Consider the following 1153433-nt stretch of genomic DNA (forward strand, 5'->3'; position numbering starts at 1 on the left):
GAATAAATGAGTTCCGTAGACATGATATAAATGTTCACTCTCGTACCAACAGCCATTTATCAAGCACCTACACAGTGCCAGGCCCATGCTGAGGGATAAAACAACAAATGAGGTTGACATGGACTCTACCCTCATGGAGTTTATACTTTAGGTAAAATCTGAATTGAGTATCAAAGTACAAATTGCCTCTTATCTAAGGAAAGTTTGGAAGAGCAGAGAGCAGAGGAAGGAACTCAGAGGCTGCTGACATTTCACAGGCAAGCAGAACAGGAAAACTACAGAGGGGACAGAGGGGGAACTTTCAGAGAGGTGGGAGGAAAACTAGAGAAGTGTGGCATCCTGGAAGGCAGAGGGGAGTGTGTGGGAATGTTTATTATACTCTATCATCTGTGGGCTAGAAGTTACAGCTCCTGAAGCAGCTCAGGGAGGGAGCCTCACTGATGAGGGGAGACAGAGCCGGCATGAGGCTTGGGCTCAGATCCAGACTGGAAGGTCAGCTTCTCTCCCTACCACTGCATGTCTCTGGGACGGTGACATAATTGCTCTGAGCCTCAGTTTTGCTAACTGTAAAATGAGGACATTAACAGTAGTGACCTCACAGTGATTCTGAGGCAGCTGTGGGAGGACAGGGCATAAACCCCCAGCACAGTGCAGGGCTTACCTGGGTGCTCAACACCAATCCCCTTACTCTTTGTCTCTCCTCACCAGCCCCAGCTCCAAGCAATTAACCGCTTCAGTAACTACTGGGTGCACGACTGCTACGTGCCAGGCCCTGGGCTGGCTAGGGGAATAAACAGACGACTACGACCTGGCTCTGCCCTCACAATGTTCCCGGATAAGCCGGATGTTAGAGATGGAAGTGACCACCTTATTGGTACATGACCATCATTGTTTCTTTGTTTGAATTCAGTTAATAAGCACAAATTTACTCTGTGCTTACTATGTACTAGTCATTTCACTAGGCCTTAAGGATATGAAGTGACTCAGACTCTTTGGGGAGCTCACAGCCTGGGGGTCGGGGAGGGAGGACATGAGAGCTGAGAGTTATAGATCAGAGCGATCCAGTGCTTCAAGAAAGTCAATACAGGGCTGAAGACTCACAGCACAGGCACCTAACCTGGAGAGTGTGCAGAGGGTGTGGCAATGGTCGGGGAAGCCATCTTGGAGGAAGTGAAGTCTGAACTGAAAGTGAAGGCTGGATGGATGGTGGTAGGAGTCTAATGGTGATGGAAGAGCACTCAGGGCAGAGGGAATAACATGCAAGGACAGAGGTGATAGAAAGCTGATGCCTTCAGGAAACTGTAAGGTAGTTCAGTATGTGTGTTGAGGGCATGGCTGGAAATACAGATGGGGAGGGAGGTAGGGAACAGATGACAGGAGTTTTAAATCCAAGCTGAGTTTGGATTTTATTTGGAGGGCAATGGGAAGCCTTTGCGGGGATCGAAGCAGGGGTGTAGCATGGTGAGGCAGGTGTTTTAGAAAGCTGTTTCTGACAGCTAAGTGGAGAATGGTCTAGAAGAGAAGGGACTGGAGAAAGGGAGATCAATTAGGGTGTGGTTTTATAACCCAGGTGAGAAATGATAAAGGTCTGGAGGGAAGAAATGTCAGTGGGACAAAGGATGAAGGAGTAGGGAGTGGGGTTTGGAGATGTCAGAGGCAGAAGCTATGGGAACCTTCTTAAATCACTGCATGTACTTAAAAATAAAAGGCATTTCTTAAATTCTGGCTCTTGACACACTGGGGAATGAGTCATTTTTGGAAAGCTGAGTTTTCTATAAAACTGACTTTTTATCCCTTTTAGCATCCTCCAACATTTAAAAGATGTTGTTATTGTAATTACTATTTGAAATGCCTTAGTTATGTCATAATTTCCTTGAAGGTAGCACTGCATCGTCATAAACACAGCAGGAGCTTTGGAGTCAAAGGTCTGGGTCCCAGACTCTGCTCTGTTCGTTACTAGCTGTGAACTTGGGCAAGTCACTTCACCTCTTTGGGCCTGTTGCCTCTTCAAAATGGGGTCAAGATCACCCACCCAGCAGGCTGTTGCGGGGTTACAGGAGGTAACATATGTAATGCTCCAAGCACGGTACAGGGCTTATCCTGGGTGCTCAGTAAGTTAGTCTTCCGCCCCCTTCCTCCTTCCCATGATGCCCCGGGATGATCCTTATGGACACCAGTAATGCAGTGACACTTTGTGCAGGGTTCTTTGACCTTCCCTGAAGGGCCCTAGAGCAGTGCTCCTGGACTTCTTGTAACTGCTTTTCATGTTTTCTGTGTCCTCCCCCATAAACTTCCACTTCTCACTGCTGTCATCACCCATTCTCTTTTCCTTTTGTAATCCCATGAGTTTGCAGACCAGATAGTAGTTGTTCTAACTGCTTTACATGTTAGCTAACAGTTAAGTGTTAATTCATTGAATCTTTACAACTTTATCAACCAGGTACTGTTATTATCCATTTTATAGCTAAAAAGCTGAGGCGCAGGAAGGTGAGGTGACTTCCCAAGGGCACACGAGTAAGTGGTGGAGTGGCTTGAACCCTGGCAATAAGGCCCCAGAGGCTATTCTCTTAACCATGCATTATGTCACCTCTCAAAGCCGAGAACCACAACTAATAGACAGTGTGCAAGCTAAGAGTTAATGGACTGAAGACTGGAGAGCAAGTCTCTTTTTTGGTGTTTCCTTTCAGAGCACACTTTCAAAATGCAAGAGCTATATGGCCAGTTGGGCTTGTTAAGGGTTATCTTCCAAAGCAGATTATGTGAGACAAGGGAGAAGCACTAAATGTAGAGAGAGGTTCAAGGCAAGAAAGCCTAGTTGTTGCATCTCACCCTCTTTGTGGCTTTTAGATAAAAAAAAAAAAATGGCTTGATGAGAAGAAGAATGGACAAATTCAACTTCCCAAATGGTCTGATGTTGTTTGCATAATGTAAGTGGTGGCTGTTAAGTTTGGCGGGTCAGTTGAACCCACTGAGAATCTGAGAAATACAGACTCCCCTCCTAGAAAAGTACACATCTAACTTTTTGTATACAATTGTAGGGGATTCTAAGATCCATTCTTGGACATGAAACTTAGAGGTTCTTTATAGTTGTGGCCCTGAAAGTCAGAGCCTGGGGCTTGAGTTCTGATTCTTCTACTGACATTGTGTGACTTCAGGCAAGTACCTACCCTCTGAGCCTCATGTACAAATATGGAATGATCATGCCTGCCCTGCTTCTCTCACTGCAGTGGACTGTGATGTGGGTGTGGAAGGTGTGGTAAACTGCAAAGTGCTGTGTGAATGTTATCAGGGCACTGAGGTTCAGAGAAGTTACTCACCTTAACGTCACACAGCTATTAAGTGGCAGAACCAAGTTTCAAACTGAAAGACACTGAGGTCTCTGGAGTGTGTGTGTGTGTGTGTGTGTGTGTGTGTGTGTTTGTGTGTAGATCTGCCTCCAAGAATTTTAAAAAGGATCAAATGGGCTAAGCATGTGGAAGGGTCACTTGGACTATAAAGTGCAGTGCCCATGTGAGTTACTCCTGGACTGAATTCAGGATTCCATGTTCCATCTGCCTGTGGGATCCAGGACTGGTTGGATGAGGGGCTGAGAGGAATGATGGAAGTGTGCCAATCAGAGATGCTTGCTTATGACAATTAAGACCCCTTCTCACAACCAAATGAACAACTTTCATGCTTTTGGGGAAATCTGCCAGAGCTCTGCAACCTCTTTAAAACCCATGTCATTGACCAGCACACTCAACTCAGCATGTCTACTTTGGGAGTAGCAATTTTAATGCAACCACAAACTTATTTTATGTTTTTAATGCCACCAATAAAATCCATAAAAGCCTGATTCCTATTCTCCTACACTGAAAAGGAAAGATTCCATAAAAGAACTCAGACTTCATTCAGATGCTTGCAATTCAAAGACGAACACCTGTATGTCCCATAAAACTAGTGGTGCCAGAGCATGACAACATAGCAGACCAGAAAACTCCCCCAAACGGCACCTTCTGAGAGGCAGTGGGAAATTGGCAATACTTCCTCAAACCTTCAAACTGATGCTCCAAACATACAAGTGATAATCCAAGAAACACAGAGGAGTGAACTGGAATGGGGCAGGGATGACAGCAGCCCTGGAACTTCATTCCAGACAGCTGGGCATAAGAACACAGAGCACACATTCTGATTGACACATTTCTGTGTCTGGAGGCTGGGATATAAAGCCCAAGGAAGTGTAAGGGTAGGAGGAAGAATTACAAAGGACTTTGCTATTTTTGTGGTGATAGAAAGGCACTTAATGCTTTTCTTGGATCCTAACTTTATATAAGTCATTTTAATGTTGTATTTGTAAGAAAGGGCATAAAATTGCTCTGGCCTTCTGTTCTGGAGCTCAGTAGAACAGAATGGTATGAGTGAACAGTGATAATTAGCTGAGGCCTTTCCTAGCAAAGGGGCCCATAGGATAGGATTTCATGGGACTGAGAAAGAACCTTCCAAGGCAGGGTTGAAAAAGGGTGTGTAAACTTCATGCACATTCAAGTAGCGTTTAATAACTTTTATGAAATTGGTTTCAGAGTAAAGTCTGTATTATTGGAATGCAGAAGCGAAGATGATGGGGGAAACAATATGATGACGTCAAACCCAAATTAGATGGAACAGGTTAAACATGAAAGTGAATTCAGAGTCGTGTCTCTCCAATCCCCACCCACACATTGCTGCTGTTCCTGAGTATGGCCTGAGTTCGGGGTTGTGGCTTCTCTACGGCAGCTACAGAACACGGTCTCCCTGGAAAAAGAAAAGCTGGTGCCCTAGTGTATCTGTAGCATTGGAAATGACTGTCTCGTGGGGCCATTAGTTTAGGAAGGTGGGAGTGGAGCTGGACTGGAAGTGTTCAGGTTGAACTCCCCCACTTCGGGTCTCTTTTCCTTTCAGCCTCCCTGGAGAGACCCCTGGGGCCAGAGAAGGTCTGCACCCAGGCAGATGTAGCACTAGTCGGTTAGAAACACATTCTTTGAAGAGAGTGTTCAGGGGAGGTCCCTGGTTGTAGTGTCAGAGAAAAGACACAAGGTGGAATTTTCCTGGCCAATGCCTACTTCTGGGCAGATGGAAAATGACCAGGCATATCTCAGGCCATGGTTAGAGTCTTCTGAGAACCCCTTGGCTTGGGCCAGGGGGAAAAAGCCCAGCACTCAGACTCTTTTGGACAAGTACAAAATGTTAAATCAGGATCCCAAACCCTAGGATAGAGACCACAGGGGACACAAAAACAGATACGGAGAAACATTTCAAGACTGAAAAGAACTCATTGGCGGTGAAGGTATAAACAGTGCTTCCATGAACTAAACTCTGAAGCCCAAATCCATAGATTAACAAGAATCCACATTTACTAAATCATCCCAAATTATTATATGCAAGTTCAGGCAACACGTGTCTTCTGAGCTAAGCCCCTAAGTTTGCTCTCTTAAATATATGAAGTCAGAATTTTCAGCCATAGAATGAGATCCCTTTCATTTGAGATGGGAGTCTACCATCTAATACTGAAACATTACAAGGATGAAATAGTGGAACCAGTTCCTTATGACAGCTGGGCTGAGTCCATGGGGTGGCTGATCAGATTTTGGTGACAGTCAAGGTGCTTAAAGCACCAAGTGACAAGGTCCAAATGCGTGATGGGAGCAGAAAGCAGGAGAGAGCTGTGTTCAGTGTACACTGATGGACGAGCAACCTGGGAGCTGGTATCCATGAGGTTCTAACTGCCCAAATGCAAACCTAACAGCAGCTTTCTGCAGCTGGGCCAGATACTGAAGTCCTGGTACTGGTCCTCTTCACACTATCTCAACATTCACATTGCAAGCTTAAATAGTTTCTTACACTGTAATGGAACAGCATATACCTCCTGGATGGAACCTGGGGACCCAAGGCAGGAGCAGTAAATGAATATCTTGCATACATGTCAAATGCAGTCCTCAAACACAACCTTACGTCTTAGTAAAGAAGTCAGGAAGTATCAACAAAAATGATATCTTTTTTTCCTACACCAATGTTTAATCTCCATGCCAAGAAGTCCCATTTGACCTTTTCCCCCTGCCTCTTAAAATTAGGTGACAAAGTAGAAATTCAGTCATGAAAAGAAAAAGGCAGAGGTGTAGGAGCCCTGGCTCAATGAGACACATCAAATACAGAGCAGCTTGGTGTCACACGTCAGACAGAACTGTCCCAGACACTGTGGGGAAGATGGGCACTGGAGAGGTAAAAATCCTACTTCATGATCACTCACACTTCAGCAGCGCATTAGTCACTGAACGAGGGCGAGGTGAAGGGGGTAAGAGAGGCAGAGCTATAGTTCTCTACAATGAGGGTTGGGAACATATACTCGTGGATGGGAAATGTTAAGTAGCTATGTTTATTATTACTTTTTTCCAGCAATCTTGCAAGAGGCAGAAGTGTGACACTGAATTGAGTGAGACGAGCGTGTAGGTGGCTTGGCGAGGTGCCCTTCTCCTGATGCAGGCCTCTGGCTTGTCAAGGAACGGCTGGTTCCACTGCTGGGCCATGTTTACTCTTTTGCTTCAAGGAAAAGGGTTTCTTGAGGGAACAACTTTACCTCCAATAATGATTTATTTGGGTCCAGCTGGGTTACCTAAAAAGAAAGAAAACACATACTCAAAAAGACTGGAAGAAGCACTATTTTCTCTCGTGGCATTCAGATCTTATCCTGCACATTGATTTTGAGCCTACTTTGCACAGGCACGAGCATTTTCACATCTCTTATCTCATTTGATCCTCAAAATAACCTGTGAGGTAGGTGTTGTTACTCCCAGTTCTTTAGAAAAATCTTAATTTATATCTTTTTACTGTTTTTTAATAAGCTTTTAAAATTATTTATTTATTTATTTATTTATGGCCGCGTTGGGTCTTCGTTGCTGCACGCCGGCTTTCTCTAGTTGTGGCGAGCGGGGGCTACTCTTTGTTGTGGGGCGCAGGCTTCTCATTGTGGTGGCTTCTCTTGTTGTGGAGCACAGGCTCTAGGTGTGCGGGCTTCAGTAGTTGTGGCACTCGGGCTCAGTAGTTGTGGCTCACAGGCTCTAGAGCGCAGGCTCAGTAGTTGTGGTACACGGGCTTAGTTGCTCCGCGGCATGTGGGGTCTTCCCAGACCAGGGCTCGAACCCGTGTCCCTTGCATTGGCAGGCGGATTCTTAACCACTGCGCCACCAAGTCCTGTTACTCTCATTTTATAACCGAGGAAACCAGGGCTCAGAGAGGTCAAGTCTCATAGTTTAGTGGAAGAACTAGCATTTGACCTCAGGGCAGGTGGAGGCCCACTGCTTCCTGTACAGCTCAGCTTGGCCAGCAGAACAGGAGGGTCTTAGGAAAGGGTACTGGTTACCAAACAACTCACTGGCATTGCTGGGGACCTGTGTTTGGTTAACTCCTGACAGCGGGGAGGGCCTTTTCTGCTTGGTGGGAAAGAGCTAAGCTTTGGGGGCTGATATTCCACTAAACATACCTGTAGTAAACTAGAGAGTGCCCATCCCGCCGTGCCCAAAGATGAGTATCTCCCCTGCTGAGGAGAGGCTCCCTAGGGAGGCATATCACAGTCTCCTTGTTGATGGTGGTGAAGATATTTAGTTCCAAAAAATGAGTCAAGTTCATAATATGACTTTATATTTTAGAAATAGAAAAATGATTATTTTATAATATGAACTATAGAGAGAATAAAGCTAGACAAAATCTTCTTGGCTCATTTGGGATATGTTAATCATATAGGAACCCTACATTAGGTTTATGGCCTCCTAGGTCAGGGGCAAGGATGTGATGTGGAGGTTTTCTAAATCTGAGAGTGAGAGAAAAAAACCCAAAAATTTCCTAAAGGGAACACAAATTTTAAAAAGCTGAGAAATACTAGGACAACGGGCTTTGGAACCAGAAAGATTCTGGTTTAAATCACAGCTGTGTTGGCTATTAGCTTTGTGGCTTTGGAGTTGGTATCAACCTTGTAGGACTGATGTGAGGATTAAGTGAGAAAAAATAAATAATTAGTACAGGGTCTGGCACAGAGTAGGTGTTCAATGAGGGCGCCCGTGTATGTGAGCAACTGTAAGGATGGACAACAGACACACAGATAAATGGACAGCTCCAAGTGTGCATGATGGGAGGCCAGGCAGTCTGCTCTGTCAGACATGTACAGGAGCTCAGGGCCCCTGGGCAGAGACTATAGCACCTGAGATGGACAATCTTGTCCTCTGCTCAACTCAAGCCACACCTAATGAGATGGCTCCACTGTCTTCTCCAGGCGGATGGGGAGGGGATGCCCTAGGGGCCTGAGTGTCACAGGCAGGCTGGTGAGCTGAAGGAGGAACACTATCTTTGACTGTATCCAGATGGAAACCTGGTATGCCCAGGAGGGTCATTAAGGAGATACATCTGCCTCCAGAAACCTCTGTGCTTATAAGGAACCCATAGCAAGGCTGCTCTCCTGGTATCTCTTGGGCTCTGGGCAGATGGGCAGGCAAGGTGGTGGGGAGGGCCTAGCCTGCTGTCTGTTTTCCAATGGACCCGGGGGCAAGCTGTTGGCAAATGTTTACCCACTTCGCCAATTAACATACAACACTCTGCTGGCTTCTGTCAACAAACAGAGCTACGCTGCCTCTGCTTCTGACTCATTGGCATTTTCTGCCCAGCTGCTTCTGCTATTGTTCTTAATTAACATGCCAGAGCTCTTCCAGCATCTTCTACTTTGTTATTTGTGGTTCGTAAATATGATGTTTCCTGGGAGAAACCAAAATCATACTGCCAGAGCTGTGCATACTGGCAAAAAGATATGATAGGAAGCAAAAGATGTTGGCAGGTTGGAGCCTTGTTGCCATGTTGTCAATATGCAAGGTTAGATGTTCAGAAAACACATCCAGTTTTCACTGTGTCTGAGAAAAGTTAAGTGATTTTCCCCAGTCACTTTAAGTGGGAGAGCTGGGACTTGAGAAGGAGAAAACTAGAATTTCTTGGACACCTATTACATGCCAGGTACTTTAAATATGTTATTTCATTTAATCCCTAAGCAACCATGCAACGTTGACAAAATTGAGGCTCAGCATGGTTGCCACTTGTTTAAGGCCACATAGTTAGTGAGGGTCTGTCTATACGGTATAATACTGATAGTAAAAAAGAGTGAAGCAACTAAGATTTAAACTCTAGCTCTGTTACTTACTACCTATATGACCTTGATGAGGTAATACAACCTGAGAGCCTCAGTTTTCCCACCTGTAAGATGGGAATAATCAGTTTCTCTTTTATAGGTTCTGCTAGTTAAATGGAATAATGTTGATGAAGGCTCTGGTACAGAGACTGAACCAGTAAGTGCTCAGCTGGTAGCAGCCATTACTGGCTGGAGTGTTGCCTTGGGCAGGGCCCTAGTCTGTCTAACTTCAGCTGGAGCTCTTTCCTTCCCCAAAGTCTCCGGGAGCCCAGGCCTGCACTAGGCTGTCTCTCCTATTTCCATCTTGCTGCTTAGCAGAAGGGCTCCCTTTTCCCCAATAGGGTAATGTCTCAGTATCTGGAGACCCTCTTCTATAGCTTCAGTGGGGCTGTGCCATCAATGGGCTGCTTCACATTAAAGATGGCTTTGTTGGGGCTGCTCCCTCTGGTGCCTCGTATCACAAGCAATTTTTTTCTTTGAAGGTCATTTCAGACAGAAATTTAAAGTGAACAAGGACAATTTTTGTTTCCATTCTCATCTGCCTGGAGTGAACAGAGAGACTGTAGGGAACCTAGGGAGATGCAGGACACTATATTGTGAGTGGCCATATTGTGAAACGATCCTGCAGTGTTCTGGGCCCCATTCAGGAAGGATGGGGAGTGTGCCAGGAGGGACCTCCTGTTAGGAGGTTAAAAACATGGTTAAAAACCATGTTTTCTAAGACACATCTGAAAAATGGGATATGTCTTCCTGAGAGAGGACACTGCTGCTATAGGGGCAGGGAGAGGGCTGTGTCAGTCCTCTTTGAATGTTTGAAGGGCTGGCAAGTAGGACAGGTAGGCCGAGTCCTGCAGTCCTCTACCTACTGCAGTTCCAGTGGGTAGAGCTGAGACTGGTGAGGTAAAATTGTAGGGGAGCAGAACTCAGCTGGTCAGAAAAAACGTTTTCACAAAGCAGCAGCTGCTGGTGTGGCTACTACTTGTCTTTCTTTTACCTTTCTTCCTTCCCCTCCTGTCTTGTATTTTCTTTTTGTTCTTCTTCGTCATCATCATCATGGTAGCAACCATCAATTACAGTTGACCCATGAACAACCTGGGGGTTAGGGGCACCACCCCTCCAAGCAATTGAAAATCACATATAACTTATAGTCAGCCCTCCATATATGCAGTTCCTCCAAATTGGTGGTTCCTCTGTACGTGGGGTTCCACATCCAAGATTCAACCAACTACGAATGGTGTAGTACTGTAGTATTTATTACTGAAAAAAATCCACATGTAAGCGGACCTGCATAGTTCAAATCCATGTTGTTCAAGGGCCAGTTGTATTTAGTGCCTCCGTGTAGCTGGAACCATGCTAAGTACTTTATATAAAATACCTTAACTAGTCCTCAAAACAGCCGAACGAAGTATGTATTATTGCCATTTTAAAGCTGAAGATACCATGGGTTATCTTGCTCAAGGTTGCAGATAGAATAAGGTTTAAAACTCAAGTCCATCTGATTCCAAAGCTCATGATAACCAGAATGCTTCTGGCCTACATGTTGACAGGCTACCTTGGGCAAATAAAGGGGTAGGGAGGGGAGAGGTGAGGGCACTCTCTGCTGTCCTTAGAAGCATTCAAATAGGGGCTTATTTGTGGAAGATCATGATGATAAAGCTAACATTTATTGAGAATTTAATTTGTACCAGGCATATTCCAAGCACTTAACATTTATAAAAGAATTTAATTTTCATAATAATCCTCTGATGTAGGTATAATTATTATTCCCATTTTATAGATGAGGAAACTGAACCACGGAACAAATTAAAAACTTGCTCAAGGTCTCAAAGTTGTTAAGTGTAGAGCCAGAATGTGAATCATAGCAATCTAGCTTTGGAATCCATGTTTAACTACTGGACTATTTTGCCAGAGGTGCTGCTAAGAGTAGAGTCCACACAGAGAAAGAAGTTGGATGAGATGACCCTGAGGCTGTTTTCTAAGCAAGCTTCTGCGACATAAGATCTTCACTTTAAGCATGGCAAAAGGTCAAGGGTCAAGGAAAAAATCCTGAAATGTTTATAAAATACGAATACAGAAACGCAATCTGAGCTTATGTTCTGCCATTTACTTGGGATTTTACTGAATTATTGACTTTCTAAATCAACAGAGAAACCCACCCTTTGGGACTCCCTGGTGGGGAGGAGGGGCATTCTCAGATAAGAGGTATGGCCTAACTTTGTCTATGTTAGAAAAGGAAAGTCAACCTTCTTGACATTTTATTCGTTATATGATACTTAGGAAACCTAAGTATTTTAGTAAATTGGCTTTGTGAAACTTGTCTGTGTTAACAAAAACGGGACATGTTCTTTGCCAAAGAGAGTTGTTCTTTTCTAGGTCCCTTTTCTCAGCAGTTCGAACTTTTCATGTACATCGTACTTCTATTATTTCCCTGGGCTTCAGTTTTGTTTTTTTCCCTGAAAAAGTATAACATTGCTGCTGAGAAAAATGTTAATCAATGTGACAGATTCTCATTCTTAGGCCACTCACTCTGAGTGAGTCCCAGAATGTTAGGGTGGGAAAGCTCCTTGAATCCCATATAGTCCAACCCCTTCATTTCACAAGTGGGCAACCTGAGGCTCAGAGAGGTCAAGTGACTTGGCCCTGATCACACAGTTGATAAGTTCAGTATTCTACCCGTTTCTGACTTCTGTTTTGGAGTTCCTTCTAGTCACACTATTCTGCTTCTCACTTAAAAAAAAATACCTGAGCATAAATATAACACTACTACTAGGCTGGGAGCTACTTGAGGGCAGGAGCTGAGTAATACTAAAAATAACAGTAGCAGCAATATATGAATAGTACTTTATAGTTCATAAGATATTTACACAAACATTAAATCAAAATCTTGTAGGGTCGGTATTATTATCAATCCTTTTTATTTTATTTAATTTTGCTAAGGTAAGCTTTTATTTTGAAATTGAATAAAGGAAAGTCTAGATCTAATATTTTCACATTTAGAAAAAATGCTAGGTTCAACAATTGATTTTGGAATTGAACATCTGCATGCAAAAAAATGAATCTAGATGCGCAGACCTTACAGCCTTCACAAAAATTAACTCGAAATGGATTGTAGACTTAAATGTAAAACACAAATCTATAAAATTCCCAGAAGATAACACAGGAGAAAATATAGATGACCTTGGGTAAGGTGATGGCTTTTTGGATACAACACCAAAGGCACAATTCATGAAAGAAATAATTGATAAGCTAAACTTCATTAAAATTAAAAACTTTGCCAAAGAAACTGTCAGGAGAATGAGAAGACAAGACACAGACCGGGGGAAAATATTTGCAAAAGACACACCTGATAAAGAGCTATTATCCAAAATATACAAAGGGACTTCCCTGGTGGCTCAGTGGTTAAGAATTCACCTGCCAATGCAGGAGACACGGGTTTGATCCCTGGTTTGGGAAGATCCCACATGCTGAGGAGCAACTAAGCCCGTGCGACACAACTACTGAGCCTGCGCTTTAGAGCCCGTGAGCCACAGCTACTGAGCCTATGCTCTAGAGCCCGTGAGCCACAACTACTGAAGTCCTTGTGCCACAACTACTGAAGCCTGCATACCTAGAGCCCATGCTCCGCAACAAGAGAAGCTACCAGAATGAGAAGCCTGCGCACCGCAATGAAGAGTAGCCCCTGCTCGCCACAACTGGAGAAAGCCTGCACGCAGCAACGAAGACCCAACACACCCAAAAATAAATAAATATTTAAAAAAGGAAAAAAATATATATATACACAAAGAACTCTAAAACTCAACAATAAGAAAATGAACAACCCAATTAAAAAATGGGCTGAAGACCTTAAAGACACCTCATTAAAGAGGATCTACAGATGGCAAATGAACATATGAAAAGATGCTCCTCCACATCATATGCCATCAGGGAAATGCAAATTGAAACAACAATGAGATACCACCACACACCTATTAGAATGGCCAAAATCCAGAACACTGACAACACCAAATGCTGACACTCATATATAGCTAGTGGGAATGCAAAATGGCATAGCCACTTTGGAAGACACTTTGGTGGTTTCTTACCAAATTAACCATAATTTTACTACATAATTTGGTAATCGCACTCCTTGGTATTCACCCAAAGAAGCTGAAAATCTAAGGTCCACAACAAAACCTGCACACAGATGTTTAATAAGCACCTTTATTCACAACTGCCAAAACTTGGAAGCGACCAAGATGTCCTGCAGTAAGTGAATGGATAAGTAAACTGGAACATCCAGACAATGAAATATTATTCAGTGCTAACAAGCTTTCAAAGTACTCTCACATATATTATCTAAACCTTAGAGCTATCCTAAGAGATTGGACTAATTGATCCTCATTTCTGCAGATGAGAACACCAAAACTCAAATAGGGACATTAATCACACGTGGTCATACAGCTAGAAATTGGTGGAGCTCAGGTCTCCTCACTCAAATCCTGAGCTCCTTCTACTCTATGAGGCAGCACAAAGCCTGCATATGTAAATTCCCGTATTATAGTAAAGCTGAATATATCTGCCCTTGGTTTTGTTCAAAATTAGCATTTACTTTAAACTTGGGAGAACAACTAATCTTTTTGGTAAGCTATGAGTAACATATTTTGTTATAAAACATGCATATTAAATATTACAAGTTTAAAAAATAATTGTTAATGTCATCATTACCAAAAAAGTTACCATTTGCTTGGAATTTTATAAGTGCCAGGAACTATACTAGTTGTTCTATATATTACCTAATTAAATGGTCACAAGAATGCTATGAGATAAGTACTCCTATTATTCTCTCTTTTTTTTTTTTTTTTTTGGCGGTACGCGGGCCTCTTAGTGCTGTGGCCTCTCCCGTTGCGGAGCACAGGCTCCGGACACGCAGGCTCAGCGGCCATGGCTCACGGGTCCAGCCGCTCCGCGGCATGTGGGATCTTCCCAGACCGGGGCACGAACCCGTGTCCCCTGCATCGGCAGGCGGACTCTCAACCACTGCGCCACCAGGGAAGCCCCTATTCTCATTTTATAGATGAATTTTCTGAGGTCAAAAATGGTTAAGGGACTTGCCCGAGTAGGTAGGTAGGAAAGATAATTCTGGAATTTGCACCCAGGTTTGTAGCGTTTAGCCTGTATCTGATGCACTGCCCTTCACTGCCTCTTAACCTCTGATCCTACTTCTAAACGGGGGACAGTTAATGTGACTAAAAGGCTTTCCCTTGGCCATAAAGAAAGCAGGCATTCTGTGGCTGTCCTGGCTCATGTCCCTGTTGTGGCACAGGATTTGCTGTTCCCCACAGGAACATAGGCTAATTTTCGTTACTGTCAACTTGGTTCTAATAGCTAATTGTCCATTTTCTTTAAACACCTTTTGATGAGCTGGGAATCCTTAAAGAGGGCAGTTACACCCACAAAGTATCAGAGGGAGAACTTAAGAGCCAACCTGCTGGTCGTGTGCTGATCAGGGTGTGAAAAGGCTATGGTAACTGTAAAGTCTTTTGCGAACATAAGGGATTGATCATCATCATTATCCACAACACCAGTTGTAGCTCCTACCAACTTCTCCTCTACATTTGCTTCAGGTGTAATGCAACCCCAAAAAGAACTTCCAATCTGGAAGGGTCCCATTATGGGACTACACTCTGGCTTATTTACATCCCAGCTTCTGGTGCAGTTTCTGGACCAATCTGCCTCATTGGATCACAGACAAGCAGTGGCACTGGGGTGAGGGTTTCCAGGAAACAGTGTCACATGCTATTCTTTCCATTATTAAAGTGTGGTAGAACAGCTAGGGTGCTAGAAAGTGAGGTTGGGTGGGTCTTCTGTGGCTGCAAAGCACAGGATGCCTCTACGACATTTTCTTTCCTTGACTTTTTAATTTTTTTTAATTTTAAAATTGAGTTTATTAATTTAATTAATTTATTTATTGACTGTGTTTGGTCTTCATTGCTGCACATAGGCTCTCTCTAGTTCTGGCGAGCGGGGGCTACTCTTCTTTGCGGTGCGCGGGGTGCTTCTCATGGAGGTGGCTTCTTGTTGCGGAGCTCAGGCTCTAGGCGTGCGGGCTTCAGTAGTTGTGGCTCGCAGGCTCAGTAGCTGTGGTGCATGGGCTTAGTTGCTCTGCAGCATGTGGGATCTTCCCGGACCAGGGATCGAACCCATGTCCCCTGCATTGGCAGGAGGATTCTTAACCACTGCGCCACCAGGAAAATCCCTTTCCTTGACTTTTTTAGTTGGGAAGAAGGGAGAATGAAAGAAAAGTTAAAGGAAGAACAAAGGGAGAGAAAACTAAGGCGTAGGCTGCCCTATCTGTTCTTTGTTTTATCATATTATAATAATGATAACAACAGTTAACATTTACTGGGGGGACTTCCTTGGTGGTCCAGTGGTAAAGAATCCGCCTTCCAATGCAGGGAATGTGGGTTTGATCCCTGGTCAGGGAAGTACGATCCCACACGTCGCGGGGCAACTAAGCCCGTGCGCCACAACTACTGAGCTCGCATGCCTCAATGAAGATCCCGTGTGCCGCAACTAAGACCCTATGCAGCCAAAAAAGTAAAGAAAAAAAAATTGTTACTTTAAAAAAGAACAAACCGACTTCCCTGGTGGTGCAGTGCTTAAGAATCTGCCTGCCAATGCAGGGGACACGGGTTCAAGCCCTGGTCCGGGAAGATCCCACATGCCACGGAGCAACTAAGCCTGTGTGCCACAACTACTGAGCCTGTGCTCTAGAGCCCGTGAGCCACAACTACTGAGCCCACACACCACAACTACTGAAGTGCGTATACCTAGAGCCTGTGCTCCACAACAAGAGAAGCCACAGCAATGAGAAGCCTGAGCACCACAAAGAAGAGTAGCCCCCGCTCCCACAACTAGAGAAAGACTGCACGCAGCAACAAAGACCCAACACAGCCAAAAATAAATAATTTTTTTTAAAAAACCAAAACATTTATTAGGAGCTTACTAGGTGCTAACTGTTCCAAGTATTTTATAAGTACTACACAACCCTATGAGGGAGGTACTATTACCTCCACTTTAAAAATGAGGAATAGAAGCTCAGAGAGATTATATAACCTGCCTAAGATTGCACAGGCAGGAAGTGACAGAGCAAGGATTTAAAACTAGGTCTGGCTCCAAAGTCTGTTTTCTTAACCACCACACTAGATACTTTTAGTACTGTAGTCATACACTAGACTATTTATTCTAAGTCTCTTGCTTGGAAAGACTATCCCTTCATGTAACTGAAGCATATACCTCCCCACAACAAAGTATATTACTACCTCAGGCATTTGGGGAAATTTCACTCATCTAGCTCTTCAATTATCACAGACCTAGTGATTGTTAGAGCTAGAGGGGTCTTTAGAGGTCATCTCTGTAACAGATGGGGAAAGAAAAGCCCAGTGAGTGGAAAGAACTTACCCAATGTTTCTCAGCACTCATGGCAGATCTGGGACCAAATCTGGAGTCTTCATTCCCAGCCTGTGCCTTTAGATGGGCTGTTAAATGAGGATACCAATTCTAAAGTGTTGCTAATGTCACAATGGCCTCAAACTTGGCACATTGTCAGGGAGATCCTAGGCACCAAACAAAAAATGTGACGCTTTCCTTGCTCTGGTATCCCTGATGGTGGTTTTGGTCACTATACGAGTTTTTTTTTAAAGTGAAAGCAGGTTTATTGAGAGAGACACATATTCCAACGGTAGAATACAGTCCATCTCATAAGGCGAGAGCAGCCTGGTCACTATACTATTAAACTATGTTAGTGGGGAAGGCCCAGAGGGAACAGAGGGACTTCTACCAAGAAGGGTAGGGTCGGGCGGAAAGCCTCTTTAGTCTAGAAACACAAGAAGGTCGAAGTCCTGTCCCTCTTGGGCTCTGGAAGACACAATTTCAAGTAACTAAGAGGAAGTCCTGCTTTGCAGAGTGGTTTGCAAGCTCACTGTTTCTGAAAGCTTAATAAACAGGGTATAGGCAAATCATGAGTGAGGATTCTGGAGTGTGGCAACAGAAATCTAGTGCAGATCAGCCCTAGTGGTGTGCCACTTACAGGTGTACCACGATACTGGTCTCATCCCTCAAAGCAGCCAGAATCCTCAGGGCTGAGCTGCCTCTGACCCTGAGCAACCTGGTATGATTACTCCAATGACGCACACAAACATTTTCAGTGTGTGTGATGATCTGACACAGGCTGGGAAGCAACGATCGAGGGGACATGCCTCACTTTCAGAGGCTGGTATCATGGAAGGTAGCTGGGCTCTTGTATAAAAGGCTCTGAGGACACCTCTGTTAAAAGATTGGTCCACAACACTAACCATTGTGTTTGGAACAGGACACTAAGAGACAAATGAAAGGAGAGAAACCTGTTAACCGGTCAGCTTAGAACTGCTACTTCAGCTTAAAAAGCCTCTGAGAAACCCTGATTATTGTTTGCCCCAGATCACCAGTAGACATGGATTAAATGCTAATTAGGGAGGCAGTAAGAAAAAGTTCTGGTGGATTTTGAATCTTGGCTCTGCATGAATACTCCTGAGCAAGTGATTCACCCTCCAGAAGACCCAAATTTCTCATCTGTAATGACAACATCATTCAACACCCAATAAGCTCTAACATCATTTCTCTCTGGGTCTCTCCTGCTACTCGAGAGAGAGTTGAACAAAGTATCTCAGCCTGCCTCTCTCCTACTTAAAACTCTGACATGATTCCTTACTACAACGGGATAATTCCTTTTTGCTTTGACCTCACTTCCCCCAATTTGTAAATGGGTGGTGTTTCTGGCGAGGCTCATAACACATCTGTAGTGGAAGACATGGCCAGAAAGACAGTTTGGAGAGAGATTGTGAAGGGCTAAAATGCCTTATTATGTTTAGTTTAAACTTCTGGAAACAACCTTTCTCCCTGGCTTCAGAGAGATCTGGAATGGCATACTAGATGTACTCTTCAGGCAGAGTAGCTGGGGAGAAAGTAAGTATTTTGAATGCATTTTAATACTCAAGCAGGGCCATGTGAGCTGGTGCGTGCGTAACTCTGAACGTAAACACCGCTCAAGAGCTGGAGCTTTGAACAGGAGTTAAAAGAGCTGAGTCCCTAACGACATACAAAAGACTTGCTGGTGTGATTTATTCTGATGTATTTACTTATCCAATTACCAAAACAGCAGGAGATCATTAAATTTTCTAGTTACCAGATGCAGCACGTTCAATATCTTAAATGTTACCAAGGCTCTCTCTGAGCTATTTTGATATTACATTTCACCCACCCAAAGCTTATGAAACTGGAAGGCAGGAATCATGAACAGAGCAGGTGTTTTCTTTGAAGGTTGGTCCAGTGGACGTCTGTACTATGACAAACTTATACCAGCTCCCAAACTCGTGGATTTAAGGAAAAGTACCGTGATAAGAAACAAAAGTATTTAGGAGAGAAGATGTTAAGAAAGTGGTACTTGAGGGTGGCTGGAGATATGCATTTTACCTGGCCAGAAATTTCTTCATGCTTGTTTCCTATCAGTTCAGTCCTGATGTCCACAGAAGGTCAAGCCTCAGAGTAGAGGAGGAGAGAAGGGAATAAGCACCCTCTGAGCGACCACACATCTGGCTCCTAACCCTAGCATACTATTTCTGACCAACTGTGTGATCATGAAAAAGTCACCTTTCCTCCTCTGAATTTCCTTGTCTGTTAAACAAGGATGTTGACATCTGATGCACCACCTTATGGGCCTGCAATGAGCATCATCACAGCCTGTCATCATGCAAACATCTCCTGGATAAGACTGAATAGCTTAAAGGCAGGACTGTTTCCTGTATCCCCAACATCCAGCAAAGAATCTGGTGCATTGTATGCTCTCATAAGTGCTTGTTGAAAAAATGATCAAACCAGAGAATGTACATCATGGAACATCAAAAAATACAGAGCAAGCCTTTATTAACATTTTAGGAGTAAGTCACAAAATAGACATTTATTCTATTTTCTTTTGAAAAAAAAATCAAATAAGTAAAATCTGGGCCTAAACTTGAAAGGGTGGTGGTGGCTTGGCCCCAACATTCTTTACTATTGTGATCTCTAAATACTATCCCCTCAAAGACCTTATGCTCCAGTTGACCAGAGCAGTTTGCTATTCCCCATTTATGTCTTGTGCTTCTCTTCTCTGAACCTTTGCTTATGTTGTTTCCACCACTGGACTGTCCTTTCTGCCCAGTTCTACCTGTTGAAAACTTACACATCCTTCAAAGCTCAGCTCAACTGCTACTTCTCCCGTCAAACCAGGCCTAAGTGACAGAGCATCTTCTCTGATTCACTGGGCCATGGCTCCAGTGACAAAGGGGCCGTACATGTTCACTGTGGTCTCTCCATCATATTCCTATTCCACTGCCCTGCATGTGGCCAATTCATATTTGCTTAACTAATACCTTTGCTTCCCCTTATGCTTCTCAGACAAGGTGGCTTAAAGGTCTGCTGGCAGACTCAAGGTCAGTGTTTAAACTGGAAAACAGGCACAGGCAATGCCAACTTTGTCCTTTGTTAAAATAATACTCCTATACTTTGACCAGGCAAGGCAACCCATTTCTGGGGACCTACCCCAAAGGATCAGCTACAGTCTCATACTGAGTTATCTGTCTGTTCTGTCTCTCATGTTATTTTGCAATTGTCTGAGTCTGTCTCTCCAGTTACACTGAATTCCGAGGGCATAAATGAGGTCTTATTGGCTATCTATCCCCAGGGCCTACTATACTGCTGGAAACAGTATGAATTCAACAAATGTTTGCTGAAAGACTGACCTACTGAATGACTGAGTGGAGGCTCCCCACTCCTCCCTAAAGCCTCCACCGACCCAAAGTCAAAAGAAGCCATATCCCCAGACCTCTTCCCGTAGCCTCACTCCTATGGCAGGCAGAGCCTGCCAGTGATACCATCAACACGTCACCCAGGCAAGTCTTCTAGCTCTGGACTCTCTCTGGCCCTTACCTCGGTCAGCCCTGCTGCACAGACATAGGGACTGAAAATAAGTTTGCATCAGTTGCCCTTTCAGAAGGGACAGATTTTTCCCTGTCTATTTAAACTGCTGTCGGAACTGGATAATTAGAAGGATTTAAAAAATCTTTAATTCTCTAAACAGAGAAAACTGGTTCTGAATTATTAAGCAACATTTTCAATGCATTTGAATAACCTTAAGTGACTTAACTGCCACCTGATCCTAAGCTCTGGCTCAGATAAATAAATGTGAAATATTATCGAAGCCCCAGCTTATAGGAGCTGCCAGCTACAGTAAATAAAAGCTTAAGTCCCCATAAACTGCCTGGGACAGAGACATTCTCATATAAAAGGAGTGAGAGAAGGTGATCTTAAATAAAGCCAGTAGGACAGGGAAGCCAATGGTTTTGTTTTAGTTTTCAGAAGAGAGTTGTCAATGGAGCAGGTATTATCTATATCCAGGTCATTTAATTATAGAATCACATAGTATCAGAGCTGACAGAAGATTAAGAAAGCACTTATCTTCATCTCTTCATATTTCAGATGAGGAAAACAGGACCCAGAGAAGTATGTACCTTCCTTGAGATCACACAACAAATGGCTGGAAGAGTAAAAATTCTGTCCTAGGCTGCCTGGCTCCCAGCTTAGTCCCCTCTCCACTACATTCTTCTGAGAATGTCCTGCTGGAGATGTGAAAATAAGAGGCTGACAACTGGCTGTTAAGAAACACATGAAATATCTTTTTCCATCCCCTCACTTTCAACCTATGTGCGTCCTTTGTCCTAAAGTGGGTCTCTTGTAGGCAGCATATTGTAGGCTCTTGTTGGAGGTTCCTTAAAAAGCTAAAAATAAAGTTACCATATGACCCAGCAATCCCACTCCTGAGCATATATCTGGAAAAGACAAAGACTCTAATTCGAAAAGATACATGCACCCCAATGTTCATATAGCAGCACTATTTACAATAGCAAGACATGGAAGCAACTTAAGTGTCCACTGACAGATGAATGGATAAAGAAGCTGTGGTATACATATACAACAGACTATTACTCAGCCATAAAAAAGAATGAAATATTGCCATTTGCAGCAACATAGATGGACCTAGAGATTATCACACTAGGTGAAGTAAGATAGAGAGACAGTCACATATCATATGATATCACTTATTTGTGGAATCTAAAAAAATGATACAAATGAACTTATTTACAAAACAGAAATAGACTCACAGACGTAGAAAACAATCTTATTGTTACCAAAGGGGAAAGGGGGGCAGGAAGGATAAATCAGGAGTTTGGGACTAACAGATATACACTACTATATATAAAGTAGATAAACAAGAAGGACCTACTGTATAGCACAGGGAATTACATTCAATATCTTGTAATAATCTATAGTGGAAAAGAATCTGAAAAAGAATATATATACATATAGATATATGGTTGCCTTCCTCAACAATCAGGATACCATAAATTATATATGAGTTTCTGCCTGGTGAGATGAGAAATACAAAAACAGTAGATGCATGAATGGGTAGGAATATTTTATTTCTTCTCATTTATTTACTAGACAAATATTTCCTGAGTGTTTACTACAATGTCAGAAACTGTGCTGGGCACTGGGATATAACAGTGAACATGTCACTATCTCTGCCCTCAAGGAGTGTAGAGTCTAGAGCAGGACGCACAAGAAATTGGCCCACTGCAATTCAGAACAGTAAAGGGCTACAATATGGAAGAGGGCAGCAGGGGAGCACAAGGAAGGTAAACACCTAACTTGCCCTAGTGTGTCAGTCAACTACATATTGCTCTTTCCTCCTTGTCTCATTCTAATATGCACAGCTGTTTCCTACAATCTAATTAACCATTTTACTGACATACTTTCATATACAATAAACCAGTATTAGTTGCTTAGTTATGTGCCAGGCACTGTACTGGGAACATTCAGATGAATTAGACATAATCCCAAATAACTTCAGACTTCATGTGTACAATTCTTTTTTTTGTTTAAAAAAATGTATATCTTACCCTCATTCTGTGACTATGTAAACTTGGGTCAACCATTTCTGCTTTTGGTGTCTTTGCTTTTTCTATGCCTTGATCAAGTTACTTTCTTTCTCCGCATCTTGGTTTTCTCATCTATAAAATAAGGGTCTTTTCTAGTTCTCACAGTCTAAAATGCGTGCATGGGGAAGGCCTGTTCACGCAAGGCTGTTTTAACCAGAGGACAGAAAGTGAAATAAGTTTGGAAATATCAAAAGAATCTTCAGGTTTGGGATTCAGCCAAAGACACTAAACCTGAGTCCTTGAGGTCCTGGTTCTGGGTGAAGAGCAGGGTGTGGTCTGGGTGAAGTAGGCAGGGGCTGGAGCTGGAGCTGGAACTGGCATTGCAGTGAGGCCCGGGGGATCTGGCATCATGACGCACACGCTACTGCACTGGAACTCCAGCACTGGCTTTGAAAATTACAAGGAGTGTCTAGAAAAGGTTAATCTGTGCATATACACATTTGCAGTTGTTTGTATTTAGAATGGGGTTATTATACAGACTTTAAGCGAGCAACACGTGTCTGCAGAAGCACCTGGAATACTGAGCACAGAACTAATGATTTTTTATTTATGGCCAGATGGAGCCAGATTGGATTGTATGTAGAGCCTTAAAAAGTTTATTTGATTTCGGATAGAGCAATTTCAAATGATACAGTGCTTTATAAGCCCCTTATAAAATTAAATTCTGGGGCAAAGTAAATGACTTTGGAAGGTTTAAATACATCAACATACCTATACACAATCCTAATAGTCACTCCATTTTATTTTCAGCATGGTGTAGGGAAAGAACCTGGGTTTTAGGAATCAAATACTGGTACTGATATTTGTTGTGCAACCTTGAAAATTTAAGCTCTCTAAGTTTCTGTGTCCTCATCTGTAAAATGGGGGTGATATCCATCTTTCAGAAAACTAATATACTTGATTGTGCATATAATAGGCATAAAATAAATGGCTTTAGTCATTGTTATAACCCCCCACTGTTCCAAGTACTTTGTAAATGAGTTAAAAAGGGGCAAAGGTAGATTTTATTAAGGCTCTGAATTCCACTCAGCTTCCATGAAATGCCTGCAATCACCTCAAACATATTTTAAAAACTCCTTTGTGCATTCCTTTGATCTAGTCAGGGGCATACAATGATGAGTTTTCTTATATAATATCACTGGTTCTCTCAATACCTTTGTGGGTTAGCAAGATCCTTTCCTCTCCTTACCATCAACTTCATCACGACGGCTTAGATATACCGAGCTTTTACTGTATACTAGTGCTTTACAAGTATCACTTCATTTTTACAGCAGCCCTGTGAAGTAGGTACTATCATTATCCTTTTCTTATAGATGAGGAAATTGAGCTACATAGAGGCTAAGTAATTTGCCCAAGATTAAAAAGCTAGGAAATGCAGAGTTGAGATTCAGCCTGGGACTCCACAACTCTGTCTTTTAACTACTGCCCTGTACTGTCTCTCTGTCCCTCATCTCCTTCAAATCTACTCCAGTTACTTCCAGGGGCCTTTTTTTTTTGGTATTAAACTAGTCTCACAGTTTAAATCTCTTTATACTCTTTAGAAAGCACCACCTAGACTTTCTCCTGGCACCTCAGACTTAAGAAATCCAAAAATGAACCTGCGTCTTCATCTGTCTTCTTTGATTTCTGCACATGGTAACTAGCATGTTCCTAGTAATTCAGGCTGGGAACCTCTAAGCACCTTTGAAAACTCCTTCTTCCTACCCTACCCAGCACCCTGACATAGCTAGACAATCACCAGATCTCACTGATTCTTTCTTCTGCATGATTCTGTGCCTCCTCTTCATTCCCAATGCTGTCATCTCAGTTCTGACTCCCATAAGCCTGTTGTCTTGTCTACTTCAAGTCCTATCTGGTTTCCCTTTCCCAGGCTCTCACTACTCTAATCCTTTCTCATAAAAATAATCAACAGGTTTGAGAAAAAAACAGAAACGTGGCATCAAAAGACCTAGCTGGAGCTATTGCTCTGCAACTTATTAGCTACCCAATTTGTTAGACATTTGACAGCTCTAAGTCTAAATTCCTCATCTGTAATACAAGGCTCAACATCTACTTTAACTTAACTAGTTCAAATTTCCACTAGAATTGGTTTCATGAGGGCAAAAACTTTGTTTAGCCTATTCACTACTGTATCCCCAATGTCTTATGCATAAGTGGTACTCAAATATTTGTTGGATTAATGCAAAGAAAACTCTCCAGTATTTTTCATCTCCAATCTCATTTTCCTCCATGCCCAACTTCATATCCTAAATTCAGTCATAGCAAACTGTGTGCAATCCCCAGTCAGTGGCCCCTACGCATAGTGCTGAAGTGCTACCTAGTGTTCCTAAGTGTAAGAAGGCTGTGATGTGCCTTATGGAGACTGTGTGTGTGTTAGATAAGCTTCATTTAGGCATGAGTTGTAGTACTGTTGGCCATGAGTTCAATATTAATTAATCAACATTATATATTAAATAAAGCATCTTTAAATAGAAACACACATAAAATAAGGTTATGCATTGATTGATGAAAATGGAGGCTCATAGTAATTTAACGCTATGTTTCCCCTGAGGCAATGATTGAGTATTTACTAATTTAGTGTTTGTGACACTTTATACAACATAACTGCAGCAAATCACAAAAACTGACTGTAACACTCAGTTCTAAAACCAATAGCTCCCACAGCCTTCAGAATAAAATTATAATTTCTTAGCTTCAGGTACATTGCCCACTACAATCTGCACCCCTGACACAGACCTTTTTGTTCAGCCAAATCTGTGTATGCTTCATGTCGTGCCTTGTTTGGTGATATGTGCCACTTGCCTGCTAGGGTGATCTCCTGCCTTATTTCCCCTACCAGACTTGGCCTTGTAGACCAAGGCCATGTTATAATTATCATCACATCCTCCACAGTGTGTGCCATCCACCCATCCTCCATCCACCCACAATTCAGGGAACCCCTACTCTGTGACAGGCCTGTGTGCTCCCTGTGTCAGAAACAGGGGGTGCAAAGGCAAATAAGACAGTATAGCTACTGCCCTAACTGAGTTTACAAAGAGCAAGTCCTAGAGGACCCTGACATAAATGAAGTAAGTCTCCATGAGGAAATAAGCCTGTCTTTGACCCTAGGAAAAATATCATAAACTAATTCAGTTGGAATTCTTCCAACTATGGAAGAAATCTGCTGTCTTGGTAAAACAGAATGCAGATATTAAACTCTACATATTTCTACCTGAACACCCCCTCAACCTTTTGTTATTGGGCATGTAAGGTAGACTGATATCCTTCCTGCAAAAGCTGGTAGTTTCCAAACAGTTAACAGTGGATAAAGATTCCTTGTCTTCTTGAAACCAAAACACAAGAGAAAAAATAAGGATAGGAAAGATGGAGTGGGAGTGAAGAGAGAAATAATCACCATTACCATCATACCAATTACCATTATTAGATTCTTACTCTGTGTTAAATGCTATATATATTAAACATTTTACATTTATTCTTTCAGTTAATGCTCACAACAACCCTTTAAAGTAGATACTGTTAACTCTCATTTTACCAAGAGATTAAGTATTCCCTCTAAGATCACTCAGTGAAAAGTTGATCTAGAATTCGAGGCCAGGTCCATTTGACTCCAGGCCCATGTACACTCTTGTTGCAGGCTACAATGCCTCTGAAATGTGATTGAAAAGAGGTACTGTTAAATAAATCATACTTACAGTGTTGATTTATATTTGCTTATAAGACAAGCAAGGAAAAATAAATACCAACAACTCCCCCTTTATTTTAAGTAGCCAGTTTGGATAAAGTATTATATCTCTGTGGTGAGGGAAAGTAGCTGCAGCTTCAAGAACAACTGCAGGAGCCCTGAGCAGACCACTACAGATTTGGGGGCAAGTTTACATTGAATATGTTGGTACCCTAGAAAGTAGGAGATGGCTGTCGCCAGGGACTGAGTTTCCCTTGGGTCCTCTTGAAAGTTTCCTTTGAAAATACAGGATTAACTGATGCCTGTTAGTATTCTGAAGCTACTTTTACCCTTCACTACAGTACTAAGTTCTGCTACAAGTGAAGATGAGAGGCAAAGTCAAATGCTTAGAAGCTTCCCAGTTTACAGAGTTCCACCTCCATATCCAGTAGTAAACCCCAGAAGTGAATTTGAAATGTGACTATCTTAAAAAATAAAACTATATGTGCATAGAAGAGGCCTGATGACTATTCTTTTGAAAGGTTTGCTTACAAGGTTGGCATCTGGGAACTTGGTTTTCAGGAGGATTCACACTATTCTGATAATAGTGGTTCACTGTGCCTAAACTGCTTGTGCAAACAACATAGTTTATGCTGAACACCTGCTTTTTTTCTGGGACTCTGAGATTTTGGTATATACCAGGCAGAGGGTACCTACATGATCAGCCCCCAGTGAAACCCCTGGGCACTGAAGTCCCTAATAAGCTTCCTTGCTTGGCAATATTTCACATGTTGTCTCAAATCATTGCTGGGGAATTAAGTTCATCCTGTGTAATTCCACTGGGAGAGGACCCTTCGAAGCTTTGCCTGGTTTCTCCTAGACAACCCATGTGCCTTTTCTCTTTGCTGATTTTGCTTTGTATCCTTTTGCTGTAATAAATCACAGCTGTGAGTATGACTACATGCTGAGTTTTGCTACGGAATCATGGAACTCTGGAGTGGTCTTGGGACCCCTGCCCAACAGATGGTGTCAGAAGTGGGATTCAAAAGCCTAACCCGGCTCATCAAAATATGGTGGAAACACTGTTTTCTGGGGGAAAAAAAAGGATGAAGAAGCAGGGAATGATGAACCTTTGGTGCCTGGGTGGATATAGAGTCATCTGTCCATGGTATGAAACAGCAGCTTAGCTGATGGTCTGTTTTAAGAGGTAAAATTTACCTCACGGAATTTTAAAATGATAGATCCAATTCCAGGAGAGTTGGTTTATTGGCTCCCCTGACTGCTTTTTGGCTGTACTATCTAACATGAGGGGAAAAAGGTACAGCCTTGTAATGCCTTTGGTTTTTGTTCTCTTTTCCAGGTGGCAAGAGATTGGATGGGTCAAAAATGCTAAAAGTTCGTACTGTTCTCTCCTTTAAGTGGGAGGGAAAAAAAAAGTTAAATCAGTTCCCTGGACTGAAGCACAATTTTAGATAAACCAGCGGGAAAATTAAGGGAGAAAAATACTTCAGCCATTTCTTCAGTTGGCTGTTGTTACCCTTGCTGCAGCAGCCTAGTATGGCTCCCTTCCTGACTTCCCTTGCATTCCAGGAGGGATCTTCCCCCAGCAACTTTAATATCATCCTTCTAAATGCTAAATTTACTGCTGGAGGGTTAAGTAAATTTGCAATGAGGAAAAAAAGCGAGGATTAAAAAAATAATTGTTTTGTGGCTACTGCATTTGGGTATATGGTAAAAATTGATATAAAACATTATACAGTACTAATTAATTTCATAAATGCTAAAGGAATCATCTCAATCAGGGAAAGCCACAAAGAAAAAGTGTTAGTAGAACATGACTGCCTTGCTTTTTGCTGCTGGTGAATGGGTTAGAATTTAAACTCTTTGAATAACAGAATGAGTCTCCAGAACTAATGATTTTTGCTTATTGGAAGCTCTGGAAAAAGGGAGACAACACAGACAAGAGAGGCAATCTCCAGATAGAGATACATGTAGGGAGTTTTAAAAAGCAGTTTTTAGTTTGATAATGGTACTTATAAAATCAGATGTCTGATCTTTAGAGGCTAATGATCTTCCAGCATACTGTGCATATTTTTGAGTAGGTAAATTTGGACAAGACCAAAAGGGCTTAGGAAAGCCTGCTTGTCACTTGAACTTGTAACACAGCTGTCTGTCCCTATAGCATCTTGGTTTTGCTGCTGCTGAAGAAAAGTTGTTGACTTCTACTGGAATCCTAACTCCACAAATGCTAACTGTCCAGACCTGACTCTAAACTAAAACCTGATATTGACTGCTGTGAGTGGCTTCAGCATCAGAATGTACTGTGCTGAACTGCAAGCAAGCATAGGCTCAACGAACAAGACTTTGATTCTGGAACCACTGTAGATTTAGGATGCCTCTGGGTGGGGCCTGAAATTGTGAACACATCATGGATGTTGTCTGTATCTTCTGGGTCACATATAAATGCCAACAGGAAAGAGCTTGTTTTTTGATGGGACCATCTAAAATCAAGCTGCTGGGCTTCCCTGTTGGGGCAGTGGTTAAGAATCTGCCTGCTGGGGCTTCCCTGGTGGCGCAGTGGTTGAGAGTCCACCTGCTGATGCAGAGAACACGGGTTCGTGCCCCGGTCCGGGAGGATCCCACATGCCGCGTAGCGGCTGGGCCCATGAGCCATGGCCGCTGAGCCTGCGCGTCCGGAGCCTGTGCTTCGCAACGAGAGAGGCCACAATAGTGAGAGGCCCGCGTACCGCAAAAAAAAAAAAAAAAAGAATCTGCCTGCCAATGCAAGGGACATGGGTTCAAGCCCTGGTCCAGGAAGATCCCACTTGCCGTGGAGCAACAAAGCCCGTGAGCCACAACTACTGAGCCTGAGCTCTAGAGCCCGCAAGCCACAACTACTGAGCCCCTGTGCCACAACTATTGAAGTCTGCGCGCCTAGAGCCCGTGCTCTGCAACGAGAAGCCATGACAATGAGAAGCCCGCGCACCGCAACGAAGAGTAGCCCCCGCTCGCCGCAACTAGAGAAAGCCCCCGCACAGCAACGAAGACCCAACACAGCCAAAAATAAAGAAATTTATTTTTAAAAATAAATAAATAAAATCAAGACGCTGACGGGTTTATATTTGATGCAGAGACTGAACGCATTCCTGCAAGTTGGGGGAGAGCATATCACAAGGAGTGTGACCTCCTTGCCCACTCTTGACAGAACGGACTTTCAACTTCCTTTGGGAGATGTCTCACTGCTCATGACTTGTGTTCAACTTCCCAGAATAGTTGCAGTTTCCAACAGTGGACTAATAAATAGCTTGACTCTACTCCTTTCACCTTTCTCTGGGAGCACACACCTTAGAAAGACAGTCTGATTATTAAATGCAACTGTTCTCAAAAAGAGATTGATCTTTTCTAGGCTGCTCACTGGATAAATGAACAGGACAAAAAGGATGGGAGGTTATATAAAGTTGTTTTGAAAATTTTTCATAATTAAGGATTTTGTACTAACCAATTCCTAAACATGATGTGCCTTTCTGGTTAAGCCGTATAAAAATGATTTTCTATAAAACTCTTTGGCCCTGTTACATATACAGTCCTTCCTGAGGAAAGGTCTGGATGAAAGTAGGGGATAATCATAAAAAAAAAAAAAAGGTGAAATTATGACTGTGGAGACACAACGATTTTGTAAAGAAGAAAAAACAAAACAAATCAAAACCCTGGCCCCTGGCGGGGGAGCGGGGGTGCAAGGGAGGAAGAAAGTGTTAAAATCTTTGCTATTCCAAACTGTTCCTGGAAACGTTCCCCTCTTCCTGAAGGAAAACTCCCCATGCTGCCTTTCCAAGCTGCTGCAAGTGCTTTGAATTCAAACTGACTGCTGAGTCTACAATCACACATGACAGTGGTGACTATGAGACAGCAGGAGGTGGCCTCAGCTCCTTAACTTCCAAACAGAACACCTCCAGATGCCGTCTATATTCATGAGGTGAGTGAAGTGGTGTCACGGATAAGCAAAACTGAGACTGCCTTAGGCAGTCCCTCTGAAACCAAGGGCTGAACTAAATTGCTGACTGAGAACCCAATGGTGGGAGGTATCACAGTGGCCCTGACTAATGTATGTCCTGCTTGGGGTGCTCTAACACTTGTAAACTTTGTTTCCAGGGGTACCACGAATGCCCTCTGTGATTGTACTTCTGGTGTGTACCCTGATATCATGACACTGCCTCAGTATTGGAAGACGTTCAGGTCAGCTTCATCTTGGCTAGAATTGTGCTGTACCTGAACCGATGCCTTGGGCAAGGTGAGAAAAAGGGTTAATACAGAAACTCAAAGAGGAAGCCATCTGGCTTTCTAAGACAGACTTTAATGGTTAATGGAATTTGTTTTAACTGGCTGAGTCCAGGATCCCTAAAAAGCATAAATAACTGAGATCAATACTGTAGGTTTTTCTCACTCTGTGTGTAGCTTCCTACTGATCATAATTTTTCTGTAAAGATGCCTCGGTCAAGAGCAAAAGGCATGATGTCTGCAGAAAAGAGTTAACATATAGCAGGCCTGACTGCTATTCTTTGAAAGGCTTGCTTACAAGGTCAGCCTTTGGCTGGTGTCTGGGAACTTGGCTTTTAGGAGGCTTCCCACTATTCTCAGAACCGGTAAGAGTAGCTCACTAACCTTAAATCGTTTGTGCAAACAATATAGTTATGCTGAACACCTGCTTTCCTTCTCGGATTCTGGAATTTGGTATGTACCAGGCAGAGGGTACTTATATAATCAGCCCCCAACTAAGCCCCTGGGCATTAAGTCCCTAAAAAGCTTCCTTGCTTGACAACATTTCGCATGTGTTGTCCCAAACCACTGCTGGGGGAATTAAGCTCATCCTGTGTGACTCCACTAGGAGAGGACCCTTGGAAGCTTTGCCTGGTTTTCCCTAGACTTGGCCCCGTGTGCCTTTTCTCTTTGCTGATTTTGCTTTGTATTCTTTTGCTGTAATAAATCACAGCTGTGAATATGACTGCTCAGTCCTGTGAGTCCTCCTAGAATATCACGGAACCTGGAGGTGGGTCTTGGGGACCCCCCAACACATTATATGAAAAAGTATCCCGTTTAGGATAAACAGCATAGGCTCTGGAGGTTTAAATCACAATTATGTCAGTTACTATGTACGTGACCCTGGAAATGGTACTTAATGTCTCTTAGCCTCAGTTATCTTATTTATAAAATGGGGCTACTATCTATGCTTTAGGGTTTGTATAAAGATTGAGAGAATACTTTCTAAAGCGTCTGGCACAGAGTGGCACATTAATAATTATTATTATCCTTGTCTGACTAAAAGCTGGAAAAGGCTGTGAGAAGCAAAGAGATCACCAAATCAGGCATAAAAATTTCAAAGAAAACTTTCACATCAGCAATCCACTCACTTTTGGAAGGCTTAGACCCAACTCGTCTTGAAACTAAGCAAAAAATTGTACCAACATATTTTACTGAAAACCTCTTTGGTGTTTAGTCACATTTCCATCCAATCCCAACTAAGAGGATTCTGCTTTATGGAAACAGTGATGTGGAAGGAGGAGGAGAGAATATACTTCCTCACAGGAAAGTCTGACTGAAAGTGAGATGGTGTGGTTTCATCCTACACACAGTGCCCTGCCCCGGGGCATGAGCATGGTGAGCTGTGTTATTCCTTCCCAGCACAAGGTCTACATGTCTTAAAGCCTCACATATCCTGGGTACCTACTACATGTCATATCCTCACTCTCAAATCACCTCACTTAATTCTTACAACCACCCCATATGTGGCTATTATTATCTGCCTTTTTACAGGTGAAGGAACCATTTTATAGAGATTATGTGACACATCCAAGGTCCACCTGATAACTCGTTCTTTATACTATAGCATCATGCTCTCTCCCCCATCGTGACTGCCAATGCTCAGAACACATTTTTCCTGCACTAAATAGTGGACTTTCTTCCAAGGAAGGGTGTTTTATAATCCAAGTGACAAAGAACAGGTCACCTCACATTAAGAATGAGGAATGTGTCTAAAAACTTATTTTTTAAAGGCAAGAGACAGGTCAAAAGCAGTGACTTCCTGGAGATGGATCAAAGAAACTCAGCATTACCAAATCAAATGGCATGGCCCTCTGCCATTTACCAAGTGTTTTCATTATCACTTTTGATCTTATCATCACAATATATCTGTGAGGATGCTTGATACTATCCTCACTTGAAAGATGAAGTAACTGAAATATAGAAAATAGAAATCATTTACTCAGTGTAACTCAGAAAGTGAACAGAAGTGCCAGCATTAGAATGAAGAGTGTCTGACTCCAAGTATACGGAGGGCAGGAAAAGCTATGGAACCATTTATCACAATACTTAGTCCAGGCGTTAGAGTTTACATACAACCATCTCTCTAATCTTCCCCTGCTTGGCTGCATTTTTGTCAGTCTTATTTTAAGTACTGCAACATCCCCCGACTATTCTGGCTTCAGTCTTTTTCCATGTCAATTCATCTTTCCAAACTACCAGTGAGATAGAACAGAAAAAGAATCAGCACCTTCATATTTAATTTCCAGCTCTGCTACTTCCTGGCTAGGCGACCTTGCTCAAAACCCTTAGAGTTTCACTTTCTGTATCTGTAAAATGGAGATAATATTTGCTTGGTATAATAGATTCTTGACCTGGGTTTTAAATCTGTTTTTTTGTGCCTTTAATTTTTTCAATTATGGAGTAAGGATAATACCAATCTCATAGGATTGTCGTAAGGATTCAATTAAATGATACCTGTCTAGTGCATAGCATAGCTGCCCAACACACAGTGGGAACTCACACAGTAGTAGGTAGCATTATTATTACTTCACAGGTTGTCTGCTTCATTCATTCGTTCAACAGATATTTACTGATCATCGGTTAAGTTCCAGGTACAGTTCTAGGTGCCAGCTATATAGCAGTGAATAAGTAAAGTTCTCACCTTCAAAAAGCTTTTATTCTAGTAGGGTGTAGATAATAAACAAGTAAATATCTATTATTCCCTATGTCAGATGGTGATCAGTTCAGCATAGGGATTGCCAGTCTGGCAGGGTAGGGAAGGTGGCAACAGAGAAGAGGGAAGGAGGACTGCTTTTTTATATAGGTTGGTCAGAAAAGGCCTCAATGGAAAGGCAATATTTGAGCAGAGACCTAAAGGAAGTAAGGGCATGAGCAATATGGATATCTAGAGGAAGACAGTACAAGTACAAGGAGCCAAAGTGGGAAAACGTTTCATGGTTTTTAATAAACAACAAGGATGCCAGGGTGACTGAAAAAGATTGAGCGGGGTCAGAGAAATGCCAGGGAGTTCACATCAGGGAGGGTCTTTCAAAAACTCAGAACTAGGTGGGGAGCCATGACAGGGTTTTGAGAAGAGAAATGACACGATCTGCTTTATATTAAAAAACCACAAAACTATTTTTTTTGTTTGTTTTGTTTTTTTAGAAAAAAAGACTGAAAGGGGGAGGGTATGCAGGTGGAGGGAGGACACCATTACAATAATCTAGACAAGAAACCATAGTGGCTTGGACTAGGGTTTAGTTGTGCAGGCAGTGAGAAGTAGATTCTGGATATACATTTTGAAGGTAAAACCAACAGAATTTGCTTATGAGTTGGATAGAAAAAGAGAGAAAGAGGAGTCAAGGATAAATCAAAGGTTTCTGGCCTGAACAAGAATGAAGCTGTCATTTAATGAGGTGAGGATGACTACAAAAGGAGCAGATTTGGGGGAGGGTAGAAATCAGGAGTTCAGTTTTGACTATGTTTAACTTGAGATGCCAATCAGACGTAAAATGGAGATGTTGAGTAGGCAGTTGTATGTATAAATGTCTGGAGTTCAGGAGAAAGCTTGGGCTGGAGATATACACTTCAGAGCTGCAACTGTATATATGGTAATTGAAGCCACAAGATGAATGAGATCCCCTAGATATTAAGGGTAGAAAGAGATCAGAGAATTAACATTTACTGAGCACCTACTATGTGCCAGGCAATGTGAATTTGTACATTATGGAGTAGTGTAGGGCTAACTGTTCTTATGTTGAAGATAACCATGATGACCATGTCATTCCCTTCCTCAACAAACTACATGGAATAAAGCCAAGCTCCCTTTCCTGATATTCTAGGTTTTATACAATCCCCATTCAGCCTTTTCTCAGAACTTTATGATACAAACTCCATATTTCAATCAATCTGGTCTATGCTCCATTGTCTAGCCATGCCTTGAACTTTCCAACATTAGATTCTTTCTTTAAGCTGGCCCAAGGGCTGGAGAATGTTCTCCCCTATCAGCCCACCAGAAATCCTATCATCTCAAAATTTTGTTCATCTGCTACCTCCTTTACAAAGCTTTTCTTGGTCACACAGGCCAGCTCTGACTTGTTCTGCCCTTTTGGTCTGACTATTCTTAGGACCCACTGCGTGAACTGCACTATGAGGATTATTTATATGAGAGGCCAGAGCATTCTCAAAGGAAGGACTGTGCCTCATTCCTTAGTACTTAGCACAGTGCCTGGATAAACAGAGTATGAAATACAACTTTACCTACATCTGGCTGTGACTTAGGAATAAAAATTACAAGGACAATATAAAGAAGTCAGAGATAACGCAATCTTTCCAAAAGTATAGAACTGAGCTTCATTTACACATTTAAAGTATTTTTCTAGATGATAAACTACCTCACTAATTTATTCCTTACCTGGCTCAGGAGCATAATGGCATAGGGATTAAGAGCACAGACTCCAGAATCACACACACACAGGTTTGTATCTGGTTCTGATATATACTATGACATTGGGCAAGTTTTGTGCCTGAGTTTCCCCCTCTCAGTGCATACAGTATGAATACTGACCTTTAGAATAGTTTTTAGGATTAAATGAGATAATGCATACAGGACATAGTAAGCCCTCAATAAATACTATTAAAAATTTCTTTTATCCTGCACACTTGGCTATTGGAGAATCATCATGATCATCTTTACTTTTCATATTTGGACAGTATCTCACAGTTTACAAAGCACTCATATACACTGCCTTATTTGAGCCATGCTATGGTCCTGGGAGAAGCAGAATTTATTGCTTCTGTTTTATAGAAAAGAAAACTGGGATACAGAGAGAGGGTGTACCTTGTTGAAGGTTGCACAGCTAATAATCATGTGATTCTCAGTCCAAAGTTCCTTCCTCTATACCATTGTTTTCTCTCTATTCCCCTCTCCTCAATCACTCCAACGATAAAGTAGAGGCCCCCCAAAGCTATGAATTTTCAGATTGATTCTGCATGTAAGGCATTACTAAGGCACAGGATGCTTCATCTCATTATTTAAAAAAATTGAAACTTACAATTTAGAAAATAATAGATTTCTTAAAAAAATGAATAACCTGAAGAAATATAAACCACCCTTGCTAGAAACAATATTTTTCCCTTTAATTAGACTGCTGTTATGCCAGATTAGAGTTTCATGTATAGACTTATTTAAGAAGCAGCTATATTATTCTTTTAAATCCCTTGCTATTTTGTTTCTTTTGTAAATATTATGTAAACAGTTTACCAAATGACTTTAACCTATAAACTCAAACGTCCCGTGGTCAAAATACTCCAGGACCATTTTTCCAACTTTACAAAGTTGCTTTTGGAAATAAAGCAATTGAGAAGCCTGGGCTGCAGTCCTGAGTGGTCATTAACTGAATGTGCAGCTCTCAAGCAAGTCGTTTCACCTCAGGCCTGCATATCTGTTGAATGGCACAGACTACCACCTATCTTGCTACTTCCCAAAGCTGATAAGAAGAGGAGTGCGATAACTGAATGTATCTGCATCTTAGTAAGATCTCCTGGTTTCTTTCAGTCAAAAAGTTTATTGTGGCTAAATGGTGGGATGCATGTGGTAGAAAAGTAATGGAGGGAGTGAGAAGAACTGAGGGGTTGGGGATGGGGGGAGGAGATGGTATGAGATTATGAAGGCTTTTGTATGCTTTGGAAGGAGTTTACAGTTTTTTCCTGTAGGGCATTAGAACCACTAGAGGCTTTTAAGCAGGAGAGAGATGAGATATCACCAAACCTATGTTTCAGAAAAATAACTTGAGAGACAGTAGGAAGGATTGATAGGAGGTGGGGTAGGCAAGATTGGAATCAGCGAGATGAATTAGGATGCTGCAAGGTTTAATCTGGGCCATGAAGATTTGGGCAGTGGTGTGGGGGCAAGGAAAAGAAAAAAACAGATTTGAGAGAAGTTTAGAGTTAGAATTAATATTGTGACCAACTAGATACTAATTGCATTCCATCCCACAATCATAGTTCTTATTCTCTGAATCTCGATTATTTAGGGATACTGGAAAATCTCAAATAATTAGATATGGTGATATACAATATCTGTGGGGAATGGAACAAGCTCAGCAGCAGTAACTTTAACATGTATTTCATTGATTACATGCTTCATCTTGCTTTATCTTGAAATCAAAGCTTTTAAGGTATAGGTAGTTCAATGGCATTAAAGTTTTTCCTTCTGGTTCTTCTTTTTTTTTTTTTTAAATCAAACTCAGTCTAACATAAATTGGAAATCAGTTCCACTGCAATATTAGAGACATTAACATATGAAAGTCACTGAAGTACTGAATATTTTAAAATATTGGTGCTTGGAGCTGCAATTTATTGCATTTACTAGGTGGTCTCTAATGTTGATTTTTAAAGTTCTATTGTTCTTTGGCTCTAATTTTAAGGTGAAACTCTAATCTATTAACAGAGTTTTAAAAGGAGCCAATGATCTTAAACAGTAATGGCCATGAGAAAACTTGGGTTTTAGGGTCAGCTCTGCTGTTGTAATTGACCATGTGACTTAAGGAAAGTGTATAATTTTACCATGCTTTGATTCTACCATCTGTAAAGTGACAGTTGGCTTTGATATCTCTGAGATTCTTTTCAAACATGAGATATTATGATTCCAAAGATACATTCTTTTGTCTGGTTTAGAGCATTTGGATATTTTAAATGGAAATATCCATCATTGCTCTAGTGGAAGAATTCACTGCTATCATGCTTTCTTTAGCTGTAAGCCTTTCCCACCTCTTCTGCCTCTCTCCACTTAGGACAATTATAGCAGATACTGTTTATTACATGGCAGGGACATAGTAGTTTACATTCACTTATTTAACTTTTATCACAACTCTCTGAGCTAGATATTATTCTCTTTTAAAGGTGAAGAACTAAAAGTTCAGCAGGGCCAAGTAAGTTGCCCAATGTCATAAAACAAGTATGTGATGAGGTGAGATTCAGATACAGGTCTAAGTACCACTGAAACTTTTACTTTTAACAAAGCTATTTTGTTTCCATTCACCCAACAGCTCTCTGTGAAAGGCTCAGGTCAAATTCATTTCCTTTATAATGTCTTATCACTGCAGGCTGAAATTACCTATCCTTCCAACTGTCGGTATGATATGTAATGCAATTTGCTTTACATGTGTGTTTTTACTAGAATGTGAACCCTTCAAGGCCAGTAACAATTCCTTTTATTTCTATATCATCAGTGTCTGGTATGGAGGTGGGCCATGTGGTTGCTCAGCAAATGTTTTACTCTATGAAAGAATGAATACCAGCATACATGCAGATTAACCTATTTCTAATTCCTTATGGTGGCAAATAGGATATCCTTGTATTATCAATGAAGTCAAATGTCTTCCAGCAGTAGCTTCTGGAAACAGACTGTAAGTTTGACAAGGGTAATAACTATGTCATTGTTTTTCAACACTGTGTTCCCAGTGCTGAGCACAGTGCTTAGCTTGGTGCTTAGCGTAGCAAAAGTGGATGGGTGACTGAGGAAGGAATCTGTGTACCCTAACTTTGTAAGGCTTTCCTCCCAGTTCTTTCAAAGAAACCTTTACTGAAGGTGTACTTTGTAAAAATCCCTGCTAGGAGTTTGTTTATACTCACTCTCCTGTTCCTCTTTGTTCTAGAATATAAAATTTCTGATAATGTATTTCTGCATGCATGTTTGCCTGTTTTGGGGGTTCACAGCTATAGATCTGGAGGAAGAGATGTTCTTGGGGCAAGAATGGGGGCTGTGTGATTATGTAAGTGACAAGGCACACAGGCCACCAGTCCTGAAGCTCACTGCCATCACCATCCATGTTTCCCAGTAGGCTGCACTCCTTTGATAAATAGAAAGACCTCATGTTCCAGTTGCAGGTGGAGCTTCTCTGAATGAGGTGGATATGAGTACAGAAAAGAAGGAAAAGAGAGGAGGCAGGAAGGAGAAGAGTTGTGGGATTAAAAAAACAAAGAAAAAAAAGGAGGGAAGAGTGGAAAGAAGGGGGAGAGGGTTAAAAGGGTGAAATAGAATTGGAAAGAAGATGGAGCGGTGGGAAAGCAAGGAGGAAAGAAAAGGGAAGAGGAAGGCTGGGAGATATTGACAACTTCACACTGAGTGGTGCCAGACAGTTGCAGGTCCAGAGGGAAATTTGGGGCTGGAGGGGCCCCTTACTCTGACTCCAAGAAAGGGTAAGTAGTAGCGGGGGGGTCAGCTTTTAGACTCAATTACCTCACTGCCAGGGCAATGCCGGAGTAAGGCAAATGGGCCAATGATGTTCACATGGCTCTAACATACCCACCAGGTAGGGCTTAATGACGGTAGCTCTGAAATGAATATTACTTCCCCTCTTAGTAACTGTTATTAGCAAAATGGAAAACAACATAACAAAACTAACAAATAACACAGTGCTCTCAGTATCTTGACAATCAGCTTCTCCCAGGAAGGCCTGTGTCTGCTGCTATTTTGGTTGTCCCACAGCGCTCAGTTCAGTGGTATACCCAGCAGACATTTAGTAAATAGTTGGACAGTCGGGAAATCTTAACATGAAGTACTGTTTTGATTTGGGGGTGGGGACACAGAAGAATGTTTAACAGGTCCTTTGGTGAGAAGCTAGTCTCTGCTTTGTGGAAAAAAGGCTAAAGACACAGTAAGACTCCTAGAGCTAAGTCTTATGTTATTTGTTATTAAAAAGGCAAGGTCTTAAGATGTGCTTTTTAACAGTCTTTAGTTTGGCTGTAATTTAAGATGACTTTTACAAATTAGATCCTAATCCCTGCAGACACAGATGGCTGTCACAGAATAGCCTTGCAAAAACACTAGTCATTAGACTTGGAAGAGCATTCAGAGAAGGATGAAGGGCCATTAACTCTCATCCCACCCCTAGGTCTAGGAGGTCTAATGAGTCCTGGGTGGGCTCTCTGGGTTTAGGCCTGGGTCTGGAATCTGGGTGGGCCTAGGGCACCAGTTCTCATTTGGAACAGCCTCTCTAGTTCACTCTGGAATCAGGGATTTAGGATCAGACCTGAGGTCATTAACACTTGACAACAGTAACTTGAATACTTATGTGTGAGGCACCATGCTGGGAACTTCAGGGGAGATAGACATGAACATGATATGGACAGTCTCTGTAAATGATTACAGAAAAATAGGACAAGTCCTATAAGAGAGGAATGTATAAACTGCAATGGGTACATAGGTGAGGAGCTTGGGAGATGGGGAGGGCTTCCCAAAGGAGATGACATTTGACTGGGCATTAAAAGACAAGCTCAGGAGATTGGTTCAAGATGGTGGTGTAGAAGGACATGTACTCACTCCTTCTTGCAAGAGCAGCGGAATCACAACTAACTGCTGAACAATCATCAACAGGAAGACCCTGGAACTCACCAAAAAAGATACCCCACATCCAAAGACAAAGGAGAAGCCGCAATGAGATGGTAGGAGGGATGCAATCACAATAAAATCAAATCCCATAACCGCCGTGTGTCTGACTCACAAACTGGAGAACAATTATACCACAGAAGTCCACCCACTGGTGTGAAGGTTCTGAGCCCCACGTCAGGCTTCCCAACCTGGGGGTCTGGCAACGGGAGGAGGAATTCCCAGAGAATCAGACTTTGAAGGCTAGCGGGATTTGATTGCAGAACTTTGACAGGACTGGGGGAAACAGAGACTCCACTCTTGGAGGGCACACACAAAGTAGCGTGCGCATCAGGACCCAGAGGAAGGAGTAGTGACCCCACAGGAGACTGAACCAGACCTACCTGTTAGTGATGGAGGGTCTCCTGTAGAGGTGGGGGTTGGCTGTGGTTCACCGCGGGGACAAGGACACTGGCAGCAGAAGTTCTGGGAAGTGCTCCTTGGCCTGAGCCCTCCTGGAGTCCGCCATTAGCCCCACCAAAGAGCTGGTAGGCTCCAGTGTTGGGTCGCCTCAGGCCAAACAACCAACAGGGAGGGAACTCAGCCTCACCCATCAGCAGACAAGTGGATTAAAGTTTTACTGAGCTCTGCCCAACAGAGCACCACCCAACTCTACCCACCACCAGTCCCTCCCATCAGGAAGTTTGCACAAGCCTCTTAGATCGCTTCATCCACCAGAGGGCAGACAGCAGAAGCAAGAAGAACTACAATCCTCCAGCTTGTGGAATGAAAACCAAATTCACAGAAAGACAGAAAAAATGAAAAGGCAGAGGACTATGTACCAAATGAAGAAACAAGACAAAACCCGAGAAAAACAGCTAAATGAAGTGGAGATAGGCAACCTTCCAGAAAAAGAATTCAGAATAATGATATTGAGGATGAACCAGGACCTCAGAAAAAGAATGGAGCAAAGATCAAGAAGATGCAAGAAATGGGTAACAAAGACCTAGAAGAATTAAAGAAAAAACACTTAGAAGAATTAAAGAACAAACAAACAGAGATGAACATTACAATAACTGAAATGAAAAATACACTAGAAGGAATCAATGGCGGAATAACTGAGGCAGAAGAACGGATAAGTGACCTGGAAGACAGAATGGTGGAATTCACTGCTGTGGAACAGAATAAGAAAAAAGAATGAAAAGAAATGAAGACAGCCTACGAGACTTCTGGGACAACATTAAACACACCAACATTCACATTATAGGGGTCCCAGAAGGAGAAGAGAGAGAGAAAGGACCTGAGAAAATATGTGAAGAGATTATAGTCGAAAAGTTCCCTAACATGGTAAAGGAAATAGCCACCCAAGACCAGGAAGCACAGAGAGTGCCAGGCAGGATAAACTCAAGGAGAAACATGCTGAGACACATAGTAATCAAACTGACAAAAATTAAAGACAAAGAAAAATCATTAAAAGCAACAAGGGAAAAATGACAAATAACATACAAGGGAACTCCCATAAGGTTAACAGCTGATTTCTCAGCAGAAACTCTACAAGCCAGAAGGGAGAGGCACGATATATTTAAAGTGATGAAAGGGAAGAAACTACAACCAAGATTACTCTACCTGGCAAGGATCTCATTCAGATTCGATGGAGAAATCAAAAACTTTACAGACAAGCAAAAGCTAAGAGAATTTAGCACCACCAAACCAGCTCTACAACAAATGCTAAAGGAAATTCTCTAAGTGGGAAGCACAAGGGAAGAAAAGGACCTACCAAAAAAAACCCAAAACAATTAAGAAAATGGTAATAGGAACATAGATATCTATAATTACCTTAAATGTGAATGGATTAAATGCTCTAACCAAAAGACACAGGCTCGCTGAATGGATACAAAAACAAGACCCACATATATGCTGTCTACAAGAGACCCACTTCAGACCTAGGGACACATACAGACTGAAAGTGAGGGGATGGAAAAAGATATTCCATGTAAATGGAAATCAAAAGGTGGAGTAGCAGTACTCATATCAGATAAAATAGACTTTAAAATAAAGAATGTTACAAGAGACAAGGAAGGACACTACATAATGATCAAGGGATCAATCCAAGAAGAAGATAAAACAATTATAAATATACATGCACCCAACACAGAAGCACCTCAAAACATAAGGCAAATGCTAACGGCTCTAAAAGAGGAAATCGACAGTAACACAACAATAGTTGGAGACTTAAACACCTCACTTACACCAATGGACAGATCATCCAGACAGAAAATTGACAAGGAAACACAAGCTTTAAATGACACAACAGACCAGATAGATTTAATTGATATTTATAGGACATTCCATCTGAAAACAGCAGATTACACTTTCTTCTCAAGTGCACACGGAACATTCTCCAGGATAGATCACATCTTGGGTCTAAAATCGAGCCTCGGTAAATTTAAGAAAATCGAAGTCATATCAAGCATCTTTTTCGACCACAACACTATGAGATTAGAAATAAATTACAAGGAAAAAAATGTAAAAAACACAAACACATGGAGGCTAAACATAACACTACTAAATAACCAAGAGATTACTGAAGAAATCAAACAGGAAATCAAAAAATAACTAGAGACAAATCACAATGAAAACACGACGATCCAAAACAAAACCTATGGGATGCAGCAAAAGCAGTTTTAAGAGGGAAGTTTATAGAGATACAATCCTACCTCAGGAAAAAAGAAAAACCTCAAATAAACAATTTAACCTTACACCTAAAGGAACTAGAGAAAGAAGAACAAACAAAACCCAAAGTTGGTAGAAGGAAAGAAATCATAAAGATCAGAGAAGAAATAAATGAAATAGAAACAAAGAAAACAATAGCAAAGATCAATCACCTAAAAGCTGGTTCCTTGAGAAGATAAACAAAACTGAAAAACCTTTAGCCAGACTCATCAGGAAAAAGAGGGAGAGGACTCAAATCAATAAAATTAGAAATGAAAAAGAAGAAGTTACAACAGACACCACAGAAATACAAAGCATCATAAGAGACTACTACAAGCAACTCTATGCCAATAAAATGGACAACCTGGAAGAAATGGACAAATTCTTAGAGAGGTATAACCTTCCAAGACTGAACCAGGAAGAAACAGAACATGTAAACTGACCAATCACAAGTAATGAAATTGAAACTGTGATTAAAAATCTTCCCACAAACAAAAGTCCAGGACCAGATGGCTTCACAGGTGAATTCTATCAAACATTCAGAGAAGAGCTAACACCCATCCTTCTCAAACTCTTCCAAAAAAATTGCAGAGGAAGGAACACTCCCAAAGTCATTCTATGAGGCCACTATTACCCTGATACCAAAACCAGACAAAGTTACTACAAAAAAAAGAAAATTACAGGCCAATATCACTCATGAATATAGGTGCAAAAATCCTCAACAAAATACTAGCAAACAGAATCCAACAACACATTAAAAGGATCATACACCATGATCAAGTGGGATTCATCCCAGGGATGCAAGGATTCTTTAATATATGCAAATCAATCAATGTGATACACCATATTAACAAACTGAAGAATAAAAACCATATGGTCATCTGAATAGATGCATAAAACGCTTCTGACAAAATTCAAAACTATTTATGATAAAAACTCTACAGAAAGTGGGCACAGAAGGAACCTACCTCAACATAATAAAGGCCATATACAACAAACCCACAGTAAACATCATTCTCAATGGTGAAAAACTGAAAGCATTTCCTCGAAGATCAGGAGCAAGGCAAGGATGTCCACTCTTGCCAGTATTATTCAACATAGTCTTGGAAGTCCTAGCCACAGCAATCAGAAGAAAAATAAATAAAAGGAATACAAACTTGAAAAGAAGAAGTAAAACTGTTTGCAGATGACACGATACTATACATAGATAATCCTAAAGATGCCACCAGAAGACTACTAGAGCTAATCAATAAATTTGGTAAAGTTGCATGATAAAAAATTAATGCACAGAAATCTCTTGCATTCCTATACACTAACAATGAAAAATCAGAAAGAGAAATTAAGGAAACACTCCCATTTACCACTGCAACAAAAAAGAATTAAATACCTAGGAATAAACCTACATAAGGAGGTAAAAGAACTCTACTCAGAAAAATATAAGACACTGATGAAAGAAATCAAAGATGACACAGACGGATGGAGAGATATACCATGTTCTTGGATTGGAAGAGTCAATACTATGAAAATGACTATACTACTCAAACCAATCTACAGATTCAGTGCAATCCGTATCAAATTACCAATGGTATTTTTTACAGAAATGATTTTTTATGAACCAAAAAATCTTAAAATTTGTATGGAGACACAAAAGACCCTGAATAGCTGAAGCAAACTTGAGGGAAAACAACGGAGCTGGAGAAATCAGACTCCCTGACTTCAGTCTGTATTACAAAGCTACAGTCATCAAGACAATATGGTACTGGCACAAAAACAGAAATATAGATCAATGGAACAGGATAGAAAGACCAGAGATAAACTCACGCACCTATGGTCAACTAATCTATGACCAAGGAGGCAAGGATATACAATGGAGAAAAGACAGTCTCTTCAATAAGTAGTGCTGGGAAAACTGGACAGCTACATGTAAAGGAATGAAATTAGAACACTCCCTAACACCATACCCAAAAATAAACTAAAAGTGGATTAAAGACCTAAATGTAAGACTGGACACTATAGAACTCTTAGAGGGGGGCTTCCATGGTGGCACAGTGGCTAAGAATCCACCCGCCAGTGCAGGAGTCATGGGTCGAGCCCTGATACGGGAAGATCCCACATGCCGTGGAGCAACTAAGCCTGTGCACCACAACTACTGAAGCCTGCGTGCCTACAGCCAGTGCTCCCAACAAGAGAAGCCACCACAATGAGAAGCCTGCACACCACAACGAAGAGTAGCCCCTCTCACTGCCAGAGAAAAGTCCGCGTGCACCAATGAAGACCCAATGCAGCCAAAATAAAATAAGTTAAAAAAACAAAACAAAACAAAACTCTTAGAGGAAAACATAAGAACCCTTTGACATAATTCACAGCAAGATAATTTTTGACCCACCTCTTAGAGTAATGAAAATAAAAACAAAAATAAACAAATGGGACCTAGTGAAACTTAAAAGCTTCTGCACAGTAAAGAAAACCATAAACAAGATGAAAAGACAAGCCTCAGAATGGGCAAAAATATGTGCAAATGAAGCAATTGACAAGGGATTAATCTCCAAAATATACAAACAGCTCATGAAGCTCAATATCAAAAAAACAAACAGCAGAATTAAAAAAATGGGCAGAAGACCTAAATAGACATTTCTCCAAAGGAGACATACAGATGGCCAAGAGGCACATGAAAAGATGCTCAACATCACTAATTATTAGAGAAATGCAGATCAAAACTACAATGAAGTATCACCTCACACTGGTCAGAATGGCCATCATCAAAAAATCTACAAACAATAAATGCTAGAGAGGGTGGGGAGAAAGGGAACCCTCTTGCACTGTTGGTGGGGATGTAAATTGATACAGCCATTATGGAGAACAGTATGGAGGGTTCTTAAAAAACTAAAAATAGAACTACAATACGACCCAGCAATCCCACTACTGGGCATATACCCTGAGAAAACCATAATTCAAAAAGACACATGCACCTCAATGTTCACTGCAGCACTATTTACAATAGCCAGGACATGGAATCAACCTAAGTGTCCATCGACAGAGGAATGGATAAAGAAGATGTGGCACATATATACAACGGAATATTACTCAGCCATAAAAAGGAATGAAATTGAGTTATTTATAGTGAGGTGGATGGACCTAGAGTCTGTCATACAGAGTGAAGTAAGTCAGAAAGAGAAAAACAAGTATCGTATATTAACGCATGTATGTGGAATCTAGACAAACGATATTGATGAACCTATTTGCACAGCAGGAATAAAGACAAAGACGTAGGGAGTGGATGTGTGGACACAGGGCGGGCGGGGGGGATGAACTGGGAGATTGGGATTGACATATGTGCACTGCCCTGTGTAAAACAGGTAGCTAGTGGGAACCTGCTATACAACACAGGGAGCCTGCTCGGTGCTCTGTGGTGACCTAGATGGATGGGTTGGGGATGGGGGTGGGAGGGAGGGGGATATGTGTACACATGTAGCCGATTCACTTCATTGTACAACAGAAACTAACAGAACATTGTAAAGCAACTATATACCACCCCCCCAAAAAAAAATGTATCTTAGAGATAAGCTAGTCTAAGCCCCTTTTCATATAAAGTAGGAACATATAAAGTAGGAACTCCAGGAGTGACTCCTTCTCCCTATTTATCCATTACTATAAAAAAAGTGATAGTTCAGTAGTGCTTCATTATCTCCAAAAACAGAAAAATCACTACCTCACAACACAAAATATTCTTTTCTTAGAAAGTGGCTTTCTTACATTGGGCCAAATTTGCCTCCCAATAACTTTCAACTTATTGGTCCCACTTTATCATTGAAGCTGCACAAAATCAGATCCTTCTTTTTCACTGCAGGCTTTCAAGTAGCTGAAGACAAAAATCACATCTCCCATGGCCGTGCCTTCTCTAGAGGAAAATATTTCCCCAAATGATATGATTTCCACTTCCCTTCCCTTCCTTCCAACCCTGTTCTAGATAAGCTCCTGTTGCTTTTTTTTTTTTTTGGCCATGCCATGCGGCATGTGGGATCTTAGCTCCCCGGCCAGGGATCGACCCTGTGCATCCTGAACTGGGAGCGTGGAGTCTTAACCACTGGATTGCCAGGGAACTCCCAATCTCCTGTTTCTTCAGGCGACAGCACAGAGTTTCAGCATGGAGTCTAAGGACTACTCAGGGGTCGTTTATCTTTGTAAACAGTTGACTACGACTTGTTATTCTCTTGTTGGGATTATACCTCTAAAAATGCAGCTGGCTTTTTGTTGGGAGTCACAACAGATTATTAATGTATATTCAGCTTAATTCAACCACAATAACCTCTACTAAAGCAGGATTCTTTCATCCCAAACTTGAGCAATTGGTTTTCTAAGCCTATGCAGGCATCTCTTTCTATGTCTATATATTTCTGTAAAATTTTTCTAGGTTCATTTTTGCCTATTATTTCACGATTTTAAGGCTTTCTTGAATCTTATTTTTCATAATCCATAAACCTGATAACATCTTCATTTAAGTTGCCAATAAGTGTGATGAGTAATAAAGAATTAAATATAGAGCCTCTTGTTTCCCTCCAGGGAGAGGGCAGTCTCTTAGTCAACAGTTTCTGGACACATCCATTTAATCAGCAATGAATCTACCTGTCGATTTACATCTCTCTATTTTTCCCCAGAATACTATGAGAGACTATCAAAAGCCTTGCTGAAATACAGATACACAGTGAATATAGTTCACCCTCCCTGACTTCCCAGGCTAGTAAGAACTGTCAAATCACAAAATACTCTTGGTTTAGCATGACTTGTTCACGAACCTATAATCATTGACCCTGATCTGACTGTTAAGCTGTTAAGCACATAATTCTCAGATCTACCCTAAGGTATACAGAGATGAAATCTTGGGAAAGCCTGTATGAGTGCTGGAATAGGGGAAACAACTAGGAAGGAAGACCTAGTACCTAATTTCTTACCTAGGCTACTAGGCACATGTCTGCTGGCCTGGGAAACCATACCTTCTCCAAAGGCTGAGGAGAGAAAGGTGTGCAGAACAAAGAAGGACTCCTGAGTGTGTGGTCTTGTGGTAAGTTGTGCCATGGCACTTTTCTTGGACTACTTTGTCCAGCCCTAATGATGGGCTATCTCCCATCTGGACACACTTCCCGAGATAGGCATGGGAACTTACATCTCTCCTAGGAAAGGTACTCAGTAACTTGAATTCATCCCATGGAAATCCTTTGGAAGCTACAAAATCAAAGACGATCTGGAGCTTATTGCTGGCCAGGAAACGCCGCTCGAGGAACTCGCCACTGGGTGTCCGGATCCGCAGTTTGCTCACAGGCTCAGCATTTTCTTCCTTTGGCTCTGGAGGCAGGGCCTGCTCTAAGGAGAGTCTGATGGCCTAAAGAGGGCAAAAATCAGGTGTTAAACTGTTGATGGATGGAATTGTGGGGGATGGGGGAGGGAGAGATGAGGAAAAACCTGCTGCTTCCTAGAAACTCATCAAAAGCTATTGCCCATTTATTAACTAAGCCTAATGCTTGGACAACAGAATTATGTGTTTTTCATTTTCTTAATATTAGCCCAATAAGCAATTAATTAAAATAAATCCCACCTTGATGACACATTAAATTGATAGGTAACTACACAGAGAAGAAAGGTAATTTATTTTTTACTGAAGGGCTCAGGTATTTGTGATTCCTTTCTAGGGCATGAATTAAGGCTATTAGAAGCATTTGCAAAAGACGCGTGTGCACGCGAACACTCACACACACAGACGGGGGTGGAGAAAGAGAGAGGGAGAGAGAGTGGGAGAGAGAGCGCGAGTGCACAAAAGAGAGAGAGAACATACATTTCCCAAGTAGAAATAACTGAAGATTTTGTAGAATTCTGGATAATATATTAACGACAAAATGGAGGAAAGACTCTGTTTGGGTTGATGAAAATGTTTGGAAATAATGGTCGTGGTTGCAAGACTGTGAATGTAATTCATGCCACTTAACTGTACTTAAGAAGGGTTAAAAAGGCAAACTTTTGTTATATATATTTTGCTACAATAAAAAAATGGAATGGGAAGAAATTAAAATATCAGGCTTATTGGGGGCAGGAGACTATGGTCCTAGTTCCAGCTTTGCCACTAAACTGCTGTGAGATTTGGCCAAGTCCACATTTCTGGACCTAGATGTGGCACAGACTCAAACAGGTGGGGTAAACTGTTGGGAGATCTCATGGCTAGAGTTGGGCTCTAGTTCTCAATCTAGCATTACGTTGTTTCACATTCAAGATATTCCAGTGGAAGGAGTTTAAAGATCTCTGATGGCCCTGCCTGTGGCAGAAATTCACTAAAACCTTTTTGTTCCTAGAACTGTGGCAGGTTCCTTAGACATGTAAGCCTGGTATTAGCATGCACAGCTTCACAGTTATATTGTGTTCCTGGTTACTTTCACATTTCCATGTTCCCAATTTTCATCAATAGGGAAAACAAAAATTTCCCCCAATTAACATGAGTGAGAGAAATTGGGATATATGTTCTCTAAAATCTCAACACAATTTTCAAAGTTGGTGACACTCCCTTTGGAGAAAAAACAACAAAAACCCTATTAAACAACTCTCAGGTAAAAGGGGAAATATAATAAAAACTACAGAATATCTAGAAAACAATTGTTGAAATTTCATATTCATATTGGAATCTCTGGGATTCATTTAAAGCAGTGCTCAGAGGAAATTCATAGCCTTAAAATTCTTATATCATTCAAAAGGAAAATAAAAATAAGTTAACTGGGTCTTCCCTGGTGGCGCAGTGGTTAAGAATCCACCTGCCAATGCAGGGGACACGGGTTTGAGCCCTGGTCCGGGAAGATCCCCCATACTGCGGAGCAACTAAGCCCCTGCGCCACAACTAGTGAGCCTGCGCTTTAAAGCCCGAGCCACAACTACTGAAGCCCGTGCACCTAGAGCTTGTGCTCCACAAGAGAAGCCACAGCAATGAGAAGCCTGCACACTGCAACGAAGAGTAGCCCCTGCCTGCTGCAACTAGAGAAAGCCCGTGCACAGCAACGAAGACCCAACACAGCCAAAAATAAATAAATAAAAATAATTAAAAAAAAAAAAGAGAAATCTCTTCCCTTGTAGCTTGTTTTAATGGTCAATGAGTAAGCATAGGTAAAGCAGGTAGCAGAGTAGTTGATACACAGAAGATGTTCAACAAAATATTTTCTACCTTCCATTACTGAGAGTCCTCAGCATGGACAGATACTAGAGTTTGTCAGGCATAGTATTTCGTACTTGTGTGATAGGCACTTGATAAGTGTTTGAACATGAATAAACTCTGATTTCCAAACAGTGAAATCTTACACATCTCTCAAGACCTGGCTCAAATATCAGTTCTTCTGTAGTGTTGACTGAATTCCAAAAGCTGTGAAAGATTTTTACTTTGCCCCTGAACTCTTAAGTATTTTGCTTCTATTTCGGTTATGTTATTTAGCACGTTTTTCCTTGATTTGCTGTTACTTGTAGACACGTTGTATCTTCCCTACAAGATGTAATCTCTCTTTGCAGGCAGAAAATGTCTTACTATCCTTTGTTTCTCTTTCAGTGCCTAGCATAGTTCTTGCTCAAAAATCATTTACTGATACTGGAGAGGGTGTAGAGAAAAGGGAACTCTCCTACACTGGGAGAGTGGGAATGTAAATTGGTGCAGCCATTATGGAGAACAGTATGGAGGTTTCTTAAAAAACTAAAACTAGAACTACCATATGATCTAGCAATCCTACTCCTGGGTATATATCTGGAAAAGACGAAAACTCTAATTTGAAAAGATACATGCACCCCAATGCTCATAGCAGCACTATTTACAACAGCCAAGTCATGGAAGCAACTTAAGTGTCCATCAACAGATGAATGGATAAAAAATATGTGCTACATATATACAATGGAATATTACTCAGCCATAAAAAAGAATGAAATATTGCCATTTGCAGCAACATGGATATACCTAAAGATGATCATACTAAGTGAAGTTAAGTCAGACCAAGAAAGACAAATATTATGGTTACCATAGGGGGTTAGAGGTGGGGAGGGATAAATTAGGAGTATGGGATTAACAGACATACCCTACTATGTATAAAATAAACAACAAGGATTTACTGTATAGCATATATATATATAATATATATATATATCTGAATAACCTTGCTGTACACCTGAAACTAGCACAACATTGTAAACCAACTATACTTTAATTAAAAAAATTTGTTGAATAAGTTACGAGGTGGCATCCTCTGACCAGAAGTGATGACTAATGAAGTATTCATCAGCCCAAGTTAGGGCCCTCCAGGTCTTTCTATCACTTGTTAGATGGCTTCCTCTATTTATAAGTGAATTTTGCCATTAATCCTATGTCTAGAAAAAAGTTCTAAAAGCCGTTTTTTGTGAGTCATCCTAGGAAATCAGTTGACACCCTTTCTCTTTTTTCCCATTGCACTTTAGGTAAATCTCTATAATGACTTTTATATATAGTATGTAATTCTATTTTTACAAGACTATGAACTCCTGGAGCAGAGGGCCCACATCTGTATCCCTACTTCCTAACAGATTTTGGACACACACTAAGTAGTCAAAAAAATATTTGCCAAATGAGTGAATGAAAAAATTCTCTATATTGTCACAGACATGACCTGAACTCAGGGTGGAAAAAAATCAGCCAAGCTAAATGGATTTCTCACATATAGGGGCCCAGTGAAAGATGCTGCAGAAGTAACTCCCAGTGTCTTTTGGTGGGTAAAGTAAAGCCTGGGAAAAGGGGAGAAAATACAGTCTTTGTGTTTTTTGGGTGAGACAATATTTAGGAAGGATGGGAATATTTGTCAGGCAAGAAAGGGGAGAGGAATTGGAAAGAATAGAAAACCATGAATCTAGTACAAGTTTAAGTTTTCTAAGAGTTCAACACAATAGATTGGGAATGATTCTTCTAAAGAAAATTAGTCTTCCATATCAAAATGAATCTGGGAAAAGTGGAAAGAAGTAAGTTGTAGGAAATATTAACATCCTTAGTATCAAATGCAATGGAAATAGACCTAGCATTTGAATAACTTTTCTAAAAATTATGCTCTACCTCACGTTCCTCTTCTTGTTCTTTGCGAATCTGTTCCAAACGAAACTGTTCTGCCATCTCTCTCTCATGAGCTTCCCTCTGTTGATAAAAGAGAAAGGAATCCAATACTTAATAAACACTGGCCTACTTTTTTTTAAAAAAGAAAAGAAATAAAAGAGAAAGAAAAAGAAAAGAAAAAAAGTTCATTTTCAGCATGGCCCAGAGGTACACTGTGGTAATGAAAGTGTTTCTCTCTGGAACAAGGATGGAAATAAAAGCAACAACAAAGCATACCTCTATGATCATGGTGGGTTCCTATTCAAACATTTAGGTAGCTCTGGGTAGTGTAGCATTCAAGATCCTTCAGACCTTTCTCTGGTCTTCCTTTCTGGTCTTTTCTGCCACCTCCCCTGTACCCAAATATCAAAACTCTATTCACATCAGCCTCTATCTTGAACCCATGCTTTCTGGCTCCTTGTTGCTAGCACACATTACTTCCTCTCCTACCCCCCTTTCTCTATCCAGTTCAAATATACAATCTCTTCTATGAAACCCTGCCTAGTACATTCCCATTTCTTGGCTCTCGAAAAAAGCTGGAAAAAACTTTCCACTGAAAATCCTGTTCATTGAACTCTCACAGAACTCAGTGCTTCCCTTACAACATTTAGGATCCTTGCCTAAGTGTTCCAGCTATCTATGCTCTTGACTGAATCTACTCTGCAGCACAATGTGAGCCTTATTTTGAAGGCAGAAAGAGTGGCTTATTCATTTTCCTCTCCTTCAATGCCCAGTACAGAAGCATTTAATGCTCAAGAAGCATTAAATAAGTCAGTGGTTCTCAACCCTGACTGCACATTAAAATCACCTGAAGAGCTTTTTAAACATTGCTAGATTTTACCACAGACTGATTAAAAACAAATGAAGTAAACACTAGGCCCATTTTTGTTTTCACTTCTCATGATTCCTGAAAAAATTTATCTTGTCAAAATGAACCATGCTTTAAGAACCTGAGGTAGAATTATATTCTTTCTGTTAATTGAAACTAGCTTTCTCCACTGCAAACCGAACTCTCTTAGGTTTCAAAATGATTAAAGGGCTGGCATTTAAATAATGAAAGACTATTTAGGATTGAGTTCTTTATCCCAGAAGTCCCCTGACCAAACCTACCTTTGCTCTGTCAGCCTCAAGTGAAAGGCGATAGGCCTCGTCTTGTTCTCTCTTCACATTTTCTCTGGCTTCTCGTTCGTCCTTAAAAGAAAGGAAAATATTCAAAGGCATTTTACATTCCTGTTTTTAAAGAAAACAACAATAATAATCCCCTTGTCTTACTCCTGTGTAAATTTATTATAATTAAACAAGACACTTTTAAAGTGTACAATATAAATAAGCTAACAAATAATAAGGTGAGTAGCACAGTAGATAGTGAAAATAAGAATGTTTGAAGCCTAGTCTACCACTTACAAATTGTGTGACCTTGGGCAAGTTATTTAATCTCTTTAGGTCTCAGTTTCCTCAACTGTAAAAAAGAAATAACATTTGTCTCATAGGGTTGTGAGAATTGAATGCAATGATATATAAACTGTCTAGCAAAGTACCTGACATTTAGTTCATTTTCACTGATTAGTTCCCTTCTCCTTTACTCCTGATTTTTCTAAGATAAACTTGGAGATTATCAGCATTGGGACTAAGGACTGGGAGAGAGGAAAGGACTAGGAAGTAATCTGGTCAGCACAGAAAGAGGCTGAAAGCACAATACCCTGCTTAACTTTAGTCCATATCACACCACTAAAGCTTGGTTATCAAATAAGTATATCCCCACAACATTCACACTCATGAAGTGTGGATAATGTAAGTTATCTAAGTTGAAGATCTTTTAGAATATTTTTAGTGTCTGAAGTGATTATGCCATCTGTGTACATTTAAATTGTGATTTCATATAAAATTAAAAGTTAATTCAACTACCAGAATTTCTTATTTGTTAAATTCTGGAGTATAGCCAATATACATGTCCTTAAATTTAATAAATACCCACACCTGTTGACATTAGAGTATAGGTTCCCTTTCTGGTCATTTTTTTTTTTTTTTTTTTTTTTTTTTTTTGCGGTACGCGGGCCTCTCCCTGTTGTGGCCTCTCCCGTTGCGGAGCACAGGCTCCGGACGCACAGGCTCAGCGGCCATGGCTCACGGGCCCAGCCGCTCCGTGGCATGTGGGATCCTCCCGGACCGGGGCATGAACCCGTGTCCCCTGCATCGGCAGGCGGTCTCTCAACCACTGCGCCACCAGGGAAGCCCCCTTTCTGGTCATTTTGCACAGTAGGCTGAATCATACATAAGTTACCGATATCTGACTGGTTTTGACCTATAAAAATGGAAATTTCATATAGTTTAACTTAATTCTTTCTTTTTGTCTCCTCAGTTCAATATATGCTTGCTCAGGCTGAGTGTATGCTCAGCACTGTCTTAGGTACTCCCTCTGAAATCTATTCAAGACTGGCCTTCTCCTTGAAGCCTCATACTCCTTTTGGTTTCAGTGATTCCATTAAGTCCACAATTTCTGGTATAAATGGTAGCATTTCATTGATTCCTAATCTTTCAAATAAAAAATTAGGAAAAATTAGATGTTGTTGGCCTGAAGCTAATTGCTATACCATCTGTGATAAAAGAGTATGCCAGAGAAATTATATGTTGGGGCAAAATATCAGGAACAATGTTTAACCTGAGAGACCACTTAGGCTGCAAAGTAGTCAGGATAATTTACGTGTCATGTAATATGACACATGAATAAAAACAGGTTTTAAAAACTCCTACTTGGAGACGTACTTAGCTACTAGTATTTTTATTTTAAAGCAACAGAAGCATCTTCCTTTAAAGATATTTTCACTGATTCCAACTGGGTATTTCCTACTTTGGTCTATATACTACAGTTTTACTATGACCAGATACAATCAGCCTGATAGGACATATTCTGTATGTTTTTCTTTATATTTGCATTTGCATTTACTCTGTAAGCACCTTTGCCCACTCAATATACAAGCTTGTACAGACTGGACACTTAATAGTTCATTTGGCCATGGCTGATCTATAGTTGATGTATAATGTCTTCATTTTTTTATGTCACCAAGGAGAGGTAATGAGGAGATTAGAAGACCTGTGTTCAACTCCTAGCCCTGCTAGTAGCAAGCTGTGTGTTCTTGGGTAAACACTGTCTCCCTTTTCAGTCATTTATTAAATTAAAGAATTGAATTTTTAAGGAAACTGTGCCTCTCTGAACAACTCTATCTTTCCAAATTTAGATATTCCTAATATTATCAACAACCTATGGGAGTAATCTTATCTTTTTACATTTCAAGTAGGGAAATATTTAAGATGCTTAGGATTTTAATTGTAACATACTTTCATGACTCCACCTTTTCAAATTAGTTTAGATTTCTCTTGTAGCATTCTGTCCTTTCCCTTTAAAACGTTTATCACAATTGTATCAATTATCATATGATTATTTATTTAATGTGAGAGTCCCCCATGACACTGTAAGCACCATAAAGGCAGGGATCTTGTCTATATTACATACCTCTGTATTCCAAGTGTTTCACACAATGCCTAGCTTTTGGGAGGTATTTAATAAGCATCTGTTGAATAAATGAACCGTCTTTCCAGGCATAAAACATTCATTGTCTAGAGTAAAAATTAAGGAGGAAAATGATATAGCTCATTCATAAAGTGGCCCTATCTGAGTCAATGAAATTGACTGGCTGGGCAGAAATGACCCGTTATGACACTATGTACACACACAAAGGGACCTTCTAAAAGCTACCACAGCTGGAAGCCCTCTCTGAGCACAAATACAGTTTGTAATAAAAGCATTCTAAGTAAACAGCTCTGTTTTAAAACAGACTGTTGCAGATACGAAAGGCCATTAAATACAGGGATCCCTGCCACAAAATGTGGCACCTGTTGTGAGAGGACTTCTTGAACCAGCTAACTTCCTTCCTTCCCTCCCCACTTCTCTCTCTTCTATTTCTCTTCCCTCCTTTCCTTCTCACAAATATTCAATAAGCACCAATTTTACTTTAGGCATCACACTAGTAGTGGGGTTATAGAGGCAGGCCACCGTTTAATAGACAGAGAGAGAGATGAGCTAATCTGAAAGAACAATATTGTGTAATCTGAGCTATTTGCTGTATTTTCTTTAACTTGTTTTTAAAAAGGCACTCATGCAAAAAATTGTAATGCAAATGTTAAATTATTCTTAAATGTAGCATTGTTAATATTGCTAGATGCTGGCTGCACAACATTGTGAATACACAGAATGTCACTGAATAATGCACATTATAATAATTAACTGTATGCTATGTGAATTCTGCTTCTATTAAAAAAATATTACTAGAATCAAAAAAAATTTGTAAAATTGCTGTATGTCCACACAACAGAGTACTACTCAGCAATTAAAAGGAATGAATTACTGATACATGCCACAGCACAGATTAACCTCAAAATAATTATGCTGAGTGAAAGAAGTCAGACTAGAGAGTATATACTGTATGATTCAATTTTTCATAAAACTTGAGAAAATGCAAATAAATCTATAGTGACAGAAAGATCAGTGGGTGCATGGGACTTGAATGGTTGGGAGGTAGAGGCAGAAGAAAGGGATTACAAGGTTCATGAGGAAACTTTTGAGAGTGATGGATATGTTCACTATTTTGATCGTGGTAAAGATTTTATTAGTGTATACGTATGTCAAAACTTTTTAAAATTGGACAGTTTATATAGGTACAGTTTATATAATTATACTTCAATATAGCTTTAGAAAATAAGTGATTAATAATACTGAAAAAATTAATGTATGGATTAAACAGCAGCTTGGACACAGGTGAAGAGAGAATTAATAAAGTGGAAGTAATCTGAAGAAACTACCTAAATTGCAACATGGAGAGACACAGAGAAATAAGGTATAATAGAGAAGTTAAGTGGACATGGAGGATATAATCAGAGTGCCTAACATGCATCTGCTAGGAACCCTAGAAGGGAATATAAAGAATGGAGCAATACTCAAAGAGATAATGTTTTCGAATTTTCCAGTATGGATGAAAGATAAGAATAAGCGGCCAAGGACCATTTCAAATGGTAACCTCTAGTTCTATAGAAACTACCAAACTGAATAAACAAACAAATTGACTGAAGTCATCATAGTCAAACACAGCTTTGAATGCCACCTCACCTGAAGAAGACCAGCTCTTGATTCTGTGGATCCAGTGGTAAGACCTTGGATGACTGGGTTGTAATAACAGAAATAGTACTTAGAACCTTGCTAACAAAAGTGTGGTCCAAGAACAAGCAGCACTGAAATCAACTGGAAGCTTGTCAGAAATGTAGAATCTTAGGCTCCACCCAAGACTGACTGAATCAGAATATGAATTTTAATAAATTCTCCAAGTGATTCCTATGCACATTTAATTTAGCAAAGCACTGCTTAAGAAGCTTTGCTTAAAAGTAATGTATACTGCTTAAGTGACAAGTGGTTGGGATGTTATTTTTGCCTGCAGGAAAGCCATAAATGGGGAAAGTTCATCCACTCTGGTGCAGAAAAATAGTTAAATACTAGGACCAGGACCTACCTTTTTACATGGAAAGTCAAGCTAAATGCTCTGGAGATTTTTTGGGGATGTGTGTGTGTGTGTGTGTGTGTGTGTGTGTGTGTGTACACGCATGCAACAGAGATGATGTAATGGTGTTTGATAGAATCCAAATACTACATTCTGTGGCCACTTCTCCAGTCAGGATTCCTTCCTGAAGATAGACAGATAAGACAGGTGGAGGAAGCTTACTTTCAATCACAGGTCAGCAAACTGTGGTCTTTGGGCCAAAGCTGGCCTGTAGACTATTTTTGTAAATAAAGTTTTACTGGAATATAGCCATGCCTATTTGTTCATGAATTATCTATGGCTACTTCTGTGCTACAATGACATAGTTGAATAGTTGTGACAGAGAGTATATGGCTTCCAAAGTAGAAAGTATTTACTATCTGACACTTCACAGAAAATGTCTGCTGACCCTTTAAAATCATTATAAATGTTGGTTTCAGTCTTTTTAATTTTTAACTTCTGGTAAGTAGAGAATAAAATCCTAATGAGATTTTAAAGTTCATAAGCCTAGGGGGAGCTTCAGTAAAAGCTCAGATGGAAAGAGTAACTGATTTGTTTATTACATACAAAAAAATCAGAAGCCACAAACTAGCTCCGACATCAGTATGAAAGGTTTACAGTCAAAGGTCTCGTGGCAGCATATTTCAAATTTTACATGGGCTAACAATAAGAGGTCTTGAAAGGGAGTTCATATCATAGATAAAAATAATTTGATTAAATGTAAGAATGCAAGAGAATTACATACTTGGACAGGTTTCCAGGTATCTAGGAAATGTGGAGGAATGATGTCTAACTCTAGACACATGTGAACTAATCATCTGTCTTAGAGGCTTAGGTATAGAACTTTTTGTTCTGCACCACTTGGTACCTTGGCTTAGTTTTAGGCAATGACTCTGTTGAACATCTACTATGAGTAATCACTGGGCCAGATATTGTAGGAAAGACATATGTTAAACTAGTCCTACTTTAAAGTGTTTTAAATTTCATCTAAAAGAAAGGGACAAATGATTTGGGTGGGGTATTTTTATGGAGATTTTGTAGTTATATCCTGCTGTTATCAAATTTCTATTGTTAAAAGCATAGTGTCAGGGCTCCCTGGTGGCGCAGTAGTTGAGAGTCCACCTGCCGATGCAGGGGACACGGGTTTGTGCCCGGGTCTGGGAAGATCCCACATGCCGTGGAGCAGCTGGGCCCGTGAGCCATGGCCGCTGAGCCTGCGCGTCTGGAGCCTGTGCTCCGCAACGGGAGAGGCCACAACAGTGAGAGGCCCGTGTACCGCAAAAAAAAAAAAAGCATAGTGTCAGACTTATTACCTTTCTAAAATGAAAATCACATCATAACACTCCTCTTTCCTAACCTTCAATGATTTCCCCACACCTTCAGGATAAAGTCTAAATTTCCTAGCACAGGTGCCCTCAATTACTTTATCAGCTTCATTACCCACTTCCCCCTTCCATATACTCTATGCTCTAGCCATACAAGCCCTCTCACAGCTCCCTGAACAGACCAGCCTTTGCATGTTTCTCTGCCTTTGCATATCCTTTATCCTTTGCCTGGAAAATTCTTCACCACTCCTCCTTCGGCAAAATCACACTCATCTTTCAGGCTCAACTTAAGTGTCTAGGCATTCACAGGTACCTCACCCTGGGTTGAATGGTTTCACTTCTGTGTTCAATTCACACTGTATTATTTAATCATATATTTACATATTTCTCTCTCAGAGTAGACTGAGCACTGAGGGCAGGAATACTGTTTTATTAATTTTTGAATTTCCAGCATAAGTGAACACTACCAAGTTGGTACTTGATAGATAATAATAGCAGTTAACATTCAGTGAATGTTTCCTATATGCCAGGCATTCTTCTAACTACATTATTATCATATATAATCCTCAGATATATTGAGGGAAGGAGGAAAGAAAAGAGGTGACTATACATAAAAGAAGAAAGAAAGGGAAAGGGAGCTAAGGTATCTGCTCCAGGAACTGTCATGGACCTCAAAAAAGGCCAAAAGCCTTTGCAAGCTAAATGCTCTTGTTTTACTTCCCTCTTGCTACCATTACCCTAATTTGGGTTCTGAGATTTATAACATACCTAGAAGCCTTGAGAGAAATAATAATAGGCAGGACGGGAATAAGAAAATAGCTCTACTGAGGAAAATTATCCTCTTGTGTAGGGTGCTAGATTATTCCATGACTATCTTCTTTCTGTAACATAATCTGCAAGGGTGACAAATTTCTTTTCAGGGGACTCTTCATGTGATGACTGGGCACAGTGCCTGGCACATAGTAGGTATTCTACAAATGTGGACTGAATTGAACTGGGAGGACAGTTAACTGACTCTTCCTGAGTCACTAAAATAGATAAACCAATCCCTAGCAATTTTATAGATTCAGTGATGTCAAAAAGAAAAAAGTAAAATAATTCAAATATTTGATCATTTAAAGCCAAGTTTTCAAAGCCTGCCTCTAAAGCTAAATTGATCATTTTATTTTCTAAGTAAATACCTGGTCAGTGTGAGAACAGAGGAAGCAGAGATTTTAGTTATTAAATTATTCTTAAGGGGCTAATTCATTAGGCACCAAAAAGATGTAAGACTGCCTCAATTTCTTCTTTAGTATTTGGGAGGTAAAAAGCACCCCCTCCTTTTTTTTTCAGATCTCCACCTTATGGTCTAATTGGGACAGAATTGGAGTTCAGATATTTAAGATCTTATTTTTGAAAATTCTCAGGCCACAGGATGTTCTGATAATCTTGTTTACAAAACATTTAAATAGTATCTCATATTTTAACGTATCAGAATTAGACATTTCTCCAAAGAAGATATACAAATGGCCAACAAGCACATGAAAAGATGCTCAACAACATTAGTCATTATTAGGGAAATGTAAATCAAAACCACAAGGAAATACCACCTTATCCACTACGATGGCTATCATTTTTAAAAAGAGAAAAAATGAGTGTTGGCGAGGATGTGGAGAATCCTTGTAACCTGCAGATTGGAATGTAAATGGTACAGACGCTGTGAAAACTGTTCGGTGCTTCCTCAGAAAGTTAAACAGATTTGCCACATGACCCAGTGATCCACTTCTAGTTATATACCCAAAAGAACTGAAAACAGGGACTCAAATAGATACCTGTACACAAATGTTCATCCTATCATTATTCACAACAGCCAAAAAGTGGAAACAGTCCAAATGCCCATTAACAAATGCATAAACAAAATGTGATATATCCATACAATAGAATATATTTCAGTCATAAAAAGAATGAAGTAATGATATATGCTACAATGTGAAGGAACCTAAGTGAAAAAACCAGACACAAAAGTCACATATTGCATGACTGCATTTGTATGAAATATCGAGAACAGGCAAATCCACAGAGACAGAAAGCACAGTGGTTGCTAGAGGCTGGTGGGGGGCAGAGGGGGTTGGGGGAGTGACTGCTTAATGGGTTTGGGGGTGATAAAAATATTTTGGAACTAGATAGAGGTAGTAGTTGCACAACACTGTGAATGTACAAAACACCACGTAATTGTAAAATGGTTCATTTTATGTTACCTGGATTTCGCCTAAAAATAAACCAAGTATCAAATTACAGAGCTAAGAACTAAATAAAAACAAAGCACTCTACAGTGTAAAAAGGGAGAAGAATATTTATACTTGAAGTATAAATGATGAGGGCACTGCTTGAAAAAATGTGTTAAATTGGCCTTCAAAAGAAGTACTGCCTGGTAGCATCGCCTCCATGGTGTACTGTGTCCAGGACATTCATCTTCCAGCCAAACAGCTTGGATTCTAGTCCTTGTTCCATCCTGATGGCAAAACAGTACAGGGAAAAAGTACAGCTTCAAACACAAACAACTCAACTTGGTCTGAATTCTAGGTCTGCCGCTTAATTTCTGTGCCCTTGGGCAACTTCTTTGAACTCTTTCAACACTGAACAATTTTATCTCCAAAACAGGAAAACTACCTCCTCGTTGGATTACTGGAAGGATGAAATGAAATGATGAATACATATCACCTAGCACAATGGGCATTTGATAAACGTTACCCTAATAATCATCACCATCATCATCATCCTAGTAATGTTAATCCTCTTCCTTGTAATAACTAGATGTGTAACCTCAGGCCGAACAGTTTAACTTCTCTGAATTTCTTCCAAGGACTGCCTGGGGAGGCCCTGGGGCAAATCATTCCTCATTAACAGCATCATTTTTTGATAGGTAAATTGGCAGTGGTAGAGGAGGGTAAACAGGGGAAGGTTCACGAATAATTATATGGACACGAGTCTCAGGTCTCTGAAGCATCTTCCCATTGTTCCGTAGCTGACTGCTGTACCCTATCAAGTCTATGTACCAGGGTTCTGACAGATGTCCCAGGGCCCAAAAAGAACATCAGAGGTCCTAAGCAGAGATTATGCATCATATGTAATTTAGAAGAAAAGCAATATTAAAGTGTATTCAGAAGTCTGACCAAATTCTAATTTTTCTTAAGACTACTTTGATTTTTCTGAAATATTAAATTTCATAAAGGTATCTCTCTGTCTACATATATTTTTCCTGTCTATTTATTTGGTGAACCTACTTTGCTTATTCTATAAATGTTTGGTCTGCCTTTACGTAATCACATTCTAAGTTGCAGAGGAGAGAGGCTTTTTAGTATGAGGGCCCAGGACAAACCCTTAAGTTTGCTCTATTTTCGAGTGACCTGGGCTGTGAGAATTAAATAGAAGAACACATGGTGGGATAGTGCTCTGAAATGGACTAAGGTTCCAGACTGAAAGGAATGATCATTTTGTTAATAGAATCAGGAATGACTTAGAAGGCCTCATCTTCTCTGTGGTAAGAACGAATTCCTTGGCCCTAGGCCTAATTTATCACTGTGGTTTCCATGGTGTTAAAAGTGTTCTCACTTCCTTGTTAATCAAAGCTACCACTGGGCTTCCCTGGTGGTGCAGTGGTTAAGAATCTGCCTGCCAATGCAGGGGACATGGGTTCAAGCCCTGGTCTGGGAAGATCCCACATGCCGTGGAGCAACTAAGCCTGTGTGCCACAACTACTGAGCCTGCGCTCTAGAGCCCACAAACCACAACTACTGAGCCTGCACACCTACAGCCTGTGCTCCACAACAAGAGAAGCCACCGCAATGAGAAGCCCGCGCACCGCAATGAAGAGTAGCCCCCGCTCGCCGCAACTAGAGAAAGCTCATGTTCACAACGAAGACCCAACGCAGCCAAAAATAAAGAAAAATAAAATTTTTAAAAAGCTACCATTAACCAAGTATTTGCAAGAAAAATGTAGTAAGTATTAATGAATATCCTCCTGCCTATATCTTTATCTAAGACTTTTAATCCTTTAAAGTCTTATATTTCAAAGTTTACAAAGCACTTTCACATGTGATACTCACAATAATGAGGTTGGCCAGGAAGAGACTTTGATCCCCATTTAGAGATGAGGAAATTGCGACTGAGAAACTTCAAGTGATTTTTCCAGGGTCACTCAGCTTGTTAAAATGTAGGCCACCAGTTACCTCATTTAGAGCTCTTTCTGCCATTTCACCTTTCTTCAACCTATACACTTATTGTGTTTCTCCCTCTCTAAATTTTCTTCCTTCCAAACACTGCAAATATAGTCCTTAAATCAGTGTAGGGAATGGTTATGGAATGATTTTCTTGGGACTAAACTGTTTTCACTTGCTGAATGAACTGAATAGAAAAAACAGATACAGGGTTAGTTTATTTCATTACCAACGGACTCTCCACCTAGAAGAGCAAGATGGTATAGAATGGATAGGTACCTCCAGCTTTGTATTATCCTGTAGAGTTGTCATCATCTATTTACATGTCTATTTCTCTCTTTAGACCCTAAGCAAATCGAAGAGACTTTTCCTTGTTTATCTCTGTATCCCTAGTTCCAATCCCAAGCAGTGCCTGGTACTTCCTAGATCCTTAAAAACAGAACAATGAATGAGCATTTTGGCTCCACCAGACATCTGCATTATAAGTTTATATTTGTTAAACTGATCTGCCTGTAAAATCATTAATGACCTGCTAGTGTTCAAAAACGGTGAAATAAGGATTATGGCAAACCTGACACTTGATATTCTTTCAGGTTAGATACCTGAAAGAATAGGTTTGATACCTGTTATATCAAGGACAGAGCCTAAATGCTGGACAAACTGGTTATTTTTAAAAATCTAGTTATCAAAAGTTTTAAACAGAGAAATTTCAAGATATTTGTATCTTGTTATCTATCACAGTCCTACTGCAGGACTATGAAAACAGAGAGATGAATTCACATGTAGCAAGTAACTTCCAAGTCCTAACTAAGACTGTCTTGCTTTGCTAGAATGTTAAGTCTCTGGAATTTCCGGTGCAGATGTTTAGAAAAGATTATTTTTCATCTGGATAGAAGTGGTATGCGGGAGTGAGTTGAAAAGCTGGATTTAAGACTGGTTTGCTAATTTCTTTAGTGGCAGGGTTTCAAATGATGAACTGTCATCTCAGTGTCTGCTTTAGAGGGAGTGGGCCAACTTGTGAGAGAGAGTTTATGTTAAGCTAAACCTATCCAGAGAGAATCTACCTATCTGCCTGGTAACGTAGGATGAAATCTGAACGTTTTTCAAGCATGATGTCTCAGTTCAGACCCTGGTCATCTCTCGCTTAGACTATGGCATTGGCCTCTTAGTAGGTCTCCTAACTTCCAGTCCCTTCCTATAAAATCCATTCATCCATTCATTCACTTACACATTTATAAGACATTTATGCTCGCCTACTATATACGTTAAGCTTTATGTTAGGGAATGGAAACAATGATTAAGAGGTTTGGATGATGGCCATTCTGACTGGTGTGAGGTGACACCTCACTGTGGTTTTGATTTGCATCTCTCTAATGATTAGTGATGTTGAGCATCCTTTCATGTGTTTGTTGGCAATCTGTATATCTTCTTCGGAGAAATGTCAATTTAGGTCTTCTGCCCATTTTTGGATTGGTTTGTTTGTTTTTTTGATATAGAGCTGCGTGAGCTGTTTATATATTTTGGAGATTAATCCTTTGTCAGTTGCTTCATCTGCAAATATTTTCTTCCATTCTGAGGGTTGTCTTTTTGTCTTATTTATGGTTTCCTTTGCTGTGCAAAAGCTTTTAAGTTTCATTAGGTCTCATTTGTTTATTTTTGTTTTTATTTCCATTTCTCTAGGAGGTGGGTCAAAAAGGATCTTGCTGTGATTTATGTCATAGAGTATTCTGCCTATGTTTTCCACAACAAATGCTGGAGAGGGTGTGGAGAAAAGGGAACCCTCTTGCACTGTTGGTGGGAATGTAAATTAATATAGCCACTATGGAGAACAGTATGGAGGTTCCTTAAAAAACTAAAATTAGAACTATCATATGACCCAGCAATCCCACTACTGGGCATATACCCTGAGAAAACCGTAATTCAAAAAAAAAAAGGACTACAATGTCCACTGCAGCACTATTTACAATAGCTAGGACACGGAAGCAACCTAAGTGTCCATCAACAGATGAATAAAGAAGATGTGGTACATATATACAATGCAATATTACTCAGCCATAAAAAGAAAAGAAATTGAGTTATTTGTAGTGAAGTGGACGGACCTAGAGTCTGTCATACAGAGTGAAGTAGGTCAGAAAGAGAAAAACAAATACTGTATGCTAACACATATATATGGAATCTAAAAAAAAGGTTCTGATGAACCTAGGGGCAGGACAGGAATAAAGACACAGATGTAGAGAATGGACTTGAGGACACGGGGAGGGGGCAGGGTAAGCTGGGATGAAGTGAGAGAGTAGCAATGACGCATATACACTACCAAATGTAAAATAGATAGCTAGTGGGAAGCAGCTGCATAGCACAGGGAGATCAGCTCAGTGCTTTGTGACCACCTGGGGGGGGGGGATAGGGGAGGGTGGGAGGGAGGTGAAAGAGGGAAGGGATATGGGGATATATGTATACATATAGCTGATTCACTTTGTTATACAACAGAAAGTAACACAACATTGTAAAACAATTATACTCCAATAAAGATGTTAAAAAAAAAAGATAAGTAAGATGTGGTTTCCTTCTCTCACTAGTTGTAGGAGATAGATGTATAAAATTGGAAAGGAAGGCAATATGTATGAGGGCCTATTATGGGTTAGTTATTTTACAGGATGCTGTTTCTTTTTTCTTTTTTTCGGTACGCGGGCCTCCCACTGTTGTGGCCTCTCCCGTTGCGGAGCACAGGCTCCGGACGCGCAGGCTCAGCGGCCATGGCTCACGGGCCCAGCCGCTCCGCGGCATGTGGGATCTTCCCGGACCGGGGCACAAACCCGTGTCCCCTGCATCGGCAGGCGGACTCTCAACCACTGCGCCACCAGGGAAGCCCAAGATGCTGTTTCTTTTCATCCTCACAAACTGCAATTATTACTTCCACGTCACTAAGGGGAAACTGAGACTCGGACTGGCTACATAATTTGTCCATAGTGTGTAGCTTGTATGGGACTGAATCAGCTTTTATACTTAGGTCTATCTGTTTCTAAAGCCTGTGTTCTTTCCACTAAACCAGCGGTTCTCAGATTTTAAAATACAAACGAGTCACTTGTTAGATAGGAGACTTGTGAAGACACAGATTCTCTGGCCCAACTGCAGAGATTCTGATTCAGTAGGTCTAGCAATGGAAGCTCAAAAGTCTGTACTTTTAACAAATATGTGCTCAATGGACCACACTTTGAAAAGCACTGTACCTCAAAAAGAAAAAAATAACAGATGATTATACCACCAAAATAAGTACTATCATAAAGATATGAACAAAGTGATGAGCAAATAGCATAACCATCATAATTAGTTTCCTAAATTACAAATCTAATTATGTCAACTTCTTACTTAAAAGATGTGATGAATACTCACTGCCCACAGTCTAAAGTTCAAATTCTATAGCATAGCATAAAAGTACAGTGTGACCCTAATGCACATTTTTAGCCTTTTCTCTCCTCCCTTTCTTCTACCAATACCTCTTTCTTGCCTTGCTGAATTACTTCTCATTTCCCACATGTCCCAAGCCATTTCACATCTCCAAGCTTATCACACTTCCACATTTTTTCAATGAACTTCTTCCTTAATCCAAATGATTATTTCCTACTCATTCTTCCAAACTCAGTTTATATGTTATTATTATAGAAAATATTTCGAAAGTACTTAATAGATGCCAAGTACCAATCTAAGCACTTTACATGTATCAACTGATTTAATCCTATCAAGTAACTACTAATTGAGGAAACTGAGGCACAAAGATATTAAGATAGTTTTCTCAAGGTTATAGAGCTGCTAAGTGGCAGAGGTAGGGTTTGAATTCAGGCTATATGGGACCTTGAGCTCTTAACCACTAACTTATAGTTGCCTCTTATGAGACAGTGAGCTATTCTCAAGCAAGGACTCTCTTCCAGATAACCAGGGCCTAACTCAAACTATATTTCTCTTCATGTTCCTCTAGCCCACTCTCATCTCTTAATCTTCTGAACTAACTTCCTTCCATTCCACTTGTGTGAACTATCTCTCCCTTGTTTGAACCTAATTATTCTCTAATTGCTTCACGTACTGAGGTTTCATTTTTAGAGATTAAGTGGCAAGCTCTCTGAGGGCAGAAACTGTCACCCAGTGTAGCTTGGCACATGTCAGGCACTGAAAGAATTATTGTTGGACTGAAAAGCAGAGCAAGCATTTTACCAGCTAAACTATGGTCACTGGTTAAAGAGAAAGCACGTGAATGGGGAATGGGTAATTCCTCCAAAGTGGAATGAGGGAGTGAGTGGGCAGGTATTTCTTAGTTCCTTTCTTGACAGAAGGCTGTTATTTTGAGAAGCAAGTAAAAAAGGGCTCTTAAGCATATAAGGGATTGTTATCCATGGCTGGCTGGTCCTGACTTTCAAAGTGGAATTCTGGAGTTCGGACTCCTAGTAAATAGTAGTTAGATAGCTAAGCTATGCATTTAAATTGTTATTTGGATTTAAAAGCCTTATAGAAGCTATCACTTCCTTCCCAGAGAAGAGATGTTCACAAATACTTTGGGTTGGTTGCAAAGCTGAATCTTTCTACTGCTTTGCATGAATAAACTAGTTCAGGGCTATAAAGTATATGTTCTTTGTCTTAGTCACACTTGCAATATATGCTGTGAACAGATTCCATAGGTTGTATTCTTTCCCTATACACACACACACACACCAGAATATTATTTAGCCGTTAAAAATAAGAAAATCCCATCATTTGCAACAATATGAATGGAACTTGAGGGCATTATGCTAATGAAATAAGTCAGAAAGAGAAAAATAAATACTGTATGATCTCACTTATATGCAGAATCTAAAACAACAAACAAACAAACTCCAAGCTCATAGATACAGAGAACAGACTGTTGGTTGCTAGAGGCAGCGGGTGGGGAGTAGGCAAACTGAGTGAGGAGAGTCAAAAGACATAAACTTCCAGTTGTAAAATAAATAGGTTATGGAGATACAATGTACAGCGTGGCAACTAATACTGTAGTACATCTGTGAAACTTGCTAAGAGAGTAAATCTTAAATGTTCTCATCAGAAGAAAAAAAATTCTTCAACTATATATAATGATGGACGTTAACCAGACTTATTGTGGGGATCATTTTGTAATATATACAAATACTGAATCATTATATTGTATACCTGAAACGAATATAATGTTGTATGTCAATTACACCTCAATGAAAAAAACAAAAAGGAAAATGTTATTTAAAAACAAAAAGCGAGAATTCACAATCATTTGAAAATACTTCCTCCCAACCCCCCCACACATACTGGAGGTGCCATTACAAGGGAAATACTTAGTTTCAATTAAGAGAAAATAACACTAAAAGGAGAAACAACAACAAAAGGTCTGACTCAATAAGTAATCTTGGGCAAATAACATATAGCTCTCAGTTTCCTCAACTGCAGAATGAAGTTAAGATTAAATGATCTCTAAAATTCCTTCCAGTTCAGCCTAGGGTAAAAGTAACAATAGATTGTATCTATCTATATACTGCTTACTGAATCCTGGGCACTAGTGCATGCTTTATATGTATTATCTTATTTAACCTTCAAGACATGCATATCAAGGGAATTCCCTGGCGGTCCAGTGGTTAAGACTCCAAGCTTCCACTGCAGGGGACACAGGTTTGAAGCTCGGACAGGGAACTAAGATCCTGCAGGCCACGTGGCATGGCCAAAAACAAACAAAACCACCACCAACAAAAACATGCATATCAAGTAGGTACTATTATTACCCCCATTTTATACAAGAGGAAACTGGAAACTGTCTCAATACATCAGAAGTCCTGGAACATGCATTTTAAACAAGTTACCCAGGTGATTGTGATGCAAATAGCCACTGCATCACATTTTTGAGTACTGATACTCCAAAGGTTGCATTCCATATTGGTAAAGTTAGTGCAATCCCAACTGCTATGTATAAAATAAGATTTTTTTTCCCCCAATTAGTATCTGACTTGGGAAAGTCATTTAATGCTCTGCCCTCGCCCGTAAAATGGGTATAATTACACCTGTCTTGAAGAATTTATACTAGAAATGTAAATGGCCCAGTCCTATGCCTAAGAGTAGGGATTCAATACATGGTAGCTACTATCACAGGCATCCAAAAAAAGTTAATACAACTAAAAGAGCAATAAAATTTCATTAAAGCCCATTTTATATTTTTTTAATTAAAAAAATTTTTTTAATTGAAATATAGTTGAGTTACAATGTTGTGTTAATAAAGCCCATTTTAAAGTCAATTCTATGGACTGTTGATTTTCCTAGCTTTTAATCTTATTTTTTAATGTGAATATAAAGTAAAATGGATTATTTTTGATGTACATTTCTATATCTTTAACACATGTATAGATTCATGTAACCACCACCAAAATAGGATACAGAACAGTTTCATCATCTCCAAAATATCCCTGGTGCTATCGCTTTGTTGTCATCCTCTCCTGAATCCTAACTCTCAGCAACAACTGATTGTTTCCCTGTCCCTAGTTTTATCTTTGCAAAAATATGAAATAGAACTGTATAGTACATAACCTTTAGAAACTGACTTTTTTTTAAACCAAGCATAATGCCTTTGTAATTTATCCAAGTTGCTGTACATATCAATAATGTCTTACTTTTTGATTTCTGAGGATATAATATAGTATATTTATTTATTCACTCACTGAAGGTGAATTGAAGAACAATGAAGGATATTTTTGTTCCAGCTTTGGCAATTATGAATAGAGCTTTTAGGAACGTTCATGTACACTTCTGGTGTTAACATAAATTTTCATTTTTCTAGATTTAATAAATACCTAGGAAAAAAATTCTGGGTCATGTGTTAAGTGTATGTTTAACTTCCTGAGGAACTGTCAAACTATTTTTCTGAATGGCTGAACCATTTTGTATTCCCAGGAGCAATGAATGAGAGTTATTCTTCGTCAGACACCTTAGCGTTCTCCCTTCTAACTTATGGGTAATGAGCATCCCTAGTCCAAGTCCCCAAAGCTATGCAAAGCTGTGATGAGTATTTTAGCACACAAGCAGTAAATTGCTTCAATAAAACAATGTGCACAGGTGAGAATTCCAGAAGCAAATCCTCTATTAAAATAGTTTTTGTGCGACTTCCTTGGTGGCGCAGTAGTTAAAATTGCACCTGCCAACGCAGGGGACATGGGTTCGAGCCCTGGTCCAGGAAGATCCCACATGCTGCGGAGCAACTAAACCTGCGAACCACAACTACTGAGCCAGACTGCCACAACTACTGAAGCCCCCGCGCCTAGAGCCAATGCTTCGCAACAGAGAAGCCACCACAACGAGGAGCCCATGCACCACAATGAAGAGTAGCCCCCGCACAGCAACAAAGACCCAATGCAGCCAAAAATAAATAAATAAATATATTAAAAAAATAATAAAAATAGTTTCTGCTAATCTGCTGAAAATTTTTTTTAAGGATATTTTCCTGTATCTGGCCAGACATTAAAACACACACACACACAGATAGCCTCATCCACCAGAGGGCAGACAGCAGAAGCAAGAAGAACTACAATCTGGCAGCCTGTGAAACAAAAACCACATTCAAGAAAGATAGACAAGATGAAAAGGAAGAGGGCTATGTACCAGATGAAGGAACAAGATAAAACCCCAGAAAAACAACCAAATGAAGTGGAGATAGGCAACCTTCCAGAAAAAGAATTCATAGTAATGATAGTAAAGATGATCCAGTACACTGGAAAAGGAATGCAGGCAAAGATTGAGAAGATGCAAGAAATGTTTAACAAAGACCTAGAAGAATTAAAGAAAAACAGAGATGAACAATACAATAACTGAAATGAAAATGACACTAGAAGGAATCAATAGCAGAATAACTGAGGCAGAAGGACAGATAACTGACCTGGAAGACAGAATGGTGGAATTCACTGCTGCGGAACACAGTAAAGAAAAAAATGAAAAGAAATGAAGACAGCCTAAGAGACCTCTGGGACAACATTAAATGTAACAACATTTGCATTATAGGGGTCCCAGAAGGAGAAGAGAGAGAGAAAGGACCTGAGAAAATATTTGAAGAGATTATAGTCGAAAACTTCCCAAACATGGGAAAGGAAAGAGCCACCCAAGTCGAGGAAGCGCAGAGAGTCCCATACAGGATAAACCCAAGGAGAAACACACAGAGACACATAGTAATCAAATTGGCAAAAATTAAAGACAAAGAAAAATTATTGAAAGCAGCAAGGGAAAAACAACAAATAACATACAAGGGAACTCCCATAAGGTTAACAGCTGATTTCTCAGCAGAAACTCTATAAGCCAGAAGGGAGTGGCATGACATATTTAAAGTGATGAAACGGAAGAACCTACAACCAAGATTACTCTACCCAGCAAGGATCTCATTCAGATTCAATGGAGAAATCAAAAGCTTTACAGACAAGCAAAAGCTAAGAGAATTCAGCACCAACAAACCAGCTCTACAACAAATGCTAAAGGAACTTCTCTAAGTGGGAAACACAAGAGAAGAAAATGACCTACAAAAACAAACCCAAAACAATTAAGAAAATGGTAATAAGAGCATACATATCTATAATTACCTTAAATGTGAATGGATTAAATGCTACAACCAAAAGACACAGGCTTGCTAAATGGATACAAAAACAAGACCCATATATATGCTGTCTACAAGAGACCCACTTCAGACCTAGGGACACATACAGACTGAAAGTGAGGGGATGGAAAAAGATATTCCATGTAAATGGAAATCAAAAGAGAGCTGGAGTAGCAATACTCATATCAGATAAAATAGACTTTAAAATAAAGAATGTTACAAGAGACAAGGAAGGACACTACATAACGATCAAGGGATCAATTCACGAAGAAGATATAAAAATTTTAAATATATATGCTCGCAACATAGGAGCACCTCAATACATAAGACAACTGCTAACAACTATAAAAGAGGAAATCAACAGTAACACAATAATAGTGGGGGACTTTAACACCTCACTTAGACCAACGGACAGATCATCCAAACAGAAAATTACTAAGGAAACACAAGCTTTAAATGACACAATAGACCAGACAGATTTAATTGATATTTATAGGACATTCCATCCCAAAACAGCAGATTACACTTTCTTCTCAAGGGTGCATGGAATATTCTCCAGGATACATCGCACCTTGGGTCACAAATCAAGCCTCAGTAAATTTAAGAAAACTGAAAGCATATCAAGCATCTTTTCTGACCACAACACTATGAAATTAGAAATCAATTATAGGGAAAAAAATCACAAAAAAGGAGAACACACGGAGGCTAAACAATGTTACTAAATAACCAAGAGATCACTGAAGAAATCAAAGAGGAAATCAAAAAATACCTAGACAAATGACAATGAAAACACAACGATCCAAAACCTATGGGATGCAGCAAAAGCAGTTCTAAGAGGGAAGTTTATAGCAATACAAGCCTACCTCAAGAAACAAGAAAAATCTCAAATAAACAATCTAACCTTACACCTAAAGGAACTAGAGAAAGAAGAAGAAACAAAACCCAAAGTTAGTAGAAGCAAAGAAATCATAAAGATCAGAGCAGAAATAAACGAAATAGAAACAAAGAAAACAAGAGTAAAGATCAATAAAACTAAAAGCTGGCTCTTTGAGAAGATAAACAAAATTGACAAAACATTAGCCAGACTCATCAAGAAAAAGAGGAAGAGGACTCAAATCAATAAAATTAGAAATGAAAAAGGAGAAGTTACAACAGACAGCGCAGAAATACATAGCATCCTAAGAGACTACTACAAGCAACTCTATGCCAATAAAATGGACAACCTGGAAGAAATGGACAAATTCTTAGAAAGGCATAACCTTCCAAGACTGAACCAGGAAGAAATAGAAAATATGAACAGACCAATCACAAGTAATGAAATTGAAACTGTGATTAAAAATCTTCCCACAAACAAAAGTCCAGGACCAGATGGCTTCACAGGTGAATTCTATCAAACATTTAGAGAAGAGCTAACACCCATCCTTCTCAAACTCTTCCAAAAAATTAGAGGAAGGAACACTCCCAAACCCATTCTATGAGGCCACCATCACCCTGATACCAAAACCAGACAAAGATACTACAAAAAAGGAAAATTACAGACCAATATCACTGATGAATATAGATGCAAACATCCTCAACAAAATACTAGAAAACAGAATCCAACAACACATTACAAGGATCATACACTATGATCAAGTGGGATTTATCCCAGGGATGCAAGGATTCTTCAATATACACAAATCAATCAAGGTGATAAACCATATTAACAAATTGAAGAAAAAATACCGTATCATCATCTCAATAGATGTAGAAAAAGGTTTTGACAAAATTTAACACCTATTTTTGATAAAAACTCTCCAGAAAGTGGGCATAGAACATACCTCAACATAATAAAGGCCATATACGACAAACCCACAGCAAACATCATTCTCAATGGTGAAAAACTGAAAGCATTTCCTCTAAGATCAGGAACAAGACAAGGATGTGCACTCTCACCACTATTATTCAACATAGGTTTGGAAGTCCTAGCCCCGGCAATCAGAGAAGAAACAGAAATACAAGGAATACAAATTGGAAAAGAAGAAGTAAAACTGTCACTGTTTGCAGATGACATGATACTATACATAGATAATCCTAAAGACGCCACCAGAAGACTACTAGAGCTAATCAATGAATTTGGTAAAGTTGCAGGATACAAAATTAATGAACAGAAATGCCTTACATTCCTATACACTAATGATGAAAAATCTGAAAGAGAAAGTAAGGAAACACTCCCATTTACCACTGCAACAAAAAGAATAAAATACTTAGGAATATACCTACCTAGGGAGACAAAAGACCTGTATGCAGAAAACTATAAGACAGATGGAGAGATATACCATGTTCTTGGACTGGAAGAATAAACACTGTGAAAATGACTATACTACCCCAAGCAATCTACAGATTCAATGCAATCCCTGTCAAATTACCAATGGCATTTTTTACAGAACTAGAACAAAAAATCTTGAAATTTGTATGGAGACACAAAAGACCCAGACTAGCCAAAGCAGTCTTGAGGGAAAAAAAATGGAGCTGGAGGACAGACTCCCTAATTTCAGACTATACTACAAAGCTACAGTAATCAAGACAATATGGTACTGGCACAAAAACAGGGATATAGATCAATTGAACAGGATAGAAAGCCCAGAGATAAACCCACACACCTATAGTCAACTAATCTATGACAAAGGAGACAAGGATATACAATGGAGAAAAGACAGTCTCTTCAATAAGTGGTGCTGGGAAAACTGGACAGCTACATGTAAAAGAATGAAATTAGAACATTCCCTAACACCATATACAAAAATAAACTCAAAATGGATTAGAGACCTAAATGTAAGACTGGACACTATAAAACTCTTAGAGGAAAATATAGGAAGAAGCTTCTTTGACATAAATCACAGCAAGATCTTTTTTGATCCACCTCCTAGAGTAACGGAAATAAAAACAAAAATAAACAAATGGGACCGAATGAAGCTTAAAATCTTTGGCAAAGCAAAGGAAATGACAAACAAGACGAAAAGACAACCCTCAGGATGGGAGAAAATATTTGCAAACGAATCAATGGACAAAGGATTAATCTCCAAAATATATAAACAGCTCATGAAGCTCAATATCAAAAAAACAAAAAACCCAATCCAAAAATGGGCAGAAGACCTAAGTAGACATTTCTCTAAAGAAGACATACACATGGCCAAGAAGCACATGAGAAGCTGCTCAACATCACTAATTATTAGAGAAATGCAAGTCAAAACTACAATGAGGTATCACCTCACACCAGTTAGAATGGGCATCATCAGAAAAATCTATAAACAACAAATGCTGGAGAGGGTGTGAAGAAAAGGGAACCCTCTTGCACTGTTGGTGGGAATGTAAATTGATACAGCCACTATGGAGAACAGTATGGAGCATCCTTAAAAATCAAAAAATAGAATTACCATATGACCCAGAAACCCCGCTACTGGGCATATACCCAGAGAAAACCATAGTTCAAAAAGACATATGCACCCCAATGTTCACTGCAGCACTATTTACAATAGCCAGGTCATGGAAGCAACCTAAATGCCCATCGACAAACGAATGGATAAAAAGATGTGGTACGTATATACAATGGAATATTACTCAGCCATAAAAAGGAATGAAATTGGGTCATTTGTAGAGATGTGGAGGAATCTAGAGTCTGTCATACAGAGTGAAGTCAGTCAGAAAGAGAAAAACAAATATTGTATATTAACACATACACGTGGAACCTAGAAAAATGGTACAGATGAACCGGTTTGCCGGGCAGAAATTGAGACACAGATGTAGAGAACCAACGTATGGACACCAAGGGGGGAAAGCGGCCGGGGTGGTGGTGGTGGTGCTGTGGTGAATTGGGAGATTAGGATTGACATGTATACACTGATGTGTATAAAATGGATAACTAATAGGAACCTGTTGTATAAAAAAATAAAATTCAAAACTCATACACACACACACAACCTCTAACAAGAACAAAAATTTAGAAGTGTGGAGTGTGGAGAATCATCTCCTCTTCGCCTTGACTACCTTTAGTGTGCTTTATGGTAAAGATGGTCTGCAAAGAGATAGATGAGTATAATAGGATACGGGAGGTATATATGGCTATCATTGAAGTGAAATATCTAGTCTGAAATTAGAATATTTCTGTCCATTTAACCAAGTAGTCCTCATTTAATTATAATGTGTGTCTCTTCTGGCTGATGATGTAGTCTTCCAAACTAGCCATCTATTAGAAAGTACCTTTTTTTCTTCTGGAAGACACTTGCCTACAAGTCTACCTGCTACAATGTTGCTTTTTAGAAAAGTTTCAACTTAAAAGAAATTTCCCTGATAGGCAGATTTAACATCCTACATCTATCTCCATCTTGGAATTACATTATTATACTGAGATCCTTTTGTCTGCATGTCACTGAACATCTAAAGGACTGTGTCATCCTTCTACCTACTAGTGCTTAGCAGAAATGAGGGCATATACCAGGTCCTTAATAAAAATGTGTTGATTTAGGGGCCAAAGAAACGAATTAATGGTGGTTTACTTGGTGAACATCTACATATCATGCTTTAATATTCAAATGTTTCCACCTCTAACAATTCTTTGTGTCACCTCTGTACTTTGTACTTATTGCCATTGCTGTGTTTTCATACTATATTGCAATTACTGTTTGCTGGCACGATAAGTAACTGAATAGGGTAACTGGAATTAAGGTAAATTTGTAGCTGTAAGAATGGTGCCAAGGGATTCTCACGATCCCCCATGAGAGGCACAAAAATAAGAGAAAAGTAACTTCGTAAGGCAAAGGTGACTTGTTAAAAATACTAATGATAGGCAATTTAATTTCACTTCCTTCTATTCTTTCTATACAAACTCTCTGTTTTATCTAAACTGGACCAACGTGACTTCAACTTTTTTACACTATTCCTTTGGTCATACTTTCTCCACATTGTAATGCTCTCTCCTCTTACCTCTGCACATGCAAACTCTTCTGTCCTTTCCAGTACCAGATCCAATCTTACCTCTTCAGAAAAGTCTCTCCTGACTATTCAAAATGCACTCCTGAATTCTTCTAAGTCATATAACAAACGTCTATTTTTGTAAGGATGTGCTTTAGCTTTCAAACTATAGATTAAGTTCCTTAAAGAAAAATACTGTCCCTCACACTTTTTTTTTTTTAAAACCTCTCCGAAAACAACCAGAGGTAGGCCCTCAAACTGGTAGCATGAAAGTTCAAGGTAAAGGTAGAATGCACATGTACTTCCAGCTCCCAAATTCCTTCTCACTAAGATAGCCATATATTTCCCAGTGGAAAAGAAAAGTTCATCAAGGACATGACTGTCTCCAAAGGACAGGAATTTAGGTAGCATTTAAGACATGAACAGTTTGCTCTGAATCTTTTTAAAGGATTTGCCTTAAGAGAGTTTCAGTTAACATTTTCTTTAGGTGCCTTTCAGGTTTATGACATTGGGAAAGTCTCAATAGCCACTTAAGAAGATTTTAGAAGTAGTAGAAGGCTTTAATTTTTTATTTGGAGAACACTAAGATAGCTACTTTTAAAACAATGGTACATAAAAGAAAATACAACTAGATATACTTCCCCCAAAGCTAGCTAAGATTGTATAACTAGAAAAATAAACATACTTTGTTAGACTCTACTGCTACTAAAAACAAAAAGTAGACAGGTTGGGCCAGCTGTTTAAAAATGAGTGCTTTTACAGTAATAAATGTTGACAGCTCAAATAAAAAAAGAATGCATTACTGAGATATCATCAACTGTGGGCTGTCAGTACAAGGCAGCTCCACCCAGTCTAAGCTTGTCAAAAAGTGTTACTGTAATCCATGAAGAAGTCTCCACCTCAGGCAAAGGAAGGAAAAATGGGAGGGCTGGCTCTGAACAGGTGTGTTGAATTGTAATGCCAATGTTGAGTCATAAATCTCTTTACATTAGCTTCACAAATGACAAATTATTAACTTCTACTCTGAGGTGTCAAGCATGAATGAACAGATCCATCAGCAGGCACTTTAAGAGCAACAAATGTAAATAAACAGGGTGTGGATATAATTTTTTAACAGTGAGCATTATTCCATGCTCAAGAGTAGACAGTTATGACAAACTTTTTTACTCTACTCAAGTGAATATGATATTTGGGAATCTGTGAGTGTCTGACCTACTCTTCAGGTCAGTCCACTGACTCTACCTAATCTTGATAAGAGTACTACTTCAGTTTATCCCATGAATCTTTAATGTAAATGTAACTCAGCTTTACAAGGGATGATGATGTATGAAAAGCACGTAAGTATGTATTCTGGTTTTGACACAGCTGTGTGACTGGGCAAATTATTTAACTTCTATAAGCCTCACTTTCCTCCTCAATAAAACGGGGATAATAAGTATCCCATAAGATTACCATGAAAGCTAAAAGACAGTATTTAGAGAAAGTAACTAGCATAATGCTTGGCACTAGCAGACACTCAAACACATGCTTGTTCCATTCTTTAAGGTACTTCAACTGACATCCTTGCTTCCCTAAGAGGTAGAAGTTTGGAATTTAATACAGAGTAATAAACTGCTCAGGATTAAAGCTCACGAAGGCAGAGCTGGAATCTTTTCCACTCTACGTCAGTCCCCAGTAGTGTCCAGCAAGTTCTGAGCTCAAGAATAAACAAGATTGCCAGCCCTCAGCAATCTCTCCATTCCCTGCACTCAAAAGTACCAAACACCCATGTGTATTGTGTTGTCCTTTAAAAAAAAATTATTATAGTAAGATATGTGTAGAATACAATTTACTATTTTAACTATACAATTTAGTGGCATTAATTACATTCACAATGTTGTGCAAACCATCACCACTATCTATTTCCATAACTTTCTCATCACCCTAAACAGAAACTCTATACCCATTAAGCAATAACTCCCCAACCCACCCCATATCTCCAGTTCCTGGGCTCTAATCTATTTTCTGTTCTTATGAATTTGCCTATTCAAGACATATTAGTGGAATCATAAAATTTGGTCTTTTGTGTCTGGCAGTTTTCATTTCAAGGTTTACAAGGTTCATCCATGTTGCAGCATATATTAAATCTTTATTATGACTGAATAATAATCCATTGCATGCATATACCACCTTTTGTTTATCCATTCATCTGTTATTAGACATCTGGATTGTTTATACCTTTAGGCTATTGTGAATAATGCTGCAATGAACATTTGTGTACAAGTTCTGAGTCCCTGTTTTTGATTCCTAGAAATGGATTTCTGGGTAATGTGATAATTCTGTTTAACTTTCTGAAGAACTGCCAAACTGTTTTCCATATACCATTTTACATTCTAACCAGCAATGTACAAGGGTTCTACTTCTCCACATCCTTGTCAACACATGCTATTTTCCATTCTTTTAGATTAAAGCCATCCTAGTGGATGTGAGATGGTATCTTATTGTGGTTTTGATTTGCATTTCTCTAATGACTAATGATGTTGAGCATCTTTTCCTGTGCTTATTGGCCATTTGTGTATCGTCTTTGGAGAAATGTCTATTCAAGTCCTTTGTCCATTTTGAATTGTGCTGTTTGGCTTTTTTGTTGTTAAGTTGTGCGAATTCTTTATATATTCTGGATATTAAATCCTATTATATATGATTTATAAGTATTTTCTTCTATTCCGTACGTTGTCTTTTCACTCTCTTGATAGTGTTCTTTGATGCACAAAAGTTTTAAATTTTTATGGACTCCAAACTTATCTATTTTTTCTTTTGTTTTCTGTGCTTTTTCATGTCATATTCAAGAAACCATTACCAAATCCAAAGTCATGGTGATTTCCCCCTATGTTTTATTCTAAGAGTTTTATAGTTTTAGGTCTTAAATTTAGGTCTTTGATCCATTTTGAGCTAATTTTTGTATATGCTGTTAGGTAAGGGTTCAACTTCATTCTTTTGCATTTAGGTATCCAGCTTTCCCAGAACGATTTGTTGAAGACTGTTCCTTCCCTATTCAATGGTCTTGGCGCCCGTGGTAAAAAACATTTGACCATACATATGAGGGAATATTTCTGGGTTCTCTTTTCTATTCTGTAGGTCCACATATCTATCCTGATGCTAGTGCCACACTGTTCTGATACTGTAGGTTTGTAGTGAGTTTTGAAATCAAGATTGTCTCAGTGATTTTGGGTTTCCTGAAATTCTGTATGAATTTTAGAATGGGTTTTTCTGTTTCTGCAAAAATCACCTTTGGGATTTTGATAAGGATTGCACTGTATCTGTAGATCACTTTGGAAAGTGTTGTTATCTAAACAACATTAAGTCTTCCAATTCCATGATCAGGGGAGGTATTTCCATTTATCTAGGTCTTCTTAATTTCTTCCAGCAATATTTTTAGTTTTCAGAATACAGGGCATGGGCCTCCTTGGTTAAGTTTATTTCTAAGTATTTCATTATTGTTAATGTTATTGTAAATGGAATTCTTTTCTAAATTTCCTTTTCAGATTCTTCATTGTTAGTATAAATACAACTGATTTTTAATTTTATACCCTGCAACTTTGTCAGATTTGTTTATTAGCTCTAACAGTGTGTGTGTGTAATCTTTAGGGTTTTCTATATATTAGATCATGTCATCTGTGAACAGAGATAATTTTACTTCTTTCCAATTTGAATGCCTCCTATTTATTTTTCTTGCCTAACTGCTCTATATAGAACTTCCACTACTGAATAGCAGCGGTGAAAGTAAACATAGTTGTTTTGTTCCTGATCTTAGGGGAAAAGCTTTCCAGTGTTTAACAATTGGGTATGAATGTCAGCTGTGGTTTCTCAAATATGGCCTTTATTATGTTGAGGAAGTTCCCTTCTGTAACTATTGTTTTGTTTGTTTTTATCATGAAATGGTGTTTGATTTTGTCAAATACTTTTTCCTCATCAAATGAGTCTCATTAATACCAAATTTACAGATTATGTTGTATAATAGTATGAACACACAATATTTGTGAGCAGATTCCCAGTTCAGTTTTCATGTTAATTTGTGTACCTCATAATTCATTGGCAAAGAAACAGACTTTAATTCGTTTAAAATAGTGAACTTAATGATACTGGCCCATGTGTAAACCATCAATTTTAGGAAAATTTCTAAGATCTTAATTTTTAGATAACAAAAATAAGCCATAATATATATATATTTTTTTGCGGTACGCGGACCCCTCACCGCTGTGGCCCCTCCTGCTGTGGAGCACAGGCTCCGGATGTGCAGGCCCAGCGCCCATGGCCCACGGGCCCAGCCGCTCCGCGGCATGCGGGATCCTCCCGGACCGGGGCACGAACCCGCATCACCCGCATCAGCAGGCAGACTCCCAACCACTGCACCACCAGGGAAGCCTAGCCATAATATTTAATTAATACTAGTAATAGTTTATTATCTTTACCTTTTAACTAAAAGGTAATTGATATTGTTTACAATATTTCACCAAAGTTATTTATATCCAGTTTGATGACTCCTAGTTTCAGCTGTAGAGTAGCTTTCACATCCCATTTTTTTCTTTATTTCTAATAACTTAGAAAATTCCAATTAGAGATTATTAAGAATATAATCTAATGCTTGTTGGCTTTTTCAGTTGTATCTGAATATTTGGATCAAATAAGGACTCAAATTATAAAGACACTTCTCATACAGGGCTACTTTTTTTTTTTTGGCCACACGGAGAGACATGTGGGGTCTTAGTTCCTCAACCAGAGATCGAACGCATGCTCCCCTGCAGTGGAAGTGCGGAGTCTTAACCACTGGACCACCAGGAAAGTCCTCATACAGGGCTACTTTAAGCTATATCAGACTTAAGTCAATGAGTTTATCACACTCAAGAGGCAAAGACTTGGCCGTTTAACCTTGGGAGATAGTGGTAAGTAGATTCCTAATTCATTTTTTGGGTGCTCTTCCTCTAAAAAGTATTTCTTCTTGAAGCCTTAAGGGATTGGAAACATCCTCTATTATATATAATCTATTTCTTTTACTGAGGAATGAAGAAGATTATCAAGTTTTTGGAAAGAATCAAACTCTTGATAATTAAAGCCATGTGCACCACAGTTCATTTTTTCCTAAGAAATCTTGAAATTTTATTCTCAAAATTAAAAACTATGGTATTTTTAGCCCCGAAAAACAGGGTTAGGATGCTCAAGAATATATTACTGAGATATAAAATTTGAACAAGGCCCTTGCATTTTTACCTTTACTATTAGAGTCATAAAAAGTTTTTATCACATGCCTCATTACAAAAACTTATGCTCATACCTTTCCCTTAGGGAAGAGGACTGCAAACTTTATTGTGCAGCAGAATCAACTGGGGGGCTTGTTAAAACAGATTACTGGTTCCCACCCTCATAATTCTGATTCAGCAGGTCTGGGGCTGGGGCCTGAAAAATTGCATTTCTAACAAGTTTCCAGGTGACACTCTGAGATCTGACTTAGATAACCAGTATACTTGTTTGAGAAGGAACGTCTTAGACTCCTTTTGCATTATTTAAACGGTTTACCAGAAAGATGTCTACTTGAAGCTGCCGAAGATATTAGCAATTTTCATTATTTTCTTCAATACCATATCAAGATTTGAGGGGAGTATTATTAATTACTAGCTATTCATTTCAGTAAAGCAGTGTTTAGATTGACATTCAGGTGCAATCCTTTTCATCTGAATAGTCATAATCTTTCTTGCTGAACATATAGTTTGTCTTCTTTTTTAAACCAGCTTGATTGAGATATAATGCATTCATAACACACAATTCACATGGTTAAGGTGTACAAGTCAATCAATGGTTTAAAGTGTACATGTCATAGATATATGCAACCATCACCATAGTCAAATTTAGAACATATTCATCACCTCTAAAAGGAACCACACAAACCTCTGGCTATCACCCTCCTATATTCCAAAACCACTTACTCCCCACATCCAACTGTAAGCAAGCACAATTCTACTTTCTGTTTCTATAGAGTTTCCTACTCTGGACTTATTATATGAGTCCAGAACCATATAATATGTGGTCTTCTGTGATGAGCTCATTCACTTAGCATAATGTTTTCAAAATTTATCTGATATTGTAGCATGTATCAGAATTTCATTCCTTTTTATGGCTGAATAATATTCCATTGTATGTATATACCACATTTTGCTAACTCATTCATACCTTGATGAATATTTGGGTTGTTTCTATCTTTTGGCTACAGTAATGTTGCTATACACATTCATGTACAAATTTTTGTATGGACATATCTTTTCACTCCTCTTAGGTATATAACTAGAAGTGAAACTGCTGGATCATATGGTAACTATGTTTAATCAATTGAGGAAGTACCAGACTATTTTCCAAAGCAGTTTCACCATCTTATATTCCCACCAGCAGTCTACAAGGGTTCAACTTTCTCCATATCCTCACCAACACTTGTTATCTAACTTTTTGATTCTAGCCACTGTAGTTGCTGTGAAGTGGTATCTCACTGTGGTTTTGATGTCATTTGCCTGATTACCAATGATATGGAACATCTTTTCATGTGCTTATTGGTCATTTGCTTATTTTCCTTGGAGAAATGTCTATTCGGATCCTTTGCACAATTTTTAATGGGAGTAATTTACCTTTTTATTATTGAGTTGTAAGTGGTCTTTATATATTCTAGATACAAGTCCCTTATCAAATATATGATTTGCAAAGATTTTCTCCCAATCTGTGGGTTGTTTTTGCATTTTCTGGATGGTGTTCTTTGAAGTAATTTTGTCATCAGTACTGATTCTACCTTATCTTTTAAAATCTAACTCAGAACTTGCAAAATAATCGTTGTTAAAACTTCTCTGGTAATATACATTTCTCATTGATGACCAGAATGAAGAGATGATTCTACCTCATATATATATACGTATAACAATATGCCAAGAACCGATTCTCACTTCACACACAGTAGTGGTTTTATCTAACCGAAAAGCAAGATAGTGAGCACAGTGTGGTCACTGCTCTTCCACAGACCATCCTATTGCCATTGCATGCCATCCAACAGTGCCATTTGATGAAGTACTTCCCTAGGAACTTATTCTCCTCTCTTGTTTGAGCATTTTTTTTTTCTACTGTTAACTTTGTAGTAGCTGGATTTACAAGTTTCTTGTCAGGAGTAATATTTGAATCCATTTTTACCTCAGAGTCCAATTTGTAAGCAATTTCTCCTGGTTTGGTTACTTCTCTGACTTAAGCAATAAAATTTAAAAAATTGTTTTAGTGGTAAGTATTCTTTTTTCTCTTGCTCTGAAAAAAATCTATTGATTTAACAGAGAGGTAGGTCATTGGGCTTTACTTACAAATGAAACAAAAACTTTGAAGACCTCATGGTTTTATGATGAATTTTATAACAGAAACAGTGGCACTAAGGGTAAATAGATTGCTTTTCCTATATAATCAATTTTCATACATTTACTTCTCAGTCAAAATTTTCTTTTATAGAAGCTAGTGTGAAATCATTAAAATCAGAGTCAGCTGCCTTGGCATTTCCTATACTAGCACTATAGTTCTCTGAATTATGTTTACACTGATGTTGAAGTAGTTCCAACTATCTGTACTGATTTACAGTATTTATTATAGTATTTTCATCACTGTCTTTATGCTTCAATGAACCACATGTAAGCCACGATCAATTCTGGTGAACTAAGAATATAATATAACTAATTTACCAAGGAAAAATGAATGTAAACTTAAGAATAACACATGAATGACATGAAAGTTCAGAAGCCAAATCAACTGCCCCAGTTAAATGAGTATTTGTCAAGACTAAGCAACCAATGCAATTCTTGTTGTACATGAGGAGTCTAATAAATTGTAAAAGATACAGTGAATGAAATAGGATTTGGAGGGATACCATAATTTATTTTACATTTCAAAATGTGAAATAAAAGTGAACAAAACTGATTATGTTGCTTGTTCACACCTAACTGCTTGGAATCCTTGATAGATAGCTGAGTACACCAAAAGTCTAGGAAACACACCGAAAAACACTGCCTTAGAGATTAGAACTATACCTGATATATAGGAGGAACTTGAAGAATGACTACAATTATTATCTTATTTCTTACCTATACTACCTGCCTCATAGCTTGCACTGGCAGAATGCAAGAGCCCTTCTGTGTTCCATGTCAAATTGCTTATATAGCATGTCTAGCTCACCCTAGCTGGGTGCTCCTGGGGCTTCATCAACTTGGAACTGCTGGGTTGTAAGTCCAAAGGCCCTGTCTGTCTTGCTCACAACTGTGTTACTGGTGCCCTACATCTGGTGCATAGAAAAAGACCAATAAATATTTATGAAATGAATATATACAAGCAAGATGAGTGAAAACATCATCTTCTGTGATCTGGGCCTAACTATGGAGAAAAATCATTGGATGAAGAACCCTTTTAAAACATTTAGGGACTTCCCTGATGGTCCAGTGGGTAAGACTCCACGCTCTCAATGCAGGGGGCCCAGGTTTGATCCCTCTTTGGGGAGCTAGATCTCACATGCATGCTGCAACTAAGAGTCTGCATGCCACAACTAAACGTGCCACAATGAAGAGCCCACATGCTGCAAGTAAGACCCAGAGCAGCCAAAATGAATGAATGAATAAATATTTTTTTGAAATTAAAAAAAATTTATGCACCCAACATAGGAGCATCTAAATATATAAAATGAATATTAACAGACCTAAAGGAAGAAATAGATAGCAACACAATAATAGTGAGGACTTTAATACACCCCGTTCATAATGGATGGATCATCCAGACAAGAAACCAATGAGGAAACACTGGAGTTAAACAACATGTTAGACAAGATGGAGTTAACAGACATATATAGAACACTCCATCCACAAGCAACAGAATACACATTCTTCCTAAGTGTACATGAAATGTTCTCCAGGATGGATTATATATTAGGTCACAAAACAAGTCTTAACAAATTTAAGAAGAGTTAAATTGTATCAAGCATCTTTTCCAACCAAAGTAATGTAACTAGAAATCAATTACAAGGAGAAAACTGGAAAATTCACAAATATGTAAAGATTAAACAACATGCTAATGAACAACAAATGGGTCAAAGAAGAAATCGAAAGAGGAATCAAAAAAATACCTTGAGACAAATGAAAAGAAATACAACATAACAAAACTTATGGGATGCAGCAAAAGCAGTTCTAAGAGGGAATTTCATATCGACAAATGCCTACATCAAGAAACAAGAAAGGTTGTTGGAGAACAACCTAACTATATCTCAGGAAACTAGAAAAAGAAGAACAAAGTTGTTCTACTAACAAAGTTAGTAAAGGGAAGAAAAATAACAAAAATCAGAGTGGAAAGAAATGAAAGAGAATAAAAAGACCACAGAAAAGATCAATGAAATAAGAACTGGTTTTTTGGAAAGATAAACAAAATTGACAAACCTTCAGCTAGACTCACCAAGAAAAAACGACAGGAGTCAAAATCAGAAAGAGTATACATTACAACTGATACCACTGAAATACAAAGGATCATAAGAGACTACTATGAACAATTATACACCAACATGTTAGATCACCTAGAAGAAATGGATAAATGTATAGACACATACATAATGTATAGACTGAATCATGAAGAAACAGGAAATCTGAAAAGATCGATTTAAGGAGATTAAATCAGTAATCAAAAAATCTCTCAACAAACAAATGTCCAGGACCAGATGGCTTCACAGGTGAATTCTACCAACATTTAAAGAATTATTAATTCCAATCCTTCTCAAACTCCTCCAAAATATAGAAGAGTAGGAAACACTGCCAAATGCATTTTATAAGGCCAGCATCACTCTGATACCAAAACTGGACAAGGGCACCACAGGATTGGAAAATTACAGGCCAATATTCCTGATGAACACAGATGCAAAAATCCTCAACAAAATATTTCCAAACTGAATTCAATGACACATTAAAAGGGTATTACATCATGATCAAGTGGGATTTATTCCAGGGATGCAAGAGTGGATTAATACACGCAAATAACTCAATGTGATATATACCACATTAACAAAACAAAGGATAAAAAACATATGATCATCTCAATAGATGCAGAAGAAGCATTTGACAAAACTCAACATCCATTTGTGATAAAAACTCTCAACAAAGTGGGTATTGAGGGAATGTACCTCAACAAATTAAAGGCCATTTATGACAAGCCCATAGCTAACATCATACTCAACTGTGAAAAGCTAAAAGCTTTTCTTCTAAGATAAGGAACAAGACAAGGATGTTCTTTTCGTTTCATTTTTATTCAATGTAGTATCAGAAGTCCTAGCTAGAGCAATCAGGCAAGAAAAAAAAATAAAAGCCATCAAAATTAGAAAAGAAGAAGTAAAACTGTCACTATTTGCAGATGTCATGATATTATATATAGAAAACCCTAAAGGTGCCACCAAAAAACCGTTTTAGAACTAATAAATTCAGTAAAGTTGCAGGATACAAAATCAACATACAAAAATCTGTTATGTTTCTACATGCTAACAACAAACTATCAGAAAGAGAAATTAAGAAAACAATCCAATGTACGACTGCATCAAAAAGAATAAAATACCTAGGAATAAAAATGTTCATACTACCCAAAGTAATCTACAGATCCAATGCAATCTCTATCAAAATTCTGAGGACATTTTTCACAAAAATAGAACAAAGAATCCTAAAATTTGTATAAAACCACAAAAGATTCTGAATACCCAAGCAATCTTAAGAAGAAGAAGAAGAAAAAAAAGCCAACAACAAAGATGGAGGCATCAGGCTTCCTTGATTTCAAACTATATTACAAGGCTATAGTAGTCAAAACAGTATGGTATTGGCATAAAAACAGACACATAGATCAATGGAACAGAACAGAAAGGCCAGAAATAAACCCATGTATAAATTGTCAATTATTTTATGACAAAGGAGCCAAGAATATACAAGGGGGAAAGAACAGTCTCTTCCAAAAATGGTGTTGGGAAAACTATACAGCTACATGCAAAAGAAAGAAACTTGGCCACTCTCTTACACCATACACAAAAATTAACTAAAATTGGTTTCAAGACTTGAATTAAGATCTGAAAGCATAAAACTCCTAGTAGAAAACATAGGTAGTAAGCTCCTTATCATCAGTCTTGGCAATGATTTTTTTGGATCTGACACCAAAAGCAAAGACAGCAAAAGCAAAAATATACACACAGAAGAGTACATAAAATTAAAAGGCTGTTGCACAGTAAAGGGAACCATCAACAAAATGAAAAGGCAAGCTACCGAATGGGAGAAAATATTTGCAAATCATGTATCTGATAAGGGATTAATATTCAATATATAAATAACTCATACAACTCAATAGCAAAAGAAACAAACAATCTGATTAAAAAATGGGCAGGGATTCTGAATAGACATTTTCCCAAAGAACATATACAGGTGGCCAACAGGTACACCATGTTGTACTCAACATTACTAATTATCAGGAAAGGTACTCAACATTACTAATTATCAGGAAAGGTACTCAACATTACTAATTATCAGGAAAATGCAAATTAAAACCATGAAATATCACCTCACACCTGTTAGAATGGCTATTATCAAGAAGACAAAAAATAACAAGTGTTGACGAGGATGTGGAGAAAAGGGAACCTTTCTGCACTGTTGGTAGAAATGTAAATTGGTGCAGCCACTATGGAAAACAGTATAGAGCTTCCTCAGAAAAATTAAAAATGGAACTACCATATGATCCAGAGATTCCACTTCTGGGTACTTACCTGAAGGAAACAAAAACACTAACTTGAAAAGATATATGCACCTCCATGTTCACTGCAGTATGATTTATAACATCTCAGACATATAAGCAACCTAAATGTCCATCAGTGAATAAACGGATAAAGAAAATGTGGTGTGTGTGTGTGTGTGTGTGTGTGTGTGTGTGTGTGTAATGGAATCTTATTCATTCATAGAAAAGAAGAAAGTCTTGCCATTTCTGACAACATGATGGACCGTTGAGAACATTATGCTAAGTGAAATAAGTCAGAGAAAAATACCACATAATCTTACTTATATGTGGAATCTAAAAAAAAAAAGAAAATCAAGCTCATAGATAAAGAGAAAAGATTGATGGTTGGCAGAGATCAGCGTGAGCGGGCTGGAGTGGCTGATTGAGAGGTGGGTAAAATGGATGAAGTTAGTTGAAAGGTACAGACTTCCTGTTATAAAATAATTAAGTCATGGGGGTGTAATGGACAGCATGGTGACTGCAGTTAATAATACTGTTTTGTATATTTGAAAGTTGCTAAGAGTAGATCTTAAAAATTCTCTTCACAAGAAAAAATTATAACTATGTGTGGTGATGGATGTTAACCAGACTTATTGTGGTGATCATTTTATAATATATACAAATATCAGATCATTAACATTGTACACCTGGAACTAATACAATGTTATATGTCAATGATATCGCAAAAAAAAAAAACAAAAAAAAAAACAACCACCCTTTTGGGAGCAGAAAGCAACCAACTACAGAAAGCCATCTATGGTATTCTCAGCTATCCATTTAGTGCTCGAATCATTAACAGTTAACTCAATTAGCTCTTCTTCCTTAAAGTTACTTCTGGGTATTAGATCTTCTCTGACTTTTACACTTTCAGTGAAATTCTGATGTTTAAAAATACTGACTTTTGTTTTTGTTTTTAATCTCACATATAGATTTATACATAGCTATATCAGGGAAAACTCTCCTAACAAAACTATTGATACTATTCTTGCTAGCTTCAGGAAGTAGTCCAGATATATTTTTAAAGAAGCCTAATAGTGAAAGATACTTTTAAAGGTTGGTCTGTTGTATATGTTTTGCTTTAGTTTTTGCACAAAGATACTGTTTTTATTCTCTATCTTGTGATGACTTACTCCTGTTTTAAAGAAAACATCAACAGAAGCCAGAATCTGTATCCTGTTTATCATTGTTAGTTCTGGAAAGAGAATGGGTATGACAATGGTGAGATTTTAAACAGATGAAAGGAAAAGGAGTTCAGTGCTTCAAACAGTAAGATAAAGACAAAACTTAGGACAAAAAAGTTACACATTCCATGGGGCAAACACAAAGCCAACAATTTCCTTTGGCAACACAAAAAGCTGCCTTGAGCCAATAAACCTACCCTCTCTGTGCTGTGGCAGTACTGTTTTTAAGTCTCAAATCAGAATCCTTAAAGGGTAAGCCTAAAAAGGCCCCTCTGGCATATGTTGCCCATGTTCCACTAGTATATTCTTACCATTACCAAAGAAATGAGAATGCTGTTCCTGACCTTGAAATCTGCCCTGATCTCCAACATCTGGGTTTTGACAATTACAGAGATATTGTTTAGATACAAATTAATCAGAGTGGTTAGGCTGGAAAGGGGTAATTCTTGCACCTACGATAGAGGATTCTAAGTAAATTAGTGTTGAATGGATGAACGAACAAATGAATGAAACCACAAATAGATCAAGAGCTAAGTATAATAAACTCTTGATAATCAGAGGTTTTGAGATTATTCACGGCTAAAAAAACTAGTGCATATGAAAAAACTGACTCCATTTACATGTTAGAAAGCATCTATTGTTTGGAACCAAGCTGTAATCAAAAACAGATGCTAAAATGTGGCCACTGTCATATAGTGCTATTTGCTTTTCTCCTCATCCCTTCTTTGCAAATAGCCCCTCACTAGAGCAAAGCACCTCTCTGTCCCCAGGACGTAGCCCAGTGCTATATTCTTCATAGATGCTCAGTAAACACTTATAAAACCAAACTAATACCATTAATAAAAATGTCTATGAATAAATCTATATGGAGATAGTTCTGTCAAAACAGAGGCTCATACATAATTTATACTTCCTGGTTAGAGACAGAACAATTAGCAATAAAAAGGTTAGCCCATTCTGAGCCATTGAAGAATGACTCAGAGTATGAATATGCTTTGGGCTTGGTTTTATTTAATAAAAGCTTTATGTAATATAGGCATCTCTGGTTGCACTAATACAATGGTATCATTGAAATGACGGATGTAACTGAACCAAAGATAAGTTTAAATAAATTCAGGCCTAGGAAGCCATCCTTCAAACATGTTCACAATTTAATTTTAACTGTATGCTTAAGTCTTATTTGAAATTTTTTATAAAGTAAAGCCAAATTCACAATTACAAGGGACAGTGTTTCTTATCACTTACTCAGCAGATACCAAATCATGATCTGTGCATAGTCTAAAAGAAGTTTTTAAACTTAGAAAAGCTTTTCTTAGGAACTCTACTTATGACCTGAAAGATAACTTTCATAAGACACTCTAAAAACAAAAACAAAGAGAAATCTTTTATCTCTTGCAGTTAAATTTCAATAAAAAATTTCGATTATACGGAGTCTTAGATTTTTCCTGTAACCCTGATATTAAGTTTTGTGCTCAGTATTAAACGAATTAAAGTCAATTTCCTTACCAATAAATTATGAGGAACACAAATTAAAATGAAAGAATGAACTGGGAATATGCATGCAAATATTGTGCATTCATATTATTATACAGCATAATCTGTAAATCGAGTACTAATGAGACTCAAGATTTAAATGGCTGAAGAATGTGTTTAGTGAATTATTGTCAATCAATGCCTCTATTCCAGGATAAATGTAATCTTGAATGGCAACACACCTATTATTACAAATTCCTAACTAAGTACAGTACTTCATTATTTCAAAATGTCAGTGTCAATTTATAAAGTAACAGATAAACACCATTCTACCATATACCCGATTACCTTTCCCTCAGAGTAAATGAAACACTACTAAGAAAAATTACAAACAACATTGTTACAGCAATAAAAGGAATCTACTGAGTATTAAAACTCTAGGTATAGTGCTCAGAATTTTCATATTTGTTAATGTGGATACATCAGGTTTTATATCATTGTAATCAAGTATTATTTTTTCAAGTCATATTATTTCATGTAAATTCTTTCAACTATTCATTTATTCAATCACTTACAAACATTTTTTGAGTGCCTACGTTGTCCTAGGTACACTGTTAGAAGACAGAGTTACAAACATGAATACGATACAACCCTTGCTCTTTAACTCACAGTCTAGTAGAAGACAGAGACAAGTAAATAAAGTTAAATACAACAGTACAAGGTTAAATGGAAATTGTTTATGTTTTCCCATTTGTAATAGCTAAAGAGTATTGTATTGAAAACACTCATTATACGCGGAAACTTTTCATCATTGCTCAGAAATCAAACTCTCCTTTATTTGTTCTATGTAAATCTTTCTTTAAAAATTAAAAACAAAGAGAAAATTAAAAAGAATAATTTGATGGATATACAAACTTAGCATCTCAAATTAATAAATGATAAGATTTGTTTCATATTTTATCTTGAGACTGTTTTCCAAATCCAGAAATTTCTTGACTGATAAAGCACTAATAATTACTTGAGATTATTATAGATCCTACTAGCTGTGTGACCCTTGGGTAAATTAACTTAAACTTTTTGATCCTCAGTTTTCTCATCTGAAAAGTAGAGATGACAATACCAATCTGTGTTGGATTATGTTCCATTTGCCCCTCAGTATCCATGCTCTACCTAGCTTTTTGCCCAGGGAGGTTCACTTGCCTGCCTTTCAGTTTCTAGTTGGGTTAGGTCAATAGGAGGTACTAGCAGGAGATCAGAGTATAAAAGGAAAGGGAAGCTATTCCTTAGTTTCTTCCTTACCAGTTCACCAAGGGTTGGCTATATCTCTCTAATAGAAGTGATCCTCTTCATATACCACCTTCTCCTAGGCCTTTAGGCCTAAGGGTAGTAATGGCTTCCTTTAGCCCTAGAGTGTACTATCCATTGTTGACTCCCATAAACTCTGCCCATATCTTCATAAATAGTTCCCTTATTAAACTCTTTTCAAACAACCCAGTTTGAAAGTGTCATCTGTTTCTAGCCAGAACTCTGACTCATACGCAGCCTCAAGGGATTGTTTTGAGGATCACATGAGATGATAAATGTAAAGTGCTTTGCGTAGTGCCTAGTACATTACAGATATTCAGTAAGTGTTGACTACTATTGTCATTATGAATATTGCTGTTATTATTATTCTATTTGAGGTTCCATGCTCATCTCATCTATACCATCTAAATACGTTCGGGAGACTGCTAAATTCAGAATTCTGGTGATCTTTTTACTAATTCTCACAGTGCTTCAAAAATATGTTCAAGTGTAAAATGTGTTTATTGCTAATCAATCTCAATACTTAAAAAGAGTAAGAGGACCTTAAAAGTGAGTGAAAAACCCATATAATAGATTGGATTTCCTGAACTGTAGTTTCTTCTGTAAACATGCTTCAGAATTCGTTTCCTGTAAATTGACCTCCTGCCATCAAATCTAGCAAAGTATAAATGTCCATAAAGTTAAACAAATTGTTGGGTCTTGGGTCATGAAAAGAATGGACTGAAAGGTAAATTCAGTGGCATAAAAACCCTTCGTTCATGTGGAAACACATCTTCATCAATGCCTTATTTATCCATCATGACATAGGCAAGCATCACCATTTGACAAATCATCTCAACAAAATCCTATTAAAGGTCTACTTAACCTTTCACCTTACCTCATCCTTTATATCTTCCTGTTGCTGGGCCGTGAAGATCTCCATTGCAGCCATGAGTCTCATCATTAACTCATCCACTGTTGTGTTACCTAGCAACACATGCAGATAGCCAAACTTCACATTAAAATCATTATAAAATGGAAAGTCATTCTAGAATTAATCAGTAAGGAATAACTACAGTCTAAAAAAACTACAGACTGGCATGCTAATAAAAACTTTCATGTTTTCACTGAAAAGTTTCATATTTTCAGAAAGAGAACAAAGCAGTATATTGGCAATTAAAATTTCAGAATACTTAGATTTGAGGGAACAGTCTCTTACTTAATAAGAAGGACTTTCAGCACTACAAGAAGAATATCCAAGTCATGAGGATCAAAGTATCTTTCAAGTTAGGAAAACATATCTACTTAATAATGCTAGCAACAACTACCATTTGTTTATATGCCAAACAAATTACATTAAGTGATTAGGTTTATAGATATAAAATCTCATTTAATCTGTACAACAATTCTATGAAGGTGTTATTATGATTTTGATTGTAACGAGAAGGAAAATGAGGCTTAGAGAGCTCAAGTAACCTGACTAACCAACGTCAAGTTGGTTAAGTTATAGGGCCAGGATTTGAAACCACATGAGTCTGACTCAGAAGCCTGTCTCCTTTGCCATCTTAGCATACTGTTTACTTAGAATTATCTCCTATCACTAAAAATTCTTTGGTGAAACAAGCAGTAATTCAATTTCTGAAAAAAAAAAAATTTTTTTTTCCCAACTGATATTTTTCCCTTTCAGCTGCTTTCAAATGACTATGCTGTAATCTTTATGGAGAAGGTATTGTAATGTTTGATTTTCTTGAATGCTATTTTATCCCTGTCCAAGTTTGTAACAAACATACAGCAAATATATGCCATTTCTTGCAGGCATTAAGTTCTGTTATTTGCTTTGGATGCATCTACAAGAGAGAAGGAAACTCATGAAGATACATAAAGATATAGCAATTTTTCTCTTCTTTCAAACCTACAGGCAAAAGAGCCTGTCTTCTCCAGGGCCTGAGAAGGTGTCTTCTTGTCCCATTAATGGAATGGCCACCAACGAGACAACAAATAGTAAGCATCCTTGCTTGTATTCTTCCAGAGTAGGGTTTGACTAACATAATCTTTCAATGGTCCTTTCCCAGTTTCCTTTATGACCACTGGCAACATGCAGTTAGGGAGCAGCTGCGGTCCTTAGCCAAAGAAATAATCTAATTTGGTCACATCAGCACTACTCTCTCAATAAATGAGCTAGAGAACAAGTATTATCTTGGTGTGATATCATGTTACCAAGAAAGCAGAACTGGTTTTGTAGTCAGAGTTCTAACCCTAGTTCTGCTACTTATAACTACATGATCTGGTACCTAGAAATTGCCTAGCACATGACAAGGGCTTAATAAATATTCACTTAGTAAACAAATGAATAAGAGAAGAGGGAGTGACTTTAGCTCTCTAACGATCAATTTCCTTATCTGCAAAATGAAGATAACACTTCCTCTGTAGGGTTCTTAGAAGGATCAGAGATAATGTAAAGTGCCTGGTACATAGCACACACACAATCACTGACAGTTATTATTAACAGATATAACAAATGGCAAAAAGTTTAATAAGAGAACCTTCAACGTAGATTTTGTTACCAGGCAAATCTTTGGGTTTCCATTTCTTATTTGTAAACTGTAGTGACTAACAACGAGTATGGGGCATGAATACTTTGTGGAGGGTACTAGAATCATCAATGGGGAAATAGTATAATTTTACAGGTACTACACACTGGTCATTAATTTTCAGGCTTAAAGCCACTGCTTATCAACTATGCTTCAGCCCTAACTATACAGGCTCATTGCCAAACTGTACTTGAAGGTATTTTATACCTAAGCCCTTAATGATCCAAGGTGGAGAAAGGTTCCAGTTAATGCAGTTCAGGGAAAATTTATTTTTTATAGCCTATTGCAACAGAACCTCTTTATACTCTTAAAAACTATTGAGATCCCTGAAGAATTTTTATGTGGGTTATGGTTACCAACATTTACTGTGTTAGAAATTAAAACTGAAATTTCTAAAACATATTTATCAATTCATTTAAAAGTAACAATAATAAACCCATAATTTGGGGCTTCCCTGGTGGTGCAGTGGTTGAGAATCTGCCTGCTAATGCAGGGGACACGGGTTTGAGCCCTGGTCTGGGAGGATCCCATATGCCACGGAGTGGCTAGGCCTGTGAGCCACAACTACTGAGCCTGTGCATCTGGAGCCTGTGCTCTGCAACAAGAGAGGCGGCGATAGTGAGAGGACTGCGCACCGCGATGAAGAGTGGCCCGCGCTTGCCACAACTAGAGAAAGCCCTCGCACAGAAACGAAGACCCAATACAGCAAAAATAAATAAATAAATTACTAAACTCCTACCCCAACATCAAAAAAAAAAACACCCATAATTTGTTAATATAAATATCACATTTATGAAAAATAACTATATGTTCCAAACGAAAAAGTTCAGTGAGAAGAATGTAATTTTTTTTAACATTTTTGCAAATTTCTTTCTTTCTTTCTTTCTTTTTTTTTTGCGGCACGCGGGCCTCTCACTGCTGTGGCCTCTCCCGTTGCAGAGCACAGGCTCCGGACGTGCAGGCTCAGCGGCCATGGCTCACGGGCCCAGCCGCTCCGCGGCATGTGGGATCTTCCCGGACCGGGGCACGAACCTGTGTCCGCTGCATCGGCAGGCGGACTCTCAACCACTGCGCCACCAGGGAAGCCCTGCAAATTTCTTTAATGTCTGGTTTAATAAAATGCAACTGGATTCTCATATCTATATCTACATTAAACCAGCTATAATGTGTTGTCTTGGTTGAAATTTATGAAGCAATTATGGCCTCACACAGATACATAGTTGGAAAAAGGAGGGGTATTTTAATAGATAATTGTAGATATTTTTCCTTAATACACCCAAACTGACAAGTGGAATTTTTTTCAAGGTTAGGTATGTGAGGAATTTGAAACCGTTATCAATGAACTTATTGTACTTTGTTATATTAAAATCCACTGGTCTATTTTGCCCTTTGAATGGATCTTTTACTCATGCATGAGTTTATAACATTATGCATTGGTCATTTGGAAAATATTGGTTCACGGAGTCATGCATTTCTTCTGAATGTTGACACATCTAATTTTATGATATCAAAAAAATCACATTTATTATCATCACCATTGACATCACCAGAAAAGTATTTAAGCTGTCAATCTTAAATGGAGGATATAACTTTTTGCTTAAAAACTCAAATTTTATCATTGGCAACAAATGTTGTCAGTTCTTTTTCTTGAAGTAACAGACTCACTTTGTTCATCCTGGAGAAATGTCTGCCCATTGTGTCACACAAACTATAAAGATGGTTAAAAATTAATAAAATAATAATTTAAAAAAATGCACATACATGGAGGTGAAAAATATGACTACCAGTACAGTTCTGTGTCATGGCCTTGATTTGTGCTAAGATGCCAGCAGTTTTACACAGCACTGATTTTGTGCCACTTAGTACAAATGTCAGTACAGTAAAAAAAAAGCAAAAAAAAGAGTCTATCAAAAATAGACCTTGTAGATTCCCTAAAAGGATCTAGGGGACCTCTAGGGCCCATGGACCATGCTTTGAGAACCACTACTGACTGTAATATTGCTGGAAATATTACAGCAAACAGGAATGAAATATTATCTTAATTAATATGAAATTAATTAATATGATTAATTAATATGAAAACAGGAATGAAATATTATCTTCATTATCTATTTACTTTATGCATTTTGTTCCCGCAGCAGGTCTTCTTTAACATTGTTTGTGAAAGTGAATGCTCTAGCTATAGAGAAAACATAAAATAGCAGAGGTTTTGTTTTATTTGAGTTTTAAAGGCACTTGAATTTATACCCCTTCCTCCATTACATTATCTGCTACAGAACTTGTGACTTAAATAGGGGCAGAAATTAAGTATCTCAGACACAAGCTTTAGCTTCGAGCATCTGAAACATCCTTTTCCCTGTGGCATAGAAAAGATACTGTTTTCAATGTAAGCTTTGCCATGTATAAAGGAATTTTTTATACTAATCCTTAGGATACATTAGTAACATAAAAAATATCACTCATTTTTTTGGTAAAGAATGTGTGCACTGTGATTAAATTGACAGGCATCCTATAGCTTCACACCTCAGGGTTGCATTCTAGACGTGGATTCACACAAATGAGGAGAAACGACTGCCACTGTGAACTGTTCAAATCACAATATCCAGTCACTGGTTTTTCCAGATAACTAAAGATAAGGATTTCCTTCAACCAATCAACATTACAGCAAGAAATATGTGTGTGTGTGTGTGTGTGTGTGTGTGTGTGTGTGTGTGTGTGTGTATGAATGAAATATCATATTTGATGACTGATTATGGCTTAATTTCTAGTTTAGAAAATTTAGCAATTCTGAATATTTAACATGATTATCCTATGTCCCAAGGGCTGTGCGGTTTTATTAAGATGTTTCTGTTGGATTTTCATGAAGCATATTTCATAGCACCTATACTTTTTTTTTTTTTTTTTTTTTTGCGGTACGCGGGCCTCTCACTGTCGCGGCCTCTCCCATTGCGGAGCACAGGCTCCGGACGCGCAGGCCCAGCGGCCACGGCCCACGGGCCCAGCCGCTCCGCGGCACGCGGGATCCTCCCAGACCGGGGCACGAACGCGCGCCCCCTGCATCGGCGGGCGGACTCCCAACCACTGCGCCACCAGGGAAGCCCGCACCTATACTTTTTGAAGATATTCTTTTTCCGGGTGTTCTATATTTTAAAATGCAAAGATATTCACTAATACAGAGAATTACTTTCAGCCTTGATGGTAAATATTACAAGGTTATCACATACATAAGGAGACACTCTACTTCCCTTGTGATATGTACTTTACCTTGTATCACATTTAACACTTCATTAGATGATCGCTTTCCCATAATAATCAGAAAAAGTGGAAACTGATCTGTTTTTTGAGTCCGAATGGTTTGTGCAACAACGCTGCCAAAGTGTCTATTGCACATTGTCAGAAATCTAAAATGATACAAAATCCAAAGTTAGTTTCATTTCAGAGTTTAATAAATTTATCACTACGCTAAGAAAAATTCATTGTGTTTTATTAGCTATATTAAAATTAGACAGTCTGATATCAATATGTAAACTATTACTGTATTAAGTTTTCAACTACATCATAAATGGTATAGAAATGATTATCCTACAGAAAAGCAGGCCACACACCCTATATTACCCTAAACTATGAGAAAAACAAACAAAATGAATTTTAAGAGGAAAAATTTCTTAAAGAGGACAAATATCGGGTGGTAAAAGTTAAATTAACCGGCATCAACCTAGTCTAAACAGGATCTAGCAACATTTTCACAAGTCCTTAGAATCAAGAATTGTACTTTAGAATTGTGTTTTCTCCAGTAGTAGGAGGTCTTCTAGTTTCATACTTGGTATGGGATAAAAATAATAATTCTAAGCTTTTGACCAAAAAAAGCTCAGAGATATTAGCATACTGAAGTCTAGCATTAGTATTCTTAACACGATCTGGAATAAATGAAAAAACTGATAAAGCTTTTCTCTTCTATTAGAGGACTGTTTGAAATTAGCATTTCTTTCAAGAGAAAAGGGTAGCTTATGATATGTTTTCAGATCTGATGGTAAAAAGTAAATGTCATAATAATAATGAATTATGAAAGACCAAATGCAAATATAGAATGCTTTAATAAGATCCAATTTAATAAAGTCTGTAAAAATAATGGACTTTTAATAACACAGGTCACAAAAGGCAAAACAGTGGAAATTCTGGGGACTAGCCACTGGTACTGGCTTATTAATTCTTAATTATGTTCATGAAAGGCAACTTAAATCGTGTGTTTTCTTATGCCTTATGATAATATTTTAGGTAACAACTCCTCTGAAATGTATGTTCTAGCTGATGAGCAAAGTCTTGTCATCACATGCATTAGAAGGTAAATCTATTTGAAAAGACAAACGGCATTAAAATGTCATGTGCTCAGATTCATTTGATATCCATATTCAAAACAGAATCAAACCTCTTAATTTTTAAAGCCAGTATATTTCTTGTCCATAGAAATTCATCCCAGAAGTTTAGGCTGAATCCTCCACAAAACCTGTGCGGTGACTACACACAGGGCCACTAGAACTGTTGGCAAGAGTGTCAAGACAAGTTAGCACCACTGCAATAAGTTCATTGGGAGGCAGGTTCATATACACATTTAGAGCAGCAATAACCGGACCCCATGGCAATCTGAAATGACAAGGCCTTTAAAAAACCAATTGTTGGCCATGAAATATCAGTGTCCCCATGAAAATTCAGATCTTCACATTCCACAACTATTATGGGATAAAAGGTGCTCAAGCAGCCTACGTCTCCATACCAAATTTCACACCCATATAGCTTTAATTCATCAATGGAGATGTGTAGATCGGGAGACTAGAAAGTTAGGATCTCATTTTTCCTTCTGCTTCTTACTAAAATATTTGAAGTCAGTCTTGACCCTGATCTGATCATTGGCAACCTCTAAAATTAAAGATGTCAAAAAACAGTTGGAATGCCATTTCCTACAAAAGGGAGAAAATAAGTCCTTGTTGCTTTCACATCAATGGATTAAGTGGATACCACACAGTAGACGGCCATCACAGCACTAGCCTCACAAGTGATATTAAATACTAGCCAAAGAGAAGACCCCCAAAAAAGGAAGGAAGGAAAGAAGTCAGGAAGGAAGGAAGAAAAGAAGGGAGGCAAGCAGGCAGGTTGGCTTAGTGCTTTTAAGAATTTGATTTCAAGACAATTTTGTCTGGCAACTGTGTACATCCCAAATCCCCTTTCTGTGAAAATGAGCTAGAAGAGAAAATAATTATGAAAATGTGGGTATCTTATTTGGTTTAAATTAATATATAACATAAATTTCAAAACTACACGAAACATATTCAAGGGAGGTACAGCTTTCAACATCACATTAACCATTAAGCCATTCAATTACTATAAAAAGCACAGTGATCAGTTTTCTACCAGGTATTAGCAAATCATTCTAATATTTAAGAAGCAGTTGAGAAATATAAAGGGATCACACAGCCGGCTGATGTTTTCTAGTGGCCTTAACTAACAATCTGTTCTAATCGAAGAGAGACTTTGTTAAAAGTTTAATTAATTTGATTAATCTCCTATGATCATGTTTACTTTGAGATTTTCAAATTGCAATCATCGACAGCCTGTAGGGCCAATGGACAGCCCCAAATTAAAAAATTCCTACTTGTCAGTTCCTTCCATTATAATTTACAAGAACTTCACAACACAAATATCAAATCTTTCTCATGGCTGGGAGGTTCTGCTTCTTCCTCTCAAGATCATTCACAACACAAAGTTACCATTCGCAGCACACTACCAGCAGCAAAAATCCAGTTCAAAACATTAGAGCAAAATCAAACATGGGAAAAACAAGTTGTTTTAAGAGAACAAATGTGGTTCTCATATTTGTGGTATTTCTTCCTTGTGAAGATATAAAAGTGTGCCAGTGCATCTAGTGGCAGCACCAAACTTGTCAATCGAACTGCATATGGTGTTCATCAGAGTCAGGTGTCATGAAGGGAGAAATGATTTCCACAGCAATTGCATTCCTGCAACTCACTGGTCCCTGGAGGGGTGGGTGGGTAGGTCGTGGTGGAGGTGGTGGGGAGAAGGAGCGGGAAGCCTCACACTCTAGCCTTGGTAAAGAAACAAGATATAGGGAATTCCCTGGAGGTACAATGGTTAGGACGCTGTGTTGCCACTGAAGGGGGTGTGGGTTCAATCCCTGGTAGGGGAGCTAAGACTCTGCATGCCGTCCGGCGTGCCCAAAAGGAAAGAAAAGAAAAAACATAATTAGTAGCTTATATTCACCAATTCTTGCTATTAGAAGGCTAAAATTGGAAAGATAAGATAAAGTGGTTTTAATCTAAAGTTTGGGGAGAAAAATAAACAGAACACCTGATGGCTAGCGTATATTAATCATTAGTAAAATTTTCAGTCTCTGAAGCAGAGATCATTTCTATCTTGCTAATGGAAACGAGGATTACTAATAAATCAGATATACGAAAAAGTAATCTCATTTTAATTCAAAACAGGATATAGTTTAGTTCTTTCAATCAAACTCATAATTACGTAAGTCAGTGACTTTTACTAAACTGTACTTCAACATAAAATACATACTAAAAGAAACACAGCAAGGGGCTTCCCTGGTGGCGCAGTGGTTGAGAGTCCGCCTGCCGATGCAGGGGACACGGGTTCGAGCCCTGGCCTGGGAGGATCCCCCATGCCATGGAGCAACTAGGCCCGTGAGCCACAACTACTGAGCCTGCCTGTCTGGAGCCTGTGCTCCGCAACAAGAGAGGCCACGATGGTGAGAGGCCCGCGCACCGCGATGAAGAGTGGCCCCCCCGCTTGCCACAACTAGAGAAAGCTCTCACACAGAAACGAAGACGCAACACAGCAAAAATAAATAAATTAAATAATAAACTCCTACCCCCAACATCTTCTTTTAAAAAAAAAAAAGAAACACAGCAATTTAGGGGGAGGGTGATGAAATTCCACAAACACTTACTGCCTACCTACTGTATACCAGGTAATGTAAAGAGGCACGTTTGATAAAAAATGGAGGCTACAAAACTGCTAAGCCTCTGTGTGAGGCTTCCTGATTATGCATTTCAATGTGACTTCCATAAGTTTAAAGGAACCTCATATATAAACTGGAAATAACACATCTTTAAAATACCTATATTCTTGTAAGTCACAGAAAGTACTCAGAATTGTGCTTAGAATATGGTAGGCCCTTAAAATTGGTAGCTATTTAATCATTATTAAATGCATCACGATATTTCACATTTTTATCATAATTATTTTCAGGATTAAAATGGTAACTTATACCTATGGGCCAACACTGAAAGAGTTTTTGCATAGTAAGACACAGCATGAAAGAATTGTTGACTAGACAAATACAGTCATTGATTTTATTTTCATTCAGAGAATGAAAGGGTAGGTATTGATATTTGAGAAATAAGTAAGTACAATTATAAATGCTGCAATTTATGTTTAGTAATGTTAACTAATTTAAAACCAAGAATCAGTATCACAATTCCTGGCTGCTTGCCCTTGAATCATTAAACACATTAAATGTCTTTCTGATAATGTGTGAACCATTTGTCCAAAATGAAAGGTCATTGAGCAGAAGAAATTCACATTCAACAGTACTATAGGACTTTTCCAATATGGGTTGCCAAGTGTTTTTTGGTTGTTGTTGTTTGTTTTTTATACTACTTCTTTTGAAGTCACTTTGATTTAAGGAGGCTCTTCTCTTTAAAGCAAACCAAGCTTGCAGTTTTTGCTATAGTAATAAGCCTCATTACTTATACATATTCATTCATGTGTTTAGAGTTGGTTAAAAAACATTTATGTACAACAGTAGAATAACCAGAACACAAAATAGAGAAAGGACCTTAGAGATCATACCTATCTAGCCAACACACAATTCTCCTTTCTTCTTCTTTTCCTTTTAATAGGGAAGTTAAAGCCAAGGTCCTTTAACGTGTGAAGTAAGACTTATCAAGGTGCTAGCATTGTCAAGCATACCAAAACCAGCCAAAGGCTTTTGTCTCCTTCCACAACATCATTTCCACAAGTCTGCATGCCTATCCATTGTTCAGCTCATTCCCTGAGATGATCTTCAGCACCACTGGCATATGTGCCTTTGTCCTTTAAGGGTGGCTTTGATTTTTTGAAATAGTCCTAAGTCTTTGGTTCAAAATGAGTTAGGTAAACAAGCTGGAAGACACTGACTATAATGGCAGTGATTTGCAAGCTTTAATGGCCTAGGAATCACCTACGAAGTTTATTCAAAAGGCAAGTTCCTCAGCCCCATCCCCCAGAGATTCTGATTCAACAGATGTGGGGTAAGGCCCAGGAAACTCCCTTTTTAATAAGCTCCCAACCCCATCCAAGGTGATTCTGATATAAGTGGTTAATGGAACACACTTTGAGAAATACCGCTTTTAGGACGCAGGACTGCTTTCCTTGAAAGGCTTTAAGCTCTCTCTGAAGGTAGATTTTAAAGAAGTTGTTCCCTAAATGTTTTGGGCAATGGCATATTCACTGGACCAAGTGTCTAGTCTCCTGAGGTGATGACCACATTGAAGATGATAATTCTCACTTGCTTCATTTGTATAGGTGAGCTGCAATTCGATGTGACACAAAATTACAGTCTGTGAGCTCCGGGTGATGGAGGAAAAACAAGGCCGGGTGGGGGGTGGTTTGCAATATTAAACAGAGAAGTCAGGTCTCACTGAGAAGTTGATATTTGATCAAGGATTCAAAAGAGGTGAAGGAGGAAGCGGAACACATGTCTCTAGGAAGAGAATTCCAGGCAGAGAGAACAGCAAAAACAAAGACCTTAAAGTTGGAGAGTATCTAGCATATTTGAAAGGTGACAAGAAGGTTAGTATAGCTGAAGCAGAGTAAAGCATAAAAGACACAATTGATAATTTCGACTATTTTCACACGGTAACAAACACCATAACTCGGCCAAAAGATAAATGATGAACAGGGGAAAAAATTCTGAATTTCGAACTACAGAAAAAGGGCTAATTTCCTTAATATATAAAGAACTCTTAACAAACAATTAGGAAAAGATCCACAAATAATATATAAAGACAGCTTCAAGAAATGGAAATAGTAATGGCTCATGAACATGTGAAAAAATACTCAAAATAGCTCATAATGAGTAAGTCCTAATTAAAGGTACACTAAGAAACCATTTTTCATCTGTCAGATGAGTAAAGACAAAAAAATTTTGGTAACACCTTGCATTGGCAAGGTTACAGGGAAACAGGCACTACTGTACACTGTTAGTAGGAGTGAAATTGGTACCAACTCCTTTGTGGGCAATTTGCCAGTGTCTATTAAAATTAAATATGCACAAACTCTTAATCTAGCACTCCTACAACTGGGAATTTAATCTACAGATGTAGTTTCAGATGGAAACATATGTGCATAGTTATTTACTGTAAGCTTGTAATAGCAGAATATTGGGCATAACCCAAATGTCAACCACTAGGATCTAGTTAAATAAATTATAGTACCTTATAGAATTCAAAGGAATACTATGTAGCCATAAAATAGAAAGGGTTCTTTATGAACTGATATGAACTATCTTTTAAGATATAATGTTAGTGGGAAAAGCAGGGTGTTAAATAGTGCTTACCATTTGTGTAAAACTGGGGAAAAATAATTATATATTTGTTTGCTTACATATAAAATAATCTCTGGATGGACAAATAAGAAACTTAAAACATTACCTCTAGAAAAGGTAACTTAGAAACAAGGATAAGTAGGAGACTTTTCATTACATACCTTTCTACAACTTTTGAGTTTTGATTAAAGTGAATGTATTGCCCAATCAATAAATAATTTGAAAGTAAGATAGTAACTCTCTTATAAAAATAAAGAAAAACTGCATGAAATCCCAAACTTTTAACACAATGTTAATCACATTTGTCTATTTCTTATCAGTCTTTTTGCTCAAATATATCTTTTCCTTTTTGTGGTAATCAGTGTTTAGTTGGATACAGTTTTTTAGCCTTCTATACGATAGTAATGAACCAGCATGTTAAATGGTTGAATAATATTCCATTGTATAGATGTATAAGCTGTTATATTCATAGCTATTCACCTACAGCTACATTTTTCTTTCTAGTTTTTTTTTATCATTATAAAAAATACTTACATAAATTCTTAAAGTATTTCCTTAGGGAAAAAACCTGTCTGTGAAGTGGAATTATAGGGTAAAAAGGTATAGAATCATTTAATGATTAGTGGTTCATATTGCCAAATTGTTTTCTAAAAGGATAGTATAATGCCTCTCCGTGCAAATGCAAATATTGTATCCATGTTAGAGAACACAGCCAAACTAAAGGCAAATTTAAGAAAACACAGGATGACATTTTGGGAAGATTTAATCTGAAAAGCATCTCTCACCTGTCTGTGGTTTAAGACTACCCAGTAACAGTAAACTGCTAAATTGTCTTAATAGACTAGTAGTCAGAGTTAAAAAGAAAACACAAATATCTCCTTGTTGTCATCTATAAATCACTCTAGTGGAAAGGCTTTGAGGCACTGACAGTTTAATGACAGGGCTGTAACTACTCTATAGGGACTGATTTATACTAATTTTTTTGGAGGGACAATAATCATAAATAAATAGATAATTGGCTGCCTTCTCACCAAGAGTAAGAACATAAACATGTAAGTACCCCATTTTATTTTAAGTTGGGAGAGATAACAGAGAACATTGAACCCAATGTCTTATCAAATGCAGAAATTCTTTCTCTAGCAATGTAAAGAGAAGATTCATTTTCCAGGGGCTATACAAGAGGGCAAATTTATGTTAAATGCCAGATAATATTTCTTCTGTGTTCTGCCTTTTACCAATTGATCGTTATTTATGAGGGTCTATGAAATATACAACAAGGTAAGACATGGTTTGTGTCCTTAAGACACTAAGAATATTTAGGGTTATAGCCTCAAACAGGAAACATAACCTGATATATAACTGGGGGCTAGATTTATTGGTTCAGATTAAGTGCTGGAAAAAATCAGAGAACGGAATGGGAGTTTAGAAATCAGGGAGAACTTTCTGTTCCCAGAAAGTGCTCCTGGACTGCTATTAGGAGAATTATCTCTTATTCATCTCTGCATTCCTAGCACCTACTGCCAAACAGTATGTATTTGTTACATGAAAGGGCCAGTTCTTGCTTTAGTAACCTTTATCTCCACCATGACAATGTTGACCATACAACCTTCCTTTTCCTCTTCCAACTACTTTGCTGAAATCAGTTTAACTAGGACAGTTAGTTGGTATGAATTATCATGGTCTCCCAGGCCTCTTTCACTATGCTTCTACCTTGATAGGTCACTTGGTCCCATTTCAAAATAGCAGGTATTGTCCACAAGTTCATACTCTAAGCTCCCCTCCTGACTTTTAGCATACTGCAGTTTTTACATAATTTCATCTTGTCACCACCCACTGACTGAAAATGTGACTTAGAAGAGGTGTAAAGTATCCAAATATTAACATATTAGAGAAAGTAGGAATTACTGCAAGCAGCATAATATTGTGGGAAGAACAAAGACTTTGGAGTCAAATAAACCTGATTTTGTCACTTACTAGTTGTTTCTTTTTTTTTTCTTTTTTTTGCAGTACGCGGGCCTCTCACTGTTGTGGCCTCCCCCGTTGCGGAGCACAGGCTCCAGACGCGCAGGCTCAGTGGCCATGGCTCACGGGCCCAGCCGCTCCGTGGCATGTGGGATCTTCCCGGACCGGGGCACAACCCGTGTCCCCTGCATCGGCAGGCGGACTCTCAACCACTGCGCCACCAGGGAAGCCCACTAGTTGTTTCTTTGGATAACTTAATCTTTCTGAGCCTTAGTTTTCTCACATATAAAGTGAAGGTAATGATACCTACTTTTGGAATTGGTCTGTGGATTAATCAATACCTCTTCTTCCTTCCTTTTATATGCTTCAGAGTCAAAATTGGCTTTTCTTTTATCTCCCCTTCCCCCAAATTATGGATACGGCAAACTGTTTCCTAAAATAAGTTTTAACAGCAAATCTCAGACTCTTATCACTGAACAAATGTATTATATTGCTGTATAACTTCTACAGAATCATCATAAGATTATTCCCTACTCTAAGGTAGAGACTGAAGATATACACATATATTTTCAGGCTATGTTTTCTGATTGTTTTCCTCCTGCAAAATTTGGAGACATTGTGATTTTATTATTATATACAAATTGTTCAGCATTATTATACAAAAATTTTTCAGAGTTGGTTGGCTTCTCTTGAAACCCTGACATTTATACACAATTTCCTTATGTATTTGAAAAGAACTATTATTCTAATGGATAAAAGAAATGTGGGAGAGCATTAGTAGAAATCTTATACATAGGAGAAAAGTCTTTAAAACATAAATGACCAACAGCACAGAGTATTAGCACTTCAGTCACTTATCAAAGCTTTCAAGAAAGAATCAATTGCAACCCAGCTCTTGACAAAGGCTCATTTGAGACAGCTGATGTCTGACAGAAAGAGCTGAATGAACAAGTTTACTACGTAGGCTTTTTCTCTAAGCTCTATACCTGTTATGAGTTAGATCACGAAAAAAAGGAATATCTAAGGGCCATATCACCTAAAGAACTACCTTTACTGAAAAATGATTTAACATGGAGCTCTCTGTTTTTACAGGGGAGTGATATAAGAAACATCTATTTAAAGTGATCTATTTTACACAAAACAACAGTAGAAAAATAACTGTTTATTATATTTCCTAATGATTGTCAAATAAAAAATCATGCAATAAAATTCTTCCTTGAATTCAGTGCCAGGAAATTTTGAGATGAACTATTAGGCTTCCTTTTATCAGACAATGAGAATTTTAAATGGTAATCTGTAAACTCTAAGGCATAGTACCTGGTGCATAATAGAAACTCAATAAATATACATTGTATGGATAGATGAATGAATGAGGATATGCCTATCACATTTCCTTTTTCTCCTTTAGCTGCCAGAATTACAGAGTTGAATTCAGTGTTTATATATAAAACTTAGCTTATGTTTATTTTTTTTAAAAATCAGGTGGAGTGATCATCTCCAGCAATGTTCAACTGCCAGGCACAGGCAAAAGGAAGGTGAATAGTTGGGTTTAACAAATTGAATGCAATGGAGGAAGACAGAGATGAGGGAGTTTAAAGTATTACAAGGAAGTGATCATGATGGACCTTAAAATTTAATTAGGACAAGGAAGGAAATGAAGGTTGGACACAGGAAAGGGTGGATGGAGTGAAGTGGTATGGGTCAATAGGTTGAAGGGCATGATAAGACAAAAAAAATTTTAGCACTGGTGACACTGAGCAAGTGAGTAGAAAAGGAAGTGCTGGTCAGAGCCAGATGTTTGAAATCCAAATATATAAGGTGATACAGTTTCTATTTATGACCACATCTAAGTGTGGTGAATAAAGAGAAGAAAAAAGTTTCTCTGGAGTTGGACAGGTCTGGGAACTGAGAGAAGTATCAAGAATGATAACAGGAGTAGAGATGATAAGAAGTTCAGTTATTGTTTATGAGTGATAAAATTTGGGAGAGTTAATAGAATCCAAACTTCAAAAAATCTTGTCAATGGCAGAGATCTGGTTTAATAACAACTCAGACCCAGCCCATTCTGGACCATCCCATACCTGAAATACTGCTAGGGGATTTTAGTTGACTCCTTCAGTTCAATAGGAGCCAATAATAAAATTACAGACTAGAATTGAGCATAGCATCAGACAAATTTCCTCTGAAGCATTATGCTCAATTCTGCGCCCCTTTAGAATGGACTAGGTCTAGACACCCTACCATACGAGGAACAATGGAAGAAATAAATATATCTTGGTTGGAAAGGTAAGAAAATTAAGACAGACGAGATAGCTGTGGTTAAACTGATAAAGGACTATAATGAAGAAGAGAAGTTAGGCTTATTCCAGGTAATTCCAAGGCCAAAACTAGAACCAAAAGGGAGAAAGTTGCAGAAACTCTCTATGGGAAGAAGCACTATAGCAAAAACCTTTCCCGGCTTTTAGAGCAGCTCAAAAATACACTATCTTTTGAAGCTTTCATTTCTCTGTCCCTAGCAGTATTCAGGTAGAGACTGTAGTAATATCAGTTAGACATAATATAGGGAAAAATGCCTGCACAGTTGCAAATTGGATGTTAACTAAGAATGCTTCTAGCCCACAACTCTAAGATTTGGTGAATTCCATGTTTATTTGTTACCTGAGCAAAAGATCCATGTCTTATACTTCTCTTATATCTCCCACAGGGCTATGCACAATTATTTAGTACAACTTTGCTGGTAATAATCCAGCTTGACAAGGTCATGGGACAAGAAGCATTATGTAGCAGAAAAGCACAGGTAGATCTGGGATTTATATCTGGTACAATCACTTGCATGACCTTGGGTAAGTTACAGAATTTCTCTGAGCCAAAAATAGTTTCCTCACATGTGAAATTGGACTTTGCCATTTACCTTGCAGAATTGTGGTTAAATGGGGTAATGTATATAGAGTGAGGATTAAATGAGCTCATATATATATAGTGTCTGACACATAGCGGGGGCTTAATGATTGCAGTTATGTGTGTGTTTTTTTAAAGCAGTGGTGTTAATCTTGATCTTAGCTATTGACACTCTAGAAGCTCCCATCACAAATAGCAAGAGCTTGAAGGACAATTCTAAGGGTAAGGAAGATGCCTTTATTGGTGAAAGAGGTGGAAAATGACTGTGGCTTCCTTAGCTATAGCTCACTAAGGTCACTCTGACTAGATCACAAGCTGGTAAGGGCAGTATGCTACAATCTACTTACAAACTTTACTAACATTCATTTTTAATCTTGCTTATATTGAAAACTATGTGTTCAAGTCATCAGAAAGTCACAGAATTTTAGAGATAAAAAGTTCAAATAGGGTCACCCCTCCCCCATTTTCATAGAAGAAAAAAAATCTAGATGTTATACCACTTGCCTAATAACCCCTTGTTTTTCATAATCCTAGACTGACTCTTACCTCTTAACTGCCCTACATTTTATGACTGACATATGACTGTCCACATATAAACAGTGAAGAAACAGTTGTACTGAAAATCTGTCTTTTAAGAATAGCAACTGACATGTTTAAATGTGAATAGGTTTTGCTTTAGGAACTAATAAATAATACTTACATAGCTTTTGTAATGTCCAAATAATAAATTTTTGTTGCTGTGGCTGTTAATTAAGTAACTTATTTGGGAGCAGCTCAGAACCTCCAATACCTTATTTGAAAGTGGGACTGGGAAATATAATTTCTCATATTGAGATATAATAGTCATAGCATCTTTATTGTTCATATAAACTTGCCTCATCCCTTCCTTAGTTGAGATCTGTAGAGAAGTATGTTAAAGAGGACTTTCTTGGTGCTGATCACATATTGAGGAAAGGAAAGATACGCAGAGGCAACAATTTAGGAGGATTTAAAAAATTGTTGCTGTGGCTACAGACTGGGTCAGCCAACAGCAGATAAATTAATGGATGGCTGTTTAAAAATCCCTACAGTTAACTCTTGATTTGTAAATAATATAAAACTGTCACTTTATTACTAGAATGCAATCAAATACAAAGATACAAACATATGCTGAAGGAAAGGATACCAAACCTATTCCCTAACAAATTACCCAAACATGTAAGAAATAGGATTTCACCTCACTCTCCAATTCCAGACTAACAGTTATTTCCCCTTTCAATTTTTGGTGGTATATTTGGCAGATCTGATCATTAAGATTATTGGGCACTAAAACCTTTTTGCGCATCTATGTAGACTGACAGGCAAATACTGGAAAAATGTCAGAGGAACCAGTTTCCATAGGTGGTTTTACATGACTGAACTAACATGTTTCTTTTACAGCTTTCTCACTGTTTTACTACCAGTATTTATGAAAGAGAGAAATGTGCTACCAATTTAAATGGCATAGGTGACATGATGAGTAAAAATTCTTCAGAAACAATCATGAATATAAAAATTATCAACATTGACAAAGCAATTAAGAAAACAAATCTCTTTAGATCTTATCAATTTCAGATAAGAAGAAAAGCAAAAGACATGATGGGGTATATTACTTTAAAAATATTTTATTTTGGAAATGTCTTATTTTTAGGATTTGTTTCATTAGATAACTCATGTTTTGTAATCTATAGATATAAACTGGATCGAGTACCTCTGGCAGTCATATTCATTTGAATCTGTATACCCTAAAATACAAGAATAACTAGCTACTGGAAGTGAATATTTGCACATAACTATACATGAGTACACTGCAGGGAGTCACAGAACAGGTAAGGGTTTGGCAACACAGCACAAAGGGGAGAAGTCTTGGTGTGAAGCTCAAACTTTATATATCTTGAAAAGGCAACGATTCTTTCAATTCTATCACTCTCAAAATCAAGATCCCTAGAATACTCAAAGCACAGAGTGTTTAGGAGAAAGACCAAGAAGAACGCCAAGAGAGTAACAAGAAAAGTCTAGTGCATGAGGAAAATTGGATTTCATAAAAACTTAAATGTTCTTTTGGACTATCTTGTCAACAGTATCACCTTGTATTGTTCTTTCCTAACAACAGTTTTCATGTAGACTGTGAAAACAGACAACTCTATCTGAGTTAAATATATATTTCCCGAATAGCATTAATTCGATTAATGTCAAGGAAATAAATTTTTTTTTACACAAATGCTTGATTCAGATACAATGCATGCACCACCAGGCAGTTATGATTGTAGTATTAGGTAATAGTGTGGGAAGTATCCAAATCAGAGTTTAAAAAGCTTGTAAACTGGTAATTTAAAGTTATCTCAAAGAACACTTTTAAAAGGATAATTGTCTATTTTAAAAAGAGTAAAGAATGTATTATAAACAGTTTAGCCATCATCTATATACAGACTGGGTTCTTCTCAATTGTAAGAGGCCATCACCTTTTATCCTTTCCCTCTTTTCCTTCCTTTCAGTACTATTAGGAAACTATTCACAAGTGCACCCTTGGACAATGCTGAGCAGTAATTATGACTTGCTGACAAAGAGATATGAACAATTACCGAGCCCATTTTGAAACCCTACACTAATAAAGTCATTAGATGCTGCCCTTGCCATGATCCTTCTAAAAGCTTCTGAAGTTACAAGAACACACGGCATTGTTTGCAGGGACAATTGCTGCTGGCAGAACGCAAACCTTGAGTTAAACCATGCTGCAAATTGATCTTGACATTCTGTTAAGACCGCCACTAAAAATCAAAAGCAGAGGAGAAAAGGAGAAAATGAGTGGGTAGGATGTAATCATGGAACAGGAGGGGTTCCTCCTCACCTTCTCTCCTCCCTCTTCACAAAACAAACCAGGGAGAAAATGACAAACTCTCCTAGTGTTTTAGAACCTTTATTTTAAAGCATTAATTAAGCCTTGACCTGGGATGTTTAGGATGGCAATACATTTCCTTTACAAGTATGGGAAGGAAAACGTGTCACAAAGGAAATAAAGAAGTTTGGGCAAAACTATATGGAAACCTGGCATGAAGGCTCTCTGGAAGTCTTAGTACTCTGACCACAACATGTCCATCTGTTTCATCAGCTACTTTTGCAGAATCCATATCTCTCCTAGGGTAGCAGCTGGATATTAACATTCCTTGTGTCTCCCATGCAGACCCCACACCTGGGCTATATTTGCTGGATCAAATGGAAGTGTAGGGCTAGAGTAATATGGTCAGCTAGCTTCAGCCAGGCATGAACCAGTGAGTAGTTTGGAATTAAGGGTAAGCCACTGTGATGGCAAGTGCAGGCAAAGACAACCTACTGATAAGAGATTTAAGCCAATTAACTCTTGCCAAAGATTAAGTAATGTGGAAAACTATCACTTGAATATTAAGGCTAACAAGTACCTGTCAGCATAGCAGCAGAAGTCTACAGTGACCTGATATACGGCACCCAAGTGCATTAAATTCAAAAGCTAATATTGATAGGCAAGAGAATTCTGTCTTTGAACATTGGTACTAACTGTGTATGCAAAACTTAATACAAAGCTATGTCTGTTACATGCAACCTGTGTAACTCAGGCACTGTCAGCAATTCCTAGGGAACACTGCTTAGAAATAGTGTGCAATGCCTGATTTAACACTGTGTAGCATGTACACTGATGTGCCACACACTTTCAACTCAGGAACTTACATATAAGCAACTTATTTTTCAGCACTCATAACCAGCTAATTACCCAGTTGGCACTATCCTAGTCAAATTCAATGTTTAAATTTTCTAGAATTAGATAATCTAAAACAATACCTATATTGGATGTACTAAGTAAGACATTTGCCATGTGGGCCTGTTCAGAACAAGTGATACCCATTAACTCACTTATTACTGGTTAATATTGGTGGTTTATTGTGCCACATATGTTATATGGCTTTCCTTCATGAAGCAGCTTCGGTCAAGAACCTGCAGTTCAGCACCAAGGGCACTCATGTGCCAATGTTCTCATTACCCAGTCCCAAACAGCTCTAATAGAGGTAAGCAAATCAATACTTATTGTGCTAGTTCTCTCTATATTTAATTCTGAAGGTGCCCAAATGGGCCTTTGCCTACCTTCTTGGCACAGCTCATCATGAAGCCAGTCCAGTATTCCTATATATCCTACGGGCATATTTACTTTAATCAATGTCACCACCAGTGCAGAAGGCTCAGAGTACCATCTCAAATGGCCCCATTTGAGAGGCCAATTACTTTAGAGATATCATAGAGACTTGGTGAGTCTGGGGAAGAAACTTTGGAACCAATGGATAAACTTGTCTTGGTTGGAAGTCAATCCTCTTTCCAGATGGTGGGTGCCTGGGGCACATGAGCATAGGCCACGATAGGCTGGGGTGCTATAGTGCCAGCAGAAGACGAGGTACCCAGTCTGGACATTTTTAGTTCTGCAAGGAGAAGGCTTTTGAAGGCTTTGCTTTATTATTCCTATTAATGGCTGTGGGGGGAAAATCGCACAATTAGAGGGATATGGTAGCATTTCCAATGCTCTTTCTACTACCCAAACTGGTCTCTCTTATCCATTATGTTTCAATAAGCCTATGAGAGATTATTGTTTTTTTTTTTACCAATATAACACTTATTTTTTAAAAGGCACTTTAATGCATTGAGATTATAGACATAGCTCCCTTGGGGAGCTGACAACCTAGCAGGGAGATAGACAATAAACATTCAGTATAATGAGTGCCATCAATACAAGTTAGTACAGTGATATCATGGGAGCATATAGAATGTGCATTTTTACCCAGACTGAGGCAAGGGAAGAATGGGAAGATGCAAGGCTTCCTAGAAGTGATATGTGTTCTGAATTTTAAGAAATTATTCTTTCATAGACCAAGCATTCATTCACTACATTGTGCTAAAAATACTTTTCTGCTCCACTGTCCGCCTATAAGCATATGCCAGTACCAGGATGAATCATTAACAAAACAACTTTTGGAATCTGTCCATCCCGGTTCGTTGGCCTTAATCCTCAGTTTGGTTCAGACCACACAGGATTACATTTTTTCTCTATTTTTTCCTCTCTTCCACAATTCAGATAGCTAATTATGAGGTTTAAAATACCAATATCCTTTTATAAGAATAGCAAATACCTGCAACCCAACAAACAAGGAATGCTGCTAATATTAAAAATCTCTGAATAGAAAGAGTGAAATTCTATTATCACCTTCTTGTGTCATCTCTTTCAAGTCCTTCCCTGGCTCACTCAGGTAGAGTCACTCAGTATGAAGTTCACCTATACTCCCAAAGCACCTTGTACATATTTCATGTTACATATTAGCTCTTATGTCTGTCTTGCTTACTAGACCATGAGTGTTTTAAGCATTAGCACTGTGTCTTTTTCAACTTTTCATCCTCAGTGCATAGCACCAATCCTGGTTCATATTAAACATTCAGTAAATGTTTATTCAATGAATAAACATGGAGGAATATATACTTTTCTTAAGATATTTTAGCCACTTCCAGAAGTGATATGCAAGATCTCTTTGTTTACCATTATCTATCTGTTTTTAGCTTTTTCTTTACCGGCATATCCTACTGTTTCTATCAGGATTGTTGTTCAACTGGATATTTGGGAAATTATACCCTCTAGCACCTCTCAAGACTAACAAGGGCTTTCTGCCTACTGCTTTAAGAAAGAACGGCTCTGAAATGCAACTACACATGGCAGCCAGTAAGACTATAGAGAGTTTTCCAAGAAAGACATCTTATTTAGATATACAATACTGAAATTATAAGCAACATTCTTAAGTGGAATTAGAAGAATACATTCATTTGCCAAATTTTTATTGTTTCTTTCTCACAGAATTTTGTAAAGTCCCTTGTTTAATGAGACAAATAAAATAAGTCCTTCCAGAAGATCACGATTTAGTGAGGAAGAAAACAGGCAAGTAATCACTACTGCTAAAGTCTGATGTCTCAGTTCACACTTGGAATGTTCCAATATCAATCTAGAAGTTATTATAATCCATTATATAGATATAGGTTGGTTAACTTAAGTATTCAACTTAGAAAGTTACTAGAATCATTTTGAAAGTGGGAAGTCCAAATCATCAACACTACAGGGGTGGATACCAGTGACATTCTATAGTTCTTTTTTATTCTAGTTTGTTAGCGAAATCAGGTATTCTGGTTTGTTAGCAAAATCAGGAAATTTGACTTATAACAGCAATTTACATTCATATTCTGGTAACTTTACCAAAGCATTCACTTAGTTCAATATCCTTCACTTGTCTTCTAGAAACAGGAGAGATTCACAGTAAATTATGGAGGACTATTGTTTCTGGAGGCTTAATCCAAGTATTTCTTAAGCAAAAATAAATTTGCTTGGCAAGTCCCTTCCTGTCTTGGGCATCAATGTCTCCAGCTATCATACCAGAGGACAGTCTCAGAAAACCACTGAGGAAGCATCCAGGCTAAATAGCTTATAGGCTTAGGACTCTTGAAACTTATATGATTAGCCTGAACTAGGATAACTAGATATGGGACCAGACAAGAAATACACCAGGAATTTATTTCTAAACTTTAACATTTGTCATAAAGAAATCACAGTTGAAAGGAAACCCACAGCAACAATCTTATTTGTGATGTCTAGACATCTCTTCTGTATTTCCACATATTAATTTGTCCCATTTTAACTACCTGGTAATAGCAAATGATGGCACAAAAACTTTTGTTATATAGACCACTGACCAATAAACATTAGTACAGCAGACTTCTATTGAATTGAGAGGGAAAGTTTTAGGTTTTGTTACTGTTAATCGCATCAAATGGATGATGCAATCAATTTTCATGACAAACACTTTTGAATAAATGTGATAAAGATCCAAGAAACATCACAGAGATGGAAACTCAAATAATTGTATTAAGATTAATCTACGGTAGATGGTAAGAAAATTGTGGCTAAAGCTAAACTCTTTTGGGGGGGCAAGAAATCAGCCTAACTTATAATTTTGTATATCAAAAGGTAATTGACTTTTACTCTCTCTTAGGAATATGCCATTCCAGTGAATTTTCATCTTGTGTTTGTAAAATGTGAATTTTACCATAGGCCTTAACTGTAATAATGAGGAGGTGTACATGAACAGTAGCTACATAATTTTACTTATTACTTTATAGAGAGAAATGTAATACCTTAACTTTAAATATCAATAGTTTTTAATTTCTAATATGAATAGAACTTGACTTTGAATAAGGACGTCAAGTATCTTAAATCCCAGGAACTATGTTCTCTTTCTCCCCACTGCCCTGTTTCTTGTTGCTATGTTTATTAAATTCCTAGATGTTTCTATTTAGTTTTTAATATCATTTCTTTTTGTTTTCATAACAGTAACCTAATAATGGGATGCCACATTTTTAAAAATGTAGATTGAAATATCCTATCATACTTCACAGTTGGTCTTGCAATTCACTGGGAAATAGCTCTAAAGCCTTAAACAAGGCCTTTATTTTGTGTTTTAAAAAAGTGTCATAAGGAGTTAATAGGACACAGCTGTACTGGTTCTTTCTAATAAGCAGCTTCTGTCGCTTTGGTCACCACAGGTGTCTCTGTAACCTGCAAACTCTTATTACTAGTGTATCAAAGTTGTGCTACTTAACAGACTTCTTTAGTAAAACATAACAAAGCAATTACATGGCTGTTGATTGCCAGTCAAAAAAAAAAAACCCTCAAACACTACTTTTCAAAAGAAACTACACTGCAATTTTTTGTCATTGTAAAATAAAAGGAACTAAGGAATTAAATGGAGGATAGAACAAAATAACAGCAGGTAGCCCGCTGAACTTAGCCACTACAGATGGTTTAGAAATAGTGTTTCCTTCTCCATCAAGTTGTGGATAAAAGGAAAGGAGGAGATTCCTTACTGCCAGTGAATGGCAAAAGATTTAGCCAAGTCTCCAGTCTATGTATTTTGCCTCATGAAAGCCCTTCGATGCTGCATTTTTATCTGTTTTTGGCACTGCTTTTCATCACCTTTAACTGAGTGTGAATAATAACCTGATTTAATTTAAACAAATACAGGTGCTAAAGGTTCTTTATTTATGTATAACAGGGAACATTTCCAAGGCAGAACGAAGTCATCCTATGAAATTTCCTAACCATTTACTTAAAGAAATGAAGTATTAGATGAAGAAATTGCTTCAACATTCTTTTGCTTCACATTTAAGAGAAGAATCATCTTTCTTTTCAGATTCAGATTACATAAAACAAAGTCTGAATGATGAGCAAAAATTCAGTGAGCCATAAAATAATAAAAAGACAAATCAGATGATTTCTAATTGTTCTACAGTCATTTAAATTAGGTAACTACAATAGGATTGCCTTGAAACGAATGAATTTAATCTCCCTGTTCATAAACCAGCAGTCTGTGATGATGATTGTGTTAACACACCCAAAGTAGCATCACAGGATGTTACGGCCACATGTGTAATTAAACACGATGAAATATATTTCAGATGGCAAACTCAAATAGGTAAAATATGAATAATTATTCATCACTTACAGATATTATGATTAACAAACTAAGTAAATTTATCCTGACAGCTAGGAAGGGGATTTTTTTTTTTTTCCCATTGAGAATATGGATGTAATGCTGGCTGTGTGCAAAAGAATGTGTGCAATAAAGCGATTACATCAATTAGCATATGCTAGAATTAAGCTATTACCAACTCCAATGGACTGGTCCAGAATGTCCTGCCTTCATCACTGGAATTATTAAAAACTAAACTTACTAGTAGGATTATATATTAGATTTTCCTTGTCTTTTCTGAATATTATTAGAAACAGATTTTAATATTCAACAACATATTAGAACATAAGAACATACAGTACATAGGAAGGTACTATATTATTATTATTGCAAAAAGACAAGAACAATGTATTTTGGTTTTTGGTTTTCAGGTTATTCTTGAATTTAAGAAATCTTTTATTAGTTAAGGTATTTTTTCACAATTGAAAATAACTGCATGTTAACTACAACACATAGCTTTTATCTAATTAAATGTAATAATAGAAAATTTAATGCTGAGGATGAAAATGTTTATGATGATAAGAAACCAAATACAATGATGACTTTTAACAATAAAAAAGCCCAACTTATAACTTGTGAACAACAGTGTTACCTTGCTCTGTTGGCGTCCTTTGTCAGGTCCCAAGCCCAGGTTATAAAATTTTGACTCAGATAAGAGACGATAGATTCAGCACAAAGCATTTGTGAGCAGAACACGTTGGTTAATACACTTTCATCGTGGTGGAGGTAGACAGCAAGAAGCTTTCTCTGAAAAGAGGGGAAAAGACTGATGAATTAAAATATGCACTAATTAAGATTTCTTGAATTCTGGAAAGGCACAGTCAGTCAATATAAACAACAGTAAAAATTAAATGCTATTCCCTAAAAGAGTAACTGACACCTGGACATCTACTAATGTGAATACATTTTGTTTCCTTACACTCTAAAAAGGCTAGGATGATTGTATTGTTTTACAGACTGCTGTCGCAGATTCCTGTTAACATGTGCAAGCCTATCTCAAGCACAAATTGCAACAGAATGGCATTTTCTTTAAATAAAATGGAATTACCATTCTTTGTATTTAACACATACTTTATATGTAAAGAGAAAATTAATTCTGAACTATTCAACTATACAGAGAAAAAAATACTGATGAAGATTGGATGCCAAAATCTCTTACATATTTTTTGTTTTTAATCTGAGCACTAAATAGTCTCTTCTACTTGAAAGAAAAAGGTCTGAAATAAACTTGTTTTAGTTCCACAGGTAATTTCAAAGCCCTTAATGTGTTCCCATGTCAAAGTCCTTACTTAAGAGCATGTGACATCTAATTGCCATTTGAAAGGATGATAGAAAAATGTTCACTCCACATGAATTCTTTCTGGTTTATATTTCAGAAAATGTCCAGTGAAGTTTTTCATATGGAAAATTATTCTTTCCCTTTTGCCTGATAAAACTTGCTTTCAAGAAATGACATCTGCTCTCTTAAAAGTATCCGCTGTAATAGTTGGATAATCAATAAAATAACTGAAACTAAAAAATGAAATTGAGCAACATAATTTGCAAATGTCAGCTTTAACCACAACAATGATGATTAAAGAAACTAAATTGTCCTTAACTTTTTGGTGCTACCTTGGAGAAGAGCTGAGTTAAAGAACAGTCAGTTACCAGGGCATGGAAAGATAAAATTTTATGGTTAAGGACAATATACACATTTAATCTGTGAAATTCTGGTGAAGGAAAATTTCAAGGAAGCTGTAAGAATGTGATGATGAAGAAATTTGCTGTGTGGGATTCTAAACAAAAGAAGGACATTTACAGAAAAAGGGCTCATGTAGATGAAAGTCTGATGCTTGGAATTATCCTGATAAATAATCCAAATAATAATCCTAATAATCCTAATAATAATAATATTTTCTTCAAAGAGAAATTTTGCACTAGATGAGGGTAGCCAGAGGTACTTTAATCTCCAGAATAAACCTGTAAAATAGTATTCTTAACTTCATTAGCCTATGCGGAAATTGAGCTTTAGAAACCTGACTTACCCTAATTCTAAAGCTAGTAAGTAAGTGGTACATCTGGGATTGGAACCCAGACTGACTGACTCCAAGCCTAGTGTTCTTTATTTGGATACTGAAGCAGGGAACCTAACTGCACTATAGTCAAGACTTGGAGAGCTTGTAGAATATTAAGGCACCAGATGCTCATATATATCAGTGCTTCCGGGGCCTCAGAGACAGCATGTAATGGGAATAAGGACAAAATGCTTCCATGTGTCCATTCATTCATTCATTCATTCAAGAAGTATTGGTTAAAATATTCTTCATGTCAGGCCCAGCAGGAAGCAGTGGTGATTAAATGCTGAACAAGAAAGATTTAGGGTTTTTTCATCTATGTTGATATATGCAGATACCAGTAGCTGGTATCTAGGAAGTTTGTAATCAGATACATTGTTGGAGAGATACTTATCTAGAAAATTCCTACTCATCCATTAAGGCTCAAAGCAAATGCCTCTGGGAAGCCTTCCCTGATTCCTTCAGGCAGCATTAAGAGCTTCCATTTCTGGGCCTCTATCTCTTCTATTTTAGTATTCCAATTGTTTACCAGTTTCCCCTCTAGACAAAGTTTCTCAAGGGTGAGGACCGGGTCTCTTTCAGTCTTCTTTGTATCCCTAAGTTAGCACAGGACTCAGCATGTTTGAGGAAAGAAACATGAATGCTGATAGCAACCATAGCCCTCTGGCAAAAAAGACACCAAATGGTAGCTGCAATGCCAAATCACTCTTAGTAAACAAATCTAGAAATCTGCTGCTTTAGGGAAAGGAACATGAACCTGGCAGCACTAACAAATTCAGAGCTCCTCTTCTTAGAAGCTCTCTGGCCCAACAGACAGGGGGATGTCAACCTCTAATTCTGCTTGATCGTATCTCAGCAACTACCTTTAATGAGACACTGGGAACAAGAGAGCTGTCCACTTTTGAATCAGCATATTTCTAACCAAACAATAGCAATGGCTAAATCTTTAAAATGCGTATTTCTCTCAAGAACACTGCAATGGAATATTTAGACTTTGGGAAAGAGATTAGCGACTTACATTGCTATCTTACTGATTTAATTTAAATGCTCTTCCAGACCAAACACACATGTGCTGAAGAGGCTACTAGGAAACCCAACATGGAGAGTTCCCTATACGTGCAGCTGACAGTGTTGACTGAAACTAAACTTGGAAATCCAGGGCACTAATGCACAATATCAAGCAATAAAACAGCATCTCTTTGGCAATATTTAATTTAAAAAAGAAGAAAGAGGTGGGCGAAGATCAGGCACTGTTTTGGAGAATCAACCATTCTGCATTTCAAAGCATTGGTCCCTGCAATATCCAGGTTACTGTGCTAGAATCTCGACTATTATATCGCAGTTGTGAGAGGGAGGGCAAAGATGTGTTTACTCAGTGATTAGGCCCTTAGAATAAGCCTCTAGCTCCTAGAGAGACAGCTCACCACTTATTCATTTGGGCCAATTCACAAAGCCTAGGAAGATTAAACATCCATGCTGAGAAGACAAGCGAATGCAGACGGTGAAAAAGAAATAAAAATTCTTTAAAAACTCTGAGATGACTTCATTATTTTTCCACAAGGAAACTTTAGGAAAGTGTTTAGTTAGAGAAAAACCCACATTGACCTCTCTCTAAACCCTTAATCTTTCCTTTGTGGTGGCATTGCTTTGTGGTAAGCGACTGGCTCGCCTCACCCCTCTTTTCACTAGAAGCTGAGAGAAAAAAGGCTCTGGAGAAACAGTTTTCGTTCTAGGGACACAAACCCCTGACACTGTTAAACATGAGATGCCAGGAAAACACACTTAAAAAAAAATTCTCACTTTAAGCTCTAAACTGTGAGAAAGGAGATGATACAAAGATATCAGAAAAGGATCTTCAGGTTGGGGGTACTCCCACAGTAGCTTTCAAAAGAGAAACTGAATAATCTTCAAATAATCTTTTCTCTCAAACACAGTAAGCTTTCAACAAAAATTTTTCTTCTGCTATTATGACAGTAAAAATAAGCAAAATATAAAGGCTCAATAATATGTAAATGCTACTAAATTTGGGCTACATAAATCTCTGATTAAATTATAGGCACACCTAAATGAACCCCAGACTCAGATTTCTGATTACTTTATTGAGCTCAACTAAACACAGTCCAAAACAGTGAGAACTGCATTCAGCATATCAGAAAATTGTTTTTGTGAAGAAACGGCATCTAGTACATAGAAAAAGCATAGGAAAATGTTTTGTTTTCCATTACTATAACCATTTTTCCCTTTGGCCCATTAATAATTTAGTTCAATAACATTTACAGACTGCCTATGTGTTAGGCATTGAGAATACAAAGATGAATAAAACAAAGTTCCCTTGCTCTCTAAGAGTTGGGGGTGGGGAGAGGGTGGCGTATGGAGAAAGCAAAGAGTTAATTGCAGTATCATATGAGAAGCAGTAAGATTGGGGCATTAAAAAACCCTACATTTTATTTGTCCTTCCTAATTTGGCAGAGAGGTGTAAGTCTGGCTGACGACAAAGGCAAGCAGCCCAGCTATACTCTCCTCAGACTCCCTCTTTGTGATCTAGGTTTTGGTTAACAGTTAAAGGAAAGTCTCCAAGCATTAAAGTAACAGAAAGCTCTGTGCTAAACCCAGTTTTGCCACTCACCAGCTGTGTGACTGTGGGGGTTAGATGGGTGTTGTAACAATTGTGGATAAAGTAGGTAAAGTGCCTATTTACAATGCCTGGCCCATAGTAGGTGCCAAGTAAAATGCAGCTGTTAGGATCAAGATTCCGGAACTATCCATGCAAAATAAAGGATTTGAAAGCCATTTCAAGAGAAATGATAGCCATGAAAATGTATGAAAGATTATACAGCTCCTTCATTTCTCCTACTGGCCACAGTGTTTGGGATGCTTCATTGTGTCTGTGCCTTCAGGGCCTCACTAATCTTCACATTCAAACCCAGGAGCTAAGGTACTAAGTTGATGCTTAGGAAGTGCCAAGCTGACAGCAACCAGTGTGACTTGGCCTTGAGCTACAGTAGCTATTGTATTTAGACACTTAGCATCACAGAACCACAGAACATTAGAGCTGGAAGAAATGAGCTGGCTATGTCTCAAAATAAGCCAGGCACAGAGCAGACACTTAGAAAATATTTGCTGATGGACTGAAAAGGAAGTTGTCTAGTTTCATTTTAAGTACGAGAACATCCATAATCTGTGTGTTCAATGATTTTGAAGTTGATATGACAAACGATTTCTAGAAATGGTATTTCATAGTTTTTTCAGTATAAGAATTAAAATAAATTAAAAATAATTTCCTTTGTATAAATTGGGAGCTGATTTTATTTCTCCTCTTTCAGTTTCCCTTCTCCTTTTCTATCATCATTATCATCACCATAATAATCAGAATTATCGCTGTTCTTTTCTTTTAAGTTTGGGGGTGGTTTACTGACACAACCAACTGATATACTGATACAACAATAAACACTCTTTTATATTTTACCTAGATTTATCAATTATTAACATTTTGCCATATTTGCTCTATCATTCTTTTTATGCTTCTTTCCCTGAAACATTTAAAGTTGCACATATCATGACACCTCCACCCTACTTTAGTGTCTGTCTCCTAAGAAATAAGGACATTCCCTTACATAACCATAATTTCTTTAATCACACCTAAGACATTTAATATTGTTTACAATATTTACAAGTTAATATTGCTACAATCATCTAATACAGAGTCCATATTCAAAATTCCCCAGTACCTCAAAATGTCCTTTGTAGCTGTCTTATTTATTGTTTTAAATCCAGGCTCTAAATAGGATCATCCTAGTACACTGCCCATTTCCACAATCCTGTTCCTGTATATGGATATTCATAGGTCCAGCCCAGCACCCAACCATGACTCAAGATAAGCACACTGTAAGAATAGAGGCAGGGCAGCATGAAGCTACATTGTCTGGATTCAAATTCCTGCTTTGCCACCACTCAGCTGTGCAACCTTGGGAAAGCTACTTCTCTTTTCTGTGCCTTGGGTGACACAGTTCTGGAAGTCCAACACTCTGTCTAGATGGGAGTGATGACATGACTGCTATAATAGAGGTGGTCCTAGGGTCTAGGCATGAACAACAGATTGGCTGCTTCTTTATGAAGGTGATACTTGAGCTGAATTCTAAATTTAGGTGATAGTGAGGAAAAGAAGAGTGAAAAAGAGGAAAAGCAAAGAGAAAAGGTTGGGAAAGGCCCTGTGCTGTCAATGGCCTGATGTGTTCAAAGAACTCCAAGCTAGTAATTTTTGAAGAGTGAAGAACCAGAGTGCAGACGGATTTTGGAAAGAATTGTGACACTTTGCATTTTTTGTCTCCCAAAGCTGAGTTTAGGGACCAACAGGTAGCAACCAACTAGAGAGGTTCCAAAAGGAAACAGCCAGCTACTGAAGATGAGGAGATGCCAGGATGGTATCTTCTTCCTCTCACTTCCTGAAGCAGATGTTGGAATGGCACTCTTGAGGACACGGATGTACTTGAGTCTCACAAAGGGAGAACTCTCATATGAAAGTCACAGGTTAAACAAGCAAACAAACTGAAAAGCCTAAAGCAAAATCAAACTCTCTTCATAAAATAAGCTGACAAATGTTCATTGGGTATAGAGCTTTATCAGTTTTCATTGTTCAAATGGTAATACTCAGGTTATAAAATACCTTTGAGAAAGATAAACACGTCTAAAGTTTCTATGAATAAGGAAATTGGAAGCTCAAGTGACTGGCTGTTATAGCAAACTGTTTTTACTTTCCTTTTCTGTGAAATATTTACTTATATTGCTTGCCCGTATGGGGTTATTGTCTTCTTTTTATTGATTTTTAGAGTTCTTCATAAATGTATATACTAGAGAAATTAAGTTTCCAATATCTCTAATAAAGATACTAGGCACTACTTAACATCAGAAATACTTTGATTTTCTTAATACAGTTATTTATAAATGATTGTAAATTACAAAGCAAATATAAAACCAACAGATTCTACTGAAATGCTTCACAGAGGAAAGAAAGGTCAGAACACATTACTGTAGGTCTATGACAAAAACAGTATTATTCTCTGTTTTGTTAGGTACTCCAAGAAGGGTGTGGGAGAAACAGGATACTAGAAGATACACATGTATAAAAAGGTATACAAAAGCTAACAGGCTGTGAAATGTAGGAGGCAAAAAGTTTGTAAACTACACTGTGCTATTATCATACTATGATTTTCTAATCATCGCCTGACACCTCACAATTACACATATACAAACGCACACAGTTGCTCAGTCTCTGCCACCAATTTCTCCCCTCCCAACCATCCTACAAACTGCCACCGCATTACTTATTCCTCTGACAGTGTCACCCTCTTCTTCAGAACTTTCAAAAGCTAATCACTACCTAACAATAACAAAAGTCTTTAGCTGGCATTCAGGGATTTCCATGATGAAATCCCAATCTATTTCTCTATTTTAGCCCTATTTCCTGCTGCTCCTTTACATGTACCAATTATGCAGGCCCACTCATCTTCTCTAACATGTACATCTGAATAACTTGGTTACTGTTAAGGTAAGGAGTCATTATTCCAAGGTGGGTTAATTGCCAAGATATTTTAATCTCCATTTCAGAGAAAATAAAATGGAGGCTTATATAGCTAGTCAGTATCAGGGTCCAGTTTCAAATCCAAATCTGCCTGATTTATTCAATGTCCATCTATTATAAGCAAACAATCTTAAAGCTGTTTCACATACATTTTGAAGACATTTTACTTATATTAATTGCTTGTTAATCCTGTGAGGTATGTACTACAATACAAATTTTTAAATTGATGCTCAGAGAGATTGAGTAACCTAGTTTTAAGAGTACACAGCAAGTAAATGGGGACTCAGAATTCAAATATAAGAATTCCGATTATTTCTCTTTCTACCATACCTTTTATCTTTAAGTGAAAATGTTTAAGATTAGATATGGAACAAACTTCTTGAATTTACAGATGGAATACTTAAGAGATCCAATTTAGCTTTTTATCCCTTAAAAATAGGTAATATGAATAATAAATACTTTCTAGGGACAGGGAGGGCTCTTTGAGAGAAATGATACAAATATGAATAAAGTCTACTAAAAAAAATCAGCCTTGCTTTTGATATTTTAATAAATTTTACCTATATTGCTTTTCAAATATGGTTATATGGTTCTCAAAAACATGGTGAATAGTAGTAAATTGAGAAGAATGTTTTACACAGCAGCATATCTTAAAACTAACTTAATTATTAACTAATTAAAAATAATTTTATTATAAACACTAAAGATTTTTACAATTTTAATTGGGTAGATCTGATTACTCAGCTGGAGAATTAGAGGCAAATTCTAAATATGATGCTAACAATATACTGTATAGTGGAAATATCTAACTACAGAACTATCTAACTACAGAACTATCTAACTACAGAAATATCTAACTACAGTATATTTGGTATGGTTGCACTTATATAAAACTTAGCAATTTTTTTACTGATATATATGTTTGGAGACTTTTTCAAAAAATCACATTTAAAAGTAAAAACATTTAATAGTGGTTATTTTCAGGTTTGGGATTATGAGGCAACGCATTTTTCTACTTTAAATGCATCTGTATTCTTTTCTTTTCAACAAACATTTTATTTGTATAATGAAAACACATTTCAAAACATTATATTAGCATCATAGTTCTTATCTCACACATGTGCAGGATGCTGTCCTAGCTGTCATAAAAAATTACTCTAAAGACACTGTCTGCCTTTAAGGAATTTAAATTGAAAAGACAACAAAGACAAGATGAACAGACTGGGCATATTTTCCAAAGCACAAATAGGTTTGTTTGCCTGATTTTTCTGGATGATGGAGTGCTAGAAACTCACCAACTGCAGTTGTGGCTTCCGATTTGTATAGAGCTTATTTTGCCTAACAAATATTGACCAGTGATAGTTATTTAGGTTTCTTTTAACCTGAGGAAGTAGAAATAGCACTACTTTAAAACGGGCTGATTTTTAAAAATGAATGTAATAAAACTTGATAATGAACAAGCACTGTTAAAAGCAAAGCATTCATCTTAGTGCTATAAATGCTTAAATGGGTTCTCAAAATTTCTCTGTGGAACTGTTCTTGGAGCTAGTTCATGAACAATCAGTTTTGTTACTTTATAACATTTCTCAAATTTGTCCAAAACTGTTTAAAAAGCACCTTAGCCATGATGCTGGGTGCATTTATTAATAGATCTCATTTAATCCTCAGAACAACCACATAAAGTAGATATGTATTATCATCTTTTTTTTCCCCTAGATTAGAAACAGGCTCATTACTTGTTTGGGAACAGAGTTACTAAGTGGGAAATCAAGACGTAAAGCACTGGTTTCCTTAATTTATGTATAATATTTGGAAACAGCACTGGGTGTGAAGTGAAGATCTAAGGAGGTGTAACAGGATTACCGATATCAAAGCCCATTCTTCCAAAGGGCTGCTGGGAAAGGAACAATCCTTCCCATGGGACATAAACCCTGGCACTGGGATTTTTATTGCTGTTGATTTTCAGTTACTACAAATGTCTAATCATTCTCTAGGGTACTTTTTGTTGTGAAGAGAACTCAGGGACAGCAGAACTGAGAGGTGGGGAGGCTCTAAGGAGAAAAAGAAACTTCTTTAAGAAAGTCCCAGGGAATCATGGTGTGGCCAGTGGTAACTCTTCTGCACATAATTAAGGAAGCTAACCACTGGCTCTTACTTATCTAAAGATAAAATATAAGCTTCATTCAACAAATATTTTTAAATGCCAGGTAATGCCAGGGCATCACAGTCCCCTCCATGCTCCTGTTGCTGTTCCCAGCCTCATCATACCACGCAATCCAACTCTCTGTCTTGCACTTTTTTGCTGTCTTAATTTTTTTGGTTTTAATTCCCTCAATTGTAATCTTCTGGACTTTGCTTTTGATCTTCCTTCTGTTTAGAATTCTGTTATTTGCCTAAGTTTCATTTATCTTCTAAGATTCAGGTCAGAGATACCTCCACAAGAAATCTCCCTGAATTCTAAGGCAGATGAAGTACCTCTCCTCTTTGCTCCCATAGCATGTTACACTATATGGATCTATTTATATTGTCTTATCTTCCCTACTAGACTGTGAACATGTCAAGGGAAGGAAACCTCTACATCCTAGGTCCTTAATAGGCATATGATACATATTCATGGCCTTCAACTCAATGAACATCCCTAATAGTTAAGGGCAAGGGAGAAGATCATAAAACTGATCAACCCACTGTCAGAAGTCAAAACTCTGTCACAATATACTTAAACACAAGAACTTAGAATACCTGCTTCACTGAAGTTGGAGCTCTGCTTTGAACAGTATTGTAAATTCCTCATGAAAAAGGCAGAAAAAACTATGAGTACTCTCACCAAGTGCTCTCAAATGAAATCAGTCTGAAGCAGTTTTCATTAAGATGGATTGAATGTGGCATCGTGAGAAACACTTTATCAAATGTAGTGTTTTACTTAGTGATTAACTATATACCAGTTGATGAAGCTCCCCAAATCCTTTGTAATCCCACCACTCCAATAAACATTTAATGAGTATATAAGTTCAAAAAGCCTAGCAGAGGATTTAAACCTTCAATCTTGTTTTTATTTACTCATGGAACTCAATTTCTCACTTCAAGTGAAGAATGCTGGTGCTCAAGGCTCATCTGTTGCCCTGGTAAAATTAATGTGCCTCCCACAGTTTAAATTAAACATGCGATGTTTAAGATGAAAGAAATTTAGTAACAATGGCAGAGTATCGGTCATTCTTGCCTTAAAATATTTGAACATCAGCAAACTGTTTTCTTAAAAATGATTCATTCAGAAGTTTAAAAAATATATTGAAAACGATTTGTTTTCACTCTCAAATGTACAGTCTGAAAAGGAGAGATGAAGTTTGAGGATTGAATCCTGTAGTATAGCAGTTAGCACTGAAAAGCTTCTGGAAGTAAGGTGATAGTAAAACACACTTACATGTGTTGGAACACCTGTACTCTCATTTGGCCTCTACTACTTACCCTTGATTTGTCTTTGGTTAAGTCATGTAGCTTTTCTGAACTTCCTCATCTCTACAATGAGAATATTGATATTATATATCCCCATCTCACCAGTTTGCTGTGGGGTTCAAATGAGATATGCATAGGAAGAAGCTTCATAAACCACAGAGCACAATATAAATCTAAAGTAGCAGTGCTATTTCTATTCTTTCTATACAATCCTCTCTAATTTTGAAAGGAGATGTATATAATTTGGTTGATGACTATAATAAATGTCCCTGCTTAGATCTAATTTTGAATAATTTACCCATTCTGTGGATGAATTTTACTTAAGTTTAGGGCAATGTAATAAATGATACATAAACTGCTGTTGATCTTTAACTTGGGAAAGAGAAAAAAGGAAAGAAAAAAGCCCTGGACAAGGGGAAAAAGATAAAGACAGTTTAGGAGTCCAAAGGGGTCAATGGATTTGGGTATCAATCTAATATGAAACAAAACACATGAACCAATGATTTCCAGTTGTTAAAATACCAACAAGGTCATCAAAAGCAAACAATCAATTGTTTCATTAGAAATACCCAGAAGTTAATAAGAGTTTACGTTCCTCTGGGAATCATCAGTCTGAATATATCCAAATGCCAATCTACTATACAAAGACACTCAATAAAAAGTTCTTTCATCTATTATATACTGTATATTTAAACAATGTATCGTCACAAAGTTATAATGTTTACAGTAGCTTTTTAAATGGAATTTAAAAGATGTCTATGCTCATTTGGGAGCTATATTTAGGTTATAAAAGGCCCTCACATCTTCCAGTTACTTCAACTGCTTAGCAATCTTATTGGAAAAGCAGAGACAAATTAATCCCAAATACATTCTTATCCAGGAATGAACTGAAAAATAGATTATTTTAAAGCTATAATTACTCTTTCAAACATATTTATGTTCAACAATAAGTGATTGTTTAAATATAATAACATTGCTGTACAATGAGAGACTTAATAACCATTAGAAATCCTGTTATAATAAAGTATTCAGCATTACTTACAAAGCATTCTTGCAACAAAAAAAAAAAAAAAAAAAAAAAAATTGACCTGAATCTAACAAAGCTTTTAGACTTAACAGCCATTTCTCAGGAAATAAAGAGATAAAGGAACAAGTTAAATCATATCACAAGGAAACAATCACACAAATCCAGAATCTGGAACAATCTGTAAGTCATCCAGCATGATTTCTTCACAAAGCAAATGTCATAAAAAGGGGTGGGTGGGGGAAAAAAGCAGGTGTCTGCTTAAAAGGGTTTAAGAAATCTAACAACCAAATGTAATTTGTGATCCTTGAGTGGATCACCGTTTCCAAAAAAGAGTCAACTGGTGAACTTTGAATATCCACTGGATACTAGATGACATTAGGAAATTATTGTTAGTATGTTACATGTGACAATGGTATTGTGATTCTGTAGGGGAATGTCATTATTTTTGGAAAGTGCATGCAGATGTTTTCAGGGGTAAAATATGATGTCTGTGATTCACTTTGAAATGGCTTAGCAAAACATAATTAATATATAAGAGTATCCTAAATGTTTTATGCAGTTTAAGTTTTAATAATTTCAAAAGTTTAATTGCTAAAGCTCCATTAAAACTTCGGGATGCCCTGTATACAGAAGAAGCAAATATGGCAAAATTTTAGTAATTGTTAAATCTAGGTATAGGGGATTTAAGTGTTTATTGTACTACTCCTTTACTTTTTCTGTATTAAAAATTGTTTTAATAAAAGTTAAAATATTATAAAATATAATTAAGTAAATGATCATATAATATTAAAAGGTGAAGATAAGCTGTTTTAACAGGATTATAACATGACCAATTTTATATTAAATATGCATGTGTGCTGAATGAAATAAATATATGGAAAGAACATATAAAGTTAATCTGTGTTAGAATATATTCTTTTAGCTTTTCAGTATCTTCCATAAACCTGTACTTATGGAAACTATAAACCTGTATTACCATAAATATATATTTCTTCAAAAATAAAATCCATTTAATATAGATTTAATAGTAAAAAATAGATGTTTAAAATTGCCTTTACAACGGGCTATTCCACTATTCTTAGGGTAGAGAACAGTTTATGTTTCTTAATCTACTTCACTGAACTGTCAATGATAGATCTAAGCTTGATCACTAATTATTGTCTTGGAATTCAATTTTTAAAAACTGTTTAAAATGAATGTTTCTTTAGGTCAGAGTTTAACATAAGTAGAAACTAGAAATTTCAGAGGCATCCTTGCACTCTATTCTCAAAATTCTTTGTCCTCTTTAATTCCAATAACTTTCCCTCTAACTCCATCTACACCTTATTCCTTCCTTCTTCTCTCTTTTTTCCTTCATTCATTAAGCATACAGAGTATTTACTATGTGTAGGGATGTAAGGTACATTGTCACTGCCAAAAAGAAAATCAAATCTCTTGAGAAGACATATATAAAAGAGAGAGAATGGATAATTAAAAGCAATGTGTTATCATTGCAAAGTACTAAAGGGTGGGTGTGGAAGAGTAGGAGTCAACCAGGTAAAGAGCAGGATGAAAGGTATTCCTGACAGTGGGGCAGCATGAAAAAAGAGTTAGATTATAGGGAAGTACAAATTGTACACTACTGCTAGATTTATTCAGTGTAAGGCAGGAAATGGGAAGAGCTGAAGTTGTACAGATAGGCAGGAGCCAGATAACTGGGGTCTCGACTACAGTGTCAACATATAAACAAAGCAACCACACAGAATCTTTGTGCTCAAAATGTAACTTCTGGTTTCTTGTTACATACTTGGATCTACTTGATTTCAAGATCACAAGATCTTGTGATCTACTTGATTTCAAGATCACAAGATCCATTTCTATATTTAAGGAAAAATCTTTTTGTTGTCTAAAATGACTTTTAGGAAAAAATACTACAGTTATAAGATATATACTATTAGATGGAATAATCATTTGGGGAAAAGACTGAAGGACAAATCATTTAGCAAGAAACTGTCGATCACATAACTGAAAAGAATACGAACACGTAGCCTGGTCCCTTCTAAGCATGTCCACCCCTTGCTCCCCCTAAAAAAAAAACAAACCCCATTTCAGAGCTTGACAAAGACTTCTGCAGAAGCCAGCAGTACCCTATCATACTACTGCCCCTCTGAAATGGGCATCTTGGTGATGATTAGGTTGGTAGATGAACCAGAAACAAAATCAAGTCTTCAATCTGAAAAAAACAGAAAACATCAAGCATTGCCTCAGGCCTGGTGGTAAACCTATGGGATACACTTTTTAATCAGAAAAGGTAAGATTCCACTTACATCTCGGGCTTTCACATAGAAGGCCTCTTGAAAAGTTGCTTCTAATGAGCCAATAAAAAATACAGGATGGCAGTCACCATATCTATAGGAAAAATTGTGTCTATTAATTAAAATACATTTCAAATTTCACAAGTCTAACCAATGAGTTTTAAGTAAATGTTGGGGCTAATGTCTCTTAAGTATAGACAAAACATTAAAACATTTCTTTAAAGGGTTAGGAATGGGCTTCATTAGTTTTTTGAACTCTTCTTGGCCTATACCGATATATCAGAATACTGGAATTTTAAGTCTAGCAAATGGACTTAATGAGTGCTATGAAACCATGCCATTTACAAGTAGCAATTCCTGGTTACCCACTTCCCTAAGATTTTCCTAGTTACAATAGCCTTAACTTTCCATTTTAGTTCATTTATTCTCTAACACAGAGGGAAAAAATGGTTCCTTGCTAAGTTTCCAAATTACATTACATCAGAAAATAGAACTAAAGAGAAATATTGTTTACATGAAAATTTAGGTTTAAATAGTTAAATCTTTTTAAACACCTCTAGGCGAATCTCAAATGCATAGAAAATTTTATATTACACTATTAAAAGAAGAAATGCTAAATGATTCCAAAACAAAAATTAAAAGAAAAAATTCACTTATATCTAAAATTTTTAAATTATTTTTTTATTCAATATTACTTTTAAAGATTTTGTTTGTCCTAGGATATACTAAAACTTAGTATCCTATGACCTAGTCCTTTTGGAAATATAGTCAAGATATTAAATTAGTAATCCATTTATTATGCTTCTATAAAGATATAGAGATAAGATAAATACATCTCTGAAGTGGCACAGTCTACTAGTTATCTGACTTGAATACTCTGTATTCACCATTAGGACTATATATATTGATAAATGTATCCTTTGAATACTTTAAGAAGAAAGTGAAAACAATCTATGATTAAAGTTGCTCCAGAAAAATCACAGTAGCATTAAAAGAACATCAATTTTATATAGTTAATGTCCTAACCCTACCTTGAAGAAAACTCTGCTGTAAATTGTAATAAGGCATCTCCTTCATTTTCTGCGTTTTCTGGCACTAAAAAACAAACAAAAGAAAAAACAAAAACAAAAAACCAAAACAAATAGACACAAAAAACAAACCACATAACATCTAATCCCACATATAAGAAATATATTTAATCAATAAAGAGGAATTAAATTTTAGTTTCTGTGATACATCTGAGGAGACATTTTAACTCGACATACATTAGAAGATTTCATCAAACCTTAAAAAAGAACCTCAAAAAAATTTCAAGCTCATAAATTTTTGAAAACCAACTGATACAATCCTGCTAGGTGTTGAAAATATGTGCCAGTCATCAATTATGCTTGAAATGACATCTTGTGATTAAATTATATAAAAAGTTCTCAAATTATTCTAAAGATCTTATTAATCAGGAAAATAGTCATTTTATGTAAATATCACATCTATTTCTGCCCATGAATGTCGCCTAATTTCACAGAGTAAATGAGCCATTTATGGACTTATTTTAATAGTCATTTTGTATATAGCACCACTTATGATCTTGTCAGGTGCAAGTGAGGGAGATGGCACATTTAGTTTACTTCTTTCCTTCCAAAGATGGGTACCAGTGAATGGAAAAGTAATATAACTACTGATAAAACTGATATCTCCAATAAGATGTGTGGTGACAAGTACAGTCACAAAAAGTACAGCTATTTTGTTTATCAATTTCTGGGTTTAAAGTAAAGAGACAAACTCATAACTAATTATACATGTGGAACAAAAGTTACATTCCCTTGAGTTTTTAATGAATTTTACTAAAGTATTGGGAATGGTTGGGCTTAAGATCAAAATTCAAGAGGCTCTAGTTCCTATGAATAATGTCTACTTCTTATATTTTCTCTCTCCAAACCTGAAAGTCAGTAAGAGATTTTTAAGTTCATTGTTCCTCATAAGTTTCTGCACTAGGAGGGAGAATTACAATGCTGGACCCAAAGAGCTATTAATACTCACTCATTGGAGATTTCCTCAAGGCAGATGAAGCCATGCCGAATACTTCTCCATCATCCACCCCAAATTCGGAAGCATCTTCAAAGTCATCTCCATCACTATCACTAACCATATGAACATCGGTGCTTTGCTATTTAAGGAAAGTCCTATGATTAGTTTCATACTGACTTTAGGAAATCAAATTCCAAAATATAAATTATGTAATTACAATAGGACATTAGCATTATAAAAGTTTTATTAAATAAGAAGCTATTTGCTAGAGTGAAGCTTAATATTTCTCATTTTAAGGCTTACATATATTTCTAATCTTGCTGTGATATCCCTAGACTAAAGGCTAGAGCCTGAGTGAAAAAGAAGAATGCTTACAAACTCAATGAAGACTGGGATTTTTATCTGTTTTACCCCCAGCCTATGGTATACAATTAGGTGCTCAAGAAATATTCGCTCAATAAATGAAGAAATGGGTACAATCTAAGAGGTCAAAGATAAATAAGCTATACGAGTCTTTCAAAAAGCTCATGGTAGTCTAAACTTTTGGGCAGAAGTAATGGTAGCATTTAAAAATTTGCCTCTTCCCTACTGCAATGGTTCTCAAATTTCTCATTAGTGAAATATGGTACACTATCCCCATGTGTTATTGGAAGATAACATGAAATACACTATATACGAAAGCTCTTTGTAAACTGAAGGCCATTACATATGAGATGTAATAATGATGCTTCAATTCAATAAACATTTACTGAGAATTTACTACATGCTGGGCACTAATAAATATGCTCCGTTTATTTTGTTTTCAGCAACATCCGTTGAGATATAAGGTAGTACAATGAAAAACATCAGTTTCAAAATATGAACTTGGCTCCTGATCTCTAAGTTAGAATGGGATTTCAAAAATACTGAGATTTCAAACATTTGAACTGAGTTGTGAATACTGACCAATATTAATGTCTTGGATATGAAGGGGGTCCCAGCAAGGTAACTGGCTAAGTGCCTATCTGTACCACGTTTAATAAATAAAGTCTACAAAGACCATTGAATAAATGAAATTTCTATCTTTCAAAATATGTTGCTATGTACCTAAATTATGAAAATGCATTAAAAGAAACTCAGAATCAAAGACTCATGAAACTTGGCTAGAGGGGATGTTAGAGTTCAGTCAGTCATAGAATCATAGATTTTAAAGCTGGAAGGGATTTTAAAGATCTCTCACTAACGGTTTTCAAATTTCTTTTCACAGTTACCTCCCTCCCCTAGCACCAAGCAAAATATTATGTAAAATTATAGTGCCTACAATAGGTAAAAGTAAGGCCACTCTGGCTGATGTAGAGAGAGAGCAACAAGTAGCCTAATGCTCCTGGCCTTGGCCTTTTCTTCCTCACATCCCTTTGATAGCTGGGGTACCTCTGAAGGCTCTCAGGGCACTACGGAACAATTTTTAAAACTACTAATCTAGTGAGTCTAACAGCTCCAAATAAGGAAGGCAAGATATTTACTCCATATGACTCAGCAGGCTTAGCATTTCCTCCTTGGGCATAACCAAGCATTAATGTTCATAATTGTTAACATTTTCCCTCTTACCTTAAAGACAGTTTTCCCAATGGTTTGAATAGAGAAGGAAATGTACATATACTTACTGGATGAACAAAAATGAATGGTCCTTGCCCTAAGCATCTATCTGCTATTCTGACTATACCACTATTTCTCACAGAAGCCTTGGTTCTACTTGTACTCCTAATGCTACTTTAGTGTTTTGCTTTATAGAGCCAAGACCTCCTCTTGATTTCAGCAATTCAACAGCATAAAAATTCAAAACCCTTTCTCATTTCAAAACAGTGAAGGAGCCTCCCCTTCAAAATAACACATTTACTAGGACTATAACTGTACTTGAATTCCATCTGTTTCAGGTAGGCAAATATCTGGAGCATGAACTTCCCTTGAATTCTTAAATGGGTAAAGGCTCAGGATCTAAAAGGTACACTACACATTCCTTTAGGGTACTTAGCCAGGTTTGCAGGCAAGTGGAAAGAAACAAAAGTCCAGTATGACAAACTTTCTCACATCTTCTGTCAGCTAGGCTATCATCTCAGCCTTCACTTAGTCTTGCCTAGTACTCACCCTCCCTTAAAGAGGCATTAGATTAAGAAGGAGGTTTGGAGGACACAGGGATGAAAAAGAAAGGAACTGTTCTATATATCATCTTTTTTTTCTCATTGCTTTTACCTTACTCCTCCACATCTATCCTCTTTCTTCTAATCCAGCTTTCAGTCAAATAATAGCCCCTTTCCATAATAAGAGGACTAGGACAGTGATTTTAATTTTGTGCCTATGTAATGCATTATTTTGTCTTCACAAAGTACAGAATTCTCAACTCTCTTAAGATCCCAGAAAACAAAATCCTACAACAATAACATCTTCAAAGGGAGGTATCTAAAAAGCCGATTTTGTTGAAAAAAGTATATTTTGAATATGAATTATTGAAGTATCTGCAAGAATGAGCTACTTAATTATGTATAAGGAACTCCCAATCTCTTTCTTATCAGCCATCTAACAGGTTAGGAAAATCTTTTTCTAAAAAATGAGATAAACAATCTTTTTTCATTAATGTTTGCTGATGAGAATAGATAATCTCTTGGTTCAGTCATGGTTGCTCTAAAATTCTTTGAAACCAGGGAAGCTATTTATTCAAAATTTTTTAAAAAGGTAAAAAAATTAGTAATTCTATTTTGGCTCTCTATTGCATTCATTTATTCCCTTTATCATTTACCATACATTCATAAACCCTACTAAATGCTACATTGCCTGGACTTGAGTGAAAGATATACAGTGTATGTTCTCTCAAGGAATACAATATATATATAGATAATTATAATACCAACAATAAGTGTTATGACAGGTAAGTTCAGAGGAGAGCACCTAAATTATTGGGAGTGGGAGGAATCAGGGCAAACTTCTTAGAAAAGGTGATAACCAAACTGCTTGAGACAAAAATTTAGAACTCATACATGCATAAGACAAGCTTATAATTGAAGCTGATATTTCTTTCACCAACTACTTACCATGTCAAAGACCCAGGTTAAAAGCTTGGGATACAGAGAGAAAACATGGTTCCAAATTTCAAGAAATTCCCATTTTAAAGGAAGCTATATTTAGTTGCAAATATGTCTTTTCCAGTGTGTTAAGAGATACAATAAAAGTATAAGCAAAGATTATTGGAGAATAAAGGAAAGAGTGATTAATTACTTTAGAAGACTGTGCAAGGCCTGACGCAAGTGCTAATATTTAACCCATATCTTTAAAAAAGATATCAGTGTTGTGGAGTGTATGTAATAGAAGATTGGTGGGGAGGGAGTTGTACTCCAGGCAGAGAAAAAACACAAGCAAGAAACTGGATATTTAAAAAATCAATAAAGAATTCCAAAAAACAAACTGAATCATCAGCTCTATGTATGGAAGAGGAATGTGGACTGGCTATAAGGCTAGAAAGTTTTCATGAAACTAGATTGTAGTAGTCCTTAAATTGGTACACTAAGGTATTTGGACTTTACTCTGATGGCAATAGGGAAATCACTAAAGGTTTTTAGGTGGAGGACTGTTCAAGGGAACAATTCTGATGTGTGTGTGTGTGTGTGTGTGTGTGTGTGTGTGTGTGTGTATCTGCGTGTGCATGTGCACGCATGCGCGTGTGTTTGCAGTGGTTTGGCAGCATATGGCAGATTAGACTTGAAGACATGAGAAGGGATACTTATTTCAATGTTCCAAGTGAAAGAATTTGAGAGCCTATACTTTAGTAGTAGTGGGAATTCAATGAAGGGGACAGACTTAAAATATACTTCAGTAGAACTGATAGGGATTGTTGACCAATTAGATTTGAGGATGAAAAAAATGAAAGAGGCATATGAAACAAAAATTTCTAGTTTGGGTGACTGAGTGGTAGCGAAGGTCAGGTTTGGTGAGGAAGAATACTGAGGCCAGTTCTCAGATAGAATACATTTGAGGAAGCTGTAGGGCATCCAGGTAAAAACATCTAGTAGGCAACTGGAAAAAAAAAATCTTTTTAGGAGCTCAAGAAAGAGACCCAGAAAAGATTTAGATTTCGAAATAATCAACAGATAAATAATAGTAGAGGCTATAGAAATGAATAAGATCATTCAGTTAAAAATTAAAGGAAGAACAGTGATAAGGATAAAAGTTTACAGAATATATATTTCAACTGGTGGAGAAACAGTAAAAGAGATGGAAAGATAACTGTCAAAGATTAGAAAGGCAATTAAGAGGAAGAATCTGAGAAGTAAGGTGTGAGAAAAATCTCAGTGGAGACAAGCAATGTAAACAGATTCAGTAGGATGTGAATTAAGAAAGAGACAGTTATGGCACTATGACAAAAAAAAAACACAGCACAACAAAGAAACCTTGATTTATAATCAAAAGACCTAGTGTTAAAAAAAAAAAAAGACCTAGTGTTGAATACTTTGCCATTCTCTGTATGACTCTGGGCAAGCATCATTGCATCACCACTGTAGAAGGTGACCTATTGACCCACAGAGTTGGCTGTGAAAGTGAAAAAAGGTGGCATAGCATGGTATTTTATAAAAACTATTTTCTCCTGTTCCATACTTCTTTTTACTGAAGTATAGTTGATGTACAATATTATACGTTACAGGTGTACAACATAGTGGTTCACAACTTTTAAAGGTTATATTCTATTTATAGTTATTATAAAATATTGCCTATATTCCCTGTGTTGTATAATATATCCTTGTAGCTTTATACATAGTAGTTTGTACCTCTTAATCCCCTACCTCTGTCTTGGCCCTCCCTTCCCTCTTCCCACTGGTAACCCCTAGCTTGTTCTCTATATCTGTGAGTCTGCTTCTTTTTTGTTATATTCAGTAGTTTGTTGTATTTTTTAGATTCCACACATAAGTGATATCATATAGTATTTGTCTTTCTCTGTGTTATTCCATTTAGCATAATACCTTCCAAGGCCATCCATGCTACTGCAAATGGTAAAATTCCATTCCTTTTTATGGCTGAGCAGTATTCCATTGGGCTGGAGGGCTCATCGTGGGGCTCAGAACTTACTCCTGTGGGAGAACCTCTGCAATGTAATTATTCTCCAGTTTGTGAGTCGCCCACCTGGGACTATGGGACTTGGCTATATCATGAGTCTGCCCCTCCTACCCATCTCATTGTAGTTTCTTCTTTATGTCTTTAGTTGGAGGAGATTTTTTCTGGTAGGTTCCAGTCTTCTTCATCGATGGTTATTCTGCAAATAGTTGTGATTCTGGTGTGCTTGTGAGAGAAGGTGAGCTCAGGGTCTTTCTACTCCGTCATCTTAGCCGATCTCCCCAAAACTATTATCTTTCTCTAAAAGTTAAATTCAACTTTAGTCACTCCGTAGAAAGAAGCCACGTTGTAGTGAGTTAAGTAAATAGACAATGAAGAAATAGAGTCAGCCGGTACAGATTACTCTAAGAAGCTTGGCTGTGAAAAAAAGAACAGATGAGCTAACGCTTGAAGGGGAGCTAAGTTTGAAGGAATATATATATATATATATATATATATATATATATATTTAGGATGAGAAGATCTGAACATATTCTTAAGATGAAGAGAAGGAAACAATAGAGAGGGAGAGGATAAAAATGCAAGAGAGAGCCCTTAGCCCTCCCATGTTGTGGGAGAGGCTAGTGGGGGTAGGATCAAGATAATGGGCAGAACATAAAGTCTAATAGCAAACACCTCAACTAATAAATTAGGGTAAAAAATTTGATGCTGACATAAAAATATTCTAATTTGAACAGTCAAAAAGGAAAGGACCATAAAAATCTTGATATATCAGATCAGTTGGGACAGTTTCAAAGAACAGTAGGTCCCTCTATGACTGGAATGAACAGTTTTTGTCTTGGGTTGACAATGAGCATTAATAAGGGTGAGGAGATGGGTTTTGGGGGAGACATGGTAAGTTCAGTTTTATACAGAGTGAATCTGTAGTGGACATTCAGATGGAGATGCTCAGGAGGAACTGGGTTATTATTTAGCTTGTCTGCCTGTGGTGAGTATGTGGCATTGTACCCATTGGCAAACAAGTTAAATACTTGTCTCAACAAGTTTTAAAAACTGAAACACAGATTTTTGGCAACTATCTGCATTCAATTTCATTTTGATAGGTACAAGCTCCTTTACAGAAAGACTGTAAAGACTTTACAGAAAGGCTTTTTCCACAGCCATATTCCCAGCACTTATGCCAGTGTCAGGTGTACAGTAGGTATGTAATCAGAATTTATTGAATGACTACTGATTGAATCTTTTCTGTCATTTAAGCCAAAACCTACGTATCCTTATCTCCTCCCTCTTACTTCTCCCACAGATCCTATCAGTCACCAATCCTACTGATTTTCCCTCCAAAATATATCCTGATCCACTTCCTTCTCTCTTTTTTTAACTAGTGATGTTCTAGTTGAGGGTCTCATTATCTTCTGCCTGTACTAGCACAATAGATTCATATCTGATTTCTCTGTCTCCAGTCTTGCTTCCTTTACATCTAGCCTCTGCATAGCAAAGTGCTTTTCTCTAAAATGTCCATCTGGGAAAATAAAAAAATCATTCCCCACTTAAAAGCCTTCTGTGCCTGCCCAGAGTTCAAGTTCCCAACTTGACATACAAGACCTATTCACCATTGTCTCATCTTTTATCTTGCTTTGTCTTGCACTTTATTTTTATTTTTTTTTACAAAGTTCTTTTTTTTTTTAAGTCTTTATTGAATTTGTTGCAATATTGCTTCTGTTTTTTTTTTTAATGTTTTGGTTTTTTGGCCCAGGGCATGTGGAATCTTAACTCCCTGACCAGGGACTGAACCTGCACCCCCTGCATTGGAAGGCGAAGTCTTAACCACTGGACCGCCAGGAAAGTCCCCTCCCACTTTATTTTGCATGAACAAACTGCACTCATGTCGCCCCATATACTACATTATATCATGCTATTTCCTCTGAATGGAATACTATTTCCATGTTTCTTCATTTGTCTGACTGTGACTCATTCTTTTAATTCGATTTGGATGTCAACTGCTGTAGTTCCCTCCTCCCCCCGCTCCTTCTTGTTTTTAAAAAATATTCATTCACAGTTATTTATTCTGTGGCTGGTGTATACCAGGCACTTTATTTCATTTTATTTTGCTTTTTATAAATTTATTTACTTCATTTATTTTATTTTTGGCTACATTGGGTCTTCGTTGCTGCACGAGGACTTTCTCTAGTCGTGGTGAGCGGGGGCTACTCTTCTTTGCGGTGCATGGGCTTCTCATTGTGGTGGCTTCTTTTGTTGTAGAGCATGAGCTCTAGGCACGTGGGCTTCAGTAGTTGTGGCACGCGGGCCCAGTAGTTGTGGCTCGCAGACTCTAGAGCGCAGGCTCAGTAGTTGTGGCACACGGGCTTAGCTGCTCTGCGGCATGTGGGATCTTCCCAGGCCAGGGCTTGAACCCGTGTCCCCTGCATTGGCAGGCATATTATTAAACACTGTGCTGCCAGGGAAGCCCCTCAGGCACTTTACTAGGTGTTAGGGCTACAGAGGTAGATGAGGCAGACAAGTCTTTTGCCTAAAAACATTCTTGAAGGTTATAGAACCCTTCCCCCATACATGTGCTCCCCTAGTATCTTATGCTTATCTCACTTTTCTCATTAGTTATATAATACGAAATTTTCAGTTTATATTCATTTGACTAGCACATAGTTAAGTATTCAATAGACATCTCTGTAACTGAAAATATAAATCAATAGTTTTAACATCAACTGTATTTTAAATTTCTTTTTTTGTTATTCTTGGAATACCCCTCCTGCTCCTCCACTATCAACTGAGGATTGGACGACTCCTAAGGAACCTGGGTCCAGGGGGCCCCTATACTGTCCCACCCAAGCATCCGTGATGTGGAGAGATAGGTACCTAGCTAGGTACCCAGAAATATGGGAAGGTCATTGAAAGGGGACTTAGGAGCAAGGGGAGGATGGGAAGAAAAGAGAAAATATTAAATTGTCATAAGGAAAATGTATTTGCAGGGCTAGAAGGATGTAAGAAACAAAATTCCCCCAGTTAAAGAACACATAACTACAATGCATAAAATTCAAAACCTGAATTTAACTGCTGGTCTCAAGTATCTTCTTCTTAACTCAAGGCTGAAGATAGTCAATGGCAAAATGGTAATTATCTTGAAATACACGAACTCATATAAGAGAAGGGTTAAAACCAGAAGAAAGAAGCAGAACCACTGGGTGGAAGCTATAAGGTCACAGCTTCCAATTTAATATAAGGTTGATATCAACAGACAGAGATGCTCAACAATGGAACTGGTTGCCTCATGAGGACAGAACCCTGCCATTGGAGATAAAACACAGATACATTTTGAGTGAGCTTCTTTAGCACACAGACTGTGATCCTAATGTTTGGCATGTAGAAGACATTAGAAAAATGTTCAAATGAATGAGGGAGGAATGGATGGGAGAGTGTAAATCAAATAAAAAAATCCCTTCCAGTTTTATAATTCTATGACAACATAAAAACCAAGTCACAGCTTCTTTCCCATTTCTCACCAGTCCCCTGGAGGAAGTGGTATTTACAGTTAGCCAGGGAAGGAAAAATAATGGACTCATCCCAGATAATCAGATTTAAAGATATCCCAAGGGTGGCTGTTTTAGTTTTGCAAAGCTCCCTAACCCTATTCTACTTTCTTCCATAATTAATCTAAAGTGTATGCCAGCCTCAAAAACGCTAGTCCTCAATACATGGCATTAACTTCTTTCCACTGAAGGGATTGCCCATATAACACATATAATGGTGAGGGTGAAAAAAGGAAATAAAATGAAGTGAAACAGTTAACTGTCATCTCTCAGAGCATAGAATAATTAAGAATTTTGGGTGGAGCTAGTTGGCTCCCTTTTAATGTTAGCAGATTTATCCATTAAAGAGTTGACGCATAACGTACTTTAGTCATTAAAAATATACTCAAGCACTAGAAGGAAATATTTCAATAAATTATTTCTGGCAACTTCTGCCAAGCAATGAACCCCTATCATTTTTCCTTTCATGAGCAATTAGTGAGATAAAGTGCTGGAAAATACAGTGTGGGCTCTTTAAAGGAAATTATCATTTTTAGAGTCTCGAAGGAAACAGTACAGTAGTATTTGTAGTAGGGAGAAAACCTCCCTTCTTTGTGGATTTCCAAAAACCGAGTAGCAAATTATCATTTTCACAGGATGATCATAGACTAGAACTTCACTTATGCAGTCCCTTTTCTCTTTCACATATTTAAGCGATATAAGTACATATTCAGAGGATGGCTGCAGAAGTCCTGTGGCAGCTTCCATAATGAATGTCTAAAATATATAAGTTTAAATAAATATTTTGCAACCATATTTTGCATAGAATGTAAGTGGGAAAAAGGTTTTACTGGACGAGCTCAAGCTTTTGAATACTTGGATCAGGTACTAGCCTAAAAAACACTGGTATAAATAAAGTTTTTTGTACTATTTATTTATGACCTCTGTTGCATGCACTTTTTAAGTCATGATGATGATTTTTCCTAGTACAGAGTAGCAGCTTAATAAATACTTTTAAAACATTTAAACTGTAATGTCCAGGCTCTCTTTCCCATTCCCTTATAACCAAAGTCATGGCTGGACACAGTGCTATTGTAGCCAAGGAAAAGATACTGTCTTTTAATATAGTTCAGACCCACAAAGACACATGCAGGCATATCACATACAGAAACATGTTCAATCTCCTTGCCCCTCTTTGTTTCTACAGCACCTTGTATGCACTGCCATCACTGCATTTATTACATTATGTCATTATTATTAGTTTACTAATTTATCACCTTTGAGCACCTTGATATAGGTACATTGTTATTCATCTTTGTCACCTAGTATTGAGGACAATGCCTGGCTCATAGAAGGTGCTCCAACTCAATGAGTTAAAGGACCTTCAGGATGAATCCTAATAAATGTACTCAACTATATGGTCAGCAGCAAAGAAAATTCCTTTGTTAACCTGACAGTTTTAAGTAAAAATTATTTCAACCAATCCACCCAAATTCTGTCTGTTTGAAACATGAAACTTACAGAACAAGAAGGAGCACATTAGCAATAATCTCGCATGGAAAGTTTCTGCCTTTAAGAATTTACTGAGACTTTATTCACGCTACATTAACTTTATCTATTCACTGCTGTGGCAGATAAAAAAGAATAGGAAGTGGGCATGTGAATGGAGGATAGGCCTTCTGTTCAATGAAAAGCAAGCAAACAGGCTTACCTCTTCGGATTGCTCCCGGGTCTGTGCAGGTGAAGATCTTCTTCCCACTGTAAGTCGATGGCACGGATATGAAAGCCCTGATTCAGCAAGACACATCTGCAAAAAGTAGAATCCATCATTTGTAAACAAAATGAAGTCATATTTCACAAAAAAATTTTACTTTTCAGGTATTTTCTATTATTTCTGAAGCAAGATTAGAAAGTTCACTCTAGTAGCCTAGGCATTACATTCAAAGGAAGGCTCTGAAAATTTGAAAATTTTTCCATACACGGATGTTACAACAGCAAGGCTATTTTTCATTAGACAATAGACTGGAGCTCCAGGAAACTGTAACAAGCTTAAAGTAAAGCTAATCATATACACCTCCCCACCCCAGCATGTCTGTTACTTTTCTGATTAGTAGAATAACACCTCTATTTCCCAATTCCCAGGGCAATACTTTATAAATCTATTTTGAAGGGTACTTGGAAGAGTGTTTGTCGAAGACATTTAAAAAAAACAAACACATTTCTATACATGGTAACAATGTCATTTATGCTCTACTCAGTATTAATCCACAATTTCAGATCATTATAGCTGATGAGTCTATAATATATGTAAAGCTCCTAGTACAGTACCTGGCACACAGACATTCAGTTTTATTACCATTATGATCTAAAACGCTAACCAAATTTAGCCAAAACAATGAAAGTAATATATATTTATTTCTATTGAATTTTATTTTGGGTCTGATATTAAATATTTTGAGATTTAAATTAAATTTAGGAAAATATGAATGCATGTCACTTTTGTCTGCATAAAAGAATTAAAACAATATTAAATAGCCAAAGGACGGTATTTTTCTTTGGTGTCAGTAAAATGACACACATTTAATGTAATGATGATATACAGTGAAGTTCCTTTTATTCTTATTAGAAATAAAATAGGGTATCCACTAGCACACTGAAAACATTCGTTGTAACTTTGGGGGAGGTGTGAATTAAATTGATATATGAGGAAACCCAAATATCTGTAAATTCATAGGGACCAGACACAATTATGGGTCAGTCCTAACTACAATTCAAACGTGTTATAATTAGGCTAATTATCTGAAGACAAATACTGGAATGGAAAATGCAAATGTCACCTAAATATCCAGGTATTTTCAATCGTGTATGGTATGTGCTGTCGTATAGATTCTACAGATAAAAATCATGTGTTTTTTTTATTGTTATCTTTCCTTTAGTCTCATTAGAGGTTTTTGTTTGTTTGCTTTTGCACCTAGATATTTTGGCATTGTACTTTACAAATGCTAGAAGGCCTGATTAATAAAATAAATAAATAAAAGCAAAACTGCCATGACTGTCATTTCTACTCAATTATATCCATCAAAATAATTGTCGTAATTAGCTCAATTTATTTCATTTCAGTACAAATAAAAGCAAAGCTAAGCTGGATAAGAAGCACAGGCAAAATTTCAAGACACGCGGCCTTCATTTTTTCATTTGAAAAAAGTTCTCCTCCCTCACTCTGAAATCCTCTGGTAATGAAATAGTAATGATGGTAAATGTCACTGACAATCAGAAGCAGTGTAGTGTAATGGAAAGAGAACTGGAAGAGCCAGAAAAATCTCAATTTAAGTACCACCTAGCTTCCTGATCTTGGAAAAGTCATTTCTCTGTTCTAAGCTAGAGTTCCCTCTTCTATTAATTGAGGTGAGTAATCCCTGCCCTAACTACCTGAATGGACTTTTGAAAGGGTTAAAAAGAATAAAATAAGAAAAGATGGCTTTGAAACTATACTGAAATAGGCAGAAGAGCTGTTATCACTCCAATGGTCATTATTTTTAGGACCTGGCGAAGAGGAACGGTGATTAACTTCCACTGTCACTACCTTTGCATACAGAGCAATCGTAAATTAAAAGAGGACATATTTTAGGAGGAGCTGGAGGAAGGCGCTCACTAAAAGTACATGGTACTACAAATGGGCTGGCTCTTTAATGGGCTTGTCTCCACAGTTATCAATATTAACCTTCCCCATAGCTACTAAAATTCCTGAAGATAAGAGGACAGTGGCCAGCACTTTCTCCTTAGTCCATAGCTGAACAAGTAGGCCTCACTCTACACTGAGGAAATTAAAGGGTCAAGAATTTCTATGTGCCCGGCATTGATTAAATATAAGGCATAGTGTCTGTTTTAAGGGAACAGATATACCAGTCAGGGAGACAAGAGATACACATAGGAACAGAGACAGAAAAAGGAATACAAATGAGGCAAGCTGGGATTATATCACAGTCTCAGTAGAGCTGGGGACCCCTTGGAAGGGACAATAGTTACTTAGAGAGTGATTTCAAGAAGTTAGGGCTACAGTAAAGGTTTGCTGGGACTCATGACCAAAGCTGTAACAGATGTGAAGTCAGAAGGTGGAGGTTCCAGGCTGGCTAAAGCACTCAACGACAATGGGCAAAATCACTTAGAATTTCTGTACTTCAGTTTTCTTACTTAGAAAATGGTGTATTACAATTGTTCTATTTGTCTCACAGAGTTGGTATGAAGATCCAATAAGATAATGTATGTGAAATCAAATGGTTATGTAATTGTAAATAACCAATATTATTATCATTGGAGTATTTATTTTGCAAGAAATTAGAAAAAGAAATTTCTAGGTTTGTTTGACTAGAAATTTGCAGGTTTGTTTGACTTTATAGTTGAAAATTTACATTTAGATTTACATACATCATATTAGTTAATTAACCTCTATATAATGGTAATCTTTCAATCACAAGATTGCTTTAACCTACTTTTTCACTAACCTCTCCCAATCCTTAAGTATCCAGAAGATTATACCCCTAGGTGTGCGGCAAGTATGTAGAATTAAACAGTAAAATAAAGGAATCTTGACTTTATCCTATATTGAATTTTTGAACCCATTTTGAATCTCTGCATCTGCCATGATGGGAAGTCAAAGAATTAAGTCTAATATAGCCAGAAAAAACTGAATAAAGAGTTGAAAATAGATTCTGAAATGAGTCACAGTCCTTCACTGTACTAGGTTAAAGCAGTTTTTCCCCAGAAAGTAACACTGTGAGTTATATTCTTTCGTTAACTACTTGAACTTGCATACTTAAACACATTGGTGGGGTGGAAAAATTTGTAAACTGGTAATCTCTAGGAACAGAAATACTCAATAAAGGCTTTCTATATAAAGAACAATGATCCCTATTTGAGCAAATGTCATAAATTTAAGCTTGAAATTATACTGGAAATAAACACAGATCTTGGCTATGTAATAAATAAGAATACAGATAATATTTGTAACTGAAAAGTGGAGAGGACAAAAAAACCTGTAAGTCTAGCTTAACACTGTAGAAGGTTCTATGAGGGCAAGAACGGGGCCTGTCTAGTTCTCTCCTAAGCTAATCATTAAGAAAATTGTTAACAATCCCTACAGTTGAGTGAAAAAAGAAAAATATCTCTGAGATTAAAATAAATGGCTCTAATGTACATGGAAATCAGATATGAGTATTATAAAACCTAAAAAATATAAATTGTAGGAGAGACACAGAATCAAAGAAATTCCATAAGACACTTATATACCTAAAATACCAAAATATAAGATTAAGTCTTATCTAAAATTCTTTCTCCAAAAACGTTGCCTTATATTTGTGTTTACAAAGGTTCTCATATTACAGAGTGCTCCCTCAAATACTTTAATTTTAACTACAATAGACTGTTTGGGAAAAACAAATTAGCCTGAAATAACCCTTCCCCTCTCCTGTCAATGATGCTTCAGGTGCTTACAGAGCTCATCTGTCAGAATTGGTTAATAAAGGAGACAAGGATATTTAACACCAATTTCATGATTATTCTTAGAGGTATAATCTCACAACTGCAAGTGTTGGAAGTCCTTATAAATAAGCCTTTAAAAGATATTTTGGAAAATGTCTTGGGAAGATGATGAATATACACCTATAAGACAGATGAAACTAAACAAATAAAAAACAAAACAACCATCGCTGCCCTAATGATACATAATAGAGATAGTATTAGACCAGTACTTTCTCACAGGGTTGGGATAAGCCTGAGCTAATATGTGTAAAGCATTAAGAACAATGCCTAGCCCACAGCAGATGCTCAACAAACGCTCTTTTTGTTATTCTGTGAATGAGTACTTGTGGCTTGGAATAAAATGACCAGTGAGAACATAACACTGATTCAAAATAATGCTAAATTAATGAATTAATATGACAAGTATATATTCTACTACATTAACACAAAAAGCTTATATATTTTAAACTGTTCAACAAACTCCTCTTTACAAAAATAAGCGATTTTACGGTATTTACATTTTAAAAATAAGACCACATTTTTAAACATGATAGCCACTGTAGGCAAGAATTCAAGCTGATTCTTCTTGTCAGCTGATGACTGAAAGTGTAACAGGGAAGAACAAATGTGACTCCATACTGGATCTGTTTCTTTTACTTTAACCTCTGTATTCTAACTGCTTTTTCTACAAGTTAGGAATGTTGCCTATAGCCTGAAAATATACATGATAGCCCATTCTCAAGGCTCTGACCTTCAAAGGTATAAAACTTTTCCATTCATATACAGATAAAAAGCTGCAGAACAGAAAATAACATTTGTCTTGTTGGAGGTTTACAGGAACACTGTGACTGGACCTATCTATGTGGACAGTTGCAAGAACAAAGGATTCCGGCACTAAGAAGTTTGCAACAACCAACAACACCCCTCCCCTTTTAGTATAAAAGAAGTCTGAATTCTAACTCAGGTAAGATGGTTCTTTGGGACACTAGTACACCATCTTCTCGGTCTGCTGGCTTTCCAAATAAAGTCACTATTCCTTGCCTCAACAACTCGATTTATTGGCCTGTCATGTGGTGAGCAGTATGAGCTTGGACTCAGTACCATAAGGATGTCAAATTTGTTTTTAAATTAGACTTGAAGAAGGCTTCCCTGGTGGTGCAGTGGTTAAGAATCCGCCTGCCAATTCAGGGGACATGGGTTCGAGCCCTGGCCCGGGAAGATCCCACATGCCGCGGAGCAACTAAGTAGTTGTGCGCCACAACTACTGAGCCTGAGCTCTAGAGCCCGCAGCCACAACTACTGAGCCCACGTGCCACAACTACTGAAGCCTGCATGCCTAGAGCCTGTGCTCCGCAACAAGAGAAGCCACCGCAGTGAGAAGCCCACGCACTGCAACAGAGTAGCCTCCACTCGCTGCAACTAGAGAAAGCCCACGTGCAGCAACAAAGACCCAACACAGCCAAAAATAAATAAATAAACAGATAAATTTATTTAAAAAAATTAGACTTGAAGAAAAATGACCAAAATCAAGTAAATCTGCAGTGCTAATAAATAATCTGAGGAAAATGCAGGCACTTAAAAAATTCTTGTGGATTGTTAAAAGCAACTCTTTCTATTTAATAACAGGAGACAGGTGAATGTAGCATGGACCTTTTGAATTAATAATACGTATTTAAAGTTCATCTATGTCTTTTCATGAATTGAGAGCTCATTTCTTTTTAGTGAGGAATAATATCCCATTGTCTGGATGTACCAATTTATTTCTACATTCACCTACTGAAGGACATCTAGGTTGCTTCCAGGTTATGGCAATTATGAATAAAGCTTCTATAAACATCTGTGTATAGGTTTTTGTGTGGACATATGTTTTCGACTCCCTTGGGTGAATACCAAGGAGCACAATTGCTAGATCATATGGTAAGAGTATATTTATTTTTGTAAGAAACTGCCAAACTGTCTTCTAAGTGGCTGTACCATTTTGCATTCCCACCAGCAACAAATGAGAATTCCTGTTGCTCTACATCCTCACCAGCATTTGCTGTTGTCAGTGTGCTGGATTTTGGCCATTCTAATAAGTGTGTAGTGGTATATCACTGTTATTTTAATTTGCATTTCCTGATGACATGTGGTTTAGCATCTTTTCCTATGGTTTTTTGTCATTTGTGGATATTCTCTGGTGAGGTGTCTCCTAAGGTCTTTGGCCCATATTTTTAACTGAGTTGTTTGTTTTCTTGTTGAGTTTTAAGATTCCTTTGTATATTTTGGATAACAGTCCCTTATCAAATGTATCTTTTGTAGATGTTTTCCCCCAGTTTGTGGCTTGTCTTCTAATTCTATTGAAAGCAAGGACTTTTAAAGTCAGAGTGTCCTGAGTTCAAATTCACTTCTGCTAGTCACTGTTCTACTATTTACTCCAATCAATATTTTATATCTCAAAGCTCAGTTTCTTCATCTATAAAAATGGATAATATTACCTCTCCTAACAGGCTTTCTGTGAGAATGGCTTAAAAAAGAATACATTTGCCACACAGTAGATATTCCAACAGTTAGTGAATACTCTTAAAATCTACTTGAAATTCTTTTCTTTTCTTCTTATAGAAAGTATTTAGTATTTTCTTAGGAAGACATTATGCCAATGATTCTCGAAGTGTGGTCTACAAACACAAGGTTCTTAAGAACCTTTTAGGGGTCCCACAAAGTCAAAATAATTTTCTAAATAAATACTTACATAGTGTTTGACTTTTTCACTATGTTTTTTTTACACTGATGGTAAAAAAGCAATGGTGGGCAAAACTGCTGGTGCCTTAGCACAAACCAAAGTAGTGACACTATATTGTGTTAAAGTCTCCAGTGCCATGTACTCACTGTAAAAATGCCAATTTCACTTAAGAATGTCGCTGTTGAATGGGCAAAAATTATTACTTTTAATTAAGCTTGACTCTTGAGCACATGCCTTTTAATATTCTATGTGACAACTGGGAAGTATGCATAAAGCACTCACACTGCACAGCAGAGAATTAAGGTTGTGCTGAGGGAAAAGCACTTGTATAACTGAGTTGTGTTCTGAACCAGCTACTTTTTCCATGGAACACTATTATTACTTAAATGACTGGCAGACGAACTATGGTTATTCAGATTTAGGTATTTGACAGGATTCTCCGCCAAAATGAATGAAGCAAGCTTGTTATTTCAAGGAACAAGTCTGGAAGTATTAATTGCCAATGACAAAATTCGAGTTTTCAAAATTAAAAATTAAAATTTTGGAAAATCATCAGCCACCATGGACTCAATAGCTCCCTAATGCTTAAAGACTTTTCTAATGAGATCGGTGGTGATATTAGCAGAAGTGATTTTTGATATTATATAATGAAATCTTTCAACATAAGAAAATCTGTATAACTCAGAGGACCAATACTCTCCAAATAACAATGAATTCATGACGTTGTAAAATCAGGTATGGATAAAGGATCTACTCAAAGTGCAAGACAGACCAAGGGATATTGCTGTAACAAAGTACAAAAAGTACATTGATATGGCTCCAGATTCCACATTGAAACCAGCCTTTAGAAAACTATCACTTGCCAGTTTAGTATCAAAGAAGAATATTCACAATTATCTGAAAAGACTATTAAAATACTCCTCCCTTTTCCAACTACAGATCAGTGTGAGGATAGAGTTTCTTCATATACGTCAACAAAAACAACATATCAGAACAGGCTGAATTCAGAAGATATGAGAATACAAACTGTCTTCAATTAAGCCGGACGTTAAGGAGATATGTAAAAGTGTAAAACATCACTCTACTCACTAATTTTATTTTTTGGAAAATACAATTACTTTCCATAAAAGAAATGCTATTTATATTAACATATAATCAATTTATTATTGTTATCTTAAACATTTAATTTTTCTCAATATTAATTTTGAATATGACAAATGTCAGTAGATATAATCTACAAAAACCAAAGCTCTTTGGCATCTTGATGACTTTTTAAGAGTACAAAAGGATCCTGAGACCAAAAAGTTGTGAACTGCTGGAGTATGCAATGTGCACAGATGAAACCAATTTTCATAAATAATAATGGCAATTATTTGAAACAATTGAGAAACCTCCAAAGCACATTCTTCTATGAAGTTTGAGAATCTTCTCAATGTTTCCTCTTACATAATTTCCTTATAAACAAATTAAAATGAAATACCAAAACAATGTACAAAAGACAACTCCTGTAAACCATCATAATTGATCACTGGCTATCTCTGACAAGTATTATTATTATTTTAGGCTTGGTCCTCAGGGTGTTTATTAGGCCCTTCTCAGTAATGCTTTCTTTAAACATATGGATTAGCTCTTAAAAGTATTTTTATTTTGTAGCCAAATTTTAGCCTTTTCCCAAATACACACTTGTAGCCTGTCTTTATTCCTCACTGTTAATGACACGTTAAGACTTTTAAAAAGTATTGAACAAGAATTTAGGAGACCAGGTTATGGTACCTTGAACCAGTCATCAGGAGAATTAACATTCTCTTTTGTAATATATGGGAGCAACCCACATGAATGACCTCTGAGATCCCTTCCAACTCTAATGGACTGTGATCTTAATAAGTCACTAAGAAAACTCAGTTCAGTCACCTGCAGGATCCTCACCCTGCATGTGACACACTTAGTAACACAAACTAACAGTTCTGAAAGTATAGCTTTACTATATGTATCTTTAAAAAATCAGTTTGTAAAATACAATTCCTTTGTGTTTCAAAAAGAACATTAATAAAAGAAAGTTTTTTTACAACCATGTTTCCAAGCTTGTCATCACCTTGACACCAGCGTCATTAATTCCATCCAGGTTTGGGAATGCTACTGGGCACCAGCATTAAATACAATCAACACAATATGAAGAATATATAGGGGCTTCCCTGGTGGCGCAGTGGTTAAGAATCTGCCTGCCAGTGCAGGGGACACGGGCTCGATCCTTGATCTGGGAAGATCCCACATGCTGCGGAGCAACTAAGCCTGCGTGCCACAACTACTGAAGCCCGTGCGCTTAGAGCCCGTGCTCCACAACAAGAGAAGACACTGCAATGAAAAGCTCCTGCACTGCAACGAAGAGCAGCCCCTGCTCGCCACAACGAGAGAAAGCCTGCGCACAGCAACAAAGACCCAACGCAGCCAATAAATAAATAAATAAATAATAAAAAAGAAATAGTGTTTTTAAAAAAAGAATATATATATACATACCACATATACACACAAACACTAAGTATTGCTTTATTGAGGTACAATTGATCTACAATAACTACACATATTTTGAAGAGTATCATTTGACAAGTTTTGAAATACGTATTTACCCATGAAACCACTCAGTAGTTTTAAAAATATTTTTTAACTAATTGCTATTATTGAGAGTTTAATGTGTATTGGTATTGTGCAAATTGCTTTATATGCATTACTCCACTTAGTTCTCACAATAACCCTGCCAGATAGGTATTATTATAATCCCCTTTTTAAAGATGAGGATACTAAGCCTTACATAGATTAAGAAGCTTGGCCAAGGTCATACAGGTACTGAGTAGCAAACCAAAATTAAACTCAGGCAGTCTTATCTCAGAGCCATTTAAAAAGAATTCAATCAAACAACTATTAAGGCCCAACTATATGTTGTCTCATGGTCTGATAAACAATAATTACTTTCTTTGGCTTAATTAAAACAGCTACTCCTAGATACCGTCAATTTGCCAGGTACTATATATTAAGTGCTTAACATATGTCTACCCTACATGATGATCCTACAAATTAAAGACAATCATGATTGTATAAATCATAAAACAGCCTTAGAGAGGTAGCATAATTTATGTAAGATCAATCAACCACTAAGTGGCAAAGCAGATTTTACTCCAAAGGCCATGGAGTTTTCAACTACATCATGTTTCTGAGCAACACGAAGCCTTTTTACGGAGCCCCGAAGATGATTGCTGGATCAACCCTTTAAAATTTTCAGAAGCTCACTGCTTAGCTAGACAGATTATTAAGGTAGTTTTAAGCAAAACTGAATCATGAGGCTGAAGTTTCATTTACTGCCAACCAGAGTGCAAATCAAAAAAGCTTATTTATTCACAATCCAAGCCTTTTTTTTTTTTTAAATCACTTATGTGCTAGAAAAGTCACAGAGCTTTTAATTTGTGGCAGGTTGAAGCAAGCATATTAAGAATGTTAGTTACCAAGTGCACCTCCACTTGTCTGGACTAGCCCACTGACACATTCTTGTAGCAGGGTTAAATAGCAGTTTAGTCACCTCGTAAAAAAACACACTGTTAAAAAGGAAGTGACTAATAATAATCTGGAACCAATAGAATATCATGAGATGTATAAATCAAGATCAATTATCTACAAAACTCCTGTGTAAATAGCTAAAAAACTGTGTCCTCTGTCTGGCCTTGCTGTGTTATAGTGCCCAATTGATTTGGCAAGTTGGTAAGGTTTAATGAAATAAACCAACAGTAACAAATTCTGAGGTTTTTTTGTTATGTACATAAACATGAATGTTATCATATAAGAAAGTAGAGCTGGAAGAAACAAGGATGGCTTCCTACAGATGGCTTCATTTTAGACTCATAAGATACTAGAATCAGAAGGGTCCTCAGAATTCATCAATTGTGGCATCCCAGGCAGGAGACCACAGATCTTGAAGCCTTAACTGAGTTAAGCATTGCTGCCATACCCTCCCTGTCAAGCATCCCCAGCTCCATTCCAAGCTAGCATTGAGAATCTCCAGAGGGAAAGGTATCAGCAGCCTGTTCTTAAACTTATTCTATCAGGAGTCCCATCATCCTCAACAGATTCCAAATGAAAGGCAGTTTCTTCTCACAAGATCTAGTCTAATCCTCACATTTAACAGGGAGAGAAACTGAGATGTAGAGAGGTAAAATTGTTTTCCCCAAGTCACATATCTGCTTAATGATAGCAAAAACATATTCTCTTGACTCGTATCCCACGTCTTTCTACTAACTAATGTTAACTGTGTTCTTCAGATGTTATAGTTAGTTGTAAAATAATAAATATCGATTTAATTACCTCAAATTTCTAAAAAATTTTAGAAAATATATATGAAAATAATCAGAAATGCTTCTGACTTGTTCTTTGTTTCTTTTAATCTGTCTGGGAGCTTCAGAACAAGGAGAATCACCTGATGCTACTTTTCCACATTATGATTGCCCACCTTCATGCTTCTCTGCACTTGGTCCAACATTACCTTGAGTTCTTTCTATCAAAAAAGGATGCTCAACACAGAAGTTTTTTTAAAAAAATCTTCTATTGCATCCTAGCCCCTAAAACCAGATTACACCATAGGGAGATAAAAAGTTGCCCACTGCAACAGAATTAGATGTATTTTTATAAACTAAATATATAGATAATAACAGCATCCTTGAATCCTACTATTTATTGATTCTAATGAGTACACTTAGAAGAGCATCTGAAATACTTCAGAATACTAGAATACTACTGAAGAGCATTAAATTATGCAAGAAATACTGCCCTATTAGACCATCCTGATGCTGCCTAGTGGCATAGTCTTTCCCACACCTATTTAGCAAAAATGATCAGGTTTACTTGCATAAAGATAGTAGTACAGGCAAGCAGACAAGTTGTTATTTGCAAGGCAACTTTAAACTGAAGAAGCTATTTCAACTGAATCAAGAGTTCTGTTTTAAAGTCAACCATTTTGCACAGAGGCCAATTATCCATGTTGCGAATTAAAATGGTACTGGTTTCTCAATTTCTCTCTACTGCTTTATGTTATTTAATTGCTTATGAGCACCCTCTGGTGGAGGGTAGAAGAGAGAAAATAAGATATTAAATATATTGCTTCTAACCCACAAGACTGCTGAGGGGGAGAAAGTAATCTGAAACATGTGCAGATTTCTCTTGACTTTGCCCTTCTTCTTCCCTATAATTACTTCATAATTTAGAGCTATTTGCTGAATAAGCTATACTAACCATATCGTTACTCAGAGTCTATAACTTAGTCATTCAATAAACATTTATTAAGTTCCTATTATATGCCAGGTACTTGGATGCAGATAACCTGGCTTAGGATTCTAGTTTTGATATTTAATGTCATTTCCCAGGTAAGTCGCTTAACCTCGTAAGATTTCAGTTTCGTCATATGAGAAATAAGAATAATATCTTGGTTGACAACATTAAAAGATGATAAATAAAAAGGTGCCTAGAATAGTGGACTTAGTTAATTTTGCAATTTGAAACACACACCCACACACAACTTAATCTTTGGCTCTTTGACAGAAGGAAGGAATATCATATAGGTGTTTCCAGATGCAATGCACAATTATTTGTCTTTTAAGAAATTTAAGCCTACTCACAGATATAGGAAACAAACTAGTGGTTACCAATGGGGAGGGGGAGGGGTGATTTAGGGGTGGGGGAGTGAGAGATACAAACTATTGGGTGTAAGATAGGCTCAAGGATGTACTGGACAATGCATGGAATATAGCCACTATTTTGTTTTGTAATAATTGTGAATGGAAAGTAACCTTTAAAATTGTAAACAAATTTAAAAAATATATTTTTTTAAAGAATTTAAGACTAGATGCCAATACTGGTATTGGTTAAGTGTTTATTGGTATAAGTTAAGTATTTTATACCTTATTGGTATAATTTAAGTGTTTTACACCTTACGTCAACTACATTTAACTTAGTTAATATGTATTCTGAAACATACACAGAGCAACCAAATACATAATCTTTTCTACACCAAAGACATCCAGATGTTGACCAATACCTAGTAAAATATTATTTTCCTAGGTCAACAAAGTTTACTGAGATGTTTCTCATCTCTTCTCAAGAGTTTATATGACATTCTTATAAGTGCCACCCAGTGGAGAGTATGTTTATTTAGATATATTTTGGCTCTCAGTTTGTCTAAGAGCTCATCTGACATTCACTCTCTGCTTACGACTGGGATTTTTAAAAGTATATCTTATAAGTGATGTCCAAAAGTGGAACTTTCTACAAGTTTGCCATTTAACTCCTATGAGGTGAACTTAACCGAGACGGAGAGATAGGAAAACAGATTGTTGGGGATACAGAAAAGTCACTGCTGCAGTGATTTTAGGAGACCAGTTAAGCCTACTGAGAACTTCCAGCTTAAATACACTTAACGAGCCTATAAGCTACTTCTCTTCTATCACCACCATTAAAGCAAAGCAAGTATTGTTCTTTTATGTCTTAAGGCTGCATGGTGCCTTTTTATGACTTTCTCCCATCAATGCTGCCTGTGATATTATTCCACGTGTTTAAAAATATTTGTGGCTAATATATGGAAAGAGCACTGTACATAGATAAAAGGACCTGGGTAAAAATCCTAAATCTGCCTCTTACTAAAGTGATTTCTGGACTTCCCTGGTGACACAGTGGTTAAAAATCCGCCTGCCAATGCAGGGGACATGGGTTCGATCCCTGGTCTGGGAAGATCCCACATGCGGCGGAGCAACTAAGCCCGTGCACCACAACTACTGAGACTGCACTCTAGAGCCCACAAGCCACGATTACTGAGCCCGCACGCCAAAACTACTGAAGCCTGCGCGCCTAGATCCTGTGATCCGCGACAAGAGAAGCCACTGCAGTGAGAAGCCTGCACACCACAACGAAAAGTAGCCTCTGCTCACCACAACTAGAGAAAACCCGCGCACAGCAACGAAGACCCAATGTAGCCAAAAATAAGTAAATTAAAAATAATAAAGGGATCTCCAAATTCTTTTCTCTCACTCTGAACCAAATTTGCAAGGCTGTAACATGGCCTACCTTTCCAGCTGTTATCCTTCACTAGTTTTTATACTGTATACAGGTTTGTTTGTTCATTGATCCAAAAATATGCCTTGCACTTGTCTACTCCTAGGCTTTTGCTCATGCCACTACTCTCTCCTGGGTTCCTCTCCCCATTCTTCTCCACCCGTCCACACCATAGGTTTGTTAGGATTATTTGAGAAAAGTAAGTAAAAGCACTTCTTTAAAACTCAGCTCAATCTCCTCATGAAAACCTTCTATAACCTCCCCAACCTCAAAATAGTTTCTGTTCTCTAAAACACCTGGTGTCTTTTGGCAATCAGTCATACCTAGTGACACTTTGACAAATCTTCCACAAACAAACATCTTTCGGTCAGCTTGTGACTTGAGGGGCGTACCAGAATCACAGTGAGAGCTGGGTAAAAGGAGACAGTGGAGATTTTAGAGACAGAGGTCTAACATGGGTAGGTCAGGGCCTGGGTTGAAGGCACTGAAGCCTGGTTCAGGAATTGGACTCAACAGAGTGGAAAAGCCCAATATCTAGGGATCAAAACTCTGCCACTCTACATTGGTAGAAGTCTGCCCAGAGCATAGCCCTGTGTGATATTTCTGTCACGGGGGAAGAGGTGGTCCCAAGAAAGGCAGTGACACTACTTCAGTGGGTATAATAGATCAGGGAACCTGCTGTTCTAGAAGGTGAGGGAGTAAGGGAATATCCTACTGAATAAGGAAGGAATCTCATCCCCAAAACGTACCCTATGTCTCCTGAATCATTTGTACAGGTGACAAGGAAATTTCTAGAAAAACGTGTGTCACTGTAAGGCGAATTCTTTGGTAATCAGGTGTCACTATACTTGCTTGGAGAGGTATATAAGCAGAGTGATTATGAACTTGACTCCAAAGCTACACTGCCAGTGTCTGAAATCCTAGCTCTGTATGACTCTGGATAACTCTCCTATCTTCTCAGTGCCTCAATTCCCTCCTCTGTAAAGTTTCTAAGTCAAAATACTGTTGTGAGACAAACTAGTGAATATAACAAAAAAAGAAGTAGACTCACAGATACAGAGAACCAGTGGTCACTTGTTGTGGGGGGCAGGGGGAGGAACAAACTATCAGGTGTAAGATGGGCTCAAGAATGTACTGTACAACATGGGGAATATAACCAATATTTTGTAATAACTGTAAATGGAAAGCAACCATAACAAATTATAAAAATTTAAAAATAAAAACATTTAAAAAAAGTTGTGAGGATTATCATTTATATGTATATATTATATATATGTAGATAGGTATAGGTAAAGATATATATAGATATATGGTCGATGGTAAGGATTTTGCTATATAATTCTGAGGAAAAGACAAACAGATGGCACTAAATTTGTTTTAAGTAAAGTGCAAAACATACTATTCATTCACTTAAATAATCGTTTCTGAGCATCTACTATGTGTCAAGAACTCAGCTGAGCGCCAAGGACACTGCCAATAGTGAACAGAGTTTCTACTTTAATGAAGTTAATAGCTTTCTAGGCTACAGGTTTGTGAATGAATTGAAGACCATGTTAGCTCTATTCTATTCTGCTATACCTAATCCTTGTTATCCCCTAAATGAGAATGCACTTGGCCTAGTTTGCTACAGTCCCATTCTACAGGGAAGAAAAATGAAGCTCATATTTTCACACAAGATCTCAGAGCTAATAAACACAGCAGTCAGGACTAACATATGTTGACTCCTAGCTTTTTAAAAAAATGACATCACCTCCACCTTAAACGTGAGCCAACCTGGTGATCTTGTTAAGCCTCTGATACATTGGGTGGAGGATAATGGTAAAGGTGAATTATGAAAAAATTTTAAAAGTCTCTAGGTGGGGCTTCCCTGGTGGCGCAGTGGTTGGGAGTACGCCTGCCGATGCAGGGGACACAGGTTCGTGCCCCGGTCCGGGAAGATCCCACATGCCGCGGAGCGGCTGGGCCCGTGAGCCATGGCCGCTGAACCTGCGCGTCTGGAGCCTGTGCTCCGCAACGGGAGAGGCCACAACGGTTAGAGGCCCGCGTACAGCAAAAAACAAAAAAAAATTCTCTAGATGTCATTAGATCACCTGAAATCATAACTCTCGAAAGGCAATGAAAGAAAGATAGCAACTTATGCTGCAAAATCTCATCTGTTTCTTTGCACAGTTAGCTTCTATAGACTGGAAACTTATAAAGAAAAATCATACTATAACTTTTCTATACTTCTTAGGTTAGGTAAACACAGTCATTATGTCATTTGAATTATTTTTTAAGTAAACTAAAGTCTACTTTAAAAATACCACTGTCAAAAGAAACGACAATGGATGGTGCTTGAAGAACAGATTGAAAAAGATTTATCAAATCTTCCCTGGGTCCTACTCCACTCAAGAAGTATAGTGCTGTTATACCTCTCCAAGGAAGCATATGCAGCAGTGTGGATATGATGACTTGCATTTCATTCAGCTCATTCATATATATTAATCTGTTTTATATGGGCAAGTCCAATATACTGAACACCTCTCAAAGTATCTGAAAACCAAGCTTTCAAGCTTTTTTTGTGCTAATTGTGAAAGTATCCTTTCCCAGAAGATAATTTTCTATAGACAATTTGAGATTTCACACCATAATGGCTTACCAAGAAGCATGAAAATAAAAGGTTGTTACCAAAACTACCACTAAAAAAAAAAACCGCAGAAAGAAACCATGTGTTAACCTAAAAAACAAATGCATGTCTTCCAGAAATTTATATTTCATGATAATAATTATTGTTATTGTTTAATTAGGCTCCATGAAAATACCTCTTGAAAGGTATTCAGCAGTTTATGTTAAATGGGTGAAAAATCTATCTTGGGTCCAGTGTGTTCAGGTTATAAAAGCACCAGTGCTTATTTTATCTCCCTACAAAGTGTTGCTGAGATAATTACTGCTGACAGCTTTATTCAAGGTTCATTTCACTTTTTCTGCTATTTTTCTCTGGTTAGAAGTTCAACAGAGCCCATGGGAAGCCACACCCCTCACACCTGTTAGGCTTCTTCATGTTACGGAGGGCCAGTATGGACATGTCACTTCAAATTAGCATTGTACCAGGGCGCTAACTGTGACAATTACTTATCACAGGTTTAACTAAAAAAAAAAAAAAAGTTTCTAATTCAACCACAAAAACAGTGTCACAGAATGTAATTTAAACCTGTAAAAGCAGGTTGCATAAAAAACGCTCAGAGAGCAGCAGCAAAGGTTCCCAGGGTCGAGCTTTGGGCTATATCTGAATTATGCAGGAATGCTCTGCAACTGAACACTTCCTTTAAAACAAAACCAAACCAAAAAGGTAAACAAGGAAAAGCCAGCAATTATACTTTAACAGCAAGCAATGGTGATGAGTGGGCCTCTCTAAGTTTTCTTCATGTTTCTCTCCCAAGCTTGAATATTTTATTCATTTTCCTAATTCTTTTGTGTCATGTTAACTAAATCAATAATGAAATTTCCAGCTAAAGCAAAGCAGCTACTTCTAGATTTACCAAAGGAAAGACAAAGCTCTAGAACTTGGCAGGAGAGAACACTCTCTCCAAATATTTGTGTTTTTTTTCCACTTGCAAACCAGAAAATTATCATTAGAGAGGGCAGACGTTAACTCAAAAGGAAAAAGGAAAAACCTCACACTTCTTAAATGTGTTTCAAGCTGGTTATTATAAGTCTCTCTGTTCCGAGTGCAAAATAATCTCAGAATTAGGCCACCTCTGAAAGACCTGGGATGGCTGGAGGTGGTTAACACAGACTGCTGTGAGGCTAATTGTGGATCCTGAGTTAATTACTCTCTCCTGACAGGGGATTTTAAAAATAAATAAAATGGTCATTTACTCAGTTTTTACTTCAATTTGGACTTAAGGAAACACCACATGATGATGGCTAAGCTCTGGACACTTCATTATTTGTTGCTGTTATTTAGATGAAGCAAGTCTGGGAAATAAGTATGTCCACATCATAATCAATGCTAACGTGTGCTAACAAAACAACAGCGAATGGCTCTGTACTTGCCACAGCACGTGCATGATTTGATTCACAAATGCCCAGTGTCTGTTACCTGGGCAGAGTTAAAAGGGATTCAGTGTTGCTTCGCACACACATACACGCACCCACACACGCATGCACACACACATATAAACATCAACAACCTGGCTGGAGAATGCAAGTCAAAGCTTGTGGAGACTTCTTTGAAAAAGAATCTGAAAACATTCATGAAAAGCAAAGGACAAAATAATGATGCTGAGCAGGAATTCAACAGAAGAAATCAGTTGCTAATTTTTAGCAAATCACATCTATTGGTGAATCCATAGTACTTCTGGTATGGCAACATAATTTCAATATCTTAACAGTTCCAGAAATTTAAAAACCATCATATACATGAATGATGCAGTAGAAATACAGAATTTTTCTCAATCCGAAATACAGAAGGGGTATCTTATGCAGAAAAAAAAAAAAAAAACTCCTCATATTTTTCTTCATTTTTCTAACATTTGGAAAGTCATTTATTAACAAAAGCATATGAAGTCAACACAGGAAATATTGATCATAAGAACCCAAGATCTTATCAAAACAAGCCCTTTGCCTTATTCTATAATCACAACATATTCACAGAGAATCAAGACAAAATCTTTGGTTAGAAAGGAGTTTTTTACCTCAAGCTGGGTCCTCATTTTAAGTTTGATGAAGAGGTACTGTTAGTGGAAAAACCTCATTATTTCAGAGAGCTACTGTATTAATCAATGGTGGCTTCAGCTCATCATAATCACAGAACCTTCAAATCTACAAGGATACATCTCAAGCCTGTTTTGTATGTGTAAAGAGTACCAACCAGCCATTTGGCACATATCTAGTCAAAACTGGGATGCCATTTACCCCACAACACCGTGGAACTCTTTGGACAGCAAACATAGGAGCTCTGAATATTTTTCCAGCAGCATCTAATTCCTTGGCAAACTCAGGCAGTAATGCTAACAGCTTTGGTCTCAGCACATGGACATAATGCTGCTGGGCATCTTGGCATGGGTTTTCCTCCTGGGAAAAATAGAGTTTGAATTAACTACACAAAGTTAGGCACAGCAGCATAAGTGGGTGCTATCTAGAAACTAGAAAGAACTTCACCTTTCTAGTTAATCCATGCCTGGCCCATCCAAGCCAAGTGATTCTTCTCCTTCTGTTCAACTCCTATACCCTTACTGTGAACCTCTAGAATTCCTTTTAACTTTGCTTGTGTCTGTGTTTAGGTCCTAAACACAGGTCCTCCTTGAGGACACAGCGTGGATCTTAAATTCTCATTTTCTGCCCCCATAGGGCTTAGTAGGTTGCTTTGATGGGCCAGCCACATAATAAATGTTACTGCTTTAATTTAAATGGGTACTTTCCCAGACAAAATAAAATACAAAAGATACTTGTAATTTTCTAGAGGAATACATAATCTACCTAGGGAGGGGGTTGTGCCTGGAAATTATTCCAAAGTGAGGTAAGAAATACTAAAAACTATCATCAGAGTACTATTTTATTGACTTCTGGGTTTGAGTGAAAAGTATAAGGCTCAAAAGGATTCTGACATAAGATAGGTTAAATTTAATTCAGTAGTCACTGCTGACTTGAAACTAGTCAAAATAAGTAAAATACAGACCACTCAAATTCAACATCAATATAATTTGAACTTACACATTTTCATTTTTTGAAAGGCACATTACTTTCATTTCATATTTAATGTTTCTCTATAATTATCTTTCCATTCTAATATATTTCATCTCTGTGTGCTACACAAGAATTAGGGTAATTCAAATGTCATTTAAAATCTACTTTGTAAGACATGATGGCTCTCAAATTTATGAGGATGCATAATATAGCTAATAAAAATGTTTTCAGATTGGTAGAGAAACTATCCAGCAATGTATACTATACATCAAAATACTCTAACACATTTTAAATAATGTCTCATATAAAAATAATAGTATACCAGCATTATTTTACTATTATATTTTTTAGGACGCACACTCAGATAAATACAAGAACCAATAAGTAATCCCTCTATTATACATGTGTATATTCACTGGTTAAAGATGATACAAATAGATGGAGAGATATACCATGTTCTTGGATTGAAAGAATCAACATTGTGAAAATGACTCTACTACCCAAAGCAATCTACAGATTCAATGCAATCCCTATTAAACTACCACTGGCATTTTTCACAGAACTAGAACAAAAAATTTCACAATTTGTATGGAAACACAAAAGACCCCAAATAGCCAATGCAATCTTGAGAATGAAAAACGGAGGTAGAGGAATGAGGCTCCCTAACTTCAGACTATACTACAAAGCTACAGTAATCAAGACAGTACGGTACTGGCACAAAAACAGAAAGATAGATCAATGGAACACGATAGAAAGTCCAGAGATAAACCCATGCACATATGGTCACCTTATCTTTGATAAAGGAGGCAAGAATATACAATGGAGAAAAGACAGCCTCTTCAATAAGTGGTGCTGGGAAAACTGGACAGTTACATGTAAAAGTATGAGATCAGAACACTCCCTAACACCATACACAAAAATAAGCTCAAAATGGATTAAAGACCTAAATGTAAGGCCAGAAACTATAAAACTCTTAGAGGAAAACATAGGCAGAACACTCTATGACATAAATCACAGCAAGATCCTTTTTGACCCATCTTTTAGAGGAATGGAAATAAAAACAAAAATAAACAAATGGGACCTAATGAAACTTCAAAGCTTTTGCACAGCAAAGGAAACCATAAACAAGACCAAAAGACAACCCTCAGAATGGGAGAAAATATTTGCAAATGAAGCAACTGACAAAGGATTAATCTCCAAAATTTACAAGCAGCTCATGCAGCTCAATAACAAAAAAACAAACAACCCAATCCAAAAATGGGCAGAAGACCTAAATAGACATTTCTCCAAAGAAGATATACAGACTGCCAACAAGCACATGAAAGAATGCTCAACATCATTAATCATTAGAGAAATGCAAATCAAAACTACAATGAGATATCATCTCACACCAGTCAGAATGGCCATCATCAAAAAATCTACAAATAATAAATGTTGAAGAGGGTGTGGAGAAAAGGGAACACTCTTGCACTGCTGATGGGAATGTGAATTGGTACAGCCACTATGGAGAACAGTATGGAGGTTCCTTAAAAAACTACAAATAGAACTACCATTTGACCCAGCAATCCCTCTGCTGGGCATATACCCTGAGAAAACCATAATTCAAAAAGAGTCATGTACCAAAATGTTCATTGCAGCTCTATTTACAATAGCCAGGAGATGGAAATAGCCTAAGTGTCCATCACTGGATGAATGGATAAAGAAGATGTGGCACATATATACAATGGAATATTACTCAGCCATAAAAAGAAACAAAATTGAGCTATTTGTAAGGAGGTGGCTGGACCTAGAGTCTCTCATACAGAGTGAAGTAAGTCAGAAAGAAAAAGACAAATACCGTATGCTAACACATATATATGGAATTTAACAAAAAAAAAATGTCATGAAGAACCTAGGGGTAAGACAGGAATAAAGACACAGACCTACTAGAGAATGGACTTGAGGATATGGGGAGGGGGAAGCATAAGCTATGACAAAGCGAGAGAGTGGCATGGACATATATAAACTACCAAACGTAAAATAGATAGCTAGTGGGAAGCAGCCATATAGCACAGGGAGATCAGCTCGGTGCTTTGTTTTGTTTTTTTTTTTTGTTTTTGTTTTTGTTTTTTGCGGTACGCGGGCCTCTCACTGTTGTGGCCTCTCCCGTTGCGGAGCACAGGCTCTGGACGCGCAGGCTCGGCGGCCATGGCTCACGGGCCCAGCCGCTCCGCAGCATGTGGGATCTTCCCAGACCGGGGCACGAACCCATGTCCCCTGCATCGGCAGGCGGACTCCCAACCACTGCGCCACCATGGAAGCCCCAGCTCGGTGCTTTGTTACCACCTAGAGGGGTGGGATTGGGAGGGTGGGAGGGAGGGAGACGCAGGAGGGAAGAGATATGGGAACATATGTATATGTATAACTGATTCACTTTGTTATAAAACAGAAACTAACACACCATTGTAAAGCAATTATACTCCAATAAAGATGTAGAAAAAAAAAAAAAGGACCAATAAGTAATCCCTCTATTATACATGTGTATATCTTTACTTACTGGTTCACTGGTTATTGTACACAAACAAGCTGACACACACGCACACACACCAAGAATAATATTTTATATTAAAAAAATAGGAAAATCCTGAAATTCAATAATCTTTTTTTTTTTTTTTTTTGTGGTATGCGGGCCTCTCACTGCTGTGGCCTCTCCTGTTGCGGAGCACAGGTTCTGTGGCCATGGCTCACGGGCCCAGCCGCTCTGCGGCATGTGGGATCTTCCCAGACCGGGGCACGAACCCGTGTCCCCTGCATCGGCAGGCGGACTCTCAACCACTGCGCCACCAGGCAAGCCCTCAATAATCTTTAAAAAAATATTTGACACATGATAAAATAATGCTCCTTTCCTGAGTCAAGCATGTCTTCTGTGTACAGATTCATACCTGTAGCACTTATTTATATGAATGCCAAAAATATTGTAAAATGAAACTGTGCTAAAGTGTTAATTCTCCAAAACAGGCAGTAATCATTTTTGTGTGCTAATCATAAGTCCTAATTTTCAAAAAAACGAATCAACATGTAACTTTGAGCTAAATAAATTTACTGAAAAGCACTATAGTTTAAAAAAAAAAAAAAGAACCTTTAATGTGAGTATAACAAAACTAAAAAGTAAAAATTTTCTCCAGAGGCTAGGAATAAATCTTTTTTTTTTTTTTCTTTTGCGGTACGCGGGCCTCTCACCGCTGTGGCCTTTCCCGCTGCGGCCTCTCCCGCTGCGGAGCACAGGCTCCGGACACGCAGGCCCAGCGGCCATGACTCACGGGCCCAGCCGCTCCGCGGCATGTGGGATCCTCCTGGACCGGGGCACGAACCCATGTCCACCGGCAGGCGGACTCTCAACCACTGTGCCACCAGGGAAGCCCAGGAATAAATCATTTTATACAAAATTATTTTGAGCAACATATAGTGAAAATGTTACAAATACTCCCTGAAAAACCAAACAAAACAAAATCTCTAGAGATTGCTCAGCAAAATGAAAGCAAGAAATGATGTGAGAATTAAGAAAAGTTTTATTTTTCAAAGAACACTAGTAAGGTTGTCATTCAGGAGTTTTTTATTATTTGAAATTTACCTACTTTTAGTCGATCCATTTCATTTGATGAAGATTTATGTATTAGAATTGTATATAGTATTGGAAAAGTTTAGAGTTAAGGGAAACCTTTGAGTCGAGGGTAGGGAAGATGATGGAAAGAGAAAGGATTCCAATATTTATTGAGCAACTACTACGCACTAGACACTTTAAATTCATCTCCCCACTCCCCATTAACATAAGGGCTCTATGAGGTAGGTATTATTAGCCCCGGTTCAGGAAACAGAAGTCCTCAGAGGCTATATGCTCCTGATAGGGTTGAGATTTAATTTTAATTAAAGATGTTCTGATTCTAGAATCTATATCTGTTCACTCATATGAAAGAAACTAACTTTTATTCAGCAAAGCAATCCATATTCATGCACTCATTTAATCCTAAAACTGTTAATATTGCCACATGACAGATGAGGAAAACACAGGCTTAGCAAAATTAGTAAATATGTCTAAAGCTACTTTAAGATCTATTATACATGGTCATATGCATATTTTCTAATATAACTCCTTTGTCTGCTAAGAAAACCAACATTCAGAGGAACTTATATGACTTTTCCAAAGTCAAAAAGGTGGCAAGTTACAGAGGGAAGACTATGAGGGAGGTCTACCGGTTTCTATACACCACACTTTTACCATACACATTTCACCAAAAGATACACATTTCACCAAAACTTAATCCAAGAGCCTCCTAAATGATGTCATATAAACTCTTCTCCAGCAAAAAAGACATTCAAAGCTATGTGACAAGACCAAAATAATGTTACCCAAACTTGATCTTCTCCAATTTCCTAACACTAAAACCTTTACCCAGTTATGGCCTGGGAGAAAATAATACCATGCTGTAGCCAGTCTTTGGTGAAGTCTGCTAGGAAAGAAGGATAATGAAAGTATCTCCTTGCTTTGCTAACTCAGGAGGCATTCACCAAGGTTGGTTTCTTGGAGCTTAATAACGAGTAGGCTGCCACTCTGGACACATACAGGAAGCTAAGGAACAAGTGGCAGTGATCAACTCTCTACTAGAGTTGGATATCTTTGGGGATACCAATGAGGAGAGGGGAATTTGGCTCCCCTGGGGAGCCTTTGATAGTATCGCTGTGTATGTCTGGGAGCAGCGGTAGTCACAATTGGGCAAAACTGGGAGGTAGCCTAGAGCTTCTTCTACACTCTATCCCTGTTCCCCAAATCCTTTTCTAGGATCTGGTTCTCTCCTTCATCATCCTCGACTTGGTAACTCTATACTGTACCTTAGGCTCATTAATATTATCTTCTCCTATACCATGACCCTGCTGCTCTTACCATCTCCCAACTGTACTGAATCTTATCTGTGTTGAGTTTCATCTCCTCAGTGCCTCAAGTATCAACGAACTCAATAGAGGCACCAAGCCTGAACCAGCCCATATCAAGTAAAGAGCACTCGAAGACTTGGCTAGATTTATATTCATTCATTTTAACTGTGTCATTTGAGGGACAATGTTCCACTTTGAATGTAATTTGGAAACTTTCAGAATTTTTGGCTCAGGTTAAAAAATTTCTTACAGATCAAAGCACAAATGGCATTGCACTGGTATAGCCAACCAGAAAGGCCAGGTGGCTCCATGGCAGGCATTCTGGTAGACAAGTCAGTCTAGTCCAGACTCCGTGACTTTCTAACTTTCTAGTGTTCTTGCCAAAGTCCTTTACCTCTCTGACCCTCAGTTTCTTTACTTGTAAGAGAAAACAATAACCCTTCTGCCTGATTAAAAAGGTTATGAAAGAACAATGAGTTAGTTCATGTGAAATGACTTTAGAAACTGAAAAACAGATGATTGATTTTATTCCTTCAAAATTTGCTAGGCTCATCCCATGTACTATATAACATGAGCATTAGCATATCTTTAACTTTTTGTATATGTTCACCTTGGTTACCTTATAAGACCTCAAAGTAAAACTCAAATGCCATATAGTAAGCAGATGTACAATAAAAACATCGAACTGTTAAGTTGAACCTGATGACACAATAAGAATCCTAACGAGCTAAAGTCAAATGCATTGTAACTCCCCCCTCTATATAGCACCAGGATCCCGCAGCTGACCTCAGTCTTAATAACAATAATAGACGGAATCCACTATACAACATGAATTTGACCCTACGCATCTTCCCATACTTTAAAATCTGACCATTCCTCATTTCTCTTGGTCACTCTTCTCCTCTAATCACCCTGTCAGTAAATCTCAAGTATCTGCTATATGTCTATGGATAGAGAGATTAAAAAGAATAGTATCCCTGCCTTTGAAGGGTTCACAATAAGTAGTGAAATGTACCTGTACATAAGAAGTGTAAATAACTAATTTTACCAATGTGGTTAAGTCCCTTAATATGTGCTTTGGGAAGAAATGTCTAACTTTGCCTGAGGACTTCAAGAGAAAATGTCACAAAGGAGTACTGAATCTAAAAAGGATGATATGATTAAGGAGTAGACCAAGAGGAGTACAAGCACCTTAGAAGAGAAGGAATATGATATCAGCAATGGCAAAATGGCAAGAAAGAATGTAACACATCTAATAAACAAGTGGTTTAGTGTTGCTGGAGGGCAGTAAGGTGGAAAAGAGTGAGGGAGACAGGTAGAAGGGAAAGCATAGGTCAGATCATGCGGAGTCATATATGCCCCATTATCGAGCTTAGATATCATCCTATAAGCAATGGGAAACCACAGAGTGATTTGAACTAAGGGAGTAATATGATGCAAATGCATTTAATAAAGATAACTACACTGAAGAAGGGAGGATGGACTAAGGGAAGCAAGAGAGGAAGATCTGGAACAGGGAAACCAAGAGAAAAGATGAGAGTCTGAACTAGGGCAGAAATGATGGAATGACTGGAACCAGATCAACAAACCAAAAGAATGAGAACTGAAACCACAATAATTTTTGCCATTTGTTTGCATAAGCTTAGTATCACAGCAAAATTTAATAATTTTAATCTTCAGTAGCAAGAATCTATCTGCTTGCGTATAATAATACCAGTTCCTTACATTTCTTTAGTGCGCTGTATTTTAGGTTGTATTTCCACATATATTATCTTATTTGAACCTTACAACAATGTTAAATAGCTGTAAGAATTGGAAAACAACGCTCAGAAAAGTTTATTCATTCAATGAATATTTACTGAGCACCTTCTATCAGAAAGCATTAGTTATGCAAAGGTGAACAAAAATAGACATCTGCCCTTATGGAACTTAAGTTTATGTGGTAAATAATTACTTAAATAAAATACAAAATCACAACTGTGTTAAACACAATGAAAAAACGGCTTCAATGGAGAAGTGACTGAGTTGGAAGAATGAGTAAGAAATATACAGAAGAGACTGGAGGGAAGATGACTGTTCCAGGTAGCGACAACAGCATTTGCAAAGGCCCAATGATGGTAATTAGAGAGAACTGACAGAAGACCAGTGTAGCTAAAGAAAAACAGGCAGTGTAACATAAACAAACTCTAAAGAAGAAAGCAGGGATCAGACTATACAGTGCCTGGTAGGTTATGTTAAGAATCTTGGTCCTTATTTGGGAAGATTTAAACAGGGACATTACTTGAGTAAATATATATCTTTTTAAAAAAGGATTATCCTGATGTAGTATGAAGAGTGGATTGAAGGGGAGTGAGAGTGGATATGGGAGCCCAGTTTGGAGTCTCTTGCAACAGTCCAGATTCAAAAAGTTGGTAGCTTATATTAGGGTGATGGCAGTGGGGATGGATAGCAGAGAATGAATGTGAGATATATAAGAGCTAATATTGACAAGAATTGATGATTTGGATACAGTCAGCAAGGGAGACAGAGGTATCAAGAGTAGCTCCTATCTTGGCTTGTGGACTGGATAGGTGATGATGCCACTCATGGAATTAGGGAACTTCAGAAGCAAAGGTATGGCCAGGGAAGAACATGAATTCAACTTTGGATATGTTGAATTTAAGGTCCTTTGGGACCTCTAAGTGGAGAAGATAAGGCTCTTCTGAAGCTGACATGTCATGACTGGGCTAGAAATACAAATTTGTTAGTCACCATCACATGGGTGATAATTTAAACTACAGGTGTGATGAGAATGCCAAGGAAGAATATATGAAGTAAGACAAAATGAGTAAATGGGGTTGAGCCCTAAGGAACTCCAATATTTAGTGACGGGGTAGAGAAGGATGAGCTTCCAAAGGAGACAGAAAAGGAAGGAGCACCACAAGGGAAGGGGAAAAACCAGGACAGTGTGGTATCCTGGGAGCCAAGGGAAGAGCATTTCAGGGAGGAGTTTTCAACAGGGTCAAATGCTGCTGAAACATATTTAAAATAGCCCAGCAGTAGAAACTACCCAAAGCCCCCATCAACAGTAGAAGAGATGAATAATGTGGAATACCCACATAAAGAAATGAGAATGAATGAACTATAACTACATATAAGAATATGGATCAATCACATAAACATAAGGTTGAAAAAAAAGGAAGGAAGGAGGGAAGAAAGGAAATAAGGAAAGAACTAGACAAAGAATATATACTATATGGTTCCATTTATGTTTGGAACATGCTATATGTTCCATTTATGGTTCCATATGTTTAAAACAAGGCAAAACTAATCTTTGGTCTTATCTCCTAGATAAAGGGGACATGAGAGGGTTTCTGGATGCTGGAAATGTTCTCTTTCTTAGTCTGGATGCTGGTTACCTAAGGGTATTTACTTTATGAGAATTCATCAAGTTGTACGTCTATGATTTGTCCACTTTTATGAATAAATGTATTTCGATAGAAAGGTTTTTTTTTTTAATGCTGCTAAGACGCCAAGTACAATGAGGTTTAGCAGTCATTGGTAACTGAAGAAAAGCTGTTCTGGTGGAGAAATGGATTGAAGGCCAGAGTGGTGTGAGCTGAGGAACTAGTGGAAGAGAAAAAATAAAGATAGTAACTATAGATAACTCTTTTTAAATTTTGGCTGCAAAGAGGAAGAGAAAGTAGCAGCTAAAGTCAGAGAAGATTTTTGTCTTTGTTTTTATTGCATGTATGTGTGTGTTTCTTTTAAGGTAAGAGGCTTTTCATGTTCAAATGTGGATAGAATATCTAGTTACTTTGAGATTAGTAAAAATACTAAAGAAGAGATTATTGATAATGATAACTGATAATTATTAATAGTTCTGAGAATACAGAAGGGGATGGGGTACAGAGTACAGGTAGAGGAATGATCTTACTCAGCTTAGACTAGAAACAAGGTTTTCTGACCCTCAAATCCAGTGCTCTTTTTCTACACACAGTTATCTGATTTGAAAGTGTGGGCTTGGGATAGTGGCAATATCCTAATGTTCAGTGTAAAGGAGTTTCTAATTTTTAATCCTGTCTCTGTGGCCTTGGACAAGGTTTTAAATAATTAGCCACAGTATTTTCCACGTTTAAAATGAGGATAACATTTAATATCACTTCTGGAGTTTTACGATCAATTAGTAAACTGTCAGCTAATATTGCTTTAGAGATGAAAAAGACTGGAATGATGATACCTTCTTCCTCATGGATGTTAAAAGCTTATGAGTAATTAAACAACTGTCTCCAGACCAATGAAACTAAAAGAAAAATAAAGAGAACTGGCAGACATGGTGCCTACTGTGGTTATGCTTCACAGCAAATTGTAGAAAGATCCAGTTTCCATTTCATGTTTCATGAAAGTAGAATTATGGCCACAATGAATGTGGCATGTTCATCCTTGAGTTGCTCCACAGTGAACATTACAGCATGGTGAGGAACAAAGATGATGGATAGGCTTTCACAGACGTCCTGTCACTGATCTTCCTCTGCTATTATGAGAGGCACAGGGTAAGGCCATGAACTCTATTCTACTTGGGTTCAAATACTATTGCCACTGATTATGAGGTCATATAAATATGCCTCAGGTTGCTCATGTGTAAAATAAGCAAACAAAAACCTTTACCTCATGGGGTTGTTAGGCAGATTGAGTTATACTATTAAACATATATTGCTAAGACTAGTGCCTTGTATATGATAAGTATATTTTAAGCACTATCTAATTTTATCATTATTTGCAGAGACACAGGTCTAAGTTGAGCTTAAGGCAAAGGGACCAGTCTTATGGGGATAAAACAGATTAAGGAAAATATCTGAATGTTCATAATAGGTAAAACTGGGGAACTATGCTAGGGAAGAAAAAATAAGAACCTGGAGTTTAAGGTCCATAAGGAAATCCCTATGGTACAGTGCAAAGAGGTAGCCTTTAAAGTAAAACCTGGGATAGGATCCCCTTCCCACACTTCTTATCTGCGTGTTGTTGGGCAAGTTACTAAACCACCCTAAGCTTGAGTTCCTTCACGTGCAAATATGGGGATAATAACATCTACCTTTCAGGATTGATTAATGGGAAGACTAGAGATAAAACATATAAAGGTCCAGCAGAGTGCCTAAAAGAAAGTAGATAAACAGATATTATTCCTGTTGTTATTAAAACAACCAAAATAATAATTATAGAAGTAAAGAGAAATGGTTAAATTTCATCTAGACTTTTTTTTTTACTTCATAGGGTCAAGTCACAGAAGTATTTCATATTGTGACGTCACATTGCAAAAGGCTAATTTTCATTAAATTATTTTAACTTTACAGTTATCTGAAAATAGATAAACATCAAAGGCAAAAGCTATGATGAACTTTTTGAGTTTCTGAATTCAGGGGATAGGTTGTCGTGTTAGTAAAAAGGAACAATCCCCTTAATATAATAACCATTTTATAGCGTGGCATCGCCACAGTTTTTGAGAGACTACATGCCCTTTTCCTCTATCCTATAGGTTTCATTACTTTGGTTTGTTTGCTTGCTTGTTTTGTGTTTTGTTTTAGTAAAATTTATAAACTGATATTTATGAGTTCTAAAATACTGTGGGAATGATATGGTCTTAAAGACCTTTTCAGTGGATGACTAAATTTTGAGACAAGACTCCTAAGCGTATAACCACAGCACAGAAAAGCACACGATATAATAATACAACTCTTACAAATTTCTCTATATCAAAACAAATGATTGATGATTAAGTTAAACCATAAGAAGGAATGCAATGAACATCACAGGGTAACACAGTGTTAATAAAGGTCTACTAAATATCATTTGAAAATGTCATATTTGTTTGTCACTAGTCTGAAGGTTTGTCTGACTACAAATATTTGAATTTTATGAGAGTGAGTTTACATCTGCTTGCAATGAGCCTAAAAGGTTAGAAAGTAACAAAAAGTAGAACTCCCGCTTTTCAATTGCACAGCTAATCCAAGATAACCAATTAGATTTTTTAGGCCAAATTTCTCTTCTGAGTCCTCATTCATGGCTATCTGTATGCTTGTTCATCTAGCATGGGTTCACCAGCAATTTTGAAACAAGGGAACACATCTATTCTTTTTCATCTCTTCAGATTCTCAAGTTACTTCTCTATTCAGCTAGTTCTACTTGCTTCCTGTTTAACTGCAAATTACATTTAAATTTTAGGGGTAAGATATTTAAGTGCTTCATAACTCCCTTCAGATTTGCATGGTTTAATTTGGGTTAGTGTTCCTTTTCTTCATGGTATTCTTTTTTTGGTGTCTTTTCAATAACATCAACTACGCAGACAGTGGTTTCTTGCTCTCAAAGTTTCCTATAATTACCCATTGTCACTGGAGTTCTCCTTCTTGCAGAAACGACTATTAACTCTCCTAGCTTTAAGAATCTATGGGAAAAACATGGCTTCTTAAGACCTCTATATTTTTTCCAGGTAAGATTGCATTTTCTCCAGTTGTTTCTTGAAATGTACCCCCCCAATCCACCATGCTCCATCATAGTGTTTTCTTCAGAATTGGAGGTACTTTATACAAGCTATTTATAAAATACTCATTTTTAATTATTCCACTGCTGAGAATATGAAAAAGAAATTGTAATAACCCTGACTAAGAATGCTTTCTAATAAAGCTACCTGCCTCTAAAAAACAAAATGTTAAAGCAATAGTTTCAAATGAGAAAATGATATATAGAAATGAAAGATAACTTCTCAACTTTGAGATGGAACAGCTAGCATGGTTCACCAAGCAATTTAGAAGTCAGGTGCATTTACTTATTGAGCAAGTGACTAACTACATCATCACAATAGCTTAAAATGTCCAAATTAATTTGTTACGTATGGTTATGAAACATGCATTGTCTCTTTAAAGTTTTATTTGTAGTATCAGTCCTGTATTTTCTAACCCGTCATAATTAATTCACTCCCCTTGCACTTTGGAATCTCCACAATAATAAGAACTTTATCAGGCTGGTGTTGGTATGAAGTGGCACAGCAAACCGAAATCCCACCGGGAGCAGTCCACAGACTTCTCTTCTAAGCAGCAAAAAGCTGTTATCATTTTCTGAATTACAGGAACTATAAAAGGACACTCTACTCAAGCTGCCGCTGAATGTCACCTGAAAAGCAATCACAAAAGGGCTCTGTCTTGGCTTATCTCTGAGCTCTGTCACTACGGCAACCAGCAGGGAATAAGTATCTGTGGGTCTATGAATTTCAGAATCCCATAAAAGCCAGGGCTAAAAAGGCATGTGCAGCCTCTCAGAGATTGACTGCATTAATACATTAGCAAATACTGTGAAACACTGGATAAATGTCAGCAATTATGGAAAAAGCATCTAATAACGATATTCGTTGCCTGTCAAACCCCCATGAGGTTTGATATGTAACTGCCACTCAAAGTTGTCTGTAATTTTATCTCTTTTATACATCTGAATCCACAGCATTCAAATTTGTACTTTGAAAGTAATAAACTGTAAAGCAGTTCATTCCATGTTGATCACAACTGTCAACAAACATACAATGAAAGAACAAAAAAGACTTTCTTTGGCTGTGGGAACAATCAGTACCAACAATCTCTTGTGGATGTTTATCAAAAAACACCCTTATATATTCTACATGTAGAATATTAAACAAAGTCATGATGTGGGGGCAGCAATTGATTTGACTATTGATTAAGTCACCTGCAGCTCAAAAGGCTACTTACCATGCATACGTTTTCATTTTAAGCCTTTTCTTTGGGTTAGAAAATTCATAAGAATTTAGCCAATTAGACACAGCTGCAAACAACCCTTTTATTTGCACATCAAAAAAATGCCATGGAATTTTTGTTAGCCAAAACAGGCTATCATGCTATCTTTACTACCTTTCTCAAATACAGAATTATGGGCAATTGATTATATCAAAACCCAAGGATCTAAAACACAACTTAACAAGCTGGGAATACTACTCTTCATATTCATATTTCAGTTGCTCAAGAAAATGACTTATTAAGAAAGCTTATCACATATGTTACAGCTGTTCAAATGCAAAAGACAGCATGTTAACTTGAAAACACAAATGCCAGAGGTTAAGCACTATACATATGTATTATAAACAACCTTCCATTTCTCAGTTATAGAATAGGGTTGGGTACAAGAGTTCCAATAAGACCTTTCTCAGCTAACAGAGGAAAAGAGCTTGGTTTCTTGAAAAAGAGCAGGGGTGTCTCTGAAGAAAGCAATGATAGGTATTGGAATACTAGGCCAGCAGTTATTTATAGCAATTTAGTGCCAATCACTTGACGTTTCAGTGTTAAGTTTAATATAAATGCAAGAAACATATACTGAGTGTTTATTGTGTGCCGGGGCTATGCTAGGCACTTGAGACACAAAAATGAGTAAGACATGCTTACTGCCCTCAAGGAGCTCATAGTCTCATAGAGGAAAGTGTATGTAAACAAGTTACCACAAGTACTCTTTCTAAGAGGCAGCTATTAGAAAAATGTGGTTTGAAGAAACTCTGAGGAAAATTTACCATAACAGATAGTAACTGTATTCCACTGTATATTATTTCTATCAAAAATTATTTATTTATAATCTACTACTTGGCTCAAATGAGATCATGTATATGAAATATGCTTTGTAAACTACAAATCACTATATAAATGTCTCTTAATAGATTCACCTACCACTATGTTAAGTAACTATGGGTACCAAAATAGAGTATTGCTGCTCATTCCCTGCCACCTTCATAATATGGCTACTATTCAAAACACACACGCATATAAGCAAAAGTGCTCCAGTGAAAATTTTAAATTCATTTATATTCAAAGACTCCTAAGTGACAACTTAATAAAGGAAAATAAAGGCAAGGTTTGTTTCTCTGTTTCTGCCTCTTACTGAACAACTGTAAAACTTCAAACCAGTCTGAGTACCATTCTGGAAAAAATTAGACTGGATTTTTAAAATTGGAACTATTTAAGCAACATGGAATACATAAGGACTAGCATGTCACGAGAGAAAGACACTGGCATCAGGGATGGGGGCAGATTGAGAGTTGAATACTGGTTCTGCATTTCACCTTCTCATTTACCAGTTATGGTTTCAGATCAACATATTCATCCTAAACCGCTAGTTAAAATTAATTGAGGTCCAGTTACCTATAATAAAATGCACCCATTTTACATGTGTGCAGTTCAAGGAGTTTTGGCACACACACACACACATACACACACTCTTTTAACTACCACCACCACAATCAAAATTTCAAAAAGTTCTATCACTCCCCCAACTTCCCTTGTGTTATTATTTAGTTGTAAGACTTCTTTATATAACCTGGATAGAGGCCCTTTGTCAAATATGTTTCGCAGATATTTTCTCCTAGTCTATGGCTTGCTCCCTCCCTTTTTTTCTAAATGGAGTCTTCTGAAGAGCAGAAGTTGCAAATTGTGATGAAGTCCAATTTATCAGGTTTTTTTTTTTTCCTTTTATGGCGAGGGCTTTTAGTATCCTCTCTAAGAAATTTTTCGTACTCTAAGGTTGTAGAAGATTTTCTCCTGTATTTTCTTCTACCAGTTTTACAGCTGTAGCTTTTGCATTTAGGTCTATGATCCATTTTGAGATAATTTTTGTGTGTGGCATAAGGTAAAGGTTGAAGTTGTCCTTATTGGTATCCAGTTGATTCATCACCATTTGTTAAAAAAAAAAAAAAAGACCATTCTCTCTCTGTTGCATTACTTTGGTATCTTTGCAAAAAATCAATTTGACAACATGCATATAAATCTATATTTGAACACTCTGTTTTATCCATTGATCTATATGTCTATCTTTGCACAAATACCACACTACCATGAATAATGCATTATATTTTGAAATCAGGCAGCGTAAGTCTTCCAACTTCGTTCTTTTTCAAAATTGTTTTGGGAATTCTAGGTCCCTTACACATCCATATAAATTTTAGGATTAACCTGTCAATTTCTACCCCAAAAGGGCTTACTAATTTTTTATTGGGATTGCAGTGTGAGAAGAACTACCACCTAAAAAATATTGTGTTCCAATCCATGACCATGATCTATTTCTCCATGTTTAAGGACTTTATTTTTTCATCAGTTATTAGTAGTTTTCCAAAACGAAAAGCCAACCCACAGAATGGGAGAAAATACTTGCAAACGAAGCAACCAACAAGAGATTAATTTCCAAAATATACAAACAGCTCATGCAGCTCAATATCAAAAAAACAAACAACCCAATCAAGCAATCCAATGGGTGGAGGATCTAAATGGACATTTCTGCAAAGAAGACATATGGATGTCCAAAAAGCACATGCAAAGATGTTCAACATCACTAATTATTAGAGAAATGCAAATCAAAACTACAACGAGGTTATCACCTCACATTGGTCAGAATGGCCATCATCAAAAAATCTACAACAATAAATGCTGGAGAGGGTATGGAGAAAAGGGAACCCTCCTACACTGTTGGTAGGAATGTAAATCGGTATGGTCACTATGGAGAATTGTACAGAGGATCCTTAAAAAGCTAAAAATAGAGCTCCCATATGATCCTGCAATCCCACTCCTAGGCATATATCCAGAGAAAACCATAATTCAAAATTGAAACATGCACCCCAATGTTCATTGCAGCACTATTTACAATAGCCAGGATGCGGAAGCAACCTAACTGTCCATCGACAGAGGAATGGATAAAGATGTGGTACATATATACAACTCAGCCATAAAAAAGAACGAAATAATGCCATTTGCAGCAACATGGATGGACCTAGAGATTGTCATATTGAGTGAAGTAAGCCAGACAGAGAAAGACAAATATCATATGCTATCACTTATATGTGGAATCTAAAAAAAAATGATACAAATGAACTTATTTACAGAACAGAAATAGAGGCAGATGTAGAAAACAAACTTACAGTTACCAAGGGGGAAAAGAAGGGGGCAGAGATAAACTGGGAAATGGGGATTGACATATACACACTACTACATATAAAATAGATAACTAATAAGGACCTACTGTATAGCACAGGTAACTCTTCTCAATACTCTGTAATGACCTATATGGGAAAATAATCTAAAAAAAGAGTAGATATATGTATATGTATACCTGTTGCACTTTGCTGTACAGCAGAAACTAACACAACATTGGAAATCAACTATATTCCAATAAAAATTTTAAAAATAAAATAAAATCACTTTCCGTAAAAAAAAAAAAAAGTAGTTTTCAGTGTACAGATCTTACACATATTTTGTTAGATTTATCCTTAAATATATCATGTTTTTGGATGGAATCATGAATGGTACAATTTTTAAACATTCCATTTTCAAATGTTCTTTGGTGCTATATAGTAACCGCCCCCCCTTTTTTTCTGTATGACAATCTTGTAACCTGTGACCTTGGTAACTTCACTTGTCACTTCTAGGAGCTTTTTGTTGATTACATTGGATATCCAAAGAAACAAACTACTAAACATTTTTTATAAAAATAAAAGTAACTTATGTAAATTACAAAAATTATAAAATATGTAATTTAATTTTGTTTTGGTCAGAGAGAATACTCTTCATTTCAATCCTCCAAAATTTACTGAGACTTTATGGTCCAGGCTATGGTCTATCTTGGGGAATGTACCATATGCACTTGAAAAGAATGTGTATTCTGCCATTGTTGAATGAAGTGTCTATAAACTTCAAATAGGTCAAGTTGGTTAAGAGTGTTGCTCACATCTATATACTTATCTGTCATTTTCCTGTAAATTGCTGAGACAGGAATGTGAAACCTCTATAATTGTGGATCTGTTTATTCTTTTGGTCCTGTCAGGTTTACTTCACACATTTTGAAACTGTTATTAGGTATATACACATTTAAGATCGTTATGTCTTCTTGACAAGCTATCCTAAAATTCTTTTCTTTATAATTTTATTTATTTATTTATTTATTTATTATTTTTGGCTGCGTTGGGTCTTCATTGCTGCGCACGGGCTTTCTCTAGTCGTAGCGAGCCGGGGCTACTCTTCCTTGTGGTGCATGGGCTTCTCATCGAGGTGGCTTCTCTTGTTGTGGTGCATGGGCTCTAGGTGCGCGGGCTTCAGGAGTTGCAGCATGTGGACTCAGTAGTTGTGGCTTGCGGGCTCTAGAGCACAGGCTCAGTAGTTGTGGCACAAGGGCTTAATTGCTTCGCGGCATGTGGGATCTTCCTGGACCAGGGCTTAAACCCATGTCCGCTGCATTGGCAGGTGGATTCTTAACCACTGAGCCACCAGGGAAGCCCCTGTCCTAAATTTAATTGTCATGGAATGTTTCTCTTTAGTCCTGGTAATATTCCTCGTTCTGTATTTTGTCTGATGTTAATATAGTTGTTAACAGCTTTCTTACATTTAGTGTTTGCCTGGTAAATTTTTCCCACTCATTATTCTAACTTACCATTGTCATTATATTTAAAGTATATTTCTTATAGGCAGCATATAGTTGAGTCCTGCTGTTTAAAATTCATTTCGATAGTCTCTGCCCTTTAATGTGTAGACCATTTATATTTACTGTAATTATCAAAATGGTTGGATTTAAACCTACCACCTTGCTATTTGTTTTGTACATATTTCACCTTTTCATTGCTCCTTTTTTCTTTTTTCCATGCCTGATTTTTGAATATTTTTTTAGTATTCTATTACATCTCTTTTAATGGCTTATTATCTATACATTTTTGCGTTTTTTTTTTTTTTTGCGGTACGCAGGCCTCTCACAGCTGTGGCCTCTCCCGCCACGGAGCACAGGCTCCAGACGCGCAGGCCCAGCGGCCACTGCCCACGGGCCCAGCTGCTCCGCGGCACGTGGGACCCCCCCCCCCGGACCGGGGCACGAACCCGCGTCCCCCGCATCAGCAGGTGGACTCCCAACCACTGCGCCACCAGGGAAGCCCGCATGTCTTTTTTTTTTTAGTAATTTCTCTAAGGTTTACAGTTTGCATTTTTAATATAATAGACTACCTTAAATTAATGTTATACCATTTCATGTATAGGATAAGAACCCTACAACAGTAAAACTCCATTTTGTCTTTTGTGCTATTGTCATGTATTTTACTTCTATATATGTTCAAAACTCCAGATTACTTGTTATTTTATGTTTAAACAGCTATCTTGTAAAGAAAGTAAAAACATAAGGAAAAATGCCTTTTATATTTAACCACATTTTTACCATAACTAGCACTCTTCATTCTTCTGTATAGAGCCAAGTTTATTCTGATATCATTTTCCCTTTGCCTAAAGAACTTCAATACTTCTTGTAGTGCATATTTGCTGGGCCCAAATTCTCTGTTTTTGTTTGTCTGAAAAAGTCTTTATTTTTCCTTCAATCTTGAAAGATTATTTTCACCTGATATAGAAGTCTAAGTTGTCATTTTTAAAAATCTTTCAGTAGTTTTAAAATGTCATTCCACTGTTTTTTGGCTTGCATTATTTCTGATGAGAAATATGAAGAGTTTATATTACTTCCCTTGTGTAATGTATATTTTTTTACTCTCTCTGCTTTGAAATTTTTCTTCTTATCACTTGTTTTCAGCAATTATGATACTCCTTAGTGTGGAATTTTTCTTTGTGCTTCCCCTTCATGGCATTCATTGAGCTTCCTGGATCTATAAGTTTTATAGTTTTCATTATATATGGACAAATTGCAGAAATTATTTTTTCAGTTTTTTTGGTCTTTGACCTCCTTCCCCCCATCCTTTCTCTCCTTCTAAGACTCCAACTGCATGTTAGACTGCTTGATTTTGTACCAGAGGTCACTGATATTTTGTTAATTTGTTCCTTTTTTTCCCTCTGTGCTTCAGTTTTGATAGTTTCTATTGCTATATCTTCAAGCTCACCTTTCTTTTTTTTTTTGAAGTTTCTAATCTGCTGTCAAGCTCATCAGTAAAATTATCATTTCAGATATTATATTGTTTATCTATCTTCTTTTATACATTCTATTCTCTCCTCATTAAGTTCATGTTTTCCTTTAAATTCTTGAGTCTATTCATAACATAATAGATGAAGTCCTTATCTGTCAATTTCATTATTTATGTAACTCCTACGTCTATTTCTTTTGACTGATTTCTCTCCTGGTTAGGGGTTAGATTTCCCTGCTTGTTTGTATATATAAAGTAACTTTTACCTGGATGCTGGACTCTGTTCTTAGAGGCGGTTACCTATTAATCAGCTTATTCCTTTTGAAAGTTGTTTTTAAGCTTGTGGAAGGGCAGTCCTAGAGTAGTCTTCACTCTAAGTCTTGTTTATCCACTCCACTAAGGTGTGACTCTCCTGTGGGTATCTCCTGAATGCTCCATGTATTCACTGAGGTGTCTCTACTATGGCTTGTGGGAACTCAAACTATTCCCAGTTCTGTGTGAGCTCTGAGAATTGCTTGCCTTACAGCTCCCAGTTAATTGTTCTTTTTCCTGGCAGTAGTTCTTTGCCCAATCTCCTGGAATTTCACTCTATGAATGCACAGATTGGTATTCAGCTAAAGACCAGGAGAACCCTATATAGACTTCTGGAGCTTTTTCTCTGCTAGTACTCTGCCTTGCAAAGTCTAGCTGCCTTGACCTCCCTAAACTCTACTCTCTGTCTCTTCAAACACAATAAAATCACCAGATTCTGTTTTGGTTTCCTCTCCCTGTCCTGGGACCCAGAAACTGCCTCCAGGCAGGGCTCATTTGCTTCCTTCTTCACAGTCCTGAACTATCTGTTGTCTAATATCTGAAAACAGTTGTTTCACATATTTTATCCAGTCTTCTAGTTGTTTACAGAGGGAAGAAAATTCCCATAGCAGTTACCCCTTCATGGGCAGAAGCAGTAGTCTTCATGTTTCGGATTTTAATAAACTGAAATCAAGATTAACATCATCAGATCTTAATGCCTGCAAATTTCCTGTTGAGGGCTCACTTTCACGTGTTCTCCCTTATATTTACCGAGTAAATATGTCCCTTGACTGCTTCATCCACCCTCTCGAACTTCTCATTCTCACTGTTCAGGGTATAGCCCATTTCAAAACTTTCCATTCCTTTTAAACTTAAACTTTCTTCTACTGCATTCAAAGCTGTTCTTTCTGTCTGTTTAGTCTTTGCCTGTGTTATTTGTAAAAGACTCTGTATGTTGACAAGGGCAGTGAACCCTCTGAAGCTACTGAGTCTCACCACCGTTAGAAGCAACATTATCCATGACCTTGCCAAATAAAGAAAAAGCCAATGAAAATGTCCAAAGATTGCCTGAATCTGTCTGACCTAGGACAGGCTAAGAAAGTAATTTAAATAGCATAAGATGACCCTGAAGCTACTCAAAGAATGCTTCTGATTCTGCACGCATAGGTGATATAAAGAAGGTGCTTACACAAGGGAAAAGGAGCCAATGTTTGTTGAATGCCTACTAAATGCCAGATATTACACCAGGGGTTAGCGAATTGTTTCTGTTAAGGGCCAAAGAGTAGATATTTTAGGCTTTGGGGGCCATGTGGTTTTGTTGCAACTAAACATCCCTGCCATTATAGTTATAGTGTAAAAGCAGCTGTATACAATACATAAGCAAATGGTGTGACTGTGCTCCAATAAAACATTATTTACAACCGTCTTGGTGCTGAATTTTTGGATCTGACTCTAAAAGTAAAAATAAACATGTGGGACTATATCAAACTAAAAAGCTTCTGCATAACAAAGGAAACCATCAACAAAATGAAAAGGCAACCTACTGAATGAGAGAAAATATCTGCAAATCATATATCCTATAAGGACTTAACATCAAAAATATAGTAAGAACTCAAACAACTCAACAGCAAAAAAACAATCTGACTAAAAAATGGGCAGAGGATCCAAATAGACATTTTTCTAAAGAAGACCTACAGATGGCCAACAGGCACATGAAAAGCTGTTCAACATCATTAATCATCAGGGAAATGCAATTCAAAACCACAATGAGATATCACCTTAGATCCTGTTACAATGGAAATTATCAAAAAGGCAAGAAATAACAAGTGTTGGTAAGGATGTGGAGAAAAGGGAACCCTTGTGCACTGTTGATGGGGATGTACATTGGTACAGCCACTACAGAAAACAGTATGGAGGTTCTGCAAAAAATTAAAAGCAGAACTACCATATGATCCAGCTATTCCACTTCTGGGTATTTATCCAAAGAAAACAAAAACAGTATTCAAAAAAGACATAAGCACCCCTACATTCATTGCGGCATTATTTACAATAGCCAAAATATGGAAACAACCTAACTGCCCAAAGATGGATGCCTGGATAAAGAAGATGTGTGTGTGTGTGTGTGTGTGTGTGTGTGTGTGTGTGTGTGTGTGTGTCTAATACTACTAAGCCATAAAAAAGAAGGAAATCTTGCCATTTGTGACAATAGGAATGGACCTTAAGGGTAACACGCTAAGTGAAATAAATCAGATAGAGAAAGACAAATACTGTATGATTTCAGTTATATGCGGAATCTAAAAAAACAAGTGAACAAGCAAAACAAAATGCATAGTTACAGAGAACAGAGTGGTGGTTACCTGAGGGAAAGGAGTTTGGAGGGTGGGTGAAATGGATGAAGGGGGTCAATTGTATGATAATGGATGGTAACTAGACTTATTGTGGTGATCACTTTGCAATGTATACAAATATCAAATCATTATGTTGTACACCTGAACTAATATAATGTTATATACCATTTTTACCTGTATTAAAAAAATCTTTACAGGACTTCCCTGATGGTCCAAAGGTTAAGAATCTGCCTTCCAATGCAGGGGATGTGAGTTCAAGCTCTGCTCGGGGAACTGAGATCCCACATGCCATGGGGCAACTAAGCCTGCACACTCTAGAGCCCGCGCACCACAACTAGAGAGCCTGCACACCACAACTACTGAGCCCGCGCACTCTGGAGTCCAACCGCCACAACTAGAGAGTCTGGGTGCTGCATCTACTGAGCCTGTGCACCACAACTAGAGAGAAGCCCACACGCTGCAATGAAGAGCCTGCGTACTGCAACTAAAGACCCGATGTGGCCAAATAAATAAAAAAATATATTTTAAAAAATATTTACAAAAACAGATGGAGAGTAGGGTTTGGGATGAATTGCCAAACCCTGCACTATGTTATGTGCTTTACATATTAGGTAAAACCATGTGGAAATGCTAATATTCAACCATTTTATCCTTTAAAAATAGAAATTTCATATGGTTCAAACTATTATGTTAATTCATTTAATCTTCAAAATAGACTTTCAAGGGTGTTAACATCATCTTCATTTTGCAGATGAGGAAAATGAAATTCATATGATAAGTAACTTATCCAAATGACAGCAATACTGGGATTTGATGAACTTGGATTGTCTGCTTGCTTGTTTCTCTCTCACACACACACAATTAAACATATGCTGATAAAATTCGCTCAGTGTAGTGGCTCCCCCACTCCTAAATTTGTATTCTACTTACCAATAAAGAAATATCAAGTTTTGATAATTTTTATTAGAAAGAAAATAAACCTGATTCTCAAACAAGTCACTCTCTTCTTTATCAAGTCACTATAATCATACCAATTCATCATTTAGTTGTTTATTGTCATAGATGTCAACTTAATGGAGCTCTGAACAGCTCAGATGAGTGAATGTATAAAACACTATGTTTAAAAAAAAAACAAACTACAGTTGATCCTGCAGAGCATACAAAAATGAGGAAGAGACTTCTTACTCCCAATTTTTAGAATTTACAAAAGGAAGGAACACAAGTATACAAATTAAAATATAATTAGGTTTGTGTAATTTGTTTAACTTAAGGGACATTTGGTTCCTTTCTCTGGGAAGCCATTTTTTCTCCACCCCATCTGTTAGAGAAATTGGTTGTTTCCTCTTCTATGATCCCACTGCATTTACATGAACTTCAATTGCCACTGTTTATATATCTGTCTCACACTATACTTTGCAAAGGAATAGGACCCCATGCTTGCAACTTTAAGGGCCAGTGTGGTTACTGGCCTATAAGAGTTGTTACACAAATGTCAAGTGAATGAATAGATGGATGAAAGAAACAGTAATAGCCAAAGGTCGGCCATATATTAGACATTAGTCTAGTACAGACTACCTCAATCTTCAAAATAAATGTAGGAGTAACTATATTTGTAACTACTGACTCTTAGTTTTCACAAAACTCTGTGAGTATTATTTGTGTTTTATGGTTACAGAGACTGAGACCCAAAGGGTTTAATCAAGTTATTTGTGGTTAGTCAGGTAAGTAATGGAGCCAGGTGAGAGGAATAAGGAAGGAAAGAACAAAAATAAGGAAAAATAAAAATAATTTAAATAGAAAAACAAATAGAAACTAATTTCTAAGGTGGTTGAAGAAGGTGGCATGGGAAGAGGGATATAGGCAAAGTTTCTTAAGGAAAGGTCTTGAAGAAAGGAGATAATTGCTATAGGTATTCTAGGTAGAAGGAACAGTATGATTAAATAACAGAGTGGAGCATGAAGTATGTCTGAAAAACAGCAAAAGGAATATTTAGCTAAAGTGGAGATACATGTGGTATCATACTCAATCATTTATTCAAGAAATATTTATTGAGCAATTACTCCAGGTCTGTATGGGAAAATAAACCTAGAAGGGAAGTTTCAGACTAAAGAATGAAGGTTTTAAATGACAGCATAAAAATCTGTACAGACATAAGCATGTATTGGGTTGCCATTGAAGATAAGTAAGGCTGAATGTGACTTGTTCTGCACTTCAGAAATATTAACCTTTCAGCAATGGATGGAATGACTATAGTAGAGGTTATGAGTTTACTTAGTAGGTAGGTAACTATAGCTTGGTAGGTATGTGGTAACAGGGAGAGTCCGTACTGGGACAGCAGCTCCTATAAAGTGGAGGGTGGGGATTTAGTATCAGGGGAATGTTTATAATTTGACACCTGCCAAACACAAATCATCAGGGAGAAGTTACAGGAGAAAATAGTCTCCATCAGAAGGATCAAAGTAGATGACATTTCCTCATTCATGAATTCTTTTTAATTAAAAAACAAAGGAATAAGTCATGTGTATGATTTTTTATTTTTATTTCATAGAAAAGCCACTGTATAATGATTCTGTTTATAAATGATCTCATTTTCAATGTGAAAATATTTAATATTTAGTAAGTAGCTTTGTGACTCCTAACACATGTCTAAAGACCTTTGGTCCTAAAATTCCTAATTTCTCAAATTCTGAATGAAGATTCCTTAGCCAATGATGGAACCACAGAAGACCATTAGTAATCTCAAAAGAAAAAAGTGGGTGGGGCACAACAAAAAAGTATTAAAAACTGAAGGATTTTTCTTCCATTGTATAAGTATTATTAAAACCTGGAGTTTTAAAAGCTACATATATTCAAATTGTCTGCATTATAATAAGGTGCCTTGACATAACTCACAGTGTTAAAATTATTTCCACTCTCTGGAAACCAAGAGTGTCCTTGTTAAAGTGTAAAAAGATTTCGTCTGCTCGCAACTACTCGTTCTCACAGCTGAACTGTCACAGCATGAAAACATTCCCCCACTGGTGAAGCTTTAGATATCTATTTCTCTGGTGAAAGAGTGCAAAAGGAACTGAAAGAGTTATTGACAATTCATACAGTATCCCATATCCCATTAGAGTACAACTACAAGCAAAGAAAATATTTTAACTCTGAAGACAGATGGGGCAACAATGTTTTAAATGATTGTTAACTTCACTGAGTAGTACTGAAAATGTCAAGATTGTAGTCTATCAGGTCTGAAGGAGACTCAAGATTATACCAGAATCTACTTATAAGAAGTCTATTTCTTTGTCCTGTTTGCTAAGTCAAAGGTTAATGAGAAGTACATTGAAGAAAACACCTTCTGTGTTACTGCAAAGTTATTTCTCATGCAACATAAAAACGTAAATGAAAAAGTATTTTAATCTAGTTCTTCACTAACTTCCTTTAAAAAACAGCTTTATTTATGTATAATTTACATGCCATAAAATTTACTCTTTTTTGTGTGTATTCAATTCAATGATTTTTAGCAAATTTACAGAGTTGTGCAACCATCACCACAATCTAATTTTAGAACATTTCCACCATCCCAAACTATTAACTTTTTTTTTTGCTTGCTCTTCTTATTTTTTTAACATCTTTATTGGAATATAATTGCTTTACAATGTTGTGTTAGTTTCTGCTGTATAACAAAGTGTATCAGCTGTATGTATACCTATATCCCCATATCCCCTCCCTCTTGTGTCTCCCTCTCACCCTCCCTATCCCACCCCTCTAGGTGGTCACAGAGCACTGAGCTGACCTCCCTGTGCTATGTGGTTGCTTCCCACTAGCTATCTGTTTTACATTTGGTAGTGTATATATGTCCATGCCACTCTCTCACTTCTTCCCAGCTTACCCTTCACCCTCCCCATGTCCTCAGGTACATTCTCTACATCTGCATCTTTATTCCTATCCTGCCCCTAGGTTCTTCAGAACCTTTTTTTAAAAATTAGATTGCATATATATGTGTTAGCATACGGTATTTGTTTTTCTCTTTCTGACTTACTTCACTCTGTATGACAGACTCTAGGTCCAGCCACCTCATTACAAATAGCTCAATTCGTTTCTTTTCATGGCTGAATAATATTCCATTGTATATATGTGCCACATCTTCTTTATCCATTCATCCGATGATGGACACTTAGGTTGTTTCCATCTCCTGGCTATTGTAAATAGAGCTGCAATGAACATTTTGGTACATGACTCTTTTTGAATTATGGTTTTCTCAGGGTATATGCCCAGTAGTGGGATTGCTGGGTCAAATGGTAGTTCTATTTTTAGTCTTTCAAGGAACCTCCATACTGTTCTCCACAGTGGCTGTATCAAGTTACATTCCACCAACAGTGCAAGAGTGTTCCCTTTTCTCCACACCCTCTCCAGCATTCACTGCTTGCAGATTTTTTGATGATGGCAATTCTGACCTGTGTGAGGTGACACCTCATTGTAGTTTTGATTTGCATTTCTCTAATGATTAGTGATGTTGAGCATCCTTTCATGTGTCTGTTGGCAATCTGTACATCCTCTTTGGAGAAATGTCTATTTAGGTCTTCTGCCCATTTTTGGATTAGGTTGTTTGTTTTTTTGATATTGAGCTGCATGAGCTGCTTGTATATTTTGGAGATTAATCCTTCATCAGTTGCTTCGTTTGCAAATATTTTCTTCCATTCTGAGGGCTGTCTTTTCGTCTTGTTTATGGTTTCCTTTGCTGTGCAAAAGCTTTTAAGTTTCATTAGGTCCCATCTGTTTATTTTTGTTTTTATTTCCATTTCTCTAGGAGGTGGGTCAAAAAGGATTTTGCTATGATTTATGTCAGAGTGTTCTGTCTATGTTTTCCTCTAAGAGTTTTATAGTGTCTGGCCTTACATTTAGGCCTTTAATCCAACTTGAGTTTATTTTTGTGTATGGTGTTAGGGAATGTTCTAATTTCATTCTTTTACATGTATTTGTCCAGTTTTCCCAGCACCACTTATAGTAACTTCTTGATCTAAGATATTTCTATCAATTCATGGAAGCCACTGGTATCTAAAGCTACTATATATTCAAAGCCACACAAATTTCTGCAACTGAGCAGGAAAAGCACAAACTAACCTCACTTTTAATGACCTTTATAACCAATCCTCTATGCTGGCACTGGGAAGAAAATGTTCAGGTGCTTTCTCTGAAAGTTAAACCATCCTAAATATTCAGTTATGGCACATAGTCTTGGAAAGAAATTAATTATATTTTTGTTGGTAACACATTTCAGGCTGTTTACACAGCTGACATTTCTCAGCTGTACCCAATTCATACCCTAAGCTGTGAGGACGATCTTATTTTGTAGCAGATGCCTCCACTTGAGTGATTTAAATAAGTATAAAAACACCATCATTGCCTGCAACAATATAGATTACAAGCACCAGCTTTATGAGTTTTTATAGTCCTAATGAAAGAAAGGTTTCATGACATTTCTTTGGCTAGAAACTCCTTAAAAGACTACAGTTATAAGCAATTTTTGCCAAAACTCAAGCACTGGAGTTAGTGGATCTGCTATGGCACCGATTAAAAGCAGCTTGGCCCTAAACATCTTTGTTGTATCAATCATGAAGCTCAAGGCAACATCCTGCCAATGTGGCAACATATGCTCTGGGGAGGTATAGGCAGGCATCACTTGACAGGTTCTGGGACAAGGTGGAAATATGAAAAATGAGGCAATAAGAATCAAGCTTCTTAATGGAGATTCCCTCTTGTGTCTGCTATGACTTATAGTACCAGGTAGCATCACAGACTTCCATATGGTAAGTTTTAGATGCTTTCCATATTTTCCCATAGTAATGAAATTGCATAGAACTCTTTGGTAAAAAATTAAATAAAGATCATTAAAATGTGAGATCATTAAAATGTGAGACAGTGCCAACTCAAGTCAATGCTTTAACAACTAAAATGTATAAGGTACTATGTTACAGAAGAATTTACTGTATTTCACTGATTTTGCCTATCACTCTTGGAACTTGCTTCTGATAAGCCTATTTCAGCCTGGTTTCTACAGGTGTGGAGCCCAAGAGCAGCTGGCATTTCCAACCCTATTAAGACCCACATCTCTGGACCTTATTACCTTAAACCAGACAATTATTTTTGCTTCAAACTTTTTATTATAGAAATTTTCAAACATACATAAAACTTGAGAGAACAGTACAAAAAAATCAAATATACTCATTACCCACCTTCAACAATGATCAACAGACAGCTAATTTGGATTTATCTATATCCCCACTCACTTCCCCAACCCCAGAGGTTATTTTGAAGCAAATCTCAGGTACCATTTCATTTACATAAACCAGTCAATTCCTGCCTGTGATCTCTTTCTGAGTTATGTTAATATTAATTATAATACTGACTCTCATTTACTGAGTGTCTACTATGAGGCAAATACTGTATATATATATATATATATATATATATAATCGCTAATCCTCATTACAGTTCTTCAGATCAGTGAGGTAACTGAAACTCAGAGAATTTAAGTGACATGCTCAATCTTAATTATTTTCTTCTATTAAAGTTATTATTTATTGTAGCAGGTTATTAGACAATGCTAAGAACATTTCTGGTTTCCTCACGTCTTCTCAGGTAAACAGAAAGCTATCATTTATGTATGTTACTCTCTTAATTTTATAAAAATAATGTATCACATTTTCTATCAGTCTAATGGGGAAAAAACAAACTAAAAACAACAACCACATCATTACTACTTAGCCATGGACAACCAACCAATAACTCTAATGATATACTATAATGTCAATATTAAAATCAGTTGTTTATAAATAAATGTAACTGCCTATACACAAATAATTTTTTTCTGAAGGGTTCACTTAAAAAACAAATTTTGCTATCTTCTGATTATTTTTAAAGTTTCATAATCCATAAAACATTTTTCAAAGGCACAGTGTTTAGATTGTGGAATAATTAGACTCAAGTGACATCTACATAAACAGATTGTTCAAAAATGTTTCTGTCTTCCACAAAGAATTCCTTTAGATTAAAGTATATGATGGTAGTGCTGAGAGAGGAGTAGTAATTATTATCCAGATAGAAATGTAATATTTACTAGAAAATAAGAAAAAGGTAATTAAACTCTTGGCCATAATCATTACTTGGGTATTTATTGTTAGAAGATGTTTACAAAGTCTTAACATCTTTTTAGCCCTATTTACTTTAAAAATAAGACTTACTTCAAAATTATTGAAACATTCTAATTTTTTACTTTAAAAGAAAAATGGGTATCTGGTTAGAACAACCAAGATTATGATAAAAGTAGCCAAAATGGCCTCCTCAGATGATAAAATTTACTCTCTTGGAAAATAATAATCGCTGGAAACAGGACAGAGATAGGAAACATTTCAACATTTACAACAGGAAAATTATTATGAGTAGATGTAATAATAGTTAAAACTTACAGACTAGGTCTTTTCTTCCAGTTTTTTATGGTAGTGAAAATTATGAGTGTGTTTAAGAATAGAGTGCTATTAATATTAACTATAAAAAGTAACTTTTTAAAGTACAGGTCTAATTACGGGAGATGCAGTTTTAAAATTAAATAAAATGATTAGGTTGATTTTGAAGTACCTGTAATTTAGGGAAAAAAATTTTGTGTTTGGGACATTTCATTAGTAATATCTGAATATCTGTATTTTTTTAATCAAGGAAAAATTTAAGTCAAATTAAGCAGCATCAAGTTCCTGATATTGATGTTGTAACATTACCAAGAGAATGCTGATATACTTGGCTTATGACACCAGTTCTGCAAGTGAACTCAAATTATTACAATTCGTCTTATCCTCAACATTATTTGATTTATAAAATTCTTCCAATGGATTCAAAGCATTTGATTCTGCTTAATATCACTGCCAATTAGACTGAAAGTGGCAAAAGAGAAAGGAGGATATAAAACTGCCAACTCAACTGTCACTTACGGAGTCATCTGTGGCAGAAGTTGGCCAGCCCTCCCATAACTGATGGCGAACAGGGATACTCGTAAGGTCATACACATTTCTCTTTACCTATAAAAAGAAAAAGAACAATTAAAATAGGGTTTCCACATGACTTATGTTAGTTGCCAGTCAATTTATGTGATACACTGTGTTTCCTCTGTTTTCGAGATTCAAAACAAGAATCTGAAACTAGAAAAACACAAATCATAAAAATTTTATTAAAAAATCTAAACCAAATTTAAACCAAGGTTAGATGAAATAATAGTTCAAGAAACAACCCCCCACCCCACCCCGCTGATTATTTTTATGTTCCTGGATGGCTTCAAGTTTCTTTTCAGTCAAGAAACTTCAGGTACACAGTTCATGTAGGACAGACTACATGACCTAATTTATAATTATACATTTTTATAATCTATTTAATTTTAACAATGACTCAAGATATGCAATGGTTCAAATAAAAGATACGTTTCTAGTTTCTAAGTGGGACAGAAAAGGATGTTAGTTTTTTTTCCAAGGGGGTGGAAGGAAAAACCTGAAGCTTCCTTCATTGTTTTATGTACGTTTCAAAGATATAACTTATTAATAAAGCAGCAAAGGGTTATTTCTTTGAAATCATTCCAAATTAGAAACTATTTCAATAGAATATTTATTAGCTGAGAGCCATCCATTAATATGCTATTTAGGCCCTTCCCCAAAAGAAAATATAGTAATGATAGTTTTTATTTTAAATACTGGTAAAGTTAAAAAACTGTTTCTCTCAAAAGTAACATTATACCTTTTAACTTTATTTGTTTGTTTGTTTATTTTTGGCCACACCCACGCGGCTGGTGGGATCTTAGTTCCCCAACCAGGGATCGAGCCTGCGCCCACAGCAATAAAAGTGCAGAGTCTTAACCACTGGACTGCCAGGGAATTCCCAATACCTTTTAACTTGAAAAGGAGAAGAGGTAAGTAATTTTTCAGAATAAAGTGTTGGAAGGTTAAACTCTTTTACCCAGTAATTATCATATCTTTCTTTAGACTTTTTTTCTAAATAGATTACAAAAATTCTCTTTCATTCCATATTTACAAATAAAATAAATTATCAAATCGTAAGAATGAAGAGATCATCCACCTTAGCTAACTCTTCAGGCTAGTTTTGGGGCTACCCTGCTGTAACAATGAAGCTAATTTTGAAATGCTGCACATAATAAGTTCTATAATGACTTCAATGTGGAAAACAAGCAGCATTCATTCATGTTTTTAAAATGCAGAAGTCTGAAATATCATGTTGTCCAATTACAGCATTTTGTATCACATTACTGTTTACTATACATAAACACATCTAAGTTACCCTTCCAGTGAAAGAGAGAAATATATTCACTGGGGAAAGAAAGAAACAAAACAAAACCCAGAACTTAATCTATTTTTATCTCTAATGTACACCTGTGAAAAAAGACTTGGTAAATGAGAACTGAGGCGCTTGGGGGCATGGCTTGATCCCTACTCAATTCAAACACACAGCTTTTTTTTCACAGATTCTTAGCAATGGCCAGTCTACCATGCAGTATTTTGTTTATGGTCAGTCACATCAAGTTTGGAAATTTTCATTAGTCATTATCAACCCAACAATTTAACCAAATGCAATCTAACCTCTTACCACTTCCACTAGCTAGGACTATTCTGTCACGCTTAAACATTGGTGCTCTAGGGGGAAAGGTGTTCCATACACACAAAATATTATTATTATTGTTTATTAATAAAAAAGTGAGAGGACAGAAGGAGTATGAGGAAATTTGAGGCCTCAAGGCAAAAAATTCCTTTCTTAAAGTTAGTTTTAATTATGTTGTCTAGATAAGCCAAGGGTCAGCAGCTATTTTGAAGGTAGAGGGGAAGGCAGGACAAATATTTACATCTGTTGGAAAGGTGGCAAGGCTACCCTTGCATTGGAGAATATACACAAATACTATGAGTTGAGTATATAAACAAATAACTCTGGAGTGAGATTCTTTAAATTCCACCTTAATTCCAAAACACAACAACACGGTATTATGAAATAAACAGTATTTTTCTTCTTTCATTAACTCATCTGTAACTGCGCTGAATGAATAACATTCCTTTGCTATTCTAAGCCTGAAAAGCATGTTCTGGCTATAGTGTTATGTTGGTATAAAGCACAACGCCAGACTGATGTGCTGAACAAAAGTGATCAAAGTTAGAGTAATGTTAGCCATTGCACAAGTATTTGGCTTCATTGTTCTCCCCAGAATGACATCTGTTAAGCAACTTGTCATAGAATAAACTGGTTAATGCAGAAAGAACTTGGCTGAGAGGGTACAACGTAAACCATATTTGGCTAATGTTTGATTGTTCCGATGGAAAAGCTAAATTCACAGCGTTTCTGAAAGTAAGCCAAAAGAACCTCGTGTTAAACCATAATCACTAAACAACAACATAAGTGAAAACAAATTAGTTTTTCAAAAATAATTCCATGTTTATCAGTGCTGAAACCACAGGCAGATTTTATCATTATATGGAAGAAAGACAAGTGATAAGACAGCAAAAGTACATAATGAATAATGGTCTTATTAACAGAGATTAAAAAATTCTACTGTCTTTATTGATGGTCTTATTTAATTAAAATTTTAAGTGACAATTCTGTAGGGAAGAAAAAAAATCAGAAATGTACACAAAGCAAAAGTAAAAATGATTCTTTTAAAAAATTAGTATTCTAGGAAAGCTGAATGACAAAATATAGCTAAGTATAAAATGATGCAGATGAATTTATGGTCATCATGAATCAAATGAAGGACACAGTTTTCTCAGAGAGAGAAGGATGGAGGAACAGAGGAGGGAGAGAAGATGGACTAAAGGGAAGGGGAGAAAAGGGGGGCCAGGCGAGGGGGAAGGTTGAGAGACTGAGTGATTTGAGAGATTTAAGAGCACTTGAGAGGGGCAGAAAGAACACACATACAGGCTAGGATGCTGTAGCTGGCATGCCCAGCTGCAATTATTGTGCTACTTCTGATGGAGTTTCATCTTTAGAGATTTGTGTTAAATTCCAGTTAAGGACAAGTGGCACTTCACAGGGTAACATTTCCTAAGGGCCTTTTTGTCTTACATACTTTCTTTGATCAGCATTGGCTCAAGATTATGCTGAATCTTCATAATCTTTTCAATTCTTGTTATGCATTAAGCTCTAAATCTATGAGATTTTAGGCTGCTAAACTATGCAAATGTTTCAATTAGTTCTGAAAAAATTTAATAAATGCTTTGATTACCAGCTGAACATTAAAATTATGTTACAAACTATACTGTATTTGGATTAAGTGTTCTGGATTGACAATAGATTTTCCAGAGCTTATTTTCCAGATTTTCTAAAAGGACAGTTTCACTTCTCCCCCATTGCTTCATATAAGACAGTTGTTTGTGACTAAGAAAAAAATATTTGAATCAGATTACCTTGAAATAGTACAGAATTAATGCAGTATTGATTTATTTCCTTATATTTGTTTTCATTGTTAATAAAACAATGTAAGCAATGATCTCCACTTCAAACTTCATATTTCCTCATTGTGGAAATTTCAATGATAAACACAGCACTGGGAAAAAGATCATTTTTTTATGACCTGCTCGAAATAAAATTATATAAGACATTCATCTCCCACAAAATTTTGAGTTCCATAAATTTTCAAACAGTTTTATATTTCAGTTAAATTTTATCAGAATTTCTTAGAAAAAAAATTCTTAGGAAGTTATTCTGCTAAAGGCCGAATTTTGAGGCTCAGATTAGCCTTAAATGAGCTGTCTGTAGCTATTCAAACTGAAAAATATAAAACTTGGTAGATAACTTTGTCAGCTATATTTTATAGCTAAATGTTGTGAGCTAAACGTTGGTCACACTACTGAAAAACATTTTAGGGAATTTTAAATTTCATTCAGGTATTATCCAAGTGAAAGCAGATTCTGATTATAGAAAAGCCACAAAGTTTGAGGTATTGTGGCATAATGAGAGGCAGAGAACTAGATTTCTAGTCCTAATTCTGCTGTTACTGTGGTGCAAGTTGGTGGAACCTGAGACCTAGTTTATTCAATATTCGAAAAGAATAAAACAAGATCACTACTGATTTTCAAAGCTCTAAAATTCTATGATTTTTTGAAAATATTGGAGTTAATCCCAGATACAGGAAAATAAGAGCTAAATATATTTAAGATAAACAAGTAAAGAGGGAAAGTTTAAAACCGTAAGACTAGAAAATGAAAGAAAAATAGTAAAGAGTGACTAATACAACATATCAAAAAGGAAAATTGCCAATAATTTCAGTTAAGAAATACAGATATAATAAACATTTTAAGTGAATTTTTTTTCTTGGATAAAGAAAAGTCTTAGTTTTTGCTTTTAATTACACTGAAAAGTCTAGATTTTTTTTTTTTTAACGAAAAGACTAAATAATACTCTTCTCCCAGGAGATCTCATTTAAAAATAAAACCTGTCATACTGGTTTTCCAAATAACTATTTCATCAACCAAACAGGCTATGGTTTTGCCAGAATACTACAGGCTAAGTGATACAGTTGTAAAGTTCTATTAATTTATTTCAACATCTTTAAAATTTTGAAATCTGGCCTATGACTTTTCACATATCAAATATTTTAATATGGCAAAAAATAGAAACCAAATATTTAATTGCTTAGAACAGTTATCAATTTGTTAGCACTCTAGTTTCTAGATTTTCTGAATTAAGAATACTATGACAGATTACAACCCTTACGAAAAAGCACCCTGAAACTACATATATGTATCTCATTCTCTTATCAGTCTTAGAAGAAAGAGGCCTTTGGTCATATTAGAACCCGAGCTTATCCAAATTTTAGAGTATCAAAATTTGAACTCCAAGTAATTCACACCATCAAATGATGCTCCAGTTAAGAGTTTGCTAAATAATAACTGCACTGAATAAATAAGTATTTGTGAGTGTGTGTGTGTTTTAAACAAGACATACAGACTAGGCTTAGTTCCAGTTTCTTAGCAATCACTGGTGCTCTGAAAGGCTTATAATAGTTAAGAAACCAATCACTTCTGATACAGACTGGGTTTTGAACACATACTTCATATCTAAGGACTTTTCTTTTTCTTCTTTTTTAACATATTGTATACTCGTTGCAATTGCACATGGATTTGTTTTACTATGATGCAAGTTAAAACCCTCCTAAAAATCCTTCTTGAACAAAAACACTTGAAACCGGATGGTGCAAGGGGAATGAGAAGGTGGCATCAGTAATCAAATGTTAATTAGCAAGCTTTTTTTTCCCCCTTCCCTCAGGGCTGGCCTGTGTTGGAGAATTCAAATCAGAAATCAATGCTTCAAGTGTTTAACTATTACTTCTTCTCATTAACCATTTAAGAGACTCAGCAATTCTCTCCTCATAAAAACAGTAACTCGAGACATTTCTTTTTCTCAAATACCATCTTTCCAGAAAACAATGAGGATGTTGTTTGAAGAAAACTGTAAAATTGAAGTTGCTTTCAACCAGGCTTTAGGCTGAGTTCTGCTCTATTAAAACATTTTTTGGCTCTAACTGAATTCTTCATTCCAACAACTGTAACTAAGTTTTGCTTTGTACCATACTTTAAAAACTTATTTCACCTCTTACTTGTCTGCAAAGAAATCTGACAACCGGCATCTTAAGAGATTACTGGGAATGATGACAATAAAGCTAAGCAAATACGGAAACTAGTTTGAATGCATATAGTTAGAAATGGATTTTAGCCATCCTGAAAAACTACCAAGGAAAAGATTTAACACTTTCATTAGAAACATGGTTATATTCAGAATTTCCTATCCTAAAAGTTTGGTGTGGGTGAAAATGATATAAAAATTGCAATGTTAGATCATAAAGTAACTGAACTAATGGCCATAAATTTATTAAAATTAATTCATATCTTTAGTTAAAGGTTAAGCCTGGATTTTAAAAGAGAACTCTTAAAGAGTGAAGAAAACGTTTATAAATGAGCAAGGTTGAGTATGTTTCACAAATGGGAACAATTATTTTTCTGCATCTGTGGTTCGCAAAGTGTGGTACCTGGACAAGCAGTATTAGTATCACCTGGAAACTATTAGAAATGAAAATTCAGGGGACCTGTCCCAGGCCTAGTGCACTGGAAACGCTGGGACCCCACAATATGTGTTCTAACAAGCTCTCTAGGTAATTCTTACCAAGCCAAAGTTTAAGAAGCATTGTGTGAGTTATAGGCTCTCCTAGATAGCCATGTCTTTCTAACTTACTGATTCAAAAGTTCTTTGAACTCTTGCCTAAGGTAGCTAGTCCTTTTGAGAATGAACATGATTAATAATTATTTGTTAGGGAAATTCTAGAAGTGCTGTAATTTTTTCAATGATAAAGTGATTATTTTTAGTCTAAGAAAGTAATGAAAGATAGCACTACTTCACTACAGACTCCATAGCACTGAAATAATTGATAAATAATAATCTTCATCATTGAAAATCTGTGTTAATCTTCAGTTTTTCTGCCTTAAGTTTAAGTGTGATTGCTTTCTGGCTATAATATATATTTGGTATTACAGTAAAACTGCAAATCCACAATAAATGATCTATTGTCACACTAAATAAACTTGGAAGACACCTGTACCTATCAGCTGAATTGAGGAAATGTCCCTAAAGACCAGAGAACTGTTTGAAGCAAAGGAAAGACTGAACAGTTTTTGGTTTGTTTTTTTGGTCTCTCTCATAGGCTACCTGAAACAAGACCCAAAGGAAAAACAGTGGGAGGTTAACCTCATATCAATCAGTCAAGACCTTATCCTAGAAGGCAATATTTCCTCTCTATACTTTATGGAAACAGTGTAAGAGCAAAGTTTTTCCAACAATGGCCTAATAGATACCATAGAAGCGAATGTTTTTTATTGTCCACAATGAATCAAACATCAGTCACTCAGTCACTCATTAAATGCTCTTAAAACTTCCCCTTTTAGAATCAGGTAAATTAATTTATAAGTCCTTCCACAAAGTAAAACACTAATTAAGTCAAAAGTCGATCCTAGGGACTTCCCTGGTTGGTACAGTGGTTAGGACTCTGTGCTCCCAATGCAGGGGGCCTGGGTTCAATCCCTGGTCAGGGAACCAGATCCTACAGGCATGTCACAACTAAGAGTTTGCATGCCACAACTAAGGAGCCCATGAGCCACAACTAAGAAGCCCATGTGCCGCAACTAAGGAGCCCGCCTGCCGCAACTAGACCCGGAGCAACCAAATAAATAAATAAATATTTTTTTAAAAAGTAAAAAAAGTAAATCCTAGAAATAACTGGAACAATTATAAGAACATTTTTAAGGAGTTTTACTTTAACCTTAAACCATTTTATAAAGTTCAATTTTATGTACAACTTTAAAAATTGGTCACATAAACCAAGAAATACTTGTATACCAGAAGTACTTTGATTTTTAAGTCTGAATTTTAGTAGACAAACCATTTGTTATAATGTCAGAAGCGGTATACAAGTTAATCTTAAGGACATAATAGTACATGTAAGCCAAATATTTAGCTACAAAGATATTCACTGCAGTCTTATCTCTCTCTCTCTCTCTCACACACACACACACACACACACACACACACACACACAATTGGCACAAATTTAATATCCAGTAATAGGCTAAATCCAGTCTGCTGTCTGTTTCTGTAAATGAAGTTGTATTGGAACACCACTACCTCCATTTGTTTACATACTGTCTGTGGATGCTTTTGTACTACCATGAGGGCACACCTGAGTAGATGCAACAGAGATCACATGCCCTGCAATACCTAAAATACTTATTATCTAGCCCTTTGCAGAAAAAGTTTGCTGACTCCAATGGAGAAGAATATTTAATAATGTAAAAAGTTGTTAAATATTAAAGAAAAACCAAGTTACAAAATTATGCCCATTTCTGTTTATTAAGTTATACATATATGTATATGTACATATGTATGTACACTAAATATATGCACAGAAAAAAAGATATAGAACAAATGTTAAAATTTGTTCCCTCTGCATCATGGGATTATGACTATTATTTTCTGTGTATCTATCTTTTCTAAGTGTCTATTACTTCTGCGGTAAGAAAATTTTCTTAAAAATTTTATTTTCATTCAAAGTAAAGATATGTACATGGAGTCAGAACAACCTGGTGTTCACTTCAGCTGTGCCACTAACTATCTGAGTGACCCTGAGGAGAGGAAAGGGAAAGGAAAGAGAAAGGCAACTGAACATTTATTGAGCATCTTCTATAGACCAGGAACTAGGTTTTATGTTAACATATCCTCACAATAAACTTTTACATGTACTATTATCTTCGTTTTACAAATAAGGAAACTGAGGCTCAGAGACAATAAATAATTTGCCTAAGGTTACTCCAGTTAGTAAATGGTGAGATTTGGATTTAATTGAGTTCTACAAGACTCTAAAGTCTAGATTCTTTTATGACTATGACATATCTTCTCTGAGCCTGAATTTCCTCTTCTATAAAATAAACGGTTATTATCTTTAAAATTTTTTTTCACCTGACACTTTTATAATTGTAACGGGTAAGAATTTTCCATAAGACTCATTACCCTTACTCTGAACGGTGAGCATTAACTGGTAACAAGTAAGAGTACGAGTGACCAATTATGGGTGAACACTCTGTCAAGAGAGTAACTGAGCCTCTTCATACCTGTTGTGCTGTAACAGGCAATGAAGAGCAGTTACAGGCTGTCAGTTTTGTACTTTAAGTGCTGTTAGAGGAAGGACAACTGCAAGAATAAATAGCAACTTGTTATTGTTTCAATGACTGAATGCTGCCTTCACAGTAAGAGGGTTCCTGGTGTCACACACAGCTGGGAAAGAAATAGCAAGATAAAAAATTTTCAAGTAAAATAAATCAAGGTAAAAGGAGAAGAACAGTTAAAACAGTAAATAAACTTTATCGTGTGCGGGTTAGCAAAGGCTCTTCCTTGTATATACTTTTGCCCAATGCCGTCTGAGTCTCTACCCAACACTAATGATAAGAGTTTCGTCTGGAATAAAAATATAGGAAGACATTCACACTATGGGCCTGCTGCTTCTACTTTGCCAATATACAGTAAATCAATTTGCCCCATCTTGTTATTCCAGTTTTCCCTCTCTCAACGGTTGGGCACTGTTGCGAACCCCTCTTCTGTGCTTTTGATTTGCACAAGTGAAACCCTGATCATATATCTGTCTTATTTGCAACCTCTTTAAGTTCTAAAATAAAATTGCATCTATAAGGAAGACGATGTAGGGCAATGCCATTAATCTACTCTGCTAATTTGTTTTTCACAGAACTGTATTTTCTTTTAAATTTTACACACACACAGACAAATTAAACTACTTGCCTTGCAAACGTCATTCACTTAGTTAATGCCTAAGTCAGGATGATAATGCAGATTTTAAAAAATTCTTAATCCATTTCTTCTTTCCTCGTAAGAATTTTTTTCTTTCCCTTAAAGGACCATTGCTTCTATAGAAACTTCAAAAATTTTCAGATGCTGGCAGTCTTACTGTTTTTGGTGAAGACCCATCTTTATATTTTGACGAAGACTGTGTGTATCCTTCCCCACTCTGGTAGCAACACAATGATGCTCAGACATAATGTTTATGTTTGCTTTGCTGCTGTCTGTTGCCCATCCAGGCTTTTGCCTTTCTCTGAGATGTTGAAAAAAGTGGTGGGAACCATCAGCAATGGAACGTCAGTCTATAATCAGGTCTCTAATAATTTTATCTTTTCTTGTTAACAAAAAAATGCAAAAAACAAAGACAACAAAGGGACTTAGTGTGGGGGTCTGCCATGAATACTAAAGTGCCTGGGGGTGTGGCTCATCAAGTGAAAATAAACCATTCAAGTCACCCACATCAAGGAGAAAGTTTGGGAACAACTAGGCCAGTGTTTGCATTTGGGGCCCTGGAGTCAGGAGAGTTACATTTCCCTTCCCTCTGCTTAAACAAGGCACCAAAGACAACCTACTTAACCTCTCCTTTTGGAAATATTAAGTAGTCTCCAAAGAAGAGCCCTGAGAGATATTTAAAAGTGTGTCTGGTCAGGTTTTCTGCTTTTAACTTGCTACTTTCCAAGATCAGCTTAATTTTAGCATTACTCTCTCTGAGATAAATGTGGGTGGAAGGGCAGGAAGGATATCTTAAGAAAAGTAGCTGCCTTGGCCAAGAGCAAAGTTATAATAAGAGGATAACCACCAAAATTACGTACCTAGTTAATTTTAGGTGAATGAGGTAGAGTTGGAGACTGGTTCCAAATGACAATTTAATTAAACCTTTCAAAGTGAATTGACACCATGAACGAAAGTCTAATACTGTACACTAAACCCTAACTAAGGACTGATGATGCCAATGCTCAGAAGCTCCACACAACTGGCTTTTAATTGAGGCAGTTAAATCACACCCCAAAGGTTTTACTGTTAGGACTGGCTCTGAAATGAAAATACAGCTGATTTATAAAGAAAATAACAGGAATACCTTAGTATCACCTCTTAATGTATTATTAAGATCAGAAAAAATTTTAATCGCATGATTTATCAAATAAGCAGGCATTCTAAATAAACAGCCTGAAGTCTCCTGTTAAAAAAAATTACTCCTATTTATTCATTAACAAAGCTATTCCTTAGCTCATCCCTGCCATAACCTACTCTATTCAAAACCATATGGGAAAGGACATTAAAAAACCGCCACAAACCATGGACTTCTGGTATTAGTGCTACACACTGCATACCCCTATTCATTATTCTACCTCCCTTGTTTAATCTATCATTAAGATTCAGTGACCCTACACTAAATTTAAAGCAGATCCTTCCTTCCTCCCATGCCTAAATTCACATACTTTTCTAGTTGGGGATGCCCTCAAGTATTAACAACTCTACGGGGTTTCTCTAATCTCAGCTCTGAACTATGTCATGCTATAGAACCAAGAAATTGCTGTTTTACATCTCTAACTATGAAGGCTTCCATAAAAAAGGTCCATATAATTTACTTAATAAGATAAAGGGGGGAAAAATCACCATTTAATAAGTATTTTTTTCATTGTATATGGTAAAAAAGGCACATGGAGACATTATCATATGTTGTGTTGTCTTAAAAGTGAATAATACCTAAAGGCATTACTTCAACTGTATTCATCACAGAAATTAGAGTCTTAAATAATGATGAAAATGGCAGGTGTTGACTATCTTAATATATGGAAAATAGAAACATTGTTTTAAATATATAGTTGATAACCATTTTGGGGAAAAGAGATTTCAAGAAGTTAAGCAAAGTAGTATTTCTAAGACACATTAAACTTCATTTTCAAATTACAAACAAAAAAATCTAATGTAAATGTGGCAAAATAAGGGATAAGGAATTGTGTATATGATGGCCTACCAGCTGCTAAAAGAACTTTCTGTGATGACAGAAATGTTCTATATCTGTGCTGTCCAATAGGGTGGCCACTAGTCCCATGTGGCTACTGAGTAATTAAAACACAGCTAGTGTGACTAAGAAAAATGATTTCAAACTTTATTTCACTTTAATTAATTTAAATTGCCACATGTGGCTAGTAGCTACCCTACTGGATAGTGGATTAAAATGAAGAAAGTAGAGAATATACAGCAACACAAAAATATACCACTGCTGTTTACTATACTATATATACACGCTATATATACTATGTATACTATATATACATACTATATACTTAAACATGCTTCAACTCATTATTTCTTTATAGTCCTTGAGACACAAAGAAGAAATATTGTGCTAAATTAATTTTTCATACTTATTCTTTCATTGTTTTTAATAGGAACTATATGCACTAATTCCACATAATTAAAGGAATAATGATAGAATACACGTAATGATACCTTACTTGAAAAAAAAGAAAAAGAGCAATAATGAACTATAACATATTATAATAATTAAATATCCAAGACAGTAGAATATTCTTTAGTTAAAAATGTAAGCTTATAACTTACATAGCTGCCACATTATATGGGTCTAATTATTCATCAATTCATGCATTCATATATAAAATGGTTACCTGGGAATGACTACAATGATTTAGATGTTACTATAATAACATGTTTCCTGTACACCTGGCAGTTTTTTTTTTATTTAAGTGTGTGATGATTCAAAATTAATTCCTTCTTTTGGGCCAAGGTCCCTAAAACAGTCATAGAAGCAGAGCTGGAAAGACAGGTATAAGGGATGCTACAGCCACAACCAGTCTCATACGCAGTCCTTTATTGATTCAATAAGTTCTTACTGAGCATCTATTACTTAAGTGACTAAAATACAGCAAAGAAAGTGGGGAGTAGACGAGATACAGATTTCTACACTCCCTTAAGGAACCAAATCTAGTTGGGAAGAAAATGAATGAATTGTTATTTACAACACACATACACTTGTTATAGGACTTTTATTTTAAAGGTAATGTAAAATTTTTATTTTAAAGGTAAAATGACTGAATAAATGAATGAAAAAATTACAGATAGGACTGAGTTAAGAATTAAATATAGGGCTTCCCTGGTGGTGCAGTGGTTGAGAGTCCACCTGCCGATGCAGGGGACACGGGTTTGTGCCCCGGTCTGGGAAGAACCCACATGCCGCGGAGCGGCTGGGCACGTGAGCCATGGCCACTGGGCCTTCGCGTCTGGAGCCTGTGCTCCGCAATGGGAGAGGCCGCAACAGTGAGAGGCCCGCGTGCCGCAACAAAAAAAAAAAAAAAAAAAAAAGAATTAAATATAAAACTTTTGCCTCCTTACAAAAGTCATTTCATCTCTTTATTAGTGCTAAAAATTAGGGTGACAGTAAAATATATTTTAAAAGAAATACATAATGTATTGTTAACAAAGTGCTAGAAGAATTTCTCACTGGACTTATCAGTATAAGCAACTAATAAACCTGGTCTAAGTTTAACAAGTACATTCACTGAATGCTAATAATTCATGAGCATTCATTCAGCTGTCCAGCCAGTCAACATTTATTGAGTGTGTCTACTAGAGGAAGGCACTATTTTGTAGTAGTGACTAAAAAGACATGACTAAAAAGACAAAGTCTCTGTCTTCATGGAGCTTACCTTCATTCTACATAGTAGGTGTATGGTGGGGGGAGGGGTGCGAAAAGAGACAAAAAAGAAATATGAATATATAAACAAGATAATTTCAGAATTAGGTTAAGTTCTACTCCTCCCAGCCATTCTCTACTTTGGATGGGTTGAATCCTGAATGAGAAGGTACAAATCCCAGAAAGAGTGTTCCAGGCAAAGAAAACATGAAATGCAAAGGTTCTGTCAGATGCTTTACATACATAGATATATTTTCTAATTCTTATTATCAACTTCAATGCAGTTTTTATTCTTTATAGAAAATGCAAATGAGGGTCCAAATTCTCCAAGTACATAGCAGAAGCAGGATTCAAAAAGAAACCTATGGGACCCTGAGGCACTTTCTCTTTTTTACTGTTTATGATACTTCCCCCCAAAACTAAAACTAGTTTTCCAGTAGACCATTACCCCCCCCAGTCCTTACCAAAGAACTGTTACCCATACTTTTCACTTACTTGGCTAACCCCTCCTTCACAGACATGCATCAGTTCAACTAGACTAAATAATCATAAATACCAAATTACTGTCAGGTACAAATTAATAAAGTTTATTATACTAAGAGCTAACTCAAAGGAATATTTCAGAGTTCTGATCAAAGATACCCTGTCTTCAAACACAGTTGGGTGTTGTTTGTATGTTTTGCTTAAGTGAAAAGATATTGTCATGCATTCCAAAATAAATGGCAAGTGCATTTGATCATATTTTATTTTTTTAAAATAAATTCATTTATCTTTTTATTTTTGGCTGTGTTGGGTCTTCATTGCTGCACACGGGCTTTCTCTAGGTGCGGTGAGCGGGGGCTGCTCTTTGTTGCGGTGCGCGGGCTTCTCACTGCAGGTGGCTTCTCTTGTTGCGGAGCACGGGCTCTAGGCGCGTGGGCTTCAGTAGCTGTGGCACGTGGGCTCAGTAGTGTGGCTCACGGGCTCTAGAGCGCAGGCTCAGTAGTTGTGGCGCACGGGCTTAGTTGCACTGCAGCATGTGGGATCTTCCTGGACCTGGGCTCGAATCCGTGTCTCCTGCATTGGCAGGCGGATTCTTACCCACTGTGACAACAGGGAAGTCCCCATATTTTATTTTTTGTCATGTTTCATTGCATTACACTAGTAGTGAATAAATTTGAGGGTGTCTATTCTTGAAAATGTGGTAGCCTAGTAATCACATCCAATGAAAGCCAGTTATTTCAGAGCATCATTCTCTGACTGCCCCCCAACATAACCATTCCTTCCTCATGCTGTATATTGAAAAAGATGATGGGAATAGCTGTTGCTAAAGTACAGCTAGACCCATATCTCCTTCGACACTTTAAAGTAAATCTGGTAAACCTTCTATACGTGCATGTTTATGGTTCTTTCATTCATTCATTCATTCAACAAACATTCGTTGAGCACTTCCTAAGTTCCAAACCCTGTCACTAGAGCAAGCTTTCTCATATGCAAGTGTCTAGAGTAGCCAGAGAGGAAACATAAACGAGTGAAATGTGATGGGCAAACGGCATTCAGCCTTAGTTGTTTTTTTTCTTGTTGTTGTTTTTTGCGGTAAGCGGGCCTCTCACTGTCGTGGCCTCTCCCGTGTGGTGCATAGGCTCCGGACGCGCAGGCTCAGCGGCCATGGCTCACGGGCCCAGCCGCTCCGCGGCATGTGGGATCCTCCCGGACCGGGGCACGAACCCGTGTCCCCTGCATCGGCAGGCGGACTCTCAACCACTGCGCCACCAGGGAAGCCCCTCAGCCTTAGTTTTAAGGAGGTAATATTGGAGTGTTGGGGACTCTGGCAAACCAGACAGCATGCCTCTCGAAGGAGGTAGCTGCTACTCCAGAACAGCTGATTGCTGCTATGGAAAATCTGGGGTTCAGTATTGCTAGAATTTTGATTCTTTGAGAAAAGCCAGAAGCCAGGAATCCTGCATTGCTTTGTTTTGTCTTGAAATGTGAAGCTTTTAAACTTTTAAATGTTGGCAACCAGTTCAAATTTAAAACACTCTGGGACAAAAACTCGTAGCCAGACAAAACGGTCTTGTAGTTGTCAGTGTGCAACCTCTGCAGGAGAGATACAAAGATAGATAGAGATAATATTCTTGCCTTCAAGCAAGTCACAGCCCCGTGAGGGTCACACCCAGAAACAAATATTCATGGTACAATGTGATAATTATAAGGATAAAGATATCAATAAAGTATTAGGAGGGTAGAGAAGAGACAATTATAACAGCTGCAACTACCATTTATTGAATGCCGGGGCACTGATCTACCCACTTTACATGTGTTACTACATTTCATGCTCACATCAACCCTGTGTATACAGAAATGACTTTATTAAAGTGGCAGACCTGGATTGAACTCTATCCTTTCCAACTTTAACAATCTGTGTTTTTTCTACCGTATCACACCAGTACCCATTGCACTAAACAAAAGTCTTAGTTTCTAAAGATCAACCATATGAACATTTGAAAATGAAACAAATTACTTTTTTTTAACCCATTCCATCTCATTCCAGAAAAAAAGAAAATTTTTTTCTTTTCAATTTAATAATCAGACTGGAAGATACTTATAAAACACATATTTAAGATGTGATTTTTAGACATTGACTTGAGTTGTAATATATCTTTGCATCATGAAGTTTTATTGAAAATATTGGGATCCTAGTGGTTAAAGAATTATATGTACTCAATGTGCAGTAAAATATATGAATTTAATTAATTTATTTAGCAGACATTCAAATAGCACTTACAGGTACTAATCTAAGCACTTTGTAGATATTAACTATTTTCACAATTTTTCTTTTTTTAAAGATTTATTGATTTATTTTATTCATTTTTGGCTGCATCAGGTCTTAGTTGCAGCATGTGGGATCTTCATTGAGGTATGCAGGATCTTTCGTTGTGGCACACAGGCTCCTCTCTAGTTGTGGCATGTGGGTTTTCTCTTCTCTAGTTGTGGCACGCAGGCTGGGCAGGTGGGCTCTGTAGTGTGGTGCGCGGGCACGTGGGCTCTGTAGTTCACGGCACCCAGGCTCTCTGGCTGAGGTGCATGGGCTCGGTAGTTGTGACACGTAGGCTTTAGTTCCCCCGCGGCATGTGGAATCTCAGTTCCCTGACCAGGGATCGAACCCGCGTCCCCTGTATTGCAAGGTGGACTCTTTACCACTGGACCACCAGGGAAATCCCCACAATTTTTCTTTTTTAAACTACTTTATTGAGGTATGATTAAAATACAAAAAGCTATACATATTTAATGTGTACAATTTGATGAGTTGAACCTACGAAATTATCATCCCAATTTATGCCATAAATCCATCCCTCACCTCCAAAAGATTCCTCCTATCCTCTTCATTTATTATCATTACTATTACTTTTATTTTGTGATAAGGACACTTAACATAAGATCCACCCTCTTAGCAAATTTTTAAGTATAAAATACAGTACTGTTAACTATAGACACTGTGTTTTACTGTAGATCTCTAGGAATTATTCATCTTGTATAACTAAAACTTTGTGCCCTTTCACAATTCACTTCCCATTTCCTTCTTCTCCCAACATCTGGCAACCACCATCCTACTTTCTGCTTCTATAAATTTCATTATCTTAGATTCCTCATATAAGTGGTATCATGGAGTATTGTCCTTCTGGTCTGTCTATTTCACTTAGCACAATGTCTTCCAGGTTCATCCATGTTGCTGCAAATGGCAGGATTTCCTTCTTTTTTAAGGATGAATAATATTCCATTATATTTATAAATCATATTTTCTTTATCCATTCATCCAGAGATAAGGCATCTGAGGCATACAGAGGATATGTAACTTAACCATTGTCAAATAACAATAAGTTCTGGAAGCAGTATTCTGATCCAGGCATTCTGGCTCAGTAGTCCATACTTTTAACCACTATGCTATTCTGCCTCTCTATATTTTATTCCAATTATGATATACTAAAAAGAGCAATAAATTACACACTACAACATATAGTTGGTCTACAGTAAAATTAACAATGTGAATCAAGTGTGTCAGTGTCATTATAATTTAACTGTTACTATATGCATGTTAACTAATCACTTTTTAATTCAATAAATGCTAAAATAATCTGGTTTGGAAACTACTATAATATCACTAAGTTAATGATACAGAAAGAAAAGTGTTTAATTTCGAGTAATTAAGGAAATGCATAATAAAACAAAATACCATTTATACCTTTCAACTAGGGAACAACTAAAAATATTGACATAATCCATTGTTTGGTAAGAATACAATGTAACATGCATGCTTCATACTGCTGGTGGGTGAAGAAGTAGGTAAAGATTTTTGAGGGGGGAATTTGGCAATATCTATCAAAATAAAATGAATGTAACCTTTAACCCAGACATTTCATTTCTAAGTAGCTATCTCAGAGAAACCACCCAATTCACAAAGTAGGACGGTCATGTTTTATTTTTTAGACTCCTGAGTTCCTGAGTCATTTACCATGAAAGTATTATTCATGTACTTTTTTGAGTAATTAAAAAAAAACTATGATGGAAAAATTGTTGTTATACTTTTCAATGTCAACCTGAGCGTATGGGATACTTTCTTCACTTTCTTTTACATTAATAAATTTTTAAAAGTATGAATTGTGAAGCAAATCTAGGCCACATATGTAAACTACAAAAGAAAAATAATTAATTTGTATATTTTGGATAACTTAAGACTATTTGAGATAGCCACTATCCATTCAAAAATTAACACTTGGCATCAGGCCCTCCCCCTGTTATATGCAGCTTTAACCAACCCCTAACCCCCCACCTCACCCTTTAAGATATCTCAAAATACAGAATCTAAAAACTGCACAAAAATGGAATTTCTCCAATCTCTCATAAATCCAAATAGCATTAGCCTCATAGACAAGTGTATAGGGACTGAGTAACCAGGCCACTGTATACTATTAAAACCGCAATGTCATTTTTATTTAACTCATGGGTCAGGCAACGTCAAGCATATATCTAAGGGCAAGTTCATTAGTGTTTGACCAGGGTACTAAAGGGAAACCTTTTTTTTTTTTTTTTTTTTTTTTTTTGGCGGTACGCGGGCCTCTCACTGTTGTGGCCTCTCCCGTTGCAGAGCACAGGCTCCGGACTCGCAGGCTCAGCGCCCATGACTCACGGGCCCAGCCGCTCCGCGGCATGTGGGATCTTCCCGGACTGGGGCAGGAACCCGTGTCCCCTGCATCGGCAGGTGGACTCTCAACCACTGCGCCACCAGGGAAGTCCTAAAGGGAAACCTTTTTAACTCTAGCCTACACATTTCACAAAACTCACCGATTTTTATGAGTAAAACAGAAGGAAGAGGGCAAGAACTAGACAACCTGATAAAGTAAAATTAGTTGCTCTTTAAAAAACGTCTTCCTATGACAGAATCTTTATCTATCAAATATGATAAATGAACACAGGGTATATTGTTTTGTAGTTGCTAAATGTGGCAACAAAATTACATAGGGAAAGTAAACCAGTTCCAATTTTTTAAAGGGTGTAGTTATTAGGTTTTTAAATATCAACTTCATTCATTTATTCCTTTATTCATTCAACTAACTATTAAATGCCACATGCTTTATACATTACCACATCCCTCAGTATCCCTATTAAATATATGGCATTATTTCCACTTAAAGATGAGAAAAGGACTTGCCCAACTGATACACCTGCTTCTCCACACAGACATTTAATAGACAATGAAAATGTTAACAGCCAAAACTAAATTATCATCACATTCAGTCCTCCCTATTTCAATAAATGACACTACCATTCACTCACTCAAGTCAAGATTTCAGGAATCATTTTTCATTTTCCCCTTAATCTCACCATCCATTCCCTTTTAATCCATAACCAAAACAAGACTATCATAATCTCTCAGCTGGACTATAATAAGAACCACCTTACTAGTCTAGGTGCTTTCACTTTGGCCTTCTGCAATCCACTCTACACACAGAGCAAAAAGAGCATTTTTAAAAATCAAAAACTAGGTCATATAATTTCTCTATTTAAAACCTCTGAAAGCATCCCACTGTTCTTAGAATGATTTGGCTCCCACCTACTTCTCCAAATTAATAACTTATTATTATCCTATTACCCACCAAGTTATTTGTTTAAAGATGAGTATGTGACCCAAGCTGAGTCACTTAAATCAGCAGCAACAATTCTGCTGTAACCATGAGAAAGGCAAATTTCACTAAGGTTACTAAACTGGCAGAATAAACTCAGAGATTTATGTAGTAGCCACTATATCACTACTTGGGAAGTTACTGACGAAGAATAAAGATACTTCAGAAGAAAGTAGATGCAAGAGATGGACATAGAGAACAGTTTATGCTGACTTTTACTAGACTCGTATCACTTCGTTTATTATTCAAACATTAACAACTTTCTATATGTCAAGCACTATGCTGGGTAGACCCTGACAGGATGTGAAGATAAAAGAAACCTTTTTTTCTACGTATACCAAAAAAATAACGCTTCCTTAAAACGCAGTTACTTTCATGCCTCCATGCTTTTTCCTCTTGTCCCTTGGAAAATTCTTACTCATTTTTTCTTTTAACATCTTTATTGGAGTATAATTGCTTTACAATGGTGTGTTAGTTTCTGCTTTATAACAAAATGAATCAGTTATACATATACATATGTCCCCATAACGCTTCGCTCTTGTGTCTCCCTCCCTCTCACCCTGCCTATCCTAACCCTCTAGGTGGTAACACTGCACCGAGCTGATCTCCCTGTGCTATGTGGCTGCTTCCCACTAGCTATCTGTTTTACATTTGGTAGTGTATATATGTCCATGCCACTCTCTCACTTCTTCCCAGCTTACCCATCACCTTCCCCATGTCCTCAGGTCCATTCTCTACATCTGCATCTTTATTCGTGTCCTGCCCCTAGGTTCATCAGAACCATTTTTTCTTTTTAGATTCCATATATATGTTTTAGCATACGGTATTTGTCTTTCTCTGACTTACTTCACTCTGTATGACAGTCTCTAGGTCCATCCACCTCACTACAAATAACTCAATTTCATTTCTTTTTAAGGCTGAGTAATATTCCATTGTATATATGTGCCACATCTTCTCTATCCATTCATCTGTCGATGGACACTTAGATTGCTTCCATGTCCTGGCTATTGTAAATAGAGCTGCAATGAACATTGTGGTACATGACTCGTTTTGAATTATGGTTCTCTCAGGATATATGCCCAATAGTGGGATTGCTGGGTCGTATGCTAGTTCTATTTTTAGTTTTTTAAGGAACCTCCCTTATGTTCTCCATAGTGGCTGTATCAATTTACATTCCCACCAACAGTGCAAAAGGGTTTCCTTTTCTCCACACCCTCTCCAGCATTTATTGTTTGTAGATTTTTCGATGATGGCCATTCTGACTGGTGTGAGATGATATCTCATTGTAGTTTTGATTTGCATTTCTCTAATGATTAGTGACGCTGAGCATCCTTTCATGTGTTTGTTGGGAATCTGTATATGTTCTTTGGAGAAATGTCTATTTAGGTCTTCTGCCCATTTTTGGATTGGATTTTTTTTTTTTTTTTTTTTTTTTTTTTTGCAGTATGTGGGCCTCTCACTGTTGTGGCCTCTTCTGCCACGGAGCACAGGCTCCGGACGCGCAGGCCCAGCGGCCACGGCCCACGGGCCCAGCCGCTCCGCAGCACGTGGGATCCTCCCGGACCGAGGCACAAACCCGCGTCCCCTGCATCAGCAGGCGGACTCCCAACCACTGCACCACCAGGGAAGCCCCTGTTTGTTTTTTTGATATTGAGCTGCATGAGCTGCCTGTAAATTTTGGAGATTAATCCTTTGTCAGTTGCTTCATTTGCAAATATTTTCTCCCATTCTAAGGGTTGTCTTTTTGTCTTGTTTATGTTTCCTTTGCTGCGCAAAAGCTTTGAAGTTTCATTAGGTCTCACTTGTTTATTTTTGTTTTTATTTCCATTTCTCTAGGAGATGGGTCAAAAAGGATCTTGCTGTGATTTATGTCATAGGGTGTTCTACCTATGTTTTCCTCTAAGAGTTTTAGTCTCTGGCCTTCCATTTAGGTCTTTAATCCATTTTTAAGTTTATTTTTGTGTATGGTGTTAGGGAGTGTTCTAATTTCATTCTTTTACATGTAGCTGTCCAGTTTTCCCAGCACCACTTATTGAAGAGGCTGTCTTTTCTCCACGTTATATTCTTGCCTCCTTTATCAAAGATAAGGTGATCATATGTGCGTGCATTTATCTCTGGGCTTTCTATCCTGCTCCATTGATCTACATTTCCGTTTTTGTGCCAGTACCATACTGTCTTGATTACTGTAGCTCTGCAGTATAGTTTGAAGTCAGGGAGCCTGATTCCTCAAGCTCCATTTTTTTTCTCAAGATTGCTTTGGGTATTCGGGGTCTTTTGTGTTTCTATACAAATTGTGAAATTTTTTGTTCTAGTTCTGTGGATAATGGCAGTGGTAGTTTGATAGAGATTGTATTGAATCTGTAGATAGCTTTCGGTAGTATAGTCATTTTCACAAAGTTGATTCTTCCAATCCAAGAACATGGTATATCTCTCCATCTGCTTGTATCATCTTTAATTTCTTTCACCAGTGTCTTATAATTTTCTGTATACAGGTCTTTTGTCTCCTTAGGTAGGTTTATTCCTAGATGTTTTATTCTTTTTGTTGCAATGGTAAATGAGAGTGTTTTCTTAATTTCACTTTCAGATTTTTCAACATTAGTGTATAGGAATGCAAGAGATTTCTGTGCATTAATTTTGTATCCTGCTACTCTACCAAATTCATTGATTAGCTCTAGTAGTTTTCTGGTAGCATCTTTAGGATTCTCTTTGTATAGTATAATGTCATCTGCACATGGTGACAGCTTTACTTCTTCTTTTCCGATTTGGATTCCTTTTTCTTCTCTGATTGTTGTGGCTAAAACTTCCAAAACTATGTTGAATAAGAGTGGTGAGAGTGGGCAACCTTGTCTTCTTCCTGATCTTAGTGGAAATGCTTTCAGTTTTTCACCATTGAGGATGATGTTGGCTGTGTGTTTGTCATATATGGTCTTTATTATGTTGAGGTAATTTCCATCTATGCCTACTTTCTGCAGGGTGTTTATCATAAATCGGTGTTGAATCTTGTCGAAAGCTTTCTCTGCATCTATTGAGATGATCATATGGTTTTTCTCCTTCAATTTGTTAATATGGTTTATCACATTGATTGATTTGCATATATTGAAGAATCCTTGCATTCCTGGGATAAACCCCACTTGGTCATGGTGTATGATCCTTTTAATGTGCTGTTGGATTCTGCTTGCTAGTATTTTGTTGAGGATTTTTGCATCTATGTTCATCAGTGATACTGGCCTGTAGTTTTCTTTCTTTGTGACATCTTTGTCTGGTTTTGGTATCAGGGTGATGGTGGTCTCGTAGAATGAGCTTGGGAGTGTTCCTCCCTCTGCTATATTTTGGAAGAGTTTGAGAAGAATAGGTGTTAGCTCTTCTCTAAATGTTTGATAGAATTCACCTGTGAAGCCATCTGGTCCTGGGCTTTTGTTTGTTGGAAGATTTTTAATCACAATTTCAACTTCAGTGCTTGTGATTGGTCTGTTCATATTTTCTATTTCTTCCTGGCTCAGTCTTGGCAGATTGTGCATTTCTAAGAATTTGTCCATTTCTTCCAGGTTGTCCATTTTATTGCCATAGAGCTGCTTGTAGTAATCTCTCATGATCCTTTGTATTTCTGCAGCATCAGTTGTTACTTCTCTTTTTTCATTTCTAATTCTATTGATTTGAGTCTTCTCCCTTTTTTTCTTGATGAGTCTGGCTAATGGTTTATCAATTTTGTTTATCTTCTCAAAGAACCAGCTTTTAGTTTTATTGATTTTTGCTATTGTTTCCTTCATTCCTTTTTCATTTATTTCTGATCTGATCTTTATGATTTCTTTCCTTCTGCTAGCTTTGGGGTTTTTTTCTTCTTCTCTCTCTAATTGCTTTAGGTGTAAGGTTAGGTTGTTTATTTGAGATGTTTCTTGTTTCTTAAGGTAGGATTGTATTGCTATAAACCTACCTCTTAGAACTGCTTTTGTTGCATCCCATAGGTTTTGGGTCGTCGTGTTTTCATTGTCATTTTTCTCTAGGTATTTTTTGATTTCCTTTTTGATTTCTTCAGTGATGTCTTTGTTATTAAGTAGTGTATTGTTTAGCCTCCATGTGTTTGTTTTTTTTACAGATTTCTTCTGTAATTGATATCTAGTCTCATAGTGTTGTGGTCAGAAAAGATACTTGATAGGATTTCAATTTTCTTAAATTTACCAAGGCTTGATTTGTGACCCAAGATATGATCTATCCTGAAGAATATTCCATGAGCACTTGAGAAGAAAGTGTATTCTGTTGTTTTAGGATGGAATGTCCTGTAAATATCAATTAAGTCCATCTTGTTTAATGCATCATTTAAAGCTTGTGTTTCCTTATTTATTTTCATTTTGGATTATCTGTCCATTGGTGAAAGTGGGGTGTTAAAGTCCCCTACTATGATTGTGTTACTGTCGATTTCCCCTTTAATGGCTGTTAGTATTTGCCTTATGTATTGAGGTGCTCCTATATTGGGTGCATAAATTTTATAATTGTTATATCTTACTCCTTTTTATAAGTCCACCTCAGATACTGCTACCTGAGAAGGCTTTCTTCAACCCTGTAGGTAAAGCTAATCCCAGTCTCTACAATCCTTCAACAGACTTCTGTTACAGCACTTATTAAATCATCTTTAATATGTATGGGTTTACCTTAGATAGAAAGTCCACATGGAAATTATCCTTGTGTTATAGGCTGTTAGAATTGTGTTTAGCAAGTGGTTGGAGCACCAGGAATATTTGTTGAATATAAGAGTATATATAGGGACTTCCCTGGTGGTCCAGTGGGTAAGACTCCATGCTCCCAATGCAGGGTGCCTGGGTTCGATCCCTGGTCAGGGAACTAGATCCCACATGCATGCCACAACTAAGAATCTGCATGCCACAAGTAAGAGTCCACATGCCACAACTAAGAAGCTTGCGTGCCGCAAGTAAAAAGATCTCGTGTGCCGCAATTAAGATCTGGCGTAACCTAAATAAATACATTAATTAATTAATTTTAAAAAATGTTTAAAAAATAAAAGCAATGGCTATTAAAAGTACATATATATATACACATACATATGTGTATATATGTGTGTGTGTGTGTATATATACACATATTTCTTTTACACAGGCAGATCTTTATACAAATCCCAAACTCAAGATACTACATTATTAAGTATCAAAAGAAAGTCATTCTATCCCTGTGAAAGGTTAGCAAAAGTTTTATGGAGGTGGCACTTTTGAGCATGGACCTTAAAAACTTTCTGGATATGGGCATGGAATGTAAAAGCAGTCACAGCCGAAATAGTATGAATAAACAAAGGTACAAGAAGTTGCAGGAGTGTGTGTCTAAAGAATGCAGAGCAGCCCTGAGTGGTTAGAGCTTCTGGTGAACAAGGGAGAATAAAGGTGAAATTGTTTTTAGCTCACATGAACACTCAGACATGAAGAGAGCAATTATTATTACACTGTAGACATTTAGGAGATAGAATCAAGCATCAAATTGGTGTTGAATTAGACTTCAACTTGCTACGGAACATTGTACTAAATAACAGTAGTATAGACTTATAAATAAGTAAGATACACTCACTATCCTCCTGAAGCTTACAATGAAAAGAGAGTAATGGACACAACATTAAATAATTTCAAACAATCCAGGCAATAATACACCTTAAAATAACGTAAAAGCATATATTGAGGCTTACTATGTTTTAGTATTGTTAAGAGATTTAGATACACTAATATCTTTGTAACAACCCCCCGAGATATATCATCATCTCAGAGATGAGGAAACTGAGGCAGGAAGAGGTTAAATAACTCTCAAGGTCAGAGAGTTTGTAAGTGGAGGATCTAGTACAATGTTCTATATCAGTGTAGGAGAGGAAGAGAGTGACTCTGACTGGGAATGTTTCTTAAAGGCAGTAAAATTGTGTTGTAGATATTGAACTAGGTGCTTGGGTTATGCCAGGGAATGGAACGACATGGTTTTACTCCCATGAAGCCTACAGTCTAAGAGAAAAGACAAGTAAGCAAATATATAAGTACAACTTATGATCAGTCCTATGAGAGAAGTAAACTAGGTTTAATAATGGAAACTAACAAAGGAGTGGAGGCCTACTTAAATTGGGGGGATGGTGGCAGAGAAGGCCAGACGATATTTAAACCAAGACCTGAAGAATGAAGAGCCAATCATGCAAAGAGACAGAAAGGTAAGAGGCAGGCAAGAGCCTTATGTGTTTAAGTAAAGGAGACAATGTGATAATTCTCAGTAAATAATATTTTATTTCTATCAGTTGTATTTCAATTTAGTATTGCTGAAAACATTTTTACTGATTAATAAAATCATAACTCTATGCAATTAAAGTGTAAAGCACACAGTAGGTAAACAGAAAATAAAAATATCTTTCCACGTGCATTTGCATGTCACAGATATTCTAAATGCAAACAGTAAAAAATAGTTTTTGTCTATGCATTTACGTAGAGTCTGAACCACACATCTTGGCAGTTAATACATCTAATAACAATATCACACAGACCAACAAATATATTCAATTTTTGATAAATGACCTAAACAGAAATAAGTTCTAGAGCCTGGAACTTATACCTTTGCTTCAAAATAAGTAATATTTTCCCTTGAGATAATATCTAGCTAAAAAAAGGAAAATCATTTTCACTGTGATATATCTTAGCACTTAGTAGGTGCTCAAGAAACAGTTTTGTTTCATACTGAATTAATTATGTTACAGAATTAGGGGGTCTAAAAAGATTAAAATAATGTTTTCCAAGTTGAAGAAATGTTAAGCTCTGATAGTGTATGACAGACGGGTAATAGGAATATCTAATTAATGCTTTGTAGAACTAGTGTTCAAGTTTTACTGACAGTTAGCTTTACCATTTTAATTATAATTTTTTAGTTTGTTCCCTGCTATACATTATTTAGATAAGATGCATTTTATCAAAAGGATACCTTTGAAACAGAAGTTATAATGCTCTATCATATTATTAAGAAAACACTTTGAAAATCCAACACAGATCCTAAGAACTTTAAAGCTAAAAGTGACCTATGGGATCATCTAGTGAAGACAACTACTCAGTGTGGTGGTCTCCATAACAAAATTCTCTCACAAGTGATCAGAATTTTGAGAGAATTTCTATCCCTCTCCAAGATACTCAGATCAACTTAAAATACTTCTAATTTTCCCTATTTGCAAATGAAGCAACCGACAAAGGATTAATATCCAAAATATACAGGCAGCTCATGCAGCTCAATATCAAGAAAACAAACAATCCAATCCAAAAATGGGCAGAAGACCTAAATAGACATTTCTCCAAAGAATATATACAGATTCCCAACAAACACATGAAAGGATGCTCAACATCACTAATCATTAGAGAAATGCAAATCAAAACTACAATGATATATCATCTCACACCAGTCAGAATGGCCATCATCGAAAAATCCACAAGCAATAAATGCTGGAGACGGTGTGGAGAAAAGGAAACCCTTTTGCACTGTTGGTGGGAATGTAAATTGATACAGCCACTATGGAGAACATTAGGGAGGTCCCTTAAAAAAACTAAAAATAGAACTACCATACGACCCAGCAATCCCACTATTGGGCATATATCCTGAGAGAACCATAATTCAAAACGAGTCATGTACCACAATGTTCATTGCAGCTCTATTTACAATAGCCAGGACATGGAAGCAATCTAAGTGTCCATCGACAGATGAATGGATAGAGAAGATGTGGCACATATATACAATGGAATATTACTCAGCCATAAAAAGAAATGAAATTGAGTTATTTGTAGTGAGGTGGATGGACCGAGAGACTGTCATACAGAGTAAAGTAAGTCAGAAAGAGAAAAACAAATACCGTATGCTAACACATATATATGGAATCTAAAAAGAAAAAATGGTTCTGATGAACCTAGGGGCAGGACATGAATAAAGACGCAGACACAGAGAATGGACCTGAGGACATGGGGAGGGGGAAGGGTAAGCTGGGAAGAAGTGAGAGAGTGGCATGGACATATATACACTACCAAATGTAAAACAGATAGCTAGTGGGAAGCAGCCACATAGCACAGGGAGATCAGCTCAGTGCTTTGTGTCCACCTAGAGGGGTGGGATAGGGAGGGTGGGAGGGAGATGCAAGAGGGAGGAGATATGGGGATATATGTTTATGTATAGCTGATTCACTTTGTTATACAGCAGAAACTAACACACCACTGTAAAGCAATTATATCCCAATAAAGATGTTGAAAAAATAAAATACTTCTAATTTTCCCATTCTTATAGTTAGAACACTTAAGCACAGAATTTAAGCAAACTAATTATATGCAGAGTCTACAGAAAGCTATTCTGTAATCTGAACAGTTGCTTCTACAGATATAAATTGACCATATATTACAGATCACAGACACACTAAGAATTCTAATTATTTTAACAAAATTCCTTTAAAAAGAAAACTCTTAGTCATATGGTTAATTTGTGATGATCTTGACTTTGTCAGAAAGAAAGTAGTTAATTTTTTATGTTTTGATTTATTATAAATTTTAAATGTTTATTAGTCTCTGGATGTTTCAATAATATTCTCATTTTCTCTCACTTGAAAAGAAATTCTAACACACTATAAATTTTTAACCCAAACAAGAATCTCCTGTTTTTCTGAAGAGCTTAACTATTCCATAAAACTAGGTAAGGTTTTATTAAAATGTCATCACTCCATTATTATTATCCTTGAATCAAACATCTTTAATATCTGTGGTACATTAATTCCATACAGCACAAAATTTCAATGTGCAACTGAGTAGCTGATGCTGAAAGATGTACCTCCAGAGATTGAGTGCACGTGCACCTAATTAGAACTGTTTGAAATTTTTCGCACTTTCAATAAAACCAACAAATATGCATGTTGTCTAATGTCATTTTCTGTCTGACTCGATTTTAACCAACAAAATATTTAACCTATTGTGTAACGTGAGAGCAGAACTTGAAAAATAAAAAAATTATGTTGGTAAGTGATTAGCCTATTTACCTCCTTGATTACAAGTGAATCTGCTACATATTTACTACATACTGCTACTCTCATCAGCCCTTTTAAAAGCAAATTAAAGTACTATAAGTCACATAAAATATGGTGTATGGAACATCAAACTTACTGAGATCTTCAGAGAGTAAGCTGGTATATTTCTGTTCTTTTAATAATTAGTGGTGAGATCTGAACACAGTGTTTTCTTCAAATTTTAAAATAAATTAAAAATGGTTTCAAGTTTAGATCGTAATAGCACATGGAATGGTCAGAAAGCTAGCATTATTTAAAAAAAACTTATATGCATCATCACTATGGAGGATGTTTTAGAAAAAATTAAAAACTCAAATGACTGTTAACATCTTTAAATTTCATTTTATATGTTACGTTGATAAAATCAACAGGAAAATTAATAGAAAGAACAGTACAAGTTGTTTTAAAATAGTAATTTTTAAAGTCATATTTTAAAGTCCTAAGACATTATATTTTCATTTGTTGGTATTTTTAACATCCATGACAAGAGAGAATTAATTGGTTAGTTACCTCTTATAATGTGAAAGAAAATCTTTCAGCTAATTTGAGATGGTTCACACTATTGGCTTCCAACTTGACAATTAAAAGGTAAGTCAGTCAGTTAAGCAATAGATGCCAAAAACTTAGTAGGCAGCAAAGTCATAGCAGGAGTAGCTTAACAAGGTGATAATGGACAGAAATGCCATCCTTACTGTGCTATTGAAACATGTGTGTATAATAGCCTTATTTTCCAACAGACACTTTTTTTGGTTCAAACTATGAAGCAGAAAGAAAACTGCAGTCCATGACAATGGGTCATTTCAGAACTTGGTCTCAAAAAATACATTAGATTCTAAAATTTAGTTTCTGCCAGCGGAAGTCAGACAGTAGAGGAATAAGACAGTTGATATATTCAATCATTTATTTATTCATTAATTCAGCAAAGAGCTTTCCTATCACATCCAGGCACTGAGGCAAAGATGAATCTGAAGAGTTCACCATCTACTGGGGGTAGAGACACACAACCACTAGTGTGCTAATAAATTGGCTCTCTGCACAAAAAGCTGTGATTTGAAAAGTTTGCTGATTTCCATGGTGTAAATACTCTCACTGTGGCCGATTTCAAGCTAGCAACAGTTTATCAGGTTCACAAAATTCCTGAATATCTCAGTTAATTTCAACAAATGCCTTTTCTTCTTCTATTCTAAAAGCATTCTGTTCGGTTCTACATAGAGAGAATATAAAGATCAGAAGATGTAGTATAATCCCTCTCTTCTCAAAGAGCATATAGGCTGGACAATGGGCTAAGACAACTACACGTAGAGTGTATGAGGCACATATAACATTTTCTGGCATATGAGGACAAAATCAAGAGATAAGGATAGGTTACATTTATAATAGGACAGAGGATTTTAGGTTTTCTGGAGGATGTATCAGCTAAGTATGGTCTTCCTGAAACATATAGGGGGTCTTTGAACGGTGTGAAGAGAAAGGGTCAAGCAGAAGGAAGAGAGTTAAACGGACCTTTTTAAAAATGGTGGGGTGTGTTCAGAGACAAGTAAGTAATATCATTTAGTAAAATCGAAGGTATGTGGAAAGAAGTGAGAATAATTCCTATAAAAATATTTTAGAGCTAATAAAGTTATACTCACCTATTTGTCTCACTTTCATTCTCACAATCAAATACCTGTCAGGCAAGTAATATTACCACTATGCTAACTTTAAAGATGAGGAAAGAGTCTATGTAGAGACAAAAGGAGGGTGAAGTAGGTTACTCCTCAATATAGACCTCATTAATGGATTAAAGATTTAGGAAATGGAATTGCTGAAGGCACTACAAATCATATAATGGGAAAAAGCAGTGATTTTAGTGGAGACTCTTGGAGACCACTTACCTACAATCTGCATCAGTATCTCTATTTATATAGCAGGAAGAGTTACCATCAAGTCCCACATTCACATGCTCATCAAGACCAAAGCTTTCAGGAGGTGCCATTTTCAACCTGCATAACCATATGCAGCAGGCCTGACTCTAGTAGAGCCTATAAGAATCAAATGAACTAAGGCAGGGGGAGGGGAATTGAAAAGTATAAAACACTAACCCAATGTGAAGCTTCCTCCTCTTTCTCCTCAATGAAGCTATCAACAACTTTAAGGTTAACAGCCAGAATATCACTGACTAGAAAAGTCTCCATAGAAATTCATCCAAGAATTTGAAAAAGAACAGATACATGAATATGTATAACTGAATCACTTTGCTGTACAACTGAAACTAACAGAACATTGTTAATCAATTCTACTAAGAGTTAATCAACTCTCCAATATAAAATAAAAATTAGAACTAATTACACTACTGAAAAAAAGAAACGAAACACACAAATAAGTCCAAATAAAACTGGGAAAATCTGAATTGGAAAAAAAAAAAAGAAATCCATCCAAATTACTGTGAAATAAAAACCATTCCAGTTTTTTTGGGTTTTTTTTGGTACGCGGGCCTCTCACTGTTGTGGCCTCTCCCGTTGCGGAGCACGGGCTCTGGACGCGCAGGCTCAGCGGCCATGACTCACAGGCCCAGCCGCTCCGCAGCATGTGGGATCTTCCCGGACCGGGGCACGAACCCGTGTCCCCTGCAACGGCAGGCGGACTCTCAACCACTGAGCCACCAGGGAAGCCCCCATTCCAGTTTTTAATGAGCCTCTACTAGATTATAGATGATAGATAATAACTTCCCACAGAGAATATGTTTTTTAACAGACTAATAATATCTTTATTCTTCATACAAAGTATTCATTCCATGCTCAAATATGCTTCAACAACAATACTGATGAAGAAGCACTATTTTTCTATTTGTAGGTGTAGCACTCTCATTAGCTCTCAGTTCTCCACATCCATTTGTTTGTTTGTTTGTTTGTTTAGCTGACATTTTTACTACTTTTAAGTGTACAATTCAGTGATTTTCAATATGTTCACAAACTTGTACAACCATCGTCACTAATGAATTCCAGAATATTTTCATCATTGCAAAGGAAACTCCCCCCAAATGGATAAAGGATTTACATGGATATTTCTCCAAAAAAGATACACAATGGCTAATAAGCACATGAAATGATGCCTGCTCAACATCACCAGCCATTAGGAAAATGAAAACCAAGACCAAAATAAAACACCATTTCACATTTACTAGGATGGCTATTATTAAAAAGACAGGAAATAACAAGTGTTGGTGAGGATCCTGGAATAACCTTGTGCATTGCTGGTAGGAATGTAAAATAGTGCAGCCACAGTGGAAAACAGTATGATAGTTCCTCAAAAAGTTAACACAAAATTACCATATGATTCAAAAATTTCACTTGTGGGTAAATATCCAAGAGAACTGAAAGCCGGGGCTTGAATATTTGTTCACCCATGTTCACAGCAGCATTATTCATTATAGCTAAAAGGTGGAAACAACCCAAATGTCTCAGCAGTGGATGAATGGATAAAACAAAATGTGGTACAAAAAATATAATGGAATATTATTCAACCTTAAAATACTCTGACACATGCTATAACATAAACGAACCTTGAAGACATTATGCTAAGTGAAACAAGCCAGTCACAAAAGGGCAAAGAGTATATAATTCCATTTATACGAGGTACCTAGAGTAGACAAATTCATAGAAACAGAAAGTAAATGGCGGCTGCCAGGGGCTACAGGGGAGAGAGGTACGGGGGTTATTTTTAATGGGTATGGGATTTCAATTTGGGAAGATGAAAAAATTTCTGGAGATGGATAGTGGTGATGGTTGCACAACAATGTGAATGTACTTGATTCCACTGAATTATTTGCTCAAAAATGGTTAAAATGATAAATTTTATGTTTTGTAAATTTTACTAAAACCATGGAAAAATCATATATATGGCAAATTCAGATATTTTTTAGAAAGCCAAAAATATTTTAGAACTTTGAAAATTTGCTTAGGTAGTGAGAGATATGCACACAAAAACAAATGTGTACACAAATAAACATGAAGATTTAAACTGACTTTCCTAATTTATTAAACATTCTATGGGTACCCATATGAAAACCACTGTGCTGCATTTAAATTACATTATATTTCTCATTACGAAAACTGCTGCACGTAAATAAATACACAATTATTTAAATATATCTAGTATTTTTAATGCATTGTGTTGCATACCTAGTGGTTTATTATTAATGAAATGTAAAAAACAAAAACAAACAATAAGACAAAGGAAAACAACAACCAAAAAAACTATATTCATTAGCAGCCATGACCCATTCCCCTTTACTACTCAGCCAGGTGCCCCTGGCAACCATGAATCTACTTAAAAAAATTTTTTTTAATAGGCTTTATTTTTTAGAGAAGCTTTAGGTTCACAACAAAGTTGAGCAGAAGGTACAGAGTTCCTTCCCATATACCCCTTGCCTCCACATAGCCTTCCCCATTATCAACATACCCTACCAGAGTAGTATATTTATTACAACTGATGAGCCTACACTGACATGTCATTATCACCCAAAGACCATATTTTACATTAGCGTTCTCTCTTGGTGCTGTATCTATGGGGTCTGGACAAATTTATAATGACATGTATCCACCATTATAGTATTATACAGAGTAGTTTCAGCCCTACTAATCTACTTTTTGCCTCTATACCTTTTCCTATTCGGGCATTTCATGTAAATGTAATCACACAATACAAGGCCTTCCTTGTGTCTGTCTCTTTCACTTAGTGAAATTTTCTCAAGATTCTTCTATTTTTTTAGCATGTATTGGTACTTCATTCGTTTTTATGACTGAATGAATAATATTCCATTTACGATGTACCACATTTTGTGTATCCATTCAACAGTTGATGGATATTTGGATTGTTACCATGTTTTGACTATTCAGAATAATACTGCTATAGACAGAGAGATCAGCTCAGTGCTTTGTGACAACCTAGAGGGGTGGGATAGGGAGGGTGGGAGGGAGACGTAAGAGGGAGGGGATATGGGGATATATGTATACATATAGCTGATTCACTTTATTATACAGCAGAAACTAACTCAACATTGTAAAGCAATTATACTCCAATAAAGATATTAAAAAAAGAATAATACTGCTATTAATATTCATGTGTACATTTTTGTGTGGACATATGTTCTCAATTCTCTTGCTGTGTGTGTGTATGGTGTGTGTATGTGTATCTATCTATCTATCTAGGAGTGGAATTGCTAGGTCATATAGTATACTCAATGTTTAACTTTTTGAGGAACTGCCAAACTGTTTTCCAAAGCTACTGTATCATTTTACATACCCGCTTGTCTGAGGCTTTCAATTTCTCAACATCCGTGCCAACACTGTTATTGTCATCTGTTTTACTCTAGTCATCCTAGTGGTATGAAGTGGTATCTCATTTTGGTTTGGGTTTACAATTCCCTAATGACTAAAGATGTTGAGCAACTTTTCATGTGTTTACTGACTGCATATCTTCTCTTGAGAACTGTCTATTCAAATCTTTTCCTCATTTTAATATTAGTTTATTTTTCTTTTTGAGTTGTAAGAATTCTTTATATATTCCAAATACAAGTCTCTTACCAATATATGGCTTGGAAATATTTTCTTCCATTCTGTGAGTTGTCTTTTCACTTTATTGATGTTGCTCCTTGAGGCACAGAAGTTTTTAATTTTGATGAAGTCCAATTTACCTACTTTTCCTTTTGTTACTTATGTTTTGGTGTCATATCTAAGCAACCACTGCCTAACCCAAGGTCACAAATTTATTCCTATGTTTTCTTCTGAAAGTTTTATAGTTCTAGCTTTTACATTGAGGTCTTTGATCCAATTGAGTTAATTTTTATATATGATTTAAAGGAATAAGCCAATTTCCTTCTTCTGCATGTAGATATCCAGTTGTCCCAGAACCATATTTTTATTTTTTATTTGTATTTTTTTTTTTTGTGGTACACGGGCCTCTCACTGTTGTGGCCTCTCCCGTTGTGGAGCACAGGCTCCGGACGCACAGGCTCAGAGGCCATGGTTCACGGGACCAGCCGCTCCACGGCATGTGGGATCTTCCCGGACCGGGGCACGAACCCGTGTCCCCTGCATCGGCAGGCAGACTCTCAACCACTGCGCCACCAGAGAAGCCCCCAGAACCATATTTTTAAAAGACTATTCTTTCCATGTTGAGTTGTCTTGGCAATCCTGCTGAAAGTCAATTGACCTTGAGGGTAAGGAGTTTATTTCTGGACTTCTAATTCTATTCTACTGATCTATATGTCTATCCTTATGGCAGTACCATAGCCTTGATATTCACATAGAATTTTAATTCACTTACCACAAGTGAAGTTAATGACATCAAATTAATAACACTTTTATTGTATCTCAGTATTTTAAAACTCTTCTTATATATTAGAAAGACTTGCTATGTTTGCACAATTCACTTTTAAAGTCTTGTTGCATCATATGTATTTAAAAAGGTAAAAGTCTACTTTAAGATAAAAATAAAACTATTCAGAAAAAAATCTTAATAAGTTCAAACATCATGGCAACAGAGGCCTCTATTTTAACCTTAAATCTCTTAAATAACACCTTTATGAATAAAGGGATATTTACATTCCACAGTGACAAATATGCATATTTACATACACAGTTATTGCCTACTGACCAGTTTTCTCCTTTGCTCCCTCCCCCTCCCACACACAAGGTTGACTTGAAGCACATATGAAATTTTTAAATTCACATGTAATCACCAAATTTTAGAACCAGAAACATTTTCGGAAATCATTTCCTAATTTTCATAAATGACCCAGACCCAGAGTAGTTAAATGAACTGCCCAAACTCATATAGGTAGAGAGCACAGTATCAGATATTAGAATCTAGGTTTCTAAACTTCCTTTCAACCACTGGATGCTGACTCATGTAAATATTTGCTCATTCAACAATCATTTAAAAGGTGCTAGCCACTAGGCTTAGTGCTATAAATATGAAGATTAAATGACTGAGATCCTGCCCTCAAGGAGCCTACCATGATAAGGTAAAGAAACACAAATAAAAAAAAGCAAATAAAAGGACAGAAGTGGTGCAACAGAAGTGCTGCAACAGATGCGCCTAATAGGTTCAATGGGACACAGGGACTTTATGCATATTTTAAGGTTCTAAGACACTTTATATTTTCTCTAGCAAAAACTGAGCTTCTGCAGTTCTACACTATGAAAAAGCCAAACAAATGCAAAAGAAATATCAGGCCACTCAAGGCTAGACAATCATATAGCTTGTTAGTGGCAGGGGGTTAGAACTCAGATTCCCTATACCATAGTGCAATAATCTTTCCACTACCATAAGCTAACTAATTGCCAATTGAGAAGTACTGTTAGTTTGATTAAAATCTGTAACACTGCATCCCTAGATTCAGAAAACATTTTTTAAAAATCAGTTTTTATTGACTTAAAAAAATTTTTTAATCAATTTTTACAATCTCATTTAGAAGGGAAACTACAAAGAAGTTACCTGGCAGACACTACAAATTAAGGATAACATAAATCTACCTTAAAGTAGGAGTTTTATTTTTTACTGTTGTGCAAACTACCTATTCTCAGCCTCATTTTTAACAAATGAGAATTTATGAAGCCAAATCAGAGAGATCCTCTCATAATAATCCCCTTGAGAAAGTACATATTCATGTCAACATTAATACTTGAAATGCTTGAAATATTCAGACATACTTGGATAACTTCACATTTACAAACGCCTCTAAGTTACAAATAATCTCACTGATTTATAGATTCTTCTTTTTTAGTTCAGTCATTCATTAAGCACACACCTACTCTGTGACAAATTCAGTGAAAGGCCAAGAAACAAAGAGATAAATTCAATACTTTTCCTATTCTTAAGGTGCTCTTAGTCTAACAGGAGAAATAAATCAGTTAACAGATAATTGCAGATGAGTGTGGTAAATGCTTTGACAGATACATGTTCACAGGCAGAGGAGCTCAGCAAAGAGACACCTAACCTGAATAACCACAAATTTGACCACTGAGATTAAATAACCACCTGGCTCACAACTTTTGGCTTCAAATTACTTATGGCAGTTTCAACAAATCAGTTTCCCCTCTTCACAGGACAAAGATAGGCCATAAGTGAGGTTATTCCACAAAACAAAACAGAACAAAAAAACCCCACATCATAGTCTCTAGAGCCAGTTCCTGGAAATTCAGAGTAACTGTTGAGCAGAGGGTATGTATTATCGACAACAGAAATGACTGATTTGAAGGAGCAACATTCATTTAAATTTATGACATGTATGCATGTCAATATATCAATCACATTTACTTTAGAGTGATACTTCATACATTGCTCCATTCATTACATACAAAAATGGGTTACGATATTTGAAATTACAATTACCAGTAGAAACTAGGACTCCTAAGACATTTTACTGTATTTCTGAAATTTCTAATTCCAAGCAAATTGATCCATGTGCATACCTGTTATCATCACAAAAATTTTTACCTGTAAGAAAACAGCAGCCTTTAAAAACACCTTATTAAGATTCTCTTGTTTACAAGGTAAAGTATAAGGGAAACATCTCCTAATTCAACAGAAATGAACTGATGTTTCACTGATATTCTATAATTATTAGATATTACAAGTATACCTCTTAGGTGAAAATATTTCACATTTTCATCAGGCAAAGGCAGGGGTGTAAATGTAAAGTGCTTTCGATAACAGAACACCAAAAGGACTAGAAACAAATGGCAACCTGCATATTTTGAATTTTACATACATAATCTATAACTCTAATATTTGTTTTTGAAATGGAATTTTTATATAATTATTAACAAGAGAATTAGGAATCTTACTAATTATCTCACAATTTATTTAAATATAATGATGAATTTTTTTCCCTTCATAATGATTACTGGATCTCTTCTATATTTACTTCAGTAACTATCATAATGTGATAACAATACAACCTACAACAAAATAATGACAAGTATTAAATAAAATAGAAAAAAAAAGTCAGCAAGACAAAGGGAAAGAGGCTAAGAAAGTCGTGTAAAACAAGGTTTCAACCCATCTGAAATAAGCTTGACAATATAGAACTTTAACTTTCCTAAATACTTTAAGAGTTTCCATCACTGTACTAACACTTAGAACAGACTTATCTCTATCAGAGAACAAAAAGAGATTTACACAAATGGATACAGACTGGAAATGTGACATATTCAGGAGGTACAGCATGTATGTAAAAATTCAAGAGCTGCTTATCTTTAAAATCTACAAAATGGAAGGTTCAGTCCCCTTTATAATATGGTTTCTCTATTAAGCTACCTGCTTTTCTTTTTTTTAAACTCCCTACTCATAAAGCAAGAAAAATTTTATCAGTATCATTAAATATTCTCCTCATAGACAACTTGAAAGCAATTCAGATTATTTCAGTCAAATAGGAAGTCATGGTTCCTTGATCTCTAACAATGAAAGAGAAATTACACGTACAAGAGTCTTATTTAGAACATTTTCTTGTCCTCTCACTCCATAGTTTAATCTTGGACTTCATGTGGAGTATAACTTATGCTGCCCTCCCAAGATACATAAATAAAGTTTGTACTTTCTCAAATAGAGGTTATTTAATCCTAAATATCCCGTCACAAATATAAGTAGGCTTCATCTCCCTTTGTATGGTCTTTGTCTTGGAGAGAGACAATATTCTCTTGGATGCCTACAGTCATTTCTATTCATTCCTAGGAGTTAACTAGGAGGTTCCTCTCTCACCTTCTTCTGAAATTGTTCCAATCACATTTATTTCTTCACTGTTTTTTTTCCCCCAAAGTCTCTAAATCAACCCCAACAAACATCTGGCTTTTATTCTTATGCCTTCAGTTACTTCTAATTTGTGGGCATCTGACTTTTCTAGCATAAATTTCTAGCAAATTACTCCATAATCAATGTGTGTAATAGCTGTAGCTAAAAAGGAAAAGATTTCTTCCTTGTGTTCATCCTCATGGATACCATACCTCTAGACACTGAACACTACAACTCTGCTGGCATTTAAAAATTCTATTTTGCACTGTATGTGCAAATCTAATTTGTTTTCCACTGTCACTCATAGGACTTTTCCGGCATTATTCTTTTCCAAAGTATCTTCTTCCCTCTTGTTTCCTTCATCCTTTTCCATCTAGTGTCCATGTTCAGTATTATTTCTCCCCCTGCTCTCCCTCCACCCCCATGCATTAGCTGTAAAATAGATGTAAAGCTTGGTGTAAGTCCAAAAATTTTATGATCAAAATACATACTTAGCAAATTGTTTGGCTAAATCTTTCATGTATGATGAAAGATTATTACCACAATTCATTAGCAAATTATAGACTTTGAAATGTAGGCAGACAAATATTTGGCCCTGTATCAATCAATTTGGACCAGCTGGGTAGAAATTCACACAATCCTAGGAAACCCAAGAAGTGAGGTGCTCTTTCATTTTTCATTCACTTGAAACATTAAAGAAAAATTACCATTCTACAAAAATGTCCACTTTTCGAGATTTTAGCAGCAGCATTTTAGATTGAGTTTTATTTTCAGTCAATTACTACTTTAGTGACCAATAAACTGATCCTTTTTCTTGCAATTGACTGCAGAAGAACAGTGCCTAATGCACACGTAGGCACCTTGCTATCTGACCATTATATTCCAGTTTAAAAGCTAAATATTTAATAATGGTTCTATTGCCCTAAAAAGCAGGCAGGGGGCCACTTCTACATACACTAAATCAGCCTGGAAACTAATTTTGCAGTTATTCATGATAAATAATATTAACATTCTTCCTCTGAGCCTCTCTTGCCTAGTGAGGTGACCCTGTACAAAGATTCTGATTGATCCTATGTCTGTCTGTTTTGGTTAAGCTATCAGGCTGTATATGGGAACAGCTGCACTTTGGGAGCAACTTAAAACAAATTTCATCTTAGTGGCATCTAATCCAGTCCTTGGTACAAGACACATGGAAAAGTCAGTGTCAAAATTAAACAATGCCGTCTTTGCAATGAGCAGATGCTTTTGCCTTGCAGCTGTAAAAACCTTAAAACAATCCAGTACTCTACTGTCTGGTCACGCAATGACCACAAAGCAAGGAATACATTTTGTCATTTAGAGAAAATGTTTACTGTGAGCTTTTAAAGTCTTTTTTCTTTAAAAAAAAAGTTTAAGAAAATAATAAAAGGAATACATTGAGTGTAATAATAAGGTAATACAGTCCTAAATTGAGCAATAAAAAAATTTTAAGCATATTCGCCAAAATAAATATGTTTGAAAAAGAATAACTACTTGACTAAATAGTATTAGGCCATACACAAAACACATCAGACAAAAGAAAAATTACCATACACGTGTTTTAACAGGTTATAGACAAATAATCTTTGGTATATAAGGATAAACATGCAAATATTTTCTATATGCAGGCCTTATCTTAATATACCTAGTCTTAGTCTAGCTTATGTTTATGAGCATTTTATATTCATTTACCTACCCATCCTTTGATTTACTTCCTTCTTTGTTTTTGCTTATGTTTTTGCTGGGGGAGGGTGGGGTGGGGAGAAAAATGGGGAGGTTATATAATTCTTATTTTATGGCTAGAGGATAGTTAAATGCTAAAACATTTCTCAGCTTAAGTAATGTGGTACTTATCAAAGTCTATAAAGAAACGGCAGCCTTTTCCAAACTTTACCCTATAGAAGAGAACCTTGCCTCTGACATTCAGGAATCTAGGGGTTAATATTTTAATACTGAAATAAACTCTTCTTCATGAGGAGAAACACTCCAACTACTGTGTGTGGGAAACCAAAGAACTAGCCCCACCTAAATAAATGACTGCATGGTCATGATCAATCCACTTCTGCTAATTGAGGTTCTGGCTTTAAAGGTAGTTTTTTATGGTACCTACAAGAAAGAGAATCTAGTAGTCTTACCTTTATTTTAAATAGTCTACTGCAAAAAATTTTTTTCAGTAAGTTTTTCCTAATCAGATTTTTTTCTTGAAATCCCTTTTTCCCAGAGGATATCAATTCATTAACACCTCATTGCTTATAAATTTCATTGGATATTTTGTTAGTTGAAGGTCTGGGGATTCCCCTTATGTTCCTCCCCACCCCACAACGAATATTTCAATGAACAAGTCCCAAAGTAATGACCACATTAATAGGAAGTTAATTAAATTTAATTTAAATATCAAAGAAGGCATGTTATCCTATCCTCTTCATTAAAATCTTTGAGAAGTAAAACTAAATATTTTTGTGGTTGTCTTTGTATTTCTATATTTTATTTTCTAAAAATGTAATTAAAACATGTTGACGTATAAAGCATATTGATGCATTATGCCAAAAATACAAATTCTAGACATTCATTTTTTGTAAAATGTTTACAATTATCCTTAAGTCATATAATACTATTGGTATGATTTTGTTGTATTCTTTGTTAATGGTTATAATTGAAATAAAGTTGAATTACAGTGTCAATAATACATGTCATCAAACAAAAGTAAACCATGGAACAAAAATATATCACAAGAGAATTATACTTGAAAGTATAAAAACATACAAATACAAAATAACTGACATGTATTCCTAGATATGATCCCTTGTATTTTAACCCACATAAGCTTAGAATAAGAATTAATCATTTTACATAAGCTAATAATAAGAATTAATCATTTTACAGTGTCAGTGTTCCAAATTATATACAAACGGCTTTTAAGGATAAGAAATAATTATAAATTTACACAAACTGGATTTGCTTATACTTTCTTGTTATTTTTATAATAACTTTGGTTAATAATCACAATTATGCTAACAAGAACTGTGCAAAAATATTTTGTTTGGAAGTGCATTTGAACTTGTTATTAATTATGCAATTCCAATTTACATTTAATGGACTTTAATACATTACATATTTTTATGGGAACATGTGGAGGTCTGGAAAAACGGTTGGCTCGAATAAGTGGTTCTCTTTTAAGTTCATTTTATCCCTTTGGGTTCACTCAATAACAGCAATATATTTTTAAAGTATATATTTTACTGAAAAAATACATAAGTAAGTCACAAACCAAAAGCTAACAGATGTGTGACTTCTAATTAGTTATAATAATCTCTGCTTCGATGCCATTAGAATGAGCCTTTCTTTTCTTTTGAAAACTAAAAAAGCTTTCCTTTGAATTTTAAACTGTCAGGGTGCTTCAAAGTCAGTGTACAAAATCTGCTTTGATTAAAATTTTAGACATCTACAGTGATAACTTTATGAAAGGAAAATATTAAATTATAATTATCCTAAACAGACACAGTCTTGTGAAACTAACCCTACATTCATGTTAAAACACAAAGAGTTGAATATAATGAATTTGATTCATCCTCGAACACAAAGCTTCACCACAGTAAACTCAGTCAACTGTTGCTCTTGCGCCTATATTCATGGTGCTTAAATAGCTCACTTTAAAACAAAAAAAACTCCAATTGGCTTTTCATATATCCACCCTCCCCAAAAATAACGCACTTGAAAAACTCAAATGATATGAAAGGCTTCAAGGCCTCTTTTCTCCCTTTCATACCCCTTTTTTTTATTTCTGTTTGCAGTAATCTGCCTTTCTCTTTCTCTTTCTCATTGCTACAGAGCAAGCGAGGAGGCTCAGAGCTTTGAAAAGGGGGCTCAATGTGTAATGGGTCCACTAGAATTAATTTACTTGCACCAAATCCATTGAGCACAGAGGGGTTTTTTTTCCCCCTCTCTCTCTCTCCCTCTCACTCCTCAAATCATTTGGAGTCGAACGCAGCCCCCAGCCTTTGTAATTCTAGTAAAGCACTTAAAGTGCACAGTAGGTGTTCATGAGGACCATCTGGTCAAAAGCAAAACAAGCTGCTGATTTTGCCTTTGAATAGAATGAAGCAAGTGTGAATTAGTCTCTTCAATTAGCACTATTACAACCTGTCAAGTGCATATTGTAAAACAGGATTATTACAGTATTGGTCACCAGTGCAATTATTTACTCTCTGCCTTTTCTTGCATATAAAAATGTCTTATGTTTATTAGTTTCTGATAACTGAACATAATATCTCTTAACCCAGGCATTTTAAAACTACCAACACACAAATCACAGATTATGAAATACAGTCGGCCAAGAAGCTGTTAGGATACACATATCTTAAGTAACAAAGGTCTAAAGCACCATCGACTCTTAACAAAATTTCATTGTCTCTAACCTTCTTGAATGTAGGTGAAGAAATACTTACATGGCTAAAAAAAGATGTCCAATAGAGATTATTCTAAAATACTTTCGGAGGGAAAGAAAGACTTGTCAGTTCCAAATAGCTGCATTGTAAATATTAAATTTATTTCCTAAGGGGATAATTTATTAAGCATCACAGAAAACCCCAAAGTTTATAAAATGATCATTACTGACTTATTCATTTGAAGTGGTATAACTTCAACAGATCTCAGTAACAAAGTGCAACTTGAAACTTACATACATGCAAAAGAAACTCAGTCTCCTTTTCTGAAAGCTGAAAAAAGGCTCAAATTCATTGCCCAGTTGCTTAAGAAATTATCTCTCTTTCATTCTTCCTAAGACGTCATTTTGATTTCAAATTTTTAAAAATCAAACTATGATACACGCTAGTTAAAATGGGTTCATTCTAATTGAGCTTATATATGCCGTTCATCTTACAGTAAAAATAAACCACGTAAACTTTTAATTAAATAAGCACACAATTTAATTTACCCTATTGCATATGCACATTCTTATCTCTCTACTCTTCAGTTCTGTGCCAGCAGCCCCCACCCTCTCCATACTGGAAAACAAACAAACCAAAAAATAAACAAACAAACTATACGTAAAACACATACAGAAAGGGCATGTTAGTTAAGAAGTTTTAGTCAACCCACTACTAGAAAATTGCTCTTTAGTATAATCTGTAAAAGACTACAAATGTACCGTTAACAACGTCCAGCATTAAAGGAGAATAGTTTGAAATATGTATTAGTCAAGCAAGTTGAGTAAGTAGCAAGTGAAAAATAGACACAAAAAACCCAACAGGAGTTTCAAATTTGCAGAATCAGAATTAGTCTCATGATTTCACAATTATTTAGCCAACATTATTTTTAAGGACCGGTATGATTTATTTAGTTCACTTCTTGTTGCTAATTCAAAAGTAGTGGCTTCCCACTTAACAATTGCTAGTATTAGTAGTGAAATGTTTTACTATTCCATGCAGGATATATCTTTATAAGTTGTCGATTTTTCCCTTTAATTCCCATTGAGAACTAAATAAACACTAATAAGAACAGTGAGAATTCTAGGGTAAAGTGAAACTCAGAAAAGGATTTAAATAATTCCAATAGCTCTTCATAGTGCTTCTCGATGTAAGAGATAAGGAATACTACATGATTCCGTACCAAAAATACTTTGGTTTTTTATCAGTGTTATTCTGGGTCATGTGTGTATTCCTTAAGTTTGTATGACATCTAAAAGAAAAGTGATATTTTGTCTAATAGGAGCTTTTGCAATAGTAAGATGGACAACAAAGAATTAGTTTCCAAGAAAAGTTGGCTTGATTTCAGGGACTTTATTTCCTTTTCCACACCTGGGTTTAGGATCTGAAGTAGGCAAATCAATCTTTTTTCCCCCTAATTTAACCAATCCCAAGTGCATTTGTAGCCACAGATCTTTAAAAATCAGAATTACTGAAATCTGTACAATTAACTGTTTAAAAATCTAAATTCTCAGTGTAGAAAATTCATTAAAATAAGGTAAGCTTGTTTAAATTTTCAGGGAAATTCACTAATTTAAAGTGTGTCAACTAGGTAATTAAGGATCCAAGAAGGTAGAAAGACAGATTGTCACAAAGTTATTGTTACATTATTTGATAATTTTTATAAACTATTTTGTCATAATGGAAAAAGGGAAAGGATTTTTATTCTTATGACTACTTGCAACCCTCCATTCTGACCTTTTTATACTGTCATTGCCTTTTCCACAAGTAGGAGGATAATGTAAGTGGAAGGATTTGTAAAGAGCTTAAAAAAAATAACCTCAATATCTAACTAGCTTAAATTAAAGTCTAGAGCACCCAAAGGATATAAGTCATGCATTGTGAGGCAAGAGATCACAGAGACAGAATGAACAAACACTTGTACAACTATCGGTTTATCACCACTAACCTGCATGAACATATGGTCACTGAAGAGTTATTTAAAATTCAAACTGCAGCTAAGTTCTATTTTCTAAGTCAGTATTTTAAAAAATGTATTTTGTTAATTAAAAATTGAAATTATAGTACCTTTGTCAATCCTATTTCATTTAATAGAACTTTCCCTCTGGAGGGAAAATATTACAAGAGATTTCTTTTAGAAATGCAAGGCTTTCAAAAATTAAAAATACCAGAAAATGGTATTTTTTCCCCCACCTACAATAAAAATAATATACAACTACACTGGAAAATAAAATCAGTTGTTTTTTTTTTTATTTCTTCCTTTTATATGTTGGTCGGAATTCACTGTTGAACCTATCAAACAACACTGAAAAAAGATTTCTGAAACTGGTGACAAAAATTAATTTACAAGTTAGGATATATGGTATCATTAAGCTTCCAAATTAATAGCAAAAATTCTAGCATTTATAAAGTAACACTACAAAATCATTTCAAGACTATATTTTTATTGTGTTGCAACCTGACTTTCAATCATGCAACAACAAAAATACATGTACTTAAGTGTCACTGTGGGTGGCATGGCTGTAGCATAAGAGCATCTTGTCCTCCTTGAACCCCATTCCAGATATTCCACAAGTTGAAGGAGAGAAGTCTTAGGATTAGGCCTACAGAGTGTGATCCTAGGCCTAGAGAGTATAATCCACCTTCCATTTCTAAACTGTACAGAATAAAAGAGTTTTTGTGTACCTGTCTGCCCACAGAAAAGCAACAGATATTAGAAACAACTGCATATATTTTTTTTCCTGGCAACTAGCATTTCAAATATTATTTTAAATCAACTTTTAAAAGATTAAAAAAAGGAAAAAAGAAAGAAAAAGAAGAAACCAAACTCTTGTTGAGAAATACATAAGGATATTTGTCTGCAAAAATATTTTCAGGACACTTTTCATTTAGAAAATGGTATACTGTTTTCAAGTCCTTGAAGCTTAAAATATATTTGGTAATCTAAATAGCAGGACGCAGAGAACGGTTTCAGCCAACTGTGGCACACAATGGCACATTTACAGAATTTTAAGTATTTCTTTTAATAATTGATGTAGTCATTTTGAATCATTCTGCATAGGATATCAGGTGTGAGCAGATTGCATTAACGCTGCTTAAACATTTCAACTTGTCAGTATGGCCAACTCGATTTCGGAAATATTTGCAGTATTTTCCCATCGAAACAGTAATAAAGGCAAAATAAATATATGCCACTACTTTATAATCACCGAACATTAATGAATATTTTATGTCTTTTTAAATCTCCCTGTTTAATTTAAAAGGGTGAAATTAAGTCTCCTCCCTGCAATATGCCAATTATCTGTAAATCAAACAATAACTTGGCTATTATGCTCCTTTTTGTTAATATAAGAGAAGCTAATTTGAAAACACTGAACGGCATTTTTAGACTATCAGTTTAATAGTCCTCTCTGCCCCCTTGTGGGAGAAAGTTGAAACACACTCAAACTATAGAAACTGGAAATGTTAAAACAAAAATGCAAAAAAACAAAAAAATGTAAAATTCTGGCTGTAAATATTGCAATCAGAAAAAAAAAAAATAAGGCAGTCTATATGTACCCTTCATGCGATATACTACTCTTCAACTTAAAAAAGGAAATCAACAACAGAATGAAATTTACCTATTATCTTTGCTGTTCTTGATTAAACTGGGGTTATTTATTTTGAAACTGAATTCCTTATTTAATTTTATTCAATATATAATTTAAATTTCATAATCATGAGGCTCCCAGAATAACTCTTTGATAGGGCCAGAGTTAAACATTATTTTTAATATAAAAATGACAATGATTCTTCAATGAATTAAAATTTTAAATTTAGAGAACATCCATTATAGAGATTAAAAATGAAATGGCAATTAATATATTTAAAATCCTGAAAAAAATCAAATAATTTAAACCTATGATTCAAATTAGGGACCAAGAAAAATCTTAAAGATCTTAGTTACTAGTCAACAAACTATTCAAGTGATAAACAGAGAAAATAAACTTCAAGTAATGAGTTATTTACGCCAAATTCAGAAGTTGAAATTTATTGATAAAACATGAAAAAAGAAAAACCATTAACAGTCATTACTGAAATAATTCATATACTTCCGAAAAATGATTAGGATGAAAACAACTTGTTCTTTCAATATGACATTAGTAATTAGTTGAAGCAATGTAGTCCAAGAAAAAATTTATGAAATAATCTAAGATTAAACAAGATTAATTTTCTTTATAAAAACATGAGTGGACAATGACTGTTGTCTTCATAATTTACAAGGGGTATTGTGACATAATCATCATTTCACTGTCTCTAAACACAAGTCTTGTCACATAGCCTTATACATTTTCCCCCCCAAAGCAGATAAATTACTAGCTTTTAGGTGGGTGGGGCCACAGACAAGAAGTTACCTCTTCTCTCTTGGGGGAGGTTCTTTTTGAAACAGTGGCCCTGGTTGGTCACATTGATGAAAATATTTACACTATACATAGATTCTTCTTAGATACTCTGAGCTAAATGACTGGGTTCCCTACAGCATCTCACGAATACTGCCCAAGGCTGGAATTCAACTGCTTAAGAAAAGCCTCCTCAATTCCTTTTGGAAATAGGCAGGATACACACTATAAATAATATGTTTGAGAGCAACCTTTCAAATAAAGTATACGCATGTTCGAAAATGCACGCTGCCGATAATCTCCAAATTAATATTCTGAATAACTACTATAAAACTATGAAATATGTAACAATGTGTTTTTTTTTAAGCAGGGTTTTAAAAGTTGACTATTTTAAGAATTATCAAGAGCTTTCATTTACAACATCTATCTTTCTAGGTCAAGTCATTTAATGTATCTATAGTAATCACTGATGCTCAAGTTAATTAAAATTAAAAACCCAATAATGAAACATAAAGAGAGTTTCCAACCAGAACACATAAGCCCTCTTTAACAGGGTCAACATTAGCTATAATGAGCTACCTTTATTCCTTAGCTGTGAGACATAACTCACCTCTTGAATGGTACTGCTTCCTGAGAAGTTCAGGTTGTACTCCCGCTGGACTTCTCGGTGGGTGATGATCAGCATGAAGTTTTGATTTAATGACTCCTGCAGGGCACTGAAAGGGCTGAAAGAGAAACAAGGAACTCTGAGATGAACAAGTTCTAGCTTGCTTTATGGTTAGCTGAAAAAACCCCAGGAGTACCATAACCTCCACACAGGCATGTCCGGGCCCAATGTTATCATCTTTTCAGCTCCTAAAGGCAAGAGAGCAAGCTGAGAACAACCAAGGGGAGTTAACCTGTTAACTCCTTCTCTACCAAGGTGTTTTTAAACTTCAGTTATAAATACTTTGCATACATAAGAATTTCGACAAGTCATGTGCTGCTGTCTGCATATGTATTTTCTCCAAGAGAAGCAAATTTGTCAATTATATTAAATTCCAAATATGCTACTAAAATGTATACCCAAAAACTCTGGTTCAATTCCAAATGAAACAGCAGTTCTGGAAGAACAGAAATTTGAAACTATTGTTTATACTCATGAGTGTCATATAGGTATACAAATGCAGTTTCAGTAAAAATTGAGAAAGTATGGAAATCTACAGAACTTTAATTGCTATACCGAAATTCCTTCAAAATAATTGTGCTTTCACTTACAAGTCAGAAATACCGAGAATTCAGAAACTGGAGAATTCAGAGCAATATTAAACTCTGTGCCAAAGTTCCAAAATGTAAGAAATGTGTCAGAAACATGAAGAATAAATGAATTTAGCCACATCAATTAAGAAAAATAGGCCATGGTTCTATTTGTTTATAATATTAAAAAGCACCATCGGCAATGAAAATAAAAATCTGTCACCATTATGTATGAACAATCTGTACTGCTAGTCTCAAGTGTAGTGCTAGTCTCTCTTCCATGCTATGCTTTAGAAGCAAAAAAAATATACGGTTCTGGCCTTCATCACTCCTCCTTTGCCAATATGTAACTATGTGATAAATATAAATGCAACATAAGATTAGAATTAGGCAGTTAATCTGTGTGTCCCAGTGTCACCCATCGAGTTCACAGGTAAATTACAGATTCAAAATACCTAGGAAACACCTATATACAGCATGAAATATTATTGATCAAAGTCAAGGGAAATAATACCCCACTAAAATAGAGTTTCTTCAGGCAGGGACCTTTGTGTTTGATCCTTACCACTTAAAGCATAATGCCTGGCACACTGCAGATAAATATTTATTTAATAATGAATAAACTGTAAATTTTCAGAAGGCAAGAGTCTTACTCATATCTGTATTTTACACAGTAATGCTGCCTTCTGGAAAACTACCATGGGAATTAAGATTTTGGTTTTGATTCACTTATTTATCTACATTAACTGAATGCCTCGCATTATTCCAGATGCTAAGGAAACCAACCCAAATAATACACAGTTCCTGTCCATGAAAACCTTCACAATCTAATGAGGGTAGACAGACACGTAGACAGTCATAGTATAAAGTGATAGATACAACTGAGAAATTCAAAAAAAATACAATGAAAACCGAGAAGGAAGTGCTTAACTTTGCCTCAGTGAGAGGGGGAAAGCGTTAAGGGAAAGCTTCAGAGGAGAATAAAAATATAAATTGAAATATAAAGGATAAGTAGGACCTTAGAGTTTATTAATTGGAAGGGACTAAATTTTTGTTTTATTTGGGGAAAGGAGATGGGTGGCACTTTTTAGACTAGGAAATAATAAATGGAAGAACGCAGCATGTTCATTCACTCAGTTAACATATATTTATTGAGCACATACCTATGTTTATGACACTGTTCCAGTTGCTAGGGACACAGTTATGACAAAAAAAAAATGGTCCCTGCTTTCATGAAACTTATATTCTAGTAAAAGAAACAATACTCAAGTAAACGAATAAGTAACTTTAGAGAATGCTAAGTGCTATGAAGAAAATAAACAATATTATAAAAGGTATCAGAGGGGTGGGGGGAAGGAAATTATTTTCAACATAATAGTTGGGGAAGACATCTCTGAGGAAATGACATTTAAGTTGAGGCTAGTATAAGAAAGAGAGAGCAGGAATCTGATCATGTAGGTCCTTGTAGACCACGGTAAAGGACTTGGTATTTATAGTAATTGCAAAGGAAAGCCATTGGAAGGTTTTACACTGGGAAATGGTTAAGATCTGATTTACATGTACATTTATACAACATTATTCTGGTTGCTCTGGCTACAGTGCGAAAAGAGTCAAGGCAGGGCTAGTCCCAGCAAGAAGTGATGGTGGCTTACGCTAACTATAGAGGCAGAGAGTGAAGAGTTGTCAGGTTCAGATATATTTTAGAGGTAGAAGCCAGACAACTTACTGATGGAATGTGAGAGAAAAACAAAACTCTAAGGTGGTCGGAGCAAGTGGAGAGATGGAATTGCATTTAACAAGGAAAACTGGGTTAAGAACAGGTTAGGTAGAAAGTTTGAGAGTGAAGTTATGTATATATCAGAGTTTAAGGTGCCTATTAGAGATCCAAAAAGAGATATCATGTATAGCTGTGTATAAGAGTTGAGGGTCAAGTAAGAGAGCTCGGAGCAGGAGAATCGACAGCACATACAGGAACCTGGCCCCCCACCCCGCCCCCCTTATCTTCAGTTTCCGTTTCTGCAATTTCAGTTACCTGCAGTTAACCAAAGTCTGAAAACATTAAATGGAAAATTACAAAAATAAACAATTCATAAATTTTAAATTGCAGGCTGTTCTGAGTAGAGTGATGAAATCTCACGCCCTCCTGATCCATCCTACCTGGGCCATGAATCATCCCTATGTCCAGAATACCCTGCCCCTTAGTCACTTAGCAGTTATCTTGGTTATCAGATAGACTATCATAGTGCTTGTATTCAAGCAACCCTTATTTTACTTAATAATAGCCCCAAAGCACAAGAGTAGTGATTCTGGCAATTTGGATATGCCAAAGAGGAGCCATAAAGTGCTTCCTTTAAGTGAAAAGGTGAAAGTTAAAAAAAAATTGTATGCTGAGGTTAAGATCAACAGTAAGAATGAATCTTCTACCAATGAAATCGTGAAGGAAAAAGAATTCTGTGCTAGTTTTGCTGTCTCACCGCTACATGGAAAAGTTATGGCTACAGTGCATGATAAGTGCTTAATTAAGATGGAAAAGGCATCATATTTGTACAGTAAGATATTTTGAGAGAGAGAAAGTCTGCATTCACATAATTTTTACTATAGTACGTTGTTATAAATTTTCTATTATTAGTTATTGTTGTTCATCTTTTACTGTGCCTAAGTTATAAATTAAACTTTATCATAGGTATGTATGTATAGGCATACCTCATTATATTGCACTCTGCTTTATTTCGTTTCACAGACTGTGGTTTTTACAAGTTGAAGGTTTGTGGCAACCCTGCACTGAGCAAGACTATTGGCATCATTTTTCCAACAGCATTATTTTTTAATTAAGGTATGTACATTGTTTTTTTTAGACATAACGCTGTTGAACACTTAATGGGCTACAGTATAGTGCAAACATAAGTTTACATGCACTGGGAAACCAAAAATTCATGTGACTAACTTTATTACAATATTTGCTTTATCGCAGTGGTCTGAAATTGAATCCACAATATCTCTGGGGTGTATGCCTGTATAGGGAAAAATATACTATACGTAGAATATGGTACTCTCTGTGGTTTCAGGCTTCCACTGGGGGTCTTGAAATGTATTCCCCATGAAGAGGGGGACTACTACAGATAGTATATAGATTTTGTAGCCAAATGAAATCGCCTAGGCAAACAGGGCTCTCCTCCCAAATACTGCACAGCTTTCAGACTACCTCATGTCCTACCATTAGTATTATTATAGACTGCCTCTTCTCTGAATTCATGTATCATATCCCTTATTTAATATTTATTTATAGTGTGTTTTGTATGGTTTGCTTTGTTGCACGTGTGCAAGTCCTGAATTCAAGACTACAAGCCTTTTGAGAGTAAGTATCTTTATTATTCACCTGTATTTCCCTTGACACTTAGCATACTAAAAGGTGATTCAAGGCAATCCTATAAACACTTAAGGAATAGTTCTGCATATTTGGAACTCCATATAAAGAATGACTAATTCTCATTTTTTAAGCCTACCTTTGAAGTGCCATTTTACTCACAAAATTGTAGTTCAGAAAGGTTAAGTAATTTCCCAAGGTTATGCAGCTATAAAAAGATGGAAGCCAGTTTTTAAACTATATTTGATTCTATGTTCTTCAGCACCCTATCTCCCAACTGGCTAGGCTGCCTTAGGGATACAAAGATGAGTAAGACCCTGCCTACTAGGAGTTCACAATTCATCCATTCTTTCTATAATTATTTGATTCTTATTTGTAATAATACAGGAATCAAAGATATAATCACTGACCTCAAGACAGACTATTCTGAGAGTTAAAACAGATGTGAGGATTGTAGAGAAGAAAAAGAGTACTTTGAAGTACTATGAAGAAGAATGGATAGTAAGGGAGGGTGGGAGGGAGGGAGACACAAGAGGGAAGAGATATAGGAACATATGTGTATGTATAACTGATTCACTTTGTTAAAAAGCAGAAACTAACACACCATTGTTAAAGCAATTATACTCCAATAAAGATGTTAAAAAAAAAAGAATGGATTGTAATTTGACAAGTATATAATAGAGGTGATTTCAGACATAGACTAGTTTGAGCAGAGATGAGATTGGAGAATACAGGGAAGGGTGGAGAAAGCAATGAGAAAGAAGTATAAGGGGATGTAAAGAAGGGTTTCTGAAAGAGGAAACTTGAAAAATGTTAAAGACCAACATTATGGGGGCTTCAAATGCTGGGCTAAGGAGCTCAGAATTCCAGAAGTCTTGATTATTACATAGATAGATCCTCCTTTATCTTTACATATGAATCTATACAAATGCTTAATACCTTTAGTGCTTTCCTTTATGCAGTTCCTTAGATATGTTTCTTGATGTTGACTGGTAGACTTGTGCAATAACTTTGTAGAAAGGTTTGCCAGGACCAGCACTGACTGCCAAACTACGTTAGAAGAACACCAATTTAGTCTAGTTCTGTAATTTCCCAGGAGCCCTGGGGAAGGGTAAGTTTGGCAAGAAAAAATATTTATGGCTTTAAACTCCTTGGGAGTCACAGAGTCAGATTTGAATTCCTGCTCCACTCCCTACTAGTTGTTTGACCTTTGTCTCCCACCCCCACGATAATAATTCTTTCAATACTATTTATTTTGTGTCTACCATATACAGGCCCTTATTTTAGGCACTTAACTACTCTGTAAATTGTTTCCTCTTCAGAAAAAAGAAAATAACCTTTACCTGATAAAACTCTGAATATTAAATTTTACAAAGCCAAGTAGGAATTTTTATTACATTTAAGTTTTAAGGTGGTCTATTATTAAAAATAGAATACTTTTGAGGGGTACCCATACTATAAAATCTTACAATGACAGTAAAACATTAACTAAAGTGTCTGTGGTGGTTTTGTGGCAGTTATTTTTCATATTTTAGTTTCATTTCTCTGTAGCAGCTGATAAAGGGTAAAATCTTTTTTTTAATTTATTTTTTATTTTATATTGGAGTATATTGATTAGCAATGTTCTGTTAGTTTCAGGTGTACAGAAAAGTGATTCAGTTATACATAGACATGTATCTATTCTTTTTCAAATTTTCCCATTTAGGTTGTTACAGTAGGTCCTCCTTGTTGGTTATCTATTTTAAATATAGCGGTGTGTACATGTCAATCCCAAACTCCCAATCTATCCCCCCTCACCCTCCTGGTAACCAAAAGTTTGTTCTTTAAGTCTGTGAGTCTGTTTCTGTTTTGTAAATAAGTTCACTTGTATCATTCTTTTTTAGCTTCCACATATAAGCGATATCATATGATATTTGTCTTTCTCTGACTTATTTCACTTAGTATGATAATCTCCAGGTAAAACCATTTCTGATGCATGGAACATAACTGTACATTATGCCTAATGTTATCCAAGCTCACAGCGTTCTTTTTAACACAGATCTTTTTGGGGGTTGATATACCACATTCATGTTCCTTGTGAGAATGTTTTTTATTATCTGCAACCTCAGACTCCAGCCTGATTCATTCACTTAGCCATTAATAATAATGGCTAGCCTTTAATGAGTGCATTAAGTAAGGGCTTTGGGTCAACTTTATGAAGTTTATTATTATCATTTTCTTGTTACAGATGAGGAAACTGATGTTAAGTTACTTGCTTAATGTCACACACAAAATTAGTAGTAGTAACTCTTCTAAGGTCTAACTCTTATGATTTGTCGTCCAGATACTGGGGAAGAGGACCCAGTAAGATCTTATTTCTGCCTTCACTGAGTTTATTGAGGAATGCACAGACAAGCAAACCTACAACCCACATATGGTACCTTTGCTAAGAGCTCTAATACCACTTTTGCTAAGATGGTATGGAAATACAGAGGAAGAATACCTAAATTAGACCAAGGAGGAGGCAAAGGCTATAAAGGAATTTACTATAGTGATTTGCATAATTTTCAAAGACTTCATTGCTAAAATATTATCTATAGAAATTGATTCTAGCTGCTGCTTAGCAGAATATGTTGAGCCCTTAGTTGCTGCATCTAGGAGCAATTTTCTCCACAATAGTGTCTTCTAATAGTTGGTTAGGATAGTTAGCCACAGTTAATCCACCTTCAAGCTGTCTCTCTTTTACCTTCAAAATGCAAAGTCATTCATGCTCCTTCAACTTTGACCTTCAGAATAGCTGAGGGTAATTACCAAAGTAGGTGGATGAGAAATAATACAAAACAGTTTTTTGTTTCCCTTAATGGCATGTTTTCTCTTCAATAAGAGGGAGAAGGAAAGGTGTAAGCAAATGTAGAAATTTTTTAAAAGCAGTTGAATTTTAACTCAATGCAAGAAATGGTTTTAATAGAACATCTATTCTCTCCTTACCGGTTTTTAATTTTTCATTCTCTATTATGATTTTACTTTCAGTTTGAATATTGGTATTTACCAACAACGAGATGGTTGTTTCCACAAATAGACAACAGTCATTAAAACTTACCGTTGCTGTACCCTCAAATACAAATTGAAATTAATGTTTGAAATGTAATGAAAATCATATACATTGTCCCCAAGCTTTGAACTGGTGGTTATTTGCAAAAAACACAACACAGTGAATGTTAACATTTAAAAGCAGTTAGTGGCAAAGTGCTAGACATTTTCACATATACTCATCTCATAATTCTCCTAGCCAGTTTCTTAATTTTCAAGTTGGGGGAGGGACAGTGGGAGGCATGTGAGAGGGAACTACAAAAAGATAGATAGATAGATAGATAGATAGATAATCTACCTCCTTAAAATTTTCAGTAGTATAACTAAGCATTAATATCTAAGCCACCAACAAAATTCTAGAAATAGTTTTGGCAGAACATCCCTTCTCTACTTTCTTTTCTGTCCACAAGTCTTGGACATTCATTCTGCCAATGAATGTCCACCTATGCCTGAGGGGATCCCATTCCAATTTAACTATGAGCATTTATCAGGAACAGAGAAGTCATCTGTAAAGTATCTGTCTTCTAGTGAGTAACAACTTCATTTTAATTCACTGACTTAGTTTAACACATTTTATATTGCCATCCAGTTTTTTTTGGCGGGGGGAAGGACAGTATGGGGAAAATTAGTGTACAGCAAATTTTAACACAGGCTCCAATAAATAAACTTGAAGTTACAGACATTTTTTTATACCTGAGAACATAAAAAGCCATAAATTATTGGCCTCCATATGTCAAGTACTGATGAAAGCAACAACATTAAGAAAATATATATAACAACCTTTACTGTCTTGACTGCTTATTTCACATTGAGAGAGCACTTTAGTGATCCACTTACGCAGAAAGCACATGCATATTTTAATATGTATGACACAGTGATTTTTCAAGGTTAACTTAAGATTGCATTATGGTAGTGAAATGATCATTTGATCATCATGTACCTATATACCTGTCATTAATTCCTGATTAAGAGGAATGGCTTCCTCCTGACAAATAGCAGCAGGCCCATAGGGTAGAACAGTAAAAGGCAGGGTGTCTTGTATCAAGGATAATAACAGCAATTTTAAGGATTTCTTCTTCAGCAATTCCTTGAATCAAGAATTCCCTCTTAAATCTTCAGTGGGCAGAAGATTTGGCCAGGCTAAATCAGAGCCTTCCTATGAAAACAGTAACAGTTCTAGGGGAAGCATTCATTGTTATAAAGTATAAATCCATCAAGATTAAGCAACTAGACTAGGAAAAACAACACATTCAGACTTGGGTTTCAGGGCTGTTATGGACTGAATGTTTGTGAATCCCCTCAAATTCACATGCTGAAAGCCTAACACTCAATGTGATGGTATTTGGAGGTAGGGCCTTTGGAAGATGATTATGTTTATATGAAGTCATGAGGATGGGACTCCCATGATGGGATTACTCTTCTTATAAGAAGAGAGAACAGAGCTTGGGCTTTCCCTCTGTCAAGTGAGGACACTGTGAGAAGGCAGCCATCTATCTGCAAGCCAGGAAAAGGGCTCTCACCAGGAACCAAATCTGTCAGCATCTTGATCTTGGACTTTATAGCCTCAAGAACTGTGAGAAATAAATGTCTGTTGTTTAAGCTACCCAGTCTAGGGTATTTTGTTATAGCAGCCTGAGCTGATTAACATAAGGGCTTTTAAGAGTTCTGAATTCACAGCACTCAAGTAAACAGATACCATCAATTCTGCACAGGCTTCTACTAAATGACTATCTGTTTGTTAAATGGTATATACACATCCAAATTAAAATTCCACTCATTAAAATCCACTGTAGAAAACAATAAGTGTTTGTCAAAACTCATATAACTGGGGAATACTTAAGAACCCATTTATTATATGTAAATTATATCTCCACAAAAAAATTATAAGCCATAAAAAGTACCTGAACAATTGGATAACCACTATTTTGGCAATTAAATGGGTCCCATATTTTTAACTTCAAAAATACAACACACTTTTTATCAACGTAAATGGAAACCATAGATTTTTTGCCATTGCTACTTAATACTACTATATGACCACTGACATATACGGCTGTTGTCCGTGAAATTAAATTTCTCAAATCAATGTTGTATATGTAGTTAAGATGAGTAAAATATTAACATCAATACAGAGATCAAAAAATCTCCTGTTTCATTCCTGCTGTGTATGTATGCTATTTCTTTTCTTGCACTGGATATTTTAAACAAATATCAATGTAAAATAACATGTTTAGAAGGTTCATTTCCAATAATTTTATTTTTTAAATATGACCTGATATTGAAGCCAAAGAAGTAATTTTTTCAAATTATTGTGACTGTTTCTTATAAAAATATAAATAATAATCTTAGAATGTGCTATTGAATTTTTCATTAATAATTTACAATTTATATATTTCTAAAAGGCCCTACAAAATTTTCTCTCCTTTGTCTCTTTGGGAATATTTTATTATCTACAATGATCTTTTTATCCTTTCAGATATATCAAGCTTTTAAATTAAAAAGCATGACACATGGCAATTTAAATTTCCATTCTAAACTTACAGAGTCATATGAGCTCTTGTCAACAAAAGACCAAATTTACTATAATTATGGATTATTTACACTAAAACAAAATAAGAAATCAATATGTAAATGTAATGTTTGTAGTAGCTAATGCAGCCAGCAATGACAGATTAGGTTCAAACAGCAATCAGTTTGAAAATCTGGCACATATGTAAATGAGCTAAGGACTTGATGTTTACATTTGACTGTATTTCATTCAGGATTTTTAAATTGTCTCAGGAACAGCACAAAAATGAAATGTTAATCTTTCCACTACAAATATAACTTGAGCCCTCATCATAACTGAAATTAGGTTTTGCTCCTGTCCAGCTAAACTAACATATGATACTAATAATTCTGAGCTGCAGATTACATCATTCTTAATTAACACTCTGCTACAGTTGTTAACATCCTCCAAGACACCATGCTATCATCACCACAAGTTCTGTAACAATCTTAAAACCACGTTTAACAAAGGTTGGCCTCTTACTCTGCAGCTACTTTTAATTGCTTTCTTTGCTAGCAATTAAATATGTCTAGATAAACAAACATTCGGTTTCACATAATTCTTAACAACATTTTCATGAAGATTTCAAAGTTCAGGTGTCCTTATGTCTATAATTACTGTTTATCAATATAGAGATATACTGGATTCAGCTAAATGTACTAACCAAAGTATATAAAATTAATCAAAATTTGGTAATTAGCGGTGATAGTGATATATTGTGATCCATCAAGTAGTTCATAGCAAAACTGTCAAAACATAATTCTATTCATCTAGACAAACCACGAAGAAAGAAAAAAAATTTACAGATACAATGGTTTTTGTTTCATTCATGAATTAGTGACCAAGTTTCCGACTGTCCATGAAATCAACCATAGAGAATACCTGCAGTTCTTTTTCGAAGTGTGATGTTAACAAGCTAATCTCAGTACTCACTGACCTATCAATAGGCAGTAAACTATATAAATGGGTTTGCTACATCAATCCAATTAGATGTCTTGTGATCTCCACCAATGCTTTAATTGGGGACAAGTTTCTTTCATCCAGAATGCATAACTATAGGGAAATGTCCTCTTCTTAATATAAGCCACTTTTCAAGTAGCCCCTTATTAAGAAACACTTACCAATCCAATACTTCCTAATTTCACTTTTACAAAATCTAATAATAATGCTCACAAGAATTAAAGTTGAACAGTAATCACCATAATGTACTTGAAACACTGATTATATTAATTTATTCTTAAGAAATTAAGAGTTACTTTAAGAATGATACAGCGAATTGTTATCAACTACTTACAACACTGGTTAAACATTTTCACAGATGAATATCCTTTGTGAAAACAAACAAAAAAGAAGTTGTTTTGTAAAGCATTTTGGAAGAAAAAATTAACCAATCCTTTCAGAACATTTACTTGCATACGTAAAGTTTCCCCTTTCTGTACCTCAGTTCCCCTAGTCATAAAATGGGACTAGATTAGATGATTGCTTTAAATCCTTCCAAAGATGATACTCTAGAGCTTTCTTCTAAGTCAGAGCTCTGATGGATATGACTCTTGCATTAAGGGAGAACACCAAAAATTGAAATAGCAGGATATAGGCTAATAAAAAGTAAAAAATATTATAAGGATTAACATCTGTGCAGAGATTGTGAGGTGCTGCGGAAACAGAAGTAGGATGAGAGCTATCTGAAAGCATCCTTAGAATGTCCTTGTAGTAAGTGAACCCCACAATAGTTCCATGATACTGTTCAGTTATCTTTTTAGTTGGGATAATGGGGGGTGAACAAGTATCCTGAATGGCCTCAGTACAGGGTGGGAGAGATGGGAAAAAGAAAACAAAAAAGAAAAAAATAAACTGTTTGTATGAGTATCAGTACACATACCACCCAGAGGGTGTCACCTCTTAGCTAAGACCGAGGCTAGAAGCACAGCTGGATACCTATTACCACAGCTAGTTATAAGAAGCAGAGATAGAAGAGGAATAGTTCAGTTTTTCCCTTAATTATACCAGGCTTAATGGATTTAGTGAAGTGCATATCCGACGTAGAAGGTTAGAAGAGACCTCAAGGATCATGAGAACAATGTTTCATTTGCTTTTCTTCAAGCTTTTGCCTCTGCTTACAGGGTGAACACTATTTCTGCCCATGCTGCTTCTCCTCACAAAGGAAGTGTTTTAACACTTGTAGCATTTTCTCCCCATTCTAAACCTGCCTCCTCCAGAGAAAAGAAGAGACTATTATAATTATTCACAAGGTCACCTTGTAGTAGGTTAGGTTTCACAGAAGGCAGGGGATGAGACCAGCAGCTTCCTCTTCCATTTCCTATGCCCTAGTGCACTAAATTCCTTTCCACTTTTTATCCTCTGTGGTAAACACCCCTGGATAAGGTTTGCCATGAGCTCTCTAAGCTATGTTTCCTGCTGTGACCAGGTTGGTGAGGCAGGTCTATTGCATCAGTCCTTAAGGCTCTGAAGACCCAGTCATAACTCTTTTTATAGGTCACTTGAGCATGTGGGTCCTAAGATTTAGATCTGGAGTGAAAGGTAAAAGACCTCACTTAGGACTCAAGTCTAAGCCACATGATCCATTTGGTGCTTGTCTGGCTACTAAAGCAGTTTCTTTTTCCAGTCATGGAGCCTCTTTATTTTCTGGTAACATCTGAGGCCTGGAGCAGAGAGGAGTGACCTGCCCTAAGTTAAACAGTGATTCTGTAGGAGAGCTGGGGCTAGAACGCAGATGGGGCTAGGACTCAGATATCTTGACTCACTACTCCTCAATTTCCTTCCACAGTATACATCAGAAAATATAATACCCTACTCTCACCTAACTCAAGGCTACTCTCACCTGCTTTCCCACCAACGGTTTTCCAAGGACAAAAAAAGGCCATATATTGTAACACCAGTGGTTTACTTAACTATCACAGGAGTCCCAGTTAGAATTTACTAATTGAATTTACTAATTGAATTTACTGAATTTACTAATGCTTGCACAAATAGCAACTAATTCAAGGTCAGAATTAAAAGCAACTTCACAACTCAGAAGCCATACAAGAGGACCATATGCTAGACTGCATGACCAGAGCTCAACATTACCCTCATAGAACTCAACAAAATATTAATGGGAACCATCCTCCCAGTATAAAAAGGTCAAAGTTCAAAAGCAAGACTCAATTACTACTTGTAAAAGGGACAGTTACACATAAGGGATACCTTATTTTCTGTCACCCTGCCATAAAAATGAAGACAATCTATATAATTAAAATGGAGCTGGACATTTTTAGCACTTACTAGAATAAGACCAAAGCAAGTTGAAAAGACTGTCTTATTACCAAGACACCCATTCAGTCCTTTTCTAGCAAGGTGATCATTAGTAATACCAAATCCAGAAATACTAAACCTTCTCCATTTATATTTATACATGGCCTGAGGGCTTTGGCACTAGTTATTTCCCTTGCCTAGAATACTATTCATTCTGCTCTTCACTTTAATGGTTCCTCAATCATTCATGTCTCAGTTGAAACAGTACCACTTTCCTGACCTTACAACTTACAGTAGTCACCCAATTACTTCTTATCATATCATTCTATTTCAGTTTTCTGCAAAGCACTTGTTATCATCTGATAATTTTTCTGGTTTATTTGTAGTTTGTTGCCTGTCCCTCCACCCTACCATGTCTACACATATTATATTGTAAACTCCATGAAAGCAGGTACCTTGTTGTCTCGTTTCTCATTGTATCCCTAACACCTAGAACAAGGACCTAACACATTTTAAGACGGTACTCAATCTATATCTAGTAAATGAGTGAATAACTGACATCCTGCATGAATAAATGAGATGGACTCTCCATTTATCTGAAAAACACTTTATGATGAGTTTGACAAATAGCAAAACAGCCAATGGAGAGACTACACATGCATGGATAAAAAATTAAATCCCTCAATTTGTCATGAAACTTTTCATATTCATTACAACAAATGTTTATTAAGGGCCTCTATATAGATGGCACTCTCGTGAACTGAGGGAGATGCTCAGCAAGAATGCTCTTGCTCTTTACAGCTTGGGATCTGGTTGGAGAGAGGACAGCCAAATAAGAAATAATACTAGGGAAACTAAGACTCAGAGAAGAAAGATGTTGCCTGAGGCCACAAAACCAGTGTAGGACAGTTATAGGATAAACAGTGTCTCACTATAAAGCCAGAGCTCCTTCCATTACTCCATACTTTGATGAGAAAAATGAAAAGGAACACTGGACAAAAAGGCTAAACTCAGGTCAAGAAGTGGAGATTGCCTAGTTCATTACATTTATGGGACACTTGTAAGATCTTCGGCTCCCCAAGTATCTTATATCTGTTCTGCATGATGCTTGATAGCCCTCCATTAGAACTTTACTTCTTACCTTTGGTCTCTCTTAGGAGGCAAACATCCTTAGGCATGTAGCACTTCACAGTATTCATTCCACAAATAGTTCTAAGTACCTACTATATTTCAGGCCCTCTTTGAGCTGTTGAGGATACAACAGTGAACAAAAAAGAAAGCTGCTGATTTCTTACAGCTTTACATTGTGATGAGGGACACAGACAACAAATATGAATATATTACTAATATTACTAATATAATGCATTGTTGTCATAATGTAAGATAAAGGGAGAATGTATAACAGAGGGGCTTTTTTAGCCAGGGGAATCAAGGAAAGCCTATCTGAGGATGTAACATTTGAGTAGAGGCCTGAATAAAGTAAAGGAGTAAGCCAAGTTGATAAGTGGTAGATCATTTCAGGCAGGGGAATAGCAAAGTGCAAATGTCCTGAAGTTGAAGCACACTTAGAAGAAGAGCAGGGAGGCCAGTGTGGCTGGCAAGATACAAGCCAGAGATGAGAACGATAAAAGATGAAGTTAGAGAGAGAGTCAGGAACAAGATTATATAAGTCCTTTATATACCTTAGTAAGGAACCTGGATTTTATTCTAAGTGCAAAAACGCAAATGGAGGGGTTTGAGCAGGGGAGAGACATAATCAAGTTATGGTTTTTGGTTCATTTACATCTTAGACCATTTGAATGCTGGGAGAGGTGCCATTTGAAGTAGTGGAATAAGGACAGGGGAAAGAAGAGGTCATTAAATGGTAAGGCTGAGAGAAGGCAAAGAAAAGTTTACCTACTCATTTTTATTATCTATGGTTATAAGTGAGATTTACACACAATTTTTTCTTACATTATCTTTTTCTAATTTTGGTAACAAGATTACATGAACATTAACTTTTTTTTTAAATTTATTAATTTATTTATTTTTGGCTGCGTTGGGTCTTCGTTTCTGTGCGAGGGCTTTCTCTAGTTGTGGCAAGCGGGGGCCACTCTTCATTGTGGCGTGCGGGCCTCTCACTATCACGGCCTCTCTTGTTGCGGAGCATAGGCTCCAGACGTGCAGGCTCAGTAGTTGTGGCTCACGGGCCTAGATGCTCCGCGGCATGTGGGATCTTCCCAGACCAGGGCTCAAACCCGTGTCCCCAACATTAGCAGGCAGATTCTCAACCACTGTGCCACCAGGGAAGCCCTACATGAACATTATAAAATAAGATAGGTAGCAGTCTCACTGGGAAGAGTTTGTGTAAAATTTCTTTATGGAAATCCTCTGGGGTGGGGGAGGGTGAAGAAGTGGCATGTGAAATTTTTGACTATAAATTCAATTTCTTTGATGGCTATCATTTTTTCAGGTTACCTATTTCTTGTATTCATTTTAGTACTTGATAGTTTATGCAAAATTTTCCATTTCAACTAAATTTCAGATTTTAATAAGCCATGAAGATATGCTTATTTTATTACTATTCACACACATTTTTGTTTTAAAACAATTTAATTTATTAATTTCTTATTTGTTTTGTATTAACTTATTTAATAATTATTTTATTAATCAAATAATCTCTTCTGAATCTGTAGTTAAGTCCCCTTTTTCACACCTAATATTTTTGTGCTTACCCTCGTTTTTTCTTGGCTTGGTTTTTCAAGCAGTTATGACTTGTTGATTACTTCTATCATTAATTACTGCTTTTAAATCTTTCTTTCCTTCTATTTTCTTCAGACTTACTCTATTGTTATTTCTCTATTTTCTTAAGTTGAACATACAATTGTTTTCTATCTTTCTTATCTTCTAATTAGTGGACTTAATATTACAAATTTCCCTCTAAGTACCACTTTTGCTACATTCAAAGTTTTAATATATAGCACTCTTATTTATGTTCACTTCTGAACAGCTAGTGGTTGCTATCATGATCTCATTTTTACCCGTAAATTATTGTGAAGTAAATTATTTGTAGTATCCAAATGTATGGAGAATCTCAGAGATACCTTTTTATTATTACTTCACTTCTAATTTTATTGCATAATGGCCAGAGAATGGGTCAGCATGATAGTGATTCTTTGATACTGGCTTTGTGTTCTAATACGTGGTCAATTTTCATAAGTATTCTATATGTGCTTAATTTGGTTATTCAAATAATAAATAGCCTACAAAGACTTATTGCTTAATTCATTAGTTTCCATAAGACATTTGTATATAATTGTGGTTGAACTATTTCCCCTTGTAATTTTGTCAATTTTTGCTGATTTGTGCACACAAGTTTACAATTGTCATATCTTCTTAGTAAACTGTCCCTCAATATTATTTGCCTTAAATTCAATTTTACGTGATATTAATATTGCCACACTACATTATAAAAATTAATATTTGGCTTAAATATCATTTCTTATACCCTTTATTTTCTCTTTTCTGTGTCATTTCTTTAAGAGATATTTCTCTGATAAACAACATATAGCTGACTATTCTTTTTTCTTCTAGAAGCATGCAGGTTATTTTTCTTTAGTGTTTATCCCCTTAAGTTATAACATTTATACCTAGGTTTATACTTTTCTAATACAGACTAATTTAATCAGTAGCTGTAGCTTTCTTCAAACAAGAACCTAAACAAGCTCTCAATAACTACCCTCTCTCTGCCATCACCTAACCACTACCTCTAATTCAGTTTACCCATCTGCAAAATGTGACAAAGAACACCTATCTATGATTTATTGTGAGGATTTAATCAGATAATATATATATAAAGGGCTTGGCAAAAAGCCTGTCTTCATAAATGATAACTGTTGTGTCACTATCACTTACCAAATACTTTAACTTCATATCCTTATTCTTGTAACTATTACCTATCTTCTACTGCAGTATTATCTATAATTTAAACTTTTCAACAACTATTACTTAACAGCATTGAAATCCAGAATCCAGAAATGTTCTTCACTTGCTCCAATCTTCTATTCTTCTGCCTTTTCTACTATCTCTAAACCTGCCAGGTAACTTCAACACTTAACCCCTGGACTCTACCCTGCCTCCCTGCTATAGACTGAACTGCATGCCCCAAGCCTAGAAATCTTATATTGAAGCCCTAACCCCCAATATGGCTGTATCTGTAAACAGTCTTTAGGAAGTAATTAAGATTAAATGAAGTCATAAGGGTGGGGCCCTAATCCAATAGGATTGGTGTCTTTATAAGAAGAGGAAGAGAGACAAGAGGACTCCAGTACTTGCTCCCTGCCTCCTCTACTTCCCTTCCCCTACTTCCTTTCCCTCCCCCATCCCCCCATATGAGGACACAGTAAGAAGGCAGCTGTCTGCAAGCCAGGAAGAGAGCTCTCACTAGAAACTAAATCTCACAGGAACCCTGATTGGGCCTTTCAGCCTCAAGAACTGTGAGAAATAAATGTCTATTGTTTGTCACCCAGTCTATGGTATTTTATCATTGCAGCTTAAGTTTAGACACTCCCATACCCTTTTTGGTTTCACTTTTTCAAATTTTTCCTATTTGCTGTCTCTTCCTCCTCATAATTCTAATAATTCTTCAGTCTCTTGACCCTACTCCTCCCTCAACTTCTCTCTCCCTTCAGAGTTGAATTTTCTGAAAATAACAGTAACTCTAATCCCTCATTTCTCACTTATCCATTAAAATCTACTACAACCTGGTTCTTATTCTCATCTTCCTACCAAAAATAATCTTAATAAATTCATTAATTACTTATAAACCAAACTGATGACCTTTTAAATAATTATCATCCTACTTGGAATACACTGCAACATTTTGTAGCATTGTACATTTGAGACAAAAAATATAGGCAGTAAGTAGTACGTATTTTTCTGGATTGTCTCAGTTCTAGACATGTGACTGAATTACATATGGGACACACACCAGTGAAAAGCTCCACTGGCAAGTAGGAAACAGGTGTTTATAAATAGAGACTTGTCATCTATATATGTTTTTGGAAATTGAAGTATTGAGAGGAGACATCAGGGAGAATGTACAGTAAGAGGGACTGCTGAAAACAGAATTCTGGGGAACACCAACTTTTAGAGCAGATGAAGAAAAGAGGTGATTACTGGATGAATCAACCTGAGTGGCACACAGGACACCAAAACAGTGTTGGAAATTTTCTTTAAAGAGATGAATTAAGGGGACTTCCCTGGTGGCACAGTGGTTAAGAATCCGCCTGCCAATGCAGGGGACATGGGTTCAAACCCTGGCCCAGGAAGATCCCACATGCCATGGAGCAACTAAGCCCATGAGCCACAACTACTGAGCCTGCGTGCTTAGAGCCTGTGCTCCACAACAAGAGAAGCCATCGCAATGAGAAGCCTGCACACCGCAACGAAGAGTAGCCCCTGCTCACTGCAACTAGAGAAAGGAACGAAGACCCAACACAGCCAAAAATAAATAAATTAATTAATTAAATAAATAAATATATATATATATAAGCTTATATATACCTTAATGAATAGGTTATAAGCTCCCACAGGACAGAGCTTGTTTTCACCTAGTAGGTAATCAATAAATCTTTGACAGACTGAATTTTTCCTATAATAATATGAAACAGGTATAATTAACAGTCCCCATCCCTTCTGATTTTACCATGATTTACAGTATAACCTGAAGTTGTGCCATAGGGGTACTGCATCACCTTTGAATTAATTAGTGAAATCTGATTTAAAAAGTTTTTAAATGCATTTCAACTGTTATAAAGATTACAATTAAAGAGTTTGCTCTTAAATTCTCAAAAAGCCTGAAATTCTGTTTTCTGAAAAACATTACTTACTTTAAAATAATTCTAAATATAATTCAGTTACAGACACTTATATGGTAATTTTACTGCTCTTAGCTTTAAAAAAAAAAAATGTAAATACAAAATAAGACTCAATTAACAGGCACCCCCTAGTGGCAGTAAAATCAAGTTAAGAAAAAAAAATTTTATAAGACGTGGTTTAAGATATAGCTCTCACCAAACCTTGAGAATAATATTGTCAGTAAACAATTTAAAAGCATGTTATTTTATATCTACATTTTACTAAATGATTAATAGTGTACGGTAACTAAAAGTTCATTCACACACCAAAATTTCATTAATATTCTTGAGAACTACAGTAAGTGAAATAATGTATATAAATACCCTTCAACAAGTATATAATGACAATTACAAGATATTTTTTAAAAAATCTCATTATAGAGAACAGCTTCCAAAAAAGAAGGCACCTTTGGAATAAAGCTTTATATATTTGTGTCAAGAAACTGGAAGCTATAGTAGATGGAGGGTCAGATGGAGATTTCAGTATCAGAAGTATTCACTGATGACCTTGAACAATCCACAAAACACTTCTAAACACCTCAATTTCCTAATTTATAAATTAGAGATATCAAAATCAGCCTGTAATCTTGTAGAGTTGTTATAAAAATCAAGTGAGAGTTGAATGAAATAGATTACTATTGGTATTTACTAGCATAAATAATTGTAATAATCATGCTTTGTAATTTGTGATTTCACATATAATGTACCTCTCCTGCTTAATGAATTTTTACAACCACCCTGGCAACTAAAATCAATGCTTCCTATTTTATACATGAAAACTCTAAGACCCTAACCAAGCTGGGAGTGTAATCCAGGATTTTTCTCTCCAGGTCTTGTTATCTATAATTTTATATGACGAGATAGATTATAATCATATTACTTTTCTGATTTGGTCATAATAAATTTTGTTTAGGAGTGATACTATAATACCAGTGTTGTCTAGTCCATTGAGAGAAGACTGATACTCTATAAAGAAAGAACCTATTATTTGCCATTGCATTGGAATTGGGATGATGGAATCCAGCAACAGGACCTCGCCATAGTTCTGCACTGCAATTAACAGGCAGTTTATTATGCAGTTCCCCTCAGTCTTCCAACATCCACTGACTTGTGTCAGAGAAATAAAAGAATAAAACCAATTAAATATCAAACCAACCACCTAAATAAAATACACCTTTAAAAAAAATCCCAAATCTCAGGTGAAGAGAAGACAATTCAGGGAACAGGTCTAGGGTAGAAATATAAATTAGAGATATAAAATTGACAGTGCACACAGACGACACTTAAAAGCCATGACACTGAATTTAGTAGTGTGGTCATGAGTGACATTAGCAAGTCCACTAGCAGATCCCTACTTAGACTGGGCTCAAGAGAAACGGGAGGAAAGGAATTAGAGACAACAAATGTAGACAACTCTTTGGGGGAAGTTTTGTTATCAAAGGGACTAGAGAAATGGAGTGATTGCTGGAAGGGGAGGTGGGATCAAGAGAAAAATGGAAGAAATAACATCACGTTTGAATGTTAATGGTAGCACTCTACTAGAGGGAAAAACTGATGATGCAGGGAAGAATTAAAGTGAAGGAAGTCCTTGATTTAGGCCAGAGGGAATATAGAATGTAATCTGAAGCAAACATGGAGGTTTGGTGTTAGATAGGAGATTGGGCATGCCATCTAGAGTAACAGGAGAAAAAGAAGAGTATGTGTATAAGATGCAGGTAAGTAAACAGAGACCAAGTTGGAAGCTTGTGGAAATTCTCTTGTGATTGCCTTCATTTAATCAGTGAAACAAAATAGGAAATGAAGTCATCAGCTGAGGGTGAGAATACGGGAGAGGTGTTTTAAAGGTCTGAGGAAAAGATAAGCGTAAAATGGCCATTTAGGAGAGTGTGGATAAACCAGGTAAATATGCTATCACTGCCTAGCAACATTAGGGGGCTCTCTAAAGATTATGGTCGTGAATTTAAAGATACACCAATCAGCATGATTTTGTTTGTCTCTAGTCACATTTAGCTCTGAGGCACAGAATAGACAGAGTTGTATTTATCCAAGGTACGGATTTTTGTCAAGCAAGATCCATGAAGCAAGAGTTGAGGCTACATGCAAGAAAGTGATTACAATGAATGACCATGGGATATTGCCCACTCTAAGGAAGAAAGAGAGGACATGAAAGAGGTAATGATCATGAAAAGATGGTAGAAACAATGGATTGGAGGCCTGAATAAGGCTGAAGGATTGTTAGGGTTAGGATACTAAAGAAGTGGGCTAGAAAGACGAGAGACGATTAGCAGAAAATGGAAGCTTGAAATTAGTATTTAAGAATTGTTTTAATTAAATGACAAGACCACAGGAAGGTATGGCTGACGTAGGACGGGAAAAAAGATCACTGTAGAAAATAAGTTCAAGAAACTAAGAGGCCAAGGTGTTAGAAGAATCTTTCCTATTTTTCTCTACCAATTTCAGATCTCTTCTATTCATTTGCCAATTCTCAAATATAACACGAATAATCAGAATTACCTTTTATTTTCTCTTTTTTAGATTATAAATTAGGTTGCAAATTACAATAAGATTTGTATGAATCCACCAATTATAACAAAATTTTGCAAAAACAAATCAATTTGATTCATTATGGAGTTTAGTGCAGAGAAATTTTATGTCTCCCATATTTGATAATATGATGTACTTTATAACTTAATACTAAATTACTTTTGGACTCTATTACATAGTTGTCAAAAATTATTTTTATTTGATAAATACAAAATGAAAATCAGAAATTAAAAATAATTATTACCATTAGCTTATAAAATTCTGTATGGATTTTGTTTTTTTAAATTGTCTCTCATGAAATCAGAATTTAAGATATACATCACACACAAAAAAAGAAAAATAATCTCTAGTTTTATAGAAAGATATATTAACAGGTACCTAAAAGAAACACACCTTGACGTTTTAGTTAGATTTTAATAAAATGTGCCCTAATATAACTTTTTCATCAAATGTGCCCTTTATAACTTTTTCCAGCTTTCAAGCAGGAAAGCTCTAATACCCCTCCTCTCACTAGCCAGATAGACTGTGCTTTGTGTCTTTTATTTGGCTTTGAATTTTTATGTCTTTCTTGTTGTTCCAACACAGGAAAAAGCATTACTGTAACTTGCTAAAAATTCATAAAGCCAACTAGGGAAGATTACTTTAGTGCTATATAAAGTACTCATTCTCCAATAAACACTGTATTTCAGAAGCACTGTAGGCCCCTGCCTGCCTAGGGACTGAGGAAGTGGCAATCAAACTAAGGTCAGCCACAGGGCAATGAAGAACATTTCCATTAGCCCAGGAAGACATTTTGATAAATCCATTTAATCATGTTACTGGAAAGCAATAGATTATAACAAATGATGTCTCTTACCTACTTGTAATTATGTGGATTATATATTGGATGACAGTGATTACACTCTGTTAACTAACTTAAAAAATAATATCCTCCATGACTAGATACAGAACCCATACCTATAATCTCATCTGGTATTTATATCAACATTACTATAAACACGAGGACTACAAGTACTGTTGGCTGTTTGGAGTAGCATGCAAATACAACTTCCCATTAATATATGATATGAACACAGAAGATAAAGAGCAACCCAAGAAATCTTTAAATTCTTAGCCTAAAACAAACCTTTAACAGACTATCAGATACAATTATATTAGATTTAACTTTTTTCAGTTCAGTGATTTCTACTTTGGTAAAGTGAAATTTAATTTTCTTTTTGCTACTATCCACCTGTGATGGTATGATATATAAGAAATATACATTTGGTTTTCTTCCCCACTTAGAGCTCCTAAAATCTTTGGAATTTTTTAAGTGATAAGAGTGATAAAGGTGAAAAAAGAGAGGTCTCTTTTGTTATTCATAATGAGCCACTTTCAACCACACCTGGGTTTGCTAAACAGATGATGTTTGGAAAACCCCTCTAGAGAGAAGCTGGTTACCAGGGGAGCCAAGCTCATGATTAAAGGACTGGACTTTTAGCCTGCACCTCCGCCTCCAGGAAGGAGAGAGGAGCTGGAGGTTGGGTTAATTACTAATAGCCAATGACTCAATTAATCATACCTCTGTGGTGAGCCTCCATAAAAAATCCTAGCTGAAGAGCTTTGGAGAGCTTCCAAGTTGGTAAACAAGAATGCATTCGTGTCCTGGGAGGGTGGCACACCCCAAACATTACAGGCACTCCTGTGCTCAAGACTCTTCCAGATCTTATCCTATGTATCTCTTCAGCTGGCTGTTCATTTATATCCTTTAAAATATGCTTTATAATAAATTGGTAATAGCAAGTAGAGCATTTTTCTGAGTTCTGTGAGCCATTCTCTCACAAATTACCGAACTCAGAAGGGAGTGGTGGGAACCTCCAATCTATAGCCACTTGGTCAGAAGCACAGGTGACAACACAGACTTGCAACTGGGTCTGATATAGGGGCAGTCTTGTGGGACTGAGCCCTGAACCTGTGAGATCTAATGCTATCTCCAGGTAGATGGTATCAGAATTTAGTTAATTGTAGAACATCCAGCTGGAAATGAAGAACTGCCTCATGGTGGTGGTGGGGGGGGGGACCCACACATCTGGTGGCCAGAGGTGTTCTATGGGTAGGGTACCAAAGAAAAACAGGACTTTTTTCCTTCTACTACATTAATAATAAAGGCATTTGGTAGGCGGTGGGGAAAAATTGGACAATATTCAAAGTTTAGGAACACCAAGTTGCATTAAATAAAAAGAGAAAATGTGCAAAAAATGGTGAAAATCTAAGAACAACTTAAACATAGTTCTAGAAGGATACTGTACTCATAAAAATTATTACTCTATCACTACCTTAATCATTCACTTTAGATCAGGTTGCTTCATCAGGCAATAATGTAACATACAATTAAACATCAAAATCATCTGATCATTCTATAAATGTACTGAGTTTCACTGTGAATACTGAAAAAAGAATGAGACCCTCTATTCCAAATAGAAAATCTTAATAAAAATTTTATATCAGTGTTTCTCAAGCTGTATTCTGCAAAGCCCAAGAACCTTCCTCAAAGCTTTGCTTCTTTAGCCATGGGAGACACTGGAGTTCCAGTTACTCAATCTCTTCCCTCCAACTCCAGTTCTTCCCATTCAGAGAAGTGCCATTTTTGACTCTTTTTTACATAATAGAGTTTTGCTAAAGCTTTTCTTTGTAAAAAGATTCCATCACTAAAATCAAACAAATAAACTACCCAAACCAAATAGTTTGAAACTTTATATAGTTAATAGCTGTTGTTAAGTTAAAGCTTCAACAAGATTTTGATTTGATTTGATAGTTATATACAGTAAAACAACTTAACAATCAAACTTTTTGTTTCAGATTCCCAGGAAAAGTAAACACCTTACCCAGCATGACTAGATGATGAAGGTGGTGGCAAATCTGGTGTAAGAACATAAAGACTGTTGTTTTTTGGCAAGTGTAGTGATTTTAAGACCGTCTGAAAAACAAAAAATAAAAACAAATATAAAATAACTATTGATTGTGCATTTTTAATCTTTTCCTATAATTCTTAGAAAATTATCACTATTGTAGTTTGACTTTGCATCTTTTGACAATTTCCTAAATAGGATAATACAGAAGAACTACTGAATCGCAAAAAATCTCTCTCTCATAAATATCGTAAGTTAGCATAAATATGAATATTAAAATAAAATACAAATTCTTTAGCTCATGAAACGATACAAATATATAAGAACACAGTTGAGAATCATTAATTTCTTCATTGAAGAAGCATATCCTTGCAACTAATATCCACTTCATTCAGGATCATTATAGCAAAAATTAGCGATGTAGGTGTTCAGAGATCATTAGACCTAGAAAAGATTATAGAGAGTACCTCAACCTAAAGACTTTATAGATGAGGAGCTGCAGCCTAATAGGTGAAATGACTTGGATGAGGTCTCTTGTAAGTGTTACCTAGGTCACTTAACTGTTAGGCCAGATAATTTTTTTTGTTAAAGCACTTTGTCTGGGGTGAATAAACTACTCTTGGGCTACCTCTGACCTACTATCTTGATAACCACACAAAATTTCACCAAATTTATTTGCCAGAGAACTCCTACATACCTTTCAAACTCCCAACTTGATGGTAAATACCCGCTAATTCAAAATTTTTTGGACAGCAAGAAACATTAAGAAACACATTTTACATCTTTACATCATAACCCAGGACAAAAATACTTACTCAACAGATATTTATTGAGCCACCAATTCTGTGCCAGGAGTATTCTAAACACTGAAGATATAGCAGTGAACATGATAGTCTAAAACCCCTGATCTTCAGGAGCTTACATTTTAGTAGGAATAAACAAAGTAACCTATATAGTTGACTACTAGAAGTGATAGTTTTCGTGACTAAACATAAAGCAGAAAAGGGAGGGTGAAGAATATGAGGCTGGGGAATTACATAATTTAAACTTGGTTATCAGGGTGGTTCTCACTTGGCCAATGTGACATTTGAGCAAAAACTTGAAAGTGGTGAGGAAAGAAACCATGAACATATATAGAAAAAGAATATGGCTGGCAAAGGCAATAGCCAGTGCAAAATGCTTACTGAACAACAAGGAGTCCAATGCAGCTGAAGCCAAACGAGTTCTGATAGGAAACAGGTCAGAGAGGTTAACAGTGATGCCAGGAGATAGGTGAGAGGAAATGTGTTGAGACATTTAAGCTAATGTAAGGGCTTTGACTTTTTCTCTGAATGAGATCAGAAGCTATTGGAGTGACATTATCGGATTCATATTATAAAGGATCTCTTTCTCAGCTGTGTTGAAAATGGATGGGAAAAGGTTGACAAAGGAGGGCAGAAGCACAGAGGAGAGTAATAAAATATACTAAGACAAGGATGATAATGGCTTATGTCAGTGTGATGGTAATAGAAGTGATGCAAAATAGGTGAATTCTGGATATATTCTGAAGATCACACCAAAAGGATTTCATGACAGACTGGATATGAGTCAATAATGATCCTAAAGCTTTTAGACAACAAATGGAAGGATAAAGTTGCCGTCAACTGAAATGGAAAGACTGCAAATGAAGACCTCTAGGCATGTAAGTTTGAAATGTGTATTAAACATTCAAGTGGAGAAGACAAGAAAGCAGTCAGATATATCCATCTGGAATTCAGGGAACAGGTCTAGGGTAGAAATATAAATTAGAGATATAAAATTGACAGTGCACACAGACGACACTTTAAAAGCCATGACACTGAATTTAGTAATGTGGTCATGAGTGACATTAGCAAGTCCACTAGCAGATCCCTACTTAGACTGGGCTCAAGAGAAACGGGAGGAAAGGAATTAGAGACAACAAGTGTAGACAACTCTTTGGGGGAAGTTTTGTTATCAAAGGGACTAGAGAAATGGAGTGATTGCTGGAAGGGGAGGTGGGATCAAGAGAAAAATGGAAGAAATAACATCACGTTTGAATGTTAATGGTAACACTCTACTAGAGGGAAAAACTGATGATGCAGGGAAGAATTAAAGTGAAGGAAGTTCTTGATTTAGGCCAGAGGGAATATAGAATGTAATCTGAAGCAAACATGGAGGTTTGGTGTTAGATAGGAGATTGGGCATGCCATCTAGAGTAACAGGAGAAAAAGAAGAGTATGTGTATAAGATGCAGGTAAATAAACAGAGACCAAGTTGGAAGCTTGTGGAAATTCTCTTGTGATTGCCTTCATTTAATCAGTGAAACAAAATAGGAAATGAAGTCATCAGCTGAGGGTGAGAATACGGGAGAGGTGTTTTAAAGGTCTGAGGAAAAGATAAGCGTAAAATGGCCATTTAGGAGAGTGTGGATAAACCAGGTAAATATGCTATCACTGCCTAGCAACATTAGGGGGCTCTCTAAAGATTATGGTCGTGAATTTAAAGATACACCAATCAGCATGATTTTGTTTGTCTCTAGTCATATTTAGCTCTGAGGCACAGAATAGACAGAGTTGTATTTATCCAAGGTACGGATTTTTGTCAAGCAAGATCCATGAAGCAAGAGTTGAGGCTACATGCAAGAAAGTGATTACAATGAATGACCATGGGATATTGCCCACTCTAAGGAAGAAAGAGAGGACATGAAAGAGGTAATGATCATGAAAAGATGGTAGAAACAACGGATTGGAGGCCTGAATAAGGCTGAAGGATTGTTAGGGTTAGGATACTAAAGAAGTGGGCTAGAAAGACGAGAGACGATTAGCAGAAAATGGAAGCTTGAAATTAGTATTTAAGAATTGTTTTAATTAAATGACAAGACCACAGGAAGGTATGGCTGACATAGGACGGGAAAAAAAGATCACTGTAGAAAATAAGTTCAAGAAACTAAGAGGCCAAGATGTTAGAAGAATCATTTACAAGGCTATATTACTAAGAATTAACACAGAGAGCAATTATAAACCAGGAACTAAAAATCATCAGAAAATGAGGAAAGATGACCTCAGTAAGTAGGTGATACAATTTTTTTTTACATGAAAGTCAAAGCTGAAGGTTTTTTAGAGAGGAAGGACTGGAAATGGAAATGAGGAACAATGAGAACACACGTTTTACCAGTTAGTCCAGTGGTATGACGGCTACTGGAGCAAAGAAATTAACACTGAGAAGCCTACAGAAAAACAGTGTGATTAGAAAGGCAGATTTCAGTCAGAGGGTAGATGGTGAAGAGAATGTGCAGGGAAGAGGCTGACAATAAGAGGAATTTGGTTAATGATGAATAGTTCCACAGGGCATAGCAAAAAGGTTTCAAGCACTGTAAAGGAAAAAGAATAGAGACAGATATGGGCTGTGCAGAGGCTATGGAGGTTTGAGTGAGGGGTGAAGTGGGAATCTGAGACTCCTTGCAGTGACTTGCATAAACAGGAGGAAAAGGCTTAATGAAATTGGTTCTGGTTGAATCAAAGCAAATAATAATGTCAGGGCTGAAAGTGTTGGAAAGAAAGGTGGAGTAGATATCTAGGATCCCCTTTTAACCCTGCAGATAGAAGTAGGGACACCTGAGAAGGGCTGATCTTACCCAAGCATAGAACATAATGAACTTATTCTTGACCCCTCCATGAGAGGGCCCATCTTACTAAGGGCACAGTCTTCCTTCACAGGCTTTGGGACTTACTCTTGACTCATTAGTTATTTCTTAAATAAAAAGAAATACTTACTCATTATCTGCAATACACTCTGACATCTTTTATCCTATTTCTTTTTCTTTTAATACTGGCTATAACCCACTCAGTTAACTTCAAAACTCACTAATGGCTTGTGACCCATGGTTTGAAAATAAGACACTGTAGTAGGTAATTAATCATAACTTCACAATCATCCAGGAAGCCCTGAAGTTCTGAATCTTTTTGTCAAATATATGAAAGTCCTTTTGAAACTGATTTATGTTACCTTTCAAGAGTTCACGTGCAAACAAAAAAAAAAACCACATGCATATACACACAGGAAAGTTATTTTTCATCTTCCATTATTTTACTTTGAGGATTATTGATAACTGCTTGGTCTTACCACTTGATCATTATTGTCAGTTTGCCATGCCATCATCCAAAGATTTTCCACTAAACCTTCCTTCTCAAACCACATATGATATGATGAAATAAATGGATGCTTTCTTTAAGTCATTCAGTCATTCCACAAACATTTATTTGATGCCTGTTATACCAGGCATTGGATATCTAATGGTGAAAGAAACAGACGTGGTCCCTCTACTTATGGTGTTGTGATGGGAAACGCTGGGATGGGAGCCTTTTATACAGAGGTCTGTTACAGAAAAGTAACATTTTAAGCTGAGACTTGAAAGATGAAAAAGAGCCACCCATGTGAAGAATTGGGTGTAAAGCATTCCAGGCAGTTAAATAGCACCTGTCAGGTAAAGTTATAGAGAGCTTGAGCCTATTAGAAGAATTAAAAAGAGGTTTCTATGGCTGCAGTTTGGAAAGAGAGGGTATGAAAGGCTGAAGATGAGGCTGTAGATGTGAATAGAGGGTAAATAATACAATACCTTTTAAACCATGGTGAGTAGCTTGAATTTTATTCAAAGTGCAATAAAAATTTATGCTTTACCAGGAGAGTGATATAATTTGATTTATATTTTTAAAAGCTCATTCTGGCTCCTGTGTTGGGAATGCATTGGGAGAACCCAAGAAAAAAAGCTGGAAAAACAATAATGAAGCTATTACACTGTTCCAGGCAAGATATGCTAACAGCCTGGATTAGGCAGTGCAATAAAAATACTGAAAAGTGGCCATGGTTGAGATATATTTTGGAGATAGATGCTATAGGACTTACCAAAGGATTAGGTGCTTCTGAAATTTTTAAAAAATTTATTTTATTGGGGAATTCCCTGGCAGTCCAGTGGTTAGGACTCAGCTCTTTCACTGCCATGGCCCGGGTTCAATCCCTGGTCAGGGAACTAAGATCCCGCAAGCTGCACAGCATGGCCAATAAATTAATAAATTAATTAATATTTATTTTTATTGAATTATAATTGATTTACAATGTTGTGTTAGTTTCTGAGGATTAGGTGTTTTTCAAATGGGAAAAGATTAATGTCCACATTTTTGGATTTAGCACTGGTGATATAGTTCTGCCATTTATAGGGGAAGACTGGTGGAGAAATGGCATGGGAAGGAAAATCAAGAGTTCCATTTTAAACATGTTAAGTTAAAGATGCCAATAAGGTATGCAAGCATAAAAGTGAACTACCAATTTGGATATGTGAATTCACAGAAGTATAACCTGGAAATATAAATTTGGAAGCAATCAGAAAATTAATGGCATGGAAATAGCAGAAATCACCTACGGAAAAGAGTACATAGAAATAAGTAACTGAAAATATTATTGATAACAAAGACTAAGTTCAAATACAGTCAGCCCTCCATATCCATGGGTTCCACACACAAGGATGGAAAATACTCAGAAAAATTCCAAAAGTTCCAAAAAGCAAAACTTGAATTTGATGCACATCAGCAACTATTTACATAGCACTTACATTGTGTTAGGTATTATAAGTAATTTAGAGATGACTTAAAGTATACAGAGGATGTGTAGGTTATATGCAAATAAAATGCCATTTTATATAAGAGACTTGAGCATCCACGGATTTTGGTATGGGGTGCGGTCCTGGAACCAATCTCCTATGGTTACTGAGAGACAGCTGTATTAGAACACATAGCTTTAAGAACATTTTCAACATGATTGCCTTTCTCTTCACAAACTAACGAAAATGCCATGTAAGGCTGATTCACATTCACAGGTCTCTCAATAAATGAAGGAATAAATGATATAGCTATGTAAACTAATACATTTTGGTGTTTTACTTCTGCCAAAGTTGCTGATTTACTCAGTCAAGACTTATTTTTATTTTTTAATCCACATTTCAATTAGAGCAACCATAAAGCAGCAGGGATCAGTCAGCTATAGCCTGTGTGACAAATTCAGCCTAGTGCCTGCTTTTGGATGGCCTGTGAGTTGAGCATGGTTTTTACATTTTTTTTTTTTTTTTTGCGGTACGCAGGCCTCTCCCTGCGTTGCGGAGCACAGGCTCTGGACGCGCAGGCTCAGCGGCCATGGCTCACGGGCCCAGCCGCTCCACGGCATGTGGGATCTTCCCAGACCGGGGCACGAACCCGTGTCCCCTGCATCGGCAGGCGGACTCTCAACCACTGCGCCACCAGGAAAGCCCTACATTTTAAATGTTTGAAAACAAATCAAAAGAAGAGTATTTCATGATATGTGAAATTATATAAAATGCAAATTTCTGTGTCCACAAATATTGATTTATTGGAACAGTCATGCTCACTCTTACACAAATGGTCTGTAATTATTTTCAAGCTATAACAGCAGAATTGAGTAGTTGCAACAGAGACTATATGGCCCAAAAAGCTTAAAACATTAACTACCTGGCTCTGTACAGAAAAAGTTTGCTGATCCCTAATATAGCACATCACTAATTTGTACCTAATTTATAAATATCTTGCCAACCTGTAATTTCTATAAATAACTTACTGAAGTACTCAGAACATCTCTACATATCAAATGAACTCACATATAATTATTTATAAGCATTATGTCTACCAGAAGCAATTGACAAAGAATTGAACCAAAAGATGAAGATTCTAAGTTTCTGCCTGGTACTGAAGTACCAACTCAGTAACTACTGTGAAAAGATTTGATAATTATTTCTACCTCAAACACCTAAAACTCTGGAGTTAACTCATTTCCTTCCATCACTCCCTACTCTCTCTGTCAGAAAAAGAGTAAGTGTGTGAAATATTTTATGCCAAAGGCTGCTACTGGGTCCTTGAGAATAGCAACTACTACCTTAAAATTGCAACACTTTGTACAAATTCTTAAAATATAACTCATTCTATGCACCTGACCCTATCCAAGTAAACAAAGAAATATTCTTACCATTTAAATTTTCCGAGTTAAAAAGATTTCCTATTATCTTCCTTGTTCCATAAACACTACTGGACATAAATGTATATACTGTGTATGACTTCTTTCAGGCCAATAAGTAATTGTTCAATAAATTATTATTCTAGGCTCTCCCGCTTAAGGCGGGAAATGAGCTGCTGACTGGAGTGGTGAGCAGCCTTGCTGACCGTCAGAAGAGTGACCTAGTAGAGCCAATCTGCAAGGAAAGGAAGGGCCAAATACAGCAACTTTTTCATGGCTATAAAAGGGAGAGCTTGACATGCCCACACCACGGGACCTCTAGAAACTTTCCTGAGCCGTGTGGCTGACAAGGTCTTGGTGCTCCGGCCAGGTGTCAGGCCTGAGCCTCTGAGGTGGGAGAGCCAGGTTCAGGACACTGTATCACCAGAGACCTCCTTGACCCACGTAATATAAACCAGTGAGAGCTCTCCCAGAGATCCCATTCTCAATGATAAGACCTGGCTCCATTCAATGGCCAGAAAGCTCCAGCACTGGACACCCCATGCCATACAAGTAGCAAGACAGAAACATAACCCCACCCATTAGCAGAGAGCCTGCCTAAAAATAGTAATAAGTTCACAGACACCCAAAAACATACCGCTGGACGTGGTCCTGCCCACCATAAAGACAAGACCCACCTCATCCATCAAACACAGGCACCAGTCCCCTCACCCAGGAAGCCTACACAAGTCACTGAACAAACTTACCCACTGGCGACAGGCACCAAAAACAATGGGAACTACGAACTGCAGCCTGCGAAAAGGAGACCCCAAACACAGTCAGTTAAGCAAAATGAGAAGACAGAGAAATACGCAGTAGATGAAGGAGCAAGGTAAAAACCCACCAGTCCAAACAAATGAAGAGGAAATAGGCAGTCTACCTGAAATAGAAGTCAGAGTAATGATAGTAAAGATGATCCTAAATCTTGGAAATAGAATAGAGAAAACACAAGAAACGTTTAACATGGACCTAGAAGAACTAAAGAGCAAACAAACAATGATGAATAACAAAATAAATGAAATTAAAAATTCTCTAGAAGGAATCAATAGCAGAATAACTGAGGCAGAAGAACAGATAAGTGACCTGGAAGATAAAATAGTGAAAATAACTACAACAGAGCAGAATAAAGAAAAAAGAATGAAAAGAATTGAAGACGATCTCAGAGACGTCTGGGAAAACATTAAATGCACCAACATTCAAATTATAGGGGTCCCATAAAAAGAAGACAAAAAGAAAGGAGCTGAGAAAATATCTGAAGAGATTATAGTTGAAAACTTCGCTAATATGGGAAAGGAAATAGTCAATCAACTGCAGGAAGCACAGAAACTCCCACACAGGATAAATCCAAGGAGAAACACTCCAAGACATATATTAATAAAACTATCAAAAATTAAATACAAAGGAAAAATATTAAAAGCAGCAGGGGAAAAGCAACAAATAACATACAAGGGAATCCCCATAAGGTCAACAGCTGATCTTTCAACAAAAACTCTGCAAGCCAGAAAGGAGTGGCAGGACATATTTAAAGTGATGAAAGGGAAAAACCTGCAACCAAGATTGCTCCACCCAGCAAGGATCTCATTCAGATTTGATGGAGAAATTAAAACATTTACAGACAAGCAAAAGCTAAGAGAATTCTACACCACCAAACCAGCTTTACAACAAATGCTAAAGGAACTTCTCTAGGCAGGAAACACAAGAGAAGGGAAAGACCTACAATAAGAAACCCAAAACAATTAAGAAAGTGGTGACAGGAACATGCATACTGATAATTACCTTAAATGTAAATGGACTAAATGCTCCAACCAAAAGACACAGACTGGTTGAATGGATCCAAAAACAAGACTGTATATATGCTGTCTACAAGAGACCCACTTCAGACCTAGGGACACATACAGACTGAAAATGAGGGGATAGAAAAAGATATTCCATGCAAATGGAAATCGAAAGAAAGCTGGAGTAGCAATCCTAATATCAGATAAAATAGACTTTAAAATAAAGAGTCTCACAAGAGACAAATAAGAACACTACATAATGATCAAGGGCTCAAACCAAGAAAAAGATATAACAATTGTAAATACTTATGCACCCAACATAGGAGCACTTCAATACATAAGGCAAATGCTGACAGCCATAAAAGAGGAAATCAACAGTAACACAATCATAGAAGGGGACTTTAACAGCCCACTTTCATCAATGAACAGATCATCCAAAATGAAAATAAATAAGGAAACACAAGCTTTAAACAAAAGGGACTTAATTGATATTTATAGGACATTCCATCCAAAAACAACAGAATACACTTTCTTCTCAAGTGCTTATGGAATATTTTCCAGGATAGATCATATCTTGGGTCACAAACCAAGCCTTGGTAAATTTAAGAAAACTGAAATCATGTCAAGTATCTTTTCCAACCACAATGCTATGAGACTAGATATGAATTACAGGAAAAAAACTGTAAAATATAAACACATGGAGGCTAAACAATATGCTACTAAATAACCAAGAGATCACCGAAAAAATCAAAGAGGAAATCAAAAAATACCTAGAAACAAATGACAATGAAAACATGATGACCCAAAACCTATGGGATGCAGCAAAAGCAGTTCTAAGAGGGAAGTCTATAGCAATACAATCCTACCTCAAAAACAAGAAAAATCTCAAAATTAACAACCTAACCTTATACCTAAAGCAATTACACAAAGAAGAACAAAAAAAACCCCAAAGTTCGCAAAATGAAAGAAATCATAAAGATCAGATCAGAAATAAATGAAAAAGAAATGAAGGAAACTACAGCAATGATCAATAAAACTAAGAGCTGGTTCTTTGAGAAGATATACAAAATTGATGAACCATTAGGCAGACTCATCAAGAAAAAAAGGGAAAATGACTCAAATCAATAGAATTAGAAATGAAAAAGGAGAAGAAACAACTGACACTGCAGAAATACAAAGGATCATGAGAGATTACTACAAGCAGCTGTATGCCCATAAAATGGAAAACCAGGAAGAAATGGACAAATTCTTAGAAAAGCACAACCTTCCAAGACTGAACCAGGAAGAAATAGAAAATATAAACAGACCAATCAATAGCACTGAAATTGAAATTGTGATTAAAAACTTTGCAACAAACAAAAGCCCAGGACCAGATGGCTTCACAGGCGAATTCTATCAAACATTTACAAAAGAGCTAACACCTATCTTTCTCAAACTCTTCCAAAATATAGCAGAGGGAGGAACACTCCCAAACTCATTCTACAAGGCCCCTACCACCCTGATAAAAAAACCAGACAAAGATGTCACAAGAAAAGAAAACTACAGACCAATATCACTGATGAACATAGATGCAAAAATCCTCAACAAAATACTAGTAAACAGAATCGAACAGCATATTAAAAGGATCATATACCGTGATGAAATGGGGTTTGTCCCAGGGATGTAAAGTATTCTTCAATATATGTAAAGCAATCAGTGTGACACTCCATATTAACAAGTTGAAGGAGAAAAACCATATGATCATCTCAATAGATGCAGAGAAAGCTTTTGACAAAATTCAACACCCAGTTATGGTAAAAAACCTCCAGAAAGCAGGCATAGAGGGAACTTAGGTCAACATAATAAAGGCCATATATGACAAACCCACAGCCAACGTCATCCTCAATGGTGAAAAACTGAAACCATTTCCACAAATATCAGGAAAAAGACAAGGTTGCCCACTCTCACCACTATTGTTCAACATAGTTTTGGAAGTTTAAGCCACAGCAATCAGAGAAGATAAAAAGATAAAAGGAATCCAAATCAGAAAAGAAGAAGTAAAACTGTCACTGTTTGCAGAGGACATGATACTATACATAGAGAATCCTAACGATGCTACCAGAAACTACTAAAGCTAATCAATGAATTTGGTAAAGCAGCAGGATACAAAATTAATGCACAGAAATCCCTTGTATTCTTATACACTAATGATGAAAATTCTGAAAGAGAAATTAAGGAAACACTCCCATTTACCATTGCAACAAAAAGAATAAAATACCTAGGAATAAACCTACCTAAGGAGACAAAAGACCTGTATTCAGAAAACTATAAGACACTGATGAAAGAAATTAAAGATGATACAAGCAGATGGAGAGATATACCATGTTCTTGGATTGGAAGAATCAACAGTGTGAAAATGACTCTACTACCCAAAGCAATCTACAAATTCAATGCAATCCCTATCAAGCTACCAATGGCATTTTTCACAGAACCAGAACAAAAAATTTCACAATTTATATGGAGACACAGAAGATCCCGAATAGCCAAAGCAATCTTGAGAAAGAAAAATGGAGCTGGAGGAATCAGGCTCCTTTCCTTCAGACCAACTACAAAGCTACAGTCATCAACGTAGTATGGTACTGGCACAAAAACAGAAATATATATCAATGGAATAGGATAGAAAGCCCAGAGATAGATAGACCCACGCACATATGGTCACCTTATCTTTGATAAAGGAGGCAAGAATATACAATGGAGAAAAGACAGCCTCTTCAATAAGTGGTGTTGGGAAAACTGGACAGCTACATGTAAAAGAATGAAACTAGAGCACTCCCTAACACCATACGCAAAAATAAACTCAAAATGGATTAAAGACCTAAATGGAAGGCCAGACACTTAGAGGAAAACATAGGCAGAACACTCTATGACATAAATAACAGCAAGATCCTTTTTGACCCACCTCATAGAGAAATGGAAATAAGAAGCAAAAATAAATAAATGGGACCTAATCAAACTTAAAAGCTTTTGCACAGCAAAGGAAACCATAAACAAGGCAAAAACATAACCCTAAGAATGGGAGAAAATATTTGCAAATGAAGCAACTGACAAAGGATTAATCTCCAAAATTTACAAGCAGCTCAAGCAGCTCCATATCAAAAAAACAAACAACCCAATCCAAAAATGGGCATAAGACTTAAATAGGCATTTCTCCAAAGAAGATATACAGATTGCCAACAAACCCATGAAAGGATGCTCAACATCACTAATCGTTAGAGAAATGCAAATCAAAACTACAATGAGGTATCACCTCACACCACTCAGAATGGTCATCATTTAAAAATCTACAAACAATAAATGCTGGAGAGGGTGTGGAGAATAAGGAAACCCTCTTGCACTGTTGGTGGGAATGTAAATTGATACAGCCACTATGGAGAACAGTATGGAGGTTCCTTAAAAAACTAAAAATAGAACTACCATTTGACCCAGCAATCCCACTACTGGGCATATACCCTGAGAAAACCGTAATTCAAAAAGAGTCATGTAGGGTTTCCCTGGTGGCGCAGTAGTTGAGAGTCCGCCTGCCGATGCAGGGGACACGGGTTCATGCCCCAGTCCGGGAAGATCCCACATGCCGCAGAGCGGCTGGGCCTGTGAGCCACGGCCGCTGAGCCTGCGTGTCCAGAGCCTGTGCTCCGCAACGGGAGAGGCCACAGCAGTAAGAGGCCCGTGTACCGCAAGAAAAAAAAAACAAAAAACCGAGTCATGTACCACAATGTTCATTGCAGGTCTATTTACAACAGCCTGGACATGGAAGCAACCTAAGTGTCCATCAACAGATGAATGGATAAAGAATATGTGGCACATATATACAATGGAATATTACTCAGCCATAAAAAGAAATGAAATTGAGTTAGCTGGATGGACCTAGAGTCTGTCATACAGAGTGAAGTAAGTAAGTCAAAAAGAGAAAAACAAATACTGTATGCTAACACATATAAACGGAATCTTAAAAAAAAGGTTCTAAAGAACCTAGGGGCAGGATGGGAATAAAGACACAGACATAGAGAATGGACTTGAGAATACAGGGAGGGGGAAGGTAAGCTGGGACAAAGTGAGAGAGTGGCATAGACATATATACATTACCAAATGTAAAACAGATAGCTAGTGGGAAGCAGCTGCATAGCACTGGGAGATCAGCCTGGTGCTTTGTGAACACGTGAAGGGGTGGGATAGGGAGGGTGGGAGGGAGACTCAAGAGAGAGTAGACATGGGGATCTATGTATATGTATAGCTGACTCACTTTGTTATACAGCAGATACTAACACACCATTGTAAAGCAATTATACTCTAATAAAGATGTTAAGAAAAAAATTATTATTCCAAGGCACTTACTGATACTGACATCATATGAGGTTTGAGAAAAATGTAAAAGCTCTCAAAAAAGAATGTCAAATTAACTCCTATAAAATAGTTAGAAGTAGGAAAAACATGCCACTTACATATCTAACTCACTTAAAACTGTTGTTGGTTTACTATGAAAATGTTTTAGCTTGAAAAACATTGTTTGCTGATTCCTTAAACTCAGCTACTATTACCAAACCTACAACTGACATATGTAACAACATTAATAAAAAACAATTTTATACATCATTTAGTCAATAGCATAACTTAATTTTCTTTTATTTTTATGCAGTTACTAAACTCACACTGTCTTCCACATCTCCAGTCTTCCAGCCTTTTAACAGCATTTTAGACACAGGTATCTGAAGTTCATTTTCTAGAATCTGTTTAATTTCTCCTGTACGAAAAAGAGGAGACCAGATATTACTAACAAAATAATGCAATAAATATTTGTTCATATCCAGAGCTAGCATTAATATTAGGCATATGGTCCACAGTCAATGACATCTGTCTGATGAATGCATATGAAAAATTTCAGTAGTCCAAACTTCAAATCTTGATCATACAACATGTTGTGCCTTTGAAGAACTAAGGCTCCACCATTATGATAAAAGACTCCACAATTACTTAAGTACCTTTTTAAAAAGAAACAGATACCAGTGATTGGGGGTTTGAAAGGAAATAATCTATTTTAAACCAACTGATAATATTTATATGTGCTCAGCATATGGTAGGAGTAGTCGGTAAAGTACAAAACTTGAGGCATTATAGTATAGGGAAAGCAAATTGTGGAATGAAGACTTGGGCTGAAGTCTTATCTTGAAGAAATCAAATAACTTACCTGTTTTTTTTTTGGATCTATAAAATGGGGAATAATATTGTTTATCTCATCTACCTCTAAGATAAGATTTTTTGCATCTATAAAATGGGGAATAATATTGCCTATCTTATCTACCTCTAGGGTTCAAGGGTGAAAGGAGATAACATCCATGAATGTAGCTGGAAAAAAATAATAAAGTCAATGTATATAATCTAGAAGACAATTTAAACTGTGCTGAAGAGAAAAGCAGCAGAATTTCAGAAAAGAAAAAAAATTATGGTGGATCAAATAGTCAGAGAAAGTTTTGTGAGACAGATGAGACTTAAACCCAGCTTGAAATACAGCTGCATTTAAACCAAACTTGAAGTATAGCTGGGTTGTGAAGGAGAGCCAAATCAAAGGCCAGGATATTATATTCAGTGAAGACAAAGACCAAAAGGTAAAAAGGAAAAAATGAAAATGATGCTAATGAGAAACAGGGAGGAATCACAATTTTCCCAGTACTCCACAAATTACTTTTCAGGAATCGAGTCTACTTATAAATTAACCAGCTAATTTCTGGTACTACAGTATAATAAACAGATCATTAAATCAGAATGTACAAATATTTCATATATATGCTTTTATTAGGTTGGTTAGTCTATAATTATAGATTAACACATAATTCAATTTCATTTATATTAAGTGATTGAACACTGCAGAAAATGATTATACTATACATTAAAAGAAAAGTAATTCCATGCCGATAAAGGAAAAGATGGCGGGTGAAGCTTACACTACACAAGTTCTATGGAAGCACAGCTGCCTAAGCAAGCAAAGCTACAATCAAACCCTTCATGGCCTTAGTGACATATTTTTACTTTCCTAAAGAAAATTCCTATCTAGGCACTTTGGATAGCGATTAAACATCATAAAAAGAATTCTGATTCAACATTATATTTTAGAAGCACAAAATTTGTCAACTTTGACCTTCAAAAATATCACTGCTGACAAAGGATTGTTCTGTTCATGGAAATGAGAGAAAGGTGAGCCATACTTCTTTTACCAAATACATATAAACACTGCCTTTTCATTTGTGACTAAGGTTGCTATTTCTAAAGCTGTACCTATCTGGAACTGGGCTTATGCGCTTACAAGCCTGCCCAGTGCTTTCCTCTTAGAAACTTATCTTCACCTGACACTTCCTGCTTAAACTCTTGGAGACACCCTTAGCATTCATAACCTAAAGGAAAGGAAAAACAAAAAGAGACTTTAAGTTAAAGTCCCAGTTAGTCTTTGCAGTAAGCTTGGGTAACATATAATACAAAAAAGTCTTTTGTTCCACAGGTAGAAAAGAATAGAAAACAAACCCAGAGCCATGACAGCAACCTGAGTTCCTCATATTCAAAAAATTCTTCTCTGTTGGTCTCAATTTCTTCTTCTCTAAAGTAGGAATAATAACTATAGTACCAATACTTCATTGGGTTGCTGTATTAAATGACATACGGAATGGAAAATACTTTGTGTTACTATGTGTCCAATACATAAAATGGACTCAAAAAAAGGTTGTTAGCTTTAAGTCATATTAATTAAGGTAATACACACATAAGTGTCTAGCATAGTATCTGGCCAGTATAGGTTCTCAATAAATAGTTGTTTCAAGAATATCCAAAATATTTTAGGGCAGTGAAGCGCTAGAATGCAGCAAGTTTCAGAGCCAGTTTTTATATCCAGGTCTGCCTGACTCCAAAGATCTTAACACGAGATGGCACTCCTGTATGTTACTTCGAAAACTGAGAAGATATGCAGATGTCATCAAGGAACAGTCCACTGACTGCAAACCATATATCTGATAAGGGTTTAATACCCCAAATATATAAAGAACTCATATAATTCAATAGCCAAAAAACCCCCAAATACTCCAATTAAAAATGGGCAAAGGACTTGATTAGACATCTTTCCAAAGAAGATATAAAAATGGCCAATAGGGGGCTTCCCTGGTGGCGCATCAGTTGAGAGTCCGCCTGCCGATGCAGGGGACACAGGTTCGTGCCCCGGTCCGGGAGGATCCCACATGCCGCAGAGCGGTTGGGCCCGTGAGTCATGGTTGCTGAGCCTGCTCGTCCGGAGCCTATGCTCCGCAACGGGAGAGGCCACAACAGTGAGAGGCCCGCGTACCGCAAAAAAAAAAAAAAAAAAATGTCCAATAGGTACATGAAAAGATGCTCAACATCACTAGTCACTAGGGAAATGCAAACCAAAAACCATAATGAGGTATCATCTCATACCTGTTAGAATGGCTACCGTCAAAAAGTAAGAGATAAATGGCGGCAAAGATACGGAGAAAAGAGAACTCTCATGGGATTGTTTCCTTCCATTCTTACTTTGCTGCGAGTTTAATTATTTAAAAACAAAAAACACGAAATTTTAAATATTGTTGTTAAGTACTGTGAAATGCTTTTTCCTCCATCTATTGAAATGATCAAATGAATTTTTTCATTCATTGTACTAATATATGGTGAACTACAATAATGGACTATGTACAAATTGTTAAACAAGCCTTATAGTCCTGGGTAAAGCCCACTTGACCGTGAGTTATATTATATACATATGTATATACTTTTATTATATTTAATGAATTCAATTTACAAATATTTGTAAATGATTTCTGCCTCTATGGTTGTAAGAAATAGTCTGTAATAGTTTCCTTTTCCTGTAATGTCTTTGTCTGGTTTTAGTATCAGGGTTAATGCTGGTTTCATAAAATGAATTAGGCAACATTTCATCTTTCTCTATTTGTGAATGACGGCTAACATTTTTTCCTTAAATATTAGACAAACTTTACCAGTGAAGCCATCTGGGCTTGGGTTTTTTCGGGGAAAGGTTTTGATTGTTAACTATCAATAACTTTATATATTAAATGTAGAGTTACTCAGACTTTAAATTTTTGCTTCTGTCAGCTGTAGTAACTTACACCTTTAAAAAGAGTTTTTCTACCTTTTTAATGTTTCATGTAACCTTTAAATTTACCAGCCTAAATTTGCTCTTAATGTTGTCTTATAATCCATTCAATGTCTGTAGGTACCTTTCATTTTCAATATGATTAACTTGTGTTTTCTCTCTTGTTCTTATTCACATTAGCAAGAGAACTATCAATTTAACTGATCTCAAAAAACAGCTTTAGGTTTTGTTCATTTTCTCTACTGTTTATCCATTTTCTGCTTTATTGATTTCTGTGTGCATGTGTATGATTTGTTTTCTTTCCATACTTACTTAAGGTTTGATTTGCTCTTTTCAAAAAAATTTAACAGCTTTATTATGATTGATATAAAATACTGCACATATTTAAAATCCACAATTTGTAAGTTTTGACAAATATACCAGTGAAACCACCATCATAATCAAGATTATGAATTTATTCACCTCCCCCTAACACTTTTCTTATGCCCCTTGTTAATTCCTCCACACTTCCCCTACCATATCTCCAGGGAACCAGTGATTTGATTTGTGAATTAGCTTGAATTATACAGAATTTTAGATAGAAGGAATTTCAGAATGTTCTTTTAAAATCTGGCTTCTTGCACTCAAAATATATTGTCTGAGATTCTTCCACATTGTTACACGTAATGATAATCCCTTTCTTATTACTAAGTAGTATTCCATTGTATGGATATACAACAATTTGTTTATCTACCCACTGGTTATGGACATGTTGTGTTTTCCACAGTTTGAGGCTATTACAAATAAGTTGCAATGAACAGTAACATACACGTCTTTGATGGACATATGATTTCATTTCTCTTGGGTAAATACCTAAGAGAGGGATGGCCAGTGTATTTTTAACTTTGTAGGAAACAGTCAAACTCTTTTCCAAACTGGTTTCTACTGTGATGTCTTCAAGTTCACTAATCTTTTCTTCTTGAATATCTAATCTTCTATTAATCCCATCTCAAGACATCATGGTCTTAACCTCTAGACATTTGATTTGGGTTATTTTTACTTTTTCAATTACTTATGATTTTAAATCCTTCCTCTCTCTTTTTGAACATAAGTAATATAGTTATAATAACTGTTTTAATGTCCTTAATCTGAGAATTCCAACATCTATGTCAATTCTGGGTTGTTTTTGGTTAATTGATTTCTCTTCTCAGTATGGGCCGGCTTTTCTCCTTCTTTGTATGCTTGGCGATTTTTTACTGGATACGAGACACTGTGAATTTTACCTTGATGGGTGCTGAATGTTTTTTATTCCTATAAATATACTGAGCTTTGCTCTGGGAGGCAGTTAAGTTACCTGGAAACAGTTCAGTGCTTTTGGGTCTTTGCTTTTAAGATGTTGGTACCACCTGTGCAGCATTTAATCTATGGCTTATCTTGACACTACTGAGGCAAGAGCCTTCTGAGTACAGCTGACCCTTGAACAACACAGGTTTGAACTGTGGGGGTCCACTTATACATGGATTTTTTTCAATAGTAAATACTACAGTACTATACAATTCACAGTTGGTTGAATCAGTGAGTGAGGAAATGCAGGTACAGAGGAATGGAGTACATGGAGGCCTGACTATAAGTTATATGTGGATTTTAAGCTGTGCAAAAGGTTGGTGTCCCTAACCCCAGTGTTGTTCAATGGTCAACTGTATTCTATCCAAAGAATGAGGTCATTGGTCAACTGTACTCTATCCTCTATGAATTATGAGGTTTTCCAATCTAGCTGGTGAAGGTAAATCTGGTTCCTGCAAGCAGAAGGGTGGGCTGGGGTGGGGTAGGGACACTTTTCCTATTTCTTAGCTGGAAGCTTTGATCATTGCCTTTGGAACTACCTTCTTTTGTAATTAAGCATGTGAACCATAAACTTCCATCTCAATACCACTTTGTTAGCATCAAACAAACATTGATATGCCACGTTTCCATCACAATTCAGTTCAAAATATTTTCTAATTTCCTTTGTGATTTCTTCTTTGACCTATGGTTTACTTAGAAGTATGCTGTTTAATTTCCAAATATATCAGGACTTTCCAGATTCCTTTGATTTCTATTTTAATTCCACTGTTGTTAGAGAATATACCTCACATGATTTTTAAGTCACTTTAAGTCACTGTGACTTGTTTAATGGTTGAGCATATTTTCTACCTTAATGAATGTTGCAAATGCATGAGAAAAGAATATGTATTTTCCTATGGTTATGAGAAGCATTTTATACATTTCAAGTAGGTCGAACTGGTTGATATTCTGTTTATATTTTCTGTCTGTTGTTCTGCACATTACTATAAGAAAGGAATGTTATCTCCAATTATAATTGTGGATTTGTTCTTTTCTCACTGCAGTTCTATTGATTAGTTTTGTTTCACATACTTTCAAGCTTTTGTTATTATATACACACATATTTAGGATACTTACGTCTTTGTGATTAATTGACATTTTCATCATTATGAAATATCCCCATTTATCCCTCATAATATTCTTTGTCCAGAAGTCTACATCACTTAATATTAGCATGATAGCATAATGTTGTTAATATAACATACATATTGATTACTATTTTCTTATATGTATGTTTCAATCTTATGCTTTATACTTAAAGTGGGTTTCTTGTACATATATAATTGGTTTTCCTTTGTTATCCAGTCTCACAATCTCTACCTTTCTCATAAGGATGTGAGATCATTTATATTTACTGTAATTATCTATAGTCTTATTTGTTTTCTATTTGTCCTGATTTTTTTTCTTTTATCATCTTTTTCTACCTTCGTTTGCATTTATCGAACAGTTTTAGATATTCCATTTCATTTCAAACCTTGACTTAATAACCATTATGTGTGTTTTATTTTTAGTGATTACTCTAGGGTTTAGAATATGCCTATTCAACTTCACAGAGTCCACCTTCAAGTAACACAGGACTTGTCTTACAACAGCATACTTCCTTTCCCCTTTCCTATTCTTTGCATTGTTTTCATACATTTATCTCTACATAATTTACAAAACACACAATACATTGCTCTTACTTTTACTTTATAATGTCATTTATCTCTTAAAGAAATTAAAAAGAAAGAAAATATTTTGTATATACCCAAATTGTTACCATTTCTGGTGCTTCTCATTTCTTTGTGTTAATCTAATTTCCCATCTGGTATCATTTTCTTTCGGCCTGAGGAACTTCCTTTAATATTTCTTGTAGTTTTTGTTTGTGTGAAAAAAACATCTTTATTTAGTCTTCATTTCTGAAAGATATTTTTGTTGGATATAGCATTCCAGGTTGACATTTTATTCCTTTGGCACTTAGAAATATCACCAAATTGTTTCCTGGCTTGCACTGCTTCTGATAAGAAGTCTGTAGTCATTATTTTTAAATCTTCTTTTTTTCCCTATATGGAATGTGTCTTTGTCTCTTCACCTCTGGCTACTTTAAATTTTCTTCTACTACTGATTTTCAGCAGTTTTAATATGATGTGGTTTCCTTTGAGTTACTCCTACTTGGAGTTACTAAGCTTCTTAGATCTGTAAGTTTACGGTTTTCATCAAATTGGGGGTGTTTTCTGTTATTATTTCTCTAAAATTTCCCCCTTTCTATTAGCCCCTCTGTTTGGGGGAATCTAATCACGTATATATTAGGCCACTTTTTATTTCATGACAGGTCACTTAAGCTCCGTCCTTTGCCCTCTCCCCTGTATTTTTGCTGTGTGTACTTCACTGTACACTGTTTTTATTGCCATGTCTTCAAATTCATTGATCTTTGCTTTAATAGCATCTATCTGTTAAATCCTTCAGGGTAAATATTTTATTGCAGATCTTAAATTTTAGCTCTAGAATTTTCCTTTGGTTTTTTTCAATTTTTTTTTTTTTGCGGGTTTTTTTCAATTCTTTATTCAAGTTCTTGATTTCTTTTAAATCCTTAAACATATTTATAACAGCTGTTTTAAAATTCTCCTAATTCCATTATTTTTGCCATTTATTAATATGGTTTTATTTTCTAATTTTTATTCAGGCTATGGGTCACATTTTGCTACTTCTCATGTCTCCTAGTTTTTGACTGAACGCAAGACATTATGAAAATTACATTAATGAGGGTCTGCATTTAATGGTTTGACCCTAAGGAGTGTAGAAGTTTATTTTGACAGGTCCTTACATTTCATACATATAGGCTGAGCCTTTTGAGACATCTTTATGACATTATTTTGGTGCATCTAAAGCAGTGATTCTCAAAAGTATAGTTCAGAAATTTGGGGGATTCCTTGAGACTGACTGTACAAAAGTAATGATCACTAGGTTCAAAAGCATTATCCCAATTCTATCACTAAGTAACTATTAATTACTGAGCCAATTTATAGGCCCTCTCTGGGCCTCAAATTCCACATTAATTTTTTTTAAAAAGCTAAGAATACATTTCATATTAATGACGCCTTGTTCCATTTTTTTTAATTAAAAAATATCAACACAACATGGCACCAAAAAGTAAGAACCAACCCCAAAGAAAAATGAGACTTAGTCTACCAGTAGACACAAGAAAATCAAACCTGTCACCTAGAAAAAACAAAATGAGAAATAATGTATCATGTGGATTTTTCTCAAGCACAATTCTCAAAAGCGAATTTCTTCCTCCTTTGTTCAAATCACATTTTTTGTAATGTCAGAAATCTTCTACTGCCTCCATTCATTTCCTTATTTTAAACATTATAAGCCACCAACCCCTACAAACACTTGTTTCAACTGTGAAACTATTCTTTTGAGAAAAATCAGATTAAGATTCTATAGCAGAAGCAACAACATTAGACTTTCAGGGCTAGAAAGGACCCAGCTCAGAGGCTGTTTAAAATCATTCTGGGATATGACTTACCCAAGAACAAGTAGTAAGTTAATGGCAAAGACTACAAGGCAATGTTCCATTGCTTTTCCCTCTATACCTTCCCATCTCAGATGGTCAAAGATGCAGCCCTTGTATATCTTGCTGCTCAAACATATAAATTTAAACAAAAAGATCATTTCTGTAACACCTATAATTATCAACAAGAATCATAAATATGTGCATATGTAGGCAGTCTGAAACAAAAGGATTCCAGAAAACGCTACTCATTTTTAGGTTATTTACAGTGTGTCAATGGGTCCTACAGGATTTGAGATTATACCCAACAATGCACACAAAACACTCCATCAGATTGCTATAAAGGCTGATGTTTAATTGTGTCTGTAAGATTAAAAGACAGAAGTCTTTTTTTTCCTAAATATTAATGTTCCCCTTAATACAGAAAGAAACCTAATGATTATAACTAACATGTAAGGGAGGTATTTAAAATAATTTTACAGGGAGAAAAAGTTCCAGTCATTTATGAGGCATAATGATCAGTAAAGATTATCAAACACTTTTCATTAGAAACTTTGTTTTCTGTTTACCTCTTTGCTTCTTGTATTGTAGAACCTTTACCCAAATAAAGACACTCTGTGCTCACTATCCATACAGCAGAATTGTTTTAGTTCAGTGGATAACAGACTGGGCTAAAAGTCAAAAGACAGTGACTGGCTGTTCTGGAGTCTGCTACTAACTACCATGGCAGGGCAGCCTCCCTGAGTTTTAAGTTTACATACCTGTAAAATAAAGCATTTAGACTAAATGTCCTCTAAGGGCTCTTCCAGTTCTAAAACCTCACGTTCACATTCTACCCAATATGTGTACGGCACTAAGTTAAGCACTTTGGAAAATACAGAAAGTGAGTAATATGTCTGAATGGGAAGGGTTTCCTAAGCACAAACAGGAAGAAAAACTGTGAAGGAAAAGTCCAATACTGTAAAAATAAAAAAACTTCTGTATCTTGAAAAGCACAATAAAATGAAAATATAAATGGGGAAAATATTTGCTAAACAAGTAATGGATGAAAGGATAATCTCATTAATATATAAAAAATTCTTATAAATTTTAAAAAAATTTAAAAGAAAGTCACAATAGAAACATATAAACTTACATACAAAAGAGCCAATAAACCTAGTGTATTAACTGAGTAGTAAAAGAAAACTAAACTGAAAACATAAGATACCATTTATTTCTAAACTGACAAAGCTTTTTTTTTCTTTTCGTTTTTATTGTAATAAAAGATACATACCATAAAAATGTGCCACTTTAAAGTGTACAGTTCAGTGACATTAAGTACATTCCACATTGTGCAACCACCATCACTATCCATCTACAAAACTTTTCATCAGCCCACAGTGCAACTCTGTATCCATTAAGTAACTCCCCATTCCCACCTCCCCCCAGCCCCTGGTAACCACTATCTACTTGCTGGAATCTGACTATTATAGGTATCTCTTGTAAGTGGTATAACACATATTTGTCCTTGTTGCATCTGGCTTATGAAACATTTAGCATAGTGTCTTCAACATTCATCCATGTTGTAGTATATAGCAGAATTCCATTCCTTTTTAAAGCTGAACAATATTCTACTGTATGTACATACCACATTTTGCTTATCCATTCAGCAGTCGATGGTCACTTGGGTTGCTTCTACTTTTTGTTCTGTTTTTCTGTAAAAGTTCCTACTTTCATTTATTTGGGGTATATACTCAAAAGTGAAATTGATGGATCATATGGTAATTCTATGTTTAATTTTTTTAAAGAACTGCCATACTCTTTCTCCAGCAGCTGCACCATTTTACATTCCTACCAGCAATGCACAAGGGTTCGAATTTCTTCATATCCTTGCCAACACTTGTTACTTTTTGTTTGTTTGGTTGTTTTTTAGAACAGTCATTCTAAGGGGTATGAAGTGGTATCTCATTGTGGTTTTGATTTGCATTTTGCTGGTGATTCACGTTGTTCAGCATCTTTCCATGTGTTTACTGGTCACCTGTATATCTTCTCTGGAGAAACAACTATTCAAGTCCTTTGCCCATTTAAAAAAATTTTTTTATTAAGATATCATGGACATATAACCATTGTGTAAGTTTAATGTATACATGGGTTGATTTGATACATTTATACATTGAAATATGATTACCACTGTAGCATTAGCTAACACCTCTATCATATCACATTATTATCATTTCTTTTTTGTAGTGGGAACAATTTTATTTGGGTTGTTTTTTGTTGCTGTTGAATTGTATGAGTTCTTTATATATTCTGGATATTAGTCCCTTATCAGATATATGGTTCAAAAATATCTTCTACCATTCTGTAGGTTGCTTTTTCATTCTATGGATAGCATCCTGTGATGCACAACTTCTGAATTCTGATGAGATCTGATTCACTTACTTTTTCTTTTGTTCCTGTATTTTGGTATCATATACAATAAATTGCTGCCAAACCCAATGCCATGAAGCTTTCCCTTATATTTTCTTCTAAGAGTTTTATACTCCGATCTCTTGAGGTCTTTGTTGGTTTTGTTTTTTTAATATCACAAACTACTGGCAAGACTATAAATTAGTATACTGTTGATGGCAATTTAAAATCAGACTTCTCTAAAGAGTAATTTGGTAGAATATATCTAAAACTTTTAAAATGTGCATCCCCTCTCATGCAGAATTGCACCTCTAGGCATCTCTATGTAGAAAAATAATCACTGAGGTTCAACAAACTTCACTGCAATATGTTATAGTGAGAGATCAGGAATGGAGGGGAGCTCAAAATAACCAGCAAAAGGAAAATGCTACGATAAATCACAGTACAGGCTTTAAAAACTGTGTGCTTCAAGAGTATTTTAAAATATGGAAAATGATGATATAATACTACAAGTAAAAAAAAGCAATTTCTAAAGCATCAAATATAGTCTATCTCAATTTTGTAAAACATAGATTTATACAACAGACATAGAATGAAACTGGAAGTAAATGCAGCAAAATGCTAACTGTAGTTAAAAGTAGAATTACTGGTAATTTTTACTTTTTCCACACTTTTGTCCATTTCATAAATTTTCTACAACAAACAATGGAGCAGGAATGCGGTTGGAAATGAATTATTCAAAAACAGAGGAAGGCAATTTCTATCCTAGGACTCAAGAAAGAAAGAGTGAACACAGCAACTAATAACTGTTGAAAGTCTTTCTTCTAAGTGCCAGATTGCAACCATGTATATTGAGGAACTTGTTATTCATTCATTTTAAGCAAGAAAATCTAGCAGTAGAGCGAAGAATTGAATGGGAAACAGAAAAGAGGAAACCTATTAGCAGAGGGTATTAAAACAGCAAGATAAGAAAAAGTGAAGGAAAGTATAAACTGCTTATGTTGAAAATGGAAAAGGTGATGCACAAGACAGTAATCTGTGAAAAAGACTCTTTAGCAATGTTTCTTAAGACATAGTTCTTCAATTTCATCAGAATCACCTGTACTATTTGTTTTCAAAAATGCAGATTTGTGGGCTCTATCCCATTATAAAATTAGAATCTAAATCTATAGTATTTGGCCTAGGACTTATACATTTAATCAATCCCCCATTCCCTTCCCAAGGTGATTTTTATGCATATAAAATTAGAAACACTCCTATGGAGTTTAATAAATGATAGAATCTGAAGATGAGAGGGATGGAGGAATAGAAGAAATGGCTTAGCTACCAAGCATGTTGGTACCAGCTAGATGTTGCTGTGGACTCTCCATAATCCACAGCTTTGCCACAGAACTACTGCTTCATACTAGTTTACCTTAATAATCACTTCTGTCTAAAGGTGGTGGCTTTCTGTCATACTACCCAACTGCTTAATTTGTCCTTTGGGGACTGTATTTTTTTAACCCCTGAAGCTGCTTACCGTAAGAGCTTAACAAACATTTTAATGTCAAGCCTATCCTTAAATGACTAGAAGAGCACCTGGCACATAGTAGGCATACAATGAAATCAGAACTAGGTACTTACAAGGGAAGGAAAGGAGTAGGGCTAGAAAGGTAGGATAAGACCAGATAAGAAACGGTATATGTGCTACGGTAATGCACTTGAACTTATCCAAGAGGCAGTTTGATGAGATGGTACCTGACAAATGTATACTCCTGTAAAACCACCACCACAACGAAAATAAAGAACACTGCCAACATGGGCTCTTCAGTGGGGCTAATGAAAGACTCTGGGAGGGCTCACGTCAAGGAGTACGTCCCAGAACTTCTGCTGCCAGTGTCCTTGTCCCCACGGTGAAACAGAGCCACTCCCGGCCTCTGCAGGAGACCCTCCAACACTAGCAGCCATTTCAAGGGAAATGTAAGCAACCTGTCCTGTTCCTCTGATCTTAGCCTGGAGTTCTGGTGTCTGGAAGCACTTCTCATCTCTCAGAAAATACATCAGATATACATCTACACGTGGAATAACTCCTACAGAACACCCACTGAACGCTGGCAGAAGACCTCAGACCTCCCAAAGGGCAAGAAACTCCCCACGTACCTGGGTAGGGCAAAAGAAAAAATAAACAGAGACAAAAGAATAGGGACGGGACATGCACCACTGGGAGGCAGCTGTGAAGGAGGAAAGGTTTCCACACACTAGGAAGCCCCTTCGCGGGTGGAGACTACGGGTGGCGGAGGGGGTGAGCTTCGGAGCCGCGGAGGAGAGCACAGCAACAGGGGTGCTGACGGCAACGCGGAGAGATTCCCGCACAGTGGATCGGTGCCGAACGGCACTCACCAGCCCGAGAGGCTTGTCTGCTCACCTGCGGGGCTGGCGGGAGCTGAGGCTCGGGCTTTGGTCGGAGCGCGGGGAGAGGACTGGGGTTGGCGGCATGAATACAGCCTGCAGGGGGTTAGTGCACCACGGCTAGCCGGGAGGGAGTCCAGGGAAAACTCTGGACCTGCCAAAGAGGCAAGAGAATTTTTCTTCCCTTTGTTTCCTGGTGCGTGAGGAGAGGGGATTAAAAACGCTGCTCAAAGGAGCTCCAGAGACGGGCGCGAGCCGCGGCTACCAGCGCGGACCACAGAGACGGGCGTGAGACGCTAAGGCTGCTGCTGCCGCCACCAAGAAGCCTGTGTGCGAGCACAGGTCACTATCCACACCCCGCTTCCAGGAAGCCTGTGCAGCGCGCCACTGCCAGGGTCCCGGGATCCAGGGACAACTTCTGTAGGAGAACGCACAGCGTGCCTCAGGCTGGTGCAACGTCCTGCCAGCCTGTGCCGCCGCAGGCTCACCCCGCACCATGCCCCTACCTCCCCCTGGCCTGAGTGAGCCAGAGCTACCGAATCAGCTGCTCCTTTAACCCCGACCTGTCTGAGCAAAACACAGATGCCCTCCAGCGACGTATACGCAGAGGCGGGGCCAAAATCAAGTGAGCCCCGGGAGCTGTGCGAACAAAGAAGAGAAAGGGAAACCTCTCCCTGCAGCCTCAGAAGCAGCAGATTAAAGCTCCACCATCAACTTGATGTACCCTGCATCCCTGGAATACCTGAATAGACAACGAATCATCCCAAATTGAGGAGGTGGACTTTGAGAGCAAGATTTATTATTTTTTCCCCTTTTCCTCTTTTTGTGAGTATGTATGTGTATGCTTCTGTGTGAGATTTTGTCTGTATAGCTTTGCTTTCACCATTTCTCCTAGGGTTCTATCCGCCGGTTTTTTTGTTTTGTTTGTTTGCTTTTACTTTTCTAAAAAAATTTTTTCTTAAAAATTATTTTTTATTATAAAAACTTTATTTTACTTTATCTTACTTTATTTTATTTTCTTTTATTTTCTTTCTTCCTTCCTTCCTTCCTTTCTTCCTTTCTTCCATTCTTTCTACTTTTTCTCCCTTTTATTCTGAGCTCTGTGGATGAAAGGCTCTTCGTGCTGCGGCCAGGAGTCCGTGCTGTGCCTCTGACGTGGGACAGCCAACTTCAGGACACTGGTCCACAAGAGACCTCCCAGCTCCACGTAATATCAAACAGCGAAAATCTCCCAGAGATCTCCATCTCAACACCAACACCCAGCTTTACTCAACGACCAGCAAGCTACAGTGCTGGACACCCTATGCCAACAACTAGCAAGACAGGAACACAACCCCACCCATTAGCAGAGAGGCTGCCAAAAATCATAATAAGTACACAGACACCCCAAAACACACCACCAGATGTGGGCCTGCCCACCAGAAAGACAAGATACAACCTCAACCACCAGAACACAAGCACTAGTCCCCTCCATCAGGAAGCCTACACAACCCACTGAACCAACTTTAGCCACTGGGGACAGGCACCAAAACCAACGGGAACTACGAACCTGCAGCCTGCAAAAAGGAGACCCCAAACACAGTGAGATAAGCAAAATGAGAAGACAGAAAAACACACAGCAGGTGACGGAGCAAGATAAAAACCCACCAGAACTAACAAATGAGGAGGAAATAGGCAGTCTACCTGAAAAAGAATTCAGAATAATGATAGTAAAGATGATCCAAAATCCTGGAAACAGAATAGAGAAAATGCAAGAAACATTTAACAAGGACCTAGAAGAACTAAAGATGAAACAAGCAACGATGAACAACACAATAAATGAAATTAAAAAATACTCTAGATGGGATCAATAGCAGAATAATTGAGGCAGAAGAACAGATAAGTGACCTGGAAGATAAAACAGTGGAAATAACTACTGCAGAGCAGAATAAAGAAAAAAGAATGAAAAGAACTGAGGACAGTCTCAGAGACCTCTGGAACAACATTAAACGCACCAATATTCGAATTATAAGGGTCCCAGAAGAAGAAGAGAAAAAGAAAGCGACTGAGAAAATATTTGAAGAGATTATAGTTGAAAACGTCCCTAATATGGGAAAGGACATAGTTAATCAAGTCCAGAAAGCACAGAGAGTCACATACAGAATAAATCCAAGGAGAAACAGGCCAAGACATATATTAATCAAACTGTCAAAAGTTAAATACAGGGCTTCCCTGGTGGCACAGTGGTTGAGAGTCCGCCTGCCGATGCAGGGGACACAGGTACGTGCCCGGGTCCAGGAAGATATCACATGCCGCGGAGCGGCTGGACCCGTGAGCCATGGCCGCTGAACCTGCGCGTCCGGAGCTTGTGCTCCGCAGTGGGAGAGGCCACGACAGTGAGAGGCCCGCGTACCGTAAAAAAAATAAAAATAAATACAAAGAAAACATATTAAAAGCAGCAAGGGAAAAACAACAAATAACACACAAGGGAATCCCCATAAGGTTAACAGCTGATCTTTCAGCAGAAACTCTGCAAGCCAGAAGGGCCTGGCAGGACATATTTAAAGTGATGAAGGAGAAAAACCTACAACCAAGATTCTCTACCCAGCAAGGACATCATTCAGATTTGATGGAGAAATTAAAGCCTTTACAGACAAGCAAAAGCTGAGAGAGTTCAGCACCACCAAACCAGCTTTACAACAACTGCTAAAGAAACTTCTCTAGGCAAGAAACACATGAGAAGGAAAAGACCTACAAATAACAAACCCAAAACAATTAAGAAAATGGAAATAGAAACATAAATATCGATAATTACCTTAAATGTAAATGGATTAAATGCTCCCACTGAAAGACACAGACTGGCTGAATGGATACAAAAACAAGACCCATATATATGCTGTCTACAAGAGGCCCACTTCAGACCTAGAGACACAGACAAACTGAAAGTGAGGGGATGGAAAAAGATATTCCATGCAAATGGAAACCAAAAGAAAGCTGGAGTAGCAATTCTCATATCAGACAAAATAGACTTTAAAATAAAGACTATTAGAAGAGACAAAGAAGGACACTACATAATGATCAAGGGACTGATCCCAGAAGAAGATATAACAATTGTAAATATTTATGCACCCAATATAGGAGCACCTCAATACATAAGGCAAATACTAACAGCCATAAAGGGGAAACCGACAGTAACACATTCATAGCAGGGGACTTTAACAACCCACTTTCACCAATGGACAGATCATCCAAAAGGAAAATAAATAAGGAAACACAAGCTTTATGTGATACATTAAACAAGATTGACTTAATTGATATTTATAGGACATTCCATCCCAAAACAACAGAATACACATTTTTCTCAAGTGCTCATGGAACATTCTCCAGGATAGATCATACCTAGGGTCACGAATGAAGCCTTGGTAAATTTAAGAAAGTTGAAATTGTATCAAATATCTTTTCCGACCACAACGGTAAGAGACTAGATATCAATTACAGGAAAAGATCTGTAAAAAATACAAACACATGGAGGCTATACAATACACTACTTAATAACGAAGTGATCACCTACGAAATCAGAGAGGAAATCAAAAAATACCTAGAAACAAATGACAATGGAGACACGACTACCCAAAACCTATGGGATGCAGCAAAAGCAGTTCTAAGAGAGAAGTTTATAGCAATACAATCCTACCTTAAGAAAGAGGAAACATCTCGAATAAACAACCTAACCTTGCACCTAAAGCAATTAGAGAAAGAAGAACAAAAAAACCGCAAAGTTAGCAGAAGGAAAGAAATCATAAAGATCAGATCAGAAATAAATGAAAAAGAAATGAAGGAAATGATAGTAAGGATCAATAAAACTAAAAGCTGGTTCTTTGAGAAGATAAACAAAATTGATAAACCATTAGCCAGACTCATCAAGGAAAAAAGGGAGAAGACTCAAATCAACAGAATTAGAAATGAAAAAGGAGAAGTAACAACTGACACTGCAGAAATACAAAAGATCATGAGAGATTACTACAAGCAACTCTATGGCAATAAAATGGACAACCTGGAAGAAATGGACAAATTCTTAGAAATGCACAATCTGCCAAGACTGAGCCAGGAAGAAATAGAAAATATGAACAGACCAATCAATAGCACTTAAGTTGAAATTGTGATTAAAAATCTTACAACAAACAAAAGCCCAGGACCAGATGGCTTCACAGGCCAATTCTATCAAACATTTACAAAAGAGCTAACACCTATCCTTCTCAAACTCTTCCAAAATATAGCAGAGGGATGAAACTCCCAAATTCATTCTACGAGGCCACCATCACCTTGATACCAAAACCAGACAAGGATGTCACAAAGAAAGAAAACTACAGGCCAATATCACTGATGAACAAAGATGCAAAAATCCTCAACAAAATACTAGCGAACAGAATCCAACAGCACATTAAAAGGATCACACACCATGAACAAGTGGGGTTTATTCCAGGAATGCAAGGATTCTTCAATATATGCAAATCAATAAATGTGATAAACCATATTAACAAATTGAAGGAGAAAAACCATATGATCATCTCAATAAATGCAGAGAAAGCTTTCGACAAAATTCAACACCCATTTATGATAAAAACCCTCCAGAAAGTAGGCACAGAGGGAAATTTCCTCAACATAATAAAGGCCATATATGACAAACCCACAGCCAACATCGTCCTCAATGGTGAAAAACTGAAACCATTTCCACAAATATCAGGAAAAAGACAAGGTTGCCCACTCTCACCACTCTTATTCAACATAGTTTTGGAAGTTTTAGCCACGGCAGTCAGAGAAGAGAAGGAAATAAAAGGAATCCAAATTGGAAAAGAAGAAGTAAAGCTGTCACTGTTTGCAGATGACATGATACTATACATAAAGAATCTTAAAGATGCTACCAGAAAACTACTAGAGCTAATCAATGAATTTGGTAAAGTAGGATACAAAATTAATGCACAGAAATCTCTTGCATTCCTATACACTAATGATGAAAAATCTGAAAGAGAAATCAAGAAAACACTCCCATTTACCATTGCAACAAAAAGAATAAAATATCTAGGAATAAACCTACCTAAGGAGACAAAATACCTGTATGCAGAAAATTATAAGACACTGATGAAAGAAATTAAAGATGATACAAATAGATGGAGAGATATACCATGTTCTTGGATTGGAAGAATCAACATTGTGAAAATGACTCTACTACCCAAAGCAATCTACAGATTCAATGCAATCCCTATCAAACTACCACTGACATTTTTCACAGAACTAGAACAAAAATTTTCACAATTTGTATGGAAACACAAAAGACCCCGAATAGCCAAAGCAATCTTAAGAACGAAAAACGGAGCTGGAGGAATCAGGCTCCCTGAATTCAGACGATACTACAAAGCTACAGTAATCAAGACAGTATGGTACTGGCACAAAAACAGAAAGATAGATCAATGGAACAGGATAGAAAGCCCAGAGATAAACCCACGCACATATGGTCACCTTTTCTTTGATAAAGGAGGCAGGAATGTACAGTGGAGGAAGGACAGCCTCTTCAATAAGTGGTGCTGGGAAAACTGGACAGGTACATATAAAAGTATGAGATTAGATCACTCCCCAATACCATACAGAAAAATAAGCTCAAAATCGATTAAAGACCTAAATGTAGGGCCAGAAACTATCAAACTCTTAGAGGAAAACATAGGCAGAACACTCTATGACATTAATCACAGCAAGATACTTTTTGACCCACCTCCTAGAGAAATGGAAATAAAAACAAAAATAAACAAATGGGACCTAATGAAACTTCAAAGCTTTTGCACAGCAAAGGAAAACTTAAACAAGACCAAAAGACAACCCTCAGTATGGGAGAAAATATTTGCAAACGAAGCAACTGACAAAGGATTAATCTCCAAAATTTATAAGCAGCTCATGCAGCTCAATAACACAAAAACAAACAACCCAATCCAAAAATGGGCAGAAGACCTAAATAGACATTTCTCCAAAGAAGATATACACACTGCCAACAAACACATGAAAGAATGCTCAATATCATTAATCATTAGAGAAATGCAAATCAAAACTACAATGAGATATCACCTCACAACGATCAGAATGGCCATCATCAAAAAACCTACAAATAATAAATGCTGGAGAGGGTGTGGAGAAAAGGGAACACTCTTGCACTGCTGGTGGGAATATGAATTGGTACAGCCATTATGGAGAACAGTATGGAGGTTCCTTAAAAAACTACAAAAGTACTACCATATGACCCCGCAATCCCAGTACTGGGCATATATCCTGAGAAAACCATAATTCAAAAAGAGTCATGTACCAAAATGTTCATTGCAGCTCTATTTACAATAGCCAGGAGATGGAAACAACCTAAATGTCCATCATCGGATGAATGGATAAAGAAGATGTGGCACATATATACAATGGAATATTATTCAGCCATAAAAAGAAATGAAATTGAGCTATTTGTAATGAGGTGGATAGACCTAGATTCTGTCATACAGAGTGAAGTAAGTCAGAAAGAGAAAGACAAATACCGTATGCTAACCCATATATATGGAATTTAAGAAAAAAAAATGTCATGAAGAACCTAGGGGTAAGACAGGAATAAAGACACAGACCTACTAGAGAATGGACTTGAGGATATGGGGAAGGGGAAGCTGTGACAAAGCGAGAGAGACGCATGGACATATATACACTACCAAACGTAAGGCAGATAGCTAGTGGGAAGCAGCCGCGTAGCACAGGGAGATCGGCTCGGTGCTTTGTGACCGCCTGGAGGGGTGGGACAGGGAGGGTGGGAGGGAGGGAGACGCAAGAGGGAAGAGATATGGGAACATATGTATATGTATAACTGATTCACTTTGTTATAAAGCAGAAACTAACACACCATTGTAAAGCAATTATACTCCAATAAAGATTAAAAATAAATAAAAATTTTAAAAAATTAATACATTTAACGATACCTGTTTAGCATGTGGTTGAGGTACAGCGTTTTTATTTATAAAATTTTTGTCAGAGTCGCTGAACAATGGAATTATTGCCTTAAAATTAATGAGCATCCCACTGCTAAAAGAATTTAAGCACACACTAGATAACCCTAAGACAAAAATGTGGAAAAGACTGCTTACTTCGTGGTCAGCTCGACTAGTTTTTACAGCTCCCTCCATATCGATTAATCTCCATGAACCAATGAACTCACTTACTTATTCTCTTATGTCAGTTCTCATGTCTATAATATGGGGATACAGGTTCTGGCTATGTCAAGGTAATGTGAAAATAAGTAAGTCAATGAGTATAAAAGAGCAGAGGCAGGGACTGCGGTAGGCTCAGGAGAGGGAACTGTAGCATGAAACTGTCACTGATAGAAAAGGAGAAGTTCTATTTAAGTGGACTTTTCGGCTAACTGAAGACCACAACCCCAACTTTATGCTCATGCCTGCATATTCCTCCAGACACACCATTATGATTCCTGCCTCTGTGTTTTTCCTTGCCTAGAATAAACTTCCCCACACTTTGCCCACATGACATACTTTAACTCATATTTCATAGCCTGGTTCCTCTCTGAAATCTTTCCTCACCAATCTTACAACTGAATTTATTCCCTTCCCGTACTCCCACGTCACCAACTAAAATTGAATTGCTTCCTTTTCAATATTCTCATAGCATTCTGCATGTATTTTCATAATAGACATTATTTTATTGGAAAGATCATGAATTCTAGATTCATTTAAGACTGAATTTGTGGTTCAGGAATTCTCTGAGCCTCTGTTTATTCATCGTCGAAAGGCGGATAATAACATCTGCCTCACAGTGTTGTGATAAGCGTCGTACGGAACTAAGGAGAGTGAGCATAGTGGCTGGTGTATGGGAGGTAATGTGTATTATATGTATGTGTGTGTGTGAATGAATGAATGAATGAATGAGTGTCCGTTATTTCCATGTCTTCTTCCTCCCTCTATCTAGATAGACCATGGAGTCTTCTGGGATAACGAATGTCTTATTTACACAGAGCCTAAGAACTTAGCATAATATTAAGCCCAAAGTAATCAAAAAACATCTATAATAAAATGACCTATTCTGATTGCACAGAAGTCTTTTGGAATTTACTTCCTAATTTTCAGCAGTAATTGCTAAATATGTGACCTTGGGAAAGTACAGTGTTATTTACTATTACAGGCCTACCTCATTTTATTGCACTTTGCAGATACTGCATTTCTTAGAAATTGAAGATCTGTGGCAACCAGAAAGTCTATTGGAGCCATTTTTCCAATAACATTTCCTAATTTCATTCCTCTGTGCCACATTTTGGTAAGTCTCACAAAACTTCAATCTCCATTATTATTATAGCTGTTATGGTGATCCGTGATCAAGTGATCTTTGATGTTACTATTGCAACTGTTTGGGGGCACCATGAACATTGCCCATATAAGACAAGAAACTTGATGTTGTGTTTCTTGTTGTGTGTTTCTTGTTGTGCTCCACCATCTGGCCATTCCACTGTCTCTCCATTTCCTTGGGCCTCCCTAATCCCTGAGACACAACAGTATGGAAATTAGGACAATTAATAACCTTACAATGGCCTCTAAGTGTTCAAGTGAAAGGAAGAGTCATGTCTCTCACTTTAAAATCAAAAGCTGAAAATGACTAAGCATAGTGAGGAAAGCATGTCAAAAGCCAAGAGAGGCCAAAAGCTAGGCCTCTTGCACCAAACATTATCCAAGTTGTGAATGCAAAGGAAAAGTTCTCGAAGAAAATTAAAAGTGCTACTCCAGTGAGTACCCAAATGATAAGACAGTGGCCATGTTGGTGACATGTAGTAAGTTCTAGAGCTCTGCAGAGATCAAACTAACCACAACATTCCCTTATGCCAAAGCCTAATTCAGAGCAAGGTCCTACCTCAATTCTATGAAGGCTGAGAGAAGTGAGGAAGCTACAGAAGTATGCAGCTAAGGAAAGAAGCCGTCTCCATGACAAGAAAATGCAAGGTGAAGCAGCAAGTGTTGAGGTAGAAGCTATGGGAAGTCAGCCAGAAGATCTAGTTAAGATAATTAATGAAGGTAAATACAGTATACAACAGATTCTCATATAGATAAAATAACCTTATATCAGAAGAAGATGCCATTTAGGATTTTCATAGCTAGAGAGAAGTCAATGCCTGACTACAAAGCTTCAAAGGACAGGCTGACTCTCTTGTTAGAGGCTAATGCAGCTAGTGAGTTTAAGCTGAAGCCAATATTCATTTACCATTCTGAAAATCCTAGGGCCCTTAAGAATTACAGTAAATCTACTCTGCCTGTGCTCTATAAATGGAAAAACAAAGCCTGGACGACAGCACATCTGACAACAACATGATTTGCTGAATATTTTAAGCCCACTGTTGAAACCCACTGCTCAGAAAATAAAGACTCCTTCCAAACTACTACTGCTCACTGACACTGCACCTGATCATCCAAGAGCTCTGACGGAGATGTACAAAGAGATTCATGTTGTTTTAATGCCTGCTAACAGCCCATGATCAAGGAGTCATTTCAACTTTCAAGTCTTATTACTTAAGAAATACATTTCATTTGGCTATAGCTGCCATAGACAGTGATTCCTCTGATGGATCTGAGCAAAGTAAATTGAAAGCTTCTGGAAAGGATTCACTATTCTATATGCCATTAAGAAAAGTCATGATTCATGGGAAGAGGTCAAAATACCAACACTAACAGAAGTTTGAAGTGGATTCCAACCCTCATGGATGACTTTGAGGAGTTCAAGACTTCAGTGGAGGTAGTAACTGCCGATGTGGTGCAAATAGCAAGAGAACTAGAATCAGAAGTAGAGCCTGAAGATGTGACTGAATTGCTGTGATCTCACAATTAAACTTGAACAGATGAGGAGTTGCTTCTAATGGATGAGCAAAGAGAGTGGTTTCTTGGGATAAAATCTGCTACTAGTAAAGATGCTGTGAAGATTGCTGAAATGACAACAAAGGATTTAGAATATTACATAAACTTAGTTGATAAAGCAGTGGCAGGGTTTGAGAGGATTGACTCCAATTTTGAAAGAAGCTCACTGTGGGTAAAATGCTATCAAACAGCATCACCCACTACAGAGAGCTCATTTGTGAAAGGAAGAGTCAACTGATGTGACAAACCATTGTCTTATTTTAAGAAACTGCCGCAGGCACCCCAGCCCTCAGCAACCACCACCCTCCTTATCAGTCAAGCAGTCATCAACACTGAGGCAAGATCCTCAACCAGCAAAAAGATTCTGACTCGTTGAAGGCTCAGATGATGGTTAGCATTTTTTAGCAATAAAATATTTTTTAATTAAGGCATTTGCATTATTTTCTTAGACACAATGCCACTGCACATTTAATATAGTTGCATATTTAATAAGTTGTATAGTGTAAACAACTTTTTTACACACCAGGAAACCGAAAAATTCATGTAACTTGCTTTACTGTAATAGTCACTTTATCGCAGTGGACTTGGAACTGAACCCACAGTATCTCCAAGGTATGCTTGTGTATGTATGTCCGAGCCATTACTATGTATGTTTATTCCTTTAAAAAGGAAAAAAGCTATTTTATAATCTTTCAAAGGAAGATGATAGGGAATTATCAGAGGAAGAGGAGACTGAAAGATGAATGGAAGAAACTAAAGGTGTTAGAAAACATAAGTCTATGCTTCTGATAGTCACTGCCTTGCTTTGCAGACAACAAAAGTGACATAAGGAATAAAAGTAATCGAGTGAACATTACTTTTAAATAAAGTAAAGACATTTTATAAAATGGCAACCTTAAATCACAAACCAAACTGACAATAGCAGGGAGTTAATAAGAATCAGAGAAAGGGAAGGTACTCATTTTGTTCCTTATATACGTCTCCATTTGAAAAATGTTTACTGAAAGTGAAGTACTTAAAAATGTGAAACTAAATCAAACAAAATATTGCTAATGCATATAAAAAATAAACTATGCACAGTAAAACCACACAGTCTGAGATGCTGCTTATTTATATTTTAAAATGACTTTATATGATGTATGTAAGTCAAATCATTATACTGCACACTTAAACTTATACAGTGTTCTATGTCAATTATATCTCAACAAAACTTGAAAAAATGATTTTATAAATAATTTGGGGAGTACATAATTGTTGGCATGGTGACAATAGACATTAGTTTGCAGACGGACCAAAGAATAATGCTACTAATGCACAACATTTGCTACCTTTTCTCCCCAAAGAACAAGCTATGATCAGTTCTCTTGTTATTTCATGCTAACACCATCTATGTGAGACAAATAAGATTGCTACTCTTTTTTTCTTTAACATGCACTAACAGCCAAAAACAGAAAACACTTACATAATGCTTATTATTCATAAAGGGTGGCTAAGGCATAGAGGAGTTAAGGCCTGTGCTAAAAATTACATACTTTATCTGAGTTGCAGAGTCAAGTCCAGAATCCAAGTTTATATAGTCAAGACAAAAACTGGTTGTAAATACCCCAAATTATTTTTTCAGCGTCAAAACGCACCTGCTAAATGTTTTCACTCTTTTGATACTCAATCTGATTCTTTTAAACTAAAATGGTATCCAACATAATAAAAGTAGTTTTAAGAAAGTAGATTAAAAACAACAACATATATACAATGGAATATTACTCAGCCATAAAAAGGAATGAAATTGGGCCATTTGTAGAGATGTGCATGGTCTAGAGACTGTCATACAGAGTGAAGTAAGTCAGAAAGAGAAAAACAAATATCGTATATTAATGCATATATGTGGAACCTAGAAAAGTGGCACAGATGAACCAGTTTGCAGGGCTGAAATAGAGACATAGATGTAGAGAACAAACGTATGGACACCAAGGGGGGAAAGTGGTGGGGGTGATGGTGGAGGTAGTGTGATGAACTGGGAGATTGGGATTGACATGTATACACTGATGTGTATAAAACGGATGACTAATAAGAACCTACTGTATAAAAAAATAAAAATAAAAACAACAGAAAAAGGCAAATGGGGCTTCCCTGGTGGCGCAGTGGTTGGGAGTCCGCCTGCCGATACAGGGGACACGGGTTCGTGCCCCGGTCTGGGAAGGTCCCACATGCCACGGAGCAGCTGGGCCCATGAGCCATGGCCGCTGAGCCTGCGCGTCCGGAGCCTGTGCTCCACAACGGGAGAGGCCGCAGCAGTGGGAGGCCCGCGTACTGCAGGAAAGAAAAAAAAAAGGCAAATGGTTTAACTAACAACGGACCTATTTTTCTGCTACATGCTAGAAACGGAACTAAGGCTATGCTGAACAGGCTCAGCAAAAGTAGGTTTGCTGACAGCATTGATTCAACAAACTTTATTGAACAAATACCTGTATGTTAGGTTAAATCCATTGCTAGATCTTAAACATAATACTACACAATAATTCCTACCCTAACGATGACACTACTTCACACTAGATAGTATTTTATTTTATTTATTTATTTATTTATTTATTTATTTTTTGCGGTACGCGGGCCTCTCACTGTTGTGGCCTCTTCCATTGTGGAGCACAGGCTCTGGACGCGCAGGCTCAGCGGCCATGGCTCACGGGCCCAGCTCCTCCGCGGCATGTGGGATCTTCCCGGACCAGGGCACAAACCCACGTCCCCTGCATCGGCAGGCAGACTCTCAACCACTGCGCCACCAGGGAAGCCCATACACTAGATAGTATTTTATAGAAGAACGTATGCTTGAAAATAATTCTCTAGGGGCTTGCCTGGTGGTGCAGTGGTTAAGAATCCACCTGCTAATGCAGGGAACACGGGTTCAAGCCCTGGTCCGGGAAGGTCCCACATGCCGCAGAACAACTAAGCCCGTGTGCCACAGCTACTGAGCCTGTGCTCTAGAGACCATGAGCCACAACTACTGAGCCCATGCGCCACATCTACTGAAGCCCGCGCGCCCTAGAGCCCATGCTCCACAATAAGAGAAGCCACCGCAAAGAGAAGCCCGTGCATGGCAACAAAGAGTAGCCCCCGCTCACCACAACTAGAGAAAGCCAGTGCGCAGCAATGAAGACCCAATGCAACCAAAAATAAATAAATAAAAGAAATAAATTTATTTTAAAAATAAATAAATGAATAATAAAATAATTCTCTAAATTTATTTAAGATAGGAAAATCCAGAAAGATTTTGTAATAAAATGAAACTGCAGTAATAAACAGGACACTAAAAACATTAACAGACCAATGCAATTACTACTACGTGTCACTCTGATATAAACTTCTTGACTGCCCCTAGGCTTACTTTTATACTATGTTGAGTCTCCCTGGTAATAGCATGGGAAGTGGCATTATCTTATTTAGCATCTCTCTGCCTTTTAATATTTATATACATACATACAATTCCTTAATAAGTAACAGAATATAAAAAATAAGGAACCAATGAAGGATATGAGGAAATTTATATTCTAGAAAGATCACTATAGGGAAACTATGTAAAATACAGACTAGAGGAAGAAAGAAACTGAAAGAATGGAAATAGAGGGAGGAATTATTTTAATAACTTATGAAAGAAATTCATTCTTGAACTGTAATGGAGGGGATCCAAATAAAGGAGGAATTCAAATGATACTGTGATAAAACTAACAGAACTTAATCAAAAGCAGTGAAAGAAATGAAAGAAGAAAAAACTTCTAACAATCCCAAATATCCCTGAGTATACCTTCCACAGTGATGCATATCAACAAACCAACAATGAACAAAGAAAAGGTGCATGACGTGATGTGTGACTGGCACGTAATTTATAATAAGAGAACAACTATAATCCAGAGTAAAAAATTGGAAGAGTTTAGAGAAGCAGGAGAAAGATACATATCATACAATAATAATATTTGGTTTACAATTCATTTGGAATCAAATTTTATTTACAAAACATATGTAACTATTTAAATTGTATTTGTTTTCAAACAGAATAACACAAATGCTTCTAGTCTACCATACTTAGGCACAAGTCTGCTTTTACAGTGAATTAAAAGGCCAAGAGTTTACAAAATGTGATCCCTAGAAATTCTATCATATATTTCTATAAAAAAGCTTTAAAATAGTTCATATTCTCCAAACTACAATAGACTTAAAGTGTAATATTAAGATGTATAATCCAGAAGCCAGCATTTTGATCACCATCTTTGAAATGAGCAGTGGATGTCACTCCAACTGAGTGAACCAATGAAAAAGTGGTTCAAGTGATTAAAATATCCATGAACTTTCACTATATGCCAAATATTCCAGCAACAAAAAGAATCAGGTCAATTTGAAAGAGACACTGTTATCTACTCAGTCACATGCCATACAATAGCAGTTAAAATTTATTTAATATAGGACTGCCTTCTAGTTTTCTTAAAACAGATAAAAATCTGAAATAATACTATATAGCACAGGGAATTATACCTAATATCTTGTAATAACCTATAATGGAATATAATCTGCAAAAATACTGAATCACTATGCTGTACACCTGAAATTAACATAATACTATAAATCAACTATAATTCAATTTTTTTAAAAACTCAGAAAAAAGAGCTACAAGAGAGAAAGATATTATATAATGACAAAAGAGTCAACTCACCAGGAAGATGTACCAATTATAAGCATATATGTACCCCAAAACAAAGAACCCAATATATAAAGCAAACAATGGAAGAACAGAGGGGAGAAATATACAACACAATAATAGTAGGGGATTTCGATACTGGATAAAACTTCCACAGAGAATATCAATAAGGACTTGAACAACACTGTAGACGAAATGGAACTAACAGACATGTACAAAACATAACACCCAACAGCACCAGAATACACATTCTTCTCAAGCACACATGGAACATGCTCCAGGATAGATAATAAATTTAAGAAGAAAAGGGTAAAGGAAAAGTGCTATTGATTTTTAGTTTCAGTATATTGTGGCTGGAAAACATACTTGGTATGATTTCAATCTTCTTAAATCTGTTGTTTGTAACCTAACATGTCATCTATCCTGGAAAATTCACAAATATATAGAAATTAAACAACTTTTGCTTGAACAACCAATGGGCCAAAGAAGAAATCGTAAGAGAATTAGAAAATATCATGAGACAAATGAAAATAAAACACAAAATACCAAAACTTATGGGATGCAGGGAAAGCAGTACTAAGAGGAAAGTTTATAGTACTAGAGGCCTACATCAAAAAAGTAGAAAGATCTCAAATAAACAACCTAACTTTACACTTCAAGTAACAAGAAAAAGAGGAACAAACTAAGCCCAAACTTAGTAGAAGTGAGGAAGTTAGTCTTCAATAAAGACTAGAAATAAATGAAAAGAGAATAGGAAAACAACAGACAAAATCAATCTAACTAAGAGCTGATGTTTGAAACAATCAACAAAACTGATGAATTTTCAGCCTAAGCCAAGAAAAAATAAGACTCAAATAATATCAGAAATGAAAAAGGAGATATTACAACTGATGCCACAAAGATAAAAAGAATCACAGAGACTACTATAAACAATTATATACCAACAAATGGGATAACTTAGAAGAAATGGGTAAATTCCTAGAAACATATAATCTACCAAGACTGAATCATAAAGAAAAAGAAAATCTGAACACACTTATAACTAAGTAAGGAGACTGAATCAATAATCAAAACCCTCCCAATAAAAAAAGACCAGCACCAGATGGCTTCATTGGAGAATTCTACCAAACATTTAAAGAAAAGTTAACATCAATCTTTCTCGAAATCTTCCCAAATTTGAAGAGGTAGAACACTTCCATACTCATTTTATGAGGCCAACATTACCCTGTTGCCAAAACCAGGAAAAAAACAGTATAAGAAGAAGAACAACAACAACAAAAACCAACAGGCTAATATTCCTGATGAATATAGATGCAAAAATCCTCAGCAAAACACTTAAAAACTGAATTTGACAGCACATTAAAAGGATCATATACCAAGTAGAATTTATCCATGGGATGCAAGCATGGTTCAACATATGAAAATCAATCAATGTGATATACCATATTAACAGAATGAAGGGGAAAATATCACATGGTCATCTCAATAGATACAGAAAAATCATCTGACAAAATACCATTTCATGACAAAAACACTCAACGAACTAGGAACAAAAGGAAATTACCTTAATACAATAAAGGCCATATATGAAAAGATGACAGCTAACATCTTACTCAATAGTGAAAACGAAAAACTTTTCCTCTAAAGATCATGAACAATACAAGGATGCCCACTCTTGCCACTTCTTTTCAGCATAGTATTGGAAATCCTAGCCAGAGCAATTAGGCAACAAAAAGAAATGAAAGGCATCCAAATCAGGAAAAAAGAAATAACATTATCTCTCTTTGTAGATAATATGTCTTATATGTAAAGAACCCTGAAGATTACACACACACACACACACACACACACACACACACACACACACACACACACAAACCATATTAGCACTAATAAATGAATTCAGCAAAGTTGCAGGATACAAAATAGCTATGTTTCTATATAGTAACAACAAATAATCCAAAAGGGAAACTAAGAAAACAATCCCATTTATAATAGCATCAGAAGAATAAAATACATAGGAATAAACTTAACCAAGAAGGCAAAAGACCTGTCAATGAAAACTATAAAACACTGCTGAAAGACATTAAAAGATGAAACAGATAAATGGAAAGACATCACATGTTCATGGATTGAGAGACTTAATATTGTTAAAATGTCCATACTACCCAAAGGGACATACAGATTCAATGTGATCCCTATCAAAATCCCGATGGCATTTTTTGTAGAAATAGAAAAACCAATACCAAAATTCATATGGAACCACAAAGGACCCTGAATAGCTAAAACAATCTTGAGAAAGAATGAAGCTCGAGGCCTCACACTTACTTAAAAACATTTTACAAAGTAATCAAAACAGTATGGTACTGGTGTAAAGATGGAAATATAGACCAATAGAACAGAACAGAGAGCCCGGAAATAAACCCACACATATAGGTCAAATGATCTTTGACAAGGGTGCCAAGTCTACATGATGGAGAAAGGACAGTCCCTTTAACAAATGGTACGGGCATAACTGGATATCCACATGCAAAAGAATGAAATTAGACCTTTATCTTACATCATACCCAAAAATTAACTCAAAATGGATTACAGGTCTCAAAGTATAAAACTACTAGAAGAAAACATACAGAAAAACCTCCATAACATTTATCTTGGCAGTGATTTCTTGGATATGACACCAGAAGCATAGACAACAAATGTAAAAATAGACTAGTGGGACTACATTAAACTAAAAAGCTTTTGTGCAGCAAAAGAAACAATCAACAGAGTAAAAAGGCAACCTACAGAATGGGAGGAAATATTTGCAAACCACATATCTGTTAAGGGGTCATATTCAAAACAAATAAATTAAAAAAAAAAACAAATAAATTCACAATTCAATAGCAAAAAGTTAAATAACCCAATTTTAAAATGGGCAAAGGACTTGATTAGACATTTCTCCAAAAAAGACATATAAATGACCAAAAGGTATATGAAAAGATGCTCAGTATCACCAATCATCATGAAATGCAAACCAAAACCACGAGATATCAACTCATACATGTTAAGATGGCCATTATAAAAACAAAAACAACAGAAAATAACAAGTGTTGGTAAGGATGTGAAAAAATTGGAACCCTTGTGCATTATTGCTGAAAATGTAAAACGTGCAGCTACTATGGTAAAGAGTATGGAAGCTCCTCAAAAATTAAAAATAGAGCTAACATATGATCCAGCAATCTCACTTCTGGGTATTAATCCAAAAGAACTGACCTAAATGTCCATCGACGGAGGAATGGGTAAAGCTGTGGTGGTACCTATATACAAGGGAATATTACTCAGCCATAAAAAAGAATGAAATAATGCCATTTGCAGCAACATGGTTGGACCTAGGGATTATTACACTAAGTGAAGTAAGTCAGAGAAAGAAAGACAAATATCATATGATATCATTCATATGTGGAATCTAATTTTAAAAAAAGAAAGAAAAGAAACAAATGAACTTATTTACAAAACAGAAATGGACTTACAGATAGCAAAAACAAACTTATGGTTACCAAAAGGGAAACATAGGGGGTTGGGAGGGATAAATCAGAAGCCTGGGATGAACACACACATACACTACTACATATAAGATAGATAACCAACAAGGACCTACTGTATAGCACAGGGAATTCTATTCAATATTCTGTGATAACCTATATGAGAAAAGGATCTAAAAAAGCATGAATATATGTACATGTATAACTGAATCAATATTCTGCGATAACCTATATGAGAAAAGAATCTAAAAAAGCATGAATATATGTACATGTATAACTGAATCACTTTGCTGTACACCTGAAACTTACACAACATTGTAAATCAACTATATTGCAATAAAATAAAATAAAACAACACACACACACACCAAAAATAAGAATTGAAAGCAGTGTCTCAAGAGATACTTGCAATCCCATGTTCACTGTAGCATTATTCACAATAGTCAAGAGGTGGAAACAACCTAAATGCCCATCAACAGATGAACGGATAAAGAAAACGTGGTGTATACATACAATGGAATATTATTCAGCTTTTTAAAAGGAAGGAAATTCTGTAATATGCTACAACATGGATGAGCCTTTCACTTATCATATGAAGCGAAATAAGCCAGAAAGACAAATGTTGCATGATTCCACTTATATAAGGTATTTAAAGTAGTCAAACTCATAGACGCAGAAAGCAGAATGATGACTGCCAGGGGGCTTGCAGGAGGGGAAAATGGGAAGTTGCTGTTCAGTGGATATAGAGTTTCACTTACTCAAGATGAAACAGTTCTAGAGATCCACTGTACAACAATGTACCCATAGTTAATAAAACTATACTGTATATATCTCATTTTTAAAATAAAAAGGAATGTATAGGAGAATATTTGGGGGCATGGGGATGGGCACAGGGAGAAGGGACTAGACTAGGGGAGGAATCCAGGCAAAAAAAGAAACAAGTACAAAGGCCCTGAGCTAATAACCTATTCAAGGAACTGAAAGAGGTCCGTTACAACTCAGGCATGGTGAGTAAGAAGGAGAGTGATAATGGATGAAAACTAGAAATGCAGCAGGGTCTGGTCGAGCAGTACTTACAGGTCATGTTAAAAGATTTGAATTTTATCCCCAAAACAATGGAAAGTTTCTAAATGGTTTTAAGTAAGGGAATAACAATCTGATTCATGTTTGGGAATGATTACTCTTTTAACAGACTTGCTTTTCTCTGTAATGCAGCGGTCCCCAACCTTTTTGGCACTAGGGACTGGTTTCGTGGAAGACAGTTTTTCCACAGACGGGGTGGGGGGATGGTTTCAGGATGATTCAAGCACATTACATTTATTGTGCACTTTATTTCTATTATTATTACATTGTAATATATAATGAAATAATTATACAACTCACCATAATGCAGAATCAGTGGGAGCCCTGAGCTTGTTTTCCTGCAACTAGATGGTCCCATCTGGGGGTGACGGGAGACAGTGACACCCAAAGTGTGTTGCTTATGTCCAGTCTACTCCATAATCTCGTTTTGGCTGCTGTCACTGCAGAAAACCCTGCTTCACAAAGATAGGGTGTTGGAAATGGAAGCAGCCTTTTCAGTGCTTTTTGTGGCAATCTCAGGATATTCCGCCTTAGCTTTCATCCAGAACATATGGAGATTTGAAGTTGTCTCAAACATACTTTTAAGGCTACCGTCATTTGTGATCTCAACCAGTTGATCCTCTTCTAGGAAGGACAAAGTCGATTCACCTGGCTTATTCACAAATGGGTCACAGATCCATTCCTTCCCAGTTCAGTCTTCTGTGGTTGGGAAGTAATGCTCAAACTCTTTTGAAAGCTGAGATAGGTGATCACGCACCAGCTGGGAGAAAGAAGGCCCTGGCTCAGTCTCTTTCAAAATCTCTGCCAATGTTTGAAACATGTCAAAAATCCCAGTGTTCACTTGTCACCCCCATAATTCAAGTTTGGCTTTGAATGCAGCCTCTTTTTCTGCCGACTTGAACACAGTTGTCATTCTCCCCTGAAGTGACAGATTGAGTTCGTTGAGCAGGTTGAATATGCCACACAAGTAAGCAAGTTTTGTGACCCATTCTGTGACACTGAACTGTGCTGCCAGTGGTGACCATTTTTCTAAAAGAAATCTCTGGAGTGGTTCTCATAACTCAAAAACTCTGGCCAGTGATCTACCTTTAGAAAGCCATCTCACTTCTGTGTGTAAGAGAAGACGTGTGTGCTCTGCATCCTCCTCCTCACAGAGCTGCGTGAACAGATGTGAGTTAAGGGCATGCACTTTAAATATGGCTGATAATTTTAATCACATCCTGCAAAACGCTCTTAAGTTCAGGTGACATTTTTCAGCTAGCCTGCATTTCTCTACGGATGATACAGTGCGTAGACTTACATTTGAGAAACGACCTCTTTGACTCGAGTTGAGAAACCAGAGAGCCATCCAGTCATGGCAGCTGCTCCGTCCATGCATATACCAACACAAAATGACCCATTCAGTTTTCTTGATATGTAATAATTCAAAGACTTGAATAGTTCTGCAGCTGTAGTGTTGGCTGGCAACAAAAGTGCACATAACATACCCTCATGCACATCCTCCTGAAAAATATATCGCACAAAAACAAGCACTGTTGCCTTGTCAACATCGGTCGATTCGTCAACCAGGGTTGCGTACCACGGTGACTCATTAATCCTCTAACAATTATGCCTCAATATCCTCTGCTATTTCATCAATTCATCTAGTTATGGTGCTAACTGAAAGAGGAACACGTGCCATCTTCTGAACTGCAGCCTCTCTTAAAAGTTCACACCAGGGGCTTCCCTGGTGGCGCAGTGGTTGAGAGTCCGCCTGCCAATGCAGGGGACACGGGTTCGTGCCCTGGTCCAGGAAGATCCTACATGCCGCGGAGCGGCTGGGCCCGTGAGCCATGGCCGCTGAGCCTGCGCGTCCGGAGCCTGTGCTCCGCAATGGGAGAGGCCACGGCAGCGAGAGGCCCGCGTACCGCAAAAAAAAAAAAAAAAAAAAAAAAAAGTTCACACCAAATGTCCTTAGCAGCAGGCAGGATCAACTCTTCACCAATAGTAAAAGGCTTCTTAGCTTTAGCAATGCGGTTAGCCACTAAGAATGATGCTCTCAGTGCAGACACATTCGATGAAGTGGTGGCCTTCAATAATTACTTCTATTCTTGTGTTCACATTTTTTTCTTTTGAAAAACTCCAAAGGCTTGTCTTTAATGTAGGGTGCTTTGTCTCCATGTGGCAAAGCAGTTTTGAAGGCTTCACAGCTGCACTGGATAACCGGTTGCCACATATTATACAAAGCGGGGTTGGAGAATGTCAATCACCTGTTGCAATGAACCTGTAATTTAAGTAGGACTCTTGGTATTTTCTTTTAAATGCAGCTTTCTTTTTGTTGGCAGCCTTAGACTCTTCTGCTGTCTCATCATTGGGTCTTTCCCCCTTTTCAAAGAAGCTCTCCAGCGACATTTGTTTTTTACTCATTTTGGCTAGGGTTAGCTTGTGGGCTTACCAAAACTTTGAGACAAGTGCGCAGAGTGGGAAAGAGGCGCGGATAGAAGTGGTAAATAAAATAATGGGCAGGCCACTCATGGACTAAAATAAGTGCCGGATTCTGACTTAAAGCCTGCCACCAGATGCAGCTAACAATTGAAGTACATCAACTCACTTGCCACTATAAAGCCTTGCTTAATTGTCACTTGCCACTCACTGACAGGGTTTTGATATGAGTCTGCAAGCAACTGATTTATTACGGTCTCTGGGCAGTCAAACCTCTCTTCTAATGACAATCTGTATTTGCAGCTGCTCCCCAGTGCTAGTATCACTGCCTCAGCTCCACCTCAGATCATCAGGCATTAGATTCTCATAAGGAGTGTGCAACCTAGATCCCTCGCATGCGCCGTTCACAGTATGGTCTGTGCTCCTATGAGAATCTAATGCCACTGGTGATCTCACAGGAGGTGGAGCTCAGGAGGTAATGCAAGCGATGGGGAGTGGCTATAAATACAGATGAAGCTTTGCTCACTTGCCCGCCACTCACCTCCTGCTGTGCATCTCAGTTCCTAACAGGCCACAGACTGGTACCTCAATTAATAAAATTAAATAAAATTAGGAAAGGATCTCCCCAAAAAGGAACAAAGGCAAAATTTCAGAAACATCTAAAATTTAGATATAAGGCAAAACCGTATTAAAATAGAAATTAATACAATTTCTAGTTCTGCAACAAACATGGATCAAATAATCTGAATCAAACATGAATTCAACAGTTTCTCTACAGAATTTTGGTAAAGTTTGTCTGAAAATGGCAGGCATAAACTATGAGTCTCCTTTGAGAGAACAGTACTACACCATTTATTTAGCTGGCAGGGAGAAGAAGTGATGGAAATGTCTTATTTCTGATTTCTCATTAATCATAGTATTAAAAATGAAGGAGCTTCAGCTATAAAGTCTGATATCAATATACTTAATAATTCTGGTATTTTTTTTAAGCTCTGAGATGTTTGATTTGTATCTGCCCTAAAACAGCTTCATATATCATTCTGCATATGTGGAACAAAAATAAAATTACTCTCAAACTTACCTCAATCTGAAGACAGTATTTAAAATTAGAACACAATAATCTGTATGAAACAATATCAATTTGTTTTTATTTCCTTCTTGTCAGCAGTCAACTCAAAACAAAAGAATGTAAACTGAATGTTTACCTAATGAATTATTTGTGGAGGCTATATGGTAGGAAAAACCTTACCAACGGTACAGCTGTCTTCAAGTACCACATCAACATTTCTGTCTCTGTACTCAACCCTGAAGTCCAGCATCCGAGGTTGCCTTTCTACAATTTGCCTAGATGGCATTACAGGTCGAAATGCTGAAGAAGAAGAGGGAGCAGGAGCAGGAGCTGGAGCTGGGTGATTTGCTGGATCAAATGCAGGTCCTGATATAGGCTCACCCCCATAGTCACTGAAATATTGACATAAAAGAAGAATTATCATCAACCAAATAACTACAGATTACCACTAAGGACCCACTCCATACTGTAAGTCCCATACATACAAACCTTCAAGTTGCGAACTTTCAAAGATGCGAAAGTATTATAAACCTATTACAGCACAATACTATATGGCTGATTGTGTTAGCTGGGTACCTAGGCTAACTTTGTTGAACTTACGAACAAACTGGACTTACGAAAGCACTCTCAAAACAGAACTCATTTGTATAGAGGGGACTTAACTGTACTTGGCTTGTGTTGTTCTTCATATCAAATTTACCTACCTGTGCATCATGGACTAAGTAAATTCTAATTCTTCCATAAAATCTCTCCCAATGACTGAAAGCCACATTACTCTCCCTCCCATGCTTGCCTTTCTATGTCTGTTAGCAGTATCACACATATCCCTTTTAATTAGACTTTTGCCTTATGCTGTTATGATGCTGATAAAACATCATTTTAAACTCTGTGAATTACTAACAGTATCTTCTTAACCCACTCGCATTTACTTACCGAATCATTAATTGATTCATTAACTCTACTTTCCACAAAAACTATTCTGAAACTTAACCATCCCTAAACCTCCATTCTCCCTCTCACTCCTCAGTCTTAAAATATATTTTTCCTACCTTTGCAGAGAAAACAGATGCCATCAAGAAGAAATTCCCTTACCCTTCTAACATCAAATCCACAAACTAACCTGCATATGCACTCTCTTTCTCTAAATAGAGAAGACATCGTTCTATCTACGCATCTACTCATTAGCCTTACATTATGGATTATCCCTTTCCCTTCCATTATCTTCAACATCTCCTTCTCTTCTGGATTCTTCTCAGAAACATTTAAACATGGTTGAATCTCTCCCTTCTTAAAGAATAAAAATGAAATTGTGGCTCTGTCCACTTAATAGCTGTCTCATTTGTAAAATAGGAAAATTAATTATATTTGTAAGGATTAGATCAAATAATGTGTATGAAAAGCTTAGCACAATGCCTAGTACTTAGTAAGATCCCAAACCTCAAACCCAGTACAGCCAAAGTTTAAACCATTAATGTTTCCCCAAGCCTGATTTTCCCATTTATTCCACATATTAGCTACCCAAGCTAGAAACCTCTGGCATTATCCTTGCCCTCTTTTTCTCTCTCAACTCCCACATCTAACTAGTCCTTTCAGTTTTACCTCCTAAATATCTTTTAGATAAGTCATCTACCTTTCCCCTCCGGAGCTGCCACCCTAGTCCAAGCCACAGTCACCTCTTACACAGATTAATGCAATAGCCTAACTCCATACATACCCTTACCCCCCTGCATTTCATCCCATACCACCGCTAGAGTGAAATTAAAGACAAATGTCTTCATATCATTTTCTTCTATACTCCCCTTTGCTCTTCATATAAATGGTCAAAGTGGCGTACAAGGCCCTATATGATCTGAATCCTGTCTACCTTCCCATCTGCATCTTGTGCTATGCTATCTCCATCTCTCTATGCTAATAGCCAGAACAGCTTTTTGTTTTTTGTCTTACCTTGATCCTTCCTAGTTCATGAGGTAACAAAAAAATTATTCCTTCTAAGAATATTCTTTCCTTCCCATCCCCAAATTCCATCTTTCTTCTAGCTAATTATATTTATCTTTCATATCTCAGATTATTTTTCAACTCAGAGCATGTTTTACTACCTCAGACTAGTTATAACATCTCACTACTATCAATAATTATGAAGCTCACATTTGTGTTTTTAATGGCTGTATCATCTGCTGAGTTCAAGATTTTATACATAGAAGATATACAAATATTTGACAAACTAATGAGTAGAGAAATAATTATGAAGAATTTGGATTTTTTTTCTTTGATTTAAGTTATCATATATATATTGTCACTGTTTTTCCCCCCTCAGTAGGAAAAGTAGGGAGGGAGGAAACATAAGAAATGCTCCTATTAAATATCATTACTGTATAATTTTTCTCCACCACCAGAACTACAAGCTCAGTTCTAAAATATCTTTCTTCTCACCCTGAATTTAAAGAAAAATAATGTGTTGGGGGCCCGAATAGGAACAACAACAAAAATGACCAAAAACTTGCCAAGTTAAGCATTGCTTATACAATTAAGAAGGAGAGAATATTTGCATTTACTTCACACTGTTGCTTTGATCAGTGTTTATCAAATTATAGATTACATAATTGATTGAGTTGTGGTAAGTCTTTTAAAGAACACAATCAGAATAAGATTAAGAATAGAAAAGAATAGGATAGGATAGAATAGGATAGAAATTATCAGTATATTTCACTAAATAGTTAGGACCAAGTATTATTTCATAAAACTTTTGATTCTGGGACATATTTGTAATATGTGTATTTTGGAATGCAAATATTTCTCATTGTAGGTCTTGTCAAAAAAGTTTGAAAGTGACTAGCTTAGATCTCACCAGAGTTCAGACACTCTAATCACTGATCCAAAGACAAAAACCTATCCATTCTCCCAGTTGTCAGAGTCAAGGAAAGTAATGTGGGAAGAAAAATATGAGAACAGAGAAAATGTCCAAAGCATGAAGAATGTCACTGTTTGGAAGCCAAAGTGAGCTTCTAGGCATCTATGAACAGAATGTGTGCAATAATACTTCACATATCTAAATGTTGTCACAACTTCTCAGAACCTAAGAAAAACAGCTAATTAGCAGTTTGGTCACTGACATTGTTTTCTTAACTCCAAATTCATCCTTCTATAGTCTATTCTGTAATGCAGGGGCTAGGATTCTGCAAAATTATATTTTTCCTTTGGCATATGGTTTCCTGATAGACCTTTGTCAAATAGAGGATACTAGGTAGAGATTAGTAGTTAGGAGGAGGGGAGGAAAGACTTCCTTCTTCCTGTTTGCATGCATTTCAATCAGCATCACCCTACAGCTTTCAGTCTCCTGCTTTTTTCAGCACTCTTATAACCAGCTTCTTGTCATTCCCTCTGAGATATCACTAATGGCTGGACAGTATACATTCCACAGAGGTCTGATCTTCAGCTTCAAAGAGCTCCTCTGAGTTTCAAAGTTCTGTTAATCCCTTTGTTCCCTAGACCTTCAAGCAGTAACTTCCTGAAGCAGTTATTGTATCTAGGTTACTTCAGTTTTACTTTTTTGCTCTTTTAGTCTTCCACACCTGTGTAACCAATCCTACATTAAATTCCCTCTGTTAAAAATACCCTAGTGTGGTTTCATTTTCTTGATAATGGAGGTGCCCCAGGAAACAAAGGATTCAGGAACTGGCTTGATTATGGCCTTGACCTTCAATGCACTGCTGAACTCCTTGCCAATGGAAAATGGGATGCTAGTGATCCAAGCCATGCACTGGCATAATGATTAATTATCATTATTGAAACAAGTGCCAAAGGGAACCAAATGACTATCTGACCTGACTATTATGGTGGTAATAATGACAAGGACTATGAGCAGGCTGCTTCTGACTCTAAAGGAGAGCTTACAGAATAAAATGACACACTTGGGGTTTTTAAATTTCAGTTCAATTCATGATAAGAAAGTTACAGAGTTTCTGAAGTGGCACTTTAAAAAGAGCTTCTTATTTCTTATAACCACAGGTATGATCTTCCTAAGAATTGGACTCAAAATTTAATTTTGCAGCTTGCATATTTACAGTGAAAGTTGAACATACATACTAAGTCACTTTTGTGAAAGTTAAGGCACTGTTGTGGAAGGAGTGAGAACCTAAGATGTGAAATGGGGATACCTGAGCGGATTCAGGTGAATGTCGGAATCCTGAACCCCTGGAGTGTCTCTGAGCCTCTTCTGTAAGCAGAAACAGCTCCTCCTCCCATGACCGAGATTAGCTTCTTGCTTAAAAACTATGAATACTCTTACCTGAGACAGTTGCCTTGAAGGGGGATGTCTATTCTCAAAACCTACCTCCACCATTCCTTATTACCTATAAAATCAGATGTAGGCATGTTCCAAGAAAATAAGTACAATGTCTTAACTGAGAAAAGACAGCTTATATCCAAAAGTAATTATAATATTTTGATAAATTATATCAGCAAAAACCTAGGGAACAGTTGTAGAAATGAATTTTAAGTGAGTTTGACCAAAAGAGTTTGAATAGGGCCAAATATAATATATTTGCTTAAGCAGTTGTAAGTACTTCTAATAGTTTCCTTGTCAACTGAATGAAACTTGAATCCCAAAGGAGTCTACATTTAATGAGGAGGAAATGCCCAAACTTTCCTGTCAAAATGTAGAAGAAATCCAGATGCTTAGAAAAATATGAATGCTAAAGTGGATTAACCATGTACAACCTGAATATATTACACACATCCTCCTACTACATAATCCATGAGGTCCCAGAGAACACTGCACTAAAGCACTGAAAAATACATTAGTGAGGGAATCTACATCCTTGAAAAACTCTGTAGTGGCTGTCTTCTGTGGGTTGGGAATAACATGGGGAGATGACATCACTGAAAAGGACTCCCTAATAGGCATGATGAGATCCCAGAGTGCATAGGTCAAATGGCAGAGTTTAACAAGAAAAAGGAGGGAGCAATGATGTTACGGACAGCATGGACAAAATGTGGCAATCAGAAGATTTCAACCTGCAGAGACCTTTAGTAGTGCTTTATTGAACATGGTACTTCTAAGAAACAAAATGAAAAGTCAGTTGACTAAAATATTACTTGATCTATAAACAACAGAAACCTAGATCTGGCAGCCTAGATCCTAACTTCCGTAACTATAATGGAGGGTCACAGTCACTCGCAGTTGCCAAACACAAAGTCCTTGGTCCCCCAAAGACAATGCAACAGAGCCACATGTGTATTGTAAATTTTCCTCTAAGAATTCCCCTAAGAGACCTGTAGCCATTTACTAGGGGTTTGTGTACTGAAAAAAGGAAAATATCTAGATCTTTAGAGGATTACTAGATGCTAACTCTAATACTAATTCCTGGGGATACAAAAATGGAAGTTATGGTGGTAAATGAGGTTTTGGCCTAAATCCAATCATACAGTGTTCATTCAATCTATTCAACCTACCCTGTAGTTTTTTCCCAGATCCCGATAGATAGCTCATATTGACTTCCTAATTCATGGAATTAGGGTTATTATGTAGGAGGAGACAACAGGAAGCAACTAAACTTGCACAGACTTTTTTTTCCCTCTATTTTAATTTGCAAGCACCATGACAAGCGTTTTGCTTCCTCTCAGCAGGGTAAACAATATACCTTCACTATATTTTCCTGAAGATTATAACAACTCTCTTGCTCTTTGGCATAATAATCTAGCCTGGATAGATCTTGATAACCCAGGTATTCCACAAAACACTATAGTGATGACAATGTAGATTGGTCCTGAAGAGCAAAAGCAGCAAGTACTTGGATGCTTTGCTAAGATACATGCATGCTAGAGATTAGGAGATACACACCACGAAAATGCAGAGGCCTTCACCTTGGTGAAGTTTTGGGGTCCAGGGGTCAGAAGCATATTATGGTACATGGCTGCCTGCTGCACCTTGTACTTTTCATCAGTGCGTAAGAGATATCTAAGCTAACTGAGAAAGAAAAAAATTTGGACTGGGAAAGGAAAAAATGGTTATGTATAATATGCTGGTACCAACCAAAAACAGACTGCTGAAACATTACAATCCCAATCAAAGATATCCCTGAAAGACAGTAGTGGAAGAAAAGCCTCCCAGTGGGGAGAACTTAAGGTTGTACCACAGGGTGACCACTTCATTTAGAAGGAGAAATAACCTGAGATACAAATCTACACTGAATCACGGGCAACAGTTAATGGGTTGCCCAGCTGATCAGAACTTGGAAAGAATAAAAAGAAAACTGGCTGACACAGAAGTCTGGGGAAGAGGACTGGAAATGGATCGTTTAGAATGAACACAAAATGTGAATATATGTCATGGGGTAACTGCTATCTACAAGCTATCCACTTAAAAAAAAAAAAGGTTCTCAATATGGATAAGATGACCTTGTTCTGTTGATGTCAGTTAGCTTATTCCCTTACTACCCCAGGACTACTCAATGCATTAATGTACAATGTGGCCATGTCAATAGGGATAGAGGTTAGGCATAGGCACAACAGCATCAACTTACCCTCACCAAGTCTGAATCTGGCTAAGGAAACTACTGAGTGCCTAAACTGCAAACAACAGAGACCAATATGGAGCCCTCAATACGGCCCCATTCCTCAGGGGTCTGGTAATGGATCATTTCTATAATGGAGGGGGCAGTGATCTGTTCTTACCTAAAAAGACAATTTTCTGAATATGAAATTGACTCACTTGACAGCAATGCTTCTGCCAGCACCACCATTCATGTATTTAGGGAATGCCTTATTGGTCTATGGCTTCCCACACAACACTGGTTCTAACCAAGGAACTCATTTCACAGTAAGAGAAGTGCAGCACTGGTATCACTGGTGTATACCATTACCCAGAAGCAGCTAGCTTGACTGAATAGTGTAATGGTGAAGATAGTTATGCCACAGGTTGGGAGAGAATATCCTCAAAGCTTGGGACTCCACCTTAAAGGATGTGGTATATTCTTTACATCAATGACCAAAACACAGTGATATATCTCATATTGCCAGGAAAAAAAATGAGTATGGGAATTAAGTCGTGGTAAGGGTTCCCCTTATTATGCCTAATAACTTACCAAATTTTTGCTTCCTGCAACTTTGGGCTCTGATGGTTCAGAAATCACAGGATGTAATGTTTCCACAGTACTTCCACTGTATTAGAATTTGAGAATGCCACTTGGCCATTTTATACTCCTCATGCTACTGAATCAACTAGCAAAGGAGGAGGTACTAGCTGGTCTTGATTACCAAGGAAAAAAAACCAGGTTGTTGCTATGCAATGGACTATTTTCTAGGGTATGTCCAAAATTAAGAGTTAATGGGGGGCTTCCCTGGTGGCGCAGTGGTTGAGAGTCCGCCTGCCGATGCAGGGGACACGGGTTCGTGCCCCGGTCCAGGAAGATCCCACATGCCGCGGAGCGGCTGGGCCCGTGAACCATGGTCGCTGAGCCTGAGCGTCCGGAGCCCGTGCTCCGCAACGGGAGAGGCCACAGCGGTGAGAGGCCCGCGTACCGCAAAAAAAAAAAAAAGAGTTAATGGGAAACTACAACCAATTTTTTAAAAAGGATAAGTCCACTGAGGATTCTAACTCTTCAAGAATGAATGTTTGAGATGTCCCATGAAGTAGAGAACCTTGACTATCTGAGGCACTGGCAGAGGGAATATAGAATAAATAGTGGAAGAAACTGGTAAATATCAACCATGGCTTTATGATCAGTAACAGAAACAAGGACAGTAACAGCACACGTGTGTGCACACAGACACAGACAAAATTCTATTCTTACAGTTTACACACTGATCCTATCAACGTTACCCTAGCAGTAACAACACCGTAACAATGACACCCACTTTGTTTCAGCATCAACCACTGAAGTTAGCTTCTATTTTCTTTCAATACTTCGAAACAAGCCTCTGCATCCTGTCAGAAATACCAGTATCAGCTGAGCAGGACTTCTTTCTCATGTGTCTGGGGCCAAGTTCCTAAGGCCCTTCCTCTGAGCTCCAAAGTTCTGCTAACTTCAACCTCTCCCAAGCTCTTTCCTTTTTTCCTCCAGTACCAGGAGTAACCTTGTGCCCTTTGATGGTCAATAGAGGCCTCTTCTGGGCAGGTCTGCCCTAGAGCAGGCTTCCTGGAGTGGGTACCATGGATCTGCCCCATACAGTCCCGGCTCTGCCCACCCTTCTCAGCTTTAAGTCTCCTCCTGCCCTAGGCTCCCTTCCTCATCGACCAGCAGAACCCACCCCCATGTGGGCCTGATGGTCCAGTTGTTTCCTGCAGTCATTATTGCTCTTTCAACCTACTATATATCTGTGTAACTCATTCCCTATATGAAATCCCCTCTTTCGTGAAAGAGGTGCTAGTGTGGTGCTTTTTTTCCCTTTACCAAACCCTAACTCTAGAAGATAGTTTAATATTTCTAATCAGAGCACACTCTTTGGTATGTTTCTCAGCCAGAAAGAGGATTTTTTTAAAGCTATCTCTTGAAATTTTTCTTATTAGCTATAATTACTCTATTTCGAGATCAACAAAAATAATGAATTTACATTAGTTTTTTTTACTAGCAATCAAAAAAAAAAGAGAGACAGAGAGAAAAGAGATTACCAGTTAATGAATGATCTTGTCAGTTGTGACTAACGTTCAGTGATATCCAAAGAGTGCAAAGGCATCCAAAACTGTTAACTCAAAAAAAACTTTTTAAGATTTTTCATCTATGAAGACTACCATCCTATAATTTGACCTTCTCACTATTCTTTTTAAGTTAATAATTTAAAAGAAAGAAAAAAAAAGACACTGGGTGGTAAGGCAAACTCTATGGAGAAATCTATTTTAGATCTAAACTTCAATTAAAGGAGTGTTTTTATCCTTGCTCAACTTTCCTCTACAAACCACACAGATCCTTGGAAGACAGTGAACAAAAGCAAAGTAAACAGAAACCCTGCACTTGTTTATTTCAGTTTTTAAAAGTCCATCCCATGGTAAAACCTCTAGGTGCAAAAAACATGTGTCTTAAAGATAAATTTGTCTCTAGAAAAAGATCAGATTTTTAAAACGGGTATCTGAAAAGACAATAAATAAAGACTAACTGGCCAAAATGGACATTTTCTAAATCAGATAACCTCAGCACTTATATATTCTGAAAGCTATTATAATAATGCTCAAGATTTGAAAACAAACCTGTCTTCGCTAGGTTTCCTCAATGAATTAAACAATAGACAAATATAGAGTATATCTGTCTGGATCACAAAATAAATGAGTTGACAAATACCACCCACTTAGTCAATGAGTAAAATTACACTATTAATTCATAAAATTTTTATAAAAGATAGCATCTACTCTCTACTAATACAAGTAATTCATTAGTGCTCCTTTCTAACAACAGCTTTCTCCAAAAATAATTTTTTAAAAGGCTCTGGACAATATTCTGAATAAATAAAATATTACAACAAGATGTAGTAAATATACATGTACATACTTGATGTTTGTTTATGACTAAATGAATGGTTTAGATTATGACTGCATATTTTTACACTTTATAAATATGCTATATTAGCAATGTATTGTCTAGTGAAATAAGCCTTGGAAGATGAGACGGAAGATTTGCTTACTGACTCATCAACATCATGCTGTATCATCTGAGCCAAGTCACTTCATGCCTTGTTCTCTCTACCTGTAAAATGCCTTTACTTGCTTATTACAAATAATAACTGTTAAAACAAAGCTGTGGAAGAAAGATGTTATATACGTGTATTAAATTTCAACTTCTTTACCCAAAGGAAAAAATCTTAAAAGTTGTGACATGCCTGGGTTACTGACCTTTAAGAGGACAGAGTGACATAAAAGAAAGAGCATGGCTTTTAAAATGAGAAAATCCAGACTTCACCAACTACTATATTTGTGGCCTTCAGTGAATCTATAAATTCTCTAATCTTGAATTTCCTCACCTATGAAATATGAGCATTTATTTCTTAAGGGTTTTAATGGGCATTAATAAAGAAAACTATATCAAATACCTAGCACAGTGCCTTAAGTATTTAAAAAAGTTAGTTTCTTTGCCTTGAACTTATGGGCATGTTAAAAAAACAAATTCCCACTTTTGAATTCACATAAACATCTGATTTCAAGAAAAGCTATAAAGTGCAGAGATTAGGTTCTTCTCCCTCCAAAAATAATTCATATTAAAAAAAAACAACTCTTTTTGGTAGCTCTTCTCTCTGCTAAGGTATAAACTGACAAATTAAGAGTTAGTTGTTTTCACATACTATAATCAACTTACTACAAATATCAAACACACAAAACAAAGATCCTTTTAAACTGCCTACATATACCATTCCTAGCATTGTGTCTTCCACTTTCAGTGTTAAATCTATGAGAAAGTACAAAGAGCCCTCTTTCCTTTCCTCTGGTCAGTAGACATACAAGAGTAATTTTCAGTTCTGTCAAATCCACAGTGATTTCAAAACTAAAGAACAAAGTTAGTAAGGAAATAGTTGAAAACTATTACTTTCTTTTGTGGACATATGATTCATTCCTTTAACAAGAAAACAAAACAAACAAAAACTCACTCTGATGAAAGTTAAACCCCAAATATCATAGTAACCTTATTAGAAATCAATTCCGTACTGAATCTCTAGCTATAAAAAGTATTAACCAGAAAGTTATCTTCTGTGACAGGAGAGATGGGATGTTTCCAGGGATGAGGGAATTTCTACAGTTCACCCATAGCAAATACTATTAATTGTAAGATATATCCAATTATGTACTCAGAACCTAGCAGCTGAATCCACAAGGGTTTAGCAAGCAAAAATTTTGGCACAAAAAGTGGAATAACATTTACTCAAGAATAAAACTGGAGCCATATTTAGCAGTCTAAAACCTTCTTAACCAAGGAAAAAAATAATCTTGAAGGAAGTTTCTGTAATCATCTGGTTTGCTTTCTAGACAAGGGCTTCAATAGAATTGAATGCTTCTGAACCAAAAAAAAAAAAAAGAAACCCGAACAAACCAACGCAGAAAAATTATTTGGTACAGACTCTGGAAATCAGCCACATTTACTCTGGATGAAATTCTGGCAGTTTTCAAAAAAGAAAAAGTGGAGAATAGGCCTGTTTATCATTGCTTTCACCTAAAAACCATTAATCACTAAGGGTGGTATAGGTACCAAACAGAATTTTTCTTCCTTTCTAAATATACACAGTTTCCTACACAGTACAGCACATTTTGCAGTTCATGGTAAATTTTTTGATGTTTTTGCAACAGCACTTTTCGTCCTTTCCAAAACAACCTCATTCGTAGTCTGCTGTTTCTGTTTGCCTCATCTGCACTTAGCAGATCATGCTTCAGTGACTTAGAAATCCCAGCCACCAAAATTCAAGCCAAAGTTTGAACTGCGGGGGGGAGGGGGGGACGGCAGGGGGGCGCATATCAAGTAATTAAACCACACTTGTAAGGGAGAATGGTTTTTACCTCCTATGACTTTATAATGTGCTCTTTTAATCCAGAACCAGTCTCCAATTTTAAGAAAAGTTATGAATTTATTTTTAATTTAAGGAATTATTTTGTAACTACTATAGTTCTCTTGGCATCATCTTCCAATTTTACCTTCTGGCAATGACACAAAACCAGGAAGACTATTCCACATGTTAACACTGTATACTTCAGGTAAAACAGCTCAGTGCTCTGGGAAGTTTCATTATTAAGGACTTACTCAAATTGTTGCAAATTAACATAAATTTAATTTAGAAACAAAAGGGAGAAAAAAAAAAGAATTTTTTAGTAAGGTTGGAGATAAAGCCTGTATAGTTAGATGATAACCATGCTCTGGAGTTACTGAGGCATGTCTCATTTTCTCACTACTAACAGTTTAAAGGATTCATTCAGTTCCTTCCATCTTATGGATTAGAAGATGACCTTGAAAAGTTTCCTTAAAAATAAAATAAAATCACATTTAAAAGTGGTATCACCCAATCTGAAATAACATTATACAGTTAGACACTGGAGACTTTAGGAAATTAATATGAGTAATAAAAATGTCTGAAAGAAGAATAACTGTATTAATGAACTTATACATCAAATATCATCACAAAGTGCTCTATCAAAAAGTGAAACCAAAAAAATTAACAACTGTCTTTTTTGCTTTGCTAAATTCTCATTTTACTACTAAGTACCTTACAACATACCTTCTCAGAATGCCATTTTCCTGGGGTATTACACCATTGATAGCTGCCTGCAAACAAAAAACAGAGAAGACATTTAAAGAAACAGAAAAATGCTCAGGGGTGGAGTGGAGTGGGGTGGAAAACACTGTAAAGGAAAATAAGTATACTCTGAAAATTTAAACAAAATAATAAGTGTCTCCTTAGTGATAAAAAATATTCTCCATTAAATGTTTTTCTCCCTCTCTATAATAAAACTGTGTTTTAGATAATTTAAAAAACATACATTTGGCATCTAATATCCCCAAACCTTGAGTCATAAAAAGCTTAATTCCACAGTCCTCATTCAAGCAAAACACCCACAAAACCAATGTTTAAGGGTGTTAAAACAAGTAAAATCAGTACCTTAAAGTAATCTTTTAACATTATTTCCTCCCTCAGATTGAGAGGAGCAAGATATAAAATCACAAATGAAAAATGCCAATAAGAATTTTTAAATTAGCTCAGGAATTAAATTCATTGTGTTGTGTTAAAATCATTATTCTTAAAGAAAAGAATACTTAGAAGGAAAAAATGTATCAAAAGGTCTTTGATAAACACAGGACAATTACATCAGGTTACAAAAGGAGCAGGAGCATCCCTGGGGGAGTCTCCTTACATAAAACATTCCTGAAATTGGTCTCTAAGCTAACAAGTCACCAATTACCTAGAACATAGGTAAACACATTTGCCATGATTTGGACATTTTTGAAGGCTACTAAGCAAACAGGCTGTTACATCCTGGATTGTGGGTACGTCATTACAGGGTAATAGAGAAGATTCTCTGGAGGAAAAAAATGACTCTTCCAACTTTGCCTTTGCATCATAACAACTTCTTCCCTCCCCCTTCCCATCCACATCCACATCAAAATGGGAGGAGGGGGGAAGCTAACACTTGGATGTTTTATCAGCTGCGTGGAGATCAACTGCAAAAAGGAGTTTGTGTATTTTGTGAAACATTAGCTTAAATATATGCCAGAGGTAGGTCAAGTTTACAAAGTTATACTGTTGAATGGAAACAACGTAGAGTGTAAGACACTTGCTATGAATTTTGAAAGTTTTAACGCTCCACTGACAAAAATCAAAGAAATCCACAGATTATTAAAGACAGTGGATACCATAGAACCCTGACAACTCTGGAGGCTCATAAATCCTTAGAGTCAAGGAAATGCTAAAATCAGTTTTCAAAGCCACAAATTCAATAGAAGCATCCCTGCCTGGTGCCAGGTCAATTATCCCTTTTCTGTTGACAGCAATGGTTCCACATACAAATATCTTCTTTGTTAAAAAATAGAAAATGGTCAGAGAATATTCTATGATGTTGGAAAAGAAACAAAACACCAGAGTTTGGAAAGATTTTGTTCAAATTTTCACTAGGGAATGCCAAGGTATAATGGAAAGAACACTAAGAATTTATAAAGTCCAAAATTTGAATCTAGATTCTCCCATTTATTACTTTGATGACCTTAGTATATATTCTATACTCATTGAACCTCCCTGAGCCTCAGTTTTCTCATCTGTATGAGTAAATACTACATTTTCAGCCAAAATGGCCCTGCCTTTTTGTTCCTTAAAGGCATCAAGTTTTTTGTTTATTTCTTAGGGCCTTTTAAGATACTATACCTGCATGGAATGCCCTTTTCCCTATCCTTTGTCTGGCTGAATCTCAATCATCATAATTGATGTTTTTGTTAGATATACTTTTTCCAAAAATTCTTCTCTGATCAACACCCCCCCCCCCCAATAGGTTTACTCTCACAAAGAACCCTGTACTTTTTCTTCATAGCAATTGATAATTACTTACTTGGTGATTATTTGTTTTATGTCTGTCTTTCTCACTAGACTGTAGGCTCCATGATGGAAGAGATGATAACAATTTTGTTCACCCCTTTATTCCCGCTGCCTGGCACAATGCCAGCACATAAAAGGTACTCAATAATCATTTGCTAAATGAATGATGCTAGAGGAGTACAAAGAAAAGCAGCACAGTGAAGACTTGCTTAAGGCTCACAGAAAGCTTCCTGGATGAAATAATGTCTCAACTAAGACTGAAGGGTAAATGAAAAGTAGCAAGATGGGGAAGGGGGCAATACTATTCAGAAGGTACCATGACACACCTCCACTTTCTTTTTTAAATATTTATTTATTTATTTATTTATTTATTTTGGCTGTGCCATGTCTTAGTTGCGGCATGCAGACGCTTAGTTGTGGACTCCTTAGTTGCAGCACGTGCGCTCTTAGTTGCGGCATGCATGCGGGATCTAGTTCCCCGACCAGGGCTCGAACCCGGGCCCCCTGCATTAGGAGCACATAGTCTTACCCACTGGACCACCAGGGAAGTCCCCACGCCTTCACTTTCAACCCTTTTCCTCTTCTAAGATCTTATATTATTTTAAATAATGTATTTGCTTTTGGATAGAATGTTAATCCCTGACCTCAACCTTATGTACATAATAAACTCTGTACATAAATAAGTAAAATGTAATTCAGAATGAAGATACAATAAAAGTATGATTTGCTAAAGAAATATAGGATAGGGAGAGTGCTTTTTGACTGTGAGGATTAAGGAAAGTTTCAGAAAAGGGACAGCATTTGATATGGACACTGAATAATAGGTAGATGTAGAAGCAAAGGAAAATTTCAGATGAATTCGACTTTGAACAATGTTAACTTTGAGGTAATAGTAGGATATCATTTGTTGACTTCACAAATATGTACTGCAGTTGACCCTTTTGACCCTTGAACTACACAGTTTTGAACCGCACACAGGTCCACTAATACTCGGTTTGTTGTTGTTGTTTTCAATAAATACATTCGACAGTACTACACAATCCACAGTTAGCTAAATCCGAGGATGCAGAACCACTCGGAGACTTGAGCTTGAGCATCTGTGGATTTTGGTATCCCCAGGGACACCTGGAAGAGATCCCTCATGGATACCGAGGAATGACTGTAAGTGCCAACTATGTACCAAATATACTAATGGACATAACATAGCATGTCTTCTAGCACGGAAAAAAATCCATTCAACAATTAATTTTACTATGAGAAGTTCAGGTAATATCCAAAAGGAGACAAAAAAGTAATTTTAAAAATCAGAGCTAGATTAAGTAAAACACCTGCTTATTTGAAGCCCTAGGAATACTTTAATTCTCTCCCTCCTTTACTCTCTGGTGAAGAAAAGTGAGACAAAGAATCTTGGGGAATTCATATATGTAAAAAAAAGAGAAGAGAAAGCTAAAAACAAAACAAAACAACAAAAATGGAAGGGTTAGATAGGAGGGGAAGGACCAGGAATATGTCACAGAGAGGCAGTGAAAGTACTATAAGGAGGGATTAGACAAAATAAAAAATGTGAAAATAGTCTAATATAATGAGGCCTAAGAAGAGACTGTTAGACATATTTGAAAACGGTTTTAGCAAAAACTATATCATAAAAGGCTAAGAAATACAAGGGAAATAAGAAAGTAAGTAAAACTGATTCTTGAAACAATATGAAAAGTATAAAGATAGGACCTGCAAGAAGAATGGCTACGATAAGTTTTTGTTTGCCTTTTTTTTAAAGAATAGTGATTTCTTGAGTTCAAAGAGAATTCATGGAAAGGGAAACAATAAAGACTCAAGAAATAAAGGGTAAAATTAAAAGTTTGGTTCAACAAACTTACCAAAGGCCTATTCATTGCCAGGCACCATGCTAGACTTTGGGTATGCCTGGTACCTGATCTAGGGCTCAGGAGAGCACAGATAGAGGGGATACCTTTAGAAAAGAGATTAGATTTAGAAAAACCTAGATTATAGACTAGAAATGATACTGATCACATAAGAACCACATATCATTTGCTAAATGTAAATAATCCCATTGCTAATTTGTTTTTGTTTTCTTGTTTTTCTTTTTTGGCTAGGAAGATATTATATCTCTCATTCTATAAACAGGAATATAATAATAGGGAATGATTAAATATCTGGCCAAAGAACCAGAGAATAAACACAATATTTCTATTTCTGGGACCGACTCAAACACACTACTGTGGATCTTCAGCAGACTGCAACATATTTAAAAAACAGTATCTTCCCTTGACCTAGTTTATGGTAGTATGAAAATCCATTTTGGTATAACTATTATTGCTTTTATGCTAATTATGTCCATGACATTTTTAATCAGTTAATTTACCACAATTAGAATCCCAGCCTCTAAGTTCTCTTTAGCAAAACTTGACGACACCCTCTGAATCGTCATTTCTCAGAGTCCACTGGAAGACATGTGAGGTATGTTTAAAGTATAGTGGAAGTCAAGGTCAGAGGTGGCTGTAAGAAATATTCTTATCTTCAGCCTTAACAGAAGCAGAAAACCATGACACTCATGGCGGGCTTCAGACCTTTTGGGGGAAGGGAAATGGCAAACTGGTAGATTATAAAACTACAGCATCCTAAATAAATAAATAAATTTTGAAAACTACAGCATCTAATATAAATCATCCCCTACGCATATAGAAAATCTTGGCTTTGGTCTTTTTATATTTTTAAACAAATGACCCCTGAAGAAAATGCCAATGAGATTTCTTGAGAGGGGAGGGAGATGAGACAGGGATGTACAGACAGCATCCAAAAATTTCAATGATAACTTCTGAGTAAAGGAGTTGTAGTAACAATAAAGGTAGCTAACATTATATAGTTTTTACTAGGTGCTATGATTCTCTAGGTGATTTATTCATATTAGATCATTTAACTCTCATATTACCCCCTCATTTTACAAATGAGGACACCAAGAAAACACAGTGAGAAATCCTGACAACACTGGGTAGGCAAAAGATGAAAGAAAAAAATGATGAATTTCAAAATTTGCTCTTTGAAAGACACCTCTAAGAAAATGAAAAGGTAAGTCACGGACTGGGAAAAGTATGTGCTATGTATAAATATCCAAGAAGGGATTTATATTCAGAATATAAAAAGAATTCTTATAACTCAATAAGATGACAAACAAGTCAGTAAGAAAATGGGCAAAAGATTTGAACAGAAACTTCTCAAAAAAAGATATATGAATAGCCAATAAGCATATTAAAAGCTGTTCACATTAAATAGTCATCATAGAAATGCAAATTAAAACCATGATAAGAGACCACCACATACCTATTAAAATGGCTAAAATTAAATAGGATGATACAAGTTTTGGCAATAACATTGAACAACAGGAAGTTTCATATATTGTACAATCACTTTCAAAACTGTTTTATATATAAAGGTAAACATATAACCTAGCAATATTACTTTTAAGTATTTATCTAAAAGAAATAAAAACATATTTCCCAAAGACTCGTATACTAATATTCATGGCAGCTTTAATCACAATACCCAATAGCTAGAAGCAGCCCAAATGCCCAACAACAGGTAAATGTTGTTTTGGGTGTACCACAGTGTCTGCGTGCACTGGAACTCTACTCAGCAATAAAAAGGAACATACTACAGATACATTCAACTACATGGGTACATCTCAAAAACATTATGCTAAATGAATGAAGTCAGACACGAGAAAATTCTATATGATTTCGGGTATGTGAAACTCTAGGAAAGACCATTTTAATCTCTAGTTAAAGAAGGCAGATAGAGGATTCCTTAGGATTAGTGGGGAATGATATGGAAGGGACAATAGGGAAATTTAGGGATAATGACTGTGGTGGTGGTAGTAATATAGGTACTTACATCTGTCGAAACTCATCAAATTGTACACTTAAAATGGGTTCATTTTATTATCAATACAGTTAATTTTTAAAAAGAGAACCACAAAGAAATCTGCTTCACACACACTAAAATGGCTGAAATTAAAAAGACTAGCACCACCAAATGATGGTGAGGATTTGGAGGACTAGAACTCTCACACATTGCTGATGGGAATGTAAAATGGCACAACTACTTTGGAAACAGTTTGACAGTTTTATATAAAGTTAAACAAACACTTAACATATAGTACCACAATTCCACTCTGAGGAATTTACCCAAGAGAAATAAAAACGTATGTCCACCAAAGACTAGTATACAAATATTCATAGCCACTTTATTCATAATACCAAAACACTAGATACAACCAAAATATCCATCAACCAATGAATAAACAAGACGGTGGCATATTCACACAAAGGACTGTTATTCAATAATAAAAGTGAACTTCTGATACAGGCAACAATATGGATGAACCTCAAATATTATGTTGAGTAAACAATGCCAGACACAAAAGATTGCATAGTATATGATTCCATTTATATGAAGTTTTAGAACAGACAAAACTACCAAAATGTGGCAATATAAATCAGATCAATGATTGCCTGCAGCAGCGTTGAGGGTTACTGACAGGAAAAGAGAACAAATTTTCTAATATGATGGAAATCTTGAAGGGAGGGGGACTGGATACACAATGTATACATACACAATGTGTACACTTACCAAACTCATAGAGTTGTATACAATTAAAATCTGTATACGTATATAAATTAGTCATTGACAAAGTTGATTTAACAAAATTACATTAAAACTCCGGTTTAATTCAGTTTCATGAAACACTAGAAAAATGCAATCTCAGATGCATATATTGTCCCATTAGCTATTATTGTGCCCCATCTGTGGTTTGTACCAGCCCATCATCACTTCCCTCTTTCCTTTTGATACAGATCATGTGTTTCTTTTGGAGAACTACTACTCCTGCCTCATCCCATGTGATACTGAAAATATATTAATCATGGTGACTCAATCTAGACCAATCAGGCTCCCCTGGGAATGTGGCTCTTGAACAAGTGACTAGCTAGTTGAAGATGTGTCCTCACAACGGTGCTCAGTGACAAGTTTCTGACAGAGCAACTCGGTTTACTGGTTTTCCTAAGACTTGGTTTGGTTGTTCAAGCTTTCTTTCAAATGTGTGAGCTTCTCAGCAACATTCCAATGAACCCTGCTTCCTATCCTCCCTCCCAAATTCTACTTTGTATTCAAAGACTGATAAACCGAGATTAGATGAGGTTACATGACAAACTCAATACAATACATGTTAAGTTACTAACAGACCACCATTTTTCCAGTCTTCAACAATTATGTCATAGCATTATCATTAGCTTAATTCTTATAGCAGTCTCCTCAGCTGGTCAATCTCTAAATTAATTACTGATTGCAAATCAGTGAAACTAAACACTTAATACATTTCAAATATAAGAATTTATATACAAGTAGAAAAAGAAAACCTGTTAAATTTTAAAATTTATGAAAATAGAAATGACAAATACATTTTCATTATATATAATCATATATATTTTTATATATATATATATATTATTACCAGATAGAATAGTATAGGCAACTCCGCATGTTCCACATGTTTAGAAAGCCTGTGAACCAGAATAATTATGATTATAATATTAGCATTGTTTCTATCTCTTGAAAATATTATAGTATAGAAAAATGCTTTCTAAATTAGTGCACTTTTGTTTAATTTGAAATCATTACTCTATGGTATGTCAGATTTCAAGTATTTTCAAAATATCTAAATAATAGGTGTCAAACCCACAAAGTACTAGTATTTTAGCATTTACAACTCTGATCTTGCCATCAAGTGAATTCTTCCAACAAAACCCAGGCTTTCTCTTCTCCATAATCAAGGCAGTGTTTTAGACACTGGAGGAATACAAGGATGACAAGACACATTCCTCCCAGGTTGAGCAGTTACAGAAACAATTTCAATCCAGCATGAGAAACAGTATGGGATCACAAAGGAAGGAATGCCTATTGTGGACTAGTGGAGCTCAAGACCCAGACTTGAATCATTTTCTCCAAGAAAATTTAACTGACTCACACCACCCTTTTCTCAATGACTTTTCATTGTGTTGTACTGACACAGCAATCATTCATCTTATTCATGCATTCGAATACTGCATTCATTCATTCATTCTACCATTATAACCCATTCAACAAATATTTAATTACTAACCTGGAACTATTCTAAGTACTGAGGAAAAAACAGTTGTGAATAAGACAGAATCATCCTCCTCTCATGTTTTTGCCATAAATTGGGTCAATGAGAAATTCTGAAAGAGACCATCATCTTACAGCTGTGAATTGTGGAATTTTCACCTTTGACCTTGTATGGGGAAAGAACGCTCCACAGTCTACTACAACTCTACTTCATTTCTGACACCATATGTGTGGGTTTTCCACACATCAAGCAATTCTGTAACAGCAGGTAGGTGTCCTTGTAACTTAACTCAATTCTGACACTATCTTCCTAGAGACAGAATCAGATCCCACATGTTAAGGGCTCAGTCCCACAAGACAGTTCCTACTTCAGATGCTAATTGCAAGTTCAGGCTGTCACCTGTGCTTCTGACCAATCAGCTATAAATCGGAGATTTCCACAACCCGCTCCTCAATTCGATTAATTTGCTAGACTGGCTCACAGAACTCAGGAAAACATTTTACTTACTAGATTACCAGCTTATTATAAAAGGATATAACTCAAGAGCAGCCAGATGGAAGAGATGAATAGGGCGAGGTATGTGGGAAGGGGCACGGAGCTTCATGCTCTCTCCAGGCATGCCACCCTCCTATGTGTTCACCAGCCCAGAAGCTCCCCCAACCTGTAGTACTGGTATTTTTACAAATGCTTCAGCATGTAGGCATGATCGATCATTAACTCAATCTCCAGCCCCCTCCCCTTCCTAGAGGATAGGAGGTGGAACTGAAATTTCCAAGCTTCTAATCATGGCTTGGTCTTTCTGGTGGCCCTTTTCTGACTGGCCCCTTTCCTGAAGTTATTCACAAGCCCAAGAGTCTCCTCATTAAAACAAAAGACACACCTATCACCCAGGAAGTTCCAAGGGATCTGGGAGCTCTTTGTCAGGAACCAGGGTCAAAGACCAAATATTAAAACAAAAAAATGCTACTCTTATCACTTAGGAAATTACAAGGGTTTTAGAAGCTCTGTGCCAGGAACCAGGACAGACCAATATAAATCTCTATTATTTCACAAACCTCATTAACATGATGTTAATGAAGTGAGCTATGAGAAAGAGATCTATTTTGGGATGAAAATTTCCCCAGCTACAGATATGACGGGGCAAAGAAACAATAGATTTAAGTGTCCACACTAAAGAAAGACCATGAGATTATGGCTGGAAGCCAATGAGGCCCCCAAAAGATGCTTAATACCATTTCCCCCTCTTTCTTTCTGGGCAGAAAGGAAAATCATGTTTCATAAATAATTATTTAATTTTTCATATCTGTAACAGACCATTTCTAACAATCTACTATATTTAAATTCTTCTAAATGTACCTTCAAATTCCTATTTTCCAAATACATTAATCACTATGATACTCTTCTCTAAATTTTTCTCAAGTACTCCACTGTGTGACTCCAAAGCTGATGACTCTTTCCTCCATTTATTATGGACTTCAATAGAGAAATATATAAGATACTCTAAAGGCAAAAAAGTGGAAGTAATGTGAATGTTCGGAGAAAAGCTGGGAAGAATGGATTTGAATCAAGTATTAAAACAAGGTTCGGGGGCTTCCCTGGTGGCGCAGTGGTTGAGGGTCCGCCTGCCGATGCAGGGGACACGGGTTCGTGCCCCGGTCTGGGAAGATCCCACATGCCGCAGAGCGACTAGGCCCGTGAGCCATGGCTGCAGAGCCTGCGCGTCCAGAGCCTGTGCTCCGCAATGGGAGAGGCCACAGCAGTGAGAGGCCCACGTACCGCAAAAAAAAAAAAAAAAAAAAAAAAAACAAGGCTCTTCTACGGAAAAGAAATTTGACTGAGAGCATTCAGAAGAGATTTTGTTTTTAACTGCACTGTATGAATCTACTTAGTCTACCCAGGAAGCTAAAAGTAGTCCTGTGTGGCTTCAGCAATGGTTTGCATCAGGAAGCAGTGAGAGGCCAGCTGGAAAATTAAGTAAGAGTTAGATTATGAGAGGCAGGATAAAGGCATTAAAAGTTTTACTTAATCTGAAGATAAAGGGGAGGCAACTGCTGCAACTCAAATTTGCCTTTTAGGAAAATCATTTGGGTAGCACTGCGAGGTGTGAATTGAAAAGGGAAATACTGCTGGAAATGATGTGCAGGCTTCTGACTTGGGTGACTGCTCCTGCCCCAGTCCTCTCAATCATTAAAAATGGTATGCAATTCTAATGATTCCATTGCTCAAGTCAAAAATCATGTAGTCATCCTCAATTCTTTTCTTTCTCACATACTCCACATCCAATCTATGAGGAATTCTTTATTCTATGTCCAAAATGTAGAATCTCACCAACCTTCTCTGCTTCCACCCTGGTCTAAATCATCATCTTTCCTCTGGAGTAGTATTCCAATAGTCTCCAAACATCCTTGCCCCACACACTTGCTGCCTATTCACATAGCAGCCACATGATGCTTATAAATGTCAAGCCAAATAAAACCCTTTTCCTACTCAAAATACTCTTATGCCTTCCCATATCATCAGAATCCAAGTCAAAGTCCTTATTCTGACCTTATAAGACTACATATTCTGGCTCCAGCTCTCTCTCTCTCTCTCTCTCTGTCTCCCTCTCTCTCTCTCTCTCTCTCTCTCTCTCTCTCTCACTCTGACATCATCTTCTACTAACCCCGCTGAGTTGTTCTGGTTTCCTTACAATTTCCTGCGCAAGCCAAGCATGCTCCCACATTAAACTCCTTAACTTATTCTTCCCTTTGTCTGGAATGCTATTCCTTTAGATATCCACATACCTCATTCTCTCACTTCAGTCAGGTTTCTACTCAACGGTCATCTCAGAAAGGCTTTCCTTAACCCTACTGTCTCCTTGTTTGTTATCTGTCTTCCCTGACCAGAATATAAGTTCCAAATAACTTTATTTTGTTCACTGATGTGCCCTCATCATAAACAAAAGGGCCTAGTACCTAGGTGGTGTGAGTTAATATACACTGAATACACAAGTGAATAAATGAAAATGCCATAGAACATGAGCAAAGGAACAGGCTGAGAAGGATAGGGAGGTTTGAGCCTTACAGTTTTAGGCATGTTGATTTTAAAGTACACATGGGACATTCACACAGAGATGTCCAATAGATTGTTAAGAATCTTAAAATGTGTGAGTTCGAGATACAGAGTTTGGAGTCATGAGTCATTCACTTTAAACATATTTGGGGAAAAACAGAACTACCAAATGATCCAGCAATCTCACTTCTAGTTATACATCTAAAATAATTGAAATCAGGGTCTCAAAAAAGATATTTGTATACTCATGTTCACAGCAACATTATTCACAATAACTAAGAGGCAGAAGCAACCCAAATGTCCAGCAGTGGTAATGGATTAAAAAAAAAGTGGTACATACAAACAATGGAATATTATGCAGCCTTAAAAAGGAAGGAAATACTGTCACGGGCTACTGTATGGATAAATTGTGAGAACACTGTGCTAAGTGAAATAAGCCAGCCAAAAAATAACAAATACTGTATGATTCCACTTATATAAGGTACCTAGAGTAATCAAATTCATGGAAACTGAAAGTACATAGAATGGTGGCTACCAAGAGCTGGGGGGCAGAGGGGGGCTTAGAGTTTAATGGGTACAGAGTTTCAGTTTTGCACAATGAAAAAGTTCTAGAGATCTGTTTCTCAACAATGTGTATATATTTAACGCTATTGAACTGCATACTTAAAAGTGGTTAAGATGGTATATATTATGTGTCTTATATCTCAATAGTGTTTAAAAAGTATTTGCAAAAGTCTTAGGTGTGGATTGAGTTTACCCAAAATGAGAGGTAGCGTGAACAAAGAAAAGCCTTCACTCATGGAACCTTTGGAATGCCAACATTTACGTAGCATGTAGGAAAAATCAGAGAAAATATTAAACAGAAGTATCAGAGAAGTAGAAGGAGATATATATGGGCACCTGAGCTTCAATACAAACCTCAGTTACAGTTACATATATGCATCAACCAAGTTGTTAATACTGAAATGTTGGCCTTAGAGAATCCACCAGGTATGATAATTTATTGCCATTAATAGAAAATGGATAAAAGGCAGATGGCATGCAAATGCTAATTTTTATATATTCATTTTATTTTATTTTATTTAGTTATTTATTTTTTGGCCGTGTGGCATGTGGGATCTTAGTTCCCAGACCAGGGATCGAAACTGGGCCCCCTGCATTGGAAGCATGAAGTCCTAACCACTAGACCACCAGGGAAGTCCCTATATATTAATTTTATATCTTTGTTTTTAAGCAAAGAAAAAAACTACAGCAACAGTTCATATTCAGTATTTAGTTCTCTATGACCTATGATCTACTATAATTTAACTAGGTCAATTAAGGGAATTTCTATGTTCTGTAGTTTAAGTCTGTTTTCAAATCCTGGTTCTATTATATATTTATTACCTGTGTGACTTTCATCATGTTAACTTGACTACTCTAAGATTTAGTTTCCCATCTATAAAGTGGAGGTAATAATACCAACTTATTTCATATGGCTGTTATAAGGATTAAATGAGATAATACAAGAAAAATACTCTGCAAATGTTAGCCACCATAATTATCCATCCCCATTACATGGTGTTTTTGTTTTAATCAGTTTTGTTATGTGCTGTACATTAGTGGTGCATAAATATCTGCCTCACGCTGGGCTAGAAATCCAGATATATAAAGTCCTGCTCCCAATGATCCAAATTCAGATGGTCTGAAATGAGGCCCAGAAATCTTCCCCCACAACACACAAACTCCTCAAGTGATTCTGATGTACAACGAAGTTTGAGAACAACTATAGAGAGTTTATAGCACACATTTTAGAGACCCATATAAAGTCTGTTAGTCTGCCATTACATATAGAATCTATTATTTCCCCCTGAATCCTTTATTATGTTGGAAGTTACTTAATGTCTAAAGGCATAGGTTCTTCATAAACTCACTCACATGTTGTTAAATATGCTAAGTGAGGGCTCTTGAGCCAGAAAGCCGTATATTCCAGCCCCATCATTTACTAGTTGCATAATCTTTAGAAAGTCACTTAACATCTCTCTGTCTCAGTTCTCTCATCAGTAAAATGCAGGGTGATAACAGTACTTGCACATTGGGTTTTTATGAAACTTGTTAACATATATAAAATGCTTAAATGGTGTTCGATACATAGTAACATACCCAATAAAGGTGAGCTGCTTTTATTGTAACTGTTGTCATACTGAGATCTACCCTTGTTTGAAATCACAAATAGTTTTTAATCACAAAATTTTGAAGGCAAGGAAAGGACACTACTTAAAAATAGAAAATTTTCCACTCATAACACTTACCAATTGTAGACAACTTATTTCTGGAGATGTTTCCTCTCTCTCTTCACTATTTAAATAATGGTCTACCATCATCAACATACTCTAACAGTTAGAGGTAAGATGATCAGACTAAAGTAGAAGCGAGTACTTTAATATCCCCTACAACTAACCCTAAACTCAAATTTCTTTTTATTAATCTTGCTGTTTACTTTTACAATAGAAAAGAATTCCAATTGGTAATCCTGTAACAGGTCCTAATAGCAAATATTTGGTTTTAATAAGTGCTAATTTGATTTTTTTTTCAGGGGAAGAAAACAGAAAGCAAAACAATTTAAGAAATATAACCATTCCACAATTTGTTTTTAGTCTAGTGCAAAAAAAGTTCACTGAATCTTTCCAAGCAGATATCACTATCAAAATAGCCCAACATGCAGAATCAAGACTGGTGCAAACCAAATTAAAGACAAAGGAATACGAGACAGATCCTAAGACAACTAATGGTAACTGAGAGCCTCACCCTTGTCAAATAAATATCTACAGATGAAAAAACAAATAGCAAACTGGGAGAACCACATAGCTAAGATCAAAACGAACTGACAACCAAGAGATCTCATTTACTAAAACCAAAATGCAAGAAAGGTAGTTTCTGGTACAGTCACTTACTTTCTTTCCCTGGATTCTTTACTCTTCCTTAGGCAAGTACTTCCTTAGGATGGTACTTAAGACTCTGGTCAGCATCACATAAAGGCCTACACAACCTCTCTCTCTTCCACCTATTATAACTGTCTTCTGCTCTATCCAATAGCTGTGGGAAGAGGAAGGGAGAAATCCACTAATCTGCCTTTTCTAGATTCAACTGGCAAGCTAAAACACAAAAGAAACAGAAATGTCTGAAGGTTAGCCGTTTGAAGGCTTTATGGAGGTAGACATCCTGCAGCATTCAAGGGAAGACTTTTAGTTGGTTGAGCAAAGCCAACAAACCAGATATGCTTTATATTATAAGCAGCAACATAAGGAAAACACTCTTCCTGGTTACCAGCAGTCCTGAATACAGTTACCTCTATTTTGAGACTGATGTTCATCTAAAAATCAATTTAATTCATTTAAGTATATTGCAGTTACTCTGTGCAAAGAATTGTGCTAGATATCGCAGATAACAAACGGGCAAGACAGCCCAAACCTTGGGAAACCAGGAGGAGAAATAAGAATACAGCACTAAGAAGAGTATAAAAAGTGTCACTCGCTTAATAAATGGCAACTCCATTCTTCCAGTTGGTCCAACCAAAAACCTCAGAGTTATCCTTGACTGTCTCTTTCTCTCACTATTCCCTCTTTCCCCACTCACTAACAAATTCTGATTGCTGAAATGTTAAAACACATCCAGATTCTGATCACATTTCACTGCTATCACTCTGGTCCAAGTCTCCATCTTCTCTCTCCTCCATTATTGTAACAGCCTCCTAGTTGATTTCCTGGCTTTGCCCTTGCTCACCTTCAGTGTATTCTTATTTAATAGTGAAGTTATTAGATCATGTCAATGCTCTACTCAAAATCTTCCACTGATATTTTCTCTAGTATAAAAAGACAACATCCTTAAGATTCCTTATTCCCTCCCTCACTCCCCTAATCTTTCTAATTTCTCCTCCTCCTCCTTTCCTGAGCCATACTTGTCTCCCTGATGTTCCTGGAAAAATGTCAGGCCTGATTTCTCACGTAAGGATTTTTCTGGTCACTATTTCCCCTGCCTGAAACGTTCTTGCCCCCAGATACATGGCTCACTTGCTAATTCCCTTCCTCCAAGTCTTTATCTGTCACCTGTCCACCTTTTCTAAAAAACTGCAGACCACCACCCAACATATTTCATATCCTTCTTCCCTGTTTTATTTTTTTTCCTTAGCATTATCATTTTCTGATACATTATATAATGTTACTTACTTATATTATTTACTGTCTGTCACCCATTATGAAAATATAAGCTCCGTCATGGCAGGGAGTCTTATCTGTTTTGGTTAACTGTTATTTTCCTAGCACTGAGAAGAGAACTTTGTATATAGTAAATGCTCAATAAATATTTTCTGGTGAATTTCTGAGTGAAAGTGTTAAGTGAATAAATCTGCATTATTAGATGTCTTTTGGGACATTAAGAGGAATGAAGAGGAAAGGGAGCATCTGACATGTGCAAGGCATTATGTAAGGTAATTACACATCATTACCTATCTCATTTAATCCTCACTCTATGAAGCAAGCATGTTAACAGATGAGGAAAATGACATTCTGTAAAATTAAGAGATTGATCCAAAATCACACACAGTAGCATTCAAACTCAGGCCTCTCTGAGTCCAAAAAGTCCTGCTCTTTTCATCATAAAGCAAGTTGGGGTCTATTTCTTGACAACAACATAGAGGAAAGGGTGTACTTTGAGTATCAGATCAACACAATACAAATCTCTATAATACACTAGCAATACTAATATTTACTATAGTTCCTTGGGTCACTAAGTCTATTTTAGGAACTGAGAAATCAACCCACATCTGATCTGTGTCTATGTGGAGGAAGGGAAGGTGACAGCTGAGTTGGAGGGTGAGGTGGGGGGGGCGGGAGGGGGCTGACTACTACCACCAATATGATTATTCCTAGAAATCTCTGAATTCCTGAGGCTATAAAACATCTTCTAGACTAGTGCTACCCAACAGAACTTTCTGCAGTGATGGAAATATTCTGTATCATCAGCACTGTATGATATTGTAGCCATGATCTAGCCCTACAGAGCTACTGATCACTTGAAGCATGGCCAGTGTGACCAAGGATTGAATTATAATTTAATAATTAACATAATTATTAAATTATTCTTTTAAACTTAAATACCTACATGGGGTTAGTAGCATCTGTATTGAACAGCATTGTACTAGACTCTCCATTCCACTTCAACCACTTCCTTCACCTTACTCACTAGCTCACTTGTAATACTTTGATAAATTTTAGATGATGACACTGAATATAGGGCAAAATTCTTTTCCCAAAACTATCCCAAAGAAAAGAGGAAACTGCCCTATAGTTGAGTCTTTACAGTATTTTATTTTTGAAGAACAAAAAACTGTTTAGAAACGACACAGAACCTAAAACAACTTCAGACAATACTAGTTTTGGACACTGAAAACAGGTTACCAAATAGAGTCAGTTAAAAAGAATGGCAGAAATTCAACAGATTTCATATTTATTTAGCAGGGGGGGCAGGTATTAGCTCACAATTAAAACTTTAGATGTCATTATAAATAAGCCCATTAAAGATTACTTGAAAGGGTTTCATTGTAAAGATCATGAATAGCAAATGAGTTCTTGTGGCTTGAGATTAAAATTCCCAGAAAAAGTACCATATCCAGATTTTCTAAGCACTCTATCTCAAATCACTTAAGCAAAAATTAAGATCACATGCTCTGGAAAACTGAGAGACTATTTCCAGTAATGAGGAAGACACGAACATTTAAAATGCATGTGAAAGGTTTGAATAACGTTTCACTGAGTATTTTTAAAAAGCAATATTTCTAAAGTAATAGTTTATATTATCTAACTTAAAATATGTATGTGTAACTTAACAAGCTAAACTTAATGACTATTTCATATACAAGCTTTAAAAAGTTTATATATTCAGGCTAACCAAAATATTTTTATTGGGACTTCCCTGGTGGCACAGTGGTTAAGAATCTGCCTGCCAATGCAGGGGACACAGGTTCAAGCCCTGGTCCCGAAAATCCCACATACCGCAGAACAACTAAGCCCATGAGCCACAACTACTGAGCCTGCCTGCTGCAACTACTGAAGCCCATGCACCTGGAGCCTATGCTCCGCGACAAGAGAAGCCACCGCAATGAGAAGCCCACACAACACGATGAAAAGTAGCCCCTGCTTGCTGCAACTGGAGAAAGCCCATGTGCAGCAACGAAGACCCAAAGCAGCCATAAATAAATAAATAAAATTTAAAATATTTTTATTATCTTATCATTGGGAAAATGAGAATCATCTCATACTCAGACATACACAATAAACCCTCATGATTTATTTTAAAAGAAGCTAAGCTCATCCACTTCAGTCAATAGACATGAGGCCCAATGCAAGTCTCTATCCCATACCCTGGGCATTCTCAATCATTCTCACACTCTCTCAATTTTTATTGCCAAAATCTATTTGAAGACAGTTATTTTATGGGCGTTCACTTAGCACATATTATATTTTGCCTTATAATGTTAATCCTTTTTCTCCCAGCTATGTGTTTTGTATCCTCAATTAGAGTCTAAGCTCCCATAGGCAAGAACAATGTATTACTTCTTTGCATTCATCATAGCACTTAGAGATGATTGATTTTCTAGAAGATAGGAAAGCTGTGTATCCAGTGCTCCAAATATACTAAAGAATGGCCAAACAAAATTGTCTTCAATCTATTATACAACAGATCTGCAGGACAATTACCTCAAGCTCAGTAAATCTGACCAATTTGTACAAGGAAAGCACTACTAAAATCCAGGGTCTTTCCAATCCCAATTCCTAATTGTTGATCCTCTACTGACTGATTACCATCTTATTTGCACACTTTAAATATTAGTACTCAGAAATCAAAGTGCTAAAGGAGTACAAATCATTAAGTTGGTTATATTTTTTCCTTTTTTAGTCCTATAAACTAACAAGTAAGCTCCCTTCATAACTTTATGTAACTGAAAGTAATATGCAACTTAATGCTCCGCTTACTTCCACCTAGATGAAAAACTCTTCTCCACACCACTACCGTCTCCCCCTAGCCCCCTTCCACTGGTACTACACGAAGGGACAGAAGGCAAGAGAAACAGGAAGGTGAAGGAGGGATAATAATAGTTAGTGGCAGCAGAGAATGTACATGTGACCACGGCACATAATTTCATGGTAATGTGTCCACCCTGGGAATGTCTTAGGTAGCAATGGTCAGACAACAGCCCAGACATTTTCATTCAGGAAATAATCAGTATTAACAAAAGATAAGGGCTTATAAATAACCAATGAAGGTAAAAGGCTCCAGGCTGATGAGAATCAAAAGTTCACTAAATCTAAATCTCTTCTTCATTGCTTAATATCAATAAGGGACAGGAATAAAAGAAATTTATACAGAGAATGCAGCATAGTAATTAATCCCAATTCCAGATTTAGAGACCTAAATTCAGATAACAGGTCTATTGTTGACTGTATGTGTCATCTTAGGCAAGTCATTTGCCCTCCAAATATGCAAAATGAAAGACATTCTAATAATAATACTTATTTCCTAGGGCTGTTGTGAAAATTAATGAGAAAGAAGGATACAAACTACTTAGGACAGGACCTGAAATATAGAAAGTACTCAATACACTTATTTTTTATTTGAAGTAGGAGAGGGTGAGCTTTTCCATTTGGTTTTATAGCTCTGTGCAAGGTATTATGTCAGGTTAATAAGAGTGTTGAATTGGAAATCAAGAGATGGGTTCATGTCATGGCTTTCTCAATAACTTGATCTTTGACCTTGGCCAATTTCTTTCTCTCTACGAGCCTTTATGTTACCAAATCTGTAAAAACAAAGGGGTTGGGCTAAATGATCTTGTGTTACTCAGAGTTCTCCAGAGAAAGAGAATTAATAGGATGGAGAGAGAGAGAGAGAGAGAGAGAGATAGGAAGAAAGAAATTAATTTTAAGGAACTGGCTCATGCAATTATGGAGGCTGGCAAGTCTAAAATCTGCAGGGTGGACCAGCAGGCTGGAGACCTAGGGAAAAGCCAGTGTTGCAGTTCAAGTATGAAGGCCATCTACTACAGACTTCCCCTTGCTCAGGAGAGGCCTTCAACTGATTGGATGAGGCCTATCAACATTATAGAGAGCAATCTGCTTTACTATGTTCACCAATTTAAATATAAATCTCAACCAAAAACATTCTCACAGAAACATCCAGAGTAATGCTTGATCAAATATCTAGGCACTGTGGCCCAGCCAAGCTGACACATAATATTAACAATCACAGATCTCTACGGTGCTTTCCAGACCTAAGATTCCATAACCTTTGACCTTTGCACCTGTGAAGGCGCTTACTTCATAAAGTCTACTGATATATCCCTATGGGATTCTTCAGGGAAATTAACCACAACAACAATAAACAAATATATATATATATGTGTGTGTGTGTGTGTGTGTGTGTGTGTGTGTATATCAATAAAGTTAAATCCACTTAAATTAGCAGGATAACAGGACAGGAATTGAAGCTGGACTAGATGTAAAATCTCCAATGACTCTTTGTAGGTTTTTAAAACTAGCCACAAATTCTTGGATAATACTCCCATCAAAAAGTGGGCTCTTAAATCTACATAGGCTTGTGACTGCTTTGACCAACAAAGTACAGCAGTAGTACACTATGTGACTTCTCAGACTAGGTAATAAAAGGCTATAGAGCTTCTACGGTTTCCTTAAAAGTTCACTCTTGGGAAACTCCCTTTCAGAACATAGCCCCAGGCTGTGAGAAAAGTGCAAACCACATGGAGAGGTCATGTAGAGACGATTCAGTTTACTGTCCTAGCTGAGCTCAGCCTTGTAGTCATCCCAGCACAGGTTCCAGACACATGAGTGATGAAACCATCTTGGAAGCAGTCTAGCCTCAGATATTCCAGCTCCCAACCATATGAGTCACACTAAACCATTTGACTCATCCCAGCTGAAGCTCTGGACATCATGGAGCAGACATGCCATTCCTAACATAATCTTTTTAAATTTCTGATCCATGGAATCTGTGAACATAATAAGGTGCTTATTTTATGCCACTAAGTTTTGGAGCAGTTTATTATACAGCAACAGTAACTGGAATGCTTTTTCATATCCAGGACTCAATATCAAATTGGATTCAATTTGACAAGCACATTGCTAGGAACTTTCCATATGTAATTTTGTTTAATCTTAATAACCTTGTGAAATAATTATGATTACCTGAGGATTAAAGCAGTTAATTTAACCAATTAGCCATGCTCTTACAGTAAATATTAGAATGGAGCTGTAAATCAGGTCTTTAGGCACCATGTCTAATATTATAGCGCCACCATGTTCTCACAGTCATCTCTGAAAGCCACTATTTTATCAAGTCAGGGATCTGTAATAAGTATCAAGAGGGGATCTTTTGATAAGTATGACACTGAGAGAGGAAGTAGGGGTAAGGTACTGAGATGGATATGTGAATAAGAGAAACAGAACCTCAAAAAGTAGGGATTTGGACTTACGGCAACTGCAGACTGAATGACACAATGAACCAACACCCTTCATCTCCGGGGTATTCTCTTTAGTGTTCTAACCAGATGTTGAGAGAAGCTCATAAAAACTGCAAACTTGGCTGGAGGTGAGGCAGGTCTCTGTATCAAGCTCCCCAGGTGATTTTTAGTTCACTGAAGTTTAAGAATCACTGATTCCCAAACTAATTTGACGAATGCCAAGAATCAGTGATATCCTCTTGGTTTCAAATTTTAACAGGGAAATCTACACTCTCCCTGATGTGATTTAATGGCTTACCTAAGAAGTCCTCAAAACAAAATAATACCAAGTATTGGAGCTTAAGGGGTAAAAGTGATGTTTATTTGACTTTCACAAATTAATCATATGGTATATTTCTGCAAGGTTGGAACTATTACACTTGGTTGGGATGGGGTTGCAGTGGTTTAAAAATATTTTTAAAATAAATCCTAATAATTAGAACTCTGAAAATCAATATATCTAGCCCAATAGACTGAGCTAAGGCAAATGCTGTCTCTTCCCAACTAAATACATAAAATATAGCAAAATTATTCAACATCTGAAAATATACTGGCCATACAGAATAAATAGCTACAATTAATAATCCTGAATTGATTTAACTGTAATAACCCAAGATTTTTCTTAATCAATAAGAGTGTAGAGTACAATTCTCTACAGGAATGTGGAATTGCTATAAATGATTCCATGAAACATTCAAATACACTTGTACAGGCCTTAAGAATTTCTGTGATGTTTGTTGAACTACAATCCATACAAAACACCAAAACAAATAATTTTGTTTCATGCACAATCTATCCTTTTAACAATACAAAAAGATGACAAAATATATAAACACACCTTATCTGCCAACTGGTACACAGATGTTAGTCACAACAGCATACCTGAACATTTAACCACAGTCTGAAAATACAAGTAACATAAACTGCAAAATGACCGATTATGCTCCTTGAGCATGCTGAAAAAAGTAGCCACCATCTCCCCTATCTTTGCCACATATTAAAAGATAAAAAATTCAGTCACCTTTTCCTCTAGTTCTTTTTTTAAATTACACTAACAATTTTATGACTTCTCAAGTCTCACATTAAAGCACTGAGATAGCAAAAATCACTTGATTAACATTTGATCTCAAACCCTCTCTAAAGGACCTCCTGCCACATTTTCTGTCTACTTTCCCACATGGTGCCATCTTAACACTGGGCATGACGAGACATAGAAAGCAAATTAATAGATAACCAAAAAGGACCTACTGTAGCACAGAGGACTCTGCTCAATATTCTGTAATAACCTAAATGGGAAAAGACTTTGAAAAAGAATAGACACATGAATATGTATAACTGAATCACTTTGCTGTACACCTGAAACTAACACAACACTGTAAATCAATTATACTCCAACATAAAATTTAAACAATTTTTAAATGTTAATAGTAGAATCTAGGTGGCAGGTATATAGGTGTTCACTGTAAAATTCTTTTAAATTTTCTGTATGTTCAAACATTTTCATAATAAAATGTTGAAAAATTAAAAAAACAGAAAGCAAATTAAGGTTTAGCAAAAGACACTCTCTTGATTATCTACTGCTGTACACAAGAAGAATAAAAGAGAAGGGATAATTGGAGCACCTCCAGTATACTCTCTTACTATCTGAAAATTGGTTTTCTACCCACAGCACTATTTTCTCTTACATTTGCAGCCATCTTCATTTCTTTTTATGTACTTCTATCATTCTCCTACCTCCCAGATCCTTAATAACGCCCTTAATGGCACCACATACATCTTATAACTGCCCCTTTTCCTGTTTCAGGACAACTCTCTTCCTGCAATAAACATACAGTTACTTATATAAAAGACTTATTTCTAAGAATTAGCACATTACTCTACTGCCCCAATCATTTCCGGGATTGTAAATTTGTAAAGTTTCTAGCAATAGTGAAAGAAAAAAGCATATTAGCAACTACGAAAACTAGAAGATTGTCAAACTTATCTAATGAAACATGTTTCCTTCAGCCATTGGCAACAAAAATAGATTCCAGAAAGGTGGAGTGGTTTGCTCCAAGCCTATTATTAGTGACTAAACTCATATCACATCTACCACAGTAAACTTATTTATCAGATATCCAAATATAAAGACAGAAAAAAGACGCAGACAACAAAGTGTATTGCTGTAGACCGTTTTTGTATAGATATTTAAGAATTGTGTAACTCTTTCATATGAAAAGTTTTTTTTTAATTTTTTTTGGTTAAAAAGAACTTCAGATAATAAAGCACTTTACCAATAATGCCTGAAGACAGAGTTTTAATGAACACTCGTCTTAATCACAGCATGTAAAAGAAAAGATATGACAGGAAATGAGAGACAAAGAATTGAAAGCAGAGTCTTAAAAAAGATATTTGTACACCCATGTTTATAGCAGCATTCTTCACAATAGCCAAGAGGTGGAAGCAACCCAAATGACTATTGATGAATAAATAAAGAAAATTTGTTATAAACCTACAATGAATGGAATATTATTCAGCCTTAACAAGAAAGGAAATCCTGTCACAGGCTGCAACGGGGAGGCCATTATGCTAACTGAAATAAGCCAGTCACAAAAAGACAAATACTGTATGATGCCACTATGTGAGGTATCTAAAGTAGTCAAATTCACAGAAACCAGAAAGTGGAGTGGTAGTTACCAAGGGTTGGGTGCAGGGGTGAATAGAGAACTTATTGTTTAAACAACAAAGTTTCAGTTTTGCAAGGCAAAAAAGTTCTGGAGATCTGTTTCACAACAATGTGAATATGTTTAACACTATTGAACTGTACACTTTTAAATGGTTAGGATGGTAAATTTCATATTGTGTCTTTTTTTTAACCACAATTTAAAAATACACACACACACAAAAAGATTCCTGTAAAGGAAAGAAACGATAAAGAAATAGAAGGGAGGAAAGATTAAAATAAACATTCTCCGAGAGTAGTTTACTTTTTGAAATGCCAGTAATATATAAACTTAAAAATTACTTATATTGGCAGATTCTTATGTTGGTTAATTGATAGTCTACTGTTTTTAGTAGAGGCTTCTTATCAAAAGCAGGTTAAAACAATTAGTAATTACTCATTATAGACCAATTTACTATAAAGGTTAATAGCTCCTCATTTTGATAACATTGTTAATAATCCTGTAATTTGTGATGTTCCTCAGCACTGTATTAAAATTTCTCTCATACCAAAAAAACAGTACAACAGTAATGGTCTCTGTCCTCATGAAGCTTGGAATTCCTAAAAACTTATAAATAATAAACAAGAAAATAAACATATAAATAAATATTTCATCAGTCAGTGTCCAGTACAGAAAAGGAGCCAATACCAGATAGATCAATAGAGGGACTTCAATAAGGAAAACTTCTTTCAAGAGTGTTGGAAAAATTAAAAAGGTTGAAAACACTACATTAAGTGAAAGAAGCCAGACACAAAAGGCTACATGTTATATAATTCTTTTTGTATGATATATCTACAACAGGCAAATTCACAAAGACAGAAAGCAGGTTAAAGGCTACTAGAGGATAAGGGAAGGTGGACTAAGAAATGGGGAGGAATTGCTTAATGGATACAGGGTGTTTTATGGGGTGATGAAAAAGTTTTGAAACTAAAGAGAGCTGACAGTTGCACAACACTGGCAATACACTAAAGGCCACTGAACTGCACTTTTAAATAGTTAATCATATGTTATGTGATTTTCACTCCAATTTTTTTTAAAGCTTATGTGAGGCAACCTAGCAATTAGCAAGAACACGAAGTCCCTATTACCCCAACTAGGGTGGCGATACCAAGGAAAGGAATATGTTAACAAAGTCCATTAAGCCAAGGCTACCTAACAGGAATGGGGATCATGAAGGAGAGACTGTCCAGCATGAGATGGCACTCCGAAAACAGCTGGAGGCACAAAAGAAATGGAATCACTGGAGACTCTACAGAAATAGGGAGAAAAGGGGAGAATAGCTTAGCTTCTCACTCTCCAATCTCTTGACACTGCCTGTCGTTGGATGATAGCTGAGAGCCAGACAGCAAGAGAGCTTGGGGAATGGAGCTTATGTGAGTCAGCCCTGTAACTTAGAATGGAGAAGGACACGGTTAGAAAACTGGCAAATGATGAGCACAACCATACACTGAACTAAGCACTACAGAGGAGAAGCACTGTCAGGCAGCAAAAGAAGGTTGAATGAGACATCCTTCTCCAAGCAATATTTCTCTACCTCCGGGATAAAGTGGTGGAAAAGCCAGTCCTGGAAAATGGCCTATGTAACCCAGGCTTTGGAGTTACTCTTCCACACAACAGCAAGAGAGCCCTTGGCTATGTTTTTAAAGGCTCTTGGGTTCTCTGAATGATAAACTAAGAAAGGCTTCAGCTTCGTATCACCGGAAGCACTGCAACCAAACAACAGAGTTAGACTATCCTTTGCTGCTTTATATCCTGGCATCAACTCTTCCTCCTTACTGATGTAACTTCGATCTGGCATCCTCTTCCAGTACAGTCCTGTCTCATCCACATTAAAAACCTGCTCAGGTAAATACACGCTTTCATCAATAATTTCTGGAAGTGTTTCAGGAAATTCCCGGGCAGCTACCGTATCTGTATTTTTACATTGTGAAAGTTAGCTCTAGCCTTGAACCGCTGAAACCAGCCATGGCTTGCATTAAAAGATGCGCCCTCTGATTCTTTGCCATGTTTCTTCTCCAAGTCTTCATAAAGGCTTTTGGCTTTCTCTTGAGTCAGCATTAAGCTGAGTGGGACCCGATGCTGATTCTGATCCTGCATCCACACACTGAGAAGTTTCTCCATCTCCCCCATCACTTTTCCACGCTTCTTCGATATTATTGTTGACATCATAGGCACAGCAGACTTCACATGTTCTATGATCCTGTCCTCGTTCTTTAGAATCGTGCCGATGGTTGAATGAGTCATGTTATAAGAACAAGCGACATGTACCATCTTTTCGTCTTGCTCCACTGCCTCAATTATTTTCACTTTTGTTTCCATCGTTATCGGTTGGCACTTCTTAGTAGTACCAGCTACATCACCACTGCTTTTACGCTTGCTTCCAGACGTCCTGGGCTTGAAATAAAGATACTGTACTACTGTACTCTAGATAGTACTGTACAGTAAAGTACACAAAAGCACAACCACTTGCAGAGGATGCAAGCATGTGACAATGTACGCCAGACACATGAACTAATAACTTAAGTGACTGGACATGCGAACAGACGTTCACATCTTTGAAAGTTCACAACTTGAAGGTTCCTATCTAGGGGACTTACTGTAACTGAAATTAAGAACTTTGTAGATGGGTTTAACATCAGAATAGACACAACTAAAGAGATAATTAGTGAATAAAAGGTAAATCAGAAGAAAATACCCAAATGAAGCATGGAGAGACAAAAGAATGAATAGAGTAATGAGTAAAAGAGACATATGGGACACAACGAAAGGTATAACACATATGTAATTGGATTTCAGACCTAGAAGAGAAAGAGAATGGGACAGAAACTTTATTTAAAGGGACAGTACTAATATTTCCTAAAATTGATGGACATCAAGACACATATTAAAGAAACCCTATGAACTCTAGGCAAGATAAATAAAAAGAAAGCCACACCTAGGCATATTAGTTAAATTGCTAAAAACCAAAGACAAAAAACTCTTAGAAGATACTAAAAAGAAAAGAGTATTTACCTTCCAGGAACAAAACTAAATCTAACAGTTGCTTTTTTTCCAGAAACAATGGAAGTCAAAAGAATACAAAATGTTTTCAAAGTAATGAAAAATAAACTTTCCAATCCAGAATTCTATATCCAGCAAAAAATACTCTTCAAAAATGAAGTTAGAAAAAAATAAGACAATAAATACATTTCTGAAAACATTTAATTTTTTGTTAATAGACCCATAATAAAGCAAAAACTAAAAGATGTTCTTCAAGTAGAAGAAAATGGTACCAGATAGAAGGAAGGAAATGCAGAAAGAAATAAAAAGCAACAGAAAGAGTAATTAGAATGTAAATCTAAATGCATATTACAGGATAAAACAATAATAATAATGTCTTATAAGACTTTAAATGTACACAGAATTAAAGTATATAATGAAATACATAAAACATAAGAAGCAATAAATGGATGCTGTGTTGTTCTAATGCCCTTGCTTTTTCTGGAAAGAGGTAAAACTCTTCATTTATATTAGGTTTTAAAATATCAGGGGTACAATGCTTAACCTCTATCATAATCAGGTTAAAAAGAATAGAATATATAATAAATAAGAATTTAATATCTTTATAGGATACAAGGTAAATATATAAAAATTAATCTCTTTCCTATATACCAGCAATGAACAATTCAAATTTGAAATTAAAAACATAGTATCAGTTTTATTAGCACCCTCAAAATGAAATATTTAGGTCTAAATCTAACAAAATTCCAAGCATAGATAGCTTCACTGATAAATTCTACCAAACATTTAAGGAAAAAAACACCAATCTTACACAAATTCTTCCAGAAAAAGAGAGGCAACATTTCTGAACTTACTTGTGAGTAGTGTTGCCTGATAAAATATAGTACATGAAATTAAATTTGAATTTCAGATAAAAAAATAAATATTTTTAGTAATAAGTATTCATGGGATTTTTATTTGCTATATCTGGCAGGCCTTTACGAAGCCAGATAATGTTAATGTGTTTTGATATCAAAACACATTAACATTACAAGAAAAAAAGTCATACACGTTTCCCTCTTGAGCACAGACATAAAATTCCTAAAACATTAGCAAAGTACATCCAGAAGTAAACGAAAAGGAATAATATATAGCATTCAAATATTAATCAACGTAATGCACAACATTAACAGAATAAAGAAGACAATTTCTATGGCTATTTCAACCTATGAAGAAGTAGTTAATAAACCTCAATATCAATTATAATCACTAAAAGATAATGTCTTTAAAAGAACAGGAAAAAATTTCCTTAGCCTCATAAAGCGTAGCTACAGAAAATCTATAATAACATCACTTTTAGTTTAAACACTGAAACCTCTACGTGTAAGAATGGGAATGATTCACGGATGCCCACTAGCATCACACCTTTCAACAGTGTGCAAGAGATCTGAACCAGAACAATACACAAGAAAACGAAATTCAGAATATTGAAAAACAATGAATAAAAATTTTAAAACATAGCATTTACACCACAATCACGGAGGTTTAAGTACCTAGAGACTATATAATGAAAAATGTAAAAGACAACAACAAAAAGAACCAGAAAAAAGTACTGAGACATTAAAGACAAGTTCAATAAATAGAGTGATATTCTATGTTCATAGATTTGAAGACTTTATGCTGTAGAAACGTTCATTCTCTCCAGTTTAATCTTTAAATTCAACATAATCTCAATTATAATCGTGGCACAATTCTTTGTGGAAACTGATAACCTGATTGTAAATATATATCCAAGAATAGCCACGATAACCTTGAAAACAACAAAGTTCGAGAACCTACACTACCAGATTATCAAGATTTTTTTTTAATTTACAGTAAATAAAGGAGTAGTAATGAAGCAAGGAGAGACAAATAGACCAGTGGAACAGAACAGAGAGTTCAGAAACAGATCTACACATACATATAGGAGTACTTGATTTATGACAAAAATGGACCGCTGGGGCTTCCCTGGCGGCGCAGTGGTTGAGAATCTGTCTGCTAATGCAGGGGACACGGGTTCGAGCCCTGGTCTGGGAGGACTCCACATGCCGCGGAGCAACTAGGCCCGTGAGCCACAACTACTGAGCCTGCGCGTCTGGAGCCTGTGCTCTGCAACAAGAGAGGTCACGATAGTGAGAGGCACGTGCACCGCGATGAAGAGTGGCCCCCGCTTGCTACAACTAGAGAAAGCCCTCGCACAGAAACGAAGACCCAACACAGCAAAAACAAATTAATTAATAAACTCCTACCCCCAACATCTTAAAAAAAAAAAGTAAGATTGATTTAAAAGTAAGATTTTTTTAAAAAATGGCACTGCTGAGAAGTAGGGAAAGAATGGTATTTTTAATAAATGATTGCAAGTCAAATGGATAACCATGAGAAAAATAAAACAAACAAACAAAAAAACTTGACCCTATCTCATACCACACATAAAAATCAACTCCAGATGAATTACAAGTCTAAATGTAAAAGGCAAAAATAAGCTTCTAAAAGAAAACATCTATAAGAACATTTTCATTAATTTAGGATAGGCAGAGATTTCTTTTAAAAAACAGGACCCAAAAAGCAAATTCAGTAAAGGAAAAGATTAATAAACAGAACTGTATTAAAATTAGTCATTCCTGCTCATTAAGGACCCCATTAAAAGAGCAAAAAGGCAAGCCACAGAATGGAAGAAGACCTCTACAACACATATAACAAAGAACTTCTAACCAAAAAATATGCACAACTCTTGCAAACCAAGAGGAAAAAGACACAATCCAATAAAAAAATAAATAGGTTTGAATGGGTACTCAGAAGAGAACATACCCAAATGGCCATCAGTAATCAGGGAAGTATAAATTAAAACCACAACCAAATGCCCTTATATGCCTAAGAGAATGGATAAAAATAAAAGCACTGGTAAGACCACGTACTGGCAAGTATGTAGAACAACTGGAACTTTCATACTCTGCCAACTGTAACAAAATTGGTACAAACACTTAAGAGGTAATGTGATACAATCATAATGTGGAGGGGAGTGGGATATGGAGGGGCATTCCTTCAAGGAGCTATATTCTAACATGAAGGTGAAAAATGGAACCAGGCCAGTCACAAGGGTGGGGCAGAATATACAAAAGAAGGTCTTATCCTTAACCACTTGTTCAATAAAGTCTCACAACTTGACTTCCACAGTGTTACCTACTATGAAATGCTAACATCGTGTGCTGTACACCAAGGGTCCCCAACCCCCGGGCCGTGGACCGATACCGGGCTGCAGACCGATACCGGGCTGTGGCCTGTTAGGAACCGGGCCGCACAACAGGAGGTGAGTGGAGGGTTAGCAAGGGAAGCTTCATCTGCCACTCCCCATCGCTTGCATTACTGACTGAACCATCCCCCGCCACCCCCAGCAGGGTCCGTGGAAAAACTGTCTTCCACAAAACCGGTCCCTGGTGCCAAAAAGGTTAGGGACCGCTGCTATACACCATAAACTGATTCACCCTCAGCTAAGCAGCCTCTCATTAGAGCCTAACCTCAACAGTGTTGACACCCATCTGTTGCCTTCCTCAACACATTCCAAAAGTGGAAAATAGGCATGTGTGCCAGGGTAGGTAGGAAACTGAGACTGCTGCTCAGGATTAAAGGCAGTCAAAGGAAACGACCCTTCCCAAAAGTCCATGCCACTTTCAGAGCATTTTATACTACTTAGTGGAAACATCAGGAAACCAAGAAACTACCCACACACCCTTCTCTTTTTTCCTATTCCACTTGTTTCTTCTAAACCTGGGCAGCTATATTGCATTCTGTAACTGAGCTGCCAATAATTGACAAACCAAGGGCCAGCATTTCAGTTGTTTAAGCCTCATGAACCAAACTGCTTTTGCAAGTGACTAAAATAAGAAAAAAAAAATCATTCTAAATAAAAAAGCATTATTAGTAGCTTGAAAGGAATTGTGAGGTTACAAAAGTAATGATAGTTTGGTCATTAGAATCTGGCATGCACGCACCACCCAAATCTTGGTGCTTCACTATGTCCCTTTTGGGGTCAAGTAGGCTGACAGATGATACCTGCATCCACATCACAGAGATCTAGATTAAACACAACCTGTTTACCCTCCCCTCATGATCCCAAGGGTGTCATTTAAAACCCAGAGACACTTTTTTGAAAAAAGGGTGTTCTTATAAATTTGATTAGATCAATTCAGAACTGCCACTTCAGCAACCATTTTTTATAAAAACATTTCCAAGTTTTACCATCCTACATTTTATAATCTGAATAGAATTTGTTACTAGTTTATCACAAGCTATTCTATATTGTGACTTCCTCCAGGGCTCAATGCCTTGTTTAACCAACTCCAATGGCAACTCCAAGGGCTTCTCATCTCACTTTAAAATAAAAAATAAATACAACTAAAACGTTACTGAAGAAAATAAAAAGAAAATTTGAAGAAGTGGGAAGCTACCCCTGAATGGAAAGACTACTTGCAGTGATGCCAATTCCTCCCAAGTTACCTTACAGGAATAAAGAAATTCCAACAATAATACCAATATTTTCTTTTTGTAAACTAAACAAAATAATTCTAAAACCAATCTAGAAGAAAAAATCTGTTGAAAACAAGCAAAACATTTTTATAAGAGAACTGTAATGAAAATACATTTGTCCATCATATGTAGGTATATATTATAAAGCTACCATAAGGAAAACCACTTGAAGCTAGTTCAAGAATAGATTTTAAAAATTAAAGGGACCACCATATGATCCAGCAATCCCACTCCTGGGCATATATCTGGAGAAAACCATAATTTGAAGATGCATGCACCCCAGGGTTCACTGCAGCACTATTTACAATAGCCAAGACATGGAAGCAACCTAAATGTCCATCGACAGGTGAGTGGATAAAGATGTGGTACATATACACAATGGAATATTATTCAGCCATGAAAAATAATGCCATTTGCAGCAACATGAATGGACCTTGAGATTATCATACTAAGTGAGTTAGTCAGAGAAAGATAAATATCATATGACATAACTTATATGTGGAATCTAAAAAAAAATGATACAAATGAACTTCTTTATAAAACAGAAAGAGACTCACAGATGTAAAAATCAAATTTATGATTACCAAAGGGGAAACATGGTGGGGAGGGATAAATTATGAGTTTGGGATTAACATATACACACTACTATATATAAAATAGATAATCAACAAGGACCTACTGTATAGCACAGGGAACTCTACTCAATATTCTGTAATAAACTATACGGGAAAAGAATCTGAAAAAGAATGGATATATGTATATGTATAACTGAATCACTTAGCTGTACACCTGAAACTAACAAAACACTAAATCAACTATACTCCAATATAAAATTAAATTAAAAAAATAAATAAAGGAACTTCCCTTCATTAGAGGAAGCATGCCATTGCCAAGAAGAGTTCACACAGGGAGAGCACAGAGCAAGCTCAGATCTGGCCCTGCCTCTGAACAGAGGGAGTACGGCCACTGCTGGTACACATGGAGGCAGTGGTTTAGCAGCAACCTGGGGCTCTGATAAGCATGCCAGGACCAACCCAGCACCTGCTCCAGTCAATGCGGGGTACTCACTCTGGCCCCTCTTGCTCCGGCACTGCTCCCCACTATGGCAAAGGTGTTGTTGCTAAAGGAGGTATGTGCACTTAGAAGAAACAGAGGCTGGTGGTAGCTGCCAGCAAACCCTAAGGGAAGACATGACCATGCTCACTTCAGATCCAGTTCTCCTACCAAAGCCACTGAGCACACACAGATGCATAAGGACACCCCCACACAAGGACATACTTTCAAGACTGGGATAGGTAACTGTGTCATTTAATTTCATAGAGACAGAGAAAGTTAAATAAAATGAGAAGACACGAGTTTGTTTCAAATCAAAGAACAAGAAAAAACCCTGACAAAACCTGTAAAGAAACAAAATAAATAAAGTACCAGACAAACAGTTCAGTGCGTAGGTGAAAAGAATGCTAACCGAACTTGGGAAAAGAATAGACGAACACAGTTAGAATTTTAACAAGGAACTAGAAAATATAAAAAAGAACCAATCAGAGCTGAAGAATACAATAACTGAAATGAAAAACACACTAGAAGGAAATAACAGCAGGCTAGGTGATACAGAACACATAAGCAATCTGGAAGACAGAATAATGGAAATCACCCAATCAGAACAGCAAAAAGAAAAACAATTTTTAAAAAATGAGGATAGTTTAAGGAGCCACTGGGACAACATCAAGTGTTCTAACATTTGCATTACAGAGGTCCCAGAAGGATAAGGGAGAGAAAAAGGAGTAGAAAATATATTTGATGAAATTGTGGCTGAAAATTTCCTGAAGTTGAAGAGGGAAACAGATTTCCAAATACATGAATCACAGAGAGTTCCAAACAAAATGAATGCAAAGAGATCCACACCAAGACATTTCATAATTAAAATGGCAGAAGTTAGAGACAGAGAATTTTAAAGGCAGCAAGAGAAAAACAAAGAATCACATACAAGGGAACCCCATAAGGCTGATTTTTCTGCACAAAATGTATAGACCTGAAGGGAGTGGCATGATATATTTAAAGGGCTGATGGGGGAAAACCTAGAACCTAGGATATTCTACCCAGCAAGATTATTACTCAGAATTGTAGAGATAAAGAACTTCTCAGACAAGCAAAAACTAAAAGAATTAATCAACAGTAAACTGAACCTACATGAAGTATTAAAGGGTTTTCTCTAAGTGGAAAAGAAGGCTACAACAAGAAGTAAGACATTATAGGAATGTAAAAATCCCACTAGTAAAGGCAAATATATAGTAAAGGCTGTGTCTCAACCACTTAAATAACCTAGCATGAAGATGAAAACACAAAAATTGTTTAAAAAAAACAAAAACCACTGTAACTACAAAAAACAGTTAAAGGAAAAACATGAAGATGTAAAAATCACAAAACATGGAAGGGGAGTAAAAAATGTAGATCTTTCAGAACGTGTTTAAACTCAAATGACTATCAGTTTCACTTTAAACGTTAATAGACAATGCTCCAATCAAGAGACACAGGGTGGAAAACTGGATTAAAAAAAACAATATACTGTTTACAAGAGACTCACTTCAGAACTAAGGACACATACACACTGAAAGTAAGGGGATGGAAAAAGATATTTCATACAAATGGAAACAATAAGAAAGCTGGGGTAGCGATACTCATATCAGACAAAGTAGACCATAAAACACTATAACAAAACACAAAGAAAGGTATTATATAATGATAAAAAGGTCAATACAAGAATAGAATAGAATATTCATTAACATATAGGCACCTATTATACAAGTACCTAACTATATAAAACAAATACTAAGAAAAAAGGGGAGAAACTGACATTAACGCAACAATGGTACGGGACTTTAAAACCCCACTTACATCAATGGACAGATCACCCACACAGAAAATCAGTAACAGTGGTCTTAAATGACAGATTAAACCAGTTGAACTTAATATCCAAAATCAGCAGAATACACATTCTTTTGAAATGCACATGGAATGCTCTCCAGGATAGATGACATGCACAAACCAAGTCTCAACAAATTTAAGAGGACAGAAATTATATAAAGCATTGTTTTCCAACCACAACAGTATGAAACTAGAAGTCAATTACAGGAGGAAAAAATGGGAAAAACACTAACACGTGGAAACTAAACATGCTACTAAGAAACCAATGAGTCAATGAAGAAATCAAAAAGGAAATTAGAAAATACCTCGCAACAAATGAAAATAAAAACAAAACTTTATAAACTTATGGGATGCAGCAAAAGCAGTTCTCAGATGTAAGTTTATAGCAATAAAGGCCTACCTCAAGAAAACAGAAAAGTCTCAAATAAACAACCCTACCTACCATTTAAAGGAATTTTAAAAAGAACAAAGCCAAAAGTCAATAGAAGGAAGGAAATAATAAAGATCAGAGAAGAGTTAAATAAAATAGAGACCAAAAAATGGAAAAGATCCATGAAACCAAGAGCAATTTTTTTTTTTTTGAAAAGATAAAACTTCTGAGGTTTTAGTCAGGTTCATTGAGAAAAAGACAGACAGGACCCAAATAAAATAAGAAATGAAAGAGGACAAATTAAAACCGCTATCCCAGAGATACAAAATATCATAAGAGAATACAGAAACAGTTATATGCCAACAAATTAGACAACTAGAAGAAATGGATAAATTTCTAGAAACATATAATCTTCCAACACTGAATCAGGAAGAAAAAGACATTCTGAACAGACTGATCACTAGTAGTGCAATTGAATTAGTAATCAAAAAACTCAGAGCAAAGAAGTCCAAGACTGATGGCTTCACAAGGGAAATCTAACAAACATATAAAGAAGAACTGTCTATCCTTCTCAAACTATTCAAAAAAACGGAAGAGAAAGGAACACTCCTAAATTCATTCTATGAGGCCACCAGCACCCTGATACCAAAACCAGACAAAGACACTACAAAAAAAGAAAAATTACAGGCCAATAATCTCTGATTAATATAGGTGCAAAAATCCTCAACAAAATATTAGCAACCAAATTCAACAATATATAAAGAGAATCATACACCATGATCAAGTAGGATTTACTCTAGGGATGCAAGGATGGTTCTATATCCATAAATGAATCAACATGATACACCACATTAGCAAGAGGGAGGATGAAAATCACATGATAATCTCAATTGATGCAGAAAAGGCATTTGACAAAATTCAACATCTATTAATGGTAAAAACTCTCATCAAAGTTGGTATAGAGGGAGCATATCTCAACATAATAAAGGCCATACATGACAAACACACAGCTAACATTACATTTTCACAACAGTGAAAAGTTGAAAGCATTTCCTCTAAGATCAAGAATAAGATAAGCATGTCCACTCTCGCTACTTCTATTTAGCATAGTATTGGGAGCCCTAGCTACAGCGATCAGATAAGATAAAGAAATAAAACATATCAAAATCAAAAGAGAAGTGAAAGTGCCACTATTTGCAAATGTCATGATACTACACATACAAAATCTAAAGACTCCACCAAAAAAAGTTTTAGAACTAATAAATGAATTAAGTAAAGCTGCAGGATACAAGAATAATGTACAGAAATCTGTTGCTTTTCTAAACACTACTAACAAACTATCACAAAGAGAAATCAAGAAAACAATTCCATTTAAAACCCCTTCAAAAATAATAAGATACCTAGGAATAAACTTTAACCAAGGAGGTAAAAAACCCATACTCTGAAAACAATAAAACACTGATGAAGGAAACTGAAGATGATACAAAGAAGTGGAAAGATATCCCATGTTCATGGATTAGATAAATTAATATTTTTTAAAAGTCCATACTACCCAAAGCAATCTACAAATTTAATGCAATCCCTATCAAAATACTCATGACATTTTTCACAACCAGAAAAAATAATCCTAAAATTTATATGGAACCACAAAAGACCCCAAATAACCTAAGCAATCTTAAGAAAAAAGAACAAAGCTGGAGGTATTATGCTCCCTGACTTCAGGCTATACTACAAAGCTATAGTCATCAAAACAGTATGGTACTGGTATGAAAACAGACACATAGATCAATGGAACAGAACAGAGAGCCCAGAAATATACCCATAAACATACAGTCAATTAATCAATGACAAAAAAGGCAAGAATATTCCATGGGGAAAAGACAGTCTCTTCAATAAGTGGTGCTGGGAAAACTGGACAGCTACAAGTAAAATAATCAAATTAGAACATTTTCCCACATCAAATATATAAAAATAAATTCAAAATGGATTAAAGACCTAAATGTAAACTAAAAAAGCGTAAAACCTCCTAGAAGAAAACAGAGGCAGATACTCTCTGACATAAGCCATATCAATATTTTTTTGGGTTAGTCCTCAGGCAAAGAAAAAAAAAGCAAAAATAAACAAATGGTACCTAATTAAACTTAAAAGCTTTTGCACAGCAAAGGAAACCATCAACAAAACAAAGAGACAACCCACTGAATGGGAGAAAATATTTGCAAATGATATGACCCATAAGGGGTTAATATCCAAAATATATAAACAGCTCATACAAATCTACATCATGAAAAACAAATAATCTGATTAGAAAATGTGCAGAAGACCTGAATAGACAATTTTTCCAAAGAAGATATACATGGCCAAAATGCACACGAAAAGATACTCAATGTCACTAATCATCAGGGAAATGCAAATCAAAATTCCAATGAGATATCACCTCACTCTTGTCAGAATGACTATCATCAAAAATACCACAAATAACAAGTGTTGGCAAGGGTGTGGAGTAAAAGGAACCCTAGTATACTGCTGGTGGGAATGTAAACTGGTACGGCCATTACAGAAAACAATATGGAGACTCCTCAAAAAACTAAAATAGAACTACCATATACCTAGCAATTCTACTCCTGAATACATATCTGACGAAATGAAAACACTAATTCAAAAAGATACAGGCACCCCAATGTTTACAGCAGTATTATTTACAATAGCCAAGATATGGATGCAAACTAAGTGTCCATCAACAAATGAATGGATAAAGAAGACGTGGATATATAATATATACAATGGAACATTACTCAGACATAAAAACTAATGAAATTTTGCCATTTGCAATAATGTGGATGAAACTGCAGGGTATTATGCTTAGTGAAATAAGTCAAACAGAGAAAGACAAATACTGTATGTTATTACTTACATGTGGAATCTAAAAAAATAAAACAAACGAATATATATGACAAAACAGAAACAGACTGGCGGATATAGAGAACAAACTAGTGGTTACCAGTGGGAAGAGGAATGGGGGAAGGGGAGGGACAAGTTAGGATTAAGGAATAAAGAGGTACAAACTGCCATGTATAAAATGTATAAGATACAAGGATATACTGTACAGCACAGGAAATATAGCCTATATTTTATAATAATTTTAAATGGAATATAATCTATAAAAATATTAACTCACTATGTTGTACACTTGAAACCAACACAATATTGTAAATGAACTATACTTTAATAAAAAAGAGATAACACACATGCTCATCAGACTGGCAAATATATATCAATATATTTACATACATATATATTTTAAATATGTATCTACTTACACACACACAAACACACACGAAAATATGGTGTTCTTAAAGACATAATGAAAAGAATTTCTTTTATATTATTGGTGGAATTGTAAATAATGCAGCTTCTCTGGAGATAAATTTGATATAGTATCAAAACCATTAAAAGGGGTTGGGGGAGCAGAGTCGAGATGGCAGAGTGGGAGGAGGCAGAGTTTGCGTCTCCCCAAAACTAGGGCACCTAGCAGACACTGGTGGGGGACCTCGATACCCAAGGAGACGGGAGGAACCCCCAAGCGACCGGGTAGGACATGGGGGGAAAGAGCAGGGAGGAGAAGTAGAGGCTGGATGGAACCGGCACCGCTGAGGGGTGGCTGTGTGAAGGGAGGGATACCCATGCCTGGAGGGACCCTCGGGGGCTTGGAGGTTTGGGGGGAGCGCGGCTAGTGTTTCCCCTGCCCATTCAGGCCCCAGGAATTCTGACAGGGTCCCAGGCCGGGTCCTCTGCTTTCTGGGGTCCCCTCTGGTTGCGCTGGTCCTAAGGGCACGTTGGGGGAGAAGAAGGAGGCGGATAGGGAGGGCCCCTCCATGATCAGAGGATGGGGGGTTACGAGCCTAGTGTTTCCCCTGCCCAACTGGGCCCCAGGGAGCCTGCTGGGCTCCTGGACCTGGTCCTCCACCCTCCAAGGCCCCCTCCGGCCATGTGGGTCTTAGGGGCATAGGAGGGAGGAAGGGGGGGGAAGAGGAGGAGAGGTGGATGGGAGGGGGACACACTGGGACTAGACGATCAGGGAAAGCATGGCAGGTATTTCCCCTGCCCACTTGAGCCCCAGGGAGCCTACTGGGCTCCTGGGCCTGGTCTTCTGCCCTCAGGAGCCCCTTTAAGCCACATGGGTCCTAGGAGCATGGGGTGGGGGGGAGGAAGAGAGGCAAATGGGAAGGGCCCTACAGGAAAGGAGGATTGGGGGGAACACACCTAGCGTTTCCCCCACCCACTTGGGCCCAGGGAGCCTGCTGGGTCTGGTCCCAGCCTGGTCATCTGCCCTCTGAGGCCAGAGGCACTCCTGGGTCCCTCCGGCTACACTGAGCCTAAGCCTTGCCCCCGATGCCCCAGGGACTTCTCGGGTTGCATGGGTCCTAAACCTAAACCCCACCCCTGCCTAAGCCTCTCCCCACCACCAACAAGGCCTTTCCTAGCTTGTTTTATTTCTACTTTTTGCTATTGTGGTTCTGTATTACCTTCCGGTTGTTGTTCATCTATATTTCCTTTTTTCTAACAAATCTGTTAGTTTTCTAACCTCATTTTATTTTTTACTCTTTGTTATGGTTCTCTTCTTTTTTTTTTTTTTTTTTTTTTGGTGCCCCGTTCCGCTTGCGGGATCTTGGTTCACAATCCATGGTTTGGGCCTGAGCTCCTGTGATGGGAGATCCAAGTCCAAACCACTGGACTAACAGAGAGCCTCAGACCCCAGAGAATATTAATCGGAGTGAGGTCTCCCGGAGGTCCTCATCTCAGCACCAAGACCTGGCTCTACCGAACAGCTTACAACTCCAGTGCTAGAAGCCTCAGGCCAAACAAACAGTAAGAAAGGAACACAATCCCACCAATCAAAAAACAAAAAAACAAAAAATGAGACGACAAAAAAATATATTACAGGTGAAGGAGCAAGGTAAAAACCTACAAGACCAAATAAATGAAAAGGAAATAGGCAAACTACCTGAAAAAGAATTCATGGTAATGATACTAAACATGATACAGAATACTGGAAATAAAATGGAGGCACAGACCAAGAAAATACAAGAAATGTATTACAAAGATCTAGAAGAACTGCAACAAACAAAGATGAACAACACAATAACTGAAATGAAAAATATACTAGATAGAATCAATAATAGAATAACTGAGGCAGAAGAACAAGTAAGTGACCTGGAAGACAGAATGGTGGAAATAACTGTTCAGGAGCAGAATAAAGAAAAAAGAATGAAAAGAACTGAAGAAAATCTCACAGACACTGGGACAACTCTAAATGCACCAACATTCAAATTATAGGGGTCCCAGAAGAAGAAGAGAAAAAGAAAGGGTCTGAGAAAATATTCAAAAAGATTATAGTCAAAAACGTCCTAGGGAGGGAGGGAAACGCAACATGGAAGAGCTATGGGGATATATGTATATATATAGCTGATTCACTTTGTTATGAAGCAGAAACTAACAAACCATTGCAAAGCAATTAGACTACAATAAAGATGTTAAAACAAACAAACAAACAAAAAACTTCCCTAACATGGGAAAGGAAATAGCCACCGAAGTCCAAGAAGCAAAGAGAGTCCCATACAGGATAAACCCTAGGAGAAAAACACCAAGACACATATTAATCAAAGTAACAAAAATTAAATTCAAAGAAAAAATATTAAAAGTAGCAAGGGAAAACCAAAAAATAACATACAAGGGAATCCTCATAAGGTTATCAGCTGATTTTCAGCAGAAACTCTGCAGACCAGAAGGGATTGCAGGATATACTTAAAGTGATGAAAGAGAAAAACCTACAACCAAGGTTACTCTACCTGGCAAGGATTTCATTCAATTCGAAGGAGAAATCAAAAGCTTTACAAACAAGCAAAAGCTAAGAGAACTCAGCATCACCAAACAAGCTTTACAACAAATGCTGAAGGAACTTCTCTAGGCAGGAAACACAAGAGAAGAGAAATACCCACAAAAACAAATCCAAATCAATTAATAAAATGGTAATAGCAACATACATATAAACAATTACCTTAAATGTAAATGGATTAAATGCTCCAACCAAAAGACACAGGCTCGCTGAATGGATACAAAAACAAGACCCACATATATTCTGTGTACAAGAGACCCATTTCAGACCTAGGGACACATACAGAATGAACGTGAAGGCATGAAAAAAGATATTCCAAGTAAATAGAAATCAAAAGAAAGCTGCAGTAGCAATACTCGTACCAGATAAAATAGACTTTAAAATAAAGAATGTTACAAGAGATAAGGAAGGACACTACATAATGATCAAGGGATCAATCCAAGAAGATGATATAATGATTATAAATATTTATGCACCCAACACAGGAGCACCTCAATATATAAGGCAACTGCTAACAGCTCTAAAAGAGGAAATCGACAGTAACACAATAATAGTACGGGACTTTAACACCTCACTTACACCAATGGACAGATCATCCAGACAGAAAATTAATAAGGAAACACAAGCTTTAAATGACATAATAGACCAGATAGATTTGATTGATATTTATAGGACATTCCATCCGAAAACAGCAGATTACACTTTCTTCTCAAGTGCACACGGAACACTCTCCAGGACAGATCACATCTTGGGCCACAAATCAAGGCTTGGAAAATTTTACAAAACTGAAATCATATCAAGCATCTTTTCCGACCACAATACTGTGAGATTAGAAATAAATTACAGGAAAAAAACTGTAAAAAACACAAACATATGGAGGCTAAACAGTGCGATATTAAATAACTGAGAGATCACTGAAGAAATCAAAGATGAAATAAAAAAATACAGAGGAACAAATGACAAAAAATACATGATGACCCAAAACCTATGGGACACAGCAAAAGTAGTTCTAAGAGGGCAGTTTATAACAACTCAATCTCACTTCAAGAAACAAGAAAACTCTCAAATAAACAATCTAACCTTACACCTAAAGCAACTACAGAAAGAACTAAGAAAACCCAAAGTCACTAGAAAGAAAGAAAGCATAAAGATCAGAGCAGAAATGAATGAAATAGAAACGAAGAAAACAATAGCAAAGATCAATAAAACTAAAAGCTGGTTCCTTGAGAAGATAAACAAAACTGATAAACCTTTAGCCAGACTCATCAAGAAAAAAGGGAGAGGATGAAAATCAATAAAATCAGAAATGAAAAGGACAAATCACAACTGACACCACAGAAACACAAAGGATTAGAAGAGACTACTACAAACAACTATATGCCAATAAAATGAACAACCTGAAAGAAATGGACAAATTCTTAGAAATGCACAGCCTTCTGAGACTGAAACAGGAAGAAATAGAAAATATGAACAGACCAATCACAAGCACTGAAATTGAAACTGTGATTAAAAATCTTCCAACAGACAAAAGCCCAGGACCAGATGGCTTCACAGGCGAATTCTATCAAACATTTAGAAAGGAGCTAACACCTATCTTTCTCAAACTCTTCCAAAATATAGCAAAGGGAGAAACACTCCCAAACTCATTCAATGAGGCCACCATCACTCTGATACCAAAACCAGACAAAGATGTCACAAAGAAAGAAAACTACAGGCCAATATCAATGATGAACATAGATGCAAAAATCCTCAACAAAATACTAGTAAACAGAATCCAACAGCACATTAAAAGGATCATACACTATGATCAAGTGGTGTTTATCCTAGGAATGCAAGGATTCTTCAAAATATGCAAATCAATCAATGTGATACACCACATTAACAAAGCGAAGGAGAAAAACCATATGATCATCTCAATAGATGCAGAGAAAGCTTTCAACAAAATTCAACACCCATTTATGATAAAAACCCTCCAGAAAGTAAGTATAGAGGGAACTTTCCTCAACATCATAAAGGTCATATATGACAAACCCACAGCCAACATCGTCCTCAATAGTGAAAAACAAACCATTTCCACTAAGATCAGGAACAAGACAAGGTTGCCCACTCTCACCACTCTTGTTCAACATAGTTTTGGAAGTTTTAGCCACAACAATCAGAGAAGAAAAAGAAATAAAAGGAATCCAAATCGGAAAAGAAAAAGTAAAGCTGTCACTGTTTGCAGATGATATGATACTATACATAGAGAATCCTAAAGATGCTACCAGAAAACTACTAGAGCTAATCAATGAATTTGGTAAAGTTGCAGGATACAAAATTAATGCACAGAAATTTCTTGCATTCCTATACACTAATGATGAAAAATCAGAAAGAGAAATTAAGGAAACACTCCCATTTACCATTGCAACAAAAAGAATAAAATACCTAGGAATAAACCTACCTAGGGAGACAAAAGACCTGTATGCAGAAAACTATAACAAACTGTTGTAAGAAATTAAAGATGATACCAACAAATGGAGAGATATACCATGTCCTTGGATTGGAAGAATCAACATTGTGAAAATGACTCTACTACCCAAAGCAATCTACAGATTCAATGCAATCCCTATCAAATTACCAATGGTATTTTTTACGGAGCTGGAACAAAAAATCTTAAAATTTGTATGGAGACACAGAAGACCCGGACTAGCCAAAGCAGTCTTGAGGGGAAAAAATGGAGCTGGAGGAATCAGACTCCCTAACTTCAGACTATACTACAAAGCTACAGTAATCAAGACAATATGGTACTGGCACAAAAACAGAAACATATATCACTGGAACAAGATAGAAAGCCCAGAGATAAACCCACCTTATCTTTGGTCACCTTACCTTTGATAAAGGGAGGCGAGAATGTACAATGGAGAAAACACAGCCTCTTCAATAAGTGGTGCTGGGAAAACTGGACAGCTACATGTAAAAGAATGAAATTAGAACACTCTTTTACACCATACACAAAAATAAACTCAAAATGGATTGAAGACTTAAATGTAAAGCCAGACACCATCAAACTCTTAGAGGAAAATATAAGCAGAACACTCTGTGACATAAATCACAGCAAGATCCTTTTTGACCCACCTCCAAGAGAAATGGAAATAAAAACAAAAATAAACAAATGGGACCTAATGAAACTTAAAAGCTTTTGCACAGCAAAGGAAACCATAAACTAGACGAAAAGACAACCCTCAGAATGGGAGAAAATATTTGCAAATGAAGCAACTGACAAAGGATTAATCTCCAAAATTTACAAGCAGCTCATGCAGCTCAATATTTAAAAAAAAAACCCAATCCAAAAATTGGCAGAAGACCTAAACAGACATTTCTCTGAAGAAGATATACAGATTGCCAATAGACACATGAAAGAATGCTCAACATCATTAATCATTAGAGAAATGCAAATCAAAACTACAATGAGATATCATCTCACACTGGTCATAACGGCCATCAGCAAAAAATCTACAAACAATAAGTGCTGGAGAGGGTGTGGAGAAAAGGGAACCTCTTGCACTGTTGGTGGGAATGTAAATTGATACAGCCATGATGGAGAACAGTATGGAGGTTCCTTAAAAAACTAAAAATAGAACTACCATATGACACAGCAATTCCACTACTGGGCATATACCCTGAGAAAATCATAATTCAAAAAGAGTCATATACCAAAATGTTCATTGCAGCTCTATTTACAATAGCCAGGAAATGGAAGCAACCTAAGTATCCATCAACAGATGAATGGACAAAGAAGATGTGGCACATATATACAATGGAATATTACTCAGCCATAAAAAGGAACAAAACTGAGTTATTTGTAGTAAGGTGGATGGACCTAGAGACTGTCATACAGAGTGAAGTAAGTCAGAAAGAGAAAAACAAATACCGTATGTTAACATATATATATATATGGAACCTAAAAAAAAAAAAAGGTCATGAAGAACCTAGGGGAAAGATGGGAATAAAGATGCACTCCTACTAGAAAATGGACTTGAAGATACAGGGAGGGGGAAGGGTAAGCTGGGACAAAATGAGAGCGTGGCATGGACATACATACACTACTACCAAACGTAAAACAAATAGCTAGTGGGAACCAGTTGCATAGCATAGGGAGCTCAGCTCAGTGCTTTGTGAACCCTAGAAGGGTGGGATAGGGAGGGTGGGAAGGAGGGAGATGCAAGAGGGAAGAGATATGGGGACATATGTATATGTATAACTGATTCACACTGTTATAAAGCAGAAACTAACACACCATTGTAAAGCAATTACACTCCAATAAAGATGTTAAAAAAAAAGAAAAGAATTGGCAAAAAAACAGAAATGTAGATCAAGGGAACAGGATAGAAAGCCCAGAGATAGACCCATGCACATATGGTCACCATAATTTATGACAAAGGAGATAAGAATATACAATGGAGAAAAGACAGCCTCTTTAATAACTGGTGCTGGGAAAACTGGACAGCTACATGTAAAAGAATGAAATTAGAACACTCCCTAACACCATACACAAACTCAAAATGGATTAAAGACCTAAATGTAAGACTGGACACTATAAAACTCTTAGAGGAAAACATAGGAAAAACACTCTTTAGCATAAACCAGAGCAAGATCTTTTTTGACCCACCTCCTAGAGTAATGAAAATAAAAACAAAAATAAACAAATGGGACCTAATGAAACTTAAAAGCTTTTGCACAGCAAACGAAACCACAAATAAGATGAAAAGACAACCCTCAGAATGGGAGAAAATATTTGGAAACGAAGCAACGGACAAAGGATTAACCTCCAAAATATACAAACAGCTCATGGCACGCAATATTAAAAAAAACAATCCAATCAAAAAACGCGCAGAAGATCTAAATAGATACGTCAGCAAAGAAGACATATAGATGGTCAAGAGGCACATGAAAAGATGCTCAACATCAGTAATTATTAGAGAAATGCAAATCAAAACTACAGTGAGGTATCACCTCACACTGGTCAGAATGGCCATCATCAAAAAATCTACAAACAGTAAATGCTGGAGAGGGTGTGGAGAAAAGGGAATCCTCTTGCACTTTGGTGGGAATGTACATTGATACAGCCACTGTGGAGAACAGTAGGACAGTTCCTTAAAAAACTAAAAATAGAACTACCATATGATCCAGCAATCCCACTACTGGGCATATAACCTGAGAAAACCATAATTCAAAAGGACACATGTACCCCAATGTTCATTGGAGCACTATTTTCAGTAGCCAGGACATGGAAGCAACCTAAATGCCCATCGACAGACAAATAGATAAAGAAGATGTTGTACATATATACAATGGAATATTACTCAGCCATAAAACGGAATGAAATTGAGTCATTTGTAGAGACGTGGATGGATCTAGAGACTGTCATACTTAGTGAAGTACATCAGAAATAGAAAAACAAATATCATATATTAACGCATATATGTGGAACCTAGAAAAATGGTACAGATGAACTGGTTTGCAGGGCAGAAATTGAGACACAGATGTACAGAACAAACGTATGGACAGCAAGGGTGGAAAGTGGCAGGGAGGTGGTGGTGGTGTGACAATTGGGAGATCGTGATTGACATATATACAGTAATATGTTTAAAATGGATAACTACTAAGAACCTGCTGTATAGAAAAATAAATAAAATTCAAAAAAAGAAAAGGGAATCCTCTTGCACTTTTGGTGGGAATGTAGATTGATACAGCCACTGTGGAGAACAGTAAACGGTTCCTTAAAAAACTAAAAATAGAACTACCATATGGCCCAGCAATCCCACTACTGGGCATACACCCTGAGAAAACCATACTTCAAAAGGACACATGTACCCCAATGTTCATCAGAGCACTATTTACAGTAACCAGGACATGGAAACAACCTAAATGTCCAACGACAGATGAATGCATAAAGAAGATGTGGTACATATATACAATGGACTATTACTCAGCCATAAAAAGGAATGAAATTGGGTCATTTGTAGAGATGTGGATGGACCAAGAGTCTGTCATACAGAGTGAAGTAAGCCAGAAAGACAAAAGCAAATATTGTATATTAACACATATACGTGTGATCTAGAAAAATGGTACAGATGAACCTATTTGCTGGGCAGGAATGGAGACACAGATGCAGGGAACGGACATGTGGACACAGTGGGGGAAGTGGGGCGGGACGAATTGGGAGATAAGGATTGACATATATACACTACCATGCTTAAAACAGATAGCTAGTGGGAACATGCTATAAAGCACAGGAAGCTCAGCTTAGTTCTCTGTGATGACTTAGATGGGTAGGATGGGGGGTTGGGTGAGAGGGAGGTCCAAGAGGTAGGGGATATAGGTATACATACAGCTGATTCACTTCATTGTACAGCAGAAACTAACACAGCATTGTAAAGCAATTATACTCCAATAAAATAAATAAATAAATATAAAAATAAATAAAAAGCATTAGGGAGGGAGATCCCTTTAAACCAACAAATCTATCATTAGGTATTCAGTATAAGGAAACAATTAGGAATTTTTTACATGATTTTTCTACATAGATATTCTCTTTGGTGTTTATATTGTAAAAAAATTAGAACAAACCAAGTGAACAATAACTGGATGCTGGTTAAAATCTATGTTTCATGATAGGATGTGGTGGGGCCATTGAAAATCACGCTTTATGAAAAATATTTCATGACATCTAAAAAGAAATATTAAAAATAATTTATAAAAGAATCATTTGGGGGAGAGACTTATTTGAGCCAAATTATTTGCAGTATTTATTTATAACTGGGTAGAGAGAAAGCTACTCTATATTTTCTAAATTTCATAAAAATGAATCCATATGACTTTTATAATTATAAAAGGGGTTAAGTTTGAAATACATAATTACATTTGAAATATATTTTCAGCCTAAAATGTAAAAGTAGCAACCAGTTTCCTCTGCCATTTTTAATTTGGGGAGATATCTAAAGGAAATTTTTAAACATTATGCCAGGATAGTATCTGCTGCAATAATAAACAATACCCCATTTCGGTGGTTTAACAAATAAAAGTTTATTTCTCACCCATGCAAAATCTGCTGAAAGTATGGGCAACTCTCCAGTATATCTGTCTTCCATACAGTAACTCAGTCATTCAGGCTGCTCCAGAATTGCTGCACCACCATGTTATAAGAGTTTCCATCGGCCTTCCCTGGTGGTGCAGTGGTTGAGAGTCCGCCTGCCGATGCGGGGGACACAGGTTCGTGCCCCCGTCCAGGAAGATCCCACATGCCGCGGAGCGGCTAGGCCTGTAAGCCATGGCCGCTGAGCCTGCGCGTCCGGAGCCTGTGCTCCGCAACGGGAGAGGCCACAACAGTGAGAGTACCGAAAAAAAAAAGAGTTTCCATCAATGGCCACAGCTTAGAAGGAAGCAAAAAAGAAGGGAAGGAGAGTAGAAGAAAGCAGCTGTGGGGGGTGGGGGAATGTCCCCATGTAACTTCAAAAGGGCTAGAAAAATCTTTTCTGTTTTCCCAGGAAGGAGTCAAATGAAAAGAGATTTGGAGAAATTTATTATAATATCTTTGCCACAATGTTCATAGGATTACTGCAATCCAGGATCAGGAAGTCAGTGCTGTTAGAAAACAGAAGTTTTATTATTTGTTTTTATTCCTCCATATGCATTCTATGATTCGATGACACCTTAGAACCTATGGTTTCCTAAGCCGCTCTCTTTCAACCTACAGTGGCCTTGTTTACACCTGATATTACCTCTATCTCAGCAACCCCCTTGTCTTCCTTCAAGATTCAAATGTCACCTCTTTTGTTAAATCTTTCCTGACTCTCCTCTTACCTCCTCCCTCCTAGGTCCCTCCACAGCAAATACAGAATGAATACAAAGATGTATTCGGCATCTGGTATAAGCCTCTATTACCCAGCTTCTCATATTGCACTGCAGATACTGGGGTCTGTAAATGCCTTCCAACTACATAGGAGCTCTTTAAGAGCAAAGAATCTAACTAGTTCCTCTTTCTCTGAACCTATTCCTGGTACAGTGTTAGGGTTCATTAAATGTTTGGTAAGCAAATAAATCAATACGGTCAAAAGGAAACACTGTCTCTACCAAAAAGTCCTCAAATTGCCAGCACTTTACCGTAGTGGGTTGAATAGTGTGCTAAAAAAAATTCATTTCTACGTATAACCTAAAAATGTGACCTTATTTGGAAATAGGGTATTGGCAAATGCAATTCGGTTAAGGATTAAAATAATCCTGGAATAGGGTGAGCCCCAATCCAATGAGAGTATTTTTATCAGAGACAAAAAAGAACACAGATAAGAAGGTCATGTGAAAATGGAGGCAGAGATTGGAGTTATGCTGCCACAAGCCAACGAACACCAGGAGCCATTAGAAGCTAGAATAGGCAAGAACGGATTCCCCCCTAGATCCTTCAGAGGGAGTGTGGCCCTGACAACACCTTGACTTTGAGTTTCAGCCCTCCAGAACTGTAAGTGAGTAAATTCCTCTTGCGTTAAGACACGAAGTTTGTGGTAATTTGTTAAGGCAGCCCTAGGAAACTAATTATACTTGCTATCAGAAACATGAATGTGCAGTGTGAAAGGAAAAATATGAAGGATGAAACTGGGAAAAACAACACATTTCCTCTCAAGATATTTGCAAATCCAGTGGAACCATTTTACAGCTTTTAGAGTAGTAGAGACATTAGCAACAGCTACCTCAACAGTTGTTACCATGATCCTATACTGCCACAGAACCCAGCAGTAGTGATAGGTACAGAGTGATCAATCACTCATGGCACTTCTCAGAGTTAGTATCAATTTTGACACCAGAGAGTTTTCTGGATTTCTTGACTGGAGTAATAAGAGCCAGCAGCATCCTTACAGTATAGTAGAGATGTTTTCTAAAGCTTTCTGCTGAACAAGTATGAGAGCTCAACAAATATTAAATTTAAGTGTGCAACTGCAATAATACTAACAAGGAGACCTTCTCCACAGCGTATGTTCCATGAGGAATATCTCAAAACCAAAACTTCATAGCCTTTGAACTCAATGAGCATGTTCAGAGAGTTGTTTCTTTCTGTTTTTTTTTTAAATTAGTTTTCCCTTTTTTTCCCGTCTTTATGCTGCCTCTGACTAATAACCCTCTCTCTGTGTTCTTAAGGAACTAATTCTTCAGGTGGGAAAAAAATATATTTTCTGTATAAATCTGGAAATGACTATGTCTCTGGTTATGAAATTCCATTTCTTATTCTCTTTTGAAGCTAAGGCTGAAATTAGAAAGAAATTTAAGCTATTTACTCCCCTAGTTATATTTCCCTCAAAATAGAAAATCTAGTTTCCTATAGAAGTCAACATAGGCTTTGAATCTTGGAATCCATTTGGGGCTGGGGTGGGGGGTGGGGGGGTGGAAGACAACTCACCTTAAAAAACTACAAATAGAACTACCATATGACCCAGCAATCCCACTCCTGGGCATATACCCAGAGAAAACCATAACTCAAAAAGACACATGCACACCAATGTTCGTTGCAGCAGTATTTACAATAGCTAGGTCATGGAAGCAACCTAAATGTCCATCAACAGAGGAATGGATAAAGAAGATGTGGTACATATATACAATGGAATATTACTCAGCCATAAAAAGGAACAAAACTGGGTCATTTGTAGAGACATGGATGGACCAAGAGCCTGTCAGAGAGTGAAGTAAGTCAGAAAGAGAAAAACAAATATATATTAACGCTTATATGTGGAATCTGAAAAAACTGGTATAGACGATCTTATTTACAAAGCAGAAATAGAGACACAGACGTAGAGAACAAATGTATGGATACCAAGGGGGAAAGGGAGAGGTGTGGTGAATGGGGAGATTGGGATTGACATATATACACTATTGATACTATGCATAAAATAGATAACTAATGAGAACCTACTGTATAGCAAAGGGAACTCTACTCAATGTTCTGTGGCAACCTAAATGAGAAGGAAATCCAAAAAGATGGGATTATGTATACGTATAGCTGATTCACTTTGCTGTACAGTATAAACTAACACAATATTGTAAAACAACTATACTCCAATACAAACTATTAAAAAAAAAAAGTGGAGGAAAAAAAAGGTCAACACAGGCTTCTAATCTTGGAACCTATTTGGGAGTAGGGGGGACAGAAGACAACACTTCACTCTGCCCTTACCATTTCAAATTGTAACGCTTCCCTCATAATTATTTCTCTTTTGCCCAGTACTGATCCTATCCCAAATGCTCATCAAACCTCATTAACTGGTCTCTCAGAATCTATGCAGTCTATCTCCTTCTAATTCACCCTACACATTCTGTCAAAGTGGGACTCTTACAACACTACTGTCAATGTGTCACATCTCTGCTCAAAAACCTCCCAGGTGAAATTATAAAATAAATCAGAGTCACTGGGAAAGATGGATGGGGGTGGGGGGGAGGGAAGGGCAGAGAGCATTTAATTCAACCTGTCATTAACTAGATGAGGTAACTGAGGCCTAGAAAATTAACAGGGACTTGCCTAAGAGAGTGCATCAAATACCAGAAGTCAGGTCCCCAATATACCATTCCAATATCAGGGATGAATAAAATAAATATAAAAGTCACAACAACTCTGTGAAAATCCAATTTATGCCAGCTTCCCTAAGGAAAGGTATTTTTACAGTGTTACTATTAGATGGCAATCCATTAACATTTACTGACCCTAAAGAGTTCAGAGCTGTATAGCAAAAGGCATGAAAACAAATAGTTAAAACGAAGTTCTATAACAGAAATATGCATAGGGCAAAGAAAAAGCACCTAATTTAGCTAGTGAAGCTTTTCTGAAGACTTCCAGTAGGAACATACACTTTAGAATCTTGAGTAGTAACTGTAACAGATAATGTGGCAGAGAGTGAAAGAACTAGGGTAATAACAAATATGAGGGCATGCAGACATAATAGACTATAGCAGTTGCAATTCAGTTTTTCATTGTGGCTGGAGAGTAGGGTAGATGTGAGGAAGCACAGATGAGGAAAGAGAAGCAGGTAGGGACTAGGTCATATGAAGTGCTTTGTTTGCTGTTTTCATGCTATCAATGAAAAGAAGCAATATGACTAGATTTGCTTTTGAAAAAGATCACTCTTCAACAGCTTGGAGGCTTAACTAAAGGAAATGTGGTTGATAGCAGAAATACTGATTAAGTAGGCTCTTTCAGCAATCCAAACTGAGACAAACAATGGTAGTATCATTGAGAGTAAGAGAAAAGTTAAGAAAAATTTGCTTAGGAACACTGGAGAGAATGAAGACTTTAGAAACTGGAAGACCTAAGTTCAAATCTCAGTCACTCCTTACAATTTAAGTCCAATCACTTAACTTCTTTGAGACTATTTCCTAATTTCTACTATAGAACTGCAAAACTGGAGACACTGTCTAACCACAGAGGTTGCTGAGAGGATTTAATAAGATTTATGAAAATCAGCAAACAGGGTATTGAATAGGTATGTGAAAAATACTAGTTCTCTTTCCCCGTTTCTTCTCCCCCTGAAGGCAATTAGATAAAAGGACAGGAATTGTAGGATGATACCCAGGTGCCTGGCAGATTCATCTGGGTAGATCAAAGTACCACTAATTACAGAATACAAAGAGAAAGGAATAAGTTGGTGGCACTTTGCATTAAGATATCTGTGGGACATCCAGGTGGCTAATGAGTGATTAGAAAGAGAAAGGACCCCAAAGGCTTAGGAGAGAAGTCTGGGCATGAAGGTAGTTGCCTATGACCTTAGGCATGGTTCTCTAAACCTCACAGTATTCATATGTAAAATGAAGAAAACATCATCTGTCTTACCTATTCCACAAAATGGGAATAGAGTGTATATAATCCTTTACCCATGTTCTTTATAGAGTTACCATGTGATCCAGCAATCCCACTCCTGGGCATATATCCAGAGAAAACTCTAATTCGAAAAGATACATGCATCCCAATGTTCATGGCAGCATTACTTACAATAGCCAAGACATGGAAGCAACCTAAATGTCCATCAACAAAGGAATGGGTAAAGAAGATGTGCTATATATACAACAGAATATTACTCAGCCATAAAAAAGAATGAAATAATGCCATTTGCAACAACATGGATGAACCTAGAGATTATCATACTAAGTGAAGTAAGTCAGACAGAAAAAGACAAATATATATCACTTATATGTGGAATCTAAAAAAGTGATACAAATGAATTTATTTACAAAACAGAAATAGACTCACAGACATAGAAACAAACATGGTTACCAAAGGGAATAATGGGGTGAGGGGGATAAATTAAGATTTGGGGATTAACATACACACATCACTATATATAAAACAGGTAAACAACAAGGACCTATATATACAAAGAATATATAAAGAATTCCTATAATTAATAAGAAAAATGATGCAAATATAATGCACAAAAGATCTGAATGGACACTTCACCAAAAATATAAATGACCTATAAACAATGGAGTTTTTCCTGTGTAATCTTTCTGTGACAATGGAAATGTTTTATATATTGACTCGAGGTATTAGTTACACAGGTGTACAGAATTGTCAAAATTCATCTTACTACATACTTAAGATCTATGCATTTCACTTATAAAAATTGTCACTACTAAAAATACTCCATAATGCCTAGTTTTAGCAAAGATAAACTTTGTTATCTGTAAATTGATAACATTTCTCAAGTGCAATCAGGGAATTCATATCAAATTTGAGCAATTTCACTTCTAGGAATATAACACAAGGAAATTGTCAGACAGGTAAATAGGAAGGTATTTAGTGCACAAATGTTTTGTTTATAATAAATAGAGAAAACTTAGGAAAAGCCTAAATGTATGTCAATAGAGGATTAATTATATAAATTATGGTACATCCTACAATGAAATACTACTCAGTTGATGGAAAATTATAACATGGGTTATTAAGGTAAGACTGGTCCTGGCACTACATATAACTGAAACTTAAAGTCTCTCAGGACCCAGTCACTGGGTACATGGGTGTCATACTTTGTCAAAAATATTTAGCTAACAGTGGACATGAACTATGAGAATGGTACATCCTAACTATAGCATTACCATGGCCAAAAGGTATGGAGCAGCAATGGCTCTACTGCAGAAGAACAAGATCTAAAGGAATAAGGTTCAGCAACAACACATGCCGGTAAGCGAAAAAGACCAGTGCTGATATATTAAATCCTGAATTCTCCTGAAGATATATATAAAATTTTGTCTTTTACTTTTAAGTACTTTTCTGTCATCCATAAGTTACAAAATATTTTAAGATATTTGTGACTCAAAACAGTTTAAGAACTGATACATAGATATGCATGCTTACACATAAACATAGGAGGGAAAAAAAGACTAGAAAAAATACACCAAAATCTCAAACAAAATTGTAGTGTAAGATCATTAGTGACTTTCTCCTTTGTTACTCTTACATAGTTTTCAATTTTTTCAATAATATCTATGTACTGTTCATGTATTTAAACACAAATATTTATATTGTAAAAATATAATTAGCAGTAAACTCAAAAGAAACAGACTAAACCTAGCTATGTTTTTCATTTGTTTCTTTGCCTTTAAGGTTTTATTAAAAAGGAAGATAAGGGTAAGAACTCTAGGCTTTGGCTAGCAAAGGGGGAAAAAAGAGAAAAGGATATGAAGTTACTTGAAAAGCAACATTTTGAATTAGCCAATCAATTAATATGAGACGGAAATACACGGAGGGAATGAAAGGGCAGATAGTAAAAGATTTTTAAAAAGAAGTAATTAAGGCAAAAAGAAAAACCCAGATATGAGGCATAAAGTTTTAAAGAGATCAATCAAAAGCATGGCTTAAATAAATTAATGATTCCAAAACTTCACTTTGACCATTTATTTCTGTTTCCTTTCCATCAAACCTTCATACCAGTTGCTAAGCAATATCTGGCTAAGTGCTGGACTAGTATACTTTCTGACTAACTAGGAATGCTGGATCATTACATTTCCAGACTAAGTAAGAGATTTGGACTCTATTACATTTCCTGACTGACTAGGAATGCAAGGGCCTCATTATACTTTCTAACTTCCTTGGAATTCTGGACTACATTTCACTTATTGACCAAAAATATAAAATCCTGCTATATTTTGTCTAAGTATATTGAGTTTTGTTACCCTAAAACAAAGTATTGTTATGTTGTTACACTAACATACTATAAGCCTCATTACACTAAGAGTACTTACTTAACCATTTCACACTGACTGACCAGAACCAATACTTTCTTTCTGTTGTGGATTTTTTTTTTTCTGTTGTGGATTTTGAACCCTTAGATCAATGCAGTCCAAAAGGTGAAAGACAGGTAGGTACAAAAAGAGCTGAGGGTCTGAGTAGTGATTTCTTCAGAACAGTAATGAGTTCTTTCATTGTTTCTTCATTGACAGGTATTATAAAACTTGTCATTTGAAGTCTACTGTAAGAGAACACTACTTTGTAATCCAAACCAATATTATTTTCTATCATTCTTAAAGCACGTGTTTAAATGTTTAATGTATTAATGAGAAAATCATTTTTGGATTATGAATTATCAAACTGACATATTCTTGATACACATAAAATTCTCATCTATAGACTCCTACAAAATCGGGTCCCTATCTCGTTCTGAGTTCTCTTAGCATTCTCTCCCTTTTGCTCACTATAGTCACATTAGGTTTCCATCTCTTCCTCAAACACTTGTTGGCTCTCACCTCAAGGTGTTTACATTTGCTCTTCCCTCTGTCACTGCAATGCTTTTCCTCAGATCTTTACATGGCTAGCTCCTCGTTCCCAGGTGTCAACTAACATGCTACCCCATAAAATAACCTTACCTGAATCCACAATATAAAATAACCCTCTCTATGCCTTCAGTCCTGTTTGGTTTCCTTCATATAATTTCTAAAATTATATTGTGTGTTTATAAATTTATTTGCAGATAATATGGTTCCCACCCAAGACTGTAAGTTCCAATAAGAGTATGGACCTTGCTGGTCTTGTTTACTGCTATATTCCCATTGCCTAGGAAAGTGCTGGCACATAGTAAGGACTCAATATATTTAAATTAATCAATTAATAAGTGAAGGAGATAAACTCATTTTGGAATTATATATTAGCTTCCTAGAACACATCATGGCAGGTGGTGGGAGTAGAGATGCAAGGTCAGTTATCTTTGTCTCAAACCAAAACCTAAAATTGCTTTTTGAACTTCAATGCTAGTGAACACACTTGATTTTTAAGACACTTTGAAACAAACATGGTTGCAAGGAAAAATATATGTCCATGGTAGGTATTCAGAAGCAATTATGTCACTTTTTCCTACTAAATCTGGACATGACCTCATAAACCTTAATGCACTTCTTCAGACAGACACTATCAACTGCCTTTGCACACAGTGAAAAAAAAGAAAAATCAACAGAACTGGCTTACATGTTAAAACCATTTGCCAACTCTAGTATAGTGGAATCTGAATCTACAGTCAGAAGACCTGGACAAAGTTCTGGCCCTCCAGCACTGTCAATATAATGATAGAAGCTAAAATTTTGGTCAAAAAAGGCAGATACACAAGATCGGAAAAATAGTGTAAAGGTGGCAGAATCAATGAATTGATGATTGATCATCAATCAATGATCCTAGTGTGCTTGAAGGATTTTCTAAGTCTGGTTATTAAAGGGTATGAGATGGGGGTGGGAAAGAGGGATGTTTGAAATTAAGATTACAAAGGATGGGGCAGTGATTGGTAATGAAAAGGTTAAGAAAAAGATTATAACGAGAAGGTGCCTAAGGCAGGATAAATGTTTGACAGGCTGGGAGGAAGGAAAGGTTTGAAGTACCAAGGAATGGCACTGCAAACAAAGAATTTAATAAGAAAAAAGGTACAGATATATAAAATTTGGTGGGACTTGCAGGTAACAAGTCAACAATGGCTGCCTATCTATCATGCAATATTTCTTTCTGTGTCATTTATCAATTTATTGACTCAGGTCTGAATGCACATTTCAATTATGTTCTGGGACAGGGAAGGGAAGGGAAGGGAACAATTCCTTTAAACATTTCTTTTAAAATGAGCACAATCATGGGACTTTCCTGGTGGCTCAGTGGTGAAGAATCCACCTGCCAGTGCAGGGGACACGGGTTCGAACCTTGGTCTGGGAAGATCCCACATATCGCGGAGCAACTAAGCCCGTGCACCACAACTACTGAAGCCCATGCACCTAGAGCCTGTGCTCCTCAACCAGAGAAGCCACCGCAATGAGAAGCCCGCGCACCACAACGAAGAGTAGCCCCTGCTCGCCACAACTAGAGAAAGCCCGCGTGCAGCAACGAAGACCCAACGCAGCCAAAAATAAATAAATAAATAAATTAAATTAAATGAGCACAATCTTAAATTTTCTCAGTAGAGGGCACTAGAAGGATACTGCAGAGGGACGAGGCTCTCCTGCAGTTTCTGGCTGCAGCATAGGAGCTAGCAGTGTGTGAGTGAGGACACCCAATGGAGCTCTGTCCCTGTCATGGGCCCAGAACATGGTCTTGCTGCAACCTTGCAGTCTTGGCCTAGTGATAATCTTTTCACGGCCCTTTCAACACAGAAACCAGTGGTCAAAGGTTTCCTGCCCACCCACCAGTACCTTGACTCCCTCTACAAGCCCCTGTGCACAGCCTGCCTGTGGTTAGAGGGTTCACACCATGCTGCCACTCCTTCTGCAAGTCTCCCACCCCCCATATGCAGCCTGCCTGTGCCCAGAGGATCCCCAACTCCATACAAGCCCACTGCACACCCACACTACTGATTGCTGATTTGCTCCTCCATCTGCACACCAGAAGGTGCCAATTACTTGCCCAGTGATTCAAACCATTTCTGGCTTGGCCATACAGTGAACTTTTCTTCTACTGAGTGAGCTGAACCACTTCTCCAACAAGGTCTGAATCTCTTCAAAGTATATCCTTCCTTGGGTACTCTCCCTTAGCCCTACAAGTACAATATACAGTTTCCTCATATCTTATCCTTACTCGTTTATCATAGCTAATAATTCATTATATTAAACTTCACCTGTTTAACCAACTTTGTGATTTTATATATCCTGATTGGACTCAGACTGTTACACTATCCATAACAATACTATTCAACAACAAGGGAAAAATAAAGCTAAACAAAGAGAATATTGAAACTTGAAAATAACTGTGAATAAAAAGAGAAAAATTACCAAATCCTAGTGCATGATCTCTCATATTCCTGGTCCCACCCCTACCCCACAAAGACAGACACAGAAGAAATGAGTGGAAGACAGAAGAGGGAAGCTAGAGAAGGAGATTAAAATTGCTCTAAAACTACTGCCTACAAGCCTAAGTCCAATCTGTCTGAAAACACTAAAAAGTGTATAAACAGATCAGAGCAAAGATTACAAGGAAAGGACTTCAAATAAAGCACAACTTAAAGGGGTAGACATAACCTAAAGGGCAGGTTAAGAAACACATAGCTTCTGCAAGGAGAAAAAAAAGCAAAAAGAAAGTGAAAAGCTCCCTATGGCAATGGAGTGGTAAAAGGGAAAAGAGGCAAAAGAGAATCATAAAACCAAAGCACTTGTTACTCCTCACCACCCCTCCCCGCCAGCCCCCCACACACCAAAACAAACCAACCAAAAAACTGACTAAAGTGTCTGAATTTTGCTAAACTGACAGAAGAGGGCGCCATTAAATAAAAACCTTGTAAATCACACTATTATCTTAAAAATGTGTGCACACACACACACAAACCAACAGATATATGAGGTATTGCAAAAAAAAATCAGGAAATGAAATTTCACACATATCTACTAAGGAAAATTCCCTCTCACAAAACGACTATGAAGCAGGAAAAACCTGTCAATCAATGCTTCAAACAGTATATTTAAATATACTTAAATAAGCATCTGAGAATATGAAAAATCACCTTGAATCAGAAAATTCAAAAATTATGAATAACAAAAAAAAGGCAGGGAAAAATGAAAGAAAGTTGATGTTACCTAGGAAAGAAAGAAAGAAAATTCTCAGAAATGAAGAGTAAATCACAAGATGCCCAAGGGAAAACAGATGCCGACAAAATTTAATGCGAGGCACTGAAGAAAGGCAAGAAACCAACCAAGAGAATGAAAATAACATAATGATAAAAGTAAAAAGAATCAGAGAGAAAGTAGTGGAAGTGGAAGAGATATAAAGTAATAATATTCACACTGTCAAGTCCCTGAAAAAGAAAAACAAAGCAATGGAACAGACCTAGAATTTAAAACTATAATCTAAGAAAACTTTCCAGAAATACAAAAAGACAAGAATCTATATATCGAACAGCTCACTGGATGCCTCAGAAAAATTAACCCAGAATGACTCTGAGACATATTCTACTAAAACTAAGTTTCAAAAATAAACTCCTCAAGGCCTCCAGGCAAAGATCAATAACTTACAAAGGCAAAAGAATAAGAGTAGCATCAGAGTTTCCAAACCAATACATATAACAAAGCAATAATGAAGCAGTATTTCTTTAAAAACACAATTAAAGAAAGTATGAACCAAAGATTTTTATATGCAGTAGAGCTGTCCTTCAAATACCAGGGTGACAGAAAAACAGTTGTCACTATACAAGAACTTAAGGAATTGTGCATCAATCAGCCCTTCTTGATAAATCTACTAGAGAAAGAGCTTTATCCAACTGATGACTAAGAAAACTTAAGTAAAAGGATCGATAATGAGTATTTTTTAAATATATAAATATACATCACTAAAACAAAGGTGGGATGCAGGGTGAAAGATAAATTTTAATGTTCTGAAAAAGTATAAGTAATGCAATTTTTAAGTAAAAGAAGGAGGAGGGAAAGGAAAATAGAATAAGCACATTGATTGCTATATACCCAAAAGGTACGCTTAGAGAGTACAGTACTTGAAAACTGATAAGTCATGTAGTATTTCATAGCATAGCAAGTACAACAAAGCATGCATAACTCCAAAATATTATGACAGCATTGACCGAACACATCAATCATATTAGTGAATATGAATGGACTTAACTATTAAAAGAAAAACATTTTCAATTTGGCTCATGAAACAAGACTCAACTTATGCTACATACAAGATATATACCTAAAACAAAGTGATGACTAAAAATAAAATTAAAATATCAGGCTATTGGAAACAAAGGGAGTAGGAGTAGCCTACTGATATTAGACAAAACAGAATTGAAGCCCGAAGAACTAAATGTGATAAAGGTCATTTTTACTGCTTAGATCCACACTTTACAATAAAGGTATAACTCTTATGAATATGTATGCATGAAATAACACAGCAATCAACTTCGTGAAGGAAAAACTATAGGAGATTTAAAAAGAAAAAGAAATATACTAAATAATGAGACTAAATACACTATTCTCAATAAAAGACATATCAAACAGACAAAAGATAAGAAAGAAGGTAAAAGATCTTAGGGACATACGTATTGAACTCTACATTTGATAACAGAGAACACACCTTTTCTCAAAAGCCAAAGACACATACACAAAAATCAATCATATGTGAGGTCATAAAGAAACATAACTGCCACAAAATTGAAACATTATAAACAATACTCTCTAAATGCAACACAAAGGAACTAGAAGTTACTAACAAAACAAAAAAATAGAAGGGACCCTGCATCTGAAAATTTTAAAACCATCTTTTAAACCTTTGTTGGGAAAGAAGTACAAGGTGAAATTACAGTAGGTTTTTCAAGATAATGACAATGAATTGTTAGAGAACTGGAAAGCATATTGCTTCCAACCTTATAATGAAAGAGCAAGAGCGCAAGTACATGACTTTTCTGAAACCCATTAAAATGCTAAGATCACAGGGCAAACAACTGTCCCAAAATCTCAGACAGGTGTACGCAGAGAGAGGCAAAATGTGAGCACTGGCTTACTAAAGTGAAAGTTACATTAGGGTGGCTGACAAATTGGTAGAGGCTAACAATGCACTGGTGAGAAAGCTAAGGCAAGTACAGGGAAGGGATCTGCAAGTTCTTGCAGGCTTTTACTCCATGAACACCACAAAGTGCTCACAGAAAAAACAAAATTGGCAAAGTCCCAAGAAAGTCCCTACTAGGGTATAGAAGAGAATCAGCAGATACTGTGGGAGGGGCACAAAACTGCCAGGACCCTTGCATCTCCCTCACAAAACAAAAGCATTAATCTGAAGGGAGAAGGGCAACAAACATTATCACCTTGGGGCACATGTGATATCCACTGCAACCAGAAGGAGGAAAGGGGGGAAAATCCTCTGCCCCAGGAAGAGGAGCAGGAAAACACGCTGGGCTGAGAATTATAGCTGGAGAGAGACATGAGCTTTGTGAAGGCCACAAACCCAAGGCCCAGGGATTCAATGCCTGCAGAAGACTGAAGTATTATCAGAAACAGAGAATGCCCCCACCTCAGTCCCCATGGCCAGAATAGCAAGCAGAGTAACAAGCAACTTGCAAGAGATACACCCTCTCTGAAGCACAGCTCGGAGAGAAAACCAAAAGCTAAGGAGTGAGCATTAAAAAAAAAAAAAAAAAAATCTCGGAATTCCCTGGTGGTCCAGTGGTTAGGACTCTGCACTCTCACTGCCAAGAACCTGGGTTCAATCCCTGGTTGGGAAACTAAGATTCCACAAGCCATGCGCCCAAAAAAAATCTACCAAACCACTCGACACCCTAAACACCATGTATTAGGAGAGGAATTTGAAGGCTTTGGTAAATTGAACAAGGCCATAGGACAAATAAGTCTCAAGCATGACCCAACTCAAAATTAGATCAACTCAAACACCTGCACTAAAGTCTTAGCATTCACAAAGGCATGCATGTCAATTTCCACACATAGAAATATTTACCTTAGTCTCTACTATTCTACATGAAATGTCCAGCTTTCAACAAAAATTGCAAAGCATACCAAAAGGCCAGGTAAAGTACATTTGCAAGTGACAAGCAATCATCAGAAACAGACTTAGGTAGGATACTAAAAACTGACAGGTAATTTTAAATGACTGTGATTAAAATATTAAATGCTCTAATGGGAAAAATGGCCAACAGATAAGGCCAGATGGGTAATTTCAGCAAAGAGAGAGAGAGAGAATACGTTAGAAAAAAAAAAAAAAAAACTACAGCAACAGAGATGAAGAATGTCTTCAATAAGCTTATCAGTAAAACTGACATGGGAAAAGAATCAGTGAACTTGAAGACAGGTCTATAGAAACTACTCAAACTGAAACACATTTTAAAAAAAAAAGTGGGGAAAAAACAGAACAGAGCATTCAAGAGCTGTAGACAAAATCAAACTTTTTAATATATGAAACACAGAAGAAGAGAGAAGGAGCAGGAAAAAATAATAACCAACAATTTTCAAAACCAACTAAAGACAGCTGGTGGTTGCACAACATTGTGAATACACAATGGTATTTATATGCAATGGAATACAATTCCATGGAATACACAGTGGTATTTATACCACTGAACTATATACTTTAAAATGGTTAGCTATATGTACATGAATTTAGTCCTAATTAAAAAGAAAAAAGAATCTTCAAAGTCACAGATCTAAGAACATCTAAGCTACACATACACATACACATACACACACCTGGGTAGATCACAGCCAAACCGCTGAAAAACAAACACAAAGAGAAAATCTTGAAGACAGCCAGAGGGGAGGAAAAAGACATTACATACAGAAGAATAACTATGAAAATAGCAGCAGACTTCTCTCCAGAGACCATGCAAGCTAGAAAATAACACCATGACATCTTTAAAGTGCTGGAGGAAAAAAAAAAAACAAAAACAATGTCAATCTGGAATTCCATATCCATTGAAAGCATCTTTCAAAAATGAAGACACAATAAAAACTTTCTCAGACAAACAAAAACTTGTGAGAATATATTGCCAGAAAACCTACTCTACAAGAAATATTAAAGGAAGTAGTTAAGGCAGAAGGAATATGATACCAGAAAAAAACTTAAACCTACACAAAGAAATAAAACAAATGAAAGTAAAATAAAATGAATATAATGATTTCATCTTATATTTTATTGCTTTAAAAGATAACTACCTGAAGAAAAACAGTAGCAACATACTGTGTTTTACAGCATATGGGAAACTAAAATACATGACAATAGTACAAAACATGGGTGAGAAGAATTGGAAATACAATGCTGTAGGGCCATCACACTACATATGAAGCAGTATATTATTATTTAAATGTAGATTTGGATGGTTGAAAAAGTATATTTTAAAACCTAGGACAATTATTAAAAAAAAATTTCAAAAGAGGTATAATGATAAATCAATAGAGGACAAAAAATTAGTGAGCAAAAGTTTAATGAAAAACAGGATATTTGGGGACTTCCCTGGTGGCACAGTGGCTAAGAATCTGCCTGTCAATGCAGGGGACACAGGTTCGAGCCCTGGTCCGGGAAGGTCCCACATGCCACAGAGCAGCTAAGCCCATGCACCACAACTACTAAGCCTGCACTCCAGAGCCTGCAAGCCACAACTACTGAGCCCGTGTGCCACAATTACTGAAGCCCACATGCCTAGAGCCCGTGCTCTGCAACAAGAAAAGCCACCACAATGAGCAGCCCGTGCACCGCAACAAAGAGCAGCCCCTGCTCGCCACAACTAGAGAAAGCCTGCACGCAGCAACAAAGACCCAACGTTGCCAAAAATTAATTAATTAAAAAAAAAACGGATATTTGTGTTGTCTCAATGTATCTCCTCACAAGATATTTACTAATTACAAAGAGGGAGAAACCAGGGAGACATCATCTTAACCAAGTGTCAAAATTAACATCACGAATAATAAGACATTCATTCATTCATTTATTTATGGCTGCGTTGGGTCTTCATTGCTGCACGCAGGCTTTCTCTAGTTGCGGTGAGCAGGGGCTACTCTTCCAGGTGGTGCACGGGCTTCTCACTGCAGTGGCTTCTCTTGTTGCAGAGCACAGGCGCTAAGCGTGTGGGCTTCAGCAGTTGTGGCTCACAGGCTCTACAGCAAGGCTCAGTAGTTGTGGTGCACGGGCTTAGCTGCTCCGTGGCATGTGGGATCTTCCCGGACCAGTACTCAAACCTGTGTCCCCTGCATTGGCAGGCGGATTCTTAACCACTGCACCACCAGGGAAGCCCAAGACGTATTAACATCATGTACCTCTTGTTATACTGAGAAAGGCATAAAATTACATCTGTGGTAGTCTTGCCAAGAATGTATAAGCTCAGTCTATCATGAGAAAACATCATACAAATCTAAACTCAGGAATGTGCTACACAATACCTGAAGTGTTGTGGTCTCCAAAAGTGTCATGGTCATGAAACAAAGAACAGCTGAGGAATAAAATCACAGACTGGGGACTCTCCCAGTGGCGCAGTAGTTAAGAATCCGCCTGACAATGCAGGGGACACGGGTTTGATCCCTGGTCCGGGAAGATCCCACATGCCACGGAGCAACTAAGCCTATGTACCACAACTACTGAGCCTGTGTTCCAGAACTACTGAAACCCGCGCGCCTAGAGCCCGTGCTCCGCAACAAGAGAAGCCACCACAATGAGAAGCAAGTGCACTGCAGCAAAGAGTAGCCCCCACTCACAGCAACTAGAGAAAGCCCGTACACAACAATGAAGACCCAATGCAGCCAAAAATAAATAAAATATAAATTTTAAAAAAAAATTTTTAAAAATCACAGATTGGAGGAGGCTAGGGAGACATGAAAACTAAATGCATTGTGGATCTGAGGTCAGATTTTGAACCCAAAAAAGTACATTAATAGAATATCTAGTGATATCCAAATAAGGTCTGTTGTTTAGTTAATCGTATTGTACCAATAGTACAACAGTATTGTTGTAATAGTATTATACCAAAATTACCAATAGTACTATACCAATTATACTGTAATTATGCAAGATGTTAACATTGTAAGTTTGATGAAGTGTATCAAGAACTCTGCATTATTTTGCAACTTTTCTGTAAATGCCTAGCATTTTTAGACATTCTCATATTCTACACACACTGTTATCAGTCATTATACATTTTTAAAAATTCATCCGCTATACATTAAATCAATTACTAAGAAAAAAAATCCCAGAATTCAAGCCTAGAATTTATGAGAGTGCTATTAGATTTGCGGTGTACCTAAAATACAGGCTATATCTCAATTTTGACATTAAGAAAAAAATAATAAACTTCCTGGTTTAAAAATAACAAAGTCAAAATGCTAACACATAGGTAATAATGTGGCAATAAATAAGGACTAAGATATTCTCAAAGACCTCTTCTACATAGCTACTAGCCAAGGATTTATTAAAGGTATCATGTAATATTTTCCCAGCTACATCTATAAAAGTGTATGCTTATCCATATAACTTCCTTACACACCCTAACTGGATGTGTAAATTTTAATTCTTTAAACAATTATTTCACATTCTCTTTCAGTGTGTGTGTGTGCACGTGCCACACGTGAAACATGTGTTGGGGTGAAGCGAAGGGGAATAATACAGTAAAAGCTAAGTGTTGTAAGAGTAGTACCACAACAAGGGATACGAAGCTTCAGAGACAGGTGCCCCTACTGAGAGAAGAGGATGTTAGGGAATAGAGGGGATTAGGCTTCAGGTGAGCCTTAAAGGAAGGATAACATCTAGATGGTCGGCAAGGAAGAGGGGAAAAAATTCATGGGAGATCTAGAAGCAAAAGCTTGGCAGTAGGAATACATATGGCACGTTATAGGCTAGTTTGGCTGTATTAAGTCATACAGGCTCCAGAGTTATGGAAACTCACTCATAATGAAGAGGCAGTGTTAAATGGTAGAGGGCTTTCAACATTAAGCTAAGAAAGATGGCCCAAATTCTGTAACAGCGGCATTCAAAGAACAACTCCACTGTTCAGTTTCCTGTAACTACAATGGATATAGACAGAGCATAGTTAATCTTAGAGTGCCTTGGTATGTGAAGAACTATGAAACTATGTTTATCACTATTTACCATGGAGAGAGATTTTAAACTTGGCTATGATTTTTTTAAAGACATAGAGCAAGTCTGTGTTTGAGAGAAATCCATCCACAAGAAAGAAAGAAGTATTAGATGAGGACCCCAAAATATATAATTAAAATATTACTAAAACATCAAGTTAAAAAAACCTAAACCAAACAACAAAACACAAAAATAGATTATTAAAAGAGAATGAAGTTGTTAAGAGTAGATCTTAAGCATACCCACCTAGAAAAAAAAATTTTTAATAAGAAAAATAAATAAGAGGGAATGAAGAAAATGAGAACCTCGGGATATACAGGAAGGAAATATAAATGTTCTTATGTGAACATTTTAAGTACCATTTTACTTAAAGATAGAAATACAACTAAATTTTTGAAAAAATTATATTATCATTAAATAGCAAATTATTAAAAATTATCAGTATAAAGTTGTAAAAGTAGGAATTTTAAATGCCATATTATTTTTTCTTTTCCAAGCACACATTGGTTTATGTCAGCTGATCCTTGAAACCAGCAGGAAGAACTGCAAGTCATCACATTTACAGGTGTAACCACTAAACCACCGACTTTGCTGCAATGGTATTTTGTTTAAACCACTTCCAGGAATAGAAATAAATTAGTTAAATATCATATCAAGGCAACTTGTTGAAAAAAAACCCCATTTTTAAAATCAAGTTAACTAGTAGGTTAGCAAGCTTTATAAAATATCAAGATCAAACTATATCTGCTTAAACTGAACAATTTTAAAAACAAAACCACTGAAATTTTTATTTTCTTTTAAATGTTCAAATCATAAGCAGCATATACTACTTCTTTCAGAATTAGCATAAAGCCTTAAGTTCAGTTTCATAGCAGTAAGGGGACTCCTTACTACATATTTCATTTAAAAAGTTTAACTGTGCTCTGAAGCACAGGTTAGATAAGTAGTACTAGAAATCAATAAACATTAGCCACATTTCCAAATTTCATTTAACAATGGGCATATCACTTCCTGCTAGGGGATTAACACACCACCTTCCTACTAGGTCTTAAAGCCTCTGAACTATTATCTACCATAGGTTTAATAAAAGGTTTTATAGGTTTTATAAAAGAGGAGATGTTTGGTTCATGCAATAAAGTAATTCTAGAACTAGATTATATTCAAAGGAAAAGTAACAACATATAAAGCAAAAACCAATGAAAAAATAAGCAGAAAGTCAAGTTGCAGTCTGGGAAAAAATGTGGACCTCAAAGAGTTTTGATTTGATAATGTGAACCACCAACTGTAAGTTTAGTAGACTGAGAACTTCATCTTTGTAAAAACTTAAGTTTTCCTTTGAAAGGGAGAAAACAATTCTTTCATACCCACTTAATTATACATTAAGCAATAGCATTCTTTTATCACACTTAGTTTTCTCCTGAGAGGCAGAACTGATGAAAAATTTCAAATAGGTTGGATATGATGAGCTTTCTTTAGAGTAGAATGGTACAACCAGAAATAAACAGGGGAGGAAAAATTTTTTTTTGAGATGCCAAGAAATAAATTGCAAAGAAAAGGATTTATTTGTGAATAATATTTCTCAAAAAGCTACAACAGGAAGAAACCATCTAAATTTTATCCATGAGATAATGAAATCAGCCCAATCCTATTCCTTGCATATCTGGGCCTCCCTCTTTCCTCAAATCTTATGTTTGCCAGATAAGGAAGACTGACAGCAGTAAGAGTCATGAGTCTTAATAGCAAAGACTTTTCAAATATCCAAATAATGGAAATGGAAAATAGATTTAAAAGTAAGTATGCTAATAATAAAATCAGTCAGATATTTTATTAAGCAACTACCATGTGCCAAGACTAAATTAATAAGAAACATAATCCCTTTCCTCTAGAATCTTAGAATCTATTTGAAAGCAAAGCATAAATATATTTAAAGTACCATTATGCAACTATAGCAAAAGCTCTTTCACTTGACAATGTGAAATTAGTTGTGAGTGGTAGAAAGAAAAGTATAGGAATTCAGAAAAGAATAACACACTGGGTATGGAAAATTTAATAACCTTAAACTACAATTTTTTTTGTTTTGTTTTGTTTTGTTTTGTTTTATAAATTTATTTATTTATGGCTGCGTTGGGTCTTCATTGCTGCACGCGGGCTTTCTCTAGTTGCGGTGAGTGGGATTTACTCTTCATTGCAGTGCGCGGACTTCTTATTGCGGTGGCTTCTCTTGTTGTGGAGCACGGGCTCTGGGCGCGCAACCTTCAGTAGTTGTGGCGCACGGGCTTAGTTGCTCCGCGGCATGTGGGATCTTCCCAGACCAGGGCTTGAACCCGTGTCCCCTGCATTGGCAGGTGGATTCCCAACCACTGCGCCACCAAGGAAGCCCTAAACTACAATTTTAAAGCTATTAAAATTTTTATGGAGAGACCTGGGTTCAAAATCACCGTTTTACCCCTTATCAGCTGAGTGAGCATGAACAATTTACTTAAATCACCAGGCCTCAGTTTCTCATCTGGAAAATAAGGATAATATCTACCTAACCACCTTTGGGGACTGCTGTGAAGGTTCAATGAAATAATGTAGGTAAATCATTTGACATGATACCTAGCACAAAGTAGACCCTCAATAAAAAGAGAGATGGTAGAGGAGGATGGATGATGGCCAAACTACAAACTGAGAAACTGAAAACTTCTGTAGAATTTTAAGGGGCTTACAGTTCTTTGAAAACAAGGGAAACAAAGAAGACTATAGCAAAATACGAGAAACTGATACGATGAGATACTCCTTCACAGTAACATCTCTTTTGTCACAGCAAAGATCTGTGCAAATATAAGCCAGTGTCTAATGGCCATTGATGAAGGGCAGCACTCAATGTCTGACTGCTTTCTGACGACAGAAACTCATTATGTCACTGGTTAGACTAGTTCATTCATAAAACTGCAGGTGTTCATAACACTATATAAAGTATTGATAGCAAAGCAATGCACATTCGAGGAACTCTATAGCCACATCCTGAGTAGAGTAGTAAAAGAAATTGTTCTAAGGCATTTTAAGGTAAGTATTAAAACACATTTCTTCAAAAGTGAAAACTGGTGGAACGGAAATGTCTCAGACCACCTCAATGAATCTCAAAATGAGACAGATTATGTGCATAATTTTCCTTGGGTTTGACTTTTCAGAGTTACTGACTTTATTATAAGCTTCTATTAATACAAAACTATCTTTGAAGACTAGAAATTCAGTAACAATACAAAATTGGATAGGCTTATTTGTTTCATTTTTGCCCTAAGTTGGGACATGTGGTTAAAGATAAATACAAGCACTCTGAATAGAGTCTTTCTTCAGCAAAGCAGCTATGTCACCTCAGGCAGCAAATCAGAGCAGAAATTGAGTGTAAAGTTCAAAAATCATTTCCCAAGAGCATAGAGTACTTAAAATGTAGTATGCCTAGGTTAATGTTTACTTGTACTTTATTTCACTTAGCACTGGGTTATCAAGTGTACATCAAATAGCCTTCCCTGGATCTCCTAGAGCTTACTGGAAATTTTAATTTATTGAAGGAGTTTCATATATACAGCCCTTCCATGAAACAATTAGCACAGCATCTTGTCTGGCCATTATCTACGTCATAAAGTTGTTCAAAGAATTAATCAAAATGGTATACATACAAGTGTTTCAAAGTTGTAAAATTCCATTAAAATGTTTACTTGTATTACTATTCATAATTGACTGCTTTTGTAGAATATTAAAAGAAATTAGGTCATAAATAGATTCTTCATAAATATTTCATGTATCAGGGATCTTGAGTATAAACTAGCCCAAACCCCTTATTTTATATGACGTTCAGAGAGAAGTAACTTAGCCTAGGCCATACTCAATAAAATAATGACAAGAGCTTTGATAAGCCAGGGCTCCTGATTCAAGATGAATGCAATGGGTTCACCACTAGAGTTAGCTGCCTCACACTTTGATTCTTCAAAATTAACACGAGCTGTACAGATTTCTATTCTCCACTGGCCCAAATTCTTCTATACTGAAAACAGAAAATGAGCAGTGAGTCAATTCTGGAGCCCAGATTTATAATTTATAATATATAGTGATGATGTAGCATGCTTCCATGTAAGAAAGCAATCCTTTGGTAAAAGATTCTGACTGTTAATAATTCTCCCTCAGGTATTCATCTTTCTGGATGTATACTGAAAATACTTGCCTGCAATGACATTAGTCTCCTAACTAAAAGTGCAGGACAATGTGAAAAATGAAAGTTTGAAAAAGATGGGGGTATGGGGAGGATTCATGTCAGGTAAATCAGTATCCCAAGATGCTTACCAATAGTATTAAAGTTCATGTTATTTTGTTTTCAGAATTTAGCATTTATAACCCGAACTGCAGTTGCCCCAAAATAAGTAGTCAATTGTAGGGTACTTAAAACATAGTGTTTGGAAGCACTGCTCTGTGGATAGTTATATAATGAAAATAATGTACAGTATCACGGAAAGACTAACGACTAAAGTTGCTGGGACTGGGCTATATTTTCATATAGAACACTTTTTTATCTGTGTGTCTAAATCTATAAAACAGCAAAAATATTTGCAATCATTACTTTTTCAGGAAATTATTCCCATTTCTGAGTATAATATACATGTATAAGAGACTACCTGTCTTATCAATTTTTCAGTACACTTCTCAAAGTCAGACACCATATAGTGTTAACATGTTTTTAAGCTTTCACTGTATCTACCATAAATCTGGGTATACTGTAAGCATTCAGTACTGACAGAATGAGTTTTCTGTTATTGGACTTTTTTTAATTCATCACAATCTGGAATTGTGATGCCTAACTCACATTCCTCTACACATCTGTAGCAAAATATGCACAAAAACACTGCAGAAGTCTAACTGATATGTACAGAAAATTTAAAATACAGACATGTCCTAAGTTAAAAACTCAAAACTATGTAAACTGTTCCACAAGGCCCATAAAATACAAAGCAGTGATAATTATAATTTACAAACACAAAATATAATGCACAGGCAAAATATAAAAAACACCATATAAAAAGTTCCATGATCCTAAGGAAAGTTTGAATTAGTAATGGGTTATTCAAAATACTTGCTTTATTTTTTAAAACCCACAATGTAAAGTGAGTGCTGTATAAGAACAAGGGAAGTGAGAAATTTTATAAAGCAAGATACTTACACGACACAGCAAATGTTTACTGTGGATAAAAGTGCATTCTTTACAAGAAAAGCCAGCTAGGACATATATTTCAAAAGAAAGTTGAAGTTTAAGACTGTGAAAAATAGCCTGATGATTTTACTTGGGCCCAACACAGGATAAGATTGCATTTCTGCAGAGATATAGCACCAGTGTTTTTAGCTCAAGTGCTATTTTAATATTTTTCCAAAATCAAATAACTCAGAAACAGTTGGAGAATACCTGTACCATTCAATTATTTAACACTATCTGGGAAAAATTCTCTTCTTGCAATACTGTAGATAGATTATTGTACTGAAAAAATATCCAGAACCAATAAATGTTTAACCTTCAAAACTAATGAACATGGACCAATAGAAAGCAGATAAGGAAAGAACTTCTATGCATCCCCCCAAAATGGTAATTCTCACTTCAGACACTTGTAGTCCATTACTCCTAGTCTACAACCTCCCTTTACTCCAGCCCATATATCTCTCATCAGCACCATGCAAGAGTGGCTTGGTGGGATTTTTAACCTCAGCCAATAATCTGCATCAGCCTCTCCAAGAGATAGCCTAAGAATATACATACTAAATAAAGTAATGTTCTTGCTATTGCAAAAGAAGTTTCAAGACAAGAAACCTTGTGATATCATTCCAAATAAGTTGCTGCCCCTTCCCCCACACAGAAATCAGGAATATGTCACTATACTGTGCTTTGTTAAGAGAATAACATAGTGATAAAAGGATGGATTTGAAGTCAGGCCATACAAATATTTGTAAATTTTGACAAGTGCCACACCACAAAAAAATAAGATAGCACTGGTTTAATGAAACAGGCAATCTTAAAAATTTATATAGTTGGTAGAAATTTAAATTAGTGCAACCATCCTGGAAGGCGATATAAGTATCCAAAAACCTAAAAATATGTATACAGTTTGACCCAGAAACTCAATTATTAATTGAATTTATTCAATGTCTTCTAGGAAAACAATAGGTTAAGTAAGCAAGGATGAATGTACAAGAATGTCCTCTAATGTATGTAACTCCAAACTACCACAAAAACTCTAAATGTCTAACAGCATAGGACTGAATGGTAAAATGATTATGCCACAACCATACCATGAAGTACCATCCAAACATTAAACATTACAAAGAATGATGGGGGGCTTCCCTGGTGGCGCAGTGGTTGAGAGTCCGTCCGCCGATGCAGGGGACACGTGTTCGTGCCCCGGTCCGGGAAGATCCCACATGCCGCGGAGCGGCTGGGCCCGTGAGCCATGGCCGCTGAGCCTGCGCATCCGGAGCCTGTGCTCCGCAACAGGAGAGGCCACAACAGTGAGAGGCCCGCGTACCAAACAAAAAAAAAAAGAATGATGGGGCTTCCCTGGTGGCGCAGTGGTTGAGAGTCCGCCTGCCGATGCAGGGGACACGGGTTCGTGCCCTGGTCTGGGAAGATCCCACATGCCACGGAGCGGCTGGGCCCGTGAGCCATGGCCACTGAGCCTGCGCATCCGGAGCCTGTGCTCCGCAACGGGAGAGGCCACAACAGTGAGACACCCGTGTACCTCAAAAAAAAAAAAAAAAAAGAATCATATATGTCACATTTACTTGGATAGAAAGACATTCATGATAGGTTGTTAAGTGAAAAGGGCAGATTACAAAGGGCAGGAATAGAACAATCTAATTTGTATTTTTTAAATTTTAATCATATAATTAAGAGAAAACATTCTGAAATAATATACCCAAAAATGTTAAACAATAACTATCTCTAAGTGATGGAATTAAAGGTGAATACTAATTTATTCTTTGTAAATTTATACATTTTCTCATTTTTCTATAATGAGTTATTACTTTCACAAGCTGTAAATAGTTTTTTTATATTTTGAATTTAAAAATTAATAGTGGTAAATCTACACGAAACAAATAGCTTATTAACAGTTGATTATGTAAATCCATGTATGGACTTGAATATACCTACACAACTAATCTCAGCTCTATAATTATACACCTTGAGTTGTGACTTTCAAAAATTAGCACTTCTTCAAAATTCTAATTTAGACGTTTTTCGGATTTCAAAGGTATGGAGAGACCTCTGTGTCATCCTAACACAACCAATACTGTTCCTGTACTGTTGTACAATTTATTTTTAGTTTGTTTTGCAATTGTAAATAAATTACAGTTTTATCAATGTGCAGTGCTGTGCTGTGCTGTGCTGGGCCTTGCCTTTTGAGTTACTGCCCAGCCCCCCTTAAAAAAACTAAACCACTTCTATAATAAACTGCCTGAAGTTCATAAAGAAAGCCACAGCAGAATGCCACTTCCGGTACGCGGGCCTCTCACTGTTGTGGCCTCTCCTGTTGCGGAGCACAGGCTCCGGACCCACAGGCTCAGCGGCCATGGCTCACGGGCCCAGCCGCTCCGTGGCATGTGGGATCTTCCCGGACCGGGGCACGAACCCATGCCGCCTGCATCGGCAGGCGGACTCTCAACCACTGCGCCACTAGGGAAGCCCAGAATGCCACTTCTTTTTTTTTTTTTTTTTGCGGTACACGGGCCTCTCATCGCTGCGGCCTCTCCCGCCGCGGAGCACAGGCTGCGGACGCGCAGGCTCAGCAGCCATGGCTCACGGGCCCAGCCGCTCCACGGCACGCGGGATCCTCCCGGACCGGGGCACGAACCCGCGTCCCCCGCATCGGCAGGCGGACTCTCAACCACTGTGCCACCAGGGAAGCCCGAGAATGCCACTTCTTTAACAGCTTTAGAAAGGAGTAATCATCAGTGAGACTCCCTACCCCCACCCCAAGAAATGAAGGAGAAACATCAGGTAGAGTTACGCAGACATTCAAACAAGTCTGATTTTTCTCTCCTTCCAATCTCCACCACAATACTACAGGGGAAGACAAACCTTAATATACATTCAGAGAAGAGAAGTTTAAAAATAACTTAAATTACCTAAGATTTCATAATAATTTATTAATCTAATACTAAACTAAATAGGAACTTCATATTAAAAATACGACATTTAGATTTTAGTCTTTCAGATTAGAATTATAGACGGCCTATGTATGGTATACTGAACTACCTATAAGGAATGTTAAAGACATTCAAGAATACATAGAATTTCATTACTTGTCATATAAAGAAAAAAGTACTTGAAATAAGTCAGACAGCGAAAGACAAATACTGCATGATCTGACTTATATGTGTAATCTAAAAGGAAAACCAAATCATAAGAATCATAAGTTTACCAGAGTAAACTGGTAGCTGGCAGGTGTGGGTGGAGAATGAGTAAAGGTGGTCAAAAGGTACAAACTTCCAGTTATAAGATGAATAAGTTCTGGGGATCCAATGTACAGCATAGTAACTATAGTTAAACAATACCTCATTGTATACTTGAAAGTTGCTAAAAGAGTAATCTTAAAAGTTCCCACCAAAAAAAAAAAAAGAACTACGTGAGGTGATGAATGTGCTAACTAACCTTTCTGTGGCTATCAGTTTGCAATACATATGTATATCAAATCATCACGATGTACACCTTAAACTTACACAATCTTATATGTCAAGCACATCTCAATAAAGCTGAAAAAAGAAAGTACTTACCACTAAGTCCCAATTATTTTGTTCTAGCAACGTAATAGCTTCATCAATGTTTTCAATGCCAGTACAAGCCTAAAAACAAAGTAAGAATTTTAGATAGGATTTTGGGAGTGGAGAGGTTAATTAGTGTTAAAAAAAATAAACAACATAATGTGTAATTTAAGTTTGAATAGGTATATGAATAAAGCCAATACACTAAATGCCTAAAACTTCAAAGCATTTTACACAGACGGTTTGAAAATTGTTAATTACAATGTAAATTTACATTACACTGAAATAAAAGACAATAAAGTAATATAATATGTTTAAATGCTGAGCTCTGGAGCCCAGGATGATCTCTATATCTCTAACTGCCCAGAACAACTTTATTAAGAGCTTCTGATGGACAGCCATGTGTTAAAAATGAACTTCAATCCGTACTTTGTACTTTATACAAAAATTAACTCAAAATAATAACAGACGAAAACCCCGCTGCAGCCATCGCCACAACCACAATGCTGAAGTGCAAGAAGCAGAGTCAGCAGCAGCCCCCACTGCCAGAACAGGAAGACACTGGAGAGGGATGAAAGTCCCATCAGACCACCCAGCCTCCTGGGCCCTCCCATCATGACCAATGGAAACCCTGGTGACCCCAAATCAGCTCTTCACAGAGGTCCTCCAGGGTCAAGGGGACCAATGATTCCACCACTGCTGAGTCTCCCACCTCCTCCCTGGAGCAGAGGCCGAATTTGGGGAGGGCTGAGCTCCAAATCTGGCTCATATGGTCATAGTTGGTGGAGGGGCTAATGCTAAACTTCCTTTTCCTGGACCAGGCCATGGAGATCCCTCCAGGGAGGCTTACACAAAGAGCGGAGAAATCCTCAAAGCCTCAAGAGCTGGTCTCTTATCAAGAATACCTGCCCAGCGCTTCCCTGGTGCCACAGTGGTTGGGAGTCCGCCTGCCGATGCAGGGGACATGGTTTCGTGCCCCGGTTCGGGAGGATCCCAAATGCCGCAGAGCGGCTGGGCCCGTGGGCCATGGTCGCTGGGCCTGCGCGTCCGGAGCCTGTGCTCCAAAGTGGGAAAGGACGCGACGGTGAGAGGCCCGCATACCGCAAAAAAAAAAAAATTATACCTGCCCATCCAAGGATGGACCCCAGGTTATGCAAGTCAGATTCAACCACCCTGTCTGCCGGCATTTTGCCAAAAAGGTCCACTGTCCATATGAGGACTGAGCTCTGTGCCTTCTACCACGCAGAGTCCATGGACCTCCTCTGTGAGACTGTGCCTTCCCATCCAGGCTTGAAGGAGCCTTCTGTGACCTAGTGGCAATATACTTCCCTGTGGCCCTGTGATGTCTACTGTGGGGCTGTTCCAACTACCACCCTCAGTCAGTGACACCTATCCCCATGGCCACCTCCCCCATGTGGGGTCCAAAGTTGTGTTCATCACTGGTGCACGGTGTGCACTCTTTCTTCTGATCCAGCCTCCAGAGCCTCATCTTCAGGACCCCATCTTTGCTCCATTCAACTGCCTCCTGGATCCTCTTCCCCCTCGCCAATGGACGGCTGAACAGGAAACCTCTTTAGTGCTGTTTCTTGTTCATCTGTCCACCGAGCCCCCAGTGTTGCCCTTGATTCCTGAGAGCCGTAGAGCAGTTTCCTACCATTCCCTTCTTCTAGCTGCTTGCTTCCAGTCCATTATATGTCACAACCCCTACCCCCAATGTTGTCACCTGCTCTGTGAAACTCATCAGGTTGTCTGACCTGGGGTCAATTTTAAATGACTGGTACAGAGTTACTCCCTAAAAGGCTACACTTCCTGTTTTGGGGTTTTGTAATTTGTGTGTCAATAGCATGATCACCACTGCTATGGTCTGTGGTCAGTGCACTTTGTGAAACTGTACGTCCCCTCGTAGCCTTTTTCAGTGTCCACAGCATTTTTGTGACTTCCAACAGTTGAGTACATTCTTCTGCCAAATTGAGTGAGGCCACTGGTACCCTCTAGACTTTCCCCACCTCCCAACATGGGAGAATTATGAAACTTTCCACAAGACTGCCTCCCGGGCCCTCCCCATTCTTCTTCTAGTGTCAGTTTCTCTGGGTTTGACACAGGCCCAAGAGATGTCCTCTAAAGCCTCTGATGGGCCTACCCTATCTCGTCTCCAGCCCGTTTTACTTAGACTACATCACCGTGAGGCCACCAGCCCTTTTGTTTGAACTCTGTGAATCTCCACTTGGCCTACCTTTGGATAGAACCTGGGCAGTACTCTTGCCCACTTCCAACCTTCTTCTCCTACATCCCTGGCACTGGTTGTTTTCTATGAAAATGGCAGTGAACAGGTTCATATTTGAACTGGCCCTGAGGAAATAGGTCAGGAGCTGTGCGGGCAAGAGGGAGGGATGAGAGCCATTGGAGAAATGAGAATGAATTATTTTCTTAAATTTTTTTATATTAGTTACAAACGCAGTGGAAAATAAATACATACATACCTAAATAAATAAATAAATAACCTAAAGTAAAACCCCAAACTACAAAGCCTCTAGATCTGTGCTGTCAGATATGGTAGCTACTAGACAGATATGGCTAATGAGCCCTTGAAATGTGGCTCAACTGAGTTAACATGTGTTGCATTAAATACATACCAGTGTAGGCCTTAGTACAAAAATAAAAATGTAAAGTATCTCAATAATTTTTCTAGTGAATAAATGTTGAAACGATCATTTAAAATATATTAGCTTAAATACAACATAAATGTTTAAATTAATTTCACCTGTTTCTTTTACACGTCTTAATGTGGATACTAAAAAATTTTTAATTACATATATGACATTCAATTTCTAATTCCATTCTAGAAAAAAACATAGAAGGAAATCTTTGTGACATTTAGATTCAACAGCAAAAGTACAATCCAAAAAATTGATAAAGTGGACTTTATTAAGAACTACTACTCAGGGTTTCCCTGGTGCACAGTGGTTGAGATTCTGCCTGCCGATGAAGAGGACACGGGTTCATGCCCCAGTCCGGGAAGATCCCACATGCCGCGGAGCGGCTAGGCCCGTGAGCCATGGCCACTGGGCCTGCGCGTCCGGAGCCTGTGCTCCGCAACGGGAGAGGCCACAACAGTGAGAGGCCCGCGTACTGGGGAAAAAAAAAAAAAAAGATACCGAAAAAAAAAGAACTACTACTCAGAAATTTCCTGGCAGTCCAATGGTTAGGACTCCGCACTTTCACTGCCAAGGGCCCAGGTTCGATCCCTGGTCAGGAAACTAGGATCCCACAAGCTGCGTGGTGAGGCCAAAAAAGAATTAATAAAGAGAAGCTTTTAAAAAAAAGAACTACTGCTCTTCGAAAGACACTGTTAAGAGAATGAAAAGGCAAGCCACACGCTTGGGAGAAAATATCTGCAAAACATATGTAACAGAGGACTAATAACCAGAATATAAGAATTTTAAATTCTCAAAACTCAGTTTAGATAAATTGTAAGTAGCAAAAGATTTTAACAGAAACTTGACCAAAGACGATATACATATGAGAATAAGGACATGAAAAAACACTCAACATCATTAGTCATTAGGGAAATGCAAAACAAACAGAGAGATACCATTTCCATATGTTAGAGTGACAAAAGCCCAAAACACAAACAATATCAAGTGATGGTAAGGATGCAGAAAAACTGGAACTCTCATATACTGTTGGGGAGGAAGCAAAATGATATAGCCACTCTGAAAACAGTGCTAACAGATTAGCAGTTTCTTAGAAAGTTATGACACAGTAATCCCACTCCTAGGTACTTATCTAAAAGAAATAAAAACTTATGTTCACATGAAAATTATACATGAATGTTTTTAACAGCTTTATTTATAATGGCTGAAAACAGACCACACCCCAAATGGCCTTCAACTGTACATTCATACAATAGAAAACTACTCAGCGACAAAAATGAACAAATTACTAACAACACAAAACAATGTGGATAAACCTCAAATGCTAAGTAAAAGCGAGACTCAAAAGGCTACACACTGTATGATTCCATTTACATGACATTCTAGAAAGACAAAGTTAAAAGAACAGGAGACATATTAATGATTACTAGGGTTATCAGGTGGGAATAGGGGTTGACTACAAACACCAAGAGGGAATTTTGCAGGGTAAAGGAACAGTTTGAACCCTGAATAACATAAAAAAGCAACAAAAGGCAACCAAGTAAGACATTTAAAAATGCAATCTTCATCTTAAGCTACATGAAAAGACAAGGATAAACCAAAGGCTTGAAAGTACTAATAAAAGCTACTGAGAACAGTTAAGGTAGGGGCAGAAGTTACACAGAAGGAAGCAGAAAGAAAAACTACAGGGACTGCAGAGCAAGCCTAACAGCAGCAATTATCAGAAAGCACAAGCAAAAGTACACCTCCTTCAATGACATCACCATTTGTCTTCAAAAAAAACCAAAACACAGTGGAGGACATAGTTCCAAGAGCCCATCCCTCCATAGAAACATGAAAAAATTGAGAAAACTGTCAAAACTGTCAAAAACTGTCAGAATCAAATTTGCCAAAACTCTGGAAAACAGCCAAAGCTATAGGTCAACCAAGCAAATGCTGAAACAAGAAAAAGGTGACTTATTGTAAAAACAGTATGAAAACCCTGAGGCATTTTTATTTCCCCTTCCTCACTCTTGCCTCAAGAGCAGTCTTGAATGCAGTAGCCTACATTCCAATGGTTGGACCCTGGACCCTGGTTCTAGAGGGAGCCAAGAAGACTTTGTTCTCAAAGAATGTTTGTCTCTTGTGACCTATCAGGCTACCTGAAGGACTGACTGAAGGCACTCTCCTTTGTTTCATCGACTTGGATCTCACTTAAGACAGCAAAGTAGCTAGCAGGGGGCAATTCTTCAAAAATACTTTAAGGCTGGGGCTTCCCTGTTGGCACAATGGTTAAGAATCTGCCTGCCAATGCAGGGGACATAGGTTCCATCCCTGGTCTGAGAAGATGCCACATGCCACAGAGCAACTAAGCCCATGCACCACAACTACTGAGCATGGGCTACAGAGCCCGGAAACCACAACCACTGAGCCCACACGCCACATCTACTGGAGCCTGAGCGCCCTACAGCCCGCGTGCCTCAACTACTGAGCCCACGTGCTGCAACTACTGAAGCTTGTGCACTCTAGGGCCTGCGTGCCACAACTACTGAACACACATGCCACAACTACTGAGCCCGTGTGCTGCAACTACTGAAGTCCGTGTGCCTAGAGCCCGTGCTCCGCAACAAAAGAAACCACTGCAATGAGAAGCCCATGCACCACGATGAAGAGTAGCCCCCACTCACCACAACTAGAGAAAGCCCACACACAGCAACAAAGACCCAAAGCAGCCAAAAATAAATAAACTTAAAAGAAAAACACTTTAAGGCAAATGAAAACTCCACTGCCACCTGGGACAAAATATTACAGTTGAGTCAAACAACAGAAATGTCCAAAACCTGGAGGAAAAGCTGCAAAGTGAGTTTCTTTGGGAAATTAGGGCACTGGAAAACATTTGGGCAATTCAGAAGGGCATGCATATGTCCAAGGCAGGACACTTACTCAGAGAAAACTACTGGCTCATCTCTACGCTCAGCAAAAGCAGGAAGTGAAGGCTAACATAGAGTTTTAAACAGCCTAGCTGAGTGTTAGAGTGCCCCAACACAGAGCCAGTCTACAAGGGCTAGGAAAGGATTTTCTTCCTTCCTTTCTTTTTCTTTCTTCTTATTTTCTTTTTTACTCTACGCGTTCAGGAAATCTCTCTCGCAACACTAGCAGACCACAACTAAAGAAAAAGAGATTTCAGACACTGTTACATACTAAATGTTTATGTTCCCCCACCCCCCTCAAATTTATATGTTGAAGCCCTAAGGCCCAGCGTGATGATACATTGAGATGAGCCTTTGGGAGGTAATTAGGTTTAGATGAGGTCATAAAGGCGTGTAACAGCAAAGAGCCAATTTTGACTCCATGTTGTATCTGTTTCTTTGACCTTAACCTTTGCTTTTCATTGATTTTGTTATTATGATCATACATGATGGCCTGCCTCAGGGAACCCTGTGCCTCTGCCTGAATGTTAAACTAAAGTGCCTTTGTTCAGCTCAAAGGGAGACAATCTGACCCTGCCCACCTGTGAACAGCTGCAGAAAAGAAGAAATTAACACATCCCCTCCTATTCTGCAAGATAAATGGCCTTTTTACTTTACTTCCTCGCGTCCTCTCCCTCTCTCCTTCTTCTATAAAAGAAACTGGCATCTAGACCCCAATAAGATGGTTATTTTGAGACATTATTCTGCCACCTCCTCAGTCTGCCGGGTTTCCGAATAAAGTCGCTATTCCTTGTCTCAACACCTCGTCTCCCAATTTACTGGCCTGTCATGTGGCGAGCAGAGTGAACTTGGACTCAGAGGAGCCCTCAGGATGGGATTAGTGGCCCTTATAAAAAGAGACAAAGAGAGGCTGCTCTTGCTCTCTCATCTCTTTCTCAATGCCATGTGAAAACAAAGAGATAAGTGGCTATCTGCAAGTCAGGAAGAGAGTTCTCACCAGAATCCAACCATGCTTGCACCCTGATCTCAGACTTCCAGCCTTCAGAACTGTGAACAAATAGATTTATGTTCTTTGGTATTTTGTTATGGTAGCCAGAGCAGATTAAGACAGAAACCACTCATGATGAAAAAAATTTACAAATATAGTTTAGAAAAGTCACTAAACAAACAGAAAATAAAAACCCGTAGAGAGAACCAAAAACAAACCATGAGTAATGGAGAAGAATCTGATTTCCAGAGTTATCACACTGCAATATTTTAAATGTCCATTTTTCAAAACCAAATTGTGAGGCATTCAGGGAAACAAAAAGTATGGTCCATTCAAAGGAGAAATTAGTAGAAATTGTCTGTGATGGAAGAACAGACAACAGACTTACTAGACAAAGACTTTCAATCACTATCTTAAATATGCTCAAAGAGCTCAAAGAAACCATGGAAAAAGAACTAATGAAAACCAGAAGGATGACATGTCAACAAATAGAGAATATCAATAAAGAGATAAAGATTTTACAAACAGAAAAAATCTAGAACTGAATAGTACAATAGCTGAAATGAAAAATTAGCTACAGGATTTAAGAGCAACTTTAGGCAGGCAGAAGAAAGATAAGAGCACTTGAGGAGAGGTCAACTAAAATTATCCAGTCTCAGAAGCATGAAGGAAAATGAACAGAGCCTAAGAGATATATGAGACCCCACCAAGTGTACCAACATATGCATAACAGGGAGTCTCAGAAGGAAAAGAAGGAGCAGAAAAAATATTTGAAGAAATAATAGCTGAAAACTTTCCAAATTTGATAAAAGACAAGAAACTACATATTCAAGAAGTTCAATAGTTCCAAGAAGGATAAATACAAAGACACCCATACCAAAACACATTATGATAAGCTATCAAAAGCCAAAGAGAATCTTGAAAATAGCAAAAGAAAAGTAGTTCATGTACAAGGAATCCTCAATAAGATTAAAAGCTAATTTCTCATAAGAAACTATAAAGGTCATAAGGCAGTGGGATAACATACTTTAAATGAAAAACAAAAACTGTGAACAACAAAAAAAAAACTGAAGGAGAAATAAAGACACTCCTAGATAAACAAAAGCTGAAGTAGTCTGTCACTACTAGACCTATGCTACAAGAAGTGCTAAATGAGAAATGAAAAGATACTAGACAGTCACTGGAAGCTATACAAAGAAATAAATAACACTGGTAAATGTAAGTACACAGGTAAATATACGGGGTGGGCCGAAAAGTGCCTTTGGTTTTTTAAGTAAAAATAAAAGACACATTTTCACCAAGAACTTTATTGAACAACATATTCATCCTTTTGTTCCACTACCTTCTGCCATTTTTCAGGTAACTCCATAATTTGATCTTCCCAAAACTTTTTATCTTTCTGAGCAAAGAACCATTCCAGGTACTTTTACAGTCTTCCAGGGGATTGAAATTTTTTGCATTAAGAGAATTTTGGAAAGACCGAAATAAATGGAAATCCGAAGGTGCAATGTCTTGTGAATATGGCGGATGAATCAGAACTTCCCAGCCAAGCTGTTACAGTTTTTGCCTGGTCATCAAAGAAACATGCAGTCTTGCATTATCTCATTGGAAGATTAGGTGTTTTTTGTTGACTAATACTGGATGCTTTTAATAGAGTGCCACTTTCAGTTGGTCTAATTGGGAGTAGTACTTGTTGGAATTAATCGTTTGGTTTTCCAGAAGCAGCTCATAATAGAGGACTCCATTCCAATCCCACCATATTCACAGCATCACATTCTTTGGATGAAGACCAGCTTTTGATGTGGTTGGCAGTGGTTCATTTTGCTTGCCCCATGATCTGTTCCATTCCACATTATTGTACAGTACCCACTTTTCATCGCCTGTCACAATTTGTTATAAAAACGGAACACTTTCATTACGTTTCAGTAGAGGATCCCATGCACAAATATGGTCAAGAAGGATTTTTTCACTTAACTTATGTGGAACCCAAACATCAAAGTGATTCACACAACCAAGCTGGTGCAAATGATTTTCAGCATTTGACTTGGATATTTTGAGTATGTTGTCTATGTCCTGCATGGTATATATAACGTTGATTGTTCTCAATTACTGTTTTCATTTGATTGTTATCAACTTCAACTAGTCTACCCAACCATGGAGCATTATCCAGCAAGAAATCTCCATCATGTAACTTCACAAACCACTTTTTACATATTCAATCAGTTGCAGCACCTTCTCCATATACTGCATAAATCTTTTTGTGCATTTCAGTTGCGCTTTTACCTTTCCTGAAATAATAAGGCATAATATGCCGAAAATGTTGCTTTTTTCCCTCCATCTTCAATATTAAAATAGCTACACAAAAATTCACCAATTTTGAAGTCTTTTTTTAAATGCACGCTGATATGACAGCTGTCACATACAATCTAACAAAATTGTTTCAAATGAAATTAAGCCAACTAAGTGCTACTAGAGCCATCTTACAGAACAAAAACGAACGAAACTTTTGGCCCATCCAATAAAAGCCAGTATTATTGTGCTTTCGGTTTGTAACTCCTCCTTTTTTCTGTATGATTTAACAGAAAAATGCATAAAATAGTAATTACAAAATGATGTTAATGGGCATATAATGTATAAAGATGCAAGATGTGATTACAACATAAAGGAAAAAAGAGAGGAGCATAGTTGTATACTCTTGAAGTTGGTATTAATTCAAATTAGATTGTTATAAATAGAAGGGGTTACTTGTAATTCGTAGAGCAACCACTAAAAAAACCCAAAAAATATACATAAAAAGAAATGAGAAAGGAATCAAATCAATTTGTACAACACAAAAAAGTCAAACACAAATGGCAGAAATGAAGGAACTGAGCAGGGAAGAAAGATACAACACATAAAAAACAACCTTTTTGGGTTTCCCTGGTGGCGCAGTGGTTAAGATTCTGCCTGCAGATGCAGGGGACATGGCTTCATGCCCCGGTCCGGGAAGATCCCATATGCCACAGAGCGGCTAGGCCCGTGAGCCATGGCAGCTGAGCCTGCGCGTCCGGAGCCTGTGCTCCGCAACGGGAGAGGCCACAACAGTGAGAGGCCCACTTACCGCAAAAAAAAAAAAAAAAACCTTTTATGATGAAAACACTTAACTATGAATAAAAGGGAACTTCTTTAACATGATAAAACACATTTATGAAAAACCCAGAACATCATACTCAATCATGAAAGAATAAAAGCCTTCATTTACCGTATGATCAGGAACAAGATAAGAATGCCCACTTTTGCCACTTTTATGCAACATTATATTGGAAATTCTAGCCAGATCAATTAGGCAAGAAAAAGGAAATTAAAAACATAGAAACTGGAATAGAAGTAAAATATCCCTATTCCCAGATGACACGATCTTATACAAAATCCTAAGGAATTCACACACACACACACACACACACACACAAAAAACAAACAAAAACTATGAGAAATAATAATAAATTCAGCAAAGTTGCAGGATAAAAGATCAAAACTCAGTAATATTTCTATATACTAGCAAAGAACAATCTGAAAAGGATGTTAAGAAAATAATTCTGGGGGTTCCCTGGTGGTGCAGTGGTTCAGAATCCGCCTACCAATGCAGGGAAGACAGTTTTGAGCCCTGGTCCGGGAAGATTCCACATGCCATGAAGCAACTAAGCCCGTGCTCCACAACTACTGAGCCTGCACTCTAGCCTGCAAGCCACAAGTACTGAAGCCCACATGCCTAGAGCCCATGCTCTGCAACAAGAGAAGCCACCACAATGAGATGCCCACACACTGCAACGAAGAGTAGCTCCTGCTCCACACAACTAGAGAAAGCCCGCATGCAGCAACAAAGACCCAACACAGCCAAAAATAAAGAAAGAAAGAAAGAAAATAATTCTGTTTATGATATGGTACAAAAGAATAAAATATCAAGGAATAAGTTTAACCAAGGAAGTGAAAGATTTGTACAGTGAAAACTTCAAAACGTGGCTGACAGAAATTTTAAAAGAACTAAATAAGTGAAAAGACATCAAATGTTCACAGATTCTAAGACTTACTATCATTAAGAGAACACGGACTTCCCTGGTGATGCAGTGATTAAGAATCCACCTGCCAATGCAGGGGACACAGGTTTGATCTGTGGTCTGGGAAGATACCACATGCCGCGGAGCAACTAAGCCCGTGCGCCACAACTACTGAGCCTGTGCTCTAGAGCCTGCAAGCCACAACAACTGAGCCCGCGTGCCACAACTACTGAAGCCCGTGTGCCTAGACTCTATGCTACGCAACAAGAGAAGCCACTGCAATGAGTAGCCCATGCACCACAACAAAGAGTCGCCCCCGCTTGCTGCAACTAAAGAAAGCTCACATGCAGCAACAAAGATCAAACACAGCCATAAATAAATAAATAAATAAATTTTTAAAAAAGAGAGAGAGAACAATACTACCCAAAGTAATCTACAGATTCAATGCAATCCCTATCAAAATTCCAACAGCGTTTTTTGTAGAAATGGAAAAAGCTGACCCTCAAATTCATATAGAACTGCAAGGGATCCATAATAGTGAAAACAATCTTTGAAAAAAATATCAAAGTTGAAATACGGAGGGCTTCCCTGGTGGCACACTGGTTAAGAATCTGCCTTCCAATGCAGGGGACAAGGGTTCAAGCCCTGTTCCAGGAAGATCTCACATGCCGCGGAGCAACAAAGCCCATGCGCCACAACTACTGAAGTCCACGTGCCTAGAGCCTGTGCTTCGCAACAACAGAAGCCCCTGCAATGAGAAGCCCACACACTGCAATGAAGAGTAGCCCCCACTCACTGCAACTAGAGAAAACCCATGTTCAGCACAGAAGACCCAATGCAGCCCAAAATAAAATTATTAAAAGAAAAAAAAGTTGAAAGACTCACCCTTCCTGATTTCAAAACATACTACAATGCTACAGTAATCCAAACAGTGTAAAAACAATGTACAACAGATATTAAGACATATAATAGAATTGAAAGTCCATAAGTAAACCCATACATCTATGGACAACTGACTGTTCAAAACTGTGCCAAAACAATTCAATAAGGAAAGAATAGTCTATTCAACAAATGCTGCTGAGACAACTGGATATCCACATGCAAAATAATGAAGTTGGACGCCTACCTCACACCATATACAACAATTAACTCAAAATGGATTAACAGATAGGAGGGGAAGATGGCGGAAGAGTTAAGACGCGGAGATCACCTTCCTCCCCACAGATACATCAGAAATACATCTACACGTGGAACAACTCCTACAGAACACCTACTGAATGCTGGCAGAAGACCTCAGACCTCCCAAAAGGTAAGAAAGTCCCCACGTGCCTGGGTAGAGCAAAAGAAAAAAGAATAAACAGAGACAAAAGGATAGGGACGTGACCTGAACCAATGGGAGCGAGCTGTGAAGGACGAAACGTTTCCACACACTAGGAAGCCTCTTCGCGGGAGGAGACTGCGGGTGTTGAAAGGGGAAAGCTTCGGAGCCGCGGAGGAGAGCACAGCAACAGGGATGGGGGGGCAAAGCGGAGAGATTCCCGCACAGAGAATCGGTGCCGAGCGGCACTCACCAGACCCAGAGGCTTGTCTGCTCACCCACCGGGGTTGGCGGGGCTGGGAGCTGAGGCTCGGGCTTCGATCAGAGCGCAGGGAGAGGACAGGGGGTGTTGGGGTGAACACAGCCTGCCGGGGGTTAGTGCACCACGGCTAGCCGGGAGGGAGTCCGGGGGGAAAAGTCTGGACCTGCCAAAGAGACAAGAGAATTTTTCTTCCCTCTTTGTCTCCTGGTGCCCGAGGAGAGGGGATTAAGAGGACCTCTTAAAGGAGCTCCAGAGACGGGCAGGAGCCGCGGCTAACAGCGTGAACCCCAGAGACGGGCATGAGACGCTAAGGCTGCTGCTGCCACCACCAAGAAGTCTGTGTGCGAGCACAGGTCACTATCCACACCCCACTTCCAGGAAGGCTGTGCAGCCCTCCACTGCCAGGGTCCTGGGATCCAGGGACAACTTCCCCGGGAGAAGGCACGGCGCGCCTCAGGTTGCTGCAACATCACGCCGGCGTCTACCTCCGCAGGCTCGCCCCGCACTCCGTACCCCTCCCTCCCCCGAGGCCTGAGTGAGCCAGAGTCCCCGAAGCAGCTGCTCCTTTAACCCCATCCTGTCTGAGCGAAGAACAGACGCCCTCCGGAGACCTACACGGAGAGGTGGGGCCAAATCCAAAGCTGAACCCCAGGAGCTGTGAGAACAAAGAAGAGAAAGGGATATCTCTCCCAGCAGCATCAGAAGCAGCGGATTAAAGCTCCACAGTCAATTTGATGTACCCTGCATCTGTGGAATACATGAATAGACAACACATCATCCCAAACTGAGGAGGTGGACTTTGAGAGCAAGATTTATTATTTTTTCCCCTTTTCCTCTTTTTGTGAGTGTGTATGTGTATGCTTCTGTGTGAGATTTTCTCTGTATAGCTTTGCTTCCACCATTTGTCCTAGGGTTCTATCCATCCGTTTTCTTGTTGGCTTTTTTTCCCTTTTAAAAAAAATTATTTATCCTTAATAATTACTTTTTATTTTAATAACTTTATTTTATTTTATCTTACTTTATTTTATTTTATCTTCTTTCTTTCTTTCCTTCCTTCCCTCCTTCCTTCCTCCCTCCCTCCCTCCCTTCTGCCTTCCTTTCCTTCCTTCCTTCCTTCCTTCCTCCCTCCCTCCCTCCCTCCCTCCGTACCTCCCTTCCTTCCTTCTACTTTTTCTCCCTTTTATTCTGAGCGGTGTGGATGAAAGGCTCTTGGTGCTGCAGCCAGGAGTCAGTGCTGTGCCTCTGACGTGGGAGAGCCAACTTCAGGACACTGGTCCACAAGAGACCGCCCAGCTCCATGTAATATCAAACAGCGAAAATCTCCCAGAGATCTCCATCTCAACACCAACACCCAGCTTTACTCAACGACCAGCAAGCTACAGTGCTGGACACCCTATGCCAAACAACTAGCAAGACAGGAACACAACCCCACCCATTAGCAGAGAGGCTGCCAAAAATCATAGTAAGTACACAGACACCCCAAAACACACCACCAGATGTGGGCCTGCCCACCAGAAAGACAAAATCCAGCCTCATCCACCAGAACACAGGCACTACTCCCGTGCACCAGGAAGCCTACACAACCCACTGAACCAACTTTAGCCACTGGGGACAGACACCAAAACCAACGGGAACTAAGAACCTGCAGCCTGCAAAAAGAAGACCCCATACACAGTAAGATAAGCAAAATGAGAAGACAGAAAAACACACAGCAGATGAAGGGGCAAGATAAAAACCCACCTGACCTAACAAATGAAGAGTAAATAGGCAGTCTACCTGAAAGAGAATTCAGAATAATGATAGTAGAGATGATCCAAAATCTTGGAAATAGAATAGACAAAATGCAAGAAACATTTAACAAGGACCTAGAAGAACTAAAGATAAAAAAAGCAACAATGAACAACACAATAAATGAAATTAAAAAATACTCTAGATGGGATCAATAGCAGAATAACTAAGGCAGAAGAACTGATAAGTGACCTGGAAGATAAAATAGTGGAAATAACTACTGCAGAGCAGAATAAATAAAAAAGAATGAAAAGAACTGAAGGCAGTCTCAGAGACCTCTAGGACAACATTAAGCACACCAACATTCGAATTACAGGGGTTCCAGAAGAAGAAGAGAAAAAGAAAGGGACTGAGAAAATATTTGAAGAGATTATAGTGGAAAACTTCCCTAATATGGGAAAGGAAGTAGTTAATCAAGCCCAAGAAGCACAGAGAGTCCCATACAGGATAAATCCAAGGAGAAATACACCAAGACACATATTAATCAAACTGTCAAAAATTAAATACAAAGAAAACATATTAAAAGCAGAAAGGGAAAAATAACAAACAAGGGAATCCCCATAAGGTTAACGGCTGATCTTTCAGGAGAAACTGTGCAAGCCAGGAGGGACTGGCAGGACATATTTAAAGTGATGAAGGAGAAAAACCTACAACCAAGATTACTCTACCCAGCAAGGATCTCATTCAGATTTGATGGAGAAACTAAAACCTTTACAGACAAGTAAAAGCTGAGGGAGTTCAGCACCACCAAACCAGCTCTACAACAAATGCTAAAGGAACTTCTCTAGGCAAGAAACACAAGAGGATGAAAAGACCTACAATAACGAACCCAAAACAATTAAGAAAATGGGAAAAGGATCATACATATCGATAATTACCTTAAATGTAAATGGACTAAATGCTCCCACCAACGGACACACATTGGCTGAATGGATACAAAAACAAGACCCATATATATGCTGTCTACAAGAGACCCACTTCAGACCTAGAGACACATACAGACTGAAAGTAAGGGGATGGAAAAAGATATTCCATGCAAATGGAAACCAGAAGAAAGCTGGAGTAGCAAATCTCATATCAGACAAAGAGACTTTAAAGTAAAGACTATTAGAAGAGACAATGAAGGACACTACATAATGATCAAGGGATCGATCCAAGAAGAAGATATAACAATTGTAAATATTTATGCACCCAACATAGGAGCACCTCAATACATAAGGCAAATACTAACAGTCATAAAAGGGGAAATCGACAGTAACACATTCATAGTAGGGGACTTTAACACCCTATTTTCGCCAATGGACAGATCATCCAAAATGAAAATAAATAAGGAAACACAAGCTTAACATGATACATTAAACAAGATAGACTTAACTGATATTTATAGGACGTTCCATCCAAAAATAACAGAATACACATTTTTCTCAAGTGCTCATGGAACATTCTCCAGGATAGATCATATCTTGGGTCACAACTCAAGCCTTGGTAAATTTAAGAAAATTGAAATTGTATCAAGTATCTTTTCCGACCACGACGCTATGAGGTTACATATTACAGGAAAAGATCTGTAAAAAATACAAACGCATGGAGGCCATACAATACACTACTTAATAACGAAGTGATCACTGAAGAAATCAAAGAGGAAATTTAAAAACACCTAGAAACAAATGACAATGGAGACACGACGACCCAAATCCTATGGGATGCAGCAAAAGCAGTTCTAAGAGGGAAGTTTATAGCAATACAATCCTACCTTAAGAAACAGGAAACATCTCGAATAAACAACCTAACCTTGTACCTAAAGCAATTAGAGAAAGAAGAACAAAACAAGCCCATGGGCTTCCCTGGTGGTGCAGTGGTTGAGAGTCCACCTGCCAATGCAGGGGACACGGGTTCGTGTCCCGGTCCAGGAAGATAAGGCATGCCGCGGAGTGGCTGAGCCCATGACCCATGGCCACTGGGTCTGCGCATCCAGAGCCTGTGCTCCGCAGAGGGAGAGGCCACAACAGTGAGACGCCCGCGTACCGCAAAAAAAAAAAAAAAAAAAAAGCCCAAAGTTACCAGAAAGAAAGAAATCATAAATATCAGATTAGAAATAAATGTAAAAGAAATGAAGGAAACGATAGCAAGGATCAATAAAACTAAAAGCTGTTTCTTAGAGAAGATAAACAAAATTAATAAACCATTAGCCAGACTCATCAAGAAAAAAAGGGAGAAGACTCAAATCAATAGAATTAGAAATGAAAAAGGAGAGGTAACAACTGACACTGGAGAAATACAAAAGATCATGAGAGATTACTACAAGCAACTCTATGCCAATAAAATGGACAACCTGGAAGAAATGGACAAATTCTTACAAATGTACAACCTGCCAAAACTGAATCAGGAAGAAATAGAAAATATAAACAGACCAATCACAAGCACTGGAATTGAAACTGTGATTAAAAATCTTCCAAAACACAAAAGCCCGGGACCAGATGGCTTCACAGGCCAATTCTATCAAACATTTACAAAAGAGCTAACACCTATCCTTCTCAAACTCTTCAAAATACAGCTGAGGGAGGAACACTCCCAAACTCATTCTACAAGGCCACCATCACCCTGATACCAAAACCAGACAAGGATGTCACAAAGAAAACTACAGGCCAATATCACTCATGAACATAGATGCAACAATCCTCAACAAAATACTAACAAACAGAATCCAACAGCACATTAAAAGGATCATACACCATGATCAAGTGGGGTTTATTCCAGGAATACAAGGATTCTTCAATATACGCAAATCAATCAATGTGATAAACCATATTAACAAATTGAAGGAGAAAAACCATATGGTCATTTCAATAGATGCAGAGAAAGGTTTTGACAAAATTCAACACCCATTTATGATAAAAACCCTGCAGAAAGTAGGCATAGAGGGAACTTGCCTCAACATAAGAAAGGCCATATATGACAAACCCACAGCCAACATCGTTCTCAGTGGTGAAAAACTGAAAGCATTTCCACTAACATCAGGAACAAGACAAGGTTGCCCACTCTCACCACTCTTATTCAACATAGTTTTGGAAGTTTTAGCCACAGCAATCAGAGAAGGAAAGGAAATACAAGGAATCCAAATTGGAAAGGAAGAAGTAAAGCTGTCACCGTGTGCAGATGACATGATACTATACATAGAGAATCCTAAAGATGCTACCAGAAAACTACTAGAGCTAATCAATGAATTTGGTAAAGTTGCAGGATACAAAATTAATGCACAGAAATCTCTTGCATTCCTATACACTCATGATGAAAAATATGAAAGTGAAATCAAGAAAACACTCCCATTTATCATTGCAACAAAAAGAATAAAATATCTAGGAATAAACCTACCTAAGGAGACAAAAGACCTGTATGCAGAAAATTATAAGACAGTGATGAAAGAAACTGAAGATGATACAAATAGATGGAGAGATATACCATGTTCCTGGATTGGAAGAATCAACATTGTGAAAATGACTCTACTACCAAAAGCAATCTACAGATTCAATGCAATCCCCATCAAACTACCACTGGTATTTTTCACAGAACTAGAACAAAAAATTTCACAATTTGTATGGTAACACAAAAGACCCCGAAGAGCCAAAGCAATCTTGAGAACGAAAAACGGAGCTGGAGGAATCAGGCTCCCTGAATTCAGACTATACTACAAAGCTACAGTAATCAAGACAGTATAGTACTGGCACAAAAACAGAAGGATAGATCAATGGAACAGGATAGAAAGCCCAAAGATAAACGCACACACATATGGTCATCTTATCTTTGATAAAGGAGGCAGGAATGTACAGTGGAGAAAGGACAGCCTCTTCAATAAGTGGTGCTGGGAAAACTGGACAGGTACATGTAAAGGTATGAGATTAGATCACTCCCTAACACCATACACAAAAATAAGCTCAAAATCGATTAAAGACCTAAATGTAAGGCCAGAAACTATCAAACTCTTAGAGGAAAACATAGGCAGAACACTCTATGACATAAATCACAGCAAGATCCTTTTTGACCCATGTCCTAGAGTAATGGAAATAAAAACAAAAAGAAACAAATTGGACCTAATGAAACTTCAAAGCTTTTGCACAGCAAAGGAAACCATAAACAAGACCAAAAGACAACGCTCAGAATGGGAGAAAATATTTGCAAATGAAGCAACTGACAAAGGATTAATCTCCCAAATTTATAAGCAGTTCATGCAGCTCAATAACAAAAAAACAAACAACCCAATCCAAAAATGGGCAGAGGCCCTAAATAGACATTTCTCCAAAGAAGATATACAGACTACCAACAGACACATGAAAGAATGCTCAACATCATTAATCATTAGAGGAATGCAAATCAAAACTACAATGAGGGGCTTCCCTGGTGGCGCAGTGGTTGAGAGTCCTCCTGCCGATGCAGGGGACACGGGTTCATGCCCCGGTCCTGGAAGATCCCACATGCCGCAGAGCGGCTGGGCCTGTGAGCCATGGCCGCTGAGCCTGCACGTCCAGATCCTGTGCTCCACAACAGGAGAGGCCACAACAGTGAGAGGCCCACGTACCGCAAAAAACAAAAAACAAAAAACTACAATGAGATATCATCTCACACCAGTCAGAATGGCCACCATCAAAAGATCTACAAACAATAAATGCTGGAGAGGGTGTGGAGAAAAGGGAACACTCTTGCACTGCTGGTGGGAATGTGAATTGGTACAGCCACTATGGAGAACAGTACGGAGGTTCCTTAAACAACTACAAAGAGAACTACCATATGACCCAGCAATCCCACTACTGGGCATATACCCTGAGAAAACCATAATTCAAAAAGAGTCATGTACCAAAATATTCATTGCAGCTCTATTTACAATAGCCGGGAGATGGAAACAACCTAAGTGTCCATCATCGGATGAATGGATAAAGAAGATGTGGCACATATATACAATTGAGAATTACTCATCCATAAAAAGAACCGAAATTGAGCTATTTGTAATGAGGTGGATGGACCCAAAGTCTGTCATACAGAGTGAAGTAAGTCAGAAAGAGAAAGACAAATACCGTATGCTAACACATATATATGGAATTTAAGGGAAAAAATGTCACGAAGAACCTAGGGGTAAGACAGGAATAAAGACACAGACCTACTAGAGAATGGACTTGAGGATATGGGGAGGGGGAAGGGTAAGCTGTGACAAAGCGAGAGAGTGGCATGGACATATATACACTACCAAATGTAAAATAGACAGCTAGTGGGAAGCAGCCGCATGGCATGGGGAGATGGCTCGGTTCTTTGTGACCGCCTGGAGGGGTGGGATGAGGAGGGTGGGAGGGAGGAGATGCAGGAGGGAGGAGATGTGGGGACGTATGTATATGTATAGCTGATTCACTTTGTTGTGAAGCGGAAACTGGCACACCATTGTGGAGCAATTATACTCCAATAAAGGTGTTAAAGAAAAAAAAATGGATTAACAACCTAAATATAAGACCCCAAATCATAAAACTCTTAGAAAAAAATATAAGAATACAGCTTTATGACCCTGGATTTGGTAATGGGTTCTTAGATATGACATAAAAAGCATGAGCAACAAAATTAAAAATGCCTATAACTAGGGCTTCCCTGGTGGCGCAGTGGTTGAGAGTCCACCTGCCGATGCAGGGGACATGGGTTCGTGCCCTGGTCTGGGAAGATCCCACATGCCGCGGAGCGGCTGGGTCCGTGAGCCATGGCCACTGAGCCTGCACGTCCGGAGCCTGTGCTCCGCAATGGGAGAGGCCACAACAGTGAGAGGCCCGTGTACTGCAAAAAAAAAAAAAAAAAAAAAAAAGCATATAACTAGATTTCGTGAAAAATAATATTTGTGTGGAAAAGAACACTATCAAGAAAATGAAAAGGCAATGTACATAATGGGAGAAAATATTTGCAAATCACATGTCTAATAAGGGTCTAGTACCCAGATTATACAAGGAACTCTTACAACACAACAACAAAAAGAAAGACAACCCAGTTAAAAATAGACAAAGGGTTTGAATAGGTATTTCTCCAAAGATACAAAAATGGCCAACAAGCACATGAAAAGATGCTCGATATCACCAATCATTAAGGAAATGCAAGTCAAAACCGCAATGAAATACCACTTTATCACACTCACCACAGTGGTTGTATTTTTTTAATGGAAAAGAATACACGTTGGCAAGGAGTTGGAGAAATTGGAACTCTTGTACACTGCACGTGGAAAGGTAAAATGATTCAACTGCTGTGTAAAACAGTTTGGTAGTTCCTCAAAGAGTTAAACATAGTTACCATATGACCCAATTCTACTCCTACAGAGACAAGGGAATTGAAAACATCTATCAAAACAAAAACGTGTACATGAATGCTCATAGCAATATTATTCATAATAGCCAAAATATGGAGACAACCCATCTGTCCCTCAACGGATGAATCGATAAATAATGTGCTATATACACACACACAAAAGTAATGAAGTACTGGTATATGCTACAACAACATGGATGACCCCAAAAACATACTAAGTGGAAAAAAACAGACACAAAAGGTCACATATTGTATGATTTCCATTTATATGAAATGTCTGGAAGGGGTAAATCCACAGAAACAGAAAGCACATTGGTGACTGCCAGGAGCTGGGAGGAAGGAAAACATGGAGAGTGACTGTGTAATAGATAGGCACAAGGTTTTCTTTCAGGGTAATGAAAATGTTTTGGAACTTGATAAAGGTGATGGTTGTATAACACTGTGAATTTACTAAATACCACTAAAGTGTATGCTTTATTTATTTACTTATTTTATTTTTTGTTAGCTGTGACATGCAGCTTGCAGGATCTCCGTTCCCCGACCAGGGAACTCAACTCAGGCCATGGCAGTGAAAGCCCAGAATCCTAACCACTAGGCCACCAGGGAACCCCCAAATTGTACACTTTAAAACAGTAAATTTTATGTTAGGTGAATTTCACTTCAATTTTTAAAAAACATATTTCTTCAAAGTAAGGGGCTTATCTGGAGCGCAAAATAATATCCCTTGTTTTCAAAAACCAGTAGTCAATCTGGGAAAGCAAGGGCAGGATCAGACAGAAGGTGTGCAGGAAGAGGTGTAAGCAGGAAACTAGGGAAATGAGGAGTCCAGTGGAGGCAGATATCAGAAAATACCAGTCAAAAAAGTAAGTGTACTTTCTAATGGTTAATGGCTGATTATGAACGAGGGAGCTATATACACTCATATGCAGTAGCCTAGAATTATAAAAAGAATCATACAGGGCTTCTCTGGTGGCACAGTGGTTGAGAATCCGCCTGCCAATGCAGGGGACATGGGTTCGAGCCCTGGTCCCGGAAGATCTCACATGCCACGGAGCAACTAAGCCCGTGTGCCACAACTACTGAGCCCGCACACCATAACTACTGAGTTTGCATGCCACAACTACCGAAGCCCACGCGCCTAGAGCCCATACTCCACAACAAGAGAAGCCACCGCAATGAGAAGCCCGCGCACCACAATGAAGAGTAGCCCCCACTCGTCGCAGCTAGAGAAAGCCCGCAGCGCTGCAGCAAAGACCCAATGCAGCCAAAAATAAATAAAATAAATTTATTTTTTTTAAAAAAGAATCATACAAAGGAAATATATTTAAGGAACTGATTGTCTTTGTGTCAGAGAAAGAAACTTTAGTTTGTAGTGCCTAGAGGGATATTCTAGGTCTTTCTCACCACAGAAATCTCAGGGGCAGGGAGGATGGGGGGAGGGCAGGGAGGGCAGACTGATCCAGAAAAACCCAACACATGCAACGATAAGTAATTTTTTTAAAAAGGGACGCTGCATCAATACAAAGATACTAACAGAACAAAAAGGATAACGGGGGCAGAAAAGGGCAGCAAAATATAGCAAGAGAAAAATAATGCTACGAAGCAGATAAAAAATTGTAACCAAACATCCTGCCATAAATGTAGCATATTTAATAAAGCAATGAACTCTATGAAGACCATAAGGACAGACACCAAAATTCAAGGAAGAGAGGAGTTAAAAACAGAAAGAGATAAAGCACAAGGTAGCAAAATTGAGGAAAGAAATTGAGGGGAAATAAAAAAGACTAAAGGGGAGAAACAAACGGGAGAATAAACCTTGCAAAACACTGGAGGCACTCTGGAAGAATGAACAAAATGAAATTTAAATTAAAAGATAAAGTAAAAATGCTTGAAACAAAATGATACATTGGCAAAATTCTGCAGGTGTAATGGACACTCTACTGGTGAGGATTTGTAGCAATAGCCAAAATTCTCCATTTATAAGAGAAGTGTAAATTGATATAGCCCTGAAAAAGAAAAACTATCTGAAAATATCTATCAAAATTACAAATGTAAATAATCCTTTCACCCAGCAGTCCCACTTCTGGGAACTTATGCATTTGTACACTTGCAAAATGATAAATGTACAGAATTATTCATTGTAGCATTATTTATAATAAGAAAAATTGAAAATGATCTACCAGTGAGGCTTGCAGTTCCTCCAGCTCCCACCAGCTCTCATCCTTTAGCCTCGCTGAATCTCCAGCCATGGAAATGGCAAATAGTACCAGCTTCTTCTATTTATCACCCACATCATCAGGGTTAGAGGTGGTGTCAGACATAGACCTGGCTCCAATTTGTCCTCCTGAATTTAAGCTTTTCTTCCTAGCTTCCTGTTCTACCGACCTATAATGACTTCACCACCATACACAGAGGCGGCAGCCTTCATTAAACTTCTTCACCAGCTTCCCTTTGTGATACCTGGTGACTTTTCCCTCTTCTTCTGACTTTCCCTATTTGGACCTTTACTTCTCCCCAGCTTTTCCACAACTCTTTAAAGGCTAATCCCTGTAATAAATCCTTTATTCCACACTAATAGTGATCCACCTTCCCTAATCTAACTCTTAACTGATGCAATGAACCAAAAGTGAAAAGACAGAAGAGTTTTATAGGTCTGTTTGCAGATCCTGTTTATGCCTCATTCAAAGTGTCTTTCCCTGGCTGTTGAACCCATTTCACTTGCTACAGGTATCAGCTGTCAAAGGCTCAAACTTGAACTCTTCCCTGGAGGAATATCCTTTGCTGATAGGAGCCATTGAGCAGAGATGCCTGAGAGGTTACATGCTCCTCCCCGGGAGTGGTCCCTGGCCAATTAATTACTGATGCAGAGGTAAAACAGTGCTGGCTCCTTGACCCTGGGTGATTCCATTCTGTAGTACAATTTTAGGTTCCAGAGCTCCCTATGTAAACAGACTGAAGACATACTTCTGAAACCGTATGTCTCCACCTAGTTTCTTCCTCTGCTCTTACTCCAACAGGTTTTTCTGAAGTCATTTCCTCAATAAATTACTTGCGCAAGAAGCCCTGTCTCAGACTTTGATTCTAAGAAATCTAACCTGAGACAGTTCTCCACACTTGAACATATAAGAAAGACTGAATCAATCCATTGTGAATGCTATCAACTGTCTGTAACTATTCCTATTTCCCCAAACTTTGACAATATTAGAATTTTATTACAATTACCAATTTTTGTTAGTTACAGTGGTTTCTGATACATTAAAATTGTTTTAACTAGCAATTAATCGAGTATCAGAATTCCTACTGATTATTATTTCACAATAGAAATATTTACTCCCAGTGAAATATTCCAAATTGTGGTATATACATACAATGGAATATGATTCAGCCCTAAAAAGGAATGAAATTCTAATACATGTTACAACACAGATGAGTGTGGAAAACGTTATGCAAAGTAAAATAAGCCAAACACAAAAGGACAAATACTGTCTGACTCCACTTATATGAGGTACCCAGAATAGGCAAATTCACAGAGCCAAAAAATAGACTAGAGATTACCAGGAGCTAGGCATAAAGGTACAGGAAAAGTATTTTTTGTTTGTTTTTTTGCGGTACGCAGGCCTCTCACCGTTGTGGCCTCTCCCGTTGCCGAGCACAGGCTCCGGACGCGCAGGCTCAGCGGCCATGGCTCATGGGCCCAGCCGCTCCGCGGCATGTGGGATCTCCCCGGACCGGGGCACGAACCCGTGTCGCCTGCATCGGCAGGTGGACTCTCAACCACTGCGCCACCAGGGAAGCCCGAGGAAGTTATTTTTTAATGGGTACAGCACTTCTGTTTGGGATAATGAAAAGTTCTGGAATGAAAGAGTGGTGACGGTTGACACTGTGAATGTACCAAATGCCCCGTAATTGTACACTCAAAATTGGTTTAAATGGTAAATTTTACGTTATGTATATTATACCACAATTTTTTAAAAAAGAAAAAGAAAAAAGAAGTCCTTTCCCCACTGAATCACCTTGGCACCTTTGTAACAAGTCAATTAATTACATATGTGTGAATCTATTTTTGGCCTCTACTCTGTTCCATTAATGTATATGTCTAACCTTCTGCCAATATTCTATATAAGAATACTATATTAAATCTTGAAAAGAAACAGTGTAAGTAATTGAACTTTGTTGTTTTCCAAAACTGTTTTGACTAATTTAAGTCTTTTCTTCTCCATAAAAATTTAGGATCATTATGTCAATTTACACTTAAAAAAGCCAGCTAGGATTTGAATTGGGATTGCAGTAACCCTATAAACAATTTGGGAAGAACTGATATCTTAACAATATTGAGACTTCTGATGAATAAAAACCTGTCCCATTTAATTTACGTTTTATTTTTTCAGAAATGTTTATCTTGCACGTTTTATTGAATTTATCCATAAATGCTGCTTCTCTTTTTTTAATTCTTCTGTAAATGGTATTTCTAAATTTCTATTCTAAATGGCTGGTATACAGAAATACAACTCATTCTTGTATAGTGCCTTTGTATATTGATTTGTTACTTCAAGCAGGTTTTATGTAGATTCCTTATGATTTTAGTACCCTGTCATATAAGAATCAAGATACTTTTTTCTTCCTCATTTTCAATTTTCAAATTGAAGTCTTTCATTTCTTTGTGTTACCGCATTGGTGGTTTCTGATACACTGAAACTGTTTTAACTAGCAATTATTTAATCATGTGTCAGAATTCCTACTGATTATTATTTCACAGTAGAAATATTCACTCCCAGGGAAATATCCCAAAAAGTGTATATACATACAATGGAATATGATTCAGCCCTAAAAAAGAATAATATTCTAATACATGCTACAACATGTATATGAATTCAGATATAATTAGCAATATTGTTCTGTGTTTTTAAAGCCCTATATAAACCTTCTCAATCTGAATCCATTCTTTCATTACAACGGTACTTTTTCAGATATGGATACATTTTGAATATGTAGATCTAGTTCATTTAAACTACAGTAGAGTATTATATTGTATGAGTATCCCACAGTTTATTTTAGTTTTCATAGTAAAGATTGCTTGCAGTAGCAAAAACGGAGACCAGCTGCAGTAAACATCCTTGTTTATGTCCTCTTGTGCACATGTATAAGAGTTTTTCTTGAGCAGACATCTAAAAGTGAATTTAATGGGTTGTAAAATATATACACCTTCAATTTTTCCTGGTTTACCAGATTTTTCTTCCAAATCCTCATATTAATATATATGTGTACCAGATTTCAATGAGAAAGTATCTTTATTTGCTCAGCATGGTGCCTAGCACATAGATGTTTACTAACTTCTTACTAAATAAATGAATAAATTAATGAAGAGAAAAAATTTTGACTACTTTATGGCTACATGTGATTTCACCTTGTTGGTTCCATGTATCTTTTCATTACATGTACTGTATTGTCATTATATCTATACCATTACATTAGGTCTGATTTGACACAATGAGGTCTATTTCAGAAGATATATGTATAGCCTCCTAGAATGGAAATAAAAATAGACAAATGGAACCTAGTTAAACTTAAAAGCTTTTGCACAGCAAAGGGAACCATACACAATATGAAAAGGCAACCTACAGACTGAGAGAAAACATTTGCAAATGATGCTACTGAGAAGGGATTAATTTCCAAAATACACAGCTCATACACTTGATATCAAAAAAACAAACCACCCAATCAACAAATGGGTAGAAGACCTAAATAGACATTTCTCCAAAGAAGGCATATAGGTGGCCAACAGGCACAGGAAAAGATGCTCAATATCACTACTTATTAGAGAAATGTGAATCAAAACTACAATGAGGTATTAACTCACACTGGTCAGAATGGCCATCATTAAAAAGTCTACAAATAATAAATGCTGGAAAGGGTATGGAGAACAAGGAACCCTCCTACACTGTTGGTGGGAATGTAAATTGGTGAAGCCACTATGGAAAACATCATGGAGATCCTTAAAAAACTAAAAATAGAGTTACCATATAATCCTGCAATCCCACTCCTGGACATATATCCAGAAAAAACAAAACCTCTAATTCAAAAAAATACACGCACCCCTGGTGGCACAGTGGTTAAGAATCCGCCTGCCAATGCAGGGGACATGGGTTTGAGCCCTGGTCTGGGACGATCCCACGTGCCACGGAGCAACTAAGCCCATGCTCCACAACTACTGAGCCTGCACCCTAGAGACTGTGAGCCACAACTACTGAGCCCACGTGCCGCAACTACTGAAGCCCATGTGCCTAGAGCCCATGCTCCGCAACAAGAGAAACCACCGCAATGAGAAGCCCGCGCACCACAATGAAGAGTAGCCCCGCTCGCCGCAACCAGAGAAAGCCCGCACGCAGCAACAAAGACAGAACACAGCCAAAAATAAATAAATTTTTTTTAAAAACACTTAAAAAAAAATACATGCACCCCAATGTTCATAGTGGCCAAAAAGTTCCTTCAGTTTTTAAGTAAAAATAAAATACACACTTTTCATTTTCACCAAGAACTTTACTGAACAACGTATTCACCCTTTTGTTCCACTACCTTCTGCCATTTTTCAGACAACTTCATAATTCCATCTTCCCAAAACTTTTTATCTTTCTGAGCAAAGAACTGTTCCAGGTGCCTTTTACAGTCTTCCAGGGAACTGAAATTTTTTCCATTAAGAGAATTTTGTAAACACCAAAATCATTGGAAATCCGAAGGTGCAATGTCTTGTGAATACGGCGTATAAGTCACAATTTCCCAGCCAAGTTGTAATAGTATTTTCCTGGTCATCAAAGAAACATGAGGTCTTGCATTATCCTGATGGAAGAATGTTTCTGTTGACTAATTCTGGATGCTTTTCGCCCAGCGCTGCCTTCAGTTGGTCTAATTGTGAGCAGTACTTGTTGGAATGAATCGTTTGGTTTTCCAGAGGGAGCTCGTAATAGAGGACTCCCTTCCAATCCCACCATATACACAGCATCACCTTCTCTGGATGAAGATCGGCTTTTATTGTGGTTCCTGGTGCTTCATTTCGCTTGCCCCACGGTCTCTTCCATTCCACATAATTGTACAATATCCACTTTTCATTGCCCGTCACAATTTGTTTTAAAAACGGAATGTTTTCATTACGTTTAAATAGAGAATCGCATGCGGAAATATGGTCAAGAAGGTTTTTTCGCTTAACTTATGTGGAACCCAAACAACAAAGCGATTAATATAACCAAGCTGGTGCAAATGATTTTCGGCGCTTGATTTGGATATTCTGAGTATGTCAGCTATCTCCCACATGGTATAACACTGATTGTTCTCAATTACTGTTTTCATTTGATCGCTATCAACTTCAGCTGGTCTACCTGACCGTGGAGTGTCATCCAGCGATAAATCTCCAGCACGAAACTTTGCAAACCACTTTTGACACATTCGATTAGTCACAGCATCTTCTCCATACACTGCATAAATCTTTTTTTACGTTTCAGTTGCGTTTTTACTTTTCTTGAAATAATAAAGCGTCATATGCCGAAAATGTTGTTTTCTTCCATCTTCAGTATTAAAATGGCTACACAAAAATTCACCAATTTTGATGTTTTTTTTTTTTAAGGCACACTGATACGACAGCTGTCACAGTACAATCTAACAAAATTGTTTCGAATGAAGTTAAACAACTAAGCGCTACTAGAGCCATCTTACAGAAAATATGAACGAACTTTTTGGCCAACCCTTCCTTGCAGCAAAAGATAAAACCTTGAACAGACTGAAGACATAAAATCTGTCATGGCCTCCAAGTGAGCTCTTACAAATCACTGGCTTCAGAACTGCAAATAGCTGAGATCACAGGCAGTAGTTTCCAGCTAGCCCTATAATCACTTATTTCCTGAAAGCAAAGACCTTTCTTCTCTAACCCAGCCAAAGGTTTCATTAGCATCTAATTCCCTTCCTGATTAAAATGCCTAGAGGTCTACTATTTTTGTTTTTTACCGAACTCTGACTGATACAAAATGGTCTTCCTTTTCATATGGCCTCCATTGACCTATAATTGTATTAAAAACAAAACAGGTTAGGCATAGTAGTAATATGCAGTCTTTCAGACTCCAGTTTTGATAAAACCATGTCCCCACTTTAAGTATCACTACCACTATCTCTTTTCCTCTCAAAGATGAGTGTTTTCATTTTGTTTGATTTTATTTTTTAACAAAAAAGAATGCCCCAATCACTGCCCTGAAAAAGCTCCATGTCTAGAAGGGTAAATAAACATGTAAACAAACAATACTATATGAGGATATGTGCTATAACAGCATGTAAAATGTACAAAAGGATTAAAAGGAAAAACGAAATGACTCAGAGAAAATTAAGGAATGCATTCCAGCAAAAGAAGTGCTTGAGCAGGCTTCTGAAAGATGAAATGGGAGTTTAACAGGCAGATAAAAGGTGGAGAACATTCCATACAGAGAAAACATCATGGTCAAAGACATGCATGCATGAAATTATGGTTATGTTTTAGAAGAAAACGTAGGTCAAAATCAAGAACACCTAGCAACCAGATCTTGATTTCTAATACCATTCTCCAATGGGGGTTCCTTGGAGAAATGGCTGATTCTAGAACTGGGCAGACAATATACAAGATGAACCTGGAACACCTTGTAGTGCCAGAAAGGAAGTAAGTGCTCGAATACAAAACACACACACACACACAAACACACACACACACAACAGGAATATATCAAAGGGATACAACAGCTAACTGAAAGAGCCCCCCAGAGTCAAAGCTGGAACAGCTGAGCAACAAAATACATAAAGCAGTACTGGATTATAACCGAAAGTATACATGTATATATGTATAAAATACAATATGTGTGTATATATACACACACACAGAAATAAACAAACAAGAGACAAATCTCCCATGTAGAATTGCAAATAATTCATGTAAATAGATAGCCTTCACAAAAGTGGAATATAATTCCCCACTCACTAAGTGTGAGATGCACACAGTGACTTCCTTTCAAACAGTACAATATATGGAGTGGGGGAATAACTTTACAGTGGAGAAACTTAATAAACATTATCTCAACCAGGGGATGAAGGTCAGTATCAACAATGCTAAGCCATATAATGATATGATGTGATGTGATGAAAATGGTAATTTACCTCCAGGGTCCACCTCCCAAAAAATCATAATGCCAGTCTAATCATGAGAAAAACATCAGACATACCCCAACTGAAGAACATTCTACAAAATATCTGACAATGACTCTTGCAAAGTGTCAAAGGAATGTCTGAGAAACTACCACAGCAAGCAGAGGCTAAGGAGACACGACAACAGCTAAATGTGGTATGCTGGATAGAGTCCTGGAACAGAAAAGAATATCAGGTAAAAGCATTATATATTACATATAATGCAAAATATCCAGGTACTAAATGTTCCACTAGTTACACTGTTCCCTCTTTATACTGACATGTAACAATTTGGCTTTAAAAGTACCCTCCTGGCCTGGAAAAAATGCATCCTCATTCCAATTAGCTGTTTTCTCCCTTCAGTTTACTGCTGACTAACAAAAATGGCTGTGTTCTTTAAGACAAAATGAATTTTATCAAGTATGAAAGCTATTTTGATGAGTTACAGGTGTTGTTTATTAATAGGCAACGCTATCTGCTTCCCTAAGAAGTACTCAGGGAACTAAATTAAGCTGTTACCCAAAAGCCCATTAAACCAATAAAACCCTAGGATTCTAGCAAGAGAACTCATAGCGTTTTGAAGCAAACATAGAGGTGTCTGCTCTAGTTGGTTTCTTCTCATTTCATCCTAAGATCTAGAGATAAGATATAAAAGTTAACTATCAGAACTCAGCAATCAACACTCAAGTAACAATAATTCTCAAATGAGGGAAATGAGGAGAATGGAGAACACTCAAAATTGATTTGTTACTCACAGCATAAGATTCTTACTCATTAGGAGCTAACTAACAATAAGTTATTTATTATAAGCCAAGTAATTTACATTATTGTTTAATCCCCTCAATAACCCTAACATGCTAAATATTCTGTCCACTAATATCCTTAATGATAAAAACCTAAGTTATTTACTATGAGCCACACAATTTACATTATCTCATTTAATACTCTCAACAACCCTATGAGGTAGATACTACTGCTCGGCCCATTTAAGCAATGAGAAACAAAAGTTTCAAGGACGTTAAGTAACTTGCCCAGGATCACACTGCTAATAAATGAAATTAGAATTCAAAAGCCACTACCTCAGTACTCTTTCCACACTACAACACAGCGTCTCTCAAGTAGTTTTTGCTAAATGAAAACATAAAGTGATTAATGTAATTCACCTGTGACTAAGGTTGACCCTTAAACAATACAGGTTTGAACTGCACAGGTCTACTTACACATGGATTTTTTTCAATAGTAAATACTACACTTTCCAAGAAGGCGGAGAAGTAGGAGGATGTGGAGTTCATCTCTCCCCACAAACACATCAAGAATACATCTACAGGATTGGTTCAAGATGGCAGAGTACAAGGACGTGCTCTCACTCCCTCTTGCGAGAGCACCGGAATCACAACTAAATGCTGAACAATCATCGACATGAAGACACTGGAACTCACCAAAAAACATACCCCACATCCAAAGACAAAGGAGAAGCCACAGTGAGATGGTAGGAGGGGCGTAACCACAATAAAATCAAATCCCATAACTGCAGGGTGGGTGACTCACAAACTGAAGAAGACTTATACCACAGAAGCCCACCCACTGGAATGAAGGTTCTGAGCCCCACGTCAGGCTTCCCAACCTAGGGGTCCAGCAACAAGAGGAGGTATTCCTAGAGAATCAGACTTTGAAGACTAGCAGCATTTGATTACAGGACTTGGACAGGACCGGGGGAAATAGAGACTCCACTCGTGGAGGGCACACAGAAAGTACTGTGCACATAGGGACCCAGGTGAAGGAACAGTGACCCCAGGGGAGACTGAACTAGACCTACCTGCTAGTATTGGAGGGTCTCCTGCAGAGGCGGGGGGGTGGCTGTGTCTCACCGTGAGGACAAAGACACTGGCAGCACAAGTTCTGGAAAGTACTCCTTGGCATGAGCCCTCCAAGAGTTCACCATTAGTCCCAACAAAGAGCCCAGGTAAGCTCCAGTGCTGGGTCACCTCAGGCCAAACAACCAACAAGGAGGAAACCCAGCCCCATGCATCAGCAAACAAGTGGATTGAAGTTCTACTGAGCTCTGCCCATCAGACCAACAGCCACCTCTACCCACCCACCACTACCCACCCACCAGTCCCTCCCATCAGAAAAGTTGCACAACCCCCTTAGATAGCCTAATCCACCAGAGGGCAGACAGCATTAGCAAGAAGAACTACAATCCTGCAGCCTGTGGAACAAAAAACACATTCACAGAAAGACAGACAAGATGAAAACGCAGAGAGCTATGTACCAGATGAAGGAACAAGATAAAACACTAGAAAAACAACTAAATGGAGATAGGCAAACTTCCAGAAAAAGATTTCAGTATGATGATAGTGAAGATGATTCAGGACCTCAGAAACAGAATGGAGGCAAAGACTGAGAAGTCGCAAAAATTTTTAACAAAGACCTAGAAGAATTAAAGAAAAAACACCTAGAAGAATTAAAGAACAAACAAACAGAGATGAACATTACAATAACTGAAATGAAAAATACACTAGAAGGAATCAACGGCAGAATAACTGAGGCAGAAGAACGGATAACTGACCTGGAAGACAGAATGGTGGAATTCACTGCCGTGGAACAGAATAAAGAAAAAAGAAATGAAGACAGCCTACGAGACTTCTGGGAGAACATTAAACGCACCAACATTCACATTATAGGGGTCCCAGAAGGAGAAGAGAGAAAGGACCCAAGAAAATAAGTGAAGAGATTATAGTCGAAAAGTTCCCTAACATGGTAAAGGAAATAGCCACCCAAGACCAGGAAGCACAGAGAGTCCCATACAGGATAAACTCAAGGAGAAACATGCTGAAACACATAGTAATCAAACTGACAAAAATTAAAGAAAAAACATTAAAGGGAACAAGGGAAAAATGACAAATAACATACAAGGGAACTCCCATAAGGTTAACAGCTGATTTCTCAGCAGAAACTCTACAAGCCAGAAGGGAGAGGCACGATATATTTAAAGTGATGAAAGGGAAGAACCTACAACCAAGATTACTCTACCCGGGAAGGATCTCATTCAGATTCGATGGAGAAATCAAAAACTTTACAGACAAACAAAAGCTAAGAGAATTCAGCACCACCAAACCAGCTCTACAACGAATGCTAAAGGAACTTCCCTAAGTGGGAAACACAAGAGAAGAAAAGGACCTACAAAAACAAACCCAGGGCTTCCCTGGTGGCGCAGTGGCTGAGAGTCCGCCTGCCGATGCAGGGGACACGGGTTCATGCCCCGGTCCGGGAGGATCCCACATGCCGCAGAGCGGCTGGGCCCATGAACCGTGGCCGCTGGGCCTGTGCGTCCGGGGCCTGTGCTCCGCAACAGGAGAGGCCGCAACAGTGAGAGGCCCGCATACCGCAAAAAAAAAAAAAAAAAACAATTAAGAAAATGGTAAAAGGAACATACATATCTATAATTACCTTAAATGTGAATGGATTAAATGCTCCAACCAAAAGATACAGGCTCACTGAATGGATACAAAAACAAGACCCACATATATGCTGTCTACAAGAGACCCACTTCAGACCTAGGGGCACATACAGACTGAAAGTGAGGGGATGGAAAAAGATATTCCATGTAAATGGAAATCAAAAGAAAGGTGGAGTAGCAATACTCATATCAGATAAAATAGACTTTAAAATAAAGAATGTTACAAGAGACAAGGAAGGACACTACATAATGATCAAGGGATCAATCCAAGAAGAAGATAAAACAATTATAAATATATATGCACCCAACATAGAAGTACCTCAATACATGAGGCAAATGCTAAGGGCTCTAAAAGAGGAAATCGACAGTGAAACAACAATAGTTGGGGACTTAAACACCTCACTTACACCAATGGACAGATCACCCAGACAGAAAATTAACAAGGAAACACAAGCTTTAAATGACACAACAGACCAGATAGATTTAATTGATATTTATAGGATATTCCATCCAAAAACAGCAGATTACACTTTCTTCTCGAGTGCACACGGAACATTCTCCGGGATAGATCACATCTTGGGTCACAAATCAAGCCTCGGTAAATTTAAGAAAACTGAAGTCATATCAAGCATCTTTTTCAACCACAACACTAAGAGATTAGAAATAAATTACAAGGAAAAGTAAAAAACACAAACACATGGAGGCTAAACATAACATTACTAAATAACCCAGAGATTGCTGAACAAATCAAACAGGAAATCAAAAGATACCTAGAGACAAATCACAATGACAACACAACGACCCAAAACCTATGGGATGCAGCAAAAGCAGTTCTAAGAGGGAAGTTTATAGAGATACAATCCTACCTCAGGAAACAAGATAAACCTCAAATAAACAATTTAACCTTACACCTAAAGGAACTAGAGAAAGAACAAACAAAACCCAAAGTTGGTAGAAGGAAAGGAATCATAAAGATCAGAGCAGAAATAAATGAAATAGAAACAAAGAAAACAATAGCAAAGATCAATCACCTAAAAGCTGGTTCCTTGAGAAGATAAACAAAACTGGAAAACCTTTAGCCAGACTCATCAGGAAAAATAGGGAGAGGACTCAAATCGATAAAATTAGAAATGAAAAAGAAGTTACAACGGACACCACAGAAATACAAAGCATCATAAGAGACTACTACAAGCAACTCTATGCCAATAAAATGGACAACCTGGAAGAAATGGACAAATTCTTAGAAAGGCATAACCTTCCAAGACTGAACCAGGAAGAAATAGAATATGTAGACTGACCAATGACAAGTAATGAAATTGACAGTGATTAAAAATCTTCCCACAAACAAAAGTCCAGGACCAGATGGCTTCACAGGTGAATTCTATCAAACATTTAGAGAAGAGCTAACACCCATCCTTCTCAAACTCTTGCAAAAAAATTGCAGAGGAAGGAACACTCCCAAGCTCATTCTATGAGGCCACTATCACCCTGACACCAAAACCAGACAAAGATACTACAGAAAAAGAAAATTACAGACCAATATCACTCATAAATATAGATGCAAAAATCCTCAACAAAATACTAGCAGAATCCAACAACACATTAAAACGATCATACACCATGATCAAGTGCGATTCATCCCAGGGATGCAATGATTATTTAATATATGCAAATCAATCAATGTGATACACCATATTAACAAACTGAAGAATAAAAACCATATGGTCATCTGAATAGATGCATACAAAGCTTCTGACAAAATTCAAAACCATTTATGATAAAAACTCTCCAGAAAGTGGGCACAGAAGGAACCTACCTCAACATAATAAAGGCCATATACAACAAACCCACAGCAAACATCATTCTCAATGGTGAAAAACTGAAAGCATTTCCGCTAAGATCAGGAACAAGACAAGGATGTCCACTCTCATCACTATTATTCAACATAGTTTTGGAAGTCCTAGCCACGGCAATCAGAGAAGAAAAAGAAATAAGAGGAATACAAATTGGAAAAGAAGTAAAACTGTCACTGTTTGCAGATGACATCATACTATCCATAGAGAATTCTAAAGATGCCACCAGAAAACTGCTAGACTTAATCAATGAATTTGGTAAAGTTGCAGGATACAACATTAATGCACAGAAATCTCTTGCATTCCTATACACTAATGATGAAAACTCTGAAAGAGAAATTAAGGAAACACTCCCATTTACCACTGCAACAAAAGGATAAAATACCTAGGAATAAACCTACCTAAAGAGACAAAAGACCTGCACTCAGAAAACTATAAAACACCGATGAAAGAAATCAAAGATGACATAAACAGACAGAGAAATATACCATTTTCTTGGATTGGAAGAATCAATATTTTGAAAATGACTATACTACCCAAAGCCATCTACAGATTCAATGCAATCCCTATCAAATTACCAATGGCATTTTTTACAGAACCAGAACAAAAAACCTTAAAAATTGTATGGAGACACAAAAGACCCCAAATAGCCAAAGTTGTCTTGAGGGAAAAAAAAGGAGCTGGAGGAATCAGGTTCCTGGACTTCAGACTACACTACAAAGCTACAGTAATCAAGACAATATGGTACTGGCACAATAACAGAAATACAGATCAATGGGAAAGGATAGAAAGCCCAGAGTTAAACCCACACACCTATGGTCAACTAATCTATGACAAAGGAGGCAAGGATATACAATGGAGAAAAGACACTCTCTTTAATAAGTGGTGCTGGGAAAACTGGACAGCTGCGTGTAAAAGAATGAAATTAGAACACTCCCTAACACCATATACAAAAATAAACTAAAAATGGATTAGAGACATAAATGTAAGACTGGGCACTATAAAAGTCTTAGAGGAAGAACACTCTTTGACATAAATCACAGCAAGATCTTTTTTGATCCATCTCCTAGAGTAACGGAAATAAAAACAAAAATAAACAAATGGGACCTAATGAAACTTAAAAGCTTTTGCACAGCACAAGAAACCATAAACAAGACAAAAAGACAACCCTCAGAGTAGGAGAAAATATTTGCAAACGAATCATCAGACAAAGGATTAATCTCCAAAATACATAAACAGGTCATGCAGCTCAATGTTAAAAAAACAAACAACCCAATCCAAAAATGGGCAGAAAACCTAAATAGACATTTCTCCAAAGAAGACATGCAGATGGCCAAGAAGCACATGAAAAGCTGCTCAACATCACTAATTATTAGAGAAATGCAAATCAAAAGTACAATGAGGTATCACCTCACACCAGTTAGAATGGACATCATCAGAAAATCTACAAACAACAAATGCTGGAGAGGGTGTGGAGAAAAGGGCACCCTATAGTACTGTTGGTGGGAATATAAATTGATACAGCCACCATGGAGAACAGTATGGAGGTTCCTTAAAAAACTAAAAATAGAATTACCATATGATCCAGCAATCCCACTACTGGGCATATACCCAGAGAAAACCATAATTCAAAAAGACACATGCACCCCAATGTTCATTGCAGCACTATTTACAATAGCCAGGTCATGGAAGCAACCTAAATGCCCATTACTAGATGAACGGATAAATAAGATATGGTACATATATACAGTGGAATATTAGTCAGCCGTAAAAAGGAACGAAACTGGGTCATTTGTAGAGACGTGGATAGATCTAGAGACTCTCATACAGAGTAAAGTAAGTCAGAAAGAGAAAAACAAATATTGTATATTAACGCATATATGTGGAACCTAGAAAAATGGTACAGATGAACCAGTCTGCAGGGCAGATATTGAGACCCAGATGCAGAGAACAAACGTATGGACCCCAAGGGGGAAAGTGGCAGGGGGGTGGTGTGATGTTATGAACTGGCAGATAGGGATTGATATTTATACACTAATTATGTATAAAATGGATAATTAATAAGAACCTACTGTATAAAAAATAAATAAAATTTAAAAAAAAAAAGAATACATCTACAAATGGGAAACTTCTCACTGCGCACCTGCTGAACATTAGCAGAGGACCCCAGACACCTAAAACAACAAGCAAGATCCCCATGTAACCAGGTAGGATGAAAGAAAGAATTAGGGTAAAAGAAGAGGAGACAAAGCAGGATGGAACCTGCGCCCCTGGAGGAAAGCTAAAGGTGAGGAGAGGTTCCCGCATCTGGGAAAGCCCACTCACCAGCGGGGACATCAGCTGGGACAGAAGGGTAGCTTCGGGGGTTGGCAGGAGAGCCCAGCAACCAGTCTGTGGCAGGCAGGCAGGACAGAGTGAGACGAACAAAGATGGTGCATGCCACAGCCCTGTGTTCCCCAGCCTGAGACAGGTGTCCGCTGGTGTGCACAGGGCTGGGTGCTGGAACACGGGGTTTGGAGAGTAGAGTGGGGGAGGGGACTGCTGTTGGCTGCGAGGAGACAGCCTGAGAGGACAAAAGTCAGGAGCTCCGCAACCAGGAATGCTTGTGGAGGAAGCCTGGACTGCCACAGAGGCGAAGTGCCACACTGAGTGATGCGCAAAGGGCAGGGCCGCCGATGCAGCCTCTCCCGTCACAGACCGGCCGCTACCTCCATGGGTACTAGGGAGGGCTCCCGCCAGAGCCGGCTCTCACACCCCTGCCACTGCCTCCTCCGCCCCCTCCCTCCACCTAGGCAATCCACTCGCCCCAATAGCTGCCTGACAGGCTCACGTGTTCCAAATATTTGAAGAGATTATAGTTGAAACCTTCCTTAATATGGGAAAGGAAACAGTCACCCCAGTCTAGGAAGCGGAGAGAGTCCCATACAGGATAAATCCAAGGAAGAACACACAAGACACATATTAATCAAACAAACATTAAATACAAAGAAAAAACATTAAAAGCAGCAAGGGAAAAGCAACAAATAACATACAAGGGAATCCCCATAAAGTTATCAGCTGATTTTTCAGCAGATACTCTACAGGCCAGAAGGGAGTGGCATGAAATATTTAAAGTGATGAAAGGGAAAAAACTACAACCAAGAATACTCTACCCAGCAAGGCTCTCATTCAGATTCGATGGTGAAATCAAAAGGTTTACAGACAAGCAAAAGCTAAGAGAATTCAGCACCACCCAAACAGCTTTACAACAAATGCTAAACGAACTTCTTTAGATGGAGCGGCAGTTGGGGGGTGGGGGAGGCACAACTATAAACAAGAAAAATCACAAATGGGAAAGCTCACTGGTAAAGCCAAACATACACTAAAACCAGGAAATCATACATACACAAATATGACATCAAATCCAGCAACTGTGAGGAGAGTATAAATGCAGGAAATGGGAATTGCATTTGAAATTAAGAGACCAGCAACTTAAAACAACCCTGTATATATACAGATTGCTTTATCAAAGCCTCATGGGAAATGCAAACCAAAAAACTACAATGGATACATACACAAAAAAGAAAAAGCAACCCCAAAACAACACTAAAGATGGTCATCAAACCACAAGAGAACAGAACAAAAGAGGAAGGGAAGAAAAAAGACCTACAAAAACAACCCAAAACAATTAAGAAAATGGCAATAAGAACATACACATCAATAATTACCTTAAATGTAAATGGATTAACTGCTCCAACCAAAAGACAAAGGCTGGTTGAATGGATACAAAAACAAGGCCCATATATATGCTGTCTATAAGAGACCCATTTCAGACCTAGGGACACATACAGAATGAAAGTGAGGGAACAGAAAAATATATTCCATTTAAACAGAAGTCAAAAGAAAGCTGGAGTAGCAATACTCTATATATGTAGCCAACATAGGAGCACTTCAAAATATAAGGCAAATCCTAAGAGCCATAGAAGGGGAAATCGAAGGTAACACAGTAATAGTGGGGGACTTTAACACCCCACATACACCAATGGACAGATCATCCAGACAGAAAATAAATAAGGAAACACAAGCCTTAAATGGCACAATAGACCAGATATATTTAATGGATATTTATAGGACATTCCACCCAAAAGCAGAATACGCTTTCTTCTGAAGAGCACACGGAACATTTTCCAGGATAGATCACATCTTGGGTCACAAATCAAGCCTCAGAAAATTAAGAAAATTGAAATCATATCAAGCTTCTTTTCTGACCATGCTATGAGATTAGAAATCAATCACAGGAAGGAAACTGTAAAGAACACAAACATATGGAGGCTAAATAATATGTTACTAAATAATCAATGGATCACTGAAGAAATCAAAAAATGCCTAGAGACAAATGACAATGAAAACACGATGATCCAAACCCTATGGGATGCAGCAAAAGCAGTTCTAAGACGGAACTTTATAGCAATACAGTCTTACCTCAAAACACAAGAAAATTCTCAAATAAACAACTTAACCTTACACCTAAAGCAACTAGAGAAAGAACAAACAAAACCCAAAGTTAGTAGGAAAAAGGAAATCATAAAGATCAGAGCAGAAATAAATGAAATAGAGATGAAGAAAACAATAGCAAAGATCGATGAAACTAAAAGCTGGTTCTTTGAGAAAATAAACAAAATTGATAAACCTTTAGCCAGACTCATCAAGAAAAAGAAGGAGAGGACTCAAATCAATAAAATTAGAAATGAAAAAGGAGAAGTTACAATGGACACCGTAGAAATACAAAGCATCATAGGAGACTACTACAAGGAACTATATGCCAATAAAATGGACAAGCTGGAAGCAATGGACAAATTCTTAGAAAGGTACAACCTTCCACGATTGAACCAGGAAGAAATAGAAAATATGAATAGACCAATCACAAGTAATGAAACTGAAACTGTAATTTAAAATTTTCCAACAAACAGAAGTCCAGGGCCAAATGGCTTCAAAGGTGAATTCTATGAAACATTTAGAGAAGAGTTAACACTTACACTTCTCAAAGTCTTCCAAAAAATTGCAGAGGAAGGAACATTCCAAAGCTTATTTTATGAGGCCACCATCACCCTGATACCAAAACCAGACAAAGATACCACAAAAGTAAAAAAAAGAAAATTACAGGCCAATATCACTGATGAACACAGAGACAAGAATCCTCAACAACATACTAGCAAACAGAATCAAACAACACATTCAAAGAATCATACACCATGATCAAGTGGGATTTATCCAAGAGAAGCAAAGATTTTTCAACATCCATCAATCAATCAGTGTGATACACCACATCTTGAAGAATAAAAACCATATGATCATCTCAATAGATGCAGAAAAACCTTTGGACAGAATTCAACACTCATTTATGATAAAAACTCTCCAGAAAGTGGGCATAGAGGGAATCTACCTCAACATAATAAAGGCCATATACAACAAACCTACAGCAAACATCATTCTCAATGGTGAAAAACTGAAAGCATTTTCTCGAAGTTCAGGAACAAGACCAGGATGTCCACTCTTGCCACTATTATTTAACACAGGTTTGGAAGTCCCAGCCATGGCAATTACAGAAGAAGAAATAAAAGGAATCCAAATGGAAAAGAAGTAACACTGTCACTGTTTACAGATGACATGATACTATGTGTAGAAAATCCTAAAGATGCTACCAGAAAACTACTACAGCTCATCAATGAATCTGGTAAATTTGCAGGATACAAAATGAGTACACAAAAATCTCTTGCATTCCTATATACTATCAACGAAAGATCAGAAAGAGAAATCAAGAAAACAATCCCATTTACCATTGCAATAAAAAGAATAAAATGCCTAGGAATAAACCTACCTAAGGAGACAAAAGACCTATACTCAGAAAACTATAAAACACTGATGAAAGAAATCAAAATGACATAAACGGATGGAGAAATATACCATGTTCTTGGACTGGAAGAATCAGTATTTTGAAAATGACTATACTACCCAAAGCAATCTACAGATCAATGCAATCCCTATCAAATTACCAATGGCATTCTTCACAGAATTAGAACAAAAATTTTTATTATTTGTATGGCAACACAAAAGACCCCAAATAGCCAAAGCCATCTTGAGAAAGAAAAAGGGAGTTGGAGGAATTAGGCTTGCCAATTTCAGACTACACTACAAATGTACAGTCATCAAAACAGTATGGTACTGGCACAAAAAGAGAAATATAAATCAATGGAACAGGAGAGAAAGCCCAGAGATAAACCCATGCACCTATAGTTACCTAACCTATGACAAAGGAGGCAAGAATATACGATGGAGAAAAGACAGTCTCTTCAATAAGTGGTGCTGGGGAAAATGGACAGCTACATGTAAAAGAATGAAATTAGAACACTCCCTAACATCATACACAAAAATAAACCCAAAATGTATTAAAGACCTAAATGTAAGGCCTGATACTATAAAAGTCTTGGAGGAAAACATAGGCAGAACACTGACATAAATCGCAGCAATTTCTTTTTTGATCCACCTACTATAGTAATGAAAATAAAAACAAAAATCGACCAATGGGACCTAATTAAATTTAAAAGCTTTTGCTCAGTAAAGGAAACCATAAACAAAACGAAAAGACATAATGAGAGAAAATATTTGCAAACAAAGCAACAACCAACAAGGGATTAATCTCCAAAATTTACAAACAGCTCATGCAGCTCAATATCAAAATATAAACAAGCCAATCAAAAAATGGGCAGAAGATCTAAATAGACATTTCTCCAAAGAAGGCATATGGATGGCTAAAAAGCACATGCAAAGATGCTCAACATCACTAATCATTAGAGAAATGCAGTTGAAAACTACAATGATGTATCACTTCACACTGGTCAGAATGGCCATCATCAAAAAATCTATAAACAATAAACGCTGGAAAGAGTGTGGAGAAAAGGGAACCCTCCTACAATGTTGGCGGGAAAGTCAACTGGTACAGCCACTATTGAGAACAGTATGGAGGCTCTGTAAAAAAACTGAAAATAGAGCTAACATATGATCCAGCAATCCCACTCCTGGAAATATATCCAGAGAAAACCATAATTCAAAAAGATACATGCTCCCCAATGTTCACTGCAGCACTATTTACAATAGCCAAGACATGGAAGCAACCTAAATGTCCATGGATGGAGGAACGGATAAAGGGATAAATTGGTAGATTGGGATTGACATAAACACACAATTATATATAAAACAGATAACTAATAAGAACCTACTGTATAGCACAGTAAACTCTACTCAATACTCTGTAATGACCTATATGGGAAAAGAATCTAAAAAAGAGTGGATATATTATATGTATAACTGATTCACTTTGCTGTACACCTAAAACTAACACAACATTGTAAATCAACTATACTCCAATAAAAATTTTTTAAAAATAAAAAAACTAAAATTTTTTTTAAAAAGTAAATACTACAGTACAACATGATCCTGCGGTTGACTGAATGTATGGATGGGGAACCGCGGATGTGGAGGAAACTCGGATAAGGAGAAACGATGTTAATGGAGGGTCAACTATAAATCATACGTGGATTTTCGACTGCTTAGAGGATGTGCGCTTCTAACCCCTTCTTGTTCAAGGGTGAACTATAGTGACCTCAATTCAGGAGAAGCCTACTGGACTTGGTGAGTGCTCTGTAATGAAGAGGGAAGGGATACAAAGATGACTATGATATAGTCCCTGTACTGAGGAATTCACAATTGATTACACATGTGAACCATTAGCTCTACAAACCAGAATGAAATGATTGCTATAATACAGGTTAAAAACTATACCTGACGGAAGAGGAAAGAAAATTTCACTCTAATTGGATGATGGGGAGGCTCCAAAGGGCAGAAAACATTTAAGCTTGATTATGAAGGATGACCAACGTTTCAACAATGGAAAAGGGGGAAACAGGTGGTTCAAAATGCTACAAGTGTATTTACATTGGGATGACAATCTTAAATGTCCTTAAGGCTAGATTAAATTTGTGGTTCTCAAAGGGCTATTCATAGACTAGAAGCATCACCTGAGAACTTGTTTGAAATCTAATTTCTCAGGCCCAACCCCATACTCCAGAATCATAAACTCTGGGGCTAGGGCCCAGCAATCTGTTTTAACAAACCCACAAATGATTCTGATTCATGCTCAAGTTTGAGAACTGCCTCAAATGCCTGAGGCAGCCAGGTGTAGTTAGTTAATAAGAAGTGGAAGAGATTATATGGAGAAACCTGCTTAGGAAATTCAAATTTCTAAAAACACTATGCCAATAACAACAACAAAAACATGGTCCTGACACAGTTGAGAAAAACACACATCATTTTGTCTTCTCTATTATTCACGATAAAGTGAACATAAAATATAGTCTGGGTTAAACTTCAATTTTGGCCAAGACACAACTGCTGAAAACACACTCCTTTGTAGGTTGCTAACAGTAAGGAATGTTGCTGATTTCCACACAGTGGCCTCTAAGCAGAATGCTTTTCCGAAGAATAAAATGGACCTCAAGCAACAAATAGACCAACCAAGGAGGTGATATTCATGTCATGGATAATGAAGCAATTTTCTTTTCTGTCCAAAAAAAAGGAAAGGACTGTGTAAAAATGCCATGTTTCAACATACGAAGTGTTATAGACTGAATGTTTGCATACACCCAAAATTTGTATGTTAAAGCCCAAACTCTCACTATGGCTTTATTTCGAGTATGGTATTCCGAGTATGGAAGTAATCAGGGTTAAATGAGGTCTTAAGGGAGGAGGCCCTGATTCCATCAGATTAGTGTCCTTATAAAAGGAGACACTAAAGAGTTCACTGGCTCATTCTCTGCACACATGCATGAAAGAAAGGCCATGTGAGCAAACAGCAAGATGGCAGCTGTCTGCAATCCAGGAAGAGAATCCTCATCAGAAACCCAACCAGCCAAACCTCAATCTTGGATTTCCAGCCTCCAGAATTGCAAGAAAATTAATTTCTGTTGTTTAAGCCACCCAAACGATGGTATTTTGTTATGGAAGCCCAGGCTGACTAATACATACTTAGGTACCAAGAAATAAATACCTAAAAATGTGGATGTGGCTTTGGAATTGGGTGATGGATGGAAGCTGAAAGAGTTTTGAGGTGCATGCTACAAAAAAGCTAGATTGCTGAGAAGGGGCTGTTGGTAGAAATATGGATGTTAATGGTGATTCTGGTGAGAATTCAGTAAGCAAAAAGGAGAGATGGAAAGAAAACCTCCATCTTCTTAGAGAATACGTAAATAATTATGAACAGAATGTTGGTAATGGATGTTAAAGGCCATTCTGGTGAAGTCTCAGACAGAACTTAGGAATAGGTTATTAAAACTGGTGGAAAGGTAATCCTTATTACAAGTGGCAGAGAACTTGGCAGAACTGTGTTCTAGTGCTTTTTGGAAGACAGAACTTAGGAACAATGAAAATGGGTATTTAGCCAAGAAGATTTCTAGCCAGAGTACTAAAGGTGCAGCTTGGGTCCTCCTCAATACTTATAATAAAATGTGAGAAGAGAGAAATAAATTGAAGAAGGAATTATTAAGCAAAACGGGACCAAAACTTGAAGATTTGGAAAATTCTCCACCTATATATGTTGCAAAAAATGACAAAGCTTGCTCTAAAGAGAACAGTGAGGGTGTGGATGAACCAGCATTTGATAAGGAGATTAGTATGGGTGTGAACCACTAATTTAATCAAGAATTTAATCTGCCATTTCAGCAGAAGCCTGAATAGAAATGGGATTATACTGCTAGCTGGAACTAAAGAGAAACTAAAGACAGACACAGAGCTATCTGTCTGCAAAAACTTGATGTCCTTTAAGAAAAAGGAAGCATGACCCCCAGAAAACAATTCAGAAATCTTCAGGGATGCAACTCCCATCACAGGTTCTGGAAGCAAGGCAGCGTCCACTTTCATCTACAAGCCAAAAAAAGAGAGCTCTTACCAGAAACCCTGTTGGCCAAACCTTGAGCTTGGACATCTAGCCTCCAAAACTGTGAGAAAATTAATTTCTGTTGTTTAAGACACCCAGCCTAGGGTATTTTGTTATGGCAGCCCAAATTGACTAACATATGAGGCAAGCTAAAATATGGCATAACTTAAGAACAACTAATGTAGCAGGGAACAAAAAGAGAATAAATTTGATTTGTAAAAATATGATAACTTTCATATGAGTGGTCCAGTTATGAAATTACCATCTTAGAGAAGAACAAAAAGGAAATTCTAGCACACTAATTGGCTCTGCAATCTCAATAAGGGAAATTATATTTATTAGTTTTCAGCTTCAGAATCACCTGGCCCAGTGGTTCTCAATCTGGCTACCTAAGAGAATTATCTAAATACCTTTTAAAAAATATCAGTGTCACTATCCCACATACTCAGAGATTGTTTTGACTTAATTAATCTGAGAGTTAACCTTGTTTAAAAAGGTTCCCAGGTGACTCTAAAGTGAAGCCAGAGTGAGAACCACTGCTCTAGACAACATGCAGGTATAATTTTCCTAAAAATTAAAAATGAAAGAAAAATGAAAATTCCTAGACCCCACTCCTAGAGACTCTTTCAGGTAATTTATAGAGGGGCCCAAGAATCTGCATTTTGAAAAGTCCCCTAGGTGACTCTAATGCAGGTGATCCCATCATATCAGAAGTGTTTTGTTCTTGTGCACATGCTGTTTCATGTTCGGAAATTGCTTCCAAACTTCTCCAGCTGATGAAATCATCTTGGAAGCCTGAGAACTTAAATACTGTCCCAACTTAAGTTTGACAGTAATGCCTGAATTAATTACTCCAAAAATCTGCCGGTCTTCTCTTCCTTCCACTCCCCCACATTTGCCAAACAAAACACTGGAGTTTTGAGTGGATACTACTAGGGCAAATCAAGAAGTTGAAAGCAATACTCTGGAAAATTCTTGGCCACACCTGCAGGTACTTGTCCAGACCTGAAGTTGCTCTCCATAAAATAAGTAACAAGCTCATCACTGTTATCGTCTTTTCCAGCTATACAAGTAGTTTCTAGAAAACTGAATAATTTCATCTACCACAGAGGAAAATATTCAATATCTTAAGAGATTTCAACTTTGAACTGAGGAATTCTTTCATGACTATAGAAAAAGTACATTTATGAAAAGGCAATATTAATATACATGTTGAAAACATATACCAATGAAGCATAACTTTTAAAGCTATAAACATTGATATTGGTAAAGTTTTTGCTATTCCATTGATCTATTTGGAGACTATGATTTTGTTCTGTTTTGTTTTTTTGCAGTATGCGGGCCTCTCACTGTTGTGGCGTCTCCTGTTGCAGAGCACAGGCTCCGGACGTGCAGGCTCAGCGGCCATGGCTCACAGGCCTAGCCGCTCTGCGGCATGTGGGATCTTCCCAGACTGGGGCACAAACCCGTGTCCCCTGCATCAGCAGGCAGACTCTCAACCACTGCGCCACCAGGGAAGCCTGAGACTATGATTTTAAGTGTATTTTAATGGTGACTTCCCACAAAAGACACTGTTTCAAGAACCATTAGAGATGATAATGCATAAGAAATGGCCTATAAAATTTGCAAGTCATTATACTGAGCAATGATTAATGGACAGAAATAACACACATATTTTTTAAAAGAAATCAAGTCCTATATAATTACACCTGAGTCCTAAATTAAGCCCAAAAAGAATAATATACTGGAAAAAATGTATTTGGCCAACAAAAGAAGAGTGGCTAATTTATATTGTAAAAAGATCTAAAATATAAGATTGAATTCTTGCAACAGAAAAGGAAAGACTAAAATGCTAGACTGACTTTGAAATGCAGTTAGGGGATCTAGAATCAGAATTCATGTAGACCTTAAGTATAAACCTTAGTCTGGTTCCTGGACCAGAGACAGCTTACAACAATTTTAAAAAGTAAACAAAAAGAATTAACAAACAAAACAGCAAACCCTAAAGATGAGGGGGAATTTGATTTCAAGAGTTAGTTACCACATTATTGGATTCAAACGTCCAGTTTTCAACAAAAAAATCACAAGGCATACAGAGAAATAGGAAAGCAGAGACCCATTCAAAAGGAAAAAATAATCCAGCAGAAACCATACCTGAGCAAGACAAGATGTCAAACCTACTGGACAAAGACTTTAAAACAGCTATCTTAAAGATGCTCAAAGAACTCAAGGAAAATATGGAGAAAGTCAAGAAGATAATGTATTAACAAAATGGAAATTTTTTTATCTCAACAAAGAGATAAAGAAAAATTCTAGAGAAAAAATGATGCTATTAAAAATGAAAAATTCACTAGACAGATTCAAAGGCATATTTGAGTAAGCAGAAGAAAGAATCAGAGAACTTGAAGATAGGACAATGGACATTATCAAGTATGAGAAACAGGAAGAAAAAAGACTGAAGAAAAGTGAACAGAGCCTATGTGACACTACAGACAGACTAATATATGCATGGTATTCAAGTCCCAGAATGATGAGAGAAAGAGAAGGAGGGAAGAGAAATTCTTTGAAGAACTAATGGCCAAAAAGTTTCAAATTTGATGAAACACATATATATAAACATCCAGGAAGCTCAATGAACTCCATGTCAGATGAACTTGAGTAGACCCAAGAAAGACACATTATCATCAAACTGCCTAAACACAAAGATAGAATCTTGAAAGCAAGAAGAAAGAAGCACCTCATCACCTACAAGTGTTCCTCAATAAGATTTTCAGCAGATTTCTCATCAGAAACTTTGGAGGCCAGAAGCAGGGGGCTGGTATGCTCAAGGTGCTGAAAGAAGAAAACAGTCAACCAAGAATCCTATATCCATCAAAACTGTCCTTCAAAACGGAGGGGAAAATCAAGACATTCTCAGGAAAACAAAACTGACAGAGTCAATTACCACTAGACCTGCCCTGCAAGAAATGCTAAACGGTGTCCTGCAGATTAAAATGAAAGAACACTAGGCAGTAACATGAAGACACAGGATGAAATAAAGATGACAGTAAAGGTTAATACATGGAGAATTACAAAGACTACTATAATTGTAAGAAAGGTGTGCAACTCCACTTTTTATTTTCTACATGATTTCAAAAACTCATTTTTAAATCATTATTAGTGTAAAACCTAGAATTATTGTAAATTTGGTTTGTAACTCTAGTTTTCTACATAATTTAAGAGATTAATACATTAAAAACATTATTAGTTTACGGCTTTGGACATACAATGAATTAAGATGTAATTTTGTAATATCAACACCTGAAATGAGCAGGGTTAGAGTTACTAAAGGAGCAGAATTTTGTATGATACTGAAGTTAACCTGGTATAAATCCAAATTAAGAATATTATAACTTTAGGATGTTAAATTTAATCCTCTTGATAACCACAAAGAAAACAGCTAAAGAATATACATAAAAGGAAACGAAAAAGAGATTTTAACATTTCAATACAAAAATTAACTGAACACAAAAAAAGGTAACATGAATAAACACTGAGAACATTATACTGAGTAAAATAAGCCAGACACAAATAAGACAAACACTGTATGGTTCCACTTATATGACAAAATAGTCAAAAATCAAAGAGACAGAAAGTAGAATGGTGATTACCAGGGCCTAGGGTAATGGGGATTTGTTGCTTAATGTGTACAGAGTTTCAGTCATATATGATGAAAAGAGGTATGAAGTTGGTGGTGAAGTTTGCACAGAAATATGAGTGCACATAATGCCACCAAACTGTGCACTTGAAAATGGTTAAGACAATTTTATGTGTTCTTTACCATGGTTAAAAAAAATTAGGAAAAAAGGATGGTGCCAATGGTGCACAGGTCAGATTTGAGAGAAACTTTTTAGCTATAACTGATACATACTGAATCCAACACTTTCGAGGCATTTGTAGGATTTTCAGAATGAATTGGAAATCCAGATCTGGAACTTTATTTTGGTCAGTGTACGGCTCATAGTTGAAGCCACTGGTATGGATGATATTACCCAGAGAACAGAACTGTATTAGTTTCTATTACTGCTGAAACAAATTACCACAAAACTTAGTGGCTTATAGCAACCCAGATTTATTATCTTACAGTACTGGAGGTCAGATGTCCTAAAATGGGTGTCAACAAGGCTGCTTTACTTCTGGAGACTCTAGGAGAAAATATTTACTTGCTTCTAAAAGCTTCAGCTTCGGGAGGTTTTCTTCAATATTTGGCTCCTGCCTCACATTACATAACCTTTTGTCTCTCGGGTTCTGATGTCAAATCACCTTCTCTCTAAATTCGACCCTATTGCCAGACTCTCATGAGGACCCTTGTGATTACACTGAGCCCATCTGGATAATCCAGCATAATCTCTCCATCTAAATATGCTTAACTTAAATTAATCATTTTCAAAGTATTTCTTGTCATGTTGGAAACATACTCATAGGTTCTTGAGATTAGGACGTGAACATCTTTAGGGCCCCATTATTCTTCATATCACAAGAACCTCGAGGAAAACTTACGGTGAAAGACCCTTCAAAGCCTTCTTTGTTTATATTAATGAAACTATCATTTTCCCAATCATTCAGATATAAACTTTATTATCTTTGAATCACTCCTTACCTAACTTCTACTCCTATTCCCATTTGGCCACCTAATTTTGCTCACCCTTTCTTAGTGATGTATTAGAAATCCACTCCTATTCCACTCCACGTATCACTACATTTGCTTAATTCTCAGTACCAAAAACCTGAAATCTTATGGTAGTGTCACTTCTCTCTGTGTGTTTTCTATTTTTCCTCTTTTGGTCCATTCTGTCTACCAATTTCAGATTAATTTCAGATTAATCTTTGTCAATTACTGCTTTGGCCATTTCACATCTTCTATTTTAAAATATTCTGTGGTATTCAAAGCCCTCTATAGTCTGTCCTCTACAAATTGGTCTCCCAACACATGATACTCACTTGCACACTATGATTCCCATCTTGAATTTCCTATCTGTTCTCTCGTCTACCTCTTCCTTATTAACCTTTCCTTTAAGACTGAGTTATCACTTGTCCATCATTATGCAGCTCTCTTCTTAACTTCTACAGCATTTAGAATATATGTGTCACTACTTGACAATTAGCATACAGAACATTATACACTTTGTTTCTATGTAAATATAGTGTGGTAATTTCAGGTGCTGTTTACCTGAATTGTTTTCGCACCCAGTTCTCTTTCCCCTTTAAATTGCCAGCTGAGATTATCTTGTTTGAATATTACTAAGCCACCCAAGACATTATACTTGATTAACCCCCAGGTGTGGTGCAGCTAAAGAATGGAGAAAGGAGAAAAAAAAAAAAAAAACATAGTGGAGTTGAAAAAGAACATGGGGATAGCCTGAATCCACATTCTTTAGCATGGCAACAAAATGCAATTTCATGTATATTGAAAGACCATCTCTGTAGATAGCTGAGGTTTTAGCCACCATACTGGAACCCCCTAACTAGAGGACAGCCCACTGAACAGGAATACACTAGGTGAACTGCTGATAATGGGACCTGGGCTATAAAAAAACATGGATAATATATAAGGTAACTATAATAATATATATATATTATATATAAGGAAACATATATATATATATTATATATGTTATATATATATAATATATATATTATATATAATATATAAGGTAATATATAAGGAAACTGTCCTAGTTCCAAAGAAAATCCCAAAAGATGAAATTATAGTCACAGTAGCTATTCAGAGAGGAAAGTTGGCCACACCTTAGGTCCTGTGACACAAAAGAAAGGGAGCACCTAGGAAGTTAATTTGGGTTTTTTAATTAATTATTTATTTATTTATGGCTACGTTGGGTCTCCATTGCTGTGTGCGGGCTTCCTCTAGTTGCAACGAGCAGGGGCTACTCTTCATTGCGGTGCATGGGCTTCTCATTGCAGTGGCTTCTCTCGTTGCGGAGCACTGGCTCTAGGTGCACGGGCTTCAGCAGTTGTGGCTCACAGGCTCTAGAGCACAGGTTCAGTAGTTGTGGTGCATGGGCCCAGCTGCCCTGCGGCATGTGGGATCTTCTCAGACCAGGGCTTTAACCCACATCCCCCACACCGGCAGGCAGATTCTTAACCATTGCGCCACCAGGGAAGCCCAATTAATTTGATTTTGACAAGAAGACTGGATTAAAAGGACTATTCAAGTGTAATCACATCTTGGCTATCCTTTTTCTTTTTCATATATTGTTTCTCTGTTGTTATTGTTGTAGAGGTGTTGATAATTATACTAAATCAATGATTATCAAAAGAATCTTAGTTCTTTTCAGTCACAGAGAAATGAAGTTATCATATTTGCCACATGATATGGGTCTTGTGGGAAGAATCTGACAGGGTGAGGAAACTATAAAGTTAGTCTCCATGTACCTAGTGATTTAGGATTAAGAGATAATGGTGCCACTTGTCAATGAGCTCCTTTTGGTTTTCCCATACTACTCTGATGTGTGTCAGAAGGGAAAAAATAATCACTACACATATGTAACCAAGTAATCGATCCTGAAGAATGTTCCATGTCTACTTGAGAAGAATTATATTCTGTTGCTTTTGGATAAAATGTTCTGTATATGTCTGTTAAATTCATCTGTTCTAAGGTGTTGTTTAAGGCCAACACATTTCCTAATTGGTTTTCTGTCTGGATAATCTATCCATTGATGAAGTGGGGTATTAAAGTGCCCTACTATTATTGTATCACTATTTCTCCTTTTAGGTCTGTTAATATTTGCTTTACATATTTAGGTGCGCCTATGTTGGATACATAAATACTTACAAATGTATCTTCTTGGATTAGTGCCTTTATCATTACATAATGTCATTCTTTGTGTCTGATTGAAGTCTTTGTCTCAGACTCTTTGTTTTGTCTTATATAAGCATAGCTACCCTAGCTTTCTTTTGGTTTCCATTTGCACAGAATACCTTTTTCCATCCCTCCACTTTCAGTCTGTGTGTTTCTACTTAAAGGTGAAGTGAGTCCCTCATAGGCAGCACATAGTTGGGTCTTGTTTTTATATCAATTCAGCCACTTTAAGTCTTTTGATTGGAGAATTTAGTCCATTTACATTAAACGTAATTATTCATTGGAATGGACTTATTACCACTTTGTTAATTATTTTCTGGGTTTTTTGTTGTTCCTTTTTTCTTTTCTTGCTCTCTTCCTTTGTGATTTGATGATTTTCTGTAGTGGTATGCTTTGATTCCTTTCTCTTTATCTTTTGTTATCTACTATAGATTTTTGTTTCCAATTACCCTGAGGCTTATCATAAAAACAGACTGCTGCAAATAAAAGATGTTTTAAGTCGGTAACAACTTATGTTTGAAGGCATCCTAAAGCTCTACATTTTTACTGTTCCCACACACACACATTCCGGTTTTGATGTCACAATTTACATCTTTTTATCTTGTGTACCCATTAGCAAACTACTGCAGTTACATAGTTATTTTTACTGCTTTTGTCTTTTACTCCTCATACTAGATTTATAAAAAATTAACCCACCACCATAACATTAGATTATCCTGAATTTAACTATAAATTTCTTTTAACAGTGAGATTTATACTTTCATATGTTTTCCTGTTACTAATTAGCACTATATCATTTCAGCTTAAGGAAGTTCCTTTAATATTTATTAAAGGCAGATCTATTGGTAACAAACTCCTTAAGTTTTTGTTGTCTGGGAAACTCTTCTGCTCCTTCAATTGTGAAGGACAACTTTGCCAAGTAGAGTATTCCTGGTTGGCAATTTTTTTCTTCCAGCATCTTGAATATATCGTGCCACTCCCTTCTGGCCAGCAAAGTGTGTGCTCAAAGATCTTCTTACAGTTCTATGGGGGTTCTCTTATACATAACAATTTGTTTTTCTCTTGCTGCTTTTAAGATTTTCTTTTCTTTGACAATTTAATTATAATATGGCTTGGTTGCATCTCTGGATTATCTTATTTGGAACTCTCTGGGATTGCTGGATCTGGATGTCTCTTTCCTTTCCCACATTAGGGAAGCCTTCAGCCATTATTTATTCAAATAAGTTTTCTGCCCCATTCTCTCTCTATTCTTCTTCTGGGAAGCCTATAATATGAATATTAATTCGTTTGATGTTATCCCCTAAATTACTCAAGCTATCTTCACTCATTTTCATTCTTTGATGGATGAATCCACTGCCCTGTCTACAAGTTCACTGCTCCTTTCTTCTGCTTCATCTGGTCTGCTTCTGAACCCCTCTATTGAATTTTTCAGTTTGATTATTGTACTCTTTGGCTCTTTGATTTCTCTTTGGTACTTTCTTATATTTTCTATCTCTTTGTTGAAATCTCCACTTTGTTCAATTATTGTTCTCCTGACCTCAGTAAGCATATTCATGACCATGATTTTGAATGCTTTATCAGGTAGATCATTTATCTCTGTTTCATTAAGATCTTTTCCTGAGGTTATACTGTGTTCTTTCATTTGGAATATAATATCAGTATAGTTGATTTACAATATCATGTTAGTTTCAGGTGTACAGCACAGTGATTCAGATAGATAGATAGACAGATAGATTCCTTTTCAGATTCTTATAGGTTATTACAAAATATTGAGTATAGCTCCCTATGCTATATACTAGGTCCTTGTTGGTTACCTACTTTATATATTAGTGTGTATACGTTAATGCCAACCTCCTAATTTATTCCTCCCCCAACCCCATTTCCCCTTTAGTAACCATAAGTTTGTTTTCTATGTCTATGAAGACTGCTTAAATATTTAAAACATTTTCCCAACCTTGGAGCATTTCCAGAGAGCTTATTCTTTCTCCCTACCACAATGCCTCTTACTAAGAACACTTATAAGCTAACTTTCAAAACAAAAGAGCCCTTAACTGGTAAGTTTCATACATTGCTGGTGGAATTCTAAAACAGTAAACCACTTTGAATAACTGCTGGACACTTTCTTAAACAGTTAATATATTACCTTGTGACCCAGCAATTCCACTCCTACATATTTATTCAAGAGAAATAAAAATCTTCCTAGAATGAAATGTGCACAAAGAGATTTTTATAAGAATGCTTAAATCGGCTTTATCCATGACAGTCAAAAAGTAACCAACAACCCAAATATCCATTAACAAATGAATAGATAAATGAATTGTGAGGTATTTGTACACTATAATACTACTCAGGAATGAATTTCTGATACATGTATCAACACAGATAAATCTCAAAAATATTGAGTGCAAGTAGTAAATACAAAAAAGTATATGCTACATGATTCCATACACATGATATTCAAAACAGGAAACACTAATCTATGGTGACAGAAATAAGGACAATAATTGCTTCTGGAGGTGAAGAACTAATGGGAGAGAGACATGAAGAAACTTTTTAGAGTGATAGGTGTGTTCTACATCTTAACTAGAGTTACGGCTTCATGAGTATACTTTTGTTGAAGTTTATCAAACTGTACTCTTAAGATCTATGTATTTTGTTTGCTAAAGGTATAACTCAACAACAACAAAAAAAGATATTGGGGAAAAAACTTAATGAGTGATAGGTCTCCCCAACCCCATCTCACTCCATGCCTTCATTTATTCACTCAACAAATATTTATTGAGCATCAACTACGTTCTAGGCGCTGTTTTAGGGCTGGGGATACAGTGAATAAATACAGAAAATCCTGCTTTCATTACACATACATTGTTATGGGGGGATACAGACAATAAACAAGATAAACAGATTAAATACATATATTTAAGATTGTATTAAATTGAGCATTAAAGCAAAGGCGATAGGCAACATTGGGAAAGGAATGAAATTTCTGATAGGTTGGCCAGTGAAAACCGACACTAGGAAGATAACTTTGGGGCTTATATCTATGACTTGATTCTGTAAATGTAGTATAACTGGATATGGCATTATAGTTTTGAGCCTAAGCCTTTAGAGGTATCTTAAGCTTCTGCTTGTCCTCTTACATCTGTGTCATCACCACAGATGTTAACCCAGAAAATCACTGGGTTATCTGCAGTCCCTTAAGAGGATATTAGAATGAATGTGTATGGAACAAATCTGAGCCCAACTAGCTCAGGAGCCAAGTTCAACTAGATCTGTAACTTGAAGCAGAGCCACCCTGACAAAAAGCCTAGATCAGTCAACTCATAGCAAGTGCCTGAATGAAAATAAATAATTGTTGTTTTAAATTACTGGGCTATAGTGTGGTTTGCTGCTCAGCAGTAGCATTAGTGTGGAGTAAAATACTATGTCTGAGATTTACATTTAAAAAAATACTCTAGCAGTACTATACAATTACAAAAATTGTTCTATATATTACAAAGAAGAGACCTCCAGAATATATCCTTGATTGGAAAAAAAAAAGTTATAGAAAAGTTTGTGTAATATGCTATCATTTAAGATTAATAAGAATATGAAAATGTAACACATTCAATTCTACTTTTTTACAATGAGAAAATAAAGACAATGTTTTTAATGTTAAAAAGTGGGGGAATGGGCAAAAGGAAAAATAAAGCTAGACTGCTTTGAATATACGTTGATTTATAGATTTCACTATTATCATGTAAATATTTTACATTATTATTCAACAACAAAAAAGGATTCTCAAAGATAGAATAACTAGATTTACTCTCCTGTCTGAAACAAATTTAAAAATCAAAATATGGACAAAAGAATTCAAGTCAACTCACAGTGATCCAAATAAATTAAACTTTGGCAGTTATTTCTGATAATCTAGGTCCTTCTCCTTACTATTTTCCAATGAAACTTGGGCATTTATCAGACTGTATTATAATTATTTGTTTAAAAATCTCTTTTATCTTCCCTACTAGATTCTAATATCCTGAAATGTGGGAACCATGTCTTAGTAATCTTTTTATCCTAAGTGCACAGTCAAATAATATTTGTTCATATCTAATGCATTTTCAAACTAGCCCCACCATTTGCTCAAGCTATTTCCTATGTTTAAAGCGTCATTAATGTCTTTTCTACCACTCAAGACACCTCATTCTGTAAAGTCTTCCTTTCCTTAAGCACCTCTAGCCTCTATAACCTGAAAGAATTACTTACCTGTGTCTTCTTAGGACTTTGTGTATCTCAAAGTCCCTGAGATATATACACACCCATATATAATAAATAGCACACTACATCCTAATCATTTACTTATTGTCCCCTCAAAGATTTGAACAGTGTCTTACTCATTTTTGTAGCTTCGTCATCTATAACTATGTCTAGTATAATTGGTGATAATAAATGCCTTTCAAAGGAATTAAATAATGCATTTTTAGTATATGCATGAATTAAATCACTGTGCATGCACTAACAAAAATTTTAGTTTCTAAACAAAAAAGTTGGAATATTTGGATGTCTAATACAAATTGCAATAAATAGAGAAGTCTAGGTATAACAGGGGATTTAAAGGGAGGAGGGGAACAGAATAGGAAGGACTCCATTTGCTAACCAACCATGTTATTTATATGGTAATATACCCCTGGAGACAAACCCAGTAGCAGCAATAGATGCTACGAGAGTTTAATTCTCCCTGGCTTCCTAGAACAGGGACTGACTACGGAATAGTCTCTACTACATTCTTTGTAGTCTCTTACTGCCTTTGTTTCCAGTTTGCTCTCTCAAAAGAGTGTAGATATAGGTTACTCCCTCTAAGTTCCTCTTCTGGCATCTCACAGAACTAGCTGTATAAATAAAACCTACATAAAAACTCTGTGCACTCTGGTGCGCCATGTCAGTATACTAGAATCATTCTGTAGACCCTGGTAGACACTGTATTCTACACTATCACACGCTTGCAGAGAAAAAAGATGATGCGGTAAAAGTGATCTCTGAAGTAAGACACAAACTCCCTGGTTTTCCACCTTGCCAGCCAATGGTCCTTTGTGGGACCAAGTCCTGAAACCAATTTCAATAGGATCCTTGAAGAAATCAAATATTCTCTGTCAACCAACTCCATTTCCACATTTGGTCTTTTCTATTCTTCCTTAGTTACCTTTCCTCCTGAGATAAGTCTTTTAAATTGTCATTGCCTTAGTATAGGAAACTATAAAACTGTGAGAATAATTTTTCAGATTCTTAATTTTAGCACTTTCAATCTACTTAATTTCTTTTTCAATATATATAATTCTATTGCAGGCTCAGCTTTTGTTGCCATTGTATGAAACTGAGTTCTATATTATTGCATGCAATTATTTATGTAGTTAGTTTTTAAACATCTAGTTTGCATTAATTTAAATCAGGCACTGGTATCATGTTTCTGTACATATTTTCGTTACTTGAGCACTTCCCACCCCCCATTTTGAGAAAATTAATATCACTGCACATTTTCTTTTTTAAAAAAATGCTGTTTAAGTATGGCAGTCCTACGGGGGGTGAAGGGGAAGCTGGGACAAAGTAAGAGAGAGTAGCACTGACATATATACACTACCTAATGTAAAATGGATGGCTAGTGGGAAGTTGCTGCGTAACACAGGGAGATCAGCTCGATGCTGTGACGACCTAGAGGGGTGGGATAGGGAGGGTGGGAGGGAAGCTCAAGAGGGAGGGGATATGAGGATATATGTATACATATAGCTGATTCACTTTGTTGTACAGCAGAAACTAACACAACATTGTAAAGCAATTATACTCCAATAAAGATATTTTTAAAAAGCATGGCAGTTCTCAAAAAATTAAACACACAAGTACCATTTGATCCAGCAATTCTAATTCTGGGCATATACCAAAGAATTGAAAGCAGGGACCTGATTAGATCTTCATACACTCATGTCCAAATCAGCATTATTCACAACAGCCAAAAGCAACCTAAGTGTCCACTGATGAATGAAGGGATAAACAAAATGGGGTACATACCTATGACAGAATATTATTCAGCCTTAAATAGGAAGGAAATTCTAACACATGCTACAACATGGATGAACTCTGAAGACATTATACTAAGTAAAATAAGTCAGACACAAAAGGACAAATATTCTATGATTCCACTTATAAGAGATAACTAGAGTAGTCAAATTCATAAATACAGAAAGTAAAATGGTTGTGGCCACATGCTGGGGAGATGAGGGAATGGGGAGTTATTGTTTAACGGGTACAGAGTTTCAGTTTGGGAAGATGAAAAAGTTCTGGGGATGGATGGTAGTGATGGTTACACAGCAATATGAATGTACTTTTTGCACAGAACTGTAAACTTAAAAATGATTAAAATGATAAATTTTATGTTATGTATATTTTATTACAATTTTTAAAATCCTGTTTAATTAAGACAAGCCCTTAGCAATGCTTAGTTGTGCTTAGACTTTCCTACCAACCTCATCGAAGCCAAGTGTTCAAACATCTCCTAGTGGTTTTCATTTTGGGGTTTACCATACCAAGTACAGAAACCTTCCCACTTACATTACAAATGGTCCTAATAATAGTCGGTTTATATTTCAGTTTTCTCTATTTTGAGCAAGGATGAACAACCAGTTTCCAAATACCTACTGATACTAATATACTCGCCACCCAACTTAAAAATTACATCATTTTCAGCATCTCTGAAGCCTTCCCAGTGCTACTTCCTAATCGCCTTCCTTTCTCCACTGGTTTAACTACTATCCTGAGTTTTACCTTTATTTTGTCTTGTTTTTCTTAAAGAAGAATCTCCTTCCATGAATGGGTAAAACAACTATGAAACTTATACTTGACTTATAATATTGAGAAAATTCAAAGCATATTATTCACTTATTCATTTTATGTATTAAGCACCTACTCTATTCCAGGCTTAAGAAGCTCATAGTTTGCTCAGAGAAACATAAACAGTAGTGATGAGAGGAAGGAAGAGGTAGAGAAGACAGGAAGTCAAATGAGGAGATAAAGGAAGGGAAAGAGAATTCATGTTAGGAAACTGAAAATAATTTACTTTTATTAAAGCATAAATTTACATCAGAGAAAAATTTTTAAGTTAAGAATTTTGGGGAAAAATGAAAGAAAAGAGTGATAGCTAACATTCCCCATATTTTGAGAAAATTCAGATATATCCAAGGATAATACTCAAAAGCAGAGCACTTAGACAACCAAAGCATAACAGAGCAGACAATTACTGTCAGTGCTGCAATGGTAAGAACAATATGATTTCAAGAAGGCCACCAACTTCAGAAAGATAGACAGAAGGGCTTGAGCAGCACCAAGACAAGTCACTGTCACAGACAACAGAAGAGGCAGCACTGTGGACTAGAGTATAGTCCTCGTCCTTCCTGTATCAGGTTTACCTGGTATGCTTATTAAAAATACAGAGTTTTAGACTATGCCTCAGACTACTGAATCAGACTTCTTGGAAGTAGGGCTCTAGAACATATGTTTTACTAAGCAACCCAGGTGATTCTTTCATAGACTAAAGTTTGAGAACCACCAGTACAGTGGGAAGAGAGCCTTGCCTACCTCTTAACCCCCAGCTAGATATTTTCAAGTAAACCATTTTGTTTAACTCAGTACAGAAGCTTTGTTGGTTGTTTAAAAGAACTACTGAATTACACTATTTTAATTTTTACCAAGCATGGTTGTGCTGTTACTGTTCTTTCTTAACATCATTAGTATGGTTTTAACAACCTACATAGTTGCTTCCATTGGCAATGTGACTAGGAAAAGTAAATTATGTCTCTACAATTTCCCAAAATAAGCTGCCATATGATTCTACACTGCTGCAATCTACTCATAAGTTTGTGAATGCTTATAAATGCCAAATAGTGCCACAATGCAGGTGCACACACATTCTGTCAAACAGTAGTTTGATATCAGAAAATACAATGAGTTACTGACGCAAGTTTCAGTTTCTTAAACAACTTGTCTTTAAAAGTTTTTCACAAAACTTTTTCTTTAAAAAAAGAAAGAAAAAAAAAACTTGAAATGTAGAAGCCACACCAGAATTTAATTCTGATTAACTATGCTTCATACAAACATTTCCTTCATGTAAGTCATGCATGTATTCAATTCACAGAAATGAAACAGGCACTGTTACTAAGTTGGGGGACTTAAGCCTTGAAAAGTGTTAAAGATTTTGACACTGCATTTGTTAAGGCACATCTAAAAACACTTATGAATATGCTTTTATCACCTACTATAGCACTTAGCACACAGTATTATAATTGCCTGTTTATGTGCCTCTATCATCCACTAAACTGTAAATGCTATAAGTGAAGAGATCACTATCATGGTCAAGTGTAACCCCATTCATAGCAAATTGCCTGGCACATAAGTAGATCACTCAATTAATACTTATTGAAAGGATAAAGAGATGGGTGATTTTTATACAAATACATTTCTTACACACTTTTCAAGTATTTTAGTCACATTAATTCATAACTGTCTCATTATCCTTACAAGATAAAGTATCACGGATGAGTAAACTTAAGCTTAAAGAGATCAAGCCGCATACCCGAGTTGGCTCATCTACTTGGTGGCCAAACTAGAATCTGAATCTAGAGCCAGAAAACCAAAGCACCCAATCTTTCCACTACAACCCTGCAAATTTCATCAAGGTGTTTACATCAAAAAAGGAAGAGTATCTGTAGCACAGTCTTGGGTTGTTCCCCAGTTTCATCAAGAGCAAACTGTCGCTTCTTTCTCCTCTTCCGGGGACAGTATCTAGAGGCATTCAGGATGGTCCAGTGTTTGACATACCATTGTAGGCTGTCCTATAATGCAGGCTCTAACAAAACCAAGCTGTCCCAAACCCCTGGTAATAGAATTGTTTACTTTATACCAAGGTTGGAAAAGCACCAAAATCTGCATGTGGCGTGTGCCCAGGCTGACTTCAAGGAGTTCTTACTATGAGACCTAAAGTTCTTAAAGGCTGTCTAAAACGAAAAAACATGTCAGCCGGGACTAACACAACATTGTAAAACAACTATACCCCAATAAAATAAAATTAAATTAAATTAAATTTTAAAAAGTGAAACTTTTTGAGTAATAAAAAAAATCAAAGGGGGGAAAACCGCAGTGGGGTGGAGATGGTGGTGTGCTGAATTGGGCAATTGGGATTGACACGTATACACTGACGTGTATAAAATTGATGACTAATAAGAACATGCAGTATAAAAAACAAACAAAAAAATCAACTAATACTAAACTTTCTTTGGGTTATTTATATGGAAATATGTTAATATAAATGTTTCAGACATTACATGAAATTTCTAAAAATCTTATATGTTCTGGTATAATGTTATAAGTCATAATTCTAGTTATTACTTTAAAATGTATATCTCAGAAGTAACTAAATTTCCTTGTCAATTGCATTATTATGAACTTGCATCAAATCTTTAACCGTGGTCATTTTTAAGTCTTTTGTCATTTACAGACAGTTCTGGGTGTACTCTGATGCTTTTGCAAAAATGTTCCTATAAAAGGGTTTTATCTTCAAGGAATTCATGGAAAAGACTCTGACAAGTACAGGTTTCTGGTAACTGACTATACTGCTGAACTGGATGAATAAGCATTTTCAGAACTCTAATGGAAAACTAATGAATTCATAAAAGTGTTAACAAAAGATCAAGATGAAAAAATAATTACATGAGACTGAGTGAACTGATGAGGATGATTATAATTTTTGTGACTTTCTGTTTGAATAATAATTTTTAAAAAATCCCACAAGGACTCAGAGGCAAAAAATATACAAATCAATTTTCACTGCAAAGTAAAGGAGCTGTTACAGTGGAGGATGACTGGACTGAATGTCAATATTACAACATAGTAAGTAAGAGTGCGTTTCGTGTTTGGTAATTGCAATCATTGTTGCTTTTGTTGTGGTCATCCATTTACAATGCTTGGTGTCAGTTTATTTATCTCTTGTGAAAATAAAATACAGTGTATGTGTGTGTGTGTGAAAAAAAAAGAGCCATCAAAAAAAAAAGCAAAAAGCAAAAAATAAGAAGAGCAAACTGTCAGTGACAGGAGATAAGTATCAATCAAACTAATCATATTAATATATGCCTTAAGTAAATTTCTAACAGAAGGGTACCAATAATATAGGAAAAGAAGAACCAGGAAGTAAGAATTTGTCCATTACTGACCAAAAAAGCTACTATAAAGATATCTTAAAGATAGTAATCATGGAACTGATGGTCTGAATATCCAAACACTAGAAATGGAACAGGAATAATTCCCTAGACTTAACCATGGCCTGGGTAAACCATCCCCCAAAACAATCCAATTATTCTGTTCTGCTTCATGCTCACCAATCTATGCTCTGATGACCACACTGGTTTCTCAGGCATCCTAATACCAGGAAGAGGATGTTCTGAATAATAACTAAAGGTACTGTGGTCAATGTATTGCACTGGCCAAATAGTTTGTTTTTTTTCCGTAAGATGGCTCCAGCAGCACTTAGTTGCCTTTAACTTCATTTGAAACAATTTTGTTAAACTGCATTGTGACAGCTGTCATATCAGCATGCAATTAAAAAAAAAACTTACCAAGAGACTTCCCTGGTGGTCCAGTGGTTGAGACTCTGCACTTCCAGTGGAGCAGGCGGGTGCAGGTTAGATCCCTGGATGGGGAACTAAGATCCCACATGCCGCGTGGTGTGGCCAAAAACAACAAACAACAACAAAAAAACCTCTCAGAGTCTTGCTTTAAAAAAAATAATTGCGACTTCCCTGGTGGCACAGTGGTTAAGTATCCGCCTGCCAATACAGGGGACACAGATTCGAGCACTGGTCCGGGAAGACCCCACATGCCACAGAGCAACTAAGCCCATGCACCACAACTGCTGAGCCCGTGCACCACAACTGCTGAGCCCGTGGGCCACAACTACTGAAGTCCGTGCGCCTAGAGCCCATGCTCCAGAACAAGAGAAGCCATCACAATGAGAAGCCCACGCACAGCGACAAAGACCCAAAGCAACCAAAAATTAATTTTTCAATATCTAGTTTTAAAAAAATGATCAAAATTGGTGAATTTTTGTGTCGCCATTTTAATATTGAAGATGAAGGGGAAAAAGCAACATTTTCGGCATATTATGCTTTATTATTTCAAGAAAGCTACAAATGCAACTGAAATGCAAAAAAAAGATTTGTGCAGTGTATGGAGAAGGTGCTATGACTGGTCGAACGTGTCAAAAGTGGTTTGTGAAGTTTCATGCTGGAGTTTACTCGCTGGACAATGCTCCACGGTCGGGTAGACCAGCTGAAGTTGATAGTGATCAAATCGAAACAATAATCAAAAACAATCAATGTTGTACCACGCGGGAGATAGCCAACATACTCTAAATATCCAAATCAAGAACTGAAAATCGGTTGCACCACCTTGGTTACATTAATCACTTTGATGTTTGGGTTCCACGTAAGTTAAGTGAAAAAAACCTTCTTGACCATACTTCCGCATGCGATTCTCCACTGAAACGTAATGAAAACGTTCCATTTTTAAAACAAATTGTGATGGGCGATGGAAAGTAGATACTGTACAATAATGTGGAATGGAAGAGATCGTGGGGCAAGCAAAATGAACCACCAACAACCACATTGATGTTGATGCGTATATGGTAGGATTGGAAGGGGTCCTCTATTGTGAGCTCCTTCCGGAAAACCAAACAATTAATTCCAATAAGTACTGCTCCCAATTAGACCAACTGAAAGCTGCACTCAACCAAAAGCGTCTGGAATTAGTTAACAGAAAACGCATAATCTTCCATCAGGATAATGCAAGACTGCATGTTTCTTTGATGACCAAGTAAAAACTGTGATAGCTTGGCTGGGAAGTTCTGATTCATCCGCCGTATTCATCAGACATCGCACCTTCGGATTTCCATTGATTTCGGTCTTTAATGGAAAAAATTTCAATTCCCTGGAAGACTGTAAAAGGCTCCTGGAACAGTTCTTTGTTCAAAAAGACAAAACGTTTTGGTAAGATGGAATTATGAAGCTGCCTGAAAAAATGGCAGAAGGTAGTGGAACAAAACGGTGAATAGTTGTTCAATAAAGTTCTTGGCGAAAATGAAAAATGTGCCTTTTATTTTTACTTTAAAAACCGAAGGAACATTTTGGCCAACCCAACGAAAGTGTCTATCCTGTTGTAAATTAATATTCTAGTTAACAAATCAGTCTCCTGTGAATCTGTTATTCTGAATCAATTTTCTAGAGCATTATCACTGATGGATAATAAATAAAAATTAAATATATAAATCTGCAAAACATAGAACCAGACCATGGATTCCTTATAAGTCAGCCAACTTCTCTCATTATTTGAGCTACATTTCACAGAAATTCAGAACCTAGCATAAACAACTATGATTCGATCTTAGCTGTCTTTTTCTCCATTCACTTTCAACTACACCAAACAGGGAATTTTGCTTATGATGCCACAGGCATATAAATAAGTGTACAAAATTATACAGGCCAGGGGCTTCCCTGGTGGTGCAGTGGTTGAGAGTCCGCCTGCCGATGCAGGGGACATGGGTTTGTACCCTGGAAATAGATCCCACATGCCGCGGAGCGGCTGGGCCCGTGAGCCATGGCCGCTGAGCCTGCGCGTCCAGAGCCTGTGCTCCGCAACGGGAGAGGCCACAACAGTGAGAGGCCCGCGTACAGCAAAAAAAGAAAAAAAAAAAACTTATACAGGCCAATAAAAACCATTTTTTAATGTAAGCTAAATTTTCCCCTAAATAAGTATATGATAACAAACAGGGTGAATCAATGCTACTCTCTAGTGTCCAGCATCAATCTTCTTCAGACTTAGCCCACTGGGAAACTGCTTTTCCAAAACTACTGTAATTAGAGCATCAAAACAAAAAAATCTGAGTGATTTACTTAGCATTTAATCACATTCCATTTTGAAATGTGAAAGAGAAAAAACCAAAAGATGACTTGGATTCTAAGCCCTAATCCCTCATATACAAGAAGCCCTTGAAAAACACAGTTCTTTCTTTTCTATTTTCTTATGATTCTCTGTAAGAATCAGTCTGCATTTAATTCTACTCTGCCTTATACTATTATTTGCCTCATAATGTTATTAATGAAATTTGGGAGTCCTCAAACATAATGCCAGTTTTCTGGTAAGTAACATTTACTAAATTCTAGGCATCTACAGGTGAGAAAGCGAAAAACCTAAGTTAAAAAAAAAAACTCTAAAGAAAAGAGCATAATTTTTGGCGGTCTTACCAGAAAAAAATTATACTTCAGAAACAGCAGGGGAGCAAGATCTCAGACAACACACCAGGCTCTAAGGTAAAATAAAAAGGCAAGACACAGACTGGGATAAAATATTCATAATATATGTATCTGATGACCCTCAAAAGCATTAGGTTGAAAACAAAAGTCAGACTTAAAAGACTGCATGCTATGTGATTTTGTTTATATGAAGTTCAATAACAGGCAAAACTAATCTATGGTGATAGAAACCTGTGGTTTCCTATGAGGCATAGGGATTGACTGGAAGAGGCCTTGGGGGAACCTTTCTAGAGCAAGGAAAATATTCTATATCTTTATTAGGAGAATGGAATACTACTCAGCAATAAAAACTACATATACTCATACATGGATGAAACACAAAAGCATTATGTGGAGGGAAAGAAGCAAGATGCAAAAGACTGTGTGACTTCATTTATATGAAGAACAAAAAAGGGCAAAACTAATTTACCATGATAGAAAGAGAACAGTGGTTTCCTATGAGGCATGGGGACTAACTAGAATAGAACATGAGGAAAACTTTCTGGAACAATGGAATATTATGTATCTTTATTAGGGTGATGGTTAGAGGGGTATATACAGTTATTAAAACTCATCAAATTGTTGATGTAAAATGAGTGCATTTCACTGAATATGCATTTCACATAAATTAAAATTTTTTTAGTTATAAACAGCAAAATAAATTTTACTTACCAAAAGAAAAAAGCAGAGTAATAAAATTATGAAGTAGCAGAGACTTAATTTCCCTAGCGATTTTCTTTAATACTCTTTGCCAAAATGTTTTACACACCCAACACAGTTAAGTTTACCACTGCATCTAACTCCTTAATAAAAATTAATATATAAATAATTAAAAGGCAAACTAAAGAAATTTTCAGATAAACAAAGGCTGAGAGAATTTCTCACCAACAAATCTTTCTTAGTACAAGAAATAGTTAAATTTTTTATGCTGAAGGGAAATGATACCAGATGGAACTTTACGCAAAGAGTGCCAAAAATGGTAAATATAAAACATTTTTCTCATTTCTGTATTCTTTAAAAGACAACTCTTTAAAACAAAAATAATAGCAATGAATTGTGATGTTCATAACATATATAGAAGTAAAAATGTAAGAATAAAACAAAGGCTGGGAAGGGATAAATTGAAGCGTATTCCTATTATAAAGTTCTTTCATTATACATGAAGTGGTATAACATAATTCAAGTCTGACTGTGCTAAGAAAGATATGTATGCTGTAACAACAAGGGGAAACACAAAGACATGTAGGAGGTATAGCCAAGATGATATCAGCTGACCTCAGACTTACCTAAGTTGAAACTACATTTCTGAAAATTTCTTCCCTCAGTTGTTTCAGGTCAGGAATAGCCATAAGAAAAATGTGTGCAAGATTTAGAAGGCAGAAGAGAAGCAGCAAACAAACTACCCTCAAAAAGTCTAGGTATGGCCCAAGGTGCTATTGTAACTCACACACATTGTCACTGATCCACTGGCTCACCTCACTAACATGGAGCAGACAGAAGGTCTACAATTTCTCCAGATCTGGACTAATTTTCTTCATGGATATAGATGCAAAAATCCTTAACAAAACCAAATCCAGGAACATATAAAAAGGATAACACATCATGAGAAAGTGGGGTTTCTTCCATCAATGCAAAGGTGGTTTAACATGAAAGAAACAAAGATATATTTTATCACAAACAAATAACTATACATAGAAAATCCTCTGCATTCTTTAAAAAGAAAAAGCAGGTCTTCCCTGGTGGCGCAGTGGTTGAGAGTCTGCCTGCCAATGCAGGGGACATGGGTTCGAGCCCTGGTCTGGGAAGATCCCACGTGCCACGGAGCAACTGGGCCCGTGAGCCACAAATACTGAGCTCTGTGCGTCTGGAGCCTGTGCTCCGCAGCAAGAGAGGCCGCGACAGTGAGAGGCCCGCGCACCGCGATGAAGAGTGGCCCCCGCTTGCCACAACTAGAGAAAGCCCTCGCACAGAAACGAAGACCCAACACAACCAAAAGTAAATAAATGAATAAATAAATTTATAAAAAAAAAAAAAAAAAGAAAAAGCTTCCAGGGTGACAGGTAATTTTTAAGGTCACAGGATACAAAATATATGACAAAAACCCACCATATCCTCAAAAAATTAAACACAGAACTACCATTTCACCCAGCAATTCCACTTCTGGGTATGTACCAAAAAGAATTTAAAGCAGGGACTTAAACAGATATTTGTAGATTCATGTTCATAGCAGCATTGTTCACAATAGTCAAAAGGTGGAATCAACTCAAATGCCCATTGACCAATGAATGGATAAACAAAATGTGGTATATACATACAACAGAATATTATTCAGTCTTAAAAAGGAAGGAAATTCTGACACATGCTATAACAGGGATGAACCATGAGGTCATTATGTCAGAATAAGCCAGACACAAAAGGACAAATGTTGTATGATTCTACTTATATGAGGTACCTAGAAAAGTCAAATCCACAGAGACAGAAAGTAGAATGGTGGTTGCTGGGGGCTGGAGGAAGAGGGGAATGTAGAGTTAATATTTAATTGGTATGGCATTTAGTTTGGGAAGATGAAAAAATTCTGGATAGATGGTAGTGATGGTGCACAACAATGAGAGTGTACTTGATGCCACTGAATTGTACAGTTAAAAATGGTTAAAAAGGTAAATTTTATATTATGCATATTTTACCACACAAAAAGAAAGCCCTATATATGGTTTCACCCAATATAGTGTTTTTTTCAGGCAAAACTAATATATATAATGTTAGATTCAAAGTATTGGGTTTTCTTAGAGTGTGGGTGGTGCGGGGTACTGACTAGAAGGAGGCTTCTGTAGTTCTACTTATATAGTTTTCTTAACCTGAATGCTTTTTCATGGATGCATTCATTTTGTACAAGTTCATGAAACTATATTCTTATGATCTGTGCTCTTTACTGTATGAATATTATACCACAACAAAGTTTTAGTTTTCTGTTTGCTTTAGTTAATGACAGATAAATCGTGATTTTGCTGAGTTGAAGACTGGATCATGCTTCACAGCTAGACAGGTTTCAGGAGCACACACCTCTCTAGTAAGTGAGCCCGATTAAGAGTCCAACATCTACACTAAAGTGAACATTTATTGCATGCTACTTGTCTTTGGCACATAGAGTACAATTCTTCCCAAGTGGTGAAAATATTGTTTCCATTCCAAAAATAGTCTAAAATGAAAGTCAACTTCTATTAATGACAGAGGTAAATAGAAAATGAAGAGGTCTAACAAAGTAATATGAAAGTCTCTAATTATATAGAGAAAAGAATGTCAAGGATACATACATGTGTTAAAAAGATTTCTCTACATGTCAAAGCATTCCCAAGGCTCAGTTGCTTATAGTTTCAGTTGGATTAAGTCTTTAGAATAAAAATATTACGCACTGGGCTTCCCTGGTGGTGCAGTGATTAAGAATCCGCCTGCCAAGGCAGGGGACACGGGTTTGAGCCCTGGTCCGGGAAGATCCCACATGCCGCGGAGCAACTAAGCCGGTGTGCCACAGCTACTGAGTCTGTGCTCTACAGCCTGTGAGCCACAGCTACTGAGCCCGCATGCCACAACTACTGAAGCCCGCGTGCCTAGAGCCCGTGCTCCGCAACAAGAGAAGCCACGCAATGAGAAGCCCACGCACCACAACAAAGAGTAGTCCCCACTCGCTGCAACTAAAGAAAGCCCATGCGCAGCAAACACACAACACAGCCAAAAATAAAATTAATTAATTAATTTTTAAATATATATATATATTATGCATCAGAAAAAACCCGTTTGGACAGGTGTTCTAATATTAAAAGCTGTGGAAGGCAAGCAAATTGATTAAGCTTTTATTTTTACTTTGATCAAGTAATGCTTAACACAATTAGGAAATTATACTCTCAATAATACTCTCACATACATACAAAAATATCTAATGTGGTTCTGGAATTAAAACAAATTAAGTTATTTCACAATTCATGTAATTTATATGCAGAATATTAGAAAGGGTGTGCTCAAAAAGTGCTACTAAGTTCTGGCTTGAATAATAATATACAAATTTTATCTTGGACATTACACAATGATACTTGAGCATGAATTCTGTGTGTTTTAGGAGTGTATGTGGACTAAACATTTTACTGAGTTGATAAAGCTGTACGGATTAATATCCTTCCAAAAAGGGAAAAAATATGGTTCACCTTTTAGAAAAAGAAACAAGAGAACAGACTTATTATAAGAGCTTACATTCTCCTTTATATCCACAAGAGGGAGCAAACACTTAATATATCTTTATGGGAACTGCATTACACCACTAATTTTTACATAATACTTTTAGGAACAATAATCAGAAAAAAATAATAATAAAACTACCAAAAAGTATTTAATTGAGTGTCTACCACGTGCCAGCAGTGTCTGGAAATACAGTGGGTAAAAGATATAGTCCTACTCTCAGGCTTCATAGCATTTCAGGCAACAAAGTACATCTGGAAGTTTGTAAAATTCTTTAATAAACACAAACAAATCATACTTAGCTTTTTATAGCATTACTGTAAACTAAAGTTTATAAGTATTCAGTCTGACCAGAAACTACAAACGTGATGAAAAAGATTAAACAAGTATCAGTAATGCACAGTCTACAACTTTAAGAGGCAAATAATATACATTATGCAATTTATCATATGAAGAATTCACAGTAGGCGACAAAATGCCAATATCTTTTCCACGTGGACTTCAATGATCTAAAGTACTTTGTCTTTTCATTTAGCTTAATCAAAATGAAAGCAAATCGACACTGACCTAGGGGAATTTGGGGCTGCATTTAAAGTATTTCAGGAGACGGCATCTTTGAAATGTACTGATTAGTAGTAAAATCATAATGCCAACACTGAAAAGTCTCAATCACAACCTATTAATAACATTTGAATACAACTATTTTTTTTTTGACTTAAAGAAGAATGGGTTCCAAAAGGGCATGATTAAATAGGTAGGTAATCCGGGAGAGATCTTCCAATTAGGTGTGTCTATACAGAAGCAAAATATATGGATACAGTCCTTTTCAGGAGGGTATATTGGCAAGAAACAATGTATAGTGAAAAAAAATCAAGTCTGAATCAAAGCAGAACTGGCTTTAAATCCACATTTTGCCACTTACTAGCCCTGTGACTTTAGGAAAGTTACTTACCTCTCTGAACCTCAGTTCTCTCACCCATTCAATGGGAATAACAATCATCTTGCAAGGCTACTACAAGGACTGATGATAATGCAGGTAAAGTGCCTAACATAAAAACTCAAATATTAATTGCAATTTATAGATGAGAAATCAAAAGAAGGCCATATGATTTACCCAGGATTAAAAAGCAGAAAAACAGTAGGCCAGAACTTCCTTATTTCTAGTAATATTCCTTACCTTAAAGTCTACTTGGACTGACAGTAACACATTATTAACCAAGGGGTTTTTGCAGAAACTAATGCCTGTGGCCGTAATATGTCTCTGGTCAAAAATGTGTTAATTAATCACACCAACTTTGGTATGATTAGTGTCTACATAACACAGCTTTTTTCATCCTTTTATTTCCAACCTAACTGGGTCTTTATATTTCAAATGCCCCTCTTGTAAACAATACAGATCAGTTTTTCTTTTTTTATCCAATCTGACAGTCTCTACCTTCTGATCACTGTTTAGTCTATTTATATTTAATGTAATTATTAATATGGCTGAGTTTAAGTCTAACATCTTTTTTGTTTGTAATCTGTCCCAATTCTCTTGTTTAGTTATTCTTCTTTATCAGCATTCTTTAAGGTTGAGCCTATTTTTAGTATTCCATTTTATCTCCTCTATTGACTTTTTAACTATATAGTTCTTCTATTTATTATTCTATTTGGTTGTTCTAAAAATTATGATATATATCCATAACTTATCAGTCTACCTTCAGTTAATATTATTACTACATCCCATATAATGTAAGAATCTTACAGGAGAGTTCAGTTACTTCTTTTCTTTCAGCTTCTTGTCATAGAGTTTACCCTTGAACAACATGAGGGTCAGGGTGCCAACCCTCCATGCAGTTGAAAATCTGTGTATAACTTCACAGTGGATTCAACCAACTATGGATCACACAGTACTGTAGTACACATTTATTGAAAAAAAATCCATGTATAAGTGGACTAAGTGGACCCATGCAGTTCAAACAGACGTTGTTCAAGGGTCAACTGTATTTTTTTTTAATTTATTTATTTTGGCTGCATCGGGTCTTAGTTGCAGGCACACGGAAGTTCGCTGAGGCATGCGGGATCTTTTCATTGTGGCATGTGGGCTCTTCACTGCAGCACTTGGGCTTCTCTCCAGCTGAGGCGTGGGAGCTCAGTAGTTGTGGCGCACAGGCTTAGTTGCCCCATGGCATGTGGGATCTTAGTTCCCCAACCAGGGATCAAACCCATATCCCCTGCATTGGAAGGCAGATTCTTTACCACTGGACCACCAGGGAAGTCCTGAGCCAACTGTATTTTAACTTCTACATAAAATATAAAACTCCACAATGTAATGTTTTTGTTTTCTGTATTACTTGTTTTTTAAAGAAAATATGCAAAGAGAAATACAATTTTTTTATATTTAGCCACATACAGGAATACTTCATTTTACTGTGCTTCACAGATATTGTACTTTTTTTTTTTTTTTAAATTAAGCAAGTCTATTGGTGCCATTTTTCCAACAGCATTTGCTCACTTTGTATCTCTGTGTCACATTTTGGTAATCCTTGCAATATTTCAAACCCTCCAACAGCAAAAAGATTACAACTCACTGAAGGCTCAGATGATGGTTAGCATTTTTTAGCAATAAGGTATTTTTTAATTAAGGTATGTACATTGCTTTTGTAGGCATAATGCTACTTCACACTTAACGGACTACAGTATAGTATTACGTAACTTTATATGCACTGGGAAACCAAGAAATTCATGTGACTCACTTTACTGTGATATTCACTTCACTGTGGTGGTCTGGAACAAACTCATAATATCTCCAAAATATGCCTGTATATGCCATTTTCAGTTCTCTTCACTCTTCCATAGATCCACATCCATCTGGTATTGTTTCTCTTCAGCCTAAAGAACTTCCATGAGCACTTCTTATAAAGTGCAGGTCTGTTGGCAACAAATTCTCTCAGGTTTTATTTTCTGAAAATGTATTCACTTTCACTTTTGAAAGATAATTTTGCTAGATATAAAATTCTATTTTGATAATTTTTTTCAGTACTTAAAGATATCATTCCACTGTCCCCTATATTTCATTGTTTCTGATGAGAAGTTAACTAACATTCTTGTCACTGTTCTCTTCATGGAATGTCTTTTTTTTCCTCTCAAAATTTTTAAGACTTTTCTCTTTATCTTTGGTTTTCAGGAGTTTGACTTTTACGTACCTATGTGTCTTTGTATTAATCCTCCTTGGCGTTCTGTTCCTCAAGCTTCTTGAATCTAAATTTATGTCTTGCACCAAGAACCATCAAAGATACTAAGGGATTTTTTTTTCAATACAAGGAATGCTAGAAGCACTTCAAAAGAGGAGAAAAATAGAAAAATTAAGACAACTATCACTTTGCTATCAATTCATAACAAATTTCAGAACAAATTCTTGAAGAGATGCTGGCCAATAGATCTTTAGAAGGAGAACTGATACCATTATGAATAAATGATGCCCATTTTTTAACAGATGATTTGACTTGCATGTCAGGAATATAACATATATTTCCTACATCTGGATTTCAATAAGGCAAGTGACGAAATTTCTCTGACTTATTCTTAAAGATTAAATACAGAAATAAAGATGAATGTTACCAGTCATACAGAATCATCGCAGCATGAATGCCTTCATCTAATTTCAACTTGACTTGTTTCAGTTCAAAAAACACTGGTAGCCTGACATTTGGCAGGCACTGTGTTAGGTACTAGCAATACAGAAGTGAATATGATACAATTCCAAATCTCAGGACACTCAGAGTGTTAACTGACAGACTGATGTTCATTTACATATACGAACGACACAAAGATAAAGTAGCTAATATTCTGATGATAAAACCAGGATCCAAAAACTCAATCATATCCTTCTCATCATACTTCATCTTATTTCAATAAGCTCAAAACTAGTTAAGTTCAATTTAATACTCAGTGAGAATACACTATGTGCCAGAAAGTGTACTAAGCATTAGGAATACTAAAATGAATAAGATCTAGTTCCTGGCTGTAAAGAACTCACAAATTAGTAAGAAAGACAAACAGATATGTATAAAGTAATGTGACAGCTGCAATAGCAGATATATGTATAAGAATGAGAAATACAGAGGAGGGAGGAGCAAGTAACTGTCAGGGAAGACTTCACAGGAGATAACGCCTATGCAGAAGTCTAAGGGACAAACAGAAGACTAAGAGGCAAGCAACTGAGAGAACTGGCAAAGGCAAAGAGACATGAAATGATGAAGTTCACAAAAATTACAAGCATCAAAGTATCATTATAGTACAAGGTATTGGGAAAGGTATAGGCTACCTTGGGCCAAATCACAGTGAGCTCTGTTAACCAAGCCAATTAACCTGACTTTCATCCTTTATAAGCAATCAAATATAGATTCAACAGAAGTTAGGAATGAGGCTGCTGCTTTGAAAGTCAATAGCACATATAAAATGGACAGTTAAAACCAAAGAAATGGTGATTATCCAAAGAGACCATATGTAACAGGGTAGGGTGGAATGGAAAAGAGAACAAGGATAGACCCTTAAGGTACATTAATACTTAAGAGAAATATGGGGGGAATAGAGAGAGAAATATGGAAGCATTCAGAATAGGACATAGAATCAATAAAGGGTATTTTTAAACTGAGAGAAACTTGGCAAGTCTTTAAATTGGAAATAGGTTGAGAAACGGGAACCAGTAGAAAGGGAGATTCAGAAGCCAAAGGAAATATAAGGAAAAATTGATGTGGAGCAGATTCCTAGACAGATGATTAAGAGCATGTAGAGGGATGGAAGTTAACAAACTAAAAGTTCTCCACTTAGTTTGAAAAATTCAAATGTTTAAATTTAAAATGAAGGAGATACACCTTATCTACTCATACAGAATTTTAAGTTACTACCCATTGAACATGTGTCAAAAATTTAAGGTAACTGCATTAACAGTAATATAATGTGCAAAATTAGGAGAGAGGCATTCTACTCTACTCCAAGTCTCTCTTGGAATATTGTGTTAACTCCAAAGCTCCTCCTCTGAAGTGTGCCATTAATAAGTAAACACATCCAGAGGAAAGCAACCAAGTGATAAGTAGTAGAAAGAACTGGAAAATTAGGGATCAGATAATAAGCGTTAACAGTAACATAGCTGCCTTCATGTGGTGGGAAAATAAATTCTGTACAGCTCTAGAGGAAATTACGTAACAATGAAACTTTTATTAGCTATCTTAGCTGCCTTATGAACGTAGTGATCTCCCAATTACCTAGTATAATGCCTGGCACAGAGCAGGTATTCGATTTTGTCAAGTGAGTGAAAATATTCATGAAGACAGTCTCAGATAATATATATTTCTCGGTGTTCTTCATACCCTCACATCATATCCTCACATAACAATATGTGACATATAATATTAAACACTCTATTTATTAATCAAGCACTATCACTAATACTACCAAAACTCCATAATATTCCCATCTCTTTCATCTCACTTATCTGACCACAATAACAACCAGAAGAGAGGTATTTCTGAGGAAATGCCTTGTTGGGCAAGTTCAGAGCATCCTATCTGGGATAAGTGAGAAGAGCAACCTAAATACATGACTCTACAGTTTCATACTTTCCTCATGGGTAACAAACAGCAGCTGCAACTGCAAGATGTGCCCTGGCCAGCAGGGAATTCCTTGCAGCTATCTTCACGAAGTCTCCTAAAAATTCAGGAGGACTGCATATGGAGCTGAGTCCTAGGACCAGCTATGTATGTTACCACTGCCCTTTAATCAAAGGATGACTCTATATCCATGTTAAGTCAGCATACCTTCAGGATCTATCCCCTGGAAATGCCAAGGCTCTGCTATAATCAATCTCTCTCTCTCTCTCTCTCTCTCACACACACACACACATGCACCCATACACAATGCATACACTGAAAAAAGAGTAAAGAAATAAAAATCCTCTAGTAGACATGCCAGGGAAGTACGTGGTTGTTTCTTGGCATATTAATATTTTTATCTTGGCAAATTAAATTACTCCTGGATTAAGGGTAGGGTTTATGATCCAACAAAATCTTTAATCTTAACAATAAAACATACTTCATTTTGTCATAATCTATATTTTAACTTTACATACTCTTCATGCCTGTTTAAGTGGGAAGACAAATAGCTTATGCATTATTTCTCTTTTCTTAAAACAAAGCCATATTAAACATGTTTTATGAGGCCAGCCAAATGTCCATACTACCCTGATAGCAAAACTGGGCAAGGACACCACATACACACACAAAAAAAATTACAGGCCAATATCACTGATGAACATAGATGCAGAAATCCTTAACAAAATATTAGCAAACCAAATTCAACAATATATAAAAAGGATTATACACCATGACGAAGTGGGATTTATTCCAGAGATGCAAGGATGGTTCGATATCTGCCAATTAATCAATGTACACACCACATTAATATAACAAAGGGGAAAAAAATCATATGATCACCTCAACAGATGCAAAAAAAGAATGTGATAAAATTCAACTTCCATTTATGATAAAAACTCTCAACAAAGTGGGTATAAAGGGAATGTACCTCAAGTGAAAAGTTGTCAGGAACAAGACAAAGATGCCCACTATTGCCATTTTTATTTAACACAGTATTGGAAGTCCTAGCCACACAGCAATTTGGCAAGAAAAAGAAATAAAAGGAATCCAAACTGGAAAGGAAGAAGTAAGACTGTCATTATTTGCAGGTGACATGATATTATATAGAGGAAACCCTAAGGGTGCCACCAAAAAACTGCTAGAACTAATAAATGAATTCAGTAGCCACAGATACAAAATTAATATACAGAAATCTGTTGCATTTCTATATACTAACAATGAACTATCGTAAAGAGAAATTAAGAAAACAATTCCATTTACAACTTCCTCCAGAATAACAAAATGCCTAAGAAAAAATGTAACCAAGGGAGGTGAAAGACCTGTATACGGAAAACTGTAAGATAATGATGAAAGAAATTAAAGAGAACACAAATAAATGAAATGATATTCCATGCTCATGGATTGGAAGAATATTGTTAAAATGTCCATACTACCCAAAACAATCTACAGATTCAACGTAATACTTGTCAAAATTACAATGGCATGTTTTACAGAACTAGAACAAATAATTCTAAAATGTGTACAGAACACAAAAGATCCTGAAGAGCCAAAACTTGAGAAAGAAGAACGAAGCTGGAGGTATCATGCTCCTTGATTTCAAACTATATTACAAGCTATATAGTATGGTACTGGCACAAAACAGCTACAGAGATCAATGGAACAGAACTGAGAACCCAGAAATAAACCCACACATATATGGTCAATTAATTTATAACAAAGAAGCCAAGAACAAACAATGGAGAATGGATAGTCCCTTCAATAAATGGTGCTGGGAAAACTGGACAGCCACATGCAAAAGAATGAAACTAGACCACTATCTACACTATACATAAAAATTAACTCAAAATGAGTAAACTCTTGGATGTAAGACCTGAAACCATAAAATTCCTAGGAGAAAACATAGGTGATAATGTCATTGACCTTAGCCTTAGCGATGTCTTTGTGGATCTGAGTCCAAAGGCAAAGGAAACAAAAGCAGAAATAAACAAATGGGACTACAGCAAGCTAAAAAGCTTCTGCACAGCAAAGGAAACCATCAAAAAGAAATGGCAACCTGAATGGGAGAAGATATTTGCGAATTATATCTGATAAAAGGTTAATGTCCAAAACATATAAAGAACTCATACAACTCAACAACAAAAAAACCCAAACAACCCAATTAAGAACTGGAGGCACATCCCTGGTGGTCCAGTGGTTAAAAGCCCACCTCCCAGTGCAGGGGACGTGGGTTCGATCCCTGGTCAGGGAACTAAGATTCCACATGCCTCAGGGCAACTAAGCCCACGCGCTCTAGAGCCCGTGTGCCTCAACTACTGAGCACACACACCCTGGAGCCCGTGTGCCACAAGCAGAGAGAAGCCCACGCACTGCAACGAAGAGCTCGTGGGTCGCAACAAAGATCCCACGTGCCACAACTAAGACCCAATGCAGCCAAATAACTAAATATTTAAGAACTGGGCAGAGGATCTAAAAAGATATTTTTCTAAAGAAGACATAGAGATGGCCAAACCACACATGAAAAGGTGCTCAACATCTCTAATTATCAGGGAAATACAAAGCAAAACTACAATGAGATATCACCCCACAACTGTTAAAATGGCTTTTATCAAAAAGATAAGAAATAAGAAGTGTTGGACAGGCTGTGTAGAAAAGGGAACCCTCATACACTGTTGGTGGTATTGTAAACTGGTGCAGCCACAGTGTAAAACAGTATGGAGATTCCTCAGAAAATTAAGACTACATCTACCATACGATCCAGCTATCCCACTTCTGGGTATTTATCCAAAGAACACAAAAACACTAATTTGAAAAGATACATGCACCTCTGTGTTCGCTGCAGCATTATCTACAACAGGGAAGATATGGAAACAACCTAAGTTTCCATCAATGAATGAATGGACCAAGAAGATGTGGGGTGTGTGCGTGCATGCGTGCGTGTGTGTGTGTGCGTATAAAACACACAATGGAATACTACTCAGCCATAAAATGAATCTTGCCATTTGTGACAGCATGGATGGACCTTGAGGATATTATGTTAAGTAAACCAGAAGGAAAAACACAAAAACCATACAATTTCACTCATATGTGGAATATAAAACAAAACAAATGAACAAACAAAACAAAAACAATCTCATAGATATAAAGAACAGATCAGTGGTTAGTTACCAGAGGGGAAGGGAGCTGGAGGTGAGTGAAAGGGGTGAAGGAGGTCAAGTATATGGTGATGAATGGTAACTAGACTTTAGGGGGTGATCACTTTGTAGTGCATAAAGATGCCAAATTATAATGTTGTACACCTGAAGCTTATATAATAATAATAAAGCCATATTTAAACATTATCATCACGTGCTGGTCTATTGGGACAATAAAGGCAGAATGAAGAGTAAAAAGTCATTGCAAAAAACAGATTGTATCAATACACACAGAAAATGATACATCATCTAACTGGTCTTTTCTTTTTGCTTAATACATTTTTGGTACATTTTTGGGTTTCTGATTTTGTTTAAATATTGCTTAAAAAAAAGAAAGAAGCTGTTAGCACCTCTTTGCCAAAATGACACTTGTCTTCAGTTATTCAAACTTAGCACACGAAGTTAATTTCTTACAAGTTTATTTTATCTTAGTTAGAAAATTGATTATTTTTAGGAAACCATTATTCCAAGACTTCAGCAAAGGCTTTTAACGAAGAAAACTTAACTAGTAAGCTACTTTAAGTTTTAAAATGTAGACAAAAATATAGACAAAAATTTAGCAATTACATTGTAATCCAATTATATTGCATTACATAACATTACGGTGATTGCTGTTACAACTTCCTTGTAATAGTCTCATTCCCACTCCTCTAATCCTATAGTCCATTAGAACATGAAGATATTATCCTAAAGCTTACAATCCCTCCAAGTCACTTTTCTTTTGGCAGAACATTTTTTTACTTTATGAAAAAGTTCAAGCACATACAAGAGTAGAGATAACAGTAAAATGAACAGCCATAAACACAATACCCTCTTCAACAATTACCAAGTGGTAGCCATTTTTGTTTCACCCCCCATTAACCCACCCCCAAAGCACTCCCAAACTGTTCTGAAGTAAACTCCAGATATCAAATCATTTCATCCATAAATATTTCAGGATATATCTCTAAAGGATAAGGACATTTTTTTTAACATCTTTATTGGAGTATAACTGCTTTACGATGGTGTGTTAGTTTCTGCTTTATAACAAAGTGAATCAGTTATACATATACATATGTTTCCATATCTCTTCCCTCTTGCATCTCCCTCCATCCCACCCTCCCTATCCCACCCCTCTAGGTGGTCACAAAGCACCTAGCTGATCTCCCTGTGCTATGCGGCTGCTTCCCACTAGCTATCTATTTTACGTTTGGTAGTGTATATATGTCCATGCCACTCTCTCACTTTGTCACAGCTTACGCAACCCCTACCCATATCCTCAAGTCCATTCTCTAGTAGGTCTGTGTCTTTATTCCCATCTTACCCCTAGGTACTAACTTCATAACCTTTTTTTTTTTTTCTTCCTTAGATTCCATATATATGTGCTGGCATACGGTATTTTTTTTTCTCTTTCTGACTTATTTCACTGTGTATGACAGACTCTAGGTGTATCCACCTCACTACAAATAACTCAATTTCGTTTCTTTTTATGGCTGAGTAATATCCCATTGTATATATGTGCCACATCTTCTTTATCCATTCATCTGTTGATGGACACTTAGGTTGCTTCCATGTCCTGGCTATTGTAAATAGACCTGCAATAAACATTTTGGTACATGACTCTATTTAAATTATGGTTTTCTCAGGGTATATGCCCAGTAGTGGGATTGCTGGGTCATATGGTAGTTCTATTTGTAGCTTTTCAAGGAACCTCCATACTGTTCTCCATAGTGGCTGTATCCATTTACATTCCCAACAACAGTGCAAGAGTGTTCCCTTTTCTCCACACCCTCTAGAGCATTTATTGTTTCTAGATTTTTTGATGATGTCCATTCTTACCGGTGTGAGATGATATCTCACTGTAGTTTTGATTTGCATTTCTCTAATGATTACTGATGTTCAGCATACTTTCATGTGTTTGTTGGCAATCTGTATATCTTCTTTGGAGAAATGTCTATTCAGGTCTTCTGCCCATTTTTGGATTGGGTTGTTTTTTTGCTACTGAGCTGCATGAGCTGCTTGTAAATTTTGGAGATTAATCCTTTGTCAGTTGCTTCGTTTCCAAATATTTTCTCCCATCCTGACGGTTGTCTTTTGGTCTTGTTTATGGTTTCTTTTGCTGTGCAAAAGCTTTTAAGTTTCATTAGGTCCCACTTGCTTACTTTTGTTTTTATTTCCATTTCTCTAGGAGGTGGGTCAAAAAGGATCTTGCTGTGATTTATGTCATAGAGCGTTCTGCCTATGTCTTCCTCTAAGAGTTTCATAGTGTGTGGCCTTAACGTTTACGTCTTTCATCCATTTTGAGTTTATTTTTTGTGTATGGTATTAGGGAGTGTTCTAATTTCATACTTTTACATGTACCTGTCCAGTTTCCCAGAACCACTTAATGAAGAGGCTGTCTTTTCTCCACTATATAGTCTTGCCTCCTTTATCAAAGATAAGGTGAACATATGTGCGTGGGTTTATACTTGGGCTTTCTATCCTGTTCTACTGATCTATATGTCTGTTTTTGTACCAGTACCATACTGGCTTGATTACCATAGCTTTGTAGCATAGTCTGAACTCAGGGAGCCTGATTCCTCCAGCTGCATTTTTCGTTCTCAAGATTGCTTTGGCTATTCAGGGTCTTTTGTGTCTCCATACAAATTGTGAAATATTTTGTTCTAGTTCTGTGAAAAATACCAGTGGTAGTTTGATAGGGATTGCATTGAATCTGTAGATTGCATTGGGTAGTAGAGTCATTTTCACAATGTTGATTCTTCCAATCCAAGAACATGGTGTATCTCTCCATCTATTTGTATCATCTTTAATTTCTTTCATCAGTGTCTTATAATTTTCTGCATACAGGTCCTTTGTCTCCTTAGGTAGGTTTATTCCTAGATATTTTATTCTTTTCGTTGCAATGATAAATGGGAGTGATTTCTTGATTTCACTTTCAAATTTTTCATCATTAGTGTATAAGAATGCTGGAGATTTCTGTGCATTAATTTTGTATCCTGCTACTTTACCAAATTCATTGATTAGCTCTAGTAGTTTTCTGGTGGCATCTTTAGGATTCTCTATGTATAGTATCATGTCATCTGCAAACAGTGACAGCTTTACTTCTTCTTTTCTGATTTGGATTCCTTTTATTTCTTTTTCTTCTCTGATTGCTGTGGCTAAAACTTCCAAAACTATGTTGAATAAGAGTGGTGAGAGTGGGCAACCTTGTCTTGTTCCTGATCTTAGTGGAAATGCTTTCAGTTTTTCACCATTGAGGATGATGTTGGCTGTGGGTTTGTCATATATGGCCTTTCTTATGTTGAGGCAAGTTCCCTCTATGCCTACTTTCTGCAGCGTTTTTATCATAAATGGGTGTTGAATTTTGTCGAAAGCTTTCTCTGCATCTATTGAGATGATCATATGGTTTTTCTCCTTCAATTTGTTAATATGCTGTATCACACTGATTGATTTGCGTATATTGAAGAATCCTTTTACATAGATTTTTACATCTAAGTTCATCAGTGATATTGGCCTGTAGTTTTCTTTCATTGTGACATCTTTGTCTGGTTTTGGTATCAGGGTGATGGTGGCTTTGTAGAATGAGTTTGGGAGTGTTCCTCCCTCTGCTATATTTTGGAAGAGTTTGAGAAGGATAGGTGTTAGCTCTTCTCTAAGTATTTGATAGGATTCGCCTGTGAAGCCATCTTGTCCTGGGCTTTTGTTTGTTGGAAGATTTTTAATCACAGTTTCAATTTCAGTGCTTGTGATTGGTCTGTTTATATTTTCTATTTCTTCCGGGTTCAGTCTCAGCAGGTTGTGCATTTCTAAGAATTTGTCCATTTCTTCCAGGTTGTTCATTTTATTGACAGAGTTGCTTGTAGTAATCTCTCATGATCCTTTGTATTTCTGCAGTGTCAGTTGTTACTTCTTTTTCATTTCTAATGCTATTGACTTGAGTCTTCTCCCTCCTTTTCTTGATGAGTCTGGCTAATGGTTTATCAATTTTATCTTCTCAAAGAACCAGCTTTCAGTTTTACTGATCCTTGCTATCATTTCCTTCATTTCTTTTTCACTTATTTCTTATCTGATCTTTATGATTTCTTTCCTTCTGCTAACTTTGGGGTTTTTTTGTTCTTCTTTCTCGAATTGCTTTAGGTGCACAGTTCGGTTGTTTATTTGAGATGTTTCCTGTTTCTTAAGGTAGCATTGTATTGCTATAAACTTCCCTCTTAGAACTGCTTTTGCTGCATCCCATAGGTTTGGGGTCATCATGTCTCCCTTGCCATTTGTTTCTAGGTATTTTTTGAGTTCCTCTTTCATTTCTTCAGTGATCACTTCGTTATTAAGTAGTGTATAGTTTAGCCTCCATGTGTTTGTATTTTTTACAGATCTTTTCCTGTAACTGATATCTAGTCTCATACTGTTGTGGTCAGAAAAGATACTTGATACGATTTCAATTTTCTTAAATTTACCAAGGCTTGAGTTGTGACCCAAGATATGATCTATCCTGGAGAATGTTCCATGAGCACTTGAGAAAAATGTGCATTCTGTTGTTTTTGGATGGAATGTCCTATAAATATCAATTAAGTCCACCTTGTTTAATGTATCATTTAAAGCTTGTGCTTATTTATTTTCATTTTGGATGATCTGCCCATTGGTGAAAGTGGGGTGTTAAAGTCCCGTACTATGAATGTGTTACTGTCGATTTCCCCTTATATGGCTGTTAGTATTTGCCTTATGTATAGACGTGCTCCTATCATGGGTGCATAAATATTTACAATTGTTATATCTTCTTCTTGGATCGATCCCTTGATCATCATGTAGTATCCTTGTCTCTTATAATAGTCTTTATTTTAAAGTCTATTTTGTCTGATATAAGAATTGCTACTCCTGCTTTCTTTTTCTTTCCATTTGCATGGAATATCTTTTTCCATCCCCTCACTTTCAGTCTGTATGTGTCCCTAGGTCTGAAGTGGGTCACTTGTAGACAGCATATATATGGGTCTTGTTTTTGTATGCATTCAGTCAGTCTATGTCTTGGTGGGAACATTTAATCCATTTACATTTAAGGTAATTATCGATATGTATTTTCCTGTTCCCATTTTCTTAACTGTTCTGGGTTTGTTATTGTAGGTCTTTTTCTTCCCCTGTGTTTCCTGCCTAGAGAAGTTCCTTTAGCATTTGTTTTAAAGTCCGATTGGTGATGCTGAACTCTCTCAGATTTTGCTTGTCTGTAAAGGTTTTAATTTCTCCATCAAATCTGAATGAGATCCTTGCTGGGTAGAGTAATCTTGGTTGTAGGTTTTTCTCCTTCATCACTTTAATATGTCCTGCCAGTCCCTTCTGGCTTGCAGAGTTTCTGCTGAAAGATCAGCTGTTCACCTTATGGGGATTCCCTTGTGTGTTATTTGTTGTTTTTCCCTTGCTGCTTTTAATGTTTTCTTTGTATTTAACTTTTGACAGTTTGATTAGTATGTGCCTTGGCGTGTTTCTCCTTGGATTTATCCTGTATGGAACTCTCTGTGCTTCCTGGACTTGATTAACTATTTCCTTTCCCATATTAGGGACGTTTTCAGCTATAATCTCTTCAAATATTTTCTCAGTCCCTTTCTTTTTCTCTCTTCTGGGACCCCTATAATTCTAATGTTGGTGCGTTTAATGTTGTCCCAGAGGTCTCTGAGACTGTCCTCCGTTTCTTTCATTCTTTTTCCTTTATTCTGCTCTGCAGTAGTTATTTCCATTATTTTATCTTCCAGCTCACTTATCCGTTCTTCTGCTTCAGTTATTCTGCTACTGATCCCATCTAGAGTATTTTTAATTTCATTTATTGTGTTGTTCATCATGGCTTGCTTCCTCTTTAGTTCTTCTAGGTCCTTGTTAAATGTTTCTTGCAGTTTGTCTATTCTATTTCCAAGATTTTGGATCATCTTTACTATCATTATTCTGAATTCGGTAGACTGCCTATTTCCTCTTCATTTGTTAGGTCTGGTGGGTTTTAACCTTGCTCCTTCAACTGCTGTGTGTTTTTCTGTCTTCTCATTTTGCTTATCTTACTGTGTTTGGGGTCTCCTTTTTGCAGGCTGCAAGTTCGTAGTTCCCACTGTTTTTGGTGTCTGTCCCCAGTGGCTAAAGTTGGTTCAGTGGGTTGTGTAGGCTTCCTGGTGGAGGGGACTAGTGCCTGTGTTCTGGTGGATGAGGCTGGTTCTTGTCTTTCTGGTAGGAAGGTCCACGTCTGGTGGTGTGCTTTGGGGTGTCTGTGGCCTTATTATGATTTTAGGCAGCCTCTCTGCTAATGGGTGGGGTTGTGTTCCTGTCTTGTTAGTTGTTTGGCATAGGGTGTCCAGCACTGTAGCTTGCTGGTCGCTGAGTGAAGCTGGGTCTTGGTGTTGAGATGGAGATCTCTGGGAGATTTTCGCCATTTGATATTATGTGGAGCTGGGAGGTCTCTTGTGGACCAGTGTCCTGAAGTTGGCTCTCCCACCCCAGAGGCAGAGCACTGACTCCTGGCTGCAGCACCAAGAGCCTTTCATCCACACGGCTCAGAATAAAAGGGAGAAAAAGTAGAAAGAAAAGAAAAGAAAAGAAAGGAAAAGAAAGAATGAGGATAAAATAAAAATAAAGTAAAATAAAATAAAATAAAGTTATTAAAATAAAAAATAATTATTAAAAAAATTTTTAAGTAAAAAAAAAAAAAAAAAACCAACGGACAGAACCCTAGGACAAATGGTGAAAGCAAAGCTTTACAGGCAAAATCTCACACAGAAGCATACACACTCACAAAAGGAGGAAAAGGGGAAAATATAATATATCTTGCTCTCCAAGTCCACCTCCTCAATTTGGGATGATTCGTTGTCTATTCAGGTATTCCACAGACACAGGATACATCAAGTTGATTGTGGAGATTTAATCCGCTGCTCCCGAGGATGCTGGGAGAAATTTCCCTTTCTCTTCTTTGTTCACACAGCTCCCAGGGTTCAGCTTTGGATTTGGTCCCGCCTCTGCATGTAGGTCGCCTAAGGGTGTCTGTTTTTCGCTCAGACAGGACGGTGTTAAAGGAGCAGCTGATTCAGGGGCTCTGGCTCACTCAGGCCAGGTGGGAAGGAGGGGCACGGAGTGTGGGGGGAGCCTGCGGAGGCAGACGCCGGCGTGACGTTGCACCAGTCTAAGGCGCACCGTGCGTTCTCCCGGGTAAATTGTCCCTGGATCACGGGACCCTGGCAGCGGCGGGCTGCACAGGCTCCCGGTAGGGGAGGTGTGGATAGTGACCTGTGCTCGCACACAGGCTTCTTGGTGGCGGCAGCAGCAGCCTTAGCGTCTCATGCCCGCATCTGGGGTCCGTGCTGTTAGCCGCGGCTCGCACCCGTCTCTGGAGCTCCTTTAAGTAGCGTTTTTAATCCCCTCTCCTCGCGCACCAGGAAACAAAGAGGGAAGAAAGTTTCTTGCCTCTTTGGCTGGTTCAGGCTTTTTCCCAGACTCCTTCCCGGCTAGCCGTGTTGCACTAACCCCTTCAGGCTGTGTTCACGCCGCCAACCCCAGTCCTCTCCCTGCGATCCGACCGAAGCCCGAGCCTCAGCTCCCAGCCCCCGCCCGCCCCGGCAGGTGAGCAGACAAGCCTCTCAGGCTGGTGAGTGCTGGTTGGCACCGATCCTCTGTGCAGGAATCTCTCCGCTTTACCCTCCGCACCTCTGTTGCTGAGCTGTCCTTCGCGGCTTCGAAGCTTCCCCCCTCTGCCACCCACAGTCTCCGCCCGCGAAGGGGCTTCCTAGTGTGTGGAAACCTTTCCTCCTTCACAGCTCCCTCCCACTGGTGCAGGTCCCGTCCCTATTCTTTAGTCTCTGTTTTTTTCTTTTTTCTTTTGCCCTACCCAGGTATGTGGGGAGTTTCTTGCCTTTTGGGAGGTCTGAGGTCTTCTGCCAACGTTCTGTGGGTGTTCTATAGGAGCAGTTCCACATGCAGATGTATTTCTGATGTATCTGTGGGGAGGAAGGTGACCTCTACGTCTTACTCTTCCGCCACCTTCCTCAACTCCTGCAGGACATTTTTTTAACATAACCCAATGCATTATCACACTTAAAAACCCTAAGTATTTAATTTCATCAAATATACAGTGAGCCCTGGCAAAATATCTCTTACTACATTATCCCATAATAGTCATTAAGTAATGTTTTCCTTTTCTTAAATACAATGCAGTGTAAAACGAAGTTCGTGTGTATCAACTTGGGATCAGCTTGCCTTAACTGGAATCAATTCTATTACTTTTGCCACTATGTCATTACAGTATCCAAGGATGTGAAACCTGCAGATAATGAGAGCCCCCTGTATTCATTGTACTACGCCATCTTACATAAGGGACTTGAGCATCCTCAGATTTCGGTATCTTCAGAGACTTCTGGAACCAACCCCCCATGGATACTGAGGGACAACTATACTTTAGTTTCAAGTCCCACTACTAGGACCTCAGGAAAATATCGAAACTGACAGCACTCCCCAAAATAATGCAAATTTACTTAGCATAGATATAGATACACAATACTTTATAGATACTGATAAATGTAAAAGTGAAGTAAAAAAATACCAGTGACAGGATAATCTCTTGCTGAAGTACTAAGTAATCCCAATAGAAACCACTGCCACATAGAACTTCAAGATAAGAAGTCAATGAATTCCAGTTTTTTCTTCTTTGATCCCTCTATTAGCCTCAGTAAATCCAGGAACACCAGAAAAACTTTGTTCTACTTTTTTGTGTTTCACAAAGCTACAACAGTATGAAGGAATCAAAAAATAACCGGATGCGTCTTTGATTTGTTTCTTTAAAAGGCAACCTTGTAAAGTGCACTACTTATTAATTTTTTACACTACTGTAGTCAGAATGATACAGGAAGGAAAGCATGTTCCCTCATGGGAGGAGGGGAGGAGATGACCCAAAAACCAGGCTACATACATGTTTACAATTTCTTTGAAATTTCATTTTCTATTTAAAATTCATGCAAATTTTATATTTACTTCATGATAATTGTTTTTAATTTTTAAAAAGCATATTTCTTTTTAAGTTATTCTAGTAAATTGGTGCTACAAGAAGATGTGCATATTTATTCTGTAGCTTTGATTACTCCTTAGCACACCCATTTGAGAAATGTGGATATATAAGATCATGGACTTGACTTTGGAGTAAAGCAGACCTGAGTTCCAAACCCAGCCTTGTTATGACTACTTGTCATTAGGTAATTACTTAACCTCTTTACACCTCTACTTTTTCATCTTTAAAATGGGAATACAACAAGAGCTATCACAGATTAGGTCCAAATTCAATCTGTAAAATGGGGGATCATCAACCTTTCACAGTGGTAAGAACTGTGAAAGATCAAATATTCCACCATACTTACTTGCAAGCTAACAATGCAGCTTGTTACAATTTCATGGATGCTGGACGAAGACTCAAGACATCTAGGTCAAGGACAAAGTACTTTATTAATCAGGGCAAGAGCAGCAGCCAGAGTGTCAGCATTTTCTAGCACTGGTTCCCAAGTCCCATTTCCCACAGGGTGACAGAGTGCTCCAGGTGACACCTGCACATGCAGTAGATCTGCATTACGAGAGGAACCTTGAGCTTAAGGAACATGAATCTTTTATAATGGACAGTAAGCACGAGGACGCTTTGCTTTGGAGGATCAAAGTATCTTTATCTTCCAGGCTGTAAGCAAACTTGCCCTTTGGTCTGGAAGGAGAAATTATCTAGGCTGGTTAACAGTCCAACACCCTTGAAAAGATAATCTGGAACAATCAATGTCTCTGTTCATAAGATGTGCAGAAATAGAAGAGACACACAGGGAACTATCTCCCAAAAATATCTACCCATTACTCCTAACCGTCTTCACCACTGAACACTCTGGCTTCTCATAAGTATGCCACTCCAACAGCCACTCTGATTAATCTGACAGAGACTATGACTAAATCCATTTAATTTGTCTCGTATAGCATTTAATTAGGCGACTATCAACAGCCAACAGGATGAGGCCAACCTTCAGAATTTATTTCATCCATGTTTCTCAGGGTTCCACACCCAAATAAGATGAAGAAATCTGATAAGTCATGAGGGTTTACCTCAGAAAAGAGAGTCTGACAGCATTCTCCCTAAGTTTCTGTATTAACCTTTCCACTTGGCCAAAAGCATTAATCCAGGAACAACAGAATGAATTAACAATTATACAAACTCTGCCCTGGCCCAGAAGGAAGAAGTGTAGGGCAATTTTATCAACCATAACAACTCTGGTCAGTGACTTGAGGCTGACCTGAATGCTTTCCAGGGCCACTTCAGCTAAAAAGTTAGGAACAAATTTTGAAATACCTATTCTAATTGAATGACTTCCCTCAGAGAGATAACTGTCCACAGGGTGCACATAAATAACAAATCAGAAATCACTCTGGGAAGCTTCCCCAAGGAACCAAGGATAGGCTCTCATTTTTGAGATATCTCCGCAGTCATGTGAAGGCTACAAGATCTACTGGTGGTGTTTACTTAACCATTCAAAGGGTGCAAGAGTCCATATTTTTAGGAGGGAGGCAAATTAATGCCTGGTTTCCACGTACGAAATACAGTCCTCAGGGCAGACACAGTGCACCTAGATAGAGTGGGTTGTTTACAATTGTTGGGTCCTTCCAAGTGGGACCTATATCAGTCTGGGAGGCACTGTCAACTTGTGTCCTAACATGGCCTCCCATCCAAGTGGTGGTCCTTAGGGTTCCCAGTTCAATTCCAGCAACTGAGCCTAGTCCTTGTTTTTGAAAGGAATTAATGAAGTTAATCTAAACTGTCCCATTTGTGCAGGCCACCAGTAATCTGCCCTACAGAATCTCTGAGTGAAGGCTATAGTATGGGGGTGGGGTAGGCATCAGGAAGTGTTGACAGGTGTTTTGCAAGAAGGTAAAAAAGCTGAGGGCCAACCCCTGGTATTTCCAATAGACCTTTCAGTAAGGTTAAGAGGAATGACAATCAAATAGCTATCAGAGCCCTCTAATGGGGTTTGGCAGACCCAGCAGTCGACTGAGTTGAATGTGCCTGCAACAGTTTGGAAGAGCTGTACCAGGCATTTTCCTTCCTAAGGAAGGCTTCAAGTTCGGTTCAGAAAAACAAAGAACGTTAATGTCTTTCCTTTCCCCGAAATTTCTGGGGTCTAAGGCGATCCTTCCCCAGGCGTCAAGATTGTTGCTTTACCTCCACTGCCACAAAATCATATGTCCCCTTCCAGTAGCTATAATTTCATCTTCTTTCAATCATCTCCTAATTACACGCAGGCCTTTTACCTGGAAATGTCAGGTGCAAGATGGTCAAGGGAATTTTCATAAAATGTACAGAAACCCATTTATGGTCCCTACTGATCCACATAAGCCACCATAGGGAGGCTCAGCAAGCAGTGTACTCAACCAAGTGGTCATTATCCTTATGATCTAGGACCATGTCAACCCAACAAGAAAACCCAGGTAGCTGAACCAGAATTCAGTTTAAATCCCCTACACCACCTTTTGGCAAGCTGCCACACAGAAGGTATATCAACAGGCTGGCAGTGAGTTGCTGCTAGGAGAAATAAAGAAGCATCATGCCCAGAAATGGTCAGGGTGGAATCCTGAATTTTCAAAATAGAGCTACATAACCTCCCACCCCTTCCATTCTGATCGTTACCCAGGAAGTAGCCAAGATGAAATGATCCCTTTCTGGAGATAGCTGCATTCAGTGACCAAACTGGCTTACTGAGGAGGAAGTTATTCCAGCAGTCAACATTTGTCCACATACCAAATGCCTGTGAATGGCAGAGGGCATGAAAGGCCCCTCAAATATCTTGACTATCAGCTCACTAATACAATAAAAATGGTGCAATAAAAAGTGCACCACTGCCAGACTGCAAATGGTCCAGAAAGCTGGAAAGCATAACACAATTAGTTTCAAGGGTCAAAATGGTGTAGCCAGTCAGCTAACTGGACTAAAAACAACAACAACACTACCAGAAAAAGTGTCAACAGCAGTGAGGCACCACTGATACCTCAGAGAGGGAGGTCAAAGGCCCAATTTATTTAATCTGCCAAAACAGGCAGGGGCCACATCCCATGTAATGTAGCTTCTCTCATTATATGGCAAACAGGTCAACTTTTGGCAGGAGTCACAAGTCTGGCATGCAATGGTACCCCCTGCATCAGAAATATAGTCTTTTACTTTACACACTTTATGACAGTTGATATGCTGTCACATCTGATACAATGACGGATCCTGGCAACAATGATGGCTCTGGGCAGTGCAAGCTCAATCAGAAGCTTGATTCCAGGGGGCTTCATCAGAGAAAAGGCCCTTACTGTGGGCATCTACATGAGTGATCCAGACAGTCTGATCAGCAGCTATAATTTGTTTCCATAGTTCACAGCTTCAAAGAAAGCAGTCTTTAATCTGCCAGTCTATAGTTTCCAAGTGGCAGACCAAATAGCTAGGCCGTTGGCAACATGCCAAGGGTCAGCAAAAATACAAGTTCATGAAGGAGAGTACAGGCCAGACCTATAAGAACAGCCTTGCGTTCTGTCCACTGAACACAGCAATTACAGTCATTACCAGTCTGCATAGCTGGTGCAAAGGCTGAACAGCCACAAAAGATGAGCAGACACAATCAGTTTCAGCTTGGCTGAACCACTGGTGAACCAGGACAAGGTTTAGGGAAACCTCAATAAATTGAGGACCTCATTGAGTCAGTGCCTTTGCTTCAGACAGTGAAGTTGGGAAGGAGGGGCCCAAAGGAGGGGCTGATCCACAAGACATTCTGTACCCCCATCCTCTTATCTCTCAGACAAACTAGTGAAAGTTCTAACAACTTTGCTTTCTGCCCACAGCAACTGCAAATTACACACATCTGTAAATGTCTGAAAGGAGGCAGAGCCTTCTGCCCAGCCAGGACAAATCTTAGTGCTAGTTGTTACATTGTGAGGAGTCTGAACTTGAGTCTGACTGACAGACTGGTGAAAAAAATTCCCTCTATCAGAGAGGATATTTGAGGGTTGTTGAGAGTTAGCCTCAACCAGAGGAATGTTCAGGCAGCTGTCTTTGAACCTACTTCCTGGTACTCAGTCTGCAACCACCTCCTTAATTCCTCCTCATTAACAGGCAAGGAAGTAGAGAACCACTTAACAATTTTGTCAACATGTTCACTACTAATTCCCATGGACTTCCCTCAAATTATTAACCAGCCTATAAGGCCCTCACCCTTCCTCTTCCAGAAACCTATGTTTCTGTCAACATCCCATCCTTGTTGCCAGAACTATTAAGAGCAGAGAAGGATCTGAGATTTTTACCCTACTTGCAAACTAAGTTAGAGCCTGTCAGTTTCATAGATGCTGGCAGAAGAGCTAGACTCCTGGGTTGGAGACAATGAACTTTATGACTCATGGCAATATTTGTAGTCAGAATATCAGAATTTTCTTGCACAGTTTCCCAGTCCCATTTCCCACAGGGTGACACAAAGTAGGCCAAGTGATACCTGCACACACAGTGGACTGTGTTACAGAAGAGGAACCTAGAGCCTAGAGAACCCAAATCTTTTAAAATAGATACTATGCATGCCTGCTCTTTGCTCCAGAGAGAGACATTACCTCTGTCTTCCAAGGCTGCTCACTATACAAATATCCTTGAAAACATAGTCAGGAGCAAAAAGTCAGTGCCTGTGCTCACAAGACATTACAGAAGCCACGGAGAACTGTATCTCTGGATCCTAAGACAGGGTCACTGCAGAATTTAGATGTTAAGAACCTAGCACAGGGACTTCCCTGGCGGTCCAGTGGTTAAGTCTCCCGCGCTTCCACTGTAGGGGGCACAGGTTCGATCCCTAGTCGGGGAACTAAGATCCTGAATGCCTTGTGGCCAAAAAAAAAAGAAAATTTTTTGAACTGAATAAAATTGAGAATATAACATATCAACTTAAAAAAAAAAAAAAGAACCTAGCACAATATCTGGCACATACAAATCAATCAAAAGCTATATGCTAATATTATTATTCCTTCCTCATTAAACCTAAAATAAAAATGCTCAATTGTGTTTCCATCTCACTTTAACTAGATGCCAAAGAATATCACTAAAATTGGCTTAAAAAAAAAAAAGTTCAACCACTACTTTTCCCTTGGGAGAAAGAGAATGGGGAGCCAGGAGGACACAAGAGACAAAACTTTCCTCTCACTAACACTTTTCAACTTCAGTCATTAAACCAGGTGAACTGCAGAGGGAAAAAAAACAGGTGACTGGAACCTAACTCTAATGCCATTAAGGTACACATAACCTGCAAACTTTTCCACTTTTCCTTACCACAACTTGACATCTCATTCTTTCTATCTCAATTATTCCTCTATAACCACAAATAAGTATAAAGACAGGTACAATTATTCTGTTAATTTTGCTTCTTGCAATTATCTCAAACTTACCTAGAAGTCAATGACTAATGATTTAACATGGTAAGCAATTTTTATTTGAAATTAGAATTTCTGCCTTAAAAAACAGTTTGAGAGTGAAAACATAATCAGGAAGAATGGCTAACATGTAGCAATTCAGTAACAGCATTCAAACTTTACAAATATGGCCTCAGGCCATATATTTTATCACATTAACTTACTGAGCACTCTATAAAAGCTAAAACAGAGTGTGGGTGTTTCGTACTTCTCTATAAATGGGTCACCTTGAAGTTATAACCCTCAATTTAATAAACTAGTCTAATTTTTATTCTCACAGTGACAGAGTTTCTTATTCAAAACCATATGTCAGAAAATGGTAGATGCTTAAAAATACATAATTTACAATTCTACTCCATTTACTTGTACCATAACAGCCAATATTCATAATATTTCTTCAAAAAATATTCACGGAGCACCTCTTAATAGATACTATAGGAACAGTGGTTAAGACCCAAGCAGCTGTTCACTCAGAGCTGACAGTAGGGAAAAGAAACATGTTAAGTGATTACTGACAATCTGATATAAGACTCAAAAGAGAAATTTTTGAGAATTTCAGAAACTTTTCAGAATTTTTTGAGAAATTCTCTTATTTCTGATATAAAAGAAATATGTACAAGATATATAAGAAGAAATGATTAACACTAACTGGGCACAGAGTACTGATGTTTTATAAACAAAAGGTAGGCAATAATTTTGAACAATAAATAGAAGTTTTCCAAAGAGACACGGAAAACTACGGGTTCAAACATGTGGAGTCATGAAACAGCATGTTTTATTATGAGCATCAAGTATATACTGAAAAACTCAAATTTTCCTAAGTCAAAAAATGGAAGAGTACTTAAGATCACAAAATCAAACAATCACAGGAATGGATGTAACCTCAAAAATCATCTAGATCAGTTTTTCTCAAGTGTAGTCCTTGGATCCAGCAACATCAGCATAACCTGGGAACCTGGCAGAAATGCAAATTTGCAGGCCCCACCCAAGATCCACTGAATCAACAATTCTGGGCTCCAGTAATCTGTGATTTAACAAGCCCTCCCACTTATTCTTATGCAAGCTAAAGTTTGAGAACCACTGATTTAGATCAAGGGTTTTCAGAATTACTGAAATTCTTGGGCAGATAATTCTTCATTGTCACAAGATGTCTACTGCATTATACAATGTTTAACAGAACCCCTGGCCTCTACCCACTAAATGCTATTAGCACCCCACAGTTGTGATAGCCAAAAATTTCTCTAGAAATTGTCTAATGTTCTCTGGGGAACAGAAATCATTCAAAGTTGAAAACCACTTATCTAGACCAGGGATCAGTAAACTTTCCTATATGGGGCAGGGTAAATATACTGGGCTTTGCAGGTCATGCAATCAACTATTCAACTCTGCTAATGAGGGCAAAAGTGGCCAGAGACAGTATGTAAATGAACATGAAAGACTGCCTTCCAATAAGACTTGCTGACAAAAAATCTGGTGATTTGGCCCTCAGGATGTAGTTTGCTGACCCCTAAGCTAGATAAATTACTTAAATTATAACTGAATGTCCTCAACCCCACTGCTGCCAACTGATTATCCAGACTCTATTTGAACACCTAATCTAGTCTAATCTTCTGTGTTCAAGTAGATATGGGTCTAAGCAGATCTACATTTTATAGACTGAATAACTGACACCCAGAAAGGATAAATGACTTGCTCAGAAAACCACAGCCAAAACAAAACACAAAAACAAGTGCTCTAGTCTGCCTAAGTGCAATGTTCTAACTGCCTCCTATAGAGAAGTAACCATGTGTACCTGTGAGGCATTCAAATGTTCTAACACTTTGCAGTTACTAAAACCTAGAAAGAAAAGTATTGATTTCAAAAGAAAGTATTGATTTCAGGTGGGTGGGGGACGTAGATAACTTTATCTTAAAAGCTCAAATAGTAAATATCTTAAGCTTGTGGGCCATGAAGTCTCTGTCTCAACTACTCACCTCTGTCACTGCAGCAAGAGAGCAGTCATAGACAATAGGTAAATGAGTGTGTCAATAAATCTTTATGTATAAAAAAAGGCAACCAGCTAACAGGCTACAATTTCCTGACCCCTGAACTACAGAGTCCATAAAACCTGTCTGGCAAACAACAGGCATCAACCGAACCATGCTCAACAAATCTGAAGTCTCTCCATTCCATGGCTTCTGATCACCTGTGAGCTTAGAAGCATGGCACTGAACTGGAATGGCAGTTTAGGAACGATCAGTCCCTCCCTTCCTCCCTTCCTCCTTCCCACCTTCCCTCCCTCCTTCCCTTCCTGCTGGCATGTCTGCTATATGCCAGGCACTGTTAATTTATTTTCTATGTAAGTTTTAACAATTTGGACAAATTTCTAAGTGGTGGGTCTCATTTTCCTCTAAACGTCCAAGCTATTTGACAAATTAAGCTAGAAAATGAACACTCTTATGTACACCTGGATAAAATCTTTGTTTCAAACCAGTTCATGACCGTGGACAAGTCACTTCCTTTTTCAGGGTCTCAACGTCCACGAAAGGAAAAATGAGAAACTAGAAATAGATGATCTCTGAAGTCCCCTGCAGAGAACAAGTGCATACTTTAAAACTGTCAACAATGGGGCTTCCCCGGTGGCTCAGTGGTTCAGAGTCCGCCTGCCGATGCAGGGGACGCGGGTTCGTGCCCCGGTCCGGGAGGATCCCGCGTGCCGCGGAGCAGCTGGGCCCGTGGGCCATGGCCGCTGGGCCTGCACGTCCGGAGCCTGTGCTCCGCAACGGGAGAGGCCACAGCAGTGAGAGGCCCGCGTACCGCAAAAAAAAAAAAACTGTCAACAATGAAAATAACAGCTAAAATTTATTAAAACACTTTCTATGTCAGATACCTGTTCTAATCACTTTACATTAACCCTTTTTTCATATGGGAAAACTGAAGCAAAGTGGTGTGAAGTAACTGGTCAAAAATCACAAGATGAGTGAATGGCAGAGCTGTGATTTAAATCTAAGTAATCTGACATCAAAGGCCATGTTCTTAACCACTAACTACTAAACTTTAATCTACATGCCAAAACCTTATTTTCCCAATGACCAACAATCCAGACACAAAACAATATGCTTTGTCCCTCTAAAAATGAAGGGGACAGTGAAGAAAGGAAAGAAAGAATACTAACAAGACTACTTTCTGCCATAGTTCTATCTCCTACCCAAGGTAACATCCCAGGAAATAAAGATGATGTTCCATGAATACTTAGTTTGGTCCCTCATCCACAACATCACCGAGGATACCTATCTGTCTGGATCGATACCATTTCTACTCGCAGTCTGGTATCCTCTTTTGTAGAAAATATCTCTTTGCGTCAAACTAAAAAAGAAAGAAGAGTGATTCACAGCTTCATTTAGAAGGAAAAAATGTAATGTAATGAAAGGGCAGAAATTACCTACAAGTAACTTACCAGTAGTGTCATGGAAGAGTCCATGCTTCAAAGAGGAGTTGATAGGCAAATGAAAACTCACTACATCCCATAGTGATAGTCCAATACATGTAAATGTACAAAGCAATTTAGGCAGCAAAGGTATTACTAGCTGGAAAGACCAGGAGTAGAAAACAAAGCCACAATTGTGTCATCCAGGATATACAACTGAAAGTAACATCAAAATCAGTGCCAAACTAGAGAAGAAATAAAGGTACTCTTAATATGTGACCAATGGAACTAGATTCAGAACGAATACTTTTTTAGAAAGGCAGATAAGTTTTGTTTATGATAAAGTCTGATAGAAAATATTACTACTAGTGAAAGTTATTTTTTCTTCACTTGAGTAGAGCTATGATCTATGTATCTATATTACCAGTAACAAAGAAACATAAATAGAAAAACATGAGACCCACATGTGACACTAATCTAAATGGGTACACCACTCATTTTGTTCCCAAAGGAAAATTATAAGTAAAAAAAAGTATCTTAGAGGAAAAAGAATTTACCATGGCATTAACTGAAAGGTTAAAGGGGTGGGGGAAGGAGAAGACTCATTTTTTTGTTCATCTAGACCCAAAGTAAGAGGTAACTAATTACTGAAATTATTAAATAGCAACCGCAATTTTGTTTGAATAAATGTTTTCACATCTGTAAGCAAATCGAATACAGTCTCAAAAGTTTGTTTGATCAAATGATTTTTGCTCTATACCTCAACCTTAATGAATTATACAATTACAAAAAGAAAAAGATTTGGAACTTGCACCTGAATGCATCTGTTATAAAAAAAAACTTTAAGGAAGAAGAAAAAAAAAAACCTCTCTTGATTCATCAGTGTCTGCCTGTTTTTTAAACCCAGGAAATTCCTTTACACCCCCTCCTGGTTCTGGTCAGCCAAAACTGTAGGTGTACTAGTCTAGTCATTCCTTTACCAGTAATATACTATGCTAACACTATTTACATTTATAGCTGATTTCTGTTGGACTATTCCAAGTTCTAAACTCATTTGCTCAGAGTGGAATTTACAAATTAATTAAACACTACACTGTCATTCTCTCCATTCAAACTTTTGGTGGTGCAGCCACTATGTAAAACAGTATGGCGGTTCCTAAAAAAATTAAAAATAGAAATACCATATGATTCAACAATTCTACTTCTGGGTATATACCCCAAAGAATAAAAACAGGGACTTAAAGAGATATTTGTACATCCATGTACAGCATTAATGATTCATGATAGCCAAAACATAGGGGAAAAGTGTCCATTGTCAGATGAACAGATCAACAAAATATGGTAAATACATAAAATGAAATATTATTCAGCCTTAAAAAGGAAGGAAATTCTGACACATGCTACAAAATTGGGGCCATTATTCTAACTGAAATAAGCCAGTCACAAAAGAACACATACTGTATGATTCCACTTATTAGAGGTACCTAGAGCATTCACATTCACAGAGAAAGAATGGTGGTTGCCAGGGGCTGGGGAGAAGGAAGAATGGGAAGTTACTGTTTAATGGGTAGAGAGTTACAGTTTTGCAAGATAAAAAGAGTTCTGAAGATGGCTGGTGGTGATGACTGCACAACAATGTGAATGTACTTAATGTCACTGAACTGGACACGTACTGATAAAAATGGTTAAGATGGCACATTTTATGTTATTGTGTATTTCACCACAATTTAAATTTTTTTCCTACTGGCAGCTGTTCTTACTTGGGGGAAAAAAATCTTTTAGAGGACAATTTGGAATATATTTGCTTTGTAATTAGTTCACTCACCTACAAAGTCTCAAATCTATCCCATTAAGTCTGAGCTGAACTCTTCCATCCACTACTTATCTCATTACAAGAAACCAGGCAATTTATTTTTTAAATTATAGCTCAAGACTTGGAATGTAGATGCTTGGATGATACTGGCTTCTTCTATAACTGGTCAAATCAATTTCCCTACCCAAAAGTGAAAATAGTAAAATTATGTTCTATTTACCTCATATGATTGTTAGCCACTCCGCCACTGATTTCAACAGAAGTCCTTTGTTTATTGAGTGGAAATAGAGAATACAAAATCCTTCTCAAAAACTTTCCCATATTTAGACATTGTATTTTCCAGCAATAATCAAAATCTTAAACTTATTTATTTTTAAAATCTAGTCACATTTAAAAATCATGTCCCTTTCTACAAGAGCAGCACTGAGCTCTCAAAACTATTATTAATTTTCACAATCATATGAAGTAAACAACATAATTTTACTATGCTCACTTTTGGCTGGGGAAATTGATTTGCCCAGTTATAGAAGAAGCCAGTATCATCCAAGCATCTACATTCCAAGTCTTGAGCTATAATTTTCAAAATAAATTGCCTGGTTTCTGATAACTGGATAAATGCTAATTTTTTAAAGTCAATTCTACAAAACTTTTACATAATATTTTTTAAAAGTAAGAAAAATCCTTTTTTTAAATTTTTATTTCATATTGGAGTATAGTTGAGTTACAATGTTGTGCTAGTTTCAGGTGTACAGCAAAGTGAAGAATAATCCATTTTAAAACCAAGTCCACAAGAATAAACTCATCTGGAATCATCATTTGTAAGAGGAATACAAGGTTCCTAAAGTACACAAAAGGCTAACGTGCTTGTGCATAGTTTTCTAAATAACTTTTATTCTACCAGTAATGTTCTCCTGCCTATTTGACAATATGCAATTAACTCTCACCATTTGGAAAACAATTGTTCGCTGCAGATGTCATAAGCTTTTTCCAATTTGTAAACAATTGTTCACAGCATTGCTATTGGTTTGAAGAAAAAAACTTATTAGAATGTTTTCATGCAATCAAAATAAAATCCCAAATGCTTGTCAGAAAATCTTACTTTGCCTCTGAATGCAGGAATCCTAAATTTCCAGACTGGCCGATAAAGCTAAGCATAATAATGGTCACAAATAGGAACTTCCCCAGCAGTCCAGTGGTTAAGACTCCGAGCTTCCACTGCAGGGGGCACGGGTTGGATCCCAGGTCGGGGATCTAAGATCCCATATGACACGCAGCATGGCCAAAAAATAATAATAATAATAATTGTCACAAATAATAAGAGAGCAAACAGCTACAAGTTACTAGAGGAAGTCAAAAGTTTGGTAAATCAAAACAAAGTTACAGTTACCTTAAAGCTTCTAATGAGGTAAACTATACTTTTTGTTGCTTAAAGCCATTCCTACTAGAGCAGAACAATTTTACAAAAGGATAAAATCATTCCTAGACATATAGAGTCCTTTATCACACAACTACATTCCACATTAGATAAAAGACTAACTTGAAGAATGAAAAAAAAGGTGAAAGAATTAGGCAGAAAATCTCAGGCCAATCCTAATCCTACAAAGCACCAAAATCTTGTGGTCAACTTTTATTTTCAGAACTTCCTTCTGTTTGAGTTTGAAAGTTACAGTATAATCAAATGCAGATATATGCATATTCCTAATGTAGCAGATATGACTTGAATAATTAAATGAGCAAACTCTGGAAATGGCCATCAGAATATTTAGTTGTAAAAATAAGTAACTTTAAAAATTAGAGAAAGAAAAAAGCCCAACAAAATATCAGTAAGGAAAAATATTGCCTACTATGCTAGCGTTAGACCATGTGCAATGACGGCAGTGTTAAAGGAGGGAAACGTCTGCCTATACAGAACTATAGCTTCTAAGTTAATGCCAAAATAAATGGTTAAAAATATCTCACTACAATATTTTCTTCCAACATCAAAAGGCAAAAGTGGTGTTTACAGGGTATTAGTTCTAACTCCAACTCTTTCATGAAGCATACAGCTCTACTTTCAAAGGTCCTCCCTAAAATACTTATATGCCAGTGTCACTACAGTTGAGTCAGTAAGAAATAATCTTTGCTCATCCTTAAAATTTCTCCTGGAGAAAGGACACCAACCAAGTAGTTCAAATCTGTAGAGGAAGGGAATCCACAAATATGAATTGGTAATTTATTAAGCTTGTGAACTCACTGCAAAGATACACTGATATATACAGTCTATTTGCCTCCTCCTCTTCCTACATCCCAAAGACTCCAATAAGGCATCAGTCTCAAATGTTTATTTCTCCCTCAAAACCAGCACAATGTCCCGCTACCCTCACCACCTCCTCACCATCATTCTTTTTTACTCTCCCCTTAATACACCACACCCACACTCCATACAGCACACCCTCCTCACAAACCCAAAACTCCTCACCTAAAGCACCTCATACTTAAAAGCCCCACACTTATCCTCGAATTCTACACACTACCTATAATACAGGAAACAATACAATCCACGCACAAAACAACCCGACAGAACACCCACTCACTCGACAAATACCATTCAAGCCGTACATAAGCCATTCTACACACCCCCAACATAACATAGTCCCCCACAGTTCACAACACACACACACACACACAGACACACACACACCACACTCACACACACCTCATGTCAGGTACCGTATAAAAACTCAAACCACACAGCACTGCAGTGCTCAAACAAACGCTGGGAAGAGGCCACCCTTTGGGCACCAGGAACCCACGAGGTTGGAGGTGAAAGGGTAACTGGGCCCGATACTTCACCTGAAAATCTGCCAGGATCATCTCTCGGTCCATGTTGGACGCCATGGCGGCTGCCGAGTTCCGCGGCTCCGGGAGCGAAGCGCGCACCCGGGCGGGAGACTGCGCCTCCTGCGGCCGTCTCCGCCGCCGCCGCCGTCGCCGCCGGGCGCCGAGGGGCTGGCGGGCGAGCCGGCGGGCGGGCCGGCGGGCCGGCGGGCGGGGCAGCGCGGGAGGCTAAGCGCTCATGCACTCGGTAACCTTCAGGCGCCTGGGCCGCTTGCCTGCGCCCCGCGGAGCCCGAGCCGCCTCAACAGGGAGGTTGGTAGGGATGTGGGTTCGGTCTTACTGTCGCCGGCCAGGATGAGGGCTGGTTGCGACAGCGCGCAGCCGGCTCCCTTCAACGGCGACAAGACCGGCGGGGGCGGGGAAAGCGAGCGAAAAAGCAGGCGGGCGAACGCCACGGCCGCCTCCGCCTCCTCCGCTTCCTCCCTGGCCGCCGCCTCCGCCCCTGGTTGGCCAGCGCCGAAGCTGTCGCACATTTTGCCTGTCATCGAGGTCGCAAAGCACCGCTTTGCGGCTACCACGTGACTGCCCTCCTGTCAGGCGCTGGGCGCGCGACTACCGGGCGGAGATCTGCGCGCCGCCGGCGGGGACGCCAACCTGCAACTGCGGCAGCTTGGAGTCCCGCAACAGGTTATTCCGGTTTGAATTAAGCAAAGGCCTCGGGGTACCGCCTCCCCGTGGCTAGGGCGGGGATTAGATTCTGCTCCTTATGTGGTTATATAGTAACACACATACACGTCAAGCCTCACAAACCAACTCAGCACACCGTCACATCCCGTCTAATAAACATTTCATAAATGTACATTTTCTCTGTTTCACCAAAATACAACTTCACATAGCCTTTTATGCTCAACTTGTCAAAGCCCACTTGCACACTGTCACACTCGATCCCAAGCCCTGACGCTTGCATCCTCAGACATTCAGTAACAAGGAATGGCAAGCAACCAGATTCCCACGGTAGTCATGGGGCAGACATGGAAGCTGAGAAAGGTGAGAATATCGATCTCGAGAAAAAGATGATCAGGCTTTGAGCCAAGAATAGTCGAAGACTATGTACAGTGAAGTGTGATAGTTTGTCATTCCCGCTGGAGGAAGAGTGACAGTAGAATATGTTCAACTTTGACTTGGGAAAATATCATCTTCTGGACTGAAATAGAGCATGAACTTGCGGTGGAAAGTATGTAAAATCCTGAAAGTGTGAAGTAAGTTTGCTGATTTTGTGCTGTACAGTTAAAACAGAAACTAGTGAAATCACCATATAGAATCTTTGTATTCCCTGAACAAAAAGAGCACTATGGTGTTCTAAAGATCTAGGTTTATTCTGCTTTTTTTTCTCTAGACGAAAATATTCTGGCCTACAACTCTCATGTAATAGTCTGTATTTAGACCAGAATGAGGTAGATAAGGAACAGAACCATACATAGTCACATGAATTGAAGGGTTTCTTGGTTAATTGCCACCCCCAAGGAAGTAATTCCAAAATATAGCACGAATATGAATTAAGAGGTAAAACAGAGTACCAGCAATTTAAGTGTGGCAATTCACTTGCCCCATTCATATATGTCATTCTCAGCACAAGGCAGGTGAATGATTGTCTCTAGTTACATGGCCAGGATTAATGCAGCCCTGCAAAGTTGAGATTTTTGTCTGTGATGACATGTGTGTATATCTCGGAGCCCATTCAAATCCAGTACTGCTTCCCTTCTCCCTCCCTCTTCTCCATCTGGAAATTAAAAGAATGTGGTAATACAGAAAGAGGGGGAGAATACACTAGACATTCAGGCATATGGTTTCTAGTACTGCTTTCCCAACTAATTAGCTGGGGGAACTTGGATGGGTCACTTAGACTCTTGACTTCAGCTTCTGACATGACTATTTCAGGTGATGAGAAAACAATTATGAAAATGCATGGAAGCATAAAATATTTTTACAAAACAAGCATAGATTTCATAGTCAGCATTACTAGGCTTGAGTTCTAGTTCTGCCACTTGACAAAAACAGACAAGAAACTTCTCTGACTCTAGATTTCTTTACTTCTAAAATGGGGCTTATAAAACTTATTTCACAGAGTGATTGTGATTATTGAGTGATACAATGCTTGTGAAAACTTTTCAAAACCTTAAACCATATTAGTTGCTATTACTTTGTATACCAGTTCCTAAATGCTTTTCTCAGGATCACCTCTTTCATAATATTTAAGCCAACAAGGATTCTTCTCCTTTCTAATCACTGCTGTACTATCTTTACAACACAGTTTAATACTCTGATAAATTCTGCAATTTTTTTCTCTAATTGTTTCATCTCTGCATGTTTTAATCTCTCCTCAAAGGTTGTAAGTTCTTTGAGATTATCAGCCATTTCATTTTATGTGTTTTTATATTCACAATAGTTCATAAATAGCAAATTCTTGGGTACATAACAACCAATGCCTTTGAATTTATTTTTATTGGATGTCTAGTAGGTACAGGTACTTCACACACCTTATCTCATTTAATTTTTACAACAACCATTTTACAGAATAAAAAACTGCTCTGATAGGCTAAGAATTTGCCCAAAGTCATGCTATACAGGGACAGACCTAGTATTCAAGGCTAGGTCAAAACTAGTGCTCTTTCCACTCACCCTGTTGCCTCCCTGCATTTTACCCTCCATAGTGTATAATTCCTGAAGAGACTGATTCTTCCCTATGATGTAACTATTCATGGTTGGATACCCAGAATCCAGAGTAACTTTCCACTACAGAGAAAGAAATGAAAGAAAAATAAATACTGAATTAAGAGAAAATTCGGGACTTCCCTGGCTGTCCAGTGATTAAGAATCTGCCTTCCAATGCAGGGGACGCAGGTTTGATCCCTGGTTGGGGAGCTAAGATCCCACATGCCTTGTGGCCAAAACACCAAAACATAAAACAGAAGCAGTATTTTAAGAAATTCAATAACGACTTTAAAAGTGGTCCACATCAAAAACATCTTTTAAAAAAAAGAGAAAATTCATTTCCCCAGAATTCCTTCCTTAAAGGAAACAATTTCATTCCAGTGTCAAAAACTGAGAGAATAAAAATGTAGAGATTCTCTGTCCATAAGCATGAGCAAAGAAAAATAATTTTAACCTATCCATTCTCATAGTTGTTTTACTGCATTAACTCATGGAGCTCAGTCTAATTCAAATATAGATCTTTTTCTCCAATCTCCATGTTCTTTGATCTTACCATTCTTCTTTTAAAAGGAATTTTATTTCATATTTTTTCAAATATATATAATAAAGTTTACTTTTAGTTATTTTGCTAAATTTTTATTTGAAATAATTTTAGATTTATATAATAGTTGCAAACATAGTACAGAATGCTCCTATTTACCTTTTTCCAGCTTCCTCTGTTACCATCTTGCATGACCATGGTACTGATATCAAAACTAAGAAATTAACACTGGCATTAATACTATTAATTATGTTCTAGAGACTATTTGGATTTTTATATTAATGTACTTTTTCTGTTCCAGGGTCCAAAGCAGCATACCACATTACATTTAGTGGTCATGTTTCCTTAGCCTCTTCCAATCTGTTACCATTGCTCGGTCTTGACTTTTGAAGACTAATGGTCAGGAACTTTATAGAATGTCTCTCAGTTTGGGTTTGTCTAATGTTTTCTCAGAATTATGCTGAGTTTATGGATTCAGGGGAAGGATTCCACAAAGGTGATGTGTCCTCATCACATCATATCAGGGACACATGATATCAACATGACTCATTATTGGGGGTGTTAACCTTGATCCCTTAAGTTAATCAAGCTTTTTAACAATGCTACTCAATTACAATCTAATTCCTGAGAAGATTAATGCTACTACAGTTAGATCCACACTTAAGTAACCCAAAATATATTTCATATAATGATTTAATGTTTGTTAGGACACTAGTGCCTGATCCTGGACTCTTTTTTTTTTTTTTTTTTTAGCTTATGGTTACAATTTATTACAGGAAAAGGGGAAAGGATACAGGCCAAAACCAGCCAATGGAAGAAGCACATAGGGAAAAGTCTGGGAGAGTTCCAAACCCAAAGCTTCCAGTGAACTGGACTCTTATGTAATGGAAAAGGCCTAACACCTGGGGATGGATTCTGAGTTCAAATTCCTATATCCACTACTTATTGGCCTTAGTCACATTCTCTATAAGCCTCAATTCCTTCACCTGAAAAATGGGGATAGTTATCATATTTACGTCCCAGAGTTGTAAAGATTAAATAATGTGTGCATGATGTTATAACCAGGAAAAACTATATAAGTATTAATTGTTGCTATTATGTTTAAACTTTTGAGTTGCTTACTGGGCATTTTTTTTCTTACTTTACAAAAAGACTTTTCATAAGTGGTGTGAGAACCCATATGAAAAAGCCTGCTGAATTTCAGAAATAAAATGCCAAAGCCACAATAATGAAATGATAAAAAGGCCCCTTGAGGGTACCAGTCTGTTTTCTACCTCTCTTGGATCTATAAATATAACAAAAGGAAGACTTTGGGACTATGTAAAGAAATTGTAAATACCATATACACATATCCGTAAGTTAATCATTCTGAAACTATGCATACTTAAGTCAATGAGGGAAAAAGCACAAAATAATTTGACTGTAGTATTTCTATAAAGCCTTTAAAATGAGTATAAACTGCTGAAAAAATTTCCATGACTGTTAGTATTTTATATCCAACTAAAAGGCTCTATTTCAGTGTTGAGAGAGATATCATTACTGTGTTAAAAGACAAACTACTACTTTCAAAATAACAGATGCTTAACTGTCAATCTTTTTTGTACACCATGTTAGAATGTAAGCTTATTGAGGGCAAAGATACTCACCTTTGACTTCAGTGAACTAGCCCTCAATATGAGATTTTCATTGCAGGTCTTTTGTAGTGCTTACTTACGCTTTCTGAACTAAGATTGTAATCTCTATGCAGTCAGTTCTGGGTTATACAATAAGCAAACGAAGTATATGCTTCAGGACACCAGCTAAGCCAGAGTAAAAAACAAACAAACTTTCTTAAAGAATTTAATATTTCAGCAAAAGCATTGAAGTAGTCAACATGGGAAAAATCAGAACTTTGTTGGACTCCTTTACACTTATTTTTTGGTTTTGTATTATTTTTATTTACATATGAGGTGAGTTGCTGGGACATCAAAATCTTTTCAATGCTTAAGAGCTCCAAAACTATTAATCCAGCTCTGTATGCATCTTAAATTACCATAAGTTTTATTTATCGTTATTCAGCAAAAAGAATTTTATTTCATGAAAATGATAACACATGTATACCTATACTTTACATGAGTACAATATTCTTCCTTATTACAATGTCTTCTCTTAGCAAGAAACCATAATAAATGCTAGAAAGCAACTCTCATAAGTTGGACTAATGCCAGTTCTCTCTTAACAGCCAACAGTGCTACTATATCATCACACCCTCCAGCTGTACTGAAAGATTACATACTAATTTCCCAGAATAATCAAAAGTAAATTATATTATTTATGGTATTTACTGGTATATATAGAATCCTAAATGTTCTATTTGAAATGTCTAAATATATGTAAGAAACGAGAGGAGTTAATTTCTTCTGTTGTAGTTCATGTTTGATTCACATTTCAAGTTTAGTTACCTAAGAAAAGAGCTCTGGTTATTTTCCTCTCAACAATTCAGTTAAAGGAAACACTGCAGGATTCTTTGCAGTTTCAACTCTCTCTCTACCTACCAGGCAATCTGATGCTAGATGATTATCCCAATGTTGTTGGTGTGTTTCGTTGCTAATACTCCCAGTGTACTTCAAGGAGCTGGGTATAGATGTTGCTTGAGGACATGCTTGCTAGAAGTCGGTAATAATTAGACCACCTGTCATTTTTTGCTTGGTTTCATTTTGACCACTGGGTGCATCCTGCAACCGTGTTGGATATTTTTAAGTGCAAAAAATATAGAAAACAGTAATTAATTAATCTTACATAGCTAAAAGAGGAAGTTAAAAGTACAGAGAACTGGTGTCTCAGATGATTGAAATAAACGATTAGGAAGATACTATTCCTTTACATTTAGACACCCCCTCCCCCCCAAAACAAGTCCCATCTAAGTAGTCAGAGAGAACTTTGACAAGAAAGAAATGGCCTTGTTAGAAAATCCTTCCCAAGACTTTTTTTTTTTTGCTTTAAAGTTAATTGCTTTTCTCCCTTTCCCCAAAGAAATGGAATATTTCAGTTTCAAGTCCCTGTAACATTAAGGCTTCAGAGTCCGTCGTGATTTCTTACCTATACCATGCCTTTAGTTTTCGTAAAAATCAGTCTATAAAAGACTTTTGCTTTTCCTGAGCACTGGTTTTGCTGTCAGTCAGGTCTCTCCCTCCACCCCCGCGGCCACCTCTGCCCACCGCGGCCCTGGGCGTTGAGCTAGCAGGTGCGAGGCCGAAGCTCTGCACTGAGAAAAGGAGGCCGAGTTTACACAGCGCGCGCCCCAGAGGAAGAGGCGGCAGCCGTAGGCCTGGCCGCCCGAACTTCGAGAGCCTAGCGGGGGAGCGCGGAGGCGGGCCGGGCTGCCCGGCCAGGGCCGGGGAAAGACTCGCTTCGCGCCAGCCTCCTCTCCGCCTTCCAGCAGTCTGCGCCGCCGAGCCTCCAAGGCCCTGCGGCTCTCCGCAGCCTTAATTAACAAGCCTCTTTCCTCCACCTCCGCCCCCGCCGGCCTCGGGGCAGCCCGGGGTTTCACATCGCAGACTCCATTCCGCCCGCCAGCCGGAGGGGGCCGAACCCGGCTCCGCGGGTCCGAAAAAGCCGCTCCAGCTGGGGCCTGGCCGCTGGGCTGGCGGGTGGGAGCCAGCGCAGGAGACTGAGGGAGGAAAGCGGAGAGCGAGGAGGCGGGAGAAAGGGCGCGGGGCGGGGGGCGGGGCGAGCCCGGCAGAGTGCTTGAGCGCCACCAGGGCGGAGGGCGGGGCGTGGGCGGTGCCCAACCTTCCCGCTCCCGCGGCGCTGCAACTCAGCCGAGCCTCCTTAAAACTCTGCCGTTAAAATGGGGGCGGGTTTTTCAACTCAAAAAGCGCTCAATTTTTTTCTTTTCAAAAAAAGCTGATGAGGTCGGAAAAAAGGGAGAAGAAACCGGCACCGTCTCTGCAGCGGCAACAGAAGCAGCAATTGTTTGAGCGAAAAAAGAAGCGAGGGAGGGAGGGAAGGAAAAGACCAGAAAGGGGCACGACGCACAAGTGTCTGTAGGGGTGAAGGGAGCAGGGACCGGCGATTTGGGGGGGACCAGCTACAAAAGAAACTGTCACTGGGAGCGCTGCGGCTCGGGAGGAAGAGGTGCTACCCAGCTCGGCTCCAGGGCACAGCTGGCTGGCGGCCGCTGCCCTATCGGCTGCACAGGCTGGGGGCACAGGCCAGGGGACCGCGAGAGGTTGGCGAAGTGGCACCCGGCGCCGAAGCCGCTGGGTTCTCGCCAAGAGCGGCGGGACTGGCTGCGCCCTGGAATTGTGGCGACTCCCGATACTCAGAGCTTGGCCTGTGACTTCCCAGGACCCTCCCGATCTCCGGAGGCCCTCAGAAAACCGGGAAAGGAAGGAAAAGAGGCGGCGGCAGCTCAATGAGCTTCTACATTAGGAAGTCTGAACTGGCTCGGTCGTAGGCGGGAAGTTACCGGTGGGCTGCCCTGTGCAGCCGCGATGCTGCAACACGCTGCTTCAGCAGCCCGGGCCCCATAGACACTTCCCGCATCGCTCTCCCCCTTCCTCACGCTGCTGGGAGTCCCAGGACCCGGTGGGGCCGGCATGACCGGCTTGCCGGGGGCCCGCCGCGCGCCCGGCAGTCTCCGGAGACGCGCGCCGAGCCTGGCTCCCACGGCCTCTGAGGCTCGGTGGGGCTGCGGTAGCCCGGCTGGCGGGCTCCGGAGCCCTCCCGCGCGGCGTTAGCCCGCAGCTCGGCCTGAACGCGAATTAAGGCTCCTCCGGAGAATCCAAGGCCACCGAGGAGTCGTTACGACCTGTAACTTGAGGGCCACGGAACTGCTACTCTCATTTGCTTTTGGCGATCATCTTTAACCCCCGGAGCACCTCAGCATCCAGCCACCGCGGCGCTCTCCCTGCCGCGGAGGACTCAGGACTACCCCTTCGGCGAGACGGATGGAGACCGAGCCCCTTCGAGGACCTGCCCCTGCGGTACTGGCTCGCGCGGCTCAAGTCACCACCGTGAACAAGGGTGGGTTGATGCCTTTTCTTCCCCCCCAAATGTCTCTTTTTTCGCGGTATTTTCTGCCCTGATCTAGTGCCTTAAATCTCCGCACACATTCCTCACGGAGATCTGTAGTGTAGGTACGTGCCAGCTCTGCCTATATTTTACGTCCAGAGTAATTTACCAGAAATATATGTGTGCCTGTATATCTCTCAGTTTAATCACCAGAATTCTTCATAGGGGTTAAGCTAAAAAGCGAGGAGCGGAGCCCCTCTCCAATGGCTCAGTTTTGCTGAATAATCACGTGTGAATCGAGGGGCGGGCTTTTGGCAGGCAGATCTTACTAGTATTTACTACCAAGCTCTACTCCAGATTAACCATCCCAGTCCTTCTGTCAGTCTCCGATGCCATCATGCAGCCTGGTTAGGAGCGAAGGAAAAGGGAAAAAGAAAAACAACTAATTCATCTTTTCCCGATCGTCAGGACCCTAAAGAATGGCCGAGCCTTGGGGGAACGAGTTGGCGTCCGCAGCTGCCAGGGGGGACCTAGAGCAACTTACTAGTTTGTTGCAAAATAATGTAAACGTCAATGCACAAAATGGATTTGGAAGAACTGCGCTGCAGGTTGGTATCCAGAGAGGTGGGGAAAACAGGTCAACAATGTTGCCTACGTGACCCGGGTTTCTAGAATAATAGCTTTTAAGCTTTCAGGGGTACAAAATTTAACTGTTTTAAAAACTAGTTGGTTGCCATATTTTATATCTTTAAGTGGATCCAACTCCCCAAAATGACGTACTTTGAACAAACTCGTCAAATCCAATAACATCCTCGATATCAAGTGGGTTCCAGGTTTGGTATTAATTTTTGGAATGTTTTTGTGACGGTGGGGATTCTGTAGCAGTCGTAGCAGCGCTGAGTTTTTTGGTTTTTCTTTTTTTTAGACAGCTCTGTAAACACGTTATTATGATTATTATTTGAAGTAAATACACTGCTATTAGTGGTTTCCGTACTTTGCTCCAATAATTGACTTTAACGTTAATTTTCTTGACTACTGGCAAGGGTGTTTTTTCTTCAAATGCTTCAGGTTTTGACCAACAGCCTTTCCTCGTTTGGAATGGGTGGCCTGGGCACGGGCACAGGATGTACATTTCACAGTTAATGTAATACCATCCACCCATTCAGGATCGAGGAGGAATAAAAAGTTGAATTTTCTAATCAGAGCTCAGTTTATAGTGTTTTTGTCTCTGCGGTCATACCCTGGTATGTTCTAATTTTTAGTAATTAGATTTACAAGCAACAAATGAAACACGTCCAGCTGCAAAGTATTGTGCCTGATAATTTTTTTTCCTCCTCTGAACGTTATCATGTAACTTAGTTGAAAGGCTCAGAAACAGAAAAATGGCAAAGTAGTCTCAAACAGTTGCTTTATCTGAGTTCTGATGATATTCTTATAAGCTATGCGTATTCGAAATGCAACACTTAAAGCTGTTTTTGAAAATCCACTGGGGAGAGGGTTTTTAGAGTGCTTTGTTTTAATTGCAAGAATTAGAAATTTAAGTGGCAGGAGATGTACTATTGACAGATGAAGTCCATACAGCCTGTATATTTTAAATCAGAATACACTGACCTTGCAAAAATTTCAGTATTAAGGAAGCTTATAGATACTAAATTATCTTGTTATTTCAGGTAGATTAAGTGGGGAAAGGATTTTTTTTCTTTTTCCACCTAGTAGTTTTTAACAGGTTTTGTGATGATAGCAATGCCACAAATTTAATATATTGAAAAGTTTCCTATTGAACATTCAAAATGTTATATAAATATCACAAAGAATGAGCCACTTAACCCTGTAAGAATAGGATCTTTCAGGACTTTTGACGAGCAGGAAGACTGGGAGATTAATACCGCAAAAAAAAAAAAGTTTTGACAAACATTTTTAAAACAACTCTGCAGTCTCGTTTATATTAAACATACTTGTCAAGATATTAACACCCATTTATTGTGGCTTAGTCCTAGTACATATAATGAAACACACACAAACAGGAGTCTCAAGGCTTATTTTCAGTATGTATAATCCTGACTCTGAAGTTGTGTCATAACTCAAGAAAGAACTTTCTTTCAAAACAATTTCCAGCATTACTATTATTTTTGGTGAAATATGGCAAATTTTCTCCTACAATTATGTTTATTAATCCAATTACAAAAGATTTTTCCCCCTTCCTAGTGTAAGCCTCTCAATCAGGATGATATCAAAGGCCTTAATCGTACATTTGCTTTACAAAGATCCAAGGTGTCTGTCTCTTATTTTTCCCAGTTCAGGTCCTTAGATGTGACTAAATATTTAGAGGCAGTTGTGGTAAAAATTAGATTGTGTTAATTTTTCATAACCAAAAAGTATTTCATTGAAGTTCTTGAAAAATAAATTATGTATCATTTTTAACCACTGCCTCAAAGGAAGGGCTAAAAGTCATCAAGGTTTTATCAACAGGGAAGCTTAACATCTTGGCCATCTATAGAGTTTGCATTTATAAAATATTATTCATTCTAAATATATTTCATCATGCTACTTAATTTGTGATTTTTTAAAACAAACATTCTAAAGAGATAGATCAGCTTTGTATGTATTTTACAGTGTATATTTAATTTCACAAACATTTGAGTGCCTACTGTGTAATGTATTATAAATTTAGGTTATTATGAATATACCTAAATATAAATTAAAACAATTAAAATGCTGAAATATTCTTGCATGTTAATGAGACTATATTTTTCACGGTTAAATTATATGTATTGTACAACTGATTGCTGCTCCACAAAATATTTTATAACTATGAGAGCCTAATAGTGATTTCTTATTAGCGTGAAATATATTTAAACACCAGTAGATAAGTCTTTGTCATGTGAATTATTTGTATGTTGATAGCAAATTTTAATAGCAAATTCTGGCTTTTAAAATACTGGCAGTTTACAAATAGCTATTCCTAAATGCCTGATAATAACTGCGAAAGGAAATAAGATGGATCACCAGTTGATTAATAAATGGGCTGAAACCACAAGACAAAGCTGTCTGTGTCCCAAAATACACATTTAATATCTTATTTTCTCTTCTTTTGCTCACTTGAAAATTAGGAGACTAGTTAGAACTTTAGGAAACAGTAAGTAATATAGTAGGATGACTGTTTCATTCTTTTCAAGAACAGTTTCCATACAGTCATTTCCTATCTAATACAAGACATATCATGAACTTAGTTTTAGATAAATACATTGACAATGTAGAACACTGTTGCTTTTTTTTCACTTTAATAATCAGTAACGTTTTTAAATTTCAAGTGAAGGATTCTAAGCACTAAACACACCTAATATCCCATATGAAATAATTGCAAAGAAAAAAAACTATTTAAAAAATACTTGGAAACTTGAGGCTGTATCTATTTGGAGAGAACTTGTGAAAATTAATAATTTAAGAAAATACCAAGTTTGGATTTTTAGGAGATCATTTTCACACTTATAAAATCAGACTAGATGGAGTCTGATGTGTGGAAACACTTCTTTGAGGATTTAAAGAAACTCACTCTCCTTATTTCTTTTCAGCTGTTTAGAAAATAAAATTTACCCACATTTTATTTTACAGAATTAACACCCCAGGCACATCTTATGAGAATGAACAAGCAAACAGAAGGAGACTTACTTAAATCTCAAGTTCCACTTCTTTTATTTTAATAAATTCATGAAATTACACAACTCTTTATGGGAGATAGAGAACCAAGTTGTCAGTGAATTTTATATAAGTCGGACTCATTCTATTTTATTAATCAATTTATCCTACTTTTGGGCCCGTTTAAGATATTCCATCATAGAAGCTCAATTTTTAGAAGTTTTCTTCTACTTTTACCTAATAGTACTCATTTCCTGCAACTGAGTCCTTCAAACCCGATCATACGGGTCTTCCCCAAGCACTCCTTCATCAAAAATAGTTACATACATAAAAAGAGATGGGTATTTTAAAATATTCTTGTAGTAGGAGCACTTGAAGGATTCTACCGTTTTTTCTTCTTTTCTAGGTTATGAAACTTGGAAATCCCGAGATTGCCAGGAGACTACTACTTAGAGGTGCTAATCCCGATTTGAAAGACCGAACTGGTTTCGCTGTCATTCACGATGCAGCCAGAGCAGGTTTCCTGGACACTTTACAGACTTTGCTGGAGTTTCAAGCTGATGTTAACATCGAGGATAATGAAGGGAACCTGCCCTTGCACTTGGCTGCCAAAGAAGGCCACCTCCCCGTGGTGGAGTTCCTTGTGAAGCACACGGCCTGCAAAGTGGGGCATCGGAACCATCAGGGGGACACCGCCTGCGACTTGGCCAGGCTCTACCGGAGAAACGAGGTCGTTAGCCTGATGGAGGGAAACCGGGCGGAGGGAGCTGCGAATCTGCAATGAATGTGGGGAGGGCTCTCCCACACTGCCTTCTATTTTGTCAGTTAATTGATTGGCTGTCCTATTTTAACATCATTTGTTAAAATTCAGTTTTGTCATATTTTAAGCAGCTAGTTAAATCTTCTGAAACTGCTAAGTGGAAATCTTACTACAGGTTTATGAATATATTTAAGCAACATCTTTTTCACCTGCAAAACCCTGAGTTCTAACATGTAATTGCAAATAGCTTTGGCTTTCATCTGAATATTTTATCTTTCCCTGACTTTTCTCCTTGCTTCTCCCTTTGCCAGTCTCAATACCCAACTTGAAGACTTTGTTTTAAAAATGGTTTGTCCTGATGCTTCTTTTGCCTGATTAAAACACTTTTTCAAAACAGGACAGTGTTTTCTGTGGTTTCCACTCCTCTTATAATCCCCACATAATTTGCCTCTTGCTAAGGAGAACTACACTAAAAGATCATGGTGTTTTAAGTCTTGACGTTAGAAAAAGGAGACTAATTGAAAAACTAGACATATTCTATTGATGATTCAGTTATTCTTTTCTTTCTCTCCTCATGCTTCCCCTCAAAGATTTTACTTGGTGCCTAGTATGTCTGCTTTAAAACAGAATAAGGACAACATGTTTGGGAAATAAACCTGAAATTATTTCAGTGTGAATTTATCCTTATATATTCGATCTTCCCTTTCTCTCAAAGTTAAATAGTTGAAAAACAGGTTTCAGAAGTAGCGATCTGAAAGCAAATATATGTTAGCTCTAAAAGGCACTTTAAAAAGAAAATGCCATCTAAAAGTGCTTCCCATTAGTTGATTTTTTAAAAATCACAAAATGAAACAATTGGTTAAATAATACGTTTCCCAAAGTTATACCATAAGTATGCTAAGTGTAACACTGACTTTTTCTCCCTGAAATATCAGAAGTGTAAAATTACAAAATGTTTAAATATTAAAATATGCTGCAAATACCAATATTTAGGGGATAAAAAGCTTAGCAAGGACATACACATATTACATATAAGGGTCATAACTTATTTAGGGGCTACAGGATAATAAATATAGAAACTTTTACAATAAATAAATAGGCCACTCCTACATATAGCACTTGATTCCCACGAAGCTTTTTGGTAAAGGCATATAAAATCTTAAGAATATGTTTAGCTAAAAATAAAAAAAAATTGAACAAAATGGAAATATCAAATTTCCAAGAGAATTTTCCAGCATCTACTACTTACTCTGTTATTTTAAAGATTTCACCAAAGGATTTCAATGCAGTTTCCATTTATAAATTTATAAATACTTTATTCATCATCTCCCACAAGAACAAAGATGTTTTATGTAAAAGTTCCCTCCTTCTGCTTTATAAGCTCCCTGCCCTCACTCCAAAAAGAACAAAATACCTCAAGGTTTATTGAAGGACATGGTTGTGATGCCTGCCCTAACAAGGATTGGAAGGTGGCAGGCAAGTGGTTTTCAATAATTTATTTTCCATGATAGTATAAAAGAATATAGAAGAAAAAAATCCGAGGAAAAAAATCCTTTTCATTTGGCATTTTAAGTTCACCTTCCCTATGTCAAGTGCAACAAGACTTCAACTTCTGCCACCTCAAACCACAAGTTACTGAATAAATTTATTTTTGATAGCAACATGAAATTAAATGTAAAACGTTTATTTTAAAGTTTAGAAAAAAGTAGAAATTGAGATGATTTTGAAGGAAAAAGGTGTAATTTGCATTTAAAAACTAGAATCAACACACAAAATACACTGCTTGAGTAAGCTGAATATTTTCTAAACACAAGACTATTACTAAGAAAAATAAACACTTCTTCAATTTGCAACTGTAAAGATGGACGTTTCTTAATTTAAAGTAGAGTTTAATGGACTTTTCAGTATCCATCAAGTATAAGCATTAAAATTGCTCTTTAGATATTTCAAATATAGGATGTTTATTAAAGTTAAAGAGAGGTACTTCTGCAGTTGCTTTATTCTCAGGTGGTCGGAGCACGAAAAGAGGAGAGGCAGCTCTGTCCCTCTTCACCAGCCTAAAACTTGTCTAGGCATTAGAACATCGCCACATTTCTTGGGCTCTTCGCAGGAAATAGCTTAGCTAATCTAAGTATTTTAGAAATGAGTTGTGTGGTCTCCTCTAGGAAATATGAAAAGCCATTATTCAATCTCTCAAAAACCTCGACAATATTCAGTAAGACAAATATACCGAAATGTATAGAATGGAAGAAACAGTACTGCAGAGTCTAACGGGGTCCAGTGTACAGCGAGCTGAGACGGGGAAGGATCTGAACTTTTTCAGATGCAGAGTAGAAAGGCAAGTGCTAATTAATGGAATGGCCAGAGCCCCAGGGGACGACGCCATAGAAAGAATGGAGGATAGTAAGCAGAGATGCGCTCTCAAATTCAGTTATTCACTGCGCCCGCATCCACGTCGGGAAACTCAAGGCTTAGCCTTTGCCCAGTAAGCTGAACCCCCGGCTTACACCTGGGGAAAAGTAGGGCCGGGAGTGGGTGCGGGAGGGAAACACCAACAGGACCTCAGTCCACGTTCTGGTCTCCAAGCCACTAAGCAACTGCATTTTACCATATTTCGGTAGTGAATCAATAGTTTTCTGATAAACAGTGTGCATCTCCTAATGGTGTGATGAGCTCCTACACACACACCACGCTGGGTGACTAATAAATGGATAAAATAATTCTGTCCCAGGAAAGGCATTTCTATTGGTAATATTATAAATGTCCTTGATCGCGTTGATCAAACAAACGTTGTGGAATCCGTGGCCCCGGATTGGTTTCGAAATCTCAGTTCCCAAAAAGGTGCTTTCGGCTTTTGCCGGGGGTTAGAAGTAATAGTCCAGAAGCGCTGGAAGAGTACAGTGCTGGAGCGAAAAAGGGTCGTGCTCGCAGCCTTCCTGACTACCCTAAGCTACCTTCATCAAAAGGCCGGGGGGGGGGGGGAGGGTTGGAGGGGGAAAGTCCGTCTCTTCGTCCCTCGAGACTGCTTTGATTTTACACCACAATTCCAATTCCAAAAAAACAGATCCACGTAGGGACCTAATAAGAGGCTGGAGACAATCTTCCAGCCTGAGACCCGGGGTAAAGCTTTGCGCACAGTCAACCCAAGCCCTCTATGGAGGGTCTGCGAAGTCATCCTTTCTGTCCCTTCGAAATTCTCCAGACTCCAACCGCAGCTCCCGGCTCCCTAGTGAGGAAGCTGGAGCCCAAAGCTCCCTCAGGGCGCGCAGAAAAGCCCGGGGTGGGGGTGGGGGAGTTTCAAAACCGTTAGCTCGCGTTGTGTGTTTTTTTTTTTTCCCCTCCCTCGCTAAGGTTTCTTTTCTTTTCTCTTCCTGTCCAAATATTTCAAATTTCCGCGCCTTAAATAACAGTCTCCTTTTATTTAGTTAGTTTCCTCGGCAGGTTTGGCCGCCCGCTTGTCTCTGCCCCCCAGCGGGCCCGGGGCGCCTCGGACGCCTCGGTGCTGCCTGCAGCCCCTGCGCGCTGCCCCCGGCCCAGCCAGCGCGGCCCAGAGCGCGCCCGCCGGAGCCACAGCCCCCTCTTGCCGCGACCTCGCTTGACCCGACTCTCCCGGCACCCAGAGCCAACTAAGGCCGCCCCCCGCCCGGACGCTTGTCTGCTCCCAGCTCGACTTCCCTCCCCGGACTTTGGAGTCTCTTCTACTTTGGGGTTTGGAACCCGGTCGCCCTGGAGCGGCGGAAGGGCCGCGGCGATAGGAAAGCAGCAGAGGAGGCCAGTGGCCGGAGCCTGCCCCAGCCCCCACCCCGCGGGTAACCTTGGAGGCGCCCTCGGAGTGAGTGTGTGCGCTGCTGCGCCAGCCGGCTGGGGCAAGCGGGCGCACGGCGCAGCAGGCAGGAGGCGGGAGCGGGGGCGGGGAGGGGGAGCGGGCCCTGGTGCCTCACTGCAGCCGCCGCGGCACCCTGGGTGCTACGGGCTGCCGGGGCGGCCAGGGTTCCCCGGCCCTGGCCCTCAGGCAGCGGTCCCCGAGGAGGAGGCGGCGGCCATCCCACTGGATGGTTCCGGCGACCTGTGCCTGAGGACTGGGGCCCGAGGGCGACGTGGGAGCAGGGGCAAGCGGGCCGGTGAGTGCCTAGCTCTCTGCAGAGGTGAGCTGGCGGCGGGACCGGGCGCGGCGGCTGGAGCAACTCCATGCCCAAAGCCAATGCCAGCACTCCCCCTCCCCCCGTGACAGCTGAGGACAGCCGGGCTCCGAGCCTCGCGTCCAACAGCGAGGAGGCAAATGCCTCTCAGGCTTCTCACCCGCTTCGACTGCTCGGAAAGTCCTATGGTGTTGCCTTTCCCCCACAAATTACTAGACGTCCAGAACTGAAAATGCACGTTCATTCGGAAAGACCCTTAGCTTGAAACACTCAGAATTGCAGGCCCGTCGGGACTTTGGGTGGGGCTGGGACGCGCAAAACACCTAGAAGTGGTCGTGTTTTTTGAACCCGGAATACATCCGACAATCGAGTATGGCTCTTCAGCAGTGCCTGAAAAGAATAAAAACTCCCCAGATCTGAATATTCACTTGGTAAATCAAGGTTCCAGTGAAATGTTTTGCCATCTGCTATAGAAACATTGTGCGAGCTTCAGGTGTTAGGATGTGGGTTTGGAATTTTCTGTGCTGTCTTTAATCCTGAAAGACATTAAATAACAGCATGGTAACACACCCGGCAAGTGAGCAGAGGTTATCCTTGCCACCACAGCACCTGCAAAAGCACAAGTGGAACTCCTTCCTGAGTTCTAAAATGGCTTCTGGACCGTCCAGAGGTACCAGCACATACGAGGAGGGGGACGGGGGAATGAAGGAGTTTGTACATTTTTAAAAACTACACAGATATTATTAGACTTAGAGTGTTCCACCTCACCTCTCCTTTCTCCCAGTCCCCATTGGTCAAGGAAGAATTTTAGTGTAGGCCTATTCAATAATTCTACATTCAGCCTTTTTCTCTTCCCTCCTCCCTCCCCTCCCCCCCAAAAAACCAGTCAGCCAAAAACATCAGCTCTTTTGGGGAGGAAGTAAAAAAACCACCAATCCTTATCCAAACCACCCGTCATTTCTTTTGAGCATAAAGAAGAAATCCTACAGATAACCTATACTATGAAAGAAGAAATAATTTACCAGGACCTCAAATGCATTCAGTTGGTATAATTAAAGTGCTATCAATTAGCTTTTAACATTAAAATAATGGGACAGTTTCTAGAACTGATAGGTGAAAAGCTAAAAAAAAACTCCATTGAAATGTTTGGAGACGGAAGCTTCTGCTCTTCTTTATATTTCATCAGTACAGTAGTTACTTGGAAAAAAACCTCATACTTTATCTTGACCATATAAAGCAGTATCATGCTGACTAATTTTATTTTAGTTATATGCCTTAGTTTTTCAGATTAGTTACAAGAATAGTGAAGGTTCACATATAAAGCAAAACTGACATCTTTTAATGTTAACATTTTAATTTAGAAATGCAACTAAATTATCACAATTATATTAAAGTACAGTCCACTCCCTTGTTTCTTCTAAGTGTACAGTTTGCACAACTTGCTGGTAAAGAAATCTGTCCTGAGTTTAAAATGTATGCCTTGGAAACATGACTTCCTAAAGTAAAAACTAACTCACTGTTCTTTAGGAATAATTATTCTATAATTTGGCTATTCTGTGTATAGCTAATGTAACAGTATCTCCTTTTACATTTTGGATCTATTGTAAAAGCCATTTGGGCCCAAATTGTTCTTGCTCCAAAATTTTCTCCTTCAGATATTTTTACTAAGAAGTGACTGTCCTCAGTGATGCAGCAGCATTCTGCTGCTCATTCTGCTAATTCAAGAACTTGAGACCAGACTTATACACGCCATTTAAAAGGAAACATTCATTTCTTCTTTTGTCCAAGTTCAGAACAGATGTGAATGAACGTTAACATTTGAAAGGCCTAGAATAATTAATTTGCAAATCAGTTATTATAGTTGATGATTCAAGATGAAATTTTTAAAGCCTTATGTATCAGAAGAAAAAGTGAGATCAAATTATTAAGTTAAGCAGCATTTGATGATGATTAATAGTACAATATTCCCTACCTCAGTATTCAAATAAGCAATAGTGTGTATTGTGGTATGATTTTTAACTGTGAAACATAACACTCATCATATATAAAAGGAATTGAAGTCCAGAATATCTTTTTTCAGTATTAAGTAAAATATAATTAAAACACATTAGCTAAAAAAAAAAAAAAAAAAAAAAAAAAAAAACCACTACACTATCACCTATATTTTTGGCTGTTCCCATCTTTCTTTCTTTTTTTTCTACTTCTTTTACTTTTTTGCCTCTACATTATAGGTGATGAACAAAAATAGCATGTAGAAAAAGGTTTCCAATCCTCCTTTATTCCTGCTGCCTCAGCCATCTACTTCTCCATTCACAAACATTACTTCAACTTTAAAAACCATGTTTTGTGATGCTAAAAAGTAATTATTCCCATTAATTAAAATGTATCATAGGCCTATAAGTGAAAAAGCATTGTCTGTATTTTATTTAAAATAAAGTGAAAGAAGTGTGGACATTAGGTTGTAGCAAGTGTGTATTTATGTTTTGAATATTAATTGTCAGAATCTTAAAACACATTTAATATTTTGATATAACATATGCTAAGATTAACAGTTTAGAATCAAGATCTAGAAAATATTAAATTTAATTTCTGGTCTTTCTTTGCAAAATAATTTAATATATTTTAATTTGCCATAGTAAGATAAGGCTAATTGTTTTAAGTAATAAAAAGTTAAAATGTTGATACTTTTAGGAAAATATGAAGAGAGGACTATGATATCAAATCCAAAGCAATGTTTTTTTTAAAATAAATTACTCCTACTGGTAAATTATATACTCTAATTGTAGTGGTTATTATTTTATAATTAAATTTTGCACTTGGCACATAGACCAAAGTTCTCTATGTTTATCTGTAAGCATATAGTTGGTTATGCAGGTAATCCAAATAATACTTTGTGGTCCTGCTCTATATGAGTATTTTATGTATATATATGTATATTTAGATATTTCTTACTAACGTTCAGTACTGAATAAATAGATATTTTGAAGAAATACTACCAGTTCACTTCATATTGCTATTTTTAAGATGTTAAATTATGATCTGCTACAGAAATATAGGCTGATAATTTTTTAGATATAGGTAAGATCCAGGGAGGGATAGAAATTAAAATCTTAGAACTGAAAACATTGATGCAGGTCCTAGTTCCACCTAGGTATTGTTTCAAATTTTTATCATGAGGCAAATATATATGAAACCACTTAACATCCACAATTAATGTAATCAAATTTGAAATATTAGAAACAGAACTGTGATAGTGCTAAGAGGAAGAACGGACATTTCAAGTTTTAGATAGCCATGCCTGTGGGTTAATTTAATATCAGTTACATGATGGGTAGTTTGCTAAATAATCCAAAAGCAAGGACAAAACAAGACCAGTAAAAGATATTTGCCCAATAATTCAAAAGCAGGGCAAACAAGACCAAAAAAAATTTTTTTTTCCCATTATACCACCATAGGAAATATAAACAAATTAATGTGCTTGGTATGGATAATTTTACAGTTTCCAGTGAAGTGTGCTACTTTTTCACTTGGATAATGCTTTAAAAACACAGCTAGAAAATAACCACTTATTATTTATGGTCATATTTTTAAATTACATATATGTTTTACTTAAATACAAAAATATATATTCTGTCCAAAAGTAGCAAGTTCAACACCATTCTGAAAGGGTGAGTGGATACAGCTGGACATCTGGACTAGACTGAGGGGCTGTTTAATGTGCAGCCCGAGTAGGGCCACTAGGGAGAGAGTACCGAACTGTCTGAATGCTGGCTAATTTGCTTAAGAGTAGTCAAAATGGCTCTGAGGTAGTATAAATTGCCTACAGTTGTTTAAATACACCATGTACCTAATGGAAAAGCGAATAACTTTATATAAAGACAGTTAAAAGAAGGAATATATATATTTTTGCATCCAGAGGGACATCACAAACGTCATGGGGAAATATTAATGTAGCAATATAAAAGAGAACTGTACATAATAACATCAGCTGAAGATAAATGATTGCTTTCATTTCTTTAAAAAGGCTTTTTTATTATGTTTTAAATATTTAAAATGCACAGTTCTTCAAACATATGACTAATATCTGTAAAATATACAACACATACTAATTTATTAATATTCTAATTTTTAAATTTTTCTCAAAAAAGTAATCCAAAGTACCTATTGAAAGATCATGCACCATACCCTAAAATCAGCAAATAAAGTTTGAGGCTTAGCAATATAAAAGAATTGTAAAGATCAGTGCTTTCTAAGGAAAATGTTCTGTCTTGAATTATCAAGATAAAGATCTGGGAATTTTCAGCAGCACATTTTGTCTTCTATGAACTAAATATGATTATATTTAGAATCAACATAAGATTTATTTAACATTTCTACAGTAAAGTAATATTTTATATCATCATTTTGAGTTTAAATATATAGGATTTAAACAACAGAACTCTGTATAGACATTGTGAGGTTTCTCCTTACTTAGCAGTAGGACAGACTAAAGAGAAATCAGATCAAAACACAAAATTCAGATGTAAGATTCAAGTTAAAGAACAACAATGATATTAAATCAACCAACAGAAGAATTGTCTCACACGAAAATCTTCCATTACTTTGGGGAAAAGGAGTGATAGGAAAAAATATTTAAATCCTTTTCCGTTAGATTAAAAGATTACTGGTTTCTTATTCAATATTGTTGGAAATAAAATCCTAAATATTTAGGAAAGGGATATGAACATGCTGAAAAGCAAGTGAGTCTCTTGCTTTAGGAAGAGTTTAGGAAGTGTGATAGTAATTGATCTGAGAGGATTCTCCGAAGATATTTTAATATAGGTGTGAACATGTCAGCATATAAAAAGTACTAAATATATTGAATTTTGTCATCATCTAGTAGGCTGTTAAATCATGTGTACACAAAGAAAATAGGAGATACTTTAGTAATTGTCTCTTCTTTTGTACTAAGAAGTAATTGTACTTCTTAATTTATACATATATTAATTCAACTTACATTTCAGTAAGAGGAGAGAGAAAAGAAACACAAAATCAAGCAAGTTAATAAATCAATATCTATTAGTTAGTCTCTATATTACCTAACTTAATATTCATAACCCCCTCAGGCTTTGGGCTTTATTCTCCCATTTTTACAAATACGAAACTCAGATTTAATGATGTTGAGTAAATTGTCCATGTCACAGGCTGGTAATTTATAGCATAAGGATACAAACTCATTTCTTTTATTACTTCATTATAGCCAGATGGAAAGATCTTTCAGAGAAATTACCACAGATCAGTCAACTCAATAATCACATATTAAGGACCCATCATTATAGTTGCTTAATAGGTTTACAATTTGGGGGCTAATTATATCCAAAGCTTTCCACATCTGCAAAATGGGGGTAATAATACCTAATTTGTCATGTTGTTGTAAAAAATAAATGAAGTATGTGTAAATTTCCTTGCACTCAGCAAGCCTTTAATAAATGGGAACTATTATTATGGGGACTCTAAAGTAACAGAAAATCCATTCTTGACCCCAAGGAACTTAAAAACTATTTGGGTAGATAAAGTTCACATGTGGCATACATATAACAAGTGGAAAGCAAGCAAGGTATAAGCAAGTACATGGTAGTATGTGATATAGATTGCACCAAAAGAGCAAACTTATTACCAAACATCTTATTAGACTTATGATATTGATTTGAATATCCTATAGTGGAAAATTTCCTTTATTGAGAAGTAAAAGGAAAAGCCACCTCAAAATAATTGACTTCTTCTAGCATGTACTCTCTGAAGGTGTTTATCCAACAAATATAGCAGGTGAACAATGGAAAGTGACTGCATGGACAGAAAATATAAAAAACATACATACATAGGTATTTTGAAAGGTATCTTTCATTATTTTTGAATAAGTGACTATGATATTCTGACTCAAATGGGAATAGAAAAATACCTAGGAGTTTCATAATCATTACATAATGGAATCCATAATAAGTAGTAGAGGATAGTGAGTGAATGGCTTCAGGGCCAAATAAACTCTATTTCTAACTCTGGTACTTACTATGTACCTCACCTTGGAACAGGCACTTAACCTTTCTAATCCTCATTTCCTCATTTGTAAAATGGGTATAATAATAATTACTTCACATGGTTGTAATAATTAGGAATAATATTTATTAATAAGTCATTTAATACTTTAACATAGAAAACTTGGAAGGCTATAAAACAACAGGTTTCCTAGATTTAGTTATATTAATAAGAAAGAAAAGAAAATCCCTCTTAGGTGAACATAACCTTGAGTAACACAGACATTTGTGGATTAAGAATAAAAACTTTGAATTTAGACTTAAAGTCATCACTCCAAGCACCTATGCATGTGACCAATAGACAAGTACATTCAGTTTAATAACCACACTTATTAAAAACCCATTATATGTGAGGTATTTTTCCATATGCCGAGTATATGAAGGTAAGACATCATCTCAGCCCTCAAGGAACTAGTGAGAGAAACAATATACCTTATATGGAGTATAATAGGATATTAGGCATAATGAAGGTACAAAATAAATAATAAATTAGATTTGGAAAGTAATAAGTACCTTTGAGAAACCAAACTCCATTTTCAGAAAGCTAACTCTAGAAGAGTCAAGTAGACTTTCATTTCCAACAAAATGAAGACTAGATTTCCTTTAAAATCTTACCAAAACAAAACAGATAAACTGATGGATAAAAATTTTTTTAAACATATTTTGGAATTCAGAGTTGCACTGGTAAGAAGGTATGGGAAATTTACAGAGACCAAAAATGAGGGAAAGTGAGTCCTGATGCCAGGTGCTCTGGGGGGCATCCACTGATCTCTAGGGTGTTACTTTGCTGGGGCTGCTATAACAGAGTATCAAAAACTGAGAAGCTTAAACAACAGAAATTTATTGTCTCACACTTTAAAGCCTAGAAGTCTGAAATCAGGTTAGTTTATTCTGAGGGCTGAGGGAAAATCTATTCCATTCCTTTCTCCTAACTTCTTGTAGTCTGAGGCATAACTTGGATAGTAGATGCTGTTCTCCCTGTGTTTTTGCATTGTCTTCCCTCTTTGTGTGTCTGCCTCTGTGTCCAAATTTCCCCTTTTTATAAGAATACCAGCCATAATGAATTAGGGCCCACCCTAATAATCTCATCTTAACCTGATCATCTGGTAAGACTCTATTTCCAAACCAGAACACATTCACAGGTACTGGAGGTTAGGACTTCGACATCTTTTAGGGGGGCAAAATTCAACCAGTAACACCTGGTAACCTCAAGTTTTAGTTTTAAGGAGACTCAAGGAGAAGATAAAAGACAATGCTTAGGGCAATTGTGAGGTGGAAAGACTGACAGAAGCCCCCATTATAAAGCTAGAAGCCCCAAAGGGTAATACACTGAAGGAAAACTCAAAGTAAATGTCAAAATATTTTGCCCGTTTTTATTGTTTGTTTTTTTGTTTTTACTTTCTTATTATTGAGTTTTGAGAGTCCTTTGTATATTCTGGATACAAGTCTTTTATCAGATATGTGCTTTGTAAATATTGTCTGCTAATCTGTGGCCTGTCTTTTCATTTAACCATGTCTTTTGAAGAGAAGTTCATTTAACCATGTCTTTTGAAGAGAAGTTTTTAATTTAATGTAGCACAATTTATCAATTTTTTTCTTTTCTGGTTCATGCTTTGTGCGATCCAAGAAATCTTTGCCTAAACCAGGGAAATAAAGTTTTTCTCTTAGAAGTTTCATAGTTTCAGAATTTACATTTAGATCTGTGATCTATTTTAAGTAAGTTGTTGTATATGGTATGAGGAAAGGGTTAAAGTTTTTTCTTAAAAAAACTTTTTAAGACTGGATATACATATACAAACTGCATATGTATATCCAGTTATTCCAGGATCATTTGTTGAAAATACTATCCATAACCACTGAATTATCTTGACGTCTTTGTGGAAAAATCAATTGACCATCTATATGTAGGTCTAATTCTGACTTTCTATTCTGTACCATTGATCTATATGTCTATCATTATACAAATATTATAGTCTTGATTATTATAGCTTTATAATAAGTCTCAAAATCAAGTAGTGTGAGTTCTGCAAGTGTTCTTTTTCAAAGTTAATTTTGATATTCCAGGTCCTTTGATTTCTATATACATTTTCAAATTTTAGATTTAACATGTCAAATTCTCAAAAAATGATTAGGATTATATTGAATCTATAAATCAATTTGGGGAAAATTGATATCTCAACAATTTTGAGTCTTTTGACCATGAATATCTCACTACTTATTTAAGTTTAAACATTTCTTTCAGTAATATTTTGCCACTTTTAGTATACAGTTTTTATACATTTTACCAGACTTGCTCCTAAGTATTTCACATTTTTTATGCTATTTACATTTCAATTTGCAGTTTTTCATTGCTAGCATATAGAAATATGACTTTTGTATACTAACATTATATCCTGTAATCTTGCTAAACTCACTAATTATTCTAGTTTCTTTTTTTTTTGTAGATACTTTTTAATTTTCAACATAGATAATCATGTGTCTGTAAATAAAGACAGGTTAATTTTTTTTTCCTGTCCAATCTGTATGCCTTTTATTTCTTTTTCTTGCCTTGCTGCAAGGCTATGACCTCCAAAGCAATGTTAAATAGGAGTGGAAAGAGTGCACATTCTGGCTTTATTCCTGATCTTAGAGGGAAAGCACTCAGTCTTTCACTATGATGCTAGTTCTAGATTTTTCACAGATGCTTTTTTATCAGTTTAAGGAAGTTTCCTTCTATTCTTAGTTTGCTTTCAGTTTAAAAAAATCATAAATGAATGTGGAATTTGTCAAATTTTTCCTGCTTTTATTGAGATGATTGTGGTTTTTTTAGCCTGTTTAAAATGTGAATTACACTGATTTTCAAATATTGAATCAACCTTGCATTCCTAGGAGAAATCTCATTTGGTCTTGACGTATTTTACTTCTTACATATTGCTGGTTTTGATTTACAAATATTTTGTTAAATATTTTTATGTTTCTGTTCATGAATGTTATTGGCTTATAGCTTTGTTTCCTCTTGACATCTTGAAATAGATAGAATATTTGTGTCCCCCACTTCCATAAATTCATATGTTGAAACCTGATGCTCAATGTGATGGTAGTAGGAGATGGAGCCTATGGGAAGTGTTTAGATCATGAGAGTAGACCCCTCATGAACAGGATTAGTGTTCTTTTAAAAGAGACATCCCCAGAGCTCCCTAGTCTCTTTCACCTATGAACTAGAAAGCAGGCCTTCACCAGACATTGAATCTGCTAGAACCATGGTCTTGGACTTCCCAGCCTCCAGAACTCTGAGAAGTTTCTGTTGTTGGGAATTCCCCAGCGGTCCAGTGGTTAGGGGACTTTCACTCCTGAGCCAGGTTCAATCCCTGGTCAGGGAACTAAGATCCCACAAGCAGCGCCACACAGCCAAAAGACAAACAAAAACCAACAACAACAACAACAAATTTCTGCTGTTAATAAACCACCCAGTTTATGGTATTTTGTTATAGCAGCCTGAAGAGATAAGACATATCTTTCTCTGGTTTTGGTACTACGGTAATGCTGACCTCATAAAATGAGTTGGGAAGCACTCCCTCTTATTCTATATTATGAAAGAATTTATATAGAATTAGTATTATAACTTCCTTAAATATCTGGTAGAATTCACTGAGGAAGCCCTCTGGGCCTGGAGTCCTCTTCATGACAAAGTTTTTATCTACAAATTCAAAATTTAAAATAGATACAGGGCTATTCAGGTAATCTGTTATTTAGTAAGCTTTGTTACTTTGTGTTTTTCAAGGAATTTGTCCATTTTATTTTTGTTGTTAAATTTGTTGAAAATACGTTGGTCATAATATTGCCTTATTTTTTATGTCTGTAGTATAGGCAGTTACATCCTCTTACATCCCTAATGTTGGCAATTAATATCTTCTCTCTCTTTCATTCATTTATTTTGATCAATTGAAGATATCATCGTACTGAACTTTTCAAAGAACCAGCTTTTGACTTCATTGATTTTCTTTATTGTTTTTCTGCTTTCGGTTTCAGATTTCTGCTCTTACCTTTATTATTTTCTTCTTTTTGCTTGCTTTCAGTTTAATTTGCTCTTATTTTCTTTTTTTATTTGAAGTTTAGTTGACTTACAGTATTGTGTTAGTTTCAGGTGACAGCACAGTGATTTAGTATTTTTACAGATTATACTACATGATAGGTTATATTAAGATAATGGGTATAATTCCCTGCGCTATACAGTATAGCCTTGTTGCTTACCTATTTTATGTATAGTAGTTTGTATCTGTTAGTCCCATACTCCTAATCTGTCCCTTCCCTGTTCTCGCTCCCATTTTGGTAACCAGAAGTTTGTTTTCTATATCTGTGAGTCTCTTTCTGTTTTGCATATACATTCATTTGTATTATTTTTTTAGATTCCACATATAAGTGATATCATACAGTATTTGTCTTTGTCTAATTTACTTCACTAAACATAATATTCTCTAGGTCCACCCACATTGCTGCAAATGGCAGTATTTAATTCTTTTTTATGGCTGAGTAATATTCCATTTTATATATATACTGAATCTTCTTAATCCAATCATCTGTTGATGAGCACTTGGGTTGCTTCCATGTCTTGGGTATTGTAAATAGTGCTGCTATGAACATAGGGGTGTATGTATCTTTTCAAATTTGCATTTTTATTTTTTCCTGATATATACCCAGGAGTGGAATTGCTGGGTCATATGGTAGTTCTATTTTTAGTTTTTTAAGGAACCTCCATACTGTTTTCCATCGTGGTTGCACCAACTGACATTTCTACCAACAGTATACAAGCATTCCCTTTTCTCCACATCCTCTCCAACATTTGTTATTTGTAGACTTATTGATGATAGACATTCTGACCAGTGTGATGTGACACCTCACTATAGTTTTGATTTGCATTTCTCTAATAATTAGCAATGTTAAGCATCTTTTCATGTGCCTGCTAGCCATCTGTATGTCTTCTTTCCAAAAATGTCTATTCAGGTCTTCTGCCCATTTTTTGATTGGGTTGTTTGTTTTCTTGATATGAGTTATATGAGCTATTTGTATATTTTGGATATTAACCCCTTGTTTGTCACATCATTTGCATTATTTGCTCTTGTTTTCTTAAAGTGGAAGCTTAGATTATTGATTTGAGATATTTCTTATTTTCTAAAAGAAACAGTTGTTTCTCAAATTACCCTGCATCCAAGAAATTCTGATATGCTCTGTTTTCATTTTCAGTCAATTAAAAATGTTCCTAATTTCCCCTGTGACTTTCTCTTTGATCCATGGGCTATTCCCACTATGGCCAGAAGATATACTTTGTATTATTTAAGTTGAGATCAAATACGTAGGTCATATGAACAAATGTAAATGGGCTTGATTCACCTATTAAAAGAAAAAAATTTTCTGATTTCAGGACAAAAGTCAATCTATGCTTTATTTAAGATACATACCTAAAATTAAGTGAACCAGAAAGCCTAAACATAAAGGGATGGGCAAATATACACCAGGAAAATACAAATAATAAGAAAGTTTATGATCCTAACATCTGACAAATTAGAATTCATGCCAAAAATTATTAAATGAGACAAAGAAGAAAACTTTAATAATGACTAAAGACTACAATGCACAATGAAGTTATAAAAGTTATGAATTATATGAACCAAATAAGACAGCAACTTCATAAATAACTTACCGCCAGCTGCAAGGGGGGGGGGGGTGGGTGTCTGCAGTTCTGGCAGTGGTTTCACTAGCCCCGTGCTCTACCAGCCCCACCTACTGTGTGTGTGTGAGAGCGTTTTAAATGTAAAACCCTTTCCAGCGTTGTAGAGGCCATGTCTGTGCTGGTCTTACTGACATACAATTATCACAAATAAATATTTTCATAGTAAAAAAAAAGAAAAAAAAAAGAACTTACCATCACAAATAAGTACCTATACAAGGTGCAAGGAGAAATAGACAAAAATGCACTAACATATGATTCTTAATCAAACACATGTCAATTTTAATAAAGATGTAAAAATTAAAAAGTCCTAAACAACCTAAAAAATATGGTAGCCCTAATGCATATATCAAACTTTACACTCTGATAATAGAAAATATACCTGCTTCTCAAATGAACATGAAACATTTATGAAAATTAGTCACATAGTGAGCAAAAAAAAAAAAAAAACCCTCAACAAATACTATAAAGTAGATATATTACAAATAAGATTCTCTTATTCCAATTTAAGAAAACTAAAAATCAATAGTAACATATTTTCTCAGAAAACTTCTTCCAACTACATATATTATAACTCTCTATCAAACAACTCTTGGCTGAAAAGGAAAATACAAATGAAAATCTCAGAATTTCTCAAAAAATAACAATAATGTCTAGATGTCAGAATCTCAGTCACATAATTAAAGTAGTGGTCAGAGGAAAACATCCTTAAACACTTACATCAATAAAAATGAATATATTTACATGAATTAATTTTTCAACTCAAGTACCTAGAAAAAGAAAATAAATCAAATGAAATCAGAGGGAGGACATAATAAATGTGAAAGCAAATATTACTGAGGTAGAATACAGAGAAACTATATAATAAATAAATTAAAATTTCTGTTTCTTTGGAGAAAGTCAATAAAATAGAAAAACCACTAGCTTAACCTAATCATGTGGGAGAAAGCACAAACACACAAAGTAAGAAATGACAAATGGGAAATAAACATTGATATAGAGAGTATCAAAACAAAAAATGAAAAACTATTTTGCACAATTCTATGCAAACATATTTGAGTGTAGTTAAAAACACATAATTGCTAGTAAAATAAAATTTACTCACATTGACCTCAATGTAGACAAAAAGCTTAAACAAGCCAATTTCCATAGAAAAAAACAGAGAAAATTACCAAAGAAGTATCTCTCAAAAAAGTATCAAGTCATATGTCTGACAGGCAAATTCTTCCAACCTCTCAAACACAAATAATGACAAGCTTACTTAAATTATTCCAGAACATAATAAAAGAAGGAAATTTTTTAAATGTTAAACTTGGTAAAGATAGGAGCAAAGAAAAATACTGTGGTAGGTTGAGTTATAAGACCAATTATTCACTGCTCCCTGTATCTATATCCTTTGCCAGGTAAATTTGTTATTCTTCTCACAAGAGGCAGACTGTACTTTCCAGCCCCTTGTATTTAGGCTCTCATAAGATTTGTGACTAATAGGCTAATAGGATTATATGAGTTAGCTTTTGCTAGTTAACCAACCACCCAAAAACTTAGTGGCTTAAAACAATTAGATTTATTATTGAACATGGTTCTGTGGATTGACTACAGGGTTCTTCTCATCTGGGCCAGTCACATAAGGCTGGAGAGACTAGGATGGTCTTTAAACATCTGAAAAAATATTCAACTTCATTCAAAATTAGATAAATGCAAAGTAAAAGTATAATTCTCACTGATAACTTTGGTAGAAAAAATTTTAATTTGGTAAAAAATGTACAGTGCATTCTGTTGGTGAGGCTATGGGGAAACAGGCACTCTATTCATTGCTGGTGGGAAAAAAATAATGGTACAAATTCTATGAAGTGAATTTGGCAACACGTAACAAAAGTACATATGCGTTTGGGTTTTAACCCTAGAATCTTAATTGTAGGAATTTAACCTGAAACTACACCTTCAAAATAGGAAGAATATATGTAAAGTATTTCATTATGTGTAAGTGTTTGTAACAGCATTACAAACAAACATTATTTGTAATAGCAAAATATTGTTACTATCCTAAATGTTCATCCACAAGAGACTAGTTAGAATAAACTGTAGCACATTTACACAATAGAGAATTATGCAGCCATTTAAAAGTTAGAAAGAGTGGTATAAACTTATTTGGAGTGATGAATGGATAAACAAAATATGATATATTCATAAAATGGAATATTTTCAGACATAAAAAGGAATGAAGTGCTGATACATGGTACAACATTGATGAACCTTGAAAACATTATGCTAAGTGAAAGGACCCAGACATAAAAGACTACGTATTGTATGATTCCATTCATATAAAATGTCCAGAATTGGCTATATACACAGAAAGTAGACTAATTCTTGTCAGGGGCTATTGGAGGGGGAAATAGGGAATGACTATCACAGGGTACAAAGTTCCTTTTAGGAGTGATAAAAATGTTCTTGAACTAAATAGTGGTGATTGCTACACAACTTGCAAATATGCCAAAATCACTGAATTGTTCACTTTATTAAAAGGGTGAATTTTATGATATATGAATTATATATAAAATCTTTTTAAAAAAGAGAAAGAGGGAGGCAAAACAAAAATCAAACAACAAAATACACCAAAACCCAGACATGTGTCTACTGCCCTTTACTTGATATAAAGATGATGATGAGTCCAAGTAGGACATGTTCTTTAGTTAGCTCCTTCTTGGAGTGCTAAGAAGAGGCCATTTCCTTATTTATTTCTCTCCATGAGAATGGGGAAATGTGTTTCTTTTTGTCACCTCACTATCCCCAGTTCCTACCATGGTGCCTAGCACATGGTAGACACCCAGTAAATATGTGTTGAATGAAAAAGGAAAGTAGAATGAAGGAGAGAATTAAGAAATGCTATTTTGTAACCACCAGTGTAATAGTACTTAGTTAGAAACCATTGTATGAAAGTTGGCAGGGTAACAAGATATTTATGAAACCGAGCAGGACCCTGTGAGGCTCCTGGGCACGGAAGACCTTCCATGTCCCTTGTTTCTTATAGGGAATAGACTCCAGCCTTCATGACCTTCCTTGAGTTCCAAAGGGCATATTCGAACGGTTGCTAATCAGGGAAGGGAGGGGATGCAGAGACAAGGGAGGAGTAGTCAAGAAATAATGGTACAGACTTGGGGCAGGGTCCTGGTTCCACCTCAAGGGATACCTATAACAATATCTTTGAGCTCTTTACAGAACTAAAACCCCCAACAAATGGAAGATGCTAGCATTCTTCATTCCAGAGAAGACCATGTGAGGTCAGATTAAAGGAACCAGAGAAGCTCATCAGGAGACTACCTGAGACCAGATTAAAGGAGTGCAGGCCCTGCACACACCCTAATCCTTATCAGCAACCCTACCCTTGAACCATTGCTATAAAACTCCTCATCAAATCCTCCTGGGTGTGGGACACACAGTTTTTCAGGGCAGGAGTCTGCTGTGTCACCCTTTGCCTAGCAAAGCAATAAAGCTATTCTTCTCTACTTCACCAAAAACTCTGTCTCCAGGGTTCGATTCGGCACCGGTGCACAGAGGCCGACTTTTCAGCATCATTTACATGAACTCAGAGTATCACCCTTAAGATTACTTATTAATCCTAAAGGGGAAAACGTATTATTACAATGGAGAGACATTTTGGACATCACTTTAATCAAGTGATCAAACTTAGCATGAGTGTAATGGAATGAATTGACATTAAGTACCTCCTGATATGATACAGTGGGAAGAACACAATTTTACTCATGAAATTTCTTGCCAAGAATGTTTAGCCTGAGTCTAATTTTGAAAGCAATCAGACAAAAACAGATTGTGAGATATTCTGTGAGACAATTGGCTAGACCCTTTAAAAATATCAATGTTATCAAAGAAAAAAGCAGACAGGACTGTTACAGATTAAAAGTGATTAAAGAGATGACACATGCAGCAATAATGCATGGCCTTATCTTGGATCCTTGATTGAATAACAGACAACTTTAAAGGACATTTTTGGACAACTAGGGAAATTTTAATGTGGACTGTATAATGGACAAGATTAACATATCAATGTTAAATTTCCTGGGTGAGATAATGGCATTGTGATTAGGAGAATATCTTTGTTAGAGGATACCAAAAGCTGGTTCTTTGAAAAGGTTAAAAATATTTATAAATCTTTTAGCTATGTTGATCAAGAAATAGCAAATACAAAAATTAATCATTACAGATTTTTAAAGGGTAACAGAAAAATTATGAACAAATTTATCTCAATAAATTCAACAACCTGAAAGAAAAGGACACATTTCTTCTTGAAGAAAACAGATAAATAAATTAACAAAATTGAATCAAGAAGAAATAAAAATTTGATGAGTTGAATAGCCTTTTAGCTATTAAAGAAATTGAAATCTTAGTTTAAAACACTTATTCAGGGACTTCCCTGGTGGTCCAGTAGTTAAGAATCCATCTTGCAATGCAGGGGATGCTGGTTCGATCCCCAGTCAGGGATCTAAGATCCCACATGCTGTGGGGCAACTAAGCCCATGCGCCACACAACTAGAGAGCCTGTGTGCCGCAACTACAGAGCCCACACGCTCTGGAGCCTGCAGGCCACAACTAGAGAGAGAAGCCCGTGCACCACAACTAGAGAGAAGCCTATGCACCGCAACGAAAGATCCCGTGCGCTGCAACTAAGACTCAACAAAGCCAAAAGAAATTTTAAAAAAATTTGTGCAAAGGAAACTCCTGGCACAAATGACCTCACTGCTTTGACTTCATCAAGCTATTAAGGAAGAACCAAAGCTAACCTTACACAAACTCTTTCAGAAAATAGAGGAAGTAGAAATACTTTACAATTCATTTTATGACATCAGCATTACCCTGATACCAAAACTGGGTATCAGAAGAAAATAAAACTATAGAATATCTCTCATAAACATGGATAAAACACTTCTTAACAAAATATTAGCAGGTAGAATTCAGCAATATATAATATAGCTTGAGGAAGTAAAGTTTAGCCCAGAAATACAAGGTTGGTTTAACATTCAAAGGTCAATCAATTTAATTCACTATGTTAGCAGAATTCAGGAGAAAACATATAATCATCTCAATAGATGTAGAAAAAACATTTGAGGAACTCAATATCCATACATGATAAAAAGTAAAAAATAGTAATAAAATGGGGCTTCTTTAACCTCAACAGGTCATCTATGCAAAAATTACAACTAACCTCATATTTAATTATTAGTCTGAATACTTTCCCCCATCAGATCAACAACACAGCAAGGATGCGCTCTCTCACTGCTTGTATTCAATGTTGTATTTGTTATCCTAACAAGTGAAATAGTTAAGAAAAAGAAATAAAAGGCACAGACATTAGAAAAGAAGTTACTTACTAATAACACAAATTACTTACTGATAAACTTAACAAAATGTGTGCACAACCTATACATTTAAAACCACAAATATTGCCAATAAAATTTAGAAATAAATGGAGAGATATAATAGGCTCATGGATTGGAAAACTCAATACCACTAAGATGTTAATCTTCTCAAATTGATTAATGGATTCAACAGAATCACATTCAAATGCCTAGAGGATACTTTTTGTTAGAAATTGACAACCTGATTCTACAATTTGTATGAAAATGCAAAGTTCCTAGAAGAGTCAAAATAATTTTGAAGAGAAAAATAAAGTTGGAGGACTAACTACCTGATTTCAAGATGTACTATAAAACTTCACAAATATTTTACACAGCACAGGAAACCATATACAAAACAAAAAGATAACATACAGACTAGGAGAAAATATTTGCAAATGATGCAACCAACAAGGGCTTAATTTCCAAAATATTCAAACACCTCATACAACTCAATAACAAAAAAACATACAATCCAATCAAAAAATGAGCAGAAGACTTAAATAGACATTTCTTCAAAGAAGGCATACAGATGGGCAATAGGCACATGAAAAGATGCTCAACATCACTAATTATTAGAGAAATACAAATCAAAACTACAATGAGGTACCACCTCACACTGGTCAGAATGACCATCATCAAAAAGTCTACAAATAACAAAGGCTGGAGAGGGTGTGGAGAAAAGGAAATCCTCATTTACTGTTGGTGAGAATGTAAATTGGTGCAGCCACTATGGAGAACAGTTGGAGGTTACCCAAAAAACTAAAAATAGGTACTTGGTTAAGTCTCCATGCTTCCATGGCAGGGATACGGGTTCGATCCCTGGTTGGGGAACTAAGATCCCACATGCCACGTGGCATGGCCAAAACAAACAAACAAAAAAAACAGAAACAACTAAAAATAAAGTTGCCATATGATCCAGCAATCCCACTCTTGGGCATATATCTGGACAAAACTATAATCTGAAAACATACATGCACCCCTATGTCCATAGCAGCACTATTTACAATAGCCAAGACATGGAAACAACCTAAATGTCCATCGACAGATGAATGGATAAAGAGGATGTGATATATATATAATGGAATATTATTCAACCATAAAAAAGAATGAAATAATGCCATTTGCAGCTACATAGATGGACCTAGAGATTATAATACTAAGGGAAGTAAGTCAGAAAGAGAAAAACAAATATCATATGATATCACTTATATGTGGAATCTAAAATATGACACAAATGAACATATCTATGAAACAGAAACAGACTCACAGACATAGAGAACAGATTTATGGTTGCCAAGGGGAAGGAGGGGGTTGGATTGAGAGCTTGGAAATAGCAGATGCAAACTATTATATATAGAATAGATAAAAAACAAAGTCCTATTGTATAGCAAAGGGAACTATATTCAACATCCTGTAATAAGCCATAATGGAAAAGAATATGAAAAGGAATATATGTATATATGTATAACTGAATCACTTTTCTGTACACCAAAAACTAACACAATGTTGTAAATCAACTATACTTCACTTAAAAAACAACCATAATGGGAAATAATTTTTTTAAAAACTTCAGAAATAAAAGATATACAAATGGAAAAGGAAGAAGTAAAATTTATCTCTGTCTGCAGATGATATATTATATGTAGATAACACTAAAAATTCTACACACACACACACTTTAGAGCTAATAAATCAGTTCAGCAGAGTAGCAAAGTTGCAGGATACAAAATTAACACACAAAAACCAGTTGCATTTTTATACACTATCAATGAACAATTCAAAAAGGAAATCAAAATAATAATTCCACTTACAATAGCATCAAAAAAGAATAAAATACTTAGAAATAAATTTAACTGGTCTTATACACTGAAAAGCAGAAAACACCACTGAAAGGAATTTAAAAAGAAAGGATTAAAGAAGGCATAAATAGATGGAAAGACACCCTATATTCATGGGTTGGAAGACTTAATATTGTTAAAATGACAATACTACCCAGAGTAATCTACCAATTCGATGCAATCTCTATCAAAATCCCAACTACATTTTTTTTTCAGAAATAGAAAAACTCATTCTAAAATCCATATGGAATCTCAGGAGACTCCAAATAGCCCAAACAACCTTGAAAAATAAGAGTGAAGCTGGAAGACTCACACTTCCTTATTTTAAAACTTACTACAAAGCTACTGTAATCAAAACAGTGTGGTACTGGCATGAGGATGGACATAAAAACCAATGGAATAGAATAAAGAGTGCCCCCACCAGCAAAAACACACACACACAAAAAAAAGAGCCCAGAACTCTATTCTCACATATATGGTCAAATGATTTCAATAATGCTGCCAAGATCGTTAAATGAAAGAATAGTTTTTTCAACAAATTTTACTAGGAAAACTGTATATCCACATGCAAAAGAATTAATTTGGAGCATTACCCTACACCACATACAAAAATTAACTCAAAATGAATCAAAGACCCAAATGTAAGAGCTAAAACCATAAAACTCCTAAAATAAAACATAGAGTGAAAGCTTCATGACATTGGTTTTGGCAGTGATTTATTTGATACAACATCAAAAGCACAGGCAATAAAAGGAAAAATAAATTGAACTTCATCAAAATTAAAAACTTTTGTGAACCAAAGGACTCTATCGAGAGAATGAAAACACAACCCACAGATGAGAAAATATTTCCAAATCATATATCCAGAATTAATTGATAAGGGATTAATATCCAGAATATATAAAGAACTCCTACAACTCAACAAAAACAAAAAATCCAGTTTAAAAATGAGCATAAGGGACCTACCTGGTGGTCTAATGGTTAAGAATCTACCTTCCAGTGCAGGGGACGTGGGTTCAATCCCTGGTTGGGGAACTAAGATCCTACATGCTGCGGGACAACTTAGCCCACGCACTTTAGAGCCCACATGCCACAACTACTGAGCATGCATACTCTGGAGCCTGCGCACCACAACAAGAGAGCCCACACACCATAACAAAAGAGCCTACATGCTGCAACAAAGATCCCATGTGCTGCAACTAAGACCCGATGTAGCCAAATAAATAAATAAATAATTTAAAAAATAAAAACGGGCATAGGACTCAAATAGACATTTCTCCAAAGAAGAAATACAAATGGCCAATAAGCACATGAAATGATGCTCAACATCACTGATCATTAGGGAAATGCAAATCAAAACCATGATGAAATGTCACTTTGCACCCATTAGGATGGCTATTATTTTTTTTAAAAAAAGGAAAATGACAAGTGTTGGTGAGGACATGGACAAATTGGAACTTTCATGCATTGTTGGTGGGAATGTAAAATAGTGCAGGTGCTATGGAAAACAGTTTTCATGGTTCCTCAAAAAGTTAAACAGAGAATTACCAGATGACCCAGCAATTCTACTACCAGGTATACACCCAAAAGAATTAAAAGCAGAGACTCAAACAGATACTTGTACCATGTTCACAGTAGCATTGTTTACAATAGCCAGAAGCCACAACCCTTGTCCATCAACAGTTAAATGGATAAGCAGAATGTGGTATATACATACAACAGAATATTATTCAGCCTTAAAAAGGAAAGAAATTCTAATACATGCTACAACAAGAATGAACCTCAGAAACAATATAAGTGAAGTCACCCAGGCACAAAATGATAAATATTGTGCGATTCCACTTATATGAGGTACTTAGCATAGGCAAATTCATAGAGACATAAAGTGGAATAGTGGTTACCAGGGGCTGGAGGGAGAAGGGGATGGGGAATTATTGTTCAATATGTACAGAGTTACTGGAAATAGTGGTGATAGCTGCACAACATTGTGAATGTAACTTAATTCCACTAAATTGTACTTATAAAAATATTTAAATGGTAATTTTTGTTGTATATATTTTACAATAAAAGAACAATCAAAAAATTCACTAATCAAAAAATTGTGATCTTGGTGTAAGGACAGATACATAAATCAATGAATCAGAATCGAATCTGCAGAAATACTCCTACGCAATTATGGCCAAATGATTTTCAACATACCAAGATAATTCAAAAGAGTAAGTTTAATATTTTTAACAAATGATATTTAAATGGGAAAAGTTAATCTTGACCCTTATAGCATACACAAAAGCTCAAAATGGATTTTAGGGAAATATATGCAAATCATATATTTGATAATGGACTTGTATCCAGAATATATAAAGAATTTTTACAACTCAATAATAAAAAGACAAATGACCAAATTTAAAAATGGGCATAAGTATTTTAATAGATATTTCTCTAAAGAAGATATGCTAATGGTTAGTAAGCACATGAAAAGATGCTCAATATCATTAGCAAATCAAAGTCACAGGGAGATACCACTTCACATACAGTAGGATGCTACAATCTAAAAGACTATGGTAAGTGTTGACAAGGATGTGGAGAAATTGAAATCCTCGTTCACTGTTGGTAAGAATGTTAAATAGTAGAGCCACTTTAGAAAACAGTTTGGCAGTTCGTCAAATTGTTAAACACAGAGTTACCATATGATCCAGAAACTCTGCTTGCAGTGTGTGTGTGTGTGTGTGTGTGTGTGTATATATATAAGAAAAGTGAAAACATATGTTCACAAAAATTATGTACACAAACATTCATAGTAGCATTATTCATAATAGCCGAAATAGTGGATACAACTCACATGTTCATTAACCAACGAGTGAATAAACAAAATATGGTATATCCTTACAATAAGCAGAAGTTTTAAATTTTGATGAAGCCCTTTTATTATTTTTTTCTGTCATGGTTTTCAGGGTCCTCTCTGCAAAAACTTTGCTTAATTCATGATCATGAAAACATTCTCTTTTTTCTTCTTCTAATAGATTTAGCTCTTATATTTAAATCTGTTATCCAATATATCAGTGGTTGACAGATGGGTATTGAAGTCTCCAGCTATAATTGTGGATTTGTCCTTTCAGTTCTATCAATTTTTTCTTCACATGTTTTTCAGATCTGTTGTTTGGTGCATATGTATTTAGGATTACTGTGTCTTCTTGGCGGATTGATCATTATATAATGCATTTATCTGTCTCTGGTAATTGTCTTTGCTCTAAACTGTACTTTATCGATATTAATATAGCCATTGCTACTCTCTTTTAATTAATGTTTGTATGATGTCTCTTTCTCTATTCTTTTACTGTCAACCTGCCTAGATCATTATATTTGAAGTTTCTTTTAGACAGAAATATAGTTGGGTTATGTTTTTAAATTCACTCTGCCAAGCTCTGTCTACTAATTAGGTTTTTAAAAAAATATAAACCTAGTTATTTATTTTTGGCTGCATTGGGTCTTTGTTGCTGCATGCAGGCTTTCTCTAGTTGCAGTGAGCAGGGGCTACTCTTTGCTGCAGTGTGCGGGCTTCTCATTGCGGTAGCTTCTCTTATTGCAGAGCATGGGCTCTAGGCATGTGAGCTTCAGTAGTTGTGGCTCATGGGCTTAGTTGCTCCAAGGCATGTGGGATCTTCCTGGACCAGGGCTCGAACCCATGTCCCCTGCATTGGCAGGCAGACCCTTAACCACTGCACAACCAGGGAAGTCCCTACTAACTGGTATTTAGGCCATTCACATTTAAGGTAATTGTTGATCTGTTAAGTTGCCATTTTATTTTTTACCTTCTGTTTGTTCTCTCTGTTTTTCATTTTTCTGTTTTTCTTTCCTGACTTCCTTTGTGTTATTTGAAATTTTTAGAATTCCATTTTGATTTATCTATAGTAGTTTTTTTTTGACAGATGTGAAAAGTTTTTATTTTCAGCATAGAACATTATTTGTGGATTCTATCAAGCAATCTCTATACTATACCCTACTAGGAGAGCAAGTCTCTTTTAGAGGATACATACCCTCATGCAGCACGCATGGGAAAAAGCCAATCTTTGGTTCTCACTTCCCTTTCCTTTTCTCTCTTCCTCTTCCCCCTCATGCACTCAGAAGAGCCCCTTCCTTAAACCCTAACTCCTTTTGTAAGTAGTCTTTGAAACCAACGACTTCAAGCGTGTTTTGTCCTCTTTATAAAATTGTTAGCATTTGCTGGGACTTCTCTGTTTCTTCATAGAGAGTTCTCCAGTTTTTTCCCAGATGGCTCTTTTTATTAATTGTTTTGTGTTAGGGGCAAGTCAGTTCGCTGGGGATAGGAAAATGCTGAAAAACACAGCAAATAAGACGCAAGCTAAATAAGCTGCAATTGCTATCCAAAACCTTGGATCTTTCAGCAGTGCCTTATCAAAGCAGCTGAACACGGTATAACCAATGGACATTCCAGCAAATCCACCTGCAATGTGAGCTGCAAAAGACACCAGGGACCCATTTGCAGGGACAAAGAACCTTCTGTAGAGAGCAAATCCCATGTCCGACACAATTATAAGGACGATGATGAGTAGTCTGATAATTCCAAAGGCAGGAATCATTTCTTGAAAATTCACTAGAACATTCATAAAATAGCCTCCCATCAGAGCATAGACTCCTCCTGAGCACCCACAAGAGATCTGAGTGGGTCAAAGATGAAGCTGGCAAGAGATCCTCAGCGATGCTGATGGAGATGATGAACACAGGAGTGGGAGGCAGTTAGCTCTTTCCAGGTATGTTCTTTGCAACGGTTCAGGAAGCATCCATTTTGAGACAATCCTGTGGACCATTTTAGGCTTGAAGGGATCTTTACCTGCCCTGTCCTCTCTCATTTTCTGCTCTTCCAGCTTTTCTTTCATCTCTCTATCCCTATTCAGATTCACATCCTCCTCCATCTCCAAATTATGAGCAGCAGCCATTGTCCTGGGTCCACCCTCCACACTGCCTTAGAAGGAGCCCATGCAAGTAGAAGTCTGAAGCTTAAGCTTTATTAGTTTCACAAGTAATCCAGCCAAAACAATCCTGCTAGTGTTGGAGGGTCTCCTGCAGAAGCGGGGGTGCAGCTGTGTCTCACCGCGAGGACAAGGACACCGGCAGCAGAAGTTCTGGGAAGCACTCCCCAGTGTGAGCCCTCCCAGAATCCGCCACCAGCCCCACCAAAGAGCCCGGGCAGGCTCCAGTGCCGGTTCGCCTCAGCTATCTGTAATGGTTTTGAGTGCGTCTCTTTGTACAGTATTTTTAGGGATTGCTCTAGGTATACCTCATACATATGAAACTTATCATGGTCTACTTGATGTCTTCTTATCAGTTGAGGGGAGTACCTTCCTTTGTGTTTCTTTACACTCCCCCTTTTTATAATATAATTGTTTAAAATATTTCCTCTACAGATATTTATAACCACATCGGTGTAACAATTTTTGTTTCAGCTGTCAAACATGTTTTAGAAACCTCAAAAAAGAAGGAAAATCTATTCTATTAAACCATATATTGCTTACTATATTGTTTCATCCTTTCTGATGCTCTGAGGTTGTTTCTTTTAGTTTCTTCCATTCTGTTTAGAGAATTTCCTTTAACCATTCTTTTAGTGTAGATCTGCTGATAGTAATTTTTTAGCTTTCCTTCATCTGAGAATGTCTTGATTTTCCCTTCATTTCTTAAGGCCATTTTTGCTGGATGTAGGATTCTGGATTCAGAGTTCTTATCTTTGGCATTTGAAAAGTGTTGTACTACTTCTTTCTGGCCTCCGTGGCTTTTCATGAGAAATCCATTGTCATTTGAATTGTTTTTCTCTGATAGGCAAGGTGTTGTTTCTCTCTTTCCTTGCTTTGAAGATTTTTAATGTCTTTAGTTTTCAAAATTTTAACTATGATGTGTTTTGGTTTGGATTTCTTTAGGTTTACTTTGATACTTGAATATGTAGGTTTATGTTATTTGCCACATTTGGTAAGTTTTAAGCAATTATTTCTTCAAGTATTTTTTCAGCCATGTCTTCTTTCTCTTTTCTTTCTGGGACTCTAATGACATAAATATTAGATCTTTTGTTATAGTCCCACATATTCCTGAGGCTCTGTTCATTTTTTTAAGTCTATATTCTCTTTGTTGTTCAGACTGAGTAATTTCTATTGTTCTATCTTGCAGTTTACTGATTCTTTCCTCTGATCCCTCTCTTCTGCTGTTGAACACATCCATTGAGTTTTTTTTTAACATCTTTATTGGAGTATAATTGCTTTACAGTGGTGTGTTACTTTCTGCTTTATAACAAAGTGAATCAGCTATACATATACATATATCCCCATATCCCCTCCATTTTGTGTCTCCCTCTCATCCTCCCTATCCCACCTCTCTAGGTGGTCACAAAGCACAGAGCTGATCTCCCTGTGCTATATGTCTGCTTCCCACTAGCTATCTGTTTTACATTGGGTAGTGTATGTATGTCAATACCACTCTCTTACTTCGTCCCAGCTTACTCTTCCCCCCTCCCCATGTCCTCAAGTCCATTCTCTATGTCTGCATCTTTATTCCTGCCCTTCCCCTAGGTTCTTCAGAGCCATTTTTTTTGATTCCATATATATGTGTTAGCATATGGTATTTGTTTTTCTCTTTCTGACTTACTTCACTCTGTATGACAGGCTCTAGATCCATCTACCTCACTACAAATAACTCAATTTTGTTTCTTTTTATGGCTGAGTAATATTCCATTGTATATATGTGCCACATGTTCTTTATCCATTCATCTGCTGATGGACGCTTAAGATGCTTTCATGTCCTGGCTATTGTAAATGGAACTGCAATGAACATTGTGGTACATGACTCTTTTTGAATTATGGTTTTCTCAGTAGTGGGATTGCTGGGTCATATGGTAGTTCTATTTTTAGTTTTCTAAGGAACCTCTATACTGTTCTCCATGGTGGCAGTTTAAGTCCTTTTGAGCATGCCATCCATTTAGTGCAAGGACTTTGATTAATGTCAATGATTTCAACATGGATTCTGAATGAAGGTTGATGTTAGAAATATTCAGATTCCGGTTAACTGTTGACTTGTTTGCGTAAATGCTTTGAAGGGCTAGCTGCTTATCTTCTAGTGTACCATTCCTGTCTCCTCCTTTATTCTCCATCTCAACATTGTTATTATTTCCATAATAACTTTTATCTAAAATTTAATTCTTTTTACTTGCTTATTTACAATCTTCTCTGGTAAACTGTAAGTTACATAGGGCAGAAACCATGTTTATTTTTCCACCATTGTATTGCTTGTGACTGGCATATAGCAGATGCTTAATAAACATTTGCTCATCCACTTATTTAACAAACATTAATTGAGGACCTATTATGTGCCAGGCCCTATTTTGAATTCTGAAAACAGAAAAAATAAACAAGGTTCTTTCTCTTATGAAATGAATAAATAATTGTGTTCCAAATATCGATCTATGGGATATTAATAGCCCTTACATGAAAAAAGCAGTTTATGGACAAATAAATTTAGGAAGCAGTTACTCAAAAGTTGAAGTAATTTTTTTATTGCAGGCTTTATCACTTACTTTAGTAAGCAAACATGAATTTGCAAAAGGGGATTGATATATATTCAGTGTTTCTTAAGCTCTTCTATCACAGAGCTCCCTTTTCAATAAGCAGTCAAAGATAAAGATTTTAAAGTAAGCCATAATTTGTGGGGGGGCATGGTTGTTGTTTTAAGTTTTTAAGTGGGGCAGGAAAATTTGACTAGAGGTGCAATTACCCTATCTAATCCACTCCTATTTATTATCCTTTAATCAACTGATTTAAAATGTATAACACAAAATGATCTTTATAATTTAAGAGCAAATCATGCCTCTTTTAGAAGATATAAAATTTAAATAGTCTTTCAGGTGATTCATGGAGTGGCATATAATTAATAACAAATTTTCAGTATAATAGTTTGCTCCTGAAAGAGGTACACACAACATTGAAACAATCCATGTTTAATTCAGGGCCATGCCAACAAAGCCTTAATCCACTTTACCAATTCACAGGATCACGTACTAAAAAACCAAGTACCTTCTCATTTACATCTCTTAAATGTTCTTTTTCTTCCAGGAGAAGTCCTAGTTCTACCTCTTAATCCCTGTGTCTTTGAAAAAAAATGTATCATCTCTGAACCTCAATTTCCTCAACTATAAAATGACATAATAATTGCTATTCTTACAGGAATAAATAAGATCAAATATATATACATTTCCTCTTATTACTGGGAGGTTACAGAGAAGAAGAGCCAGGGAAATAGACTAGAATTATGAATGTGGTAATGGATTCAAGTTGAAGACATCAGTAAGAATGCATGTTTGATTAATATAGATACGGATGGGTAAATATAGCCTGGATCATCTTGTGGCACCAGAAAGTAAGGAATTATTCAAAACACACACACACACACACACACATATTAGTGGGACATGTCAATAGGCCACAGGAGCCAACTGAAAGAACTCCCAATGGCCAGAGCTGGAACAATTTGAGCATTGTTCAAATTAAAGCAGCATCTGATTATAACCAAAAGTATAATATAAATATTCATGAGTCCATATTGATACAAATAAATGACTGAATAAATTCATAAATGGGGGCGAACAGATAAATCTCCCATGCAGAAGAATTCCAAACAAATTATGTAGCTACTCCAACTTAAAGGAAGGGGAGATAAGTTCCCACTTCCTGAGTGTGGGCTGTACACAGAAAATTTCTTCCAAAGAGTACAATATGGAAAGCGGGGAAGAAAGAAGAGCCTTACAGTAGAGAAGCCTGACAAACACTCCCTCAGTCAGGGGAGCAAAGTCAACATCAACAGTCTTAAGTCATGTTGGTGGTATGTAACCTTGATATGATATAATAAAAATGGCACTTTACATTTGTAATCTTCCTCCAAAAACCCTGTAACTTATACCATTACACACCTATGAGAGTGGCCAAAATCCAGAACTCAGACAACATCAAATTCCGGCAAGGATATGGATCAACAGGGACTCTCATTCATTGCTGGTGTGAATGCAAAATGGTACAACCACCTTGGAAGTTTGGCAGTCTCTTACAAAACTAATACACTCGTACTATGTGGGTTTTTTTTTCTTTCTTTTTGCTACTTTTGTTTTCTTTCTTTTTAGCTGCACCGCGGCGCATGTGGAATCTTAGTTTCCTGACCAGCGATCGAACCCACACCCCCTGCAGTGGAAGAGCAGAGTCTTAACCACTGGACCGCCAGGGAAGTCCTACTCTTACTATTTGATCCAGCAACTGTATTGCTTGGTATTTACCCCAAAAGCTGAAAACTTATGTTCACACAAAAAGCTGAACACGGATGTTTACAGCACCTTTATTCATAAATGCCAAAACTTGAAAGCAACCAAGATATCCTTTACTAGGTGAATGGATAAATAAAGTGTGGTACACCCAGACAAGGGAATATTATTCACTGCTAAAAAGAAATGTGCTATCAAGCCACGAAAAGACATGGAGGAATCTTAAATACATGTTACTAAGTGAAAGAAGCTGATCTGAAAATGCTACATATTGTATGATTCCAACTGTGTGGCATGCTGGAAAAGCCAAAACTATGGAAACAGTAAAAAGATCAGTGGTTTCCGGGGGTTGGGTGTTTGGAGAGATGAATAGACAGAGCAGAGGATTGTTAGGGAAGTGAAAATACTCTGTATGACACTAAAATGATGGATGTATATTATTATATATTTGTCCAAACTCATAGAATGTGCAACATCAAGGGTTAACCATAAGGTAAACTATGGGTTTTGGGTGGTTGTGATGTGTTGGTGTAGGTTTATCAATTGCAACAAATGTACCACTCAAGTAAGGGATGTTGACAACGGGGGAGACTATGCATGTGTAAGGGGCAAGGAGTATGTGAGAAATCTCTGTCCCTCCCTCTCAGCTTTTCTGTGAATCTAAAACTGCTCTAAAGAAATAAAGATTTTTCTAAAAATTAACAGAATAAACCATAACTAATCTAATCATGTGAAAACCATTAGACAAATTCCAATAAGGGAACAACCTTACAATATACCTGACCAGTACTCCTCAACATTGTCAAGGCTTTCAAAGAAAGCAAAGAAAGTCTGAGAAAATGTCACAGCCAAGAGGAGCCTAAAGAGATAAGACAAGTAACTTGGGATCCTGGGTGGGATCCTGGAACAGAATAAGGATATTAGGTAAAAAGTAAGAAAATATGAATAAACTGTGGACTTTAGTTAAAAATAATACAACTATTGGTTCATTAATTATAACAATGTACCATACTAATAACAAAAGATGTTTATAATAGGGGAAACTGTGTGGATAAGGGGGTAAATGGGAACTCTCTATACTATCTGTTCAATTTTTCTGTAAATCTAAAACTGTTCTAAATGATAAAGTCTATTACTAAAACAGAAAAGGCCTCTCATGATGCTTGGTATGTGAAAGGTGTCCAGTAAGGGCTCTGTGTAATCACTGTTATCATCATTGTAATAATAATGTAGCTGATGCTTCCAGTTTGCACTAGTTTATGGTCACAAATACAATCTTATTTATGATAATCATCCTTGTTTTGATAGAAGCCGTTTAGAGCATAGAGGGGAAGCATTTGAGCTTTAGAGAAAAGCAGACTGAGATTAAAAACCTGGCTCTGAAATTTTATATTCTTTACATTCTTTATTATTTACTTTGCTTCTCTAATATATTTGCTCCTTACTTTGCCTTCCTCATTTTTAAGATGGGGCTGAAAATAGCACCTACAATAATTGTCAGAATGAAATGAGGCAATGTAAATATTCATTCATTAATTCATTCATTCATTCATTCTACTAATTTATACTGAGTGCCTACTATGAGGAAAACCAAGAAAGAACAGGGTTTTGGGGGAAGGAGAGTCAGGGAATAGCAGAAGTTCAGTTTTAGATCTGTTCAACTTGAGATGATTATTTGAGATATACAATGGAAAAATCAAATAAATGGTTATATATGAGTGTCTTAAACACAGAAAAGAGGTCAAAGCTGGGTATGAAATTTAGCCTTACAGTTTTGGGACTGAATAAATTGACTTGAGGAACACTCCAACACTTCGTGCTCAAGTACAAGAAGAATCTGAAACAAACAAACAAACAAAAAAAAGCCTGAGCAGGAGGAACCAGAGAGGTAGGGGGAAAAATCAGGATACAGTGATGTCAAAAGATTAAAAAAAAAAAGTTCAAGAAGAAAAGTGTTGAATACTGCATAGAGGTCAAGTAAAATGAGGAAAGAGAACTATTCATTGCAGTTGGTAATACTAAGGTTGTTGATAACTTTGACAAGAGTAGTTTCAGTGAAGTGATAAGGGCAGAAGCTGGAATGAATTGGGAAGAAGAATAAATGGGAGATGAGGAAGAATGGACAGTAGGTTTGACAACTTAAGAGAATTTTGCTGTGAAAGGGAGGAAAGAAATGAGGTGGTGACTGAAGGTGAATTTAGTGTCAAGGGAGGGTTTTTAAAGATGGAACACTAGAGCATGTTTGTAGCATTGGAATGATCCCATGAGAAGAAAGAAATTTTGCATATACCTAGGTACTCGAAATGGCTTTTTGTTGTTTTATTTATTATTATTATTATTATAGGATATCTAATCTCTCACCTCCAAAATCTCACCCAGTTATGTCTGGAAGTCTGAGAGTATCTCATGTAACATCATGAATAGTCCTTCTGCTACCACCTGTCATGTCATACTCTCCTGCCAAACTCCCTTCAGTGAAATCTCCTGACCTCCAACTGCCCATGAAATTATTTAGTGATGCCTCTTCACTGACACTAGTCCTGAGGCTCATCTTGAATATTTTGATGTCTATTTCAAAGGCACTGCTTCCTGATGCTCCCAAGGCTGCTAGTACCAATATGCTAAAATCCTTTAGCTGCTAAAATCCTTTAGCTGCCAAAATACTGTTGGATTTCTTAGAGTTTCAATAGGCAATATTTAGGGCAGAAGAGAAGAGAATGCTCCTCTTCCACACTTTATAAACCTGGGAATGAAGCAGTGCTGATTGTGACCCAAATTCTCCCAGAGTATTTTCTAAACATAGCCTGTTCCATATCTTGTTAGAGTACCCAAGGGCTTCAAACCTAAGTCCATTAGTTGGACCCATTCTCTAAGACAAACTACATGTTGTATTCCCAATTTTTCTTTTCACCCTACTGATTTTATGACTTCTTTCCCCAACTTTTATGCAAAACAATTCATGCAAATTCCTAGTTGGCATAATACACTGGTCTTCTAAGTCTAAATCTCAGAAATAAGGATATAGTTTAGGATAAAGTTTAAAACCTATCTAGAGTTAGTGGTATACCAAGGATGGGACAGTGGGAGTAGTTTGCTCTGAATGAAGGCAATAAGGAGGTGAACTAAGTGTAGAGAATTAAAAACAATAATTAAAAACTGACTAAAGGTAGATCTGCCTTTTATTATCATCATATATCAGCACTTCTAAACCATATCAATGATAAAATATCCTGTCCCCCAAATCTTTTGTTAGTCTAAGTTCTAAATAATTGTGTTTGAATAATATATACATAAGCTTCCAATTAGCACATTTTTTGTATTCTTCTTTTTTTTTTCGTTGTTTCTATTTATTTATTTATTTTTACAGTAGGTCCTTGTTGGTTATCTATTTTAAATACAGCAGTGTGTACATGTCAATCCCAAGCTCCCAAACTACCCCTCCCCTCAATTAGCACATTTTAAAATCATTTAAACATTGTATTCTACATGGAAGTTAACTTGGAATCAGCTTCAAACACACTCAGACTCAGCTACACATTTATTTTTAGAGTAGGTTCATAATGGCTCAGAATTACTTGAGTTCACTACATATGTTGTTCTTGTCTCCAACCCCTGTGCTACTACATATTTCTGCATTTAGACAGTAAATTTGATATAAATAATAAGACAGAGATTGTAAAGATGAAGAAAGGAAATTGATTTCTTCAATTCTGTCATTTTACATCGTTATATGGAGTTTTTATTTGTGTTTACTATTTCAAATTTAAATGCAGAAACATTTGAAAGCTGCTAAAATCAATCCTGAAGAAGCAAAGATGTATAATTTCAAAAAATTATTGTACAATGGGATTTCTTAAAATCTCTGTTAAGCTTATCCTTTTTGTTTAACCTTTTTCCTAACTTTTTGTAGATATGTTGCTTCACTTGAAAGAAACTTTTCTAAATTAAAGTCAATAAAAAGATTTCTTCAATCAGTGAGTAAAAATAGATTGACAAATCTTTATACATTCTCTACTAAATATGAGTATGTGAAGAAGATCAATTTTGATGAAGTCATGGGCAAATATGCAAACATGAAGGCTTAAAAACAAAATGTTATTCATTATTGCAAAATGTATTACAAAACATGATGTAAGTATAAGTTTCTTTCCCCTTTAAAACTAAATTAATTAGGGACTTCCCTGGTGGCTCAGTGGTTAAGAATCAGGCTGTCAATGCAGGGGACATGGGTTTGAGCCCTGGTCCAGGAAGATCCCACATGCCACGGAGCAACTAAGCCTGTGCGCCACAAGTAATGAGACTGTGTGCCACAACTACTGAAGCCTGTGCACCTAGAGCCCGTGCTCTGCAACAAGAGAAGACACTGCAATGAGAAACCCACGCACCACAACAAAGAGTAGCCCCCGTTCACTGCAACTAGAGAAAGCCCGCATGCAGCAATAAAGACCCAACGCAGCCAAAAATAAATAAGTAAATTAATAAATTAAAAAAATAAATTAAAAAGTATTAATATTTTATTTTTCTTTTTTGTGCTATAATATTTACCTTTTTATTTTCAATAAAAGAAGATTTTTCAATCCATGCATATATGGTCAATTAATTTACAAATAAAGGATCCAAGGATATACAATGGGAAAAGGACAGTCTCTTCAACAAATGGTGCTGAGAAAACTGGACAGCCACATGCAAAAGAATGAAACTAGACCACTGCTTTATATCATACCAAAAATCAACTAAAATGGATTAAAGACTTGAACATAATACCTGAAACCATAAAACTCCTAGAAGAAAACATAGGCAGTGAACTCCTTGACATCTGTCTTGGCAATGATTTTTTTGGATCTGATACCAAAAGCAAAGGCAACAAAAGCAAAAATAAACAAGTGAGACTATATCAAACAAAAAAGCTTCTACACAGCAAATGAAACCATCGGCAAAAAGAAAAGGTAACCTATGGAATGGGAGAAAATATTTGCAAATCTTATATCTGATAAGGAGTTAACATCCAAAACATATAAAGAACCCATACAACTCAACAGCAAAAAATCAACAATCCAAATAAAATATGGACAGAGGATTTGAATAGACATTTTTCTAAAGAAGACATACAGATGGCCAACAGGTACATGAAAATGTGCTCAACATCTCTAATCATCAGGGAAATGCAAATCAAAACCACAATGAGATATCACCTCACTCCTGTTAGAATGGCTACTATCAAAAAGACAAGAAATGACAAGTACTGGTGAGGATGTGGAGAAAAGGGAATCCTGTGCACTTTTGTTGGGAATGTAAACTGGTTCAGCCACTATGGAAAACAGTATGGAGCGTCCTCAAAATATTAAAAATAGAACTACCATATGATTCAGCAATTCCACTTCTGGGTATTTATCTGCAGGAAACAAAAAATACTAACTCAAAAAGACTATATGCACCTTATGTTTTTTGCAGCATTATTTACAATAGCCATAATATTGAAACAACCCTAGTGTCCACTGATGGATGACTGGATAAAGAAAATGCGATATATATACACAATGGAATATTATTCAGCCATAAAAAGGAAATCTTGCCAATTGCAACAACATATATAGACCTTGAGGGCATTATGCTGACTGAAATAAGTCAGACAGAGAAAGACAAATACCATATGGTCTCACTTATATGTGGAATCTAAACAAACAAACAAATCCACAAAAAAATGAACTCATAGATACAGAGAACAGATTGGCGATTGCCATAAGTAGGGGATGGGGGGTATGAAAAATAGGTGAAAGTGGTCAAAATGTAACCTTAAACTTCCAGTTATAAAATAAATAAGTCATGGGGACGTAATGTACAGCATGATGACTACAGTTAATACTGCATTGTATATTAGAAAGTTGCTAAGAGAGTAGATCTTAAAAGTTCTCATCACAAGAAAAATCTCTCACTGTTGCGGCCTCTCCCATTGCGGAGCACAGGCTCCGGACGCACAGGCTCAGCGGCCATGGCTCACGGGCCTAGCCGCTCCGTGGCATGTGGGATCTTCCCGGACCGGAGCACGAACCCGTGTGCCCTGCATCAGCAGGCGGGCTCTCAACCACTGCGCCACCAGGGAGTCCCGAAAAATTTTTTTTAACTATATGTGATGATGGATGTTAATGAGACTTATTGCAGTAATCATTTCACAATATATACAAATATTGAATCATTATGTTATATACCTGATACTAATATAATGTTAGATGTCAATTATATCTCAACAAAAAAGATTTTCACTGTCTGTCTTTTTTTTTCTGGCCATTATGATTATTCATTTTATTTTCTGATTTTCACTAAAAATAATTTTGTCATCTAGAGGAGGAATATGTTAGCAAAATGATCCATTTCTGGTGTCAAATACACAAAGTACCCCACTTCCTATAGTAATAACAATTTAATATTTTAAGAATGAGGTTAGGAATATTTTACCTTCTTGAACACTCCATGTCTCTAAATTTGAGGCACTTTATTTTTTATATTTTATTCTGAGTCATTCACCAATTTGTACATCTTACAAAATTGTCTTATCTCCCCAAATAAACTATAAATTCCATGAGAGCAGTTCATGTAATAGGAAGTCAACAAATATAAATGTAATAAATATTCTCACTGCATCCTAACTAGACCAAAAACTGAATTTGATTTTGAGAAGGAAAGAAGTTAAGCACTGAAATACAATGATTCCAAATTTAGCTGTTCTTGTTCTGAGGCAACTCCATTCTTAATTTAAAATAGTAATTATTATAGCAATGGCACTCTCCCCTTTTGTAGCAGATATCTCTGGTACCACCCATATCACATATTCAGAACGTAGCTCTGATTTTAGCTATATCTGTGTTACATCATTCCAGTTCACTTCATATTGCCAGTGTCCTACTCAAATAAGTCTGCATTCTATCCTCAGGCCTTCTCCAGACACCATGGAAGCTTGCTCAGCACATTTGGCAAGCACAGTACAGATGAGTGGGGGATTTAACCTCTATCTGGGGCAACTCTCAATTGATAAGGTGTGGGGTTGTGGATAAATGCTCAAGTCTCTTTAAAGTGGATTACAAAAAAACTCAACAACACATCCTTATATTTGATTTCCTCTTTCGCTATTTCACTCTACTCACTCCTTCCTTTCTGGTTCCTGGGATTACCTCCTAAATAAACTACCTGCCTCCCAAATAAACTACCTGCATCCAAGACTGTGTCTCTGACTCTGCTTTCAGAGAAACACAAATTGAAAATACTCTCAACCACTATATTCCAGTAACATTAGGGATTTTGTAGTTCTGTGAAGAGGGCAAGCTGTTTCTTCCTTCGGGGCTTTTGTATATGCTATTCCTTCTATTTGTTATGCTTTGTTATCTCATCAGTCAGGTATCAACTTAAATATCATTTCATAAGGGAAAACCTTCCTGACTCCTTAGAGCAGGTTGGATGGCCCCTTGTTTAATGACCTTGTATCAACCAGTACTTTTGTTTAATGGTACTTACGTAGTTGAATATTTATTTGGATAATTTTGTGTTTAAAGTTGGTTTCCTGAATTAGGCCATAAGTTCCTCGAGGATAGGAATGATGGTCTGTTCACAGTAATATGCTCAACAACTAGTAAAAGTCTGGCATCCCGTGGGTAGTCAACAAATATGTACTTGGTGCCTATCCTTTTTTCAGCACTTTTCTAGACTCTAGGGATACAGTAAAGAACAAATCAGACAAAACTTCTACCCTAATAGATCTTACATTCTAGTAGAGAGAATGAAGACAAAACACAAAATATACAAATAAAATATGTGGTATGCTATAAGATGGCAAGTGCTATGAGGAAAATAAAATAGCAAAGGGAAAAAGAGTGTTGAAGGAGTTGCAAATTTAAATAGGGTGATTATGGAAGGTCTTAATGAGGTGAAATTTAAGAAAACACCTAAAAATATGAACCAATATTAATATATGGGTTAAGGCAAAGGGAAAAATAAGTGCAAAGACCCTCAGGCAGGAGGATGCCTGTCATAGGCATATTCAAAGAAAAGCAATGGGACTTCCCTGGTGGCACAGTGGTTAAGAATCTGCCTGCCAATGCAGGGGACACGGGTTCAAGCCCTGGTCTGAGAAGATCCCACATGCCGCGGAGCCACTAAGCCCATGTGCCACAACTACTGAGCCTGCACTCTAGAGCCCGTGAGCCACAACTACTGAGCCCATGTGCCACAACTACTGAAGCCCACGCGCCGAGAGCCTGTGCTCTGCAACAAGAGAAACCACCACAATGAGAAGCCCGCGCACCACAACGAGGAGTAGCCGCCACTTGCCACAACTAGAGGAAGCCTGCATGCAGCAACGAAGACCCAATGCAGCCCAAAATAAATAAATTAATTAATTTTTAAAAAAGAAAAGAAAAGCAACGAAGCTAATATGGTAGGATTAGTAGAGTGAGTGAGGAGAAAATAGGAGGAGATGACATCAGAAGGGAGATAGTAAAACAGATAATGGATAGCCTTGGAGAGTATTGTTAGGACTCTTACTTTTACCCTAACTGAGACAAGAAGAAGCCATTGGAGTTTTGAGGAGAAAAGTAATATGATCTGACTTCTATTTTAACATTATGACTGTGGCTGCTATGCTGACAAGGATGACAAAGACAAGGACAGAAACAGAGAGACCAGTTAGGATGCCATTGCAATAATCTGGGCAGGAGATTAAGGTAACTTGGACCAGGATGGTAGCGGTGGAAGTAGTGATAAATAATCAGATTCTAGATATGTTTTATAGAGAGAGCCGGTAGGATTTGCCTCCAAGGTTTTAGGTTTGAACAAATAGAACTGAGATTGGAAAGACTGTAGTAGAAGCAGGTTTGGGGGTAAGATATAAAATATGAGATGCCTATCATATATCCAGATGGAGATGATGGGTAGGCAGTTGGATATACATTAGTCTGGAGTTCAGGGGAGAAAGCCTGGCTGGAGATATAAATTTGGAGGTTGTCATCATATACATGATATTTAAAAGATATTAGATTGGGGCTTCCCTGGTGGCGCAGTGGTTGAGAGTCCGCCTGCCAATTCAGGGGACACGGGTTCGTGCCCTGGTCCGGGAAGATCCCACATGCCGCGGAGCGGCTGGGCCCGTGAGCCATGGCCGCTGAGCCTGCGCATCTGGAGCCTATGCTCCGCAACGGGAGAGCCCACAACAGTGAGAGGCCCGCGTACCGAAAAATAAATAAATAAAAATAATAAATAAATAAATAAAAGATATTAGATTGGATGAGATGCCTGAAAGTATAAGGTTAGAGAGTAAAATAGAGGAAGTAAAATGTTTCTGCACTGAGACCTTCCAATATTTGAGGTCAGGGAAATGAAGAGGAATCAGCAAAAGAGAAGGAGAAGGAATAGTCAGAGAGAAACAAGGAGAGTGTGCTGGGAGTTGTGGAAGGTCTGTTCTGATTGCTTCAAATTTTTCAGTAAAATAAGAAGTAGAATTATTACATGAAAAGTGCAAAAGGGGGAGGAGTAGTTGGAGGTCTGAGGAAACAGAAGGTGTGAATAGTTTTCTAGGAGAGTAGAAGAGCAAAAACTTTTCTACTACCCATACTAGAATAATATAGTATGATTTCTGAATAGCATTGAGGGTCCCTTGAGATTAGTGATTATGTATTTAAAGTGAGAGCAGTCAGTATAAGTTATGTGTTTTTCTCGAGTCATATTTAGTGATGTGAGTGTAGTCAAAGGGTAAAAAGAGAGTTGAATTTAACCAGTTTTACCAAGGAAATATGAGTGAGAGAGAAGCAATTGGGTTGAAGAAAATAATTATAATCATTGGCTATGGAGTTTAAATTAGGTAAGAATGGTTTGTCCATAATGAAGGACAATTAAAAGGTCATAGGAACAATAGGTTATAATTCTCAGGGGGCTTTGAGAATTACCAGAGTTAGGATCCCAGAAGGAGTGAGTAGAAAGACAGATGATGGTTGGAGAGTAGAATGCTTGAAACCAGCATTATAGGAAGTTTATAGTTATAGGTAAGACAAAGTCTAGGGTGTCATTATGGTAGTCAGTGACAGAGCTAGGTTGGAAAGAAGTCAGGTAATGACATGTACATAGTCCAATGGAGATTATACTCAGAGGTAAGAGGGATGACATAAGAGACCTGGGCTCTTTGTAGTGATTGATATAAACAGGGACAAATGGCATCACAAGATTACTTCTGATGGTCCCAAAGAAGATGTTTGTGGTAAAATAGTATTGCAAGAGAGAGGAACTCTTCCCAAAAGCTGAGAGTTTTGTGTCACACCTTGAATTCTGCTGGAGGCACTGAGGAATTCACAAGGTCCCTGAATAACAAAATTTAACATTTATTGAATGTCAAGGCACTAAACTCAGAATCACTGTAAGAAATCTTGTGGCCAACTTACTGAAGTCTTGCTTCAGTCCTTACCACTGTACTAGAAGGGTGCCAGTGAGCCTGATTAGGTCTTCTTTAGAGGGACTCCATACAAAAGGACTGCTTTGAGGGTGAGGTGACCTCAACAGATGGGTGGACTGCCAGAAACTAAGGTTCAGGGAAGTTGTAATCAATAAAATGAAAGAGACATTGAGTATTATAGAGAGATTCCCCAGGAATTGGAAAGAAGTGTCCATGAAAAAGCCCACAAAAGCACTCTGTGAAAGAGAGCCAATGATTGTGTAACCGCCATAAAGAAGACCCTGAAGGAAGATTATAACTATATTAGTTTAGTGAGAATTTTCTGCCTCTTACCTGTCCTCTCTCTCCCTTGTTCCAGTCTAGATATAGTCTAGTGAATGGGGGAGAAGGAGTGAAAGTGCAAAATGGTAAAGTAGAAGTCAATTATGTTACTCTTTCCATCACAGGATTTTACATCTGACAGAGGTCAAGCTGGGTAAAGGAGTTTAAATTGTATGAGAGTTTGAAGTAGGAGAGTTTGGACATTTTTAGTTTCAAAAAAGAGACTTCACTTATTTGACTGGGGGATTTTTTTAAAAAATTACTGCAAAGTGACCTGCAAAGCCACAGGACCTCCTGAGGTATCATCCAGGGATGGGGAAGAAAAAGTTGAGAGAGCAGTCTTGAAGGAATCAGTGGGAAAGAAAAAAGTTACTTTCTGTTAGCACTGTACCAGGTTCAGCTTGTTTAGTAAAAAGGTTACCATTATATTACAAGGTAGAAGATGGTAAGTATCATAGTAAAGGAAGGTGAAAAGTTCTTTGAGAGTTGAGTGAAAAAATAAATAAATAAAAAGAATCCAGGAAGTAAAATAGAAGAGGCAGCATTTTAACAGGACCTGAAAATAACATTGGATACTTCAGAGTAGATAGAATTTACAGGTGAGAAGGAAAGGCTGCTAACTAACAGGCTGTATTAACCTGGGTTCCCTAGAAAACAAATTGTGAGGCAAAGCTGAAGCGCTCGTGTAAGAGTGAGGAAAAGGGCAGTGAGGTAGGGGAAAGTTGGTAGCAAATATAATGTGGTATATTACTAAACTGGCCATTACTTCTCAAAGTTACACAAACAGAAACTTACCAAACAGGACATCTCCAGGCAGGTATTACAGAAACACTATGCCCTAGAAAAATCTATTGAAAAAGAATGAAGAGAGAATTTACTGGCTGGCCACTCCTGTGTCCACTCCCCCATTGTCAAAGTTTCCCCTCACAGAGTTAATTACCCTATACTTTCCAGTCCCTTGGCCTCTCCTGTACTTTTTGTATAAGCAAGATATCATACCCTGTGCCATAATCCTTCATCTGAGTCTGGAATTTGTGGCAGGAGTCAGAGACTTCAAGATTCAGTTGTGAGACCACTTGGATCATTGGAGTCTGTAGAACTGGTCATGGAGGCAGTAGCTGGGGCTGAGCAAGCAGCTGAGGGCCAGGAAGACTAGTGGAAAATCTGATGCAATGCATAAAAAACATCAAATATACTCCCCAATCCATAACCATGGCCTAGACAGTCCCACTTTTATGGTCCACAGGAATCTTAATTTCAACATTTCCAATATGTTTTCAAACCTTTTTTATTATGATATATTACATATCCACAGAAAAGGGAAAAAAAGCCACAGACGAAGGGAATATATTTGCAACACATAAAACTCACAAAGGACTCATTATAGAAAAAAATATATATAAAAATCTCCTTCAAACCATCAAAAAGTAGACAACCTAGTAGAAAAAACAGGTAAAAGACTTATATACCTCACAAAAAAGGAAAATCCCATGCCCATAAATACATGAAAGCAGCTCAATTTAATTAGTAATCAGGAAAATTCACTTTAAATGAAAAAGATAATTCCACTTGTAGATAGGATATAGTGGGAAGGATAGACCAATGTTCTGCTGCAACAACTAGAAAAAAATGGATAAATTACAAAAAATCATATTTTAAAATACATCGATATTTATTTAGATGAATTAAAATTTCAGAAGGCAGAGCCCTCTCCAGGTAAGCTGACAATAGGCAACTGTTTTCTTTCCTCATTGTACTTGCTAATTCCAGGCACAGACTGAGGAATTGGGCTTGGCCTAGTCAGAGGGACTCCCTTGGGAGAAAAAGAAACAGAAAGCCATTTGACAGCTGGCATAATGGATTGGAATTTAGAGGTACCCCAAATGTGCAACCAGTTTATCACATGGGATTTTTTGAAAGAGTGAAGCAGGAAGCTCGTGGGCCTGGGTCAGGGAGGCAGAGTAAAATTTCATGGTGTTTAGGAGACAAAGAGCCTTGCTAAAGTGAATGGGCCTGAAACAAACACAACGGATATCCCTCTCAAGAAATTTGCTAGATTTAAAACATGCATGTGAAGAGAAACAAAAGAATTAAGTTCAAAACTACAAAGTTTTCAAAGAAATTTCCAAAGAAAATTCAGGACTGAGGAGACAGAAACTCACTTGGCTTTCAATCAACAACCTGGGAAGGTCACACTTGAGGATGGGGTTAAATTGAAAAGGTAGAGTAAAATCTTTTGTGGTTTCATGATATCCAAACTTCTGGATGAATCTCCAATGGTGTTTCAGGCTTTTCCCACAGTAGGTGAGTACTGAAGACCTACCTAGCTTTCAATTGAAAGCTCAAAAGGGCCACCTCAGAGGTGGATTGAGTTTCATTAAAACTGAAACTCAGCTCCAACCTAGCTCAATCCAGATTTTACTGAGGTAATCTTCACCTTACTCCTTTATTTAGCAGAGAAAAGAGTGAACTATCTCTGGAAAATAACATCACCAGTATTCTCTATGGTCTATTAAGACAATGTCTGCATATAATTAAAAATTACAATACATATAAAGAGAAAAAAAGAGACACCAATAATCAAGATAACAAATAGAGTCAGAACCAGAAATGATCCACATGTTGAAAGCAGACAAGGAGTTTAAAATCACTATTACAAATATGTTTTTAAAACTTAAAGATGAGGTTTTTAAAAAGTGGGTGAAATTGTGGAGAACTTCGAGTGAGTTAAAATTCATAAAAAAGATCATCAAATGGATAATCCAGAAATGAAAAATACAATAACTGAAATAATGAACTCATTAAATGCATTTAAAAGCAGACTAGAAAGACTAGTGAATTCAAAAACAGGTCCAATGAAAATATCTATACTGAAGCACAGAAAGAAAAAAGACTGAGAAAAACAGAAGAGTAATAAAAGATGTGTATACACAGTCAAGTAGTCTAACACACATATAATTGGAGTCATGAATGGAGAAGAGAAAAAAATGGGGCTGAAGCAATATTTGAAGAGATAATGATCAGGACTTTCCAAAATTGCTTAAAAGATAGCAATACACAGATTCAAGAGCTTCAGGGTAGATGCAAAGATAATCATTCCCAGATACAATTTAGTAAAATTGCTGAAATCAGAGGAAGGAAACTTAAAATCTTAAAAGCATCCAGAGAAAAGGAGGCATTCCCTTTAAAAGAGCAACAATAAGATTTCTAATTGACTTTCAGCAGAAGGTGAAAATATCACGGAATGGCAATAATTAAATTGCTAAAAGAAAATAACTCCCAACCTAGAATTCTGTACCCAACAAAAATATTCTTCAAAATGAAGTAAAATAAAGACAGAAAGCAAGCTAAATGAATTTGTTGCCAGGAGACTCACACAACAATAAATCCTAAAAGATCTTCAGGCTGAAGGAAAATTATCCCAGAAGAAATACAGAGCTGCAGAATGGAGTGAAGTGTAAATATATGGGTTAGTGCAAAAGCATACAGATTTTTTTCAAAAGACAACACTAACAATATATTGTCTTGTGGGGTTTATTACATATATAGAAATAAAATACATGATAACAATGCCACATGGGGAAGATGGGAGATAGATGGAGTTAAACTATTGTAAGGTTCTTCTATTGTGCTAGAAGTTTTGATTTACTTTTGACTGTATTTATTGACTTACCTACTAATGATTATAAGTCAAGGATAAATACGGAGGTCTCTAGAGTATTGTCCATTTGGTAGCTACTAGCCATATGTTGCTATTAAGTACTTGATGTGGCCAGTTCAAGTTGAGATGTACTGTAAGAGTAAAACACAGATTTGGAAGACATAGTTTGAAAAAAGAATGTAGCATATCTCTAACAATTTTTTTATTGATTATATTATGAAATGATAATACCTTGGGTATATTTTGTTAAATAAAAATATTCTTTAAAGTAATTTCACTTCTCTCTGTTTGCTTTGTTAATGTGGCTACTAGAAAATTTTAAATTACATCTGTGGCTTGTATTATATTTCTATTGGACAGCACTAATCTAGAACAGTGGTTCTCAACCAGGGTTGATTTGGCTACCCCAGGGAATATTTGGTAATGTCTTGAACTTTTTTGGATGTCACAACTTGTGGGGAGAAAGGTGCTGCCACTGGGTACAGGTTAGAGATGTTGCTGAATGTCATTTAATGCACAAGACAGCCTCCATAAGAAAGAATTATCTGGTCCAAAATGTCAATAGTGCTGAGATTGGGGAAACCCTGTTCCAAAGTGATCCTTAATACAATAGTATCATAAAATGTGTAAGTAAAAATTCACTGGTCCAAAAGAAGAAGAAGATGATGATGAATACCATAGGAAAGGAGAAGTAAGAAAACAAAGACTGGATGAGACAAATAGGAAACAAAAAATACGATAGCTTTAAATCTAAATATATCAGTACTTAAATGTACAGGGAGATTCTGATTAAAAGATAAATATTGTCAGAATGACTGAAAAAACAGCACCCCAATATTTACTGTTTATAGGAGACATGCTGTAAAGATAAGAACAGATAAAGGTTGAAAATAAACCCTAGCCAAAAGAAAACTATCACAGCCATATTAATGTGAGAAAAAGTAAACTTTAAGGCAAGATGTATTGCTAGATATAAAGGGAGACATTTGATAATGTTTAAAGTATTGATTCAAAGGAACACACAACAATCCTAAATATAAGCACCTAAAAACATAACTTCAAAATATATAAAGGAAAGAAAAAAGAAGGAAGGAAGAAAGGGAACAAAATCTGAATGGTCTTATATCTGTTAAAGAAATTGTGCTCAAAATTAAAACTCTTTCCACAAAGAAAGTTCTAGGCATATATGGCTTCATTGGTAAATTATTCCTAACATTTAATGAAAGAAATAATACCAATATTAACAAACTCTTTCAGACTATAGTGGAAGAGTAAATACTCACCAACTTGTTTTATGTTGCCAGCTTGAAGGTAACCCTGCCTTGTCAGATGATTGTTAGTATTTTTTAAACAATAAAGTATTTTTAAATTAAGGTATCCATATAGGTTTTTTTTAGACATAATGCTCTTTCACACATAATAGATTACACTATAGTGTAAACATAACTTTTATATGTACTGGGAAACCAAAATATTTATGTGACTTGCTTTATTGAGATATTTGCTTTATTGTGGTAGTTTGAAACCAAACCTGCAATATTTCCAATGTATGTCTGTATTATACTAGAGGTTCTAGCCAGTACTAAAAAAAAATTTAATGTATGAAATTGGAAAGGAAATAAAAGTTGCATTATTTGCAGATAATATGATTATATATATAGAAAACCCATGAAAATCTACAAAAATAACTGAATTTAGCAAGGTAGTTAGATACAAGGTTAATATATAAAAATTAATTGTATTTCTATATGCTAGCTACAAATAATGGAAAGTGAAATTTATGAAGTTATACCATTGACAATAACGTGAAAAAACTCAATTCCTAGGAATAAATCTAACAAAAGTTGTGAAAGACCTCTACACTGAAAAGTCCAAGACACTGCCTACAGAAATTAAAAAAAGACCTTCATAAAAAGAGAGATAATCCATGTTCATGAAGAAAAAAACCTTACTATTATTAAGATGTCAATTCCCCACAGTTTTATCTATATATTAAATTCAGCCCCGATCAAAATCCCAGAAGGCCTCAATTTTGTAGTAATTGACAAACTGATTCTAAAATTTATATGGAAAAGCAAAGGACTTGGGATAGCCAAGATAATCCTGAATAAGAACAACAAGATTTGAAGACTTACTATGAAGGTAAAGTAATTACTACACTTTGGTATTGGCAAAAGAATAGATATTTGTGTCCCCCCAAAATTTATATGTTGAAATCTGAACTCCCAATGTGATATTATTAGGAGGTAGGGCCCTTGGGGTAGTTAGATCTTGAGGATGGAGCCTTCAGGGATGGGATTAGTGCCCTTACTAAAAGAGACAGAAGAGCTTGCTCTCTCTCTCTCTGCTCTCCACCATGTGAAGATACAATGAGAAGACAGCCAACTGCAAACTAGGAAGTGGGCTCTCACCAGACACTGGATCTGTAGGCATGTTGATCTTGAACTTCCCAGCCTCCAGAACTGTGAGAAATAAATATTTGTCTTTTAAGCCATGCATCAATGGTAATTTGTTATGGCAGTCTGAACTAAGACAATAGACATACAGACCAATATTGGTACAGAGTAGAGAGTTCAGAAATAGAGTCACATATATACAGTCACCTGATTTACAATGAAGGTGTAACTGCAGTTAAGTGGGGGGAGATTTTTTAAACAATGATGGTAGATAAAGTGGATATCTGAGAAACAATGAAACTTTAACCCCTAATTCCTACCATCCATAAGAATTAGTTGAGATGAATTGTGAATCTAAATGTGAAGGCTAAAACAATTAAGTTTATAGAGGAAAACATAGGATAATATCTTTATGACTTTGTGATAGGCAAAGATTTAAACAGGACACAAAGAAACACTAACTCTAAAATCTCTAAAATAAAAATTAATAAATTGAACTTTGTTAAAAACTTCAGTTCATCAAAAACACTGAAAAAGAAGGTTACAGTCCAGAGAAGATATTCACAAGAAATACATCTAACAAAGTACTTGTATCCTGAGTTTACAAAAAGCTCCTACAAATAAGATAGAGGGAAAAAATAATTTTAACTTAAAAATTGACCAAAGAATTGAACAAGTATTTCTAAAAGAAGATATCCAAATAGCCAATAAGGATCAATATCATTATTGTCAGGGAAATGCAATTTAAAACTACAATGAAATATCACTTTGCATCCACCAGAATAGCTAGTAATGAAAAAAGACTAGGGAATTCCCTTGTGGTCCTGTGATTAGGGCCCCGCGCTTCCTTTGCAAGGGACATGGGTTTGATCCCTGGTTCGGATTCCCACAAGCTGTGCGGGTGGAGCCAAAAAAAAAAAAAAGAAAGAGAGAAAACAACTAAAAATAATCAGGTACTGGGGCTTCCCTGGTGGCACAGTGGTTAAGAATCCTCCTGCCAATGCAGGGCACATGGGTTTGATCCCTGGTCTGGGAAAATCCCACATGCCACGGAGCAATTAAGGCCGTGTGCCCCAACTACTGAAGCCCACACGCCTAGAGCCCGTGCTCCACAACAAGAGAAGCCACCACGATGAGAAGCTCGTGCACCGCAACAAAGGCCCAACGCAGCCAAAAAAATAATAATAATCAGGTACTGACGAAGATGTGGATCAACTTACTCATACATGGCTAGTGAGCATGTACATTTACACCACTGTAGAAAAGCTTCTTGGCATTATCTACTAAACCTAGACATTCAATTTCACTCCAAGAGAATCCTCCCAAAAGAATAGAATGCGTACATCTATCAAAGAATGCAAGCAGCATATCAACATATGCAAAGAATGTTTATAGTACTTCCGTTTTATTGTAGCAAAAAATTGGAAACAATGTAAATGTTAGTGAGCAGTAGAATGGATAAGCAACTGTGATAAAATCGTACAAGAGACTACACAGCAATGAGAAAATAAACAGTACTACATGCATTAACATGGGTGAATCTCACAAATGTTATGTGGAGTGAAAGAAGAGAGTCTAAAAAGAGTACAAGAACAGGCAAAACTAATTCATGATAATATAAATTAGGATACTCATTACCTGGGTGAGGGGTGGTTATAGAAAGAGAAGGGGTGTGAGAGAACCTGGAATGCTGGAAATGATTTATATCTTAATCTGGGTGATAGTTAAAAAGGTGTTTATATATTAAAATTTTGTAGAGTTGTACACAATGCATTTTGCTATATGTATGTTACAGCTTAATGAAAATGGTAGTATGGCTACCATTAAACAGCCTGACCATGTGTCATATTCAGAATAAAATTTAAATTATAGGATTTTATTGAAGACCCTTCTTGACCTGGACCTTGCCTTTCCAGAAATATTTCTTCATTCTATCAATAGGCTCCTGTTTACTTGCCATGCCTAAATATTCAGTTTTTTAAATTATTATAATATACCACACACTCTTGAAACTCCTTTGCAAATGCTGTTTTCTGCCTCAAATATCCTTTTTATCTTCTTGTCCTGCCCCAAGTTTTTCCTAATAATTAACACAAAATTTTAAGTCTTAATTCAATCAGTATCTTATCCGAAAAACCTTCCCAAGCCATCTCAGGCACAATTAGGTACCTCTTTGCTATGTTCTTTTGGTACTCTACCATAGCATTTTCAAACAAACTGTATTTTCAAATCTCACTAAACTGTAAAGTCCTTGAAAACAAACTTTTTGTTTTTTTAAAAAAATATTAATACATAGTATAGAGTCTGACATAAATTAGGCACAATAAAAGTTTTTGTAGTGATTGAACAAGAGAACAATGAAGGAAAATGCTTGTAGGCTACAGTATTGAGTTTATTCTACATGTTTAGTAATAGAGTTTGGGGCTTATTTATGGTCTACAGGCTCAAATGACACAACTCTATAATTTCTGACTTGAACACTACAAGGATGGTATTAAATTTACTTCCTTCAAGGAGACATTAAAATATAGAAAGTTGTTCATATTCCGAGAAACAATTTTAGTAGCTAAGTGATTTGAGTAGTGGACAGATGATTTTCCCCAAGACAGGCCCAGCAATCAGTAGATCTACAATCCTTCCTTAAGAGTAACCATGAGAGGAGGACTTCCCTGGCGGTCCAGTGGGTAAGACTCCATGCTTCCAACGCACGGGGCCTGTTTCAATCCCTGGTTGGGGAACTAGATCCCACATGCATGCTGAAACTAAGAAGTCTGCATGCAACTAAGTCTGCATGCCGCAAGGAAGACCCGGTGCAGCCTAAACAAATAAATAAATATATTTTTAAAAAAGAGTAACCATGAGATAAATAAAAATGGGCAAATCCGGCTACCATAGCTCATTCTTATGCTCATTCATCGGGAATACAATGACATTAAACATTAGAAAGTATAGAAACGACTGTCTTCATAGCATTTTTAAAGTTATCGTATTTAAAATTTTGAAAATAACCATCTTCATTTAATCGTTAACAAACAGTATATTCCTAAAATATCACAGAATTATACAGGATTAATTATCTTGTACCAAAATGATGGGCTTTCAGTTGACAATCTGTGCAGGTATACCTAAAATTCAGCTTAGCAGTATTAATGCAGTACAAAACACTCTTTATCTTTAAATCAACAAAAGATGTTTTCAGTATCACACCAAAGCTTACTGGAAACCATGTTTTTGGTCTCTGTATTAATTTTTAAAGTAACTTCTAAATTGTAAAACATTAATTTAGCAAAAGTATAGTCAAACGCATTTTCAAGACATGGTATTGTATTTATTTCATTGTAAACCTTTTCTTTTTAAATTAGAAATTGAAGCTAAAATTCTCAAAAGATATAAATTGGCTGCCACCCTCTCAAATAACAATGTAACGTCACATATCAAAATCTATAAAGTTGTATATTTTAATTTATATTTGAGATTGCCTCATCCATTACATTCATATTGGTTTTGATAGTGATCTGATGTACATTTTTTACCAGACAATTCCTAGAACATGTTGTAAAATATGGTACAGTTTAGTCTAAATAACTTATGATTTAATAGCAGGAAATCCTGTTGCTAAATTTGTTAATATTCATCTACTTCTACAAGGATTTTTATGGTAATTTGCTCTTATAAACATAAGGTCAAAAGTATTATTTGGGAATGTGTATGCAAAACCAAGTTTGGAAGAAAATGTACCACAGTAAACTTTTAACAGAAATGCAGTTTAAGGATTTAGAAATGCAGTTTAAGGATTTAGAAATTTATCATTTTAATGACACTAGAAATAAGCATTTCTCTTAAGAAGCCACCTGTAACACATTAAGTATAAATCATAGTTTTTCAAGTGCTGTTTTGGGACCTTTATGTTGCAATTCCAGATGCATAAGTTAAGTTGATTAAGCAAGGGTATTGCTGTATTTGGGATGAGCAAAAAGAAAGTGATGAAAGGCAGGCCTTAAAATAAGTTAGGCGAGAAACACTTTGGAATTTAAACTGGATATAGAGTAAATGCGGGGGAAAATAATATAGCATTAAGTAAGTAAGCTTTTAATGTAAATATAAACATTTACATAGCAGAGGACCATTGGTTTACTGATCTTATTCGACTTATTATTTTTAAATTGTAGCTTGAAAAGATTCCCTCTTATTTAACAATATAACAAAACAGGACCAAAAGGTCTAAATCAGAAGAAAAACTGTATTTAAGATGTAAATGTACCATATAAAATACAGAGTTCAGTCTTAACCCTAGAGCCTCTTAAAACTTTCACTAAAAATCCTCATTATTTTTGAACACTTTTATAATACTTACAAAGTACCAGTTATTTTTCTAAACACTTTACAAATATGAAATAATTAAATCCTTATAATAATCTCATGAGATAAGTATTACTATTCTCATCTTACAAACGAGGAAACACATTGCTTTTGGCTGGGTAAAACCTCCAACACATTGAAGTTAAGCAACTTGCTCAAGGTCGCAAAGCTAGTGAATGGTGGAACCAGACCTAAACTCAGACAATTGCTCCAAAGATTATGTATAATCTTATCCACTATATGCTATGCTGCTTCCTCAGTGCCTAATATGAAGTCTTTAGAAGAGTAACTGGCATCAGAAAATAATAGTGTATTTTGAAATTTTTTAATTGAATGAAATGTCAAAAAATATAAAGGCTAAGTGTGTATTAACTACTTTCTACTGAAACTCCAAATAAATACTTGAATTCCTGATGAAGTTCTTCAACAAATCTCTATTATCATAGAGATTTTACCTAAATACCTCCAATGACAGGGAACCCATATTGAGATAGACAATTTTATTTTCAGAAATTAAATTTTTCTTGAAATGTTTCTCCTTCAAGCTTTTATCCTATATATATCTTATCTTCTGAAGTCATATAAAATTAATCTTTAGTACTGCTGCTCTTCAAATATGTGAAAAAACTGATTATATTCTAATTTCCCCTGACCCAAGCTAAACATTCCATTTCCTTCAAAATTTCTTCACATGTAAAGTGGAGTTTCCTCACATTTCTCCTTTTTCTCCTTTGGACATGCTCCAATCTGTCTTGTATCATTTAAAGTGCAAATTCCATATTCAAGAAGTATTTGGGGGCTTCCTTGGTGGAACAGTGGTTAAGAATCCGCCTGCCAATGCAGGGGACATGGGTTTGAGCCCTGGTCCGGGAAGATCCCACATGCCGCGGAGCAACTAAGCCCGTGCACCACAACAACTGAGCCTGTGCTCTAGAACCCATGAGTCACAACTGCTGAGCCTGTGTGCCACAACTACTGAAGCCTGCGTGCCTAGAGCCCGTGCTCTGCAACAAGAGAAGCAACCGCAATGAGAAGCCCACGCACTGCAACGAAGAGTAGCCCCTGCTCGCCACAACTAGAGAAAGCCCACACGCAGCAAGGCACAGCCAAAAATAAATAAATAAATTTATTTTAAAAATTTAAAAAAAAGCATCCACCTGCCAATGCAGGGGACACAGGTTAGAGCCCTGGTCCAGGAAGATCCCACATGCTGTGGAGCAACTAAGCCCGTGTGCCACAGCTACTGAGCCTGTACTCTAGAACCCGCAAGCCACAACTACTGAGCCCACGTGCTACAACTACTGAAGCCCACGCACCTAGAGCCCGTGCTCCGCAACAAGAGGAGCCACAGCAATGAGAAGCCCACGCACCGCAACGAAGAGTAGTTTTGGCTTGCCGCAACTAGAGAAAGCCTGCGCAGCAATGAAGACCCAATGCTGCCAAAAAAAAAAAAAAGTAGTATTTTGGCCATACCAGAGTAGCAACATTACCTTTCATTGTAAATACTATTTATGTAGATGAATATTGACTTTTTTAGACAGCAAAAATTTATAGAGTTTACACCAAGTTCATCATAAAATAAAGCCTCTAAGATTTTTTTTGCACATATGCTGCAGCTGACAAACATAATTTACTCGTGCAATTGATTTTTGGACATAAATTCAAAATAATTTAACTTTATGAAATGTATCCTATTGGAGATCAGTCTGTCATTCCAGTCTGTTGAGATCTTTTAAAATCTCGATTACCTTTTTAAACTAATGAGCTATCTCTTCTCATTTTTCTCTATCAAACTTGATTGGGACACTATCAGTGTTTATTCAACATCATCATTTATATACCAAACTTGAAAGAAACAAGCCCTACTACCAGCTTTTTAGAAACTTATTTATTAAATAAACTGTTCATTTTATAACAGTTTTAGATATACTGAATTATGACAATGATAGTACAGAGAGATATATCCCACTCCCAGTTTCCTCTATTATTAACATCTTAAATTGTTAGTATGGTACATTTGTCACAATTAATGAGACAATATTGATACATTATTATTAAGTAAAGGCCATAGTTTACTCAGATTTCCTGCATTTTCCCCTAATGTCCTCTTTCTGATCCAGGATCTCATTCAGGATACCACATTGTATTTAGTTGTCATGTCTCCTTAGGCTCCTCTTGGTTGTGATAGTTTCTCAGAATTTGCTTGTTTTTTATGACCTTGACCATTTTGAAAAGTATTGCCAGGTATTTTGTGGAATTTGTCTGATATTTTTCTCATGAATAGACTGAGGTTATGGGTTTTGGGGAGGAAGACCACACAGGTAAAGTGCCATGCTCATCATATCATATCCAATATGACTACTATCAATACTATCAATATGACTTATCACTGTTGATGCCAGCATTGGTCACTTGGCTTGAGATGTTTGTCAGGATTCTCCACTGTAAAATCACTCTCTCTCCTTTAAAAAAAAATCTATTTCCATAATTTATTCTCTGGAAGAAAGTCACTATGTGCAGCCTACACTTATGAAGTGGGGATTTATGCTTCATCTCTTTAAAGGTGAATTATCTACCTAAATTATTTGGAATTCTTCATGAGATAATTGTCTATTCTCCCCCCATGTATTCATTTATTCAAACATTTATTTATATCAGTATGGGCTTATATATATTTATTTTAGGCTTTGGGTTATAATCCAATGCTACTTCATTAATTTTGTTATTCAAATTGTTTCAGCTATTGGGAACTCTTTCAGGTAGCTACTGCGTCCTTTTGATATACCCCCATTATTCTGGGTGTTTGAGTACTTTCTTACTTTCCAGCGCTACTTTCTTACTTTCTGGTTCATGTTGTAAATTTCTTGCCTCAGTAATAGAATTAGCCATTTCTCTAGGGCCTACCACTAATTTTTTTAAAAATTAATTAATTAAATTTATTTATTTTTGGCTGTGTTGGGTCTTCGTTGCTGTGTGCGGGCTTTCTCTAGTTGTGGCCAGCGGGGGCTACTCCTCGCTGCTGTGCACATGCTTCTCTTTGTGGTGGCTTCTCTTGTTGTGGAGCATGGGCTCTAGACGTGCAGGCTTCAGTAGTTATGGCATGTGGGCTCAGTAGTTGTGGTACGCAGGCTCTAGAGCACAGGCTCAGTAGTTGTGGTGCACAGGCTTAGTGGCTCTGTGGCATGTGGGATCTTCCCGGACCAGGGTTTGAACCCGTGTCCCCTGCATTGGCAGGCAGATTCTTAACCACTGCACCACCAGGGAAGACCGCTACCACTAACTTTTAATGACCAAAGACTGCCTCTAGTTTAAAACACACCTATGATTCTTATTATTGTCTTTAATAAATATTCATTTTTAATAAACACTCATTTTATTGCTTAATTATCAAGTCAACATGTCTATGTTATCCACTATCTATTGTCAAAAGAGATTAGGTGCAGAGAGTGTTAGCTGAATTCCAGACACAATGTATAATGGTTTCCTTCTTCTAATAAAGGTCAATTAATTCTTTCTAATGACATTGTCCAAAGAAAAGAACAGGTTCTTCTTATTGAACACAGGCTATGTGCAAGTATGACTGAAAAAGATTAAAGAACAAAGTATCACAACATGAAAATGAGTAATTAATTAAAGCTGTTAAAAACGCAAATAAAATCTCAGCATCCAGAGGGTAGGATAATATGTGGCAAAAAATCTATAATTATTCCTCTTTACACTGGATAGATACTTATTAGACCATTGTGAGCTAACAATACGTTCTATAACCTCAGAAAAATAGGGCTTTTAGAGATAGTAATGAAAATGATGAAAGGGTTGAGAAATAGGAATTACTAATAAAGGTTAAAGAACACTATATTGCTGTGGAGAAAAGAAACATACAGGGTTATTTAATAGTGCTCTTGAAGATTAAGACAATCCTCTTTCTCTAGTTGCTTTAGGTGTAAGGATAGGTTGTTTATTTGTGATTTTTCTTGTTTCTTAAGGAAAGATTGTATTGCTATGAAATTCCCTCTTAGAGATGCTATTGCCATGTCCCATAGGTTTTGGATCTTCGTGCTTTAATTTTCATTTGACTCTAGGTAGTTTTTTGATTTCCTCTTTGATTTATTCAGTGATCCATTGGTTGTTTATTAGTCTATTGTTTAGTCTCCACGTGTTTGTGATTTTTTACAGTTTTTTTCTTGTAGCTGATTTCTAATCGCATAGAGTTGTGATCAGAAAAGATGCTCGATATTATTTCTATTTTCTTAAATTTACCAAGGCTTGATTTGTGGCCCAAGATGTGATCTATCCTGGAGAATGTTCCATGTGCACTTGGAAGAAGAAAGTATATTCTGCTGTTTTATGGGTGGAATGCTCTATAAATATCAATTAAGTCTCTCTGGTCTAATGTGTCATTTAAGGCCCGTGTTTGCATATTTTTCTGTCTGGATGAACTGTCCATTGATAAAAGTGGTGTGTTAAAGTCCCCCACTATTATTGTATTACTGTCAATTTCTCCTATTATGGTTGTTGGTATATGTCTTATTGAGGTGCTCCTATGTGGGGATGCATATATATTTACAACTGTTACATCTTCTTGGATTGATCCCTTGATCATTATGTAGTGTTCTTCTTTGTCTCTTGTAACAGTCTTTATTTTAAAGTCCACTTTGTCTGATATGAGTATTGCTACTGCAGCTTTCTTGTGATTTCCATTTGCATGGAATACCTTTTTCCATCCCCTCACTTTCAGTCTGTGTGTGTCCTAGGTCTGAAGTGGGTCTTTTGTTGACAGCATATATATGGGTCATATTTTTGTATCCATTCAGCCAGTCTATGTCTTTTGGTTGGAGCATTTAATCCATTTACATTTAAGGTAATTATCGATATGTATTTTCTTAATTGTCTTGGATTTGCTTTTGTAGATCTTTTTTCTTCCCTTCGTCTTTTGTTCTCTTCTCTTGTCATTTGATGACTAATTTAAGTGTTGTGTTTGGACTCCTTTTTCTTTTTCGTGTATCTATTGTAGATTTTCAGTTTGCAGTCACCATGAGGATTTCATATAGTAGTCTATATATAAACAAGATTTTTTTAAGTTGCTATTCTTTTTTTTTTTTTCGGTATGCGGGCCTCTCACTGCTGTGGCCTCTCCCGTTGTGGAGCATAGGCTCCGGACGCGCAGACTTAGTGGCTATGGCTCACAGGCCTAGCTGCTCCGTGGCACATGGGATCTTCCCGGACCGGGGCACAAACCCGTGTTCCCTGCATTGGCAAGTGGACTCTCAACCACTGCGCCACCAGGGAAGCCGTAAGTTGCTAGTCTTTTAATTTCAAATGTATTTCCAATATCCTGCATTTGTGCTCTCTTCTCACAATTGCTGGGTTTGATGTCATATTTGTGTGCAGATGATTTCCTACCTTTATTTTATGTTTGCCTATACTGGTGAGCTTTTCCATTCATAATTTTCTTGTTTCTAGCCTTTCCTTTTCCACCTAGAGAAGTTCCTTTAACATTTGTTGAAAGCTGGTCTGGTGGAGCGGAATTCTCTTAGTTTTTGCTTGTCTGTAAGGATTTTGATTTCTCTGTCAAATCTGAATGAGAGCCTTGCTGGGTAGAGTATTCTTGGTTGTATGTTTTCCCCTTTCATCACTTTAAATATATCATGCCACTCCCTTCTGGCCTGCAGAGTTTCTGCTGAGAAGTCAGCTGATAACTTTATGGGAGTTCCCTTGTATGTTATTTGTTACGTTTCTCTTATTGCTTTTAATATTTTTTCTTTGTCTTTAATTTTTGTCAGTTTGATTACTATGTGTCTCAGCATGTTCCTCCTTGGGTTTATCCTGCCTGGGACTCTCTATGCTTCCTGGACTTGGGTGACTGTTTCCTTTCCCATGTTAAGGAATTTTTCAGCTAGTATCTCTTCAAATAGTTCCTCAGGTTCTTTCTCTCTTCTCCTTCTGGGACCCGTATAATTGAATATTTGTGTATTTCACATTGTCCCAGAGTTCTCTTAGACTGTCTTCATTACTTTTCATTCTTTTTTCTTTATTCTGTTTCATGGCAGTGATTTCCACCATTCTGTCTTCCAGGTCACTTATCCATTCTTCTGCCTCAGTTATTCTGCTATTGATTCCTTCTAGTGTAGATTTCATTTCAGTTATTGTATTGTTCATCTCTGTTTGTTTGTTCTTTAATTCTTCTAGGTCTTTGTTAAACATTTCTTGCATCTTCTCGATCTTTGTCTCCATTATTTTTCTGAGGTCCTGGATTATCTTCACTATCATTACTCTGAATTCTTCTTCTGGTAGATTTCCTATCTCCACATCACTTAATTGTTCTTCTGGGGTTTTATTTTGTTCTTTCATCTGGGATATATTCCTCTGCTATATCACCTTGTCAAACTTTCTGTGATTGCAGTTTCCATTCCACAGGCTGCAGGGTTGTAGTTCTTCTTGCTTCTGTTGTCTGCCCTCTGGTGGGTCTGGCTGTCTAAGAGGCTTGTGCAGGCTTCCTGATGGGAGGGCCTGGTTCCTGCCTGCTGGTGGGTGGAGCTGGGTCTTGTGCCTCTGGTGGGCAGGGCTGTGCTCAGGAAGAGTTTAAGTAGCCTGTCTGACATTGGGTGGGGCTCTGTTTGTTGTTTGGCCTGAGGCATCCCAGCACTGGAGCCTACAGGCTGTTGGGTGGGGCTAGATCTTGGGAGGGCAATGGTGGCCTCTAGGAGGGCTTCTGCCAAAGAGTATTCATAAGAGCTGCCACTGCCAGTGTCTTCCCCACCCCGCTCTGAGCCACAGCCATCCCCCACCTCCCCAGGAGACCCTTCAATACTAGGAGGTAGGTCTGGCCCAATCTCTAATGAGGTCACTGCTTTTTTTCCCTCAGTCCTTGTGCATACCAGACCTGTGTGCACCCTCCAAGAGTGGAGATTCTGTTTCTCCCAGTCCTGTGGAATTCCTGTGATCGAACCCCTCCGGCCTTCAAAGCCAGATTTTCTGAGGGTTTCTCCTCCCATTGCCAGACCCCCATGCTGGGAAGCCTCACATGAGGCTCAGGACTTTCACTCCTGTGGGAACTTCTGTGGTATAATTATTTTACAGTTTGTGGGTTGTCCACCTGGCGGGTATGGGATTTGATTTTATCGTGATTGCACCCCTCCTACCATCTCGTTGTCTCATTGGGGCTTCTTCTTTGTCTTTGGTTGTAGGCTATCTTTTTTGGTAGGTTCCAGTGGTTTTTTGTTTGTTTTTTGTAAATCGTTGCTCAGAAGTTAATTGTGATTTCAGTGTTTTTGTAAGAAGGGGTGAGCTCATTTCCTTCTACTTTGCCATCTTGCCAGCAAGTCCTCTGAGATATTCCTTTTGGTGCCTGAAAGCAATTTAGACATTACTGAAAACATTAAAATCATTTGATATAGTGCATTTAAAAAATTTTTATTTTATATTGGAGTATAGTTGATTTACAATGTTGTGTTAGTTTCAGGCATACAGCAAAGTGATTTAGTTATACATATTCATATATCTACAGCAAAGTGATTTAGTTATACATATTCATATATCTATTCTTTTTCAGATTCTTTTCCCATATAGGTTATTACAGAGTATTGTTCCCTGTGCTACACAGTAGGTCCTTGTTGATTACCTATGTTATATATAGTAGTGCGTGTATGTTAGTCCCAACCTCCTAATTTATCCCTCCCCACCACCTTTGCCCTTTGGTGACCATAAGTTTGTTTTCTAACTCTGTGAGTCTGTTTTGGTTTTGTAAATAAGTTCATTTGTATCATTTTTTTAGATTCCACGTATAAATGATATCATATTTGTCTTTCTCTGTCTGACTTACTTCACTTAGTATGGTAATCTCTAGGTCCATCCATGTTGCTGCAAATGGCATTATTTCATTCTTTGTTTATGGCTGAATAATATTCCATTGTATATATGTACCATATCTTCTTTGTCCATTCCTCTGTCAATGGACATTTAGGTGGCTTTTGTGTCTTGGCTATTGTAAACAGTGCTGCAATGAACTTTGGGGTGCATATATCTTTTCAAATTATGGTTTTCTACAGATATACACCCAGGAGTGGGATTGATGGATCAAATGATAGATTTATTTTTAGTTTTTAAAGGAACATTTATACCATTCTCCATAGTGACTGTACCAATATACATTCCCACCAATGGTGTAGGAGGGTTATCTTTTCTCCACACAATATGGTACTTTTTTTTTTTTTTTTTTTTTTTGCCGTACGCAGGCCTTTCACTGTTGTGGCCTCTCCTGTTGCAGAGCACAGGCTCCGGACACACAGGCTCAGCGGCCATGACTCACGGGCCCAGCCGCTCCGCGGCATGTGGGATCTTACCCGACTGGGGCACGAACCCGTGTCCCCTACATCGGCAGGCAGACTCTCAACCACTGTGCCACCAGGGAAGCCCTATATGGTATATTTTTGAGGAGAGCAGATGATACTTTTTTGTGATTCCAACCCATGAGTCTCTCTAGAGATCAAATTCAGGATGCAATTAATTTAATCACTTGGAAGCTGGGGCCAAAAATAAAACAAATGTAAAAACAACTTATTGTTGGTATAACATGCCCCTTTAATACTATGCAAAGGACTAAAATATCCACTTATAGATAATTTTAGTCAATTGTTTTATTCCAAGTTTAAATATATACTACAAAGGTATCATAGCTTTGAAAGTTTTGGTGCAAGAACATGAAGGTTTGTGATAGTCATAGCTAAAGCATAGAGACAAAAGTACAAAATAAAAGGTACTAATTTGGAAAGGAAGAGGCAAAAGTATTATTATTTGCAGATGATATGATAGAATACCTAAAGAATGTAAGAGAATAGACTAAAGATTTTTAGAAACATGAACAACTTTACTAAGTTAGTTGGTTACAAAATAAATATGCAAAATTACAAAGTTTTACCATATATGATAATAAAACCATTATGATGACAACCATCACAAAAAATATATTTTTTAAACAAACAAACCTGAAGAATTTCTAGTTATGAACTTGATAAGAAACGTAAGAACTATGTTGAAAAGCATAAGCCTGATGGATATAAAAGACACTAATTCAATGGAAAATATATCTTACCTAAGCATAGAAAAATACTATTTATCCTTTTATTAATTTGTACATTTAATATACTCACAATCAAAATTAATTTTTTTGGAGTGAAATACATCATTCAATTCTTCTGAAAAAATTAATATATGAAAGGTCTGTTTCCAGAAAAATGTTGGATTATACACTCTAAAGAGTTTTCCTATTACATTATAATGGCATCCTGGATAAAATACAACAAGTTTTTTTTAAAAAGCTTTGCTGGGCATTCAATAAAGTGAAAGAAATTTCCAAGAGCCAAAATAAAGACACAGTAATATGAAATGTGAATTGTGAGAGGTTAGGAGTTTCCTTCGGAGCTAAATGCCAATGACAACACTAATATTGGGAGGCAAACTATGGACCCTGCTCCAAAGTAAAAGAGCTGAACTTGAGACTCCAATAATTAACTAGAGTTCATGAATGGGGTAAAGTGGTCCTATATTTATAGCATCCCTGGTTATTATTAGAAGCAAGCATAATAACATGCTTTCCTCTTTGGAAATTCTAATTTAGACTTTCATGATTCTATGTATTGAATTCAATAAATTATATGAACTCAAAATACCAAACACACAAGGAAAAAGTTACCATGAGTAAGAGTCAGCAAAATAACAAGAAATTTAGACCTTCAGGAACTTTATATATTAGAAGATCTGATAAAGAATATAAAATAAGGAAATTATTGATATGATATTTCTAAAATGTCAATAAACAAGAGACAATCAAAATGATTGGGCAAATTTGAAAGTAAATAAAACTTCTAGAAATGAAAAATAAAAGAAATTAAAAAAATTAGTTGATGAGTTAAGTGACAGACTAGCTACAGAAAAATGTAGATAATAGACATGAAATAGAAAGGAAGATGTATATAAGGCAATTTCCAAGAATGAGTCAAAAAGACAAAGAGTAAAAAGGAAAATAGGAAGAAATTTAAGAACTAAAATATGTCTAAGGAGATTCCAAAAAAGACTGGAGGAGATGTAACATTTAAAGAGATTACAGCTTGGAATTTTCCAGAATTAATAAAATACATGATTATCCAGATATAAGAACAATAACATGCACCACACAGGATAAGCAAAAACAAAAACAATCCACTCCTAGATATATTACTGAGAAACTTGGAAAAAAACAACATAGATAAAAAAGATAAATCTTAAAAGTAGCCAGAAATAAAAACAGACAGGTCACTTATAAAGCAGTAATACATAGGGTCAGAAAGAAGACCTCTCAGAAGCAATCATGGAAGAGAAGAAATGGAATAATATCTTCAAAGTGCTTAGAAAAAAATAACCTTCTAAAGTTGTATACCAAAATTTTATTTCAAGAATAATGGTTTTCTTTAAAACATGCTTTTAGATTGGCAACATTTATAAGAGTTACCTACCAAGAAACCTAAACGAAGAATCTTCTAGAGGGTTCATTTTAGAAATAGGAAAAATGACCCCAGCAGGGTAGTCTACAATACATAAAGAAACAGTGAATATATATAAACATGTAGAGAAATCTAAATGAAAATTGCCTGATAGCAACAGTAACAACAACTTTTATTTCGTGGTGTGTAGTAGAATTCAGAGGGAAAGACTTCTAGCTATAGCAGAATGAAAAGTTGGACAAACGTTTTCACCACAAAACAACTTAAAACTGGACAAAATTGCAAAAAAAACAGAAACAAAAACAATCTTCACAGACCAGAGGGAATCAACAAAGTGAGAAATGTTTGTGAAAACCTGCTGAATAGTAGGGAGAATGTGGAATTCCTGCATGGGGCTGCTTGCATTCTCACACAAACAGGGAAATATGACCCATTCTCAGGAAAAATGCAGCCTACAAAAACTGATTTTAGGTGTGTTATAATGTTGCATTTAGCACGAAATGATTTCAAGGTAGTTATGAATTCAAAGAATTAAAGGGACCCCCATTTAAAGATTAAAGGAAAATAGAATGACAATTACTGAACAAATAGGGAATATCAATATAAGCAGGAATTATTGAAAAGAAGCAAATGGTAATTTTAGAATTGAAAAGTAAAATAATCAAATGAAAAATTCATTTTGTTCAGCTGCATATTTAAGTGCCGAAAAAATAAAATCAGTGAACATCAGCTAGATCCACAGAAATAATACAAATTTAAGAACACAGTAAAACATTGAATAAAGATTAACAGGGCCTCAGAGACCTGTGGAACAATATCAAGTGTACCAACATACATATAGTGGAAGTCTCAGAGGAGAAGAGAGGGAGAAAGGGGCAGAACAATTATTTGAAAAATAATGGCTGAAACCTTCGCAAATTTGATTAAAAGAAGAAAACATTGATTTAGACTTTCAAGAAGCTCGAAAAGCTAGAGGTACTAAGAGAAAATCTTGAAAGTAGCAAGAGAAAAAAGATTCATCAAGTATGGGTACACTTAAGCAATATTGTGGGTTCAGTTCCAGACCACTACAATAAAGCAAATATTGCAATAAAGCAAGTCACACAATTTTTTTGGTTCCCATTCCACATAAAAGTTATGTTTATCCTATGCCATAGTTTATTAAGTGTGCAACAGCATTATGTTTAAAACAACAATGCACCTACCTTAATTTAAAAATAGGTTATCACTAAAAAATGCCAACCATCATCTGAGCCTTCAGCGAGTTGTAATCTTTTTGCTGGCAGAGGGTCTTGCTTTGATGCTGATGGCCGCTGACTGATCAAGGAGATGGCTGCTGAAAGTTGGGATGCCTGTGGCAATTTCTTAAAGTAAGACAACAGTGAAGTTTCCTGTATATATTGACTCTTGTTTTCACAGACAATTTCTCTGTAGAATGCAATGCTATTTGACAACGTTTTATCCACAGTAGAACTTCTTACAAAATTGGGGTCAGTCCTCTCAAACCCTGCTGCTGCTTTATCAACTAAGTTTATGCAATATCCTAAATCGATTGTTGAAATGACAACTCCTTGGCCACAAGCCAAGGAGTGAGGGAAGCTTGGAGAAGACAGAAAAGGCAAGGGACAGATTCTCCCTTGGAACCTGCAGAAGGAATGCAGCTCTGCCCATACATTGACTTTGACCCATTTCAGACTTCTGACCAGGACTGTAAGATAACAAATTTCTGTTGTCTTAAACCACTAAGTTGGTGGCAATTTGTTAGGAAATTGCCTAACAAATAGGTGATAGGAAACTCACACAGGCAGAGCACCCTGCTCTCTTGGGGGTTAATTCCAGGCAGCTTTGCTAAATTAGTGTTGAGAGAACAGTAAGTGCTACGAGCTCAAGGAAGAGGGATCCCTGAGGGCCAGGGTGTAAGGGCCTGAAGAACTTGGCTGGAAAGATGAATGGATGCAAACAGAGATGAAGCTCACAAGGGAAGGTGTGACAGTTGGAGGCATTTGTGGCAGGGTTAGCCAGAGGCGGGGGATGGATGAGTTGACCTCTGCCTGCCTGGGGAGTAAGTTCTCCAGGGTGGAGCTAGCACAAATGCAAAATAACTTCAAGGGAGGAGAGATTTCTTAGCAGGGTTCATCTTTGCCTTTTCTTTGTATCTTTGTAGCATCTCTTCTCCTATGTCAACTCCACAGGAAAGAGAACTTTCTTGGCAATTTATGCTAAATAAACAAACACACCAGATTTCTCAAGCCAGGCCACCAGCTCCCAGCATATACAGCCAGCAGCTCAGCTAAAGGGAAGCCGTCCTCATCCACTTCTCATCCAGGGATATCTGTGGGTGAAATAGTATCTTCACCTCCTGCCTTCATGATGACCATCAGAGTAATGAAGTGCCAACTATCAAAATGATGCACAACTTCAGACTAATCTTCTCATGTTCTCAGTAGCTATGACACCACATTATTTTTTGCCACAAAGTTAGGGAGGGCTTAAACCACTACATCTCATGGAGTTTCGGTCCTAGTAACCCAGTAGGATTCCTGAACCACTATCTCAGGAGCTGGGGTTCTAATTTTATAGATAGAAAGTTAAGATTCTATTTTTTTATTGCAGTATAATTGATCCACAATGCTGTGTTAGTTTCTGCCGCACAATGAAGTGAATCGGCCATATGTACACATATATCCCCTCCCTCTTGGACATTCCCCCACCCCATCCCACCCATATAGGTCAACATAGAGCACCGAGCTGAGCTCCTTGTGCTATAGAGGAGGTTCCCACTAGCTACCTATTTTACACATGATAGTGTATTTATGTCAAAACTAATCTTCCAATTCATCCCACCCTCGCTGTTTCCACCTGTCTATTCTCTATGTCTGCATCTCTATTCCTGCCCTGCAAATAGGTTCATCTGTACCATTTTTCTAGATTCCATGCATATGTGTTAATATACGATATTTGTTTTTCTCTTTCTGACCCACTTCACTTTGTATGATAGACTCTTGGTCCATTCACATTTGTACAAATGACCCAATTTCATTCCTTTTTATGGCTGGGTAATATTCCATTGTATATATGTACAACATCTTCTTTATCCATTCAGCTGTTGATGGACATTTAGGTTGTTTCCATGTCCTGGCTATTGTAAATAGTGCTTCAATGAACACTGGGGTACATGTGTCCTTTTGAATTATGGTTTTCTCAGGGTATATGACCAGCAATGGGATTGCTGGGTCATATGGTAGTTCTATTTTTAGTTTTGAAAGGAACATCCATACTGTTCTCCATAGTGGCTGTATCAGTTTACATTCCCATCAACAGTGCAAGAGGGTTCCCTTTCTCCACACCCTCTGCAGCATTTACTGTATGTAGATTTTTTTTGATGATAGTCATTCTGACCGGTGTGAGGTGATACCTGATTGTAGTTTTGATTTGCATTTCTCTAATGATTAGTGATATTCAGCATCTTTTCATGTGCCTCTTGGCATCTGTATACCTTATTTGGAGAAATGTCTATTTAGGTCTTCCACCCATTTTTTGATTAGGTTGTTTGTTTTTTTGGTATTGAGCTGCATGAGCTGTTTGTGTATTTTGGAGATTAATCCTTTGTCAGTTGCTTCATTTGCAAACATTTTCTCCCATTCTGAGGGTTGACTTTTCATCTTGTTTATGGTTTCCTTTGCTGTGAAAAGGCTTTTAAGTTTCATTAGGTCCCAATTGCTTATTTTTGTTTTTATTTTCATTACTCTAGGAGGTGGGTCAGAGAAGATCTTGCTATGAATTATGTCAAAGAGTGTTTTTCCTATGTTTTGCTCTAAGAGTTTTATAGTGACTGGCTTTACATTTAGGTCTTTAATCCATTTTGAGTTTATTTTTGTGTATGGTGTTAGGGAGTGTTCTAATTTCATTCTTTTTCATGTAGCTGTCATTTTTCCCAGCACCACTTATTGAAGACGCTGTCTTTTCTCCATTGTATACTCTTGCCTTCTTTGTCATAGATTAGGTAACTATAGGTGCATGGGTTTATCTCTGGGCTTTCTATCCTGTACCATTGATCTATATTTCTGTTTTTGTGCCAGTACCATACTATTTTGATTACTGTAGCTTTGTAGTATAGTCTGAAGTCAGGGAGCCTGATTCTTCCAGTTCTGTTTTTCTTTCTCAAGATTTCTTTGGCAATTTAGGGTCTTTTGTGTTTCCATACAAATTGTAAACATTTTTGTTCTAATTATATGAAAAATGCCATTGGTAATTTGATAGGGATTGCATTGAATCTGTAGATTGCCTTGGATAGTATAGTAATTTTCACAATATTGATTCTTCCAATCCAAGAACATGGTATACTTCTCCTTCTGTTTATGTCATCTTTGATTTCTTTCATCAGTGTTCTATAGTTTTCTGAGTAGACGTCTTTTACCTCCTTCGGTAGATTTATTCCTAAGTATTTTATTCTTTTTGTTGCAGTGGTAAATGTGATTGTTTGCTTAATTTCTCCTTCTGATCTTTCGTTGTTAGTGTATAGGAATGCAAGAGATTTCTATGCATTAATTTTCTATCCCACAACTTTACCAAATTCATTGATTTGTAATCGTTTTCTGGTGGCATCTTTAGGATTTTCTATGTATACTATAATGTCATCTGCAAACAATGACAGTTTTACTTCTTCTTTTCCAATTTGTAGTCATTTTAGTTCTTTTCCTTCTCTGATTGCTGTGGCTAGGACTTCCAAAACTATGTTGAATAAGAGTGGCGAGAGTAAACATCCTTGTCTCGTTCCTGATCTTTGAGGAAGTGCTTTCAGTTTTTCACCATTGAGAATGATGTTTGCTGTAGGTTTGTCATATATGGCCTTTATTATGTTGAGGTAGGTTCCCTCTATGCCTGCTTTCTGGAGAGCTTTTATCATAAATCAGTGTTGAATTTTGTCAAAAGCTTTTTCTGCATCTATTGAGATGATCATATAGTTTTATTCTTTAATTTGTTAATATGGTGTATCACATTGATGATTTGCATATATTGAAGAATCCTTGCATCCCTGGGATAAATCCCACTTGAGCATGGTGTATGATCCTTTGAATGTGTTGTTCGATTCTGTTTCCTAGTACTTCATTGAGGATTTTTGTGTCTACGGTCATTAGTGGTATTGGTCTGTAATTTTCTTTGTCTGTTTTTGGTATCAGGGTGATGGTGGCCTTGTGGAACGAGTTTAGGAGTGTTCCTCCCTCTACAGGTTTTTGGAAGAGTTTGAGAAGGATAGGTGTTAGCTCTTCTTTAAATGTTTGATAGAATTCACCTGTGAAGCCATCCGGTCCTGCACTTTTGTTTGTTGGAAGATCTTTAATTACAGTTCAATTTCATTACTTGTTATAGGTCTGTTTATATTTTCTAATTTTTCCTGGTTCAATCTTGGAAAGTTGTACCTTTCCAAGAATTTGTCCATTTCTTCCAGGTTGTCCATTTTATTGGCATATAGTTGCTTATAGTAGTCTCTTATGATCTTTTGTATTTCTGCGTTGTGAGTTGTAATCTCTCTTTTTTTATTTCTAGTTTTATTGATTTGCATCCTCTTGCTTTTTAAAAAATTTTATTTATTTATTATTTTAGGATACACTGTGTCTTTGTTGCTGTGCACAGGCCTTCTCTAGTTGTGTTGAGTGGGGGCTACTCTTCATTGCAGTGCACGGGCTTCTTACTGCAGTGCCTTCTCTTGATGTGGAGCATGGGATCTAGGTGCATGGGCTTCAGTAGTTGTGGCACAAGGGCTCAGTAGTTGTGGCTTGAGGGCTCTAGAGCGCAGGCTCAGCAGTTGTGGTGCACAAGCTTAGTTGCTCTGTGGCATGTGGGATCTTCCCAGACCAGGGCTCAAACCCATGTCCCCTGAATTGGCAGTGAGATTCTTAACCACTGCACCACCAGAGAAGTCCCTCCTCTCCCTTTTTTTCTTGATAATTCTGGCTAAAGTTTTATCAATTTTGTTTATCTTCTCAAAGAACCAGCTTTTAGTTTTATTGATCTTTGCTATCATTCCCTTCATTTCTTTTTCCTTTATTTCTTATCTGATCTTTATGATTTCTTTCCTACTACTAACTTTGGAATTTCTTAGTTCTTTTTCCTTTAGTTGCTTTCAGTGTAAGGTTAGATTGTTTATTTGAGATTTTCTTGTTTCCTTTATTTGAGATTTTTCTTGTTTCCTTCTGGGACCCTGCTATAACTTTCCCCCTACGAACTGCTTTTGCTGCATCCCATAGGTTTTGGGTCATCGTGTTTTTGTTCTCATTTGTTTCTATGTATTTTTAAATTTCCTTTTTGATTTCTTCAGTGATCTCTTGGTTATTTAGTAATGCACTGTTTAGCCTCCATGTATTTTTTTTTTTACAGTTTTCTTCCTGTAGTTGATTTCTAATCTCATAGTGTTGTGGTCAGAAAAGATACTTGATACGATTTCAGTTTTCTTAAAGTTACCAAGGCTTGATTTGTGACCCAAGGTGTGATCTATACTGGAGAATGTTCCTTGTTCACTTGAGAAGAAAGTGTACTCTGCCACTTTCAGGTGGAATGTCTTATAAATAGCAGTTAAATCTATTTGGTCTATTGTGTCATTTAAATCTGTGTTTCCTTATTTATTTTCTTTCTTTATGATCTGTCCATTGGTGTAAGTGGGGTGTTAAAGTTCCCCACTATTATTGTGTTACTGTCAATTTCCCCTTTTATGGCTGTTAGCATTTGCCTATGTATTGAGGTGCTCCTATGTTGGGTGCATAAATATTTACATTATTATATCTTCTTTTGGATTGATCCCTTGATTATTATGTAGTGTCCTTCCTTATCTCTTGTAACAGTCTTTATTTTAAAGTTTATTTTATCTAATATGAGTATTGCTACTCCAGCTTTCTTTGATTTCTATTTGCATGGAATACCTTTTTCCATCCCCTCACTTTCAGTATGTATGTGTCCCTAGGTCTGAAGTTAGGGACACATAGGCAGCATATATACGGGTCTTGTTTTTGTATCCATTCAGCCAGTCTTTGTCTTTTGGTTGGAGCATTTAGTCCATTTACATTCAAGGTAATTGTCAATATGTATGTTCCTATTACCATATTCTCGATTGCTTTGTGTTTTTGTGAGTCTTTTTCTTCTCTTTTGCTTCCTGCCTAGGTAAGTTCCTTTAACATTTGTTGTAAAGCTAGTTTGGTGGTGCTGAATTCTCTTAGCTTTTGCTTTTCTGTAAACCTTTTGATTTCTCCATCGAATATGAACGAGATCCTTGTTGGGAAGAGTAATCTTGGTTATAGGCTTTTCCCTTTCATCACTTTAAATATATCCTGCCACTCCCTTCTGGCCTTCAGAGTTTCTGCTGAAAAATAAGCTGATAACCTTATGGGGATTCCCTTGTATGTTATTGGTTGCTTTTCCCTTGCTGTTTTTAATATTTTTTCTTTGAATTTAATTTTTGTTAGTTTGATTAATATGTGTCTTGGTGTGTTTCTCCAGGGCTTATCCTGTATGGGACTCTTTGTGCTTCCTTGCCTTGGGTGGCTATTTCCTTTCCCATGTTAGGGAAGTTTTCAACTATAATCTCTTGAAATGTTTTCTCAGACACTTTCTCTTTCTCTTCTTCTTCTGGGACCCTTATAATTGAAATGTTTGTACATTTAATGTTGTCCCAGAGGTCTCTGAGACTGTCCTCAATTCTTTTCATTCTCTTCTCTTTTTCTGATCCTCAGCAGTTATTTCCACCATTCTATCTTACAGCTCACTTATTCATTCTTCTGCCTCAGTTATTCTGATATTGATTTCTTCTAGTGTATTTTTCATTTCAGTTATTGTGTTGTTCATCACTGTTTGCTTGTTCTTTAGTTCTTCCAGGTCTTTGTTAAATGTTTCTTATATTTTCTCCATCCATATCTCCATTCTATTTCTGAGAGTTTGGATCATCTTTACTATCATTACTCTGAATTCTTTTTCAGGTAGCTTGCCTATTTTCTCTTCATTTATTTGGTCTTGTATGTTTTTACCTTGCTCCTTCTTCTGTGACATATTATTTTGTCATCTAATTTCTTTGATGGATGGGGCTGTGTTCCTCTCTTACTGGTTGTTTTTCCTGAGGCATCCAGCACTGGAGCTTGCTGGCAGTTGGGTAGAGCTAGGTCTTGGTGCCAAGATGAGGACCTCCAGGAGACCTCACTCTGATCAATATTCCCTGGGGTCTGAGGTTCTCAGTTAGTCTAGTGGTTTGGACTTTGTGCACCCACCACAGGAGCTCAGGCCCAACTCCCAGCCTGGGAACCAAGATTCTGCAAGCCATGTGGTGCAGCAATAGAAAAAAAAGGGAGCAGTACAATTACAGGAATAAAAAATAAAAGATAATTAGAAAAATAAAAATTATATTAGAAAAAATAAAAATATAAGTGAAACAAAAACAACAAGGTCAAACAGAACCACAACAGAAAGAAAACAGGGTGGTGGTGGGGAACAAACCAAAAGGAGCAGAACAATAACAAAGAATAAAAAATGAAATTAGAAAAATAAAAAAATTATTAGAAAAAAAATATATAAATGAAACAACAAGTTAAATAGAACCACAACCTCAAAAAAAAAAAAAAAAAGAAAAGAAAAGAAAGAAAAAAAGGCCAGAAAATGCTTTGGCTGTGTGGGTAGAGCTTAGGCAGGGTGTGGGGCTTAGGTGGTGGGGGTGCTTAGGGTGGGGGCAGAGCCTAGGCTCAGGACCTGTGTAGCCGGGAAAGTCAGCATGGACAGAGGGGCCTCTGAGTGAAGAGTTCAGAGGTAAGGCCCTGGGTGGGGATGCAGGAGTGGGGTTTATGGGGTCTTGGAGGGCAGAGGATCTGGCCCAGGACCTCAGCTGGCTCCCTGGGGTCCAAGTGGGTGGGGGAAATGATGGCCATGTTCCCTTCTGATCCTCCAATCTCCTGAGGATCTCTCCCCATCCCTGTTGCTCCCCTCACTGTGGGTGAGCCCCTCTGTGTATGGAAACCCCTCCCATCCCCCAGCCTCCCCTCAACAGTGTCAGTCCCATCCTGGCTCCACTTCTTCTTCCCCCTCCCTCCCCCCACGTCCTGCTCAGTCACTCAGGGGCTCCTCCTTTCCCCTTAGGTGTCCACGGTTCTCCATCTGTGCCTGGTAGGTGTCCTAGTTGTGAGGAACTATGACCTCCGTGTCCTCCTACTTCACCATCTTAACTCTGCCCCTCAGTTATCCATTTTAAATATAGCAGTGTATACACATCAATCCCAAACTCCCTAACTACCCCTTCCCCCTGGTAACCATAAGTTCATTCTCTAAGTCTCTGAGTCTGTTTCTGTTTTGTAAATAAGTTCATTTGTATCTTTTCTTTTCAGATTCCACATATAAGCAATATCATATATTTCTCTTTCTCTGTCTGACTTACTTCAGTCAGTATGACAATCTCTAGGTCTGTCCATGTTACTGCAAATGGCATTACTTCATTCTTTTTTTTTTTAACATCTTTATTGGGGTACAATTGCTTTACAATGGTGTGTTAGTTTCTGCTTTATAACAAAGTGAATCAGTTATACATATACATATGTTCCCATATCTCTTCCCTCTTGCGTCTCCCTCCCTCCCACCCTCCCTATCCCACCCCTCCAGGTGGTCACAAAGCACTGAGCCGATATCCCTGTGCCATGTGGCTGCTTCCCACTAGCTATCTACCTTATGTTTTTTAGTGTGTATATGTCCATGACTCTCTCTCGCCCTGTCACAGCTCACCCTTCCCCCTCCCCATATCCTCAAGTCTGTTCTCCAGTAGGTCTGTGTCTTTATTCCTGTCTTACCCCTAGGTTCTCCATGACATTTTTTTCCTTAAATTCCATATACATGTGTTAACATACAGTATTTGTCTTTTTCTTTCTGACTTACTTCACTCTGTATGACAGACTCTAGGTCTATCCACCTCATTACAAACAGCTCAATTTCGTTTCTTTTTATGGCTGAGTAATATTCCATTGTATATATGTGCCAAATCTTCTTTATCCATTCATCTGATGATGGGCACTTAGGTTGTTTACATCTCCAGGCTATTGTAAATAGAGCTGCAATGAACATTTTGGTACATGACTCCTTTTGAATTTTGGTTTTCTCAGGGTATATGCTCAGTAGTGGGATTGCTGGGTCATATGGTAGTTCTATTTGTAGTTTTTTAAGGAACCTCCATACTGTTCTCCATAGTGGCTGAACAAATTCACATTCCCACCAGCAGTGCAAGAGTGTTCCCTTTTCTCCACATCCTCTCCAGCATTTATTGTTTCTAGATTTTTTGATGATGGCCATTCTGACTGGTGTGAGATGATATCTCATTGTAGTTTTCATTTGCATTTCTCTAATGATTAATGATGTTGAGCATCCTTTCATGTGTTTGTTGGCAGTCTGTGTATCTTCTTTGGAGAAATGTCTATTTAGGTCTTCTGCCCACTTTTGGATTGGGTTGTTTGTTTTTTTGTTATTGAGCTGCTTATAAATTTTGGAGATTAATCCTTTGTCAGTTGCTTCATTTGCAAATATTTTCTCCCATTCTGAGGGTTGTCTTTTGGTCTTGTTTATGGTTTCCTGTGCTGTGCAAAAGCTTTGAAGTTTCATTAGGTCCCATTTGTTTATTTTTGCTTTTATTTCCATTTCTCTAGGAGGTGGGTCAGAAAGGATCTTGCTGTGATTTATGTCATAGAGTGTTCTGCCTATGTTTTCCTCTAAGAGTTTGATAGTTTCTGGCCTTACATTTAGGTCTTTAATCCATTTTGAGCTTATTTTTGTGTATGGTGTTAGGGAGTGATCTAATCTCATACTTTTACATGTACCTGTCCAGTTTTCCCAGCACCACTTATTGAAGAGGTTGTCCTTTCTCCACTGTACATTCCTGCCACCTTTATCAAAGATAAGTTTACTTCATTCTTTTTAATGGCCGAGTAATAGTCCATTGTATATATGTACCACATCTTCTTTATCCATTTCTCTGTCAATGGACATTTAGGTTGCTTCCATGTCTTGGCTATTGTAAACTGTACTGCAATGAACATTGGGGTGCATGTATCCTTTTGGACCAGGTTTTTCTCTGGATATATGCCCAGGAGTAGTATTGCAGGATCATATGGTAGCTCTATTTTTTGCTTTTTAAGGAACCTCCATACTGTTCTTCATAGTGGCTGTACCAATTTACATTCCCACCAACAGTGTAGGACAGTTCCCTTTTATCCACACCCTTTCCAGCATTCACTGTTTGTGGATTTTTTGATGATAGCCATTTTGACTGGCATGAGGTAATATCTCATTGTAGTTTTGATTTGCATTTCTCTAATAATTAGCAGTGTTGAACATCTTTTCATGTGTCTCTTGGCCATCTGTATGTCTTTGGAGAAATGTCTATTTAGGTCTTCTGTCCATTTTTTGATTGGGTTGTTTGTTTTGATGATATTAAGCCAGAAATGCCACAGATTTTTGTATATTATACTTGTATCTTTCTACCTTGCTGAGTTCATTTATTAGTGTAATAGTTTTTGTGAGGAGACTTTAGGGTTCACTCTATAGAGTATCATTTCATCTGCAAACAGTGACAGTTTTCCCTCTTCCTTTTCAATTTGGATACACCTTATTTCTTTTTCTTGTCTGATTGCTGTGGCTAGGACTTTCAATACTGTATTGAATAGAAGTGATGAGAGTGGGCATTCTTTTCTTGTTCCTGAATTTAGTGGGAAGGTTTTCACCTTTTCACTTTTGAGCATTATGTTGGCTGTGGGTTAGTCATAAATGGCTTTTACTATGTTGAGATATGTTTTCTCTATACCCACTTTGGTGAAAGTTTTTATCATGAGTGGATGGTGAATTTTGTCAAATGCTTTTTCTTCATGTACTGAGATGGCCATGTGGTTTTGTCTTTCCTTTTGTTAATTTGGTGTATCACACTGATTGATTTTTATATGTTGAACCATCCCTGAGACCCTGGAATGAGTCTAACTTGATCATGGTGTATGATCCTTTTTATGTATTGTTGGATTTGGTTTGCTAATACTTTTTGAGGATTTTTGCATCTATATTCATCAAAGATATTGACCTGTAATTTCCTTTTTTTGTAGTGTCTTTGTATGGTGTTGGCATCAGGGTGATGGTGGCTTCATAAAATGAATTTGGGAGCGAACTGTCTTCTTCAACCTTTTAGAATAGTTTGAGAAAGACAGGTATAAGTTCTTTGTATGTTTGGTAGAATTACTCAGTGAAGCTGTTCAGTCCTGGACTTTTGTTTGCAGGGAGTTTTTTTTTTCTTATTACAGGTTTTATTTCACTTCTAGTGATTTGTCTGTTCAAATTATCTGTTTCTTCTTGATTCAACTTTGATTGGGTGTATATTTCTAGAAACCTGTCCATTTTTTTCTATGTTGTCCAATTTGTTGGCATATAACTGTTCATAGTGTTCTCTTATGACTTTCTGTATTTCTGTGGTGTTGGTTGTATACTTCCCTTCCCAACATTTCATCTAACCTCCCTTCCCTATCTCCAAATGCCTATGTCAAAGAGTAGAATTTTTTGAAAGTATCAGAGAATAGAATATAGAAAAAGAGAGAACATGAATTATTTTTATGAGGCAAGGATAACCTTGACAGAGCATCCAAAAAGGATAGTACAAGAAACTTGCAAGCATATTTCACTTATGAAAAAATACCTGTAAAAATCTTAAATATTAGCTAACTGAATTCAACAGTGTATTTTTAAAATGTGATATGATATAATGGAACTTAGTAATGTAAAAAAACATTATTGAAATTAGTCACATTAATGGACTATGGTAGATATTTTGGATAGTTTGCTCAACCTTAATTTCTCTCTTTATGTATTTGTAGAGTTTGGAATGCTATAAAAACTACATTTCTCAGACTCCTTTGCAGCTAGGTTTCTGGTTATGAGTCAGGTTCTACCAATAGAATATACTCAAAAGAGATTTACAAGATAAAAGTGAGATAGATGCCATTTAGCTGTAGTTCTGGTCTGTTGCTGCTAGAAAGCAAGTTTTGTAAATGTGCAGCCCTCTGAAAAAGCATTCCAGTGTCCATTACCCTGTGAGTAAAGAAACAATAGTCATGGCAATGTCTCTGCATTTGAATTTATACTTGGTAATCTCTAGTTTGCTGTCTTAGACACTCATTCTTTGCCTTGTTGGGTGCAAGAGACCACTGTGGCAGCAGCTTCTTAAAGCATAAATGCTGTGGCCTCAGTGGTAGTTGTCCCCTAGTGTATCACTTCAGACTTACTCTGGCAGTAGTCCCAGATTGCTTATTCAAGAAGCCACTCCTTTAACTCTCCAAAGATTTTGTAAGCACCTAATTCCCTGTATTAAATTCCTTCCTGCTTGAAATAAATTCCTTCCTGCTTGAAATATCTAGCCTTTTTTCTCCTATCTGGAGCAAACCCAGATTGATAGAGTATTTGGTATCAGTAATGGATGATGCTATAAGCAAAATTACTCAAATGTGCAGCATCTGCATTTGTTTAGTAGATGGAAAGGAAACAACTGCATGCTGGAAATTTAATTATTTTCATATACTGTGGAAAGACATTTGGTAAAATTATTGTCTCTGATATCTTGGAAGTAAAATTATGTACTAACAGAACCTGGAGCTCTAGATGAATAAGTTACAAAATACTAGCATATAGTGTGTATTTCTTGATGCTTACAGCAAGATATTACAAGAAAGAAATCTCTTCAGACAAGAATTGGCCAATTTTCAAGCATAGATGAAAAACAATTCAGTTCTCTTAAGGGAGATCCTCCCTGCCTGTGGCCTACAATCTAGGATGACTCATACCCAGCAGGGTTGGAAAACTCCAACTACTTATGTTCCTCCAAACATGAGTATTTGGCTCCAGATTTTTCTCAAGCTTCTTCCATTAATACTTCTCTTCTACAAAATGGCAGTTAGAGCAACTGCAAAGATTAGATTAAGGGTGAAGTCTTCCCACCCAAGACTGTTATTAACTTAATTGGACTCAAAATAACTGCCATTAAATGAGGAAGAGACAGATCTTGCCCAGACACCACCCCCCCAAAAAAGGAAAATAAGTCTCAAAAAAAACCCAACTTACACTGTGATTATTAGCACATAGAACTGTCTGGAAGTATATCAGAAACCTACTAAATATTTTAGCAAATTGTGTTGCCAAAGAAACAATAATCCTAGTTTATAGAAACCAGTGATTATGTCTGGGTGTGGATATCTTTGAATTTATCCTAAACTGGAGTTTGTTTAGTTTTTCTGAGGTGTTGATTAATGTTTTTCACCAAATTTAGGAAATCTTTGGCCAAAATTTCTTCAAGTATTTTTTTCTGCTCCTTTCTTTCTCTCCTTGCCTTCTTGGACTACCCTTATGCATTATGCATTATACATATATACCAGTATGCATATGAGAATGCATAATTGAGATTATCCAGTCTAAAGAACAGAAAGAAAAAAGAATGAACAAAAATGAACAGAGTCTCAGAGACATGTGGAATACTATCAGGCATATCAACATATGCATAATTGAAGTCCCACAAGAAAAAGCAAGAGAGAAAGAGCATAAGGAATATTTGAAGAAATAATGCCCCAAATCATCCCAAACTTGATGAAAAACATTAATCTACACATCCACACAGCAGAATAGATTCCAGGTAGAATAAACTCAAAGAGATCTACACCCAGACAGTTCAAAATCAAACTGTTGAAAGACAAAGAGAATCTTGAAAGCAGCAAGGGAGATGTAACTCATCAGGTAAAAATATCCTAAATAAGATAAATAGCTAATTTCTAATCAGAAGTCATGGAAGCCAGAAGTCATGAGGCAACATATTCAAAGCACTCAAAAAAAAAAAAAAAAAAGACTGTCAAACAAAAATTCTATACCCTGTGAAACCATTCTTCAAAATTGAAGAACTTAAGACACTCCCAGATAAACAAAAACTGAGAGAATTCATCACTAGCAGACCTGTACTCCAAGCAATACTAAAAGGAGTCCTTCAGGCTAAAAACTACACTGTGATACCATTTCTCACCTACCAGATTCGCCAAACCTCACAAGCTTTTCAACACACTGTATTGGTGAGGCTTTGAGGAAAGAAGCACTTTCATACATTGCTGATGAGAATGAAAAATAATGCATTCTCTATAGAGGTGAATATGGCAATATCTAACAAGTTACATATATGTATATCTTCTATAATTTGACCAGCAACCCCATGTGTAAAAATTTACTCTTAAAATACAGCTCCAAAAATATGAAAATACATAAGCCCTAGGCTATTTATTTCTCCATTATTTGTAATTACAGAATACTGAAAAAACTTAAATGCTCATACATAGGAGATTGGTTAAATAAATTATAGTATATTCACACAATAGAGTATGAGGAAGATCTGTTTAAACTGAAAGGCAAGGATTTTCAGGATGTACTATAAAGTGAAAAAAAGCAAACTGTAAGAAGAGCAAATATAATATGCTATCTTTTATGAAAGAAATAAGACGAAATGAGAGAATATATATATATCTTCTGATCTGTACCGAAAAAAAGTAGCATAGGAAAAACAAACGAATAACCAATTTAATTGACAATGTAACAAATGTAATGTAATGGGACAAGCTGACATCATCATTATATAGTATATGACTAAAATGAATAACCTGAATTTAATGGTGAGGAAAACTTAAAAAAACCTTAAGGATATTGTGCAAAACAACTAGCCTATCCCCTTCAAAAATATCAATATCATGAAAGACAAAGAAAATTTGAAAAACCATTCTATATTAAAGGAGACTAAATGGACATAGCAACAAAATGCCATGTGTAATCCTGGACTGGATCCTGAACCACAGGGAAAATGCAAAATGACATTGCTGAGATAATTGCCAAAAATTGAATATGGACACTACATTAGATAATACTAATGTATCAGTGTAAAATTTCCCAAATTTTATAATTGTAATTGGATATATAATCATATATTTTTTTGTTCTTAGGAAAAACACACAGAAGTATTTAGGGGCATTATGTTTATAACTCCCACTCTCGAATGACTCAAGAAATTATATATATACAAATACATATGTATTTATGATCTAGCAATTTCACTTTGGGCAAATAACCAAAAGAATTGAAAGCAGGGTCTTGAAGAGTTATTTGTACACCCATGTTCATAGCATTGTTATTCACATTAGCTAAAATGTGGAAGCAACCCAAGTGTCCGTCAATTGATAAATGGATAAACAAAATGTGGTACTTACATACAGTGGAATATTAATCAGCCTTAAAAAGTAAAAAATTTCTGAAATTTGCTACAACATGGATGAACCTTGAGAACATCATGCTAATTGAAATGCTAGTCACAAAAAGATAAACATTGTATGATTATACTTATATGAGATACTTAGAGTAGTGAAAATTACAGAGACAGAAGGAATGGTGGTTTCCAGGTGCTAGGAGGAGGGTAGAATGGGGAGTTACTGTTTAATAGTTATAGTGATTCAATCTTACAAGATGAAAAGAGCTATGGAGATGGGGAGCTCCCCATCTCCATAGCTCCATCTCCATAGCATGTGATGGTTGCACAACATTATGAATTATTTAATACCCCTAAACTATACACCTAAAAATGGTTAAGATTGGTAAATTTTATGTCAAGTGCATTTTACCACAACAGAAAATTGAAAAATGCATATATGTGTGTATGTAGAGAGAGTGAAAGAAAAGAGTGATAATTTAAAAACTAGGAAAACAGTAAAAATTAGTGAATTTGATGCAAGGATATACAAAACTTTGTACTATTTTTGCTACTCTTTTTTAGGCTTGAAAGTATTTCAAAATAAGTTTTTAAAAAAGATAACAGAGACTTCCCTGGTGGCCCAGTGGGTTAGACGCCGTGCTCCCAATGCAGGGGGCCCGGATTTGATCCCTGGTCAGGGAACTAGATCCCTCATGCATGCCACAACTAAGAGTCCACATTACTCAACTAAGAGGCCTGCATGCTGCAACTAAGAAGCCATCAGCCAAAAGAAAGAAAGGAAGGAAGGAAGGAAGAGAAAGAGTGAAAAGAAAGGGAAGAGGTTAAGTAAAAAAAAGATATCGATTACTCATACTCATCAAATGTTTTTTTTTTTAACCAGTGTCTGCATTAGATGAACGTATGATTTGATGATGAATAATGAGAAATGACTATTGGAAGACAGGAGGAAAGAGGCAGTAATTGAAGGGTTGCAAAATTCAGAATAAGTCCAAAAGAAAACAAGATTTTTGAATAGTTACATCACCAAAACAGAATTTATGAAAGGCAATTCTTAAGCAACAGATTATGTTGGAAGTAGGCTACTAGATTAAAATCTGGGAGAGTATATAAGTTTTTAAAATAAGTAATTAAGGTTCTTTTTATAGGTTTTTTGATAAGTAATTCAGAAATCAGGTAGAAAATATATTAAACCTATTAAACAGATAGAGGAATGGCAAAATCTTGTGACGGATAAGTCATGTAAAATAACTAGGGAAATCAAAGAAGACTTCAAGTTTCAAGCAGAGCTAACTAATAATAATTGCACACCATAATAGAAAAATGCAAAGAGATAAGAGTTCAGTGATAATTTTTTAAAATAATGACTTTTAGGTGTTTGTAGGAAATCCAGTCATAGTACTTTCACAAAATTTTCACTTCACTTTTTCCCATTTCCTAGCTTCCCTCTTGAGCTGCTTTCTTAAATTTCCCTGTATTCCTGCTGTATAACTGCCCATTTTGGCAAATTCTCCCCACCCACTCATTAAATTCTCCCTTAGGCTTTCCTTCAAAATACATCCTTAAAATGATTATATTAGATATTTCATAAACAAAGTCATTATTACTACAGCTATGGTGAACTCAAATTGGAAGAGCCTTAAATATTGCTAACAATTATAGGGACTTCCCTGGTGGTGGGTGGTTAAGATTCTGCCTGCCAATGCAGGGGACATGGGTTCGATCCCTGGTCCGGGAAGATCCCACATGCCGCAGAGCAACTAAGCTTATGCATCACAACTACTGAGCCTGCGCTCTAGAGCCCTCAAGCCATAACCACTGAGCCCACTCACCACAACTACTGAGCCCATGCGCCGCAACTACTGAAGCCCACGTGCTCTAGGGCCTATATGCTGCAACTACTGAGCCCGTGTGCTGCAACTACTGAAGCCTGCATGCCTAGAGCCTACACTCCGCAACAAAAGAAGTCACCAAAATGAGAAGCCTGTGCACTGCAACTAAGAGTAGCCTGCACTCGCCACAGCTAGAGGAAGCCTGCTCACAGCAATGAAGACCCAACGCAGCCAAAAAAACAAAAAACAATTATATATGTTTAACTATAAATAATAGTTAATTGTTATAAACTATATGAGTTTCCATCAACTGTGCAAACACGCTTTATTTTTTAATAAATTTTTTCTGCAGTTTTGGTAATTTTTGTTGTTTAAGACTGTTTTAGTCTGCTCAAGCTGTCTTAACAAAGTACCGTAGACTGAGTAGCTTAAACAACAGACATTTATTTTATCACAGTTCTAGAGGCTTGAAGTCCAAAATCAGGGTGTTAGTATAATCAGTTTCTGGTGAGAATTATTCCTGGCTTACAGAAGGCCACCTTCTGGCTGTGTCCTCACATTGTGGAGAGAGAGAACAAGCTCTCTGGTGTCTCTTCTTATAAGGGCATTTATCCCATCATGAGGGCCCCCTTTATGATCTCATCAAAACCTAATTATCTCCGTAAAGCCCCATCATCAAATACCATCACACTGTGGGGTTAAACCTTCAACATATGAATTCTGGGGGGACACAATTCAGTTCATAGCGAAGACCTAGTCTATATATAAGATTAACTGATGCTAATTAATTGGACACCATTTGGATATTATTCTTAATTTTGGCAGTAAAGATGGAACAAGAGATCATTAAAAACATATCCATTAATTTGTAAAATATAAAAGGTCTAATTTATGTCTCTTTTAGCAACTTTGAATAGCATTTCATCATTTAATATTCCCTTTGAAGAAATATATGTTTACAAGAATAAACATTTTAATACTAAAATATAATAATTTGAACATGTGAAATGTATAAATGAGTATTATTATGGACAACAAATGAATATTTGGTGGTAATTTTGTCATATACAATAGTGTGTCAAACACTTTTCTCCCTTCCTATTTTCAAATTTCCATGTTAACATGTTAACCACGGCACCATCTTGTGGATATTTATCAAATAGCTGAGCTGTACAAACATTTATTTGAAGGTATTGAAAATGAAAGTATTCATGAAAAAAAATGAAAGTTTTAAAATGCAGTTTAGGTTAATGAAGTAAAACATTGACAAGTAATCTTCCTCAGTCTCTTTCAAAGTGCTTCAAGTATATAAATAAACCCTTGAACCAACTCCAGCATTTTTACTTTTTCTTTTTAAAGCATTTACTTCATTAAATGTTTGTATAAAATTTCAAAATGGCCAGTTTGTTCTAAATACACCAAATAGATTATATTTTAGTGTGTAGGGTATGTGTATGTATGTTTACATATATAAATATAAATGTGTATGCTACTAAAATTTTACATTGATTTAAGATCAGGATCTGTTAAAATATGGGAACTGATACAGAGTAGGTTTTAAAAAATGAAAAAATGTTCTGTAAATTTAAGTTTAATCACTCACTGACTATGAACCACTTATTTTAAAATTTATTTTTCTGAGGTAGAATGAAAAATACTGGTAATTGTCAAATATTAGAGGAGACATACCAAAACGCATCAAGCTCTGACAATATCAAATCAAAAAGTATATATTATTTTCATAGGAAGGATTTAAATAGTTATTGACTAATAGGAAATTATACTACATATGGTGATATTTTAATTAGAAAAGTCTTAATCATGAAATGTTTTAATGACTTCTTCAGAGAGTATACAGAAAAATCATTGGTGTAATTAATGTGATTTTTCAAAAAGATTACTGAAAGTGTTTTTCTGTAATATTTTCTTTTTAAGGTTTGGAATTTAGAGTTCACAATTACATTTAATGGTAGATCTCACTATAGGCTAGGCATTTAGGTACATTATCTAATATAATCCTTCCAACAATCTTTTGATTTGGTCTTATTATTTCTACTTTGCACATAGGGAAAATCAAGACTGAGCAATTATATAAGTCACCAAGGTCACACAGCTAATAAGAAGTCATAATTATAACCTAAGTCTTAAAAGCCCGAATTCTTGTCACAACACAAACCTGCTTCTTAGAAATTCAGATAAATATCAGAGATTATAATCAAGAGATTAAAATGGAATTTAAAAATCTGTTTACTGAAAGTTCAAAGGTATGCCAAATTAAAACTGTTAAATTTGTTTTCAAATTTTTAGTGGAGTATAGTTGATTTACAATGTTGTGTTAAAAAACTTTAACTTTTTTATATGCAATTTTTAGTGCACTAGGTTTAAGATTATTGTAGTTTGAGACAAAATTCTTCCAGCTATATAATACTGTAAAAGTATAGGAATGCAAGATATATTAATCCTAGATAGCTATAACTAAGAATAGAACATAAATAGAAAGCAAATTTCCTTAATGGTAACTCTCTTAAGCATTAATATCCTCTTTTTTAAAATAAATTTATTTATTTATTTGTTTATTTTTGGCTGTGCTGGGTTTTGGATGCTGCACATGGGCTTTCTCTAGTTGCAGCGAGCGGGGGCTACTCCTTGTTGTGGTGCGCAGGCTTCTCATTGTGGTGGCTTCCCTTGTTGCGGAGCACGGGCTTTAGTAGTTGTGGCTTGTGGGCTCTAGAGCGCAGGCTCGGTAGTTGTGGCTCACGGGCTTAATTGCTCCGTGGCATGTGGGATCTTCCTGGACCAGGGCTCAAACCCATGTCCCCTGCATTAGCAGGTGGATTCTTAACCACTGTGCCACCAGGGAAGCCCAAGCATTAACATCCTCTTAATCATTATTTTCTTTTATTAAATACTATAGTTTAAAACTCTTTACAAGTCTTTTAAAATTAAAAAAAATTATGGTAGGGACACAATATGAGATCTACCCTGTTACCAAATTTTGAAGTGCATATACAGTATTGTTAACTATAGGCACAATGTTGGACAATAGATCTCTAGAATGTATTCATCTTGTGTAACTGAAGCTTGATACCCGTTGAACAACAATTTCCCATTTCCCCTCCTTTCTGTCCCTGGTAACCACCTTTGTACTCTCTGTTTCTATGAGTTTTACTATTTTAGATAGCTCATAAAAGTGGAATCATTCTGTATTTGTCTTTCTGTGACTGGCTTATTTCACTTGCATAATGCCCTCCAGGTTTATCCATGTTGTTCCAGGATTCTCTTCCTGTTTTAAGGTTGAATAATATTCCATTGTATGTATATAACACATTTTCTTTATCCATTCATGTGTTTACGGACATTTAGGTTTTTCCCACATCTTGACTATTGTGAATAGTGCTGTAATGAACACTGGAGTGTTCATCTGAGAGCCAGATTTCAATTCTCTTTGATATATACCCAGAAGTAGGATTGCTAGATCATATAGTAATTCTATTTTTATTTTTTTGAGGAATCTCCATACTGTTTTGCACAGTGGTTGCACCAGTTTACATTACCACCAACAGTATATAAGTGTTCCAATTTCTTGATGATAGCCATCCTAACAAGTGAGAGGTGATATCTCATTGTGATACTGATTTGCATTTTCCTGATGATTAGTAATATTAAGCACCTTTCCATATACCTGTTGGCCATTTGTATGTCTTCTTTGGAGAAATATCTATTCAAGTCCTTTGCCCATTTAAGAAATATGTTATTTGCTTTTTTTTGCTGTTATGTTATAAAAGTTCCTTGTATATTTTAGATATGAATCTCCTACCAGATACATGGTTTGCAAATATTTTATATTCTGTAGGTTGCCTTGTCACTCTGTAGATTGTTTTTTGGTTTTGGGGTTGTTTTTTTGTTTGTTTTTGTTTGCTTTTGCTGTGCAGAAGCTTTTTAGTTTTATGTAGTCCCACTTGGCTTTTTTCATTTGTGTTGCTTGTGCTTTCTGATGTTATATCCATATCAGTATCATATATCAATCATTGCCAAGCTCACTGTTATAAAGCTTTTCTCCTATTCTTTCTTCTAGGAGTTTTACATTTCCAGGTCTTAACATTTAAGTCATTAATCCACTTTGAGTTGATTTTTGAATATGGTATAAGAGTTCAATTTTGTTCTTTTGCATGTGGATATCTAGTTTTCCCAACATTATTTGTTGATGAGACTGTTCTTTTCCCATTGTATGTTCTTGGCTCCCTTGTCAAAGATCAATTCATCATATATCCATGGGTTTATTTCTAGACTCTATTATGTTCCATTGTTCCATATATATGTCTGTTATTATGCCAGTCATACTGTTTTAATTACTATTGCTTTGTAATATATTTTAACAGTGATGCTCCAGCTTTGTTCTTTTTCCTCAAGATTATTTTGGCGATTGGAATCTTTTGTGGATCCATATGAATTTCAGGATTGTTTTTTCTCTTTTTTAGAAAACTGTCTTTGGGATTTTTTTGTGTGTGTGTGGTACGGGGGCCTCTCACTGTTGTGGCCTCTCCCGTTGCAGAGCACAGGCTCCGGACGTGCAGGCTCAGCAGCCATGGCTCACGGGCCCAGCCGCTCCGCAGCATGTGGGATCTTCCCAGACTGGGGCACGAACCCGTGTCCCCTGCATCGGCAGGCGGACTCTCAACCACTGCACCACCAGGGAAGCCCTGTACAAATCTTTTTGTGGACATTTCATTTTATGAAAATTTTCATTTCTCTTGAGTAAATACTTAGGAGTGGAATTGCTGAGTCATAAGGTAATGTATTAATTATTTAAGAAAGTGACAGCTTTACAAAATGGTTTACCATTCTAGAATTCACTAAGCAATGCATGAAACTTGCCAGTGCAGCTTCTTTTAATTTTGTTTTGTTTTCATAGTTTTATAATATTCTCAGTAAGAAGCAATGTGGCAAGAAGAAAGAATGAGGACTCTGGAATTAGTCCAAGTTTGGAAATTTTTTAAAATATTAGAGCAATCTTGCTGTCTGTTTGAAAACCAGGGCCCAAAATATATTAATTATATATATATATATAATTATAAAAAATACTATATAATTATTATTTATATAATATATAAATATATGTTTTATATTGAAATAAATATTAATTACATATAATATGCACATATATTATATATTAATACAATACATGTTATTATAGTTAATATGATATACATATATTTAGAAAGAATATAGATATATGTATAAGGTTTAGATATATGAACTTTATAATATATAGATATATATACAAATAAAGATAAAAGCCTCAGTACTGAGGACAGACTGCAGATGGAGTTTATTCCTATGTCAAATACCTAACTATTTTATGAAGATTAGAATTAGTATGTATAGTTTCTAGAAATATTTCTGGTGATAGAGGTTCATCAATAAAGGTATTGGATGAATGAATACAAATTTATTCCAGTCTAGTTCAGATTTATACTGCATAAGCTGATGTGTAAGACTGGTTGTTAGCCAGAAAATTCAGATAGCACAAAGAGCTACTTCAGAGAGGTCATTTATTTGCTAGTAAGTTGAAGGAAAATGGATTATTAATTATTTTCCTTTCAATCACTGAAACTAATAATTTAACTAAATAATTAATATTCAGGGTTAGGATTCTTTCAAAATATTAATTGGAATCACAAGTAACTAACATTAAAATTGTAGACTCAAGAAAAAATATAGAATTCTATTATATTCATTATTTTCCTATTAGCAATCATCTAAAGAATTTTATTTTGGTCCCTGCTCAGTGTGGTGAGAACAATTTTCTTTGCAGCTCAGGAGCCGATGTGGTGTGTTTTCACTTTGTGTGCCAGGAGACTCAATGACTCGGAAAGAGATAAATTTAAAGACCAAAAAGAATTTTATTTTGATATTTGAGAAAGTTACTCTCATTCTGCCAATGAGTCAAGTTAGATTAAATGAGATGAAGTTTCATACCAAAGTTAGGACATCTTAGCTGCTAGTAGTAGGACAACATTTAGTTTAGTGTGTGGCCTATCATAAATACTTAACTAACACTTGTTGAACTGGGAATAGCACCAATTCTTCTGACTTGTAGTTTGGCACTCTTTTTACTATATCACACCACCCCTCATAATTCCCAAATTTGCAAAGAAACTGTTAGATTTTCAGAAAAAAAGCCTCAAACATTTTGGAACTAAAAATTAAACAATGATTACTTTTTATGTAATTTCAGTTCTTTTCTTAGAAACTTAATTTCAAATACAATAAAAGTCAATGATAATGAGGCCCACAATAAGATAAATTTGAATATAATACAATTGGGAATTGGCTCCAGTCTTCTCCCAGCCCCCGCTCTCAAACATGGATAAGCTAAAATATATATATATATATACACATATATTGGCAGTTCTGTGTGGCATGCAGGATCTCAGTTCCCCAACCAGGGATTGAACCCGGGCCGAGGCAGTGAAAGCCCAGAATCATAACCACTAGGCTGGCAGGGAAATTAAAATTCTTATTGTTGTTTATGTGTGGGAGGGAGGGTGGTAGAGGGGTAAAGGAAGGGAATATGGACCGAAGGCAGAAGCCATAAAAGGAAAAAGCAGTCGATATCATTAGAGAGATCAGTAGGGGGGAGTGTGGGTCTCCAAAGCCCCATATTCTCCTGGCCCTATCTCCCCAGATCAGTGTAAAAACTCGGTGTCAACTAAAGAAGAGATTACTGGAATCACTGCAGCTGTCCAGAAGTTCCAAATAAACACAGAACCCATAATTATTTCTGTCAATATTTCAGCCAGACTAAACAACTGCCAGTACCACACCAGTATCTGGATGGATTTGAATGGTGTAAACAGACCTGTATCTATGAGACATTAGCTGCACAAGCTCGCCTCTATTTCATTTCAGAAGTCTCACAATATTATGACCTTGTATTTTATGCAATTAAAAAATTTGAAACCTAGTAGTTTCACATCAAAATAGGGTTTTGCCATACTCAAAATAGTCCTATTATAGGACTGTCCAGAAAGTTTATCACTTGCCCTTTGGTTACACATGTGGTAATCTTTTTTCCTTCTGACACACTCATCCAAGTAACAGGAGTATACCAAAAAGAGCTCCATTTACAAGTGGCACTGCTGTTTCCTAATTTGAAATCACAAGGTAAATAAAGACTAACTTTATAGGCTTCTCACCTTGTCAGATTCTTCCCATGACACATCATGTGGCAGACATGAGTGACATTTCTATGAGTGACAAATACTAAGACTCTATTGACAATCATTGGTTTAGTATAATTACCAACACCTCTATCAACAACAACAGAAAAACAGTGTATGAAAAAGAAATAGAAAAAATGTGATTACATTTGTATAGGCCTTTTATTTTATTTTATTTTTCGTCAACATGCAAAAATCAGTTGTATTTCTACACACTAATAATGGACAATCTGAAAAGGAAATTCCATTTACAATAGGCTTTAAAATATAGAAATTAACTTATCAAGAAACTTGTACAATGAAAAATCTAAAACATTGCTGAGAGAAATTAAAGAAGACATCAATAAATAGAAATGAATTCCATCTTCATGAATTGGAAGACAATATTGTTCAGAGGTCAATACTACCCAAAGCAATCTACAGACTCAGTGTAACCTCTATTAAAATGAAATTTAAAATTTTCTATTTTTTACAGAAATAGAAAAACACATCCTAAAACTCATATGGAATCTCAAGGAACCCTGAGTAGCCAAAAAAGTCTTGCAAAAGAAGAACAAAGCTGGAGAACTTAATATTACTTGATATCAAAACTTCCTACAAAGCTACAATAATGAAAACAGTATTTGCTAACATTTTACTAGCATATTGACAGACATATAGACCAATGAAATAGACTAGAAAGACCTGAAATAACCCATGAATATATGGTCAAATGATTTTTGTATTCATTTAGCCAGTCTATGTCTTTTGGTTGGAACATTTAACCCATTTACATTTAAAGTAATTACTGATATATATGTTCTTATTGCCATTTTGTTAATTGTTTTGGGTTTGTTTGTGTAGGACTTTTTTCTTCCCTTCCTCTTTTGTTCTTTTCTCTTGTGATTTGATGACTATTTTTAGTGTTGTGTTTGGATTCCTTTTTCTTTTTTGTGTGTATATCTATTGTAGATTTTTGATTTGCAGTTACCATGAGATTTTGATATAGCAGTCTATATATATACAAGTTTGTTTAAGTTTCTGGTCTCTTAATTTCAAATGCATTTTCAGTATCCTGCATTTGTACTCTCCTCTTCTCATTATTGCTGGTTTTGATATCATGTTTGTGTGTGGATAATTTCCTGCCTATACTGTATGTTTGCCTTTACTGGTGAGCTTTCCCATGCATAATTTTCTTGTTTCTAGTTGTGGCATTTTCTTTTCCACTTAGAGAAGTTCCTTTAGCATTTGTTGTAAAGCTGGTTTGGTGGCACTGAATTCTCTTAGCTTTTGCTTGTCTGAAAAGCTTTTGATTTCTCCATCAACTCTAAATGAGAGCCTTGCTGGGCAGAGTATTCTTGGTTGTAGGTTTTTTCCTTTCATCACTTTAAATATATTGTGCCACTCCCTTCTGGCCTGCAGAGTTTCTCCTGAGAAGTCAGCTAATAACTCTATGGGAGTTCCCTGGTATGTTGTTTGTTGCTTTTCCCTTGTTGCTTTTAATATTTTCTCTTTCTCTTTAATTTTTGTCAATTTGATTACTATGTATCTCGGCATGTCCCTCCTTGGGTTTATCCTGTGTGGGACTCTCTGCACTTCCTGGACTTGGATGACTGTTTTCTTTCCCACGTTAGGGAAGTTTTCAGCTATTATCTCTTCAAATATTTTCTCAGGCCCTTTCTCTCTCTCCTCTCCTTCTGGGACCCCTATAATGCAAATGCTGGTACATTTACTGTTGTCCAGAGGTCTCTTTAAACTGTCCCATTTCTTTTCATTCTTTCTTCTTTCTTCTGTTCTGTAGCAGTGATTTCCACCATTCTGTCTTCCAGCTCATTTTTCTATTCTTCTGCCTCATTTATTCTGCTATTGATTCTTTCTAGTGTATTTTTCGTTTCAGTTATTGTATTGTTCAAATCTGTTTGTTTGTTATTTATATCTTCTAGCTCTTTGTTAATCATTTCTTGAATCTTCTTGGTCTGTGCCTCCATTCTTTTTCTGAGATCTTGGATCATCTTTACTATCATTACTCTGAATTCTTCTTCAGGTATATTTCCTATCTCCACTTCACTTAGTTGTTCTTCTGGGGTTTGATCTTGTTCCTTTTTATGTAACATTCCTCTGCCACCTCATTTTGTTTAACTTTTTGTGTTTGCAGTCCCACAGCCTGCAGGATGTAGCTCCTCTTGCTTCTGGTGTCTGCCCCCTGGTGGATAAGGCTGGTATAAGAGGCTTTTGAAGGCTTCCTGATGGGAGGCACTGGTGCCTGCCCACTGGTAGGTGGAGTGGGCAGGGCTGTGTCAAGTGGTGTGTTTAGAGCTGTGGGCTCAGGAATACTTTAAGCAGCCTGTCTACTGATGGGTGGGGCTGTGTTCCTGCCCTGTTGGTTGTTTGGTCTGAGGTGTCCCAGCCCTGGAGCCTACAGGCTATTGGGTGGGGCTAGGTGTTGGGGGGGAAATGGTGGCCTCCAGGACAGCTCATGCCAATGAGTACTCCCCAGTACCTATGCCATCAGTGTCCTTGTCCCCACAGTGAGCCACAGCTGCACCCCACCTCCACAGGAGACTGTCTAACACCAGCAGGTAGGTCTGGCCCAGGCTCCTATGAAGTCACTGCTGTTTCCCCTGGGTCCCAGTGCACATGAGACTTTGTGTGTGCCCTCCAAGATTCAAGTTTCTGTTTCCCACTCCTGTGGAGTTCCTGCGATTAAGCCCTGCTGGCCTTCAAAGCCAAGTGCTCTGTGGGCTCCTCCTCCCAATGTCAGACCCCCAGACTGGGGAGTCCATCATGGGACTCAGAGCTCTCACTCCTGTGATGTAATTATTTTCCAGTTTGTGGGTCACCCACCCAACAGGTATTGGATTTGACTGTATTGCAAATGTGCCTTTCCTACGATCTTGCTGTGACTTCTTCTTTGTCTTTGGAAGTAGAATATCTTTTTTAGTAGATTCCAGTCTTTTTTGCTGATTATTTTTCAGCAGTTAGTTGTGATTTTGCAGTTTTCATGAGAGGAGGTGAGCTCAGGTCCTTCTATTCTGCCATCTTGTCCAAGCCCCCTATGGTCAAAATAGGCGTTTTAGTTTACAGTTTCTTTGTCAAAACCAAATGAACACCCTAGTTCTCCCTCTTCTTGGTGTCACAGGTCCTAAGGTACACAACAGTCTTCTCCTCTGAGTAGTAGCTATGACTACAATCTCATCTCTTAGGATTTTCCTCAGAAGTAGCACAGTGTCCTCAGTTAACTTATATATTATCCACTTCTTTTTACACCCATAGGCCCCACTACCAACAGTCCACCTGAATCCTCTTGAGGCTAGAGTACTGTTGTTCAATGATGTCCTCTAGGAAGGGGATTCCAGCAGGATGACTGAATCCCCACCTTTTAAAGATCCTACCATCATTCTCCTACTCCTTTTTCCATTCCTTAGCTATACCAGACCAGGGGCCAATCAGGATCTCAATTGCTTGAGTGGCTCATCAATTTTCAAATAAGATAATCTCCAGTTCACAACTTAAGGGGGAAAGAGAAAAGTCTGGGCAAATTTATCATTTATTATTTTTTCGCTGCACTGGGTCTTCATTGCTGTGTGTAGGCTTTCTCTAGTTGTGGTGAGTGGGGGGCTACTCTTCATTGTAGTGCACAGGCTTCTCACTGCAGTGGCTTCTCTTGTTGCGGAGCATGGGCTCTAGGCGAATGGTCTTCAGTAGTTGCAGCATGCGGGCTCAGTAGTTGCGGCCCGTGGGTCCTACAGCATGTGGGCTTCTGTAGTTGTGCTGCATGGGCTCAGTAGTTGTGGCACTTAGGCTCAGTAGTTGTGGCTTGGGGGCTCTAGAGCGCAGGCTCAGTAGTTGTGGTGCACAGGCTTAATTCCTCCACGGCATGTGGGATCTTCCTGGACCAGGGATCGAACCTGTGTCCCCTGCATTGGCAGGTGGATTCTTAACCACTGCACCACCAGGGAAATCCCTTGGCAAATTTAATTCAGGAAAATAGCATTCTAAATCATCATGTTATATACATAAAAACAAAGTTTATAATACAATGTTGTATATACATTGTCAAGTAGTGACATGTATACTATAAATGCTATAGAACTTAAGATGAGGGCTAATTAGTAATGAATGATAGTTCAATCTTAAAGGAAAGGTTGATAAGGAAGGACAGACAGACAAGAGTACAGATAGGAAAATCAAGGTGGGACTCATAGTGTGCACGTGCATGTCATATGTTGGGAGCCAAATTTAACTGTAGTTGAGTGGAATAGTTTTGTAGAGGCTGGACTATAGAGGCTTTGAATACCATGGAATACTTTTAAATAGCAGAGGTAAAATGGCCAAAGCAATGTTTTATGAAGATTATTCTGACATTGGTGGTTAGAAGGCACCAAAAGGGGAAACGAAAAAACACACAGAGAGCAATAACACTATCACAGTATTTCAGGCATAAGGTACTTAGGATCTGAACAACTGTAGTGACATCTGGAATAAAAAATGAGTGGATTTCAAATACATCACTAAAAAATAATGAACAGAACTCGTCACTGAATGGGAATGAGAGTAGAAGATAAGGTGAAGGATGGAGTCAAAGATAACTAAGGTTTATATCTGGATAACTGGTAGAGTGATAGTTCCATTAAAACAAAAAAGCCTTTGTGGGCTCTTTAATCTTAAATTTTCTTCAGTTTCCTAGTGATAGACAAGAAAAATGACCTCCCTCAAAGATGTTCATGTCTTAATCCTTAGAATCTATTAATATACTGCCTTGCATGGCAAAAGAGACTTTGCAATATGATTAAATTAAGGATATTGTGATGTGTATATTATGCTGGATTATCCTGATGGGCCCAATATACTCACAAGGGTCCATATAAGAGTGAGGCAAGAGAGAAAAGTTGGAGAAACTGCCATGTGATGACAAAGGCAAAGGGACACAGCCATGTAATGTGGGGCCAGGAGCCAAAGAATGATGGTAGCCTTCAGAAGCTAAAAACAAACAAAGTCTCTTCTAAAGCCTCCAGAAGTAACACAGCCCTACTGGCATCCATTTTAGGAGTTAAGATCATAAATTTATGTTGCCATAAGTCAATAAATTTTGTTATAGCAGTAATAGGAAACTAATACAGTTCTATTCTCAGTCTTCTTCTTGCTCTCCTTGAGTGATATCATCCATACCAGTGGTTTCAAATATAACCCATACACTGATGACTGCCCAAAATAAATTTCCAGACAAGCATTTCCAAATCATGGACTACACATCCTGAAAATCCTACAGATATCTCAAAAACATTAAACTCAATTTATATAAATCTTAACTCAATAATTTCTCTCAAATCTGACTCTTCTGTGCACCACTGCTACTGCCTTAGGTTTGGTGCTCATTTATCCTAGTTTTGCTAATTGTAGTAGCCTCTTAACTGATTTTTCTGCCATTACTTTCTAATTCCATCTATCTTCAACTGTGCCATCAGATACATTCGTTAAAAAATGAGATTATGTCACTTCTCTGTTTGAAAACCTTCAACAGACCCACCTGTTGTAGGGTGTATAAAGGCTACAACCTACTTCTCTAGTCTCATCTCCATCACAGCACCATGTTCCAAAATCACATGCCAATTGAGGCACCACAATTGCTGTTATATTCTGAACGCTTTTTCAGTTATCACAAGGCCTTTCTCTATGACTACAGGGAATGCTTCCTTATTTCCATGCATATCCTCAATATAAACTCTTAATGGTGATACTTGAAAAAAATTAATTTTCAGAAAGATAATCAGAGTTTAAAAAATCAGGGCAACTGGCTTGATTTGTAATATCTTGGACAAATTACTTATTTTCTGTAGTTTTACAATGATATTTGTTTTCCATTTTCCAAAGAGAAGAAAATTCTATTGGTGAACGTGTGGAGAGAGCATCCCAAACTGAGATAATGAAGGCCACGTGGAATGAGGAGGGTATCCTTATAGGAGATCTGTTAGGTGTAGAATGTCAGACCTTGAAAAGAATAACAAAAAAGAAGAGGCTGACAAGGGATGTAAGACCTCAAGCAGGGTGAGGACTTCTATGCAGGTGAGGGGTCCAGCATGAGGCATCCGAATCTGAGCACAGTGAGAATATCTTCAGAGAGCTGACTCCCCAACAGAGGGTGTTAAAGCCCAAGTAGGGTGAGAAGTATGTTCCTGTGCAAGGACAGCCCTATGAAGAATGTCAGATCCTGAGTGGAGTGAAAAAGGCATTTTCATGGAAGGGTGGCTTGGCTTAGGATGTTGGAATCTGAGTGGAATGAAGATGGATCATTACAGGAGAAAGTAGCAAGAATGGGAGACTGGAGTCATGTCTTTTCCAGAATGTCACATCAATAAAATCATACAGTAGTATGATTTTGCATTTGGATTCTTTCTCTTAACATGATGCTTTAGTGATTCATCCATATTGTTGCATAAATTAGTGGTTCATTCCTTTTTATTGCAGGGTAGTATTTCATGACATGGATACAGACAGCATGATTTGATTATACATTCACTGCTGATGTACACTGAATTATTTCTAGTTTTATCTATAATGAGTAAAACTGCTACATGAACATTTCTTTGGGTACACCTGTATTTGTGTTTCTCTTAAGACCTATAAAGAGCATTGCTAGTAAGCCTATATTTAACTCTCTAAGAAACTGCCAAACTATTTTCCAAAGTGAATGTACTATTCTCTATTGCCATTGGTAAGTAGAATTCTGTACCCTTGCCATTACTTGGTATTTGTAGGTTTTGTTTTGTTTTGTTTTATGTTTTTTAGCCATTTTAATGTAGATGGATAGTGGTATCTCATTGAGGCTTCAATTTGCATTTCCCTAATGACTATGGATTTTAAGCAAATTTTTATGTGCTCATTTGCCACTTATATATCCTCTGTAATATTTGTATAAAACTTTTGCCTATATTTAAAAATTGGATTTTGCATCTTATTATTGGATGGGCACAAGTTCTTTATCAGACATGTGTTTTATGAATATTTTTCTCAGCTTCTGTGGCTTGTCTTTCCATTTTCTTAATATTATTTTTCAATGAGCAAAAGTTTTTTAATTTGAAATAGTCTAATATATCTATTTTTCTTTTATGGTTTATGCTTTTGTTTCCTAAGAAATATTTGCCTAATCTAAATTCATGAAGGTTTCATTCTAGAATTTTTGGAATAGTTTTAGCTGTTACAGTTTGATCTATGATTCATTTTATGTAAAATTTTGTATATGGTATGAATTAAAGTTTGAAATCAATTCTTGGGACTTCTCTGGTGGCACAGTGGTTAAGAATACGCCTGCCAATGCAGTGGACACAAGTTCGATCCCTGATAAGGAAAGATCCCACATGCTGCGGAGCAATTAAGCCCATGTGCCACAACTACTGAGCCTGTGCTCTAGGCCCACAAGCCACAACTGCTGAGCCTGCATGCCACAACTACTGAAGCCTGCGTGCCCAGAGCCCTTGCGCCGCAACAAGAGAAGCCACTGTAATGAGAAGGCCGTGCTTGGCAATGAAGAGTAGCCCCCGCTCGCCGCAACTAGAGAAAGCCCGCGTGCAGCAACAAAGACCCAATGCAGCCAAAAATAAATAAATAAATAAATTTATTTTTAAAAATCAATTCTCTTGCACACAGATATTCAATTGTGCCAACATTTATTGAAAAGTTTATCTTCTCCCACTGAATTACCTTGGCACTTTTCTTGATATAACCATATACATGTGTCTATTCCTGAAATATCCATTCTATTCCCTTGATATATATCTATTCTTAGGTCAATACCACACTGTTTTAATTACTGTAGCTTTACTGTAAGTCAAGAAATCAGAGACTGTGAGTCCTTCTCTTTGTTCTTCTTTTTCAAAATCATGTAGCATACAAACTTTTGTACCTGGATCTTTTCCCTTACTTAGCATGATTTTTTAGAGATTCATCCATATTGTTACAAAAAGTAGTGGTTTGTTCCTTTTTATAACTGGGTAGAATTCCATGATAGGGATGTGGTATCATTTGTTTATCTATTCACGGATGAGCAATTCACCAGCTGTTTCCAATTTTTACCTGTAGTGAATGAAGCTGCTATGCATACTTACATACAGATCTTTGTTTAAAACTATGTTTACATTTCTCTTCTATATAAATTTTAGGATCAGCTTGTCAATATCTTTTTAGAAATTTTACTGAGATTTTGGTTGAGATTACTTTGAATCTACACCAATTTCAGGAAAACTGGCATTTTAACTATGCTGAGTCTTATGATTCATGAAAATGTCATCTCTCCATTTAGTTGATATTTTAAATTTTCTATCAATATCTTGCACATTTTAGCTTATAAATCTTGCACATATTTTGTTAGATTTATCCCTATTTATTTTTATACTATTATACATTGTGTTTTTAAAGTTTCAATTTCAAACTCTTCATTGATAATATATATAAATAAAATTTAGTTTTGTATGTTGGTCTTGTATCCTTTGACCTTACTGTATTCATTTATTAGTTTTAGTAGCTTTCTATAGATTCTTTGAGATTTTCTACATAGACTATCCCTCCATCTGTAATAGGTTAATTCCTTTCTTTCCAATCTGCATGCCTTTTGTTTCCATTTATTACCTTATTGAATTGAATAGGACTTCCAGTGCAACGTTGAACAGAAGTAATAAGAATGGGTATCCTTGCCTTGTTCCTAATCTTAGGGTGAAAGCATCCAGTATGTTAGCTGTAGATTTTTCACAGGTATCTATCAAGGAATAGGAAATTTTAACAAAGGCTTTAATTACTCTGTTAAAATGATTGTTTACTTAAAACTTTTCTCTCCTGATATCCTGAATAAAAATGATTGTTTTTTAAAAAATTGAAGTAGTTTATTTACAATGTTGTGTTAGTTTCGGGTGTATAGCAAAGAGATCGTCATATATATATATATATATATATATATATATATATATATATATAAATCTTTTTCAGATACTTTTCCATTACAGGTTATTACAAGATATTGAATATAGTTCCCTGTGCTATACAGTTTGTCCTTGCTGTTTATCTATGTTATATATAGTAGTGTGTACCTGTTAATCCCAAACTCCTAATTTATCCCTCCCTCCCTTCTCCTGTGGTAACCATAAATTTGTTTTCTATGTCCATGAATCTACTTCTGTTTTGTACATAAGTTAGTTTGTATCATTTTTTTAGATCCCACATATAAGTGATGTCATATGATATTTGTCTTTCTCTGACTTATTTCACTTAGTATGATAATCTCTAGGTCCATCCATGTTGCTGAAAATGGCATTATTTCATTCTTCTTATGGCTGAGTAATATTCCATTATATATACATACCACATCTTTTTTATCCATTCATCTACTGATGGACATTTAGGTTGCTTCCCTGTCTTGGCTATTGTAAATAGGGCTGCAATGGTCATTGGGTGCATGTATCTTTTTTCAAATTATGGCTTTCATCTTTTCTGGATATATGGCCAGGAATGGGATTGCTGGATCATATGGTAACTCTATTTTTAGTTTTTTATGGAACCTCCATACTGTTCTCCATAGTGGCCATATCAATTTCCATTCCCACCAACAGAATACGATGGATCCCTTTTCTCCACACCCTCTCCAGCATTTATTATATGTAGACTTTTTATGATAGCCATTCTTACTGGTGTGAGGTCATACTTCATTGTAGTTTTGATTTGCATTTCTCTAATAATTAGCGATGCTGAGCATCTTTTCATGTACCTGTTGGTCATTTGTATGTCTTCCTTGAAAAAATGTCTATTTAGGTCTTCTGCCCATTTTTGGATTGGGTTGTTTTTTTGATATTGAGCTATATGAGTTGTTTGTATACTTTGGAAATTAATCCTTTGCTGATTGCATTGTTTGCAAATATTTCCTCTCATTCTGTAGGTTGTTTTTTGTTTTGTTTATGGTTTCCTTTGTTGTGCAAAAGCTCTTAAGTTTGATTGGGCCCCATTTGTTTATTTTTGTTTTTAAAGGAGATGGATTTTAAAAAATTGTTGCGACTTATGTCAAAGAGTGTTCTGCTTATGTTTTCCTCTAGGAGTTTTATAGTATATGGCCTTACACTTAGGTCATTAATCCATTTCAAGTTTATTTTTGTATATGGTTTTAGAGAATGTTCTAATTTCATGCTTGTACATGTAGCTGTCCAATTTTGCCATCACCACTTACTGAAGAGACTGTCTTTTCTCCATTGTATAATTCTTGCCTCCTTTGTTGTAGATTAATTGAGCATTGATGCATGGGTTTATTTCTGGGCTCTATATCCTGTTCCATTGATCTATGTGTCTCTTTTTGTTCCAGTACGATACTGTTTCTTTTTAAAATTGAAGTATAGTTGATTTACAATGTTGTGTTAGTTTCAGTTGTACAGCACAGTGGCTCAGTGATTCAGTTATATAAATATACATATATATTTATATATATTCTTTTCACATTCTTTTCCTTTATAGGTTATTATAAAATATTGAGTATAGTTCCCTGTACTACACAGTAGGTCCTTGTTGGTTACCTATTTTTTAAATAGTAGTGTGTATATTTTAATCCCATACTCCCAATTTATCCTTCCTTTGTTTCCCCTTTTGTAACCATAAGTTTGTTTTCTATGACTGTGAGAGTACCATAATGTTTTGATGAGTGTAGCTTTAATAGTATAGACTGAAACCAGGGACCACGATTCCTCCAGCTCCATTCTTTTTACTCAGATTTTTTGGCTATTTGGGGTCTTTTGTATGTCCATACAAATTTTAAAATTATCTGTTCTACTTCTGTGAAAAATACCATTGGTAATTTGATAGGGATTACACTGAATCTGTAGCTTGCCTTGGGTAGTATGGTCATTTTAACAATATTGATTCTTCAATCCAAGAACACAGTATATCTTTCCATCTGTTTATGTCACCTTCAATTTCTTTCATCAGGGTATTATAGTTTTCAGAGTACAGGCCTTTTTCTTCCTTAGGTAGGTTTATTCCTAGGTATTTTATTCTTTTGATGTGATGGTAAATGGGATTGTTTCCTTAATTTCTCTTTCTGATATTTTGCCATTAGTGTATAGAAATGCAACAGATTTATGTATATTAATTTTGTATCCTGCAACTTTACTGAATTTATTGATTAGCTCTAGTAATTTTCTGATGGTGTCTTTAGGATTTCCTATGTATAGTATCATGCCATCTGCAAACAGTGACAGTTTTACTTCCTCCTTTTCAATTTGGATTCCTTTTATTTCTTTTTCTTCTCTGATTGCTGTGAATGACTGATTTTCAAATGTTTAACCAATCTTGCATTCTTGAGATAAACCTTGCTTATTTATGATGCAATACCCTTGGTATATAACACTGGATTATATTTGCTATTAATATGTTAAGGATTTTTGCAACTGTGTTCATGAGGAATACTGGTCTGTAGTTTTCTTCTAACATGTTTTACTGGTTTTGGTTTCAGGGTATGCTGATCTCATAAAATGAATTAGGGGACTTCCCTAGTGGTCCAGTAGTTAAGATTCCATGCTCCCAATGCAGGGGGCCCGGTTTTGATCCTTGATCTGGGAACTAGGTCCCACATGCCGCCACTAAAAAAAAAAAAAAAAGATCCTGCATGCCGCAACAAAGATCTCGCATGCAGCAAAGAAGATCCTGTGTGCCACAAATAAGACCCGGCACAGCCAAATTAGTTAATTAATTAATTTTAAAAACTTGTTGGGAAGTTACCTCCTCTTCTGCATTCTGAAAGAATTTGTGAAGAATTGGCATTATTTCCTCTTTAAATGATTGATAGAATTCACCAGTAGAGTCATCTGAGCCTATAGTTTTCTTTGTGGAATATTTTTAATTAAAAATTAAAATTTATTTGATAGATACATGGCTATTCATATTATATATTTATTCCTGAGTGAGCTTTGTTAGTTCCTTTCAAGAAATTTGTCAATTTGACCTAAGTTTTCAAGTTTATTGTCATAAAGCTGTTCATTATATTCTCCTTTAAGGTCTGTAGTATTTTTCTCTCTTCATTCTGAATATTGGTAATTTATGTCTTCTTTCTGTTTGTTCTTGATCAATCTTGTTAGAGGTTTATACATCCTATTGATTCTTTCAAAGTACCTGCTTTTGTTTTCACTGACTTTTCCATGTTTTCCTCTTAGCAATTTCATGCATTATTCTCTTTTCTTTATTTCCTCATTCTTCTTGCTTTGGGTAAAATTTGCTTTTTCTTACATTGGAGTCAAACATGTATTTAAGACATTTCTTATTTCCAAATTTCCCTCTAACCACTGCTTTAGCTGCATTTCTCAAATTCTAATATGTGCATTTTCTTTCTTTTCTTTTTCTCCTTAGGTTGCTTAAAAAGTTTTTTTTTGAAATATAATATATACATGATTCAATTCACCTATTTAAAGTATACAATTCAATAGATTTTAATGTATTCATAGACTTGATAACTATCATAACAATCTAAGTTTAGAATATTTCATCACCCTCAAAAGAAATCTTGAACCAATTAGCAGTCATTCCCCACACCACCTAGGCAACCACTAATCAAATTTCTGTCTATAGATTTGCCTTTTCCAGATATTTCACATAAATTTAATCATACAATATGTAGCTTTTCATGTTTGGATTCTTTTGCGTAATAATGTTTTTAAGGTTCATCCATGTTGTGGCATGTATCTCTACTCCATTCCTTTTTCTGGCTGAATAATATTCCATTGTTTGCATATAATACATTTCGTTTATTCATGTGTTATTCATCAGTATAACATCAGTTATACAGCTCTTCTCAAGTTTTTAATGGTGGCATAGTATTCCATTGTACCACAGTTTATTCCAACCAGTTACCTGTGAATGGGGAGTAAGTTTTTAAATTGAAAAGAGCAAGTACTTGAACTTTGTTCCTGTTTTTCAAGATTGCTTTGATTATTCTGAGTTCTCTGCATTTGTAAATGAATTTTAGTTATCTACTTATCAATTTCTGCAAAAAAGGAAACTTGGATTTTGTTAGAGATTGCTCTCCATCTGTAGACCAATTTGAAGAGTATAAACATCTAACAATGTTAAATATTCCAACCCAAACATATGGGAGGTTTTTTATTTAGTTATTTTATTCTGTTTGATGTCATTGTAAATGAAATTTTCTTAATTTTCAGACTGTTCATTGCTGGAGTATAGAAATACAATTGATTTTTGTATATTGATCTTGTGTCTGCAACCTTGCTAAACTATTTTATTAGCTCTAATAGCTTTTTCATGTGTGTTCAAAAATTTTAGGATTTTCTATATATAAGACCATTTCATATTCAAATAGATATGGTGTTACTTCTTTTCCAATGTGAATACCTTTTTTTAAATTAAATTAAATTAATTTTTTTATACAGCATGTTCTTATTAGTCATCCGTTTTATACACATCAGTGTATACATGTCAATCCCAATCTCCCAATTCATCATACCACCACTGACCCTCCGCCGCTCTCCCCCCTTGGTGTCCATACGTTTTTTCTCTACTTCTGTGTTTCAATTTCTGCTCTGCACCAGTTCATCTGTACCATTTTCTACATTCCACATATATGTGTTAATATACGATATTTGTTTTTGTCTTTCTGACTTACTTCACTCTGCATGACAGTCTCTAGATCCATCCACGACTCTATAAATGACCCAATTTCGTTCCTTTTTATGGCTGAGTAATATTCTATTGTACATATGTACCACATCTCCTTTATCCATTTGTCTGTCGATGGGCATTTAGGTTGCTTCCATGACCTGGCTATTGTAAATAGTGCTGCAATGAACACTGGGGTGCATGTGTCTTTTTGAATTATGGTTCTCTCTGGGTATATCCCGAGTAGTGGGATTGCTGGGTCATATGGTAATTCTATATTTAGTTTTTTAAGGAACCTCCATACTGTTCTCCATAGTGGATGTATCAACTTACATTCCCACGAACAGTGCAAGAGGGTTCCCTTTTCTGCACACCCTCTCCAGCATTTGTTGTTTGTACATTTTCTGATGATGCCCGTTCTAACTGGTGTGAGGTGATACCTCATTGTAGTTTTGATTTGCATTTCCCTAATAATTAGCGATGTTGAGCAGCTTTTCAGGTGCTTCTTGGCCATCTGTATGTCTTCTTTGGAGAAATGTCTATTTAGGTTTTCTGCCCCTTTTTGGATTGTATTGTTTGTTTTTTTAATATTTAGCTGCACGAGCTGTTTATATATTTTGGAGATTAATCTTTCTCCGATGATTCATTTGCAAATATTTTCTCCCACTCTGAGGGTTGTCTTTTCATCTTGTTTATGGTTTCTTTTGCTGTGCAAAAGTTTTAAATTTCATTAGGTCCCATTTTTCAATTTTTGTTTTTATTTCCATAACTCTAGGAGATGGATCAAAAAATATCTTGCTGTGATTTATGTCAAAGAGTGTTTTTCCTCTAAGACTTTTATAGTGCCCAGTCTTACATGTAGGTCTCTAATCCATTTTTAGTTTATTTTTGTGTATGGTGTTAGGGAGTGTTCTAATTTGATTCTTTTACATGTAGCTGTCCAGTTTCCCCGGCACCACTTATTAAAGAGACTGTCTTTTCTCCACTGTATATCCTTGCCTCCTTTTTCATAGATTAGTTGACCATAGGTGCGTGGGTTTATCTCTGGGCTTTCTATCCTATTCCATTGATCTATATTTGTGTTTCTGTGCCAGTACCATATTGTCTTCATTACTGTAGTTTTGTACTATAGTCTGAAGTCAGGGAGTCTGATTCCTCCAGCTCCATTTTATTTTCCCTCAAGACTGCTGTGGCTATTCGGGGTCTTTTGTGTCTCCATACAAATTTTAACATTTTTTTGTTCTAGTTCTGTAAAAAAAAAAAAAGCCATTGGTAATTTGATAGGGATTGCACTGAATCTGTAGATTGCTTTGGGTAGTAGAGTCATTTTCACAATATTGATTCTTCTAATCCAAAAACATGGCATATCTCTCCATCTGTTGGTATCATCTTTAATTTCTTTTATCAGTGTCTTATAGTTTTCTTCATACAGGTCTTTTGTCTCCCTAGGTAGGTTTATTCCTAGGTATTTCCTTAATTTCTCTTTCAGATTTTTCATCATTCGTGTATAGGAATGCAAGAGATTTCAGTGCATTAATTTTGTATCCTGCAACATTACCAAATTCATTGATTAGCTCTAGTAGTTTTCTGGTGGCATCTTTAGGATTCTCTATGTATAGTATCATGTCATCTGCAAACAGTGACAGCTTTACTTCTTCTTTCCCGATTTGGATTCCTTGTATTTCTTTTTCTTCCCTAATTGCTGTGGCTAAAACTTTGAAAACTATGTTGAATAATAGTGGTGAGAATGGACATCCTTGTCTTTTTCCTGATCTTAGAGGAAATGCTTTCAGTTTTTCACCATTGAGAATGATGTTTGCTGTAGGTTTGTCATATATGGCCTTTATTATGTTGAGGTAGGTTCCCTCTATGCCCGCTTTCTGGAGAGTTTTTATCGTAAATGGGTGTTGAATTTTGTCAAAAGCTTTTTCTGCATCTATTGAGATGATCTTATGGTTTTTATTCTTTAATTTGTTAATATGGTGCATCACATTGATTGATTAGCATATATGAAGAATACTTGCATCCCTGGGATAAATCCCACTTGAGCATGGTGTATGATCCTACGAATGTGTTGTTGGATTCTGTTTGCTAGTACTTCATTGTGGATTTTTGTGTCTATGTTCATTACTGTTATTGGTCTGTAATTTTCTTTGCCTGATTCTGGTATCAGGGTGATTGTGCCCTCATAGAATGAGTTTGGGAGTTTTCCTTTGTCTGCAATCTTTTGGAAGAGTTTGAGAAGGATGGGTGTTAGCTGTTCTCTAAATGTTTGATAGAATTCACCTGTGAAGCCATCTGGTCCTGGACTTTTGTTTGTTGGAAGACTTTTAATCACATTTTCAATTTCATTACTTGTGATTGGTCTGTTCATATTTTTTATTTCTTCCTGGTTCAGTCTTGGAAGATTTTACCTTTCTAAGAATTTGTCCATTTCTTCCAGGTTGTCCATTTTATTTATTTTTCTGTTATTTTTTTTGCGGTACACGGGCCTCTCACTGTTGTGGCCTCTCCCATTGCGGAGCACAGGCTCCGGACGCACAGGCTCAGCGGCCATGGCTCACGGGCCCAGCCACTCCATGGCATGTGGGATCTTCCCGGACCACGGCACAAACCCGCGTCCCCTGCATTGCCAGGCGGACTCTCAACTACTGCGCCACCAGGGAAGCCCCATTTTATTGGCATAGAGTTACTTGTAGTAGTCTCTTAGGATGCTTTGTATTTCTGCAGTGTCTGTTGTAACTTCTTTCTCATTTCTAATTTTATTGATTTGAGTCCTCTCCATCTTTTCCTTGATGAATCTGGATAATGGTTTATCAATTTTGTTTGTCTTCTCAAAGAACCAGCTTTTAGTTTTATTGATCTTTGCTATTGTTTTCTTTGTTTCTATTAAATTTATTTTTTTTCTGATTTTTATGATTTCTTTCCTTCTGCTAATTTCGAGTTTTGTTTGTTCTTCTTTCTCTAGTTCCTTTAGGTGTAACGTTGGATTGTTTATTTGAGATTTTTCTTGCTTCTTGTGGTAGGCTTGTATAGCTATAAACTTCCCTCTTGGAACTACTTTTGCTGCATCTCATAGGTTTTGGATCGTCATGTTTTCATGGTCATTTGTCTCTAGGTATTTTTTAATTTCTTCAGTGATCTCTTGGTTGTTTAGTAGTGTATTGTTTAGCCTCCATGTGTTTTTGTTTTTCACTTTTTTCCCCCTGAAATTGATTTCTAATCTCATAGCATTGTGGAGAAAAGATGCTTGATATGATTTCAATTTTCTTAAATTTACTGAGCCTTGATTTGTGACACAAGATAGGATCTATCCTGGAGAATGTTCCGTGTGCACCTGAGAAAGTATAATCTGCTGTTTTTGAATGGAATGTCCTATAAATATCAATCTATTAAATCTATTAAATCTATTAAATCTATCTGGTCTATTGTGTCATTTAAAGCTTGTGTTTCCTTTTTAATTTTCTGTTTGGATGATCTGTCCATTGGTGGAAGTGAGGTTTTAAAGTCTCCCACTATTATTGTGTTACTGTCGATTTCCTGTTTTAGAGCTGTTAGCAGTTGCCTTATGTATTGAGGTGCTCCTATGTTGGGTGCATATATAATTGTTATATCTTCTTCGTGGATTGATCCCTTGATCATTATGTAGTGTCCTTCCTTGTCTCTTGTAACATTCTTTATTTTAAAGCCTATTTTTTCTGATATGAGTATTGCTACTCCAGCTTTCTTTTGATTTCCATTTGCATGGAATGTCTTTTTGCATTCTCACTTTCAGTCTGTAGTTGTCCCTAGGTCTGAAGTGGGTGTCTTGTAGACAGCATATATATGGGTCTTGTTTTTGTATCCATTCAGCAAGCCTGTGTCTTTTTATTGGAACATTTAATCCCTTCTCGTTTAAGGTAATTATCAATATGTATGTTCCTATTACCATTTTCTTAATTGTTTTGGGTTTGTTTCTGTAGGTCCTTTTCTTCTCTTGTGTTTCCCATTTAGAGAAGTTCCTTTAGCATTTGTTGTAGAGCTGGTTTGGTGGTGCTGAATTCTCTTAGCTTTTGCTTGTCTGTAAAGCTTTTGATTTTTCCATCGAATCTGAATGAGATCCTTTCAGGGTAGAATTATCTTGGCTGTAGGTTCTTCCCTTTCATTACTTTAAGTATATCATGCCATTCCCTTCTGGCTTGTAGAGTTTCTGCTGAGAAATCAGCTGTTAGCCTTATGGGCGTTCCCTTGTATGTTATTTGTCCTTTTTCCCTTGCTGCTTTCAGTAATTTTTCTTTGTCTTTAATTTTTGCCAATTTGATTACTATGTGTCTCAGCATGTTTCTCCTTGGCTTTATCCTGTATGGGACTCTCTGCACTTCGTGGACTTGGGTGGCCATTTCCTTTTCCATGTTAGGGAAGTTTTCGACTATAATCTCTTCAGATATTTTCTCAGATCCTTTCTCTCTCTCTTCTTCTGCGACCCCTATCATGCGAATGTTGTTGCGTTTATTGTTGTCCCAGAGGTCTCTTAGGGTGTCCGCATTTCTTTTAATTCTTTTTTCTTTATTTTGTTCCACAGTAGTGAATGCCACCATTCTGTCTTCGAGGTCACTTATCCATTCTTCTGCCTCAGTTATTCTGCTATTGATTCCTTCTAGTGTAGTTTTCATTTCAGTTATTGTATTGTTCATCTCTGTTTGTTTGTTCTTTAATTCTTCTAGGTCTTTGTTAAACATTTCTTGCATGTCCTCGATCTTTGCCTGCATTCTTTTTTCCGAGGTCCTGCATCATCTTCACTATCATTATTCTGAATTTTTTCTGGAAGATTGCCTATCTCCGTTTCATTTAGTTGTTTTTCTGGGGTTTTATCTCGTTCCTTCATCTGGTACATAGCCCTCTGCCTTTTCATCTTGTGTATGTTTCTGTGAATGTGGTTTTTGTTCCACAGGATTGTAGTTCTTCCTGTTTCTGCTGTCTGCCCTGTGGTGGATGAGGCTTGTGGAAGTTTCCTGATGGGAGGGTCTGGTGGTGGATACAGCTGGCTGTTGCTCTGGTGGGCAGAGATCAGCAAAACTTTAATCTGCTTGTCTGCTGGTGGGTGGGGCTGGGTTCCTTCCCTTTTAGTTGTTTGGCCTGAGGTGACCCAACCCTGGATCCTAGCCATGCTCTTTGGTGGGGCTAACGGCGGGCTCTGGGAGGGCTCATGCCAAGGAGTACTTTCCAGAACTTCTGCTGCCAGTGTCCTTGTCCTCACGGTGAGGCACAGCCAGCCCCTGCCTCTGCAGGAGACCCTCCAACACTAGCAGGTACGTCTGGTTCAGTCTCCTATGGGGTCACTGCTCCTTCCCCTGTGTCCCAATGCACACACTACTTTGTGTGTGCCCTCCAAGAGCAGAATCTCTGTTTCCCCCCATCCTGTCGAAGTCCTGCAATCAAATCCCACTAGACTTCGAAGTCTGATTCTCTAGCAATTCCTACTCCCGCTGCCGGACCCCCAGGTTTGGAAGCCTGATGTGGGGCTCAGAACCTTCACTCCAGTGGGTGGACTTCTGTGGTATAAGTTGAATACCTTTTTATTAAATTAAAATATGGTTGACATATAATATTATGCTAGTTTCAGATATACTACATAGTGATTTGACATTTGTATACATTATGAAATGACCACATCTATAAGTCTAGTAACCATCTGTCCCCATACAAAATTATTACAATATTACCATATTCCTTATGCTGTATATATTACATCCCCATGGCTTATTTTATAACTGGAGATCTGTACTTCTTAGTCCCCTTCACCTATTTCAGCTCTCCCCATTCCCCTCCCCTCTGGCAACCACCCATCTATATCTATCAGTCTGTTTTCATTTTGTTTTGTTTGTTTGTTTTGGTTTTTAATTCCATATATGTGAGATCATAAGGTATTTGACTTTGCAGGTCTGACTTATTCATTTAGTGTAATACCCTATAGATCCATCCATGTTGCTGCAAATGGCAGGATTTCTCTTTTTTATGGCTGAGTAGTATTCCATTGTGTTTCTGTGTGTATATATATATATATATATGTATATATATATTCTTCTTTATTCATTAATCTATCATTGGACACTTATGTTGTTTCCATATCTTGGCTATTTTAAATAATGTTGTAATGAACATTGATGTGCATATATCTTTTCAAATTAGTGTTTTTGTTTTCTTTGGGTAAATACCCAGAAGTGAACATGCTGGATCCTACTGCAGATTTATTTTTAATTTTTGAGAAACCTCCATATTGTGTTCCGTAGTGACTATACCAATTTATAATCCTACAAACAATGCACAAGGGTTCCCACTTCTTCATATCTTTGCCAACACTTGTTATTTGTTGGTTTTTGATGATAGCCATTTTGACAGGTGTGAGGTGGTATCTTGTGGTTTTGATTTTCATTGCTCTGATTATTAGTAAGATTTAGCATGTTTTCATATGCCTGTTGGCCATCTGTATTTTTCTTGTTCAGAAAAATGTCTATTCTGCTGTTGTGCCCATTTTTTAATCAGCGGTTTGGGTTTTTTTGTTTGTTTGATGTTGAGATGTATGAGCTTTTTGTATATTTTGGATATTGACCCCTTATTACGTATATCATTTGCAAATATCTTCCCCATTCAGTAGGCTGCCTTTTTTGTTGATAGTCTCCTTTGTTGTTCAAAACCTTTTTAGTTGTATGTAGTCCCATTTGTTTAATTTTGCTTTTGTTTCTTTGCCTGATGAGATAGATCTTCCAAAATACTGCTGTGCTTGATGTCAAAGAGTGTCCTGCCTATGTTTATTTCTAGGAGTTTTATGGTTTCAGGACTTACATTTAAGTGTTTAATCCATTTTAAGTTTACTTTTGTATATGGTGTAAGTAGTCCAGTTTGATTCTTCAGCATCTAGCTGTCTTGTTTTCCCAACCCTATTTATTCAAGGGGCTGTCTTTTCCCTATTGTATATTCCTGCCTCTTTTGTCATAGAGTAATTGACCATATAAGCATGGGTTTATTTCTGTGTCCCAGAAATAAACTCTTCTTTAAATGTTTAGTAGAATTCACTTGTGAAGCTGTTTAATCCAGGACTTCTGGTTTTTTAGGAGTTTTAAAAATTACTGATTCAATTTCATTACCGGTAATTGGTCTGTTCATATTATCTATTTCTTCTTGATTTTGTCTTGGGAGATTTCACATTTCTAGGAATTTATCCATTCTTTCTAGGTGTCTGTTTTACACATAAAATTGTTCATAGTAATCTCTTATGAACTTTGTATTTCTGTGGTGTTGGTTTGTAACTTCTTTCATTTCTGACTTTATTTATTTAGGTCCTCTTTTTTTTCTTTACAAGACTAGTTAAAGGTCAGTTATCAATCTTGTTTATTTTTTCAAAGAACTAGCTTTTAGCTTTATTTATCTTTTGTATGTTTTTTAGTCTCTATTTCATTTATTTCTGCTCTGATCTTTCTTTCTTTCCTTTTACTAAGTTTGGGTTTTGTTTGTTCTTCTTTTTCTAGCTCTTTTAGGGGTAAGGTTAGATTGTTTATTTAAGATCTTTCTTGCTTCGTGAGGTAGGCATTTATAAACTTCCCTCTTAGAACTCTTTTTTCTGTGTCCCATAAATTTTATATCATTATGTTCCAGTTTAATTTGTTTCCAAGTAGTTTTTAATTTCCTCTTTGATTTCTTTAGTGACCCCTTGGTTGTTTAGTGACATATTGTTTAGCCTCCATGTGTTTGTGTTCTTTGCAGTTTTTTTCCCCTTATACTTGATTTCTAGTCTCATATCATTGTGTTCAGGAAAAGTGCTTGATATGATTTGTCTTCTTAAATGTGAGACTTGTTATGTGCCCTAGCATGTGATCTATCCTGGAGAATGTTCCATGTGCACTAGAAAAGAATCTGTATTCTGCTGCTTTTGGATGAAAAGTTCCATATATATTAAGTCCATGTGGGCTAATGTGTCATTTAAGGTCAGTGTTTCCTTATTGATTTTCTGTCTGGATTATCTGTCCATTGATGTAAGTGGAGTGTTAAAGTACATTACGATTATTGTATGTTGGGAACAGATGAGGACACCCCAGATCCTGCCCTGAGAGGGAAGCCCATCTGCTGGACACAGGACCACACACACATGTGCACACACAGGCCAGCCCTGTCGGGTCCTCCCCTGGGCGACTTGGAGGTTTTCTGAGAGTCATCTGGGAGAGTGGCCCTCAGCTGCTGACCCCAAATAGCTGATTCCTGAGGAGGCCACTGTGAATGGTTAAGAGCTGCCAGGGCCAGCTCAGGGGATGGGGGGAGGCCAGGGCACTGACCAGGGGACAGTGATGGCAGCCTGGGGCCCTGTGGAGGTCAGAGATAGAAGGGTCCGGGTGCTCAGCCCCACCATGCTCCGGGGACTCAGAGTAAAGGATCAGAGCTGGGGGAAGGGGAGCCCCATCCCAGACCCTCTGCCGAGTCAGGGGCTGCAGGCTTCCCACGGCAGGTCACAAGAATCCTGTGGGAAGCTCCATCTCCAGGCACAAAATGGCCCTGAAACTCCATGGTGGCCCTCAGGCAGCAGAAACAGGGGGCTCAGACAGGGGGGCTCTGACACCTGATCATCTCCCACACCTCACCCCAGTCTGCAAGGGGGCAGGTGGAAGGCAGCCTTCAGTTGCAGCCCTGGGTCGTGTTCCACAGCCGAGGTATCTGGTGCCTGGCCCAGGGCAGGAGGTGGAGGAGGGGCCGGGTATGCAGCTGCAGGCATGCCTAGGTCTGTGTGCGTGTGTATGTGTGTTCATGTGTTCATGTTCATGCATGTGTGGTAGCAAGTGTGTGTGTGTTTACTCCCATTGAGGGTGAGGTCCAGGAAGCACCTGTGTGGGTCCAGCCCCGCACTGTCCTGCACCCTAGGCAACCCCATAACACCCTCTGGTGTCTCCCTGAGCCTCAGCGTCCCCTCCATAACCTAAGGGGGTGGGTCCCATGCCTGACCCCTTGCAGACTGGGGTGAGGTGTGGGAAATGATCAGGTATTAGACTCCCCCTGTCTGAGCCCCTTGAGTCTGCTGCCTGAGGGCTCCCATGGAGTTTCACGGCCGTCTTGTGCCTGGAGATGGGGCTTCCCACAGGACTCCTGTGACCTGCTGTGGGAAGCCTGCAGCCCCTGACTCGGTGGGAGGGATAGGGCTCCCCCTCCCCCAGCTCTGATCCTTTGTTCTGTGCCCCTGGAGCATGGTGGAGCTGAGCGCCTGGACCCTGCTATCTCTGACCTCCACAGGGCAATTTCCCTATTTATGTCTGTTAGTATTTGCTTTATATATTAGGTGCTCCTATGTTGGTTGCATACATATTTACACTTGTTATAAATTCTTCTTGGATTGATCCCTTGATCATTATGTAATGTCCTTCTTTGTTTCTTGTTATAGTTTTTGTTTTAAAGTCTATTCTTCCTGATATAAGTATTGCTACCCGAATTTCTTTTGATTTCCATTTGCATGGAATACCTTTTTCCATCAGCTCACTTTCTGTCTGTAAATGACTTTAGATCTGAAGTTACTCTCTTATAGGCAGCATATATATGGATCTTGTTTTTGTATCCATTCAGCCAGACTATGTGTTTTGATTGGAGCATTTAGATCATCTACATTTAAAGCAATTACTGATAGGTATTGACATTTTGTTCATTGCTTTGGGCTTGTTTCTGTAGTTCATTTTTGTTCCTTTCTTTTTTTGTGTGTTATCTATTACAGATTTTTTTGTAGGAGACATGCTGTGCACCCCAGCAGCACATTCCCCTCTGGTCATCAGAGCCATACACTCTAGGGGTGCTCCCTATGTGGGCTATATGGGTCCTTCTGTTGTGGTGTGCTGACTACTGTGAGTGGTCTGGTAGGTGTGGCTGTCCCCTGGTCTTGTTGGTTGCCAGGCCCTGTCTTGCATGGAGCCTGCCAGATGCTGGTTGGCAGGGCCACATCACAAGGCAGCTGGCTGCAGAAACCTTGTGGATCCCAGGGCTAGTTCTGGCTCACTGGTGGGCAGAGCCAGGTTCTGAGGTAGGTGGTTGCGTGGCCAGTGTTCCCAGATCTAGTGTTGGCCTTCTGGTGGTTGGGGCTGGTTCCTGACATGGTTAGCTGTGGGTTTCAGGGTATGCCAAAGTTGATGTTAGCCTAATGATGAGTGGGGTTGGATCCTGGGTCAGCTGGCTGAGTCCAAAGTATCTCAGAGTCGGTGTTAACCTGCTGGTGGACAGGCTGGGTCCTGGGTTCTCTGGCTGCAGTCACCTGGGAGTCCCAGTGCTAGTGCCTTCACACTTTGAGGCAGGGTCCTGGTCCTCTGGTGGACAGGGATGTGCCCCAGGGTGGCTATGGGCTCAGAAGGTCTTAAGGTAGCCTGCCTGCTCATGGTTGTGGCTGTGTCCCTGCCCAACTAGTTGCCTGGCCTGAGGCATCCCAGTACTGGTGCTAATAGGCTGATGGATGGGGACAGGTCCTGGTGCTGATAAGCTAGATGGAGGATTCCAGAATTGTGCTTGTCAGTACCAGTGCCTACATGGTAGAATGAGCTCCTAAAAATGGCTGCCGCCAGTGTCTACGTCACCAGGATGTGCTCCAGTTCACTCTTGCCTCTTCAGAGACTCCTCAAGATCAGCAGGTGGGTCTGACCCAGGCTCCTTTCAAATTTTTGCTTCTGCCCTGGGTCTTGGAGTGTGTGATTTTGTGGGCACAAAGTGGAGTCTCTATTTCCCATAGCCTGAAAGTAAGCCCTGCTGGCCTTCTAAGCCAAATGCTCTTGGGGATTGTCTTCCCAGTGAAAGACCCCTGGGCTGGGGAGCTGGCATGGGGCTCAGACCCATTGCTCTGTGGGAAGAACCTCTGTTGTTGTAATTAACCTCCTGTTTGTGGGTCACCTACCTGGGGGTATGGATCTTGACAATACCGTGACTCTGCCCCTCTTACCCATCTTGTCGATCCTTTTTTGTATCTTTAGTTGTAGAAGATCTTTTCTGCTAGATTTTGCTCTTTCTCATAAATAGTTGCTTTGTAAATAGTTGTAATTTTGGTGTACCCATGAGAGGAGGTGAGCTCAGGGTCTTCCTACTCTGCCATATTGACCAAGCCCCAACCCCTGTTTAGTATAATTAAAAAAAAAAATAAGGGATCCAGAATATGGATAAAGAGCAAAAGAATATTTTTTAAAACAACAAACATAACATGGAAAAAACAGATTTCTAGAAATGGAAAATGTTAACTCAAAATGAAGACTAGGAAGATGAATTTGAAGGAATTATTTTAAATTTAGCACGGGAAGAAGTGAAATTGATTAAGACAAATGAAGGATAGATTGAGAAGACCTAATGTGCATCTAGTTTCAGGAGGACAGGATAGGGAGAATGGAGAAACACCAATGTTTTAAAAGATAATGCCTTAGAATTTTCCAGAACTTATAAAATATGTCAATTCAGGAATCCCATCAAATACCAAGCATGATAAATAGAAAATCTTTACTTAGGTACCTTACAGTGAAACTGTAGAATAGAAAATCCTGAATGTAGCTAGAGGAAAAAAACATACTGCCTACAAAAGAACTGCTATTATACTGACAGATGATTTCTTAACAGTAACAGCAAAAGCTGAACGAGAATAGAGAAAAGAAGTTTCAACCTAAAACTGCCATCTTGGTGAAAATATCATTTAAGAACAAATTCAAACTAAAGATAATTTCAAACATATAAGAATTGAGAGAATTTGTCACCAACAGATCCTCAGTAAAAGAAATTCTAAAGAAGAAACTTCAAGTAGAAAGTATTCACAGATGGAAGGTCTCTGAAATGTGACATGAATTATATGTAATAAGGGATAAATAATTCTAAATCTAAAAAGAGTAATAAATTATCCTTACCTTAAAAGGTAAGTCTAAACACATATTGATATTATAAAATAATAACATCATTAAGGATTTAAAAAGCAGAACTAAAGTACAGGAAAAAATTATATTTAATCAGGAGGTTTTGATCTGAATTCAAGTATTCTAGCATTCCTGTGTTGTTTGGGAAAAGGATAAGAATACTGAATAATTTTAGTCTTTGATATGTTAAGTATAAATATTAAAATATAAGAAGTAATCCCTAAAGTATTAGAAATAGAGTATATACTTTTGAAAATAGTAGTGGGCAATAAAATAAAATGAAAAAAACCCAAAAGTTGCCAAGAAAGCAGAAAAAGAAAACACTAAGAAATAGGATCATAGATAACACAAAATAAGCTGGTAAGACAAATCCAAATATATCAGTAATCACAGTACATAAAGGTGTATAAAACATCAGTTAAAAAACAAAGATTGACAGACTGGATGGAAAACAAAATGTAGCAATATCTGGCTTACTAGAGACACATCTAAAACAAAGTAATACAGTAAGGTTAAAAACTAAATGGATGGATAAAGATATAACAGGAAAATATTAACAACAAGAAAGCTGGTATCATTACATTAATATAAAAATAGACTTCAAGGGAAAAAAAACATTAACAACATAGAGAATCATAACACAATTTACCAGAAGATTTAATAATTCTAAACTTGTATGTTGGGACATCCCTGGTGGTCCAGTGGCTAAGACTCCATGCTCCCAGTGCCGGGGGCCCGGGTTTGAACTAGATCCCGCATGAGGCAACAAAGATCCTACGTGCTGCAACTAAGATCCAGCGCAGACAAATAAATTAAAAAAAAAAATCTTGTATGTTCCTAATAAATTGCCCTCTTCCCCCACACCCCCTTAGCTCTTTCTCTCTATACACATGTATCTATCTATCTATTTATTTATTTATTATTTATATATGACAAAACTGAGAGAACTACAAGGAAGAACAAGCAATTCTATGAAGCATAGTGAGAGATCTTTTAAATTTTTTTCCCCTGTAAAATAAAACACAGATCAAGAATAATACATGAATGTGTAGCTTACTGAATTATTTTAAGGTGAGCACCCTTGAAACTGGTTCAGAGGAACACGCAACTCAGTGTTCCTCTGACTCTTGTATTTCCTTCAAGTTGGCAGCTGGATCCTGAGGCTTGAACAGACCCAGGTTTATTCATGTCGGCAAGACCACAGGTAGTGCTGTGGTCTTTCATTAAGAGGCACATCATGTCTGACTGTGATTTATCAACTATTGCTGCTGAATGCTTTTAGCCACGAATTCACTGAGCCTTCCAAAATGCTGATATTCTAATTCTAACATTTTCTTTTTTATTAGTTCATTAAAGTGACGCTTCTCTTTGTCTATTATTTGGTTACCAAATGATACAGTTCATGTAGTAAAGGCAGGATAAATTATCTTTCCCTTTGCCAGTTTCCAAGTAACATATTTGTTTCCTATCATTCTCTCAAAGTGACTAATATTTTTTATCACTATGAACCCATGGATTCTATGAGTTTAAATCTATTGTGATCATGACCCTTACTGAAGCTCAGTTTGTCCCATATCTGGCCAGTGAGAGCCTCTTCAAGTTTAGGCCTGTTATCTTTTTCATTTAATCTTAGTAGTCTTTGATAGCTTCCTTGCTATCTAGTAATGATAAGATATTCCAGATTCATCTTGCACATTTCTGGAATAAACCATTTTTCTAAAATGCCCTGGTTTCTTTGAACGGCAAATATTAATTCTAGACTACAATCTGGGAATGTGGGTGCTAGGATTGCTCATTATTATTGGGTTGGACATTTTCTACTCCTTTTTGGTGGATAGAGCTAAGACACATACAGATATGTATATGTACACACACATACATATATACACACACACATACACCTCACAAGTTCATATGAATACTTCCAATTCAAATTTAATACTACAGTGTTTTTATGTGACCTCTTCTATTTTCTATATTACTTCTCTATTTCCTCTCTTCCATACTGAGAATCCCAGTTCTTAAAGACACAGGGTATGATAGTAATAATGGGAGATTTAAACATAGTTCTGTCAGTAACTAATAGATCATAGATTTTTTAATGCAGTAATATAAAATATTTGGACATAATTAACAAGCTTGATTTAATGTGAGTACTTAAAATATTGTATCCCAAACTGAAGAATTCATGTATCAATTAGGGTCTCAACAAGAAACAAATGGCACACTTCAAAAAGATAATTCAATGAAGGTTTATTTATAAAGGAATATTTATAAGATGTAGATATAGGAAAAGCACAAAGGATAGTTCATTAATCCCAAATTTAATAGTAGCCAAGCTATCATCACCCAAAGAGAAAAGGGAAAAGAAAAAACTATAGAATTACCTATCTTGAAAAGGACAATGGCCGTTAGTCAAGAGACACAGCCAGGTGACCTGGCAGGAAGTAATCCCTTTACAGGGGAGTAATTATCCTTGCCTTAGTCTTATACCTACTCTGATCTCCTGCTGAGGATCTTTTATCTGGATTACTTACCTCATAACTGGTATCCATGCTTCCTCCTTGCTCCGGTTCAGTATATTCTCAGCAGAGCAGCCAAAATGATCCTGTTAAAACATAATAGAAAGAGGATTCTGGGAAGATGGCAGAGTATGAAGCACCAGGAATCTGCATCTCCACCCAAACGGCAATTGCACTGCCAGAATCTAATATAACTCTTTTGAAACCCTGGAGTCTTAAAGGCTTGCACCTTCCAGGGCAAGGCTTGGCCAGTAAAATGTGATTAATTTCAGTCGATTTCAGCTCTTTGTACAGAGTAGCAGCTACCTTTTCCTCACCCCCAGACACATGGCAGGCAGCTGTGCAGGAGTTCCTGGAGCAGCTTGCACATAGCATGTGGGAGGTAGAATGGGTAAAAAGAACTCTGTTCTCCAAATATTGGGGATCTGTGTTCTTATTTCTGCTCTCCATTTTTTGCTTTCCCCTTTTCAGGAGCCAGGCATTAAAGATTAAACATTCAAAAACAATTGCATATATGGGGAAAATTACAACATGACAATGAATGCACAGGGAAAGGCTCAGAAAAGACCTAGGAACATACTAAGTTTACATGTCAGGCTGCTCCTTGGCATAGAAACAGCCTACAACAACAAAACAAAACAAAACAAAAAAACCCCCAGCAAACACTGGGAAAGGGGGAGAATCTGATTACCAGTGTTACCACATTTTTTGGATTCAAATGTCCAATGTTGAACAAAAAAATCACAAAACATACAAACAAACAGGAATCTGTGGTCCATTAAAAGGAAAAAAATGAACCAACAGAATCCGTCCCTGAATAAGACTTAATGGCAGATATATTAGACAAAGATTTTTAAACATCTGTCTAACAGATGCTCATAGAACTAAAGGAAGATGTGGAAAGTCAAGAAAACAACATGTGATAAAAATGGAAATATCAGGACTTCCCCGGTGGCACAGTGCTTAAGAATCTGCCTGCCAATGCAGGGGACACGGGTTCAATCCCTGGTCTGGGAAGATCCCACATGCTGTGGAGCAACTGAACCCGTGCGCCACAACTACTGAGCCTGTGCTCTAGAACCCGCGAGCCATAACTACTGAGCCTGCAAACTAAAACTACTGAGCCCGCATGCCACAACTACTGAAGCCTGTGAGCCTAGAGCCTGTGTTCTGCAACAAGAAGCCCCCGCAATGAAAAGCCTGCGCACTGCAACGAAGAGTAGCCCCCACTCACTGCAACTAGAGAAAGCCCGTGCACAGCAACAAAGATCCAACACAGTGAAAAATAAATAAATAAAAGAAAATTATAAAAGAAAAAGGAAATATCAATAAAGAGATAGAGGTCAAGATGGCAGATGAGGAGGATGCGGAGTTTGTGTCTCCACACAACTAGGGCACCTATCAGGCACTGGTGGGGACCATGGACACCTAAGGGGACAGGAGGAACCCCCAGTGGCCGAGTAGGATGTGGTGGGTAGAGAGGGGGGAGGAGAAGTGGAGGTCAGATGCGATCAGCACCCCTGAGGGGTGGTTGGGGGAGGGGAAGGGATCCCACGCCCAGAGTGGGAAAGGAGGTGCCGCTGGGAGGGCAGAGGATCAGAAGGGAGCATGGCCAGCATTTCCCTTGCCCACTTGGGCCCTGGGGAGTCTGCTGAGATCCAGGCCCGATCCTCTGCCCACTGAGGCCCCCTCCAGCTGTGTGGGTCCTGAGGGAGTGGGAGGGAGGGCAGGGGGAGCAAAAGTAAAGGCGGAAGTGATGGGACCAACCAGCACCCTTGAGGGGTGGCTGGGGGAACGGAGGAGTTCTCACACCTGGTGGGGCCCATCCACGGTTAGGGGTTCAGCAGCGATGGGGGAGACACTCAGGGGAGTGGAGGAATGGAAGGGAGCATGGCCAGTGCTTTCCCTGCCCACTTGGGCACCGGGGAGCCTGTTGGGCTCCTGGGCCTAATCTTCAGCCTGCGGAGGCTACCTCCAGCAGTGCAGAGCCTAAGACCTGCTTCTACATGCCCACTCAGGGCCCTACCTCTACACTCAGCACTCTGAGACTCCCTCTGAGACTCCTTCAACTGCGCTGGGCCTAAATCCTGCCCACACACCCTCACCCAGAGCCTTACCTCCAAACTCTGGAACTCCACGCTCCAAGGCTCCCCTCAGGCTGTGCTGCCTCCCCCCCCACCCCCGCCACGCAGGTACTCAGCCTAGGCCCCACTCCACCCTAAACCCCACCCCTGCCTACATTCTACTCCCCACTAAGGCTCCTCCCCCACAGCCAAGGCCTTTCCCAGCCTTTTTTTTTCTTTTTTCCTCTGTTTTTTTTTCTTCTTCTTTTAGGGTGTGGTTCTGTTTTACCTTTTACTGCTGATTCATTTATATTTTTATTTTTTTCTAATTAATCCTTTATTTATCTGATTTTATTTTATTCTTTATACCTTGTTATTGTTCTGCTCCTTTTGGCTTGTTCCCTTTTTCTTTTTTTTCTTTCTTTTTCTGTTGTGGTTCTGTTTTACCTTGTAGTTGTTTTAATTATAGTTTTATTTTTCCCAACATTTTTTAATCTTTCTAATTTTATTTTATTTTTTGTGCTTTGTTATTGTACTGCTCTTGTTTTTTCTTTTCTTTTGCCATGCTGCGTGGCTTGCAAGATCTTGGTTCCCAGGCTGGCGGTCAGGCCTGCGCTCCTGTGGTGGGAGTGCCGAGTCCAAACAGTGGGACTAACAGAGAAACTCAGACTGCAGGGAATATTAATCAGAGTGACTCTTACGGGGGTCCTCATCTCTGCACCAAGACCCAGCTCTACCCAACTGCCTGCAAACTCCAGTGCTGGATGCCTCAGGCCAAAAAACCAGTAAGAGAGGAATACAGCCCCACCCATAAAAAAAAGAGATGACAAAAAAATATGTTACAGACAAAGGAGCAAGGTAAAAACCTACAAGGCCAAATAAATGAAGAGGAAATAGGCAACCTACCTGAAAAAGAATTCAGAGTAATGATAGTAAAGATGATGCAAAATCTCAGAAACAGAATGGAGAAAATACAAAAGACCTTTAACAAGGACCTAGAAGAACTAAAGAGCAAACAAACAGTGATAATCAACAAAATAACTGAAATTAAAAATACTCTAGAAGGAATCAATAGCAGAATAACTGAGGCAGACAAACGAATAAGTGAGCTGGAAGATAAAATGGTGGAAATAAATGCTGGAGAGCAGAATAAAGAAAAAAGAATGAAAAGAACTGAGGACAGTCTCAGAGACCTCTGGGACAACATTAAATGCACCAACATTCGAATTATAGGGGTCCCAGAAGAAGAAGAGAAAAAGAAAGAGACTGAGAAAATATTTGAAGAGATTATAGTTGAAAACTTCCCTAACATGGGAAAGGAAAGAGCCACCCAAGTCCAGGAAGCACAGAAAGTCCTGTACAGGATAAACCCTAGGAGAAGCACACCAAGACACATATTAATAAAACTAACAAAAATTAAATTCAAAGAAAAAATATTAAAAGCAGCAAGGGAAAAGCAAAAAATAACATACAAGGGAATCCCCATAAGGTTATCAGCTGATTTTTCAGCAGAAACTCTGCAGGCCAGAAGGGAGTGGCAGGATATATTTAAAGTGATGAAAGGGAAGAGCCTACAACCAAGATTACTCTACCCAACAAGGATCTCATTCAGATTTGATGGAGAAATCAAAAGCTTTACAGACAAGCAAAAGCTAAGAGAATTCAGCACCACCAAACTAGCTTTACAACAAATGCTAAAGGAACTTCTCTAGGCAGGAAACACAAGAGGAGAAAAAGACCCACAAAAACAAACCCAAAACAATTAATAAAATGGTAATAGGAGCATGCATATCAATAATGACCTTGAATGTAAATGGATTAAATGTTCCAACCAAAAGACACAAACTGGCTGAATGGATACAAAAACAGGACCCATATATATGCTGCCTATAAGAGACCCACTTTAGACCTAGGGATACATACAGACTGAAAGTGAGGGGATGGAAAAAGATAGTCCATGTAAATAGAAATCACAAGCTGGAGTAGCAATAATCGTATCAGATAAAATAGACTTTAAAATAAAGACTGTTACAAGAGATAAGGAAGGATACTACATAATGATCAAGGGATCGATCCAAGAAGAAAACACAGCAATTATAAATATTTATGCACCCAACATAGGAGCACCTCAATACATAAGGCAAATGCTAACCACCATAAAAGGGAAATCGACAGTAACACAATAATAGTGGGGGACTTTAACACCCCATTTACAGTAAAAGATAGATCATCCAGACAGAAAATAAATAAGGAAACACAAGCTTTAAATAACACAGCAGACCAGACAGACTCAATTGATATTTATAGGACATCCTACCTGAAAGCAGAAGAATACACCTTCTTCTCAAGTGCACATGGAACGTACTCTATTTTGGGTCACAAATCAAGCCTTGGAAAATTTAAGAATATTGAAATCATATCAGCCACCTTTTCCAACCAGAACACTATGAAATTAGAAATCAATTACAGGAAAAAAACCCTGTAAAAAACACAAACACATGGAGGCTAAACAGTGCTCTGCTAAATACTCAAGAGATCACAGAATAAATCAAAGAAGAAATAAAAAAATACCTAGAAACAAACGACAACAAAAACATGATGATCCAAAAACCTATGGATTGCAGCAAAAGCAGTTCTAAGAGTGAAGTTTATAGCAATTCAAGCTCACCACAAGAAACAAGAAAAATCTCAAATAAACCATCTAACCTTACACCTAAAGAAACAAGAAAAAGAAGAACAAAGAAGACCCAAAGTTAATAGAACGAAAGAAATCATAAAGATCAGAGCAGAAATAAATGAAATAGAAACAAAGAAAACAATAGTAAAGATCAATAAAACTAAAAGCTGGTTCTTTGAGAAAATAAACAAAATTGATAAACCTTTAGCCAGACTCATCAAGAAAAAGAGGGAGACGATGCATATCAGTAAAATCAGAAATGAAAAAGTATATTACAATTGACACTGCAGAAATACAAAAGATCGTAATAGACTACTACAAGCAACTACATGCCAATAAAATGGACAACCTGGAAGAAATGAACAAATTCTTGGAAAGGTACAACTTTCCAAGACTGAACCAGAAAGAATTAGAAAATATAAATAGACCAATCACAAGCAGTGAAATTGAAACTGCAATTAAAAATCTTCCAACAAACAAAAGCCCAGGACCAGATGGCTTAACAGGCAAATTCTATCAAACATTTAGAGAAGAGCTAACACAAATCTTTCTCAAACTCTTCCAAAAAATTGCAGAGGGAGGAACACTCCTAAACTCGTTCTATGAGGCCAGCATCACCCTGATACCAAAACCAGACAGAGATATCACAAGAAAAGAAAATTACAGTCCAATATCACTGATGAACATAGATGCAAAATCCTCAACAAAATACTAACAAACAGAATCCAACAACACATTAAAAGGATTATACCCCATGATCAAGTGGGATTTATCCCAGTGATACAAGGATTCTTCAATATATGCAAAACAATTAATGTGATACACCATATTAACAAATTAAAGAATAAAAACCATATGACCATCTCAATAGATGCAGAAAAAGCTTTTGACAAAATTCAATACTCATTTATGATAAAAACTCTCCAGAAAATGGGCATAGAGGGAACCTACCTCAACACAATAAAGGCCGTATATGACAAACCCACAGCAAACATCATTCTCAATAGTGAAAAAACGAAAGCATTTCCTCTAAGATCAGGAACAAGACAAGGATATCCACTCTCACCACTATTACTCAGCACAGTATAGGAAGTCTTAATCATGGCAATCAGAGAAGAAAAAGAAATAAAATGGCTACAAATTGGAAAGGAAGAAGTAAAACTGTCACTGTTTGCAGGTGACATAACACTATACATAGAAAATCCTAAAGATCCCACCAGAAAACTACTAGAACTAATCAATGAATCTGGTAAGGTTCCAGGATACAAAATTAATGCTCAGAATTCTCTTGCATTCCTATATACTAACAATGAAAGATCAAAAAGAGAATTTAAAGAACAATCCCATTTACCATCACAACAAAAAGAATCAAATAGCTAGGTATAAACCTACCTAAGGAGGCAAAAGATCTGTACACAGAAAAACGATAAAACACTGATGAAAGAAACCAAAGATGACACAGACAGATGAAGAGATATACCATGCTCCTGGACTGGAAGAATGAATATTGCGAAAATGACTATACTACCCAAAGCAATCTACAGGTTCAATGCAATCTCTATCAAATCACCAATGGCATTTTTCAGAGAATTAGAACAAAAAAATTATACAATTCGTATGGAAACACAAAAGACCCCAAATAGTCAAAACAATCTTGAGAAAGAGAAACAGAGCTGGAGGAATCTGGCTCCCCTGATTTCAGACTATACTTTAAAGCTACCGTAATCAAGAAAGTGTGATACTGGCACAAAAACAGAAATATAGATCAATGGTACAGGATACAAAGCCCAGAGATAAAACCACTCACCTATGGTCACCTAATCTATGACAAAGGAGGCAAGAATATACAATGGAGAAAAGACAGCTCTTCAAAAAATGGTGCTGGAAAAACTGGACAACTACATGTAAAAGAATGAAATTAGAACACTACCTAACAGCATACACACAAATAAACTCAAAATGGATTAAAGACCTAAATGTAAGACCAACCAGACTGTATAAAACTCTTAGAGGAAATATAGGAAAAACACTCTTTGGCATAAATCACAGAAAGATCTTTTATGACCCACCTCCTAGAGTAATGAAAATAAAAACAAAAATAAATGAATGGGACCTAATTAAACTTAAAAGCTCTTGCACAGCAAAGGAAACCATAAATAAGACAAAAAGATAACCCACAGAATGGGAGAAAATATTTGCTAATGAAGCAGCAGACATAGGATTCATCTCCAAAATATACAAACAGCCCATACAGCTCAATATCAAAAAAACCCGAACAACCCAATCAAAAAATGGGTGGAAGTCCTAAATAGACATTTCTCCAAAGAAGTCATACCAATGGCCAACAAACACATGAAAAGATGCTCAGCATCACAACAAACACATGAAAAGATGCTCAGCATCACTAATTATTAGAGAAATGCAAATTTCTCTAATAATTAGTAATTATTTCTCTAATAATAATTATTAGAGAAATGCAAATCAAAACTACAATGAGTAGTTTTGATTTGCATTTCTCTGATTTGCATTCTGACCAGTCACACTGGTCAGAATGACCATCATCAGAAAATCTACAAGTAATAAATGCTGGAGAGGGTGTGGAGAAAAGGGAATCCTCTTGCACTGCTGGTGGGAATGTAAACTGCACTTTTATGTAGATAGCAAAATGTAGAGATACAAACCAAAGTTACAGTAATACTAGCTTTTACACTAATTGTTTTTTTACACTAATTGTTTTTTTATCTTTCAAGGTATTTGTTTCTCTCCTCTTGCACTGCTGGTGGGAATGTAAACTGATACAGCCACTATGGAGAACAGTATGGAGGTTTCTTAAAAAACTAAAAATAGAACTACCATATGACCCAGCAATCCCATTACTGGGCATATACCCTGAGAAAACCATAATTCAAAAGGACACATGTACCCCCATGTTCACTGCAGCACTATTTACAATAGCCAGGATATGGAAACCACCTAAATGTCCATCAACAGATGAATGGATAAAGAAGATGTGGTATATATATATAATGGAATATTACTCAGCCATGAAAAGAAATGATATGGGTCATTTGTAGAGACGTGGATGGACCTAGAGTCTGTAATACAGAGTGAAGTGGGTCAGAAAGAGAAAAACAAATATTGTATATTAATGCATATATGTGGAATCTAGAAAGATGGTACAGATTAACCTATTTTCAAGGTAGGAATAGAAAGGCAGATGTAGAGAATGGACATGTGGACACAGGTGGGAAGGGAAGGGTGGGATGAATTGGGAGATTAGGTTTGACATAAATACACTACCATGTGTAAAACAGATAACTAGTGGGAACCTGCTGTATAGCACTGGGAGCACAGCCTGGTGTTCTGTGATGGTCTAGTTCCATGGGATGGAGGCAGAGGGAGTTCCAAGAGGGAGGGGATGTTTGTATGCATATGGCTGATTCACTTCACTGTGCAGCAGAAACTAACACAAGATTGTAAAGCAATTATACTGCAATAAAAAATAAATAAATAAAAGCAATGGAAATTTTTTTTAAAAAAATAAAGAGAAAACCTAAAAAAAAGCTAAAATAAATAAATAAATTCTGAGGCTGAAAAGCACAATAACTAAAATGAAGCATTCATTAGAGAGACTCAAAGGCAGATTTGATTGAGCAAGCAGAAAGAAAAAAAATCAGTGAACTTGAAGATAGGACAATAGAAATTACTGAGTTTGAGGAACAGAAAGAATGAAAACTGAAGAACAGTAAACAGAGCCTAAGGGACCTGTGAGACATCAACAAGCAAACCAACACACCCATCATGAGAGTCCCAAAAGGAGAAGAGGGATAGAAAATGGCAGAGAGAATATTTGAAGAAATAATGGCTGAAATCCAAATTTGAGGAAAGACATGAATATAAACATCCAAGAAGCTCAATGAACCCCAGTAAGATGAACTCAAAGAGACCCACATCAAGACACATCATAATCAAATTTTCAAAAGATAGAGTGAATCTTCAAAGCAGCAAATCATAAGCAAATTATCACATACAAGGAAGACTCAATAAGATAACAAGAATATTTCTCATCAGAAACTTTGGAGACCAGAGGCAGTGAGCCAGTATATTCAAAGCACTAAAAGAAAAAAGAAAGTCAATGAAGAATCCTACAGCTGTCAAAACTGTCCTTTAAAAGTGAAGTAGAGGGACTTCCTTGGCAGTCCAGCGGTTAGGACTCCACACTTCCAATGCAGGGGGCATGGGTTCGATCCCTGGCTGGGGAACTAAGATCCCACATTCTGTGTGGCATGGCCAAGAAATTAAAAAAAAAAAAGAATAAAATAAAAACGAAAAGTGAAGTAGAAGTCAAGACATTTCCAGATTAACCAAAGCTGAGCTAGTTCAGGATCACTAGACTTGCCAGCAAGAAATGCTCAGGGAATCCTGCAAGGTGCAATGAAAGGACACTAGACAGTACCTTGAAGCTGTGAGGAGAAATTAAGATATCAATAAAAACAAATACATGGGCAATTTAAGCTAGTATTATTGTAACAATGGTCTGTAACTGCACTTTTTGTTTTCTACATAATTTAAGAAACAAATACCTTGAAAGATAAAAAAACAATTAGTGTAAAAGCTAGTATTACTGTAACTTTGGTTTGTATCTCTACATTTTGCTATCTACATAACTTAGGAGACTAATGCATTTAAAAGAATTATTAGTTTATGTTTTGGGGCACACAATGTATAAAGATGGAATTTTGTGACATTAACAACCAAAAGGAGTGGGGATGAAGATGTAAGAAAGCAGAGTTTTCGTATGTTACTGAAGTTAAGCTGCTATAAATTCAAATTAGAAGTTTATAACATTAGGATGTTAAATGTGATCTCCACAGTATCAACAAAGAAAATAGCTATAGAATATATCCAAAAGGAAATTAAGAAGTAATTTTACCATTTCACTACAAAAATCAACTAAACACTAAAAAGACAGGAATGTAGAAAATGTGGGAGATAAAAACTATAGGGCATATAGAAAACAAATAGCCCAGAGATAGAAGTAAATCCCTCCTTATTAGTAATTACTTTAAATGTAAATGGATTAAACTCTCTAATCAAAAGACAAAGAATGGTAGAATGGATTAAAAATACATGACACAACTATATGCTGTTTAAAGAGACTCCAGATCCAAAGACACAAACAGGTTGAAAGTGAAAGTAGGGAAGAATATATTCCATGCAAATATTAACTAAAAGAGAGCAGGAGTGGCTATACTAATAACAGACAAAATAGACTTCAAATCAAAAAAGTTAATGAGACAAAAAGGAAATTATGTATTAATAAAAGGTTCAAAACAGCAAGAAAATATAACAAGTATAAACATTTATGCACCTAATGACAGACCATCAAAATATATGAGGCAAAAACTGACAGAACTGAAGGGAGAAATATACATGTGTACAATGATAGCTGGAGACTTCAATACCTCTCTCACAATAATGGGTAGAACAACCAGACAGAATATAAATAAGGAAACAGAGGATATAACCAACACAATAACTCAACTAGATCTAACAGATGTATACAGAACAGTTCATACATCAACAACAACATACTCAATCTTCTCAAGTGCACATAGAACATTTTTCCAGCATCGACTATATGTTAAAGCCACAAAATGAGTCTCAATAGATTTTAAAAGATAGACATCATACAAAGCATCTTCTCTGTCCAACAGCATGAAATAAAAATCAATAATATAACGAAAACTGAAAAATTCACAAAACTGTGGAAATCAAACAACACACTTTTAAACAACCAATGGATCAAAGAAGAAATCACAAAGGAATTTGAAAATACTCAGAGACAAATGAAAACAAAACCACAACATACCGAAACTTATGGGATGCAGAGAAAGCAGTGCTAAGCAGGAAATTTAGTTATAAATACTTACATTAAAAAGCAAGAAAGATCTGAAATCAACAACCTAACTTTAAAGCTTAAGGAACTAGATAAGGAACAAAAAACCCAAAAGCTAGCTGAAGGAAGGAAATAATAAAGATGAGAGCAGAGATAAACAAAATAGAGAATATAAAAACAATAGAGAAATCAATGAAACCAAAGGTTAATTCTTCAAAAAGATCAACAAAATTTACAAACCTTTAGGTAGATGAACTAAGAAAAAAGAGAGAAGACTCAAATTGCTAAAATCAGAAATAGAAGTGGGACATTATTACAGTTTCTTCAGAAATAAAAATATTATAAGAGAGTACTATAAAAAATTGTATGGCAAAAATTTGGATAACCTAGATGAAGTGGATGAATTTCTAGAAACACAAAACCTACCAGATTAAAACACAAAGAAACAGAAAATCTGAACAGACTTATAACTAGTAAGGAGATTGAAACCATAATCAAAAATCTCCCAACAAAGAAAAGCCCTGGACCTGATGGCTCCACTGGTGAATTCCACCAAACATTTAAAGGAGAACTAATACCAATCTTTTTGCACATCAAATCCTTTTTATACATCAAAAGATACTATCCAGGAAGTAAAAAACAACCCACAAAATGGGAGAAAATATTTGCAAATCATCTATCTGATAAACCAGTGGTCCCCAAACTTTTTGGCACCAGGGACCGGTTTCATGGAAGAGAATTTTTCCATGGACCAGTGTGGACTGGGGGGCAGTAGGGATGGTTCAGGTGGTAATGCGAGTGAGCGATGGGGAGCAATGGGGAGCAGCAGATGAAGCTTTACTTGCTCACCCGACACTCACCTCCTGCTGTGTGGCCTGGTTCCTAACAGGTGGTTGGGGACCCCTGTGATAAAGGATTTATATCCAGATTAGAGAACTCCTTAAACTCAACAACAAAAAAACAAACAATCCAGTTCAAAAATGGGCAAAAGACTTGAATATCAACATTTCTGCAAAGAAGATATACAAATGACCAAAATGTATATGAAAAGATCTCAACATCACTGACCATTAGGGAAATGCAAATCAAAACTACAATGAGATACTACCTCACACCAGCAGGATGGCTAATTAAAAACAAACAAACAAACAAAAAACCACCAGAAAACAAGTGCTGGCGAGGATGTGGAGAAATTGGTACCCTTGTGCACTGTTGCTGGGAATACAAAATGGCTCAGCCACTGTGGAAAACGGTATGACGGGTCCTTAAAAAGTTAAAAATAGAATTACCATATGATTCAGCAATTCCCCTTCTGGGTATATATCCAAAGGAAATGAAAGAAGGATCTCAAAGAGATATTTGTACACCAATGTTCATGGTATCATTATTCTCAGTAGCTAAGATCCAGAAACAACCTAAATGTCTATCAACATATGACTAGATAAAGAAATGTGGTATATACATACAATGGAATATTTTTCAACCTTAAAAAGGAAGGAAATTCTACCATATATTACAACAAGGTTAAACCTTGGAGACATTATGCCAAATGAAACAAGCCAGTCACACACAAAAAATACTATATGATTCCACTTATATGAGGTACTTAGTCAAAAACACAAAGACAGAAAGTGTAATAGTGGTTGGCAGGGCCTAAGGGGAGAGAATGGGAAGTTACTGTTTAATAGGTATAAAGTGTCAGTTTTACAAGATGAAAAGAGTTATGGGGATGGATGATGGTGATAGCTGCACAACAATGTTAATGTATTTAATACTACTGAACTGCACACTTAAAAGCCGGTAAGATGGTAAATTTTATGTCATGTGTATTTTACAATGACAACAAAATGAGGCAAATCAGGTTACTCATCAGTTCAATATCCTTTAACAGTTTTGTCTCAGAATAAAAGTCAAAGTCCTCATTATGACCCACAAGGCCCTTCATGATCTGAACCCCCTCTATCACTCCAACCTCATCTTACTATCTACCTCTCCCATACTCTGTTCCTGCCACACTGGGCTCAGGGCCACTGCACTTGATAGTCCATCTCTTGGAATGTACTTCCCATAGATATCAGCTTGACTCCTTCTCTTATCTCCTTCAGGTAAGGTCCTCCTTGGCCACCCTACCTAAAAATGAAACAAACCCTACCACATACATCCTATCTCCATTCACTACTTCATTTTTCTATTTAACACTGAACATCTAACAGACAACATACTTTCCTGATTTATATTTATCTTGTTTATTGCCTGCATCTCCAACCAGAATGTAAACTCCATGAAGATAGGGATTTTTCTCTGATTGATCCTGTCTCACATGAAGTAAGAGATCAATGAAATTTATTGGATTAATGAATTAAAGAACGTGAAAAAATATGAATGAAAGAAGCAGTAAAGAAGTAAATCTATATTTTATATATATTAAAAATGGTTCATTTATTTTCACCAGTATATATAATGTTTTTCTAACTGTTTACAGGTACTAAATGCCAGCCTGGGCTTGTTAGTTATAACTTAGAACACTGCCTATTTCACTAGATGTTCTCTTCTTTTCCTCCATGCCATAAATGGGGCTAAATGAACTTGGAAGCAAAGGCCAAAAATATATAGAAGTACACAGGCATAGGCTTTGGAATCAGACAGACCTGGATTTATATCCCAGATACTCCACTTGGTAGGGTAGGGGTTTTAACCTCTATGTGCCTCCATTGCTGTAAAGACAGTGTGAAATAGTGGAAAGAGTACATTGGCTTAGGAATCTGAGAGTCTTGGATTCTCATGTATTTGTAACTTTGGGCAAGTTATTTACTATATTGCCCAGTCTCAATTTCCACATCTACAAAGTGGGGATAATATCTCTTTCATAGGGTCCTTGTAAAAAATGTAAAGCACCTGACACAGAAGGTAACCAGTAAATGTTCATTTCTGTTACTAATACAGGATAGTCATTAATTTTCTGCCCAACATAACTTTGTTCATTGGTAAGAAGGCATCCACCCTAGAAGTTAAGTTTTTGTTTTTTCATGACTACTACTCTTGTAATGAGCTATGCTGATTGTTTTTCAATATTACTAATAACCCCTACGGCTAGACACTAAAGCCAGAAGCATATTCCAATTAGCAATACTTTACCCACAAACATACATTCCTAAGGGAATGGAGGGCAAGAGCAAGCTCTGCCAGCTCACATTTCTTTTGCATCCACTTTCTGTTTTCTATTACAGGTGGGATCTCATTTTAATGAATACCATTTTAAACATCTGTTTCTACATGGTCAGACTAGTTTTGTGTTCTAGGATAAAGGCCACAGGAACTGTGCTTTGTTGACTTGGCTAAAACAAATTCTACAAAAATAAAGAGAAAGAAAATTCTTTCTTTACAAGGACTGTCTATGCAGAAATAAGTATTTTAATAAGAGGTAAGTATCGTTTGTAAGTGAAATACCTGGCTTGGCTACTTCCAAGAAAACAGAACATGAGCTGGTGGGTAGAAGGCAAAGTGCACTGGAAAGCAAGAGAAAATAAGAGAAAATGGAGCAAAGCCCTCAAGTGAGATCTGTTAGAAAGTTCAAACCTTAAGCCAGAACGCCACTTGGAAACAACCCCTCCTCTTCCAGGGCATACTTCACAAGTTACTTCCTCTACAAAGCTTTTTCCAATTCCCTCTAGACATATAATTCAATTCTCTGTTTCCTGTATTCCCACTTGTTCTGAATCTGTGAGTAGCATTTACCAGTATTCATCTTATACCTTTAATAATTGTTTTGTGCTCTGTCCCTTTCCCTCACCTAGACTGTAAGCTCAGATCTCTAAGACAAAGATTGATTCAACTTCCTAAGACCAAAACCTAGCACAGAACTTAATACATAATACCTATTTAATAAATTCTCATTGAATTTGATACATATGAAGAAGTATTAATATGCTGAATCCAGTATTTTTACCTATCTTGGATGCTCCTAGATAGCAAAAAATATGCTTCATTTCCACAGGATTTGACAGACTGATGTTCAGTGCCAGGTGCTGGTTGAAAAATATTACTGAAATTAATATGCCAAAGTTGGCAAAAACCAAAATCAACCTTTTGACCTTTAATTTCTTTCAGGACTTGGATGCACAAAAATCTACTACATGCTCCTGAATTAAACACTAACAGTAAGTGACTAAAATATACTGAGTGCTCTGGGAAGACCCAGCTTAAGGCTCTTCATCCTCGCTATGGGAGGGGGTGAGTGTGTTGTGGGGTGGGGTCGGTAATAGGTAGGTGTGGGGTGGCGGGGAAAGGCGAACCTCCCAGGATAGGGACTTGGAAGGGCTGGACAGACCATTGGCGCTTGACAGGCGGCAGGGGCGAGTTACCTCAAAGCAACCAAAGGCCAGAACGTCGACTGTGAAAATGGACTCGAAGGAGCCGTCTGCGAGCACATTAGAATGCTTGATCCCGTTCCTTCGGATAACAACAGCCCAGGTGCTGGTGCCAACTTGAGCCAACCATTCTGAATGAGCCAACCACTCCAGCTTCCAAACTCCCAGCCGCACGTTCCTCGCCATCACGGTTTGTCTTGGCGCTGCCTGCTGGTCCCAGGCTTCCGGCTGGTCGGACTCCTATTTCCGGCTGCGAGGCTCCAGCTTCCCGCCGGCCGTGGAGGCACCGCCCAGTCCCCAAACGCGACGGCGGATGCGGTTGTGCGTCTTACTGCTCTTCTCTTGTCCTAGAGGATCTCCTCTTTTTCTCCCTTTCTGCCGTCCCAGCAAGCTGCAAACCCTCTGAAAAAAATGCCTCTGCACCTCTAGCTCTTGCGGAGATTGGCGTCTTCAGTGGAGTCTCCTATTGCAGGTGTGAGTTAACTACCCGGCACCCATTTTCGCCCGTATTTTCTTTTGCTCCCTTGGTTTGGCAGCCACTGGGCTTTAGAATTTTGGAGTTGACTCACCTTTCTGACCTAGAGTTCCTGAAAGAGCCTGTGCTTTAGTTGACTCCTCTGGTTTGTGATGAGGAGCCCTTTGCCATGTTTGTAAGGGAAAGGTGAGAATGTTCTTAAAATGATAAGCAAAGTACTAACTCTGAATTTAAAAAGTTGCTCTATTCTGGCCGTTCCAGAATGGTCTTTGGAATAGTGAGATAACCCTCTTTTCCTCTTACATCTGAACACTCTCTGGAAAGAAGCTAATTTCCTACCACGTGCTAATTAAAGTGGTGGTCGAGAACCTCTCCTTCATGTGTGACCTTACTTTAGCAGGGGCTGTAATGGAAATGAAGTGTAAACTTTCAGGGTATAAAGTAATATCTATGACTGACTTATTCTGAAATTAAAGTTTGCTGACCCTTAGGACATGATACAAGGTATACCTCTGAGATATTGCAGGTTCAGTTTCAGACCAGTGCAATAAGTGAATATGGCAATAAAGTGAGTAACACAAATTTTTGGCTTCCTAGTGCATATAAAAGCTGTGTTTACACTATTCTGTATTCTGTTAAGTGTGCAATAGCATTATGTCTAAGAAAACAATGTACATAACCTAATTAAAAAATACTTTATTGCTAAAAACGCTGGACTTCCCTGGTGGTTCAGTGGTTAAGAATCCGTGCTTCCATGGCAGGGGGCACAGGTCTGATTCCTGGTTGGGGGGCTAGGATCCCACGTGCTGTGCGGTGTGGCCAAAATAAAGTAAGATAAAATAAAAATAAAACAGCTTTAAAAATGCTGACCATCACCTGACAATGCAGGGTTGCCACAAACCTTCAATTTGTAAAAAAAGTGCAGTATCTGTGAAGCACAATAAAATGGGGTATGCCTGTATACCCCATTTTATAGATAGAAAATGCATAGAAAATGAAAATGAATAGAAAATGCATAGAAAATAAAAACTGCATAGAAAATGAAAAAAGCAACCAATTCTACTTGAATATATTATAATCCATCAAATATGTTTTTCAAAATGTTCATTTTATTCACTGTCAAGAATGTGTTTTCAAAACTAGTATTCTACTCTTGAACTTTTATAGCCCCACTTTTCTCTGAGTTTATGCCACATATAAATTTAATTGTGGGCCTGACCAGCAGGAAAAAGAAAGTTCAAAACCAGTTAAGAGGTGATATAAATATTGTAGAGTGTGGGTTGTGTAGAGTCAGATGGACTTACACTCACTATTTATTAGCTATGTATGAATTTAACCAACTTTTTTATCTTAAGTTGGGTTCTCCTACAACTAAGACCCTGAGATAAGGATCAGAGTACTAATTCCCTTCCCTCAGTGGTTGAGTGTTACTCTTGGGATTGTTAATTCTCTGGTACTTCCCTAGGCAGCCTTCTTTTGAGTAGCATGTGCCTGCTGCTAGAGAAAACCCTCAGGCAGCAAGACAAATAGTTGAGATAGGAAGCCATTGGCATAGCCTTAATGGAAATTGACATATAAAGCTGCAGGTAGCCTTCAGGGTGGCAAAGGGGGATATGAGCTGGGCACTGATGATGTCTCAAACATTCATTAAGCCTTAATTTCTTTCTCTGTAATCTAGAGATAATAATTAGAGATTATAAGTAGAGTGATGTTAAGACTCTAGATCATAAAAAATACTTTAAATTTTTGAATATGTTAATATAATAATGTTGTATCATAATAATTAGGCACCTCTTTTTAAGATTTTATTATTTATTTATTTATTTTATACAGCAGGTTCTTATTAGTCATCCATTTTATACACATCAGTGTATACATGTCAATTCCAATCGCCCTATTCATCACACCATCACCCCCACCCCCCTGCGGGTTTCTCCCCTTGGTGTCCATACGTTTGTTCTCTACATCTGTGTCTCAATTTCTGCCCTGCAAACCGGTTCATCTGTACCATTTTTCTAGGTTACACATATAGGCGTTAATATACGATATTTGTTTTTCTCTTTCTGACTTACTTCACTCTGTATGACAGTCTAGATCCATCCACATCTCAACAAATGACCCAATTTCGTTCCTTTTAATGGCTGAGTAATATTCCATTGTATATATGTACCACATCTTCTTTATCCATTCGTCTGTCGATGGGCATTTAGGTTGCTTCCATGACCTGGCTATTATAAACAGTGCTGCAGTGAACATTGGGGTGCCTGTGTCTTTTTGAATTTTCATTTTCTCTGGGTATATGCCTAGTAGTGGGATTGCTGGATCATATGGTAATTCTGTTTTTAGTTTTTTAAGGAACCTCCATACTGTTCTCCATAGTGGCTGTATCAATTTACATTCCCACCAAGAGTGCAAGACGGTTCCCTTTTCTCCACACCCTCTCCAGCATTTGTTGTAGATTTTCTTATGTTGCCCATTCTAACTGGTGTGAGGTGATACCTCATTGTACTTTTGATTTGCATTTCTCTAATAATGAGTGATGTTGAGCAGCTTTTCATGTGCTTCTTGGCCATCTGTATGTCTTCTTTGGAGAAGTGTCTATTTAGATCTTCTGCCCATTTTTGGATTGGGTTTTTGTTTTTTTAATATTGAGCTGCATGAGCTGTTTATATATTTTGGAGATTAATCCTTTGTCCATTGATTAATTTGAAAATATTTTCTCCCATTCTGAGGGTTGTCTTTACGCCTTGTTTATGGTTTCCTTTGCTGTGCAAAAGCTTTTAAGTTTCATTAGGTCCCGTTTGATTATTTTTGTTTTTATTTCCATTACTCTAGGAGGTGGATCAAAAAAGATCTTGCTGTGATTTATGTAAAAGGATGTTCTTCCTATGTTTTCCTCTAAGAGTTTTATAGTGTCTGCTCTTACATTTAGGTCTCCAGTCCATTTTGAGTTTACATCTGTGTATGGTGTTAGGGAGTGTTCTAATTTCATTCTTTTACATGTAGCTGTCCAGTTTTCCTAGCACCACTTATTGAAGAGACTGTATTGTCTCCATTGCATATCCTTGCCTCCTTTGTCATAGATTAGTTGACCATAGGTACGTGGATTTACCTCAGGGCTTTCTATCTTGTTCCATTGATATATGTTTGTGTTTTTGTGCCAGTACCATATTGTCTTGATTACTGTAGCTTTGTAGTATAGTCTTAAGTTAGGGAGTCTGATTCCTCCAGCTCCATTTTTCCCCCTCAAGACTGCTTTGGCTAGTCTGGGTCTTTTGTGTCTCCATATAAATTTTAAGATTTTTTGTTCCAGTGACGTAAAAAATGCCATTGGTAATTTGATAGGGATTGCATTGAATTTGTAGATTGCTTTGGGTAGTAGACTCATTTTCACAATATTGATTCTTCCAATCCAAGAACATGGTATATCTCTCCAACTGTTGGTATCATCTTTAATTTCTTACAGCAGTTTGTTACAGTTTTTTGCATACAGGTCTTTTGTCTCCCTAGGTAGGTTTATTCCTAGGTATTGTATTCTTTTTGTTGCAATGGTAAATGGGAGTGTTTCCTTAATTTCTCTTTCAGATATTTCATCATTAGTGTATAGGAATGCAAGAAATTTCTGTGCATTAATTTTGTATCCTGCAACTTTACCAAATTCATTGATTAGCTCTAGTAGTTTTCTGGTGTCATCTCTAGGATTCTCTATGTATAGTATCATGTCATCTGCAAACAGTGACAGTTTTACTTCTTCATTTCCAATTTGTATTCCTTTTATTTATTTTTCTTCTCTGATTGCTGTGGCTAGGACTTCCAAAACTATGTTGAATAATAGTGCTGAGAGTGGACATCCTTGTCTTGTTCCTGATCTTCGAAGAAATACTTTCAGTTTACCATTGAGAATGATGTTTGCTGTGGGTTTGTCGTATATGGCCTTTATTATGTTGAGGTAGGTTCCTCTATGCCCATTTTCTGGAGAGTTTTTATCATAAATCAGTGTTGAATTTTGTCAAAAGCTTTTTCTGCATCTATTGAGATGATCATATCGTTTCTCTTCTTCAATTTGTTAATATGGTGTATCACATTGATTAATTTACATATATTGAATAATCCTTGCATCCTGGGATAAATTCCACTTGATATGGTGTATGATCCTTTTAATGTGTTGTTGGATTCTGTTTGCTAGTATTTTGTTGAGGATTTTTGCCTCTATGTTCATCAGTGATATTGGTCTGTAATTTTCTTTTTTTATAGTAAGTTTGTCTGGTTTTGGTATCAGGGTGTTGGTGGCCTCATAGAATGAATTTGGGAGTGTTCCTTCCTCTGCAATTTATTGTAAGAATTTGAGAAGGATGGGTGTTAGCTCTTCTCTAAATGTTTGATAGAACTCACCTGTGAAGCCATCTGATCCTGGACTTTTGTTTGTTGAAAGATACATATATATATTTTTTTGTGGTATGCAGGCTTCTCACTGTTGTGGCCGCTCCCGTTGTGGAGCACAGGCTCTGGACGTGCAGGCTCAGTGGCCATGGTTCACAGGCCCAGCTGCTCTGCAGCATGTGGGATCTTCCCGGACTGGGGCACGAACCCGTGTCCCCTGCATCGGCAGGCAGACTCTCAACCACTGCGCCACCAGGGAAGCTCTGTTGGAATATTTTTAATCACAGTTTCAATTTCATTACTTGTGATTGGTCTGTTCATATTTTCTGTTTCTTCCTGGTTCAGTCTTGGAAGGTTATACCTTTCTAAGAATTTGTCCATTTCTTCCAGGTTGCCCATTTTATTGGCATAGAGTTGCTTGTAGTAGTCTCTTAGGATGCTTTGTATTTCTGCGGTGTCTGTTGTAACGTCTCCTTTTTCATTTCTAGTTTTATTGATTTCAGTCCTTTCCCTCTTTTTCTTGATGAGTCTGGCTAATGGTTTATCAATTTTGTTTATCTTCTCAAAGAACCATCTTTTAGTTTTATTGATCTTTGCTATTGTTTTCTTTGTTTCTATTTCTTTTATTTGTGCTCTGATCTGTATGATTTCTTTCCTACTGCTAACTTTGGGTTTTGTTTGTTCTTCTTTCTCTAGTTCCTTTAGGTGTAAGGTTAGATTGTTTATTTGAGATTTTTCTTATTTCTTGTGATAGGCTTGTATAGATATAAACTTCCCTCTTAGAACTGCTTTTGCTGCATCCCATAGGTGTTGGCTAGACGTGTTTTCATGGTCATTTGTGTCTAGGTATTTTTTGATTTCCTCTTTGACTTCTTCAGTGATCTCTTGGTTATTTAATAACGTATTATTTAGCCTACATGCGTCTGTGTTTTTTACGTTTTCCCCCTGTAATTCATTTCTAATCTCATAGTGTTGTGGTCAGAAAAGATACTTGATACGATTTCAATTTTCTTAAATTTACTGAGGCTTGATTTGTGACCCAAGATGTGATCTATCCTGGAAAATGTTCCGTGCACACTTGAGAAGAAATTGTAATCTGCTGTTTTTGGATGGAATGTCCTATAAATATCAATTAAATCTACCTGGTCTATTGTGTCATTTAAAGCTTCTGTTTCCTTATTTATTTTCATTTTGGGTGATACGTCCATTGGTGTGAGTTGTTAAAAGTCCCCCACTATTATTGTGTTACTTTCAATTTCCTCTTTTATAGCTGTTAGCAGTTGCCTTATGTATTGAGGCGCTCCTATGTTAGATGCGTATATATATATATATATATATATATATATTTTAACATCTTTGTTGGAGTATAATTGCTTTACAATGGTGTGTTAGTTTCTGCTTTATTACAAAGTGAATCAGTTATACATATACATATGTTCCCATATCTCTCCCCTCTTGCATCTACCTCCCTCCAACACTTCCTATCCCACCCCTCTAGGTGGTCACAAAACACCGAGCTGATCTCCCTGTGCTATGCAGCTGCTTCCCACTAGCTATCTATTTTACGTTTGGTAGTGTATATATGTCCATGCCACTCTCTCACGTTGTCACAGCTTACCCTTCCCCCTCCCCATATCCTCAAGTCCATTCTCTAGTAGGTCTGTGTCTTTATTCCCATCTTACCCCTAGGTTCTTCATGACATTTTTTTTCCCTTAGATTCCATATATATGTGTTACCATATGGTATTTGTCTTTCTCTTTCTGACTTACTTCACTCTGTATGACAGACTCTAGGTCTATCCACCTAACTACAAATAACTCAATTTCGTTTCTTTTTATGGCTGAGTAATATTCCATTGTATATATGTGGCACATCTTCTTTATCCATATACCCTGAGAAAACCATAATTCTAAAAGAGTCATGTACTAAAATGTTCATTGCAGCTCTATTTACAATAGGCAGGAGATGGAAGCAACCTAAGTGGCCATCATCAGATGAATGGATAAAGGTGCATATATTTTTATAATTGTTATATCTTCTTCTTGGATTGATCCCTTGATCATTATGTAGTGTCCTTCCTTGTCTCTTGTAACATTCTTTATTTTAAAGTCTATTTTATCTTATATGAGTATTGCTACTCCAGCTTTCCTTTGATTTCCATTTGCATGGAATATCTTTTTCCATCCCCTCACTTTCAGTTTGTATGTGTCCCTAGGTCTGAAGTGGGTCTCTTGTAGACAGCATATATATGGGTCTTGTTTTTGTATCCATTCATCAAGCCTGTGTCTTTTGGTTGGAGCATTTAATCCATTCACGTTTAAGGTAATTATTGATATGTATGTTCCTATGACCATTTTCTTAATTGTTTTGGGTTTGTTTTTGTAGGTCCTTTTCTTCTCTTGTATTTCCCACTTAGAGAAGTTCCTTTAGCACTTGTTGTAGAGCTGGTTTGGTGGTGCTGAATTCTCTTAGCTTTTGCTTGTCTGTAAAGCTTTTGATTTCTCCATCAAATCTGAATGAGATCCTTGCCAGGTAGAGTAATCTTGGTTGTAGGTTCTTCCCTTTCATCACTTTAAGTATATCATGCCATTCCCTTCTGGCTTGTAGAGTTTCTGCTGAGAAATCAGCTGTTAACCTTATGGGAGTTCCCTTGTATGTTATTTGTCATTTTTCCCTTGCTGCTTTCAATAATTTTTCTTTGTCTTTAATTTTTGCCCATTTGTTTACTGTGTCTTGGCATGTTTCTCCTTGGGTTTATCCTGTATGGGACTCGCTGCGCTTCCTGGACTTGGGTGGCTATTTCCTTTCCCGTGTTAGGGAAGTTTTTGACTATAATCTCTTCAGATATTTTCTCTGGTCCTTTCTCTCTCTCTTTTCCTTCTGGGACCCCTATAATGCAAATGGTGTTGCATTTAATGTTGTCCCAGATGTCTTTTAGGGTGTTTTCATTTCTTTTCATTCTTTTTTCTTTATTCTGTTCTGCAGCAGTGAATTCCACCATTCTGTCTTCGAGGTCACTTATCCATTCTTCTGCCTCAGTTATTCTGCTATTGATTCCTTCTAGTGTAGTTTTCATTTTAGTTACTGTATTGTTCATCTCTGTTTTTTTTTCTTTAATTCCTCTAGATCCTTGTTGAACATTTCTTGCATGTTCTCAATGTTTGCCCCCATTATTTTCCCGAGGTCCTGGATCAACTTCACTATCATTATTCTGAATTTTTTTTCTGTAAGGTTGCCTATCTCCACTTCATTTAGTTGTTTTTCTAGGGTTCTACCTTGTTCCTTCATCTGTTACATAGCCCTCTGCCTTTTCATCTTGTCTGTCTTTCTGTGAATGTGGTTTTTGTTCCACAGGCTGCAGGATTGTAGTTCTTGCTTCTGCTGTCTGCCCTCTGGTGTCTGTTTCAGATTTTAAGCACACATTAATATTTGTTGTGTCACTCTATTTGTGGAACACATTCCCATTTCTTCTAGTCTACTTCTGTTCACACTTATAAGAGTCACACATTACCTGGAAGATCTTCCTAAACCTGATATCTTAATACACTACTCCCCCCTCCCCCGTAGAATGATTTGTCTCCCCACTAGACCATAGTGAGAACAAAGACTGTGTAATTTATACTTCAACAAAAATGTATGAAGCACTGTGACAAACTGGAGAACATAAAGACCAAAAAGAAAGCCCTACTCTCAGGATTTTACAGTTCAGGCTGGGTATAAACAAAAACTTAAACAACTAAAGTACATCATAATACTCAGATAAAGGCAAATGCATGGTTTTAAAGAAGCAAGTAGGAGGAGTTAATTCACTTTGTCTTTGAAAGTCAGAGCTTCAGAAAGAAATTACTTCAGCTTAAAGTTAATGAATAAATAGAATTTAGTCTGGAAGCATACAAACCAGACTGTTAATGACAGTTACCTGTTGAGTGGGAAGTGTGTGTGTGTGTGTGTGTTTAATTTGGAGGAGACAGGGCAAGATAAAGAAATACTGAACTTTTTACTCTGTATATTTTTGTGTTATTTGAATCCTTTATACAGAATGTGTACTCATCATTCTCTTGTGTAATTAAAGAAAAAAATATTAGCTTGATTGAAGGGATACCAGAGAGGAAACAGTGAAGGCAGAGACTTTAGCTCAGGAGACTGCATCATATTCAGGGAGGTACATGTAGCATAGTATGGCTGTTGCATAATGAGCCTAAAGGAAAGTGTCAGGAAATCAAATTAGAGAGTTAGATTTGGGCCAAACTAGATTTGTAGGCTATTGTAGCAGTCAAATGGAAAAGCATGAGAGCATAAACTAACAAAAGTGAGAGAAGGAGGAGTGGAGGATACCAGAGATAGAGGTAAAAGCTACATAATTTGGTGCATAGATAATAGAAAGTAAATGAGCACCTATCTCAACTGAGTTCTATGAGAGAATTAAGCCCTTGTGTCCTAAGGTATCTGTTTTATGCAATGAATTAATTTCCTATGCATCTGGAGTAGTATTAATTATGTACTGATCCTTGGAAAAATTGAGAAAATAGTCACTTAAATAATTTTCTGTGCTCAGATAAAGAACATGGATTGAGAAAGACCTTGGTAATTGTGTGGAAGATGGCTGCTTATTATTGGCTAAAATGTGTCCTATATGTGAAGAAGTAAATTTGAGTTCAGTTTTCAATACATTGAATTTGAGGTGTTTATGGGACATTTAGGAGGAGAGATGTGATAGTTGAGCAAAAAATTCTGGAGCTTGTACTAGATATCTAAACTGGAAAGAAAGTGTAATAAGTCCTCAGCATATAAGTAATATAGTTACAGCCATAGATTTAGTTGGATCACCCAACTAATGTGAGAAAAAACACAAAGATTTAAAATAGAATCTTAGGGAACTATGACATTTGGGAGGTAGACATTAGAAGATGAGCCTGACAAGAAGACTAAAGCAAGAACTGGAAACCTGAAGAAAATTATGGCATAGAAGTCAAGGAAGAGAAGGATTACAAGAATGATGGAAGTCAACAGTGTCATTACTGCAGAAATGTGTCCATTGGTCATGGTAATATGGAGATCAATGTTGACCTTAGTGAGAGCAGCTTTGGAAGAACTTTATGGGCAAAAGTAATATTAGAGTGAGTTGGGAAGTGAGAAAGCCAAATAGTGAGAGTTAACATCTCTTCCAAGATGCTTGGTTATGAAGAATGATAAAGGGTTTATTTGTCTTGAAGATGGAAGGGACTTGTGTAGTATATTTATATGTTAAGGGAAAAGATCAATAGAGGGGTAGCAAAGGAATAGTACAGAAGGAAGAGAGAAGTGATGATTAATGATTTCTGAGCTCAGGTGGAACCTTAAGTCATAGATAGAAGGGGGAGTCTCCACTGAGCCTGGAAAGAATGAGATAAAGATGAGTACTGATGCAGATTAATTTATAAATGGTATGGAAGAAATGAAAGGAGTTTCAGCCTAATGGCTCCAATTTTCTCTATGAAATAGGAAATTAGATCATCTGCTGGGGTAGTGCGAGGAAACAATTAAATGAGAATTTGAATAAAGAGCTGAAATTTTGGAAGATTTACTGAAAAGAATGAGGAAAAGGAACTAAGATTTATCAAAAGTCTAATGTGATAGCCTGTATGGTAAATGCTTTATATACATTATTGCATTTAATTCTAACAATCATCATTATATATATCATATTAAGAGAGACTCATTTCAACAGTGTATGTGAAAGTGATTTGTACATTGTAAAGTCCTAGATAAATGTAAGGTATAATTGTAATAATAGTAATGAATTCAAGGCACTTTTATTATAACCTTGTCAATAGTTATGGCATTTTTATCCCAAATATAGGTATATCATGCTCTGTGTAATAAAAGGTTTTCTGAAAAATTTTTAAAAAAGAAAGAGGCTCATCTTTTACAGATAGTAAATAACGGTCAGAATTTGAACCCAAAGTTTTTCTGGCTTCAGATCCTGTGACAGATACACTTCTAGGGTTTAACAAAACCCAAGGGAGTGCAGTTAGACTTGTGGACTATGGGGTCTTATATTGGACAGGGAAAGAAGTAGGACTGGAAGTAAAGCCAAGGAGTGGTAATAAATTTGGGGAAAATGATAAGATCAAGGGTTTGGAAATATCAATGAAGTAAAATTAAAATTACAGTGATATTAAGCAAGTAAAGGCTGAGATAGTGATCAGAGAAAAGCATATTATGGCCAAAGAGTAGAATATAGGAGTTAAAATTTCAGAGGTGAAGCAGTTTGGGGCTGAGCTGGGATGGAGGTGGAGGAGGGCATGGAGAATGATTATAGCTAGCATTTATTAAACTTTTAGAATGCTAGATACTGTACTAAGCACTTTATATGCATTATCTTATTCTCACAATCCTTAATGAGGTAAATACTATCATTATTTCCATTTGATAGATGAGGTGATTTTGATTGTTACTTTCCTAAATTAAGCTCATAGAATCAGATTTTATAAGGCAGCTTCATTTAAAAAATTTTTTATTTTATATTGGAGTATAGTTGATATACAATGTTGTGTTCGTTTCAGGTGTACAGCAAAGTGATTCAGTTATACATATGCATATATCTATTCTTTTTAAGATTCTTTTCCCATATAGATTATTATAGAATATTGAGTAGAGTTCCCTGTGCTATACAGTAGGTCCTTGTTGATTATCTATTTTATATATAGTAGTATGTATATATTAATCCTAAACCTCTGATTTACCCTCCCCCCACACCTTTCCCCTTTGGTAACCATAAGTTTGTTTTCTATGTCTGTAAGTCTGTTCATGTTTTATAAATAAGTTCATTTGTATCATTTTTTTAGATTCCACATATGAGTGATATCATGTGATATTTGTCTTTCTCTATCTGACTTACTTCAGTTAGTATGATAATCTCTAGGTCTATCCATGGTGCTGCAAATGGCATACCTTTTGTGTTTACATTTTTTATGGCTGAGTAATATTCCATTGTATATATGTACCACATCTTCTTCTTCTCTTTTCTTTCTAATTGGAGTATAGTTGCTTTACAATGTTGTGTTAGTTTCTGTTAGTTTCTGCTGTACAGCAAAGTGAATCAGCTATATGTATACATATATCCCGTCTTTTTTGGATTTCCTTCCCATTTAGATCAGAGCATTGAGTTCCCTGTGCTCTACAGTAGGTTCTCATTAGTTATCTATTTGATACATAATAGTGTATATATGTCAATCCCAATCTCCCAATTCTTCCTACCCTCCCTTCCCCCCCTTGGGATCCATATGTTTGTTCTCTACATCTGTGTCTCTATTTCTGCTTTGCAAATAAGTTCAACTGTATCATTTTTCTAGATTCTGCAGATAAGCGACTTATACGATATTTGTTTTTCTCTTTCTGACTGACTTCACTCTGTATGACAGTCTCTAGTCCATCCATGTTTCTGCAAATGACACAGTTTTGTTCCATTTTATGGCTGAGTAATATTCCATTGTATATATGTACCACATCTTCTTTATCCATGTTGATGGGCATTTAGGTTGTGTCCATGTCCTGGCTATTGTAGACAGTGCTGCAATGAACACTGGGTTGCATGTATCTTTTTGATTTATGGTTTTCTCTGGGTATATGCCCAGTAGTGGGATTGCTGGATCATATGGTAATTCTATTTTTAGTCTTTTAAGGAAACTCCATACTCTTCTACACAGTGGCTGTATCAACTTACATTCCCACCAACAGTGTAAGAGGGTTCCCTTTTCTCCACACCCTCTCCAGCATTTACTGTTTGTAGATTTTTTGATGACAGCCATTCTGATCAGTGTGAGGTGATACCTCATTGTAGTTTTGATTTGCATGTCTCTAATAATTAGTGATGTTGAACATCTTTTCATGTGTTTGTTGGCCATCTGTATGTCTTCTTTGGAGAAATTTCTATTTAGGTCTTCCACCCTTTTTTTTTTTTTTAACATCTTGATTGGGGTATAATTGCTTTACAATGGTGTGTTAGTTTCTGCTTTATAACAAAGTGAATCAGTTATACATATACATATGCTCCCATATGTCTTCCCTCTTGTGTCTCCCTCCCTCCCACCCTCCCTATCCCACCCCTCCAGGCTGTCACAAAGCACCGAGCCAATATCCCTGTGCCATGCGGCTGCTTCCCACTAGCTATCTACCTTACTACGTTCGTTAGTGTGTATATGTCCATGACTCTCTCTCGCCCTGTCACAGCTCACCCTTCCCCCTCCCCATATCCTCAAGTCCGTTCTCCAGTAGGTCTGCGTCTTTATTCCTGTCTTACCCCTAGGTTCTTCATGACATTTTTTTCCCTTAAATTCCATATATATGTGTTAGCATACGGTATTTGTCTTTTTCTTTCTGACTTACTTCACTCTGTATGACAGACTCTAGTTCTATCCACCTCATTACAAATAGCTCAATTTCATTTCTTTTTATGGCTGAGTAATACTCCATTGTATATATGTGCCACATCTTCTTTATCCATTCATCAGATGATGGGCACTTAGGTTGTTTCCATCTCCAGGCTATTGTAAATAGAGCTGCAATGAACATTTTGGTACATGACTCTTTTTGAATTTTGGTTTTCTCAGGGTATATGCCCAGTAGTGGGATTGCTGGGTCATATGGTAGTTCTATTTGTAGTTTTTTAAGGAACCTCCATGCTGTTCTCCATAGTGGCTGAACCAATTCACATTCCCACCAGCAGTGCAAGAGTGTTCCCTTTTCTCCACACCCTGTCCAGCATTTACTGTTTCTAGATTTTTTGATGATGGCCATTCTGACTGGTGTGAGATGATATCTCATTGTAGTTTTGATTTGCATTTCTCTAATGATTAATGATGTTGAGCATTCTTTCATGTGTTTGTTGGCAGTCTGTATATCTTCTTTGGAGAAATGTCTATTTAGGTCTTCTGCCCATTTTTGGATTGGGTTGTTTGTTTTTTTGTTATTGAGCTGCATGAGCTGCTTGTAAATTTTGGAGATTAATCCTTTGTCATTTGCAAATATTTTCTCCCATTCTGAGGGTTGTCTTTTGGTCTTGTTTATGGTTTCCTGTGCTGTGCAAAAGCTTTGAAGTTTCATTAGGTCCCATTTGTTTTTTTTTGTTTTTATTTCCATTACTCCAGGAGGTGGGTCAGAAAGGATCTTGCTGTGATTTATGTCATAGAGTGTTCTGCCTATGTTTTCCTCTAAGAGTTTGATAGTTTCTGGCCTTACATTTAGGTCTTTAATCCATTTTGAGCTTATTTTTGTGTATGGTGTTAGGGAGTGATCTAATCTCATACTTTTACATATACCTGTCCAGTTTTCTGAGCACCACTTATTGAAGAGGCTGTCCTTTCTCCACTGTACATTCCTGCCACCTTTATCAAAGATAAGTTCCACCCATTTTTTGATTGGGTTGTTTGTTTGGTTGTTTTTTTTGATACTGAGCTGTATGGGCTGTTTGTATATTTTGGAGATTAGTTATTGTTGGTTGCATCATTTGCAAATATTTTCTCCCATTCTGTGGGTTGACTTTTCATTTTGTTTATGGTTTCCTTTGCTGTGCAAAAGCTTTGAAGTTTAACTAGGTCCATTTGTTTATTTTTATTTTTGTTACTCTAAGAGATGGATCCAAAAAGATATGGCTGCGATTTATGTCAGAGAGTGTTCTGCCTATGTTTTTCTCTAAGAGTTTTATGGTATCCAGTCTTACATTTAAATCTTTAATCTATTTTGAGTTTATTTTTGTGTACAGTTTTAGAGAATGTTCTAATTTCATTCTTTTACATGTAGCTGTCCAATTTTCCAAGCACCACTTATTGAAGAGACCATCTTTTCCCCATTGTATGTTCTTGCTTCCTTTGTCATAGATTAATTGACCGTAGGTGCATGTGTTTACTTCTGGGCTTTCTGTCCTGTTCCATTGATCTATAAGTCTGTCTTTGTGCCAGTACCGTACTGTTTTGATTACTGTAGCTTTATATTATAGTTTGAAGTCAGGAAGCCTGATTCCTCCAGCTCTGTTTTTTGTTCTCAAGATTGCTTTGGCTATTCAGGGATTTTTGTGTTTCCATACAAAATTTAAGATTTTTTGTTCTAGATCTGCAAAAAATGCCATTGGTAATTTGATAGGGATTTCATTGAATCTGTAGATTGTCTTGGGTAGTATAGTTATTTCACATTACTGAGGCAGTTTCATTTTATGATTAATTTTCTTACTACATTCTTCAGCAGATTCTTTCTAATGGGATTTTTTACTAATTCTTAGAATTTTTCAAAGTAATTTTAATCATCATAATAAACGATTTAATATTGAATAACAAAGTGATTTAAAACATCTGCTTAATTATGGTTGTATTTTACTATGATTTTCAGGTCAAATAAAAGGGAATCAATATCAGTGCTGAACTAAACTACTTACATTGGACAGCTACCATCTTCAAATTCAGAGCAGGCCACACTTCAAATTCAGAGCAGGCCACACTTAAATAAATAAAGAATTAATTTATTAAAGGGCTGGGAAGAAAAATTATTTTATGGATGTTAGAAAAGCAGAGTTTCAACAGAAAATATGAAACAAAGGCAAGAATTGGCAACAAAAACTTTTAATTGAAAATATTTTAAGAATAATATGGTAAACAAAAAGAATATCAGTGAAATTAAAATATCTATTTAAAAAAGCTAAAAAGAAAAAAAGAAAGTTCTGCTTTAACAGCAAAAAAAATATTGTTTAGAATTATAAGAAGTTTGAAGAAATACATATAAGATGTATCAGATTACATATTATGAAGCAATTTTAAATTACCTAAGTAGGCAGTTGAAAAGAATACCAATTCAACTAACTTTCATAAATATTAACTATGTGCTCTGACATATGGTTGGTAAATGCATTAAGAAAATCTTGTGGGAATAAAGCATCTCAGTATTAAATTTAACCAACTCTTTTCAGGACAACGAAAACAATCATTTCAAACTAAAAATGAAAAAGATATTATGTTTTTACTGAATTGCTAACATTTCTTAACTCAAAGATAATTCATCAGAAGTTTCAGATCATAGAAACCATATGATCCGTTTAAATCACTGCACTTAAAAAATGTTTTATGTGTTAAACAGGAAAATAAAGGTAAAAACCCCACAGTGTTTTATTTAAAGCATGTCATGGAGGATTATGGTTTTAAAGTAGTTTAATAAATGGTTGAAACTCCTGGCAAGTATTCTCAGAATTTACCAAATTTACCCTAAAGGGAGAGTAAAGATTCTTCATCCTTACTAATCTCTGTTAAACAAAAATCAACCTAAGTGCAAAAGAGTCACCAAGTTATAGAAAATGTAGGTTTGATTGTAATCGAACAAGCATACACAAGGTAATTCAAGAACCTTTGTAATAAAGTGAGTAACAGATTTTCAAACAGTTACTCAGTCTATTTTAAAATGCAAAAGTAGAGCAGCAGCTTGAGAATTTGTTCAAGAAATAATTCCTATGTTCATTTAAATTGGCAAAGATTATGAGATTTAAATATAGTCATACGCTAGAATCTTCAGAATATTTTGAAAGAATTTCACCCAGATCTACAAAATAATGTTTTTAAGGCCAAATGGAAAATGTCACAAAAAAATCAGAAGTTTTATATGATACATTTAAATTGATAAGTGATAGGAATGAATCACAAAAGAGACAGGTATCTAAGGTAAAAAATATTCTTGTAAAGAAGCAACATGTAAATCTAGAAATGTGATCTAACGTCAACATCGCATTTCTTACTAGATCACATTCAAATAATGCAAACATATCAAACAGAGTAACCAGTACATTTATGGGAGAATGAATGACAGTCTTCTAAAAGTTGAATATATTACTTAAGGCTAGAAAATTGTAGTCTTCTCATAAATATATTATTTTCTTTTAAACTACAGAATTTCAGCTTCAGTGGGAAACACAAATTTCTTATTACACAGTTATGGTAAGTCAGAACTCTGGGCCTAGATTAGCTAGATTCTCTACTTAGGGTCCCACAAGTCTGAAATCAGTCTTGGGTGGGGCTGTTGCCTCATTCAAGCCTCGGCGTCCTCTTCCACATTTATTGGTTCTTGGCAGAATTCAGTCCCTTACAGTTGTAGGATTTAAATCCCTATTTTCATGCTGTCTGTCAACAAGGGCCATTCTCAACTCCTAGTGGTTGACTACTATTCCATGCTACATGGCCCTCTCTACGATATGGCAAATTGCTCCTTCAAGGCTAACAGGAGACTCTCTCTAACTTATTCCAACTGTGACCTCTAAATCCTCTTTAGAGTTCACCTGATTAGGTTGGGATCACTCAAGGTAATCTCCCTTTTGATTAACTTAAAGTCAACTAATAATAAATCTTAATTATATCTGCAAAGTCTCTTGACCTGTGCCATATAATATAAACTAACCAACCACGGAATTAGTATCCCATCATATTTACAGGTCCCACCTGCATCCGAGGAGAGAGGATTATACAGGGCATGCACACCAGAGGAAAGGAATCTTAGGGACCGTCTCAGAATTCTAACAGAGTTAGGATGAAGATATATGATGTTAACTTGCAGCAGATTCATAGAATATTGAAAAGGAGTGTTCTGAGTTTTTTTTTTTTTTCTGTTGATCACCAAGAGAAAAACATTGGATTATAAATTCCTGAGTTCAAAGGGCACTATACTATGCACGAGATAAAGACAAATGGGAGGGACTTCCCTAATGTTCCAGTGGGTGGGACTCCACACTCCCAGTGTGGGGGGCCCGGGTTCCATCCCTGGTCAGGGAACTAGAGCCTGCATGCATGACACAGCTAAGAGTTCGCATGCTGCAATTAATAAGCTTTAAATAATACATTAATCAAGATGGACTTAACTGATATTTATAGGATATTCCATCCAAAAACAATAGAATACACTTTCTTCTCAAGTGCTCATGGAACATTCTGCAGGATAGATCATATCTTGGGACAACAATCAAGCCTTGGTAAACTTAAGAAAATTGAAATCATATCATGCATCTTTTCCGACCACAACTCTATGAGACTGGATATCAATTATAGGAAAAAAACTGTTAAAAACACAAACACATGGAGGCTAAACAATATGATACTAAATAACCAAGAGATCACTGAAGAAATCAGAAAGGAAACTAAAAAAAACCTTAAAAAAATGACAATGAAAACATGACGACCCAAAACTTATGGGGTGCAGCAAAAGCAGTTCTAAGAGGGAAGTTTATAGTGATACAAGCCTACATCAAGAAACAAGAAAAATCTCAAATAAACAACCTAACCTTACACCTAAAGCAATTAAAGAAAGAAGAGCAAACAAACAAAACCAAAGTTAGCAGAAGGAAAGAAATCATAAAGATCAGATCAGAAATAAATGAAACAGAAATGAAGGAAACAATAGCAAAGATCAATAAACTAAAAGCTCGTTCTTTGAGGAGATAAACAAAACTAATAAACCATTAGCCAGACTCATCAAGAAAGAAAGGGAGAAGACTAAAATCAATAGGATTAGAAATGAAAAAGAAGTAACAACTGACACTGCAGAAATACAAAGTATCATGAGAGATTACTAGAAGCCATATATGCCCATTGGAAGAAATGGGACAAATTCTTAGAAAAGCACAACCTTCTGAGACTGAACCAGCAAGAAATAGAATATATAAACAGACCAATCAAAAACACTGAAATTGAAACTGTGATTAAAAATCTTCCAACAAACAAAGGCTCAGGGCGAGATGGCTTCACAGGCGAATTCTATCAAACATTTAGAGACAAGTTAGCACCTATACTTCTCAAACTCTTCCAAAATACAGCAGCGGGAGGAATACTCCCAAAGTCATTGTACAAGGCCACCATCACCCTGATACCAAATCCAGACAATGATGTCACAAAAAAAGAAAACTGGAGGCCAATATCAGTGATGAACATAAATGCAAAAATCCTCTACAAAATAGTAGCAAACAGAATCCAGCAGCACATTAAAAGCATCATACACCATGATCAAGTGGGGTTTATCCCAGGAATGCAATGGTTCTTCAATACACGCAAATCAATCAATGTGATACACCATATTAACATACTGAAGGATAAAATCCATATGATAATCGCAATAGATGCAGAAAAAGCTTTCCATAAAATTCAACATCCATTTATGATAAAAACTCTCCAGAAAGTAGGCACAGAGGGAACGTACCTCAACATAATAAAGCCCATATATGACAAAGCCACAGCCAACATCGTTCTCAATGGTAAAAAACTGAGATAGTTTCCTCTAAGATCAGGAACAAGAAAAAGTTGCCCACTCTCACCACTATTATTCAACATAGTGTTCAAAGTTTTAGCCACAGCAATCAGAAGAAATACAAGGAATCCAAATCGGAAAAGAAGAAGTAAAGCTGTCACTGTTTGCAGATGACATGATACTATACATAGAGAATCCTAAAGACGCCACTAGAAAACTACTATAACCAATCAATGAATTTGGTAAAGTAGCAGGATACAAAATTAATGCACAGAAAGCTCTTGCATTCCTATACACGAATGATGAAAAATCTGAAAGAGAAATTAAGGAAACACTCCCATTTACCATTGCAACAAAAAGAATAAAATACCTAGGAATAAACCTGCCTAAGGAGACAAAAGATTTGTATGCAGAAAACTATAAAGCACTGATGAAAGAAATTAAAGATGAAACAAACGAGGGAGAGATATATCATGTTCTTGGATTGGAAAAATCAACATTGTGAAAATGACTATACCATACAAAGCAATCTAAAGAATCAATGCAATCCCTATCAAACTACCAATGGCATTTTTCACAGAGTTAGAACAAAAAATTTCACAATTTGTATGGAAACACAAAAGACCCTGCATAGCCTAAGCAATCTTGAGAAAGAAAAATGGAGCTGGAGGGATCAGGCTCCCTGACTTCAGACTATACTACAAAGCTACAGTAATCAAGGCAGTATGGTACTGGCACAAAAACAGAAATAGATGAATGGAACAGGATAGAAAGCCCAGAGATAAACCCACACACATATGGTCACCTTATCTTTGATAAAGGAGGCAGGAATGTACAGTGGAGAAAGGACAGCCTCTTCAATAAGTGGTGCTGGGAAAACTGGAGAGCTACACATAAAAGAATGAAATCAGAACACTCCCTAACACCATACACAAAAATAAACTCAAAATGGATTAAAGACCTAAAGCCAGTGTCTGTAAAGCCAGACACTATAAAACTCTTAGAGCAAAACAGAGGAAGAACACTCTTTGACATATATCACAGAAAGATCCTTTTTGACCCACCTCCTAGGAAATGGAAATAAAAACAAAAATAAATGGGGCCTAATGAAAATTAAAAGCTTTTGCACAGCAAAGGAAACCATAAGACCAAAAGACAACCCTCAAAATTGGAAAAAATATTTGCAAACGAAGCAACTGACAAAGGATTAATCTCCAAAATATACAAGCAACTCATGCAGCTCAACATCAAAAAAGCTAACAACCCAATCATAAAATGGGCAGTAGACCTAAATAGACATTTCTCCAAAGAAGACATACAGATGACCAAGAGGCACACGAAAGGATGCTCAACGTCACTAATTATTAGAGACATGCAAATCAAAACTACAGTGAGGTACCATGTCACACTGGTCAGAGTGGCTATCATCAGAACACCTACAAACAATAAATGCTGGAGAGGGTGTGGAGAAAAGGGAACCCTCTTGCACTGTTGGTGGGAATGTGAATTGATACAGCCACTTTGGAGAACAGTATGGAGGTTCCTTATAACACTAAATATAGAACTACCACTTGACCCAGCAGTACCACTACTGGACATATACTCTGAGAAATCCATAATTCAAAGAGAGACATGTACCACAATGTTCATTGCAGCTCTATTTACAATAGCGAGGACATGGAAGCAACCTAAGTGTCCATCAAGAGATGAATGGGTAAAGAAGATGTGACACATATATACAATGGAATATTACTAAGCCATAAAAAGAAACGAAATTGAATTATTTGTAGTGAGGTGGATGGACCTAGAGTCTGTCATACAGAATGAAGTAAGTCAGAAAGAGAAAAACAAATACTATATGCTAACACATATATAGGAGCCTAGATGAATAGGACAGGAATAAGGAAGCAGCTGTAGAGAATGGATTTGAGGATACGTGGAGGGGAAGGGTAAGCTGGGACGAAGTGAAAGAAGTAGAATTGACATATATACACTACCAAATGTAAAATAGATGGCGAGTGGGAAGCAGCTGCATAGGCACAGGGAGATCAGCTCAGTGCTTTGTGATCACCTAGAGGGGTGGGATAGGGAGGGTTGGAGGGAGACGCAAGATGGAGGGGATATGGGGATATATGTATACATATAGATGATTTACTTTGTTATACAGCAGAAACTAACACAACATTGTAAAGCAATTATACCCCAATAAAGATGTTAAATTTTTTAAAATGTCTTTTATATTTGGTTTATTGAGATACAATTGACATATAATATTATGTAAACTTAAGGTATACAAACATGATGACTGATACATGTATGTATTGTGAAATGACTACAACAGTACAGTTAGTCAACACTTCTGTCACCTCACATAATATACTTTTTGGTGTGTGGTCAGAATATTTACATTCTATTTTGTTAGCAACCTTCACATGTTTAACACTATTGTTAACTCTTATCACCATGTTGTACGTTAGATCCCCGGACTTATTCATCTTATAACTGAAAATTTGTACCCTTGACCAGCATATCCCCATCTCCTCCAGCCACCAGCCCCTGTCAACCACTATTCTGCTCTGTTTCTATGAGACTGGCATTTCTAGATTCCACATATAAGTGAAATCATACAGTATTCTCTTTCTCTGACTGATTTACTTCCCATAGCATAATGCCCTCAAGATCTATCTATGTTGTCGCAAATGTCAAGATTTCCTTTTTTATAGCTGAATAATACTCCATTGTGTATATATACAACATTTCCTTTATCCATTATTCCATTGATGAGTGCTTCAGTTGTTTCCACCTCGTGGATATTGTAAATAATGCTACGATGAACATGGGGGATGCAGATATTTCTTCAAGATAGTGATTTCATTTCCTTCAGTTAAATACCAAGAAGTGGGATTGCTGGATCATATGATAGATCTCTTTTTAATTTTTTAAGGAACTTCTATACTGTTTTCCAGTGGATGTACCAATTTACATTCCCACTAAGAATGCAAAAGGGTCTGCTTTTCTCTACATCCTCACCAACACTTGTTATTTCTTGTCTTTTTGGTAATATGCATTCTGCAGGTGTATTGTGGTTTTAATTTTCCTTTCCCTTATGATTATTGATTTTGAGCATCTTTTCATGTACTTGTTGGCCATTTGTATACCTTCTCTGGCAAAATGTCTATTCAGATTCTCTGTCCACTTTAAAAATCAGATTATTTGTTTTATGCTATTGAGTTCTATGGGTTCCTTATATATTTTGGATATTAATCTCATATCATGTAAGTGATAAGAAAATATTTTCTCTCATTGTAGGTTGCCTTTTCATTTTGTTCATTGTTTCTCTTGCTATGCAGAAGGTTTTTTAGTATGATGTGGTCCCACTTGTTTATTTTTGCTTTTGATAATAATCAAGGTCAATTTTAGGGAGATTTTCCCCTGTTTTCTTCTAGTAATTTTATGGCTTCAGGTCTTACATTTAAGTTTTTAATCCATTTCAAGCTAATTTTTGTAAGAGGTATAAGATAGGGATCCAATTTCTTTCCTTTCCATGTGAATATCCAGCTTTCCAACACTATTTATTGATGAGACTGTCTTTTCCTCTTTGAGTATTTTTGGCTCACTTGTCAAATATTTGTTCACCATATATGCATGGATTTATTTCTGGGCTCTCAATTCCATTCCATTGGTCTATGTGTCTGTTTTTATGCCAGTACTATACTGTTTTTTTTTTTATTTGAAGTATAGTTGATTTACAATATTAGTTTCAGATGTACAACAGTAATTCAATATTTTTGTAGATTATACTCCATTTAAAGTTATTACAAAATAAGGGCTATATTTCCCTGTGCTGTGCAATATATCCTTGTTGCTTATCTATTTTATACATAATAGTTTGTACCTCTTAATCTCATACCCCTATCTTTCCCCTCCCCTCTTCCCTCTCCCTACTGGTAACTTGTAGTTTGTCTCTGTATCTGTGAGTCTGTTTCTGTTTTGTTATATACTTTTATTTGTTTTATTATTTGGATTCCATATATAACTGATAACATAAAGTATTTGTCTCATCTGACTTATTTCACTAAACATAATACCCTCTAGGTCCATCCCCATTGTTTCAAATGGATGGATTTCATTCTTTCTTATGGCTGAATATTATTCCATTGTATGACTATATCACATCTTCTTTTTGCATTCCCCTGTTTATGGACACTTAGGTTGCATCCATACCTCAGTTATTGTAAATAATACTGAATATAAGGGTGCATATATTTTTTTGAATTATTGTTTTTGTTTTCTTTGGATATATACTCAGGGTTGGAATTTCTGAATCATATGGTAGTTCTAGTTTTAGTTTTTTTGAGGAACCTCCATAATGTTTTCCATAGTAGCTGCACCAATTTACATTCCACCAACAGTGTATAAGGGTTGCCTTTTCTCAAAATCCTCACCAGCATTTGTTATTTGTTGTCTTTAATGATAGCCATTCGGATGGGTATGAGATGATATCTCACTGTGGTTTTGGTTTGCATTTCACTATCAATTAGCAATGTTGAGCAACTTTTCATGTGCTTATTGGCCATTTGTGTGTCTTCATTGGAAAAATCTCTATTCAGGTCTTCTGCCCATTTTTTAATTGTTTTTTTTTTATATTGAGTTGTGTGAGCTGTTTATATATTTTGGATATTAATCTCTTATCGGTCATGTCATTTGCAAATATTTTCTCCATTCTGTAGGTTGTTGTTTCATTCGTTGATGGTTTCCTTTGCTGTGCAAAAGCTTTGGAGTTTAATTAGGTCCCATTTATTTATTTTTGCTTTTATTTCTTTTGCCTTAGGAGACAGGTCCTAAAAAATACTGCTACAATATATATTAAAGAGTGTTCTGTGTTCTCTTCTAGGAGTTTTATGGTTTCAGGTCTTATGTTTAGGTCTTAATCCATTTTGAGTTTATTTTTGTATATGGTATGAGAAAACGTCTAATCTCATTCTTTAACATGTAGCATCCAATTTTCCCAGCACCACTTATTGAAGAGGCTGTCTTTTGTCCATTGTATATCCTTGCCTCCTTTGTCATAGAGTAATTGACCATAGGTGTGTGTGTTTATTTCTGGGCTCTCTATTCTGTTCCATTCATCTATATGTCAGTTATTGTGCCAGTATCATGCTGGCACAATAGCATGATATTTTGATGACTGTAGCTTTGCAGTGCCTGAAGTATGAAGTCTGGGAGCATGACACCTCCATCTTTGTTCTTTTCTCTCAAGATTGTTTCGGTAATTTGAGTCTTTTGTGGTTCAATATAAATTTTAGGATTATTTGTTCTAGTTCTGTGAAAAATGTCATGGGTATTTTGATAGGGATTGCATTAAACCTGCAGATTGCTTTGGGCAATATGGCCATTTTAACAATATTAATTCTTCCAGTCCATGAACACGGGATATCTTTACATTTCTTTGTATCATCTTCAGTTTCCTTCATCAGTGTTTTAAAGTATAGGTTTTTCACATTTTTGGCTAAGTTTATTCCTAGATATTTTATTCTTTTGTTGAGATTTTAAACAAGATTGTTTTCTTGCTTTCTCTTTCTGATAGTTCATTATTAGTGCATAGAAAAGCAAAAGATTTATGATATTAATCTTGTATCCTGCCACTTTACTGAATTCGTTTATTAGTTCAAATAGATTCTGTGTGGAGACTTTAGGGTTTTGTATATATAGTATCTTGTCATCTGCAAATAGTGACAGTTTTACTTCTTCCCTTATAACTTGAATGCCTTTTATTTCTTTTTCTTGTCTTATTGCTGTGGCTAGAACTTCTAATGCTATGTTAAATAGAAGTGGTGAGAGTGGGCATCCTTGTCTTCTTCTGGATTTTAAAGGAAAGATTCAGCTTTTCACCATTGAATATGATGTTAGCTGTGGCTTTGTCATAAATGGCCTTTATTACGTTGACATATATTTCCTCTGTACCAACTTAAATGAGAATTTTATCTTGAATGGATGTTGAATTTTGTCAGATGCTTTGTCTATGTCTATTGAGATGATCATGTGATTTTTATTTTTTATTTCATTGGTGTGTATCTCGATTGATTTGCAAATATAGAACCATCCTTGCATCTCTGGAATAAATCCCACTTCATCATGGTGTATGATCCTTTTTATATATTGTTGAATTCAGTTTGTTAATATTTTGTTGAGGATTTTTGCATCTATATTCATCAGAAATATTGGCTTATAATTTTCTTTTTTCTTTTTTTTTTTTCTAATGTGTTTGTCTGACTTTGGTATCAGGGTGATAGTGGCCTCATAGAATGAACTTGGGAGGAGCATTCCCTCTACTTCAATATTTTGGAATACCTTGAGAAGGATAAGTATTAGCTTTTCTTTATATGTTTGGTAGAACCCCACCGTGAAGCTGTCTGGTTTTGGACTTTTATTTGCTGGGAGTTGTTTTTTTTTTTTAATTACATATTCAATTTCACTACTAGTGATTGGTCTCTTCAGATCATCTATTTCTTCTTTTCCTTTTTTTATTTTTACATCTTTATTGGAGTATAATTGCTTTACAGTGGTGTGTTAGTTTCTGCTTTATAACAAAGTGAATCCGTTATACATATACCTATGTTCCCATATTTCCTCCCTCTTGCATCTCCCTCCCTCCCACCCTCCCTATCCCACCCATCCCAGTGGTCACAAAGCATCGAGCTGATCTCCCTGTGCTATGTGGCTGCTTCCCACTAGCTATCTATTTTACATTTGGTAGTAGTGTATATATGTCCATGGCACTCTCTCACTTTCTCACAGCTTACCCTTCCCCCTCCCCATATCCTCAAGTCCATTCTCTAGTAGGTCTGTGTCTTTATTCCCGTCTTACCCCTAGGTTCTTCATGACATTTTTTTCCCTTAGATTCCATATATATGTATTAGCATACGGTATTTGTCTTTCTCTTTCTGACTTACTTCACTCTGTATGACAGACTCTAGGTCCATCCACCTCATTACAAACAGCTCAATTTCATTTCTTTTTATGGCTGAGTAATATTCCATTGTATATATGTGCCACATCTTCTTTATCCATTCATCCGATGATGGACACTTAGGTTGTTTCCATCTCCTGGCTATTGTAAATAGAGCTGCAATGAACATTTTGGTACACGATTCTTTTTGAATTATGGTTTTCTCGGGGTATATGCCCACTAGTAGGATTGCTGGGTCATATGGTAGTTCTATTTGTACTTTTTTAAGGAACCACCATACTGTTCTCCATAGTGGCTGTACCAATTCACATTCCCACCAGCAGTGCAAGAGTGTTCCCTTTTCTCCACACGCTCTCCAGCATTTATTGTTTCTAGATTTTTTGATGATGGCCATTCTGACCAGTGTGAGATGATATCTAATTGTAGTTTTGATTTGCATTTCTCTAATTATTAATGATGTTGAGCATTCTTTCATGTGTTTGTTGGCAATCTGTATATCTTCTTTGGAGAAATGTCTATTTAGGTCTTCTGCCCATTTTTGGATTGGGTTGTTTATTGTTTTGTTATTGAGCTGCATGAGCTGCCTGTAAATTTTGGAGGTTAATCCTTTGTCAGTTGCTTCGTTTGCAAATATTTTCTCCCATTCTGAGGGTTGTCTTTTGGTCCTGTTTATGGTTTCCTTTGCTGTGCAAAAGATTTGCAGGTTCATTAGGTCCCATTTGTTTATTTTTATTTCCATTTCTCTAGGAGGTGGGTCAAAAATGATCTTGCTGTGATTTATGTCATAGAGTGTTCTGCCTATGTTTTCCTCTAAGAGTTTGATAGTTTCTGGCCTTACATTTAGGTCTTTAATCCATTTTGAGCTTATTTTTGTGTATGGTGTTAGGGATTTTTCTAATCTCATACTTTTACAGATACCTGTCCAGGTTTCCCAGCACCACTTATTGAAGAGGCTGTCCTTTCTCCACTGTACATTCCTGCCTCCTTTATCAAAGATAAGGTGACCATATGTGCGTGGGTTTATCTCTGTGCTTTCTATCCTGTTACACTGATCTATATTTCTATTTTTGTGCCAGTACCATATTGTCTTGATTACTGTAGCTTTGTAGTATAGTCTGAAGTCAGGGAGCCTGATTCCTCCAGCTCCGTTTTTCATTCTCAAGATTGCTTTGGCTATGCGGGGTCTTTTGTGTTTCCATGCAAATTGTGAAATTTTTTGTTCTAGTTCTGTGAAAAATACCAGTGGTAGTTTGATAGTGATTGCATTGAATCTGTAGATTGCTTTGGGTAGTAGAGTCATTTTCACAATGTTGATTCTTCCAATCCAAGAACATGGTATATTTCTCCATCTATTTGTACCGTCTTTAATTTCTTTCATCAGTGTCTTATAATTTTCTGCATACAGGTCTTTTGTCTCCTTAGGTAGGTTTATTCCTAGATATTTTATTCTTTTTGTTGCAGTGGTAAATGGGAGTGTTTTCTTGATTTCACTTTCAGCTTTTTCATCATTAGTGTATAGGAATGCTAGAGATTTCTGTGCATTAATTTTGTATCCTGCTACTTTACCAAATTCATTGATTAGTGCTAGTCGTTTTCTGGTAGCACCTTTAGGACTCTCTATGTATAGTATCATGTCATCTGCAAACAGTGACAGCTTTACTTCTTCTTTTCTGATTTGGATTCCTTGTATTTCTTTTTCTTCCCTGATTGCTGTGGCTAAAACTTTGAAAACTATGTTGAATAATAATGGTGAGAGTGGGCAACCTTGTCTTCTTCCTGATCTTAGTTGAAATGGTTTCAATATTTCACCATTGAGAATGATGTTGGCTGTGGGTTTGTCATATATGGCCTTTATGATGTTGGGGAAAGTTCCCTCTATGCCTACTTTCTGCAGGGCTTTTTATCATAAATGGATGTTGAATTTTATGGAAAGCTTTTTCTGCATCGATTGAGATGATCATATGGTTTTTCTCCTTCACTTTGTTAATATGGTGTATCACATTGATTGATATGCGTATTTTGAAGAATCCTTGCATTCCTGGGATAAAACCCACTTGATAATGGTGCGTGATTCTTTTAATGTGCTGTTGGATTCTGTTTGCTAGTATTTTGTTGAGGATTTTTGCATCTATGTTCATCAGTGATATTGGCCTCTCGTTTTCTTTCTTTGTGACATCCTTGTCTGGTTTTGGCATCAGGGTTATGGTGGCCTCATAGAATGAGTTTGGGAGTGTTCCTCCCTCTGCCTGTTTTTGGAAACATTTGAGAAGGATAGGTGTTAGCTCTTCTCTAAATGTTTGATAGAATTCGCCTGTGAAGCCATCTGGTCCTGGGCTTTTCTTTGTTGGAAGATTTTTATTCACAGTTTCAATTTCAGTGCTTGTGATTGGTCTGTTCATATTTTCTATTTCTTGCTGGTTCAGTCTCGGAAGGTGGTACATTTCTAAGAATTTGTCCATTTCTTCCAGGTTTTCCATTTTATTGGCATAGATTTTCTTGTAGTAATCTCTCATGACCCTTTGTATTTCTGCAGTGTCAGTTGTTACTTTTCCTTTTTCATTTCTAATTCTATTGATTTGAGTCTTCCCCTTTTTTTCTTGATGAGTCTGGTAATGCTTTATCAATTTTTTTTATCTTCTCAAAGAACCAGCTTTTAGTTTTATTGACCTTTGCTATGGTTTCCTTCATTTCTTTTTCATTTATTTCTGATCTGATCTTTATGATTTCTTTCCTTCTGCTAACTTTGGGGTTTTTTTGTTCTTCTTTCTCTAATTGATTTAGGTGTAAGGTTAGGTTGTTTATTTGAGATGCTTCTTGTTTCTTAAGGCAGGATTGTATTGCTATAAGCATCCCTCTTAGAACTGCTTTTGCTGTGTCCCATAGGTTTTGGGTCATCGTGTTTTCATTGTCATTTTTTCCTAGGTACTTTTTGATTTCCTCTTTGATTTCTTCAGTGATCTCATGGTTATTAAGTATTATATTGTTTAGCCTCCATGTGCTTGTAGTTTTTACAGATTTTTTCCTGTAATTGATATCCAGTCTCATAGCGTTGTGGTCCAAAAAGATACTTGATACAATTTCAATTTTCTTAAATTTACCAAGGCTTGTTTTGTGACCCAAGATATAATCCATCCTGCAGAATGTTCCATGAGCACTTGAGAAGAATGTGTATTCTGTTGTTTTTGGATGGAATGTCCTATAAATACCAATTAAGTCCATCTTGTTTAATGTATTATTTAAAGCTTGTGTTTCCTTATTTATTTTCATTTTGGAGGATCTGTCCATTGGTGAAAGTGGGGTGTTACAGGCCCCTACTATGATTGTGTTATTGTCGATTTTCCCTTTTATGGCTGTTAGTATTTGTCTTATGTATTGAGGTGCTCCTCTGTTGGGTGCATAAGTATTTACAATTGTTATATCTTCTTCTTGGATCAATCCCTTGATCATTATGTAGTGTCCTTCTTTGTCTCTTGTAATAGTCTTTATTTTAAAGTCTATTTTATCTGATATGAGAATTGTTACTCCAGCTTTCTCTTGATTTCCATTTGCATGGAATGTCTTTTTCCATCCCCTTACTTTCAGTGTGTGTGTGTCCCTAGGTCTGAAGTGGGTCTCTTGTAGACAGCATATATATAGGTCTTGTTTTTGTATCCATTCAGCCAGACTATGTCTTTTGGTTGGACCATTTAATCCATTTACATTTAAGGTAATTATCAATATGTATGTTCCTATTCCCATTTTCTTAATTCTTTTGGGTTTGTTATTGTAGGTGATTTCCTCCTCTTGTGTTTCCTGCCTAGAGAAGTCCCTTTAGCATTTGTTGTAAGGCTGGTTTGGTGGTGCTGAATTCTGTTAGCTTTTGCTTGTCTGTCAAGATTTTAATTTCTCCATCAAATCTGATTGAGATCCTTGCTGCATAGAGTAATCTTGGTTGTAGGTTTTTCTCCTTCATCACTTTAAATATGTCCTGCCACTCCCTACTGCGTTGTAGAGTTTCTGCTGAAAGATCACCTGTTAACCTTATGGGGATTCCCTTGTGTGTTATTTGTTGTTTTTTCCCTTGCTGCTTTCATATTTTTTCTTTGTATTTAATTTTTTATAGTTTGTTTAATATGTGTTTTGGCGTGTTTCTGCTTGGACTTATGGGACTCTCTGTGCTTCCTGGACTTGATTAACTATTTCCTTTCCCATATTAGGGAAGTTTTCAACTATAATGTCTTCCAGTATTTTCTCAGTCCCTTTCTTTTTCTCTTCTTCTTCTGGGACCCCTATAATTCGAATGTTAGTGTGTTTAATGTTGTCCCAGATGTCTCTGAGACTGTCCTCAGTTCTTTTCATTCTAATTTCTTTATTTTGCTCTGCAGTAGTTATTTCCACTATTTTATCTTCCAGGTCACTTATCCGTTCTTCTGCCTCAGTTATTATGCTATTGATCCTTTCTAGGGAATTTTTAATTTCGTTTATTGTGTTGTTCATCATTGTTTGTTTGCTCTTTAGTTCGTTTAGGTCCTTGTTAAATGTTTTTGTATTTTCTCTATTCTATTTCCAAGATTTTGCATCATCTTTACTATCATTATTCTGAATTCTTTTTCGGGTAGACTGCCTATTTCCTCTTTATTTGTTAAGTCTGGTGGGTTTTTACCTTGCTTCTTCATCCGCTGTGTTTTTCTGTCTTCTCATTTTGCTTAACTTACTGTGTTTGGGGTCTCCTTTTTGCAGGCTGCAGGTGCGTAGTTCCCATTGTTTTTGGTGTCTGTCCCCAGTGGCTAAGGTTTGTTCACTGGGTTGTGTAGTCTTCCTGGTGGAGGGGACTAGTGCCTGTGTTCTGGTGGATGAGGCTGGATCTTATCTTTCTGTTGGGCAGGTCCACTTCTGGTGGTGTGTTTTGGGGGTCTGTGGCCTTATTATGATTTTAGGCAGCCTCTCTGCTAATGGGTGGGGTTGTGTTCCTGTCTTGCTAGTTGTTTGGCATAGGGTGTCCAGCACTGTAGCTTGCTGGTCGTTGAGTGAAGCTGGGTCTTGGCATTGAGATGGAGATCTCTGGTAGATCTTTGCCGTTTGATATTATGTGGAGCTGGGGGGTCTCTTGTGGACCAGTGTCCTAAAGTTTGCTCTCCCATCTCAGAGGCACAGCCCTGACGCCTGGCTGGAGCACCAAGAGCCTTTCATCCACATGGCCAGACCAAGGTCAACCAAAGTTGTGGTAATTATTTCCCTTGTAGGCGTCCACATGATATTACGAGGCACCATGGGAAGAGTATAGTAGTAGCTACCATGTCTTAGGTCCTGTGGATTACATTGCTAAGTGAAAGAATCCAGTCTGAAGTGCTACACACTGTATGACCTCATTTATATGACATTCTTTTCCATCAGGCACACCACCTTCCAGCAAGTCCTGAGGAGGTGGGGCTCCCGTCAGCGTGAACTGGACTCCACAACGTCCCAAAGCTGAAGCCTCCGCAACTCCTGAGGAGACTTGGCTCCCATTAACATGCACTTGACCCTGTGTTGTCCCAAAGCCCCTATGCTGTCAGCATGGACTCAGCCCCATGTGTTCCAGAAGCCAAAGCCCCTGTGGGTCCTGAGGAGACCAGGTTCGCGTCAGCTGCCTGGGGGAGCCAGGTCTGTGGGCAGATCCTGCCATACTGTTTTTAATACTATAGTTTTGTAGTATAGTTTGACATCAGGATGTGTGATGCTTCCAGGTTTGTCCTCTTTTTCAGGATAACTTAGATTATTCAGGGTCCTTGTGGTTCCACACAAATTTTAGGATTTTTTTTCTATTTCTGTAAAAAATTCCTCTGGAATCTTGATAGGTATTACATTAATTTTGTGGAGTATGAACAGTTTAACATTAATTTTTCTAATTTACACAGAATAGCTTTCCATTTATTTATGTCTTATCCAGTTTCTTTCATCAGTGTTTTGCACTTTTCAGTGTACAGATCTTTCATCTCCTTGGTTAAATTTATTCATAAGTATTTTATTGTTTTTGATGCTATTGTAAATGGGGTTATTATCTTTATTTCTTTTTTCAGGAAGTTTGTTGTTAGTGTATCAAATTCAAAATGTTTTGTATCCTGAAACTTTACTGAATTTTTGTGTTATTTCTAACGGGGTTTTTTGTGGGGTTTTTTGGCATGGAATCTTCAGCACTTTCTAACAAATAAGATAATATTTTCACACAGAGACTACTTTACTTTTTCCTTTCAGATTTGGATGTGTTTTATTTCTTTTTCTTCCGTAATTGCTCTTGCTACAACTTCCAGTACTATGTTGAATAGGAGTGATGAGAGTGGGCACCCTTGTCTTGTTTCTGGTCTTAGAGGAAGAGTTTTCAACCTTACACCACTGAGTAAGATGTTAGCTGTGGGCTAGTCATATATAGTCTTTATTATGTTGAGGTTCATTTCTTCTATAACCAATCTGTTGAGAGTTATTATCATGAAAAGACACTGAGTTTGTCAAATGCTTTTTCTGCATCTATGGAGATGATCATATGTTTTTTTTAGGTGAAATTAACTCTATTACTTAAATAAACAGGTAATATGTTTTATTTAAACCAATGTATCCAAAGTATGTAATCAATCTAAAAATTAATAAGAAATTCTACTTTTTTGACAGTATTCTTTTCTTTATTGAAGTATAGTTGATTTACAATATTATATTAGTTTCAGGTATATAGCTTAGTGCTTTAATATTTTTATACATTATACTCCATTTAATGTTACTACAAAATAATGGCTGTAATTCCCTGTGCTGTATAATATATCCTTGTTGTTTATCTATTTTATACATAGTAGTCTGTTTCTCTTAATCTCCTACTCCTATCTTGCCCCTTCCCTCTTTTTTTCTCTCTGCTGGTAACCACTAGTTTGTTCTCTATATCTGTAAGTCTGTTTCTGTTTTGTTATGTTCATTCATTTATTTTTTAGATTCTCTATATAAGTTAGAGAATAGAATATTTGTCATTCTCTGTTTCATTAAGCATAATACCCTCTAGGTCCATCCATGCTGTTGTAAATGGCAGGAGAGAAATTCTGCTTTTTTTAACCTTTTGACCTCCTTCACCCAGCATATGATTTTTATCTTTCATTCTATTAATGTGGTGTATCACATTTATTGACTTGCATATTTTGAGCCATCCTTGCATCCCAGGGGTAAATCTCACTTGATTATGGTTTATGATCCTTTATAACATGCTGAATTCAGTTTGCTGGTATTTCACTGAGAATTTTAAAATCATTCATCTGATATATTGGCCTGTAATTTTCTTTTCTTGTAGGGTCCTTATCTGGATTTGGTATCAGGGTAATAATGCTGGTCTCATAAAGAGAGTTTGGGAGTGTTTCCTTCTCTTTTGGGTGTTTTTTTGAGTTTGAGAAGGACTGGCATTAATTCTTCAGTAAATCTTTGTTGGAGCTCACTAGGGAAATTATCTGGTCCTTGGGCTTTTCTTTGTTGGATGAGTTTTGATTACTGATTCAACTCCTTACTCATTCTTGGTCTGTTCAGATTTTCTGTTTCTTCATGTTTCAGTCTTGGTAGGTTGTATGTGTCTAGGAACTTATCCATTTCTTCTTGTCTATCTAATTTCTTGGTGTATAATTGTTCATAGTAGTCTCTTATGATCCTTAGTATTTCTGTGTCTTGTTTTTCATTTCTGATTTTATTTGAGTACTCTTTCTCTTTTTTTTCTTAGTCTACCTAAAAGTTTGTTAATTTTATTTATCCTAAAATAATCCAGTTCTTAGTTTTTTTTGGTCTTTTCTATTGTGTTTCTCATCTTTATTTCATTTATTTCTGCTCTGATCTTTGTTATCTCCTCCCTTCTGCTAACTTTGGCTCTAGTTTTTCCTTCTTTTTCTAGTTCCATTCATTATAAACTTAGGCTGTTTATTTGAGGTCTTTCTTTTTTTTTCTTAATGTAGTCATTTATCACTATAAACTTGCCTCTTAGAGTTGCTTTTGCTGCATTCCATAAGTTTTGATATGTTGTGTTTCCATTTCATTTGTTTCAAGATATTTTTTATTTCCCCTTTTTATTTCTTCTTTGGCCCATTTGTTGTTCAGGTTTGTGCTGTTTAATTTCCATGTATTTGTGAATTTTCCAGTTTTCTTCCTCTTACTGATTTCTAGTTTCATGCTCTTATAGTTGGATAAGATACTTGGTATGATTTTAATATTAAATTCATTAAGATCTGTTTGTGACCTAATATATTTTTTATCCTGGAGAATGTTCCATGTGCTATTTGGAAAAATATGTCTTTTGCTGTAGTTGGATGAAATGTTATTTCTATGTCTGTCAGGTTTATTTGGTCTAATGTACAGTTCATGTTCCACGTTTTTGAAATTATTTTTTAGTTTGGATGATCTATCCATTGTTGGAAATGGGGTTTTGATGTCCCTTAACTATTATTGTATTGTTATTTCTCCCTTAGTATTTGCTTAATATATTTAGATGCTGCCATGTTGAGTGCATGCATGTATACAATTGTTATATCCTCTTGAGGAACTGATCATTTTATCATTATATAATGACTTATTTTGTCTCTTGTTACAGTTTTTGACTTAAAGTCTATTTTGTCTGATGTAAGTGTAGCTTGCAAAAGAGAGCAAGGGTTATCTCTTTTGGTTTCCATTTGCTTGGAATATATTTTTCTATCCCTTCACTTTGATGAATGTCATTGAAGCTGAAGTGTTTCTTTTTCCTTATTATTTTTTCTTTTTGGCTGCACCATGTGGCATGCAGGATCCTAGTTCCCTGACCAGGGATCAAACCTGTGCCCCCTCCACTGGAAGTGCGGAGTCCCAACCACTGGACTGCCAGGGAAGTCCTGAAGTGTTTCTTTTAGGTAGCATATAATTGGGTCTTTTTTTTTTTAATCCATTGAGTCATGCTTTGCCTTTTGAATGGGGAAATTAATCCATTTACTTTAAAGTAATTACTGACTGGTATGGATTTACAAATGTCATCTTATTGTTTTCTGGCTATTTTTTAGTTCCTTTGTTCCTTTCTTCTTCTCTTGCTACTACTGTAGGTTTTTCCTTTGTGGTTACTATGTGACTTACATAAAACATGTTAAAGATATAACAATTTATTTTAAGTTGATATGAACTTAACTTCAGTTGTGTACAACAACTCTACACTTTTTCTCCCCCTCCCACATTTTATGTTCTTGTTGTCACAACTTATGTCTTTTTATATTGTGTTTTTATTAAGCATTATTAATTATTTTTAGTACTTTTGTTTTAACCTTTATGCTAGAGTTGAATGATTAACACACCACTATACTACAGTATTGGAATATTCTGATTGTGACTATATACTTACATTTACCATTGTGTTTTATATATTCATATGTTTTCATGTTATTCTATAGTGTCCTTTCATTTCAGCTTGAACTCCTTTCAGCATTACTTGTAAGTCAGGTCTAGTGGTGATGAATTCCCTCAGCTTTTGTTTGTCTGATAAAGTTTTTATTTGTTCTTTATTTCTGAAAGACAATTTTTTCAAGTAAATTATTCTTGGTAGGTAGTGTTTTCTTTCAGTACTTTGAATATATCATCCCACTCTCTCCTAGCTTGCAAAGTTTCTGCTGGGAAATTCACTGATAGCTTTATGGGCCCTTGTAGGTGAGAAATTTTTTCTCTTGCTGCTTCTAAAATTCTCTCACCTATTTTTGATTGCAGACAGTTTAATTATAATGTGACTTGGAGAAAATATTTTTGAGTTGAGTTGATTTCAGTTTGGGACCTATAAGCTTCATGAACTTGGATATCTGAGTCTCTCCCCAGATATGGGAAGCTCTCATCCATTATTTCTTTAAATAAGTTTCCTACCCCTTTTTCCCTATCTTCTCTTTCTGAGAATCCACTAATTCATGGATTGTTTCTCTTAATGGTATCTCAAGTTCATGTAGGCTACCTTCACTCCTTTTCATTTTTTTCTTTGTTCTTTTCTGACTGGATAATTTCAAATGACCTGTATTCTACTTCATATATTCTTTCTTCTGCTTGATCAAGTATGCCCTTAATGTTCTCTAGTGCATTTTGCATTTCACTCATTGTGTTCTTCAACTCCAGAGTTCTTGGATTTGTTTTATGATTTCTATCTCTCTGTTAAACTTCCCATTTTGTTTATGTATTGTTTTCCTGGTTTCATTGAATTGTCTTTCTGTGTTTTTTGTAACTCATTGAACTTCCTTAAAACAACATTTTGAATTCTTTATAATGCAAATCGCATAGCTCCATTTCTTTGGGGTGGTTACTAGAAATTATTGTGTTCTTCTGATGGTGTCATGTTTTCTTTATTCTTTCATGTTCCTTGAAGTTTTGTGTTGCTGTTTTTGCATTTTAAGAAACAATTGCCTCTTCTAGTTTTTTTATTATTATTATTGAAGTATAATTGCTTTACAATATTCTGTTAGTTTCTGCTGTACAATGAAGTAAATCAGCTATATATATACCAATATCCCCACCTTTTGGATCTCCCTCCCATGACCCACATCCCACCTGTCTAGGTTGTCACAGAGCATGGAGCTGAGCTGCCTGTGCTTTATAGCATGTTCCCACTAGCTGTCTATTTTATGCATGGTAGTGTATATATTTCCACCCTAATCTTCCAATTCATCCCACCCTCCCCTTCCCCCCTGGTGTTGACATGTCCGTTCTCTACGTCTGCATCTGGATTTCTGCCCTGCAAATAGGTTCATCTGTACCATTTCTCTAGATTCCACATATATGTGTTATAATACAATATTTGTTTTTCTCCTTCTGGCTTACTTCACTCTGTATGACAGACTATAGGTCCATCCACATCTCTACAAATGACCCAATTTTGTTCCTTGTTATGGCTGGGTAATATTCCACTGTATATATGTACCACATCTTTTTTATTACATCTTTTTTAGAGTATAATTGCTTTACAATGTTGTGTTAGTTTATGCTGTACAACAAACTGAATCAGCTATATGTATACATATATCCCCATATCCCCTCCCTTTGAGCCTCCCTCCCATCCTTCCTATCCCACCCTTCTAGGTCGTCACAAAGCATTGAGCTGATCCCCCTGTGCTATGCAGCATCTTCCTACTAGCTATCTATTTTACATTTGTTAGTGTATATATGTCAATGCTAATCTCTCACTTGGTTCCAGCTTCCCCCTCCCCCACACACAGACTGCGTGTCCTCACGTCTGTTCTTTATATCTGCATCTTTATTCCTGCCCTGCCACTAGGTTCATCAGTACCATTTTTTTTCTTTCTTTTTTTTTTAGATTCCATATATATGCATTAGCATACAGTATTTGTTTTTCTTTTTCTGACTTACTTCACACTGTATGACAGTCCATCCACCTCACTACAAATAACTCAATTTCATTCCTTTTTATGGCTGAGTAATATTCCATATTATATATGTGCCACATCTTCTTTATCCATTCATCTGTCAATGGACATTTAGGCTGCTTCCATGCCCTGCTATTGTAAATAGTGCTGCAATGAACATTGAGGTACATGTAACTTTTTGAATTATGGTTTTCTCAGGATATATGCCCAGTAGTGGGATTGCTGGGTCATGTGGTAGTTCTATTTTTAGTTTTTTAAGAAAGCTCCATACTGTTCTCCATAATAGCTGTATCAGTTTACATTCCCACCAACAGTGCAAGAGGGTTCCCTTTTCTCCACACCCTCTCCAGCATTTATTGTTTGTAGATTTTTTGATGGTGGCCATTCTGACTGGTGTGAGGTGATACCTCATTGTAGTTTTGATTTGCATTTCTCTAATAATTAGTGATGTTGAGCATCTTTCTATGTGCCTCTTGGCCATCTGTATGTCTTCTCTGGAGAAATGTCTGTTTAGGTCTTCTGCCCATTTTTTGATTGGGTTGTTTGTTTTTTTGATATTGAGCTACATGAGCTGTTTGTATATTTTGGAGATTAATCCTTTGTCCATTGCTTTGTTTGCAAATATTTTCTCCCATTCTGTGGGTTGTCTTTTCATTATGTTTACAGTTTTCTTTGCTGTGCAAAAGCTTTTAAGTTTAATGAGGTCCCATTTGTATTTTTGTTTTTATTTCCATTACTCTAGGAGACAGATCCAAAAAAATATTGTTGCAATTTATGTCAAAGAGTGTTCTCCCTGTGTTTTCCTCTAAGAGTTTTATAGTGTCTGGTTGGTCTTACATTTAGGTATTTAATCCATTTTGAGTTTATTTTTTTGTATGGTGTTAGGGAGTGTTCTAATTTCATTTTTTTACATGTAGCCATCCTGTTTTCCCAGCACCACTTATTGAAGAGGTTGTCATTTCACCATTGTATATTCTTGTCTCCTTTGTCATAGATTAGGTGACCATAGGTGTGTGGGTTTACCTCTGTGGTTTCTATCCTGTACTATTGATCTATATTTCTGTTTTTGTGCCAGTACTATACTGTCTTGATTACTAAAGCTTTGTAGTACAGTCTGAAGTCAGGGAGTCTGATTCCTCCAGCTCCGTTTTTCTTTCTCAAAATTGCTTTGGCTCTTCAGGGTCTTTTGTGTTTCCATACAAATTGTAATATTTTTTGTCCTAATTCTGTGAAGATCACCATTGATAATTTGATAGTGATTGCACTGAATCTGTAGATTGCTTTGGGTAGTCATTTTCACAATATTGATTCTTCCAATCGAAGAACATGGTATATTTCTCCATCTGATTCTGTCCTCTTTGATTTTTTTCATCAGTGTTTTATCATTTTCTGCATACAGGTCTTTTGACTCCTTAAGTAGGTTTATTCCTAGGTATTTTATTCTTTTTGTTGCAGTGGTAAATAGGATTGCTTCCTTAAATTCTCCTTGTGATCTTTCATTGTTAGTGTATAGGAATGCAAGAAATTTCTGTGCATTAATTTTGTATCTTGCAACCTCACCAAATTCATTGATTAGTTCTAGCACTTTTCTGGTGGCATCTTTAGGATTTTCTATGTATAGTATCATTGTCATCTGCAAACAGTGACAGTTTTACTTCTTCTTTTCCAATTTGTAGTCCTTTTATTTCTTTTCTTCTCTGATTGCCGTGGCTAAAACTTCCAAAACTATGTTGCATAAGAGTGGTGAGAGTGGACATCCTTGTCTTGTTCCTGATCTTAGAGGAAATGCTTTCAGTTCTTCACCATTGAGAATGATGTTTGCTGTGAGTTTGTCATATACAGCCTTTATTACGTTGATGTAGGTTCCCTCTAGGCCCATTTTCTGGAGAGTTTTTATCATAAATGGGTGTTGAATTTTTCAAAAGCTTTTTCTGCATCTATTGAGATGATGATATAGTTTTTATTCTTTAATTTGTTAAGTGGTGTATCACATTGATTGATTTGCATATATTGAAGAACGCTTGCACCCCTGGGATAAATCCCACTTGAGCATGGTGTATGATCCTTTGAATGTGTTGTTGGATTCTGTTTGCTAGTAATTTGTTGAGGATTTTTGCATCTATGTTCATCAGTGATATTGATCTATAATTTTCTTTTTTTTTTAATATCTTTGATTTTGGTATCAGGGTGATGGTGGCCTCATAGAATGAATTTGGGAGTGTTCCTCCCTCTGCAGTTTTTTGGAAGAGCCTGAGAAGGATGGGTGTTAGCTCTTCTGTAAATGTTTGATAGAATTCACCTGTGAAGCCATCTGGTCCTGGACATTTATTTGTTGGAAGATTTTAAATTACAGTTTCAATTTCATTACTTGTGATTGCTCTGTTTATGTTTTCTAATTCTTCCTGTTCAGTTTTGGAAAATTGTACCATTCCAAGAACTTGTCCATTTTTTCCAGGGTGTCCATTTTATTGGCATATAGTTGTTTGTGGTAGTCTCTTATAATCCTTTGTATTTCTGTGGTGTCAGTTGTGATTTCTCCTTTTGCTTTTCTAATTTTATTGATTTGTGTCCCTCCCTTTTTTTCTTGATGAGTCTGGCTAAACTTTTTTCAATTTTGTTTATTTTCTTGAAGAAATAACTTTTAATTTTATTGATCTTCACTATTGTTTTCTTCATTTCTATTTCATTTATTTCTTATCTGATCTTTATGATTTCTGTCCTTCTACTGACTTTGGGTTTTCTTAGTTCTTCTTTCTCTTGTTGCTTTAGGTGTAAGTTTAGATTGTTTATTTGAGATTTTTCTTGTTTCTTGAGGTGAGATTGAATTGCTATAAACTTCCCTCTCGCAACTGCTTTTGTTGCATCCCATAGGTTTTGGGTCATCGTGTTTTCATTGTCATTTGTTTCTGTGTATTTTCTGAGTTCCTTTTTGATTTTTTCAGTGATCTCTTGGTTATTTAGTAGTGCACTGCTTAGCCTCCATGTGTTTGTGTTTTTACAGTTTGTTTCCTGCGTTTGATTTTTAATCTCATGGCATTGTGGTCAGAAAAGATGCTTGATACAATTTTAATTTTCTTAAATTTTCCAAGGCTTGATTTGTGACTCAAGATGTGATGTATCCTGGAGAATATTCCACGTGCACTTGAGAAGAAAGTGTATTCTGCCACTTTCGGATGGAATGTCCTATAAATATCAATGAAAATATCTTATCTGTTGTGTCATTTAAAGCTTTATTTCCTTATTTATTTTCTGTCTGTATGATCTGTCCATTGGTGTAAGTGGGTGTTAGAATTTTGGATCCTTTCTCATGCAAATTGCATAGCTCCATTTCTTTGGGTTGGTTACTAGAAATTATTGCATTCTTTTGATGGTGTCACGTTTTCTTCATTTTTTCTTGTTCCTGGAAGTTTTGTGTTGCTGTCTTAACATTTGAAGAAACAATTGCGTCTTCTAGTCTTAACTGACTTGGCTCAAGAGATAAATACCTTCTGTCTGACCTATTAGGGATTCTGAGGCTTTCTCAGTCCTTCTCTATGTTCCACACTTCTTTTTCCCTTCTAGTGGGGAATTCTTAAGTCTGTGTGTATTTTCTTTTTCCTGAAAAGTCAGGTCGGGTACTGACAACTTTCCATTTTCTTTCCTTAGGGCAATGTTGAATGCTTGTTTGTGTGCTTTCTTTCAATCCTCCAGAGTCAGGCCAGCATTCTGCATGTGCTCACTAGCCATCTGCAAAGACCTGTTCTCACTTCTGAGGGCATGCACAGGGAACCGGCTTTGGGGTGTCAGGGTGTGGATGAGGCCTGCAGAGTGTTTGGGCTGTCCACGGGCCAGCTGTTGTATCCTCAGAAATGGCATCACCAGTGGATTGTGTGTGGGTTTCCTGATGGAGTTCATGAAGTGGTTAGTAGGATCTGTGTCCCTTTGTTATGGTGTATTCTGAGCCCTGGGTGCCATTCTTTCAGCCCCTCTCTGACCCTCTATTGTACCGTTCATGACAGTATTCAAGGGAGAAATGGGCCTCTTTGGCAGCATCCTGAACAATTAGGGAAATCTGGGTGCTTACTCATATGCTCTCACTTTTTCCCATGGGAGAAATCATGGACTAAGAAGATCTCTCTTGGCACTGAACTGTGCCGCCTTGGGGATAAAGTAAAACTGTTCCTTTTACCTTCTTCAATGCATCCAATCTCAGTTTTTTTTTTTTCCCTCCAACGACGTGCTGGAACTTCTCAACTGGACTTCCAGACTTCCACAAAGGCATTCTCATCCATGGGTGGTTGTCAAATTGGTGTTCTTTGAGGGGAAGATGGTAGAAAACTCTTATTTCACCATTTTGTTGGCATCACCCCCCAGCCAATAAAGTCCTTTATTTTAACTTCAAGGTAGGAATGTAATCAGAATGTAATCTAATCTTCTAATCAGTTAGAAGAAGATGAGTAAAAGTATATTTAATAAGATGAAAGTCATTCACAATTATACATTGTGTAAGCTGTGAGAGTCATGATGAAATTTATGAAATAGCAGTTTTGTGATGTAGTACAAGAAGTAAGAAACTTCTTAAACCATTTAATTATCTTTAGCAGTTTTTAGTTGATGATCTGTGGACATTATTGGTCGTTATTTTTAACCCACCCAGATCTGGGCAGGACAACTAAGAATTTTAGTGGAATTTATAACTAAAGTATAAAAAACTAGAAAACTGGGAGATTTAACATTTTGACTGAATTTTAAGTCCTTCAAATTAACACAATTTTAAAAATTTAGTGTTACTAAGAATTTTTGCTATCTATAATTTCTATCTTTTCTCAGATAAGGTAGACATCTATTTTTTTTTAATATTGGCTTTAGTTTATAATGTTTAAGAAACAGCATTTAATTTCTATATCTGGAAAACTTCAAAAATGAAAGAGATTAATAAGGTGACAAAAACTAACAGTCAGAATGTAATGAATGAGGCTGGGGGCTTTGGAGTATAGATCAAAGTCAATGAAAAAAATTATCTGTGCCTAAAAAACTGGTGAAGGGAGGGGAAAAAAGAAGTATGTGCGGCAAGCAGAAGCTTTTTCTTGTTTTCTCTAAAACTATTTATTTTAAAAATTAATTTTTATTGGAGTATAGTTCCTTTACAATTTTGTTTAGTTTCTGCTGTACAGCAAAGTGAATCAGTTATATATATACATATATCCCCCTTTTTTTAGATTTCCTTCCCATTTAAGTCACCACAGAGCACTGAATAGAGTTCCCTGTGCTATACAGTAGGTTCTCATTAGTTATCTATTTTATACATAGTAGTGTATATATGTAAATCCCAGTATCCCAATTCATTCCACCACCCTGCCCCGCTTGGTGTCCATAAGTTTCTTCTCTACATCTGTGTCTCTATTCTGCTTTGCAAATAAGTTCATCTGTACCATTTTTCTAGATTCCACATATAAGCAACATTATATGATATTTGTTTTTCTCTTTCTGACTTACTTCACTCTGTATGACAGTCTCTAGGTCTATCCAGGTCTCTGCAAATGGCACTATTTTGCTCCTTTTTTATGGCTAATATTCCATTGTATATATGTACCACATCTTCTTTATCCATTCCTCTGTTGATGGACATAAAACTATTTTATGATGAAAACTTAGTCTGGTTGTAGACACTTACAACTCTGAGTAGGAAGTAAACCACAACTTTCTGTCAATCTTTGATTTACTTTACATCTAGATAAGGTAGAATGGCACTGGAATATTATTAACAGGAACACTAAAAAGATAATGGCTAAAGTCTCTTCCCTTTCAAGTTGTAATTATTTTAGAGATCTTTTTTGGGGATGAGATGAAGAACATCAACAAAGCAAAGTGAAATACATTAAGTGAGTGTGTGACCAACCCTACTTAGTATTTCCCAGACTGTTTTTGTTATTCTACACCTAGATTTACTTCTAGTACACGTAATAGTATACTTGTGAAAATAGCATATTTAAAAAGTAACTTCAGTTCTAGCAGCCCAGCTCATTAGCTATTACATCTCCTGATGAGGATCATAGGATAACTGGAAAAAAAAAAAGATCAAGTATTATAACTATGCTGGCTGTTCAATTTATTAAATTGTTTAGTTTAACATTTCCTGGCTTGATGTATGCAATGTTTCAAGTTTTCTTGCATATAGGTCAATTTCTGCATAATGTCTATACAGTCATCTCTCAATACCAAAAGATTTTGTTCCAGTGCAAGGGATGGTAGGAAGTTTTTCTTCATTTGTGCTTACTTTTATGTTAGATTTCGGTTAGTCCTTCTACCTTGTTGCCTTGCTTATCCAACATGGTTATTTCTTTGTAACAATTTCTTCAAAAGATAGTTTAAATTGTTTGAAAGATTTTTCTATGTTTATTAATATTGTCATTTTAAAAATCAACCTTAAGAATAGAATTTTTGATAATAAAAGATCAAATGGTAAAGTTTCAGGTTCGGCATTATTAGGTTAATACATGCATCACTGGAACTGTGCTAAAATAAAACAGTAGTTACTGGGGTAACATACAGTCACTTTCGCTGATTTGTGGCAGCTCCCAAGTAACAGGACATAGTTGTCTATGATAGAGCTATAGACCCTATTGACAACTATTACTGACCCTTGTTTTTTGTTTGTTTGGCCACGCCGTGCAGCCGGCTTGTGGAATCTTAGTTCCCTGACCAGGGGTTGAACCCAGGCCCAGCAGTGAAAGCGCTAAGTCCTAACCACTGGACTGCCAGGGAATTCCCTATTGACACTTGTTTTATCCATATTACCTTGAATGAGGTATGTGAGGCCAGATTCAGATCAAAAGAGAGAAACCAGAAAGACTTTTACAGTTTATTATACTCACAGCTCCCTAGAAAGAAGCAGTATGCCACACAGGCCCACTCAGGGGAAATACCAGGGTAGAACACAAGGCAGAGGGAGAGTCGGGGACAGTAGGCAAGTGCCTCTGTTTTGATTTCTGTGAGAAGGAATAGGGTGAGACAGGGTAAAGAGGCTTAAGGTGGGCTGGTTTGAATAATTTCATAGGCTTTGGAACATAGGGGCTGTTCTTGGTTGTCTGTTACCTGGCCCTGGAGCAGTTAGGGTGAGTGTACAGTGATTTGAAGTGTGAGAGCTCTGTAACGGAGGTTGTTGGGGGTATGAATTTCATTGGCTCCTCAAGAAAGGGAACTGACCAGCCTCTAGCCAGGGCTGCAAAACTGAGTTAAAATAGTCTTTATAAAAACTATATTACAACAGTGACTATAAGGAAATCTTTCACATACGTACTTTCATGAATGGAATTATATAAAACATATTTAATATAAACAGTTATATCTATAAGGTTGCTTGCAATAAGATTTGCTGATTGTATTGACCTGATTCTCTAAGGCTTGGAAGTTTCTGTTGTAGAAAAGATTAGTCTACTTTACTTTTTCCTTTTTATTCTTTTGCAGTTTTGAGGAGGTTAAATTAATTTATAGTCATATATTTGATCATTTCATAATGTATAATGAGCTTAACATATATGCTTATTTTATTTCAGAGTTTCTTATCAGGATTAGAAAGGAATGGGGGAAAAAAGTAGTAGTACTTTCAGTGATAAAATTTCATGGAGTTATGAAAGTGGAGTTCAGTCAGTTCAGTAACAGTTTAGAATAGAAACTTCAGGAAAGTAAACAGTCACATTTTAGGTGGCAATCAGAGCACCAATCTTAGATAAAGTGTCAGCTTAGGATAGCAGAGATTTATAAACTTGAAAATGCCAAACACTAGCAGCCATTCTAGAGATCTTAAAAGTAACATAAGAATGCCCTGGTTAAGAAAATGAAAACCCAGTTCAAAAAATATATGTACCCCTATATTCATTGCAGCATTATTTATAATAACCAAGATATGGAAGCAACCTAAGAGCCCATTAATAAATGAATGGATAAGATGTGGTGTGTGTGTGTGTGTGTGTGTGTATAATACATTATATATATTATATATAATATATGTATATATATAAAGTGGAATGTATATACATAAAGTGGAATATTACTCAACCATAAAAAAGAGTGAAATCTTGTCATTTGCAACAACATGGATGGATCTAGAGGGTATTATGCTAAGTGATATATATAAGTCAGATAGAAAGACAAATACCATATGATTTCACTTATATGTGGAATCTGAAAAAGAAAAGAAATGAACACACAAAACAAGACAGAAACAGACATAAATACAGAGAACAAATTGGTGGTCCCCAGAGGGGATTGGGGGGAGGTGATTGGGTGAAATAGGTGAAGGGGATTAAGAGGTACAAACTTCTGGGCTTCCCTGGTGGCGCAGTGGTTGAGAGTCTGCCTGCCAATGCAGGGGACACGAGTTCGTGCCCCGGTCCGGGAAGATCCCACATGCTGCGGAGCGGCTAGGCCCATGAGCCATGGCCGCTGAGCCTGTGCGTCCGGAGTCTGTGCTCCGCAACGGGAGAGGCCACAACAGTGAGAGGTCCGCGTACCGCAAAAAAAAAAAGGTACAAACTTCTAGTTATAAAATAAGTCACAGAGATGTAATGTACAGCATAGGGAATATAGTCAATAATATTGCAATAACTTTGTATGGTGACAGATGCATACTAGAGTTATTGTGATGATAAATTCATACTGTATAAATGTTGACTCACTCTGTTGTATACGTGAGACTAACATGATATTCTATGTCAACTATACTTCAATTAAAGAAATAAAAATGCCCTAGTGACTCTTCTAGGCTGGCTAACTACTTATCTTATACTCGTGGTTTTGTTCTCTGTGCCCAGACAGCAGCTGTAATTGCACCTCTGGTTAGAATTTGGCAACTCTAGAGTACCCCTCTTGATTCATAAGCATTTGAGTCTCTCTTTCTTTTATACTTACTCTTAGCTTATGCATCCATTAAGTTCTGACTTAAGTCCCACCTTCTCTTCAGTTATTTGTTATAATAAGCATTTATGATGTGTTAGCCACACATAATTTACTCTCCTGGCATTCTATCCCTATCTCTGATATTGGAATCTCAGGGCTCTGGGATGGGTTTCCAACTAATCCCACTATCACGACTTTGTCTTTGTTCTCTTGAGACCATTTTCCTTATTACAGGTTCTCCTTGGAAAGCAGCAACATCTATAACTAGAAGGAAATAGATTACAGAAATGAAAAAGCACTAATCTCCAACTTTTCTTATATGTTCTATTGTAGATTATCAGTACCTATTTATGAGATTGAGTTGTAAATCATTCTATAAAAACTAAGAATCTTTGCTATTTGTTTTATAAATTATGCTGTTTTATTTCATTGATTTTGTATTACTCATTAGAAACAAATTTTTGTCCCATTGGATAAAAAATTATATTAAGTAACTTATTTTACCTTTTTCAGTTGTGCTTTTTAGTTTTTCTGAGTAGCTAATAAATGTACCATGGGATAGAAGTCAAAATATGTAAAAGGATAGGGCACAATTAGAGAATTTAAATCTCATGATAAATTTTTGTTTTCCCCTCAAAATTCAACTGAAGATTTTCCAGAATAATGTATTACCATTTATCTGTAGTAGTGTCATTATTATTTGTACTTATGTAATTGTATATCTCTCAGATGCTTGTTTAAATTTGATGCTAAGCACTAACATAATACTTTGTGAAGTTGGTAACTTAGTGAAAATAATGAAGCACTATAATATTTTATTTCTGTGCTAAATGTCGTAAAAGCTGTTTCTCAAAAGCTGTAAAAGCTTTTCTCAAAAGCTATTAAATAAAATAATGCCCACCAGAGGATGCTGCAATTGCATGAAAAAGAGAAAACAATGGCCTCAATGATATTATACCTATCTAATTCACATCAGGGAAACTAAAACTTAAGTACTTATCCTAGCCGGTGTTACATGTTTATCTTTCAGCTTATGATCCACTCATCTTTTGGAAGAAAGGTTACAGTGAAGAGAACCTAGGAAAATGCAGAGGAAACTTAAGAGATAAAAATAGAAGACTACCTTAGTGAAAGTCAACAGACTGTTCTGTTGTTTGTATAATGAGCTTAAATAACATAATTGCTTGTGTTATTTTGATGCTCTAATGATACAATGTTCAACATCTTCTACTTCTAAATCCTTAAATGAGACTCCTTAGCATTGTTTAAAAAAAAGTGCCCCCAAAGATTGAACTGGTGATACAGGCAGTATCCCTTTCAAATTGACAATTCAGATCTTTTCATGTATGGTAGTATGAAAATACACATTATCTTGAGGTATCCTTTCCAACTTCCACCAGGTTCTCAGGTAATTTCTTCAAGACCTTTATTACTCTCTGAAAGTAGCTTATTTGCTTATGTGTTTATTATTTGTCCTCTCCTACTAAAATATGAGTCCCAGGACCCTCATCTTGTTCATCACCGTATCATTGGCTTCAAAATGGTGTCTGGCACATGGTAGGTGCTCAGTAAATAATTATGGAATTAATGAATTCCATTCCCATTGTGTAGCAATTCTTCAAATGATAATATGAGCCATTCATAGTTCAATCTCTGTTGTGTACTATGCTGCAAGCAAAATTTAAGGATAAATTTTAAAGTGCCCAGGGACACAAAAGTGAATAGTATGGGGCCCTTTTCTTTGAAGTACTAACAAAGTTCCAACATTTTTAAGAAATGTATAACTTTCTTACTTTCAGAAAGGATTTAAAGTAGCTTTCAGTAAAAGTTATATAGTAGAACTGATTAAGATATAAAAGTTAAAAATGGAAGGAGAAATAGAAGAGTCATAATTTTAAAATTTTAGTTAACATAATTCCCATAATCAGGCATAAATTTTAGTTTGAACTTTCTTGTATTCAAGGCAAGGAAACACTGGGTATATAATTCTTATATCTGACAAATGAACACATTGTCAGTTGGTCTAAAAAGACTGTTTCTTGATATTGAATTCTAAAAGAAGTAAAGAGAATAAGAGAGAGGACCCAAATAAACAAAATAAGAAATGAAAGAGAAGAAATAACAACCAATACCACAGAAATACAAAAAATCATAAGAGAGTACTATGAACAATTATATGCCAACAAATTGGGCAACCTAGAAAAAATGGACAAATTTCTAGAAACATACAGCCTGCCAAAATTGAGTCAAGAAGAAACACTAGAAGTGAAATAGAATCTGTAAAAAAACAAAAATTCCCTGAAAACAAAGTCCAGGACTGGATGGCTTCACTGGGGAATTCTACCAAACATAAAAAGAATTGATACCTGACCTTCTCAAACTATTCCAAAAGACTGAAGAGGAGGGAACACTCCCAAATTCATTCTATGAAGCCACAACCACCCTGATAACAAAACCATACAAAGACACTACAAAAAAGGAAATTACAAGCCAATATCTCTGATGAATATAGATGCAAAAGTTTTCCAAAAAATGTTAGCCAACTGAATCCAGTGATACACAAAAAGGATCATACACCATGATCAAGTTGGATTCATTCTAGGGTCTCAAGGATGGTTCAACATAACACAAATCAATTAGTATGATACACCACATTAACAAAAGGAAAGACAAAAACCACTAGATCATCTCCATAGACAAAAAAGGTGACGAAATTCAACATCCATTCATGATAAAAACTTTTACCAAGGGACTTCCCTGGTGGCGCAGTTGTTAAGAATTCACCTGCCAATGCAGGGGACACCAGGTTCGATCCCTGGTCCAGGAAGATGCCACAGAGCAACTAAGCCCATGCACCACAACTACTGAGCCCACATGCCACAACTACTGAAGCCTGTGTATCTAGAGCCTGTGCTCCACAACAAGAGAAGGCACTGCAATGAGAAGCCCATGCACCACAACAAATATTAGCCCCCACTCGCTGCAATTAGAGAAAGCCTGCATGCAACAATGAAGACTCAATGCAGCCAAATAAATAAATAAATAAATAATAAAACCCTTCCTCCAAAAGCCATGAGGTAGTTTGGGTCTTTACAAAAAACAAACAAAAACTCTTACCAAAGTGGGTATAAGGGAACATATCTCAACACATTAAAAGCCATTTATGACAAACCCACAGGCAACATAATACTCAACAGCAAAAAGCTGAAAGCCTTTCCTTTAAAATCAGGAGCTAGACAAGGATGCCCACTCTTATGAATTCTATTCAACATAGTATTGGAAGTCCTAGCCACAGCAATCAGACAAGAAAAAGAAATAAAAGGTATCCAAATTGGAAGGGAAGAGGTAAAACTGTCACTCTTTGCAGATGACATGATACTCTATAGAGAGAACCCTAAATTCTCCCCACAAAAACTATTACAACTAATAAATTAATTGAGCAAGGTAGCAGGCTACAATAATAATATACAGAAATCTGTGGTATTTCTTTACACTAACAATGAAATATCAGAAGGAGAAAGCAAAAAAACCAACCCCACTTAAAATTGCATCAAAGGGCTTCCCTGGTAGTGCAGTGGTTAACAGTCTGCCTGCTAATGCAGGGGACATGGGTTCGAACCCTGGTCTAGGACGATCCCACATGCCATGGAGCAACTAAGCCCGTGAGCCACAACTGCTGAGCCTGCCCTCTAGAGCCTGCAAGCCATAACTACTGAAACCTGTGTGCCACAGCTACTGAAGCCTGCGCACCTAGAGCCTATGCTCTGCAACAAGAGAAGCCACTGCAATAAGAAGCCCTCGCACCGCAACGAAGAGTAGTCCCTGCTCACTGCAACTAGAGAAATCCCACGCACAGCAATGGAAGACCCAATGCAGCCAAAAAAAAAAAAAAAGCATCAATAAAATAAAATACCTAGGAAGAAAGTTAATCAAGGAGGTGAAAGATCTATATGCTGAAAACTATAAAAACATGATAAGGAAATTGAAGGTGATTCAAAGAAATGGAAAGATATCCCATGCTTATGGATTAGAAAATCAACGTTGTTAAAATGGCAAGACTTCCCAAAGCAATCTACAGATTTAACATAATCTCTATCAAAATGCCTATGACATTTTTTCACAGAACTAGAACAAATAATCCTAAAATTTATATGGAACAAAAGACCCAGAATTGCCAAAGCAATCCTGGGGGAAAAAGAACAAAGCTGGAGGCATAACTCTTCCACACTTAATACTACAAAGTTGCATAATCAAAACAGCTTGTTATTGGCACAAAAACAGACATACAGTTCAATGGAACAGAATAGAAAGTCCCAAAATAAACCCACACACCTAAGGTCAATCAGTCTATGACAAAGGAGTTAAAAATATACAATGGAGAAAAGACAGTCTCTTCAGCAAGTGGTGTTGGGAAAGCTGGACAGCCACATGTAAATCAATGAAGTTAGAACACTCCCTCACACCATACACAAAAATAAACTCAAAGTGGCTTAAAGACTTAAATATAAGACATGACACCATTAAACTTCTAGAAGAGAACATGGGCAAAATATTCTTTGACATAAACCATAGCAATATTTTCTTACATCAGCGTCCCAAGGCAAAAGAAATAAAAACAAAAATAAACAAATGGGACCTAATGAAACTTAAAAGCCTTTGCACAGCAAAGGAAACTATCAACAAAACAAAGACAACCTATAGAATGGGAAAAAATCAATTGCAAATGATGTGACAGACAGGGGGGTTAATATCCAAAATATACAAACAGCTCATTCAACTCAATAGACAAACTATCCAAGTAAAAAACAGGTAGAAGACCTAAATAGACATCTCTCCAAAGAAGACATACAGATGGCCAATGGCACATGAAAAAATGCTCAACATCACTAATTATTAGAGAGATGAAAATCAAAACCACAATGAGGTATCACCTCCCATCTGTCAGAATGCCTATCATCAAAAAGTCTACAAATAAAAAAAAAAAAGTCTACAAATGATGTAAGCTGGAGAGGGTATGGATAAAAGGGAACCCTCCTATACTGTTGATGGGAATGTAGATTGGTGCAACCACTGTGGAAAACAGTATGGAGTTTCCTTAAAAAACTAAAGTAGATCCAGCAATCTCACTCCTGGGCAGAGTGAAAAGATGAAAACTCTAGTTCGAAAAGATCCATGCATCCGAATGCTCATAGCAGCACTATATACGATAGCCAAGACATGGAAACAACCCAAGTGCCCATCAGCAGATGATTGGTTTAAGTAGAAATGGTATATATATATATATATATATATATATATATATATATATACACACATATATACACACACACACACACATACATAATGGAGTATTACTCAGACATAAAAAAGAATATTGCCACTTGCAACAACATGGATGGACCTAGAGAATATCATACTGAAGTGAAGTAAGTCTGAAAATATGTTTTTAATTTTATTAGCTAATTTAATCTTTCCAGCCGTTCCCCCAGCCCCACCCAAAGTAGACATCAAGAAGCAGAATCAGAATTTAGCTCAGAATTTCTGCTTTGAAATCTGATACTTTTCCCCCTAGGGCTAGCCCATCTTCAAAAACAGATGAGTCCCAAGAGTATCTACAATTATGACTACACTTCCTTTATTTAAGTATCAAGAGGTTTTTATTTGTATTTTTTGTTTGCTTGTTACTGTTGTTTTGTTATTGAACATGGAATAGATTGTTTTGGGCTGAACTCTTTTCTGAAAGAATTGTTGTTATAATTGGCATCAGTCATTAAAGACTTGCTTATAATTTCTGCCCATCTGATTTTTAATATTATGTCCAGGTAAACCTTCAGGATGAGCTAGCTGTAAAACTTACCCACCCAATGCAAAAGTTACAGATCTAATGAATAAAATTAGTTAGTATTATCCATTGGAAAGTGGAAAGCATTTTCCCTAAGTAGAAATATTGATTTTGGCATATTTGATATTAAACTGTTCTTCCTGGTTTGTGATGGTAAGGCTAGGGCATTAGCTTTAAGTCATGTACTGGCCTTTGTATTTCTCTTAATTTTTAAATTTTATTTATTTATTTTTGGCTGCACTGGGTCTTTGTTGCTGCTCGTGGGCCTTCTCTAGTTGTGGTGAGTGGGGGCTACTCTTTGTTGCCGTGTCAGGCTTCTCATTGCGGTGGCTTCTCTTGTTGCAGATCACAGGCCCTAGGCGCTTGGGCTTCAGTTGTTGTGGCTCACGGGCTCTAGAACGCAGGCTCAGTAGTTGTGGCACACGGGTTTAGTTATTCCACGGCATGTGAGATCTTCCTGGACCAGGGCTCAAACCAGTGTCCCCTGTGGTGACAGGTGGATTCTTAACCACTGTGCCACCAGGGAAGCCCAAAGTCATGTACTGGTCTTTTATGTCAAGAATGCAACACAACTTACCACAAGGTCTTATAGCAAGAACACATTCAATAACATAATAGAAATAAGGAGTAAAGATTCAGAATTGGCAAAATAGTTTTTTGAAATAGAAAGTCTTCATATTAACTATATTTAACGTAAAATTTAACTCTGAGCTTCCTAGAAGGCAAACTGTAAAAGGAAACATGGTCAACTACATTATTCTCCTTGAAAAAAAGAAAAATAATTTTTTTTAGGCACAGATTTTTTTCTTATGATGAGAACTTTTTAAGATTTACTCTTAGTAACTTTCAAATATACAAGACAGTATAATTAACTATAGTTACCATGCTATATATTACATCCCCAGGACTTATTTATTTTATAACAGGAAGTTTGTACCTTATGACCACCTTCATCCATTTCACCCACCCTCCACCCCACCCCCCACCCCACCCCCCACCTCTGGCAATCACCAATCTGTTCTCTGTGTCTATGAGTTCTGTTTTTTGCTTTTGTTTGTTTTGTTTAGATTTTACATGTAAGTGATATTATATGGTATTTGTCTTTGACTTATCTCACTTCACATAATACCCTCAACCCTCAAGTCCTGTCCATGTTGTCACAAATGGAAAGATTTCCTTCTTTTTATGGCTGAATAATATTCCACTGTGTGTGTGTGTGTGCATGTGTGTGTGTGTGTGTGTGTGTGTGTGTGTGTGTGTGTGTATGCAGTATTTTCTTTATCCATTTATTCATTAATGGATACTTAGGTTACTTCCATGTCTTGGCTATTGTAAATAATGCTGCAATGAGCAGAGAGGTGCATATATGTTTTTGAGTTATTGTTTTTGTTTCCTTTGGATAATACCCAGAAGTGGAATAGCTGGACCATATGACAGTTCTATTTTTAATTTTTTGAGGAAACTCCATACTGTTTTTCATACTGGCTGCACCAATTTACACTCCCCAAAACTGTGCACAAGGGTTACCTTTTCTCCACATCCTCACCAACACTTGTTATTTCTTGTCTTTTTGATAATAGCCATTCTGACAGGTGTGAGGTGATATCCCCATTGTGGTTTTGATTTGCATTTCCTTGACGATTAGTGATGTTGAACACTTTTTCACGTGGCCATCATTCAGATCATCTGCCCATTATTTGATCAAATTGTGTTTTTTTGCTGTTGAGTTGTATGAGTTCTTTATATATTTTGGATATTAACCCCTTATCGTATTTGCAAATATTTTCTCCCAATTTTTACAAGCCTTTTCATTTTGTTGATGGTTTCCTTTGCTGTGCAGAAGCTTTTTGGTTTGATGTAGTCCCACTTGTTTATTTTTGCTTTTGTTGCCTTTGAAAATCCTATTTCTCACATAGGATTTTTATTAAGAGTCTATTTGGTGATATGGCAAAATGCATCTCCAATAAAAATTTTATAACAAATACAATAACGTTTCTTGTCAATTCATGTAAAAACTGAATCAAGTTATTTAAAAGTAAATTTAAGAAGGAAAGTTGGAATATCATATTGTTTTATATAAGGAAGGAGTTTTATGCAATTCCTGTAACTATAAGGTTTATAACTTTTTTATGTTTAAAAAAAGATTTTCTCTTTTTTTTTACATCTTTATTGGAGTATAATTGCTTTACAATGGTGTGTTAGTTTCTGCTTTATAACAAAGTGAATCAGTTATATATATACATATGTTCCCATACCTCTTCCCTCTTGCATCTCCCTCCCTCCCACCCTCCCTATCCCACCGCTCTAGGTGGTCATAAAGCACTGAGCTGATCTCCCTGTGCTATGCGGCTGCTTCCCACTAGCTATATATTTTACGTTTGGTAGTGTATATATGTCGATGCCACTCTCTCACTTTCTCACAGCTTACCCTTCCCCCTCCCCATATCCTCAAGTCCATTCTCTAGTAGGTCTGTGTCTTTATTCCCATCTTACCCCTAGGTTCTTCATGACCTTTTTTTTTTCTTAAATTCCATATATATGTGTAAGCATATGGTATTTGTCTTTCTCTTTCTGACTTACTTCACTCTGTATGACAGACTCTAGGTCCATCCACCTCATTACAAATAGCTCAATTTCATTTCTTTTTATGGCTGAGTAATATTCCATTGTATATGTGTGCCACATCTTCTTTATCCATTCATTCGATGATGGACATTTAGGTTGTTTCCATCTCCTGGCTATTGTAAATAGAGCTGCAATGAACATTTTGGTACATGACTCTTTTTGAATTATGGTTTTCTCAGGGTATATGCCCAGTAGTGGGATTGCTGGGTCATATGGTAGTTCTATTTGTACTTTTTAAAGGAACCTCCATACTGTTCTCCATAGTGCCTGTACTAATTCACATTCCCACCAACAGTGCAAGAGTGTTCCCTTTTCTCCACACCCTCTCCAGCATTTATTGTTTCTAGATTTTTTGATGATGGCCATTCTGACTGGTGTGAGATGATATCTCATTGTAGTTTTGATTTGCATTTCTCTAATGATTAATGATGTTGAGCATTCTTTCATGTGTTTGTTGGCAGTCTGTATATCTTCTTTGGAGAGATGTCTATTTAGGTCTTCTGCCCATTTTTGGATTGGGTTGTTTGTTTTTTTGTTATTGAGCTGCTTGTAAATTTTGGAGATTAATCCTTTGTCAGTTGCTTCATTTGCAAATATTTTCTCCCATTCTGAGGGTTGTCTTTTGGTCTTGTTTATAGTTTCCTTTGCTGTGCAAAAGCTTTGCAGTGTCATTAGGTTCCATTTGTTTATTTTTGTTTTTATTTCCATTTCTCTAGGAGGTGGGTCAGAAAGGATCTTGCTGTGATTTATGTCATGACTCTACTACCCAAAGCAATCTATAGATTCAATGCAATCCCTATCAAGCTACCACTGGCATTTTTCACAGAACTAGAACAAAAAATTTCACAATCTGTATGGAAACACAAAAGACCCCGAATAGCCAAAGCAATCTTGAGAACGAAAAACTGAGCTGGAGGAATCAGGCTCCCTGAATTCAGACTATACTACAAAGCTACAGTAATCAAGACAGTATGGTACTGGCACAAAAACAGAAATATAGATCAATGGAACAGGATAGAAAGCCCAGAGATAAACCCACACACATATGGTCACCTAATCTTTGATAAAGGAGGCAGGAATGTACAGTGGAGAAAGGACAGCCTCTTCAATAAGTGGTGCTGGGAAAACTGGACAGGTACATGTAAAAGTATGAGATTAGATCACTCCCTAACACCATACACAAAAATAAGCTCAAAATGGATTAAAGACCTAAATGTAATGCCAGAAACTATCAAACTCTTAGAGGAAAACATAGGCAGGTTTATAACATTTTAAAATGCTTTTAAGTAAGAGGAAGTTCATGTTTTAAAGCATAAAATGGACAGAGGTCATCTGAAATTAAGGATAGTAGATAGGATTGAAAACTTGAGTGTAAAGGAGGAAAATTAGAGTATCTACAGTGGAGAATAAGTGGAAAAAACTATATAATTTATTGTATTTAATTTACTTAAATAAAAAATAGGCAAAGCAGAAGTTATCAGAGAAATAATTATTTCTAAAGCCTATGACTACCCATATAAGCCTAGATTATAGGATGTAGATCTATAGTTCATTGAAAACAAAGTTCTCCTTATTCATGGTAGTTAAGTTCTATAAAGTTGCTGTGAAAACTGAATTAACAAATACTTAAACATTACTCCTAGGGGAAAATACAGGGTTAGGTTCATGCAAGCCTCTGATTACAACATTTTCATCAAACAATGAATGTATTATATTATTCTGTGTGTGCTTTTGTTTAAAGACACTTCATAAGGTATAGTGCTGATTCATTAACATTGAACTCACAGCCGACAGCCCCAATATAACTCATAGCTGAGCAAAATTTATCTAGCAACACATTTTCTCTTTAAGGCATATCACAGCCATCTTGCACTTAGGAACACTAGACAGTGTTCTGCATTATGCTTGGGGACCATTTTAAACAGCGAACTCACCAACAAAAATTGCAAAAATGCAAAAACCATGGCACTAAATAAATCACAAAAAGAACTATTGTTTATAGTATGAGAGCTGCAGCAAAAAGGCAGACTGTTGCCTTGTTTGAGCTCAGTTAAAAACATGCACTTCAACTCAAAATTTTCACCACTGCCCATACGCACATCTGTAAACAACCACAAAAGCACTGTGAGTGTTGATTTTTGGATTACAAATAAATGTTAGTGTGTAATGAATTCACAAATACAGAATCCACAAATAATTAATATCCACTATAATTACTTTAGCAAGGTTTCAGATCCGTCTTTCATTGTAGAATTTAAATGGTTCTAAAAACAAGCAAAAAGAAAGTTCCCAGAGACTCTTCTATTTATTTATTTTTTAACATGTAGCATTTAATTTCATTTTCATTGTGTTCAAATTTTCTTTCATCTCTTCTTTTAAAATATTATAATTTAATTTTTACTTTAAAAAATTGCTTCTTGAGGAATAATTGAAACACATTTTTGACACTTTTGACAAAGTTTTGACATATGTATAAATATACATCATCACAATCAAGATAATGAGCCTATTCATTACCCCAAAAGTATCTGTGTACCCTTTTGTAATCCCCCCTTCCCACCCTTCTCTGTCCCCCATCTCCAAGCAATCTCTCATCTGCTTTCTGTCACTGTACATTAGTTTGCATTTTTTAAAGTTTTATGAAAATGGTATCATATAATATGTAGACTTTTTTTGGCTTTTTTCTCTCAGCAGAATTTTAAAATTTATTCATGTTGCTTGTATCAATAGTTTATTTCTCTTTATTGATGAGAGTTTTACATTGTATGAATATATTACAACTTGTTTATTCATTTATCTGTTGATTGTCACTTGAGTTGTTTCTAGTTTGTAGTAGTTTTCTATTGCTGCATAACAAGTTACTACAATCTTAGCTGCTTAAAACAACACCCATTTATTGGTTTTTAGTTATGTAGGGCAAAAGTCCAGGCACAATGTAGCCAAATTTCTCTGCTTACGGTATTATAAGGCTGAAATCAAGGTGTCTGCCAGGCTGCATTTCTTTTTTGTGGCTCTGGGGAAAAAGCCACTTCCGAGCTCATTTATGTTGTTCACTAAATTTAGTGTCTTCTAGCTGTAGAACTGTGGTCCCCATTTTCTTGCTGTCTGTCAGTTAGGGGTCTCTCTCAGCTGCTAGATGCTGTCTTCATTCTTTGCCACATGGCTCCCTCCATCTTCAAACCAGTAGCAGAGAGCTCAGGTGATTAGGTCAGGCCCCTCAGGCCATCTCCCTATCTTAAACTCAACTGATTTGGGACCTTAATAACATCTGCACAATCTTTTCAAAGTAGTACGTAGATTAGTACTTTTTTAATAACTGGGAGAAGGTAGGTGCATGTATACCAGGGGAATACATGCAGGAATCTTGGTACCAACTTAGAATTCTGCCTAACACACAGTTTTTGACTGTTACAAATAAAGCTGCTATGAAAATTGTATGGATGTATATTTCTTTTTCTCTTGGATAAATATATAGGAATAGAATGGCTGAGTCACATGGTAGGCATATGTTTAACTTTTCATGAAACTGTCAAACTATTTTCCAAAGTGATTGTACCATTGTACATTCCCACCAGCAAGGTATGAGAGTTCCAATTCCATTCCAATCTTTGGTATGGTCAATCCTTAATTTTAGCTGTCCCAATTATGTGGGGAATCTTCTCATACACTTATTTGTTGTATATATATATCTTGTTTGGTAAAGGGTATGTTCATAGAATTTGCTTATTTTTATTGGGTTGTTCATTTTGTCACTGTTGAGTTTTTCTTTTTTTTTACTGTTGAGTTTTGAGATTTCTTTATATATTCTGGGTGCAAATTCTTTTTTAAATTTAATTTTTATTGGTTTATGCCTGATATACAATGTTGTGTTAGTTTCTGCCGTACAGCAAAGTGAATCAGTTATACATATACATGTATCCACTCTTTTTTGGATTCTTTTCCCATATAGGTCATTACAGAGTATTGACTAGAGATCCCTGTGCTATACAGTAGGTTCTTATTAGCTATCTATTTGATATATAGTAGTGTGTATATGTTAATCCCAATCACCCAATTATGGATGCAACTTCTTTTTTTTTTTTTTTTTTTTTTTTGCGGTACGCGGGCCTGTCACTGTTGTGGCCTCTCCCGTTGCGGAGCACAGGCTCCGGACGCGCAGGCTCAGCGGCCATGGCTCACGGGCCCAGCCACTCCGCGGCATGTGGGATCTTCCCGGACCGGGGCACGAACCCGCGTCCCCTGCATTGGCAGGTGGACTCCCAACCACTGCGCCACCAGGGAAGCCCTGGATGCAACTTCTTAATCAGATATATGCTTTACTAAGATTATCTCCCAGTCTGTGGATTGTCTTTTCATTCTCTTAGTAATGTCTTGTGAAGAGCAGATGTTTTAAAATTTGATTTGTCCATCTGTTCTTTTTGAATTGTGCTTTTGGTGTCATATCTAAGAAATCTTTACCTAGCTCTATGTCACAAAGATATTTCCCCTATGTTTTCTACTAGAAATTTATAGTTTTAGGTATGTTTAGGTTTTGATTAATTTTGAGTTAAAATTTATATGAGATTTTTGTGAGATATAGTTCTAAGTTTATTTTTTGCAAATGGTTATCCAGTTGTTCCAGCACTACTGTATTGTCTTTGACACTTGGTCAAAACTCAGTTGTCTTCTTATATGTGGGTTTATTTCTGCAATCTCTATTTTGTACCATTGATATATTTGTCTATCTTCATGCCAACACCATGCTGTTGTGTTGCTGTTGTCGTGTTGTTTTGTTTTTTAAATTGGAGTATAATTGCTTTACAATATTGTGTTAGATTCTGCTGTACAACAAAGTCAATCAGCTGTATGAATTCAGATATACCCTCTCTCATTGACCATCCCACCCTTCTAGGTCATCACAGAGCACCGAGCTGAGCTCCCTGTGCTATACAGCAGGTGCCACTAGCTACCTATTTTACACATGGTAGTGTATATATGTCAATCCCAATCTCTCATTTCATCCACGTTCCCCTTCCCCCTGTGTCCACCCGTCTCTTTTCTGTGTCTGCATCTCTATTCCTGCCCTAAAAATAGGTTCATCTATACGATTTTTCTAGATTCAACACACATGCGTTAATATACGATATTTCTTTTTTCTCTTTCTGACCCACTTCACACTGTATGACAGACTCTAGGTCCTTCCACACCTCTTCAAATGACTCACTTTCATTCCTTTTTATGACTGAGTAATATTACATTGTATATATGTACCACATCTTCTTTATCCATTCATCTGTCAAGGGACATTTAGGTTGTTTCCATCTCCTGGCTATTGTAAATAGTGCTCCAATGAACACGGGGGTACATGTGTCCTTTTGAATTATGGTTTACTCAGGGTATGTCCCAGTAGTGGGATTGCTGGGTCATATGGTAGTTCTATTTTTAGTTTTTAAAGGAACCATCATACTGTTCTCCACAGTGGCTGTATCAATTTACATTCCCACCAGCAGTGCAAGAGGGTTCCCTTTTCTCCACGCCCTCTCCAACATTTATTGTTTGTAGATTTTTTGATGATGGCCATTCTGACCAGTGTGAGGTGATACCTCATTGTAGTTTTGATTTGCATTTCTCTAATAATTAGTGATGTTGAGTATCTTTTCATGTGCCCCTTGGCCATCTGTATGTCTTCTTTGGAGAGATGTCTATTTAGGTCTTCTGCCCATTTTTTGATTGAGTTGTTTGTGTTTTTGATATTGAGCTACATGAGCTGTTGTATATTTTGGAGATTAATCCTTTGCCCATTGCTTCATTTGCAAATGTTTTCTCCCGTTCTGAGTGTTGTCTTTTCGTATTGTTTATAGTTTCCTTTGCTATTAAGTTTAATTAGGTCCCATTTATTTATTTGTGTTTTTATTTTTATTACTCTAGGAGGTGGTTCAAAAACGATCTTGCTGTGATTTATTTCGAAGTGTGTTTCTCCTATATTTTCCTCTAAGAGTTTTATAGTGTCTAATCTTACATTTAGGTGTTTTCAATCCATTTTGAGTTTATTTTTGTGTATGGTGTTAGGGAGTGTTCTAATTTCATACTTTTACATGTACCTGTCCATTTTTCCCAGCACCACTTATTGAAGTGACTGTCTTTTCTCCATTGTATATTCCTCTCTCCTTTGTCACAGATCAGGTGACTGTAGGTGCGTGGGTTTATCTCTGAACTTTCTATCCTGTACCATTGATCTATATTTCTATTTTTGTGCCAGTACTATACTGTCTTCATTACTGTAGCTTTGTAGTATAGTCTGAATTCAAGAAGCCTGATTCCTCCAGCTCTGTTTTTCTTTCTCAAAATTGCTTTGGCTATTCAGGATCTTTTGTGTTTCCATACAAATTGTAATATTTTTTGTTCTAATTCTGTGAAGAATGCCATTGGTAATTTGATAGGGATTGCATTGAATCTGTAGATTGCTTTGGGTAGTATAGTCATTTTCAAAATATTGATTCTTCCAATCCAAGAACATGGTATATTTCTCCACCCGCTTGTGTCATCTTTGATTTCTTTCATCAGTGTTTTATAGTTTTCTGCATACAGGTCTTTTGACTCCTTAGGTAGGTTTATTCCTAGGTATTTTATTCTTTTTATTGCGATGATAAGTGGGATTGCTTCCTTAAATTCTCTTTGTGATCTTTTGTTGTTAGTGTATAGGAATGCAAGAGGTTTCTGTGCATTAATTTTGTATCCTGCAACCTTACCAAATTCATTGATTAGTTCTAGTAGTTTTCTGGTGACATCTTTAGGATTTTCTATGTGTAGTATCATTGTCATCTGCAAACAGTGACAGACTTACTTCTTCTTTTCCAATTTGTAGTCCTTTTATTTCTTTTCTTCTCTGATTGCCGTGGCTGACTTCCAAAACTATGTTCAATGAGAGCGGTGAGAGTGGACATCCTTGTCTTGTTCCTGATCTTTGAGGAAATGCTTTCAGTTCTTCACCATTGAGAATGATGTTTGCTGTGGGTTTGTCGTATACAGCCTTTAAAACATTGACGTGGTTCCCTCTATGCCCACTTTCAGGAGAGTTTTTATTATAAATGGGTGTTGAATTTTGCCAAAGCTTTTTCTGCATCTATTGAGATGATCATATTATTTTTATTCTTTAATTTGTTAATATGGTTATCACATTGGTTGATTTGCATATATTGAAGAATCCTTGCATCCCTGGGATAAATCCCACTTGAGCATGGTGTATCATCCTTTGAATGTTTTGTTGGATTCTGTTTGCTAATATTTTATTGAGGATTTTTAGGTCTATGTTCTTCAGAGATATAGATCTGTAATTTTATTTTTTTGTGATATCTTTGTCTGGTTTTGGTATCAGGGTGATGGTGGCCTTGTAGAATGAACTTGGGAGTGCTCCACCCTCTGCAATTTTTTGGAAGAATTTGAGAAGGATAGGTGTTAGCTCTTCTCTAAATGTTTGATAGAATTCACCTGTGAAGCCATCTGGTCCTGCACTTTTGTTTGTTGGAAGATCTTTAATTATGGTTTCAATTTCATTACTTGTGATTGGTCTGTTTATATTTTCTAATTCTTCCTGGTTCAGTCTTGGAAAGTTGTACCTTTCCAAGAATTTGTCCATTTCTTCCAGGGTGTCCATTTTATTGGCATATAGTTGCTTGTAGTAGTCTGTTATGATCCTTTGTATTTCAGTGCTGTCAGGTATAATTTCTCCTTTTTCATTTCTAATTTCATTGATATGAGTCCTCTCCCTTTTTTTCTTGATGAGTCTAGCTAAATATTTGTCAGTTTTTTTATCTTCTCAAAGAACCAACTTTTAGTTTTAGTGTTCTTTGCTATTGTTTTCTTCATTTCTATTTCATTTATTTCTGCTGTAATCTTTATGATTTCTTTCCTTCTACTGACTTTGGGTTTTATGTTTGTTCTTTTTTCTCTAGTTTCTTTAGGTGTAAGGTTATATTTTTTATTTGAGATTGTTCTTGTTTCTTGAGGAGAGATTGAATTACTATAAACTTAGTACTGCTTTTGCTGAGTCCCATAGGTTTGGGTCATCATGTTTTCGTTATCATTCATGTCTGTGTATTTTTAAAATTTCCTGATTTCTTCAGTGCTCTTTTTTTTTATTTAGCACTGTTTAGCCTCCATTTGTTTGTGTTTTTACAGTTTTTTTTCCTGTAATCGATTTCTAATCTCATAGCACTCTGGTTGGAACAGATGCTTGATATGATTTCAATTTTCTTAAATTTTCCAAGGCTTGATTTGTGACCCAAGATGTGATCTATCCTGGAGAATGTTCCATGTGCACTTGAGAAGAAAGGTATTCTGCCACTTTTAGGTGGAATGTCCTATAAATATCAATTAAATCTATCTGGTCTATTGTGTCATTTAAAGCTTGTGTTTCCTTATTTATTTTCTTTCTGGATGATCTGTCCACTGGTGTAAGTGGGGTGTTAAAGTTCCCCACTGTTGATTTCCCCTTTTATGGCTGTTCACATTTGCCTTATGTATTGAGGTGCTCCTATGTTGGGTGCATAAATATTTATACTTGTTATATCTTCTTGGATTGATCCCTTGATCATTATGTAGCATCCTTCCTTGTCTCTTGTAGCAGTCTTTATTTTAAAGTGTATTTTATCTGATATGAGTATTGCTACTCTAGCTTTCTTGTGATTTCCATTTGCATTGAATATCTTTTCCATCCCCTCACTTTCAGTCTGTATATGTCCCTAGGGCTGAAGTGGATCTCTTATATGTTGCATAAATATGGGTCTTGTTTTTGTATCCATTCAGCCAGTCTGTGCCTTTTGGTTGGAGCATTTAATCCATTGACATTTAAGGTAATTAGCAACATGTATGTTCCCATTACCATTTCCTTAATTGTTTTGGGTTTGTTTTTGAGGGTCTTTTACTTCTCTTGTGTTTCCTGCCTAGAGAAATTCCTTTAGTGTTTGTTGTAAAGCTGGTTTGGTGGTGCTGTATTTTCTTAGCTTTTGCTTGTCTGTAAAGCTTTTGATTTTTCTGTCAAATTTGAATGAGATCCTTGTTGGGTAGAGTAATCTTGGTTGTAGCTTTTCCCCTTTCATCACTTTAAATATATCCTGCCACTCCCTTCTGGCCTGCAGAGTTCCTACTGAAAAATCAGCTGATAACCTTATGGGGATTCCCTTCTATGTTATTCGTTGCTTTTCGCTTGCTGCTTTTAATATTTTTTCTTTTAATTTAATTTTTGTTAGTTTGGTTAATATGCATCTTGGTTTGTCTCCTGTGGTTTATCCTGTATGGGACTCTCTGTGTTTCCTGGACTTGGGCAGCTATTTCCTTTCCCATGTTAGGGAAGTTTTCAACTATAATCTCTTCATATGTTTTCTCAGACCCTTTCTCTTTCTCTTCTGGGACCCCTATAATTCAAACGTTGGTGCATTTTGTGTTGTCCCAGTGGTCTCTGAGATTGTCTTCAATTTTTTTCATTCTTTTTTCTTTATTCTGCTCCTTGGCAGTTATTTCCACCATTCTATCTTCCAGCTCACTTTTCGTTCTTCTGCTTCAGTTATTCTGCTCTTGATTCCTTCTAGTATATTTTTCATTTCGGTTATTGTGTTGTTCATCACTGTTTGTTTGTTCTTTAGTTCTTCTAACTCCTTGTTAAACATCTCTTGTATTTTCTCAATCTGTGCCTCAATTCTATTTCTGAGATTTTGGATGGTCTTTATTATCATTACTCTGAATTCTGTTTAAGGTAGGTTGCCTATTTCCTTTTCATTTATTTGATCTTGTAGGTTTTTACCTTGCTTCTTTGTCTGTAACATATTTTTTTGTTTTGATGGGTAGAGCTGTGTTCTTGTCTTGTTGGTTGTTTGGCCTGAGGTGTCCAGCACTGGAGTTTGCAGGCAGTGGGATAGAGCTGCGTCTTGGTGCTGAGATGAGGACCTCCAGGAGACCTCATTCCAATTAATATTCCCTGGGGTCTGACTTTTTTTGTAGTCCACCAGTTTGGACTTCTTGCTCCCACCAGAGGAGCTCTGGCCTGTCCCCCAGCCTGGGAACCAAGACCCACAAGTCATGCAGCACTGCAAAAAAAAAAAAGTAACAAGGAAAAAGGAGCAGAAAAATAACATAGAATAAAAAATAAATTAAATTAGAGAAATAAAAAATATATTAGAAAAAATAAAAATGAATGAACAACAAAGCAAACAAGAACAAAGGAAAATAGAACCACAACAGAAAAAAAAAAGAAAAAGCCTTGATGGGGGGAGTTGGTGGGCACGGGCTTAGGCTCAGGAGCTGCATGGCTGTAAAAGGCCTTGGGTGGCCATGCTTAGTCTCAGGACCTGTGTGGGTTGATGGGTCCCCAGAGGGCAGAGGTTCAGGCCCAGGACCTCAGCAGTCTGGCCGGGGCCTGAGCTGGCATGGGAAATGCTGACCACATTCCCCTCCAATCCCCCAATCTCCCAAAGGTCTCTCTCTGTCCCAGCTGATTCCCTTGCTGTGAGTTGGAACCCCTCCTCTTCCCCAGCTGCCCCTCAGTGGCACCAGTCCCATCCTGCCTCCACTTTTCCTTCCCCCCTCCTTCCCCCAACATCCCACCCAGTTGCATGGGGATTACTCCCATCACTTTAGGTCTCCAAGGTCCCCCACCAGTGCCTGGTAGGTGCCCTGGTTGTCAATACCATGCTGTTTTGATTACTATTTTAATTATAATAAGTCTTTAAATCATGTAGTTATCCCTCCAACTTTTTCTTCTTTTTTTAGAGGTGTTTTAACTATTCTTGGTCTTTTGCATTTCCATCTGAATTTTAGAATCACCTTGTCAATTTTTATAAAAAAGCCTACTGGAATTTTGATTGGGATTGCATTGAAACTATAGATCAATTTAGGGAGAATTAATATCAGGACAGTAGTATGTCTCTCAACCCATAAGCGAGGTATGTGTCTCTTTTTATTTAGGTCATCCCTAATTCCACTTAGCAATATTTTGTAGTTGCTTATGTACAGGCTTTTCACATCTTTTATCAGATTTATCCCTAAGTATTTCATATTTTTATGCTGTTGCAAATGGTAATTTTTGAACATTTCAGTTTCCAATTGTTTTTTTGTTTTTTTCTTATCCTAAACAGAAGGAAGGCAAACATTATGGCACTTTTTTTTGAATTTTATTTTATTTATTTTTTATACAGCAGGTTCTTATTAGTCATCAGTTTTATACACATCAGTGTATACATGTCAATCCCAGTTGCCCAATTCATCACATCACCATCCCCACCCACCTGCGGCTTTCCCCCCTTGGTGTCCATACATTTGTTCTCTACCTCTGTGTCTCAACTTCTGCCCTTCTAATTGTTTTTGATAGTATATAGAAAGACTTTTCTTTTTGTTTTGTCTTTTTAAAAATTTTTATTTTATTGTGGTAAGAACACTTAAAAAATTATGAAATGTACCCTCATAAATTTTTAAGTGTGTAATACAGTACTGTTAACTATAGGCACAGTGTTGTACAGCAGATCTCTAGAACTTATCCATCTTGCATAGTTAAGACTTTATGCCCATTGATTAGCAACTCTTCATTTCCTTCCTTCCTCCAGCTCCTGGCAACCACCACTCTATGCTTCTATGAGTTTGATTGTGCCTCATATAAAGGGAATTACACAGTATTTGTCCTAATGTGACTGACTTATTTCACTTAGGATAATGTCCTTCAGGTTCATCCATGTTGTCATATTTTGCAGGATTTCATTCTTTTTTAAGGCTGTATGTATATACTACATTTTCTTTATCCATTTATACACTGGTGGATGTTTAGTTTTTTTACACATTTTAGCTATTGTGAATAGTGCTATACTGAACATTGGAGTGCTAATGTGTCTTTGAGATCTTGTTTTTATTTCTTTTGGATAAATACCCATAGTGGGATTGCTGAATCATATGGTAGTTCTAATTTTAATTTTTTGAGGAATCTCAATACTGTTTTCCATAGGAGCTGCACCACTTTGCATTTCCACCAACACTGTACAAGGGTTCCAATTTCTCTGTATCCTCTTTTGTGTTGTTGTTGTTGTTGAAAATAGTCATTCTAACTGGTGTGAGGTTATATCTCATTATGGTTTTGATTTACATTTCCCTAAGTGTTAGAGATGTTGAACATCTTTTCATATGCCTATTGGCCATTTATGTGTTTTCTTTGGAGAAATGTCTATTCAAGTCTTTAGCCCATTTTTAAGTTGGGTTATTAGTTTTTTTGCCATTGAGTTGTAGCTTTTATATTTTGGAAATTGACCTCTTATGGTTTGTAAATATTTTTTCCATTCTGTTTGTTGCCTTATCACTCTGTTGATTGTTTCCTTTGCTGTGCAGAAAGTTTTTAGTTTGATATAGTCCCACTTGTCTATTTTTGCTTTTTTAATCTATGCTTTTGGTGTCATATTCATGAAATAATTTCAAAGACTAATGTCATGAAACAATTTTTCTGTTTTCTTCTAGGAGTTAACAGTACCAGAAGACAATTTTTTTTGTACATTGTTCTTGTATCCTGCAATCTTATTTAACTCACTTAATTTTTGTACTAGTTTATTTAAAATGCCACAGGATTTTCTACATAGATGATCATGTTCTCTGTGTGTCTTAGTCAATTCGAGCTGCTATAACATAATACCACAAACTGGATGTATTATAAACAACAGAAATTTATTTCTCACAGTTCTGGAAGCTTTAAATCTGATATATGGAGGCCAAAATGATCAAGTTTTGTGTCTGGTAAGAGCCCTCTTCTTGCTTCTTGATGTGTTCTCAAGTGGTGGAAGGAGCTAGGGAGCTCTGTGGGATCTTTTTCATAAGAGCACTAATCCCTTTCACAAGGTCTCCACTCTCATGACCTAACCACTTCTTGAAGGCCCCACTTCCTAAAACCATCACATTGGGCATTAGCATTTCAACATATGAATTTGGGGGGCACAGAAACATTCAGACCAAAGCACTGAGAGTATAACTCTTATTTTTTCCATTTTACTCTAGGTGTCTTTTATTTCTTTTTCATACCTGGTTGCACTGGCTAGACCCTTCAGTGCAGTGTTGAACAGAAGTTGTAAGAGTGGATATCCCTGTATTGTTACTGATTTTAGGAGGAAAGCATTCAATCTTTCACCATTAAGTCTGATGTTTTCAATAAATGACTTTTCTCAGGTTGGGGAATCTGATAACTAGGATAGAGATTCCCTTCTATCCTAGTTTCTGAGAGCTTTTTTTTTTTAAAAATCAGGAATGGATGTTACAAAATTTTTCATGTCTATTGACACAGATCCATATTGATCACATGGATTTTCTTTTCTAACTTCTTAATATGGTGAATTGCATTGATTGTTTTTTTCATGGTAAACCAACCTTGTTTTCTTGTGATAAACCCCACTTGGTCATGATGTATTATCCTTTTAATATAATGTTGGACTTAATTTGCTAAAATATTGTTTAGAATTTTGCGTCTGTGTCCATAGATGCATTTTGCATATCTGTTCAGTTTGTAATTTCCTCTCTTTCTCTCTCCCTCTTTTTTTCCCTGGCTTTGGTATCAGGGTAATGTCAGCCTCATAGGATAAATCAAAAAAGAATTCTCTTGTCTTCAAATTTTTGGAAGCATTTGTATAGAATTAATACTATTTTTTCCCTTAAAGTGTTTGGTAGAATTTAGCAGTGAAGCACCTGGACATGGAGTTTCTTTTTAAGAATTTTAACTACAATTTCAATTTATTTAATAGATGTGTGTATATCTATGTTATCTATTTCTTCTTGAGTGAACTTTGAAAATTATATATTTTAAGGAATTTTCCCTTTCATCTAAGTTGTTAGATTTATTAGCATAAAATTGTTCATAATATTGCCTTTTTATTATTTTAATATCTGTAAAATCTGTAGTAATGTCACATCTTTCATTTCTTTTTTTTAATAAATTTATTTATTTATTTTTGGCTGCATTGAGTCTCTGTTGCTGGGCTCGGGCTTTCTTTAGTTGTGGCAAGCAGGGACTACTGTTCGTTGTGGTGCATGGACTTCTCATTGCAGTGGCTTCTCTTGCTGCAGAACACAGGCTCTAGGCGTGTGGGCTTCAGTGGTTGTGGCATGCAGGCTCAGTAGTTGTGGCTTGTGGGCTCTAGAGTGCAGGCTCAGTAGTTGTGGAACATGGACTTAGTTGCTCTACAGCATGTGGGATCTTCCTGGACCAGGGCTCAAACCCATGTCCCGTGCATTGGCAGGCAGATTCTTAACCACTGCACCACCACGGAAGCCCTCTCATTTCTGATATTGATAATTTGTGCCTTTTTTCTTTTTATTGGTCAATCTAGCTAGAAGTTTATCAATTATATAGATATCAGAGAATCAGGTTTTTGTTTCATTGATTTTCTTTATTGTTTTTCTGTTTTCTATTTCATTGGTTTTCACTTGGTCTTTAGATTTTTTTCTTTTCTTTACTTTGGACTTAATTTGCTCTACTTATTTTAGTTTTTAAGGTTATTCATACATTTTTTCCCTAATACTGCAGTTTTTTGGTATTGATTTTCCCCTACATACTGCTTTGGTGGCATCCCACAAATCCTGATATGTTGTGTTTCATTTCATTTAGGTTGAGTGTTCTGTAAATGTCAGTTACATCCATGATGATACATGGCTTCCAAAGTTCCCTGAGGTTCATCTCCATCCCAGTCAAACCTAAAGGGAGAAAGAACATGGAGAAAGGTGCTTAGGAGGTTTTTATGACATCACTTCCATTTAAATTCCATTGGTTAGAACTCAGTTGCATGGCTTCACCTAATGGTATGGGAAGCTGGGACATGTAGTCTATCTTTTTGCCTGGGAAGAAGAGGAAAATACATTTGGATAAACAGCCAGAAACCTCTTTCTATTCTCTGGAAGGGCTTGTATAAGATAAGAAATACTTGAATCATGGGTATACAGTAGAAATTGTAAAGTTATTGGGGCCTGCTGCTTTCTTTGGGGGAAATTTTGTAACTGTTGATTCAGTTTAATGGATACATGTTCATTTAAGTTTTCTATTCTTGAGTCACTTTTTGTAAGTCACTTTTTAGGTATATATAATTTAGTATAAGTTTTAGAATATACTAGCATAAATTTGTTGGAAGTATTTTCTTATTTTAATATCTGCTGTAACTGTAATTATTTTCTTTCTTCATCTTTGAAATTGTTTACCTGTGCCTTCTTTTTTAAAATTTGGTTACTCTTACTAGAGATTTGTTAATCTTGTTAGTGTTTACCTAAAATCTTAATATTTTTTCACTAATTTCTGTTCTTTTTTATTTCCTTCCTCCACATTATTTGGACTCAATTTGCCTGTCTTTTTCAACTTGCAATTTGAATGCTAAGCTCATTTTATTTTCAGCTTTTTTTTTCCCCTTGAATTTGTCTTCAGCTTTGTTGCTGCAAGCATTTATACATAGTGCTTCTTTATTGATTAGTTTTATGTAATTTCCAAATTTCCATTGATTTCTTCTTTAATGCAAGAGTTATTTACAGTGTGATTAAAAATTTCCAAGTATGGAAGCTTTTCCTAGAGTATGTATTAGGTTACTAATTTAAAATTAATTGTATTATTGTCAGAGAATGTGGTATCTGTAATAATCCTATAAAACTGTTGAGTCTTGCTTTATGGCCTGGTATATGCATGCTGTTTGAGATGTCGTCTTCTTTACTGTTAGTAATTCCTTGCAACATTATCTTATTTATTCCTTATTCTAATTATATGAGACAGGTAATATGAGTCCCATTTTTCAAATAATAACATTAAAATCCAACCAGCATAATAAATATCTCTTCCAAGTACAAGTTCTTCCTAGTTAGCTTTGTATTCAATCAGAGCAGCCAACAACTAAAAAAAATCAGTGTGGTCAACTTTTTATACCAGTTGCATATGAGCCCTGCTTATATTTTATTATAGATTTTTAAACCTCAGGGTAAGGATTCATTCTTACTTCAATGGCCTTTTATCCCTCCCTTGGTGTCTCAAACAGTATCTCACACATATTTGGTGTTCAATAAGCATTTGTTGAACTGGAGTAAAACTGAGATGAAATCTGGCAAAACCCTAGGAAAGTATAATAAAAACGTATTGAATACTCAAAAAATAAAACCGAACATGCAGTTCTGGAATCACTACAAAAGACAATCTGAAACTACTCCTGACACAAATATATAGTAATTCTGGTTAAAGATATAGGCATAGATACAGATAAGTAACACCTATATCCGTGTCTATATTTATCTATATCCTTTATATATCTATATATATCCATATGTAGATATGTTAAAGGATATGTATATATCCAGCTATAGATAGATAGGTTAAAGGATAGACAGACTGGGGAAGAGGAACCTATAAAGGCAATAACATTATAAACAGAGAAATGGGAAAAACCAAATGAATTTATTTTACTTATGCCAAGGTAAGAGAGAGAGAGAGAATGGTCAATAGTGACCTTTCAATTTTGTGTTAATGAAGTTATTAATGACCTTGGGAATAGAAGTTGTGAAGTAGAAATTCTCATTTTAAGAGTTTTGGCTGCAAATGGTAAGAAAAGGATCAACTGTAAGCTGGAGGTTACTGTGCATAGAGAGAAAGTTTTATCTTAAGGTGAAAGGGTCATACCCTGGTTTAGGATTTAATATCTTTGGCTAGCTATCTCTTACTCATTCTGTAAGATTTAGCTTAGGTGTTCCCTAAGAAACTGTTCCTCCACTTAGTCAAAGTGCCTCTGTTGTCTTAGTGCTGTCAACAGGTCATTATCATAATAATTAGAATATTGTAATGAATATTCTGTTTAAATGTTGTACCCCCCAGATTTTAAACTCTATGACCATGTGTTACTTATCTTTTAGTCACCAATTCTTTTTTTTTGTTCGTTTATTTATTTATTTATTGGCTGTGTTGGGTCTTCATTGCTGCATGTGGGCTTTCTCCAGTTGTGACGAGCAGGGACTACTCTTTGTTACGGTGTGCGGGCTTCTCATTGCAGTGGCTTCTCTTGTTGCAAAGCACAGGCTCTAGGGCATGTGGGCTTCAGTAGTTGTGGTGCATGGGCTCAGTAGTTGTGGCTCATGGGCTCTAGAGCGCAGGCTCAGTAGTTGTGTCACATGGGCTTAGTTGCTCTGCAGCATGTGGTATCCTCCCGGAACAGGGATCGAACCTGTGTCCCCTGCATTGGCAGGCGGACTCTTAAACACTGTGCCACCAAAGAAGTCCTCAGTCACCAATTCTTGACAAGGGTGTGGCAATAGAAAGTTCTCAAACCATGTTTAACTAGACTATGGAATTAAAAAAAATTTTTCCCCTATCTTTCTACAGATCTTCCTGTATCTGTATTTTGTATTTATTTCTTCCATTATAATGCCTATAATACCTTTTTAATTGCACTTATTCTTTTCCACATATATGAACTTCCTACTAAACCACATACCTAGGGACTTCCCTGGCGGTCCAGTGGTTAAGACTCCACACTTCTACAGGTGGGGGTGCAAATTTGATCTCTGGTCGGGGAACTAAGATCCTGCATGCTGAGTGGCACAACCAAAAAACAAACAAACAAACAAAAAAACAAGAAAAACCCACATACCTTTATTATTCATTTTTCTAATACTAACATCTAGCACAGTGCCTATCGTTTATTCATTGAATTGTCAATCATTTTTGAGTAACCAGTCATTATTCTAAACTCTAAGAATACCAGAGTGAAAAAGATTTATCTTCTAGTAGAAGAAGACAGACAGTAGACAGTAAACCAATAAGTAAAAAAGACTATTTGTTATAGCAATTATTAAAGATGAAGAAACAGGGTCATATAATAAAGTGACTGTTGAAAGTGAGGAGTCATTACTTTAGATAGCATACTTAAGGGCAGAGTCAAGAAAGTAAAACTCCTACCTCTGTATATAGTGTTTCTTTAACTTAATATTGACTAAATCTTCAAAGTGAGAGGGGATCTTAATGATCATAGAGTCAAGCCTTTTCATTTTACAGATTGATTTATAGATAAAGTGTGATTTGTTGGAGGTATTAGAAAATATGTAATTTGTCTTTCTCTTGGTAAAGTGGTTTGGGAACTTTCATATTCTCTATAGCTCACTGGAATTCCCCTGAGATATAAATGGCCCATTTAAACCAGGGACTAGAATGGTGTTTTACTAGTCACACCTATTTTCTTCCCTAATGGAGAATTACAAAAAGGATAAAGAGGAGGGCAGAGATCTTAAGGAGGAGGAAGCTAAGTAGGCTGTAAACACAGTGATAACAATAGAGAAGTTGCTGCAATGAGACTTGTATTAAGTAAAGGAGTCAAGAATCACATATTAAGATTAAAAATTTTTGTTCCTGATTTTTCTAAGATTCTCATGCTAGAAAATCTGAATGTACAGAAAAGTCTGGAGTGGAAAATTATAACTAAGCCCTTACCCCAGGAGTAGCCAATATTGATTATTTTCCTTATAAAAGTATGTTTCTCTCTTTTTCTTTTCTTTCTTTCTTTTTTTTACAAAATTGAGATCCTATTGTTTTTATATTTTTTATACTTGAGAAAACCAGAAAAGTAAAAAGAAAAGGACAAAGAATAACAAACATTCATGTAATCTTCTACTAAATAAATATTTTTTGGCCATATAAACTTCAGATTTTTAATTTTTTAAAGAAAACATTACAGGTAAAGTCTTAAATTCATATTCAATCCATAGTCCCATTCCCCTCATTTCCTCCCCAGACACAACCAATATCATGAGTATGGTGTATTTTAATACTTCTGTCACATTGTTTTTTAAAAAGTATTATTTTGTGTTTTCTTTTAATGTGCATAAATGGAATCAGTATGTGATTAGAATAATGAATATAAATTTATGGAAATCGCTTTATTCACTGAACACTAGGTTTTTCAGTTCTATTTATGATGATACATATAGATCTAGTTTATTCATAAGTCGTAAGTGTTAAGCTTGAATTTTCACTGAACACATCTCTATAACCAGCACCCTGTTCAAGAAACAGTACGTTAATTACCAGCATCCCTGAACTCCCCCCTGATGTCTTTGTTTGCCTTCTTTTGCCCAACATTATTTATGAAATTTATCCACTTTGTTGTGCATAGTTGTACTCTATTCTTTCCCATTGTTATAGAACATTTTGCTTCCTTAAATCAATTAAACTTTTAAAATTTATCTGTTTAACTATCAGTGGGCCTTTGGGTAGTTTCCAGTTTGTGTCTCTATCAACATACACACGTAAAAGTGATGCTATCAACATTCTAGCGTATATTTTTAAGAAAATATATATGTACTTCAGTTTGGTATATGTCTAAGAGTTGCTGGGTCATAGGGTATGTATATGTTCAGCTTTAATAATAGTGCCAAACAGTTTTCCAAAGTATTATAGAAAATTACATTCCCACCAACAGTGAGTGAGAATTCATGTTACTCTGCCACCTTGACAGCACTTGATATTTTCCATCTTTTTCATTTTAGGCATTGTACAGGGTTGTCGTATTGACTCGTTGTGGTTTAATTTGCATTTCTGTGATTATTAATGAAGTTTTCATATATTTATTGGCCATTTAGATATCCTCTTTTATGATACCCTTAAATATTTAGCATTTATACCTAGCTGTTTTTCTAACAAAATCTAAAGGTATTCATTGTCTATACTAGGTAAAGAAGGACTTTAGCAATTTTTTAATTACTATTGTTCTCTTATTTATTGGTTGTATGCCTTTGAGCAAGTTACTTAACCTCATTTTTGCCTCATCTGTTTCCTCATCTGTAAAGTGGGGAAATAATAATACTTAGCTTATACAGTTGTGAGAATTAAATGAGTGAACATCTTTGAATTTAAATGAGTGAATCACTTTGAACGTCCCTGGCATATAGTATTTGCTGTATAAATATTAGATTATTATTATTGTTGTTATTGGTGAAAGAATAGACAAAGTATACCAAGGGGACAGAATAGAGATTCCAGAAATAGACTGACACAAATATAGCTAATTGATTTTTGACAAGGGTGCAACAGCAACTCTATGAAGAAAGGATGGTCTTTTCATCAAATAGTGTTGGAACTACTGAATACAAATATCCCAAAACAAAAAAACCCAAAAAACTTGACCCCTACCTCTCACCTTATGCAAAAATTAATTCAAAATGAATCATGAATTAAATGTAAAACATAAAACTAGAAATATTTTATAGGAAAACATAGAAGAAAATCTTTGTGACCTGCAAAGAGTTCTTAGATACAGCCCATAGCACAAACCATAAAAGAAAAAAGTTGATAAATTGGATATCACTAAAATTAAAAAGTTTTGCTCTGTGAAAGACACTATTAAGAGAATTGAAAAGACAAGCCACAGATGGGAGAAAATATTTCCAAATCATGTATCTGACCAAGGATTTGTATCCAGAATATATAAAGAATTCTAAAAAATCAGCAAAGATTTGAACAAATACTTCACTGAATAAGATATATGGATGGCAAATAAGCATGTGGAAAGACACTCAACATAATTATTCACTAAGGAAATGTAAATTAAAACAGGGGTCCCAAAAGAGAGAATAGAGAAGTAGCAGAGAAGCAATATTAAGAGATGCAGCTTAAAAGGGTTTTTTCCTTTCCTTTTATTTAAGGAAGATACCACTGTATCTCCACAGTAAGATACCACTGTGCATCTATTAGGATGGCCGAAATGAAACTGACAATATCAAGTGGTAGCCATGATACAGAGCAACTGAAACTGTTGTATTTGCTGGTGGGAAAGCAAGACAGAACAGCCACTTTGGAAAGCAGTTTGGTAGTTTCTTATAAATTTGAATATATACTTGTTATATGAGCCTACTGAAATAAAAATTTATGTTCAAATAAGCAACTGTATGCAAATGTATAGTATGCCTTATTCCTAACAACCCCAAACTGGAAACAACCAAACGTCTCTTAGCTGGGGAATAAACTGTGGTCCATCTATAAAGTGGAATGTTACTCAGCAATAAAAAGAAACAAACTACTGATACATGCAACAACATGGCTGAATCTCAAATGCATTATGCTAAGTTAAAAAAGTCAGACTCAAAAGACAACATGCTGTGTTATTCTATTTATACGAAATTCTGGAAGAGGCAAAAATATAAGGATAGAGAATAGGAATGGAAAATAATCAGTGGTTGCCAGCAGTTAGTACTTGACTACTAAGAGGCTGTACAAGGAAATGTTTTGGGGTGATGGAAGTTCTCTGTAACTTGGTTGTGGTGGTGATTAAATACTTTTTATATTTGTCAAAACTTACAGAACTGCACACACACACACACACACACACACACACACACACAAGTGAATTTTAGTATGTGTAAATTGAAAAAAAGTTTTTTAAAGAAAAAACCTTCTGGGCTTCCCTGGTGGTGCAGTGGTTAAGAATCCACCTGTCAATGCAGGGGACATGGGTTCAATCTCTGGTCCGGGAAGATCCCACATGCTGCAGAGCAACTAAGCCCATGCGCCACAACTACTGAGCCTGCGTGCTACAACTACTGAAGCCTGCATGCCTAGAACCCGTGTTTCGCAACAAGAGAAGCCACTGCAATAAGCCCGTGCACCGCAACAAAGAGTAGCCCCCACTCACCGCAACTAGAGAAAGCCCGCATGCAGCAATGAAGACCCAACGCAGCCAAAAATAAATTAATTAATTTTAAAAAAGGAAAAGAAAAAACCTTTTTAGGCTGTATCTCTTAATATTGCTTCTCTGCTACTTCTCTATTCTCTCTTTTGGGACCCCTATTAGTTTTATGCTATATGCTCTTAATCTTTTCCAAGTCTCATAATTTATCATATTTTTCACTTTTTTATGTAATTGGGTGAATCTCTCAGTATTATCTTTCATTTCATTAATTCTTTGTATTTAAAGAAGCATGTACTCCATCTTAAAATTTTTTAATTTATAATTTCCAAGATTCCTCCTTGGTCCTCTTTTGAGTTGGTCATTTACCACGCCAGAGGATGGCTTGGTCTGGGAATTCTCTCACTGATATTCTCTGCTTCTAGTTAATTCCTGCTTCCAGATCTCGGTGCCTAGCATGCTTGTGGTTTTAGCTCCTACTTATTTCTGTGTGTTGCTTTTCTACTTTCGTCCATAGAAATATATATCTTATATTTGAGCACAACTATATCTTTAAATTTTTAAAAAATATATGTTTTATCTATCTTGCTTTTATCATTTAATCCTATCTGATATTTCCTTATACCACTATGCCTGTGAACCTCAACTGAGGGCAGTTCTGCCCATCAGAATGCATTTGGTAATGCCTGGAGATACCTTTGGCACAATGCACAGGACAGCCCCTCACAACAGATTATCTGGTCCATAATATCTATATTTTTTCATATATAAAAATGAAAATTGGAGGTGTTTTTTCATATTGTTTCACTTTGATAAATAGCCTTATGTAACTTTTTTGTACCATTAATTAATTTCCAAATGTAGATATTTCTGAACCCAAAGAAAACTAAGATTTGAGAAGCACTGTCTAGAAAGTTGGAAATTACTTAGAAAACAACAAAAGTATGGGAACAACAAAGTCTTTATCACCTCATACCCTTACTGGAACTTACAATATGTTCACACATAAAGATCTTCTATTAGATTTATACTTTTAAACCACTTTTTCCCAAAATAATATACTCCTAAGTTGTCTTAAGGCCCTTCAAATTCTATACAGCCTTCTGTGAAAGCTTTCTACAGCTTGCTTTATGCTTAGGTAGCAGATTTCAGAATCTTAATGAATACTTGACCAGCCTAACTATAAATATCTCATGCTTTCTTTATTCTTAATTCTTTTTAATACATACCAGTATTAAGATGTTTGGTAGCAGGGATACGATAATAGAAAAAAACAGAGGACTGCCCTTAATTTGCTGCATGACCTTACTTCACTTACTGCTTTCACCTGGGCCTCAGTTTTATCATCTGGAAAATGAAGGAGTTATACCATATAATTCCTGTAGGCTTTTCCAGTTATAAACCTGTGATATATCATTATTTACATTGTTTTTATTTAGCTTTTGGCTATGATCTTTTACTGTTCCTGAGAAAAAGTAGAGATAAAATGTTTAAAGATTTCTAAGGTCTTTAAAAATTCCTCGTATTTGTTCTTTACAACCCTCACCTACCTCCTTGTAGTGATTGATAATAAAAATCATAAAATGGAAATCCTCTTATGTTGAAGGACTGCAAAGAATGATACTGGAAAAGTAGCATAAAAATTCACAGCTGGTCTGGAAAGGGAGACAACTAGATAAGAAGAAAGGAGGTGACAGCTGTATAAAAACAAGCAAAACCTAGGTCTCAAATTTTGGTAGGGTCAAAGAAATGTGCCCTGGGCCCTAATGAGGATAAGGCCCCAAGTAATTCTCAAACTCAGGATCTTGAAATTTATTAGAATTGCAAAGGACCAGAAGTCAGGTCTCCCAACCTCCTCATTAATGTCTTAAACACTACATTATGTGTTATTAATGCACATTATGTGTGTTTTTATGGGTGTTACTGTGTATTAACACACATTATGTGTTATTAACACTACATTATGTGTTAAGCTATTATGTCATTTAATTTTACATAGAGAATGAAGGTATATGCCTGAAATAATCTTTTATAATTTATTTGTATAGGTTTTTCTAACCACTTAACCTATTTTCTGGCTGCTGGTGCTGTTGTTTTGGGAATTGGTTTCTTTGCTTTGGCATCAGCTTTGTGGTTCCTGATTTGCAAACGAAGGTAAGATTTATTAGAATATTTGACTTTTTTTCTTTTAAAAATTCAGTGAAAGATTTTCTCAAATGGTATTAAATTTAAATAACTATAATGATATTGATTCTGTAATTTGATTGGGGAGAGAAAACTTTACATGTTTAGAGTAGCCTGAAAAGAGAAGTCCTAGTAGTATAATAGTCTGAGCAGTATAATAGCAATCTTCATGCATTAAAATTTTAAGGAATAACGAGATCTATTTTATTCTGTAGAAGACATGGGTTTGTATTATAATAGAAGGCTAGAAAACTTTTAAAATTTTGACTACTAATTTAGAGGTTAAAAACATCACTGAGAGAAAAAGACTTTCTTTAGGAGATATTTAAGAAGAGAGCTGACAGAATCTCTGGTATGGTCTAAATGTAGTCTTTTGCCGGAGATGGAAAAAAGATACTTGATACCTCAGTTCCTTTCAACCCTAAAATTTGGTGTTTTTTTATTATTTAATTGGTTCAGTATTTGCTTTGGCTCATGTTAAAAAATTTAAATTGTAATACGATCTTCCCACACACTCTTCCAGTATTCCCTATTTCAGCAAATGAATACATACTATCTATCCACTTGCACAAGTCAGAAAACCAGAAATTATTCACTAATTCATTCTTTCACAGACTTGCAGTGCCACTGGGAGGAGACAGATAATTAACAAATAAAGTGGTCAGGGAATGTCTCTTCAAGTGGGTAGTATTTAATCTGAGACTTAGATTAAAAAAAGAAGCCAGACATGTGACGACCCTGTGGAAGAGCTTTTTTCTAAGCTAATGTGATAGCAAGTACAGAAACTCCAAGTAGGAATGATCTTGGTATTGTTCAGTAAACAGAAGGTCAGTGTGAGTAGACTGAAGTGAGACGGAAATAATGATGAGATTAAAGAGGGAGATAAGGGTCAAATCACACAGGAATTTGTAGGCTAAAACATGGAATTTACATTTTATTATTTCTGCCATCAGAAGGTTTTAAGCAAGGGAAGGATATTATCATCATAATAATAGCTAAAATCAAGGGTTTACTGCATACTGTTCTAAGTGCTTTATATGTAGTTATCTCATTTAGACCTCATAACTGCCCCATGAAGTTGAAGTAATATTATTCCCATTTTGAAGACTACAATGCCACCTATAGATGATTTACATTTTAATAACACTTAAAAATTTGAGATACAGATTTTAAATATATGATGTTGAATTTCAACAAATATATTCCCATGTAATCACAACCCCAGTCAAGATATAGAAATTTTCCATCATCCTGTAAGGATCCCTCATCCTGCTTTCCAGGAATTTCTCCCCACCTCCTACCCAGAGGCAGTCATTATTCTGATTTTTATCACCATAGATTAATTTGGCCTATTCTTGAACTTCATATAAATGGACTTTTTATGTCTGCTTTTTTCACTTAATGTAATATTTTTGAGATTCATTTATGCTGTTGCATTTATCTGTTCATTCTTTTGATTAATGAGTAGTATTACATTGTATGAATTTACCTCAGTTTGTTTATCCATTTTTCTGTTAATGGACATTTAGGTCATTTCCAACATCTAGCCCTTAGGAAATAAGGCTGCTGTGAACATTCTAATCTTTTTGTACATGTGCTTTCACTCCCCTTGGGTAAGAGTAGAATTGGTGGATAGTATGATTAGCTTTAAAAGAAACTGCTAAACAGTTTTCCAAGATGGATGTACGTTCCCGTCAGCAATGTAGGAGAGTTCTGATTCATTTTTTTTTTTTTTTTTTTTTTTGTGGTACGCGGGCCTCTCCCTGTTGTGGCCTCTCCCGTTGCGGAGCACAGGCTCCGGACGCGCAGGCTCAGCAGCCATGGCTCACGGGCCCAGCCGCTCCGCGGCATGTGGGATCTTCCCGGACCGGGGCACGAACCCGTGTCCCCTGCATCGGCAGGCGGACTCTCAACCACTGCGCCACCAGGGAAGCCCTGATTCATATTTTTAAAAGATTTTTCTTATGTGTCTATGAATCCTGTATGTTAATGGAACAAGAGTAAAAGCGGAGAGGCAAGTTAGGATGCTACTGCACAGTCCATGTTAAGGATGATTGTGTCTTAGACTAATATGGAAGTAGAGGAGATGAAGAGAAGGGGCTGGACTTGGGGTAGTTTTGCAGGTAAAGTTAGCAGGTCTTATTGATGGATTGGATGAGGTAAGGAAAGATAAGTGAAATGGCAGAGTTAATGCTAATACCTACATTTTTATCATGAGCAACTGAGTAGTTAATCATGCCATTTACTGAGATGAGGAGGTGATTGGGAGGGAAACAAGTTGAGGGAGTGGTGGTAAACTAGGAGTTGTATTTTGGATGTAAGTTTGAAAGCCTATGAAACATCCAAGTAAAAATGTTAGACAGTCAGATATACATGTGTGAATTTCAGGGGAGAAATCAGGGCTGAAGATTTAGGTTATCAATGTATAGAGGGTATATAAAATCATACAACTGGGGGGCATGGAGTCAAGATGGTGGAGTAGGAGGACATGGAGTTTGCATCTCCTCACAACTAGGGCAGCTGCCAGATGCTGGTGGGTGGCCTTGACACCCAAGGGGATGGGAGGAACCCCCAAGTGACTAGGTAGGACATTGGAAGGAGCAAGGGAGGAAGAGAAGTGGAGGTGAGATGGTACTGGCACCCCTGAGGGGTGACTGGGAGAGGGAAGGGGTTCCTATGCCTGGAGAGACCCATTCACCACAAGGAGATTAACAGGGACAGGGAGAGACCCTCAGGGGTTTGGAGGATCAGAGGGGAATGCGGCCAGCGTTTCCCCTGCCCACTCAGGCCCCGGGGAGCATGCTGGGGCCTCAGGTCTGGTCCTCCACCTTCTGAGGACCCTCCATCCACATGGGTCCTGGGGACGTGGGAACAAGAGAAGGGGGAAGAGTAGAGGTGAACAGGGAGGGACCCTAGGGGATGTGAAGATCGGGGGAATGGGACTAGTGTTCCCTGCCACCACTCGGGACCCTGCAAGCCTGCTGGGGTCCCGGGCATGATCCTCCACACTCTGAGGTCAGAGGCAATCTGAGCCCCCTCCAGCCATGCTGAGCCCCGCCCCCCATTCCCACCAGGGCCTTTTCCAGCCATGTGCGTACTGAGCCCAGACACCACCCACTGCCTAAACCCTGCCCCTGCTTAAGCCTCGCCACACACAGCCAAGGTCTTTTCTGGCCCTTTTTTTTTTTCCCTACTAGTGTGGTTCCGTTTTACCTTTCAGTTGTTGTTTCATTTATATTTTTATTTTTTCTAATATATCTGTTAGTGTTCTAAATTTTTTTAATTTTTATTCCTTCTTATTGTTCTTCTCTCTTTTTTTTTTTTTTTTTTTTTTTTTTGCCATGCCATGTGGCTTCCAGGATCTTGGTTCATGGGCTGGGGGGGTCGGGTCTGAGCTCCTGTGGTGGGAGCACCAAGTCTGAACCACTGGACTAACAGAAAACCTCAGACCCCAGGGAATATTAATCAGAGTGAGGTCTCCCAGGGGTCCTCATCTCACCGCCAAGACCCAGCTCTACCCAACTGTCTGCAAACTCCAATGTTGGAAGCGTCAGACCAAACAACCAGTAAGACAGGAGCACAGTCCCACACATCAAAAAAAAATGATAAGACAAAAAAAAATATTACATATGGAGGAGCAAGGTAAAAACCTAAAAGGCCAAACAAATGAAGAGGAAATAGGCACCTACCTGAAAAAGAATTCAGAGTAATGATAATAAAGATGATCCAAAATGTTGGAAATAGAATGGAGGCAAAGATCAAGAAAATACAAGAAATGTTTAACAAAAACCTAGAAGAACTAAAGAACAAACAGTGATGAACAACACAATAACTAAAATGAAAAATACACTAGTGGAACCAATAGCAGAATAACCGAGGCAGAAGAACGAATAAGTGAGCTGGAAAATAGAATGGTGGAAATAACTGCCAAGGAGTGAATAAAGAAAAAAGAATGAAAAGAATTGAAGACAATCTTAGAGACCACTGGGACAACACTAAATGCACCAACATTCGAATTATAGGGGTCCCAGAAGAAGAATAGAAAGAGAAAGGTCTGAGAAAACATTTGAAGAGACTATACTCAAAAACTTCCCTAACATGGAAAAGGAATTAGCCACTCAAGCCCAGGAAGTGCAGAGAGTCCCAGGCAGGATATACCCAAGGAGAAACATGCCAAGACACATAGTAATCAAATTAACAAATATTAAAGACAAAGAAAAATTATTAAAAGCAACAAGGGAAAAATGACAAATAACATACAAGGGAACTCCCAAAAGGTTAACAGCTGATTTCTCAGCAGAAACGCTACAAGCCAGAAGGGAGTGGCACGATATATTTAAAGTGATGAAAGGGAATAACCTACAACCAAGATTACTCTACCCAACAAGGATCTCATTCAGATTCGATGGAGAAATTAAAACCTTTTTAGACAAGCAAAAGCTAAGAGAGCTCAGCACCACCAAACCAGCTTTATAACAAATGCTAAAGGAACTTCTCTAAGTGGGAAACACAAGAGAAGAAAAGGAACTACAAAAACAAACCCAAAACAATTAAGAAAATGGTCATAGGAACATACATATCAATAATTACCTTAAATGTGAATGGATTAAATGCTACAACCAAAAGATACAGACTGGCTGCATGGATACAAAAACAAGACCCATTTATATGCTGTCTACAAGAGCCTCACTTCACACCTAGGGACACATACAGACTGAAAGTGATGGCATGGAAAAAGATATTCCATGCAAAAGGAAATCACAAGAAAGCTGGAGTAGCAATATTCATATGAGATAAAATAGACTTTAAAATAAAGACTGTTACAAGCAATAAGGAAGGACACTACATAATGATAAAGGGATCAATCCAAGAAGAAGATATAACAATTATAAATATTTATGCACCCAACATAGGAGCACCTCAATACATAAGGCAAATGCTAACAGCCATAAAAGGGGAAACTGACAGTAACACAACAATAGTGTGGGACTTTAACACCCCACTTAAACCAAAAGACAGATCATCCAGACGGAAAATAAGGAAATACAAGTTTTAAATGACACAATAGACCAGATAGATTTAATTGAAATTTATAGGACATTCCACACGAAAGTGGCAGAATACACATTTGTCTCAAGTGCACATGGAACATTCTCCAGATAGATCACATTTTCCAAGGTCACAAATCAAGCCTCAGTAAATTTAAGAAAATTGAAATCATATCAAGCATCTTTTCTGACCACAATGCTATGAGATTAGAAATCAATTACAGGGAAAAATACTGTAAAAACACAAATACATGGAGGCTAATCAGTGAACTGCTAAATAAGCAAGAGATCACTGAAGAAATCAAAAAGGAAATAAAAAAATACATAGAAACAGATGACAATGACAAAAAGCAGTTCTAAGAGGAAGTCTATAGCAATTCAATCTCACCTCAAGAAACAAGAAAAATCTCAAATAAATAATCTAACCTTACACCTATAGCAACTAGAGAAAAAAGAACAAACAAACAGACAAACAAAACCAAAGTCAGTAGAAGGAAAGAAATCATAAAGATCAGAGCAGAAATAAATGACATACTAACAAAGAAAACAGTAGCAAAGATCAACAAAACTAAAAGCTGGTTATTTGAGAAGATAAACAAAATTGATAAATCTTTAGCCAGACTCATCAAAAAAAAAAAGGGAGAGGACTCAATAAAATTACAAATGAAAAAGGAGAAATTACAACTGACACCACAGAAATACAAAGGATCATAAGAGACTACTGCAAGCAACTGTATGCCAATAAAATGGACAACCTGAAAGAAATGGACAAATTCTTGGAAAGGTACAACTTTCCAAGACTGAACCAGGAAGAATTAGAAAATATAAACAGACCAATCACAAGTAATGAAATTGAAACTGTAATTAAAGATCTTCCAACAAACAAAAGTGCAGGACCAGATGGCTTCACAGGTGAATTCTATCAAACATTTAGAGAAGAGCTAACACCTATCCTTCTCAAACTCTTCCAAAAAATTGCAGAACGAGGAGCACTCCCAAGCTCATTCTACGAGGCCACCATCACCCTAATACCAAAACTAAAAATATCACAAAGAAAGAAAATTACAGGCCAATATCACTGATGAATATAGATGCAAAATTCCTCAACAAAATATTAGCAAACAGAATCCAACAACACATTCAAAGGATCATACACCATTCTCAAGTGGGATTTATCCCAGGGATGCAAGGATTCTTCAGTATATGCAAATCAACCAATATGATACACCATATTAACAAATTAAAGAATAAAAACCATATGATCATCTCAATAGATGTAGAAAAAGCTTTTGACAAAATTCAACACCCATTTATGATAAAAACTCTCCAGAAAGTTGACATAGAGGGAACCTATCTCAAAGTAATAAAGGCTGTATATGACAAACCCACAGCAAACATCATTCTCAATGGTGAAAAACTGAAAGCATTTCCTCGAAGATCAGGAACAAGACAAGGATGTCCACTCTCGCCACTCTTATTCAACATAGTTTTGGAAGTCTTAGACATGGCAATCAGAAAAGAAATAAAAGGACTACAAATTGGAAAAAAAGAAGTTAAACTGTCATTGTTTGCAAATGACATGATACCATACATAGAATATCCTAAAGATGCCACCAGAAAGCTGCTAGAGCTAATCAATGAATTTGATAAAGTAGCAGCATACAAAATTAATGCACAGGAATCTCTTCCATTCCTCTACACTAACAACAAAATATCACAAAGAGAATTTAAGGAAACAATCCCATTTACCATCACAATAAAAACAATAAAATACCTAGGGATAAACCTACCTAAGGAGGCAAAAGACCTGTACACAGAAAACTATAAAACACTGATAAAAGAAATCAAAGATGACATAAACAGATGGAGAAATATACCATGTTCTTGGATTGGAAGAATCAATATTTTGAAAATGACTATACTACCCAAAGGAATCTACAGATTCAATGCAATCCCTATCAAATTACCAATGGCATTCTTCACAGAATTAGAACAAAAAAATTACAGTTTGTATGGAAACACAAAAGACCCCAAATAGGCAAAGAAATCTTGAGAAAGAAAAGTGGAGCTGGAGGAATCAGGCTACCTGACTTCAAATTATACTACAGAGCTACAGTAATCAAAACAGTATGGTACTGGCACAAAAACAGAAATAGAGATCAAATGTACAGGATAAGAAGCCCAGAGAATAACCCACGCACCTGTGGTCACCTAATCTATGACAAAAGAGATAAGAGTATACAATGGAGAAAAGACAGTCTCTTCAATAAATGGTGCTGGGAAAACTGGACAGCCACATGTAAAAGAATGAAATTATAACACTCCCTGACACCATACACAAAAATAAACTCAAAATTGATTAAACACCTAAATGTAAGATTGGACACTTTAAAACTATTAGAGGGAAACATAAGAAAAACACTCTTTGACAAAAATCACAGCAAGATCTTTTTTGACCCACCTCCTAGAGTAATGAAAATAAAAACAAAAATAAACAAATGTGACTTAATTAAACTTAAAAGCAAAGGAAACCATAAACGAGACGAAAAGACAACCCTCAGAGTGGGAGAAAATATTTGTAAATGAAGCAATGGGCAAAGGATTAATCTCCAAAATGTACAAACAGCTCATGCAGCTCAATATCAAAAAAACAAACAACCCAATCAAAAATGGGCAGAAGACCTAAATAGACATCTCTCCAAAGAAGACATACAGATGGCCAAGAGGCACATGAAAAGATGCTCAACATCACTAATTATTAGAGAAATGCAAATCAAAACTACAATGAGGTATCACCTCACACTGGTCAGAATAACCATCATCAAAAAATCTACAAACAATAAATGCTGGAGAGGGTGTGGGGAAAAGGGAACCCTCTTGTACTGTTGGTGGGAATGTAAATTGATACAGCCACTGTGGAGAACAGTATGATGGTTCCGTTAAAAACTAAAAATAGAACTACCGTATGACCCAGCAATCCCACTACTGGGACATACCCTGAGTAAACCATAATTCAAAAGGACACATGTTCATTGGAGCACTATTTACAATAGCCAGGAGATGGAAACAACCTAAATGTCCATCGACAGATGAATAGATAAAGAAGACGTGGTACATATATACAATGTAATATTACTCAGTCATACATAAAAAGGAACGAAATTGGGTCATTTGTAGAGGTGTGGATGGACCTAGAGTCTGTCACAGAGTGAAGTGGGTCAGAAAGAGAAAAACAAACATTGTATATTAACTAATATATGTAGAATCTAGAAAAATGGTACAGATGAACCTATTTGTGGTCAAGAATAGAGATGCAGACACAAGAACCGATGGGTGGACATGGGGGGAAGGGGAGTGTGGGATGAACTGGCAGATTAGGATTGACATATATACACTACCATGTGTAAAATAGATAGCTAATGGGAACCTGCTGTAAAGCACAGGAAGCTCAGCTCGGTGTTCTGTGATGACCTAGATGGGTAGGATGGTGGTGGGAGGGAGGTCCAAGAGGGAAGGGATATATGTATACATATAGCTGATTCACTTCATTGTACAGCAGAAACTAACACAACATTGTAAGGCAGTTATACTCCAATTAAAAAAAAAGTCATACAACTGGATGAGACGAACCAGGGAGTGATTGTTTAAAGAGAAGAACATAGGACTGGTCTTCAGCTCACCAATATTAGACATATAGAAAAAGAGTAGGAAGAATCTACAACATCTGAAAAGGAAAAGCAGAAAGATGTGTGGTGTTAAGCAAGTCAAAATTAGAAAATGTTTGGGCTTCCCTGGTGGCGCAGTGGTTGAGAGTCCGCCTGCCGATGCAGGGGACACGGGTTCGTGCCCCGGTCCGGAAAGATCCCACGTGCCGCGGAGCGGCTGGGCCCGTGAGCCATGGCCGCTGAGCCTGCGCGTCCGGAGCCTGTGCTCCGCAATGGGAGAGTCCACAACGGTGAGAGGCTCGCGTACCGCAAAAAAAAAAAAAAAAAAAGGTTGAAAAAGATGTGGATAGAGAAATAAGTTTTGGAATAGCGACATGGAAGTTATTGGTAGCCTTGAACAGTTTTGGTGGAGTGATGTGTTCAGAAGCTGACTTTTGTGTAAAGTACAAGAGAAAATTCAGACAAGTATATACATCCTTTTAAGAAGCTTTTTTTTTTTTTTTTTTTTTTTTTGATGTTGGGGAGTTGCTGAAAGGGGCAGAAACTGGAAGAAATTGTGAGGTCAAGGAAGGATTGTTTTGTTTTGGTTTTTTTCCCTTGAAAGATGGTAGACATGCTTGATATCTCCCTCTGTCTTTCCCACCCCTACTAAATTCGAACCATCACCGAGTTCTATTTATTTTACTTCATTAATTGCCCAAATCTATCCATTTCTCTCCATTATCGTTGACACTACCCTATCCAACTTATCATTATCCCCCACATAGTCCTACAGAGTTATAACTGACCCTTTATCTTCACTATACTCCTCATTTAATCTCTCCTTCGCACTTCAGCCAGATATTTTCCAAATGCAGATCTGATCAAGTCACCCCACCCTTCCACCCCATTCCCACTACATTATAAAGGACTTGCTATTGCTTTTAGGATGAAGACAAAGTCACATGACTTTTAAGGCCCTGCATGTCTGCCCATGCATACTCTCCAGTTTCATCTCCACCTTTCCCTCTTGCTTTCTGTGCTTCTGCTACACTGTCCTAATCTGGCCACTAGGTCTTTGCACTTGATATTCTCTCTGACTAGAATATTCTTACTCCTACAACTCCCCTCCTCCACTACACTCTATCTAATAACTACTCCCATTTCTTCAGATGCCTAATTCAATCATCTCATCCTCAGAAAAGCCTTCCCTGACCTCTCTAACCAAGTTAATTCCCTTTCTTATATACTCACAGAGTAGCAGGTAGCTTTCCTTGATAACACTTTCCACAGTTGTAATTTTTCATTTTCTTGTGATTGTTTTATTAATACCTGTCTTCCTTGCTAGTGTTTAAGCTCCATGAGAGCAGTGACAGTTCCATGAGTATAGTGGCTGTGCTTTTTTTCCCCTGCCACTGTATATACAACATCCAGTTTAATGCATGGCGCATAGTAAGTACTCGGTAAATATTTGTTAAGTCAATTGAATTCAATAAATGAATGAATTTTAATTGTTAATACTGCAATAAGTAACATAATATGATCTCTTGAATTAATTTGGAAAATTTCTAGTACCTCGGAAAGAAGAAAAGGCAATCAGCATTATTTTTTAAATTGTTAAGTTTAGAATTACTATTAGAAACTACATTCCTTTATACTTAACTATCTTTGATCCGCTTTGATCAGTTTACTTGCTGCTTCATTATTTCTAACCTTCTCTCAAAATTTCTTGTGACTGCATGCATAAAGATCACAGGTACTCTTCCCTTGTAAGTCATTAGTTTCAATTCAGTTTCCTTCTACTTACTTTTGCCAGAGACATTATTAAATATAAAATTGGCCACTGAGTTCCATTTCATTTAATTTCCTTTGCCATTAAAGGCAAATCTATGAAAAGACTAATTGACATTAAATCGATTAATTATCTCACAACCAGAGAGAAGGTTATCAAAAACTGATGGTTAATCTTCAAACTGGAAATAGTAACCCTGCGAAGAAGTAGCTTAATTTATGTTCTATGGACAAAATAGGTGTAATGAAGTCAGTAACATATGAAAAGGGAATATATAAGTTGATTTGTGCTTTTAAAAATAAATATATAATATATTCTGATTTTAAAACGTTTATGTAGAACTGTTGGAAACAGAATAATTTTGTTTTATAATTCATGTTTAATAATATTCTCTATAAAATATTTTTCAGAGAAATATTTCAAGATTACAAGTTTAAAACAATTGATGAGAGATGCAGACAAAGACCATCAAAGGCAAAGATTAAATCTCAGTGTGTTTTTATTTCTCAAAATTTTCATACTGGAAATTTCCAATTACAGGTAGTGTGTAATATTTTATAGCAATGTTTTCAAATAATTTCTTTTGACACCATGTCATTAGCGTTGTTGTCTTTAAATTATTTAAACTATCCACTATTATTTTTAAATTTGAGGTACAATAACAAGGAGCTAAATTTAAATTACCCAAACTAGTTAGAGTTTATATTACAGGAAACTGAAAGATTAAATGAAAATGTCTCCTTCTACAGTTGCTTCTCTGTATCTCTAGCCTGAGAACCTGTATTCCCCATATTGGAATTGTTACAGGGATGAAGATAAATGGCATAAAAAAACAAAGCAAAAATTGCCAAGCCTATCAGAAGAAAGAGATTTGGAGATAAGAGGATACTCAGATAACCAAATAACCTAACCAAACCAACTAATTGAAATTAAATACAAAATGCTAATTGAAATTAATAAGGCTTTATTAAGGCTTCATTACATTCTGAGCTCTGGGCCCTACCTATTGAGGATAGTAAGATACAAACCCTACCTTAAAAGTGCTAGTGTAGTACAAGTGGGAAAGGCAGACACATAATTGACTTTCTGTTATATGGCATCAAAATAGTTGTATGGACAATGTAAAACAAGGGAGACACCAGTAGAAATTTAAAACTATGATATAGCTAATCAATGCATTATTAAATTTTATATGTTTTGGACTCCACATCTAATATAGTCTTCCCTTTTTCTATTACATTTCTGAGACTCATCCAGGTTGGTGCATATACCCATCATTCGTCATTTTTTATTGTTATATCATATTCCATTGTATTAATATATCAAATTTTATGTTATGGACATTTGAGTTGTTTTCAGTTGGTTTTTTTAAAGGAAATTTCCACAGGGAATGTACCTAACAGTAGAATCACTGACTCATGGGGTTTGTGCATGTTTAATATTATTAGATAACTTCAAATTATTTTCCAAAGTAGTTTTGTCAATATACATTCCCCTCAGGCATGCATAATTGCTAGGATTGCTCCATATCAACAAATACTGATGTTTTTAAGCTCCTAAATTTTTAACAATCTGATGGATGTGTAATAGTATCTCACTGTAGTTTTTTCTTAATAGACTTAATTTTTTCAAGAAGTTTTAGGTTCACAACAAAATTGAGAAAAAAATAGAGTTCTCATATACTCCTTGCCCCCATACAAGTGCAGCCTCCTCCACTATCAACATCGTGCACCAGAGTGGTACATTTGTTACAACTAATGAACCTACACTGACACAACATCACCTAAAGTCCATTGTTTACATTAGTATTCACTCTTGAATCCTACATTCTATGGGTTTTGACATATCTATATATAGAGAGAGAGAGACAGACAGACAGACAGACAGGCACACACACACATGCACACAGAGATAGACAGGAACAAAGAGACAGAAAGACAGAGAAACAGAGATGTATGTACCATCATAGTATCAGACACAATAGTTTTACTACCCTAAAAATCTTCTTGTTCCATCCCTGTTCATCCTTCCCTCCAGCCAGTGATTGTTCAGCTGTTTCCATAGTTTTGCCTTTTCCAGAATGTCATATAGTTGGAATCATACAGTATGTAGCCTTTTTGGATTTCTTTCTCTTATTAATATGCATTTAAAGTTCTCTCTGTCTTTTTACGGCTTGATAACACATTTCTTTTTGGTGCTGAATAATATTCCATTGTATGGATCTACTTCAATTTATTTATCCACTCAGTTACTGAAGGACATCTTGGTTGCTTTCAAGTTTTGGCAATTATGAGTAAAGCTGCTATAAACATTCATGAGCAGGTTTTTGTGTGGACATATATTTTCAACTCATTTGGGTAACTACCAACAGCATGATTGCTGGATCAAATGGTAAGAGGTGAATTAACTGTTGCCAAACTGTCAAAGTTTTTTTTGGCTGCATTGGGTCTTCGTTGCTGCGCACGGGCTTTCTCTAGTTGTTGCGAGCGGGGACTATGCTTCATTGCAGTGCATGGGCTTCTCTTGTTGTGGAACACGGGCTCTAGGCGTGTGGGCTCAGTAGTTGTGGCATGTGGCCTCTAGAGCACACGGGCTTCAGTAGTTGTGGCACGTGGACTCAGTAGTTGCAGCTCGCAGGCTGTAGAGCGCAGGCTCAGTAGTTGTGGCACACAGGCTTAGTTGCTCCACAGCATGTGGGATCTTCCCGGACAAGGGATCAAACCCGTGTCCCCTGCATTGGCAGGCAGATTCTTAACCACTGTGCCCCAGGAAAGTCCCACTCTACTTTTATTGACTTCTTTAATTTAAATGTATTAATTTAATTTGTTGAGGTGTTCTTTTATTTTAGTTCGTGGTTTTCAGTGTAGAAGTCCTTCACATTTGTTTTAGTTTTATTTATAGTTATTTTTATGCTATGGTAAATAGTATTGATTTAAAAATTTTATTTCCCAACTGTTTGTTGTTAGTAAATATAAATACAATATATTTATCTTATCTTATTCTGAATTATAGACCAAAAAGTTGCAGAGAAATTACAAAACTGTCCTGTATACCCATCACCCACTTCCCCCAATGACATCTTATATAAGTATACTTTATGAAAAGTATACTTTATTATAAGTATACATTATCAGAACCAGGAAATTTAGGCTACAGACCTAACTCAAAGATTACCAGTTTATGCATGTACTCACTTTTTGTTGTTTTATATATAATTCTATGACATTTTATCATATGTATAGGTTTGTATAACCACCACGACAATCAACATACAGAAGAATTGTTCCATCACCATAAAGGAACTCCCTCATACTACCCTTTATAGTCACTCCCCCACTCCCTTTCCCTAACCTCTGGCAACCACTGATCTTTTCTCCATCACTGTAATTTCTTCATTTCTAGAATGTTATATAAATGGAATCTTATAGCATATGGCCTTTTGAGCTTGGCCTTTTTTCACTTAGCATAATGCCCATAAGATCCCTCCATATCATTGCATGTGTCAATAGTTTTTTCCTTTTTTATTGCTAGTAGTGTAACATTGTGTGGCGATATCACAGTTTGTTTAACCATTTATCCATTGAGGAGTATTTGGGTTGTTTCCATTTAGGAGCTATTACAAAATAAGGATGCCATGATCGTTTGTGTATAGGCTTTTTGGAAAACATTAGTTTTAGTTTCTCTAAAATAAATGCCCAGAAATGCAGTTCCTGGATCATGTGGTAAATATGTTTAATTTTTAAAGAAATTTCCAGATTGATTTCCAGATTGTACCATATTACATATCCACCAGTAACGTATAAGATAATCATGTTTTTGCATCCTCTTTATCATTTGGTACTTAGCAGCATTTTAAAGTTTAGCCATTTAAATGTGTTTAGTGATCTTAATTTGCATTTCTTTAACGGGTAGTGATGTTGAACAGCTTTTCATATTTTTAATTTTCTGCCATCCATATATCTTCTTTGGTGAAGAGTCTCTTCAAGTCTCTTGTGCATTTTCTAACTGGATTACCTTTCTGTTTAAGTTAGAGAGTATATTCTGGATACAAGTCTTTTTGTCAGATATGTTATTACTAATATTTTCTCCCATTTGATGACTTGTGTTTTCATCCTCTCAAAATGAAAAACAGCATAAGTTTTAATTTGGTTAAGTCCAATTTATCCATTTTACCTTTTTGTTTTGTTTTGTTTTTATTGAAGATGGTTGAGTTACAATGTTGTATTAATCTGCTGTACAGCAAACTGATTCATTTATACATATATAGACATTTTTTTAATATTCTTTTCTGTTACAGTTTACCATAGCATATTGAATATAGTTCTCTGTGCTGTACAGTAGGACCTTGTTGTTAATCCATTCTGCATATGAAAGCTTACATCTGCTAACCTCAACCTCTCACTCCCCCCTCCCCCAACCCCCTCCCCCTTGGTAACCACTAGTCTGTTCTCTATATCTGTGATTCTGTTTCTGTTTCATAGATAGGTTCATTTGTGTCATATTTTAGATTCCACATATAAGTGATATCATATGGTATTTGTCTTTCTCTTTCTGACTACTTCACTTAGTATGATAACCTATAGTTGCATCCGTGTTGCTGTAAATGGCTTTATATTTTGTTCTTTTTTATGGCTGAGTAGTATTCCATTGTGTATATATATATATATATATATATATATATATCACATTTTCTTTATCTATTCATCTGTCAATGGACATTTAGGTTGTTTCCATGTCTTGGCTATTGTGAATAGTACTGCTATGAACATAGGGGTGCATGTATTTTTTTGAATCATAGTTTTGCCCAGATACATGCCCAGGAGTGAGATTGCTGGATCATATGGTAATTCTATTTTTAGTTTTCTGAGGAACCTCCATACTGTTCTCCATAGTGGCTGTACCGACTTACATTCCCACCAACAGTGTAGGAAGGTTCCCTTTTCTCCATACGCTCTCCAGCATTTGTTATTTGTAGACTCTTAAATGATGGCCATTCTGACTGGTGAGAGGTGGTACCTCAATGTAATTGATTTGCATTTCTCTAATATTAGCACTGTTGAGCATCTTTCATGTTCCTATTAGCCATCTGTATTTCTTCTTTGGAGAAATGTCTGTTTAGGCCTTCTGCCCATTTTTCATTGGGTTGTTTGCTTCCTTGTTGTTGAGTTGTATATTTTTCCTTTTTGAATCATACTTTAAGTGTCATGTCCAATAACTCTTAGTCTAACCCTAGGTCACAAGGATTTGTTTCTAAGTTCTCTTCTAAAAGTTTCTTAGTTTTAGGTTGCTTTGTTTTATATTTAATAGCTTTATTGAGGTATAGTTCACATACCATACAATTTGCCTTTTTAAAGTGTCTAATTCAGTAGTTTTTAGATAGATATTCACAGAGTTATAGAACCATCTTCACAAGCAGTTTAGGACACCTTTATCACCTCAAAAAGAAACCCTGTACCTTTAGCAATCACTGCCCCTCCATTTTCCTCCAATCCTCCTAGGCCTAGACAACCACTAATCTATACTTTCTGTACCTATAGATTTGCCTATTCTGGAATTTCTTATAAATAGATACATACAATATAAGGTCTCTTGTATCTGCCTTTTCATTTAGCATAATGTTTTCAAGGTCCATCTGTGTTATTGCATATATCAATATTTTATTCTTTTTCATGGCTGAATAATATTCCATTGTGTGTGGATATATCACATTTTGTTTATCCATTTATCAGTTGAAGGACATTTGAGTTGTTTCCACTTCATGACTATTATGAATAATGTCACTATGTATATTCGTATACAAGTTTTTGTGCAGGTATATGTTTTCATTTCTCTTGGGTATATACCAAGGAATGGAAATGCTGTGTCATATGGTAACTCTATGTTTAATTTTTGAAGAATTGCCAGACTTTTTTCCAAAGTGACTGCACCGTTTTATATCCCCACAGGTAGTATATGAAGATTATATTTTGTGGCACCCTTGTTAACCCTTGTTTTTAACCTGTCTTTTTATTATAGTTATCCTAGTGGGCATCAAGTGGTATCTTGTCATGGTTTTGATATGCATTTCCTTAAAGCCTAATGACGTTGAAAATACTTTCATGTGCTTATTGGATATTTGTATATCTTCTTTAGAGAAATATCTATTCAAAGCTTTGTCCATTTTTAAAATTTGGGCTATTTGTCTTTTTGTTGTTGAGTTTTAAGTATTCTTTATATATTCTAGATACATATCCTATATCAGATATATGATTTGTAAAAATTTTCTCCCATTTCATGGGTTGTCTTTTCTTCTTATGGTGTTGTTTGAAGAACCAATGTTTTTAATTTTCTTGAGTCCAGTTTACCTAATTTTTTCTTTTGTTGCTTGTGTCTTTGGTGTCATATCTATAATCATTCCTTAATTGAGGTCATAAAGATTTATACCTCTGTTTTCTTCTAAGAATTTAATAGTTTTAGCTATTATATTTAAGTGTTTGATCCATTTTGAGTTAGTTTTTTGTATATAGTATGAGGTATTGATCCAACTTCACTCATTTGCATGTATAAACCTAGTTGTCCCAACACCATTTGTTGAAAAGAGTATTATTTTCCTATGAAATTGTCTTAGCACTCCTGTCAAAAATCAACTGATTGTAAATATGAGCATTTATTTCTGGAATCTCAGTTCTATTCCATTGATCTATATATCTGTCCTTATACCAATACCACACTGTCTTCATTGCTATAGCTTTGTAGTAAGTTTTGATATCAGTAAGTTCTCCAACTTTGTTCTTCTTTTTCAAGATTGTTTTGGCTATTACCATTTTACATTTTATATTTCTATCTCTGATCCATTTTTAGTTAATTTTTGTATAAAGTGTGAGGTTTAAATCAAAGTTCATTTTGGGGGGCTATTAATGTCATATTATTCCAGCACTAATTTTTGAAAAGGCTATCCTCTTCCATTGAATTGTTTGTGCAAATTTTGTGAAAAATCTGTTGGGCATATATGTGTTAGTCTGTTTCTGCATTCTCTATCTGGTTTATTGACCTGTGTGTCTATCTCTACCAATATGACACTCTAGCTGTATAGTAAATTATAAAATTGAGCAGTACGATTTCTCCAATTTCATTCTTCTTTTTCAACATTGTTTTAGGTTTTCTTATTCTTTTGCATGTCCATATACATTTTAAGGTGAACTTTAGCTAGAAAAAAATCTTGTTGAGATCATGATGAAAATTACCTTTTTTTTTTTCTTTCTTGGCTGCACCACGCAGCATACCCCACACCACATGGGGGTCTTAGTTTCCCGACCAAGGATCGAACCCATGGCCCCTGCAGTGGAAGTGTGGAGTCTTAACCACTGGAATGCCAGGGAAGTCCCAAGAGTTACATTTAGTTTATACATTAGTTTGTAATGAATTGCCATCTTTACTACAGTTGACCTGTGTTCTATGACCTTTATAAATAAATTTATTTATTACTTCTAGTAGTTTTTTTGAGGACCACAAAAGGTTTTCTTCATGTACAAGCATGAGATCTGTAAAAAACATCAGTTTTATTTCTTTTCCAATGTTTATGCTTTTATTTTCGCATCTTATTGCATTGGATGGGACCTCCAGTATAATGATGAACAGAAGTACTGAGAACAGATATCCTTTTTATATTCTGATCTTAGAATACATTCAGCTTTTCATCATTAAATAGGAAATTAGCTATAGATTTTTTTGTAGATGCATATAGTCAGATTGAGGAAATTCCCTTCTATTCCTTTTTTCCTGAGAGGTTTGTCTGTTTGTTTTGCCATGAAGGGTTGCTGATATTGCCAAATGCTTTTCCTGCACCTTTTAAAATTGTTCACATGAGTTTTCTCTTTTATTTTGTTAATGTGAATTACATTGAATTTCAAATGTTAAATCAACCCTGTATTCCTGGAATAAACCCCACTGGATTTGATTTACCAATATATTTTAAATAATTTTTGCATCTATGTTAACAAGGGATATTATTCTATAATTTTCTTATCTTGTAATATCTGGTTAGATTTCGGTATCACAGTTTTATTCTCGTCACAAAACAATAGGGAAATGGTTCCTCCTCCTCTACTTTCTCAAAAATTTTTGTGTAGAATTGGCTATATTGCCTTCTCAAACTTTTTTCTAGAATTCACCAATGAAGTCATCAAGGTCTGGAATTTTCTTCAAGAGAAATTTTTTTTTTTTTTTTTGGTGGTACACGGGCCTCTCACTGTTGTGGCCTCTCCCGTTGCGGAGCACAGACTCCAGATGCACAGGCTCAGCGGCCATGGCTCACGGGCCCAGCCACTCCGTGGCATGTGGGATCTCCCCGGACCGGGGCACGAACCCATGTCCCCTGCATCGGCAGGTGGACTCTCAACCACTGCACTACCAGGGAAGTCCGAGAAAATTTTTGGCTATGAATTTAGCTCCTTTAACAGATGTGGAACATACAAAATATTTCTATTTTGTATGTTTTAGAAATTTTTTTCAGTAAATTTGTCCATTGTACCTAAGTTGTTAAGTTTATTGGCAGAAAGTTTTTAGTAGTTTCTTCTTATTATGCTTCTAAAATCTATAGAATCTTTAGTGATGGTACTCTTCTTATTCCTGATATTTCTCTTTTCCTAAATCAGTCTTGCCTGGAGTTTTATGCTTTATTATTCTTAGACTTTTGTTCTTTTATAATATAAACATTTAATATTTAAATTTTCCTCTAAGGCCTTCTTTTGTTGCATCTCACAAATTTTATGTTTTGTTTTCATAATTATTTAGTTCAAAATATTTTAAAATTTCCATTGTCTTTCAATGATATTGACATTTTTGAAGAATACAAGCCAGTTATTTTATAGATCATAGACTGTTCCTCAGTGTGACTTTTCCTTGCAGTTTATCACGTCTGAAGGCGTACAGTGTACATCTGCTCTTCACTGGTGATTTTAGCTGATCACATAATCAAGATGATGTCTGTTCTTTCCTCACTGAATTATTTCTGTTTTTACCCTTACAGTTAATAAACAAGCTGTGTGGTGACACTTTGAAAACATGTAAATATCCTCCTCTTCATCAAACTCTACTTACTAGCTATATAAATTATTATTACTTGAGCTAATCTTTACAAAACTGTAACAATATGATGATTTTCTAATTCTGCCACTCCCATCCATATTTGTCATTTGGCTTTCTACTGTGAGAAAGAAGCCCTACCCTCTTCCTTATTTTATTTATTATTAATATAGACTCATGGATTTCTATTTTATTCAGCAGATTATAATCCATTACTATCACTATTTTGATGCTCAAATTTTCCTAAATTTAACCAGTGAGCCACTTGTTTAAGATTATTCCTCTTTTTTATACATCCCCATCATTTTTTTGAGTCTTTACTTACTTCTGATACTATAGTATCATTTTGAAAGAATACTCATTGTATTAATATCCACATATCCTAACATATTTAAAGATTTCCTTACTTTTAGAATTTTAAATTGTAGGTTTTAAAAATGCTAAACAATGTTGTGATGAACATTCTGGTAACTGAATATTTATACAAATTCAAAATTATTTACCTGGCATAATAAATTTCTAGAAATGGATTTGTTAAATTGCCCTCCAGAAAAATTATACCTATTTATATATAACAATATATAAGAATGCCCATTTTGTCATTCCCTTAGTTGGGGTAGAATTTTAATCAGTCTAGGACCTTACTCTGTGGTTTCCAGACCAACAATATCAGCATTACCTGGGAGCCTGTTAGAAATGCAAAATCGCAGACCCTATCCCAAACCTATTGAGTTAGAATATGCATTTTAACAAGCTCCCCCAGGTGATACATAGGCACGTGAAAGTGTGAGAAGCAATGTTCTAATATAATTTGTACAGGAGTCACAAATTGAATTGGTCCTAAATCCAGGCAAGGTAAGTCAGGAGCCTATACTGGCATTTATATTAATAAAAGTTGAAAATGACCAAAAAGTAAAGTAAGTTGTAAAAAAAAAAGTACTTATGTGTTATCCTATATATCCTATATACATATATATATCCTATATACAAAGTAAGTTGTAAAAAAAAAAAAGTACTTATGTGTTATCCTATATATATGACCAAAAAGTAAAGTAAGTTGTAAAAAAAAAAAGTACTTATGTGTTATCCTATATATATGTATACCCTATATATATGTATATTCTAAGCAAGCCTTTTTCGGTGAACAAGACAATGAAAATCAGCATAGAATACCCACACTCTTCCCCTGTAACACGAGACAGTATTATCTCTCTGTCTTCACCCACTGCATACCAAACACCCTATGCACTAACTCATTGTTTATCTAGTGGTCTAAGGAAAAACTGAATCAGAACTGCTTGAGGAGTGTGTTACACTGCATACTCCTAAACCCTACTGCCAGAAAATCTGTTTTAGTAGGGTCTGATATTATGTCCAAGAATCAGCATTTTAATAAACACACCAGGTGATTCTGATGCCCTGTTTGAGAACTACTACACCACCACACTTCCCAGAACACATCTGGAATGTATTGTTTGATCAAATGTTTTACTTGCTTCAAAAGAATAGTCGCATTTTTATAAAAGCCTTCTGCCAGAATTCACTTTCTTGTTGTTATTAGTTAATAGAATGAGCAAGTCTAGGAATTGTAATTACTTTTTTAGCCCTCTCTAGTTTTAACCAAGTGACTCTAAGTTAGTGAGAATGGAGAGAAATAATCCTGTTGAACTCTATTTCACCCTTCCTTCCCTATCCTGGAGACTGCCTTCTTGAACCAATTCACATTCTTTTCAGATGATACCTCAACACTTTTTCTTTCCTGTCAATATAGTTTGGTAAAATAAATTCATATCGTGGAAAATATGATTCTATCAAAAATTTATTATGATGTTAAAATATATTATTCTTATATAAATATATATCAAATTGTTTAAAAACTATTAACTTTTAAAACACAAATAACATTTTTTTATGTAGGAGGAGCAAAGAAAAAAGGAAAGAGCACATAAAAAAGGTACTTTCTCTCAACAATTTATTAGAATAAATTGTAATCAACTTCCAGCAATTCACATTTTAAAGAATCAAGAGGCTATCCTAAATATATCCTAAGTATCTAAATATTTTTTTAAATCATAAAAACTCAAGGGAAACTTTTATTAGTATATGAATGGGCATATATTTTTTAGAAAACAAGATTTATAATGTCTTGTCTTAAATTAAAATGTGAAATTTTAATTTTTGTCCCTTCTTTAAATCCAAAGGTATCACAGTCAATGCCATATAGTAATGATGGAGAGTTAAAAGACATGAGTGTTTTGTAACCCTTTAGATATTGACTTAGTACCTCAAATCATTACCCTCCTACATAATTTTAGAAATGCTGAATATAAAATGTAATAAGGTATTTAAAACAGCATTAACAATGTTATATATTCATATCAAAAATTAACATGTAAAATATTATAAAAGATATTTTAGGATATTGTGTAAATGTGATCTTTTCTAAAACTTAACATTTTTTATTTACAACTGTGCAGCATAAATAATGTAGTGGGAGAAGCACGGGACTTAGAGTAACACAAATCTAGATTGAAGTCCATTTTGTATCTGATTTTGGTGACATTCCTTTAAGTCTCAGTCTCAGTCATATCTTTTGTGAAGTAGGGCTAATAACTACCTTGAAGAATAACTGAGAGGATAAATGAAATCTGGAAGTATATTGAACTGCTTTGTAAATTGTAAGGCACTATATGAATGTTAGTTGTTACTTTACTTGGTATAAAGCCAACTCATAGGCCCTTCCCACTGTGGATCAAACATTTTGTAATCTACCTGCTTAAGGAGGCATTTTAAAATTTATTTTTTAAATAAGACAATATTTAGCTATAAATAGTTAAGAAACTGTCTACCATCTCTAATTTTAAGGAACATTCCAGAACTGAGCTTTCTAGCCTGTTTAGAATCTTCTCCTGTTAAAACAGGTTGATTTTATTTAGAATAGATTTTTGTACTCTTGATTATCATGAAAATATTGCTGATTCCCCATTACATACTTAACATTGTATGGATGATGATAGCAACTTAGCATTTTCACTGTTGCATCATCCTGTTCATTAAAACCCTAAGAAGAGTTTGAATTTTAGAAAGTAACATTATCCTTATAATTAAGATTTGGCTCATAAATATGTAATATTCATAGTAAATCTAATTTTTTTTACAGCAATTAAAGATTATTCTAAAGATGAATTCTGCCTTGCAACAAAAATGGTCATTTGTGACTCCTCAGAGACTAGCTCGGCAACAAATCCCGGCAGTGTTACCTTAAGCTTATCAACGTTACCATCTGATTCTTATTACAGCCAAAGTATAGAAGTAACTGATGACTGGTTTTCTGATGATTCCCTAGTGAAAAAGAGCCCTCCAATGCCTTTTCTCAGGGAGCCTGTAATGGAGAAAGTATTTTCATACTTGTCAACCATTCCATTAGAAGAATGTACTGGAAATGTACTAAATATGACACTTTATGATGGTCAAAAAGATGACAACATTAAGGGAATATTTACACGAAGAAATACAGAGGTTGAAATACAAAACCTTCAACATAATATTGAATGACTTTTTTCTTTTGAAACTTTGTGTACACTGAAATCATGTAAAGTTAAAACTGAATTACCAGCTTCTGAGTCTCTTAACATGTCCATGCTAATATTGCTTTTCTTGATCTTTACCATAGAGTGGTCCTACTTCCCTTGCCAATTATTTCTAGAAACAAAATTACAGGAAGAACTAGAGCAATATCATAAACATTAAGTTTAACTCCTTGTATCTCATCAAAGGGCATAATAAATAATAGGAATGTATTTCAACACATAGGAGAAATACTTTAAGAAATCTTCAGCACAAATACATTTTTAATAAAACATTTGCAGCATTTCTTTATACTTTGACATTTTCAGTTTTATTTCAATGTGGGTAAGGCTGGGCAGAATACTTCCGTCAGCTATTCTGAATTTTAAATACATAAATCACCTACCATTTAAATCTTATTATGCCATGACTTTCGTAAGCAATATAACTTTGCTCCTCTAGAGGAGCCTGGAACACTGTGAAGAATACAGAAAATAATTTTCTTTGCCCTTTCCCATGTCTGTTTCTCAGAATAGCCCTCCAGCCCTTACCCCACTATGATGAAGATGTGAGCAACTATGTTCATAGACATGTGACTCAAGCTAGATGAACCAGAATTCCTCTCTAATTTGAGAGACCCTTGGTCAAATTTCTATTTATGGCGCTGAGGGATTTCTGACACCCACCCTGTAATTGATCTCTTTTAATCTCTTTCTCACAAATACCCTTCATGTAATTAGTCTCTGTTTTTCTTTCTCTTGGGAAAAACAATTAACAAAATATAATATTACCTTTTGTGCTTAAAATACTCATACCAGGACCTGTGCATATCTTCCCAAGAGATAAATCATGCCTATTACAATAAATGAAAAGAAACTTGTCTCAAATATGGTAGTAGCATTATCCAGGCTGATCACTTCCCTCCTAGGGGGAATATTAAAAAGTATTAGAACACCTCTCTCTGTTGAAGCACCTGGTCATTTCTACTGGTTATAGTTGTGAGAAAATCTCATGGGTTGTGAGAACATCTCTCTATATCCATCCCTAAATCAAAATAAGCTATTTCAGCTCAAGGTTTGTAAGGAGTGGTAAAAAGTATTTTGAATTGGTCTCTGTCTCTTGGTGTTCTACCAACTTCTATCTTACTGTCTCAGAGAAGAAAGTCATCTCTAAATCTGGTAAGATTCTAAAGCTTCCCTAGGAATTTGGGGTTGAAGAGAAGAGATTCTAGCCTTAGCCTGACTAATCTCTGGAATAGAGGAAACATAAATTAGGTAGCTATGAGTTGCCATGTCCCACCCTGTGGTTTAGAAAGAAAAAAAACAGGAAATCTGCAGTGAGAGAGCAGTGAAATATTTGCAAACTGAAGAATAGAAATGAGAGATGAGGAGAATGTGATTCCTGGCTTTCTAACGGTGCTCTATTCCCTTGTTCCAGCCCTTCGTGTTTCCCACCCTTGGCTTAGTAAGGCAACCTTGTATCCTAATTATAAATTCCCCTTTTTGCTTAAGCTAACAAGATTTGATTTCTGTTACTAGCCGCCATCCCTGAGCCCTGTTTTTAACTGTTTTTCTTAGCTTTGGTAAGGTGCCCTTGTAATTTTTAAATAAACTACCTTTTTCGCATAAAGTAGAATTTTGTTTCTGTTACTATAACCAAAGCATCCTAACCAAATTCTTGTCATTACAAATGAGAAATAAAGAGATCTATGCACTTAAAGTAATTGTCACACTGTAGTGATAGAATAAACTGAGTTTATTTCTTCAAAACCTAATACATTTACTTGTTTATTAAAATGTTACTTTGTATCATAGGTATATACATTGTTCTATTCGAAAAGCCTAATGAGCAGTTCATATGAAATTACACCAGTCTAAAATAATCTTATTTTCAAGAACTGTGAAGGATCTGAGATTTCACCATCCATACCAGCTGACAAGTTAACCTGCAACAGTTTCATGTCTCTTAGGTCAGTGACAAAGGACAGTCATAGCAATAGCAATAGCAATAGCCAAAGTAACATCATTTTTGCCTCATTTCCTGAGCCCCAGTTCCCACGGGGCAGTAGGAAGAGGCCCAAATAATACCTGCACAGTGGATTGCATAACGGGAAAGGAACACTGAATGAGGGAAACAGATATTTTATAATGGGCAGTAAGCACACGTGCCCTTTGTACCGTAGGAAGCCACAATATATTCCAAGACTCTTTGCTACATAAACGTCCTTGAAAAGAGTTTGGCAGTCTGTGTCTCTGCTCACAGGCATGAAGAAATACAAGAGATCCATAATTAACATTGCCATAGGGTGTTGGTTACAGTTTTTTTTTTTAATCACAAATACCTGGAAACCAACGCAAATTAGCTTAGGAAAAATTTTTTATTTTGTAAATAGAATCAAATAATGGTTAAGCAACTAAATACAGGAAACACAAGGTTGTAACTGGGCCTCAGGAACAGACAGAACAGGCTCAAAGTCCATCAGGAATTTCTCTATTCATACCAGTCAAGTTTTGATTGGGGAAAATGAACCACTATCATGTATGAGAAAAGGAATTTATTACAGGAATTATATCTTACATGTTGTAGGAGAAGCTGGGGAAGTGAAGTAAGTTTAGGAGAGAAGTCAGAGAATCAGAGAAGTCACCAGTCAGATAATCTGAGAAGCCACCTTGTCCAACTGCCACAGTGAGACTGTGGAGTGGGGGGAGAGGGGTGGGGGAAAGGCTTGTGAGAATATCTACAGGAAGATGTGCCTCTGAGTAGCTACTGCCTTGACAGTATTTTGCCAACTCTCTGGTGGTGACCCTGGGCCCTGGGGCCATTGTTTGTCAATAGGGTCAGCAGTTAGGAGGAAAAGCTGGACATTGGGAAGAAGGACTGGAAACACGACAGAGGAGAGTGAGGGCAATTTGGAACCCACTGTCCTCTCTGCTGTTGCCACATCTAAGCATGATGACCTTCACAGAGAAATGGCTTCTGCTTAAATTCTGCCTTCCAAATGTTGCACATATTCCTCTCTTGGCCAACTCTAGCCCGGAATCATACAGGGGAAAGGATACTGGGAAACATAATTTGAGCTTAATGAGTTAACAGAGTACAAATCACCTCAGTCCACTCATCAGTTTGGCATTCATTTACACTTTAACAATATTTAAAACTTCTGTATAACAAAATAGCAATCATGTTCTTACATTCCATGATGCAAGATCCCTCCTATAATAAACAATACACCAACACTCTCCCCAGTGGAGGATACAAAGTCCCTAAGGTTAGCCACTATTCACATGTGCTAGTACGGGAATGAGATAGGGGAAGAAAAGTAGGAAGTGAAATGCCTGTAACTACTACCATCATTTTTGTAACTTGTCACATGGTCACAGCTGAGACAGAAAGTAAAGGATTCACAACTGGATTACCAGGAGTAATAGAAGAGTCACTCTCATTTTCACCCTTTCTCTCTTGGACCTGAGAATCCTAGCCAAGAGACAAACAGCACCGTATCTTAGTACCTGAACATATACCACATCCTGGAGGATATTATCTGTCTGGGCCATGAAAATTATTGCCACTAAAACTGGGTCTTCAAAAAGTGCCCCCCACCAACCTCCACACCATTCTATCAGTTCTTGCTTTGGGTAATGGGGAAAATGGTAAGAAGAGTTAATTCCATGAGCATGACCCTACTGACATACCTCATTTCATCTTAAGTAAAATTATTTTCTGGTCAGAAACAATCTTTTCAGATACCATGATGGTGAATGTGGTACCCTGAAATCCAGGGATGGTGGTAATGGGAGAAGCACGGTGGTCTAGAAAGGCAAATCCATATCCAAAGTGAGTGTATATTCCAGTGAGAACACAGGTGATGTCTTTCTCTTGGTAGAAGTGGTCTGATGTAATCCACCTGTTACCAAGTGGCTGACTTATACTCCCCCCAGGGAATGGGAAATCAGTGTTAGTCTCTGCTGTTGGCAGATGGGGCTCTCAGAAGTGGCTATAGTCATGTCAGCCTTAGTGAGTGGAAGTCCATGTTCCTAAGCCCATGAGTAACTTTCATCCCTTCCAACATGGCAAGTTTGTTCATGAGTCCATTGGGCAAGGTCAAGGGTAGCTGTTGGAAGAGGCTGACTAACATCCATGGAACAGATCATCTTGTCCACTTGATTATTAACGTCTTTTTCTGATATTGCCCTTTGGGGAGCATTTACAAGGGACTCAAATTTATCTTCACATTCTGTGCCCATTCAGAGTAATTTACCTACATATATCTTCCTTAGACTCCTTGTACTCCTTACAAGTCTGCAACCATCCAGCCAAATCCTTAGCCACTGCCAATGAATCAGTGAAAATCTATACAGTCTGAACATTTGTTCTTCCAGGCTATACAGATAGGTCACCGCTCAGTTATGCCTACTGAGACTGTCTTTCACTACTGCCCATCAGAGCCATACATGAGCAGGGCTATGGTACCCCAGCTGTGAATTTTTAGCTGATGCTGGCATACCATGCAGAACTATCTGTGAACCAGGGTCAAGGATTTTCTTCCTCAGTCAATTGGTGACAAGTCATAGATATATGTTGAAAGAGAGAAGACCATGCAGCAGCAGTAAGAGCCACAAGTATATTAACCATTTCCTCATACAATTCCTTTGTGACTTCAGAATCCACTCAAATTCAATTTTATATGTTTTAATGCCATTTTTGATCTAGTGTAGATCTGTATGCCTAACTTTACGTATTAGTGAATCAGAGAACATCCAGTTCATGGTGAGCAGCTCAACTCAAAGGTAACTTGGTGGCCATGGTCACATGGTAAGTCTCTACTAGTCTAGTGGCAAGCTAGGTGGTGTTTCCAAAAGGAGAATAATTATTGGCAGGTGATAACATAGCTTTGTTTGGAATCCTATAAACTCTGATCAACCTATATTTGCCTGCTAAAGTCTTCATACAGTATCCCTATCTGCCAGAAACTTCAAATAATATGGATCTGCTGGACCATATGGCCCAAGGGACAGAAAAACTAACTTGGTAACCTGTACCTGCTGCAGAGCCTTCTATTCTTCTGGGCACTACTCAGAATTGGAACTCTTCCAAGTTATTCAGTGAGTCAAAGTAGCACCCCCAAATGAGGTTTATGTTGCCTCCAATATCCATTGTGCCTCTTTCTTAGTGGTTGGAGGAGTCAGATGCAGCAACTAGTTTTTCATCTTGGAGCATCTGGACATGCTCCAGACCACTGGATGCCTAGAATTTACTGAGGCAACAGGCCCTTGAATTTTGTGGAACTTATTTCCACCCTCTGACGTGCATATATCTTATCAAACTATCTAGGATAGTTACTAATTCTCACTCACTATGTCAAGTCAGCATGGTACCACAAATATCCTGTGGTGTCCATTCTTGTGTAATAAAGAAGATCAAGACCCATTTGGGCTAGATTATGACAGGGGGTTAGAAAAATAATATAACCCTGGGGTGGAACAGTGAAGGTGTAGTGCTGATCCTTCCAGATGAAACAAAACTGCATCGTGTGGTCAACTGAATGTTGTGGTCAAAGTGTTGATTTTTTGCTGCAATGAAACAACACCCAAACAGAACCTGTAATTAGAGGGACTACATGAATAAGTCATTTGGAACAATCCACTTTCATTTTCTAGGATCTATCTGTCTTCTGCACAGGCCAGATAGGCAAGCTGAAAGAAGATGTGGCAAGAATCACCATCCCTGCATCCTTCAACATTAATCTCTCCAATGTCTCTATGTGCTATTGCTTTTGGTTTGTTATTTTGGTATGGGGAAGCACTTCTAGTGCCTTCCACTTGGCTTTTGCTACCATAATAGCTCTCATTCCATGGGTTAGAGAACCTATATGGAGATTTTGTTAGGTATGTCTATTCCAATTATGCTTTCTGGAACTGGAGAGAGAACCATGGATTTGGTTTGGAATTTACTGGTCCATCATTGAGATGGACCCAAACCACCACTACATTAGTGACCTGAGCTCCATAAACCCCTATTTGACTAGTGGACTACCGTGACATTTTAGAACTCCAGTAATTAGTGTCAGTTCACAAAAATTATCTAGTAATCCGTTTTTAAAATCTGGTTATTTCCCTTAGCCTAATGCACCATCACACTGGCAAATGGTTGCAAATATCTGGGGGGGAAGCCTAGGAGGAAGATTTACAGTGTCAATTTTTAGGAGAGCAGCAGGGTCCTTCATCAAAGGCCATCTTTTATCCAAAGGGCTCTGGTCTGAGAACAAGCTTAAATCTGGGATGTGGTTGAGCAGCCACCACTCAATTATATTGTAGTGATTCAAATTAGACCTATTTTTTGAGCTAGAACTTTTCCTCTTATTCAGATCAAGTTAGTCTTTATAGGTTAAATCTGTCTCCACTGTGGTAGACAACAGCTGAAGTGTCTGTTTGGCTCTTTCAGCTCTTGTTTTGCCCCTGGATAACTTGGATTTTCACCTATGTAACAGTTCAAGAGTGAGCCGTGGCAGAGGACCAGAACAAATATTTTCCCAAAGAAGACATACAAATGGCCAACAGACACATGGATAGTTCCTCAGTATAACTGATCATCAGAGAAACTAAAATCAAAACCTCAATGAGATGTTACCTCACACCTTTTAGAATGGTTGTCATCAAAAAAACAAGAGATAACAGGTGTTAGCAAGGATGTGGAGAAAATGGAACACTTGTGCACTGTTGGAGGGAATGTAAATAGGTGCAGCCATTATGGAAAACAGTACGGAGATTCCTCAAAAAATTAGAAGTAGAACTACCATGTGGTCCAGGAATTCTTCTGGGTACATATCCAAAGGAAATGAAAACACTATCTCAAAGAGGCATTTGCATCCTTATATTCATTGTAGCATTATTTGCAATAGCTAAGACACTGAAACAAGTGTCCATCAACAGATGAATGGAAAAGGAAAATTTGGTATATTTGGAAATACCAAATATTTGGTAAAAAGGAAATACCAAAAAGGAAATACCAAATATTTGGTAAAAAGGCAAATTTGGTATATTCCACAGTGGAATAGTGTATAGGACTATATAGTGGACATCTTGCCGTTTGTGACAACATAGATGGACCTCAAGAGCATCACGCTAAGAGAAATAAGTCAGAGAAAGGCAAATACTGTATGATCTCACTTATATGTGGAATTTCAAAAAGCAAAACTCATAGAAACAAAGGACAGATGAGTGGTTGCCAGAGGCTAGGGATGAGGGGTGGAGGAAGTGGGTGAAGTTGGTCAAAAGGTACAAACTTCCACTTATGAGATAATTTCTGGGATATAGTGTACAACATGGTGACTTTAGTTAACAACACTGTATTATATATTTGAATGTTGCTAAGAGAGTAGACCTTAAAAGTTCCTATCACAAGAAAAAAAAAAACTGCAACACTGTGTGCTGATGGATGTTACTTATTGTGACAACCGTCTTGCAATACATACATGTATGAAATCATTATGCTGTACACCTTAAACTAATATGTCAATTACATCTCAATAAAACTGGAAAAAATTTTAAATAAATAAAAATAAATTTTAAAAAATATTATGCCCTGGATTGCAGAGGCATTTATATGCAGATTTGGGGCTCCATATCAATTTAAGCAATCACCCATAGATGAAGGTACTTTGTGAGAGTCCATTAATCCAGTGGAGAAGTTCCAAAACACCATCGAAAAAAAAAATCTGAAAATAAATATATTGAAGAGGGTTAGAGAAAGAGTTTCACTTTGCCCATGTCACTTCTACCTCAAGGTGGCAGGACTTGGTGCCAGGAAGACCCTCACAGCCTGCAATTTTTCCCGCAGGAGAAAGGGAGAGCATGTGAGTGAGTGCCTGCCTCTCCCAGCTGTGCTCGATGCTGCCCAAGAGGTCCACTTCCTTCTTGCCTAACTCAGGTTACTGAGGTGATCTGCGAGGCTGTGCAATTGGGAGAGGTGGGGAGCACAGGGACACAGTTGTGTCCCTTTGATGTACTTGGAATATATCAAAGGGACACAGCTTCACGCTTCTTCCTACCAACTGATCTGTGGATTCTATCTAAAAGGCCAACCATGAGACACTGGGAATGCCTTATCTTAACTGGCTCATGAGAACCCTCAACTCTCTGTGCATCTGCCCTATATTCACAACCTCCCCATGGCTGGTTCCCAGCATGAGCTCCTATGGACAGTGAGAGCTAGCACTTGCAGATGTCTAGCAAACAAGCACAGAAAGTGATCCCAACTCTGTAGGACTGGGAGAATGCTCATAAACTTGAGTATTTCAGGGTACTGCCCAAGGGGGGAAAAGAGGAGGCCTTCAGCACCCAGCCTATCTTCGCAGGATTGAGAAAAGGCATGCAATCTTAAGAATTCTCCCCTAAGAGAGAGCGAGAAGTGTAGACTGGGCACATGCATAGAAAAGATCTGTAAAAGCCTCAGAATTCCTTGCTGGACTAAGAAATGAAGGTATCTCTCTCCTGAAGCCAGTCAGTAAATATTGGAGGAGCTGACTTCTTCAAATGTGATGAAAACAATGCAAGACTTCAAGAAATATGAAAAAATCAAAGAAATAGTATACCACCAAAGGAACACAATAATTTTCTAGTAACCAGCCCCAAAGAAATGGAGATCAACAACTTGCCTGGCAAAGAATTCAAAATAATTTGTTTATTTTTGTTTTTTGGCCAAGCTGCATGACATGTAGAATCTTAATTCCCTGACCAGGGATCAAACCTGTGCCCCCTGAAGTGGAAGAATGGAGTCTTAACAACTGGACCTCCAGGGAAGTTCCTCAAAATAATTGTTTTAAGGAAACTCAGCTACAAGAGATCACACAACTCAATGAAATCAGGAAAACAGTATGTGAACAAAATAAGAGGTTTAGCAAAGAAAAAAATTATTTTTTAAATTCTGCAGCTGAAGAATAGAATGAATAAAATAAAAAATGTGATAGGGAGCATCAACAATAGACTTAATCAAGCTGAAAAAAAATCTGTGAATTCAAAGACGTCATTTGAAATTATCCATCCATCATCAGAGGAATACATATTTTAGTTTATTTAGCTAATTTTACACCTCAAGGAACTAGAAAAAGAACAAACTAAGGCCCAAGATAGCAGAAGAAAGAAAATAACAAAGATCAGAGCAGAAAAAGTATCAATATATGGACCAGAAAAATAGTAGGAAAAAAAATCAATGAAACTGAACTGTTTTAAAGAAAAACAAACAATACTGACAAATTTTCCTCTTGACTAAGAAAAAAGAGAAGATTCAAATCAGTAAAATCAGAAATGAAAGAGAAGACATTACGACTGATACTGCAGAAACACAAAGGAGCATAAAAGACCATTATGAACAATTATATGACAACAAATTGGACAACCTAACAGAAACAGATAAATTCCTAGAAATATAATCTGCCAATATCAAATAGATAAAAATTTTGAATCACTATGTTGTACACCTGAAACTAATATAATAATATTATAAATCAACTATACCTCAATAAAAACTTTTAAATAAAATAAAATTTTATTTAATTTTTGAAAAGACTGAATCATGAAGAAATAGAAAGTATGAATAGACCTATAACTAGTAAGAAGATTAAATTAGTAATCAAAAATCTCCCAAAAAAGGAAAAGTCCAGGACAAGTTGGTATACCTGGTAAATTGTACCAAACATTTACAGAGAAATTAATGCCAATCCTTCTCAAACTCTTCCAAAAAATTTAAAGTAGATGGAACACTTCCATACTCAACTCGCAAGGCAAGCATCACCCAGTTAACAAAGCCAGACAAGGATATTGCAAGAAAAGAAAATTACAGACCAACATCCCTGATGCACATAGATGCAAAAATCCTCAGCAAAATATTAGCCAACCAAATTCAACAATACATTAAAATAATCATAAACCATAATCAAGTGGAATTTATTCTGGGGATGCAAAGATGATTCAATATCCACAAATCAGTAAACGTGATACATCACATTAACAAAATTAAAGATAAAAATCATATGATCATCTCAATCGATGCAGAAGCATCTGATAAAACTCAACATCCATTCATGATAAAAACTGTCACCAAAGTGAGTATTAAGGGAATGTACCTCAACATAATAAAGACCATACACTACAAGCTCACAGCTAACATCATACTCAATGGTGAAAAGCTGAAAGCTTTTATTGTAAGATCAGGAATAACACAATGATGCCCACTCTCACCACTTTTATTCAGCATAGGTCTAGAAGTCCTGGCCAGAGAAATGAGGCAAGAAAAAGAAATAAAGTTATCCAAATGGGAAAGGAAGAGTGAAATTGTCTCTATTTGTAGATGACATGATATTATATATAGAAAACCCTAAAGACTACCAAAAAAACTGTTAGAACTAATTAAAAGATTCAGTAAAGTTGCAGGATACAAAATCAACATACAAAAATCACTTGCATTTTGATATGCTAACGATAAACTATATGAAAGAGACATTAAGAAAGCAGTTCCATTTACAGTCACATTAAAGACAATAAAATACTTAGGAATAAACGTGACCAAGGAGGTGAAAGACTTGTACACTGAAAATTGTAAGACGCTGATGAAAAAAACTGAACAAGACACAAATGGATTGGAAGAATTAATATCAATAAAACACCCATGCTCCCCAAAGTGATCTACAGATTCAATGTAATCTTTATTAAAATTCCAATGGCATTTTTCACAGACACAGAAGAAAACCCCTAAAATTTATATGGAACCACAAAAGACTTTAAATAGCCAAAGCAATCTTAAGAAAGAAAAACAAAGGTGGAGGTATCACTTCCTGATGTCAAATTATATTACAAAGCTATAGTAATCAAGTAATCAATAATCAATCAAGTAATCAATAAAATATAGTAATCAAGACACTATGGTACTGGCATAAAAACAGACACTTAGAACAATGGAATGAAATAGAGAAGCCACAAATGAGCCCACCAACTAATCATTGACAAAGGCACAAAGAACATAAAATGGGGAAAGGATAGTCTCTTTAATGAATACTGTTGGGAAAACTAGATATTCACATGCTAAAGAATGAAACCAGACCTCTATCTTACACCACTCACACAGATTAAAGACTTAATGTAAGTCTGGAAACTGTCAAAACTCCTAGAAGAAAACACAGGGAAAAAATTCCTTGATGTTGGTCTTGGCAATGGTATTTTGTATTTGACACCAAAAGCACAGGCAACAAAAGCAAAAGCAAACAAGTGACACTACATCAAATGAAAAGGATTTTGCACAGCAAAAGAAACCAATAACAAAATGAAAAGGCAACCTGTGGAATGGGAGAAAATATTTGAAAACCATATATCTAATAAGAGATAAATATCTAAATATATATAAGGAACTAATATAACTCAATAGCAAAAAACAAATAATCAGAATTTAAAAATTAGCAAAGGACCTGAATAGGCATTTTTCCAAAGAAGACACACAAATGACCAATGGTACATGAAAAGATGCTCAGCATCACTAATCATCAGGAAAATGCAAGTCAAAACCACAGTGAGATATCACCTCACTCCTATTAGAAGGGCTATTATCAAAAAAACAACACAAAACAAACGTTGGTGAAGATACGGCGAATAGAGAACTCGTGTGCTATTGGTGGAGTAATAATAATGTAAATTATTACAGCCATTATGGAAAACAGCATGTAGTTTCCTCAAAAAATTAAAAGTAGAACTACCACATGATCCAACAATCCCAATTCTGGATATATATCCAAAAATAAATGTCTTGAAGAGCTATCTGTGCCTCCATGTTCATTGCAGCATTATTTACAATAGCCAAGATATGGAAACAACCTAAGTACTCATTAATGAATGAATGGACAAAGAAAATATGGTATATATATATATATATATATATATATATATATATATATATATACACACACACACACAATAATGGAATATTATTCAGTTACAAAAAATAATAAAATCTTGCCATTTGCCACAACATGGATGAACCTGGAGGCCATTATGCTAAGTGAAATAGGCCAGGTAGAGAAATCCAATTACTGTGTGGTATCACTTATACTTGGACTCTAAAGAAAAAAAGTCACATTTATAGAAAGAGAGAGTAGAATGGCAGTTGCCAAGGATTGGGAAAATGGTGAGATGTTGGTCAAAAGGTACAAACTTTCAGTTATAAGGTGAATAAGCTCTAAAAATCTAATGTACAGCATGGTGACTGTAGTTAATAATACTGCATTTTATACTTGAAATTTGCTAAGAGAGAAGATCTTAAGCTTTCTCACCATACACACTCAAAAAAGGGTAACTATTAGGGTGATGGACATGTTGATTAAATTAATTGTGGTAAATATTTCACAATGTATCAATATTTATATGTCAAATCTACCATATACACTTTAAATATATACAGTTTTCAATAGATCTTTATTGGAGTATAATTGCTTCACAACACTGTGTTAGTTTCCACAACGAAGTGAATCAACCATATGCATACATATATCCCCATATCCCCTCCCTCTTGAGCCTCCCTCTCTCCCTCCCTATCCCACCCCTCTAGGCGGTCACAAAGCACCAAGCTGATCTCCCCATGCTATGCTGCTGCTTCCCACTAGCTATTTTACATTTGGTAGTGTATATATGTCGATGCTACTCTCACTTCACCCCAGCTTCCCCCTCCCCACCCTGTGTCCTCAAGTCCATTCTCTATGTCTACGTCTTTCTTCCTGCCCTGCCACTAGGTTCATCAGTACCATTTTTTTTTTTTAGATTCCATATATATGTGTTAGCATATGGTATTTGTTTTTCTCTTTCTGACTTACTTCACTCTGTATGACAGACTCTAGGTCCATCCATCTCCCTGCAAATAACTCAGTTTCGTTTCTTTTTATGGCTGAGTAATATTCCATTGTATATATGAGCCACATCTTCTTTATCCATTCATCTGTCGATGGACATTTAAGTTGCTTCCGTGTCCTGGCTATTGTAATAGTGCTGCAATGAACATTGTGGTACATGTCTCTCTTTTAGAATTATGGTTTTCTCAGGGTATATGCACAGTAGTGGGATTGCTGGTTCATATGGTAGTTCTATTTTTAAATTTTTAAGGAACCTCCATACTCTTCTCCATAGTGGTTGTATCAATTTACATTCCCACCAACAGTGCAGGAGGGTTCCCTTTTCACCACACCCTTTCCAGCATTTATTGTTTCTAGATTTTTTGATAATGGCCATTCTGACCGGTGTTAAGTGATGATACCTCATTGTAGTTTTGATTTTCACTTCTCTAATAATTGGTGATGTTGAGCATCTTTTCATGTGTTTGTTGGCCATCTGTATGTCTTCTTTGGTGAAATGTCTATTTAGGTCTTCCGCCCATTTTTTAGTTGGGAGTGCTTGTTTTTTTGATATTGAGCTCCATAAGCTGTTTGTTAAATACATGCAATTTTATTATATTAAAATTGTTTTCAATAATTATATTCAATAATTATTCAATTATAATATATTCTATTATATTTGAATATGATATATAATATTTATTACATGTATATGATATATGTATATTATATAATATATTCAATTCAATAAAGCTGGAAACCAAACAAAACATCTCCCAAAGCTGTTCCATTAAATTCTATGGCTTCAAGAAACTGTTAGATGCTCATTGAATATCATGATAATATCTTCATCAGCAACCTATAGATTTAAAAAAATAAAAAAGATAACAAACTTGTGCTCTTTGGGAAAAACAGTCTCATCTGGTTTGCTTGTTTTTGTGTTTTAAAATACAGAAAAGTACCATAAAAATTATAATAAAAAGTCATATGTGAATTCCCAGAGTAAACAAATATTGATATTTTCTCAAAAAAAAAAAAGATTTGTTAGGTTGCATCCAGATGAGCCTTAACTCTAGTCCTAATAAAGCTCCACAACTAAGACATTCCTCTTCTGAGAACTCTATCTGATGCCTTGTGTTTTATGATGCCTCCCCACTCCAGCTTTGCACACAAAATATTCCCAGCCCTAGGTGAATGTGGGAAACGTTTGGCCTACTGCTTTCTAACAGACTTTCTCCAGCATCAAATAGTGTCCTCATTTGCGTTCACAAATTAATGCTCATCAAAAGACTCAGGGGGAACGCTCTGCAGATCTCCAAAGCTCTTTCTTTGTGCAGTTCCCTCCTCTCTGGCACTCTGCTTGGCTAATAATAGCTGCCTTCCCCTCCAAAAACTCCAGTATCTATCTCCTCAACCCAGCAAGACCACCAGACTCTGAATTTCCCTTCCCTCCACTATAATGTAGAAACTTCCTCCAGGGAATAAGTTGAGGAAATCAAGGGGTTTGCTTCATTAATTTCCCATTTCTCAGGGTTCACAGTCTTGCAAGGCCTGTTGCCCAATGTCTGAAACATTGTTTCACTTATTTTGTCTGGTTTTCTAGTTAAGTGGAAAGGTAAATCTAGTCCCTGTTACTACCTCATGGCTGAAAGTGTTAAGTCCCTCGTAACTCTGGTTTTGCATTCCTCAAATCTATCTTCTTCCTTATAAAGCCAGAGTGATATCTCATAAATGCAAGTATAACATTATCTCTCCTCACTTAAAACCCCTCAATTGTTTCCACCTGACACTAATCCCGTTCTTAAACTCTAGGTTCCTGTCATGCTAAGCAGTCCTGGAATTCATCAGGCTGTTTCATGCACCTATGCTTATTTTACTCCCCACTCCTTTAGCCTTTAAAAGATAGCTCTTGGGCTTCCCTGATGGCGCAGTGGTTGAGAGTCCGCCTGCTGATGCAGGGGACACGGGTTCGTTCCCCGGTGCGGGAAGATCCCACATGCCGCAGAGCGGCTAGGCCCGTGAGCCATGGCCGCTGAGCCTGCGCATCCGGAGCCTGTGCTCCGCAACGGGAGAGGCCACAACAGTGAGAGGCCCGCATACCGCAAAAAAAAAAAAAAAGGGCAGGGGACTTTCTTGGTGGCACAGTGGTTAAGCATCTGCCTGCCGATGCAGGGGACACAGGTTTGATCCCTGGTCCAGGAAGATCCCACATGCCACAGACCAACTAAGCCAGTGCACCAAAACTACTGAGCCTGCACTCTAGAGCCTGCGAGCCACAACTACTGAAGTCCAAGTGCCACAACTACTGAAGCCTGTGCACCTAGAGCCCAAGCTCCACAACAGGAAAAGCCATGGCAATGAGAAGCCCGCGCACCACAACAAAGAGCAGTCCCCGCTCCCCGCAAGGAGAGAAAACCCGTGTGCAGCAACGAAGATCCAATGCAGCCAAAAATAAACAAATTTAAAAAAAAAAGAAATGGTAGTATGTGAGATGACAGAGGTATTAGCTAATGCCACGGTGGTAATCATTTTGCAATATAGAAGTGTATCAAGTCAACATGTTGTACACCTTAATATTACACAATGTAATATGTCAATTATATCTCAATGGGAAAAAGAAAGGCACAGCTCTCTATATCCTTTATGAATACTTCAATAACCACTCACTGCATCTGGCACAGTCAATTCCTTCTTCCTTTGTACTGACATTTTATATAGTACTGAATTCAGTTGTTGTTATTATTGTTAACCCTATTATTATCTGTTCATCACACATATATTGAAATTAGTTGTGGGCAGGTGCTACAGAGAGGTGTAGAGGAGTGAGACCCTGGCCCCTGACGCTCCTGGCCCCTGAGTTCACCCCGCTTCTCCACCCCTTGGGCCTGACCGGCCAGCCCCAGGAGTGCTGCGAAGCCACCAGACCCTGGACGCCTGCGGGTCCCACATGTCCCCAGAGCTAGACCTAGGTCAGGTGGCAGCTCAGTGGCCAGGCTGGACTCTGAGCATCCTGGTGGTGGTGGCACACTGACCTAACAGCTCTGGCCAGAAGTACCAGTTGGTGGTGGATGGTGGGGTGGCTTGGGCAAGTTGGCGCTCCCCATCCGACTCATACAGTCCTCTTTTGTAACAGATTGTGAGCCAACCAGCTGCTTTGTGTGTGTGTGATAGATGACAGAGCAGCCCAGTTAGATGTTCTGGATACAATAGGACAAGAAGTTTGGAGCTATAAGAGAACAGTTCCTGAGAACTGATGAGGGCTTCCTATTGCTCTTTTCAGACATACATAGAAACAGTTTTGAAGAAATCTGTGAGTTTCAAAGACAGACTCTCAGAGTAAAGGATCATGATGAGTTCCAATGATTTTAATTGGTAATAAAGCAGACCTGGATCATCATAGACAGGTAATGTAGGCAGAATAGCAGTTAACCCACAACTTAAGGTAACATACTGTGGGGGTGTCAGCAAAGATTAGGATGAACGTAGATCAAGGTTTCCATGAACTTGTCTGGGTTATAAGGAAATTTCAAGAGTGGGAATGTCTTTCTTCACCAACGAGGAAAGAAAAAGACAAGAAAAGCTGCCATTGTGTCATTTTCTAAGAATTATTTGAGTTTTAGCTACCCACTGCCAGGAAAAGCCTGCATCTTCTTCTTCTCTCCTTACAGTTTACATCATATTGGTACCTTTCTAGCCTTAGACAAATGTTCCTGGTAGCCTTAGACCAAGAAGCTGGTTAATCCTTTCCATGAAGCTAACCTTATGGTCATTTCAAGACAGATTTAAAGGAAACACTAAGGATGCTTCAAAAATTAGCTGATTCCATATACAAAATGAACTCAAATGAATTGAAGACTTAAATGTAAGACCTGAAACCATAAAAGTCCTAGAAGAAAATATAGGTGGTACACTCTTTGACATCAGTCTTAGCAAAGTTTTTTTTGGATATGTCTCCTTAGGCAAGAGAAACAAAAGCAAAAATAAACAAGTGGGACTACATCAAACTAAAAAGCTTTTGCATATCAAAGGAAACCACCGGGCTTCCCTGGTGGCGCAGCGGTTGAGAGTCCGCCTGCTGATGCAGGGGACACGGGTTCGTGCCCCGGTCTGGGAAGATCCCACATGCCGCAGAGCGGCTGGGCCCGTGAGCCATGGCCACTGAGCCTGCGCGTCTGGAGCCTGTGCTCCGCAACGGGAGAGGCCACAACAGTGAGAGGCCCGCGTACCGCAAAAAAAAAAAAAAAAAAAAGGAAACCACCAACAAAGTGAAAAGGCAACCTAATGAATGGGAGAAGATATTTTCAAAAGATATGTTCCATAAGGGGTTGATATGCAAAGAGCTCATGCAACTCAATATCAAAAAAGCCCAAACAGTTTGATTAAAAAATGGGCAGAAGACCTGAATAGGAATTTTTCAAAGGAGACATACAGAAGGCCAACAAGCACCTGAAAAGGTGGTAAACATAACTAATCATCCAGGAAATGCAAATCAAAACCACAATGAGACACCACCTCACACCTATCAGAATGGCTGTTATCAAAAGGACAAGAGGGCTTCCCTGGTGGCGCAGTGGTTGGGAGTCCGCCTGCCAATGCAGGGGACACGGGTTCGTGCCCCGGTCCAGGAGGGTCCCACGTGCCGCGGAGCGGCTGGGGCCGTGGGCCATGGCCGCTGGGCCTGCGCGTCCAGGGCCTGTGCTCTGCGGCGGGAGAGCCCTGCATACCGCGAAAAAAAAAAAGGACAAGAAACAACAAGTGTTGGTGAGGATGTGGAGAAAAGGGCACCCTCATGCAATGTTGGTAGGAATGTAAATTGGAGTAACCACTATGGAAAACAGAGTGGGGGATTCTCAAAAAACGAAGAAAAGAACCACCATATGATCCAGCAATTCCACTCCTGGATATATATCTGAAGAAAACAAAAACACCAATTCAAAAAGATACATGCACTGCAGTGCTCATTGCAGCATTATTTACAATAGCGAAGATATAGAAGCAACTTAAGTGCACATCAATAGATGAATAGGTAAAGAAGATATGGCATGCATATATATATATATATATATATATGTAATAGACTACTACTCAGCCATAAAAAAGAATGAAATCTTGCCATTTGTGACAATATGGTTGGACCTAGAGGGTATTACGTTTAGTGAAATAAGTCAGAGAAAGACAGATACTGTATGATTTCACTCATATGTGGAATCTAAAAAATGAAACAGGTGAACAAACAAAACAAAACAGAAACAGACTCATAGATACAGAGGAAAAACTGGTGGTTGCCAGAGGGGAAGGGAGTGGAAGGATGGGTGAAATAGGTGAAGGAGATTAAGAGGTACAAAATTCCAGCTATAAAATAAATAAGTCACAGTATGTAATGTACACATAGGGAATATAGGTAATAATATTGTAACAACTTTGCATGGTGACAGATGGTAACTGGGCTTATTGTGGTGATTATTTCATAATGTATAAAAATATTGAAACACTTATACCTGAAACTAATATATTATTGCATGTCACATATAACTTGATTAAAATAAATAAGTATATATATACAATATTTTAAAAGTTATCTGATTCCTTTTAAATATGTTTCTATATACACAAACATATTCTTTTGTAAGGGCTTTTATTTTAGTAGAAATGGATCCGTTTTGGAACCTAAGCTGTTTGCCAAGCTGAAGTCATAGGTTGTGAAATAACTTTTATCTTCTAAAATAATTGCCTACTGTTATTCTAAATAGAATCATAGGGAGTTTATTCAAAATGTGAATTTTTGTAAGTCAGAAAGAGAAAAACAAATATCGTATATTAACGCATATATGTGGAATCTAGAAAAATGGTACAGGTGAACCGGTTTGCAAGGCAGAAATAGAGACACAGATGTAGAGAACAAACATATGGACACTAAGTGGGGAAAGTGGGGGGTGGGGTGAATTGGGAGATTGGGATTGATATATATACACAAATATGTATAAAATAGATAACTAATGAGAACCTGCTGTGTAGCACAGGGAACTCCACTTCTCTGTACAGTAGAAACTAACACAACATTGTAAAACAACCATACCCCAATAAAAAAATAAAATATGAAGTTTTGCCTGTCTGAAAGCTTTTTTTTTTTTTTTTTTTGCGGTACGCGGGCCTCTCACTGTTGCGGCCTTTCCCGTTGCAAAGCACAGGCTCCGGACGCGCAGGCTCAGCGGCCACGGCTCACGGGCCCAGCCGCTCCGCGGCATGTGGGATCCTCCCAGACCGGGGCACGAACCCGTGTCCCCTGCATCGGCAGGCGGACTCTCAACAACTGAGCCACCAGGGAAGCCCTGTCTGAAAGTTTTGATGTCAACTTTAGTTAACCTTAAATACACTGAATTGAATCCACAAAAGTGAGGCAACTCAAAACTTTGCTGATGCTACAGCCTTTGTTTGCCAGTGGCCAAAATACCAAAATGTCTACTGTATTTGCAGATGAAAAACTGCTTGTAAGGCCTTTATTATTACTCCTACTCCTAAAGATGATAATATTCTGTGTGGTCAAGTATTTGGACTCATTCTGGACTTGGGTGTTTCGATGTTCTTGTTTTTTTTTTTAATAAATTTATTTATTTATTTATTTTTGGCTGCGTTGGGTCTTAGTTGCTGCACACAGGCTTTCTCTAGTTGCGGCGAGCAGGGACCACTCTTCATTGTGGTGTGCGGGCTTCTCGCTGTGGTGGCTTCCCTTGTTGCAGACCGCAGGCTCTAGGCACACGGGCTTCAGTAGTTGTGGCACATGGACTTAGTTGCTCTGTGGCATGTGGGATCTTCCCAGACTAGGGATCAAAACTGTGTCCCCTTCATTAGCAGGCATATTCTTTTTTTTTTTTTTTTTTTACAGTCAATCTCCAAGAATGGAATATAGGGCACAGCAATTCCACAGCTTAATTGATCATTGGCCCTTGTTTTCAGCCATCACCTAGCAGGACTGGAATAGAACTCTGGCTCCCAATTTCTAGCTCTGTGCTCATGCCTTATTTCTGTAGAATAAAATATGTTTCATATTCAGGCTTTTTCCATAGCTACATTAGCTAGAATTTAATCATACTCGTAAAACATATTTGCTATTAAGCTACATTAAAAGTTAATATTTTTATTTTAATAAACATGGCTTACAGATACTTTTATAACAATAATGTGTGCATTTTAAGAAGAAGGAATGGAAAAATTATAAGAAAAAATGCCCTCAGAACTATGTCTTGTATTTTGTTTTCTAAACACTGATTAAATAGTATGTAGTGGTGATATTAACTTATAAATAATAGTGATAGAAGGGAAATCACACCATCATTGTTGTTTGGATCACTTCCTTGTGTTCAGGCCATTTTCTTTTTTTTTTTTTTTATCTTTATTGGAGTATAATTGCTTTACAATGGTATGTTAGTTTCAGCTTCACAACAAAATGAATCAGTTATATATATACATATGTTCCCATATCTCTTCCCACTTGCGTCTCCCTCCCTCCCACCCTCCCTATCCCACCCCTCCAGGCGGTCACAAAGCACCGAGCTGATCTCCCTGTGCTATGCGGCTGCTTCCCACTAGCTATCTACCTTACGTTTGGTAGTGTATATATGTCCATGCCTCTCTCTCGCTTTGTCACCGTTTACCCTTCCCCCTCCCCATAGCCTCAAGTCCATTCTCTAGTAAGTCTGTGTCTTTATTCCTGTTTCACCCCTAGGTTTTTCATGACATTTTTTTCCCTTAAATTCCATATATATGTGTTAGCATACGGTATTTGTCTCTCTCTTTCTGACTTACTTCACTCTGTATGACAGACTCTAGGTCTATCCACCTCATTACAAATAGCTCAATTTCGTTTCTTTTTATGGCTGAGTAATATTCCATTGTATATATGTGCCACATCTTCTTTATCCATTCATCCGATGATGGACACTTAGGTTGTTTCCATCTCTGGGCTATTGTAAATAGAGCTGCAATGAACATTTTGGTACATGACTCTTTTTGAATTGTGGTTTTCTCAGGGTATATGCCCAGTAGTGGGATTGCTGGGTCATATGGTAGTTCTATTTGTAGTTTTTTAAGGAACCTCCATACTGTTCTCCACAGTGGCTGTATCAATTTACATTCCCACCAACAGTGTAAGAGGGTTCCCTTTTCTCCACACCATCTCCACCATTTATTGTTTCTAGATTTTTTGATGATGGCCATTCTGACTGGTGTGAGATGATATCTCATTGTAGTTTTGATTTGCATTTCTCTAATGATTAGTGATGTTGAGCATTCTTTCATGTGTTTGTTGGCACTCTGTATATCTTCTTTGGAGAAATGTCTATTTAGGTCTTCTGCCCATTTTTGGATTGGGTTGTTTGTTTTTTTGTTACTAAGCTGCATGAGCTAGCAGGCATATTCTTAACCACTGCACCACCAGGGAAGTCCCATTCTTGTTTTCTTAATTTAATCTTTTCAAAGCCATGTTGAGACTAAAAATAATTTTTTCTGCCTTTCTTTTCAACCATTTCTAGATAAGGAATTCAAAAAACCCCAAACTGGTTTTGTTTGTAATATTAAATACAGAATTGATCTTTCCAGGGTCAGAGATTATTAATATTTTTGCTATATACTTTTATAGATTATTTTCTTATCAAACTAGTTAACAAGTATTTTTATGTTTGTAAGCAAACATGTTTTCACAGCATACCTTGTGTATATGTAAATATAAATATTTAATTCTCACTGTTCATTTTTAACTGACAAAGACAAAAAAGTGAAAACTATAGAAACTGTGATAGAACTTTACTTGTTATTCTGGTCCTGGTGGTACCTACCTTTGGCCAGTCACCTACTACTCAAGAAACCTCCCCAGTAGAGTATAACAGGATGAGAATCTGAAATCACTTTCAATATCCCATTCTAGATATTTACTGTTGTATCAAGTAGTAAGTGTAAAACTTTTATTTGACAATTTAACTGTGGATGGCTTATTATTTTGTTTTTAATTCTACAGATTGTATTTAGGCAATTCAAAAGTATGTTCCTGATTTGAGATACTAAGTGGTATTGCACACTGTCACTTTACTGAACATGTACAACAGTCCCATGACATTTATAAAGTGTACCCTTGTATGGCTTCGGGTTCTGGAACTAAAATTGATCTCTTATCACACATACAAACAATTTATTTGTGTATCTATCCCCACTGCTAAATTATGAGCTCATTAAAAGTAGGGCTTATCTCTTTTTAGTGTTTCTATCCCCAGGACTTAGCACAATGCATAGCACATAGTAGATGTGTAATAACCATTTGAGAATACAGAATTAGTCCAATTAGTTCTACCTTCAAAGTTTATCTCAAGATATTCTCTTCTATCTCATCTGTTGCTACTCTAATTCATCATTTCATCTTGCCTACATTACTGCAAGTCTTATAAATATCTCCCTGCTTTATTTCCCTTGTCCTTGAACAATTTATTCTCTATACAACATCCAGAGTAATATTTTGAAACATAAATCAGATTATCGCAATCACCTTCTCAAAAACTTTCAGTGTCTTTCCATTGTGCTGAAATTAATTCCCAACTCCTTACCATATCCTTTACAGCTTTATATGAAGCAACTATTACTGCCTACCTCATTGACTTCATTTCAAACCACCTTCCTGTAGCTTAGTATGTTCCAGCTACTCTGGCTATTCTGCTTCTCAAATATATCACACTTATTTCTGCCTCAGGCCTCTGTGTTGTTCCCTCTGCTTTTAATGATCTGCTTCTAGAGTTTTGCATGGCTGGCTTCTAAATATTATTCTGATTTCATTTCAAATGTCACTTCTTTAGTGGGACCTTAGCTAATCTTCATGCAGATTAGGACCACAGAAGAAAATTAAAAAAACATGTTGTGTGGTATTGGGTTGGAATTAGAGGTATCCATATGTATGTATATGTATTGTGTGTTTGTGTGGATATTTATTTATTTACACTGATACCTCTAATACTATTATTAGTATTAGCATATTCATACTATATATATTCATACTGTATATGTTAATACTGATACCTCTTTCCAAGCACAGCAAGCACAGTTAACACCCAGATATTGGTTTCTAAAAACTATTCCTCACTCAATGGAAACAACATTCCTTGAAGAAGTGGCTAATTCTAGGGCTGGGGCAAGGAAAGTAAAAACTGAACCTGGAACATTTTCTTGTGCCTAAAGTAATGAAGTACTCTTAAATTGATGGGACCAGGACAAATGGATACCTGAGCCAACTTGTAGGGGCTCCCGCTGGTCAAATTCGGGAAAATTTGAAATCAAAATGAATACTAATAGGCTATAACATATTGAATAAAAAAGAATTCATGAGTTCATACTGATAACTTTTTAAAAATTTAAAGGAGATCATGACAGAAAGCCAAGTAATAAATGCAGAAAGAATGATAAACTTAGGACATCACCATTTTGCAAACTTTTTAGCAATAATTGATTTATGCAACAAGTCAATTACACTAAAACATTAGGTTTAAGATCGTTGAGAACATGAGATTCGCAGTCTCAAAGAATCACTCACAGATTATGTATAAAAAGGGAAGAAGTACTTTTACAATGAAAAAAATCTAAAAATGAGCAAACCAAGTGATCAAAATTACATCACCCCAAATGGGACCAATTGACATTGTTTGCCTCCAGATAGGTTTGTACAGAGGAGGACACAGCAATTCCTATATAGTATTCTTGATGCCCTTCCAAAATAATCTGAGTGTAATCATGAGAAGACAATAAAATAAATCCAAATTAAAGGATAGTCTATAATACAATTGGTCTGGATTCTTCAAGAATGGCAATGTCGTGAAAGACTAGTGAAAGGCTAGGGAATTGTTCTTTATTAAATAAGAATAAAGAAACATGTCAACTAACGTGATACCTGATTGGATCCTGGATCTCCCTCCCTCTCTCTCTCTCTCTCTCTCTCTCACACACACACACACACACACACACACACGCACATCACACACACATAAACAGAGCTATAAAGAATATTATCAGGACAGTTGGGGAAATTTGAATATAAACTATAATAATGTTGTATCAATGTTAAATTTCATGTGTGATAATTTTATTGTGATAATGTAAGAGAATATCCTCATGCTTAAAAGTCACGTGTTGAAGTATTTAGGAATGCTGTATTTCTCACATCTATAACATAATTGTTTAGTTTACCATCTTGAACTAGAAGCCCCAGTTGGTAGCTGATAATAAAAGGATAAAACAATAGTTTTAATAAGATTGGCTTAGAAGTGATATGCAAGATGGACTGCAGGGAAATCGTTTAAGAACTTGCTCCAGTATAATAGAAGCAATCTGAGCTGAATCTTGATCTATGACCAGTGTTTTACTTGGCAGTGAAGTAGGAGAAGAGCAACACAGGCAGAAGAGTCAACATTACGCAGCAAAGGGAACAGGAAGCTTGTTTGAAGATTAAGTTGTAGTCTAATGTGGCATGAGCCGGAGTATGGTAAGGGAGAGAATGATGGGAGATAAGACTGGAAAAATAGATTGCAGCCACACTGTGGAGAGCTTTGAATGCTAAGATTATATAGGCAATAAGTGACATAAAATATTTTTTAAAAAAGAAAGATGTTTTGGAATGAAAACAATAGAAGAGTATTGAAATGTTTTTCTATACCCAAAGTCAAAATTGAAATTTTTAAAATTCAAGATATAGAAAGTTTTCATTTTAAAGGATAAATACTATTTCCCTTTCACTTTTCCTAAATTTAGATTGTCATAAATGACATTGTGTGCTTTAACAAAACAAAGTGACGAAGAAAATCCCAGGAAACCAATATTCTTACGGAGATCTAAACTTGCCCGCTGGTTTATGTCTCCTCAGATAGGTATATCAAGTATTAAAATATTTTGTTCTTTTCCTGGAAACTGCTAAAGATGTATTTTTAAGTGTTAAGTCTGATTATTTTTGTAACTCCTGCATTTTTAGAATTATGCTTCATTTGCAGGGTTTCTAATTTCCGAGGGAAAATAATTATTGTTTTAGATTCTTATTTTTTAGCTCTTCTATTCAAAAACACAAAAGGGTCTTTGTTTCAGTTTTGGCAACACTATTCTTATTAGGATTTTACCAACATGCTTCTCTCTTTGCTGGTGTTATTCTTACACACACACATACAAAAGCTAGACCAACAAAATTGAAAGTGGCATTTAACTTACTAAATTAAGCAAACGAGATTTTGAAACGTAACAAAACAAATTTTTTCATAGAAATCAAACAAAATAGTAGCATACGCAGTTGCATTGAAAATAAGTTGTGGGCTTCCCTGGCGGCGCAGTGGTTAAGAATCCGCATGCCAATGCAGGGGACACGGGTTCGAGCCCTGGTCCGGGAAGATCCCACATGCCGCGGAGCAACTAAGCTTGTGCGCCACAACTACTGAGCCTGTGTTCTGGAGCCCACGAGCCACAACTACTGAGCCCGTGTGCCACAACTACTGAAGCCCACATGCCTAGAGCCCATGTTCCACAACAAGAGAAGCCACTGCAATGAGAAGCCTACGCACCACAACAAAGTGTAGGCCCCGCTCGCCGCAACCAGAGAAAAGCCTGCGCGCAGCAACAAAGACCCAACGCAGCCAAAAATAACATAATTTTTTTAAAAAAGAGAAGAAAATAAGTTGTATGCTTTCCTGGATGATGAAAAGAGGAACTGATAAAATAAGTGATAGGAAGAACAACAAGTTGGAATCTTCACTAACTTGCAGTCTTCCAAACAGTGGAGTACCTAAATTTTTTAATTTCCAAGTCCTGTTGGAATTATATTCTTCATATTTGATATGTGTCTTATACATTGATATTCTATAGGATTGTATACAAAAAAAGAGTGGTGTATACAGTACTTGACTTAGCATTTTAAATGGTAATTTTGAGTACATTCAATTTTTGGCTTAGGCTTAACCTTAAATACAATTATTCCTTCTCCACATCTACCATTAAGATAGGATTCAATTGTACATTTACCTCTTTCTTCCTAAAAGAGTTTCATTTGTTAATTTTTTGTGTGAAACATTTATTTCCTGAGACATTTATTTTCTAAGAGAAATGTCAGTTTTTCTTTATTAAAGTAACAGTGATACTGTTTAAAGTGTTTACCTATTGGAACTAGAAATGTATTATTACTTTTCAGATGCTTGTTGGGTTGAATTTGACATTACTTTGGCAGGATGTAGATGCTATCTTCACTCTCAGAAATATGAATAATAATGAACAAAAGAATGTTTGTTAAAATAATACTCATCTTAAATAATACAAATCAAAATGCTTCCATATGAAAGAGTATGAGACATGATAGCAATACCTGAAATACTTAGAAGTAATATTTATAATGATTGTGCCCAAGCAAATAAACTTCTGCAAAAGAAAGCACCATTATTGTTGTTGTTATTGTTGTCATCAAGGGGGAAAGGTACAACCTAACATTTTATATTCACCAGGATTATCATTATACAAAATCATAGCATATAAAGCCTTGAAAAGATTGGGAAGAAAAGGAAAATGCTTGCTGAATTAGGATTTAGAGATCGTTTTTATTTCTAAAAACATTTTAGAGTTTAATTAGAAATAACCATTATTAACATTCTATTTATAAGGCAAGTTAAAGATCAATCTTTATTTTGCCATGTTAAAGACAGAAAATATTTTAAAACTTTTAAGAATACTGAAAATAACAGAAAGTAAAATCTTAAAAATATTCTTTTAAAAAACACTTCAATCAATTCTTTTAATCAAAGAAACTGTCGATCTTTCAGGGTGGGAAGAAAACAAAGGATTGAGATGAAAGCACTCTTTGATTTGTCCAAAAAGGATTTAGGCATTTAAAAATTCCATATGCTACTATAACCTTTTGATTTATTTAGTCTTATGTTTCTAGTTTCATAGTTCAAACTTCCATAGCTGGTCTTCGTAAGAGGTGTGTGTCTACATTAACAGAAGAAAGGAACATGTGTTAAAGAACTGCCACATTAATTTTCCATTTTGAATACTTTTTAAGAAGGCTGATAACGGTTATTTTCTTTAACCAACAACTTTTGAGAGAAATTTTGCGATTTTTCATTTTTCAAAAGGTTAAAATAGTGTCTTGGATACAAAGTTTGGATGATGTAGTCAACAGTATCAACTTTTCAGAATCTTAGGCAAAAACCTGCTGCTGGGATTCAGGTTTGAAGGGGACAACAGTGACAATCTCAAACATGGAGAGGAATCAGCTACTGTTGAATTATCCTAAGATATTTATTGACCCAGAAAGTCAATCACTGTCCTCAGTCACAAAGACTGAAGAAGATGCCCTTTTCATTTTGACATTCTCATTTGCCTCAGGTGAGAACTTTCAGGATTATCCCTGCTGTGTATGGGGAGGTGAAGAGGGCAGACATTTGGCAGGAGGTTGTGAGATGGCAGAGACATGGATTATAGTGGTATGGTACTGCAGTGAGGACCTTTCTGGGGAGGGAGACAGAAAATCCCCCTTCTCAAAGGAGGAGAAATGCCAGTACAGTAAATGTGTTTCTATGTGACTGCCAAGCCCTTTGCCCCTTCTTTGAAATCTCACCCAGCTTCAGCCCTTTCTTTAGGGGTTTGTTGGCAATGGCTGTATTAGGTGACCCCTCCTCAGCATCCTTTTGACTACAGCAGAACAGATCAGAGTTCACACCTGGTCCAAGTTGAGTCAAATTCTTTTTCTCATAGAAATTTCAAATTGGTATTCAAAGGTGATAGGATTCAACTGGGGAAACCTGAGGTTATCTGAATGTACTCCCAAATTAGAGGGTTGCTGGGCTTTTTCAGAATGTCTGTGTGAGGATGAGGGCAGGTCAGGGCCACGTAAGGCCAGGCATTCTGAATTTGAATTCCACCTCTGCCATATACCCGATGCATAACGTTGGGCACAGTAAGTTTCCAGATAAAGAAATATGCAGTGAAGGGTGCTTACCTTACAGCACTGATGTGAGGATTAAATGAGATAAATGATGTGAAATCAATGTAGTTGGTCATGGGCAATGTTTTAGTAATGAAATTGAATAAAATATAAAATATCAGGCTATATAACACGTAGTAAGGGTTAGTATTATTTTATGAAATTTTGTTTCAGATATATATGTATATAAATGTGTGTGTGAACTAAATCATGCTGTAAAGTGTATTTCTTACTATAGGTTGTAGTATTTTTTTCCTTACGTTTAAAACTGGTGCTGCTTAACATATTGTCCAGAGACATTTACATTAGAATCATCTGGATGCCTGTTAAAAATGCAGACTCTTCAACTCCACTGCCCAGAATCAGAATTTCTGAGGATACAGTTCAGGAATCTACATTTCAGCTACTTCTCCAGATAAGTCTCACACACACTGAAACTTGAGAACCAGTGCTTTAAACCTACAGAAGGTACTCAAATGTTAGCTATTATTATACACTTAAACTCATTTCTGCCTTCAAACGCAACTGTACTAGGAGCTCCATGAGGGACATAGAGGAGGGGGCAGTTAATCTATTTTGAATAATGTAGCATCTATCAACATAGTGCTCTGGTATTTTGGTTGGTCTGATATGTTTTGCTGCATTTGACTTCTTCTTTACAAAAGACAACTAACTCTCAGGCTGGAATTCCCAACCACTATACTGTACTTCAGAGAGTTCACAGAGGTTCCCAAAGTATTGATTTCCCCAGTTCTCGAAAGTTGAATTAGGAGAAGTCTTCTATATTTACCCCAGTGTGTCATTTTGGGAAGAACTACCAAAGGCACAGGATGGTAAAAATTTTGTAATTAATGGTCAAATGTGGATTAGAATTCATGTACACTAGAGCCTGCTACTGAAAATGTGGTCCACAGACCAGAAGCGCTGGCATCGTCTGGAAGTTTGTTAGAAATGCAGAATTGCAGATCCATCCCAGACCTACATTAAGGTTTGAGAAGCACTGTCCTAAAGAAATCATGTAATCAGTTACCTAACTTTTGCCAACAACTTCACGCAAAGGTAACAATTTTCTGAAAAATAATTATTTAAAGTATACCCACTGCCCCATCAGCAAAAACACCGGTGTTTTGTAGGTACTGTTTGCTGACTGTAGAATCAAATGATCATTGTAGAGATGTTTGAAAATTCAAAAAGTATGAAAAATTTTCCACAATAAAAAATGCATTCATAGGGCTTCCCTGGTGGCGCAGTGGTTGAGAGTCTGCCTGACAATGCAGGGGACACGGGTTCATGCCCCGGTCCAGGAAGATCCCACATGCTGTCGAGCGGCTGGGCCCATGAGCCATGGCCGCTGAGCCTGTGCGTCCGGAGCCTGTGCTCCTCAACGGGAGAGACCACAACGGTGAGAGGCCCGCGTACCACAAAAAAAAAAAAAAAAGAAAAAAAAAATGCATTCATAATTCTCTTCCCTTTTCTTCTCTAAAACATAAAAATATACACATTTTACAAAATTGGGATCACACCATGTATAAAACATACATATCTTACTCTTTTCATTTAATTTATCATGAGTATTTTCAGCAGTGCTTTAAAAAAAAAATAGAGGGTACCTAGTTAATACTTCCTTAGTATTGTAAATAACGGAAAATGATGAAGGTAGGCAGGCCATAAATGTGACATCCAATTCTAAAATGTCAGAGTTTAAAAGGGCCTTAAATATTACTTTGTTTAAACTTTTTAGTTATATTTGGAGAAATTTAAGCCCATGACTCATGGGCTAAAAGTGACTCATCAAAGATAATTGCTTAGGTAAACAAATTTATTGATTGAATATCATTATGTTTCAGGACCTGTGGCAAAGTGACTAATTGTTCAGTTTGCCTGGACGTGTGGGGTTCCGCAGACATGGGGCTTTCAGTGCTAAAACTGGAGCAGTCCCAGGGAAACCTAGAATGTTGGACGCCTTATTGCTAGGCATTAGAGACAGAACAATTTATGAGATCTGGCCTCCGCTCTCAAGTCAGAAAGACACCTTTGTGAACAGGTTACTACAATATGGTGTGATAAGTAACAGAAGAGCATTCGGACTGTGAATGAGGCAAGACTACTGGGATCCTGAAACCTATAGGATAAGAAGGGAGTTGACAAGACAAAATCTAGAGTAGGAATAGGACAGTTCAGAAAACATTCTAGTCTGAAGGATCACTACAATAAAAGACACAGTAGTGAAAAACAATACCGAGAATTTATTGTACCAGGCACTATGCTATTTATCATCTCCTTTAATCTTCACAATCCCATAAGGTTAGATTTGTCAAAGGAATGATAAAGATGCCATTGGAGTGTTTTAAGCAGGAGAGTAATATAATTGTGTACTTTAAAGATAAAGGATCACTCTGGCAGTATATAAACTGCTTTTTTAAAAAAACTGCTACAGGAGAGGGGGAAGATGGCGGAAGAGTAAGACGTGGAGATCACCTTCCTCCCCACAGATACAACAGAAATACATCTACACGTGGAACAACTCCTACAGAACACCTACTGAACGCTGGCAGAAGACATCAGACCTCCCAAAAGGCAAGAAACTCCCCCACGTACCTGGGTAGGGCAAAAGAAAAAAGAATAAACAGAGACAAAAGGATAGGGACGTGACCTGAACCAGTGGGAGCGAGCTGTGAAGGACGAAAGGTTTCCACACACTAGGAAGCCTCTTCGCGGGAGGAGACTGCGGGTGTTGAAAGGGGAAAGCTTCGGAGCCGTGGAGGAGAGCACAGCAACAGGGATGCGGGGGTCAAAGCGGAGAGATTCCCGCACAGAGGATCGGTGCCGAACGGCACTCACCAGACCCAGAGGCTTGTCTGCTCACCCACTGGGGTTGGCGGGGCTGGGAGCTGAGGCTCGGGCTTCGGTCGGATCACAGGGAGAGGACAGGGGGTGTTGGGGTGAACACAGCCTGCAGGGGGCTAGTGCGCCACGGCCGGGAGTGAGTCTGGGGAAAAGTCTGGAGCTGCCGAAGAGGCAAGAGACGTTTTCTTCCCTCTTTGTTTCCTGGTGCGCGAGGAGAGGGGATTAAGAGTGCTGCTTAAAGGAGCTCCAGAGATGGGTGCGAGGCGCAGCTAACAGCACGGACCCCAGAGACGTGCATGAGACGCTAAGGCCGCTGCTGCCGCCACCAAGAAGCCTGTGTGCTAGCACAGTTCCCTATCCACACCTCCCTTCCGGGGAGCCTGCGCAGCCCGCCACTGCCAGGGTCCCGGGATCCAGGGACAACTTCCCTGGGAGAAGGCACGGCGCGCCTCAGGCTGGTGCAACATCCCGCTGGCCTCTGCTGACGCAGGCTCGCCCCTCATCCGCACCCCTCCCTCCCCTCCGGCCTGAGTGAGCCAGAGCCCCCGAAGCAGCTACTCCTTTAACCCCGTCCTATCTGAGCAAAAAACAGACGCCCTCCGGCGACCTACAGGCAGAGGCGGGGCCAAATCCAAAGTTGAGCCCTGGGAGAAAGAGAAAGGGAAATCTCTCCCAGCAGCCTCAGAAGCAGCGGATTAAAGCTCCATAATCAGCTTGATGTACCCTCAACTTGATGTACCCTGCATCTGTGGAATACATGAATAGACAACGAATCATCCCAAATTGAGGAGGTGGACTTTGAGAGCAAGATTTATTATTTTTCCCCTTTTCCTCTTTTTGTGAGTGTGTATGTGTATGCTTCTGTGTGAGATTTTGTCTGTAGGGCTTTGCTTTCACCATTTGTCCTAGAGTTCTATCCGTCTGGTTTTTGTTTTTTTTCTTTAAAAAAATTTTTTTTTCTTAATAATTATTTTTTACTTTAATAACTTTATTTTATTTGATCTTACTTTATTTTATTTTATCCTCTTCCTTCCTTCCTTCCTTTCTTCCTTCCTTTCTTCCTTCCTTCCTTCCTTCCTTCCTTTCTTTTCTTTCTTTCTTTCTTTCTTTCTTTCTTTCTTTCTTTCTTTCTTTCTTTCTTTCTTTCTTTCTTTCTTTCTTTCTTTCTTTCTACTTCTTCTCCCTTTTATTCTCAGCCATGTGGATAAAAGGCTCTTGGTGCTGCAGCCAGGAGTCAGTGCTGTACCTCTGACGTGGGAGAGCCAACTTCAGGACACTGGTCCACAAGAGACCTCCTAACTCCACATAATATCAAATGGCGAAAATCTCCCAGAGATCTCCATCTCAACACCAGCACCCAGCTCCACTCAACGCCCAGCAAGCTACAGTGCTGGACACGCTATGCCAACAACTAGCAAGACAGGAACACAACCCCACCCATTAGCAGAGAGGCTGCCTAAAATCATAGTAAGTCCACAGACACCCCAAAACACACCACCAGACGTGGACCTGCCCACCAGAAAGACAAGATCCAACCTCATCCACCAGAACACAGGCACTAGTCCCCTCCATCAGGAAGCCTACACAACCCATTGAACCAACCTTAGCCACTGGGGACACACACCAAAAACAATGGGAACTATGAACCTGCAGCCTGCAAAAAGGAGACCCCAAACACAGTAAGATAAGCAAAATGAGAAGACAGAAAAACACACAGCAGATGAAGGAGCAAAATAAAAACTCACCAGACCTAACAAATGAAGAGGAAATAGGCAGTCTACCTGAAAAAGAATTTAGAATAATGATAGTAAAGATGATCCAAAATCTTGGAAATAGAATAGACAAAATGCAAGAAACATTTAACAAGGACCTAGAAGAACTAAAGATGAAACAAGCAACGATGAACAACACAATAAATGAAATTAAGAATACTCTAGATGGGATCAATAGCAGAATAACTGAGGCAGAAGAACGGATAAGTGATCTGGAATATAAAACAGTGGAAATAACTACTGCAGAGCAGAATAAAGAAAAAAGAATGAAGAGAACTGAGGACAGTCTCAGAGACCTCTGGAACAACGTTAAATACACCAACATTCGAATTATAGGGGTCCGAGAAGAAGAAGAGAAAAAGAAAGGGACTGAGAAAATATTTGAAGAGAATATAGTTGAAAACTTCCCTAATATGGGAAAGGAAATAGTTAATCAAGTTCAGAAAGCACAGAGAGTCCCATACAAGATAAATCCAAGGAGAAACACACCAGGACACATATTAATCAAACTGTCAAAAATTAAATACAGGGCTTCCCTGGTGGCCAAGTGGTTGAGAGTCTGCCTGACAATGCAGGGGACATGGGTTTGTGCCCTGGTCTGGGAAGATCCCACATGCCGCAGAGTGGCTGAGCCTGTGAACCATGGCCACTGAGCCTGTGCGTCTGGAGCCTGTGCTCCGCAACAGGAGAGGCCACAACAGTGAGAGGCCTGCGTATCGCAAAAAAAAAAAAAATAAATAAATAAATACAAAGAAAACATATTAAAAGCAACAAGGGAAAAACTACAAATAACACACAAGGGAATCCCCATAAGGTTAACAGCTGATCTTTCAGCAGAAACTCTGCAAGCCAGAAGGGCCTGACAGGACATAGTTAAGGTGATGAAGGAGAAAAACCAAGATTACTCTACCCAGGATATCATTCAAATTTGATGGAGAAATTAAACACTTTACAGACAAGCAAAAGCTGAGAGAGTTCAGCACCACCAAACCAGCTTTACAACAAATGCTAAAGGAACTTCTCTAGGCAAGAAACACAAGAGAATGAAAAGACCTACAATAACAAACCCAAAACAATTAAGAAAATGGGAATAGGAACATACATATCAATAACTACCTTAAATGTAAATGGATTAAATGATCCCACCAAAAGACAAAGACTGGCTGAATGGATACAAAAACAAGACCCATATATATGCTGTCTACAAGAGACCCACTTCAGACCTAGAGACACATACAGACTGAAAGTAAGGGGATGGAAAAAGATATTCCATGCAAATGGAAACCAAAAGAAAGTTGGAGTAGCAATTCTCATGTCAGGCAAAAGACACTTTAAAATAAAGGATACTACATAATGATCAAGGGATTGATCCAAGAAGAAGATATAACAATTGTAAATATTTATGCACCCAACATAGGAGCACCTCAATACATAAGGCAAATACTAACAGCCATAAAAGGGGAAATCGACAGTAACACATTCATAGTAGAGGACTTTAACACCCCACTTTCACCCACAGACAGATCATCCAAAATGAAAATAAATAAGGAAACACAAGGTTTAAATGATACATTAAACAAGATGAACTTAACTGATATTTATAGGACATTCCATCCAAAAATAACAGAATACACATTTTTCTCAAGTGCTCATGGAACATTCTCCAGGATAGATCATATCTTGGGTCACAACTCAAGCCTTGGTAAATTTAAGAAAATTGAAATTGTATCAAGTATCTTTTCCAACCACAACCCTATGAGACTAGATATCAATAAGAGGAAAAGATCTGTAAAAAATACAAACACATGGAGGCTAAACAATACACTACTTAATAATGAAGTGATCATTGAAGAAATCAAAGAGGAAATCAAAAAATACCTAGAAATAAATGACAATGGAGACAAGACAACCCCAAACCTCTGGGATGCAGCAAAAGCAGTTCTAAGAAGGAAGTTTATAGCAATACAATCCTACCTTAAGAAACAGGAAACATCTCTAATAAACAACCTAACCTTGCACCTAAAGCAATTAGAGAAAGAAGAACAAAAAAGCCCCAAAGTTAGCAGAAGGAAAGAAATAATAAAAATCAGATCAGAAACAAATGAAAAAAATGAAGGAAATGATAACAAAGATCAATAAAACTAAAAGCTGGTTCTTTGACAAGATAAAATTGATAAACCATTAGCCAGACTCATCAAGAAAAAAAGGGAGAAGACTCAAATCAATAGCATTAGAAATGAAAAAGGAGAAGTAACAACTGACACTGCAGAAATACAAAGGATCATGAGCGATTACTACAAGCAACTCTATGCCAATAACATGGACAACCTGGAAGAAATGGACAAATTCTTAGAAATGCACAACCTGCCAAGACTGAATCAGGAAGAAATAGAAAATATGAACAGACCAATTACAAGCACTGAAATTGAAACTGTGATTAAAAATATTCCAACATACAAAAGCCCAGGACCAGATGGCTTCACAAGCGAATTCTATCAAACATTCAGAGAAGAGCTAACACCTATCCTTCTCAAACTCTTCCAAAATATAACAGAGGGAGGAACACTCCCAAACTCATTCTACGAGGCCACCATCACCCTGATACCAAAGGATGACAAGGATGTCACAAAGAAAGAAAACTAGAGGCCAATATCACTGATGAACATACATGCAAAAATCCTCAACAAAATACTAGCAAACAGAATCCAACAGCACGTTAAAAGGATCATACACCATGATCAAGTGAGGTTTATTTCAGGAATGCAAGGATTCTTCTATATATGAAAATCAATCAATGTGATACACCATATTAACAAACTGAAGGAGAAAAACCACATGATCATCTCAATAGATGCAGAGGAAGCTTTCAACAAAATTCAACACTCATTTATGATAAAAACCCTGCAGAAAGTAGACATAGAGGGAACTTTCCTCAACATAATAAAGGCCATATATGACAAACCCACAGCCAACATCGTCCTCAATGGTGAAAACCTGAAACCATTTCCACTAAGATCAGGAACAAGACAAGGTTGCCCACTCTCACCACTCTTATTCAAAATAGTTTTGAAAGTTATAGCCACAGCAATCAGAGAAGAAAAGGAAATAAAAGGAATCCAAATTGGAAAAGAAGAAGTAAAGCTGTCACTGTTTGCAGATGACATGGTACTATACACAGAGAATCCTAAAGATGCTACCAGAAAACTACTAGAGCTAATCAATGAATTTCGTAAAGTAGCAGGATACAAAATTAATGCACAGAAATCTCTGGCATTCCTATACACCAATGATGAAAAATCTGAAACTGAAATCAAGAAAACACTCCCATTTACCATTGCAACAAAAAGAATAAAATATCTAGGAATAAACCTACCTAAGGAGACAAAATACCTGTATGCAGAAAATTATAAGACACTGATGAAAGAAATTAAAGATGATACAAATAGATGGAGAGATATACCATGTCCTTAGATTGGAAGAATCAACATTGTGAAAATGATTCTACTACCCAAAGCAATCTACAGATTCAATGCAATCCCTATCAAACTACCACTGGAATTTTTCACAGAACTAAAACAAAAAATTTCACAATTTGTATGGAAACACAAAAGACCCTGAATAGCCAAAGCAATCTTGAGAAAGAAAAATGGAGCTGGAGGAATCAGGCTCCCTGACTTCAGGCTATACTACAAAGCTACAGTAATCAAGACAGTATGGTACTGGCACAAAAACAGAAATATAGATCAATGGAACAGGATAAAAAGCCCAGAGGTAAACCCACACACATATGTTCACCTTATGTTTGATAAAGGAGGCAGGAATGTACAGTGGAGAAAGGACAGCCTCTTCAATAAGTGGTGCTGGGAAAACTGGACAGGTACATGTAAAAGTATGAGATTAGAACCCTCCCTATCACCATACACAAAAATAAGCTCAAAATTGATTAAAGACCTAAATGTAAGGCCAGAAACAATCAAACTCTTAGAGGAAAACATAGGAAGAACAGTCTATGATATAAATCACAGCAAAATCTTTTGTGACCCCCCTCCTAGAGAAATGGAAATAAAAACAAAAATAAACAAATGGGGCCTAATGAAACTTCAAAGCCTTTGCACAGCAAAGGAAACCATAAACAAGACCAAAAGACAACCCTCAGTAAGGGAGAAAATATTTGCAAATGAAGCAACTGACAAAGGATTAATCTCCAAAATTTATAAGCAGCGCATGCAGCTCAATAACAAAAAAAACAAAAACCCAATCCAAAAATGGGCAGAAGACCTAAATAGACATTTCTCCAAAGAATATATACAGATTGCCAACAAACACATGAAAGAATGCTCAGCATCATTAATCGTTAGAGAAGTGCAAATCAAAACTACAATGAGATATCATCTCACACCTGTCAGAATGGCCATCATCAAAAAATCTAGAAACAATAAATGCTGGAGAGGGTGTGGAGAAAAGGGAACCCTCTTGCACTGCTGGTAGGAATGTGAATTGGTACAGCCACTATGGAGAACAGTATGGATGTTCTTTAAAAAAGTACAAATAGAACTACCATATGACCCAGCAATCCCACTACTGGGCATATACCCTGAGAAAACCATAATTCAAAAAGAGTCATGTACCAAAATGTTCATTGCAGCTCTATTTACAATAGCCCAGAGATGGAAACAACCTAAGTGCCCATCATCAGATGAATGGATATAGAAGATGTGGCACATATATACAATGGAATATTACTCAGCCATAAAAAGAAACGAAATTGAGTTATTTGTAGTGAGGTGGATGGACCTAGAATCTGTCATACAGAGTGAAGTAAATCAGAAATAGTAAGATAAATGCCATATGCTAACACATATATATGGAATCTAAGGGGGAAAAAAATGTCATGAAGAACCTAGGGGTAAGACGGGAATAAAGATACAGACCTACGAGAGAATGGACTTGAGGATATGGGGAGGGGGAAGGGTAAGCTGTGACAAAGTGAGACAGTGGCATGGACATATATACACTGCCAAACGTAAAATAGATGGCCAGTGCGAAGCAGCCGCCATAGCACAGGGAGATCAGCTCGGTGCTTTGTGACCACCTGGATGGGTGGGATAGGAAGCGGGGGAGGGATGAAGACGCAAGAGGGAGGAGATATGGGAACATATGTATATGTATAACTGATTCACTTTGTTATAAAGCAGAAACTAACATACAATTGTAAACAATTATACTCCAATAAAGATGTAAAACACACACAAAAAAAACTACTACACATATGCTATTTTGAAATACCTGTAATTAACATCATTCCCCAAACTCAGTTTTGTAAGAGAGATTCCAGATTCCCGTTAAAGTTTAAAACCATGTTGTCTAATACCTTAACTCCTCTATTATATTTCTTCTTTTTCTTTCTGTTTCTTCTATTGGCTTTCTAAAACATTCTATAAGGAAATTATGTTATTAGGTTTTGTAACATGGGCTCCCTCTGTTGACTGTGTAGCAATAAACAGCAACTGTTTCACATCCAGCAGAAATAATTGCTTTGCATCTTTACAGTAATTCTTTTTTTTGTTTGTTTTTAGGAAAATCAGAGGTCTTTGCCCCTAAATTACAAAAATTTATAAAGTATTCAAGTGCATATATGACCCAGTTATTGGGTCTTTTAAGTTTTTATTTAGTTATATTTTATACAGCAGGTTCTTTTTAGTTATCTGTTTTATACATATTAGTGTATATTATGTCAAATCCAATCTCCCAATTCATCCCACCACTACCCCTCCCCACTTTCCCAGTGTCCATACATTTGTTCTCTACGTCTGTGTCTCTATTTCTGCCTTGCAAACTGGTTCATCTGTACCATTTTTCTAGATGCCACATGTATGTGTTATATACGATACTTGTTTTTCCCTTTCTGACTTATTTCACTCTGTATGACAGTCTCTACGTCCACCCAGGTCTCCACAAATGACCCAATTTCACTCCTTTTTATGGCTGAGTAATATTCCATTGTATGTATGTACCACATCTTCTATATCCATTCGTCTGTCGATGGGCATTTAGGTTGCTTCCATGACCTGGCTATTGTAAATAGTGCTGCAATGAATACTGGGGTGCATGTGTCTTTTTGAATTATGGTTTTCTCTGGGTATATGCCCAGTAGTGGGATTGCTGGTTCAGATGGTAATTCTATTTTTAGTTTTTTAAGGAACCTCCATACTGTTCTCCATAGTGGCTGTATCAATTTACATTCCCACCAACAGTGCAAGAGGGTTCCCTTTTCTCCACACCCTCTCCAGCATTTGTTGTTTGTAGATTTTCTGATGATGCCCATTCTAACAGGTGTGAGTTGATACCTTATTGTAATTCTGATTTGCATTTCTCTAGTAATTAGTGATGTTGAGCAGCTTTTGATGTGTCTCTTGGGCATCTGTATGTCTTCTTTGGAGAAATGTCTATTTAGGTCTTCTGCCCATTTTTGGATTGGGTTGTTTGTTTTTTTAATACTGAGCTGCATGAGCTGTTTATATATTTTGGAGATTAATCCTTTGTCCATTGATTCATTTGCAAATATTTTCTCCCATTGTAAGGGTTGTCTTTTTGTCTTGTTTATGGTTTCCTTTGTTATGAAAAAGCTTTTAAGTTTCATTAGGTCCCATTTGTTTATTTTTGTTTTTATTTCCATTTTCTAGGAGGTGGGTCAAAAAAGATCTTTCTGTGATTTATGTCAAAGAGTGTTCTTTCTATGTTTTCCTCTAAGAGTTTTATAGTGTCCGGCCTTACATTTAGGTCTTTAATCCATTTTGAGTTTATTTTTGTGTATGGTATTAGGGAGTGTTCTAATTTCATTCTTTTACATGTAGCTGTCCAGTTTTCCCAGCACCACTTATTGAAGAGACTGTCTTTTCTCCACTGTATATCATTGCCTCCTTTGTCATAACTTAGTTGACCATAGTTGTGTGGGTTTATCTCTGACTTTTCTATCCTGTCCCATTGATTGATATTTCTGTTTTTGTACCAGTATCATATTGTCTTGATGACTGTAGCTTTGTAGTATAGTCTGAAGTCAGGGAGTCTGATTCCTCCAGCTCCATTTCTTCCCTCAAGATTGCTTTGGCAATTTGGGGTCTTCTGTGTCTCCATACAAATTTTAAGATTTTTTGTTCTAGTTCTGTGATAACTGCCATTGGTAATTTGAAAGCAATTGCATTGAATCTGCAGATTGCTTTGGGTACTATAGTCATTTTCACAGTATGGATTCTTCCAATCCAAGAACATGATATATCTCACCATCTGTTTGTGTCATCTTTGATTTCTTTCATCAGTGTCTTATAGTCTTCTGAGTACAGGTCTTCTACCTCCTTAGGTAGGTGTATTCCTAGGTATTTTTTCTTTTTGTTGCAATGGTGAATGGGATTGTTTCCTTAATTTCTCTTTCTGATCTTTCATTGTTAGTGTATAAGAATGCAAGAGATTTCTGTGCATTAATTTTGTATACTACAACTTTACCAAATTCATTGATTAGCTCTAGTAGTTTTCTGGTAGCATCTTTAGGATTATCTATGTATAGTATCATTGTCATCTGCAAACAGTGACAGTTTCACTTCTTTTCCAATGTGTAGTCCTTTTATTCCTTTTCTTCTCTGATTGCCATGGCTAAGACTGCAAAACTATGTTGCCTAAGAGTGGTGAGAGTGGACATCCTTCTCCTGTTCCTGATCTTTGAGGAAATGCTTTCAGTTTTTCACCATTGAGAATGATGTTTGCTGTGGGTTTGTCATAAATGGCTTTTATTATGTTGAGGTAGTTTCCCTCTATGCCCCCTTTCTGGAGAGTTTTTATCATAAATGGGTGTTGAATTTTGTCAAAAGCTTTTTCTGCGTCTATTGAGATTATTATATGGTTTTTATCCTTCAGTTTGTTAATATCGTGTATCACATCGCTTGATTTGCATATATTGAAGAATCCATGCATCCCTGGCATAAATCCCACTTGATCATGGTGTATGATCCTTTGAATGTGTTGTTGGATTCTATTTGCTAATTTTTTTTGAGGTTTTTTGCATCTATGTTCATCAGTGATATTGGTCTGTAATTTTCTTTTTTTATAGTAAGTTTGTCTGGTTTTGGTATCAGGGTGTTGGTGGCCTCATAGAATGAGTTTGGGAGTGCTTCTCCCTCTGCAATTTTATGGAAGAGTTTGAGAAGGATGGGTGTTAGCTCTTCTCTAAATGTTTGATAGAATTCACCTGTGAAGCCATTTGGTCTGCACTTTTGTTTATTGGAAGATTTTTAATCACAGTTTCAATTTCATTGCTTGTGATTGGTCTGTTCATATTTTCTGTTTCTTCCTGGTTCAGTCTTGGAGGGTTATACTTTTCTAAGAATTTGTCCATTTCTTCCAGGTTGTCCATTTTATTGGCATAGAGTCACTTGTAGTAGTCTCTTAGGATGCTTTGTATTTCTGCGGTGTCCATTGTAACTTCTTTTTCATTTCTAATTTTATTGATTTGAGTCCTCTCCCTCTTTTTCTTGATGAGCCTGGCTAAAGGTTTATCAATTTGTTTATCTTCTCAAAGAACCAGCTTTTACTTTTATTGATCTTTGCTACAGTTTTCTGTGTTACTATGTCATTTATTTCTGCTCTGATCTTTATGATTTCTTTCCTTCTACTGACTTTGCATTTTCTTACTTCTTCTTTCTCTAGTTGCTTTAGGTATAAGGTTAGATTGTTTATTTGAGGTTTTTCTTGTTTCTTGAAGTAGGACTGTATTGCTATAAACTTCTCTCTTAGAACTGCTTTTGCTGCATCCCATAGGTTTTGGATTGTTGTGTTTTCATTGTCATTTGTCCCCAGGTATTTTTTAATTTCCTCTTTGATTTCTTCAGTGATCTCTTGGTTATTTAGTCATATACTGTTTAGCCTCCATGTGTTTGTGTTTTTTATGTTTTTTCCCCCTATAATTTATTTCTGATCTCATAGTGTTGTGGTCAGAAAAGATGCTTGGTATGATTTCAATTTTCTTAAATTTACCGAGGTTTGTTTTGTGACCCAAGATGTGAACTATCCTGGAGAATGTTCCATGTGCACTTGAGAAGAAAATGTAATCTGTTGGTTTTGGGTGGAACGTCCTATAAATATCAATTAAATCTCTCTGGTCTATTGTGTCATTTAAAGCTTGTATTTCCTTATTTTCCATCTGGATGATCTGTCTTTTGGTGTAAGTGGGGTGTTAAAGTCATCCACTGTTATTGTGTTACTGTTGGTTTCCCCTTTTATGGCTGTTAGCATTTGCCTTATGTATTGAGGTGCTCCTATGTTGTGTGCATAAATATTTATAATTGTTATATCTTCTTCTTGGATTGATCCCTTGATCATTATGTAGTGTCCTTCCTTATCTCTTATAACAGTCTTTATTTTAAAGTCTATTTTATCTGATATGAGCATTACTACTCCAGCTTTCTTGTGATTTCCTTTTGCATGGAATATCTTTTCCCATCCCATCACTTTCAGTCTGTATGTGTCTCTGTGAAGTGGGTTTCTTGTAGACAGCATATATACGGGTCTTGTTTTTGTATCCATTCAGCGAACTGTGTATTTTGGTTGTAGCATTTAATCCATTCACATTTAAGGTAATTATTGATATGTATGTTCCTATGACCATTTTCCTAATTGTTTTGGGTTTGTTTTTGTAGTTCCTTTTCTTCTCTTGTGTTTCCCACTTAGAGAAGTTCCTTTAGCATTTGTTTTAGGGCTGGTTTGGTGGTGCTGAATTCTCTTAGCTTTTGCTTGTCTTTAAAGGTTTTAATTTCTCCATCAAATCTGAATGAGATCCTTGCCAGGTAGAGTAAGCTTGGTTGTAGGTTCTTCCCTTTCATCACTTTAAATATATCATGCCACTCCCTTCTGGCTTGTAGCATTTCTGCTAAGAAATCAGCTGTTAACCTTATGGGAGTTCCCTTGTATGTTATTTGTTATTTTTCTCTTGTTGCTTTTAATAATTTTTCTTTGTTTTTAATTTTTGTCAGTTTGATTACTATGTGTCTCAGCATGTTTCTCCTTGGGTTTATCCCACCTGGGACTCTCTGTGCTTCCTGGACTTGGGTGGCTATTTCCTTTTCCATATTAGGGAAGTTTTCTACTATAATCTCTTCAAATACTTTCTCGGGTCCTTTCTCTGTCTCTTCTCCTTCTGGGACCCCAATAGGACGGATGTTGGTACATTTAATTTTGTCCCAGGGGTCTCTTAGGCTGTCTTCATTTCTCTTCATTCTTTTTTCTTTATTCTGTTCCATGGCAGTGAATTCCACCATTCTGTCTTCCAGGTCACCTATCTGTTCTTCTGCCTCAGTTATTCTGCTATTGATTTCTTCCAGTGTATTTTTCATTTCGGTTATTGTAGTGTTCATCTCTGTTTGTTTGTTCTTTAATTCTTCTAGGTGTTTGTTCTCTAATTCTTCTAGGTCTTTGTTAAATATTTCTTGCATCTTCTCGATCTTTGCCTCCATTCTTTTCCAAGGTCCTGGATCATCTTCACTATCATTATTCTGAATTCTTTTTCTGGAATGTTGCCTATCTCCACTTCATTTAATTGCTTTTCTGGGGTTTTATCTTGTTCCTTCATCTGGTACATAGACCTCTCCCTTTACATGCTGTCTATCTTTCTGTGAATGTGGTTTTCATTTCATAGGCTGCAGGATTGTAGTTCTTGCTTCTGCTGTCTGCCCTCTGGTGGATGAGGCTCTCTAAGAGGCCTGTGCAGGCTTCTAGATGGGAGGGACTGGTGGTAGGTAGAACTGGGTGTTGCTCTGGTGGTCAGAGCACAGTAAAACTTTAATCCACTCATCTGCTGATGTTTGGGGCTGAGTTCCCTCCCTGTTGGTTGTTTGGCCTGAGGCAACCCAGCCCTGGAGACTACAGGCCTTTTGGCTGGTCTAATGGCAGACTCTGGGAGGGCTCACACCAAAGAGTATTTCCCAGAACTTGTTCTGCCAGTGTCCTTGTCCCTGTGGTGAGCCACAGCTGCCCCCCCCCCCCCGCCTCTGCAGGAGACCCTCCAACACTAGCAGGTAGGTCTGGTTCAGTCTCCTATGGGGTCACTGCTCCTTCCCCCTGGGTCCTGAAGCATTGTGTGTGCCCTCCAAGAGTGGGGTCTCTGTTTCCCCCAGCCCTGTTGAAGTTCTGCAATCAAATCCCAGTAGACTTCAAAGTTTGATTCTGTGAGAATTCCCCCTCTCATTGCCAGACCCCCAGGTTGGGAAGCCTGACGTGGGGCTCAGAACCTTCACTCCAGTGGGTGGACTTCTGTGGTATAATTGTTCTCCAGTTTATGAGTCACCCATCCAGCAGTTATGGGATTTGATTTTATTGTGATTGCACCCCTCCTACCATATCATTGTGACTTCTCCTTTGTATTTGGATGTGGGGTATCTTTTTTGTTGAGTTCCAGCGTCTTCCTGTCAATGATTGTTCAACAGTTAGTTGTGATTCTGGTGCTCTCTCAATAGGGAGTAAGCGCACGTCCTTCTACTCTGCCATCTTGAACCAATCCAGGGTTGTTTAAGTTTTAACCAAAGAAATATTTTCATACTTGTACTCACTGTTTTCACTGCCATTGTTCCACTTTTTCATCAAAGAGCCATTTACACTTATTAAGATGGACAGCTATTTGAATTTCTTTGTTTTTTAAAGATATTTCTTTTTTTTAAATTAATTAAATAACATTTATTTTTGGCTGCACTGGGTCTTCATTGCTGCGCAAGGACTTCTCATTGTGGTGGCTTCTCCTGTTGTGGAGCATGGGCTTTAGGCATGTGGACTTCGGTAGTTGCTGCATGCGGGCTTCAGTTGTTGTGGCTCATGGTCTCTAGAGCGCAGGCTCAGTAGAGGGCCCATGGGCTTAGTTGCTCTGCAACATGAGGGATCTTCCCAGACCAGGGATCAAACCCATGTCCCCTGCATCGGCAGGTGAATTCTTAACCATTGTGCTACCAGGAAAGTCCCAGCTATTTGAATTTCATAATAGAATTATCTAGACTTTCATTTCCTATTATGCCCATAGCCATACAAATGAACTTTATTATTATCACTTATCAGTAATAATCACTCATGAATAAAGTCATTTCTATACAACTCCCAGATCGACTAAGCCCAGCAGTTCCAAATACCTGGCAGAGGCTGCAGTGAGAGATGCACCATGTGGGCTGCCCCTATAGGACTATAGACAGAGTTATTTAACAAATACCCAATGGCACTTGCTCTGAACCAGCTCTGTGCTTGGGAGACAGATTATAACATAGACCCTGATTCCAAGATTCCCTTGGTCTAGGGAGGGAGATATTTGATATCTGAAAAATACTTCTACCTTGCAGCAGAACTTAAGTGTAATTACAGTGGTACAACATGCCATAAAAGCAGAAGGAGATATTAATTATGATTTAGAAAATTCAGGCAGACATCTTAGAGAGGATACCATTTGGCCTGAAAAGGACATAAGCTCCGTGATGGCAGAGTTATTTTTCTGTTTTGTTCACTGTTATATCCTAAGTTCCTACAACTGTGACTGGCACATAGTAAATGCTTAATAAATAGCTATTGAATGAATGGATTGATCTTGAAATCAATAAGAATTTTAATGACAAAAAAAGCAAGGAAAAAGAATTTCCCTTTTGAAAAGGCTTATCTTCAAAACCATGATTACTACCTTTTGTTTACTCTTGACTCTCCTTTATCTTTAGGATAAAATACTGTCTCCTGTCCTCTTCTCCAGAGTTATATCCATGTATCCCATTCCAAGCCATTAGGGTCTGCAGACGTCTGATGTGGAACTGGACATCCTGTATTTCATGTATCTGTCTGAGAAATAAAAAATACAAAATATATTATGGTATGAATTATTCATGTACCAGCTAACATAAAATATAATGTAAGTTATAAATGAACATACTGATTCTGTGTATATGTGTTTCAAATTGAAATCAATTCAGTTTCAAGTAATAGAAAATCCAATTCAAATTGGCTTAACCTAGTGAAAAGATTTATTGGCAAATGTAACTGAAAGTTGAACAATAGGGTGGACTCCAGGGCAGTTCAGTCACGACTTTTCCTCAATTGCCTTCAGTTGTCTCATCTCTGACCTCCATGCATGTAGCCTGTAATACTTTCTTGCTCACATGCAGAAGGAGAGAACATTGCTTCTCAAAACTAATGAATAAAAGTCCCAAACTACAGTTTCTGTAGCCAGAAACTGCCAAATTTGACTGATTTATACCTGATTTACCAGAACAAATCACTGTGTCAAGGGGTTTAAGATTAATCTACTTGGCTTCTGTCAGTCAGAGTCACCTCTAGAGCTGGGATTTAAGTTAACCACACAAGGAGGAAGAATTAGCTCCCAGAGGAAAATATGAGTATGATTAGGAAGAGGAGAGGGAAGGTAGATGCTGAATAGGCAACTAATGAACCTCTAACGTGTTACCTTTTTGATTGGTAAGTATGTATCAACTATTACTAGTATTTTTGTTGAGGTCAACTGGAATTTCTGCTGGTTGTAAAACTACAAACAGGTCTGAGCTTTCTTTTATCATTGCCCCATCACATATTCAGCTCTCTCTCCTCAGGAACCCCCTTTTGCCCAGAAAACTCTTATTGACCTTTAAGAACTACTCTTCCTTGGAAAGGTTTCTCTGACTCTCAATCTGGTTAGGCACTGACACAAGGCTCTCACGATCCGTGGTTTTCCTCCAGGGCAGCACTTGACATACTGAGATGTGTTTGTTTCTATGCCTGGCTCTCCCACAGGCAGGGTTCTCCTCAAGGATAGTGTTGTCAGATGCTTTGGCTGCAAATAAGAGAAACCTAATGAAAACTGACTTAAACCATAAGAGAATTTATTATTTCTCAAAATAGAAAGTCTTTGGGTAGGGCAGGCTCCAGGATTGGTTAATATAGTGGTTCAATGGTATCATCAAGAACCCATGCTCTTTCCCTCTCTCTGCCATTTTCAGTGTTAACTTCATCCTCGGGCTGCTAACAGGATGGTTAAAAAGTTTCAGGCATCACATAATCTAGAGAAAGAAGAGGAACTTTCTATTTCTTCAGAATAAGGAAACATCCCAGAGACTTCCCTGGTGGTCCAGTGGTAAAGAATCTGCCTTCCAATGCAGGAGACACAGGTTCAATCCCTAGTCAGGGAACTAAGATCCCACATGCCACGGGGCGACTAAGCCTGCGTGCCACAACTACTGAGCTCGTGTGCCTCAGCTAGAGAGCCTGCATGCCGCAAACTACAGAGCCCACGCGCTCTGGAGCCTGTTTACCACAGCTAGAGAAGAGAAAACCAGCACGCCACACTGGAGAGAAGCCCGTGCTCCAAAACGAAAGATCCCACATGACTCAACAAAGATCCCACGTGCCACAGCTAAGACCCGACGCAGCCAAAAAAAATTTTTTTAATTAAAAATAAATAAATAAACAAATATTAAAAAAAAACTTGAAATAAAGAAAGGAAACATATCCCAGACTTGCCCTCATCTTCTCAGACACCCCTAAATCAGCCACTGAGAAGGGAAGTAATGTTATCACAAAGAGTGTAAGCTAATCACCCAAGGCAGGGTGGAAATTGGTAAATGTTTATGTTAATTACTACAGTAAGGTCTTGCTGTCACTCCTCATCTCTTGAACTCTGATACTCTATGGCTCTGTGCATCTGCCTTTGTGACTCCATTTTCCACCCCAGCCCAAATCTCACCAACATGGTCATACCCTAGACCCTATCCTTACCAATAAATACACCCCTTCATAATTTCACTTTCAAGCATCTCAATCTCTGACTGACTATATTTCTAGCTCATTTTCTTTAATACTCCAACTCCAGCAATCTTTCAGTCCCACTTACATTCCGCTGATGACTGACATATTCCACTGATGTTCCTACCACCTTTTCACTGTCCCTCACCCCTTTCATGTCCTCATTTCCCTCCCTACCCAGCTTAAATTTCATGGTCCATGATTATAATCACTCCCTTGCATATTCTATCAACTCCCTTGCCCCACTTCATTTCATGATACTTTTTTGGTAAGGCTACAACCGTGCCCATACCCAACACAGCTTATTTTGTGCATCAAGGCCTTTAAGTGTGGCTGGAGAAAAGAACACAAAAAAGTCAACCAGCCCTATTCTACTCTTAATGGGTTTTTACTGCTGAACAGTAAAGCTGCTCAGCAATCACAATACATTTCACTAGTCTGTTTTGTCTTTCATTCTCCTAGATGATCTTCCATCCCTTAAAACCTCCAACACCTTTCATGTGCTCAATTTTAGCTGCCTACTCTGCTGCTTATTTTATTGAGAAAGAGCAAAGGTGACTAGAAGAGAACTTCCTTAGATTTCTACCACCACATCTAGCCACCCAGCTGCATCTGTGCCCATAACCTCTGCTTTCTCTGTTAATGTGGATTCACAGTCTATAAAACTAGTGGGCCTATCCCTCTTCTTGTGCCATAGGTCCCATACCTTCTCATTAACTCAAGGATATTGCCCCAGCAATTCTCCAATTTTCTATCCAGCATCACCAATATTTTTATTTTCTACTAAGTCAGTGGTTCTCAGCCGCGGGTGATTTTGTCCATTTCCTTCCCTCCATCTCTCAGGGAACATTTGGCAATGCATAGAGACCCTTATGGTTATCACAACTGGGGAGATTGGGGGATGCTACTGGCATCAAGTGGATAGAATGCCAGGGATGTTATACTTAGAATCTTACAATGCAAAAGACAGCCCTCCACAACAAAAAATTATTCAGCCCAAAATGTCAGTAGTGCCAAAGTTGAGAAACCCTAAACTAGAACATTCCTATAAGCACACACACAAATGTTGATATTTCTCCCATATTAAACTCCTATCCCTGCCCCAACTCCATATCCCCTTCCAACTTCAACCCTATTTGCTGCTTTACTGAGAGAGTCCTCAAAAGTCTTATCTAATCTCACTGTGTCTGTTCTTTTCCTCTAAATCTCACTTAAACTTTCCAGTCTGGCTATGCCCCCAACATTCCATAGGAATTTCTCGTCAAGATCACCAATGACCTCCATATTGTTAAGCCCAACAGTCAATTCTCAGCAGCACATAACTGAGTTGATCACTCCCTTTCCCAGAAACATTGCCTTCTTTTGATTCTTAAAATCTACCTTCTCCTGGTTTTCTTTCTAATTTTAATAATTCTTCCTCAGTCTTCTATTCTGGTTTCTTATGTCCTGACCTCTAAATCTTGGAGTGCCCAGAGCTCAATCCTTGGTTGTTTTTCTTGTATACACTCCCTTGGTGACTTCATGTAGCTTCAAATAATCATCTACATGCTGATGAATCCCAGATTTTTATCTCTAGCCTGGAACTCTCCCCTGAACTCCAGACCCATACAATCCAATTGCTTACTCATCATCTCCACCTGAATATTTAATATACATGTCAAAACTAAGCTCCAGATCTTTCCCTTAAAACCTGCTTCTTCCTCAGTCTTATTCACCAAAGTAAATTACAATTCCACCTTTACATTTCCTTAGGGTAAAACCTTGGTGTCATCCTTGACTCCACTCTTTCACAACTCAATTTGATCCATCAGCAAACTTTACAAGCTCTTTCTTTAAAATACAGTATATTCAGAATCAATACCTCTACTGCTATCATTCTGATCCTAGCCACCATCATCTCTCCCCTACAATACCACCATCATCTCTCCCCTACAATCCCCTACAGGATAAGGGTGGAGGTTTCCCTACCTCCACCCTTATCCTTCTTCAGTCTATTATCAACACAGCAACCAGAATAAAAATGTGACATCATAAAGCAGATCATAACACTTCTTGGTTCAAAAACCATCCAATGGCTACCCATCTCTCTCAGAATAAGAGTAAAAATTCTTATAATACTTAATCTTTCCCAGTTACACTGGCCCTTTTGCTGTTTTTGGATCACACCAAGCACACTTCAGACTCAGGCCCTTTGTACTTGCTCTTTCCTCTACCTAGAATGCTCTCCTTTTTGTGAAAATGCAAGGTCTTTGCTCAAATATCACCTTCCTAGAGGGGCCTTTCCTGATCTTGCTATCTCATTGATACTTCCTGTCCCCCTTCTCTTCTTTAGTTTTCTTCCTGACTCTCATCACCTTCTAAAATACTATATATTTTACATATTTATTTGTCTGTCTCTCCCTAATAGAACATAAGCTCCATGAAGGAATGTCTGTTTTGTTTACTGTTGTATCCCCAGTGCCTAGAACAAAGCCTCAAACATAGTATCTTCTCCATACTTATTTGTAGAAAGAATGAGCCAACCCCAATGACCACTACTGGGAGGGACTGTGTCTGACTCTAATCCGAATCCCTGGTGACCAGTAGAGGCAACAACAGGAACTAGTAAAATAAATAACTCTTCGTTGTTGTTTTAAACAGTTGTGCCTGTCATGTGTTTCAGAGCTCTCTGGGCACTTCTTCCCAGATTCCCTGGTATCTGGGGAGCTCTCTATTTCCTCTCTCCTCTTCCTGGAGCTTTCACCCCATGAGTCTGTACCCCAGCCAAGCCCTGGGCATATATGACACCATCACTTCTTTGGGCTCCATTTCTGGAACCACCTGAATTTTCCACCTAATTTTGGGTTTTTAACACCCTTATTAAACTGATTTCTCCTTCAGGGTAAAGATGATATTTGACTTTTTTATGTCCCTAGTACTTAGGATAGGGCCCAGAACATACTAGGCCTTCTATAAATGGTACTTGGACTAAACCTTTGCCTATTTCTACTTTATTTACTGCCATTTTATAGACCTCATTCTCTCCATACTACCACACAGCCACAATACCTTAGTAAATTTATTAGTAAACATGTCTCAGTGGTGTTGTGATTAAGAGCAAAAACTTTGGAATCCAATAGACTGAGTCCTGGCTCTGTAATTTACTGGTTATATAATTTGGGGCAAGATCCTTAACCTCTGTAGCTTCTCTTTCTCTACTGGCAAAATGGAAATAATGCCACAGAAAGTTATGGTGAAGGTTAAACTCAATATTGTATACTAAGCCCTAGCACTCTGGAGCATAATAGCTCAATGAATGTTCTCTAGCCAAATGTTCTCTAGCCAAAGATAATAATAATAATACAAATATGAGTATCTTGAGGGTGAGGGTCTATATTGCTAGCATCTAGAGCATATAGACCTTGTGAGGGAAGGAAATGATGAGAGATGGGGCTGGTGATGCCAGTTGGGGCCACATTATGAAGGGTTAAGCCTTTATTCCTTAGACAATGAAGAATAATCAGAGTTATATAACACCTTAAAGCAAAGAGCAAGTTAAAGATGGTATTTGTGAGTACCAAATGAGGAAGGCCAGGAGAGCTGCATGGGGCCATGTTAACAACTCATTGAACTTTATGGTGACTGACAACAGTAATGCACTCAGGCTATAGTTACATGATGTCAGCCTTCAGATGAAAATAGAAAACTTCAGTCAAACATCTGGTTGTTTAGTCTACCCAATATCAAAGACCTGGCTGTTCTGAAACTTTCAGATGTTTGGCTGAATGGTTTAGTTTTCATCTTCATCTAAGGGGTCTGGTAGACACAATCACTATGATTTTTGTCAGCTTTAGGCTTGAGAGGGTTTTTTTTTAATTATAAAAACATTTTTATTGCAACATAAAAGAATTTTTTTAAAAAGAAAAACAAAACCTTCCTAATTCTACCTTGCTAAAACAACTGGTTCTATTTTTGTATATTCCCCTTATAGCATATAAAGTTTACATTGCTTACCCACAGTGAACATATGTTTGTATTTTCTTTGCACTTAGTGTTTATTATAATATTTAACTGTTAATGTAATCCATGTTGGAAAATAATTACTATACAATATTAGCATCTCAAACTAGACATCTACTGAATTTTAACATCTTGAGATTGTTAAAAATTTTCATTGCCTTTAATTTTTCATTAAAATTGATAACATTTTTGTTGATTAAATTTTTCCCCTAAAAAATTTCATAGGATAATCAGTTAAAGGTCAAAGTATTTTTATGACTCAATATAGATTTCTATATTCCAAAGGAATTATATTAATTTATGTTGATAACAGTAATGAATGAGGGGGACCTTCAAGATGGCAGAGGAGTGAGATGTGGAGATCACCTTCCTCTCCACAAAGACATCAGAAATACATCTACTTGTGGAACAACTCCTATAGAACACCTACTGAACACTGGCAGAAGACCTCAGACTTCCCAAAAGGCAAGAAACTCCCCTCGTACCTGGCAAGGGCAAAAGAAAAAAGAAAACACAGAGACAAAAGAATAGGGACAGGACCTGCACCTCAGGGAGGGAGCTGTGAAGGAGGAAGAGTTTCCACCCACTAGGAAGACCCTTCACTGGTGGAGACGGGGGTGGGTGGGGGCGGCGGGGGGGAAGCTTCGGAGCCACGGAGGAGAGCACAGCAACGGAGATGCAGAGGGCAAAGCAGAGAGATTCCGCCACAGAGGATCGGTGCCAACCAGCACTCACTGGCCGGAGAGGCTTGTCTGCTCACGCGCCGGGACAGGTGGGGGCTGGGAGCTGAGGCTCAGGCTTCGGAGGACAGATCCCAGGGAGAGGACTGGGGTTGGCTGCGTGAACACAGCCTGAAGGGGGCTGGTGCACCACAGCTAGCCGAGAGGGAGTACGGGAAAATGTCTGGACCTGCCTAAGAAGCAAGAGACCATTGTTTCCGGGTAAACGAGGAGAGGGGATTCAGAGCACCACTTAAACGAGCTCCAGAGACAGGCACGAGCTGCAGCTATCAGCACGGACACCAGAGATGGGTATGAAATGCTAAGGCTGCTGCTGTAGCCACCAAGAAGCCTGTGTGCAAGCACAGGTCACTATCCACACCTCCCCTCCCAGGAGCCTGTGCAGCCCACCACTGCAGGGTCCCATGATCCAGGGACAACTTCCCCGGAAGAATACATTGCATGCCTCAGGCTGTTGTAACGTCATGTTGGTCTCTGCCACCGCAGGCTCACCCCGCATTCCGTACCCCTCCCTCCCCACGGCCTGAGTGAGCCAGTGCCCCCAAATCAGCTGATACTTTAACCCCATTCTGTCTGAGCAAAGGACAGACATCCTCAGGTGACCTACACACAGGGATGGGGCCAAATCCAAAGCTGAACCCCAGGAGCTGTGCAAACAAAGAAGATAAAGGGAAATCTCTTTCAGCAGCCTCAGGAGCAGCGGATTAAATCTCCACAATCACCTTGATGTACCCTGCATCTCTGGAATACCTGTGTAGACAATGAATCATCCCAAAATTGAGGCGGTGGACTTCGAGAGCAACTGTAGACTTGGGGTTTGCTTTCTGTGTTTAATTTGTTTCTGGTATTATGTTTATCTTAATTTAGTATTTAGAGCTTATTATCACTGGTAGATTTCTTTATTGATTTGGTTGCTCTCTTCCTTTTTTTTAATATATATATATTTTCCTTTTTTCTCTTTTTGTGAGTTTGTATGTGTATGCTTCTTTATGTGATTTTGTCTGTATAGCTTTGCTTTTACCATTTGTCCTAGGGTTCTAGCTGTCTGGTTTTTTTTGTTTTGTTTTCTGGGGGGGTTTTTTAGTATAGTTTTTAGCACTTGTTATCATTGGTGGATTTGGTTTTTGGTTTCATTGCTCTCTTCTTTCTTTCTTTCTTTTTTAAATTACTTTTTAATTTTTTTATTTTTAATAATTTAAAAAAAATTTTATTCTATTAATGTTATTTTATTTTTTCTTTCTTTCTTTCCTTTTTCCTCCCTTTTCTTTTGAGCTGTGTGGCTGACAGAATCTTGGTGGTCAAGTCAGGTGTCAGGCCTGAGCCTCTGAGGTGGGAGAGCCGAGTTCAGGACATTGGTCCACCAGAGACCTCCCAGCTCCACGTAACATCAAATGGCGAAAGATCTCCCAGAGATCTCCATCTCAATGCTAAGACACAACTCCACTCAATGACCAGCAAGCTACAGTGCTGGATGCCCCATGACAAACAACTAGCAAGACAGGAACACAACCCCACCCATTAGCAGAGAGGCTGCCTAAAATCATAATAAGGTCAGAGACATCCCAAAACACCACCAGACATGGTCCTGCCCACCAGAAAGACAAGATCCAGCCTCATTGACCAGAACACAGGCACCAGTCCCCCCCACCAGGAAGCCTACACAACCCACTGAACAAGTCTTACCCACTGGGGACAGACACCAAAAACAACGGGAACTACAAACCTACAGCCTGCGAAAAAGAGACCCCAAACACAGTAAGTTAAGCAAAATGAGAAGACAGAGAAATATGCAGCAGATGAAGGAGCAAGGTAATGACCAGACCAGAAACTTCAAACAAATGAAGAGGAGATAGGCAGCCTACCTGAAAAAGAATTCAGAGTAGTGATGGTGAGGGTGGTCCAAAATCTTGGAAATAAAATGGAGAAAATACAAGAAACATTTAGGCAGGACTTAGAAGAATGAAAGAGCAAACAAACCATGATGAACAACAAAATAAATGAAGTTAAAAATTCTCTGGAAGGAATCAATAGCAGAGTAACTGAGGCAGAAGAACGGATAAGTGACCTGGAAGATAAAATAGTGGAAATAACTATGACAGAACAGAATAAAGAAAAAAGAATGAAAAGAATTGAGGAAGGTCTCAGAGACCTCTGGGACAACATTAAATGCACCAACATTTGACTTATGGGGGTCCCAGAGGAAGAAGAGAAAAAAAAGGTACTAGAAAATATTTGAGGAGATTATAGTTGAAAGCTTCCTAATATGAGAAAGGAAATAGTCAATCAGACCCAGGAAGCACAGAGTCCCATGCAGGATAAATCCAAGGAGAAACGTGCCAAGACACATATTAATCAAACTATCAAAAACTGAATACAGAGAAAGAATATTGAAAGCAACAAGGGAAAAGCAACAAATAACATACCAGGGAATCCCCATGGGGTTGACAGCTAGTTTTTTGGTGGAGACTCTGCAGGCCAGAGGGGAGTGGCAGGACATATTTAAAGTAATGAAGGAGAAAAACCTACAACAAAGATTACTCTACCCAGCAAGGATCTCATTCAGATTCAACAGAAAAATTAAAACCTTTACAGACAAGCAAAAGCTAAGAGAATTTAGCACCACCAAACCAACTTTACAACAAATGCTAAAGGGGCTTCTCTAGGCAGGAGACACATGAGAAGGAAAAGACCTACAATAAAAAACCCAAAACATTAAGAAAATGGTAATAGGAACATACATATAGATAACTACCTTAAATGTAAATGGATTAAATGCTCCAACCAAGAGACATAGACTGGCTGAATGGATACAAGAATAAGACCCATGTATATGCTGTCTACAAGACACTCACTTTACACATGGGGACACATGCAGACTGAAAGTGAGGGGATGGAAAAAGATATTCCATTCAAATGGAAATCAAAGGAAAGTTGGAGTAGCAATTCTCATATCAGAAAAAATAGACTTTAAAACAAAGACTACCACAAGAGACAAGGAAGGACACTACATGATGATCAAGGGATCAGTCCCAGAAGAAGATAAAACAATTGTAAATATTTATGCACCCAACATAGGAGCACCTCAATACATAAGGCAAATACTAACAGTCATAAAAGTGGAAATCGACAGTAACACATTCATAGTAGGGGAATTTAACACCCCACTTTTGCCAATGGACAGATCATCCAAAATGAAAATAAATAAGGAAACACAAGCTTTACGTGATACATTAAACAAGATGGACTTAACGGATATTTATAGGACATTCCATCCAAAAATAACAGAATACATATTTTTCTCAAGTGCTCATGGAACATTCTCCAGGATAGATCATATCTTGGGTCACAACTCAAGCCTTGGTAAATTTAAGAAAATTGAAATTGTATCAAGTATCTTTTCTGACCACAATGCTATGAGATTAGATATCAATTACAGGAAAAGATCTGTAAAAAATACAAACACATGGAGGCCATACAATACACTACTTAATAACGAAGTGATCAATGGAGAAATCAAAGAGGAAGTTAAAAAATACCTAGAAACAAATGACAATGGAGACACAATGACCCAAAACCTCTGGGATGCAGCAAAAGCAGTTCTAAGAGGGAAGTTTATAGCAATATAATCCTACCTTAAGAAACAGGAAACATCTCGAATAAACAACCTAACCTTGCACCTAAAGCAATTAGAGAAAGAAGAACAAAAAAGCCCCAAAGTTAGCAGAAGGAAAGAAATAATAAAGGTCAGATCAGAAATAAATGAAAAAAATGAAGGAAATGTTAGCAAAGATCAATAAAACTAAAAGCTGGTTCTTTGAGAAGATAAACAAAATTGATAAACCTTTAGCCAGACTCATCAAGAAAAAAAGGGAGAAGACTCAAATCAATAGCATTAGAAATGAAAAAGGAGAAGTAACAACTGACACTGCAGAAATTCAAAAGATCATGAGAGATTACTACAAGCAACTCTATGCCAATAACATGGACAACCTGGAAGAAATGGACAAATTCTTAGAAATGCACAACCTGCCAAGACTGAATCAGGAAGAAATAGAAAATATGAACAGACCAATCACAAGCACTGAAATTGAAACTGTGATTAAAAATTTTCCAACAAACAAAAGCCCAGGACCAGATGGCTTCACAAGCGAATTCTATCAAACATTCAGAGAAGAGCTAACACCTATCCTTCTCAAACTCTTCCAAAATATAGCAGAGGGAGGAACACTCCCAAACTCATTCTACGAGGCCACCATCACCCTGATACCAAAGGATGACAAGGATGTCACAAAGAAAGAAAACTAGAGGCCAATATCACTGATGAACATAGATGCAAAAATCCTCAACAAAATACTAGCAAACAGAATCCAACAGCACGTTAAAAGGATCATACACCATGATCAAGTGGGATATAATCCAGGAATGCAAGGATTCTTCAATATACACCAATCAATCAACGTGATACACCATATTAACAAACTGAAGGAGAAAAACCATATGATCATCTCAATAGATGCAGAGAAAGCTTTCAACAAAATTCAACACTCATTTATGATAAAAACACTGCAGAAAGTAGGCATAGATGGAACTTTCCTCAACATAATAAAGGCCATATATGACAAATCCACAGCCAACATCGTCCTCAATGGTCGTCCTCATTTTCATTGTCCTCAATGAAAAACTGAAAGCATTTCCACCAAAATCAGGAACAAGACAAGATTGCCCACTCTCACCACTCTTATTCAACATAGTTTTGGAAGTTTTAGCCACAGCAATCAGAGAAGAAAAGGAAATAAAAGGAATCCAAATCGGAAAAGAAGAAGTAAAGCTGTCACTGTTTGCAGATGACATTGTACTATACATAGAGAATCCTAAAGATGCTACAAGAGAATTACTAGAGCTAATCAATGAATTTCATAAAGTAGCAGGATACAAAATTAATGCACAGAAATATCTAGCATTCCTATACACTAATGATGAAAAATCTGAAAGTTAATATAAGAAAACAATCCCATTTACCATTACAACAAAAAGAATAAAATATCTAGGAATAAACCTACCTAAGGAGACAAAAGACCTGTATGCAGAAAATTATAAGACACTGATGAAAGAAATTAAAGATGATACAAATAGATGGAGAGACATACCATGTCCTTGGATTGGAAGAATCAACATTGTGAAAATGACTCTACTACCCAAAGCAATCTACAGATTCAATGCAATCCTTGTCAAACTACCACTGGCATTATCCACAGAACTAGAGCAAAAAATTTCACAATTTGTATAGAAACACAAAAGACCCCGAATAGCCAAAGCAATCTTGAGAAAGAAAAATGGAGCTAGAGGAATCAGGCTCCCTGACTTCAGACTATACTACAAAGCTACAATAATCAAGATAGTATGATGCTGGCACAAAAACAGAAATATAGATCAGTGGAACAGGATAAAAAGCCCAGAGGTAAACCCACGCACATATGTTCACCTTATGTTTGATAAAGGAGGCAGGAATGTACAGTGGAGAAAGGACAGCCTCTTCAATAAGTGGTGCTGGGAAAACTGGACAGTTACATGTAAAAGTATGAGATTAGAACACTCCCTAACACCATACACAAAAATAAGCTCAAAATGGATTAAAGACGTAAATGTAAGGCCAGAAACTGTCAAACTCTTAGAGGAAAACATAGGCAGAACACTCTATGACATAAATCACAGCAAGATCCTTTTTGACCCACCTCCTAGATAAATGGAAACAAAAAAAAAATAAACAAATGGGACCTAATGAAACTACAAAGCTTTTGCACAGCAAAGGAAACCATAAACAAGACCAAAAGACAACCCTCAGTAAGGGAGAAAATATTTGCAAATGAAGCAACTGACAAAGGATTAATCTCCAATATTTACAAGCAGCTCATGCAGCTCAACAAAAAAACAAACAACCCAATCCACAAATGGGCAGAAGACCTAAATAGACATTTCTCCAAAGAAGATATACAGATTACTAAGAAACACATGAAAGAATGCTCAACATCATTAATCATTAGAGAAATGCAAATCAAAACTACAATGAGATATCATCTCACACCGGTCAGAATGGACATCATCAAAAACTCTAGAAACAATAAATGCTGGAGAGGGTGTGGAGAAAAGGGAACCTTCTTGCACTGCTGGTGGGAATGTGAATTGGTTCAGCCACATCCTTTTTTAAGGATGTTCCTTAAAAAACTACAAATAGAACTACCATATGACCCAGCAATCCCACTACTGGGCATGTACCCTGAGAAAACCATAATTCAAAAAGAGTCATGTACCAAAATGTTCATTGCAGCTCTATTTACAATAACCAGGAGATGGAAGCAACCTAAGTGTCCATCATCAGATGAATGCATAAAGAAGATTTGGCACATATATGCAATGGAATATTACTCAGCCATAAAAAGAAACGAAATTGAGTTATTTGTAGTGAGGTGGATGGACCTAGAGTCTGTCATACAGAGTGAAGTAAGTCAGAAAGAGAAAAACAAATACCGTATGCCAACACATATATATATGGAATCTAAGAAAAAAAATGTCATGAAGAACCTAAGGGTAAGATGGGAATAAAGATACAGACCTACTAGAGAATGGACTTGAGGATATGGGGAGGGGGAAGGGTAAGCTGTGACAAAGTGAGACAGTGGCATCGACATATATACACTACCAAACATAAAATATATAGGTAATGGGAAGCAGCCGCATAGCACAGGGAGATGCTATGTTCTTTGTGACTAGCTTTGAGGGGTGGGATAGGGAGGGAGGGAGGGAGGGTGGGAGGGAGGGAGACGCAAGAGGGAAGAGATATGGGAACATATGTATATGTATAACTGATTCACTTTGTTATAAAGCAGAAACTAACACACCATTGTAAAGCAATTATACTCCAATAAAGATGTTTTAAAAAAAATAAAAGAGAAATTATTAAAGAAAGAATACAGGAAAAAATTTCCAGACTAGAGAATACATATTTCCAGTTTGTAAAGGCTTATCAAGGGCTGAGCACAATAGTTTTAAATAACAAAAACAAAAACTATATTAAGGTGCAACATTAAGAAATTTCAGAACACTAGGAGATTAAAAAAAATATGCTCAGACTTCCAGGGGAAAATAATGGCATCATGCAAGGGACTGAGAGAGATTGAAATGACATTAAATTTCTCAACAACAAATACTAGAAACTAGGATACAAAGCAGCAATGCCTTGGGCTTCCCTGGTGGCGCAGTGGTTGAGAGTCCGCCTGCTGATGCAGGGGACACGGGTTCATGCCCCGGTCCGGAAAGATCCCGCATGCCACGGAGCGGCTGGGCCCGTGAGCCGTGGCTGCTGAGCCTGCGCGTCTGGAGCTGTGCTCCGCAGCGGAAGAGGCCAAAACAGTGAGAGGCCCACGTACCGCAAAAAAAAAAACCAAAACAAACAAACAAAAAAAAACAAAGTAGCAATGCCTTAAAAGTTCTGTGCAAAAAATTTTTTCAACCTAGAATTCTATATCCAGAGAACTACCAATCAAGTGTGAAGGTAAAATTAAGGCACATTGAGACTTGCAAAGTCTTAAAAAAAAATTATTTCCCATACCTCTTTTCCAGAAAGCTACTACAGGATATGCACCACCAAAATGAGGGAGTTTAAAAATAAAAGAGAGAGAGCGAGAGAGAGAGAGAGAAACATGGGATTTGTAAAAAAAAGAAATAGGAAATATAACACAGGAGAGAGGCAAAGAGAATCCCCATGATGATTTTAAAAGGGAATCCTAGGATAACCACTGTTTAGTATGTAAAAAGATTGGAACAGGAGAATAGAGGGCTCCAGGACTTATGTCTTCAGGAAAATAAATGGAACAGATACATTATCTGATATATTTGATAATGTAGAAAATAGTGAAATAGAGAGCTAAGCAAATGAAAAAATAAAATTATTAATGTCTCCAGTAAGAAAAGTATGTACAAGAAAGGAAATATAATTATAGTACAGAATTTAGCTTAGCAGCAACCAATGCTTAACACTAATTCAAAAAATGAATTTTGAATTAGTCAAGTTTTATTTTAACTACATAAGGGAGAGGAAATAGGGGCCTACGGTGATGGAAGAGATGAATCCTCATCTTCCAAAATAGGAATTCAAAAGATAATGTCTAAAACTGATAAATAAAAAAGAATCAGTATAACTATATTATTTTTTAATGGAAGTAAATACTAGAAGAAATAGCTAAAAGAGTTTGGGCAGGGGGTTTGAGGTTAAGAATGGGTGGAGCTGGAGATTAGGAGTTTTCATAATAAGCATTATAGCATTTTTTGACCTTATAAACAATGTGAATATATTATTTTTATTACTTTTTAAAATTTTTAAATATTTTTTAAACATATCATTTTCATTTAAATTTCCTTAACTGAAGTCTTTCTATCATGTGTTTATGTGCTGACTGCAAGTTACTTAACAAACATTTATGTATATATTTGGTGTCTTACCTGGCACTGGAGATAAATACATGAGGAAAGTTAAAGATTTACCTTTAAAGAAATAGCTCACAGCACAGGTGAGGGAGAAAGATAAATAACCAAGTAGCTATCAAACAGATGACAAGTGCTATAACAGAGAAATATGAAGGGCACTAGCAGAAAGCAGTGCATATCTAGCTTTGCCTTGGGAGAGGTGGATCTGAGCTGCTTCACAGAGGAGGATAAGGGAAGGGGGAGCTTTCCAGGCAAATGGAATTCATGTGAAAAGGGTTGGAGGTGTCAGCAAGTTTCCTTTGTCATGTTTGTTAAGGCTAGAAGGTAAGACATGCAGAATGTGAGCTTGCCTCAGCTTTTGTTTAGTTTTATTTGGGTCAGGTCAAGTTTTGTGGCCTTCTGTGGACATTTTCAAATCTCAGAAAGGTACCTGTTATTAAAATGCAGCTGGCATCCTGTCTTTGAGGTAGAAACAAGGCACACAGCTATAGATGGAATAGTTTCACAAATGGGAAGGCCAGGAAAACACTAGTGTCTGAACTTTTTTGGTATGTGTATCCTCTTATGGTCTCAATGTGTCTGATTTGCCATGTGTGGAAGACCACTGAGTTGTAAGCAGAGTTCCTGACTTTCCAAATACTCTCTCCAAGCAAAACCAGCAGCATTTAATCATCTTTCAAAATACTATGCCCAAAGGGAAATAGACATCAGCTATGAAAATAAGCACTAGTCCACATGTTCCTCGGTTCCCTTTCCTCCATCCTCGCTACCATCATCCTAGTTCAGGCCTTGATATCAGACACTGCAACTGAGTCCTGACTCCCTTCTGTATGCCTCCAGCCTCTTCCATTCAGTCCATTTTTCCTTGCCATCAGATTACTCCTTCTAAAACACAGACATAATCATGGCATTCCTTTGATTAAAAAAGAACAAAAGAGGGCTTCCCTGGTGGCGCCGTAGTTAAGAATCTGCCTGCCAGTGCAGGGGACACGGGTTCCATCTCTGGTCCGGGAAGATCCTGCATTTTGCAGAGCAACTAAGCCCATGCACCACAACTGCTGGGCCTGAGCTCTAGAGCCCACGAGCCACAACTGCTGAGCCCACGTGCCACAACTACTGAAGCTCACATGCCTCGAGCCCATGCTCCGCAACAAGAGAGGCCACTGCAGTGAGAAGCCCATGCACCATAACGAAGAGTAGCCCCTGCTCACCGCAACTAGAGAAAGCCACATACAGCAACGAAGATCCAACTCAGCCAAAAATAAATAAATAAAATTTATTAAAAAAAAAAAAAAAGAAGAAAAGCAACTTCAATGCCTCTGCATAGCCTACAAGATCAGTCCAAACTCTTTTGTCTAGCATCCAGGCCTTCTTATCTGGCCACAAACTACTGGGTTGGCCAAAAGTTTCATTCGGTTTTTTCCATAAGATGGCTCTAGTAACACTTACTTGTCTTTAACTTCATTCTAAACAATTTTGTTAGATAGTATTGTGACATCTGTCATATCAGCATGCATTTTGAAAAAACTTATCAAAATTGGTGAATTTTTGTGTAGCCATTTAAATATTGAAGCTGGAGGGAGAAAAGCAACATTTCAGCATTTTATGCTTTACTATTTCAAGAAAGTTAAAAACACAACTGAAACGCAAAAAAAGATTTATGCAGTGTATGGAGAAGGTGCTGTGACTTATTGAACGTGTCAAAAGTGGTTTGCAAAGTTTCATGCTGGAGATTTCTCGCTGGACGATGCTCCACAGTCATGTAGACCAGTCGAAGTTGATAGTGATCAAATCGAGACATTAGTTGAGAACAATCAACATTATACCACGCGGGAGATAGCCGACATACTCAAAATATCCAAATTAAGCAGTGAAAATAATTTGCACCAGCTTGGTTACGTTAAGCACTTTGAGGTTTGGGTTCCACGTAAGTTAAGCGAAAAAAACCTTCTTGACCGTATTTCCGCATGCGATTCTCTACTTAAATGTAATAAAAATATTCCATTTTTAAAACAAATTGTGACGGAAAATGAAAAGTGGATATTGTACAATAATATGGAATGGAAGAGATCATGGGGAAAGCAAAATGAACCACCCCCCAACCACACCAAAGGCTGGTCTTCATCCAAAGAAGGTGATGTTGTATATATGGTGGGATTGGAAGGGAGTCCTCTATGAACTCCTTCTGGAAAACCAAACGATTAATTCCAACAAGTACTGCTCCCAATTAGACTAACTGAAAGCAGTGCTCGACGAAAAGTGTCCAGAATTAGTCAACAGAAAACGCATAATCTTCCATCAGGATAATGCAAGCCTACGTGTTTCTTTGATGACCAGGCAAAAACTGTTACAGCTTGGCTGGGAAGTTCTGATTCATCCACTGTATTCACCAGACATTGCACCTTCAGATTTCCATTTATTTCGGTCTTTACAAAATTTTCTTAATGAAAAAAATTTCAATTTCCTGGAAACTGTAAAAGGCACCTGGAACAGTTCTTTGCTCAAAAAGATAACAAGTTTTGGGAAGATGGAATTATGAAGTTACCTGAAAAATGGCAGAAGGTAGTGGAACAAAATGGTGAATATGTTGTTCAATAAAGTTCTTGGTGAAAATGAAAAATGTGTCTTTTATTTTAAAACCAGAGGAACTGTTTGGGCAACCCAATACATTTCTAGCACCCTCTTCTATCATTCTTCTGTAACCCTCTCTCTCCACTTCCTACCACATACACACACACACACAATGTTCTTTCTCTAAATGTCCCTAAACTTCCCTGAAATCCTATTCTTAGAACACAGTGAACTTTCATACCATCAAGTATTTGCATTTGTTTTTCTCTCTTAAATGCCCTTTGGTCCACAAATCTCCCTGTCTTAAGGTCCAGTTTAAATGTCCCTACTTATGGCTAAAACATGATGTCTGACTCACCAGGATCCAACCCAGGATTACTAAATGTGTGACTTGAACATGTTACCTAAGCTCTCTTTGCTTTAGAAATAAAAGTAGAAAATAACAGTACCTGTTTCACAGGATTGTTGTGAGATATCAATAACATGTGTAAAATGCTTAGAACAATGGCAGGTACATGGTTTGAGCTCAGTGAATGTTAGCTCTGGTTTAAAATAATAATAAACGAATAATGAATAAACAAATGTCCTCTTTTCTAGGAAGCTTTATTCACTTCTCCAAGGAAAATTAATCATTCCTTCTATTTCCCACAAGGAAAATTAATCATAAGTAATTCATATTGCTTGTGACATTTACTTTCACATTTCTTCTATTTTATACAATTTCAGTCATGTAGAATATGTTCAAAATAATTTTTAAAATAAAGTTATATTAACTTCTGAAGTCTTTAAAAGTATCGTTTCAAAGCTGTTAGACATGGATTCACATCCTGGGTCAACCACCTATTAATAATGTGATCTTCAGCAAGTGACAAAACCTCAGTTTCTATATGTATAAAAAGAAGAAAAACATCATTTATCTGACTGAGGATTCAGTGATACTTTTCCTTCAGAGGTCTCCCTGGGTCTGTAGAAAAGCCTAAAACACTTGGCCAGGCACACAAGTCCCTCCATCATCTGGCCCTTTTCTATCTTTCCAGCTTCATCTACCCCATTCTCCCTTGTACTTGCTACTTCAACAATTCTGAAATGCTTTCAGTTTTCTAAGCTGTCCAGGTTTTTGCATTTTTGTACATGCTGTTCATTCTGCCTGAAACGTCCCTCCTTTCACTTCTACTTACCCAGTTCTTCTTCATCCTTCAAAACTCATTAAAATATTTATTGAATACCTAATAATATATGTTCTATGTCCCGCTGGTCATTCAACAGCTGTCCAAATGTCATCTGGTGTAGCTCACCTGCCTTCAACTGCATGGGAACTGAAAATCAGAGCTATTAAGAGCCTTATGGTTCACCTAACCTAGCCCAACACTGCCCAAGTTGAAGAAGTAGTTCTAGAGAGAAGAGACTGACCCAAGGTCATGGAGATCTCAGTTATCTACTGTTGTGTAACAAAGTACCCCAAAGTTCAGCAGCTTAGATCAACAACCATTATATTATTTCTCACAATTTTATGAGTCAGGAATCTAGTCAAGGCTAGGCTAGTTGCTTCTTCTGCTCCACATGGAGTCAAATGAAATCTCTCCATGGTATTCGTTTGGCTTCACCCAACGTCTTGAGCCTTGGCTTCATTTGGCCCCCTCTCTCCTTCCAGAGTGTCTCAGTGTGATATCTCCAGCAGAGTATATGGTATCTCAGGGCTCAAAGAGAAAATGTTCCCAGGAGACAGGAAGTGGAAGTTACCAGTCTCTTAAGACCTGGGCTTGGAAACTAGTACAGTGTCACCTCTGCAGTATTCTATTGGTCAAAACAATCATAGAGCCCATCCAGACTCCAGAGGAGGAGACATTGTCAATGGGAGAAGGATCCAACAATTTACAGCCATCTTTAATCTGTCACCATCTGCCCTCTGGCCACAAATTGTTTACATTCTTCCCACAGCAAAATACATTCACTTCCTCAAAGGACCTACCCCTCCAAACTCAACCTATTACGGTGTTACGCTCAGGATCAAGGTCCATGATCTCATCATCTGAATAAGTTCCAGATGTGGATGAGTTTCCTCAGATGTAGTTCCTAGGGTATAGTTTCTTGAGCACTGTTCCTTTCCATTGAAAATCTCTGAACAAAAGAGAAAAGTTATCTTCCCCATATATACCCAACTACAATGGTGAGACAGGCATAAGGTAACTGCTGTAGACACTCTTGTTCAAAAGAGGGTGGGGTGGTGATGGTGGGTAGAAGGAATGGAAGCACAGAGGAGTCACTGGTGCTTAGAAATTCTGAAATCTAGCCAAACACATGATGCCAGTGCTTTAATTAAGGCCTAGTTCTGCTCCCTGGGAATGAGTCTCTGTGACTTTTGGTTCTGCCCTCTGAGTCACCATTCTTTTCCCATAAGAAATAGCCCATTTTTATAGTTCAGTAGTTTTCTCAGCCTGCTCTCTGCCCATAGTAGACTGGGAGTCCAAAGACCTCTTTTCATTTCGTACTGTCTCTGTGAGCTTCAGGCCAAGCTAACGTAATTCTTTTAAAATTGGGGGGGGGGGGGTTTCCTGTGTATCAAATTATGCTCTACACCATTATCCAAAAAAACACACCCACAAATCTTTCAGGTAGCCTTTCTTGACCTTGGGCCCCCTGTGAACCTGTTGTGGAAAAACACCCTTAACAGTCTTAGAAATCCTGTTGTTTAACATAGAGGGTCCATGAGGCACAGCATTAAGTTCCGCAGAAAGAATTTTTTTCCACTAGGAATAATTTTGAAAGCATCTATGAGACACTGCCTTAAATCTTTCTGATCTACACTGCTGGTGGAATGTAAACTGGTACAGCCATATGGAAAACAGTATTGAGCTTCCTCAAAAAATTAAGGATATAACTATGATATGATCCAGCTATTCTACTACTGGGTATTTATCCAAAGAATATGAAAACACTAATTAGAAAAGATACACGTACCCCTATGTTCATTACAGCATTATGTATGATAGCTAAGATATGGAAACAACCTAAGTGTCCATCAACAGAAGAATGGATAAAGAAGATGTGGTATACATACACACACACACACACACACACACACACACACACACACACACACACACACACCAGTGGAATACTACTTAGTCATAAAAAAGATGAAATCTTGCCATTTGCCACAACATGCATGGACGTTGAGGGTATTAGGCTAAGTGAAATAAGTCAGAGAGAAAGACAAACAACTTATGATTTCATTCATATGTGGAATATTTTTTAAAAGTAAAATAAAAACAAGCACATAGATACAGAGAACAAAGTAGTGGTTTCCAGAGGGGAAGAGGTATGGGGGGAGGGTAAAATGAGTAAAGGGGATCAACTGTATGTGGTGAATTGAAACTAAACTTTTGGTGGTAAGTATGCTGTAGTGTATATACAAGTCTAAATATAATGTTATACTCATGACTGTTATCAACCAATGTTACCTCAATTAAAAAAATCTTTCTGAGGTCTTAACAAAGGATTTTACAGTTGCATCCTCGACTTGTCTTTACCCTGTGATCTCATTTTGCTAGCAACACCTTAGAGCTGATCTTTACTATAAGGCCATTTTTTTCCATTGAGATTCTTGTGCTGTCTGGAAATACTATCCTAGGTCCTCTTTTAGTTTACCTCTCTCTTCTCATATTTCATTATAAATAGCTAGAAAAAGCCAGCTGACACTTTGGACTTTCTGCCTGGAAACTCGCCAAACAGATCCTCAAACTCATTAGGTACCTTTCTATTTTCCGTGTTACCACAAGTAACCTTGCTGCCAAACCTTTGTCTAGCTTCCAGTAACAATTCCTTTACTGTTTTGAAAGTGATCACCAACACCTCCTCCAAGTCTTTCTAGCTTTCACTGACAGACGCCTCAAGGCCCTTCAAGTCCCCACACATTGCCCGGTCTCAAAGCCAATGTCACATGTTTGGGGGTTTGGGTTATAGAAGTGCCCAATTCCCAGTTATCAACTTGTGTTGTGGTTATCAGTTGTTGCCTAACAAACCACCCCCAAACTTAGTAGCTTTAAAAAAAAAATCATTATATGTCTCGATTTTGTGTGTCAATATTTGAGGTAAGCCTCGAATGACCAGCTCTTCAGCTCCACATGAAGTGAACTGGGGTCAGTTGATATTCAGCTGGCAGTTGGGCTGGTCTGAAGGATCCAAGATAGCTTCACTCACATGACTGAGACATTGGCAAGGACAACTGCAAGGCTAGATTCAGCCTTCTCTTGAAGGCCTTCTCTTTGTCCCTCTCTTGAAGGCTGGGCTCAGTCAGGCCCTTCTCTTCTGCATGTAGTCTCAAAGCCTGTTCATGAAGTGTGTCCAGAAGGGATGTCAAACATCTTACGTGACACCCAAGGGATCCAAGAGGCAGTGTTCCAAGAGATAGGAAATGGAAGCTTCCAGTTTTTTAAGTCCTGGGCTTGGAAACTGGCAATGTCATTTCTGTCATATTTTATTTATTAGCTAAAGCAGTTACAGACTCTGCTCAGATTCAAGGGGAAAGTATATGGACATCATCTCTTAATAGAAGGGGCATCAAAGAATTTGTGGCCATATTTAATCTGCCACATAAAGAAAGTTAGCAGTAAAACAAAGAGTTGAACCCAGATCTTCTGCCTTCAGATGCATGCATGGGTCATAGCACTCATTCATTCTTTCATTCATTCATGATGCAAGAAACATTTCTGAAATGCCGCTGTCTGTTAGGTACCATGTTAGATGCTGAGCAGGATATAAACATTATCTTCTATTCTAGGATAGCCCACAGTCTAATGAGGTTAGTAGATGTGTTCACAGATAATGCTAGATACTAATAGAAAGTTACGCCAAATGCTGGGGGAACACCGAAGATGGAGGGAATATCTACAATGGGAAAGAGGGAATATCGGGAAGGCTTGCTAGAGAAATGACCTTAGAGCTGAGATTTAAAAGCTGAAGAGAATTTGCTGAGAAGAGAAGACAGTGAAAGACTTTCTAGGCATGGGCCAAGAAGAGGCGGGGTGAGAGAGCATGGTATGTTTGGGAAACATTGAGGAGTTCACATGACTGATGTGGAGAATGTGAGGGGTACAAGCCTGAAATTATTTTAATGTTTTTTTCCTGAGGTAGTCAGAGAGGTATAGGGAGAAGGTGATTGGAGACTTCATTTCAACCTAATGCTTTTCCTATTGATTCTAAGAGTTGTGACTCCAAAGCTTTTCCTTCTTTGTTTCTATTTGCAACCCTCCCACCCTGTTTCTTCATTAAATCATGGCAATAGGCTCAGAGGAAGATAAGGTCATTTAATGTTCTATATTTACATCCAGCATATAAACTTCGGTTTTCCAACATGTGTGCAAGTCTGGGTAACAGACTGTGTGTCATAAATATTCATCCTGTCTTTTCATATGGTTATTTGAAGGCTAAACATTAAGCCTGACATTAGTCCTTAGTGGAGTGGAGATTGATGTGGTTCAACAAAGAGGTATTTTACTCGGCAACAGACTCCAACATGCTAAGTCAAAGACCCATTTCAATACCTGTCCCCTGCAATGCCTGTGTGAAAATTAGAAAAATGTACATCCTCTGGGCAGATACAGGCTCACACCAGGTTTCAGTGGCTTGGAGAGTAGAGCAGGGTCTGAATATCAGCTGCCACTTGTTTCCTGCCTCTGGCACCTTTGTGACATGTACAGAATGTGTGACTCTATGTTCTGGCTTTGGCTAGTTACTGGTGTTCTATTGTTAAATGCAGAATAGAGCCTGTGGAAACAGACCAGAGAAGCTAGTTTCTGTCCCCTGCTCCCCACATCCTTTAATTATATTCTGTGACTTACTGTTCAAACAGTAAGCAAATCATTCTCCTTCTTTGTCTTTATTATCCTCTCTCTGAAAGCTCCAGGGACCGTTCCTTCCTACCTGGAATATAGAGCCCAATTTGTCAGGAATAAGTTTGGTAAGCATAATATTCTATCCATACTTTCATCTGCCTCAGGAAAATGACTTTTTAAAAAAGCTGTTTGTTTTCAGTGTACAGACTATTTTGAAACACTAATACCAGGAATAAAGAGAAAGAGGGGGAGAAAACATTGCCGACAATCCTGTCTCCTATCGTATAAACTATTTTCATTTCTCCACTTAACCTTGGTGACCATTGTCTCCAAGTTCCTAAATTCCAAACTCTGTCAATGTGTGTCATTTTTTATTGTTTTAATGGAAGAATACATTTCATTTTATTTTCTGCACTTTTTACTAAATAGTATGTCCCCCCAAAATTTCATGTTTCCTTCATGCATATACCCAACAAATATTTACTTAGTTCTTATAATTTGCCAGGTTCTATTTTAGATGACAAGGATTCAGTAATGAATATGCCAAAGCTCTTACCCTGAGGACTTAATGCCAGTGAGAGACACATACAACAAACAATGCAAATGTCGAGTGCTGTAAAGTAAATTAAACGAAGGCAATGGAACAGAAGTAATGTAGAGAGTGACCATTTTAGAAAATAACTCTTGGAGTAAATATACAATTACTTAATATTTCCCTATGATCAAACATTTAGATCATTGTTTTTGAGATTATCTGCCAGTGAAATATATATATATATATAATATATATATTATATATATATTTATTTATTTATATTCTTGGCTGCGTTGGGTCTTCATTGCTGCTCAGGCTTTCTCTAGCTGTGGTGAGCAGGGATTACTCTTTGTTGCAGTGCACGGGCTTCTCATTGCAGTGGCTTCTCTTGTAGAGCACCGGCTCTAGGTGTGCCGGCTTCAGAAGTTGTGGCATGAGGGCTCAGTAGTTGTGGCTCACGGGCTCTAGGAGTGCAGGCTCAGTAGTTGTGGCACACGGGCTTAGTTGCTCCGCGGCATGTGGGATCTTCCCGGGCCAGGGCTCGAACCCGTGTCCCCTGCATTGGGAGGTGGATTCTTATCCACTGCACCACCAGGGAAGCCCTATGTATTTATTTTTTATTTAAAATTTTCCTTTAGAATGAAACTCCAGAAGAGGACTACTGGCAGTTTTAGCTCCTGGTTTTACTGTAAAGATTGTAATCACCACAATTCATGCTTCAGAGGACAAAATGTTAGCAAGAGAGGATTCTGGGAAGACGGCAAAGTAGAAAGCACCAGGATGCTATCTCCTCACCTAGACAACAACTTCACTAGCAGAATCTGCCTCATGTAACTGTTTGGAATTCCAGAGTCTATTGAAGGCTTGCTTACAACTTCCAGGGGAAGACTTGCTTCTGATCACCAAGGTGCAGACAAAGAGGCAGGCCGTTGTTGCTGCACATCCCACCCTGTTGCAAGCTCCTACCCATGTAGCTAAATTCCCGGGGATTTAAAGGGCTGGCACCCCTATTTCCACCCCCCCTCATTTTTCTCTTTTCCTTCTGATGGAATTGAAGGGAGAAATAGAAGGCTCGATTCTGGGGTTCTTTTAGAGGTTTGAATTTTCTCAGAGAAAGACAGGACGGCCATGAGGAAAAAAGAAACAAACTGCAGCAACATCGAAGACCTTGAAAGGAACCTGAGGGTGTCAGAGGAGGGAAAACAGTAGCCACAAGCCCAAGCACTTGTATCTTCTGCCTCTTGCCACCTACCTTGCCCACCCCACCAGCCCACTCTGCCTGGGACTTGAAATCTGTGGCTGAAGGACCATCACCACGTAGCTTCAAAAATAATTAACAACCCTCCCTTCCCAAACACACCCAAATTCACTCATCCAGCATTTACTTTTTTGAATCCACTCAGAACTTTTTTTCTACAACCCCCCTCCCTAAATGGAGTTGGTGGCGGTGGGGGGATGAATACTGAGCTGGCCTTAGTTTTTTTTAAAGAGAATTTTCGATCCAATGAGGCCCCCCAAATAATTGAGTTTTGGGTTCTGGTTGGTTGTTTTATTTTTTTCCCCCAAATTTTAACCACCTCCACCCCAAGTCCGATAAAACCTTGATCATGGGTTCAGGTCCCATAGACCCCAAAGGGCCTCCTTAAGCTTAAGGAAGCTGGATAGCTTCCTTAACTGAGATGGGGAAGTCACAAGTGTGGATGGGATTTCGAAGATCTTCAGTATGATAAAGGAAGCACGAAAGACAGTAAGTCGATGTATTTACTTGAACACTCTCCTGCAGACCTGTTCAACTAGAAATATTGGTCAAGTTTACTGATGTTGGTAGTTACAAGTTTCTTAACAATTGGCTGACGTATTCAAAGACAACAAGCAACATTCTCCTCTAGCAGCAAATTCTGCTGACGCTGCAGCATCTACCACTCACTGTTGACCATCTCAAGCAGCACAGCACAGCCAAACTGGTGAAGCAACTGAGCAAGTCAAGTAAGGATGAAGAGCTCTGGAAATTGGCCTCAGTCCTTATCAGCGACTGAATGACTGTCATCCACTCCCAGAGCAGTACCCAGCCTGCTGAGAAAGATAAGAAGAAATGGAAAGAAGAGGGAAAGAGTTGAACCACCCCTCCTGAGTGACCTTTGACTGAGGTGGAGGCTGAGACTCAGACTGAGGAGGCCCCAGAGGAGAAGAGGGAGAAGCCCAGGTCTCTCTGAACCGTGGTGCCCAGACTCGTCACATTCCTTACCACTAGGCTAGAGCTGGAGACCCCGTCTTCGGTGCCTGTAAAGAAGAATGCCAGTGCAGTGGTGGTTTCTGATAAGTACAACCTTAAACCCATCTCCCTCAAGTGTCAGAGTTCCACAGCTGCCCCAGGAGATGCTGCACCCCCCGCAGAGAAGAAATACAAGCCACTCAACACGACACCCAATGCCACCAAAGAGATCAAAGTGAAGATCATCCCACCATAGCCTATGGAGGGCCTGGGCTTTTTGGATGCACTAAATTCAGCACCTGTTCCAGGCAACAAAATTAAGAAGAAGAAGGTGCTGTCACCCACAGCTGCCAAGTCAAGCCCATTTGAATGGAAAACGAGCACAGAACCAAGCACAGCAAACCTTCTTCCCCAGAGCCAGCACCTCCTTCTGCGGCTATGGACACAGAACGTCCAGGGACCCCAGTCCCCACTGTTGAAGTCCCAGAACTCATGGATACTGCCTCTTTGGAACCAGGAGCTTGGCATGCAAAGCCAGTGGAGATCCTAGCCAGCTGACCCGGAAGGGCAGGAAGAGGAAAACTGTGACGTGACCTGAGGAGGGCAAACAGAGAGTATTTCTATTTTGAACTGAATGAAACTGAACGAGTAAATGTGAATAAGATCAAGGATTTTGGTGAGTCAGCTAAGTGAGAGATACTGTCAGGCCGACATGCATTTGAGGTAGCCCGGCGTCTGAGCCACGACAGCATGGAGGAGAATGTGCCCTGGGTGTGCCCCCAGCTCCTGGTGCTGCTCTCGCCTCTCATCACCCCTGGAAGCAGTAGCCAGGATCAGTACATCCAGGCTGAGCAGGAGAAGGGGATCCTTCAGGAGCTCTTCCTGAGCAAGGAAAGTCCTCACAATCCTGATCCTGAGCCCTATTCATCCCCCTAGATGAGGAATGTTCCATGGATAAAGCCCCATATGTTGAGACCCTGGAGCCTATTAGGTTGGTTGGGCTGTGGTTCACCCGATGGGGTAAGTGTTTCCAAGTTGCCTTCTGTTTTGGACGATCTTATGGAAAACATGGGTGCCAGGAAGAGCCTCCTGCGTTCTGGAAGAGGAGGCATCGATGTGCAAGAGATCCTCCCTCCATTGTGGGTAGCCCTAACAGTCATCCCGCAGAGGAGCTGCTGAAACAAACAGACTATCCAGACAAGGTCAAGCAGATGCCAGTGCCACACAGACTCTTAGGCCCTGATCTGATAGCCAATGGTTTTCTACCGGGAGGTCCCGGGAGCCCCCAAGGGCATACAGCACTTCCCCCCTGGACCTAGGGGACCAATGCCAGGTCCCCATGTAGGCCCTGGGTGCCCTGGTGGGCCAGTGGTCCACGTCTCCTGGGTCCCCCACCCCCTCCCTGGGGGCAGTGCAATCCCTTCTAGAATGACCCAGTTTTCCCCATTCAGGGTGGCCTGACGCTGGGGGTATCAGGACCAGGTCCTGGACCATCCCATAGAGGCCGTGGTGGCCAAGGAGGAAATGAACCTCTTCCTCCTCTTCCATTCTGAGGGACCAGAGGAGGTTGCTCTGGAGGAGGACCCCCAAATGGACAAGGGGGCCCTGGTGGGGGCATGGTTGGAGGCGGTGGGCATGGTCTCCATGAAGGCCCTGGTGGAGGAATGGGTGCTTGTGATGGACATCAGCCCCATGAAGGCCCTGGTTATGGGGGCCCCATGGCCACCGGCCTCATTATGTCCCTGGTCACTGAGGCCATGACCATCGAAGGCCACCCCCTCGTAAGTACCGTGGCTATGATGGCTCTGGCCATGGAGAAGGGGGTCACCAAGGGCCTGATGGAGGCCACAGCCATGGAGGAGACATGTCAAACTGCCTTGTTTGTTGACATATCATGATGTTCTCATAGCAACTGATGCTATGAGAACAACTGTGCCTTCTACCACCCGAGTGTCAATGGCCTCTCCTGCCCTAGGGAATCACCTGCCTGCCCCATCCACACACACCCCTATGTACTGTAGCCTTGCTCCTTTCACACTTTTATGGCTTCTGTGAGGCCCATTTTCCCCTTTCCCCAGCTGATGAGCTGGCCCCCTCACGGCCTACCTGCCTGAGTTCCTGTGGGTTTTCTGATCACTGGTGCACATTGATGTACATATTTTCCTCCAGTCTGGGGAGGAGAGAGACTGGACACATTCTTTACCTTGGACTGCTTAAGAGGAGACCAAGTTGCCTTCACTTTTTGAGATTTGCCCTGTATCCCAAGCCCCTTTCTGGTATTACCCTTTATGCCTGAGAAGCTAAAGCTGGTTATCCTAGAGAATACCTCTACCCTCCTATTGTGGGTCCTCCTCATGCACACACAACTCTGATGTAGGATCAGCTGCACTTATGAAATCATCCCAGTCAAGTTCATTCTTCCTTATGGGGTGAGGAGATGGCAAAAGGGGTATTGTGTATCCTACTGCACTGAGAAGGCTCAATCCAGTTGGATTTGAGTTCCAGAGTACACATCATGTCCACTCCTCCTCTCACACAAGCTTTACATTCTGAGTCCTTTCTCAAGTAAGACTTTGCAATCTTCTGTGAATACCCAAGTTTGCATTATGGGTCTGCTAGGTTCAGTGATGGCAAATTCATACTGACATCCAGTGAAAGTTTCAGCTTGCATAGGTGAGGCCATTGATGGTGGTCTACAGCTCATTCCGGAAACTGTAAAACACTTCAGTGAGACCAGCTTTCTATCAGCTGAAGCCCAGTGTGCTGGGCCTGACAGTCACACTACTTGCACTCCTCTGGGAATTAGCTTGCTCCTGGCCTCCACCTGGAACCTTGTCAGTGTGAGGCCTCCAGCTCCCTTGCCCTGTCAGCCACCTCTGAATCCCCGCCACGTGCTTTCCTGGGTGGATTCAATAAGATGACTTGTCCTCTCACAGCCCTCTCCTTCACTTGTCTCAGCATCAGTTGTTTTCTAAGAAAACAGTGCATTGGTTGGATTTTGTGCACAGACTTGGGTTAGAGCCACAATGGATTTGAGGATGAGTATTTTCTTTTTCTTTTGGTTTTGTATATTTTGTAAATTCATAATCAACAATGGAAAGAGAAACAGCTTATTAAAAAAAAATAGTACGCTCTACAACAATAGTTGACAAAACACACATACCAAAACTTATAGGGCTCAGTGAAATCAGTTTCAAGGGGAAAATTTATAGCTATAAACACATGAAAAAAAAATCTCAAATCAACAATTTAACTGTACAACTTAAGGAACTAGAAAAAGAAGAACAAATTAAACCCAAAGCTAGCAGAAAAAAAAGGAAATAATAAAGATAAAGCAGAGATAAATGAAACAGAATATACAAACAATGGGAAAAAAATCAATGAAACAAAAAGTTGCTTCTTCAAAAAAATCAACAAAATTGACAAACCTCTAGCTAGAGAGACCAAAAAGGAAGAGAAAAGACTCGAATTACTAAAATCAGAAATGAAAGTGGGAACATAACTACAGAATCTACAGAAATAACAAGGATTATAAGAGATTACTATCAACAAGTATATAGCAACAAATTGGATTACCAAGATGAAATGGTCAAATTACTAGAAAAATAACCCAAGACTAAATCACAAAGAAACAGAAAACCTGAATAGACGTATAACGAGTAAAGAGATTGAATTCACAATCAAAAAATCTCCCTACAAAGGAAAACTCCCTTCCTAATGCCTTCATTGGTGAATTCTACCAAACATTTTAAAAAGAAAAAACACCAATCCTTCCCAAACTTTTGCAAAAAGTTGAAGAAGAGGGAACACTTCTTAACTCATTCTGTGAGGCCAGCATTACCCTGATGCCAGAGCCAGACAAAGATACTATTAGAAAACTAAAGATCAATATCCCTTACGAACATTGATGCAAAAATCCTCAACAAAACACTGGCAAAGCAAATTCAGCAACATATTAAAAGGATTATACACCATGACCAGGTGCAATTTATTCCTGGAATGCAAGGATGTTTCATTATATGAAAATCAATCAATACAATACATCACATTAACAGAATGAAGGGGGAGAAACCCACATGATCATATCAAGTGGCACAGAAAAAGCATTTGTCAAATTCAACACCCTTTCAAGATAAAGAACACTCAAACTTAAGAATATAAGGAAATGACCCCAATATAACAAAAGCTGTGTATGAAAACCCACAGCTAACATCATATTCAATGGTGAAAAACTGAAAGCTTTTCATCTAAGATCAGGAACAAGGTAAGGATGGATGCCCACTTTCACCACTTCTATTCAACATAGTACTGGAAGTGGTAGCCAGAGCAATTAGGCAAGGAAAAATAAATAGAAGCATCCAAATTGGAAAGAATGCAGTAAAAGTATCTCTATTTGCAGATGGTATAATCTTATATGTAGAAAATCCTAAAGATTCCCGCCCCCCCAAAAAAACCTGTTAGAACTAATTAATTAATTCAGCAAAAAAACAGGATATGAAGTCAACACAAAAATCAGTTGCATTTCTACATACTAAGAATGAAAAATTTGAAAAGGAAGTTACAAACAAAATCCTCTTACAAACAAATCCTTCTTACAAAAGGAAGTTACAAACAAAATCCTTATCAAAAAGAGTAAATTACTTAAGAGTTAACCAAGGAGGTTAAGTATAATGAAAACTATAAAACATTGCTGAAAGAAATTAATAAGACATAAATAAATGGAAACACATCTCGTATTTATGGAATGGAAGATTTAATATTGTTTAAATGTCAATATTACCCAAAGCAATTTACAGATTCAATGTAATCCCTACCAAAATACCAACTACTTTTTTTTTGTAAAAATAGATAAAAAGCATATTAAAATTCACATGACATCTCAAGAGACCACAAATAGTCAAAACAATCTTGAAAAAGAAGAACAAAACTGGAGGATTCACACTTCTTGATTTCAAAACTTACTAAAAAGCTACAGTAACCAAAACAGTGTGGTACTGTCATAAATTTATGACATAAATGTCATAAATACATAAATAAATACAGACATATAGACCAATGGACTAGAATAGAGAGCCCAGAAATAAACTATCACATATATGGTCAAATGATTTTTGACAAGAGTCCCTAGATCATTCAATGGGGAAAGAACAGTCTTTTCAACAAATAATTCTGGGGAAAATTGATATACATATGCAAAATAATGAAGTTGGATTTTAGCTAACATAATATAAAAAAATTCCAAATGGATCATGGACCTAAATGTGAAACCTAAAAGAATAAAACTCTTAGAAGAAAACATAGGAGAAAAGCTTCACAACATTGAACTTGGAAATGATTTCTTAGCTATGAATTAAGAACATAAATAACAAAAGAAAAATCAGACAAATTGTACTTTATGAAAAATTTAAAATTTTGTGCATCAAAAGGCACAAAACAGAGTAAAAAGGAAAACAACAGAATGGGAGAAAATATCTCCAAATCATTTATCTGATAAGGCATTAATATATAGAATATATAGAGAACTTCTCAAACTCAACAATAAAAAAGCAACCTGATTCAAAAATGGGCAAAGTACTTGAATAGACATTTCTCCAAAGAAGATATACAAATAGCCAAGAAGCACACACAAAGATGCTCAGCATTGCTGATCATTAGGAAAAGGTAAATCAAAACTATAATGTGGGGACCTCCTTGCTGGCACAGGGATTAAGACTCTATGCTCCCAATGCAGGGGGGCTGGGTTCAATCCCTGGTCAGGGAACTAGATCCCACACGCATGCCACAACTAAGGAGCTGGCGAACTGCAGCTAAGGAGCCTGCAAGCCGCAACTAAGGAGCCCAGGTGCCGCAATTAAAGAAGCCAGCCGGGGGTGGTGGTGAGGGGTTGTGGGATGAATTGGGAGGTTGTGATTGACATATATACACTAATATGTATAAAATAGATAACTAATAAGAACCTGCTGTATAAAAAAATAAAATTCAAAAAAAAAAGAAAAAGCGAATATAAAAACAAGTTGCCAGCAAGCCGCAACTAAGGTCCGGTGCAACCAAATAAATAAATAAAAATAAATATTTAAAAAAACCTATAATGTGATATGACCTCACACTAGTTAGGATGGCTTCTATCAAAAAAACAGAAAACAACAAGTGTTGACAAGGATGTGGAGAAATTGGAATGCTTGTGCACAGTGATAACTGGAGAGTTATTTTTTTTAATAGGTATCACTACACCTATTAAGTTTCAGTTTTACAAGATGAAAAGAGGTATGGGAATGGATGGTGGTGATGGCTGTACAACATTGTGAAGGTATTTAAAACCACTGAACTGTACATTTAAAAATGGTTAAGAGGCTTCCCTGGTGGTGCAGTGGTTAAGAATCTGCCTGCCAATGGAGGGAACAGGGGTTCAAGCCCTGCTCTGGGAAGATCCCACATGCCGCAGAGCAACTAAGCCCGTGTGCCACAACTACTGAGCCTGCGCTCTAGACCCTGTGAGCCACAACTACTGAGCCCGCATGCCACAACTACTGAAGCCTGCACGCCTAGACCCTGTGCTCTGCAAGAAGAGAAGCCACCACAATGAGAGGCCCACGCACTGCAACCAAGAGTAGCCCCTGCTCGCCGCAACTAGAGAGGGCCCATGAGCAGCAACAAAGACCCAATGCAGCCAAAAATAAAAATAAATAAATAAATTTGAAAAAATAAAATAAAATAAACATTTAAGTAAGAAACTGTGCCAATTCTCTCAGTGTTTTTTAGAAGATAGAGCAGCAGGTATAGTTTCTAACTCATCCTATGAGGCCAGCATTACTATAATTACCAAATCCAGAGAAAGACATTACAAGAAAAGAAAACTGACTAGTCTCTCTCATGAGCATAGATGTAAAACGTCCTCAACAAAATATTAGTAAATAGACTCTAACAATGTATAAAAAGAATTATATACCAAGTGACATTTACCCCAGGTATGCGAGGCTTGTTCAACATTTGAAAATCAATTAATATAATCCATTACATCACAACCTTAACAGTCTCAAGAAGAAAAATCACTTGATTATATTAATAGATGTAGGAAAAGCATTTGACAAAATCCAACACCCATACATGATAAATACTCCCAGTAAACTAGGACTAGAGGGGAACTTCCTCAATGGCATAAAGAATATCTACAAAAAAACCTGCAGTAGCATTATACTGAATGGTGAGATTCCAACATTAGTGAGAAGATTTTCCACTGAGATAAAGAACAAGGAAAGGATGTACCCTCTCACCACTGCTTTTTAGCATTGTCCTGGAAGTCCTAGTTAATACAATAAGACAAGAAAAAAAAATAATTAGGGGAGAATGGACACACATATATGTATGGCTGAGTCCCTTTGCTGTGCACCTGAAACTATCACAACATTGTTAATCAGCTATACTCCAATATAAAATAAAAAGTTAAAAAAAAAGAAAAGGAAATCAAAATTATACAGATTGAGAAGGAGGAAATCAAACTGATTTTGTTAATAGAAGACATGATTATCTCTATAGAAAATTCAAAAGAATCAACAAAAAAACCCTCCTGGAACTAATAAGTGATTATAGTAAGATTGGAGGTGTTAACATACAGTGTTAACATACAAAAGTCGACTGCTTTCCTATATAACCAGCAATGAACAAGTGGAATTTGAAATTAAAAACACACTATCACTTAACATTAGCACTCCTCAAAATGAAATACTTAGATACATACCTAATAAAATATGTATAAGAACTATATGAGAAAAACTACAAAATTTTGATTAATGAAATCTAAGAAGAACTAAGTGAATGGAGAGATAGTCCATATTCATGGATAGGAAGACTCAATATTGTCAAGATGTCAGTTTTTCCCAACTTGATCTATAGATTCAATGCAATCCCAATGAAAATCCCAGCAAGTTATTTAGAGGTTATCAACAAACTGATTCTAACGTTTATATGGAGAGGCAAAAAGACCCAGAATAGCCAATAGATTATTGAAAAAGAAGAACAAGTTGGAGGATTGATGCTACCCAACTTCAAGACTTACTATAAAGTTGCAATAATGAAGACAGTATGTTATTGGTGAAAGAATAGACAAACAGATTAATGGAACATAATAAAAGCCCAGATAGTCCCACATAAATATACTCAACTGATCTTTAACAAAGGAGCAAAGGCAATACAATGGAGAAAAGATAATCTTTTCAACAAATAGTACTAGAAGAACTGGACACCCACATGTGAAAAAATGGATCTAGACAGAGGCCTTACACACTTCACAAAAATTAACTCAAAATGGATCACATCTAAATGTAAAATACAAATATATAAAACTCCTAAAAGATAACATAGGAGAAAAATCTAGATTATTTTGGGTTTGGTGATGATATTTTAGATACAATCCATGAAAGAAAGAATTGATAAGCTGGACTTCATTAAAATTAAAAATTTCTGGTGGGCGGAAGATGCTTTCAAAAGAATGAAAATACAAGCTTCAGACTGAGAAGAAATATTTGCAAAAGACATATCTGATAATGGACTGTCCTCTAAAATATATAAAGAACTCTTAGAACTCAACAACAAGAAAATAAACAACTCTTTTAAAAAATAGGCCAAAACCTCAACAGACACCTCACCAATTAAAATATACAGATGGCAAATAAGCATATGAAAGGAAAATTTAAGGGAAATGGAAATCAAATAACAATGAGATACTACTATGTACCTATTAGAATAGCCAAAACCCAAACACTGACAACATCAAAAGCTGGTGAGAATATGGAGCTACAGGAACACTCATTCATAGCTGGTGGGGATGCAAAATGGTACAGCCACTTTGGAAGACAGTTCAGTAGTTTCTTACAAAACTAAGCACACTTTTACCATACAATCCAGCAATTGTGTTCCTTGGTACTATCCAAATTAGTTGAAACTTATGCTCACATAAAAGCCTGCAAACATACTGTTGGAGGGAATGTAAAATGGTACAGCTACTGTGAAAAAACAGTATGACAGTTCCTCAAAAAATTAAACATAGAATTACCATATAATACAGCAATTCCACTCTGGGTATATAATCAAAGAATTGAAATTAGGGTCTTGAAGAGATATTTGTACATCCATGTTCATAGCAGCATGATAGTAGCTAAAATGTGGAAGCCACCCAAGTGTCCATCAATGAATGAATGGATAAGCAAAATGTGGTATATACATATAATGGAATATTACAGCAGTCAGCCTTAAAAAGGAAGGAAATTCTGCAATATACTATACCATGGATGAACCTTGAAGACATTATGCTAAATGAAATAAGCCAGTCACAAAAGGACAAATGTTGTATGATTATACTTATATAAGATACTTCGAGTGGTAAAAATCATAGAGACAGAAAGTAGGATGATGATTACCAGGAGCTGAGGGGAGGGGAAAAAGGATAGTTATTGTTTAATGGGTAGTTTTGGTTTTACAAGATGAAAAGCATTCTGGAGACGAACGGTGGTAATGGCTGCAAAATATTATGAACGTATTAAATACTGAACTGTACACTTAAAAATGGTTAAGGTGGTAAGTTTTATGTTAAGTGTATTTTACTACAATAAAAAAATTGGGAAAAACCCTATACGTAGATATTTATAGCAGCTTTATTCATAATTGCCAAAACTTGGAAGCAACTAAAACGTCCTTCAGTAGATAAATGAATAAATCAACTGTGGAACATCTAGAGAGTGGAATATTATTCAGTGCTAAAAAGAAATTAGTTATCAAGCCATGGATAGAAACGGAGGAACCTTAGTTTTCATTTAAGTGAAAGAAGCCAAGGTGAAAAGACTACATGCTGTATGATTCTAAATATATGACATTTTGGAAAAGGTAAAACTATGGAGTCTGTTAAGAAATAAGTGGTTGCCAGGGGATAGGAGCAAGGGAAGAATGAATAGGCTGAGCACAGAAGATTTTTAGGGCAGTGTAACTATTCTGTATGACACTATAATGGTAGATACACATCGTTATACATTTGTCTAAACCCATAGAATGTACAACACCAAGAGTGAACTCTAACTTAAGCAAGGATTTTGTGTGATAGCTTATCAATGTAACAAATGTACCACTCTGGTGCAGGGTGTTGATAATGGGAGAGGCTATGCATGTACAGGGGTAGGGGTATATGGTAAATCTCTGTACCTTCTGCTCAATTTTGAAGTGAACCTAAAACTGGTCTAAAAAGATAAAGACTATTTTAAAAAATCTGGCTCAACAGAGGGTACTAGATTTTCATATCGGCTTCTGCATTACATCTCCTGCTGTCAGAGAAAACCAGAACCAGACAAGTTAAAGCAGTGAAAGCAAATTTTATTCAGGACCTATTGCAAAAGGGGAAGAGAAACCTCAGTATAGAACTGGACTTCACTCTGTATTATACAAAAAGGACAAGCAAGGACTAGGGTGGGAGAAAGTGGATGGAAAATTACAAAAAGGAAACATCAGAGTTAAAAGGGAATTCTGGCTAAACCCATCGATAGGATTTCTGCTGAAGGCAGGCCAAGGTGGTCAGATACTGAGGGAGGGGGATTCTGGCTAAACTAACTCAGCTAGAATCTTGCTAAAACTGGAATAAGTGGGCTAAGCACAGAACCCAAGGTTAAGGTCTTGAGGGCTTAGAGGAGCTTGACTAGAGTTGGGTCTAGGAGAGTCTTTGTCACTTCAATGGTCTTGGTTACTTTTTTTATTTAAAATTATGTTTTGTGATTAGATCACACTCTCTGGTCTACAGGACACTTCCCAAGGGTTCTTTTCTAAATCTGGATTAGGAAGAAAGATCATTGAATAACTACTTCCTTACAAAGATACATGTAGATGCTAAAGGCATTCAAGGTAAGTCTTCCCCCATTTTCTTGTTTTTATACACTGAGAAAGGAATATCAGGCTGAAAAAACGTTGTAGTTCCCTCCCACAACCTAATAAATGCAACTGGTATATAATTCAAATCTTGGCTTTACCCCTGAATAGCCATGTTTCTATTCCTATAAAACAGGAATGTCAACATTAACCTTTCAAGGCTCAGGCTAATAAATGGAAGTTATGATTTTATACATATATATATGTATATATATATACACACACATATCTGTTTATATATATGAATTATGTTAAAATATTCACATATGTTATATAGATATACACAATATAATACAATAATGGATCCCGTTTATTTTACATAGTTATATATATTCCAACTAAGTGAAATAGAGGTCAGCTACATGAAGAAGGTAGTATTTAAGGAGGGTCTTAAAGATAGTTGGATTTCAACAGAAGGGAACAGCATGGCAAAAGATCAGAAGTGGAAAAGCACAGTGAAAACTGAGGGCATGGTAAGTAGTGTGATATGGCTGGAATATAGGATGCCTGGTTTGAGTCAGAGTCATATGGGAGATTAGGATGGGACCAAATGGTTCAAGGCCTTAGTGCCATGCTAAATTTCTGAACCACAAGTCTATGAATGCTCTCTGATTACATTTTTCATGGTAGTAGTGTGGAGAATGGATTGATGGTGCAGAGGCAAGGGCTTCATTAAGAAGTTGTTGTAATAGTTCAGAGGGGACAAGGAAAATGGCAATAGGAGAAAAGAGGCAAATGCCTGAAAATTTCCTCCCAAATAATTTTATTTGTCCAAGCCAGAGAATTAAGTAATGATTCTTGGGGATGTGTGAAAGATTCTGATAAAAAACATGGCATTAGGGATACACCTATTTAGGTGGGAGCCATTAATAGGAAGGAAGGCAAGTCTTGGAAAAGAGGGTAAATAGCAAACTGGTTATATTTAATATGAGATATGAGTGCATTTAAATAAAATACGTGATTTTATAGAATAGGGACTCCAAAGTTAGAGCACTTAGGCCCATGCCAGTTTGACACTGTTCTGCTTCCAAGAATCCTTTCTGATCCTCACCCAATGGTCTAATCACTCCCTTCTGTGCCCTCTAAAAACCTTTGGTAGTGGGTGACAGAAGAACTCATCTGTTTACTTGTCTTCCCATCTGGATTCTGGGCTCCATCAGGAACTAGCCAGGTTTCCCTAGTGCCTAGCATAGGGTCTAGAGAAAAAATTAAAAAATCAGTAAATGATGAATGAAAGAAATGGAGTCAAGACCCAATTTTAGTCTCTTGTTGAATGAATGACTATTAGGAGCATTCTCATCTTTCTTTCCTTCCTTTACATACATTGCTTCTTGAGCTCTTTGTTCATTCAACCAAGAATAAAGCCTACACTGCCTTAGGCAATGTGCCAGGCCTTGCACAGAGGAGGTACAGATGATTCAGCTTGATCAGCCTGTGACAGAGAGAAGCTCAGGGACTGAGAGCACAGAGGAGGCAACTAACCCAGACTGGAGGGTTAGGAGAGGCTTCCCAGTGGCACCAAAGTTGAGTCCAGGAAGACAAGTGGGGATAAAGTTTAGCTTAATGGGAGGTATAAGGTCAGGAGTGGGAAGAAGTGAGTTTCTGTCAGAGAAAAAATATGGGTAAAGGCCTCAGCCGGAGGGAATAGTCCTCTAGATAACTGAAACTACTTTATTTAGACATCCTAGAGTTTAGAATATGCAGGGAACAATGCTGCTAATGAGATAGGAGAGGTAGCCAGATTTGTAAACAATTTAACAATTAATACTTAGTCATAACAGCATTGGGAAGCCATTGAAGGTTTTAAAAGGCTTAAATTCCCCCTAGGGGAATGACATGATCATATTTACATTTAAAAAAGGTAACTCAACTGTACAAATAGTGGATTGAATGGGAGCAATGGTGAATGCAGGGGAAAGAGTTCAATGTATTACAGTAGAGAAGTGATGGTAACTTGTACTATGGTGGTGGGAATGGAAAGAAATAGAACAATTGGTAGAAGAATCTTTCTGGCTGTGATGTAGGAGGTTTAGGAAGTGACTGGGGAAGTAGGGAAGGTTCATTAGTGAGTTTGGACTCTATTCTGAAGGGATAAATGGTAAACCTTTTAACATTTTAATCATGGGAGTGATCCATTCATACACGGGTTTAAAAATAGATCCCTTGGCTGAAGGTGGTGAGAAGACTGTCAAAACAGCGCACAGGTAAGAGCTGAGACAAGCGAGGTGGGCGCAGTGCGTCTGGGGAGGCACGGGAGACGCAGGATTGGTTTCGGAGTCACGTCTCAGACTGTCAGAGAAGCAGAAACTGACGCAGGCCCAGGAACAGCTGCTTAGGACTGGAGAAGGCGAGAGAGGCGGGGTGGGGGGGACGCGCAGCTGAGAGCCGCCCACGCCTCCCAGCGCCGGGGGCGGGACCAGAGCACGCACGGCGGCGTGACGCAGGGCCGCAGCTGGCCTCGTTCTGGCCGCCGTCGCCGCCGCTTTCAGGCGGAGTAGGATGAGGCCCGCGGCTGCAGCTCCGGCGTCGGCGGGGGCAGCGGCAGCTGAGGCAGCAGCTGAGGGAGCCTCGACGGCCGCGCCCCCCCCTCCTGACCTGGATTAGGCCCAGCAGCTCCGTGGCCGCCGCCGCCCCGCGGGGGGGCGGGGTGGGGAAGTGTTTCGTCTCCCCGCCCCCCCCCCCCACCGCCGCCGCCGCCGCCGCCGCCGCCGCCTCGTAGGAGGCTACCACCGCGACCCCAGGGAACCCGCGGCCCAGCCTTAAGCCCCCAACCCCGGGGGCTGGCATGAGCGGCTCTTCGGCGGCGCCGGGGGGCGGGTTAGCCGTCGCCGCCTGAGCCCCGGCCTGCCGCCCGACCCCACCTCTCTGACCGAGGCTGACGGCGGAGCGTGCGAACGACCCCGCTACTGCTTTCTTCCTCCCCTAGATCACACACCCCAGCCCCGGAAGATGGGGAACTGCCTGAAGTCCCCCACTTCGGATGACATCTCCCTGCTTCACGAGTCTCAGTCCGACCGGGCTAGCTTTGGCGAGGGGACGGAGCCGGATCAGGAGCCGCCGCCGCCATATCAGGTAGGGGAGGGTGTGTGTTGGGCAACGGGGGTGCGAGGAGTAGAGGCAGCTCTGGCTGAGATTGTGGGATCTTCGGGGCTGTCACTGCCCCTGGCCTGAGGAGCACTGACCCCCTTAGGGCTGGATGTGAGGGTGATTGCTTCCCACCCTCAGGATAGGGGGAATCCTTCACCTCCCCTCAAGCACTGCGTGGGGATGGTACTTGTCCTTGAGTTCTGGGATTCGAGTATGTGTGATATCCCCTTGGCCTGTGGCTGGTGGTTAAATGGTGGAGTTTGGAAGTGATATTTTCCTGCCTTTATGCCTGAACTGTGAGGTTTGGAGGTGATTTCCTCATCGCATCGCCAGCTGGATTTTGGGTTCTGGATAGGTCGTTACCCCCTCCCCCCCCCCCCCCCCCCCCGTTTATACTTTCAAGTGTGATCATCCTCTCCTCCCTCCTGTCTGTCTGTATTCATTGGATCTGGTAGGCGTTCATTTCTCCCTCTGCTTGGGAGATTTCCAAGTAGTGATTTTGGTTCTAGCAACATCGAGTTACTTGTTTTTATATATGTTTATATTAATTTTTAATCCCTCCTTTTGCTCCACCCCTGTGACACACCTTTTAAACACGCTGACTTAAGAGAACTTGCTTATCTTGAACTTTGGAAACCTTCAAACCTTACCTGAGAAATAGCTTATGTTACTCGTGGTTCTCCCTTTGTATCAAAGACTTGTCTTCTAAATAGCTTCACTGCTTTTTGTACAGCAATCAGCAGCTCCAGATATCTTTACACAATTAATAAAGAGCTAAAGACTGCTTTAGAAAACTCAAAATAGATATGCAGCTGTTATAATCCGTAATATATATAAACCTTTCCTCTACTTTTTCAATTTTAAATGATGCTGATTAAAAACTTTTTCCCCAGAAGGGCTTGGATAGTTGTAGCTTAATTTTTTTCATGAATGGGGTTTAATTTTCAAACTGGGCAGTCTCCTTTGTTGTTTCATGTGGTGACATCATTATCTAGTGTTATTCTTTTCTCATTCCTATGTAAATCAGTGTCTCACCACACCAGAAAAACCTGATCACATATGCTGGTTTTCTGGATAAAACCCTTCAGGGGCCTTTCATATATGCCAACAAAGTCCAGTCTTTTAATTGTGGCATAGAGAAGTCTCCATGATTTCTCTTTCACATTCATATTCCAGGCCTATCAAGTACAACAGCCTGTTTACACATCTCTGCCTTAGCTCCATTTGCCCCCTCTGGAGCCCTTCCCCCAAAGTCAGCAGGTGAACAGCGTAATCCTCTTTGAGGACTCAACTGTATCTGAAGTCCCTACATTCCCCTCCCTCTCACCCTGAATCCATTACTTCCTTCTTTGTGTCCCCCCTGAAGGAAGTGTCCACACTTTCATAAGCAGCCCATTTAACACTTGAATGTTATCCTTGTTTAGTTAGATGTGTGTCTCATTCTTGAGGCATTTCCCTCCTTCTCCAGTATAAGCTGTATGCAGGTAGGGACCCTGTGTTTCCTGTTTGTTGTATACGCATCTGGCTCATAGTAGACGCTTAGTAACTGGAGTGAGTGAAGACTGTAAGCCCTTGAGAACAGGGACTATGTCCCCCTTGCTTAGTGCAATTTCTGGCACATAAGCACTTAAATGTTGAGTGAATTAATGAATTTGAATTCAGTTTTGTAAATTTACACACCCATTCCTTCCAAAGAATTGTCACAAGGGAAGTCTCTTAAAAAATCCAAGCTAAGTCTAGATGTTTTTCTGAGTCTTTGAAGCAAGTAAATAGTTTATATTTCACTCTTGGTTTCCTTCATAAATGCTATAGGACAGTGTGCTTATTTCAGTTTCATAAGCAAATTCTTTTAGAAGTATGAGTTTTTATTTCAAAATCTCCTTCCATGTTCCCTAGCCCCCTTCTAGGCAAGTCAAATATCTTTGACTTTCTACACTCTTTCTCTTATATCCTTATGATAAATACAGTGTTAAGAATAACTTCTTTAGAATTTATGGGAATTGTATTTGCCTTTTCCAGCAGGATAAGATGATAAGAGAGTTTTTTTGGTGTCATGAAGGAACGTTTTTTGAAACATGTTTGTGACAGCGGGAGTTTTTTGTGGTTGCCATTTCCTGAAATGAACGACCCAGATACTGATATGCAAATTTGGCATCAATTTGAAAGAAGTAATTTCTTTAAAGATAGAAGCATAAAAAGAGAAACTTTTGTAGAAATTTGTCTTACCTGAAGGAATTGAAGTTTTTAGGAATGTAAATCAGGTGATCTGAGAAACACTAATCCAAGGTAAATGATTTATATTTTCAGTGGATAGAAGTGACTTATTTTTTTCTTCAAAAATAGTGTATAATTGACAGAGCTACAGAAATATTGGCTTATTTCCTTAAAGAATAGTCTCAGTTACAGTAGGATTTTTAAAAAATTCATGGAGGGAATAACTGATTATAAAGGAACACACTTGGTATTTCTCTGTAGTGAATGGTTAAAAGAAAAGATGTACAATGTATCTATATGCCAAGAGCTCTATATAAAAAAACTTCTGTAACATCCAGTTATTTCTTATTAACAGGATCTGAGATTTGTTTTATCTATTTATGCTTAAATGTAAGCACTGCACTACTGTGGTCAAAGTTGATGGGAAGTACATATTTCTCTCCTGGGTTTCTTTTGTAGCCTCCTAACTGGTCTCTATGCTTTCACCCTTACCCTCCCTTTAGTCTATGCTTAACCCATCATCCAGAGTGATTATGGTAAAACAGATCATGACACTCTACTCAACTTTCTGTGGATCCTCATTTCGTTCAAAGTAAAAGCCAAATTCCTTAGTGTCCCATAAACCCTACATGATCGATACCCTCTGCTCCCATACAGAGCTCTTATGACACCTCTTACTACTCTGCCCTTTGCTGGCTTCCTCTGGCCTCCTTGTTTCTAGGATACTCCAGGACCTTTACTCTGGTTTTTTTCTGTGCCTTGAGTACTCTTCCCCCAGGTATCATCATGGCTGACTCCCTTACCTTCAAGTTTTTAGTCAAATGACACCTTCTTACACCCTCTCTGACCACCCTATTTGAAAGTGCACTTGCCTTGGCACCCGGGAATTCTCGCTTACCTTGTTCTATTTTTTTCCATAGCGTTTATCACTTTCTAACACATTGTCTTTACTTATTATATTTATTGTTTATTATCTGTCTTCTCCTGCTAGGTGGTAAACTCCCTGAGGAAAGGGGAGTTTTTAAAAAATTGTTGTTTTCCAAGTGCCTAAATAGTGCCTGGCACACATTAGGCAGTCAGTTGTTGGTTGAATGACTGCATTTCTTTTAAATGATTTAATATATTTATTTTGAGGCAAGTGCAGTAGAATGTTTTGTAAGAATTATGCACATTCCTAGTGCCTTTTTCCTTTATAATGGATCATTTTTAAGGAATCAATCCTAAAAATCAAATCCCAATAATATTAAATATAGGCATTGGTTTAAAATAATTATTGATAAAATAGGTTTTTTCCATCTTGTTTATATTCTATAACAAAATGTTTATTTTGTGAGAAAGAACTTAAATCTTTGTCCTTAAAGAAATTGGAGGGAAGAAGTTAGAGCTTTTCTTGAATTAGAAGGTAAAAAACAAATTTGGTACGTCGTCTACTCTTTCCTTCCTGAATGTTTAAAAAGAATACAGAGGAAATCTGCCCATTAAGGGCAGTCTTAGAAGGGTTGTGAGAGGGAGGATAAGTCATGAAAGGCTGAGGAATGAAGGTTGATAAGAGGAAAGGGCCAGGTAGGTAGCCCAGCTTTGAAAGGTGTAAGTGAACAGATTGAGAAACCACTAACTAGTCACTCTAAAACCCCCATTTCTCATGACTAATTTGGGAGTGGCACTCTGTTAAATTAATATTCATTGACAACAAAAAAGCACTTTACAGTACTTTAATCTGAATATATATATACATATATAAATAAAGTGGTATCTCTCACTTTTGCAGTAGTTATATAGTTTGAGATTTACTCATCTCTTCCTTCTGCTGTGCACTTTGTGATTAATACATTTGAGATTTTAAAATCAGAAGAAAAATTATTGGTAATACAGCTCTGAGTGCAAGTATAGCTCTGGTTTTGGAGTCAGATGGGTCTGAGTTCATATCCTGGTTCATATCACGTGTAAAATATGAAGAGAGTTTATCAGATTATGTTGTGTCTTGAGGAACTTCTTTCACAAATAACAAAACATAACATTTTGGATATTTCAAACTGACTGAAGGTTACTTTTTTTTTTTAAGGCTTGGTCTCTCCTATAGAACTCATTAAAAGTAACCCCTCTCATTTAAAGATCTAGAATATAAGAAGATACTCATTTTTAAGCATTCAGAGCTGTAATAGTAATAATAACTTGTTTTTCTGGTATCTTTATGAAGTTAAGTTCAGGTAGTTAATTTTTTTTTTTATGTATTAGTGTTTTGTTTACTATTTTGTTGGAAATTACCTCAGTGTATCTCACCTATCTTGCTCTTATTAAACAAATTATTTAACTTAAAAAAACTCCCTTTGTGTGAAATTTTATCCCTCCCCTGTTGAAATTTTACCTTTTCATTGAGGTGCAGATCAACTCCAACCTCTTTAATAAATCCTCCACTGACCATTTTTTTCCCCTCTCCTGATTTCTTCAAGTATAGTATTTTCTGTTTGTAATATTTATCTGGAAATCATGTATTATCTTATTAGCTCTCGGTGCTTTAACATTTATTATTTTTCCAGATTACCGTTTCCTTAAAAGTGAGAATGATGTGTTAAGATTTTAAAAGTTTCTCAGTGGAGTGGAATGGTACCTTACACATTGTAGACACCCGGTGTCTAACTTAGAACTCTGCCTTCTCCCTCTTACACTGTCACCACTGGAACTGAGGTCTTCATGACCTCTCACAATTACCTATTTGATGTCTCCTCTTCCATGCATTTCATCCCCAACCATTTATTGTTCAGTAAATTCTATCCAAATCAGATTCCCTTGCCTCTTAATCCTTAATGATTCTTTCCGACTCATCACTGAAGATCTGTCCTAGCATTCAGAGTTATGATCTGGCTTCTTTTATACTTTTCCAGCTTTTCGTAGTCTTATATAAAACCTATAGTCTAGTCAGACTGAAGTTTGCTATGTTCTGTATATGCCTTCTGCTTTCCAGCCTCTGCCTTTGCTCATTCTATTCCTGTTGCCCAGAATACTCCTCTTTATACACTTCTTTACCCTTCCTATTTGATTTTAATTATTTATAACAATGTTGCCTGTACCCTACTAGAATCCAAGTCTGATGATTCATCTTTGCATTGCTAGAACTGTGCTTTTCACATAGCAGGCACTCAAATACTTGAGTAAATGTGAAAATCAGTTATTGTGTTTTTCTGTGAGTGTGAAGTCTTACGGTTGTTCGAGTCTTTATAAATTGTTCCCAGAATCCTGTGCTTTAGTGTTTGGCTTTTGTACTTTAAAGGGTTCTGCTATTTTTCTCTCCCACATTAACTATTTTATCTGACTATATTCAGTTTTGTCCTGTCACTTCTAATTTATAATGTGCATAAGCTTTGGGAAAGTCAATCTGTTTACCTTGTTTTCATTTGAGTTTGGTCTGTGTTCTGTGTAGCCCAGCTTGCCTCTTCTTTTTTTTAATAACTAAGCAAATATCTTTGCTTATTTATTTGTAACCATTGTTACAAGGGTTTTGTTTGTTTATGCATGATCTACCCCTCTGGATGTCCTTTAATTAAGGCTGATTCTTTGCCATTAAGAATGTATGAGCACCTTTAAGAGTAGGACAGTCTGTGTGTCAGTTTAATTCTAGAGCCAATTATAGGGTAACTTGAGAAGATAGGGGTAATGAGTACTTGGTACATAAGGTCTGAGAACTTGACTTTCTTAAAATATTTTTTAGTTAGCACTTTCTAGGATATATTTTTGTAAAATTTAGATCTTTTAAAAATCATAATATAATACTTTAGGTAGGAGGGGATTTTTTTTAAAGATCTTAATTTTATTTGGTTCCTTCTACATAGAAAAATTGTCACAGAATGGCTACTATAGGTTTTCCCTGACTTCTTTTTCTTCAACTTGTACCACTTCTTTCTGTCTTTACTGTCTCAGCCAAGTTCAAAATTTCTAGAAATGAGGAAGGAAGTGAAAAGAGGATGATTGTAAATACAGTTGGAATTAGATGTTGTATTTCTTTGTCATCTTGCCTCAAGCCGTTTCTGAATGTAATTATCTTCTGTGTATTACCTTTTTTCAAGCAAAGAGTTAGGGATTATGTGTTTCTGTCCTGTATCAACAGATTATTAAAAAATAGGCTGTGACAAATTTCCAGAAGTTGATTCCTTGTCAGTAACTTTTAATATAGAATTTAACAAATATTTATGATATTGTGAACCTGTTCAGTATTCAGGATTTTTGCAGTTGTGATGTAAATGAAATCAAGAGTGAGGTGGTAAAGATACTAAAGACTCAGAGTGGAAATGTGAGTGAAAGATGTGAGGAAAAGCTAGCACATAGATAGCCAAAGTGTGTGTGTTTTTAATGGCAGAAGAAATTGCTACATGCTGTTGAAAAGTAAAGTGATAAGGGAGAACTAAATATATTTTCTGCTCTTGGAGAATCTGCCTGACCTTTTGGTTTTGATATTCAATTTGACTTTATGGTATGTTGCTTTTCAAGTCTTAGAAGAGTTCCTTATTGTAACCAATTAAAAATACTTTGAGTTCATTTTAATATGAATGCACATATACCTATCTTTTAATTAAATAGCCAACATGGAGTGTGCTCCCAGGGGCAGTTGAGTAATTATCTTGTTACTTAATCCAGAGAGCATACAGTAAGGTAAGTAAGGGATATGAAGATGTGGGAATGAAGAAAGCAATCCTCCAGATATATTAGTTCCTAAATTTATTAAAACTTTATGAATTCTTATGAAGCTGAATGGCTTTAAGAAGAATGAGACTTTTATAATTGATCCAATTAGTTAAAATTACATGTAATTTTGTATAACAATTTAATTCTTACATATGTGGCAAAAAAAAGCAGTTTACCATAAACTGAATGGCAAGGCTTTAAGGATAAAAACCAGGACACTTGATACTTCATTTCTTCTATCGGTCAGCAGGTATGTGTTGGGCACCAAGGTGAAAGGAGAAATGAGTCCTTTACCCTTAAGGATCTACCACTTTAAGGAGGCAAGATTAATGTATATACATGAAGCATTTATTCAGTGTGAAACAGTATAATCAAGTATTAAACTTGAGACTTTAAGTTGGAGGATCAATTTATGATAGGGCAGTGGATCACAAAATAACTCTTTAGCTTCTGAAGACATCAAATGATGAACGTAAATGTAAAAAATAATAAAAGCAAAAGAGCTGCCCTGATTAAACTATGAGTTGGGGAGCTTGGAGCTGGAAGAATAATCAGTAGGTGGTGAGCATGAATTTAGAGGAAGTTGTATAATGTTGTACAGTTAAAGTATAATATGTGTGTGTGTGTGTAAAACCTTTTTATTGCTTATATACAATAAAGAGTATATTTTTAATAGTATAAATAACATCTTAACTATATAGTCCGGTGACCTTTTACATATTATAACCACCATCGAGATATAGCCAATATCCAACCCCCCAAAAGGCTCCCTCATATCTCCTCTAACAGTCAATACCCCTTCCCCAAAGGTAACTACTGTTCTGACCTCTTACCACCTTCTGTTTGTTTTGCCCAGTTTTGAACTTAAATAATTCGTTCAGCATTGTTTGTGAAATTCGGTTATGATGTTCCATATTGTGGCAGTAGCTCATATTATTTTTCATTGCTGTAGAGGATTCAGTTGTATAAATATACTTTTAAAACCCATTTTACTATTAATACATATTTGGGTTGTGTTAGTTTTTGACTGTATGAATGTGCTGTGAACATTTTTTAAAATATACGTAAATACCTATTTGGTTTATATTCAGGAGTGGAAATGCTGGGTAATGGAACAGGTATATATTTAGTTTTTCCCACAATATTTTATTATGGAAATTTCAAAAACAAAGAGAAGTTGACAGAATTGTTTGAATACCCATATTCCTACCACTTAGACTGTAGTTAACATTTTGCTATATTTGTTTTAACACATACCCTGTCCCTTTATCAATCCATCCTATTTTTGGATGCATTTCAAAATAAGTTGCCAAAGTGGTTTCACCAGTTTACACTCCTATCAGCTATATACGAGAGTTCTGTTTGCTCTACATCCTTACCAGCACCTGGTATTGTCAGTCTTTTATTTTAGGCACTCTGATAAGTGTGTAGAAGTGTTTCATTGTGGTTTTAATTTGCATTTCCCCAATGAGAAGTGCATACCAGTATGCATACTAATATGTGGTCTTTTGTCGCTGGTCTCTTACTGTTTTCAAGATTCATCTATGTTGTAGCATGTATCAGGACTTCATTTTTTTATTGTGAAGCATTTCATTGTGTGGATCAGCCACATTTTGTTTAGCCATTCTTCATTGATGAACATTTGGGCTTCCATTTTTTGGCTCTTATGAATGCTTTTATAAACATTTGTGTGCAAGTTTTTGTACAGATATGTTTTCATATCGCTTGGTTATACACTTCCTAGTAGAATTGCTGTGTCACATAATTCCATGTTTAACCTTTTGAGGGACTGCCAAACTGTTTTCGAAAACACTTGTAGTATGGTTTTACATTCCCACTAGCAGTGCACAAGGGTTCCAATTTCTGCACATCATCACCAAAACTTATTATCTTTTTTTTTTTTAATTATAGCCATTCTAGTGCCTATGAAGTGGTATCTCATTGCGGTTTGGGGTTTTTTTTAATTAATTAATTAGCTTATTTGTTTATTTATTTTTGGCTGCGTTGGGTCTTCGTTGCTGCACGCGGGCTCTCTCTAGTTGCGGCGAGTGGGGGCTACTCTTCATTGCAGTGCATGGGCTTCTCATTGCGGTGGCTTCTCGTTGCAGAGCACGGCCTCTAGGCAAGCGGGCTTCAGTAGTTGTGGCACGCGGGCTCAGTAGTTGTGGCTGGCAGGCTCTAGAGCGCAGGCTCTAGAGCGCGGGCTCAGCGCACAGGCTTAGTTGCTCCATGGCATGTGGGATCTTCCCAGACCAGGGCTCGAATCCCCTGCATTGGCAGGCAGATTCTTAACACCGTGCCACCAGGAAGTCCTCATTGTGGTTTTGATTGCATTTCCGTAAAGGCTCATGTTGAGCATCTTTTCACGTGCTTCTTGGCCATTTGTATATCTTTGGAGAAATGTCTATTCAGATCCTTATTGAGTTGTAAGAGTTCATTATATATTCTGATCCCTTGTCAGATATGAGATTTGCAAGTTTTCTCCTGTTTTGTGGACTGTCTTTTCACTTTTTAAAAATTAATTTTTATTGGAGTATAGTTGATTAACAATGTTGTGTTAGTTCCTGCTGTACAGCAAAGTGAATCAGTTATACATATATCCACTCTTCTTAAAATTCTTTTCCCATATGGGTCATTACAGAGTGTTGAGTAGAGTTCCCTGTGTTATACAGTAGGTCCTTATTAGTTATCTGTTGTCAATCCCAATCTCCTAATTTATCCCCTCCCCCGTTCCTCCTTGGTAACCATGTGTTTACCTTCCTTTAAATCTTTATGTCCCTTCCTCTTAGTTAATTACAGACAGAGAACATATATGACATGAATAATCCTTCCATTGAAAGCGCTCAGAGAAAGGGTATGAAGTGGTATTTTTCAGAAGAACATAACATTACTGGGAGCAGACTGACAGCTGTTTTGGTGATGAGAATTTCAGAATTTTAGACGAATGAAGACAGTGATAGTCATCTACTCTGAGACTGTTTTAAGACTGTTGTCAGAATCTTTGGAAGCGAATGCAAACAAAAAGCCAGTAGATTTTGTAATTATACCCTATAAAGCTGTTTTCTGCTTCTAGAGACCCTAACAAGCATACCCTGTTAAATTTCATAGTTTATTTGTACTTTTCCATCATTTCTGCAAAAAAACCTTCAAATATCATTATTAGATCTTTGTGAGTGATCTCTCCTGCTTGTTCCTACAGATAGAGTAGTTTGGGGGGGGGTGGTTTAATTTTTATGGGAGTATAGTTGATTTACAATGTTGTGTTAGTTTCTGCTGTAGAGCAAAGTGTATCAGTTATACATATACATATATCCATTCTTTTTCCATATAGGTCATTACAGAGTATTGAGTAGAGTTCCGTTTGCTATACAGTGTCCCTATTAGTTATCTATTTTATATATATGTGTATATGTCAATCCCAATCTCCCAATTTATCCCTCCCCCCTTTTCCCCCCTGGTAACCATAAATTTGTTTTTTATATCTGTGACTCTGTTTCTGTTTGTAAATAAGTTCATTTGTAACATTTTTTTAGTTTCCACGTATAAACGCTATCATATGATATTTGTCGTTCTCTGTCTGACTTACATCACTCAGTGTGACAATCTCTAGGTCCATCCATGTTGCAAATGGCATTATTTCATTCTTTTTTATGCCTGAGTAATATTCCATTGTATATATGTACCACATTTTCTTTATCCATTCCTCTGTTCATGGACATTTAGGTTGCTTCCATGTCTTGGCAGTTGTAAATAGTGCTGCAGTGAACATTGGGGTGCATGTATCTTCTCCAGTTATGGTTTTCTCCAGATATATGGCCAGGAGTGGGATTGCTTATCATATGGTAGCTCTATTTTTAGTTTTTTAAGGAACCGCCATACTGAATCTAAAAAAAAAAAAATGGCTCTGACAAACCTAGGGGCAGTACAGGAATAAAGACACGGATGTAGAGAATGGACTTGAGGACATGGGGAGGGGGAAGGGTAAGCTGGGACGAAGTGAGAGAGTAGCATTGACATATATACACTACCAAATGTAAAATAGGTAGCTAGTGGGAAGCAGCTGCATAGCACAGGGAGATCAGCTCAGTGTTTTGTGACCACCTAGAGGAGTCGGATGGGGAGGGTGGGAGGGAGATGCAAGAGGGAGGGCATATGGGGATACATGTATACATATAGCTGATTCACTTTGTGATGCAGCAGAAACTAACACAACATTGTAAAGCCATTATACTCCAATAAAGATGTTTTAAAAAAAAAAAGGAACCGCCATATGTTCTCCATAGTGGCTGTACCAATTTACATTCCCACCAACAGTGTAGGAGGATTCCCTTTTCTCCACACCCTCTCCAGCATTTATTGTTTGTCGATATTTTGGTGGTGGCCGTTCTGACCGGTGTGAGGTGATACCTCATTGTAGTTTTGAGTTTCATCTCTCTAATAATTAGTGATGTTGAGCATCTTTTTTTTTTAATTAATTAATTAATTTATTTATTTTTGGCTGCATTGGGTCTTTGTTGCGCATGGGCTTTCTCTAGTCGTGGTCTTCATTGCGGTGTGTAGGCTTCTCATTGCGGTGGCTTCTCTTGTTTCGGAGCACGGCCTCTAGGCGTGCTGGCTTCAGTAATTGTGGCTTGCAGGCTCTAGAGCGCAGGCTCAGTAGTTGTGGTGAACGGGCTTAGTTGCTCTGTGGCATGTGGGATCTTCCTGGACCAGGGCTCGAACCCACGTCCCCTGCATTGGCAGGCGGATTCTTAACCACTGCGCCACCAAGGAAGCCCTGTTGAGCATCTTTTCGTGTGCTTTTTGGCCATCTGTATATCTTCTTCGGAGAAATGTCTATTTAGATCTTCCAACAACCATTTTTCGATTGGGTTGCTTTTTTTTGATATTGAGCTGCATGAGCTGTTTGTATATTTTGGAGATTAATCCCTGTTGGTCACTTTCTTTACAAATATTTTCTCCCATTCTGTGGGTTGTCTTTTTGTTTTGTTTATGGTTTCCTTTGCTATGGTCTTTTCACTTTCTTGATGGTGTTACTTGAGCACAAAAATTGCTAATTATGGTGGATCCAGTTTATTTTTTCTTTTGTCACTTGAGCTTTTGGTGTTGTGTCTAAGAAAATTTTGCCTAACCCACATTCACAAAGATTTACTCCTGTGTTTTCTTTTAAGAGTTAATTTTTGTGTGTAGTGTAAGGAAGGCCCCAAATTTATTATTTTGAATGTGACTATCCTGTCAGAGCACCATTTGTTCAATATTTCCCCATTGTTGTGCCCCAAATCAATTGTCCATTAAGTGTTAAGGGGTTATTTCTGGACTCTTCAGTTATGTTCCATTGATCTACATGTCTACTCTTGGCTTCTCTTGTTGTGGAGCACTGGCTATAGGCATGTGGGCTTCAGTAGTTGTGGTGTGCGAGCTTTAGAGTGCAGGCTCAATAGTTGTGGCACACGGGCTTAGTTGCTCCGCGGCATGTGGGATCTTCCCGGACCAGGGATCAAACCCGTGTCCCCTGCATTGGCAGGCAGATTCCTAACCACCGTGCCACCAGGGAAGTCCCTACATGTCTATTCTTTTTTTTTTTAATTTAAATTTTATTTGTTTTTTTTTGTCTGTGTTGGGTCTTCCTTGCTGTGTGCGGGCTTTCTCTATTTGCGATGAGTGGGGGCTACTCTTTGTTGCAGTGCATGGGCTTCTCATTGCAGTAGCTTCTCTTGTTGTGGAGCATGTGCTCTAGACACCTGGGCTTCAGTAGTTGTGGCACACAGGCTCAGTAGCTGTGGCACATGGGCTTAGTTGCTCTGCAGCATGTGGGATCTTCCCGGAGCAGGGATTGAACCCGTGTCCCCTGCATTGGCAGGTGGATTCTTAACCACTGCACCAGCAGGGAAGTCCCTACATGTCTTTTTTTTTTTTTTTTTGCGGTACGCGGGCCTCTCACTGTTGTGGCCTCTCCCGTTGCGGAGCACAGGCTCTGGACGCGCAGGCTCAGCGGCCATGGCTCATGGACCCAGCCGCTCCGCGGCATGTGGGATCTTCCCGGACCGGGGCACAAACCCATGTCCCCTGCATCAGCAGGCGGACTCTCAACCACTGCACCACCCGGGAAGCCCTACATGTCTATTCTTAATGCTAGTCCTACACTAGTTTTGCAGTAAGTTTTGAAATCAGGAGGTGTGAATCTTCAGACTTTGTTCTTATTATTCAACATTATTTTGGCTATTCTTAGTCCCTTATAGTTCCATATGAATTTTGGGATCAATTGTCAATTTCTGAAAATAAACCAACTGGGATTTTGATAGGGCCACATTTAATTTTTTTTTAATGAATCTACACTAAAATATTATTATCCAAAATCCATAGCTTGGTGTTGTATACTCTGTGAGTTTGGACGGATGTACAATGACATGGATTCTCCGTTATGTATAGTATCATACAGAATATTTTGCCTGCCTAAAAAATCCTCTGTGCTCCACATGTTCATCCCTTCCTCCTAACCCCTGGCAACCACTGATCTTTTACTGTCTCCACAGTTTTTCTTTTCCAGAATGTCATATATTTAGAAGCAAACAGCATGTAGCCTTTTCACATTGGCTTCTTTCACTTAGTAACGTGCAATGAAGTTTCTTCCATGTTTATCCATGGCTTAATAGCTCATTTCTTTTTAGCACTGAATAGTATTCCATTGTCTTGATGCACCACAAGTTTATCCATTTACCTACTAAAGCATATCTTGGTTGCTTCCAAGTTTTGGGAATTATGATTGAAGCTGCTGTTAACATCCATGTGCAGGTTTTTGGGTGGATATAAGTTTTCAACTCCTTTAGGTAAATACCAAGGAGCATAATTGCTGGATTGTATATGGTAAGAGTATGTTTGGTTTTGTAAGAAACCGCCAAACCGTCTTTCAAAGTGGCTGTGCCATTTGCATTCCCACTAGCAGTAAGGGAGAGCTCCTGTTGCTCCATCCACATCCTCACCAGCATTTGATACTGTCAAGTGTTTTGAGTTTTCACTGTTCTAATAGGTGTAAGTGGTGTTTTTGTTTGCTTGTTTTAATTTGCAATTCCCAGTGCTTCTCAGTGTCCGCCTCTACCCCCTTAGGTGAAGAAGAATAGAATGCTCTGGCATATATCAAAATGGTTCCTTTCCCACTCCTCCTCTTGGGAGCATGAGGGGAATTTTTCTCTGATACTCACTGGGAGGACCTGGCAAAGCTCATGGAAATAAAACTTACGAATTGACTGTGGGGTCCCCCTGGAGTTTTTAACTCAGACTTGTTCACACTGAACCCCTAGTAATCATACAGTCCCCAGCAGAATTACAGTTCAGGTTTTCCTACCCCAGCACTGGTTCTGCTGACAGGTTTCTGCTCTGGTAAGTTGTGATTTTCTGTATCCGTCTGTCTCTCAAGTTTTGGGATCAGCAGTTTGCTCTCTGACCGATCTAAGAAGAGTTGTTGATTTTTTTGTTAGGGTGGTGTGGTGACTTCTAAGCTTACATGCTAGATCAGAAACTGGAAATTCTTAATTTTCATAATAATTATATGAAAGTGAGTGTTATTCTCATCTTATAGATGAAGAAATAGGTTTAGCAGTAGAGCTAGTCAGCTATGAGAATTGAGTTTTAGATGGTAGAGGTAATTGCACAGTGTGGCAGAGGACTAGTAGAGAATCAAAATAGATATGGTAACACTGGATTTGACTCAAAGGCAGTCATGGGGACCTGGGAATCCTTTTCCAGTAGAGTGAATCTGTCAAAAGAATGGAATATTGGAATGAAGTGGTTTATATGTAATAATTGAGGTAATGAGACTCCCTTGTAATAAAGTGGGTCTTCTAAAAATATCTCCTAAATCATATAAAGGTAAGTTTCATATAGCACAGCAGTGTTCTGCTAAATTGATAGAAACGTCCCTGTGCATAACATCTATTTTGTCATTTGAAAATACACACCACTGTCACTCAGTAAAATGCTAAAATTAACAAAGTGTGTTTTTGGTGTTCCAGTGTCCTCTTTTCTGTCCTCAATTGGTGATTCCCCTTTCACCTTTCTTTTCTCCCTTAGGTGATCAGGGCTCCCTGTCTAACTTTTCTCTCTCAAATCAAACATTGTACATTTGCCATTAATTGATATTAAGGCACCAATTCCTGATTGAGGCTAATTTATAGTATAGTGTGAATGTGTTTTATTTAGCATTATCTCCACTAGTCATTTGTATCCTAGTTTCTTGCCTTTTACTGTGATTTTTTTTTAATTTATTTATTTATTTTTGGCTGCATTGGGTCTTCATTGCTGCACGCAGGCTTTCTTTAGTTGTGTCCAGCAGGGGCTACTCTTCGTTGTGGTGTGCTGGCTTCTCATCGCGGTGGCTTCTCTTGTTGCGGAGCATGGGCTCTAGGCACAAGGCTTCAGTAGTTGTGGCTCGTAGGCTCTAGAGCGCAGGCTCTGTAGTTGTGGCACACAGGGCTTAGTTGCTCCGCAGCATGTGGGATCTTCCCAGACCAGGGCTCGAACCTGTGTCTCCTGCATTGGCAGGCGGATTCTCCACTGTGCCACCAGGGAAGCCCTGTGATATTTTTTTAAACATAGAAGTAATAGAAGTAGATTTGAAGCTTAAGAGGGCCCTGAAGCCATAGGTACTGATAAGTAGTCTGTTCAGGGTAATGAAGGAGCAAGGAGACTTAAAAAACAAGACTTAAAAAGATGGGTTATTGAAATCACACAGGAGAATTGAATGGATCCAGTTGTAGAAAGTATAACTGCAATTAAATTTAAGTGAAATTTTCCAATTCAAACAGTTTATTTTGGATAGATAAGTTTTGGATAGAGACCTTCTAAAATATGTTTTACATTTTTAACTTTTTTTTTATTCCAGAACACTGTCTTTGGTAACAGTGTCTTACTAAGACTGATTCGCAGCTGGGTCTTTTCAAACTTCACAGTGCTCCCTTTTCATTCTCACTCCTTCCCCCATAAATCACTGAAATACTGACTTATAAGCAGATTTTCATCTCATTTTACTGATTCAAAACATACTAGAAGGATTAGTTTATTATTCTCTGTAGGTGATAGAATGGTGCCCCAGAGTCTTATTATGTAGGAATATTTGTGTTACTGAATGAAATCTGTTCTGCTTTTAATTCTTTTCTTTTTTTTTTTTTTTAATTTATTTGGTTGCACCAGGTCTTAGTTGCAGCTCGCCGGATCCTTAGTTTCGGCTCTCAGGTTCCATAGTTGTGGCTCAGCAGCTCCTTAGTTGCGGCACTCAAGCTCCTTAGTTGTGTCATGTGAACTCTTAGTTGAGGCATGCATGTAGGATCTAGTTCCCTGCCCAGGGATCGAACCCGGGGCCCCTGCATTGGGAGCGTGGAGTTTTATCCACTGCGCCACCAGGGAAGTCCTTCTGCTTTTAATTCTTGTACCAGCATTTTATAATTTTTTTTCTCATTGTCTTCCCACTGTCTGATGGTTCTTCATCTGCTGTTAATGCAGCTCCCCTTATAGTAACTCTTCTAGTATTCTGCATATTGGAAAATCAGATAATTAGGCTTGTCATAATATTTCCTAGCAGCTGCCAATAGAAGAGAGCCCAGAGGTAGTACCTATGAGTAGAGCAGCATTTTTGTTTGTGAATAAACTGTTTGGGGATTTGTATATATGGGCACCTTGTACTTTTTTTAAGGTTCAAAAAATTAGTTTTAGAGTTTCCATTGCAGAAATTTGCTTAAGTAAATAAAGTTGATTTTAGCAGGAAGTCCATATATACATGAGTGTAGAGAAATAGAGAAAGGGAAGAAACCTTCCTTAATATTGAGGTAAGCTTATCAGTATTTCATTTTTCACATACACCTCCCATCCCCCACTGTGTTTCATTATCTGGAATTTTCTCTTGTTCCTAGATATTGTTTCTCAAAATGCTTTGTATTTCTTAAAATGTGCTTTAGTTACCTAGGACTTCTTACATATAAATTTTTAAACTCGGTGTAATCTTTATATTGATGAATACTTACGCTTAGGTCCACAGATCCTCATAGGGTCAAGAATAGAACTGTATTTCAGTGTAACTAATTTCCTTGGTAATCTTATGTATCCATTCAAAAGCACTATCTGAGAAGGAATCCATGACTTTTCATCAGATTGGTAAAGGTTTCCATGCCACAAAGAAGGTTAAGAATCCCTGAGAGGCAGTCTCTGAGTTGCAGGTAATGAGCTCATATCTCTGCTGCCAGAAACCGCAAAGCCTTTGGGGTTTGAGCCACAGAGTTCTGATAGGTGTGTGGTATAGGTATTCAGTTAAATTTTGCTGTTGCAACACTGTTAGGTAAATTATCAGACCTCATTTAAGATTAGGTAGTGTGAAATAGAGCCATTTTAAAATGGCTGAAATTCTGAAACCTATTGAAAGTTAACTTGAAGTATAATTTCTTAGTCATAGATGAAAAAAATTGAATCATAGGAAAACAGTAGTATCATAGTCTCAAATAGCTTAGACCATGGGTTCAGATATATTTTTGGCAACTCAAAATAGAAAAAATACATTTTATACCATGTTTCAGTTTGTAAAAACGGAAACAAGTTTCATAAAACAGTGTTGACCCTTACTATTATATATTCTGTATATTCTATTTCATTTTCTAAAAAGTCCTAGCTTTGACCCTCTAAAACTTATTTTACAATCCACAATGGTCATGACCTGCAGTCCAGAAAAAGACTCCAAGATATTGTACCAAAAAGATAAGATTATGAAATACATTTAAAGTATTTTTTATGTCTGGAATTTCAAACAAAATCCCTTAGGAATTCAAACTTGCCTCTCTAAAAAGAGCATTTTGGAGAAGTGGGTACATGTTTGTACCCTGGGAATAGTCATTAAGATGCTTGTGCCAGGTTCTGTACATTTATTATCTTTATTAAGGATTTTGGACTTTATCCTAGAACAGAGGAAAGCTAGCCAGTGAAGGATTTTAGGTGGGGTTGGGAGGGGGGTATTTTTAAAGAAGGACTCTGAGAACAAAGAGTATATATACTATTTAGGAAGTCACTGCATTAGCAGATATTGTTAGCTAGGGTGTTGGCAATAGAGATGAAGAGTTATAGATGAATTCTATTGATATTTGAGAGACAAAAACAGCAGAACTTAGTAGTGGATTGTATGGTAAGAATTTTTCCAGGAGATTGAGATATAGAAACATCAAGAACAGATTATTTTGGGAGAAGATCGGCTGTGAAGCAGGGGAGGGGTATAGGAATAGGGCAATAATTAGATGTGGAATCGATGGTAGATTAGTTTGTTTTAATGAGAAAGACTTACGTTTATAAGCTGATGGGAAGGATGCAGTGAAAAGAAGTTGAATATGGAGAGCAGCAAAAATCTGTAGTATAAGGTTTCTGAGAAGGTGGAAGCACATGGAATCCAAACAGAGGTAGTAGGGTTGGCCTACACAAAAGAAAACAATCTTTAAATTTATTTTTTAATGATTTTAAATAATATATTCATATGGTCAAATTCTAGAAAAGTATGGATGAGACATCTTATTTGTTCTGTAGCCACTCAGTTCCACATCTAATAGGCAACTAAAGTTAATGTTTTTTGTATATCCTTCAAGAGATTTTATACACATGCAAACAAATACAAGTAGTCCTCCTTGACCCCTTTACACAAAAAGTGGCCCGCTGCACAGAACAATTCTGCATGTTGCTTTTTTTTCCACACTGTATCTTGAAGCTGTTTCCCTGTCAGTACATAAAAAGCTTCTTTCTTCTCTAGGGCTGCATAGTATTAATTGTGTGTACTGTTATTTATTTAATCAGTTCCCTGTTTGATGGACATTTAGGTCATTACCATTCTTTTGATAGAACCTCTATTTTAACAAGATGAAAACACTAACTGGAGATAGGTGCACATGTGAGCAGGACTGTATGTTTGACTCTAAAAGTTAAGTGGTCCAAATGATCTGGATACAGAGAGCTAGGTGGTCCATTTTTGGGCCAGCAGACTGAACTTTAATACTCAGGTTAAAGAGCTGATGTGTGGAGACTCACTTGCTCAAATAAGCAGGAATTAAAATACCACATCTAGGAAACTCTTGCCAGGTCAATAAACTAGATGGAGGTAAGGGAGTCACTAGACCAAAGTTGGAGACAATAGCCAGGAAAACTCTTTAAACTACATGTTTGTCAGTCAAAAGTCATTTTCAGAAATCACCTTTTGATAGTGAAGAATTAAGACTATTTTTTGGTAGCCTCAAATGAGGACCCTCCATTCAAGGTTAAATAGATCTAGCCCATCTGAAGTGAAGGGCAAGAAGTCCTTTTTAGGGCAAATACTGCGTTTTGGGTTCAGAAGCTCTATGAGAAGGCATTACTGCCTAATTTCCAAAGAATTTCAGTTTTCTACTGTTGTTTTTTATTTATAGAATGTGTAATTTTAACGTAAAATAGAAAAATGCATAAGTCTAAATTATAAATTTGTTTGCACTGACTTAAGGCACCTGAAAGTGGTTATAATTTTTTCAGTTAACTTTCGTGGGTTAACTTTCTGGGAGGTCACTCTCACTGTTAGGTACCATGGGCCAAGTATAAGATCAAACATGAAACAGTACAAAGTCATACGGGTGACAGGTGCTAGAGGAGGCTTGAAGTGAGACAGCTAACTTTTGGTTACAGTTTTGTGAGATGGCTTCTTGAAGGACTGGGTGTTCAGGTGTCAAAAACCAAGATTTCTTTTATCTCTTTGTTTGAAATGTTTCCTTATATTCCTTCAACTGGTTTTTCTGTTTCTGTGGCAGCCATCCAAGTTCACAGAAGTGTCTCTTAACCCTTTTGTTATTTAATAACTCTTGGGAAGCTGAAAACCATAAGTCCTCTTCCTGGGAAGGTGCACAGAATTTTGCATGCAATTTCAAGGAATTTATATACCCCACTTAAGCCCAGATCTCAATTAACAACCTCTCGTCTATCATCTCAAACTTCTGTTCTTACTTTCTTTCATTGCCTTCTTCATTATATCTTGTCTACTGCTGCCAGGTCTCCTATTAAACAGTGATTCCTCAGTGCCAGCTATTTAATATAAAGAACAAAAATTTAAGGACATTTGATGTCCTATACTCTTAGATATTTGACTGAATGGGTGTGACAGGGTCACACAGCTATTTTGTAACACCACACTGAGCCATGTTTTCCTGACTTATGGTACACAGCGTGTATCATTGGATTTCATTACATAATTCTAAACTAGAAGTGGTTTGTATACTTTAAAAAGATATTGTGAAATTTAACAATCCTTTTTCTTTGTAGTTTTACATTTTAAGTATAAAAAACAGTTAATTTCCACTGATTTGTATACCTTTGCACTCCAAGTTGCATTGTTGAAACCAAATATTGTTTAGCTAATAGTACCCTACATGCAAGAAACTCAAAAGAATTATGTATGACTGGTTCACTATATCTTAAAATTGGACTTAACACATACTACAGCATGGACGAAGCTCAAATATATAATGCTCAGTGAAAGAAGCTAGACACCAAAAAAAAGTCAGGTAATGTAGTCTGTGATTCTATTTATATGAAATATCTAGAATAGGTAAGTCCATAGAAACAGGCTGGGGAAAAGGAGGAATGGGTGATAAGTACCTAAAGGGTACTGAGTTTTATGCTTTTTTCCCAAATGCAAATATTTAAAAATATGTATAATATTACTCTCTTATATTTTTTTGCATACTTTTAGTTTTTACTCAGTGTCATTTTATAAGCATTTTCTCATGTTACTGTAGTTTTGAAAGCTCCAATTTTTAAAAACCATTAAATTTATAAATCTATTAAGTCCATATTACTCTCCTATACATTCAGGTTATTTCTTGATATTCCAGGATAAGTTTCTTGATTCTTGATGGTAGTAGGGGTAGAGGAGATGTTGAGATGTGTTTCTCATCTAGAAATTGAACCAGGGGAGCTTTTATGAAAAAGTAGTATGTTGACAGTTTCAGTTTGAAAATAAGTTGTAAATAGCTGGCTGATGGGTAAATAGCTGGCTGATGGGTAGATAGCCTTGCTTAGGGCAACTTTACATTTGGGAACATTAGTATCTCTCTAGTAATCTTAACTTTCGTTTTACTTATATTTGTATTAGGAAGCCTTTTTTTTTTTTTTTTTTTGAGGTTCATTAGCAAAAGGACTTAAGCACTCTGTATTCCATATTCTGCTTACTAGTTAGAGATTTCCTGATGACCTGACCCCTGGAATTGAGCTTGAGGAAGAATCTAAAGACTAAACCTGATTTTCTAGTTTAAGATTTGTAGGTGCTGATACTCAGCATAATCTGAGCAGTCTAGTGGACAAGTATCAGCATCTCAGTATTTATTTAGTACAGTCTCAATGTTGAGATCTGAGGTGTGTGTCTTAAAGAGGATCACTGTAAGACAATTATAATTTTTCTTTGTTTTCTATGTTTGGGTATGTTACATGAAACAACATGAACAATTAGAAGGCAAGTATTAGGGATATGGTATTTTTTTAAAATTTTCATTAAGACTGGTTGAGCAGTATTTTTTTATGGATCATGCTTTTTAAAAAAAAATTTATTTATTTATTTACTTACTTATTTAGTCTGTGCCAGGTCTTAGTTGTGGCACACAGGATCTTTAGTTGCGGCATGTGGACTCTTAGTTGTGGCATGCATGTAGGATCTAGTTCCCTGGCCAGGGATCGAACCCAGGTCCTCTGCACTGGGAGCGTGGAGTTTTACTGGACCACCAGGGAAGTCCCAGGGATATGGTATTGAATGCATAGTCCATTAGAAAATAAGAACCAGCTATGTAGAAGCTTCAGCAGCTGATTTGACTAGAGGACAAAGAAAACATAATTGGTCAGACTAATTTTTTTACACCTCCTGAAGAGATACCATTTGCTTAAAATAAGCAGTCTTATAAAATCCTTACTCTTTTAACCTTCTCCCTGAAATATTTCACTAGGCTTCTGGGAAAACTCACATTAAAATGTAGGCCTTTTCAAAACAATTTTCAACAGTTGGTGCTGGGACACCTGCATATTCACAAAGAATGAGGTTGGACCCCTTCTTCACACCATATACAAAAATAAACTCAATGGTTCATATACTATAGTTTTAGTAAGAGCTAAAACTATGAAACTCTTAAATATAGATGTCTTCTTGACCTTGGATTAGGTAAAGCCTTCTTAGATATGATACAAAAAGCACAACTGACCAAAAAATAAATTAGGTGGATATCATGAAATTAAAAACTTGTGCTTCAAAGGACACCAGCAAAGTGAAAAGACAATCCATAGAATGCAAGAAAGTATTTGCAAATCATCTATCTGATAAGGAACTTATGTTCAGGATATATACAGAACTCTTTACAACTCAGTGAAGATAAAAATCTCAGTTTTAAAAAGGAGTGACAGGGCTTCCCTGGTGGCGCAGTGGTTGAGAGTCCGCCTGCCGATGCAGGGGACACGGGTTCGTGCCCCGGTCCGGGAAGATCCCACATGCCGCAGAGCGGCTGGGCCCGTGAGCCATGGCCGCTGAGCCTGCGCGTCCGGAGCCTGTTCTCTGCAACGGGAGAGGCCGGGGCAGTGAGAGGCCCGCGTACCGCAAAAAAAAAAAAAAAAAAGGAGTAACAGATCTGGATAGACATTTCTCCAAAGAAGATATACAAATGGCCACCAGCACATGAAAAGTTGTTTAACACCATTTGCCATCAGGGAAATGCAAATCAAAACCACTAGGGTGGCTATAATTTAAAACAAACAAAAAACAGAAGCAAAATAAGATTTGGCAATGATGTGGAGAAATTGGAAATAACCATCATACACTTCTGGTGGGAATGTACAATGGTACAAGCACTTTGGAAAACAGTTGGGCAGTTGCTCAAAAGATTGAAATAGAATTATCATATGACCCAGCAATTCTGCTCCTAGGTGTATACCCAAGATTGAAAACATGCCCACACAAACTTGTACACAAATGCTCATAGCAGTGTATTCATAATAGCCAAGAAGTGGAAACAGCCCAAATGTCCATCAACTAATGAATGACTAAACAAAATGTGGTATATACATACAATGCAGTATTATTCAGCAATAAAAAGGAATGAGGTTTTGATAAATGCTACAACATGGGTAAAACATGCTAAGTTGTAAGTCGCCAAAGAACTACTATTGTATAAAATAAACAACAAGGATATATTGTACAGCACAGGGAAATATAGTCATTGTTTTGTAATAAGGTTAAATGGAGTATAATCTATAAAAATATTGAATGACTCTGCTGTACACTTGAACCTAATATAATATTGTAAATCAACTACACTTCAACAATAGCAGCAAGAAGCTGTTAGAATCCAAGAAATACACCTTCTAAAGAGTTTTGCAGGGGCTTCCCTTGTGGCGCAGTGGTTGAGAGTCCACCTGCTGATGCAGGGGACACGGGTTTGTGCCCCGGTCTGGGAAGATCCCACATGCCGCGGAGCGGCTCGGCCCGTGAGCCATGGCCGCTGAGCCTGCGCGTCCGGAGCCTGTGCTCCGCAATGGGAGAGGCCACAACAGTGAGAGGCCTGCGTACCGCAAAAAAAAAAAAAAAGAATCCACCTGCCAATGCGGGGGACACGGGTTCGAGCCCTGGTCCAGAAGGATCCCACATGCTGCAGAGCAACTAAGCCCGTGCGCCACAACTACTGAGCCTGCACTCTAGAGCTCGTGAGCCACAACGACTGAAGCCTGTGCGCCTAGAGCCCGTGCTCCACAACAAGAGAAGCCACCACAATGAGAGACCTGCACACTAGAACGAAGAGTAGCCCTTGCTTGCCACAACTAGAGAAAACCCACACATAGCAACAAAGACCCAATGCAGCCAAAAATAAAATAAAATTTAAAAATTAAAAAAATAAGTTTTGCAGAATTCTTACAACTGAAGTTCACCAGTTTTCAGAGGGAATTAATATTTTTTGATGATGTTAGCCCTTCAAAAAATAACCCTTAAAAAGAGAGGGGAAGGTATCTGTTAGAGAACTTAGTACAGTAAATGCAATAACAGACTTCCTGAGCGCCAAAGACAACGCTTGGCTGCTACAAACATATTCTTTTTGGAATTAACACCTTTTTAAGCTTTCATCTTTTAACTCCTTAAAGGCTGTGTATATTCTGACTCTGGTTTTGCAAAGAATTCTTGGGCTTATTACTGTTAGCTTTCAAGTAGTCATATATTTGAATCTTCATTTAAGGATGAAAGATAGTTATTGAAATGTATATTCTTATTCTTTGAACTGGTAAAATTCAAAGATAGGATGCTTAAATGAGAAAAATTCCAGTATGTTTTGGCTGTAGCAAAGAAGTAGTTCCAACAATAACTCATGCACTAACTCAGATGGGATATCTCTAGGCCCACAACTACCCTGGAGATCTGCCCCGCTGGTAAGCAATTCTTTGTTAGTAAGTGGGTACCATTTCCCCTCTGGAAACCAGTTTGCTTGATGAGAAGGAAAAGGTGGTCTAATTTAGGTCTCATTCAGTAAAGAAAATAGTGGTGGTGCTTAGGAGACTCTTATTTTAGACAAAATTAACTCAGAGGAAACGTGCTTTATTTTAACGATATACACATGGATTAGAATCAGACAGCTGTCAAGGAACCAAGGCAGCCACTTTCTCCCATTTTTCTTACCCAGAGGCTTCAGGATTTTTCATTTGTGGGCTTTCCTAATGTCTGCTTCACTCAGCATTTCTAATCTGTCTTTAATACAAACAGTTTCCTCAAACCTCAGTTTATACATCTTGTATTTGCTGCTCAATGACCTTTCAGGTCAGTTAATTCAGTTTTCCAATTCTAATTCTAAGAGAAGACAGTCTGTTGATTCATCCTCTCTTCACCAGTCAGGAGGTTGCAAGTCATCAAATGTTGACTAGCCTATGGATCCACTGGAATGTATGCCTGTCCCAGGAGTTGCCAGGTCATGGGCAATTTAGGGATAGTAGGAGCCATGGGTGAGGTAATCATCTTGTCTTGTTTGCTATATCTCTGTATCCCCCTACTGTAGGGGATTTAGGCTTTGTAAGGACAGTCTTGGTCACCACTGTATCTCCTTTGCCTAAAGCAGCATCTGAAATATGGTTGAGTATTCAAGAAATATTGTAATTTGTGCCTAGGCTCAAAATGTGACCTTGATTTTCAGTTGTCTTGACCCTTAGATGGATTTATGACTTGCTAATGCTGAGTGCCTATGGTGATGATGCCTACCAGGTCTCCACCAATTAGGATATTGTATATAACCCTGTATGACAAGTGCTCAGTGAATATTTATGTAATGAATAAAAGAAGCCAACTTTTTCATTTCTTTAAAAAATAAGCAAACAAATAAATGCCAAAACGCCTCCCTGGAAGCAGTGCTCTTTTTCCATGCAGATCACTTCGGTTTGATCTCATTAAATAAAACATATCATTTGTCAGTATCATTGATGGGATGCTGGCTTTTTTCCCCTCTATGTATAATTGTTATCCTTTATGGTTCAGGAATTTCATTAATGCTAATCTTTGGGGTTTTGTTTGGTTTGGGGATTTTTGTTCAAGATTCACTGAACATCAGAGTTAGAATATGCATTGAGATCATTTATTCCAAATCCTCCATTTTATGGCCTTAGGTTTCAGTCTGGCAAAATTCAGAAAAAAACATTCCCAGTAGGAAACTGCAGCTGGGGAGGGGGTGGTGCCAGCAGCAGTTTGTAAGGCTGTAAGGAGAAAATCAGAAGAGCTGACTCTTCTGGAGGAAAGGATACAGCTTTTGGTGACAAGCTGCATTCTTTGGCAGTGACTTTATTTTTCCTTCACCACAAACCAGACTTGTACTATTTCCAGCCTCAGCACATTATTTAGGCACTTCCCCACTGCATTGTTTTATTTAGTTTCTGAAATTATATCATATTCCCTAACCTGGGTCCAACTTTTAATGCAGTGCCTTTCAGATAGACAAGTTCACACTTTGATCTGTTTCTTTCTTGACTTGTAAACTCTGAGATTCGGGCCCATTTTATTTTTCACAACATTCATCATTTTATAGATGATACATTATTTATTAACAAACAATTGGAGCACTTCAGAGATTTTCCTCATCAGGTCAAACCTTGCTTTTTTGTGTGACTGACCCTGTCTTTGCTCTTTGCTCTGCCTCAGCACATTTTGTAAACCTTTGTTCCTTGTCTATTCTACCCCTTTCCGTGATGCTGCATTTCTTTTCCTAACACATTTTAATTTAAATTTTTCCCTTTCTTTAAGGCAGATGCTTTTGCTTGGATTCTCTTTGGGGTTTTTTGTTTTTTGCATGAAGACGTAGAGAAGTAAAGCATTAAAGAGGAAAAAAAATGTTTAAATTTACTTGAAATATATCTGCTTCTCTTACTGTGAATTCCCTCTTTCTCAAAATTTAAACTTACAGGGCAGTTACATGTATGTCTCCTATCAACATTGAGAAAATGGTAGTTAGATAAGCCATTTAAGTAGATGCTGGGGATAAAGGGAAAGGGGGAAGAGATGTGTACTTTGGATGACTAATGATGTCATTATAGGAAGGCCCAGATATTTGAGCCCCTATCGTGGTTGGTACATTTTCTTAGTTATTCCTTACAACATTCTTTTAAGATGGGTATTCTATTCATTTTTCTGATGAGGAACCTTAGGCTTAGAGGTATTAAGTAACTTGCCTATGGTCACATACCTGATAAGTGCCAGAGGATGAAATTCTATGATATGTCTGTGTTCCTTCCACTATACTTTTCTATTATTAACCTAGATAGTGGGCATAGAAATTCTGAGCTCGAGAAGGATTGTGGAAGTAGAAGGAGATAATTAGTTTGATTTTGGACAAATTGAAGTTACTGTGGGGTAGAAAGGTAGGTTGAAATTTCAGAGAGGCAACAAACCAGGTTATCACTTGGAGAAGGAATGTTGGTTGTAATTTATATCAGGTTTTCCTTTTTGGTTTTATTGTGGCATAATCCAAATCCTTAGCAAAATTTTCATAGCATGTTTATAAAATCCTGATAAGAATATATGACATGGATTACAGGAACATGAGTGCTTTGATTTAAATCATTCAGTTATCCAGTAATGTTTGAATCCCTACTATGTGAAAGATACTGTGCTAGGTAAATAGTATATATTGGTGGGCAAAACAGACATAATCCCTACCTTTATCAAGCTTATAGTCTAGTGGTGAAGGAATACACTAATAAAATAGTCACGCAATCACCTTTTTAGCCCAGAGGCAAAATACTTCGTGAATCATATTCATAGACATAGATAGAGGTGAGGGCAGCCAACTGAACCACCCTTGAAGGTTGCCAGCATTTATATTAATTAGCAATTTACTGTATTGGTGATTTAGATTTTCATAAACCCATTCATTTTGTACGAAGTGCCCTTGTACATTGTAAATGATTAATTTGTAAATGTTATTTTCCACAGGTCTTCAAAATCGTATTTAGGATTCACTTTTGGAGGGATTGGTGGAGATACTATTATTATCAGTCATTCTTTTTTCTTTTTGCGGTACGCGGGCCTCTCACTGTTGTGGCCTCTCCCGTTGCGGAGCACAGGCTCTGGATGCGCAGGCTCAGCGGTCATGGCTCACAGGCCCAGCCGCTCCGCGGCATGTGGGATCTTCCCGGACCGGGGCATGAACCCGTGTCCCCTGCATCGGCAGGCGGACTCTCAACCACTGCGCCACCAGGGAAGCCCCTATCAGTCATTCTTAAAGAATGACTTAGCAAAGCAAAACCAACTCTGTAATCCCAGTGTTATAGCATGTATACTAACTTTAATAAGTATAGAAACACTGAAATGAGAAGGAACACGGGAGTAAGTTAATGGGTGACTATTTTTAGCTATTAGTAGATAACATTTTTAGTAGGTCATTTATTCATCTATCCATTCAGTAAGGAGCAAAACCAGACACAATTCTTATCATTGATCTTACAGTCTGGTGGGAAAGACAACATTTAAATTACTATAACTAAATATAAAATTACAAATATGACAAATGCCATGGAGGAAAGTTACTTGTTATATAAGAGCCTATAATAGAGGAGAATGGTTAGTTAGGGAAGATTTCTGAAAAAATAGAAGTTGAACTGAGCTCAGAAGGAAGGAAAAAAAGAGGTATTTAAGCAGAGTGATGGTGGAGGAGAGTGTTTCATGCAGAGAATACAGCAGGTGCTATGACTTCACATAAGAGAGATCATGCTTCTTTAAAGATCTGAAAGAAGGCCAGTGGGGCTAGAAAGCAGTGAGTGAGTTGTTAGATGAGGAAGGAGAGGGTGAGTGGTAGGTAGGTAGGTAACCAGACTATGCAGGGCTTTGGAGGTCTTATTAAGGACTTTGGACTTCATCCAAAGAGCAGTGGGAAGCTATTGAAGGAGTTTTAAAGTATGTTGAGGAGGGCATAGGGTTGGATTTGTTTTGGAAAAATTGCTGTAACTTCTGGGTAGAAAACAAATTGAGATTTTCCTAGCTAATATTGTACACCAGGAAAGAAATGGGAACTTAGACTGGAGTATTGGCAATAGACATGGAAAGAAATGAACAGATTCTATCAGCATTTCAATAGAAAATAAATTCACTAGAACCCGGTGATGTATTAAATATGGGAAGGTAAAGGGAAGGGAGGTACCAAGGATGTTTCTGTCTTCCAGAACTAGAAAGGTGGTTGTGTCATTTACTGAGATAGGGAAGAGGACCAGGTTTTGTAGGGGAGTTCATTTTTGGACATCGAATTAGAACTGTCAAAGTAGAGCCTGGAGTTTAAAAGCGAGATCTAGACTGGAATATAAATTTGTGAATCATTTATATCTAGGTGGTAGTTTTAGCTGTCAACATGGACATAGTTTTGGTGAAGAGTATAGGGCAGGAGAAGAGACCAGGACAAAAATAGTCACACACTCCAAATATCGTCACATCATGAGGTTCTGGGGATTAGAATTTCAGCATAAGAATTTTGGGGGACACAGTTCAGCATATAACCCTTCTATGTCAAAGGTGTTTTTCTCTGTGCTAAATAATAAATGTTCAAAATATTAGTTCCTTCAAACTTGCTTTGAAAAAAGGAATAAAACAGAAGTACTGTGTAACTGCCATTGTCAAAACACACATTTTTCACAAAGGAGCATTTTTTTTTTTTTTTTTTGTGGCCATGCCACACAGCATGCGGGATCTTAGTTCCCCGACCAGGGATCAAACCCATGCCTTCTGCAGTGGAAGTGTGGAGTCTTAACCACTGGACCTCCAAGGAAGTCCACAAAGGAGCATTTCTAATGAACATCACCAAATAAACTGCTTCAAAACAAAGGAGTCAATGCAGGCACTATCCATCACTCTTTTTTGGGGTGGGGGAGGTGGGTAAGTGCCAAACCCGAGCCCCCTGCAGTGGAAGTGCAGAGCCCTAACCACTGGACTGCCAGGGAATTCCCCCTATCACTCTTAACATTATCTAGAATGATCTTCAGTTCCATTGGAGGACTCATAGTTCTTAGCATATAATTGTAATCACAGCTATGATTTATTACTGCAAAAGATCGCAAATCAAAATTGGTAAAGGGAAAAGATGCAAAGGTCCATAGGAAAGGCACAGGCTTCTAAGAGTTCTCTCCTAGTGGAGTCACACGGAATGTGCTTAATTCTCCAGCACTGAATTGTGCCAGCATGTTTAAAGTGTTATCTACCAGGGAAGCCCAAAGTACTGAGCCACTGCCTAACATATACCAAAATTCTAGACTCCCAGAGGGAAAGCAGGTGTTCAGCATAAATCGCACTGTTCACACAAAGAGTTTAGGCACAGTGAGCCATTAGTTAGGGAATGTTGAGAACTGTCCCAGAGTCCAGATCTTTTAAACAGTGCTGTTTTTATATCCCCATCCAATCTTCCATTCAGTGTCTTCTAGCTGACAGGAGAAACAAGTTTACATTTTGCCACCTAGAAAATACCATTGGATCTCTAGTTACTAAATAGTAATTCATACTTAAGGTCATTTTTAATAAGTATGATGGGACTTAAAACTAGGTGTGTGTGGTAAGAAGGGTGAGGCTATCTTTAAAATATCAGGAGCTCTTAGTCATTTTCTTCCCTATAGAGGGTTTCTGAAAAGTTGCATATAAACTGAAATTAGAATGGTGAATCACTTAAAATATCTAGAGGGTTTCTTTCGTTTAACAAAAATAACCAAAGAGGAAAATACATCCATAATGTGAATAAGAGATAGGCGTTTTGTTTTTCTATCTATTAATATGCTTCTTTGTAAGGTAGAGCTTTCCTTTTCTGTTCTGCTTTCTGTGTTCTCTGTACCCATATGTGAACCACAAGACCAAAGAAATCTAGCCTCTTAAAAAGCACGTGCTTAGAGACAGTTAAAGTCTTTTTGTTTGTAGTATAGGTCTTTTTGTTTGTAGTAGGTATGTTCAAGGATTAAGGAGTACCTCATTACCCACAGTCTTATACTAATTGTTTCACTGACTTCCGTATGAGTCATATCTTGATGTGGATGGCAGCTCATCAAGACTGGTCAGTTGGTCTGGGACTGAGAATAATGAAAGGTAGTCTAGACTGGAAATCATAATTCAAGGGTTGAAAATCTGAGCTGGCAGGGGTTACAACAGAGGCTGAAGAGTTTCTTGTATTCAGAGACAAGCCAGAAAGATAGGACCAAAGCCAGGGGCAATAGTAGTTAGCTTCAAGTCTGCAAACCAGAGTCATTTGATGTTGAGAGAAAGCAGAGGGTTAGAATAACTTACTACAGGAAGTATCAGAGACTCAAATCTTATAATTTAATTTTTCAGACTGAAAATCCCATATTCATAAATAGCAGTGTTTTAAGAACGGTATTCTATTGATTCCTAGGATTCTGCGAAGGTACCCCAGCTGGAGTGGGGGTGTGGGATTCTATTTTTCTATCAGCAATAGAGTATATTTTACAGGGCAGTTTCAAAATGGATTTGATGTTCTTTGAAATTCTTAAATTTTAGAAGTTGCTGAAATTATGAAACCTTTATTGCAGATGAAAAATCTTTATAACTTTATTAGAAATTCTTTATTTTGATGGCTTTCTTAAAATGTCATTTCAGTATAATATAAATGGACAAAGTCCAAATCATTTTACTTGGAGAATCTCCTTCCTATCCAGCAACCAAGCATGATGTAGTGGAAATTACCAGCTTAAAAGGGAGACCAGAATTCTAATTCCAACATTGTCAGTAATTTTGTGACTGTAGGTAAGCTTGGGCCTATAAAATGAGAGTTGTTCTTAAGTGAATTTCTAAGATTCTTTTTGACAAGTTTTACTTACCTCTGTCATAGTCTAGTCCATTTCTTCTTTTTAAAAAAAAATTGTTTTATTTCAGCTTTACTGAGTTATAATTGACATACAAAATTGAAAATTCAGTCCATTTCTTAAACGTTGCAGTGCTTTTCTATAGTCACATACTAGTAGAGACAGAATAATATTGTAGTAGCTAACATTTATTTAGCTAACATTTATTTAATGAGCTTTTGTATGTGTGTCTCATGCTGTACCGGGACAGCAGTTACAAGTCTCTTTTAATTCTTACACTAGTCCTGGTACTTTACACATAGAGAAACTGAGTCTAATAGAGGTTAAGTAAATAACTTGGTCAAGGTCTTATGACTGATAAGTAGCAGAGCAGGGACAGCCTTTTTGACGCTGAACTATGAAACTTTTCTGCATCGAAAGTTAGCCTGCTAGGTATAAAACCTTAAAGAGGAGAATTTCTAAACCAGAGGTGAAACAGCCATTTTTATGATCTTTAACAACAGAAGGGTCATGTAACTTTTATATGCACTATAAAGCCTGGTCAGCAAAGTTATTTTTCTAGTGCATAAAAGATTCTCTGAGTTTGACCTACAAACTGAAATTTTTTGTATATATACAGACTTGTTTAAAAGGAAATGTTGGTTAAAAAAATAACTTTTTATAAAGCAAAAAATTGCCTGTAGTCACAGTGGTGTAGATATATAGGGCTGAAAGAAAGTTTTCATACTGTGCTAAAGAAATGCAGTTTTTAATTAGTTAATTAATTTTTGGCTGCATTGGGTCTTTGTCGCTGCGCACGGGCTATCTCTAGTTGCAGTGAGCGGGGGCTACTCTTCGTTGCGGTGCACGGGCTTCTAATTGCAGTGGCTTCTCTTGTTGCGGAGCATGGGCTCTAGGTGTGCGGGCTTCAGTAGTTGTGGCACACGGGCTCAGTAGTTGTGGCTCTCAGGCTCTAGAGCACAGGCTCAGTAGTTGTGGCGCATGGGCTTAGTTGCTCCGCGGCATGTCGGATCTTCCCAGACCAGAGCTCGAACCCATGTCCTCTGCATTGGCAGGCGGATTCTTAACCACTGCACCACCAGGGAAGTCCTGAAATGCAGTCAGTTTTGTACTTCACTTCCTCTTTGAAAGCTAGAAGAATTGACAGTCTCTTCTCACTTGATGACTGCACTTGTGAAAGCTTTACAGTATTCTGTATAATCGTCCTAATTCTTTTATAGGTAGACACCTATGTAATTAAGCTGAGGCTAGAGGCAGAGTCTGTCAATATTGGGTGGTAGGGAGGAGGATTGGGGAAAGCTTTAGGTCAACAAGCTGCTAGACGAGGTAGGATTTGGACCAAGGGACCTGCAGGGGATACTAGAGGGGATAGCAAGAACAAAGCCAGTAAGATGGACAAGCATGAAACATACGAAACAGCTAATTGGACTGCAGTAATAAACATAGCTCTTCGAATGCAGTGTTAATAGTTATAATAGCTACCATTTATTGAGTTCCTGCCATTCCAAGGTTCACCATCTTTCTCATTTAAGTCTTATAGCAACCATATAAGGTAGGGTAACCCAGATAGGTTAAATCACTTCAACACGGTCACTCTGTTAAGTGGCAGAGAAGTGACTTTAACCCAAGGTTATCTGGATCCAAGAACCATACTTAATAATAAATCTTCTTTGCATGTAATATGAACTAAATAAATATTTGGATGAAGAATATAGGTCTGATAAGCACTCACATGCTTGGTTATTATTTCCTAAATCATGAGCTAGAAGTATGAAAGTAACCATTAATGATTTTATGTGGAAATTCATAAAACATGAAACTTTGAACTACTGACATTTTACCAGAGAATGTAATCTTAATTATTTGATAAAGGATTTACTGTGTTTTGAGATCTTTAATTACAGATTTGTTCTGAATCTCAGAGAAAAGAAATATTTAAAGTCTTAAGTTGAACTGCCTTTGATAAGAAACTCAATAATAACTACTGTCAGAAAAGGGGTTTATAAGAATAAGGCTAATTTAAAGGTACATAATGGTATCTTTAAGAGACATTGTAGTGAAGTGCCTTTTTCCTTGAATTAGATATTTCAGTATTTGAGCCTACTTTATATGTATCTGAGACTTTCCCCTAAAATTCCTCTTTGAAAAGGATATTTATGCTTGAGTCCTTATGAAGTCTCTAATTATGGGTACATTCTTAATTATTTTATTTTGAACCCCAGAAGCCATTGGCTCAAAACAGCTTCAACTGATGCTAGTTCTGAATGCTTATGGAGGTTATTTCACAGAATTTTTTTTTTTAAAGCTTAACACAAATTTAGCAATTATTCCTGGAGGCATAATCTCATACTTGCAAATGTTGGCTGTCATTGTAAATGAGTGCTTAAATTGTAGAAATCATGAGTGATCCTACAGGATGAATGAAAATAACATTTTCTAATGTAATGTGAATAAGGTAGTTGTGATTTAACGTAAATTTTCCCATGAAAACATCATACATGGATTGAAAGTGTTATGGCTCAGTTTATACAGTAGAGATGTTGTCTGAAACACCATATTAGGTGGCTCAAAAATGGTTTTAGCCACAATGAAATCATTAGGTCAGAGATGCACTGTTTCCCTCGTATTCATTGAGGTCTCTTCCCAAATGTCTCATCAGAGAGATTTTTTCTGAGTATCTTACCTAAAGTAGCATTCTCCATCAATCTAGGAACTTTATTTTGTTTACTCTGCACTCCCCATCACCTAGCACATAATAGATACTCAAGTATCTGTTGAAAGACTGTATAGAGTGTGAATAAAATTATCTCATAAATGTGAGTAGGAAATAAAAGCAATACAGTTGACCCTTGAACAACACAGGTTTGGACTGCACGGGTCCACTTATATACAGATTTTTTTTTTCAACAAATACATACTGCAGTACTGCATGATCCATGGTTGGTTGAGTCCTTGGATATGTATTCCATTTGGAAGGAAGGTGGCCTTATTTGGCTCACTGGATTATCATATCTAAATATGTATCCAAAAGCCTAAAAGAAATTTTACAGAAGTTTATTGCAATAATGTCCAGTCTTTCCAAATAAATAATAAATTAATTTTAAGATTGTTGTCTGTATGGAAAGAAAGAATAAGTTTGCAAATAAGAGGAATCTACAGTGGCCAATTCTAATGTAAATAATGATATACTGAGGCCACAGAACTCCACTGTGGCCTACAGAATATTGAATACCGTCCATTTGGTTAATTAATTGGTTACATTGATTTATCTTTTTGTGTATCAGGAATGAATATGTCTGTGTTATATGGTTTTCCTGTAGAAATACTTGAAGTAACATTCCATTCCAGTTTTTCTGTAAAGCTGTGTTTCAGTATCCTTTAAACATAGGTCAGATATGCTAAAGTTAAGGCAGGGTAAAAGAGAATCTCATGCTACTGCATACTTGTCCAGTCTCCTTCTCCCCAAGGCCCCCTCCCCCAGCCAAAAAAGGAAGAAACAAAAGGAAAACACTACCCCAGAAAACAAATTTTTAAAAAATAATTCTTTTCTCCATTAAAAAAAATTTAGGAACAAGTTCCAGTTCCGGTCTATCATCCAACACCTAGCCAGACTCGCCTAGCAACTCAGCTGACTGAAGAGGAACAAATTAGGATAGCTCAAAGAATAGGCCTTATACAGCATCTGCCTAAAGGAGTTTATGACCCTGGAAGAGATGGATCAGAAAAAAAGATCCGGGAGTAAGTTTTAATTTATACATATTTCAAAGATCTATCTTCAGAGATCTGATTTTTAAAAATACTCTCCTGCATTTTGGAAGTCAGATGTTTAATCATTTCTTACAAGGAAATGTTTAGATGTAGCAATTAAGAAGAATTTTCATATAAAAATAGCTAAGAAATAAATGATGGTGTGAATTCTGACCATTTTATATGTTGCCTCTGTCCATTTGGATGACAGTTAATGTCAGTTAAAAATGATTTACCTGTGTAATAACTGTGAACTAGTACCAGCATTGCTGGTGGCCTAATCAGTTGGGAAAGTCATTTGGCAGGATGTCAAGGACCTTTAGATCGAAATCCTTTGAAACAGTTAATTCTAGAGATTTATCCTAAAATACGTGCCTCACTTCAATCCCTAGAGTTTTATGCATAAAGATAGTCACCATAGTTTTATTTAGTGAAAAATAACAGTAGAGGAATACTTTGGTAGGTTATGTAGCCATTAAAATGGTTTGCTAAGGGTTTTAGTGATATGAGGAAAATCTTATCCATTTCTTAACTTGTAGAATAATTGTACTAAGCCTGATGAGTTAAATATAAGGGAGGTTTTGTCCTCAGAGCTCATTACTGTCTGAGAATCCCTAATGAGGACAGCCATTCTCCTTTTAGGTTGAGAATGGTCGTTACCAACACAGACATAAAGTAATTTACTATGTTGTGTTTGGCTGTTTGAGCTGTAGCACCATTTAGGCCTAGTACTTAAGATTATAACCTATCTAGAATATTGACTGCCGAATTGGGCTGCTTCTTGAACCTGTAGAAGAGTGCAGTGAGCTTGAAACTGGGGTTGTTGAAGAGAACTTTAGCCTGTAGCAGCCCAGTAAGTAGGCTGAAATTAGTGGTCTGTATTTACATACACTTATTAAAGTGAAAACTATATGGGCTTACACTAAAAAAGCAGTTCAAATAAAATTAACATGGTTTCCTACGTACTAAAGCTTCACATTCTTCTTAAGGTTTCTTCTGTAATAGCTGTTTTACAAGTAAAATTCTAGCAGTGGACTTGAGCCCTATGTGATACCTTTCTCTTTGCCCTGTTGATTGCTCTCAAACTCTTCAAATTCCCAGGTGATTGAAATAAGAGATTGTGGCTGTATAACACTTATTAAGAAAAAATTCAATCTGGATGCTTAGGTGGTAGGATGACAGGCAACCCATTTTCATCTGTTCGTATTAACACTGTCTTTGTAATGGGGATTTTAAAGAGTATTCTAGATGGATCACTTCTCTAAAAATGCTTTCTTATTTCTCTCCCTCACCCTCAACAGGTGTGTGATCTGTATGATGGACTTTGTTTATGGGGACCCAATTCGATTTCTGCCGTGCATGCACATCTATCACCTGGACTGTATAGATGACTGGTTGATGAGATCCTTCACGTGCCCCTCCTGCATGGAGCCAGTTGATGCAGCACTGCTTTCATCCTACGAGACTAATTGAGCCAGGGTCTCTCATCTGACTTCAAGTGAACCATCATTTTTGGTGGTTTTGATCTTTTGTCACTGAGCCCAAAGAGCCAGGGATTAGGAATTAAGATCATGCACAAAAGTTTCCTAAAAATTCCTGCATGGCTGCAGGAATTCCTGAATGGCTGCAGATGTTGGGGGAAAAAAGTATGTGATATTTTAGAAACTTAGGGGGAAAAGTAGGAAGGTATTTTTATGTAAAGCCTTGACCCAGTGTTCAAAAATATAATTGTATTTAGATCTTGTTATTGCTCCAGTACATAGGAATTGTGTAAAGTGTTATACAGCAGCTGTATATGTTTAAATTGTGTCTGTTGAAGATTAGGAAAAAGATAGTGGTTGTTTTTCCTAAATGAAATAACTTTCTTCTTCCCCCCCACCCAAATTCTTTTCTCAAGTTGCTGGCATTTGGGTCAAGGTTTTATTAAAAGCTACATTTTATAACACTGGCACAAAAAAAGTAGTTTTAAGCTTGTTTGCACAGTTCTTTTTTTCCATTGGAAATGGAATTCATTGCCTTAGGTCTTTTTAAATAGTGTATTATTATCGTTGGGGCTGGCTCTATGCTTGAAAACCAGTTTATTTATAACCTGTTATAAGTGCTATATCTGTTTGCAGTTAGGAAATGCAGAATTCAAAGTGATCTCCTAGCTTGTAAGCAAACTGAGATGCACTATCCCTTTTCTATAAAAAAATGAGTTAATGTGTCAAGAAACCAACTCTAGTAAAGTGGGGTTTAATATTACCCTTTCTTATGTGTTTCACTTAATTATTTTGGTTGTTAATATGGTGATAATTAAAAGTCAAGGTAAATTTTAAATATTAAGAATTCTGATTTATTGAGCTTGAATTATGCCACCATGCTTATGTAAAAATGAAAGTGGCACCATGGTTAAACTGAGAAAAGTTTCTCAGTTGCAACAATTTTGATTTATTCTTTCCTGTGACCTCCTTCCCTGTTGTCTTGAACATAGCAAAAGGATACTGCATCTCTTCTTATTGTAGTGCTGAGGTTACTGAAGTTATATAAAAACACATCTCTGTTTCTGTTGGAAGGACAGTCCTGCTAGTTGACTGACAATTCTAAGCAGGGAGAATTAAGATAAATGTGTTTCATGTTTTGCACACAAATGCAGAATTTGTATAACCACATGACTTCATAGTTGTGATCTCAAAAAAGAAGGAATTTCTCTTTTATCTTTTTCTTGCAGTTAATATAAGAACACTGAATCTCTAAGCTTCTGAAGTGTTAGAGGTAGAGATGGTCTAGTAAAGATGTAGTTGTAATGTTTTATCCATTTAGCATGTGTTTATTTTTCTTTATGTACTCGAAGGTGACATATTTGTACAACTCAGTGATATTACAGCTAAAAAATCATTAGCAAAAGGAGAAGCAATCTCAACCCAACAAATCAGAAATGTTTCTTTTTATTTTATATTGAGTTGAATATTTGACTTTAACACTTTTCTACATACAAAACACAAGTCTCTTGAAGGGTTCTTCATAATTGCATTATAGAAGAATTTAGTATGTCATAAGCACTTAAAGATTTGACATTCAACTGTAGCAGTATCCATGTTGGTTAATTTTCTTATGAGCCCCATGATGAGTTCGAGAAAAATTGAAAGAAATTAGATTATCAAGTTCTGTTAAATTGTTACATGTATCTTGCTTAAGTTTTTGTTCATTAATTTATATCCAATTACATAAAGCAAATTTGGAGGAAACACCTGAAGTTGTGCAATATTTTCAGCGGTATTACTTTTTTTATCTTTGTGTTTTCTACTTAAACATGATGTCTGTCATCAAGTATTATAGTCACTTTCTTTTTTTCTAGATTGTTAAAATTGGTAAATGAACTTTTTTTTTTAATCATCTTCTATGTTGCTGTTAGTCTTTATTACAAGGCTTCTTTCACAGAAGTTTGGCAGTAATATTGAAGGAACCAGGATTGAGCTGAATGCTTTTTTTTTTTTTAAGGTATTTTGTATTCTTTAATTTTGATCTCCACATACCATGTTAAGAACCATCAGTTTTGGCTTTTACCAAGTTAAATAAAGTTATAATACAGTTGTAAAGGGCTAAAGTTAGAATTGATTACATAAGAATATTCTAATCCTTTCTTTAAAACACACATGTATAAATTTAATTACTTAAAAATTTCTAGGTATATATACTTTTGGGGAAGTATTTTTTATGGCTTGGCATTTAATACCATCTAATCATAAATTTAGAAGCTTGATAGCTTCTAAATTTTCTTAAGCCAAATAATAGGTACAACATATTTGGATTTGGGCAAGATATGTTCAGGCTTGGCTGTAGGATTTGAGATGTCTGGAAAGCCTGACCAGGAAAAAATAAAAGAATCTTACTGTTTTAAATGTAAACCGAACAATTTGAAATACATTCAGATACTTGTAGTTTGGTTCACACAAACCTTTTAAATGCTATGAGTGTTCTTTATAAGACATCTCAGGTATTAGAAGACTCTCCAACTACTTTCGGTTGTTTGTGTAATATAAAACAGAATATAGTGAGCATTGAGGTAACAAATTTTCTGTGAACAAAGCTCCTTCTTAAGGAAGCATGCATTTTAAAAAAGGAATAACAATAAAGGAGTCCAAAGCAGAACTGCCTATGGTCCTGAGACTGAAAATGGCAAACAGGAAAGAAGGTAAGTTTCTTTGGCATAGTTCGGAAATGTAGGCAATTGGTGGCCATGTTTGCTTACAAAGGCATTGGCTAGCAATCAGTTTCTCAGAGTCAGCTGATGACACTTGCATGTTAAACGCATCAGAGCTAATCAGCTAATTTTTTAAGCCTTTAATTTTGAAATTGGTGGACATGAGAAAAGGTGGATTTTGGTTAGTATCTCCTGAAGTAATACTAAATTTACCCACCTGAATTTAAAGATCATCTATTCTTTTACTGGGTATGGAAAAAGTTAGTGAAGATAGTTTGTAACCCCTCCTTCTCTACCCTATCTAGCTCCCCTGTTCTAGTCTTACACTCAACTAGACTTCCCTAAGACACAGGCCTGGTTCAGATGTCCCCATCATGTGAGGCATGGGAATGAGAGCCATCAGCGTCCTATGCAGTCTTATTCTGACTGCATTATATTATTCCTTTTGAGAACATAGCTGAATTCCTTATAATTTCTTCCCCCTTGGTCCCACTTTCTAAGTATTTTGCCATTATTAAATTAAAAAGTGTGGAGTAAAAATGTCCAACTATGAAAATTTCCATCTTTGCATTTAATGTCATTACTGATTGACCCACTGTTAGGTGATTTACCTAAGAGCTACCAAGAAGTGGTCTCTGAAAGAATTTTTTCTCAGTTCTGTATTGTCAGAATAGGTGTTTGCTTATGGCCAGGCAGTGAGTGGTTTAATGCTCATAATTCAGATTTAGAGAGGACTTTAGTTTGTAGTAATTCAAGTGAAACATAAGGGTTTAATGGGAGGAGTAACTGTAAATGCTTGATTACATTATATAAAACACCTTAAAACTACTTTTTCTGAGTGGTTTGAAAGATGTAGTAAGTTCATTTTATATATTTAGAGAAAGTTAGCTGGACTATTTGTTAGTTCTCTCTTCACATAAAGTACTGTTTTTAACTAGAGAAAAATAACATCTTTTTTTTTAAGCTCCTAAGAGTTACATTGTAACACATTAACGTTTATATTAAAATGACATATAGAAGTTAGTAAATGGATGAGGCATATGTATCTGGGGAATATTAATTTAAATATACTTTGTAATCCTTTTTCTGAGAGCCTCTGGTTCTAAAAACAGCAGTGCTGGGTGATTATTTATTCAGCTATTGATTGTCCTGATACAAGTATCCAGACTTTGCTTTTCCATTTATCCTTTGGCTGTTTCCTTGCTCTTTAGCATGGATGAAAATCCAGATGAATCCCTTTACAGCCCATTTCCTGATCCATAAAATTTTTGTTAGAGGCTTCAGTAAAATTTTACAAAAGGGGTTTGGATTTATCTGCACATCTTAATTGTTCACATTGTTCTTGTTTGCCTTATCACGCTAAGCAATGGTCATTAGCCCAGGATAATAACTGGATCCATCTAATTAATGTTACTGATAGACTGAAACCATCTACCATTTCATACATTTTTTATGGAAACTTTAAGAGATACTAACTTTCTTTTACATTTTTGTTTTTTGAGAAAACTAACTGTCCACTGGAAGATGTAGTCATCTTTGGATGCTTTCCACAGCAAGTTTGGTTTTCTCTGCGTATGAATGAAGCAGCATTATCAGTAAGGTACAGATTTTAGGCATTTAAAACTGATTGTGATCAAAGGATGAGCAGTGCCTGTTTACTTTGAATACATTCTTATCAGTGTGTAACAGCAGTGCTTATCGACTAGATTTCTTCATGCGGAGAAAATGAAGTTGAAAAAGGTAACTGAGGGTTTACTCCAAGAGTCTGGTCATAGTGATGAATGCTTATGAGAAGATGTGGTTGGCTAAGCAAGTGATGGGCCCAGCTTTTCTCTGGGGGGCCATATAATAGTTAATCTAGTCATTCAGGATCCAAAAGCAAGTCTTAGGTGTTGTGTGAATTGGGAAGCCTGGACTGTGCTATCAGATTGGCTTCCAGCACTATCCATACCAGAGGTATGGGGATAAGCTACATTCTGCCAATTCCAGGATCACAGCCTGTCTTCGGCTTTGAGCTAGTGCAGAATAATGATCTTCTTTCCATGACGGTAGCTGAACTCAAGCAGACAGGTAAGTTAATGGCTACAATTTTAGGGTATGCAGTGAAGGGAAGTTGTTTTTCACAAACCATTTGTCCTCATGGCCCTTGACAATCACTGTCCATGATGTTATTTTGATATGAGGAATAATAACCATTCTTCTTTTCAGTAGTGAGATGGGCGCTAATGGCGTTGTCAGGTTGGTCATTTTTGCAAGCCTTGTTCTCAGGATTATTTATTTCTGAAACTTTGCGTTAATGGCATTGAAGATACCTTTGAAGTAAGAGATCATGTTTATGGGTTTGGATTTTTGATAAACTGGGTTGCTGATTTCTCATGAAGAGTAAAGAACAAGAAATGCCAACTCACATTGACTCTTAGAGCCTGATTATCACTTAGCAGCATATTGAAAGTTTTTTTTCCCCGTAAGTGTGGTAGCTGGTGCAGGGAAGAGGAGGTATTTTAATGGCAATTCTCATGAAGCAGAAGCAATTGGTGCTGTTGGCCTTTGGCATGGCACTGGCCTCCCAGCTTCCATGTTTAACCCTGTATAGTACATTCTTCACACAGTTAAAATAGTTTTGAGTAAACTGGATGATGTCTTTCATCTGCGTAGAACTTTTAATTGCTTCCCATTGTGTGGAGAATAAAATCCAAGCTTCTTAATGGAGACAGCAGACTTTCTGCCTCTCTCCTTTCATAGTACTCTACTTTCTAGACTTTTTTGTGTGCTTTCTAAAATGGCAAGCTCTTTCCTGTCTCAGATCTTTTATAGTTCCATCCTGTAGTTCGCTTCCCCAGATTGTTTGATGGCTGGTTTCTTACCCTCTGGACCAACAGCCCCTGTTTATTTACTCCATGGCTCTAATTTGTTTACTTTCATGAGAGCAGGACATTTAGGTGCTCAACAGATATTTATTAAGTGAAGGGAAGGAGAAAGCAGGGAGGAAGAGAAGCCCTAAGGAATCTGAGCATTTCTGATGGAGTGGGAGCCACCATCAAGGAGGTTCCCATGGAGAATTGGGGCCTTATAAAGATCGCTGAGGGTTGCAAGGAGAAGGACAAAGGCAAAGCTCTTCCTGAATGGGCAGCTTTCTAATAAGCCTTGTCTCTAACCAGTACTGCCCTCATCCTCCCCTTCACCTGAGAATGTTGGCAGGTCATAGTTCCTGTATGTCAACTTTTGAAAGAAAGGACATATTGGATACATGTTTTTGTCTGCCCAGTACCCCATCTTTTTTAGTAATAACTCCCAACCGAGCATGTAATCCAAGATAGACCCATTGTAGTACCTCACTCCCTTTCCAAGGCAGTGGTTCTCAGGCTTCAGTGTGCATCAGATCCACTTGGAGGACTTGTTCAGGTGGTTCGGCCTCACCCCTGCATCAGGGGGAGGGGGGGCTGATAATTTGCATTTCCAACAAATTCCCTGATATCTAATGCTGATCTGGGGAACCACTGGCCTAAGGGATGGACATTCAAGCCAAGTCAGACTAATCAGAGTCCTTATCTGGGGATTTTTCATACTGGAGGTAGGAAAAGGAGCCCTTTTCTTGTCACAGAGCTGTAAGGACGTAAGGTCTGAACTGCCACACAGAGAAGTCAGTCCAAGAGAATAAATCTAACACAAGAGCAAAGCCAAGAGATAGAGAAGGCCTGATGGATGCACTAGAGCCAGTGATTCAGTCATCCCCTAGGCCAAACTCACCACTGCCTTCCCACAGTATGTGTGGGCCAATACATTTACCTTCTTAATATACTAAGGACTGTGCGAGGCTATTTGCTTAGTTGATTTCTTTTTATTCTCAGCAGTCCTGTGAAGCAGTTGTTGGCCCCATTTTATAGAAGAGTAAACTGATTCTCAAAGCAGAATAATTTGAATTCAGTCTGTACTTTTATCTACTATTATCCCATGTAATTAATATAATTTAAAGTTGCTATTTTTAGTAGATCAGGCTTTTCTCTTATGAATTTGCTCACCACCTCTTTTCCATAGATAGTTGTCTGAAAGTCACCCAAGGGTGACAGATTTCTGGCCCATGGACCACTTTGACCCACAGGTGTGATATGTTTGGCCAGCCAGCACTCTTAGGTGCTTAAACTTAAAATTCTAAGAGTGCCTTCAGCATCGTATGCTTCCTAGTTTGTCAGTGTTCCTACCTCTTATTGCCTTACACCAAACCTCTTCTAGCATATGGTTTGGACTCAAGCCTCAGTCCAGGCCTGAGCCTCTGCATCTGTTCACTACCCATCTCTGGAGTAGCTGACTGGAACTCTACCTATCCAGCTGGGGATTAGATCGTGCCTTTTCCTTCAACATCCTGATGATTTTATGAGCAATATGGTTGCTTAAGGATTGCCTTTGTCCAAGATAGACCCTGTCCCTACCTCATGATGCCAAGTGCCACAGGGGAACCGTGCCACACAGGCATATGCTCCATGTGCTCCACGCCAGGGATTTCTAGTGTTTGAGTTACCAGCCAGTACCTTTTCCATACTTAACAGTGGCCCAAGAGTCAATGTAAGTCAGATCCGACTTTAAGCTGATAATTTGAAAGCTTGACCAGCAGTTCAGGAAAGCATGAGCTTTAGAGTTCAGCTGCCTGACTTCAAATATTTCTGATGCATAATAGCTGTGTGGTCTTAAGGCAAGTTATTTAACCTATGTCTCAGTTTTCTCATCTGTAAAATGGCAATAATAGCTCCACTTCAGATGTAAAGTACTTAGAATCACAACTGGTAAATAGCACTTAATATTAGCTAGTATTATTCGACCGAGGGCATATGGTATCTGGTGTTATGAAGTGTTTGTTCAGGACATGAAGAAAAACAAAACCACCCTATCCAGTCATCTGTGAGGTGTTAGCTGTGATGTGTCTGATTAAACTTGAACGTCAGCTTTTAGAAGTCCATAGTGACCTTCTGTAATTGCATGTCTTACCAAAGTAAGGGCTCTATTATATTTTGTCACTTGAGAGCTGACTAGACAGTAGAAGCAACTCATAGATTGCTTACTTCGAAATGGATTTTTCAGATCCCTAAATGAGGCTCCTTGTTTGTGGACTGACTTACCCTGTTGGACAGTGATGAACTTTGTACCGGATTTCCACAGAGCTGTGCTAATCCAAGAAGAAAGGCAGTTTCCAACCTTGGAAAGCTGCATCTGAGGGCGAGGGTGAGAAGTTCCCATTTGCTGCTTGGTTTTCAGAATCCAGACACCTCTCACTTATTACTGGATTAGTGTGATGGTGCTAAGGACATAAGAAAACTGTTAAAAAGGCACACTGTTGGGCTTTAAATTTGAAGCAGAGAAGAAGACTGTTGTCCACTCCCTATCATCTTAGAAGAGATAAACTTGGGAGTAACTCCAGAGAAAAGTGTCTTTGGATTTTATTCCCTCATCGAATGATTGCAGCACTCAGCAGGCTGGGGCTTTTTAAAATCCTCCTGATGCGCCCTTCAGTTGCTGGGAATCTCCCACCTGGACCTCAGCCTAGTGTTTGGTTGGCGTTGGCCTTTTAGGGTCCTGGCTTTGCTGTCAGGTCGTGGCTTTTTTTGCTGTGAATGACGACAGCTGTCTTGGAAACACTCCCATTCAGACTTGAGAGATAAGGAATAGGGAATCCTGCCAACATATGGGAGAGCTGATAGGGACCAGCACAGTGCTGGAAGCTACCCTGCCAGTCCAAGGCCTGGGACCAGTGAGAGGCAGAGGTAGCCTTTCTGTTGCCAAGAGCCTATTCAGAGCATGTTACACAGTTGCTGCTTCCTAACAACTGAGTTCCTCTGTGTGGCACAGGATTCAGACTTTCCCCAAATGAGGATTATTTGCTCTCTGGGTGTCCTGGGAGGAAGGCTATCATCACTTCTGGTAAGCAGCCTGGTGGCACAAGGCTTTGACAAAAGGTAGGAAGGTATATATCTGTTGCCTCTTTTTGGAGATGAAAGCCCAGAAACAGACTTGACCAGACAGAATCAGAACTGTTGACAGCAGCAAAGAGCCTTAATCTAGTCCAAATTACTAATTTTTAGAGGGTCCATGACTTTCCCAAGGTCACTCTGAAAGGCAGTAGCAAAACAAGGACTAGAATTCAGGTCTCCTTATTTCTAGGCCAAGACTCTCCTCACCTGATGAGGTGCCTCTCCAGGGCAGATGTGCTGGAAAGGTCTGCAGTGTTAGAGAAGCAGTGACCAGAAACGGCTCAAGACGCAATGAGAAGCCCATGACAGAATTTTCACCTTCAGAGGCCTCTGCACAAGGATATGGTGGTGTCAGACACCCAGCATTTTCACCTTCACATACATTTTTTGTTTGTTTTTGGCCACGCCACTCGGCTTGCGGGATCTTAGTTCCCCCACCAGGGACTGAACCTGCGCCACGGCAGTAAAAGCACTGAGTCCTAACCACTGAACCACCAGGGAACTCCCTCACATACATGTTTTTGATGGACTAACTCAAGCTGCAGGTAGGAATAAAGGAGACAGAACTCATAGCCAGACTGCAGCCAGAGGTAAAGGTGACAGAGGCTAATTAATGAAGCCCAGCAGGAAATAGCAACAACTAGGAAACCATCCTGGCATAAAAATTTAAAAATAAAAGCACCTAAAAAAAAAAAAAAAAAAAAGCACCTAAGATGAACATTGAGATCAAAGTGTTTTGCAAACGGCAGTTTTGCGAATTATATGTTTGGTATCCTGTGACCGGCGCTGCTTTTATACTGTAATAGGTAGCATTCTAATATGTGAGGCAACAGGCCACCTTCATTCAGCAGCCTGGCTCTAGTTCACCCCTTTCACCTGCCCTGTCCAACAACCTGGAAGTAGGCTGGGCTCCCAGCATTCAGGCTGTGGAGGAGAGAGAGCTTGCAAAGGACTTGCCCTCTGTGGAAAGCACTCTTTTGTCTAGTTCTAACAAAATAAATAAGGAGTCTTCCTTTCATAGCATTTCTGCTGTGACAGTACAGTTAAGTGCAAAAGAGGACCTTGGATGAGGGTTTTCGGCTTTGCTTTCCTAATGAGAATATGCTTTACCTAAAACCCATAACTTCATTCAGCATCAGCCGCAGGAAGCTTGGTTGTATATTAATAGATTAAACCACCTAGCTTCTGGCAAATGCTCAGAAGTGTTTGCTAAATACAGCAGGCTGGAAGACTGGAAAAGTTGTCTTGTGGTTCTTCCTTTACAGAAACTGCATTCAGTGTTTGAGGAGTCACCTTTTCACAGATGAATATTTTTACCAGGAAAATGGTTAAGTTGAAGTATGCTGCTGTTAGAGTGTGAATGGTAAAACTTGGTGTTTGTTGGTCACTGAACTTGAGTCCTCACTTTAACAGTCCCACTGGGTGCAGATTCAGATGCTTTTAGGCGCCAGAAAGATTGTAAGTGTTGAAAAGAGCCTCTACTCAGCTCCAACTGATTGTTGCCTTGTGGGAATGAGGCCCAATATTGCCAGATTATTAAAATAAGATGCCAGAAACCAGATTTATTTGTGAAATCTCCCCATTTTAAAATGTTAGTAACTTATTCTAAAAATTTTAAAACATCATGTTGGCTAAATAAAACATGCCTGAGCCATATGACTTCTGATTCAAACTTTCTGCCCAGCCTAAGAATTCAAGCAACAACATATTTTACTGAAATAGATGTTGCATGATCTCTTAAAGTGTATAAGTTTTATTACTTAAATATATCTTTTCTCTTAACTGAAAAATCTGAAACACACAAACAGGCCAAGAATAACCATTCTGTTTCTAAGAAAAACGCTGTCGGTAAATAAGTGTACCTCGAAGGGAAATACAGAAGATTTTTATGTTTCATAAATCATTCCCAGTGGTTTCAATTTGGCATATAGCAGACTGGTGTCTGAGAAACTTTACCTGCCAAACTTCTTGGCTTTGGCACAGAAAGGGCCACAGGGCTCCCCCTTCCTTCAGGCCTCGGTATCGCTATTCCTTAGTGGCGAAGATTGATTTTTTTTTTTTTCTACAGATGGACTCAAAATTATCTCACTAAAAAGATGTGTTTGATTTTTTTTTAAATTGGAAAGTTGTTACAAAGGGAGTGTAAGAAGGAAGGTAGTGGGAGTGTGTGAAACCTCTATGTCCAACCCCCAGAAACCTCAAAGCCTGCAGTGCAGATCCTCCTTTGGGTCCTTCCAGCCCTGGAAGCTGAGACCTCGCTCAAGTCTGAAAAGCACTTTGGCCCTTGGCATCATAGATTTGCCTCCACATCAGTAGGGGTTAAAACAGTGATTTACAGGTGGTTGGTTGGTAGTTTTTTCCAAAGCTTTGATCCCATCAATGTATTTCTAAGGAAAATGTAAACTGTTTATAGATTCTCTTAAACATCACAGTGAAAAACAAGTACCCGTATATGTGATAGGGCAGGCAGAGGGCTCCAGCAACTCTGTCCTTGGCAAAGGCCCTTGGCCACACTGGTGAAAATGCCAGCTTCGCTTCTGCACAGATACCTATGTCGTGTCATCGCACTGGAGCACTGGTGGACCCCAACGGCAGGGCAGGGGGAGGGGATCTTTTTGAAATGTTTCCAGGAGCTCTGTCCAGCTGACTCTGTCTTCCAGCCTGGGAATGCTGCACAAAACTACAAGGGCATTGATGAAACCATGGATCTGTTGCCATTCTCTAGGGAAGACTTGGCTTGGAGTGTGGCTGCCTGGATTCGAAAATGTGTCCTTGATTCCATGGAATAATTCTTATAATTTTGCCTGGAAGAAGCCAGAGAATCAGACACATGAGGCTGCTCCAGGAAGTGCTTTTCCTTTAGTCTGAACTGTGGGAGCCCACTAGCCAAGCAGTATTTTTAGAGGCTTAGATCCCTACCTCTGTCTAAAGAAAGAGTTGGGCCCTGACTAATAGAGATTACCTGTTACCATGCCCTCTGGTGCCACTGTTGGTCCCTGAGCTTGAAGGAGTGGTTTCAAGAGGTAGATCCAAGGGCTGGAAGGCAGGAGACCTGCACCTTCACACCAGCCCTGCAGCTGGCTTGTGGTGTGACCCTCAGTCCCTGATGCTGGGATATCAATTCCTCATTGGTAAATTGAGGAAGAGACCTCCCCTATGCCAGGTGAGAGCTGGGTTCCCCAGGGACATGGGCCCAGCCTCTGGGCTGCCTATACTGCCTCTGCCTGCACCCTCCTCCCTCACTGCTGCCTGGCCTCTTCTGCCCATACCCTGCACTCCATGGGGAACAAAGGACAGACCAAGGGCAATCATGCCTTACTTGGCAGTTTCCAAGAGTTTGACAGCCTCTTCATTTCTGCCTTGCTCCATAAACAGCAGGGCCAGCTCCAGCAGGGCATTTGGGATCAAGTAGTGGTCATATTTAATCCTCTTTTCACTGCAGGACAGAGGAAAACATGGCTTACAGGCTCTGCTCTTGAGACATCCTTCAGGCACGTCCTTCAGACTCCTCCTGAGCCTCTCCCCAATGGCAGGATCCAACTCATGGTCTTGTGGGGTTTTCTGATCTGAATTCCAGTTTAGGAGGGTTCCCACTACCTAGCCCTAGAAAGGCTTAAGATTCCACAGCAAAGCCTTCCGATCCTCTGCACCTGGGGCCCCAAGTCCCTGACAACCTATGGCTCATGTCATGTCCTTAGTTAGCCCACCCCTACCTCAGTCCCCAACTCCCCCTTTATTTCATCTGCAACCCTTTCCCTCTACAACCTCACCCAGGCAGGGAAGGACCTGACCACTGTCACCCAACCTCAGGTGTCTTTCCTGTGTCCAGGCATTTGCACATGCTCTACCTACTCCACTTAAAACTCCTCCTTCCTTGCTTTCTCTGCCTGGTAAACTTCCCAATTTAAGTGGCATCCCTGGAAAGCCTTTCCTGGTATCTAGCATTATTAGGTTTAGGTCCCTCCTCCTGGCACCTGCTGTCCTCTGCTTTCCTCTAGCACAGCCCTCACCATACCAGATTGAGTTGCCTGTAGCTGTCTGTCTCTCTAACATCTGCACTCCCCAAGGGCAGAGTTGATAAATTACAAACTCCAGGGGGCACCATTCACACGAAACTCATTACGGATGGCCTCCTGTAGTTGGGCAATCTGGTGGCCCTAGAGGACAACGTGGGAATGATCTGTGCCCAGCAAGGGTCCTGGCACAGGATAGACACTAGTACATGTGGAGCGAGTAGGGGTAGTCCAGAGTCAGGCACTGTGCATGTGTGCATGAGGAAAGAGAAGCCCAGAAAATGCTGCCCTGGAGCCACGGGCCCAGCAGCAGGCCATCTGGAGTGGGAGTGGCCACAGAGGCACTTACTTGGCAGAGATGCTCCTGAAATTCTCCTCGGCCTCCTGGACACGGCCCAGATATTTCAGACACAGGCCTTTCAGCAGCTTCACCAAGCACTCATCATCCACTGAGTACTCATTCTCTGAGAATAGGGGAGTGAGGGAAGACGACAGGTTTGTTCATTTTTTCAGCAGTTACTCATGGAGCCCCTACTCTGTGCTGGGCCCTGGGGAGACAGAGGCGGCTCACACATGGTCCCCATCCTCAGGGAGCTCACATCTGGGGAGGAAAGACAGATACTGAGACGATGACAATACAGTGATACCAGGACTGATTGAAGGAAGCCCGGGGGTTGTGGGAGCCCAGAAGAGGCCCTGACCCTACCTGGGGGACAAGGGACAGCTTCTTGGAGGAGCTGCCACTGAAGCTCAGTCTGGAAAGGCAAAGGACAATTACCAGGGTAGAGAAGTGAGGAAGGACATTTTTCGTAGAGGGAATCTTCAACTGTAAAGACCTGTGGTCTGACCCAGCCTGGCAGGTTCAAGGGCCTGGGGGTAGTCACCTGGGCCCTTTTCCAGCAACTCTTCAGTCTTGGTGATAATCTCAAGTATCCCGTCTGTGAGTTCCGGCTGCTTCCCAATCACAGCGTAGCCATTCCAAATGTACATCATTTCCTGGGGGCAGGGGAGCAAGTCAGTCCCAGCTTTCCTCCCCATTGGGGCCTCAAGTTTCCCCATCTGTAAAATGGGTAGCTCAGATCAGAGTATCACCAAAGGCCCTTCTAACTCTAGAAGTCTCAGCCCAGCCTTTAAAGCTGTGGACTTGAGGGAGTTATGGGGAGTCTTATCTCTTACTATTGAGATCTCCCCTTACCCCAGTGAGAATTTAAGATGGACCCATATTCTCACTCTTCTGCTCACAGCTGCTGATAGTTTTCAGTTACTTTTCTGCTCATGGCTTCCTGGGGCACTACTCTGCTCTCTCCCAATCTCTCTGTGCCCACACTCTTCCCATTCTTTGAGGACCAGGTCATGCCCCACACTCTCCAGGGAGTCCTCCTCCTTGCTCCAGCTAATAGGGCCTCCTATATTGGAGGAACCATAATTTACATAAGCACTTCAGGAGCTTAAGACCATGTTACCTTCTCTCCTATTTTGCCAAGGCACTGAGCGTGAGTATCCATCTATGAAACATACCTGATGCCTTTTTTTGCCTTAACTGCCAGGAAGTTCAGAATACTAAATCAAATTTTCATTCTAGTAATTGTGTTAGCTTAGATTAGCATTTCCTGAACTATCAAACCAGGCAATGGATGTGAAAGTGACTTGTATACATAAAGTTCTAGAAAGACTTTTGTTATGGCTTTTGTTATGTTCCAGGGAGGGATTTTAAGTTTAGACAAGGTTTTATCAAGTTGTTACATGGTCTCAAGTTAGCAAGTGTTCCATTAAAAGATTGTTCTGTGGCCAAATAAGTTAGGGAAAAACTGCATCTTCAAGCTTCTCCTTGGAGACCTACCATGCAGATTAGCATATAAAGGCTACAAGAAGGTCTACGGTATATAAACTTTGTTCAGGCCAGTCTTTCCCAAATGTATTTAATCACAGAAATCATTTTATGCACAAATAGCATTTTTCAGATTATAGTTTTGGAAATTCTCCCCTAAATTTCTCGTATAGTTGCTTCCTCTGCCCCCATTTGATAATTGCTTTGTTGTATATTTTAACCTGTAAAATAGCTCAGATTTTATTTAAAGATATTCAGGGTATAAGCTCTAAATAAATTCTACATAAATATTGAACTTTTTGATTTCTAAAGTGTTTAACATGTTTTATCAGCTGATTCTCATAACTGCCCTATGAAATGGGCAAGGAATATATTATTATTTACATTAAGGGAAAGGGGGCCCTACACAGGGTCACACAATTAGTGAATAGCAGAGCCAGGTCTCTGAAGCAGCACCCTTTCTACCTTTCTGGCTGCCTTATTATTTGAATAACAAGGACTCTTAACAAACTAGAAACTTCTCTGATGCCTGCTCAAATCATGCATGGAATTAGCTTCAAAACCATGGTTCAGAATATGGGCTCTGGAACCAGACTACCTGGGTTCAAATTCTGGCTAACTCACTAGCTATGGGACTTGGACAAGTTATTTCATTTTTCTACTTACATCTTATCTACTTAGTAGATATTTTATCTTCCTCCTTATCTATTAGGCCTTATTATCCCCTTCTGTAAAATGGAGATGCCACCAGCACCTACTAAGAGGGTTGTTGTGAGGATCAAATGAGGCCATAGGCAATGGGTATAAGGAGCCTTGAACACAGCAAGTGCCCAATAACAATGCCAGCAATTGCTGTTATTTCAGAGTTGACTGTAATATAACATGGTCCCAGCCTCAGAAAATCTTGGTCCAGTGAGGGCGGGACAGTGTAAACAACAATTCTAATCGTGTGACAAGACAGAAACAGGGTGGAAACACAAACAGCCAAGGGATGCCTCTGCCTGGGAACAGGGGTGTGGGGCTGTCTGGGGGGGCTGCTCTTTCTGCCTTGAGGTGCCTTGCAGCCGACTCACCTGTCTCTCCACCCCCATCCCTAGTAGACCAGTGCTTTCTCAGAGGTTGAGGCAGGCTCCAGCTCATCTGTGTCCCCCACCCAGTACCAGGTGAATTGTAAAATCCTCTCTAGGCCCCTGAGGCATGAGGTCTTCTTCCCTCATCCACTTCCCCCGGGGCCAGTGGCTATATCCCTGGCTCTCAGCTCATCCCCACAATCCCAAACTGGAGTTCAGAGCCAGTCAAGGCCCTCCTACCCACCAGAGCAGGGATGGGCAATGAGATGGGTTTGGAGGAGAGGTAGCGTCTGGACTTCCGGATGGCAAACTTCTCTGTGGGTAGAGATTTCCCAGCAATCTTGAGTTTCAGGCCCGGCACAGCTCTGTGGAAGAGATGAGGAGGGTGGGGAGAGGGCGAGAAAGTGCTAGAAAGGACAGAGTCCCCAGCCTCTGCTTGGCCCCTCTCTGGGCCTCAGTTTCCCCATGTATATGATGAGAGTGTTGGACTCATAGCCTGTGGCTATGGCCTTATTTCACAGGCCCTGCCCCAAGACCCGAGCACTTCCTAGGGCTAGGCAAGGGGCTCCGCAGCAGCAGCAGCAGGCAGAGGTGAGAATGTACACAAACCCCCCAGGCCTGCTCTGCCTTTTAGTCGTCCCTCTCTACTCCCAGCCCCCATTTCCTAAGGGCCCAGTGGAAGTCTGACTCTACTTTCACAGAGGAGATTAAAACTCATAAAGGGAAGGACCTGCCCAAGACCACACAGCACAAACCTTTCATTAACTTTGGCCACGTGAGTTGTGGCCTCCTCAGCTGTTCCCAAGGGTACGGTAAAATGTGGTATGCAGCTGGGCAAGCCTCCACATCTGGGGCCTCACCCACCCAGCTCCGCCTTACCCTCCATCCCTGCCATAATCATGGGGGTATGGCTGTGACCTTCAGAACCTGAGCTGTCCAGGCCCAGCAAACAGCTGGACCTAGTTGTGAGGTCCCCCACCAAACACCTCCCCTGCTTATTCACTGTGGAACCTCTTCTGGGCCTGCTTTCTCATCCCTAAAATGGAGACAATGATATGAAAGGGAGAAGTTGTTACCCCCAAATATGCTTCTTAGGCATAAAGATTATTTTAGGCTGATTCTTTTTAAGAAACAGCAGACACACAAAAAGCTCTGAAAACCTAGTAGAAGTTACCTTTTTGTACGAGACATTTACATTTATAAGGGAAATCTCCATTTGTAAGGTTATCTCTCTCTGTACCAGGAAGAGGAGGATAACTAAATCTCTAGAAACTTATCAGTGGAGAAGGCAGAGACTTAAATCTGCGTAACCACCACATACCCTCTTTTACCTGAAAACCTCCCGCAACTGGCTCCCTATGCCCCCAGATCTTTTGTCCTTTAGCTGGAGATGGCACTTAAGGTAATGGCTCGGGCCATTTCAGAGTTAGCTCAGTCTTCCTGAGTCTCTCCCACGTATGCAGGAGTTAGTAAACTTCTGTTTGCTTTTCTCCTGTTAATCTTATTATGAGGGTCTCAGCCAAGAACCTAGAAGGATGGAGAAAAAATTACTCTTCCTCCCCCACAGATTCCTACCCTCACAGATCTTCTAGAAGAGTTACATAAGATGGAGACACAGAGTTACTCAGTAAATGATAAACACTCTGTGACTGTGACAGCCCAGGAAGCTAGGGTTACCTAGCATGTTGCATGTTGGGGCCAACCCTCACCATGACTGGAGGAAAGCCCTAGGCTCCATCCTCAGCCTGCCATGGCTGAGCCCTGCTCTAGGCCCTTTGCAGAAGGCAAACACAGTAGTGCAGATAAGAATAAAAACAGCCGCCCCATTTATTGGCTCCAGGCCCTACCCCAGGCTCTTTAAATCTGTCCTCTTTGATTCGCAGAACGACACTGCAGAGGCAGAGGTTGTTATTCCCATTTTACAGATCCTGAAATTGTCCAAGGTGACACAGCTAACAAATGGCAGAGGCTAGGTTTTATCCTGTTTATGTGATTCCAACTCTGCTTTTCTGAGTGGATCAGGTTAACTCAGCAGAAGGAACCTCTCTGGACCTCAGTGTCCACATCTGTCCTACTCTCCAGGTGAAAGAGGTTCAGTGGAAAGAATGTTGACAAAACCACTTTTGTGAAAGAAAACCTCTGAATGGATTCAAAGGGCTCTCACCAGCGGCAGCAGGAGGCCCCCGGCTATGGGAGGGAAGGACAGGCACGTGGGGTGACTGTGGGGGAGTGTCAGGGAGACGACAACTCCACCACCTCCCTCAGCTCAGGCTGGCTGTGGGCAGGGCCTACGACGGGTTGCAACGGTCGGACCCACCTGAACAGCTCCACTTCGTCATCCCCGAATGGCTTGTAGTCCTCCTTCCCAAACATGCTGAGGTAGGCAGCCTTCATGTAGATGTAGGTGGCCTGTGTGAGGCAGAGCAACAGTCAGGTGTGAGCAGCCTGCCCTCCAATCGCAGTCCTGAACTGGCACCAGTACCTTACTGGAACCTCACTGTGGCCCAGCATAGTAGCTGACATTATATTATCCCCAAGCCCCAGGGGGAGAAACTGGGCGAGGAAGCCGAAGCAGCTTGAGGAGTTGAGCTGGGAGTTAAATCCACGATGGGCCATGTCTAAGCAGCTGCCCTCTCCACTCTGACGTAGCAGGGCAGCCTCAAGCAACTAGAGGATGCACGGGGTGGTGCTGAGGATAGGATGGAGACACAAAGACGCGGCAGCACGGGCTGCAGGGAAGCAGCCACTTCAGACTGGGCCCTTGAACGCCGAGGGGAAGATTCACAGAGACAGAAAAAGGACCTTCCAGGCAAGGGGAACAGCCTGATCAAAGCCAGGGAGGGCAGAGAGATGTGTGTACGTAGGATACAAATCACTAGCATAAAGCATGGGATATATACAAGAAGAGGTGTGAGGCCAGAAGAATAAACAGGGCCCTGGGTCAGGACTCAGCTCAGGGCCCCTTGGTGAAACTGCCTTGCTGTGTGCCAGGCACTCTACATATATCACCTCACTTGATCCCAAAGACAATGCCAGAAAGGAATCTGTACCCCACCTCTACTTCCTGGGACAGCAGAGCTGCTAGGAGCAGAGCTGGGAGTGACCCCAGGTTTGTGTGGCTTCAAGGGTCTGCCCACTGGATCCACAGCTGCCACTGACAGCTGCCACAACCACCCCCCCACCCCCGGCCAAAGATCCATCCCCGAAAGCCGCTCCCCTTTGCCTGAAGTCCAGTGCCAGGGGAGTCTGGCTCTGTGCTGCCCTCCAGTGGCCAAGTCTTGAACCACAGCTCCTGCCACCTGGGGCAGCTACCCAGCAAACAAGTGTAGCGGATGGAGGAGGAAACGGAGCAGGACATCCTGGAGTCTAGTCTTAGGAGAGAGAAGGTGGGAAGCAACCTCCACCTGGGAGCCCCACCCATGCTGAAGCCCAGGGCTACTCCCAGTTCCAGTCTGCCCTCAGCACCGCAGTCTGCCCTTCACAACATGAGGAAAAGCTGGTCTTTGTGGGATGTGCTGAGAAGAAGCTCCCCTCTGTGAAATCTGTTCCCCATCCCATCTGTAACCTCCCGGTGTCATCTGTGCCTTCTCCCTCTCCCCGGCCCTGGTAGTGAGCCACCAAGCCCTCATGATTTTACCTCCCATATAGCTCCGAAATCCCACTGGCCTTGCCCTAGCCCTCACCTCAATTATTGAACCAGCCTCCACAGCATCTCCCTGCTCCGGGCCACCAGGGATGTCTTTCTGCTGTCCTAGTTCACATGGTTTCCTAACTGATCTCCTGCTCCCCTCCTGGCCCTGCAAGCCATTTTCCACACCACCTGCCACTCTGACCTTTTAGAAGCAGATCACATCAGTCCCTCCTAGACATCGTCTCACGGTATCCCATCGCACTTAGGAGAACATCCAAATGCCCTGTCATGGCCTGCGAGACCCTGTGCGGTCCGCCCCGTTTCCTCTCCAGTTTCCCTCCACTGTTGCCCCCTCACTCGTATCACTCTAGCCACACTGGCCTCCGGGCTGCTTCCAGAACACATCAACTCACGGCTTCAGCTTCCTCCCCCTCTTGCCCTAATATCTACCAACGCCCTCTGCCTGGACTGTTCTTCACGGAGATGTCCACATGGCTTGCTCCTTCACTTCATTCTGGTGTCTTCTCATAAAGACCTCCCCTGACCACACTGTTCATCACGCCCTGCACCCGTACCTTACCTGATTTTTCTTCATCGCACTTGCTGGAACCTGACGTTATCTTACACTGTACATCATCTATTTGTGTGTTTCTTGTCTCTCTCTCTTCCCACTAGAACATGAGCCTTGAGGGGACCTTTGCTTGGTTCATTTGTGTATGTCCTGCCCTAGAACAGGACCTGGCGTGTGAGCATGCCCAGCGACTGCAGGAGGGATTTCTTAAAAGCACAAATCTAAGCCACAAACATGGGCTCCCCCACTGTCAGACTGAAGCCCAAACAGCCACTCAGGGCCCTTGTGACCTGCTTTTCTGGCTCCTCCTCTTCTGGCCACTCTTCCCCATCACTCCTGGAACTCACCTCAGGCCTTTGCCTGTGCTGTCCCTCTGCCTGGGATGCCATTGTCCTTTCTCTGCCAGGCTCGTCTGCTGGCTTCCTCTAAGAGCCTTCTCCTACTCCCCCTGGACAGCGCACCCTCACTGAGTCCACAGGAATTAGGATGGACGCAGTGACCTAGAGTTGTGAGACCCATGGACATCCAAGTTACCAGGGGATGTTATGGGGCCACACTGACGGAAAACTGCAGTCACCTTCCCTGATGGGACTCCTGTCTCCCAGAGTTATCTGTTTGCCTATTGAGTCCACATATTTATTTTGCTGGATTATTCTACCAGGCTCTGTGATATCAGACAGTCCTTGTCCTCAAGAAGCTTACAGCGAGTGGCTTAGAGGGGGACGGTCCCTCCACAGTCCCTCTGCACTCCCACCCACAAACCCTACGCCCCTGCAGTTCTCTCGGTTTGGGGAGAGAACTTCCACTTTCTCCCCTCTGCCACCCTAATTCCTCCTCCTTCAAGGTTCAGTTCAGACATCTCCTTTTCCAGAAGCCTTCCTTGTCCCCTTGGCTGGGCTGCCCAGGGATGCCTCTGAGCTCCCCTCAGATTCCCCCGTTACAGCACTGAGCACACAGTTGTCACCATCTGGTTTCTGGTCACCCAAGCTGCGAGTACTGCGGGAAACGAGACGGGCCCAAAGGGACGACTCGGCGTAGTACAGGCAGGGAAGAATGCTGAGCAGAGGGATCGGCACATATGGCAGTGGCCACAGGCCAACTTCCTAGAGGTGGAAGTTGGTGGACTCCGGTGGCCAAGTGCTGGAGATTAGGGATGAATGAAGCCCCAGAACTCGGGGTGCCACAACCCCTACTTTCACAGGAAACCCTTCTGAGGAAAGTGTTGCAGAGAAAGAGAGGCTGACCTCCCCAAAGTCACAGAGCTGGAGACTGAGCCGAGTCAGGAAGCCAGACTCCCTGACACCTGGAGGCCTCATCCTCCCTCTGCTCCTCACAGCAGCTGTGTGGCCCAGCAAAGTCACACACCCTCTCTAAGCCTCAGTGCCCCTCCTGGGCCTGACGGAGATAACGCCTGGGCACACAGAGCTCCGTGAAAGCCCACTCCTCCTGCGGGCCCCACCTGCCCACACCCAGAGAGCTCCCTTTCAGCTTGGGCCCCAGGTAGGGGGACTAAAAAGGGACTTTCATGCAGAGGTGGGGGAGAGATGAGAAATAGGGATTTAAGGTCATTGAGACACAAGTGCTATGGATTTGACACTACCAGATGCTCTGCGATGATCTAGATGACTGACTCTAAGACCCTTGGTTCGGAAGTCTGTGCTATGGTTACTATGATGATAACGCCTGATACTTATTTCATCACTCACCATGATGTTATAAGCTATAAGATGCTGCGCTGAGCATCTGTTTTGTTTCGTTTTGCCTACATGGCATCTCTTTAATGCCCACCCCCATCCACACTTATTCTGGGGCATCACCTCATTTTTCTTCTGGGGAACCACCCATCTTCTACTCCCAATCCATGAGGGGTCCTCCCACCCCTGTTTCCAGGCATTGACTTGTGATCTATGCCAGACCAATGAGGCTCTATCCAGGGACTCTGGTTGAAACCAAAGGGAAGATGTGAGTTGGGGGCAGGCAGCCCATAGCCACCCTGCTGGCTAATGGAGGGAACCTGCCTGTACGACAAAGATGTCATAGAGGAGAGCACAGTCCCAGGTGGAAAAAACAAGCCCGGACGACATAATATGAATTCCTGAATTCAGCCCTACCTGAAGTCAGATGTGCCTAGAATTTTCAGTTATATGAACCAATGAGCCTTTTATGTTTATACCTGCATAGTCAGGTACTATGTCCACTAGCTCCATGTGACTTTTTACATTTAAGTTAGTTAAAATGGAATAAAATTGAAGACATCCAGTTTCCCAATTGCAGTAGGCACATTTCGAGTGCTCTGTGTGCACGTATGGCTAGGGGCTACCACATTGGACAGTGCAGAAATAGAGCATTTCCGGGACTTCCCTGGCGGCGCAGTGGTTAAGAATCCGCCTGCCAATGCAGGGGACACGGGTTCGAGCCCTGGTCTGGGAAGATCCCACATGCCGCGGAGCAACTAAGTCCATGCACCACAACTACTGAGCCTGCGTGCCACAACTACTGAGCCCACATGCCACAACTACTGAAGCCTGCGCACCTAGAGCCTGTGCTCCGCAACAAGAGAAGCCCGCACACCGCAACGAAGAGCAGCCCCCGCTCGCTGCAGCTAGAGAAAGACCACGCACAGCAACGAAGACCCAACGCAGCCAAAAATAAATTAATAAATTAATTACAAAAAAAAATAGAGCATTTCCACGGTAATGGAAAGTTCTGTTGGGCGACACTCATATAGACCATGTGAGTCACAACACACTTCTGTCCCTTGTGACTAAAAATCTCGACACACTCTAGTTCTAAAGGTCATCTGTTCCTCATGGTCTTTAGTTTTTTCCAACCCTGAGGCCTGGTAGAATTTGTGGTTTTGGTTAAATTCCAGCTGAGACATCTGCGTTCAGTTAGGGGTTTGGCCCTTGCTCTGGGGGCTCATGGCCAGTGTGGGTTGGCCTGGCCCCCCCGTGCCCCCAGCACATGGTGTCAGCCCACCTTGGACCAGGAGTTCTCCTTGCTGAGCAGGTCTGCGTAGAAGTAGGCCATCTTCCACTGGCCCTTGTAGGTGAAGCACCACATCAGCTCCCAGTAGCACATGTGGTGGAACTGCTTCCAGTGCTGCTGGGCCTCGCAGCACTCCTCGAACCGCCGGATGGCCTGTGGGAACCTGCTGGTCAGCCTCGGTGGGTGTCCCCTGGCCCGCCCCCGCCCCGCTCTCTGCACCCTCTGTCCCCGTCCAGCTCCACAGTAGCCCCAGCCTCCTGCCGTGCACAGCGGCCCAGCCCTGTGCCAGGCTCGGGGAGGGGGCGAGGGGCAGCATCAGGGAGACAGGAGTTGTGGCCTCCAGTCCTGGTTCTACCGCCTAAGTCTTACACGACCTTGGGCCCAGTTACTGCCCCTCCTGGGGACTCTGGTCTTGCAGCACAAAATGAAAGGGTGGGACAGAGCTATAATAGAGGGATAACAGGCAGTGGAAAGTGCTAATCTTAAAGTGATATAACGTCTATGCCTCAGAGCAAATTCCAAAGGTTCCAGAAGCCCCCATGAAGTGACCTGGACCTGGGGTATCTGTCCTGCTGCCTGAGGAACCACAGCCAGGACCAGCGGGAGACGCCAGAACTCCAGGTCACAGAGTCCGTCCTGGGCCTTGGTTTAATGCTGGGGATTCTGCCCGGACCGTGACCCGCCCCTCTCTCACCCCTTCGACGGCTCCCTCCCACCTACAGAGCCCAGACTCCTTAGCCAGACCCTCAAGGTGCCCGCTTCAGCCCCTGGCACCAGGTTCCAGCCTGTCACCCTGCCCTGGACAGCGGGTCTTCCCACCTCTCTGCCTTACTCAAGGATGCGGTAGCCTTCCATCTCCCGTTCAAATCCTACTCACCACAAATGCCAACTCCTCCCTCGTCTTCCCAGACTGCCTCAGTTGGAAGTGCCTCTCCTGCCCCCGCTCTCCCGTAAGTCCTCTCTCGGGGCCCTCCTCCCAGTCTGCCCTGTCCCTGAGTTCGTCTGTGTGTATCTGTCTTCCTACTGGCCTGGGAGACCCGAGGGCCCTCCAGCACCGGCTCCGACCCCCATTACTCACTGCGTCAACATTGCCTTTAATGGCTTCAATCCGCCCCGCAAAGAACAGGAAGATGGCGCCCTGCAACAACACGCATGTGGGTCCGTGTGGGTCCACAAGGCACACGTGGGCTGGGAGTATCTGCCAGGAGGTAGGGCTCACCTTAGGGTATCGCTTCAGGTAGGGTCTCAAGAGCTTCTCTGCCTCCGCGATGTTGACGTTCCCAGTGCCTGAAGGAGGTGGGGGGACAATAGGACACGTCACCATCCTCCCTGGTGATCCGCCTCCCAGCAACCTACCAGGGGCTTCTCAGGGTCTCCGTTTCCCCTCTGTGAAATGGGGATGATAACTCTTCTATCTCCAGGGTGATGTGAGGATTGAATTAGACAGTACAGCCTACAGCATCCTCACACCCTCTCTGCGGTGGGCATTACCCACCCCCATTTCACAGATGAGAAAACTGGGGCTGGAACCCAGCCACACTGTGAGGAAGCGAGTGGTCAGCAGGCCAGGCCCCAGGACAGTTGACTCGGCTCTGCTGTTTCTGGTTTCAGTGCCCCATCCCCAGTCTTGGGGGCCCGAGCAGGGTCTGCAGCCCCTTGCCCTCTCACCCCCTGCCCTTAGAGCCCACCAAAGCCCAGAGGCCCCAGCACTCGCCCCGAGCGCACGCCTACCGAGCACAAAGGTGAGGAAGGTGTGGTAGCACAGCAGCAGCATGACACAGAGCACGGCGCGGAAGCTGTGCCCCGATGCCCCCTCCTCCAGCTGCAGCAGCCCGTAGTCCTGGAGGAAAGATGGGGACTGGCTGAGGCCAGCAAGGCCTGAGCTCCCCAGGGTCCTCCATGGGACCCAGGGAGGGGGGGAGGAGCCTGGGAGGTCACTGGACAGGTGTGAGGGCAACGCTGCCACAGAAGAGACCAGAGAGTGCTGGACTCCGAGTCTGGAGCCCTGGAGGCCGGGTCAGCTGCTCCCAGGCTGTGCAACCTCGAACGAGGGGCTGCCCCTCTCAGTGCCTCAGCCATCTTCCTGAGGGCAGGGGACACCGCTGCCACAGCCAGGGCAAAGGCGTGGGTGTCCCCTACCTCCTCAATAGCCCCTTCCCCATCCCCCCTTTTATTCTCAGTCCCCATAGTGGGCACCCAAGCCCTGAGTAGCCCCAAGTCTGGTGGGGGAGTAGGAATGACAAGGAGGCAGATAATCCTAACCACAGGCTCAGGGCACAGACAGGGCTTTCGTAAGATTGCTCAGTTCTTGTATTAATTGTTATGATTATGTTCTGATCGTGCCACATAATACGGGTTTTCTGTGTAGTAATGTTTCCTTTAAATAAATTTAAGTAAAAAATATGAATCACATTTGAGAAAAATGATACATAAGTAATAATACAGAGGTGTGTGGACATGGCAAAAATCAGGAAGGGCTGGAGAAAGTCCAAGTTGGAGAAACATTGACCTGATGTAAAAAAAAAAAAAAAAAAGCCCCTTGTTTTACAAAACAAAGAGGCCCAGAGGAGGGCGGGCCTTGCTCAGACTCACAGGGAGAAGGGGATGAGGCTGGACTGACCCAGGGCCCCTGAGTTCCAGGTTAATGCTTCTTGTACCACATCAGGCCTCCTCCACCAGGGAGCCCTCCCTGATCTGCTACCTGGCACTCAGATTCCTGCCCTCAGTAAAGCCTCTGGGTGCCTGAGTCCTCTGGTTTCCACCTCAAGGCCCAATGCACAGTAGGGCTTCCCTTGGGCATCTCCCAGACCAGAAAATGGTCCCAAGGGAAGGGACTTGCTCAAGGTCTTCTGAGGGGAGAAGGACCAGGTTCCTGACACCTGCCAGGCTCAGAGAATATGGTCCCAAGCCCCTGAAGGACCCCAGGAGCTGCTCTTCACACCCACCCTTACCCGAGAGCCTCTCTACCCTGGGAAGGGCCTGGCAGGGATCAATGGCCTCATTTGCAGGAGAGGAGACTGAGGTCCAGAGAGGTCTGAGCCTTGTCCAGGGCCACACACTGAGGGGGGCTGAGCCAGGACTGGCACTCAGGCCCCGCAGCCCCTCAGCCTCACCCTGTTCAGCTGAGCTCCAGCCCTGGGGCTGAGCAGGTGGAGATCCCCAGAAGGAAGGTGGTTACCTTGTTTCCTGAAAACCCCACGAACTCTAGCAGCCGCAGGATCCTGGTAGGAAGCATGGACAGCGTCTGCAGGAAGAGGCAGGTGGACACGTGAAGGGGTGGGGGCTGACCCTCCCAATCTCCAAGTCTCCAGAGTCCTGGGGGTAATCCCAGAGGTGCAGGCCCTGTCTCTGGAATGCCCATGAGGAGGCCCTAGGTTTCTGAAAGCCAGCTTCCCCAGATAGAGGCACTACAGAGTGACAATTAGGAGCCGACTGCGTCTAAATCCTAGTCTCACCACTCCCAGCTCGGGCAGCTACATTTCCTCTCTCTGCCTCAGTTTCCTCATCTGTAAAATGGGAATAATAATAGCCCCTACCAGATGGATCAAATTAATATATGTGAAGCACATAATAGGGCCTGCACCTAGCAGTTAGCTATTGTTATTACACTGAATCCCTACTTTGTAACAGGGGCTCTGTCATTGCATTTGATCCTCAGAACAGTCCTGCAAAGAAGGGGTCACTAACCCCTCTCAACAGACGGAGAAACAGGGCACAGATAAGTGACGGGATATGTCCGAGGCACCACAGCTCGTCAGAGGTGGAGCCGGTTCTCGAACCGCAGGCAGTCCAGCTACAACCTGCTGAAGTATCTGATGCACTTGGCAGCTGGTATTTCCCAGCACTTGGGCCGGGATCACTGCTCCCATTTTACACAGGGGGAATCTGGAACCCAGAGAGGGGTAGGGACCCCCATCAGAACAGGCTTTGCCTAGAGGGGAGAGAGCCACCCCCTGCCACACTCACACTTTTGGGTAAGTCCCTGGCCACCCAGGGCCAGAAGTCTGAATCGTCAGAGAGCGGCTCCTCCTTCCAGGAGCAGGCACAATTCTTTCTTCTGAGCCTCCCTGCCTCAGCTCACTGTGCCCTCTGCCTAGAATGCCCTTCCTGCCTGGAAAACGTCCTCCGCTTATGGATCCTTCCAGATCCAGCTCAAATATTATCCCCTCTGTGAAACCTTCCCGGGCTCCCCCAGGAAGGAGTCCTGGCTCTCTGTTCCCTGTGGGTCGTCAGCTGTTTCCAGGCCTGTCTCCTTCCCTGCCACTGGTCAATGTTTAACCACCAGCCCTCCAGGGAGGAAAAGGCCCCCATGTATTGTGTTTGTCAGTTTCTGGTGCTGTAAACGCTGCCACTATAGTGGATTTCAAGCTTTCAACTTGCCCTGGGAAGAAACGCACAGAAGGGACTCCGGAGCCATGGCCAGCCCCCATCTCCACCCCAGCTGTGAGCCCCCAGGCTGGCCACGTGTCTGCTTCATCACTGGGGCGTGGGATAGTAGCTCGGCAGAGACCATGGGTAGGGCAGGGATGTGCAGGGGAGATTAATCTTGAACCCAGACACTGTGGATGTGGGAAGGGCATGCCCACTCACCAGGTTGAAGGCTCCCACACCGAGCTTCACTCCTCCTTCAAAGTGCCTGTGGTTCTCTCCCTTGCAGTACTGTGAGGACTGCACGAGGCTGTCTAGCTCCCTGCGGAGGGATGCAAAGCCTGTTTCAGCCACATGTGGGGGGCTGGGTCCTCTTCCAGCTGGGCCCAAGTTGCCCCTATACTCCTAGCTGATCTCAGAACTCCCTGGCCGTGGATCTGTAACCGTCTGGCAATCCGGAGAGCTGATATTCGAGGAATTTCTAGCCCCATCTCCCATCGTAATGACACACCGCTTGCTCTTGAATTTCAGCTATATCAGCCCTAGCACACCCGCCTCGTCCAACATCTAGGCATTTGCTCGTGCTCTGCATTCTGTCTAGGACAGTTTCTCAACCTCGGCACTACTAGTATTTTAGGCTGGATAACCGGATAATTTCTTTGTTCAGGTGGGGGCGGGAGGCCGTCCTGTGCATCCTGGGGTGCTCAGCAGCAGCCCTGGCCTCTACCCACTGGATGCCAGCAGCAACCTCCCCCAGTATGACAATCAAAATGTCTCCAGACACAGCCAAACGTCTCGTGGGAGGAAAAACCGCCCCCAGTTGGGAACCACTGGGTTAACTCCAACACCGCCTCCTTGAGGAAGTCTTCCTGGAGTCTCTTGGTTGGAATCCAACCCTCTTTCTTCTGGTCACCAATAGCTCAGAGTCCATATCCCAGTCTGTCTGGAGCAGGACAGGGGCTTTAAAGATGTACCTGCCTCCCTTCCAGGACACGAGCATCTTGAGGGCATTTGCTCAGCAAACACGGACTAAGGTTTCTCTGTGCCAAGCACCGGAGGACAGCAGGGAGCAAAGCCATCAAGCTGCTGTCCTCACAACTCTCCCGCTCTTAGAGACGGACCCCTATCGAGTCACTGTGAGGATGAAGAGGAACCCTGGAGCCTGGCCTAGTTTGGGGTTCTGGGAAGGTTTCCTCAAGGAGCTGACATCTGAGCTGAAAACTGAGTGATGAGGAGTTAGCCTGGCACAAAGTGTTCCTGGCAGAGAAGACAGTGTGTCCCAGGGCCCTGAGGTAGAAATCTGGCATGTTTGAAAACCTGAGGGAAGGCCCAAATGTCTGAGGCACGGTGGGACGGGAGCTACGGCTAGGAGGACAGGGGGACCTCCCAGGAATGACTCGGCAGGACCCAGGAGTTTATTCTAAGAGCAAGAGGGGGTCTCAGGAGTTGGCAGGGACTGACTGACCTGACAAGGTTTGTGCTTTGAAAACATCACTCTGGCAGCTGGTAGGGAGACTACAAGGGCCAGAACACAGTCTGGTTTCCCTGAACAATTCCAGCAGGACCCACAAAGCAGTGTGGTGTCCATATACTGCATGGTGTGCTATACCCCAGTAGTACCTGGAAATCAAACTCACCATCTCTCTGCAGGGAAATAGTCACATTAAGTGGGGAAAATAAAGATGATAGTCTCAAGTCAATTCCAGTCAACTTTTAATGGAAAAGTAGTTTCAATGCCAAAATTGGGGCAGTGGGGAGGGTTAATTATTTTCAGAGCTTTTCTGATTTTGGAATTGTAGATAAGGATTGCAGGACCACATTGGGCAGAAGCGCTCTGGACTGAGTCTTCAGTCTTTGCCCCATAAACACGGCCTACGTGTGGCCCAGTGCTGAGATGACATGGAAATAATCTGGCTCTCGAGGAGCTCCCAGTTTGGAGAGGTGGTGTGTATTATGTAAGCATCATCCCTGTGTACTGGAGGGTTCAAGGAAGGCTTCATGGGGAAAGCGGCATTTGGACGGGGCCTTTACGGATGTGTAGGAGTCCTGCGGCTATTCTCAAAATGACTGTTCCTGTGTCTTTCTCCCACCCCCACCAGACCGAGCTGTTTGTACAGAACATGTGCCTTGTTTTCCCCTAGCTCAGGGTCAGGCACAGAGTCAGCTCCCAGGGGGACCAAATGAACGGATACACCCAGGGGAATAATATTCCAGAAAACTGAAGTCCTGAGGGTACAGAAATCTATCTGAGGTCACATAGCATTCTAGGTTTCCTGCCTCCAGCCAGTGCCCTCTACCTCCCACAAAGCAGCCTGAGGGACACAGGGCAGTAGATGCTGTGGCCTCAGGCCCCCCAGGCCAGCCCCACTCACTTGTAGGTCTGGTAGCTGTTTCGAACTTTGATGCCACCCTTGATGAAGCTCACCATGTTCTCGTCCTGCAGGGGGGAGAGATGCTAAGAGCCGGGCCTGGGTGGGTAGCCACAGGCTTGAGAGGGATCATACAAGGCTCTGGATACTGCCTGGCCCTCCCTGGGCCCAGCTTTATGAGGGGCCCCACGTGGGTGGGGTCAGAGGCCTCCCCACTCTACCCCTGGTACTTGAGATAAGGGTCTTGCTTGCCAAACAAGACCTCCACAATGCCCAGGGCTCAACCACAACCTCCTGTAGCAGGCTCATATGTACATATACTATGTGCGTGGAGAGAGGCCTGGAGGAGATGCTCCCACCGGTTAACAGTGGCGGAACTGTGGGGAAAGAAGGGAGACGTTCGTTTTTTGATTGCTTGTGTTTTTTTACAACAAGCAGGTATTTATCACATTTGTAATTTAAAGCACCAGTACCTAGGGACTTCCCTGGCGGTCCAGTGATTATGACTCCATGCTTCCACTAGAGGGGACACAGGTTCGAACCCTGGTTGGGGAACTAAGATCCCGCATGCCACACAGTGCAGCCAAAAAAAAAAAAAGCACCAATACCTACAGTCCACCTGACAGTTCCACTCCCAGGTATACACCCAAGAGAAATGGATGAACATCTTCAAGAATGCTCACAGAATCACGGTTCATAGCAGCCAAGAACCGGAAACAACCCAGATATCCTTCAGCAGGATAATGGATAAACAAACTGGTATATTCATAGAAGGCAGTATTACACTGCCACGTACGGTTGGGTGAAGAAAGCAAGTCCCACACAGCTTGAGGCCTTAAGAAGCTCAAAGGCAACTAAAACATAACAATATGCTGTTCAGACATGAATAGGAAGCCAAGAAAACCATTTTTAAAAAATAGGGCGGGGGGGCTTCCCTGGTGGTGCAGTGGTTGAGAGTCCGCCTGCCGACGCAGGGGACGTGGGTTCGTGCCCCGGTCCGGGAAGATCCCACATGCCGCGGAGCGGCTGGGCCCATGAGCCATGGCCGCTGAGCCTGCGTGTCTGGAGCCTGTGCTCCGCAACGGGAGAGGCCACAACAGTGAGAGGCCCGCATACCGCAAAAAAAAAAAAAAAAATAGGGCGGGTGATGATAAATACAAACTCTAGGTAGTGGTTCCCCCTGGGGGAAGGGAGGCAGAGGGCAAGGAGATGTGCCAGCAGGGTTCTGTTCTCCGGTTGGGTGGGGGGTTCGTGGGTGATTATTATGTGTAATAATAGGGTAAACAAACAACGGAAATAAAAGGCCAGTCATGGTGCAATTATTACAGTGATCCTAACGAAGAATTCAGATTAATCCAATTCTAATCATCTGAGGTCCAAAAAGACAGAAAAATCACTAACAAAAATAAACAGTACCCCAACAATAAAATTTATAGGTGCCTCTCCACCCCAGTACACCTATTTACATGATGATTATATTTTATAATTATAATCCAGGCTTTTTGGTAAAATCATGATGATGATGGTTCTCATAATTTCCACTGTGGTGAGGAGCATAGGCTCTGAGTTGGCCAGACCTGGTTCAAATCCCAGCTCTGCCATTTGCTAACCATGTGACCCTGGGAAAGCGGTTCCTCCCCCACTAATCCTCCCCATCATAGGCCTGGGAGGTGCTGATTAAATAATACATAGAAATGTAGGTAAAAACAAACATGCAGGGGCTTCCCTGGTGGCGCAGTGGTTGAGAATCTGCCTGCTAATGCAGGGGACACGGGTTCAAGCCCTGGTATGGGAGGATCCCACATGCCGCGGAGCAACTAGGCCTGTGAGCCACAACTACTGAGCCTGCACGTCTGGAGCCTGTGCTCCGCAACAAGAGAGGCCGCGATAGTGAGAGGCCCGCGCACCGCGATGAAGAGTGGCCCCCGCTTGCCACAACTAGAGAAAGCCCTCACACAGAAACGAAGACCCAACACAGCAAAAATAAATAAATTAATAAACTCCTACCCCCAACATCTTAAAAAAAAAAAAAAATGCAATGTGTATAATGTATGTAAAAACAACATGCCTGTAATGTACATACAAAGCCTGGTATGTTGCAGGTTCTACAAGTCAAGTTCTTGAATGAATCACGTTTGATTCATTCAGACTAGTCTGCTGAATGAATCAAACGTAAAGCAGGCTCTGTCACCCCTGTGACATGAAAACAGCAGGGAAGCAGCAGTCACGAGGTGGAAGCACATCCTGGTAGTGGGTGGGAACGCGTGTGCTCCGTGTGGAGGGGTAAGGCCCATCACCTCTGCCACTGAGCCTGCCCAGGGCCAGGAGTGTTGGGGTGACGGAGCCTCAGTCCTCGCCTCAACCCCAAGGGGGCTGGGCATGGCTGCTCTAGACCCTTCAGGCTAAGACGTGGTGACCCATCTTCTGAAACCCCCAGGCTGCTTGTACAAGAAGAGGGTTCCTACCTGCAGGAAGGTCAGGGCTGCTCTCTGCAGCAGGCACTCTGCGTAGCAGACCTCAGCGTGGATTTCCACTGCAGGGAGAAAACCAAAGCCCTGCGGCCTCCTGGGACTCTTGGCAGGAGGCTTGGGCCAAATCCTCCTCATCCCACTTCCCCAAAGGCAAAGGGAGCCTGAGTCAGCACCTGCCTGCCACCTCCCGAATCCCCATCACCAGGTTGCCTGGTGGCAGGCACCATTGCCCTGAATTAGCTCACACCCCCGACCCCACCCCCGAGAATGTCAGCACAGGGCCCTGGGCCTTGTTCTCTTGTCCTCCGGGCGTCACTGTAGGTGCTGTGCACCAACACCCCTACAGTGCTGGGATGAATGGATAAACCCAGGGAAGCCGCAGGCTGCAGAAGTAAGGAAGGAGAACGAACACAGCCCGAGGAGTCAGGAAAGACTTCCAGAAGAAGACACCTGAGTTGGGCTATTTGAATTGAACATGGGATGGAAGGATGAGGCAGGAAGAGCTTTCTCGGCAGAGGCCCAGGAAAGCCAAACAACTCAGGTGCCTGGGGGACAGCTGGGCCACAGAAGGTTGAAATGGGGTGGAGCAGGGAGAGATTTAGGGGACAGGGAAAGATGAGGGGCAGAAGTCTGGCTGTAAAGGGTCTTAAACACTGGTGGAGGCCTGCAGATTTGGTCCTGTGGGCAGCAGGGAGCCATGGAAGGTAGGAAGGAGAGAGTGGCACCATCATAAGCACTGTTTTGCACTGGAACCTTCAAAGGGCTCTCGAGGTGGGGAGGGCCATTTGCCCCTGCACTAAAGGGCCCCAAATTGCTTATGGTTGGCTGCTGCTGTCTCCAGGACTGCCACATGTGGTCACGGCACAAAGATGCCACATGGCTCTGGCGGCCCAGACCTTCTCTTCCACGGCCCCCAGCTGTTTCATCTCAGTGTGTCAGCCTCTAGGACCACATTCCCCGCAGGAGCACGTGAGATCACTAAGATAATTAAACCAGTAAACCTAACTGCACACACAGTCCTAAGCCCACACTGGCCTGAGGAGCAAAGTGCATGGACCTTGTGACAGCATTTTCATACCTAATTTCCAGCAGGTAATACTGTCAGGTAAGTGAGTCTCACCTGCTCCCCCGCCCTCACCACCCCACCCCCACCCCCGCCACCTGAGACCAGTCCTCAAAAGGCCCCAGGTCTGACCCATCTGTGTCCCAGTGTCTAGGGCAGGGCCCGGCCCCCTGGGTGACAACTGGGAGGACACCTGTCCCTTCCCACCCCTTCCTGGGCCTGGAACCGGGCTGCCTGGCGTCAGCAGAGTTGAGAGCACATCCCAGATGCCACACCTTCCGTGAATTGGTCCATAGTGGGGCGGTGCAACAGGTTGTTGAAGGAATCTGTTACAGAGGACTTCCTCCGGTGCCTGAAGAGGAAAATGGGATCTCAGGTCATTCAGGGAGGGTGAGCGAGGCGCCCGTGTGCCTCCCACAGCATCTCCTGCCCCTCCCGTAGGACTCCACACACTAAACTCCTGGCAACTCCCCCCAGTCCAGGCCTTCTCACACCCTTGCCCCTGCTGTTGCCTCTGCATGGAGGCCCCTCCCCTGCCTGCTATACCCTGGCCAGTTCCTAGTCACCCTACAGGACCCAGCTCTGGCATCACCTCCTCCAGGATGCCTTTCCTGCTCCTCCAGCTGGACCCCCACGACCCCATGAGCCTCCCTGCATCGGGCTGGGATGTTACTGTCTGTGCCTGTCTCCCCGATCAGGCAGTTCAGGCGTCAGAGGGGCCGGGGTCTGATGATTCCCTGGGTGGCTAGTGCCCAGCACAGGGCCTGGCCTAGGGCAGGCAGGGGTGTGTCCCAGTGAATGACAACTCCACCTGTGCACGAACCCTGAGGGTCTATTCATTCACGCATACAGGCAGTTAACGTGTACTGAACACAAACTATGCACCAGGTCCCGTAACCGAAGTCTTCATTCAGTCCCCACAACAACCCTGTCATCACACCCATTTCACAGATGAGGAAAGTTCAGACCAGAAAGGGGCTTGCCCAAGGTCAGCGAGTTATTACGTGACAGAGCCAGGATTTGTCTCCTTCCAAGCCAGCCTGGCCCCTGGAAGCCCTCCGTGACTGACTCAGACAACACAGCTCCTGAGGCAGTGCTAACAGGGATGGGTTTTAGCACTTGGGGACACCTTTTCTTAGCCAAAAGGAGTAGGACTAATAGTGGCATGTTAGGCACTGGGATAGGCCAAGGTGACAGAAGGATGGGCCTCACAACCCCTCAACCCTGTCCACACCCCCGGCCGCGACCTCTGACAGAGTGACTGGGCCTCCTTCAACATGTTGCCAGCAAGTAGGATGTCCTGGGGGTCAAAGGTCATCATGGCCTGCATCTCCAGGATGGTGGCATACGTCAGTGAGTGGTACATGCTCTCCTTGGTTCTGCCAGAGAGAAGGGACACAAGAGCATAAACTAGAACTCCAAGGTAGCTGACCCTGTGTCATCACCCACCGTTCCCTCCCCCATCCCGCATGGGAGGAAACACAGGTCCAGAGAGGGGAAGGGACTCGCCAAGGGCTGACCCTTCCATTGCTGCTCAGGCGGCCTCGGATCCCAGCATCTCTTCTTCCTGCTGAGTGGCTCTACGTGACTCCAGATCTGAGCCTCGGTTTCTCACCCATTCCACATGGACGGCAGCAGCAAGGCTGCCGTGAGGACTCCGAAAGAGCTCAGCAGTGTGTTGGCCTGAGGTGGTACTCCCCTGCGCCAGGGCCTGCCTCTCACCTGCTGCCCCATCTACCACAGGTCCTGTCTGTGGGGTCTCTTCTCTCCTCAAGCCCCACCTCGGGCTTGCCCATCCTTGTTCCCTGGACCTCACTGACCTCGCCACCTCCTGCCTCTCCCCACCCCATCATCTGATCCTGTTGCTCTCTGCCTGAGCCCTCCCGTGACTTCCACATCCCATGAGACAATGCTGGGGGCCCAAGGCACCACACATCACAGGCCCTGCCCACCTCTCCAGCCCAGCCCTCATATCACTTATGCTTCTGACCCACCATCTGGTCACATTCAAGACCATACCACACTGAACCACACACACTCTCCTCGAGAAAAGCCCACATCTTCCCTCCTGCAGGCCTTTGTCCTTGCTGTTCCCTCAGCCTGAAATGCCCATCCCCTACCCCCGCATCTCCTGACTCATCTGTGAAGGCCCTCAAATGCCTCAAAGGCCACTGGGAATCCAGGGCTCCCTCCCAAAGGGAGCATGTGTCTATAACTGAGGCACAGGTCACACTGAACTTATATCAGCCGAGGCTCAGCTCTCTCCCAGACTGTGGGCTCCTCAAGGACAGCGCTTGTGTGAGATTTATCTCTGACTCAGCACCAACGTGACAGGGCTGAGCGAGCCGGTCTCAGGAAGCCTCCCCATCCTGTCTCCCAGCTCCGCCACAGCCCCAGACCTTGCATCTAAAGGGTGTTGGGGGGAAGAGGGGTGGCATTTAATCTAACACACGCAGAGAGCAACAGGCAAGGAAGGATGGGACCAATGCCAGTCCTCCTCTGTACGTGGGGAAGTCACAATGTATCTGGGCCTTGATTTATGCTTCTGCAAAATGGGGACAATAATGCTGGCCCACCCGAGTCCATGTGGGTCTGGCTGGGGATTACCCTTGCCTGGCACACAGTAGATGCTGCAGCGATTTTTTGCTCCCTTCCCTACACCCCCTTATTAATTATTTTCCAAACTCCTCAGTGCCAGGCTTATGCTGGGAACTTCAGGGGAGAGAGAAGATGACTAAGGTTTATAGACCATCTATTCTATCATAAGACTTCACCTGTTCCTCATTCATAAAGCACCTCTGTAAATTAAGTTGCTTTTTTACTTCTGGGTGATTCTCAGGTGATATTATCCTTGGAAGTCAAAGGTTCATGAAGGAGACCAGTCCTGGCAGCTGTTGGGACACCTCCCAGGTCTCTGCTAGAACTGCTTATCTGAGGGCAGTGGCTTGTGGAAAGGAGGCCACAGTCTGCAGTGGGGTTACAGAACTCAGGCTTCAGAGTCTCTCAGACACAGGTTGGAATCCTGGCCTCGCTAGTCACCAGCTGTGTGATCCTCGTGAGTCTTGCAGCCTCTCTGAGCCTCAGGCTTTTCCTCTGTAAAATGGATACAATAACCCTTCTCTCCCAGGACTTTGGGTGACTTAAGTAGGGTGCCCAGGCCAGGGCCATAACACCGATGTTCAATGAATGTGAGTCTGAGTCCCTCTGTGTCCTGCCAGGGTCAAGGGTCATTGCCCTACATAAAAACTTTCTCCCTGAGGAAGGGTTTCCCGGGCAGCACACAGACCCACCTCCCAGATAATCCCCTTCCCCCAGGCCTCTCCAACTCTTACCCTCCTTGCCCCCAGGTCCCAGGCCCAGACTCAGCCACACCTGCCCAGCCCAGTAGGAGGGAGAGCCCCTCCTGGGCAGCTGGCAGGCGAAATGGAATTTCTAGTCTGAGGCCCAAGGCCCCGACAGGCACTTGCAGCTGGGAATCCTAGCCCCTCCCCAGCCCATGACGTGGAAGCCCCCAACTCTGGTCTGGACTGGGATTCAGGGCACAGAGGTATAACAACCCCCCGGACCTCAGGCACCCCAAGTTTAGTCTGCACTCCACAAAGTCCTTGTTGTACATATGGCGACCAGACCCCTAGAAGCAACGATCCCCTCACCTCTGAGCTAGACCCACCTCTAGGACATGATGCCCAATGGGGGTCTCACCTGCCAGGCCTAGACAAGCTGTCAAGATGGGGAGGGCACTGGAAGAGCCATCGGAAAAGCAGGGTGTTGGGACTGGGGACTCCTTGGCCACCTGGAGGTCTGCTAAGCCCAGCGGCCTCCAGCCCTTCCCTCCTCTGCCAGTAGCCAGGGCTCAGGCCCTTGTCAGCTATTCATCAGCCATCCTGTCCTCACCATCAGGACGACTGACTCTGACCCAAACCCCACTGCTGTTTCCTGGGGACACCCCTGCAGTCACAGCCTAAGGCCTTACTTCCCGAGGACCTCTCTGGGCGAGGATGCCCCCCTGCAGCCTGTCTCAGAGACAGACCCCCTGCCTCCAAGCCACTTTCCTTCACCCTCATGAAATCCCCCCACGCCTCTCAGACCCACCTCGCCGCCCTCCTCTCCAGCCCAACCACCTTCTGGGGGACTCATATCCCCAGTCCACCTTCCATCACCCTGCCCTCTCCCTTCTGGGACCGTCCCCAGCTCTCCCCACCCCAGCCAGGCTGACTATCTGTCTTCCTCAAATACTCTAGACCCTTGTTCACTGCCAGGCCTTGGCACTGGCTGTTCCTCTGCCTGGAAATGCCCTCTCCATCTGGCTGACTCCTTCTCATCCAACCTCTCTCAACTTAAATGTCACTTCCTCCAGGAAGACTTCCGGGGCTGGCTGAACACAGGTGTGCGATCTGTGCAGTCACACGGGGCTCCATGCTTGGTTTAATGCTCTGCTGTCACCGTTTTGAATCCCTTAATAATTTTTGAACAAAGAATTCCACATTTTCACGTCGCAGTGCACCCCGGAAGGTATGTGGCTGGTCCTAAAGCCATTATTACTTGTTTCACTTGGTGCAGTGAGGAACCCTGAGAAGGGCTCACGCCCCGCTCAGTACTGCAGCCCCAGCACCCGGCCCACCGCCGGCCACAAGAGGGCACTCCTGAGGTGCTGCCGAGTGAACGGGCCCCAGGCGCCCAACTGCCCCATCCCATGGTTCACACCTTGACCTCCCCGTCAGCCCAGAGGCCAGCTCTGCTTCTGGAGTCCTGCACGATACCACCCACCCTCCCAGCCACAGACTCCCCGCCTGCCGCCTGTGCGCTCTCTCCAGTCACTCCCACTGCCCCATCCCCCCACCTCCAGCCTGTCCTCTCTCCCTGACCCCCTAGCTGAGCTTCCTCATACCAGCCACTCTCTTGTCAAAACCCTCACTGCTGGCCTGCCAACTCCCGCTGCCCTGGTTAGGAGCCGCGCGACCGCCTAGTTTCTCCGCGGCGCTGCCACTGAGCAAGGCAGGAGGAAGCCGCCAGCCACACGGACGGGCACGCTCTGAGCGGGGCCCCCAGCCTCGGCCCATCGTGCCACTCATGAACTTCTGCCCAGTCTCTGCCACCTCCCCAGCCCAGCACCAGCCTGGCCCCTTCCTCTCAGCGGGGGACTTCGCTTCCTCCCCCAGAGGGATCCGGGACAGTGCAGGGGCACACCACCCTCCCTCGGCCCCACACACCTGTTCTACCTCCTTCCCTCCCTCCTGGAAGACGCGGCACGTGTGAGGCCTCCTGTGCCAGGGAAACTCCACCTGCTTGAGATCCAGGATGGCCCAGGAGGCAAAGTGTGGGTTGTGGAGCTGAATGGGGCTGGATGTGCATCCTGGTCCTGCTGCTTATCAACCATGACCATGTTTTTCATCAAATGAGTAGTGTAGCTACCATGTTCCAGAGACAGTGCTCAGGGACACACACAGCGTGAAGTAAAATAAACCAGAAGCTACTCAAAGAAGTGAAAAAAGGAAAGCAAATGGTGTATATATGGTGACATATATACACCAATCTGTATAAAACAGATAACTAATAAGAACCTGCTGTAAAACAAACAAACAACAAAGTAGTATAACATGCAGGTTCTGGTGTTAGTTTGGGGGAAAGAAAAAAGAAAGAAGTGAAAAAGGGAAAGCAGAAGCTGGGGTGGGGGGAGGCTTGGAGAGCCCAGTTACTCCCCGAGGGCAAAGTGTGGGTGACAGTGAAACGAGACACCACGCGTGCTATGGGGAGCAGTGGATGACACTGACCCCCAGCATCCTTCACAGCTTCAGTGGCTGTGAATGGGGAGAGCAGACCGTTTTTGAGCAAGAATTATTTTGTCTAGACCAGTGGTTCTTAACAGAGATGGGGAGGTATTTTTACTGAATCTGCCCACCTCTCCCCTGACAGCTAGCAATTTCTGGAAACATTATTTGGTTGTCACAAGAAGGGACGGGGAGTGTGCTCATGACATCCACTGTTTGGGGAGGAAGCGCTTCAACTCAAAAGAAAGCAAAGACCCTTTTCCGGAATGGGGCAGGAGTCAAGAGAAAGAGAGGTTACAGTGCCTCACGTGTGAGATGAAAGGTGGCCTCACAGGAAGCCTGTTCTCTCTGTGGTGCTTCCTTCAGGGCAGGCGTTGCCTCTCGGGGGCCTGAGTTGCAGGACCCCTAGTAGAGGGCCCTCCTGAGGTGAGGGAAGGCGAGGCAGCCCCTCAGCGAGGAGGGGGCCGAGGGCGGGAGGAGGGCGTTGAGGGGGCAGTGGCAGAGAGGAGCCACTTCGGGACGGGTAGTGACCAGGAGGGAAGGGGAGCCGGGGAGCCTCCCTAAAGCACTGGGAGGGGAGCCTGGATGTTCGGTGATGGGGCAAGATGGGGCCTGGCCTGCCTCAGGCAGCGGCCCCACTCCCGAGCAGACCCGGCCCTGCCGTACCTCAAGCTGGATCCCCCCAGAGGGTGGGGATGAGGTGTGAGGACTGCTCGCGGAGGGACTACCGTACGACTCAAGACCACCAAGCCCTGGAGCTGCCCCGCTCAGAAGCTGGGCCACTGACCCCAGACAGGAGATCAATGGGTCAGTCAGGTCTAGAGAAACTGAACGGGCCTGGCTTGAGGCTTGGGGAAAGCCGTCCCCCTACCCCAGCACTTGCTTTCCCTGGGGACCTGGGGGAACCAGTTGTGGCAGAGGACAACCTAGAGCTGCAAAGAGGGGATCGGGCAAGCAGGCAGCAGACATGATTAGACCCCTGGCCCCTCACCCCTATCCCAGTCCCGGAGCTCAGGCAGCCAGGGGCTCTCTGTCCAGACTGAGGAATGGAGGATTCTTCTCTGGAAAAGCTAACATCTGGGGCCCGCTCTCTGCCAGATCATCCAAAAGCTGATCCCACCAATTACAAGGCTTCTTGGCCCAGACCTTCCAGTTGGCCTTTGAGTGAATGTGCTCTTAAATACGACCAGACAGCCAGCCAGGGACCATCGGGCATTTCAGGGTAGCGCCTCCCACCCTACCATGAGGAGAGTACTCCCCCCATTACACAGAAAAAGGAAACCTGGAGAAAGCCAAGATTATGCAGGGAAAGAATAAAATACTTTTAAAAGAGATAATATTCTGTGCTAATAGTAATAACAACAATAAATACTTATTAGAGGGCTTGCTACATGCCAGGTCCTATCCTCAGGACACTCATATTTTTAAATATACATATAAAGAACACAGTGCACTCATAAACAAAGAATAAGATGTTTTAGGAAAAAAAGAACATTCAGAGAACACTGAAGAGTACTAGGGAATTAATCATATGATTACACACAAGAAAGAAAAGTCAGTGGATTTAATGATAAGGTTGAGGAACTCTCCCATAAATCAGAGGAAAAAAGATAAAGAAATGCGAGGGGGGTGGTGTGCGGATAAATATCTTAGAAGAGGACTGATCCAGGAAGTCCAATACCTGCCTTAAACAAAGCCCAGGAAAGGGAAACAGAACGTGCAAGGATCATACGAGAGAATTTCCTAGAACTCAGTTTCCGAATAAAAAAATACCAAGAGGACTTCCCCGTTGACGCAGTGGTTGGGAATCCGCCTGCTAACCTGGGGACATGGGTTCGAGCCCTGGTCTGGGAAGATCCCACATGCCACGGAGTAACTAAGCCCGTGTGCCACAATACTGAGCCTGTGGTCTAGGGCCCATGAGCCACAACTACTGAGTCCGTGTGCTGCAACTACTGAAGCCCGTGCGCCTAGAGCCTGTGCTCGGCAACAAGAGAAGCCACTGCAATGAGAAGCCCGCACACTGTAATGAAGAGTAGCCCCCGCTCGCTGCAACTAGAGGAAGCCCGTGTGCAGCAACGAAGACCCAGCGCAGCCAAAACAAACAAAGAAAAAAAAATGCCAAGTAAAAAGACCTACATTCTGGCACATCATTGTGAAATTTCAGATTTGCAGGAATAAAAGAGAAGATCCTAAACATCTCTGGAGAAGGAAAAAAGACCCCATGCCATGTAAGAAGAATCAGGATTCTCCCGGCTACAGTACATGCCAGAAAACAGGGCAGAAAACAACGCCTTCAAAATTCTGAGGGGGAAAGATCATATTCATGCAACTCTCTCTTTGGAAATTTCTAGAGGACCTGCTCTAGTTAAATGAGGGAGGATACAGATATGAGAGAGAAAAAGCCAGGCCAAGCAAACAGGGGAGAAGCAAAGGGGATTCCAGGAGCCGGCTGGAAGGTGGCCAGTAAACAGGCCTGTCTTCCAGGGGAAAGGTTTCCAGGAAAAAGAGGGACTGAGGGCTTACCTGATATGTCTGAGTATTTATGGAAAACCTCATGACTTGATGCAGTAGTTATAAAGAGTTCAGGATAAACGTATAGCGAATCAGGCAAATGAAGAAAACAAGACAATTATTAACTCCAGAAAGAAAATGTAATCTTACAATGTAAGACTTGTCTCTGCAATGAGCATAATTACATAGTTATAATAATGAAAATACTGATTACTGATTTAGCCAGATATTGTGATATAATGATAGGAGGAGGGAAGGGAGGTGAGGCAGGGGTATAAGAAAGCTAAATTCTTGTCAACCATCAGGTGATGTGTAAAAGCAAAAAGTAACAAGAGTGAATTTTATGGTATGTGAATTATATCTCAACTTAATTTCAGTTTTTAAAAAATTGAAAAAAGTGGTAAGTAAAGAAAGAGCACTCTAAGCATATTATTTAGAAATAAGGCAGGGAATTCCCTGGTGGTGCAGTGGTTAAGAATCTGCCTGCCAATGCAGGGGGCCCGGGTTCAATCCCAGGTCGGGGAAGATCCCACATACCACAGAGTAACTAAGCCCGTGTGCCACAACTACTGAGCCTGCGCTCTAGAGCCCCAAGCCACAACTACTGAGCCCACACGCCACAACTACTGAAGCCTGCGCACCCTAGAGCCCATGCACCGCAACTACTGAAGACTGCACACTCTAGGGGCCGAGTGCCACAACCACTGAGCCCGCGTGCTGCAACTACTGAAGCCCACGTGCCTAGAGCCTGTGCTCCACAACAAGAGAAGCCACCGCAATGAGAAGCCCGCACACCGCACTAGAGAAAGCCTGCGCGCAATGCAGCCAAAAAAACAAATAAGGCAGTCAACACTAGAAGAAATGGCTAAACTACTGTCATCATTGCCCTAAAGCCTTGAGTAAAAGCAACTCAAGTCTTCAGTGCTTTGGAGGAAAATAACAAAAAGGGGCTGTTTTAGAGCTGGATTCAGTGGGAACAAGAAATCAAAGTGGAAGAAGCTGCAAGACCTGAGGGGAAGGAAGTCACAGTGACCTTGGGGAGGGCCTGGCTGTTCCTGGCTGTGGAATGGGGACCCTGAGCCATTTTTATGGGATTCTCAGGGGTCATAGTGACCCAGAAGGCTGAAGGCATTGAGTTACACAGGGTTCCTCTCACATAAAACCTCTGGTTCTCCATCTGGCATCCCCATCCCTACACTTACATGTGTGCATGCACGTGCGCGCACGCGCACACACACACACACACACACACACACACACACACACACACACACACACACACACACACACACACACACACACACACACACACACACACACACACACACACACACCCTCCATCCCCAACCTGGGCTTAAGCCTCACCTGGGCTTGAGGTAGCTGAGTGCTTCTGAGAACTGGTTGGTGAGGAAGAGGTCCAGGGCGGTCATGCACTGGTCCAGGGACTCATGGAGGCTGCTCACAGGAGTCCTGATGGGAGAGACACAGGCATGACCTGGGAGCTCTCAACAGAGCCTCAGTTGAGAGGCTCGACTGTCCTGGCTGGAACAGAGCCGCCCAAGGCCCACTCGAACTCCCTGGTGGTCCTTGGATGCCTGTCATGAGCTCCTCCAGGCTGCCCACTCTGTACTAAGACACAGGACAATTTGGACTTACCTCTAAGTGTTCCTAAAGGTGGGAGGGGGAGCAGAGGGGGGTGGTGTCATCTGAGATCGTGGGGAGGGGCTGAGGATGGGATGTGGTGGGTTGGTGCAAGGAAACCTCAGGAATAAATTTATCTTACCTCTCACAAGGGTAAAAGGAGTCTTTGTGGCCCTTCCGACCCATTGGACTTTTCTGCCCCCACTGGGGGGCACAGCCTACCCACTAACTCCCACTTCAGCTCTTTTCTTCCTGCGTCTTCTCTAGGCCTTCTCCTGGCCTCCTCAGGCCTGCATTCTAGAACCCCACAGGCACTGTCACAATGGGCCATAGTGGGCAGCCACCCTGTAAGAGCTGTCAGGGCCTTTTATGTTCAAGGGCCACCTTCCCAATGGCACCTCCAGTACACCCGACCTCCTTCCGGTCCTTACACTTCTTGATAGCTCTTACCACCCTCTGACATATATATTTTTTTACTTATTTTTGTGTTTATTATCTGTCTCCCTCCACTAAAATATAAGCTTCCTGAGGGCAGGAATCTTTGTTTTGTTCACTGCTGTATCACCGGCACCTAGTATCTGGTACAAAATGGGCTTTTGATAAATATAGGTTAAGTCAGTGAATGAATGAATGGATGGATGGATGGAGAGTCTTGGGCTAGGAGGGCAAATCCCTGATCTTTCTGAGCCTCAGCTTCCCATCTGAAAGATGAGAGATGATCCCAAAAGTCCTGTCTGATGGTCTTATGAATGTCTCTTCTCAAGGGGTCGCTTTTAAGTAGAGAAGGCTCTAAAAAGTGTCTCGATGATCGTACTGAAAGGAGATCCTTTTCCCCCAAAGTTAATAAAGTTCTTTCTCCACCAGGTAAACTTCTACACCTATCTTAAGGCCCAGCTCTAATATCTCCTCCTCTGTGATGCATCAACAGAACTTCCCAGGCAAAATGAAACATGCTCTGGTCAGAACTGAACTCTTGTTTGTTCTCCCAAATCTGTTCTCCAGATTTGCCATCTCAATAAATAGTACCCCTCGACCAAGTTTCTCAAGTCAGAAATAGTCATCCTTGACACATCCTCCCCCTGGCCTCCGTCATCTACTCCATCAATAAGCCCTATCAGTTCTACCTCCTGAACATCTCTTAATCCACTTCCTTCTACACCCAGTGCCCCCCAGTCCAGGCCACTACCATCTGTACCCACGTCTGATGGAAGACCCCTCCTCTACTCCTGTCCATTCCTAACTCTTCTCTCTCTCTGTTATCCCATTTTATTGTTTTTCATGCCTCTTCTCTCTCTTCTTTGCCATCTCGTTCACTCTCTCTGTTAGACTCTAAGTAATTTCTTTAGATCTTTCATTTCGCTAATTCTCTTTAAGTGGGTCTCATCCGCTACTTATCCTCTACTGAGTTTTTAATTTCAGTGATTTTATTTTTCATCTCAGAAATTCCACTTGGTTGTTTTTCAAATCTGCTTGGTCATTTTGGGCAGTATTTTGTTCCCTGCGTATTGTTGCAAGTCTATCTTTGATTTCTTTATACATTTTAAACACAATCAGTTATAATCAATATCTTAACACTCTAGGATCTTAGACTCTTAATTCTGCTATTTCTTGCTTCTGGTATCTATTGCTCACAGCGACTTGTTTCTTTGTGTGTTTTGTAATTTTACCATGAGCTCCTATTTGACTGATCCCGAAGGGATCTTGAAATGAGAATCCATTCCTCCAGAGAGGATTTTCATTCACTTCAGCCAGCTTCCCTGGGGTGCTACCACCCCCCCCAAGACCATTTATGTTACTTTTTTTAGTTTAGCATACCCAGGACCACAGAGGTAGTGTATATTCAAACCTGAAATTTGTGTGAGGGCAGACCAACATGTATAATTGTCTAGGGAGCCTCTTTGTCCCCACAAGAACTGCCGCCTCCCTTCGTGGTGGGTGGGTGTTTTTTCTAGTCAATGCCCCTATTTGCTGAGGACGCCCTTTGAAGGTGGCAGATTCACGTGAGGTGGTAGGGAGGCTGAGTTCCAACTCTTCACACTGTCGTTGGGTAGCCCCAAGTCCTTATTTCCCATTCCTTAAGTGTCATTAAAACTCAAGATTCTAGGTTTCTGGAATTTGTAAATACCCTCAGTGGCTGTGGCTTCATCTAATTTACCAGCCTGATTTCAGCTCTCTCTGAATTCTTGGCCTGAGAGGATCTGTTACTTCTGTGGGCACTCAGGAATGTATTTTAAAGGATGTATGTTGTAACTCATCCAGCCACTAGGTAGTTTTTTTAAGGGATAATGTAGGAAGCATTATTCCCTTTACTCTGTCCCTCTCATAATAGCCAAAATTATCTTTTTAAAACCGAAATCTGACCATGTCACTTCTGGATTTGAAATCCTTCCCTGTCCTACTCTTAGGATAAAGATCAAGTTCCTTTCCAGGGCCAAAAAGGCCCCACTGGAAGCAGCCTCTGCCCGCCTCTTCATGAGGCAGGGACAGAGTCTTCCTTGGCACCCAGGGCTTAGCCTAGTGAGTGGTGTTCATTCCACTGTCTCTGTTGCATGAATCAATGAAAAGGCAGTGAGTACCTACTGCCCCAGGCATTTAACTGGCGTGCTCTCTGTGAGCCCTCACAAAGCCTTGTGGAGTGGGGTTATTACCTCCACTGCAGATGAGGAGACTGAGGCACAGAAGAGAGGTGACTTGGCCAAGGTCACACGCCTAAGCGTGGGTTCTAACCCGTTTCTGCCTGAGCCAGGAAGTCAAGTCCATTGTCCTGGCTTCTGCCCATCTCTAAACAATTCCAGAGTCGAGAGCCTACCTCCCACTTCTGCGCACACCCCGCTCCCACCCCCACCTCCAACCCCGTCAAGAGGTTCTGCCTCCTTGGTCTACCTGGAGAGAACGATGCACAGACAGCACAGAGATGCATAGTCCCTCCCCTGGCAGCCCCAGCGCCACTTCCCCTTAACTGTCATGAGGTGGGTCTGCGGTGACCTCTCCAGACGGGCAGCTGCTTTGGGGGCAGCCCTGGAGCTGATTTCTTCCCTGCCACAAACATCCACTCATCTCTGGCTCTGGGCCAGGCCTGGGGCTGGACTCTGGGGAAAGAAACTGGACCCAGACGTGGGCCTGCCCTTGAGGGCTACAGTGACGGCCAGAGCCATCAGGGCCGTGATCATGGGGGTCACTGGGGGCTGGGGAGGCCCGGAAGTGAGGGGGGTGCCGTCAAGGAAGATTTCTGAATAAGATGGCCCTGAATTGAGGACAAGATGGAGAAGGAAGTCCCAGAAGAGGAAAAGAGTGTGAGCAAAAGGCTGGAGGCATGATACCATAGTGAGGAGGGGGCACAGGCCATCATGGAGCAGGTGGAGAAGACAGAGGCTCTGGAAGGCCTGTAAGTGTACGGGTGGGATGGGGGCATCCCAGCTGGCTGGGGAGCTCAGGCAGGCTGGGGACATTGGCCCCATTTGAGAGATGAACAAACACCTATCACCACAAACACCTATCACCACTATGAGAATATCACTTCAAGTTATCTAAATTGATGATTGCATTATTTCACTCAGTCCTCCCACCAGCCCCAAGAGCCAGATGTTCTTATCTGCATTTGATAGATAAGTGAAGACAGTGAAGACAGGAACCTGATGTCCTCCTCCCAGGAACCTGGGAGAAGACAGAAATACTTTCTGCAAAAGCAACCTGCCAAACCATTACCCTCCCCTGGCTGTGACTGAGGTCCCCACTTCTCTGCAGGCTGTCCCCACGTCTTTAAGGCCTTTCTGCTCCAAGCCACCCTGCCGGGGCCCAGGCCAAAATATTCCTGGGCTCCCAAGTGGTGATGGTGGCCTCTTTGCTGTGCCGGGTGGAAACTCTGGTATGGGGAGGATGCTGAGCAGGATGGAGCGTGGAGCATGGCTGGTGACAACTAACACCAGGAACTTTAGTGTAGCGGGGGAGGGGGCTTGAAGCCAAAGTGAGAAGAGGGCCACCCCACTCCCCTTTCCTCCCACCTCCCCACGGTGGTCTGCCTGTAAACCACTACCTCAGTGTCTGATGGGCAGAGCTGGGGGACCCTCTTCTCCGCTGGAGACAGGAAGCCCTCCTACCCGGATCCCAGTCAGGGTGAGATGGGTGGGGCAGTGGAGGCAGGGCGAGGCAGTCACTCAGAGAGCAGACTGGAATCAGAGCTGGCTTTTACTTCCTTCCAGCATTCGGGGGGAACTTCTGGCTCAGGGGGTAAGGCAACCTGTCCGTGGGGATCTGTCACATCCACAGTGACCTTTCTAAATTGCAAATACGATTGTGACTCTGCTCCCAGAGTCCCGCTTAGCTGTGCATAACGCGAGTACCACGTGGCAGGGAGTGACGTGGTGTGGCCTAGGTAGCGCGGAGTTTTGAAAGCAGACAACCCTGGACTCAAGCTGCAGCTCAGCAATCACTTGTTGGAGAAACGTGGGAAGGTTCTTTAACCTATATGAGCCTCAGTTTCCTCATCAATGAAATGGGAATGACCTACCTCCCAGGGTTGCTGGGAAGAATGACTGAGACAGTGGAAAGCACAATAGGAAGTATTCGGGAAACATTAGCACATTTTTTTCCCTAAGATTATGTATTTCCATCATTTCTTTTACCGAGCGGCACCACTTTTATAATGAAACTAAGTAACTTTAAAAGATTGAGCGCACATATCCTGTAAAATCCCAGCAATTCCACTCCTACCTGGCAACATGGAAGAACGCTCACATATGTGCAAAGGACAATCATTCAAGAATATTCAATGTTTGAATAACAAGACACGGGGAACCACCTCAGTGTTCACCAAGAAGGCTGGATAAATAAATAAATGATGGTCTCTACATCAGGTGGCATATCATACTTCAAGGCAAGTGGGGACCAGGGCTTCAAGGATCAAGAGAGCTAGATCTCAGTAACCTGAAGCTGAGTGAGAAAAGGCAAGCTGCAGAATGATTGGTGCTATATGACTCCATTTACAGAAAAAATTTAAAGAGCTGCGCATTTTTTAGGCTTATACATACTCAGCAAAAGAATAAAAACAGACAGAGAAATGATAAAACCAAAATTCAGGATGGTGACTATCTCTGTAGAGGGAAGGGTGGGCTGGTCCACAGGGATGCTTTATGTCTTACAAAGAATATGAAATAAACAGGGCACAATGTTAACATCTGAAAAAGCTTGCTGGCAAGGGCATGGAGTTCATTTTATTATTTGTGATATTCTTCTGAAGGCTGAAAATATTTCATAATTTTTAAAGTGGAGGAGATTTAAATGTTGGTCTTTTCACCACTGAGCCTCACACATGGGGCTGGGCCCAGAGCAGGCCTGGGAGTGTTTGTTGACTGACTGAATGAGTGTCTATGGTGAAGGTGGAACTGCTTTGCTCCTGCTCTGCTCAGACCCCACCAGAATGGCACTGAACAGGGCCAGGGACAGATGGACCTGGAGGGCACGCAGGTGGGTAGGTATGGTTTAGTGTGAGGATGACCTGCCAGTGCTAGAAGGGCAGGCTCATTGCCCTGGAGGCCCAAGGAGGGGCCAGAGGAGCCCTGGGTTGTAGAGAGGACTCAGTCAGGGATGTGAGTGTGCAAGGAAGAAGGATGAATGAGGAGTCTAGTCTGGGAGTTCAGGATTCTTTAATAGGTGCCCTGCTCCATGCCTGCCTTCTCTCCTGAAAACCATTTTTCTGGGCCCAATGGGGTGGTGCTCAGGACTGGGCAGAAGGGATTTAACCAGCTTCCAGATTTACAAAGACCAGCCCAGAGAAGGAAGGGAGCAGCCAGCCCAGCCTCCCTGTATTTTCCAAAGGAGAGACCAGAAGTCTAGGGAGGATAAAGGACTTGGTCGATGTCATACAAAACACTGCCTGACTCACCAGGCAACCCTCCCCCAGGCCAGGGTGTCCACCGGCTACCCAACTTCCAAGCCCTCAGCCTGGGACACACACAGGCCCTGTGGAGGCCTCCAGCTGACAGCTGGCACCAGCCGAGTCACCTCCCTGTTCATGTGTTAGCCCTGAGGCCCTAGGCAAATATTGTCCCTGGTGGTGAGGCTCCAGGCAGAACGGCAGCCCTCCCAGCTCACCTGCGCAGGATCTCCACCCAGCAACCTCCTAGCAGTGCCGGCTCCCAGCAGCAGGGCTCCCAGCCCCTATCCACGGGGGTCCAGGAATGGCAGAGTTGCTCCAGGTCTCCCAGCAGCTGGCAGCTGTCACTGCTACAGGGGCGGTGTAGGGGTCCTACAGGGTTCCTCAACGGGGTAGGGTGGGGATGAGCAGAAGTGCCACGTTGAAAGTGACAACACCCACCTTTACTACCCCTGTTCCGGTTGTGCCCGGTGGGCCGGGCCAGTTCCTATCTTAGTCTTTTAACTCCTCCGAATATCCCCGAACATGAAGTACTGTCTGGCATCGCTGGGTTCAAATCCCAGGCCCACTTCTCACCTCCTGGGAGACCTAAGACAAGTCATTTAAGAGCTACTGCTCAGTTTCCTCACCTGTTTCGGAAGTGACAATAAGAGCCCACCCACAGGTGTGGAGATGTAAACGCCACGAGCGGAGGAAGGAGGCTCTGACTTGGCTGTGGCCACAGCTTCCTAACAAAGTTGGGACCCAGCGGGGAGTGACCGACCGACCCAGGGTGCCCAGGGCCTCCACCGTCCCCGCGCAGCCCCCTCCCCGCTCTCCGAAGGTGGCGGCGGCAGCACCCGGAGGCCGGGAGGGGCGGGGGTCGCGGTGCCGCCCCGCAGAGGCTGGAAGCCGCAGTGCGGGCCTCGCGGGAGGCCAGGCCCGGCGCCGCCCCCCGCCCCGCCCCGCCCGCGCCCTCCGGGGCCGCTCCGCAGCGCACTTACCCTGCCGGCACGGCGCCCGGGGAGCCGGCCGTGGTCATCGCCGAGGGGGGCGGACAGCGTGCCCCCGCGGACGCCAGCCGCGGCCCAGGTGCTGCCGCCGGAACCCCGAGCGGGCGCTGTGCCGCCGAGCCGCGGACGCGCCGGCCGGGGAGGGGAGCGCCGGGGGCGGGGAAGGCGGCGGGGCAGGGCCGGGCCTCGGTCTGCCCACCTGCGCAGTGGGGCCAGGCCGCCGCCCGCCCGAGGCCGACCGCAGACGCGGGCCCAGCAGCGGGCGGGGGCTGCTTGGGGCCTGCCCGCCAGCGGAAGGCGCCCCCGCCCCACCTCCGCTTTGACGGGTAAGACCCCTGGGCGCCCAAGGTCTGCCCAGCCCATGCCCCCGAGAGCGGGGGCTCGCCCCTTCCTAAGGAGCCCCACCAGTGTGGTCCCGGGAAGTTCTCCTAGGCCTGAGGTCCACCTCCCTGCCACTCTCACCGCCCCCGACCCAAGCCCTTCATCATCCTACTGCATCGGGTCGGAGGCATTCATGCAAAGAAAGACATGGCCTCCAGAGTCAGGCTTGGATTTTAATCCCACCCACCTGTCCACAGCTTGACTGTGTTTGCAGGAGACCAGAAGGCAGAAAATAACGCGGTTTAGCACTCGCTGCTAGCCAGCAGTTCACACTCGCCTCCTCAAATAGTCCCCATAGCTGCCATTTTACAGATGGGGAAACTAAGGTACAGAGTTCACGTGACTTGCCCAAGGCCACTCACCTAAAAAAAACGGCAAGTCGTGATTGGAACTCAACCCTCCTGACTCCAAAGTGCACACCCTTGCCTTCTGGGTCCCCTCTCCCCTGAATCCCCAGGGCCTATGTGGGGTCACCCATAACACTCCTCAGATGCCTACTGTGTGCCCAGCCCTAAGGTATATGTCTAGGACCAGGGTTGAAGCCGACCTGGTCTCCTGGCAGAAGAGCCACTGGCCCATGAAGAGTTAACCAGCTACCACGTCCAGGCCCCAGATGCTCTTAATCATGACTCATCAGAGCACTCTTAATCATGACTCATCAGAGCACGTGGCTGCCATTAGAGCTGTCCCTTCACAAAGGCAGGGGACAGAAGGAGGAGGGACTCCAGCACCCCTGGATCTGCCCTGAGCTCCAGGATGTTAGAAAAGGAAACAGGAGGAGTCTGTAGAAGCAGCCATGATAGAAAGAGGGCTTGGACTAGGTCCTGGGAGAGCCAGGCAGATTGGGCCTGGTGGCAGAGGGGAGAGGTTTAGGAGATTACTGTTTAAATCTAAACAGGTTGTCTAGAAAGGTAGTGAGTTCTTATGCTGTCCATATGTGAGCAGAGCCAGGTGCTCACTAGCAAGGGTTATCCCACCTCTGGGATTCTGACATAAGCATGGAAAAGATGATTAACTACAAGGAGTGGGCTATGATAACATCCACTGTCATCTGCAGAAGTCCAGATAAGGGAGAGTGCTATATAGGCTGGGGGCTTCCTGGAGAAGGTGGACAGAGTTGAGCCTTGAAGTTTGTATTATTTATACACAATGAAGTTGTAGAAAGGATGTACCAGATGGGTACATGGATGAAAAAGCATGGAAGTGGGCAAAGGTACACTGAGGACAGCTGGAGTTTGTGAAGCTGGTGAGAAGACCAGCACTGTGTGTAAAGAGGAGCCTGGGTGAGGAGGCTGGCGGTGGGGGGCTGGGGGGTCTTATCACATGCCAGGCACTTTCAGGTCTCTAGGCATTTGCACATACTGTTCCCTCTGCCTGGAACACACCTTCTTCCTTGTCACATATTATTCATTCATTTAACCAAGGGATGATCCAAAATCGTACAATTGAAAGGCTTCTTTTTTTTTAAAAAAATACAAATTTACCAAAATAAAATTGCCAGGGTCCTCCCAGAGCCTTGGGAGGGGCCAGGTGAGTAAGGAGTTCTGAAGGTTTATGCTACATTAGCTTCAAAGTAAATCTTTACTGTATTTGACCAACATTTATTAAAATCCTGCCCTGTGCGAAAGCTCCTACTCACCCTGCAGGTTTCAGTTCAGATGCCTCCTCTTCCAGGAAGCCCTTCCTCCCTAGATGGGTCAGGGGCTTCCTGGGCACACACTGCTCTAACCCACTTTGACCTCCCCTATCACCCTGGGTGAACACCATCTGTGTAGGGTGGGGGTGGAGTGAGGTTTGTATGTGACTGTCTCTGCCATCAGACTGGGACCTTCTGGAGGGTAGGGCCTGGTCTGACATCTCTGTATAAGTGCCTAACTAATCACCAAAAACTTTAACACTGAGCCTAGCACTTTACCATTTTCCTCTGAGGTAATGATTATAATAATGACTGATATTCATCGAAGGCTTATTATGTGCCACACGTGTTAAGTATGTAACGTGGATTATCTCGTTTAATGCACACTTTTAACCACCTCTCTGAGCCTCAGTTTCCTCATCAGTAAGATGGAAGTACTGCCTGCTTCAAAGGGTCATTGTGAGGATTCAGCATTATGTGTAAAACGCCCAGAATGGTGCCTAGCATGCGCTTATGGTGTTACATAAGTGCCCTGACGATGGTGGTGACAGTGCCAAGGTAGATGCTATTATTCTCCCCCTTCTACAGAGGAAAACTGAGGCTCCGCTTTGCCTTCAGAGCTGGAACTCTGCCCATGCCACAACGGTGGCAGTGATGCTGGGGCCACTCGCCTGGTGAGTCAGAGCATCAGAGTGGCCCACCCCTCCTGAGGGTTCCACCTGGGTAGTTCCCGGCTCCCAAGAGCTCCTTCCTAGCCCCAACCCTGGGGAGCCTGTGAGTCACCATTATTTCTGCCTCCCAACCCCAGTGACCCTGCTCAGGTCACCTGCTCATTCCCAGGGGACCAGGAGAGCATCCTGAGTCCTGGGTTCCCTCCTCCCCTGCCAGGGGACCTTTTTTTCTGGTGCTTGGTGCCTGGGAGATGCGAGGCCTGTTTTCCTCTCTCATCTTCTCCCCAGCCTGTAAGAACAAACCACTGGGCTCACTGCACTTCTCAGTGGCCCTGAGACGTCTCAATATAGACTGTTTTCACTAATACCATCTCTCAGCTTAAAAAGGCCTTCAGGAAATTCCCTGGTGGTCCAGTGGTTAAGACTTGGTGCTTTCACTGTCGGGGCCCGGGTTTGATCTCTGGTCAGGGAACTAAGATCCCGAAAGCTGCATAGCGTGGCCAAATTTAAAAAAATTAAAAAAAAAAGAAGAAGGTCTTCAATAAGTATCTGTTTAGTGAAACCTCCTCAGAATGCTCCAGAAAGCTCCATAGTAGCTTTATCTCCCATCCTACAGATGAGAAGACTGAGGCTTGGACCAAGTGTGACTTGGACTCAGGTCTAGCCATATCTTAAACCAGGTCTCAATTCTATCCTGTAGAGAAAATGTGTGGAAATGTGTGTGTGTGTGTGTGTGTGTGTGTGTCACAGAAATAGGGGTGTGAGCATGTGAAAAGTGATGCCATCGTAGAAGGAGCTTAAGCTGTGAAGTCAGTTCTCCTCTCTGAATCTCAGTCTTCCACCTGTAAACCTGGGATAATAGTGCCAACCTCTCAGGGGTGCTGGTAGTAATGCTTATTGAGCATTACTTGGGTGACCCCTTGTCCCCTTCCCTATTCTCAGTGCCTTTCTCCAGACCTCTCCCTGGAGAAAGCCTCCACCCCCTAGCCCCACCCCCACTGTCTCTAAAGCCCAGAACTATCCACCTCAGACCCTAGAGCCCTCCCAGTGGCTATAAAGCAGGTTTTCTTAAAGTGAGTGAGCCCCACCCAGCAGGCTACAGGCTTGGGCTCGTTAATAATTCACAAGTAAACAGGCCCATCCACAAAGGGCCCTGGAAGAGGGCTGAACCAGTCACAGTTCTTCAATATTCCCTGGAGAGAGGCCCTTAGGGAGCACGAGGCCTGCTCCTTGGGCCGGCCCCCTTCCTCCTCAAGGACTCTGGCCCCTACTAGCTGTGAACCTCAGACAAGTTACTGCCTCACTCTGGCCCTTAGTTTCTCTCTCCCCACCAAATATAAAAGGGAGAGAAGATTGCACCAGGAAGTCAAGGACCCTCCCTGCTCTGATGTTCTCAGTTCTGGGATCTGAGCTCTTTTATGAAAGTCTGGTCTCCAGGAGCTGCCAAGGGTGGGTCCAAGAAAGGAGCCTCCAGTCAGGCACAAAGGACCAAGAACAATTCTGAGTGAAAAGAGGATACAGAACGCTAATGAAGGGTTTCTGGCATCGAGTGGCATCCCGTCAGAGGTTAGAACTTGGGCTGCAGGACCAGGAAGATCTGGCTGGACTCCTGCCCCACCATGTCCTTGCTCCACAGCCCCAAGCAAGTCAGTCATCCTACTAGCTCGAGGCAGGGCAGGGAATGGTTCAGAGAGCAGGTTTGCAAGCCAGGGCTTATACCCCGCCCCTCTGACACCCTGCACTGCATCTCTGAAATGGAGATGTTGATCGCACCAACCTCACTGGGTTGCTGTAAGGATTAAACGAGATAAAATACATAAAGCTCTTGGAATGGGGCCTTATCATTATTCTTTGAGCTTTAGTTTCCTCACCCTTAAAGCAGGGATAACAAGACTGTCGTGAGCATTAAATAAGCAAATGAACCCAAAAGAGCTTTGGAACTATGCAAGGCTGTCCAGAGAAGAGGCATTTCCCCTATGATGTGCACCCAGACCTGGCCAGGTCCAGAAGGACAGAGCAGCATCCATTGGACACCTACTACATGCCCTCAGGGCAAATGTGCTACCTCACTCACTGCTGGTGGGAGTAGAAAGTGGCACTGGCTTTCTGAAGGGCAACTGGAATTAGGGGCTGAAAGCCTCAGAAAGATGACCAGTAACACCTGGGTAGCAAACATGTCTTAAGAAATAATCAGACACAAAGATTTATTGTACATTGATGTTCATCATAGTGTTTCCTATAATATACAGCTGGAAATAACCTAAATGCCCATCAATAAGGAATTAGTTCAGGGACTTCCCTGGTGGCGCAGTGGTTGAGAATCCACCTGCCAGTGCAGAGGACACGGGTTCGAGCCCTGGTCCCCGTGTGCCACAACTACTGAGCCTGCACTCTAGAGCCCGCGAGCCACAACTACTGAAGCCCGCGCACCTAGAGCCTGTGCTCCGTAACAAGAGAAGCCACTGCAATGAGAAGCCTGTGCACCACAATGACGAGTAGCCCCCGCTCACCGCAACTAGAGAAAGCCCGTGTGCAGCAACAAAGACCCAACACAGCCAAAAATAAATAAATATATATTTTAAAAAATAAGGAATTAGTTCAGTGAATTATAGTGAATTTGTAGGGTGAACTATTCTGCAGATATTAAATTTATAGAGAAGTTATTTGCCTGGATTACTGCATTGTCTCCTAATTGTTTTCTCTGCTCTTACCCTTGTCCCCTTATTGTCTACTCTCTACACAGCACCAGACCCACTTGATCAGATCATGTCACGCTCCTGTTCACACCTCTGCACTGGCTTCCCATCGTGCTCAGTGCAAAAGTTAAAGTCTTCGCTTGGCCACCAGGCCTGGATGCCCTGCACCCCCATCTCTCTCTCTGATATTATCTCCCTTTACTCTCTTATTCAGCCACACTGGCCTCCTTGCTCTTCCCCAAATATGTCAGGCACACTCCCACCTCAGGAGCGTGCCTTTGCACTTCCTGTTCCCTGTGCCTGGAATGCTCTTCCTGCAGATATTCACATGATTAGTCCCTCACCTCCTTCAGGACTTAGCTCAAATGTTACCTTCTCTGTGAGGCCTTCCTTGACCATTCTGTTTAAAATGGAACCATCACACTCATTCTCCCAATTCCTTTGCCCTGCATTATTTTTTCCATAGCATTTGTTATCTGACATTCTGTATATTTTGCTTATTCGTTTAGTCTCTGTCTCTCCCTACTAAATTCTACACTCCACAAGAGAAGAGTTTGTTTTTGTTTTTTTTCCAGCTTTGTTCTCTAACATATTTCCAGTGCCCAGAACAGTGCCTGGCACACAGTAGGTGCTCAATAAATATTTATTGCATGAATGAGTTTTTGAAAAGGTGGAAAAATATGAGAAAAGCAGAATACAAAATTACACATCCAGTACTAAAAAGAAAACCCCAATGTCTATGCATTTGAGAAAGTATGAGGAGGCTTCAATTTCCTCATCTATTAGAATTGGAGACAACAGGGCCCCCGGTCAGAGTTGTGGTGCATCGAAGATGATGATGCATGTCAAGTCAGGGCACAGCCAAGGGCAGATCTCGCTGTTATTACAGATCACTGAGGCAGCAGAGTTGAAGGGCACAGGGTCTTCTGGAGGAAGGGGCCTAGTTAAGAGGGTGTCGGGGAGAGAAGCTGTGGCTGGAGGGAGCAGGGGCAAGTGCAGGTGGAGAACGGTGACTATTTGAGTGCAGTGCTGTCCTCAGAGCCTGGGGAGCCACCATCCCTCTTTGAGTGGCCTGGCCTGCACTCAGGGACAGTGCTTGGGTGTGCCCTTCAGTCACTGATATAAAGGAAGTACCCACCCACCAATTTTCTTGGAAAGAGAGCAGAGTTACTTCAATCTGACACTTGGATGCTCTATCTGGGGGAGGCTGTTTCTTAGCTGGAGATGAATTTTTACAGGGGGTGGGTATTGTAGGGCAACTCTGCGAGGGGGTAAGGGGAACACCTGAGGCTGTGGGAGGGAACATGCACGGACAAACTTTGTCTGATGGGGGAAAAAGGAAATCAAAAGGAATAGACCAGGGCTTCTCTGGTGGCGCAGTGGTTGAGAATCTGCCTGCTAATGCAGGGAACACGGGTTCGAGCCCTGGTCTGGGAGGATCCCACATGCCGCGGAGCAACTAGGCCCGTGAGCCACAACTACTGAGCCGGCGCGTCTGGAGCCTGTGCTCCGCAACAAGAGAGGCCGCGACAGTGAGAGGCTCGCGCACTGCGATGAAGAGTGACCCCCGCTTGCCACAACTAGAGAAAGCCCTCACACAGAAACGAAGACGCAACACAGCAAAAATTAATTAATTAATTAATAAACTCCTACCCCCAACATCTAAAAAAAAAAAAAAAAAGAGGAATAGACCAGACCCAGGTCTACCTGGATGGGTGCCTGATGTCCCACCCACTGTCATAATTCCTAATATAATTGTCTGGGTTATAATACAACCAGCCAGTTAGTAGGCTGGGCAAAGGATTTTACCTGAAAGCAGTAGATTTCTGCACTGCTGTTCACCTGGGAAAGGGCTGATCTTGAGAAAGGAAAGGAAGGCTTGGTTGTCTTGGTTAAGGCAGAAATTTCCTCCTCTCTCGGGAGGGAAGATGCTGGAAGACATACATTGGGCCCTCCCAGAAGTGGAAGTTCTTCAGGAAGGCTCCTTCCAGGATGGTTGAGGGGCTTGGAGAGGAGCCATAGAATCATAAAACTCAGTTGCTCATTCCTTGCATCCCAAGGTGGCCTTAAAAGTTACAGCCTGGTCCTAGTCAAGTGGTAGGGAATTAGGGGAAAGGTCTGTCCCACCCTTGGGATGGGGTGATAAAGCAAAGAGCCTACACCCTCTCCAGGCCAGGGAGGTGGTGGTAGTCATGGAGAGAATGGGACTAGGGCTGGCAAAGCCACAATCGCAGGGGGTGGTGCGTGGCACAGGTCCCAAGCGGGGTTCATAAGGGACTAGTTCCCAGCTCCCAGGGGGTCAACAACAGCTGGAAGACTGAGACAGATGGTCAGCGGTGCTCCAAGGAAATCATAATTTGGGTACTTCATGAAACTATGGCTTTATTTTAAGGCCTGCCATGTGGCCAACATGGATGCTACAACCCTCCCCGCCCTGAACCCTTCCCTGCCACCCACTTGTTTTTAGAGAACTGTTTCTCCTCCTCTCCTCTCCTGCCCCAGTGGCTGAACGGAAGGTGCGTTCTCTTCCTTGACCCCACCTCTCAGGACACAGTGGTTGGTTAAAGAAGAGCCAATTGGAATACTTCCCTGAGCTTTTTCATATTAGAGCTGGTGGAGAAGCCCCTTTCTCTCCTGGCCTGGGGAGACTAATCATAATAATCAGTAACACTCTTGGGTATAGCACCGACTATGTGTCAAGGACGGTCCTCTGTGCTTTGCATAAACTAATTCATGCAGTCCTCACAACAACCCTGTGAGGCAAGTCCTACCATTACCCTCACTTTACAGATGAAGAAACTGAGGCGCAGAGAACTTAAACAACCTGTCCAAGGTCACACTGGTAGAAAGGCCCGGAGTCAGGATTCAAAATCAACCTGTGTGGCTCCAGAGGACTTTCCACTGCTTTGTCTTACTGTCCCAGGACGTGAGCTTGGAAACGGCTGGCATCCCTGTCTTGCATTGAGTAGAGAAGTAGGTGAGCATTAGGAGAGAATGGAGCTGACCACAGACAGAAACTGAGCTGAGAGGCAGAAATTTTCAGGGGAAGGACAAAGCAACTCAAGCAACTAGAGCTACAGATTGAAGAGATTTCAGGAAATGTGGCATGCTGGCAGAACTGAAATTGCACCCTAAATAATCTATTTTCCATTGACCTCAAGAAAGGACCAAAAATACCCCAAGTCAGAATCCCTCCATAACTGACAAAGGGGGACAAAGGTTACTTGGAGTTTTTCCATGGTATCCTCACCAGGGGTTGAGGATCTGAGGGACCACATTGTGCCTCCCACACCAGAGCCCTCTCCTACTCCATGCAGCTGCCCTCAGCAACAGGGGGTAAATCAGAATCCTGGGGTCAGTAGCTTCAACATCATAGACATTTGGAATTTTAAATCATGAGTCTGGTGATCACAGATGCCTCAGCTCACAGGATCTGAGGTGAAAACTCAGCACTGGCCTTGAGTCCACATCCAGTCCCAAGGAAGGGACCCCATAGCTGCCCAAGGATTCCAGTCACCAAATTCGAAACTCCCTACCTGGAGGCATCTGAGAGCTCCTTGAGCTCAGACTCAAACCAAGAGCAAGAAATCTTCCAACAACAGCCCAGCAGGCCCCCAGCCTCTTCAGCAGGGCCCCTCCATTCTTGGGGTGGCCCCTCCCTCCTACAAGCTCTACCACTGAGTTACTCTCTCAAAAGCGTTCTGCCTGGACTTCCCTGGTGGTGCAGTGGTTGAGAATCCACCTGCCAACGCAGGGGACATGGGTTCCAGCCCTGGTCTGGGAAGATCCCACATGCCGCGGAGCAACTAAGCCCGTGCGCCACAACTACTGAGCCTGCGCTCTAGAGCCTGCGAGCCACAACTACTGAGACTGCGTGCCACAGATACTGAAGCCCACTCACTTAGAGCCTGTGCTCGGCAACAAGAGAAGCCACCACAGTGAGAAGCCCGCGCACCGCAACGAAGAGCAGCCCCCGCTCACCGCAACTAGAGAAAGCCTGCGCGCAGCAACGAAGACCCAACACAGCCAAAATAAATAAAGAAATGAATTAATTTATTTTAAAAAAGCGTTCTGCCTGCCTACACTTGCCCCTCTGATCCTGGTGCTGTCTCTTATGGGAGCAGCCATGGGGTGGGGGCAGGGGCTACTGGTATGACTGGGAAGGGACCCTGTTTGTAGGCCGAGTAGGTGGCCATCCCCATCTTAAGATGCACAGGCATCATTTCCCTCTCCTAACAGTCCCTGGCTACCCAGTCCTGGTGCCTGGAATCCCACCATTGGCTCCCAAACCATTCTGAATCCCCTCTGTTCAATGCAAATACCTCAGAAGGAAGATTCCCTCGTACCAGTGAATTCACATTTACTGGTCACTGAATATGCTCGGTGGCTTTTTGTTAGGTCCTTTACCAGTGTGGCTTCACCAGGTCTTCCGCCACTTGGTAAGTAGCTACTATTTTATAGCTGAGTAAACTAAGGCTCACATGGGTCAGGCGACTGAATCAGGGTCATAGAGCCAGTATGTAAGTGGCAGAGCAGGGGCCGAGCACCCTCCCAAGCCCTTCACCCCTCAGCCAGGCTTTGGGAGACAGGCAGCGTGGTGGGTGAGGCCTGAGGGTGGAGAAGTCACAGGTCCCGAGCTGAGAGAAAGGAGACCTGGTTTGTTGCCCCAGGTGTGAGATCTTGTGAGGGCGACTGGGAGTCAGAATTCTCTGAGTATTTGTGTCCAGCAAGTTCCAGCTGAAGTAGAAAGGTACATGTGTTCAGGCCCTCAACTACACTGCAGCACGCAGGGTGCCTGCAGGACAGAGCACAGCTGGGTTCTTACAGGAGGGCAGGCAGGCAAGAAATCCATGTAAACCCAGCCGCTCCTCAGCACCCCAACTGTGATCTCACCCTCCTCAGAAATCATCCCCCCAGGTTCTCATCAAAACCGAAGCATTCTGTGCTGGGCTTCGGGGACATGGGGGCAGATGAACCCCATCCCCTCTCCATATGTAGTGGGGAGACAGAAAGGGGTGACCACGCCCCAGCGTTAAAATCCTTTCTCCATGGGGTAGCTGGATCATCTTTAAATATGAGTCCCCTCTTTAACGCCCTCTAGTGGCTCCCAACACACAATGAAATCCAAACTCGGCCCTCTTCTGGGCAGCCTGCCCCCTGGATCCCAACAGGCAGGGATCCTCAACAACACACACACCTTTCTGCTCCTCAGACACATCTCAGGCTTTGACAGGAGCTATCCTCACTGCAGGGAATGCTCTGGGAAAGATGGATTTTACTGTCTATCACATGGCTCTATTTTAAGCCTTACACAGCATCTGTTTCTGGTGTTTACTTATTTATTTGCCTAGTTGTTTAATCTGTCTTTCCCACTAGAACGTCGTCTCCTGAGAGCAGGGGCTTGTATGTCATAAGTAACACCATATCCACACTACCTAGTACGATGCCTGGAACATGGTACGTGCCCAAGAATGTTTGCTGAAAAACTGAATGAGAGCCATGAGAGGGAAGCAAAGATGCTGGAGCCCAGAAAGCCTCTGAGCCTGACTCAGGGTGGGCTCAGAAAGTTTCTCTAAAAGAGGTCACCTAAAGTAAGACAGAGAAAGACAAATACCATATAATATCACTTATATGTGGAATCTAAAATATGATACAAGTGAACTTATTTACAAAACAGAAATAGATTCACAGACATAGAAAACAAACTTATGGTTACCAAAGGGGAAAGAGGGTGGGGGAAGGATAAATTCAGAGTTTGGGATTAGCAGATACAAACTACTGTATATAAAATAAACAACAAGGTCCTATTGTATAGCATAGGAAACTATATTAAGTATCTTATAATAACCTATAAGGGAAAAGAATCTGAAAAAGAATATATATATACACACACATATGGATAACTGAATCACTTTGCTGATTAATACAACATTGTAAATCAACTATACTTCAATTAAAACAAACACACAAACAAAAACCCCACAAAAACAAAAAACCCCAGACAAATCAAACCTATGGTATTAGAAGTCAGGATAGTATCAATAGTTACCTTTGGGGGCTTGCAGCTGGGTGGGGCACAAGGGAGACTCTGGGGGCTGGTAATAGTCTGTGTCTTAATCTGGGTGCTGGTTACATGGGTGCTGGTTACTTTGTGAAGAGTCATTGAGCTGTATACTTACAATGTGTGCACTTTTCTCTATATGTGCTACCCTTGAATTAAAAGTTTATTTTAAAAGTCAAAACAAAATTTTTTTAATAACAAAAGATGTCACCTAAAGTTGAATCTTATAGGGTGAATGTCAGGAGTAGAGGATGGCATTCCAGGCAGAAGTAGCCCTGAGCAGCCCAGCACAGTTGTGAGAGCCCTACAAAGCCAGACCAGAGTGAGGGTCAGAGAGTGATGGGAAGCGGGGCTGGGCAGGTCACAGCTTCTCCCCTGGAGAGCCTTGACCTTTCACCTCTGTGATAGAGAGCCATAGAAGAACTTTAAAGCAGAAAAATGACATGGTCTGGTTTGTGCTTTAGAAAAGACAAGTCTGAAGGATGCATGGAAAGGGGAAGACTGGAGGAAATGAAAAAGTTAGGGGCTATTACAATAGTCCAGGGGGAATGAACAGCTTTGAGAGACATCAAAAAGATAAAATCAGCAGAACTTGGAGGCCAGGCTGGAGGAGAGGGAGGGAGGTGAGAGGGATGACTCCCAGGTTCCAGGCTTGGGCAACTGGGTGGATGACTATGCCATGGGGACACAGGAGGAGGAACAGGTTTGGGGGTGAAGATGTGAAGTTTGATTTGGGGCTTGCCGAGTTTGATGTGCCCATGTGACAGTCAGATGGAGGTGTTGGGAAGGCAGTTAGATTGCCCTTCTCCAGGGAGTAGCAGAGTGAACTTTAAATATATAAAGGAAAGAAATTGGGGGTCACAGCTCAGAAGAGAGGTCAGGGCTGTCCCCTCTCCCCTTTCTCATGAGAACACATCTGGAGAAACCAACTCACCCAGGAGGTGGGGACAGCTGGGAGTTGGAGGTGACACACAGGAGGCAATGACACATCCCTGAAGGGTTGACCTTGGAGAAGCTGTGGTGCACACAGTTCCACCATGGACAGGCACTGGGACGCAGGATTTCCCTCCACACTGCTGCCCCCAGATGTGGACAACCCCTGGCGGGGGATAGTGTATCTGCTCTCACCTGTCCGGGCACACGTACCCCTATCTCTGCTCATGCAACGCTGGGGAGGATCAGGTGCGTGAGCAACACTGCTAAGGCGAGACGGAGACGTAGCTGCCCAAACCTGACTCCCAGCCCGCCCGAGGTCCAGCTCACCTGAGTTGCCCTCACAGGTGGCTCACAGGTTGTGGCACCGGAAGCGGGGCTCGGGTGGGACCGGGGTGTTGGGGGCGTATCTCTTCACCCCCAGGCCCAGCCCTGCTGGGGGCCATAACACGCGAGCAAGGGATACGTGGGGGGGCTGGGGTGAGAGGGGCTGGGCTGCCTCTCTCCCCGGGCCCTTCGGCCGTTACCCCGCGGCCAGCAGCCCGCACACTGCTGTCTCGGGCTGTGTTCCGTCAGCTGCCCCTCCCGTCGGCTGTTCTCCAGACGCCCCTCAGTCCCATCAGTGCCTCCCGCCGAGTCCCCGCCCCCGCCCGGTACCTGCGGTCGCTTTCCCCGGAGACCGCCCGCTTCCAGGCGGTCAGAAAGGCCATGGACACGGGCCGGACTTGGATGGAGGCGCGGGCGGCCCCTCGTGGCGGCTGTGGCGGTAGCGGCGGCTCCGGCGGCAGCACCTGGACGGGTTGGGCGGGGCGGGACCCGTGGCTCCTCCCCGCCGCGGCCGGGCGCCTCCCTGCCTGGCAATGACGTCGGTGTCCCGGGAGCGGACCTGGGGAACCAGAGCAAGACCACTACCGTCCAGAGCCGTCGAGACGCATCAGTATACACAAGGAGAAACTGAGGCCCACCCAGGAAGGCCAGGGATTTGTCCAAGGTCACACAGAGGGCCAGTGGCAGCATCAGGACCGACCCCAGGCCCCTCCACTTCCAGTATAGAGCCCGTCCTCCGTATCGATGGGTGATGATGTCACCAATGCCTTTCTCACCTGCCTAAGTGCGGAGCCTGCCTTGCCAGGGCTGTACCTGGATAGGCTCAGGGGCTTGGGACTGCCCCCAAGTGCAGGGCACAGAGCAGGAGGGGCAGGCAAGGGGGAGGACAGACAGGAAGGAGCTGATTGGGCCTGGCAGTGGAGGCTGCTGACCAGGCGAGGCACTGAGACGTGGCCCTGTCCACAGACCTCTGATTCCCAGAGGAGAACGGGAGACAGAGGAGGATGAGCCTGTCTCCAGTTCACACTTTCTTTGAAACCCCGTATTTTGCCTTAGGTCATGTACATTTTTACTTTTTATTTTTTAACAAGTAGAAGAATCAGCTCTGGAGCAAGGTTAGCCCCTGGCAGTGCAGTCTAGCAGGCTTCCATGGGAGGCTCAACTAAAGGCAAAGAACAAGGGAGCACCTTGAGGAGCTATTTGAGAAGGATCGCTCTGAGGTCCAGTGTGTAGGATGGATTCAGGGGTCCCTGGAGACTTCTCTCTGTGAGGGAGTATGGGGGTTGAACACAGATCAGGGACGGGTGGCAATGGGACCATTGCTGTCTCCTTTTGGGCTGGGTCTGTATCCTAGGTCTTGTGCAACACAAATCACGTGTCAATAAATGGTGACTAATTGTAATGTGCCAAGCCCTAAGCCAGGTGCTTTACACAAATTCTCATTTAATTTCACCTTATTAAATACTCACCCCCATTTCACAGTGGATGAAACTGAGGTTCAGAGGGGTTAACTGACTTCCCCGAGATCAAGCCTCACACCCAGATCTGTCTGCCCCATCTGCGGCTCCCTCCCAACCCTGCCTGTAGTTTGCAGGTGGGCGGGGCATGGAGTGGGAGGCCTGGGCAAAGCAGAGGGCAGAAGCCTCAAGGATCATCTGGGCAGTTTCTCTCACTTTTCCTTGGTAAGCAGCAGAGAAAATACAACCTTTCCCCCTCTCTCTGAGCACTCATGTCATGCTCTAGGCAGATCAACAAGGGCCCGCAAATGCTGCCTATCTGACCACAAGGCTAGAGCTTCCAGATCTGGAAATTCCAGTTACAGTGCACCCATGGGCCCAAACTCCTCAGTTCACAGAGCTTTGCCCAGTTTGTCAGCACTGGGCACTGCAGATAGCCAACTTCCTCCTAGGCTCACAGGCATGAATACCACAGGGCCTCAGAAGCCTGGTCTCCTATAGGCCCCGAGCCCAGTCTAATCCTGGGTGGAATTAAAGTCCCACCCAGCCTCCAAGCCCACAGCCAACACCACTTCCTACAGAAAGCCCTCCTGTATCTCCCCAGTGGAGGACTACCTCCTTCTTCAGAGATTACATTTTTCTCTCAGAGCATTTAGCGCTATATATTTTTTAATCCTTATATTGGTTATCAACGACCATATTAGTCTCACTCTTCAGATTTCTATCTGGAGGTACAGAGAATGTCTCACATTTGTGTCTTCCAGAGCCTAGCACCACTGTTACACATAGTAGATGTTCAGTGTTGAGAGAATGAAGAAGGACCTAATATTTATCAAGTTTCTACTCAGTGGCAGGCACCATGCTGAGGGCTTTTACATACACTACCTCTAATCTGGGAAACTCTTGTTTTGAGAATATTTGAGTCAGAAGTTTAGAAATGTTCCTGAGATCGAATTAGGAACTGGGGGCAATTCTCTGGCGGTTCAGTGGTTAGGACTTGGTGCTTTCACTGCTGGGGGGTTCAGGTTCAATCCCTGGTCAGGGAAACCCGCAAGCTAAGGGGCATGGCCAAAAAAAAAAAAAAAAAAAAAAAAAAAAAAATTAGGGACTGGGATTCAATCCAAGGGTTCTCAAACTTCAAGGCTTCTTTCCTGTTCTTTTTCTTTGACATCTGGACATCTTCATCATCATGTTCTTCTTTATCTTCATCACCATCATTTGCTTAGAACTTTGTTAAGCATTATTCTAAACCCTTCACATGTACCAACTCATTTCATCCTCAAAATAATCCTATCAGGTATGTCTTTTACAAGCCCAATTTTTCTAGTTGAGAAAGTGAAGCAGAGGATTAAGCAATCTGCTCAAAATAACAAAGGCTAGTTAAGTGACAGGAGTTAGAACTCAACCCAAGCAGCCAGACTAGCGTCTGTATCTTAACCCCAGCCCCAGTCTGCCTGCTACACAAGCTCTTAGAATGCACACAGCATTTATGAGTCACTTTCCCAAAGCTTAGCTTATTTTGAATCTCACAACAATCCCAAGGTACAGCAGGTTTTATTCTTTCCCTTGCTCTGGAGCCAGTCTGCCTGGGTTAGAATCTTGGCCTCACCACTTGATAGCTGCCTGTGACTTCAGGCAAGTTACTTAACCTCTCTGTGCTTCAGCTTTCTCATCTGTAAAAAGAGGATAATAATAACACCTATCACAAAGGTTGTCGTGAGGACTAAATGAGTTAATGCAAACAAAAGAGAATAGTGGACACACAGTGTGTGTGAAAATTTTATCCAGAATCAGTGGGGAACATTTAGTATCAATAAACTTTCAAGATAACTGAAGTTTATTCCCTTAATCTTATATAGACATTTTCCTAAAATATTTTCCTTTTTTGTGTACTTAAACACAGACATGACAGCTCTTACTTGGTGAGTATCTGCCATGTAACAGGAATGAAGACTTTATATCCATCATCTTTAATCCTCACAACCACCCTGCCTGGCAAGGACGTCAGTGTCCCACAAGCAGACCTGAGTAATCAGGGCAAGACCACTACCGTCCAGAGCCGTCGAGACTCATCAATATTCACAGGGAGAAACTGAGGCCCACCCAGGACAGCCAGGGATTTGTCCAAGGTCACACAGAGGGCCAGTGGCAGCACCAGGACCGCAACCTGTGAGCCACCTGTGAGGGCAACTCAGGTGAGCTGGACCTCAGGTGGGCTGGGAGTCAGGTTTGGGCAGCTACGTCTCCCCTCAGTAGTGCTGTTCACGCACCTGATGCTCCCCAACGCTGGTCCACTGAGGATCAGAGAGGTTAAGAGATTTACCCAGAGTCACACAGCTAGCAAACAGTAAGGCCAGGAACCTTCTCAGGAAGCTGCGATGCATCAGGGTTTTCTTTGAGAACATTAGTTCTTGCTTAGGGCCCGGGGTTGCTCTGTTTGATCTCTGTTGATGCTTAGGCTCAAAGGGCTGCTTTTAAGGCCATGGATGCAAAAGGCAGCCTGGTGTGCTGGAAGAGTAGGTCTCAGAGCCAAGGCACCTGGGCTGGGGTCTTGGCCAAGTCACTTGCATCTCTATATACCTCATGTTTTCTATCTGTTATAGTGCTGTGAGCGTTAAGTAGGGTAATGTATACTAAGCGCCTTAGTGCCAGGCTCAGAGAAGGTCCTCAGCAAGTGTCAGCTATTTTTCCTTGTCTCTTTTCCTTTTTACAAAATAACTCAGTCCTCTCAAGTTTTGACTCCAGAGGAAACAGAAAGGAGAGGCTGAAACTAAGCCCTTAGCTCTTGGGCAACTAAACACATTCTATACACTTATTGCAGTGGGGAAGAAAACTAGGTGGGGTCTTCCAGCAAAGACACACCTTCCCTCCACGAGATAATCCTTTACATTAATAACCCGTATACACAACAGTAGGACCGACATTTCTTACTTGAAAAGAGATAATTTAAAATATCAGTGGCTTTCTTTTATCTTGTGGCCCAGTATGTATTCAATAACAAATTCTATTTCATAATTTTTAAAATGCTGATCAGTAACTTACTGAAAAATCTACAAATGAAATATAAGGTTTGCTTCAACATGACATGAAAGCGAAGTGTGTAGGAATATAGATAAAATAAGATTGGATGTGAACTGGTATTTATTGAAGCTGATTATTGGTATATGAGTGTTCACTCTGCTTTACAGGCATAGCTCATTTTATTGTGTTTTACTTCACTGTGCTTTGCAGATATTGCATTTTTTACAAATTAAGGTTTGTGGCAATCCTGCATTGAGCAAGTCTATTGGCACAATTTTTCTACAGCATTTGCTCACTTTATGTCTCTGTGTCACAATTTGGTAATTCTTTTTTTTTTTGAATTTTATTTTTTTACACAGCAGGCTCTTGTTAGCTATCCATTTTAGACATATTAGTATATATGGTAATTCTTGGAATATCAAACGTTTCATTATTATTACACTTGTTATGGTGATCTGTGATCAGGGATCTTCAATGTAACTACTGTCATTATTTTGGCATTTTTTAAGCAATAAAGTATTTTTAAATTAAAGTAGGTACATTGTTTTCTTAGACATAATGCTACTGCACACTTAATAGACTACAATGTAGTATAAACACAACTTTTATATGCACTGGGAAATGTGTGACTCACTTTATTGTGATATTCACTTTACTGCGATGGTCTGGAACTGAACACGCACTATCTCCAAGGTATGCCTGTACTACTCTGGTTACATTTTTTCCATGTTGCTCGATTTAATAAACTGATTTCACAACCCAACTAAGGAATTACAACCTGCCTATTGAAAAACATCAAGTTAGAGAGTAAAATTATGCACATCCCCAAATAATTCCATATGCTACAATAATATTAGAGTGCCTTTATTTCCCTAAGGTAGCATTTTCTCAAGATTTGTTTAAAGAGGAAAAAAAAAACCCAGCTTACATGTTCAAGCCATTACTGATTAAATATCAATCAGAAATTAAGGTTATGAAGGAAAAGCTTTCTAAGGGGTTAGGATTTTAACCTGAATGTGATGGGAATCAGTGGCATGTTTTATTACAGGAGTGACAGGGCAGATTTCGATTCTAGAAGAATCTGACTGCAACACGGAGGATGGTCTGGAAGCAGAGAGAAAAACAAGAGATTGGCGGCAAGGAGATTAGGAAGCTTTGGCAAAAGCCTGAAGAGAGATGATGAAGACCTGAATTGGGGGAGTGGCACTAGGGATGGAGAGGACAGATTTGAGAGATACTTAAAAGGCAGAACTGTTAGGTCATGTTGACAGTTTGGAGGAGAATGAGTCAGGGAGAAGGCCTGGCACATATACACTCAATAAATGACATGATCAATGAAAGGGTGAAGTCAGAGCCCAGGGAGTGAGATGTTTCACTAAGAACTCATAAACTGGGGAAAGTCTGCCTTAGAAGGAGTTAAATACAGAGTCTGCATGAAAGCAAAGATATGCAAAGTCACCCTAAGAGACTTTATAAGCTACCCAACCAGCCAAACCAGACTGTAACCTGATCAAACGTATTAGTCTAAAAAAATGTGTTCATCAGAGGGGCCAGGCAGCCCTGGCTGCAGAGAGTGAGGAACCTTACAGGTAGGACGCATCCAAGCACTGGCAGGGAGAAGGAATCTTCATTCAACCAACTGTGAGCACTTCAAGCCCTATAGCAACTTCTACTGGAAACTGACATTTTGTTCTTTACATCAGTCCCTGTGAACTTGCTTAATGGGAGCTTTGTCTCTCTTCTACTGATGAAAATCAGGTTTCTAAACTTGAGGGTCAGACCTTGGATAAGGTTGATTTCACTAAGTAATGAGTATCACTTAAATGAGGCTTCCTGGGAGACTGTCTGGCAGCCTTTGTCAGTCAACAGAGCTCTGACATCAAATGATGTGGCCTTGTGAAAGCTGTGTTTTTATGGTTGTTGTTTTGTTTTAATTTTGACAGTTGCCATCTACACTTTTACTAATGCTAGGAGCAGAATACTGTGTCCTAGGGACACCTCGTCTGGGAAGCCTTCCCCAGTCCTCTCAGCCAGAACTATTCTCTCCTTCCTCTGGGTGTCCCAGCACTCCTATCATAATCTTCAATGTGCAGTGTTGTGAAATTAACTGTAAGTAATGTCTATCTCCCCACTATACCACTGATGGCCTCATATGAGTTTTCTCTGTCTCTGACCCAGCACAGTACCCAGAACACAATACACCTTAGCAAAGGGGAACAAAATGACAATGATCTTCTCTGTGCATTCCCAAAACTCAGATGATAAAGGGCTTTCTGGCAGTAAGAGGTACAATATTGAGCCATACATCAAAAGTATTTTAATATAAGTTTTCTTCAGTAGAGCAGAGTGATTGAGCATGGGTTCTGGATCTAGACTGCCTGGGTTTGAATCCTGGTTCTGACACTTTTTAGCTCTGTGATTTGGGCAAGTTGTTTAACCTTTTTGTACCTCAACTTCCTCATCTGTAAACTGCAAATAACAGTAACTAACTTAAAGGATTGTTATGGACATTAAAATGAATCAGCATATAGATCTTCCTTGACTTACGATGGGGTTATATCCCCATAAACCCGTCACAAATTGAAAATATATCATAAGTCAGAAATGCATTTAATCCAGCTAAGCTATCACATCAGAGCTTAGCCTACTCTACCTTACACATACTCAGAACACTTAACATTAACCTACAGGTGGGCAAAATCACCTAATGCAAAGCCTATTTTATAATAACGTGTTGACTATCTCATGTAACTTACTGACTATTGTAGTAAAAGTGAAAAACAGAACAGTTGTCTGGGTACTGGGTGGCTGTAAGTGTACTGGATGTCCACCCTTGTGATCGTGCAGCTGACTGGGAGCTGCGGCCGCTGCCCAGCATCGTGAGAGAGGATTGTACAGCACATTGCTGGCCTGGGAAAAGAGCAAAATTCAAAAGTCAAGGTATGTTTCCTACTGAATATGTATTACTTTTGCACCATCATAAAGTAAAAAATCATAAGTCAAACCATCATTAAGTTGGCGACCATATATTAAAGTGTTTCAAATAGTACTGGCACATAGTAAGTGCTGTTAGCCTGCAATTATTATTTTTAAAAACTCTCTTTATCCACAAGGAAGATTAGAGGTGCTTTACACTATGAAGCAGAAGCGACAGGTCAAGTACAGAATGACAAGGTGCAACAGCACTGCAAACGAAATGAGTACATCTAATAAGACGTGCAGGAGAACAGAGAGACCTGGAAGTCAGTCCCTATTCTAGTGGTTCTCGAAGCGAGGTCCCTGGGCCAGCAACTTCAGCATTATCTGGGAGTTTGTCAGAAATTCAGATTCTTAGGTCCCACTCTAGACCTACTGAAATCACAAACTTTGGGGATGGGGTCCACAATCTGTACTTTAACAAGCCCTCCAGGTGATCCTGATGCTTGCTGAAGTTTGCAACCACTCCCTTCCCCTCACCACCCATATCTAATCAGACTCTAAAGCCTGATAATTCTCTTAAATCAATCCCCTTTTCTCGGGCCTCAGCCACAGCCATATTTTAGGTACCTACCATCTCACCTGAATGACTCCATCAGCCTTCACCTGCTCTCCCTGCCTTACCTGGTTTCCTTCTAAAGCAATCCACCAAATCACTACCAGTGAGACCTTTCTTACACACAAACACAAATACTTCACTCTTTTGCCCACAGACCTACTCTAGTTACACTGAACTACTTCAATACTTGCTGTTTGCTAGCACACTATGTCGTGTCCTACCACTTTTTCTTTATACAACCATGGCCTCTGCCTAGAATGCCCTGTCCCTCCATCTGTGTGGCAAACTCTCCAAAATCTACTCTTTGCCTACCTTTTAATGTATTCTTTCCAGAGCTTTGCCAGCACTAATAAGTTATTTTTTGTTTTTGCCAGCTTTTGTGGTTTTAAAATTTGTATTTCTTTAATAAAAGAAAGGTTGGCTATCTCCCCTATGTTCCGATTTATCATTTATCATAATATTGGTAACTTACAATGGTTGAGTGCTTTCATGTGTCAAAAACTGTTCTAAATCCTGGTAAAGATTAAATATGAAAATGAATTAGGAAATGTTTTATAAGATGCCACATGCTATGTAGTAGGTTTATTTCATTAATCCTCAAGAGCAGAGATTACATGGATTATTCTATTTATGATAGTTCTCCTCTGGCTTCTCACCTTTAACAGGAATAGAGAGCAGTGGTCAAAACAGTAGAGCCAGTCTTCTGGGTTCAAATTCCAGCTCTGTCACTTACTAGCTACATAACTGTGGCCTAATTAGGGCACCTCCTCTGTGAAATGGAGACAAAATAGTACCTATACATTACAGGGTTACTTTTCTAAGGATGAAATGAAATAATATACGGAAAGCACTAAGGATTCTGCCTGAAGCTCAATATATGTTATCTGTTATTATTTATCATGCCCTGTTCCTAGCATTTCCTATAGGCAATATTTTTTTCACAGAAAAGGAGACAAAGCACGGTAAACTGGAAAGAATATCATGTTTTAGAATCAGACAGACCAGAGTTCAATTCCTGGCTCATCTACTTATTAGCAGTATTATCTGAAGCATATTATTTTAACTTTTTGTGTGTGTGTTATTTTTTTCACGGTACGCGGGCCTCTCACTGTTGTGGCCTCTTCCGTTGCAGAGCACAGGCTCCGGACACGCAGGCTCAGCGGCCATGGCTCACGGGCCCAGCTGCTCCGCAGCATGTGGAATCTTCCCAGACTGGGGCACAAACCCATGTCCCCTGCATCGGCAGGCGGACTCTCAACCACTGCGCCACCAGGGAAGCCCTATTTTAACTTTTTTGAGCCTCATTTTTCCTATTTCTAAAACAGGCGATAATAATAGTACTACTTAGGGCTTCTGTGAAGATTAAACAAGAAGACACACATAAAGTGCTTAGTATAGTGCATTCAATAACCAATAGCTATTTTCACTATTGATAATAACATGGCTGCATTTGTTTGATTAAAATAATATTAAAAAGCTGTCAAACTCAAATCATTCAGAACAATCCTGTGAGTTGGGTATTATGATGTTCATTAGAAGAAGAAAATGAGGTTCAGGGAGGCTAAGTAACTTTGTCAAAGTCATCTTTCCTAAAAATGGCAGACCAGGGTTGTCTGAATTTTTCACACCACAGTGCCCTCCTAGAGTCCATCTCACAAATCCTCATTGAACAAATATATACACACCACCCACGTTTCAGGCACTGTTTCTATGCATACCTGTTTCCTATCTTTCTTTCAAAAAAACAGGACATGTCAACTAAAAAATAGTTAACATTTATTGAGTATTTTATTCTATACCAAGTACTGTCTCAAGCACTTTACACATATTAATCTGTGCTGATTGTATGCCTACCCCTCCTTAGACACAGCATGGACATAACAGAGAATCGTGCAAAACTCCATTTCAGATAGGATGTATGGATAGTATGGTTTATTATAATTTAAAGTTTATTGTTCTCATAATTACAGGCTACAGTTTAGAAGTTTGAAACATAAGAGAAAATTCTATAAAGAGAACTCAAATAAACCTGAACAAGTAGGCAGAAGATGGTTAAAACTTCATAAGTAGTGCCACTTAGCTCTCAGGAATACTTATCTGTCCTTTCAAGCACAGGCTCTGGAGCCAGAGTCAACAACATAAAATATAATCATAAATGACTCTAAGACATTCATCCTACACAAGTGAGCATGGAGATTTATATATATATATATATATATATATATATATATATATATATATATATATAAAAAATACATACTTTAATATATTATATTGGTCCACTGAGTATACATATTTTAATAAAAGAATCTATGTAATCCAGTTAAACACACATAAGATTAAGGTATACTTATTACATCGAAAGTTGGTGTTTATAAGTTACAGATATTTAGTACTTTCCAGAATGTTCTTTTAATTAAAAAAAATATTTTTAAAACCATTTCAAACATCTGTTCATTTTCCCAGTGCAAAAGAAGGTTGTTCAAGTCTACTTACCTTTTTCCTAAAGTGTTAAGGGGAAGAAAAAAACCCAAAACTCACTACCATTCACAACTCCCAATATTACTTTCTCAATCAACTTTTGCAGTATATCCTTATAACTGGATTAGTTTATCAAAATTAAACCCTTGTGATTATGATTCAGCCCTTGCTTCATATGTATGACTTTTATGCTGAAATGTTTTAATCTATAAAAGTAGAAAAAAGCTAACAGTGCAAGAAAGTGGTTCAAATTTGTTTTAAACTGCAGCAATTCAATTGTGTGTGGAGAGAAAAAAAGCACCATTTCAAGATGAAATAAACTGGATATTTTGGAATTTATTCATAGGCTAGGCAACAAGTTACTCTGATTAACACAGATCAATACCACCTTGACTTGGTAACCACAGAGATATTTAATTAGTTTTTAGGTGCATTTTCCTTTATCTTGGTTTTCAATACATTATCTAAATCACTGACTCATGTTAAAAAAAAATAAGATTACAATTTACAGCCTACTTCACAGTCCATTTTAAATTCAGCTTGTCTGCTAGGTCAATTTTACAGGAGATAGGCTTTTAACACATAAAGAGCTTCGATAATTTGGCAGGTCTCTTCTCTCCCAATTAAAAAACACAAAATTTTTTTGCTAGCCTGCCAATTTTGTAGGTGAAAAACACAAAGAGAATAAACTATTTTAATCCACAAAAATGGACAAAAAGGAATAATATGATTTAACACATGTCACTTTTTTCAGTTGTATTCAGTGAATGTTTTTACATTTCAAGTAACTGAACCTTCATTAAAGAAAAAAAATATATATATGTATACAAAAAGTTAAAGTACCTTCCAGTTCTAGCCTGCTAAAGTTTCTTCTGCAAAAGTAGAAAAATAAACCTACCATGAACTAAAGAGGACAGTGCCATGGCAGTGGCAGAATGGCTGCCAGGTTAAGATTTTTGCTTACCTTATATTGATGGGTATATTTTAAGTGGTAATTTTTCTCCACCCTCTAGTGCTTAAAATTATGGAGAGGTATGTGTTTATCTAAAATTCCCTAAGTCCAGAGAAGAAAATTTTAAATATATTTCACACATGAGGCTTTAAAGTTTTTATTTAGGAAAAGATTGAGTCTGAAGCTATAATGGTTCAATCTAAAGCATCCCTTTTTCGATAGTGGAGTCAATTTATGCAAAATATTTTTTCTTGTCTATAAAAAACAAATTGAACAGTATTTTGATTATAAGGAAATACAAACATGTACTTTAAACTAGCCAACTTGCTCTGTCATAAAAGAAATAGGATGTTCTTTCCCTTCCCCTCTTTCAACCATTTAAATTAGGGGAGAATACTGCCAACTTTAAGAACCCCACTGGCTATCATCAGAGTAACTACAGAACAAGGGTAGCAAAGGGATGAAACTATTTCTCTATATTCCAGAAGGCAGAAGCTTGGGTGCTCTAGCTTTCCAAGTAAAAGTAGCACAGGCAGGCAAAAGCTCACACTAAATGCACACCAGAACGGGGGCCTAGGTGAAGTTATCTGGGTTACCGCTTTTACAGGGGGAAAAAAAGGACAAATCTGAAATGGAGTTTAAAAAAAACAAAAACTTTTGTCACATTTACAGGAATCTCAAACCTTTTGTATTCCCATGCTCATAGGTAGTTTTGATACACACTGTAAATAGCTTCAGTATTCAGGAAGAAGAGTATTGTGTGATTGACAAAGAACAGGAAAATTCTTCATGCTTCTGATATTTCAGATTTGCTGAGTGCAATAGCCAGTTCTAAGTCTTCTTGCTCTTGCTGATTCAGTCGGGCAAGCCTCTGCTCTTCCTCTTTCTCACTTTCCCTCTTGGCCCACTCAATCATATCTTCTTCAGAGGGATACTGCCATTTAAAAGACAAATGAACAAACGAATAAATTCATGAGCAGAACAAACACAAGAAGGAAAAAGACCTTTTACGAAATGATATTTAACTATTTGTTTCACCTTCTGAAGGACTCTGTAAATAGTCCTGTTAATTGTTAATTTTTTTTCTGAAAACACATTTAATCAGTTATTAAAATATGATTTAATCTTAAAAATTAATGCAGTCTACAGATAGTCTATAAAACTGAACATTAAACATCATTTTTTTAAAAAGTGGAAATTCTTAACGTGAATCAGGAGATTTAAAAACAGGAGAGGGCTAGCACTTTTATCTAATGTGAAACATTTACTACTTCAACTTCAGTGAGTATCCTCACATGATAAATCATTTTCAACTTAATCCCACTGGTGATTTCCTACCTTATCCTAGCCCTTCAGGTACAGAAAAATTATGAAGCAAAGAATATCTATACATACATAAATTTTGTTAAACATAAAATAAGAGTACTGGATATACTAAATAAGATGTGAACCTGATCAATTTTTTTAATGCATTATAAAGAATTCAGTAGACATTGAGAACTTTTTGACCTAGTCTAAATAAAACCTTAATGCTGGTAATTATTAAGTCAAGGAAATACACTTATCCACCTGAAAGAGCAACCGTGGCAGATACTAAATAAAAAAATTCTACCCGGTTTCAAGTCCTGTCATAAGAGGAATACCATAACAGGATGAATACCATAATAGGATGAAGTGAAAGAAACTGTCAGGCTTTTTGAAAATGGTAGCTTTTCCCCTAGGGAATTAGAGGGCCTTTGAAACTTATAATACTTAACAAATCTTTCATAATTAAAAAAAGAAGACATTTTTATTATGAGCTGCTTAATATTATACTATACTGAGATTCTGGAATATGAAATAAGCAAAATGCCTTAGCTATTGTTCAAGACTCATTCCAACCAGGTTTTGACTTGCTGAAATCATATTTAAGATATTAAATGCCACAAACTGCCAGAAGGTTATTTTATATTAAGAGGATTATACTAAGAAGAGCAATTCTGGATTCTCTGCTTGAAACAACTCAAATTCCATCTAATAAAAGGCAGTATAATTCTGACACTCTCTGTTTGCCAGTATTCAAAATACTGATTCCTATTCTGCTCCTTTACATTCAGAGGAAGCCACTGAAACTTAAAGAGCACAGAGTCAAAAGCTGGGTAGCTGAGACTAATTCTGTCTGCCTTAGTTGCATACAGATTCCTGCCTACCTCCTTTCTAACTAGAAATGGCTGCAGGGATAAAGTGACGGGTTGAGGGACCCAATGCTACACTGAGGGAGACATTAGGCAGATTGTGGTCAGAGTCACCTGGCCACTAGATCTCTTATTTCTAAAATCATCTCAAGTGCTTAAGGTATTAAGTAGAGGAAAATTGCTTTGTTATAAAATAGCGATAATGAAGGTCATTTTACCTGAAAAAACATCTGGGAAAATGAAACATTGTTAGTTACTCTAAGAATTAAAAAAAAAAAAAAAAAAGCCTTGTTTTTATCTAAATAATGATGGAATACATGTCATTGCTTAATGTCCATCCCTCCAGAGTGACACTTCAAGTTGGTTGTCCCATTTCTGTGATCTTATAGACCCTGCCTATGGTCTTGTCACAGAACTCTTCTATTGTCTTTACTGGCCTGCCTATGTTAGTCAGCTCTGGGAGGATGCAGAGTAAATATGGAATGCTAGTGAATTAGAGCCCCCCAAATAATTAAAGATTGTTTAGCTCTTAACAATCATATTTATTTAATAAAACCAACATTTACTTTTTAGGAACACTATTATATGAAACCAGAGTTTTATTTTCAATTCAAAGAATTCCTGGCCCTATCCTCTCATAATTGTTGACTGGTCTCCAGAAATCATCAAGGCTTTATACGCAAACACACAAACACAGTTACAAACACACAAACTCATTATTGGCATTATTCATCCAGAGGGCAGAGAGCAAATGACTCTCTAATGGCCCATCATCCATAACAATTTGCAAAATAATAACTGTCAGAATTTTATTTATATTGTTTACCAAGATCAAGAGAAGGGTTTTGCAAAACAACTGGTATATAACCCAAGAATTAAGAGTACAAAAAATCATTTGAGCAATGAAATACTTTTAGAACCAGCAAACAGAATCAAACAGAGATTTTTTGGTTGAGGGAAGAATAAAGATCATTTTTAACATATTGGTAAATTTAGTTGAAATAATGCAAATTTGGCAGACTCCAAAATAATCTTTGAAAACTCTTTAAACTGTAAATGGAAAGATTTTCCCCCAAACAGCCCATTCACAGTACTTACAGCACTGAAGTTAGCAAAATTGCTTGGGTCAGCCTCTTTACTGGTAGTGGTAGTAGTAGAAGAAGAAGAAGTGAATGGATCACAAAACATATCAGAATCTTTTTCTTTGGGGCTATCATTGCCTGGGAAAGGCTGAAATGGATCATTCAGTTTAAAGGGATCAGAAGAATCCAATTTGTTGATGGGTCTTTTTCCTGGATCAAAATCATTACAATTAATTCAACCAGCAAATATGGCAAACACAAACACACAAGAACATGAACACAGGGAGCATTAAAGAGCTGGGGGTGGGGAATGGGGGTCAGTACCTCAAATACATTCTTAATATGGTCTTAAACTATCACAACCAACACTATGTCCTCAAATTTTCACACACAACCTCTCAAATATATTCTAGCTCTATGTAGCTAAATGGAAAAATAGCAAAGAAGGGGGGAAATGGGCCGGGAATCTTATCTGCCCAGAGAGTTGACCTTCTCTTCTCCAAAGCAGCATGTTCCCAAGAAAAGAGAGAGGAATGGACAAAACAGCAGGAGAATGACAAAGAATAATGACAAAAACGGCCTCTGCTGTGATAACCTCTGCCTGATACAGTTATCCACTAGTGGCAGGAAGGGCAAATGAGCTTTGAAAAATGCTAATATTCTTCTGATTTTCCTCTGGATCTATATGTAACACCTGGGAGCATGAAATTAAAAACTACCTTGGTAAAGCCCACCTATTTCTTGCTATTACAATATTTCAAACTGAAGAATAAAGAGAATGCTTTGAAGCCCAGGCCCTAAATCTCTGTGGGTGCTGATCAACTAAATCTTTTACCAAACAGCATACTGTTGCTCATTAATTCAGCACCATTTTCAAACAAGCTTTCTAATTTTAAAGACTTAAACTCAGTACATCCTGAAGAAAGGATAATAAGAACAGGTGCTAAAATATCTTCAAATATATATATTTTCCTAAAGATGTGTTAAGCTGGTAAGAGCAATCATAACAACAGATTCTTTCTGGCACTGTAGCAGCTTACAAAAGGTGTTCACATCTCATATCTCAAAGGATCCTTCCACAATCCTGTGAAGGTAGGCAACATTAGAATTAATGCCACCATCTAATAGCTCAGATAGCTGAGGTTCAGACATATGAAGTTACACACTCAAGATCATAGAGCTAGTCAGAGAATATCCAGAATTAGAACCCAGATCTTTAAGCTGCAGTTCAACAAACCATCTTTCTTTCCTTGATTTTTCTACAGTGATATATACTCACTTTGCTGAAGTCTTAGATTTAGTTAAAGCACTAGTATATTAGTTTACTTAGGATTTTAAAAATAACTTCACTATTGGCACCTTACTGGTATAAAACTTAAATGAGCACATTTACTATCATTTTAAAAAAATATATTCTGACAACCTTACTCTCTAGTAATATACGATACAGGCTACTTTTCCTTAAAAGATAAAAGGAGTTCAGTTCAGTTCACCTGATTTTTCAACAGGTAGCTGGGTATTAACAATTTTATTTGCAATTCTTTAAATCAAAGAAGAAAAAAAAATCTGCCCAAGAAATACCATAGGGAGGCTATTATGAAAAGGCAAGAATAATATTCTAGAACTACTGAGGCTGAAAATTTACCACGGAATGACATATGGTTAAAACAATAATGTACCAGATGTGTCTTCTCACAAGTAGCACTACAACTATTCAGGGGATTGCCTTTTTACCACTTCTCATGAACTTTATTATCTTCATTAAAAACAAACAAACAAAACCCCTTTTTCTTTACAGTGCCAAACAAAACAAAAAAAAATAAGAATAGTAAGAATTTGTTTCTAGACCAAAAACATCACTTTTATAAAATAAAGGAGTCTCTTATCAAGTCAAGTAAAATCATATTTTCCTTCAAGAAAAACAATACTTTCTTTTAAAATTCTGATACCGAAAAGCTGAATTCCGGATACCAAAAAGGCCATATATTCTCACATTAAAGGACTTAAGGAAGACTTCACATTTAGCAGGAAAAGAAAGGGACTTCGAATTAATCTTTGCTTATAGAAATTTATTAAAATACCAAAGCACAGGAAACTGTTGTTCAAATGGTAATCAATGAGCTTCCAAAAAGTAAGAGATTTCATTGGTACTTTCCTTTTTTCATTTACTGCCTCTCTAAAATGGTTTAAAGAGAAATTAGCTCTTGCTAGAAAGATAGTTCATGACAGTTACACAGGCTGGCTTCTTAGGCACATATCTGTAATTCTGCATTAAGGTCAGAACAGATGATAGCAGCAGGCTTCTGCTGTGTTTTTGGACTTGTTTTGTTTAAGGCCCTTTATATAAAGTCTACAAATAAGGCCCACACAATACTTTTCATAAAGAAAAAGGAAGTAGTTGATTTAGGAAAGGTATCAACTCTCATACCAGGTGGTGGTGGGCAGGGTCTTGTTGGAGTTCCAATCTTTGGTGGCAGTGCTGGGGGTACATCTTCAGTTTTGACGGATGTTTCCTCAAGCATATTTTTTGTAATGACCATATTGCTGATGGAGCTTGATGTGGATGAACTAAAAGGATCTTCATTGTTGACCTTTGTTTGAAAAGAAATTACTCATGGTTATATATATTATGCCAACCAAACCGTACGCGGTTATGGATCATTTGGAAGAGTGATCTTCAGTATTACGCAGCTTTATTTATTTCAATTCTGAGAGCACTAACATTTTAACCTTTGCATTCAGAACCAAAATGGAAAAAATTTTTTTAATTTTTCTATATGAGTAGTGATTATAACATCACTACTTATTAAGAGCAACAGATCGTACCAAAACAAGCCAACTCTGGATTAAAGGTTTATTAAGATTCAGGTGATACAAAACCATTGAGGCCCTTTATAAAGAGACTAATATATTTTTCCTCAAGTGACTATCTGATCCAAATGATAAAGGAAAAAATACTGATTCCACACTTGCCAATGCACTTAAATATAGGAAAGATTTAATACTAAAGTCAAAGAAAATGGCATCTTAAAAAACATTAAGGACAACCTGAAAGTCAATTTTGTTTTTTAAGCAAACTGATCCCATGGCATAAGTCTTATTGTGGGTCTGAAGACCTGGCCTCTCTAATACATGGAGTAATGAAAGATTCACTTTTCTATAATGAATTGGATATTACAGTTTAGGCCAGTGTTTCTCTAAAGAAGCATGCTGACATTTTGGGCTAGATATAGCTCTGTGTTGTGGCACTGGACAGGGTGTTGCACAACATCCCTGGTCTCTATCCACTAGATATGAACAGCCCTCCTCCTCAGCTGTGACAACCGAAAATGTCTCTAGACATTGCCAAATGTTTCCTGGGGGGTGGGGGTGGGGGGAATAACACCCAATTGAGAACCAATGATAGAGACAGTGTGACATATACTCTAAGTTTACTCTTTTGGCCTGAATCAATCCTAGGGCTACATTGGAAAATAGGTAGTTGACATATATAGTCCACTACCTAATAGTACTGGGCTATTAATTATCTTAATACTAACCTTAACAGTCTCAGAACATAAAATCAAGCAATCAGTACAGAGAGGATGGAATGAATGTCCAGATTTTACAGCTATTGACCCAGACAGTCAACAGGGGGAAAATGTAGTTCAGTTGGAAGAAACATATTTAAAAAGACAGAAGACTCTTAAAGTTGTTGAGCAGACCTGCCAGTAGAAAATTATAATTATCTGTACCATCACCATTGTCTTTGTGCACAGAAATGTCTACTTTGATTACATCTTATATTTCATTTCTGTCTGAAATCAATGTTTGCTGTGCCTTACTGAAATCAAGTTGCAATCTCTGTGAGGGTCAGGTTATAAAATCAAAAGAAAGGATCACTCCTTTGGTGGAAACACAGTATATTTTACTTTCCTACTAAGTATTGCAGATTACCTTTGACAATGTGCTGAAGTCAGCAAATCCATCTTCAAATGATTCATTTCCAAAAACAGAAGCAAAGGGGTCTGTGGCTAAAATGAATAAAGAAAATCAATGCAATAGGACAGAAAGACATCAAATTTCATGTCCTCTTTTGGTTAGTAACATTCAGACAAATGAAAAATATCGAATGCCAAATATTAATCCCTGAATTTAGGCCCACAAAGACAGTTAACACACGGATGAATCATTGAAGAATCAAAAACAGGTGAGCTAACTCTAGATGAATCATTGAAGAATCAAAAACAGGTGAGCTAACTCTAGGTAAAGTGTTTAAGGCTTTGGAATACACGTCAAATAATATAGCTCCCGTGTGCTTAAACTATTTCCAATAAAGACATCATGAAGTAAAAAAAACTACACCATTAATTCCACATTTCACACACACCCTTCAAGGTCCATTTCAAATACTACCATATCCACAAAGCCTAGAATAACCTAGGTATCTCTAATTCACACAGCAAGAAGTGATTTCTTCCTTCTTTGTGGCACTGACAGCATTCTAGTTTGTATTATGGTTATCTGTGATTGATATATCACCCCTACTAGATTGTAAGGTCCTTAAAAACAAGGAATAACACTTATCCAACAAAGAACGAATGGTCAAAAAAGATTCATTGGCCATATATAAAACTGAAGAAAATAAGAAGATAGAGTTCCTATGTCTGAAAAGTTCATAGTATAGTGACAGACATATACACAAACAATAATAAAATAATCTTAAATGAGCTATTAGAGAGGTATAAAAAACCTGTAGTAGAAGCCATTAACTGCTGGGAGAATCGGGAAAAGCATCAAATAAGCCATTACATTTGACCTAGGTCTTTTAAATAAGGGATGGAGTCTGCTGAATAGATGGAGGTGGGGGAGAGAAATCTATTCCAGGCAGAAGGAACAGTCATTGCAAAAGCAGTATTTAATCCCTGCTCCACAGGCATGAGAAGTTATCTGTTCCATCATAGTGCACTTAACAAATAGACTAACATTTTCAGCTGGAACAAACTGACTTACTTTGAGATAGGTTTTGTCTGTTCAGGCATAAAGGCTACCAATAAGGTCAAAGAATATTTATAGGAATTGCTGCTTGATATAGGAAAGCAGAAAGAAACAAAGGAAGAAGTGAGTGAATCTCAAAAGAGAGGGTAAGAGAGCAAAGATGCATAGAAAAATGCTCCTTGCTCTTCCTTAACTCATCTTTACATCAAATCAGTTTTAGGACAAAGTGTGCTCACCCACTCATTTAAATGTGTAAAGTGTGCCCTTACCTCTAACAGTGAGTACACCATGGACATAAACAGAAGAGGGGCAAGGAAGATACACATTATCTTTTTCTTGTCACCAAGACAGTCATGAGGTGGGTAGAAGCACAGAGAAAATCAGTCCTTTAGGGACACACCAATAACTCTGAACCTGAAGAGGATGTTGAGAATCCAGACTTACAGGAAATCCTACAGCTTTAGCCATAAAAGATGGTTTTGCATTACTACATATCTGCTGCGTCCCACAGCCTCAGGCCCTGCCTAGTCATGGGTGCTGTTTCAGGCTTTCCCTTCTTTCTCCTCCTCTTCCTGTAATTCCTGATGCAGTGGCAGCTGAGGCACAGCCTGAGCAGGATGCAGACGCTCTCCTGATTGGTATAAGGGTAATGATGGAAAAGGAGTTGGGCTCATTTCACTTGACGGACTGAAATATCTGCTTCACGCTTTTGCTCTGCCATGGTACCACAGCTTTTACAAGCAGTCATAACACATGTGACAACACTGCTGAGTTAGGTCAGGTTTGACTGAAATATTATGAAGTGTTCATTGTGAAAGACACTAATAAAAAACATGACACTTGTATATGAAGAATATGCTACATGTAGGTTACTAGAGTATTTTTTAACATCTTTATTGGAGTATAATTGCTTTACAAAGGTGTGTTAGTTTCTGCTTTATAACAAAGTGAACCAGTTATACATATACATATATCCCCATATCTCCTCCCTCTTGTATCTCCCTCCCACCCTCCCTATAGCACCCCTCTAGGTGGTCACAAAGCTGATCTCCCTATGCTATGTGGCTGCTTCCCGCTAGCTATCTATTTTACATTTGGTAGTATATGTATGTCCATGCCACTCTCTTACTTTGTCCCAGCTTACCCTTCCCCCTCCCCGTGTCCTCAAGTCCATTCTCTATGTCTGCATCTTTAATCCTGTCCTGCCTTTAGGTTCTTCAGAACATTTTTTTTTTTTTTTAGATTCCATATATATGTGTTAGCATATGGTATTTGTTTTTTTCTTTCTGACTTCCTTCACTCTGTATGACAGACTCTAGGTCCATCCACCTCATTACAAATAACTCAGTTTTGTTTCTTTTTATGGCTGAGTAATATTCCATTGTATATACGTGCCACACCTTCTTTATCCATTCATCTGTCCGTGAACACTTAGGTTGCTTCCATGTCCTGGTTATTGTAAATAGAGCTGCAATGAACATTGTGGTACCTGACTCTTTTTGAATTATGGTTTTCTCAGGGTATATGCCCAGTAGTGGGATTGCTGGGTCATATGGTAGTTCTATTTTTAGTTTTTTAAGGAACCTCCATACTGTTCTCCATAGTGGCTGTATCAATTTACATTCCCACCAACAGTGCAAGATGGTGCCCTTTTCTCCACACCCTCTCCAGCATTTATTGTTTGTAGATTTTTTGATGATGGCCATTCTGACTGGTATGAGGTGATACCTCACTGCAATTTTGATTTGCATTTCTCTAATGATTACTGATGTTGAGCATCCTTTCATGTGTTTGTTGGCAATCTGTATATCTTCTTTGGAGAAATGTCTACTTAGGTCTTCTGCCCATTTCTGGATTGGGTTGTTTGTTTTTTTGATATTGACCTGCATGAGCTGCTTGTATATTTTGAAGATTAATCCTTTGTCTGTTGATACATTTGCAAACATTTTCTCCCATTCTGAGGGCTATTTTTTCATCTTGTTTATGGTTTCCTTTGCTGTGCAAAAGCTTTTAAGTTTCATTAGGTCCCATTTGTTTATATTTTTTAATTTCCATTTCTCTAGGAGGTGGGTCAGAAAGGATCTTGCTGTGATTTATGTCATAGAGAGATAATAATATGGTTTTCCTCCTTCAATTTGTTAATATGGTGTATCACACTGATTGATTTGCATATATTGAAGAATCCTCGCTTTCCTGTGATAAACCCCACTTGATCATGGTGTATGATCCTTTTAATGTGTTGTTGGATTCTGTTTGCTAGTATTTTGTTGAGGATTTTTGCCTCTATGTTCATCAGTGATATTGGCCTGTAGTTTTCTTTCTTTGAGACATCTTTGTCTGGTTTTGGTATCAGGGTGATGGTGGCCCCGTAGAATGCGTTTAGGAGTGTTCCTACCTCTGCTATATTTTGGAAGAGCTTGAGAAGGATAGGTGTTAGCTCTTCTCTAAATGTGTGAGAGAATTCGCCTGTGAAGCCATCTGATCCTGGGCTTTTGTCTGTTGGAAGATTTTTAATCACAGTCTCAATTTCAGTGCTTGTGATTGGTCTGTTTATATTTTCTATTTCTTCCTGGTTCAGTCTAGGAAGGTTGTGCTTTTCTAAGAATTTGTCCATTTCTTCCAGGTTGTCCATTTTATTGGCATAGAGTTGCTTGTAGTAATCTCTCATGATCCTTTGTATTTCTGCAGTGTCTCGTTGTTACTTCTCCTTTTCGTTTGTAATTCTATTGATTTGAGTCTTCTCTCTTTTTTTCTAGATGAGTCGGGCTAATGGTTTATCAATTTTGTTTATCTCCTCAAAGAACCAACTTTTAGTTTTATTGATCTTTGCTGTCATTTCCTTCATTTCTTTTTCATTTATTTCTGGTCTGATCTTTATGATTTCTTTCCTTCTGCTAACTTTGGGGTTTTTGTGTTCTTCTTTCTCTAATTGCTTTAGGTGTAAGGTTAGGTTGTTTAATTGAGATGCTTCTTTTTTCTTGAGGTAGGATTGTACTGCTATAAACTTCCCTCTTAGAACTGCTTTTGCTGCATCCCATAGGTTTTGGGTCGTCGTGTTTTCATTGTCATTTGTTTCTAGGTATTTTTTGATTTTTCTTTGATTTCTTCAGTGATCTCTTGGTTATTTAGTAGCGTATTGTTTAGCCTCCATGTGCTTGTATTTTTTACAGAATTTTTCCTGTAATTGATAACTAGTTTCACAGCGTTGTGGTTGGAAAAGATACTTGATACAATTTCAATTTTCTTAAATTTACCAGGCTTGATTTGTGACCCACGATATGATCTATCCTGGAGAATGTTCCATGAGCACTTGAGAAGGTGTATTCTGTTGTTTTTGGATAGAATGTCCTATAAACATCAATTAAGTCCATCTTGTCTAATGTATCATTTAATGCTTGTGTTTCCTTATTTAATTTCATTTTGGATGATCTGTCCATTGGTGAAAGTGGGGTGTTAAAGTCTCCTACTATGATTGTGTTACTATCGATTTCCCCTTTTATGGCTGTTAGCATCTGCCTTATGTATTGTGGTGCTCCTATGTTGGGTGCATAAGTATTTACAATTGTTATATCTTCTTCTTGGATTGATAACTTGGTCGTTATATAGTGCCCTTTTTGTCTGTTTTACTGGTCTTTATTTAAAGTCTATTTTGTCTGATATGAGAATTGCTACTCCAGCTTTCTTTTGGTTTCCATTTGCATGGAATATCTTTTTCCATCCCCTCACTTTCAGTCTGTATGTGTCCCTTGGTCTGAAGTCGGTCTCTTGTAGACAGCATATACATGGATCTTGTTTTTGTTTCCATTGAGCCAGTCTATTTCTTTTGGTTGGAGCATTTAATCCATTTACATTTAAGGTAGTTATGGATATGTATGTTCCTATTCCCATTTTCTTAATTGGTTTGGGTTTGTTATTGTACGTCTTTTCCTTCTCTTTTGTTTCCTGTCTAGAGAAGTTCCTTTAGCATTTGTTGTAAAGCTGGTTTGGTGGTTCTGAATTCTCTTAGCTTTTGCTTGTCTGTAAAGGTTTTAATTGCTCGGTTGAATCTGAATGAGATCCTTGCTGGGTAGAGTAATCTTGGTGGTAGGTTTTTCCCTTTCATCACTTTAAATATGTCCTGCCACTCCCTTCTGGCTTGCAGAGTTTCTGCTGAAAGATCAGCTGTTAACCTGATGGGGATTCCCTTGTGTGTTATTTGTTGCTTTTCCCTTGCTGCTTTTAATATTTTTTCTTTGTATTTAATTTTTGATAGTTTGATTAATATGTGTCTTGGCCTGTTTCTCCTTGGATTTATCCTGTGTGGGACTCTGCATTTCCTGGACTTGAATGACTACTGCCTTTCCCATATTAGGGCAGTCTTCAAGTATATGTCTTCCAATATTTTCTCAGTCCCTTTCTTTTTCTCTTCTTCTTCTGGGACCCCTATAGTTCAAATGCTGGTGTGTTTAATGTTGTCCCAGAAGTCTCTGAGACTGTCCTCAATTCTTTTCATTCTCTTTTCTTTATTCTGCTCTGCGGTAGTTACTTTCACTATTTTATCTTCCAGGTCACTTAAATGTTCTTCTGCCTCAGTTACTCTGCTATTGATTCCTTCTAGAGAATTTTTAATTTCATTTATTGTGTGGTTCATCATTGTTTGTTTGCTCTTTAGTTCTTCTAGGTCCTTGTTAAATGTTTCTTGTATTTTCTCCATTCTATTTCCAAGATTTTGGATCATCTTTACTATCATTACTCTGAATTCTTTCTCAGGTAGACTGCCTATTTGTTTCTTCATTTGTTTGGTCTGGTGGGTTTTTACCTTGCTCCTTCATCTGCTGTGTGTTTTCTCTGTCTTCTCATTTTGCTTAACTTACTGTGTTTGTGGTCTCCTTTTCACAGGCTGCAGGTTCGTAGTTCCCATTGTTTTTGGTGTCTGCCCTCAGTGGCTAAGGTTGGTTCAGTGGGTTGTGTAGGCTTCCGGGTGGAGGGGACTGGTGCCTGTCTTCTGGTGGATGACGCTGGACCTTGTCTTTCTGGTGGGCAGGACCATGTCCGGTGTGTGTTTTTGGGTGTCTGTGACCTTACTGTGATTTTAGGCTAATGGGTGGGGTTGCGTTCCTGTCTTGCTAGTTGTTTGGCATAGAGTGTCCAGCACTGTAGCTTGCTGGTCGTTGAGTGGAGCTGGGTCCTTTCTGTCCACAAGTAAAAGTGTGAAAGCTTTTTTGTAAAGCTTTTTTGTAAGTCTTTTTTGCCCCTTCCACATATATTGTGGAGCCCTGGCTCCACAATATCAAATGACGAAAGCTCTCCCAGAGATCTCCAGAGATGGAGATCTCTGGGAGAGCTTTCGTCACTTGATATTATGTGGAGCCAGGAGGTCTCTGGTCGACCAATGTCCTGAACTTGGCTCTCCCACCTAGAGGCACAGGTCTGACACCCAGCTGGAGCACAAAGACCCTGTCAGCCCCACAGCTTTTGGGAAGTCTGCAGTCTTCTGCCAGCGTTCAGTATGTGTTCTGTAGGAGTTGTTCCACATGTAGATGTATTTCTGATGTATCTGTGGGGAGGAAGGTGATCTCCATGTCTTACTCTTCTGCCATCTTGAAGGTCTCCTCAGAGTTTTTCTATACGTCCTTCATCATAAGAAATGAATTCAGCATTGATCCAAACACTGGGGAATGTATCCTAGATGAATGACAAAGCACTTTTGCCTGAATTGGGAAAATAAGACTTTGGAAAGAACTTTCTCAGATATTGATCATGGTTGATATGAAGCAGAGACCTGTCCAGAAACTGGAAGGACTCACTGAGCATGAACTTGTTCACATTATGTGTGAGACACCTGCTGAGGAGTCACAGAAATACTGGGAGAGGAACTCAGTACGTGGCTTTCTTTTTCTTGAGGCACACAGGAGCCATGGGTCAGCAGAATCAGACTTTGAATGCAAAGGTAATCTGATTAGCACCCTCTTCTCCCCAGGAATAAAGGTAATGATCACTTTGGAGAAATACATAAAAGCATAATTTAAAAATATCATCTATAATCTGATTAGCGGGAATAATTCTGAGGAGAGGGGTTGAGGAATGGGCAACGTGGATGAAGGGGTTAAAATGTACAAACTGCCAGTCATAAAATAAGTAAGTCATGGGTATGTAATGTACAGCATGGGGACTAAAGTTAGTAATATTGTATTGCAAACTTGAAAGTTGCTAAGAAAGTAAATCTTAAAAAGTTCTCATCACAAGGAAAAAAATTTGTAACTTTGTATGGTGATAGATGGTAAATAAACTTATTGAGGTGATCATTTTGCAATGCACACAAATGTTGAATCATTATGTTGTACACCTGAAATTAACATAATGCTCGTCAATTACACTTCAATTTAAAAGAAAGGAAAGAAAGAGAGAGAAGGAAAGAAGGAACCCATACCAATATTTTATCATACTTTACCAGCTTTTTTCCCTGGTATTTTTTTCCTTACTTATTTGAGATCATACTATGCTGACATGATTTTTTGTGAGGTGTGAATGATAAAGCTACATTTTAGGCATATCACTTTTTACCCCTTTACTCTCATTTAATTCATAGCAATCATCATAACTGACATGTTATATATTTGTTTACATAAGCTCTAAAAAAGACAGGAACTTTGTTTTGTTCACTACTGTATCCTCAAGGTCAAGAACACTCATATTTGCTGAAAATATTAAAGGATAAAAAGGACAGAAACCATCTAGTTACTAAGGATATTCCAAACAGATACCATAACATTTCTTAGTACAACCAGCTGACCAACAAGGAATAAGGGAAACCTTAAGGCTCACAAATAATCCCAAAGAACAGCTGTCTACCAGAGAATCCTGGGAGGAAGAAGAACACTTTTTTTTCTCCATGACCCATGCACAATCCATAAAATAATTAAGCTCAAGCTCACAAAGAACCTTCAAGAGATACTCGTGAATCATAGTCATTAGTAAAGGATCTACTTTCTCAAGCTGGTCTTCAATTAGTTCACTCACTCACTGACCCACTAATCCATTCACATTTAGTAAGCATCTTTTATGTTTAAGCCTAGGTACTAGGGATTTAGGGGGAAATAAGACACAACATCTACCTTCAAGGAACTCATGATTTAACTGAGTGATATACATGTACACAACTGCTACACAGTAAGTGTTAAAGTTCAAAGACAGTAAAGGAGAAATAACACCTAGATTTATGTGGAAGGGGCAAAAAAGACTACAAAAAAGCTTTCACACTTTTACTTGTGGACAGAAAGGAGGTGGGAGGAGACAGAGATATACACTCACTATACCCAAATATACACCTGCTCATGCATACACATTTTTCCATTCCAAAATTAAGTGGTCTCGAAGAAACATTCATGACTTGTGGTTTGTGGAAATGGAGAAAATTAGAGAAGAAACATGAAAGAAAGCAGAGGCTAAGAATTGTAAAATATATGAACATCTGCATGCTTAGCCTGAGTCATTGCCTGTAAAAACGAAGACCTACTTGGCATTTTACTAATGCTGGTGTCAAAGATGCTCTGGGGACACCATGAGTTCCCTTCTATATCCTCAGAATGTTATAAAGCTTTAATTAAGAATTGGAGGGACTTCCCTGGTGGTCCAGAGGTTTAGACTCCTCGCTTCCACTGCAGAGGGTGTGGGTTCGATCCCTGGTCAGGGAACTAAGATCACACATGCCACACAGTGCAGACAAAAAGATTAAAAAATAAAAAAAAAGAATTCTTCAAATTCTTGATAGTCACCATCAATGTAATTTTCATTTGTACAGGTAGCTGGTAGCAAATAACAGGAGATTATCAAAGAAAAAAAAAGAATTGGAAAGATTCTGCATTTTCTCAGTTAGGAGTTAGTAAAATATTCCATGCAAAAATTTTCTGGCACCACAGCTAATCTCATTTATATAATGAAGCGTAAAAAGAACATTTACAAGTCAAAATAAAATATATGTAGAAACTGAGTGACCTGAATTTGCTTTCTTTAGTTTTCTTTATTTGTCTGCAATGTGTCTATCACCAGGAGGAAATGCTAAAATAATTGAGACAAAATATTAAAAATATTTAACGTCCTGGGGGCTTCCCTGGTGGCACAGTGGTTGAGAGTCCGCCTGCCGATGCAGGGGACACAGGCTCGTGCCCCAGTCTGGGAAGATCCCACATGCCGCGGAGAGGCTGGGCCCGTGAGCCATGGCCGCTGAGCCTGCCCGTCTGGAGCCTGTGCTCCGCAACGGGAGAGGCCACAACAGTGAGAGGCCTGCGTACCGCAAAAAAAAAAAAAAAAAAAAAAAAAAAATTAACGTCCTTCTATTACTATCATAACTACAATATTTTAAAGGTAGGTGTAGAGTGATTAATTTTTAATAACAAAAATTTACCCTTATGTTTCTAATTTATTTTGAAAGCTTACAATTCTCCTGTTCTGTGGGATTAATCTTTTTGCTGACTAAATTTCCCAGTGAAAAAGGACAGGGGTATAGAGGTGTGAGTAAGGAAGGTAAATGTCCTGTGTTTGTAACCTTGGGTACGTAATGCCACCTCTCTGAGGCTCCGTGGTTTTCAGATGTTGAGTTTATGAACAAGTAAACTAAATAAGTATGTTAAGAGCCTATATATAAGTTGGGGGAAAACACATATTTAACAACTTAACCATGAAATTTAAAAAAAATAAAAGTCCAGCTTTCATTCGTCAAACAAAAAGAACTTAAAAAACTAAAGAGAAGAGAAAACAATTGTAGACTAAAAGAATCCTTTCCAGGAAAAGAGCTGACAACACAAACACACACACACACACACACACACACACACACACACTCACTCTCTCCCTCTCCCTTGTCTCTATTTCATTTGGAACTAATGAAGAGTATATTACAAGTAACTAGTCTGCATTTGGAAACCATTAAACTAAAAAGCAGTAACAGCAATAACAACAACTACCATTTACTATGACAGGAACCACAATAAATACTTTAGGAAACTGAGACTTAGAAAACCTAAGGAACTAGCACTGTTATCTGAGTAAGTTCAGGCAGCTGGACTCAAGCATCCATGTCCTATGGATGACAACTCCTCTCTAGACTGTTTATGTTTCCATTGAATTCAAAATCTTATGACAATGTAGCAGATTTGAGACAAATGATTTATTCATTTTTTCAGCAGTCAATCTGTAAGCCTTTGCTATGTGTCGAAAGTTCTGGGATGGGAGAGTAGGAATGCAACCTGGGATGACTCGCAGGTCTCTGCTTGGGCAACTGAGTAGATGGTAGTGCTATGAGCAGAGATGGGATATCCAGATGTTTAGTATTGTTTTACATTTCATAAGGTGGACAACTTTACTTTCAGACATATATCTGTGACACATTAAGTAAAAGACCATCAAATGTATATATATATATATATATACACACACACACACACACATAAATAATATAACAGACAATATATTAAAAAATATATAATAATATATGATATATAAATGTTTACAATATAAATAGCATAGAAATATAAGTAATAAAAAGTTATATATATATCCACACACATATATTTGGAGCACGAGGCTAGTGATTAGATTTGTGGTTAGTAATATGATCAAATGTTAACAAAGACAATTCTGGCAGTCATGCAAGACCAGCAGGTAAAGAGACTGGAGGCGACTTGATATCATAGTCCAGGTAAAACATGATGAGGACCCAAACAAAGCTGAGTATAATGAGGAACAGACAATCAGAGTCCAATTGCGGGTAAAAGAACAAGACTTGGCAATTTATGGGAGATGAGGAATGATAGAGAAAAAGTCTAGGATGATTGGCTGAGGGCCAATAATAGTGTCATTAGTACATAAAGTAGAATGTAGAAGGAGGTAAAGCTTGGCTCTTTGTTATTGTTTATACTATACTTTGAAGGAGAGACTAATTGGAAAAGGTGATTATTAACTTTAAGCATTGTTGAGCTTGACACCTAAGGAGAAATATCCAGCAGGCAACTTGAAAGTACTGGAAGTTCAGGAGAGAGTTCAGGCATAGAGGACAAAATCTAGGAGTCATCAGGAAACAGGATGTAGTTGAAGGCACAGAACCAGACAACACCACCACAGGAAGTGTGTATTAAGAGAAGAGCAGAAGCACCAGCCTAAATATGGGACTAAAAAGATAGCCTCGCTCTTCAGTTTTTTCTCCAGAACACTGAGATTATTTCTCTTGCTCTTGTTCTGAATAAAAGGAGACATCTGTCCCAGATACCTCCTGGGAGCAAACTGGCCTGAGGGAACAGAGACCAGCGCAGTATAGGGCAACAGGAAAATGTTTTAGAATATATTAGATCAGCAGTTCTCAAAGTGTGGTCCAAGCACTCCAAAAGTCCCCCAAGGCCCCTTAAGGGAGGTCTGTAAGGTCAAAACTACTTTCAGAATATGAAGATGTTATTTATCTTTCTCACTGCATTATCTGCAACAATGTTGCAAAACCAGTGGTGGGTTAAAAAAAAAAGTGGTGGGTGCTTTAGTGGGAATCAAGGCAGCAGCACCAAACTGTACTGGCTGGTAGCAACTGTACTGTTCACCCTCACAAACTCGCAGGGGGATAAAAAGGCCATTTGCACTTATGAACATCTGTCGATGAATCAATAAAAACTATTGATTTAAAATAAATGGTGACCCTTAGGTTCTTTTAAAAACTATGGAAGACAAAATTAGAAATACACACAAAGCACTTCTGCTGAGTACCAAAGTATAATCAGTTATGAGGAGGAAAAGCACTTATATGATGGTCTGAGAAACAAGGTGAACCAGCTGCTTTTTTCATGGAACACCATTTTTACTTGCAAGAAGTGACAGATAACAATGGTTATTCAGATTTAGGTATTGGGCAACACTTCTTCCTAAATAAAGTGTATCTGTCACTTTAAGGAAAACAACTGAAAGTATTTGTTGCAGATGATGAAAATTGAAGCTTTCAAGTAAAAACTGGAACCTTGGAAAGTATTATCTGCCTTGTAAGCTTAACATTATACCAATACTTAAAAGACACTCATGAGATGGATGGTGATATCAATAAAGATGATTTAAGAAACAATTTATAATGAAATGTGTCAACATTTGGAAGACATGCATAACTCAGTGAACCAATTCCAAATGATCAATGCATGTTACAAAATCATATATGGATAAAAAGTTCATTCAATGTGGAAGAAAGACTAATGGAGTTTAACAGAGTATGAAAAGTTCATTGATAACAGTTTCATATTCCATATTGTAACTAACTTTGAACTTCCTTCTCATTGCGGTGTCTTCTCTTGTTGCGGAGCATGGGCCCTAGGCACTTGCGCTTCAGTAGTTGTGGCTCGTGGGCTCTAGAGTGCAGGCTCAGTAGTTGCGGCACACGGGCTTAGATGCTCCGCGGCATGTGGGATCTTCCCAGACCAGGGCTTGAACCTGTGTCCCCTGCATTGGCAGGTGGATTCGTAACAACTGCGCCACCAGGGAAGCCCTTTAAATTCATTTTTAAGTTCAAATTTATAACATTTATTTATCACAGCAACAATGAAGCAATTTTGATTAACACAAATGTTTAAAGTCAGGGATCAAACTTATTTCTGTACTTGGTTTTGGTTGCTTTATTTGAAAAACATAATTCATCCAAGAAAGTAGCTATAATATACACTTTTGAACAACAGTCTCGTAATCTCTGGGTGGTTTAAATAAATGTTTACTCAGAGGTTTGCACAAAAACCACTTAACTTGATAGTTCTTTAAAGCACCAGTGCATTCCAATATGTTAAAATCTGGTTTGTAACAGATATGAATGCATATACCTAATTAACTTGCAGTTTTTAAAAATTCAAAGACACTTAAAAAATAATGAAACTAGATTCTACCAATTCCCTGAAGACTTCTCTGGAAGCTGGTTTCGTGGAAAATAATGTGAAAACTCTGGTCCATAGCATGTCTAAGGTTCCTTCTGCTCTAACAAAGGCAGTAATGTAAGTTTGAGAGAGAAAAAAATCTGTGGCATCACCCTATGCCAATTTTTGTATTGTCAGAACTGGATGAGAAGATATAAGGCAGAAGCATGGTAACAAAGTGATTAACAGCATGAGCTCTGAAATAAGACATGGATTAGAAACTGAGCATTGCTACAGTTATTGTGATCTTGGGCAAACTGCTTGGTCAGAGTCTCATTTTCCTCATTATTAAAGTGAGAAAGAAAATAGCACCTGTCTCATATAACCATTTTAAAGATTAAATGAGAAAAATGCAAAAACAAAGTTTGGATGACCTTGTATATAGCTTTGAAAACAAAAGAAGAAAGAGAAAGAATGTTCAGACCTCTGATATTTCTGAGTCTGTGGAAAGTCTGTATAACTCAGCCCCAGACACCACTAACACGAAGCCCATTCAATTCTAAAGAGTTTTAGTTCTAAGATCCTCATTCAAATCACGATGTCAGTTAGATCACTGGTAAGGAAGCTACAGGCTCTCATTCTGTATGTAAAGATGGTTCAACATAGGAAAATCAACTAATGTAATACATCACATTAACAGAATGAAGGGAAAAAAAAGCCATGTGATCATCTCAATTGATGCAGTAAAAGCAATTGACAAAATTCAAAATCCTTTCATGATAAAACATTGAGCAAACTAGGAAAAGAAGAAAACTACTTCAACATAATAAAGACCATATATGAAAAGCCAACACTGAACATCATACCAATGGTGAGAGATTGAAAGCTTTTTTTCTAAAATTTTTAACAAGACAAGGATGCTCACCTTCACCACTTCTTTTCAACATAGAAATCCTAGCCAGAGCAATTAGGCAAGGGGGAAAAAAAAGGCATCCAAACTGGAAAGGAAGAAGTAAAATTATCTCTGTTTGCAGACGACATGATCTTACATGCAGAAAACCCTAAAGATTCTACAAACAAACAAACAAACAAAAAACATGTTTAGAATAAATGACTTGAACAAGGTAGCAGGATACAAAATCAATGAACAAAAAATCAATAGCATTTCCATACACTGATAATCCGAACAATCTGTAAAGGAAATTAAGAAAACAATGTCATTTACAATAGCATCAAAAAGAATAAAATACTTAGGAATTAGCCAAGGAGGACACGTATACTGACAACTATAAAACATTCTGGGGCTTCCCTGGTGGCGCAGTGGTTGAAAGTCCGCCTGCTGATGCAGGGGACACGGGTTTGTGCCCCGGTCCAGGAAGATCCCACATGCCGGGGAGAGGCTGGGCCCGTGAGCCATGGCCACTGAGCCTGCGCGTCCGGAGCCTGTGCTCCGCAATGGGAGGGCCGCAACAGTGAGAGGCCTACATACCGCCAAAAAAAAAAAAAAAAAAAAAAAGCATTCTGAAAGAATGTAGATACAGATAAATGGAAAAACGGCCCACATTCATGGACTGGAAGACTTCGTATTGTTAGGACATTAATACTATCCAAAGCAATAAAGCAATCCATAGAATTCAATGTAATCACTGTGAAAATCCCTATGACATTTGTTTGCAGAAATAGAAAATTCATCCTCAAATTCATATGGAATCTCAGGGAACCCTGAATAGCAAAAACATTCTTGAAGAAGAATAACAAAGTTACAGGTCTCAAACTTTCTGATTTCAAAACTTATTACAAAGCTATCATAATCAAAACAGTACTAGCCTTAAGACATTTAGGTCAATGGAACAGAACAGAGAGCCCAGAAATAAATCCCTGTATGTACAGTCAAATGATTTTCTACAAATATGTCAAGACCACTCAGTGGGGAAAGGACAAGTGGTGTTGGGAACACTGGATATCCACATGAAAAAGAATGAAGTAAAACTAACTCAAAATGGATCAAAGACCTAAATGTAAGATCTAAAACTAAAAACTCTTAGAAGAAAACTTAAGTGAAAGTTTCACAACATTGGATTTAGCAATACTTTCTTGGATAGGACACTAAAAGCATAGGCAACAAAAGAAAAAGTAGATAAACTGGACTACATCATAATTAAAAAGTTTTGTGAACCAACAGACAGTATCAACAGAATGAAAAGGCAACCTATGATATGGGAGAAAATATTTGCAAATCATATGTCTCCTAAGGGGTTGATACCCAGAGTATATAAAGAACTCCTACAATGCAACAACAAAAAAACAAACAACTGATTTTTAAAAATGTGCCAAGTACCTGAACAGACATTTCTTCAAAGATATACAAGTGGCCAATATGCACACAAAAGGATCAAAATCACTAATCATTAGGGAAATGCAAATCAAATTAATGAGCTGCCACTTCACACCCATTAAAACAGCTATTATCAAAAAACCAGAAAGTAGTTAGTGTTGGCAAGAATGTAAAGAACTTGGAACCCTTGTGCACCACTGATGGGAATGTAAAATAGTAAGGCATGGAAAACAGTACAGTGGCTTCTCAAAAAATCAAAAATAGAATTACCATATGATCTAGCAATTCTTGGTATATACCCAAAAGAACTAAAACCAGGGACTTGAATAGGTATTTGTACACTCATATGAATAGGAGCATTATTCACAATAGTCAAAATGTGGAAGCAACCCAAGTGTCTATTGATGGATGAATAGACAAACAAAACATGGTATATTCATACAACAGAATATTATTCAGTCTTAAAAACGAAGGAAATTCTGGTACATGTTACAACATGGATGAACCTTGAGGAAATTATGCCAAGTGAAATAAGCCCAATACACAAAAAGACAAATACTATATGATTCCACTTACGTGAGGTACCTAGAGCAGTCAAATTCATAAACACAGTAAGCAAATGGTGGTTGCCAGGGCCTGGTGGGAAGGGGAAATGGGGAGTTCTTGTTTAACTGGTACAGAGTTTCAGTTTTAGAAGATGAAAAAAGTTCTGGAGATAGATGAATGTAATGGTTGCACAACAATGTGAAGGTACTTAATACCACTAACTGTATACTTAAAAATGTTTAAAATGGTAAATTTTATGTCATGTATATTTTACCACAATGTTAAAAAAAAACCCCACTTATCAGAAAAAATAAACAACGTGTCCCTCCCCCTACAAAGATTCTCATCCACTGAGCTCCTTTTACATGCTCTGTGAGGACAGTAATTGATTCACCCATTCATTAAGTAATACTATGTACGCAGGTATGGTTTAAAGTTCTTGGGATACATCAGTGAATAAAAAGTTAAGTTCCTGTGGACCTCAGAATCTAGTGGGAGGAGGAGGAGGAGACAGGTAAGAGAAAAACAAAGTAATTTATATAGTACGCTGGAAAGTAATAAGCCAAAATAAAATAAGAAAGAGTAGGGAACAATACGGTGTGAGTGCCGGGCTAGATGAGAAGGTGACATTTTGGCAAAGATTTGTTAGAGGTTATGGAGATCATCATGTGGCTATATGAAGAAAAATCATCCTAGGAATGGGGAACAGCAAAGGGCCTAAGGTTCATGAGCCTGTTTTTTGAGCAACAGTAAGAAGGTCACTGTGGCTGGAGCAGAGCGAGTAAAGGGAATAATGATGAGATATTATTAGAAAGGTTTAGGCCATTGTAAAGTTTTTATTGTACATAATTTGAAGGTAGAACCTGACAGGAAGTCAAGAAGACTTCCTGATACATTAGAGACAGAGTAAGAGGAAAAAAAGAACCAAGGATGATTCTAAGGCTTTAGGTCTTAGCAGTGTTAAAGATGAAATTACCATTAATTAAGATGGGGAAAGGTTCAAGAGAAGCAGGTTTGGGGAGGAAGATTAGGTGTCTGGTGTTAGATATGTTGTGTTAGATATATCTATGAGCTATTTGAGTGGAGATATGGATAGTAGTTGGATATATGAGTCTAGAGTTCAGGGGAAAAATGTGGCTAGAGTTAAAAATCAGCATATAGAGAGTATGTAAAACCATGACACTAGATGAGATCCCCAAGGAGTAGAGACAGAGAAGAAAAGAAGTCCACAGCCTGACACCTAGAGCAACACAACATAAAGAAGTTGGGGAAAAGAGGAAGAATCAGCAAAGGAGACAGAAGGAATGACCAAAGAGGCTGGTGGAACACCAGAGACAACATCTGAATGTGAGTCAATCTGTTACTACTTCTTTAACCTTGTGAACTGGCTTCATCTCTCCATTTCTTGATTTTCCTTGTCTGTACAATAAACATAATACCAGTTTTCTCAGGTAGTTGCTGTGAGAATTAAACGAGACCAAATACAGGAAAATGGTTAGCACATGGAGTGCCAGAACTAAGTAAGTGCTCAATAAATGGTATCTTTTCCTATGATGATAAACAACAACAAACCTTAGCCCCCTTCCAGGCTATTATAGTCCTTTACTCTACCACTTTACAGGAAACAAGCTAGGAACTGGAACTGAAAGATGAGACCAACAAAGGCAATAGAAACCTACAGTGAGATGGCAATCGACCATTTCAGCCTTAACCTATTCCTCTATCTATAAATAAGCTTTATCAAAATGTCTGTTTTTCTTTGAACATGTCCTATATGTCCTACCTCCATTCCTTGCTCATGTTACTCTCTTCGCTTTCTTTACTACTCTCCATATCTACTTATGTAGCCCATTCTTTCAAGGTAAACCACAAAGGCCACCTTCTGCTCTGAAAACATTTATGACTTGCCCTAAATGGAGGCAATCTCCCTTTCCTTTAAATTTTTGCTGCTTTAATGAATTCTCATGGCACTTACCATTCTTTCCTGTGGGCAATCAAGAGTTAATTAAAATGTATTAACCTCTCATTTTATTCTCTTCGGTTATACTTTCTAATCATATAACATCCCTAGCAAGATATTAATTCAGCATTTCAATAATGAGAATCTAAAAGAGCACATGTATTTTAAAAAGATATAATTTAATAACTTTTATTACAATAAGTCTTTTAGAAATCTTATTTGCTGTCACTCTAAATTTTGGTTGAAATCAAAACCCAGCACTACATTAAATCTTATTTTCTACATATCTGCTTTTTTACATTCCTTCTTCTAGCTGCTCCTGTTGGAAGTTAATTTTCAAGCTGAAAACAAATAATTCACACTGTTAAATCTCATCTTGTTACAATTTGCACAAGAAATCCAAACTGTGAAGGCATTTCTACTTATCTTTCTTTACACTCATAATACTCAATTTGTCACAATCAGCAAATTTCTGTACTGAATAACTCACTCTATTTTCATCTGGAAAAATAAGCCATTATTTTTGAAGTATTTACATGTTTGAGTCTATTTCCCCCTAATTCCCTGCTCTCCTACCCAACAGCTGGTCTATTTTATTTCCAAATGAACAGTGAGAAAGAAACAGTTACTTAGTTGAAAAAGCTTTTAAACTCTTTCATATTTAGGTTTGAACCTTGGTTTTACCTGGTTCAAATCTAGTAAACTGTAAATCTTGATCAAGTTACTTAATGTTCTGGTCTTCAGTTTCCTGATTTTTAAAATGGGAATATTATTTAAAAGGTTACTAAAAGGATAAATGGATAGGAGACCTTCAAGATGGCGGAGGAGTAAGACGTGGAGATCACCTTCCTCCCCACGAATACATCAGAAATACATCTAAATGTGGAACAACTCCTACAGAACACCCACTGAACGCTGGTAGAAGACTTCAGACTTCCCAAAAGGCAAGAAACTCCCCACATACCTAGGTAGGGAAAAAGAAAGAAGAAGAAACACAGACAAAAGAATAGGGATGGGACCTGCACCTCTGTCAGGGAGCTGTGAAGGAGGAAAATTTTCCACACACTAGGAAGCCCCTTCAATGGCAGAGATGGGGGGTGGTCGGGGGCGAAGCTTCGGAGCCATGGAGGAGAGCGCAGCAACAGGGGTGCAGAGGGCAAAGCGGAGAGATTCCCGCACAGAGGATCGGTGCCAACCAACACTCACCAGACTGAGAGGCTTGTCTGCTCACCCACCAGGACGGGTGGGGGCTGGGAGCTGAGGTTCGGGCTTCAGGGGTCAGATCCCAGGGAGAGAACTGGGGTTGGCTGCGTGAACACACCTGAAGGGGGCGAGTGCGCCATAGCTAGCCAGGAGGGAGTCCAGGAAAAAGTCTGGATCTGCCTAAGAGGCAAGAGACCATTGTTGTGGGGTGCCGGAGGAGAGGGGATGCAGAGCACCACCTAAACAAACTCCAGAGACGGGCACTAGCCGCGTCTATCAGCACGGACCCAAGAGACAGGCATGAGATGCTAAGGCTGCTGCTGCCGACACCAAGAAGCCTGTGTGCAAGCACAGGTCACTATCCACACCTACCCTCCCAGGAGCCTGTGCAGCCCACCACTGCAGGGTCCCATGATCCAGGGACAACTTCCCCGGGAGAACACACAGCATGCCTCAGGCTGTTGCAATGTCACTCCCACCTCTGCCGCTGCAGGCTCGCCCTGCATTCCGTACCCCTCCCTCCCTGCCCCACCCCCGGCCTGAGTGAGCCTGAGCCCCCTAATTAGCTGCTACTTTAACCCCGTCCTGTCTGAGCAAAGAATAGACGCCCTCAGGTGACCTACACGGAGAGGCCGGGCCAAATCCAAAGCTGAACCCCAGGAGCTGTGAGAACAAAGAAATGAAAGGGAAATCTCTCCCAGCAGCCTCAGGAGCAGCAAATTAAATCTCCACGATCACCTTGATGTACCCTGCATCTCTGGAATACCTGAACAGACAACGAATAATCCCAAAATTGAGGCAGTGGTCTTTGGGAGCAACTGTAGACTTGGGGTTTGCTTTCTGCATCTAATTTGTTTTTGGTTTTATATTTACCTTACTTTAGTATTTAGAGTTTATTATTGGTAGATTTGTTGATTGATTTGGTTGCTCTCTTCCTTTATTTCTTTTTATATATATAAATATATATTTTTTTTCCTTTTTCTCTTTCTGTGAGTGTGTATGTGTATGCTTCTTTGTGTGATTTTGTTTGTATACATTTGCTATTACCATTTGTCCTAGGGTTCTGTCTGATTTGTTTGTTTGTTTGTTTTTTTAGTATAGTTTTTAGCACTGGTTATCATTGGTGGATTTGTTTTTTGGTTTGGTGGCTCTCTTCCTTCTTTTTTTAAATTACTTTTTAATTTTTTTATTACTAATAATTTTTTATTTTAATAACTTTATTTTATTTTTCTTTCTTTGGTTCTTTTTTTCCTCCCTTTTCTTCTGAGCCATGTGGCTAACAGGATCTTGGTGCTCCGGCCGGGCGTCAGACCTGTACCTCTGAGATGGGAGAGCCGAGTTCAGGACATTGGTCCACCAGACTCCTCCTGGCTCCACATAATATAAAACAGCGAAAGCTCTCCCAGAGATCTCCATCTCAACGGTAAGACCCAGCTCCACTCAACAACCAGCAAGCTACAGTGCTGGACACCACATGCCAAACAACTAGCAAGACAGGAACACAACCCCACCCACTAGCAGAGAAGCTGCCTAAAATCATAATAAGGCCACAGACACCCCAAAACACACCACCAGATGTGGACCTGCCCACCAGAAAGACAAGATCCAGCCTCATCCACCAGAACACAGGCACCAGTCCCCTCCACCAGGAAGCCTACATAACCCACTGAACCAACTTTAGCCACTGGGGACAGACACCAAAAACAATGGAAACGACAAACGTGCAGCCTGTGAAAAGGAGACCCCAAACACAGTAAGTTAAGCAAAATGAGAAGACAGAGAAATACACAGCAGATGAAGGAGGAAGGTAAAAACCCACCAGACCAAACAAATGAAGAGCAAATAGGCAGTCTACCTGAAAAAGAATTCAGAGTAATGATAGTAAAGATGATCCAAAATGTTGGACACAGAATGGAGAAAATACAAGAAACATTTAACAAGGACCTAGAAGAACTAAAGGGCAAAGAAACAATGATGAACCACACAATAAATGAAATAAAAAATTCTCTAGAAGGAATCAATAGCAGAATAACTGAGGCAGAAGACTGGATAAGTGACCTGGAAGATAAAATAGCGGAAGTAACTACCACAGAGCAGAATAAAGAAAAAAGAATGAAAAGAATTGAGGACAGTTCAGAGACTTCTGGGACAACATTAACTGCACCAATGTTCGAATTATAGGGGTCACAGAAGAAGAAGAGAAAAAGAAAGGGACTGAGAAAATATTTGAAGAGATTATAGTTGAAAACTTCCCTAATATGGGAAAGGCAATAGTCAATCAAGTCCAGGAAGTGCAGAGAGTCCCACACAGGATTAAATGCAGGAGAAACATGCCAAGTCACATATTAATCAAACTATCAAAAATTAAATACAAAGAAAAAATATTAAAAGCAGCAAGGGAAAAGCAACAAATAACACACAAGGGAATCCCCATCAGGTTAACAGCTGATCTTTCAGCAGAAACTCTGCAAGCCAGAAGGGAGTGGCAGGACATATTTAAAGTGATGAAAGGGAAAAACCTAAAACCAAGATTACTCTACCCAGCAAGGATCTCATTCAGATTCAACCGAGCAATAAAACCTTTACAGACAAGCAAAAGCTAAGAGAATTCAGAACCACCAAACCAGCTTTACAACAAATGCTAAAGGAACTTCTCTAGACAGGAAACAAAAGAGAAGGAAAAGACCTACAATAACAAACCCAAACCAATTAAGAAAATGGGAATAGGAACATACATATCCATAACTACCTTAAATGTAAATGGATTAAATGCTCCAACCAAAGGAAACAGACTGGCTCAATGGATACAAAAACAAGATCCATATATATGCTGTCTACAAGGGACACAGTACAGACTGAAAATGAGGGGATGGAAAAAGATATCCCATGCAAATGGAAATCACAAGAAAGCTGGAGTAGCAATTCTCATATCAGACAAAATAGACTTTAAATAAAGACCAGTAAAACAGACAAAGAAGGACACTACATAATGACCAAGTGATCAATCCAAGAAGAAGATATAACAATTGTAAATATTTATGCACCCAACATAGGAGCACCACAATACATAAGGCAAATGCTAACAGACATAAAAGGGGAAATTGACAGTAACACAATCATAGCAGGACACTTTAACACCCCACTTTCACCAATGGACAGATCATCCGAAATGAAAATAAATAAGGAAACACAAGTTTTAAGTGATACATTAAACAAGATGGACTTAATTGATATTTATAGGACATTCTATCCAAAAACAACAGAATACACCTTCTCAAGTGCTCATGGAACATTCTCCAGGATAGATCATATCTTGGGTCACAAATCAAGTCTTGGTAAATTTAAGAAAACTGAAGTCGTATCAAGTATCTTTTCTGACCACAACGCTATGAGAGTAGATATCAATTACAGGAAAAAATCTGTAAAAAACACAAACACATGGAGGCTAGACAATACACTACTACATAACCAAGAGATCACTGAAGAAATCAAAAAGTACCGACAAACAAATGACAATGAAAACACGACCACCCAAAACCTATGGGATGCAGCAAAAGCAGTTCTACAAGGGAGGTTTATAGCAGTACAATCCTACCTCAAGAAAAAAGAAACATCTCAAATAAACAACCTAACCTTACACCTAAAGCAATTAGCGAAAGAAGAACACAAAAACCCCAAAGTTAGCAGAAGGAAAGAAATCATAAAGATCAGATCAGAAATAAATGAAAAAGAAATGAAGGAAACAATAGCAATGATCAATAAAACTAAAAGCAGGTTCTTTGAGAAGATAAACAAAATTGATAAACCATTAGCCAGACTCATCAAGAAAAAAAGGGAGAAGACTCAAATCAACAGAGTTGGAAATGAAAAAGGAGAAGTAACAACTGACACTGCAGAAATACAAAGGATCATGAGAGATTACTACAAGCAACTCTATGCCAATAAATTGGACAACGTGGAAGAAATGGACAAATTCTTAGAAAAGCACAACCTTCCGAGACTGAACCAGGAAGAAATAGAAAATATAAACAGACCAATCACAAGCACTGAAATTGAAACTGTGATTAAAAATCTTCCAACAGACAAAAGCCCAGGACCAGATGGCTTCACAGGCTAATTCTGTCAAACATTTAGAGAAGAGCTAACACCTATCCTTCTCAAACTCTTCCAAAATATGGAAGAGGAACACTCCCAAACTCATCCTACGAGGCCACCATCACTGTGATACCAAAACCAGACAAAGATGTCACAAAGAAGGAAAATTACAGGCCAATGTCACTGATGAACATAGATTCAAAAATTCTCAACAAAATACTAGCAAACAGAATCCAAAAACACATTAAAAGGATCATACACCATGAGGGGTTTATCACAGGAATGCAAGGATTCTTCAGTATATGCAAATCAATCAATGTGATAAACCATATTAGCAAACTGAAGGAGAAATACCATATGATCATCTCATTACATGCAGAAAAAGCTTTTGACAAAAATCAACACCCATTTATGATAAAAACCCTCCAGAAAGTAGGCATAGAGGGAACTTACCTCAACATCATAAAGGCCATATATGACAAACCCACAGACAACACCTTTCTCAATGGTGAAAAACTGAAAGCATTTCCTCTAAGATCAGGAACAAGACAAGGTTGTCCACTCTCACCACTATTATTCAACATAGTTTTGGGAGTTTTAGCCACGGCAATCAGAGAAGGAAAAGAAATAAAAGGAATCCAAATCAGAAATGAAGGTGTAAGGCTGTCACTGTTTGCAGATGACATGATACTATACATAGAGAATCCTAAAGAAGTTACGAGAAAACTACTAGAGCTAATCACTGAATGTGGTAAAGTAGCAGGATACAAAATTAATGCACAGAAATCTCTTGCATTCCTATACACTAATGAAGAAAAATCTGAAAGTGAAATCAAGAAAACACTCCCATTTACCATTGCAACAAAAAGAATAAAATATCTAGGAATAAACCTACCTAAGGAGACAAAAGACCTGTATGCAGAAAATTATAAGACACTGATGAAAGAAATTAAAGATGATACAAATAGATGGAGAGATATACCATATCCTTGGATTGGAAGAATCAACATTGTGAAAATGACTCTACTACCCAAAGCAATCTATAGATTCAATGCAATCCCTATCAAACTACCACTGGCATTTTTAACAGAACTAGAAGAAAAAATTTCATAATTTGTATGGAAACACAAAAGACCCCGAATAGCCAAAGCAATTTTAAGAACGAAAAACAGAGCTGGAGGAATCAGGCTCCCTGACTTCAGACTATACTACAAAGCTACAGTAATCAAGACAGTATGGTACTGGCACAAAAACAGAAAGATAGATCAATGGAACAGGACAGAAAGCCCAGAGATAAACCCACGCACATATGGACACCTTATCTTTGATAAAGGAGGCAGGAATGTACAGTGGAGAAAGGACAGCCTCTTCAATAAGTGGTGCTGGGAAAACTGGACAGGTACATGTAGAAGTATGAGATTAGATCACTCCCTAACACCATACACAAAAATAAGCTCAAAATGGATTAAAGACCTAAATGTGAGGCCAGAAACTATCAAACTCTTAGAGGAAAACATAGGCAGAACACTCTATGACATAAATCACAGCAAGATCCTTTTTGACCCACCTCCTAGAGAAATGGAAATAAAAACAAAAATAAACAAATGGGATCTAATGAAACTTCAAAGCTTTTGCACAGCAAAGGAAACCATAAACAAGACCAAAAGACAACCCTCAGAATGGGAGAAAATATTTGCAAATGAAGCAACTGACAAAGGATTAATCTCCAACATTTACAAGCAGCTCATGCAACTCAATAACAAAAAAACAAACAACCCAATCCAAAAATGGGCAGAAGACCTAATAGACATTTCTCCAAAGAAGATATACAGACTGCCAACAAACACATGAAAGAATGCTCAACATCATTAATCATTAGAGAAATGCAAATCAGAACTACAATGAGATATCATCTCACACCAGTCTGAATGGCTATCATCAAAAAATCTAGAAACAATAAATGCTGGAGAGTGTGTGGAGAAAAGGGAACACTCTTGCACTGCTGGTGGGAATGTGAATTGGTTCAGCCACTATGGAGAACAGTATGGAGGTTCCTTAAAAAACTACAAATAGAACTACCATATGACGCAGCAATCCCACTACTGGGCATATACCCTGAGAAAACCAAAATTCATAAAGAGTCATGTACCAAAATGTTCATTGCAGCTCTATTTACAATAGCCCAGAGATGGAAACAACCTAAGTGCCCATCATCGGATGAATGGATAAAGAAGATGTGGCACATATATACAATGGAATATTACTCAGCCATAAAAAGAAACGAAATTGAGTTATTTGTAGTGAGGTGGGTAGACCTAGAGTCTGTCATACTGAGTGAAGTAAGTCAGAAAGAAAAAGACAAATACCATATGCTAACACATATATATGAAATTTAAGAAAAAAAAACGTCATGAAGAACCTAGGGGTAAGACAGGAATAAAGACACAGACCTACTGGAGAACTGACTTGAGGATATGGGGAGGGGGAAGGGTGCGCTGTGACAGGGCGAGAGATAGGCATGGACATATATACACTAACAAACTTAAGGTAGATAGCTAGTGGGAAGCAGCCGCATAGCACAGGGATATCGGCTCGGTGCTTTGTGACTGCCTGGAGGGGTGGGATAGGGAAGCGGGTAGGGAGGGAGACGCAAGAGGGAAGAGATATGGGAAAATATGATATGTATAACTGATTCACTTTGTTATACAGCAGAAACTAACACACCATTGTAAAGCAATTATACCCCAATAAAGACGTTTAAAAAAAAAAGAAATTAAAGATGATACAAACAGATGGAGAGAGAATACCATGTTCTTGGATTGGAAAAATCAACATTGTGAAAATAACTGTACTGTCCAAAGCAATCTACAGATGCGGTGCAATCCCTATCAAACTACCGATGGCATTTTTCACAGAACTAGAACAAAAAATTTCACAATTTGTATGGAAACACAAAAGACCCCAAATAGTGAAAGCAATCTTGAGAAAGAAAAATGGAGCTGGAGGAATCAGACTCCCGGACTTCAGACTATACTATAAAGCTACAGTAATCAAGACAGTAGGGTACTGCCACAAAAAGAGAAATATAGATTAATGGAACAGGATAGAAAGCCCAGAGATAAACCTATGCACATATGGTCACCTTATTTTTGATAAAGGAGGCAAGAATATACAATGGAGAAAAGACAGCCTCTTTGATAAGTGGTGCTGGGAAAACTGGACAGCTACATGTAAAAGAATGAAATTAGAACATTCCCTAACACCATACACAAAAATAAACTCAAAATACATCAACAACCTAAATGTAAGTCCAGACACTATAAAATTCTTAGAGGAAAACATAGAACACTCTGTGACATAAATCACAGCAAGATCGTTTTTGACCCACCTCCTAGAGCAATGGAAATAAAAACAAATATAAACAAATGGGACCTAATGAAACTTCAAAGCTTTTGCACAGCAAAGGAAACCATAAACAAGATGAAAAAACAACCTTCAGAATGGGAGAAAATGTTTGCAAACGAATCAATGGACAAAGGATTAATCTTCAAAGTATACAAGGAGCTCATGCAGCTCAATATCAAAAGAACAACCAACTCAATCCAAAAATGGGCAGAAGATCTAAATAGACATTTCTCCAGAGAAGATATACAGGTCACCAGCAAACACATGAAAGGATGCTTAACATCAGTAATCATTAGAAAAATGCAAATCAAAATTGCAATGAGGTATCACCTCACACCAGTCAGAATGGCCATCATCAAAAAATCTACAAACAATAAATGCTGGAGAGGGTGTGGAGAAAAGGGCACCGTCCTGCACTGTTGGTGGGAATGTAAATTGATACAGCCACTATGGAGAACAGTACGGAGGTTCCTTAAAAAAATAAAAATAGAACCACCATACAACCCAGCAATCCCACTACTGGGCATATACCCTGAGACAACCATAATTCAAAAAGAGTCATGTACCACAATGTTCACTGCAGCTCTGTTTACAATAGCCAGGACATGGAAGCAACCTAAGTGTCCATTGATAGATGAATGGATAAAGAAGGTGTGGCACATATATACAATGGAATATTATTCAGCCATGGAAAGCAATGAAATTGAGTTATTTGTAGTGAGGTGGAGGGACCTAGAGTCTGTCATACAGAGTGAAGTAAGTCAGAAAGAGAAAGACAAATACCGTATGCTAACACATATATATGGAATCTAGAAAAAAAAAAAAGGTCCTGAAAAACCTAGGGAGAGGACAGGAGTAAACATACAGACATAGAGAATGGACTTCAGGATACGGGGAGGGGGAAGAGTAAGCTGGGACAAAGTGAGAGAAGTAGAACTGACATATATACACTACCAAATGTAAAACAGATAGCTAGTGGAAAGCAGTCACATAGCACAGGGAGATCAGCTCGGCGCTTTGTGGCCACCTAGAGGGGTGGGATAGGGTGGGCGGGAGGGAGATCCACGAGGGAGAAGATATGGGGATATATGTATATGTATAGCTGCTTCACTTTGTTATACAGCAGAAACTAACACACTATTGTAAAGCAATTACACTCCAATAAAGATGTTAATAAATAAATATACAAGTAAAAAAAAAGAAAAAAGAAGGATAAATGGAAAATTAGATTCCATAAATAAAGCATGAAAACTGCGTACCAGAATAACATTTAGTTCTTCTCTGTCTTATTAACAGGACCTATGCACTATAGTAAAGCTAATAGCAGTACCTATGGGAAGCCACTAATTTTTAAATTTAGGTCAAGATCCATAAGAATGAATGCTGAGTTTGAAACTGCCAAGCAACGCTGCCTTTTATAAAGCAAAAAGGGTTTTTATTGGTTTTACTGACATTGGCTAGAGTACATATTAAGCTGTTTAATAAGAACAATAAATGAGATAAAAAATGATAAGTAGAAAGTGATACAAAAACACCATTCTTATTATTGGTAGAATGCAACAGGATATAGCTATGCGATCATTTTTACGCCATAAATAAGTAAACAGGATGAATATATTTGGACACGAAAAGGAAGATGCTTAAAGAGAGGGTGGTGTTTACTGTTGAAAGACACTGATAAATCATCTCCTTACCCAAATCGCTGGCTGCAACCACAGCCGTCCCACCAGGAGCAAAAGGATCATTGTGCTCTAATGTTTCCACCTAAACAAATTACACAAGTCATGACTCAGAGAGGCAACATTTTAGAGCTGAAACCACACTGCCACACCAAAGAAAATATTCTTTACAAACTCTAAATCAATTAGGAGCAAATGTTTACCCCTACTGATTTGCAAACTTATTAAACTGAAATGATACATATCATTTTCTAATCTTTTACTGTGAAACATAACATACATTCAGAAAAATATATGGAACATTATGTACAGTTTAATAAATAAGTATCAAGTGAACACCTATGCAATCACCTCCCAGGAAACTGCTAACATCTCAAAAGTCTTCATGTGTCCCACTCCAATCACAATCCCATTCCTAATAATACAGAGACTTCTCATAGGCCCTTTACTCACCTTCCTCTAATGTTAATGTGTGAGAGAGAAAGAGAGGGGGAGGCAGAGAGAGAGAACTTGAGCGAGGAAGAGTGCTTTCTGCTAAAAAAATTCAGCAGCTTTCAATAATAAGCCATGTAAAAATCTGGATCAAATGGCAAGGGTGAGAGGCTACAAAGAGTGAGGACTTCACCAGAAGCCAGTGATTCTAAGTATTGAACTGTCTTCCTACTTTACTTTGTTTTTAAATCATAGTCAAACAAAATATATATTTAAGAAGATAACCGAACTAACTTTCTGGCATCAGGCTCTTTTTAAGAGGCCAGCCAAAAGCCTTGGCATACAGTTAGATAAAAGGGGCATGAAAAGAGTTTTGGAATATTTATCTCCTACTCTGACTCATGACTAGCAATGTCATCTGTATTACAGGATCTATTTCTAATCATCAAGAAATTGGGTATTAACAATTGAATGTCAAAGGATATTGGAGAGCTCAAGTGAAACATGTATTTGAAAAGACAGAAGCAATGCTAACTGGGACTTAGAGTATATTCTCGTTTTATAAAACAGGACCCATTAAAACAAAACTACTAGCAGAAAGAAGTAAATACTAGTGATGTTTTCAAAACTGAAAATGATAGTACTTATTTTATCTGATGCTTATCTTAACTTACATTTTTATTAAATGAACATACTACCTTATACTCTGATTATCTGCTGAATGAATAAATAGCATTCAAGGGGGAAAAATATCAAGTTGGTCTGTATAGCAAGTAACTCTCCATGGTTCCTAATATAATAGTTAAAATGCCAGTGTGAGAGACAGTCACAGACATGATAACTAAAGTCACCAACTATTACTGCTTCTTCTCTAAACTGAGAGAAGGAAAAACTAACAGCCCTGATTTTTAACAATAGCTTGCAGATTTTACGTACCGTCACAGAGAGAAATAGAAAAAGTATGCCTACCTGTGCGTCAGGTTTTATTTCTATTCCTTTATCATACACTGTGCAACCAACCTAAAAGGCCGCTGGGACAGCAAGGGGAACAGGATGGACTGTGCAGCCCATGAGGGAATAAGTGGCCACAAAACTCTTTATGTTATGTTCAGTTTGATAATTAGGCAATTTAGTACACAAAAGTAATTTTCATAACTAAAATACAGACGGTATAATTTTATAGAATTAATGTTCCAAAAATCCTCCTACAAATTCACCTAATTTATCACTGAAATTCTCTCTTCTGCATCAGCCATCAACTCCCTCATTTCACAGTATGACTTAGCACGTACACAGTAGCTACCATACACTAGCTAGAATAGTAGGAAATGGCACTTGTTTTTTTGGTTTGGTTTTTAAAATTATGTCCTTCTGAGAACAGAGACCATCCTTGAAGGAATAGGAAAGATTTGTGGGGAGAGATTCATGTCTGGAGGCATTAATAGAGGCCCATTTGAAAAGAAGGAAGATGACAAAAAACAGGGGTTTGTAGCTAGGAAGAAATGAGTTTAAATTTTAGACTATAGTGGTGAAGACCTTAGATTTTGGTCAGATAGACCACGGTCTGAATTTAGTTGTATCACTTACTAACTTACACTTAACCTCTCATTTATTGATCTTTATCTTTAAAATGAGGATGAAACATGAGCCTCATAAGATTACTGTGATGCTTAAATGAGGTAACACATGAAAAGAATTTAGCACCATGCCTGGAGCATAGAAGAGATTAGATAAAAGTAACTATTGTTATATTGCCAATTTGGTGTTTAGTTTAGTTTTGAATGGAGAAATTAAGAGCTGTCAGCAAGGGCATTTTTGCTTTCAAAACCTGGGGAGAAAAGGGAAAAAGTAAGTAGAATGAATGGTAGAAAAGTTTCACCAGGGAAGAGGAACAAAAGAAACTTGTTTATTTTTATTTGTTTTTGTTTGTTTTTGCGGTATGCGGGCCTCTCACTGTTGTGGCCTCTCCCATTGTGGAGCACAGGCTCTGGACGCGCAGGCTCAGCGGCCATGGCTCACGGGCCCAGCTGCTCTGCGGCATGTGGGATCTTCCCGGACCGGGCACGAACCCGTGTCCCCTGCATCGGCAGGCGGACTCTCAACCACTGCGCCACCAGGGAAGCCCAAAACTTGTTTATTTTTAAATGAGGAAGAGCTGCTTTGGCTTTCTTGCTCTTTAAACAATAAGAGTGGATAATGAGAGGCTAAAATAAGGTGAGAGGAAAAGAATTCAGGTTGCAGCCAATTTGAGAAAAATTTGGCAAATGGGCCCACACTGCAAACTAAGTGTTGTAGGAAAACAGAGTATCCAGTAGCCTGTGGAAACCACAAATATTTAGTTACAGAGGCATTTGCTTAGTTTTACATCAGTGGAAAAAACCAGCTGCTGGCCAAGTAGCTGAATATAGTACTGAATACTGTATTAGAATACAGTAAGGAAGTAATTCAAGAACACCAAAGTCTATTATCTTTAAAAGAATCAATTACTCTTTTAAGGAAGTTTTCTTAATCTAAGAGTATTAAAAGACAAAATTTTTGCTTCACATGCCTGTCAATCAACTGTTCCTTTCTAGGTCTGGTTTACTTATAGATGTGAAATATCCTGCCTCAAAAAATAAGCCTTCAAATAAAAAATTTAAAACAAACCAAACACGAAAAAAAGCAATTAAAAAGCCCTCCCAAACCATTCATAATTATTGAAATTGGGTGATAGATACATGGAAGTTAAAATATTTCATTATGTTACTCTATTTTGCATGTGTTTAAATATCCATAACATAAAGGTTTTGTTTTCAAAGCCTCCAGATGATAAAGCACTTAGTTGTCTGAACTTAGTTAATTTTTCTGAGTCCCGGTGTCCTTATTATTAAAATAGGGACACCAACACCTACTTTGCAAGATTGATGTGAAGATTAGAAATTATGACTGTGAAGCACACAGAAGTACCGGGATCATAGTTCATGGTTATTAAATAGTAATTGTTGTTCTATGTATATGTTATCAAGAGAGTCTGACATTTAGTGGGAATTTATACTTCTTTACAAGAATAACACTCCAGATATGTCTATAAAATAACAGAAATGATTTTATTTTTTTAAAAAAATCAATGCTGTTCCTTTTAAATTGATTTCATTATTTCAATAATGCATACCAAACATTTTTTAAAAGCTTTACTGAACACTGGCTTATGGATTTTTAATCATTTATTTTTAATATCCCCAATGGGATAAAATTTGGTCCTTTGAAGGGTGGACTTGATATTTGGATGACATGAGTTATTCTAGTCAATTCCAATGGGTGATCAAGGTGTGAAATACCAGTCTGAACCAAAAACTAGATGGGTTCGATGAGGCTGAAATTTTTATATGGTCCATCAGAAGTAATCTACAAGAGGATTCTTTCATCACTGTGTATTTCAAGAAACTCCTTTGCAGACAGAATCCAAAAGATCCACTGTATACCCATTCTCTTAAAGACAAAATATACTTGGCCAATTAGTTCTTCACTTGTAACGTATATGCCTGATGTGGAAGGAATAGGATTTACCAGGAAGGTGTCTGATTCTCATTCCCAGGAGTTAGTGCCAGTTTGGCAAATAATTTTCTTGTCTAGAGTACTGAATTATTTATATCCTTCGGATTTGAAAGATGACTCAAATAGTGTATGACTTTATAGGTAAATTGTTTTTATCATTTTTTTTCTACATTCGTCTCTTTCCCTACTTCTTCTCTGACCATTAAACCGAAGTTAACATATATTTATTGACCACTTAACCACAGTACAGGCAAGGCATGTGTGCTAAATGTTTTATAAGATATAGTTCCTACCCTCAAGGAATTTACTATCTAGCAATGATTAATAGTCTTGTTATTTCACTAGTTTTCTGCTCAATAAACTGTCTGCTCTTAAAAAAGAAAAAGAGAAACTCTTTCAGAACATCTGTTATCCATTCAACATTTTTTAACCCTCCTACTTACCAACGTATTACTGCTATTGCTGGCTGCACTGAAAGGGTCAGTACTTGAAGTGGCAAAAGGATCAGTAGAAGATTGCTTGAAGAAACAGTCAGATGCAAATGGATCTGAACCTTTGAAAGGATCACCTCCAAATGGATCTAAGAAAATACAACACAAATATGAGAGATTACAAAATTATTACTCTAAATTTCCTGTCACCAAAGGCAGGATAACTGACTTAATTAAAAGGCATTTTGAACTCCTGTAGAATCTAAGTTAGGTACTTTATATTTTGACTACTTATTTGGTCAGAAAAAAGTACAAGCAGTTGCATCTAGTTAAATAGCTTTAATTAACATTCTTTCCTACATGTTCATCATTCATTCAAAGCAAATCAGTAATTCCAACACTTACTACACAAATGTCGCCTATATGCTAGGATTAAATAATTCCTCTAAACTGGTGATTTTAATTTTGGGGGTGGGGACAGAATCACAGTTTCCTTTGTGGTTTTGATAAAAGACAGAGTCTTTCACCTAATAAACTTATTTTTTAATTAGCATATAATATCAAGTGATCCCATTTTGAGACCCTTATTCTATGCTATCATAACTAAAGAAACAACAAAAACTTCTAAATGTATTTCTCCCTCTGAGCTCAAGGGTAGCAGCCAATAGTTTGGAACAGGTTTGGGAAGCATAACTAAATGGTACACAAGATTTGCTTTATTCTAATGCAAAAATCCCAGAGAAAGAATATCTTAAAAAGCTTAACACTCAGTAATTCTTTAAGATCTTTACTCTTCCCCCATTCATTCAAATAGGCTTTAATCTTAGGAAAACAAAAGTTCTAAACCCTGTAGGAATGTAGATCATTTTGTTTATTTAATCCTTGGCAAATACGGAGAAATCAGTGTAAATACTATTAAAAGCATCAAAGTACAAGCACTAGTATCTTTTTTTATAAAGTACAGCTAACAGTTTATTAAGCAAATTCACAAGTATCTACCACTTTTTCTCTGAAAATGCCAGGCACATACAACATCTTAGTGAGGGCTTGGGTCAATTTTAAAACTGAATAAAAAGGAAGTCCATTTCCTATAACTACCCAACTGTGAGATCTCATTCCTAAATATACATAAGCTTATAATTAAGTAGAATCAAATTAAAGCTAAGAAGGACCTCAATAATATACTAACCCATTTTCCCAAAAGGATCATCCTTGAAAGGATCATCTGTGATAAAATAAATAAGCAGAAATCAAAATCACAATATTCACTGTTGTGGCACCATTACTTAAAGGGTAACTTTAAAACAAAAGCAAAGTTTCTTAAAGCAAAGTTTGTTTCATTAACTCTACCTCAAAGTAGATAAAACAATGAATGCCATCCACCTTTAGGAAATATTTTTTAAAAGTAATAAGTAAGGGCAGAACATCAACACCTCATAAAAGAGACAAATCTGAATTGAGTCAACTATACTTACCTCTTGACCACAAGGTCAGGTTACAGATGGAGGGGAAAAGACAGGCATGACAGCAAGAATTTTACTAACAAAATCTCTACTTTTCAATGGATTACTGGATAGGTATTACCATCAACACTTTAGAAACAAAGACACTAAGTTTCACTGAGGTAAAAAAAAAAAAAAAAAAAGTGCTTATAGAATTGAAGAGTCTAGAAATAAATCCTTACACATTTATTGTCATTTGATTTTTGACAAGAGTTCCAAGACAACTCAATGGGGTTAAAGAATTGTCTTTTCAACAAATGGTGCTGGGACACTGAATATCCACATGCAAAAGAATATAGTTGGACCCCTATCTCACACCATATACAAAATTAACTCAAAATGGATCAAATACCTAAATATAACAGCTAAAATTAATAAAGCTCTTAGCAGAAAAAGTAAATCTTCATGACTTTGGACCTTAGATATGAAATCAAAAGCACGAGTGAAAAAAATTTTTTAAATAGGTAAGTTAGACTTCATCAAAATTAAGACAACACTGAACCCAAGAAAATAGTTGCAAAGCATATGCTTGATAAGGGATTTATATTCAGAATATGTAAAGAACTCTTACAAATCAACAATAAAAAGACAAACAACCCAATTTAAAAAAGGGCAAATGATCTGAATAAATGTTTCTCCAAAGAAGATATATGGATGGTCAATAACCACAAAGAAAGATGTTCAACAATGTTACTCATTAAGGAAATAAAAATCAAACCCAAATAAGATACCATTTCACACTCACTACAATGGCTATAATCAAAAGGATAGACAGTGACAAGTGTTGACAAAGATATGGAGAAACTGCAACCCACATACAATACTGGTGGGAATATATAATGGTACAGACACTTTGGAAAACAGTTTGGCAGTTCCTCAAATGATTAAATAGAGTACTATGATCTGATATATACCCCGGAGAAATGTAAACATATATCCACACAAAAACTTGTATATAAATGTTCAAGATAGCATTATTCAAAAGAGTCAAAAAAGTGGAAACAACCCAAATGTCCATCAACCAATGAATAAGTAAAATGTGGTATATCCATCCAATGTAATAATATTCATCGATAAAAAGAAATGAGATATTTAACCATACTACAACATGAGTAACCCTTGAAAATATTAGGCTAAATGAAAGAAGCCAGACATAAACATGTATTGTGTAATTCCATAAATATGCACATCTACAGAGACAGAAAGTAGATTAGTGGTTGCCTAGAGCTGGGGATAGGGGAATGGGAAGTGACTTATAATGGGTATGGAGTTGCTCTATGGGGTGATAAAAAATGTTCCAAAATTAGATTTTAGTGAGGATTATACAACTCTGTGAATGTACTCAAACAATTTAATTGTATACTTTAAATGCTCAATTTACATATCTTTTATCACTTTATCAATAAGGAAGTTTTTTTAAAAAGAGTTCTAATTTCTAGGCTTATTTCTGCCATGACTCTAAACAAATTATTCCATTTATGTACCTCAGTTTCCCATCTTTAAAACTGACCTATCAGTTTCACAAGGTAAGTTTGGAAATAAGTAAAAAGCAAAAAGAACTTTGAAACAAATGGTATTTAACGTAGTTTACAATGACATCAGACATTTTAATTTATTAAACTCATATTTCTTCAATAAGACTGTAGGCACCTTAAGGGCAGTGATCGGGCTACTAACTACTACAATTTCCACTCTTTTAAAAGCATGATGTTGGCACTTTTGGTAATTAATTGCCGGTTGACTTAAGAGTGCCCAATCTCCTCTCTTTCTTTGGGCTCCTATTCTGAAGAAGAAACATACTCTTAATTAGGGGTCCCTGAGACATAAGCAAAGGCTTAGTTCCAGGACTTAGTTGCCTGAAGGGGACAAATACTAAAATCTGACTATATAAAACCTCACTCTCCCTTTTACTTTTGTTATAACGAGTAGGCTCTCAAAACTGAAGCCCAAATTCCTATACAGCTTATGTATTAAAACCCTTTTTGGTAAATCTGTAATATAAATATAAGAGTACTTACTGCCAACAAAAGGATCAGACTGGAAAAAATCCAAGTTTGAATCTGCAACTGGATTTGTCAGTGAACTTGATTCTACATTAAATGGATCTTCCTAAAAATAATTTTAAATTAAAAAAAAATTTTAGAAACCAATGTTTTAAAAGGTAACATTTAAAAATAAAATAACATGTTTGAAAAATCAACTGATGGTAACATAAATATTTTTGTGGTCATAAAGTCCACTTAACACATTTTTCTCTTTCCTTAGACTAAAATAGTGTACAGCCCATCTTGAGAAGACAGTGATAAAAACATTTAATTATAAAATTATTTTTACCTCTTTTGAATGTCTGTCACTATTAAATTCAGGACAAACTTTTTCCTTAACAACTGTAGTCACCACTTCGTTTTCATCAGTCACACCAGAAGGCGGTATTTCAGGACTACTTCTTGCCTACAAAATATTAATTCTTCATAGACTTACAATGTATTTTCTACTTGGCAGGAGAAACTGACAAAGAATAGTCAAAAATTACTAAAAAATTTTAAAAGACAAGCAGAACATATTCAGTGAATGACTTCTCCCGTAATCTTTCTTAAGAAAATGGTATTACCAAGCATCATAGCCACTCAAGGCCAGAAAACTTCAGGTCTTTCTTAACTACTTCCCTTTGGTCATCCCCCAGCTATATTCCAAGTCTTGCTGAGTCTACCTCCTATCTCTTTCTTAAATCCTTCCTTTCTTCTCCATCCTCACTGTCACTATCATTCATTTACAGTATCATCATTTCTGGTCCGTGTTACTGTAGTAATAACCTTCCAACTGCCTTCTGCCTCCAATATGTGTCCTTCCCATCTACCTTCTTATGGTAGCTAAAGCAATAGATATAAAATGTGAATCTGATCATGACTCTCTGGTTAAAAGTCCTTCAATGGCTTCCCGTTGTTTTCTGGATCTAAATTTCTGATCTAAGAAGTGCAAAGGGCAATCTCCATTTCAAACCACCCTATGTCTTTGAAGGATAACCTCGTAATCTCCATTCTGTGCTTAAAAAAAATATTGTATAATATATCCAAGACTGCACTGTCGAAATAATATTAAGTCTGTTAATTTTACATCCTTAATATCTCTCAAATTTGTATTCTTCTCATCATCATCCCTCCTGTTACTGGTTAAGTCTAGGTTAAAACAATTCTCAAACAGACCATTCCAACAGTCTCTTACCATACGGCTGTGTCCAGTCCTACTCTTCAATCTATTATCCACTTTTTTTTTTTTTTTTTGGCTGCACCTCACGGCTTATAGGATCTTAGTTCCCTGACCTGGACTTGAACCTGGGCCACGGCAGTGAAAGCGCCAAGTCCTAACCACTGGACCAACAGGGAATTCCCTATCCACATTTTTTAAAAGGTAAACTCAATCCTGTCGCTTCTTGCTTAAAAATTCTTCAATAGCTACTCACTGTAGTAAGATGAATTCCCCAATGCTTCAAGATGAATCCAAATTTCTTACTCTCTGGTCCTTTCTGACCTACAAGTGGTCATTTTTATCTAGGTACACATTATAATCACCCATGGAATTTGTTTTTAAAATATATGTACCTGGCTTCAACCCAGAAACTCTAGTTCAACAAGTTTGAAGTGGGGCACAGACATCTCTATCTTGATAAAAAGTACAGAGGTAATGCAGGTAACCCCCTAGGAGAGAGCCTCATCTCCTACCAACACATTCCCCACCATCACAAAATATCCTCCAAAAACTTCTCATGATCCTGTGCAGCATGTTTTCTCCCATTTCATACCTATGCTAATGCTGTTTCCTCTGCTAGGAAGGTACTACCTTCTCTGTTGCTTAACCCCTTCTCACTTCAATGGCCACTTGTAAAGCTTCCCTATGACATCTTCTCTGAGCCTCCTCCAAGCTGTCCTACCTGAATATCCTATGCTTACTTTAACACAGCCTTTTAACACAGTGTTACATGACTAGACTGTGTGCAGCTTGAAGACGGGGTTAAAGGTCTTTTGTCTCTGTAGCTCTCATACATAACAGCAGCACTCTTGCATTAATTGGTGTTCTCCAAAAAAACCAGTAAATAAATGTCCTCAATGTTATGAAATAAAGAATTACTTTCAGCTTTGGGCAAGAGTACTTAAAAACTATTTTTAAAAGTTACTATCTACAGAACTACTATTCTGAAAACATGCTCTATAACAATAGATCAGTTAAAATTATATTTCTACACTAGTTAAAACTGTTAGAACCCATTCTCCGCCTCTCAACTGTCTCCGATGAGGCAAGGCCACATATTTACATTAGGTATGATGTCAACAAAACTTCGATCTAAATTAATTGTTTTTTCTGAAGTTGATTACGAAATTTAAGGAACTGTTAAACTCACTGGAGACTCCTGGTGTATGGACTCAGACTCTAGGTTGCTCTGGCCTTCAGTGTGCTCATTAAGATTGGCTGTTTCACTGCTGCTGGTGCTGAGACTGCAATAATCTGTAGCGCCATTCACAAGAATGCTGTGTGGACTACTGCACCAATTTAATTGATTATTATGGTTTTCCAGCTCTTTCATTTCCATCAGTTTCATTTGCATCTATCAACACAAAGTAGAAATACAAAACAGAATTTATTAATAGAAAGACATGTAATGTAAAAATAACTATATACTTAGACTTGGTCAAGGAAAAATTTGCTTCCATTAAGGAATGCAGCATGACTTAGTAATCCATCCCAGCAAGTTCTCCTCTTGAAATTCCAATATATATGGATATGCTTTTTGTACATCTTCTGATGCTCTAAGAATTTTAATTCAAATATCTGCAAATTGGCAATCCTTTAGAATATAATTAGAAAAAAGGTCAGGGTACTAGGAAAAAGATAGCACAGTGGCAGAGCAAGAGAAGATTTTGTGATGAAGCTTTAGGAGAGAGAAAGGAAGTTGAGGAAGAGTACACAAGACTTTGGAGCCATCCATACTCCTATTGGGAAGAAGAGAAGTGAAGACAGAGGTGAAATAAGCTAGTGTTCTATCCTGTGGCATTACTTATTAATGGGCTAGAGCCCTAGGAAGTAGTCTCTAAATCTAAGGTATGCCAAACAGGTTAAATAAAGGACTTTTTTTAATCTCAATAGCCAAGTGACTTTATACACCCGGGACAACAGTGGGACAAAAAATCGTATGCAATAAATTGTAATATATATAAAAAGAAAACTGTGGGGCACCAGAGGAAGGAAAAAATGCTTATTTATACCAACGTCTACAATAAAAACAAATTTACATATACCTCAAAGAAACTGATAGCAGAATCAAAATTGTTTCTAGTGAAAAGGAATAATAAATGGAATTTTACTGAATAGCACCCATTTTCACACAAAATATATATTTTTTAATTATATTGGAGTCCTCTTTATTAGCATGTTGTATTTTTTGTTTTTAGCAAATATAAAAATTACCTATTGACATTTTGTAAATCAAGGCTCTGTTCCCTAATCTTATTCCCCTAACATTCCCCATAAGGTTTTTAAGTTGCTCAATTTGGAATCTGTAATTTACCAAAGGTCTTTTCAGGGCCATTCTGGACTGGGAGACAGATGTAAATCTAGCTCTATCACCTTCTAGTTAGGTGATCTTAGTCAAAGTAACCTCTCCAAGCCTCCATTTCTTAATCCATAAAGGTAGTAAGAACTAACTCCATAGATGAATGTTAAGTGGAGCAAGATAGATTTGAAAGAACTCTGTAAAATGTAAAGGCCTGGGCTTTCCTGGTGGCGCAGTGGTTGAGAGTCCGCCTGCCGATGCAGGGGACACGGGTTCGTACCCTGGTCTGGGAAGATTCCACATGCCGCGGAGCGGCTGGGCCCGTGAGCCATGGCTGCTGAGCCTGCAGGTCCGGAGCCTGTGCTCCGCAACGGGAGAGGCCACAACAGTGGGAGGCCCGCGTACCGCAAAAAAAAAAAAAAAAGTAAAGCCCTATGTAAAAGATGGACAATGTGTGTAAAAATACCTGGCACACTGCATTTCTCACTATTATAGCAATTAAATATTCCTGTTCCTTTTCCACTAATTCACTCTATTTTTAAAAAGATAAAGACTTGAGCCTGAGGGTAGAGACCACAATTTTTGTTACCAACTTTGTATCTCCAACATCTAGGACAATGATGCATACTGTAAGTGCTTAATATATGTTCACTGAAAAACGCAACTATTATGCTTATAAATTTAAACAGTGGGCATCAGTAAGCATATATGTACATATCTACCAAACTGCATTGTAATTAGGATTTAAACTAACAATCCAAAAATACTACATATTTATTAATCCACAGCATAGGCCTTGTATATTCCTAGTGTTACAGAGCAGTGGCTTATAAACTTACTTTAATCCATAGAAAGAAATAGATTCCCTGACCCAGTAAATATATATGTTTATATATGTCTCTCTGTGTGTATTTATATACATAAACACACATATATAGATGCATACATCATATATATAATTATACACACACACACGCACATACAGTGGTACAACAAGTTCCATGAAGTAATACTTACCCTTACTGCATGTAATGCATGCTGATATTTCCTGTTCTCCCTTATTTCATTTAAAAAATTTATCATGACCATTAAATCAATTTTAATGCCCACTACTACCTTGCAGTATAAAATTTAAAAATTAATACTAAAATAATACCCATCATACAGATGAAACAGTAGGGTGAAATACTTGCCTATCAGAAAGTTCTGTTTAGGGCAGTTTGTTCCTTATAGTTATTTCTGAGACAATCAATAGAATCGTGAACACAACTAGGCTTTCCTGTGTCTGGTTCTCCCATGCACCTGTCACTAAGCCTTACTCTCTACGTAAACTTAGAGGATACGGGAAAAAAAAAAAAATCACACAACTAACACAAGCTCTTTGCAAATTGTGCAAGAAAAGTACAGTAAACATTTAGAGTGCCAGAAATACTTGGATAAATAGTATATATTGTATAAGTAAGTTACATAGAGTTAAGGTCAAAGGTTCTTTGTTTTCTTGCAAATACAAGGTAAGAAGTAAAAATAAAAATTCAGCAAGTCAGAAAATTTTTCTTTAGTTATTTCTTTTCCCAAAAAAGCTATAGTTAAGCTTTCGAGAGTAACTTCTTCTTTATAGGCCCTCTGTGGAAAGACATATAGTCACTGAGTCAAGTGTAACAGTTTGGTATGTTTATTCTTAAGGTTTGGAGATCAGACACAAGGATCTAATTCCTTTCACAGACACCAAATATATTCTGGCACACTTGGTAGTACAGCCTGCTGAAACTATTTTCCATGCTCAAAAACACTGTTTTATTTTCTCTCTGATAATTTATAATATCCAGAGTCCTTTCTATGTTTCTCATTTATGCTCCTTCCTTTGAAAGAAATCCTCTTTCAAAAAAGTCAAAGAAAAGAAAATGAAAAGACAAGCCAGAGACTGGGAGAAACTATTTGCAAATCAATTAACTATCTGATAAAGGACTTATCTCCAGAATACATATATATTTTTAAAAACACTTATAATTTAATAAGAAGAAGAACCCATTTTTAAAAAATGGGCAAGGGACTTAAACAGATGTTTCATCCAGAAGGATATACAAATGGCTAATAAGCACATGAAAAGATGATCAACAACTCTAGTCATAAGAGAATTACAAATTAAAAACTATGAAGTACCACTTTACATCTACAGGAATGACTATAATCAAAAAGACAATAAGCGTTGGTAAGAATGTGGAGAAACTTGGAACCCTCATACACTGCTAGGGGGAACATAAAATGGTACAGCCACTTCGGAAAAGTTTGGCAATTTAAAGTTAAAAAAAAAAGTTTAACATAACTTTACAATATAAACAACTTTCATATCCAAGAGAAATGAAGACATATGTCCACACAAACAATTGTATGCAAATACAAAATTTAAAGCAGCATTATTTGTAATAGTCAACAAGTGGAAAGGATCCAAATGCCCATTAATGAATGGGTAAACAAAATACCTTATACAATGGACTATAATATTGTTACATGCTACAACATGGATGAGCCTCAAAAACATTATGCTAAGTGAAAGAAACCACATGAGAAAGACCACACAGTGCTTGATTTTCTCTATGTGAAATGTTCAGAAAAAGCAAATTTATAGAAGCAAAACATAGATTAGTAGTTACCTAGGGGTAAGAGTGGGGACTGACTATAAATGGGCACAAGGATCTTTTGGGAGTGATGGAAATGTTCTAAAACTGGATTGGGATGTTTCAGCAACTCTAAATTTACTGAAAATCATTGAATTGGATCCTTAAAACTAGTTAATTTTTTTTTGGATCTTACACAGAACTCTGGGTTCAAAAATCAGTACTTGGACTTTGCATTTTAGCCCAGCAGGGCCACCCAAGTGACATTTCCGGGGAACAGAATCAACTTCCAGTAAATCAGCAAGCTTCCACCACAAATGGAAATATTCAAATGAATATTTATAAGAAAAAATTGAAGGTATACTGGAAAGAGAATGTTTTTTTATTGTTGAAATGCCTACTGCTCCAAGCTAACAGTTTAAACTAAAAATCAGGATGTTGTTGGGTGGGGAGAGTAACAAACATTTTATGAGTGACTGTGCAATCGTGTTTGTTATTACTGAAGGAAAAAAGAAAAGGAAACACCGCCCAGTGCACCGTGTTCATTTCGATTTCCAATGACAGAGACTGTTGTGGTGTTTGGTGGCAGAGTAGAAAGACCACTGAAAAAACTGGTTAATTTTATGGTCTATAAATTATACTTTAAACAACAGGTTTTTTTTAAACTCAAAGAAAACTATTTTAAAGACTGTCCATTTATCTGGTATCATTCCCACTAGGATGACTTTCTTTTGGGTTTCCTACCTGTTTATTGAGTACCTACACTGGGACAAGAACTGTGCTAAATGTTAGGATAAAAATGTATGTTTCTAGACCTAAAAGCTCCATCTACTGAGGGAGACAGACACATAAACAAATGTGCAGGGGGAAATGTTATGATTGCTATAACAGAAGTACAATGTCCAATAAAGGCAGGGTTCAGAAAATCCCACAAAGCAATAAGAGGTTAAGCTATGTCTTGCAAGATGAGTGAGCAGGTATTCACCTGCCAGGCAAGAGGGGGGAGGGAAGCATATCAAGGGGAAGGACTTCATTATGTATAATAATTAAGTGACCAGGTTTTAGAAGATCTGAATCTTAGGCTGTGGCTCTTTTGAAGGCTATGTAACCATAGGCAAGTTACTTAACCTTCCTTGGCTTCAATTTGTTCAAATTCAAAATGAAAGGAATGGGCTACATTATCTCTATGTACATCTAACCATCTTACCATCATTCTATAAAGTATTATTCTCCATTTAGGGAAGTCAAGAAATAGCATAGCGAAGGATCTATATTCTTGATCTACCATAACACTGCATATTTATCTATATAAAGAACAATTTCCTAATTACAAAAAATACAGGTCTCTAAATGAGCAAAACTGATTTTAAGATAAGAATCCCAAAAGGGAAGGCACTGGGTTATTATTTATAAAAATAAGCAACACATACTGAGCACTTATTTACCAAACACTGTGCTCAAACGTCTCACTGGTTTTGCCTCACTGAAACTTTACAAGCAGCTCTAGGAGGTAGAGGAGTACTGTTAATTCTCCAATTTTATTTACTTTTTAAAATTTGGCCATGCCACACAGCTTACGGGATATCTTAGTTCCCCGACCAGGGGCTAAACCTGGGCCCTTGGCAGTGAAAGGGCAGAGTCCTAACCACTCGACCACCAGAAAATTCCCAATTCTCCAATTTTTTTTTTTTAAATAAATTTATTTTTGGCTGCATTGGGTCTTCATTGCTGAGCGCGGGCTTTCTCTAGTTGTGGCGAGTGGGGGTTACTCTTCGTTGCGGTGCACGAACTTCTCACTGCAGTGGCTTCTCTTGCTGTGGAGCAGGGGCTCTAGGCACGTGAGCTTCAGTAGTTGTGGCATGTGGGCTCAGTAGTTGTGGCTCGCAGGCTCAGTAGTTGTGGCGCATGGGCTTAGTTGCTCCACAGCATGTGGATCTTCCCAGACCAGGGCTCGAACCTGTGTTCCCTGCGTTGGCAGGTGGATTCTTAACCACTGCGCCACCAGGCAAGTCCCCCCAGTCCTCCAATTTTAAAGATGAGGAATATGATACTGAGAAGATTGAGGCAGTAAGTGGCAGAGCCAGCATTTAAACCTAAACCATCTAACTACAAATCCTGCACACTCAACCAGACTCCAGTGATAACCATAAGATGTACAAGATACGTGACAGTTTTAACTTATGACAGGTGACAAGAAGCCTATTCATACAAAATGACTGAAAATGAAAAATAAACTAGGCAGAGGGAGAAGAAGCAGATCGAGAAAATATCATTTACTAAAAGGGTATGTGAGTGCCCATTTGAGTGTATTTTTCACTGCCACAAAGACTTACTGAACTTATTTCCTGCTGTGAATCTTGCAGGTGCTGCTGAAGAGGGCCCAGCTGGGCCTTCCCTGACTCCACACTCTCCTCCAACTCTGCTGTTTCTTGCTGTAGGCGACTCAGCTCTTCCCTAGCTTTGGCCAGCTCTTCTTCGTAAGTGGAGATCTGTGATTCTTGACTAGTTAATTCAGCTTTCAGGGATGAGATCTATAACATGGAGGTGAATGAGAAGAAAGGGGGATTAAAAAAAGAAATGTCATTAAAATATTCCATAATGCATTAGGTTTATTTGTTTAGTTTACTATTTTGGTGGTTTTTTTATGTATTTTTTGTAGAGAAGGGCAATCAGGGGACTGACAGAGGAGAGTGGAAGGCATACGTACCATACCTCCAACTAAAATTTGGAAAAAAAATATATGAAGTGTCCTACTTCCCCTGTAATTTCTGGATGAAACATGCCCCATCTCCTTCAATTCCCTGAACTTCATGTTGACTAGACTGCCATCTAACAATAAAAGCAACAAGAAGCAGAGAATGTTTCCATCTTAAGCCAGCAAAAGCAACTAAGGTATAGATACAGTAAACCGCCAGACTTTACCAGCTGGGCCTCCTCAGCACACTTCTTCCTGACTTCCTGCAGTTGCTCCTCCAGCTGAGCTTTCTGCTCATCCAGCCCATCAAGGAGTTCCTGTACTTGCTGTTTCTGGGCCTGCAGTTTTTGCAGATTAGTATTCTCCCTTTGAACTTCATCTTGAAGATCCTGAAATACAGGAAAATTAACGTATTTATTATCTTTGGAGGCAGGGGAAGGTTAACAATTTATAAAAGCCTATCTTAAGGGAAGGTAAAGTCTCATCTTATTAAGTACATTGTGTTGATGGATTGGAGGATTCATAGCTTTAAATACAATCTTTACTTGAGGACTTCTTCCCTAGATTCCAGATTTAGAAATTCAATTCGCTTACTCAAATCCATCCTTGGATGTCTGATGGGCTTCTCTAACATATCAAAAACAGAACTCCTGGCATTTCCCCCACCCCATCTGCTTTATCCTCCATTTTCCCCATCTCAGTTTCTCTGGCCAAAAAATATAGCATCTTCTTTGACTCTTCTCTTTCTCTCACATCTCATCTCCAATCTGTCAGCAAATTTTTTGCTCCTTCCTTCAAAATATACTTAAAAAACTGGCCACGTTTTTCTTCAACCTTGGTCCCAATCACTTTTCTCTCTTTCCTAGACTGCTGCCTTCTAATTGGTTTCCCTTCCTCCACGCATGCTACCTTTCAGTTTATTTTCAGCACAGCAGCCACTGTTAAAAACCCACGTCAGGGCTTCCCTGGTGGCGCAGTGGTTGAGAGTACACCTGCCGATGCAGGGGACACGGGTTCGTTTCCCGGTCCGGGAAGATCCCACGTGCCGCGGAGCGGCTGGGCCCGTGAGCCATGGCCGCTGAGCCTGCGCGTCCGGAGCCTGTGCTCCGCAACGGGAGAGGCCACAACAGTGAGAGGCCCGCGTACCACCAAAATAAATAAATAAAAATAAAATAAAATAAAATAAAAACCCACGTCAGATGATGTCACTCCTCTACGCAAAACTCTGCACTGACTTCCCATCTCCCTTACTGTAAAAACCCAAGTCTTTACAATGGCCCCACGTGATCCCATCTCCCAGCTTCATTTCCTACTGCTCTCTCCCTTGCCCACTCTATTTCAGCCACACTGGCCTTACTGCTGCTTCTCAAACATGTCAGATATGCTCCCTTCTCGGGATCTTTCACTGATTATCCCCTCTTCCTAGAAAGTTCTTCCCCCAAGTATCCACATGCCTCAATCCCCCATCTCTTTGAAGTCTTTGCTCAACTGTTAACTTCTCAGTGAGGCCTTCCTCACCATCACCCACCACCATCTCCCTCTACTGATTCTCCTTCATATACAGCATATAATTTTATTTATTTTCTAGAAGAGCTTTTATTGAGATAATTTACATATCATACAATTCACCCATTTAAAGTGTACAAGTCAATGGTTTTTAGTATATTTAGAGTTGTGGAACCATGACCACAACAATTTTAGAACATTTTTGTCACTGCAAAAAGAAACCCCATACCCGTTAGCAAGTCACTCGCTATTTCTCTCCCAATCACCCCAGCCCTAGGCAACCACCAATCTACTTTTTATCTCTATAGCTTTGTCTGTTCTAGATATTTTATATGAATGGACTCATACAACGTGTTTTTTTGTGACTGGCTTCTTTGCGACTTAGCATGTTTTCAAGTTGCATCTGAGTTGGCATAAAATAATTAAATAGCTTTATGAGATATAATTTATACAACCATAAAAGGTGCCCATTGTAAGTATACAACTGAGTTTTAGTAAATATATACAGTTGTGCAATGATCACCACAATTCAGTTTTATAACACTTCCACAACCTAAAAAGTTCCTTCATACCATTTAGGAGTCAATTCTCATTCCCATTTCAAGCCCCAGGCAAACCAGTGACCTGCTTTCTGTTGCTATAATTTTACCTTTTATAGACATTTCATATAAATAGAATCATATAATATGTAGTCTATGGTAATGTGTAGTCTACTGTATTCTTTCTTTTTTGTTTTGTAGTCTACTGTATTCTTATACCCAGTATATTTTGAGATTCATCCATGTTACTGCATGTATACGTAGTTTGTTCCTTTTTATTGCTGAGTAGTATTCCATTGTATGGATATACTTTTGATGGACATTTAGACTGATCCTAGTTTTGGCTACTATGAGTAATAGAACGTATCTCCTTCTATTAGAATGTAAGCTCCATGAGTCCAGGGATATTTGTGAATTTTGTTCCCTGCTATATTCCCAGTTCCCAGTATACAAGAGGTACTCCATTACTATTTACTGAATGATGAGTAACACAGTAAAGATGTTAATTCTCTCCTAATTAATCTATACACTCCAATGAAAATCCTAACAAGATTTTCCAAGGAACCTGAAAAGCTCTGGAAGAACATATTCTAAAAATTATTTGGAAGAACAAAGAAAAAAACCAAAAACAGAATTATAAAATGTAAAAAGGACTTACCCTATAAGATATTATGAATTACTGGAAAGCTAGGATAACTAAGACAGCTTGGTTTGATGCAAGGATAGACAAATAGATCAAAGGAAGAGAAAACAGAACTTAGACACAGATCTAGATATATAAAGAAAAAATGATGAGAAGGCATGACATTAAAATTGACCGGAGGAAAAGAGAACTAACTATTCAGTAAATGATGCTGGGCATACCCGTATGGCAAGAAGAAAAAAATTATAAGTCTCTAAATCATACCAAACAGAAAAATTAATTCCAGGTATACTACAGACCTAAAGTGAAAGACAAAACTTTAAAATGTGCAGAAGAAAATACAGATCTCAGTGTAAGAAAATTTCTTAAAACAAAAAAAGATAAACCATTTTGAAAATGACATGTTTATTTATTCATCTATGTGCTAGATCTTATGCTTAATGATAAAGGATACAGAGATTAGGGGCTTCCCTGGTGGCACAGTGGTTAAGAATCCGCCTGCCAATGCAGGGGACACAGGTTCGAGCCCTGGTCCAGGAAGATCCCACATGCTGTAGAGCAACTAAACCCGTGCACCACAACTACCGAGCCTGCACTCTAGAGCCCATGCACCACAACTACTGAAGCCCGTGCACCTAGAGCCCGTGCTCAGCAACAAGAGAAGCCAGCGCACTGCAACAAAGAGTAGCCCCCGCTCACCACAATTAGAGAAAGCCCGCGTGCAGCAACAAAGACCCAACACAGCCAAAAATACTAAATAAATAAATAAATTTATTAAAAAAAAAAACGAATACAGATTTAAAAAAAATACAGTGGGAAATCTCTGTACAAGGGAGAGTTGAGAGACAGATGAATGCAACCTTGCCATTATCATTACCACCATGAAACACAGCAGCCAAGATGGCCAAATTTACATATCCTCTGACAATTGGGGTTCCTCATTTGAACCAGAGAAGATCATTTGAATGACTATTTTCCCAATTCTCTGAAGAATGGTAAATTACTAGTACCACTGCAGATGCACAGGAGAGAGGTTAATTCATTATATACAAAGGATTCCATAGGGAATTAGGACTTGATTGTCTCCAGGAACCACGGGTGAGAAAGAAGAATGGATTGATAACTCCTAAGGCATGTGTCTGCACGAGGTGGGCAGAGATCTCGAAGAGAGTGAAGTAAAATTGTGAACACAAGTTTCTAAAAGTAACACTATCCTTTAAATAACATACTATTCAAAGACCCCAATGATCATTCATCAGAATAAGAATCTAAGAAAATAGAAGAAAAACTTATCAGAAGGTCTCTGAATTATTGCATGACTTATACAAGATAGCATCATCAGCATGATAGCAAACATTTTCAATGGCCCTTACATTGTGCTAGGTACTGTTACACTCATTTACACCCCATATGACAAATCTATGAGGTAGATACATGAGAAAACTGAGGTACAGATGAGCAAGTAACTTGTTCAAAGATACAATTTAGCAAGTGATAAATTCAAACTAGGTTTTTAAAAAAATTTTTATTGGAGTATAGTTGCTTTACAATATTGTGTTAGTTTATACTGTACAGCAAAGTAAATCAGCTACACATATACACATATCCCCTCTTTTTTTGGATTTCCTTCTCATTTAGGTCACCACAGAGCATTGAGTAGAGTTCCCTGTGCAATACAGTACGTTCTCATTTCTCCTTCCAGAGTCTGAGCTCTGCTATATGCTATGCTACACACTGTCTGTAGACTAAATGTTTCACACATGTGCCACTATTTTTCAAATATATGCAGATGCTCCTGTGATTAAATAAGACACTGAACCATGTTTTTAATAACTGCTTTTTAACTTATATTTTCTCAACCAACTGATCAATTTAAAAGTACAACTACTACCATGCTGCTTTCCTTTAAAAATTCCCTTAAAAGAGCCAACACAATGGATGATCAATGAAAGACTCCTCTTGGGCTAACATTCCATGCGTCTAGGTGATTACAGATTCATAATGGTGAGCTCTGCTAGTACTTTATTATTAATTTAGCAGCATGCCTAAATATTTTTTTAATGCCTAAGTTTTTAACCTTGCTTACACTGTTAACCAATCCACACTCAAAATGGAGATACACCTTTAGATATGCAGCTCACATTGGCTCTCAATAGACACATGCTAGTTTTCATTGTCCCTCTCCTGATTCATAATTTATTTTGCCTTTGTTTCTTCCTATTCCAAATGTCTAACTTTCTTAAAAAAATAACTCATTGCAAAGGAGATTTCTTTAATCACTCTGCTATTTCAAAAATATAGGATGGTTCCCTCTTATCTATAGGATAAAGTAAAACAGGCTACAAGATACCTTAGAACCTTCAATTCTGGGCCCAACATTATCCTTCCTCTTTTACTACCCTCTTTTCTTCATGGTCACCTGTGCCCCATCCTCAATAGACCCTCTTTCTCCAGAAGACAATATACTGCAATGTCCGTGTGCCTTTCCTACACCATCTGCTCTGCCTTGAATGCCCTTCCACACCATTGCTATCTGGAAGCTCACTTTTCATTCTTCAAGGCCCAGCCAAATTTAATATCCTCTGACCCACCTTGAAGTTCCTTTACCTGTGCTCTTACAGCAGTTTGTACCTAACCTCTATTATGACACTTACTACACTGCATTATAGTTACCTCTAAATAATAACCTGCTGAAGGACAGAGCCAATGCCTCATCTTTCTTAGAGGTTCCACAATCTAGTGCAATACCTCGCACATTCCAGACGATTAATTAGGCAATGATTCGTAACTATCACAAGGATTCTAGTATCTGGGAGAAACTAGTGGGAAACGTGCCTGAGGCTGACAGAAAGGGCTTTATGTTCTTTCAACATACTATGGGAAAGCTTCACTCTGCATTTAAACTATAGCAAAATATTAAAACTAGCCTCTAACTGACCTATAATAAATGCACTTTGTTAAATTAAAATAACATCTAAATTTCTATACTGATTCAATATTTGTACAGTCAATAGACCAAGACTGATTTGACATTTAAAATTTCCAGGGGGGCTTCCCTGGTGGTGCAGTGGTTGAGAGTCTGCCTGCCGATGCAGGAGACACGGGTTCGTGCCCCGGTCCAGGAAGATCCCACATGCCGCGGAGCGGCTGGGCCCGTGAGCCATGGCCGCTGAGCATGCACGTCCGGAGCCTGTGCTCCGCAACGGGAGAGGCCACAACAGTGAGAGGCCCGCGTACAGAAAAAAAAAAAAAAAAAAAAAATTTCCAGGGACTTTCCTGGCAGTCCAGTGGTTAAGACTCCATACTTCCAATGCAGGGGACCCGGGTTCAACTCCTAGTCGGGGAATTAAGATCCCACATCCCACATGGCACAGCCAAAAATTAAAAACAATTTTTTAAATAATAAATTTTCCATTATATGGAAATAATCTTTACTGATTTAGCATGTCACTGTGGCATATATCTTTCTCATGCTTTTAAACTTATGAATTTCGTTTTTTACATTTATATTATATTCTATTCTTACTCTTCAGAAAGGCATAGTAACAGCTTCACTTTAACGCAGTAGCTTGAAAACCTACAGTGGTTTGAAAAATTCTCATAATTTAATTACAAAATATTTTGAAAGCATGCCACCTGCAGATCTGAAGTAATTTTATATTTGGGAAAACAACCCACTGTCAATACTCTGTTCATAAAATTATTATATGGTTTATATATAATGATATACTGATCCAAAAAGCATTTTTAAAGAAATGCTTAATAGGAATAGGAAAAATATGTTACTTATTCCCATCTTCGAATATTCTAATTTCCTACCCTCTCCCAAACCCCGAAGAAAAATCTTGGACTTCACATCACTAATAATACCCAGTCTTTATAAATAGATGTAATTATGATGTCTCTACTTACATTGTAAGTACAATTAGAAAAACAAAATTTGCCTTAAAAGGGTCACGTAATGTAAGAAAATGTCTAGGACATAATGTTAATTTTTAAAAGTTGAATACAGGGACTTCCCTGGTGGCACAGTGGTTAAGAATCCGTCTGCCAACGCAGGGGACATCGGTTCAATCCCTGGTCCAGGAAGATCCCACATGCCGTGGAGCAACTAAGCCCGTGTGCCACAACTACTGAGCCTGCGCTCTAGAGCCCGCGAGCCACGACTACTGAAGCCCGCACACTCTAGGGCCCGTGGCAACTACTGAAGTCCACGCACCTAGAGCCCGTGCTCCGCAACAAGAGAAGCCACTGCAGGAGAAGCCCGTGCACCGCAACGAAGAGTTGCTCCCACTTGCCGTAACTAGAGAAAGCCCACGCGCAGCAACGAAGACCCAACACAGCCAAAAAAATAATAAAAATTAAAAGTTGAACACAAAGGCATATACAGTATAATGGCAAATAAATATAAAGCCATTTATATACATTCATAGAAAATATAGCAAAATGTTAACAATGGCTCTCCCTGGAACGTGAAATTGTAGGGTTTCTTTCCTTTTATATTTTTCTTTATTTTACATGATTACTAGGGACCCATATTACCTTTATAATCATAAAATGTCAAGTTTGCAGTGTTTTAAGTATCACATACCTCTCATGGTTTCATACCAATATAAAAATATTCCGATGTAACTGAATTTTTATGTACGAACTACCAATAGTGGGATTGATGCTGGTTTCCTTTAATAAAATGAACCAGATTTCAGAACTTGCATTTTTAGAGAGTCACTTTAAACGCACCCCTAGAAGAAAAGTTTATGCAAGAGGAAAAGGGAATAAACAAGCCAATATAATATTTACTCATTCTTGCCCTTTCTCTTCCAAAGAGCAAACACATTCACTCAAATTTCCCAACCTCACTTCTTGGCTATAGTAAAAATCCACATAGTAACACAAAAGCACAGGCCTTAAGCGAAAGGTTACTGAGAAACTACCTCACATTAGTGATATATTTTAAGCTGGATAGATGTCCACATTAAAATTAATTATAATTAATGTTTCTCCATGTCTCATCTAAATATGAAAAAGATCTTCTCTAAAAAAAATTCCAACATTAATCCACACACACAAAGGTCTTCTTTTTCAGTAAGCAAACTTAGTAAACTGCACAAAATCAAAATGAACAGATGCAAACATACACGTGAACAAGAATCAGAACCAAACTTCACTGTAAAATTACTTGGTAAGACTACTACCACTGTAATGCATTTTCACAAAAATTTCAATATCCAAATATACTTGGCTATTTTATTTTGGTACAGACTTGCTTATCCTGAGACTAAGTAAAGTCAACAGATGTACATCTCCCTCCCTGCCCCCACCTCCTGCCCACCCTTGAGTAGGGCAGCAGCAGGTTCTCTTGCAAACAGTGTCTTCCACTAAACTAGGATAACTTTCTTTTTATCTTAAGGTAGCCCTTTGGGAAAATCCTCTCCTGAATTAGTGCATAACCTCAGTTACTATCAAATGCCATCTCATCAAGTGAGTGACTAAAGACATTTGCAGATGCCTTCCTAGTTACGTTCTACTTTCCATGATCATGCTCTACTTACTCACCTGTGTCATCAACAACAAAAGAAAAGAGGATAGCAGCAATTAGAAAATGGCAAGGATAAAGTGAACAAGACTTCTGTAATGCGTTGCCAAGGTCTGTTTTAGAAAAATACCAAAGCAAGCCACATCCAAGGTTCCTCATCCAGGAATGAAGGGATCCTTGACTGGGATCTTGGCTTTATTTTAAAATAAATTTCAAAAAAATAAGAAAAATAAAAATAAATTTCAAGGGAAGTGTCCTATTTTCTAGAAATCACACAAGTTAAAGAAAATGATAAATTTGTCCCCATTCCTCCATATTCCCTGATGTGCTACGGGGGGTAGTGGAAATAAAATTTAAACAAATACATAAAAATTCTCAGCTAGGGCTTCCCTGGTGGCGCAGTGGTTGAGAGTCCACCTGCCGATGCAGGGGACACGGGTTCGTGCCCCGGTCCAGGAAGATCCCACATGCCGCAGAGCGGCTAGGCCCGTGAGCCATGGCCACTGAGCCTGCGCGTCCAGAGCCTGTGCTCCGCAATGGGAGAGGCCACAACAGTGAGAGGCCCGCATACCGAAAAAAAAAAAAAAAAAAAAGATTAAAAAATTCTCAGCTGTATTTAAGAATAAAATAATTAATTTTAGCAACCCAAGTCAGTTGTACAACTAAAGAGGTAAATCTATGAAATATGAATACATTTGTATCTGTTTCATATAAATACAGAGTAAAAAATAAACAACAGGACACCAGTTTATGAATAAAACTTTAAAAAAAACCCAAACCATATATACAGTATATCTATACTTGTACACTAGTATATCCATACTTGAAGAACTATTAAAAAGAACAAAGGTAACTTGAAGTATTATGGTAATCTTACAGAAAATGCTATTTAAGTGATTAAAAAAAAATCCTACAGACTAATCCAAAACTATAAATAATCAGGTACATTCGTTACGTTGGCCTAATTCTCAAAATGGAAGTTATAGGAATATTCTCTCCTTTTTTAAAAATTTATTTATTTTTGGCCGTGTTGGGTCTTCGTTGCTGCGCGTGGGCTTTCTCTAGTTGGGGCGAGCAGGGGCTACTATTTGTTGCGGTGTGTTCTCATTGGGGTGGCTTCTCGTGTTGTGGAGCATGGGCTCTAGGCACGTGGGCTTCAGCAGTTGTGGCACGTGGGCTCAGTAGTTGTGGCTCACGGGCTCTAGAGTGCAGACTCAGTAGTTGTGGTGCACGGGCTTAGTTGTTCTGCGGCATGTGGGATCTTCCCGGACCAGGGCTCGAACCCGTGTCCCCTGCATTGGCAGGAGGATTCTTAACCACTGCACCACCAGGGAAGCCCCTAGGAATAGTCTTCATATAAAAAAGTATCAACTATAGAGCAAGATGTTTAAGTCAAAGACCAGAAAGGGAGTCTATTAAACTAGGGTAGATGTTAGAAAACCCTACTAACAGCCTGCCTTTATTTCTCAATCATATGCTTCTCAGCATGTTCTAAGAACATTATCGCCAGGAAAAGAATGTTGAGCTCATGTATCTAATTTTATTTCTACCCAAAATAAGTCATCCTTCTTCATCTAGGGAAAAAAAATATGGGCAATTACTAGGAACTACTAAATCTTTACTGATAAAGTTTAAATAACTGGGAGCTTCTCTCTCATGAAGGTAGAATGAACAATATGGAAATGTCTGACTCTTCATGATACCAGCTGTGCTCCTGATCCATTCTGCCTGTGGTTTCTGAGTGTGTGTTGCCCTATTTTTAATTTCATGCACAAAATGGAAGTTTATTCATTTCTACTGTCAATATCTTCCTTAAATTTACCTCCATCTAAGAATAATTACCATACATAGTGAAAAATAAGATCCAAGGTACAATTTCTAAGCTTAAGAAGCTCACAATATAAGCTATAAGATATTGGAATCTATATACATACACATTAAAATAGTACATAAGGTAACGTACTGAACGTGCCATATAAGTGTACACACACTTCTCTGGGAGTTCCAACACAGGAAAGACAGGTATAGACTGAAGGGACAGAGAAGAGAAAGTTTAGAAAAGTGGTCAGTTTGAGCTGGACTTTAAGGCATGGGTAGAATTCACATAAGCAAGGGGGTAAGGAACATTCTAGATTGCAACAACAAAAGGTATAAGGGTGGGAATAAAAAAGAGCATGTGTATGGCACACAGTTCAGAGGCAGGCAATCAAAAAATAAGTAGTACAAGAGGATGGCCTATAATTTTTTTTCCAATTCCAATATATCCATGAGGATGACATCCTCCCATTATTAACAGTGGCAGTGGGCAGCAGCAAAGATTTTCACATCTGAGAGTCATAACTAAAATTGGTTTAGGAAGAAAGTCAGGAGGAGGATGGAGTAAGCACTTACAACTGACGTCAAAATTTCAGATGTTAGGTGATAGGGGTGGCAGTAGTGAGAAAGAAAAACACTGACAGAAACAGAAAAGTTCAAAACTTGAAGCCAATTTTTTTCAACAAGATGAGACTCATTTTAGATATACTGGCTTTGAAATGATAAACCTCAAAATGCCTAACTGGAGATGTCAGACTGGCACTCAAGAGAACTGAGGGCTTGACAAATATTTGTGAGTTATCAGTATACGGATGACAGAGGGTATGGAAAAGGGAGGAAAGAGGGGGTCGGAGTGTGTCCGTCTGTCCCTGGCAAAGGCAACAGAAGCAAAGGGTCAAAGAGGTGGGGCTATGAATATCTAGGAGAATGCAACCCAAGAAATCAGTAACCAATGTAGGAAGGACCAATGGATTTGGCCTTAAGATTATTCTTGGTTCTGGGGAGATAAATTAAGCACAATGGTATGGGTGAACAGGAAACTAAGTAGGGCTACTGAAAAGCTAGGAAGGGGGAAAAGGGCCACACAAAGAAACAACAATAGAGAAAAACAGGCTGGTAGCTAAAGTGACAGCAACAACAACAAAAAGGTATTTTCAAATTGGTTAGTCCTATATAGCCATGTGAAGATAGAAGTCAGAGAAGAAAGAGCATGATGATGGAGAGTAACGGAGATGACAGTAAGATATAGAATACTACTATTAATTAGAACATATACTGAACGCTTACCTTGTGCCAATCACTCTGAGGCACTTTACCTGCATTATATCATTTTATTCTAACAGCAAACTGTTTGGTATTTTTATTATCTCATGTTACAGAGGAGAAAACTAATATGTAGAGTGGTTGAATTCCTTCCTTAGGATCTCAAACCTTGGAAGAGCCAGAACCAGGAACTGAATTAAGTTTGTCTGATACCAAGTCGTTTCCTATAAACTTCTATGCAAAACTGAAAAGCATACATATGAGAGGGTGAATTCCTAAATATGTGTTGACTACCTGAAGAAAATTTTTAATAAAACTGTACATATGCAGTTTAAGGTAGGAAAGAATGTGGGTCTACCTTCTCCCTGTAACAACAAAAAGCTCAAACCATAAACATCTGAGATAGAATATCCTTTTACAGTTTCCCCTCCTTGGATCATTTTGGGCCTAATTTCTCCATGGAACTTCACAAACTAGCAGTGTACATCATATGAGTTAAGTGATCATCTCACGACATAAAATAGGAAGTTAATTGCTGGTTTGCTCTTTAAGAAAAAAGTCTTGAACTGTAAGTTTTCAAGATGGTAATTCATGGGAATACATACAGGAAACAAACATGTAGAAATTAATTATGTAGCAGATTTTCTAATTTAACTGAATTAGGAAGACTATATAAATGCTAAAAAAAACTAATCTTTTGGCACTTTGGTCACATCTAAAGAGGCTTTGAAAGTTTGGTTTCTGTGCTTGAGATATGAGCTCATATAATCACTATCTGTGACTTTATAAATATGGAGAAAAGCAAGAATACTCAGAAAAGCCAAGTTTGGATTAGGCAGAAAGACATTTATTGATGGTCAATATTCCCTTACTTCTCCCTTGATGTCTTCATTCTGGCATTATTCATTAGCACCTACATTAGAAAGTGGTGTCAGAAGCAGTGAAGTTCTTTGATTCTGATAGTTATTAATAAGCTCTAGTAAACTGCCTTTTGCCAGAGAAATTAGAAAATAAGCATTAGGAGTTCAAGTTAGTTACAGATCTTAATTATTCATGTTATTCCTACTCTGTGCCTCATTACCAATGGCTAAATCAGAGTTAACTCAATAGGTAATACAATATACTTGTTACCATCTTCAGGTAAGTTGTCTTGCTCCAGAAAATTGAAAATAATCACTAAAATGAAAAGTTTTAATTACTTGTAGTTGTCAATTATCATGTTATTCTTAATCTAGTATCTCATTACCATGGACAATACAACACCTGTATTGGGGTGGAATAAGTAATGAATCTACTAATGCAAAGCTTTAATCCTGTGTTTTTTTTTTCAATGAACTTGCACGCTCAACCATTAGAACTTGGCCTATACTAACCACGCCCCAAGATATCTTTTATTTACAGCACCTTATGCAAAACAATTCAACAATTTAGACTTCCTCTGCCAAGCACACATTTTGGATTTGGCAAAGCTTAAGAATTAACATATACCTTACCATCACCACTAAGTAAAAGAAGGACAAGCATATAACAAAGCAATTTTGACTGATAACAAAACTTCTATAAATATAAGAAATCAAATATTCGAGGGTAGCCGATTTAGCCTGAAAAGAACAATGTAAATTTTAGTGTTCTCCCAAAGTGGCTATTTAAAATTCCCATCCTCAAAAGATGCAATAGTGAAAAACCATAGATAGATGTACACAAATAAAAAAATACTGTCTACTGCAAAAACCTTTGTACTTTGAAACATTATCTAGCTAAATTTAGAAGCTGTCCAATATTATATCAGTAACTATTTCTACCACTTCAGATTGAGAAAACTTTTGAGATTTTATATTCCATTCTTAAGCTATTTTCAGCAATAACTGCTTAAAGTCTATGACTCTTTTGCATTTCTTAAGAAGTTCAAAAATTGCACAAAAATAATGTAATTGAGGTAACCATTCCATATCTCACTACCACAAAGAGAAATATATTAGTGATCATCTCTTAACTTTGTATCACCTTTAAGAAAATCCCAGAAAAATAAGTACAATAATGGAATCAACTTCTAATAAGACGTCTCTCTCTCTGGCTTCTTCCTCAGCCCCTCAGTAAATCATTCTCCCCACCCTAGCATGGTCCACTTGTCAGACAATCTCTGGTGAATGTGCTACATTAAAACAAAATAATGGATCTAACAATTTTAGAGCTTTTGCCCATTTCAAACTATCAGGACAAGGAAATCCAACATACAAGTAACATGTTAAGAAATGCCCATCCATGAGCTCTTACTGGCAACTGCTACCAGTGCTTTGATATCCAACCTCCTGTATGTGCTGGTGTGGCATTTAAGAAACGGTGCTCCAATAACATGATCACATGCATTGCTTACTGCTCTAAATGCAACACTGCCCAATTTTCTGTATTTTTAATGTTTGAAATACCTTGTTTGCGTCACTTCCCAATCAGAAACTGAAGTTTTATTGTCTTTTCTATTTGTAAAATGAAGCTACTTAGCACTTAGTGAAAATGAATTAAATCTCTTTATGCCAAAGTTTAAGATATCCTGGCTACTAAGCAACTTATAAAATACTACTGTAAATTGTTCCATATCATTTCCCACCCTATCAGTATTATGAGAGACAGTCCTTTAAAATACTAGGTCTCCTAGTTAACAAAATCTCACACCCATGGAAAAGCAATCTGCGTTTTCATGATGATGATGATGATCTCACTCATTCAGTTTTATTGACATAATAATATTTATATCATAAGTCATTCAAACTTACCTTTAAGGATATAATATGCAAATAAATATCATCTTAAAATACCTTTAAAGCTAGAAATTTACACTGAAAAATACTGCTTGATCATTGTAGTGTAATCTTTGCAGGCCAGAATTAGGAGAAAAATAATCATTTTGCAGAAGATAAAGATTTATATCACATAAATAATAGGCATTCCCTTGACCTACTCATCAATACCACAACCATCACATAGTAAACGACCCCATACATTTAAAATGAATCCTCCTAAATCAGATATGGAATACTGAATTTTACAGTTCACATACCTGAACTTCACTTGTTCTCTGTTTAATAGTATCTTCTTTCTCCTTAAGGTCCTGTTCCACATTATTCTTTTCCCTAGAAGACCAGCAAACAATGCAAGAATATTTGAGAACATCAGCTACAGCTGGTATGGTTATCCATCCTCCTAATACTGAATCGTTTTTTAAATACATAGTGAAACATTCAATTTTTAAATGAAGGGCAGATTTTTCTACCCTCTTTTAATTATTTATGGAATAGAAATCAATATAAGCTCTGTTTGTAAAAAAAAAATCGCTTTCTCACTAAAATGTGGTGAAGAGAGAATAGATTAAAAAAGGAAGGGGAGAAAAATAATCAATGAAACACTCAGGTTTCACTGATCTCACTGTTGCTATGGAAATGCTGCCCAATGAAAATTGCTGGTGAAAAAAAGGAGGAGTTGCATCAGCTCTGAAGCTTAACCCTTAAGTATCACTGTCAAATAAAATGAAAATGGCTAATAGAAACAGTCAACAAAATTAGGGAAAAGGACATTTACTGAAGTGTTAATTTCCTCTTAAATCTCACTTGTGTGCACCAATTTTAGAATGAAACAACAGAGAAAATAGAAAAAGATTGTCAAAACACAGGCCATTTGCTCTATTAAATACCACATCTGCTCAAAAGCTATTTTAGGATCACCCATAAATACCAATTGATCAAATATATAAGACAATGTACACTAAGTAAAAAAAGAATCACATTAGCATTTATCTCTTTCTACTCTTCAGGTCAAACATGTTAGGATCCACTTTTAGTTTGAAACACCATTATCTAAAGTCTTACATGCTTCCATCAGAGCTGGATTCCTAAAGTGAATCTTAAGCAACCTTAGATTCATAGTTACAAAACAGAGCTATTTTTTTTTGACATAACAAATTTAAATGCCCGTTTGTACTGAAATCTACACACCCCACCCCCACTCCTTTCACTTTCTTTTTCTACAAAATGAGAGGAAAAAGCCATAGATTTCTGCAGCAATACATTTTGGGGGTGGGGGAAAGGTAAAAGAAGGCAATAAGAAGGGAGGATGCCATTCAATAAGTCCTCCAGATTAGTACTGCAGAGTTTCTTCTTAGAGCTTCATGGCTATATTTCAGTTTCATCCCAGACATAACCCAAACAGAGGATCAGCCTCCATTAAGCTGAGGCATAAAGTAAAGTGAGAAAATTACACCAAAGGAGATACTTAAGGGAACACTACATGCTACATTTATATTTCTCACCTTTTTTGAGGTGAGATTTTAAATGTAGACAAAAATCAACTGTTTTGGATATGCAGGTGCAATGCTCTTAAGATTTATATGGGAGGAAAAAAAGCACAGTAATAAAGCTATTTGTATACTGTTACTTTTAAATACTTGAGATGGCCAAGGAGCTCACTAACCGTTTGTCAGATGGGTCAAAATGTGGGTCAAGATGTCAGTGGAGATTTTAAACATTCTCTTACCATGTGAATCATTGTTGCAGCCCGTTACTCCCATAATACCTCAATCTACTTATTAAGCAAAGTTCATTCCCCACTTCCAATCCTTATAAAATTAGATAAAATTGAAAACTAGAAAAACACAGGAAGAAACATCTAAATATACTCCACAAATTCTGCAAGTGAAATCTTAGAAATTTTTTCTTTCCTCCTTAAGTGAGAAGAGTGTTTTCAGTCCTGCCGCAGCATGTCAAAGATTAGTCACATGAAACACTAGCCTCCTCCCTTCATCCCAAATCCTCAGGCATTCCACACTAGGTCAGTATCAGCTCAGCTCCTCCTTTCTGACAGTAGATAATGACAAAAACAGAAGACGCAACATGGTATCATAGACCAAAACTGCACACACTAATGTGCATGTTTGTATTCAATCCTTTCTTGCTCCCCTGTTAACTGCTGTCACTGTGCCTGGTCAGAAGATAAAGTGTGCATGCAGGAAAACAGGGCTGCAAGAAGGCAGTGAGCTGACTTAACACAGCCAAGACACAAGAATGGGAGAGCAAAAGAAGGAAGCTCACTTAGTGAAAAAAGAAAACAGATTACAAAGGACTCTCAGCTCTAACCAGCAAACAGTCTATGTTTGGCTAAAATGGAGGAAGCTTAGAAAGTACAAACTTCTCTTCATAATTTTGGGTGTGGCAGGGGTGCGGAGTGGTGGTGATGTCAAACATCCTGAAGACCATTCTCAACTAAATAAAATATGGGAATCTTTAGGGATTAATTTCTCTTAGTCTGAGATCAACTGAACTTAACTTTCAATCCACTTTTATCTAGTAAAATTCTGGTCTCATAAGTCCTTTTTTTTTTACCAAAACCAAGTAGTATAACATAAGTACTGAACAGAAAACTTTAAAAATAATAAAATGACCAGTTATATTACTTTCGATAAAAAACGTTATTAATGAAAATCTGTCCTATAAACCAGACTGAAAATCAAATAATTTTCTCATTAATTTAGATTATAATTTCAGAGATACGAAATTGTTATACTGTGGTATTCCACAGACACTTAACCTCTATAGCTATCCTTCTCATTTCAGGCAAGTAAACATATCTAAACACACATTTAGGTACACTAACCATGGTTGACCATGTTCTTTACATTCTCCTCTCTTTCAAACAACAAGTATATTTTTCTAAAGGTGATGGATACATTAGTCAATACAAGAATATCCAAGCATTCTGTTTAACATTAGTAATTTAAAATTTTAATTCTTTTCAAGATTCTGTGCCACAATAAAAAGACATCTAGATTAAGTTTCCTGAGGAGCCCACCAGTATATGTGGATAAGACAGACATATACTTCAAAACAGGTGTGTGAGCATTTTGCCGCTTATCTTGGAAATCAGGAAAAGCTATTGCCTTCACCTTAGTAACTTCTAAAAAAGGGAAATGATCCTATACACCCTCCATTTTAGACTATCTCTCTGGCCCTATTCACTCCCAAGATAATAGTACATCCTGAGGAATCCACAAATACCAAAGCTATAAAGAAAGGCCAGAGAAGGAGCTCCCTGGTGTTCCAAAAGTTGACTGCTATGATTCCATGGAACCTAGAATCTGAACCAGGAAGAAATGCAAAGCCCAAGCTAAGCTTTCAGAAGCCTAAAGTTGATAACTGCATAAACTTGCTATGAAGTAGGCAAAAGCCACTCGCAAGACTGGAGACCAGAATTCTAATCTAGCTCTACCATGAAATGGTTTTTCTGACTCTGATTATTATTTTTCACTCTGCAGATGCTGATATCTCTACCATCTTAAGATTTGTAAGGTGAAATGTACAAGATATCAAGTAATTAAGAAAAAAGCAGGCTTTGAGCCTATGTTATGGTTTTGTTTTACTCATAATATTAACACTACTTAGAATTTTAAATAATATTGATGGAGTAATTTTTAAATTTGTTAAAAGGAATTATGGGGTACAAAACAGTTTATAAAACATTGATCTTGTCTTAATAATCAAAATAATTGCTGTCTACTTTTAGAAACTTATTATATGATTTTCAAAGCATAAGACTTGGAGTAAAATATAGTCCGGAATTCAAATACTGGTTTCATCACAGGTCATCTTTGTTAAATCACTGTAGCAACAGCTATTTGTTCTGGTTGACCCTCCCTTCTCCTAGTACTCAGCAATCTTTCTTTTAGGAGACTGCTCCTCTCTCCCTATTATCTTTCTACCCATATAGTTCAAGTAGAAAATGCCATCTTTTTACAGACTCAAACTCTCTGAGTAGTAACTGGCCAGGGATTAGCTCCTGACCAAAGCTTAACCAGTCACAGCTTCCCACCTCATAATCACAGGAATTACCTCAAGATTGGGCCCATGATCAAAGCCAAGGTGGTTAAAATCTTTATCTAGGATGCCTTAATTTGGAATTAATGGAAAACCACTATTACCACTACCATATCTACTACTACTACTACTAACAATAACAATTATTGAAACTAGAACTTAGTAACTATTTACTATATGATAGGTGTTATGTGATAAGTACTTTACATGGATTATTTCATTCATTCTTAAGAAAAATCATTCCTGTGAAATGATGAAGATGGGCAAATGTAGGTCAAGATGTTGTTGGCATTTGCTGTCTCTGTCTAAAGAATAATAAAATTTTCATACAAAGAAGCAGAGGTGAAAGGCAGGAGACAAAGAAATTTGGAAGGGCTTAAGCCCTGGCTATCACCGTCTGTGATAGTTAATTTTATGTACTAATTTGGCTAGGCCATGGTACCATGGTACCCAAATATTTGGTCAAACACCAGTCTGGATGTTGCTATAGAGGTATTTTTTTAGATAAAATTAACATTTAAATCAGCAGACTTTGAGTAAAGTAGATACCCTCCATATGTGGTGGGTCTTACCCAATAGTTTAAGGCCTTAAGAGAAAAAAACTGAGGCTTCCCCAAGGAAGAGGCCATTCTATTTCCAAACTGTCTTCAGACTTGAGCTACAACATGAACTTTTACCTGAGTCTCCAGCTTATCATCCTGTTCTAGAGATTTTAGACTTGCCAGCTCCACAACTGTGTGAGCTAATTCCTTAAAATAAATTGAAGGTAATATCTACTTTACATATCATACACAAAGATTGTTGTGAGGAGTAAAAACGAGAATACACAACGGTACCCAATATATCCTTATGCAACTTTAAAACCTACATATTGATTTAACAAACAAATACTGAATTCTACTACATACCTGTCACTGTGCTGTACTTTAGTGATACAAAAAAACAATGAGACAGACACTTTCCATTAAGTGTACGTGAGGGGTTGGGCAGGAGAACATAAAAAGATAACTGCAATGCAGGGTACTGGGTGCTACAACAGGTAAGTACAAGGTGCTGTGGGAACACAGAAGATGGGTACCTGGCTCTGGAGAGGGTCTGAAAAGGCTTCCTTGGTATCAGTGAAGGCAGGATTATGGAATTGCAAAAATAAGCTGTGCAGACAGTAAGTGGTATATTTATCATATGGTATTTGAAAAGAAATTATTCCAGCCTGGGAATGCTTTGTGACACAAAACCTTGAAGACTCAGTTAAGATGAGACTTCAGTTAAGCCTTGAAGCAAAGAATCAATGTTGGGTAGAAAAATGGCATTTCAAATGCAAGGGAGAGCTTATGCAAGAAATCAAAAAGGATGTCAGTACAATGGCAGACTAAGAGGTAAACCAAGAAGAAAACTTCCCAAATTTGATGAAATACACACATCCACAACCCAAGAAGCTCAATGAACGCCAAGCAGGAAAATCCAAAGAAACTCACACTGAGACAATTATAATCAAATTGTTGAAAGACAAAGACAGAATTTTGAAAGCAATAAGAAAGGAAAGACTTTTCATGTACATGGGATCAAAAATAAGGTTATCATTGGATTTCTCAGCAGAAACCTTGAAGGCCGGAAGGCAGTGGGATGACATATTTAAAATGCTGAAATAAAAAAGAAACTGTCAACTGAAAATACTCTATCTGGAAAAACTGTCCTTCAAAAAATGAGGGAAAAATTAAGATATTCCCAGATAAACAAAAGCTGAGGATTTCATTACCATTAGACTTGTGCTATAACAGATGCTAAAGGGAGTCCTTCAGATTGAAATGAAAGGAGGCTACTAGACAGTAACTTGAAGCCATACGAAGGTATAAAGGTCTCCAGTAAAGGTAGATACATGGACAAAACCAAAAACTAGTACTATTGTAATTTTGCTTTACAGCTACCCTTTATATTTTCTGTAAGATTTAAAAGACAGGGCTTCCCTGGTGGCGCAATGGTTGAGAGTCCGCCTGCCGATGCAGGAGACACGGGTTTGTGCCCCGGTCCGGGAAGATCCCACATACCGCGGAGCGGCTGGGCCCGTGAGCCATGGCTGCTGAGCCCGCGCGTCCGGAGCCTGTGCTCCGCAACGGGAGAGGCCACAACAGTGAGAGGCCCGCGTACCACAAAAAAAAAAAAAAAAAAAAAAAAAGATTTAAAAGACAAATGCATAAAAAATAATTATAAAGCTATGTTAGTGGATAGATGATGTATAAAGATGTAATTTATGACATCAACAACATAAGGTGGAAGGGACAGAATTTACAGAAGTAGGATTTTGCATACCATCGAAGTTGAGTTGATATCAAGTCCAATTAAATCATTCAGTTTCGGATGATAAAATTCTGGAGATGAACAGTGGTGACAGCTGTGTAACAACGTAAATACACCTATGCCACTGATCTGTATGCTTAAAAATGGCTAAAATGGTCAACTTTATGCTATGTATATTTTACCACAGTGAAAAAATTTATAAAAAAGAAAGCACAGAGGTGAGAAAATTCTAGACAGCAGACTAATTTATCTAAGATGGAGGGTTCATGTGTGGTAAATAAAGCTGGAATGGTAGATCAGGGTAAGATTATAAAAGAACTTCAGTACTGGGTAAAGACACACAGACTTTTAATTCACTGGCAATGGGAGTCCCTAAAGATTTCTGAGCTGTGCTTTTTTGAACTCTGAATGGCATTATTTAACAACATAGCTCTTCTTTCTCTGCTGGCTCTGCTCTGTGGGGGAAGAGAGGAAGCAGAGGCTCTTATTACTGAGAAAGCTGATGACAATTGCTAGAAAGGCAATAGAACACTCTGACTCTGCTTATCTTGGGAACTGTCAGAAGTCTTAAGTTAGATTAGAGTAACAACTACAGACAGCTGATAAGAAAATTCTGGCGTGTAATTCAAACCAGTCTGAAAGTTAGATGGTCTTTCACTCTAAGAATTCATATTTAGTTGATAAAAACTTAAGTTAAAGTTTGAGAGTAAAGACATTGATTTGTACCTTAAGTTTTTAATTTCTCTTTGCCTTAAATATATAATCATTATATAACTATATATTATTTCATTCTTTCAACAAACAGCTATTGAGTATCTTCCACATGCCAAAAAAGATTAAACCAGGGCCCCTACTTACAGTTTGCTGGGAAAACAAACATAGCCATTAATTATAAAACTGTTAAGATAACTGCTATAGGGACTTCCCTGGTGGCGCAGTGGTTAAGAATACGCCTGCCAATGCAGGGGACACGGGTTCAAGCCCTGGTCCAGGAAGATCCCACATGCCGCAGAGCAACTAAGCCTGTGTACCACAACTACTGAAGCCCGTGCGCCTAGAGCCTGAGCACCGCAACGAAGAGCGGCCCCCGCTTGCCACAACTAGAGAAAGCCTGTGCGCAGCAATGAAGACTCAACGCAGCCAAAAATTAATTAACTAATTAATTAATTAAAATAGTGTAACAAATTCAATAAAGACTTTAAATAAAAAAAGATAATTGCTACAAAAGTTTAAGTGCATTCAGTCCTATGGGAAAAACTAAACTTCTTAGTTCTGGGAGGCTGGCTTTCTTAATGAGCTTTAGTTTTGAAAAAAAAAAGTCCGAATGCATTCATGGGCATAAACTGTTGAAAGCCTAACTGGAATCAGGGGAAAACACAAACTTTGGGGTATGGCTCACATGACCACTGCCCTGTCAGTGGCAGAATCCAAAATTAGATGTTTCACTTTTTAAAAGGAGAAATGAAAGTTTATTTTGCAAACCCCAAATAATTAATTTATTCTACTTATCTAGCAGAACAAAATGAGATGAAAAAACTCAAAGAAAAGAAATGTAAGACTAGAACTTGGTTTTCATAATTTAAAAAAAAGGGATAATAAAGTTGATGGGGATGACTAATTTATATTATATCTAGAAATACTTCAGCACAATTCCTACCACACAATAAGTGCTTAGTAAATGTCAGCGATCATCATCATCATCATCATACAATTTACTAGTATAAAAGTAGAACATTTACTGGCTTTTTGGAAAGTTGTAATCAAGCATCCAGAGTGATGGCAGTTAGGACTTAAGTATGTTGGTAGAGACTGACTCCTAAATCCTTCAGGAGCTGAAATTTCTTGGTAGATATTTTTGTTTCCCAAAGACAAACTGAAAGACATTCTAAAAAGTATTGCTCTCTTAAAAGAGGTAAGTGCCCCTTAATAAGCTACCAGTGCCACAAAATAATACAAGCAAATAAAACGTAATTTTTATAGAAAACAACTGATTCAGACCAGAGCGGTCCAAGAGAAATATGACACACATGTAATCTTAAATGATCAAATAGCTATATATTAAAAAGAAACAAGTGAAATTTATTTTAATATGTTTCACTTAATCCAAGATATCCAAAATATTTACATTCTTCTTTTGAAATCCAGTATATTTTACACTAATAGCACATCTTAATTTGGATTAGCCGTATTTCAAGTGCTCAATAGCCACATGTGGCTAGCGGCTGCTGTATTAGCACAGATTCAGACTTGAGCAAGGAGGGTTTCAAATAAGGGAAGTCTCCCCAAGCAGAGGTTTTAAATGATGAGCCATGTACTTTATGTAAAAACGAATTAAGGTGCCTCCTTATTACCAAACAAACGCATACTACAATGTAGAGCTTCGATTACTCAATCAGTAACGCCATTGCTGAGGTAGTCACAATTGAGACCTTCTAGCATCAGTACCGCAGGGCCAGAAACAGATCACGTTGGATTTTATAAGCAAAAGAATTCCAGATTCGACAGTATAAGCAATGCTCTCTCCAGAGCTAATGTTTTCTCACAGTATTTGAACTAAACTAAACCAAAAACATAATTAAAAAAAAAATTCAAACCATATGCTAACATTGCCTGAAATATTTTTTAAAAAATCAGTTCTTATATACGATTGAGGTAGAGATCTATATATTTAGGAACACAGATTCTGGCTGCCGAGCTACACAGTTCCAGTCTCCAACTAGGGAAGAGAGTGCTCACTCAGCTATTCCAACCAATGTCTGCTGAGCACCTTTCAGTGAATGCTGTGCTCTAAATGCTGAGCTAGGTTTTGGGGATGATGATGATGATTACTAACATGCATTGAGAATTTACCATGTTCCAGGAACTGTACTAAGCATTTTACATGGGATTACTCGTATTTCTATTTTACAGATGAAGAAACTGAGGCACAGATAGTTAAGTAACTTGTCTAAGTCACGTACGGAATCAAACCAGGCAATCTGGTTACAACGCCCATGCTCTGAAATAATACTACACTATACTGCCTAATTAGAAATTTTACGAGACAGTTGGTACTATCACACAGAGCTCAGAGACTACTGGGGAAAGAAATATAATTCAGTATTGTAAGTGTTTGGAGAGAAGGATATTGAGTGTTCTCTGAGCTGAAGTGGATATCAAGGAAAACTTCTTAGAAAACTTGTCCATTCCTCATCTGAAAAATCAGAATAAAACTGCTTACCCTTCACCCGTGTTGCAAGAATTGAATAAGAGAATTTATATAAAGCAGGAATAGCACAATGCCAAATAACTATTATTGTAATAATCTATCCTGTTTACTGGCCCAAGACCAGGATAACAAACTGGCCTGACAGGATGTAGCTTTTACTTCCTGATGTTCTTGCTAAAAGGACAGAAGACAGGAAGGAAGGAGAAGCTGGTAGAAGACAAATAAATATTAACTCCTGCCTCAGCATAATCCACCACCACCACACTATCTAAGAGACTGAAGCAATTTCTTGGTATGTTTTGCCTTTTCACTGCCACGAACTTCTCTATTTGAGCCACTTTACTTTCAGAACAGGGTTCTTAAAAATTGGTCCATGGATAGTTTTTAAGGGTCTAGGAACTCCTGAAATAAATGCAAAACGGTGTACATGGATAAACATGTTTTTTTTCTGGAGCCAGAGTCTAATAGCCTTTATCAGATTCTCAAAGGAAATCCCTGACACAAGAACAGGTTGGCAAAATACGAAAAATCAGTCCATCAACCTTCAGCATTAAAAATCCTCTTGCCTACAAAATCTTCTTCTATGGTCTTCAAAATAAGCTATTATTCAGAAGATCATTTGCTTTATTTCAACATTTAGTGATGGTTTCTAGTCTGCCATAAACTTTGCAGGAATTAAGTCTGGAAAATATTCTAATATTTATAACAAACTTTGACTTATTTATTCAACCAACTAACCTGTACTGAAATTCTGTGGTGTCAGGCACTGTGTGCATTAATTTCTAGACATATCCAAATGAATAAGACACAGACCCTGTCCTGAAGGAGTTCAAATCAAAACAACAAAAAAGACACATTAAAAAAAAAGATCAGGACTTCCCTGGTGGCACAGTGGTTAAGAATCCACCTGTCAATGCAGAGGACACGGTTCGATCCCTGGTCTGGGAAGATCCCACATGCTGTGGAGCAACTAAGCCCATGCACCACATCCACTGACCCTGTGCTCTAGGGCCCGCTTCCCGCAACTACTGAGCCGGCGTGCTGCAACTACTGAAGCCCTCGTGCCGAAAGCCCTTGTGCCGAAAGCCCATGCTCTGCAGCAAGAGAAGCCACTGTAATGAGGAGCCCCCACCCTGCAACGAAGAGTAGCCCCCGCTCGCCACAACTAGAGAAAGCCCATGGGCAGTAACCAAGACCTAATGCAGCCAAAAAATTAAAAAAAAAAAAAAAAGATCACACTAAAATGTGGTGAGTACTATTATAAAGGAATAAAGACTGTAAGTAGAAAGGAAAGAGGAACTAGCAATCAAGGTTTCAGGGAAGGTTTGACAAAGGAGATGATATTTAAGCTGGGCCTTAAAGCAGGAATAAAACTTTACAAGGTAAAAGGTGTGCTCAGGCAAAGGGGAAGAGTAGGATCAGAGGCACAGAAGAATAAAAACTGGTGGCACGTTGAGCTGAGAGGTAATAAGCCCACCCACCATATGGCTAGAGAGGAGGAATGAAACTGAAATGGTCGATCAGAGCACTATGCTGAACACTGAGAGAGAGTACAAGAGCAAACACATGGTATCTGTTCTAGGAGCTTTGCAGCAAGGGTCCCCAGCCCCCAGGCCACGGACTGGTACTGGTCTGTAGCCTGTTAGGAAACAGGCTGCACAGCAGGAGGTGAGCGGCAGGCAAGCCAGTGAACCTTCATCTGTATTTCCAGCTGCTCCCCATCGCTTGCATTACCGCCTGAGCTCCGCCTCCTGTCAGATCAGCGGCTGCGTTACGATCTCATAGGAGCGCAAACCCTACTGTGAACTGCGCATGTGAGGGATCTAGGTTGCACGCTCCTTATGAGAATCTAATGCCTGATGATCTGAGGTGGAGCTGAGGTGGTGATGCTAGCACTGGGGAGCGGCTGCAAATACAGATTATCATTAGCAGAGGGTCTGACTGCACAGAGACCATAATAAATCGTTTGAAGACTCATATCAAAACCCTATCAGTGGGGCTTCCCTGGTGGCGCAGTGGTTGAGAGTCCGCCTGCTGATGCAGGGGACGCGGGTTCATGCCCCGGTCCGGGAAGGTCCCATATGCCGTGGAGCGGCTGGGCCCGTGAGCCATGGCCGCTAAGCCCGTGCGTCCGGAGCCTGCCTGTGCTCCGCAACGGGAGAGGCCACAACAGTGAGAAGCCCGCACACCACAAAAAACAAAAAAACAAAAAAAAAAAAACCCGTATCAGTGAGGGGGAACTGACAATTAAGCTTCATGTGGTAGCAGGTTTTAAGTCAGAATCTGACACTGATTTTAGTCCGCACGTGGCCCGCCCATTATTTATTTATTTATTTATTTTTTTTTTTTTGCGGTATGTGGGCCTCTCACTGTTGTGGCCTCTCCCGTTGCGGAGCACAGGCTCCGGACGCGCAGGCTCAGCGGCCATGGCTCACGGGCCCAGCCGCTCCGCGGCATGTGGGATCTTCCCGGACCAGGGCACGAACCCGTGTCCCCTGCATCGGCAGGCGGACTCTCAACCACTGCGCCACCAGGGAAGCCCCCCGCCCAATATTTTATTTACCACTTCCTTCCATCTGCACCTCTTTCCCGCACTGCACACTTGTCTCGGTCACAGTTGTGGTAAGCCCACAAGCTAACCCTAGCCAAAATGAGTAAAAAACAAATGTCACTAGAGAGCTTCTTTGAAAAGGGGGAAAGGCCCAATGATGAAACAGCAGAAAACTCTAAGACTACCAACAAAAAGAAAACTGTATTTAAAAGAAAACACCAAGAATCCTACTTAAATTACGGGTTCACTGCAACAGGTGATTGACATTCTCCAAGCCCACTTTGTATAATATGTGGCAACCGATTATCCAACGCAGCCATGAAACCTTCAAAACTGCTTTGCCACATGGAGAACAAGCACCCTGTATTAAAAAACAAGCCTTTGGAGTTTTTCAAAAGGAAAAAATGTGAACACAAAAAACAGAAGCAATTATTGAAGGCCACCACTTCATCAAATGTGTCTGCACTGACAGCATCGTTCTTAGTGGCTAACTGCATTGCTAAAGCTAAGAAGCCCTTTACTATTGGTGAAGAGTTGATCCTGCCTGCTGCTAAGGACATTTGTCATGAACTTTTCGGAGAGGCTGCAGTTCAAAAGGTGGCACGTGTTCCTCTTTCAGCTAGCACCCTAACTAGACGAACTGATGAAATACCAGAGGATATTAAGGCACAATCGTTAGAGAGGATTAATGAGTCACTGTGGTACACAATCCAGATTGACGAGTCTACCGATGTTGACAACAAGGCAACAATGCTTGTTTTTGTGTGATATATTTTTCAGGAGGATGCACATGAGGATACGTTATGTACACTTTTGTTGCCAACCAACACCACAGCTGCAGAACTATTCAAGTCTTTGAATGATTACTTATCAGGAGAACTGAATGGGTCATTTTGTGTCAGTATATGCATGGGCAGAGCGGCTGCCATGACTGGACGGCCTTCTGGTTTCACTACTCGGGTCAAAGAGGTCGTTTCTGAAGGTGAGTCTACGCACTCTGTCATCCATAGAGAAACACTGGGTAGCAGAAAAATGTCACCTGAGCTTAACAGTGTTTTGCAGGATATCATTAAAATTATCAACCAAAGTAAAGTACATGCCCTTAACTCACGTTTGTTCGCACAGCTCTGCAAGATGGACGCAGAGCACACACGTCTTCTCTTATACACAGAAGTGAGATGGCTTTCTAAAGGCAGATCACTGGCCAGAGCTTTTGAGTTATAGAGAGCTGCTCCAGAGATTTCTTTTAGAAAAACAGTCACCACTGGAAGCACATTTCAGTGCCACAGAATGGATCACAAAACTTGCTTACGTGTGACATACTCAACCTGCTCAACAAACTCAATCTGTCACTTCAGGGGAGAACAACAACTGTGTTCAAGTTGGCAGAAAAAGAGGCTACATTCAAAGCCAAACTTGAATTATGGGGGCGACAAGTGAACACTGGGATTTTTGACATGTTTCAAACATTGGCAGAGATTTTGAAAGAGACTGAGCCAGGGCCTTCTTTCTCCCAGCTGGTGCGTGATCACCTATCTCAGCTTTCAAAAGAGTTTGAGCATTACTTCCCAACCACAAAAGACCCCCAAACTGGGAAGGAATGGATCTGCAACCCATTTGTGAATAAACCAGGTGAATCGACTTTGTCCGTGCTAGAAGAGGATCAACTGGTTGAGATCACAAATGACGGTAGCCTTAAAAGTATGTTTGAGACAACTTCAAATCTCCATATGTTCTGGATGAAAGCTAAGGCGGAATATCCTGAGATTGCCACAAAAAGCACTGAAAAGGCTGCTTCCATTTCCAACACCCTATCTTTGTGAAGCAGGGTTTTCTGCAGTGACAGCAGCCAAAACGAGATTACGGAGTAGACTGGACATAAGCAACACACATCGGGTGTCACTGTCTCCCGTCACCCCTAGATGGGACCATCTAGTTGCAGGAAAACGAGCTCAGAGATCTCACTGATTCTGCATTATGTTGAGTTGTATAATTATTTCCTTACATATTATAATGTAATAATAATAGAAATAAAGTACACAATAAATGTAATGCACTTGAATCATTCCAAAACCATCCCCCCTAACCCCCCACCCTGGGTCCATGGAAAAACTGTCTTCCACAAAACCCGGTCCCTGGTGCCAAAAAGGCTGGGGACTGCTGCTTTACATTATCAAAGTGGGAGATGATCCTACTTTATTGTGGGAAGTAGCTAAGACAGAAGAATGGTCAGGATGCCAAGAGAGCACCGCAAAGGAAGAGATTTTACGCCATACTCAGGAAAGTGAACTGAGGTAAGGGCTAAAACTAGACAGAAAAAGCAGAAAGGACAGGACAGATTTCAACAACACTGAACAAATTATTTTCTTTATATATCTATTATGTAAGCTATATATATTGTATCTATTACATAAGCTAAGCAGTAGGGATTAACAGTGAGCAAGCAAATAGTCCCTATGATTAAGAAGTACATAGTCTAGTGAGATATCCAAATAAAACAGACAATTATGCTATGACAAGTGTAAATTTTAAAAACTATGTAAGATAGGCTCTTAAATAAGATTTGATAGGTATGAGGGTTGGGAAGGGGAAGGCTTCCAGAGGAAATAACATCTAAGGTGAGATCTGAAGGATGAGGAGTTGATCAGGCAAAGGAGATGAAGAGCTAGGAATGATTTCAAGAAGCATCTCAAAAACAGAAGAATAAAAATGAGAAGAAAAATCTCAGGTTTCTAGCTTGAGTGACAATAAATGGTGATGTCACTGAGAAAGGGAAATAAAAGAGACAAGGACAGTGGTCAGGGGAAAATTAGGAAGTCAGGTCCTACTGAACATTCAGATGAAAACACTAGTTGGGCAATGAAAAATATAGGTGTTCAGCTCAGGTGAGAGATCCAGGTATTTGATAAGATTATTTTAAAACCACTGCTTTCCCTTAAGTTAAAAATATTATACTAATTTAATCTGATCTATATAATTAAATCCCTATATAACAAATGTTGAAGGAATCATATAAAAAATTTAAAGAGACAAATGACAGAAAGTCATCCTGCCTCAAGCTCCCAATGTCCTATATTTTCAACTAGAAACAATTTGGTGAACTAGGGAAGAAAACATCTCATTTTCTGACTGATAACAAAGAACATTCTTTACCCAACCAACTCTTGAGGTTATATATAGTTTTTTATATCTCCATTGATTTTCAACGCTCAGAACAAATTATTATTCTAAGAAACATTCCTGGGGCTTCCCTGGTGGCAGAGTGGTTAAGAATCCACCTGCCAATGCAGGGGACACAGGTTCAAGCCCTGGTCCGGGAAGAGCCCACATGCCACGGAGCAACTAAGCCTGCGCTCCACAACTACTGAGCCTGTGCTCTAGAGCCCGTGAGCCACAACTACTAAGCCCGCATGTCACAACTACTGAAGCCTGTGAGCTTAGAGCCCGCACACCACAACGAAGAGTAGCCCCTGCTTGCCGCAGCTAGAGAAAGCCCGCGTGCAGCAACGAAGACCCAACGCAGCCAAAAGTAAATAAGTAAATAAAATAAAATAAACATTCCTTTCTTCATTATGCTTTTCTGTGTTTTCCAAATTTTTATGAGTATGTATTATAACCATCACTGAGGGGGAAAAAGCAAATCTTGTAAAGCACCATATTCATTACATTCTCATTACAGTACCATATTATATGCATCGTTTATTTGCAGGTTTGATCCCTGGACTAAAATTAAATATCTTCATCTGAAAACCAAACAAATAAGAAGGAGCTAATCTTCTGTCAGATGACAATTTAGTAAAAGCCACAAATAAAATCTGTTTAAATTCTTTTTTCCTATTTTGTAGTTACACACGTCACTGCCTGATATATTAATAAAAGACTTAAAGGCTAAAGAGTAATACCATTGCACAGAAAAAATAGTCATTCACAGTAACAAAAGCCAAGGTTTATAACGTAATGTGTTATAGACTTGGTGGTAGTGACTTAATACAACCATTTACAAAACTGAATTTTAACAACCATAATTTTAGCATGGGTAGATGAGCCTTATTATGACATTACTGAAGTTGACAGATGATGGAGGTTTGCCTACACTGTAGATTTGACCTAAAATAAAAGCCTAGGGAAAATATTTTCACAAGTGTCAAGTATAAACGTATTACACATTTATAAAATGTGACTACAATTTAAAACTTAATAAGGTTTTGAAGCACTATGATTTTCTTAATAAGACAGTCACAAAATGTTAGATTTTTTTTTATGTGTTTAGCTGTAATTCACTATATAAGACTGCCACTAGTACAACTTAACATTATGGTAACTAGAAGTTAGTGAAAGCTCAGTTTATCAAAATGTAACTAATACAGTAAGTCCCTTACATACGAACAAGTTCCATTCCGAGAGCACATACATTAAAGTCCAATTTGTTCGTAAGACCAACAAAGTTAGCCTAGGTACCCAACTAACACAATCGGTTATACAGTACTGTACTATAACAAGTTTATAATACTTTTCACACAAATAATACATAAAAAACAAAAAAAACACGAAAAATAAAACATTTTTAATCTTACAGTACAGTACCTTGAAAAGTACAGTAGTACAACAGCTGGAATACAGGGGCTGTTGGCAGTACCAGCTACATCACTGCTGCTTTTACACTTGCTTCCAGACATCCTGGGCTTGAAGTAAAGATACTGTACTACTGTACTCTATAAGTACTATAAAGTACACAAAAGCACAACCACTTGTAGAGGATGCACACACGTGTCAATGTACACCAGACATGTGAACTAACTTATGCGACTGGACATGTGAAGACATGTTCACATCTTTGAAAGTTCGCAACTTGAAGGTTCGTATGTAGGGGACTTATTGTATTACAAGTGTTTGTATCAGCAAGAACATTTTATGTACGATGCTCTACTTCCTATTAAAACTCATTACAAAAACATTTCATGAGTAAAATAACTACTGTTGAAATCAAACAAGCCCTAGAATACTGGGGTATGTGTCTATTTTCATAGGCTTGAGAGGCACAGATGACAAGTATTTTCAAATCTAGATACTATTTTTTTAATTAATTAATTTATTTATTTATTTTTGGCTGTGTTGGGTCCTTGTTTCTGTGCAAGGATTTTTCTCTAGTTGCGGCGAGCGGGGGCCACTCTTCATCGTGGTGCGCGGGCCTCTCACTATCGCGGCCTCTCTTGTTGCGGAGCACAGGCTCCAGATGCGCAGGCTCAGTAGTTGTGGCTCACGGGCCTAGTTGCTCCGGGGCATGTGGGATCCTCCCAGACCAGGGCTCGAACCCGTGTCCCCTGCATTGGCAGGCAGATTCTCAACCACTGCGGCACCAGGGAAGCCCCAAATCTAGCTACTATTAAATGCACATTTCTCATAAGGCAAGCAAAAATGCTAATGGACCATTATAGACCATATGAAATGAAGTCTATACACCATTATAGACTGAGTAATCAAATATTTACTTTTTTTTCAAACCAAAGTAAAAATGTTCTAAATCTTAATGAAAAGCTGTCTTATATAATAGAAAAAAATGTAGAACTAGAACTATACAACCAGGTTTGGGTGCCAGCCAGCACTTTTGCTGACCTGATGTATGACTTTGATTTTTTCCCCCACGAGTAAAAAAGAAATTGGATTATGTAATCTCCAAGGGTTTGTTTTCGTTTGTTTGTTTTTTGATTCCAATACTAAAAGCTTCATGTAATAGGCAAAGGCCAATTTTTGAGCTGGAAATAGACTTTGGTAGAATTCAGTAGAAGGCAGATAAGTCAAAACTAAACAATCCCGTTTAAAAAGGTGCCCAGACTAAGGTTACAGAATGTCAAGACATACTGTTCAAATTGGCAGATGATACTAAGGGCGATCACTGAAATTACTGTGGATTTGAAGCTATACTGCTTTCTATAGACATTTAGTCTCAGAATTCATTCCTCCTTCTGGCAGAATTTTCATGTGGGGATACCCCCTCCTCCATGTGGTCTCGGTGGCAAACTAGCCGCCCCCACCCCAACCCTGCAACCCAGGACAGAGCTCATGACAAATCAGCAAACAATACAACCTTGGCCACTGACTGTTTCAGTAGGTAGGACCCTAAACCAGTCCAATCAGATTGAATTTTAGGATTTGTTCAGGAACCGCCACAAGAGAGTAACTCCACTAGATCTGAAATAATAGGTACATGAGACTCAGATGTGCAATAACCCCCTTGACAACATAACAGGAAAGCCTATCTGAGAATGGAACCATGCAGTGGAAGTGGAAACAAGAAATGGAGAGAGCAAGAGAACTGATTATGTCATTTGATCTCCAGTACGAAGCTATGCTTTAAGTCATCCCTACCCCTAGGAGGTCTTAGTTTCACAAGTAAATAAATTCACTCTCACTTAGTCTGGGTTGAGTTCTTTCTTGCAACTGAAAAAAATCATAATTAAGTTTCTCTACAATAATCTCAATGTAGTCTCATGGATGAGGAAAGATCTTTCCCAAGTTCTTGCCATATAACCCAGCTAAATCATTTAATCCCCTTATGTCTCAGTATCATCAACAAAATAAAGTATCAGCCATTATCTGCTTTAAAGTGTTGTGAAGGTTAAAAAAAGATGTTTGTGTAAGTAAAATGATATTTAAATCCAATGCCCTGTAGATGGAAAAATGGTCTCACTTTTTAAAAAGTAATTTTAGGAGGTCATTTTTACAATGAGTATTACTATAAAAAGTTTCTAGGGAACAAGGGAATTAGGAAATACCAATAGGACCTGCTGTATTTAGATTCAAATCTAATTGTATTCAAGCCTGTTTCTACACAGTACGTGAGTATAAAAAAGAAACTCCAAATCAAGCAGTCCTGAGATTAGGTATTAGTTCTATTGCTTACAGGTTTGTATGACTTTGGGTAAAATAACCTCTCAAAGCATCTTAACTCCGTACCTATAAAACAGAACAGTAATATCTATCTCAAGTTACAAGGTTTTTGTGAGGATCAAATGAGATAACAAGTTATGAAAGCTCTTGGCATGGTGTCTGCATTTAACATACCTTCCATACAATGTATTAAATAATAATTTTTTCCTATTGTTATTCAAGTGCCTGAAGTTGGAGGAAAACTGTATTTCAGGGGAAAGGGAGGGGCAAATTAGGAGTTTGGGACTAACATATACACACTACTCTATATAAAATAGATAACCAACAAGCACCTACTATATACCACAGGGAACTACACTCAATATTTTGTAATAACCTATAAGGGAAAAGAATCTGAAAAAGAATAGGTATATATATGTATAACTGAACCACTTTGCTGTACACCTGAAACTAACACAACATTGTAAATCAACTATACTTCAACAAAAATAAATTTTTAAAAAACTTCAAAAAAAAAACTGTACTCCATTCATTCCAAGATATACTGATACCTATTTCACTGTCCAAAATCAAATAGTACCTTATAGTTGTTGGAATGCCATTGTTTATTTGGCAGTGGTTTTTTCTTTTTTCAGTGCTACATAATAGTGCATCCTGCAGTTAAAGGTTGCCTTAGATTTATTACTTTTTTTAAACACATTATTGGAGAATAATTGCTTTACAATGGTGTGTTAGTTTGTGCTTTATAACAAAGTGAATCAGCCATACATATACATATATTCCCATATCTCCTCCCTCTTGTGTCTCCCTCCTACCCTCCCTATCCCACACCTCTAGGTGGTCACAATGCACCGAGCTGATCTCCCTGTGGCTGCTTCCCACTAGCTATCTATTTTACATTTAGTAGTGTATATATGTCCGTGCCCATGCCACTCTCTCACTTCGTCCCAGCTTACCCTTCCCCCTCCCTGTGTCCTCAAGTACATTCTCTATGTCTGCATCTTTATTCCTGTACTGCTGGTAAGTTCTTCAGAACCCTTTTTTTTTTTTTAGATTCCATATATGTGTTAGCATACAGTATTTGTTTTTCTCTTTCTGACTTACTTCACTTTGTATGACAGACTCTAGGTCCATCCACCTCCCTACAAATAACTCAATTTTGTTCCGCTTTATGGCTGAGTAATATTCCATTGTATACATGTGCCACATCTTCTTTATCGATTCATCTGTCGATGGACATTTAGGTTGTTTCCATGTCCTGGCTATTGTAAACTGTGCTGCAGTAAACATTGTGGTACATGTCTCTTTTAGAATTATGGTTTTCTCAGGGTATATGCCCAGTAGCGGGATTGTTGGGTCATATGGTAGTTCTATTTTTAGTTTTTTAAGGAACCTCTGTACTGTTCTCCATAGTGGTTGTATCAATTTACATTCCTACCAATAGTGCAGGAGGGTTCCCTTTTCTCCACACCCTTTCCAGCATTTACTGTTTCTAGATTTTTTGATAATGGCCATTCTGACTAGTGTGAGGTGATACCTCATTGTAGTTTTTATGTGCATTTCTCTAATAATTAGTGATGCTGAGCATCTTTTCATGTGCCTCTTGGCCATCTGTATGTCTTCTTCGGTGAAATGCCTATTTAGGTCTTCTGCCCATTTTTTAACTGTACTGTTTGTTTCTTTGATATTGAGCTCCATGAGCTGTTTGTATATATCAGAAATTAATCCTTTGTCTGCTGCTTCGTTTGCAAATATTTTCTCCCATTCTGAGGGTTGTCTTTTCATCTTGTTTATGGTTTCCTTTGCTGTGCAAAAGCTTTTAAGTTTCATTAGGTCCCATTTGTTTATTTTTGTTTTTATTTTCATTACTCTAAGAGGTGGGTCAAAAAAGATCTTGCTGTGGTTTATGTCAGAGAGTTTTTCCTATGTTTTCCTCTATGAGTTTTATAGTGTCTGGTCTTACATTTAGGTCTTTAATCCATTTGGATTTTATTTTTGTGTATGGTGTTAGGTAGTGTTCTAATTTCATTCTTTTACATGTAGCTGTCCAGTTTTCCCAGCACCATTTACTGAAGAGGCTGTCTTTTCTCCATTGTATGTTCTTGCTTCCTGTGTCATAAATTAGGTGACTATATATGCATGGGTTTATCTCTGGGCTTTCTATTTGCCTTAGATTTAATAAGGTACACCGATTCCCATTTTAAGAACCATAGTACTTAACCAAATAAAGTAGTACTTACCCAAGATATACATTAGAAACAGAGTGTGTGGATGTATTTATATAATCAGGTATAATTTTACTTTACATACCTCTGTAGGTCAACTATTTCATTGTTAAGGGTATCTAGCTCCTTAATAGCAGAGAAATCTGCGACAGGACTTGATCCTATGATGTTCTAAAAACAAAGAGTTCACAATTATAACATTATTACTATAAAATTCCATGCGGCAAAGCATTAAAAATGTTTAAAAGCACTATATGGATACATAATTTATGGTATTACTAACACTTTTAATTCACTTAAGAAAACCCTATCTAGTGCAATTTTACACACACACACAGGCAGTTATATACTAAGACATTTTCCCTTAAACTCTCTAAAACCTGTTGTTCTGTAATATATACCACCACTTGAGATCCCAATGTCTTCGTCGTGTGATCTTAGCCTGTCTAGAATGTTGCAGTAAAGCAGATATCAGATTTATAAACTAATTCCTCCACTGAAGCATAAATTTCTTGGGGAGGTGAATTGTGATTTATTTGTATTTGTATTAAGTAAATGGTGGTTGATTTTATTTAATTCAAGAAGTATTTACTTTTATTAAATACTTTCAGTGTCTATTTAAAGTAAAACCAACCGCTCAGCATGTTCCATAGTAAATATTAATATCACCATACATGAAACTGTCTTATATGACATCCTTTACATATTGTTTTCTTTCAATAATGGAGGTATCAAAATTAGTCTCTGAATGGTATTTGTATTTAGAAAACCTAGCTGGGTTTATTCTGGGCTCTGCTGTTTTACTAGCTGCATGATCTTCACTGCAAAACAGGGAAATAATCTCTGCCCTGCCCTCTTTAAAAATTAAATAAATATTGCATATGAAGTCCCTCTACAAACTTTATGATATTTTATAAATGTAAGCTATTATTATACTTAACTTCCTCAACAGAATATGCTCTTGAAAGTTGGAAAGGCTCCCAATGACTTGCTTCCCACCCTGGCTCAGTCCCCTTTGTGAACCATTTTTGATGCCTTATATAGCTGGCTGAAGTCAAGGCAAAAAGATAACTGTTCCTTCAAACACCTGACCTACACCCAATGCTACAACCAAACTGACAAATAACAGGATGATCATCATTAGGAAATGTTAAAACTGAGGCCTAAACATGTAAAACTAAGATATATTGAGGACCTTATTAGCAGAACATAAAACTTAGTATTATACTTATGTTGCTGTGAACTTAAGGTATGTCACCAACTTGCACAACAGAAGAAGAAACCTAAAAGTTCACAGTAACCTATCTGCTCACATTTATATAATGGTTTACAAATTTACTAAGTACTAATCTGAAAACTGGTCTGTAGGTAGGGCAGATATTATTATTAACCCCATTTTAGAGCTAAAGAAACATATTAAATGACTTGCTTAAAGTTGAACCCAGCTAGCTAATAGGCGATATTGATCAGGAGACTTCTAATCAAATTCAAGTGCTATTTCACATTATGCCCCTTGGCACCTGCATATTAAGATCATTTAGGTAAACGAAACCATTACCCTAAAAGCCAACTTGATAAACAGGTACATCAATAAAATGTGGCAAATAATTCCTTCTATATTTCTTTATGCTGTACTGCATAACCGTCCTCATATGTTTTGTTTTGTTTTGTTTTGACTATCAATACCAAAACTCATCCGTTAGGATTCAATTAACGCTATTCTCAATTTTATATTAATTACAGATTTGTACCAAATATGCCTCTTACTATGTTTTACTATTATGTGTTTCACTGACACAGAGACCCTTATCATTCTAAAAAGTCAGAAATTTTAAAGTGGGTTTCTGAATGTGACAAGTATTTACTAGGATTTTAACTCTGCCCAAACTTGACTTATGAGCTAATTAAGCCTGGCCAGACAATTTGAAAGGCGAACAAAATGAAAAATTAGCACTTAGTCTCACTTTTATCACCAAGAGTAACTTACATCCCATAAGTGCTACTAAGAAATTTGCTATCAGAGGTGCAAGCAAACCAAGAAACTCAGGACTCCCATACCTGTTCTGTCACTCTAACTCAAAAAAAGTGACTCACATTTGACAGTCTTTCCCTATTAAAAATATCATCAAATAAGAAGAGTGAGACAAATAAGTTTAATTTCAAACAAGTTATATGGTAATACCATAGATGACTCCAGAATGAAGATTAGTGTACTTAGTTGGTATTGATAAGTGTACTTGTGTCACTCTCAATTGCTGACACAAAAATTAAACTCCTGTTCTAGAGCAATAAAATAACATGCAATCAGGAAGCAAAGAAAAAGTTCGGCTAACAGTATATAAAGTATAAGAAGGGCATATGAAGAAAAATGTACCATGTCCCCTTCTTGCAAAATATTTTCTCTCACCCTATTTTGTGTATTACACAAAAATTCCACTTCGGTGATTTTAAGTGGATCAGAGAGCTTAGGGAAGGCAAGTTAAAATGCACACAAGGACCAAGTGACAGACATGTGACAAAAGCATGCTGTTTAGGTATTTTCTCTGCATTAACTTTGAGGCATAAACAACCTCTAATTTCAAAATGTTATCTTGTAAACCAAAAACCGTAATGCTAAAAAAGGCATAAAGTAAAGCTCTAACCTTGAGAGAGTAGAGTTAAGAAACTGACAGTACAAGAAAGGCGAAAAGCAGAGTGCTGCAGAATGGAAAAAATAGTCCAAACTAGAAAAAACACAGAAAGGAAAGCAACATTCAAAAAAGGATTAGTCAAAGCTGCAAAAAAAATGCAGTTCTAAAAAAATTAGATTATAAAGAGAAAAGAGATTATTTGAAAGACAAAACAAATGCAAATTTTAATTTTTAAGGTTAAAATTTTTGGTTTATAGATAGGACAACAGTGATAAAATCCCATTTTAATGAATAATACTGATATCTGACATGGACAAAAGTATCTATGCTCTAGTGAATGGACTTCAGTAAATCTACTTAATTGAAAATTCTGTATAGCAGATGCAACTCAAAGTGCCTACTAATGTTACAGAGACTTCAATGAACAAACAATTTGCTTCAGAAAGTTCTGCTGTATGTGTATTTTGTGTTGGTGGGAGACTCAGTGGGTATAAAATGAAGGCAGCAAGGAAAAAAAGCAGTCTACATATGTGAAAGAAGATGAAACAACACAGTGTTCCATAACTGAGCAGGGGGCATAAATACAAATTTGTAACCTTTATCTTTCTGGGTGGCATCACTTTTAGCCTTCTCTACAACTTAGGGAACCCATGTTCTACATCAAAAGAAATCTCAGAAATTCACAAAATGCTCCCCCCAAAACACTCACAAAGCAGATAAAATCAAGTAGTTACTTAATGTGAAAATAAGAATAAAAACTCTTATATGTAACTTCTATATTTAGTGGCTATAAATTTCCATTTAGTTGACTTAGGAAAAAAATCCAATTTTGACTGTTACTAGATTTGTTAAAATGGGATTTTTTTAACCTATGTGACAAAATTAATGCAAGACATTCTACTGACATTTTAAAGAGAACTCTCCTGATACCAAATATGTGACAACTCCTATATAGGTAACTCTGAAGAATCACCACATCCATGGTTACTTTGTAGGTCACAAGATACTTAAAGACACAAAGTATGGACGGCAAACAGCCACTAGAGCATGCAAGTCCTTTTAAAGCTCTATTATAAGGCCAAGATATTATAAACCACAATATTAGGAAGGGTTTCTAGATGAGAAGAGAAAAATCAAGGTACAGCATTACTGAAACATGTAGTTTTGAAAATTCCCACTGCTGGCCAGAACCAAAAGTAGCTAAAACCTGTTTCTAGCTGTTCAGATATGAAATTCGGTTGTATGCTCAGGAATAGAGGGTCATCTATATGGTGAAAACCACACAGACTTTTCCTCAACAAGTTTTTCTTTTCTTTTTTTTAATGTAAAATTGACAAAAAGCAATCATAATCTCCTAGATTTTGTTTTCAAATCTGTATTGTTTTCTCCAAGAGTGAATTATCAAATGAAATGCAGTAATTTAATTCTTATAGGTTTCATTTAAAATTTACACTCTATTCATAAAAATTAATTTACATATCCACGGGGGAAAAACAAGACCACATTTTCCAGTTTTAAGACTGGAAAGTATGGTTGTCATATGTGTAATGAATGGTGGGATAAATGAGCTGTAGCCCAAGGATATCATACAAGGTATTCCAACATATTTATAGGCACAAATTAAACCGTAAACAGTATACTGCTCTGTTTCTAGCCAGATACATTTTCTCCACTATTCCATACAAATCGATCTGTCACCTGGCATAGCATTTGTTCTTTTCTGTTAATGCATTAAGGTTTTCTCTTAAGTTGTCTTACCTTTTGTAAAGTGGCCCTATCTGATGGTGGAATCATCTCAGGAGTAAGAATGTGAGGAGGATCGATGCCCTTTATTAACTTTTGATTGATTAAGTGAAAAGCCAAGGCAAACTGATCTTTTGAAAGCTTCCCACAGTCCTTTGTGTCACATAATGCCCTGTACAAATAAACAAAAAGAACAGTATGTAAATGTCACAATTACCATTCTAAAAATCCAGGGGAAAATTAATATGACTATGTAGCTTTGAAATAATCACCAGTTGAATTAAAAAATAAAGTCATACCAACTTATGGCTAGCCAAAAACTCACTAAAATGTTAGAAGAGAGTTATTGGCTAAAATGGTAAGAAAAAGAGACTGTTCACCTTGGTGCTGAGCAGGGTCCTCTAATTTGGGTTTGCTCTGTGCTTTCTTACCAATTTCCAGAACCGCTACGGAGTAAAAGCTGTGGTGGGCCAAAGAATTCCAACATTCTCTACTCCCAACATTTTCAACATTAAAACATGTTAAAAATGAAACCTAAGTTTCAACAAATTTGGTTCGTTAGTGGCATTAGAATGATTCTAAAACAAGCAAAATACTCCATGTCGGCTTGTTTCCTACAATTTTTGAAGTAGGAGGATGTCAGGATCACCGTCAAAGAAAACTAACAGCTGCAAATGGAGATCACGTGTGGAGAGAAGGCAGCAATCTGGAAACCTTTACAAAAATCACTTGAAGAGAAACAGCAAATGTTTTATTCTATTTGCTTCCCCCCCTCCCCCGCCTTTTGTTCTTAAGGTCAGCTTTCTAAAGTCCTGATCTGTTTGATTCATTGAAAACCAATGTGGCCTGATTAAAAGACTATGGGCTATGGTGTCAAAGAAACCTGACATTCCAGCTTTTCTACTTATTTCTTCTTGTGACATTGGCCATATTTTTTAACCTCTCCAAGCCTTAGTTTCTTCATCTATAAAGTGGAGATTACACCTATCTTGCAAGGTTACTGTGAGAATTAAAGACAAAGTACATAAAAAGTCTGGGCATAATGGCAAACCCATGACAGCTGCCATTTATTCAGCATAGTGCCTAGCCTAGGCACTTGAAAGTGGCAGCTATCACTAGCTACATATATTTAATCTTTCCCAGCCTTGGGTTCTTGTTCCTTTTAAAGCAGATCTGCTGTCCTTTGTTCTTTTCTAAGTTCCTCTTTGCAACTATATGGTTTCACTTCTGATGTTTGCTGCCCCTTGAAAACCTCATGATAACTAATCTCAGTATAGTCAGGTGGATTGGCAGCAGAAACACTATAAAAAGCATTTTCATTATATTATCTCATTTAATGTGAAATTCATTAGAGACACTAAAGTTTGTCATTTTTTAAGGACCAAGTGTATAGTATAGTTCCCACGTAAAGGTATAAAAGTATACATATACCCTATAGAAAGAATTATACAAGTATACCTTGAAGATTCTGGATTTGTTTTATATTGTTTAAATTTCAGAATTTTGGATTCTCTCTTAAAAACTGAAGTTTAATTAGCTGATATAAACCAATGCTGGATTTTAACATTCTAGTAACCATTAACTGACACTGTCAATCTAATAAAACTATAGGTAACCCATTCTCAAGCTTTTGTCCACTATCCAGAAGAAATCATCAGACTTAAATTTTTCTCTACAAAGAATTCTAAACAAAAACTGTCCTACTTACAAATGCCTAAAAATAAGAATCTACAAAACTAGAGTTGATACAAAACCATATTTGTTTTTTAAATCACTTAAATATTAAGTCTTACCAAATATGGGCTAGTAAGGCAGAAGGTAAACCTGTCTTCAGGAAGATTTCACGGACTTCCAATCCAGACACAAATCCATCCATATCTTTATCAGTTTTCAAGAAGATTTCATCATATTTAGCTTTTTCTGCAGGGGATACAACCCACTACAGGAAAAAAATATATATATAGTATTTCCACCAAAATGAAACAAACTTTGAAGTGTCCCTCTTTCAGCCCATGACAGTAACTTTCACAAATTCTGTGCAATTCTACCCCACTAACTATAGCAACAGTGTGTCACTTCCATCACACCCCAATTGAAATGCTGTGATGAAGAGAAAATTACAGAATAAAAATACAGGTTAGCTATAGGGACTGTACTTAAAGATGTCCATTTTACTTTTTTTTAAGTAATGAGTAAATTCAAGCACAGTTAACTCTTGACTTATGAATGACCACATTAAGATGCGTAACTAGGAGAGTCTACATAAACAAAAGATTCAGATAATTCTAAATCTCCATTTTTTTATAGTTTCATTCCCCGTTCTTAACTGTAGCCAAACTGGCTGATCTGCATATTCTGTCATTATTTTCCTTTACTCAACCTAACAAGAAGCAGGTTGTAGGAAAAAAAAGGCCTTGAACAACCCCAAATTGGAAAATTTGATCCCAAAGAATCAAGAGTTAACTAGAGATTAAACAAACAAAACATCTATTCACTTTGCCAGGGCAAGCATGCCAGATTAACATGGAGCATCTTCTTTCTCCAACTTTAATTCCAGGTAGATCAAGGCAAAGCCAATGAAACATCCATATGACCTAAGTAAGGCCAAATGCAGGAGAGGATTGTCTTCTCTAGGACATCACACTATATAGGTTCAACCAGAGGGAGCTCTGAATTTTTGATCCCTTTGATTGCTCCTTCTATCTTCATCAAGCAATCAACTGTTAAATGCCATGCATTTTGTTTTTTAAAAACAGTCCTTTAACACTGATAAATCTATACCTGTCTTAACGGTGCTTTGGTAGGTAAAATGCCTACAGGTGGTAAGGAGTGATAAGGTTCCTTGGCTGATGTTGAAGAGGGGATCAACCGCACAGAGCCTGATATACTGACCGTTTTCCTCTTAGAAGGTGGCACCAAGGCTGGAGGCAAGGACACTGGCACAGGTTCTTTCTCCAATGCGCAGTATACCAAAAACATGGCCTTCAAAACAGATGAACCAGGGTCATATATATTAAAATCATTTAACAACAACCACCCACGAACTGATTATTGCTCAAGAAAAAAGCATCTTCAAGCTGCCTCAAATCCTTTTATTAAGAAATTAGGCTGGGAAGGAAAGAAAGAGGAAAAGAGGGAGAGATGAAAGGAAGGACGGAGAAAAGAAAGTAAATCAAAACTAAGCAACTTTTAGGAAGATATCCTAAGCAGTAAAAACTTAGACACACACCCTTCAAGTAAAGGTCTTGTAATGTCAAAAGAAAACAACCTGGGGAAAAAAATATTTGCAAAGAAAGAATTAACTTCCCTAATATATAAAGAATACTTAGATATTAACAGAAGAAAACCACAAAATCCAGTAGGAAAATAGGCTAAGAGTATTAACAGATACTTTACAGAAAAGTATATATCACAAATGGCCCATCCTTTAACTTATAAAAATATGCTCACTTTCACTCGCAAGAAAATGGCAAGTTAAAACTATATGAAAATACCATTTTCCTTCTAATGGCAAAAGTCCAAAGTTTCATAACACAATTTGTTAGCTAGACTGGGCAAACAGGCACTCTCGTACATTGCTAGTGAGAGCTCAAACTGGTACCAAGACTACTGAATGGTACTCTGGCAACATCTACCAAATTACTTATTTCCCTTTTGGCTCAGAAATCTGACATCTGGGAGTCTATCCTCAGATATCCTCTACCTGCCTACATAGGAAATGCTGTATGAAATAGGTTTTTAATTATAGAATTGTTTGTATTAGCACCCAAGTGCTCATCAGCAAAGACTGGTTTAAAAAACTATGGTATACCCATACAATGAAATACTATCAAACAAACCAACCCCCCACCTGCCCAAGAAAAAGCAAATCCATGGGAAATATTCTGTATCTTAACTGTGGTGGTACCTTCACAGATATATACAATTGTCAAAACTCATCAAATTATATACTTAAATTGAATGCAGTCCATTGTATGTAAAGTAGTCCTTAATAAAGCTGACCAGAAAAAGAATCATGGAGCCCTCTGTGTCAAAAGATATCCAAGGGGCTTCCCTGGTGGCGCAGTGGTTAAGAGTCCGCCTGCCGATGCAGGGGACACGGGTTCGTGCCCCGGTCTGGGAAAATCCCACATGCCGCGGAGCGGCTGGGCCCGTGAGCCATGGCCGCTGAGCCTGCGCATCCGGAGCCTGTGCTCCGCAACGGGAGAGGCCACAACAGTGAGAGGCCCCAGTAACGCAAAAAAAAAAAAAAAAAAAGATATCCAAGATACTATGTTAACATGAAAAAAGTATAGCGGTGAACAGTGTGTATGTATAATAATAGTGTGTAACCTTTATGGTAAGGGGATAATAATTATTCATATCTGTTTTCATTAAGAAATTCTATGAGGATAAACAAGAAAGGAAGGATAAATAAGAATATATAGAGTAGGTGTAAATGGAGCAGTTGAGGGCAAGGATGGGACTGACATTTTTTTCCACTGAATATCTTCTTATATTGTACTGATTTCTGAGCCACGAGAATGTATTACCTATTAAAATTATTTTTAATTATTAAATACAAAAAACCCCACAAACTTTCTATTTCCAAAAGCTTGAAACTCCAGAAAGAAAACTACTTTCAACCAAATTCACAATATATGTAATATTATTTCATACTTTCAAACAAATTCACAATATATGTAATATTATTAGCTTGGCAATGAGCTAAAAGAAGTGACTAACATGCACATTAAAGGTCAGCATTCCTCTTGCTACAGATGGGAGTCATTTCCTGGAAAAGTGGACACTTGAAGCAAAAAAGCTATGTCAGTCATCTGCTGCCAACAGACAACACAGTTTTTCAAAGTTAAAAAAATATATTACTAAGTTCATGTTGCCTTGAAAATAATTTTCCTGACAAAACTGAAGTAAAAAACTTTTCCACCAAATAAAATAGAAAAAGTGAACAGTATACGGTTGAATTATGATTTTGTTTGATTTCTTATTATATTGTACTTTATCCTAATCAAAGCATGTCACTGAAACAAACACAGCAACTAAATCAAATGATGTACAACGCTTGAAACCTGGCCAGCAACTAGTTCTTAAACTGAAATGTACTAGCAAATGCATTTGCACAGTTAGAGACAGACACTTAACTAAGAAGCATTTCATATATCTTTTTGATGATTTCAAGGTAAATGCATCAAAAATAAACCTAAGCTTACTCATGGACAGAGACAGCAGGGAAAGAGGGGACTAGATTCACTGTTGCAGTTAATTACCACTAGCTGTTCTCTTTCTTTGATTTTTTTTTTCATCCTCTATGCTTTTAGGGAGTATTTCTCAAATTTCTGGCCATTAGAATCACCTGGAGGGCTTGTTAAAACACAGGTTTTTTGGGCTTCCCTGGTGGCGCAGTGGTTGAGAGTCCGCCTGCCAATGCAGGGGACACGGGTTCGTGCCCCGGTCCGGGAAGATCCCACATGCTGCGGAACGGCTGGGCCTGTGAGCCATGGCCGCTGAGCCTGCGCATCCGGAGCCTGTGCTCCACAACGGGAGAGGCCACAACAGTAAGAGGCCCGTGTACCTCAAAAAAAAAAAAAAAAAAAAAAACACAGGTTTTTTGACACAACCCCAGAGATTCTTATTCAGTTGGTTTGAGGTACGGCCTGAGAATTTGCATTTCTAATATGTTAACTGGTGATGCTGACGTTGTTTATAGGAGACCATGCTTTGAGAACCAGTATTTTAGGAGTTTCCTAAGGAGTTTTGTTTGCTCGTTGGTCTACTCAGTCAGTTGAACTCCCAGTTTCAATTTCTAATAATAGCAAACTAGGATGAAATATCAGATGTTTGTTGTGTTTTCCAACTAATACACGTTTCCTTCATCAATTTAGTTCAACAAAACATTTACTGCAAAACTTCTAGCCAGCAGACACTGTGCTAGGCATTACAAATACAGAAGTGAAGAGATCTCTCTCTTTTTTTTTTTAAGAAGATGTTGGGGGTAGGAGTTTATTAATTAATTTATTTATTTTTGCTGTGTTGGGTCTTTGTTTCTGTGCGAGGGCTTTCTCTAGTTGTGGCAAGCAGGGGCCACTCTTCATCGCGGTGCGCAGGCCTCTCACTATCACGGCCTCTCTTGTTACGGAGCACAGGCTCCAGACGCGCAGGCTCAGTAGTTGTGCCTCACGGGCCTAGTTGCTCCAGGGCATGTGGGATCCTCCCAGACCAGGGCTCGAACCCGTGTTCCCTGCATTAGCAGGCAGATTCTCAACCACTGCGCCACCAGAGAAGCCCCGAGATCTCTCATTTTTACAACCCAACAGAAGCAGCAAACATGTAAAAAGTTGATTTCAGTGCTATGTGAACATGTTGAGAAAGAGAAAGAGAGATGTGTAATAAATCTCCAAGTGCCAAAAACTCTTCATATAATGAGGATCCAACAAATGCTACTGACAAAAATTTAGACCACTTTCAGTCTAAGAACTTAACCTGACAGAAAAATTTAAGACTTAGTAAGAATGTAAAAACCAATAGATAGATAGGAAGACAGAATACCAGGTAAAAGGAGCATGAGTCTACCTCTCCAAAGAGTAGAGAAAGATAAGAGGGAAATTATAGTGAAGAAACCTGGCGAACACCACCTTAACCAAGTGATGAAGGTTAACATCACCAGTGAAGGCATGTGGATATCATGTAACCCCCCACCCCTGATAAATGCAACGAGAAAGATATTCTACATCTGTGATACTCTTTCCAAAAACCCATACCCCCAGTCTAATCATGAGAAAAACATCAGACATACCCAGCTAGTACTCCTAGACAATGTCAAAGTTATTAAAAAAAAAAAAAAAGCAACACTGAGAAACTATCATAGACTAGAGAGACTAAGTAGACATAGCAATTAAATGTAGTCTGGTAGCCTAGAAGGGATCCTGGGACATAAAGGAAACACTGGTGAAATGCATTTAAAGCCTAGAGTTCAATTAACAGTAATGTACCAATGTTGGTTTTAGTTTTGACATATGTACCATGGCAATGTAATATGTTAATAGTAGGGGAAGTGGGGTGAAGGGTACTGAGGAAATCTCTGTACTCTATCTGCAACCTTTCTGTAAATTTAAAACCATTCCAAAATTTAAAGTTTATTTTTTAAAAAACAAATAAACAAAAAAACAAAAACAGCATGATTGGGACTTCCCTGGTGGCGCAGTGGTTAAGAATCCACCTGCCAATGCAGGGGACATGGGTTCGATCCCTGGTCCGGAAAGATCCCACATGCCACAGAGCAACTAAGCCTGTGTGCCACAACTACTGAGGCTGTGCTCTAGAACCTGCTAGCCACAACTACAAAGCCCACGCACTGCAACTACTGAAGCCCACGCACCTCTAGGGCTCGCGTGCTACAACCACTGAAGCCTGCGTGCCTAGAGCCTGTGCTCCGTAACAAGAGAAGCCACTGCAATAAGAAGCCCGTGCACCGCAACAAGAGTAGCCCCCGCTCGCGGCAACTAGAGAAAAGCCCACATGCAGCAACAAAGACCCAAGGCAGCAAAAAAAAAAAAAAAAAAAAGCCCAGCATGATCTAGAAGGCCCAGGCTCAGCCCTGGCTCTGCCACTAACTGATCTGCTTAGAGGAGCTAATTTACAAAATCTTGTCCAACTCTAAAAATCTATAAAAAAGCATAAGTATAAGCTCATTTACCAAATAGTAAATTACTAGATTTAGGGGTCTTCCCTTTAAGTTTGAAAGCCATGGTTTCCGGCTCAATAAAACAAAGAACTATTTCATAGAATAGGACTGCATACTGGTGGAACTCATCCCAACAAAGGAAACAATAAACTTTAACATGATGATTAGTCACTTCCCTTGGTTCAATACCAAGACCATAATTTTATATACATTTTGAGTTTTCAAACAAACACCAGAGAGGAAAATTTGGCCCATTTGCAAAATGTCCCCTTAATGCCCTGTCAGAGACTCTCTCCTAACCTAAGTCAGAAGTAAAACTCAGGAAGATGTATTTCCAATATCCTTATTCTCTAATCATAGAATTCATCAATGAGCAAACAGAATACCAATAATAGTCACAGACATTTTAAAAAATCAACATTCAAGGATATAGAAATTATTTTTTAAATCCACTTTATTTTTGTGTGTATACATACACACATGCCCCTCTCAAAAGTCATTTTATGAACTACAGAAATGATTCCTGAAAGTAAGTCTTCAAAAGTCATTTTAGTTGTGGCCAGAACACCCAAGGCATGCTAAGGCCTGACCTTTACAAATTCAGTTAAAAAAAAACGAAAAAACCTCCAAGATATTCTAGATTATGGATTTTTAATTAAACCACTAGGTTTCAGAGAATATAAAAAAGCATTTACATTTGAAAAGAAATAAGGACCATTCATTAAAGATTCACAAGGCAAGAGAAGTTATACAAGTTAGAATATCTCACTAACTTCAACTTTATTTATTCCAATTAAAAAAGTAAACCGACCAAAAATCCCATCTACGCTATAAAAGGAAAGAAAGAATTTGGTTTGGTTAAGAATTTTTAAAGATAAGTCTTAAACATAAAGACTCAGGTTCAACCAAGTTCTGGTTCATTAGTGAAATAAGAAGTTACTCTTTTTAAAAATCCATATTGTAATTCAAGAAACCAAATTAGAATTTCTCATTAACTTCATTTTTATTTATTCCCATTCAAAAAATAAACATACACTTTGGCTTTGGGACAAATGCCTGCATGTGGCCACATGTGCAGGAGAAAAGAGCTCCTGTATGTGCCCCAACATCTGAGGAGGGCCATGCTGACTTTTATCCAGGATGTTTTTTTCTTAAATAGCAGCACAGAGCCTTCCTTTTTCTGAATGCTCCCACATGGTTTATGCTCTACTTTCTCAGGGTTTACCAAAGATGACTGTATACAAGCTACATTAACAAGACCTGGTAACAGCGCTCTTGGGACCTCTGTGCTGTTCCTGCTGGAGCACCCAGTGAGGAAAACAAGACAAGATGGTGGAGTAGAAGACCTTGAGCTCACTCCTCCCATGAGAACATCAAAATCACAACTAACTGCTGAACAATCATCAATAAAAAAGACTGGAAACTACCAAAGAAAGATATGCTACATCCAAAGACAAAGAGGAAATCGCAACAAGATGGTAGGAGGGGCACACTTGCGATATAATCAAATCCCATACCTCCTAGGTGGGTGACCCACAAACTGGAGATAATTATATCACAGAAGTTCTCCCACAGGAGTGAGAGTTCTGAGCCCCACAAGAGGCTCCCCAGCCTGGGGGTCTGGCATCGGGAGGAGGAGCCCCCAGAGCACTTGTCTTTGAAGGTCAGCGGGTCTTGATCACAGGAATTCCACAGGACTGGGGGAAACAGAAACTTCACTCTTGAAGGATGCACACAAGGTCTTATTACCAGGAACCAAGGCAAATGCAGTGAATTCACAGGAGCCTAGGCCAGACCTACCTGTTGGTCTTGGATGGTCTCGTGCAGAGGTGGGTGGTGGCTATGACTCTTTTTTGGGACATCAAAGCTGGTGGCAAACATACCCAGGAGTGAAGGCTGACATCTTACTTGGGACATTAACACCAAGACCTGGCCCCACCCAACAGCCTATAGGTTCCAGTGCTGGGGTGCCTCAGGCCAAACAACCAATAGGGCAGGAACACAGTCCCACCCATCAACAGACAGGCTACCTAAAGACTTCCTGAGACCATAGCCACCTCCAGACACGCCCCTTGACATGGCCCTGCCCACCAGAGGGCCAAGATCCAACTCTACCCACCAGCGGGCAGAGATATGCCCCTCCCACAGGAAGCTTTACCAGCCTCACCCACCAGTGGGCAGATACCAGAAGCAAGAAAAATACAGTCCCAGTGCCTGTGGAACTCAGCCTGCAAACAAAGGTCAGAACCTATCCCGGGACCAGCTGGTCCCTGGTCATTGGGTGATGAGAGGGGGCGTGTACTGCTGGGACACATACGACCTCCCCTACAGAGGGCCATTTCTCCAAGGTCAAGAAACATAACTAACCTTCCACATACATAAAAATACAGATAGAACCTTAGACAAAATGAGATGGCAGAGGAGTATGTTCCAGACAAAAGAACAAGATAAAACCCCAGAAAAACAACTAAGTGATGTGGAGATAGGCAATCTACCCAAGAAATAGTTCAGAGCAATGATCGTAAAGATGATCCAAGAACTCAGGAAAAGAATGCATGCACAAAGTGAGAAGTTAAAAGAAGTTTTCAACAAAGAATTAGAAAAAATAAAGAACAACCAGAGTTGAAGAATACAATAATTGAAATAAAAAATAAACTAGAAGGAATCAACAGAAGAATAAATGAGGCAAAAGAATGGATAAGGGAGCTGGAAGACAGGGTGTTGGAAATCACTGCCACAGAACAGAATAAAGAAAAAAGTCTGAAAAGAAACGAGAACAGTTTAAGAGACCTCTGGGACAACATCAAATGCACCAACATTAACATTATAGGGGTCCCAGAAGGAGAAGAGAGAGAAAGGGCCTGAGAAGATACCTGAAGAGATAATAGCTGAAAACTTTCCTAACATGGGAAAGGAAGCAGTCACCCAAGTCCAGGAAGCGCAGAGAGTACCATACAGCATCAACCCAAGGAGGAACATGCCAAGACACATAGTTATCAAATTGACAAAAATGAAAGAGAAAGAAAAAATATTAAAAGCAACAAGTGAAAAGCAACAAATAACATACAAGGGAATCCCCATAAGGTTATCAGCTGACTTTTCAGCAGAAATTCTGCAGCCCAGAAGGGAGTGGCATGATACCTTTAAAGTAATGAAAAAGAAAAACCTACAACTGAGAATACTCTACCCAGCAAGGCTCTTTTTCAGATTTGATGGAGAAATCAAAAGCTTTACAGACAAGCGAAAGCTAAAAGAATTCAGCACCACCAAACCAACTTTATGAAAAATGCTAAAGGAACTTCTCTAGGTGGAAAAGAAAAGGCCAAAATGAGAAACAAGAAAATTACGAAATGGGAACGCTCACTGGTTAAAGCAAACCTACAGTAAAGGTAGGAAATCATCCACACACAAATATGATATCTAAAACAAAAATTGCGAGAAGAGGAGAATACAAAAGCAGGATATCTGAAATGCACTTGAAATAAAAAGATCAGCAACTTAAAACAATCATGGAAATATATATAGACTGCTATACCGAATCCTCATGGTAACCACAAACCAAAAATCTATAATAGATATACACACATGTAAGAAAAAAGGAATCCAAGCACAACACTAAGGAAGGTCATCAAATCACAAGAGAGACGAGAACAAAAGAGGAAAGGCAGAAAAAAGACCTACAAAGACAAACCCAAAACAATTAACAAAATGGCAGTAAGAATATACATATCAATAATTACCTTAAATGAAAACGGATTAAAAGCTCCAACCAAAAGACAAAGACTGGCTGAATGGATACAAAAACAAGACCCAAATATATGCTATCTACAAGAGACCCACTTCAGATCTACAGACACATACAGACTGAAAGTGAGAGGATAAAAAAAGGTATTCCCTGTAAATGGGAATCAGAGGAAAGCTGGAGCAGCAATACTCAAATCAGACAAAATAGACTTCAAAATAAAGAATGTTACAAGAGACAAGGAAGGACACCACATAATGATCAAGGGATCAATCCAAGAAGATATAACAATTATAAATATATATGCACCCAACACAGAAGCACCTCAATACATAAGGCAACTGCTAACAGCTATAAAAGAGGAAATCAACAGTAACACAATAATAGTGGGGGACTTTAACACCTCACTTACACCAATAGACGTATCATCCAAAATGAAAATAAATAAGGAAACAAGCTTTAAATGACACAACAGACCAGATAGATTTAATTGATATTTATAGGACATTCCATCCAAAAACAGCAGATTACGATTTCTTTTCTCAAGTGCGCATGGAACATTCTCCAGGATAGATCGCATGCTGGGCTACAAAGCAAGCCTCGGTAAATTTAAGAAAACTGAAATTGTATCAAGCATCTTTCCAATCACAACCCTATGAGATTAGAAATCAACTACAGAAAAAAACTGCAAAAAACACAAACACATGGAGGCTAAACAGTATGCTACTAAACAACCAACGGATCACTGAAGAAGACAATGAGGAAATAAAAAAATATCTAGAGACAAAAGAAAATGAAAACACGACGATCTAAAACCTAACAGATGCAGCAAAGGCAGTTCTATGAGAGAAGTCTACAGCCATACAAGCTTACCTCAGGAAACAAGAAAAATCTCAAATAAACAACCTAACCTTACAGCTAAAGCAACTAGAGAAATCAGAACAAACAAAACCCAAAGTTAGTAGAAGGAAAGAAATCATAAAGATCAGAGCAGAAATAGAGACCAAAAGAAAAAAAAAAAAGATCAACAGAACTAAAACCTAGTTCTTTGAAAACATAAACAAAATTGATAAAACTTTAGCCAGACTCATCAAGAAAAAAAGGAACAGGGCACAAATCAATAAAATTAGAAATGAAACAAGACAAATTACAACAGGCAACACAGAAATACAAAGGACCATAAAAGACTACTACAAGCAAACATATGCCAATAAAATGGACAACCTAGAAGAAATGGACAAATTCTTAGAAAGGTACAATCTCTGAAGACTGAACCAGGAAGAAGTAGAAAATATGAACAGACCAAATACAAGCACTGAAATTGAATCTGTGATTGAAAAACTCCCAACAAAGTCCAAGACCAGATAGCTTCATAGGTGAATTCTATCAAAAATTCAAAGAAGAGTTAAGACCTATCCTTCTGAAACTATTCAAAAAAATTGCAGAGGAAGGAACACTTCCAATCTCATTCTATGAGACCACCATCACCCTGATACCTAAACCAGACGAAGATACCACAAAAAAAGAAAATTACAGGACTTGCCTTGTGGTCCAGTGGGTAAGACTCCATGCTCCCAATGCAGGGGGCCCAGATTCGATCCCTGGTCGGGGAACTAGATCCCGCATGCATGCTGCAACTAAGAGTTTGCATGCCGCAACTAAGAAGTCTGCATGCTGCAACTAAGAGTCCGCATGCCACAACTAAGAAGTCCGCATGCTGCAATGAAAATCCCACATTCTGCAACTAAGACCTGGAGCAGCCAAAATAATAAATAAATAAATAAAAGAAAATTACAGGCCAATATCACTGATGAACACAAAAATCCTCAACAAAATACTATTAAACCAAATCCAACAATACATTAAAAGGATCATATATCATGATGAAGTGGGATTTATCCCAGGGATGCAAGGATTTTTCAATATACACAAATCAATCAGTGTGATACACCACATTAACAAACAGAACACTAAAAACCGTATGATCAGCTTAATAGATGCCAAAATAGCTTTTGACAAAATTCAACATCCATTTATGATAAAAACTCTCCAGAAAGTGGGCATAGCAGGGACCTACCTCAACATAATAAAGGCCATATATGACAAATTCACAGGCAACATCACACTCAATGGTGAAAAGCTGAAAGCATTTCCTCTAAGATCAGGAAAAAGACAAGGATGTCCACTCTCACCACTGTTATTCAACACAGTTTTGGAAGTCCTAGCCACAGCAATAAGAAAAGAAAAAGAAATAAAAGGAATTCATACTGGAAAAGAAGTAGTAAAACTGTCACTGTTTGCAGATGACATGATATCATACATATCATACATTTATCATAGAAAAATCCTAAAGACACTACCAGAAAACTACTACAGCTCATCAATGAATTCAGTAAAGGTGCAGGATACAAAGTTAATACACAGGAATCCATTGCATTTCTGTACACTAACAAAGAAAGGTTAGAAAGACAAATTAAGTAAACAATTCCATTTACTATTGCATCAGAAAGAATAAAATACCAGGAATAAACCTACTTAAGGAGGCAAAAAACCTGTAATCCAAAAACTGTAAGTATCTGATGAAAGAAATCAAAGATGACACAAATAAATGGAAAGATATACCATGTTCTTGGATTGGAAGAATCAATATTGTTAAAATGACTATACTACCCAAGGCAATCTACAGATTCAATGCAATCCCTATCAAATCACCAAAGGCATTTTTAACAGAACTAGAACAAAAAATTTTTTAAATTTATATGGAAATACAAAAGACCCTGAATAGCCAAAGCAATCTTGAGAAAGAAAAACGGAGCTGGAGGAACCAGGCTCCCTGAGTTTAGACTATACAACAAAGCTACAGTAATCAAAACGGTATGGTACTGGCACAAAATCAGAAATACAGATCAATGGAACAGGGTAGAAAGCCCAGAAATAAACCCATACACATACGGTCAGCTAATCTACAACAAAGGAGGCAAGAATACACAGTGGAGAAAAGACAGTCTCTTCAATAAGTGGTGCTGGGAAAACTGGACATCTACAAATAAAAGAATGAAATTAAAACAATCTCAGGACTTCCCTGGTGGCCCAGTGGTAAAGAATCCACCTTCCAAGGCAGGGGACACAGGTTTGATTCTTGGTCGGGGACCAAGATCCCACATGCCGCAGGGCAATTAAGCACACGCACCACAACTACTGAGCTCATGTGCCTCAACAAGAGAGCCTGCATGCTGCAAACTACAGAGCCCACGCACTCTGGAGCCCACACGCCACTAGAGAGAGAAAACCCACACACCACAACCAGAAAAAAGCCCACATGCTGCAACTAGAGAGAAGCCCACACACAACTAGAGAGAAGCCCACGTGCTGCAATGACGACCTGACACAGACATAAATAAATTAATTAATTAAATAAATTTTTTAAAAAATCAGAACATTCTCTAACACCATACCATACACAAAGATAAACTCAAAATGGATTAAAGAACTAAATGTAAGACCTGAAACCATAAAACTCCTAGGGGAAAACATAGGCAGAACACTCTGACACAAATTGCAGCAGTATCTTGTTGGATCCGTCTTCTGGAGTAATGGAAATAAAAACAAAAATAAACAAATGGGACCTAATGAAACTTAAAAGCTTTTGCATAGCAAAGGAAACCAGAAACAAAACAAAAAGACAACCTATGGAATAGGAGAAAATATCTGCAAACAATGTGACCAACAAGGGATTAATCTCTAAAATATACAAACAGTTCATATAGCTCAATATCAAAGAAAAAACAACCCAATCAGAAAATGAGTAGAAGACATAAACAGACATTTCTCCAAAGAAGACATACAAATGGCCAAAAGGCACATTTAAAGATGCTCAACATCGCTAATTATTAGAGAAATGCAAATGAAAACTACAATGAGGTATCACTTTACACTGGGCGTATTGGCCAACAACAAAAAGTCTACAAATAAAAGATGCTGGAGAGGGTGTGGAGAAAAAAGAACCCTCCTACACTGTTTGTGGAAATGTAAACTGGTACAGCCATTACAGAGAACAGTATGGAGATTCCTTAAAAACTAAAAATAGAGCTACCATATGATCATACAATCCCACTACTGGGCACATATCTGGAGAAAAACATAATTTGAAAAGCGGAGTGCACCCCAATGTTCACTGCAGCACTATTTAAAATAGCCAAGACATGGAAGCAACCTAAGTGTCTACTGACAGATGAATGGATAAGGAAGATGTGGTGTACATATACAATGGAATATTATTCAGCCATAAAAAAGAATGGAATAATTCCATTTTCAGTGACACAGATGGACCTAGAGATTATCATACTAAATGAAGTAAGTTAGACAAAGACAAATACCATATGATATCACTTATATCTGGAATCTAAAAAAATGATACAAATGAACGTATTTACAAAACAGAAAAGACTCACAGACATAGAAAACAAACTTATGGTTACCAAAGGCGGGGGTATAAATTAGGAGTTTTAATTAGGATTAAAATATACGTACTACTATATATAAAATAGATAACCAACAAGGACCTACTGTATAGTATAGGGAATTATGTTCAATATCTTGTAATAACCTATAATGGAAGAGAATGTTGAAAAAGAATATACATATTTATATATATATGTATAACTGAATCACATTGCTGTACACCTGAAACTAACACAACATTGTAAATCAACTAGATTTCAATAAAAAATTCTTTTTTAATATTTATTTATTTATTTGGCTGCGCCAGGTCTTAGCTGCGGCCCGTGGGATCTTCGTTGCCAGTGTGGGATCTCCGTTGTGGCATGCGGGATCTTTAGTTGTGGCATGTGGGATCTTTAGTTGCGGCATGCAAACTCTTAGTTGTGGCATGTAGGATCTAGTTCCCTGACCAGGGATCGAACCCAGGCCCCCTGCATTGGGAGCATGGAGTCTTAGCCACTGGACCACCAGGGAAATCCCTCAATAAAAATTTTTTTAAAAATAAAATATAATAAACACAGAGCAGATACTGGGTCTTTAAAACAAACATAAAGCACCATTTTATCTAAAAGAAAATGGGGGGACTTCCCTGGTGGTCCAGTGCTTAAGACTCCATGCTCACAATGCAGGGGGCCCAATTCCTGGTCAGGAAACTAGATCCCACATGCCACAATGAAGAGTTCACATGCCACAATGAAGAGTTCACATGCCACAACTAAAGATCCCACATGTCACAACTAAAAAGATCCCACATGCCGCAACTAAGAGCCCACGTGCCACAACTAAAGATCCCACATGCCGCAACAAAGACCACACATGCAGCAATGAAGATCCCATGTGCCGCAACTAAGACCCAGTGCAGCCAAATAAATAAATAAATATTAAAAGAAAATGGGTTAAGAGGACTTCCCTGGTGGTCCAGTAGTTAAGAATCCACCTGCCGATGCAGGGGACGCAGGTTCAATCCCACTAAGATCCCACATGCCATGGGACAACTAAGCTCACATGCCACGACAACTAAGCCCATGCACTCTAGAGCTCATGTGCCACAACTAGAGAGCCCACATGCCACAACTACTGAGCCTGCACGCTCTGGCACCTGCGTGCCGCAACTAGAGAGCCCATGTGCCACAACTAGAGAGCCCATGAGTGCAACTGCTGAGTCCACGTGCCACAACTAGAGAGAAGTCCACGTACTGGAACAAAGAGCCCGAGCACCACAATGAGAGACTCCGCATGCCACAATGAAGATCCCGCATGCTGAAACTAAGAGCCCACAAGCCAAATAAATAAATAAATATTTTTTAAACAGGTAAGAATTTTAGAGTTAAATCTTAAGCATAAATACTCTCATGTTCAATAGTTTTGATTATGTAAAATAATACATAACAAGTAAGGAAAAAATACTACGTTATACTTCAACAAACCAAAAATTGGCAAGTATAAATTTTCATAATCCAAAAGAACTGATCATATGAATAAGTACATTATCTTTACTTATTTAGGAACATAATTTAAAATGTTTATAGAGTTCAGTTAATCTACTGTTGCAAAAGCATTTAAAAAATTACTTCAATTTGCAAAGGAACTCTTAAAATTCAGTTTTTAAAAATACTGATGCTAAATAAAGGTCAGTGACTTGCAGGCTCAGGTACATTGGCTCTGTTGTAGTAATTAAAATTTTTTTAAATAGTATGGACTATATTGCCTCAGTCACGAAAGTAAAAAGATGGAAAAAGATTTATCAGGCAAATTCTACCAGAAGAATGCTAGTGAGACTATTAATACTGACAAAAGGAAATTAAATTAAAATTGACAAAGGAAATCCTAGAACCAAAAGAATTAAATTAACTGAGTAAAATCTAGAATTTTAGTTACAAAAAATGTTCTAAAATCTTCTGAGGTTGGGAGGTGAAGGAGAAAGAAGTGAAAATAATCTAAAGGTCTTATTTTACTTGAATGAGGGCTAACAATCTTTTTTTCAAATACTGGAGCAATAAGTATGCTAAGTACAAGGAAGGGTGTATTAACCATTAATGGAACAGACATTATAATAGAATTTCCAAATTGATTAGAGGGGGGAAATGAATGAATCACAACTTGATAACTAGCAACAATAAGGAAGAGGAAAAAAGAAAATAATAATGTAAAATAAATAGGATCTGGTAGGGGGAATAAAATCAATACACAGCTCATTATCTTAAAAGACAAAAACTGTCAAATTAGGTAAAAAATTAAAATCGGCAGTGACATTTTTAAGAGATACATTTTAAGCATTAGAAACATCAAGTAATCCAAATAAAAAGAGAGCAGAAGCAGTATTAATATAACACAAGCTGGAATTCAAAATTAAAGGCACTAAGCAGGATAAAGTTGGAAAAAATTTCTGAGGAATGCACACAGAAGGAAATCAAACGTGGCAAAATGGTTAAAATTAGTAAATCTAGGAGAAGGTATATGGATGTTCATTAATTTTTTAAGTAGTAATTTCCTACAAATGTGTGTTTACTCTTAAATTATTCTTTTAATGAAAATTTACTTTCATTACAAAAGAAAAAAAGTTGCCTAGGAGAAGGCTTCAGGGCATAAGGTAAACTGTGTTTACTCACTTACCTCAGGAAATACTACTGTTTTAGCAAATGAAGATAATGCTATTGTCTACCTAGCTTAACTATGCTTATACAAATGCTCCTTTGAAATTTTTAATTTTTGTCTTTATAAGGAAAAAATTTTCTGTTTCTGTATATATTTTTTCAAATGTGATAAGATGTGTTCTGCCTATTTTGTTTCACTCCTAGGATATAAACAGAATAAAATTTATGAAAGGGCAAAAAGAAGAAAACTAAGGACAAAGAGAAACTGAAGTGTAGTCAATAAAATCAGTATAATGGATTTACAGAAGTCTAATATCTTCTGAACAGAAATGTTGACATATCTAGGAAACACATGTACAAACAGGTTGCAACCTTGGCAACAAAGAAAACCTTAACAAAATTTTAAAGACCACATTCACCAGCCAAAATCTAATCAAGCTGAAAGTATATACAAAGGTAACAAAAACCAAACAAACTTAACTACTTTGAAATTAAAAAGCATATTCCTAAACAGATGACCAAGGAAAATTTAAAAATTATCTGAAAAGGAGTGAAAAGGAGAACACTGTACCAATATCTATGGAATCCAGCTAAATCTGTATTTAGAGGAAAATACGTCCTTTAAATGTTTTCCATATTAAAGATGATAAAAAACAAAGGGACTTAGTACTTTTCTTCAGAAATTTTTTAAAAAGTAAATCAAAACAAACTGGAAAGAAGGAATTAAGATAAAAGTGGAAAAGAATGAAACAGAAAGTCAAAACATAATAGAAAAGATAAATAAATCCAAAAGATGGCTCTTTTAAAAGATCAATAGGCCAGAAAAAATCCAATTAAACAAAGAATGAGAAGAAGCAAAAATACATAAGATTTGGAAACAGAAAGGAACCCAACCATAAACCCAGAAGAGATTAAAGAATAGTGCAATCTGTGGCAAATCTGAAAGTCAAAGCAATGGACAAGTTCTTAGCAAAATAGAGAAAATTTGAAAAGATTAATTTCCAAATAAGAGATTCAAGGGAGGATTAGAGATTTACAGTTCATGAGTTCACAGCAGAGTTTGTTTGTTTGTTTGTTTTTTGTTTTTTTGCTGTACGCAGGCCTCTCACTGTTATGGTCTCTCTCGTTGCAGAGCACACGCTCTGGACGTGCAGGCTCAGCAGCCATGGCTCACGGGCCCAGCCACTCTGCGGCATGTGGGATCTTCCCGGACCGGGGCACGAACCCGTGTCCCCTGCATCCGCAGGCGGACTCTCAACCACTGCGCCACCAGGAAAGCCCCCACAGCAGAGTTTTATCTAACCTTTAAGGAAGCCATGAAAACAACTCTATGCGGAATTAACTAACCAGTTACTAAGGATAACATGTCTTCAGACAAGATGTCAAAACTTTCTCTGCCTTCATAAATGACGTGAAACTATTATGTTATTCATCTTTTCCTTTAATCAAATAAATGTGAAAATTCAGGGATATATTTGAAGTAAAGTCATTCCACAGCAGAAGTAGGTACTGAGATGCCTGGTCACGTTGAGATTCAAAAGATTATACTCAGCATCTTTAGAGTACATTATCCAAAGCATGTATTTTTATGTACCTTAAAGTCAAATAAAATGAAGATGGCAAAAACATTCATTATCCATTTGTTTAATAATATTTATTGAATACCTATAAATTCTAGGTAAATACAGTCATACAATCAATTTTAAGAGAAATGTAGTTTACCTCTAAAGATAAAAAGGGGAAATTTTCACTTGAGAAAACCATTAAAATGTTTACGATTTCGAAAGCATTATGTTACTTACAACTGCAAACTCATCTCTGTCAAGCATTCCATCATGGTCAATATCACTCAACTCCCAAACCTTAAAAAGAAAAGAATTAGGAAAGATTAACATTCTTTCATTTCACGTGCTAACTGTATACATCCAATACCTAAATGGAGGAAAAAGTTTTGCCTAAACATTATAACATCTATTTCTCTGAGAAATTTCAATTATGCTGACCATTTTATTAAATCACTATTACATGCTATATTAACATTACTGTAAAAAGAAATAATAATTCTTAATACCAAGTATTTTTAAACAGAAATTCCTTTGCAAATTTTTAAAGAAAATATTTTGTTCCTCTCAAGTAAGAAAACAATTATGTAACACAGTACTTTAAACAACTATAATGCTTTTTCAAAAACAACATCTCAGTTAATTCATGCAACAACTCCATGTGGTACCATAAAACCTGTTTTAGACCTGAGACTGCATGAATTATCTAGGATCATACAACTATTATTAAATAACAGAATCAGTTTTCAATGTGAAGACTTCCAACCAAGTCCATTATTGTTTTCCCTATAATACAGAACCTCTAATCATCTGAAATAAGTGTCCAATGAACACTCTATTATTAATCATTAGCCAACTAATGTCCAGGGCATACAAAATAAATATAAAATCTAAAAGGCCCTGGTATATTTGGTCTAACTCTAGAGTAGAATCCATAGCTTTAGACCAGCTATAAACTATGTTAAATCCTTGAAATGAAGGTATTAAAGATATTCAACAAAATTTTACTTGGGACAGGAAGAGAAGGTATACTGGTAAGAGACAGGAGTGAAAATAAGCAAGTGCCTGGTCACTGAATGCCTTGGAGTTTAGACTTTTTCCTAAATGCAATGGGAAGCTACCTAAGAGGGTAACTTTTAAGTAAAAAATAACAAGATTATATTTATAGTTTAGAAATCTCACACAGATCACACAATAGAAAAATAATTAATGAAAAACAATATTAGAAAACAGCTTTTAAATTAATATTTATTGAGTACCTAAACTATACAACACTGATCCAGTAGTACTGGTGTTGTGGTAGCAAGTCGTTATCATCAGGATCATGGCAGCTAGCGTTCAAAGAGTATGTACCAAGCACTGTGCTACGTACTTTATATACATTATCGCATTTAATTTGTATAACCCTACAAACTGGGAACCAGGCTAATTTTAAAGATTAGAAAACTGAGACATGGTTTTCTAATGATTTGCCCAAGGTCATACAGTTAAGAAATGGTGTAACCAGGGTTTGACCCCATGTAGTCTGACTAAGCAAGGAGTTAAAGAAAGGACTAGAGGTTTAATGAGAGTAGATAAGGTTTGAAATATAAAGAAGGGTATTGAGAAATCATGATGGAAACAGCACAAGAGTGGCTGCAGTATGGAAAACCCAGCTGAAGATCATGAAATTATGATGATACCAATCTTACTAGACTTTCTCAGTAGTCTGAATGCAACCAGAGAGAAGGCAGATAATTAGCTTCATGCAAGGTTGGATTTTCACCAGGCAGAAGAAAAGTTAGAAAACACAGCGAAGGAAGCTAAGGATACTGACATGAAACAGTGGACCAAAAAAATCCAGGACGGATGAGGAAAAAGTAAATTCAAAAGATGGGGAAAATAAAAGAGTCTGATTTAAAGGTCTTGATGAGGCTGGGCTTCCTGGGGGCACAGTGGTTAAGAATCTGCCTGCCAATTCAGGGGACACGGGTTCGAGCCCTGGTCCTGGAAGATCCCACATGCCACAGAGCAACTAAGCCTGTGCGCCACAACTACTGAGCCTGCGCTCTAGAGCCCTTGAGCCACAACTACTGAGCCCATGTGCTGCAACTACTGAAGCCTGCATGCCTAGAGCCCGTGCTCCACAACAAGAGAAGCTACCGCAATGAGAAGCCCGTGCACTGCAACGAAGAGTAGACCCCGTTCATCACAACTAGAGAAAGCTCGCAAGCAGCAGCGAAGACCCAACGCACCCGAAAATAAATAAATAAATATATGTTTTTAATTAATAAAAATAAAGAAATAAAGGTCTTGATGAGGTCAAAGAATTAGTCTTGCAAGTATCTAGGAAAGAAATCTAGAAAGACAAGAAGTTCTCTTCAGAGAGTAGAATTTATGATTTCAGAGATGAAACTATTGCTTTAACCAGGCTGTATGATACAGCCACAGAGTAAATGGCAGATGCAGAATACTGATGGTCTCTGGAAATTAAATCAAGGAATTCGGAGGTCAGAGCATACAGCTCAAAGAAAAAAGGATCTACATAAAAGGATTATATATAGCTAATTTCAAACACTCATATGTTAGAGGGAATAATCAAAGAAAGAAAGAAATTGGCAATAATTTTATATATTAAGTTAAAACACAAAAAATTCTATAATACAACTTCAAAGTAAGATCTATGTGTTTTTAAGTGTTCCTGGTAGATACAAAATTAAAATACATAAAAATTACATTTAGAATTTAATATCTTACTCTTCCAAGAATATCCACAGGTAACTTAGAGTTGAGCAACACTGGTTTCACTTTATCACCAGACAGAAATCCGTTCACTGGGCTTAAACTATCAAAAATTGCATCATATTTGGCCTTATCTTCAGACTATAATACAAAGAAGATCAAAGTTAAATAATGGTGAAAGGAATTTAACTGCATTTTTAAAAATTGAGTCCTCAAAGAATAGACAACATTTTTAAAACTATCATTTAAAAAACATTTTTCACTTTCATCAAAATATATTATAGTAAATAATAATTTAAAAGTTACTCCACTCGAAAGTCTAGAATCCCCTCCATCCCTTTTGTAGCTGGAATACTATCTTTGCCCTTCTACTGTTAGGTTAAAATCAAAAGATTTTAGTGATCAGAGGGCTTTGAGAAGAGCATCTAGTCCAACCCTCTCACTCAAACAGATCCAAAGCAAAACAGTAACTTTTATAAGAACACATAGCTAGTTAGTGACATTCTATGACTTTCTAAACATGGTATTTAGTTACATTTCAAACTCAAACAAATTAAAAAAAAAAAAAAAGGAAATCATTGCCACAGAAATAGACATCAAGTTTCCCCCATTTTTCCCAAAGAAAGATTTCTTTTTATCAATAACAAGGTATTTTCTAAAATCCCAGAAAGTTATTTGTATAACATAAAAACTATTGTTCATGATTTTCCAAGTCAAGGCCAGATCCTTACACTTTTTAAAGTTAATAGCATACAAGTAGACACAGCCATACAAACCAAAATGGTTTTCTGACAAAACTGTACACATCTATTACAGGTTATTTGATCTGCTATATTCTATTTTAAAATTACGATTTTTAAAATTTGATAAGATAGCTATAACCATTTTGGTGCCTCCAAATAACTGTAATGCAAAATACCCATTTTAGGAAAAGATTTCATAAAGAAGTGTTTTAGAGCCATAAAGAGAATTAATTAAGTAGAACTTTTCAAACAAGAAATAGTACCAGTGGGGTAAACTACCTATTCATCAAATATTTTAGTTAATACAAGATTATGAGATCATCATTTTTAGTTTACACTATAACAGAAATGAGATTAAGCCAATACTAACTGTCACAAAATGACTAACAGAGCTGCAACATCCCTCAAGCAATTTCTAGTACCAGTATTTCCTCCACAGTAAAAAATGAATGTCTAATGCAGACTGCAATATATTTTGGAAGTAGGGGGAAAGGACTATGTAGGTAGGAAGTAAAGTGAAGTAAAAGAGAGAACAGTTACAAAGTTTACTTACTTTTACAGCCCATGGGAGCTCAGCTGCAGAAGTTCTGCTGATTAGCAAAGGACTACTGGTATCATGCTAAAAAGGAAAATATAGCACATGAAGGGCTGAAATCCTCACATCAATAAACAATGAGGAGAAAATAATCTTTGGATTTAAAAATACTCAGACAAAATGTTGGATCTCAATGCACAAAGGACACTATTTTACATTAACTCTATTAGACCTTCATCTGAGTACAAATGAAACAAAAACTGAGTAAGCTGAGTTAGTGGAGCTAACTAAATGACTAAATGACTGTGGAGCACTAACTAAAACATGTAAGTCTTATAGAAGAAATCCTATTACAACTGAAATCAAGATAAAGATATCTGAATGTAACAAAAATATTTATGGCCCTGTTAACTGATCACTTTTTCCCTACACTATTTAAGGAAAGCTGACTGGAACAAGAATTCAATTTAAGATTTCTAAGTTAGAAGTACATGAACCTATCAACACCCTGTCCAAGTTATTATGTTTATTTGCTTGTAGAGACAGATGAATATGTTTGAAAATTTTTTATAATAGTATAGTTAGGCAACAAATCCCTAAATTAACCCTCTGACTCCACAACTAAACTTCAAAGTACAGAAATTCTCAAAACTGAAGTTAAATTCATAATACTCAGACAAAATACTAAAATACTGAATTTAAAAACAAGCAAGAAGAGCCGTGAAACTTCTGAAAAAAAGCAGTAGGGTGGGAAGGACTAGCCCTATCAGATATAAATTACCAAATATGATAATTGAAACAATGTGAGATCAGCATATGGATAAACAGATCAATGGGTATGAACAGAAAAAATCCAGAAAAAAACCAAAATACATATGAGAATTCAGCACATGATTGAGGCGGCATTTCAAATCGGTATGGAAAAGATTGATTATTCAATAAACTGTATTAAGTCTAAAAGGTAGCCGTCTTGAAGAAACATACATTTGAATCCATACACATACCTTACATCAGGACTAATGTAAATGTGAACAAAGAAACCATTAAAAAACTTAAATCCTAATAATTCATTTACATTAAAAACAATGACTTCTTTACGGAAAAAAAAAATCACCACAAAGACCACAAAGTCAAAAGACAAATGGCAAACTGGGAGAAAATATTTGCAACTCATATAGACAAAGAACTGTTTCCCTAATATATAAAAAGCCTCTAGAATTCAATAAGAAAAGACAAACAACCGAAGAAAAATGGACAAAGGTTACAGACATTTCACATAAAGGCAATGTAAATGGCTCATAAGCATGAGAAAAACTACTCAACTTCACTCCATAAAACCAAAAGGACGAATTAAAACTACCCATTTGTCACCTATCAAATTGACAAGGACCAAAAGTTTGACAACAGTATGTTAGCAAAAGTACACTCAACCAATTGTTGGTGGGACTGTGAACTAATACAACCACTATGGAAGACAAGTAGATATTATATGTGAAAATTACAATGCACGAACTTTTGAAACAGCAATTCCACTTCTGAGAAGTTACACATATATTTCTGCACATGCAAAGTGACACAGATTCAAGGTTATTATTCATCGCAGCATGTTTTAAATAATAAAAGACTGGAAGCAAGCTAAAAGCCTACCAATAGGAAGTTAAATAAATTAAGGTAAACAGAAGCACGGAAATACTATCCAGCTGTAAAAAAGAATGAGGAAGCTTTTATGTAAAGATCTCCAAAACATATCAAGTTATTTAAAAAGGCATAGAATCATGTGTATAGTATGCTACAATTAATGTAAACTGAGGATATAGGTATTTATATGTCTTTATATACACATAAAATAACTGGAAGATACACAAGAAACTAATAACAGCAGTGGCCATAAGAAAGAAAATCGGGTAGCTGAGTGATAGGGGTTGAGGGAAAAAATTTTTAATATAGTAAATTTTAATTTTCAAATCATGTGGTATCATTTTTAAAAATACAATTTAAATTTAAAAGCATTTCTTACAAATCTTGGTGGAGGAACAGCCAGGTTCAAACTACTCAGTGAAACCTCCAATCCATTCTGGGCACATGCCACAAGACGCAAAGCAACAAAGAATTCCTGAGAAAGAAAAGTATGAAAGTTAAGAGCATTATCTATCTATCCATTCATCCATCCATCCATCTATCTACACACATACCTTTAATCTGAAAATATAAAACAATTCACAACTACTCCAAGATTTTTATGTTGCAGCGAATATAACGGCACATTTGCTTGAAAGACTTGCTCTAGGGCTTCCCTGGTGGCGCAGTGGTTGACAGTTCGCCTGCCGATGCAGGGGACACGGGTTTGTGCCCCGGTCCGGGAAGATCCCACATGCCGCGGAGTGGCTAGACCTGTGAGCCATGGCCGCTGAGCCTGCGTGTCCGGAGCCTGTGCTCCGCAACGGGAGAGGCCACAAAAGTGAGAGGCCCGTGTACAGCAAAAAAAAAAAAAACAAAAAAAAAAACTTGCCCTAAAATCAGGAAGAGATCTATGTACAAAGATATTCCTAATATTATAAATAGCAAAAAATATTAATATAAATGGGAAAATAATTAAATAAACTGATATACTGATAAATATATGTATTTGGAAATATACCAAAATTAATAATCATGTTTCAAAGAATATTTAAAGACGTTAAATGATTTTTATAATTTAAGTGAGAAAAAGAATCTTGAAAAAAAGTCTAGGAGAAAATAGCACCTAGAAGAAAATAAATAAAACGTTATCAAAAGGCATCTCTGGATTTAAGATTATAAATTTTAACACTAGACCAATCATTCAAGTAACTCAGTCACTGTTATTCCAGAAAAGCTACAAAGAATAACTATGCAACATCTAAAACAATTATATAACTGCTTGACTTCAAAATATTTGTAAATCTCTCCCAAAGGTCCTTGGGTTTTTGGCATTTGAAGCCTCGGTCCAAAATTTAATTAGTGGAATGACACTGAAGCAACTTGTTTTCAGCTGTTCTGAGTTAAAATCAGGTCTGAGAATAAGCATAACAAAACCCTTTACTCCAGTTATGATTACTTGCAACTTGTCAATACTCCAGTACAGCTGCTGATGCAATCAACCCTTTACTGCTTTTCTCACATCTGTTCTCACCTACTCAATACTTTCTTCTTTCTACTTTCTTTTTTCTACTCAATACTTTCTTCTTACTCAATACTTAACCTATTCCTAGAAACTTACACGTTGTCTGTTTATACAATACCTTGCCTTCACTAATGAATTTCTTGAAAAAATGCTATTTCAAGATCACCCCTTCTCTTTTCATTCACCACACAAGCTTCTATGCAATCTGATTTTAACTCCTACCATTAGCTAGAGAAACAACTGCCTATGTCACAAATAAACTCCTAGCTACCAAATACAGGACTCTAAAATAAATTTTTTTTTAAAAAGCTTCATCCTACTTGTTCTTTTATTTTTTAATTTTTTTTAATTTATTTTTAAAATTTATTTATTTTTGGCTGCACTGGGTCTTCATTGCTGTGCGTGGGCTTTCTCTAGTTGTGGCGAGCAGGGGCTACTCTTCATAGCGGTGCACGGGCTTCTCATTGCAGTGTCTTCTCTTGCTGCAGAGCACGGGCTATAGGCGCACAGGCTTCAGTAGTTGTGGCGTGTGGGCTCAGTAGTTGTGTCACATGGGCTCAGTAGTTTTGGCTCCCAGGCTCTAGAGTGCAGGCTCCGTAGCTGTGGCACACGGGCTTAGTTGCTCCACAGCATGTGGGCTCTTCCTGGACCAGGGCTCGAACCCATGTCCCCTGCATTGGCAGGCAGATTCTTAACCACTGCGCCACCAGGGAAACACCGCCTACTTGTTCTTTTGGCAGCCTGGACTGTATGATCCTCCCTGATGCTCTTCTCTACCAGCATAGTTTCATAAAGCTCTCCTAGTTCTCCTCTGACCTTTCAAGTATCTTCTGCTGAAATCAATGTCTCCTACCATCCTTTAAATGCTGAACTCTAAATAACCCTTTTTCTCTTCTCATTCTAATCAGAGTCAATTACTCTTAGGTAATCAGGTCCACTCCCACAGTATGGATGGGCTCTGAAGTGAAATAGTATTGCACTGAATTCTAGTTCTGCTACTGGTTGTGAGGCCTTGGGCAAGTTTAAAAAAACTCTTTAAAAGGGGGGCTAATATCTACCTTGCAATGTATTATAAGGAACAAAATTAAAACCACACTATAGGAAGAAAACACTATCATTTTTGGCACATAGAAACTCAGTAAGTATTGGTTTATTTTCTTAATTTCATATGTTAATTTAAAAATCTATTCCTCCAATGCAAACATCAAAGTTTATAACTGCAAATCCATAAATCCAGCCACCTGGATATAACAAAGAACTCAAACTAAACACCCAAAGTCTAGGAACAGCAGTGAAGAATTTATTTTACTGTAAGTTCATGAAGATAAAGACCACATCCTGTCACGTTCACCTCTGTATTGCCAAAACGTGGCTAAAAACAGGTACTCAACAAATATTTGCTGACTGAGTACAGAGCACCCTGGATGCCCATGCGAATTTAGTTTTCCAATGTCTCCAATGTACCAAACTGGCCCTTCTGCCCAGGGGTCCAATGGGGACCACAATCTAACCTTGGAATCTTAAATAAGAGACTGGGTATTCTGACCCCCTCATCTAATTTTTCCCATCCCTTTTCTGAGTTAGCTTCAGCTATCCCCATAGGGAAAATTAGCTTTGAGTAGTAGTGCTCAGCCAATGTATTAGCATGTAGCAAGCTTTGAATTTAATCCTATAGAACTCTGAAATCCATCCCCAACAAGCAGAACTTTAAAGTTCTCTGATGGTGTCCAATGCCCACAACCACTTTCACATATTTCTGGTCTAAGGTTTACTTCAGGCTTGTAAACCATTTTTTGGTTTATATGTCAGAGATAAGACCTAGACCAGAATACACTGTACTCAGGTTTGATTAGCCAAGAGCTTCCCTTCAAATACACAATACCATCTTAACACATGAATAATAAAATCCACTTTTGGACTTCCCTGGTAGTGCAGTGGTTAAGAATATGCCTGCCAATGCAATGCAAGGGACACGGGTTCGAGCCCTGGTCCAGGAAGACCCATATGCCACGGAGCAACTGAGCCCGTGTGCCACAACTACCGAGCCTGCACTCTAGAGCCCGCGAGCCACAACTACTGAGCCCGCGTGCCACAACTACTGAAGACCATGTGCCTAGAGCCCGTGCTCCACAAGAGAAGCCAATGCAATGAGATGCCTGTGCACCGCAATGAAGAGTAGCCCCTGCTCGCCACAACTAGAGAAAGCCCGCACACAGCAACGAAGACCCCACACAGCCAAAAATAAATAAATAAATAAATAAATTTAAAGAAAAGTAATAAAATAAAATCCACTTTCATTTATAACCCTGTACACATAAGAAACTTAATAAGATACAAAGAGCAAAGTCTCCCTGAATAACTAAGAAAAATAAATCCCATGTTATTGTTTGAATGTGTCCCCCCCAAATTCATATATTGAAATTCAAAATCCCAAAAATAATAGTAGAGCCATTAGGAGGTAGAGCCTCTGGAAAGTGCATAAACCATCAGGATGGAGCCCTCATGAATGGGATAAGTGCCTTACAAAAAAGCATTCAGAGAAATCACTAGCACATTCTGCCATGTAAGAATAAAGAAGCAGTCTGCAACCTAGAAGAAAGCTCTCACTAGAACCATGCTGGCACCCTATCTAAGACTTCCAGCCTCCAGAACTGTGAGCAATAAATTTATGCTGTTTACAAGCCAACCAGTTTGTGATATTTCGTTACAGCAGCCCAAACAGACTACAACACTCCAGGAGAACTAAATGTCACCAAACTAACACTAACCTTTGGGAATTAGGTATTTTAATGCCTATTGATTGGAAATATTTTCACTGTTGTAACACTTGCCCTTGCAAAACCCTCATTTTGGTAAAAACCAATTTTTAGTTTAAAAATACAAAAAATTGCTGGCTATTTTTTATTCTGAATTACTCAAAAATTTTTCATGTCAATCTCTGAATCTTACTTGTTTGTTCAGGATACCTTTGCCATCTGTGTCAGCTAAATCCCAGATCTGAAATTTAGAAAAAAAAAAGTATCAACCTATATTTTAACAAAAATCACCTTAAAGATAAATTAAATCCCTGCAATTTACAACCTCATGCTCTTTGGTAGTCGGATTTAAGAATCACAGAATTAAAAGTGGAAAGAAACCTTAAAGATCACTTAGTGCAACCCTACATAAAGATACTAAGGTCCAGTGAGGTTAAGTGACTTACTCAAGAACATCCAAGGCATCAGGGAAAGAACTGAAGACCATATTCTAACTTCCAGTCCAATGACTTTTTTATTAACCCAGATTCCAACTCCAAGTCCAATACTCTTTCTACTAGAACATGCTACCTTGATTTTAGATCCTTATTAAGATGACATTCTTTCTTATGGGTAAGCTGAAATAGTTAATGTTTATTTGTGAATAATTAAATTATTAATAATGATTACTGTTCAAGGTTTGAATACATATCAATATCATATATAAGGATTTGCTGAAATAGTTAATGTTTATTTGTGAATAATTAAATTATTAATAATGATTATTGTTCAGGGTTTGAATACATATCAATATCATATATAAGGATTTGTAAGGAGATCAAGCCAAGAGAGGGACTTTTCCACCTCTTTGTGCTCCTTCCTAAGCCTCTCATCCCCTACTCTATTTACCACATATTAAACATAGAGACAGTTCTAATAGAGGAAGTAGGGAAAGAGCCAATTGTGAGTGGGTGGCAAGGTTCCCAGTCTGCATTGTTTCTCCCCACATCACTCAAATGTACTATTACTTCCTCATTTCATCCTATTAAAAAGTAATTTGTTTTCTAAAAATCTGAAAAACACCTTATTTTTCAAGAGGGTAAATCACTACACCAGAAATTCCCTCCACTGCATTACTGTAACTGCTTCCATGACAGTTCTAACTTCTAAGTTTTGTAATGGTTATCTTTCTGAATTTGCACCCAATTTATCTACACTAATAAATATTCATTATATCTAGTTACAATGAACAAATACTACCTTTCCAAGTATCAGGTCTGGAAGTCCTGATTTTTTCAGGAATACAGCAGCATCAGAAGCCAATACCCTTCCAGTATTGCCTGTATCAACCTGAAAAGATACAAACCATAAGCTGACAACAAACATAAAGACAAAATTATGATTATTTACCTGCCTTTCTCCCAGTAATTTGGGAACTGACTTTTTCAAAAAGGGAACAGGAATCCTTTGACTAACAAAGGCCATGGAATATTGGACATCCATATGAGAAGAGTACCATCTAGACAGCACTGTCAATCTACAAAGTGTTTTTTTATCATGCCCATTACACACATGATAAAACTGAAGCTCAGGGAATTCCCTGGCAGTCCAGTGGCTAGGACTCAGTGCTTTCACTGCCAGGGCCCGGGTTCAATCCCTGGTCAGGGAACATAGATCCCACAAGCTACAGAGTGCAGCCAAATTAAAAAACAAAAACAAACAAGAACACACAAAAACAAAACCCTGAAGCTCAGAGGAAGTAGAACAGATTAGTGGAGTCATAACATTAATACATGTCTTCTGATTCCAAGTCTTCTATAGCTGCCATTTAAATTCCAATAAACTTAAATGGCAAAAGAGGAAAAGGGCAATAGTTCCTGGAGAGGTCTTCTGATAAATGGGAATAGTTGCACAGTTATCTGTTTTTTTTCCAAATATCTTTAAATAATTAACTTCTGCTTTTATACTTACTCTTAAGAAACTGCAACACTTTTTTTAAAAATCAAAGCAATATCAGTTCTAAAACCAGCAGTGACTGCATTATAAACTTAAAGAAATTTTAGAAACTGCTAAGTTCCTAAAGCACATTAAGGGAAACACATCATTTTAACTGATGGGGACTTTCCTTTAAGACAGAATGAGGTCACCAAGAACAAAAAAAACAGTTCAAAAAAAATAACGACTCTCACTTCCGTAGAGATTTCCTAAAGTTCTATTTGTAAAAGTGAAAAGTAAATTTTTAAAAGTCATGGGAATAGTAACATGATACAAGGATATTTGTGAGCTAGCTGTTTTTCCACTTTAGTTAAAAGATTGTTTGCTAAAACATATACAAAGCATTCCAGACAGACCAATCTCAGCAAAGAAGCAAAAGAGAAATACTTTCTTTCAAGTGCTAGAACATGGGATAAATCAGGCACTCAGCAAAAAGGAAAGAATTGCTCAATCCAAATTTGGGGTAACAAGGAGGTACAGAAAGGGTTGGGAACTCTGCCTCTAGAATTCTCCACAACTCCTTTTCTTTGCCTATCCCTTGACCAGGGTGGGATAAAAAGGAACAACTACCCCCCCATAGCCTAGAAACAGAGGCACTGAGGAGAAAGGGAAACCCAGATTAAGCTCTTATGACATATTTATATAGTGTATTCCAATAAATAATTTTACTATCTTCCATTCTTTTGGTTATTATAATAATTAAACACAGCCATTTAGTCTTTGTCATCTACAGGCAGTTTCTGTTGTACTCTGATGCCTGCCTAAAGGCTCTGCCATAAGCTAAAGGCCACAATCTGTGTTGTTGACAAAGAAAGACAGTCTCAGAGCCTCATGGAAAGTACGATACCACATACTCTGAACTATTAACACTTCAAAATGTAGACTTTTGGATAAAGACTTCTGGGCTGACATCACTTAGACAACTTTCAGACTGTACTGGTAGACCAAGTCAAAATTCCAGGACTGCATTCTGGAAGTAGATATATCTCTTGAAAGCAGACTCCTGACCCAAGAGGCAGGGAAACAAGAATTAAGTACGCAGGGCTGAATGAAGTGTTAAGGAAAATTCAATTATGATTATTTACGTGGAATATTGTTGGTATTTTTACTATTCTATTTTCTAATGGATATGTGGAAAAGCCCTTTCTTACTCTATATCCATCCCTCAATTTAGTAGGCTCTGCTTTTGTAAACTGAATGAAATAGTTTTCAGAGGTATTTGATTCTCACTGACCCTTCAGAGATCAAAAACAAATCCTTTAACTGAATGTCCTTACTTTGTATGGCCATATAGTTATCAAATAAGTTAAATAACAATTTATTCTCCTTTTTATCAGGTTATAGTTGAGTAAACCAATTGTACAAAAACAAGGCCATATTTGAGAATGATTCTCTTTTATTCAGATAGAACAAGCCGCTATTAAGGATCAGGGATTGCCTTTATGTACAACCAATGTCTACAAAGACTCCACAAGAAGACTGGCCTGCAACATGGTTTGTAAGATCCCAGTCACTCAAGCAGTAAAGCAAGGTCACTTAGCAGGCTAGAAAACTTAGCAGCCATGGGAAACCTCAAGATGAGGTAAATGCACTCAAATTTATACTGCATGTGAAATATGAAGAAGAGAATTTCTAAAGTTTGGATCCTAGCCTAAAACAGAAGAATAAATAACAGAGGCTTTAAAAAGCACAATCTGAGATTCTTTAGAAATTTCAAGCAGAAATTAATCAGCTGGCCTTAGAAGTTGTTAAATAGTAAGTGTATGGCTTTAGATTTGCAAGTCACACAAGGAGACCTATAGTGGTTCATTAACACTTGCTGCAATATGTAGATTACCCAGTTTATTTGTATAAGGAGACCAGCCTTTTCTGTAATTATGATCACAAGGTGAAGAGATTATCAAGAAAAATGATCTGATATTTGGAAATGGGCAAATAAGACTGTCTACACTTTCAGGAGATTAGATAATCTGATCTATGGTTTGCACCTTTGACTTTCTATCAACTCGGCTACTTTACACTCTGTAGGGGGGTAGAGGTTAAATTATATAAACCTGATAGCAATGCAAATGATTCCTATCCATACCAATGAAATTAATTTTCTCTGATAGAGAATATAAATCTCTGTAACTCATATTCCCATTTTTACATCTCACTGGTTCTCCCAATAATTAATGAGTTGAAAAAAATCCTTGACACACGTTCATTTTATATATTTGTATGAGGGTCATGGTTTTAACTTCATGAAAATTAAACTTTAATAAGTCTTAAAAACAACATAAAAGTCATTTCTATTTAGCTTATAAATTAATTTGGATGTTTATATCTGGATGAATATATCTAATGCCACATGGATTTTTAAGATAGATATTTAAGACAATTAAGTGTTTGGGCTTAATTATCTTTCTTTCATTTTTCTGGGAGCTTGTTAAAAGCATTAATCAAAGCAGGAGATTAAAGCACAAGAAAATGAAAACAACAAATGTCAAATTTATTCAGCTGGATGGTAATCTGCATATATACAATCAGGAGTTGAAAGTATATTTTATGTTCAATCTAAGAAGACAAAGAAACAAACATCTTACCTGTCTATAGTATTTTTCATATAGAGGATTCCCACTTGATAACTAAAATAAATAAATAATTAGAAATTAAATGCTATTCAATGACTTCTATTAATATATTTGCATTCATCCAACAGATATATGAAATAAAGATAAATACGATTAAAATATCCTTGATTTCAAAAAGTTTGGCATTGTTTCTTTCTGGGGGCAGGAAGGGAAATTGAATAAAGGCAGCCACATGGATTACCAATAATCAGGCAGACAAGAAATAAAACAAGAATTTTAAAATTATTTTTGACATCAGAACTCTTTTCCTCATGTAAAATTTTACTCAGAAACCCAACATATAACAAATTAGGGGTGAAATGGTTTGGCTAAAGATGAACTGAAAAGCCCAAAGCCTTAAGCATTCATCCTCTACCCAAGTGCCCAAGGTACCTATGAATACAATTCAAAAACCACTTCAGTAAAATAATCAAATGAATACACAAACTAATGAACAAAAAGATGATATCGATATCAGTTCTGAAATGCTTGCAGGAAGGGAGTGCTATTCAATTCATACCACAGTTCAAAGGGTTCCTTGGTCAGCTGATGAACAGATATATTATCTCATCTGAAAGGCAGCTTAGGAGTATCGATGTTTGAAGGCTCAGGTTCGCCTGTACATGAATGTGAAGAGTGTTCTGGAACAAGGAAGGAAGTCCAGGAAGGCTTCATAGGGTTGACATCAGTACAGAAATTTGAGGTGTAAGGGAGAAGGGGAGAGGGTGATTCTATACAAAGGTAACAGCATGCAAAAATGCATGCCATCAACAGAAATCTCAGTTATGTTTGAAGAGACTAGTAAGGAGTTCTGAATGGTGATAAGGATTTACAGATAAGATTATAAAGTGTTATAGAAGACAACTTGTTCAACTGCCATGCTAAAAGTAAACAAGGATGGAAAAGGGGACAGATTCAAGAGCCATTAACTACCCAGCTGTTTGGTCAAACACCAGTCTACATGTTACTATAAAGGTATTTTTTTAAGATGTGGTTAACATTTAAAGCCATAAACTTTGAGTAAAGCAGATTATCCTCTATAATGTGGGTAGGCCTCATCCAGCCAGTTGAAAGCCCTAAGAGAGAAATGACTGAGAGCCCCCAAAGAAAGAAGGAATTCTGCCTCCAGAACACCTTCAGACTCAGCTGCAACATCAACTCTTCCCTAGGTCTCCAGCCTGCCCTGCAGATTTAGGACTTGCCAGCCTCCACAATCACACGAGCCAATTCCTTAAAATTAATCAATCAGTGTGTGTGTGTGTCTGTCCTGCTGGTTCTGTTTTTCTGGAGAACCCTAATACACCTAGTCTTAGAGAGGTCCAAGCTTTTAAATGGCGGAGACTGGACTTAAATGCAGGACTGTCTCACTCTAAGCTCCATCCTCTTTCACATTACCATTCTGTTTCCCATATGCCCTGGTTTGCTCAGGACAGTACAATCTGTTGTCTCAGCATCCCATCCAGTTTACCACTTGTCTCAGATTTCTCACTTTCTTAAATGAACTATTTTTTATTAATCACTACACTAAAATAAACCAGGATGAATTTAGTACACCTCTACTATATACATCTAACTTCTGGCCAAGCTAGTAGTGTCTAAGTGCTCTAACCACTGAACAAGTGATGAAATTGTAAAGAGGACTAACGATAATTCCACTTTTTTCCTGACTCTTTACAGATAAAACATAACTAAAACCTTTTCAAGGACACCATGCAAAAGACTCAGTGAAAAGTATCCTCAGACACAAGCAACCATGGACAGGTAACTCCTTACATCCGTTCAAGACTGCGCAAGAAATATTTTACACTGGTGCTTCTGCTGGCTCCTGGTGCTACTGACTGATGTGCCAGTCAGTACAGTGACATGTGCAATGACTTGCAAGATCCATCAGGCCACTAGCCGGCCAAGTAAGTGAGAAATTACAGGTTAGGCGCAAATGAAGTATGTGTGAGGAGTCAACAGTCTAAAAACTCGAGGTGGTTTTGTCATTTATTTCATGGTATAATTCTACAACTGTTTATTTATTTTGTTTGACAATCTTTTTTTCTTTTTTTAATCCAGTAAACGCTTTCAGGAACAATGAGCTAAAGGGAAGAAATTATATGTTTAATACAAAATTAAGTACTAAATTTTCATTTCTCTAGAAAATGGATAGACAGACAATTTGCTTAAAAATTTTAAGGCTACTTCTATTTATCATAGAGCTATAGTGGCATCACTGTTAATGAGTTAGCTGCAAATGCCAAAATTTACAAATGTTTTCACATATCCCTGGTTTAAATTTTAAGTATAAAAATGGTATTGAAAACAAAAAAAATACTTAAACATGGCAATATGTGTTCCCTACTTGCAACCTGTCATCAGATTTTAAAGGCTGGAATCTTTGAAAGACTGACTTTATAGATCCAACTTAAGTGTCTCAGTATTGAATCTTTTTGAAAACAAGTCCTCTAATGACTGGTTGCATATTGTTCAAAATCAGTGGGAAATTTTTAATCAAAGATTAAAGTTAATGAATAAAAATCCAAAAAAAAAAAAACTTCAGCTATTGAAGCTTTTAGAAAATATCATTACAAAGAAAGTTTGCCAAGACATTGAAACATATCCCTCAAAAGCAAGGGAAGTACTAAACAAATTAAATGATGAGAGTTCAAACAGAATACAAGATTTAATTTTGAAATTCTATCATTATATTTTATAATGAATTCTAGAAGTTCCATCAAAAGTCTTCCTATTTTTAACTGGATAAATGTATATTCTGTACTGGAATGACATGAAATTACAGAGAGCCTATGATTTCACAGCAACTAAATTTAGTGGAACATGTCAAATAATCATAAATAGGGACAAATTATATGACAAGATTTGTCTTATTAAAAATTTGTCAAAGAGTACCTTTAATAGAGGCAAAAAGACAATGCCTGTGAAAATACTGGGGCTGATAAATTTACAGTTTTCAATAAGAAAAAAATTAGAATTAACAATATTCTCCATTTAGCAAAATTGTTCCTGAGTTAGCCAAGTAGTTCACAACATATAGAGTATGTTAGCAATTAAAGATAGCACTGCTGGGAATTTCCTGGTGGTCCAGTGGTTACGACTTGGTGCTCTCACTGCCGTAGGCCCGGGTTCAGTCCCTGGTCGGGAAACTAAGATCCCACAAGCCAAGCAGCATGGCCAAAATATATATATATATAGCAATGGTTACAGAGGAGAGTCAACTGTAAGGGTTAACAACTACACACCATAAAATGTAACTTTGAAAAATGCTGCAGATAATTTTATGAAAAAAATTAAAACTAGTTAAACTACATTGGAAAATAATGACATTGTTCAGAAAAGTATTACTGACACAATATTATAGACAGATATGTCTAAGAAGCTGACAAAAAATATGACTATTACCCAGAATAACTACTCTGCTTTTGTTTTTAAATAGTCTCATAATCAATGTAAAGACTTTATTTTGTTGTACTATAGAACAAATATTTTATAAAATTTTATTTTTGAAAACAGAACTATTTTACTGATCTACCAATGTAATAAAACCATTTTGATGGCCAAAAAAAAAGTCAAAAAACATATAAAACTTTAAATATTCGTAATGTCCCTTTCATTCTCAAACATGTCCCAGTTTGAATAAAAACTTACATATTCACCCTACTCCCAGAAAAGGGTATAAATACTTTGCTAGAGACAGCAAATGAAATACATTCCATCAATAACAAAGAGTTATTTAAAGACAATTCAGTTGAATTTTTAGTACCCAGAAAAAAATTCATAAATACTAAGAAATTCTGAACTCCAAACTGTACCTTATTAATCATCACATTATAGACTCACTGGTTACTACATAAATACATTTGAGAAGGCATTAGCTCACTAAGTGACTAAGTAAGTACAGCCTGTGCTAATTAACTATACTAATACGATACAGCTAAGTGAGAATGGAAAAAGCCATCCAAATTGCCAATTTACTCTTCAAGTAAGATGATCAAAGAGAGTGTGTTTGGTGTATCTTGGTAAAATTGGCTTTTTTTTTCTAACTGAAATATGATCATTTTAGATTAAAAAAATCACACGTTCACAACACATAATGAATGCACAGAGAAAAATTTTGAGAGGCATAGCTAAAATGATAACAGTAATTATCTCTGTATAATGGAATTATAAATGATTTTTACATTCTTCTTTATACTACTCTGTGTTCTCTGAAAACTTTTTTTATAATAAGCACTTCCTACTTTTATAATTAGAATAAAACAATAAAGCTATTTTCAGTTTGGGGAAAAATGTAAAAATCCAAAATACTGACATCAGTATGCAAAGTTACATATAAATTTTTAGTAACTAATTTCTAAAGGAAAACTTTTAAACTAAAGTTATCAAAATCTCACTTTTAAAAATTCTAACACTATTATAATTTAAAGCAATTATTCATTGGCTAGATCATAAACACCTATCAGTTGTCATAAAGTAAAATATTCATAAATGTAAGAAGAATTCCTTCTAAAGGGTCAATAGCTATTTATTACTACTCTGAAAAAAATGTTAGGTGCTTGAAAATAAGAGATGTTGGAATGCCAATATAGTTTTGTAAAAAAAAAAAAAACACTCACATTTTGGTATCAGGCCTAAATTCAAAGCCCATTCCACTACTTCTTAGGTGTATGATCTTGAACAACTTATTTCACCTCTTTGCAAAGCCTGCATCCTTATCTGTAAAGTGCTAACAACACCTATTCTTCATAGGTTTCGTATGAGTTAAATTAACTGAATTAAAGAGAGATAGCTAATTGTTCCCTAATATCCTTTACTCTCTTCTTTCTTTAGTAATAATACCCCTAAATCTTACTCGAACATGTTGGACATCTACCTAAAGCTATATTTCTCATCCTCTCTTGCAATCCCAGTTCCCCTCAATGAAATGTGAAAGGAAATAATGTGCCCAACTCCCAGGTTGTGCACCTACAGGGAAGGAGAATGCGTTCTACCTCACGGTCCTTCTTCCAGCTGTCCAGAAGGCAGATTTGGTGGTGAAACATGGAGCAGCTACCCAGACTGAGAGATGGCAAACATGGTTGAGAATAAAAGAGCAATAGAGAAAAGGGCTTAAGTCTCTGACACTATCATGAAGCTGCCGTATCAGCCCTATACCACTTATCTTACTTGGACAGATACTTGAGAGAGATAAATTCTCTCTTGTTTAAGCCACTGCGATCCTAACTAATGCAGTGAAAACCAAAAAAAAAAAAAAAAAAGAAAGAAAAGAAAAGGGTGGGGCTGCTATTTTTATTAAGAAAAAATCAAGTATAACAAATTTTACTAAGGAGACTTCCCTGGTGGTCTAGTGGTTAAGACTCTTGTGCTTCCAATGCAAGGTGAGGGTTCAATCCCTGGTTGGGGGAACTACGATGCTACATGCCTGCCCCAGGGCAGAAAAAAATTTTTTTTACTAAGAAAAAAAGTTATACCATCCTAAGGTCTCATAGGTTGTATTATAATCCTCAATCATTTATTCTCCTCTTACAAGAGTATTAACAGTCCTGCCTGTTGCCACGTGACTTGTAGTGCCTCTCTGTGGATACCCTACTGTTGGCTTGGCCATGTGACTTACTTTGGCCAATGAAATATGAGAACGTTCCAGTTCCAAGTAGAAGCTTTAAGAGCTATTGTGTGTTTCCACCAGCTCTTGCTCTTTTCTCTCTGCCAAGAGAACAGTAAGTCACAAATAGGGGGTGCTCCTTCGGCCTGGATCCTGAAATGAAAAAGAATCGTGGAGTAGAACCATAGCTGATTACTAGGGAACCTATAATATGAGCAATAAACAAACCTTTGTTATTATAAGCTACTCATATTTTGGGTTGTTTCTTAGTGCAGCATAATCTAGCAAAAGTTAACACATAGGTAATCTAACACCAAAGTATACCAGGTAGTGAGGGGGGGGCGGAGAAAGAAGAGGTCCCGGTTATTAGGGAAATTTACAGGTTAATAAACAAGTATCAAGAGTTGCTTCACATGAAACTTTTAGTTTCATGTTAGCAGGGGTTATGTGGTGGGAGGAGGTGCTGGATTATATGACTTTGAGAGTCTATGATTCTATAGTGCACAAAATGAACTGAAGCTTTAAATAGTATCAGGCTTATTGTAAATGGTTATAGTACAATGTGGAAAAGGTAAAAATAGACAGACATCCTCTAAAACAAAATGCCAATCTTTTTCTCAGTTAATCACAAGGTCCTGTGATACAGAGAATAACCAAAGAATAAATAAATAAAGAGGGGAGTGAGTATGAATATAAAGGAGTAGCATGAAGGATCTTTGGGATGGAACAGTTCTTTATCTTAATTATGGTTATAGCTATGTGAATCCACACATGAAAACACTGCATATGCACAGAACAACACATATACACACAAATAAGTATCTATAAATCTGATGACATTTGAATAGAGTGTGTGAATTGTGCCAATGTCAATTTCCTGATTTTGCTCTTGTACTATAAGAATACGAGGTGTTACAACAATTAGGGACAACTGGATGAAGGGTATATGGGACCTCTCTGTATTACTTTTTGCAACTTTCCACGAAAAGGCGGTGTCGAAGACCATGATGAAGTAGAGAGAAGGTGGCAATCCAGACAAAAAGAATACTGTGTATAAAGGCAAACAGATATAGAAGTCTAGGTAGTGAAAAGGAGACAAAGGAATAGATTTTATTCTTTCAAATAAACCACTCAAAATCTTTTTAGTTTTAGTCTCTCTAAAAATTTAAGAAATGATTAACAACTCAGTACTAGTGAACATAAAAATAAATAAGCGTTATAAAGCACATAATTTTCTGGGTAATTTGCCATGCAAGTATATTTGACATATTCACACACAAAGTTTCAGCTCTTTAGAACTCAGCCTTCTAATACTCCATTTTCAAGAGATCTGAGGAACCAGAAGAGGAACTAGCCCTACATCCTTTCAGTTCCTCCACCACCACCCCAACCACCCTGCCAATAATGGAACAGCAACTCCTATGACCAGAGTTCCAACTGAATACAACCAGCAGAGCCTGTGCTTTGACACATGTATGTTTACATCATGTGACCAGCTTGCAGGGAAGGAGACTAAAACCTTCCAACGACAGGATTGTGATGTCTAAAAAAGACTTGTGTATTTCACAATACAAAGGAAAACAGGGTGGAAACAAACAGTAAAAGGAAAAGACAAGAATGAAAAAATAAAGAGGAGCGACAGTGATCGACAGCAATCCAAACTGACAAAGGAAATAGCAATCAGAAGCTGTCTGGAGAGTCAAGAGCAAGTCAGTAATAAAGAAACTTTAAAAAGGAGCTGGGTATAGAGGGTAGAGAAAAGCAAGTCATCTGATCAGTCCTCACTGTTAGAGCTGGTGGGGAGGAGCCCAAGAAAACACAAGCAGCCATCTGAGCAGTTCCCTTAGAGAATGAACAGTATAAACCCTAAGCTCAGTATAAATCCTAACTCATTTAATAATTTAATAATCATGTACTGGATGCCTTCTAAGTATAGAACAATAGGCTCAGATATCTGGGGTTACAAAAATCACACAGGGCTCCTGCCCTCTAAACAGCTTATATTCTAGTAAAAGTTGCAATGCTCCATTCTGCAAACATGCTAACACCTCATGCTTGTTCCATAACAAACCCTTATAAACTGATAACACAGTTAGCAGGCAAAGACCTAGGAACACTCTAAGAACAGTATTCTAAAGAAAGCTTTCAAATTCTGAATACAAGAATACATTTGCTTTGGAGATTATCAGAATTGAAAGATTAAAGGGACTTTAAGTAGACAGAAGAATTTCAAAAGACAGTACAGCTGTATACTACTGAAAAACAATGGGTGTAAAGAGACCATACCAGCAACTCAAAGCAACAATGGACTAGCTTTTGTTAAATCCAATTCAACCTGACCAAAAATCTGGGTGGCAAAGTGTCAAAGAATGAATACAAAGACTAGTTTTGGTCTCTCATCAGAAGACAGTGAGTCCTACGTAAGTCATTCTAGCCAGCCCAAAATAAACAGAAATCACTGGGAGAAGCATTATTTTTAAGCATGAATAATATGTGGATTTATAAAAATTCAAATAAGGAACAAGTGAAACAAAATAACCACTTCCTGCATTTTACAGCACTTTACCTTTTTTTAATATTTATTTTTAATTTATTTATTTTTGGCTGTGCTGGGTCTTAGCTGCGGCAGGTGGGATCCTAGTTGTGGCATGCGAACTCTTAGTTGTAGCATGCATACGGGATCTGCTTCCCCAACCAGGGATCGAACCCAGGCCCCCTGCATTGGGAGCTTGGAGTCTTACCCACTGGACCACCAGGCAAGTCCCTACTTTTTACAAAGGACATTCACAACCTCATCTCTCATGTCCTTTTTCTACACATCTGGGCAACCAGATGATCACATCAATTCCCATGGTTCAAATACTACACTTATGTTGATGAATATCAATTGATATCTTTAGTTCTGACCTCTTCTCTGAACTCTCAACTTATATACTATCTACTTTACATCTCCACTTGGATGTCTCCCAAACATCTAACAGAACTTGTATTTTTTTTCCTCCAAAAAGCTATTCCTCTCCCACCACCAACTATGTAGGTACACAAGCCAAATACCTAAGAGTCAGCATATCCCTCATTCGCAATTTTCAATCTATCATATGCAAATGCTATCAACTCTAATTCCAAAACATATGTTGAACTCATCCACCTCTCTCCATATCGTAGTTCATATCTCATCTTGACTATTAGAACCTTTAATCCATCCTCTCTGCTTTTATTCTTTTCTATTCTCTCCACACAGATTGCAGAGTATATGTAAATATAAATAAGAATATAACATTCTTCTGTTTAAACCCCCCAATGGCTTCTCATTTGACAAAAAATTAAATCCAAACTCCTTGATGTGGCTTTGAGTCCCTGCATTATCCAGCCTCTGCTTGCCTCTCCAGACTCACTTAAGGCCACTAACTTCACTGTGATATTTCAGTTCTTCTAAAAGAGCTCTGTCCCAATTCAGTCTTTTCACATGTCATTCTCTGTTCCTGAAAAGCACAGGTGGTGTCTTCATTTTCTTTAGGACTCAGCTTAAATGTTACCCACTCAGAGACTTTTTTGGATCATCACAAAGTAGGCCGTTTTTTAAATTTTCTACTTCAGCCTTGCTTGTTTCCTTCAGAGACCTGTTACAACTTGTTTTCATTTTGTCTGTTTGCTTTCTTGTTGTTGTTGCCCTCACTATAATATTTGTTCCATGAGAGCAGAAAATCACATCTATCTTGCTCACCATCAAATCTGCAATACTTACAGCCCTCAAAAACTATGAGTTGAATAAATGATCATTAGTGAAATTCCTTCTTACAGTAAATTCTCAAATATTGCTGGGAGTATAAATTAATTGATTCAACATTTATTGACAACCTATTACTTGCAAAGATTGAGACAGGCACAGTGATGAATTATACATTCCTTGCTCTCAAGGGCTTTACCAGTCTAGCACAGAAGTAAGCAAGTCCCTTTTTCCTCAACCTCTTCTGAGAATGTTCCCTCCACCTCCCTACGTGAAATAACAGCTGGTCCTCTCCTGAAGAGAAAGCCTGACAGTCTTTTCTCAGAATGTTACCTCCAACCCCCTGCTCTAAATGAAATAATCTCTCACCTCCCTTGAAGCCCTCTCAAATGGCTGCTGTCCAGTTTTAACCTCCTGCCTATCTCAGGTTCTAGAAATGGGATTAAAACCCTCTTTGCTCACCTGTACAGCTTGTTCATATTATCTGTTTTAAAAACATAGAAAAAATAAAGCTCTACTCTTCTGAGGCTCTTCTCTTTTCAGCAAAATTACTGTCTCCCTTTCCTTATCACTGTTATATTTTAACCTCCTGGTCTCTCTACTTCACTCATCTAAGGCTTTGGCACATGGCTCATTGTCTTCCTCTCCACCCTAAACCTCCATCAAACTGAATGACTTCACCACGGATTTGGACAACCCATCCAACAACCTGGCTACTTACTTCCTTGACATCCTTAACACCAGTGGTCTCTCCAAAACAGAGTTATACAATGTACCATCAACGTGGATATATTATGGCCCAGTCATCCTGTTACTCTCATAGTAACATCACTCCTGGCCCTTTTACCGTTATCCAAAACTGCTCTATATCTCAAACCACTATTTCAAGCATCTTGTTCTCCAACCATAACCTTCTCTTTCAAGTTATCATCCTTTGACCTTTATAAGGCCTCTTATCCATGGAGCCTTTTATTTCGACTGTGATCCATCAGAGCGGACCGTCTCTTTGCTTTACTTTCCTCATCATTCAGTTTATATTTTACGGTGCATCATATCAATAAGCCTCTTGTCATTAACCTAAATTCCCTTGTTCCTCTTTTAGAACACACCAGGATAGCAAAACTCCAAACCTGGATGAACCCAACCATCCTCCTTCTTTAAGGCTGCCGCTAAAAAAGTCACTCAACAGGACACACTGATTTAACCATAAATTCATGATCACTGTGTTAGTTTGCTAGGGCTACCATAAAAAGGTACCACAAACAGTGGCTCTGGAGAACAGAAATTTATTGTCTCACGGTCTGGAGGCCAGACGTCCAAAAACAAGATGCTGGCAGGGCCACGCTCCCTCTGAAGGTACTAGGGAAGGATCTGCTCCAGTCTTCTCTCCTATTTCTGGTAGTTCCTTGGCATGTGACAGCTTAACTCCAATCTCCACATGACATTCTCCCTGTGTGTGTGTCTGTGTCCAAATTTCTCCTTTTGATGTGGACATCAGTGATTTTGGATTAGCAGCCCACCCTGCTCCAGTATGATCTCATCTTAACTAATTATATCTATAACAACTGTATTTCCAAATAAAGTCACATTCTGAGGTACTGGGAGGTTAGGACTTCAACATATAAATTGGGGGAGGGGGGGACATAATTCAACCCGTAACAGTCAGTAACCTCAAATTTTTCTGCCAAACCTACTCTTTTTTTTTTTTTTTTTTGGCGGTACGTGGGCCTCTCACTGTTGTGGCCTCTCCCATTGTGGAGCACAGGCTCCGGACGCGCAGGCTCAGCGGCCATGGCTCACGGACCCAGCGGCTCCATGGCATGTGGGATCTTCCCGGACCAGGGCACGAACCCGTGTCCCCTGCATCGGCAGGCGGACTCTCAACCACTACGCCACCAGGGAAGCCCCAAACCTACTCTTCAACCCACTTTCCATAACAACTATTCCAAGGAGAAATGTGACTTGAGTCCAATCAGAGAAAATCACAGTTCTTTTGTGGGAGCTACCAGAAAAGGGGCTCTCTTTTCCAACAGATTTGGAGTTATAAAGTATACAAACCTGAAGTTTTAGTGCTCATTTTACTGCTATAATGGGAAAGCCTACCTGAGACTGGAGACAAGATATGAAGGAAAAACTGAGTAGTGGTATCACTGTGATGCTAACACATCTGAAGCCAGCTCTACTCCTGGACCTATCGATTACATAAACTAACATACTTCCTTTCCACTTAAGACAGTTAGAACTGCCATTTCCTATTACTTGCAAGAAAAAGTTCTGACGTAAGAATGAATAAAACTGGCTTATAAAGTGAGTTTTATACTTCTTGACTGGTACTTGGAGCCATATAGACCCAACCAAAGAATATAAACCAACAGAAATGTTTGCTATTTCAATTCTTTTCATATTATAGACCTAACATTTTCAAAAATATATCCACACAACCTTTTTTATCTCAAGTATAATTTGAAGTAAACACCATTTCCTAAATAAATCAATTTCTTAAAATGAATTGAGAAAACATTTTTTTCCATGTTTATTAGTTGTTCCATTTCTCCCTTCCAAAACAGAAAAGAATTTGGTAAAAAGAATTTTCATCAATGTAATAACTTACATAATATGAGAGGGCAAATCCTCAGAGATTACTGTTGACACCCAATTGAGTGGGATGATTAATAGGCCAGAACTAATCATATGATTAGTTAAGTTGACCTGTGCTAGCTGAAGGTAAACAAGCATGCTGCAATTTAATACAGACAAATGAAGAGTAGATTAGATAGGGAAAAAATATAAGCTTTGCACAAATGAGACAAAGAAAATTTTCACAGTTAATGGAGTTCCAAGAGACACAAAAGAATCAGTAATGAAATGTTGCTTTTAAAAAAGGCAAGTTAAATTATAAATTATGAACTTAAATACACTACATTTTAAAATCATATATACATAAACGTCATCATTTTACAGCTTCATAGTAAATAACATATATTGAATCCTTTTTGAGCATTTCCTATACACCAGGTACTAGTCTTAACCACTTTACCCATTGAGTCCATTTATCCTGACAAGGCACATACTATTATATCCATTTTACAGATGAGGAAAATGAGACATCAATAAGTTGAGTAGCTGACTCAAATTCCCATACCTATTTAAGAGTTGGCACCAGCATTCAAATCCAAGAAGTCTGATTGCAGGACTTGTGCTCTTAATTCTTAGGTTTGTTGCCTTTATTATCAATGTTTTTACCTTTACCATCATTTTACTAGCATCTTTCATATGCTAGTAAATGCTATGTATCATCTGAACCTCCATAACAGAGAGGTATTACCATATTTTCCAATTCTAAAACACCTTTAGTTGTAAGGGCCACCTTCTATTTAACACAACTTAATAACAAAATAAAGATAATTTAATAGAATAATTTTTTATTATTAACCCACAATTGCATACATTTATCCACCATTTTCCCTGTAGTATCCCTATTGCACACATTTACCCACCATTTTCCCTCTTAATTAAACATTAAGTCAAAGCAATGTTTTGCAGTTTTCATTGTACAAGCCTTTCTCCCTCCTTGATTAAATTTATTCTTAAGTATTTTATTCTTTTTGATGGTACTATAAATGGAATTGTTTTCTTAATTTCCTTTCTGAATTGTTTACTTCTAGTGTATAAAAATACGGCTATGTGTTGATTTTGTATTCTGCAACTTTGCTAAGTTTGTTTGTCAGATCTAAAAGTGTGTTTGTGGAATCTTTAGGATTTTCTTCATATAAAAAAACATAACAGTATGGAGGCTCCTCAAAAAATTAAAAATAGAACTGCCATATGATCCATCAATCCCACTTCTTGGTGTTTATCCAAAAGAATTAATATTGGGTTATCAAAGAACCCATGTTCCAGAGATCTGCTATACAACACTGTGGTTATAGTTAACAACACTATACTATACACTTAAAATTTTGTTAAGGGGGTAGACCTCATGTTATTTACCACAATAATTTTTTTTTAATCATGTTATTGACAAATAATTTTACTTCTCCCTTTCTAATTTGAATGCCTTTTGTTTCTTTTTCTTGCCTAACTGCTCTGGCTAGAACTTCCTCTACTATGTTGAAAAGAAGTGGAAAAAGCAGGCATCCTCATCTTGCTCCTGATCATAGGGGAAAAGTTTTTAATCTTTCACCATTCAGTATGATGCTAGCTGTGGGTTTTTCATACATGAACTTTATCATGTTGAGGAAGTTCCCTTCTATTTCTAGTTAACTGAATACTTTAATCATGAAAGGGTGCTGAATTTTGTCAATGCATTTTCTGCATCAAGATAATCACAATTTTTTCCTTCATTCTATTAAAGTGGTGTATTGACCGACTTTCATATGATGAACCATCTTTGCAAGTGTTTCATTGTCTTTTCCTGGAAATAAACTGAAAAGCCAGGAAATATAAAGCATTTTTTTTCAGCCAAATTGAACCTTTGACTGAAAAATACTGTCAGCTTACCTATAACATAATGTGAAAAGATCTGCTGCATTTCAATCCATAGTTTAGTAAAATACTAGCAGTGTGTTACCTTCACCTATACACATTCCACCAATCTGTTATTTGGCCTACTTAGCAAACTCCTCTTTTAAATACTGCTCTGGGGGTTGTCTACTAATCATTCATGCAGACTCCGTAGAGAATTACCTTGACCAGAATCTGCAATTGCTTAACGTCTATCTGAAAGATAATAGGAACAAGAATTTCTACAGTGGAATTGGAAGAAGGGATAATTTTAGCACATGCGTACGGAGATAATACTCATCCAGTCTGTTAAAGACCTAAATGTAAGGCCAGACACTATAAAACTCTTAGAGGAAAACATAGGCAGAACACTCTATGACATAAATCACAGCAAGATCCTTTTTGACCCACCTCCTAGAGAAATGCAAATAAAAACAAAAATAAACAAATGGGACCTAATGAAACTTAAAACCTTTTACACAACCAAGAAAACCATAAACTAGATGAAAAGACAACCCTCAGAATGGGAGAAAATATTTGCAAACAAAGCAACTGATAAAGGATTAATCTCCAAAATATACAAGCAGCTCATGCAGCTCAACATCAAAAAAACAAACAATCCAATCCAAAAATGGGCAGAAGACCTAAATAGACATTTCTCCAAAGAAGACATACATATGGCCAACCAACACGTGAAAAGATGCTCAACATCACTAATCATTAGAGAAATGCAAATCAAAACCACACTGAGGTATCATACATGGTCAGAATGGCCATCATCAAAAAATCTAGAAACAATAAATGCTGGAGAGGGTGTGGAGAAAAGGGAACACTCCTGCACTGTTGGTGGGAATGTAAATTGATACAGCCACTATGGAGAACAGTATGGAGATTCTTTAAAAAAACTAAAAATAGAACTACCATATGACCCAGCAATCCCACTACTGGGCATGTACCCTGAGAAAACCATAATTCAAAAAGAGACATGTACCACAATGTTCACTGCAGCACAATTTACAATAGCTAGGACATGGAAACAACCTAAATGTCCACTGACAGATGAATGGATAAAGAAGATGTGGCACATATATACGATGGAATATTACTCCGCCATGAAAAGGAACGAAACTGAGTTATTTGTAGTGAAGTGGATGGACCTAGAGTCTGTCATACAGAGTGAAGGAAGTCAGAAAGAGAAAAACAAATACCGTATGCTAACACATATATATGGAATCTAGAAAAATGCTACTGATGAACCTAGTGGTAGGGCAGGAATAAAGATGCAGACATTGAGAACGGACTTAAGGACACAGCAGGGGAAAGGGAGGCTGGGACGTAGTGAGAGAGGAGCACTGACATATATATACTACCAAAGGTAAAACAGATAGCTAGTGGGAAGCAGCTGCATGGCACAGGGAGATCAGCTCGGTGCTTTGTGACCTCCTAGAGGGGTGGGATAGGGAGGGTGGGAGGGAGGCTAAAGAGTGAGGGAATATGGGGATATATGTATGCATATAGCTGATTCACTTTTTTGTACAGCAGAAAGTAACACAACATTGTAAAGCAATTATACTCCAATAAAGATACATTTAAAAAAATACTCATCCAGTCTGAATTTCAAGTATTCTGTATAATTACTGGACCATATGTCTCAATTTCTAGTTAAGAAAATGTAACTCTATTTGGAGCACTTACATGAACATTGGTGCTGCTGAGGGAAAGCAGTTAGGAGGGTTAAGAATATCTAATATGATCTATTTTGCTTAAAGCTCCTAGTTCAGGGGCTATTGGAATATTATACAAATATGGTTTATGCTATATAGTCTACGTGATTCAGTAGAAGACTCAATGTATTAGCATACTAACATATCACTCATTCAAACAATTCCTGATATGTTACTATACTAGACGCTTCTGATACAGAGATGAACAAACAGAACAACTTCTTTGCCCTCCTGGACCTTAGTCTTAAGATAGAGGAAAAAAAGAGAGAAATTATAACACAATGGCTAAATACAAACATGTATTTGATGCACTAAAAGCTGACTGTCAGACAAACAAAAAAGTATTCAAATAAATTGTACTTACTATCATTATTACCAGGCAGAAACAAGTACAGAGAGAAATATACTGAGGAAATAAGAAGGCAAGAAACTTGGTTGTTCATTCATTACTCATTCACTTAGACATCTATTGTACATCTATACGCCTAGATAGTGGGAATAATAAAATTAGTATCAATAAGAAACCATCATCCCTGACATTGAGAACTCAGTCCAGTGGGAAAAAAAGACAGTAACAATTCATTGTAATAAGTACATCAAGAGGGAGCAAACACAGTTGCTATGGCATCAGTGACACCTAAGGGAGACATATGAAGAAAAGTCATGTCTGAATTACTTCATAACAAACTAAGAAAAAGCTGAGGAAGTCACTTACAAGTGACACCTAAACTAAACCATAAAGGAACCAGTCAAGCAACTGCAAAGAGCACTCCTATCTCAAGGCTCTTGTACTTGCTGCTCCCTCTACCTGGAACATCCCCACAGATATCAATTCATATGTCTCACTTCTTATTTCATTCAAATCTCTGATCAAATGTAACATCCTCATAGAGGCCTTTCTGACCACCCTATCTAAAGTGCCACCTTATGGCACTCTCTTCCCTAATCCTGTTCTATTGTTCTTCCTAGCTCTTATCACTATCTGACATATTTATTATCTATTTGTTTCTATTGGTCTCCCTGACTAGAAACATTAACCCATGGGGCCAGTGACTTGTCTTGCTCACTATGTAATGTCATAATACGGACACCAGTGCTTTGCAGATAGTAGGTACTGAGTATTTGTCAAATGAATGAAGCAAAGGAAAGGAATGAATTTCAGGTACAGCAAGAAACATATAGCAGAAAGTTATGACAAATGGACCATGGCTGGGTGCTCTTAACCAATAATAATTGTAATTGCAAGTATTTATATTTATTAAGGACTTACTATGGACCAGACACTATTCTCAGCACTTGTATTATCTCATCTAACTTTCACAATTCTATGGACACTCTTACACCTTACATATGAAGACTCTTAAACACAAAGAGATTAAATGACTTGCCCAAATTCACACAGCTAGCAAACGGCAGAACTAGAATTTCAAGCCATGCAGAACAATGCCAGAGCTCACTCTTTTAACCACTGCCCCTAAACACAGGAAACTGACAACCTCTCTGGGTTGTTTCCATGGAAGAAAGGGAAGGAGGGAGGGAATACCTACTATAAGCAGTCTTTGTGAATATTACATGCTTCATATATTTAAAACCCTATATGTATTACTCATTAGTAGCATTATTAGTTTTTTAAAATATGAACTACATTTACCATGCAAAAAGCTAAGTAATTCGTCATCCCTTGCACTTCTGATTCTGATTCAGAATAGGACCGGGCTGAGGTCTAAGAATTTACATTTCTAAGAAGTTCTCAGGTGACACTGATAGTACAGGACCACTCTCAAGAAACCCTGAGCTACATAACCAAAATGTGAATTAAACCCCTTTCAAATAATACTAGATTTCCTAAACAATCAATGGCTGAACTAGGCACCTTCAAAGTACTGAAAAAATAAATAAATAAGGGCTTCCCTGGTGGCGCAGTGGTTGAGAGTCTGCCTGCTAATGCAGGGGACACGGGTTCGTGCCCCGGTCCGGGGCGGATCCCGCGTGCCGCGGAGCGGCTGGGCCCGTGGGCCATGGCTGCTGGGCCTGCGCGCCCGGAGCCTGTGCTCCGCCGCGGGAGAGGCCACAACAGTGAGAGGCCCGCGTACCGCAAAAAAAATAATAAAAATAAAATAAATAAATACACACACACACACACACACACACACGTATGCTTTCTCCCAAAGGTCAGGAACAAGACAATAATGTTCACTCTCGACACTTCTATGCAACATCGTACTGGAGGTTCTAGCCAGGGAAATTAGACAAGAACAAGAAATAAAAGGCACCCAGACTGGAAAAGAGGAGGTAAAACTATCTCTATTCACAGATGACATGCTCTAATATATAAAAATTCCCAAGAAATCTACTAAAAAACTATTAGAACTAACAAATGAGTTCAGGAAAGTTGCAAAATACAAAGACAATATACAAAAATTATTTGTATTTTTATATACTTGTAATATACAATGTAAAAATGCAATTAAGAAATCAATTCCATTCAAATAAGAATAAGTCAAAAAGAACAAAATATTTAAGAATAAATTTAACAAAGTACAAAACTCATACTCTAAAAAGTACAAGACATTGTTGAACAAAATTATATATATAAATGGAAAAAAATCCCATGTTCATGGGTCAGAAGACTTAACATTGTTAAGATAGCATTACTCCCACTAATCACAAAGTCAGTGCAATCTCTATGAGAATTCCAAATGACTTCTTTGTAGAAACTGGCAAGCTGATTCTAAAATTCATAAGGAATTGCAAGAAACATGGAATAGCCAAACATTCATGAAAAAGAAAAACAAAGTTAAAGGACTAGCACTTTCCAATTTCAAAACTTACTATAAAGCAACTGGAATCAAGACAGTGCTATACTACACATGGAGAGACATACAGATCAACGTTATAGAATTAAGAGTCCGGAAATAAACTCACGCATCTATGGCCAAATGATTTTTACAAGATCATTCAATGTGGAAAGAATAGTCTTTTCAATAAATGGTGCTGTGACAATCGTATATCCATGCAAAAGAATGTACTACCTTACATCATATACAAAAATTAACTTAAAACAGATCAAAGACCCAAGTGTAAAAGCTAAACTTATAAAACCCTTAGAAGAAAACATAGGGATAAATCTTCATGACTTGAGATTTGCCAAGGGATTCTTAAATATCACACAAAAAGCACAAGTAACAAAAGAAAAAAAATAACTTGGGGTCATAAATTTTGAAGTTTTGTACATCAAAGGACATTATCAAGAGAGTAAAAAACAATCCACAGAATGGGAGAAAATATTTGCACACCACCTATCTCTCTAGGAACTTTTATCTAGAATATATAAAGAACTCTCACAACTCAATAATAAAAAGACAAACAATGGGCAAAGGATGAGAATGGACATTTTTCCAGAGGAGATACACAAATGGCTGACAAGCATATGAAAAGGTGCTGGACATCATTCGTCATCAGGGAAATGCAAATCAAAACCACAATGAGATACTATTCCACACCCACTAGGATGGCCAGAATTGAACAATCAGATAGTAACAATTATTTGAGAGGATGTGGAGAAATCCTCATCCTCACACACTGCTGGTGGGAATATAAAATGGTACAGCTGCTTTGGAAATAGTCTGTCAGTTCCTCAAGCAATTAAACATAGAATTACTACATGACCTGATATATCCAGCAGAAATGAAAACACGTATCCACACAAAAACTTATACATGAACGTTTATAGCAGGATTATTTATAATAGCCAAAAGGTGGAAACAACCTAAATGCCCATCAATGGATAAACAAAATGTGGTTTAACAATAAAACTGAGTATTATTCGGCCATAAAAAGCAATGAAGTACTGATACTTGTTACACTTGGATAAACTTCAAAAACATTATGTTAAGTGAAAGAATCCAGCAACAAGAGTCCACGTATTATGTGATTACATTCATACAAAGTCCAGAATAGGAAAATCTATTGAGACAGAAAGTAGATTAGTGGTTGCTTAGGGCTGGGGGAAGCATGGAGGAGAAGGCATGATACCTAAAGGGTAAGAGATTACTTTTTCACGTGATACAAATGCTCTAATATTGACCGTGGTGATGGCTGCACACGACTATAAACAGACTAAAAACCACTGAATTGTACATTTTAAATGGATAAATTGTATAATATGTGAATCGTACATCAATATGGCTGTTTAAAAAGTAATTTTTTTTTTTAATTTTAAAGAAATAGGACTTCCCTGGTAGCACAGTGGTTAAGAATCCACCTGCCAATGCAGGGGACAGGGGTTCGACCCCTGGTCCGGGAAGATCCCACATGCCACAGAGCAACTAAGCCCATGAGCCACAACACTGAGCCTGTGCTCTAAAGCCTGTGAGCCACAACTACTGAGCCCACGCACCACAACTACTGAAGCCCATGCACTCCAGGGCCCGCGTGACTCAACTACTGAGCCCGTGTACCACAACTACTTAAGCCTGCGCACCTAGAGCCCATGCTCCGCCACAAGAGAAGCCACCGCAACGAGAAGCCCGCACACTGCAATGAAGAGTAGCTCCTACTCGCCGCAACTAGAGAAAGCCCACGCTCAGCAACGAAGACCCAACACAGCCAAAGAAAAAATAAAAAGAATGAAATAATAAGGCAGGAAGCTCAAAGAACATCTCTTAACAACTAAACAATTTTTAAACATTTTATAAATTCAGTACCTCTAGTAATTTTATTAAAAGTACTTGAGGATTGGAGCTTCCCTGGTGGCACAGTGGTTAAGAATCCGCCTGCCAATACAGGGAACATGGGTTCGAGCCTTGGTCCAGGAAGATCCCACATGCTGCAGAGCAACTAAGCCTGTGCATCACAACTACTGAGCCTGTGCTCTAGAGCCTGCGAGCCAAAACTACTGAGCCCGCGTGCTGCAACTACTGAAGCCCACGTGCCCAGAGCCCGTGCCCCGCAACGAAAGAAGCTAGCGCAATGAGAAGCCCGTGCAGCACAATGAAGAGTAGCCCCCACTTACCGCAACTAGAGAAAGCCCACGCGCAGCAACCAAGACCCAATGCAACCAAAAATAAATTAAAAAATATTTTTAAAGTATTAAAAAAACAAAAGTAGTTGATATGGCTCATATTTCTAAATGCAGATATAGTTCAAAAGATAATTAATTTTTTTGGTTAGGTTAAAGGAAAATAAGTCTTGTTTACCTCAATCTGTAAACACTAGTACTCGTAAAATGTCTGTACTAAAATAAGAAAGAAAGTAGCTGTAAAAAGCTATGAGGGGGCTTCCCTGATTGCGCAGTGGTTGGGAGTCCACCTGCCGATGCAGGGGACACGGGTTCGGGCCCCGGTCCGGGAAGATCCCACATGCCGCGGAGCGGCTGGGCCCGTAAGCTATGGTCGCTGAGCCTGCGCGTACGGAGCCTGTGCTCCGCGGCAGGAGAGGCCACAACAGTGAGAGGTCGCGAATCACACACACAAAAAAAAAGCTATGAGGGTATAAAAGAAAAAAACTGCCAAGCACAGAGACAAACCAGGACATTTCAGGCAAGTCTAGCTCAAAGTACAATCAACAGAGTTAAGTTTCTGAACTGTTCTAAAGTGCCAGATGGTCCCATCTACCCCCAGATCTTACATGGCCCTGCCTAAAAGTGTGCCAGAAAAAAACAAAGCAAAGAACAGAATGTAGAGAACAGACTAAGAATGAAAACAACCTAGCCTGCAAAAAAAGAGGTATGCAAACTGAAATCATCCAATCTTCTTCAGGCTCACAACTTCTAATGCCAATTTCCCATGCTAAGTGAACTTTATAATCTTTAAATGGTCTTTGCAGCCAAATTAAATATACTCAACTTAATTCCTTCACAGTAGTTTTTTGAGATTATTGCTCTTGAGTAAATTACTGCTGCTGTCTGCTTTGCCATTCAAGATCTTATAAACTAAACGAAAATCACTCAAGTTTAACCTCAAAATTCAAAGGTATACACAGAAAAATAACTCAATTATGGTCAATACCATTTATAACTCTACAAAAAAGAATTCAGCAAATGGCATATCAAAGGTTGTTTGCAACAGCATTGATTATAATTGATATATAAATGATCTGTAGTCATTAGGGCTTGATTAACTATAAAACATCCAATCAATGAATATATTCTAAAGACATTAAAAAGATGCTATGCACAGGGAGATCAGCTCAATGCTTTGTGATGACCTAGAGGGGTGGGATAGGGAGGGTGGGAGGGAGGCTCAAGAGTGAGGGGATATGGGGATATATGTATACAGCTGATTCACTTTGTGGTACAGCAGAAACTAACACAACATTGTAAAGCGATTATACTCCAGTAAAGATGGAAAAAAAACAAACAAAAACGATGCTATGAAGACCACATAGAAAGAAAACACCTATATGTTAAGTTAAAAAAAATAAAACACAAAGCTATACGTATGTGTATATATGTATGTATGTGTGTGTATGTGTGTGAGAGAGAGACAGAGAGAATGCAAGAGAGAGGTTACAACAATGTTTAAAGAAAACATGTAAAGAGAAAAAAATGTAAAGAAAAAAACAAAAATTTAAAGAATGGGGTGGATGGTGATCCATGCTTTCCTTGCTATATTTCTGCATGTTACAAGTTTTTTTTGTTTGTTTTTTTTTTTTTTGGTTTGGTTTGGTTTGGTTTGGTTTGTTTTTTGCGGTACGCAGGTCTCTCACTGCTGCGGCCTCTCACGTTGCGGAGCACAGGCTCCGGACGCACAGGCTCAGCGGCCATGGCTCACGGGCCTAGCCGCTCCGCGGCATGTGAGATCTTCCCGGACCAGGGCACGAACCCATGTCCCCTGCATCAGCAGGCAGACACTCAACCACTGTGCCACCAGGGAAGCCCTACAAGTTTTTTTAATCAGTGAAGAATTTTGGAAATAAAAAAAAATTTTAATAATATTCATATGAATTCTGTATATAAGTACCAATAATAATAACAGCACTGCTATTTACTTAATGTTTCTTACATTCCAACAATGTATATACATCATAGATAAGGAAAAGGAAGTCAGAGAGTTTAAGTAACTTGCCATGGTCACCCAGAGAGAGTACAAGTGGCAGAGGGAGAATTCAAATCCAGGTTTGTCTTGTACTAAGTCTAGTGTCCTTCCCACTATAAAAAATCATGATACTTTTATTATTTTACATACTATTTTAGAGCAGGTCAAAGATCCTTTCAGCCTAACCTTGAAACCCCTTCCTAATGTCTTGTGCTCTAGGTTAAAAATGCTTGCTTTATTACAAAGAAAAAGAGAATAAATTATAAGAAAATGGACATGATATTTCCCCAATGTGGACCTGATGCACCAAAATACAATTTGACTGGAATCAAATATTCCTATGGTTTTATGTTATCCTTTTAAATACAATTTAAAATGCTGGGACTTCCCTGGTGGTCCAGTGGTTGAGACTCCTCGCTCCCAATGCAGGGGGCCCGGGTTTGATCCCCGGTCTGGGAACTAGATCCTGCATGCCGCAACTAAGACCCAGTGGAGCCAAATAAGTAAATAAATAAATGTCATCCACAGTACCAATCTTGGACACTGTAAAACACTGAAAAAATTAAAAACTAAATTACCACAAAAAGTTTCATCATAAATCAGGATACTCCACAGCACCCAAGTGCCTTTCTTCTATCATCCTGTATCATAGTACTCATCACCCCAGAGTCAGTGTTTATCTCCCTAAAAGATTAAAAGGTACTTCAGTGCATGAACCTAGGTCTTATTCTCTTTGTATGTCCAAGACCTAACACGGTGGGGACACAGGAGGCATTCAGTAAATGTTTTCTGAAATAAAAGAGGGTGGACCAACAATAATGGAAGCACTTTTAATGCATGTAAGCTTCGTATTTTTAGTATATGCATAATGATGTAACTGTGTTGTACCTAGTGAATACAAGATGGAATGAAGTTACCAATAATCCTTGGTATCAGTGATTTATGAAAATTTTAATTAAGTGTAACATTTCATAAAAATTAACAGCCCTATAAATAACTAAAATCTAGCTATTATAAACATTTGGCTAGTGATCGTAGTAGTAGTTGTTGTTGTTAATAGCTGCTACCATTTAAACTGATCCAAGACATTTATAAACATTTCACATATTCTTCACAACAAATCCTGCAAGTTAAGTTTATTTGCCATTTTATAGGTAAAAAAAGAAAGAGGCTAAGAAACTTGTTACACAATCAAACAAAAGATTGAAACCTAAGACATTCTGACTGCAAAGCCCGAGACTCCCATTTTTTCAACAATTTTTAATATCTGGAACACCAGAAATCCCCAGACCTAGCAGTTCTATTTTACTTAGTAAAACAGTTTGTTTTTTAGGGAAAATTTTCTCTGATACACAGTATGATCTTTAGTAATATGATACTGAAGGAACTCCAAGTCCAAACTACCACGTCCAAGAGACTATTAGCTTAAATGTAAATACTGACGTGACGTATACTAACCTAAATAGGCTTAGGTTTTCATAAGCAATAAATTCCTAGAGGTAGCAAAATGTAAAACTACTTTCTATCATGTCTACAAAAACCCTCCACTATAACTTGGTACAATAATCACTTTCTAGAGATGTGGTCTATGCAATGAAAAGTTGATTTTCACATAAGATGTTGCAGCCTAGAACATATGTTCAGTGATAACCAAGGAATGGCACCATTAATTAGTTCTGTCAGAGCTATTTTGCCCTCAGAAATACAGACTCGTTCAATTTATATAAGTTGTTTACACTACCTAGGTTATAACCCTGGCTCTAACACTTAGCAGTAGCTTGACCTTGAACAAGTTACTTCACCTGTGTGCCTAAGTTTTCTCTTTTTATAAAACAAGAATAATAAGGATGATCTGATTAACAGGTTGTAAGGATTATTGAAAACAGTGCCTGACAAATCATAAGTTCGCAATATGCATTAATTATTATTATCCCCAAACTGACCTCTTCTCTGTATCTCTCTCTCTCTCTCTCTCTCTTTCACACACACACACACACACACACACTCACACACAGATCCCACTGAGTAATTTGCTCCTTTTACGTAACAATAGAGGAATGTAATATCATGTGAATGTTCATTTTTATCCCTAAATTTGTCTGAAATATTGGCAATGGCTGTTTACAGGAAGCAGCATAGCAAATGTGCTTTAGAACAGATGTGCCCAGGTTCAAATCTCAAATCTACCACTTACAACACAACCCTGAGTAAGTAATGCAGAAGATTAATCCCTACTCGTAGAAAGGCTGTGAATATTAAGTGAAATAATATATGTAAATCACCTAAAAGTACCTACTGCTTAGTAGTTTACATAACATCAGTCCTCTTCCTTCTCAATAGTGGCATAAGAATGTTTTCCTTCCAGGATCTTTGCGTTAATATTTAACCCACTAGATAGATGCTTCTTTTTGTTATATTCACTAGCTTGTTGTATTTTTTAGACTCCACGTATAAGTGCTATCATACAGTATTTGTCGTTCTCTGTCTGATTTATTTCACTTAGCATAATACCCTCCAAGTTCATCCATGTTGCTACAAATGGCAAAACTTCATTCTTTTTTATGGCTGAGTAATATTTCCATTGTATATATATACATACCACATTTTCTTTATCCAGTCACCTGTTGATAGACACAGGTTGCTTCCATATCTTGACAATTGTAAATAAAGTTGCTATGAACATTGGGGTGCATGTATATTTTCAAATTAGTGTTCTTGTGTTTTTTTGGATATATACCCAGGAATGGAATTGCTGGGTTACATGGTAGTTCTATTTTTAATTTTTTGAGAAACCTCCATACTGTTTTTCACAGTGGCTACATCAATTTACATCCAACAGTGTATGGAGGTTCCCTTTTCTCCACATCCTCACCAACATTTGTTATTTGTGTTCTTTTCTATGACAGTCATTCTGACAGGTGTGTGATATCTCATTATGGGTTTGATTTGCATTGTCCCTTATGATTAGCAACGTTGAGCATATTTTCATGTGCCTGTTGGCCATCTGCATGTCCTCTTTGCAAAAATGCCTATTCAGTTCTTCTGTCCACTTTCTAATCAGGTTGTTTTGTTTTGTTTTGTTTTTATTGCGGTACGCGGGCCTCTCACTGTTGTGGCCTCCCCCGTTGCGCAGCACAGGATCCGGACATGCAGGCTCAGCGGCCATGGCTCACGGGCCCAGCTGCTCCGCAGCATGTGGGATCCTCCCAGACCAGGGCACGAACCCGTGTCCCCTGCATCGGCAGGCGGACTCTCAACCACTGCGCCACCAGGGAAGCCCTGAACTTTTTTTTAACATAAGTTTTACAGTCGGTAAGTAAGAGAGCCAGCATAAACCTAAGTCAAAATTCTGAGCCTGACTATTCTCTAGTTTGAAATAATGATAATAATAGTCTAGCTTACTGATTATTGTGAAGATCAAATGAGAGAGCATAAAATGCTTCGTAAATTATAAAGCAGCACACAAAATTATAAATTAGTCCTCTGACTGAATTCTCCAAGCCAATTGTAATAATAATTTTTATCATTCTTCTGGCCAATTTCTCTAAACCCAAAGACGGGAATGTTTAAGATGAAATGTGAATATAGATGCCATCTTAGAACACAAAGTTTTACTTAACATATAGCTATTTATTTTTTTAATTGAAGTATAGTTGATATCAATATTACATATAGTTATTGATTTCAATTTAAAAGGGTGAATTTTCAAAAAACTTGTCACACAGAAATGCTAAGTTGGCTGATTACAGAAGAAATACATGCTCACTGTTGAAAAGAAGGTAAGTAAAAATTATAACCATGCTATCATAAAATCTTGGTGTTTTTTTTCTTCCAGTCTTTTTTCTATGATGCTTAAGTGGATTAGATTATTTGTCTAAATAAAATGTTTCCACTGTACTGTAATACAGCATTCAAATTACAACATCCCTCAGATTAATAAAAATTTTTAATGAAGATATAATATTTTATCTTGTTGATGAGAGTTCCACTACTTTAAAATGAAATTTTAGTATATGGGTTTGCCTAACGAACTCTGCCTAGATTAATTTTTCATTTATTTCTACCAATTCTCCAAATTACCCAGACCTCTATCAATGGATCTTTCCCCCTCTCCCTCCCTACATACCTCCCTCTCCCATCCCTTCTCTCGCTTAAGCCATTTTACTGATTTTGGTTTCCAGAGTTCCAGTTTTATTAAGTCCAAAATTCACAAAACAAAGAAGCATATAACTGTGTTTAAAATTCCTTGAAGAGCAAGTAAAACACCTTAGATTGAGACCTTAAATTAGACTATTAGTGAGACAGGGGATTAGAACTATGATTCGTCACTAAATAAAGATGCTCAATCTTTTTCTACTACGTTAGTCTGTTATCATTGCTCTGTCTGCAAATAGAGTGAAAACAAAAGAATACACTCTATTGGACAAACCAACTGTTCCTAATTAATTTTAACTGTGACAGCTCCTCCCAAATGCTGAACATTCCAAGCCATTTTTGAAAACTGTTAAATACTGCTCAAGGAAACAAAGATTTCCTGAATATACTGGACTGTAACTGCAGGCAAAAAAGAAAAATATCATTATTGTGCCTTTCCCATAGTAGGAACTCAAATGATATGTCATGTTGAATAAATACTCCTTTTCTGCTTCTGAGAACATGTTATAATTTTCACACTCTGCCCTGTATTTACCATCATAACTGTTAAACCAGACTGCAACGGTGATACCCATATTAACACATACTGTCTACTTTAATGAAATTGAAAATAAACACCAAAAGCTTTAATTATGGGAGATTTTTTCCCTCCAATTTCCAAATTTTCTGTAATGCAGTTTTATCACTCTTGCAATTTAAAAAAAGCATTAAAAAAAAGTATCCTTATAGCATGTATTGTTTTTGATCAAATATTAAGACTTTTAATTAAGTCCCATTCTAAAGGCTTTTTTATTATTAAAAAAAAGAATCCTTGCTAAATTAAAACAAGGAAACTTCAGCATAAAGCTGAACTGATAGATGATTATTTAAAATACTCATATTATGCCATCTTTCAATAAAATAAAACCTTCCTCATCATCAAGAGCAGTACTTGTACGCCCACAATTGTACCGTCAAAAAGCCAGGAAAGGTACTGGAGATTCAGAGGCAAAAGATAATGCTTCCCTACTCAAGAAGTTTAGTACCTAATTAGGAAAACAAGGCAAATACTGGAAAAAAAGAATAAAAAATACAAGGGAGCAATGGATATGCCGAGCATGTAGTACACAGAGAAGTACAGTGGACAGATTTTGAAGTCGTACAGACTTTGGTTCAAATCTTAGATCTATCACTTACTAATTTATGCAAATTATTTCCCTCATTTGTAAAATGGAGTGTTAGGTTAAGTGAAGTAAAATTCTTGGCATACAGTAACACCCAAAGGGAAGCTAATAGTATTAATATCATTATTATTAGAGATACAGCCTTAAGGAAGAAATGGGCAATCAGCAAAGTTTAAAAAGAGGAAGCATTAATATCTTTCTGTAATCTACCACCATAAGCAAAAATCACAAGAGCTTTCTCACTCAAGTTTTACTTCTTATTGACAAGAATAGAATACCCAGAGAAGAAAACTAAAATTAAAAAACACTAAGGCTGGACTTCCCTGGTGGTGCAGTGGTTAAGAATCCGCCTGCCAATGCAGGGGACATGGGTTCGATCCCTGGGCCGGGAAGATCCCACATATTGCGAAGCAACTAAGCCCGTGAGCCACAACTACTGAGCCTGCGCTCTAGAGCCCACGAGCCACAACTACTGAAGCCCACGCACCTAGAGCCCCTGCTGCACAGCAAGAAAAGCCACCACAATGAGAAGCCCGTGCACTAAAACTAAGAATAGCCCCCGCTTGCTGCAACTAGAGGAAGCCTGCATGCAGCAACCAAGACCCAACGCAGCCATAAACAAATAAGTAAATAAATTTATTTAAAAAAAAACCACTAAGGCTATATTGCACTAAAGTACCATAGGAAAGTCACCACTAGATTTCCAAATCATATAATATGATCTATAAAAAGAATGTTCTTTGGAAAGGTCCTTAGATCAGCTAATTCAAACTCTCCAACTAGAATGGAAGCTCCATGTTTTTTTTGTCTCCAAGCTCCAAGAACTGCCATCTAGTTTGTTCATTAGTATATCCTCAGCACCTAGAATAATTCCTAGTACATAATTAATGGTCAGTACATATTTGTTTAATGAATATTAAAACTAAGAAAACTGAGGCCTGGAGACTTAATGCCATACAGTTAGCTCCTGGAAGAGCTTGGAATGAAACTAATATTTCATTATTCTAATAGTCTATCCTGTCTAGAAGCTAGACCATGATAATTTACATAATTTATTTTGTTGGGTGGGGAACTGGAGGGTTGGTTGGCAGGCAGAAGAAAGAGGAAGGAAAGAGTAAACTAAAATATTTTTCAGGTGTTTTTCCCCCAACTGTCAGTTTTGCTTAGTTGATAAAGGCAAAAAAATATATACAAGACAATCCCAGTACAGTACATAGCACATAAAAGGTACTGAACAAACATTGGTTGAATGAATGAACCTACTCCAAAACCATTATCATCTTATGATCAGAGGCAGAAACTAACTTCAGCATCAGTTTAATCTTTGTAACTGTCATACAAACCTTCAGAATTTTCAGCCATTCATAAGACAAACAGTTACTAATCACTTTCTTCCAGATGGGCACTGAGGGAAACAGATGAGTTGAAAGATGTCCCTGCCCTGGAGGATCTCACTTGAGTATAGCTATGTCTAAATGTGTGTTGGGGCAGGGGGGTGATGGTGACATAAACAAATCAATAATGAATGTGAAACCAGGGTGCACTGTTATCTCAGTTTATTTGCCTCAAGCAGTTAAAAAATTAAATTAAAAAACACAAATCAGCAAAGTTTTTAAATAACAAGGAGGCACATTAGGGTATATTAACACTTGGGAAGTTTCTTTTTCCTGTGCCTTTACAATATACCTTATTGCCTCTTAATGTCTTAAAATCAAAATATTCTAAATTGACTTATTTGGCTATTCAATATAAATGAACCATCAGTGTTTGTTCTCTTACATGTAAAACAATGAAGGATAATACTCCTGATTCAGTATTTACTTTGTGTAGATGTTAATATTTAAATATATAACCACAAGAACATATTTAAATTACTTAACTGTCTATAAAATTGACAGAGCCTGAAGAAAATATCCAGAGATGATAGTAAATAGAAACTGAAAACATGGTCTTACCCAGGGAGAGAATAAAGTATGCACACAACTAAGAAGCAAATCTATAGAAGTCCTCAGGGGAACAAAATCTTCAAGAGGGGAGAACTCCCGCTGGAATTGGACAACAGAGCCAGAGAGCAACAGCCTGCCAACAGGATCTTGCTTAATGCATATCACTAACTAGACTATTAAAAAGTGAACACCCAAAAGTCAATGTTGCCATTCCCCGAATCTGAGTTTTCAGGAGGACCCTTCCAAAGAGATTCGCTACCAAGATTAAATCACCATTTTCCAAGTACTCTTCCCCAATATCTGCTTGTCAAAATAGGATAAGCAACACCAAATAAACTGGAAAAGAAACAGACTTCACTTATGAAGCTGAAAATTCCTGCAAGCTGAACTTAGTTATCTTACCGGAGGCACAAGTTATTAACATGATTCCTGGTTCCTGTGGAGAACATTTTTCACTCAATATCTCTATCCTCGAATGCTAGGCAAAAGACCCCCAAAGTCTCTTGATCCCAACACAGGAAACTCTCCCGCCCCAATGTATAGCCTATCCCAGTGTTCTGCCTTAGATGCCCTGACAAATCCAGGCCAAGGAGACTACAAGGTGGCGGGGAGATACTACAGGGCAGGCAGGAAGGCTGGGGTGGGCCCCAACGGAGAAGTCCATGGCCACCAGCTCTGCAGAGAACAGGCTGAGAAGGTGAGGTTGGGGTGAGATCTGGTCAAAAAAGCAGGAAGGGACTGACAGGTGCACATCCCCCTCACCATTCAGGACACCACAGGAAGATTACAATTGGCTTTCTTTACAGAGAGCGAGAAACAAGGCTCCCAGAGTGATGCTGAGCGGTTTTCTGGGAAGCACGAGGACTGACTCTGAAGGAAGCAGAATGGCAAGAGAAAAGACCCTGAGAACAGGTTTTGGTGAAGATTCCCCCAGTACACGTGACCTCTTACGTCCTTCCCAGCACCAAGACTGGTGGGACCATCACACCTGTTCAAGGATGTTTCCCTGTTTTCCGCTTGGACAGCGATAGAGAGCCCACCGGGTAGGAGTGGTAGCAGAACTGAGGAGGAAAAGACTGAATAGGGGGATCTGACCCAGCAGGAAACCTGATCAGGAGGGGAAGAGGCTGAATCCAGGAAGGGGCTAGCAAGGTAAGTACGCGCTCTGGTAGAATGAGACTTAGTGGAAGAGAGACTGACTGGAGAAAACTGCTGGAGAAGGGTTTTCGTCGGACTCCGCTGGGAAAAGGCCGGTTTAGAGAGGAAAGACTGGCTTGGAGGCAACCCTGAGCGCCTGGCTCAGGAAGGTGACTCTGCCTGTCCCGAGGGCGAGCCTCGAGTGGGACAAGGGCTGACCCGAGGATGAGGCTGATCCGCGAGAGCTCAACAGGAGCTCACCTGGGTGCTTCTGGCCTGGAAGGAGGAAACTTCCTGGGTGGGTGAAGCAGAACTGGAGTGAGAGGAGCGGGCACACACCAAGCGGGTCGGGGGGCACGGCGGGGTCGGGAGGAGAGGGCGCCGCGTGGGGCGGGGCTGCGGCGCCGACCGGCCGGGGCGGGGTCGCGGCTGCCGCGGCTGAGCTACCGTCTCGGGATGGCGTCCTCCCCCAGTCACACTCACACTCTCTCTCTCTCACACACACACACACACACACACACACACACACACACACACACACACTCTCACACGCGCGCGCGCTCGCTCTCAGTATCGGCCGCCCCGCCAGGGGCAGAGAGAAACTGCCCAGGTCGGTGAACCATAGGACGGTGGGGGAGGGGGCCGGGGACACCGGCCGTCCGAGCCAGGCGGACTGGCGGGTGGCGTTACCTGTGTCAGAGAGAGCTGGGCCGCCGCAGCCATGGTGTTTCCATCATGCACGGGAGGGGAAGGAAGGACTGGCTGACGGGGGCTCGGGGCGGGGAAGAGGCGGAGGGAGCAGCCGGAGGCGAGGCCCGGGCGGGCAGGCGGGCGGGCGTCTCCCCTAACTTCGACAACTTCCCTCCTCTCGCCCGCCCCGCCCCGCCTGGCCCCGCCTGGCCCCGCCTGGCCCCGCCTGGCCCCGCCCTCTGGGCGCAGGCCGCGGCGGCGCCCAAATCCTGGCGCCGGAGTTTTTGTCGCCGGACTGGATCCTGCCGCTGGGGCCGCCTGAGAGAACCCGGCGCGGAGATGAAATTAAGCACGAGCTGTGGAGGCAGAGACAACTCCAGATTGTCCTGGGAACTTTAATCAAGTCACCTACCCACTCTAAGCTTCTAATTCGGAAGAATGGGGGAAATTATACCCAAAGTCCAAGTTGCTTGTGAGGACTAAATGAGATAACGATAGGAAATAATAGCGGTGCTTTACATATGCCAGAATCTGTGCTGGATGCTTTATTTTTAAATTGTATAAGTGAAGGAACCGAGACATAAATAAGTTGTTCAAATGAGGAAACTGAAACACAAATATGTGTCATACATAAGGTCATAAAGCTGATTAGATAGCTGGTGGATTAGCATCCAGGTCAGACTCCAATACTTTTCACTTTAACCATTGGCTATTAGGAGGTCATATCGAAAGAGAAGACTCTTAAATGAAAATCTAGGTGGGAAGGGGAAAGAATACTCTCCTAGCCCACTTGCTGCCTACCATATTCAGACTGTTCAATGAAAGAGCTCAGGGGCCTGCACCACTCCAACTCCTCCCTTAAGTCCACATGGCAAACCCCTCCTGCTTTCTCAAGACACAACTCAAGTATCACCTTTGCAAAACATCTCCTGACCTCCCAAGTCAGAGTTACACACTCTTCTTTTTAACATTTCTTCTCTACCTTATGAAGTCATCATCACTCTAATGACTTTACATCTGTCTACCCACTAGACTGAGAGCTCCTCAATGGCAGGGACTGTTTCTTATATATTTCTATATCCTCAGACACTAGAATGCGTTATGTACTCAGTAAAAGGCCTTAGTTCCTGCCAAGTTAAACATAACACAGCCTACACTTTCTCATGCTGCCGATCAGTTACTTGAAATCCTCATCCTTAAAGGCTTGGCTTATATGCCACCTACTTCAAGAAACCTTCTAGGAAATCCCACCCCACCTCTTAGTTGCTCTGATATGATCCTTACACTCTGCCTTGTTTTTAAGAGTTAGTTGAGGGCTTTTCTATACCCCCACTAGATTGTAAAATCCATCAGAATAGAGGGCTGACTCACAACTACACCCCTCTCACAATCTGGCCTAGCACAGAGTAGGCCTTAATAAATGTCTTTGCCTGGAATGGGTCTTCCTTTCTCAGTCATGGTGGCTTCCCACAGCAACAAACCATAACTCTATCAGGCCCACACCCCTGTTAGCATTCTTGTAGTAGTCCCCGTTTGACACACAGGAGGGCCAACTGAACAAGGCCAAGGATGGAGTTAGCCCCATGTAAGGTTTTAGACCTTTACCACCACAGGCAAACCATCCCAGAAATGCCTTCAGAAATTCCTGACTGTACTCAGACCCCATTTTTACAAGGTCCAGCCAACAAAGAGCCAGCCATGCAGGTCTGGTGAGCAACAACTTACTCAAGAGAGTCTCCTTTGGCCTCTTTTTGCTGTTATTCTTTTTAACTTAAGGGAGAAGGGAAAATAATGTTTTAAATTACTCCTTTTCCACCTGGTACATTTATCAGCTATAACTACCACTGGTGTTTCTACTTTAATTTTCTAATTTATATTATCACTTTTGAACTTAACAACTATGAAAAGTAGTAATCATCATACCCACTTTACTGATGAGGTAACTGAAGGTCATAGACATTAAGTGGTTATACAGCCAATAACCAGCCAATAACAGCCAAGGTTATACAGCCAATAACCAAAGCAGTATACCATAGTGGAATAAACAGGGCTTGGACATCAGAAACATCCAGGTTCCAATCCTGTCTCAACTATTTAATACTTGTACAACCTTAGGGTTATTGTGAGGATGAATGAGATAACATGTATGGAAATACCTAAAGATGTAGATACATGGATTTAGTTAAGAAATCTTAAAGTCATGGAATAAATTGCTACTGGGAGTACAAATTCGCTTGCTGTTCAAGGAAACTCCTCCAAACCATATTAGAGCAGGTTTGGGCCTTGGTTAAAATAATAATAACGATAATCAGACCCCTAAGCAAGGGAAGACTACTTGTATGGGAATTGCCCCAGGCTCCCTTCCAGACCACCAATAATTTGTATTGGCTACCTTCTTTGCTCATTGGTTCTGGTTTAAATTAAAAACTTGACATAGTGGGGGATGGGAGTGATGGTCTAAACTCTGGAAAAGGCCTAGAACTTCCAGGACTGGATGTTTTTTTAGATGACACACCAATGAGAGTTTGCAAATTCGTGTCCCAGATCTCATCAAAGCACTGGGTCATATCCCAGATCTATTTTAGGAGGGTAAAATGTAGCTAATGGAAGATATGTTATGATCTAATTCATTGTAAAAAGAATGAGCTTCATGGAGCAGACAAAAAGAACTTATCTGATTTTTGTAGGGCAACTTAATGTCTCTGGGTCTGTAAGCTTCATATTCTTCATGTGTGCATTGGAGGTAATAATACCTACCTTGTAGGGATGGTATAAGGACTAGAAATCATGCATAAATGTCTTATCAAAGAGCCTGGCCTGAAATGGGTGTTCAGTAAGTGGCAGTATTAATATAAGGATACCCTTTTTTTTTGATGTGGACCATTTTTAAAGTCTTTATTGAATTTGTTACAGTATTGCTTCTGTTTTTTTTATGTTTTGGTTTTTTGGCCACGAGGCATGTGGAATCTTAGCTCCTCTACCAGGGATTGAACCCACACCCTCTGTGGTGAAGTCTTAACCACTGGACCACCAGGGAAGTCCCTATAAGGATACCATTCTTCAACATCACCATTTAACTCTCTACCTGTCAAACAACCCTCCAATTACTAAGTCAGTTTTGCAGATACATTAACTATTAGAAAGGAGTGCTTTGAACAGCTGACACATATATCCCTGTCATTGTTTCCCTAGGTAAAGTTGTGTGCGATGACTTACTTCTGCATACTGATAGCCAACAATTGCTGCTCTCATGTACATTATTTCATTTAATCCTCACTGTAGGGGTTATTATTAATTTTATTTTACAGAAGAGGAATTTGTCCAAATTCATAGTGACAAGGCTAGGAATTATACATAGGTGTTCTGATTCAAATGTGCTTTTTACTAGGGCATATTGCTGGTGTCCTGCAGACATTGATCACTCCCAAGAAGACTTCATAATACGGAGCTTTTGACCATGGAAACCTGAAGATGAGGCTATGGATTTATAGTAATCCTAAACCCAAGATGATCTTGAAGAAGAGAACTTAGATCATGAACAGCTTTGTCATCAGCCTATCTTTCCATCTTTCTATCCTACTCTAACTCCACAGCCCCTCCCCAATCCATCCTTAAGAGAAACCACAGCTACTTTTATTTATTTTCCAACTTTGGGAGGTGACTGTCATATCAGCTCTTCATGAACACTGCATGTCTGTGACGTCAGCTTTTAGAAATGCAGGCTGATTGATCGAAACTATGGGGGGAAAAAACCTGTGAGGAGCCCTCTGAGTATACAAAGAACCAGTTTATTGGCATGAGACTTTGAGATAGCCCTTCTATATAAATAGTGCTAAGCTACAAAAACAGAAAAAAAATTATACTACAATTGTAACGGTAATCTGGAGGTCATGCTTCCAAGCTGCTGGTTTCATAAATATAGCCCATTATTGTTCATGTTTGCCCAGGGCAGAAAAAATATGTGAGGCTGCACAATAACAACAATTGTGCTACACAAATAACTGTCGCTGTGCCAGGGACTGGAAAGAACAAGCAGTAAGAGATTTTTAAATGCCACACACACCCAGGGTGTGATAGCACATTTCAAAATTGTCGTCATTGCTAATTTTTCAGGGCAAGGGGGTGTCCTGGGAAGAGCCTGAATTTAGAACTGGGAAGACCCAGCTTAGTCCAACTTCCTTATTTTGTGGCCTTGGACAAGTCAAAGAACTATACCAAGCCATGGTTTCCTCTCCTTTAAATTGAAGGTAATACTAGCACCTACCCGATAGTGCTATTATGATGATTAAATGAGGTTTCACGTGAAAGCAGTTAGCCTGATACCTGGCACACAGCAGACACTATATAAGCGTTAGCTCCTACTGGAGAATATTTAGGATTTCAGAAGCCAGAAACAAAATAGAAATCATTTTTAAAGATCTTCAGTGAGACCCTTAAAGGAACCTGAATACTGAAAAAAAAAAAAGGCCTACCTTAAAGTTTTTTTGAATAAAATTTATTCATTTATTAGTAATGTTTATTGAGTTCTGTAGAGTAAGGGAGATTATTACATTTATGTCCCGAAAGTTCCACTGGCTTGTAGCAAGCAAACAAATACAGTTTTACACTTGTCCTATTTCCTTCCTTTTTCTTTCTTTTCTCTTTTTTTTTCTTTTTCCTTATGAAGGGTCCCAGAAGCTATACGAAACAAAAAGAACACCATGGGAAAGAAAATATTTACACTCAAGGCTGCAGGTCCTTTCATCTGAAGATTTCAAAGAATTGTCTCCATAACTAATTACAAGTCCTGCTTTAACATGGGGGAATGCTGAGACACCATCAAATTAAGAAGCTTGCCCTAAATCACAAGGCAAGTCTGCAGATGGGCTACAGACAGAACAAAGCTGTCCTGTTTGCCAGCCTTGGGCTCTAAAGTAGGACACATGAAGGTCAACAGAGGCTTCAATTAATGAGGAGAAAAGTTTGGGGAATTCTGATTCTGTACCTTTGAATTATTGCAGTGACAAGAACATGGGCTTTAGAGTAAAATTTGATTTCAAGTCTCAGCTCAGCCCATTACTAAATATGTAACCTCAGTGAAATCATAAATTAAGTCTTAGTTTCCTTCTCTGTAAAATGGGGATATTAACTCCTACTTCTAAGGTTTGGGGTAAGTTAAATGATGCAACTTTTGTGAAAGACCTAGCACAGTGTCCTGCTCTTAGAAGGTTCATGTACATGGAGAAAGCTAAGATACCCCACATGAACACATAATGACAAATAGACAACTGTTTCAGTCAAAGATTTTCTAAGCCACAATCACAGTTGTGTCTCAGTGTAAAACGATGACTGTGTATTGAACATCTCATAACACAAATAGAGGATGCCTTGTTCAGGCCTTCATTGCTTTTCTTCCTTGATTCTGTGCTTTCTTTCATAGCCCACATCCAAACTATCAGCAAGTTTTGCTAGCTCAACCTCCAGTATATATCTAAAATTCCAATTCTATTTTCAAAATATATTCCAGATCTGACCATCTCTCAGTATCTTCACTGCCACCATCACCTTTTTCCTAGACCACTGCTAGAGCTCCTTAACTAATCTCCCCAATTTCATGTTTGCACCTACGTCTGTTATCCTTATACTAGACAGAGTGATCTTATTAAAATGTTCATTAGATCTTATCAATTCCCTGTTTAAAACCCTCCAGGGACTTCTCATCAAACCCCTGACCATTGACCTACAACAGAGCCAGGTCTTTCCAGGTGAAGTATGTGTCAACAAAGCACAGAAGAACAAGTATGTTCTGGGCATGTTGAGATGTTTGGTGGGATGGAGCATGGTGGGGATGGGAGAGGGAGGAACTAGCAGAGGAAGATTGGAGGAGGGAATTTTAGGAAATACCCAGAGGGAACCATGGCTGGGCCAGAAGAGGCTTAGAGAAATGCATCTGTCTGAAGATTCTCAGAGATGCAAAATCACCACTGGAAGCAAATGGGACAATTAGTGTTTTGTGTTGATAGTATTTTCAAATCTAGTGGCCTTGATTTTTTAAAAGCACAATCAGGAACCTATTTTATCATTCCAAAAGGAAGTCAAGTTTATAGGCCAGGAACCCTAACATCAGGACAGTGGTTAGGAGGATGGGCTTTGTAATCAGACAAATCTGATATTGAATCAGGGTCTCCACTTAAGCTATAATACCATGGACAAGTTATGTAAAGTCTTCGAGCCTCAGTTTTATGCAAACTATATCAGAGTGATTAAGAAAATTAAATAGTTGATGCTTATAAAGCACGTTGCACAGTGTCTGGCACATGGGAATGGGAATAAGTGCCCTACAAATGGGGACTATCACATTATGGTTATGACAATGATGATTAAGGATTTGGTTATCTTTATAACAGTCCCGTGTTCATTAGTTTTACTGATAAACACTGTGTCTCACCCCTAACAGAGATCTGAAGTAAATCTGTCAAATTTTAAAAATCTGAGGAGACTGTCCCAATTCACAGCAACATTTGGTACTAAGAGACAAAAAAGGGCACATACTTGCACTGGAGACACTATCCACTCTGTCCCCCAGTCCAGAAAATCAAAATATGTAAATAGAATGGTAGCATCATATTTGCATTTAACTGTATATAAATGTAATTATACACCCTCGGTGCTCAGTGTTCAAGAGGGTTTTTTGTTGTTATTTTCAATATTGTCTCTATATGCAAGTCAAAGATTTCAGCTGATGTTCAACCAAAGAAGAAGTATAAGACTTGTAACTGAAAACTACAAAAACATCATTGAAAGAAATTAAAGAAGACCTAAATAAATGGAAACACTTCTCAAGTTCATGGATTAGAAAATTTAAGATGTCAGTACTCCCTAAACTGATCTACAGATTCAAGGCAAGTCCTATCAGAATCCCACCTAATTTCTTTGCAGAAACTAACAATTCTAAAATTTCTATGGAATTGCAAGGGACTAAATCTTGAAAATGAAGAATAGAGTTGGAAGACTCATAGTTCCTGATTTCAAACTTACCATTAAAGTACAGTAATCAAGTTAGTGTGGTACTGGCATAAGGGGAGACATATAAATCAATGGAATAGAATTGAGACTTCAAAAATAAGCCTGTACATTTATGGTCCGTTGATTTTCCACAGGATTGCCAACACAATTCAAGTTGGGGAAGAATAGTCTTTTCAACAAATGGTGCTGGGACAACTGGATGTCCACACGTAAAAGAATGAAGTTAAGGAATTCCCTGGCGATTCAGTGGTTAGGACTCTGTGCTTCCACTGCAGGGGGCAGGAGTTTGATCCCTGGAACTAAGATCCCTCATGCTACGCAGCACAACCAAAAAAAAAAAAAAAAAGAATAAATAAATAAATAAAACCACAAACAAACAAACAAAAAGAATGAAGTTAGGCTTCCTCCTCATACCATATACAAAAACCAACTCAAAATAGATCATTGATGCAAATGTAAGACTATAAAACTCTAAGAAGAAAAAAATAGATGCAAATCTTCATGACTTTGAATTAGGCAATGATTTCTTAGATGTAACACCAAAAGCATAAGCAGCAAAAGGAAAATAGGTAAATTGAATTTCATCAAAATTTAAAACTTTTGTGTTTCAAAGAACACCATCAAGAAAGTGAAAAGACAATCCAAGGAATGGGAGAAAATATTTGCAAATCATATACCTGATAAGTGGACTATCCAGAATATACGAAGAACTCTTACAACTCAGCCAATTAAAAATGGGTAAAAGATTTGAGGCAATATTTCTCCAAAGAATATATACAAATGGCCAAAAAGTACACAAAAAGATGCTCAACATCATTAGTCATTTGGGAAATACAAATCAAAACCACAATGAAATACTGCTTCACACCACTAAAATGGCTATAATTTTTAAAATGCACAGTAACAACTGTATATCCACATGCAAAATAGTGATGTCGTTGAGATTGTTGCAATATTCAGTGTTGGTAAGGATGTGGAGAAATTGGATCCCTCATACATTGCTGGTGGATGTGTAAAATGGTACAGCCACTTTGGAAAACAATTTGTCACTTCCTCAAAGAGTAAAACATAGAGTTACCATAGGCCCCAACAATTCTATTCCTAGGTATATAGGAATTAAAACATAATTAAACATAATTAAAAATGTAGTCACATAAAAACTTGTATATGAATGTTCCTAGTGGCATTATTCATAATAGCCAAAGATGGAAACAACCCAAATGTTCATCACTGATGAATAGATAAATACATGTGGTATAACCATACAATGGAGTATTATTATTCAGCAATAAAAAAGAACGAAGTACTGATACATGCTGCAACATGGATGAACACTGAAGGAAGGGAAAGAAGCCAGACACAAAAAACCACATATTGTATGATTCCATTTCTATGAAATGTCCAAAAAAGGCAAATCCGTGGAGACAGAAAGTAGATTAGCAGTTGCCAGGAGCTGGGGGAAGGGGAAAAGGAGAGTGACTGCTAATGGGTACAGGGTTTCTTTTTGGAGTGACGAAAATGTCCTGTAATTAGATAATGGTATGGTCGTGCAACTCTGTGGGTACAGTAAAAACCACTTAACTGTACACACACACACACACACACACACACACACACACACGTCACTCTGGCTCTGTGTAAAGGATGGAACAGTGAGGGGCTTCCCTGGTGGTCCAGTGGTAAAGAATCCACCTTACAGTGCAGTGGACGATCCCCTGGTTCGATCCCTGTCAGGGAACTAAGATCCCACATGCCTTGGGGCGACTAAGCCCGTGCACCACAATTACTGAGCTCGTGCTCCTCAGCTAGAGCCCATGTGCTGCAAACTACAGAGCCCACGTGACCTGGAGCCTGCGCGCCTCAACTAGAGAGAAGCCCGGGCACCACAACACAGAGCCCTCGCACCTCAACGAAAGATCCCACATGCCTCAACGAAGATATCCTGCGTGCTGCAACTAAGACCCGACGAAGCCAAAAATAAATAAATTAATTAAACAAAAAAAAGGATGGAGCAGTGGGGTCAAGGATGGAGGCTTTAGAGATCCTGGTAAGAGTTATTGGAGCGAGGCAGAGGCAGTGGTGATAGACTTAAGAAGACTGATTGCAGGGATATAGAGAAGGCAGTATACCACAGTGGTTAAAGTTGTGGGCTTTAAAGGAAAACACACCTTAATTCCAACCTCAGCTCTGCCACTTATGAGTTGTGTGATTTAAGGTTAGTTCCTTAACCTATCTGAACCTCAGTTCCCTCATTTATAAAATAGAGGAGATAAAAATAGATCTACCTTGTACGGTTATCATTTGTTCATTTATTTTAAAAATAGTTATTGAGTCTACTATGTGCTAGGCACTGTTCTAGGTACTGAGGATACAACGGTAAACAAAACAAACAAAACTCTGCCTTTATGCAGCTTATATTTCAATGGCGGAAGAGTGACAATTATATAAACTATATATAAAATTATAAATAAATAAATAATATATATTTATAAATATAATTTATAAATCATATATTTTCTCCTTATTTACTTATGATTGTATACATATGTACATACATATGAATATGTATATATATAATCATAAGTTGGTAGGAGAAAAATATATTAGTGAAGGAAGAAAGATAGATGGGAGCTTATATGAGCTTATATGGGAGAGGTTGAGAGTCTACTAAGGGTGGTCAGAAAAGTCCTCATGGATAAGGAAACATTTGAGAAAAGACTTAAAGTAAGAGAGTGACCAAGAGTATATCTAGGATGGGTGGCCATCAAGGTAAAAAGAACAGCAGATGCAAGTGTGGTAGCTAGAAGGGGATATGGAGTCAGGAGAGATTTTGTTTTTTAAGGTAAGAAATAACAGAGCACTTTTTTAAGCTGATGTGATGATCCTTTGGAAAGTGAAGTATTAATTATGTAGGTAAGAGAGAGGATTGCTGGAGCAGAGGGGAAAGGATTGATTTTTAGAGTACCAAAGAGAGGACTGGGTATGCAGGCATGGATGCAGGTAGGTGAGCTATCTGCTGAGAGGGAAAAGAAAGCAGAAGGTGTTGGAAGTTTGAGTAAAGAAAAGGTATGAAATAATCATTTAGGGAAAGTGGATGGACTTTTAAAATAAAATGATTCCCAGATAGCACTAACGGCCCACGTGAGGTTAGTGGTGATGAATTTTAAGAGTCCAGTTGATATAGTTGTGGGTTTTTCTTCATCCACTTTCCCAAAGGTGGAGAGTAAGTGAAGAGTTAGATTGTCCAGGGTAGGGATTTTGTGAAGCAAAATAACAAAGCAAGACGGGGCAGGAGAGGAGAGGACATATCAAGGGAGTGATGATAACATTGGACCTTGGAAGTGAAGTGTATAAAAAGAGAAGTGAGAGGACATGAAATGGGTAAGGAATGGTGAATAGGTGTTAGGATCACTAGATTGTAGGGCCAAGGGGGGAACCAAAGAACAGTTGGAGTGAGTGAGCTGGAAAGACAGGAGAGGTATAGAAAGATAAGAAAGATTATTGGCAGATTATTAATGAATGGAAACAATCCCTAAAATAATAGTAGTAGGGCTTCCCTGGTGGCACAGTGGTTAAGAATCCGCCTGCCAATTCAGGGGACACGGGCTCGAGCACTGGTCCGGGAAGATCCCACATGCCACGGAGCAACTAAGCCTGTGCGCCACAACTACTGAGCCTGTCCTCTAGATCCTGTAAGCCACAACTACTGAGCCCGCGTGCCACAACTACTGAAGCCCACATGCCTAGAGCCCATGCTCTGCAACAAGAGAAGCCACCGCAATAAGAAGCCCATGCACCGCAACAAAGAGTAGCCCCCACTCGCCGCAACTGGAGAAAGCCACGCACAGCAACAAAGAGCCAAAGCAGCCAAAAGTAAACAAATAAAATAAATAAAATTTAAAAAAATAGTAGTAGTAAGACCTCAAAGTGCTCACTATGTAGTGGGGAAGACAAGGCAGAATGAAATGAATGCTAAAGACAGGCACATGCAATGGCTGTAGCCAAAAAGAATCTTCAAGTAAGTGTGAGGGTCAGATAAAGGAACGCAGGCAAAGAAGGTGGCATTTGAGATGAGCCTCAAAATGGAGCAAGTATAGAGCATAGCCTGATATATCATAGCAGTTGTACCATGGCAGCGCGTGTTCAGGAAACAATGGCTGGAGCACGGGGTGGGAGCTAAAATGCCAGGCTAATGCCTGAACATTTTATGTAGGTAATAGTGACATTAGGTGCCTTCTATGTAACTGAGTCTACTTATTAGCGTGATATGAAGTCATATTGCTTTCTGTATTTTGATCAGTCTAAAGTCTTTCTTTTCCTTTATGTACTTAGGTCATATTTAGAGTTTTTGCATTTCACTAGGATTTTCTGATTGTCCTTTTAAGATCACTTCCCCTCAAATGCACTGATACGGCTGTTTCTTTCCAAACAATGGACTGCCACATGCCCATTCACTTTCTTTCCAATAGCCTTCCACTCCACCCCCCAATGTTGGTAGGGAAGCCTGACATGTGATCCCTTATGGGTCTGAAGCTCCTGTGAGAGAGGTGTGGGAAATAGGCTGGATATGATCAGAATTATGCTGTCCAGAGCATTAGGACCGGTTGCAGCAGATAAGAGTGGAAGGCAAATAGTCATATTCTCCCAAGGTTGAGGAAGACGGAAGGGACACGGTCTCGCAACTGAGGTGTCACAATTTTTTCAGGAACTCAGTATCAATATCAATGATGGGGTCAGTCTCTTTGCAAGCTGTATTTATGATGTCATTTGAAGATATCACAACCTCTGTCTTCACAGACTAACCAGATAAATGTTGAAACCATTACCTTCTCTGTCATTGTAGCTTTGGCCAAGTCCTTCCCCTCCTCTGGACCCAAGGTGCTATCTTTAAAAAAGGGGCTGCAGTCATCTTTCTCTAGGGTCCCTTCCAAGTGTGACATGCTCTAAATTTTCTGTTATCATTTATTCTTTATTAAATTTATGTGACAGGCATTTTTCCAAGCATGAGACCCTCTCACCACTTCACTCCGCCTGCCAAACTCCTGTTATGAATTATGTTGGGCTTTTCTTCTGTAAAACATTTGCGAAAAGTTGTGCATTACAGATGTAGAGAATGGACTTGAGGACACGGGGAGGGGAAAGGGTAAGCTGGGACGAAGTGAGAGAGTGGCATGGACATATATACACTAAAAAATGTAAAAGAGATAGCTAGTGGAAAGCAGCTGCATAGCACAGGGAGATCAGCTCTGTGCTTTGTGACCATCTAGCGGGTGGGACAGGGAGGGTGGGAGGGTGGGAAGGAGACACAGGAGGGAGGGGATATGGGGATATTTGTATACATATAGCTGATTCACTTTGTTATACAGCAGAAACTAACACACCATTGTAAAACAATTATATTCCAATAAAGATGTTTAAAAAAAAAAAAGAAAAGTGCGTTAGAAGGAGGTTTATTTCATGTAACACATTTGAGAGAAAATCATGTAAAGGGCTTTGTTTTGTTCCAGCAGCTGAAACAATAAAACCACCACAATGACATGCAACATCATTTTGTACTGCCCTCCAGTGGTGGCCCAAATGTCTTTTCCTGGTTGAAGTTTAAGGAATAAAATGTGTTTTCAGAGGAGCTCACATTATCTAAAGGTAGGAGAGTCTTAGAGGGCCTGAGGAAAGGGTATATCATCAAATCTCTCTTCTTAAAAAGGAGGAATTGAGGCCCACCATTGTTCTCATCACCATGCAAACCTATTCTAGTTTCTCCCGTCTTTGAAGAGATATTTTACAACCCTGACTCTGGGTCTACTTCTCTGCTCCCCTTCACAGCCAAATTTCTCAAAAGGGTTATCTACATACTGTTTCTACTTACTCATCTCCAATTTATTTTTAAACTTTTTACTCTAAAATAATTCCTAACTTTCAGAAGAGTTGTAAAAATATTACAAAGAATTCCCATGTACTCTTTATCCAGGGGCACCAAAAGTTAGTATTTTGCCACAGTCTCTTTATCTGTGTGTGTGTATATGTGTACACATGCACACATAAATATATAGCTGTATGTGAGTGTGGTCAGGGGTAGTTCTGAACCATTTGAATTGTAGCCTTTACCCCTAATACCCTAAATACTTCAGTGTGTATTTTCTAAGAACAAAGACATTCTCTTACATACCTATACACCCCTCTCCCCACCCCCACCCCTAGTATGAAGATTACATTCAGGAACTTTATCACTGATATAATCCTTATTTATAGTCCACATTCAAAGTTCACTTATTGGCCTGATAATATCCTATATAGCAGTTTTCCATCCTGTACAAGGTCTGATCCAGTGCTTGATCCCTAATCATGCATTGCATTTAACTGTCATGACTCTTTAGTTTCTTTTAATCTAAAATAGATTGTTACTTATGATACTGACTTTTTTTTAAGTACAGGCCATTGTTTTATAGAATTTCCTTCTATTTGGGTTTGTGTCCTATTTCCTTATGATGAGATTTATATTTTTCTTTTTTTGGAGTGGGCAGGAATACTACCTATGGGATAGTGTGTCACATGAGGAGAAATACGATGTTACCTGGTCCCATTATTGATCATATTCATTTTGATCAGTTGGTTAAGGTGGTATCTGCTAGGTCTTCACTGTAAAGTTATTATTTTTTTTCTATGTAAATAATGAGTAGTCTGTGGAGAGGTACGCTGAGACTATGTAAATATCCTGTTCCTCGTCAAAACTTTTGCCCAAAGGTTTCCATATTCACCGATAATTCTTGCCTGAATCAATTACTATGATAGTTGCAAAATGGTGATTCTAGGGAATTCCCTGGTGGTCTGGTGGTTAGGACTATGTACTTTCACTGCTGTGGGCTGGGTTCAATCTCTGGTCGCGGAACTAAGGTCCCACAAGCCTTGCAGCCAAAAAAAGGAAGATGGTGATTCTATAACTCCATTAGTCCATCTACATTATTTTAGTTAGCATTCTACTGTAAGCAAGATCTTTCCCTTCTCTCTTATTTATCTATATTTAATCTATATTTATTATCACCAGTAAAAAAAAAAAACCTCATGGATTCTTATTTTATTTAATAGGTTATAATCCATTATTGTCATTATTCATTTTATTGTTCAACTTGTCCTAGATTTGGCCATTGAGACCCCCTTTAAGCTGGCTTCTGTGTCCTTTTGACACATGCTCATTTTTTTTTCAGCATTTCCTTGCTTTCTGGTATAATACCATGTTCCAGGTTCATCTTGTATTTTCCCTGTCTAGACTTGGAAATCATCCCTCTCTCCAAAAGAGCACTCCTTTAGGTGGGGAATGGTATTTAGAAGCCGAGATCTGGGCACCAGATATATCCATTGCTACTGGGGAGTAACTGCTTCTAGGTCCTTTAAGTAAACAGAGCCAGGGAGGAAAGGCAGCTTAATATATAGTTCAACTATTTTTAATCATGAATTCAGTACTGGTATCTCTAATTCCAGTTCAACACCACAGAGTTCTTTCTCCAATTCCTGATTTGCATCTCCCTTTTCCCACAGTGAGAACTCTGGCTCTCAACGACATCAACGTCGTATTTTCATTTGTTCAGTGTTATGATATACACGAAATAGTTTCAGAATTGCTATATCCATTCCACTAAAGATAACATTTATTATTATTAATTTATTTATTTATTTTTGGCTGTGTTGGGTCTTTGTTGCTGCACGTGGGCTTTCTCTAGTTGCGGCGAGCAGGGGCTACTCTTTGTTGCAGTGCACGGGTTTCTCACTGCGGTAGCTTCTCTTGTTGCGGAGCACGGATTCTAGGTGCACGGGCTTCGGTAGTTGTGGCGCACGGGCTTAGCTGCTCTGCGGCATGTGGGATCTTCCTGGACCAGGGCTCAAACCTGTGTCCCCTGCATTGGCAGGCGGATTCTTAACCACTGCGCCGCCAGGGAAGTCCCTGAAAACAATCTATTAAATAGTGTTCAGTGTCTGTTTGCATTTTTATTTTGTTTTTAGACTAAGGGAATATAGTCAAAGTACTGTGTACAAAAGTAATCCAGATCCGTTTTTTATTTTCTTTCAGAATGGTTATATTACTTATTTAAATATAGTTAGGTTTATTTCTGTTTATATTCAGTTTTACGATCCCTTTCATTCTTGTTGGTTCAATTTTCTTTTTTTTTTTTTTTTTTTTTTGCGGTACACGGGCCTCTCACTGTTGTGGCCTCTCCTGTTGCGGAGCACAGGCTCCGGACGTGCAGGCTCAGCGGCCATGGCTCACGGGCCCAGCCACTCCACGACATGTGGAATCCTCCCAGACCGGGGGAAAAACCTGTGTCCCCTGCATCGGCAGGCGGACTCTCAACCACTGCGCCACCAGGGAAGCCCAATTTTCTTTTTTGAATATGTAAAAGCTAACATTGTCCAAAAGTCAGATCCATACACAAAACATATGTAGCACTTCACGAATCTGTGTGTCATCTGTATGTAGGAGTCATGCCAATTTTCTCTGTATTGTTCCAGTTTTACTATACGTGCTGTCAAAGCAAGAGCACCTCCAGTTAATTTTTCAACCTGTTGGGTGCTATTTGAAGTGTGACCCCCCAACACACACACTTCACTGAAACTGCTCTTGTCAAAGTCATCAGTGACTAATATTTTTCTATCCTTATCTTATTGGACCTTTCCACACTCTAAGCAAATCTCTCCAATAGTCTTGAAACACTCTCCTCTCTTGGTTTTTGTTCCCTTAGTCTTCTGGTTTTACTCTCTCTTCACAGGCCTCTCCTCATTATCCTTGTCTATTCAACCACCCTAAAACGTGTTATTCCTCAGGCCTCCTGGCTCCCTTCACTTCCTTCTGTGTACTCTCTTCCTAGCCAACCTCAGCCATGCCTAAGCCTTCAAATGCTGATTATGCTAATGACATCTAAATTGATATCTTCATCCCAGACCTTTCCTCTGGTTTCCAAACCTATAACGAACTGCCTAACTGACATCTGCTTGGATGTCTCACTGACATCTTCAGTGTAACAGGTCTAAAATAGAACTTCTCATTTCCCAGCCAAAACTGCTTCCCCCAGGCTCCTCCCTCACAGTAAATATCAGTTCTATCAGGTTGCTGTAGCCAGAAACCTAGGAGTCATTCTTGATTTCTCTATGCTCCTCAACCACAATGTCCAATCTATCTGCGATATATGAAAATTTTACCTCCAAAATTATGTCAAATGAGTCCAATTTTCTCGGTCTCTACTACCACCCCTTCACTCATCATCTCTCACCCAGACTCCTCATCTGCCTCATAACTGGCCTCTCTTTTATCTCCCACACATTCATTCTCCATTTAGAAGCTACCATGACCTTTTTAACAACAAAATAACAGTACAAGCTTACATTTATGAGGTGTTTATTATGTGCCAGGACTTGCTGCAAGCACTTTATATGTATTTAGTCTTTAAAACCACTCCATGAGGTAAAAACCAATTTACCTCAATTTTATAGAAAAGGAAACTGGAGCACAGAGAGGTTAAGCACTGCCCAAGATCACACAGCTGGTAAATGGTAGAACTTAGGCTTGGACCCAGAATGAATCTTTAGCCTTTGCACTTATCTACCACTTTATACTGGATCACGTTACTACCCAACCTCAAATGCTTTCACGGCCTCTCTCTACACAGGGACTAAATACCCAACTCCATTCCAAGGCCTGCTGATCTTGTGACACGCTTCCTGCTTACCCCGCCAGGCTGCTGGCTGCTTCCCTTTCCTTCATTTCCCTCCAGCAACCTGGCTTGTTTTGTTCTGTTGTTGTTTCCCAGCTTCCTTGTACATAATAAGCCTTTTCTTACTGGCAGGCATTGCACAACCCCTGCCTCAAATACTCTTCTCTCTGGCTCCTTCTCATTCTACAGGTCTCAATTTAATGATCTGTTCTGAGAGAATTTCCCTCACCATGCTATTTCTTAAGTAGCTCCTTTCCTGGTATGTTCTATCTAAGCCCCATACTTGTTTTCTTTTTTAGTCCTTAAAACAATTTGTTGATATTTATTTGTTTGTTTACTTGTTTTGTCTCTCTTCCCTACTAAAATTAAGTGCTGTGAAGGCAGAGGCTGTGTCTTAGTCACTTTTGTATATTCAGAGCCTAGCACAGTGCCTAGTTCATAGAAGGGGCTCTAGAAATATTTGTTGAATAAACATATCTTTTTCTACTTCATAGCTTCTGTTTACTCATAATTTCTGCTTCCTCATCACTTTGGTTTGTGATAGAGACAGCCCAGGCTCTATCTCCTCCCACACATATCCTTACTCAATGTCATAGTTTAATTAGTTATAGTTTTCATTGCTGTTAATTGCCTCAGTCACTTCATGTTTCCCAAGTCAGACCCCTGGGAGAGAAATATTGATTTGTCCAACTCATTTCTTAGAAGCCAGTCCACATTTGTAGGTTGTTGGTTGCTTGCCTGCCTTTGGGGCAGATTCCCAGTCCTGGTCCAAACGGCTGTGTTGGGCAGGGTGTGGGTGGGGGTGGTCTGCACATTGCTGCTTCATTTCCTTTCTGGGACTTTCATCTTGAATCATAGCCCAAAGGATTGTCAGGCCAACCATTTGAATGTCCAGTGAAATGTTTTAAAGGAGCTTGATGATGATTCAAGTTCCCCCTAAGGCCGCACTGTGGGTGAGCTCTACGGGCTCTGGGCTCCCAGGACACTTATCAAGTAGTGCCTAAAGATTTATGGAGCGCTTACCATGTGCCAGGCACGCTGCATTACATATACTCTCTCAGTTCAACCTCACAACATTCAGGTGAGGTCGACATTATCATAATCCCCACTTTACAGGTGAGCAAACTGAGATTTAAGGGGTTTGGTCCCTGGCCAAAGATCAAGATCTAGTGAACGGCGATGCCAGGACCCTAATTTAGATCTTTCTAACTCCAAAGTCCATCCTCCCTACATTACACTAGACTGTTTACCTTCTCCTTATCAACTGTGTCACCTTGGTCAAGTTACCTAATTTATGTGACCTTCTATTTCCTTATCAGTAAAACGAGGATATTAATACCTAATTCATGGGATTATTATAGGTTTATGAGCAATCATAACCTATTCCAATAAACATAGCAGCTACGTTACTATCTTTCAGTTTAGTCTGAATCTAAATTTTCATATGTGAAAAGCAGAATTATCAACTTCAGTTGTCCATAAAGAACAGGATCTCCTGGGAGACTTTATCCTGCTGGCAAGTATTCCTGATCCAAATTATAAAGACATAGGGCTTTGAGAGGGACAACAGTTATTCTCTAAGGAAACAGAGAAATTCAGTGTACTTCAGAGATGAGAAAGAACCTGCACTCAACCTAGCCATAATGTAGCAGAGTGGAAATTGGTAAGCACTCAGTATAAAGATTTAAATCTGTGTCTGACAAGCATAAGATTTTCTCCAAGGCCAGAGCATTTTACATCATAATCTTCTGTAATCCTACCACAACTTTAAGTGGTGGGTCTTCTTATGACCTCCATTTTTCAGGCTCAGAGAGTTAAAGTGACCTGGGTAAGGTCACAAATATAATCTGAGGTAGAGAGGGAACTGGAGCCCAGTTTGGCACCATTGCAACAAGCTTTCAGCTGTGTGCAGTCTGGCAAGTCTACTAGCGAGTTACCCTGCCCTGCAACTTCAGGATCATTTGGGTGGAAACTGACTCCCAGGTCAAACATGATCCTGACATCTTGTACATTCATTATTCTCAGAAAAGGCAAATCAGTTCTACAGACATCAGCACAATTTAGGGAGAATGCTGGCTAGGATGGTAGTTCCCCATGTAGCAATACAGATAAATACCAATATCTAAACAAATGATACCATGTGAGGAATGCAAGAGCAAGAATAACTAATCTTTGTACAGCACTGTATGATTCACAAGGGACATTCATATCTATTACCCAGTTTCCTCCTCATATCACCCCTTTGAGAGAGGTATTATCATTGCCATTGCACAGATAAAGAAACTGAGGTTTTAAAAAGTTGATTTAGTATGAAGAAGTGGACATATATTGTTTTATGGTCTCTGGGCCTTCATTCCCCCTTCTTTTGAGAACAGTACCTTGTGTTTCCTTTGGAGATCAAACACCTTCTACTTCAGCAACAGTGATTGGATCAACATGTGCACATGATGCATCAGATCTTTGAGCATCACCCGTAGAACTTTTGTTTGGGTTTTTGTTCAAACCGTTGAGATGGAGGAGCTCTCTTAAATCTATGGGTATGATTCTGAAGTGAATGGCTACCACCACAAGAAAAAAAATTATGTATGAATTTTAAACCTGCAGAAGTTTAATGGGCAGAAGACCAAAACAGACATTTCTGCAAAGAAGACATACAGATGGCTAATAAGCACATGAAAAGGTACTCAACATTGCTAATTATTAGAGAAATGCAAATCAAAACTACAATGAGGTACCGCCTCACACTGGTCAGAATGGCCATCATCAAGAAGTCTACAAATAGTAAATGCTGTAGGTGTGGTGAAAAGGGAACCCTCGTATACTGTTGGTGGGATGTATACTGGTGCAGCCACTATGGAGAACAGTATGGAGGTTCCTTAGAAAACTAAAAATAGAGTTACCATATGATCCAGCAATCCCACTTCTGGGCATATATCCAGAGAAAACTCTAATTCAAAAAGACACATGAGGGGCTTCCCTGGTAGCGCAGTGGTTGAGAGTCCGCCTGCCGATGCAGGGGACACGGGTTCGTGCCCTGGTCCGGGAAGTTCCCACATGCCGCGGAGCGGCTGGGCCCGTGAGCCATGCCCGCTGAGCCTGCGCATCCGGAGCCTGTGCTCTGCAGCGGGAGAGGCCACAACAGTGAGAGGCCCGCGTACCGCAAAAAATAAAAAATAAAAATAATAAAAAAAAAAAAGACACATGAACCCCAGTGTTCATAGCAGCACAAATTACAATAGCCAAGACGTGTTAGCAACCTAAATTGTCCATCAACAGATGAATAAAGAAGATGTTATATATATATATATATATATATATACATACATATATATGTATATATATAGTGGAATACTACTCAGCCATAAAAAGAATGAAATACTGTCATTTGCAGCAACGTGGATGGACTTAGAGATTACTATACTAAGTGAAGTAAGTCTGACAGACAAAGACAAATATCATGTGATACCATTTATATGTGGAATCCAAAATATGATACAAATGGAACTTATTTACAAAACAGAAACAGACTTGCAGACATAGAAAACAAACTTGTGGTTACCAAAGGGGATAGCAGTGGGGAGGGATAAATTAGGACTTTGGGATTAGCAGATACAAATTACTATAATACAAAATAGATAAACAACAAGTTCCTACTGTATAGCACAGGGAACTATATTCAATATCTTGTAATAAATTATAATGGAAAAGAATATGAAAAAGAATATACATGTATATATGTATAACTGAATCACTTTGCTGTACATCAGAAACTAATACAACATTGTAAATTAACTATACTTCAAAAAAAAAGTAGAAATGGAGGTTAAAAATAAAAGTGTGTAGCACATGGATGGTAGGATTAACTCTTGATATATAGCAATTATGTTAAGTGCAAATAAATTAACCTCACTAATTGGATTTTTAAAAAATATATCCAACAGTAAATTGGCTATCAAAGACACACTTAAAACATAAGGAGATGGAAAGACTAAAAATAAAAAGATGAAAAAAGATACACCAGGAAAATATGAACTGGGTTGTGACCATAGTATCTGTCAAAAAGGAATGTTAGTCTCAAATGATAAGAAGTGATAAAAAGTCATTACATAGTCATAAAAGAAGCAAACACATAAATGTAATAGGTAAAACACATAGATGCACCTAATTATACAGTCTTAAAATATAGACAACTTCAGGGAGAAATAGATAGAAGCATAATTGTAGTAGAAGATTTAATATCCCCCTCTCAGAAACTGATATATCAAGGCTTAAAGTATAATTACCATATTTCATCAATTCTATACCTCATACAAGACTGGCTTGAGAAGGATTAAAGATATAATAAATGTGAAAAATAAAATTATAAAAGAAAAACATAGGAGACTATTACAGTTTGTGACTGAGGAGAATGGAAAAGCAAAACCTATTATAAGAAGCACAAACTATAAGACAATAATACTGATGAATAATAAAGATTTCTATTCACCAAAAGACACTGTAGACAAAGTAACTAGATGAGAGAATGAGAAAAGATATATGAAATATTTAATACACAAAATCCTTGCAAATAAGTAAGAGGGTAGCAACCCCTAGAAAGAAAATAAGCAAAAAACATGAACCTAGAGGAAGTCCCAAAATCAAGACATATGAAGAGATGCTCAAAAATATCAGTGAAATGTTAATTAAAACAGCAATGTACTATCGTTTTACATCTATTAAACTATAAAATTTTGATAATGCCAGCTGGTTGGGTTGTGGGGATGCTGAAACCCTTATATGTGGTGGTGGGAGTATGGACTGGTATAGCCTTATCGAAAGCAATCTGACATAAATTATGCAAATCAAGAACTCATATTCTATGAGCCCACAGTTGCACTCCTGGGATATATCCCAAAGAAATTCTTATGCAGACACAGAAACATATTCATTGCTGTGTTATTTATGATGGTGGAGACTTGAAGACAACCTGGTTGTCTATCACTGGGAGAGTAGACAGCTAAAATGTGGTAAATGTTCTGTCATTAAATATTATGCAGTAATCATCAGAAATGGATTAGATATACACACAGCAACAAGAATGCATTTTATTTTTTATTGACATATAGTTGGTTTACAATATTTTAATAGTTTCAGGTGTACAACATAGTGATTCAATATTTTTATACATTATACTCCATTTAAACTTATTACAAAATAATGGCTATATCACATCTTCTTTATCCATTTATTTGTTGATGGACACTTAGGTTCCTTCCATGTCTTGGCTATTATAAATAATGCTGCTGTGAACGTTGGGGTGCATGTATCTTTTTGAATTAGTGTTTTCATTTTCTTCAGATATATACTCAGGAGTGGAATTGATGGGTCATATGGAGTTCTACTTTTAGTTTTTGAGGACTGTCCATACTGTTTTCCATAGTGGCTACACCAATTTACATTCCCGCTAACAGTATACTAGGGTTCCTTTTTCTCCACATCCTTGCCAACATTTGTTATTTGTGCTCTTTTTGATGATAGTCATTCTGACAGGTGTGAGGTGATATCACATTGTGGTTTTGATGTGCATTTGTCTAATAATTAGCAATGTTGAGCATCTTTTCGTGTGCCTGTTAGAATCTGTATGTCTTTGGGAAAATGTCTATTCAGTTTTTCTGCCCATTTTTTAATTGAGTTGATTGTTTTTTTGATATTAAGTTGTATAAGCTGTTTATACGTTGTGGACATTAACCCCTTATAAGTCATATCATTTACAAATATTTTCTCCCATTCAATAGGTTGCCTTCCATTTTGTCAATGGTTTCCTTTGCTGTGCAAAAGCTTTTAAGTTTAATTAGGTCCCATTTGTTTATTTTTGGTTTTGTTTCTTTTGCCTTGGGAGACAGATCCAAAAAATATTGCTATGATTAATGTCAAAGAGTGTTCTGCTCATGTTCTCTTCTAGGAGTTTTACAGTTTCTGGTCTCACATTAAAGTCTTTAATCCATTTTGAGTTTATTTTTGTACATGGTGTGAGAAAATGTCCTAATTTTGTTCTTTTACATGTAGCTGTCCAGTTTTCCCAGCACCACTTATTGAAGACTGTCTTTTCCCCATTATATATTCTTTCCTCCTTTGTTGTAAACTCACTGATCATAAATGTGTAGGTTATTTTTAGGCTCTCTATTCTGTTCCACTGGTCTATATGTCTGTTTGTTTTGTTTTGTTTTGTTTTTTGCCAGTACCATGTTGTTTTCATTACTGTAGCTTTGTAGTATAGTCTGAAGTCAGGGAGCATGAAACCTCCAGGTTTGTTCTTTTTTCTCAAGATTCCTTTGGCTATTCGGGGTCTTTTGTGGTTCCATATAAATTTTAGGATTGTTATAGTTCTGTGAAAAATATCATGGGTATTTTGATAGGGATTGCACTAAATCTGTAGATTTCTTTGAGTAGTGTGAACATTTTAACAATATTTAATTCTTCCAAGTCATGAAAACGGAGTATTTTTTATTTCTTTGTGTCATCATTCATTTCCTTCATCAAGATTTTATAGTTCCAGAGTATAGGTCTTTCAACTCCTTGGTTAAGTTTATTCTGCGGTATTTTATTCTTTTTGATACTGTTTTAAATGGAATTGTTTTCTTGCTTTCTCTTTCTGATAGTTCATTATTAGTGTATAGAAAAGCAACAGATTTCTGTACATTAGTCTTGTATCCTGCCACTTTACTTAATTCATTTATTAGTTCTAATAGTTTTTTGGTGGGGATTTAGGGTTATCTATACACATAGTGTCATGTCATCTGCAAATAGTGACAGTTTTTCTTCTTCCCTTCCAATTTGAATGCCTTTTATTTATTTTTCTTTTCTGATTGCTATGGCTAGGACTTCCAATACTCTGTTAAAGAGAAGTGGCAAGAGTAGGCATCCTTGTCTAGTTCCTGATCTTAGAGGAAATGCTTTCAGCTTTTCACCATTAATATGTTAGCTGTGGGCTTATCATACATGGCCTTTATTATGTTGATATATATTCCCTCTATACCTACTCTGATGGTAGTCTTTATCATGAATGGATACTGAATTTTGTCAAATGCTTTTTCTGTGTCTATTGAGATGATCATGTGATTTTTATCCTTCCTTTTGTTAATGAAGTATATCACACTGATTGATATTGAACCATCCTTGCATCCTTGGAATAAATTCCACTCGATCATGGTGTATGATTCTTTTTATATATTGTAGAATTCGGTTTGCTAATATTTTGTTAAGGATTTTTGCATCTATATTCATCAGAGATATTGGCCTGTAATTTTCTTTTTTTGTAGTGTCTTTGTCTGGTTTTGGTATCAGGGTAATGGTGGCCTTGTAGAATGAATTTGGCAGTGTTCCATCCTCTTCAACTTTTTGGAAGAGTTTGAGAAGGATAGATATTAGCTCTTCTTTATATGTTTGGTAGAATTTCCCTGTGAAGCCATTCTGTTCTGATTTTTGTTTGATGGGAGGTTTTTTTTTTAAATTACAAATTAAATTTCACTACAAGTGTTTGGTCTTTCATCAGATTGTCTATTTCTAACATGAATGCATTTTTAAAACAGTGCAGGGCTTCCCTGGTGGCGCAGTGGTTGAGAGTCCACCTGCCGATGCAGGGGACACGGGTTCGTGCCCTGGTCCGGGAAGATCCCACATGCCGTGGAGGGGCTGGGCCCGTGAGCCATGGCCACTGAGCCTGCGCGTCCGGAGCCTGTGCTCCGCAATGGGAGAGGCCACAACAGTGAGAGGCCTGCGTACCACAAAAAAACAAACAAAAAAAAAACAAACAAACAAAAAAAAAAAAACAGTGCATAGTGAAAAATATGAGGTAACAAGATGAGATTTAAACATTATACCATTTACATAAATTAAAAATACATCCAGGGCAAACAAAAATTCATATTTTATAAGAACATATGCAAAAAACAGTTTTACATCAGATAGAACTTAGTTGCTTGTGTGGGGAAGGGAAAGGCAGTAAAAGAAAAAAAAAGTATCAAATAAAATTTAAAAGTGATAATCACTGACCAAAGAGGATAAAGTGCCCTGTACTGAAGAGTGTGATTAACTAAATCATTTCAACCCAAAGTCAAACCAGTTAACCAATGAATAAACACAAAACTGGAAGAAAAGACAATAAATATTGCACAGATGTCTCTGGATTTGGGAATAATTAAAAATTTTTACTTTTTTCTTAATGTGTTTGTAGATATGAAGTTTTTTACATTGAACATCTGTTACTTTTGAAAATTAAACATATAAACAGAAGTTCAAAAGAAAAACTCAATCTGGAGGAGTATGGTTCAGTGGCAGAATGGTGGTATTCAAAAGACAAGTCCTAGCAGGAAACACAAAAATTTCAGTCTGTGTGCAGAATGAATGGAACTATGCATGAATTTTTTTCTTGTTAAAGTTACATTAATTTCTGAAATAATGTTTGTACAATCAATCAAAATAAAGGTAAAAAATTAACAAAGGTAAAGCAGCAACTTTAAAGAATATATTCAAATGGATTTTTTTTTTTTGGCCGCCCGGCGCAGCTTGCAGGATCTTAGTTCCCCGACCAGGGATTGAACCTGTGCCCTTAGCAGTGAAAGTTCAGAGTCCTTACCACTGGACTGCCAGGGAATTCCCTCAAATGGATCTTTATTGTTTACTACTCCCTCAGAATTCTGCATGAAAATCAGTATCTTTATCTGGTGATAATGAAAATATGTAACAACTGGTAGAACATATGCCTGACCAATCAGAGCAGACATTGGTAGTAAACAATGGTATCCCTAAAACATAGATTCCGCACACACCAGCCCTGCAGCCCCAAGACAGGGTTTAGACTCAGTACCTGAAGCCTTACTCTTTTTCACCATGAGAAGACTCTATGTTATAGAAACAGGTATAAAGGTGAAGAGTGCCAAGATATGCTACCCCAAAATATGCCACTCTGGCATAAGGGTTATTTTAAGCTAAAGGCACTTGAAAAACAGCAGATACAAAAGGGATACTTTGATCTCCCCTTTCCTCCTGAATACAGGAGGTAAAGCTCCCACGTAGGAGCTGCCCTCCACATACCAGGAGAAAAGAAACACTCATCAAGCTGAGAGCAAGAGAATTCTACACAAACTGACATTGTTAAAATAATTCTTATCTTCCTTTAGCCTCCCTGTACATTTTAGTTACTTTTCCACAATTGCCTCTCTTTGTTTAACCTAGTATTAAAGCATTTAGGTTTTGCCACTTCTTTGGGTCTTCATTTCCTTATGAGGGTTCCCGTGTCACATAAAACTTACATTGAATAAATTTGTATGTTTTTCTCTTGTGCATCTGTCTTATGTTACCTAAATTCTAAGGCCCAGCTGAAGACCCTAAGAGGGAAGAGGTAAAGTTTTGCCTCCCTGCAAAGGCAAGTTTTCCAAACCAGAACATTCCAAAGATTGTCAGGCCCAGACACTACAGCCAACTCCAACCTACGGGAAAGAAGGAAGAAGGAGTTCTTGCTGCTTCTCCCTGACCTCACCACCCCACTCCTGTCATACAGGTGCCCTGCTCTTTGACTCTGAAATTTGGTTCACACATATCCTCCTCTGAAAGACAGACTCATGAATTCTTCAAGAGCTGGTTCAAAAGTTACTTCCTTCGTGAACTCTTCCCTGAAAGCACCAGTCAGAGATTTGTTCATTCTTTTAACTAATATTTATTGAGCACCTATGATGTTCCAGACCTAAATTTGTAGCCCTGTGCTATAATATGATAATTGTGTCTGGGCTTGACTCTCCAGCTAGACTGGGATTAATTTTTGGTGTAGTCCTAATAAAATAAAGGAAGGAAGAGTCAGCATTTAATCCTCACAGCTGAGTTTGCAAATGTGAAAAATGAGACACAGAAAAATGAGACACGGAAAATAACTCCCACAGGCAAGTTAGATTACTTGCCTAAGGTAATACAGCTGATAAGTAAGTAGGGCCAGGAATCAACCATGGTCGCCTTGAACACCTGGCAACCACATTAGCTTCTTATGAAAAGGCTGTCACACTTCATGCAGCTACTTGTTTGTATGTTTATTTTTTGAGAAAATTTTTAAAAGAGGAAAATTACTTTATGATTATTTTTGTTAAAAGGGTATTTTTTCCATGTGAGACTTGCCTACTATCTGTACTCAGTCATAATAGATATTTACTCACTCATTCAACAAACAGCCTAATGCAATGGAAGGACAATCTTTGGAACCAGACAAACTTGAGTTCAGATACGTGTCCCTCCCCTTACTGGTTATTTGACCCTGAGCAAGTGACTTGCCTCCTTTTAGCAGTTTCTGCATCTGTAAAAGGAAGATAATAATGGTATCCTCTACAATGGCTGTTCTGAGGATTAAATGAGCACATTGCAGTAGTTGCTCAAATTTATAGGAAAGTGCTTTGTGATCTGTAAAGAGCTATGCGAATGCATATAATAATATGGTGAGCCAATGGTACAGAAAGGATAACTATAAAACCAGCAAACCTGCAAACAAGTAATAATTAATTTAAAATTACTGCACAAAACAGCAGAGAAGCAAAAGGAGTTTCACAAAGTATCTTTGTGTATGTTAGGAGGAAGTCTGATTTTGTTTTTAAGTGCTTGATACACCTGCAAGAGAAAACATCAAGCATCATCGCCCACAAATACAGCTATCAGAACTGCTCAGTAAATACTAAATAATACAGATTTACATCTGTAATAACATCACTGGATATACTGGAATAAGTTGAAAGTGAGGCTCAGGTTTATACAGAGGCTTTTTTACTGTCAATTATTTTATAAATACCATGATAATGGTAAGTAGTAATAGCTACTATTTGTTGACTGTCTTTTTATATCAGGCACTTTGCACACATATCTAATTTAATCCTTACAGCAGCCTCATGAAACAGGAATTATCACTCCCTTTCCATTGACAAGAGAAGCCTCAAGAAGTGATGGGACTTTCCCAAGGTCATACAGAGCAAAGGAGATGGGATATAGAAATCCAAACTCAATGTTCATTCAGAGAAAGCAAGTAATTTTGCTCCCCAGACTTTGCCAAACCATGAACATTCTACCTTTTAAGCAACATCATTTGCCTCTGAGTAGTAACCACTTGTTACCCAGTTATAGTTCATCCTCTGATCAACATGGACTTCTACATTTTTACCCAGAAATACTCTTTCATCATCATCTTCCTTCAGCTGCCTGTAATTTCCTGGGTCCTCAGCAGAATCCTCTTCACTTCCCTCTTCAATTCCCCAGATGTCATCTTCCCTTTCTTCCTCCTTTTCCTTTTTCTTCTTGGCCTCTTTTTCCTGTTTTCTTTTTTCCATTTCTTTGTACAGTTCTCTCCATTGCTTCTCTATGTCCTGTTTAGAGTGTGGAATTTCAAAATAATTTACAGATGGTATAAACAAAGATAACTCACTTTAGAAATGTCTGGCATCTTCCCACACTCTTAAAGATTTCTGGTATGGTGTTTATTTACCTATAAATTTTCAGTATGTGTGGGGTGGAGAGAAGTGTGTGTGTGTGTGTGTGTGTGTGTGTGTAATTTGTTCATAAATAAAATTGGTTCAGATTCAACAAACATCTACTGAATGCCTACAGTATTGTTAAGCATGGTATGAGACAGTCTACACACATTATTTCTATTCCTTACAGCAGTGTATGAGGTGTTACTGCTCCCACCTTCTAGATGAGGAATACGAGATTCAGACTGATTAAATCAGTTCCCCAAGCTATATAGCTAGTGAGTGGTAGAACTAGAATTAGAAACCAGGTTTTCTGGTTCCAAGTCTGGTCCTCTTTCTGCTATATCACAGTAAAACAACCTTTATGGAACTCTTTGAATTTGCTTTTGAACTGTAGCCAGTACAAGTTTGCAGTCAGAAACGGGACTTCTGAGTTCTCTAATGTGTTCATCCAGGTGCTAGAATTTGATCCTTAGAGCTGTCTTCATAAATTTTACTACTCAGAGGGGCCTTAAAGAAAGGACACAGTCCTTGGGACTTCCCTGGTGACACAGTGGTTAAGAATCCGCCTGCCAATGCAGGGGACATGGGTTCGAGCCCTAGTCCGGGAAGATCCCACATGACGTGGAGCAAATAAGCCTGTGCGCCACAACTACTGAGCTTGCGCTTTAGAGCCCACAAGCCACAACTACTGAGACATTGTGCCACAACTACTGAAGCCCACGTGCCTGGACCCCATGCTCTGCAACAAGAGAAGGCACTGCAATGAGAAGCCCGCGCACCACAATGAAGGGTATCCCCCACTCGCCGCAGCTAGAGAAAGCCCACGTGCAGCAATGAAGAACCAACGCAGCCAAGAATTAAAAAAAAAAAAAAAAAAAAGACACAGTCTAAACTCCTCTAGGGCTTTAATCCTCACCTAGAGAATCTGGTGGTCTTCTACCCAGACCTGGGGGACAAAGCTAGATTGAGAACCTGCATGTCCAGTAGGATAGGGCCTTCGACAATCCTAGTGGGAGCAAGTGCTTGACATCTTGTTGTGTTTCCCACGTTATTCCCACATTCTCTCTTTCAATCAGGCCTTCATTTTCTTATGCCTGGAAAGCACTGGCTACACTTAATGTCTCTATTTCTTCACTTCCCTCTCACTGCTCTACTCACTGATCTGTTCCCAACCTCCGATCCTTACCAAAACAGTTCTTGCCAAAGGCAACAAAAGACCAACTCTACCAACTCCTCAAGCCCACCTGCACCTATAACAACTTGTTAAACCATTTCCTTTTCATTAGACCTCAACCAACTCGTATCTTCCCTTTCCTGCTTTCTTTATTTTTATGTGATTACTCTCTTGCAAACATCCTCAACTCCTTTGCCCTTCCCTCCCTTAGTTGGGCAAATCTTCAAATCTGGTTAAATCCAACTTGCCAGGCCTGCACCTAAGCAGAGAAAATGGCTAGAGAAAATAGTAAAAACAGATTGTTCTCATTTTAAACTCATTAAAACTAAACTCAAAAATTAACTATAGTCCAATATAAAAAAAATTTTTTAAATGCCAAGACATTTGACAATTAAAAAAAAAAAAAACCAAAAACTAAACTCAAGTGAGCCCTTAATGCTAACTGATGAGCCTACTATATTTCTGTGGTTGGTTCACCCTCCTTCTCCTTTTCCCCTGGAGCAATGTTGGGCTAGCAAGACTTTCTCAGAGCTGCACTGCACTTGACTATAATTCCTACCCAAGTCTCCTTTTCCTCTCTCCTTTCACAGGTGCCTATTCCTGCACCCTCTACCCTTCATCTTTCCCAGGCATTATCCCCAATAAATCGCCTACATTTCTAACACCATCTTGGTGTCTGCTTCCCAGAGAATACAACTACATATACTCCCACCACCAAATCTACCCACCTGCCTGTATTTATTCTTATATAGTCATTCTTTATTCCTGTGATTATGGATAAAATATCCATATTCCTATGGAAAGCCAACCCGTCTTCTTGGGCACTAGATGTCATCCACTCTCATATTCTCAAAAACAGTGTTCTAGAAATTCTCCTCTTTCTCTCCTATATTGTTTTTTCTCTTTATTGTATCATTCCCATTAACATACAAGCAGGCAGGAAGATCTACTGTATATAAAAAAATTCTTGACCAACATTTCCCTTTACCTATCACCCTATTCTCTCTACACTTATTACAGCAAAACTCCACAAAAGACTAGCTTATACTTGCTGTCTCTAGTTTTTCTCCTTCCATTCTTTCTTGGACCCATTTTTTCCCCCTATACGTCTCACTGAAACTGCTCTTGTCAGAGTCACCAATGAACACCATGTTATTAAATTCAGTGGTCCATTCTCAGTCCTCATCTTTCTTGATCATTCAATACAATTGATCACTCCTTTCCCCCTTAAAATACTTTCTTCACTTGGCCTACAGGATAATGTCCTGGTTCTCTTCCTACCTCGCCGGCTACCCTTTCTGTTTTGTTTGCTGGTTCCACTTTATCTCCCTGATCTCTAACTATTGGGGTGCCCCAAAGCTCATCCTCAATAACTCCATCCTTCCGGTCATTGGGGTCAAAAACCTTGGAGCCATCCCTCTTTACTCCAACCCATATTTTGTATCTAATCCATCACTCTTGTGAGTTTAACCTTCAAAATGGATCTAGAATCTGAGCATTCCTCTACCTCCACCACTACCACTCGCTTCTGCCTTTGTTCCCCTATAGTCCTTTTTCATTCGTATAGACTTTTGCAGTGCAGCAGCCAGAGTAACATCTTAATCTATGAGCCAGTTCATATCACTCCTTTGCTAAAAATGGCTCCAATGGCTCCCCATTTTACTCAGGGAAGTGGCCCCAACTACTCTCATTCTTTCTCACTCAGCTCTAGTCACACTGTACTTCTTACTTTTTCTTAGACAAGCAAGTTATGCTTCTACTTCAGGGACTTTGCATTTGCTATTCTCTCTATCAGAAGGCTCTTCTTCCCAAACATCTGCGTGGTTTGCTCCTTACTTCCTCCAAGTCTCTTAAATGTTGTTTACTCAACAAAGCCTCTCCTGACCAAAGAGCAAAACCCCCATGATGACAGCCCTCTCTATTGCTTTATTGTTCTCTGTAGTTTATCTCACCATCTCATGCATATATATTTACTTCTTTATATGTTTCTTGTTGGGCTCCCCTAACTGGATGTAAGCCCCATGAGGGCAGAAACTTCTCTGTTTTATTTCACTGGTATATCTCCAACAACTACAACAGTGCTTTGAACAAGCACTCAACAAATATTTGCCAAGTGAATATATAGGTACCATGTATTGAGCACTTACTATATGCCAGGAACTTAAAAGATAATTGGTATCATCATTCCCAATTTATAGATGAGGAGACTGAAGATCAGAGAGGTTAAACAACTTGACCAAGGTTGTACAGCTAGTAAGTAATGAAGCCTGGGTTTGAACCTAAGCAATCTAGCTCTAAAACTCATGCTCTTGACCAATATGTAATATTTCCTCAATAAAACAATATTAGAGGACTTCCCTGGTGGCGTAGAGGTTAAGAATCTGCCTGCCAATGCAGGGAACACGGGTTCGATCCCTGGTCCAGGAAGATCCCACATGACGCAGAGCAACTAAGCCTGCGCGCCACAGCTACTGAGCCTGCACTCTAGAGTCCACGAGCCACAACTACTGAGCCCGTGTGCCACAACTATTGAAGGCCGCGTGCCTAGAGCCTGTGCTCCGCCACAAGAGAAGCCACCGCAGTGAGAAGCACGTGCACTGCAACAAAGAGCAGCCCCCGCTCGCCGCAACTAGAGAAAGCCCACGCGCAGCAACGAAGACCCGACGCAGACAAAAATAAATAAAATAAAATAAATAAATTTATTTTAAAAATAACAGTATTAGATGATAACCTCAAAGTAAAAACAAAACAAAACCAGACTCAGAAGTGTAAAAAGTCTAATTTTTATTTTTTCCATGATGACTGTGTCAATGCTTCTTTGAAAATGGTAAGTATCAAAGTTCTCTCAAAAATTTCTTTTTTGGGACTTCCCTGGTGGCACAGTGGTTAAGAATCCACCTACCAATGCAGGGGACATGGGTTCGAGCCCTGGCCTGGGAAGATCCCATATGCCACAGAGCAACTAAGCCCGTGCGCCACAACTACTGAGCCTGAGCTCTAGAGCCTGCAAGCCACAACTACTGAAACCCGCGCGCCTGGAGCCCGTGCTCCTCAACAAGAGAAGCCACCGCAATGAGAAGCCCGAGCACCGCAACAAAGAGTAGCCCCCCTGACTCGCCGCAACTAGAGAAAGCCCACGCACAGCAAAGAAGACCCAACACAACCAAAAATATAAACAAATAAGTAAATAAATTTCTTTTTAATGCCTGTGCTTTGCTGGTGCTCTAACCATGAGCCTTGTCTGCCTTTTGGGTAATCAAGCATTGGCCACAAACCTGCTTGAATGGCCCAGAACCAGGAGGTCTGGGTGAAGGGTGGCACCAAGAAGAAGCCATTGTCCTAAGTGTCACTCCACCCGTAAAATAGTTCTAGGAGAGCAGGGAAACTGGTAAACAGCACTAACATCTTGCTTCCTTCTCCAAGTCATCCATCAGAAATGGGTTCAGTGGCTCCCTTCTAGATCACCACACTGTGAGCAGGGCGTGTGACACAGAAGGAGTGTGCATTCTAACTCAACAAGTGAAAGGCTGCATGTGACCTTGTACAGTTTATCTATACTCTATGAATCTCAATTCCTACATCTGAAAAACAGGAATAACAATACCTGTCTTGCTGGTTTGTTTTAAGGGCTTAGTGGGAAGACTTTTGGAAAGTGGTCATAGAGTCAAGTACAAGGTCGTAGATGTCCAATGAATACAAGTTCTTTACCATGCCTCTCAGGGCCATTTAACCAGCAAATGAGACAATGACTGTGAGACTGATTTTTTAAATGCAGAGAACAGTGCACAACTGAAGAGTCAGACACCTGGAAATCCAAGGGAGGGAAAATCTTACTTTTCTTATTCCCCAGGTCTTATTTCCAGCCTCTTCTGCAAACTCTTCATTATTTGTAAGAAGGAAATTATCAAAGATGCAGCCTGATTTCACCTGTTGAAATGAAAACAATGGGATTATTAGAACTAGGTCAAAAGGCTTTAAAAAATCAACTGGAAGCTTTGCTAAATGCAGATTCCCAGGCCACGGACCAGAGATTTTAATCAATAACTGAGGTGGAGTGAGGGAATACAAAGATGATTAAGAGCACAGAGGGTCCAGAATGCTGTACCACCTTAGCTGATCTGCTCTAGAAAGAAGTTACGTTACTGTTTCCCAAGGTTCTGTGTTCTCCAAGCCTGTGACCACTCTTTCAGAGGGTTGTGAAGAAATTTTCATCATTCTGCTAGGCTCCAAATTGCTGTCCAGTGGCTCTTGCCCCAGCTCAGACTGATAGTCTCTGCTGCCACTTATAGATGTCCTTTTTAAGGTTCTCTCCTCAATATAATCAGAAAAACTAAAAGAATACGGGGAAAAGAAAAGGTTCAACAAGAAGTGCAAGCATAATTTAGATTCTCTACCATATTTCTCTATTTTCTTAAAATAACATATTTAATATTTACAATTAAAGAAAAGGATGAATCAAGTCAATGGTATATAATAATTTCAGTGTTTATTAATGATAAAGGAACAAAATAGAAAGAGCAGCAGTCATGGAGTCAGACAGACCAGCTCAACCACATACTAGCTGTGTGACTTTGGGGAAGTTACTCAACTCCTCTGAGCCTATTCCCTCATAAGTGAAGTATTAAAACTAACTCACTTGAAGTGTTGTCATGAGCATTAGAAATAATATATGTAAAGCACAGTGTCTAGCAGATAACAGTCATTCGATAAATGATAATAGTTATTATCATAACTTTTCATTATCTGGATATGTTTCAAAAGAAACAAAAGGAGAGTCATTCTGGATTTTTTTTGCTTTAGCATTATATGTTAAATAAATCAGCAAGTTAATTGTGTGAGAGCCGTTGTGTGACCACGAGAAAGTTTGCAGCATGAGTTATCATGTGTCCTTCCTCTAGGGTTTGAAAAATGTTTCGTTTTGTTTTGCCTTTTTTAAATAAGAAAGACTTTTATTTGGCTTACATCATCCCCCCAACCCTGCCTTCAGCAGAAAAATAAATGACAAAATAGCCACTTTGAATAAAGATCGTTAATTTCCTCTGAGCCATTTAAAAAATTGGTTTTAATAATTCCTTATGCAACTTTACGATTTTTTTCTTTGGGATTTTTTTTCTTTTTGTGAGTTGGGATTTATTTTTTGTTCTGTTTTTTTCCTTTTTGAGCTGTCAGCAGTCTTGGTCAGGGAACTGCTCATTTTTTGGCTCTTCCATTTTTTCTACTCGCAGGAGAAATGTTTCCAATCTCCCCTGTTCTCTTTGGTGCTCACTTACCGCCATCCCCCCCACACTAAACTCCTGGCTCTGCCTCCAACTGCGAATCAGGACATCAGGGCCAGTCCTGCTTCCTACAACTCACTAGTGGAGGGACCTTGGTTTACTCATATCTCTTCTGTGCCTCCATGTTTTTATCTGGAAAATTGAAGAAAATATAATTTCCCTGCTTTCTTCTTACAGTTCTCAGGAGAAAAGAATATGTGAGAAAGAGCTTTGTGAGACTGTAAAGCCTAAAAAGTTAATTCACTGAAAGTTACCTGGTTTCCTGTGATGTCCCACTTGAATCATAAAATGGAAAGAGTATAGGTTTGGGCACTTACTAGCTATGGGATCTTGACAGGTCAAGTCACCTCTCTAAGCCCTCTACTTCCTGGTCAGTAAAACGGAGATGATAAGCCCTACCCTCCAGCCCCACAGGTCTGTGACACAGACCATATGACCTAAGGAATGTCAATTGCTTTGCATTATGGTTGTTAGGCTATATTCATTGCATTTTGTGTCACTACTCCTTCAAAGATCATAAGGAGTCCCAAAGCTAAGAGAAAGAATTTTTTTGTCCACTGCCATCTCCTCCTAGCCTCTGTCCTGATGAAAGAATGCAGTATCTTCTGCCTAAGGAAAAAAAAAGGAAAGAAAAGAAAAGGGACTATGTATGGGAGTGTAGGAACAGAGAGCAGGATGGGTCAGGGACTAAGCAGGAAGATTAAGCAGCTTACTAGGCTAGGACCTGATGCAGAGGGCGATGGACTCACAGAGCATCTGGAACCCCGGGTTGGCGCAGGGCAGGTGAGAGAATTCCAGCCCATCTCTATGCTGAGAGTCTCTAGGTTTTTCCAGTGAGGTGCAGGGGCCCTGTGATAAACTGGATGTGTTGGTTTGGCTGAGTGGGTAGGGTGGAGTAGGACTTGGGAGTGCCAGACCCAACTAGAACTTAAAAGGAAAGGATGCCTGCAAGGATGATGTCAGCATTGTACAGAACTGTATCACAAGACAAAAAAAAAAAAAAAAAAAGAGATAATGCTGGAGTTTCAGAAATGTAGTCTCTCAGGATTTGTTCCAGACCTGCTGGATCAGAATCTGCATTTTATTAAGATCTGAGTGATTCATACGCATGTTAAAGTTTGAGAAACACTCCTTCAGCATGGTTTAAATTCTCAAATAGAAAGGTTTGCCTACTTGAGGAGGAAGATAGAACTCAGAGCAATTAGTGTCAAATAATTTTTAAATTTTGTATATGAACAAAGAAACTGTTTAAAGTGTGTGCCTTAATGTTTTCAGTGGAAAAAAAAACCCAATGCATTTTAAGGAAACAATCAGATTAGGCATATTAATATGACCACATATTTTTTCAAGATGTAGAAAGTTCCTATTATTTATTAAAAAGGGACAACTGAAAAAAAAAGAGATAACAATGGGAATTGGTACAAACTGTATCCACATTCTTCAGATAAAAAAGGAACAAAAGAAGGACATATGTCTCTCTTCTTCCTTCTCTCCTGAACCCCTACTATGCACATGGTAATTTACATACATCATCTCCTTATACTTGTGTGCTGGCCTCACTGAGCCAGGAAAACAAGAAAGTCAAAATAAATAAATAAACCAAGAAAGCTTCAAATTGGGAGTGTCTGTTCAAGAGACCTTTAGCAGCCTTGAACTGTAGAAATCACTGGTCAGAGACAGAGATTTCACTGGCTGTAGAACATTCCAGGATACACCCAAGGACAAGTGGCTGCAGTTTCTAGAGACTCTATTGTACGGTGGGTGTAATCAATAAACAAGGACTTTACGGGCTGACAGACCTTTGAATCCTGTCTCTCCCATGCACTAGCTGTGTGCTCTTGGGCACATCATGTGACATTTCTGATTCTCAATTCTCTCAAACATAATACAGGGTAATAATAAGGGATATTAATGCTCACTTCCCCTTCCTCTCCAAGGGAATTCCAACACTATGTATTGATAGGTTGCAGTTTCCAAGAGGTCTCCTGGGCTAAAGCTTTCACTCTGAGGCAGGCACTTGAGGTGCTCTCTTTCTCCTGATCTGGGAAGGAATACTCGCATTTTCAACATCAGGCCTCATTGGAAGAAAACAACTCTGTGAAGGCCTGAGTACCTGAGCCCTCCTCTCTTCCTTCAAATCAGAGCCAGGAAAGGTAACTGGCAGAGAAGAGGGAGGCTAGGTCAGGATTTGTCATCATGGCTGGGACAATCAGTCCCAACATCTATCTGGGGATTTTAATATTTCAAAGATTTACCACATCTCTGATTCCCTTTTATTTCCAGAACTACCCCAAGATTTACATAGGACCGGCCTAGCAGTATAAAGTATTGGAACACTGAATCTAGCCTCAGAAAGGCCTGCATTCAAATTCCAGCTTTTCTGCTTACCAGATGTGTCTTCAGGCAAGTTAGCTAACTTTGCTGAACATCAGTTTTCACATTTAGAAGTAGGAGATTTCATAGTGAGAGTTAAATGGCACTTGCAAAGTCTCTGAAATAGTGCTTGGTACATGGTAGAGACTCAATAAATTTTAGCCATTATAATTATTAGGATGAATATAATTAATCCCATTTTAAAGAGGAACAGTTTGAGGTTTAGAAAGGTCAAGACTCACTCAAGTTTTGTAATTTCCAGCCTGGAGCTCTTTCTACTTTGTGGAACCTTTAGAGGGACTGTTCTTCCCTGGCTCTGAGCCCAGAGAGATTTACCCGCCAAAGGTCCAGGCCAAGGACACTAATGTTATAATAGTGACAAATGGTTGGGTCGGGCTTATATTCAGGGTTGTCTATTTCTGGATGAATCCACTCCCCCTGGTAACTGAGATTGTGAATGATCCGAGGTTTACATTGTCCCTGAGCAAAGCACCAAAGAGTGAACACGGCATTAGTATTTTTCCATTCTTCTCATGCAATCAGAAAGATTAATCAATTAGGCATAAGGATTCAGAGCAGGATTCCTTGAGCTTCTCTCCCTTTCTTTGAGCTAATGCACAAGACTCTTCCAGGTTCCCCTTTCTTTTTTTTTTTTTAAAGAAGATGTTGGGAGTAGGAGTTTATTAATTAATTAATTAATTTTTGCTGTGTTGGGTCTTTGTTTCTGTGCGAGGGCTTTCTCTAGTTGTGGCAAGCGGGGTCCACTCTTCATCGCAGTGCGTGGGCCTCTCACTAACGCGGCCTCTCTTGTTGCGGAGCACAGGCTCCAGACACGCAGGCTCAGTAGTTGTGGCTCACGGGCCCAGCCGCTCCGCAGCATGTGGGATCCTCCCAGACCAGGGCTCGAACCCGTGTCCCCTGCATTAGCAGGCAGATTCTCAACCACTGAGCCACCAGGGAAGCCCCCAGGTTCCCCCTTTTTACCCAGAGGGCTATGAACAAGGTAGCAGAGACCCATTCTGAGCCTGGTCCCAGCTCTCTGCATAAGTTTGTTCATGATGTTAAGAAAATGTAGCTTCACAGGGAACCACCATCTAAGGACTCTGGACTTGGGGCCATTCTCTTCCTGGTGTGCAGTGTAGGAAACTGTAACCAAATAAAACAATGTTTGTTTCAGTCAGTATTATCTCTGGAGCATTTGATAGTTGATTCCTTTAGTTCCCTCTCATTTCTGACATGAGGTCAGGACTTAGCCCTTAAAAAGAAGTTCCCCCACCCTCCCCCAACATGCCTGGCTCATTCATGTCCTACCCTTCCCCTTTCTGGACCACTTCTGAGACTTCCGGTTCCTGACCCCAGACCCATTTCCTGTTTTGATCATGTTCCTTTGACTGATTTCCACCACTCCGGACAAATCCCTTGCCTAGGGCTCCCTGGACCTCTGCCTCCCAGCATCAACCTTGACCACCTTCTCCCAGATAGGCACAGTCCTGAGAACACGGCCCAAATGAGGCTACAGTGTTATGGAGAAGGGGAAAGGAGGAAGATGACCACAGGATCTCAGAGTTTCTGTTCTATAGATTAAAATTTACATCTCTTCTCTCTTATTTCTCATACCGATTGGCAGGAGAGACCCCCTCACCTTATACTTCAGGTTTGGTATCAGGGGCCCTTCCCACCCCCATTCATTGCCTCATTCCAGTCGTCTGGCTTCCGGGTCTGGGATGTATTCGAAGTCTTCCCAGTCCTAAAACAAAATTTTCCTCCGTGAGTGCAGATGGGTGGGCCGGTATGAAACTGGGGTACAGAGTACAGTAGGGTTGGACCTGGCGCCCTACCCCTGCCGCTCTCCTGTCCTCACTCCTATGAAAGCCCAGCTCAGGGCTCTGCAAACAAATCCAAAACATACAGCAGAGAAAAAGCCTTTAAGCAACTCCAGTGCCTCCTCATATTCTCTATCCTTCTGACCTTGACTACTTTAATCGCAAATAAGATGGGAATTTCCCTTATCCTTGCCCTCTCCGTTCCCCAGTTATGTGCCCCGATTTTCAGAACAAGTCTTCTAGCCTGTGTCCCTCTTCCTGAAGGCCTCTCTTAGTGACCTGCATTGTACCCCAGCATGTTCCCAGATCTGTATCAGTCCTCCCTTGTACCCCAGGTCCCTTCTATTTCCTAAGACAGAGCTCCAAGTCATGGCCTGTCCTAATGTTCATATTTCTTCTGCTCTGGAGCCTCCAAAGTTTTGCTCTATCTACCTGGCAGTTCACCTTGGTGCTGATCACTTCCCAGACTTACTAAAGGCTTTGCTGCCAAGCCCACTAGACTCACAGTCATTCAGTAGCATGAAGTTCCCTAGTTCCTGGGATGCCTCAGCTGTGTTGTGGTTCCTGAGACATTAACAGTCAGCATCCTCTCCTGGGGGCTATAGAATTGATAGAGCCCAGCCTATCTAAGTAGTCTCCACCTTCTCCGGGTCTACTCAACAGGGAGCATAGAGGCCTGGAGCCTCTCCCCTCTCCCCCAGGCCTTGATCCAACCCTGACTACATCAGGTGCATGGTCCACACCAGGAGGGAGAGTCTATTGTTAGTCTTGCTGCCCTGAGCCTGCCTGCTGGGTCTGGAAGTAAACTAGTCCCTAATTCTCCCAGGGTGCTGAAGATCCAGACACTGCTTGATCATCTGCCTTAATTCTCTGACTACACCTCCCTCCCCCTGGGTTTGGAGCCCATTGAATCTCCCTACACATGGCTGAGCCACTGCCCACCTCTCTACAGGCCTCTCCTTACAGAATGGATTCCAGTTGCTGGGTGCCATGCTGCTCCTTGCTGAACCCTGAGCATCTCCTCTGCATGAGGGTGAATCTGCTGTGACCTCAGGAGCAGCAGCCCAGCAGGTGAGGCCCTCCATGACCTGGCTCCAACAGACCATTCCAACTCATCTTCCATCACTCTCCACCTTGAACTTTATGCTCCTAAAATACTAAACTGCTGCTTGCAGTTCTTTACATAACCATGTTACTTTCCACTTGACTGATGTGCCTTCACTCCTGCTGTTCTCAGGGTCTGGAATATTTTTCCTCCAACTCAATTTCCCTTGCTGTAATGAATGTACTGTTTGACATTCAGTACATGATTAACACATAAATGCCATGTATTAAGAACTTATTATGTACCAGGCATTAATTAGCTCATTTAATCATCACAACAACCTTCACATATAGGTATTATAATAATCCCTGTTTGTGAAATTTCACAGCAGTTATATTCCTTGCCCAAGGTCTAACTGCTTATAGGTGGGGTTTCGCAGTTAGTAAATGGTGGAGCTCGGATACAAACCATATCTGTCTGACACCAAAGTCTATTTTTCCAATCCCTAGGTTAACCAAATCACTGAAGCATACCTCCTCCTTCCCAGAACACCACCTGCACCCCAACTCAGCCTGAGTTAGGAGCCTGTTTGGGGCTCCCACAGGATTTGGTTTTCCTGACTCTCACCATTAATTACACAGTGTGACCTGCATCTATGTACTTGTCTGTATCCCTCACTAGATTCTGAGTCCCAGGAGGATTCTCAGTCCCTGGATTGTTCTATTCACAGTTGTATCCAGTACAGCTTTCCAGTGAATGATAATGAATCAGTGAGTATGTTCCACATGTTTCCCATATCAATAACTTTGGAATCAAAGAGATTCAGGTTCAAATGTTGGTTCTAATGTATGTGTGCCTGGGCAAGTCACTTCATTTTTAAGCATCACTTTCCTTGTCCTCATAGAGGCTGCTAGCAGGGGCAGTAAATCCTCAATAAACGTGAGGTGCTTCCCTCTTCCCTCCATGCCTCTCTGGATACCAATATTTAGCTGGACACCTCCTTGAGGGAAAGATGCTCCCCGTTTCTGCTCCATTGTTCCTAGCTTCCTTTGCCCATCCCCACAGCTAAGATCCCCTCCTGCTTCCCATCGAAACACCTCACCTCAGGTTTCTTATCTTCAGGATCCTCTGTTTGTAGGCGTTCATCCCATTTCCTTGGTTTCCGGGTATAGGGGGCTTTTATCTTCCTGGGAGGCAAGAAGTCCCAGTCGTCCTCCAGGTCCCCAGCTGCTACTTGCTGGTTGTCAATTTTGACCTCATAAGTAGCATCGGGGCGAATGATCAGAGTGTACAGGTGAGTGTCTTTATTGATCTAGAAAGGGAACGAGGAATATTTCAGTCCCCTGTTGGACCTCAAGCATTAAAATCACCATCTAAAACAGGCCCTCAGTTCCTGAATGCCACTTCCCACATAGTCACAAACACACTTTACCACATCCCTCATCCCATTTCTCTGGTTAACCCAAAAGAGACTTTGGGTCTCATTCTCCTGAGTACACACTCCTCTGGTCTCACCTAGTTCCCATCCTTCCCTTCATCACAGCTCTGGTCATTCTTTGATCTTGTCTGTCTTTCTGTCTGTCCCACTAGACTCTGAGCTTCTCAACTGCAGGGGTCGTTTCTGACTCATCTGTTGTATCTGCAGGTCCCAGCACAATGCCTACCCTGAGCTGGATCCCAGGGAGTCCCTGTATGCACAGTCCTGCTAGGGAAGGACTTTGCCCCAAACACAAGTTCTCCAATGACCCAGGACCTAGGGTCTTCTCTAGACTCAGTCTCTGCCTCTCCCCTGTGCTCTACTTGTGCCAAACTTCTTGCGGTGCTACTCTTTCTCAAGTCTCCTTGACTTTTCTCATGTGATTACCTCTTCTAGTAGCTCAATCCTCCCTAAAATTGTCACCTTCCTTTACAAGACCAATTCATGCTCATCATTCAAAACTCAGCAGAGTAGAAACCTTCTTTGTGCTTCTCTGAAGCATTTCCTAAGGCACCAGGTTGGGGTCTCCTCTGTGCTCTCACAGACCCTAATCAGACTAGGTAGTCATTCTCCTTTGCTTGACTCTTTACTGGACTCTGAGTTTTGAGAGATTAGAAGCCATGCCTGGCTCACCCTATCCCCAGCCCAAGGCCCAGCACAGAGATGGCATTCAGTGATTTCCTGTTGAGTGGCTGATGAAATCCAGCTATTATCCTCCAGCCAACCTAGATCTCTCTAACCCTGATGTTACTAAGGTAAACTCACCACCCATTTCTAAGTCCAGCACTCCCCACCTCCCCCGTCTCTTCCAATATCTAGCAGTGGGGAAGTGGGCCATGGCAAGCATTGTTCCAAGAGATAAGCTTACATGACTTCCTAGGCTTTCAGACGAATTGCTTCTATGTGAAATCCTGTAATTTACAGCACTTCTCTGAGTCTATTTTCTAATCTGCAAAATGGAGATGATAGTACTTAATTTACAGGGGTGTTGTAAGGATTAAATGAGATAACAAATGCAAAATGGTTATCCTTCCCCCTAGGCTGAAGACCAGCCCTCACACTCACCCTGGGTTTGATGGTCTTGTTGTTCTCATGGTATCTCCCTTGATAATGAGGGATGACTTGTACTTTGTTGTTGCCAAAGCCACAGATGTCAGGGCCTGGAAATTAAATCCCAATACATGAATTTACATCACTTTTAGGCAGTTTGCCTGTTTTGTGGCTAAGACAGACATAGCAGGAAAGAGACAGCACACACAAATTTAGGATTATTTGAGGATAATTTAATAAAGGGACTATTTTAATTCTTTGTTTTGTTTCGGGTTTTTTCTGTTTTTGTTCTTTGTTTGTTTGTTTCTGTTTTTGTTTTTGGCCACACCATGAGGCATTCGAGATCTTAGTTCCCCAATGAGGGATCGAACCTGTGTAAAGGGACTGTTGTAAATGGTGGGGGCAGGACATTGAGAAAATATAAGGAATAATGCTATGCTCCAGGCTATTCCCACTCCTAAGCTTGAAGGGGCTAGGAGAAGGGGCAGTTACCAAAGCCCAGAAAAAAAAGGAGTTCAGTAGAGAGGGCAGCCAGGAGATAAGCTGTGACCTTCAGTCAAGGGACACAACTCTCCTCCCTCCCTGTGATCTTCTGCCAGGATTCCATTGACCAAACCCAACTGGAAGCCCCTCCTGTGCCGGGCACTTAATACCACGTCATTTAATTCTCACAAGGAGGTATTACTATCTCCACTTTTAGTTGGGAAAATTGTGGCCCAGAAAAGTTAAGCAACTTGCAGAAGTTCAAACAGCTAATAAGTCACATTGCTGGGCTTTAAACCCAAGCCTAACTAGAAACAGAGCCTGGGGCTCTTCCTGCTTTGTGAAAGCTTTAGAGGAAACTGTTGATTTGTGAGTCCAGAGAGCTTAACCTGGAAAAGGCCCAAGAATAGGGGTTTTTTTAAAAATATAAATTTAGTTATTTATTTATTTTTATTTATTTTTGGCTGCATTGGGTCTTCGTTGCTGCACGCGGGCTTTCTCTAGTTGCAGCGACGGGGGCTACTCTTCATTGCAGTGCGCCGGCTTCTCACTGTGGTGGCTTCTCTTGTTGCAGACCATGGGTTCTAGGCACATGGGCTTAAGTAGTTGTGGCACATGGGCTCAGTAGTGTGGCTCGCTGGCTCTAGAGCGCAGGCTCAGTAGTTGTGGCACACGGGCTTAGTTGCTCTGAGGCATGTGGGATCTTCCCAGACAGGGGCTCAGACCTGTGTCCCCTGCATTGGCCGGTGGATTCTTAACCACCGTGCCACCAGGAAGGTCTCACCAAGAATAGGTTTTAACCTAGTTTTTCTACCTAATTTCCCATGCTATTGCTCTCTGACTATCCTAAATATGTTCCTGCATGCACCACACACACACACACACACTCACACACACACACACACACACACACTCAGTGTGCTCTAGCTACACTGGTCTTATCGTTTTCCTACTTGCATTTGAATTTCGTGTCTCTGAGCTTTTGTACACACAGTTTCCTATGCCCAAATTACATTTCCTCTCTATCCTTTTCTGCTTATTAAAATCTAACTCATTCTTCAAAGAATAATTAATATCTTCTCCAAAATGCCCCCAGGTGGACATGTCATCTTTTGTGATCTCATAACTCCTCATCAATACCTTTTTAAAAATATGTCTTCATTCTGCCTTTTAAAAAATGATTCATATGCCTGTGCCCACACCAAGCAGAAGGCAAAAGGGTAGAGTAGAAAAAGCCCAGGCTTTACAGCCAGACAGACTGGGTTCAAAATCTGACTTCCAACTTGCTCATCTTGGGCAAATTTCTTGCCTTTGTTTTCTCATCTGTAAAATGGAGATGATAATAGCCCAAACTTGTTGGGTTGTTTGAGCATCAAGTAAACAATATTCATTTGAAAGGGAAAAAAAATCACATTTAAAAAATCCTATTTCCAATTTCCCTACTACAACTACCATGTACATTACAGATATAAGCGCCTTGTGAGAAGTGTAGATTCTGAAAAAAATAGAGATGGGCAGACTTATGTTTTAGACCCCCATAGTGCTTTATTGGTCTACCTAAGAAAGGTATTGAAAAATAAGAAAGAGGGTTTCCATGGTGACGCAGTGGTTGAGGGTCCCCCTGCCAATGCAGGGGACACGGGTTCGTGCCCTGGTCTGGGAGGATCCCACATGACGTGGAGCGGCTGGGCCCGTGGGCCATGGCTGCTGAGCCTGCGCGTCTGGAGCCTGTGCTCCGCAGCGGGAGAGGCCACAACAGTGAGAGGCCCGCGTATCGCAAAAAAAAAAAAGAAAAATAAGAAAGAGGTTGAAAGATAAGAAAGAGAGTTGAGGGAGAAGGGATTCAGACAGAAAAAGGATGAAGAGGAGGATTTTGGCGAGGGCAAGAGAGAGATCTGGAGCTCCCTGGGAAAAGAAAAAATATCTAGAGAGAATTTTAAGGAAATGTTGGTTTATGATGTGTAGTTTAACCCTTTCCTCTGAATTTGCAAAAACCTTCAGTAAAATCCACATTCTTCACCAATGATTTGGGAGTTGGATTAGTTGCCGTTGTTTCTTGTTTTTTTAAATATCAACCACGTTGAAACTGAGCTAAGTAAGAGCTGGACTGCCCCAAGGAGGGCCAGTATACTGAGGTTACAGATGCAACACTGGATGCACTACAGATGTTGGATAAAGGTGATTTCCCTAACCTTCTGTGCCTTTCTCTCCCTGAGGGCAGGAACCTCCTTCAGAGCACAAAGCCTTATTGTAATAGGTACATTTGAGGGTATCTACACAGTTTCTGATCCCTTTCTCTTTCTCTTAGAAATGGAAAGTATCTCTCTGTACTGTAGCCTTGTTAATACCATGTGACTCTTCACCTCTATATTAACATTTAGGTTTAGAGTTGCTTTTCTCAGGTCTTCTAAGAGTCTTACCACAGAGGGAGGTGGAGCTATCACATTAGAAATTTCCTGTTCCAAAGAATATGAAAAAGAATGTGTATGTTAGTATGTGTATGTGTGTATAAAAACTGTATATATATATAACTGAATCATTTTGCTGTACAACAGAAATTAACACATGGTAAATCAACTATACTTCAATACAATAAATTTTTTAAAAAATAAATTTCCATCTGAGCCTTTTCTACAACTACAGTGGCTCTCATTAAGACCTCACAGGGCTGACAGCGACTGCTATCAGAGAGTTTACCAAACATGATGTAATACTCGGATTCTGAATGCATATCCTCCTGGTTCAGGGTGTCAGGAAAGAGTTTCACGAACCCACCACTGCAATGGATGCCTTGTTTGTGTTTTACTGAAAACTGAACCACCAAGGTCTCGTTCTCATTGCTGAATGGCTTCTTGTACCTGGTGGAGAGGGGCATAAAACTTGGCATCTTTACTGGTCTGGAGACCTGAGAGCAGAGAGCACAGAATCTCTAGATTTAAATACCCTAAGAGCAGTCAGAGAAACCTAGCACTTGGTCTCACCAATCTCTGCTACATTCTTACCTACTGCATGCCGTCCTGGTGACGTCCTGGATGCTTTACACACATAATCTTATTCAAGCCTCAGAGCAACCCTGCAAAATTGGTACTATCTATCTTCACTTTTACAAATTAGGAGTCTGAGTCACGGGGAGGTGAAGTGACCTGCCTAGGGCCACAAGGCTGGTAAGGAGCTAAACTGGGATATTTTTTTAATGCACCCACTTTATTTTTTTTTAATATTTATTTATTTATTCATATATTTGGCTGTACCGGGTCTTTGTCATGGCACAGGGGATCTTCGTTTCCTCATGTGAGATCTTCGTTGCAGCACAAGGGATCTTAAGTTGTGGCATGTGTGATCTTTTAGTTGTGGCAGGCGAACTCTTAGTTGCAGCATGTGGGATCTAGTTCCCTGACTAGGTATCGAACCAGGGCCGCTGCATTGGGACCACGGAATCTTAGCCACTGGACCACCAGGGAAGTCCCCTAAACTGGGATTTTTTTATGACATGTTTGACTGATTCTTTCTTTCCCTTATACCATACTGTCTCTGATTTTCAAGAGATACTTAAATACTATTCTGAAGCTTTACAAAACAAGCTCTGTTTCTATTAAGACCCCATGGGTGGCCAGAATCAGGCTCTGTCGTGCACAACTGCTGTGGTAGGAAGAGGCCCAGCACAGACTCTTAGAATAAGTAATAATTGTTGCTAACATTTGTTGAACACTTCCTCTTTACCAGGCAATATGTTTCATTCATGTGTATTACTACTCTTAATCCTCATAAAAACCCTATGAGGTGGGCCCTACTAATATCTCCACTTTATCATGAAATCATTGAGGCTATTTCACTTGTCCAGAATCACACAACCAGTCTATCTAATTCCAGAGCCCCCCAACCCGAGACTTTATCTCCTCGTCCAGAGAATATCAGAGCTGTAAGGGGTCTTAGAGCCTTTCTAGTCTAACTACATTACTTTACAGGTGACAAAACTAAGACCCAGAGAGGGAAAGTTACTTATCTAAGATCATATAGTCACAAGTGACAGACACACAAGCCAAATGTCCAGACTTTCAGGCTAGTGGGCTTTTCATTATTTTAAGCTGCTGCCCAGCTTTCTGGTTATGACTCTGTCACTTTAATTCTCTGAGTCTTAGCTTCCTCATCAGCAAAATGTGGATAATTAATCATACCCCAGAGGGTTCCCGTGAAAATTAAATGGGTAAGAGATGTGAGCAGCACTTTGTAAACTGTCAATATAAAATGCAAGGGACTATCATTATTCATGCTTGGTTAGGGTCCTTCCTTCATGATCCCACAGCTCTTTGTAATTCGTTGGGTCACATTATGTTGCAATTAAGTTTATTTCAGTCTCTTTGAATAATTTTTAAGCTCCTGAAGAGCAGGGGCATCTTTAATATAAAGATCTAAGGGGAATTCCCTGGCAGTCCAGTGGTTAGGACTCTGTGCATTTACTGCCAAGGGCTTGGGTTCGATCCCTGGTCAGGGAACTAAGATCCCACAAGCCACGTGGCATGGCGGAAAAAAAAAAAAAAGATCTGGCATAGAGGAAATGATCAATAAATATGCGTTAAGTTGCTCAGAAGGATCACAGGTGCTGATTCAGATGTCTCTTGAGCATTTATTGCACACCAGGCTCTGTGCTTTAAGCACTTTCATGTCTAATATTACATTAGGAGCTGTCTATATTTTAAAGAGCATGCTTATTTCCCCAAAGACCTCAAGGGAGGCTAGAATAGCCAGAGAAGACTTCATGGAGGGAGGAGTGGGCACAAAGGAAAGAGCACTGAACCCACAAGTAGAAAACCAAGTCTGGAATTTCCACTCTACCAAACTTAGCTGTGTAACCATGTGATTTCCCCACACACACACGGATGCCCCGGAGCCTCGTTTGTACCCAGAACCCTTTTAGAAAACCAGGAGGTACCTAATGAACCTGAGTAGGATGAGGTGTGGGGAGCAACAACCAAGAAATCAAACTGAGAGTAGAGGACTTCCCTGGTGTTGCAGTGGTTAAGAATCTGCCTGCCAATGCAGGGGACACGGGTTCAAGCCCTGGTCTGGGAAGATCCCACATGCCGCGAAGCAACTAAGCCCATGTGCCACAACTACTGAGCCTGTCCTCTAGAGCCTGCGAGCCACAACTACTGAGCCCATGTGCCACAACTAGTGAAGCCCATGCACCTAGGACCAGCGGTCGGCAACAAAAGAAGCCACCACAATGAGAAGCCCGAGCACCGCAAGGAAGAGTAGCCCCCGCTCACCGCAACTAGAGAAAGCCCGTGGGCAGCAACGAAGACCCAGTGCAGCCAATAATTAATTAATTAATTTTAAAAACAAACAAACAAACTGAGAGTAGGTGGGCCGCTGTGCAGACTGAGCCCTCAGAAGAGTCACTCAGACAGCCTCCAGTTCTCTTCTCCTCCGGAAACAATTTTCCAGAGTGGATTTAAATGAGACTTTAAATGTTCAAGCCAATTCGTAATTCTCCTCTTTACTAAACATGAAAATGAGATTCATAACAGTAGCCAGGAGAAAGAAGATGGGAAATCACTCCAGAGGACAATCAATGGATTCTATTTATAGGACAGAAGCTTTCTCAGACAAAAAACATTGCCTAGAGCTCCTCCTTCCCTCCTAATAATTATTTGGCTCTTACAGCAGCCCTGTCTAATGAACATGGCAAGTGATGACTATTATCTCCATCTAATATCAAGGCTAAGAGAAATGAAAAGTCTTGCCTAAATTATGCAGCCAGCAAGTCATAGTTCTAGGTCTGTCTGCTCAGTTCTCTATTGTAGCAGGCAGCTCCAGGGGAGAGCAGTATTTGGGGGTTACATAGTGCTTTCCCCTGTTTCGAGTGCAGAGTGTTAAATTCAAAAAATCCTAGGGTTGGGGAAAGCAGTATGATCCGGGGTAATGAACACAGTCCTGGAGTCAGACCTAGAATCAGGTCTCAGCCCCACCTCTTGCCAGCTGTGAATATAGCCTTGGGCAAATTATTCAACTTCTCTGAGGCCCCCTGAAAAATTGGGAACATAACAGTAACCATCTCATGAAGTTATTAGGAAGATTAATGGGGATAATGTGTCTAAGAACTTTTAAATACCTGTTACTCAACAAATACATTATTATTTTTGTGGAGACTTCATTCTTCACATTCTACTACTTCTTTTTATTCTAAGAAAGAGACGTGAACTGGTAATCACAAATAAAAACAGTTGTATAAAAGTCAGAACTTTCCCAGTAAATTAGTATGATCTTTTTTTTTTTGACATCTTTATTGGAGTATAATTGCTTTACAATGGTGTGTTAGTTTCTGCTTTATAACAAAGTGAATCAGTTATACATATACATATGTTCCCATATCTCCTCCCTCTTGCAAGTATGTTCTTAAATTGTAGTAATTACCTTTACCCTATGCTTTGTCTCTGTAAAATTTTCCTGCAGTGAGCTGAAATTTGCCATAATCCAGCCTATGTTTAGATTCAACCCATCTTTTTTCCATCCATCTATGGAGTTAAAGAAGAAAAAAAGCAACATATAAAAATGGTTTGTGTTTTTTTAAAGACAATGAAATACAGCCAAGGCTGATCAAGTCTTATGGGAACAGTAACGGGATATCAAAAGGTAACTCTGAACTACTATATAGCACAGGGAACTATACTCAATACTTTCCACTAACCTATAAAGGAAAAGAATTTGAAAAAATATATATGTAGGTACAACTGAATCATTGTGCTGTACGCCTGAGACTAACACGACATTGTAAATCAACTATACTTCAATAAAATAAAATTAAAAGTAAAATAAAATATATTACTCCAGTATTCCTGAAATCCCCCTCACTATCTGATGCCTGAACCCCACCATTTATGCACTACCATATTAGTGTTCCATTAATGCTCTAACCCACCCTCCCCTATGAAAGTGAAATCCTGAAAACCACTACAGGAATGTTTGTTTGAAAGGCGTGAGACACTCTCATAAAAGTTGATGGAAAATACGGTTGGGGGCCTGAGCCCCTATACATATTTATGTTTAGTAAAATAAAATAATAAAATTAGCTTACCAGGTAAAGAGATTAGCAATATCATTTTATACTTCTTGAATTAGTAATGATGATATTGAACAATCAATTTCCATTTACCCTTTTTTACTGCTTAAACTTTTTAGGCTCTCCTCTGCAGTTTCAAGGAGAGGGTGATAAATTTGTTTTGCTTTGGCATAGATGGCATATAGACAAAGAGGCATTCTTTTTGGGACCTGGCACTCCATCCAAACATTCAGTGCCTCTCTGATTTTATGCCTCAGAGTTGCTGACTCCCGCTTCCTGGACCCACCACAGTCCCAGAGTCATGGGGCAATTTGGCAGCTTGCGATGGAAGAGGCCTTGAGGGTAGCCTTTATTTTGTCTCCTCCCTGCAGCTGAATTTCTCTTTCTCAAATCCGACTACCCAATATCTAGGGTTATTGCCTTAGCTCTGCCCATGAAAACCCCATATCAACATACCTCTAATAACGCCACCCTGAGTTGGCTCTGTTGACTCCTATTACTCAAGTCTAACAACGAATGACCTCCCTTCCTGAGGCCCAGGGGCTTGCTTTCTCTTGTCTTCCCCTGTCACTCCCAAGATCTTCGTGTTACACAGGCCAGAACGTCTCAGTGACGACCTCACCCATCACTCCTGAGGGAGGGGCCCCAGGAGATTCTTCCTGCCTCAAGTCGCTGTGGCTTGAATGAAATGGATCCTGCTTCCCTGACCATAGCTGACGCAATGAAGGGTAAGAATTGATGTCAAAGTCGAAAGATTTGTTATTATGTGTTAGACCCTTGTGTGGCTCCCTGAAAATTTCCCCTCATTTACTCCCATGGATAACGCTTTAAGATAGATATTATTAGTTCCATTTTGCATCTAGTAAGTGGTTCACCTGAGATTTGAACCCAAATCTGTTTGATTTCAAATACTGCCTCTTCTCTGGAAGGAGAGGGGGATGCAGGGAAAAGTGTTATGAAGAGAAAAAGCTTGTGTAATCATAATAATAGCTACTGCTTAGCAACTACATGTCAGGCATTGTGCAGAGGACCTTACATGCATTATCTCATTGTAGTCCAAAAATAGCTCTGTGACAAATGTCCTATTTTTTCCCGCATTCAAAAGATGAGGAGAGTGGAACTCTGAAACTTGTCCAAGAACAAAGTTTGTAAGTTAGATGAGTAAAGCAGGCTTGGACCCAGGGCTCTGCAACATCAAAATCCGTGCTCTTGATCCCTATACTATACGGCTTCCCATGAAGTCATGTGTGTGAAAAGTCCTTTATAACCTAAAGAGTGTACAGCAAATGTAAGAATCAACCATAGTACTTTACAGTTTGTAATTAATAAAGTTATTTGTGTATAGTTTGAGTAATGTCTGTCTTCCCCACCAGACTGAGAAGTTTCATAACTATTTTACTAACCCTTGTGTCCCAGTTTCTAGCACAGAGTAAATCACCAAAACATTTGCTGAATGACTGAATGGATGCATGGTCATGCCTTTTGCCTATGCCATAGATTCTCAGCCTTACAAATGGATTGACTCATTTATTAATCCACTTGACAAATGTTAATTGAGCCTGGCATGCATGTTGAAACAGTTTACAGCTTTCACCTTGAACTTTATGGTAGGAGAGGTTAGAACAGAACTCAGAACTTCTTATCACTAATCATTTTTTCTGGGTGAACAGTACTGATGCTAATCTAACTTGCCACAGTTTAAGATGTCCTCAAATAAGGAGCCTTTCTTGTTAGGAGAATAATGTCACCTGGTTAATAAAGTTCCATTTTAATGTTTTATACTTTTCCTCTTAACATCATAACATCTTAACATCATAAAAGGCTCAAGCCAGAACGACCCTTCGTGGTCACTAACCTGACCTCCTTGTATTGTGTATAGAGAAAATGAAGCCAAGAGAAGGAAGCAACTTGCTCATGGACACAGTTGCCAGTTACAGAGCTGAGACTAGAGCTCAGTTCTACTGTACTCTGGTCCTGGGCTCATTACTCCTTCATTCAACAAATATTTCTTTAGTATTCATTTTATGCCAGGCACCAGGGGCACAGACTTGAATCTGACCATGTCCCTCCAGGGACCTACGAGCTTCAGGGAGCTCAGAGTCTGAAAAGACAGACAAGTAAACAATTACAATACAGTGTGGTAAGGGGAGTGATAGAGGGACACACAGGACAGTGAAATTCAGAAAAGCACTGACTGCCCTCCAGAGTCAGGGTAGATTTCAGAGAAGGCATGCCTGAAGAAGAACTGAAAAAGGAGAAAAGGTAGGAGTGGGTGTTCCAAACAGAATGCCTTGCATGTGGAAAGGCCCTG

The 1153433-nt window shown here is 38.1% G+C and overlaps 7 protein-coding genes, 2 non-coding genes and 2 pseudogenes across 14 annotated transcripts; 5 read left to right on the forward strand and 6 right to left on the reverse strand.

The window, feature by feature from the left end:
• Nucleotides 1-3819: 3819 nt before the first annotated feature.
• FAF1 (Fas associated factor 1) lies at nt 3820-500824 on the reverse strand. The gene is made up of 19 exons (XM_060021798.1): nt 500363-500824; nt 399877-399945; nt 326067-326113; nt 314064-314275; nt 278112-278203; nt 264575-264666; nt 240411-240525; nt 192893-192979; nt 144213-144308; nt 133917-134043; nt 132911-132974; nt 131892-131973; nt 118069-118223; nt 97668-97804; nt 92711-92799; nt 52501-52581; nt 51355-51432; nt 47428-47643; nt 3820-6625 (listed from the first exon to the last, which is right to left on the reverse strand). The coding sequence occupies exons 1-19, from the start codon at nt 500405-500407 to the stop codon at nt 6542-6544; spliced, it is 1968 nt and encodes a 655-aa protein (XP_059877781.1). The 5' UTR covers nt 500408-500824; the 3' UTR covers nt 3820-6541.
• TRNAR-CCU (transfer RNA arginine (anticodon CCU)) lies at nt 328347-328419 on the reverse strand. The gene has a single exon. It is a non-coding gene; the product is annotated as a tRNA-Arg (tRNA).
• Nucleotides 500825-507495: 6671 nt separating the features above from the next.
• On the forward strand, nt 507496-513662 carry CDKN2C (cyclin dependent kinase inhibitor 2C). The gene is made up of 3 exons (XM_060005016.1): nt 507496-508607; nt 509064-509203; nt 512638-513662. Exons 2-3 carry the CDS (start codon nt 509075-509077, stop codon nt 513013-513015), a joined length of 507 nt encoding a protein of 168 aa, XP_059860999.1. The 5' UTR covers nt 507496-508607; nt 509064-509074; the 3' UTR covers nt 513016-513662.
• Nucleotides 513663-714982: 201320 nt separating this feature from the next.
• On the forward strand, nt 714983-747120 carry C1H1orf185 (chromosome 1 C1orf185 homolog). The gene is made up of 5 exons (XM_060005026.1): nt 714983-714998; nt 723883-723988; nt 734913-735042; nt 745483-745519; nt 746726-747120. Exons 1-5 carry the CDS (start codon nt 714983-714985, stop codon nt 747118-747120), a joined length of 684 nt encoding a protein of 227 aa, XP_059861009.1.
• Nucleotides 747121-762488: 15368 nt separating this feature from the next.
• On the forward strand, nt 762489-763599 carry LOC132416659 (ras-related protein R-Ras2 pseudogene; annotated as a pseudogene).
• A 54566-nt stretch (nt 763600-818165) lies between these two features.
• LOC132417511 (serine/threonine-protein phosphatase 1 regulatory subunit 10 pseudogene) lies at nt 818166-820791 on the forward strand (annotated as a pseudogene).
• An 11345-nt stretch (nt 820792-832136) lies between these two features.
• RNF11 (ring finger protein 11) lies at nt 832137-871030 on the forward strand. The gene is made up of 3 exons (XM_060021811.1): nt 832137-832744; nt 867543-867712; nt 869023-871030. The coding sequence occupies exons 1-3, from the start codon at nt 832622-832624 to the stop codon at nt 869192-869194; spliced, it is 465 nt and encodes a 154-aa protein (XP_059877794.1). The 5' UTR covers nt 832137-832621; the 3' UTR covers nt 869195-871030.
• Nucleotides 871031-880088: 9058 nt separating this feature from the next.
• Nucleotides 880089-932131, reverse strand: TTC39A (tetratricopeptide repeat domain 39A). 5 transcript variants are annotated; one of them, XM_060005038.1, is made up of 18 exons: nt 932059-932131; nt 911884-911988; nt 903484-903615; nt 902512-902588; nt 901168-901235; nt 898706-898770; nt 896556-896655; nt 895144-895209; nt 893697-893805; nt 893185-893252; nt 893044-893103; nt 891957-892118; nt 887093-887184; nt 885020-885140; nt 882762-882873; nt 882227-882341; nt 881184-881300; nt 880089-880668 (listed from the first exon to the last, which is right to left on the reverse strand). In XM_060005038.1, the coding sequence occupies exons 1-18, from the start codon at nt 932109-932111 to the stop codon at nt 880545-880547; spliced, it is 1746 nt and encodes a 581-aa protein (XP_059861021.1). In that variant the 5' UTR covers nt 932112-932131; the 3' UTR covers nt 880089-880544. The 5 variants fall into 5 exon arrangements, 4 of the variants coding, with proteins under 4 accessions (XP_059861021.1, XP_059861032.1, XP_059861041.1 ...); XR_009518385.1 differs by lacking the exon at nt 880089-880668 and adding an exon at nt 882584-882632 and having other exon boundaries at nt 881288-881300; XM_060005049.1 differs by lacking the exon at nt 881184-881300.
• Nucleotides 932132-941506: 9375 nt separating this feature from the next.
• On the reverse strand, nt 941507-1101331 carry EPS15 (epidermal growth factor receptor pathway substrate 15). Of its 2 annotated transcripts, XM_060021824.1 has the most exons (25): nt 1101176-1101324; nt 1069462-1069503; nt 1066142-1066231; nt 1065096-1065143; nt 1061022-1061117; nt 1059023-1059088; nt 1057742-1057867; nt 1055246-1055305; nt 1037819-1037908; nt 1036720-1036865; nt 1034942-1035098; nt 1030639-1030724; nt 1009585-1009657; nt 995455-995616; nt 994866-995063; nt 988769-988972; nt 986707-986823; nt 986391-986481; nt 984060-984095; nt 982883-983019; nt 978489-978558; nt 950367-950443; nt 948859-949021; nt 946447-946640; nt 941507-944108 (listed from the first exon to the last, which is right to left on the reverse strand). In XM_060021824.1, exons 1-25 carry the CDS (start codon nt 1101206-1101208, stop codon nt 943962-943964), a joined length of 2709 nt encoding a protein of 902 aa, XP_059877807.1. In that variant the 5' UTR covers nt 1101209-1101324; the 3' UTR covers nt 941507-943961. The 2 variants fall into 2 exon arrangements, with proteins under 2 accessions (XP_059877807.1, XP_059877816.1); XM_060021833.1 differs by lacking the exons at nt 941507-944108; nt 946447-946640; nt 948859-949021; nt 950367-950443 and adding an exon at nt 964416-964731 and having other exon boundaries at nt 1101176-1101331.
• A 15274-nt stretch (nt 1101332-1116605) lies between these two features.
• On the reverse strand, nt 1116606-1116714 carry LOC132416200 (U6 spliceosomal RNA). Its single transcript, XR_009517486.1, has one exon. It is a non-coding gene; the product is annotated as a U6 spliceosomal RNA (small nuclear RNA).
• A 12248-nt stretch (nt 1116715-1128962) lies between these two features.
• Nucleotides 1128963-1146949, reverse strand: LOC132420553 (calreticulin-like). The gene is made up of 5 exons (XM_060005085.1): nt 1146760-1146949; nt 1143595-1143689; nt 1142155-1142364; nt 1134370-1134462; nt 1128963-1129253 (listed from the first exon to the last, which is right to left on the reverse strand). Exons 1-5 carry the CDS (start codon nt 1146947-1146949, stop codon nt 1128963-1128965), a joined length of 879 nt encoding a protein of 292 aa, XP_059861068.1.
• Nucleotides 1146950-1153433: the final 6484 nt, after the last annotated feature.

This window comes from Delphinus delphis, chromosome 1 (genome assembly GCF_949987515.2).
Source record: "Delphinus delphis chromosome 1, mDelDel1.2, whole genome shotgun sequence".
Classification (NCBI taxonomy): Eukaryota; Metazoa; Chordata; class Mammalia; order Artiodactyla; family Delphinidae; genus Delphinus; species Delphinus delphis.

Bases quoted from the DNA above. Each gene is read 5' to 3' on its own strand.
- RNF11 (XM_060021811.1), top strand. From the start codon at position 832,622: ATGGGGAACTGCCTGAAGTCCCCCACTTCGGATGACATCTCCCTGCTT. The intron at 832,745-867,542 runs GTAGGGGAGGGT...AAAAAAATTTAG, and splicing joins AGCCGCCGCCGCCATATCAG to GAACAAGTTCCAGTTCCGGT. The intron at 867,713-869,022 runs GTAAGTTTTAAT...CACCCTCAACAG, and splicing joins TCAGAAAAAAAGATCCGGGA to GTGTGTGATCTGTATGATGG.
- C1H1orf185 (XM_060005026.1), top strand. The intron at 723,989-734,912 runs GTAAGATTTATT...AATATTTTTCAG, and splicing joins TTCCTGATTTGCAAACGAAG to AGAAATATTTCAAGATTACA. The intron at 745,520-746,725 runs GTACTTTCTCTC...TTTTTTTTACAG, and splicing joins GGAAAGAGCACATAAAAAAG to CAATTAAAGATTATTCTAAA.
- TTC39A (XM_060005038.1), bottom strand. From the start codon at position 932,111: ATGGCCTTTCTGACCGCCTGGAAGCGGGCGGTCTCCGGGGAAAGCGAC. The intron at 895,210-896,555 runs GTGAGTGGGCAT...CTCTTCCTGCAG, and splicing joins GTGTGGGAGCCTTCAACCTG to ACGCTGTCCATGCTTCCTAC. The intron at 892,119-893,043 runs GTGAGTAATGGG...AGGTTCCCACAG, and splicing joins TTAAAGGCAATGTTGACGCA to GCCATCCGGCGGTTCGAGGA.
- EPS15 (XM_060021824.1), bottom strand. From the start codon at position 1,101,208: ATGGCTGCGGCGGCCCAGCTCTCTCTGACACAG. The intron at 1,030,725-1,034,941 runs GTAAGACAACTT...CTTTGTTTTTAG, and splicing joins ATAGGGCCACTTTACAAAAG to AACATCATAGGATCAAGTCC. The intron at 986,824-988,768 runs GTGAGTTTAACA...AATATTTTGTAG, and splicing joins CCATACACCAGGAGTCTCCA to GCAAGAAGTAGTCCTGAAAT.
- LOC132420553 (XM_060005085.1), bottom strand. From the start codon at position 1,146,949: ATGCCAAGTTTTATGCCCCTCTCCACCAGGTACAAGAAGCCATTCAGC. The intron at 1,134,463-1,142,154 runs GTGAGGTGTTTC...TCATTTCAACAG, and splicing joins CTGAAGATAAGAAACCTGAG to GTGAAATCAGGCTGCATCTT. The intron at 1,129,254-1,134,369 runs GTAAGATTTTCC...CACTCTAAACAG, and splicing joins AGACCTGGGGAATAAGAAAA to GACATAGAGAAGCAATGGAG.
- CDKN2C (XM_060005016.1), top strand. From the start codon at position 509,075: ATGGCCGAGCCTTGGGGGAACGAGTTGGCGTCCGCAGCTGCCAGGGGG. The intron at 509,204-512,637 runs GTTGGTATCCAG...CTTCTTTTCTAG, and splicing joins TTGGAAGAACTGCGCTGCAG to GTTATGAAACTTGGAAATCC.
- FAF1 (XM_060021798.1), bottom strand. From the start codon at position 500,407: ATGGCGTCCAACATGGACCGAGAGATGATCCTGGCAGATTTTCAG. The intron at 134,044-144,212 runs GTAAGCCTGTTT...TTCCTTAAATAG, and splicing joins CCCGGGAGCAATCCGAAGAG to CAAAGCACCGATGTTCATAT. The intron at 118,224-131,891 runs GTAAGTGGAATC...CCCTCTTTTCAG, and splicing joins TCTATGTGAAAGCCCGAGAT to AGAAAGCTTCTTGCTGTCTA.